At 40.5% G+C, this 1108645-nt stretch overlaps 6 protein-coding genes and 1 pseudogene across 12 annotated transcripts; 4 read left to right on the top strand and 3 right to left on the bottom strand.

Annotated features, from left to right (window-relative positions):
* Window positions 1-6708: 6708 nt before the first annotated feature.
* LOC149318073 (ovocalyxin-32-like) lies at window positions 6709-28746 on the bottom strand. The gene is made up of 6 exons (XM_089508959.1): window positions 28447-28746; window positions 13368-13430; window positions 12471-12609; window positions 10602-10729; window positions 9043-9105; window positions 6709-7619 (listed from the first exon to the last, which is right to left on the bottom strand). The coding sequence occupies exons 1-6, from the start codon at window positions 28684-28686 to the stop codon at window positions 7458-7460; spliced, it is 795 nt and encodes a 264-aa protein (XP_089365085.1). The 5' UTR covers window positions 28687-28746; the 3' UTR covers window positions 6709-7457.
* Window positions 28747-91972: 63226 nt separating this feature from the next.
* On the top strand, window positions 91973-118946 carry LOC149318072 (lysosomal dipeptide transporter MFSD1-like). Of its 3 annotated transcripts, XM_089508956.1 has the most exons (17): window positions 91973-92169; window positions 95742-95794; window positions 98591-98703; window positions 100641-100683; window positions 100994-101061; window positions 101339-101447; window positions 103087-103189; window positions 104970-105068; window positions 105865-105976; window positions 108139-108195; window positions 109465-109621; window positions 110110-110207; window positions 110594-110706; window positions 111812-111859; window positions 113671-113731; window positions 116354-116465; window positions 117568-118946. In XM_089508956.1, the coding sequence occupies exons 1-17, from the start codon at window positions 92001-92003 to the stop codon at window positions 117625-117627; spliced, it is 1575 nt and encodes a 524-aa protein (XP_089365082.1). In that variant the 5' UTR covers window positions 91973-92000; the 3' UTR covers window positions 117628-118946. The 3 variants fall into 3 exon arrangements, with proteins under 3 accessions (XP_089365082.1, XP_089365083.1, XP_089365084.1); XM_089508957.1 differs by lacking the exon at window positions 105865-105976 and having other exon boundaries at window positions 108141-108195; XM_089508958.1 differs by lacking the exons at window positions 116354-116465; window positions 117568-118946 and adding an exon at window positions 115470-116214.
* An 11391-nt stretch (window positions 118947-130337) lies between these two features.
* On the top strand, window positions 130338-131047 carry LOC149318071 (large ribosomal subunit protein uL5-like; annotated as a pseudogene).
* A 5049-nt stretch (window positions 131048-136096) lies between these two features.
* LOC149318070 (general transcription factor II-I repeat domain-containing protein 2A-like) lies at window positions 136097-197473 on the bottom strand. The gene is made up of 2 exons (XM_089507897.1): window positions 196842-197473; window positions 136097-136790 (listed from the first exon to the last, which is right to left on the bottom strand). Exons 1-2 carry the CDS (start codon window positions 197471-197473, stop codon window positions 136097-136099), a joined length of 1326 nt encoding a protein of 441 aa, XP_089364023.1.
* A 133966-nt stretch (window positions 197474-331439) lies between these two features.
* SCHIP1 (schwannomin interacting protein 1) lies at window positions 331440-941630 on the top strand. Of its 5 annotated transcripts, XM_089508950.1 has the most exons (12): window positions 331440-331551; window positions 458938-459002; window positions 460953-461033; window positions 469866-470016; window positions 797022-797756; window positions 908275-908393; window positions 926636-926753; window positions 927461-927658; window positions 929820-929943; window positions 933587-933680; window positions 935363-935413; window positions 940858-941630. In XM_089508950.1, the coding sequence occupies exons 1-12, from the start codon at window positions 331543-331545 to the stop codon at window positions 940907-940909; spliced, it is 1797 nt and encodes a 598-aa protein (XP_089365076.1). In that variant the 5' UTR covers window positions 331440-331542; the 3' UTR covers window positions 940910-941630. The 5 variants fall into 5 exon arrangements, with proteins under 5 accessions (XP_089365076.1, XP_089365078.1, XP_089365079.1 ...); XM_089508952.1 differs by lacking the exons at window positions 331440-331551; window positions 458938-459002; window positions 460953-461033; window positions 469866-470016 and adding an exon at window positions 729028-729472; XM_089508953.1 differs by lacking the exons at window positions 331440-331551; window positions 458938-459002; window positions 460953-461033; window positions 469866-470016 and adding an exon at window positions 796387-796399.
* A 47709-nt stretch (window positions 941631-989339) lies between these two features.
* On the top strand, window positions 989340-1003814 carry LOC149318068 (uncharacterized). Its single transcript, XM_089507887.1, has 6 exons — window positions 989340-989444; window positions 998006-998200; window positions 1000475-1000567; window positions 1000657-1000698; window positions 1000799-1000897; window positions 1003644-1003814. The coding sequence occupies exons 1-6, from the start codon at window positions 989340-989342 to the stop codon at window positions 1003812-1003814; spliced, it is 705 nt and encodes a 234-aa protein (XP_089364013.1).
* A 33794-nt stretch (window positions 1003815-1037608) lies between these two features.
* Window positions 1037609-1065755, bottom strand: LOC149318067 (uncharacterized). The gene is made up of 15 exons (XM_089507703.1): window positions 1065715-1065755; window positions 1063528-1063578; window positions 1061491-1061520; window positions 1059521-1059568; window positions 1059394-1059437; window positions 1059236-1059285; window positions 1057274-1057494; window positions 1056930-1057180; window positions 1054547-1054678; window positions 1054180-1054318; window positions 1050515-1050568; window positions 1048645-1048725; window positions 1047041-1047094; window positions 1043900-1044172; window positions 1037609-1038916 (listed from the first exon to the last, which is right to left on the bottom strand). The coding sequence occupies exons 8-15, from the start codon at window positions 1056957-1056959 to the stop codon at window positions 1038897-1038899; spliced, it is 783 nt and encodes a 260-aa protein (XP_089363829.1). The 5' UTR covers window positions 1056960-1057180; window positions 1057274-1057494; window positions 1059236-1059285; window positions 1059394-1059437; window positions 1059521-1059568; window positions 1061491-1061520; window positions 1063528-1063578; window positions 1065715-1065755; the 3' UTR covers window positions 1037609-1038896.
* Between the last annotated feature and the right edge of the window lie 42890 nt (window positions 1065756-1108645).

Below are 1108645 nucleotides of genomic sequence, written 5' to 3'. Positions count from 1 at the left end.
CATGACCTTGTACAGCATCTGAACACTACAAAGTTTGAGTGTGGGTCTGTTGTTGTTGTGTGCCTTCAAATCCAACTTTGGTGATTCTAGGATGAAACCTATATTGTGGTTTGTTTATTCAGAAGGGATTGCCATTGCCTTCCTCTGTGGCTGAGAAAATGTGAGTTGTTCACCATCGGCAGGTTTCTATGGCTGATCAGGAATTTGAACCCTGGCCTCCCAGAGTTTGCATCTCACTGTTTCTCAGTGTGGGTATTTACAGCTTAAATTTGTAACAGTACACTGCTGGTGTTGTTGGATTTGAAGAGTGGGAAAAGGAAACCATTTTTTTTCTTTTCTTCCTGAGGTTTCCCTTCCGTCATGCAGGAAAGGGAGTTTTTAAACCACACAGTACATAACTCCCAGCTATCCTCTCAAGGATGCATATGCTAAATACCCAAATGCCAGATGTCTAATACTAATAGATGATTTTCATCTTAGTAAGACATGTGGCCTCGTCAACAGTGGAATGTCCTGAGGGGTGAATTTCTATACCTTAGTGTACTTAAAATATATCCCATGATTAAAGTTGCCCTTTCCCAAAGAATAAGGAAAACACTTTCAATGTAGGGACTAATTGGATTTATATTCCCGTATTTTCCTAATGAATGCTTGCTCATTTGTTTCACCAAGAAGGTTTTAACATAAGAATGACTAAAGTAGTGGTGGGCAGTTGGGGATTGCAACTCCCATAATCCCTCACCATTGTCATTGCTGGCTAGGGATGATAGCAGGTCACACTTGTCCACCCCTGGACTGAAGTGTGCTAATGACTCTCATCTGTCCTGGAAGACTGGCCCACGTAGCCAGTGATCTTACAAGAGTCTATATTTAACCAACAATTTGAACATCAGCTCACACACCCATGAGTCCTGGCAAGAATGTTAGATGTGAATAGTCTTGCCCTATTCCAGCCTTGCCATCAGTTCTGCATGAAATCTTTGTTTTCACTTAGGCTTATCACAGTTTCAACATTGACATGCTTTTATGCTACCCCAGCACTGAAAACCTGGCTGCTAAATATCACTATTCTGATCTACTGAATTAAAACTGTTTTACAAGAAAACCAGTGGCTTTGCCAGAGAGCCCTGCTATTAGCTCTCCTTAAATACCCAGTTTGGGAAGAGCTCCTTTAGTCCAGCTTCCTGTGTCATTAGAAAACATAGTGGTAGGATTAAAAGACATAGCCATGTTAGTCTGGAAAAAACTATGTCTTTCATAGTCTACTAAAGCTCATGCTACCAACGGTTAGTCTCAAAAGTGCTACATACTAGAAAACATGGTCATAGTTGGCTGTTGCAAATACATTTTATAAGCACTTTGTTCTCTGTTCCTAAGGCAGAGCCAGGAAAGGGAGTTTTTAAACCACACAAAACATACTCCCAGCTGTATCTATTCTGCCAGCACTTGCTAGACCTACGTATGTCACTTTACACAATGGAGGCTAATTAATGTATGCCACCATAATATCACCAATGCCCTTCTTCATTCAACCTAAGGTAAATAGTTTCTATGCAAAAGAATAAGTGGATCCAAATCTGACATTATTGAAAAACCAGCAGGAGGACACATCACCCTCCCACTCCACCCCATCATTAATTTTAACAAGGCCATTAGACAAACAAAGAAATTGCAAAGGAAGATTCAAGCAAAAGATTCATCAAGTGGCTGCAGTCTGCTTCCAGAGTCCTGAATTAGAATAATGGTTTCTTATCAACCAAGGTGTGCTAATGGCCTTCCTTGGTACTAGCATGTTTGTGTTATCAGCGGGAACAGCTTTGTGGATTGTAGTGTGCCTTCAAGTCATTTCCGACAGGGTAACCCTAAGGTGAAACTATGACGAAGTTTTTGGGGGCTGAGAGTGTGTGGGTCACCCAGTGGATTTCCATAGCTGAGCAGGGATTCAAACTCCAGAGTTGTAGTCCAGTGCTCAAATCACTACACCACTATGACCATTGTTAAAGTAATTATCATTATCAGTACTTTCTGCATTTAATGTCCCTCTGAGCTAACTATGTATAATCTCACCTTTTCTGCTTTATGTATACTATATATACTTGGAATTTTGGATCAAACGTCATATATCTACCAAGGTGGATTCTGGTCCATGAAAGCTTATGCCATAATAAATGTGTTAAATTTTTTTGGTACCACAGGGTTCATCTGTTGTTTTTACCACATATAGGACCTTATCACACATGGGGAGGGTTGCAGCTCAGATCCACAGTAACTCCTGTTCTAGCAATCCAAAGCGTGATGTTTTTCCACACCAGATCCAGAGTCACTCCTCTCTAGCAATGCGGACTGAGGTTAAAACGTCATGTTTTTCCAAACCTGGTTGCCTTTCTGTTGTCCTTCCGAAGTGAGGGAGAAGAGAAGTCAGTTCGATTCCAAGCAAGACACGTGATGCGGACTCAAGCAAAGGGGAGTGAGAGCACCTTGTATTACCACACCAGAGCATACTTTGAGGGATCAACGATTCGAATCGGCCCCCTTGCACATGCTCAGTAGGGCTCTGGATGCTGCTCTCCTTCCCTGCCTCCTCCTTAGCTGTCATCCTTCATCCGGGTCTAGGAGAAGGCAGGGGATGATGGTATAGCTCGCTGGGGGTCCCTGGGGCCAGGATCAGAATGCAGGAGAAGGCAGGGGATGATGGGATAGGTTGCTGGGGGTCCCTGGGGCCAGGATCAGGATGCAGGAGAAGGCAGGGGATGATGGGATAGGTCTCTGGGGGTCCCTGGAGCCACGATCAGGATGCAGGAGAAGGCAGGGGATGGTGGGATAGCTCGCTGGGGGTGCCTGGAGCCACGATCAGGATGCAGGAGAAGGCAGGGGATGGTGGGATAGGTCACTGGGGGTCCCTGGAGTCAGGATCAGGATGCAGGAACAGTTAGTGGATGATGGGTTAGGTGGCACAGGGGGTGAGATGGGGATGCAGGAGCAGTGAGGGGATGATAGGTTAAGCGTCAGGGTGAAGGAGGGGAACAGATTGGGGTCTAGGAGAAGGCTAGGGATGATGGGATTGGTGTCAGGGTGAAAGTGGAGCAGATCGGGGTCTAGGAGAAGGCAGGGGGTGATTTGATTGGTGGAAGGAGGGGAGCAGATGGGGGTCTAGGAGAAGGCAAGGATGATGGGCTTGGTGGGAGGCTGACGGAGGGGAGCAGATCGGGGTCTGGGAGGATGCAGGGGATGATGGGATTGGCTGGTTGGCAGTGAGGAGGAGATGGCATGAAGGAAGAGGAGGGGAATGACGGAGCAGGACGCAGGGGCCAAGGGGGTGGCATCGGAGTGTTTTTCCACACCAGACCAAATCGCAGTGCAATTGAAGGCAGCCTGGAAGCGAATTCTCTGAAGACACTTTCCCCCCGTTTTTACCAAAATGAGGGGTGACTTCAGAAACGCTGCTGAAGCACTTCGCAAGGGGCTCCCATAGAAATCAATGGTGTCTGATAAAACAGTCCCTTTATGACATGAAACCGCATTGTTGGAAGTGCAATCACTTCAGAAGTGAACTGGAACTGAGCCCCAAAACCACCCAAAAGCTCCGTGTGATATACTCCCACAGTTTGAATATCCTTATCTGGAAATCTGAAATGCTTCTAAATCCCAAATTATCCTTGTGGTTGGCTGATATAGTGACACTTTTGCTTTCTGGTGGTTCAGTGTACGCAAAGTTTGTTTCACATTCAAAATTATTTTAAAATATTGTGTGTAAAACTACCTTCAGGCTATCTATATAAGGTGTATATGAAACATCTGTTAATTTTGTGTTTAAATTTGGGTTGTGTCTCCAAGATATCTCATTATGTGTATGGCTGAATTTGAAATCCAAAACACTTCAGGTTCCAAGCATTTCAGGTAAGGGAAGCCCAGCCTGTAATAAGAAAACTCTTCTGTTCTATACTCTTCAGTTTTACAAAAGCGCCCTCATGTGGGGAAAAAGTTACCAATTCTTTCCTTTCAAAATTAAATACTGTATTGCTAAGACATGATAGAACATGATATTCTGCTGTCTCATAAAGTTAGTTGTTTGCTAATTTTTGAAATGATGGCACTTGTTCAGTTCTAGAGCAGCAAAATGCCACCTGGCTCTTCAGATGCTGTTGAATCACTATTCCCCATCATCCCTTTCCGTTAATTAGACTGGGGTGATAGGGGATTTGGAGACTCACTCCAACAATGTTTGAAAAAACACATGAGAAGAAAAGGAAAAGGCTAAAGGAACCAGAGCAGGGAGGAATACAGTATGGACAGGAAATGCAGAAAGATGTGTGTGGAAAGATTAGCTTGGCAAGTAGAACCAGCTAATCACAGTTCATGAAATGCTGCACAGAGAGGCCTATGAGGTGAGAATATAAAACCAGAGGCTTATCTGTCAAAAGGTCAGGTAGGGCCAGTTAGGGTTAGAGAATGTCCTAAGATCTGACTTGGATTGAGAGTGCAGGAAAAGTTCAGGGACAAGTGTTATGGTTTTAAAACAAGGTGTTAACAATGCACTAACTGTGCATGGAGGTAGCATAAGGCTGTATGTGTAACTTACTGTATTTGTTTTAAAATAAATTTTTGCTAATTTTATTTTCTACATCTCTGGATCTTCTGATTAATGGAATCATTAAGGAGAACTGGTCACACATTACCATGCTGAAGCCAACAATTAACACACCCACATGTACATTTTAAGTTTCACCTTTGGACCCAAGTACCTGAAATTTCCCTGGAAGCCAAGATCATTAAGTTGAGGCTGTCATACTTTGGCCACAACATGAGAAGGCACGACACAGTGGAAAAGGCAATAACACTAGGAAAGGTGGAGAAATATAGAAAGAATGGAAGTTCACATGCTAGATGGATGGACTCTATTACAGAGGTCACAGATATGAATTTGTAGGACCTAAGCAGAGTTGTGGAGGACAAGGAGTCTTGCAGGTGTCTCATCGACAGGGTTGCCATAAATTGGGATTGACTTGAAGGTGATTAACCACAACAACCAGAGCCAAAGAGATATTTTAAGGCTAGAAGAGCAAGATGAGTGACAGAAGCCCAAAGGCTGGAACTGCAGGGTTAACCTGACAGAGGGATGCATCGCAAGAATATGCAGCCGGCACAGAAATTTAATAAAGCAGGCACTTTGAAACATCAAAGACTTTCCTACCATTTACTTAAGAGTCACTTCAGCTATGATGTTTACAGATAAGAGGACCTGCCTTACACTTCTTTAGATTCCAGTTGACAGAGACAGCACCATACACATTCATACATGACTTGGTTTATTTGATCACAACACACTTCACAACAAGCAGCTCAAGGGGTGGGAGGGAAGCATGTAAGCAGCAGCTTATGCCTCTCCTGCTGTGTTAGTCAAGGGGCAACTCTCTTTACTGAGTAGAAGAGACAAAAACACTGCTCACCCTTGGCCTAAATCAGAAACTTCTCCAATATATAAACAGGTTAATCTTGGACCTTGCAGCACCTTTGAGAGTAACTGAAAAAAATAAATTGGCAGCATGATTTTGGTAGACTTCCTCAGATGCATAGAGATTCTATCAGATCTCTCTATGTACTGATTCTACAGACTAACATGGCTATAACTTTGAATATTAATCTTGGACATAAGTGTACAAATTAAATAAGAATAACTCACATTAAATAGCGGAGAATTAAGTCACCAAAACTCCCACCACTATTCATATGGTCATCCACCCACCCTGGCCTTAGGCAACATCTTTCCACACTCCTATGTTCCTCAATGACCATAGTTAAAACTGAGCTTGTCACCTCATCGCCATACCCACAAGTTTTTCATTTCCATGGGTATTCATATAGTCTGATAATATGGACAACAATTCACTCTATGCATCTGAGGAAGTAGACCAAGTTAATGAAAGCTCATGCTACAACTTCTTTCACACAGTTAGTCTCAGAGGTGCTACAAGATCCCTTTGCATATTGATATTCTGGACTAACACAGCTATGATTATTTGGGAAATGAAGGGCTAGAAGGAGTCATGAACAGCAGCTAGAGTATGACCATGTTATTTTATTGTACATGTATTTATGGAATGTATAAATGCATGTATTCTAAACATGCATTTAGGACACATTTATATAAGGGCCCTTTCACACCACATAACTATAGCACTGCAATTCCACATTAACTACCATGACTGCATCCTGTGGAATCCTGTGATCTTTAGTTTGGTGGGGCACTAGAGCTCTCTAGCTGAGAATTTGAAGGGTTTGACCCTAGGCTGCAAATCCCAGGATTCCACAACATGTTGCCCTGGCATTTAAAGTGGAACTATAGTGCTATACAGTTGTCCCTCCCAATTCGTGGGGGATCCATTCCGTACCCCTGGCGAATCTGGAAAATCACACATATCCAAGACCCATTGATTTGAATGGCAATACACACCCTGGGTGCGCTTGCGATTTTGTCCTTCCCCACTTGCTGTTCGTGAATGGGTGAGACCACGGGCTCCAAGTCTGCAAATCGGGAGGGATGGCTGTAATTCTGTTGTGTAAAAAGGCCCCAATTCTACAACTGTGCTGGTTAAGTCTATCCATCCCCAGCACTATTAAGAAAAAAATTCACATCTACACACACACACGCCAGATTAAATACTGAAGGAATGAATCACTTTCAAAGATGTATATAACACAGAAAATATATCATGTTCTAGTTAATCATCAGTATTTATTTCTCATGATTTGTTCAAAGTCTCTTTCCTGCAACACAGAAAAATAATTTTGAAATGATCCAATCAATGTAAAACAAGACACTAAAGAAAAAAGGAAAAAGCATCACTACTTAATTTATTGGGTATAAGTTAAAAGTAACCATCAAATATCTCAACAAATATTCCTTTAAAATGGCTGTTTATAAAATTTTAAAACTTTTGATCATATATATTAACATTTTCTTCATACCAGGATACCCCACTAGTGCCAGAAACTTGGGAGACAAATCAGTAGTTCTTACATATATTAAAAACAATCTGAAAAAATGGTTTAGGAAGAGGGGGGGGGGACTTTTTCTTCATAGGAAACTACCCAGAAAAAGAGTATGTAGTATTCATAGTCGGAAAAAAGCAACTACAGTCGCCCACCATTTTCATGGGTGATCTGGAAAATGGAAACTCAAATATATTCAAGCCCCATTGGTTTGAATGGCCGCTCTCTCTCTCTCTTGTGCATGCCATTTTAGCCAATGGGGCTCACCCCTCCATGAATAATCAAGACTGAAAACTTCAAGTCCACGAAAATGGAGGGGCGACTGTAGTGCAAAACTTCCAAGTACATTTATTGCAACGATTTACGTAGAATAATAATCATAACACTGACTTTGACATATTAATAACATGTGCTCTAAGCCTTTGTAAAAATGTTTACATCTTTATAAACATAAGCATTGACTCTACTTAAAAATTACTTTCTGGCTCAATAAAAAAACCACTTGTAGATCCCAGTTCTGCTCCAGATCCTTCACCAAACCCTGAAGATTCATCTTCGGTAGAGCAGACATACTTCACTTTCATAGGTTGAACAAGGTTCCAGACAATGCGCATATGACAGGAAAGAGACTGGAGAAATATATATATAAAAATATAATCAGAATTTGTGTAGCAGTGTTGAAAGTTCCATGGAGTTCAGTGGTAGATGGGCACTGTATGGAGGGCTAAAATCCCAAATCTGCTTTCTAAAGATCAAACCATATTAAATTTAATGGAATTGGTGCTATTATTCCCAGTGTCCATTCTGGGCATAATAACAGCAATCTACCTTACTAGTGCTGTAAAGCATTTTAAAAAAAAGTGTCCCCAAATGCCCTCTGTGGGGTGTGAGGCTCAATTTTGCTATGTTTTGCTACATCTCTTCTGCTATTTTATGACTTCATTCTAACCAAGTCATGAAAAACTAAAACACTCTTCCCCTATGCCCCCTAAACACAATTTAAATACATTTCAACCAGGCCTTCAGATGATATTTTCTTCGAAATGTTTGTGCAGGGATGTATGTGGCCCTATCAGGTCTGACTACCCATGTCACAAAGTTTGCTGTAAGGATCATGAGCCAGGATCCAGTAGGAATATTTCCAAAATCAGCTGAGAATTAGATGGGTTCCTCTGCTATCATACAACCACTTGTAGAAGCAGTGGCAGCGAGATGAAAATAGCCATGAGAGCAGCTGCAGTTGGGGAAGGAAGGAGAAAATATTGTTCTGGAATGTGGGAGGAGAAGACTGCTAGCTCTAAGCCTGTTGCAAAACCAATTTTCTATGTCACCCTTCACAGAACATCTAGTCTGTAAGCGCCACTGGTAGACATGCTCCAGAGACTGCTCCTTTGGCAAGCATGTGAGAACAATGCAACCGCTAACGTAATGGACCATTTTGCTACAATCAGGATCCCAACCACTGTCAGAAGAATCAGGAGGGAAAGCAACACCTCTTTCTCACTGCATGCACTTGAAAGTAAACATATGCAGGGTCATGCTGCAGTGTTTGTATACATTCCCTGAGCCCAGTATTACACTGGCCACTATGACCGAAATCCTTTCCCTCTCCTCCCTTTTGTACCCCCACACACTGTACAAAAAAAGATAGATGCCAGAACAGTTTTTGACAATGCAGGAGATGTGGGTTGGATGAAATTGGGAGAGGGACTGCCTACCCGCCAGACGCCACAGACAGAAGCATTTTATCAGTGGAAATACTGCACTGGATCCCAGCTGATGATCCTTATAATAATCCTGTAAAGTAAATTGTTATTATCGTGCCCAGTTTGTAGGAGAGTTGCTGGTGCTGAGAGGCAGTAACTCAAATAAAGGCCACTTCAGGAAAATCATGGCAAGTGATATGGGAGGCTCTTCTTGATTTTAGCTCAGGCTCTCAGCTCCTTCACAAGCCTTCCTTTTCAAACAGAGCTACAGAAATTAGATTATTGCTGCATAACCTCTCTGACTTTAGGCAAAAGATGACATCTTAAGGATCCTCGGCGTTCTTACCTCTGAAACATCATTTGCAAGCAGAACACTGTAATCAAATTCAAGAGACTCATCAGCTCTTCTCTGCACAGAAAAGAAAAGGCTAAAATGAACATGTTCAGTCAAAATAAAAGCTGTACTGTATTTGAAAACGACATCTTGTTGGTATTCAAGAGTTGTAACTCAAGCTGTGACTAACATTAGATCAGAATTTAGATTTTTAAAAAATGATTGGATGACCACTACCACTTCCCATTGCAGAACATAAAGGTCCTTCATCTTATGTCAAACAAGCCATAATACATGCATCAGGTGAGTCTGTCTAGGGAGGGCACTCTATAGATAGCGCACCACCATTGAAAGGACCATCCCTTTTGTAGCCACACGCTTTGCCTTATGTGGAAGAAAGCCATGGCAGAAGGCCCCTGATGACGAACTTGAACAATTCAGAACTTATCTGATTGTTATTATAAGATGATTTTATAAGCTGGGAGTTACATGTTATTATAAGATGCTTTCCTGATCACAAGTCACTTTATGACATCATTAGAAAAAGTAATAAAGTTGTAGCAGCAATAAGTGAAGAAGAAAAAAGAGAAAAGTGGCTACTCCTACATCTCACCCACTTTATTTGTGCTTCTTTTACCACAGTTCTCACCTGGCTGTCATCCATGCTGGCACTGAGGAAGTGTACATTGGCAAGATCCACATCAGCTTCGTGGAATGTAAGTATACACTTTGTCCGCATACTTCTTCCTCTCCCCACCCAGGGAGGAAGCTGGGGGGGGGAATCAAATAAGAATTTTTCCCTCCCCCAATGAAATTTTCCTTCAGTTCCCTAACTTCAAGCACCGCAGAGAGTGAGACACTGAAAATCATCCACATCTGCAACTCTTACATTTGCTATGCTCACACTTTCTTGGTAACTTTGGATGCCTAAAACTCTATTTCTAAATGCTTAACTGAAGTTTTAAGCTACTGCAATGCTAGAAATTTGGAGAATGAAGGAAAATTTCACTTAGGGGACAGAATTTTAGTGGGTGACAATCTCCTCATTTTGTGACACTGCCCCCCCCCCCCCCGGTACACTTCTACTTCTCCTCAAATGCAAGTGATCCAGGGCAGAAAATTGGTTCCCAGGCCATCTGCAGTTGCCCACTCTTATTATTTGGCCGGTGACATTCTCTACAGAAAAAAAACAGCATTTTTTTTCCAGGCAACTCAATTATAGCACTATGATCCTACTTCAATTGCAATAGCTACATCCTATAGAATACTTGGCTTCGTATTTTGGTGAGGCACTAGTTGAGATTCTAAATACTTCTCCTTCAATTGCAAATCTCAGGATTCTGTAGGATGGAAGCACGGCAGCTATAGTGGAATCAAGATGCTATAATTATATAGTGTAGAAGGGTGCCTCATGTCTCCATTGAGATTCCTAATAATGGCATATCTTGCAGCAGAAAGGAATGAATGCTTACAAGGTTCAGACATATGACTGGAAAGCCAAACTGTTTGTGGTACACTAAACTTCAGCAGGCCCACAAGCTTTCATGCTTTAATTTTGTAGCTTCACTTACCCACTGCTTCACATTCTTGATTTGTGTCATGATGTAGCTCGAGTCTTTGGTTGACTTCTCCCATGCAATGTAACTACTTCCAACTGTGCCCAAAGCCCACAGATGATCGAGAGAGGGCTCATTATTATCTGACAAGGACAGAAATAGAGAATGGTTTTGAAAATGTTGAAATGTGATAACGATAGCTTTTTACTGTAAGCTGACATTGGAGCAGAGCCTTATTACCTATGATAATACAAGTGGGTGTTTTGTTTAAATGGGTATTCTAAACATTAAGTGAAGGTGGATGTAATGTAGATTGATTATGCTAGCACATACCCATTTTCCTATGGTATGCATTGATCCAAGGCAAACTGCAGAAATAATCTAGTTTGAGATCACTTCAGCTGCCCTGGTTTAGTGCTAGGAAATTCTAGGAATTGTAGTTTATTGTGGCACCTGAGCTTTCTTAAAAGAGGCTAAATGTCTTCACAAAACTACAATTTCCAAAATTCCCTAGCACTGAGCCAGGCTTGTTAAAGCAGTCTCAAACTAGATTATTTCTGCTATGGTTTCGACCTTAGATAAACCTGGTTTGGCTTGCTTCTCTTTCTTTCTTTCTTTCCTTGGTATACAGTGGGTCCTCCTTATCTGTGGACCTGACATCCTCAGATTTCAGCATCTGTCGACGGCAGGCCCTCAGTTCGCTTGAAGTCCCATTGTCTCTAATGGTGGTACGGCCATGTGCCTGCACCACCACTGGGGACAGTGAGATTTAACTATCTGCAGATTTTGATATCCACAGGGGGGATCCGAAACGGATCCCCTGCGCATACCAAGATGCCATTGTAGTGCAACTTAGATAGAGAGCAATTAGACACAGAAGGATCAATGGGCTAACATCCTTGCCATCACTAACACATCCATCCTGGAATCCTCTATCACAGTCTATGGGAGAGAGCAGATGGGCCGGAAAAAGAGGCTTTATCCTTTTTCCAAATGCGAGTGGAAACCCCACTGCCCACACAGCCTGCTCCCAAGGATGGCCAAATATGCACGGCCCAACTTCACCCACTATAACACTCTCCATTTTTTGGATTTTTGGAACTCATATTGGGAGAAGTAGTTAAAATAACAGAATTCCTTTAAAAAAAATCAAGTTAAGGACATGAAAAATTCTTAAGTCTCAATTTTGTTGCCTTTCTCCTAGCCCCATCTGCAGTCATGCCCCATCTTTTATTTGTATCCGGTTACAAGACCATTTCCCCCTTCTTGCGTGGAAATTTGTGCACATTTTCACTGTGCACCTTTCTGAATGTAGGTACTTTTGGTACATATTCTTCGTAACACACACATTTTTGTAAACATTTCACCACTGATCAGTGCATTTTTAGCTGTTTGCCTTTTTTAAAGGCACATGTGATTTGCGATATTTCTTATTTCTCTGAAATACATTGCAAGAATAAATTAAGCTCACCAAAAGCATATTAAAATGGGTGATTTTCATTGAAAGTTCCTTCTTGTTTTACAAGGAGTCTTGAGAGGTATACAATGGAGACTTTTGATGAGAATCCTACAAATTTTTTCTCCATCCCTAAACGCCAGCAACTGTTTACCTGTCTTCTTTTCTCACAGGGGAAAATATGTGGGGGAAATTGCTTTGGTTTACTAGAACTGTCTACTAGATATACTTTCTGGTATATCCCTTTCTTTATTCTGTATATCCCTTTGCATCCATAAATACACAGCACAGCCACAAATTAATTATTTAGGAAAACCTGCCAAGCATCTCTTTATCAGGTAGGACTGTAACAGTTGCAAACACTTGCTTTTTGCATTCAGTCAATTGACTGAAAAAGTACCAGGACAGATCCTTTGGAATAGATATACCTCTAATGCTTAGGTACAAGCTGTAGTCTTCTTGCAGACGTTGATCTGGCTTCTTGTTGTGGGTGCAACTTATTTCAACTGTTGGCTTGGGTTTTTTCTTCAGGTAGAACACAGAACCAAAGCACATGCCTAGTTTTTGCTTAAGAAATCAAACAAATGGTAGAATGTGACACTTAATTTCCAAACTGAACATTTCTTTATTACTCATTGCCAGTTCACTTTCTAATCCTGGGGTCCTCTCACACTGTTCAATTATAGCAATATGATTCCACTTTAACTGTCATAGCAACATCCTATGGAATCCCAGGGTTTGTAGGTTGGTGAATTACTAGATCTCTCTGGTTTAGGATCCAAAATACTCCTTCCTAAACTACAAATTCCAAGATTGCAAAAGATGTTGCCATGGGAGGTAAAGTGGAATCGTACTGCTCTAATTGTGTAGTATGAAAGGCTCCCAAGAGTACATTCCGAATAAAAATGCTTCACTGGAAGTAAAAAGTGACTGGAAGGGGGATTTCCATTAGGAAAACAGATCACCCATCCTCCCTCCTTTTTTCAACAGGAAAACAGCAAACATATAGAGCCCATCCTCCCTAATACCACAATCTCTATGCAGAATCACTTGACCCATCCAAGGGCTGACTTTTTAAAAAAGCATAACTTTCAAGAAAGGTGGTTCCACATCAAACATGTGGCCCACAGGTGCACCCTGGACAGCCAGCTGCCCATAGCTATAGGCCAGCCAGAATTTGGAATAATTAATTTTAGGGGGATGGCAACTCCCAGAGTCTTCCAGCCAGTACGCCCACTGCAATCACAGTTTTCCCAATAGAAAAGCAAACAAAATAAATTTCTCCCCAAAACTGTGGGAAGCTCCCTTTCATGGCATAAACTTACCCCAGTCTGAAGATCTTTTGTAGAAAACTGAAGGAAATATTTCTGTCCAACGCCTGGAATATTCTGCAAGAGAATTTGTTTTAAAAGTTGTATTTTAATGCATTTTAAATAAGTAAACAAACAATACATAATTGTAATAGCACCAGATCAAATAGTAATAACACATAATATGTTCATAGTGCTCTAGAGCCAGTGAGGTGTAGTGGTTTGAGCTTTGGACTTTGACTCTTGAAACTAGGGTTCAAATCCCTGCTTGGCTATGGAAACCCTCTAGGTTACCTTGGGCAAAACATATTCTCTCAGCTTAAGAGGTAGGCAAAGGCAAACCCCCTCTGAACAAATCTTGCCAAGAAAACCTTATGATTGAACTACCTTAGGGTTGCTATAAGTTGGAAATGACGTGAAGGCCAACAACAACAACAACAACAACAACAACAACAACAACAAATAGTACTCTGTGCAGTATTTCATAATGTTCTCTTTACATGAGGACTAGGAAAGCTTTGGCCCTCCAGATGTTTTAGACTTTTAGCTTCCAGAAGCTACAGTCAATGGTTTTTTTTCCCTTTCTTTTTATTGATACACTTTGTGTTGTGACTTTGGTTTTATGTTATAATTGCATCTCTGTTTTTATTTGAATGCTATTACTGTCAGGCACTTTATTGCCATTCTTGATTGGAAGAATAACAAAAGAATAAAATAAGACAGGAACTATATGTTAGCATTTAGGCAGGTGCCAGTAAGAGTCAAGAGGAATACTTGGATCTTCTCTCAATTTCCCTCTCTCCCCTTTGTAATCTAAGATATGCATACAGTCCATTTTTGTTTCAGTTATGAATATTTAGAGTCTTGTTGGACAAACAACATGAAAATAGACTTTCCAGGGAAATCATCTTTCCCTGTAATCAAGAAACAGGCTATGCCTAATATCTACTGCGAGTGTCTACTGGGTTTTGCTTTTGGAAATTTAGGACACTTACCCGTATATACTCGTGTATAAGTCAACCTCACGTATAAGTCGAGGGAAGGTTTCAGGGTCAAAATCCTGGATTTTGATATGACCCATGGATAATTCGAAGGTACAAAATAGGGGGCCATAAGGAAGGAAGGAAAGGGGGAAATACCACTTCTGTTCCTCTGTCTCCTTCTCTGGACCTCTAGGAAGCAAGTAGATTTAAATGGAGAGTTGTTTCCACAGGCTTGCAAAACGGACCAGGCAACTGCTTTTCAATGGAGAGTTTTCCCCATAGGATGCAAAGGCTTGCAAACGGACTGGAGGGGAAAGGAATTAAATGGAGACTGGGGCATCAGGCTTGCTTGCTATGGGACCTTCCTAAGCAATACTGCTGTGTTGACCCTTCTATAAGTCTACCCAAGATTTTAGGGGCAATAGTCTTCAATACGTCTTATATATGGTGTCTTATACATGGTAAGTCTTCAAATAAATTATTTTGCCTGTATTCTTATATGCGTATCCTGAATTTTATGGCTGCTCTCCTGAGCAAATATGCCTCCCATAAAACAAGATATCTGACCTATATTACCAGAGAGGTTCTGTTTTATTGCAGTGCAAATGGCTAATATGCTGAGGAAATGTAACAATTAGAAAGTCAGAAATTATTATTATTATTATTATTATTAACCTTTATTTATGAAGCGCTGTAAATTTACACAGCGCTGTACATACAATCTTTTTAGTTAGATGATAAATGGGTCTCTCTGCTTGATTATTTCTTTCAGACTAGCCTGCATAGATATTGTGGCTTTAATTTCTGGGTAAGTCAAAAGGTTTAAGTCTGTGGTAAACATTATAGACTGGAGCTCCTTGTCTATATGATCCCCTGCTCCAAATTCTACCTTGACCTTGTTACAACTTTCAGTTTTTTTCTCACCCAGGGAAGATTTATAATGGCCTGGAGCCTCCCCTGTTACAGCCATATTGGGGCTGTGACAACCACATGCTGTGGCCCCGATCTGGCCTTTGCAGGTTGCAAGTGGCTCCTTTTTGCACCCTGAAAAGGGTGCGATAGCTGCGTTGGCGTGGTTTGGTGGGGCTCCTTCAGCACTGCATCATATGTACTCAGCGTCGGAGGAGCGCCATGACACTGTCCACTGGCATCACACCGCCCACGGGCAGAGCCAGGGCATGCATCATGGAGCTGCTATGCCCTGACTCTGTCTCCAAGCTGGCCCAAACTCCTAGTCTGCACAGACCCTTTATTAATAACAATGGTGTCGGACTACAGTTATAAGTGCACAGTACACTGTTATGTCCCTTTGATTTCAATGGGAGAGATCTAGTTATGGCATAGATATTTTTCTTATAAATCAGGCTTTGCTTATGTGTTTGTTACATAATCTATTTTATGTGTTTAGAAAATTTCCAGCTACAAAGCCAAGGCTTTTTGGTAGTATGAGGCAACTGCTTCAGATGGCAGGTGTGTGTGCGTGTGAAGGTTAGCAGCAGAAGCTTCCCCAGCCATTCTGCCAGAGACTGGCCACTGAAGGAAAGTGCCCCACCACCAATGTTGAATTCAGCTTCCATTTCAGTTTGTTTCTGTGCATAGAAAGGAGGAGGTGGAAAATCATCTTGTTCCTCAGCTCAAGCTGCAAAATAGTTTGGGAAGAACATGCATATGGCTACAGATTCTGGGTGAGCAGGGAACATCACCAGACTCTGCTAACTAACCAATGATTTATTAATAAATGATTAAAAGAACCAGCTTCTTTTCAAAACACCTCCGGCCATGCTGAAAACTCTTCCTTCCTTCTGCACTTGCTACCTTGTAATAAATTAATTTCACCTCTTCCCAATCGATTGCTAATACGCAGGTTTGCCTAGTGGTCTTATGTATACTAGGGTGAGATGAAACTTATAGTTTGTGTAGACTTGTTGAGTTCCTTTTACATTTGATTTTCCATTTCATGTTCCCAGTTCTCATAATGGAAACACACAGAAATAGGTTACAATTCTGCAAACACTGGACAGATGTGAATTCGAAGGCTTTCATGGCCAGCATCCATAGTTTTTTATGGTTTTTTTGGGTTGTGTAGCCATGTTCTAGAAGGGTTTCTTCCTGACATTTCACCAGCATCTGTAGCTAGCCTCTTCAGAGAAAATATTCAAGCCCATGAATAAGCGGTGTGTTGCTAGATACTCAACTGGTCTTTATAGCTTTTGCCTACAGCAGTTGTGCAATGCACGGTTTGCTCAAGTGACAATATTTATTTCAGTGCTGTGAAAAGCTTCACCATCTGATTTCTGCAGAGCAGACTGTTATTACAATTACAAGAGTGAGTCAGGCCAATTATTGCCTAATGAGTTGGAACCCTTAGTTACTTAGCTTTATGTAGCAGTTTACATTGTGTACAGGTTTTAATCTGCATTAATTTTGCATGTTCAGTCATTTAAAGATTGTCATGTGTGAAGAGCAGTGCTCTGATTCCTGAACTGTTGCCCAACACAGCAAGTACATTTTTAGAGTCCTTTTTGCCACCCATTCCAAAGGATGCAGTTTGATGGATAAGGAAGGTGTGGGGGAAATGCCAAGTCTGCATGCAAGACTGAATTTCATGTCTGACAATGTGCTGCTTGTTTTATAACCTCTTCACCAGGAAGGAAATGCCTTGCAGGCTCATTTTACCTCTCTCAGATTAATCTTCCACCACAGAGCAATTTTTTTACAGATTTCTTGTTTCAGACATACTCCTAATTATTATACTGTAGCTGGCTAATACCAGGTTTTTAAACATTTATTTGCATTCTCACATAGACATGGCTGGGCCAAGACATAATCCTAACCTTTTTACCAGTGAAACAAGCCAAGACTGGAAACAATGGTTTCAAGTTGGCTTGTTCCATTAAACCAGCTTCCTCAGAAGTTTATGGGCTACGATGCCCATCAGCCCACCTATGGACTGGCTAGCTGCAAATTATGTAACTGTAGCCCAATGTCACAGAGATAAGCTTGGAAGGGCTGCTTAACTGTAGCTAATGTAATAAATTACAGTGGGCCTTCGGTATCTGCTGTGGCTCCAGGACCAGCTGTGGATATGAAAATCCATGGATGTTCAAGTCCCATTACATTCAGTGGTGAAGTGAAATGGTGTCCCTTTTATAAAATAGTTAAATCAAGTTTTGCTTTTTGGAATTTATATTTTTGGGGAATATTTTAATGGATGGTTGAATCTGCGGATAAAGAATCTGTGGATATGGAGGGCTAACTATAGTTTGACCTGACTCGTGCAGAGTTTAAACTTCATTAGCTGAAATGAAAGCACAAAGTATTAACATCTTTTTTTCCAAGGTTCCCTGGCATAATTATAATTCAACTAGTGTTATATCCCTTGCAGCTGCTGTCCATTAATTCTATACAAAAGCATTTTATAAAACAAATCACAAATGAATGTTTTACTAGTTTACTTAGTAGAATTTCTATTTTGAATTGTAACTCTCCAAACCCCGTGACCATATTGGCTAGGGAATGCTAGGATTTGTAGTTCAAAAATTAACTTTACACACAAGCAGAAAAGAAAAAAAGAAAGAAAAAAAGAAAAAAGAAAAGCAGACATCCACTCTATGGGCCAGGCTGACAAACATTGGCCTTCCAGCATTGGACTTACTACTAATCATCTAGCACAGGCTGTTGGAAGCTGGAGTCCAAACATTTGGAAGACCAAAAATTCTCCATCCTATTATATGCCTTAATGTCCTGGGCTGCTAAAATCACTAGCTCAGGAGTCAAGGCCAAGACATTAAGCTTGTTTTGAGGCTAGAGATGTATGCAGATCTACTCATGGGGACTTACATTCCATGATTGAGAACACAGGGCTATCTCCAATGCAAATAATGGGGTTAAGCCTTTTCAGCTTTTTTTGGGCAGCAGTAGCCATCACATAGCAACATGGGGTGTGGGAAGGGAGATGAAAGCAGAAGAATCATAAGGCAGCCAAATTCTACACCAGATTAGATTTCTATCCAATTGCTGCATGCCAAGAAAAAGCCTGACAAGTTCAAGTTTTATCGCTACATCAGATCATTTACAGAATGCAACCCTTGTCCAAGAGAGATCTGACAAATACAGAAAAAACAATACTAGTTTCACCAGTGCAAAGGTACCAGTATAACCTACTATATTAATTCATTCTCTCTTCTGACTTTAAAAGGGGTTATAGTGAGAAGAAAACTCTCCCAACATCCCCCAAAGGAAACATTTATTCATAGTTTTACAGAACAAGCATGAGGATGTAACCAATGGAGTCTATCAAGGAATGATACACACTACTCTTTCTGTGCAGCTAAATAGGAGCTGAGAGAATCTTTAGTCAACCTACTAGTATGGCCATAATCCAGTTTGAGACATCTTTAACTGACCTGGCTCAGTGCTAGGGAATTCTGGGAACTATAGTTTTGTGAGACATTCAGCCTTCTATGTCAGAGAGCTATGGTGAAACAATAAACTACAATTTTCAAGATTCCCTAGCACTAAGACAGGGCAGTTAAAGCAGTCTCAAACTGGATTATTTCTGCAGTGTGTTCTGGACCTCACAATGCAATATTTTATCTTGTCTCTTTCCTACTTGGTTATAGTAACTACCGTATAGCCAAACTGGCTTAACTGCGGCTATCATACTTTGGGCTTATGAGATGACATAACTCATTGCAAAAGAGTTTAGCTCTTGCTAAAGTGGGAAGCAGTTGGAAAAGAAGAAGAACACATTACAGATGGATTGATTCAATCAAGGAATCCACAACCCTGGGTTTGCAAGATCAGAGCAGAGCTTAGCAGGGTCTCTTGTAGCTCTCTTATTCACAAGATCATGCTAAGTCAAAGCCAGCTTGAAGCATACAACAGCAAAGTCAGCAACGGGCTTGTGGACACAAAACTAGGTTATTTCCTGCATGATAAAACAACATCCTAGAGTTACCCTACTTTGCAATGCTACTTCAGTAAAAATAAAATGGGAAGCAGGGAAGAGAGACAGAGTTTTTTAGAAGGTGAATCACAAAATGTGTAGATGGACAAAATGAGACGTGCTGGCCACTGTGATTCTCATCTTGGGAGGCACAGATTTGGAAATGACCAATTCCTGCTACACATCTAGGTAATGAAAATAACTTGCTACATTACTTGTTCCACTGCTAGTTATTCTTCCATTACTTTCTGTTACTTTTTAAGAGAAAGGAGCCTAGGGTGGTAAGAGAATGGCATAAATCTTGAAAATGTCCTGTCAAAATGCTTCTTAAAATTCCCTTGAAAGTAACTTTTGAAAACAACTAGAAGTGGTTATTTGTGAGACCACCAAAGTAACTTTGCTCTTAGATTGCTTCTGAAATGTAACATTATTACACCTTTGTTAACAAAAAGCATAACTAGTAGATTGTTCCTTTAAACTCATTATTTCCAAATATATTGCTATCCATAATGAATAGTCATGATGACTATATATCACTTTCTGTATCAAAGGCAGTATGCATTACCTAGAAGACTATGCCATATGCGGTGTAGTCATATGTCTCTGAATACTGGCTGGTAGAGACCATGAGCAGGTGGGTGTTATCACACTCATTTAGTTACTTACTTAAATATATTTATCCCACCCTCAGAAAATTGGGGCAGAATGCAAACAAAGCAATACAAACAATTTTAAAACAATTGAAGATTAAAACAATAGAATAGTTTAAATAGGATGTTGTTGTGTACCTTCAAGTCACTTCTGACTTATGGCAACCCTAAGGTTTTCTGAGGCTGAGAGTATGTGACTCACTCAAGGTCAGCCGGTGGGTTTTCATGGCTGAGCAGGGAATCAAACCCTCTTCTCCAGAGTTGTCGTTCAATGCTCAAACCACTACACCACACTGGCTCAAAACACATTACACTTAAAAGCCCGACAACAGTGTAATTAGGTCCCAAAAGCTTTAATAAAAAGCCATGTTCTCAATTGGTGCCAGAAAAAACTGAAATTGGTGCCGATCAGACCTCCAAGAGGAAGGCATTCCACAATTGGGGTGCCATAAACAAAAAGCCCCTCCTTCATCATATATTTTCACACTACATTGCCCTCAATAGTGGAATACAAAGTCAGGACCCTCCTGCAGACTTTAGGCAGGTGTATATATAGGGAAAGAAACTCCTTCAAGTATAGAGATCCCAAGCTGTTTAGGGCTTTAAACATCATCACTTGCTTGTCTCATGTATTGCTTGTGGGACTCCCATAGGCTTCTATCAGAACAAAATGATGGACTAGATAGGATTCTGGTGCAACCCACCCTAGATCTTGTTGCACTCATTACATATACACACAGCAATCCCACAGCACAACTGCAATTTAAAAAGACAGTTACACTGGACAAGCTTTTAAAAATTAGAATCTAGTGTGATGGCTTTGCAAAAGGCAAATTCCCTTTTTCCCATAAAAGAAACTCTACCTCTGAAAATGTTTTCTCAATTCAATGCCAACATTCCCAGAAGGGTTGTGGCAAAAGCAACCAAGAACCTTGTGGCATCTTGAAGTCAAGCCATGGTATTTGGATGCCAACTTTCTGAGGCAAGTTTTGATAGCCTTAAAGGTATCACAAGATTTCTTAGTTCATTTAATTATTGATTTATTAAAATATTTATAAGCCAGCCTATTTCATAGGACCTCAGGGCAGTACACAACCTAAGTCAATGTTAACCATTCAAAACAGGGTTGGGGAAAGTGCGGGGGCTGCATTCTCAGGGCCTCCCAGGGATCTAACATATTTTTTTGCATTTTTCCCAATTTGATTTGCTTCAGAATGCCGCCAGATACACTTAAGGGAAGGGCATTTTCAGCATGCCCAGAAAACCCTTGGGCCTCCAAGTGGGGGATCAAAAACAATTTTAGCAAATTGCCCTGAAATGGTCCAAAATGGCCACTAGTGAGCACTGGGGTACATTTCCATCACATTCTGCCAGTTCCCTGGGTAAATGTAGGCTTAGGAAAGATCTTTATTCAAAAGCTAAAACATGGTTAAAATGCCCCCACATTCCTTATAGGTTTTTAAGTCAAAAACATTTTATATATTTATTTATTGCTGGAGCCGGTGTGGCCCTCCAAGGAATTAATGCGGCCCCCTCCACAATTGCCCACACCTGATTTAAAACCATTTAAAATTTAAAACAGTAAAAAATAAGTTAAATAAACTAAAAGCATATTAAAATAACGTAGCAATTTGAGATAAAAACCATGTACATGCATACACATTTGAAAAAAGTTAGTATAAGCAGCATATTTTTGAAGAAGAAGAAGAGCCTTCAATAAGGCTCAAGACTTGGCAGTAAATATCCCTGGGTTAAATTTATTTATTTAAAGGCTAGCAACTGTCAAATCTTAACCGAAAGGATTTCTCTGCCTGTACCAAAGAGATGCCTGGTATGTACAGCCTGGCAAAGCTGCACTGACCATGTTTTTTCTATGCCAAGCAGATACAAAAGACACAGGAGCTCCTGTAGCTGGCAATGATTTATACCAAGCTGGCATCAAAAACAGAGCTGGGACTGAATAGGCTCTTTGAACACACGCAATTGTGCTGCTGCGTTTATGTTTTTCCTCTCCAAAGCAGTGGATTTTTGCTTAGAAGAACTGCTTTGGATAAAACCGCATCCAAAAACATACTTCTGAAGAAGTCCAAAGACTGAAAATGTTAACAAACACTCTCCTTCAATCCCAGCCAGACAGCTGGCTTGTTTTGTAAAAATATTACAGAGATTGCTTACTCGTGTATTTTTCCTCTCCTGTAAACACCTCTGTAACACAAGAGAGGAAGAAAATGTCGCCTCGGGCACTTTGCTACCTGCTTAAAAGACATTTCTTCAGATTTTCAGACTGCTGTAATGCAATACAAGACTGAACTCTCAAATAGAGATTGGAGTTCACAGAAGATCTTAGGATGATGAGTGCTGAAAGCGTCAGTTATGAACTGTTTGGAGGGTAGTTTATGAAGTTTTTAAAAGTGAGGTTGGAGGGGGAGAAAGGTGAGAGAATTGTTACAAGTGATCTAAGTCATATACATTTAAGACAGAATCAAAAACTAGAAAATGTTATTTTTCTTGGAGGACAACTCCCAGAATCTCTCAGCTAGCATGGCCAGTTGGGGGATTCTAGCACTGTACTTGAAAAATGTAACTTTTCTAAACTCATCAGCTTGGAATTAGCTGTATCAGAGACCTGAATTTCCACAAGCTATGTTTGGAGTGTGTAATGGATCTTTGGATTTGCAGTTTTATCTATTGCAGTGTCAGTTACGAGAAACACTGGGAATGTGTGAACAATTTTCAGCATGAACTTTCTGTAACTATGCAGGTAAAAGGCAGACAACTCAGCTTTCACATGTTCACAGACTGCAAGGGATACAACATCTGTAAAATGTGCAATCTTACATAAAAGTTGGTCCCATGAGTTTAAAGGAGCTTACTCCCTGTTTAAGTTGTTAACAGGATCAAAAACTTAGGGAAGGATGCATTTAGGAAGAATACCAGCAAAGTAGATACTCTCATTTAGTTCCAACTTATGGCAACTCTAAGGCCCCTATCGTGGGGTTTTCTTGGCAAGATTTGTTCAAAGGAGGTTTGCCCTCGCCTTCCCCTGAGACTAAGAGCATGTGGCTTGGGTTTCATGGCCAAGCTGGGATTCGAACCCTAGTCTCTAGAGTCATGGTTCAGCACTCAAACCACTTAACTTCCAATATGTTTTGAAACATCCTCATAGGCATGCATTGAATTAACTGTAAGATATAACCGTGACCGGATCCTGGTCTGCAATTCTGGAAGTGGTGGAAGTGACTTTTCAGTGGGATAAAAAAAAGATGATTTCCCCTTCTCACTTCAGTCCCCCATCCAACTCCCTGAATCATTAAAAACTCCTCCAGAGACTGAGCAAAACCCCTTTGGAGGAGGTTTTTAGATAGATGCTGTGGATACAAAGTCAGGCTAAAGGATGCCTAATAATGTGACATCTGGATTTCAAACATTTAGAAGGAAATATTCAGAAATGACAAGATGATTGTTTTTGGCAAATCCAAAAATCTCCCTTATAATAACAGAATAGGACATCCAAAGAAACTAATGACAGTAGATTCATCAAAGATTCAGGATAGTATCAGCCTTATATTTACTTGTATCCTGCTCTTTTCCCAGAACTGGGACTCAATACAGACTAAAATAGCTGTGTCTTTGAATTAGCTTATAATGATTAAATTTGTTTATGCTTTTATGTTTGTATTGTTGTGTTTTATTTTTTGTTAACTCAATAGTGGATGTTCTTGCTTATGATTTCACACAACTTGGTTCTTCTTTAACAGAGAGGTGCGGGGCTCAGATTCCAAATAACATGCAGTCTTCATCTCATGGATGAATACAAACATCTCAAAGATGGTTACACTTTTTTCATGGGAAAATAACTGCAGAGGGAAATAGTATTTTTATTGTTGTGTTTGCAAAATACAGCTTAATGAAAGAAAGGAGGTCAGTGTTTCTCTATGCAAAAGCTCAAGTTATTTGAATTAAGCAGATAAAGTATTTTGCCCACCCTCTGTGCACAAATATTCACCAGAGCCATAACAGCTTAGCACTGGGCAGACTGCTTCTGTTCAGATCAGCCAAAAAATTCTAAGTGTTTGAAGTCAAGCAAAAGAATCCAAATATTCCACCTATCATGGGGCTATCTTGGCAAGATTTGTTCAGAGTTGCCACTGCCTTCACTTGAGGCTGAGAGCATGTGACTTTTCAGGCTGTTAAGATGCAATATCCACCAGCTATGATTTGTTCAGTTCCCTGTCTGTCTCAGTGGTTCATAATTCCCACCCTGAAGATTTTTTTTTAGAAACAAAACTCGTCGAAGGAAATGATGAATTAATAAGGGTGTGTCTATACTGTAAAAATAATGCAGTTTGACACCACTGAAAGTGCTGTAAATCCATCCTATGGAAACTTGGGATTTGTACTTTTACGAGGTCTTTAACCTTCTCTGCCAAAGAGTGCTAGTGCCTCACAAAACTACAAACCCCGGGATTCTGTAGGATGGAGACATGGCAGTTAACATGGTGTCAAGCTATATTTGGCCCTCCACATTTGTGGCTTTGACTTTTGCGGATTGATTATCTGCAGATTTGATTAATACGTTCTCTCTAGGAATTTCTAGATCCTGCAATACAATTCTGCCAGAGGTTGACCATAGAGTTGCCCTGGAGGATCTATAAATTTTTAGACAAAACACTTCTCTAGACATTTGTAGGTCATCCAGGATGATTCTGTGATCAACCTCTGGCAGATGTTGAACACAGAGGACCTGGAGATTCCTAGAGAGGTGTTCTGTTAGGTAAAAAGAATAGTGGTTTTTTAATTGTGGTTTTTCCACATTCATGGAGGTCCTTCACCCCTAACCCCAGCAAATGTGGACGGACCAATGTACATTATTTTGACAGTGTAAATGCACGCTTATTGGTGAATCCAAACACCAGCACAGTGACTGGCCATTGTGTCTGGGGCATTCTGCCCCTTCTCTGATACAAAGAGCTGTTTGGAAGAGAGGACCCATAGCTTAGTACTGCTGAAAATCAGAGCCAAGACGCTAGTTCTCTTCTTTTTGGCTGGTCATTGTGGTCGTCAGGGAAAATCTGGGAAGTGCAGACCAAAAAGATAATTTGTCCAAGCTTTGAGAAAAGGGAAACTGAAAGAGAGGCACTCATGCACATTAACAGTGGGCTCAGTGACTCAAGTCTATGAAAGCTCCTTAGCAGTTCCTTGTGACTAGTGCCATTTGCTTTCACTAACCCTAGTGACTCCCCAACTTCTTTGGAACTCTCTCATTCCATCTGAGTCTTATGGAGTTTGCCTGTACAGTACTAACAAACCCTCACCAGAATCTTCTCACACACCAAGTGCCAACTTGCAAGGAGAAAACTTGTGTTCATCTCTAGATCCCCCAGTGCAACTCTGCCAAAAGTAAAAAGTACAGACTCTTTGGCCAAATGCCCCAAAAGGCAAATTTGTCACACTGACAATCTGCATGCAAATCGTGTGCCATGACCCACAGAACGAATTGAGTTGCCAATTCTTTTCTGGCATCACTTCTCTGTCACTGAAACAGTAGCAACGAGGTGTTGAAATTTTCTAGTCTTTCTTCCCCCAAAATTGAAAGCGAGTGAAGTTTTCTTTGCTACAAAATGTGCAATGTTTCAGCCAGGCAAAATATAAATGTTGGCAACACTAAGGCTGTGGATATAGCTAGTGTGGTGTAGTGTTTTGAGTGTGGGACAATGAAGATTTTCACACCAGCACTTATCATGGGGTAAAACGTTTAAGAAGCGCATGTGTCTGAAAGCCTGACACATTTCCTAAACATCAGGGAATTGTCCCCTCACCTCCAGCATCCCTGAATCATTTGGGGAGCAGTCATTTCCCATGAACGGAAATTTTGCGTTCATGGGAAATGACTGCTTCCCAAATGATTCAGGGACACTGAAGGCGAGGAAACGATTCCCTGATGTTTAGCAAGTGTGTCTGGCTTTCACACACACACTTCCTAAATGCTTTACCAGTGTTTTACCAGAGGTAAAGTGCTGGTATGAAAATCTCCCATGACTCTGGAGACCAGGGTTCAATTCCCTGCTTGGCCAGCAAACCCACTGGGTGACCTAGGGTATGTCACACTCTCTCAGCCTCAGGGGAAGTCAATGGCAAACCTCCTCTGCATGAATCTTGCCAAGAAAACCCCATGATAGATTCACTTTAGGGTTGCCATAAGCTGGAAATGACTCGAAGGCACACAACACACTAACAGTTTGTGGCCCTAAATGAGAGTAGCTACTTTGCTGATATTCTTTCTAAATGCCCCAGTCTCTAAGGCTGTGATCCTCACTACTTAAACAGGGAATAAGCACCTTTAAACTTAGGCCTTAGGGTGACCATAAGTTGGGAATGACTTGAAGACTGACAACAACAAAGGCCAAACAAGAACTTCTGGGAGCTAGAGAATCTAGAGAAAGGGCAAGGCAAGGAAAGATGGATAGAATCCATTCAGAAAGATGGATAGATCCATCCAGGCTTGCCTCTCTTCAGCACTAAGAAGTTTATCACATAGGGAAGAATGGAAGTTTAATCGGGGGTTCTTGCATGAAAATTGTGCATTCATGATTAAGATTGTCATACGACTGCCATTAAACTGCCATTATCCCGGGAATATCCCAGGTAAATTGTGAAATAGCGATAAAGGTTTTCACATGACGTCGCGATAAAAAGAGATTAAAGTGTCATTATCCTGGGAATAACCAGGCAATAAACAGCAGCAAAACATTCACAGGAAAATCCCATGAATGATTTGCCAGTGTTTATTGCCTGGTTATTCCTAGGATAATGACTTCATTGTGGGAAAACCTTAATCATGCCTTAATAGTAATGGTGTGATTTTCACAAGATAATCCCTGTTTAAACTTTAAATCAAGTTTAACTTTAAACAGATCAAATTTTCCTCCTACGTTAGTGGTGGGAACATTGTTGTGACTGGGATCATGTGCAGAGTGCCTTGCCTTTCTTCACACAGATCCCCAAGCCTAGTTCTCAGATCTTGAACACATTAGTTATTATATAAATTCTCTGAAGATGGCAGCCAAAGATGCTGGAGAAACGTCAGGAATAAACTCTTCTAGAAGAGAGCCACATAGCCTGAAAATGCCACCAAAAATCACATATTGTTGCTGTGTGCCTTCAGGTCTTTTCTGACTTATGGTGACCTTAAGGCAACTCTTTTCTTGGAAATGCAAAATAAAAATAAAAAATAAAAAATAAAAAAAGTGATACCTTTATTGACAACTGAAATGCACAACATAATTGTTAAATGGCCAACACAGCTACCCCTGGATCTTTTCTTGGAAGGTTTCTTTAGATTGGGTTTGTCCAAAGATCTGAGGGGGGGTTAATCTTTTTGGGGGGTGAGGGAGGAAGGGACTATTATTATTATTATTATTTTCTTTTATCCCGCCTTTCTCCCAATATAGGGACTCAAGGCGGCAAACAAGTACAAAACAATTTAAAAACAATACAAAACATTTTGAAAAATACCAAATTACATATTCACTACTATTTGGGTTTTTTAATTTAAAAATTATGTAGATTTCGCCCCCTTTTTGATGCATTTTTTCAGGATAAAAATTTATAGTAAAATATATCAGCGGCACTTGAAAAGAAAGGAAGTTTGTTTAAACATTAGTCTTTTTTCTGTTTAGATTTTAAGCATGTGTCGCATGTTTTGTTTTGTCTGATTTTTATGTGTGAGCACTGGTTCTATGTTTTATATTAAATAAAGAGTATTTAAAAAAATAAAAACAAATAAAAACAATCCAAAATATTAAAATACATTAATATACAATTAAAGAAACAATTAAACAATTTTAAAGATTAAAATGATTATAAAGTAAAATATAATATTATATATATATATATATATATATATATAAACAACTGTAAATTAAAGTATAATATAATATATTAAATATATATATATATATATAATAGAATATATTAAAACAATTATAAATTAATATATATATATATAATACTATATATATATATATATATATATATATAATAGAATAGAATATATTAAAATACAAACCATCTTCAAAGACTTTATATAACATATAAATATATGCCTGCCTATTTTAAAATTTTAATTTATTTTAAACATTTAATTAATTTAAATTGTAATTTGATGATTGTTGTTTTTCTTAGTTCAGGGGAAAGGGATGGAATTTTAGTTTGTACCAATGTTAGGTATTTGTTCGTGTATTTGATACGTTTGCTGATGCAAACTGTTTATGCATTTGACGTATTTGTATATCTGATTTGTAAACCGTCTTGATCATTTGGAAAGGCGGTATATAAATTAATAATAATAATAATACTAATATAGATCTCCCAGCTCCCACCAATCAGCCCCTTCACTGCTCATGAAGTTTGGGACCTTCTGGGCTTGGAGGCAGAAGCAGAAGCAGGAAGGGGCTTGCTGTCTCCTTCTGCTCCTCCTCTTTCCTCTGCCCTCCGCGGGGCTCTTTCCTTACCTTGACCGACGCCTTCTTGACCTGACCCAGCGCCCGCAGAGAACTAGGCGAGCCCAGCTGGTAATTGAAGTAGTGGAGGGCCGTCTGGGCCGCTCGGGAGGCCGGGGAGAAGCTGGAAGAGAGCAGCAAGGGGTCCCTCCAGAGCAGCTTCAGGGGTCTCTGGGGGTCCCCCTCTAAGGAGGAGGCAAAGGAAGAGAAGGAGAACGCCAGGAGCAGAAAGCAAGCCCTTAGCCTTGCCATCCTGGACGCCAGAGCAAGGAGTCAGACTCAGCAGCAGGCTCCCAAAAGGACCAAAAGCATCCCAAGGACCTCCTCCTCCTCCTCTTCCTCTTCCTCCTCCTCCTCCTCCTCCAGCCCCAGCCAGACGCCTCCTCCTCCCTTCCTCTCCCCTTCCTTCCCTTTCCCTGCCCAGCCCTGGAAGGAGGGGAGGGAGGCACAAAAGGGGCTCCCCAGCAAAGGAGGACACAGTTGATGGAGGACCAGGGCCATCTCTTTTGGGAGACCCTCTGCACCCTCCACCCTCCTCCTCCTTCCTCCATCACCCCAGGCAAGAGCCAGGCAAGAAAGAGCCCAAGGTGGAAAGGCTTGGAGATGTCAAGGTTTCAGGATGACTCCTAAGGCACACAACTACAACAAAGTCCATATATATGTCTTGAAGGCACACAACAAGAGCAAAAATAACAAAATCCTTATATATGATTTGAAGGCACACAGCACTAGCAAAATCCAATATATATATATATATATATATATATATATTAACAAAGTCCATATATATAATAATAAACTCAATATATATATGAACTGAAGGCAAGGCACACTACAATAGCAAAGTCCATATGAATAATAACAAAGTCCCTATATATAACTGAAAGGCACACGACAACAACAAAGTCTATATATATAATAGCAAACTCCATATATATGATTGGAGGCACACAACTATAACCAAGTGCATCTATATAATAAAGTCTCTCTCTCTCTCTCTCTCTCTCTCTCTATATATATATATATATATAATATATATATATGATTGAAGGCACACAACTATAATAAAGTCTATATATATAATCACAAAGTCCATATATATGATTTGAACGCACACAACAACAACAGTCCATATGAATAATGCAACAATAACAAAGTCCTTGGACAGATCAAGCCTAAAATCTTCCTGGAAGCCACGATAATTAAACTGAGGTTGTCATACTTTGGCCACATTATGAAGAAATGGCAATCACTTGAAAAGACAACAGCACAAGAGAAGGTAGAAGGTAGCAGAAAGAGAGGAAGACTGCATGGTAGGTGGATAGACTTAGGGCCTAAACAGACTACTGATAAATGCCAGCATGGGGGGCAGAGAGGGAGCATTGCAACTGAATGCCGCATGCCCTGATTCTGCCCACATGCCAGCATGATGCCGCATGCCCCATCACACAGTGGGAGGTGTCACACTGCATCTTTGGAGCAGCGTTTGAGCTGTGGAAGAGCCACAGTGACGGAGTCTAGTGTGTCCTTACTGAGGCGCAAAAAGGAGTCACTTTTTGTAGCTTCTTTTTGTGCTGTGGAATTGCCTGGTTCAGGGCATGGCATGTGGTTGCGCATTCCCAACCCAGTGCTTCCAGGGCAGTGCAGAGCCACCTCTTAGGGACGGTCTGTTAGTCAGGGAAATCACAGGCCTTAATTTGTAGGACCTAAGCAGAGCAGTGGAGAGTAGAGTGTCTTGAAGATGTCTCAGACACAGGGTCACCATGAGTTGGGGTCCACTCGAGGGAGTTAACAACAACAACCTCTCCTATCTATTAAAAAATATGTGCTGTACTTTTAAATTACAATATCATATGCACAGCCTAAATGTATTTACAGGTACATCGCTTCATGTAGTTAAAGTGAAAATTTGGTAAGATGTGATGGTTTTTAAAGAAAATTTTAAAATAATTTAAATTTAATTTAATTAATTTAATTAAAATTAAAATGTTAAAATATAAATTTATTTAATAACAAACAAACAAACCTGGGGGGCCTCTCCTTTCTCCTCACAGTGAACCTCACCACACTCACAGTATCTCTTCAGTGTTTTAAAGGGATGTAGAGGAACACTATAAAAGGCAGATGTTTGGGGAGCAGTGGTGTCACCCCCTCTTAGGATGTTACCCGGTGTGGTGCTCTCCCGCTCCCTTTAATGATGCCCATGTGTAGCACACTGAAGAAGACTGTAGGACATTACAAAATAAAAGCTAATAACACTAATATAAATATGTAAATTTAAATTCATTTAATATGGTTTATTTACAGCTATGTTACATATACTGTATTTTATTATCCTTTTATTATTTTTGCTTTGCTATATTTTATTATTCTGTCCTCATTGCAAATAGGAGGATAGTAGGATGGATGGCCATCTGTTGGGGTTTCTTTGATTATGAGTTCCTGCATGGCAGGGGATTGGGCTGGATGGCCCTTGTGCTATCTTCCAGTTCTATGATTCTAGGAGATGAACACGCCAATTCTCCAGTTTAGAGGGCTCAGCTCCAGGCAAGAGGAAAGGGCTGTGTGCAAATCTCCAGCTTGGCTAGAAGAGCAGTAGTTTGTTACAACTGGCAAGGGTTGAGTGATTGATTACAAAGACTCATGTGTGTGTACTTACTTACTTAACTTCCTCTGTCTTCCCCAATTGTGGGCTCACCCTCTGCTCTCCTCTCTCTTATGGCTAGAAGCAAATAGCCTAGATTAAATGGTTCTTTTCCTGTCCCCCTATATATGTGAGACGGAATAATCCCCTCATTTCACTTTCATCTGGGAACAGATGCTTTCTATAAGATTTCTTTCTTATTTTAAATAGAAAAATATGTTTTCTCTTTTCCCCTGCCCCAATTTGAATTACAAGCTGTGAGCAACTCTTACTGATACTCAGAGCATAACACTCAATGACATTACCAGGGCTGTGTTTGTCAAGTTGACTCCATGAATTTCATAGGATTGTCTTAAGCATGGAATATTCAGAGCTGGTTTCCTTTCTTTGAAACTCCTGCTATTCATTGGCAGTCTCCCATCTAAGTACTAACCAGGGCTGAGCCTGCTTGACTTCTAAGATCAGTCAGGATTTGGTGCCTTTAGGGTGTTTTAGCAAAATTTAATTCATTTTGGACTTTGTTAAAAGCATCATACTTCCAGAATGTCCTTGTTTAGTTAACAACACTTCTCCACTGACTCATTTGGCCAAAAAGTAAACAGATATGAGAAAATAATAAAACTGAATATCTTAGACAACAGCTGATTAAAAGTGTTTTGAATTCCTACAACAGTTGTCTGGATTCATGAGATAATATCACCAGTAAACATTTTACCCATAGTTACAAGAAAAAACAACAACAACATTTCCTGAAGGACACTGTGAGTATCCACAGAAAAAAAAGGTTAAGATGATATTTGAAAACAAGAATTAATTATGCTCTTTCTGTAGATGAATAGGTCAGAATTCGTGATAAGGCAGCATTCCATTTCCCTTCAAATCCAGGCAATAACTATATTTTCTGGGAACACTTCAGAGATCATAGAATCATAGAGTTGGAAGAGACCACAAGGGCCATCCAGTCCAACCCCATTCTGCCATGCAGGAAATCCCAATCGAAGCATCCCTGACAGATGGCCATCCAACCTCTGTGTAAAGACCTCCAGGTAAGGAGACTCCACTACACTCCGAGGGAGTGCATTCCACTGTCGAACCACCCCTAATGTTGAGGTGGAATTTCTTTTCCTGTAGCTTGCATTCATTGTGTTTTAATGTCGTTGTGTACCTTCAAGTCATTTCCAACATATGGCAACCTTATGATGGAGTTTTCTTGGCAAGATTTGTTCAGAGAGGAGTTGTCTCTGAGGCTGAAAGAGTATGGCTTGGCCAAGGTCACCCAGTGGATTTCCATGACCAAGTGGGGATTCGAACCCTGGATTCCAGAGTTGTACTTCAATGCTGTTTTAATAGAATCGTTTATTTTTAAAACATCGTATTAATTGTTTTTAGCTGCTGCTGTTGTGTTCTTACTGTCCCCACCACCAATTTATTTAACATCCAGACCACAGGGCAAAAAAATTGCAAAACTTGAAAGCTTGCTCACAACTTTGTGCTACTGCCTGGTTTGTGTTCTCATAAAGATCTATTATTTTTATTATTATTATAGTTTTAAGGGTTTTTTCGGTGTTTTAAGAGGATTTGATGCGTTTTAGAAAATGTGTGTGTGTTAAACTAGAGCACTCAATTTCAGCAGCCCACTTTTTTTAAAACAAAAAAAAAAACTTTTTATATGTAAAATTATTGTTCCAAATATTTATAAAGAACAGACACTTCCTCTCTTTCTCATAAACATCATGATTCATTCAATTCATGCTGGAAAGTTCTAAAATCATAAAGCATATGTTCTCTTTTTGTGCTTGGAATCACACTTACGTTATTTAGATTATGTTCTGGTTTACATTTGGTCTAGGACTTCGTAGTTGCTTTAAATGTATATGTGTGTGTGTGTGTGTGTGTGTGTGTGTATATATATATATATATTGAGGGGGTGGTTATTCAAATTTTATTATTTCCTCATTCTGTTGTTTTCCATTTTCTATATGCAACATTCTTAATAACTAACAACACTATTTCTTCATCATCCCCAAACATATTCTAAATTGTTTAATAAAGCATGTATGTAAAGGCATTGCTAATCTACATTTAGTGCTCATGAATACACATTATTGCATAGAAAGTAAGGGGCTGTAGAAATGGGCGGCTGGACTCCACCCCTTTCCCCCCCTGATCAGTGCTGCAGCAACCGCACGCAGCAGTGATCCGCTCCCTCTAGGTAGCAAAAAGAAGCTTCTCCAAGAAGCTTCCTGGAAGGGGCGTCTTGAGAACCACAGCGTGGTATCATGATGCCCCTTCTGCACAGCGCTATTTGAGCACTGCACATGTCGTGTGTCATCATGGCACATGCTGTATGAACAGGTGTGTGCCATAATGGTCACTGCATGGTGCGGTAAGGGTTTGGGAGCATGCAGACGTTTAGCCCTTACCGTGCATACAGGCCGGCACAGAGTTCCGGTCTGTACAGCCCCTAAGAAGTTAACACTGATGCCAACTCTTACTGGGGAGATGGAAATAGCAAAAAATTGGGAAACAGATGATATTCTATTATTATTATTATTATTATTATTATTATTATTATTTCTTTTCTAATATTTCTAATATTATTTCTATTCTCATAGAAATATGGTGGAAAAGTATATGGAACTACTGGTTAATGGAAAAAGTATCAGATAATATTCACATCTATAAGGTCAAAATAAGGAAATATGATTTTATGGAACACTGGTTCTCATTTATTGATTGTTGTTGTTCTTGTTGTGTCCCTTCGAGTCATTTCTGACTTATGCTGACCCTAAAGTGAACCTTTCATGGGGTTTTCTTGGCAAGTTTTTTCAGAAGGTGTTTGCCATTACCATCCTCTGAGGCTGAGAGAGTGTGACTTGCCTAAGTGAGTTTACATGGCCATCGCCAAAAAAACCCATTGCAGGAGCCCTCCTGAACACCATCTTGTTTTCTGGACTAATCTTCTTACACTGATGATCCTAGCATGACATCCTTAGAACCTTCCTCCATGGTTTTACTGCTCTGAAAAAGACAAGAAGCCAACTTATCAGCTACATGTCTTAATGAGAAATTCATATACAATGTAATCAAATATTATTATTCTTTGGGGCATGTTTCTATATGCCTTGGCATTTTAAAACTGTTATTCACTTACCTTGTATAGTATAATATAGCATATAATATAACTGTAAAAAACAAACTCAAAACTCTTACTGGGAAGACTTAGAAAAACTACTTATATGGCTAACAACTCTCTTAATCCCTCCTCTCTGCTGATGGGCTAGCCAATGGTCATGTCGGCTGGGAGATTCTGGACTGTAGCCCCCAAAAGTAACATTTCCCATGCTCCAATTTAGGGAAAAACAGTAGGTTAACAGTATAGGAAAGGGAGACAATGATGTTGTTCTCCTACTTTGCCAAGATAACTTAACAACTTAGTTTTACCTTCCCAAAGTCCAACCCTCAGCCTGCCTGTTAGCATGAGTGTGAGATTTTAGTTTTAGGCCAAAGTAGTAGTTCTGATGGTAACTGCCTGAGCACAATTAATAGTTACATTGTGATGTTGAAGGCATTCATGGCTGGCATAGTTTTTTGTGGGGTATTTTGGGCTATGAGGCCATGTTCCAGAAGAGTTTATTCCTGAAGCTTCATCAGCAGCTGTGGCTGGCATCTTCAGAGAATGCTGACATGGAAGAGAGTGGGGTATATATACTGTTGGTGGAGGGGAAGCGATTTACATGTTAAACTGTGTATTGTTCTGTTCTTGAATGTCAAGGCCTCAGGGTGTTTATTTAATTAATGATCCATTGTCTGATGGGAAATGCCTCTCACCCTGGGTAGTTTTCATTTCATTTGCTGGGTCTTGGTTTTGGTGTTTTTCAGGACTGATAGCCAAACTTTATTTACTTTGAGGGTTTCTTCTTTCCTGTTGAAATTGTACAGGTGTTTATGGATTCCAATGGCTTCCCTGTGCGTTCTGACCTGATAGTTGTTAGCATGATCCAGAATTTCAGTGTTTTCATACAGCATTTTTTCCCCAGGATGGTTTATAACGTGTTCTGCTACTGCTGATTTTTCTGGCTGACCCAGTCTGCAGTGTTTCTCATGTTCCTTGATTCATATTTGAACACTGTGTTTGGTGATCCCTATGTAGACTTGTCCGCAGCTGCATGGCATCCAGTAAACTTCTGCAACCATGAGAGGGTCTCTCCTGTCCTTCACTGAGTGCAGCATTTGTTGGATTTTCTTGGTTGGTTTGAAGATTTCTCTATTTTGTCTGTGACTCCTTTGATATATGGTAAAAATACTTTCCCTTCAGGATGCTGTTTGTCTTCACTCCTCTGAGTTTTTCTGGGTCTGGCAGCCTTTCTGATGTCTGAGCTGGAGTAACCATTAGCCTGTAGAGCCCAGTCTAGGTGCTTCAGTTCATCTTCCAGGAAGTGGGGTTCACAAATCCTTTTTGCTCAGGCGCGTTACAGACCACCCAAAACGCTGCCGGTTGCTGCGTCCGGGAACCACAGCAGCCAAACCGCGCGGTTCCCGGGCGCAGCAAGAAAGAAGTGCCAAAATGGCGCTTCTTCCTGCACCCCGGAAGAGGTGCTGCAAGGCGCGAGGTGCGCGCTCGCGGCACCACTTCTGGCACGCGACGTCTGGATGCTGTGCGTCCGTGACGTCAAAATGGCGGCGTCCATCTGTATGCGGTGCCGCCATTTTGACATACTCGTTATGCACAAGGGGCAAGGCGCGTCAGGAAGCGCCGCCCCTCGCGCGTAACGATGGCGTCTCTATGGGCCCGTCTGTAACACGCCTCAGTTAACCTTTGTTTTTATTGTGCTTCTTTTTGTACTGGTTGATGGTTGGAGTTTTTGTGTAGGTATCTATGGCGGGATACAGACCTGCACCCGCCCCTTTCCCCAACGGATTGGGGCCTCAGCGGCCACAGTGGCAACCCCAGAGGCCCCAATCCGCCGCTTTTCCAGGCCTCGGGGAAGCAGCAAAAAGCCCCTTTCCTATGGCCTGGAAAGGGGTGTCCTTGGGGCTTCATGCCCCAAGGACACCCCGACAGCGGCGGGGAAAGGGAGAAAGGGGCCACTCAGTCCCTTTCTCTTTTGTGTTACTGGTGCACCCATGTAAAGGCTGCGACAGTGACACAAACGGCGAAAGGAGCTCCAAAACAGAGCTCCTTCTGGCGCCGCTGAAAGGGCGCCACAAGTGCCCTGCAGCGGCATGTGTGCGTCACGCCTGTGCCGCTCTGTTTGGAGGCAGCGTGGCCATGACATCGTAATGGCGGCACCCATGTAGACAATGCCACAGGTACATGCTAGGGTTGCGGGGCGTCTATAAAGGGCTCCCCAAGACAACCCTAGCACGTATCCAGGCCGGCGCACATATGCGCCGGTCTGGATACCACCTATGTGGGTGTGTAGGTTTTCTGAAGAAAGAAAAGGAAGGAACATTGCCATTCTTGGTCATCTGTAAACCAAACCAACGGTTGGGCCACACAGTATATAGTCTTCCATGCCAGCATTCTCTGAAGATGCCAGCCACAGCTGCTGGTGAAACATCAGGTATAAACTCTTCTAGAATATGGCCTCATAGCCTGAAATACCCACAAAAAACTAATAATTACATTAGTGTCATGGAAATAGCACCTGGGAATTTTTGGGCAACCTTTGTGGTGTGAGGGCAGACAATGAAAATTTAACATGTTCTCTTCTAGTCATTGGCCCGGTACAGACCGCCCCAAAAGGGAGGTCCACTGGTGCCTAGTTTTCTGCCGGGGGGAAACGCAGCAGACAAACTGCATGGTTTCCCGCCGGCAGAAAAAGAACCCGCAAAAAGCGGGTTCTTTTTCTGCCATGGTAGTGGCATTAGTGTCTACATGGGTGCCACCAGTGGCACACTCGTTACATAAGTGCTGCGCGGCACCATGCGGATGCTGTGCGGCACATACATAACGATGGCGGCGCCCATCTGTACAGGGCACCGCCATTTTGATGCCCTAATCATTAGCTAGGGTTGAGGCACGTGTGGGCGGAGTGTCCTTGGCCAACCTCTAGCTTGTGACGGGGGTGCCCCATAGGCCCGTCTATACTGGGCCATTCTTTACAAAAAAATCTCCTTTCTAGCTGCATCTACACTGCAGAATTAATGTAGTTTGACACTGCTTTAATTGCCATGGTTCAATGCTATGGAATCCTGGGATTTGTAGTTTTGTGAGATATTTTGCCTTCTCTGTCAGAGAGAACTAAAAATCCCATGATTCAATAACATGGCATCATAACAGTTAAAGTGGTGTCAAACTGCATTAATTCTGCATGTGGCAGCAGCTTGTGTGGCTGCTCTTTGCAATTCAAAGGGAGCTCCCATGGGTGTCAATACTATCTAGTTTAGTCATCAATCAATGATTCCTTCCCTCACAAAAGTTACACTGCTTAATGTTTTGTTTCCAAAACAATAAAAACATCTTTAGCACCAGCCCAACTTCACTATCTTGGTCCAATTTGCCTAATGGTAATGGCCATGCTGGTTGGGGGAATTCTGGAAATAGCAGTTCTATAAAAGTAACTTTTCCAACCTCTGCTCCAAGAAAAGGCATGCTTGGGCAATGTGAGATTACTTATGCTGCTGATATGAGCAGTGAATGTGCTTCCCAAAAGATATTCTTAGGAATCAGATTGGCAATGGTCATTTCCTTTTCTGGAACAATTGCATGATTAAAAATAATGAACTATTAGCACTATAAATACACACTGTGGCTGAGATCCTCCATGGTCAAGTATAGCATTAAAAGTTTCATATGTGGGAATTCCAGCTGTTACACCCCTCTCATGGTTTTCCATTGCTGGTGAAGGGGATTAGAGAAGTGTCCCAAAGCCAGAAGCAATCTGGGGACTATTTCCATTAAGATCTTTCTGTGTCATCAGTTTGTATTTAGCTACAAGGACATAACCAGATGTTTCTTCATTATCCTCTACTCTTCACCAGCATTGGGGGGGGGGGGGGTTCATTGTGGAAGGTGGAAGAGAATACCAGCCTCTGCAACAACAACAACAACAAAAGACATCCACAGGCTCATGGTGGAATTACACCTGCATATATATATTTAAAAAATGGAAACAATGCATAGAAGACCTATATTAAAAATGTGAGAGGATGAATGACATATGGGAAGAAGAAATTTACAAAGATGAACCCCAAAGTCTGGAAAGCAAAATCCACCCTCAAGGCAAATGGGAATAATCAATCACCAGGAACAGATGACATACCAATAGAATTGCTACAATACGAGACAGAATCAAGTTTAGTTCTAACTAAAATCTGCCAGCAAATATGGAAAACAAAGCAGTGACCCAAAGACTGGGAGCGATCAATATACGTTCTTATACACACAAAAAAGGAAATACAAAAGAATGCAGTAACTACAGGACCATCACACTAATTTCCCATGCAAGCAAGGTCATGCTCAAAATTCTACAGTGAAGACTCCTTCTATATAGGGAGCGACACATTCCAGAGGTGCAAGCTGGATTCAGGAAAAGATGAGACACTAGGGATCACACTGCAAACATATGATGGATAATAGAGTGCACCAAAGAATTCCAAAAGAAAATCTATACGTGTTTTATTTTATTGACTATAACAAAGCCTTTGGCTGCACAGATCATGAAAAGCTATGGAATGCACTTAAAGAAATAGGAGTGCCACTACATTTGATTGTTCTGATGCATAACCTCTACTCAGGACAAGAGGCTGCCATCAGAACTGAATACAGAGAAATAGAATTGTTCTCAATTGGCAAAGGGGTCAAGCAAGGTTCCATACTATCACCTATCATACTATCAGTTTTTAAATTTTAATTCTAAATTTATTTTCACTTTTTCATACACTTCCAGAGTTCAGCTAATGTGATTTAAGTTTTAAAAAGAAAGAAACAGAAAAAAGAGAGTAATCAATATACTTGGGAATGGTGAATAGGAGGGGGGACAGAGGGAGAAAAGGAGACACTGTCTCTACTTGACTGCCAATATCACAGTTGCCATGGCATCAACTTTTCACATCTGTGGACTAGTGCATTTGTGAGTTCATTGACAGGTTTCCCCCATCAGTGGAAAGGTATGTCCTAGCCACACTTTGGGGACATGATAGCTATGGGTGGGAGGCATCATGCAATATCACCAAAGGTGCTTTTTTCTTCTGGCTGTGATCATGTTTATAAGCCACGTGTAATAATCTCTTGAGAGTGGTAGTTGAAAAATAACTTTTCAAAACTCTGTGTTTCACCAGTTGGCCATCCTGACTTAAGCTTTTAAAAATTCACTTGAAATGGAGAGTGAGAATTGCTATAATTTTAAAATATCACATTGGGCTATTACTTTACAGGCCTTTTAATGATGAACTTTGTTACATACCTTGTTTAGTATTCATTTAATTTATTTCAGATCATATATTTTTCCTTTTGCTTCCTTTCCTGCAATTACAATTTTTTTGGTTACAATGATTAAACTTATCCTAATTACTAATATGTGCCTTATAATGCTGTGGAATTAAATTGGCCAAAATTCAGCATGTTTGTCCTATTTTTGGCATCTCACAACTACATTTTATGGAACAAGTCGTTTGTGAAGCTTCCTCTGAACTGTGTACATAGTTTTCTTTTTCTGTTTTTTAAAAGAAAAATCATTCATAACTTTGTTTTGAGTCTCCAGATCATTATTTCTGTTTTCATTGATCACAAAGAAGGCATCTTCTGTCAACATATTAAAGGATGATATGTCTACTAGTGGGCATTAACCATGATAGCTCACTTATTGTTGCTAATTGATGGACTTTATCACATTACACTCTTAAACCGTGGCTAGGTCCATTGTGAAGCCTGTTTCAACTTATGGTGACCTTATGAATGACAGACCCCCAGGACACTCTGATGTCAAGACACCTCCTCAGGTTTTACAAACTCAAGGATGTGAGTTTCTTGATAGAGTCTAACCACTTGTCGTATGGTCTTCCTTTTTCCCTGCTGCCTTCCAATTTACTAAGCATTATTGTCTTTTCTACTGAGTCATGTCATCTCATGAAACAACCAAAATATGAAAGCCTCAGTTTGGTAATTTTGGCTTCTAGAAAGATGTCTGGCTTGATTTGCTTCAGGACCCATTGATTTGTCCTTTTGGCAGTCCATGATATCCGCAAAACTCTTATCCAGCACCACATTTCAAATGAGTGAATTCTTTTCCTGTCAGCTTTCTTCACTATATATCCAACTTTCACAACTACTTATAAAAATTAGAAATACAGTGGAAGTTAGATGAATTTGTTGTTGTGTGTCTTCAAGTCATTTCTGACTTATGGAGACCCTAAGGCTGACCTTGAGCAAGTCACACTTTCTCAACTTCAGATGGCAATGGCAAACCTCCTTTGAAGAAACCTGCCAAGAAAAACCTGTGATAGGTTTGCTTTAGGGTCGCCATAAATCAGAAATTACTTGAAGGCACACAACAACAAAGGCAAAGCTATCATGGGTTTTTCTTGGCAAGATTTGTTTGGGGGTGGAGTTGCCTTTGACTTCCTCTGAAGCTGAGAGAATGTGACTTGCCCAAGGTCACCCAGTGGATTTCCGTGGCTGAACAGAAATTCAAACTGTGGCCTCCAGAATTGTAGTCCAACACTCAAACCACTATGCCATGCTGCTGTCTAAGTAGCTGACTAGAGCCTCCATATTCAGAGAGAGCATACCTCTAAATGTAAAATTCCGGGAATAAACAAACAGGCATAGCTGTTTGCCTTCATGCCTTGCTTGTTAATTTTCCAGAGGCATTTGGCTGGAAAGAAGAAAAATAGCAAGTCAAGCTGTTCTTAAAGCTTATGCAAGAGAATTCTCATGGGCTCAATTGAGCAGACTCTTGGTCAAGCAGAGAAATATCTTTGGAACTGGTTCTTCTTTTCTTGTGCAATACTGGAGCTCAGGCTGAGCAATTTCTGGGAGTTGGGAGATTCTGGATTAGTTCCTCTCTTTCAGCCACTTCTTCTTCTGCTACTGCCATAGCAAAAGAAGTTTCACTTTCCCTATAAACAAGAAATATGCTTCTGCTACACCTTGTTGATAGGTACAGCCATGTTTTTGTGCTGGTTTCTGGGAGTGCAATCTCATTTGTAAACAGGGTGGGTCAGAAGCACACACGTTGTTTTAAAGGGAAAAGCAACCACATTGAATCATAGCAACAGCAACAGCAAGTACATTTCTATACCGCTTATCAGTGCACTTAAGCACTCCCTAAGCAGCTTACAATGTCTAAGCTAATTGCCCTCAACAAGCTGGGTACTCATTTTAGTGATCTCAGAAAGATGCCAGGCTGAGTCGACCCTGAGCCCCTGGCTGGTACTGAACCCACAACCTTGTGGTTTGTAAGTGAGTGGCTGCAATACAGGCGTTTAACCACTGTGCCATCAGGGCTTCTCATAGAGCTGGAAGGTATTCTAACAGCTAGCCCTCTTCATTGCCAATACAGGAGTCCTCCACTAAAGTACTCCTTAGTAGTGGGCTGTGAGGGTTGTTCACCTGTTCCACTATTGCCACCAAATTTGAGTTATTCCTGTGCCACCCCAATGGGAATGGAATAATTCTTGAATTTTATTGTATTTTGTATGTATTCTATTGTTGTAACCCACACGAATTACTTGTGATTGGGCAGGCTATTAAAAATCCATTATTATTATTATTATTATTATTATGGCATCAAATATGGGGAACTTCTAAGTTTCCTTATGATCTTTATCTACATCATTTTCAAACAATATGGCAAGTGGCTATTTTGGCTGGGAATAATGGGAGCTGTACAAGACAACACATCTGCTGGGCAATAGGTTTAATGTAATTAAGACATTGTGCCATTATAATTGTGTTCTCTTAGAATCATAGAGTTGGACAGGACCTGAAGGACCATCCAGTCCAACCCCCTGCCATGCAGGGACACACAATCAAAGCACCCGAACAGATGGCCATCCAGCCTCTATGTAAAAGCTGCAAAATAACGAGACTTTACTACTCTGAGGCAACACATCCTACAGTTTATCACATGGGATGGATCCCATGCAGAAACTTAATTTAAAGTGAAAATAAAACCCAGCAAAAGCAGGTTGTTTTTCACACAACATCCAGGGTTAACCGGAATAGCAATTAGGAATAATCCATAAAAGCGGGTAGTTTTTCAGATGACGTTTGCATCAATAACGCAACAGTAATCCAAATACAAAGTCTACAAAACCCATTCCTTTTTATTTTTGGGAACTTCTCGAACGTAAAAAAGGGTGTGTTTTGTTGACTTTGCGTTTGGATTAATGTATAATTATTTCTCATTGACACCAACACGTCTGAAAAACAACCCACAAAAGCGGGTTTTAAAATCCCATTTCTGTATAGGATTTAACCAGTTTGCCTCCAATTTGCTTCCGTGTGATAAAGTCCTTACTGTCAGGAATGTCTTCCTAATGTTTAGATGGAATCTTTACATCACAAAGAATCAGTTTCAGTCTCATTACAACTCTTTGACATAAATGAGTTTTTGGCTGAGGTTTGGTGAGGATTTTGGATTGAAAATTCTTGCAGCCACACTTCATACCACAGCCACTGCAGTGTACCAGCCTTGATATATACACAATTTATGCATGTGGAGTCATTTAAAAGAGAAGCTCATATGTATAAATCACAGCTTTTCCACTAAATCTTTAATGGGGAAGGGCTGCTCTTTTCAAAGTTTTTGCTTACATGAATACTTACAGAGACACTGTAATTCATGCATTCATACACCATTCATAACCAATATTATCTTTGTATGACTTGGTATCTGTACAAAATGTCTCATAAAGTGAACTCAGATACTATGGGATCATACATGGTGGAAGTACAATTGAGATATGCCTGGGTCAAGTTTCTATTTGAGTTCTTAACAGAGAATCAACTTCTCTTTCTTGAAACTATGCAATTTAAGATCTCAAACCATCAGACGAAGTTTCAAACTTCCTCTGCCCTCAGTTTACCTTATTAGGCAAAAGGGTATTTTTCTCTGTGTTCACTCAACAGCACACCCCCAAATCACCCAGTCATCATGCTGTTTTTCTGGAACAAGAAACAGACTGGATCATTCCTCATGTTTTGCTCAGAAAAAGACCATGGAAAACTTTAAATGGGAGAGCTCCTCCAGAAAGATGTTCTTGTTGTGATTAACTGTAATCAGATAATATTCTGATAATGTAATGTTGTTTGTTTTAATTTAATTTTTTTGTTTTAATTTTGTTTTAATTTTTGTAATAATTCAATTCTGTTTTAAAATATTATTTGTGTATATTTTTAACTGTATGGTGTTTTTTTAATGATGTAAGCCACCCTGAGTTCCAGCCCTGCGAGAAGGGTGGGGATATAAATAAATATAACAATAATGATAATATAAGCTCTTCAAACACAGTATTAGAGAGGAGAATTGCATAACTTTGATTCACTGGAGGTCAATTGTGGCGACAGAGGGTACTCTGCTGCGTGGGGAACAACTTCATTTCCCCAGGACTCCCATCAAGGTTTTCTACTGCCTGAGGCAAAAGAGAAGATGGTGCCACCATCTGCTGCTGCTGCGGTGTGCCTTCAAGTTGTTTCCAACTTATGGCAATCCTATGAGAAGGGTTTCCTGGCAAGATTGGTCAGAGGAGAGGTTTGCCATTGCCTTCCACTGGGGTTTAGTGAGTTTGGTCTCTGGAGTGAATAATTGCCCCTGGTCCCACCATTGATGCAGCCCTGGGTGCATAGCAATTATTATTTATTATTTATTTATTTCATTTATATGCCACTTTTCTCCTGGAGTGGAACCCAAGGTGGCACACAAAAGGTTGAAAAAACTGAAAATTTTCACATTTAACACAGTATAAAATTATTTTAAAAGCATACAAAAGCCTCCCTGGGAGTGATTACATATTAAAAGGCTGCTTAAACGAATAGATATTTGCCTAACAATTAAAGGAAAGGAGGAAAGGGGCCCACCTAGCCTCCTGCAGAAGGAAATTCCAGAAGGTGGGAGCAGCTACTGAGAAGGCTCTTTTGTATCCTCACCAAGTGAGTCTGTAATGGAGGTCATGACCAGCACTTTGAATAGTGCCCAGAAATGAACATGTAGCCAGTGAAGCTGTTTTAACATGGAAGGCATATGCTCCCTATAAATGGCCCTGGTCAGCATTCTGGCTGCATCATTTTCAACCTACTGAAATGTCTAAACAGTTTCCAAAGGCAGCCCTACATAGAGTGCTTTACAGTAGTCCAAATCAGTAGCATGATTAGGGGAGTGCAGTAGTGCGGACCACACTGGATGACACCACAGAGCGGGATGACACCTGGTGGGATAGTACACACTGGGGTCGAGCAGGTGGCTGCCTTCTGGGTCCCAAACGGCTATGGCTATGTGGGACTCAGAAGGCTGGGAGGTGGGAGGTGCCTACTTTCTGTGTCCCTCGAGGCCTGGGGGGAGGGACAAGTGCACCCCCACCTCACTGCTGTAATGCCATTCTATGTGCCAAAGCAGCAAAGTGGGGGGAGGTCCTTTTGGCATCACCTCAGAAGCCTTGACCCTGGAAGCCCCACCTCCCCAAACCAGGTGACACACAGGCAGGGATGCCACTGGTCCAAAAGGGATGGAATCAAGGCATGTGTCAGCACAGCCAGATCTGACATCAAAGGGAACAGCTGCAGCTAGTGCACTAGTTTTTGCAGTGCAAATGCACAGCTGGCCACTGCTGAAACCTGCTGGCCACTGCTGAAACATCCAGACTCAGTCCAGCAGAACACCCAAGCTGTGAGTCTGAGCTTTCAGCTCAGGGGAGTCCCTGTCCCTTAATTTGCCTTTCGACAGATCTGGAGCACCTAACCTGGAGGCGGTTATTATGAGCTGGGATCCAATACCGTGGAAGATGATGGCACTAGATGTGGTTTGCTTTGGCACTGAATTCTTAAAATGACACGATCTTTTGAGTGGTGTATTACTGGTCACATTTACTCCTCACGTCTAAACCAACAACAAGAAGTTTATTGATTAGTCAGCAGACCATATCGAGAAATGCACAATACAAATTGCAAAATACAAAATAGAAAATCCGAGTATCAAAATACATACAAAAATAAAACTTGGTCACATCTAAAAGCTCATATAAAATTAAGACAAAAGTTAAGAGTTAAAACCAATACTAGCTAAATAAAAGCAAATATTATAAAATAGGGTGCAAAATACATTAGACTAAGATAAGACAAACCACCTAAAACAGAGTAGAGAAAATCAATAAGGGTATTAAATAAACTCATCTCCATCGCATGAGACCCTGTTTTGTATGATAAATTGATCTCTTAAATAAGCAGCTTTTACAATAAATTTTGCAATACATTGCACTAGGCATAAATTCTCTCCAGAAAGCAGATGGGACAAATTGACAGTGGGATCCCAGTTAGTCATGTTAATCAAAAATGGTTGTAAGTAATGGGATCTCTCCTTATCATATAGACAACAATCGAACAGGATATGTGTAATGTCCTCTACAGCTGAAGCGCCACAAATACATATTCTTTCACGGTAAGGTATACGTCTAAACCATAAGCCTCAGAGGGAGCCATCAGGCAGACCAGCAACATCTTGGACTGCCTGAAGGAAGAGGCCCCTCCCTCCTCAACTGTCATCTCGGCCTCAGAGGGAGCCATCGGGCAGACCAGCAACATCAGGGACTGCCTGAAGGAAGAGGCCCCTCCCTCCTCAACTGTCATCTCAGCCTCAGAAGGAGCCATCAGGCAGACCCAGCAACATCAGGGACTGCCTGAAGGAAGAGGCCCCTCCCTCCTCAACTGTCATCTCGGCCTCAGAGGGAGCCATCAGGCAGACCAGCAACATCAGGGACTGCCTGAAGGAAGAGGCCCCTCCCTCCTCAACTGTCATCTCGGCCTCAGAGGGAGCCATCAGGCAGACCCAGCAACATCAGGGACTGCCTGAAGGAAGAGGCCCCTCCCTCCTCAACTGTCATCTCGGCCTCAGAGGGAGCCATCAGGCAGACCAGCAACATCTTGGACTGCCTGAAGGAAGAGGCCCCTCCCTCCTCAACTGTCATCTCGGCCTCAGAGGGAGCCATCAGGCAGACCAGCAACATCAGGGACTGCCTGAAGGAAGAGGCCCCTCCCTCCTCAACTGTCATCTCGGCCTCAGAGGGAGCCATCAGGCAGACCAGCAACATCTTGGACTGCCTGAAGGAAGAGGCCCCTCCCTCCTCAACTGTCATCTCGGCCTCAGAGGGAGCCATCAGGCAGACCCAGCAACATCAGGGACTGCCTGAAGGAAGAGGCCCCTCCCTCCTCAACTGTCATCTCGGCCTCAGAGGGAGCCATCAGGCAGACCAGCAACATCTTGGACTGCCTGAAGGAAGAGGCCCCTCCCTCCTCAACTGTCATCTCGGCCTCAGAGGGAGCCAGCAGGCAGACCAGCAACATCAGGGACTGCCTGAAGGAAGAGGCCCCTCCCTCCTCAACTGTCATCTCGGCCTCAGAGGGAGCCATCAGGCAGACCAGCAACATCTTGGACTGCCTGAAGGAAGAGGCCCCTCCCTCCTCAACTGTCATCTCGGCCTCAGAGGGAGCCAGCAGGCAGACCAGCAACATCAAGGTCTGCCTGAAGGAAGAGGCCCCTCCCTCCTCAACTGTCATCTCGGCCTCAGAGGGAGCCATCAGGCAGACCCAGCAACATCAGGGACTGCCTGAAGGAAGAGGCCCCTCCCTCCTCAACTGTCATCTCGGCCTCAGAGGGAGCCAGCAGGCAGACCAGCAACATCTTGGACTGCCTGAAGGAAGAGGCCCCTCCCTCCTCAACTGTCATCTCGGCCTCAGAGGGAGCCAGCAGGCAGACCAGCATCATCTTGGACTGCCTGAAGGAAGAGGCCCCTCCCTCCTCAACTGTCATCTCGGCCTCAGAGGGAGCCAGCAGGCAGACCAGCAACATCTTGGACTGCCTGAAGGAAGAGGCCCCTCCCTCCTCAACTGTCATCTCGGCCTCAGAGGGAGCCAGCAGGCAGACCAGCAACATCTTGGACTGCCTGAAGGATGAGACTTCTCCCTCCTTTAACTGTATTTTTATTGTATTAACGATTTTACTGTACACCGCTATGATCATCGCGGAATAGCGGTCTATAAATAAAACATATTATTATTATTATTATATTAAGGGATGAGCTGTCACAGGGGTTATCTCTAGGGAGCTTGGATGATCACACCTACATCTTAAGTCTCCCACCTTCCCTAAGATAGTACTCCATCAGTCATTTCAAAAATACAGAAAACTGATCATTCTTCTTCATTTGGGGCCTTTCTTCTTCTTTCTATTGGATGAGGTTTGGACATTTGCCTTGAAACCCTACCCAGATGTCACCATTGCAAATGGGTTGAAATGACCTTAGAAATAAATTGAAGAAGCCCCAGAATCCAAGGTCAGGGAGTATGGTCAGTTTTTAAAAGCCTGAGCCTGGAGCTTACCGTCTCTATGGCTAATACCACCTCTGGAAAGCACTGTCACCAGATTTGGGCTATGGCACAGAAGCTACTCCCCACTTGTCTAACCAAGGCTGATTCCACATCATACCTTCTTTCTCCAAAAGAGCAAGCAAGCAAGCAAACAAATTATTTTGAATTCTTCTGTTACAGTTGCTTGTTCCGGTCCTATCTTGCTTACAAATTGAGATTATGTTAAGCAATCCATTGTTATTTCAGTATCTCTCACTTCCCTTTTCCAGAGTATTTTGGATGATCTTGGGCTTATCATACCCTATAGATCTAACACATCTTGCAGGATTATTGTTACTGTGAAAAGAAATGGACTAGTTCTCATGTTTGCCAGTCTTGAACTCATTGTATAAACTCATTGTATAAAGGATAAGAATTTAACATGACAGCTGATATAGACTAGTAATAGGACCATTCTGTGATAGACATCTGCCCAGGCCCTTAGTTGCATACAAGATACAGATTAGGAAGCAGAATAATAGATTACTACTATGGGCATGGTCATTTTGGTATTAAAATAGTTTAAAAAACCATCCATGTACGACCAAAGCTCATTCAAGTACTTTGTTAAGCACAACTGCTCTGAAAAAGAGTGGGAAGGTGGCTGTTATGAAACTTTGTAAAATATCTTTCGACAGGACTTAAATGCCCCACTCTGCAGACGGCTTGGCAAAGTCTCTGATCAAAATCTTAAGAGCCCACATCAACATTCAGACAGTCATTGTTCCAATGTTTGCATTGGCTTGAGAAACAAGTACCTGCCAACTCTCAATGTCAAATTTGCATCTCTACTCTTCAGAAATATTAATTTTGGTCCTGCTGGTTTTGCCTCACTCCCATCCTTGAAGGCAAACCTCTTGTCCCTTGACATTTCAAGTTTATTTACAGACACAGCAGTCACAATTTGTCAGGACGCATTGTTGTTGGCTCTGAAAGGAATTTCCCTAATGAATGAGCTGTGTTGTGTTGGTGATAAGACAAACCAATGCTTGGAAAGGATGACTGCCAGGTAGGAGAGAAAGGCTGCTGAAGAGTGAAAGAAGACTTGGTGACACAATGTTTTCACATGGGTGGTGGGGTGCAGTGTCTCCCTGGCCAGGACCAACCTTAGCAAAAGGAAATGGAGAAGCAACTGTCAGCAAGCTTTGCAGTGACGTATCCATTGATGCAGCAACAGAGAAAAGGGAAGCAATGGCTGTGATTGTTCTCAAGGTCTGGCAAAAACAACTCCTTAGCAACAGGCTGCTAATTGCTACAAAAGGCATTTTATTTTTATTTTTTTGTTGTCTGAGTATCATGAACCTTATAATCTGAATGCCTTAAACTTAATACTCAACATTTAGAGTTGGCAGAGTAAAATGTAGAGATAGCTCCTGTCCCTTTAAATGGTTGTGCAGTTGGAATTTCAGCAAGTGTTGCTGGTTGTATGATAAGCAACACTTGCTGAAATACTCTCTTCTACACAGCCATTACAGTTACAGGAATCATCTAGTTTTCAATCTGTGAGATTAAGATATACAGTGGCCCCTTCATATTTGCTGGGGTATGGTTCCAGAACTTCTCTGTAGATACAAAAATCCATGGATGCTCAAGTCCCATTATCTATAATGGCATAGTAAAATGACATCCCTTATATAAAATGGCAAAATCAAAGTTTGCTTTTAGGATATATATATATATATATATATATATATATATATATATATATTCATGTTGTGGATGGTTGAATCCATGGGTACGGATGGACAGCTGTCTGTATTTACTTTCACCAGTCTTTCCAATCAGAAACTCAAACAGAGTGAAATCTCATGGGCCAGATTTTGAAATATATGCTTTTTTTAGACTGATGCTTCTCAAGCTATCTGATGTGGGGGGCCGGCAATTCCCCCTCCAAACATGTCAGGGACTAGTATCATGTTGGCTACAATTATTTGTTTCTTCTCTAGAAACTCACCAGAAAATGGTAGCCAAAGGCTTGAGGCCTGCAATGTCCCATTGGCCACATCATTGATGTGCAGTATTTTAGACTTTCTTTGCAAGCTTTAGGATGTAAGTGAAATGCCACCTTTTAGTGTACAGGTTAAGTAACCCTTATTCAAAATGCTTGGGACCAGAAGTGTTTTGGATTTTTTACATTATTATTTTGGAATACCTGTATTTGCATAATGAGATATCTTGGAGATGGGACCCAAGTCTAAACACAAAATTCATGTAACTTTCATATACACATTGTACACATAACCTGAAGGTAATTTTATACAATATTTTAAAATAATTTTGTTCACAAAACAAAGTTTATGTATACTGAATCATCAGAAAGCAAAGGTGTCAGTAGCTCATCTACCCATGAAAGTGTAAACATCATTGCAAAAGTTATTAATGAAGGATAACAGACAAACAAGGATAGGCTGCATCAGTTTGCTTTTGTGTGAACCTATTGGGAAGGGTGGATTCCCCTCCTCCCATCTTCCTCATTTGAGATATGGTGCTGGAGACCAGTGCTGAGGATACCATGGACAGCCAAAAAAGACAAACATATGCATCCTAGGACAGATCAAGCCTAAACCTTCCCTAGAAGCCAAGACAATTAAACCGTGGCTGTCATGTTTTGGTCACATCATGAGAATGCACAACTCATTAGAAAAAAAACAATAATGCTAGGAAAGGAAGAGGGAAGTAGAAAGAGTGGAAGACCACATGCTAGATGGATGGACTCTATTGAGAAGGTTACCACTATGAATTTACAGGACCAAAGCAGAGCAGTGGAAGACAGGGAGTCTTGGAGATGTCTTATCCACAGGGTTGCCATGAGTTGGGGCCAACTCAAAGGCAGTTAACAACAACAAATAAATTGGTATGAAACAAGCAATATAGAGACAGCCAAAACTAAAGACCCACGAGGTGATTAAAACTGGACAGGCCCTTTATGTCACAACAGAGAAGATGCTCACTCATGTAGAATCATAGAGTTGGAAGAGACCGCAAGGGCCATCCAGTCCAACCCCCTGCCATGCAGGAAATCCAAATCAAAGCATCCCTGACAGATGGCCATCCAGCCTCTGTTTAAAGACCTCCAAGGAAGGAGACTCTATCACCCTCCGAGGGAGTGCATAGAACAAACACAGTGCTTAGAACAAACAAGGATGACCCTTCTGCTTTCATTTCCTCTCACAATCCTCCTTCATTTCTACAGTGCCAAGAATTGCAAAACTGCCACTTTCATGTAGAAACTAAGCCCCAGTCCAGGTCCTTCCCTTTCAAATGGCAGAACTAGTTTCAGCCTTTTTTTTAAACTTTGTTTTCTTGAAAATGTTTCCTGAAAGCAATGACTAACAATTGTTCTATGAAATTGTGAAATAGTTCTGTTCTTATTACAATTTTGTTCTTGGAGACACTACACCTTTGAGTTTGACCACAGCTTCCGTGGAAACTGGGGCGTGTTACAGATGCGCCAAAGGGGCGTATTAGGGTTAGGAAGGGGCGTGGTAGGGTTGAGAAGGGGCATCCCTTGTGGATGCCCCTCAACCCTAGTACGGACCGAGTCCGTACAAAATGGCGGTGCCCGTCCACACGGGGGCTGCCATTTTGATGTCGCGGACACGTAGCGTCCGGACGTCACGTGGCGGAAGTGACGCTGCGAGTGCACGACTAGTGCCTCGCGGTGCTACTTCCAGGGCGCAGAAAGAAGTGCCATTTCGGTGCTTCTTTCTTGCTGCACCCGGGAACCATGCGGTTTGGCCGCTGTGGTTCTCGGACGCAGCAACCGGCAGCGGAGTGATACCGCCCATTTTGGGTGGTCTGTAACACGCCTAAGAGAGATTTGTCATCATAGAATTTACATGTTGCCAAAGTACAATGGTAAAATAGTTACTGATTTCTTTGTCTTTTTTTTGCCAAACACTTATTATTTATTTTTGTTTAATTTATTTGTTTTTATTATTTATTGAATATTGTTTATTTATTAGTGCTGAACTGTAAAACAAATGCCAGAATTCAATTTGCTGGCCTAAGACATTCTTTCAGAGTAGTGTGTGTGGCGTAGTGGTTTGAGTGTTGAACTCTAGAGACCAGGGTTCAATTCCCCAACTCAGCCATGAAATCCATTGGGGTGACCTTGGGCAAGTCACATGCCCTCAGCCTCAGAGGAAGGCAATGGCAAACTTCTTCTGAAGAAACTTGCCAAGAAAACCCCATAATAGGTTCATCTTAAAGGTAAAGGTATTCCCCATTGATAACGTTGTCAAGTCATGTGCGACCATAGTGGGCGGTGCTCATCTCTGTTGCCATAAGTCAGAAATGATTTGCACACTACTACAACAACAGCCTTCAAGTCATTTCCAACATATACTGACCCTATCAAAGGGGTTTCTTGGGAAGATTTTTTCAGAGCGGGCTTGCACTTGCCTTTCTCTCAGGCTGAGAAAATGGACTTTTGTGTGGATTTTTGTTGCTGAGCAAGGATTTGAACTCTGGTCTCATCTTTGTAACAGTGAGTTGTAGGTCAGTGCATGCAATACTACTTGCCATTATGCTGGATGTTTTGCTCCTGCATAAGAAAAAATGCTTCTGATGATATGCAATTATTTCAATTGCTTCACAGAGACACCCCATTTCTTGGATTAGGAGGTTGTAGCTTGCACTGATCCACCAGTGAGAGCAAGGATGGGGGAGATGGCCTTCTCTGATGTGGCACCCCAGTTGTGGAATGCCTTTCTCCTTTGGAGGTCTAACTGATACTGACATTGATTTATTCCAGCACCGTGTTAATACTTGGGCCCAAATCAGGAGACATTGCTCCAACAATGGAGCTCTATCATATTAAGAGAACTACTATTAAGACTGTTGTTGTTGTAGTAGTGTGCAAATCATTTCTGACTTATGGCAGCAGAGATGTACACCACACACTATGGTCGCACACGACTTGACAGCCTTGTCAATGGGGAATACCTTTACCTTTTGCTTAGAAAAATGAAAGGTAGTAGGAAAAGAAGACCACATTATAGGCAGTCTCAACTGAGGAAGCCCACAGTCTTGAGTTTGCAAGACTTTAGCAGTTCTCTTAATAAAAAGGTTTCTTGGAGGTCTCTCATTTAAAGGGTCATCATAAATTGTAGTCAACATGGTGACAAATACTAAGAACAAAGCTACAGTTACAAAGCAGCAACTCTAACACTGAACACAACCAGTGAAAACAAATGAGTGATGGAAACAAGTTGAACAACTGTTGTTCTTAGATGTTCCCAACCTTTGTTTCCCAGATTTTGTTAGATCACATCACCCATCATCCAGAAGGAGCATGGCAGTGGCCAGTGATAATAGGTGTTGTAGTGAAATAACATCAGGAGACCCAAGGCTGGGAAACTGTGATCCAGACTGGATGGGGCTTTGGCCCAACCTAATCTGATAGCAACGTTTTCTAAATCTCCTTTTAGCAAACTGTAGTTTGTGTTGCCAGATCCAAAGGACTCTTCCTATTTTTTAACTTCCTAGCTCTGGCCAAAGAGGAGAATTGTCTGGTTTTTCCTTCACCAAGAAAACTCCCTCCTCTTCACTTTAGATTGAAACAAAGGCATGCACAGCCTTGGCTTTGTCTGTTTTCCCCCCTGAGTTTTCTAGCAGTTCTTTGGCAATTAGGATAGCCACAATAAAACTATCCATCCTACTGCCCCCCAGGAAATGAGTGAGCATAACAAAGGAAGCTGAAAAATGTTTCTTTAGAAGGCCATAACTGACTTTTTCTTTTAAAAAACAAAAACAAAATTTCATCTTCTTTATGTGACTGAACTGAGCTAAAGTAGATGAGTGCCAAGGTAGTCATGAGAAAGGTTGGAGGTGTTTGTGCGCCCCCTCTGCCTGATATTCTCCAGGTGTCAGGTTTAGGACTTTCTGACATGAGTGCATTAGAGGTGAGGCTCAGCTAGGGTGTGAGGGAAACATTGCTCAGGGACAGAGCATATGCTTTGCATTCTCCTTACCCTATGTAACATATCCAAGTACATCAGAGGTGAGGGATCTTTGGCTCTCCAGATATTGTTGGATTACAGTTCCCAGCATTTTCTTCCATTGACCATGCTGATTCAGACTGTTGGGAACAGAGTTTGAAAAAGTTACTTTCTGGATTAATGGCTGTGTTGGCTGAGGAATTCGGAGAGCTCCATATCCCCCAGATGAGATGTGGTTATCTTACACTTTACACAATAGAGAAACAGATATACAGCCATCCCTTCATATGTGCAGACTTGTAGTCCGTAGTCTCGCTCCTTGTGGAAGAACATGCTGCTATTTTTAAAATGGGTGCACACCCCACGGATGTATATGCCAATATTTTCTATGGGACTTGCATATGTGAGAGTTGCCATTTTTGCGGATGTTGGTGGTCCAGAATGGAACCCCCCCCCCCCATGAATTGGAGGGGGGGAAGTGACTGTATACTAATATTTTGATCTGAACTACTATTTACAGTGAGAGCCAGCTGATTCTGGAGACCAGGGTATGTGTCTCTGCTTGGCCATGGAAACCTATTGCCACTGGGTTACCTTGGGTCAGTCACATTCTCACAGACCCAGAGGATGTCAAAAGCAAACCTCCTCTGAACAAATCTTGCCAGGAAAACCCCGTGGTAGGGTTGCCACAAGTCAGAAATGACTTGAAGGCACACAACAACAACAAAAACAGCAACAACAAAATACTATTATGTAGAAAATAACTTTCTTTCAATCTGAGTTGAAATGTTCATATAGCTCTTGCTTGCAACATATTGCCAGTGCTGAGCCAAAATCACAGGGGGAGGAATAATGCATTTGGGCATATTTTCACTATCCCTCAATAAGACATGCCCCCCTTTTGATGATTGTACTCCACTGTGAAAGGCTGTAGTGGGTTTATAAGAGGAGAAGTGTCAGGAGAGAGGCAAAACTGATCTCAGAATCATAGGGCTAGACTCAATTGTACTGGAAGTTGGTTGTCTCGTTCCCCCACATCCTTGTCATGATATTCCCTCAAGATCCCAGAAAATATTTCAGCGGGATCAGGAGACTCTATTGAATGGAGTGTGTTGTAGTATGTGTTTTTGGGTGTGTGGAATCCTCCAGCCCAGTGACTTGGAATCTCGGATGCCATCTAATATAAATACCTGCCAATGTGGAAAATCTATAGCATCTCCTAAAGGTGACCATCCAACCTCTGCTTTAAAATCTTATGAAGGATATGAATGGACCTTGGGCTCCCTTTCAATTTGTAAAATTCTTCCCTAACTACTCAGATGACTGGGTGATGATCCCTTGCTCCAAGTCAATCATACATTCTTCCGAATCTTGTATGCTGGCATTAGTACTGCTGAGAAAGTGGTGTGTTTTTTGGACTTTGTGCAAGAGTGATGCCCTATTCAGGATTGTGCAAGCAGTGTTATACTGGCCTAATCATTGCACAGGGGATTGTTCTTTTAAAAAAGATATATAAAGGCAGGCCCTTTACATATCCTTCCAAGTACCTGACAATTTTTTATGCAGTGAGTGCAATCCAATATAACTCCCATCCAGTTATGCTGGAGTAATTCTTTGCTACACAACTGACTAATAGGATTTCAGTCAATATTAGCCATTCAGGTTCAAGGCACATGGCCATTCACAATATGCTCCAACCATTCCTCCATAACTAAGGGTGACAACATGGGCAAAAGCAGTGTAGCTCCTGATTTTACTGCTGTTACTCCTGCAGTTGATCCCAGTTAAATGGGACCACTATTAGTAATAAGTCTAGGACTGGAATAGCTTCTAATCAACTTGGAGCAGCAGAAAATCAAGAGTGGATTTGTCATCCTTGCAGCATCCTTGAGCTACATCAAGGTGAAAATCTTGCAGACCAGTGCTAGTGGGCAATAAAAGCAGCCACATGGAAAGTGCAACTGGACATCTTAATTTGGCTATGGCCAGCATTAGAGAGATATGATTGTCTGCAGGGTACAATGAAATCACACTAACTACCAGATTTCAAATAGAGAAAAAGCACTATCAAGTTAAAACAAACAAAGATATGGTAGTAAAGAAGGTGCCACTGATTGGGGGACTAATGGCTATGAACAGGTGAGAAAAAATGCACAGAAGAGAGTTAGATAAGCCCTCTGGACCTGTACATCCTCCTTCCTAAAACTACAGCATTCATAGCAAAAGCAAAATCTTTAAAAAGTTTGATGTGATTCTAAAGTTGACCTCATTGTGGGCAGAACAATGAAAACCACCTGTTTCTTTCAGGAAATGCTGCAATTTTTTCCCTTCCAAGAAAGCAGAAATGAAAGTTTGGTTTCTTAGCTTAAATTTCCTTCAGCAAAGAGCTTAATTCCAGCAGTGATTCTTTCTAGTTACATACCTATGCACCTTGACAAAATGAAAGAATGAAAGAAAGAACCCACAGAAAATGAGTTGGGATATTCTACTCTTAACACTGAAAGGGGAAAGAATTTCACAGAAGAGATTCCTGCATCTTTGGGCCACTAACTACAACATGAGCTTTTACTGCCATCAGTTGTGTCTTGGCCTCTGCCATAGCCAATCTTATTGAAACCATTAATTGTATAGCTCCCTTCTTAATTTCTCATTGCCTAGACTTGTTTCTGTTTGATTAATTTTTACAATTAGGTCAGCCACATCCCATACAGCTTGCTTAGGTGGTGGACCATGAGTCAATGCTTCCACTTAACCACAACCTATTTAGCAAAGTACCATAACCTTTAGTAGCATTTTCAGGTGGATATTGTGTTCTTCCACAGCTACAGTTACATGACCTACACCTGGATCCTTCATGTGAACATACATTACTAAAATTGCCCTGATGTCCAAATGTTGATGTGATTTGGCTTAAGGACCCTGAGGGCAGTGTAAAGCTGTATGAGACTGCCATGCAGCAGGAATGAGAGGAGACCACAGCAACAAAATCTGTATGTGCTTTGACTTTCCTCTTCCCTTGAGTTTCTACAGGTGAGAAACCTTTTGCCCTGCAGACATTTTGGCTTACAACCCCTATCAGTCCCATCTAGCATGGGCAGTGGTGAGGGATATGGAAGCCAAATGTTTACATGGTACTTGTCTATCAAAGGGAATGTGCTACAGACCAGTGATACCTTTATAATAATCTGCTAATGTGAGGCATGGTACATACCGCCCAAAAGGGCGGCCTGTCGGCTTCCCTGCAGAGTAAAAAGAACCCACAAAAAGTGGGTTCTTTTTATGCCATGGCTGTAGTGTAACAAGTGTGCCACAGTGTGCCACTGGCGCAGTCATTATGTAAGTGCCGTGCGGCACTGTGTGAATGCCACGCGGCGCTTGCTAACAATGGCGGCGCCCATGTGTACAGAGTGCCGCTATTGTGATGCCCTCGTCATGTGCTAGGGTTGAGGGGCGTGTGGAAGCACCGCCCCAAGGCAACCCTAGCACATGACAAGGGCGTCACAAAAGGCCCATCTGTACTGGCCCTAAAGCAAGGGCAAGAATTATATAGCTTGTGGGCAACATGAGAGCCTTCCCAACAGCAGTTCTCAAAGCTGTCCCCAGACCCACAAAAAGCCCCAAGATCCTCTCCAAAAATTATTTTTCCACCAGGTTTGCCCCCCAGATGGAAAATTATTTTTAACTCTCACCTCAACTGCCCAAATTACCAAAATGCAACGTTCTGGAAACCACAACCAGAAGTGAATTCTAGTTGTGAGCTTTGGTGAATTTTCAGCCAAAAATGTCTGTGGCCCAGGACAAGGGTAAAAATTGCCTTCCACACACATATGGCAGTTTGAGCTACTGTGGCTATTGGTGTTATGACTGTAATTTCTGATCAACACAGATAATTTTTACAAAGTGCACCTTCAGCAGACTGGAACAATAGCAATAGCAAACACATTTCTTTACCACTTATCAGTGAACCAGAATTCCCTAAGTGGTTTACAATGTGTAAACCAACTGCCTCCAACAAGATGAGCACTAATTTTTCTGACCTATGAAAGGATAGAAGGCTGAGTGGACCTTGGAGTCCTCCTCTAGGATCGAACGTACAATGTTATGGCTGCAGTACCAGCATTTAACCACTGCATCATCAGGGCTCCAACAACAACAACAACAACAACAATGTTATAAGCATGATGGATATGCTAGATATCTTGGACTGGATGGCCCTTGTGGTCTCTTCCAACTCTATGATTCTGTGATTCTATGATTTTAAGTTCTGTAGAGTAGAATAAATGGTCAAGAAAAGCCAAGAATGAAAATGTGACCAGAGTTTGAAGGAAGATGCTGGAAAGGAATGGTATTGGCCCACATATGAATTTTTCTTCTCTTTGCCTGAGGCCAGGTATGTTGATCAGTAGCAGAGGAGAATACCGTGATAAACAACAGTGGATTAAGTGGAAGTAGGAAGGAAGAGGGTATTTACTGCACTGAAAATCCTCTTTTTTTCTAGCTTTCCTGCCTTCCACCCATGAATTCTGTACTCAGTCAAAAACAAGCACCATCCTTCCTGATGTTTGGCACCTTGGACTATATGTTCCACCATCCCACTCAGATTGGGTAATGGATTGCTATTGTGGGATGCTGATGTCTCAGCACATTTGCACCAGGTTGGATATAGGTGAGTTTGTGTCATGCCGTGCCTCATTTTTATCTGGCACATATTTTTGATAGATACAAGAGGTTGTTGTTAATTGCCCTCAAAGAGACTCTGACCTATGGTGATCCCATGTATGAGACATGTCCAAGACATCCTATCCTCCATTGCTCTGCTTAGGTTCTGCAAATTCATACCTGTGACCTCCCTAATAGAATCTATACATCTGGTGTGTGCTCTTCCTCTCATTCTACTACCTTTTACCTTTCCTTGCATTATTGTCTTTTCTAGTGATTCATGTCTCCTCATAATGTGGCCATAGTATGACAGCCTCAGTTTGATCATCTTGTTTCCAGGGAGAGTTCAGGCTTCATCTGTCCTAGGACCCATTTGTTTGCCTTTCTGGCTGTCTACAGTATCCACAGCACTTGTTCTGCAGCACCACGTTTCATATGAGCTGATTTTCTTTCTATCTGCTTTCTTCACTGTCCAACTCTCACATCTGTAGATGGTGATGGGGAATATAATGGTTTGGTCTATTCTAACTTTAGTGCTCAATTGTATAACTTTACACTTTAGGATCTTGTCTGGTTCTTTCATAGCTAGCCTTCCCATTCCTCGTCTTCTTGTCTGCTGTCTCCATTTTTATCAAAATTTGATCAGGTATGGGAAATCTTTAACTATTTTGATTTCCTTGTTATCTAGGTTAAGGCTATGTAGATCTTCCATGGTCATTATTTTTGTTTTCTTTATGCTCAGCAGTCAGCCTGGCTTTGCACTTTCTTCTTTAACTTTACTTATTAATTGCTCCAAATCTATGATGTTTTCTGATAGTATTATGGTGTCATCTGCATGTCTTAGATTGTTGATGTTTTTTCCTCCTATCTTCACTCCTCCTTCTTCTTGGTTTAATCTTATTTTTTGTATGATGTTTTCGGCATATAAGTTAAACAAGTGGGGTGATAGTATGCAGCCATGCCCTACTCCATTGCCAGTTGGGAATCATTCTGTTTTTGATGCTGTTTTGACAATAGCCTCTTGTCCTAAGTACAGATTTCTTATCAGGACTATTGTGGCACTCCAACTTCTTTAAGAGCATTCTGTAGCTTTTCATGAGCTATGCAGTTTGCTATGTCTATAAAGTACCAAGTCACAAAAATATACACTTAGGCCCGGTACAGACCGGCACCACTTACAGATGCCCTGCAACCCTAGCACATCTTCCCTATGTCAAAATGGCGGCGCCCTGTACAGATGGGTGCCACCATTTTGACACGACGGATGGCTAGTCTTCGCATGTCATGGCACCATAATGATGTCGTGAGTGCGCCATTGGTGCAATGTAGCATCATTATGGCACCGCAAGAAGAACCCACTTTTGGAGGGTTCTTTTTGCTCTGAGGGGAAGTCCTGTGGTCTGGAGGCTGCGGCTTCCCCGCGGAGCAAAATCAGGCACGGGCAGACCGCCCTTTTTGGGTGGTCTGTACCGGGCCCTAATATTTCTCACTTGGATTTAAATATTTACTTGGTTTGACAAAAATGCCTGAAGTAGCTCTGATTTCTGGCTTAGCCATGGAAGTGACCACAAGATGTGTCAACTTTTAATTTTTGCTGATGCTCTACTTTCACTACATCAGTGCCGAAACAATGTTGCTCACTAATCCAGATATTGGCCAATATTTTTGCAAACCCACACGTTATAGCTATTGCTAAGAGGAATCATTATGCAAGAGTTTGGTTAGCAGTCACATCCAGACATCTGCCACTACATGGAAATTTCCAGTTGATAACTGCTATCAATGGACATTGCTTTTACCAGTTCATGCCAAAGGTTTCTTCCATTTTCACCACTGCCAAGAAGTGATGGATGCTATGAGATCAAGGTTTACAAATCAAATTCTGTGGTAGAGGCAATATTATAATACATTTCAACTGTGGAGAGAAGTACTACAATTGTTCTTCCTATTAGGTAAGAATACAGTTGAGGAACATATTGTACCCTGTTCCCTAGAGACCTATAAAAACCTACCACACAGTGGTGTCCAGTGGGTTCCATGTCAATAAAGCAGTAACTATAATTTGGGTTTTATTGTGATCTTTAAAGTACTTCTCCTAAGATGCTGAGCTCTCCACATAACAGGCTAAGCACTTTAGATATGTCTTTTAAAACTTTTATAGGATGATTATAAAGAAAAGAAAAAGAAGAAAGAAAAAAGGGGATGGGGAGTACATAAGATCACTGGCATACCAAGGATGGGGTGGTGGAAGCTATCTGAACAGATGCCTTTTAAAGAGGTTAGACAAATTCATAGGAAATGGATAGAGATCATCCAGTGATGCGTCAAACGTGGTCTGTATGTGTGTGTGTGTGTGTGTGTGTGTGTGTGAGGAGGAAGTCTGATCCAGCCTCCACTTCCCCTTATTATCCAAATCTCTTCTGATATAAATTCAGAAAAAATATACCAAAATATTCTTCTCATATGTGATACAGAATCTGAATAAGCCCTCCATTCTTTTATTCTGAATGTCCAGATATTATCCAAAAAACTAGCACACATGTGTAGCATACTGTATTTCTCTTTGAATGGAAATAAATATGCGTACAAGTGGAAGGAATGGACCTCTCTGTCCTACCTCTGGAATGCGTTTTATGAGGCCTCTGTGTTAAATTGAAAGCAGGGCAAAGCAGGGGAGAATGGAGCACAAGGTCAATATTTGGAGCAAGAACAGAACAGATTGTGATTTTAATGATGTATGAAATTATTTGGATCTAGGATCTGCCTATTTTGGAGAGAAGTTTCTTCCACTTGATTTTTTTAGAATGACCCAAACTATGGCCTACCCCTTATGATTGGATCATATAATACTCTAGCTTAGTGTTTTTGTTTCAAAAATTCTGGCCAAATTTCTGCCCCCTATGCCATTGGAGGCCCTAGGAGAGGTCTTCTGGGCCTAAAATGACCCAGACCCTACTCCAAACATGGCAACATCCCTTCTACCTCATAGGGTACTAGACTATATATATTCTTGGGGGGGGGGGGATATAGTCCAAGTTCTCCTCGGGGGGGACGTACCCCCCCAACCTCCCATTGTTGCCCACCTCAGTTCTATTCAGATTTGATGTAATATAACTGAAGTAAACATACAAGGAGGGTCCTTGGGACCCGCCAGCTCACTCCCAAGCCTGAAGAGGCAAGCATCCCTTACATGTGGAGACTCCCTTACATGTGGAGATTAGTCCCACACAGACATTTAGTAAGTGTATTAAATCAACATGTAAATAGGGTAGTGCATAGCTGCACCTCCCATTCCAGTTTTGTCACTGTCCTTATGTGAAAGCACCAATTCTGTATGGGAGAATTTCTACTGTGCATGGAAGCACTCTCTTCCAGATACACAGTGCTCCCAACTGCAGGCAGAGCCTCCATGCTTACCTGAAGGTTTTGTCCTCAGATTGGTCACTCCTTATGTGAGGACAGCAAAACAGGGAAACAAAACAGGTGGAGTTATTACACTCCCTTCATTGCGTGCTGATTCAAGGTATGGGCTGACAGGTGTGGCTGGTGAATTTGCCACCTTGGAAGCAAGAAAAACTACTCTTGGTATTACAGCCACTCTCAGGGACTTAGCCGGGATTTTGGGAAGGGGGTTCCAGACTAAGTGCCACCATTATAATGGGGCTTGGGCATGGCAGCGTGGCGGCACGCACCATTCATTGTATCTAACGGAAGGGGGGGTCTGGACCCCACAGACCCCCTCCCTTGGCTATGTCCCTGTCACTCTTCTAACAGCTGCTCTGAGCTTAAGGGAACTTTGCCAGTGCTGAATCTCTAAAGGGATAGGGTCCAGCACCAGAAGAAACCAAACATTTTGAATAAGCTATAGGAAGAATAGTGATAAAATTACCCATGGGGGTACTGTCCTTATAGCAGAGGATCTGCCCACTGCTCTTGCTGGCAAAACTCCAGAATTACTGCTATTTTCCACACATGGAGAGCAACAACAGAGGAGCAAGGCTAGAGCCCTTCCTTCCTTGCATGTTTACTTTAATTGCATCTCATCATACTAGGATACGGGCTAGAAGGGTCAGGGTGACCAGATGTCCTAACCACAAAGGAGGACAAGGCACTATAAAATGTAGGACATTCAAGAAAAATGTAGGGCATTATAAAATAAAAGCTAAAAATACTAATATAAATATAAAGTCATTTCATATGGATTACTCATTTTATTTGGCTATGTCACACACACTCTATTTTGTTATGTACTCAACTGTATTTTTCTGGTCAACTTATCTTCATTAAAATGCCTTGTTGGCTTGCAATACACTTATAGAATAGACAAATACTTAATATTTTACTTTACCTGTAACAAACCTGTGACTGAATCTACATTTAAATTATGCCTTTCATTTGTCCATTGTGCTAAAATTAAAGGGGGAAAAACCCTTTCAGCATTGTATTGTGTCTCATAAAACTACAGTGCCCAGAATCCGATAGCACCGAGCCATGACAGTTAAAGTGGTGTCAAACTGGATTATTTCTGCAGTGAGGTGTAGCTTGGTCTACTACCTCAGTTGCATTCCTGTTTCTGAATTCTATGGAGGAAGAAGGTGAAGCTGGGAAATTCAATGCCATTTCAATCTGTCTTCAGACCTTGCTATGGGACAGAGACAGCTTTGGTTGCCTTGGTGGATGACCTATGCAGGGAACTAGACAGAGGGTAGTGTGCCCCTGTTGGTCCTGCTGGATCTCTTGGTGGTGTTTGATACCATCAACCATGGTATCCTTCTGGGCCACCTTTTTGGGATGGGACTTGGGGGCACTGTTATGCAGTAGTTCTGGTCTTTCTTGGAAGGGCAAACTCAGAAGGTGGTGTTGGGAGACTCATGTCAACAGAGAAGAATGGATAGAAATGTGGTTTTAGGTCCCTTAAACATTTGTATTTTGTCCTTCCAAGTGCAGAGAGCAGATAACAAACATAAAAACACCATATTGCAACTCAAGTGGGCACCCACATTTAAAATATGACAAGTTTCCCAAAGATAAGAGCCACCCTGAATGTTGAAAACTGAATCCCAGTTGTTGAAAACTCTTCACCCTCCTTATGGCAAATGAAACATATTCGGTGCACATTTGTTTCCAGAAGACCAATAAAACTGAGTTTTTACAGAAACCTCCTGGCTAGACATTCCATACTTCTGAGGCAGCCATGGAAAAGGCCCTGGCTCTGTGCTACTGAGATATTATATATATATATATATATATTGCAGTGATGTGATTTTCATCAGGGCCTCTCCTTTGCAGGGGCAGAGATGAATTCAGTTCAAAAATGATTTCCACCAGACAATGGAAGAGGACTTTGGGGGTGTGGTTGCCTTCTCTGCCCTTCTGTTTATTTCTGCCCACTCACTAGGCCCTTGCACAATACACAGTTATAGCAGTATGATTCCACTTTAACTGCCATAACAATACCTCTAACATCCTGTTTTCTTAATGAGGCACTACAGCTCCCTGGCTCAGAATTCTAAATACATTTCCTAAACTGCAAATCCCAGGCTCCCATGGAATGTAACCATGGTACTTATAGTGGAATCATAGGCCTGGAACAGATGAGCCAAATGCACTGTGCTGGCACCGATTTTAGGGTTAGGGACCACACACCAACCGCACAGTCGCTAACCCTAGCATGGTGCGGCAGCATAGTAATGGTGGCATCCCGTCCATATGGCACAAAAAGAACCCGGTTTCCCCTTTGGGGCGGTCTGTACCACACCATAGCAATGTAATTGTGGAGTATGAAAGGGTCCACTGAATATCTCCACACATCTTTTGGTTCTACTGGAAGACAGCGATCAAGACAGTGGGCTCTTTAGGATGAAGCAGATGTGTCAGGAGGTGGCAATATTTGTTGTCAAAATACTCTAAAGGTGCCAGATCCCATCTGATCATGGAGGCTAAGCAGGGACAGCATTGGTTAGTACTTGCATGGGAGATTGCCAATAAATACCACGTGCTATAGGCTATATTTCAGAGGAAGGGACTAGCAAAACCATTTGTGAGCATTCCTTGTCTTTGTAAACCCTATGAAACCCATGGGGTTGTCATAAGTTGACAGGTGACTTGAAGATATATAAAAATACACTGTTATTTTATTTGTAAGGTGCCATTGATGGTGCTATATAAATAAACAACAATAACAGTAATAACTGTCAAGGGGTAGAATTCAAAGATATAGCTGTCTGTAGAATCAGTACGTAGAGAGATCTTGTAGCACCTTTGAGACGAACTGAATGAAAGAAATTGGCAGCATGAGCTTTTGTAGACTTCAGTCTACTTCCTCAGATGCATTTGGTGGAGAGGGGGTACCTATGGGGAAGAAATAAGGGCATCCTCCCCTGCAAGAGTTCTGCATTTCCCCCTTCATTCTCCACATTGCAGTAACTTAAAACTCCAACCAAGTATTTAGAACATGGTGGCATAGCCCAAAAAACCCACAAAAACTATTTAGAAATACAGTTTGGTATAGAGGATGCCCTTATTTCTTTCCCATAGGTACCCCCTCTCCACCAAATGCATCTGAGGAAGTAGATGGAAGTCTACGAAAGCTCATGCTGCCAATTTCTTTCATTTGGTTCGTCTCAAAGGTGCTACAAGATCTCTCTACGTAGGCAAGGCAATCTGAACAAAGCAATTATAAGAGTTTGAAGTGTGACTAATTTTCAATGGCTCACTCTTTTCAAAGCTGGAAATTTGAAGAAATATTCCTCCAATTTCACTGGGGAGGGAGAAGTCTTAGTTGAGGAAGAAAGTTGGCCCTTATCCACCTCTCCATAGCTACAACCGTTTGTTGGTGTACGTCATCGACTGCATCTGCATTGAAGAATAATGCAGTTTGACACCGCAGAGGACTGATCAGGACTGCCCTGCAAATTGGAACAGTTGGAGGGTTTGGGAATGTAGTGCTTTTATGCTAAGGTGCTACAGCAAGGCTGTGAAGAGTGCAGTCTGCAGGCTACATGAGGCCCCTTGGCTTGACTTTTGTGGTCAGTGAAACTTCACCATGCCCTAAAGCCCCACATCTGAATTATTATTTTTTAAAATCAGCACAATTTGGGGGCAATTTTTGCCAGGAAATTGTGTAAAAAATATCTCCAAACATGTGAAAACATGTGAAAACACTCCAGTTACACCACTTCAAATATTTTCCTCTTCAATCCCCGTTAAAATGCTGACATGATGTTATCTGGGGCACCCATCCATGCCCCCGTATTCCCAATGCTATATATTCAAACATAAGTGGTTTCCCTCTGCCACTATTTTTTCATTGCTCACATCTGCTATTGGTAACCACAGTAGTCCCACTTGAGTTTTTATTTCCATTTGAATGAGCCAGTGTGGTATAGTGGTTTGAGCATTGGACTATGACTCTGGAGAGCAAGGTTTGAATTCCTGCTTAGCTGTGAAAACCCACTGGGTGATCTTGGACAAATCACAGTCTCTCAACCTCAGAAGATGGCAGTGGCATCCCCTTCAAACTTCCTTTGAAGAAACTGGCAAGAAAACTCTGTAATAGGTTTGACTTAGGGTTGTTATAAGCCAGAAAGGACTTGAAGGCAAACAACACAATAACTTACCTAACATTTTAGATGGTCAAGGACCAGAATTTGAGGAGTTTGTGGACAGCTTGACAATGTCGGCTTGTAGCCAGCGTGAAAGAAGCTGCAAAAACAGTGAGGTAGTACATGTTGCTGCATTTTGATCATGCTCGTTTTATAATAATAATGATTTATGTGGTGATAATATGAGGAATATTTTCATAGAAACTTGACCCAAAGAACAGGACCTTCCAATCCAATGTTACTTGCTTTCATGAGTCACTGTGTTTAATTCCATATGTGCAAATATCACTTTTTTAAAAAGAGCAGTTTATGTTGATTAATTTGTTGGCCTGTTTTGACTCAATTTATTAATTGTTCTTTCCTATAAAAATCTGGCCACATAAATGTGTTTCTCCTAATGTAATGACTAATATTTATGAAGTTATTTCAGCCCTCTAAACTGTGGGCAATGAACTCAGAGATATAAAATTGCAAAGCGATGTAATCTCTATGGAATGAAAATTTTAAATCAGCTGCCAAGCCAGATGCCTTTAAGGGAAATAAAATATTCTGTGATTTTTGTTGCTGTGTTAGCATATTTTTCATTTTCTTCCTGTGTAGAAAATAAATATTAAATTCTTTCCACAAGGCAGCAATGGAAGTAGTTGGTTTTAAGTTGGTTTGTGGATTGGCTGAAAATTATATACTGTGAATCCATGCTTCTTTTCATGATTGCTTGAACTATCATACCTTGCTTAACTTCATAAGTAATTTCTCCTGCCAGCTTTTTATCCCTCCTGTATAATAACTACTGGTTTTCATTGCATGAGGCAGCTAAGAAAAATAATTGCCTCCTCTTCTCCAAATGACTGCACAATTTGTCTTACAAATTTAAGTGAAGCTTTCTTGAGATCCAGGTTAATGCTTTCATATTATTTACTAGTTTGGACTTTATAATCTGTCCTTCCCCCATTCTCCAGAAGATCAGAGTAGGTAACAATATGCTAATTAAAAAAACAAGAATGTATAAATTAACATAAAGGTGCAAATAGAAATAGTGTTTGAGAAACTGCCTTTCATGCAGAAATTCCTTAGTCCCATAAAAATGTTGAAGAAACAAGACTGGCTTTTTAATATATAGTTGTTTGGGGATCAAGATCTGTGGCATATTGTAGGTTGATAACGGTATGATGGAGGAGTGCGGACCTATTGGCTCTCTGTCACATGTAGTTAGTTCACATTTTGTACTTTTATTGGCACATCTTTACATAATGGTTAAAGAATACATTTTTTTTAAGCAGGGTGGGAATGCAGCCAGCCAGAGTAGTGCAGGATACCAAGAATATGAAGACAGTGAGAGAACACTGATGATTACCGACGGGTCAGAATTTTAACAGACTCTGCACTTCTTCTTTTGGTCTTTTTTTTTTTTACAACAGTTGCTTTGATGGAACTAAACATATAAACTAGTATAGAGTTGACCTTTCACATTCGCTGGGGTTAGGGGCACATGACCCCTGTGAAAGTGGGAAAACCGCAAATGAAAAAACTCATTTTTTTATCTGAAAGTACATCTCTCCAGCAATCTCTAGGCCTTCCAGTGCAACTCTGTGGTCAACTTCTGGTAGAAGTTGATCATAGAATCATGCTGGAGGACCTACAAATGCCTAGAGAAGTGTTTTCTCTAGTAATCTCTAAGTCATGCAGCAGAGTTGGGCTTGAAGACAGAGATTTCGAGAAAGCATATTAATCAAATCCACAAATAATCAAATCCACAAAAGTCAAAGCTGCACATGTTTAGGTCCAATTGTATACATGCCAACTTTCTCTATTTGGCAGGGACACTCCCAATTATGCCTCAGTCATCCTACTTTTTCAACTGTTTCTCTCTTTTCCTTCCACTTCCACCTCACCTTGTCTGCATCTTGTTTCAGTTGCTGCAAACTAAGTTCGAAATGCAAAAGTATTTTGCATTCAATTAACTAAGAAGAAACGAGAGGAGAGAAGGCAGTGGAATCTTGCCTTTCCCAACAGGCTCAGGCACCAACTGCTGCAGCTTTTGTGTTCTTCCTCACTAATAACTTTTGCTGTCTTCACCTTGCTCTGATGTTGCTTGGCCACATGTGTCCTGGTTATTATCTGTGAAATATTGGCAGGTATGGCAAAATATCTCCCTGATAGCCAAGTCACCACTTATCCACTAATCCACAATCCACTAATCCAATCCACAGATAACAGCATATAGTCCCCTTGTTAGAGTATCAGTTGGGTGCTCTTAATGATATTGTGCAGATATTTTCGTTTGTGCAGAACTCCACATAATGGTTTGCCATATCATTTTAACTTTTCTGCACCACAATGGGACATATTAGTTTAAATCCTATTGTTAGTTCCAATTACAGTAGACCATTACATCAGTAGTACTGTAACTTGATTTACCAAAGTACCACTAATGATCTACTCTGTAAATGCCATCTGGGACAAAATAAATCTACTGATTTTTGCCTTTGGGGTACTTTTTTGTCTCATCATTGTAATATATTTGGAGGGGAGAAATCCTGTGAATGTTTTGTGTAGCAAAACAGGAGTACTGTGCTTAAGTTGTCAGTGGGGTTAGCCCCACTTGAAAGAAATCAACATTTCTTTCATCGTGGGGCAAATTGGGATTGATCAGCATTTTTTAAAATCCTCTATAATCTAAGCATTGTGTATTTTATTTGATCTGGTTCTCTTTTCTGCAACACTACTTTGTGTTTTCTGGCTCTTGGTATTTGGGTGGGACACAGTTGATTGTGCTCACACAAACACTTATTTGAACATAGGATATTTTTACACTACACAATACATTACGAATCCTCATGGAGGGTCAGAAAATGCTGCTTATGTGTTTTTGTTCTAGCACATTAAGACTGACTGATAAATAAAATAAAATAGCTCCAATCCTGTCAAGTAGCAAGGAATCTCCTTGAATCCCATGGCCAAACACTAACTTAGTCTGCTCCATCCTGAGTCCAAGTTCAGAACAACTGAGTTCTCTGCACACTTTGTTCAGAAGTTTACCACTGAGTTTGAATAAAGCAAGTCATGTGAAGTCAAAGGCTTTCATGGCTGGCACCCATAGTTTTTTGTGGGTTTTTTGAGCTATGTGGCCATGATCTAGCAGAGTTTCTTCCTGACATTTTGCCAGCATCTGTGGCTGGCATCTTCAGAGAATGTTTTCCTGGAAAGGACTTGGCTATATATATTGTGTGACCTGGAAAGGCAGGAGTGATTTGCATGTATATTGTTTGTTGCCAATGGCAGGCCTCAGTTGTGTGAGGGTCTGCACAAGAGGATTAATGTCTGCTTGATAGTCTTATTTATTATTTGAGTGCCTTGCAGGCCAGCTGGTTTAGCGATTTAAGTGTTGGCCTAGGGCTCTGGAGACCAGAGTTCAAATTCCAGTTCAGCCATGTAAACCCACTGGGTGACCTTGAATAAGTCACACTCTCTCAGCCTCAGAGGATAATAATAATAATAAAATTATTTTTATCCTGCCCCTCTGAGAACAATTGGGGTGGCTAACAAAGTTAAACATACAAAACATATAAAATCCCTGGTGCCCTCCCCCCCTTAAAAAAGTATTTGGATTTAATGCAAAATTTAAAAACAAACAAACCAACAAACAAAAAACGTACAAGTTAAAAACTGACCAGAAGGTCAACAACATCACTCAGCAAGCAATCAATGGGAGCGGCAGTATCTTATTCCCAGACATTTTTCTGAGGCCGGGTTCTCTATTCTGGGAAGGCCTGCCAGAAGAGATCCATCTTAACAGCCTTTTAAAAGCTGTCTAAGGATGTAAGTAGACGGATCTCATCTGGCAGGCCGTTCCACAGTCTGGGGGCGACGATGGAAAATGCCCTCTGGCAATGACAAATCCCCTCTGATGAAACATGTCAGGAAAACCCCATGATGGGTTTACCGTAGGGTTGCCAGAAGTGGGAAATTCCTTCAAGGCACAGAAGAACAGCAACAACCTACCATGCTCATCCATTTTAGGTCACATGTAAGATCTATCATAGATTTCCTTGCCTTCTGGTTTGGATCCTTTCATAGAACTGACTCTGCTCTCTTATTGTTCCTACACCCATAAAAGGGGTTAAATAGACATGGAATTGCAGCCTTACTGTTTAAAAATCCAAACCAAGTATGGTCACTCCAAACATGGCAAAATTACCCATATGCCTTAGGACTTTAGGGTTCAAAAAGAGCACTTGGGGCTGTTTTTGGTCAATGGACCACATTTTCCTCACCTCTGCCCTATAGTGATGTTTTCAAGGAGAGTTGACAGACAGACAGACAAACAACACCACCAGCAGGTGTTTTGTAAAGCTAATGGGTCTTGCCCACTCAAGACCAAGCTACCTCCAAATTCTTTCGATTACAACAGGGATACCTTATCATAATACACTGTTATTGGGAAAATCAACTTCAGCCAAACACACAGAAAACAGGAGAATATAAAGGGGGGGGGGGTGTTGCTAGGGCAAGTGACCTTGTAGTCACTGCTAATCCAAGCCTCCTGGGCTTTGACTTTGCATCCCCTGGTTCCCTTATGCCACTGTACCTAACATTTCATCTGGTAACTCTGCAGCCTAATTTTTAATAGAGATATATGGAATGGTATAAATATGAAGCTGCACAGTTTCTTTTTGCATTGTTCATGAAGAAAGAAATGTTTTCCTTAGATTAGAAGAGGAGTCACTCAGCTGCTTTCATTTCGGCTGAAGCCCAACAGAAGCCAAAACAACAGAAATGATAGGAAGGGAGGGAATTTCCTGTGGTTAAACTGGGAGGAATTGTCTTCTGAATTGCACCACAGGTCAGTGTTGAAATGGATTTTAACCCAAACTCATTTAGTCAGGGATGTCCTGTGACATTTCCACATCTGTAGTGGTATAATTTAGAAGACAGACAAATGTTTCTTTTAAAAACAATGTAACAAGGTCAAAATGGTCTGACCTAGAAAGCTTGAAGCCGTCCAAGTTACATTGTGCTCTGTTAGCTGAACAGCTCTATCCTTCTGCCTTGCCTTTCCCTGCAACTTTTACTCATCTCATCTGATGCAAAAAATGATTATATATCAGAAAAGCCTGTTTGTGTAGTTTTGTTGTGTTTATTTGTGTAGTTTTGTTGTGTATATTTGTGTGAATGCTTGGCATAGAATCATAGAATCCAGACCCTTCACTAATTTTGGTCACTCTCCTCTAGACACATTAGAATACATTTCAAGTAGTTCTAATATATCCAGTCTATTTATTCAAGTTTAGTTCATAGAATCATAGAATCATAGAGTTGGAAGAGACCGCAAGGGCCATCCAGTCCAACCCCCTGCCATGCAGGAAATCCAAATCAAAGCATCCCCAATAGATGGCCATCCAGCCTCTGTTTAAAGACCTCCAAGGAAGGAGACTCCACTACACTCCGAGGGAGTGTGTTCCACAGTCGAACAGCCATTACTGTCAGGAAGTTCTTCCTAATGTTGAGGTGGAATCTCTTTTCCTGTAGCTCGCATCCATTGTTCCGGGTCTTGCTCTCTGGAGCAGCAGAAAACAAGCTTGCTCCCTCCTCAATATGACATCCTTTCACATATTTAAACAGGGCTATCATATCACCTCTTAACCTTCTCTTCTCCAGGCTAAACATCCCCAGCTCTATGAGTCGCTCCTCATAGGGCAAGGTTTCCAGACCTTTCACCATTTTAGTCGCCCTCCTTTGGACACGCTCCAGTTTCTCAATGTCCTTTTTGAATTGTGGTGCCCAGAACTGGACACAATATTCCAGGTGGGGCCTGACCAGAGCAGAATACAGTGGCACTATTACTTCTCTTGATCTAGACACTATACTTTTATTGATGCAGCCTAAAATTGCATTGGCCTTTTTAGCTGCTGCATTGCACTGTTGACTCATGTTCAACTTATCGTCTACTTGGACTCCTAGATCTCTTTCACATGTACTTTCATTCAGCAATGTGTCTTCCATCCTATATCTGTGCATTTCATTTTTCCGCCCTAAGTGCAGTACCTTACATTTCTCCATGTTGAATTTCATTTTGTTAGCTTTGGCCCAGCTTTCTAGTCTATTCAGATCATTTTGAATGTTGATCCTGTCCTCTGGTGTGTTAGCTATTCCTCCTAATTTGGTGTCATCTGCAAATTTGATAAGTATGCTCCTAGTTCTGTCATCCAGGTCATTGATAAAGATGTTGAATAGCACTGGGCCCAGGACACTTCTCTCCAGGATGAAAAGGAGCCATTGTTGAGCACCCTTTGGGTTCGGCCAGTCAACCAATTACAGATCCATTTAACAGTTACTTTGTCTAGCCCACATTTTACAAGCTTGTTTGCAAGAAGGTCATGGGAAACCTTGTCAAAGGCCTTACTGAAATCAAGATATACTATATCCACAACATTCCCTTCATCTTCCAAGCTGGTAATTTTATCAAAGAAAGAGATCAGATTTGTCTGGCATGATTTGTTTCTCTGAAACCCGTGTTGACTTTTTGTGATTATGGCATTGCCTTCTAGATGTTCACAGACTCTTTGTTTAATGATCTGCTCCAGAATCTTTCCTGGTATTGATGTCAGACTAACTGGACGATAATTGTTGGGATCCTCTTTTTTCCCCTTTTTGAAGATGGGGACAACGTTTGCCCTCCTCCAGTCTGCTGGGATCTCTCCTGTTCTCCAGGAGTTTTCAAATATGATTGCCAATGGCTCCGATATTACATTTGCCAGTTCCTTTAGTACCCTTGGATGTAGTTCATCTGGTCCTGGAGACTAAAATTCATTTAGATTAACAAGGTATTCCTCTACTATCTCCTTACTTATTCTGTGCTGAAATTCCCCTATTCTGTCCTCTGCTCCATTATCCTCAGGTTGAGCACCCTTTTCCTTTTCTGAGAAGACTGAGGCAAAGAAGGTGTTGAGTAATTCTGCCTTTTCTCTGTCTTCTGTTAGCATTTTGCCATCTTCTCCACGCAGTGGCCCTACCGTTTCCTTCTTCTTCCTCTTGCTGCGGACATATCCAAAAAAGCCCTTTTTATTGTTCTTAACCTCTCTAATAATAATAATAATAATAATAATAATAATAATAATAATAAATTTTTATTTATATACCGCCCTGTGGCGAACCAATCCGGGCGGTTTACAGCATTAAAATAACATAACAGCATTAAAATAACAAGACTGAGTTCATTCTGCGCTTTAGCTTTTCTGACTTTACTCCTGCACATGCCTGCTATTTCTTTGAATTCCTTTTTTGTGATTTCCCCCTTTTTCCATTTCTTATACATGTTCCATTTCAAACTTAGCTCGGTTGAAAGTTCCTTAGTCATCCATCCTGGTTTCTTGAGACACCTCCCATTTTTCTTTCTCACTGGGACTGTTTGAAATTGTGCCTTCAGTATCTGTCTTTTGAGAAACTCCCATCCGGCCTGAACTCCCTTCCCTTTTAGTATTTCTGACCACGGGATCACCCTCAATACTTCTCTAAGTTTACTGAAATCCGCTCTCCTAAAGTCTAGAATACATGTTTGACTATGCCTGGCTTCTCCTTTCCATTGTATAACAAACTCCAGGAGAACATGGTCACTTCCACCTAAGGATCCCACCACTTGCACCCCATTAACCAAGTCATCCTTGTTGGTTAGGATCAGATCCAAAATAGCTGACCCCCTTGTTGCCTCTTCCACCTTTTGGACCATGAAATAGTCTTCCAGGCAAGTGAGGAATTTGCTAGACCTTGTGGATTTGGCTGAGTTTGACTTCCAGCAAATATCAGGGTAGTTAGATGAGTTATAAGTGACACTTGAGTTTCCCATTTTCTTAGGACTTTATCACATGGGGGGAAATTAGTGGTTTAAAAAGGTATATTCCTGGGACAGTTGCGTGATCGCAGCAAAGATTTTCCCACACATCACGCTTAGAGAGGACTTATCCCAGGAAGAACCAGGAATGCTCCAGCAACAAATCAAGGTTTGAGGAGGGGTACAACATTGATTGAAGTACAATATATAACTGATCATTATACATAAGTTAAAATTATAAATTTAAAATTAAAATTAGCATCTCACATTAAAACCATTTAGATTAAAATATACCGATTTAAAACTTATAGTTTAAAATCAGCTGCCAGAACAGAGAGGTCTTTAATATTGTTTTAAATTAGTACTGTTTTATATTTAAACATCTAGACCAGGAATGTGTTGCATGGAAATGAGTTTATATTTTCAGCCGGGGAACTGCTGCAATTGGGCTGACTTGCAAGTAAACACACATAAGACTGAGTTGTGCTTTGTATGGCTGGTGGGAAAATGTCCACACTACTAAGGAGGACACCTTGTCCCACCCATTTTACCTCAGTGTTCTCAGTCCCACCTGCTTCTCAGTCCCCAAGTAGTGCTGGCTGGTGGCTCCTGTGTTAATGGGACAATGAATCCACTCAGGGGTTTAACATGAATTTTATATGCGCTATCCAGGGTGCTGAACCTGTTTTGGGGGAAGGTCTCAACACTTGGGAGAGTTCCATAGTACAGTGGACCCTTATTATACACTGGGGTTTGGTTCCAAGATCCCCCGTGGATAACAAAATCTGTGGATGCTCAAGTCCCATTAAATATAAAGACTTAGCAAAATGGTGTCCCTTGTAAAAAATGGAAAATCAAGGTTTGATATTTGAAATTTATCCTTTTTTTTCAACATTTTCAAACTGTGGATGCTTGAATCTGTGTATAAGAAATCCGTGTATAAGAACGACCAACTGTACAGGGTAAACTCCGAAGGAAATTCACCATTGTATTGACTTGGGACCTGTCTTTACCCCTGGGGATCCATCCCAAATTGAAATTCTGTCCTTTGGCCAAGATTCTTTTCCCTGTTGCAGGCATTTGCACTAAAAGCCTGATGGTTTGGAAAAGGCCAGTTAAAAAGGTATGCTTTCTCTTGAGTTGCCAGTTACTTCTTGCCATAATCTTATGGGGTATTTGATGATGACGATGATGATGACCACGACCACGATGATGATAGTTATTTCGTATCTCCCTCACTCCATTGATTGAGGTAGGAAACACCAGAAGATTAATAAAGGCACAATATCAATTAAAACACACACATCAATTAAAAAAAAAACCAAATAAGACACATACATATTAAAACAGTTCACATTAAAAAATAATAATTTAAAATAATTTGGATAGGCCTGTCTGGAGAGTCTGGATTCCCATTTGGTTCCAGACCGGTCTTGAATACAGTCAAGGATAAAAGTGTGAAGCAAATGGAGTTCCAAGAGAAAAGTAACTGACAGATGAGAGGTTAAGTATTTCCTATTGACTCATCCCTTCTCCCATGTAAGCTGTCCTCTCCAGAAGAGTATTTGAAATTCAGTGTGTATGTGTGTGTGTGTGTGTGTGTGTGCATGTGCGCACGCACCTTCAAGTTGCCTCTGAACTTATGGCGGCCCATGAATTTTATAGAGTTTTCTCTAAAAAGGAATATTTACAGGTGGTTTTCCATTGACTTTTTCTGAAATATGGCCTACAGCACCTGGTTTTCCTTGACGGTCCCCCATCCAGTCCTGTTCCTGCTTCGCTTCCAGGATTAATGGGATCTGGTGCCTTCAGGTTATTCAGGCCTGCTGAAACTCATTATATATGGCCTTAGTATAAGCAAAGCTTGGAAAAGCTACTTTTTGGACAGTCATAAAAGTTACATGGCTTGGAAGATTCTGGGATTGATAATAATAATAAAAGAAGGAATTTATGTAACTTCTCAATGTGCTATAAATGTGCTTGGACTTAATTACACATGGCTTTACTGTAAAGTTTAGCTTGATCTTCAAACAGACATACTGTATGTAGCACAATAGAATCTTATACACTGTATATTTTCTCAGAAGCAAAACTCACTGAGATCAATATGATTTTGTCCCAGAGGTGTGCAGGTCTTATAAACCGTGACACTTCGATTTGGCAGCAAAATGGCATCAGGCAACTTTTTAAAAGTCAGTGCCTCATTGGAGTCGTGTCATATTTTGCAACACCTTTGCTAGAGGCTATAATAATTTTTTAAAAAGAGTAACTCTGAAAGCTAATAGTTGTTTTGCCTGAATATTTATTATCTGGAATGCTCAGCAAACTTTGATTGATCAAGGCGATGCAAAAATGTGCGACTGGAAGCCCACGAATTTTATGGCCCCTATAAAGTGCTGTATACAGTTTTTGCTCAATTTTATGCCGTTAAACCTAACATTTGGTATCATATGGCACTTTGAGTGCTTTGATTTATGTAAAGACAGCAATTGCTTCAGTAATAAACTTTCTAAAGTGTGGGCTTAAGAGCAGTCTACTGTATTTATTTGTGACATAAACACTTACCTGCAATGCATTTGAGAATCGTCTCAGATTTAACTCATATCGTACATTAAAAACATTAAGCTTCAGACACTACAAGGTCATCTCCAAGGTAAAAGCAACTGTGATGGAAAACCAGGCAAGGATAAAGTGGTAACTATTTTGAATTTATACTGATAGGGAAAAGTATTCAATTTCTCCAGATAGATATTCTCAGTTGAATCGAAAATTCACAGTAAGGTATTATACTTAATTTAGTTTTTAACCTAAGGAGATAATTTCCTCCCCAGAACAAATTAATTGTATCTGAAAACCACTTTTAATCATGTGGAAAGAAGCATATATATCACTTTAATTCAGGCATGCTACATCACTTCTTCTTTGTTTGGCTCAGTATTGATCCCAATAAACATTAAAGGTAAATCTACAATACAGTCTCAGAATCAGTTCATTGCCATTCATTTGTTCCTGGGAATTTTCGGAAGTAGGTGAGAAGAGAGTCCTTATGAAATTACATTACCTAAAACAAAATTACGCAATAGGGAAAGGTATGACAGTTGAATCAGTGCCAATGTGCATCATAGATAAACCAATGGTAGGCAGTATAGTACCTATTACTATTACTATTATTGTTATTATTTTATTTATTTGTATCCATCTCTTTTCCCAGAACTGGAACCATGAGCAGCTCACAATATTAAAAGAACAGTACAATTAAAAACATAGAAAAGTGGTACATTAAAATAGAATTAAATTATTATAATATTAAGCTAGATTGCTTGTTAAAAGAATAAAATACAGTTAAAAAAATAAAACTATTTAAAACACTTTAAAACAATAAAACACCCTACCTATCAGATAATTTGAACTATAAGTCCCATAATCACTGCCCATGCTGGCTGATGCTTACGGGAATTGTAGCCCACAACAACTAGAGGGCCCCAGGAATATTGCATCCTGAAGTAGTCTTTTAAATTGAATTTGAAGCATCAAAATGCCAAGAGAGACAAAATACATTATGGGGCAGAAGGGCCATTGATACTTAGTTTTTCAAGAATACAGGTGAATACAGGTCTTTTAAAGTGTAGCTGAAATAAAAAAATGTTCAGCTCCAGTGGTATCACAACATGTGTATCCAATCCATTAACCTTTAAGTATGTTCCAGAGATCTTGGAACAGAGGAACGAAACTCTGTTCCTGTCATGCAGGATTTACAGTAACTTCCTCTCCATTTGGAACCCCAGGAATTGTAATCTTGAGGAAAGGCAGGTTAGAGATGTCTAGTGGGGAATTCTTAGTATGCATACAAAACTACAGTATTTTAAAAAATGTCTACAGTGTGAGTGCATCCCTTAAAAATGTTGCAGAGATCTTGGAAGAGAGGACCATAATCATAGAATCATAGAATCATAGAATCATAGAGTTGGAAGAGACCACCAGGGCCATCCAGTCCAACCCCCTGCCATGCAGGAAATCCAATTCAAAGCATCCCTGACAGATGGCCATCCAGCCTCTGTTTAAAGACCTCCAAGGAAGGAGACTCTATCACCCTCCGAGGGAGTGCATTCCACTGTCGAACAGCCCTTACTGTCAGGAAGTTCCTCCTAATGTTCAGGTGGAATCTCTTTTCCTGTAGCTTGCATCCATTGTTCCGGGTCCTGTTCTCTGGAGCAGCAGAAAACAAGCTTGCTCCCTCTTCAATATGACATCCTTTCAAATATTTAAACAGGGCTATCATATCACCTCTTAACCTTCTTTTCTCCAGGCTAAACATCCCCAGCTCCCTAAGTCATTCCTCATAGGGCATGGTTTCCAGACCCTTCACCATTTTTGTCGCCTTCCTTTGGACACGCTCCAGTTTCTCAATGTCCTTTCTGAATTGTGGTGCCCAGAACTGGACACAATATTCTAGGTGGGGCCTGACCAGAGCAGAATACAGTGGCACTATTACTTCTCTTGATCTAGACACTATACTTCTATTGATGCAGCCTAAAATAGCATTGGCCTTTTTAGCTGCCGCATCACACTGTTGACTCATGTTCAACTTGTGGTCTACTTGGACTCCTAGGTCCCTTTCACACGTAGTTTCATTCAGCCAGGTGTCACCCATCCTATATCTGTGTATTTTATTTTTCCGCCCTAAGTGCAATACCTTACATTTCTCTGTGTTGAATTTCATTTTGTTAGCTTTGGCCCAGCTTTCTAGTCTATTCAGGTCATTTTGAATCTTGATCCTGTCCTCTGGGGTATTAGCTATTCCTCCTAATTTGGTGTCATCTGCAAATTTGATAAGTATGCTCCCAATTCTGTCATCCAGGTCATTGATAAAGATGTTGAATAGCACTGGGCCCAGGACAGAGCCCTGTGGGACCCCACTGGTCACTTCTCTCCAGGATGAAAAGGAGCCATTGTTGAGCACCCTTTGGGTTCGGCCGGTCAACCAATTACAGATCCATTTAACAGTTCCTTTGTCTAGCCCACATTTTACAAGCTTGTTTGCAAGAATGTCATTTCTTAGTCTAAATCAGGGGTAGGCAACCTTTTTGAGCCGGGGGCTGGGTTGCTGTCCCTCAGACAACTGGGGGGCCAAAGCCAAAAAATAAATAATTAAATATTTTTTTTTAAAAAAATTAATTAAATAAATAAACCGGGACAAATGTAGGACAAAAATTTCAAATGAAGGACACTTTTTTAAAAAAAATGGAGGACACGCAAAAAAATTTGCTGGTTTTTAAAAAAATGTTACTATAAATAAATGTTTTGGAGGCTTCTATAGACAATTGCCCCCCTTGCCTGCCACTTGCCCCCCCTTACCCGCCTCCTCCTGATAGGCCAAAGGCCCCACACCCTCACGCGAGAGGCCAAAGGCTCTGGCGGCAATCGGTGGCAGGACCAGGCTGGGGCCGGTCCCAAGGCCTTGCCGGGCTGCATCCAGCCCACGGGCCGCAGGTTGCCTACCCCTGGTCTAAATAGTTTGCCCAAGAAGGTCAGAATAGGCTAGAGAGGTTTCATGTTCTGATCTGTTCATGACAGGGAGTGATAAGACAAAACAAGCCTGGTGGTTGAACCACTATGGGAATATTCCATTTGAGTAACTTGCTCCTTTCCCTGCACATATGGAACGCTGTCATGACACTGAGGCCTTATGAATCCCTCCAGACAATTGCTCAAAGTACTGAGTTATTTTATTATATAATTTATTTATTTAATTTAAATGTTTATCTTCTCTCCTTTCTCCCAGGGAGATTTATACCACTGTTTATACGGAACGTGTATAATCATGGGGTGGCTTGGGTATTTTTTATACCAGGAGTGGGGGATATCATGGTTTTAGTGTGGTTTTAATATTTTTAATTTTATATTGATTGGGGATGATATTTTTAACTGTTTTATTGTAATATGTTTTTAGAATTTTTATTTCTGAGCTACCTTGGGTCTCTTTTAGGAAAAAGGTGGGATAGAAATCAAATAAATAAATAAATAAATAAATAAGAAAGATAGCTAAAAATCAATCAGAAAAAAAGACAGTTAAAAAGAATTAAACTCATATTGAAATGGTACTGAATTTAAATAAAAGTTTAAAAGCCTTGATTGTTAAGGAAAAAGCAACATGGGATATACAGTGAATGAAATAAAACATGTATGTGAGAGTCAGGGTGACTCAGCAGAAGCAATTAGAAGCCACACAGGTGTAAAAGGTAATGCAATTAGCAAGTCCTAAATGCCAAGGACAGAAATGCAAAGTAGATAATTGAACACACCTGAGAATTGTTAAGTGGTCAAGGCTGAGATGATGAAATCATTAATTCTGGGTAGAAACAAGAGAGCCAATGAGAATGGTTGTACACGCCCACTGGGTGGATACTGACAAGAGTGGGTGGTATGATCCAAGGACTATAATAATGACTATGAATCCAAATGTATTTTGTGGGTAGTAGTGGATAGTAGTGAGGAGTATTGTTGTATTGGATAGTTTTGGAGCTGTATATAGTAGAATAAAGTAGATCTTTTATATAAGACTACTGAGTTGTCTGGTGTCTTGACTGAAGATACAAGAGCCAGCTGAATCCTGAAGAAGTGGGAAGACTTCTGTGGAAGCAAGAGTGAGAAGGCTTGGAGAGTTTGTCAGGGTCTTCAGCCTATTCTCTGTAACTCTGCTGCTTTAGAGCAAAGCTTTAACCACTGGCCAAAACTGGTCAGCGCCGGTGAGTAACAAGGTGGTGAGTTCGAGCCAGAGGTGAAGAGCAACAACTGACATTGATGACTTAACAAAGAAGGTTAAAATGGTTTGCTCTTGAAAGTTGATAGAACCCAAAAAGTTCCAGGAGGTTCTAGAGGGATTTGTGATTGGAAACGATGGCAATTCTGTCAAAGCCTTGGTAAATACTTGGTACAGCGGTCTTACCAGGGCTATTGACTCTATCACTCCCAACCATCCTTTCCAGCCTGCTCCAAACAAAAAACCTTGGTATATGGAGAATCTCCGCCAAATGAAGCGGACTGTGCAACGACTAGAGTGCCGTTGGTGGAAACTTCAACATTTATCTGATAAGACACGCCATAAGAACCTATTAGATTCTTATGGAGTGGCAATCGATGCAGCAAAGGATTCTTTCTATGCTGCACATATTGCATCAGCAGAGTCCCGTCCAGCAGAGCTGTTCAGGGTGGTTAAAGAACTAACCCAACTGCCTCCCACCCTGAACCTGTTACTAGAACCATGTAGAGCCTGCTGTGACACTTTCAACGACTTCTTTGTGGATAAAATCTCTCAGATAAAGGCTGATCTGGACGCAGACATTATAACAGAATCAGTAAGAGAGGTGTCTAGTGACTCCGCGGACTTTGTTATACTGGATCATTTTGATTTTGTAAATACTGATGAAGTGGACAAACTCCTTGGAAGTGTAAAGAGGATGACGTGCTCTTTCGATCCGTGCCCATCGTGGTTGACCGTTTAGGGGAGATGTAATAAAAACTTTGTTACATTTCATAATTAACACACCCCTTAAAGAGGGAACATTTCCATCAGAACTGAAACAAGTGATATCAAACTGCTATTAAAAAAACAACTCCTTAGATCCCCTGATAAGAAACAATTACAGACTGGTCACCCTTTTACCATTCGTAGGCAAAGTGACTGAGAGGGCAATCACCCTCCAACTCCAAGCTGTATTGGATGAAACTGATTATCTGGACCCATTTCAAACCAGCTTTAGGACGGGATATGGAGTTGAGGCAGCCATGGTCGATGAGGGAAGTGTGACCTTGTTGGTGCTCTTGGACATCCAGAGGCTTTTGATACCATTGACCACGGTATCCTTCTGGAATGCCTGAGGGAGTTAGGTACTGGGAGCACTGAGCTTCAGTGGTTACATTCCTACCTCTCGGGCAGATTCCAGATGGTAAAGCTGGGGGAGACTTGCTCTTCTAAAAGAGAGCTGACATCTGGTGTCCCTCAGGGTGCCATCCTGTCCCCGTGCTACTTAACATTTACATGAAACCGCTGGGAGAGATCATCTGGAGACATGGGCCGCTGTATTATCAATACACTGATGACACCCAAATCTACTTCTCTATGTCTCTGACTGATGCAGTGACTAAGAATGGCATCTTTCCTCTGGACACTTGTCTTAAGTCGGTAATGGGCTGGATGAGGGAAAACAAACTCAAGCTGAATCCAGAGAAAACGAAGGTACTTGCGATAGATACCCCAAGTCCAGGTATGAAGATTGGTGAACCAGTCCTGGACAGGATCGCACTTCCCCTAAAGGACGAAGTTTGCAGTTTGGGGGTACTTCTGGATCCATCTCTACAGTTATCATCTCAAGTAGATGCGATGGCCAGAAGTGACTGGTATCAACTTCGGTTGATATGCCAACTGCGTCCCTACCTGGGCCGAAAGGACCTTGAAGCAGTGGTACTTGTACTGGTAATCTCTCGTCTTGATTTCTGTAATGCACTTTACATGGGGCTACCTTTGTACCAATTTCGGAAACTTCAACTGGTGCAAAGTGCGGCAGCCAGACTGGTCACCGGAACACCTAGGTCAGACCACATAACACCGGTTCATTGGTTGCCAGTTAGCTTCCGGGCACAATACAAAGTGTGGGTTATTACTTTTAAAGCCCTACATGGCTTGGGCCCGAGTTACTTGAAGGAACGCCTCTCCATACACAATCCACCCCACACTCTCAGAACAACTGGGAAGAACCTATTGGATTATCCAAAGACTAGACTAAAATCAACTTCCCACAGGGCATTTACTGCTGTGGCTCCCAAATTGCGGAATGGCTTGCCGGAGGAGATCCGTCTTACTACCACCTTAGACGCCTTCAAGAAGGATCTCTTCCGGCGAGCCTATCCCCCCTGACCTGCTATAACAATTATAAAAAGACATTTCATTTTGAGCATGTACTGGAAGTTAGATGTTGATATGGAATTTTTATAGGACTGATTTATTGTTGTGTTTTTATGGATTTTATGTTATATAAATGAATTTTAACTGAACTGTAATTTTAAATTTACTGTTGTACTCCCGCCTCGATCTGCAGGGAGAGGCGGGAAATATATAAATAAAAACTATTATTATTATTATACACAGATCTGTCTCCTGCAAACATTAGAAACAGAACAAATTCCTAATAGTGCCCTTTAAAATTCCCAAAGGCCTCATGCCATGTTAGAACAGAGATCCTCTTGTCAGGGAAAGTGCAACAAATCCATGGGCCAATTTTCCATCCTTGGTTCCATAGGTAGGATTTTGAATTTTTGGCAATTCATACTTTCCAACAGTTCTCATTTGGCAGGAGAAGTCCCAATTAATTATCTGTCATCCCCTTTTCAGCTGCTTTTTAAATGTTCCAGTTTCTCTCTCTCCTTCCCACTTTTCCACTCATCTTCAGCTTACCTCAGTAGCTGCAAATGGAGTTCAAAATTCAAAAATAGTTTGTCCACAGTTTAACTCAGCAGGAAGGAGAGGAAGGGCCAGATGTGTGCCCTTCCTGGTAAACTCAAGCAAAAGCAAACTGTTCCAACCCCTCCTAGCTTGCATATTTCCCTCATTAATAACTTTGGCTACCTTGAACACATTCTGATGTTGCTTGGCTGCATTTGTCCCAGTTTTCATCTGTGAAATGTTGACAGCTGTGAAAGGCTTGTGTTTCAATAATTTAGCTTGCAATATCATAATGATGATTATTCAATTTATTCAGGGATTTGACAACAGATCTGTTGTACTGAGATCTGTCAGAGAGATGTGTCCCAGTGGAGAAGCAAGATGATCCTTTCAATGTATTTTTTAAATTTCCTTAACTTTAGATTATTTATAACCAATGTTTTACAGTGATAGCTTGTTAACATTGGTCCTAGTGGGTTTTTAGGTATGAGAGGAAAGGCCCTACCTCAGTAAAGGTATGTTGAATTTCAGTTCAAATCAGATGAAAAAATACACAATACGGAAGAAGCAACCGAGTCAGAATAGGGAAGGTGTTCAAAGGGATCTTGTAGCACCTTGAGAGTTTCTCCAGACAAGAAAAAAAATCTTTGGATATCTCAAGTACTGCTTCTGTATAATTTTATTTTGGAGATCTATGTGACATTTTGGAAGTATTCCCAGGGAACTCCCAGCATTATCAGAGACTTTTGATTCCAACATCTTATGTCAGTTTAAATTAACACACTATTTCCGGACATGAAATGTACCTCTCCATGGCTTTCTGTTTTATCCCAGATAATTAGATATCTGTGTTATCCCAGATAACTAGATAGGTTGGCCACCACCAAGAAATATAGCAACTCTATGATTCTGTTATTCTAATTCTGCCCTCCCCAACCTCAGATTCAACAGAGATCAAGTAAGGAAAAGCGGGATGCTAGCAATGAAAGAAAATGATCCTAATGCTTAACTAGTAAAATATTGTTAAACCCCTTTAACACTTATATTGTAACTCCCGAATAATCATTAAAAAGGGCACATTGGAAGGGGGAGGTGGAAAAAGACAAGAGAGGAGGGAATGAGGGAAAGCTGGGATATTTCAAGAAAGAATTTGAATGCAAAACCATGGACATGCAGGTGAAATCTAAACAAAAAGAAATGGAAAATGTTGATACTTCCAGGGACTTTTCCCCTTTCAGAATAAACCCAACGAAAAAGAGGTCTGTAGGATAAGGTATGTAGCATCTACTTCATTAAGTACGTGGGTAGGTACTGTCATCTTGGAAGAGTCTGGTGGCTGTTTTCCACCTCATGGCCTGCACCAGTCCCTTGTAGCAAAGCCAGACATGATGAGTCAGTAATTTCCATTTTAAAAATACTTTAAAAAAACAGAACATTGTACCAGAATGATGGAACAACACCTTATTCCAGAGGACAACCATTCCTTTGGAGGCTTCTCAAAGCATGCTTTTTCCCCTTCTCCCATTTTTTTTTTTTTTTTTTTTTTTTGCAAAAATAAGAGGGGTGATGGAAGGTGAACCACCATGGTGTAGCCGTTTGAGTGTTGGGACCTTATCACACATGGGGGGGGGGGGGGTTGCAGCTCAGATCTGCAGTCACTCCTGTTCTAGCAATGCAAAGCGTGATGTTTTTCCACACCAGATCCAGAGTCACTCCTCTCTAGCAATTCGGATTGAGGTTAAAACGTGATGTTTTTCCACACCTGGTTGCCTTTCTGTTGTCCTTCCAAAGTGAGGGAGAAGAGAAGTCAGTTCGATTCCAAGCAAGTCACGTGATGCGGACTCAAGCAAAGGGGAGTGAGAGAACCTTGTATTACCACACCAGAGCATACTGTGAGGGGTCAACGATTCGAATCGGCCCCTTGCACATGCTCAATGGGGCTCTGGACGCTGTCTTCCTTCCCTGCCCCCTCCTTAGCTGTCATCCTTCATCGGGGTCTAGGAGAAGGCAGAGGATGATGGGATAGGTCTCTGGGGGTTGCTGGGGCCAGGATCAGGATGCAGGAGCAGTCAGGGGATGATGGGATAGGTCTCTGGGGTTGCTGGGGCCAGGATCAGGATGCAGGAGCAGTCAGGGGATGATGGGATAGGTCTCTGGGGTTGCTGGGGCCAGGATCAGGATGCAGGAGCAGACAGGGGATGATGGGATAGGTGGCTGGGGGTCCCTGGGGCCAGGATCAGGATGCAGGAACAGCAGGGATGATGGGTTAGGTGGCAGAGGGGGAGAGATGGGGATGCAGGAGCAGTCAGGGGATGATGGGTTAGGTGGAGAGGGGGCGAGATTGGGATGCAGGAGCAGTCAGGGGATGATGGGCCAGGTGTCAGGGTGAAGGAGAGGAGCAGATGGGGGTCTAGGAGCAGTCAGGGGATGATGGGATTGGTGGGAGGCTGAAGGAGGGGAGCAGATCAGGGTCTAGGAGAAGGCAGGGGATGATGGGATTGGTGGGAGGCTGAAGGAGGGGAGCAGATCAGGGTCTAGGAGAAGGCAGGGGATGATGGGATTGGTGGGAGGCTGAAGGAGGGGAGCAGGTCAGGGTCTAGGAGAAGGCAGGGGATGATGGGATTGGTGGCAGGCTGAAGGAGGGGAGCAGGTCAGGGTCTAGGAGGATGCAAGGGATGATGGGATTGGTGGCAGGCTGAAGGAGGGGAGCAGATCAGAGTCTAGGAGGATGCAGGGGATGATGGGATTGGCTGGTTGGCAGAGAGGAGGAGATGGCATGAAGGAGGAGGAGGAGAATGATGGAGCAGGACGCAGGGGCCAAGGGGGGTGGCATTGGAGTGCTTTTCCACACCAGACCAAATCACAGTGCAATCGAAGGCAGCCAGGAAGCGAATTCTCTGAAGTCACTTTTTTCCCGTTTTAACCAAAATGAGGGGTAACTTCAGAAACGCTGCTGAAGCAATTCGCAAGCAGCTCCCATAGAAATCAGTGGTGTCTGATAATATAGTCCGACAATGACTCTGGAGCCCTAAGTTCGATTCCCTCCTTGGTCATGACACCCCATCACATTGTCTCAGCCTCAGGAGAAGGCAATGGCAAACCTCCTCCGAACAAATCTTGCCAAGAAAACCCCATGATAGGATCTCCGTAAGTCAGAAATGACTTGAAGGCACACAACAACAAAAACTGGGAGGGCACTAGTGTCTCTGAAGGCCCAGTGAGGTGCTAAATGCATCCAAAATCTGTGCAACTTCTACTCTGATCTGGGGGATCAATTCATAAATGATAGATAAGAAACAGTTACATTGATGTATTCTTGTTCATAGACTCCCTATAACTAAGTGTTAAATTATGAAGCACTATGCTCAATTGATAAGATAAATATTTTTCCGCCAACTTCTATCACCACAGTGGATTATTGAAATCATGGTACAGAGGGTAGCAAGAGATTGAGCATGCAGCTTTTCAGTCATCAAAATGATGGCCTTTCCAAGCCCTAGGTCATGTTTGTTTGCTCAGCTCAATGTTATGTTTCCCTGACGAACCCATTGGGTGGGTCTTGGTACCTCTCAAGCTTTCCCATATTCAGCGGAGATGAAAAAGGAAATGAAAGCACACACAAACACAATATGACATCTAGAAAACCACAAGATGACTGCAGCACACACAGACAACTCAATGTGACAGCTGGAGAGATATGTGTATAATAGATTCTCATGGTAAAACACTATCTTCCTGTCAATAAAGTAGTTTATTTTTCTGGAGAATACATTTCTTTCTTCTTCTTTTTAAAAGCATAAACAGATAACACAGTTTGGACAACACAAAGCAGTTACATATACACTATACTAATACTGGGCTGTCATAGAACCCCCTTCAGGATAGATTCATTGATTTAATTAAACCACCAGCTATGTGATAATCCTTTACTCACTTAACAAAAGTTCAAAACACACTGCAGAAATAATCCAGTTTGAGACTGCTTTAACTGCTCTGGCTCAGTGCTGGGAATTCTTTTTTGTGAGACATTTAGCCTTCTCTGTCAGCAATAGTAATAGCAGCTTCATTTATATACTGCTTCATACTGCCTTATATACCACTTCATACTTAAGAGACTAAGCAGTCTCTAAGGAGTTTATCAGACAAGGAAAATTGGAAGTATAATCCAATGGCAATCCGAACGCAATCATGGGGTTTAATGTTATTGCATGATAGACTACCACATGCAATTTCAGGCAATGGCAAGTCAGTTCGAACGCAATTATGGGGTTTCACGTTATTGCGTGAGATGTGATCACACGCAGTTTCGGGCAATGGCAAGCTATTTTTGGGCAATGGGAAGTCAGTTCGAATGCAATTCGAATTCATGTAAATTCGCTGAACTAGCGAATTCACGTGAATGTGTTCTGGCTCCACTTTCTTTTCATTTGAAATTAAGAGAAATTCCTCACATGTGATAAACTTCTAAGTGGCTTACAACTGTAAGGTAATTGCCCCCAACAAGTTGGGTACTCATTTTAGCAACCTTGGAAGGATACAAGCCTGAGTCGATCCTGGCTGGTATTAAGATAGGTTTGCCTTAGGGTCAGCAGAAATGACTGGAAGGCACACAACAAATAGTATTCTAAAATCCATGTCATGTGTTAACCTTTGTTTGGATGTTAGAATCTGCATGAATGGTTAAACTAGCTCTGTTACTGATGCTTCTGATACAACATTTGAAAAGCTCTTTCTGTAGTATAAGCAGTTTCTACATCTGAAGTAGATACATTCCCTCAATCCACTGTTATGCAAACAATTATCTGAAGGCACACAGAGTTACAATTGATTAGTTGTCACTTTCGTCCATAGGTAGATAGAAAAGTATTAAGCCGTCCAAAAGAAGAGTAGGGATAAGCATAATAAATAAATAAAGCAGAATACCCACAGCTGCTCTAACAGTGGCTGTAATTCCCAACCTACTATACTAGCAGAGGCCCATTTATTCACCAAGGGGTTGCTAGCAGAGTACTGTCATGACAAGGCTACTAGCTTTTATTTCTTAGAAGATATATTTCATATTTTTAATAATATTATATTTAACTCATGTTTAAACATGGAAAAAAAAATACAGAACTCTTTGCCGGATTTTTCTTCAACTACTTCACAGGTATAATACAGCTCCAGAGTGCCACCATCTGCTAAAATACCAGTATTAGCCTCTTAGAAATAAATGATATGCAGAATAATCCTATGTATGTGTGCTTGGAAGTAAGTCTCAGTGTGCACACTCAAATATGTATACAATTGCAGCCACGCTCAAGTCAGGCTGACCAATACTGATTTCTGCTTTTCCACAGGGCAGATAATGAGATTGCTTTGAATAAGATATATTCACCTTGTTTAGTCTGAGACACTGAAGATACTGAAAAAAATGCAGACACCCCCCCTCCCCAAAACTTCAGAACCAGGTTCTGTCAGATTCAGTTGAACTTTACTAGGCTGGTACATGTAGTAAGGCAGATTTTCTACCTCTGCACATGCAAAATCTCTTATATGGTCTTTGAATATGAAAGGGGAAAAATACAATTTTTGCTGCACCCAATTAGGAGTATGACCCATTCAGTTCATTTGCACTTATTCATTACTTACATTCAAGTTTTTATTTGATTTATACCTACCAAGGGACTTAAGACTCGATCCATAGGGAGGGGCGGGATATATATATATATAAATAAATAAATTATTATTATTATTATTATTATTATTATTAGATGGCTCCATAATTATACACAGAGGTTTAGGCTGTTGCATGACAGATGTTTTCAGATTATACAATTATGGTACTTTGATACCACTTTAACTGCCATGGCTCCATCCTGCAAAAACCTTGTAGTTTTGTAGATGCATAGAATTTGCTGTCAGTTAGCTCTAGTGCCTCACCAAACTACAAATTCCAGGATTCTGTAGGATGCAGCCTGACAGTTAAAGTGGTATTAAAATGCTATCATGGGCTAGTGTGAAAGAGTCTAAGCACCCAGCTTCAGTGCATTAACCCCCCCCCCCCACACACACACACTTCTTACCATTGTACTATTTTTCCATCCCAGTATTCATTCAGCCAATACAGCTTTTCCTAGATTGGTAACCTTTAGTTTCTCCATCTTGTGCCTTTTTTCATCCCTTCGGCTCAATCCTGTTTTTTATCCAGACTATCCCCCCAACCCTTGTTTAGTCTTCTCCATCCTGTAGATACTAATTCACCCTTATGTCTTGTCTTCCCTGTCTGTATCATAGACTACAAGAAAATCAGACAATCTACCTGTCAGGGCTGTCAGTTATTGGTTTATTATACAAATTATGTGGTTGGTCATGAAAGGGTTGTCTAGTGCACATATGTAAGCCACCAGTTTCTCAGAAGATTTATAGATAGAAAACAGAAGTTCGGGTTTTCGTTGGAGATCATCACACTTCCTTTCCTCCCAGCCTCAGCACGGACTGAAACTTTTGAAAACTTTTTTTAAATGGCTGTTATAGCTCGTCTCTGTGCCAGTCGAGAGGCATCATGTACCCGATCTTAGCATCCCACCCCCAATCCGTATTTCTTTTACACTTTTTGAAAGAACGAGAATTCCCTTTCTTTCAAAAAGTCCCTGAGAAGTACAGATCGGGGATGGGATGCCTCCAGCCTGGGCATGGAGATGTGCAATAACACCCATTTTAAAAAAGTTTTCAAAACTTTCAGCCTGAGCTGAGGCTGGGAGGAAAGGAAGTGTGATAATCTCCTATTTTTGCATGAAATGCAAGAAAGCACAGCTGGTATGCCAAGGGGCTCTGTGCATTCTCATGACCCTTTCCTTTGCCAACGTTTTAGTACTGTCTCCTCAGAAAGTACCTGTTTCCTCCTGAGCTGTAGTAATATCGCCAGGAGAACAAGTACAGCTTTCGTCAGCAGAAGGAAAGCGGGAAGCCTCAATTATGTTTTAGAAGCGTGACAGACGATCCCACCTTCATGCTTCTGAAACAGTTCTGCAACGTTTCGCCCACACAGGTGCCTCCGTGTGATAATCCCCAATGATAGTTTTTCTGGATTCGGGCTGGAACATCAGTTATACTTCAAACCTGAGATAGTAATTGTAATTGACACTGAAAGGCTGTTGTTTCTCCGAGATGCAGAACCATCTTAGCAATAGCAATGTTCCTAAATTGTGGAATGGTCTTCCGGAGGAGAACCATCTTATTGCCTCCTTGGAGGCATTCAAGAAGGCAGTTAAGATGGATCTCTTCTGGCAAGCTTATCCACTTGACCTTGTGTAAGAGATATTGTTCCACCTCTTTGATTACTATATGATTGCATTGTTATTGTAATTAACGATAGTGTAAGTTTTAACATAATTACTACTGTATTGTATTTTATCAATATGTTTTGTATGCATTTTATGGGCTGTAATCCTGTCTCGCTCCACCTGGGAGAGGCGGGAAAATACAAATAATAATAATAATAATTATTATTAATAGCAAGTACATTTCTATACCGCTCATCAGTGAACTAGCACTCCCTAAGCGGTTTACAATTTGTAAGCCAATTGCCTTCGATATGCTGGGTATTCATTTTACCAACCTATGAAAGGATGGAAGGCTGAGTGGACCTTGGAGCCCCGCCTGGGACCAAACTCACAACCTTGTGGCTGCAGTACCTGGCATTTAAAAACTGTGTCACCAGGACTCTCTTTGGAGTACAGCTTGTGGTGGATGGCGTGCACTCCCCTGAAATCTCAGGTTCACAGCTTGGATGTACTCATGGACTTGGATCTAAGCCTGGAAACCCAGGTTCCAGCTGTGGTCAGGACTGCATTTGTGCAGTCTGCCCATTCCTTGAGAAATCAGATCTGCCTACAGTGACACATGCCTTGTTTACATCCCATTTGAACTACTGTCACGTGCTCTACATGGGGCTGCCTTTGGAAACTATTCAGAAAATCCATCATGTGTGTTCTGTGGCCAGGCTGTTGACTGGGGCTTGTTACAGGGATGCTGTTACTTGTCCATTGAAATAGTTTCACTAGCTACTGATACATCTGGCAGAATTCAAAGTGCTGGTTTTGATCTCTAAAGTCCTATATAGCTGTGTTCCAGACTACCTGATCTAGAATCATAGAGTTGAAAGAGACCACAAGGGCCATCCAGTCCAACCCCTGCCATGCAAGAAGTTGGACTTCAGGAAGCATATATATATATATATATATATATATATCCTCTCATAGGCTCTCTCTCTCTCTCTCTCTCTCTCTCTATATATATATATATATATATATCCCCTCTTATAGGTAATAACCATATATATATATATATATATATATATATATCCTCTCATAGGCAATAACTACATATATATATATATATATATATATATCATAGGCAATAACTTTATGAGAATCAAAATACAATGCTGTGAAAATATGCTGTGAATATATATATATATATATATATATAGTGAGTGTGTGTGTGTGTATAGGGGCTGTCAGAATTGCAGAAATAATCCACTTTGACATCCACTTTAACTGTCTTGCCTCAATGCTATGGAATTCTGGGAACTGCAAATCTTGTGTGAGGCATTTAGCCTTCTCTGCCAAAGAGCTCTGGCGCCACAAACTACAGTTCCCAGAATTCCCTAGGAATTGTGAGCCAGGGCAGTTAAAACGGTGTCAAACTGGGTTATTCCCACAGCACCCCAACAGTTCAGGCTCTCATGCGACCACCGGGGGAGAGGGGGGAAGGGCGTGGAGCATGGTCACATGACCTCGGCCCTCATCTTGTCACATGACCACGCTCTCACGCGGCGCTTGGGTAAGGGTCACGTGGGCTTGCTGTCACGTGAGAGCCGGTTTGGGTCCAAGTCCCGTTAAGATGGCGGCCATGGAGGAGGAAGAGGAAGAGCAGGCGCTGCTGGAGGGAGACTCGCCGGCGGAGGGGACCCAGCGTCCTGCGGGGAAGAAGCCAATGGCGGCGCTGTGCGACCCGCAGCGCCTGGCCCACAGGCTGCTGGTCCTGGCCCTGATGTGCTTCCTGGGCTTCGGTGAGGGAGAGGATGAGGCTGGGAAGGGGCCCCAGAGGGAGGGAGGGAAGGCAGGCAGGGAAGGAGACTCACCTCTCTGGCTGCCTCCGCACTGCAGAAACAACCCAGTTTGACACCGCTTTAACTGGCATACCTCAGTGCTGTGGAATCCTGGGAACTGTAGTTGGTGGCTGTGGCCCCAGAGCTCTCCTCTGACAGAGAGAATCTGGGAATGTTGTGCTGTTTTAAATTCCTAAGGTTTGTATTGTAATATATATATATATATATACATATATATGTATTTAAAAAACTCGTAACTGTTTTAACTTTTTAAGCCTTTTTAGCCCCCGTTGCTCCCTTACGAATGCAGTTGCAGCAGACCACTCTGTATTAAATTTTTTCAAGGATTTGTTTCTTAATTTTTGTGTCAATTTGTCCATTTCGATCATATCTAATAAATCAAGTTTACAAATTTAAATGGTATTGTTTTAAATCTGCTGTTCGCCACTTTGAGTCCCTAGATTGGCAGAAAGGCGGGATATAAGAAAATAATAATAATAATAATAATAATAACAACAACAATATTAATAATAAAATAACAAAACTGCAGTTCCCCAAATTCCATAGCATTGATCCAGGGCAGTTAAAGTGGTGCCAAACTTTGCTGATGTCATTATTTGACTTCAAGTTGTTTGCCATGGCTTTCCCCTGAGGCTGAGAGAGTGTGACTTGTCAAAAATGGGTTTCATGGCTGAGCAGGGAAATGAAATGAAATTTATTACAGTCGATGACCAGCATAAAACAATAGAAAAAAGTACAATATTATACAATGCCCAATAGGGAACCCCCCCCCCCCCCATGCAACCGGTATAGTACAAATACATTAGGAATACAGCTTGGAGGCTATAAATTCAGATAACTATACAGAGTGAAATCCCTTCAAATACAAATACAGGGAGTGGGACCCTCATCTCCAGAGTCGTAATTCAATGCTGAAACCACTACACTGTTCTGGCTCTTTCCCACAAAACTACAGATCCCAGAATTCCATAGCACCGAGTCACAGAAGTTAAAGTGTCGTCGACCTGGATTATTTCTGCAGTGTGGGCACAGCTTCTGTTGTGTAGTCAAAGGAGTGGGGAATTATTTTTATTTATTATTCATTATACTAAGGAATTGTTACTGTTACCTTTAAGGAATTTTTTATTTTATTTATAAGTATCCTGCCTTTCCTTCAATAATGGGACTCAAGGCAGTTAACAACTGCAACTATGGAGATCAGGGTTTGATTCTCCACTTGAGGGGGAAAAAAACCTTCACTGTGTGACCTTGAGCAAGTCACACTCTCTCAGCCTCAGAGGATGGCAGTGGCAAATCCTCTCTTAAGGAACTTGCCAAGAAAACCCTATGAGAGGGTCGTCATAAGTCAAAAACGACTTGGAGGCACATAACAACAATAACAGATTAAAAGCACTCCAAACGTTAAATGTAAATATAAAATACACAATTAAACCATCATATATTAAAGCAATTAAAATATTAAAATGTATTAAAACAATAAAGACTATTTACACAGACCCTTAAAGAACTTTAAAGGACCCTTACGAATAACAGGCCTGTGATGAAAAAAAAACACACCTTTTTTCAATATTCTAGCTGTTTTTAATGTATTCTTGGGTGCTGAATTAGATAACACAATAAAAATGTCATATCACACACAGTTCTTTCACAAATTCAGTATTTTTCAGTTGTTACTCAACTGTGATTAAGAGCAGATGCTGATGTTCCAGCGTGATTTAGTGATTTTGAATAGCAAATTACAGTGGTTTGAAAATCTATTAGAAAATTTTAGGCCCTTTCTTACTCTTTGCAGGATAGCTTTTTTACAGGATCATCTCATTCAGTCATATGTTACAACATAGAAAAGTTAAACCTAGGCGGGATACAAACCGCCCCTTTGGGGTGGCCTGCACCCACCCCTTTCCCTGACAGATTGGGGCCTCAGCGGCAGCCCCAGAGACCCCAATCTGTCGCTTTTCCAGGCCGCGGGGAAGTGGCAAAACACTGCTTCACTGCGGCCTGGAAAGGGGTGTCCTTGGGGCTTCATGCCCCAAGGACACCCCGACAGCGGCAGGGAAAGGGAGAAAGGAGCCGCTCAGCCCCTTTCTCTTTGTATCGCTGGCACGGCCGTTTAAAGGCCACACCAGCGATACGCACGGCCAAAATGGAGCTCCTTCTGGCGCTGCTGAAAGGGCGTCCCAAGCGCTCTACAGCAGTGCCATGATGTAATGGCCGCACTGGGCCATTTGGACGCGACGTGGCCGTTACGTCAAAATGGTGGTGCCTGTGTGAACAGGGTGCCGCCATTTCGTATGTACTCCATACGTACTAGGGTTGCGGGCATCTAAAAGAGACACCCCCCAGGCAACCCTAGTACGTACGAAATGGCCCGTCGGTACAGGGCCCTAGATGTGAAAAAACTATGCGAAGAAGCAATTCTGAGGTCATTTTTGGATTCAGGATGCCAAATTCCTATAAAACCAGCATACATTTTTTTAAAAAAAGTTTTTATGATCCTCAATTTTGTAGCCCACCTAATTGATCTAGCTTGTGCTCCAGAGAGTATTTGCCTCCCATGGTTTTGAAATGGCTTGGAGAAAGACTACAAGAGATTCTGTGCAGTCAGAAATAGTGCCAGTGTCTCTCCATTTTGATTGTGTCCTTGTTTTTCTTTTTAAAAAATCCTATTAATTACTGCACAGACATTAAAATTGGGGAAATATGCAAATCTGGGAGCTGGGGAGAAATAAAACTCTCTGAGTTTAAGGCCTTGCTGAGTTGCAATTTTAATCCTTCTTCCCTTACTGAGTAGCTGTTTTAAATCTTTTATTTTAATTCTCATAACTAAATTCTAATTTCTGTGGAATTCACTGAGGAAGTTATGCTATTTGGATCCAGAGTTATGCTGAACCATACTGCATTTAGTGCATGGTGCATTTAGTTAACTACTGCCTAGTCCTATTCTGTTTCATTTACTACTGGCTGTTTTTCGGAGCGTCAGAGAAGGCTTTTGCTCAGTTCTACCCAGAAATTTGGAGAGTGAGCCATGAATGTTCTGCAAGCAAAGCATAAGCTGTCCCTTTATCTTTGAAATGGGTGGATATAAAATAAAACAAAGCAAAATACTATGTCACTGGGCATTACCTCTTTCTGCTGAGGAACACGAGGTGTTCTGTACACAGAGTGATAAGGAGACTCCTGCCATAGTGGTGGAAAGGGGTGTGCAAATGTTAAATATTCACCCAGAAGTTGGCAAATAAACTTTTAAGGCCTCTGTTCTTGCTGGATATGAGGAATACTGAGACTTCTGTTCCAAAGATATCTTTTCTAAGCTCAAGATTCTTCTGTGCCTGTGACTCTTTGCTTAAGATCTACCAAAAACTGAGGGTGTCCTTCTTCCTCCCTCTCTCTTTTCCTCTTCATGTTATGATGCATTTGTGGGATCCAAATAGTTTATCAACATTGTTGTTAAAAGCATTTTCAGTATACCTTATTGAAAATAATTGCTTTTGTTTCTTAATTTTTCTGTTTAGGCAGCTATTTTTGCTATGACAACCCAGCAGCTCTTCAGACTCAAGTTCAAAGGGTGAGTGAAGATCCAGAATGTCACTCTTTGCTAAAGTGATAATATTTTAATTGTATGTTTTTGTAGTAACATCAACCCCTCTATACTATAAACTCAAGAAGTTTTGTATTTTTCCAGATTATTTTGTTAGTTTAACATTTGCAAATTTACGGAAAGCTTTTACCGAATTAAGATTAAATATGATGGATACAGCATACAGAGACGGAAGATATAGAGGTATTCCTGCAAAAGAACGTACTTGTGTATATGGTTGTCAAGAGGTAGAAGAACTTGTTCATTACATGTTATTTTGCCCTCTCTACCAAGAACCAAGAGAAAGGTTCATTATACCTATAATAGAAACCAGTCCCAGTCAAAACCCACAGGATATGATTTTTTATCTTCTATTGGACCTGAATAAATATGTAACCTGGAAAGTAGCTTTGTTTGCCTTAGCAGCTAAAAAAATCAGGAATAAGTATATGACGGGGATAGCCATAAACTGTAAAGGCGATGACTATATTTGACAAAATTTTAATGCATAATGACAATTGTTGCTTGTTTGTTTAGAAATTCTATACCAGATATGAGATACCCGTATTTTAGATATAATTTACATGTATTTTTATAGTGTTATATTGTTATATGTATTGTTATATTGTTGTGCTGTGCAATGACCTTTGGTGAAAAGCAATAAAGTTTTGATTTGATTTAGTAACATCAAGGATAAACTTACATTGTATTGAGCCTGTCCTTTTTTTTTAAAAAAGGGACTTGTGATTTAAAGTGCTTACTAGTTCAAACTCTTATAGCAACATGTTTAATTGTAATATAATGTAAATGATAATTTGGGAAGTTGGCTTGTCTGTAGATTACTTGAAGGGAAAAACTAGAACTGTCCAAGATGTGTGTACTTCCCATTGAGTTTATCATGGATACAGTCTAATCTTCACTTTTATACAAGTAAATTTATTTGTTTGTGAAATATCCTTCACAATCTAATCTTAGAAGTTAAACAGAGTCAGGACTGGTCAGTACTTGGATGGGAAACAGCCAGGAAATACCAGGTGCTGTAGGCTAAGTTTCAGAGGAAGGCATGGGCAAACCGTTTGTACTCCTTGCCCAAGAAAGCCCTATGAAATTGATGGGGTTGCCATAAGTCAACAAGTAACTTGAAGGCACCTACATACATAATTCTAAAGATATTTGATAGGGAGTTAGCATATAATACACAGGATTTACTTTTGATCAGTATGCATAGGTGTGCATTGCTCAGTGAGTTAGAAAATACTAATTGGGTTATAAAAACAAACAGCTTCCTTTATATACCACTTCATACTGAACTAACAGTGCCTAAGCTAATTGCCCCCAACAAGCTGGGTACTCATTTTAACGACCTCGGAAGGATGCAAGTCTGAGTCAAGCTTGAGCTCCCTTAGCTGGGATTGAACTCGCAACCTTATGGTTTTGAGTGAATGGCTGCAGTACAAGCATTTAACCACTGCGCCACCAGGGCTCCTAGCTGGATTAGATTTGCTATATATCCAGCCTCTGAGATACATTTTTCCTTTTCCCCAGAACATGATTGTACCTTAAGACAGCTTTACAGATAACTGTCGGGCCTTCCCAACAGCCTGGATATGACAGAAGAATGTGACTGAACAGAAATGTGCTCAGATTCACTGTGTTCTGACTTTAAATGCTACAAGAAAGATTTCCCTAGCTCTCCCAAAAGAGAGTGTATTCAACCATACTTGACAACTGTGGTGGTAAAGGGTGCACTCCCTAAAACTGGGGACTGGGGAAGCAGCACATTATTTGTAAAGTTGCTTCAAACAGTTGCTTTGGTAGTAAAATGCTGTTCGGAGACTTTGGAGGAAAAGTAATGTATATACTCAACTATAAGTCAAAAAATTTATGCCCCAGAATTGACCCTAAAAATCATGGGATGACTTATATACAGGTCAATACAGTAATACTGCTTAGAAAGGTCCTGAAAGAAGCACTGCTCCCATACCCCACTATCCGTGCTTCTGAAAGAGCTGATTAACCTTCTCAATCCAATATTAAAACCTTCTCTCCCAATAGTTCTTCTTCTCTTCTGGATCTCTTCTACCTACCATTTCCCTTCCCAATCTGATGTTAAATCCTTCTCTCCCCATCCTTCTCCCTCTCTGACCAGCAAACCCTACTTCCCTCCAGTTCCTTTGCAATTTGATGTTAAAATCTTCTGCTCCAGGACCAGGGAAGTTGTGTCTCCCCCCTTATTGCCTTTCTTACATGCCCATAAGTTTTACCCTCGACTTATCCACAGGTCATATCAAAATCTATGATTTTTGCCCCCAAAACCTGCCCTCGATTTATATATGAGGTTGACTTGTACACAAGTATATATGTTATGTTATTAACGCATACCATTCCCAGTTGAGGCACACAGGCCTTTTCTAGCAAGGGTCAGTTTTTGTGGGGAAAACCTGCTTCCATATTCATACCACCCTGGTTTCTTCTCTTTCTTTCATGAGTTGGCTGATGTTCCCTACAACCAGCTTCCTGTGAGATCCTGCTGGATCCATATGTGGAGCACTTAAACCTCTTCTAAGCAGTGAAGAAAAGTGATGTGCCAGAATCAGCCCCCCCCTCCCCCCGATGTTACTGTTAATCTTTTCAGGGTGACTGGGACAAGGGGCCAGCTCTTGTGGTTGGTTGCATGATGCAGCAGTGGAAGACATTTCATTGGATAGATGTTTCTGTATACATATTTTATAAGTAAAGTTAAGTTAAAACATGGTCAATTTGAGTGTTTGCTCTTCCTTTTAGGATATGAAAGTGAACACTGCTCAGTTCATGGCACTGTATGCTTGGTATTCCTGGCCTAATGTGGTTCTCTGTTTCTTTGGAGGCTTTCTGATAGACAGAGTATTTGGAATAAGGTAAGGTAACTTACCCATATATTTAGAAGATTTTAATGGCTGAACAATTGTGAGATGTGTTTTATGGGTCTTGTCAATAGGACTAATAAATATCTTAATATTTCCCCAGTTGTTTCATTACCTTTTCAAAATATTTTCTAAGGAGTGGAGCCCTGTTCTGTTCAAGTTACTGGCTATTCCATTTTTTCTTTTCCTTCTCCAGATTTCTATGTTTAACCTACCAACAGTCAGATAGCATTTTTTACCTGCTGCCTTGTCTTTTCTTTGGGCTGGATTTATTGAAGTACTATGAGATGGGTGCATTTAATCCCTGCTGCATTAAAACATTAAATTTCTCCATTAAGTTTTGTGAGAACCTTTACTTTTGTCCTTCAGGGTATTTCACAATAGCTGCTTAACTGTAGGCCAGGAAATGATCCATATAGGCAGTGAGATGTTTTTCTCTAGCCTTTATACAGTGTGCCCGCGCTATAGGTGGGCGCCCTGTGCGCTGCTTCCAGCTTATGAGGAAGCCACGCAATGGGAGAGTGAATGGCGCGTGCACCCGTGGTGCACACAATCTGCCGCACCGCGAGCACCAGCTGCATTCAATCGAATGGGACTTGAGCTTATACATTTTTTGGCTTACGCGGGGTGTGTGTGTTCAGAACGGATCCCCCACGTAAGCCAAGGGACCACTGTATAACTTTTATAAATCTCTCTTTATCTCGCTCCTTTCCAACCAATCAATTCTATTCTGTATTCTTCCAGCAATGGTTTTCTGTGTTTTTCTCTCAGCCAGCATTGCATTTCCATTGAGCATGCCCAGTCATAATTAGCTGTCAGTGGTAGCTCTCGGCCCCTTAGAGCAGGGGTAGGCAACCTTTTTGATCCGGGGGCCGGGTTGCTGTCCCTCAGACAACTGGGGGGCCGAAGCCGGGGGAGAAAGCTTCCACCCTCCGGGGGCAGGGCCGCGTACCGTGGGTGGAGCTTCCACCCTCCAGGGGCAGAGCCTCATGCTGGGGGGTGGAGCTTCCACCTTTCGTGGGCCAGGCCTCCTCTTTGCCGGCGCCTGACAGGGCCCCAGGCCCCATCAGAGGCTGGGAAAGAGCTGGCGGGGGCCGCCAGCACTGGAGGCCTCCCCCTCTGCTGGCCCCTGATGGGGCCCCAGGCCCCATCAGAGGCCGGCAAAAAAGCTAGCAGGGGCCACCAGCGCTGGAGGCCTCCTCCTCTTTGCCAGCCCCTGACAGGGCCCCAGGCCCCGTCAGAGGCCGGCAAAAAAGTCCTAGAGGCCTGCTGCCGCCGCTGGAGTCCTATTGGAGGGCCCCAGTGACGGCAACGGGCCTCCCAGAGGCCCGCTGCCGCCACTGGAGCCCTGTAGCAGGGCCTCGGTGACCACAACGGGCCTCCCAGAGGCGCACTGCCGCCACTGCAGCCCTGTAGCAGGGCCCCGGCCACCGCAGCGGGCCTCCCAGAGGCCCACCGCCATTTTGTTTTTGAAAATGGCCGTGAAGTCTCATGCGACGGGAAAGTCGCGTGAGACTTCGGTCACCATTTTCTAAAACAAAATGGTGTCTGGAGCGGCATGGAGGCGGGGCAGCAATTGGAGGCAGGACCGCGCCGGGGCTGGTAGGAAGGCCTCGGCGGGCCGCATCTGGCCCGTGGGCCGGAGGTTGCTGACCCCTGCCTTAGAATTAAAAAAAAAAAATCTTGTGCAAACTTTGGGTTCCACACCCATCGCTAAGTGTCTCACCTTATTTCTGCACCTTGGTGCTGTTGTTTGACTGTAGAAACAGTGACACTCTGGACAGAATCAGAAACAGAAAATGTGCTTTTTGCAGTCCAATATGTTGAGCTCTGAAAGTGAATTTTAGTACAGGTGAATTGCAATAAGGAAGTTCTTTCATGTTGTCACTTCTTTATTACAATGACTTAAATGATTTAAAACTTCCTTGCAGGTGGGGCACAATAATATTCAGCTGTTTTGTCTGTATTGGACAGGTAAGTGGAATAGATAATGGACAGTTGTCAAATATGGATCAATAGATGTTCAATAGATCATTCCAATGATCTCTGGACCATTAGATTACTTTGTTCTAAAATTTAAAAATACTAAATGAAAATACATACCAGCTTTAGATGTTAAATAATAAATAAATAAATAATAATAATAATAATAATAAATAAAACTTTTATTTATATCCCGCTTTTTTGTGACAAGACAATCAAAGCGGCTTACAACACGTTACAATGCACATTTACAATTTTCCACATTTACAATTTTCCACATTTACAATGTTCTTGTTCTTAGGTAATATTTGCTGTGGGAGCGATAAGTAATGCTTTTTGGCTGATGGAAGCTGGCAGATTTGTATTTGGGTAAGTTCTTTGTATCATCACTCGTTACCTTCTTTCAGTGTTTAACCCCCCCCCCCCCCAGACAATTTATAGAAAACTTTATGTTTAAAAAAATCTTATAAAGCATTTCAGTTCCTTATTCTTGAAACAGAAGCATTGAATCATTTCCCTTTTGATCTTAGATACTCTTAAGGTGAAACTTGTATACTGACATGAATGCATAACTCTAAATCACAAGACAGTTGTGTCATGCATGTTGTTTCAAACATTTATTCTTAAACTCTCTTGCCTCATTTAGGATTGGTGGGGAGTCCTTAGCAGTGGCGCAAAATACCTATGCTGTCAGTTGGTTTAAAGGAAAAGAATTAAACCTTGTGTTTGGACTACAGCTCAGCATGGCTAGAATTGTAAGTCTAAAACTCCTTTTTTGTTTTCTGTTATTATCACTAGTACTACAAATACTCCCTACCATTTATCCCTCCCTGTGTATATTAGAGTGAAATTAATACTTTCAATTAAGAACATAGATTTTAAAAAAGAAGTTTCAGATTAGATCATAGAATTCTAGGGTAAAGATTCTTAATGATAACTCCTTAAAATTCATAGTTTCAATGACCACTGGTCAGTGAGCAAATTTAAAATTGGTGATAGATGTTAAACAAGCAACCTCAAATTGCACCCAAAAGGCCTCCTTTTGCAAAGAAATGCCATGCCTGCTATATGGTTTACTTTGAATAAGAAGGATATCTTTGAGTCTGGTTTCTGGTGAGTGCTGTCCTATAATAACTTAGGAGCAGACCAGATTAAGATTGTTATCAGAATGACAGTTCAGACTGAAAATCCTTCTAGTTCAGCACTATGGCCAGTCAGATTCCATAGAAGATTCTTCATAGGGCAGCCTTCCTCACTGACGTGTTTGAGAGTACAACTCTCTCAGTGGTCAGTAATGGGAGGAGTTATTGGTTGCAAATGGCTACCTAGGGCATGTTGTTGCTAACTATTCCCTGTTAAATGTCTGTAAGATCTGATTACCTAGAGGCACTATTTTTGCCTGTTGCAACCAATAGCTACAGCAGCTCATCACCTTGCCTGTATTTTCTTCGGTGTGTCTGTATGGTTGTGCTGTATTAAAAATGGCAATATAATTAGAAATAAGCCAAACCTTGAGTAAAATGTGCCTCAGTTAAATATAGAGCTGGTACAGACAGGCACTAAAAGCTGTCTTCTGGGTGGCTTGGGGGCATGGCCTGCACATGCTACACACTCCCATGATGCTCCAAAGGCACCCAGAGTGGCTGCACATCAGCTGGCTTCCAGACGCTCTGGAGGCACAGCATTTAGATGCCACATGCTGCTGAAGTGGCTTAAAACACAGGCAGCATGGAAAAGCCGGGTTTTTTGCCGGCGCAGAAAGGAGCAGCTCTTTGCCACTTCTTTTTGGGCCAGCAAAAAGGCAAATTGGGGCTGCAGCATGCAGTTGCTGTGGCCCCATTCTGGCTTTCTCAGGGGCAGCTTCAAGGCACCCTTTCTGGGCGATCTGTCCTGCCCCATAGTCTACTAAGTCAGCTCTCCAAGTGCAACATAAAGGATACAGGGCATTTGCTGCTGATAGAGAGATCTCAGAGTCAACCCTCCCCCCCAACATATTTTATTTATGAATTTTGGATTCTTGATTGCAGACAGTTGTTCAACCTGGTAATATTTGAAGTCTTTGGTTCTCTCTCTTTCTAAACTGGGCCAGGATGGTGTAATGTTTTGAATGTTGGACTGTGACTTTTGAGTCCAGGGTTCAAATCCTGTCTTGGCCATGTAAACCATTGAGTGACTCTGACAAATCACACTCTTTCAGTGTCAGAGGATGGCAATGGCAAACCCCCTCTGAAGAAACTTAACAAGAAAACCCTGTGATCGGTTCACCTATTGGAAATGACTTGAAGGCATGCAACAGCAATAACAGCAATAAACTGAATATTCAGATGTAAATTCTTGTGTCATGTTATTTCTTATCATGTTGAATATATTATTACAATTCATCTTTTTTCCTAGGGAAGCACCGTGAATATGAATATTATGGGATGGGTGTACTCCAGAGTTCAAGACCTGCTAGGTTCTACAGGTCATACCACTCTTGGTGTAGCACTTTTTATAGGTTAGTAAATTATTCCATTATTTACTCTTAACATTTTGGGACTTGCTCCAGTATGGATGAATTGAAAGGTACTGGTTACAGTTTAATTTATAAACTATTGTAACCTCCAGGTACTTGATACAATGTGTGAAACAGAGGTGTAAAGCAAAGAAAGCAAACTTGATGGTTCATGATGATGTCAAAAATTTAAGTGGTATATGTTGAAATAGAGAATTAATTTTTCTTGCTTCCCCACAATTTCTGTTGTTCCAATGGAGAAGGAGAAAATTAGAATCACTTTCACATAGATATATATGAGACTGCATTATCATGTTCTACTCTCCATCAATGCACAACCAGAGTGTCTGATCCCATTAGAACAAAGCAGCTGTAGTCTTGAACCATAGTCCTACCATAGATAATTCTGATGCTCATTGTGACTGTTTTTAGAACTATTGGGAGTGAATTGATAAACATTAAATACATAAGCTGGAAAAAGAAGTGATGCAGCCACTTAAACTGGTGAATAATGAACTGAGAATCTGTCAGATTCTGAGCTAGGCATTTATTTAATAGATCATTGTTTCTCACAGCTTTGCATATATTATTTAGGCCATGGGTAAGGAAATTGGCTTTCCATAGTTTGAGACTATACATCCCATAATCCAGTAGCAAAGGGTGTACTAGCTAGGGGCTTTGGGACTCAACATCTAGGTTATCTCCCCACTTGTTTTTAGGTAATCTCTTCCCAGTCAAGTCCCTCTGTGTTTTGAACATACTGTATATACTCATGTATAAGTCTAGAAATTTAGGTTAAAAACTGTCCCAAAAAACCTGAGTCGACTTATCCATGGGTTGATGTAAGTACTGTATTTTAACATGTGTGTATATGGTGAAAGACAAGAGTTTAATCTGCCCTGGAAGCACTGACTCCCTTTTGCTCTCTCTCTCAGCCATCCAGCCTTTAGTATGTGCACAAATAGTTAGTCTGCTGGAATTTTGTAACTTCTTTGGCATTGTTTTCCATTACTTCGTCCTTTACATCCTTCATTACATGCATTTACGTTTTACCCTCAACTTATCCAGGGGTCATATCAAAATCCAGAATTTTGGCCCCAAAATTTGCCCTCGACTTATATATGAAGTTGACTTATAGTCGAGTATATATGGTAACTCCTACCACTCTTGAACAGCATTGCTAATGGCCACGAATAATAAGGATTGTAGGCCAAAACATCTGGAGGGATCAATTTGTAGAAAATTGCATTTGGCTCTCTCTAGTTCCATATCTAATAACACACCACTGCTGTCAGATTGGAACATTTATTAAATGACAGCAAACAAAAGCCTGGATTGCCCATTATCATGCTACCTTGAAATTGACAAAAGTCCTCTATGTTATGTATGATACTGCCCATTCTTGGTTTGGATTTCTTCTGAGCTGTCTCTGTTCTCCCATTACAACTGCTATGCAGTGCAATGCTAATTGAATTCAAAAGGTGGTGACTCCTGTCTTTAGCCCTGTTGTTTTATGGAAAGACTAATTCACACAAACTTGAATATTAGTGACAAATCCTGTAACAACTATCTGTGAGCAGACCATCTTTTCTGTAAACCATATACTCGTTTTGGAGGAAAGATAATACATAGACTTAGTAAATATGTCTTCTGGAGGTGATAATTCATTCTGTTTGACACTAGATGCTTCACGTATTCATTTATTACTTCTGTGGTTAGATAGTAGGTTGCCATTTTGGTATAAAATTTTGCTGATAAACAGTACATTTTCTCTTAATTGCAGGTGGTGTGACGTGTATCTTTTCATTAGTCTGTGCTCTCATTCTTGCCTATCTGGATAAAAGAGCTGAGAAAATTCTTTGCAAAGAGCAAGGGAAGACTGGTGAGTGAGTGTTGGTGTATAGTAATAGAATTTTTGTTTTTAAAAAGATGTTTGCTACAGAGTGAATAGACAAAAATGTTGAACCTGTTCCTTCCTTCATCATCTTCATTTGGCAAGCATAATTTGTGAAGGCATCACATACATGGCAGTGAACTCTACTTATTTTGAAATGACCTAACTTTGGGCCTGAACAGACTAGCCGGAAAAGCCATCTTCTGGGCAGCTTGGGAGCATGGCATTTTGATGGCACACTCCCCCAAGCCACCTGGAAGCCACCCAGCTGATCAGACGGAGGTGACCAATCTGCTCCAGGGGTGTGGTATTTTGGCAATACATCCCCCCCCCCCCGAGTGCCCAAAAACTGCCAAGGGTTGCTTCAGGACAGCCTATAGTGGCCCAAATAGGAGCTGATCTTTTCCGCTCCTATTTAGGCTGGTGGTGGAGTGCACCTTCGGGACTGCGGCGTGTATTTGGTGGGGGTGGTTTCAAGCCACCCCTTCATGATTGTGTGTTTCACCCCTTTGTCTCTTTCATGATGCTGTTAGCTTGGGAAATGGAAGGCTCTCCTTTACTTCTGTAAGACACAGCTAGAATGTCAGTAACAGCAGGCAGGCAGAACAAGTTAAGGCAACTCTTAAAACAGGTCAAGGCAACTCTTTAAAAAACAGCAGTAGGAATATGTCTCTTCTTAATGTAGAAACATTTTCATGAAATCCAGTGTTACAAAATGATTCTGAATCTGTCTTTTAAAAATGTAGTTTTGTTGTTCTGATGCTGATGTTTCTGTTTTCTCAAGGTGAAGTGATTAAATTAACTGATGTGAAAGACTTTTCATTGTCCTTATGGCTCATATTTATTGTCTGTGTTTGTTATTATGTGGCCGTCTTCCCATTCATTGGACTTGGAAAGTAAGTATATGTTTAATATGACATTAGGCTTCTCACTATTAAAGAAAGTATGATGGACTTGATCTTTTGAAAACTGATCTGTATTTTCCATTGGTTTAATATAGACTTTTTTGCACAAGTATTACATGTATTGATAACATTTTAATGTAGGAAATACAATATGTATCATATGTGTGTTTTGCTAAATCTATATTTAATGGGATGGCCTCATATTGGTCTAAATACCCTAAAGGAACCAGATCCCATCAGATTTTGGAAGCTAAGTAGGATCAGCTCTGGTTAGTACTTGGAAGGGAGAGCACCAACAAATACCAGGTGCTGTAGGTTATATTTCAGAGGAAGGAACTGACTAAACCACCTCTGAGTATTCTCTGTCTAAGAAAACCCTGTGAAATTTGTGGGGTTACCATAAGTTGATTGATGACTTGAAGCCTCTCTTTCTTTCTCTTTTTCTCTTCGTAAACCTTTGGGAAAATAGCATGGTGTTTTCCAATTGAAAATACCCCCCCCCCCCCCCCCATATAATGGTGTTTATGCAGTTTAGCTAGAAGTGTACTCTTTAACTAACTTCAATTTCGAACATAGATGATAGTGATTTACAATAGATATTGAAGTTTTTTAAAATTTATGTTGTGTTTAGAGGTTTTTGCATTCATGTTAAGTGATAAGCCGTATCATAATTCAAACACTAAAATGTGAGCAAGGAAAGGAAGGGAACAGAGCATGGGTCAGTAATTTATTAGCCAGTGAAGATCTACAAATGTAGAAAACTCCAAATTGCTACTTGATAGTGTGGTTTGTTTTAAAAAAATAATTAAGAGTGAAGTTCACATGCACATGTTTCTCAAGCATCCTGTCTAGTTGGCATGCATACAACAGAGAATCCGTGGGTATGGGCAGGGTGAAACATTTCCTATTTATCTATTGATTCTCCCTTGCAGATATTCTACTGTTATTACCAATTTTAGTCTTGTGATGAAAATGTTGAGTTGGGAAATCTATGCTTGCTTTATAGTTTGTAGCATAGTGTTGCATGCCAGTATCTTTTCTGAGGTCTGCAATGCTCCACTCCATTGTCCAGTGAATTTAGAAACTGCACCATATCAGATATTTGAGTAGTGTACAATGGATAAAAAATTATAAATATTATAATAAAAGCAAAATGCACTGATAGAAAAGATGATTTGTATTTATTAGTCAAGAAAACCTTGCTCAAAAAGAAGGTGACATGCAGGTACATATATAACCTCTTTCAGGAGGGTATTCCAAGGGATGGAAGCCAACACACTAAAGGCCCTAACACATGGTTGATTCCCAAGAGGATGTCAGACCCATGTGCAGCCATCAAGAGCACCACCTCAAAAGATCTAATATAATAGCTTGAATTTTGCTGGACTTTCACATGTTACCAGTACTTACTCTAAAAAGAGTAAACATTGTAAGTCAGACCAGAGACTGTGTGTATATCCTTATTAATCTCATCTCTCTTTTAATGGAAGACTTACTGTTACTAAGACTGCATAATTTACTTGCAAATATTTTTATGTACACCTAATGCTATTCTTAAAACCCAAGATTTTTTTCAGCCTCCCTCCCCATCTGATACCCATATATTGATCAAGTAGCCCAACCAAGATTACTATTTGGCTAGAATGTCTCTTTCTGGTGTAGTTTCATGAGCCAACTCATGCCTAGACTACTTTCTTGCTCCATGAAACAGAGAAAGGGAGAGAGAGAGAGAGAAAAAGAAATGTGGCAGCACCTGTAAGATTATTTTTATTATTATAGCATAAGCTTTTTAATAATATACACACATTTCTTCAGATACAGTACAGAGTGTTATTAAAGCTTCAGGTATGAAGAATATTTATACAGTTGTGGGAGTGGAATAGAATGTAATAGGATCCATTGACTTGATTTTTCAAAAGGCTGTGGGAAGTGATACAATGTCTTGTGCTGGCCCTGTTTCTTGTTACTCATTATTCATAAATAAAGGAAATTGCTAAATATTCAGTTAGCAGTCCTCTTTAAGAGAACTTCTCTTATGTGGCTTTGACCTTGTGGGCTGCTGATAAGCTACTCCTATTGTAATTGTAAGTTAGTTGTTCGTTTTTTCTCTAAGCTGGCATGGTAATAAAATGTCCATGGCATTTTTTCAACAGAGTTTTCTTCATTGAGAAGTTCAAATTTTCCTCTCAAGAAGCAAGTGCAATCAACAGGTAAATATCGTACTGCTTTCAAAAATAAGTTATTTAGTTAGTTTTTATCATGCCTTTCTCTCAGTTTGGAACTCAAGGTGGCTTACAACAGTTAAAACATAGTTAAAAAGTAATAGCGTACAAAAGTTAAAAAGCAATTACATCATTGTAACATTAAAACAAATTAAGAAAAGAACAAGTAATGGATCTTCAGTAAATTATACAAGGCCTGTTTTCCCTTACAAATCACTTCTCAAAGACCTGCCAGCATCAAAAGCCTTTTATCTGCTTGCAGAAAGAGAGTAAGGAGGGTGATGATTTAGCCTCTGGGAGTCTGAGAGCCTGGGAACAGCCACCAGGAAGGCCTTCTCCTGTGTTACCACTAAATGTACCTGTGAGGGTGATGAGACAGAGAGCAGGGCCTCCCCAAAAGATCTCAAAATCCAGGCAGGTTCATCCTTCAAATAACCTGGCCTGAACCAGATAGGGCTTTATAGGTCATCAACAGTCCCTTGAATTATGCCTGGAAATAGATGGAGATCCAGTGGAACTGTTCCAACAAGGGACTTGTTTGCTCCCCATAGTCAGTCCAAGTTAACAGTCTGGCTGATTGTATCATCGTGTGCATTGTTTCAGCCTGGTACTTCTCTGAGAACAGCGTGCCAAATGCACACACCCTTCTTCTGCTAATTCTGAAGTTTAATACAGTGGAGCCTTGCCTTATGCGGGGGATCCGTTCCGGACCCCCCACGTAAGGCAAATCCAGCTTAAGCTTGAGCCCCATTCAATATAATGGGGCTTGTGATCGTGGCGGCGTGTTGCGGGCATGTTGCGGGCGCTGCACCATTCATTTAATGGCGACGCGACTTCCACATAAACAGGAAGCCATGTATGATGTGCCTGCGTATGGAGCAGGTGCACTGTAGCAAGATCTATAAGGAAAGAAGGGGGGAGTTTAAAACTCAACAGACTAGTACCCAGACTAGAGTACAGTTGATTCACTAATTTACTGACTTGTAAAAATGCCAAAGAGAAGACAGAACAGAACACTATATAGTCTAGTCTTACCTTCCCACACAGTAAGTGGATAAAATCTACTCTTTTATTTCTGTTACAAAGATAGTCCCAGATGATATGGTTTATTGTATAATGAACCCTCATTCGGAGGAGGGGAAGTAAGTAAGTAAGGTTTTATATCACAAATTAAACTCTAAAGGAGTTAGCCTTATTTCTTTATTGTTTTTTGCATCTTGAATTCTTAATCTGGAAGTAATTTTGTTTCTTTTACAGTATTGTGTATGTCATATCAGCACCCATGTCCCCTGTCTTCGGATTCCTAGTAGACAAAGTTGGAAAGAATATTACTTGGGTTATATGTGCTGTAGTGACTACTTTGGCTTCTCACATCATGTTGGCCTTTACTTTCTGGAACCCTTGGGTTGCCATGGTAGGCATTTCTTTAGATTTTGTTTTATTCAAATGTAGGTGTGTGTGTGCCTAATTGTCATTTTGCATAGGGACCATGTTTCATACATTGTGCTCTAAAAACTTTTGTGTGAACGAATATAGGATTCCAACAGTAAATGCTTATATACAGTCTTCATTCCTTCCACATGTATAACAAAAACAAAATTCTAAAGCAGCTTTTTTAGAATAGCAATTTAGACTACTAAAGGACATGTCCATAGTATGAATGCTATTGTTTATCAATTGTGATACTATGAGAGATGCTGTTAGTAAATGTTTGCATTGGTCATACATATTTATTATTTTAACTGGTTTAAGTAACCTCAGTAACAGAATAAACAAATAGAAGCAGCCTGTTATAACTGGAGAACTATGCAGAAATACAGTGTATGATTTGTTAAACTCATATAATTAGCTCCCTTTGGTGTTCTTAAATGATAATGTCGTGTTTATAAATCTCTTCCACAGTGTTTGCTGGGAGTAGCTTATTCCCTACTTGCCTGTGCCTTATGGCCTATGGTTGCTTTTGTTGTCCCTGAACATCAGCTGGGAACAGCTTATGGCTTGTAAGTAATAGGTATTTATATTCTGACATTTGGGGAAGGGTGTGAACATTTGTTTTTAAAAGGTAAACCGTCCTGATGGTTTACGTGTGGTGTTTTATAGGCTTCAAAGTATAATTACTGCTAGGCAAAAAGTACAGTGTCTTGAAAATGCATTTGAAATGTCTGTGGAGATGTGTCCCTCATCTTACTTGCAGTTTACTGTTATTGAGCAGCAATTCTGCTGTCTGTGTGATTCATATTTCATTATTTATTAGATTATTGTAGATTTTTGTTTCCTTGTAAGTTCAAATTATGTAGAGAAGTTAAGATGATAATTTTAAGCAGCTTTAAAAAAGTAATTGAAGAAAAAACGGCCTCTGTAAACCAATTGCCTTAATTCTTTTCAGCATGCAATCAATCCAGAATTTGGGTCTAGCCATCATTGCCATTGCAGCTGGTATGATACTGGATTCTCGAGGGTATCTGTTCCTAGAAATATTCTTCAGTGCTTGTGTGTGTTGTAAGTATGATATCATCTGAAGGTGCAAAATGCCTTTCCCCAAAAATAAGTAATTGGCATAAAAGGAGATTTCAATAAGAGCTATGGTAGAGAGGTTCCAGGAGGAAATTGGGCTAGGACTAAAGTTTTTCTCCTTACTGACTGTGTACTCCAAAAAGATATAGAGTAGTTAGAGATGTTGACTTCATTTTTAGTGGTTTGTCTGTTGTATTTTAAAAGAACATTGCTAGTGTAGAAAACTACACAGATACATGCACACTCTGTTTTTCCAGTATGGAGGCTAATGTGATCTTGAAGCCCTCACAGTGTTTGGACCTCAGAGATGTTAGACAATTTAGCCTGTGTTGTGGCCTAACTATTGCATTGCAAAGTAAGAAGGCGTTCTGGCATAGAAAACTCTTGGACATAGGTAGGCCAAAGCAGTTGCCTATGATATATTTCCCATCAGACTAGTAATCTGACCAGAGCAACCAGGGAACTTTACTATTCTGATCTTTGCCAGAGACTGACTGATGTACTCCACTTTTACGTTATCTCATTCTCTTTGTCCCTTGCTAATTTCTGTTCTACCTGCTTTACTTCTGCCTTGTGCAGTGCACTCAGCCTCATTCTAAAGACCTTGTTTCTCCAATAATGGGATCTGGCTCATATATTTGTGATACTGTGCAAGAGCATTTACCATCTATATTGCTGTAGTTGCATTTGTTTGGAGTTAAAGTATTCCTGTATGGTTCTGCACATGATGGCCACCTTTGCTGTTTACATGAAGACCACTGTAGTACTAGAGGAATGCCCTATTTGAAAATCTTTGGTTTGCGAAATCATTTACAATAAAGCAGCATCTATATTGCAAAACTACTTCAGTTTGACGCCACTTTAACTGCTATGATTCGATGCTATGGAATCCAGGGATTTGTAGTTTGTTGTGGCATTAGAGCTTTCTGATAAGAGAAGATTAAATGCCTAACAAAACTACGATTCCCAGAATTCCATGGCACTGAGTAAAAATTAAAGCAGTGTCAAACTGGATTATTTCTGCAGATGCAGCCTAAGGCTATTTTCCTTAAATCTGAGCTTCATATAATTTCTTTCTTTTGGCTTTTAGTGTCACTCATTGCTGTAGTTATGCTGTACTTTGTGAATTATCTTAGAGGTAAGTGCCTTTTTTTTTACTTAATTTGTGTGCACTTATATTTTAGTCAGCTGTGTGTACAGATGATGATCTTAACTTGAATTAATGTTAACATAGTGACAAATCCTTGTAGCTGAAACAATTTTGTTACCACAGTATTTATACTTCTTAATGGTCTGACTGTAAATCTCTTTTGCTGTCACATACTACTTTCACAGATATTTCACAGTAACTATAAACATAATTATCTCCCATGTACCACTTTGTATCCAATTATAAACCTAACATATTACATTTGCAATTGTTTCTTTCTCCTGGCACTGTCACTTTGTTTTCTTTTTGTTGTAAGTACATTGCATCTAGCAGTTTTCCAGTAATCATGTTTAACACACACACACACACACACACACACACACACACTACATTTTACACTACTGAAGTGGGTCTTTGAAGTACAGTGTGTCCTCGCCTTACGCGGGGATCCGTTCCGGATCCCTCCGCGTAAGGTGAATTCCGCCTATGCTCAAGCCCCATTGTTTCCAATGGGGCTTGTGCACGGCGGCCGCGGGGGCGCAACGGGCGCACGCGCCCATTCAATTGAATGGGACGCTCCGCCCCGCACGCGCCCCGCGACTTGAGCGCGTATGCTCAAGCTGCGTATGGCGCACCCGTGTATGGCGCGGGCGCGCTGTAGTTTATAGTCTTAAAATGCTACAGCATTTCAGTAGTCAAAAACATGTGACTAATTTTTAAAAAGTGCACCTAAATTGAATGCAGACAAGGAATCAACAAAACGACATAGCTCTGTGGCTACTAAATTTCGCTGATGGTTTTCAAGACTCTAAAAAGTCAGCCATGAAATAACCAAGCATGCCTGGTTTGGCAGGGTTCTTCACAGTGCTGCCATCGAGAAAACACAGCCTGAAGCTCTTATCTGAGTTTTGCTTTGCATGGCACCTGGATCAGTGAATTTCCATGAACCTGTTGGTTTGGGAGAGGTGATAGGAAAGGGGAGAGTCCCATTGCTCCATGGCCCTCAGAAGCACTGTAGTTTGAAAGGCCAGCATTTGTACATTGATTTGGGTCTGCAAGCTAGTGGAAAATAAATGCAGCTGGAGCAAAATTGGCAAAATAGGGCCCCTGCAACCTAGCTGCACTGAAGTAGTAAACAGTTTAGGTTACTGAAGTGTGGGTATATCCAATAAGAAGATACATGCTACCTATTTTTTATAGACATATTGTCGCTGTTTTTTTTAACGAAGTAGTAATGGCTTTTAGTCAAGTACAACAATTGATGGACTGACTGACAATAAGAAAGTATGTTAGGTCCATTAACTTATATGTATGGAAGAGGACTGCATCTCTCCCCTTTCCACTGAGAAGCAGTTTTTTTCAGTAGTATTCTATTGATTTCACCCATCAGTAGCAGTAAAACTTGTTTCTAGGTATGATTGTTTAGAATTGAAATGTGTGTTCCTCAGGCTTCAGTGGGAAGGAAAAGAATTTTGATGCTACAGAGACAATCATGATGGATTGTCATCATGGTTGTCTAGTAAGAGTAAGAGATTGGTCATTATAGCAAAAATCTGGGATTGACATATCCAGAATTGTGCAAGTCACATTCTTTTTCGTTAACCATTCTTGATGTAGTGAAATTTCCTTTCTACAAATGAACTGGAGTTGTTTTTCCCAAATTTTAAAAATATACATTGAAGTAATCTTTGGCCCCCATAAGCTTGTGATGCAATACACATCTTTAGGGTAGGAAGGGACTTCTTGTAAAACAAGTGTTCAAGTTCTCTGTTAAAACGTGGGTATCTCTTCTGCCATAGGAGGTGACCTAAACTGGTCTGCAAAGAAAAGGGAAAAACTACAGAAGCAAGCTGTGGCTGAGTAAGTATGTAGGTGGGGTTCAAACCTAAATCATCTGCGAAACAGAACAGAAACAAAGCAGAGTGTAGGTGGGTAGGTGGGTAAATGGGTAATGAATATAGACGTGACTGCACACTTTCAAATGTTTTTGTTTTTTCTCTATAGTTTTATGGTTACTTGATATAATGTACAGTAAACATTTATGACCTCTTGGAGAGGAGTTGAGAAAATTTGTTGCTAGAGTGGAAGATTCTGATACTGAAATGTATTATAATGATACGTTTTGATACTATAACAAGTAATTCCATAACAGATAGTATACTGAAATGTGACCTGAGTCTTCATTTAACACAGGGTGGGCTCACTGGCCCCCAGGGAATGTTGGGTGGCCTCCTCCCTCCCTGGGTCTCCCATCCTTAAATGTTTTAAAAATGTTCATTTTATTTTATTGCTAAAAGTAGTCCCTTACACTACAGTTTCACTCTGTTTCCCCTGTCCCAACCTGAGCTTTTTTATCATTAAGCAGTAAACAAGAGGCTGGTTGAAATCAAATTAGGTGGTGTGTGGTCTTTCTTGCCTAAAGTCAATAAACAGCAGAGTTTTGGGAGGCCCTGGGGCTTCAGAAACAAGTGTGGGGTTGTATGCAGCTGGTAGGTCATATTCTCCCCACTCCATTCTAATTCAGAGTGTTGTGAATAAACCAACCTTTGTCATGACAGACTACCAATTACAAAGGCCTGTTACAGACAGGCCAAAATAAAGCTGCTTCGAGTCACTTTGGAGGAATGGTATTTCAATGATACATGCGTCCTATGAGTCTGGAAGCTGCACCAAAGCTGCACTCCAGTCCTTAGGACTGGAGTGTGGCTTTGGTGCGGCTTTTGGATTCTTAGGATGCATGCATCATTGAAATACCATACCTCCAAAGTGACTCGAAGCAGCTTTATTTTGGCCTGTCTGTAACAGGCCAAAGTTTGTTTTGCACAATGTTAAAAGTAGGCTGTAGCCATATAGATCTGGCAATTGTGCTATAAATAATTTGATATCGTCCTTAATTTTGGGATGGACAAAGTAACCCTGTAGACATTACTGAAGCACATCTGCCAGTATTTCTTGCAATTGACTGTACTGGCTAGGATTGATGGGATTTGCAGTTCAGGAACATCTGGATGACTACCTTTTGACTACTCCTGCCTTAAACAATTTGTTTTAGGGCTAAGAAAATGCAGATTTTCATTCAGAAACTTATTCAGCAGCTTTTAAAAATTCTAAAAAAATAAAGTCATACTATTTTCTCTATCAGCCTTAACAAGTTAGAGATAATTTTATGAGCCTTTACATTTGTCAAGGTACCCTAAAAATTCAGGGGACACAGCTTATTGTTTATCCTACTGAAGTTGTTTCTGTCGCCAAAGAGACTGTTGCTGTCTATAATACAGTTGTCAAGTATGCCAGTATTTGTCTGTGTGCAGACTGGTTTGTGGGGAAAAAAATTAAACGTCTGATGTGAATTGACAGTGTATTAGATAGTACACGCAAGCCATTTTTGGCTTAAGAAAATTCTCATCAGTTCCACTCAACATGGCCAATGGTCAGGTATGATGCAGGTTTTAGTCTTCTAGCTTCTAGCAGGTTCAGAGGCCGGTCTCATGAGTCAAAATAACAATTTATCTCTCTGTAGAGATAAATTACAGCTTTTTCTTCAGCTCCTTCAAGGTGTAATGGTGGTAATAACCTGTCACTACAATATTTTTTGCAGAAAAGAAATTTGAATAGGAAATCTTCCAGAAGTAGGAATGATTTGATCAGCAACGTGTCCAGTTGAAGAGTGTTGTAGTGTATTTGTCTTGAGGGCTAAACACCAAGCTCTTTGAAATAATTGAATCAGTGCATTGAATTTTTTAATCACTTGATTTGTATCGGTGCTCAAACCGACATCATTATCGAAGCACTTAAACTGGAGTCAGACAAACTTTCATGTTTATCTCCTGTAGTTGAAGACTACTATTCAACTGAAGCTTATGTGGAGCCAGTGTTTTAGTCTATTGGCAGCTCTTTGAATGACTTTATCTTTCTACTATGGAATAATGATGGTTCAGATAATAGTGGTGTATTGTTACTCAGTAATTGCATTTTTATTGCCTTACAAAATGCAGGTTAATGTTTCTTGGTTTCTTGTTGCAAATTGTGGTTTCATAATAAAACTATCATATGAATTCCTGGATCATGAGAGTTTAAATGACATATGTGTGGTAGAACGATTGGAGAAATTATGTTAAATCAAATGCCTGTCTCTGGGAGAACAAAATATTGGACCTTTTTCTAGCATCCTGCTAAGCAGTCTTGTGCTTGGGGAAGTTTCTGTCCTTGTGTTTGTACTGGAACTGTATTCTGTTTAAATGTACTTCTTTTGTTAAAGGTAAAGCTTATCCTTTGACTAACCATGTTGAAAATTGCACTTTTGCACAGGAATTTTGACCTTTATAAATAAATATTGAAGAAAAGAGTGTCTGCCTATCAAATTTGTTTGATTTAACCTACCTTCCCAGCCGTTTTATTGTTCTAGGAATAACACCCAACAGATGTTCTATCACATCTTCTGAATACACATGTGCATTAATAGCATTCCCTTTGTCTTCACAGAGCAAAAAGACGGGAAAAAATCAGACGTCAGAATGAAGATGACTTAGCCAAATTACAGCCAAAGAATGACTTTAGTTTGAGGAATAGGTATCTCTCCAGATTAGGTGCTCAGGTACTGATAACTAAAAAATGTATATATACATATATATTAAAAACTGCAATAGTTATTGCTTTGGAAAGGGTTGGTCTTATCAAACTACTTTGACTCAACATCCCAGCAGCATGATTAAACAGAACCTGGGTTTTAATATTGCAACACATGCATTGCATGTTGAAAATCCAGTGAAAAGATATTTTAGCTGCAAGGGCCCCCTTTGCCTGAGACATTGACTGTAACTAGTCAAAATAGAAAGTACTGGCCTAGATGGATTGGTATCTCACCTGCTGCAAGGAAAAATTGGTACATTCGGAATTTAGGGAAATATGCCAGTACACACTTGGCAGGCTTGCGGGGTTGTTTTTGTTTTGTTTTGTTTTGTTTTTGAGAATTTTTGAATATCATGGCAACACTGTGTATCAGTGGATGGGTTTTCTTTGAGGGTTACTTAAAAGGTTAAGCTAACACAGCACCACAGGTAGCCCTAAGGATGTTATTTACAATACCTGGCCCCCACAACCATGCTTTTCCTTGGGGGAAAAACTCCGGAAAGTTACCAGAGCAGTAATTCACCTTTAATGGAGTCAAACACCTGTCACCACCAGCTTAACATCAAAACTTTTCAAAACTGAAATTAGGCTTCCAGTTCTGTTTTTTCCTCCTTTTCTCCATTTTTGCAATCTTTTCAGGTTTGACAACAGGAAGTTAATACAAAAGTGTTCTTAGTGTAGAAGCTATGGCTTGATTCTTTACTCCAAGGATGGAGAATATGTGGCCCTCTTGATGTTGCTGGACTGTAGTTCTTATTAGTACTAGTCAGATTAACCAGTGATATGAGGGATGATGAGAGTTGGAATCCAATAGATTTTGGAGGTCAACACATGCCTCATCCTTACTCTATAGTCACGGCTAGCAACTGTGAACAGGCATCATTGAAAAGCATCACATATGAAGGGGTTTAAAAGATCTGTGGTAGTGTTTTGGCTCATTCTTGCATGCGCATTGCTGCTCTGTGTTGTAGTTTTCAGGTGGCACTTGCATCCTGTGTTTATTTAATTTAGCAGATAAGTTGAAAATGCTTGTTGATGAGACAACTTGCCTTTTCTTACTTTTGCAGCTGCCTGACAACTGTGTTTGTCACTTACCTGCACTGGCTCACAGAAGTGTGTTGAAATAACAGAGTTGTGTCAAGACATGGGAATGCAATACATGAACCTTTTATGCCACACATGACCTCAGTCTTCCATAGAGCTGCATAGATAATGAAAAATACAACAATATTCAGTAATCTTCTACAAACAAAACATTAGCTGATCTCTTGGAGTTGTTACATTGAACTCTGTGCCAAAGTATATAGGGTAGGGATGCTTTTTAGAAATCATGAGTGGTATGCTGCTACTGATAGATTTCTGTGTTTCCTCAAGTTCTTTATCTGTTCATACTATAAGCTGGTTGAGCAGTTTTTGGGTTTGGAAAATAGAACACTGTAACTTCAGCCCATTAAAAGTGGTGCTTGTTGCAGCTCCTGTAACTACAGTCTTTCTAAAACAGACATTTTTGTTCATGTTCTAGATTTCTTTCTAATGAAGGGAAACAATGGAATTTAATTCACTAGACTATTAATTTCTGTGAAATTTTAATTTTGTATCAGAAATGAATTAAACTTTTAAACATACTGTTACTTAAAAGTAGCTGTCTTGAAAATAGCATTAATGTCAATGTTTTCATTGTTTGTATTGATGAAAAGCAGAAGTTTGACATTTCCTATGGAAATAGCTCAGTATGTATCTTTATTACTGAGGCAATGCAGCAGTTTTGTAGAAGAATGGTAGAAATCACTGGTCACATTTCATTGAAATAAAAGCTGATTATTTTTGCTACCATAAGTGAAACAAGTTAAAATACAGTGAGAAAATAAGTCTTGGGGTCTGCCTTAGGTTTACATTACATTAGGAACTCACTATTATGATGTAGTCACACCTACATCGGGTTGGACTCTGACTTGCCTTTCAACCAAATTCTGTCTGTTGACGGGATAACCGACCAGTAGAGACTCCACTGGAGGGAAATCAAAGGAGATTTTTAATGATTTCCCACTGGAACATCTAAATTCTGTTCTTTAGGGTTCTTTAATTTTCTGGAACAGGTTTATAGAGAGCACAGAGCTTATTGAGCAAGAAGAATATGCACAAATTTGGAAGCCCAGATCCAGCCTATAATTGTACACTTTCAGTATTGTAATTTGTATTCTTTTAACCCTGTTTCTTCTGGTGGTTCCTGTTAGCTGGTGCTCCTTTTAGTTTTGGTTGTACTTTGAGCTAAGAATATTGTACAAATGCTCTTCTGGAGATTTCTTAAATGTTTGTTATTTGAGGATTTTAATGCCCACATTGTAGATAAGCAATGCCATATACAATGTCTTGACCTTGTGATTGTTAAAGGCACCTGAACACAGAAATGTCCTTGTCCCAAACAATAAACATTTTAAGGACTGTTTATATTTGCTGAAAAGTTGGTAATATAGAAAGTTAATCTATTCCTAAGCTAATTGAATACATTTTTGGAACTTGTAAGAATTTCATAGGAGAAATGAAATGATATTTTGGGGGGAGGGTGATGACTACAAATTACAAATGTTTTTTCATTATTTCTAAATAAAGCCAATAAGCTCAGCAGTATGCCATTTCACCTTTATTGATAACCATCATTATGTGGCTGCCATTAGGTTTAAGAAAAACACTTGGGTGAATGAAAGAAGTGTTGTAAACCAGTTTGATTATATGCCAAGATTTCATGTGAAGATTGCAAGATTGTTTGAAAAAATCAAACCCCCATATTAGTGGTTCTAGTACGAAAGAATTTGCAAAGGTCTACTTTTGCACAGACACATTTTTTAAAATATTCTGTATTTTGCCCAGGTGTATTTCTCTTTGTTTCAAAGTTTCTATAGTAACATTTCCTTTATCTGATAATTAAGATGGATAACTAAGGCGATCCGTGCTTTTATGAACATTGACCCAAGCATTACTCTTTAACTTGCATTGCAAAATGTAGAATTTCGCTTTCACATCCTCCAGTAGATTTTTCTAGGCCTGATGTTGTCTGTTAAGCTAAAGCAATACCTTTAAGCTACAGGTATGCATAACTTCCACCTCCATAGAGCCTTACTTTATACGGTGTGGTTGCTGTAACAAATGGGTTGGCTGTAAGTTTGCCCAGTACAAATGAGTTTTTATTAGATTTTCCCAAACATACCTCTGTTGACCATATGGTGTGTATGTGTATGTTTGTTTTCAATATGGGGATTAGAGCCAGAGCTTTTTTAAAGTGGGGGAAAATAGGGTGATAGCATGGTTGTTTAGAACTGGCAACAAGGATTGTAAAATGTCAAGACCAAATTGGGTTGCATAGAACAAGTGCATTAGGAATACATGTTTGAACTGCAGATTAAACATCTTCTGGTTTGATGGGCTGTGTGGACAATATTCCCCTTCTCCCCTCATATATTTATCAGTTCCTGCTATTTCAGTAGTATACAATTATAGAATCAACTGTTAAGATTACCCTGTTGAACATAGATATCCAGTGCAGTTAATGGTTTCAATGTTGGATTAAGACTCCTGGAGACCAGGGTTCAAATCCTTGCTCAGCCATGGAGAACCACTGGGTGACTTTAGACAAGTCACACTCTCTCAGCCTGAGGAAGTCAGTGGCAAATCTTTGCATAAACCTTGCCAAGAAAGTTGGTTACAGATTTGCCTTAGGATTGCCATAAATCAGAAAGGACCTGAAGGCACACAACAACAGAATGGTACCAGAAGCAAATAGGAAACATTCTGTTCAGTGTAATTTGTCCAGGAGGTCAGTTATTTTGCTGTTGTTTTCTCAGTCTGAACAAGTTACCTTTACATGTTGGCATTTAAAAACTTGGTACTTTTTTTTTGTTGCCCAACAAAACCGATCTGCAGACATCTCAAGAGCAAAGTGGCATAATGACCCACTCACAGAAACATTAGTGATCTTGTTACCTTGAACCAGTATTTGATTCACAAAACTAGTGTAAGAGATTCACATAACTAATGTACCAGATAGAAAAACCATAAATTGAACATGGAGATGTTTTTATGTCTACTCATCCATATGTCATAAAGCTGCCATTGAGGTGTAGTGATTTGAGCATTGGACTTTGACTCTGGAGACCAGGATTCAAATCTCTGCTCAACCATGGAAACCCATGATCAAGTCATGCTCAGCCTTAGAGGAAGACAAAGGTGAAACCCCCTGTGAACAAATCTTGCCAAGAAGCTCCTGTGGTAGGTTCATCGAAATTCGGCACTGACTTGCATATGTCATTTCCCCACTAACGTTCATGCATATATCATTTCAACAATGCACTCCCATAACACTCATTCTGTCTGGTTTGAAATGGGGCATTTGAATGAGCTGAAATAGATGGTATCTGCCCTTAATTGCAGGATGCTGGGAGCAACCAGCATGGTATTCTGCCACACCCTTCCAATGCTCTTGCTAAGGCCTATGGCTGGACTGGATGAGTCTTTCAACTGATTCCAGCTGTCTTTAGATAACAGTTACAGTTTCTGGACTGGCATTTGGCCCATTGTTGTAAATGAGGCAGTTTGGATAAAACCCAGTCCCTCTAAGCAATCTATTGCTGTATTACGCTTGGTTAAAGCTTGAAAACATAGCTGTTAGGTGATCTGAATATCAAGAAAGGTTACTAAATAAAATCCAGCAGGCTTGCATATCTAAGAAGTTTTTAAAATTTGGATAAATGGTGTTAGGAGGCTAGTTCTGTGTTCTAGAGTAGATATTATAGTTCATTGCAGTCAATGTCCTTGACTCAAAGATACCAAACCTACTCAAATCAAATGAACTGTATCTGTATAAAGCAGTGGCTTTATACACATCTGTATAAAGTTCTGGCATTCCTATTGCTTTAATAAATCATTTGTGTTTTGTACAAGAGTCCCCTAACACAGGCTAGTGTCATGGTGATGCTGTAGGCAAGAGAGTATTGGCTTGCTCAAGAAACTTTCTGGGTTGCTATAAGTCAGAAACAACTTGAAGACAATAGATAGCTGTGCATCTGTCTGGAAGAAAATGTGCACATTTGAAAAATGCACATAAAATGCATAAAATGCACCATTTTCACTGCATGCAAAGCACTGCATAAATGCACTTTAGCTTTTCTCTGCTTCTCTAAAATACATTCAAGTAACGTAAAACATGTATATATTTGCACAAACCAGATAGCATTGGGCACAAACCATATGTGGAAGTGGGAAAGGGAGGATGTCCATGGATGCACCTTTATGGGTGTGCCACCTCCCTAACCTTGGGAACAAGACTCCTGATTGCGCAATGGAGTTGATGCATGTGCTTATGGTTCCCCTTCAGACCTTCACTGGATGTGTGGAATGCAAGGAACTGAGCTGGATGGAAAAACCTCCTCCGGAGGGCTAACAAGTGAATCAGAATATAAAAGCATGTTTCACAGAACGTAGAGAGATCTTGTAGCATCTCAGACTAAATGGAAGATGTTGGGTGCATGAACTTTCTTAGACTTACTATTATTATTATTATTATTATTATTATTATTATTAACCTTTGTTTATAAAGCACTGTAAATTTACACAGCGCTGTACATACAATCTTTTTAACTGGACGGTTCCCTGCTCTCAGGCTTACAATCTAAAAAGACACGACACAAAAGGAGAAGGGAGTGGTGGTGGGGAAATGCATGTTCATCTTGTTCCTCAGATGCATCTGAGGAAGTAGACTTAAATCTATAAAAGCTCATACTGCCAACTTGTTTTTTTCAATTAGTCTCAAAGGTGCTACATGATCTGTACATACTCATTCCACCAACTAACACAAGAAGAAACTCAAGAGTCATCTTTGTTCAAGTGTGTGGGAATAATTCTTATTTCCATAGACCTTTTCTTGAAATTCTTGATATATGTCATTTTTTGCTTATTTTGAAAGAGAGAAATGCATTGAGACCCAAGCTGCTGTTTAGTTTAGAAACAACAAAGAGTTGATGCGGTAACTTCATGTGGCAATACTTCTAGGTCTATAAATAGGTATAAGGTGTTGGGTGCAGATGGGAATTTCATTATGGCTCAGAGGTAAGTGTTTGTTGCAGCCTATGGAGAGGAAGCTCTTGGTGAGCATTGTATGTACACAATAGGGAAAGTGCTGCACATTTCTGTTCTCTAATTTTGTTTCCACGTATCTCTCAAAATATTCACATCTAATTAGAGGAGATTATGAAACCAGTTTTTTGATATTTAACACTCTGGGCCTTTGTGTAATGCCACAGGGAGTAGGAATTCTAATCACCCAGGAAACAAAAGATGTTAATCTGCTTCCCACTTCAAAGATGCTTTTTTAAAACAAACAACAGCAACCCAGCCTATAACATAGAGAATGAATCATGTGGGAAATTAATCGTGGTAAATTTAGAGAAACAGCTGTGAACTTCAGATACACTACAACTCCTTAAAAATGGCTATTTCATCTACTTGTATGGAAGGAGAGATGAAAATGGGAAAAAAATCACCCCAGAATGAATCCAGAAGTGTTAGGATCTGTACAACAGTCTTGGCAAGATGTACATGTCATCTTTCGGCCGTTGAGGGAGAGAACAGGCTGGCCCAGCGTCATCAGGGGCTAGCCTGAAGACTGAGTGCCCTCCCTCCATAACTGTCATCTTTCGGCCGTTGAGGGAGAGAACAGGCTGGCCCAGCGTCATCAGGGGCTAGCCTGAAGACTGAGTGCCCTCCCTCCATAACTGTCACCTTTCGGCCGTTGAGGGAGAGAACAGGCTGGCCCAGCGTCATCAGGGGCTAGCCTGAAGACTGAGTGCCCTCCCTCCATAACTGTCACCTTTCGGCCGTTGAGGGAGAGAACAGGCTGGCCCAGCGTCATCAGGGGCTAGCCTGAAGACAGAGTGCCCTCCCTCCATAACTGTCACCTTTCGGCCGTTGAGGGAGAGAACAGGCTGGCCCAGCGTCATCAGGGGCTAGCCTGAAGACAGAGTGCCCTCCCTCCATAACTGTCACCTTTCGGCCGTTGAGGGAGAGAACAGGCTGGCCCAGCGTCATCAGGGGCTAGCCTGAAGACAGAGTGCCCTCCCTCCATAACTGTCACCTTTCGGCCGTTGAGGGAGAGAACAGGCTGGCCCAGCGTCATCAGGGGCTAGCCTGAAGACAGAGTGCCCTCCCTCCATAACTGTCACCTTTCGGCCGTTGAGGGAGAGAACAGGCTGGCCCAGCGTCATCAGGGGCTAGCCTGAAGACAGAGTGCCCTCCCTCCATAACTGTCACCTTTCGGCCGTTGAGGGAGAGAACAGGCTGGCCCAGCGTCATCAGGGGCTAGCCTGAAGACAGAGTGCCCTCCCTCCATAACTGTCACCTTTCGGCCGTTGAGGGAGAGAACAGGCTGGCCCAGCGTCATCAGGGGCTAGCCTGAAGACAGAGTGCCCTCCCTCCATAAATGTCATCTTTCGGCCGTTGAGGGAGAGAACAGGCTGGCCCAGCGTCATCAGGGGCTAGCCTGAAGACAGAGTGCCCTCCCTCCATAAATGTCATCTTTCGGCCGTTGAGGGAGAGAACAGGCTGGCCCAGCGTCATCAGGGGCTAGCCTGAAGACAGAGTGCCCTCCCTCCATAACTGTCACCTTTCGGCCGTTGAGGGAGAGAACAGGCTGGCCCAGCGTCATCAGGGGCTAGCCTGAAGACTGAGTGCCCTCCCTCCATAACTGTCACCTTTCGGCCATTGAGGGAGAGAACAGGCTGGCCCAGCTTCAACAGGGGCTAGCCTGAAGATACAGTGTATCTTAATTGTAGATTTTTCTTGTACTGTTTTATAATTTTCTTGTACACCGCTATGATCTATTTGGAATAGCGGTTTATAAATAAAACATATTATTATTATTATTATTATTATTATTATTATTATTATTATTTGTAAAATGGAATCACTTTCGCTTGTCTGGCTAAAGACATGTAAGGATTAGTTGAAACACATCTCACTCCTATTGTTAGCACCTATACTGAATTCCATTAATGCCAACCTAGATGTATCAGGATTACTGATTAAACTATTGGTACACACCTGAACACTGATCCTTAGTTTTCCCACCTGAAATGCTTTCAAATGTTTCCAAAGGTAGTTCATTTGCATGTGTATGTGGGTAGGGGGATACTTGAAGCTTCACCCAAGAGCCATAGGAGGAAGCTTTTGGAGGTATCTTTGCTGAAATCACTGGCTAAGATCATTTCCCTCAAAATTCTTGTTAGTTTTTCCACCTTTTTCTTTGCACTATTCCAGCAAGAGGTTCCAACATTCCATGGCTTCCCATAAAAAAGATCCAACCAAGTAGTGGTAAATTTTGTCATCTGTGAAATCTGTCTTTCAGGGAGTACTTGCTTTACACTTTGGAGCTCCCCCAAATTACCCCCCCCCCTTTGTTTGGTGTGTGTGTATTAGAAGTACTACTATATTGTTCTTAGTTTTGATCCTCTTTTCCTCCCTCACATTTCCTCTCCTCATAGCAAACTCTAGAGCTTCACATTGCATAATTCCAAACCCTTGCAGCCTTGCAAGTTTACTCATTTTTGAGTTAATATCTTCCTGTCCTAAAGCAATTCCTATTAGGCATTCATTTATAATTTGCATGTGCTGTTTGTCATTTATCAAGCTCTACCATAACGTTTGGCATTCCCCAATGCAACTATAGCATATATTTCATTCTGTGTGTGTTCAGTAAAATTCTCCTTTTAGAGCCCTCTGTGAATATGGTTTATTGAGTCCAATTTGCATGAGACATACTATTGGCCAAGCTCCCGAGATTTCTGATTATATGCATGTGCTCAAAGCATGAGAGAGTTCATTCATTCTACCATCTTAAATCTCATCATGGGAGAAAGGCAGGATATAAATCCAATAAATGGAGCCCTGTTCATGTGCTCAGAGGGCATTTTGTTGCTGTTGTGTGTCCGTAAGTTGTTTCCAATTTATGGAGGCCCTAAGATGACACTTTCATTGGGCAAGGTTTGTTCAGAGGAGGTTTGCCATTGTCTTCCTCTAGGCTGAGAGCATGTGACTTGCTCAGGATCATCCTAGTAGGTTTCATGGCTGAGCTGGGAATCAAACCCTGGTCTCCAGGGTTGTCGAGCCAAAGCAGAGTCAAGCCACTACTACAAGCTGGTAACAAAAGGAGATGAGGGATGATGCAATCTCACCTTCAGTTGCTCCAAATGGCAGCTGCAGCATTGCACTTTGTTCCTCCAGAACAGCCCAGTCCTGATTATAAGATAATAATAATAATAATAATAATAATAATAATAATAATAATTTTATTATTTTATTTATAAACCGCTATTCCGTGTTGATCATAGCGGTATACAGGTAAAAATTGCAATATCAAATACAAAATACAGGATAAAAATTGCAATACATAAATAAAACTTCAATAAAAACATTTCAAAATACAGATTAAAACCATACATCAAATGTGCTCGATAATGCTGTACATATAAGGGGGAGTCATATATCATCAAGGAGCATCGGGGAAGGCTTGCCGAAACAGGAAGGTCTTAAGTCTCTTTTTAAAGAGATCCAGGGAGGTGGGGGAGCGGAGTTCCTCAGGAAGGGTGTTCCAGATCCCAGGGTCGAGATAGAAAAGGCCCTTTGTGAGGTTGATACATATCTTGTTATCGGGATCCTCAACAGATTCTTCCCAGCTGACTTGAGTTTGCGGGGCGGACTATATGGGGAGAGGCAGTCCTCCAAGTACCCTGGGCCCAAGCCATTTAGGGCTTTATAGGTTATAACCAACACCTTGTATTGTGCACGGAAGTGAACAGGCAGCCAATGGAGATCATGCAGAATCGGTGTTATATGGTCATCCCTGGGACATCCAGTGACCAACCTAGCTGCCATATTCTGCACTAGCTGAAGCTTCCGGGTTTGGTACAAGGGTTGCCCCATGTAGAGCGCATTACAGAAATCCAACTGAGAGGTTACCAGAGCATGTACCACTGTTTCAAGGTCCTCCCGCCTAGGTAGGGTCACAGCTGGCATATCAGCCAAAGCTGGTAACAGGTGCTTCTGACCGTCGCATCCACCTGAGAAGTCAGCTGGAGCGACGAGTCCAAAAGCACCCCCAAACTGCGAACTGAGTCCTTCAGGGGGAGCATGACCCCATTCAGGACAGGTGGACAAATTTCACCACCCGGACCGGGCGAGCCTATCACTAGTACTTCCATTTTCTCTGGATTCAAACTGAGTTTGTTTTTCCTCATCCAGCCCATTACCGACTCCAAGCAGGAATTTAGAGGAGAGATGCCATCCCTAGTTACTGCATCAGTCGGGGACACAGAGAAGCATATTTGGGTGTCATCGCATACTGATAACACCGCGCCCCATATCTCTGGATGATCTCTCCCAGCGGTTTCATGTAAATGTTAAATAGCATGGGGGACAGAATAGCTCCTTGAGGGACACCAGATGTAAGCGCTCTCTTATCGGAGCAAACGTCCCCCAGCTGCACCATCTGGAATCTACCCGAGAGGTAGGAACGGAACCACTGGAGCGCAGTGCCCCCAATACCTAACTCCCTCAGGCGTTCCAGAAGGATACCATGGTCAATGGTATCGAAAGCCGCTGAGATGTCCAAAAGCACTAACGGACACGCTTCCCCTGTCCATGCCCAGACGGAGATCATCAACTAAGGCCACCATGGCAATCTCAACTCCATAGCCCGCCCGGAAGCCAGTTTGAAATGGGTCTAGAAAATCTGTTTCTTCCAAGATCCCTTGAAGCTGGAAAGCAACTGCTCTCTCAATCACCTTCCCTAAAAAAGATAGTCGAAAGGCTGGGACTTTCCCTACTCAGGAGATCAAGAAGAGATAACAAATTCATAAACTTCTGCTTCATGGCAATTTACTCATACTGAATATTTTTGTTCATGAATCTAATAAATTAGAAGGCTTTCATGGCCGGCATCCATAGTTTTTTGTGCCAGATGCCAGCCACAGATGCTGGCGAAACGTCGGGGAGAAACCCTTCTAGAACATGGCCACACAGCCCGAAAAACCCACAAAAAATAAATAAAAACAATCTCATAAATTGTTTGGGGTGATTTTTAGCCAGCTATTTTGATTCGCCAGTAAAGTGCTATTTGTCCCCCACCCCATCCCGATCCATTTGTTGGTATTTATTCTTGCTCCATTAGTTGCTAGTACTTCATAGTACTTCCACAGTCGCTGGGCTTTAAAAATAACACGGACTTCCAACAGGCTATTTGTATTTGGTAATGACCTACCTATTCAAACTGAGTGTGGTATTTGATTCTTTGCAATACAACGCAGCTACTTCGCAATCATGGGGAGATCTAGCCCACTGGTGTGTTAGTGTGTCAAATTACTGTTCTGTGATATGTTTATCAGTGTGTTATTTAGGAAGCTTTTCCTGTTCCCATTGTGCTTTTCTTTAATCCTATCCCTAGAAAAAGACAACAACTCTGGTTCCTTGCAATTTATCATGCATTGCAAATGGGGAAGAATTTCCTTCCAAAATACTCAGTTAAGGATTTTTTTAGCCTCAGGTTTTGGAGGCAGGAGTCTGTGCCAACCTTGATAAGAGCCTGTGCCTTGTTTCTGCCACAGCAGGAAGCTTACACAAGCTTTCAAATTGTCCATATAACTCACTGCTGAAGATGGTTATAGCCTGCAAAAATGTGTTTTACTGCTAACAGGTTTAGTCTCTTACTTGTTGAAATGGATGCAAATTCCGTTTCAGCTTACAATGTACCCAAGATTATTCCCAGCATCTGATGTTAGTGGTGTGTGTCTATATAATAAAAGAACAGCATGATCTAGGTAGTGCTGAGCACATTTCTTGCGTTTTAATATGAGAGAACAAATGGAAAGTACTTTACTTCTGCTGGATCAAACCCAGTATAATCTGAGTGCTCATGTTTTCAGGGAGTATTCTCTCGGTTGAAAAGAAGAGGTAGCAATTTGGGTTAAAATCACAGAAGTTGGTGCACTGTCAGTGCATCCTTTCTAAACCCAAGTCTCACATTTGAGATTACAACAAACAGCCATAGCCAGCATGGGTCAAGGCAAGGGCTGATGGGAAATGTAGCCCAAAAGATATGGAGGGAGTTGCCTGGTTTGACGAAGCTGAAGCAAGCCAAGGGCATAAGGAATTGTATTTTAAGTCATCTTAAACATAGGCAGGAGTTGCAATATTAAGATTGCCAGCTTTCCCCCTTCAGACAGGCTCCTGGCAACCTTTTCACAGTAGTCTGCCAGGAGCAAATCTAGCAGGTGCAGTATTCTCTCAGCAGCTGTGAGTTGAACAAATTTTCATCTGCCGAATTGCTCATCACTTGGCAGTTAAGAATACAGTAACAGTCCTAGGAGGAGTTGGACCCCTATAAATAGTATGGTTTTATACACTAGAGCAATAAAGACAGCTATCATATTTGCTTTGCAAGAAACAGTATTGTTACCATCTGTGGCTTAATACCCTGATAAACAGATGGCCACACAGTAAAGAAGATAATGGGAATCAATACTACATACTCCAGTTCTGATGGCCTCATGAGAGTCCTATCAAACTTGTTTCAATAATCCCTGAGACGGAAACCATATGTACCGCCTCATCTTTCATCTCCTGGATCAATCTTTTCCAGTGGCTACTCCTAAGAGCTTGATCCATCATGAAATACTTTCTGGATAATTGCAAACTCCCCTGCTAGCATCTCTGTTGACACACCACCAAATGTTTTATTAGGGCTACACAAAAGCCAGAGCATGTTATCTTCCATTTCGTAATGATTCTCTTCATCCACTAGTAGATTTTAAAAGTCCAGAAGTCTTTAAGTAGCCTCATGTTTTATATGGACTGTTGTAATCCTCTTGGTGTATAATTATCACTCTGGGAATAGTTCCCCTGTGGTATTGGCATATGTGGCTTTGGCATGTGTTTAAATATCAGTTGTATGGACACAACTAGATCCTTTTCACCAACCTGCCACCCTGCTTGATCAACTGTGACATTAGGCAGAGTGAGGCAACCACCTTGACTAGCTGTTGCTGACATGTAGGGAGCAGATAGACTGCTGTGTGCCAAGTAGCTGACTATTCTGTCACCAGTCCTGGTGCAAGATTTGACATCCAGCCTGGGGAAGCTTTCACACATGAAATGGGGAAACCTCTTACTTTCACTCTGCACATTTATTTTGCACTAGCCCTGGAGAAAAGACAGATGTAGCCAGGCAAGCAGCTACATTCCTAGTATATGAGCATCAGTGGAATCTTTCACATGACAACAGATATATTACCCTTTAACAAAAATCAATTTCAGATTAGTGAGTGAACATCATTGAAGAAAATTCATAACTCATTAAAAGAGGTAAGAAACATTCTGTCAGTCTGTTACCATACAAAACTCCGAATGCTGTGTGTGCTGAGAAGTGATTGCTTTGGCAAGCTATGTGCATGCTAGGGCATCCATTTGAATTCATTATCTAGTTATTACAAAAATGTACATACTGTCTTTTAATATTAATTTCTAAAACAGAGACATAAAAGGAAAACACCCTCCAACACATGAGAGCTAGTGTAGGGGAGTGTTGACTTTGGAGACCAGGGGTCGATTTCTCCACTCAGCCATGAAAAACCAATAGGTTACCTTAGTCATGTCACATGCCCTCAGCCTCAGGGGATATCTGTGGCAAACCACCTTTGAACAAATCTTGCCAAGAAAGTCCCATGATAGGTTCACCTTAGGATTGCCGTACCGATTTGATGTCACACAACAAACCCTCCTACTTTTCCTCGCCTCCAAGATGACACAACAAGACCAGGGTAAGAAGGAGAACCCCATGTGGGAGCTGCGCATCCGCAAGCTCTGTCTGAATATCTGCGTTGGGAAGAGTGGAGACAGGCTCACCTGGGCAGCCAAAGTGCTGGAACAGCTCACAGGACAGACTCCTGTTTTCTCAAAAGCTCAATGCACTGTCCACTCCTTTTGGATCAGGAGAAATGAAAAGATTGTCATTCACTGCACTGTATATGGGGCAAAAGCTGATGAGATCTTGGACAAAGGCTTGAAGGTGCGAGAATACAAGCTAAGGAAGAATAACTTCTCTGGCACATGCAACTTTGACTTTGGAATCCAGGAACACATTGATTTGGGCATAAAATACGATCCCATTATTGGTATCTACGGATTGGACTTCTATGTGGTTCTGGGCAGGCCCGGTTTTAGCATTGCTGACAAGAAGCGCTAAACTGGCAGCATTGGGGCCAAGCACAGAATCATAGAATCGTAGAGTTGGAAGAGGCCACAAGGGCCATCCAGTCCAACCCCCTGCCATGCAGGAAATCTCAATCAAAGCATCCCTGACAGATGGCCATCAAGCCTCTGTTTAAAGACCTCCAGGGAAGGAGACTCCACTACACTCTGAGGGACTCCACTGTTGAACAGCAAGGAGGAAGTCATGGGCTGGTTCCAGCAGAAGTATGATGGCATCATCTTTCCTGGTAAATAAATGGTTTCCACTATAAAAAAAAAGCTAATAAAACAAACCATCCAACACAATTAAAATACAAGGCTGGCATCCTGATAGGTAATTACATCATTGTAAATTGCCTTACGATCATATAGAGTTGAATTGCACCATTGTGTGATGTTCGTATTCTGAAGAAGCGTGCAGAGGTATAGCTAGAACTTTGGTATCACTGTGCAAGTAGAGCCATCCTAATGCCTTAGATTCCATTGTGCAATGGACATCATGAGTCCCATTGTGCAGTAGGCCCTGTATAGTGTATTGCAGTGTCTTGCATTGCTCCAGTTAGTCCAAAACTATCTATGGTGTAGGAGAAAAGCCAGGGTATAAATGCATGCAGTGAATAAATAAAAATAACCCTTGTTGCCATGGGTTTGGGAGACAATGACAGGACAGCATGACCTCACAAGGGAACTGCAGTTGAAGTAAGTGTAAAGTCCAGAGTGTTTATCCAGTCGCCTTTGGCAGTCCACCATAGCAGACTATACTGGTCTGAAGGTCATCCTTTTGCTATGGCTCTGGTCATTTGCAACAGGTCAGAGCCCAATCCATGTACTTCATGTGCTGTGGTTCAGTGGTGAATCATTCCTGGAATCAACGGCCAATTCCAGTCTCCTGATGCTCATGCTTGGATTGGTGTATCTGCTGTGTGCCAACATAGAAGCCGTCATCCATTTCCAGCTTGAATTTTTCGACGCCCTGGAGGAGGTAAGCATTGCAATTTCGTCTGGTGGGGACAGTGCTTTGTTGATTTTGGTTTTATTGCTGTATATACATTCATGTATAAGTCTAGAAAATTTAGTTAAATAATTGACCTAAAAATCTGACTTGACTTATTCACGGGTCAATGTAATTACTGGGCTTTAACATGATATACCAAATGACCACTCCTTAGTTCAGAAGGTTGCCTCTTAGCTCAGAAGGTTGGCATATCTGAATATCTGTTGAGTTTGCAGGGCCTCTCTTCCAGTGGATAAGCCCACCATAAGAGATCCGTTTTGAGTGCCTTCTTAAAGGCCTCGAAGGTAGTAATAAGACGGATCTGTTCTGGTGGGTCATTCCATAATCTTGGGGCCGTGGCAGTGATTGCCTTATGTGAAGTTGTCATTAGCCTGGTATTATAATATTCTAGTAAGAACTTCCCAGATGTTCTGAGAGAGCGGGGCAGATTATGTAGGGAGAAGCGCTCCCGCAAGTAACTGGGGCCTGAGCCATGTAGGGCTTTAAAGGTAATAACCAAGACCTTGTATTGCACCCAGAAGCTAATTGGCAGCCAGTGAAGAGATTTCAGTATTGGTGTTATATGGTCAAACCTAGACCAATATCACACAAGCAAAATTTGAAGTCATCCCAGGGTCAATGTGAAGGCAATGCAGGGGTTTCAATCAGGAGCCATCTTAAACTCAGTTGGTTTAACCATTCCAGGGTTAGGTAAATCCTCTTTTCCCTTGAATTTACCTAACCCTGGAATGACCCCCGATTGCGTTTAGGATGGCTCCTGATTGAAACCCCATGATTGCTCCTGCACTGCCTTCACATTGTCTTTGACTGACCCTGGGATAACTTCAAATTCTGCTTGTGTGATAAGGGCCAGAGAGAATTTAAAGATTCTGGTTTTGGTAGATCAGAAAGGAAAGGAAAGGAAAGGAAAGGAAAGGAAAGGAAAGGAAAGGAAAGGAAAGGGGGAGAGATAGAAGCACTTTGGAAATGAAAGGGAAGCAAAGACAGCAAGTGGAGGGAAAGGTAGAAGGATGGGGGGGGGGTGCTCCCTTTCTCAGTCCCATTGCCTTTGAGCAGACTGACTTGATCCAGCCGTATGGCCATGGGGCTAAGAGACAGAGCTGGGGGGGGTCTGCTTTCTCTATGAGCCCCATTGCCTTGGAATAGCTAACCCAGCCTCACTGTGAAGGGGAGAGAAGGGAGACGAACAGGTGGCCGCTGGCTGTGGCAAAGGAGTGTGGGGCACACATCCAGTGGGAAAGGAGGCTGTCATGACATCTTGCTGGCAGGGACTGAGTTCCAGACCCTGGCAGCCACTGCCTGGACCCCATCTCAGAGCCCAAGGACTGGGGAATGACCCCTATTAGCTCTCAGGGTAAAGCTGGGGGGGGGGAGGGAAAGGAGGAGGAAAAGAGAGAGGGGAGGGGGAACGGAAAGGAGCATGGAGGGATGAGAGGGAGATGGCAAGCGCACGGATAGTCAACAACACGGGTCCCAAAACCATGACTCCGAAGGGACGACGCTATATTATATTAGAAATTAAGCATGTATTAACTTTGAAATGGAATCCTGCCTCCAATTTGTGCCTATGTCTCTTTTTATGGGTTTCCATCACTGAATGCCGGCCGACCTCACTGAACAAACAAACCCTCGGCCAAAGTAGGTTCTCTTTACAAATAAGGTGCTCTTTCCAGAGTGTTTTTTATATTCTGGCGTATAGTCCTGGGATTTTGTCATGTTTGCACCATTCAGCACCAGGTGACATTGCCAGCCTTTTCCCAGCTCCCTCTCATCTTCCTGCTGCTGTGAGGCCTGTTTGCAAGAAGAGGAGGAGGCAGTTGTGGGGGGAAAGAGGTTTTTCTGTTCCTTTGTAGATGAAAGATGAAAGCAGAAATCCACGTACATGAAAATCAGGAACACATTGATTTGCAAATGATGTTTCCCAGGAGCTGAGCTCTTTGGTGAGCAAGAGTGGGAAGCGACTGAGCAAGACCCCACATGCGTGCGTCACTGGGGCCAAGTGCACCTGGAGGAGGGTCCATGAAAGACATATAGCCTAAAAACATCAATTAGCTCTTGGCTAACTGGTCCTCCCATGTAGCGTTCAAGGGGAGGCCCCACAAGGACAGCCAAACGCCCGCTGGTGCTCCCCAAAAGGCCTCTCTAACAGCATTCCCAAATTTCAGAGCCCCAAATCTTTCTTCTAGTCCTCAGGGAGAAGGGGAAGAATCTCAGGGCAGGAGTGCAGTCTTGAAAAAGTGTGCGTGTGTTTGTCTGTATTATCATTACGTACGCTGGGTGTTTTTCCTTTGCGCGCAACGCCTGTTGCAAATCACACTTGCCAAAACTCTCTCTTCTGCAGAGCCATCGAATAAAGGACAAGGCTTATTTTGCTCAGCAACCTCCATTCTCTGCCTCTTTTCTGTGGGTGCCTCTGCTCTGTCCCTAAATGCTCCATTTTTCCATGGCCACATTCCCATTTACAAATAAATCGCTTTGCGATCCAAATTGATGGATCAGTTCAGCAGCAGGGCGTGGTTCACACTACATTTGCCCCGATCGCATTTTCTTGCTGCAAAATAAAACAAAACGACCCTCTTGTGGTTCACATTGACAAACGAATTGATTCAAAATGGACCCGCTCCAGCCACCCAAAGGGCAAATTTAAACCAATTCTTGTCCACATTTGGTTCAAACGTGCGCGGAATCGATTTATCTAAAAAGATGTGGCTTAAATGGGTCTAGCGCATGGCTGCCCCTCTCCGAATTGCTTCAGTGATTCAGTTCAAGTGCAAACCAGGGTCATTAAAACCGGTTCAAACAGATTTAGAATCCGGTTTAAACGGTAGTGGGAATGAAGCCCATGACTGCAATTACTCCTCCATCAAGGAGTTCATGGCTTCCAGCCTGCAAGACCTGAGTAGCGGAGGAGAGAGAAGCTTGCGAGTGCCTCAACCATGAGTTCAAGGCAACGGACAACAGCAATGCTAGGAATTTGGCGACCAAAGGAAGATTTAATGGAGAAAGTGGCACAATTCCTGTTTGGGGGAACATTCCCCCATTGCTACAGCCCTGGTCCCTGTCCAAGGAGCCTTTGCCAACCATTTTGAACCATCCTTGCTACACCCATTATCAGCAACCATAATCCCTCATGGTGTGGCAACTAGACCACGATGGGTAGCACTGGGACTGTGCCACTTTCCCCCTTTGCACCTTGCATTCCCCATTTATTTGTACACTCCCTTCCTCCTTTCCTCCTCCTTTTTTATAAACTCATGGCTGGCTTGGCCCTAAAACAAATGTCTTCTTTGAATGATTCCTCCCTCCTCTCTGCTCTCCAGGCCTTGTTCCTCCTCCTTAAATAGAAGAGTCAGCATATTGCAAAAGACTATAATTTAAAAAAGATTGAGAGAGGTATAAACAGGGGTAGGCAACCTTTTTGAGGCAGGGGCCGGGTTGCTGTCCCTCAGACAACTGGGGGGGGGGGGGGGCGAAGCCAAAAAATAAATAATTAAGTAATTTTTAAAAAATTTAAATAAATAAATAAAAAATAAAAAAATAATTCCTACATACACTGCACACATCATATTTTGGAGTAAAAAACAAAATGGGAAAATATACAATATTTAAAATGAAGAATAAGAACAAGTAAAGTTAAATAAACAAACTTTATTTGGTATTAAATAACAGTGTATTTTAATGAAGAACAAATTAAATAAACAAACTTAATTCTGTATTAAATAACAATGTTTAATGGGAACTCTGCGCCTGCTTCTGGCTAATGAGATGGTCAATGTCTGGTTCCATATTTGTCACTGCTATTCGTAGCAAGTGATGCAAGTGTTCATCATTTAGTCTGGATCTGGCTGGCACTTTCAGATGTTTCATCCGGGAAAAAGTCTGTTCACAGACATAAGTGCTGCCAAAGATGGTTGCCATTTTGAGTGCATGGTTCCTGATATTAGGGTATTTCTGAGAGGGGAGAGATGCATAGAAATTTAGAAGGCTGCTTGACTTGAATGTGTCTTTCAGAGAGTCACAACTATGCAGGTCACACAGTTCCATTTGGTAAATTGAATCCACATTTTCAATGTCAATAGAAAATGGGTTTCAGAAAAGCTGTATGTCCTGTTCTTGGAGATGAAGCTCTTTAAATTAGCTTGGAACTCGCTTTGTAACTTTTCCAGTGACTCCACACATGTTTTTGTTGGGAATGCAACTGATGGTTTTTCTGCTGACAGATTTTGAGTAGTTGGGAAATGGCTGAAATGTCCCTCATTCACCTGTTTGATGAGGAGGCCTAATTTTAGTTCAAATTATTGCACAGATGCATACATATCACAGATGAGCTTCTCCTTTCCTTGAAGTTCCACATTGAGACCATTAAGGAATTCTGTTACATCTGTCAGAAAGGCAAGGTGCCATTTCCATTCTGTATCACTGAGCTCTGGTATTTCTTTGTTTTTGGAAACCAGAAAAGCTGCAATCTCTGGCAGTAAGTCATAGAAACATCTCAAAACTTTCCTTCGACTCAGCCAACACACTTCTGTGTGGTACAGAACATCTTCACAGTCAGCATTTCCCTCGGACAGAAATTCCTGAAATTGTCTGTGGTTCAATGCATTAGCTTTAATGAAGTTAACACAAGATACCACAGTTTTCATAACAGACTCCCACTTCATTGATTTACTACACAGCGCCTGTTGGTGGATGAAGCAGTGTATGGCTATTGCCTGAGAATGGTCATGTTTTTCCATCTCTTGGTTAATGCGAGCAACTACTCCTCTCTTAGACCCCACCATGCTAGGAGCGCCATCGGTTGTCACACTGGCTAGTTTAGCCCAGTCCAGCTCCAAACCATTAACAGTCCGGCAAACCATTTCATAGATATCTTCTTCTGTTGTGGTCCCTTTGATGCTTTGCAGTGCAGCAAGCTCTTCTGTGACTTTGAAATTGTCATTTATCCCACGAATAAAAATCAGAAGTTGTGCAGAATCACGAATATCGTTACTTTCGTTGAGTGCCAAGGAAAAATAGGAAAGTTTTTTTTGCAGAGTTTTGCAATTGCTGCTTCACATTGTCTCCCAGTTCTTCAACCCTTCATGTAATTGTACGTGCCGAAAGACTCACTGTATTAAATACATCGGCCTTTTCTGGACACATCACTTTGGCAATTCTAAGAAGGCAGTCTTTAACAAATTCTCCCTCCGTGAATGATTTGCCAGCAGATGCTATTGCCTGGGCAACTTCATAACTTGCTCTCACGGATGAAATATTTTGCTGCTTCTGCTTCACAAAAATATTTTGCTGGCTTGTCAATGAAGTTTTCAGTTTTGATATTTTATCTTTTCTCACTTGTCCAACGAAACCATCATATGTATCTTTATGATGCGTTTGATAGTGTCGATGCAAATTGTATTCCTTGAACACAGCCACTGTATCCTGGCATATCAAGCACACAGCTTTCTCCTTGTGCTCGATGAAAAAGTAATCTTCTGTCCACTGCAGGTTGAATACCCTACATTCCGCGTCGATCTTCCTCTTAGCGGCAGCCTTTTTGGACATCATTGTTAACCTAGGAGTACAAAATTGCTCTTAGTAAAATACCTACACACACACACACACACACACACACACACACACACACTGCTACAAAAACAATATACCAGCAATAAAATTGCCCACACAGAGACATACAGATTGCACTGCTCATCAATGCAGTCTGATGAGTGTTCATCAGTGCAGCCTTGCCAGTCCTCACAAACTGAGCCTGTTCCTCCACCACCTTTCCAGTTCACACTACCCTAAAAAAGCATATGGCTGAACTCGCATAGTGAACTCGCACGTGAACCGGTGCTTACACAGCAGACAACCTACATACAACATACAATGCTACCTTGAATCCCTGCTCAACCAGAGAAACCCACTGCAAGACCTTCAGCAAGTCAGCAAGATGGCAAAGGCAAATCCCTTCTGAACAGTGTCTTCTGAATAGTTTGAGAAGCCCTGGGCAAACCTATCATAGGTTGGCAGAATTGGTTCCAAGAAGGGGTTGCCTTTGTCTTCCCCTGAGGCTAAGAGAGTGTGACTTGCCCAAGGCCAACTGGTAGTTTTCCATGGCCAAGCAGGGATTCAAACTTGGGTCTCCTATGTCTGAGACCCAAACCAAACAAAGAAAAAGACACAGTGTATTTATCGAGATGTATATCCATATCTATATATATAGATATATATGGATTTTCCAGATATAATTTTTTATTCATCTCATCATCCAATTAAAAAAATGTATTAACTGAAATACAAAAGACTGGCATCTCAGTCAAACACCACAATCCCAAAATGCACCTGCAAGTAATAACAATAATAATAATAATAGTTACCAGCATGGAAACTACTAGAAGGCAAGCCCACAAACAAGGAAGAATGCATGCACTGTCTCAACCCAGAAAGGCACAAGCCCCTGTGAAGGGATTTTGCACAGAGAACACCCAGGACATTAAACAAATCATCAAGGCACACTCTCTCAGCTTCAGATAACCCGCCCTCCCCCCATGAACGAACCTCTCTCCTCGTGGCTCTTGGCTTGCTGTTGCTGGCTGGCTGGCTGGCTGGCTGGCAACCGCTTGCTCTCTCCTCTCTCGTGCGCTCCCTTCCCTGCTCTTCTATTTATAGGGCAGAGGAGGAGGGCGGAGGGCGAGGTGGAGGAGGTGGAGCATGCTGCAGGCCCTCTGTGGCCCCTGGAGGCCTGCTAGAGGGCTCCGGCAACCGCAGCGGGCCTCCTACAGGCCCGCCGCCATTTTGTCTTCAAAAATGGTGGCGAAGTCTCGCGCGACCTTTCCCATCTTGCCCCATGACATTTTTGAAGACAAAATGGCTCCCGGAGCGGCGCGGAAGCGGGGGTGGCAATCAGCAGCAGGACTGGGCTGCCAGGCCGGATCCGGCCCCGGGCCAGGGGTTGCCGTTCCCTGGTGTAAACTCTAGGATATAGAGGATATAGACTTTAGGCAGTGGCTCTAGGATTTCAGGCAAATGTTAACCTACCCCACTATAGCACTGAATGTGGATTCTTTTGCCAGCAAAGGAAGTGCCATGCCAAAACATAAGGTGCTTTGAACGTCAATGGAGCACAAAGCTCCATTTCCAGATCCACCTCCAACAGTTTCTACAATAATTGTAGATTTTCCTCATGCGTATAAACCCATTGGCACCAATTTAATAGTGAATGGGTATATACCCCCAGAATAATGAATTTATGCTTCTCCAAAAGGCAATTCAGAATTTATTATTATTTTAAGATTTAACATTGTTATGTATCTTCCAATTTATGGCAATCCTAAGGCAAACACATTACAGGGTTTTCTTGGCAACCCTGACTTAACCTAGATTACAGTGTAGCATATTCCATTCCCATTACATATTTTGCATGCCAAATATTCTGGAGTATAGCAAAATGTTTGATTTTGTTATAAAAATCTGTTGAGTTCCCTGAAAATTATTTCTTAATCAAAAGACTAAGCATGGAAAGGCCTCATGTGGAAAAGATTGATGCTATGCGATTCAGTTTATGTCACAGAGCTTTAAAGCATAATATTTCTTCACTGACTATATACTATTAGCCAACCACTAGATGCCACCAGTATCCCATTAATGTAAACTCCATTTTTTTGGTACAGAAAAGTGGCAGTTTATATAGTAATTGCAGAAATGTAATGTAGTGAGTAACATTTCTTGGATTTACTTCAGATTATCACTTTATTCACTTAGATCCAAAATTTAAGATGACTTTATGGACATTGTTTCCCAAGGGAGTAATACCAGTTGTTATTTTTTTTTTAAAAAAATGAATAAATTAACAGATTGGTCTTAAATCAGCTTTTACCTACAGTGAAGCAAAAAAATCTGATAAAATATGCCCTATTCAATTGAAGGTATTTAATAACTGAAGTCTTACAAGGGGGCAGATTAAAACCTCAAATTCATTGAGTCAGGTTGATTTCTGATTACACGAAATATTTTAATCTATCTTTAGTTTACTTTTATAGGTGAGGGACGGAATCATTGGATGGACTTGGGTTCCTGACAGCCAATCCTGATTTGGGCTGACCGTGATGGAGTAGATATAAAAGAGAGGAGTGAGTGATTGGGAAGTCAGTTTAAGTTCAGTTCAGTTGAGTTGAGTTCTGCGCAACAGAGTTCAGTGCAGAGCAGTTGAGTGAGTGTTGAGGAGGAGTTTAAGAGATGTGAATAGAGTTGAGAGGAGTTGAAGGGAAATGAGTTTAGAGAAGGATACTAAATAGGAGAGAAAGTGCATTGGAGATTGTAAAGAAGAAACTGTGAAATGCCTCCAACTGTAATATTTAACATAACCATAACACCTTGGAACTATTCTACTTAAGTTACATTCTTGCTATAATAATAATAATAATATAATAAAATTTTATTTAAATCCCACCCCTCTGCACTCAGGCAACCGGCACACCTAAATGTTGCTAAATGTTATTCAATAAAGTCAATGTTTATTTGTTGCCAACAGAAGCCTCTGCCTGTGTGAATTCTAAACCATATAGGCACATAAAAACATGCTACTGAAAATATTAAACTTCTAAGAGGAAGACACTTTGGACTATCGTCCTTACACATTTAGGGGAAGTATATACAGTGGACCCTTGTTATACGCTGGGGTTTGGTTCCAAGATCCCCCGTGTATAACAAAATCCGTGTATGCTCAAGTCCCATTGAATATAATGACATAGCAAAATGGTGTCCCTTATAAAAAATGGAAAATCAAGGTAAATTTATACTTTTTTGGAACATTTTCAAACCGTGTATGCTTGAATCCGTGTATAAAAAATCCATGTATAAGAAGGGCCGACTGTAAATGGTGAAAGCAGGGAAGTGTCAATGACCAGGGGCCTTCTAATAAATAAGAGGTTAAAAGTAACCCCAAAACCTATAAAGAAGGTCCCTCGTCGCAGTAATGTACAGTTGGCCCTTTCTATCCACAGATTCAACCACCCATGCTATGAAAATATTTAAAAATATATATGAATTCCAAAAAGCAAATCACACTTTTGCCATTTTATATAAGGGACACCATTTTATTATGCCACTGTATTTATTGGGATTTGAGTATCCATAGATTTTGGTATCCAAGGAGGATCCTGGAAACAAATGCCAGTGCATACCAAGGGCCCACTCTATTAAAAACAGCACTAGTCATATTCAAAAGGAGACAAGACCCTCAAAGTTGGTAGAGATTCCAAAAACAAAGGTGTATCTAAGGAGGTAGAAATAGTCCAGTGAGGACCAGGTATAACTAGTGGCTGCAGATGCTAACTGTTGGAGACAAAAGAATGAAACATGAAGGAATAGGATGGAATGAACTGGAGTCCTGTATCATAATTATAGAAGAAGACATGGCTGACTAATCTCAATAGTGAACAGCTACAACATTTTGATTCAAGTAAATATTTTAATATTTCTGAAAGATTTGTATGTAGAGAATAAAAAGTCTAGCTAGGTAACAGCCTCCTCTTCTCTATCTGATCACTTCTAGAAAAAACAAACAAACCGTTTCCAGTTTTTTTAACTACCTTATCTGAGTCTCTGCAAGACTCATATCTAAAGTGCAACAAGCACAAATAAAGAAAAACACATCAGCATTTGCAAATATAATACTAAACATGAATTTGTTGCTTACCTCATCGAGTATTATATTAAAACCCCTACAAAAAGTGGTTTCCAGTAACCATTGGTAATTAATACATACCTTCCTAAGATTTCATGGATGAAACTATGACACGTGGCTAAACAATATCAAGATGGCAATAAAAACAATTAAACAATAAAAATAATTTAAATAGTCTTAAGATATATTACAGAGCCAGTGTGGGGTAAAGGTTTGAGCACTGGGCTATGACCAGGGTTCGAAACCCAGCTCAGCCTCTGGGTGACCTTGGATGCATAGTATGGCAAGCCCCTCAGAAGAAACTTGCCAAGAAAAAACCATGATAGGTTCACCTTAGGGTTGCTGTATGTTGGAAAAAGCTTGAAAGCACGCAACAGCAGCAGCAGCAGCAATAACAAAAGTATATTAAACAAATTAAAACAAATTTAAAAGATTTAAACATTGCACATAAGCATTATGCATATCCACCAATGTACCACAGATAACTGAAATATGTGTAGCTAAGCAACATCAGAGTGGGTCAAGATGGCAAAAAATATTAATGAGAAAGAACACTCAACGTAGGAAACTTTGCAGCAGCCTGCTTTTGCCTGAACTTTCTGGGAAGGGCAAGATTCCTCTCTCCCCCTGTTGACTATTTCATTTAGAATGCAATCTGCAGCAACTGAAGCAAGATGGGGACAAAGAGGAAAGGGAGAAGCAGAGAGGGAAATTGGGACCTTTTAAAAGGAGCTGAAAAAGATACATAAGATTAATTGGGACTGTTCTCACCAAACTAAGGAGATTATCACACAGTTTTAAAAAGTGGCTTTCCTCTACTGAATTGAATTCTAATTTAGGCTTCATCTGGATAATGTCACATGTGTTTTTGCCTCCGACGTCACTAGGTGGGTGCATCCTGGGTAACTTCCGTCTAGAAGCTGAGTTCATCTGGCCTCTTTTCAAATCTGAGAATTTCCTGGCTTTGCAAATCAGCTGGCTGAACTCGGATTCTAGCCAGAGGTTATGCACCCTCCCAGTGGTGACAGTGGCAAAAATGTGTGCGACAGTATCCAGATGCAGCCCAAATTAGAATTCAGTTTGGAAGAGGTAAGCCACATTTTTAAGCTATGTGATAAGCTCCTAAAACAGTTAGAAGGTATGAGTACAGAACTCTCATCCTTCTCTTCTGAAAGTTCCTGTGTTTCATATAATAACCCAAGAAATTTAGTTGTTGAATTTCTATATGTATTTAAAGCAGGAACTCTACTCAAATGCGAGATGGTAACAAGGTAAACAAAAGTGATCACATAGGTATCCCCCCCCCCCCCCAGTTTTTAGGCATCAGACTATTTGCTTTAGAATGAAAAATGAAATCATGTGAGGATTATGATTTTATTAAGGTTTGATAAGCCTACAAAACAGTGCAAATTAAAACTGAGTTGATGGTTTGAAATATTGATAGTTGGGGCCCTGGAGCAATTCCAAAAATAATCTTGCTTTTCTGTATATGTGTGGCCTACAAGAGACCTATTTTATTTATGAATGAATAAAAACAAATAAAATACAAGTTTAACAGACAGCAACACAATTTTTTTGACAGAGTCCATTTTCAGCCCTACAGCATCAGTGTGGGAGAACCAGTGGAGTGTGGTGGTTGAGTGTTGGACTAGGACTGTAGAGATGGGGGTTCAAATCCTTGTTCTGCTATGAAAATACTGTAAAATGGGTGACCTTGGACAAGACACACTTTCTCAGCCTCAGAGGAAAGTAAAAGCAAACCCATTCTGGACAAATATTGCCAAGAAAACCCTGGGATTAGGTTGCCACAAGTCTCAGTTGGAATCATAACTTCCAACTATTTTGATTTGACCATCCCATTTATTCTTCTGTAGTTCCATTTCTTCACTCCTTATAAAATGTCCCAGTTTCTTGCTCCTTCTCCTCCTCTTTTCCCCTTACTTCAATTGCTGCAGAGTGAATTCAGAGTATAAAAGGAGCCTAAACTCAACTCAGTTCTAGAAAGAAGAATTGGAGGCGTAATCTTTCCCTTTCCCAGCAGTTAGGCAAAAGCATATTGCTGCAGCCTTTCCGGCTAGTGTTCTTTCTCATTAATAACTTTTGTCATCTGATGTCACTCAGTTTCATATGTGACAGGTTGGCAGGTATGTATAATGCTAATGTACAGTGCTTTAATCTTTTAAACCTGTTTGAATTTTAAAATTTAATATATTTTTTGTTATTTTTATTATTTTAAATTGTTTTAGTCTTGAATATAATAAATTGTTTATATTGACTTTGCTTGCATGCTGCCCTGAGATCTTGTGAATTAGGGTAGTATAGAAATAATTTAATAAATAATAAATAAATCACTACTTTAAAAGCATTTGCAGAATTGTTTTGGTTGGAAATTTTTCAAGTTTTATGCTATTCTCTTATCAAGCCTAAGATTATTTTAAAAAAATATAAAGGAAAAAAAGAGTAATGAAAAAAGTAATGAATACCATTTTTTAAAACCTTGTAATGGGTAACAACAACAAACTATATTATTTATATATGAATTTATTTGATTTAGATCCCACCTTCAAAGTGCAAGGTATCTTCCAATGTAGTCAGCCCTCTGTATTCATGAATTCAGCAGCCACAGAGTCAACCAGCCATGGTTTGAAAATATTCACAATAAGACTTCCAAAAGGCAAACCTTGATTTTGCCATTTCGTATAAGAGACACCATTTTACTATACAATTGTATATAATGGGACATGAGCATCTATGGATGTTGATATCCATTCGGGGTCCTGAAGCCAAACCCCAGTGGATACTGAGGGTCCCTTGAAATTAAAAAGGTTATAGGTACAGCACAATAAATTATACATACTAAAATAATTTTTTGGTTGTTGTTTCCAACTTATGGCAACCCTAAGATGAACCTATGACAGCATTTTATTGGAAAGTTCTGTTCAGAAGGCCTTAGCCTTCCCCTGAAGCTGAGAGAGCATGACTTGCCCAAGATCATGGGATTCAAAATCCTGATCTCCAGAGTCTTTGCCAAATGCTCAAATCACTGCACCATGCTCAAATTCTATGTTACTATTATCCTATTAAAGCATGAATAAAATCATTTAAAACACTGCAGTAAAGCTCTATTGTAAAACCGCTGACCATAATAAGCAGTCTATTGTTGAAAATCTATATTAATGGAAAGGTATTTCCTTGCTGGTGGAAAGACAACAGGGAGAAGGTTAGCCTAACCTTCTTTGGAAGTAAGTTCCATCATCTCTGAGTGGCTGCTGAGAAGATCCTCTCTTATATCCATTTCAGAGGTACTTCTGAAGGTGGTGGGACTGAGGGAAAGTCTCTTTTATAGAACTCAAATCCCAGGCAGCTTCATATGGGAGATCATGATCTTTCAAATGGCCTTGGACCCAAGTTGAACAGGCTTTTATAGATTATGTTTTAAACACTGCAATGAATAGTAAGAATGAATATGCCCGAGTCTGGCTTCAGTCCAAAGAACATTCTTCAAGTAGTGGCAAGGAGAAAAGATGACAACATGACATTTTTGCCATGCCATAATGAGTAGAGTATCTGGAACTGTGTACGCAGGATTTTTTTCTTCATTTTTTGTCTTCTTGAAGAGCAGACAATTGACGCCTAAATTAAATATATTTAATTTTCTGATGTGCCTGGAGTTCTGTAAACATGTAGCTGCAGTGTGCTCCAAATTACTGAAATGCTCTATTTTCCAAGAGCATAATCATTGCAATTAATTCTGCTGTTTACATGTTTACAAAGCTTGTTCATGGAGCTATTATGCAGCTGTTAATGTCAGCAGTGGGGAAGCCATTTGGTTACTCTTTTGCATTTGCCATGTTTGGGCACTTCAAATTAAAGCTTTCCTGACAAACAAGGGGTTCTTAGTATATTGACCAAATTCTGCAAAGATACTCTAAGCACGTAATATTACCTGCATGAATAATGTCAGTGAAATCAATGAGGTTGATGATTCACTCATTATTGTCATTGTCCCAGAGCTGCAGTCAATTGGATCAGGATTTAATTGTCATGGATACTGACAATGTCCTAACATGTCACATACTGACTTGTCATTTCTCAAAGGGTTCACCAAGGGTCTAAAACATGCTCCGTAGCTACAACCAACAAAGAGATAGGTTGAATCTAATATCATGAGTAATGATCATGTAGTGGTAGAAAAATTGGTAATGGGAGGTAAGCAAGGCAGAGATTTTACATTGTTTGTTATAGGAAAACCAGCAAATAATCATGGTAGGAGTGGAGAAAATGCAACCCTCTAAATGTTGTTGAACTGCAGCTACTAGTATCCTTGAAAACTGACCATAATGGCTGAGACTGATGTGGGTGGAATGCACCCTACAATTGTGAAATGCTCTTTTAGCACCACAACTCCACCTGTAACCTTAGGGAATTGCTATGCCTTTCCAGCCAGCTGGAGAATCAGAGTTGTGGTGCTAAAGGGGAAGGAAGTTAGTGAGAAATCTCAAAGGCCTGAGTGCCAATATTCTTCTTACTGATGCAGTGTGAAGATGTTCGCAATGTGTGTTGCAGTTGGACAACATTGTCAGTAAAGCAACAACAACAATAGACCAAAGGCAAGGGAATGTAGAAAAAGTGAGTTTGTAGATGTCTGTGGTCTCATTGTGCCATTTGGAGCAAGCCAGTGAACAGAGCAGCAGTGTCATAATTCATGAGCCTCCTTATTGCATGAGCCATAGGGGAAAAACTTCCACTGCACAGGCAGGCAAGCGGGCAGGCAATCTTTCAGAAGCAGCAGCAGCAGCACAAGTACCCATGTGTTAAGTGGCCATAGATGAAGTCATACAGGTTCTGAGCTCTATTGGAAATACTGGCACCCAGAAGCTTGGCAATCCTTCACTAGAAACAAGTCTTATTGAGCTTTATAACTAGGACTTTGAAGAGTGCCTGGAAACAGACAGGTAATGGTGAAGCTGTTGTAATAAGGGAATCACATGTTCCCTGTTAGGCTGAGCTGGGGTGGGCAACCACAAAGAAAGCAGGATCCATCTTTCACCCTTATATGCCCCTCTCCAGACCATATAAATGTGCCTGGCATGACTGGACACATGTAGAGTCCATTGGATTTGTTTTGGGCTTATTTTGGGGAAATTGGGGGGATGTTAAGTGTTCTGGAGATCTGCAGAGGCTGTAGAACCTTTTTTGGTGGTTTTCAGCCATGTTGACCATTTGTTCTAGTGCATTGCCCAAACTACAAAGCCCAGGTTTCCGAAGGTGGAAACCATGGCAGTTTCAATGGAACCAGAGGGGTATAATTGTATAGCAGGAAAGGACCTCTGGCCAGGCTGAAAAACAGTGACGACTGGCCCAAGATCAATTAGTAGACATCATGACCATGTGGGCCTTTGAAACTGGATCGCCTTAGTTCTAGTCTGGCACACTAGCCATTACTCTATGGTGGTTTTACTTGCTTGCACAAGTCAGAGCACATGATTATCAGTCTACTCCCCCTGCCACCTATTGCAGCCTCTCATCCCATATACCATGTCCTGTAGATTTCTTCAACCTTATCAGGATACATTATGAGGGGTAGGAAGTTTAACTGGATTTTTGTTGTTGGGTGTCTTTAAGTCATTTTTTACGTAGGGTGACCCTAAGATACCCTATAAGAGTTTTCTTGGTAGAATTCACCTTTGCCTTCCTTTGAGACTGAGAGAGTATGACTTGCACAAGCTCACATAGTGGATTTCCATGGCCAAGTGTGGATTTGAATCCTGGTTGCCCAATGTCGTAGTCAAGCACTCAAACCATTACACCCTATTAGCTCTCTAAGCTTGACTGTGTAGAGGAGATGAATGAAAACATGAGTGTGCCAGTTTGTGTGAATAACAGCACGTTCTGCTAAGATAAAGACAGAGCTGGCTAGTTGTCACACGCAAAGATATAATAAAGGTATTCATTAGAAATGTATAGTATCAGCGAACAAAGAGCCAACATCCAGTTTTCCTCTGCAAAGTTGTATTTAAAACAGTAGCTTTAGTTGCTGGCTAAAAATAGATGTTGAAATCATTATCTGTGCAACCTGTCATCAAATATACATTTAAGAGCAGCAGAAGAAAAACATGGAGACGGGACAAGGAATTGTAAGGTTTAATTTAAATATAAGACATATTCTTAAGTATTTTATATTACTGATGTATTCCTGTGCCAATAGGTTCTGACATAAATATGGCAATCCATAATGTATTGACCGCAATGTCAACATTATTTTTAAGCTGACTCATGAAGAAAACCTCATTGTTGCTACCAATATATGAACACCATGTTTTATGAGAGTGAGCAATTAAAAAAAACCCTGAAAATACAATCTGATTTTAACCCTTTTTGTTCTTGTTAAAATCTTTCTGAAGGTTTTTATATCAACACTGCATAATTCCTGCCATGACTTTCTCTTAGTGTTCATTTGCCTCAAAACTGAGGATTGTGCAGCCCTGCAGATGTTGCTGATGCAGATATTCCTCACCATTGGCTATGTTGCCAGAGGATGTTGGGAGTTGTAGTCCAGTAACATCTGGGGAGGCACAATGTTCATGCCTGATTTACATACATTAAGGAGGCTAGTTGAATTCATTCTTAGGACTAGGAAAAATCTACTTCCGTCCTTCCTCTTTCTCTCTTTGTCTTTCTCTGAATGATAAACTTAGATTCTGGACAGAATTTTGGCATAAACCAAAAACACATAACAAAAATACAACTGGGATTAAAAACAAGGAAGTAGAATTAAAATCAAGAGAGATGTAATATATTGTAATTCCTGCCTGAAAAAAATGCTGACCAAGCAAGCAAGCAAAGAATATCAAGGCAAGAACAGCCCCAGGAAGAGATGAAAATCATGCATTAAAAACAAAACAAAACTGTGGGGCTCGGGGGTACTGCAGCAGATAAAGTTTCTCACAGTTTAGTTAGCAAAAACTTGAACACAAGATCATTTTCCTGATCTCATAAAATGGTGTTCTGCAGTTGGGTGGCCCTTTCAAAACATTCAGCTTCTCTGCTGTGGAAATATAGACCGAGATCCTATTCAGCACTGATAGAGAAAAAGCTCCACTGGTGTAGCTGCATGGAATGAGGCGAAGAGAGAGAGAGAGAGAGTGAGAGTGAGAGAGAGATGAGGCACCTAGTTGGTGTAGTAAGCACCTAGCAGCATCTTGTGGGGCAGGTAGTTGTGTCCTTGCTCGCCCAACTTGGCATATCCAGCCAGCTCACTTCTACCTCTGGCCTTTTTAGTACAAGAAGGGCTTCCTTCAATACAATTGTTCCCACAACAAGGATCTTGCACACATTGTATTCCTTTTCCTAAGGCTGTCATGAATGTTACCTCCATCCACATCAACATCCAGAGGAAAACTGGATGTTGGCTCTTTCCACCCTTGAACTCCAAACCACAAGGATATAGGCTATAGACACAATTTACCCACCATGGAAGAACTGACACTGTTTTAGGTTGTTGTTGATTACTAATAATACTAATAATATTTGTGTATATGATACTTTACAAGTAAAAGAACAACAAAAAACAGCCCTACAGTCTAATATATAGACATACAAATATGAACACATAGAGAAAGGAAGGAGTAACCCAAATAAAAACTACGTAATACAATTGTAAAATAAGATGCAAAGGGATCTTGTAGCAACTTTGAGATGAAGGGGCTCTACAGATTGCCCCTAAGGGGCAGCGGGAGGCTGTCCTTTTCCTGGCTGGATTGGGGTGCAGAAACCTCATACCATGGCCCTGATGTGGCCTCTGGAGGGCACAAAAAGGAGCCGCAAAAAGTGGCTCCTTTTTGTGCCCTCCAAAGGGCACCAAAGCCATGGCAGTGTGGCTGTATGGCACCCGTTTGGCACTGCATCATCTGGATGCAGTGCTGGAGGCGCGCCATGATGCCACACACTGTCTGGAATGGTGCGCAGCATCATGATGCCCTGGATGCTGTGCCCTGACTCCACCCACAGGCCAGTATTTCTGGCCTGTCTGTATAAGGCTGAACTGTGCAAAAGAATTTGTAGCATAAGCTTTTGTAGACATGGTTTACTTCCTCAGAAGCAAATTACCCGCACAGAAATTCAAAAAACAATGTAATACATATATAAGGCAAATTGATAAATACAGCTAACCAAACTATAAAAGATTATAAAACAATATTAAACTAAAATTCCAACAGCATTCGAAAACTAGAAAATTTTAAACAAAGTTTAAAAAACACAAGAGAGGGAGCAGCATACTGCATGAAAAAGGACCAAGCCAAGCCATGACAGTGGAAACCCTTGGTTGCAAGAAAAGTGTAGAGTTCCTGGAATGCAGACTCCAAGCAGACTGGTAAAAATAAATGAGGGCTGAAAAATGCTAATGTAGGACTTTAAAAGTTAAAAGATAATTTGTACTGAATCCTAAAAAGAACAGGCAAACAATAAGAAATATCAAAAGTGGGGTTATATGATCAAAACAACAGGCCCAAAAGATAATTTTAGCAGAATGCTGAATGGAAGCCAGAGGGGTAAAATGAAATAATGAAAAACCAGTCAAAAGAAGATTGCAGTAATAATAATTTTTATTCCCGATCTGTGAAGTCTAGAGTCTGCACCCTTTTAAATTCAGGGTGTGAGGTGATACTACATAGTAGCAAGCTGGCTTGTTCAGAGAGCATTGCTGAAGAGGCATTGTCTGATGTCTTCAAACACCTCAGTTCAATGTGTCTCCAACTTCTCACAGCAGATGCATGCCGCATTGTCTCCCTGCTGATGACCCAGAATTTAAATTAGATGCACACCATGCTTACAGAGCAAAAGGGTTACATTTGAGTATTTATAAGTAAAAAGGGCCAGTCTTCAGAGAGGCCTAGTACAGTATTCCTCCATGAAGAGTCAATCCACAGCTTTAGGGATGGTTTATTTTTAAGCATGCAACTTTGAAAAGCTTTGAAGAATGGTTGCAATGTATGAAAAGAGGGCACACAAGCAACCTGAAGCCCTGCTAGATAAGATCAAATGCCTATCTAATATGAAGGTGGGAAAGTGCAGTCCCTGGGATGAATGCTGGTTATGGATTGGCCCTTTGCAGTCTGTAAGGCGTTTATCACACAGGAGGAATTTCTCTTAATTTTGAATGAAAAGAAAGTGGGGCCAGAACGCATTTACGTGAATTCGCTAGTTCAGCAAATTTACGTGAATTTGAATTGCATTCGAACTGACTTCCCATTGCCCCAAAATAGCTTGCCATTGCCTGAAATTGCGTGTGATCACCTCTCATGCAATAACGTGAAACCCCATGATTGCGTTTGGACTGACTTCCCATTGCCCGAAAATAGCTTGCCATTGCCTGAAATTGCATGTGGTAGTTTATCATGCAATAACGTGAAACCCCATGATTGTGTTCGGATTGCCATTGGATTATACTTCCAATTTCCCTTGTCTGATAAACTCCTAAGCCCCACAACCCTGCCCCCTAATTTCTTTTTTTTTAAAAATGGCATGATTTTCATGTCTCCTGGAGGCTTTCCCAAGCCTTCATATTCTTTATGGCCCTAAAGTGATGTACAACAGATTAAAACATTTAAAGTATTTAATGCTAGAGCGAGACCAAGAAGGAAAATGGGGCTAGGAGGTTATAAAAAGACTTTGTACACAGGAGTGTTTTTTCCAGAGGCTTTGTTAATTGAAGTATACCTGTATACTGATTTAGTTCTCTAAACACTTATAAGCCAAATGTGGGGGCCCATAGATAGAATGGGAGCAAGCAAAACCTTCCTGCTTAGGAGGCAATCCTGTACTATATATCAGTTTAAAAAAAAAGGGGGGGGGAATAAAAACACCCAAAAGAGAGGTTTAACTCTCCATCCTGACTCTTAGAAGTAAGGGGCATCAAATTATGGGACAAGTAACTGGGTGGGGGGGGGTGTCATGTAGATAGCTAGGTGGCCTTGGACATTTTGTCCTTTCCTTTTATACACAGCTGCACCTTGGGGCCTTGTCTCCATTAGCATTAACAAGGTTGCCATATTCCAGTTTTGCAAATCCAAGCAGCTCATATTGCACACTGGTACAGTGGAGACTATACGTCATGTGTTGTTGTATTGTCCTTTTTATTATGGCTATCATCATATTTTTATTTATCCAATTCTTAGTCGTTTTCCTGGAAGAACTGATGAATTTTATGTATCTTATTTGCCGGCAGACCAGTGCCCAGCAATAACAACAAGGGTGGCCGCCTTTTGTGCAGAGGCAATGGTCTGTCAGCATAAGATGGTTTCTTAAAATTTCATAATATTCTTTAGTCTGTTAAAATTTTATAATGATTTCATACATTTATAATGACTTTATACTTTTGAATTTTATTCTTTCTTTGCTTTTAATATAATTTTATAAGTGAAATTTTAACTATTATCTACTGTATGTTGATTGATGTTTGTTGATGTTTGATCAGTTGATCGTAATAAATCTATATATATGTTGTGGTTGAAGTACTGGACCTGGAACAGGGAAGCCCCAGTTCAAATTCCACTGATCACAAAGGATATTTGTTACCATCTCACTGGGCTGTAATGGGGATAAACGGAGAGAGTAAAACCATGTAAAGTGGTCATGCACAGTGCTGTGGGAATACATGATTAGCCTGATTTTGCATGGGATACTCCTATGCCTGAATTAGTTCCCTTAAAAGGATTTCTCTGTCACCCTGCAGCAAATTCGTGTGAAAATGTGATATAGAAATGTGCTATATATTAATACCACACTACACTGTTATAACACTAATACAGTATCCACCGATTCAAGCATCCATAGCTTGAAAATATTCAGAAAAAGCATAAATTCCAAATAGCAAATCTTGATTTTCCATTTTATATAAGAGACACCATTTTGTAATGCCACTGGATTGAATGAGATGAGCATCCACGGATTTTTTTATCCATGGGGGGGGGGGGGGGGAGGGCTGGAACCAAAGCCCAGAGGATAACAAGGGCACACTGTATTCCACTTTTACTGCTATGGCTGCCTCCTGTGGCATTCTGGGGTTTGTAGTTTAGTGAGGCCTGAGGTTTCTAGCTGAGAATTCTAAATGCCCCTCCCTAAATTGCAAATCCCAGGATCCCATAGGAGGCAGCTGTAGCAGTAAAAGTGAAATAATAGCACTATAACAGTGTAGCGGAGTATTATTGTATATCTGAAACAAGAATAACACACATCATTTTGCCTTCTTAATACCACCTTCACATATTTTGCTTCCACTTTTGTTGTCCTATTCTATTCCTGAAGAATGGACTTCTGTAAACAGTATGTGCACATTCTAATTTTGCCCTTGTTCCAGAATTAGCCTTCAGAGTAGTTACTCCTGTTTTATAGCCCTCATCTAATGGCCCTAGTGAACTGTACTATGCTAGCAAAAATAAAAAATATTCTTACATCCACATGGAAGCTTGCATTGCTCTGCTCTGAAATAATTTTTCAAGGCTTGAGCAGGAATGTGTTTCATCTCCTTTAAGTGCTGAGGATTATGCTGCTCATTGAAGCAATGTTCCTTTCTTCCTCAGCTTGCCCCTTAAAAAAACAGAGTACCAGATAATAAGCCATCTTTCCCTGCCAGTTGGAAGGGAGGCAGGTTCCCCATGCCTAACTGGCACCTTGCAAGGAAAACAGACTGAGGCTTTTGTCTTGCAAAGTGCTGGCATGGATATGTATGTGCCATGAGGAAAATGGAATGGGTGGAAAATGTTGGCTGATATACCAATTGTGCCCCTTTTAGGGGGACCTAAAAACCAGTGCACATGCTGGCAACCTCAAGGCTGTACTTCTGCAATGTACTGGGCTATCTTTGTACCAAGTCCAGAAACTCTGACTGGTTCAGAATATGGCAGCCAAATTGATTACAGTAAATACAAGAATGATCATATTACACCGATCTTAAAAACACTCCACTGGCTGCTCATTAGTTTCCAGGCAATGTAAAAAGTGTTGGTTATTAAATTTGAAGCCCTACATGGTTTGGGTCCAGGTTACCTACAGGATCACTTTCTCCCATTAAATCTGCCCTGTACAGTCAGGCCCTCTGGGAAATGTTTGCTAGACTGGCAGCTGCTTCCCCAGAAGAAATTTTTAATATGCTGCCCCTAAACTGTGAATTTTAATTCAGAGACACCTCTGAATTTTCTCTCTCCATGAATGGTTGGAGTCTCTGTTGTAGAATTTTGAGCATGATTTTGCTTTCTATAATCGCTGCAGTCTTTTGTGTCTCCTTTTTTGTGGATTGAGATATATATATTGATCATTTCTGGCCTGTTAGCCACTGTTTTGTTTTCCATATTTTTCACATATATTACTTAGCACCAGAGCTTCTGGTTGCTGCTGTTGGTGTGCACTGTAGCAGTTCAATAGGAATATCATCTGTTCCTGATTATTTATTTTCCCCAATTTCTCTTACTGCAGCTTCCACTCAGCTTTTTAGAATTTGGGGTTCATCTTTGTATATATCTTCATTCCATGTGTCCTTAATTTTTTCATCTCTTTTATATAAATTTTCCATGTATAGCAGCCAATGTATTTTTGTTTCTTCTTGATATTGTAGTATATTCTTTTTCTTGTCATAGAGCATCCTGGCCCTTGGTTTGAACTTCTCTTTGAGTTCCCGGATTTTTTGGGAAAGTCTCTTGTTCTTCCTTTTTTCACACACCTACAACTCTGTATTCACACTCCCTTGGTAACTTGGCCTGCTCCTTCTCTTTGGTTAGCTAAACTGTATTGCTAAATGCTCCACTGGGTTTAAATTATTTCATTGCTGAAATTTGGGGACCAAAGGAAAAGTTAATTAGGGGGCAGAAATCTTACTAGGAGGCATTCACCATCCACATGAATCAAAGTGATTGGCTAGCTAAGAGGGAACCTTTTCAGTAGTGGCATTCAGTTTTCAGATTACCTTCCACACAGCATCAGATATTTAAGTTATGATATTCTCAATGCCAGGTAAAGATCTTCTTTTAATTCTCTCAGACATTTTAGGAACTATTTTATGTGTTCTCAGTTCACTATGCCATTCTCCCCCCTTCCACACACACTCTGCCTTTTATTGTGTTGTTTAGTGTTTTTACCCCAGTTGCTAATTTTATTTTGTGCTATCTTATCTCATGCCACTTTATTGAGATTTTATGTCTTATTTTTAATGTACTTGTAAACTACCTAGTGGACTCAGGTTATTGGGCAATTTAAAGTATAATAAACACTCTCCAGCTTTGCCATTTTCCTTGGTCAAAACCATGACACATGCACACCCTTACCAAAACAACTGTTAGCTACTTTGGGGAATTAAGATAGGAACAATATACAACCTGTATTTCTCTCAAGAGAACCAATGTAGTGTAAGTGGATTGAGTATTGGGAGTTTATCACACAGGGGAAAATCGGGAGATTCAGAAGGCATTATCCAGGGAAAGTTGTGTGATTGCAGCTAAGATTATGACACACATTGTGATTAGAGAGGCTCATCCCGGGATTAACCAGGGAATAACCCGTAGCAAATCATTCATGGGACTATGGTTTTCGACTATGACTTTGTAGACTAAGGTTTGAATACTCATTCAGCCATGGAAACCCACTGAGTAACCTTGGGCAAATCACACTCTCTTAGCCTCAGAGGAAGGCAAACCCCCTCTGAACGAATCTTGCCAAGAAAACTCTGTGATAGCTTCACTTTAGAATTGCAATAAATCAGAAACAATTTAAAGAACACAACAACAAATTTGCCGCAAAAGGTCTAGCTCAGAAATGAATTTTAGAGGGAGTTAAAACTTTCATAATCCTTACCCTCATTGTTCCAATCAAACTTGAAACTTTCTAGAACTGCTTTTAAGTTTAAAGAGGAGGCCCAATCATATTTCAAATATCCCATGTTGGATCTGCTCTGTCATGGAAATTCACAAGTACAGAAGAGATGGCCAGGATAATAAATGTTAATTCTCATTGAGATGATTTTTTTTAATGGATAGAAATATGAATGTCACTGGGAACAAGTTAGAAATAAAAGAACAACCCTGCAGTGGTATGTGGAGGGGAAGCCTTTCATAAATGTCCCTTCTCAGGCAGAGAGGTTCCCAAAGTGGCTGAAAGGACAGTGAGGGAAGACATGAGCAAGAAGGCAGGCACACCTGGCTTTACTCCTCTAGCAGTCATTAGCCTCGCCATTAAACTTCGAGCTGAAGATACTTTTTTAAAATTTTGTTTACTTTATCTAAAGCCACTTTGGCATGCCATTTTATTTCGTGCCATAGTTCCATCTCACCAAATCCTGAGATTTGTAGTTTTGTGAAGCACGAGCACTCGTTGGCAGAGAAGGCTATTTGAAATGCTTTGGAACTGGTTGGAATTTTTGATTTTTTAAATTTTATTTTGGAATACCTATATTCTTGGATATGGGACTCAAGTCTAGACACAAAATTCATTTATGTTTCATATACTCCTTATATACATAGCCTGAAGGTAATTTTATACAATATTTTAAACAATTTTGTTTGTGAAACAAAGTTTGTTTACACCAAACCATCAGAAAGCGAAACTATCACTGTCTCAGCCACCGATGAAAAATGTTTTGTTTTTTGGTGTATTTTGGATTTTGGCATTTCAGATCAAGGAGATTCAACCTCTAGGTCTAGGTAGGAGTAGGAAAAAAAATCCTGCCTGAGACTTTGAAGAGCTGCTAATGGTCAAGTTTGACAATACTGGGTTTGATGCAGTGTAAGACACTTTCCTGTGTTCCCATAAATGTTTACTCAGAAATCTCCTCTTCATATTCTGGTGACCCATTCAATATGTGGAAGAGTAAGCTTTTCATGCTGCCATCTATTGTACTTTATATTTTTATTCTATTAACTAGTTAATTTAATTTCTGTGCTGTCATTTAATTTACTATGTAATTTAATTTCTATCTTGCCACTTCAATAATGGCTCGTCCATGTCTACAAAGGGGCTGCTGGGATTTCAGAGCTGCTCATAGCCACTATCCAGCTTCAAGTAGCCTTGGGTGCAAGCAGTGCACCATCCAGAATCATAGGTTCATAGAATCATATGAGTTGGAAGGGGCCTCATGGGCCATCCAGTCCAATTCTCTACTCAATGCAGGATCTCCAGCTAAAGCATCTCCAGCAAATAGCTGTCCAGCCTCTTTTAGAAGACATCCAGAGAAGGAGACCCCACCGCCTCTCTAGGCAATTGGTTCCATTGCTGAACTTTCTGTTATGAAGCGTTCAGTCAAAATCTAGCAAGACCAGTAGGAAAGAAGGATAGTCTGAGCCAGTAGCTGAATATGATCACCCACACTCTGGCCTCCATTTTCATAAAGCATGATTCCAGTCTCAGGCGGTTTAAAGACCGCCCCTTTCCCCACTGGATCAGGGCCTCAGCTGCCACAGAGGCAGCCTCTGAGGTCCCGATCCGCTGCTTTCCAGGCTGCAGGGAAGTGGCAAAAGGCCGCTTCCCCGCAGCCTGGAAAGGGGTGTCCTTGGGGCGGTGGGGACAAAAAGAAAGGAGCCGCTTGGCACCTTTCTGTTTTGCATCGCTGGCGAAGCCGTCTAAAGGTTGCGCCCAGTGACGCAAAGCTGGAAGGAGCTCTGTTTCAGAGCTCCTTCCGGTGCTGCGGAAAGGGCGCCCCAGGCGCCCTCGCACAGCGCCAGCACGTCACTTTCGTGCTGCTCCATTTGGAGGTGGCGTGGTCGTGACGTCCTAATGGCAGTGCCCATGTAGAATGGCGCCACCATTTTGTACGTACTAGGTACGTACTAGGGTTAGGGCATCCGGAAAGGACGCCCTTTCCTAACCGTAGTACGTACCTAGTATGTACTTTGCACGCGTCTGCAGTGTGCCTCAGAGTTGCATTTGAAACACATTGTGGAGCTTGGAATGCTGATCTAGAAATTTGGATTGTACAAGTTCTAAAGGCGCAGAATTGGAGAGAGGTCCCAGTTGGGACCCATAAAGCAGTTGTGCAACCAATTTGGTTTCAAAAAGTTTGAGTTCCACTGGTATATAGTGGCCTCCTCTTCTCATAAGAAATTTGAGGATGGCTGTTGAACTCCTCTGCACACTACCAGCAGCATAGTTCTTATGTGCTTTCCTACTACCACTTGCGTGAATTGAAGGAGGAGGAGGTCTCAGTGTAGGATTTTGCATTTGTCTCTATTGAATTTCATTTGATTAGTTTCTGCTCAATTTTCTCGTTTATCAAAGTGCTTTTGAATTTTGTTCCTGTCTTCCAGGAAAACCTCACCCATCTGCAAACTTGATAAAGATTTCCCATCATCTAAGGGTGTATCCACAGTGCAGAAATAAAGCAGTTTGACACCATTTTAACTTCCATAACTCTATCCTAAAGAATCCTGGGATTTGAACTCTGGGGAAGCATCAGAGCTCTCTGACAGACCAGGCTGAATACCTCACCAAACTACAAATCCCTGGATTCCACAAGATGGACGCATGACAATTAAAGCAATATCAAACTGCTTTATTTCTCCAGTGTGGCAGGTCTCTTAAATCACTGATAAAAACGTTGAAGAGTAATGAGTAATGACCTAGGACAGAATCCTGAGGGATCGGTACTTTTGTACTTAAAAAACAACAACAACAAACAAACCCAAATCACTTTCCATTATGGCAAACAACAACGTCTGTCAGGTTGACACTGCATCCTGCATCTAAGTAAGTTTCACTGCAGCAGGGAAGGATGTATATGTACAGGTTCCTCAAAACAGAAATCTAATGTGTTTGAAGTCCAGAATGAGCCTGAATATGCCGTAGTTGATAGATTTTTTTTACTAATCTACCCAAATATGCTGACTTTTATATAATGCACACGTGTACGTGAAGTTACATAGACCTTATGCCAATAAACCTTGTAAATGTTGCATTTCTGTGATCCCAATCTGTGGCACTCTTGGGACTGTGATTAAAATTAGCTCCTCGTTAAAAGAATGAATGGGGGAATCTAAAACCAATCTCCTGTTGGGAAGAAAGCACATTTGTCATTGGACTAGACGAGGCCATTTTTACTAATTTGGAAACCAGTTACAAACTTTATTAGGCAATAGCAAGGTGATGAATTTCCAAAGGTATAGACTGTACAAGCAGCTATAGTTTAGGAGACTATAATTAGGTTAAAATAGTGAAAGCCCTTTCCTCATTAGCACTTTGCATAAAGGAAAAAGAAAACATTGAGGACAAATTCATATATTGGCAAATGGTGTACACTGTCCTTTCACAGCCTGATGTTCTGCAAATGTCTTTGACTATAACTCCCATTAGGTATTTCAGTACAACACATTTGTTGTAGGGAGAAGTAAGTAGGTAAGAGACTCACCTATGTTATCATATGAGATAAGATGGGTATGTACATAGGCAAGATTCATTCATTTGAGCCACTTCACACTTTTTCAATAATTGGCATTGACTGTTATAGCTTAAGAACCTATATTTCAGTGCTGTATTCTGAATTCCAGCATGCAACAATTGCCAATGATTATATAATTACAGTTATTTATACTGTGCCTTCCTCAGCAGAAATCTTGCCTTTTTTAATTAAATAATATAAACATATTATATATTAATAAATGCATACTGAGTGAACAAAATTCACATATAAAGAATCAGAGGGATGCTTCTTACAAGGCTGATGATGGTAGTATACCCGCCAACATTTCACAGACGAAAACTGGGACACATGTGGCTAAGCAGCATCACAGCATGGCAAAAGTTGATGAGGAAGAACAGACAAGCTATGAAAGACTACAGCAGTTTGCTTTTTGCTGAGCCTACTGGGAAGGGCAAGGTTCTTCTCTTTCTTCTACTCTTTCCCCTGCTGAGTTAATTGAGTACAAACCCGTTCTGCACTTTGAACTCAGTTTGCAGCAACTGGATTAAGCTGAAGACAAAGTGAAAAATTGGGAGGAAGAGAAAGAATCTGAAATCATAATCAGCTGAAAAAGTGGTTTGACAGAGGATTGACCAGGATTGTTCCTGCCAAATTGGGTCAATTGGAGGGCAGGAGGGTAGTCTAGAGAGATGTGTATAGGGAGACATCTATACCTCCTTCCTTCCCTTTCTCATGAAATCTTTCCCATGTGGCAATTGATGGAAGATTGTTCTTTGTGTTCACACTGGAGGCTAAAACATCTGTAGGACAGAGCAGCTGAGGCCAGATTAAGGTGGCTATGGACCAAGAGCCATTCCAAAAATGGGACTCCTTTTTCTGCACATGGGTAACCAATTTTAGGAGAGGTGAGATATAAATGAATTAATAACTTGAATAAATAATAAAATACTATAGAGTAGACAGTAACACAGATATCTCTTTGTGTTTCTGTATAGTATTTTCTTATTTTTAATGTTATTAATTAATTTAATAACAGCTCATTCCCATGTATTTGTACTTTTTTTGAAGAAAATAAGGATATGTGTTTATAGTAAAAATAAAAAAGCAGGATGCCTGTTTGTCAGACAGTGTAATATTAAGAGTGCAGTTCTGAGCATGAAGCCACCTCAGCTACAACAAAGGAGATAAGGAGAAAATAGACTGAAAGAGAAATATTAAACAAATAATCAGATTATAATAAGTATAATGAAAAAGTGCACTGCATGGGCATGATAGTGTTAATGTGATTGATGCCCTCACCTGCAAATAGACTGATGGGTGATCCAATTAGATTCAATCATTTGATAATAGACAGCCAGAAGCAGTGGTCCTTTAAGTGGCCTCATATAAATCTCACTTCTCATTGGAAGGTAAGTTCATTGTTGAGAATTACAGGAGTTAGCTATCACAATTTCTGACTGGACAGACAGAAGCTGGAGATAGTATAAAAGTCACCTCCTAAGAAATGAGAGGCTGTTTACAACAGTCTCCAATAAGGATAAACCTTATTGTTATTGTTAAGTGCCTTCAAGTCGTTTCCAACTTATGGTGACCCTAAGGCAAACCAATAATGGGGCCAAGAGAGTGTGATTCACCCAGGTTCACTCAGTGGGTTTTCATGGCTGAGCGAGGAATCAAACCCTGGTCTCCAGAGTCATAGTCCAACATACAAACCACTACACCACTCTGACTCTCAGATAGATTATAATAAATGTATATTTCTTATCTTGATAGATACATTCTCATGGAAGAATATTATTTTCTATGGATGCCTATAATCATACAGATTTCTTTGCATCTGACATGTCTTGTAAGGAAGTGAACTTTTACATGTCTTCTCTATGTGTCAAACACAAAGAAATCTCTATCATTATAAGCATCCATGGAAAATAATATTCTTCCATGGGAATTTACCTGTCTATCAGGGAGAAACACAGACTTTTCATTGTCTGGGTACATGTCTTACATATGGTGATTTTACATTTCAGGTAAGGCATAACTCATCTCACATCATATTAGCATCTTCATCAGATGCTTTCAAATTCATGTGCCTCTCAATTTTTTTGCTAAGCTGAATATAAAAGCATCTGATGAAGATACTAATATGATATAAAATGAGTGCTAAATCTACCTGCTTGGACTATATTGTTGTTCACAAGCTGGGAGCCCAGGTAACCAGAAGATGAGAAGAGGATACAGGTTAACTGACAAATAGTGAAGAACCCACAGTCCCTTACTCTAAAGAGGTAGGGGGTGGTGGGCCATGCCTGTTTCAGTAGTTATTCCATCTTTCCCTTCTCAACTGATTTTTAATAGAAAGAAACAAGACAGAGGGCTACAACTGAAATACACTGTTGTGCAGATATCCTGTCAAATACCTTATATGAAGCAAAGTGACTGCAGAATGAAAGCCTCCTATGGAAGCACTCTGTGTTCAATTTACAGCTATGTTTTGGAATAAGGGTTGAAACTTACTAGCCTTTGTGACTATAAAACTAAAATGTTAATTCTGCCATGCTTCAAATGCAGTTGAATGAGATTCCCCATAGTGAAACACCTCTCAGTCCAGCTTTGTCAAAAGTGTATTCATAAAGAATGAATACACATGCAGTTGTGACTCTTCTGTGAAGCAAATTAATCAAATTGTTACACGAGCATTGTCTGGCAAAATCGAATGTCTGTGACCAGCCTGAGCCATTCATGTCTCCTGGCAAGATGGCAATCGTTTCCTCAAGCAGTCTACCTAGAGAGAAGCAGCCTGTCCCCCAGCTGATATTGTCTGCCAGATGTATGGTTGGGCAGTGAATCATAAACAGGCATTTTATTTTCTCTCATGCACAGCATGACAGAACTGCCATTTTCAAGTGCAGCCAATAGTTCAGTCCTTTCATTTCTTTCATTGCACAATATTGGACTTGTTTTCATGCATGTTATAAGCTGATAAAGAAAGGCACCTGACTTCTGAGGTACTGTGTAGGGGAGCATCTTGTAGCTCATGCTGAAATGTAATTATTTATTGTTTATACGGGGGTGAGTAACTCAAGGCCCTGTCAATGTTGTTGGACTGCAACTCTTAGCATTCTTCACATGGGCTGTGTACCTAGAGTTGCTGGTGCTTGCAGTCCAACAGTATTTGGAGAGCTGCATGGTTCCCACTTTGGTTTGTACAGCGTATTTTTGTGCTTCTCACTGTACCCACAAGATGACATGATTCACTCCCTCTAATAATTTACATGAAAAATATCTACACAGTACAGATAACAAAGAAACAGAAAAGAACAGGTAAACAGGACAGCAAAGGAAGGAGCCATAGCTTGGTGGTTGAGCAAACTGTTAAATGCATGGCTAGAAAATCATCATACCTGAAATGCTAGAAAGCTACTATGGTTCTTATCAACAGTGCTGGTATAGATGGATGGATGATGTATAAGGGAACTTTTTCTGTTCCTATCATTTGGGTTAAAGTAGACTTTCAAGGGGATTTCTTCTGAGATACTTCCTTCAGGAATCAGAATTACAAATAATATCATAAAATTGTATAGTTGGAAGCAATACCAAAGCTATCTATGTCAACTACATTCTTAGGCAAGTTAAGCTTACATTTACTTTCCAACACCTAAGTGCAAAATATCTAGTTGAAAAACCATATAATCTGACAAACATGCTTAACATATCATCTAGTTTAGGGATGGGCACTTTCCAGGGATCCAGGGCTATACATGCTTCGTGTAAGATCTGGGGGGCAATTGGTCACCCATCCTACTCTATTATGGGATATTGGGGTGTGTATAATTTCTTCATCTTACCCAAGGTTGAACCCTCTTTCAACTGACACCTAATATTTAGGTTTTTTTTTTAATGTGGACAGAAATTACTGTATGGAGAAGCCTTTGACAATGTGAATTTCTACCTAATTTACAGTCCAAACACATGTTTACTACCTGAGTAAAACTATCCTACTGAAGCTAGATCAATGATGGCTACTCAAACAGTTATAGGTCATAAAGTTACCATAGTATAAGGTTAAGAAGAAGATGTATCCTAAATGCAAACCATTGAATTCTCCTGCAGTTGTTATTTGTACTATAGCAGGGGTAGGCAACTTTTTTGAGCCAGGGGCCGGGTTGCTGTCCCTCAGACAACTGGGGGGCCAAAGCCAAAAAATAAATATTTAAATATTTAAATATTTAAATATTTAAATATATATATATATATATATATATATATATATATATATATCTACCAGGACAAATGTAGGACAAAATTTTCAAATGGAAGACACTTTTTTTAAAAAATGGAGGACACGTGAAAAAATTTGCAGATTTTTAAAAAAATGTTAATATAAATGCATGTTTCTGAGGCTTCTATAGACAATTGCCCCCCAAAGGTCCCGGTGGCAATTGGCGGCAGGACCGGGCTGGGGCCGGTCCCAAGGCCTCACTGGGCTGCATCCGGCCCGCGGGCCGCAGGTTGCCTACCCCTGTACTATAGGAAGCAATTACTTGAGCTTCTCTTTTTAAAATATTTTCATAATTATGAAGACACTGTGGCACTGTACACTTTGTTGGGCTGTCCTGCTTGCCATAGCTTATTAGGTTAAATAATACATTGTATTAGCTATTATCACTTGCAGAATACTCCCTTAGGCAAGGATGTTAGACCATGATTTGTCAGTGGCACATTGTAAAATGGGCTGAGCCAACCCTACCATTAGGTAGGTATCTTTGCTTGCTCTCAGAAAACAATCAGCTTGACCATTAATGATAAGGGTGGAGAAGAGGGAACAGAGTTTTGAAGATGCATATCAGGTGAAGGCCATTAGGAAGAGAAAAAGAACAAAAAGAGAGGTTAGAATGAGAGTTCCTTATCAAGAATCCAAGATGACAGACTCAACCCTAAAGACTCAGCAAGATCAAGGAGCCAAGAAAATCAGTATGTGAAATGTCTTGATCAGTTCACTGTCTTCTTAATGTGAGTTTTCTCTTTAAGAATTTTGTGGAGGTCAAATGAGATCTAAACACAGCAGCTCTTTTTTCAAGATCAGTTCAGTTAACTATAGTTGTTTCTATAGTAATATAGGAGTGTACAGTAATCCATGAATGATGTGTCTCATAGCTAGAGACTAAATAGACACAATTCTTCAGTTTATAAAATTGGAGTAATCATCTAATCTTTCAATCAGTGAAGGCACAAGTAATTTTTAGAATAAGGAGTGATGTCTATAAATGCAGAACGCCACCTTTTTCTTGGCTGGATTGGGGTCATGGCAACCTCATGCTGCAGACTTGATGTGGCCTTTGGAGGGCGCCATAGCCATGGCGGCACAGCTGTATGGTGGCCCTTCGGTGCTGGCTGAGGCATTATGGCATCCTGGGGGCAGAGTCAGGGCATGCATCGTCAGGATGCTGCACCCTGACTCTGCTCATAGGCCGGCCTTTCGGGACGGTCTGTATAGGGCCTTAGCTAGCATTTATAGATTACCTGTCAGTCTATCAGGATTCCTGTAGTAATGTACATTGAATAACAAACACTTAAAACATGAAGTACATACTAAAACAATTAAAAGCAAATCAAACAAATAATTCCAGAACCTCAGACAATTAAAAGTAGTTATAAATAATGAGAGCACTCTAATTTTAAGAACCAAAGGCAAAGTGAAATATTCTTGTCTTTTTCACTTGCTGGAACTCAGAAGGAATGGAACCAGCTTGACCTCCCTTGGAAGGGAGTTCCAGTTTGGGGAGCAGGGCTGCTACCCTATCATGTGTACTGATCCACCTAGCCTTGTTACTAGCTGAAGCCATTGGAGGGATCCTCTAAGACAGAACAGAATCCTTGATGTGTGAAAGGGAAAATGATTATTTCAGTTACTTTCCAGTAGTTGCCTAGCTTTTCAAGGAGCTTCTAAATTAATGGAAAATTGGACATCATTGCATATTACCTTAGTCCATCTGATGTATTGGTTTTGTTTTTGACAGTAGGTAGTTGCTACAACAACACATAATGAGGCTTTGCACACCTCAAATATTGAATGCTAAACTGTAGCATTTTGAGTCAATGAAAAAGACTGAATCCCAGCATAATGGGCTCTTGTGTCATTTTAATGATGAGTTATGAACTGTCATGAAACCTGTTTGGGCACACTAGCTTTCAGCTGATGAGTAAAGAAGCATAAATAAAAGTGCATGTTGTTGAGCTGCTTGGAAAGCTGGCCTTTTAGTTTACCAAAATGCTATTACTCCACATGTGTCTGTCTTATGTATTTTTAAATGTAATTATACACTTCTTTCTAGCTTCAAAAGCATTTCTATAGTGAATCGATCTGCCTGAATCATAGCACCAAATGTTACAGCGAACAATATTTATTTGAAAGTGTCACATTGGGGTGCCTAATTTGTCCCCAAGAGAGAGGTTTTCTGCTCATACTGCACAATGTGGCACTAAAATTCTTTGATTGATGCTGATTATCAGATTAAATGGTTTAGCTCAGGGGACAAAAGTTATAAATTACAGCCACCCTGAAGTCGTGATTGGCGACTAGAGATCTTTCCAAGTGCCAGCAATTTTTTTAATGAGATCATATATTTCCAGATCTCTATGAGATATCTTTTTTTTTTTGGCTTATTGAAACAGTTTTTTTTAATATAACACTGTGTCAGTTTATAGAAAAATCAGATATATTCTTGATTTACTTGGTCAAACATGCAAATACAAAACCTACAGCAAAATCACTGCTAGCTCCATAAAATCTGAGCCTGAAGAACTGTGAAGCATTCTAGGTAATTATAGTACTTCCAGCTGAAAAATCAGACTAGTAACATGTTCAAATTGGACTTTAAGGTGTAGACTCTAACTAAACATCTTGGGTCCTTTAATGCTACACAATTATAGCACAATGGTTCCATTTTAATTACTGTGCCAACACCTTATGGAACTCTTGGGTTTGCAGTTTGGTGAGGCACTAAAATTCTGGCTGAGAATTTTAAATTTGTTATTACTCTTGTGTTCCTTCAGGCCATTTCTGACTTATGGCAGCCCTAAGGTGAACCTATCACAGCATTTTCTGGGGCTGAGAGTGCATGACTCACCCAAGGTCACCCAGCGGGTTTCAATCCCGGGATTCCAAAGGATGGAACTGGACAGTTACAATGGAATCATAGCATGATAATGATGTGGTGTCAAAGACCCATGGTCAGCATCAGCTCATTTCAAGGGAAGCACATGTCTAGAACTCTGTAATAAGGAGATGTGAGGGGCAACGAGAAGGGGGAAAAGCAATTTAGTGCAGGAAAACAGAGCAGAGAAAAGGTTGTCAACTCCTTCTCTTTCATGCAGAACAGTCCCTTTCTGAAGCTGCTGTTCCTTACAAAAAGAATGGCTTTAGCAGTATTTTATTGCAAAGCACGTTCCAAACATTTTGCTGCCTGAGAAGCAGCAGCAAATTATGCTCCTCTCACACCCCATACTGAGATGCATAATATTCCTGAATATGTGCAGAAGCAGCTTGAAGGGAACATTTTAGAGGCTACCATCAGGACAGAATATGAGAAATGGAATGGTTTCCAGTTGATAAGGGGGTCAGGCAAGGCTGCATATTATTATTCTATCTGTTTACCTTAAACACTGAATACTGTACACTGAAAACACTGATTTCCTGCATGGCAGGGGGTTGGACTGGATGGCCCTAGTGGTCTCTTTCAACTCTACGATTCTATGATTCTATATATGCAAAGCAGGATTAATTGCAGAGAAAGGAGGTGTGGAAATTGGAGGAAGGAACACCAACAATTTAAGATATGCAGATGACACCATACCGCTAGCAGAAAATAGCAAAGACCTGGAAGAATTACTGAAGAAAGTCAAGGAAGAAATTGCAAAGGCAGGTTTTCAGCTGAACAGTAAAAAACAAAACAAAAAATAATGACAACAGATGGTTATGTAGTGAAGACATTGGAAGACAGTGAAGACATTGGAATATTTCAAGATTTTCCACACCTTTGTACAATCATTAATTAGAATGGAGACTCTAGTCAAGAGATCAAAAGAAATACTTGGAAGGGAAGTATGAAGGAACTAGACAAAATCCTGAAGTGTAAAGGACTCACTAGAAAAGATTATAATGTTTGATAAAATGGAAGGCAATAGGAAAAGAAGAACACATTTCAGATGGATCGACTCAATCTATCTGTGCTCTTCTTTTCCTATTGCCCTCAGTTTTACCAAGCATTATAGTCTTTTCTAATGAGTTCTTTCTTCTCATGATATGGCCAAAATATGACAACCTCATGTTTAGTCACCTTTGCTTCTGAGGAGAGTTTGGGCCTGATCTGCTCTAGGATCACATTCCAGATGGATGGACTCAATCAAGGAAGCCATGGCCACAAGTCTGCAAGATTTGAGCACAGCTGAGCACAGACAGGCACTTTAGAAGGTCTCTCATTCATGTGATTATCACAAACCAAAAACAACTTGACAGCAAATAACAGCAACAAATATCAGTGGCATGATGGCAACTTGTGAAGTGTCATATAATGATTTTTTTTTTAAAAAAAAATCTACATTAAGCCATGGTATTCTCAGACATTGGTATCTAGGGCCTTCTCAGTGGCTGTCCTCAGATTGTGTCTCTTCCTTTTCAGGGGTGCTTGCTTAGATCCCACCCTGTTAACCTTCCATCAGCAGGCAAAGATCTTTTGTATTCAGAGATACTTTTGGCAACAGACTGACTACTGAGGAAGGTGCATTAAATAGGTGAATGGTACATTTTTATTGTTGTTTTGAAAATTTGTTTCTACCTTAGTCATATTTAAAAATATTAATATTATAACTTTTGCATCTTTATTTGTATCTTTCTGTAGTGGTGTGTTCCCTGGAGTCCCAGTTTTAGAATAAATTCAGGATCTAAATCAAATAATAAAATAAAGCTCTGGGAACAGCTGATATTTAGTGGCATTGCAAAAGACAGGGAGAATTTAATCATGTCATCTCTTGCTGCTCTTCATTTTGGTGAAATTTTACATGGAAATCATGGAATATATGTGGCATGAGGATAATTAAGATGGCAGTTTGAATGTATGCCTCCAAGTGGTACCTTAGAGTTGTCCGCAATTCCAGATTCCAAATTTCTCCTTGTTTAGCACTCTTTTCTGTTGTAAGATTTATAGGCAAATCACAAAATTGGTGAGACATACTCCCTCCATATGTCTCTCCTGGGCTTATATTTATATTATGTTTGGTCATGACTTAACTTCAAATCCTTTTAACAGAAAATGTACCTTGTACAAGATTACATCAAAGGGAAAGAAATATCAGCAATTATTATAATGAACTATAATAGTTGTGCCTGGTAACATGCAGCAATGTAAAGGAAATTAATTTAAGATACTTTAAATATGAATAAGTAATAAACATTCATGCACTGGGACTCTTATTTTGCTTAAGTTTTGCATATATATTAACAGCTTTTTGCAGTGTGCAGAATGCCCACCCCCAACATTTAAAAATTAAAATACAAAATAGAAGCAAGCTCTACTATAGACAAAGTGAAAAGCATCACCCATTATAAAAGCTGTTCCTTCCTATTGTAACAGATGTTCTACTGAAATATGACATCCTAATTTTTCCACTGGGATCTAGTGTCTTATTGGAAAACATTCTTTGTTGGTTTGTCTGCATCAGTCAGGAGTAGAATATCAGAAGGGTACAAAAGAAGCAGGATGGAAACTATGCAAAGAGTGTAGAGGTTAGCAATATGTGTTTGACAATGGTTTGTTTAATTTTAGAGACAGTAGAGAATATTACACAGGCCCCTGGAGTGGGCCTTGTGTGTTACAAAAGGGTCTGGGATGGGGCTGGGATGAGTGGAGGATGCATTTTAGCGCACACAGGGAAGTCCCCATTCCATTTTGTTCCCTCCTGTTCCATCCCCCATCCGTCCCACAGGAGGGGATTTTTGAGAACTGTTCAGCAAGCGTTCTCAAAAATTGCCTCCTGTGGGATGGATGGGGGACGGAATGGAAGGGAGCGGAACGGAACGGGGACTTTTGTGTGCGGTAAAATGTGTTCCCTATTTGTTCCGCACTCGTTCCTGGCCCGTTTCATTCCATCCCCAATCTGGCCCGATGCGATAAACTTCAGTGTAATAGAATTTATTTATTAGAACTTACATGGGTCCATTTTGTTATATGTTATGTGTAATTTTAAGGATAAAAGGATATAATTTGTCATTTTTAGTTCATTGGTATATGGATATGTAAACTGGGATCTTATCAGGAATGTAAGATAATAGAATAAGAAAGAAAATAGGTAGAGTAGGGAAGTCTAGAAGTTGAATGTAGGAACAAGGTATAGGGCATGTATGGAGAAGGTATGAGGAAGTCGGTAGGGGGGAAGATAGATGACAAAATAGGTGGTTAATATTAGAAGAAAAAAGAAGAATGAAGGAGTAGAAAGTTAGAAACAGTACTGAAGAGAAGAAGAGAACAGGCATTAACTGAAAGGTAAAGTAAGTTAGTAGAAGGAAAGAGGGAGGATTTAGAAGAAGGGAGGAAAGATGGGGATGTTTAAAGGTAAGGTAAGGAAGGAATGAGGGTGAGGAAATAAGAGGAGGAGAAGATGGGATTTGAGAAAGAGGGGGAAGTTAGAAAATTAGATGCACGAATTAGTGGCGAAAAACAGTTAGGGGTAGGAATTAATATGGAGTGAAGAAAGAATATGATGGTTTATATTTTATATGGTTTGTTTTGTTTATGCCTCTGTAATGTGTTTTATATTAGTAGATATATGTTAGTATGTGTATATTATGATATACAATAAATAAATTTTCAAAAAAGAAAGAATGTATATGGGTTATTATTGATTTATTTTGTTCCTAAACTCAGAAGTCTGGGAAACATTTAATTTGTTGTGATTAATTGCTGTGAGTGACTTTGATTTAAGGTGACCCTAAGAATAAGAGACCCCCAAGTCACCCTGTTATCAACAGTCCTGCTCAAGTTCTGCAAACTCAGGTTGTGTCCTCCTTGATTGAATGTATCCACCTATAATGTGGTCTTCCTTTTTTCCTACTGTCCTCTACTTTATCAAGTCACAATATTTAATGTACAGTATGATTCAGACTGAGTTGCTCTTTGTTGGCCTAACTTACTTCACAGTGCTATTGAAAGTGTAATCCATGCTGCTGTTAACAGATTGTATTAGTATTAGAAAGAAAATCAGTATTGCTTGAGTTATTAATATGTTCTTGTTGAGTGTCTTCCAAGTTGTTTTTGACTTAAGGTGGCCTTAAGGTGACCCTATCATGGTGTGACAATTATTGCCTTGCTTCATAAAGTTAGCTGATGGCCCATGCTCAGTGTTTAGAGCTATCTAAGGTGCTGAGCTCTATTTACAAAACAAGTTCAGCTGCTTTGATAGTTCCTTTAAAGTTCAGACAAAACCCCATGATATATTTACTACTTCACTGATGTGGAAGCCACCCCCGCATTCCTAGATGCCTGGCTACTTCTAGAAGATTTCAGGCAGTTCAGCTTCCTGGATTCTGCATGTTTTATGATATGGTAGTTTCTATTTTTTTTTGGTCTATTTGTTATAAAGATATAAACTACTGTAAAGCTATATCTTCTAGACATTACATCAACCAGGTTGTTAAAAGTACTTAGGGGTTTCAGTACATTTTATATGCCTTGCTTACAGATGATTTTATTGAAGACTCCTTGCACTTATTTATTAAGTACACTTGTTGTCACCCTTTGTGCTTTTGTTTTTGACACCCTTATAATTAAGGTTGGAGGCACTGGATGCAGTCTGATCTTGGAAGCTAAGCAGGGTCAGTCTTGGTTAATACTGTAAAGGGAGACCACCAGGGGATAGCAGCTGCTGTAGAATATATACAGGGGGAAGGCAATGGCAAACCACCTCCAAATTTTCATTTCCTAAGAAAATCTTATAAAATACATGATGTCACTATAACTTGAGAGATGACTGGAAGGCACATACTGCATTCACAGGTGGTGGAACTTTCACTGTCACTGCATACAGACTGCCTGTTTCTGTCAATATAAGACTATTTTATCTTCCATGAAGTTAAAATTAAAGAACCTATTTGCCCTGGTGTAATATAAATGGAATGTAATTGTGAATAATAATACCATACCCTGTTACCTCCCAAAGATGGAGGGATGTGCCCCCCTCCAAATGTGTCAGCACCTCCTTAAATGTTATGGTAATTGCTTATCTCAGAAGAGGCCTCAGAGAGGCTGGGTAACCTAAAGGACCATTTCCAACTATTATACCTGTGCTAACTGTGGGAGGACTCCAACTGTGCTGAAGAAAGATAGTTTTATTTAGAAATGTGAAAGACAACACACAAAAAATATAGCTATAGAAAATTGGATAGCAGAGGCTTAGGGCTGTAGAGAGGGTGATATTTAGCAGTCCTTTTCTTAGCAGAAAGCAGGGTGTGGCTAAGATGTGTCTGAGGCAATATGGGAAGAGGAGGCTTTGGACAGTTTTATAACTCCAGTGGTTGCTCACTGCAATTGCAAACTGAACATGGTGGGAGTGGATATTTGTAGCCTGTTAGGTGCCCTCAAGGTGTACCTAATGTTTTCACATGAGATACAAAGAGTTTGGCTGCTTTCCCATGGGATTGACAAAAGGGGTGATTCCAGATGATGATCTTAACTCTGGATTAACAAAACAGAGATTGGATTTGGATATGGATAGGGAAGTTGGTTGGAAACATGGCAGGGGGTAAGTAGGAGTTATGGTCTTACTAGCTTTAGCACAATGGGACCACCTTTGTCTCCTGTGCAAGAGGATAAGCAGAAAGCTTGGGAGGGAGAACAAAGTGATCAGCAAACCCATTTAACCTTTATTTTGGTATTACCTGGATCCCTCACATCATTGGCTCAACTTGCCTTTCTCATGGGTCATCATTACTCCTTAAAACATGCCTGGCTGAAAATATGAAACCTCATATACAGCACAGGAGGTGTTGGGTATGCTAACAACCTTTAATTCCTTCGTCTCTTGCACTTTTATTATCTTTCTACACACTAAGAGCTAGAGAAGGGGTGTGTGTGTTGGTCCTTGAACTCTGGGGAATTTCCACACTTAATTTTCTGTCATCTTTTTAGCAACAGACTTAATACTTGCCCGGGTTAGTTATAGGTGTAGTTGTAATTTTGTAAACTAGCACTTTAGAGTACCATTAAAAGTTATTCTATGGGAATAGAATAACTATGGGCTACTTTGCATGGGGGGAAACACACACTGAATGGTATAAGATGCTAGGCTGGGGTACAAGATACACTCTCCTATTACCTCATTTTGTTTGATAAAACCAACAAAACTGCACTGCAAAAACAGGGATGTGAATCTGTGTTATTTCCAGAGGTGAGGCAGCCATGTTGGTCTGGTGCAACAAAAACAAAGCCTTTTGGCAGATTAAAGTTTAAATAGGAACAAACTGTTGAGGTCAGGAACTCATGCCATCAAAGTGATGGAATGATGCCTCACTTTGCAGATTATTATATAGTACTAATGAAACTTAATTAGATCTGTTATTGAAATAAGAAATTAATAGATAAGCAACTACTTATTTGTCGCTAGTTACTTCCAAATGCTTGTCATGTGCCATACTGGCAATTCACACATTATGCTTATCGTTGTATACAAGCAATGATCATAGCTGCAGTGTCTCCATCAGTCTATAGTACTGTACAAACAATTAGCCTCACATTGGAGAAAAGAAACAGTTCGCGCTTCTTTCTGAGTAGCAAAAATATTGCTGAGACTTAAATGAAGGCCATTTGGTGTAATGGGTTTTCTTTGTATATTCATTCATTCAATTTATAGGCCCCTTTTCAATGCTGCTTCTCCTAAAGCAGCATACAATAAAAATTAAAACAACATATGCACTGAAATAATAACAATAAAACCAACCAGAGATGGCATTAAATAAATATAGTAAAAAAACAAAAAACAAAACCCTGCAGCACAAAGGCTTAAATGGCTACCAGCATTAAAACGACATCCACACCTCCTTTATTGGGGCCTGCCTCATCACTAGAATTGAAATCTTGAAAGGGCTCATTCGAGCATAAAGAGGGTTTTTTTTAGATACTGTTTGTTTTGAGTGGTATTTCAAATTAGGCTTTCTGTGGCAGTGAGAAAAAACCTTTCAGATAATGGTTGCTGATGGCCTTTGACTTCCATTTTAAATTTTGGTTGATCTTTTCACCCGGAAGCAATTTAGTGGAGTTGAGATTCACTGATACTGTCTAGTTAGGAGAGTTTGAAAGCTACTTACCTGTTCCTTTGACCTGAGGGAGATTTCTTTAAAATCTTTGATAGGAGACATATCTCATTGCATTTTGGTATGTATGAAAAAGTCCTCTTCTTAGTCTGATTTCCAGCAAACAGAAATGAAATGGCACTGGCAAAAGACATTTGTCTAAGAACTGGGGGAAAAATGAGTTGGCCAGAGGAGGGAGAATTGAAATGAAGGGCAGAGGAATAGAAGGGAAGCAATTCCTCATTTTCTTGCGGCCTGCTCTGCTTGCAGACTTGTAGAATTATATTTATATTGATTTGGGGAAGATGTCACAAAGAACAAATAAACTGCTTTTACTGCAGTAAATAATGCATCTGATTATTCTGTGAAAGATCGTTGGAGCACAGCATCTAATGAGAGAGCTGAATCTTCCAAATTTCAATGTTGTCAGCTTGGCCAGCATTTTGGGATCAATTTAAAGCACAATGAAATAGTCTGGAATGTTATGTACAATTTGTACCAGTCCTTACTTGACACTGTCAGACACTTCAGCACTTCAGAATCTAAAAGTGTTTCAAAAACCAAAAAGACTCTGGGAAACCATAATCTCCAGTAAAGGACCAGTAGGTAAGCCTTTCTTGTAAGTTATTTCTACACACAAAATCATCACTTATATTGGAAGATCACAGTTAACTAGGGAGTTTATCACATTGGCTTTGCTCCTGCTATAGACAAGGGATGCAACTTTAAGAAATCCCATCCTTGAAAAAATGCAGGGAGAGTCTGGAGAAGTCCGGGTTGCAAATGGGCTGCGTACTCTCTGGCGATGGTGAAATGTGATAAGATGCGCTTTCTTAAAGTTACATCCTGAGTCTATCATGGGAGCAAAGCTAATGTGATGAACTCCTAGTACACCTCCTCTGCCTTCTCTCCTAGTTGAACATTTGATTCAACTCAAATTATGTTCTACTGCTAATTTCTGATATTTCCACCATTTGGCCTATCTCTTGTAGGAACAGTAAACAATATAACAGAAGTGGCATAAAATGAGAATGCAATACAAAACAATGGTAAAAGTACAGACTATAGGGCAGATTATGAAGCAAATGCATACATTTGCTATGAAGATGCCAGAGGACAACAGACTTGCCTGCTGTTTAGAAAAATAGAGGTTTTGTTGCTAAAACTTTCAAATAAAAGCTATCAAGCTATTATTTCACTTACTGTGTGTATTTGAACTTGATATATGATGAGAGAGAAATATCCATCATCTTCCTATAAAAGGAAAATGACATCCAAATAGATTCACAGTTGTAGACCAATCTAGGAGAAGAGCATATAGTGAGAGTTGGAGTTTTTATATATAGTAGTGTAATGGGCCTAAAGCCCCTAAAGGCACCACAAGATCAGCTATGGTTAGTACTTGGATAGGAGACTGCCAACAAATACCAGGTGCTGTAGACTATATTTCAGAGGAAGGAACTGGTAAAACGACCACTGAGTATTCCTTACCTAAGAAAACCCTATGAAATTCATAGGGTTTCCATAAGTCCACCAGCAACTTGAAGGAACATGAACAAACACAATGGTGCAAAGAGGGAAGCCTTGGGTGAGAAGCCATTCTTGGGATGGATCCATATGATACAGTGTGGATGGCACACATTGACAATATCTCAGAATTAAAAATGGTTCACTGAAGGAACATATGAATAATTTTAAACAATTTTTGGTACAAAACCCACATTTGTTTTTAGAACATGCTTTGAAGTATTTATCCATTTGTTCCTTGGATAGCAAGAGTACACCTGGAACAACCAAAGCATGCCTTTGGATGCATCCTTTTTCTACTTAAACTGTACAAGAAGAGCAAATAACCAGATGGATTACAGCATACTTAGCCTTCTGTCTACAGACTTTCATGCTCTCATGGCCATGTAAGCAAATGATTCACTCTAAATTGAATTCTTACTGACCATAAAAATCACCTTCCAGGTTGAATTTTAATGAGCTAGAAAAACATTAACAAATATGACCTATTGCTGTTTGTGGCATTTGTGGCAAGGCTAGTATTTCTAGGAGGAGGTACAGAAAACAGCAATATGTTGGGGTTTTTTTAGTTTGTGTTTAGCTCCTGTTTAAATATCAAGAATTAGCTTTTAAGTATTTGTATTGTAATTAAAAATTAAAGCTGGGTTGTAGCCTCTTCTCCTTTTGTTGGAAGTTGATTTTAAGGATTTTATGATGGAAAGAACATACATAGATAATAAACATGACCCCTAGGCTGGCAAGGGCTATGAAACAGGGCCCGATGGACAAGGGGAATGGGCTCAGATGATGTCATTGAAGAACTACAAAGGCCAATGGGGATGGAGCCATACCTGCAGAGTAATTCGTTTTCACCTGTCCTCTGGTTTCAAAATTAAAACATATATTTTAGATGCCTGAGGGCTTTAATGTGATTTTAAAAAACCTTTTAGCTCTGATCTTTCTTGAAAAAACTATGGCGGGTTACAAACCGCCATAAAGTATGTATTCACTATGTATTAGGGTTAGGAAGGGGCGGTGCTTCTGCACCCCCCTAACCCTAGTACGTAGTGAATACGTACAATATGGCGGTGGCTGTTCCACACGGCTGCCGCCATATTGACATAGCGGACGCTGTGCGTCCGCACGTTGCGCGACGCTTATGACGTCGCGAGTGCGCCATTGGCACCTCGCGGCATCATAACTGTGCCGCAGGAAGAAGCTCCATTTTGGAGCTTCTTTTTTGCTCTGCGCGGGAGTCGCGCGGTTTGGCTGCTGCAGCTCCCTCGCGGAGCAAACAGCAGCGCCAGCAGACCGCCGCAAAGCGGCGGTCTGTAACACACCTATCTTTTGAAATGTGTTCCTTGCACTCTGAATTGGGATTGAGGTGGAATGGGAGGCTGGATTGGTTGGAGGACAGGACAGGTTGGTGGGTGGTTACCTAGGCCAATTGGTTACTTGATCATTTCCACCAAAAAAGGTTTTCTCTACTATGCATCCATATCTCGCAAGCATGGCATCACCTTTTTAAAAAATGTTCAGTATTTGTATGTGGATATCTGTATATCTACATACCAAGCATAGCCTACGTTTGTAAATCGGCATTTAAACTTGCTGGAATTATTTCATTTTATAGTAGAATGGCAGATGTCCTTTTGAACTGAGGAAAAAGAGAGAGAGGTGTCTCATGCAGCAGGCAAGAAACTAATCTTTTGCAGTAAGGCAAGAACTGACAGGAACAACTCCAGTGTGGTCTCCGTTACAGCTGCACAATAACAATGAATATATGTAAAGATCATTACATTACATTATAACCATACCATTGCAGGATGTTCCATGTGAGAGGGCTATGGTAATTTCCCAGGTATACACGCCATACAATGGGAGTGCAGGTAGGGGGTAAGAATGATGGAAAACAAGAAAGGTTTATATGGTTATGTGGACATATGGATATCCATATGCATTGTGGGAACCCCCAGCAACACTACAATTGCATGACTTTAATTTGATACAGTAAACACATGAACATGATAGAAATGGCCTTTTGTACTACAGTACTTCAGCGTGGGGGAACTGTGTGGCTTTCAAGACCAGTTTGGGTTGGGATTAAACAGGTTAGGTTAATGGGATCAGACTGGGGCAGGGTACTGCACACTGGAGCTGGGATCCAAGTCTTGTGTAGATCCAACCTGGGGCTTTCTTATACAAGTATCCTGGAGCTGGATATGCCACCTTGGGTCACAAACCAATCTAATGATGTGGAGTCACCTTGGTGTGATTCAGAGCCTGCTCAATTCAGCTCAGGGCTCAATCTGAATCTTTATTACTGTAAACTCCCTTTACAGATTTTTAAAAAACCTGTACAAGTGATGTGTAGGTAGGTTTAAAAATAATTAAGCAATGAACATAAGAGAGCAAAAGCTGGCATCTTTTACCCATGGCTTCTGGCTAGAAGAGAATATGAGGAGATTAACTATTGCATGCTCATTGGTCCCATTTTCTGTCAGCTTGACTGCTTGAAACTGGGCAGAATGGAGGAAATACCTCTTTATGGCTCCTATATCTTTTTCAATTTCACCAGGAAACTTTCTTCAGAATATTGAAATGGAAGGAGGGGTTACAAAAGTGTAGCAGATTACGTGTCTCCGTAGCCTTACTCACCCATTCCAGAACAGAACATAAACAAATATGTGTGTGTGTGTGTGTGTGGGGGGTGATATACTATTCCTGTTCTTGCATTAGTCTTGCATTCTTTTGTCAATTTCTTCACATGAAGAATCATAGATTCATAGAGTTGGAAGAGGCCACAAGATCCATCCAGTCCAACTCCTGCCATGTGAAAATTCACAAAGCACCCCTAACAGATGGTGATCTAGCCTCTGTTCGAAGATCTTTAAAGAAGGAGACTTCTAACAATAGCAACAACAACAACAAATGATTTATTTATAGCCTGCCCAATCACTAGGAATCTGGGTGGGTTACAACAGTAAAAATGCATTAGAAATACAACAAGATACTAATTGATCCCTTCTCAACCCCCTCCCCAATATTAAAACTATAATCAAACAATCAAAGTTTAAAAACAAAAAAATGCTATACAGCATTAGGTTAAAACTAAAAAAAAAATGTCGGGCAGAGAGACATACATCACAAAATTGAGATCATATTCGTAAACATACACAAAGGGAGGAATCTAGAATTTATTAGCTAGGTTGGGAAGGCCTGCCGGAAGAGATCAGTTTCAAGAGCCTTTTTGAAGGCTGTAAGAGTGGGGATATGATGTTCCACAACTTCGACGCAGCAGTATAGAAGGCCCTTTGAGTGACAGAAGTTAGCCTAGCTCTCTTTGGCTGAAGTAGGTTCTTACTTGAGGACCTTAATGTGTGGGATGGGCAGTACGGAAGAAGGTGTTCCCTTAAGTATTCTGGACCCAAGCCATGCAGGGCTTTAAAGGTAATCATCAACACTTTGTACCTTACCTGGAAACTGATTGGCAGTCAATGAAGGGACAGGTGTTATATGATCATTCTGGGAAGTACCTGAGATTAGTCTTGCTGCCATGATTTGTACCATCTGAAGTTTCTGAACTTGGCACAGAGGTAGCCCCAAGTAAAGCACATTACAGAAGTCCAAGCGAGAGGTTACCAGTGCATGTACTACTGTTTCAAGGTCCCCTGGCTCCAGGAAGGGGCGCAGCTGGCGTATCAGCCAAAGCTGGTAGCAAGTGCTCCTGACTGTCGCATCCACCTGTGCTGACAGCTGGAGCGACGAGTCAAGGAGAACCCCCAAGCTGTGGACAGAGTCCTTCAGGGGAAGTGTGACCCCATCTAGAACTGGCTGACATAATTCCATTCCCAGGTTTGGGTTTCCAATAACAAGTACCTCCATCTTATCTGGATTCAGCTTGAGTCGGTTTTCCCTCTTCCAGTCCATTACTGCCCCAAGACAGGCATTCAGAGGAGAGATGTCATCCTTAGTCACTGCATCAGTTGGAGACATAGAAAAATATATTTGGGTGTCATTGGCATACTGATAACACCCCGTCCCATGACTCCAGATGATCTCACCCCGTGCCTTCATGTAAATATTAAACAGCATGGGAGACAGGATGGCGCCCTGGAGGATGCCAAATTTTAGCTCTCTTTTAAAGAAGCAACTGTCTCCCAGTGCCACCATCTGGAATCTTCCGGAGGGGTAGGAATAGAACCACTGTAGAACAGTGTCTCCAATACCCAACTCCCTCAGAAGGATACCATGGTCGATAGTATTGAAGTCTGCTGAGAGGTCCAAGAGCACCAACAGGGTCACACTTCCCCTGTCGATGCCCAGACGGAGATGATCGACTAAGGCAACCATGGTAGTCTCAACTCCGTATCCTGTCCTGAATCTGGTTTGAAATGGATCCAGAAAATCACTTTCCTCCAAGACAGCTTGTACTTGATTGGCGACTGTCCTCCCAATCACCTTGCTCAAGAATGGTAACAAAGAGACTGGCCTATAGTTGTTTCTATTGAGGGGGTTCAAGGAAGGTTTCTTTAACAATGGTCTAACCACTGTCTCTTTAAGGCAAGAGGGCAGGGCACCCTCCCTGAAAGATGTATTAATTATATTTGTCAACATCGGTTTGATTGTGTCCCGCCCATGAATGGCCAGCCAAATTGGGTAAGGATTGAGAGGGCAAGTCATCTTTTTCATACTACTAAGGAGCTTCTGAAGGGTGAAGTCTCTTCTGTGGAAGCGAACATGATCCAGAATGCTTGGAAATCATGACAATGGAAGGGCCATGTCTAGTACACTCGCTTTCTTGAAAGTTTATTTAATTGTATTCCAGAACACCTGAATAGGGCTAATCTTGTATTATAAGGCAGCAGATAATGTCATGCAGCTTCCACTCTTCCCCAAAACTTCCCACTTCAAAATGAGAGGCACTGTGGATAATACTCTTCCTTTTTTTGTTCTTCCTGTCAGAGAAGGAGGCTGTGGGAAAAGTTGATGTGGGAAAATTCTTCATAGGAGAGTGGATGGTTCATGACTAAACAGGTAGGTGAAGAAAATCCTTGTGAATGACACAGAATGGTGATTTTTCATTAGCAGAGAACCGTAGAATCATAGAATCGTAGAATCATAGAGTTGGAAGAGACCCCAAGGGCCATCCAGTCCAACCCCTGCTATACAGGAACTCCCAATCAAAGTATACCCGGCAGATGGCCATCCAGCCTCTGCTTAAAGACCTCCAAGGAAGGAGACTCCACTACACTTCAAGGGAGTGTGTTCACTGTCAAGCAGCCCTTACTGTCAGGAAGTTCCCCCTAATGTTGAGGTGGAATCTCTTTTCCTGCAGTTTGCATCAATTGTTCCGTGTTCTAGTCTCTGGAACAGGAGAAAACAAGTTTGCTCTCTCCTCAATATGACATCATTTTTATTTGTGTAAAGTGGGATACCCAGTTTTCATCAGTGCTCCTTGAATTCAAGTGAAATTCCCTTTGCCTGAAAACCTGCACAAGATCCCTGTGAGACTCTCCAGAATAATTTGGAATATATCACAAAATGCTGCTATAGTTAAGGGATATTTTGCAAACTAATTGTCTTGCCTTGTATGTGCAGAAGCCAGTTCCATTAGTCATTCTTCGATACAATCCAATTGATGCTGCTGTGTGGCTTCACATGGTATCTGACTTATAGCAACCCTTAGGTGAACCTATCACAGGGCTTTCTGGGGCTGATAGTGTGTGACCTACCCAAGGTCATCCATGGCTGGGAGAAGAATTGAACTCTGGTCTCCACACAACCTACTACACCACACTGGGTCTTATCTAATACTTGTACTATATTAATGATATATAAGTGTTCCATGCTTGGAGAAAGGTAAAGTCCTCTGTCCCTACAGTCTGCTTTCATACAAGACACTGTTTTCTTTCTCTGTGCTGTTTCAGGATTCAGTTATCACCTTAGTTGCCAGTGTTTTGGTTAGAGGCTTGGGATTCTTGGGAGTGAGGATGTTGACATCTCAGATACCTAAAAGATACAGGCACAACTCAGTTAACAAAGCCTTTGACAAAGAAATTCCATTTTACAAAGTCTATTTATCCTATCCCTTTCTTTCTCTTCATCCCTTTTCTTCCTCATCCTCATCTAGCTGGAGGTTTTTAGCAGCAATACCATTGGGAGGATGGGAAACATAGATGTCTAGTGCCAGGTTACTGCATCATGTCTGCAGTAAACAACTAAATAAAACTTGAGTTGGAAAAGAATGGAATTCTGATGTAGCCAATCCTACTTTAGCTGTGTGAGCCAGGCAAGGTAAACAGCAGCTGCCTCCAAAATGCTTTGCTGAACCTGTGTGAACAGCAAAACAGAGAAAAACTTGGAAAGCATGTAGTACCAAATTTTCTATTAAAGAAGTAATGCCCAAGAACACATCTACTTTGTTAACTGAGGTATACCCGTACAGGTTTTGTCTTCCATCTCTTTCCCAGCCCAAGGTCCCAGGCCAACTGTCTAGTCTTCCCAGAATGTATATCTACACTGAGACCAAGACACTCTAACAAACCTGGGGCCATTTCACGCTACAAGTACATATTTATAGCACCATGTTTCCACTTTAACTGATATGGTTCTTTCCGATGGAATCCAGGGATTTGCACTTTAGGGAAGGATGCTTAGAATGTTCAGTCAGAGAGATCCAGCACCTCACCAAACTAACCAAACCCAGGATTCTATAGGACTCAGCCATGGCAGTTCAAACGCAATCAACGTATGGCAATTATGCTTTGTGAAAGGACCTCTGGCTTGGATGAAGGAATGGATCTGCTGCAGACATTACAGCAGCCATGCTATGCAACTAGGATTGTCACAATTCTTCCTTATTTAGATACTGTTGACAGAAGAACTTACTGCAAACTGCCAGACTTGAAAGCATAGCATGCAGAAGTGCAGGAGACTCAGAGAATAAGCTAGCAAGTGAGAGAGAGAAGGAATGAAAAGGAAATATTTATCATATTTTTACTTTAAAGACAGAAGGATTATTCATCATCTCTGACTCATGTAAACAAGTCATTAGTGCACTGAGTGAATCTTATAAATTAGATTAAACAGAGGCGAAGTGCAGAAAATTAAGAAGTTAAAAAATTGGTTTTTTTCTGAACTCAGGGATGACTCCCAGGTCTGTGGAGCCTCTTGAAAACCACTGGCAAAAGAGTACGTACATTGGCTTTGTGCCCACAGTGAACCTGTCATATAGCCCCGTCACTGTTGGCAGTTGCTCAAAATATGTTTGCTGTGGTGCATAAAAAACAAAATGCTGCATTTGGTGCTGATTGTACATCTTGGTATGAATTTCAAGTGGTTGTCACTCTCCCAGACAATTATGGAAGTTGGGAGTTGGTTGGTCATTCATTTCCTTTGCTAATTTTCTTGGTATACTTTTTCTTTGGAATTTGGCTGACATTAATAACTGTGTGCTTTTGATACAATAGAAAAATCAATGCAACTCAGCTATCTCTGTTGCAGACTAGGATCTTAGGTATTACAGTAATGTAACATGGTGGCATTAAGCCTACAGGGCCAGAAATCACAACTTGGCATTTTCTTTTCCTACGTCGCAAAATAGCAGTCCTGCCATTTTCTCTAGTGTGCAGGGATCTGAGGATTTACTGTCTGTGAAACTGCCATGTGAGTACTTGAATCAAATGGCTGTGATTGAGTTGTTCTCAGTGGGATTCAGCGTGCTGAATCACTGAGTTATCTCTCTCAGGGAAAAAGCAATGAAATACAGTCTGTACAGTTTGAACCGAACATCTCGAAGAGGCCATACAAATGCCAGATATATACATGTCATCTCTGGTGGATTATGAATAAGAATTTAAGCAGCTACAGTTGCTTCTGTCTAGAGAATTTCAAATAGCATCAGTATTGTTTTATCCAGCATCAACATAATTTCTTATACCTTGTCATACATTATTTGTGCAAATATAGGATCCCATGAGTAACATACAGGGATACTAATACTATACTGGCTGCTCCATGACCCAAAGCTCTCACAAGTGATAGAGGTATTATCTTACTTAGGCAGCATCTGCACTGCACAAATAATACAGTTTGACACCACTTTAACTGCCATGGCTCAATCCTATGGAATTCTGGGATTTGTAGTTTTGTGGGACAGTTAGCCTTCTCTGTCAGAGAGCTCTGGTGTCACAACAAGGTACAAATCCTAGGATTCCATAGGATGGAGCCATGGCAGTTAAAGTGGTGTCAAAATGGATTCTGTGTTGTGGATGCAGTATTAGAATTCAGTTCCCCAAACATTTCAGTGTTGAAGGACTTTCAGTGCACTCCTCCATAATTTTTATTAAAAGTCCCATTGCATTCCATATTGCTTGCTCCAAAGTAAGCATGCATAGAATTGCATCCTTCAAAATCCATCTAAATACTTCCTTACCAGGAACTTTTTGAAACTGTGATGCCACCAATTGTGACCATCATTTTGTTCAGAGCAGTACAGTGGAGACTGGGTGATCATCATTCAAGCCCTGAGGATGTCAGCTGAATGGAGGGCCTAGAATCTAGACTTTATAACTGCCACCTTTAGCTGGGTCCAAGCTATCCCCTTCCAAAAGGAAGAATTTGCTACAGCTAGGACAAATGCAACTAATCCATCCAGATTGGGAAGTACCACAGATGGTGGGCAAATGCTGGGTCAAGAATACATGCAGCTTTATCCACTTTTACAAGGACTTTCCCAACATCTTCTGAGACAGTCTATTCCACTTTCAGAAAACTTTGGTGATGGAACTTTCTCACAAGAGAGGTCAGGCTCCATCCTTATTGAATTTTAAGTGGACAGTAAATGTGTATGTATAGATATATTTAAACATGATTAATGATATAATTTAAGTAGAAATACAATCCATCTCACCGCAGTGACAACGGTGACCTGTGTACCTACTCAGTCTCTATCCAGCTTTGACTGCTGAGGGTTGCTACTCTCCTCCTAGTTCTTTATTGCTAAATGGGACAGCTTTTTCAAACTGAAGATGCTTTCAGAGATGTTTTTCCCTCAATAAAGTAGGACAAATTAACACTCTACAAGCATTGCAGAATGGGACTCCTTAGGCTGGCACTCCCCCCCCCCTCCTCCTCCTGTGCTGGATGCTGTTGCTGTAAAAATATTTTCAAATCGTGGGTGGTTGAATCCGTGGATGAAAAATCCATGTATATGGAGGGCTGTAGATAGGACAGGGGTTCTACTATGGTGGCTCCTTGGCTGTAGAACTCCCTCCCAAGGGAATTCAGGCTGACTCCATTGCTCTAATTCTGCCAATGGGTGGTCAATACAGTGAATGGTTTATACAGACTTTGATCCTTAAAACTAAGGTGGTGTTTCTAATCATTTTAGGTGTGTGTGTGTAAAAAGAAAAATTAAAGAACTCTGTTTTGGTCTGTTTTTAAATAGCACTATTTCTTGTTTTATCTGTTTTGATTTCCTGCACATTGCCTTAGGAGCCCTGGAAGGTTGCAAGACAATCAACAAATACTTTAATAAAATAAATTTAGTATGTGATGCCATCAAAGAAGCAGGTGTCATAACTCTCCTGATCTATGAATTTGGAAAAAAAATTACTTTTTGGACCCCCTGAATTCCTTATGGCCACTGATTACACTGATTGCAAAATTATGGGCACTATAATCTCCCCCCAAAGTGCTTTCCCCCAGGCTATTGTATCCCATTTTGCAGAGCATGAGATCTGTCTTCAAGCCTACTTGGGTTTGATTTTCTGCAAGCTACTATAAAGCTTTGCTGTTCTCAAGATGGCTGGAGCATCATGGGCTCAGATATTGGCTTTGGAATCTGCTGGACAAGTTTTTACCAATTGCTGCTGCTGTTGTTGCCACCAACCAATTGCTATTGATTATATTGGTACGTTTAAACAGATATCCCTCCATATTTCTTTTGATATTTTATATGATGATAATTCTGTTGAGGGTTTCAAGAAGCCATGCTTAACGAGGTCCAAATTTTAAAATAAAGAAATAAAATGCATGGTTGCTTATATGCAATCTTTTAAATGAATGAGTAACTCACTTAATTGACTGCCAAAGCTGTGAACTGCTAGCTAGTGCACAGTTCATGAATCTGCAAAGGAAACAGCCCCATGTATTATGAATTCATAAAAGTCATCATTCTGTAGGAAGTAGCTTCCAGTAAATCATTCAAATGCTTGCATACACACAAACTTAAGTGTTTAAAATCCAGACATTCAGCAGATGTAACCTATTTGCCAGTATCAAACAGAGGCTGGATGGCCATCTGTCAGGGCCGCTTTGATTGTAAGTTCTTGCATGGCAGGGGGTTGGACTGGATGGCCCTTGTGGGCTCTTCCAACTCTATGATTTTATGATCATGTTTTGCAGTTTGAAGATTTAACATGGCATTCATATGACATATCTCATGCTTATGTGTGTGCTTTGCATGTGTTATCTTGTACCTACAAATAGCAGGAAAAGTATTTGATTGTGACCATAGAAAAATGATCACACCAGGAAAGAAGCAGCATTGGTCATAGCCATTGCATGATAATGCCTTTGACCCATAGCTGCTTTGTCCCTGACCTTTTCATTGGTGGGGGAACCTGTCAATTACCTAGCAAGCATGCAAGTGTCAAGTTGTGAAACATTGCTCCTGAAGCAGTTGCACAATTCTGAGTCATTGGTGTTGGCATACCTTCCTTCTCTCTATTCTGAATTACAATTAATTCATTTAATTTCCCCCCCTCTGTCTTGACTTTCTTTTCATTTCAATCACAGTTGCAGAGCTCTAGAATTGTGAAAAAAGTGGAGAAAATAAAATAAAAATAAGGCAGGGAGGTGGATTAAGGGAGAGTTAGGAAGAGAGCACATCAGTCTTGGTCACATGATTGAGAAGAGATGTGGTGATGGCTGTCTTGAAAATGGCATGTTCCCATTTTATTTTTGGTAGTGTGACTGCTGTGAGAATGGGGCTTGTGTGGAAGAGTTGAGAGTGAGTCTTTCTATCTTCTCATGGCACTTATGGTATGAATGGACTGCATTTCTACAGTATACTAGTAGCAAGCAAGGCTGTGATGATCAAAACCCCTGTCATAATTCCTTGTAGCACCTCACTCATTGTTAGGAGTGGGCTGGAAACATCCTCCTCCTTGCACTCCACTCAGAAATTGAACAGATTTCCTTCTCTTGGGATGCAACCACACTGCAGAAATAATCCAGGTTGACACCACTTTAACTGCCATGGCTCAGTGCTATGGAATTTTGGAGTTTGTAGTTTTGTGAGACATTTAGCCTTGCTGTTAGAGAGCTCTGGTGCCACAACAAACTACAATCCCCAGAATTCCATAGCACTGAGCCATGGCAGTTAAAGTACTATCAAACTGGATTATTTCTGCAATGTGGATGCAGGCTCAATGAAGCTGATGCTTGGTAAATCAGTTTGGGGGTAGGGATGGACCAAGAGATACTACTTAGCCACACAAATGTAACTAAGTAGCTGTTGTAGAATCCCAGCCTGAATTTTTAAAATATATTAAAAATTTATTACAGATTTAGCTGGCATTCTAAGAGCAGGGCTTTTCTTCTTCAGTCAAAGAATATTCCTTTATCACTGCAGAGGCAGAGGAGCAAACTAGTGAAAAACAAATGTATTTCATTTCTTTATTCTTATTTAAATTGCTTGTATGTCACTTTTCAGGGAAAAATGCTCTCCAGGTAGCTTTGCTAGATCATTGTTGGTGTAATCCAGGGACATAGCTAGGATTTTAGGAAGGGGGGGTCCAGACTAAGTGCCACCATTATAAAGGGGCTTGAGTGCGGCGGTGCAGCAGCACACACCATTCATTTTTCTAATGGAAGGGGGGGGGGTCCGGACCCCTTGGCTACGTCCCTGTATAATCTTGTGTATGTCTATTAAGCCCCACTGTAAAACCAACAAGCAGTTTTTAAAATTCAAATAAAACAATTTAATTATGAAAACTGTAAATATAACTAAATATTTCCATAATCTGACAGGGAGATTGATTTTCTGGCATCAATAAAACCCAGAAACTACCATGGGATCCTTAATGAGAAGATCGATACTGCAAGAAATTCTGCCTGGGAAGATAATTTGACCAGCACTAGGAAGCATTAATGCTAAAGCTAACAGTCCTTTTGGAAGGTGGAAATGAACAGGTCAAGTGGCAGTGGCACCAGCCATAGTAAAGATGGATTGCATAAAGAACTGACATCCAGGAATCAGTCACTGTCAAATCAGATCCCATAAGGAAGAACTCCAAAAGAGAAGCAGGGAACACCCCAAATGTCAGCACACTTCCTAATTCAACCTCTGTCCACTTCCACGCGCATCACCTCCTTCAGCACAACAATAAGGTTTTTAAGGTTAAGGAACTGGACAAGCGGTGGGAGAGAAAAAACCCACCCCACCCCTTCCAGGCTTGCTGCCAAATCCCCCCTCTCCTTAATGCCTTTGGGGAATAGCCGACTGGTTGTGCACATGTTCCAGCCTGCAAGGCCAAGCGATTCCTAGGAAAGCCACTCTGCCTGCCTCAAAAGACCAGCGTGAGGAGAGCCTTGCTGGTCTGACCTTCTGACTGGTTCCAGGAGCTGGAGTGACTTCCGCCCAAGCTTGCCCTTATGTGATGTGCGTGCGTACACACACACACACACACACACACATGCCTTCAAGTCTTATGTCAGTCAAGCAGAGATTTATATCCCCCTCTTCCAATCCACAAGTGGTAGTTTCTGACAGAGTGATCTGGTATTCCTTCTTTTTAAAAGCTGGGAGGGGTGGTGGGAGAAAAGCAGGCAAAAGAGATCACCAGATTTTCCGTGCTTGATGGATAGCAGCCATCCACAAAGTGGAGGCTTTCATCTCACACAGGTCTTGGTTTGTCTCTATGTCTCCACCAATATATACTGTACACATAGATGTGTGTGCTGAGGCAATTGTCATGGCTAATATGCCCCGATTGTTTTGCATGAAACGCTGGAGGGGAAAAGGATCCCAACCCACCAACTCCCTTTCCCTCTCTTGCTTGGAAAACACACACACACACACACACACACACACACACACACACACACACTGCTTGGAGCATTTACATACACTGGGAGGAAGGTGGGGTTTTTGAGGCAATTCAGAACAGTTAACGTTTGACCATGGATCACCAAAGCAGCACAATAGCGCAAATACAGAGAAATATGACAGTGATTGTTTTCAAATCGGTATGTTCCTGTTTGCTTCAACAGTGTGATTGTTGCAAGACAACAGGCTGATGTGATTAAATCCCCAAATGAGTGCAAACTAGTTTTGCAGTTTGAACTCAATTTGCAACAACTGAAAGAAGCTGAAAACAAAAGGGGAAAGTGTAAGGAGAACAGAGAAACAGGCACATTTTAAATGCAGCTGAAAAGGTGGGATGACAAGAAAATTAATCAGGGCTATTACTGTCAAACTGGAACAGAGAGAGGGTATATGGGAGTAGTGCATGGACACAGATGATTTTATTTATTTATTTATTTATTTATTTATTTCCCCACCGTTCTGCTAGTGCAGGACCCAAGGTGGTGCATAACACCTTAAAAACACAAGTTAAAAACTCTTAATATAAAAGTTAAAATACAATTAAACTAATTTAAAAACACAAGTTGAAAACACAAGTTAAAACATCAGTAAAAGGCATTTAACATATGATCTCTAGATCTGTTTTCTTTTTTCATAGTAAATAAGCAACTGTAAATCCACAGTAGTTTTCTGCAATCTCAGATTGGGTATGAATAAGGCCTATAAATCTTGCTGGCCATTCATCTGTCTATCTTGATATATCAGAAAGGGCTTCCACTTTTCCTACTTATTTGAACTTTCAGAGCTTGTCCTTCAAATGAATAATGCTCAGTTCACAGCTATAAAAATATAATCTCATTCTGGTGGTAAAGAAGAGAAATTTGTTGTGCTCTTTATCAGACCTGCTGTGTGTAAAATGCATGCATCGATGACACTGGCATCCTCCTTTGGATTCTATTATTACTTTTTAATCATAAAGACTTGAATTGAAAATGTATGCTGTATGCTGGATTATTTTGCTTTAAAGTCTGTGGAAGGTCTGGTTTTCTTGTACCATATAACTGAATTCCATTTAATATCTGACCACCCACAGGGACTTGTAGCAGCTACCATACTAGTAATAATCAGGAGACAAGTGCCAGTGAAGGAAACACAGCTGAAGTTTACTTTGCCATGGATAAACCCTTATAAAGGAAAGGTAATTTTTAAGATAGCAATTCCCCCATTTCTTCAGCTGTACAGTATAGTCCAGAAAAGCAAAGTAGATATTCCAAGCGTTCTTGTTGTGTGCCCTCAAGTAATTTCCAACCAAACGTGACCCTATCATGGGGGTTCCTTTAGAGGAAGTTTGCCATTGCTTAACTGTAATGGATGCATCATTGGGTAATAATGGGAGTTACTGTATAACAGGAGAAGAACGGGGCGCTTTCACACGGAGGAGGCAAGCATCATTAAAACGTGATTAAAACATGGTAATAGCATGATCGGGGAGAAGATTATCACACCCCAGTACACTTCTCCCATTTGTGTCCCGTGCATAAACTGTAATGGATGCATCATTGGGTAATAGCGGGAATTTCCGTTATTAACCAATGATGCATTCATTACAGTTTATGCACAGGACACAAACAGGAGAAGCATGCAGGAGTGTTATAATCCCCTCCCCCCCGATTGCACTATTACCAAATGATGCTTGCCTCCCATGTGAAAGCTTCCAGTGAGGTCTACAGGTGGAGAGAGATGTTTTTGACAGTTTCTTCACTGTGTGTGCAAAAACTTCTGTCATCTTTATTACTGTGCTCTCAGTGTGCCACTGTTGGTTGTGGCAAAAAGAGGGTGTTCTGAGGAAACTTAGGGGATGTTTGGGTTCCAGCAGAACTGATAGGTTTGCCATTGTGCAACATGCCTCCTGCCTTCCCAGGGCTCACTGCCTCTCCTTGCTTCACAGTCCCACATCCCACCCTATACACAATAGTGTTCATGCACACACACAAAATAAAGGGACCCATTCAGTTTCTTCCTACTACGTGATGGGTGAGGGCAAGAATGAATAGGTCCCTTTTTCTTTCTTGGTTTAAAATAAAGAAAAGATTATCTATTTGTTCCTCTCCTCACACTGCTGGAGATCATAAGAGGTGACATGACAGCCATATTCAAATATTTGAAGAGATATCATATTGAGGATGGAGCAAGCTTGTTTGCTGCTGCTTCTGAGAATAGGACACAGAGCAATAGATTCAAACTACAGGAAAAGAGATTACACATAAACATTATGAAAAACTTTCTGATGGTAGGGGTTGTTTGACAGTGGAACACACTCCCTCAGAGTGTAGTGGAGTTTCCTTCTTTGGAGGTTTTTAAACAGAGTCTGGATTACCATCTATTGAAAGTGCTTTGATTGTGTATTCCTGCATGGTAGAATAGGTTAGACTGGATGGCCCTTGTAGACTCTTCCAAATCTATAATTTTGCAATATTGCCCACTCCTTTCCCTCTTTTGCTTTTGATGCCTTTACACAACCGGGACTCAGCAATCCTGTTAACCCACAAAAAGAGTTTTGAAAGGAAGAAGAAAGAGTAGTGTTGTCATAATTCTCTTCCACAAAACTAGGACAAAAGTGTGCAGGACTGGACTGGTTCTGTATACTTTTGTCACCCTCAAACAACAACAACAACAACACATACACCACATTTAAACATTTCACATTATTTTATTGCATATTTCACTTGTTATAGTTGTTTGTTTATATATTGTCATCAATTTACATAGCTCAGTGCTATGGAATTCTAGGATTTGTACCCTAGCTCACAAAACTATAAATCTCAGATTTCTATAGCACTGAGCCATGGCTGTTAAAGCAGCATCAAACGGCATTACTTCTGTAATGCAAATTAAACCTATGTCTCTGAATTTCTGGCACTCTGGAAAAGAATTTAGCAAAGGTTGGTTTTGGGTTCCCCCTTTCCACTCCTATGGAAGAGGAACAGGGAGAGAAGCTTCCAAACAGCTATGGGAGTAAGAGGGACTCCCTTCTGTTCTAGAAAGGCTATCCAGGGATAGCCATATTGGCCATACAGCAAAGTAAAATAACATCCAAAATCTGCAAAATAGCGATACCCTTTTTGGCCAACCAAAATGACCAAAATAGATGATGCAAGTTTTTGAAGCTCAACTGGCTTTTTCATCAGGCAAAGGTGTTAAAAATCAAATACAAAAAAAGTTATCACTGTTTTGTGGGTTTTGGATGTTATGGTACAGTACTTTGCAGTGTGGCCAACACAGCTACTCCTGGATATGATTTCTAGGTCTGAGAATACTGCATTTGCATCACAACAGGGGAATCCTAAACCAGAATTATCCTAAACCAGGGGTAACAAAAGACTGGGACTTAACTCTTTGAGATTTTTACCTCCAACAAAGAAAAAACTTTTTTAAGGGGACTGTATTTGATGTGTTTTAAGCAGCATCTAAATGTTTTTCAGATGTGACAACAACAAGACTTCTTGAGAAATTCAACATTATCTGCCAATGGAGGGGGCAGATAACTTCACACAGGAGAAAAAGAAAGGTTTCTCATTGTGTTGCTAATGGACTTATTTGCAAAATTTATTTCCTAGAATTCACTTTTTGTCTTCCAGAACCCATATGGCCCCCTTTTCACTCTCTCTCTCTCTCTCTCTCTCTCTCTCTCTCACACACACACACACACACACACTTACTTCTATGTGGGCAGCTGGAGGAAAGGACAGCTTTTCACTCCTGCCTTCAGGAATCCGAGATGTTCCACTTGAAGCCGAGACATTTTTCAGAGGCTTCAATCCAGGATTTCCCTGGTTTTTCAGCAGCAATGGCAACTCTAAAAAGAGGGCAATCTTTGATATTCATCCATGGTTTGCTAGCATACTGGTGATGGCAGCACCAGTAGCTGCCACAATATCTTTTACATATTGCATTACAAAAGCACAAAATATATATAAACCAGTACTTATATCAACTCAGATGAACAGTATTATACTTTGAAAAAACAAACCAACCAGTGGTGGAAAAAAACAACTGTAGTCATAGAGCTTTCAGGAACCTGTGAAATAGCAAACACAGGGTTCATTTTATCATCTAACTGCTTTAATGTGTGAACAGACATATTTTGGTGCTTCAAGCTATTGAGGTCAAGTAGATACACCAGCTGCTGCTTTGCCAAGTACCTTCTTTTTTATTATTATAAAAATAATATACATGTACATATAAGCTTATTTACATAGTATACATAACAGAAACTCAATAATAGAAACTCGATAAGGGAGGAAATACAATGACTTGAGTACTACATTACTTGATTCCTATAACCCAATCCCTCCCTTTTTCCCTATTAACTTGTGTCTTACCCCCCTCTACCCCCCACTGTATCTGATTTGAGTATTTTGCTTAGCTTTTATTTCATTTTATTCCTCTATATCTAGTCTTTATACAAAACACCTTCATTTCACATTCAAGAAAAGTAATATTTTCTATCTTATATCACATCCCATGCATAGATTGAAGAATGGATGAAGTAGATCGGTAATAACCAACTATGTATCTTTTAACTTGTAAGATTAAGATAAAATGAAATGGAATTCAACTTATTGACTCCTCGCCTACTGTTCTACTTCATTTTTCCTTATCACTTTTACACATCCCCCATAGTGGAAAAGGTATCGGACATTATAATTCCATCAGGGTTGTCGTTTTCCCCATTACAACATTACGAAATTATATTCTTCAAAATAGTCAACATAAAGCAATCCTATTTTTACAAAGTAAGAGACACATTAATTAGCCTGTCTTAACTGAAGAGCAGGAGAGAGCTTATTCAAAAGTTATCTAAAACTCTTACTAGACTCTTCCTTTTTCATGCTATCTTATACCTTGTTTAACCAACGTTTTTCACAATATATTAACAAAGGTTTCCACAGCTTTTCATTTGTCCTTTCATAGTTCTCGTTATTTCTTAATGCCATTGTTAACTTATCCATTTCAATCACATCTAAGGCCTTTTCCAACCATTCATCAACATCAGTCTCCCCGGATCTTTTCCAATTTTTGGCTACAACAATTCTAGCCGATGTAATTAGATATAGAATTAGTTTTTTCTCTTTCCTTAATTCTTTATGTTCTAACATATTCAAAAGAATAGTCTCTGGTTCTAAATTTACATTAATTTTATATATCTCCATTATTATTTTATTTATTTTTATCCAAAATGTTTTAATATAAGGGCACGTCCACCACATATGGAAGAATGAGCCATAATGTTCTTTACATCTCCAACATGTTCCGGATTTGTCTTTTTTCATTTTAGATAGTCTTGAAGGGGGAAGGTACCATCTATGGAGCATTTTCATATAGTTTTCTTTTATATCCATACAGCACGTAAAATCCAAATTCTTACCCCAGGATCTTTCCCAACTCCAACTGGATATTTCTTCCTATATTTTTTGCCCATTCTACCATGCTAGTTCTAATATTTTCCTCTTCTAACTCCAAGTTTCAGACAGACTTTGTAAATTCCTGAGATTTTACCCTTCTTATTTCCCTCTATAATTTCATCCAATTCCGTCTTACCCAAATTTATTCCTTCTTGTTTTTGATCTTTCCTAAATCTTTCCATTAACTGTCTATATGGGAACCATCCTAAATCTAAACCTTCCTCTTTTAATTCCTCTCTGGTTTTCATTATTAATTTTCCATTACTACTTTTTAATAAATTTCTATATCTTATCCATTCTTTACCTTCAATTTTACTTCTTTTCATAAACGCTTCTTGGGGAGATGTCCATCTTGCTAATTTCCTATAAAATTTTTACTTGTAATTTATCCAAACTTTCAATAGTGCTTGTCAAATTATATTATCATTAAAATTGTTATTCTGTGCCAATTTACCATACCAAAGGTATGCATGCCACCCAAACCTAATACTATAGCCTTCTATATCCACTAAAGGAGTATTTTCCAACAATATCCATTCCCTTATCCAATCAAGCGCACACGCATGGAAGTAAATTTTGAAATCCTGTAACGAAAATCTCCCTCTCTCTTTAGTATCAGTCAAAATCTTCCACTTAATTCATGGTTTTCTTCCTGCCCATATAAAATTACTTACATCTTTTCTCCATTGGTTGAAAACAGACACTTTTAGAATGATAGGTATATTTTGAAAATAATACATTAGTTTTGGGAAGATATTCATCTTGATAATTGCAATCCTTCCCAAAAGGGAGGTTTTTAAGTTGGACCAATTGATAAGATTTCTTTTAATTTCTTGCCAGATACATTTGTAATTGTTGTCATAGAGTTCCGTAGTTTTGTTCGAGATATTTATTCCTAAATATTTTACTTTTTTCATAATTTGTATCTTACTCTTCTCTTGAAGTAGATCCTTTTGTTCTTGTGTCATATTAAACCCTAACATCATTGATTTATCCTTATTCATTTTTAATTCTGCCCACTTCCCGTATTCTTCAATTATTTCCAGTAACCTACCTAAATTCTTATCTGGTTCTTCAATCACAATCATTATATCATCCGCGTATGCTTTAATTTTAATTTCATTACCTCTAATTGTTGCTCCTTTTATGTTTTTGTCCTCTCTAATTTTTTTTACATAGTATCTCCATAAACATTATAAAGAGGAGTGGGGATAAGGGCACCTTGTCTGGTGCCTTTTTCTATTTTAAAGCTTTCAGTTTTCTCTCCATTTATTATAATCCTTGCATACTGTTCCTTATAAATCATCCTAATCCATGTTCCGAAATTTTGTCCCAACTCTAATTTTTTAAATGAATTTAAACATAAAACTCCAATCCAAATTGTCAAAAGCCTTTTCTGCGTCCACAAAAAGAAGGGCCGAATCTTTACTTGGGTTTTTATCATAGAACTCTATTAAATTTAGAACTGTGCGAATGTGTTGTTTTGTATGTCTTTTTGGAAGGAAGCCACATTGATCATAATGTATCCAATTTATCAACACTTTTTTTATCCTTTCTGCTAAGATGTTTACAAACAATTTATAGTCATTATTTAAGAGTGAAATTGGGCGATAATTTTGTGGTAATAAGCTATCTTTGCCTTCCTTAGGTATTATTGTGATTGTTGCCTCCTTCCAGGAATCTGGAATGCCTTCTTTCAAAATAGAATTAAACGTTTTTTGGAGGGGATCTAATAAAACATCTTGGAACGTTTTATAAAAAATCATTGTAAAGCCATCTGGTCCTGGGGCTTTTGCAAGTTTTGATCTTGTTATAGCTTGTTTTATTTCTAATTTCGATATCTCAGCATTTAATCCTTCTTTAATTTCCCTTGATATTTCGGGGCTTTCTGTTTCCTTTAAATATTTTTCAAGTCCCCCTTCTTCTAAATTTGTACTCTTTTCTACTTTATAACGTTTCCTATAAAATTTATAGAAGGTCTTCCTAATCTTATCCCCTTCTATGTATTTCTCTTGACCATCGTGAATTTCAAAGTTCATGCGTCTTTCTTTTTTCTTTTTTACTTTGTATGCTAAATATCTTCCAATTTTATTACCGTGCTCAAATTGTTTTTGCTTTATGTATTTTAATTTGTTACTTACTTCTTCCGATGTTTTCAGCTCTAATTGTTTACATAAAAAATTCAATTCCTTTTTAGTTTTGTCGTTGTCCTTACCTTTGCTAAGTAACAGTTGCTTTTCTTTTTATTGTATTTTTATTGAGATTTCTTGAGTTTCTTTCTTAATTTTGTTCTTCTTTTCAAAACCTTTTTTCATGATAAAGCCTCTAATGACTGCCTTTGAGGCATCCCAAACTATCTTCATTTTTGTACCCTTATCTCCATTCTCCTCAAAATATAACTTTAATTGTTTTTGTATTTGCTTCTTTATTACCTCATCTCTAATTAGATTTTAATTTAATCTCCATGAAAAGGTTTTGTTTAAAGTCTTTAGTTCCAATACGATTTCATTATGGTCCAAATTTTTATTTATAATTATTTTAGTATCTTTGACCGTATTTAACAGTTCTGCCGAAATTAGGAACATATCAATTCTAGAGGCTGACGTATGGGGGTTGGAGAAGAAGGTGAAATCTTGTTTAGTCTGATTTTTGTGTCTCCAAGGGTCTTTAATTGATAATGTTTCTTGCAGCACAAAGAAGCTTTGCGGTAGTTTCCCTTGCTTTTCCTGAATCTTTTTCTTTGATTGTCTTTGGGGTTTAATACCCCATTCCAATCCCCCATAAAAATGTAGTTATCTTGATTTAAAGATTGAATTGGTTTCAATAATTTCTTGTAGAATTTTCCTTTGTTTTGAATAGGTCCATAAATCGCAATCACTAAGGTTCTTTTTCCGTTCAAATTTATTTCTATTCCAATAAACCTTCCTTCTACATCGTTTAACACTTCTTCCACTTTAATATGATTTTTAATATATATTGCTACTCCATTCTTTTTTTTCTTACCAGCACTTATAAAAGTCTGACCTAATTTGGGGTTCCTCAAATATTTTTCATCTTGGTTTCTAATTCTAGTTTCTTGGATACTTATAACTTCTGCTTTCCCTTTTTCTAATTCATGGAAGATTCTTTTCCTTTTGTATGCTGAGTTCATTCCTTTGATGTTCCAAGATAGGAATTTCATTTTCCTTTTCTTTTATAGGTTTCTCTGTATTACTTTCCTTGTAGTTTTTCCTCCTCTTCCTCCTCCTCCTCGTCTTCGTCTTTAGGGTTTCTTAGAGGTATATTAAAAGCTTGTCCCCCCAAAGCTCCCAGCAGGTTGTCCACCATTTCTTCTCTGTTGATATTCTCCTTGGATGCACCACTGCTCCCCGCATCGCTTCCTGGATTCCTCTCTTCCTTCTGCTCCTCTTTCTTTCTTTCTTTCTCTCTTCTCTTTCTTTACTTTCCTCTTTTTCCAATTCTTCTCTGAACCATCTATTGTAAAAACTTCTGGCTTTCTCTATTGAATCTATTTTATATACCTTTTGCCTCCACATGAACGATATCCCTTCAAGGGGTTCCCACTTGTACCTCACATTCTTCATTTGTAGCATCTTAGTAAGTGTCACATAATCCCTTCTCTGTCGTAATGTCTCTGCTGGAATATCTTTGAAAATTTTGATCTCTGTTCCATCTATGCTTAGTTTCTTCTCGAAATTCGCTTGGATTATTTCGTCTTTTACCCTTTCTCTTGTCAGGTACACCACTATATCCCTCGGTAGACTCTTATTCTTTGCCACACTTGAATTTATACTAAAAATCTTGTCTACGTCCATGTCCAGCAACTCTCGTGGGCAATCAATCAATTCTGCTAAAGCTGGAATGATTCTTTCATAAAGGCCCTCTCCTTGTAATTCTTTTAGTCCCCTTATTTTGATACATTTTTTTCTATCTTTCACCTCCTTCATTCTATTTGCTTCTCTTTCTTGCTCATGTGCACGCGTCAAAGTCTGGGTTATCTTTTCCACCTCTGCTGTTTTAATTTCCAATCTGCCTATCTTCCCTCTCATATCCTTCACTTCCTCTGTTATTCCCTTCAAAGTACTCTTCAGATCATCTATTTCTTTCTTAAAGCCTTTACGTAGCTCATCCCTTGAATCTTTGATTTCTTGTCTGATATTTGATTCACTCTTCTGCATATTGGTTTCCATTCTCTGTAACATCTCTAGTATTTTTGAGTCTGTCTCTCCTGTTTTCAATTCCATTTAATTCTGTCTTATCACATTATGCTTCTGTTCAGCCATTTGCAACATCTTCTTTTCCCTCTCTCTTGTAGTCATGGTCATAGTTGAGTACATACTTCTTATCTCTAGAGAGCAATAGGCAAAGTCTTCTTTGTCTTTTAATTATCTTATTCTTAAAATTGCTATTTATTGATATTGCTGTTAGCTCTAACCCACTAAAACAGACTTACCTTATGTTCTCTTTACCTTATTGCTTAAGAAGAAAGGGAGAAGTGAGCAATTATTATACAATGGAGGGAGAGCGGCTATTTAAACTATTCCTTTAAAATTATCATTAATTTATATGTTATTGTAGAGAAAATACTCCTCCTTTTAAAGAGTAAGTACTCCTCCTATCCACCAGGTGGCGCTATACCCACTCAGTTACCATCTCCCTTAACAGTAGTATCTGCTTGCTCCCTATCTTTGCTTTCTCAAAATGCTATCCCTTCCTTCTTGGTAATGTCTAAACCTCCATTTGATATGACCTTGAAAACGCTGAGGAACTTTCCCAATTTAACCTAAACGCTAATCCAAGACCTGTACCTTCTCCCTTACAAGCAAGATCAAAATACAATACAATATTTTTCCTTTCGGAGCAGGTGTACAGGCACACTACATCAAATACAGAAAACACTAGACTCTTAACTTTCAGTGCCCCATACAACTGAGTAGCCGGTCTTCCCTTCCACTCTCTACCCAAAAATCCTTCCTCTCGAAATCCTCTTTCCAGCCTGGCTTATGTTCCTTCCCCCCCTTTTCTCCCCCTTTCCTCCCTTCGTCTTCTTCATGTCCTGGTCCGACGCCTCCTGTCTTCCTCCTCAACTCTTCCCTTGGCTTTCTTCTCCTTCTCCGGACCCACTGAAAACTCTCAAAACTCATTTGCTTCTTAACCTGGGCTGGAAGCACCTGGGGGGCATCCACCTCTCAAAACACTCCGGGACCATCCGGGGGACACGTCTGCTTCTTGTCCTGGATAGACTCCACCGGTAAGTGCTTTTACTTCGCGTGTCAAAACTGTTCCTCCTCTCGTTTTCTCCTACTCGCGCCGTCTGTAGCAGCCTTGCTTCTTTAGGCTCCTCCGTTTCTCTCACTCTTCTCCCGACAACTCCTTCACATCCTTCTTCTTTGTAACTTTATTTTAGTTTTATTTTAGTCCTTGGAGAAGTTCAAATTCAAAACCAGCACACACAAAACTTTCTCCTTCCAGGATCGCCTCCTTCCACAGTTCAAATCCACTGCTCGAAAACACCCTTCCCACAGTTCCTCCGCTCTTCCTCGCCGTGGGCCTGTCTTTACTTAAAATTCTTTCACCTCTTCTGCTTCTTAGCAGTATCTTCTTCAAAATTTCCAATGAGGTATTAGAGCGAGGATCTTTCTCTCTCGTTTCCCAATCTCAGATACAGTTTAACTGGCGGAGTTTGCTACAAAGTAGCTCCTGAAAGCTTGCGGCCGCGGTCTGTCTATGTCCCCGAGGAGTTATTCCTGCCGTCCTCCGGCTTGAGTCCCTAGGAATCGGCCCGGATCCTCCCTTTGGGGGGCCCCTTCAGACCCATCCAGATTCCCCCTTAATAGAGAGAGGTTCTAGCTTCTTGATTTTGCAGAAATTTCCACTTTAGAGAAGCTAATTGGCCTGCAAGCTGGATCGCTTACCACCCACTACAGTGGAGGGTGACTTGTCACACCGCCATCTTCCCGGAAGTCCCAAGTACCTTCTTTTTATCTTAACTTAAAATTATTTCCAGCACAGTTCCTTTTGGGCAGCATTCCAGGTGGCAAAATGGCAAAACATCCCAAACATAGTCATCTTTGAACATTTTGGCACCTTAGCTGGGCCTTCTGTTTGCCCTCGTTATCAGGTCTGTGAAGTTTTCTGGTGGATTTAGTGGGAGGATAGAGGCCAGGAAAAAAAATGCTTTGTTCATCAGTGTACACCCATTCCATATATTTGCAAGTGCCTTTCATGAAGCAATACTATCCATGCATTTGTTGTTGTTGTTTACCTTCAAGTTGTTTCTGACTTCCCCTTCCCCATTCTCTAACTCAGTCAGTCAGTCAGTCAGTCAGTCGGTCGGTCAGTCAACCTTTATTAGGCATACAACAACAACATACATTTACAATAAAACCTCAGGATCATTATTAAAATTTAAGCCATAATCTTTTTGCCTCCACAAGAAAATTGGCCATTAGCCTGGTAATATGTGGGTTCAAATCTTCCAATAAGTATTCCACTGATAACCCATCCAAACAGATACTCATTTCCAATAACCTTCTTAACAATTTCTCCCTTGGAATTATATACAATGGACAAAGCAATACAATATGATGGAGAACATCTGGAGCTTGATCACAGTGACATACACGATTCAAAAATGGGTTCTGCAGATATCTGCCCCGGTCACATTTGAGGGGTGTACACTGTCTTGCAAACAAAAAGGCCTTCCTTGACACCAGCAGTGAAGGGTTTGAAAATAGTCTGGTATCCTACCCTGCAAGGGCGGGATACCGAGCATCGCTGGAGAACACACTCCAGGAGGAGTTGGATATGTCAGTTGATGTTCTCTCTCTGCAAGGCAGACCCTAATAGATTCAAGACACTCCTTTTCAGTTAGTAAAAGGAGAGAATAAAAATTCAAACCCACAGAAATTACTTTACTTTCATAAAATTTAGCCCAATTGGCATAGTAAACATCAGATAGTAGGAACTGTCAGGGATGATGGGAGTTGTTGCTCTTCACCTCAGGCTGTAACTCACCACCTTTTTAATGAAGCCGAGCTGACCAGCTTTGGTCAGTGGTTATTGCTTTCTCCCAAAGCAGCAGAGTTTTCTGAGAATAGGCTGAAGACCCTGACAATCTTCTCCAAGCCTTCTCACTCTTCTTCTTCAGATGTCTCCAAACACCATCAGGATTCTGCTGGTTCTTGTATCTTCACTCAAGACACCAACACAACTCAGTAGTCTTAGATAAAAGATCTACTTTATTCTACTATATACAGTTACTATCTATATATGCCCAACAATCCACAATATCTCTACACTCTACCAATACTCCACAACTACCCACAAGTTACATTAGCAAAACCGGCAATTATTATAGCAAATGTTTGTTACCACCCACTAGACAATTACCACCCAGTGGGTGTGTACATTCACAATGATTGGTTGACTTTTGTTCATCCCATACTCAAGTCCAACCCATGAACATCATCTGATCACCTTGTACATGTAACAGGTCTCAGGTGTTACCAATGTACATTCCTTAATTTTGTCCTTGGCTCCCAAGACTTCTAAATTATATCATCCTTTACACCTGTGTGATTTCTTAATTGTTCATGCTTAGTCATTCTGACTCTCACATACATATTTTATTTCTATAACTGCATGTCCCATGTTGCATTTCCTTGACAGGAACCATAAAAGACTGGCTCTATTAGGCCTGAAATATATCTTAAACTAAAACCTATAAGTCATTAACCAGGGTTCAGTTTCAAGAGCATTCAATCCCAGTTCCATATAGAGAGTCAGATGGTGTACACATGGAGGTACAGATAATAGTCCCCTGAAAAAATGTGTCTGCAAACATTCAATCTCCTTATCAAAGGCTGGAGTCCAGGTGAATATGCTGTAAAGTAATTGCAATCTTAATTTGGCTTTATAAATTTTTAAGGCCGATAGAATAGCCTGGTTGCCTTTTTTATAATAAAAAGATTGTATAACCACCAATGATCTTTTCCCTGTTTGTATTACTTTATCTCTCTGTTTACTCTACTGCCTGTTAAAATGAAAAAGGACACCAAGGTAAACATACTTTTTGACCTGCTCAATTGTTTGATTACCAACCTTCCACATTCTTGGTACAAATCTCTTAGAAAATACCAATATTTTGGATTTCTCAAAGTTTACCAGTAGGTGAAATTTGTCACAATATTCAGAGAATCTTTTCAAGGCTCTTACCATACCCACCTGAAATAGAGAGAGTAATAAAGTATCGTCAGCATATCGGAGTAGAAAAAGCGGATGATTTCCCAGTGAAGGTGGGTGAGAATCTACTGTGGTCATAAAGGCAGGTAGATCAGCCACAAATAGATTAAACAGAGGAGGAGCCAACACACAACCACACATAAGTTTCTGACTTATGTTGACCCTAAGGCATGCCTATCATGGGGTTTTCTTGGCAAGATTTGTTCAGAGGGAGTTTGTCTTCCTCTGAGGCTGAAAGAATATAACTTGCTCAAGGCCACTCAGTGGGTTCCCATGGCTGATCAGTGATTTGAACCCACATTCCTAGAGCTGCAGTTCAATGCTCCAATCACTACACTGTGCTGGCTCTCTATGATCACACTCTTCATATAGTACATACTCTCCAATTGTCTTGATTTAGCAGGGACACTTCCAGTTAATTCTTTGTTGTCAGATTTTTTAAACTGCTTTTAAAATGTTTCAGTTTCTCTCTCCTTCTCCAGCTTCTCTCTCTCTTTTTTTGTCTTCAGCTTACTGGTTTTAAAGTGAAAAAGTTATTTGCATCTACTTAACTCTGAGTTATCCTCTCTCTCTCTCTCCCCCCCCCCCCTTTTCTACACAATGCCAAATTTGGTATTCACCTTAGGATTTCCATCAGTTGGAAATTATTCAAAGGCACACAACAACAACAACAACAACAACAACAACAACATTATGAATTTTAGGAATGTCAACTAGAAATCAAGGGTATGTATTATTTTGCCGGTGTTCTGCTCATCCCCCTCATTTCTAGTGGTCCAGATATTAATTTGTGGTGGTGGGGATGCACTTCTTTAAATGTAGATAATTTTGATGGGGAGAAGTATCAGGAGATTTAGCTAAAAAGAGTATGTACCAACATCTATGTACCTACCTCTTCCAGTGCAAGATCTTGGCCATTCTTTTATCTATAGCAAATTTTGTTTTCTGTGCAAAAAATACCATGTGCAAATTTTTGAGACTAAATCACACACTGTACATATTATTTGAAAACTGCACAGTTTTTGAAAAAATTCTCACAGTGAGAAGAAAATTGCTAAAATTACTCATTGTTTCCTTTGAGAATGAAATTAGCAAAGAACAAAGCTCTGCTTCCGTTTATAACCAAGGTACAGAAGCATGTTCAAGGGAAATTAAATTAAAAGGAAAATTGAGAGAACCCTGTGATAGAAGAAAGATAGACCTTCTCTTGTATTGAGGAACATCTCAGCTGCATCTCTGAATCCAAGTGAGCTATATTAAAGGTAAAGATTTCCCCTTGACAAGATTGCCTAGTTGTGTATGACTGTAGGGAATGGTGCTCATCTTCTTTACTAAGTTGAGGGAGCCAGTATTGCCAAAGATGACTCCATGATTACAGGGCCAGGGTAATAATCAGAGTCAGCATCTTAACCACTAAGGTACAGCGGCCCTGCAATATTACCCCTATATTACCCCTGCAATATACCTTGCATAATATTGTCCATCCCAGAAATTGCCTCGACACTGACACTGACACTACTTTATCCTTGTCATCTCTAAAATTCCTCCACTCACTTTCTAACTGCTGCTGCAGGGTCATGACATGGAACAGATGTTTTATGCTGTCAGTGAACTGATTGGCTGTGAACTCAAAAGTGGGAACACTAAGTAGTGACAGCTATTCCAGCTTTGGCCACAACAAATGAGATTTGAATGGAGAGATGATTTACTATAACATGTGAAGTGGCAGAATGTTTATATTCAGACATTACATTTTTATAAGCATTATTCTCTAGAGCTGAATTCATCACATTTAAAATAAAAAAGGGTAAAACCTGCATTTAAAGCATGAGTATTGCTTTACAGCTTCTAGGCTCCATGGATTCGAGATGTGCAAGTTGAGGACTATTTGCATATGATTAAACACAATATTTATGATACATTTTTTATTGCTGGTATAAATAAATGGAGTGGGACTGACATTCATTACCATTGTAGCCAGAGGCAATGAAGATTTTGCATATAAGGCTGGTAGTGACTTTTCAGGAGGTAAACACATAGTTACTGGAATAGCTGAGGTCCTTAACTTCAGCAGTGTGAATTCTGACAATTCAAAGAAAGAAAGCTAAGATTATTATCTGCAACCCTGCTGTTTGATTATTTGATGGACTCCATTAGTGCACATTTAGAGCTGATGTATTATAGTAACTAGGGGGCTGAACAAACCGCCTCTTTCAGTGCTGGATTGGGGCTGCAGCAACTACATGCTTTGGTCCCAATCTGGTCTTTCCATGGTGCAAAAAGGAGCCTCAAAAAGTGGGTCCTTTTTGCTCCGCAGAAAGGTTACCATAGCCGCTGGTGCTATGGCTTTTCAGTGTTCCTTTGGCTCTGTATCATCTGGACACAGCACTAGAAGAGTGCCGTGACGCCGCCCGCACATGGCATCATGCCAGCATGGGAGTGGAGTCAGGGTGTGCATAGTGTGGATGCCACACACCCACTCCGCTCCAATGCTGGCCTTTATGACCAATCTGTCGAGACTTTTGGAGACTGAGTTGTGAAGTGGGAATTGTCATAATAAATGTAAAGTCGAAGGCTTTCATGGCCGGCATCCATAGTTTTTTGTGGTTTTTTGGGCAATGGGAAGCCCTCTAAGCTCGGTGATAGCAAACTTTTACATGGAACACTTTGAAAAGCAAGCCCTGGAAACAGCACCGAAAAAGCCCACAACTTGGTTCCGATACATGGATGACATCTGGAGCTATGGAAAAGAAGACCTGGCTGTATTCCTGAACCATCTGAACAACATCCACCCCAACATCCAATTCACTATGGAAAAAGAAAAGGAAGGAACACTGCCATTTTTGGATGACCTTGTCATCCACAAACTGAACCTATGTTTGGGTCACACAGTATACCGAAAACCCACACATACAGACTGATACCTGCACAAGAATTCCAACCATCGCCCAGGACAAAAAAGAAGCACAATCAAAACACTGGTAGACTGAGTAAAATGCATCTGCAAACTCCACTTCTTGGAAGATGAACTGAAGCACTTGGATCGGGCTCTACAGGCCAATGGTTATTCCAGCTCAGACATCAGAAAGGCTGCCAGGCCCAGGAATACCCAGAGAAGTGAAGATAAGCAGCCACCCAAAGGGAAGGTATTTTTACCATACATCAAAGGAGTCACAGACAGAATAGGCAAAGTGGTGAGGAAGCACAACCTTCAAATGGTTTACAAACCGATGAAGAAAATCCAGCAAATGCTTCGCTCAGCCAAGGACCAGAGAGACCCTCTCACAGCCGCAGGAGTTTACCGCATACCATGCAGCTGTGGAAAAGTCTACATAGGGACCACCAAACACAGTGTGCAAACAAGAATCAAGGAACACGAGAGACACTGCAGACTGGGCCAGCCAGAAAAATCAGCAGTAGCAGAACATGCCACTAACCATCCTGGGCATAAAATACTGTTTGAAAACACTGAAGTTCTGGACCATGCCAACCATTACCATGTCAGGATGCACAGGGAAGCCACTGAGATCCACAAACATCTGGATAATTTCAACCGGAAAGAAGAAATCCTTAAAGTGAACAAAATTTGGCTACCAGTCCTGAAGAATAGCAAAATAAGGACTCAGCAAATGCAAATGGGAAACCATTCAGAGTCAGGGTCTTTCCCAACAGATAACTGATAACCAATTAGCAGACATTAATCCTCGTTTGCATTAGCCTCCCAGGCTGAGGCCAGCCATCAACAGAGAACAATACACATGCAAATCACTCCTGCATTCCCAGGCTCACACAATATATATATACACCCAATTTTTCCAGGCAAAGCATTCTCTGAAGGTGCCAGCCACAGATGCTGGCGAAACGTCAGAAAGAAACTCTGCTAGAGCATGGCCACATAGCCCAAAAAAACCACAAAAAAACTATGTCATAATAAAATTTAAAGATCTGCCTGTATAAAAGCAGCTTCACTTACTAGTGGAAAGAGAACTGGGCAGAGGCCAATCTGACTTTCCATAGAAGGGAGGTCCATAGCATTGAAAAAGCCACTGAGAAGTCTTTCACCCAGCTTCTCACCAAATGTATTTGGTAACGTGGTAGGACCAAAAGAAAACCTCCTCCTGAAAATCTTAAAACTCGAGCTGGATTGTGTAAGGAGATAGTTTAAATAGTCAGGATTCAAGCTATGTAGATCTTTAAAAGTCAAAACCAGCACTTTGAATTTCCTCCAGAAAACATAGCGGTAGCCAGTGAAACTATTTCAACAGAGGAGTCACACAATCCCCGTAACAGGTCCCTGCCAACAGCCTGGCCACAGCATATTAGACATGCTGGTCCTATCACCTTTCTGAACAGTTTCCAAAGGCAGCCCCACAGTAGTCCGATTGGGAGGTAATAAAGGCATGTGTCACTGTGGCCAGATCAAGGAATGGGTATAGATAGAGCACTATTTTAACTGTACAAACCCACTCCTGGCCACAGCCAAAACCTGGTCATCCCAGCTTAGATCCATGTCCCAGAATAAGAAGAAAGAAGAAGAAGAGCCCTCGGTCCATGATAACTGTCATCCTTCAGCCTGCGAGGGAGTGAACAGGCAAGCCCAGCTCCATCAGGGCTGAAGAAAGAGAGCCCTCCCTCCATGATAAGTGTCATCCTTCAGCCTGAGAGGGAGTGAACAGGCAGGCCCAGCTCCACCAGGGCTAGCCTGAAGAAGAAGAGCCCTCCATGATAACTGTCATCCTTCGGCTTGTGAGGGAGTGAATAGGCAGGCCCAGCTCCACCAGGACTAGCCTGAATTAGAAGAGCCCACCCTTCATGATAACTGTCATCCTCTGGCTTGTGAGGGAGTGAACAGGCAGGCCCAGCTCCACCAGGGCTAGCCTGAAGAAGAAGAGCCCTCCCTACAGTCCATCTGCCTTGGTCCATGCCTCAGAGGGAGAGAATAACCACTGGACCTCATCCCCTTTTCCACCACCATTCCCTTCTCCTTTTGTGTCATGTCTTTTAGATTGTAAGCCTGAGGGTAGGGAACCATTTAATTAAAAATAATAATTGTAAGCCGCTCTGATAGCCTTTAGGGCTGAAGGGCAGGGTATAAATACCAAAATAAATAAATAAATAAATAAATAAATAAATAAATAAATAAATAAATATCCAAGTTGTGAACTTGCCTTCTGGGCAGTTTCCAGGCATCATTGGAATGTGTAGCATGTAAACACTGTGCTCACAAGACACCTCGAAGACGTCTTTAATGGGCCATCTGTTCCGGCCCTTATTTACTGTTTTTTCATCAATGTTTTAAAAATATAGTTTCAAAGTACAAAGATGGGCACAAAATCTCCCCAAATACTACTCCCAATCTCTCTAAATGACTCACAAAAGTAATGTTTTAGGACCAACAAGTAAAGGTTATTTGTTACCAGGCATTAGGTTAACATTTTTAAAATAATGCTAGTTGTTATATTATCTTTTTAAAGGATATGGTATTGATATTATTCATATCTCACAAGTAATGCATTGCTGGCAGTGTCATTACCTGTCATGATTGAGAGCCTACCTGTCTGAGTGCTGCTGAGTCAGCTGGGGTCAGTGTATCGTCAGGGAGGGGAGGGCAAGGAGAGGATTGATCGGGCAGAACTGCAACAGGAGAGAAGAGAGGACCCAGGGGAGGCCCGGGAGAAGGGCTGTCGACCTGGGGGAGGGGGCTAAAAGGTGAGGGAGAGGTGAACATGGGGAAAAGGGTGAGAGGCAGAAGAGCTGGATGTGGAGAGGTGGTTGGGACAGGGATAAAGAAGGTAATTAGGAGTCCTGGAAGAGTGAGAGAGACACCCAGGGACTTTGCAAGAGAAGCCTGCTTTGTTAAGAGTTGGGCCACCCCTAGGGGTAAAGCTGCTTGACCCTAAAGAGGAAGGAGACTTTAGGTATCCCCAAAAAGGAGAGCAGCACCAAAAGGAGGAAGGAATGCTGCAAAGAGAGTGGTGGGATTCAAAGGCCAAACAGTGGGAGCAGGATCCGAGGCTCGTCGAGAGAGGCAAGGAAGAAATAGAAACCCTGGAGAAGTGGTCCAGTCAGAGGGGAGAGGTTGAAGAGGAATCTCAGTGAAGAAACTAGAGACTGCCTTTGGCTGTAAAGTTTATTTGGGTGGTGGGAACCTGTGAATTCTTTTAAGTAAAGTTTGAAGCATCTATGAAGTGTGTTTGTGGATTTGTGCCTACAAGAGAGAGTTTGTTTGGAACACACAATATGTCGCAGGGTGTGAGCGCCCCACCCACACAGTGCAACAGATGCATCTGTTGCATCTTGGTGTGAAGAACCTTAGGAATGATCTGCCTTTCAAATGCAGCTGGAAAGAAGAGTATACATTGCCATAGGAATAAAAAAAGAAAATGAGAGAGTTTCAGATGGATGTTTAACCACAATTGTCCAACTTATAATTTCTCATATCACATGCATCCAAATTATTTATTGAAACTGTTCCCACACAACTAAAACCAATTGTAAAGGTTTGTATAGTGAGATATTTCTTCTCAGTATACAGGGATATAAAGTATCCAGGAAGGACACTAGTCTAAGCTGCTTGTGATGTAGGGCTATTGATTAGCTGATTAGGTTATCCAGTCCTCTTGTTTCTTCTCATCGGTGGCCTACTATGCTCTCTTGTCTGCTTCTTTCTACTGAAGAGCTGCAACACTGTCAGACTGTTTGTTTAAGAACTTTACTCTGCAAAAACAGATCCATGACTGTTGCATTCAGTTCATATACAGTTTTAATTTGTTTATGATGTGAATTTTAAACTGTATTTGTTTTAACTTTTTAAAGCTGCATTAGGTCCTGAACTGGGAAAAAGGTAAGATGATGATGACGATGATGATGATGAAGAAGATATAGAATTGACACAGGCTTGATTCACATTCTTGAAAGGAGCCACCATATCACAGACAGCCACTGCTTCAGGGGTAGTAAATTAAGATGTGTGTTTGATTCACCCTGTAATGATAGAGGCTATCTCCTCTGCTTGGACCATAAGCAACACATAAACCTTAGTGTTGGTTAGAGACAGGGTTGTATCTATGGGAAGACAAAATGAGAGTACTGGCTCACAAAAAAGAATTCTACTCCCCAAATGAAACTTTAATTCAGCACCCAAATTTCTAGCATTATAGTCACTTAAAACTTGAGTTGAACATTTAGAAATACATTTTGGGCATTTAAGAAAAAGTGCCAACCAAGTTACCAAGGGAATATGAACATAGCAAATATAAAAGTTCTAAAGAACAATTTTCAATGACTTACCCTTTGCAAGATATTTGAGGACAGTAGAATTTTTAATGGGGAGGGAGTAATGCCCTCCTGGTGGCCCTCCTATCTACACTCCTTGCTGAAGATTGGGTTGTTGAAATCCTTTTCCACCTGATACCTTTTCAGTATCTTCTATTACAAACGAGAACCTACCTTAAGAATATTATGTGGCATAACCTCAAAACTGCCTTTTAAGTTTTTCTTGAGGGACATTCAAAGGGTAGTACTCCTTTTTACTGTGTAAGTTCAACAGACTTCTGATAACTCATTCATATGTTTGAAAATGAGAGAGATTTTGTCTGAAGTACGTAACTGAATCCAGTTTTCTGGTTTCAGTGCAAACATTCTTAAATGTTTTTGTATCTCTGTGGCACTGAATTGTTTAATCTCAGTTTCCTAAAAGAGTCTATAACTGGTTTTTTTCTGCAAAGTAATTTTGTAGAAGGAAAAGCATGATTCTTGCATGATAACATACATGCCAGCTTTCCTTCATGTACATGCAGTGCCCACATGCTGAAAAACTATGGCTGTGGCTTAATGTGTGATAATTTCTAAGATGACTGGCTATACATAAGAAAAATCAAAATATGTGGAAATTGATCGCCATAGACTAGATTATGGAAATGTAATCCCTCTTTCACAATGACAGTATTTGGTGATAGACCTAGAAACTGAAAGTGGATCTTTTAAAGAATGAGACTCTTCTATCCATTTTTGAGCACTCTTCATATGATTGATGAAACTTGAGTAAATAGCAGTGAAAAGTTCATTTTTCTCTTTTGCCACATGTCACGTAAGGCATCAGCTAAGCAGTAAAAGCACACACTTGAGAGAACAATGAATCTAGTTTCCCCACATAATAGCTTGAAGTAATATACAATGTTGTTATTTACATCCCCATAAATTTACAAAACTCACTGAACAGATGGTGGGTGAAAATAAAGTTTCTCTCTAACTCTTCTATAAACTAGCTCAGACAGAAAGTTTTAGAGGCTCTGCACATGATATAAAAATGGCAGCCAATTAGTTACGGTAAACAGAAACTAAAAGGGAACTGCTACAAATGATTACTCAGAAGTAAGGACCACATGAGGCAGGGAAGTGAAATCTGTACATCTACTGCATTACATTTTTGTTCTCCTCTGCTTTTGGTAACCTCACATGAATCAGACATTGGGAATGAACTGCAGGAGGAGAAAATTGCTGAAGGCAACAGAATGCACTGAGATAAGGGTGTGAGAAGGTGAAAGATCTTTCATTCTCCTCTTCAAATATGACTTCTCATAATAGTAGCCCACCCCCATTTTGTATGGGAAGAGACAGGACACATTTAAAATACACATGGCTGCCTATCATATCTAGTGTAACAAAATCATTTTAATCCTTGTGCATAGGTAGGCTCTGAAGGCAAGGTACTATTCTGGAAGCCAAAAAGGCTCATGGGATAAGCCTGGTAGAGAAGGATGTTTAGAAGAAGTGTTTTGAAGAAGAGTCCTGGGTTTTGTTGTATTGGGAATTGCCAAACAAAGGGTCTCTTCCTAATCTGGTTTACTTTCTTCTTGGAGAATGAAGGCCTGGTTAAATTGTTGAAATAGGCCTGAAATGGACCTCAAAAAGGATAGCAGCAGTTTCTGATCTGCCTCAGGAATAAGCACTTCTATAAAAAAACCTCAGTGTCTACAGGCAACTGTCTACAGGTAAACCAGTGAGCTAAAGGCAACTTGTCAGAAGTAAGATGGTAACCAGGGTCCAGGAGCTGTATCAAAAAATCAGAGGTAAAGTATGAAGCTAGCAGATAGAGCCAGGGAATGGAAGAGTCTACCAAACAACTGAACTAAAGAGTCTACCAAAAATACTAAGGCCACAGGAATGCCATTCAGGGAAAGCCTCAAGCAAACCAGAACCTTTTTATAGACCCTCCTTCCTTGGACAGACCCATCAGCCTTGATGGATAAGGCCAATTCAGAATGTGAGAAAATGTAGCTGTCCAAGAACACCTTCTTGGATAGCTACATTTTCTCACACTCTGAACTGACCTTATCCATCAAGGCTGATGGGTCTGTCCAAGGAAGGAGAGCCTATAAAAGTAAATAAGGACCACATGAGGCAGGGAAGTGAAATTTGTCCACCTACAACATTACTTTTTTTTGCAGCTATGTGATGCATAATATAGCAATTTATTAAGACTTCATTTGGGATCCTGAGACCTGGCAATCCTAGCACTGGATTACCATTTCAGGCTCTTAACACCCGTTCTCTCTAGGATAAAGTTGGACAATAGCTGACTCTCCAGAAGTTGTTGGTTTGTAACTGTCAGCATTCCTTACCATTGCCTGTGTTGCTGCTCTTCTAAACTAAATTTCTGAGGGCTGTATTTTGCCCATCACTTCCTTTAGGGATTGAAGTGTAGAGCATGTGCAATGTATTTTGTACCAAAGTAAAAACCAGAGGATAATTCTCCCAACCCACATGTTGGGAGCCAAACTGATTACCTGCTGAGTCTTAATTCAGTATTAGAAATAGAAAAAGATCTGTCTCTATACTGGAAAGCAACAGACTGGCTTAGAAGCACAGGGCAGCCTAACTTAGATGTGGTAGGGAACTGTGGCAGGCTAGGGGAGTGCATTAACCCCAGGAGTCCTTGGAGGTCTGTACTACCAGTGTAGCCAAGGAAGAAAATTGTAATTTTTATTCCCAGATGCCCCCTGGGGGTATGAAGAGATTTTTACCATGTTTTTGCCAATTCAGACCACTTTAGGTCCAGGAAACACCATTTTTTTAAGCAAGAGGAATTAAATGAAATTAGTTTAATTTCAGAAAAATAACAATTAATTTAGTTTCAGAAAGACTTATTCTGGAACAATAGAGATTCAGGAGTAAAAAATATGATGACAGGACTCACCCAGTCTCTATTTTACACAAATGATACAAGACAGTATGATTAGAACAACTTTTGTGGGATGGCTGAAATTGTAGATGTTTGTCGCTCTTTATAGTACTGTTCCATCTCCAGTGTCCCAAGGAAGAAACTGCTTGGAGGGTTAGGGGAAGTCCTACTAATGATAAGAATAGACCTCTGTTCCTGGAGTGCAATGTATGTTTAAGCCTGGAAGTTTAGGATGGAATTTCTGGATTGCCAGTTTGATTATCTGGTTTAGATGTTAGAATTATCCAATATTAGTTTTTTGCCATGATGTTTTAATGCATTGTTGTAAATGATTAAAACCTCTTTGGTTGACTAATGCACTGAACTGGGCAGATGAAACAATATTATGCTACAGAGCTAGCAGTAATGAACCTTTCACCGTTCTTCTATCTTGCTATTCAGCAGTTCCTCAAGTAAGACTTTACAGCCAAGTTCATTTATACAAAGTAAATCCATGGTTTTGTTCAGTAATATATTTAGGAAGTTGAAACTTCATGATCCTGCAAATAGGTATGAGCACAGAAGAGTCTTCTGCTTAAACAGGGAATAATTTATATGTTATTTTGGCATGTAATTTCACCCCTGCTGGTCTGGAAACTCATTACAAGGTAGCAGGGATTGCTAATCAAGATGTCTAGGTTCCATTGCTTTCTGATAAGCCCATACACCATTATATCATAATCTTCAGCTGATATCAGCATGTATCATGTCTTGCCATAAGTGATAAAATGTTACATAGTGTTCTATGGCCCTGTTAAGTTTAAATGAATAACAGTAAATCATCTGGAACAAATTAACTTGTTTTGGGTTATCCAGTTTATAGGGTATATTCTTTGCAGCACAACATCCACCTGATCATGAATCAATTTTAAAGTCTGCACAGAAAAGCCACCATTAAATTCTCCTGTCCACCATGCAGAGATATTGAAATCAGTCCTCTTTTGGTGATTGATTTCGGCTTCTGAGTTTGGATGTTGCTCCTTGATAAAAAAAAATTGAGGAGGAATGAATTATCTTTTTGTTTAATTTAAAAAGTTGGCTTGTATATGGATCTGATCTTTTTGTGCATATGTACACATGTATGCCCAGTACTGATGGAAGGTTCATCATATCGTGAACAGAGTCTCAAATCTGGGACCAGGATATTGGAGCAGCAAGGTGAGCACAGAAATCTTCCTCCCAGATTTAAGCAATACATGGCACTGTTTCTCACAAATTGTATAAGGGACCATGGGGCTACATCCACATTGCAGAAATAATTCAGTTTGATACCACTTTAACTGCCATAGCTCAGTGGAATTTTATCGAATTCTGGAAACTGCAGTTTGTTGTGGCACCAGAGTTCTCTGATAGAGAAGTATAAATGTCTCACACAACTACAATTCCCAGAATTCCCTAACACTGAGCCATGGCAGTTAAAGTGGTGTCAAACTGGATTATTTCTGCAGTGTGGACGTGTCCTGTGTCAGTAAAAATGCATTTTCATTCAGGTTCTCTATGGCAAGGATGTTCAAATGAACTGAAGCACTAGGCTGCCATTCCCACATGTCAGTGAGAGCAGCCCTCTTGAAAATACAACTGTTGCTACTACCTGAATACTGATGTAGTTAAGATCAAGGTCAGCCAGCCTGGTTGCTGTTTCTAATTCAGTATTGACCCACTGCAGTCTCCTTGCATTCAATTTTAAGGAACACCATCAATTAGAATACTCCAACAGGCATCATTATAAATTGATTTTCAAATTTAAATGTCAGTGCCTTTGTGTATTGCATCTAAAATGAAATAGATTTTTGTTTACTGCTGCACATGTTAAGTCATTGTATTCTTTGCCGAGGGGGGAAAAACTGTTGCATCTATCTGTTTTTGGTCTGGTGCTCCAAAACTGCATTTCCCGTCAACATATCTTTGCTCCTTTAAAACGAATTTGTTCAGGAAAGGTTCATCTATTCATCACTCATAATGGTAATTTTCTCTGAGGTGCCTTTTCCTTCCCCCTTCAAGATTGCTTGAGCAACTGAACATTAATGCTGTCTGACTAGTTAATATTGCTGAAACAGACTGATACAACTTAATAGCAATGTGGAGTTTAAATATCAAGCTGTTAAGAGGAGATGGATTCAGTGTGGCTGCACTTGAAGTGACCTGGACTAAAGGTCCCATTTCTGTATTGCTCTGAACCTCTTTCTATACATGTCTCACCAAAATTGTAGTGCAATGTTTTAACTTCCCAGTGAAACAGTTCATATATTTTATAAATATTCTAAGTCCACTCTGCCTAGCTCAACATTAAAAAAGACATTTTAAATAAAGCTTTACTTGTTCCACATTCCTGCTAAAGCCTGGAAAGTTCACTTTAAGCCTAGGGACTTAGCTGAAAGATTAGTCAAAGTTTAGCCATTATGGTAGTTTAGCTGTTATGGTATTCTCTTCCAAGTCTTTGTCCAAAACCAGTAGCCTGATAACTGCATCAGAGGGCAGGGAGGGAAAGATGGTGTTGTATGACAATAAACAATAGGCTCACCTGTAAGGTTCCCAGATCTGGTCTCTCTTCTTTGTTCTTCAGGATGTGGTCAAGGAATCTCAGGGCAATAGTCCTGCCTTAACAAGTGTGTATTTTCCTCATTTGTTAGCTATAGTTTATTTGAATGGCTTACTGTGTGCAAATGTGGTTTGGGTCCAGACTATATGAAGCTTAGGTCCAGACAATTTGAGGAACTATATCTCCCCATATGAACCTGACAGAACACTAAGATCATAGAATCATAGAGTTGGAAGAGACTGCAAGGGTCATCCAGTTCAACCCCCTGCCGTGCAGGAAATCTTTGAGAAAAGGCTTTAATCTTGGTCCCACCTCCATCACAGGCTTGCTTGGTAAGGACACAAGAGAAAACCTCAGTGGCTGCTTCCAACCTCTGGAACTCATTTCCATGGGAGGCTATGCAAGCCATTTTTATTTATCCAGGCATTTGATATACAGTAGATTCTTGTTTTACGCATGGGATCTATTCCAGGCACCCCTCCCCATGTAAGGGAAATACCATGGGACCTGAAGTCCCATTGATTTTAATTGCGGTGTGCTCCTGTGTGCACATGCCATTAAGAGGGCCGGGGCTCACCGTCCGCGTGACTTTGAGTCTAAGCTTGAGCCCATGTATGGCACGAGTGTACTGTATAATCATATCAGAATGGTTTTATGGAGTAGGTATGTTTTAATAATAATAATAATAATAATAGGATTTATTTATATACCGCCCAATCACTGGGAATCCGAGCGGTTTACAACAGAGGGGATAACAGACGGTTCCCTGCCCTCAGGCTTACAATCTAAAAGACACGACACAAAAGGAGAAGGGAATGGTGAGCAGGGAGGGATCAGGTCCATCATGCGGCACCATACATTCAGTCAAATACATCCATATTGGGCAGACATTGCCTAAAGGTATTTGCATACCTTCCAACATTTCATAGATAAAAATTGGGACATGTGTGGCCAAGCAACACCAGAGTGTGGTCAAGATGGCAAAAATTATTAATTAGGGAGAACACAAAAGCTAGGAATGGCTGCAGCATTTTGCTTTTGCTTGAATCTGCAGGGAAGGGGAAATTTCTGCCTCTTACTGTCCTCTCCCTGTTCTGAGTTGAGTGCAAACTACTTTTGCACTTTGAACTCAGTTTTCAGCAACTAAAGTAAGTTCAGGCGGAGGGAGAAACTGGAATAGGAAAGAGAAACTGGGTCATTTAAAAAGCAGCTGAAAAAATGGCATAACAGAAGATTAATTGGGACTGTGCCTGCCAAATTAGAACAGTTGGGAGATATATATTTGTTTGCATTTTTTGTGGGGAGAGATCTTTTGGAAAGGTTCACAGGTTTGCCCCTCATATATTTGTATCTACAAGTTTTTTCAGAGTGGTCTCAAAAAGTATGATTTTTTGAAGTACAGCTCCTTGGGTTTTGTTAGGTTTTGCTGGTTTCTTCTACCACCTCCACATCCACCTGTTGCTCTGGAACAAATGTGCTGGACACTCCGCCTCCGCCTCCATCTGTTTTATTCTTTTTTGGGCTGTTAGTAGTATTTGCTTGGAATTGTATGAGGATTTTTCCAAGTTTTTTTTTTTTTAAAAAGCTAGAGGCCTAGTTTGCTCATCCCATGGTTTCAAGGACAAATAATCTCTTCTTTTAAAAATATTTTCAGCTAAGAGTTATACTGTGTAGTGTAAAAATGTCACTTCACTGAAGCACTGATGCACTATGCAACTAACAATTTTTTTTTTATAAAGAAGAAGAAAATGAGGGCTTTCCCCCAATATGTTTTGGAATACATCCAATTTTAAAGGTGTATTGTGCAATGTCGCCAGAAATATTCAGAAATATAAGATGCCAAATATGGACGACTACTTCAGTATATGATAATGACTGCAAGAATCCTGTATGCTCAGACTTGGAAATGAAGGGTAGCACGAGCCACTGAAGAATGGGTTGTTAAGGTTGTGGAATTTACCCAAGTTGTCAAATTGACATGGATTTTAAAAGATAAATCAATTGAAGATTTTATGAATCTATGGAAACCGTTTATGAATTTTTTTTAGCAATAAGAATTCTACCAAGGGAACGATTTGTGGTTATGGTTATTAGTAATTCTTGAAAGTGGAACTTTGGTAGATTGGTAGAATAACATGTTCTGTTTTATCAAACACTTTCTTTTTCCTTTCAGTACAGTTTATAGCACAGTGTCCGAGTTTTTGTTGTGAAATAGTTTGCATGTGTTGCTGTTGCTTTGTGTGTATTCAAGTCATTTCTGATTTATAGCAACCCAGGGATGAACCTATCCTGGGGTTTTCTTTGCAATATTTGGTCAGAGGAGGTTTGCCATTGCCTTCACCTCAGGCTGAGAGTCTGTGACTTGCCCAAGGTCACCCAATGGGTTATATGGCCAAGCTGGGAATTGAAATAAAAATCCTAATGAAGGGAGGAATAAAATGTTACAACTGGTGCTAGGAATTTTTAGAAAATGGTTGAAAATAACAGAAATGTTCTTTGATTATACACACACACACACACACACACACACTGAGAATGACAGCAAAAAATATTGTGATCTCCTGTAACATTTGTCCTATCTGGAGGGGTCCAACAGCTCTATCTATATTTAGGTAGGTGTATATGCATATTTATTTAAATTTAAATTTTAATAAGATAGCTTTTCAACAACAAAATTTTAACAAGACTGCCCACTGTGCTGTTATTAACAAAATGCAGGACAAGAAAAGGGAAAGTGCAGATAACATGAGGAGAATTCATATGTATGAATAAAACCATTTATGTTTCTGATAGCCCTCAGAATTCTGATCAAATGTTCTCAGTATATTTCAATCAACAGGGATGTTTCCCTTATTGGAAATGTTTCTTCTGGAAACATAATGGAGCTATACAAGTATGTTTTTCTTAAGAGAAGAAAGAGAGAGAGAGAGAGAGAGAGAGAGAGAGAGAAAACCCTGCAGCTCCAAATACTATTCATTATCAAGTACCAGCAGTGGGATAGGAAAGATAATAAAGCTATCTATCAAGATAGTGTTCCAATATTACTCTACTGTGTCACCCATCCTCCTCTGCTGATTTTCACTCTTGCAGCTCTTCTTTTTTTACTTTAATAAATTCGAGTCCAAACCCTGAAAGAAGCAGCCGCAGTAGTACCATACAGTTTGTTCCGTGCTTTGCAAAATGTGACACAATTTGTTCCCCAAGTACTATGTTACAATCCATGCCAGTCTCATTACCTGTCAGTAGGGCCAACAACTGAAACATTCAGTATGGGTGAGCACTTTGTGTCATAAACCTGGGGATTGTTTCCTATTTGAATATCTTACTGCAGATAATTAGCACAATTTAAACATACAAGTAAAATGTCATGACACTGTCACATCCTTGAACTGTTTTCATTTGGCAGGGACAATTCTGATTAATCCCATTTTCCTTTTTTTTCAACTGCTTTTAAAATGTCCCAGTTTTTCTTTCTTTGTCCTCAGCTTACTCTAATTGCTGCAAACCAAAGCTGCATCTGCATTGCAAAAGTAATGTAGTTTGACACCACTTTAACTGGCATGGCTTCATCCTGTAGAATTCCGGGATTTGTAATTTTGTGATACATTTAGCCTTCTCTGTCAGGTGTCACAAGGAGCTGCAAAACCCAGAATTCTGTAGCATTGAGTCATGGCAGTTAAAGTGTTGTCAAACCTACAGTGTGGATGAAAAGTGAAAAAGTAGTTTGTACTCAATCAACACAGCAAGAGAAGAGAGGCTCTGGCAAAAACAAACTGCTGCAGCCTTTCCTAGATTTTCTATCCTTTGTCATTAATACTGTTTGCAGTCTCAATCACACTGTGCTGTTGCTTGGCCACACATGTCCCAGTTTTCATCTGTGAAATTAAAAGAGCTGATGTTCCTTTAGACAATGCAGAAAATATGAGACAAAGAGCAGGCTTAAAAAAAGGAGAAGTAAAGATAGGAGAAAGTAATTTCAACAATCTAAAATATGCAGATGACACCATTCTACTAGCAGAAAATATCATGGACTTGAAAAAATGACTAAGGAAGGTCATAGAAGAAAGTGCAAAGGCAGGCTTAATGCTGAATATAAAGAAAACAAAATAATGACCAAGGAGGACCTACATACATTCAACCTAGACAATGAGGAAATTGAAATAGTAGAATAATTCCTGTATCTTGGATCAAACATTGAGCAAGAAGCAGGCTGCAGTCAAGAAATTAATTGCAGTCAACTAATTAATTGTTAAATTGCTAAATTACTAATATTTTTGTCATCTACTAAAAAGCCTCACCTTTTGTACCCTTTTATTTATAGGTTCAACTGCCCAAATTGCAGCTATAGCTCAACATTGAAAAAGTTCTGCTGGATGCAGTGCTGTGGTGTGACAGCCAACATGACTTCCTTAATTACTGGTTCTGACACCAAACATGGTTTGTCAAGAGTAAGATAATATAATAAATTTAGAAATTTACTAGATTAGTGTGCCAGTCAGATGGCTGTAATTTTTTAGGGCTGTAGTTTAAAAGAACATAAAGAAAGGGGGAAACATTGAGACATAAGCAATTTTTAGATTAAGAAGGGAGGTGGCATGCATTTTAATCTTCGTAGTTTTCACCCTCCCTTTCCAGGAATCATACCAGTTGTAAGGTAGTTGTTTCTTTTTTAAAGTTACTGCTCATTTTCTCTTTCAAAACAGAACACAGGTTGTTCACTAACAGAACCCCATTTGTTTTATTGCAAAGCCAAGGAGATGTTTGGATGGAATTGTCACATAGAAAATAAGTTCCTGGCAGCTCTCATCCTTCATACCAAGGAGATGCATGCAATACATTCCATTCGGCAAGAGAAATGCACCAGCACTTTCAAGATGCAGTAGGTAGGGCAGGCTGATATTATTGTGGATAAATCTGCAGATTTTGGCTACGTGGATTATTATTATACTAAGCAAATAGTAAGATTATAGAAATATTGGCTGGCATTCTGTGAGATATTTACATCATTATAAACCAATTTACGAGCATATAAAGGTGAATTATAATGATACACAACGCCTGTATTCTCAGGAGGGGCACACAGACATAGCTACAACTTTGGGATTGTTGTGCGGGTGGAGCCTGGAGCATGCTTGCTGCACAGCAGGTCCCATTGCATGATAGGCATCATAGCACTATGGATCCTGCTGTGCGATGGGATACTGCATGAGATACCCCAATGTGCATTGTCACAATTCACTAGAAGGGTTGTATATCATGTCTGGGACATATCCACATCATCATAAAGTTACATGTCATAGCTTCTGATGCAGGATCTCGATCATCCTTTTTAGAATACTAGGTTTTAAATAGGGGGAAAATACATTTCCCCCCAACCTATCAATGGTTGCTAGAGTGTAATTCAGAAATTATGGCCAATATCCTTGATCAGCTACATAGTTAAAGTTACTATGGTCCATAGTTAAACTTACTATGGTCCAGAAATAATCCAGTTTGAGATCGCTTTAACTGCCCTGGCTCAATGCTAGGGAATTCTGAGAATTAGAGTTTTGTGAGACATTTAGCCTTCTGTGTCAGAAAGCTCTGGTACTACAATAAATGACAATTCCCAGAATTCCTTAGCACTGAGCCAGGGCAGTTAAAGTGGTCTCAAACTAGATTATTTCTGCAGTGTGTTTTGGACCTAAGTTAAACATACTAGGGACTTGTTTGCACAGGCCAGGATACTCTGGGAGCAGCCTGCAGTATCCTGGTCCTGCAGCTGCCCCACCAAGCCCTTCTTGTCTGATCCTGCATTCCCGTGCCATGACAGCTACCTGCACAGGCTTCATATTGGGCTGCCCATCACATTCGCAGTCACCACAGATCGCTTGCTTCTGATGTACCCAACAATGAGGACACAAGACTGAGTGCCTTGGTCTGACCTCAAAATGAGCCACCCGTGGTGGTGGTGGATGCAATGGGTGGACCAGTGGGAAGCCTTGTAGACAGCCACCATGGTACAGGAATAGATGGTTCCAGATCTTCCTGGAAGACCTACAGTTACAGCTATATTTTTACATTGTTTTAAGCTGGTATAGTCCAGTTCTGGTGCAGAATTTGTCGGACATGATCTGTACTTCCTGCACCAGAACCAGGTTCTGTAACGTGTGGTGTCTGAATAGGATGATGCCAGAAAGGTGGAGGACAGGCCTTTTGGCAAGGCGTGTTACATCTCTTGGCCTGACCTTCCCCATCCTTCTTTGTTGTGCAGCAGCTGCTGCAGGCAATGGAGGCTTGTTCTGTTGATTTTCACATTTCCAGCTCTCTCCCTCCATGAATCTCTTGCATGACAATCAGAAGGAGGATCCCTCTTGCAATTCTTTCCCACATCAGAGATAGCTGGCAGGAAGGGGTGAAAATACCAGCATGCTACACTGGAACAATGGGAGAACATACCTTTCCTTTCAGTGGCTATTGCCTGGTAAAGAAGGATAGGGGGCTTTTATGGTCATAGCAATAGTGCTGCAATTGTGAATACATAGGGCATGTGAATACAAATCGATTATGGGAGCCCAACTCTAGATTGTTGTTGTTGTTGTTGTTGTGAGCCTACAAGTAATTTCTGACTTACAACAACCCTAATGTGAACCTATCATGGGGTTTTCTTGGTAAGATTTGTTCAGAGGAGGCTTTCCATTGCCTTTCTCTGAAGCTGAGAGAATGTGAGTTACCCACAATCACGTAGTGGGTTTCATGGCTGAGCTGAGAATTGAACCCTGGTCTTCAGACTTGTAGTCCAACACTCAAACCTCTATGCCATGCTGGCTCTCTATTCTTGGTTAAAGGTAAAGATAAAGGCATTCCCCTTTGACAAGGCTGTCAAGTCATGTCCGACTATAAGGGGCAGTGCTTATCTCTGTTAAAAAGCTGAAGAGCCAGTGTTGTCAGAGACTACTCTGTGATCATGTGGCCAGCATGACTGCACAGAATGCTATTTACCTTCCCACTGAAGTAGTGCCTATTTATCTACTTGCATTTGCATGCTTTTGAACTGCTAGGTTGGCAGAAGCTGGGACTAGTGATGAGAGCTCACTCCATCATGTGGTACCCGGGCCTTGAACTGCCAACCTGCTGATCTTGCAATCAGCAGAATCAGCGTCTTAATAACTTGAGCCACTGCATCCCTTAATGACTTTCTCTTTATAAAGAATGTCTTCATGACCTTTGCTTTTTCTTCCTTTTATTTGGTTACACATCTATAATTTTGATAGCACATTTTAGCCAATATTTTTAAATTGTCAGTATTACCACATGAAGATACAGTTATTGCACTTTCTGACCTCTTGTACTATTAGACCCTTTCTCCACTCTCTTCCCAACCAGACCTTAATTACAAGGAAGATAACCTATAAGTTACATTTTGATATGCAATAAAGGTGTTAATTTCCAAAATAATTTAATGAACATTTATTCAGCTAGTATAACGAGTAACCTTTTTATTTACTTCTAAAGCTCATTGAAAAGCATTTATAGAGGCATTTTGACAGGACTTTTTTTTAAAAAAGTTTTCTTTCCCCCTTTTGAGTCTATGCTTTAAGGGTTTATAGCTAAATTTTATTTTTTAAGTACCAAAAAGCAACCAAAAAGCAGCATGTGATGCTATGTTGAAGAACACATAGGGAAACACAATTTGAAACAAGTTTTTTTCCTGATGATGTTATCAGTTGTAGCAATGCATTACTTTAACCCCCCCCCCCAAAAAAAAAAAAACCTAGAAAAAATAATGGGAATGAATTTAGGCACAATAGAAAAGATTTAGTAGGTAGGTATGACAGATAGGGCCTTTCAGGAGGTGTCCTATAATTGTGGAAAGTCCATGCATGACTCCCAGACTTGTTTCTCACAGTAATGTGTAGGGATTGCTCCCCCCACCCCTTACTATTGATGTGTGTGTTTATTAGAGGACAGCTAACTTCTGCAGGTTTACCACTTCTAATTTCTAGTTAGGACTAACCATTATCTTAGGTACCAAACTAAATGTTCAAGGAATGTTGGAATCCTTTATTTAGAGTTCCCTTGGTATTTTTCTTTAAAGAAGCTGTTGTGGGGAGAAGTCCAGACTGGAACCAGGGCAAGGGAAATTATAATGGCCATTCTTTCATGCCATTCTTCCAACTGAATACCACCTGCTGGAGCTGCAATTTGTTCATGAGACTGCTGTTTCCAGGAAAAAGAAGCAGCAGTTTTGGCAGTGGTGGTGCGGAGGGCAAATGTAGCTATGAAGGCAGAAAGAACCTTTGCAACAAGGGAAGCAACATGAGGGAACAATTTAAGCTCTTTTCCCAGACCTTATCTAGACCATGGCTTCATGCAGTTGCTCTTTATAAAGATAAGGTCATGAGAAATACTCAGCATGATATTCAGATATGACAAGTACAGTTTGATCCTTAGCCTTTAGGTTAAGATACCACCATTCTTGCATGACTTAACCTGGGCTTTGACTTTCAAACAAGTGTGATTATGCATAAACAAACACAGGAATTCAGACACACACTCTTGACACATACCCTAAGTTTGCAGTGGTTTTGACACTGCTGAAGTGACATTCTTAAAGAGGTACCACAAAGGTCAACATAACATGAATTCTTATCTTCTCAAATGTGTTCTGTTTAATGCATTGGCTGCTACATAGGTACAGAGCAGAGATATTCACTGAACAATATTTGGCTTGTGGTTATTCTTGCATCTCAAGGGAACACAGTGTGTGATTTTAGAAGCTCCCTTGGTCTATGCAGTAGCTCCCATTGTCACCTAATGTTCTTTTTTCACCCACTGATCTGCAGTAAAATAAATGGCCATGTTACACCTCTTCAGGGTTTTCAAAAAATGCATGACATTTCTGAACTGATTGAGCATTGCAAGGTTTCAAAAATGCTTGAGGAAAAATGGGATACACAGAGATGGTAGCAATTTGTTAGCAATTATATTGATGCCAGAAAGGAGGCTCAGTTACAGGCTACGCTATTCTGGACTTGAAGAACAGTCTGATTAGAGGCTATTCATCTCATCAAGAATGAAATGACATTCCCCCCAACCCCTATTTCTTCTAGTGCTTTCTGAGAGTCTTCATCATTGTTGCTTTCCTAAACTGCAGAACAAAGGAGCAATCTAACACTTACACCTTCCCCTGATAAATTAAACACAAATTGGCTCCATTGGGTGCAATATCCTACCACGCTTCAACATGCTTGGCAATCTTTAGCATCCATTTGACACAGCAGTAGATCAATTATACTTGCTTTCTTACTTGCAATGGAAAAAAACCCCACACCCTAAACCAACAACCTTGAATTTGTTTTCCAGAAGCTGCTTTCCTGAGGCCAAAATGGAATACTGGTGAGATTTGCTGATTGGCTTACCTAATTATGGAGCATTCTGATGTGTGACTGCTGGTCTGGAAGAAAATGTAACCAAGTTCACATGATGGAATCTACAGTGCTCTGTGTGACTGGAACCTGGAACACATTTTCCATTCAGGTCTTCCATGTATATATAGGAGGGTTACCAGTGGGGAAACAGGGAAAAAAGCTGCAGCACATGATTGGGACTTCAGTCCAAGTTTTGAGATCTTTGGGGGGAGATGTAAATCTGAGGGTGTACCCACAGTGCAGAAATAAAGCTGTCTGACATCACTTTTACTGCTGCAATGCAATGCTATAGAATTCTGAGATTTGTAGTTTTATGAGCTACCAAGCCTTCCCTGTCAGACAGCTCTAGTGCCACAATACATTACAAATTCCAGAAGTCCATAGCATTGAGCTGTGGCAATTAAAATGGTGCCTAATGGCTTTATTTCTGGTGTGCGGTAGCAGCCTATGCCCACAACCTTATTGCATAAGAAAAGAAAGCCAAAAGAGAGCCAGAGACCAGTGGCTTTCTCTGTGCCTCTCTGCATGCTATTGAAGCACTTCCCTTCCAGAGGGAGATATTCATAAAAGCATGCCTTCTGTTGCACTGGAAAAATCTGTTCAGCAAAAGGCACACTTTTATGACCATTTCCTCGAGAAGGAGAATGGAAGTCCTATGACGTCATGTGGAGAGGCATGGAGAAAGCTGCTTTTCTCTGGCTCCATTTTGGCTTTCTTTTTCTCATGTCTTAGATTGTACGCCATGGGCAGATTTACTCGTATCTATTTTATTGTTTGTATGTACAGCACTGTGCAAATCTACACCACTATATAAATAAAGCATAATAATAATAATAATAATAATAATAATAATAATAATAATAATAATGTGATATGGCTCTCAGTGTCTTCATTAGCATAGTTGGTGAAGGTAAAAGGGATGGCATTCTTGGTAGTGGCTTCCAGACTATGGAACTTCCTGCCACAGGAGGTTGCACTGACCCCCTCTCTGCTTGTCTTCTTTCAAGAGGCAACAGCATTTTATTGAATCAGGTCTCAGTAAATTGCCTGTGATTGTTACAGAAAGTTCTTTTAAAGATGGGTGCTGTACTTTTTTAAAAAACACTTCTCTTGTTAATGCTGGAAAATGGTTTTAACTTAGTAGCTGTTTTTAAGATTTACCTGTTATAACTGATTGGTTTTTTAAAACCGTATTCTGTTTCAACTCATGTTTTAAGCTGCCCTGGGCCCTGCCCTGGGAGAAAGGCAGGAAAATAAATAACAGGTTCTTGATGACTGGACATCTGCAACTGCATTCACCATAGTACATTTTCCCTTTAGATTTCCTGCTTTACAGGCACAATTCCTGAACATCCAAGCAAGACTACAATTGTTCTTTGAATGGTCAGAAATAAGGAGAGGAGGAAGAGAATGGACTTGATAAAGAGCCTAATAATGGAGCAGAGTTGATGGAGTGACCTCCTTCCCATCTCCCTCTGCTGCTGTTTGATGGAATGGTTGCTGTTAGGTGATAGTTGAGGGACAGAGGTATCTGATGGAGTGACCAGCTTTCCCTTCACTTTCTCTGCTGCAACTTTATGGAGTGTGTGATGCCATAAGCCTGGCAAGTCTATGAGTTAGTTAGGTGGCAGTGGTGGCAGGAGGATGTTTTGTAAAAGCTAAAATCATTTCCATCATTAAGTTAATTTTTCTCCACATACCTCTGGAAGTTGATGGCTCTGTCAAGCTCAGGATATTATCATCTAGAAGTACCTCCCATGCTCTTCTGCCTGGTAAACCACTAGGAGATGCAGAAATAATATCATTGCTACTATAGAATTAGATTCAAAATATTACCCAGGGTTAGGCTTATTGCCTTTTAAGTTGCTTCAAAGTATTCTCAACTCTTTTTACACACTGGGATCATAATCCAACATTTAGCACATCACCGATTTCCCCTTTCAATGAATAACTTCTTATTTCCCCCATTTCTGCAAATATACATTTTTAAAAAAAGCTTCTGAGAAAGTGACATATCCATGAGCCATTAAAAAAGATTATTCAAGAGGGACCCTTTATTGATTCAAATATAGGCATCCCTACAGATTTTGTAAACAACTTAATTTTATGTATGTTCCCTGGATACACAAGAAGATTCATCATCTCATTTTTTTTATCACATACTGGTTTCCTCTATCATTGCTAGCTTTTCATTATCAATATAAAATAAGCTTTTTCCATTGTGTTTTGTTTGTTTGCTTTGTACTGACTGATTTACATTCATCTCTGGAACAGCGCTGCAGTCCTTGACTAATTAGAAGTTGAAAAATCAAAGAAACAACTTTCAGCCAATCTTGACGGTTTCCTCTTTAGAGGCTGCTACAAAATCTAGAAAATTCATACCCATTGGGATAATGTAGTAATGAAGAAATAATCTCGTTTTTGTTGGTAAAATGATGCAATTTGTATACATTTTCACATCATGCAAACCACAATATGACCCTCTTTTTAAATATCAGAGGTAACTCCTGTTTTATAAAACAAATAGCAAAACCCTATCTAATCTAAGCTGTGCCTTTCTTGTTGTTGTGTGCCTTCATGTCATTTCCCACTTATGGTGACCCTAAAATGAACTTATAAAGGGATTTTCTGGGCATCTAGAAGTACCTCTTGTGCTTCCTTCCACCTGCTACTTCCTTCCAATGCTAGATTTGCAAGCTAATTTTTTTTTTGGGGGGGGTATATTTATTTAAAAAAAACACCAACTAGCCAAACGTACATTGAAACACTAGAGGAAAGTTAAGAAACACTAGATAGACAAGCAAACAGTCAGTTCACATTACAATAAAATGAATACAAAACCAACACACAAATAACACACCTTAATTTGGAGTTTTCTCCAGTTTCCTGCCTGTGGTGCTTGTCTGTTTCTTTTCATTTGTCTTTAAAAGCATATTGGTGATTTAATCCTGGATGCATAAAAATTGGGGATGAAATGGGGAAATGTTCCTTGATAAGTTATCTGGCAAACAGTACAAAAGACTGAACAGAGGATAAAAATTCTAGAGCAGACACCCAAAGAAACCAGGCAAACTATAAAAGCTGATATTTTAGAGGAAGATATCTCTGAAAAAAGAGGTAGAATTATCTAGGAAAAAAAAGACAATTGGAGTTCTGTCAGGGAATTACATTTTCACAGGTTGACATTACATTTGTAGAAATTAGAACTGAGCAGTTCGATAATGTATGCATCCAATAAAGGGCTGCTGTTATGTTATTATGTAGGGGAGCCAGCAAAGTGACCAGTACACAATGGGTCTGATGTAAAATGGAACCGATGTGCAATGAGACTGATGTGCATCAGTCCTGTTGTGCATCAGAGCACGGGCTAGGGATTGCTGATGCACGTCGGGACATTCTTTTCAAATTCACTAACAGGGTTTCTTAGTGCCTCTGCTATATGTAAACTTACATTACATAGAGGGTGATGTAGGATTGTGGCCAACATTCATAATTAAATATATATAGCATACAGTGTGTATGCATGTGAAATTTGGCTGACAGCTAAAATGAAAGAAAGGATGTTTTGGGGCTTTTTCACACTACATCATCATAGCATTATGATTCCTCCTTAAGTGCCAATACTACATCCTATGCAATCCTGGGGTTTGTAGTTTGTAGAAATGAAATGAAAAGAAAATTTATTTATATCCTACCTCTTCCATTTTGAGGATCAAGGTGGGTAACAGCATGATTAACCAGTGTACAAAATAAGCAATAAAAGCCACCAAATCCCCAAGCTAACCCTCCCTCCCAAATTTAAAATCACATATTAGAGCATAATTAAAATACATATGTACGCTAGAGCTCCCTTCCAGAGAATTCTGAGTTCTCTTGCTAAACTGAAAATCCTAGGATTCCACAGGAACAAATCATGGCAATTAAAGCGGAATCATAGCCTAATTGTGTAGTAAGAAGTGTCCCCTTGTCCACTTAATTGGACAAGGAATTATCTCCTGGTAAAGATGACATCTCAGATGGATGTTACTGAATAGAATTAAACATGAATATGTTTTGACAGCCTGATGTATCTGTGCCTGTCTTCAGGAAGTACAGATCCCATCTAGATGCTTCTTGTCTGGTGTGGAACAACAGCCATTGGTTTCCTGCACTCTGTACTTTGTAACACAGTTGTAGCTTCATCCTTTTATTGACAACCCAAACAAACTTTCCTAGAGTGGACAGTCCTGTCTCTATCCTCTGGTTTATGACCTCCTGAGTCATATATTCCTAGCTTTCATATACTGCTGGAGTGGAAATTATGTGGCCCTTCAGATGTGGTTGGACTGCAAATCTCAGCTGCCATAGCTAGTATAGCCAATGGTGAGGAATTCTGAGAGCTGCAGTACAACATCATCTGGAGGGCTACATGATTTCCACCCCAATATATAGACTAGAGGGAACATCCTCCTCTGCAGTAACTATAGAGTTTCCTTGTTGCGCTAAAATATATTGAGGACAACCAGTCCCATTTGCCATGTGGTACAGTCAGCCCTCCTCATAGGCGGGATTGCCTTCTGCAGCTTTGAGCTTACACGGAAGGCAAGCCCCATTAGAAGTAATGAGGTGCATACCCGCGCCGTGCACCCTGTGTGCTGCTGTGTGCATGCGCCTAATTATTTCCTATGGGGCTTAAGCCTACACTCTTTCCCCCATATGTGGGAGAGTCCAGAACGGATCCCCCACATATAGGGAGGGCGGACTGTACTGGAAGCTGGAAATAATGTCTTCTATTTTCTTGCTTCTGTGTAATTTATCAGTGTATTCTGAGAACATACAGCATCTGATTCATAAGAAAATATTATAATCACAAATTTCATTTTTACCAGTATCCAAATATGGGAAGATAATAGAATTTGGAGCAGAAAACATAACCCTGTCCAGTTCAGTCAGCATTAACTACAATCACCCATAGACTAGTTATAACCAGATATGTCTACTGTCATGTGCTCTACACAGAGCTGCACTTGAAAATAATTTAGAAAGCTGGTGCAAAAGACAGTTGTGCAAAGTTAATGGGGGCCAGAAGGTCCAAACTGTGTAACATGGACTAATTTCTCATGTATTTCATGACACTGATGCCAACCTTTAAAATCCCAGATGATTAGGGAAAGGGCTGCCTTCAACCATATGATCTTGCCTAGTTAAATTTCAGGGGCTTTCTTAGAATATCCATGTGTGTGGTTAGTCAGTTTGGTGGGTCACAAGAAACAGAGACTTCTTGGTGGCATTCCATGGCTTTGAAATTCTTTCTTAACCAACAACAAAATTCCCTGTTGGTCCAGACTTCCAAACTGTGCCTTGCCAACTTATTGGTTCTAGTTTAGCCTGCATTTTAAAACAACATTTTAAAAGCTGCCAGTTTCTGAATTTGAATGCTTCCTTCGATGTTTTTGCCCATTCAGATGACTCTCAAATGGATTTCAAATTGTCTTCTTTTGCTTTACCTTACCACATGAAGACTATTATCTAAAAGATAGCATGTTCATTGTTTAAACAAGGAAGCAAAAATACAAACAGCATTTGAGCTTGGGAAAGTGTAAGTACAGAATAAATTTAAGTTCCCTGTTGCCTGTCAACTATAAATAGCCTTATGGGAATATTTCAGAGAATACTTGACAATCAAGAGTTGCTATGTGGGTATTTAGATCATTGAACTGATGCTATTATAGCTTGAAGTCATTGTGTACACTAAGGTATGGAACCTTATACATCTCTGTTACCTGAGTTTGACTATAGGATTTTCTTCACACAAATCTTGCGATATACTATTTAACTTTGGTCTCAGACTGTATTTTTATATTTAGACATGGAGCAGGGCTTTTGACATGGGAAAATTCTGTTGTTTTTCAGTTTTACAGTGTTTTACATGAGATTTTTTGTAAAATGTTGGAATAGAGGCAGCCTTGAAAATGCAAGGGCTTTCTCTTCCTTCTCTTTGTTAGTTATAAAATGCAATGAAATGTTTCACTGCAAATTACTACCATAGCCTAATTAGCCATGGCCTGGCAACTAGACATTCTAACATAGGAGAATGGGAGTGTTAATTTTGCTGTGATGAAAAACATTTATGGCTAGATATAAAAATACAGCCTTAACTGATGTCTCTCTCTTTCAGCAATTTTTAAAGGAATGGTCCAATGCTAATAATTAAAATTTTACTCAACTCTATTGAAACCATTCAGCTGAGGAATTGGTTGCTTTATGGAATCTATTTTGATGTTGGAAGCTTTTGCTAATTGGATTCCTGACTGGTAACAGAACAGATTGACCAAAATTAACTGAGACAACCATGCTGTTAACATGTACTGATAATGATTTGGCCAAGTTAACCCAGTCATTACTGGACAATGCTTGGAAAAGTTTTCTTTTAGTCTATGACTGCCAGAATCTCCCAGTCAGCATGTCCAGTAATATTTCCAAGTCTACTGACTGGGCAGGGTTTCATCTTTGATGGTGTTGGAGCAGTGAAATAGTGAAAAGATAGATTCTATTCCATTTCTATCTGCGAATGTCTTTGGCTAACAGGGATCATACAGTAATATTGCATCAGACTAAATGCTTACCTTGTCCAATGTCCTGTTTTCTACAGCAGCCATCCAAATGTAAGTCTGTGGGGGCAATAGTCCTTTCCCACTGTTGTCCTCCACAACTAGTATATCATGTGCAGGTCATGGCTTCAAAAAAGTAACAGAAGTATAAAAAGGATGCTAAAGATACTCTTATTTCATGTTCTAAGATTTCTCATTTAGGATAGTCAGCTACAGGAAGACCTAAATGGGCAGGTAGCAACTCTTCTTCAGTGTCAGGTATATTACATCATTTATGATGTAATCCTAGTCCTATGGTTGTTTGCTCAAAGGTAAGGCCCGCTGTTTTCAGTAACATTTACTCCCAAGTGGGAGTGTATACACCTGCAACCTTTATGTCATTAGAACAGACGTTATATTAGGTAATATTACTGTTTGGAATTGTTGATACATTTCCATGGGTTTTTTTTTTTTTGGAGGGAGAAAACCACATTTGTACTAAATATGAATGTCTTGATGATTTAAACAAACATCGGATAATTGCTAATTAAGTAAATTAAATTATTTATTTACTATTTATCTGTTCAAAACTTTATCTTCTACCCATACATAACAAAAATAGAATCATCAAGGTAGCAAACAGCAGTCAGAGCAACTAATATTAAAGTAATAAAAAACTCAATTAAACACAAATCCTCAAATCCCAATGAAGACAGCAGCAATAATCACATCTTTTTAAAAAATGCATACACCAGCGCCAATTCCAGCTTATTAAAAAGACTGAACTAGGGATGAACCAGTCAATCTTTTTCCACCCTCTGTCACTTTTCCATGATTTGACCCAGTTTGATATTTTTTTCCCCCACATTCAAATAGGCGTTCTTCTGTCATCTTCTGGCCTGAGAAGGAGTGAAAGGACAGGCCCAACACCATCGGGCCTGAAGAAAAAGAGCCATCCCCTCCCTCCTTCCAAATGTCATCTTCTGGCCTGGGAGGGAGTGAAAGGACAGGCCCAACGCCATCGAGCCCAGCCTCGATTAAGATAAAGAGCCCTCCCTCCAGTCCATCTGCCTCGGTCCAGGCCTCAGAGGGAGAGAAGAATGCTGGACCTGATCCCCTCCTCCCCTCACCATTCCCTTCTCCTTTTGTGTCGTGTCTTTTTAGATTGTAAGCCTGAGGGCAGGGAACCGTCTATTATCCCCTCTGTTGTAAGCCGCCCGGATTCCCAGTGATTGGGCGACATATAAATAAATCCAATTATTATTATTATTATCATTATTCTGATTCATATATGTGAGGGACTATTAAGGATTGTTGTGCTACAAAGGAATACTATGCTGTCTCTGCATTTCCAATTGAGGAAAATACTGATTCAGTGTAGCTGTGAATGTTTATGGCCTGAGGAAGTGATTATCCACTTGCTACCTCATTTGTTGACCTTTCAATTACTTTGGGGTTGAGTTGGAGGATGAACCTGGGGCATGTCAATATTGAGTAGATGAGCCATTTAAATAGCAATAGCAAGTACATTTCTATACCTCCATATGTTGGTCAAAATAACATCATGCAGATGTGCTACTCTTTAACTTTATCAACCTGCCAGCCCACCAGGAAGAGATGAATTGACTATGGATTTTACAGCTCTCCTGATGTCAAGTTGTTGTCCTGCACTTAGATTGCTTTTATATAATCTTGAGCAGCTGAGGGAGCAGCAGCTGCAAAAAAAGAGTGTGCTCACTGCCTCTGCCAACAGCCTTTCACTTCTTCCCGTGCCAGTAGTATTGGTCAATAAGTAGAAGACATGAGGATCATGAAAGATTTCAGAAGTTCCCAGAAAAATCACAAGTAGGATCCTGATTTTAAAAAAGAGCTCAGTAAGACCCTCTGGTGAACAAAGGAATGAATTGGTTAGCTACTGATAACCCTGAATTCCTCAGAGTATGGAGATGCTCAGATGTAGTCAATGCATGCACAGATAAGGCCTCAGTGAAGTAACTAGTGGTCTAATAAAGTTTATTGAGTAGTTATCTTCTTTCATTCAGTGTTTTGCTTTCAAAAGGAAGGATTGAGAGTTCACTTTGTATATGAATAATGTATATTTTCCTGTCAATATATGTATTTCACCTCTGGGTCTAAAATGGATGAAGAGAGCCAGTTGGAAAGTAGCAGGTGTACAAAGAAGTTTGGGAGTAACAAAGAACACAATAGCCAATTTATCTGGAAGACTGGAATTTTTTTTTAATGTAAGTTGGTTTGCCAGACAAACTAGTTGGTGGCAAATTGTCTGGGTGGTAACTGAAAGAAGAACATAGCTGCTGATGGGCTATCCATCTTAGCATAAACATGGGCTGGGCAACTAATCAGTCAGCAAATCTGTCATAGCTGGGGAGCCCACAGCAGTTGTTGAACTCCAGTAACCATCAGCCTACACCAGCCTGGCCAATACCGAGGAGTTATGGGAGCATTAGTTCATTAACATCTGGGGGCTTATAGGTTCCTTCACCTACTCTACCCTGCTTGTGAGTAGGAATTTTCATCACTAGCTATATAACCATGTCATGCAGTCCCCTCCCAATTAACTATCCCACTACTGTCCAATGTTGCTTTCTGGTGAGGATCCAGTACACTTGACCATGGTTTTTCCACTATAGCTGAAAAACACAGCATACCAAACAGTTCTCAAAGGTGGGTTAATTTTATCCCAATGTGTTTAAAGAAATTGTGATTCATTTTAGTATCAAATTAAATTAGAATGCACAGTATAGATATGAGGTAGGTGTCGTGCTTCAAAAAAAAAAAAAAAAAAAGGGGGGGGGGGAGGAGAAAAAGAAAGAAAAAAGAAAGTGCAAAAAATTCTCCAAAGCATGAAAAACTGATGGCTTCCATGTAATATTTTCTGAAAAAATACTAACTTGCACAAGAAGGCAAGATTATCTTTAAAGCAGTAGTTGTCAGACTTTGATCCATCAGATGCTTGTGACTTCTGTTTTCAGAATTTCTGATCCATGCTAGCTGGGAATTCTGGGAGTTGATTCAGAACATGTTGAGGACTATGCTCCTGGGTTGGAGCATTGCACTCAGTTGTCGTTTATATATAAAGCTACTCAATTATAGTTTATAATTAAAGCTTTAATAAACTTTACTTGCCATGACACCATCCGGTGGCATCCTGGGATTTATAGTTTGTTGAAACAGTTAAAGTTCTCTACCAGACAGATAGAATGGTATCATTCAACTACAAATTCCAGGATTCCCTAGGTTGGAGCCATGTCTGTTAAAGTGGTGTCAATCTGCTATAACTGCACAACATGGATACACACATTATAGGAATATGTCCAGGGATTCTGCTTCTTCATCTGATTTCATTAACCTTTGCTAATACAACAGAGCAATGGGAAGTTTTCATAAAGAAATAATGTTTGGTCACCTTAGATTCTTGGGTGCATATGTCAGTTCAACCAGTGTTTAAGGAGCAAGAGTTGTGAGTGTAATATTGCTTTCAGCTCTTGTATTTTGACAGCTTTATCTAGTGACTGCAGTATTTTGTGAGTGATTGGCATTTTGAACTACAAACCAAACATCAATCTTGATCACTGCTATCTCAAAGTATACTGATAGGATCAACACAGGGAAAAGAACAACCACGGCACAAAATCAGCAATGGTAGATCTACCCCAGCCTCATGAAAAACCAGATCTCTTTTTAATAGCTCTGAATTTTTTTTCCAGTAACAACTCTTCAGTCCCCTAGCCAAAATGACACCTGGCTATGCAGGCTGGGAATACTGGAAGCTGTATTCCAAAAAGTAATGTTTCTTCTGAGGAACTTTCTGTTTTGTCAGTGCAGAAGCTGAGAAACCAAAATGCCTACAATGACTTTTAAACCAACTAAGGTAACATACACACAATGAGAATTATGTTTCTTATAACATAGCAAAATAACAAAATTATCTTCCTTATAACACAGTCAGGCATAATTTGTCCTTACGTTCATCCAAGTAATATTTTTTTTCTTCAGAAAATGTCCAGTTAACATGTAATTGTTACTTTGGAAAAATAATCAAAGGCAGGATACAGCATGGCTTGCTGTAGCTAGATATTTTGCCAAACATGCTCATGATATTATAATATGAGAAGCAGATAACTCCCTTCTGATATAGCTGATGTAATACAACAAAGTAGGATGTGCTTTCTTGTTCTTAAGTTGTCCTGAATTTTCTTTTAATTGTCACAAGATAGAACCAAGCAGGAGACATTCTATAACTGACATGTGGTTCTGTTCAAAGAGGTAGTAAAGTTAATCTGCTTGAGCATAAAAAGATGTAAAGGAATCTGGTAGTACCTTTGAGATTGATGGGAAAAATTAATTTATAGCATAAGATTTTGTAGACTAGCATTCACGTCATCAGAGGAATGAAGTGAAGCTGTTCATTCCAGACGCACAGAATGAGGTTGTCATGTTTATCTAATCCCCCGAAGCGTTTGCTTTTGGCAAATGTCAGAAAAAGAAAACTGATGGTCCAGGAGTGGGCAACTGATCTGCTGATCACACCCATTTATGAAGTTGGTTTCTTTTGCAGAGTATGAACAGGTGGATGAAGAAGTAATTTTTATTCTTCACAATTCCATGGGAAACCATTATGGCTGCAAGTTTTGTTGTCTTTCTAACTTTTTAGTAACCTGATCTACTTCTTTTCTGAAGGGACCTCTCCTATGCTTATTTGTATCCTCGCATGGGCATAAACATGGGGAGGTAGTCCCAAAGCTCCTAAGAGCTACATGTTACACTTAACCATATAGTCTTGTAATATATGACAAATGGAGAGCAGATTATTTTTCACATTCTGATAAGCCTTGTTAAACTGAAATATTTGGCATTAAACCAACTTTAATTTCCTTGCACTTAATGTACAAATTTATTCCCTTTTATTTGAACTGTTGATTCTTTTCTCATTAATTAGACCATGAATTGATCGGCTAATAGATTAGCTGTCTTGCTTTTTAGTGATAGACTGCTGGCTAGTCATCTTCAGAGTTACTGAAAAGACTTGAAAGGGCTAAGAGGAAAATGAAGAGGGTCAGACTTCCATGTCCTTCTGCTGGCACGGGTCATTTATTGTGTTTATCCTCATGGACTACCAGATGCTCTGTCAGGACCATTGAGACCCTGTGCCACTTATCTGCCAAGCATTATTAGGATAAAATCACTTGTATCTGCTCTGGTTTGAACTCCATTAGTTTTGCAACTTTCCCTTGTCTGCCCCACTTCATTGGCTGCTGCTTATATAGAGAGTAGGAAAATACCGAACAATCACACGTTTGAGTATAGCATCTAATTTGGCCTTGAGACCCTTTTGTTGGACAGCAATTCTGATCCTTGAAAAAATTCTTACTTTTCTGATCCTTTTATTTAAGGAACCAATGCATAAGCTGCTGTTACATGTTTGTGTGTAACATGTAGTTTGTTTCTTAATTTTGGCAGCCAGGATTTTTTTTTTAATTCACATGTTGACTTTGCAGGATGAATGCTACTTTAATTTGCTTGGTAAAATCAGGCAGACTTCCAAATTGCTTTTTAATTTCAGATACTATGTCTGTTAAGTTAAAATCATCTTTTCAGGGTATTGTAATAGAGGTGATATGAAGAATACTAAGAACTATGTGGAAGCTTTTCTTGTCCCAAAGACGTCCCTTGAGAAGCAGTATTATTTTGTTAACAGGGAGAATGGCAAGGAAGTGTGCTCTTTGGTAAGATGAAAAACAAACATTAATTTCCAGAGCAGTATTTGCACAAAGCAGGAATACAGAATGAACAATTTCTAGTTAAATCTGAATAATACTGGCTTAGTGATCAAGGATCATTCAAATGGATTTGAAGGGCAAAAATATACAAGTATTGTGGTTATGCACTTTAGGCTTGTGACACAACTTAATACAGCAATGTATCCTCAACTTGCTAAAACAGGGGTGGGAAACCTCAGGTCTCTTGGCCAAATCCATTACTCCTGGGATCCCAAATGGGTCTTTTGGGGTAACCCAAATGTCTACCTTTTGCTATGGCACTATCATTTGGTGATTTCCCAGCTTCTGTATGGATTTTCTCCCATTCTCATCTGGTTGAAATTGTTCTGTAAAGCATTTATGACAGCAAGAGCTTAAAACAATGGTATGCCGATATGTTTCTGGTCCTGCCCTTTTGCCATTGGCCCATCACTGGAACACAGTGCTTAAAAGCTTCTCTGAAACTGAATTCAGCCCTTGGGTGGAAAAATATTCTCTACCATTGTCCTAACAGGAAGTTATGTTGAAATAAATCAGTTAGCCTTAGAGGCACTACAAACTACTTTCCCCCTGCCAGCCATGTGTCTTCCGGGATGCAGTGCCTGTCATCTTGTTGGTGACATACTGTCCCCTGTCTGTATACTTTTTGGGTGTAGTAGAAGGAAGTAACCAATACCTTGTGCAACTACTGCATCTGGGTGGAGCCCAGTTTCCTTGTCCAATGATTGGTTTTGGAAGTAAATACCAACTTATTTGGGCTGTTTTTGAGCATCAAAGGAGGAAGGAGCAGCCCTACATTGGGGCAGAGGCTGTTCCTTCTTCTATCCATATTCAAGAACAAGTATGAGTTCCTTCCCATAGCCAAACAATGGCTGAGGAGGTGGACCAGCACCTGACTGCCCCCGGATGTTTTGCAATAGAGGAAATGGGTGGTTCAGGGTGCAACTGCCACCACCTCGAATGCATATGTCAAATTCTAGGGGAAATAAACAAGCAAATTCATTTTTTCTGCTCCTCAGCCTGGTTTTTGGTTTCCTTTTCCAAAATGCCTTCCCTCTTTACCATCATAGTTTGAAAGCTTCTGCACTGTCATAGAAAAGGCTCTAATGTAGTACAATCGGCCCTTGCCTTATGCGGGGGATCCGTTCCGGACCCCCCCGCGTAAGGCGAATTCCGCCTATGCTCAAGCCCCATTAGAAAGAACGGGGCTCATGCGTGGCGTTGCACGGGGCGCCATGGGCACACGCGCCCATTCATTTGAATAGGATGCACTGCCCACGCATTCCCCACAGCTTGAGTGTGTACGCTCAAGACCGCGTAAAGTGCACCCGCGTATAACATTTAGATTACATGCTGGAAAAAGAATTAGTCTTGGGGTGTATCTATGCTGTAGAGATAATGCAGTGTCAGACCACTTTAACTGCCATGGCTTCATCTTACAGAATCCTGGGATCTGCAGTTTTGTGAAGCACCAGCACTCTTTGTCAGGGAAGGCTAAAGACCTTGTAAAACTATAAATCCAGGACTCCATAGGATGGAGCTACAGCACATAATGCTGTCAGACTACTTTTTTCTTTTACAGTATAGATGCACGCTTGGCCTTTTTGGATGTTCTTCCATGGATGAAGAAAATTAGGCTTGTAATAACAGAAATCTAGGATACATTCTGGTTTTTGAAGCACCAAGGTTTCATTATAGAATGAAACTAAACTCAGAGATATTGCTCTTAGTTTCAATAACCAGACATAAGACATTTTATAATGGAGGAGAGGAATTTCAACAATAGAGAAGACAATATAGCTAAAATCATATAGGATTTAATGAATGAATCAGAGGCAGTTTCCATGGATATGATGTTTGGAGAAAACTATCCTGATCTGAATATTTTTAAATTAAGGATTTATTTTAAAAAACCTTCAGATTACATATCTTAGACAACTCACCACATTTCAAAAACACCCCTCCAGTTAAACCGAGGAGAAAATATATTTTATGTTGTTTTGATCCAATTGTTATTTTATTTAAATGAATAGACCTTTTTTTTTTAAAAAAAATAGAAAACTGTAGAGAAAAGATATGTCACAGATGTAAATACTCGAATAAACAATTCCTATCACAATTCATAAGTCAGTACCTTTCTAAAAGAAGTTCAATAGTGGTCACCTTTCGACTCTATTCCACTGGTACTTGACCATCAGATTTGCTAGCCTTTTAATGAGACTCTAGAAGACTTTGAATGGTATAATAGCTCTCTAGCAAAAAAAACCCCTGTGATGGCCTTAGGGTCGCCATATGTCAGAAACAACCTGAAGGCAAACAGCACCACCACTACACACCTAAAACCCTCTGTCCCAAGCCCTCTAGTGTTGCAAACAGCTAAGAGATTTTGTCTTGCTGATTCTCCTGGCAAAGCATGCCTCCCTTTATTTTTGATAGGTGAAACATAGAAGTTGAGCTAGGATGAGGTTTTTCTACCAAGAAAGAGAAATCCCAGTGAGGCAGTGCTATGCTATGTGAACTTCACAATGGCTTCCTCCATTTCTGTGATATACAATAAAGTCTGGAAGGGGGCACAACAGGTGCAAGGAGGTTTCTTTCACAAGTTGCCTCAGCAACAAATAAATGCAGTGGATTCCAAATTGTAGATTCTAATGAGTATTAGTAACAGACTAAATGCATGGATTTTGATCAACGGTGAGCAAAATGTGACCCTCGGGTTGCATGTGGCTCACCAAAGTTGGGGAATCAATGTCTCCAGAATCCCCAGACTGACTTTTTCTGGCAAAAGAGGGCAAACTGCTGGTCCAGAAAACCTTAAATTGGAAAAAAAAACCTTTTAAAATACAGCTGGCTCTCTTTATCCAGATTTTGGTATCCATGTGTGTGTGTTTGGGGGGGGGGGGGGCAGTCCACAGATATCAAGGACTCACTGTAGTTTGCAAGCCTGCCTCCCAATACTATTGAACATCAAACAATACCCATTTCTATGATGTAGAAGTGGACTAACAGCCACACTGATTTTTTGTTTTATTTCTTTGGTAATTCATGCAGCTCCTGGAAGGTCCTGGGACATAAACAAAGCCTGTTGCAGCTGCCCACTTTGATTCAGATGGTTAACCATTATAAAACAAATTACACAACCAACAAAAATTGAGAATGTAACAAGAACCTTTTGAAACACTGCAAAAAAGATTTAGCTGACAAAATGCTTGAGTATATTTCCTACAGAAATCAATTGTTTGGTCCTTTGAAAATGAAACTGATAGTGGCATTCCTCCTGTGGATTTTGCTGATCTTATTCATACAACAACAACAACAATAATAATTTTATTTTTTACTTACCTCTCCCTGAGGCTTGAGGTACAACATAGATTAAAGTGTAACATATAACTAATGGGTGAGTTTATATATACACACACAAACACATGCAAACACACACACACACATACGTGCACACATGCACACAAACATAGTAAGTTCATAGAAATAATTGATGAGGCCCTGTGGAATGACAGCATTTGTGTCCTTTTCAAAATATAGTTTTGTTGAGGGGAAAAATGGGTATGTCATTTGTACCTTCAAGATGATTTGCAACATTCATGAAGTTCCTGGGTTTTTGTAAAATCCAGGTGAGTTTAGAGGCAGAATTTTGTCTCTTTTGAAACCTCTTGCACTCTAAAAGTAATGGAGGGTTGTTGTTGTGGCATACACACACACACACAATTTATCATTCTCCAAGTGATATGGGTCAGCTGCCAAGGACAGTTGACTGGCTTCTTTTTGAAATGAGATAAAATGTCATGGCTTCTCATGCTGCTTTCCGTCTACTTGATAAAAAGATCAGTCAGCTCTAAAATGGCAAGATTTTTCAATGATCATTTGTCACGCCTCCAGTGCTGTGACAGAATTTAAAACATTCAGCTATACTTATAGGAGAATATTCATCTGTCTGCAGAGGAAAGCCTATATATGTAGATGCCTGAGCATAATGTCTTCTGCAGTGATAGGAACCCTGATCATGCAGGCTTCCACCTCCTGGGGAGGGCAATGCACATAAATTTTTATGCATGAAAACTTTCTTTTCACAGATATCTATACTTAATGTGGGGACTTTGCTGGTGGGTCTAGCAATATAATTTTAGAGTTGGTGGGTGAGAGGAGCGGCGGGGTGGAGGCCATAAAACCGCCTCCCCAACTTTTTCCTCCCGGCGGAGCGGCAGCAACGTGGGCGAGAGGAGCGGTTTGGTGGGGGCCATAAAACCACCTCCCCAACTCTCTCCTCCCGGCAGAGTGGCAGCAACTGACTTGAGGGGTCCAAGCTTTGGACTAAGTTAGCATCTTTGACACGACGACGCTGCAGTGAGTGGAAGAGCTTAGTCGCTAAGTTCGCATAAAATTTTGGAACTTTGATCGCTTTCCGCCAGTCCTTTACACTTAGCAATCTGGGTTGGTGGGGCAAAAGGTGTGTTGAGGCATAGATACCTCCACACCAATCCCAACACTGCTTCTCTCCTGATCCTTCTGGCTCAGGGAGACGAGACTCACACCCTTAGGTGGGGTCCTTTGGGGGGCTCAGGATAGGCTTTCTTTCCGGAGCAGCCCACCAGTGTTTTGGGTATTCCCTTAAGGAGCTAGTCCCGTTGCCATCTCGGTCTCAATTCCTCCCCCCCACCCTTCTTTCTTTTTTTTCCCCCTTGCTAGCCCCCCCCCAATAGCAACTGTCTCCCCTTCTTCTCTCTTTTTGGGAACAGGATTTATCAAAGTTAAGCTGTGCAAACGTGTTAAACTGGGAAATTGAGAATGCCTAGGAAAAAGAACTCAGCCAAGTCACAGAGGCAGGATAGCCCACAAAGTGACATTTCTGATTTATCTAACCCACAATCGGAAATAAACTCTATAATTCTTCAGGAACTAAGAGAGTTTAAACAATCTTTTAAAACTGAGATCAAGGAAGAACTGAAAGAGAATAGAACTGAACTACAAAAAGATTTGCATAAAGAATTAGAAATTTTGGTTGGAAAAATCGAGAAAGTCTCGAAGGAAGTGGAAACAGTAAAATTAGATGTGTCAGGGATCTCTAATAAGACAAATAAACTTCAGAAAAAGATAGAAGTACTAGAGGAAAAACTAAAACAGAATGAGCAAACTACCTCTTTTTTTGAAAACAAATATAGAGAGAAGTGTATAAAATTAAGAAATGTCGAAGAGGAAACTGAGGAAAAACTGTTAGAAAAAATTGTATCGCATCTGGCAAAATATATTGATGTGGCTGAAGACTATGTAGACACACAGATAGAAAAGATCTTTAGAATAAACTCAAAGGTAGCAAAGGAAAGAAAGATACCAAGAGATATTCTGATATGTTTCACAAATGTCAGGATTAAAGAAGAAATAATACATCAAAGCTATAAAGAAAAGTTGATCATTGGAGACAATGGCGGGGTACAGACCGCCGCTTTGCGGCGGTCTGCCGCCGCCGCCAGAAGGTCCGCGGGGGAGCCGGAGCCTTCAGACGGCCCGACTCCCGCGCGGACCGAAAAAAGAAGCTCCAAAATGGAGCTTCTTTTTGCGTCGCGTTTGCGACGTAGCGAGGCGCCAGGGGCGCGCTCGCTACGTCAGCAGCGGCGCGACGCGTCTGGACGCTGTGCGTCCGATACGTAAAGATGGCGGCGCCCATGTAGAAGGGGCGCCGCCATCTTGTACGGACGGAGTCCGTACTAGGCCATGGGGCGTCTAAAAGAGACGCCCCTTTTTTAAAATGGGACGTCCGGAGGACGTCCCAAATGGCAATGTAGAAAGCCCCAATATTATTCAGATATATAAAGACTTACCTAGCCATACCCTAAAGAAAAGACTAGAATATAAGTTCTTAACAAATCTACTCTTAGAGAAAGGTATTAATTATAAATGCGACAAGACGGAAGGCATTATTGTACAGCATAACCAAAGGAGACATTTTCTGAATACCATAGAAAAGGCAAAAGTTTTTTACAAATCACTGATCTCAGAGGGGAAAACAAGGAAAAGTTCAAAGGAAAGGGCCAATCCTAACGAAGCAACAGGGAACACATAAGAGACTTAAGACAACTTTTTTTCCCTCTTCTTTTCTTTTTTCCTCCTCTTCTTTTTTTTAAGATAAACATTTAAAAGCTTTAATAATAACATAAAGAGAGTAAGTACTATGACAATAAAGATTGGGTCATGGAATGTGAAGGGACTCAATTTAAGAGGTAAAAGGAAACAAATCTTTCAGTTTCTAATAAAGAACGATTTTGATATAATATGCTTACAAGAAACCAGACTAAAAGAAAAGGATGAATACCTGTTGAAGGATAGAAGATTAGGAAATGTCCTTTGCTCAAACTTCAAAAAAACAAAAAGGGGGGTTGCAACTTTTGTAAATAACAGACACCAAGCTAAGGTACTGTACAAAGATACAGAGGGAAGAGTCCTGGTAACAGAAATATCTATCAAGGGGGAAAAAATAATAGTAGTAAACATTTATGCTCCCTTGGGAAAAAAAAGAGGGTTTTTTTTGTAATTTGAATAAAAAACTGTGTGAAATAAACAATGGAAACATTATTGTGGCGGGGGACTTTAATGGGGTTATTAAACCCAGAAGGGACAGGAAATCATCTAAAACTATAGGCCGAAACCAGGGGAAACTCCCTAGGAGTTTTAAGGATCTAACAGAAGATCAAGACATGTCAGATGTCTGGACAAATTTATATAAAGATAAACAAGGCTTTACTTTCTATTCAGACAGTCACCAATCACATTCCAGATTAGATATGTTTTTGGCAACCAGGGATATATCCAGTAGAATACAGAAAATGGAGATCTCCCCAAGATTTCTCTCGGATCATAACCTTATAGAAATACATGTGCAAGAGACATTTAGAACGGGCTATGAATGGAAACTAAAGGATGAATTACTACTAGATGAGAAATTTATTTTGAGAATGAAGAAGGAATTAACTTTCTTTTTTGAGGAAAATAGCATAGACAATATGCCAATTAAAATTATATGGGATGCAGGCAAGGCGAAAATGCGAGGCCTCCTAATTCAGAGAGCTTGTGAAATAAAGAAGGAAAAACAAATAAAAGCTGACTTGATAATAAAGGAGTTAAAGAAATACGAGGAAAAACTTAAAATAAACCCAAAAAACAAGGAGCTACAGAATAAAATTAAGCTACTTCAGCAACAAATGCAAGTTAAAATTACAAATGAAATAGCCAATGAACTAAAGAGGTTCAAACAGAAACACTTCGAATCAGCTAACAAAATAGGGAGATGGCTGGCCTTAAAAATAAGGAAGGAAAAAAAAGCTCAGGACAATAGAGGAAATCAGGTATAAAGATCAAATAGTTAATAAACAAGAAGAAATAAATAAAGCTTTTGGGGAGTTCTTTCAAGGATTATACGACGAAGATGCACTTTCACAAGAAGATATTACCGAGATGAATAAATATTTAGACAAAAAATAATAAAACAAATAACAAAAGAACAAAGGGATAATTTAAACAGTCTAATTAGCAAAGAAGAGATTCAACTGGCAATAAAGAAATTAAAGGAAGGAAAATCACCCGGTCCAGATGGGTATTCCGCAAAATACTATAAAATATTTAAGGAGGAACTACTAGAACCTTTATACAAGCTATTGAATTCAATAACGGATCAGGGAATACCAACATCATGGCAAAACTCATCAATTGTATTACTCCCGAAAGAAGATAAAGATAAACTGTTAATTAAGAATTATAGACCTATATCGCTTCTGAATATAGATTATAAAATTTTCACAATGATTCTAACTGAAAGATTAAAAAATACCTTGAAGGACCTAATTAATAAAGAACAAAGTGGTTTCCTCCCTGAAAGACATTTAAAAAAACAACATCAGGACACTTTTAAATGTTCTAGAATACTATAAGATAACGAAACAAAAAAAGTTAGCTTTACTCTTTGTAGATGCCGAAAAGGCTTTTGATAAAGTACGATGGACATTCATGATAGAAATCCTAGAAAGAATGAAAATGGGAGATAAATTTATAAGTAATATTCAACAAATGTACAGCAAACAGTTGGCACATATAAAAATAAACGGGAATAAATCTGAGATGATACAAATTAAAAAAGGTGTTAGGCAGGGATGCCCTTTGTCACCACTTTTGTTTATTAACACACTGGAAGTTTTGATTAATGCAATAAACAACAATGAAAGGATCAAGGGGAACAAAATGAAAGGTAAAGAAAGAAAGTTAGTAGCATACGCAGATGACATGGTAGCCATAATGGAAGACCCACTAAAAGGTATAGATCATTTAATGCGGGAAATTAAAGAATTTGGAAAACATGCAATATTGCAAATAAACAAAGACAAAACCTTCTTCCTTACTAAAAATCTGGAGAAACATGAGGAAGATAAACTAAGTAAAAAAACAGGCTGTGCAATAACTAGGAAAGTCAAATATCTAGGGATCTGGTTGACCAATAACAACAAGGATTTATACGATAACAACTACAAAGATAAATGGAAAGATGTGCAAAAAGATATGATAAAAGGGAATAAACTGAATTTATCAATCTTAGGAAGAATCTCCTTAATTAAAATGACTATTCTTCCGAAACTTCTTTTTTTATTCTATAACTTACCTATCATTAATAAAGAAGATCTGTTAGTGTTATGGTCTAAGGAGATAAGGAAATTCATTTGGAAGGGAGGCAAATCAAGAATAAAATGGGAGACCCTAAAAGACACCAAGGAACGTGGTGGTTATGCAGTGCCAGACCTAAAAATATCTATGCAAGCATGTAAACTCCTTTGGATAGAAGAATGGATAAGATTGAAGGATCCGGACCTACTGAATCTAGAGGGCCATGATTTGACATTTGGATGGCACGCTTACCTATTGTATAAGAATCAGAAATTAATTAAGGAGTTCCGAAAACACTTCATAAGAAACGCACTGATGTCTTTATGGGTAAAAATAGTGCAAAAATTCTATGGCAAAATACCCTTGTGGGTTTCGACGCAAGAGGCCTTCTTTAACAATGGGTGTCAAAGGAAGAGATGGTTAACATATAAAGACCTCATAAAGATAGATAAAAAGGGGAAGATGGTCTTAAAAGAAAGGGATGCACTTTCTAGGGAAGGTTTTGATGTGAACTGGCTAGAGTATTTACAGATTAAAACTAAATTTAAGGAAGACTTAAAATATAAAGGAATAGAAACAACCATAGGCGAGCTGGATGTAATATGGCGGAGACCACAAAGGAAGGAAATGGCAAAGATTTACAAAATATTATTAAATAGAGAATTGGAAAGTGAGACAATCAGGGAAAATATGATAAAATGGGCACAAGATCTAGGCTACCCTATAGAATACGCGGAATGGCAGAAATCATGGGCAAGAACCAGCAGCTTTACGGCATCTCAATCTCTGAAGGAGAACTACATGAAAATTGCAAATAGATGGTATTTCACACCTGTAAAAATTAAGAAAATCTATAACATACCAAATCTAAAATGCTGGAGATGCGATAAAGGAGAAGGTACACTGTATCACATGTGGTGGTCTTGTAAGACGGTAAAAAAATTTGGGGGTAAAATACATGTAATAATTGAAGAAGCTTTATCTTTTAAATTTGATATGTCACCAAAATTATACCTGCTAAATATGTTACCGATTATGGGGAAAAAAATGGAAAGCACCTATTGGAGGGTACTTCTATATTTAGTTACAGCAGCAAGACTCCTGATAGCAAAAAATTGGGAAAACAATAAAGATCTAACAATTGAAGAATGGATATTGAAAGTACAAGAACTGAAAGAAATGGACAGACTTACAAGGGTAATAAACAACAAATCTGTAGAGACCTTAAACGAAGAATGGCACCCGGTAAAATTACTTTGCTGCAAGATACTTAAAGTTAAAGAGGTCTTTCTGATATAACTGGGATGAAATAGAGGAAAAAAGAAAAAGGAACAATATATATATCAGGAATAAGACTACTGGGGGGGAGAGGGGATATCTCGTATTCTGTACTATGTTTTTTTTTCTATTTATTTTGAGTTGAGTCTTGTGTTTCTTTTTTTTTTTTGGTTTTGTTTATTGATTTTGTACTACATTGTAAAACACAATTATATAATAAAGGGAAAAAAATAATTTTAGAGTTGGAAGGCACCTTAGAAGACATCTAATCTAACCTCCAACTCAGTAGAGTAATTTTTTAATTACAGTGTCTCTGACAGATGGTCATTTAGAGTGTAACCACACTGCATAATTATAATAGGTTAATACTCTAGCGGCCATGGCTACATTTTATGCGACATGGGATTTGTAGTTTGTAGAAGTATTATTTATTTGATTTATGTCCCACCTTTCTCCTTACACAGGACCTAAGACAGCCCCATAAATGCTCAGAATTCTCAGCCAGAAAATACAAGACCATGTAGGCTAGAGGTGGCTCTGGGAGATATAGACCTCCCTCAAATAACTGTTCCAAACTCTGACCAAAACACTAAATTGCTTGTCTTAGCTTAAAAGACTACCTGTTTCTGGTTCATGGGAACACTTGTTTAGTTGATTTCCATATGGTGCTTGGCTGCTTTCCTTGTGATTAATGTTTCATATAGGAGTATAGTCTCAGTGCAAGAAAAGAACAGTACAAAATGTTCATGGAACCATGGAAAAAATTGCGAGAAGTTTTATTTTATCATGGATATGTGTGTTGAGAACCCAGTGTATTCATTTCTTTTGAGAATGTTGCTGAGTCAGCTCAGAGTGCCACCTTTGGACTGTACTGTGCACTATTTCTCTCTCTGTAAAAGTGTATGGGGAAGAGCCATTGTAGTGTACTCGGGTCTTTTGTTCACATGTGCCTTCATATCTGGCATAACAACCAACATGTTTAGTTAAGGATAAACTTGTGCCCCAAAAATGTATTTTACTGCCTATGGCTCCACCTGATTTCTCCCCCTCCCATTTTACAAAATGTAATCTTCACAGTCTCTTACTTGGCACTGCAGGGCTGACCCGTTACTGTATTTATTGTGGTAATACATTCATAAATCGCAGAATCTGATGGGCCCACCAGGAAATGGTTTTGCTGAATTATTATAAATGTGATAATGAGAGTTGTATATCACTGTGAAGGGCAAAAATGTCTGGGAATATCTGTGGTCACCGTGCTTGGTGTTTTTTTTTTTTTTTTTAATGTTTGAGAGCTTCTTGCTTTTTTTTCCTTCTTGTCCATTGTTAAGTTAGAGGGGAAACCTGCTCCTGAACAATAAATCACTGAAGGACCGGCAGTGTATCACATTCAGGACCATGAAAAGCATGTTACTGGGAGTCCAAAAGGGATTCTGTTGTTGCTCTTATTTTGTGCCAGATTTTTCTTTCAAAAATTGTGATATGTGAAACCTTCAGAATGAATATTTTACACAGCTCTGATTTCCATTGATAAGGAACAAATTTCCCATTCAAATCTATCTGATATTTGAGCATTAAATTATAAGACTGGGACAGATTATATGTGGGCCATTTCAAGTGTTGTGTGTTTCACAGTATGTATATGCATATATCGGCAGCCCTTCCATTCCGTCAAGACCATCCATATATTCTTACAGTTAAGAATGAATAATTTTACAATTCTTTCCTTGCTGTAATTTCTTGAAAATTGCTCAGTTCAACATGTTTTAAATTTTGAGTATTCTGTCCTCCCAATAGATAGATATATAGATAAATATAAAATGCAGGGCTGAGGGAAGGTGAAAGGTGGAATGAAACTAGAGTAGGAAAAACATTTATTTTTCTTCATTAAACACCTCCCTTCATCTGGTAAATGGCGTAGATGCCAAGAAAATTAAAACAAAAGCAACAGCCCCTAAGCAAGCATAGATCTGAAATATGAGCAACTTATAGTCACTCAGGACAGAGTGATGGGATAGAATAACCACATGCAGTCCTGGTGATAAAATGGAAAGAAGGCAGTTCGAGGAAGAGGTGGCTCAGTTCTAGACCTCTTGGCCAGTGTCTAGAGTACAGCCTTGGCCACAGATTCCCTGGGCTGAAAATGCTGCTGCTCAATACTAGACCAATAAATGGAAAAACAGCACTGATTCATGATTTGATCCTGGATGAGCTTATTGACACGGCTTGTCTTATGAAAACCTGGCTGGATGAAGTTAGTGAGGTTAACCTCTCCCAGTTTGTAGCGGCCTGGATGGCAGGATGGTGGTCTGTCTGTACAAGAACTTACTATAGTTCCATTGCCATTGATAGACCACTACCTGGTGGTATTCAGACTCATTGGGACTTGGAGCCTCTGATCAGGATGGTCTATCCAGTGTGGCATAGCGGTTTGAGTGAAGGATTAGGACCCTGGAAAATGTGGGTTTGATTCTGCTTGGTCAAGGAAACTTGCTGAGTGACCTTGGGCAAGTCACACACTCCCACTTCCTGAAAACTCCATGATAGGTTTGCCTTAGGGTCACCATAAGTCAGAAATGACATGAAGGCACCCTGAAACGATGACCCTGGTGGTGAAGTGGTTAAATACCTCTACTGCAGCCACTCACTCAAAACCATAAGCTTGATAGTTCAATACTAGCGAAAGGCTTGCATCCTTCTGAGGTTGCTAAAATGAGTACCCAGATTCTTGGATGCAATTGGCTTACAGTTTAAACCATTTAGACACTGTTAGTTCAGTATGAGGTGGTATATAAATGAAGCTCTTTTTTGACCCAGGCCCAGAAGTAGATGAAAGACCCTCTCTCCATTCCAATTGACACTATCCTGGTCTCAGAGAGAGAGAGGAGAGGCAGTATCTGTTAGATTTAATCCCTTCCCACACTGTCATACCCTTTTCTTTTTGTGTCATGTCTTAAACAGTTTGTAAGCCTGAGTGCAGGGAACTGTTATTTTGTTTGTTTTTTTGCTTGTAAGGCACCATGTACAGTGATGGTGGTATTAAATAAATAAACAAATCCATAAATAATGCCACCAAAAAGGCTAATAGATTGAGATGATTTTCTGAAGGCTCTTTGGGAGTTTTCAGTTACCCTGGCAAGTGAAATTGTTGATATTCTGACTAACCTCTGGAATGGAAAAATGACCAAAGTGGCAGACACAGTCACTCAAGAGCATGGTTTCCCATGGAATGGAGAGACCTGAGCTCCTTGGTTTATTAGGCGGCTGTTGCTGATGAAGCAGATGGGATGGAGACTAAAGTATTAATGGTGGAATATTCAAAGTGGGTCTGATTGAAGACAAGCTAAAGCTAACTGAAAAGCCTGTGCCATGGTGGTGGCAGCAAAGAAATCATACTTTCCTGCCACCATTGCATCTGCGCAGTATCACCCAGAAGAGCTGCCTCAAGTGATTAAATGACTTTTACACTATGCCCCAAAACAGGGGACCTGGGCTGGCCCAGTTACCTTAGCAAATACTTCTAGTACTACAATCTCTTCTTTTGACATGGTGGTCCCTTTTACATCTAATCATCTGGTCTAGAGTGCTAACCTTTCCCCTGTCATTACTGGATAGGGATGACATAACTAGAAGTCTTAATACATCTAGAGGCTATCTTACACAGTAAAATCATTCAGTGGAGCTGCTTCAGAGAACCAATAATTATTGCTTCTGGAGGATAGCAGGTTGGGCAAAGCTATGGCCTAGGTATTTGACATGTCTGCACTATCAATTTCAACTTTTCCTTTCCTTTCCTTTCTTTCCTTTCTTTCCTTTCTTTCTTTCTTTAGGAGAAGATACGTTGTGGAGCTCTTGGTATTGCTAGTTTTAATATTGTATTGGATGCTTTCTGAAATGCTGTGGTGTGGTGATGTGGGAAATAGAAATAGTTTCAGATGTCAGATGTGGCAAGAGCTATGTAAGTAAAGAAAATTGATGGTGAAGGGCAAATTATCTTGGTCTAAACTTTATGGCAATAGTCCTATCTTTTTAGTTTGAAATTATACTTTTTTGAGATGCATCTTAATTGTGAAAGCCCAGTCTCACTCAAAATCTATTAGGAAGAGCCTGAAATGAAGAGAGAGACTTGTCAAGGTACAGAACATAGGAAACAAATGGCTTTAATTTATTTTCATAACACTGAAGCTGTTCAAATAAAGCAAACTAGGTAACCATATGAAGAACTAGCCACTTCAGTGTGGTGCCAAAGTAAAAGCAAGATAAATGTTATTGATGAGCTCTTCAAAGCCCTTCTCCTAAACATCCTTTATATTTAAGTTTACATTAAGTTTGTGAAGTTAGTAAAATTCAAGTACAGAATGCTTTCCATCTAGATTATGTTGAGTTCTATTTTAGTCATGGACACTTAAAAACATGTAGGATGAGATCCTATATTGGATCTTACCCTATATGTTCTTAATCTCCACATATGGAGTTATGAAAAGCCCTGGTGGCACAGTGATTAAATGCCTGTACTGCAGCCACTCACTTACAAAACACAAGGTTGTGAGTTTAATACCAGTCTGGGGCTTTGGATCGACTCAGCCTGGCATTCCTTTGTAGGCCACTAAAATGAGTACCCAGCTCATTGGGGCAATTAGCTTACACTTTGTAAACCGCTTAGTACGTCGGTAAGCGGTATAGAAATGTACTTGCCATTGCTATTGCTATTATGCACTGATTGCGTTACGCAACTCTTATGTTGAATAGCAACATCACAAAAGTGAATGCACTCTTGAATGCACAATCAAATGTACATCTTTTCTGCATACACATTGCATGTGCTTTTCATTGGCATGCAAATCTGTTATGCCTGGACACCTGCAAATACAATGATACTGCATACACACTGTCTCTTTCCACATTACCACACTACATTCTTATAGTGTTGCTCTTCCACTTTTATTGCTTTGGCTGCCTCCTGTTGCATTCTGAGATCTGTAGTTCAGTGAGGCTCAAGAGTTCTCTGGCTGAGAATTCTGAATGTCCCTCCTTAAACTGAAATTCCCAGTGTGCAACAGGAGGCAGCCAGAACAATGCTATAAGAGTGTAGTGTGGTAATCTAGGTCTAGAACTCAATGTGGACTTTGCACTTCAGGTGAAAATGTGGAACCACTTCAAGCAAGGGAACACACACACACACACCTAAGACACAAATAAGATTCCAACCTATGCATTTTGGATTAAACAGTTTAAAATGCTTAGAATCTTACCTTCAGTACCAGTTGCTTTATCTGAAAAAGCACGTAATAGAAAAAGAGAGCATGCAAAACATGGTAGTTAAGCAAACAAGGGGAATTTATGAGGAAAGCTTTTTTGAAGAAAGGCTTTAATACTTGGGACTTTTTAGCTGAAGAAAAAATGAAGTGGAAACATTGTAGAGGTTTATAAAATTGTGAGTATAGTTGAATTGGAATGAACCAGGGGTCGGGGAGAGTTGGACACTAAAACTTATTGCAAATGCATTTAAGATGAATTAGGGTTGAGCAGATGAGACAGAAAAGCAGCAAAACCTGTGTTTTCCTGGATTAAGGCTCAACCTGAATTGGTCCCCGGGCTGACATGGGGTGTTTATATGCACACCTGTCCTTGCACCATGGATCTGGTACTACTGCAGGCTCAAATGACTGTTGTTGGTGCTGCTCACAAGTAGACCTTCCGAGTCATTGCAACTGATGTGGAAATGGGGTTCCTGGCTGCAATCACATGGCTAGGTACACCGTTTCTGCATCAGATGCAGCGATAGGGAGTCTATTCCCATGCAGCACCAACAATGTAGGTAAGGGATGTGAAGGACCATTAGGACAGCCAGAGTCTCCAAGAAACTCTGTGGCAAATGGCAGGTCAAATTGACCTGCATTAAGGCCCTTTTGCCCTGGGATTGAGCCAGATCTACTGAATCTGTGTCCATTTTGGCAGGACCAGGTCTGATCCTGTCCCCCACGGTGTTGGCCTGTGTCATTGAAAGAGGATGATGTGAGGCCAGGAGGAACCTGGGCCTTTTAGCCTGTGCGGACAACCTCTGAGAGGGAAGCTAATTGCCATATTATAATGGACCCTATTATCATACTCTAAAAAGTAATTTGATTAATAAATATGTTGTTCTGATAACCTAAACCCTTTAGAGATCCATATAGATGTGGGGGACATGGAGGCTTAGCACAATGAAGACATCAGATAATGACAAAAGTCAGGGTAAATTATGGTGCAAGATACTGATGTGTAATGTGGGATTTGAAGAGGGCCCCTTTCAGTTTACTACGGATTAGTGGCATTGTACCATATAACGTGAATCAGCAAAAAGTTTAGGGGAAATGGACACTCGGCAATTTTATTTAAACAGTGTGTTGCACTAAAATGCAATGAATGTATTTTAAAAATTGTTAAAATACAAAGCTAGCGATCTATAAAAAGTAGTTCAAGCCTGTGGGCCACGGCCTACAGACATACACGTAAAATGAACAATCAGTACTGGGCCAGAAAACTGCAAATCCCATGGGAACATATACAGTACAAAAAATATCAGTTCATTTGTGCCTCACAAAATGAGATAAAAGGGTATACAACCAGTTAGAGAGTGCACAATGACTAGCAAATTAAAAAGGGATAATGCAGTATGCCCATTACAAAATACTAGATATTGACCAAACGCGTTTCGACATATGTGTCTTCCCCAGTGGTCATGTACAAACTGTAAAGATAAAATGAAAATGGGTCACATACATTGCCATATAAATAGTAACAAAGACCATATAACTAAAAAAGCATGAATGATGAATACCTACTGAAACAATCTTGGAAAGATACTTATAAGGTGTATGGGGACATCCCGTCTCTATGGGTAAGTTGTAGCTCCCAATGGACCAAATATCCTGCCTGAAAGAATATACATGCAGGCAACTTATAAAGATATAAAGTATAGTCCTTAGGGAAAAAAAATACATATATAAACTCCTGAAATAGTATCCAGACTTACCTAGGACTGGGATGTCCCACACACAGTAGCAAGCTCTAATGAAGTAAAACAAAGTGGGAACTTTATATCCCTTCACAATCATACAAACTAATTCACCTGTGGAGCCCCACCTAAAACTGTTCTGAAGCAAGCAGGATCCTGTAGGTAATAGTTGCTATTAATATATCCATACAGTCAATCAAACAAATAGTATTCATGGTAACAAACATAGACATAGGTAAAGAGGAACCGGTAAATAATTACAGAATTTCAGACCAATTGCAGTTCTCATTCAGTCCATGTGGTTTCTGTGTTTGAAGAGTGAATATCCAAAACAGTTCTCTTTGTCGGAGTTTTCTCTCCAGATATGTCCCAGTTCCAGAGATTCTTTCTATCGTCCAAAATCTGATGTCCGTGTCCGAGTGTTTACATTGAATAAAATGTTGGACCATAGGTGCCTTTATTCTTCTATTTCTAATGCAACTCCTATGTTCTGATATTCTCATTTTTATTCTTCGAGCAGTCATACCAATATACAAAAGATCACATGGACATTGAATGGCGTACACAACTCCCTTAGTATTACAAGTAAACAGGTCATTCAAAGTATACAATCTGTTATTTACAGGATTAATGAATGCAGTGGTTTTGACACAATATTTACAAGCACTACAGTTGTAGCATGGGACATTCCCTTTGGTTCTCCTCTGTAGTATGTTTTGCTGGGTCTCCTTAACTGTGCACCTACTATGGACCAAATGGTCCGCAAGGTTCTTAGCACGTTTATACACAAACAGGGTTTTTTTTGAGCAACCTGGGATATCCTGTAGCAGGCTCCAATATTTAAGGATAACATTTTGTATGTGTCTTGTATTCCCATTATACGTTATGGGTATGAACATTCTAGATTGTATTCCCTCTCTTTGTTTTTTTGTAAAAGTGTTCCTTCTTTCCATCCTCCTTACTCTGTAATAGGCCTGCTTTAAGCCCTTTCTGGGGTAACCTCGCACTGCCAATTGCTCCATAAGAATTTTTGCTTGTTTATCAAATTCTATTAATCCCGAACAATTTCTTCTTATTCTGAGGAACTGAGAATAAGGCAGGTTTTTCTTCATGTGGGGTGGGTGAAAGCTATCATACCTCAGAAATGAGTTAGTGTCAGTATCCTTCCTGTAGAGGTCAGTTTTCAATAGGGCTCCTCTCTTTACAACTAATACATCCAGGAAATTGATTTCTACATGGTCAAAATTCATTTCAAATTTTATCGTATTGTGCACACTATTGATATATTGATAAAATTCAAAAAGCTCATTCTCGGTCCCATTCCAAATAATAAAGATGTCATCCAAATATCTTTTGAATTCTACTATGTTAGCTTTAAAGATGTTGTCCTCATTCAATACATGCTGTTGCTCAAAACTATCCATAAACAAATTTGCTAACTCTGGTGCAAATTTGCACCCCATAGCAGTGCCTGATATCTGCCAGTAATATTGATCCTGGAATGAGAAGTAGTTTTGCTTGAGAGAGATCTCAGCTAGTGTGCACAGGAGGTGGGTGGGGGGATATAAGTAGTCCCTTCTCTTATTCAATGTTGATTCTATAATGTCCATAGCTTCATCATGGCTAATATTAGTATACAGAGATGCCACATCGAGTGTGACCAAAAGACAGTGTTCACTAGGCAAAACAATCTGTTCCAAAATCTGCAAAAAATGTCCAGTGTCCTTAATGTATGTAGGTATCTGCGGGATGAAGGGCTTGAGAAAAGAGTCAACATATTCTGCAAGGGGTTCCAGTATGGATCCACATCCTGATACAATAGGTCTGCCTGGGACAGGGAATTTTTTCTTATGAATTTTCGGTAATAAATAAAAAAGGGGGACTCGTTCCTCTGACTCCAACAAAAATTCATATACATTTTTACTGATATGACCATTGGTGAGAGCCTCATACACGATGTCACAAATGGATCTTTTAATTTCTTTAGTGGGGTCATGTGTACAAGGGGCATAATGTACAGAGTTGTTTAACTGTCTGTGGGCCTCAGCTACATATTCCTGCATGCCCCACACTACTATTGCTCCACCCTTATCTGCTGGTTTGAAAACTACATCCTGGAGTTGGCATAGTTCTTTTAATGCCAAATTCTCCAATCTGGATAAATTTTGCCAAACTGTAGGGGATTGGTCCTTAATAGATGTTAATTCCTTGAGTATGATGTCCTCAAAAGCCAAAACATTATGATTGGTAGTCACTGGATTAAAGGTGGATTTCGCTTTAAAAATGCTCACTTCTCTATCCTTGTCAGTCTGCTTCATTCTGAAATGGTCTGCAATTTTGATTTTTCTAAATAGTCTTTGTACCTCAATCATGGTCTGAAAATAGTTTATTTTGGGTGTGGGAACGAAAGATAAGCCTTTTTTCAATACCTGAAGTTGATAAGGGGTAAATTCCCTTGTGGACAGATTAACTATCTCCTGGTCTTTAATGTCCTTTTGCTGGGAAATTTTGTGGGTCTGGTGTCTTGTCTGGTTCTCATATTGTGTGTGTTTCTGTTTTGTCTTGCATATAAAAAAGACGATGTAGAGGATGGAGCTGTTGAAATCATAGAATCATCAGTGTTACCATTAAGTGAGGCATCACTCCTACTGTCCTCAGGGCTCATGGCATGATCAGATGATTCATAAGCAAAGGATACAGATTTTCTGGACCTATTTGATCTTTTCCATTTATAAACCCTATCTTCCTGATAATCCCTTAAGTCTCTCTGAATTTTTTTTAATTTATTTTCTCTAATTTTTATGGTTTCTTTTTCCAAATCCTTATCTATACTTAAAATTCTTTGTTGGAATGTGGTGTTGTCCATTGTTTTTTTCAATTCCTGTTCAATTTTATTAATTTCTATTTTGTGTTTTTCAATTTCACTGTTTGAAGTTTCTATCAATAAGATCATTAGGTCCATAGAGCACTTATTTAAAATTGCATGGTGGGAGAGGGTTATGTAAGATCAGAGAAAGATACCTTTGCTAATCAAGTTTCGTGTGGGTTAAGAATGTAAAAATGTCTGGAATTCAGAGGTATGAAAAAGGAACAAAATTTTGTTGCATTTGTCCTCTCATTTTACTCCTGCTGTTTCATGTTTTATTGTCCCTCATGGGTGCTGGCAGTAGAGGTGGGTCCAAAAATTATCAGATTCCTGGCTTCTCTAACCATGGAAAAACCTGAGAACAGAACTTTTATGTAAGTGACAAATGGACTGTTTTAATTGGGGACATCAGGGATTTTATGTTTGTACCTGGTTGTTGGTTCCAAGGTATTTTAAAAGTAACTTGGGCCTTGTGGCGCCCTGGGGCCAAAACTAGGGTTCGGGAGAGGGGAGCGACCACATACTCCTGAACCCTAGTATGTAATGGCGCTGCCATCATGATGCAAGCACGGCGCAGCATGCGCACATCACAGTGCCATGCTTGCATCATCAACATGTGACAATGAGCCAATGGCGCACTCATGCCATTCACCACTCACACAAAAAAGAACCCTCTTTTAGCAGGTTCTTTTTGGTGTGGAAAGAAGCCGCATGGTTTGGCTGCTGCAGCGTCTCTCAGGAGCAAAAACGGGTGCCTCCAGCCCGCCCTTTTGAGGTGATCTAACAAGCCCCTTGGTCTTGTATTATTGTAACTTCTTAAGCAACTGGCTGGAGAGAGTTGCTCCAAAGCTGTATGATACCTGAAAAATTTGATTTACCCCCCCTCCTCTTCCTCCTCCTCCTCTTGTTCTTCAAGCCATTTCTGACTTATGGACCCTAAGATAAATTCACCACAGGGTCTTACTTTAGAATAAAGCTTTCTTTCTCTCTGTTAAGCCTCTCATTTGGGCTTCTTGGCCAGCAAGGTTCATTCTTCCTCAGGAAAAGGTGGGAGGGGGAAAGGTAATTTGGTTCAGTTTGCTCCTTCTCACAGGAAAATGTGGGAAATAGGTGAATTGGTAGTGGGTAGGAATAGTGAGCATATTTACATTGTTTGCCTCCACTGAACTCCTCATCTCTTTAATTGACTTAAGCATGTTTAACCACTGTTTTGGTGCATTTGAAATGTGCCAATTTTTCTATGCACAATTTTCAAATGTGTCCCCACACATGTCTGCAGTTATCTGTTGACATCAGGATTCAAGAATGTTTCTGTGAATAGTCCAGGAAGTGGATTCTGAAATCAGATTCATCCTGACTGCTTCCCTTCAGTTGTCACTCAGTGGTAATAGCCAAGTGTTGATTTCTCTCTCTCTCTCTCTGTCTCTGCCCATACCTTCATTGCTTCTAGCCTGTAGCATGTTCATATGTTCATATGCCATTAGGCAATGCCAAATCATGGAAGATAAATATCTTCATCATGACAGAAATGTAAAATAGGAGTTTGACACATAGAAGTAAATGACTGACATGAGGAGTTCAGCCAGTTCATGAACATTTGGCACTGCAGAAATTCATGTCTATTCATTTCCTCCTTTTCTCTTTCACACTGACATCTTAAAGACACAAGTAGAAAAAAGTGTCATTACTGGCTCAAGATTAGCAGCCAATAAGCTGACACTGCATAAGAATGTTGACCTTTTTGCTAAATATCTTGTCTATAATGAACAACCCCAGAGACGATAAAGAGGAATAAGCAAAAAGGCTAAGCACCTTATTAGACTAGTTAGTACTGGCATCTTAATCATTATATCCATGTGGACGCAATGCCATCTGCCATTCATTTTCTTTTTACTGCATCATTGCTAAGGCATAGTGAGTGCCAGTCACAAACATCTCTAAATCTGTCTCAGTGTTACTCAAGGTTCTGTTGCTTGTAAACCTTAAAATGGGGAATAATTTTGTGATTAAAATCCTGACACTTGTTCCCGGACTAGATTTGTGGTGAGGTGTTCACCTTAACACTATAATGTGGGAATGCAGCAAATGGATTTTTTTTGTTGACACATGTATTAAATTGCTCCATTAATCAGGAAGCCTTGATGAGACTGTCTTATTATAGCTTTAATGGAGGATGCAAGCCATTTTGTTTGCATTATAACATAGAAAAGCTTCAGAGTAACTCAAAACAGCAACCTTTATACCACTGCCACCTTGAAGGCCCTCCGTATGATGAAAATATGAGCAGTAGCCCCATAGTACACTGCTGCTAATAGTCTCTATTTCATGTAGAATCGAAAGTTTAAAATGCTAACTGTGTGTGTGTGTGCGCGCGCGCTTTATTGCTTTGTCAGTTATTGTTCAGTTTCCACAGGAGGTGAAAACATTTTTGTTGACTTGTCACAAAGCTGGCTTGAAATTTTTTTCAGCCCTTAGGGGCACTTTATGAATGAAGAGCTCACTCCTTTTATTTGGGAGATGGGTGAAACAATTCTCTTTTCAACTGGAAGCAAACAAAACCATAGATGTGGAGAACAAAGACTTTATTTTGATGATGTGAAGTTTATGAAGCCTTAAAGGCATTACATTAAGGTTTTCATAAAATTTATCTCATGTCTAAATTTAAACTGGGGGTACAAATGCCAGGGAAGCTCCAGCTTCTGCTGAAACCTCAGTTTGTTCCATTGTTGCTAAACTTCTAGTGCTTTCCACATTTTTGTAATACCTTAAACTACGACACTTGAGTTCAGATAAGAATCAGTGGGTACCTAATACATGTTAGCAACATTTTTTCTCTTTTTTCAATAGAAAGAAATATACTGTATATACTCAACTAGAAGTCGAAAAATTTATGCTCCAAAATGAACTCCAAAATCCTGGGTAGACTTATGGAAGGGTCAATGAGTTAATGCTAATAAATTTTGTGAAAGAAGAAGTGCCCATCTTCCTCTGTAGCCTTGTAACGGCTCCCTGTTTGAAGCCCCAGCGCTGGCTCTCCTCTCCTCCTCTCTCCCCCTCTGTGTGTGTGTGTGTGTGTGTGTGTCTGTTTCCCTCTCTGCTTTCCCGCACAGCCAGACCTAACAAGTTGCTGTTAGGAAAGGAACATGCCCTGGCTTGTACCCCGTTTTGCCTGGAAGCCCTGGGGGTGCAAGGTAGAGAGAGAGAAAGGTTTGTCCTCCATTTCTGCTGGCTATGAGCTTTGGAGTCCTGGGGGTGAAAGGTAGAGAGAGAGAAAGGTTTGTCCTCCATTTCTGCTAGCTATGAGCTTAGGAGTCCTAGGGGTGAATAGCAGAGAGAGAGAAAGGTTTGTCCTCCATTTCTGCTAGCTATGAGCTTAGGAGTCCTAGGGGTGAATAGCAGAGAGAGAGAAAGGCCTGTCCTCCATTTCTGCTAGCTATGAGCCTTGGGAGTCTTGGGGGTGAAAAGCAGAGAGACAGTGGGGTCTGTCCTCCTTTTCACAAGCCATGTGCCTTGGAGATGCTTTTGGTAAGGGGAAGTGTGTGTGCGCGTGCGCACGTGCACGCTGAGGTTTGTTTCCCCTTTTCCATGCTGAGACTGATGCTTGGAAGAGGTCCAGAGAGTGAGATACAGGGACGGAAGTGGTGCTTTCCCCCCACCCCCACCCCCTTTAGATCTTTTGTAATATCCTCTAGTGTTTGCCCCTTGGCTTATCCACGGGTCATATAAAAATCCATGATTTTGGATCCAAAAACTGCCCTCGACTTATACATGAGGTCGACTTATACATGAGTATATATGGTAACTTAACAACATTCAACATGACAAAATTTACAGACTGTCAGCATTTCTTAACAAAACATGTAATAAATACATATACATACATTTATTTCTCTAGCCTTCAATGGCTTCAATGTCATTCCAAAGACTGACATGAGAACTAGGTGGACCTAAATGACCTCTGTTTCTATTAATAAAAGGGATAAATGGAAACAAATTGTAATAAATAAGTCATCATGGCATTCATTTCTTGAGTTATACACACATGCAAAACTGTGTGTCATTTTTTCCATGAGATCCAGATACCACAATCTCTCCTACTGACAGTCTGCCCCTACAGCAAAATAGCAGGAGGTAAGATTCCAAAATACAGCCTTGGCAAGCATAAACCTTGGTTGCTCAAACTGAAGAGCATGTTCTGATGTTGGAACTTTATAGGGTCTAATAGTGGATAGGTCCCTGGATAGGCTAATAACCTAGCAGAATATCCAGCCATATGGCAAAGTCAGCAGATGAGTGCCAAGTAGAGCTGCCAGATCTCAGAGGCCCTCAGTATCAGGGTCAAGCCCCTCTCTTCCAGTCCTCAGGGCAAAGGGGAGGAATCTCAGAACAAGAAGGTGTATTCAGTCATGTAATGTGTGTGCATATGTGGTTTCCTCATTTTTTTTGGCTTAGTGTTTTTTAAAATTTAAATGTCGTACTTCATACAGTTGTGGTTGATGTTTAATGTATCATGTTTAATGACATCATCAGAGCTTCCTTTTTTAACATCACCAGGGCAGTCTGTGGGTCTCAGGTTTTGGTCTTGATACAAGAGAGCCTGGCATAATCCTGATGTAGTAACTTTAATTGAAACTTAGGTGGTTGTCTTGTAGCACAGAGCCTATACTTGCTTCCGTTTTCCACAAGATGGTCTTATGGTTGACACAGGACACTACTGCTGGAAGTCTTTAGAACCCAGTTTAGAATCCAAGAAGGAGCCAAAGTTCAAGGAAAAATGACAAAGCTGAAGAAGACATGACAAAGCATTTACTTTGCATACAAACCCAAGTCCAGTCCCAGTGGGATCATACAATGAATAATGGAAAGGGTTCCTATCTTAAGTCTCAGAACCCCCTGGCCACTTAGAGAAAATCAGAGCTTTGAAAAAGTCACACCCAGAATTCTGGGAGCTGAAGTCCCAAAAAGTTATGTTTTCAAGTTTGGCTAGATAGACACATAAACTGACCTGATATATGTTCTGTTTTCAACCACAACCCCATATTTTCTGTTAACATCCAGTTTCTGCCTCTACCCCTGGAGTTAGCCATAAAAGGAACCTTCCTACTTGCTGTTTCAAGCAGATATGTCTTAATTTGAGGTAATTTTCTGGGTCATCAGTTTAGTTTCTGAGTGCTTTACTGTCTGGAGGAAACCCATCTACCAGAGGGTCATATCTTTTAATCATTGCAACCATCCCAGCTTCATAGAGTTTTAGAACAAAGCTTTCAAATCTGTGCTCATTACTGTGACCTGAAGTGCCCTCAGCTGTATCTTGCTAACGGCAGGGCGGTATTGCTATATTGAATCCATACCTCATTGGTATCACCTCTTCAATCAAGATTAAACATTAATATTAAAAGTGGCTCTAAGGCTGAACTGTCTTGATTAGGAAATATTTCTCCAGACCTGTTGTCAAATGGAGAGCTGAAGCACTTGTTTGTCATTAATGTAAGATTCTATACAATTACAAGCAGTCACACTGTTGCTGTAAGAACTTGAGTATTGATCCAAAAATCTGTTTGGGACATGATTTTTGTACAAAAATGTGGATTTCTTGAAACAGTTTTTGTTGGTGGAGAAAATTTGTTTCTACACATATACACACATGGGAAATATTTCAAGGACCCCATTAATTTTGTGTAAAATGTGGTTTGCTAGAAAGTGGAGTTTAATTTTGCATAAAACTATGCCTGCCCCATTTTTGTGGTTACTTCTCTCCCAAACACTGTTTCCAGATAGCCACAGTTATTGGGTATCTGGAAACCATGGGGTGAGGGCTGCATGAAAAAGATTGCTTTTAAAAACCTTCCATATATTTTTTCTCTATAGAATAATTTCTGAAAGATTTTTTCATATGTGAATATTGAACAAAATTCTTATCAGTCTCTTATTTTTCCTGACTGAATTTCCTGAGTGTTGGAAAACCAAGGTTTTTGGCCAGGGAATTAATCACAGCGAACATTCTTTCCATCTCTCCTGAGGCAGCCACCTCACTCTATCTGATGGTATAGCCAAAGCTAGTGATGGCTAGTAGCTTTTGTGTCACTGGAGCAGTGAATTTCTCTTTGTTTTAGTCAGAATTTTGAAGGAGCTGTGTAAAGTACTCAATTCTATGCCCCCAAATAGGTGTATCTACAAAACAGATCAAATTGCCACACCACTGATTTGGAAGCCATCAGCTATAACTGCACTTTTCATTTTATTAATTAGTTGCATTCTTCCACTTTTCCCCCAACAGGCTCAAGGCAAGGTGTGTCTCTCCTGCCCTCCCTCCCCATTTTATCTTCACAAAACCAGAGTTGGAACATTAGTAGAAAAGGCTAACCACATAATGCTAATGGGTAGTCAACTTAAATATCAAAGCTTTTTGTACAAACTTGTGATGTGTTATCCTGGAGAGAAAAGACTAGCAGGGTGCCTCAGAGTTCTGCCCTGTGCCCAGTGCTATTCAATATCTTTAATGGAATAGAGGGCATGCTTATCAAATTTGCAGATGACACCGAATTAGGAGGGGTAGCCAATACCCCAGACGACAGGATCAGAATTCAAAATGACCTGAACAGATTACAGAGCTGGGCCAAAAGTAACGAAATGAAAAATGTAAGGTACTACATACCTTACAGAAAAAATGAAATGCACAGATGTGATATCTGGCTTTACAATAGTAGATGCAAAAAGGATCTAGACGTCTTAGGCCTGAAACAGATGGGCCCAATAACATGTCTTCCAGCCACTTTGAGGGCATGGTGTTTAGATAACGCACCCCCTGAAGTGGCTGGAAGGTGTTCTGAGACTGACTAAGGAGGTCTGAAACCACCCAAAAAAGGTGCAGCAAAAAGCTTCTCCTGCCAGAAACCAATTTGGGACTGAAGCAATGGCTCAGTTCATGAATGGGCCATTTGGTCATCACAGTCCTGGAGTAACTGGGGCCGGAGCAACTCGGGCCCATCTGTTTCGCCCCTAAGTAGAGCACATGCTGAACATGAGACAACAGTGTGATGCAGCATCTAAAAAGCCAATAGGATTCTAGGTTTCATGAACAGGAGTACAGTGTCTAGACTGAGGGAAGTAATGGTACCACACTATCCTGCTTTGATCAGACCTCACCTGGAATAATGTGTCCAGTTCTGGGCACCACAATTCAAGAAGGATAATTTTCTGATGGTATGAGCTGTCTGACAGTGGAATACACTGCCTGACTGTGGTGGAATCTTTTTCTTTGGAGGTTTTTAAAAAAAAGGTTGGATGGCCATCTGTCAGGGAGCTTTGACTGTGTCTTCCTGCATGGCTGGGGGTTGGACTGTATGACTCTTGTCATCTCTTCCAACTGATTCTAATTTTGGGAATAAAAAAAGCAAGTTCTCATTATGCTACTTGTTAACATTAATGATAGGATGGGTAGAGGAAATGGCAAACAGTGCTTTGGTTCACCCACTTGCCCAGCAGGGGTGGATTTTGTTGCTGGCTCCTTCAAATGTGCTTTTTGAGGTCCCTTCCATAATTTGATGCTTCCTGGATGCATATAGATCCCACAATATGACTGCAATCTGAGGATGGTGAAGGCTGTAGTTTAAAACATCTAGACAGTAATCAGTTTGGGAAGGTTATCTTAAGCATGGTATCTAACAATATGCAATTATATTTTGTCAGAGATCTGCTGCCTCTTCTTCTTCTCTTCCCTCTTCTCTTCTCCTTTCTCTCTCTAGCTGCACCTCCTGATCCCTAGCAACAGGTATGCTTAGGCTTGCCATATCCCGCCTGGGGGCGGGACTTTCCCGGTTTGGGGCAGGGCCGCACGGTCACGGCCCGGTTTGGCCCCGTCCCCGGGATTGCCCCTGCTCCCGGGCGAGATATAGCAAGCTGAGGGAGGCTTTCGCTTGCCGCTTGGGCCCAGGCTTGCAAGGAAAGCCTCCCTGAAAGGGAGGAGTCCCTCTCCGCCTGGGCTCCGCCCCCGCCAAGGGCGGGGCCCAGGCCCAGAGGGAAAGCCTCCCTGAAGGGGATGAGTCCCTCCCCGCCTGGGCTCCGCCCCTGCCGAGGGCGGGGCCCAGGCCCAGAGGGAAAGCCTCGAAGGCTCCTATTCAAATGTAGGACACAAAAAAAATGTGTCCTACATTTGAACATTTTGTCCTACATTTGTCCCGGTTTGGAGGTCCTGATGAATGGCAACCCTAGGTATGCTTCTCTATTGAACACTGTGGATAGTTTCAGAAGGAATGGAAATTCATGTCAACATGCTCTAAAATACTCTTTTTAAAAAAAATTAAGAGAAATTAAAACACATTGGCTGAGATCCTGTATCAGGAAACATATGGCTGGATGTAGCTGTGTCTCCATAGCTACATAGCCTCCCCAAAACCATTTTTTAAGCAATTCAGCCCACAAACACAGCCATTTACAGTTGTTGAAGGACAGGGAGAGGAATCAATCCCATCTATTTTCCTGTAGCTGTATACTCAGCAACTGGCATGTGGAAATATGTTAGCTATTGGTTGCTATACCAAAGTAGGTACTTCCTTTTAGCACCCAATATAATTTCTTTCTCCCTCCATTACCTCCTCATTAGAAAAATGTAGTCAGTTACAACTAACTGCATTATTTTAATTGTACTTCCAATCTGTGCACAAAACGTGATGAAGTCTGTCAGGTGGAATGGCTGGCTTAATCCCATTTGAATTCCATTTTGGGAGGAAGGCGTGATATAAATAAACAAACAAATAAATAAAGGTCACCCAATGAATTTCATGGCTCAGTAGGGACTAGAATCTTGATGTCCCTAGTCCCAGGTTAGCATTCTAACCATTATGTCACAGTGGCTCTAAGAATTTACACCAATGAGGGGACTTGAATCCCAACCTCTGGCTTCAAAGGCAGCATTTCCTCCCCACAGGATTATGCCAACTGTCGTGGATATTTTAAAGGACAATATATGCTTGTTGTTTTGAAGAAACTGGCTCTAATTTAAGAGATTCCATCCGAATAGGACACAAATGATTTGCTACATCATTGTCAGTGCTCTGATATATACTACAAAGCATTGTCTGCCTCCTTTGCGTATAATTTAGTGAAGCTAGTTTCATAAGGGAAAAATGCAGTTAATAATAATTACATTAGACAGGAGTGATAAATGGGGAAAGTGGCCATAAACCTGCCATTAGCTAGCTACAAACGTTTTTGAGCTACTCTATTTTTCACAACACTTCCAGGTAAAATATTCAGCTCTATTCCCACCATAAGGATAACAATACCTCATATTTCACTATAATGTTTGTAAAGAGTTTTGAACAGTCTAAAGCATTATATAAACAGTTATGGTTAGGGATTCAGCCTTTGATGAGGCAAAAAAGATTTAGTCAAATAACTGCTCAAATATTTTTGAAACAATAATGTTGTGCAAAAAAGGAAGAAAACCTTCAATAGGTTTGAATCTTAGGTGAATTGTAACAAAATAAAGCAATATCACAGAAGTACCCCCCTCCCCAATACACATAAACAAGAAATTATTGTAAAGCAGTAGATTGGATCCAGACTTATTCATAATGAGAAGGCTAGCATAACTAACATTGATTTCATTCGTTTAATATAAGTGAGGCTAAAAACTAAATTCTCTTTTAGTCCTCCCTAGAAGTGGCATCACTAGGATTGATGTGATGCGGTGCGGTAACTCATGGCGTCACCCGCCCCCGTTGACCTCCTCCCATTTCACACCATTCAGAATCCTTAGTAATGCGTTTTTGCACTGATGTTACTTGTCCCATAAACCACTGAATGTAATGCTATTAAGATATGACACAAACAACTAGCAAAATGAAAATTATACCTTCAAATTACAATATCATATGTACACCCTAAATGTATTTACATATATATAGTGAAGATTTGGTTTAAATGTGATGTGTTTAAAGAAAACTTTAAAATAATATTTTTAAAAATATCTTTTCAATTTTTTAATTTTTTTTTTAAAAAGTCAAATTTTGAAATTGGAAATTTTAAATTAAAACAAATTCTGGGGAGAAGTTCTCCTGTCTCCACCCACTGAGCTTCACCCCACTTCCACCATCTCTTAAAGCAATTTAAAGAGACACAGTCGGACAACACAGCTATTTTCTGCCAAAAGGTAGTTGTCTGAGGAGCAGTAGTATCACCCCCTTAGGGTGTCACCTGGTGCACTCCACCCCCCCCCCCCCAGTGATACCATTGCTGACTATCAGTGCATACACACTGCAGAAATAATCCATTTGACACTATGGCTCAATGCTATAGAATTCTGAGAATGGTAGTTGGTTGGGGCACCTGTGGAGCACTGGTGCCCCAAACAACTATAATTCCCAGAATTTCCATGTCAGAGTTCATGATGGGGCTCTTCTCATTAGAGGAGATGGTGGACAACGTAAGGGGCATATGAGCCTGTCCAGTCTGCTGGGTGTTGCTGCAGAATTTCCTAAAAACTGCTTGGCAAATAGTGGGTGTTTTTGACCTGCACTAAGGCTCCTTTGAGCTGGGATTGGACCAGGACCACCAAATTGGCCTCCGATCTGCCTGATCCTGGCCCATTGTTATTGGCCTGTATTGTCCAAACAGGATGACATGAGGTGGGGGTGGGGGATATGAGTCTTTTGGCCCATGTATACAGCCCCTATGTCTGCATTTAACCCAATCAGAGTGGCCAGAATCCTGTATCTGATACTTAGAGACCTGCCACACTGCAGAAATAAAGCAGTTTGACATCACTTTAACTGTCATGGCTTCATCCTGTGGAATCCTGGGATCTGAAGTTTGATGAGGTATTCACCCTATTCTGTCAGTTCTAGTATCTCACCAAGCTACAAATCCCAGAACCCCAGGATTCTGTAGGATAGAGTCATGGCATCAAACTGTTCTATTTCTACATTGTGGATACACCTTTAGTTAAGTATACTTAACTAAGGAACCTCTCCTGGTCTAACACCCTCAAATCTGATGAAAACATCATTTTTCTGTGCTTTAGTTGTTGGCAGAATGGATGTGCTTCTCCTCAAGCACTTGATATCCAGTAAAGGGGGTTTGGGGTAGAGTCATGATCATGACAATAGTGTCACAATGTGACTAAATAGCAATCATGAATATGAAAGTTACCTAGACTTATTCATATGTAATTGTTTCGTATTCACAATTGTGTTTTGGCGAGACACCCAAACTCTCATAATTGTTTAGTCTGCCACAATCATAACTCCCCCTAAACATGCCTTTCTGGGAATCAGCTGTATTAGGGAGATGGCAATATATTCTACCAGCAATTGTATTGTGAGTGAATGATGTTTCCTTCAGGTTTGGGGAGATGGGCCAGCAGAGTTTGCTTTGTTAAGAACATTTAATTAAGTAGCTGATACACAGTTCCAGCTATAGATATTTACATAAGGTAGCTTTTTAATGTTGAATGCTATACATTCTCTCTAACCATATTTCTCACCAAAGATACACATCTGAATATTTCTTGCCTAAAAAAACTCTTTGAAATTCATAGGGTATCCAGAAGTTGACAGGTAACTTGAGGGCACACACATACAGAACTGAGCTGATCACCAGGGAAACTTCATTTTAATTGAAGGTAGTGTTTTAAAATATTCAAGTGTTTTTAATGAGCAAATGCTTTACCATAAACTATCCATTAAGCAGAAGTGGCATTATATTTCTGTATCTTTCAACAGCACTGATCATACTGGCCAGAGGAATATGGGAGCAGCCCCAAAAGTAACCTTTTCAAGCCTTTGTGAAATCTGTGCCTAAATACAGTTGTTAAAGATGTGCTGTCAGTAGGAAAGATGAGAAAGCAATCCTATCTATAAGTCAAGAGAAATGTCATTTCTCTCAAACACTGTGCAATTACTGAAAGCCTTACCATGGCTTGGTAGGACTCTGATATCTTTAATAGCAACAGAAAAAATTAGTATGTGCAGCTGTTTCCGTTTAGAAAAAAAAATCTTTGGAACACTATTGATCGAGATCCTGCATCAGAGGCAGGATAACTTTATGATGATGGAGCTACATCTCTAAAACAATATGCAACCATGTTAGTGAATTGCAATGATGCACAGTAGGGCAGCACATGAAATGCTCTGCACAACAGGGGCTTCCATTGTGCATCAGGACACATTGTGCATTGGGACATGTTATGTATTGAAACTGTTGCACAATGGCCACACTGCTGGCTTTACTTGTGTAATGGTCCTGATGGTATGGTTACGTCTTCACTGCTTTCCTGAGAAAACAAGCATTGTACAACTTTATTTGACAGTATGTCAGTTTACAATGATTTAAATTCCCAACAGAATGCAACTTTTCTTAAGAGAATCTTGCTGACTTCAGCCCCAGTTTCAAACTGAGGCTAGCTGGGGAAAAATGTTGATAGTTTTTGGCTGGAACCAATCTCAGAAGGCCAGGCAATGGGATTCTGAATCTGGCACATGCTGAGCTCAACTATTCCTCTCTCCTTATATATGCATAGCAGGAGGGGTGTTCTTCTGAGGCCAAGTCAGATTTGCATGCTAGTTTTCTAGAACAGGCAGAAGTGCTTGGCAGTGGGATGCCATGCTCTGATTTCATTCATGTGAAACATTTCTTCTGCTCTTTTCACAGTCCTGAAGAACTGTGAGAAGCTACTATTTTATTTTTTTTATTTAAAAAAGCAAATATTTGAAGTTAGTTGTTTTTAAGTGTGTAGCAGATTCTGGGTTAGGCAGAAGTGTTGACATGACAAAATGAAAAAAATAAACATTTATTTAATTTTTAAACTATGCAGTATGCCACATTACTCCTTTATTTATGCAGCATGCCACATCTTATATAGAGGAAAACAATTCAGCCAGGAGGGATTGCTTGCGGTATCTGTCCCCATATTTCTTTTTCAGAATTGTTGGATGATTAAGCCTATACTCTTCTTGTAGTTACAGATCTCTGACTTTTAAAGTATTTGATGGAAATAGTGACCCCTGCCTTGGTTTGGGTGGACACTCTCATGGACACTGAGTAGGTGGAACATGCCTATATATCATACTATTGATCCTGAGTAATTTCCCTTTGTCTTCAGATTCTAACAAATATTATCTGGAATCCTGTTGCATTTTTGGAGGTTGTGCAAGGGTGGTATTCAGTTTGGAGTTATGCAGCCCCTGTGATGCTGACACAAACCATCAGGCTAGGAGTCTTCATAGGGGTGGATGGGTAGTTGGATCAGCAGTGCATGACTTGTACCACCAGTTACATGGTTGTGCAAGACTTCAATCCAGTACTGCAGTATAAGCTGTATCTGTGTAATTTTACCCTTAGCAGACAATGAACAGGGTCTTGGCCATACTTTGCAGTTACTTTTTAACAAAGGTGGACAACTGATGTGCCCAAAGGTTTTCCACCTACAAATTACCTGAGACCTAGCTAGCATAACCACTGTTGTGAGAGACTTTAGTCCCTATACATCTGAAGGGATTCAGTTGTGTACTCCTATCCTATAAAAACAGCAGATTTAAGATTAAACCCTTTCATAGGTTTATCTCCTTAAAGTTTGTTGATGATAAAGAAGAAAATTATTCTAAGTGCATTGTAGGTGATACCGTATGCAACATGGAGAAAAGCTTCTAATCTGATGCTAGAAGACCTTTGGATCAAAAGCCAGAAAGCAGTTTTTGTTTTTTTTAAAAAAATAAAAATATTGGGGCATGGGCTGTCAAGGTTTGCATTACGTTATTTTGAATATCCTGGCATAAATATTTCAGAAATGGGTGCAGCCAAAGCAAATTGTGGATGTGGGCAGGGGTAAAATTGGTGGAGCTAGCAAATTGCACTGATTTCATTTTGAATATCCTGGCATAAATATTTCAGAAATGGGTGCAGCCAAAGCAAATTGTGGATGTGGGCAGGGGTAAAATTGGTGGAGCTAGCAAATTGCACTGAATGTACATAATCATATAGTCTGTAGCTGAAATCTTCTCAAAGGTCTATGATAACAAAACAGTCTTTATCACTTTCCTAAAAACCATACAGAAACTGGTGGCCTGCTAGTGATCCAGAGATTCTGTACCCTTTTTCTTCTGTATAATGGGATAATTTCATCTCCATCCATCTTTTTCACTGGTCTTTGGAAAGGCTGGAGTGGAGCCAGGAACACAGCAGTGTGTCCAGCTGTTATTTCCAGTGGAAAGACCATTTGTATCCCTTATATGTATCCAGAAGTCTCACTCCTTCTTGGTAACAGTGATTCAACATATTTAAATTAGAAGAAAGAAGATTTTAAAAATATGAGAAGATGAAATGCTAGGAAGATGGTTAGAGTGTTTGACAGTGGAACAGTCTGCCTCTGAAGGTGGTGAACTGTTCTCAATGGATTTTAAAAAAGAGATTGAACCTTTAATGGGTGGTCCTTGGGGTTCTTTTCACCTCCATGATTGATGTGATTTTCATGGTTGCAACTGCTGCCATTTTGCCATCTCTGATTAACCAGATTACATAGTCCATATTGAGTAGGTGGGTACAGTTCATACAACTGGTGTTCCTAGGTGGGGTCTAGAATCTGTCAGTAACACCAAACATTTCCAGTAAGAACCAACATTTATTCTGAAGCCTAAATGGGCTGCTAATGACATATTGCTGTTGTTGTGTGCCTTTAAGTCATTTCCAATTTATGGTGACCCTATCATGGGGTTTTCTTGCCAAGATTTGTTCAGAAGAGGTTTGCTATTGCCTCCCCCTTAGGCTGAGACCATGTGACTTTTTCAAGGTCACTCAGTGGGTATCCATGTCTGAGAAGGGAATCAAACCCTGGTCTCCAGAGTCTTATACCAACACTCAAACCATTATGGCTCACTGATGGCTTATGATGAGTGTCATTTTTGAGATATGCCCAATATCAACTTGAAGTCAAAGTAATGGAATACAGTCCGTCTTTGCCTTACGCAGGGGATCCGTTCTGGATCCCGCCGCGTAAGGCGAATTCCGCCTATGCTCGAGCCCCATTGGAAACAATGGGGCTCGTACGCGGTGGTGTGGCGGCACGGCGGCGCGGGAGCGCGCGGGGCGCAACTGGCGGCGCGCCCATTCAATTGAATGGGACGCGCCGCCCCTTCCGCCCTGCGCGCGCCCCGTGGCTTGAGCGCGTATGCTCAAGGCCGTGTATGGCGTGCCCGCGTATGGCGCGGGCACGCTGTACTATCATAGTTTCAGCCTTGGAATAATGCCTATTCATATGAAGTCTCTGAGGAGATGAAAACTACCATCTCTTGGAAGAATGTAGAGTCAGAAAGTGGTTTTGTATCTATCTGTGGTGCATGAGAGACCCAGTTTAGACTTCAGTAGCTTTTAAACTGGCTCCAGCCTCCTGCGTTGGAGCCAGGATGCAAGATGGAGGCGGGGATTATAGCACACGTAATCACTGCTGAATCACCAACAGCCATCAGTCCGGGTCTCAGCCACACCCTGCCAGCATTTGTTAGAAGTTGGAAAGCTGCTGGCTTTTAAATAGTGCTGGTGGATCATGGCTGGGACCCGGGCTGATGGCAGCCAAAGGTTTGGCAGCAATTTAGTGTGCGATAATCTCCACCTCAATTCTGTGTCCTGGCTCCAGACCAGGAGGCTGGAGCTGATTTAAAATGCTGAGCAATAAGCTCCTAACATAGAGCTCCATTTACCTAAGCACCATGGGCAAAACCATAGTTCATATCAGTGCTCATTGCACAGTAATATTCTCACGTATCTCCCGTTCAAGGGACAACTGCAATCATGGCATTGTCATGAACGAGGATGCTGCTTTACCCCAGTCCAACCACTGTCCATCTAGTTCATAGCTATCTGCACTATTGTATCTCTTTCAGTCATTTCCGACTTATGGTGACCCTAAGGCAAACCTATCATGGGGTTTTCTTGGCAAATTTATTCAGATGGGGTTTGCCATTGGCTAGCAGCAATTCCTAAGGTTTTTCAGAAAGAGATCTTTTCTCTTTGAAAATGCCAGAGATTTAACCTGGGAACTTTTGCATGTAAAGCATCTTTCTACTGTTAAGCTATGGTTCCTCCCAAAAAAGCTACCACAATGACAGAATTTATATGACCAGATAGATGGTCCTTTTGTTAGGAAATGGGAGACTTCAATCTTTGAACTTAATCCAGCCCCCAAAGGTTTCTCATGCAATCTTTGGAGGTTCCTTAGGCAAGTCCTACTTGGTAAAGTTGGAAGCATAGCTTCCAGAATAGCTAGCTCATAATATCATACAGCCTGTGGAGAAGTTGGTGGAGAATCATCTGACCTTCTTTGCAAATAAAGATCTCCAACCCTTCCTTATGTGGAGCATCAGTCCTCACAAACAGGGAGTCACCACTGTGGATGAATGGCTAAAGCATTATACATAATGGTTCCTCAAAGAATTTTACTTTTTGTTTGCATTTTAAGCATATCTTTTTTGTCCAGATCTGATCTATAAAATACAAATGGCCTTAGTTTGGAAAAATTATAGTTTTTGAAATATAACTCTCAGAATCCTCCATCCAACATGGGCAAAATAGTTTCCCCAACTCTGAAAACTGACTGAGTTGTACATATTGCTGTTCCAAGGAAATGAATCTGAACACACTGAAGCCTTTGCAATTTAGTCTGGCTATGGCACCAGAATTTTTTGTGTTCGTGTTTTAATGTTTTAATTACTTTTTTCAGGTGAGAGTACTGCAAATATTTGAAATTTGATTAAAAAATTTTGAGCTCTTAGTTCAATTTTAGGAAAGGGGACGTGATAGGAAGCCAACCATCTGTGTTGCTCAGGCTTTTCAGCGAAGAGGCAAGCAGCCAATGAACAAAGCCACCAGTGAGGCCAACACCTCCTCACAACCTGCCAACTTGAGGGTTTGGCTATTATATAAGCAATGGCAAATTGACTGAGCAGGTTGGATCAGCATTAGGGTTGCCCAGAGAAATAAATGACAGGACTCCTACCCCTTTAATGGTTGTGTAGAAAAGGACATTTCAGTAGTATTGCCTTCATGACAAGTAAAACCTGCTGAAATTTCTTCTTCTACACAACCATTAAAGGGACAGGAGCCTTGTCTCTTATTTCACTAGGCAACCTTAATCACCTGAGTAGATGTCACTGTATCATCTGATACTGATCATGTAGTATGCATATCCGTCAAGGGTAGAGTTGCCAGACTGAAAACTGAGAAAGCTAATGTGTCTTTAATGGAAGTGTAGAAAAGGGAATTTTAGGTTGCACTGCAGAATCAATGTAGTTTGATAACACTTTAACTGCCATGGCTCCATGCTGTGGAATTCTGGGATTTGTAGTTTTGTGAAATATTTAGCCTTCTCTGTCAGACAGCTCTGGTCCCACAACAAACTACAAAATCCTAGGATTCCATGCTATTGAGCTATGGCAGTTAAAGTGGTGTCTTACTGGATTATTTCTGCAAAGTGGATGCAGCCTCTGCAAGTATTCTTTGACACACAACCAGTGTCTGCTGAAATTTCCCCTTCTACACAGCCTTTCAAGTTGGGTTCAGAAATCACACTTATACTTTGATAGTTCAAAATACCCAGAATTCTTCAGCCATGCTAACTGGGGGATTCTTTAAGCTGTCATCCAAGAACAGAACTTTCTCAAGCTCTGGAGTAAAATTATTTTCTAACCAGAAATACAAGAATTGCCTGGGAGGGGAAAAAAACCATCCCCTAGTAGTGTGATTACACATGCCATCCTAGCTCTTGTGTGATTTAGCTTGTATCTGCAAAGTGTCACTTTCTTGTTATACCAGAGGTGTGGAGCAAAATGAATAGCTGGATGGTAAACTCAATGCAGAAAGGTTAAGTCAGAGAAGAAGTTGTAAATCAGTGATAGGGTGCATGCTTTGCATACAGAAGGCCACAGGTTCAATCAATGGCAGTACCAGGTAGGATGGGGGAAAACTGTTTGAAACAGAACTGAGCTATAAGTCTTAATGAGCTTGTTTAGTATAAGGAGGGTCTACTATAGTTTGGAAGTGGATTCTTTTTTAGTCTGGTCTGAGCCTAATCCTTGCCAGGCTATTTGGCATTTTTAGGAGGGCACCTTTCAGGGACTGAGTGGCCACATTGGTACATGTACACCCACTAGGAACCACACACCTCCTTTCATTCCTACACAAAACCTCTCACTTTCTAAATGCCTCCTGAAGTACCATTCATCTTAAAACAAGGTGAATGCTTCTCAAAAATATTGTTCCAGGATTAAATAACAGTGGTTTGTTGTTGCTGTTGCTGTACCACCAAGAGTCAAGACAGACAGCAAAAAATGGGAGTGTGGTTGTATGTGGCCTGTGTAATCCTTCATTTTCTAAATACTTCCAGAAGTAACATTCACCTTAAAAACAAGATCTGTACTGCTTGTATATCTTTTTTCAGTGTGTGAGTGCAATGATCTTTTCTTGCTGCTGGACCTTTGAAATTCAAAATGGCTGTAACAATGGGAGAGTTGTTGTTGTTGTTGTTGTTATTATTATTATTATTAACCTGTATAATACATACAATCTTTTAATTAGGCGGTTCCCTGCCCTTGGGAGTGCATGTGGCCCATGCATTGCCCACTACTGTTTTTGCCCACCTCTGTGAGACCATTAAAATTCTGTACTAAAGGCCACATTGCTTTACATCACACCATGGCTGGAATCCTGCTTCATGCATATGTCCTTTTTTGAAGTTGCACAAGGAACTATTCATAATTTGCCCAACTCCCATCCCCAAACCGACTGGCAGCATTCAAGAGCTGGAGTGTGTTGCTTTGGCCATTTACTGGCTGATGTGGGGGAAACTACCCATTTAACACCTGGGTCCAGCTTTAGTTCTGCAACTGGGAGAAAAAAACCTGACCTTACCTTCTCAAGTCTCCACCATGTCACTGGAGATCATGACAATGATCTGAATTTTCTTCCTTCAGCTGCATAGTGTGGCTGGGTGCTACCTGGTTAATAAACAGCTGTGGCAGTGTGTTTTGCCTACAGAAAGATACTTTCTGAGAATGTGAGGGATGTGCAACTGTGTGGGCTCTGCCTGCTCAATGCAGGATTGTGACTACAGAAAACCAATGTAATGTAGTTGGCAATTGTTGACCGAACATGAAATAATGAGACCAGATCCAGTTTTGGAGGTTAAACAAAGGCTTTCTTTATTGACCTATAAAAACCTATTTAAATGTCTGAGGCCTGGGGCTGAGCAAACAAGGAGGGGAGGGGAGAGCAACCTGGTGTGGGTTTAGCAGAGGCCCAGATGCCAATTTATGACAACTCTCCAGCCACCCTTGGGTGAAACACCAGACCCCAAGGGTAATCCAAAGCAATTGGTTGTTATCTTTGATGGTCATTTTGGAAGGCCAACCTGGAAGGCTCTTGCCCAAGCCCTGCAACTTTTTAAGAGAGGGTAAGCCCCCAGATCAACCCTAAGGGCTGACTCTTTTACAAGCCCCCCCCCCCCCATATTCTGTGTCCCATGAAGGTAGTTCCAGAGCTCAACTCTCCACCCCAAGGGGCTGCCTAAGTGTACACTGATTGGACATCTTCTCCCACAACTACCTGCTAGATGGCTGCCTATTTAATGACTCCACCCTGAGCCAATTGTCAAAGTCCCAACAGTTACAGTATATTGTAGGTGAAAAACCCCAGGCAAAAGGGGAAAAATTCCTACATAGACTCAAGACTACGAGGATTGCTCACGCTACAGTGAGGGCTTGGGTGAGTCACTGAGATCTGGCAAAAGAGGTGTGTGAGAGGGCAATGGGCTTTTAAATAGCCTCCCTCTTGCCCCCTTCATGTTATTTCACTTGGCCCCATGGGTCTCCTCACATGGAAGCCAACAAAAAGCCCCCTCCCCTACAGTGCCTTTCATTGTATATCATGGGTACCCAGAGTGTGAACTGGGAGACACTTGTCTGAACGCTCAGCTGAACACGAGCTTAATGTGCTCTCCCTTGCTGGCTGTGGGCAATCTACATTTCTGTAAGCTTCTGTCCCTATCTACAATATAGAAATAATCATGCTAGCCTACCTTACAGGCTGTTGTGAAGATTAGAAAATAATGCATGAGAAATGCTTTAAATTCTTGGAGTGTGCTAACTGAGAAAAATGATATCAAGGTATGCAATCTGCAGCAATGCCCTTGAGGGGAAAAAAAACCCTGAAGATGGATCCCTTTTTGACTCCCACATGGAGCTGCTTACTTTAATGTTTGCCTTCATTTTCCTATCATGTTCAGTTTCCCTCATTGGTTCCATCACGTGTGCTGGATTAAAATGTTCTTTCTCTCCTTTGTATTTGCACCCTAGAGCTCTGGCACAATGTTTATAACAAACCAATTAAAACCAACCGCTTGCAGATTGGCAACATGACATATTATTTCCCTTCAGAATATTGCTCCATGCCCTGTGGCAGGCAACAAAGCATATCTTGTGTGCAGTTCTTTCCCTTAATAATATGCCAAAAAACTTCACCAAGGAGTGTGTTTTATGTTAGGGACTGCTTTTGTCCATTTCCCCCTTCTCACCATAAAGCTGGCATTTCTGCATTAAAAAACAAACCAAAACAAACAAACAAACAAACAAAAACAAAACAAAACAAAAAACTTTTCTGGGCTTTTATAAACCATACATTTCATCCCCAAAAGTTTGCTTCCAACCCTAGTGTTCTCTTTATAACCATTGTCATGGCAGGGTTGTTGATAAAGGCAAGATGTCTCCAAAAAATAGAAAGCCGTTTGTTTGAGAGAGAGAAAATATTTGTTCCAAGTCAGCCACAGAGAGTTGGGAGATTGTAATAGATAATATAGTTTAATATTTCCTATGCTAACAAAATGGTCAAAGTTTCTGCTTATGTATGAAATGATCCTGTGAAACTAAATAAATTGGAAGACTGATTAGCGTTTTGACTGAAAGGTAGGGTTGCTAAGTCAGGACAATCCCAGGGCCTGAGATTTCAGGGTCAAAACCTAAGATCTAGGAATGAACCCCATGGGATGTCAGAGGGGCTGGGTTTGGTTATGCACAGGGATGATATTACAGAGGGCAGCCACTGGTGATGTTTTAAGCATGATATGTTAAGCATCAGCCACAATCAGACAGAGTATACCACTGAAATATAAAAACACCAAGGATGAAATCTTGCATTGATTGATATAGCTATGATGATGGAGATCAATTGTTGTAAGTACTTCTGCAGACACTACCCTGCCCCCAAAGCTATTTCTTAAACCAGGCAGTGGCCCAACCGAAGGGTTTCCAAGATACTACAGATCAGGGAGCTGGGGAATGAAACTGCAGTACTTTCCCAGTCACCAGGTACATTGGAGTGTATCACATGGGAGGCATTTCTCTTAATTTCGAATGAAAAGAAAGTCAGGCCAGAACGCATTCACGTGAATTCGCTAGTTCAGCGAATTTACATGAATTCGAATTGCGTTTGAACTGACTTCCCATTGCCCGAAAATACCTTGCCATTGCCCGAAATTGCGTGTGGTAGTCTATCATGCAATAATATTAAACCCCATGATTGTGTTCGGATTGCCATTGGATTATACTTCCAATTTCCCTTGCCTGATAAACTCCGTTGAGGCAGGCAACTTGGTGTCCTGTAGTGACTGCTTCTCTCAAAAGTATCCTACAACTGGCAGAGTGTCATAGTCATGATTTCCCAGTATCCTGATCTTCAGAACCTCAGAAATCTTACAATTGGGGTGCTGCCTGGCTTAAGAGGAAGATTTTTGGGGTCATGTTTGATCATTAATGACCATGAATATGAATATGAAAAATTACAAGATTGTAAATTTTGTTTATAATCTCATAAATATTGAACAGGATATCAGCTTACATCTGACAAATGAAAAATACATACACACACCACAGTGCTCTTCCTCTGAGATTCCTTCCTCCTACTTTAAATATCAGAAAATAGGGTCCAGGCCATAAGATCTGGGAAAAGTACTGAGCAGTGATTGGAAGGTGGCCCCCATAAACACTCTGATGTCTTCATTGCCATACAATCAAACTAGATATGGAGCAGAATATACCATTAGACAAAGTGAGGACTACCTTAAGGAAGCAGCTTTTGTATGTCATGAAGGGACTGGAAATGATTACTGTTAATTTGCTAGTTCAGTATTATGTTTTTATTTCCAAGGATAAGAGAGATTCTTGTGGTATACTTTCTGCTTCATTTGCCCAAATCCAAAGAACACACAAGACCATCGCATGAACAAAAGAAATATATAATGAATACCAACAACCAATAAATGTGCCCAAATGACTTGCCTTGCTTTAGGTATTAAGCACCTTGAGCTGGGTGATAAGAAATGCGATTTATTGCTTGGCCTCAAGCAATAGAAAGTCTTGGGCTGGGACTGACTATTTGCTGACATAAACCTGAATCCTTTTGGTTAGCTCCAAGTAGAGCAGTACCTTGAATCAATTGCTGAAATGATCTACATATGGGCTCTCAGGAAAATGGGCTAAACAGGATTGTACTGTCCATGTGATATCATAACCAGAACCAGGACAATTGTCTTTTTTGAATTTGTTGTTGTTGTGTGTCTTCAAGTCATATCATGGGTTTTTTTTAAAAAAAATAAGTTTCTTCAGATGAGGTTTGCCACTGTCATCCTCTGAAGCTAAGAGAGTGTGACTTGCCCAAGGTCACCCAGTAGGATTACATGGTTGAGCTAGGATTTGATCCCTAGTCTCCAGAGTCATAGTCCAATGCTCAAATCACTACACCATGCTGGCTTTTTAAAATTACAACTCTCCAAATCTCCCTTCCAGTATGGCTATGCCATACAGGCAGGGGGTATTCTAGGATTTATTATCCAAGAAGTCATTTTTTCCAAGCTTTTGATGAAGTATCCTATGGTTAAGAGTTATTCCTGCATGAGTCCAATGGCTTTTTTTTTTTTTTTTTTTGCTTCATAGCTTCTGAATGCTCATATCTCACAGGCAAAAAAGATCTTGATTTCACTATAAGGCCAGGGGAATTACTATGTTTATTCACATGTGATTTCACTTGTCATCTCTTCCTCCCTATCTGTGACATCATTCAGATGTCTGACTTCCAAAAAATACCATGCCATACTGTAGTAAATGAAGACAAAGTAGATGGGGAACAGAAGAGTATTCTTCTTTCCTTTTGGGATATTGGCTGGGCCAAAAACAGGTCATTCATCATTTAATTATCATAAAACAAGCTATCCCAGGGGAACTCTGTTATCTTTTCCAGTGCTGTTTTGTAATTCAATAAATCACAGCTTACTTGCTCTCTCCCTTTTTAAAAACTTACTCAATAGCTTGCAGTTCATGAAAGGAATATGAAGCCACCTTCTTTGTTTGTTTGTTTTATTTTTGTTTGTCTTTATGGGCAGGACTGCAGACTGTTGATGCCCCAGCATCCCACATAAATTGAAGGGACCACCAATCAATGTATGGTAGTGCAAGAATGGGCCCATGATGTCATGCTATCCCATACACTACACATGCAAGGTGTAGCAAGGTAGCAGGTTACACCATTAAACAGAATGAGGTGAATGCTTTAGAGAGGAAATGCTGGAAGTTGGAGTACGAATACAAAGTGTTGGGGAAGGGCAGAGGATGTCTGCTGTGCAATCCGCCCTACACCTATTAAGCTACCTTGGTGCCTTCAGCTGTGATGGAGGATGCAGTTTCACAATCAGTGTGGGAGTACTGGCCAGTCTTGTTTGACTCTAGATGTGGAATGGGTGGGTGTCATCCTTTCCCTCTTCTTAGGCAGTATAAAGTTGTGTCTAATTGTAATGTGCTCTCTGGCCCTGTATCCTGCTCTTGAGTGGAAGAAGAGACCTCCAAAGTCCATCTAGCTTCCACTTCCAGTATTTTAACTGCCCTGTGAGTCAGTAACCTAGTGTATGTTATTGTGGAGTTTAAGGTCCACCTTTTCCACCTCTGACTCTACAGAGACTTTTCCTCCCCCTCCTGTGGGAAGTAAGAATCCTATAAGCATATGTGAACATGTAATGAGCAAAGGCATGTGAGGAGAGTGTGGAAAAGGGGAGATCTAAGGAAAGCTTTTATTCTAAGCAAGCAACCTTACATTAACAAAATGATATCTTGCACATGAAGGCACCCTCTTTCAGGTGTTACTCAGGACTAGTTACAAAATTACAAAAAACCAGCCTAAGTCATATTCAGCTGAGGTTAGAATAAATATAAGCCCTAACATGACTAGCTGAACATTCCTATTCTACTCATGAAACACAGAGTATTCTGAATTTTGGATGTTTGTGGGAAACTGGGAGCTCCTTTGCCCAGCCTACAACCAAGCTTCCCTAAGAAATACAGAATTATAGAGTTGGAAGACACCACAAATACCATCGCGTCCAACCCATTCTGCCATGCAGGCATACACAATCAAAACACTCCCAACAGATGGATATCTAGCCTGTGTTTGAAAACCTTCAAAGAAAGAGATTCCACCACACTCGGAGGCAGTGTGTTTCACTGCCAAACAGCTCTTACTGTCAGGACAATCTTCCTAATGTTGAAATGGAATCCCTTTTCCTGTAGTTTGAATCCATTGTTCCATGTCTTAGACTCTGGAGCAGCAGAAAACAAGCTTGCTCCATTCTCAACATGACATCCTTTCAAATATTTAAACATAACTATCATGTCACCTCTTCTCTTCTCCGGGCTAAACATATCCCGCTCCCTAAGCAGTTCCTCATAAGCCATGGTTTCCAGACATGAGGAAGGCTGCACTTCACCTCTCCATCAGTCCCAAAGTCTCTGTTGGTCAGTCTCCTTGGCTCTCCCTGTGCCTCATGGCACCCTGAGTTTGTATAACCTCTCATTTGGAAGCATCTCAAAGCTTTCCTATTTCTCCGCAAACAGGTCACCTTCATTGGGCAATTGTCTCTTGTGATGTCTATTGCTCTGCCATGATGTTGACTCCCAATAAATGTAACTTAAAACCACAATATCATTAATCCTCTGTTTACCTGGAGGAGAGACTAAATCCCTCAGCTATGTTGCCCAGATAACATAACACTAACCTTATATGCAAATCCTCTGTTTGTCAGAAGACTGAAACTCTAGCAGCCTACAGAGTAGAGACCTGCTAGCTAATAGTGTCTTGTCATTTAAATGTCACTTAAGTGTGAATGAAGAATGGACATTTCTGTTATGATAGCCAGACACCTCCATAGCCTTTATCCTTATTTGCAGGCAAACAATAATCCTCTTCATTAAAATCATTGTGGATTTTCTAGTACATATTAACAATTATTCTTTGTGTTCTGAAAGAGCAAGCAAAAATGTATTATTTTTAATTTATTGGGAATAGTGTATGCACTGCCAGAAGAAATCCACAAACTAATTGGCAAAAAGCAATGGCTTCCAACTTGAAGGATGTCTGGAAAGAATGCAACAAATAGATAAAATGACAATGTTGATAAACTGTGTGTGAGTTGGGAAGGGTGTCAATTTGGTAATAGATTTATAGAACATTGGGCATTTGATTCATTTTACAATGAAAAATTTAATGAAAACATTCTGTGTATGGCATTATATGTCTTGCAAATTATTTGTTGTTGTGTCCCTTCAAGTAATAGCTAACCTATAATGACCATAGGGTGCCCTATCATGGGATTTTCTTGGCAAGAATTGTTTAGAGGATGAGAGTGTAAAATTGCCTAAGGTCACCCAGTGGGTTTCCATAGCTGAGTGAGGCTTTGAACCCTGGTCTCCTAGTCCTAGTCCAACACTGAAACCACTACATCACACTGGCTGTCATGGAAATTATTAGTAGTTCATTTTTCTGCCTCTGAAGCTTCCTTGGGGGTGAATCAAAATGAAATAGCTTGCTTATAATCTTTTAATATAAATTACAAGGTGCTTTCTCTTTTGTGTGGCAACGATTTCTTATTTTCAAACAGAAAAATAAAGTTCTTATAGGTCTCTATCTCTGCATTAGAATTACTCCTCCCTATCATGGGGCTCTTAACTCTGTTTTACATCTAATTGGTTTTTGTAAAGGAACCCTTTGTGCCATTTGTTCTTTGTGCATTTTCTTCTTCAGAAACTCCTGTTACCTTAATATTGGTGCTCATTTGTTTCAAGGAGTCATAGAGTTATTTATTGCCTTCATCTTTGCTTCCTGGCTTTTCCCCCCAAGACTTCAGACTGGCTTTTATGGAATTACATTAGTCCTTTCCTCTTCACAACACTCTTGTCAGGTAGGTCAGGCTGAGATCCAGTAACATGCCCAAGGCTATCTCCCAAGGGCCAAAACAGATGGTCATGTAGTGTTGGATCGGGGCTGTGGCAGCCACACGTCACTGCCCCACTCCTGCTTTTTTCCGTCTCAGAAAGAAACAGCAAAATGCAGCTCCTTTTTGCACCGGAGAAAGGGTGGCTTTTCTGTGCTTCTGCGGCCTGTAATGCTGCCTGCCATCTGGTTAAGTGGATGGCGTGACAACAGCGTGGGGGTGGTATCGGGGCATGCATCTAAATGCCAAGCCCCCAAGCCAGCATATTGTGCTGGTCTGTTTTGCCCCCAAGTTTCATGGCTCAGCACCAATTTGAACTGAGATTTTAGGGTCTCTTGAGTATGCAGGATTTACTGTAGACCATTTTAGTTTTTAGCATGGCAGCCTAACCCTTAATTAATTTGTTGTCTTAATGAAGGTGTTTGTTGTTAACAACCTGTTTGTCCTTCATATTCTGTAATATGTGCTGTAACTGCCTGTCTTGAATGTTCTGCAAAATTCACTTTACTTAAACTGTTAAACTGATTATTCAGTTCAATGCCGGTCACCCAGTCTGGAAGATACCATTACTGTGTGTTTAGTTTGAACTTGTTTCTAGAGGACATGAAGTGAAGGAAGGTGATTACCTATTTACTGACCTCACTAGTCACTAGAGTCTAGCAAAATGTATTGCTGTTGCCCACAGATTGCTGTATTATCTGAGTTACAGTTGGCCTTCCTTCCTCCTCTGGCTCATTCTGTATCTAATTTAGCAAAATTGCATTTAAATTAGTCCCTGATGAGAGACCCAGAGTTGACATTTTTCCTTTAATAGACATGTTAGTCTCCCTGCATGCTAAAATTCCATAAATGGCTCTTTACTCTTCACAGACGAGACAGCTACTATACATCAGTCAGTGCATTATATTCCTAGATTCACCTTGGGGAATTATTAGTAGCCGTCATGCATTTATTTTTTTCTGGGAGCAAGTCAGAATTTCTCAACTAGCTAATTTATATTTGTATTGTTCATTCCTGTTTCTCTCACCTGACCTTCTTTCTCCACAGCCATCTTGTAAAGGCTACTTTTTCACAAAGTTAATTGGGGCAGGGAGTGAATTTGATACAAACAGGATTACGTCTGTCTTTATATTACAACTCTTGCATGTGAGATTGTAAAACAAATCATGGCTAGCTCATTGCTACCACATTTCTATGTGAGTTCAGTGGAATGAGCAGAAACACCCCCCAAATGCTGCAGAATGATTACCATATTTTTCAAATAAGTGAAATACTTAACATTACCATCTAAAGAGAGACTCTCCAGTGAGAAGGTATCAGGGACTATCACACTGCTATCTGCTTGTCCTGCTGCTTCTCACAAATTGGAGAAGCTGCTAGCTGCTGGACTGACCTGTGATGAGAACCTGTGAAGAGGACCAATTACTTAGCACCATAAAAATGCTGAAGACTCAGCAGCCCAGATATAAAAGCCAGTACTTGGACAGCCAAGGTGGTTTAGTGACTTGAGTGTTGGACTAAGACTCTAGGAGCCCTTGGCAAGAAAACCCTATGGTATGATTGCTTTTGGATTACTCCAAGTTGGAAAAGACTTGAAGGCACACTCAAACAACAGCTGTAGCCCTGGGGAAAGAGGAAGCAGGAGGAAGAGACAGCCAGAGAGTGGATGGAGATGCTAGATTTGTTTCAGCCTGGGAAGACCAGTATCAAAAGAGGTAAAGGCAGAGGGATATGGGATAGCCACTGGAGTAACTTAGAAGTTTCTGGTGCTGCATATTATCTAGGGGGTAGTTCAGAAGGACTTCCTGTTTTCCTGATCTTGTATCAGAGGTGAGAGTGGGAAGTGAGTGTTCTCAGGCATTTAAATGTTGTAGAGACAATAAACAGCAGTGAAATTTTTAGCTGCCTCTCCTTTGTGGTGGGGAGCCTAAGAGTTATGATGTGGTCTTTGCCATGGAGGGAGCAGATAGAGTTACACTGGCTAAGGACCTTAGAAAAATGTACATATTCCCAGTGTGTGCAAAACACTGCATAAACACAGTTTAGTCAGTGGAGAAGGGATGTGCTGAGGCAATGTGTATGACTAAAATGCACATTTGGTTTTTTTTTTAAGAGGCTTAATTCCATCTATTAAAATAAGCCAACAATCATAGAAGCTGGCATGACCCAGATATGAAGGAAAGGGAGATGTCCATGGATAGGAGCTTTGTTGATATGTACATCTCTAAAACTTCATTGGTGCTAGCAAAAGCTTCCCATATTAATTGATACCTGTCCCCACTGAGTTATTGTAGACAAACCTCTGTGAAGTGGGAACAAATGCATTGAGCATGTTTATGGGAACAGTCATGATTCAAGTGCTAGTGCACATGTTTTCTCTTGTAGAAGGTCCCAATTTCAATCTCTGGCACCTCTCATTCAAAGAATCAGATAGCAGGTGATGGAAAAGATTCTGGACTGTTGCTGACAGTCAGAGTAGACAAAACTATGCAAACGGACACTCCCATTCTGGTCTGGGATAAGATAGCTTCTTATGCTCCACAACACCACTATAGACCGCAAATGTACTATTGATTCACTTCTCTGCCCTAGCTTAGCTCTTCAGTTATGAAAAAGAACACAGTCGACCCTCTGTTTTCATGGGGGATCCGTTCTGCCCCCCCCCCCCCGAAAATAGAGTTTTGCATATATTCAAATCTCATTGGTTTGAATATAGGTGTGCGGCTGTAGGAGTGTATATGCGAGTGCCTCGTGCACGCATCCCATTATTTCCCCCTCCCTTCGTCCCTCTTGCATAAGTAAGGGATGTGGTTTCCAAAATCATGAGAACAGAGGGATGACTGTCTAAGGAACAAGGAAAAAAGTTAAAAAGAAATTATTTAGACTATGTGAAGTTGAAGGCTTTCATGGCCGGCATCCATTTTTTTTTTTTTTTGGTGGGTTTTTCGGGCTATGTGGCCATGTTCTATAAAATTTTCTTCCTGACGTTTCGCCAGCATCTGTGGCTGGCATCTTCAGAGAAATTTAGACTACATTTCCCTCTCCAACTGTGCTGGATTGCAACTCCCCTCACCCAGTTTGTAATGATTGTGCTGGTTGGGGAAGGTGGGATTTTAGTATCTGGAGGGCACTAGGTTTCTGGGGGCTGCTTTATATGAGAAAGGCTATACATTATGCTTGTCTCTCATTTCCATTAAAGAAAATGCTTTTGAATTTTGACAGGTTCATATTACTTCAAATGACTGCTTGTATATATCAGCAGAATGATTTAGAAGTGGCAGAATTTTATTTGCTGCCTTCAGATTAAATTTCTTGAATTTAGTAAAACACATTCACACACATGCCTGCCACCACATACACACAGATGCACTTTAATGCTTTTTTAAAAAATAAAAATACAAAATACTTATTTCTCTTGCTGACCAACGAGCTCAAAAAGCCTCTGATGTAGTTTCTTGAGGTTGCAAATAGCAGCGTTGATGGCTCTGTTCTGATTTAAAATGAGCCCTCATCTTGTATAGCACTCAATCTGTAGGGGCAGGTTCTCTCTGTAATGTCACACTTTGATAATGCTCCTGGAAACAGATGCTGTTGGCTGGAATGCAGTGCAATTGTAAGAAATGAATGCCCAGGTGAAAAGTCAGAACTGATGGCAGAAGGAGCTGAGATGGAGATGAGGCTCATTCCCTTGCTCTTGTTCTCATTCTAGGCAGCAAAACTCTTGCCCACAAATTGCAAATCTCATATCATTACATTCCTGCAAATGGGAAGGATAATGGCACTATGGCAAATTAAGTTGGGGGTAGGTGAGAAACTACAAGCCAGAACAAGCAGAGACGTATTTAAATACAGAACACTGTTAAAATGATGTATGGTCTATACCAGGACTGAACATAGATAACTTTTAACAGACTGGCAAGAGTAATTTACCTTGGTAGATACTTTGAAGGTTGATCTCTCCCTTGTTATTTCTATAAAGCCATCTAGCACAATATTGCCAGCTCTGGCTGGTAGTGGCTATCCAGAGTTTGAAGTAGGATTATCCCCCCTAAATGTAGCTAGTCATCCCTGGAATTTTTGTCTTCTGCATCTGAGGGTGTATCAACACTGCAGAAATAAAGCAGTTTGATACCACTTTAACTATCATGGATCAATGCTATGGAATTCTGGGATTTGTAGTTTTGTGAGATATTTAGCCTTTCCTGTAAGAGAATTCTGGTGCCCCATCAGACAATGAGTAATTTTAACAATTTTCAAATACTATTTGCAATTTAAGACTTGCTTTGCATAAAATTTGCCAATTCCTTTTTGTACAGAAAACATTGTTTTCTGTGTGGGAGACAGCATTTTCTGTACAGAAACTAATATTTCTGCACAGAAAATGCTGTTCCTTGCAGATAAGAATTTTGTGCTAAATAAGTCCCAAACTGTGAAGATTCTTGTCAGTCCAGGATTCTGCTCATCAAGAAACACATTTTTCAACCACTATCCAAAGATTAGTTAACATTCTTTCCATCCCTTAAGTTGACACTTTGCTTTTTTAATTTGCTTCAGGTAAAAAAATATCTTGGATTGGTTATGTGTCCCTGACATTTTATCCTGTCCCAGTGCTACACAATGGCTTAGGAGCTATTGTGATGATACACGGAAAAGATAAATATCTTTGTGGCAGAATACATAATGTATAGATGCAAAATTCCAGACTTATTTATTAGCAGCTATTTTAGCAGCATGGCTGGGAAAGACCTCTAACTGGGACAAGAACAGTTGGATAGTTCCATATCAAAAGTGTGGCAGATCTGCTTTGAGTTCTATTCCATGCTATAACCAAAATGCTGAATCTATTTGGTCAGTAGATTTCAGCACCATGGATAGCCCCTTTGCTCTTTGGAAATTTAAGACAAAGGACATGATTTGCATCTTTCTGGATCCAATTACATTCTATCCCACGTCTACAGCTGTATAAATATGCTTTATACTGAAGGTTATATTATCGCACTGTACTGCATCTGAAGAAGTGGGTTTATTTCCCTGAAAGCTCATGCTAAAATAAAAAAAACCCTGCTAATCTGCTGATGTCACATTACTAAAACCACCCCTTTCCTCCTTTTTATGCTGCAAAAAACTATCACTGCTACTTCTTTGAAGAAAAGTGAGGGTTCCATAGACATGCATGGCACTGGATGACACAGGTCTAGATTTAGGCGAGTTTTTGCCAATCAGAATAGATAATAGTATGCAAAGGGAACTTGCAGGTTCTTTGAGACAAACTGAGTGAAAGAAGTTGTAGCTTGAGCTTTCGTAGACATGTTAGATTACTGCACTACACTCTTATAGTGCTGCTATTCCACTTTAATTGCTCTGGCTCCCTCCAGTTGCATTCTGAGTTCAGTAAGGCCTAAGAACTCTCTAGCTGAGAATCCTAAATGTCCCTCCTTAAACTGTAAATCCCAGAATTCAACAGAAGGCTGCCAGAGCAGTACAAGTGGAATAGCAGCACTATAAGAGTGTAGTGAATTAATGTGGTTAGTCTATTTCCTCAGATTGAAGATCATCCAAAGAACTAGATCAAGCTTACAAAAGCTTATGCTACAACTTCTTTTGCAGTTAGTCTCAAAGATGCTACAAGATTCCTTTACATACTGATATTCCAGATTAAAATGGCTATAATACTCAGTTAAATGAAACAAACTTGTGACTTGGTATAAAGCAGATAATTATGTCCTGGAAGGTGAAAATTGGTTAGGAACATCACTTTTTTCAGTTCCTCACTTTTGAATCTGAAATCTATGTTGCCCTACTTCTGCATCATATTTTGAAGTGTGAAGATACTGCATTTAGATCTGGGAAATGTCATTTAGGTAAATTAATGTTAACTAACAACCCACATGCATCTCTCCCCCATTTCTACTGCTTAAGTCCTACTTATTTCAGTTTTCATCACTGTAAGACAAGGAAAAAACAACTGCAGTTGGCTTGGGGGGGGGCAGTTTTTCTTCTCATATAAGTTTCTGGAAAATTGCTAGGCTGACAATTTACCCAGAATCCATTTTCTCTGGCCACTCCAAGATTGTGGATTGGCCTGCTAGAGGAGATTTGTTGGCTAGATATGCTGTCTGAGTTTAAAACAGCAGTAAAGACCAATCTCTTTCATCAGGCCTATCCAGATTACTTTTAAACTATTAATTTTAAAGTGATTGTTGATTTATTTTAATACATTTTGATTTTATATACTCCTTCACCAGATGCCATATATTTAGCAAATGTCATGTTGTTGTTGCCCCCTCAATCCATATGGTCAGACAGGTAAGAAATAGTGATGATGATGATGATGATGATGATGATGATGCAGCCATATGTGGCTTAGGCTGCATTAGGTAGAATATGTAGTGTCTCTTACCTCCTGATTTCATGTTGTGTCAGATCTGGTGCTGCTTGTTTGGTGTAAACAGTTTTATAATTTGGAATCAATGTGGGGTCTTACTGATAAATGACCCATGAGCAGAATAGGAAATAATATCTTTACCAATGAAGAAATCGCCTAATTCTGATGTAATGAAAATACCCTGCTGTAAACAGCCACAGAAATAATTAAGCACCTGAGTTTTCTTCCTGAAAAGGTTGTTATTAAAGAACTCCAATGATTAGAGGGTTCCAATTAAAGGTTGCTGTCAGTTTTATTCTTCGTTTAAGCTTATAGGAAAAGTCGTATCTAAAAAACCCACAAAACTCAAACCCATAGCCACATAGAGATATTTTCCTAACTTCTTAAATTCAGTGAACCAATTTAGTTTGGGAAGCTTTCATGAAGCTAAGCACCTTAAATATGGCAGCATTCTGCTAATTTATGAAGCACATAGTAAACACAAATAGCAAAGAGCTATAAACAAAATTGATGCAGGCTGGTTCATTGTCATTCCCCAGGCTTCTGTGGGTAATGACGAAAGTAAATAACGTAAGTGGTAGAAATTGAATTAAACTTTTTTTTTTTAGTATTCTGTAGCATTAGTAAAAGAGGCATGAAATCTTCCCCAACCACCAAAAAGTCGTTTTCATTTGATTGCGTCTCTGCTTTAACCCTCAAAGCTATGAATATAGTATCTGATGTATCTTGGCCAATGCAGTTAGGCATTACTTTTATACTGTACCATTAAACACTACTAGCACCATTGGTGGGAGGTTTAAACAAGTCACATGGACTTGGGGCATGTTTACATCTTCAGCAAAATCAAGTGGTAACACTTTTCCTGGACTGTGTCATTACATACTTTCAACAATTCACACATGAAGCAGGGACTTGCTTCTAATTCCCAAAGCCTGAAAAAGAGTGTTTTTTTAAAACTGCAACTATCATGGACTATGGAGTTCAAACATATAATTCTTCCAGGCAAAATGTCCCAGTATCAAAGTACCAAAGCTAAGATCTCTGAGCTCTTTCTCTCTCCCCTCCCCCCTTAACATATTACTGGTGTTCTTTCTCCATCTGCTATATGCTGAATTTATTTAGTCTATGATAGCTTCTCTTGTGCTGATTTAAAATCCAAGCAGGGTTTGTACATTTGGCTGAAGTTATATTTGAACAACATAATTGTCCTGCAAGAGGTTACCAATGGGTCAAATTATATATAAGCAGCTGCAGTATCTGAAAAGTCAGTCTGGGTGCTGCACAGATATAGGACTCTCACTCTCAAATTGAAGCGTTTGTGGGTATTCCATGTGAACATTCACAAAAACATCAAGGATTTGTGAATGTTCCTCATTCAGTGCTTACAAATTGCCTTTCCACTGTACCATTACCTCCTTTCTGCTTACCTAAGTACCTCTCAAAAACTCACTTTGGCCAGGGCAAAGGAAAGGAGAGGAGTTCTTTCAGGTACAGGGGATGCACCATCACAAGGCTAAGTGAGTCCATCACCTCAGGTGACAGATGCTGGGAGTTGGCAACAAAGTGTTGGAGGACATAACTGTTTGCTAAGCAGCCTGACTTGTACCCTCTGAGCTGGCATGCTGCCTTCAGGTTCAGATGCTGTCCCAACACCAGTGTTAAAGATGTATCCAGTTGCAGTCCAGTTGTTTTTGGCACATTGAATGGGAGAAATGCAATCCTGTTATTCCTTTAATGCAACACAATGTCCCAGGCTGGTCCTATTCAAGCACTGCCCACTACCTGCACACATTCTGGGTAGGGAAATGATGCTTTGCAAGTGGTTCCTGCTGAATAGAATAGGACATGATTTTTGTGCAGATAATTCTGGGTTCTGTAGTCCTAAACCAGTACCCCAATGAGGAGGAAAACTCTCCAGTGCTGATACCCAGATTTCCAGAGAGAACCCAGAGCTAGCCCACCCTCCTGTGTCAAGCTAAATTTCTGGGAGTTTCTTTATCAGTAATTATGGGGCTTGACAGACAGCCTGTTCAGGGGCAGCTATGTGCCGCATCTGGAAGGGCTGGGTTGGGGACACAGCAGCCACATGCCATGCCCCCAACCTGGCTCTTATTTGCACCCTAGAATGGGTGCCATAAGGGCCACAGCACAGCCTTATGATGCCCCTTGTGCACAGCGCTGTGTAAGTGCTGTGCACGAGCAACATCATAATGGTGCATGCCATCTGTATGAGTGCGCACCAAGATGGTGCCCAGGGCACATGGTAGGGTTGCTGAGCATTTAAACTCTCTGCCCTCGCACAACCCTAGTCTGCAGTCAGGCCAGCACAAAATGCCGGTCTGTACCACCCCATGTTACTTTGCAAAAGGTAGCCCAAAAGTGAAATATCTCAAAAGTAAGAATAACACTTTTCTTACTTGCTATATATTACTTTTGAACTCTGGCTGAAGCAGAAGATGATTTGGAATAGAAGGCTTAAATGGGTTGGAGAAATTGACAGAAGATGAGTGCCTCAACTAGTACAAGCAAAAGCACGTTTTACAATAGCAACACCACCATTACATACAACTGAGAATTTGCAAGTCTAAGGGCTCTCTAGTTAAAATCAATGATACAACAATGCACACTTAAAATTGGCATGCCAGGAGGCCAGGCTAGATCTTTTTCTTTACTATATTCATCTCAAATACACATGGATTTTTTTTTAAGATGAGGGAATAGCCAATCAGGGAAATCCATACAGCCCACTGCAATCCAGTCCAGTGGTATCTTGAATCTTGAGTTTCCTGAATGTGTAAAACTAGACCATGACAATGATTTGAGTCTGGCTGGATTGTGCCTAAATTGTTTGATGCCTATCTCAGTATACTTACAACCTTTCTTAAATCACATGGGATGGCTTAGAAGCTATACTTTTATGGTTGAGAGTGTGTTGTGCTTAATCCAGACAAGACAGGTGCACCTGATCATTTGGAAGATAAATCAGGAAATTGGGATTCAACCTGAGCTGGACAAGTTTGTGCTGAAATCTGGCTTGTAACTTAGTGTACTCTTGGACTCATTTCTGAACAAGAATGACTGGGTTTGTACAGTTAAAGTAAGCGTGGTTGCTGTGTCCTCCTTCCAGACATAAGACAGCACTTTCTTCCAAACTATTTCTGGTTCCCTTCTCCTCCTCCTTGGCTGACTCCTGATTATATTGCTGAAGATTTTCCACTGCTCCACGAGGAGTAAGGCTGCACAGTGACCCACAAAAGGCTCTATTGTACTATTTATCTCCTTTTTGCACTGAAACAATTTCTTGGGGAAAATAGCAGTGGTTCCTTCTTGCCACTTTATTGATGACATGGATCTGCATTGCACTGAAACATTGTTAGTGATCACTGTAGGCCATGGTAGGGACCTGTTTACTGCCTCCGTGCTCAAAACATCTTGGTGTTTGCTCTGGCTGAATAAAGGTGTAATGGAAACTTCCTTTAGGGGCCCCCTGCAGTTCTTGAAATGTGTGACAGCAATCAAGTGACACTCCAAGCGGTTATCAACATTACAGTGACCTTCTGCTAAATAATCATTTTTTCTCCAGTATATGTGTGTTTCTTCTTGAAAAGGCTTTGAGTCCTTAATGTCCAGCCTGATAAAGTAATGCCCTCTTGCAGAATTAATACACACTATCCAGTTCTTTGCATGTTTCTATGATCAATGCATCTATTTCGAAGTGTCACAGTATCAGAATACTTGACTTGCCATGCAAGTGGGGGTAGTCATTGCTGCCGCTTTGCTGCAAACCGGATGTGCCCCTTACTTGTGGAAGTCTGGTGTTTCACTAAATTTAATTACCCAAAGAAGACCCAGAAGACTCAAGGGAATTGATTCTAAGAGCATTAAAGCGTTACAAAGCAGATGGGTCCTGAAGTTAAAGTAATGACTTCTAGCTTTCAGAGAGGGGGAAGAAACCCCACAATTGAATAAAGTGGTATTTTCAAATACAACTTTCAATTTTCCATTGCTCACTTATTCATTACAAGACAATGTGGGAGATGTGAGAATAGCTGTTCCTAGCATGAACTGGACATTCTCAGGAAATTGAAGAACTGTTCAGCTTAAGGATGAAATCAGTCTTTTCTAGCCCACATCAGCATTCCATATTTCACCCATAAGATTATTGCATGGATTTCCACATCAACCTATTGTCCGGGATTGCTGCCAGCAATCTCTGACTTATGCTGATAACCAAGCCTGCAACCAACACATGTAGGCAAAACAAACCTTGTGGAGAAGCAGTCAAGGAGCAAGCCGAGAAAACAAGCCGGTGTCGGGGTTGCAGAAAGTCAAGCGTGCCGAAAGACGAGCCGAAGTCAGGAAGCCAGAAAGCAGCGTGGTCAAAACAGTCCGAGGTCACAATAGCCAAGAGATAACAAAGGTCCGGTCCGAGGTCAAGGTAGCAAGATAACAAGATGTCAGGAGCTAGAGCGACAGCAATCACACCAAGGGCACATGCAATAAACTCTAGCAACAAACTCAAGCCTCTCTCCCACTTAAATCAGGGAAGCTCTCCCTCGAGCCACCTGAGGCTGGTTTGCAGATTGTCTTTCTGCAATCCTCCTGGATCTGCGCCTGCAAGCACTCTCGGCCCTTCTCTCTTGATAAGAAGGCACTTGCAGGCACGCCTCGTCTCCTGAATCACCACTAGGCTGTGGCACCATAGAAGGCCTTTCCTCAGCACTAGGACCTGGTTGGACCTCCTGCTCTGGGGCTGGGGAAACACAGCTGGGACCTGGCAGAGCAGAACTAACACCTGGCGTAGCCTCAATCAGCCCTTGCTCTGGAGGAGGCTCATCCTCCTCCTCATCCTCCGAGAGCTCATCTTGGCTGGCCATGACACCTATGAATTTTTAAAACTCTGCATGAAATTTTATATTTAGTTAAAATGCTCACTTGAAAATGTATTTTCTCTTAAAATTTCCATTTCTAAAAATACATATCTTGTCTTAAAATATGACATTTTAAAATTATTTTGTTTGTTTGTTTATTGATCCAAGAACTTTCCACCTCAGGGAAATGTGAAATCCAGCACATAACTACATTTTGATCTACACATTGGCTTGGGATGTGTGCATCGGGTCAGTTCATATCACAAACAGATGTGTTCTGTCTTAAAACTCTTGAAGTATCCTTGCTTAAAATGAATGGCAAAGTGCATTACTGTGGCAGCAGAACTGTGAGCCAGGCAGCTATATGTTCAGAGGAGAAGTTTACTATTTCCTTCCTCTGAAGCTGAGAGAGTGTTGGCCTGCCCAAGGTCACTCAGTGGGTTTCCATGGCTGAGCAGGATTCCAACCTTAGTCTTCTGAAGTCCTAGTTCAACATCTATACCATGCTATTGCCTCCCTCCACTGCAACTCAGTTCTCCTCCCTCATTAAATAAAGGAGCTAAAGCTATGGGATTGATTTAGGTAAAAACATGGAGTTAAGGCAGTGATTCAAGTAAAAACACAACAATATACACCTATTTAAAATGAAAAGTCCAAAGGTAGGGGTGCAGTGGAGATAGGCTGAGGCATGACCTACCTGTAGGGGTCAATATATATGACATCCTTACCTTGGCTGGACTCTAGCATCCTTGATAAATGGCTGTGCAGTTTCAATATCAACCCAGTACATCCTGAGGCAATATGGTGCATTATTTAAACAGCTGTTACCATTCTAATCTTTAACTACAACACTATTTCTCTGCAATTTCTACCACCGGCTTTGTTCCTGTTCTCTAAAGTAACAGAGTCTGCTCCAACTTCTCAGGCTTTCAGTGAATAATTGAATATTTCCTTATAATATTCTTTTCTCCAGGCTAAATATATTCAACACTTTCAACTGTTCCTCACAGGAGATGGTTTACAGACCACTCATCATTCTGGTAAGATTTCTCTGGACACATTCCAGTTTTTCAGTGTTCTTCTTTTATACTATAGCATTGAGAATTGGAGACAGTACTCCTAGTGTAGCCTGAACAGTGCAAAAGAGAGAAGAACTATTACTTTCTATTATTTTAGCACTATATTTCTGATTCAGCATTGTAATTAATGTTTGTTATTGCTCTGTTGGAATACAGGTTTATTTTTCCTTATCTGGAATTCCAAAATCTGAAATCCATTCAAAATCCAAAATTTTCCTCATGGGTGGGTGGGATAGTGACACTTTTGCTTTCTAATAGTTCAGTGGACACAAACTTTATTTTATACACACATTTTTTAAAAAAGTCTATAAATTAGTTTAAGACTGTGTTTATAAGATGTATATGAAACATTAATGAATTTCATTTTTAGACTTGGGTCCTATCTCTAAGATATTTCATTATATACACATGCAAATATTCCAAAATCTGAAAAGATCTAAATATGTGTGACCTTAAGCATTTTGGATAATGAATACACAACTTGTAATGTAATCCTAATTACATAGTAGGATAAATATGGAGAACATGTGCCCCCTCCCAGATGTTGTGACTAACTCCATCAGCATTGGCTCTGCTCTCCATTAGAACATGGGAGTAGCTGCCCAATATATTTATAAAGCCCAAGGTTCTTTGTGTGATGATAATAATTAATCCATCCCTGTTCGACAGATGAGGGAATGCTTTCTTCATGATGCTGTCTGCTGGCTATGATTTTCTTTCTTTCTTTCTTTCTTTCTTTCTTTCTTTCTTTCTTTCTTTCAAATAGCTGTTCATTAATCTTATCTCTAATCAGACTATTGGTCCATATGGCTCAGGAATGCCTGTATTGATGACACCAACCCTCCAGGATTCTAGACTGGCATATCTTGCACCTCTGCTTAGTTATGTCAAGTACTTATAAGTTTTTAATCTTTTTTTTTCAATATCTTTTTTGTTCTCAAATTGCTCATGGCCATTGGAAGTATAGCCTGATCAGCTTGCTTTGATAGTCTGCAGACTCTTCTTGTGTAGCATCTCAAAATAGCATGCCAGTCAGTCATTTGTTAATGCTTAGACCAAAAGCCATTAACATACAAAGTGTTAAAATACAATACAACATGTTAGAACAGCATAATAAAAGTACAAGTTAAAATAAATTGCATAACAATCTTGCATATAAAGGATTTAAAATTCAATTCAGTTAAACACATAAAATATGGACAATAATGCTATAATTAAATGAGAGCATCCCCAGAACAATTAACACAAATATCAGCAACATATCTTGCCTGAATTTTTATTGCTGCCAGGGCAAAAAGAGAAACCTTGCAAGTTACCATAGAGTTAGTATCGGACAGGAAGTAAAAAAATATTTTCTGAAACAGTGTTAAAATCTAAATAAGGCAGAATAGATCCTATAAATTTGTCTCTAGATTTAGAATATAATGAACAAGAAAACAAATAATGAGGTAGAGCCTCAATTTCTGGGGACAAAGATACCTGCCATCAATCACAGCTGTAGGCATGGTCTGGAAACGAACAGCTATAAAAACTTTCCTACATTTTAGGAAGGTGAGCTTTGTCAAATAGACAACCTTTTGATAGTTAAGTTTATAAAATCTATACCATGCATGTAAACATCATGCAGACTATATAACTGTAGCATCACAACTTCTACAACAATCTCCAGCATTCATTTTTAATACATTTGCCTCAAAATATTTGTGTGATTTTGAAAGAGCTTGTACAGAGTTTTGCATCTATTTGGCACATCTAAGAAAGCCAAGAATAATATAATCTTAAAGTTGGAAGGAACCACAAGGGCAATAAGGCCAAACCTCTGTCATGCAGGAATATACAACTAATGTACTGCCAAAAGATACCAATAAAACCCTCAGTTTTTCTAATATCTGGAGCAGCAGAAATTAAGGCCACTCCACCTTCAACACTCCTTTTCTGTCTCTGTGGACAACACTTCTATTCAACCAGTCCAGCAAGCCCGCAGTCTTGGTTTCATCTTTGATTCTTCTCTGTCGTGTATCCCTCAGATCCAGACCACAGCCAAGGCTTGTAGATTCTTTTTATACAATATTGCCAAAATCCGACCTTATCTCTCCGCCTCTACTGCCAAGATCCTGGTCCATGCCCTAGTGATCTCACGACTTGATTACTGTAATGTCCTCCTGGCTGGGCTTCCTCTCTCTCACCTCCGTCCTTTAATCTCTGTCCAGCATTCAGCTGCACGCATTATCACATCCGCCCACCGCTCTGACCACATTTCTCCTGTGTTGGCATCCCTTCACTGGCTCCACCTCCCTTTCCCTATTCAGTACAAGCTCCTGCTGTTGACGTTTAAAGCCCTCCATGGATTGGCCCCCTCCTTACTTATCAGACCTTCTTTCTCCTCACCTTCCTACCAGGGCCCTCCATTCTGGTAGTCAAGGTCTGCTGTCCCAGCCCAGGATTTCCTCTGCCCTATCTCGGATTTGCCCCTTTTCACTCGCTGCCCCTCACTCCTGGAACCTTATTCCCCCACGAGCAAGGGCCATCACTTCTTTAACCAGCTTCAAAACAGAGTTGAAGACCATCCTGTTCAGAGAAGCATTCCCAGGCATCGCATAATTGTCGCTTGCTATTTGATGTTCTTTTGATGCCTGTTTTATCGAACCATTTCCTGTATTGCTATGTACTTTATATGTATTAGCCTACTAGCCCCCCCACCTTTCCCTTCCCCTTTTATGTCATGTCTTTTTAGATTGTAAGCCTGAGGGCAAGGAACCATCTAATTAAAAAGATTGTTATGTACAGTGCTGTGTAAATTTACAGCGCTTTATAAATAAAGGTTAATAATAATAATAATAATAATAATAATAATAATAATAATAATAATCTTCTATAGGATGTCCCTCCAGATATTTAAAGATGACTACCATGTTACCTATCAGTCTTCTCTTCTCAAAGCTAAACATACCCAGCTCCCTGTGAAATTCTTCATGAGGTTTCTCCATGGCTTTCATCACCATAGTCATCTTTCTCTAGACTCTTTCCAGCTTGTCAACATCCTTCTACAAGAAGGACTTTGGAATTTATCTTATGGTCAGTGCAGCTACTCCAGTATTTCTTGCCAGAGACCACCTGACAGAATGAAAGTGATAGAGACTGAATTATAATTGGGTGTTTTACTCTAACCTCTATAGAAGATTCTGAGTAGATTCGTCATTACACTAATGATTGTTAGCTCCTCTTCTGTGGCCTAGGGAACATAATGTTCCATTTTGAATGCATTCTTCATATGTTCACTCAAACTATTTTTACAGTAGTGAAGAACAGATCACTTGGAGTTGAGCTCATTTTACAAGGCACATTTCTTGCTGTCAGAGCACTATTAAATATTACTGTCACAAGTCTTTCTTTTTTAAAAAAAAATGTAATAAAAATAAACACTGAAGGCTTTTCATATAAAGCCAGGTGCATGACCAAAAGGGAGGTAGACAGCCATTGCAATATATCTTGAGCATGCTAGTTAATTATAAAGGACATGTAATAAAGGGATATGAATGACAGAACAGTTATATGAAAAATGAAAGTCTTGATTATTCCTTCCTCCTTTCTAGCAAATGAAGACTAAAATTATTGTTCTTACAGTAGGAGTCTGTGTTCCTTTGTTTAAAATACGATGCTCTTCATATAATTAACCAGGCAGCCCCCTCCTCTTGGATCTGGAGATTTTTCTTCCTCCTACAAATTTGTTGTGTTAGGATTGATCTATTCAAAATGTACCAATATATTAAATAAATGTGTGGAACCTAGTTATACCGATAAATACATTTCAAAATAAAGCAGATAAATTATTACTGGGAAGGGGGAACCCATTGCTACATTACTTATGATGCTGTAAGAATAATTTACACTATTTGCCTACAATTAAGTTCAATAACTTTTATGCTGTGATTAATTAAAACCTAACATTTCCTTGTTACCCCTGCATATATTAAACACTGAAATGAGTTTTCTGCATCAACTCATTAACGGTGCAGCAAGCCCAACAATATAGTGGTGTTTTCACTCTAATAAAAATACTTAGTCTTTACATTCTTTGCAGATCTTTATAAGCATAGCAATCAACCCTAACTCTACAGTTGACCCCCAGAGGAAAGGACAAGATAGCATGGAATCCACTGAGGTATAGTGATGCCTACATTTTGCAGTTAGTTGTAGCTGTTGTAGCAGTTAGTTGTATCCTATGGCTAGTTCTCACTTGGAATATCCAAATGTCAGAGATACTGGAGTACTTGAAATATGACAATCTTTCTGGAAAGAAAGAGAGATCATTTTGTTTTGTATAATTTTTATGAACTTTCTTTGCTATTGCTTGACCATTTTTAAATTTATAGCTAACATTTGAATAGTGTAGTTCAGGCAAGAGTCTTTGAATGACAGGTGACATTATGGTTGTAACATAAAATCCCACTTGTATCTTTTGAAAACTACACTGTGACAATGGATGGTATGAACATCAATACACTTGGTTGCTTAACCATGATTCAGCAGCTGAGGATAGAGTCCAACATCAAGAAGTGATAGGGTACAAAGTCACCAGCATTACCCTTTTGGAACAAAAATTCCCTGTAGTTTTAACTATGATTAAAAATGAACAAGACTGAAGCATGGCTATAGCAAAAAATCTCAGGTTCAGTCTCTGAGGAGTGAAGCAGATGAGCATGAAGGATCGGCCTCTGGCTGCTCTGCCTGTGACCAGCCCACGATCGGCCCATAATCAGCTGGGGACCATGGTGACTGCACAGCTCACTCTCAAAGTGGGCCACCACAGCTGTCCCAAATGGGCTTCTGGCAAGGAGTGGATTTTTGCCACTCCTTTTGATGGTAGCTTCAGGGTTTGTGTCATTTGAATGCCACACTCCCAAAGTGGCCAGAAGCTGCTCCTTTTGGTCCATCTGTTTTAGGCCTGACATCTCCAGGTATTTTCTGGGAAAGAGAGCTCTCTGGAATCCGGCTGTAACTGCTCTCAGTTAGTGCATATGCTTCAACTGTCTTCCCCTGCAAAAGGGAAATGATCCAGTAATCAGCTTCTACTTTATTTATTTATTTATTGTTGGTGGGAAGGAAATGGCCTCTTTAGGGCTTAAAATGGGGACCTCTCCAAAGATTTAGAAAAATTGCTCCTTATATCCCCCCAAGGGGCATTTTGTTCACTCCCTCATTTCCCCCCACATGTTTTTTATCCCATAAAATGACACTTTCCCCACTGCTGGTGTAGACAATAATGAGCATGAACTAAAATCAATTATAGATGAATATATAGCTTGAACTAAGTAGCTTAACCACAGCTAATATCTGTGCTTGTGTAGAAGGGATCTATGACGAGAAAGGTGAACTGATGATAGATAAAGGCCAAGGTAGATTAGCTGTGGTGGTGGTGGTGGGCAGTAGTTGAAGACCCAGTGGCCCATTCTTCACTGGTAATGGGCAGTAAGAAAAGAGGAAGACTGCACATCAGATGGATGGAATCAATCAAAGAAGCCATGGCCCTGAGCAGGGTGGTTAAGGACACAGTGGCTTGGAAGTCTCTTATTCATAGGCTTATCATGTGTCAACATAGAAGGCAGTTAACAACAATTAAAATAGTCTGAACTGCCATTGAAATGAGGCTGGCAACTGATATTGAGTCTGCAACATCTTTTAAAACACTTATTTTGGAGTCCAGAAGTGTGAAGACAGCTATTTAGTCCATTAAGAATGTACTGGAGAATCTTGCTAAAGTAACTCATTGACTGTTCATGTAACCATGTATTTTATATGCACATCAGATAAAAATTTACAGAACATGCCCAAATTTGGTTAGGATATTTGTGACTTAAAAGTATTCCTGCAATTCATTTGGAAAGCAAAACGCTTCTAATAAAGCAAATAGCTTCAGAATTCTTACAATTTCACAAAATCAGCTTCTTGATAGTAGTGAAACAAAGATGCTTCAGAGCTGTGTAATAGCTTTTGTTTTGATTTATTATCTAAGATTTAAAATAGCAAACAGACCCCAACGCTCAAAGATTGCTGAATTTTTCTCCCCCCTGCTAGTCTTTCTGCACTAATTAGCTCCCAAGAGGTGAGAGATTTTTGTTCTGGTTTCAGCTTTGAACAGAAGGAGCCAGCCTTTCCCTCCCCCATTTTTCCATTGGCATTCCAAATGTGTATTGTTTAAAATCAGAAGCCATAGCTGATAGCCATAAATGATTAATATGCTATTTATAGGATACAATTTGCTGCAGCACACAATAGGCACATCTTGAATCATTCTTCTTTCAAGGCTTTCAAAGCCAAATTATGTTGAAAGTTTGTTTGTTAGGCCTTCTGAATCTTAAAAGCATCTGAACAATTCACTTTCAGGATGATGGTCTGTAAAGATATATTTGCTCTGTTTAATTAATGAAAGCACTCCCCTCCCATTTATGGATGCTAAGTGGGAATCTGGACTTAGTGGAAACTAAGTTCTCTTGTGTCCTACGACTTCCTTCCTATGTTACTCTGCATTACAAAACCGACCTACAAAGCAAACCAACAAAGGCCATAGTGCACCAGATGTTCATTCTGTAGAATTATTTATTTAATATCCATCCTTTCTCCCAGGGAAGAATTCAAGGTGGCTTACAACCCTTTGAAAGCACACTACTATTAATACAAAAGTTAAACCACAATTAAAATGGACTTCTTTTTTTAAAACAAAATACAAGTTAAAAATACAAAACTGCACTTAAAACATAATAAAATAGAAACTTATCACACAACACTTACAATAGGCATTTTATAAGGGTCTGCTGAACAATATTTCCATCATTAATATCAATGTTCCTTTAGTCTATGGCAATGGCTCCCTATTTTTGGTCCTACAAATTTTTCGGATGTCAGTTCCCAGAATCCTTGATCTTTGGCCATGAGAACTGGTGTTCTTGGGAATCAAAATCCAAAAGAGTTGGAGGACCATGTGTGTGTGTGTGTGCGTGTGTATATGGACACAGTCAACCCCAAATGCAGTAGTTTGAGTTCTTCTACTCCTCAGTTGGAGAATTAATCATATATGTGTTCCACTGAAATAACTGGAATCTAACTTTTAATGTTGAATGGAACATATCAAATAGAACTAGATAGAATATTTTTGAAATTTCCCATGTAGTTTTTGTTCTGAACATAAAGGCAAAACAATGTGGTTACTGTCCCCCTCCCCAAAGAATTAAGTTTTGTGAAACTTTGCCCATTCTGGTATTTAACTAGCTTTTTCAGTCACATTCTTTACTGAGCCTTCTCGTCTCCCTTCATCTTTGTCCCATCAGTTATGCTTAGACTATAAGCCCTCCAGGAATGGAATGTGTCACTTTGGTTTACTCAGCAGGTTACAGTACACTGTTGGAATTAAATTAAGAGCTGCAGGAGAGTCCCTCCTGAAGGCACAGTTGCCTAGGGAGGCCTGTTTGTTGGGCTTTCTCTTGTGTCACTCCCCTATTTTACCATGCAATCTCTCAAGAATTGCAATTGACCCCCATTCTCTTGAGTTTCAAAAAGCTGTTAAAACCCTTTTGCCTAGCATTTTGAACACTGTGGATCTAGTGCTGCAGCATATTTCATTATTTTATTCATATTTAAAAATGTACCAAGGTTTTAGTGTAGATTTTCTGTGCACTGCCTCAGCAGCCGTTTGCCACAAAAGAAACTGGAGATGTTTCAAGAAGCTTGAAAGATAAAAAAAACTACTTGCACAATTAATTGTTTGAGAGTTTCTGGTCTAGAAATGTCTGAAATTTGGTTCTAAACAGCCTCTAAGAAGGCCTGAATAGTACTGCCCTCAAGTTGATTTTGACTCGTGGTGAGACATCTCCAAGACTCCCTGTTCTCAACCTCTCTGCTCAGGTCCTGAAGGCTCAGGCCTGTTTCTTCCCTGATCGAGTCTAGCCCATCTGGCATGTGGTCTTCATCTCTTTCTACTACTCCACACCTTATTTAACATCAAAGACTTTTCAAATGATTCATTTTTCCACACTCTTCTCCTGCACCATATCTCAAATGAGTTGATTTTCTTTCTATCAGCTTTTTTCATTCTCCAGATCTTGTATCTGTATATGGTCTGGACTATCTTCACTGTAGAGTTCAGAGTTATGTCTTTACACTTTATGCTATTGTCCATTTCTGTCATAGCTGCCTTCCCAATCATAGTCTTCTGATTTCTTGACTGCAATCTCTTTTCTGATTGATATTTGCTCCAAGATATGGGAACTCTTTAACTACTTAACTGCCTCATTGTCTAGAGTAAATTCTTGTGAATTCTTGAAAAATATATACAGGTTGAAACACACTTTTTAACTAATATAGTCAGCCCTCCATACCCACAAATCAATGGCTTGAAAATAAATAAATAAATAAATAAATAAATAAATAAATAAATAAATTCTAAAAAGGCAAGCCCTAAGCTGTAGCTTACTGAGTTTGCACATAGATTCAGAACTTTATGTTATTTTTGCCTCTTAGTGTTGTGATTGTCTTTTATTTTATTTTACTTAGAATGGAAAAGAAGGGATTAAGGGATAAAACAGCACCTTTGAGACTAAATGATTTATTCCAACATGAACTTTTGTGGCTATCAACCCACCTCTTCAGATGCACTAATGGAGCTGGAAGTATAGCCAGAAGTGTATATGCGTATAAAATTGAGGGTTGGCTCAAAGTACAATGGCATTATATGAAAATTGTGAGCCCAGGGAGTAGTGTGTGTTGATAAGATCAGACAAACAGCTGGTCTGTTGTCCTGAGTGGTGGACTACACTAATTTTATTTTGAAAAGCAACTTGGTATCATAGGACAAAGAGTGATATATACATTCATACATACATACTTAATAATTACAGAATTAGCACACCGGCAAAGCTAGTCTTCTCCCTTTGCTAAAAGGCATGGATTTGATTTTGAATATCTGTTCTTCTGCAGAGTGAAAATTCCTTCCGGTTTGTATTAACTATGGACATCTTGCTCTGTCTGGTTAATGAGACTGCGAATTACAGCTGGCCTTAAGAACAACACTTACTTCCTCCCAGCTTGATAATAACTTGTTTGGTGTTAATTTGGTAATGGTATAACTAGATCCAGTGTGTAGAAACAGCAATATCTCTTTGTCTGGTGCCAGATGGTTTAGTGGCAGCTGATGAGCTGGAGCAGTGGTTAATATGAAGTGACTGTTACTGAATGGTGAAAGAGCAGGGAATAGGCTCACATATGTATTGATGAGGACAGGCAGGCAATAAACTTGGGAGGAACTATTGGTAAACAACCAATGACATCCTTTCCCAGGGCACATTAGTGTTGGTGTGGAACAGACAAACTGAATTATCACTTGTGAAGTCAAAGGCTTTCATGGCCGGCATCCATAGATTTTTGTAGGTTTTTCGGGCTATGAATATGGCCACATAGCCTGAAAATCCCACAAAAATCTATGAGTTATCAGTTGTCCAGTATTCTCAGGAAAAGGCTTTTTCTCATAACTTTAGGGTTGCCAGAGTATGAACAACAGTAAGAGACAGTTGAAATTAGTGACATGCCAGGCTAATAATCAGGAAGTATCCATTGACAAAGGTCTGTTCTACTTAATGTCAAATAACAACACTAATTCCAGTTAGCAAAGGTGTGCATTTCCCCATAAATATTAACATATTGTTCACAATCTCCAAAACATAACTTTCATGATGCACATGCCTCTGTCTTTATGAAAAAAACATACTGAGTTGTTGTTTTTCTTAGCACATAGCCATTTTAATCCTATCAAAAGTGCTTGACAACTATGATTAAAATTGAAATTACCTGAATTTCAGATTTGGTTAAGTTTACAGGACATCTGTTCCTCTCATCACTCCATAGATTTGTTTGTTTATTTTTTTAAAGAAAAACACTTTTTCTACAAAAGCATTTGAGCTTGGAAGTCTCCATGAAAAAACAAATACTAAGTCCCAACAACAGTTACACTGAAATCCAGACTCAGACCATCCAACTTGATTTCAAGGTACTTATCCAGGTGATTACAAAACTCCAACCCTTTAGCTTTTCTTTATAAAGGAAATATTTTGAACCTCTGATAATTTTTGGTCTCATTTTCTGCAACGTTCTTGGGTCTACAATAGCCTATTTGAGTTGGAGTGAAACAATGGAACACAAAATGAGCCATAACATAGGCCCGGTACAGACGGGCCCTTTGCGGCGCACCCATGATGTGCTAGGGTTGCTCGGGGGCAGAGCGTGCACCTGCCCCACAACCCTAGCATGTCATGGGTACGCTGAGCTGCATGGCACCATTTAGATGGTGCGTGTAGCAATGACATGCGAGTAGCGCAGTATGCAAACGGCGCTGCGCCACTGGCATGTCATTGCGCTGTTGCTGGCACTTTGGCACGGTGCAAGTATGCCGCAAAAAAGGAGCCACTTCCACATGCTTCTTTCTTGCTGCACAGTAGGATCGCACAATTTGGTTTCTGTGGCGCTGCTGCGGAGCAAGGAGAGGCACCTCCCTGGTGCCTCTTTTTGGCGCTCTGTACTGCACCATAGTTGTATATATCTGCAGCAGCAGCAGGATGGGTTAGATGAGTCTTGGAATCACTTCCAACTCTACAGTTCTGGGATCTATAGATTCACATGATGATGTTACCATATCCCATCTTCCCCATAAATTTCATGTAGTTACCATGAGCAAACTGCAGCTTCTCATCTTATCCTACTACACATGACTGTCAATAGGATAAAAGTTATTAGATTGTAAGCCTGAGGGCAGAGAACTGTCTAATTAAAATAATAGTTGTAAGCCGCTCTGAGAGCCTTTAGGGCTGAAGGGTGGGGTATAAATACAATAAATAAATAAATAAATAAATAAAAGTGGGAGGTGGAAAATAATGTATAGCACCTTCCACCACAAAAGATAAATGAAATGAAATTAAAGTGCATATAGTTAGTAAAAACATGACTGACATAAAGAAAACGACACATTTCTAACAGCTTTTTAGGGTGTCTCAAATTCCATGCATATTCACAATTCCATTGAATCAAGTGGGGCATGCATATATATATATATATATATATATATATATATATATTGCATTGTTAATTTAAATGAAGTGTTGCTCTGTAGTGGCTGGGTCATTTTCACACACTGATACACACACTGCTCCTGTCTCTCTCTCACACACATACACAAACACGACACTTTAAGCTATACACCCATCCAGAAAAAGAAATTATGATCTACTTACTACTTTGTCTTCAACTATCTCCCTTGTCAACTATTTAGTCAACTTCTGCCTAGAAGAGGGGTGGACAAAATGTGGCCCTTGGACCCCTAGTTGTGGCCCTGAAGCAGCTCCCAAAGCCCCCAGATCTCCCTTTCTTAAAAAAAAAAAATCTAGGCTGATTTTGGGGTGTTCCCCCCCCCCCCCAAACCACCCAAAATGTGCTCAAGCCACAGTGTGTGCTTCCCCTAATCCTCAAAAGCTCCCTAAACACTGGAAAATCAGCTAAAACAGTGGTGGGAATTGATATTGTGCCACTTTGTACCACAGTGTTACCAGTGTGGCTCTCTGGGTAGGTGCAAATTCAAATAGCCCCTTCCCTCTATGCAGTTGCCTACTTCTGCCCTAGAACATGATGCATGTTGAGACCAACAGGAAGTAACCAGAGGATTGCTATGCACATGCCAAAGAAAGACTGGTTCGTTGCTCTATTCTGCAGGGTAAAGCATCCACTAGCTTTAAGGCAGAGGAGAGAGGGCAGGGAGATCTAATTGTCTTTTGACAGAGACGCGGGGTAAAAATAAAGCAGTTGTTGTTGTTGTTGTTATTATTATTATTATTATCTGTATCAGCAGTGAGCTCCACACAATTGTTTGTCCCTGAAACTTGGCTCCATGAGATATGGAATTTTTGGTGTCTATTCAGTCTAAATAAGGGAAAAGCTTTCCATATCTCAAAATGGGCCCCCCTATAATAAAGGACGCCTGGCAATCCTAGTCATTGTAGCCATCTACAAACAACACACTTGTACACTGCTACGAGAAACTGGATGGTCATCTATTGGGAGTGCTTTGACTGTCTATTCCTGCAGGGCAAAGGGTTGCACTAGATTGCCCTTGTGGTCTCTGTGAAGCTATAATTTTATACCTGAGCTACCATATTAAAGGCATACCAACTTGTGACCACTGTGTTTCCTGCCTTCTGCATTGTGATCGCTAGTTGCTGCTGAACCAGATGGCTCTGGACAAGGAGGCATTGCTATTCCCACCCACTAGATCTGGGATTACAATAATAAATAAAGGAAGCACACTGCTTAGAACAGAAGATTTTTTTAATTTAACTTTATTAAAAAGGATTTAGTTGCTTGCTTCATCCTGCAACTCTGCTCCAAGAACTGATACTCATAAATAATCTCATCTTTAATCAGCTTGGTTTTTAAATTACTTTTTCATCAGTTAATGTTTAGTTACTGATTAAAAACAGAGTAATAAAATTTAATGGTGCTATCCTAATAGGAGGAATCATCTATCCTCCTAACTATTCTAAGTTGGAATCATGCCACCAATGATTTGAGGGGCTACAACCTGGTCCCTGTCTATGAACTTTGAAGCATTAGGGTGTATAAACTCACCACAGCTCCAGTTTGCATACCCAATGGGGAAGGATGATGGGACTCATAGTCCAACAACATCCAAAGGACCACACATTTCCAACTCAAGCTTCAGATACTGATGAACAGATCCAGAGATGCAATAATGTGGATGCAGAAGAGGCTCAGAATAGAAAGATAGTATCAGATTTATAGAAGGGGAAGAACCAGGTGCTGGCAATCCAGGTAAATGGGACAAATGTGAGGCAGGTACCAGTAAATGGAGAGGTTGGCATGAACTGAAATAAATCCCCCTCAGCTCCAGGTCCTAGTGCCCCTACCTTTGGATGTTAGGGAAGCAGTGACTAGAGATAGGGTAGTTTTGGTGGAGAGAGCCAGTATGATGTAATAGTTTGAGTCTTGGGCTAGGATTCTGGGAGACCAGGGTTTGAATCCTCACTCAGCCATGGAAGTCCACTAGATGACCATGAGCAAGTCATATTCTCTCAGCTGAAGACAATCCCAAACTGCTTCTGATCAAATCTTACTAAGAAAACCCTGTGATTGGTTTGACATGACATGACTTGAATTCCAGCCACATTCGGGGCATAGTATTCAGATAACACATGCCCTGAACATGGCTGGAAGCCATGACAACCCCACGTCATCTGGAAAGAACTGGGCCAAGAAGGAGCAGATTAAATCTGCTCCTTCTGGCAGCCTGGTTCAGGACTGGATGCATGTGTGGTTGCCAAGGTCCTGGTGCTAATGGCGCATGTGCGGTCTTCCATTCATCTAATCGGCCTGTCTGTTTCAGGCCCACACAACAAACATAGCTATAGTGATGATACTTCAGCTCTAGAAGGCTATCATCATCATCATCATCATCATCATCATCATCATCATCATCATCATCATCATCATCATCTTACATAATAATAAATAATAAATAAAATATTTATTTATAGCCCGCCTTTCTGTAGATCAAGGTGGGTTACAACAATATCAGTTACAGGATAAAAACACGATAAACAGCAAATATACATTAAAATCACAGTACAATTCACAATATCACAATATAACAATATCCAGCTAGCATAGGATGTTCAACAACAAAAATAATAACAGTGGGGGGGGGGAGGAAGGAGGCTGCAAAGGGAAAGAATTAGGGGAAAGCTTCTTGGAACAGGAAGGTTTTTAGTTCCTTCCTGAACCGGTCAAGGGAGGTGGCTGAGCAGAGCTCACTGGGAAGCGCGTTCCAGAGCAGAGGAGCCGAGATGGAATAGGCTCTACTTGATGTTGTGGCGTATTTTGAATCTGGGACACTCAGCAAATGCTTCCCAGCCGATCTGAGTGTGCGGGGTGGATTATATGGGGAGAGGCGGTTTTCCAAGTACCCTGGGCCCAAGCCATTTAGGGCTTTATAGGTAATAACCAACACCTTGTATTGCGCTCAGAAGCGAATGGGCAGCCAATGGAGATCTTTTAATACTGGTGTTATATGGGTGGCCCTGGAGGATCCAGTGACCACTCTAGCTGCCATATTTTGAACCAGCTGTAGCTTCCGGGAATGGTACAAGGGTTGCCCCATGTAGAGCGCATTACAGAAATCCAAACGAGAGGCTACCAGAGCATGTACCACCGCTTCAAGGTCCCTCCGGCCCAGGAAGGGTCGCAGCTGGCGTATCAACCAAAGTTGAAAACAGGTGCTCCTGACCATCACATCCACCTGAGATGTAAGGTGGAGCAACGAGTCCAGGAGCACCCCCAGACTGCGAACAGAGTCCTTCAAGGGGAGCGTGACCCCGTTCAGGACAGGTGGACAAACCTCCAATCCCGGACTGGGGGAAACCTATCACGAGCACTTCCATTTTCTCTGGATTCAAGCTGAGTCTGTTTTCCCTCATCCAGCCCATTATCGAGTCTAGACAGACATCAAGAGGAGAGATGCCATCCCTGGTCACTGCATCAGTCGGAGACACAGAGAAGACTATTTGGGTGTCATCAGCGTACTGATAACACCGGGCCCGTGTCTCCAGGTAATCTCTCCCAGTGGTTTCATGTAAATGTTAAATAGCATGGGGGACAGAATGTCTCCTGAGGGACACCAGATGTAAGCACCCTCTTGTCGGAGCGCTCGTCCCCCAGCTGCACCATCTGGAATCTGCCCGAGAGGTAGGAACGGAACCACTGGAGTGCAGTGCCCCCGATACCTAACTCCCTCAGGCGTTCCAGAAGGATACCATGGTCAATGGTATCGAAAGCCGCTGAGATGTCCAAGAGCACTAACAGGGACATGCTACCCCTGTCCATGCCCAGATGGAGATCATCGACCAGGGCGACCATGGCAGTCTCAACTCCATAGCCCGCCCGGAACCTGGTTTGAAATGGGTCCAGATAATCAGTATCATCCAAGATCGATTGAAGCTGGATTGCTCTCGATCACCTTCCCCAGGAAAGACAATAGCGAGAGTGGCCGATAACTGTTATGCATCAGGGGGTCTAGGGAGGGCTTTTTGAACAGCGTTTTTACAATGGCCAATTTTAAGCTGGATGGAAATTGCCCTTCCCTAAGAGATGTAATAATTATGCGGTGTAACAAGGTTGTTACAACCGTTCCCCCCTGAGCCGTTAGCCACGAGGGACAGGGATCGAGAGAGCAAGTTGTCTTCCTAACACTTCTAAGGATCTTGTCCACATCCTCAGTACTTACAGACTCAAAGTGATCCAGTACAATAGAGTCCACGGAAGCTCTGGAGACCTCTACTCTGGTTTCTGAACTAATAATGGCTTCGAGATCAGCCTTAGCCGAGAGGTTTTATCCACGAAGAAGTTGTTAAATTCATCACAGCAGGCCTTGGATGGTTCCAAAATAGGGTTCAGGGAGGAGGGTAGCTGAGTAAGCTCCCTCACTACCCTGAACAGCTCTGCCGGACACGACTCCGCGGACGCGATACGCGCAGCATAGAACGAATTATTTGCTGCGTCTATCGCCATTCCATAGTCCTCCAAAAGGGAGTCCAGGAGTGCCTTGTCGACTAAGTCCTGATGTCTCCGCCATTTGTGCTCTAGTCGTCGCAGAACCCGCTTCCTTGTCCGGAGATCTTCAGTATACCAGGGCTGCTTTTTGGAAGAAGGCCTGAGAGGACGCTTGGGAGCGATGCTGTGTATAGCCCTGGAGAGACCGGTGTCCCAGATGGTAGTCAGGGCGTCAACAGAATCGCCGTCAGATCCAACCATGTTTCCCTCTAGGGCTTCTTGGAACCTTTTGGGTTCCATCAGCCTTCAAGGGTGGACCATTCTAGTAGGTCCGCCACTCCCGGGAGGGATCTGGGTAGAAGCCTTGATGTTAGCCTCAACCAGGAAATGGTCCATCCATGACAAGGCGGAAATGTTAGTTATTTCCGCCCACGGAGTTTCCATGTCCGTACAAAAGACCATATTGAGAGTATTACCAGCAAAATGTGTTGGCCCCGTAACCAATTGAGACAGGCCCATGGCCAGGTAAATACACTCAATATAAGAGGTTTGACGAACATGGTTCCTAGTTTAGGGAAGGGTGTTCTTATAGATCAAGGCAACTTCCCCCCCCCCCCCCCCAACCTAACCTGGTCTGGTCCTTAACTGAGAATATCTCACCTTTCTCCGAATTACATGATTTCATTTTAGGTGCTGGGGAAGTTTGGTTCATTCTACCAAGTGATGGTATGTTAATATTGATTTGTGGTTTTTTTCTTCTTCTTGCTGTATACAGTGTTGTGGTTGGTCTTCTACTGTTTTACTTCATTTTTTTGGTTACATATACCGTATTTTCCGGCATACAAGACGACTGGGCATATAAGACGACCCCCAACTTTTCCAGTTAAAATATAGAGTTTGGGATATACTCACCGTATAAGACTACCCTTCTTCCAATGCACACCAAATAAAAATTCAAAAAAACCCATCAGATTTGATTTCAATATGGTAATTTTAATTCAAATGACATGCAGGTACTTAGCAGGAAACCTTGTTGTATACAAAGCCTGCTTGGATTGGTCAGCTCTCCCTGCCTGCCCAGCCTTTCCTGTCTCCAAGACTATCAGAGTGGTACCTGCTTTCATACGATTGTCACATACGGTGGGGATGTGGCTGCAACTGTTTTTGAGCTCCCCCCACCATATGCAGCGACCGCAGATTCTCCAGTCCAGCTCAGAAGTTTCAGCACCTGCCCTATAAGATGACACCCAGCGTATAAGACAACCCCCGACTTTTGAGAAAATTTTCCTGGGTTAAAAAGTAGTCTTATACGCCAGAAAATACAGTATATTAATGATTACTCTGAATGGAGACTGCAGTCAAGAAATCAGAAGGAGGCTGGGGCTTGGAAGGGCAGCTATGAAGAAACTAGACTAGATCCTTAAGTGTCAAGATATATAATTTAATACTGAAGTTAGGATTGTCCATGCCATTTTATTGACTATTTCTATGTATGGTTGTGAAAGCTGGACAGTAAAGAAAACAGATAGGAAAAGAATCAACTCATTTGAGATGTGGCACTGTAAAAAATTCTGCGGATACTATGGATTGCTAAAAAGACACATAGATGGGTCCTAGAGAAAAACAGGCCTAACTTCACCCTAGAAACGAAGATGGCTAAACTGAGGCTGTTTTACTTTGACCATATCATGAAAAGACATGACTTACTATAAAAGACAATAATGCTTGGTAAGGTAGATGGTAGGATGAAAAGAGGAAGACTACATTCCAGATGGATGGACTCAATCAAGGAAGCCACAGTGTTGAGTCTGCAAGATATGAGTAGGGCTGTTAATGATAGGGTAACTTGGAGGTCTCTCATTCAAAGGGTTGCCATGCATCAAAGTCAACTTGAAGACAGTTAACAACAACTACATATTGAGTGATCATTTTAAACTATTGTTGGCTGCTTAAGTTAATTATTTCTATTCTGCAAAGTAGGATGCACTTGTTTTAAATAAATGAAAATAAATACAAATAAATAGCTTAAATATGTCATCTCATGAAAATATGTTTACATGTCCCATGGATAGGCAGGAATGGCCTGGCAGGATCCAGTCAGCTAGAGCAATTTGGAAGCTTGGGTCCCTTTTATGCTACACAATTATAGCACTATGATTCCACTTTAATTGCCATGGCAACATCCTATACAATCCTGGGATTTGCAATTTAGGGAAGAGTATTCAAAATATAAAATGCTGCCTTTGCAAAATACAAAATACTGCCAGAGAGCACCACTTAGTACCTCACCAAACTACAGATTTCATAGTATGGAGCCATGGCAGCTAGTGGGATATAGCACTATATAGGTGTAGTATAAACATCGGCATGCAGAGATATACTACTTGAGTGATATGCAACTCCCATGCACAATAGCAACATTGTCCAACACATGTCAATGACTAGGTTCCATTGTACAGAGCACAATAAACAATGCATAACCACAATCAAAATATAGCATGCACAACCATAACATGTAATGCACAATGCACAACTTGTAAAGACAAAGCAGATAAATATGCTCAACCTTTCTTTCACCGCTATCAAGACAATATGTCTATTGTGCAATGGTGACTATTTGACCCTGCATGTTTAGCATGACTTATGTATGTATATATTCCTAACAGAATTTCTCCTAATTGTGCAGTGTGAAAGGGCCTTTGGATTAGAAGGAGAGCTGCCCAGAAAAACTGAAATAACTGTAGAAGCCCAGAGCAGTAGTGGCTCTATTCAGCAGAGGCTGGTGGCCATGCAGAACTATTCTTAAGGAGCTGTTAAACTAGCAAGTGTGAGCTAGTCACTCATCAGCAGCTTTATATTCGGTTCTAAAGCCTTACCTCTTCCCAGAGACTCACAGGAACTACTTCTTGAGGGCATGTTATTTCCATTCTCCTGCCAAATAGGTCTGTACTACCAAGTAGAGCTGTATGCTATATTTTCAGCTCTGGAATTTGGCATAGGCTTATTGTTTACTCTATTTCTAAGGCTTTGGGGGATAACAATTAAGGGCACGTAGCAATAGCTGTGAGTCTGTAGATACAATAAGGCTGAGCTCTTTCTCAGGGAGAGTACATTGGCTCCATAGTAGGCCATAGCAGTAGGGTGCAGTAGTGTTGCAGGATCTGACTATAGCTCTTTCTCATTTGTTTGGGCCAAAATGAAGCGCACATTTGATGGATTATATTCATAATGCTTGCAACTGTACATATAGTGTTGATCAGGATCAGCCCAACAGTACTGCCTGAGGGCAGGATGGAGCCCATTCTCCAGGCAGGACAGCCAGGAAGAATATGAATGAATTGGTGGTCATCTACTATACTGGGCAATGGGCTCACATTCTCCAAAACACCTCAGCCAATAGGCTAGTTTAGGGAGCTCATGACAGGTTGTGTGACATACATAAGGCTGTCCTCTGACAGAGGGAAACTGCTGGGAGTTCAGGCAGGACTTGCTTTGGCTATTTGAGAAACTTACTACATTTTGTCTAATGGCAAAGCCGATCTTGAAATACTAAAATAAAATTCTATTTGAATGAGATTTGAAGGATTTCTTCATCATATAGGGCTATTTTTATGTCTTGTTACAGATGTTAATGTTACAAATAAGGATTTGTAACATGAACATCTACAATTTTGAAATAATTTTTAAAGAAAATTAATTTCCATTCTACTTTCAGATTATATTTTAAAATGAAGATTAAAACCGATTTCCTAGCATCCCAAGTAGGATTTCTGTACAATTTAAAAAATTAATGCACAAAGGGTATAAACTTTTTTGGGGTCCCCAATCAATTTTTAAACTAGAGCAGACCACAATGATGATATTTTATTCTAGTGAGATATTTTTAGAAGTAGAGTATCTTTTGTCTACGTCTTGCATTCTATCTGACTAGGTGAAACAAAAATAATTGTTGGCGCAGTGGTTAAATGCCTGTACTGCAGCCATTCACTCAAAACCACAAGGTTGCGAGTTCAAGACCAGCAAAAGGGCCCAAGCTCGACTCAGGCTTGCATCCTTCCGAGGTCGCTAAAATGAGTACCCAGACTGTTGGGGGCAAATTAGCTTACTTGCTAATTAGCTTACTTGCTGTTCACCGCTATGATCTTTGGAATAGCGGTATATAAATAAAACAAATTAAATTATAATTGTATGTCAGTGTAAATGGCAATATGTTTGAGCCATAAATGATGGCTGTTCTGGTGTACACTGTTGAGTTATACCAACTAAACTGATGTGTGCAGTAGCCTGTCATACAGCAAATAGGAAAACTCCAAAGTATGCTCAAATTATATTTGCCCTAAGCAAAAAATAAAAATAAAAAATATTACTCACACCATCCTTACAACTCTTCCATACTTATTAGTAACAAGATCTTTTCAATCACAGAGAGACAAAGGATAAGAAGAAAGATTTCTACTGAGTGTGTTACACTTATATAGCAGTATGTAATTTAAACATAACATATACATTTCTTCATAAAATCTATTGCTAAGTTAACATTCACATACTAGGGTTTCCTAATACATTTTATTCTACTACCGAACACTATATGGCACATAAATATAATAGATGATGGCAGTTTCAGCATATTCCAGGCAAAGTATGTATTGTGCACCGATATGTCTGACATAAATAGGCGTTCTAAATGCACATGCTCAGGGCGCTTAGAAATGGAAGGACTTTTCCAGTACACAGCTATTAGCCATTATGTGTATATCATCATCCTGATATTAGATTTACCTCTGCGCATGATGTTGGCTGATATACTGTGGTTACTGGACAAACCCATGCATGTGAACTTCCTACTGCATATCACGAAAATATGGCATTGGAACAATTATGTGCATCTAAAGGTACATTTATAAATATATAGTGATTATATTTTGCATTTTACAGTTTGGTTTATGGTTCAGTCATTCCGCTGAAGCAGGAAATCAGGGGACTGGGGGTGGGTGGGTCTAATGCTTGAGAAAAATTACAACCTTACTTCAAATACTGAGAAAGAGCTGCTCATGTCTGAGAAGTAGAAGTTTTCACTTCTATTAACTGTGAAAATCCCCCACACCTTTTTTTTTGCAAGACAGAGCTATTTCTCATTCATTAATGTAGGGAGGTCTGCTGGCTATCTTTTTCTTCCACAGAGGGTAATGAGAAGAGATGATTACAGGTTCAAAGTTGTCCACTTCCTTTTAAGTAAAATTAATTTACATAGATAATCATCCAAGCATGAAATCTGCCCACATCCACAAAATTATCAAAATGTTTTTCTGAAAGTCCCCCCTTTTACCTTCCCTTGGATCTATGTTCCATTCTTGCAACATAGTTTTGCAACACTCCAAATGTCTCTTTTACATATAGAAGTGGAAGCTGGATAGTAGTACAAGGCTCACCTGAGATCAGTACAGCCAGTTCAGACATTCATTGTCTCCTCTGCCGCCTAACCATACCAACAAACTACTATCCGCTGGACAAAGAGCTCAGAGCTTGAAGATGGGGTGACATAACTGGGAAGAATCAAAATTTCTGTTGTGCAGTTTGTGCCTTTGTATTTTTGCATTCCTTTTTGACAATTTACCTGGTTTCAGTTCAGAGCTCTTCTGGCTTCCAGTCAGTTAGGTTTAGTAGTGCAGCATTTGAAAGATTCTAATGAGTTCAATTTATTTATTTATTTGCCACAATTATATAACTAAAATTAAGCTTCTGTCTGCCTGCCACCATGTCATGTGTTAATAGCTGGATGGATTTTCATCAGAGTTGGAGAAATATTTGGGATGGCCTGGCTTAACATGTAGGCTATGTGACATACAGGAAATTCACTCTGGGAGACATTATTTTTTCATTCATATGGCACAGTGTGTTTGGCAGCATCTTGGGAAAGGTGTTCTCTCAAGGGCAAATGAGACTAGGGAACAGTCTGAAGATGCCAGCCACACTTGTAGGTGAAACATCAGGAATAAATAATAATAATAATAATAATAATAATAATAATAATTTATTTCTATCCCGCCCAATCACCCAGGAATCCAGGTGGCTAACAACAGTGGAAGTACAATAAAAATACAATAAAAAACAAACTAATCCCTTCCCAGCCCCCCAGTCATATAAAGCAGACAATAACAATAAGCAATATCAATAAATTCTTTCAGAATGTGGCTACACAGCCTGAAAAACCCACAGAAAACAATGTGAGGAATATCTGAGAACCCAAAGAGACAGGCGGCCAGCCTCCAGAAAAGTTGAAACTTGATGAACATTGACAATAAAAATAAATAAATAAATATATTTTTTATTTATATTTTCCCACCTCTCCCAGGTGGATTGAGGTGGGATTACAACCTAGTATAAATATACAGCTACAAAACTCATCAGTAAAATATATAAGCATTTAACAATTTAACAATTAAAAACACGCTATTAAAAGCAACAGTGGGACTAAAGGGAACAATGGTTAAGGATTCTCATGATCAACTCTGGGTTCTACCAACAGGGGATTTTTTTACACTGGAGAATGTACCTCCATCCCAAATTTAGGGAAAAGTGAGGTCAATTCGATATCTCACAAAACAGCACAGTTGCTTATTATACGCAAAGATTTATACAGCGGCCATTCCGAAGTCAATCCAGTGCTAATTCGAAGGAAATCACCACATCAATTCCTACCCAGCACTTTCCAGATTTCGAATTAACAATCTTCCACGTGCGCAGAGAGCACAGCGTTGTTTCCTGACCTCTCTACACTTCCAGGTGAACCCCAGACCTTCCTTCTTGACCATGCGTTCTTTTATTCCTATTGTTTCATGTTGTTAATTGTTGTGCATTTTGCATTATGTTATATCTGCACATGACTGTTACATTTTCAGTCCTCCACATTTGTATACATGTGAATGTATATATATGTGAATATATATGTATATTCTTGTCTCTGTGTGTGTGTGTGTGTGTGTGTATGCATATACACATACACATATATACATATATGGATACACACACACACACACATATAATAAGTTTAATAATAATAAGTTTTATTTATAAACCGCTATTCCGTGTTGATCATAGTGGTATACAGGTAAAAATTGCAATATCAAATACAAAATACAGGATGAAAATTGCAATACATAAATAAAACTTCAATAAAAACATTTCAGAATACAGATTAAAACCATACATCAAATCCAGGCCAGCTAAATGTGCTCGGTAATGCTGTACATATAGGGGGAGTCATATATGTACATATATACACATATGTACAAGCACACAGATACAAAAAGTAGCAAAAATAAACAACAGGCATGCAAACAGAGCAACCACAGCAATGGAAATAAATATTTGCACATGACTGTTATGTTTTCAGTCCTCCACAGTTAGAGAGGGACAGCGCGGGCAAGAGGCATGAACAGGTTCATCCTTACACTTCAGTCCTTGCTGTTTCCTACTTTGAAACAGCTCCTGTTCCTTACAGGAGCTGGAAAAGTCCCTAGGCAACCCGGAAGCTGAGTTAATGAAGAGAATCATGGGAATGGGTGGATGGGTGACACCTGGCTGAATGAAACTACGTGTGAAAGGGATCTAGGAGTCCAAGTAGACCACAAGTTGAACATGAGTGAACAGTGTGATGCGGCAGCTAAAAAGGCCAATGCTATTTTAGGCTGCATCAATAGAAGTATAGTGTCTAGATCAAGAGAAGTAATAGTGCCACTGTATTCTGCTTTGGTCAGGCCCCACCTAGAATATTGTGTCCAGTTCTGGGCGCCACAATTCAGAAAGGACATTGAGAAACTGGAGCGTGTCCAAAGGAGGGCGACAAAAATGGTGAAGGGTCTGGAAACCATGCCATATGAGGAACGACTTAGGGAGCTGGGGATGTTTAGCCTGGAGAAAAGAAGGTTAAGAGGTGATATGATAGCCCTGTTTAAATATTTGAAAGGATGTCATATTGAGGAGGGAGCAAGCTTGTTTTCTGCTGCTCCAGAGAACAGGACCCGGAACAATGGATGCAAGCTACAGGAAAAGAGATTCCACCTGAACCTTAGGAGGAACTTCCTGACAGTAAGGGCTGTTCGACAGTGGAATGCACTTCCTCGGAAGGTGATAGAGTCTCCTTCCTTGGAGGTCTTTAAACAGAGGCTGGATGGCCATCTGTCAGGGATGCTTTGATTTGGATTTCCTGCATGGCAGGGGGTTGGACTGGATGGCCCTAGTGGTCTCTTCCAACTCTACGATTCTATGATTCTATGATTCTATGATTCTATGAATTGACATTTTAAATGATGGGGGTAATCCCAGGGCAGAAATGAAAATGCATTCCATACCAACGCTAATTTGAACTGACTCCGAATTTGCATGGGAAAAGGACTTATAGCTTCGATATTTTACCGAATTTACCTAATCCTGGAATGACCCATGGATGTGTTTGTATTGGCCTCATTGCCAGCAATCTCATATAATCATCTTTTACAAAATAACATGCAACCTGATGATTGACACCAGATTGGCACTATTTTAACCTTCCAAATTAACCCAGGGTTAGATAAAGCAGTGATGATATTGGATAATTTCCTTCAGAAATATTATGGTGTATAAGTATCATGAGGATTTTATTTCTGTTTGTGTTTTATTACTTATTTATTTATTTATTTGGTTGGGGAGAGTTCTTCCAATCTTTGGTCAAGCACCAGGTGAGGTACTGATTCCAATTATTCTCTAGGTTCTTAAGCTATAGTGTTTAAAAGAACGTATGGTGTTTCAGCTTGCAACAGAGGACCATTTCCCCCATGTGCTGCATACCACCATTCAGAGTCTTCCATATGGCCAGTGGTCATCTGAATTTGGTAAAGGAAAGCCATAATCAGAGACAGTTTGTTGGTTTATACACAAATGTGGCAGAATTAATTTTTTCGGTGGATAAATAATCAATCTTCTTATTGCTATTTTCCCTTTGTTATTTCTATTTTATGTAAAAAATAATGTTTGTAAATATTTAAATGCTCTGTCATGAATTTGAGCAGTTTCCCACTTTTTTTTTAAAAAAAATGGCAGTTTATTTTACATTATAATCAATTTATTTTTAGATTCCCGTGTTCCTTTTCTCTTTACAAATAATGATCCAAGACTGTTTACGGCAGTCAAAACCAATATACAATCAGACTTTAAAACAGCACCAGCATTTGCACTTGAAACACTTAGATTATGTAATAAAAATCCTGTTTAACGAGATCTTTGAACCCATCTCTCAGGTTAATGCCTTTTCTATTCACTTTGCAAACCCTTCACTGTTGATAATTTCTGGGTAATAATCACACATTTCAGCTATTCTCCTAGTCATGCCATGCTTACTCCTCTTGCCTGGCCGGGATGCTACATAGGATGTGCTTGTTAACACCTTAAAGTTCAGTCTCTCCCTGCCCTCTTTTGGTTAAGGAGATTTCTAGGTTTATCTAAAGCCACACACAGGTTGAGATTTAGTGACCAAGCATATGTGCAACCAAGTTCTCTTCATAGCATTCTGTCTCTGGAATGTTCTTTCAGTGAACAGGAGTAGACATTGCAATAAAACTGAACATGAGAGGAGGATAAAGATGAGCAGGAATTGATTTTTGGGAGCAGATAAATTTGGGAAAATAGATTACTTGATCTTGCAAGAATGGATGGATTAAAAAGGAGTAAGGGGTACAGGATACATGAAGGTGGTACTGGGGCCACCTCCAGGAGGTAGGTGTCTTGGAAGCCTTATTATTCAGGAGAATGCAATTTGATAATGTGTCCTTTTTGTCAACGATACTGCTAGCCAGTCTGGGCCTTCTACCCCAACTGCTAGCCCCATGTTGAATTTTTCCCTCATTGTTTAGAGTAGCAACAACTCATACTGTGTCCTGACATCACTAAAAGAAATGTTTTCATAAAACGGAGACTCATGTTAAACTCCTTCCTTCCTATTAACAGCCACAATACTTCATATATTGTCTTCTTGACATCATTAGGCTGAGCCTGCTGTGGTGTCGAAGTGGTGGTTGCTATCATTTCTCTTCTGTAAGAAGCCATTGCTGATCAGTAATGTGGCTGGGTCAGGGCATGCACCAATAGTATGTACAAGACCTAAGGGTAGGAATGCTTTGCATTGTATGAACCTGAAACAAATTTCATTATTTTCTGGGTAGCCTTGAATGTAATGATATCGGCACAAAAGGTAATTTGTACTATATTTTCTAGAGATGGATGGGTAGTTTTGACACAGAGCTACCATTATCAGTTGTGTTCCTTAAAACACATACAGTCAGCCTTCCTTATCCACAGATTTTTTATCCACGGATTCAAAAATATTTATAATATGCCAATAGGCAAACTTGGTTTTGCCATCTTATATAAGGACACAATTTTACTCTGCCATTGTACATAATTGGACTTGAGCATCCATGGATTTGGGTATCCATTGGGGATCCTGGAACCATACCCCAGTAGAAACCAAGGGCCCACTGTAGTTCTGCTCTTTTTTTAATGTAAAGAACGTTGAGCAGTTTTTGTGTTAGTACTCCAATGCAATGAGGGACAATTTATTAATGGGAAGAGCATGTGAATGAGTACCTAACATTTCTAAGTTCAAATATGCCAAGCTTGATTGCATCCTCTTTAAAATAAGTACTTCCATATATCATTGATAATTCTGGAGATTTATGAGGCAGGATAAGAATACAGCTTGTTTTTCTGACATGTGAATTAGCTTTCTGGTGAGAATAGTAAAACCATGGCTTTGCTAGTAAACTAAGCAGGTACATCTTAAAAGATACCAAGGGACAGATGTAAAACACACTGTGCCCTTTTGTGTCATTTCTGACTATGTCTGATAGAGATGAGGGAGCAAATCTGATTCACAAATGTCTTTCAATTTTACAAAGGTAGGAAATTGATAAAAATACTAAAAATTTTCAGAATGATTCCATACCTGTAGAAAAAAAGATACCAATGTTCTTTTGCTTTGAGCATGTGAATAATTTTTATTGCAAATGAACAGCTGCAAAGCTTTCTAACTTATAGAAGCTCTCACGACCACTATTTTGATAACACAAAAAAAGACTACAAAATGCTGGGTTTTACACAGTGCATGTTTTAGCAAGTACATAGTTTGAGACCCCTATACTTTGATAGAACACATCTCATGTCTTGAATCTGTTTTTGCCCTGAGATTAATATTTATGGACTTTCTTTGAGGAACTCCTTTGAGAGAGTCTGTGAGGGTGAAAACAAGGAAGAATGTTATTTTGCTGATTGTTCCCCAACTGAGGAAAGAGCTTTTCTGCAAGGTCTCCCCAGTCCCACAATCATCATTCTTCTGGTGCCCAATTAATACAGCAAAGCTACATCCTCTCAGCATAGAGTAAATATCTGCATGCCAACCAATGTTAAGATGAGCCATATACCCTCCCCACAATTTACCGATAATCACCTGACACTGCCATGCTTCATGCTTCACAGGGAGCAGGCAGGCTCAAAGAGGCTATACAATCATTTTGCATAGATACAACATGATTTACAGTAGTGCTGCGTCCCCTGGAGGATCCTAGCAGATCTCATCACTGATGTCATCATTTTGCATCTGGTAATGGGGCATGCAATCAGATGCTTCTCCAAGCCTGTGGGCTCCCTGTGAAACATGGAATGGCTGTGTGTTAGAATCTTATCAGTGGGGGCTTAGGGTACTGTGCGGATAGGAATACCAAACCCCATTGCACTTCTACCACCAAAGCATTTGCACACATAAGGAAAACTTAAATGTGCAGAGGTTCCTAACAGGATTCTGGCCTATGGGACATATAACATCCCAGAGATTTGGCAAACTATGTCCCGGGACAGATAGGCCTGAAGTGGCGTGCTGCCGCCACCGATACTAGGATTCTGGAGCATGCAGCATCAGCACACTCCAGAAACCTAGGACATCATGCAGTGGCCTAACGGCGGTCTCCCATCCACATGCGCTGTCCTAAAAAGAATCCATTTTTCTGGGCTCTTTTTGGGGCGGAGGGACACCGGGCAGTTTGGCTGCTGCAGCATCTCTCTACAGGCAAACAGGCCGCTGCCAGCCCACCCTTTTGGGGTGGTTTTTTTACCGGGCCTATGGAAAGTCAGTTTTTAAAAGTATTGGTCTTGTGTTCATTGATAATGCCAATAATTTGCTGTTCCTGAGGGAGCATGAAATCTTATATTATAGATATATACCAAGATCCTGTTTTTCAAAGTGTAAGCCTGTACTCATGTAGTTACACACTACACTATTTTTGCTGAACACTAACATTGTGCATCTTATTTAGTGCCTGCCACTGTACTAGTTTATTGTCTCATTGTGCAATGGGAAATACACAGTAGTTGTTTCTGCAATCCCAGGGAATCACATGGCTCCTTGAAGCCATTGATGAATACATAATGCTAGAATGTATGGCTGGAGTCCTTTTAGTTAGTTCCAACTAGTGTAAGGCCATGCAATGAATTCTTGATTGATGAGTGAACATGAGTTGGGACTAAAATAGATTTCAGGTTCATGTGAAATGGTTATACTTGCAGAACGCTTCTTACCATGACCTGAATACATTCATTGCACAATGGCACAGAAATTATAACCAGATGTTTAAGGAAATTTATATATGATACCAGCAGGATTCTGGTCATACTCTTTATTTTTTAACTGTTGTATATTTTAATAGTTGTATGAGACCTTAAGTCTTTTTAAAAAAAGAACTAGTATCTAGTAAATTGACAATGATAAGACTAAGAATAACAAAACAAATGGATTTTATTCCTGAGTGCAACAGCACCATCCAAACCTTTTGTTTCTATTTGCAGCTATGGGAGGATTACTCCTGTGCTGGCGTACACGTGAAAACATTTCATAAAACAGTTTTCTGGCTCATCTACACTGGCTGTAGTTCACAATTTCTCATATTCCTGCTGTGTGAAATTCAGTGCCAGCTGGAGCATGAAAAATCTATCTTGTTTAAGTAGGAGTGATGTATCATGGGGCAGTTCTGTGGCAATGGTTCTCCTTCTACTATTTAGATCTCGCTTGTGGGCTGATGCCAGCACAGCTCTCTGGCAGAACCTAGTGCAGATAGAGAAGGTTGGATAATTTTAAATTGGGAGGAAGTGCATTACCCTAAACGTCCTGAGAATGCTGGGGGCTGGGAAGGATAGCTCATCAGGCTTATTATTCTGAATGATTTCCTCAGTTTCTGGTGTCAGGAACACACACAACACATACTGTTACCAGCAGATAGCTCATGAGGTGAGTTGCAGAATTGAAACCAGAAAATGGATCAAAAGAAATTTGCAACAGGTTTAGCTTAGTGTAGCTGCATAGTATTGTACTTTTCTAACTTCTGGGGAGGTGTAGAGAATTTCTGCTGTAAATCAGCCATGCCTTCCGGCTTTGTATCTGTGTTGTCATTTCTGAAGCTGAGAGCTGGAAAGTAATACAGGACATTAGATATGAGCCAAGTATTCTGCTTTTCTGCTTTAATATATGGATGCTAAGGTCTCACTTTGCCTTTTGGGCCTCATTTTGCTTTTTCAGTCAGGGTATAGGTTCACAAAACTTTGGATTTTTTTTTTTTTTAGCAATGGTAGTAAAGTTAAGCAAGTATGTATGTCCTGAACAGACAGGCCAAAATAAAGCTGCTTCAGGCCATTTTGGAAGTGTGCTATTTAAATGAAGCATGTGTCCTAAGAGGTTGGAAGCAGCGCCAAAGCCACGCTACACTCCTAAGTACTGGCGTGCAGCTTTGGCACAGCTTCAGGCCTCTTAAGATGCATGTGCCATTTAAACAGCATACCTCCAAAGTGGCCCGAAGCAGCTTTATTTTGGCCTGTCTATTCATGCCCTAAGTTTTTTTTTAAAGGACAGTTCTCTTATCTATTGTGAAGGACATGCATGCGTACCATGTGCACATGTCCCTTTAAAATGCTTCATAGTGATAAATGGGAAAAGACTGAAGTATCTGCTTCTAGATTTCTTTAAAAATGTACATGCATTGATACAATTCCAATACATTGGAATTATTGTTATTATTATTTATTTTATTTAAGGTATTTATACCCCATCCTTCAGCCCTAATGGCTATCAGAGTGGATATGGTTAACATTTGATGTTAACATGTGCAAATGTACAAATTTTGTGCTTTGTATATGGTGGCACATAATTGAGCTACATTCTCAACAAAATACTGACTAGTCAGTAGTGGCTAGTGGCTCACATGTAATTTCTATTGGTGAATCAACTCTAGGGTCTAGTCTGAACTTTAAAAGAAATATACAAGGTACTGAACCTATTTTGGCAGTGGGGTTAAGCATTTTGGATAGTGCATTTAACTTTGGAGTACAACTCAGGATGGATTCCCGGCACCACTAAAGTAGATGCCACCAGTACCTAGTTGATGAATGTGTGTGCTAAGTTAACATGTTCCATTAACTGAAAGAGCTGAATAATATTAATTTTTTGTAGGAATCTGAACTGGCTTTAACTTTCATCTTTGGATGCTGCACTGCCCATGACACTATCCAGAGGCAGCACATGAAACTATAGGATTTGTTTGTATTTCTTCTCATTTGCTTTGACGTGGATTATAGTTCTGTAGCAGAGTGATGATAGATTGCTTTGGTAAGCATATCCAAAGATAGTATGATCCAGGGCAAAAAACAAATATGTTTCTATGCCTACTGGATTCAGTAGAACATAAACAGATTGTAATTGGTTGCTTGTCCCTTTCTGTGTTTTGAAGTACACTGGGCGCTTGTACTCTGCTATGTAGCTCTTACTGAACCACAGCGAGAGCTATACAGAACACTACTCTGTTACACAGCTTAAATGAAAACAGCATGAAGGGAATGATGGTTCACCTGGTCAAATGAGATTGATGTTATTTTTGTCACTGAACAGTTGTAATCCTCACGGGAACAATTTAAGGTGGGAAAACAGCAGGGTGGCTGTTGTATCTTTCTTCCACTTGCAGTTTTGCCCTTGCTAGCCTTCTCCCCAGAACATTTTTCTCATAGGCTGTCTTACTTCTGCCTAAGGTGAAAAGTGGTACTTTGAGTGAATTGGTTCTATGGACATACCAGCCAACATTTGAGCAAGGGCAAAACTGCAAGTGGAAAAACAATACAACAGTCATTTCACAAAATGTTGGACATACCGTCATAAAAGTACACAAACGTTGGACATAGAATCATAGGATCATAGAGTTGGAAGAGACCACAAGGGTCATCCAGTCCAACTCCTGTCATGCAGGAACTCACAATCACAGAACCTATGACAAATGGCCATCCAGCCTCTGTTTAAAGACCTACAAAGAAGGAGACTTCACCACACTCCAAGTGAGTGTATTCCACTGACAAATAGCTCTTACTGTCAGGAAGTTCTTCCTAATATTGAGGTGGAATTTCTTTTCTCTAGTTTAAATCCATTGTTTCATGTCCTATTCTCTGGAGCAGCAGAAAACAAGCTTGCTTCAGCCTCAATATGACAGCCCTTCAAATATTTAAACAGGGCTATCATATCACCTCATAACCATCTCTTCTCCAGACTAAACATACCCAGCTCTCTAAATCTCTCTTCATAAGGCATGGTTTCCAGACCCTTCACCATTTTGGTTGCACTCCTCTGGACCCTCCAACATTTCAAAAAATCAGGAGACATGTGGCCAGACAACATTAGAGTGTCAAAAGCTATGAATGAGGAGGAACACACAAACTAGGTGAGAGCCAGTCTGGTACTTAAGGAGTGGACTATGACTCTAGAGACCAGGGTTCAAATCACTGCTCAGCCATGAAAGCTTACTTGGTGACCTTGGACAAGTCACATTCTCTCAGCCTCAGAGGATGGCAATGGCATGCCACCTCTGAACAAATCTAGCCAAGAAAGCCGTGTGATAGGTTTGCCTTAGGGTCACCATAAGTCAAAAATGACTTGAAGGTGTACAACAAAAACACAAGCTAGGAGACATTTGACTTTTCCCTACAAGGAATGGCAACATTATGCCTTTCCTTTCCCCCACTGCTGAATTAATAGAATGCAAATTACTTTTTCCCTTTGAACTTAGTTTGCACCAACTGAAGTAAGGACACAGGGGGAAAGTGCAGGGAGAGAGAAACTGTGACACTTTAAAAGCCACTGAAAAACAGATGACATCTGATTAATTGGGACTTTCCCTGACAAATTGGAACATTTGGAGGGTATGTGTGGATGAAAGAAGGGTTTAGCATCTTCCCTGCTCCTAACAACATGACCGATGCTTTTCTGCTTTAATCAGATCAACCATATCACTTTATTTACATTTAAGAGACAGGTTTCTAAAGGTCATTAAGTTCCATCCTATGAAGGTGGGACCTGTTTCCTAAGAAGGAAAGACTCTTCAGTGATGCATACTGCTGTGTCCCCAGCAATAGAAAAGTGAGAAGAGGAGAATTTATATGAAAATTTGCATCTTTGACACCAGGAAAAATGCATTAATGCAAGGATGAAAGACCTCCTGGCCACATTTGGCCAACAAGGCCTTCTCATCCAGCCTATTGGTTCCACCCCCCTGTGACTCTTCCCCTTTCCACAATACCACTTTCCTCTCTTGTGTCCAGTCAAGCAACAGAGGTATGAGCAGCCTTGTGGCCAGAAATGTTGACTTGGATTGGCTTGAGTGTAATGACAGTGGTTGTTATAGTTAAAGGAAAGGTAGGTAAGGTGTGATAATTGTAAATATGCTCTTCAATAAGCTACATATCTTCTACCAGGAAATAAACATGAGAATCGAGAGAGCAAGTGCAAATGGATGAGATCAATGGCCAATCGGTTCCTAGTCTGGACTATTACCCAAAGAACGGTGGGTGGGGGATGGACGGATTGGGTGTTACCCACCAACTCTCAGTGTTAACTTAAAATGTTTGGGAAATTAGCTTTGAAAGAGGCTTGGGTAAATTTTGGACCATTTGAATCAGTGTATTCCAGTACTAACTGAGGCAATCTCCAAGTTTAGGGTGAATTTAGAGAAATGCAGAGTGCAATCACTCCCAAGATAGCAATTCAGACAGACACAGCATACAGAGCTAACTGAAATGGAAATATGGAATAGGATAGCGGAGTTTATAGGAGTTTGCTGTGGGGTTACAATTATCTGTCCGATGAGAAGACTGACTGAGAAACTGATGAGACTGACACATGGGAGAAGAAAGGAGATGTGAAGCCCCATCACTCAGCTAAGCTGTGGGACTCTACTGTCACCTTTGCCCTGCTCCTTAATTCTTTTTTTCAGTAGGAGGAATGACCTATACATGACATTTTAGAAAAGTTTTACTTCAACATCTCCCCCCCCCCCCCTTTTTTTTTTTGTTTCTCTAACTTTTGATAAAGAACTCCTTGTGTCAAAACATCAGTGGTTCGGGCTTTCTGTCAAGTCCATCACTTCTGTGACTGGGATTGTGATGAGAAGTTTCCTCACTCATTTGACTGGAGAAGCTTGCCAGCTCCAACAGGTTTCTCATTAAGCCTCAAATTCAGGATGTGCTGTAAATTCCAAATGTGAGAGAGGCCTTAGAAGAACCAGCTATCCATGCACACACATACAAATGAGGCTGTTTCCTGCTGGATGCCTTGCAGAACAAGTCGGGTATTTCATGTGGAAAGCTTTTAAGCTATTTATTCCTTTCTGTTTCTTGGTCTGACGCTAGGTTGGTTATGGAACACTGCTGCTTTCAAAGGCTTGTGGCAAAACAGCAGGACAAGAGGTTTTTTTTTTTTTTTAAAAAAAAGAATAAAATATCATTGTGTGTCTGTATTAATTGGTTCAGACAAGCTTCATTTGAACTAAAAATATTGGTTTGCATCCAGATTAAGGGTGTATCTACACTGTGGAAATAATGCAGTTAGACATCAATTTAAGTGTTATAAACTCCATTCTATAGAGTCTTGGGATCTGAAGTTTTACAAGGTCTTTAGCCTTTTTTGCCAAAGGCTGGTACCTCACAATACCACAAATCCCAGGATATTGTGGGACAGAGCCATGGCAGTTAAAATGATATCAGTGTATTATTTCTGTAGAGTAGACACACCCTTAGTTATACTTCTGGAGTAAATTCATTCAGATCAATGAGACTTAAGTAAATCATGCCTAACTGTATCTAACACAGTTAGGCATGATTTACTTAAGTCCCATTGATTTGAATGAATTTACTCTAAACGTATAACTAAGGGTGTGTCTACACTGTAGAAATAATGCACTGACATCACTTTCACTGTCATGGGTCCTCAATCGACCCACTACTTTCTGAAATAAGGGGTCTCTGGCTATGAATTTGTAATGTCTCTCCCTAAACTGGAAATCTCAGGATTCCACAGGATGGAATCATGGCAATTAAAGTGGAGTCATAGTGCTATACTTCTGTAGCGTGAAAGGGCCTCATGTCAGTTGGACAATAAATTCACATTAATAAATAATAAATAAAACTTTTATTTTTATCCTGCTTTTCTGTGATGAGACAATCAAAGCGGCTCACAACACATTAAAATATCCACATTCTACATTATATCCCAAATCACCCCCTCTTAAAACAGGATGTATTACAGTGGACCCTTGTTATACGCTGGGGTTTAGTTCCAAGATCCTCCATGTATAACAGTCAGTGTATGCTCAAATCCCATTAAATATAATGACATAGCAAAATGGTATCCCTTATAAAAAATGGAAAATCAAGGTTTGATTTTTGAAATTTATACTTTTTTTGGACATTTTCAAACCATGTATGCTTGAATCCATGTATAAAAAAATCCGTGTATAAGAAGGGCCAACTGTTCTTTGAATTTTAATGGAACTGTTTAAGTTGCTGAGCTCTATCCCCAAAGTAGGATAGGCGCAGGGCACACCACCAAGAAACAGCGGTCTGACAGCACCCAATTTTGCTCCTCAGAGATGGTGCAGCCCCCAAATGGGTTCTTTATGGGACGCCACAGTGATGTCGCGAGTGCGCCATTGGCACACTCACGACGTAAGCACCATGAGGCACCGTGTGGACACCATGAGGTGCTTACATCACAATGCCAATGCCCGTGTACACAGGGTGCCACCATTATTATGCCACTGCCACAGAATAGCGTTGTGGGGCGTGCAGTTGCTCTGCCCCCAGGCAAACCTACTACGTGTCCAGGCCGATGCAAATTGCCAGTCTGGACCAGGACAGAGCTACCTTGGATAGATCCTTAATGGAATAGACTGAAACCTGGAGAAGTTTCACCTCCTCACAGACATAGGCTGCATTTGTACTGCAGAAATGATGTAGTTTGACACAAGTTTAATTGCCATGGCTCAATGCTATCAAAATCCCCACAATTCCCATAATTCTATATCATGGACCCATGGAGGTTAAAGTGGAGTCAAGCTGCATTATTTCTGCTGTGCAGATTCCACCATGGAAGTAACAGATGCCACTTAGTAATACATAAGGACTTCAGTTCAAAGATTGTCTTCCTCAGGTGGCAGGAATATATTTTTTTCTGATGAAGGATTGCTTCCATCAGTGGATGGAATCATTCCAGAATAGGCAAAAGAAACTGAACGTTTAGATCAAATCCAATATTTTTAATTCAAATATGAGTACCTCTCAGTGCAACATTATTATTTATTTCTATTTGTCTACATGTTTTAACTCCATGGAGAAAAAGAATGCTTTTCAGAAACAGATCAGCTTCTTGTGAAGAGTCTATGTATCAGTTGTTTGGCTCTTGGCACAGCAGGACTAAAAATCTCAAGTCTGCTGTTTTGTGTGGTGGCTGGGGAACTGAATGCCTGTTGGGCCATTCACAGTTTTGAGTTAGACTTGGGTTTTCAGCAGGGGGTGAGTTACTTAAAGAACAACGATTCTTGATAGGAGGAAAACAATTGTGTGAATTCAGCCTTAGGGATACACAGTAAGGAGAGCAAGCTCGAGGAAAAAAAGCACATTTTAATCATCTTGGTTGCTTTTCTGAACTCTGAAATATTTTTTTAATCAAACTGTTTTGTCTTTAGTTTATGAGTAGTTGGAAATATTTTCCCCCTGTGCCAATGCTTTTATCTGACATGCATAGTTATGTATGGTTATCTAAGCTTGACATGAATGAGTTTGTTTAATACTGTTAAAGGAAATGCTCAGTTAATATTGGGTGAGCCTGGAGTTATGTTAGTCATGCTTTTCTCACACTGATGTTAATGGGAGAACTTGGTCATAATTAAGTGGGGTCCAAACCATTGGATTATATCCAGTTACTCTTCCCAGAGATGTAAAGGTTTGTCACAGTAGAATATGGAGGGCGGCTCACATCTCCTTTCCAATTCTCAGTATTTGCTCTATGGGGTTTGTGACACTCTGGAGCAGATTTTTAGAGGGTCACTAAGGGCTTTAGAGGAGAAAAGGGAAGGTTCCATTACATGAGCAATACTGGAAATCAACTATTTTTCTGCTGCTGTGGTGTGGGCTCTTCAGCTCTCCATATGTAGAACCAAATCAGTAGAAACCATATTCATGTTAGCTGTAATTATAAACATTAGCAAATTTATTTTTGAATTCTTGTTGCCAGCCATTTCAATTTTCCTTTTCTTTGCATGCTATGACTGAAAAATCTCAAATATTTTCCCCCATTTTTATAATTCTTAACCCTTCCCACTTATTTGAGTGTGTATGTATGTGGGGGCATGGGGTGGTTGGGAGGTGAGAGGGAATGCTATAATTTAGCTGCTTGGTAGTATCAGAAATATACAACTGACATAAATAAATCTGTTTATAAGTCTAAAGTGCATTATAAAAAGCTATGAATCCACTTTGAGGCATAAAAGGAATTAGATTTGCTGCTATAGCTCTGTGCTGGGATTAATAAAATGCTCAGCAAATAGCTGATGGAATGATCCATTTGAGATCAGTACTGGTATCTTGGGAAGATGGTCAGGACTGCTGTGGTGTGTGTGGTGTGTGTCTGTGTGTGCATTTGTGGTGAAGAGAGTTGCATTTGTTCAGTATTGTTTCTGGAACAGCATTGTTAAAATTAGCTGAGATAAAGCCTGCACATATTTGCAGAGTCTGTTAAGCAGAGAGAAATCCATCTGTAAACCTAAGTTTCCCTTCATTTCCTTCAGTATATATCTCCAAATTACAGTGAATTCGTTCCTGAGCTGGAAAGGTGCCAGAAGTTTCTCATCTAGCTATTTGTGGGCTGCCTCTTCTTCTTTTTCCCTCCCTTCTTCTTCTTCTCTTCCTCCCACCCTCTCCCCTTTGAGGATTTCTGATGCCTAAAGAGTGAGCTCAACTCAAAGGTTTTTCAGCCTCACACTTGCCTGGTATTTTGTAACAGTCAGATCCAGCTCTGTGTAATACTCAGGAAGACCGTGGCAGCATCCAATTTCTAGCCCCCTTTTTTCTCCTGCAGGTGATCCAGAAACTTCAACAATGCATTTGGTAATGTATGCTTTTTTCTAAATAAACCATGCAGGCTTGTTTCATTTGATTTTTTTTCAAGCTTTCTGAGGATTTTCTGAGTGAAAGGAATGTGAGGAGGGAGCTTATTGAGACACTGACCATGTATATACAGTATATGGTATATGTGTGTATATATGGGATTGTGTGTTTAGGTGAATCTGTGTGTGTTATGTTGTTTTAGATTAAAATGCAATTTTAAGTATCTGTGCAAAAGATTCTTATTCAACTATCATTTTCTCACTCAGCAAAGCTCAGTTTGGTGCACATGCAATTTATAATGAGTTAAGTTTTTCAAAGCAAATCCAAATTTAAGACTACTGTTTTACCTTGAAGTGTCTTGATGCTGAAATGAGACACTTGATGACAGCAATAGATTTAAAGCAAGGGCTGAATAAATATCCAGACTCACTGAACTCTGGAAAAACAAAGGTCCTACTGCTATTGAACATTTCTGTAGATTCTCTCCTTCTTAAAATTATATTTCATATTTTCATTTGGCAGCTGGTGTGGGTGCAGTTTCAAGTAACCTCACAAGGTTTCCGAGAGTTAGTATTCAGGCAATGTTATACTGTAGATATTCTAATATTGGACTCTGAATGACAAATGGATCAGTGTAAAGCTCTGAAACCAGGATATGAGCTATTTCCCCATGAGCATTTGGGAAGGGGGTCTTTATACATTTATGTAAAGAGGCAAGTTGGGTGTGTTCATATGAGAGCTGTTTGACTGTGCTACCTTTGTGATGCTGAGCTTGTTCCTCTAGTAGTTTTGTAGCAATTCAACTGAAAATTGCTTTGGGGAAGTGTTCCAAAAACTAGCATGACCACCACTGGTTCATCAGCATCTAGTAAGTCCATGGTGAGCTGGCTTGAAGTGATAAGTTTGTGGAGTATTGAAAAAGTATAGTTATTACTCCTGTGTTTAAGGGTGGAAATCCACATTTTACTTGTTGAGTGGTAGGAGTGACACTTAGGCTGTGATGTTTCTGCTTACTTAGGAGTAAGCTCTCCAGATCGTGTGTGTGTGTGTGTATGTATGTGTTTGTCAAGTCAGTTGTTGACTTATGGCAGCCTTATGAATTTCATAGGGTTTTCTTAGGAAAGAATACTCAGAGGCGGTTTTGCCAGTTCCTTCCTCTGGTGTATATAGCCTACAACACCTGTTATTCGTTGGCGGTCTCCCATCTGAGTACCAACCAGAGCTGATCCTGCTTGGCTTCCAAGATCAGACAGGATCTGGTTTCTTTAGGGTATTTAGGCAGATTATAGTAGGATTGATTTCTGAGTAAACATGCATAGGATGGCACTGTTGGACTGCACACACAGCTGTGAACCTATTATAATGTTTTTAAAAAAAGAATATAACTTTGTTTTGTATTCTTTTTTACTTAAATAGCCACCTCAAGCATACAACTCCCTTCTTGCAACAGCTTCATTAAAATATTATTTTTATTGATTCTTAATTATTTTTTAAAATGTCATACTACTATCTTGCACCATGAAACAATGTTTCTGGCGTGAATTGCAGCTGGATTCACAATGTGGGGGGGAATATCAAGTTATGACATGAGTTACATGATACCACAATGTTGCACCAGCATTACATGCTGATCCAGAGTTCTTTGTAAGTGTTGGTAATTAGCTTCAGGCTGATCATAGAACACAGTGTCAGAAGCTAGAGACATTTTCAGCAGATAGTACAAGAAGAAAGTGAGTAAAGCTGATGATGTCAGGGGAAAGATGGGATAAAATGTGTAAATTCTACAGATTCCTCTGAATGTGACAATCATAAAGCATGCTGCAAGGAAGTGCAAAACCGGAATTATAGGATTATAATTGTATATGTGATTTACCTTATTTTTTAACATGGGCAGTAAACTATCACCTACCATAGCCTAGAATTCCCCACATCCACAAGTCAGTTGGTACTGTGAGAGCTCTGCATCTGCAAACTGAAAAACCCTTAGGTAGTTATCAGAATAAAGCACAGCAGTTTTGAGCTACAGGAGCACTTACTGTAAAGTTTTCTGAAGGGGCCAACTCTGTTTTCCTCATATAATACTTCCGCTGTTTCCTAGGGTACAATCCTTCAGGACATGACATTGTTTAAAATAATACATTATATGGATTCCTTGGCCACTGTTATGGTTTTTAAATGTTGTCAACAAGGCTCCTTCATCCATAGGATGATCTCAGGGCACATGTACAGTGTAGAAATAATGCAGTTTACCATCACTTTAAGTGCTCTAGCTCCATTCTATGGAATCTTGGGATTTGTAGTTTTACAAGGTCTCTAGCCTCATCATTCAAAGCATACTGGCGCTTTACAAAACTACAAATCCTAGGATTCTGTAGCATGGAGCCAAGGCAGTTGAACTGGTGTCAAAGTGCATTACGTCTACATAGATGCACCTTAAGCTTGAACCATAGTGGTTGTCCCAGCTAGAGTAAACCCAATGAATCAGTGGGATTTACATAAGATTTGACTCAGCATTAATCAATTGATTAAATGGTTCTACTCTAGTTGAATCTTACTAGAAATGAGATCCTAATTTGGCAGAAGCTCCTTCAGGGACTGAACAAATACTTGATGGTCTGAATCCTGTTGGCGAGTCCCCGAAAGAATAAACCCATTGCATTAATTTGTAAATGGTGAGTCAACAATTAAGTAAATATCATTGTTTAAATGAGTCAAGTCTAGTTAGGAATATGCAAGCTAATATTGTTGCCCCCTCCCCATTTTTCAGGATCTTGTATTTAAGGAAATTTCTTGATCTTGTCTAGCTGTGTTCCCTTATTTTATATAAATGGTATTAGACCAAAATTAATGTGGACGACTTTGTGTTATCATTCAAATTATGTTCATAATTCTTCAACAGAATGATCTTAAACTGCATTTTGCCTTGGAATAAAATATTGACTAATAGGCTATGCTGAACTATTATAAATCTAAGTCTCTGTATTCTCTAACAAATTTATTAGACAGTTACAGTCTATTTTGTTAATTCACCCAAATGAAAATGTGCATTAGTGATGATTGATTTACCCAAAGGTGGTTAGATTTTGATCCACTCCATTGTCCAGCCAAAGCTACGGTATCCATTTGCTAATGGTTGCCTATATATTAGAAATGTCAGCACACATAAAGTGCCAACCTTGGAACCTTAATTACATATTGAATGCATAATTTATTTGAAAGGTGGCTTAGTGGCATAGAACACCATAATTGTGCTCTACATCACAAATTAAGCCATTGTAAGGATCAGAATCTTCTCCTACTGCCTGTCCTGGGTTTTATGCTGCACTTTCTGAAAACTCTATTTGGCTATACATAGATTGGTCTTGATTCTCACATAGCTTTGGTAGATGATGAGTCATATTTAGCTAGAAAAATGCATATAAAATGCAATGTAAGTTGACTATGCACTTGCATGTTTGGGTTCTGTTATACATACCGGGAAGCCACTGGAAATATTGAAGACTGTTTATGCAGAAAATTAATCTTCAGATTGCCAACTGACTTGCTAGGTAGCCTTGGAAAAGTTACCTATCACCTGAGGGTAGATCAAGTTTAGATATATGTGGGTCTTGTTTTGTATAGAACACAAGGGGCTTTTCATGAGTCACCACTTGTGCTCTGTCCAAAATCTACCCTGACAGCTGTCAAACTCTGAGGTGCCAATGCTAAGATCATTAGATGTCTGTGAAGGGAGAGGGAAGCAGATGACCAAACAGCTGGGATTGCTTTTCATCCCCACTGCTGATCTCAAGAGAGAGGAAGAAGAATGATGACTTCTTTCCTTTCTCCTCCCTGACTAGAGAACTGCAGCGGGGAATAAGGCAGCTCCCAGTGCTTGCTTGGTTTCTTCCTTCTCTTCTACAGCCATTTAATGGATGTAGCAGTGTTAGCCCAGGCTTGGATTCCCAAATCACCCCTCTTCTATTTGATATCAACATAATATTAAAAGGGACCTTTGAAGGAAGGTGACCTGTGGGTAACCTGGGATTGCCCTTATTCAGGACATATGGCTTAGACCAGGTGGCTCCATCTAGGGTGGAGAGGAAGACATTCACCACAATAGATTACCCAAAGACATCAACATAATGTCTTTGATCCACAGAGGGAGATGATGGGATTCTGGCAAAGAAAAATGGCAGTGCCTCATAGACAAGAATCTCTCTTGCCAAGGTATGAGTTTGCCTTTTCCCTTAGGAAGTCAGTCTGCCCTTGCCTTACGTGGGGGATCCGTTCTGAACCCACCCACCCTGCATAAGAAAAAAAGTGCATATGCTCAAGTCCCATTAGATATTATGGGACTTATGTTTGCTGCGCACGCATGTGCGCCATTCTCCCATTCTCCCAGAGGCTTCCACGTAAGCTGGAAGCCACCTATAATGAGCCCGCATATGGCATGGGCTCACTGTAATACCTATCTTCAAAGATTTACTACTTTCAGCTTTTGGTCTGAAAACATTTGCTGCAGCCATCAATCTTTTATACAAACATTAATGGACACATCTACTGCAATTCCCATGTAATATTCTTTCCTGGAAAACAATTTGGCATATAGTTAATCCTTTCAAGTCCTTGATTTCTGCCTTCAAGGCACATTTCACAGTATAAGTATTGGTCACTAGAACCCAGTCTTTGGCTTAGTTTGAAAGCAGGCATTCATGCTCCAGTTTTCAGCTAGATTCCTCAGTAGCTAGCAGCTCTCCAGGTTTCCAGGTGGCTATTGGGTTCATTTCTGTTCCTTCAGTTGGAAGCAAGCTTCATCATTTGTAAGTACTGCCATTAGCAAAGTCTCAATCTATTTACTTCTCCCACCTTTGTTTCTTAGGTCTTGTGTGTGCATGTGAGTGTATGTGCTTTTGTATGTGAGTTGCTCATTCCCTTAATAAAATTACACCATTGATTTGGAATTGCCCATGGGATTCTGTGTGATTTGGTACCATTAAACATTGGGTTAAAGATCCCCAAGACTGTATGTTGCCCTGGTCAAACTATAACTCTCCTTTGTACTAATGTTGAAATTCCCCTTAGACATACTAATTTGTGGGTGCCTTAAAGGACCCTCAGCAATTTGGGTAACAGCAGCACAGCCCCAGAGCTTGACATCTACTGGAAGAGAAGAGAATTATGGAGGATTGCATTCCACTCCTCTGGTGGAGCATCTCAACCATCATGGTTCAGAAACTCATTGCATGGTCTTGGGCCAGATGATGATGATGATGATGATGATGATGATGATGATAATAAATTTTATTTATATACCATCTTTCCAAAGGATCATAACTTATTAAACAATATAGTTGTGATGATAACTCCAGAAACCTTTTCCTGTCATATAAAAGCTGAGTATGAGAAGTTGAAACATTGTCAATGTGGCCAGGATTAAAATATCACACAGCACTACTACAATGATAACTATAAAGAGTTTCTTGAAGGTACAAAAGCCTAGTGGCAGGGAGTCCACCAAAATTCAGTAGCTGAAGGAAAGTTACAACAGAGTAGCAAAGTAAGCCTAACTAGAGAGGAAGAGGCTTGAAGAAAAGAACAATAATGGTAGAGATTTGCGGCAAAAAGTGGATATCCCAGAATAATTTTTTTAACTATTCTGTACTCACCAGTCACTTATTGGCTGCAGATGTATAAAGCTAGAAAAAAGATCACAAAATTAAGAAACAGAGAGAAACCAAAACCAACATATTTACCCATCCTTAGTAGGTGACATCAGCATATGGATAACATCCAACTCAAAAGTTCCTGCTTATCTCTCATTTAGCTTTTAAACATCAGCATTTGTGGCATATTGCCAGCATGTGGACAATAATAATAATAAAAAAAACTTCAGTTGTTACTGAACTGGGAAATCTTTTTACAACACTTGACCAAGACCCTTCAAATGAATGCTGAAATGGATCTAAAATTGTTGTATAGGGTGATACATCGAACGAAGTCAAACCTATATTTGCTGATGAGCAGTCTCTTCAATATGTCAAACTTTCCCCTCACTAAACCTTAAGCTAAAGATGCTAGAATCTGAACTTGAAATTGTTGGCATGTAATCATAAGAAAAGCCATGTGAAACATGCCTGCCACCTTTGCTGAAGTAGTGCTATTAAGGAAGTTAAATATAGAGGCACACTGCTTTTTGTATCAGATAATATGTCTATCTAATCTAATCTAATCTGTCTATCTATCATCTCCATCATGATTATTAACCATTGATTGTACAATTCTCAGTTTATTTTTCCAGTCTCCTTTTAAAGCCATCCAAGCTGGCAACCATAGTTGCGTCTTGTGGTAGTAAATTTCAGTTTGACTATGTGCTTGGTGTAGAACCTATTCCTTTTCTCTTCTCAACTCTCCAATCATTAAGCCTTAGTGTGTGATCTTGGATTCCAGTATTACATAGTGGTAGGTGACCTTGGGAAGAAAGCTGTTCCATATCTATTTTTCTCATACCAGCCATAATTTTATCCATTTTCATTAAGTCTTACTTTCCCTTCTTAGCTAACATCTGAAGCTAAAATCTCCAAATACTGATAGCGTTCCTCACAGTACAGTGGCTACCACCTCTTGATTTTTTTTTGTTGCCCTCTTTCCATACCTTTTCCAGCAAATCCTGCTCTTCAGCTCTGAATAATGGCTCTTTGTCATCTGGGGACTGTGCCATTTGCAATGGGAAAGTAATACATGTTTGGCCACAGCTCATGTGGCTATGCCATTCACATTGTGAGCAGCCATGTGGACTTTAGTTACAAAAAATTAATACTCATGAGTGAAGGGAATGTTCCTTATTAAATATCAAGCAGAATTACAAGGCAGACACCTCAAATCCTCCCTCTGTGATCTGGTCTGTCCAGTGCCTGGTACATTCCTGTGACAGCTGAGTCCTCTCAATGCCTTCTGTCACCAAAACCCCTGTTTCCTGGCAAATACAAAATAGTAAATCCAACATCTGTACACATTTGGGCAGTTATCATTTGGAGGAGACCCTTGTCCTCACAGAGTCCAAGTAGACTCAAGCCTATCTTAAATGCTAAGTAGAGGATTATGACATTTTTCTGAAATTTGCATTAGGAAGGAATTTGGTGCCTGTGCACTTACAACCAGATGTTTTTAAATCAGCTGTCCCTATTTTATCTTGTCTGCTATTATCCAAAAATTGTTCCTTATACATTGCTGCCAAAGGGTCATTTCTATCAATCACTTTCTTTTTTCAGAATCAAAACTTTTACCTACTAAAAGCTAAGCCTTTTGAAAGTCAGCCTTGTGTTGAATTCCTGTCGAGGTCTTTTAGTTTTACTGATAAATTACCACAGATGTTCTTGTATCGTCCATCTGTAAGATTTGCAAATATCAGATTTATTTGGCAAAGCTCTATCATAATATCATATTTTCCTTTATATAACCTAATTTCCTTTTCTGGCACTTCAGGGTAAGGGGCAAAATCTACATGGTTGCAGACTTTGTGAGTGTTTGTGATGAGTCTATCTATCTCCCCACTCAGAAAATTGAAGTTTGATTTTTATTTTGAACCAGTTTGAAACTGCATGTTCCATGTAGATTAATGATATATCTAGACTACAGGTATACACTAGTTTAACAAGCCACCCTGAGACTTGCAGGATAGGTAGGAAAACATATGAGAATTTTCAGCACCAAACATGAATTAGGATTCTTTAGAGCAGTGGTTTTCAACCTGTGGGTCACAATGCCTTTCAGGGTCAAACAACCCTTTCACAGGGATTGCCTAAGACCATCAGAAAACACTGCTCCTCTATCCATCTACAGGATAATTTTATGGTTGGGGGCCACCACAACATGAGGAACTGTATTAAAGGGTCACAGCATCAGGAAGGTTGAGAACCACTGCTTTAGAAGAAAATCTGAGAATTTGAATGTTACATATACAACTCTTGGCTGCTTTTTGCTCATTTTGTTGGATTTATTTGTACTTTTGGCAGTCTTCCTGGCAAACCAAAAAGTTGTAGTAACAGCCCCGCTTCTTCCTGGGCAAGTCAGTGCTCCTGCTTAGAAACACTTTTGTGCAGCAGTATTCAGGACCACCAACTTGGAGCCATGTATGTATGTATGTCTGTGTGTATGCCTTCAGGTCTCCTGTCGACTTGGTAACCCTATGAATTTCCTGAGATTTTCTTAGGCAAGGAATACTCACAGGTAGGTTCCCCAGTTCCTTACTCTGAAATATAGCCTGCAGTACCCAGTATTCTTTGGCAGTTTCCCATTAAGCTACTGACCAGTGCTGATACTACTCAGCTTCCAAGATCAGATGGTATTTGGTGCCTTGTAACTATTCCTAAATAAAGTAGTGTCAGCATTCTCAGTCAGATTACAAATTTGGAAAAGGAACAAGCTCCACACAGTTCATCCTTGGTCCAGAAGGTGTAGCTTTTGCATATTTGTAACAGAAGAAGCACTACAGGTTGTTGTTAGAATTCTTGAAATGTTTCAGTTGTGCAAGCTCTTATTTATGGAGAAATGTCTGGAATTCTTTGTATGCATCTGGCTATGATATCACAAGCTTGAATTTATAACTGTCAAGCCTTACCCTCTTGTTTAAACTTTGGAAGATGAACATCATTCTCATCTCTGGAACTCTAATCTCATGAGATTTTAAAAATAAATAAATAAATAATCTTCATTTTCACATGAGACAATGTGTGCTGACTCCCAGTTGAATGCAATAGGCACTAGAATGGATAAATACTGTCTAACCATACCTTCAGCTCCAATATACATCATAAATTTCCAGTGTAAAAATTGGAGGAAGGAACACCAGCAATTTGAGATAGGCTGAAATGTGGTACTGGAGAAGAGTACTACGGTTACTGTGGGTGGCTGTAAAGACAAATGAATGGGCCGTAGAGCTAATAAAGCTTGAACTTTCCTTAAAAGTCACGGTGACCAAACTGAGACTGGCTCCCTAGAAAAGAAAATAATGCTTGGGAAAGCAGTAAGAAAATAGGAAGACTGCATTCCAGATGGATGGACTCAATCAAGGAAGCCACATCCTTGAGTCTGCAAGACCTGAGCAGGGCTATTGATGACAGGAAAACTTGGAGGTCTCTCATTCATAGGTCATAGTTGACTTGATGGCACCTATCAACAACAAAAAACATTATGTTACATAATTATAAAATTAATTATTAAAAATTATAGAATTTCCTTTTGAATATTAATTTAAACCAAAGGTATGAGAAAAAGGACAGGGAATTTGCATTAAAAAGTATTCTGTTGAAGTATGTAATTTGACTATACATAAATGATCTTTGTTGCTTTATACTTGCATGTTGTTTCTGATTTATAATGATTCTAATGTGAACTTATCCTAGGGCCTTCTTTGTAAAAATTGTTCATGAAGGGTTTGCCATTGCCTTCCTCTGGGGTTAAAATAATGTATCTTTTTCCAGCCTTCCCACCATTGGGTTTCCATGTCCTAGCAGTGATTAAAAGCCTGGGCTTCCAGAATCCTTGTCTAACACTCAAACTGTTACATCATGCTGGCTTTCAGTTAACCAGTCCTTAAACTTGAAAAGTTAGCAACTAGTCATTACTGTAGAAAAGCTATTTTGGGCAGTGACATAAAAATTGTTTGTTAGTTTGGTAAGAACTGCTGGTATGTTTAGGTTTTCTTCCTCAATGTATAGATCTTCCTTATACAGTAGTGTGTTTTATCATCTTCCATTTCATGATTTATTTTTTTCAGTCGTGGATTTTGGATTTTGCTGAGCTTGTTTTACACAGAAAGCTTTCTAAAAATCAGTACTGTTTTATCCAGTTCCATTCTCCAGGTTATTGCCGTACCTATTTACAGTAAATAGGAGAGAAAGTTGTGTGTTTCACAGAGCCTGTGCTATGCCCCTTAAATTGTTCTCAGGTAAAGGATATTGTGCCCTAACCAGTGCTGAAGTGAGATTTCATTGCTACTCTGTTCAGGCGCTATCTGTGGAATGACTGCAGAGGGTCACTTCTTGTCTTTTGCCTCAGGTAACAAAATGTCTTGGGCCAGCCATGTGTCATACTACTCTCCTTTCCCCCAGAAGCCCCTGACAGCTTAATGCTGAAGATCTAAAGTACTAAGAGTCCTCTCTGTCTAAAAAAAATGACCAAATTGTGATAAGGAAAGACATTGTGGTGGGTCACTGCTATGTACATATCTTTACAGTTGCCATATGGTGGCCCCTTAGTCTTTGCTTTGCAGACAAGACAAAGATTATAGATCAGGAAGCCAGATTGTTGTTGTTATTTGTTGTTGTTAATTGCCTTCAAGTCAATTTCAGCACAACTTATGAATCATGGTCATGTTTAGATTTTGCAAATTTAGGCCTGTGTTTTCCACTTGTAATATAGTCTTCATCTTTTCCTACATCCTTTTACCTTTCCAAAATTATTGTCTTTTATAATGAATTGCATCTTCTCTTGATATGTCTGAAATATAACGGTCACATCTTGGCATCTAGGGAGAGTTCAGACCTGATTTTCTGTAGAACCCACTTATTTATCTTTATAGCAGTCCATGGTATCCATAGCATTCTTTTCCAGCAACACATTTCAAATGAGTTGATTCTCTTCCTATCTGCCTTATTTCTTGTTTAGCTTTCACAACTATACATAAAAATGGAAATACAATGGCACGGACAACCCTACCTTTAGTATTCAGTGATATGATAGGATGCCTGATAGTGCATCAAATACATTTAACTTTCCCAAGAAGGAACTGCACATTTTCAAAATCTGTAGGTGGTCTTTATGGTATTCCTCAGAATCAGTGTATAAAAGTGTTGTGTTTAACTCATCACTGTGTCTCTCTTTCCTCAGAAATATCATTGTTACTCTTTCTTTAAATTGTCAGAACTGAATCATTACACAGACAGAATTTCAGGACTTAACAAGCTCAAACTGCACATTAGCTTGAATTCCATCCCCTGCACTGCATTTTTTTTAAAAAAAATCTAAATAAAAAAAATGTATTGACATGGACTGTAGATTGGAGGAGGGATTTAAATCTTTGCTTATTTTATTTACATTATTATTATTGTTGTTTATTTATATAGCGCCGTAAGTTTACAAAGTGCTTTACACCGTCATCAACCACGATACAGATAAAATCTGCCTATGCCATACAATCCAAAATCAAAAGCAGAAAAATGATAAAATAACAACTTATAATAATACAATATGTAAAAAATACATAGCAAATAACAGTAAGAATCGAATAACATGGCAAATCACACTAACAGTAAAAAGCGAAGAAATAGATAGCAATTCACAGCAACAGTAAAAAATGCATAGCAATTAACATGGCAAAACAGATACAATAGGATATTAATTCCCCATTCCCAACCCCCACCCCCCGTCCTGGTCCTGAAAAACAATATTAAACAGCTTCAGCTGATGCCTTGGTGGAAAAAGGCACAGGCAGCCTTCCAGTTTGGCTTGGAGCTGGATGGTGGTGTTGAAGGCAGGGCAGAAGAAGCCTCAGAGAGCCTTAATTCCATCCCCTGTCTAAGTCATTCGCCTCATTCACACATGAAAGACAAAATATTTTCAAAAATTTTCTAGGTGAGATTATAGGAATTTTGTATATTTTTAATTTTTTGTTTGTTTTGGAAATTGAGTGAAACATTTGCTTGTGTAAAAACAGTGTTTTTGCACAGAAATGGAGTCTTGTACAAGAAATGAGGTTTTGTATAAAAAGAGGTTTTTGCACAAAAACACTGCACAAAAACACAAATACAATGTTTTGGCACAATTTTCACAAAAAAGTCCTGAAATGTGAAAAATGGCATGGGAGTAACTATTCCATTTCAATGGGGTGTTTCAGTATGCTGAGACATGCTTGCTTGTCAAGGACAGAAAATCTTTGAGTATTGCTCACATTTCTATATTATAATACAAATGCAGGCAGAGCTTTTTAGTTCCCTTGCCATGAGGTGGGGGGAATAATCAGCTTGTTTAAAGAAGGTGATTTTGGACTGATAAACAATCAGAAGAGATAGCATTAAACTACTCCTTTCTGCTTAGAGTAGAATATTCAGAGGTGGTTTTGCCAGTTCCTTCCTCTGAAATATAGTCTACAGCACCTGGTATTCATTAGTCATCTCCCATCCAAGTACTAACCAGGGTTGACACTGCTCAGCTTCCAAGATCAGACAGGATCTGATGCTTTTAGGATAATCATAGGTGGGGGTGGGGGTGGTTCAACCCTATGGAATTTTGTGTAATATGTAATTTTACCCATGTGGATAGAACACTGAGCTCTGAAATAAATAAATACCAGAGGTAACTGTCACCTTCAATTTCCAAGGCCACAAATTAATACCCGAATAGTGTTTTTGTTAAGTGACTGACCTGTCAGTAGGAGCACTTCACTGTGATCATGCATTGTCAGTTTTGGCAGTCATACTTTACTGAATGTTTCTACAACCAAATTCTGCCTATCTAGCACAGCTCATCCTTTTTTTTTTTTAACTGTTACTGTCCTCTTTGGGTTGAGACTGTATTTGCAAAAGTCACTAGAGATGAGAACTTTTTGAGCTAACAGTAATAACTACAAGATCAGCTCAGTCTAGTAGTTAAGCTTAAATGATCAGAAAGCAGTCTGTTATGAAAATAATTTACATTTAAAAAAACCACCACTGTAGCACTGCTAAAATGAAGAAGCCATATTTCCCCTAGATATAGTTGTTAAAATAACTTAGTATAGTTGTATAGCCTTTAGTTTAAGCACTAATAGTTCTGCCTGCTAGAATTTTGTAAGTTCTTAGGCACTGTTTTCCTTTGCTTCAACCTTTGCATCCTTCATTACATGCCCTTAAGTTTTACCCTTGACTTATCCATGAGTCATATAAAAATAAATAATTTTGGCCCCAAAACCTGCCCTTGACATATACATGAAGTCAACTTATAGTGGAGTATATACGGTAATCTTTCCATGGACCCAACATACTTTTGCTTATATTGCTGTTGGAAGGACCATTTTCCATATGATCCTACTGACTGACTCAGAATTTGATGATCTTCTCAATTTTGCTCTATATTCCTGTTCTAACAGATTTATAGTGGGTAGCTATTCTAACTAAACTTTGGAAAAATTATCTGTTTAAAAAACAAAGACGTGAGTCTCTCAGAAAGCATGGTAGTTCTAGGAGCCATAATCTCAAAAAGCATTTTTTTCCCTAAGTCCTACAGGAAATTGTATTTTCAGCAGTGGCATTTTATTTGTGCAACTCATATGAATCCTTCCATCAATGGTGATCAAACAGTAGCTTAAAACTTCCTGCTTGGGGAGGGCAGGAAGAGACATTTGGAACATGTGTAATAACTTGTTTTTACCCCTTGTATAACTTTATTGTATTTTTAAATTATTATTGACCTGTGAAGATATTTAATTTTGCTTTTATATTATTGTTAAACAGATCCTCCTTTTTGGAAAAGATGGATTCAAACATCTCATGCACATTTGGAATGTCAAAGGACCTCTCCAAGCCCCTTGAGGGGATTTTTCAGGAAGCATAGGTATTATTCAGCCTTTATGTTATTCCCTGTGAGCAGATGTGCTCTGAATTTGTGTAGTTCAGGCTCTATCGGGCTTCTCAAAGAATCTGGACCATTATTGAACAAGTTCCTCCTGTTCCAATGTCTCGATGATATAGTGATCTTAGATACACAGAAACCAGCAGTTCGTTTCTTTGCCAAACATATTTCTGCTTCAGCTTGCATTAATAATCAGCAATTGAATCTTTTATAAGATAAATCTCCCCCTCTTGCATGCACATCTTAACATAGTGAGAGGGTTTGTGTATGTCAGACAGGCTGAAGGCGGAGATTTAAGAATTCCAGAAATTCTGTAGCCATGGTGGGAAAAATGGTTTTATCCTGTATTTTCAGGAATGCCTGATTTTTAAAAAAATGAAAAAAGTGATATTAGCATGTTTTACATACAGAAAGCCACTTTGTTGCTTTAGGAAAATAAATGCACTATGTATAATTTTGACTGGAATAAAATCATCATGTCGATATGTAAGAAGTAAAGTTTATTCAGATGATAATTATGATTTTAAGTTACTTTTTAATTTTGTTTTTGTTTTCTTATAAATTGAACTACAGAGTTCTGAACTGTGAGGAACCTCTTTGGTTTTTCCAGTTTATCAAGAACACGAAAAAACAATTTTAAAAGACAAAACCCAGAATAAATTTCACTAATTTGGGAGAAAATTATTTTGTTTCCTCCACTTCTCCTTAGTGGTCAAGTAAAAATAAAGCATTCATTTCCACCTAAAAGAAATGTAATGGCAAAGATAATACTATATATTATGTTACATTCACACTCTCTCAACCTCAAAGGATGACAATAACAAATCCCAACAAACCTTACACAAATGTCTTCCTGATACCTAGATTTTAAGGGGGAAATGGGGGGGGGGGGGGTAAATATATGAACATCTGGTCTTAAACATTTTGTTCATCCTTAAAAAAATATTCCATATTCCATTATTTTCAATTTTTGCATTAAAAAAAAAAAAAGCTTTGAAAAAACTGGTGAAAACAATCCCTGCTAATTTCCCCATGGCCACAGGACTTTGTATCTCTAGCTGAGAGTAATGCTGTTAGGAGACTAGACTACTTACAGGATAACCCAAAGGGATGTGAACAAAATGGAGCTACCAGACTAGGAAACTTTCACGTCCTTTCAGGGAGTAACAGCTTAATTCACAGAAAGTAATTGATCATTCCTTCAGTGGGGGTGACAGAGAACATCACTAAATAGTAGACTTCTTCCAAGTAGTAGAACGTTGTTAAATAGTAGACTTCGAAGAGGCAAGAAATCAAAGAGAAATTTACATTGAAAGTAAGAATGATGGAGGATGGATGCTGAGCAGAGGGGACATCATATTATATGATTAGGAAATAGGACAAAAAAAAGACAATTGAAACATTACATTGAAGATTTATATATAAAAAAAGAGAGATGAAAGGATGACAAATATATTTAAAGTGAAACCTTTTCATGATGAATCCACAATTTTAAAAAATGAAGTAGAAGCTGCTCTCAGAGCATTTGGAAGAAATAGATCACCAGGAACAGATGCTATTCTAGTAAAGCAGTTTCAAGCTACAGAGACAGAATTCATCTAAATTCTACCTGTCAAACAATGTGGAAAACAAAACAGTGACCCCCACAGAAGGAGGTTTTTGTAGAATAGAAAGTGGAACACAGGAGGTGGTTGCTTTGGCAACAATGCTTCCCTAGAAATTCACTGAATGTTGTGTTCCAGATGGTAGCTGCAATCTGATGGTGTTTCCAACTTCTACCCAGGATTGCGCCTGGGCAGTTCAAAGTGGAAGTTCATCTGAAGACACTGGGAATCTCTCTCTCCCCACCCTCACCCCCGCCATGTATCTGTGAATGGTGGATTAATATCTTGGAACCTAAAATGATGCTTAAATAGGAGTGGAGCTCAATCCAGATGGCTAGCGATGCATTTTCTGAGAAACATTTCTTGTGGTAAAAGGAGAATTGGCTCTGCCAGTATTGGAAGAGTGTTACTCTGCCATGGTTTCTAGGATGAACTCCTCAGAGTCTGAGGAAAATAGCAGCACAACATCCTCAGACCAGGGTAATGGTGGCAAAGTGGGTTTGATGGATGGTAGGCTACTATAGAAATGTGGAGAGGCACTCCAGATATTAATGGTTGTCTTTTGTCAGAGAGGGAAAGAACTGGGAAGATAGAGTGCACTCCTATTCCTTCCCCACACATCTCCATTGGTTGAATTGCCTCCCTGTTCTCTCCCTTTTTCATATAAGGAGACTAAAAAAGTTCTCAGGTTCTGGACAAGATTCTAGAAAGAATTTGAACTACATATAGCTGAAAACATTAAAAGAAGAACAAACATGTCAGAAGCAGAAACACAGACCAAAAGGTTAGATGAAAAAAGATGTGAAAGGATGAATGAAGGAAGTCAGTGGAACTGCAGAGTAAATGAACTGATTTTCATCTCAATAACATTTACTCAGGAAGGCCATTATTATTATTATTATTATTATTATTATTATTATTATTATTATTATTTTCTTATATCTCACCTTTCTCCCAATACAGGGACTGAAGGCGGAAAACAACAAGTATAAAACAATACAATTTAAAAACAGTACAACAATATTAAAATATATGCACATAATTTTTTTTAAAAATTAAACAATTTTAAGAATTAAAACAGTTATAAATTATAATATAACATATTAAAATACAAACCATTAAAATTTGTATAGTCCAGCATTAAAAACGCAGTCCTGCTCCGCTTAACAGCCCTGACTGCACAGAAATGTCTTTACCTGGTGTCGGAAGGATAGTAAGGGTGGCTCAATCCTGGTCTCTCTAGAGAGAGAGTTCCAAAGCTTGGGAGCAGTCACATATTCTCACTAAATGTACCTGAGAGGGTGGCGGGACAGAAAGAAAGGCCTCTCCAGATCTCAGTATTCTGGGGGTTTCACACAGGGAGATACAGTCCTTTAAATAGCCTGGACCCAATCCGTATAGGGCTTTATAGGTCAAAACCAGCACTTTGAATTGTGGCCAGAAACGGACTGACAACCAATGGAGCTGTTGCAACAAGTGAGTTGTATGCTCCCTGTAGCCAGCTCCAGTTAACAGCCTGGCTGTAGCTCTTTGGACCAGATGAAGGTTCTGAGCACTTTTCAAAGGCAGTCCCACGTACAGTGCATTACAGTAATCCAGATGGGATGTTACCAAGAAGTTTCATTATGTATATCAAGGCTGGAGAATCTTTATCCCTCCAAATGTTGGTGAACTACTCCTTCCATTATACTTTATGTTGACAAGACAAGCTAAGGGTTATAGAGGTCTGCAAGTTCCCAAGACCTGATGTAGATATGCTAAGAAGAAGTTCCAGGCATACAGGGCATAGGTTTAAGCAGACACTGGCAAGAGTGCCTGCTGAAGTGCCATTGTGGAATTCCTAGTGAGTTTTTCTGACAGTAGCAACAGTACCAATGTAAGGTTATCTAACAACAGTAGTTGGTGTGCTGAACCTGATGCACATGCACCTTTTAGTTAGCTGTTTGATGGATGAGAAATGTCAGGCTGCTATCGGCAGTGGTTACCACCTTCATTCCCATAGAGTGGCTTAGCTTCCAGATTTATCTTCAGACAGAATGGATAAGGGACTGATGAGAAAAGACAGCTATTGCAGCTTCTTGGCCTGGTGCTATCTCTGTTCAGTGCAGGCCACTTGAAATAAATAAATGCAATCATGCCAATGACAACCATTTTGAGTCCTTTGGGTTAAGGGTTATGATACCATAAGCAAAGTGCTACAAAGCTTAAAAGAAACCATAGTCAGCATAACTTCATTTTGTCAAATATTTCCTATGCGGATAACTGTGGACATTCAGAATTTTTTGGCTCACAAATCCCATTGACCTAGCTAGCATGGACAGTGCAACTGGACTTCTGGTGCAAAAACACTTGGGGGATTCTAGATTTTTGTGGGTTTTTCGGGCTATGTGGCTGTGATCTGGAAGAATTTATTCCTGGCGTTTTGCTTGCAACTGTGGCTGGCATCTTCAGAGGATGATGGAATGGAGGTGTGTGGGCTGTATATACTGTGTGACCCTTGGTTGAGAGGAAGTGGTTTACATGTTAATCTGTGTGTTGGTCTGATGGTGAATGGCAAGGCCTCAGGGTAGGAGGATATGTGAGGAGGACTGTGTCTAATTAATTACCATTGTCTGCTGAGAAACCCCTGACCCTGGAGGGTTACTGCTTTAATGTAACTTGAAACTGTACAGTATGGAAAACAGGGAGAGGAGGTTAGAAACGAAGTTGCTCAGATCAGACAGAGAAAGAGAAATGATGACCTCTAACAAAGTAGTTTATAGGTCTGATTTTACTGGAACCAACCAGTTATGCTGTTTGTATATGCTTATCTAGCACTCATTGTCATTGTCACTGATGCTGGGCTTAGCAATGGGCAGCGATGAAGAAACAATGGTGTCCTTTCAGGGACCATGAGGTGGTCAGAGTGCTCAGGATGTAAAGTGTTGTGGACTGAATATCATAGCTGGGGCTGTTTAAGTATGAGGACAAGTTCATGGAATATTTTGAAGCTGAGAGGTGTCTGCTGGTTTAGTGAGCAAAACCTCCTCTCACTCATGTTCTCTTTATTGTAGTGGTATACATAGCCACCAGCTCAGACCTACAATAACATCTGTTTTAATTTTGCTTATAAAGCTTGGGCACATACACTTTGAAAGCCTGTAACATTTAAAAATGAATAGATGACTCCCAGTGACCCAGCTTTTGGAGTAAATGGGTCTTAGAATGGCATTCCTGCTCCCAACAGCAAAAATTATCCAGCTCAGACCAGATGCAATGTGGCTCTCCAGTGAAACTCCTCTGCCAAACCTCTTTTGCTCTGTTTCCAATGGGAGAATGGGGAATGAATGCACTGGAGCACAGTTCAGCCAAACAGTCCTTTGACATATGGAATAGTAGGCAGCAAAGGATGAATAACTATTCATTGCAAATGTCTCTCATTGTTTTGCTGACTTCAAAAAAGAAAGGGTCAGGAGAAAGGAAGGGGCCATGTGTGCAGAATAATAATGAATACATTTTGGTCACTGGCTCCATGCTCAGTTGCACTGTATGCAACAGCTGCCATGGATTCCAGGCATACCACTTGTGGATGATGACCCTATTAGCTTGACTTTCTGGCAAAAAAGAGAGAAAAATTAGACTGTATTTTTCTGTAAAAAAGGAGAAATATAGAGACCATTTTACCTGAAAGCTGTGCTTTATCTAAGGAAGGCCACAAATTGACCACAACTTGAACATGAGTCAACAATGATTTTAGGTTGCATCAATAGATGTATAATGTCTAGATAAAGGGAATTAATACTGCCACTCTATTCTGCTTTGGTCAGGCCTCATCTGGAATGCTGTGTCCAGTTCTGGGTACCATAATTCAAAAAGGATGTTGACAAGCTGGAGTATGTCCAAAGGAGGGCTACCAAAATGGTGAAGGGTCTGGAAACCATGTCTTATGAGGAAAGACTTAGGGAGCGGGGTATGTTTAGCCTGAGAAGAGATGAAGTAAGGTTATTTTCTGCTGCTCCAGAGACTAGAACACAGAACAGTGGATGCAAGCTACAGGAGAAGAGATTCCACCTCAACATTAGGAGGAACTTCCTGATAGTAAGAGTTGTTTGACAGTGGAACATACTCCCTAGTACTGTAGTGGATTCTCCTTCTTTGGAGATCTTTAAACAGAGGCTGGATGGCCATCTGTCAGGGATGTTTTGATTGTGATTCCCTGCATGGCAAGAAGTTTGACTGGATGGCCTTTTCGGTCTCTTCCAACTCTATGACTCTATGATTCTAGGAAAACATGAATGACAATGCTTACCACCAGGCTTCAGTTTTAGGGTAGATTTCTACACATAACCATGCCCTTGCTAGTAAGCACAGCATACTCTATCATGACCTTCTACTGAATGATAAATACAGAGGAAAAGATTAGGCAAAGCAAGCTTCCCAAAAAATCAAACAGAATTGAAACTAGATCTCACTTGATGCTTCATTCAGTTTTTAGATTTTGGAGAAGTGGACAGTCTGGTGCTGAAAACAACCATTTTCTATGGAATAACACCCAAAGTGGAGGAGAGGGGAAGGAACTTTCTAATCCTAGTTTAAATTTTATGAAAGGCACTCTGTGATTATGTCTTTTCATGAAAGAGGCTTCCAATTTCCTCTTGTCTTACTTCAAGTTTGATAGCATAGTATATATCTGCTTAATATATACTAGAAGGTTTTGTATCCTGTGGAGTTCTAGGTTGGTAGTTACATGTGGGGCACAAACTTACCTGCTGAGAATTCTAAATATCCCTGCTCAAACTGCAGATCCCAGGATTCCATAGAATGAAACCATGGCAGTTAAGGTGGAATCAAAACATTGTAAATGTTTAGAGTGAAAAGGCCATTGAAAATTGAATAGTCCCATTTCAAAGGAATGTACACAGTTCTGTTTGTGATATATAACATAGTTTGCTTTGCATTTTTGGCCAGCTGTTCTTTTGTTCCCAAGTGCAAATCCTATTCTTAAAGAACAATATATGATCAGAGATAAATTTTGTGATGCCTGGGGGCATATTTCTCTCTAAAAGTTCTGCAACAACCTTCTAGAATATATTATGCAGGTGCTTCTGTGAATAGATAATCTGGGAAAAATTAAATGAGCCCATCTTGAACATATTCCACATCATATTAATTGAGCAACAGATTGTATTTGTACAGCTGAAAGCAGTCATGTAAGCAATCATATGTAAAAATAAAAACAACACCACTTCTCTAGAAATATAGTCTGAAACATTATTATTTTGCTTCCTTATGATCCTGCTTGGGGTCCAGTATGGGAGAAAAGCGGGATTATATATACAGTGGTCCCTTCCCTTATGTGGGGGATTAGTTCTGGACCCCCCCCCCCCCATGTAAGGGAACTTCCACATATGCTCGAGCCTCATTAAAGACAATGGGGCTTGTGCCCGCGGCGGCCCGTGGCGGTGTGTACCATTAGTTTTTCTGGTGCATGGCGCTGCTTCTTCTGGTGCGGCTTTCAGCGTATGCTGGAAGCCCCATATGATGCGGACACACTGTATTAAATAAATAATAACATAAATAATAACAATTATAATAATCTATGCCTGATTTGAAATGTCATTGTGTGGTTATTTTTTGTGAATGCCTGTACTCATTTAATCTGCTTGCTTGTTTGTTTGTTATGCTATACAAATCTACATGCTCAGTGAGCTGTCAAACTTGTTGAGCTACCTAATGGGAACAAAATGAAGAAGGTGGTAGGGTTTTGGATCTACTTTGAACAAACACTTCTGTTCATTTGTATTTTTTGCTTCAGAATGCACATTTTTTAATTGATAGTGGTGGTTATTATAGGCCTTCAAGTCATTTCTGACTTATGGCAACCCTAAGGCAAACATGTCACAGGTTTTCTGGGGCTTAGAGTGTGTGATTTGCCTAAGGTCACCCAAAGAGTTTTTTTGGCCAAGCTGGGAATTGAACCCTTATCTCCAGAATCATAGTCCAGTGCTCATATCAATACACCATTTTGGCTCTCTGAATTTATTTTAACTCAAATTTATAATTAGACCTGCAAAGGTGTCCTACATTTTTTTTTTTTTTTTTTTTGCATAAGCTTTGGAAAACATCTGGTTTTAGTACATTTTGCATGGCGCTCAGTGTGAAATAAATTTTAAGCACTGTAGATGCTACCAATTATTTTCTTCCCCTATTCATACCATAACCAAAATCATCAACATTATCCTAGACAACTGCTCAGGCACATTCACAGTCCTCCCTCCATTTTCTCGTGTCCCTCGCTTATGCGCCAGGGATGAACGGAGAGGGGAATGAATGCGGTGTGTGCCTGCGGCATGCCCCGGCTCCTATTTTCAAGCCAATGGGGTTTGAATATAAACAAAACTCCATTTTTGTGAGGGGGCCTGGAACGGATTCCCCATGAAAAGGAGGGGCGACTGTACTCAGTTACAGCACTATGATGCCACTTTAATTGCCTGGATTCAATCCTATGTAATCCTGGGACCTTCAGTTAAGGGAGGGACATTTAAAATTCTCAGCCAGAGAGTTCTAGTGCCTCACCAAACTACAACCCCCAGGATTCCATAGGATGTTGCATTGCTAAAGTTGAATCATAGTGCTATAATAGTGTAGTGTGAAAGGACCTGTGGTAAATTTTCCAGAATGTGATGTATAGGGCCCAATTCTGTCCCCTCCTCCAAACTGAAATTAAAAAGGAAAATGTTAAACCTTCCTCCCTTCCATTGTGCTATGTTCCTGATTTATATTTAGCCTTTCTAAGCTTGGTTTTAATTCAACTTTGTACTAAGTGGCATATTTAATATTATGTGTAGCAAAGCCCTATTAATCAGCCTACATTTTGAATTAGATATAAATGAAGTTACAATTCAGGATTTGGAGGCTTTCGGCTTTAGAGGAAAATAACCAGTCCTTCTGCATCAGCCTTCAAACAAGCCTCACATAAAACAGGGGCTCAGACTGGATGGTTTTCAAATATTCTACAACAGATTTCCATGATTATCAATTTCCACTGGATAAGTCACAGTTCTGAAAACAATCCCCCATTCCAGGACAATGTGCAAATACAAGATCTTCTGTTAGCTCCTTTGCCTTGCTCTGTTGTAAACTGCTCAGTGTTGCTGAGCTAAATATATAGTTTGGGCTTTGAGATGACTGGAGATGTTTGCAGGGCCTTCTTGGTGATAGGGCTCTGGAATCAGCTATTCAAGGAAATCTACCAGATTAACACCTATTTAGAATCAGATGCAAAGGGTGAATGCTCTTTTATTTTCTCAGGGGACACTAATATAGTTCATTTTTACTGATAATTTGATTCTAGTTGGTTGATGAAGAGTTTAGGAATTAAACATAGCTTTGGGAACTTTGTGATAGAAACTTAATATATTAAAATAAACAGAGGAAAGGCCCGTGGCTGGTGCTACTGGAGAAGGAAATGGAAATAGCAAGCATGTGCAAATGTCAAATTAAAGTGTTGTGAACTCTAGAGACTTTTTTTGCAGAGAGATACACAATCTAAACCTTATGCTAGTACATTATTGTTTTGGAGCAGGTTTTATTGAACCTTCACACATGGCACTAAACAAACACTTATTTCCAGTTATACCTCTGGCATGTCATTCCAAAATGTTTACCATGGGATGATCTAGTGGAAAGACTGTTTGCTTAACGACAAGCTCTTGCAGAGAAAATAAATGAAAGCCTGAAAAACTGAGCAAAAATACTGAACTGTATCAACATTCAGCATATGTTGAGATGATAGGACCTTGTCCTGGGATCATATGAACACCTGGTTATGGCCCAGTAGAAATTACACAGTGTTGGTAAGCATTTAAACTAGAATTTTCATGCTGCACCTCTGGATGTTCTGGCACTAGTCTCAGATACCTCATTCAGCAACCACAAAATCCCTTACAGTTTTCTTAAATGGGAGAAAGTTCAGCATCCATGGTGTATTGTAAAGCCAAACATCAAAAACCATACATCAGCCTGCCAGTTGCCATCTTCATTCCCCACCCCCCACCCCGCATCTGGGTCCAGCGACATTTTCAGGTGTTGTGTAGGGATGGAAGAATATTTGGGGGGGGGGGGGGAATCAAAAATAGTAAACAAGAAAAAAATTTCTTAGAAGTCATTAAAACCTGATGAAAATGCAAGTAAAGTGAGAATCTTTAAAGTTCAACATTTATTCATATAGGTTTTCCCCCTGACAGAAACCAAAATTTTCTTGCAGAACACAATTCCTGTATGGCAAATACAATTTTCAGCAAAGAAAATAACATTTCTGAGCAGAAAATATATTTTGAACAGGGGGGTTTAAATGCAGGAATGCCAAGAAGCATGTTTGCACAGTGGGAAGAAGCAAGGCTGTGTGTCTGTGTCTGTATAACACTATTTTGTGAACATATTTTTGCTTGCGGTCCTCTAGATCCTACCCAGAAACTCTGAAAATCCTTAAGATTTCTTTGAAAACTGTAAAACCAGTATTTTGAGGCTATGTTAATTCAGACAAGTATATTTTGTGCTTTTATATTATTCCACTATAAACCCTCCCATACTATTATTACTTTAAGAGGATAATTTATTTTTTCTGTCTACTTACTATGAAGAGTCTCTGGAGAAACAAGTACCTATGTATTTATAACATGAGCAATCAATCCTTATTATTCCCTTTTTCTGTCCTTTAATATCTAAAGACCAATTTACGCATGATCCTGCGCATGAACAAATCCACTGAGCAAATGGGGACTTACTTCTGTGTAAACATAGGCAGAATCAAATTGTAGATTACATGCAAGCAGGTAACAAAGCATCCAGTCTTTCTAAGCTTTCTGCCTTAGCTTGTTCATGTTAGCTATGCCTAAATCTTCAAGGCACTTTGCATATATAGAAATGAATTTATCTACCATTTACCCAATTACCTTGAAATAAACTTAGGATCCTAATTGAATTCACATGACTCTGTTAAAATCCTGTTTTGCAGAGCTCAAGTAAATAAAGCAATTTCCTCAGTTCTGCCTTTTCTTAGAAGATATTTTGAAAAGGGGGAAGGAAACCAGTGAGAGCTGAGATTTCTACCATGTAATTTGTCATGAAATAAAAATATCCTGTGGTGATAGTTATTGATCTAGAAATATCTTGCTAAATGGAAAACTTCTATTACTCCCCACAATCTTTGTCTACTGATATTGATACATTTAACTCTCAATGCAGAAGTCGCCAAAGATGGTATCTTCATAGACAATATGTAATCATGACTATCTTTTTTGAAGATCAGAAAAATTACGAGATTATATTTTATTTGTTTTGAAAACACATGTTCCCACTTCATCATCAAATAACTAAAATAATTAAAACAATAAAGACATGCAAAACAGAACAGTCTAAACTCAGCAGGAAAAAAAACACTTCAGCAAATAAAAATAGGGACACTGCCCATTGTAGTAACATAAATAAATACAAAGATAATCTAATTCCAAAGACCAGTTGTTTGGCTGATAGTTCTAGTGCCAGACTGGCCCTTCCACATGGTTGGTATGCTGAGGAAAAATTGGTTCCTAGATGCTCCACTTCAGTTCTTCTGTTGCTTAAAATTATTTATTGGTAGTTAGGGTTTTTTTTTATATCTGTGTTTGTTTCTGATTTCAGCTGCTTGAAAATGTATTCTAATGGTCCTTGTTTTTATCCTTTTCATACAGAATCCTCCATTTTGACCAGTATTTAATGAATGACAGCATCTCAGACTTCATTAATTCAGGACATATAAAGCAGACCCTCTACTTCTAATGAATGCTGTACATGGGAAAATGCCATTGCAGACTGAATAATGCTGGAATAATATCAGTATTCCTTGCCTAAGAAAACCTTGTGAACTTCATGAGGTTGCCATAAGTCAACAGGCAATTTGAAGGGGTGTGTGTGTGTGCGGGCGCGCGCGCACGCACGCACGCGCACACACACACACACACACAAACTAGGATCCAATGCTGTCTCTGCCAGTCATGTGGAGATGACATTAGCAATCAAAATGATTGGCTCTTCAATGACAACCCTAGAGTTATAGCATGATCATCTAGTGGGATGGTAAGATGGCAGGGGAAGATATTTCAACGTGATGGTCTGATCTTATTTGAATCCCAGACTTTCATATACTTGGATTAGGACAACCTAATCAGTTTGTCGCTGATGTTTGTGCACATGTCCATGAATAGTGTGAATGTGTATTTGAGTGCTTGGGGTAAATCATGACTTGTAGGTGGAAACTTGAGAAGGGGACCACAAAGTTTAAACATTGATTTAGCTTGGTGTGCAAACCCAGCACCTTACAGTGGTTTGACCATTGGACAAGGACTCTGACCAGGGTCAGCCATGGAAACCCTCTGGACACCTTTGGGTGAGTCACAGGACCTTACCACACAGGGCACAGAAGTAGGGTCAGTTTGCATTGGCCGATGCGTATTCGCGTCATTTTTAATTGTTCATTCACACTCGAGCTCTCTGAATACGCTTTGCCGATTCGTATTCACGTCATATCGCATCGTTCATTCACACCTGGGCGGCCTTCCGGATTGAGGTTTTGCGCATCGGCCAATGCGTATTCAGGCAAAGTGAGGCAAGTGCAGATTGGATAACCACACCAGCCCAATACAATGTGTATTGGCTGATGCGCATCGGCAGCTTTGCGCATGCTCTGTGGGGCTCTGAACGGGGGCAACATTTTTAACTTCCGGGGGTGAAGAATGAGGTCACTGTTTAGCGTGTAATATCATGATAATTGCTGCCTTTAGCCACTTACGAAAGGGGTATGCACCATCTGTATATGTGTGTGTGTGTGTGTGTGTATATATGCACACACATAAATACATACATACATACTTATATATATATACATATTGGTGCAGCCAAAAGTGAGATGCCTTTTTTATGTGTACACACACATTTGTCTGTATGAGTGTATATACACACACACACACATATACACATGGTGGTACAGCCAAAAGTGTGATGCCTTTTTTATGTGTACACACACATTTTTCTGTATGAGTGTTAATACACACACACACACACACACACACACACACAAACACACTTGCCACAGCCAAAAGTGTGATGCCGTATTTATATGTGTACACACACATCTGTCTGCTTGAGTGTTTATATATATATGTGTGTGTGTGTGTGTGTGTGTATACACACACACACACACACACACAGATATACACACATATACACATTGTGGTACCGCCAAAAGTGTGAAGCCATATTTATATGTGTACACACACAGCTGTGTGTGTGTGTGTGTGTGTACACACACACGCATACACACACACACACACACACACACACACACACACACACACACAAGCTGTGGAGCAGCCGAAAGTGTAATGCTGCATGTATATGCTTACACACACATCTTTGTGTGTGTGTGTGTATGTGTGTGTGTATATATATATATATATATATACACACATATACATATACACACACATATACATATACATACACACACACACACACACACACACAAACTGTGGAGCAGCCGAAAGTGTAATGCTGCATGTATATGCTTACACACACATCTTTGTGTGTGTGTGTGTATGTGTGTGTGTGTGTGTGTGTGTATGTATATATATATATATATACACACACACATATACATATACACACACATATACATATACATACACACACACACACACACACACAAACTGTGGAGCAGCCGAAAGTGTAATGCTGCATGTATATGCTTACACACACACACATATACATATACATTTCCCCCCCCCCCCCCCCACACACACAAAAGGTTTCTGCTTTATCTCGTTGAATGGAAAAATCACTCCCCAGCCCCGGCAGTTGTCTTGAAAGGGGAAAGGGCCAACGGAAGGAGAAGGGGGAAATTCCAGTGCAGCATCATGGGAAATTTGTAACCCGGTGGTCTTCAGGAGAACCAGCGGATTGGATGTACACACCAGCCAAAACAGCAGAAGTTTCTCACTGGCCATCAATACGGATCCTGCCGATCCACTAATTTTGCGCACTTGCAAAACGGAGGAGCCGGCTGCCTTCAGTTCGGAACCCAGCCGTGAATACACATTGGCCAAAGCGTATTCCTGTTATATCGCATTGGTCAATACGTATTCTGAGCTCACAGGTGTGGAACACCAATGCAATATAACGCGAATACGCATCGGCCAATGCGAACTGACCCTACTTCCGTGCTCAAAAAATCCCTGTGTGGTATGGTCCACAGTCTCTCAGCCTCAGAAGACAAAGGCAAACCTTCTCTGAACAAATCTTGCCAGGAAAACCATGCAGTGGGTCCACCTTAGGGTTACCATAAGCTGGAAATGATTTGAAAGCATACAGAACAAGCAAACCCAGCCTTCTCACCTGAATGAGCCTTCATGCATTTTTGAGAAACATAGAAAAGGGCTCATATCCTCTTACATGAATAAGTGTAATTTCAGCAGTCTAATTCATACTGAGTTTTTCTCCCCTGCAAAGCTCTATATACATAATATCAGTTGTTACCTCCTGATTATCTGGGAGTTCATGGGCAAAATAAGGTGCCCTTAAACCTGACCAAACTCTTCAGAATTTAATCCCATTTATTCTGGAAGGAAGGATGAATTTCACCATTTTGATTAAAATTATAGGCTGAGCATTTGAGAAATATAGAATGTGATGTCAATTTGTAACAAGGTCTTTCATGGAAATTTAAATCACAGGACATGTTTTTGTTGCGGTCGCTTAGTACCAGCAAATTAATGTTGTCTGAGCTGAAAATTTAAGTGCCATTCTGCAAATTAAAGCCTACTTTCCCATTCACTTTAGGATTGAAAGTAACATTCTTGAGTGAAGTTTTGTAATTAAAAGTAAAACAGGGGCCTGAGGATGATAGATGTGACCTGTGGTGCCAGCATACTGAAAAGCCTGAGCTATTTTTCTTTGGCAATGGGTAGACTGTAGATTTATCATCAGGACAGCAAACATATTCACTTGGGGTGGGGGTGGAGGAAGCAATTAAATATAGACCTTGGTGACAGCGCCTGTCACAAAGCAGCGTATGAATATCCTTACATGAATTTTAAATTAAAATCTGGGTTTTATTGTCCTTTTAAGTAACTTCATGTTCATTTCGTAAGCCAAGCTATGAGATCAGTGATAGATATGTTCCCAAAAAACTTAATATGTGGAGAGATTCTTGGTTTGAAGAGATAAAGCAATCTTAGACAATAGTTACTAGTGGCTCCTGTCATGAAATAAACTGGAATGAAATAAAATCAAAGCATTACGCAAGAAGTGAACGTCCTGCATTTTATAATAGAGTAGTGAGTCTGATGGTCCCTGATGGTATAAGTTGTATTGTGCTACTAGAGCCAGGACTGCTCAGCAAGATTAATGGGAGAAAGATGCTGGAAACATTTGCTTTCCTCCCTACAAAAGTGTGAAAGCATTAACCTAGGCACAAATGGGATAAATATTTGAAAACACTGGCTCATTAGGACAATAATGTATACAATAACAGCATTTTTTCAGTTTATTACTGCTTTCACTACCCCAGATGGCTCCAAAATTTCAATGCCTCCATCCATTGTGTCCTTCCTGTCTGCCAAGCTAACAAAAGGATGGCAACATTTCCGCTAGCCATTACACAGTATGTATGTTAATTATGTAAATGACTTTATTACACTTCTAAATTGCTCAAGAGCAAGGAGGAGAGGTATGTGTTCAGTGACTGGATGAGTCAGTTTTTTGCATTGGCTGGGTTCTCTGGAATGGATAACTCTGCATTGCAATTAGGCAGCCTGTGTTTGTTTGATTTTGTTCTGAGAAACATTCCAGTATCTTGCTTCCAGCTCCTTGTGACTGTGCACATGCCTTCAAGACACCTGTAAACCTATAGTGATCCCATGAATTTCACAGAGTTTTCTTAGGCAAGGAATATTCAGAGGTGGTTTTACCAGTTCCTTCCTCTGAAAAATAGTCTGCATCAACTGATGGTATTCATTGGCATTCTCCCATCCAAGTACTAGCCTCCAATATCAGATGAGTTCTGGTGCCTTTAAAGTTTGCATTGGCCCCATACAGACAGGCCAAAATAAAGCTGCTTTGAGTCACTTTGGAGGTATGCTGTTTCAATGATTCATGAGTCCTAAGAGTTTGGAAGCCATGCCAAAGCCACGATCCAGTCCTAAAGACTATAGCGCAGCTTTGGTGCAGCATCTGGATTCTTGGGACGCATGTATCATTGACATAGCATACCTCCAAAGTGACTCGAAGCAGCTTTATTTTGGCCTGTCTGTATGGGGCCATTGAACTTTTATAGCCTTTTTACTGCCTGTGCCCCTTTACACTAGGTCTTGGGTAAAATCAAGGTCCATCATAAAATTATAGAGTTGAAAGAGACCACAAGGGCCATCCAGTCTAATCCCCTGCCATGCAGGAACACACAATCAAAGCACCCCCAAAAGATGGCCATCCAGCCTCTGTTTAATAACCTCCAAAGGAGACTCTACCACACTCGGAGGGAGCATACTCCATTGTCGAATGGCTCTAACTGTCAGGAAGTTCTTCCTAATATTTAGGTGGAATTGCTTTTCATGTAGTTTGAATTCATTGCTCTGGGTTCTCTGGAGCTACAGAAAATAAGCTTGCTCCATCTTCATTATGACACCCCTTCAAATATTTAAACAGGACTATCATATCTCATCTTAACCTTCTCTTCTCTGGGCTAAACTTACCCAGCTCCCCAAGTCTCTCCTCATAGGGCATAGTTTCCAGACCCTTCACCATTTTGGTTGTCCTCCTTTGCACACACTCCAGCTTCTCAATATCCTTTTTTTAGGCCTGACCAAAACAGAATAGAGTAGCACTATTACTCCCCTCAGTCTAGACACTATGCTTCTATTGATGCAGTCTAGAATCACATTGGCTTTTTTAGCTGCTGCATCACACTGTTGACTCATGTTCAACTTGTGGCCTACTTAGGACTCCGAGATCCCTTTCACATGTAGTGAAACAAAACAAAACAAAACAAAACAAAATAAAACTCTTCCAATAGGGAATAGTATTGAAAATTCAAGATGTTCATCAACAGGTCGCAGCAGACCAAGATACACTTTTCATTGATGTGTAGCATAAAGTAATGTTTCAAATGTTCCTGAACCCAATTACAGGCATGTCGGTTGTGAAATCTTATAGGAACACAATCAGTAGGGAAAGAAAGCTCATTTCTTTCCTTTCTAACATCAGAATCAGAATTCAATATGTTCCTCATCTCCCAGTGCAGTGCTGTGTGTCAAGTCAATGCCTGATTAAGCTCTGAGGCAGGCTTGACAATCCTTGTGAAAAGTCAGGTTAAACGTAAGTACAGTACACAATCATAGTTCCTTCTTTTCATTCTGGGTGTCCATATACACATGCATGCATATTGCATAACTGAACATGCAGTTAGGAGTGTGCTTTGTTATACAGATATTCTTCTTCTTAACTTGTCACTTGAATTATAGTATTTTGTGGAGGTTTGATGGTCTCCTAAAGGAGGGGCAGAATTTCAGTGGAAAAACACATGAGAGCCATTGCCAGTTATAGATGGGCTAATGGTCTGACTCAATACAAGGTGACTTAGAATTGCCCAAACCACTGTATTCCTCATCACCATGTACAGATCTGAGAGCGGGACAATGAAAAAAGTGGATAGGAGAAAAATCAACTCATTTGAGATATGATACAGGAGAATAATGCTGAGGATATTGTGGATGGCCAAACAGACAAACAAATGGATCCTAGAATAGATCAAACCTGAACTTTCCTTGGAAGCCAAGATGAGAAAACTGAGACTGTCATACTTTGGCCACATTCATGAGAAGGCATGATTCATTAGAAAAGACAATAAAGCTAGGGAAAGTAGAAGACAACAGAAAAAGAGGCAGACCACATGCCAGAAGTGTAGCCTCAGTCAGATAAACCACGGGGCAGAGCAGTTGGGGACATGGGGACTTGGAGAGTCACCATAAGTCGAAGTTGACTCAAGGGCAGTTAGCAACAACAAAATGTTTTCATGTTTCTTTATCAATTTCACTGAGGTTCTGACATATTAGGAATATGTTGAGTTGCTTGCTCTAGGACTTTTTATTTCGGCGAAAAATTAGGGAAAGGATGATACTGAGCTCATCTTCTACCTCTGTGTTAAGCTGTTGTTGAAGTATTGGCTGGGAAGCAGATACATTCAGTGGCATTTTATTAGCTGTGCATAGTTGAGTGGCTGGTACCTGTGTGTAATCTGGATAAGTATCACTGTACTATCGTGCTTTCAGAGGACTTTGTGTACCTTACTTCCCATGGGTATAAGAAGAGCAAACATTACCTTAGGCAATCAGAATGGTAAAAAAAGTTCTGGTTAATTACATTGCATGAATTAATTGAACACTAATGTTGAGACAGTTATAAAAATAAACAAAGCAGGTGTCAGCCATACTAAGCCAATTCAGGTTAGCTACTTCCTTTTGGAGAGCTAGTGTGCATGGTGGCATAAGTGTTAGACTAAGAGTCTTGTTCAAATTCCTATGTGGCCATAGAAACCCATGGAGTGATGTTGGGCAAGTCATACTCTCTCACCTTTAGAGGAAGACAGTGGCAGACTCTCTTTAAATCAAGCCTTGGAATGGGTTCACCTTAGGCTTCCCATAAGTCAGAAATGACTTGAAGTACCAATGATCTTTGGTATTTAAGAATGCTAATAGTGTGAGTGCCTTGGGCTGCTCCAATGAATCTGTGGAAGTGGAAGAGCAAAGGATTTATGCTTAATTTTAACTTGCTAGAAAATGGGTTCAGACACCTCTTGAACCTTTAATGAACACAGGATGTCACAGAAGACTAACCTTTTAGCCCTGTTGACATACATGTTGAACTGGTAAAGTGGTTATACAGCTGGCCCTCTATATCCACAGATACTTTATTTACATATTCAAGTAACCATGGCTTGAAAATATTAGGAGCCCTGGTGGTGCAGTGGTTAAATGCCAGTACTGCAGCCGTTCATTCACAAACCACAAGGTTGTGAGTTCAATATCAGCCAGGGTTCCAGCTTGTTGGGGGCAATTAGCTTACACACTGTAAACCACTTAGGGAGTGCTTAAGTGCACTGATAAGTGGTATATAAATATTATTGCTATTGCTAAAATATTAATATATATATTTAAATTCCCAAAAGGAAACCTTGATTTTGCCATTTTATATAAGGGATACCATTTTACTTACACTGCATTTAATGGTACTTGAGTATTCATGGATTTTGGTATCTATGGGTGATCCTGGAACCAAACCACAGCAGATACCAAGGGCCCACTGTTTGCACATATCAAGGTGTGCATCCCCACAAACTTCTTTCACCATGACATGGGAAATCCCCCATGGGGAACTTCAGTTATTGTAGAGTAGTAGAGAAACCATGTATGCATTCCTACTATGTAAATTATTTCAGGTATGTTATAATAATAGAAACTCAATACAAGGGTGCTTAGTTCATTTATTTGAGAAGGAGTGCCCCATCACTTCCTTAAAATGCCCCTTACCTAACCAAAGTTGACATTTTCTTGTTCTTCATTTCTTCATCTAGTTCCTTACCACAATAATTTTATTATTTGTTTAATTTATTTCCCACCTTTTCCCAGTAGAGGACTTAAGATGGCTTTTGTTTCTGTTGTGTGCCTTTGTTTCCAGCTTATGGTGAACCTAAAGTGAACTTATCATGGGGTTTTCTGGGGCTGAGAGTGTGTGAGTTGCCCAAGGTAACCTATTGGATTCCCATGGCTGAGCAGGACACTGAACCCTGATCTTCAGAGTCATACACAACACAGGATCTCTAAGCCTTACCAAGATGGCTTACCACACACCGAAATGAAGTGCAGGTAAAACATACAACTTGATACAAAAGTTTAAAAAATTAAATCATTTGATTAAACAATAAATTAAAATATTAAAAAACCAAATTAAAATATGGTAAAAAAGATAAAAGCATAACACACCCCATCAAAAGATTATTTTGCCATAGCAAGTTCTTTTTGCCATAGCAAGGGCCAACCTAAATAAAATGTCTTTGCCCATTGCAGAAAGAGAGCTGAAGGGAGGGAACTGGGGAGCAACCACAGAGATGGTGCTCTCCTCTGTCTGTACCAAACACATCTGTGATGGTGGTAGAATATCAAGAAAGCCCTCCCACAAAGATCTTGTAAAAATTCAGTAGTTTTTTTTTTTTTTACAACAAAACAAACATGAAGGAGTTAAGTGTTGGAATATAGCCGTCTTCTGGAGTGGGATCTCTAGCTGCATCTACACTGCATAAATAATGAAGTTTAACACCACATGACGCAAAGTTATGGAACTCTGGGATTTGTAGTTTTGTGAGATATTTAGCCTTCTCTGTCAGAGAGCTCTGGTGCCACAACAAACTACAAATCCGAGGATTCACTAGCATTGAGCCAGGGCACAGTTAAAGTGTTGTCAAACTGCATTGTTTCTGCAGAGCAAATGCAGCCTCTGACTTTTTGTTCCCCTTTGGGTCAGAGAGTACCAGGCAGAAGTTTTATTGCTGCCTGTCATGTTTCTGGAGTTCTGCTTGGGAACTCTTTTCCCTGCAGTGTTTTTCATAGATGCCAGCATTTCATACATCACTAAATTTAGAGACTGTAATTAATGGCTTTTGTTTGCCAGTTTCAGCCAGCATAAAGCATTCTTCTGAAGTTGAATGATTTCATGTTTGCTAATTGAAGGAAGAAATAAATAAAATGCCAGTCAGAAGGAAAGAGCTTCTTGGGGAAGTGCTATGTAAAATGGGATAGATTTCCCACAGTTTTCTAGTCACTAGCAAAATGTGTCACTTCCTATTTGTGATGTATTGGAGAGTCAGACAAGGGGTTGTTCCTTCTTGCTGTTATCAATTTGTACTAGATTAGGAATTGTGTGTTTGTGAGTGCACACACATGTGGACACAAATGTGTTTGTGTGTATGAGTATGTGTATAGTTACAGACAAAAGCTAATTTTAAAGTGAGTGTTCAGAATAAAAGATCAGCTCATTTTGTTATCAAAATGATTTTGCTTGTTTTTGAAAAAGGGTTCCCTTTTTTTGGAATGACAAAGAACTGTAAAGATTCTGTTTGCAAAAAAGAATTCAACAAAGACCACAATAGTCTTATCACTCACCAGTCATTCAATTTATATGAGTGAATTGCAGCAATGTAAGAACTTGTCATTTAACAACACCTTCCAGCCAGGGAAGCTCTCCGTGTGTCCCTTCAGGGACTCAAGCTGAGTAAACAATACATACACATCCTGTCAAGCATAAACAGGTGTGCATGTAGAATTAGGTATACATCCCTTGAAAGAACAATGACAACAAAACAATGAAGTCTAAGACCTGTCAACCAGAGTTTCCATTTTTTAAAACAATGTCCAGCTAATTCTTACAACCTTTATGATATTACTTTTAAAAAGTAGTTAACTGCACTATTCATTACAAGCCCTTTCAGATCCTAGTACTTGTTGCCATTAACATTATGGGAGTTATTTGGGGGTGGGGCGAGTGCTTTACTTTGACCTCACCTTACTATGTGAAGTGCCTTTTTCCTTCTGCTTTTTATTTTTAGGTAAATAGGTACTAAACTATTCAGAGCAGCACAGGGCTCTGTTTGCATCCTGTTTCACATATGGTAGCCAGCCAGATGTCAAAAGGAAGCCCACAAGTAAATTGTGAACGCAATAGCATCTTCCAGCCCATGTTCCCTAGCAATTAGTAAAGAGAAGCATAGTGCTTTGGATCTTGGATATATCGTACAGCCATCATGACTACTAGTCATTGATTTTATTATTTATTTAGTGTTTATATCCTGATCTTCAGCCACAAAGGCTCTCAGAGAACCTTACTCTCATTCGCTGCCCTCATATCCACAATTTAAACAAGACACACAATTAATAGGGAATGGCAGTGGGAAAGGGGATATAGGTGCCGGACAGATTGGCAGAAAGGGGTGGCACGACACCCCCCCCCCCCTTTCTGCCCTGGAAGCAGGCTGCGGCAACCACATGGCTTGAAAAGGGGCTTCTTTTTGCACCACAGAACAGGTGCCATAACTGCTGTGGTGCAGCATTACGGCACCTCTCATGTGCCGTGTCATTTGGGTGCAGCGCATGATGGACATAATCATAAATGGGGGCATGGCAAGATGGCACCCACAGCGCTCGGTAAACCTTCAGAGCATGTGAATGCTCTACCCTACCGCAGCCCTAGTTCGGGCCCAGGCCAGCACAAAGTGATCACTACAGTCCAGCAGATAGTGCCTAGTTCTCTCTCCCTATGAGGTCTAGGCAGTATTATTTGGGATGGAGGGAGGTTTTATCATCTCTTGCTGGGCCAAGGCATGGTGGAGCCATGCCTGTCTCTCCCTCAGAGGCCAGGGCAATGGCAGTTGGGATGGATGGAGAGCCTTTCATTTGCTTCTGATAGTTTTATCTTATATAGCAGGGGTAGGGGAAAGTACAACCTTTGCTTGTCATCCATGAGTTCCCAGAGGCACTCTATACCTCCCCCCAAAGGTAAAAAAAATATATTTTCAGCTGTGCTCACTGGAAAATAGCCCCAAACTGGCCCCAACCATGTGCAAACATGCAAGTTTCACCTGCCAGCCCCACAAACATCTCCATGAAGGAAAAATGGCTGAAACCAGCTGAAAAAATGAAAAGAAAGAAAGAAAGAAGGTCGCTGGATACAATCTTGTATCACTTCTGATGAGACAGTGAATGGCTCATGGGAGGAAGCTATGGGGTAAAATTGTTCCCTGCCATAGATTTAATCTAGTCTCTATAGATTTAATCTAGGCTCCTTTTAAAGATAGCTAAATTGATGGAGTGCACCAAGGAAATCCAAAAGAATATCAGGATGGGTGTTATAGACTATAGCAAAACTTGACTGCATAGATCATGAAAGACTATGGAATGCCCTTAAAGACATGAGAATGCCAACACATCTGATAGTCCTGATAAGGGAATCTGTATTCAGGACAAGAGGCTATTGTCAAAACAGAATAAAGAAAACAGAATGAGCCAGGCAGGGCTGCATCTTATCACCCTTTTTGTTCAACTTATATGCAGAACATATTGTAAGAAAGGCAGGCTTGGGAATAGAGGAAGGAGGAGTGAAAATAGGAGGAAGAAATACCAACAGTTTAAGATACACAGATGATACCATAATACTAGCAGAAAATCTTACAGACCTTGAACAACCATTAAGGAAGATCAAGGAAGAAAGTGCAAATGCAGGCTTACTGTTGAACATAAAGAAAACAAAAATAATGACCATGGAAAATCTACACAAATTCAACCTAGACAATGAAGAAATAAAAATAGTAAAAGAATTCTCATATTTGGGTCAAACACTGATAAGAAAGGGGACTGCAGCCAGGAAATCAGAAGAAGAATGGGGAGAGAGGATTTGAAAGAACTAGAAAAGATCCTAATATGCAAAGATACACATCTGAGCACAAAAGGTAGAATCATACAAGCCATTGTATTCCCTATTACCATGTATAGATGGGGGAGCTGGACAGTTAAGAAATAAAATAGGACATAGTGTTTTTAGTTAAGTATGAGAGAAGTCCCAATCTGACACGAGATGGTAACAATCTGGACATGGAGCTGTGCAATAAGACACGGTCTCAGTTCGGTCGCAGCCTGTGCCCAGATTGGAAAAAGACAGCCAGTGCGATAATCTCCAAAATCAAAATAATTTATAGGCACACAAAAACAACAATGAGATATCTTGGAGATGGGACCCAGGACTAAACATGAAGTTCGTTTATTTAATTTTGTGCATGAAACAACATTTGTGTCCACTGAACCATCAGAAAGCAAATGTGTAATTTTTTTAATTTTGGAATGTTTAGGATTCTGGATTTCTGGATAAGGGACACTCAACCTATATTTCATAATGAGTGTCCTGAGTCTTCTGTCAATCAGTTTCATTTGATGAGTCCCCTCTGCAGTTCCTGGCATCTTTAGCATTTTAGCGGGGGTACAACATAGTTTTTAAAAATCCTGTACACACCAATTAATGGCTTCTAATATCATTTTAGCTAATATCATTATCTCCCTTTTCCTCCAAAAAAGCAGACTCCGTCACTCTCTTAGCCACGGTATTCCACTGTCAAACAGCTCTTACCATAAGAAAGTTCTTTCTAATGTTTGGGAGGAAATCTCTTTTGCTGTAGCTTGAATTCATTGCTTTGTATCATAACCTCTGGAGCAGCAGAAAACAATCTTACTCCATCCTAAATATGACATACTGTACCTTCAAATCTTTAAACATTGCCATCATGTCACCCCTTAATTTTCTCTTCTCCAGGCTAAATATACCCAGCTCCATCAGCCACCTCTCATAGGGCATTGTTTCCATACCTTTCACCATTTTGGTTGTCCTCCTCTGGATATGTTCCAGCTTGTCAATGTCCTTCTTGAATTGTAGTGGCCAGAACTGGACATGATATTTCAGGTCAGGCCTGACCAAAGCAGAATAGAGTGGTACTATTACTTCCCTTGATCTAGATACTCTACCCCTACTGATGTAGCCTAGAATTGCTTTGGCTATCTTAACTGCCACATCAGAATGCTGACTCATGTTCAGCCTGTGGACTACTAAGTCTCTAGATCCCTTTTGCATGTACTTTTGTCAATACAGGTGTGACCCACCCTATAGTTGTGGATTTCATTTTTACTGCTCAAGTGTCCTATCTAACTCACTCATTTTGTTATTTTTGGCTCAGCTTTCTAATCTGTTAAGGTCATTTTGAGTGTTGATCCTATCCTTCTGATTAGCTGCTCTTCCTAATTTAGTGTCATCTGTAAATTTGATAAACATGCCCTCTATTCCATCATCTAAGCTGCTGATAAAGATGTTTTTTAATTTTTTTATTAAATCATTTCACATACATAATAACATGCAACAACATACATCAACATTTTAACCCCTTATACTTTCCCTTATCCCCTCTATTTACAAACCATTTTATTGCTTTCATTCATAAGATAGTCATTACTACTTCCTTTTCCCCCAACTCCTAGAGATCACAAATAGTCAATAAAGATGTTGAATAACACTGGGCCCAGGATAAAACCTTGTGGCACCCTGCCAGTCACTTGTCTCCAGGATGAGAACCATTGGATTTGGTTGGCCAACTAATTAGAAATTCCCCCCTTTCTTTATTGCAATATTATCTTTGGCACTTTTTCTTTATTCTTTTCTTTATTCTTTATTCTTTACTGCTCTGATAACACCAGATTTCCTCTGATTTTGGAAGGTAAGCAGGGTCAAACCTGGTTAGTACTTGGGTAGGAGATCACCAGAAATCTCCAGATAGTGCTAGGGAAGAATTCTGCCTAAATCCCTGGAGAAATATGGCTACTCAGAATTCGCAGAACTCAGCCAGATGGACCAATGTTTGGATTCAATACATGGCAGCTTTTTGTGTTGCTATGTTCCCAAGAGTAAGCAGACAGGGATCTTTAAGTCCCATCCATGCAGTGATGTAGTATTTTCCCTTTGGTTGTCTAATTCAGTGAGTGCAAACTGTTCCCATTAGTCTAATCCAGGTAGGTTGTTGCTGTTATGCTATTTTATTTATTGCTTCAAGACTGAATATCATGTTGGGTAAATGTGTCTCTCAGAAACTGGGCATACTGGAAAAATGGATCAAATGATGCAAATTCACCTGAGGAATTCAGACTAGACCTTGTCACCAATCAGTTTGTTTGGCAACATTGCTAACTTTTATGTACTTTGCTCTATGTGGAGGCATTGAAACAGCATGTAGAATAATTAAGTTAGCCTTGAGCTAATTCGAGTGCTTCCTAAAAATCCGAACGAATTGCTCTATCTTACTGTTACATCTAAAATTACATATCTGGAATGGGAGCACCCTTTCCTGCCCACTTCACACTAGTATAAAACAGACTAATGTGTAATTCAAAGCTGGAGTCACCAGGAAAGAATAATTTTATTTCTTGAAAATTGGTGACAAAACATTTTCTTTAACAGTACATGGAGCTTCTTTATGAGTCAGTAAACAGAAACAAAAAGGTCAGAACTATTAAGGTTTAAGGAAATATACGTTGTCCTTGAACTGAGAATGATTAGGCACAGCGAGAACCCCCCCCCCCCCCTTTTAACAGCTTTTGTTATTTTCTTTTTTAGACATGTGTGTAAATCAACCTTTCCTTGTTTCCAAATAGTCATTAGACTAAAATGTTTCTAATAAATAGCAGCTCTGAATTTCACCTGTCCTTTGTTGCTTTTGGGGAGTGCAGTCAGAGAGGAAATGGTTTCTTGTGGAAATCTAGCCCATTGCTTCATCACATTGGCGAGCAATCTCATATGACTAATAGCTTTTGAATAAATGATCGGGGAGTTCAATTAAGGACTCTCATATTACATATTCCAAGCTGCATTTAGTCCTTGGTTTTGCACATTTCCCATCAACTTCCATGCATGCATACAAAAGAAGAACGAGAACCCATGAGTGTTTTGTATAATTTATACTAGTAAATTGATTTAAATTATTTAAATGAATGTCTGCACCAAGCTTACCATCTGGGGAAAAAAAGTTCTGCATGCCAAAACATTTTGGAGAAATAAGAAGACATGTTTGACACTGAAATGGGAATGGATATTGATTATAGAGGAGGGAAACATTTTTCTATATGAAAACACACTGAGATACTGGGGCAGAATAATAAAATATTTTCCCCTTCAGAACCATTACATAGTTGTTTACATATTTGTTTAAATATTTGTTACTTGTTAACAGAAGAATGCTTAATCTTCTTGTCCCGGGTATGGGGGAAGAAAAGCCTCAATACTAAAGTGTGGTTCAGAATGGCCATATGAGGAAAATGCCAAGATGGTATAGGGAGTGGAAGGGGAAAAGGGAACTGGCCATTGTTTATTAACAGCTCTAATTTGTAGTTTGGAACAAAATTACCAGCACATGGTGATCATGGTGGGGAATTTTCTCAGATCATTGAATTTATATGGCTAGTTATTTATATGGTCTATCACCTGGATCTACCTGTCATTCAGGGTCATTGTATTCTGTCCTTGCTACAAATCAAAAAATATTTAGTGCTTCCCCTGTTGTGAATGCATTCCGATGTGCTGGGACAGCACTTTGAAAAATTATTTTTTTGGGTCAACCCTTCTTTCTGTATTCAAGAGACTAATGTTTGAAGAGTTGCTTTGGAAACAACTGTTATTATTTATTTACAGAATGTTTTTTAAAAAGATAAAATTTCATGGAAGGGTCCAGTAATTAAATAGTTTGAGTATTTCAGTTCTATCAGCATAAGTATCTGATAAATTAGAACATAAGCCAAAAAGATGTAGTAGATGAAATAGCTCCATGACTCAATGTGTGCTTGTGAAAACTCACGCACAGGCAGTTTCCTCATACACAGAGACATTTATTTTCTTTTCAATGCCAGGATTAGCCCAGCATAAACATTCCCATTAGGTATTGTCATTGATCCCAGAGTGGCATTACTGTCAATGCAAATGCTGCACTCAGATGAGTACTGTGTATCCATTATGGATCTAATCCAATGCTCCACAGGCATTTTTATCTAGTGTCTGGTAGGATTCAAAAGGAAAAGATAATTTGCTTGTTCTGTTCCCTGCTTTTCATGTTATTTAATTACAAATTCTGACTAAAAATGAGGTGATAAAAAGATATGGACAGGTGTAACATTGATGTTTATCACACTATACTCTTAAAGTGCTACTATTCCACTTTGACTCCTCTAGCTGCCTCCTGTTGCATTCTGGGATTTGCAGTTTTAAGGAGGGGTATTTAGAATTCTCAGGCAGAGAACTTCTGTGCCTGAGAATTCTAAATACCCCTCCTTAAAACTGCCAATCCCAGAATGCAACAGGAGGCAGCTAGAGGAGTCAAAGTGGAATAGTAGCACTATAAGAGTATAGTGTGATAAACATCAGAGACACAGTTGCTAAGATTTCTGTGGCAGAATAAAAATGGTGGGGGAAAAGGAGGTCCCTCTTTTAAGATTCTGAAGATTTAGAAAGCTTAGGAAAATGAAAAAGAGATGCCCGTGGTACTGCTAATAAGATTATTGAGGTAAAAAGGCATGTGTGTGTGGCAAGAGGAATATAAGACTTTGCATAGCCCCCTTTTGAAGTATTGGCAACAGGCTCAGACAATGCAGGGTGAGCTTCGGTTAGTGCATAGAGCCAAATCGTCATCTGAGTGTACCATCCAATAGTTATTTATATTGATTACATTTATATTTCACTTCTTCTCCATTGTTCTGGATGGTGCTCATGATTGTCATTGTTCCCAATTCTTTGGATTTTATCACACAAGCCTTGGTATCACTTTGTTCTTGTTGCCATTATGTGTGTGTCTGTGGTTTTTTTTTTTAAAGAGAATGGAAACATGCCAGTTTGGGAGCTTTTATGATCACACTTCTCTTCAATAGCACGATGGGGGCTTTTTGTGCCATCAGTGGTCCCATGCACTCTTTAAACCTGCTTTTCAGTTCTATGCCTTACTCAGCACATCTTTTGCAATTATATTATTATTATTTGTAACACAATTATAGAGTCATGGGAATATGTCAAGAAGAAGAAGAGGAGGAGGAGGAGGAGGAGGAGGAGGAGGAGGAGGAGGAGGAGGAGGAGGAGGAGGAGGAGGAAAAAGCACTGTGGGCGGGGGGAGGGAGAAAACAGGCTGTCCAATATTGAGTCTGCTGTGGACTAACACTTACTGCACCTGTGAAATCATGGGGTGGCAGCACGATTGGCTACTTCTTGATAGGATTTCCCTATCCATGAAAAGATGTACTCTAGCAGTGATTCAGAGGCACAGCAGCAATGGGTTGGAGGTGACATTGTGTGATAGGTATTTCCAAGGACAATATTCTCTTGCTAGAATTGCAGTTTAAAACCCGTATGTGATCAAGTCTTTTGTCACAACAAACTAGTGAGGTATGCTGAGAAAGAGTAAGGGAGTGGGAGAGAGGAAGGGATCTTGTCCTGAGGCCATTTGGTAAGTTTCATGGTTCAGCAGTGACGCAAACATGGATCTCCCATGGCTAGGCCAACATCCTTACCATTAAATTAGTGAAGTTGAAAGCTTTCATAGCTGGCATCCATAGTTTTTTGTGGGTTTTTTTTTTTTTTTTTTTGCTATGTGGCCATGTTCTAGAAGAGTTTATTCTTGATGTGTTGCCGGCATCTGTGGCTGGCATCTCCAGAGAATGGTGAATTCTCTGAAGATGCCAGCCACAGATGCCAGTGAAATGTTAGGAATAAACTCTTCTAGAACATGGCCACATAGCCTGAAAAACCTACAAAAGAACATTAAAATAGTCTTGGGCAAAGTGTGGCTCTAGGAGTCATGGGGAAATGAAGTCTGTTCTGTGACCTCTATATAGCTCCTCTATATTCCCTGGGTTGTCCTGTTCATGGGAAAAAGTAGGCCTCCAAGAGTAGAGATTTATCTTTTAAATAGATTCCCTCTCTGCAGTATTTAGCATGTTTTTTCTCCCCAACCAAAACTGGATTTCCAACCATTTCCGTTTTTGTTTTGTTTTGCTGGGTTTGTTTGGGGTTTTTTGGCTGTCTTTGTGGCCCCTGGAAGGTCCAAGAGGCAGAAAATCATCCCTAGATTCATTGCACTTTTCTATCCTTGCAATATGCTTCATTGGATCCCTTTGCCTTTTAAAAAAAATTACACAACGAGCGTGACGATGGATTGAACATAGCTTACAAAAATGAGGACCCATTTGGGGAGTATGAACTTTAGTGGCCACATTCCTTAGAGAATCGAGCAAGATTCTCAAGTCCATCCATATCATTGCCAAAAGCACTCAATTATGTTCAGAAATTCAGTGGACAACAATATCTAAAATTCAGAGGTTTTGAATTATGTTGAATTAGAGACTGGAGAAACAGAATTTTCAAAACAGCCTATTATGATCATATGAACCAGTGTTTTTCCCATTCTTGGTATCTGGGACACAGCCCTTTATTCAGAGTAGAGTTAGAGGTATACTTTACTCAGTACTGAGAAAAACACATATATTTTATCTCCGTCATTTTCCAGTGCCATGGAAATTAAAACTGTCAGATAACATAATTAATTTTCTCCTTCTGGCTCACCCATACTCTTTTTGCCCTGGTTTCAGGAATATAACTATGTTTCTTGGCAATATTAATTCTGCATGGAGTATCCTGTTTCTGTCAGCAGTAATGCTGCATTCTTCATTGGTGACATCACTGCCTATGTATGATCAAGGAGCTGGAGCTGGGAGACTAGGTGCAGGATAGGGCCACTTCTTTGGGTTTTGGATGGATCCAACATGGTACAATTATTCTTCAAGTGGCACACTGGCTGCTTTTGTCCTTGCCCACCATTTGGGAATCACTTACATAAATATAGGTTGACTATCTATGTTTACAGTTCAAGAACAGTGGAACTGTTCTACAAAATTATTGGCTCCTTTTCTCTCCAGACTACCTGTGCTCTTGTATAAATAAGAAAGAAAAATAGCCACTTGTTCTCTTTGCTTAATGATCTAAGCCTTTGGAGAGTGTCATATACAACTCCAGAAATTTCAGTTTGAAAGTATATATGTACACACTGACATGTTAAACAGTATATTTTATATATTTACATGACCTATTTTGTGTTGCCCAAGTTAATATATTTAAAGGAATTTTATTTGTATTTTGTAGTGTATCCCCTGAAGAAGGCAATTATGAGAGAGGCTAAAATGCATTGGGCATTTTAAAATTATAAGAAAATATCAGCACATGGTCCTGTCTCCTATTTCCCTTTTGTTGGAATACATGCTTATCAGTTATGTCCCTTGCATTACACCACACTGGCAGATTCTGTGTGTGTGTGTGTGTGTGTGTGTGTGTGTGTTTGTCTGTGTGTACATGTGTGTGTACACCTTCAAGTCATCTCTTGGTGTATTGCAACCCCATAAATTTCACAGGGTTTTCTTAGGCAAGGAATGATCTGTGGTGGTTTTGCCAGTTTCCTCTTTGGAAATATAGCCTACAGCACCTAGTATTCCTTGGCAGTCTCCCATCCAAGTACTAACCAGTGCTGACCCTTCATAGTTTCCAAAATCATACAGAATCTGGTGCCTTTAGGGTATTTAGCCAGATTCACTAGTGACTTGTAAAAATATAGCAATGTATTTTCAAATAGTCCAGTGGAAAGAGATCCTAAAATATGTGCAAATTAAGAGCACATTCCATGTTTTACTGGCTGCACTATTTATTTATTTATTTATTTATTTATTTATTTATAAGAAGAACTTTTTCCATATCTCTGTGTTGTTGGTTTTTTTTACTAGTTCCAGTCATATTTCAATGGGTTATGCTCAGAAGAACGGTCTACCTGCACATGTGTCAGTCATATTAATTTGAATGCAAATTTTGTTCTTGAAGCAGAAAGCAGGGTGAGAGAAATGATTTTCAGAACTGCCACTAAACTTCAACAAGCACATGCTTGGTGAACTTTATGTAAATGTATTTAATAAATGAAAATGAAGTATCTGATAAGCACTATTTTTCTCAGACCTGATCTTAGGTATACTCATAGTAAGATGGAACTATCCTCCAGCTAGACCAGTATTGTTAATGGGGCAATTCTTTCCAGTAAAGGGCAGGGAGTGGTCCCTTTCTAGCCACTGACCAAGGTAGACTCAAATGCTGACTATTCTTCCTACTATTCTTAGTAGCTTGAAGGAGAGTGAAAAATTGTTAGATTTTGATGATTTGAAAATCCTGCCTTATCAGACAGGAGTTGGGGAGTGGGGAGGATGCTCATAACACTTCTTACTATGAGGATTACTAGTCCAACAGATTTTTCTCAGGTTTCCTGAATGCAAAACCTTCACTCCTGAAAACTGTGACAAAATGAAGCTTCCACACAGAAGCTCATGAAAATTGATGCTTCTAACCCCATCTTCCTCAAACCTCTCTGAAGAGTCAGGGAATCATCTGCAAAGGCTTTGGGCAGGAACTAAGGCTGAAACACATGGGCCAAAAGAAGTGGGTTCTGGCTGCATTGGGGGCATGGCATTTAGATGACGCCATGCCCCTAATGCAGCCTGAAACCACTCCAACACAACACTCTGGTCCTTTAGATGGAAGCAAAAAGGAACTGGAATAATCCAGCTCCTGGTGGCATGCTTTGGGACCAGCGACAGCTGCCTGCTTTTGAAGTGGGCTGTGCAGTTGCTGTGGTCCCAGGCCAATTGTGGCTGGAGTGGCCTCAGGCCACTCTTTCCTGACTGTTTGCTTCATACCAAAGATATGATTGCCGTATTCCACTCCCTCAAATCTGTGCATAAAATTTGCATATAATGAAAAACTTTCTAATTATGCTAACTAGTAAATTTACATTCTAATCATGCACATTCAACACATGGATTGTTTTGTTTTTAACACTGTTTCAGATGCCATTTTATGCAATTACATCTGATCAGAGAGAACTAGTAGAGAGCAATATTTAAAGTTCTAGACTTGGAAGAGGGAGACCCAGATCCAAACCTCTTTAGGTAACTAGCTGGTTATAGTCAAAGTTCTAAAGTGCTTTAGCCATAATATACTAGCCAAGCATCATAATCATTTTTTTTAGTGCTAACATTTTGCTTTACATTACTTGATCTCTGCTGAATTGTGCCCTGGAACCTATAGCAGTATTTACTTGGTGGTCATCTTTACTGGGTATGAGATAGTAGAAACACACAGGCAAATATTAATCACATTCATTTCAGAAAATACTGGGTTAATTCGGATTTACCTGAGGAATGTAAATAAAAAGTCTTTGTTAATGCTGGGAACTCCCAGGAAATATGTCATATGGCTCTCCAAAATAAAATTGGTTGGGACTTCCAGAGACCTTTTACCCATTTGGAGATTGACCAATAAGTAATCGTAGGAAATTTCCCAACCTGAAGATAATTATTGTTATAAATATTATGTGAATTATTCTAGAGACCGTTGGAAGGACTTTATGAGATGCCCATCCTGGACTGGGGCAGGTGGGTAAGTTCCAACCCACTCGGGAATTTTGAGAGGGAGAGAGAGAGAGAGAGAGAGAGAGAGAGAGAGTTCTAGACCAGTTGTTCTCATCATCTAGATGTTTTGAACTTTAATATCCAGAAATTCCAGGCAACCTGGTCAATGGTCAGGGATTCTTGAAATTGAAGTCCAAAACTATTGGAGGACAAAAAAGGCTTACTATAAATCTTCTTACAGAATCAAATAATACTAGGGAGGCAGTGTTACACTGTTAAGGTGTTGGTTTGAGTGACAAGGATTTTGACTCGATACATATATTTCAACACTATTAATTTTTATTTTTTATTTATTACATTAAAATAATATAGTACATTGAGGAGACCTAGGTTAAATCTACCACAAATCTGATTCTATTGAAGCTTAACATTAATGATACCTCTCCTAATATAGCCCAAGGCCTCACAAAATTCCTGGCTATAGGTCTACACTTGCTTGTTAAGACAGTTGGCATTGTGTTTTAATTAAGAAAAAATGGAATGGAGAGACTGCATCAAAGCACTGATTCTACAGTAAAACACACAAATTAAACAACTATGTCTCAGTCTTAGTCCTGTGTAACTCTCCAGAGCTAGCCGTCCTGCAAAAACTGTAATACTTTTACTTAGAATCATAGAGTTGGAAGAGACCACAAGAGCCATCCAGTCCAGTCCCCTGCCATGCAGGAATACAGTCAAAGCACTCCTGACAGATAGCCATCCAGCCTCTGTTTAAAAAACACCAAAGAAGAAGACTCCAACACCCTCCAAGGCAGTGTTGAACATCTCTTGCTGTCAGGGGGTTCTTCCTAACATTTAGATGAATCTCTACTTCATGAAAAAATGACATGTGCAAAGGATGGAACGTTGCTAAGAAAATAATTTCTGCTGCTTTGTCTCTTCTTGTGACATAACTTGGTTTGGCCTTTTGCTATCCCAGAAAAAAATTCATTCATTCATTCCCTATCTTTCCATCAAAGAAATTGTTCTAGGAGGTGACTAATCATAATAAAATACTGATAAAATCTTGATTTTAAAAACATAAAAATAAATTTAAAATACAATTTAAAATGTACTAAGAAAAGTGATAGCCAGCATACAACCAATGAGACTGTCTTGAACAACAGACAGGAGTGTCTAGAAAAGTCTTTGATTTTTAAAAAGTCTTTGCTGTTGCATTGGTGGTTCCCATGTCAGTGGTGTGGTGGTACGACTCTAGGTTTTAGTGCAAATTATAAAGGAGTTATCCAAGATGAAGGCCCAGTTGTGGGAATACAGTTCATTTATTTATTTGATTCGATGGTTCAACACCTTGGGTGGCTCTTTCAAAATTAAAAATTAAACTTGGAGCAGATCCACTGTCCCACTGACGTGGAAACCATAAACCTCAACTAGCAGGTCAAGTTATTTTTATATCCAACAAATACCTTAAGTAAAGTGAAGAGATTTTTTAATGGATTTAGGTACCACTTGTTCTCCTACAAGGGTATTGGATAGCTCTGTCAGCCAGGTTCACTTGGCAATGTCTCTCTGGACCAGACTTTGGTTCCTAGAGCTGTAAAATAGACTGAAGTGAAACCTTTGTTGGAAAGAAATACACCAGATGATTTGTACAGCTGTTATCCCGTGTTAAACCTGTCTGTTTGAGCTAATGGGAAGATGATTCTGTCTTCCAGCAAGGCATGGCCTTTTGGTTCATTTCAATTTGGGGATTTCATTTAATCAGGTGTAGTTCTATACAACATGGAACATGAGTTTAATACTTTAACTAGAGCATTCAGTTGAATACTAACACAGACTGTGAGGGATTGGGAATGATAAAGATCAAACTAGTTAAGATGCAAAAGGTTTCCTGAGCAAATCTAATCATGAATCTCCTCTGTCTTATCATGGTTGCTTGTTAGCTGACCTTGCTTGGTTGATTCAGTTCTAGCTCTCCCTAGGGGTTTTCTTGGGACCCGTGATGCAAGATATATCCAGCTGTCTATAACTGGTTTTTCCAGCAAGGATACACGCATTCTTGGGGTACCAAACCCAGTTGCTCTTTATGTTAAGGTAGCTCTTTTCTTTCTTTCTTTTTTTATGTTGTAGTCTATGATTGGGACCCAGCATGTTGTAGTGGTTTGAGCATCAAACTATGACTCTGGAGACCAGAGTTCGATTCCCTGCTTGGCCATGAAACCCAGTGGGTGACCTTGGGCAAGTCACATGCCCTCAGTCTCAGGGGTAGGCAAAGGCAAACCTCATCTGAACAAATGTTGCCAAGAAAACCCCATGATAGGTGACCTTAGGGTCACCATAAGATAGAAACAACCATAAGGAACACAACAACAACAACAAGAAGTCCATGATTATATGAGCTTTCAACTCATTATATAGTTTTTGGCAAGTTGGGTGCCACCTGGCATTTTAAAAACTAGTCTGCTCTCCTGGTTGCACCTCATGCTATCATATTGCCATCCCTGAACCTTATTTTATTGCTTGTGCAAATGTCAAGTCTTATACTTTATGTTCTGCTTGTACAAAAAAAAATGGCACAAGGAGTTGCACAAACCATTGCAGAGTTCATGACAACACTATTACATCATGCACTACTAAAAATAATTGTACTAGCTGTTCAACAAGATTTTGTATAACCGCTAGCAGAACACAGCCACACTGGATGCAGCCCTGTATTTTTATTTCTACTCACTACTTGTCTAGAATAATTTTTGAGCAAAATGAAGTGGATATTTTAAAATATGTGTATGCATATACTAGCATATAGAAAAGAGGAAGAGCTGGATGCTTTTTCCATTCCTGTTTCTTCTCTCTCTGAGACATGCAGCAATGTTATTTATAATTTCTTCACCATAAGTGTATTATTAAAATTTATCATATTGCACATTTTAAAACCAAATGTATTGGATTAGAATGAATAATTATTAAAGACTAGCCATGAATAATTAGGCTACTGTAGCAACAGAAAGTATTGATTTGCTTGGTAATAGAATATAAAGTATGGGATTTAAATAGAAAACCATTTACTTTCCAATTGTTTTACTATTTTTGTTTTAAATTTAGGGGAAATTATATTCTCATTGCTGGTAACAATTCACTTGCTTCTTCTGCTGGAACATTTTGAATGATCAATATTTTGCAAAGCACAACTGTTTCCCAACATCACTTTGTTTTGAAACAAAAAGGCTTGTGCCCTTCTAGTATAGTCTGCCAGAAGAAGATGGATTAGTGTGTGAGTAAAATGATGTGGTTTGAATGGCAACAGTCTTTGGCTAAGAGTGAAACTGAAATACCTTGATTTATCTTCTCAAGAGTATTTGTTTTTAGCACCAAGGAACCATTCAGCCCAGCCTGGATGCATGGATGTAACGCTGCCACTGCAAGTACCAGTATGGATAATATTACTGCATTTTTAGTGGCTCACCAGTTGAGTGGTGAATTCATTCTGAGCTTGAGTCTGTAATTCAAGGAACTAAAAGGTGCTTTTATCCCTATAAAAGAGATTCAGCACCTTGGGTACCTATTTAAATTTCAGAGTAAAACCTGGAATGGGTATACTTCCCCACTGACATGGAAACCATTAGCATTTTGACCACATGTCCTCAGCTGCAAACAAAACAGCAGAAGGCAATCCACACTACAGACTTATAGCACTTTGATACCTCTTTAACTGTCATGGCTGCTTTTTATCAAATCCTGTGATTTGTAGTTTGGTGGAACGCTTAGCATTCTCTGCTCAAGCACTTTAGTGCTGTAGTTCAGGGGAGGGTGCTGTAGCTCAGTGGCAGAGTATCTTATGAAACTGCAACCCTATTATTCAATAGGATGGAGTCCTGGCAGCTAAAGTAACAAAAATACAAGAACTGCAAAGTGTGGATTGGCCTCAGGTTTGCTGGGCTTTGGTTCTCCTGGGCTGATGGAGGAAAATGGGTCAGATTTTGAATGAGAGAGCCAGTTATAAACAGCTAGTCACTGTCACATTCTATAAGACCAAGGAGAGCTCCCAGCAAGAATGAAAGAGAACATTGGCCAATTATAGACTGTGCTTATCAGAAACTAATGAAATAACAGTGAAATATATATATACTGTAGTGGCCATCATTTATTATGCTTACAGGGAACACATGAGACAAGCCAAGTTTTCCAAGAGGTAATACGAAGGTGCATGGAAAAAAGATCAAGGTGATAGACTTGTGACCCACTTAATTGAATGATGCCTGTAAGAGCAATGTATGCTGGCCCAGCAGGACTTCTCGTTTCCTTTTTGTTGTTAATATGCTTCTTGCTTTTGTTGCCTGATTGGGACTGCAAAAACTGGGGAGTTGTAAAAACCCACTTTCATTTGCTGCTGTTGAAGTCAATGGGGCTTTAAAATGTTCAGTTTTGCCTGGATTAAGGTCTTGTTTCCCAGCAACCTGCTTGTTGTGTATGACCTCGGAAAACCTCAGAGTTGCTGCAAAGTTGGGAGCAATTTGCTAACAAAATAAATTTGCTCCCTATCAAATCGATCAGATAAGTTTTATGTTAAAGTTCTATTAGAGTATAGATATTCTAATGCTACACCATCGGTTGCCAAGTTCTTGTCTTTGGTAATTAAGATTAGAAAGAGGGAAACTCCTAAAATTGGCCAGAGCCTCTAAAAGGTTTTTATTGAGTATGTGAATTTTATTGTGTTCAAGGAATGCCGAATGGGCTTATCACCAAAGTTCATCACTGTTTCCAAACAAAATTTGAGTGGTTTATTAATTTAATATGTGCATTTTACATCCCATTTTAAAACTTTTTTTTCCATCTTGCTGAAATTTTCTCACTTATAAGAAATCCCATCCCCACACAAGTGACTAGAGACTTGACCTTTACCTCCTCTTGCTGGCATTCTTTAATACACATAGCATATTATGAACCCATCTATAACCTTTTTACTTTCAGTCTTTAAAATTTGACAGGTGCATCTTGTTCCCACCTCTCCAAGACTATAAAGTATGGATACAAGCCAACATCCCTTCATTGTAACATTTATAGTACATTGCACATATATAAACTTTCATAAAGAGACATATGACTTCATCTGCCTGTTTGACCTTTTCTTTGGGTTGAGTCAATAATTTTTTTCTGCACACTTACTGTTTCTTCAGTATGATGAAAGAGTAAACAAAAATCTTAGTGAGAAATATAATGTATACATACTGTCACATCTTACCAAAAAACAATATGTGTCATGGAAAATGGAATAAAAAAAGATATTTGCTCCAATTCTTTTTTGGCTTCAAGCCTTAAACTGTTTACTCCCAAGAAACTTTTGTCAATGGGGTTCTCTATGGGCCTGTGGAAATATGCTCCCCAGTAATACCCTGTTTACAAAACATAAATTGGGGGATTTGGGACTATTTTTCCAAGGGGCTAAATTTTTGCTACTGGTGATGCCAAATTGTTTCACTCCCTCCCAATAAAATCTTCGGGATTGACAATATGTATTCCATTGCATAAATCTGACTCAGAGCAATGCTGCATCATGACATCACTTTACTCTTAAAAGTCTTAGGGAAAAGTAAAACTATTCACCAATAATAGTTTCAGATAGGGTTGGTGAGATTCTTCACATAAAGAGATTTTACCATTTGAGCTCTAAAATGTGGACCTTATACAGGATGTGGTGAATCTCACTGTAACTGCAAGCCTTCTCAGAATCCTATCTTGCCATATAAACCTCTGACACTTTTGTAGATTTCTACAACATTATTAGAAGTATACATGGCTGGGGTGTGTGTGAGATGGCATCTTATTACAGAGAGATTAATTTCTTATCATTGAAAGCAAATAATAATAATAATGAAACTGCCCTGGTCTGTTGATGGAACTCTGCTATATTTATCACCAACCCATTGTCTCCTTTTCAACTTTCAATTGACCCTTCACCTCCCTTCCTTGCTCTCTCTTCTTTCAGTATTCCTGTGTGTGTTAAGAATAATCTGATATTATCCTCATTTGGCAGAATCCTTTTGCTTTATTTAGCTGCTTAAAAGTCAGTTAATGCTTTCATTCCATGGAGCAATCAATTTTTTTTAATGAAAGACATGGATTGTAACAATCTGTACAAGTTGGTCTCTCTGTATCTGTTCATTCTCCAGACCTTTAACAATAGGTTCATACAAATTTTACAGGCCATTCTGGTATACGTTGTAAAATGTGCTGCTATTTATATTAATAAAATAGGCTAAAGGTGACAGAAGGGATTGCCAAACAGATACAAGTTAGCTGACAAATAGTAAAAAACTCTCAGTCTATTGGTCTAAAGAAACAGAGGCAGGGACTCATGCCTGTTTCAAACACCAGTATGTTACATTCTTATTGACAAAAGCTGAGCCCAGCTTTGAACCTGGAGGTCAAGGTTTCTGAGCAGCCAAGAGTGCTTTTGCACATTTAAAGTTCATGCACCAACTGTGCTTGTCACTTGAGATGCCAGATCTGGCCATTGTGGTACATGCCTTAGTTACATCAATTTTGTAAGACTTGGGGGTGCTGATCTAAAGAATTTCAGTGAGACATCTGGGTCAGGTTACAAAGATCATACTATGCCCCTCTTAGGAAGTTCCATTGGCTGCCAATTTGGTTCCAGGCACAATCCAAAGTGCTAGTTATGAATTATAAAGTTCTTTATGACTCAGGCAGACTGTATCTCGCTGTATGAGCCAGCCCAGGCTCTGAGATCATCAGGCGAAACCCTTTTCTCAATCCCACCACACAGTGTAGACACAAGAGAGAGCCTTCTTGATGGATGCCCCTAAATCCTGGAACTCAGTTACCAGGGATGCCAAAATGGCCCCCTCCTTGTTGTACTTCCATTGGTAGGCTAATACAATTTTATTCTGATAGGCTTTTTAAAACAGATGTTTTTAAAGGAAGGGGCTAGGAGGTGAACATCATTTTAATTGAACTGTTTCAGTAGCTTTTAACTTTTAAATATTTTTAACTGGAGTGTGAATCATTTTAATATTGTAAAAAGTTTAATTCTATTTTGAGGTGCACTTGTAAAAAACTGTATTGGTCTTTTACATTATGAGCTGATTTGAGTCCCAATTTTGGGGTGAAAGTGGGATGATAGTAGTAGTAGTAGTTGTTGTTGTTTTCAAATAGAAAAATATGTCCTCTTTTCCCCTCCTCCTCACCAAAATGTTCCAGCCTGTTATCTCAAAGGATAATATTCACATCCTTGAAACGATTTCTGAAGAACTAAAGTTTTCATCCCACCCCGTTCAGGCCTAGGCAAATTGAAGGTGGTTCTTCATGCCAACATGAGAATTTTGGGTTTTTGCAGTTCATTTCTTTCAAACCCAGTAATGATTGCTTTCTTGATAAATTCATCATCAGCATGGAGAAGAAATTTTAGTATGTGTTGAAATTAGTTGTTCTGCTTCTGAGGTCTTTACCTGTCTGGTTGCTGACTGATGTGCTATGGTTGGTAGCTCACTTTTTGTATCCTCCATATATTGTAGTATATCAGAGAAGAGAAAAACCATTATAACATGTCTCGCAGCTGTGCAAAAAGTACAAAAAACACCCAAGAAACTGGTAAGCTTCATTTTGAGATCTCTTACTCCAAACAATGAAAAATGTCATTTGTTCTGTACACAATTATGCAGGATTAAAATTATATATACATAAATCAGACATGCCTCTTTGTCACTGACTACAAAAGCACTGCCCTAAGGAATGTTGAGGCTTCTGTACACAATGAGAAATGAAGTTTATACTTGTAATCCCTGATGTGTATTTATGTACATGTAAATAATAAATTTCTTCTTTCTACATCTCAGTGATCCCATGGTATGTGTGACATAGACAATGTTTTTTGGCGAAACGTAAAACCTCCGTAATTCACTTTTAATGGCATTCCAGACCCATTTTTTAAAAATTGCACTGAAATTTTGTTTCCTTGTCTTTCATGTGTTGGGGGAATGCCTTTTACACAAATTCCAGTTCACAAAAAATGTCAGTACATGACATCCATTAAAGCACTGTATTTTCAAGGCAATATGTAGAAGGTTTGCACTGACTTTTCTTTGTGCTGGAACTACTTTGTCTTGGAACTACTTGTGCTGGCCTTTGACAAGGTTCCCCATGACATTCTTGAAAACAATCTTATAAAATCTGGGCTAGACAAGGCAACCGTTACATGTTTTTGTAATTGGCTGTCTGGCTGAACCCAAAGGGTGCTCAACAATGGCTTATTTTCATCCTGGAGAGAAGTGACCAGTTGTTAGAATCCTGTTGTATTCTATCAGATGTATTATTGGTGGGGATAATGGGGGTTGGGATATGCTTTGGCTAGGCTGTAGTAGATAGTGCTTGGTAGTGTTCAGTAGAGCCAGGTGGTGCTTATCTAGTGTCCTTGAAGGCCTTGCTCTCAGAGGCTGGGTATGCAGCTTTCAGCTATGGGGGATAGAAGCTGAGGGGGGAGTGATGGGGGATGAGAACCAGTGAAAAAGAGGTGGGGTTTTCAGCGCGAGCTTTTGGCTTAGGGGAGGAGTAGTCTAACTAAGGGGGGATTTAGCTATTGGTTTTGTTGGGAGGGGTCAGTCTCAGCTATGAAGCTGAGTGATGCAGAATTGCTGATTCTGGATCTATCAATAAAGTGCTGTTGATTCATCAATCAAGCTGACTGGTTGATTGTCCAGGATTCTGGTCTCGCACTCTGACACCAGTGGGGTCCCACAGGGCTCTGTCCTGGGCCCAGTGCTATTCATCATCTTTATCAATGATTTGGATGACAAAATTGGGGGCATACTTATCAATTTTACAGATTACACCAAATTAGGAGTAGCAGCTAATACCCCAGAGGACAGGATCAAAATTCAAAAGTCTAAATTACCTGAATGGACTAGGAAGCTGGGCCAAAGCTAACAAAATGAACTTCAACAGGGAGAAATGTAAGGTAATGCACTGAAGGCGGAAAAATGAAATGCACAGATATAGGATGGGGGACACCTGGCTGAATGATACTATGTGTGAAAGGGATCTAGGAGTCCAAGTAGACCACAAGTTGAACATGAGTCAACAGTGTGATGTGGCAGCTAAAAAGGCCGATGCAATTTTAGACTGCATCAATAAAAGTATAGTGTCTAGATCAAGGAAAGTAATAGTACCACTGTATTCTGCTTTGGTCAGGCCCCACCTGGAATATTGTGTCCAGTTATGGGCACCACAATTCAAAAAGGACATTGAGAAACTGGAGTGTATCCAAAGGAGGGCGACTAAAATGGTGAAGGGTCTGGAAACCATGTCCTATGATAGCCCTGTTTATATATTTGAAGGCATGTCATATTGAGGAGGGAGCAAGCTTGTTTTCTGCTGCTCCAGAGAGCAGGACCCGGAACAATGGATGCAAGCTACAGGGAAAGAGATTCCACCTCAACATTAGGAGGAACTTCCTGACAGTAAGGGCTGTTCGACAGTGGAACACACTTCCATGGAATGTAGTGGAGTCTCCTTCCCTGGAGGTCTTTAAGCAGAGGCTCGATGGCCATCTGTCGGGGATGCTTTGATTGAGAGTTCCTGCATGGGGTTGGACTGGATGGCCCTTGTGGTCTCTTTCCACTCTATGATTCTATGATTCTACTCTGTGTTTATTGTATTTTTCCTCCAAGGATGGAGAAGTGCTCCTGGGTCATGTGCTAAAATACCCTGGCTGGATACTATACATCTTGACATAGAGGGCATAATTTGATAAGATGCACTTGCTTAGTAATGCATGCTCTCAGTAGGTCATATAAACTGAGATTGCAACCCTGGAAATCATCCAGTACTTTCCTGTAGCCACACATTATAGGAAAAATAAATTGTTATGGCCAAATTGTCTTTCTAGGAACTCAGTCTGTCACAATTGACCTTCTAGTACAGAACACCTGAAAACCTTCCAAGGAATCTCATTGTTAATTTTCCTATAACATAGTTTGAACAACTTCTACATTTTGTTTTAATTGTCAGGCTCAGCAATGCACTCTTGGATGATAAACCAAGAGAGGGGCTCAAATCACCCAGGAAGAGGCTGGAGCAAGCAAAACAAGTTCGAATGGGCTGGTCAGTATAGTTCGAGCAAGATCAAATTTGGTCTGAGGCAAAGCAGTGTGACAACCCAGTGAGGTGTCATGGTTAGAGGACTGGGAAACCTGTATTCAAGTCTCAGCTAATGTATGCAGCTCACTGGGTGGCCAATCACTGTCAGTTTGTTCTACGCTATATATAGTTGTGGTGAGCATAAAGTCCAGAGGATGAGAATTCTGCCCACCACCCTGAGCTCACTGTCAGAAAGGTAGGATATAAATGCATCTAATAAGTAAAATAAATAACAGGTCAATATCTTTTGGCCACAATGGACAATTCCTGACTCCTTCCTCTGCAATAAAGTAGTCACCCATGTTTACAGATATGGTAGAGTGCAGATTGTGAATAAAGTAAAGTTCTGGGTCTTGACTGCCATATGTCCTGGTCTGACACAGTAGACAATCTCCAAACTCCCTCTTGACTTACACAGGGACAGACAATTCAGTATTAACCTTTGTCCTCCATGAGGAACATAATGAAGTTTATCTATGAAAGTTCGGAATGTTTCCATTAAATTAATGCTGAAGAAATGCTTATTATAATGGTACAAATTGTAATAACCAATTTGCAGAATTATAGCATGAAACTTCTGCATTGGAGATAATTATTCTTCATTTACCAAGTGGAAATGTACAAGCTTATGTAATAGTATTTATTTAAATAAGGAAATTAGTCCTGGGGATGCTTTAAAAATTATAGGAATGAGCTTGACTAACCTGCAATCCCAAGTATAAATTTAAGGGCTAAAATTGTCTAAATTATTTGTATGCCATGTGTTTCTTTAGCATTAAGAAATATTAATATAGAATGTCAGTTAAGCTTCCTCTGGAAATTCCAATAATAAAATATTCAAATTTCTATTAAAACTTTGATTTCTTGTTTGGAGTGATGTTACTCTATTGGGAGAATCTTGACTATCAAATCTCTCTGTGTTACAAAGTTCATTTTAAAGAAAACATCAACTGCAATGTGTGATTTAATATAAGCTGCTGACAATTCTGAATGTATCTTTCATCACAAAACAATCTTGAAGGTATTATTTGTTACTGTTGTATTCTGTCTTTTCTGCAATGAAGATAAAATAGTATACACAGCTCTCCTCCTCCACACTTTATCTCTAGAACAATCCTTGCTTGTAGCTCAGATAGTATACACAGATAGTATACACAGCTCTCCTCTTCCACACTTTATCTCCTGAACAACCCTTGCAGGGAGCTCAGGAAGAAAGAGAAACTGGCTAAAGGTTACCTGGTGAGTTTGATGGCTCAGTGGGGATTAGAATCTGGATCTGAGTTTCAGCCCTTCATGGTGTCACTAGATATAAAAGGCACCTTCTTGGTTTTACTGGTACTTTAGGACAGTCATTCTGAAGCTAATGCCTTCTAAATATGATGGGAAACAATTTCTGTCATCCACCTCCAGCATAGCCATTGAAGTGTATAAGGCTGAAGAAATCTTCTCTAAATTGATCAAGAAAATGAATATTCACCGTATTCAAGCCTAATAACTGGGAAGTGGGTATAGGCTCAGGTGAAGGATCACTTGAAATTCTCTCCAGGAGGATAATTTTCTACAATTAGACTCTTGGGCAAATCATAGATACATGACATTTCTCCTGAATAATTAAATTTTCATTTCATTCTATGTAAATGAATGGGAAATTTCAAAATAGTCATGTTGGTAGGAATAGCCCTCTTTTTCTCCTTCTGTTCAGCCTAGTCAGGTTAAAATAAAATAAAAAATACTAACCACAAAGAGGAAGCCCTCACTTTAGTTTGCCTTTGCATTCTGACCTCGGAAACAGCAATGGCATCCAGAAAATAGAAGCTGAATCGATTTATTTCAGATAGTTGCTATGGAGACTTCCCACTGATACAAAATACAAGGAAGGGGTTAGGGAAGAAAAATAGGACACTAGGTTATGAAAGCAGATAGAATGAAACTATATTGGATGGAATGTCTTAGGTAGCCAGTACAAAAATAGTTCTCTGGATTATACCTATTGATTCAGTAGTACAAAAAATATACTTAAATTATGAGACAATCTTGGCATTGAAACAGATCATAGCAATTAAACTATTCTCTTGTTATTGTCTGATATCTACCACTGTCCTACTTCCCACTGAAAAATCCTATTACTAACCATAAAAAGAAAGGCACAAGTTTGTAGCAGCACTCAAGGATGCAAGGCTTCTATGATAGTGCTCCACATTTCATATACAATGCTGGCTCTCTGGCCTTGTGTACTTTCAATTCCACTAGCATATTGTCCCAGTTTGGCAGGAAGAACCTCAATTAATTCTCTGTCTCACTTTTTTGGCTGCATTTAAAAAGTCCCAGTTCTCTTCCCTGCTCCCACTTTTACAAAAGTAGTTTGCTTTAAATTAATTCAACAGGGGACGAGGAGAGAAGGAGCAGAATCTTGCCCTTTCTAGTAGGCTCAGGCAAAAGCAAACGTCTACAACCTGTCCTAGTTTGTGTCTTCTACATCATTAATGACTTTATTTGCTATCTGAACCACACTCTAATGTTGTTTAGCCACATGTCTCTTAGTTTTCACCTGAGATCAACACCATACCAGTGTACAACGGAAGGACATAATATTGGAGAGTATGATCTCAATCTCAGTGTGCTGACAGGTTTGCAGCCAAAATTAGGCCACCAAGAAACAGCAGTGAGGATTTCTAAGGCATGCATAGTTACAAAATATGCTTTGTAGAATGGGAGAAATCTCTTGATAATCTTTTTGATTATAAGCTTTGTTCTGGGATGCTGTGGGTTTGAATTTCACCTCTGCTATGTACTCATTAGGAGGCCTTTTCTCAATCTTGTGCCCTTTTCACACTGTGCAATTAATACCTCTTTGATTCCACTTTAACTGCCATGGCTCCATCCTACAAAATAGTGGGATTTGTAGTTACATGAGGTATTTAGATTTCACTACCAGAGAACTGTAGTACCTTCCACTTCTAGTTAGACTCATATTACAGGGCTGCTTTGAGGTTGAAAGTAGGTGGTGAGTATGAAATATTCTCTGAAATGAAATACTCTATGCAAATGTTTGTTATTGTTGTCGCTCCATATATAAGCAAAAAATAGACAGTTATGAGGTGGTGTGCCACACTGTGTAAAGGTGCATTCTTTAAGTCTTCTGTGGCATGTCTGCATGGATGGGAAAACCTGGCTAGCATCAGTGCTTCTGGATCTGTGGGGAGGATGAGCTGTCCATACAACCAACATCTGTATCAGGCCAATATTGGCAGCACTGTCTGCACAGTCCCCAGGAGACCCATCTCGCTCTTTTCCCATGGGTCGAGGTGGCAACAACCATCCTATTGAACACTGGTGCACTGTGCTGATGCTATTGTTGGGCAAATGTGTGCTTGTATGATCAACTTGCACATCTGCAAAAGTAATGGCACCAGAGGAACTGCACAAATTTGAAAGTTGAAGACACTTCTTCCTCCTCTTGTCTCCAAACCAGTGCTTAGTCCTGGTGGTGCAGTGGTTAAATGCCTGTACTGCAGCCACTCACTCAAAACCATAAGGTTACGAGTTCAAGACCAGCAAAAGGGCTCAAGCTTGACTCAGGCTTGCATCCTTCCGAGTTCGCTAAAATGAGTACCCAGATTATTGGGGGCAAATTAGTTTACAGCTGTAAACTGCTTAGACACTGCTTAGGTGGTATGAAGCGCTATATAAATGAAGCTTGTTTGTTTGTTTGTTTAGTCCTCATGTTCAGGGGATTCATGGCAAATGGGCTCTTTTTACTCCAGACAACCATCCTGGAGTGTAGATTTGGTGTGTGTTTTACCCATTTTGGCCATGTGCATCATCTAAACAGGTCAATGCAGGAATGGGTCAGAATGTTTCTTTTCCTCGGTGTGGACACCACGTATGACATAGGAGAAAAAAGAGCAAGAGCCACTTAAAAATACAAGCACACACACACACACTCTGTGTGTGTATGTATTTAATTAGAGGAACAGCAAAAGGAATTCTATGACTTTGTCACCCGCACAGTTAGAAACAGTGGGTGAGATCACGCACTGGGAATGTAATCTCCACCATGTAGCTACTGAACATATCCTGATGCAATCCCCACCCCACCTTTCCAGACAGCTATTCTATGTTGATGAAGAGTGGGGAGCTCAGCAAGGACACTTTTTGAGAATGGTAGCATTACTGTGATCCAGCTAAAGGAAAATGGCTGGACACATCCCTGCTGCTCCCTCCAGTATGCACCAGCATAGAAATAGCCATCTTGAGGGGCTCCCACACTGAAAATGTGGGTGATGTAGGATTTTGATCATTGCATGATCAGAACTGAACATAATTCCAGCCTCTGGACCTGCAAGAAAAGGTGGTTACTATGGCATAAATTGGATGTATGCTACCATTAGGGACCTTATCCTATGAATAAATAAGCCTACTTACTTCTTCCGGCTCCAGTTCAGAATCCATGACGCCCCCAGATGTTATCATACATAAATTTCTGCCTATCTATGCAGGATGCCGCCTGGGTGCATCCTGGGTCGAAGCCTTGCTCAGCTGGCCAATTTTTGATGTTGGGAGCTCCCTGACTTTGAAAAAGTGCTGGCTGAGTGAGACTTTGACCCAGGCTGCATCTGGGCGGTAGCATCCCATGTAGATAGGCAGTGATTTAGATATAATAACATCCAGGGGCATCCCAGATCCTGAATTGAAGCTGGAAGAGATAAGCTGGCTTATTTATTCATGGGATAAGCACCTAAATCACTAACAAGATGTCAGACACTGGATCCAAATTTCATTCATTTCTCAAGTACTGGTTCCCCCCAACTAGGGTTGCGATAATTCTCTTCTACAAAACTGGGACAAAATGTACGGGGAAATGTAGGACAATATGTAGGACATGATGTAGGACAAATGCAGGACAAATTGTAGGACATTCAAGAAAAATGGAGAACATGACCAACTAAAAACCAAAAAATTAATAAAAAAAATTAATATGAATTCATGATTCTCAGTCATGCTCAAAATGAAGGACATTTTGACATTCTTCCTGGGCAGAAGGTTGGGATGTATCTTTGTGTGGTTTGTGTATTGGACTAGGACTCTAGGGTTTGATTCCTTGCCTATTGGGTGACCTTAGGAAAGTCACACTCACTGTGCCTCAGCGGAAGGCCATGGCAAACCTCTGAACAAATCTTGCAAAGAAAATCTCAGTATAGTTTCACCCTAGGGTCTCCATAAGTCAGAAAACAACTTGAAGGTCAGAAAACAACTTGAAGGTACACAAGCCAGGGCCAAAGGAAATGAGAGGGCTGTGTCCAGGGGTTTGGGGCCCTGCTGCTTCATTGCCCCCATAATCTACCTCCCTTCCTTTACCCAGTGGCATATCAAAGTGGGGAGAAGGAACTGCAGAAGGAGGTGGAGGTGCTCCAGGGGGCCATGGCTCTCCTCCAGAGGATGAGGGAGCAGACCCTCCCTAGTCTCGAGGCCTAGTCCTGGTTGAGGCAGTGGCAGAGGAGGAGGCTGCCCCAGCTGTCCCTTGCCCCATAACTGCCACCTCTTGCTGTTGCTGTTGTTGCTGCCACCTCTATCTTCTGCTCAGCCACTACCACTACCAGCACTAGGCCCCAGCCTCTGTGGGAAGTGCCACTCTGGCTCCAAGAGCCACCGCTCCTCAGCCTCCACCTACAGCCCAAACTTAAAGCCTAGTGGCTCTGTGCCCCAGCAGCAGCAGCCGCCCTGCCACCACTATGGACTCACCCTCATCTTCTTCCCACTTCCCAGCCTTCCTCCAATCCTCCCTCCCCACCTTGGCAGGCCCAGAAATTCCTTTCCTTCCTTCCTTCCTTCCTTCCTTCCTTCCTTCCTTCCTTCCTTCCTTCGAGCAGTCTCCATCTTGCTCCTCCTCCTCCTCCTCCTCTCCCCCTCAGCCTTGCAGCCCCATCAGCCCTCTCCTCTCCTCAATGCCATCAGTGCCTGCCATGTTCTCTCGCTTAGCTCCCTCGAAGGCTGAGTCCAAGGCTGAGGAAGGAAGGGCCAGCCTGGACAAAGCAGGCCTGGACAAAGCAGGAATCCAGGACTGGAAGATCAAAAATGCCCAGCCAGGCCAGGATATTTTTTGGACCCTCCAATCCATGATTGTCCCAGTGAACACCGGGAAATGGTAAACCCTACCCCCAACAAACAAAAAATGCCTGGGACAAAACTGGTCCCAACAAATCTGTTTATTTTTGCCTTTGGGATACTTTTTGTCCTATCAATTAACATATTACAACAATAACAAGAACAAGTTATTTAACTTTTTTTAAAAAAACAAATAAACCATGATGCTATCAAGCAAAAGAAGAATCATTTGATTATTAGTAGGATGATCGCACTGGAAAGAACTGAAATTTTGTTCATGGAAGGATGTTGAAATTCAGTAGGGTCAGGAATCATCCTACAAAAGGAAAAGAAAGAAAAGAATATTTATTTTATTGTATTTTATCCCCCCCCCCCCATTTTGTATTTTCTGTCTTTGGATGTTTTGGGTGGAACCCACTTTTTTGTACAATGCCCCCCCTTTTCTCTTCTTGATGTGCATTGGAATTCTCACTGGAGTAGGAGCTCGTGCAGTGCATTACACAAACTCCTAGAGCAGGAGGGTTAAACCTAAGTAAATGACTTCTCTGACCAACTGTATCCAAGGTGGTGGACCAAATAAAGCTATATAAATAAAAATACAATCATGTAATTTTACAAGAAAAATAATAAAAAAAAACACTGAAGTATGGAGGCAGGGGGACTACACACTAATATACACTTCATTTGGTTTTATGTGGAATATTCATGATCATTCTGCTTATTGTAAATAAATGATAAATACAAACATTTTGCTCCCTCCCCAAATGGAAAGATGAATTACTTACTGCTGAAGGTTATAAATAAATATCCTTTAAAGGCACCAATTTCATACATGTTGATACACTGGGAGGTGAACCAATATGCTGCTTGAGAGGTAAATTATTATTTGTTTATACAAGGCTGTTTTCCATTTAAATCAACAGTTGTCAGTGACATTGACTTTCCTGTGATGTAGGAATTACAAGGTTTGCTGTGGAAGGAACAAACATTTCTATTGAAGTAAATGAATTCAAAATATTTACTCCATGTTAAAAAGGCAGGTTTCAAAATAGGAGGTTACATGATGCTTTCCTGGTTCTCCTTCACTGCATGTTCAGAGAAATGACGACAATGTGCCCTCTTGCTTTGAACAGAGTTCATATCTGATTTGATTTGCTTCCTAGTGGTCTATTCCCACACTCAAATGCATGTGTAAGTAATATTCATATTCTCTATTCAAGAGGAAGGGGGGCCCTGGTGCACTTGAAGTGAACGTTCTTTAATCACTCTGCCTGACTACAGTGGGGGGAAGCATGCATAAACAATTTAACTTCACACTTGGGTGCATTTTTCCCTTGGTAATTTTATTCTCTTGTATTTGTGTAGCAAGACAGAAGTCAAATATGGAAGATTAGTTTACTGCCCCAAGAAAAATAAATCTCTATTTTCTTAGGGCAAACACCTGCCTGCTCAAGTCATTTCTGGCTCTCTGTTTCTGGGAAAACAAAGGTCATTTTCCTGTGACAGCATGGCAGCACACCAGTGCTAGGAACTACAGCTATTTCAGTCTTATTGGAAGTTGCATCTAAAAAAACCCAGGAAATAGCTCTATCAAGTTCCTGGCCATTAGTGAGTGTAAACTGATCAGAAGGTTAAGTTCTGGCCCCTATTTGTTAATATGGAAAACAGTCCAAGCTGTTTTAGGCTGATCTGGAAACCAGGTTCAATGATACATGGAAAACAGTATAAGACTTTTACTCTTCCTAAAGTCACATAAAGTGCAATGATCTGGAGAGCTTAACATACAGTGACAGAGGAAGAAGGATTTAGACTTCCAGCATTTTCTAAGCAAACACTCATTGCTTCAGCTTTCTAGATCCCATAGACCAGTCATTATTCCAATAAACAGCTGGACACATTTTGTGCAGTAGCAAAATAAACATGTGCAAGATTTTTCCCCCCTTAAAACAAATAGATGAAAAAAGAGAAATAGAAAATTAAAATGACGATGGTTACTTTTTAATCCTTATAATATGTCATATTGTTGTTGTATGCCTTCAAGTTGTCACTCTGATTAATAGCAAAAGGTTCAGACACTGACTATACGCTCCTCACCATTCCTCAACTTTTTCATTCTTTCACATAAAGAGGCTGGAAATAAATCTATACATTTTTGAAGCCCAAGTATTTGTGTCTTTGTGTTTCTCTGAATGCACATGGTAACCATTTAGTGTTAATGTCAGGTGTGTTCAAATTTGGACTCAGTCATCTTTGTTCAGTTCAGACACTTCTCACTGCTGTCAGAGTCTGCTCAAATTGATTTGGCATGAAATTAATGATGATAATGGTGACAATGACGATGTTAGACCATCTGTTATCGCCATCTTTCCTAGTATGCCTTGGAGTTCTGACCCAAGGATGAAGTTGTTTCTAACATATTCATGTCTTCAAATCTTTCAGTATTTTAATGGGCATTATATGACCAGTTTAAGACTGTAGAATACTCTGTTTCACCTTATGGAGAACCTCTACAATAAAAATTAATTTGTCAGTATCAAGAGACCATACAACACAGAAACTCTCTGAATGAGTTATTGGTAAACCTGCAGTCCAAGTTGAAACCCATTTCCTCAGAGGATGGGAATCTCAAATCATTAAAATGATTTAAAATGTTCTTTGCCTCTGTGGAGTGATTAGATTAAATTGTACCAATCTATCTGTGTACTGAGAACATCATATGCTGGCTTAAGTGAGAAATATCGTTCTGTCTTGACAGCCCTGGAGAACTAATATGAGAAAAAAAATGAGTAAAATTCTTTTCCTACTTAAACTTAAAACAGAATATATTTTTTTGCACATTTCAAGGAATTACAGAGAATCAGCAAAGATAGTTGTGCATATATAGTTTATGGATTAAAACAGGAATATGAGCCTACAGCAAAAGTGCAAAGCATTAAACCTTTACAGGAAATGGGCATATAATATTTGAGAAACATACACTAAATTGTGAAAAACAAAGATTTTTAATAGAGAAACTGGAAGTCAAGGGATGAATCTCTATTACAGATTAGCAAATTGCTTCTAAAAAATAATACATTATGAAATATATTATCCCCAAAGTAATGCATTATCATTGATATTACTATTATTTAAAAATTAACTCCTTACATTACTGGTCCCATTATTCATTATGTTAACCCTTATTTGAGAGTCTTCTTCTTTTAAAAATCCTGCTAAAAGTTTTTAAATGAATTCACATTTTAAAAAAAAATTCAGAATATGCCCCCCAATTGTGTCCTCCAAATTGGCAGGTAAATATTACTCAGGGCTTGTCTACACTGGCCCATATCTAGTGCAATGAGTCCACATGATGTACAAAGTGAATCTGATTTTTTAAAAACTATTAATCCATCTTAACAGAAAACACTGGGAAACTCAGGAGTGAAGCTGGAGTGTTGCACGTTAGGACAGCTGGATGAGGCTGGATCTGGAGTAACCCAGCTATCCATGCATCTACACAGCCACTGCATTGTCCCTGCTGGCCTGTCCCATTCAGTGCCACCATCACCACTGCAGCCACATTGGCCAAGCATTTCCTCATTGGTTATCCCCACATCTGCTGAGGTCAGAATAGGGTTCCCTGCCGTGTGATCCACAAAGAAGATCTACAAGCTTAAGACATGGCATTCTTGTTCAGAATTTTTAATTTCTTCACTCTTTTTGGCATAACAGAGTTGAAATTCAAGATTATTACTTAGAATGAATCAAAGTTGGCATGTTTTATAATGGCCATAAAGGAGTAAACAAAGTTATGGGATGGGAATTCTGAATGTTACATATTTAATGATGATATATCTACATCTCATTTTTCTGCTGTCATTGTTTATCTATTCCACTTTAGTATATTATTTTTATGTCTAAAATTAAACAGAATGTGCACTTATGGTTTTTGATCATCTGCCTTCATACAATAATGGATTTTGCAGTCACCGTAAGATAATGGGTTGGCAGTCTTTCTCTGTCTTCTTGGTCAGTGTGATGTAAACATTACTGCTACCAACATTTGATGGTAGTGATAGTTTTGACCTTGAGAGGAAGGACAGCCACCAGTGTGTCTGCAATGGTTTGCTGCTATAGCTAATGGGGGCCCACTCTATTTTATTTATGTCAGGTTGAATCTATTAGCCTTTATCTGTTTTAAGAATCAAGGATAAGGTTATTTGCTATAGCTTTTGGGTGCCAGGGATATAGAATCAGTTTTGGTCCGGGGCTCAAATTCCATCTTGGAAAGGATCTAGGGGACCACATTCAAGCAGAGATGAGGCTAAAGCAATGGGGCAAGGCCAAATCAAAGTGGATAAAAGTAAATGTAATTCTTGCCAATATTGACTTTCCCATTGAGTAGATAAAGCACAGCTCAGGTTTATGCAATCCCACCCAGGGCTATAATGCATAGTTTATTCTATGTAATCTCTTTTTAAATGAACTTCACACTGGTGGGACTATAGCATCAGTAGAACATGTTGCACTTCTGGCATGTAGCTACTTCTCTTCCACATTATCCAACCAACATAGTTAGATAACACATATGCATAGCTATGCTAATTTTATTTTATTTATATCCCCCCCCCCTCCCGGTTTTATTGTGAGGAGCTCAGGGTAGTGTTCCTTCACACTAAATATGTAAAACTTCATTTCACATTCTTGCATGCACAATGAAGGCATTCAGGGGTTTCTGCATACTTTTCTATCACTTTTCTCATTTGGAGACTTTTTGGTAAAAATTGCATTTGCTCAAACAACATTATTGCAAAAATCATGTTTGGTGTAAGAAATGTTACTGTGCACAAAATACACTGTTTTTACTGTGGAAAATGGGAGGGAGGTTGTACAAAACTCAATTTTCTGTGTCATTTCCCCCCACAAAGTCCCTGTAACAAAATTGAATAATGGTCATTTTCTCAAGGTGTTAGGATGTCTCTTCTTGCTGAGGACAAGAAAATTTGCCAGTATACTTCACTGTTCTTAGACTTGAGAATCATAGCGCTTCTGTCTTATTGGGATTCAGTTTCAGTTTATTCCCATTCATCTAGACACTGGAAGAATTACCTGCACATCCTTGGCAAATTCTGCTGGCACAGAGGCTGCTGCCACACTGCAGAATTAATGCAGCTTGACACTGCTTTTACTACCATGGCCACATCCTATGGAATCCTGGGATCTGTAGTGTGTTGTGCCATCAGGCCTCTCTGACAGAGAAGGCTAAATATCTCATAAAACTACAAACCCCAGAATTCCATAGCATTGAGCCATGGAAGTTAAAGCAGTGTCAAACTACATTACTGTATATATTCATGTATAGGTCTAGAAATTTAGCTAAAAAATCCCCTGAGTTGACTTACCCACATGTCAATGTAAGTTTTGTGCTTTAACTCATAAAAAAGGAACCATCTCCTGGTGAAAGGCAAGAGTGTAATCTGTGCTGGAAGCACTAACCCCGCTTTACTCTCTCATCCATCCAGCCTTAGGGTGGGAACAAACAGTTATGCCTCCCGGGATTTTATAAGTTCTTTGGCATTATTTTCCTTTGCTTCATCCTTTAGATCCTTTGTTACATGCCGCTAAGTTTTATCCTCGACTTATCCAGGCGTCATATCAAAATCCATAATTTTAGACCTAAATCTTGCCCTCGATTTATATATTAGGTTGACTTATAGTCGACTATATATGGTAATTCTGCTGTGCAGATGCAGACAGAGAAGTAGATCTGAGCATCATCAGCAAATGCACTCCTGGACACTGCCAAAACTTGACGATCTGGGTTCAGTGCAAAATCTGAGAGTACGGTTGAACTGTGAACTCATATCTTCAGGGGGAGTGTAACCCCATAGTAGTTTAGACTTAATATAGTAGTTCTTTGAAAGGTTAGGATTGCTCTGGGTGACCGAAAAATGAAGCATTGTAGAGTAAGTCCTTCTGCTTTTAAACTTTTTCCCATTGCCTAGTAGCATTAATTTGCATCATGAAGCACTATCCAGTGCAGCCTCCCCCACAATACCCTCAATGTCTCAAATTATCCCTGTGTGTTTTTATAATAAAATGGAGGAACACTAAATAATTTACATAGAAAAAATGAAAACTAATTTGCTAATATTTAATTTTTATCCAGTTGCACAAACCATGTTGGTGAATAATTAACAACTCAGAAATGAATTTCCTATCAAGTTCTTACTCTGTAAAGTCTAGTTGTAAATGTTAGCATCTGCATATCCTTCCTGAACACTCATTTATTATAAAAACATTTTTAAAAAAAAATAAAATATAAGAAAGCCCAGCGGGAAGAGTATTCAGCAAGAATTGGGCTGTAATAAGAAGAGCGGCAGACTCCAGAGGGTTTGCTTTGTTACTACATAGACTCAGGATAATTTGTTGGAAGTTGTTTTTGAATTATTCATATATTCTGAGCTCTTGGCTTTGAGAGGCTGAATGCTACTAACTTCTATCATATGCCTTCTTATGCTCCCTTTTTATTTGCATTTAAAGCTTTCTAATAGGATGTCTCTCTTATTCAGCCACATGACAGGATACTGCAGGATTCTATCTGCCAAGCATTCAATATGAAGAAGAAGGGTTGTTAATAAGAAGAATCTTCTGTGAAACGTTATGGCATGAAGTGTTCCCATTAACTCTTCCAGTCAGATAGCTACACCTTTCTCCATGATACCTCTTTCCATAGCCTGCCCCACATGGTTTTCCACTCACCACCCAAGAAGTCAGTGTTAGCCACTCTGACTCATATGTCATGGCAGAGGTTCAGATTAGGTTCTCCATATTATAATAGGAGTATGGAACAGACTACTGAAAAATGTGGAACTCTCTGCTTTTTGCAGATTTTGAAAATTGTATTGTTATACCCTTCTCTAGGTATGTAATTAGAATGCTTCCAATGGTAGCAAGATTAGAGATAGCCAAATAATAGTACCCTGTTTTGTGATATTCTCCATAAGTATACGGACAGAGTTTGGCAAGAGGTGTTGACTGAAAAATTAACTCACACATTAAGTGTAGTAAAGGGTAGAGACAAACACAACATCTTTGCCATCATGTGGCATTCATTTGCTGCCATGACTGCCCCTAGCAATGTAAGGGTCTGGAAAGTAGAATTCATCTTTGAGAATGTCCATCCTCTGTTCCACCACTAGGAGCACAAATTTTTAGTCCTCTAGGTGTTTCAGATTTCAGCTCCCAGAAGCCTGAGCCAGCTTGGCCATCAACTAGGAATTCTGGGAGCTGAAGTCCAAAATATCTGGAGGGCCAAAGTTGGGGGACTTTTGTGGGAGATCTGCAACTGCTACTTAATCCATTGTAAGCAAAAGAGCAACAATACTCTGGAATTTGACAGGAGCCCATAGGAAGGAATTTCTCACCCAGAATGGAGAGAGAGGAACTCACTCCACTCCATCTCTCTCTCTCCGATGTGAGCTCAGTGGATAGAAAGTGGCAATTCTTCTGTTACATATACTCTATTCCCCATGCCAAGCTGTATGGTAGCTCTGTCCATTTCAGTTGATATCATCATCATCACCACCACCACCATCATCATCATCATGTATGGTGAATCATGCTCTTGTCACACATCCCCCAAATCAGAGCATTTGTTTACTGAAATATTTCTCTGTGATATTTTGGAGTAGCAAAGGATGAGTTTCATTCTCAAACCTGACATACAGTATAAGCTTATGCCAGAACTCAGGTTTTACCACCACAACTGATACCCAATATTTTAATTAGTGTTTATCTCCTAAGGGTAAAAAATCTTAGCTGCTCGCAACAGGGATTGCAGAGCAAAGTTGCTATGCAACCATATATATATATATATATATATATATATATATATATATATATATATATGGTTGCATATACCCTCTTAAATATTGGCAGTGAGAGAGCTTAGACTGACTCTTAGGGAACTGAGAGAGGAACAGTTGTCAAAGTGTGTTTTACTTTCCTTATTGGTTGTTACTTTCAATCAACAGTTACAGCAAACTTAAAAGTGAACAGTTTTACTTCTGGCTGAGATAAAGGTGACTCTACTGCCATTTCATGTCATCCCCTCTATTAAGGGACTCTCTTGCTTTCTCGCTATTTAATTCTAATAAAATATCAAAGATATCTTCTCATGAGAAAGCACCTCTTCCTGCAGGGCTTTTGCACTAATTGGCTCCTTCCTGAACAGGAACATTTGCAACAGGATGGTGGATGTGTAGAAATTGATTCCCTTGGCTGGATGACTGTCTGCAGTGATTGGTATATTGAGAAGTTTCTGATGCTGCAGTTGAAAGTGTACAGGTAGTGTCCAGTATAAGAGGTTGTATGCAATGGCGGCTTGCCATATAATCCCCAGAAATGACAAGGCAAGACATGGGAGGTAAATCTAGAGCTACAACATTTGTTGCATTAAGAAAAAGAAAAAGAAAAAGAGCTGCAAACAGTAGTAGAGATGTGTGTTGGAAGTGGAGACAAGTGCAACTACAGTTGCACAAAGGTTACCTGCAGGGGAAAAGCAGAAGCAAATAGCTAGGGTTTCCAAGAGTATTCCTTAACCAGTTGAATTATTAAGGACAGATGAGAAACAAAATTCAGGGTTAGAATCCTGAATACAACAGTACAGCATAGGGAGATAACTATTATAATAACCAGTGAAAGAAATAGAAGGCCAAAAAAAAAAAAAAAAGGATATCTCTTCCACAAGATCCAAGAAATTAAAAGAAATTTAAGCTAAGAGTAAAGAATCAGAAGGAGAACCCCTTTTATGATCAGGACAAAATAAGCAGTACGCCGAGGATCTATATAAAAGAGATGAAATTATGAATTATTTCTTTACTGACGAACCACTTGAAAATGAGCCCACCTTACCAGGTGAAGTGCAAAACTTTCAGAGACAGAAGGCATCCTAACAAAGATGTTTCAAGGTAAAGAGATGTAATTCACTCCAATTCTAACAAAAATTCTTCAGCAAATATGTAAAACAAAACAATTCACCCTTTGTATATATACATTCCAATCCCCAAGAAAGGGAACACGAGTAACCGTAGTAACTATTATACTGTTGCATTTCTCCCATGCAAGCAAAATGATGCTCAAGGTTTTACAAAGAATACTTCCCATATATGGAGTGGAAAATGTGAGACAGCCAAACTGTTTCAGAAAAAGAGAGGCTGACTATTGTAGTTGTCCGATAATGGAATGCACCAAAGAAATTCAGAAGAAAATCAACCTTTTGCAAATTACTGCAAAGCTTTTAAATGGGTTAATCATGCAAAATTACAGTTCAAAAATGGGTGTTCCACATAATCTGATTGTCCTGATATGCGACCTCTACACAGACCAAGGGGCCACCATCAGGACAAAATATGGAGAAAGAGAGTGATTTCCAATTGGCAAGGGTTCAGACAAGGCTTCATTTTATCACCCTATCTCTCTAATTTATATGCAGAATGTATCATAAGGAATCAAGGATTGGGCTCAGAAGAAGGAGAAATGAAAATTATAGGAAGAAAATCAAAAGTTTAAGACATACAGATGTATATGTGCCTTCAAGTTACCTGTTAATTTATGGTGACCCCATTAATTCCATAGGCTTTTCTTAGGCAAGGATTACTTAGAGGTGGTTTTGCCAGTTCTTTACTCTGAAATACAGCCTATAGCTGAGGTTAGGAAGTAATATATGTTTGAATGTTTTTAGAGGATGTATTATTAGGTAGTTTTAATAGCTAAATCTGTGATATGTCTTATGTAATGTCAAGTGTGTGATGGTGGTAGTGCTAATGTTGTTGTAAAGTGTAAACTGTTGTTGTTGCTGTTGTTATTCCCTTATGTCCTGCCTTTCTCCCAATATAGGAAGAACAAATGGCACTGTGAAGGTTTCATAGTGTATTTTTTTTTCTATGATGCCGAGAAACTGGGTAATGGGTTGTGTAGCAAGGACTAGGGCAGTGGTCCACATATTTTTCGGCTACTGCCCCCTTTCTTGGCCAACAACCCTAGTGTGTCCCTCCATGCATATTTCTTGATATTAGGTCTACCTATTACTGCAAATTCAAGGAGGCTCTCACCCATACCAACCTTGTTGCAAAGGCCAGTACAGGCACAGTATAGGCACTGCTCTGACAGTTGCTGATTCCAATCCAAAGTGACCTGGTGTAAAGGGAAAAGCTTCTCCTTGGCAAGGAAGGACTCACAGTCTTTCTTCCTTAGAGCAGTTAGGGGTATAGCCAGTGTGTGGATAAAGGGTTTACAGAGACCATGCTCTGGACTGGAGACTGGTGTAGATAGATAAAGAGAGATTTTAACCATAGGAGCCACTCCCAGGCAAAGTATTCTTTCCGAGAATTGAACCTGGATACTCATCCCCCTCCTTCCCCAGAGACGTGCCTTCCCCACACAGATTCAAGTCACTGTCCCCCTGGATCTTTCCACTGACCCCATGATGGGCATGCCACCAACTTTGGGAATCACTGGATTAGGGAATGGTTGTTTACTGTAGAGGAGGCAGGATATGATCAATTGACACCTCAAAGGCAAAACTTTGATCAAATTTGTTAGCTTCATGGAATTTTCCCAGTGCATGTGTTTGCAATAGTGAGTTTGCAACCTTGGTAAATTATATTAGAGTAAGAGCTCAAGGCTCAGGTCTCCCATTCTTTCTGGATTATGATCTGTCAAGATGGGAGACAGAAATGCATTTCTTTTTCTAAATGAAGTTGGGTCCTTGATTCATGCCTGCTAATCTTTCCTGGTGTGCCTGGGAGAAGTAACTTCACTCCACTAGCATGGACTAGATTTGTATATAAGGCATACATCTAATTTAAGATTGTCATATCCCAAATACATTATTTCATGCCACAGTCTGTCCAACATTAGACTATTTGGAAAGTAAAAAAAAAAAAAAAAAAACCAAGGTAGATGGCAGCCAAACAACAGTGCATTTAGATGCATTTTGCCATTGTTCCTCCTACATGATGATACTGGTGAAAATTCTACAGGTTCTTTCCTGTGAGAGCTGTTCTTTATATAACCATCTTTTTTAAAAGGACTTGCTCAGATATTTCAGAAAAGTGAAGCATCCCATTGAGACAAACAAAGGCAGGAATCAGAGCTTTTCTGCCAGAGGGAGTTTTGAGTTCTTTTGTCCTGATAGTGAAAGTAATCTGTGAGACTATTAAAATGTCCCCCCTTGTCCTGTAAGTATCAAAATGCTTGCCTGTCCAAGATGTGTTCTTTCTTTTTTGCTTCCCAGGGATTGTTCTACTCCTACTCAGTTCTTGCTGCCTCCTTGTTAGCTTGGTTTCAATCGAATTGCACTCCAGGCAATTGCCTTTGAACCAAACTCAGGTCAGTTAAACCTGAAGGAGATTGTGAGAAAGTCAAATATTTCTTCTTTTGCTCCTGGGGTTCAGGCAAACCTCATTGCCAAATTAAAAACAGGAAAAGTAAGAGAAACGTGATGCAGCATTATGTGTTTTTCAATTTTTTTGCTTCTTCCATAAGAACATGTTTCCTTTGGAAATATTATTCTTTGATAGTAGCTCCCACTCCCATCTGAAACCTGTTATCAAAGAAACTCTCATTGCTCCACCGAACCTGTGAAGTTGTGTAAATGTGTTTGTGTTGATGTGTTTGTCAATAGTAAGGGGAGTGGTGGGAACCATGAAATGGTGGGCAGTTTCTTCACCTTCTCTGCATTGAGGAATTAGAGGCAAATAATGTGTTGGAGTTATTAAATAGCAGTAGCTCCTGCTATTTATGTTCCACAGCAACTGGAATAGGTAATATATAGCATTCATAACTAGTAGCCTTATCATCTGTGAAATTATCTGATCCATCTTTTAAAGACAACCAAGTTGGTTGCATTCACTGCCTATTCTAGAAGCAAAATTCTGTGGTTAAATTATGTGCTGTAAGAAAAAAGTGTTTCCTTTTAGCAATCACGTCATAGGCTTGTGCAGTTAGAGAGGAGATGATGAATACTCAGAAGTATTTGTTGCGTGGTGGTTCCTGAGACTGCCACTTGGGGTACCTACAGTGCCAAAGGAGAGCAGCTAGATTCTAGAGCTGTGGAGAGGTGAATTTCACTTGTATAGTTATGGTTTAAATTATAGAATCATAGAATCATAGAATCATAAAATCATAGAGTTGGAAGAGACCACAAGGGCCATCCATTCCAGCTCCCTGTCATGCAGGAAATTTAAATCAAACCATTCCCGACAGATCCAGCCTCTGTTTGAAGATCTCCAAGGAAGGAGACTCCACTACACTCCGAGGGAGTGTGTCCCACTGTCGAACAGCCCTTACTGTCAGAAAGTTCCTCTTAATGTTGAGGTGGAATCTCTCTTCCTGTAGCTTGCATCCATTGTTCCGGGTCCTGTTCTCTGGGGCAGCAGAAAACAAGCTTGCTCCCTCCTCAATATGACATCCCTATTAACAACCTATTAACCTTCTATTCTCCAGGCTAAACATCCCGAGCTCCCCGAGTCTTTCCTCATAGGGCACGGATTCCAGACCCTTCACCATTTTAGTTGCCCTCCTTTGGACATGCTCCAGTTTCTCAATATCCTTTTTAAATTGTGTTGCCCAGAACTGGACACAATATTCCAGGTGGGGCCTGACCAGAGCAGAATAGAATGATACTATTACTTCCCTTGATCTAGACACTATACTTCTATTGATGCAGCCTAAAATCGCATTGGCCTTGTTAGCTGCCGCATCACACTGTTGACTAGTGTTCAATTTGTGATCTATTTGGACTCCCAGATCCCTTTCACATGTAGTCGCGTTCAGCCAGGTGTCACCCATCCTATCCTTAGGTGTTCTTGACTCTTGTGGGGGGCCTGTGGGCATAGCTGGCTGATTTGTAAATGCCATGGGGAAGCCTCCCCTGCTGAGAAAATTTCTGCTTCACGGGTCTTTGGTTGTAGGTTGGACTTCTTCTTCCAGCTGATTTAGGTAGAACAGACATTCTCCCTTCTATTCAAATGAATGGACAATTGCTTTGTTCTCTTACATAGAGACAGGTGAGCCTTCTTGGTTTAAAAGCTAGAGTGGGAAAGAAAAATCCAAAGCCATCATGGCCCTACTTATCCTTAGCTGAGGATGGATTTAATCTTTCTTCCAGCTGCCAGCATCTAGTTTCTCGAAGCTAAACAAACATGCATCCACTTCACAGAGGTTCACAAGACAACTGGTTCAAGATTATGATAGGATAAAATTTCAATTTATATTTTATTAACTATTCTAACATTGTATCTGTTCACAAAATATACACAGTCAGGTTTTATGCAAATCCATGTTTTTGCTCAGCCTGCTTTTGATAATGCATTTACAGTTTTTTGCAATATGTAGGTAGCCACATTGAGCCAGCGAGGTGTGGTGGTTTGAACTTTGGACTATAACTTTGGAGACCAGGGTTTGAATGCTGGCTTGGCCATGGAAATCCACCGGCTGGCCTTGGGCAATTCACACTCTCCTCTTTGAACAATACATGCCAAGAAAGCCCTGTCATAGGTAAGCTTAAGTTCATGGTGGCGAACCTATGGCACACATGCCCACTCTGGCACATGAAGCCATTTTGGAAGGCATACAGAGAGATGGGAGGGTGTCAGGAGACAGCTGATGGCTCAGGAAGGTGCGCCTGTTCCCTCCTCTTCCCCTGACCTACCGAGTCTTAAGCTGTCTCAGGAGAAGCCCCGTCCCTAGAAGGCGGAAGTCCTTTCCCTAGAAGGTGGCAGTCCTACCCCCCAGAAGTTCTTTCCCTGGCACTGGGTAACACCTGGTGTTGGAACATCTTTGAGTTTGGGCACTCAGTTCCTAAAAGGTTCTCCATCACTGGCCTAAATATTGGAAATGACTTTAAGGCACACAACAACAACAACAACAGCAGCAAATAGTCACCTTTAAGCTAAGTAGTATTGAAAGAAGCACATAGGAAGGGGAGGGTACTTCACAGTATCTTTACACTGTTCACACTTTTCATCATTTTTGCTTCTGATACTTAAACTATCAGTTGTACAATTTGTACAGTCAAAATTACTGGTCTCTTAAACTACAATGATAATTTAGGGCCCAAAAAGACAGGCCAAAATAAAGCTGCTTTGGGTCACTTTGGTGGTAGGCTGTTTAAATGCTGCATGCGTCCTAAAAGGCTGGAAGCCGTGCCAAATATTTTGGCACTCCCTGTCGCCCCTCATAATTATTTTCACCCCTTGATTTCCACTCAGCCCCAGGGAGGGAGGGAGGGATAGTGGGTGGGAGGCACCCTTCTCCTCCTCTTAGGATCCCATCCTCCTCCTCCTCCTCTTCACCATCTCCTCCTCCCAATCCCCTCATCCTCATCCTACTCAGGGTCCCATCTTCCTCCTCATCCTCCCAATCACCTCCTCTTCCTCCTCACGATCCCATAGCCCTCATCCTACTCAAGATCCCATCCTCTTCATCCTCACCCTGATCTCATCATCCTTGTCCTCCTCTAGATCCCCTCCTCCTCCTCCTCCTCCTCCTCCTCCTCCTCCTCCTCACAGTCCCATCTTCCTCATCCTCATCCTACTCAAGGCCCCATCCTCCTCTTCTACCTCACAATCCCATCATCCTCATGATCCCATCATCTTCTGCACGGTCCTCTCCTCTTCCTCCCCCTCATGGTCCCACCCTCCCCATCCTCAAGATCCCATCCTCCTCCTCCTCATCTTCTGCATGGTCCCCTCCTTTTCCTCCTCCTCCTCACCCCGATTCCATCATCCTAATTCTGCTCAAGGTACCATCCTCATCATATCATCATCATCGTCGTTGTCATCATATCATCTTCCTCAAGATCTCCTCCTCCTCCTCACCACAACCCCATCATCCTTGCCCTCCTCAAGATCCCATCCTCTCCATCCTCATCTTCTGCATGGTCCCCTCCTTTTCCTCCTCCTCCTCCTCCTCCCGATCCCATCACCCTCCTCCTCATCCCACTCCAAGTCCCACCCTCATCTTCCACCTCAGGATCCCATCTTCCTCATCCTCAAGATCCCCTCCTCTTCCTCCTCCTCCTCCTCCTCCTCCTCCTCCTCCTCCTCCTCCTCCTCTTCTGCATGGTCCCCTCCTCTTCCTCCCTCCTTACCTCATCCTTATCCTCCACAACATCCCATAATTATCATCACCACCAGCACCATCATCATCATCATCATCATCATCATCATCATCTCATCATCTCATTTCCCTCAAGATCTCATCCTCCTCCTCATCATCTCCTCTTCTTCTTCCCCCTCCTCCTCACAGTGACCCCATCATCCTCATGCTCCACAAGATCCCATCATCATCATCTCATCAAACCATCTTCCTCAAGATCCCCCTCCTCCTCCTCTTCCTCCTCTCCCTCCTCATCTTTTGCATCATCTCATCTTCCTCAGGATCCCATCATCTTCCATATCACAGTGCCTTCTCCTCTTCCTCCTCAGGATCCCATCCTCCTCCTCCTTACGAACTGCTCCTCCTCCTCCCCCAGATACCATCATCCCCATCTTCAAGATCCCTTCCTCCCCCTCTCCTGATGGTTCCCTCCCTCCCTTCCCACAGAGACTGAGTCTGGGGCCATCCTGGGGTCTGTTTCTCTCTCCTCCCCCTTTCCTTCCCTGGGTTTGTCTATGTGAAGAAGGAGCCCCCCTTGCCCTCCAGCCCCAAGGTTCCCCTTGGCAGGTAGAGAGAGGGGGAGACACATCAGAAGCAGTCCCAGTGCTTTATCTTGCTGCTGTACTGGGAGATGGGGGAGAGCCACTGCTCGTCCTCCATAAAATTGCCAGGGCTCTTCTTGGCACCCTCCTTGCCGGCCAGTCTCTCCCCTTCAGTCCAGGCCCCCAGTGCCAGCACCAGCACCACCAGCATCTGCCAAAAAGCCCAGGGTGCCCATCACACTCTTGTTCTTACTGCCTTCTGCTCCTGGCTTCTCAGGCTTGGGGATTGATGCCTGGCTCCTGGCTCCCTGCCTTTGCCACAAAGCTGCCTCCCTCCCTGCCTTCCTTCCTTGCTTCCCTGTGGGCTGTATCCCTGTGGAAAAGTGAGCCTCTGAAGCCACTGCACCACCCCTAAATTATGGCGCCCTAGGTGGCTGCCTAGTTCACCTATATGGATGAGCCGGCCCTGCCCCTAGTCTAGGTTGCTAAGGCTCTACATCCCAGCCTAGTTTTAATCAAAGAATTTTTATACCTTTTGTACTTTTTTAGCTTGTGTAATTTGTTTCAATTCATAGAAAAGGTAAGAATCTTCTTTTCCATAGAATTTTACCAATTGCAATATATATTTCTTTGTATGTGTATGTGTCTGGTATGTGTCGAGAGAGAGGAAGAGATTATACCATAAATTATACTAGCTCATTTAAATAGGTATGTTTTTCTTGTCAACTGTTACTTCACATGATGTTTCTTAACTCTGTTTCACTGCAGCTGAGATGTTCAAAGACATAACTGAATAGTATGGTGATTTCCCTCTGAGTCTAATCTCTGGCCATCTTTTTAAATGATACAGTAAAATTATACACAGGTTGTAAAGAGACCACAGTGGATCGAACAATCATGTTAATGACTGTTATCAAGTGATTAACTATGGAGTTTGAGTGTAGTGAAGATTACATTATTTCACCTGTGAGATTGCCATGCTCCGTCTCTTTATGGCATATCTAATTAGCATGGTTCCATATTATAGTAGTTCCCGGTAGTATTACTATAGTTAAGAGAACTTGTCAGTACAGACATCTCTCCTTTATACATTAGATTGGGCATTTTAAATGGCCTTGGAGTATAACCTGTAGGAAAGTTCTGATGCAAACTCTGTTGAAATAAATGAGATGTGGACAAATTGCACAAGAGTGCTGTGGTCTCATCCACTGTTAGCTGCAGGGTTCAAGGATTGCTGGGTAAAATTTCCCAGTCAGTGGGTCCCTTCCTGCACTGCTCAGTGGGTTTTCCCCACAACAGCAAAACAGATAGCATAGAATAGTGCCTGCATAGCCCCTAGAGTGCCTGCTCAAGTGCAAGGAGTGTGCGGGCAGGCCCAAGGAGTACCCGCAGGGGGTGGGGAGCCAACTGGGTGTCATCTCTCCCTTCTGGGGAGTCACCCCCCTCCTTGGGTGTCACACGGTGCACTCCACACCCTCCACACACCCCCAGGGATGCTACTGGACCTGAGTTCTAGGTAAATGTGCACAAGATTGCAGCTTTAATAATTCAGTAATCTAACAACAACACCCCCCAACTCCTCTTCATTCTCTAAAGTGCTGGTTTTGATTTTTAAAGTTTTACATGAGTTTCGATGAAGATATCTGAAAGACTACATCCTCCCATATGAGGCTAGCTGGAAAATGAAATCTTCAGCAAAGTCTCTATTACATATTCCACCAGCCCACAAACATGGGTTGGTGAGTACATGAGACAGGGCTTTCTCTGTCATGGTACCCCAGTTGTGGAACTCCTTGCCAAAGGAAATTGGGCTAGCCCATCTCTCTTGAACATCTGGCAGCAGCCAACACACCCAGCTGTACTGTTTCATACAGCTTTTTATACTTAAAATAAAGGTGTTTTTGTTTTTGATTTGCATGTGTGTGCCTGATTGCTTTTAAAAATCTGTTTTTGAAATGCTGTTATATTTGTTTTAAACAAAGTGTTTTATCTGATTTTACTTGCTACACATCAAGATCACTTGCAGATGGAGACTTAATAAATAAATGCTTAAATAAATAAAATAAATAATTTTTATTGTATGACAGCAATTTGAACACGTGGTAAAGGAAGAGGAACTGTCCTGATACAATAGCTACAATGGGATATGTTATGGTGCTTAAGGAACAAGTCAAATGCTTTCATTCTGTTTAGTCCAGAGTAGGGAGGTTTTGGATTACTAGATATCTTGGAAACATCCAGGGATAGTAGTGTTGGCTATATAGCAGCAAATCCAATAAAAAAATCACCAAACAGTGATATCTTTATTGGAAATCAAAATGCACAATATACATGTTGCAAGCTTTTGAAACTTCACTGGCTTCTTCATCAGGCAAGGTGTTACAACCAAACAGGAGGGGGAAAATTGAACATGTTAGTCATAGGCCTGCATTTTGCTGTTTCTCTTCTTAGTTAAGATGGTATGGAGGGGCATATCTTGCAGTCTGGCACAGCCTCCTTCTGACCATGTGGCAACTGGAAGATTCTCAAAGTCCAGGAAATTTAACACCCATTTGCATCACAACAAAGACACTTCCTTTGCAATCCAATAGGAAATTCAATAGGAAGGTCCCAGTCTACTGGCTTACTCTTTAGGATTCCCCTGTTGCAGATGTAATGCAGTATCTTAACATTCAGAAAACATCCAGGGGTAGCTGTGTTGGCCATCTAGGCAAATCCAATCAAACATCCATCAAACAGTGATACCTTTGCTGGTTAACCAAAATGTACATATACATGTGCATTTTCAAAGCTTCATTGGCTTCTTCATCAGGCAAGAGCCAGTGTGATGTAGTAGTTTGAGTGCTGAATTACAATTTTGGAGATCAGGGTTCAATTGGTGCTTGGAAATTGAAACCATTGGGTGACCTTGGGGAAGTCGCACACTCTCAGCCACAGCAAATTCCTTGATAGGTTTGATTTAGAGTTGCCATAGGTCAGAAACAACTTGAAGTCACACAGCAACAACAATAACAACAAAAACAACAAAAGGGATTATTGGAGTTGTAGTCTGAAACATGAGATGCACCAAAACTTCCCCATTCCTTAGTTAGCCAATCCATATTAGATCAGTTAACAGCATTTTGGGCACAATCTTATACACTCACCTAGGCGTTAGACGCATTGGATACATAGGATTAAACCAGTGTCTGTCATCAGTAGTGACCTGGATGAGGGCAAACAAGTTGAAACGTAATCCAGACAAGGCAGAGGTGCTCCTGGTTAGTTGGAAGGCAGATCAGGGAATAGAGATCCAGCCTGTGTTAGATGAGGCCTGAAGACACAGGTTCGCAGTTTGGGGGTACTCTTGGACTCAGCTTTTAACCTGGAGGCCCAGGTCTCTACTGTGACCAGGAGTGCTTTTAAACATTTAAAACTTGTGTGCCAGCTACACCCTTTCTTTGCGAAGCCATATCTAGCCACAGTGGTACATGCCTTGGAAGTTTATCGCACTGGGGTTAAAACGTTCCCCAGTGTGTTCTAACGTGCCCACACGTGGGCGCACATGGAACGTGATGGGGCCAAGAACCCCATTTTACTCCACACTGGAACGCCGCCTTTGCCGCCGGGCATTCCAATCGCGTTCCTGTTGCATTCCAGAGGGCGCCATTTCTGAGAACGCTTTAAAACAGATTACAGAGACCATACAATGCCCCTGCTGAAACAGCTTCATTGGCTGCCAGTTTGTTTTCGGGCACAATTCAAGGTGCTGGTTATTACCTATAAAGCCCTATATGGCTCAGATCCACACTATTTCGCAGACCGTATCTCCTAATATGAACTGGCCTGGACTCTGAGATCTTCTGGAGAGGCACTTCTTTCCATCCTAACATCATCACAAAAATGGGTTTTGTGGTAGGGATGTGAGAGAAGCCTTCTTGGTGCTTGCCCCTAGACTTTGGAACTCCCTGCCCAGGGAGATCAGAATGGCTCCCTCCTTGATGGCCTTCTGACAGCAGGTTAAGACCTACCTGTTCACACAGACTTTTAAGGAATTGTTATAAGGACAGGCTGGGATGTTGTACCATTTTAATATATATATATATATATATATATATATATATATGAGAAATGTTTTATTCTTTTAATAATTATCTGTTTAAATATTGTAATAATTTAATTTCTTTTTAATGTACTTTTTCTATGTTTTTAATTATACTGTGTTTTAATATTGTGAAACCGCTCTGAATCCCAGCGGGATATAAATAAATAAATAATAGAATTACACTGTTAATATGTTAATATCAGCTGATACATAGGCTGATGTTTCTGTTTTCATGGATGCTTGAGCTAGTGAAATTCTTACAGTGCAATGTCTGCTTAGAAGAAAGCCCCACTGTAAACAGTTGGATTTGCCTTTAGGAGCATGGTGTAGTGGATACCAGGGTTCAATTCCCAGCTCAGCCATGGAAACCATGGATTGAGTCACATACACTCAACTGTAGAAGCCCTATGATAGGATTTCCTTAGAGTTGCCATAAGTCAGAAACAACTTGAAGGTACACAACAACAAAGTGGGTGTAGGATTGTAGCCCTTTCCTTAGAAAATAACAAGTGCATGGCTCATGGTACACCTGATATATATTGGTTTAAGCAGCTTCTACTGATGATGAAATGTTTGCTTTGCAAAATGTTCCCACTTCAAATTCTCAAGTACCACAGGAAAAAAAATAATTAAACATGAGTCTCAAATACATATGTAGCCATAATGAAATGGCTTTTACTTTCAGTGTGTCACTTAATCTTATTTTTTTCCCCTTTTCCTTTCAATTTTAGTGGCAATTTTTAAGGTTTCAATTTCCCAAGCTAGATTTTTACAAGTTAGAAATTGCTGTGAGTGGATAAGAAGAAATGTAAGAAATATGAATTTAAAGAAGCAATATTACTTGGATTATTGAACTGTAGTTCCCAGCATGCCTTCCCATTGGTTATGCCTGTTCAGACTGCTATGAGTTTATGTTCAACAACATCTGGAGGACTGTACAATTCCCAACCATGGTTTAAAGTAAATGTTGAGATTATTTTTTCACTTAAACTGATTACAAATGGAAGTAGCTTAAAGATGCCAGTCAGGTTTGCTAACTCAGTCCAACTGGTATCTGCAGATTTCACAAGAGCAGATTTCCCTTAGCTGACTACTGTTTGAACCTTGATTACTCCTTCATACTGCATAAATGTTGGTAACTAACTGGCTAATTAAATAGAGTTCTGTACCATGGCTTCTGCAGCAGATGCAGCTGAAATGGTTTCTAAAGGATTGTACCATTTCAGACAACAGGCAGGGGCAACCATTTTGTAGCTGAGTTTTTTCTAGACTACAGACGAAAAACCTCCAGCTACTGTTTTATTTTGAATGCCCATCATCCCTTAGCATCAATACTCATGCCATGGAGTAGCAGTAAAATATAGTGTAGCGTGATATCCAGATGTTTAGATCAATGTGGCTGCAGTCAGGTGCACGGTCATCTGTTGGGAGTAAGCTCAACTGAACTTATAGAAAATGGCAAAATCAAGCTTTGTTCTTTGGATTTTGAGGGGGAATATTTTTAAGCCATGGAAGGCTAAATCCATTGATGCAGAATCCATGGATATGGAGGGCTGACTGTAGTACCTCCAGGATCATCCACTGGATCCATTTCCTCCAAGTTCTATATAAGGCTGGTTCCCTTCCGCCCTCATTCATCATGGTAGCTGTTTTAGCTGTTACTTTCTAACCCTGGAGGAACACTGCCTAAGTGACTAGATGGTAGCTGTGGTTGCAATGAACACATAGTAAGTTTATCAACTACTTGATCTTTTATTTTAGTTTAATTCTAAACCAGCCATCTTTTAATGCAGCATACAATCTACCCTTGCATAGCACCTTTGACACTCAGACCCTTCCATTCTTGCTCTTCATTCAGACATTACTCAGTGCATGCATACAACCACATGTAATGTTGACTTTTTCCCATCTTGGTTGATAATATCAAGCACAAGTGGATGGTGGTAAGTGCCTCATTCTCTCAGGTAAAGGTTCCTGCTGCTTTGAAAGCAGTCATAGTACACCAACTCCTGAAGAAGATTTCTGGGGCGTTTGAGAAATATCACATAATTGGGGCATAGTGTTTAAACATGAGGTGGTTCGGCAACAGACTACCCTGGAGGAGACAGATTATCTGGGCCCACATTCAGACTAGAATGTGGTTCTGAATCAACCTGGATTATACTGACCAGTGGTCTGCTCAGATGAAAGGAAGAGGGAATGCTGCCCTGTTGATCTTCCTGGATTTCTCAGTAGCTCTTGATACACTGACCATGTTAGAAAAAATTGTTTTGGGTGATGTCTCTTGCCCCGTGGTTCCAACTGGATGTAGATGCAGTCTCTTCTGGAACTCAGGATCCTGGCAAACTCCAACACAAGCTTCAGCTTGCTGGAACAATGCCTAGTGAAACAGCTGCTTTATTAATGAAACAAACTCTATAGCAAGCTTCACTCAATGAGGGCTTTTATTGTCTTAGTTGCTATATACATGAGCTAATAGCTAATAACTGTACAACACATCTTTCTCTTAAAGTCCATACTCACAGAAAAACACTTGAACATAACATCAGTCTTTGTTCTCTCAAAAGAATAACATTCCCACGGTGTCCAGCCTCATTCCCACCAGTTGCCATGCAACATAGGAACCAATCATAGTATAAACAAAAACATGTCTTGTTTACATTTTGTCTCGTCCATTGTCCTTGAACACTTTGTCTGAGGCCTAGTCTTTTTGCCTTCAGTCTGTAACCAATTTTTACTTTAGCAAACCGTTATCACATCTGAACATTTTAAATACAAATATACAATAACAGAACATAATATCAAACTGGACCAGTTCTGTGGGATGAGAGTAAGAGGCATTATGTCATGGTTCCATTCCTATCCACAGGAAAAAAATTCAGAGAGGGACACTGGGAGACTCCTGCTCACCACCATGGCTGTTAACTAGTGGCTGCCATAAGTTTCTGCCCTATCCCACATGCTGCACAATATCTATATGAAACTTCTGGATGAGGTCATCACCAGTTTAGGGTTTGGGCTGCATGTGGGACAATAAAATAAAGAGGTCTGATAAGAAGGAGGCCCTGAGGATTTGTAATTCCTGGGTCTGAGAATTGAGTAAATGACCTGCCCTACATGAGGTTTGCCCTTCCCTTGAAGGAGCAAGTGCGTAACTTGGGTGCACTCCTATCCATCTCTGTCACTGAAATCCAAGATCAATTCCGTGATTCTGAGTTCCTGGATATTAGCTTTGACTGATCCACCAGTTACCATCTTTTCTGGATAGGGATAACCTGGCCTCAATAGTTCATTTGGTTGTAGCTTTCCTGTTCTAGGCAAACAGAAGAAAAGGCCTGAGTCTGGAGTCTGGGTTCAGTGTACACCTAATTCAGTTAATGCCATTAACTCCGTGAACTAGGGCTGAACTCTATACCATTGCTTGTCATACAACACTTTTAAAACTTTCTCTCTAAGAACCACTTGATTCTTTCAATTACTTGTGCACCATAGGCACAAATATATATACACACAAATCTTTTGTTTCCAGACTCCCCCATTATTGCCAGATGTTGTTTGCGAGGTGGATTCTGAATAGCCTCACTCAGCAAAGACACCACACAGTAATACTGCTCCAAGCTTTTTTCATTCATTATGACTATCTTCCTTATTTTAGCTCCTAATTCCTACACTAGGTTCTTTTTGCATGTGTGGCTAAACAGCTGTTCAGTATTAAATTTTAGAGTGTTTTCCATAGATTTGTAGCCAAAGAATAATTCATATGAATAAGAGAAAACAGGGAAAGCAGAAAGAGTAAAAATAGAAAGCATTGATCCAGCCCAGCAGTGCTTTGGCTGACAATAATTAAATGATGCTTGGTTCTTAGGTACCGCTTAGCTAAAATAATCAAAATGACTAAAGGGCTTCATGTCACGCAAGATAGGGAGATAAGGCTTTTCATGGCATTGCTACTGTAAAAGACTGTAAAATAAAAATTACACCATAATGTAAAAATTAAGACTATAAGAAGTTTTAGTTTACCTAATAACACTGGAATTACAAATCCATATCACCCATTCTCAATTCCAAACCTAGACTTTTGTATTGTGTTTGTAAGTGCCATTGGTTTCAGTGATACTGCTGCAGACAACCATAAGCTCAAAGGTGATTGAGAGAGCAGTCACCATTCAACTCCAAGCAGTCTTGGAAGAAACTGACTTTCTAGATCAATTTCAAACCAGATTTAGTATGGGATACGGAGTTGAGACTGCCATGGTCTCCTTAGTCAATGATCTCCACCTAGCCACTGACAGGGAAAGTGTGACCCTGTTGGTGCTCTTGGACTTCCCAGCGGCCTTCGATGCCATTGACCATGGTATCCTTCTGGAATGCCTGGGAGAGTTGGAAATCTGAGGCACTGCCCTCCAGTGGTTCCGTTCCTACCTCTCAGACAGGTTCCAGATGGTGATGCTGGGAGACCGTTACTCTTCTAAGAAAGAGCTAAAATCTGGCACCCCCCAGGGCGCCATCCTGTCTCCCATGCTATTCAACATTGACATGAAGCTGCTGGGTGAGATCATTTGGAGACATGGGGTGGAGTGTTATCGGTACGCTGATGACACCCAAATATATTTCTCTATGTCTTGGACTGATGCATTAACTAAAGATGACATCTCTCTTCTGAGCCTGTCTTGAGGTGGTAATGGACTAGATGAGGGAATACAGACTCAAATTGAATCCAGGTAAGACGGAGGTACTCGCTATAGGGACCCCTAATCCAGGAATGGAGATATGCCAGCCTATTCTGGACGGGGTCACATTTCCCCTGAAGGACTCTGTTCGCAGCTTGGGGGTGCTCCTTGACTCACCTGTCAGCTCAGGTAGATGCTACAATCAGGAACACCTGTTATCAGTTTCGGCTGATATGCCAGCTGCGCTCCTTCCTGGAGCTGGGAGACCAAGAAACAGTAGTACATGCATTGGTAACCTCTCGACTTGACTTCTGTAAAGCACTCTACATGAGGCTACTCTCATGCCAAGTCCAGAAACTTCAGCTGGTACAAAATATGGCAGCCAGATTGGTCGCAAATACATCAAGAAGCGACCACATAACACCTGTATTGAAATCCCTTCACTGGCTGCCAATCAGTTTTTGGGCACGGTACAAGGTCTTGGTTATTATCTTTAAAGCCCTACATGGCTTGGGTTCAGAAGGGAACACCGTCTTCCATATAGCCCACCCTGCACCCTTTGGTCCTCTGGGAAGAACTTATTACAGCCTAAAAAATCAAGATTATTTGCTGTGACCCAGAAGGCCTATTCCACCGCTGCTCCTAGACTATGGAATGACCTGCCAGAGGAGCTCCACCATATTGCTACCTTGACGGCCTTTAAGAAGACCATAAAGACGGATCTCTTCTGGCAGCACTTTCCTAATTAGTCACACACACACACCCCTGAACAAGTTACTTCTTTGCCCTGCAAACATAGACTATCCCTCCCCTCTTTGTCCTTTATTATATTTGTTCTTATTTATTGTAGATTTTTTTAAAATATAATTTTTTAATTCGGTTGGGGGGGGTTGGGGGGACTCATTTTAATGGTAACTGATATTTTATTGTAATGTACAGTTTTTAAGATGTAACCTGCCTTGATTCCTTGAGAAAAGGTGGGCTATAAATAAATATTATTATTATTATTATTATTATTATTATTTATTATTAGCAATGTCACTGCAGCTTAGAAATATTTTTAGATACACCTAGGTTTATATAACAGCATTTTCAATGGGTTATTGGGTTATTATGCGGTGTCAGTGGATTGCTTAATGGAGAGCTGTTTAATGGAAGGCTCTTGAAGATTATTTTTGAAGGGCTCTTGATAACTGGAAATTATATTTTGCATTCATAGTAAAATCATTCACAGGTTCAAGCTGCCACATCTATATCAGGAACACTTGTTTACTGTGTTGAATTTGTTGTAATTTATATTTCAATCTAATTCCAGGTTCCTTTAAAAAAGAAATAAAAAAAATATACCCGCGCCATCTGCATTGATCCCCCACCATGAAATAAAATGGCCAGACATGTTAACTGGATGTAAATAAATGGGCCTTTATTAGACCTAAAACCTATTTAAACCTCAGCTGATAACTGTAAACTTTCGATACTTCAGCTGAGGGTGAAATCCTGGCGCGGGTTCAGCTGAAGCCAGGTGTCTTTACCTAGGCTACCTCTTCAGCCTTCCCATAGGGCAAAAACACCAGACTCTGAGGGCAACTGAATCCTCGGATTGTATCCTCAGCCAGTCGTAGGGAGGTAGATATGAGGCACACTCTTCCAAACTCCCTCGAGTTTGTAAGAGAGGGCAAAAAACCCATATCTTCCCCACAGGCTGTTTCAGGAACAGCCTCCATGGCCCTTGACGTGTGTGTGTGTGTGTGGGGGGGGGAGTAGGATTACCAAGTCAGGACTATTGTAGTCCTGTATGAAGAAGTGCATGTCTATTCATTTTTGTTATCTCTTTGGAGATATGTAAAAAATAACTTTTTAAAAAAAAAACACAACAACCCCCAAACCTTTAGGCTTTAAGGGAATAACTAAGAATCGACTGAAAGTATTTACTCTAACAGTTGCTGCTCTGTGTTTGTTTTAAATGGTTTTATGTTGCTTTAAATTTGTATTTTTATTACTTGTGAACTGTCTAGCTTTAAAAGCAGTATATAAAATACTGAAAGCAAATAAATGTGTTTCCAGATCAGAAGAATGGATTGCCCAAATCATACTCTATGCTAATAAAAGAGAATACTGTTGTATGCCTGTTATCCTTTGCCTTAGATAAAAAACTGAAACCAACTCACTATTCTGTGAGCATACTGAGGGGACCCTGCGAGTGTTCATCATGGGGTTATTTTGTTTCTAAAACAAGATAATTACTTTTAATTAATCAAAATGTATCTGTAGCCTGCAGTATCATATTGTGTCTCTAGGTGATAGTGAGACACCAGGAAACCAGACATCTCAGGAGTAAAATCAAGTAGCTTTGAGGTTTGGTTCAAATGTTTTCATGAGTTTTGGCTAATTAAAAGGACTAAACGTTAATTAAACATTTTACCTTTCTCCCTGCTATCCATTTCCACTGCCGAAGCAACAGAGGTCCCACTTCTGTGTAATCCAGATCTCTGATGAATGTTGTCTGTACCTGATTCCAAGCTGCTGTTTCCATTGAAGGAAAATTTCAGCTGCCTGATGGTGGAGCAAGGAGAGGAGAGACTGAATGAGCAGTGGCATAGAGGGAGGGAAGAAGCAGTGAGAAAGAGCAAGAGCAGAAGGTACATTTGCCACGTTGCCCAGTTGTTTGGGTTTTACCTGAGTTCTAGCCATGTCACCTAACTCTAGTTTACACCATTAGCTGGCCTGCATCCCCAGATTTCTTTTATAAAAAGAGAATAAAGATGTATCTGTCCCATATGTTAGATAATTTTGATAGCACTTTAATTGTTATGGTTCTGTCCTAGGAAATCCAGATTTGGAGTCTGGTAAAGTACTTAGAGCATACCAAGTTACCTTGACAAGAGAGGGATTAATTCCATAATTCCTGTAATTCCTGTAATTCTTATAATAAAGGCAAGGATAGGAATATTTTGGAAAGGGTAGTTAAATGGGGCACTTGGCTGCACCCAAGAGGCCAGATGCCCTGTTTCTGCCTCAGACATGGCAACTGGGTGGCTTCTCAGACAATTTATTGGCTGTTAAATAAAGGAACACCAGTGGGGGTGTAAACAGTCTGGTTTTGCTGCAGGTTTTCAAGGAAATTCTTATCCTAGGGTCTTTCTTATCCTGGGGTAAAGTTTATTTACCCCTGGATGTGGCCAGATCCTCCAGATCTGTGTTGAGGCCTGACTAGTGCAGAATATTGGTTAGGTATTTTGGTGGTAATATTAGTTTCCTTGACTTGGAAACTATACTTCTATTAATGCAACCTAGACTAGCATTTATCTTCTTGACTGCAGCATCACACTGTTGACTCATATTTTTTATGATCAACAATAATTCAAGGTGTTTTTCACATGTAGTACTTACTGAGCTATCACCCCTCATCCTATACCAGCACATTTGTTTTTTCTAGCCTAAATTTAGAATTTTACATTTGTCTCTACTGAATTTCATTTTATTAATTTTTATGCCCAATTTTCTAGTTTAACCTGCTCCTTTTGAATTGTGTTTTTAATCTTACAGTGTGTTAGTTACCCTTCCAAGTTTTTTGTCATTTGCAAACTTGATAAAGATTCCCTCTACTCCATCATTTGAGTGAGCGTGAGTGCATGGCATACTGATGACGCATGCCTCACCACCTCCCTGAAGTTGGCATTACACTGCCCCACTGATCACACAGGGGGAAGCTTTTTGGCATTCTGGTGGCACCATGTTTAGACTCCATATGTCTCAGGAGCCCTGGAAATCCATGGTGGCAGCAGAAAGGGAGGCTTTTTTCCAGCCCAAAATGAGTGGCATTTTGCTGCTTCTTTTGGGGCCAGAAAAATGCCAGATCGGGGCTACAGTGTGTGGTTGCTTTGATCACCAGATCAAAGGGGCCGCATCAAGCTGCCCCTTTAGGGCTATCTGTATCGGTCCTAAGTCACTGATGAAAATGTTGAAGAGTAGGTTCTACTTTTAGACAGAAATCTGAGACACTCCACTAGAGACTTCCTTCCAACCTGAAGCACAGCCATAGATAATGAAATTTTGAGCACAGTTTTCTATTGCACATTTAATAAATTTGCTAATCAAAATATTATGGGAACCCTATCAAATGCTTTGCTGAAATCCAGATAAATGACATCCACAGCATTCCCATCTCACAACTCTGCTTACCATATCACTACTCAATGAAGTTCATTTATTTCTTCTTTGTTGTACTGCCCACATATGGAATGATCTCCTATTGGAGATCAGAGGTTTCCAGTACTGAGTGATTTTGCTGTCAGCTGAAGACTCATTTGTTTACCAAAGTGGTTTTGTGATCATTCACCTTGCCAGTTAGCCCTGGTGATTTTCATGACATATTACATTGCCTTGTTGGTTTTATTTTATCTTTGTTGAATATTACCATTGAAAATTGATTTAGAATTCTTTGAAAAAAATAATGAAAAGTGGTTTATGTTTCCCCTCCTAAAATGGCAGCAAACCAATGCATACATTAGCAAACCCTCAAAATATTGTAAATCATTTTAAATTTTATATATGTATTAAATTTAATATATGTATTAATTACATAATACTATTACTCATTCTTTCATACTAAAAATGCTGTGATTATTATTTTTTTCATTCTATTGCCCTAATATTTCATTTAAATAAATTTCCTTATGTTATAAATTAAAGCTTTTGTTAATCAAGCAACCATTTGAAAAGGAAGATTTTAGAGACTAATTTCATGTCCAAGAGACTTCCAAATGAACATAATCAGAACTGAGATGCATGTCACTTATGCACAAACTGTTATTGGTGGTATACAATCCCATCATTTACACCACTGTAACCCCCCTCTGTTGTTAGTATACACTGTTCTGTAATCTACTGTATCCATAATGCGGTGTGTCCAGGGGATTACATTCTCTTAAATTGAGAATAGTTTAGAGCCAAGAAAATGGAAGCACTGCATATCTGGTGCCACTCAATCACTTAGGCAATTTTATTTAACAGCTTGGTGGCCTTTATAGATACTACTTAGTTATAGAAAGATGTAGATAGATAGATAGATGTTAGGACAGCTTACAAAAAGCATTAAAATAAGTTTTTAATAAGTAAGATATTTTAAATTAAATAATATAATGAGTTAAAAACAGATTTAAACATTTAAATGTTTTAAAACTATATATAACAGTCTATGGGTTGAATTATGAAGCCCGAAGGCTTTAGTGAACAGCTATGTTTTAACTACAAAATACTACTGGTGATAAATCTTCCATAATTAAAATAGAGTGAAGATAACTAAGTCAGAATGCTATTCTACAATAGTTATTTTAAGTGATAACATCTTAGTATGCTCATTTTTGCAAGAGGATAAAAAAGGGCCCTGGTGTTTCAAGTAGCAGTTAAAAATCAGAACTAGAAATTGGGGGCGGGGGGGGGGGGGGAGAACGACACTACATGATTTTATACCTCCAGAATACTGAACACCACCGTGTAAAATTCCACAGGCTCTGATCATAACTTAAGAGACTAATTTTCATTAGATCTCATGGAAAATGTACTCATGCTTTCAATCTGGCAGTTCAAAGTAAGTATCTTATCTTTCAGCTTGGTATTTTAAATTGAATGAGGGAGTTCATAATCAAAACTGAAGTAGTAAAAAGCACTTAGATGCTGGGCAGGATCTAAATATGAGTATGCAGCTATGGGAAAGGATCATGAAAACATGGAGATCTTTGCTTTCTTCTTTCAGTATGGCTGAAGAGCCATGCTGCTTTTTTATTCGAAGCTGGCTTTTCACTTTGGCAGTTTGAATTGTCCATTGCAGTGAAGAAGCTCTTAAAATATGCAAAATGAAATCTGCTAAGAATGTTGAAATAAAGAAGGAAAAAGAGCTATTTATGTATAGTACTCTAGATCAGACGAATTGTTCATTTGAGGACTGTGAGGAATGGATGCCATATTATTTCAATGTCAGGAAATGCAATCTGTATCCTATTCACTACACATATGTATGTAACATGCACTGGTAATGAATCAAGAGTGTTGGGGCTCTATGTTTAGATCAAAACTCAGATCTTGTAAGATGCAAACATGGTTCACATTTGCCCATTAAATGTTTCTAACTTTCTAACTATTTAATTCTGAGCCAGTATTTTTTATAGTCATAGAATAACAGAATCATAGAATCATAGAGTTGGAAGAGACCACAAGGGCCATCCACTCCACCCCTGCTGCCATGCAAGAACTCAGAATCAATGCACCCTCAACAGATGGTCATCCAGCCTTTGTTTAAAGACCTCCAAAAAAAAGGAGGCACCATCACTCTCCAAGGCAGCGTGTTCCACTGGTACAGAGCGCCAAAAAGAGGCGCCGGGGAGGCGCCTCTCCTTGCTCCGCAGCAGCGCCATAGCAACCAAATTGTGCAGCACTGCTGTGCGGCAAGAAAGGAGAATGCGGAACGCTACACTGCTGGCACGTTATCGCTGCGCGCACCATCTGGATGGTGGCGCACAGCTGCGGCGTGCCCATGATGGGCTAAGGTTGCAGGGCATGTGCATGCCCTGCCCCCGAGCAACCCTAGCACGTCATGGGCGCACCGCAAAGGGCCTGTCTGTACCGGGCCTACAAGATGATGTAAGGGATATATTAAGTGATAAAATATGTTTCAGATTATCCCAATTTACGTGCCATTATGGCATCAACACTACAGGCTGGACCAAACTTGTAGCCCTGGGGGACTAACTAGACTTCTGCTTGAGAATCCTAGGTGTCTCCATGTAGAGAGAATGCCATTCGTTGAGCAAATTAAATAATACAGGTGATTGTGTCATCATATAGTTGGAGGGAATCTCAAAGACTGATACAAAACATAATATCCAAGCATCCCTAATAGGTAGCTATCCAGCCTCTGGTGAAACTACTTTTTCCTGGCAATTATTACTGAAGAAACCAAACTCATTATAAAAAGCCATAGTAAAAGTAATAGTTGGTTCTGTGAAATGATCGTAACCACTGACTGTTTTAATTCACCCTCTCGATTCCTATTTATTTATTTCCAGTATGTACTATATGTTGTTTTTCATTTTAAAAAATCCTAGAACAGTTTACATCAAAAATTAGCACAATGAAACAGTGATTAAAAGGATAAAACTATAAAGCAATAAAAACATGGAAATATGTTCATTAAAACTCAGGAGTAGCTGAAAGAGTTAACAATTAGGAAAATGAACAGGAACATGCCTGGATAAACAATTAGCTCTTTGGTGGATGGCAGAAATACCCACCACTGAGGAAACCATTGATTCCTATCCGCTTGTGCCTTTTCTTACAGGAGACTTTTCCTACAGTTGTTTATACAAACTACTGGTAAATAGCTGTTCTAAGAAGCTATGGACAAGCAGAATCTCTCCTGGGAGGGTTTCAAGATGAACCTCAAATGCATTGAATCTACAATAGGTAATCTTATATTCCAGAGTCTGATTTGCACACTTCCTAACTGTATTGATCACACACACACACACGCACACACACACACACACAACGTTCATACCTCTGATTAATCATTTGTCCACAGTTTACAGTGACAAATATTCACTTTAAAAAAGAAATAAACCCAGAGAAGCAGGGAAGTTTATATATAACAATATGAATAGGTACTCCTGAAGAGATCCTACTACATAAAGGATGCAAGGAAGGAGTCTTACATTTTAGTGACTCTTTGTGTCCATTCGGTATGTTTTTCAGAACTCTGAAAACTATGGGATAACTCATTACAATGGAAGAACAATAGAACTGCATCATTTCTTTTCATGCAACTGAAGCTAATGGCATGGAAGAAAACAACTTATTAACAGCCAAAGAAATGGGACAGAGCACAGCATGTTGTAATGCAGAGTCGCATGCGGGTGGGGGATCTAAATAGGGAAATGCTCTTTGGATTTTCATTCTGTCATTTCATGCTCTGCTGTAAAAGAAATGTCAGCTGTTAACTCTACTGCCAGTTTTATGTTAGAAAGTAGACTTCTCTGAGGGAACAATTTGCTTCTCCTTCTGCCTCTTCCTTCCTTCCTTCCTTCCTTCTTGTTGCTCTTATTAAAGTATACCATACAAAAAGATGTAGATAAAGTCCCACTGAGCTGAGCATTGCGGGAACTGGGGTAAAAAGTATTTTTATTTAGAAGAAGGCCAGACAATTGGGGCAGACAACATGAGGACCACACAGGGATTCTTTGCTTTTTCTTCAGGAAGTCACCTCTCCACTATGTCTGACATATGTCTTGTTTCCAAGTAAAATGATGGTCCTTGAAGCTTTCCAGAAATATGATTTGCCTTAAAACAAGTTATATACCTTTTGTGTGTCTAGATTTAAAGAGAAATTGTGTGGGCATGGGATATCATGGTTGCTGCCATAATCAATTCAACAGCACAGTTGCAGAGTAGGGAATGGTCCATAGTGGGTTCAAGGGAGGAGTGTGGACCTCCATTCTTGATATTTGTCTACCCATGTTCAGTTGGGACACATATGTTTGAAAATTACCAATTGTCATCTTTGGTGCAATCCTGGGAAAGTGTGAATGATCTTTAAAAGGGAAGTGATAAATAGAAATCTTGCCAAATGATAAAGAACAATGAAACTAAGGCGGTTTACAGACCGCCGGATACGGCGCCCCCGTCACGTGCTAGGAGTTGGCTGAGGACGCAGTGTCCATGCCGGCCTCACCCCTAGCACGTGACGGGGGCGTAATCATGGCGGCGCCCTGTACACACGGGGGGCCACTATGATTACGTCACACGTGTGCCACCTCCAAATGGAGCAGCACGCATGTGATGCCCTTGCACCGCTGCAGGGCGCTTGTGGTGCCCTTTCTGCGGTGCCGGGAGGAGCTCCATTTTGGAGCTCCTTCCTGGGTTTGTGTCGCTGGCGCAGCCTTTACAAGGCTGCACCAGAGACACAAAGGAGACCTTTCTCCCTTTCCCCGTCGCTGTTGGGGTGTCCTTCAAGCCCCAAGGACACCCCTTTCCAGGCTGCGGGAAAGCTGCCTTTTGCCGCTTCCCAGCGGCCTGGAAAAGTGGTGAATCGGGGCCTCAGGGCTGCTGCTGTAGCAGCCGAGGCCCCAATACGTTGGGGAAAGGGACGGGTACAGGCTGCCCCAAAGGGGCGGTCTGTAAACTGCCTAAGTCTATCAGAAATGCCAGTTCTACAGGACAAGTCACCTGGAAGGTGGTCAAAGAGGATTTTCCATTATTACTAGTCAAAAATCAGTGTGGTGTAGTAGTTTGAGCATTGGACTATGGCAGGGGTAGGCAACCTGCGGCCCGTGGACTGGATGCGGCCCAGCGAGGCCTTGGGGCCGGCCCCAGCCCAGTCCTGCCGCCGATTGCCGCCGGGGCCTTTGGGGGGCAATTGTCTATAGAAGCCTCAGAAACATGCATTTATATTAACATTTTTTAAAAAATCAGCAAATTTTTTCGCGTGTCCTCCATTTTTTTAAAAAAAAGTGTCTTCCATTTGAAAATTTTGTCCTACATTTGTCCTGGTTTATTTATATATTTAATTTTTTTTTTTAAAAAAATTAATTATTTATTTATTGGCTTCGGCCCCCCAGTTGTCTGAGGGACAGCAACCTGGCCCCCGGCTCAAAAAGATTGCCTACCCCTGGACTATGGTTTGAGACCAGGTTTCAAAATGCCATTCAGTCATGGAAACCTACTGAGTGAGATTGGGCCTCTCAGCTTCAGACGAAAGCAAAGGCAAACCCCTTCTGAACAAACTTTGCTAAGCAAACCCCATGATAGGTTTGTCTTTGGGTTGCCACAAGACAGAAACAACTTGAAGACACACAAGAACAGCAGACAACAAAGCATTTCCCTATGTGGCTGTTAATCTCCCTTGGAGGGGTGAGGAAGGAGCCAGCTGAAAAACATTTACTATGGACATGATGCCCTCTGGAATATATTCAAGCCAAAATGTTGTGGCCCTTGGTGATGCAAGCAAGTATAGTAGTGAAGGTCAGTGACTTTTCTGGTTTGTTAAATTCAGTTTTGCTCTCTTTGCAACATTTCATTGTAATGAATGTATGAATGTATTTAGCTTACATTTATTGCTTTATTTCTGTTTTAATTAAAATTGTTGATGTTTGGTAATTTTTAATAAATTGGTTGATGAGAGCTGTTTTGGGTACTGTCTGCTGTGAAAAAGCAGCATATTAACTAGCTAATTAACTAACCAACTGTGAACCCAATAGCAATCAACAGTGTTACACGGCATTAAAACAGGAAGAAATTTCAAAACTGTTTGGAGATATGAAATGGGGTGGGCAGAGGCAATCAAAGTAGAAGGAAAAAAATTAAGGTTCTACTCAGCAGGTGCATAAGCATCTGTATGGATCCCACCCAATGTGTTAGCCTTTAAATAAGACTAAATTATTTTGTAATAGTATGTGTGTGTGTGTGTGTGTGTGTGTGTGTGTGTGTGTGTACGTGCACATGCATGTATAAATATGCAACTAACGGTCATAGCTCCATGAAACCTCTGAAAAATGGCATGGCTACTAAAAGGATCCTGAGGGTGTGCGTCTTGGGGTTATTTTGTTCTTTGAACATATCAATTCATTTTAATTAATTAAACTTCATTATCTTCAATACATATGATCTTTTAATATCCAGTAACACATAAACCAAGCAGTGCACACCAGGTTCCTCAGGATTAAGAGGGCTCCTGAACAATAGCATCTCCTTAGAAGCAAAGACCAATGAGATTTGGTCCAAATACCTGTGGCTCTTGCCATTTCATGACTTCAAGTGTGTGTCCATGTGTGTCCATAGAGAAAGGTAAAAGAAAAAAGGGAGATTTCCTGCTTCATAGTACATTCGGGGAGGAGAGCAGGAACGTACAGAGTGAGTCAATGTCAGAGTGACAGAGTGGTATGGATTCGGTGTGCTGTATTATTGCTTGATTTTACTAAGATTCTAGCCATGCTACATGTGTTCGATTATGCCATTAGTTGGCCTGCTTTCCCAGCTTTTATTTAAAAAAGCACTTTTCTAGCCTCTATAGAGCTGAGATACGCAACCACTATTTTGTTCAATTATTTTGTTAGACATTAGATTGTTACTACCTTTCAGTGCTTTTAGTCACTGAATAAAATCACAGCTATAATTGACAGTGCATACTGGTGCTGTAGAGACTTAAATTTGTAAAGCAACCCATCAGTCTCAGCAGCATCCATGCTAATGTGCATCTATGCTATATAGCATTGCTACTAAAGAGGCAGCCCTCCCCCTTCAGTGTTACAAAAGCTTAAACATGTGCTTCCTCAGCTGGCTCACAATCTTTTGTATTTGGTAACTGCATATATTTTTTTTTACATTGCAGGGAGAGATTAAAATGTGTAAGAATTGAGAGGAAGAAAGAATGGGTGTAAGGATTCCGTTTCAGAATAATTTTGTCTTTCAAAACACAATCAATACTATATTCCATTAAACACATGGTATTTACTCCTTTATAAATATATATAACATTGCACTTTTAATGGACTCATACTAAAAAGAAACTTTATGTTAAAGGTGGAAAGCCTTCTGCACATACAGAGAGGCAACGGGTCTTCAGATGCGTTTTGCTACCCAGAATCCTAAAGTTAGCTCTCTATATTCACAGATTTTTAAAGAATGTATAAATTTCAAAAAGCAAACCTTGATTTTTGCCATTTTGTATAAGGGACAGCCTTTTACTGTGCCATTGTATTTAATAGAACTTAAGCATCCATGGATTTTGGTATCCACAGAGGGGTTGTGCAACCAAACCCCAGCAAATACCAAAGGCCTGCTATATTCCTGTTCAGACGAAAGGTACTCTGGAGAGGCATTATTTAATTATCTCATTGCTGTTAATGTATAGTAACATTACAACTGCTAATGCTTAGCATTCAAAAGAGTTTTTTTAAGTAGGTAAAGCACTTTTATTACATTATCTCAGCAATCCCCACAGAAACTCTAGTCCTGATTTAGGTCACTATGATTGTTTTCATTTTTTAAGATGAGGTGTGTGCGTGAATCTGAGTGTAGGCAAAGTGGGATAATTTATCGCAGGCAGGATCTCAAACTCTGTAGAATCCCCATTCCTGGGAAAGCTCTTTCTCTCTCTCTGTGTGTGTGTGTGTGTGTGTGTGTGTGTCTGTCTGCATCTTTTTCATCTGTTAAAGGTGCAGAAAATAAAGAGAAGGTCTCATGAGTATACTCAGGTTGGGCTTCAGGTTATTTATGTGAGGGAGTGAACAGGCAGGCCCAGCTCTATCAAGGCTAGCCTGAAGAAGAAGAGCCCTCCCTCCAGTCCATCTGCCTTGGTCTAGGCCTCAGAGGGAGAGAATAACCACTAGACATCATCCCCTTTCTCACCACCATTTCCTTCTCCTTTTGTTTCATGTCCTTTAGATTGTAAGCCTGAGGACAGGGAACTGTCTAATTAAAAATAATAATTATAAGCCACTCTGATAGCCTTTAGGGCTGAAGGGCGGGGTATAAATACCATAAATAAATAAATAAATAAATAAATAAATAAATAAATAAATAAAATTAATAAATAAATTTACATATGAATTACATCACAAAATTCAAGTAAAACCATATGGTTTTCTGTCTATAAAGCAGTTTTGAAAGTTATGCTTATGAGCTGGAAATTAGTTGTGTGTGTGTGTGTCTGCTGGCCAACCATTTTACGATCCACCTGGAGAAGAAATCAGGAAGGCGGTAAGGTTGAATGAGCACAGGGGTAAGGGTGAGGTGGGAAGAGAGATAGTACAAACTAAGAAAAAGAGTTTGGGGCAGTGAGAGGAAAGTGATTAGTGGACAATAGATCCATCAAGGTTAATTTTTTGCTAAAAGTAGCTTTCAGGTTCAGAAAATGTACCTGGCATCCTATTAGGGAATTGCAATGATATACAAGAGAGATCTTGTAGCACCTGTCTCTGGCTTTCACTCTACCAAATGCATCTGAGGAAGTAGACTTAAATCCACAAAAGCTCATGCTGCCAACCTCTTTCTTTCCATTAGTCCCAAAGATGCTGCAAGATCTCTCTACATACTGATTCTACTGACTAACATGGCTATATCTTTGAATTCTGTAATGATATAAGTCAGGCGTATGCGTTATAACCCATTTGTTTGTTGTTGTTGTTGTTGAAATTCTGTTTTGACTATGCAACAACAAAAATCCCCCACAAACTCACCTTGTAAATAGCTCAGCCAACTCTCAATCCCCATTCAGCAATGAATATTATTTGTGGTCATGGGCCAATCACTATCGAGATTATTGCATTGAATTTAAATAGCAATAGCAATAGCAAGTACATTTCTATACTGCTTATCAGTGCACTTAAGCACTCCCTAAGCAGTTTACAAAATGTAAGCTAATTGCCCCCAACAATCTGGGTACTTATTTTAGCGACCTCAGAAGGATGCAAGCCTGAGTCAAGCTTGAGCCCCCTGGTTGGGATAGTACTTGCAACCTTAAGGTTTGTGAGTGAGTGGCTGCAGTACAGGTGCCACCAGAGCTCCTGACATAAAACGACTTATCCCCAATGGGATAAAGTCACGATTACTTTTCAAAGCAGGTGTTATTTCATGCAGCTATGGCTGGGTGAGTACAACCAATATGCAATTTGGATCCCAGCTGCACTTATGGGAGCTGTTTTGGAAAAGCCACAGGATACGCACAGCTGGGATCCGGGCTGCATAAGTGTTGCACTCGCCCAGCTGCATGCATTAACACCTGCTTTTAAAATTAAATGAAAATTTATACCATTGGGGATACGTTGCTTTAAATTATCTTGTCCTGACCTATTGGACAGGCTTTTTGTGAAGATAAATGAGGTGACTGCCTTGTGCTAATTGGAAGACAGAACAGCAGGCAGGCAAGCTATAAATAAATAAATAAATGTCATAGTTTGTTCTGCATTTCCAGAAACATTTGGCTGCCAGCTATCAACAACATGCTGAACTAGACAAAGCTATGGGTTGAGATAATTAGGGAGTTTCGTATGTACTAACATTTTTTTGTACAAAGTAACTATCTAGAACTGTTATGGCATAGTGGTTTGACTGTTGGACTACAATTCTGGAGACCAGAGTTCGATTCCCAGCTTGCCCATGAAACCCATTGGGTAAATTGGGTAAGTCATGTGCTCTCAGCCTCAGCAGAAGGCAATGGCAAATCTAAAGAAATCTTGCCATGAAAATGCCATTAAAGGATTGCTTTAGGGTTTCCATAAGCCAGAAACAACTCAAAGGCATGGGACAACAACTGTCTAAACTCAAATCAGAACTACACAAAAGACATGTGAAGAATGGGGCGGTACAGATGGGCAGCGGGATGCCACTCCTTTTTGCCCCAGATTGGGGCTGCACATCACGGCCTCATTAGGAAGCAAAAACAAGCTGCACAAAGTGGTTTCTTCTTGCTCTCTGGAAGGGGTGTCATAGCTGTGGCAGCGTGCCATGATGATGCCCCTTCCACGCTGTGTTATTTGGGCACTGTGCTGGAGGTGCGTCATCATGGCGCATGCTGTGTAGACTGGTGCTTGCCAAAATGGTGCCCTGCCAGAGGTGGTAGGGCTTGGAGCATGCGGACACTCAGCCCTCACCCTGCACACAGACCGGTGCTTTTCACCAGTCTGTACAGGGCCTGTGTGTCTTTTTCTCCACTGTGGCTGTTATAGGTACATGTGTGTGATTTAAATCAGGGAAATGGAGTATGTGGCTGTGCTCCCATGTGGAGGAATAGTTATTATTATTATTATCACCTATTGAATTCACCTCTTCTTTGCTGTTGCCATGCTGCTTTTTAAGTTTTTTAAAAAGTGCTGAGGTTTCTGATTACTGATCTCCCTCATATTGTAGTTTAGTCCTCACATTTGTTTTAACATAAATTCTATTTCAATCAATACAATTTACATGTAAGCTTACTTTGCAAAGACTGCCATAGATTTTTGTATGTTTGATGTGCTTCACTGTGTCTAGCAGGTAGAATTGTTTCAGATAACATGTACTATTGGAATACTTTGCCACCAAAAAGCCATCTTGTGCCTGCATTTGGCTGTCTCATGCACACTATTACAGACAGCAAGAGACAGGAACTGAGCATTTCACATGCACATATACACATATAATATGATTGCATTAAGTAACAAATAGGCAAGTATTAAAATGTGTTTTGATATTAGAGTACAATATCCACTAAGTCTAATGAAATCCTTACTATGTCCAGTGGAGCTTACTCCATGGTAAATGTATCAGGATCTCAGTCCAAACCTATTGCTTCTTCACACTATTTCTACTTGTGTGATGCACAGGTGTCCAGAAGGATTTGTGTAAAATAGTTACCTATACAATTTCTGACCTTGATTCCCTGTCATTTTCTATCCACATCTCTGGGAATAGCCAACTTCATTGCAGAACTTCAGTATATACCACTTTGGCTTTAATGATATACATTTTAAAAAGGAAGGCACAATCTAAAGCTACTGTGTCATAATGAAAGCTAGCCTAAAACCTCATCCTTTGTGTGCAGTGGGAACTCTCCCCACCCCATACCAGGGAACATATTTAAATGTGGGCCAAAGTGCTGCAGTCTAGCCCCAGAGAGAAAAGGCATTAAGCTACTGATCGCTTGTTTTGTCTTGTTCAGTGCCACTCAGTGCATCACTATTGTCAGTGTTTAATATGTGTTTTTGAATCAGTTGCAATACTCTTGATTACTGCCCTCTGAAGAGGCTCTAATAAAATATTGTAGGATGCACATTGAACTGCAGCATCTGCTAGATTGAGAAAAATGAAACGAAGACCAATAAACAGTCTGAGATAATTGCTTGGCAGCCATTGCTCCTGTGTCTTCCATTTATTGGGTAGGTATTTAGAAACCTTGCTTGCAGTGCCATCGCTTCACCATTTCCACAAAGCATCCACAAAGCTTAATGTTTATCTCAGTGGTGTTCTAATTAGCAGTTATATCTTTTCAGTTTGAAAGGCTCCAATTATTTCTGCCCTCTAGGTGCTGCTCTTAGCTTAATTTCTGTACCACATCACACCTTCTTCTATTCTGCCTTCCATTGGTATTTTATTGATGTATGTTTTCTAGAAAGACGCATGCATGCATGAAAGCATCCAAACTCTTCTGGTTGTATCTATATTTATTTATATTAATAATACTGATAGTAATAGAAAGCCCCCCCCCCCCCCGATTTCCATTCAGAAAGTAAACACTGTTTACATGCAGTGAAGGTTTAAAATTTACAAACTTTACAACCTGAGGAAAAAGGCAATTGTCGTTGCTCATGTCTGTTATTCTTGTTCTTCTTACATTGGTTAAAGGGGAATGGTTTCTTTTACAGATGGTTGGTGGAAAAAAAACTGAAACAGGATTAGTAGGAGGTACACATAGTTAATACTTCTGCTTGATCAGTATGGCCCTGTACAGATGGGCCCTTTACGACGTGTCCATGACATGCTAGGGTTTCCTCTTGGCAGCACGTGCACATGGCCCGCAACCCTAGCACGTAGTGCACATGCTGCCGTTACGCAGCACCTTACAGACGGCGTGTGTAATGATGACGTCGCAGCTGTGCTGCCTCCAAACGGCACTGCGCAGCAGCGACGTAACCGTGCCATCTCTGGCACTTTGTGGCACCACAAAAAGGAGCCGCTTTTTGGAGCTCCTTTTCTGCTGCGCAGCAGTGCTGCACAGTTTGTATGCTGCGGCGCTCCTGTGCAGCAAAGAGAGACGCCTCACTGGTGCCTTTTTCTGGCGGTCTGTATCCCGCCTATGTTAGGTTTAAATGCTAACCTCTTGTTCGCCCTTACTATTTAAAGCACTTTGTTAAAGTAACACCCAATGATCCAAATAATGACTATAATGAAACAAATACATCTGAAATAAAAGAAGAGGGAAAGTACATGTTAAAGTGAAAGGGGTGCTCCTATGTTGTCAAATTACTGTTTGTTCTCTTCTTTGAAACATTGATTTAAAATCTTTATTCCCTTTTCTTTTTGGAAAAGAAGATATGCCTGGGTGAGGATATCACACTATCTCTTTTTCTCATGTGAAAAAAGAGTATTAAGGGGCTGTGCAGAATGGTGGGAAAGGCCGGCATGGGGGCAGAATTGGGGCATAGCATCCTCATGATGCATGCCTGACTCCATCCCCAGGTGCCCTGACGCTGCGTGCCGCTCCATGCCGCGGCATGCCTCCGGTGCTGCATCCATATGAAACCCCACCACCAGCCATCAAAAGCCCCACTGATCCTCATTTCTGATTAAAATTTTTGGGCAATTTCCAGACACTTTTGGTCCTCAAAGCATGAAAAAAGCCTTTCCCAAGTGCATGAAAAATGTGAAAATACCCCCATCCTAGTCTAAGAAACACCCTATCCTTATACTATCTCAAATGTCTCTGCTTTCCTTGCCGGTCCCTCTCAAAATGGCTACAGGAAATGACACTGAGGAAATATGAGTTTGCTGTGCAGGATGTGGCCCATGAGGGATGGAGGAGAGCAAATTGGCCTCTAGTCCCCATGCAGTTGCCCACTTCAGCCTACATACATTATGGGCATAACTTTCTAATACTGTGGGATGGGTATGTATATGTGCATGTGTTCATTCGAGATAAGAATGTTAAGAAGGCAGTAGATGCACTCCTGCTTCCACTGCCATGCCATGTATATATGTGGAATAGATGAATATGTGATGTGTATTGTAAACAGCAAGTTTGCGAGAGGAATGCCAATAAGTCCAAAAGGAGACAGACTGTGAGGAGCAGAATCAATAAAAGCTAATACCTCTTTCAGCTCTCTAACTGTGGGCGACTTTTGTTTTTAAAGCACAAACTTTACTGGTTCCGTCTGTCTCTGGGAAATGGTAGCACACTTCACATGGTGCTTTCTGAAGTCCTTTCATCTCAAGGCTGTACTATCACCCTGGCAACTCACTCTTAAATGTGAGGAACTGTGTAAATACCACAAATCAGATGAAGGCTAGCGACAGGAAGATCATTTCCTTTTTAATTTGCTAAAATTCGTGACTCTCTTGCCTTCTGATTTTATATTTGTGCATTTCTCTTTGGTGAAAAGTGAAACTTTCTTTTATTCAGTTCCTGGATGTAGAAAAGACATATGCTACATATATGGAATGAGTCATGTCAGTGTCAAAGAGACAGAAGACTTAACAGTTACACAATTACAATGGGGCATAACTAGCCCAGAATGTTTTCCTGCCTGAATGTAAGGACAGGATGGTGCTCTTCCTCATTCCATCCACTGTAGTTGACTGGACTGGTAGTTGAATCTTTCTGAAGTGTGATGGAGAACACCCTTGTTGAAACAGCTTCATTGATGGCCAGTTTGTTTCTGAGCATAATTTAACGTGCTGGCTGTAAACTATAAAGCCCTATATGGCTTAGCTCCAGACTACCTGAATGCTTGTATCTTCTTACATGGATGTGCCAGAGTCTTATGGTAAAGGCTTTACCTTAATCCTACTACCCTTGTAGGCCCATCTAGAGAGAGCACAAGAGCGTTTTTGGTGGCTGCTCCCAGGCTATGAAATTCCCTTTCACAGGAGGCTCTTCTTCTGCCAGTAGGCAAAGACCCTTTTTATTCAGACATTTAATAATTAATTGTTTGTCTTTTGCAAGGAAGGGCAGCAGCAATGTGCTACCTTTTAAACTTTTTATGTTTTGAATGATTTTACACTTTAAAACATTTAACTTGTTTAATTGTGATCTGATTTTTTAGTATTTGGGGGGCAGGGCGGTGGTTAGCTTATCTTGTTTTGGTAAGTGCATTGTGTTCCATGCTAAGGTGGCATGTACAGTCCACCCTTGCCTTACGTGGGGGATCCGTTCCAGACCCCGCTGCGTAAGGTGAATTCCACCTGTGCTCGAGCCCCATTGGAAACAATGGGGCTCATGTGCGGCAGAGCGGCAAGGCGCGATTTGAATGGGACGCGCCGCCCCGTGTGCCCTGCATGTGCCCTGCAGCTTGAGTGCATGCGCTCAAGACTGCATAAAGTGCGCCCGCGTATAAATAAAATAAAATAAATAAAAGTGATATCTTCTTCTGCACTTGACGACAGCAGGTTGGCTTAAGGGTTGTAAGGTACTGGTTGTAAGGTCCATTGGTATTGTCAAGTCTCTCTTGCAGTCCCCTTGCTGTTGCCTCAAAGCATTTGCCACCTGAGGATTCTTCTTCACTTTGCCTAACACAGGGTTATCCCTGTAAGGCAGAGAGCTGCCATCCAGTTGACTTTCACTTATAGTGACCCTATAGAGTCTATCACACTAGTGAGATTCTGTGGGAAAATGAGAGTTAAACTAGATTTAAATCAAAGAAAAAGGAAAAGGGTGCTCAACCTGAGGATAATGGAGCAGAGGACAGATTAGGGGAATTTCAGTACAGAATAAGTAAAGAGGTAGTAGAGGAATACCTTGTTAATCTAAATGAATTTAAGTCTCCAGGACCAGATGAACTACATCGAAGGGTACTAAAAGAACTGGCAAATGTAATATCGGAGCCATTGGCAATCATATTTGAAAACTCCTGGAAAACAGGAGAAATCCCAGCAGGCTAGAGGAGGGCAAACGTTGTTCCCATCTTCAAAAAGGGAAAAAAAGAGGATCCCAACAATTATCGGCCAGTTAGTCTGACATCTGTACCAGGAAAGATTCTAGAGCAGATCATTAAACAGAGGGTCTGTGAACATCTAGAAGGCAATGCCATAATCACAAAAACTCAACATGGGTTTCAGAGAAACAAGTCATGCCAGACAAATCTAATCTCTTTCTTTGATAAAATTACCAGCTTGGTAGATGAAGGGAATGCTGTGGATATAGTATATCTTGATTTCACTAAGGCCTTTGACAAGGTTTCCCATGACATTCTTGCAAACAAGCTTGTAAAATGTGGGATAGACAAGGTAACTGTTACATGGATTTCTAATTGGTTGACTGGCCGAAGCCAAAGGGTGCTCAACAATGGCACCTTTTCATCCTAGAGAAGTGGCCAGTGTGGTCCCAAAGGGCTCTGTCATGGGCCCAGTGTTATTCAACATCTTTATCAATGACCTGGATTACAGAATTGGGAGCATACTTATCAAATTTGCAGATGACACCAAATTAGGGGGAATAGCTAATACCCCAGAGGACAGGATCAAGATTCAAAATGACCTGAATAGACTTGAAAGCTGGGCCAAAGCTAACAAAATGAAATTCAACACGGAGAAATGTAAGGTACTGCACTTAGGGCAGAAAAATAAAATGCACAGATATAGGATGGGAGACACCTGGCTGAATGAGACTACATGTGAAAGGGATCTGGGAGTCCAAGTAGACCACATATTGAACATGAGTGAACAGTGCGATGCGGCAGCTAAAAAGCCCAATGCAATTTTAGGCTGCATCAATAAAAGCATAGTGTCTAGATCAAGAGAAGTAATAGTGCCACTGTGTTCTGCTTTGGTCAGGCCCCACCTGGAATATTGTGTCCAGTTCTGGGCACCACAATTCAAAAAGGATGTTGAGAAACTGGAGCGTGTCCAAAGAAGGGTGACTAAAATGGTGAAAGTTCTGGAAACCATGCCCTATGAGGAACGACTTAGGGAGCTGGGGATGTTTAGCCTGGAGAAGAGAAGGTTAAGAGGTGATATGACAGCCCTGATTAAATATTTGAAAGGATGTCATATAGAGAAGGGAGCAAGCTTGTTTTCTGCTGCTACAGAGAACAGGACGTGGAACAATGGATGCAAGCTACAGGAAAAGAGATTCCACCTCAACATTAGGAAGAACTTCCTGACAGTAAGGGCTGTTTGACAGTGGAACACACTCCCTCGGAGTGTAGTGGAGTCTCCTTCCTTGGAGGTCTTTAAGCAGAGGCTAGATGGCCATCTATTGGGGATGCTTTGATTGGATTTCCTGCATGGCAGGGGGTTGGACTGGATGGCCCATGCGGTCTCTTCCAACTCTATGATTCTATGGTTCTATGAAATATCAGATGTCAACAAAAACAGTCATCGGCATACAGATGATAGGAAAAACCAAAAAAAACTAATAAGTTTACCTAGGGACAATGTGCATAGAGAAAACAAAAGGGGACCCAAAACAGAGCCCTGGGGCACTCCAACAGATAAGGGAACAGAGGACGAAGTCTGACCACCCATGACCACTGCAAAAGATCTGTCTGACAAATAAAATTTAAACCAATCAAGAACAGAGTCCGAGAACCCGAGATCAGAAAGTATATCAAGTAAGAGACAGTGATCAACAGTGTTGAAAGCTGCAGACAAATCTAGAAGAACAAGAACAGAGTAAAAGCTATTCACCTTGGCCTGAAGAAGATCGTTTGAGATTTTTATGAGAACCGTCTCTGTAGAATGCCGTAGGAGGAAACCAGTTTTATTCTTCATAAGGAACAGGTCTTTTGTATACTATATAGGCCTGAATTGCAAACTAAAGATCATGCCACCTCAAAATACTTTACATCACATCAGAGATAACTTTTAAAATTACATGTTGAGTCTCCCTTATCCAAAATGCTTGTGTTTTGGATTTTTTGGGTTTTGGAATATTTGCTTATTCATAATAAGATATCTTGGAGATGGGACCCAAGTTGCAATAAATTGATAAACCTGAAATTCCTTTATGTTTCATAGCCTGAAGGTAATTTTATAAACAATTTTTAAAATAATTTTTTGCATGAAATAAAGTTTGTGTACACTGAATCATCAGAAAGTAAAAGTTTCACTATCTCAGCCATCTATGTGGACAATTTGGGGTTTTGGAATATTTTGGATTTTGGAATTCCAGTCCATCTGCCTTGGTCCAGGCCTCGGAGGTAGAGAAGACCTGCTGGCCCTCATCCCCTTCTCCTCCACCACTCCCTTCTCCTTTTGTGTCGTGCCTTTTTAGATTGTAAGCCTGAGGGCAGGGAACCACCTAATTAAAAGATTGTATGTACAGCGCTGTGTAAATTTACAGCGCTTTATAAATAAAGGGTAATAATAATAATAATAATAATAATAATAATAATAATAATAATAATGGAATTCCAGATAAGAGAGATTCAGCCTGTATACTGTTGCTGAGAAAATACATCCACCCACTTCAGCAGTTGTGAGCTAATTCTTGCTGAATTTTGATCCCGTTTGTAGTGGTCGATGTATGCTGTTTTGCCAACTGCTCTGGAGTCATATTTTGATAAAGAATGTTATAAAAACATTTTAAATGAATAAAAAAAAATGGTATGTGTAGAATCTATATGACTGGTTCATCCTGTTCTGTCCTTGAAAGATTATCAGACTAATGTGGCTTCAGTCTATATGGATGTAACTCACACACTGTTCCTGAAATGCATTGATATAGCTAATTATGCTAAAGCAAAGTCATTTGAGTATATTAAGGTGTGTATAAGTAGCTGTGAAAATACCATAATGGGATTTTCTACCATTTATGCTGATAGATTTTTTTCTCCCAAGCCATACTAGAATGCAGTACCACAATATTATTCCTTATCGATATAGATCTACAAACTCTATAAACAGTGTACAAGAGACAAGAGATGAGTAATGTGTTGGTGCTTCAAAAAGCAAGCTTGCATTTTTGGCCCTGAGTTTCTTCTTAACTATTAATGTCCATTCTCAACAGTAGAATGAGGGGCGGGGGGAAGGAGCACTGCCCTGAATTTTACAGTACATTTACATTATAACAAGTTTATGGACACCTCGTAATTCACTGGGTATTTCAACAGAAGTTTGGATTGCTTCCAATTTAATTTTCTGAAGTTAGAGCTTGCAGCTGGGTCATTCCCAGCATAATCTGTGAGATGTATCTTCTAAGGCTGTGAATTGGAATAACGGCATCTCAGCTGTAGCCTGTCACCAGGAGCCATCATTTATGGTAGTTGGGGTCTGAGGGCAAAACATCAAAATCACTTTATGTGGACACAGCAACATAGCTAGCTTCATAAATTTTGTTGCAAGGAGCAATAATCAATACTTCATGTTTAATGACGCAAAACTGAAATTAGTATAGATTTTATGTCTTGAACTCTTCCAAATTATGCAAACTTTACTAGCCCCTTTTGTAGATGTCCTATTACAGCTTCCCATAAAAAACAAGCCAATAATATTTAATTGAATGATTGAATGGCCAAAAAAATGTCAGAGACATTTTTTCCTTACTTTTTGTTAAGCCTTTGCCCTTAGGTTAATATAAAATGATGTCAAACACAGGCACAGAATGATTTATGCAAGTCATACAGGTTTTGTCACCCTTGGCTATATATAAAGTCAATTGTAAATTGTTTCCACATTCTAAATTACCTCGCATTGCTTTGGGATATAGTGAAAACAAAATCGACTAGTGGAGTGCTTTGGAAAAATGAAAAAGGTTATCTTTCAGATTCAACACATTATAGGCAATTCATTTTTTTTCAGGAAAACTTGCAGAGTTTTCAGAGATTTGTGCATATGGAAAGATAAAAAGAGTAACAACTTTTATTGTTCAGTGGTGGCAATGAGTTTCATGACTGGGCTCCTCCAAATGGCTTTTAAGTGGGACAGCAATGCTAAGGCCCTGTGCAGATCAGGCATTAAGGTCCGCCTGGGGGTGGAATTGGGGCATGGCATCCACACGACACATGCCCCAACTCTGCCCCCAGGATGCCATGACACTGTGTACTGCTCCACATGGCACGTCGCGTCCACATGATGCAGCACCAAAGGAGCGCCTTAAAGCCTCAGCTATCATACCCTTTCCAGGGTGCGAAAAGGATCTGCTTTTGTGGCTCCTTTTTGCTCCCTGGAAATGCCAGATCAGGGCGGCAGCATGTGGTTGCCACGGCCCCAATCCGGCGCACCTGAAGGCGGCTGCAGGCTGCCCCTTAGGGGCTGACTGCACAGTCCCTAAGCCGTTTAAAATAATTTTCCAGGATTTCAATCATGTTGCTGAAAATGAAGATGGGGTGTTCAGAAAATGAGAAGAACTTGGAGAACTTCTTTTACACATTCTGACAAGCTGCTTTCTACCTGACTATGCAAAGGGAATTTGTCGCATCTTTGACACTAACTCTAAATCTAAGGAAAGAAGCTGGTAGCATGAGCTTTTGTAGACTTGAGCTTACTTTCTGATATGCATATTTGGAGTGGAGAATGCAGAGACAGAACTTTATAAGCTATTTATGTATTCGAATGTCCATTCCATTCAAAATCTTGTGGGTATGGAGATGATGTGACAAATTCAGTATTAACAATGGTCATTAGGGGGCGAAGGCAGGAGGAAAGCTATTGCATAAAGTCAAGGAGCATAGATAACCATATGATTGAATACTGGAATGTAGTGTGGGAAATAGAGGGGATGTGATGAACTGGTCAAGGGCACCTTCATGAGGATTGGGATTAGATGGTTTTGAAATGTGTTTAGTGTGCCAGGAAACTATTATTTCTGTTGAACCCATTGCTGATGAAATGTAGTCTGTGGATACATTCCAACTTTGCTATTTCTCTTTCCACTCTTCCCTTGCAGTTCTTTAATTCAAGGACTGCTGTTCTGAGATCTGAGATGGAATGCCCAGGGAGACTAAAGTATTCTGCAACTGGTGTTTGTATATTCCCACTCCTAATGTCTGCTTTATGTCCATTTGTCATTTGGCACAGAGACTGGCCTGTTTGCCCAATGTTGAGTGCTGAAGGGCATTGCTGACATATCATATGGTTATCCACTGTTCTTGGCTTTATGCAACAACTTTCCTCCAGCCTTTGCCACCTTATCTTCATACACACAAGGCTTTGAATTTGAAGTGACATTCTCTCACACAACCAGCTTATATAGATCTGTCTCTGGACTCTCCACTTCAAACATTCAACTAAGAAAGTAGGTTCAAATTTATGAAAGTTCATGCTACCAACTCCTTTCTTTCAGTTTGTGATATATGTTGTATGTTTCTTTAATTCTTACATCCTCTCTCTTCATTCACCTGTTCTGTGTTACTGTGTTCCTATAAATCATTATGTGATCTTGGGAGTTGTTTGGAAATAGACTGACTATGTGTGTGAGTATTCTGAAGCTCCAGCTTTCCAAAAGATACTGACTTTTGAATAAATGTATTTATCTGTTTGAGAAACTTCACAGAGCATTCTTCACAACATTGCACAGTTAGTTTCAAAGGTGCTACAAGATTTCTTTGCATACTGATTTTCCAACCTAAATGGCTATGTCTTTGCTTTCTACCAAATTTGTCATTGAGGTATGATTCAGCTTTTCAAAAGCTCATGGGAGATGAAAATAGCATATGTAAATGGCAGTGAGGCCAAGACTATCTTTAGTCTGGAGCAAAAGTGTTTCCACTGCAGGAACTTCAGATTAATTTTGGCAATCATTTTTGTGCGGAAAGCTACCACACAAGTGGTAGCTTTCCAGACATTGCAGTTTGCCATATTATCATCTCAGGAGCACTTTCACAAGTCCTCCACTTTATTTAAAAATTGGGATAACTTTTCTTTCTTTTGTAAATTAGAATGGGAGCTGCTTCAGCATGCTTACTCTTGCAAAGTATGCAGTGATCAATAATGACGTTCAGGTAACTGTTACATGACCTAGTGTTGAATAGCAGATATGTGACTATATCCAGTTTTAACCCCAATTACATTAGACCCTTTGAAATAAATGGGGCTTGTTAGTCAACACTAATCCGTAACCCATTGATTTCAATGTGCATATTCTAGTTGGGACTAAAAGTGGATTTAGTTCACAGGTTCAAATTTCTGATTAATCACAAAGTTCATATGGGAAGGAGTTTGGCTTTGTCACTGAGCACATGTATTGCCTAGAAAAGATCCCCTGTTTAATTCCTCAGCATCCCGAAGAAGGGTTTCAATAGACTGCTGTCTGAAACCCTGGAGAGAAGTTATCAGTCAGTGAATACTATACAGAATCAATGAACAGTACATGGGCCAATGTACTGGCTTGGTATAATGCAGTGTCTGACCTTAGCTTGTTTGCTATTTTTTCAAGGAGTTTGTTTGTTTGTTTGTTTCATTTTTATGCCATCTTTCTCCCAGAAAGCGACCCAAGGCAGCTCACAAGATAAAAATATTTTAAAAAACTTTACAATAAGAGTTGAAAAACAATTAAAATCATCTAAGTGAAAAAGTATAACATTAACATAAAAACATACAAAGGTTAAAAACATAACTAAAACACACCCATATAAAAGCCACCCTGTCATAACTATATATTAAAAAAACCTGCTAAATAAAAATGTTTTCGCTTGCCAGCAAAAGGAAACCAAAGAGGGCACCAACTGCATGTAGATCTCCATGAGTTCATAAGACGAAAGCTGGGTCACAAGTGTAGCTGTTACAATACATCCATTCCTATTTTAACTGCAAATATTACTAGAGCAGATAAGAACAGCTGTATCAGATATGAAAAAAATACCATTTAATATAGTATTATGTATAGTGTCCAAAATCATGGTGATGATGATGTTATTTAGTTATAACCCACTTTTTCCCAGTCTGAGACTTAGGAATTTATCACATGGGGATAATTGGAAGTGTAAACGGGGTTTATTCTGTGAAAATCGTGAATTTGCAATTAACATTTTCACATGACATCATGATTAAAGTACCATTATCCCAGGAATATCCCATGAAAATTGCACAATTGCACGCATTTGCAATAAAGGTTTTCACATGACGTCGCAATCAAAAATATTAAAACGCCATTAACCTGGGAAAATCCCATGAATGATTTGTTGCTGTTTATTCCCTGGTTACTCCCAGGTTATTTCTGGGATAATGACTGCTGTGTGAGAAAATCTTAATTGCACTTTAATAGTAATTGCATGATTTTCACAGGATAAGCTCCATTTAAACTTCCAGTTCCCCCCGTCAGATAAACTCATTACAACAATTAAAAGAAATATAGCTTTAAAATATACCAAACACAAAAATTAAAAACATCATTAAAATATCCATAAAATTACAAGCTGGAAACTAAGCTGGGTCAGCCCTGGTTAGTACTTGGATGGGAGACTGCCAATGAATACTAGGTGTTGTAGGCTATATTTCAGAGGAACAAAGTGGCAAAGCTACCTTCAAGTATTCCTTGCCTAAGAAAACCCTACAAAATTCTTGGGGTTGTCATACATCAGCAGGCACCCTGGCACATATCCAAACACAGAGACATTAAAAATACTATCTTAAAAAAATACAAATAGACACTACAGCACAGATTTGCAAGGCCCAGTCCCCTTAAGCAGTCAGTCTTGAAAGACCTGCTAATATATTTTTTTTAAAATATAAATTTGTCTGCAGAAAGATAGCAAGGTGACACTTCTGATACTTTAAAAAGATGGCTCTACAAGTCTGCTAGAAAGACCTGAGTGTAAAGCATCATCTTGCTCATCTTCCCCAGCATCTGGCACAGTGGACCCTTAGTTTGCTTCTAGAACCTCCTGCACATACCAAAAACTGTGGATGCTCAAGTCAATATTTAACATTTACAATTACATGAACAACAAGGTCCAGGCACCAGGAAAGCATTCTTCCTGCACTGTTTCGCACCTTTTTATCATGAATGCTCTGCCAGAATTTAAAGCCCTTTGCCACTGAGCCACCTCAGAGATGGAGTGGGGCAAGCCACCTCAGCAAAAGGAGTGGGGCAAGAAAGCTTATCGGCAGGAAAGGGGTTTCAGTTCAGTCAGAGGCTTTCTTGTGAGAAAGTGGGAAAATAGGAATGCAAATTGGGAAAGTGGGAAACAGAGTGAGAAAGGTGTGTAAATTCTGTCAGAGGAGTTTATCACATGGAGGCACATGGAAGCAAATCCCATGCAGAAATGGGATTTTAAAATCTGCTAAACACCTGTAAATGCATGTTGTTTTACAGATGCGTTGGCAAAAAGAGAAATAACATAAAAATAACCTGAATGGAAAGCCAACAAAAACCACTCCTTTCTACTTTCAGAATTTTCTGAAAGTAAAAAGGAGTGGGTTTTGCCATCTTTCTGTTCAGGTTATTTTTGCATTATTTCTCTTTTACCCAAATGTCATCTGCCATTTGTGGTTTTTTTCTACTTTCTGTTCAGGTTAACCCCAAATGTCATGTGAAAAAGAACCTACAAAAGCAGGTGGTTTTCACTTTAAACCTAGTTTCTGTACGGGATTCATCCCATGTGATAAACTGCATAGTCATCCTTGTGAGAAAGTGGGAAATGAAATGAGGCAGCAGCTTTGTGATGTGAAAGTGGAAAAGAGAGTGAGGAATAGGTCTAAATTCTGATTGTGGCTTTGTAGTGGGATTGACTTGAATGGGTGAGGCAGGCATAAGCTTGCCTGGGTCTTGCTTCAGCAGCCTCCACTATTGCCCTGGGACCACATCTCAGCCTGACCATTGCAGAGTTTTAAAAAGCCCTAAACGTTTCTTAATTTTGATCCACAGTTCCTCAAATCCATGGATATCAAAACAGCAGATATCAAGAGCTCACTGTATTGAGAGTCCTGCTACTTCTGATATGGATATTTGTGACTGGCCACCATTTCATCCTCCATGTGTCTGTCTAATACTAAGGCTCCCATGTTGGTGGCTGTTAATTAGAGTGGCAAATGCCATAGATTATTGGAGACTCGCTGATATTCAAGCCCCATAGGGTTATTTGTTTATTTATATAAATACTATTTTGCTCTTTAGTTTAATTTATTATTATTATTATTATTATTATTATTATTATTATTATTATTATTATTTATATAGCACTGTAGATTTACACAGCACTGTACATACAAACAATAAAATTGATGAAAATGAAACCTGCCAATGGCGTACATACTACAAAATACATATAAAACAATAGATAATAATACAAGATAGAATTAGATAAAATAAGCAGACAACAAATTAAACACATCAAATATCAAATCAAATATCAGATAACAATCAGATAAACAATCACACAATACCTGGGAATGCTTCCCTGAACAATATAGTCTTCAACTCAGTTTTGAAACTGGTTAAAGAAGTGATGACCCATGAGGCACGTGGGGGAAAGAGGTTCCAGGAGTGAGGGGCAGCAAGTGAGAAGGGATGAATCTGGGATAATAATAATAATAATAATAATAATAATAATAATAATAATAATAGCTTTATTTCTAGCCTTTATTTCCAGAGATCAAGGCGGGTTACAGTGGTGAATTTTACAATCCAACAACACACAATTACAATAAAAACATTGATCACTAAATCACAAATACACAGTATAAAAATGACTATAACAATAACAATTCCAAGCTAGCCGGATGGGGCAGTGGAAATCCTAGGCTGGGACAGGATTTCTGCTTTTTCAGTGAAATAACCATAACTGAGGGTTTATTGTCTTTGACATTATTTTTTATTTGCTGCTGTTTGTTGCCATGTTTTGTTTGTAAATAAAATTATTTAAATAAATAAATAAATATGCATTTTTGTGCATTATGCCTTCTGAAATGAAAAATCAGTTTAAGAATATTTGTTGTTCAGAAGCGGATATTTCCCCCCAGAATTTTGTATTTCTTTGTATATATTTATATTTAGTTATACTATAAATACAACTGCAAACACAACTTGTGGGCAGCAAATATTCACTTCTGTAACTGTACTGTCAGATAAACCATGGCTCAGTCCTTAATTGGTCCTTAATTTCAGAAGGCAGATGCACAAATACCTGAACTATGGCCTCCTTGCAGAGAAACTTCAAACTTTGATCTCAGGTCAGTGCTGGAAGAATGTACAATGCAAATGTCCTCATTCCATCTTATAATTATCTTAACTTGGGTAACCTTGAAAGTTTCTTTCTTTCTTTTTTTTTTACTTTGCAAAAAAGGCAAACTGTTTTGTTTTGACCTTGCTTAGTTCTCATTGTTTTTTTAGTTTTGCATTATATTCTGAAGTTAATGAGCTAAAGGAAGACATAAAGCACTGCTTAGGCATCTTAAATTGCCTTCAAGTCCACCTCATGTTAAATTAGCATATATAACTGATCCACACTGAGGAACAGTTAGATATATTAAAGCGTAGGTGACGTGTTTGTTTTCTAGTCCATTCAAGTTCCTTAATATTTTTTTTGCTTGAATAACTTTCTATTACGTTAAATCTGAAGCTATAACATTTGTAATGAAAAGCATGCCAGCAAAAGTCCCTTGACACTGATAGATATATTCTCTGTGGGTAGGCAATTATTCTTAATATTAAGGGCAGATACTCTTTCCCTGATCTAGTGCTCTGCTTCATGTGATAGACAAGGGGACAGTGCCCTGCTGTTTCTAGATCTAGGCCTTGCTTACACTGCTTAAAACCTAGTTAACCCCCGCCAAACTCTGGGAAGATAAAGTCACATGATGCATTCTTTGATCTGTGCCAGATGCAGGGTTTTATTGCAAAGGTTTTAAACTCTGGAGTTTTCTCTGGAGCATGCATCACCACTGCCCTTGCCACTGCTGGCAGCACTGCCCCCACTGCCCTGCCCCACCACCCCCACTGTCACCTTAAAATATTTTTCTCCCCTCTTTGGCAGTGCCACTGCTGTTGGTTCTCAGCTGTGAAAAACTGCCCAGATACATGCTGGGTGCCTCATTTGCCTTAGAGTGATGGGTATGCCAGCAGAGGGAGGAGGACCCAAAGTTTGAAGGAGGCTGTGCTGGCAGCAGCACCAGTGTGATGGGAAGCAGTGGTGGACCCAGGAAAGTTCCTCTGGGACAGTCGAGTAGTGTAGACAATTTATCTGATGTCTTTGAGAAGAAAGAATGCACTGAGTGGCTCTGGAGCAGGTGCAGGAGAATCAGGACTCTATTCGGCCTTTTGTCTCTAGTGTAGACTAGCCCCTATGGCTAACCAGTTTCTGGCTAACCTAGTGGTCTCTCTCAATTGCTCTCCAGCAATGGCTATCCACTGACCAAAATTAAGGTTCCAGATATGTGTCATAATAATCTGAGTAACCTCTGTGATTAATTCTCCTTCAAATTATCTGTTGTCTTGTCTACCAAACTTTAAACGAAAGTTGAACCAGGACTTGAACCAGCAATTTTCCCTGTCTGGCCTTTTCCGTTTGCTCTTTACCATAGACTGGTAGTTCCTCTGTGATGGACTTCATATTGCCAACATTTCTCTCTCTTCTGTCTCTTACATTTCTAATTCAGAGAGTTAAGCTGTTGCTAACAATTCAGCAAATGTAACCAGGCTTAAGGGCTTATCATTTGACTGCTATCTTTCAGAGCCAATTTTGTCCCTTGTTACAAGGATCAGTTTAATCTTTTTAAAGGCGAGTTTAAGCTAAAACAACAACCCAGAGTCCTGTCATTTAGCATTTAGGCTTTCTTTCTCCTTGGTCTATGGAAACAGAAAATTCACATCCACTGGTTTGCTCTTAGATAATTTCAATCTTTTCCAGATTATGACCATTTTAAGACTGTGAATGCTATATAATTAACTGGTCTTCTGTCCTAATGTCTTTAATGCATACTTGAAAAGTCATTTTAAACAATAAAATATTTTTTACCATTGTAGTTCTAAGCCCCCCCTCCAAGTAGTTAGTTAGTTGCTGTTATAGCTGCATTTATAAAAATATATTTTATTAATTTTAATTGTTATTTTTTTTAAAAAAAAATCAGGATTCTATAAGCTACTGTGATAAAAAAACATTTAAGCAGCAAGGATACACATCACTGCAACTCAAAAAGTAACTAAAAGAAGTTATTGTTGTAACACAAAATGGGTCTGTAACCTAATGACATACATTTAAGAGGCCATGTATCACTGATCTGTACGCCTTCTTAGTTGCTTCTGGGCTCAATTCAAAGTTTTAACCCAGGCTTGTTTTAACCTTGCCCCAAGGGTTAGCTTTAAGGCTTGTTTTAAGCTAGCTCCAATTGGCTTAGGAACAAGCTATCTGGGATGAAAACGCCTCTTTGCCTATGAGTCTGACTCCAACCTAAGATCTTCAGTGAAGATCCTGTCAATGGCACTGGGTTTGTGTGTGTGGTGTGTGTGTGCAGACTGTACAGGGTGACATCCAGAGATCTGTTTTGTATCTCCCTTCCAAGGGAAGTAGGTTGGCTAGATTCCTGTTCTGGCAAACACTTTGCCAGAACAGGAATCTGTCTGGTCACGCCCCCTTGCCTCCAGGAACTGCTGTGTGAGCTGTTTGTTGCTGCCGGGCGGTCTCCTGGGTTGTTAGAGGTGCTCAACTGCGCACCCGCCCAGGAGCTGCCCTCGGACTGCTTATTGGACTCCATCTCAGCGTTTTTGCCAGAGGACCGGGGGAGATAGCCGGAACACCTGGGGAAGGTGGAGAAAGGGGCGCGTCAGGGCAGCGGCATGTATAAAGCCAGCCTGCCTGGTCCCCTCCTCCGTCATGCCCCCTTGCCTCCAGGAACTGCTGTGTGAGCTGTTTGTTGCTGCCGGGCGGTCTCTTGGGTTGTTAGAGGTGCGCAACTGTGCACCGGCCCAGGAGCCGCCCTCAGACTGCTTATTGGACTCCATCTCAGCATTTTGCCAGCGGACCGGGGGAGATAGCCAGAACACCTGGGGAAGGCGGAGGAAGGGGCGCGTTGGGGCAGCGGCGTGTATAAAGCCAGTATGCCTGGTCCCCTACTCCGTCACGCCCCCTTGCCTCCAGAAACTGCTGTGTGAACTGTTTGTTGCTGCCGGGTGGTCTCCTGGGTTGTTAGAGGTGCGCAACTGCGCACCGGCCCAGGAGCCGCCCTCGGACTGCTTATTGGACTCCATCTCAGCGTTTTGCCAGCGGACCGGGGGAGATAGCCGGAACACCTGGGGAAGGCGGAGGAAGGGGCGCGTCGGGGCAGCGGCGTGTATAAAGCCAGTCTGCCTGGTCCCCTCCTCCGTCATGCCCCCTTGCCTCCAGGAACTGCTGTGTGAACTGTTTGTTGCTGCTGGGCGGTCTCCTGGGTTGTTAGAGGTGCGCAACTGCGCACCGGCCCAGGAGCCGCCCTCGGACTGCTTATTGGACTCCATCTCAGCGCACTTTCACAGCTGTGCAGTTGAGCACATCTGGGACTGCGCGGAAGGCAGGGGTGATGAACCCGCGCCAGCTACTTGGCAGAGAATGATTGTTGTATCTTCTCTCTGCCTTCATTGCTGTATTGTGGGGGGAAGGGGAGGGTTTGGATGTGGGAGTGCTTTGGTTGGGGAGGCAGAGGGTAATCCCCTCAGCATGAGAGAGGCTCCTATTGGAGTAGTGTGGGGCAGGGGGAGGTATGACGGTAGGAGAGTGGATCAGCGTTACAGGGGAAGGCGAGATCGATGCTCAATATGTATCTCCCCTTCCTATCCCTCTTCTAACCAAAGAGATCTGAGGGTCATCCCAACCATTCCACAAACCCTGTCTCTGCTCCTGTGCAATGCCAGGTCTATTAAGAACAAGACCCACATTATCTATGATTTGCTCGAAGATAACAACTGTGACCTGGCTTGCATCACTGAGACCTGGCTTGGGCCTGAAGGGGAAGCTGTGTGGGCTCAGGCCCTACCTGCCGGATACTCAGTGAAGGACCAGACCAGGTTAGGTGAGCGGGGGGGGGGGGGTGTTGCTTTGATCCATAAGAACACCTTGTCCCTATCCAGGAACCATGTCCGTCCAACTTCCTATATTGAGTGTATTTACCTGACCCTGAATGCCAGTGACAGTCTAGGGATTCTGTTGGTCTATCGGTAACCCCGTGCGCTAACAGACTCCTTTAACGAGCTGACACAGTTGGTATCAGAGCTAGTGCTGGAATCCCCCAGGCTTTTGGTCCTGGGGGATCTCAACATCCCCTTCGCGGCCAACCAGATTCCATCAGGTGCGGCTCGGGAATTCATGGATACCATGACAGCCATGGACCTGTCACAACTGGTCTCGGGGCCTACGCATTCAGCGGGTAATACACTTGATATGGTTTTTTGTACGGACATGGAAAATCCGTGGGCGGAAATAACTAATATTTCCGCCCTGTCATGGACGGATCATTTCCTGGTGGAGGCAAAAATCAAGGCTTCTACCCAGATCCCTCCCGGGGGTGGCGGACCCATTAAAATGGTCCACCCTCGAAGGCTGATGGAACCCAAAAGGTTCCAGGAAGCCCTAAAGGGGTATATGGTTGGGAATGACGGCGATTCTGTTGATGCCCTGACTAACATCTGGGATATTGATCTCTCCAGGGCTATACACAGTATCGCTCCCAAGCGCCCTCTTAGGCCTGCTTCCAAAAAGATGCCCTGGTACATGGTAGATCTCCGGGCAAGGAAGCGGGTGCTGCGATGGCTAGAGCGTGACTGGCGGGCACACCAGTGCTTACCCGACAAGGCTCTCCTAGACCGTCTTTTGAAGGACTACGGAGAGGCGATAGATGCAGCAAAGAACTCGTTCTTTGGTGCACTTATCGCGTCCGCGGAGTTGCGTTCAGCAGAGCTGTTCAGGGTAGTGAGGGAGCTTACTCAGCTCCCCCCTGCCCTGAACCCTATTTTAGAACCATCAAAGGCCTGCTGTGACCAATTTAATAACTTCTTCGTGGATAAAACCTCTCGGATAAGGGAAGGTCTTGACACCAGTATTAGAGCAGAAACCAGAGTAGAGGTATCCAGAGCCTCCGTGGACTCACTTATACTGGATCACTTTGAGTCTGTTGATACTGATGATGTGGACAAGATCCTTAGAAGTGTTAGGAAGACAACTTGCTCTCTCGATCCCTGTCCCTCATGGCTAGTGGCTCAGGGCGGGGAACGGTAGTAACATCCATGTTACACCGTATAATTAACACATCATTGAGGGATGGGCAATTTCCATCTAGCTTAAAATTGGCCATTGTAAAACCGTTGCTAAAAAAGCCCTCCCTTGACCCCCTGATGCATAATAATTATCGGCCAGTATCGCTATTGCCATTTTTGGGGAAGGTGATTGAGAGGGCGGTTGCAATCCAGCTTCAATCGATCTTGGATGAGACAGATTATCTAGACCCATTTCAAACCGGCTTTTGGGAGGGCTACGGGGTTGAGACTGCCATGGTCTCCTTGGTCGATGATCTCCCTCTGGGCATGGACAGGGGTAGCGTGTCCCTGTTAGTGTTCTTGGACATCTCAGCGGCTTTCGATACCATTGACCATGGTATCCTTCTGGAGCGCCTAGTGGAGCTGGGAATCGGAGGCACTGCGCTCCAGTGGTTCCGATCCTATCTCTCTGGGAGGTTCCAGATAGTGCAGCTGGGGGATGTGTGCTCCGACAAGAGGGCCCTTATATCTGGGGTCCCTCAAGGAGCCATTCTGTCCCCCATGCTCTTTAACATTTACATGAAACCGCTGGGAGAGATCATCCGGAGGCATGGGGCGCGGGGTTATCAGTACGCTGATGACACCCAAATAGTCTTCTCTATGTCTCTGACTGATTCAGTGACCAAGGATGGCATCTCTCCTCTCGATGCCTGTCTGGAGTCAGTAATGGGCTGGATGAGGGAAAACAGACTCAGCTTGAATCCAGAGAAAACAGAAGTACTCGTGATAGGCTCTCCTGGCCCAGAGATGGCGGTGATTCCACCTGTTCTAAACGGGATCACGCTTCCCATGAAGGACTCAGTACGCAGTCTGGGGGTGCTCCTTGACTCGTCGCTCCACCTTACATCTCAGGTGGATGCGACAGTCAGGAGCACCTGTTATCAGCTCAGGCTGATACGCCAGCTGCGTCCCTACCTGGGCCGGGGGGACCTTGAAACGGTAGTACACGCTCTAGTAACCTCTCGTTTGGATTTCTGCAATGCGCTCTACATGGGGCAACCCTTGTACCATACCCGGAAGCTGCAATTGGTGCAAAACATGGCGGCAAGACTGGTCACTAATACATCTAGGACCAGTCACATAACACCGGTCCTTAAAGACCTTCACTGGCTGCCTATTTGCTTCTGGGCGCAATACAAGGTGTTGGTTATCACCTATAAAGCCCTAAATGGCTTGGGCCCAAGGTACTTGGAGGACCGCCTCTCTCTGTACAATCCGTGCCGCACACTCAGATCAACCGGGAAGCAATTGTTAAGAGTTCCGGAGGCTAGATTAGTTACTACCACCAGGAGGGCCTTTTCTATTTCGGCCCCCAACCTCTGGAACTCGCTTCCCGACGAGCTCCGCTCGGCCACCTCACTGAACCAATTTAAGAAGGGGTTAAAAACACACCTTTTCGAACAGGCATACCCCTGACTCCTGACTCTCGATGTCTCCCTCCCCCTCGTCAGCATGGTTAAGCTGGCATGAGATGTGGTTTTTATTGTTGTAATTTGTATTTATATGTTTTGTATTTTGATGGTTTTTATATTGTATATGTAAATGTTGTTAACCGCTTTGACTTCTAGAAAAGCGGTATATAAATAATTTTTTTATTATTATTTATTTATTATTTATGTGATACTTTGCAATTAACATTGCTGGGATCTGCTTTGATGTAGATACTGTAGTTGATGCAACTTCTGCTTGTCCTACATTATTGGATATGTTTCAGTTTGGGCAGCCTGCTGATGTGGTCAGGATCCTTAGAGTGGTGAGAGCCACAACATGAGATCATGTCCTTCCTGGTTGTTAAATGCAGGCAAAAGGAGAGTGGCTAAGTGAATAAGTGAAGTAGTGAATGCCTCACTGCAGAAAAACAGATTTCCATCCTGTTCAAAATAAGCTATGAGGCCACTATAGGAAGGAACACCATCCTACAGAAAAATTATCATCCAGTCTCCAATATCACTTTCAGGGGCAAGGTTCTAGAGCATGTGGTGGTCTCCAGCTCCAGAGGTTGCGTAATACGTCTGATTATCTAGACCCATTTCAGTCTGGCATTAGGCCTGGCTATGGGGTCACCTTGGTAGATGAGCTAAATCAGGATCTAGACAAGAGGAATGTGTCCCTGCTGGTTCAGCTAGGTCACTTAGCCGTCTTTAATACCATCAGCCATGGTATCCTTCTGGACCATCTCTCTAGCATGGGAATTGGAGATAGTGTTCTACTGTAGTTTTAGTGCTTCTTGCAGGGATAGACAAGACAGTGATGCTCTTGATCAGTTGGAAGGTAGATTAGGGAATAGGGATTCAGCCTGTGCTGGATGGGGTTACATTCCCTCTAAAATCTCAGTTTCACAGGTCAAGTGTACCACTGTACTCATATCTGAGCCTGGATGCCCAGATTTTGCTGGGGGCCAAGATTACATTTACATGGCTAAAACTAGTGTGCTAGCTGCATCTGTTCCTGGAGTTGTCTGATATAGCTATGGTGATACATGCCTTGATTATATCCCATTAGTATTACTGTACCACACTGTACGTGTTGCTGCCTTTGGAAACTGTTCAGAGACTTCAGCAGATCCATACTGTTAATGGCCATGCTGCTGACTAGGGTTGCCTGAAGTGATCATATAACTTCCTGTTGAAACTGCTTCACTGGCTATTATTTCTGGGCAGAATTCAAATGCCTCACTGGTTATGCTCCTTAAAGCCTACATGGCTTGGGCCTAGACTATCTGTGGGCTTTATAGCATGAGCCCTGTTCTTGCAGCAATCACATTAGTTGTTTTTTATTTTAAAAGGAAACATACCAAAGCAGCCATCATCACAAATCATCTCAATCACATAATGGGAGCTCCTGCCCCCATCTTTCCCTAACTCTCCCTTAACCCCGCATACCTGCCTTATGTGCTACCCAGCATAGCTTTCAATTATTATTTTTTTTATTTTCCCCACTTTTTCATGAAACTCCTGAACCCTGCTATTGTAAGTTATTGCGAGTTAAGGTTGTTTGTTTGTTTGTTTGTTTGTTTAAAGGAAAGAAACAAAAACAACAACCAGGGAATCAGGCTGCTTGGGAATAGCAAGGGGAAGGTGGGACAGGGGGAGGAAGAGACACTGAAACCACATGACTGCCACTCACACAACTGCTCCAGCAGTTATGTTTTAACTCAGGGATTTGCATGATTGTGAGGACACTTAGGCCCCATTCCCACTGGCTTGTAACACAGATCAGGACGTGAATCATGGGTGCATTGTTCCCATTTGAGTGCGCATTCGATCCACATCGCTCCGATATCGTTCCCATTGGAATTCGAATCTGACTCCCATGTGATCGAATTATCCTGAAAAAACCCAAATCAGTGGTTGATAACATGATTTAATTTAACAGCACATTTTTAGCGAGTTTTCTTGTGCCTCCCGAGTTTGATTCGCAGCATAGAATCATAGAATCGTAGAGTTGGAAGAGACCACTAGGGCCATCCAGTCCAACCCCCTGCCATGCAGGAAATCCAAATCAAAGCATCCCTGACAGATGGCCATCCAGCCTCTGTTTAAAGACCTCCAAGGAAGGAGACTCTATCACCCTCCGAGGGAGTGCATTCCACTGTCGAACAGCCCTTACTGTCAGGAAGTTCCTCCTAATGTTGAGGTAGAATCTCTTTTCCTGTAGCTTGCATCCATTGTTCCGGGTTCTGTTCTCTGGAGCAGAAGAAAACAAGCTTGTTCCCTCCTCAATATGACATCCCTTCAAATATTTAAACAGGGCTATCATATCACCTCTTAACCTTCTTTTGTCCAGGCTAAACATCCCCAGCTCCCTAAGTCGTTTCTCATAGGGCATGGTTTCCAGACCCTTCACCATTTTTGTCGCCCTCCTTTGGACATGCTCCAGTTTCTCAATGTCCTTTCTGAATTGTGGCACCCAGAACTGGACACAATATTCTAGGTGGGGCCTGACCAAAGCATACGAATGGGAATGAAAGGGTTTCTGATTCGGGAACTTGGGGATGGGAGGAGCAGGGGCTGGCCTGGGGGTGTCACCTGCTTGTTCTCTTTCCTGCATTGCCGGCGCCATTGTCTTCCGTTCGCATAGCCTTTCCCCGAGAGGATTGGGAAGCAGGGTAAGGCGATCGCACTACATTGAGCTCCAAATGCAGTAAACACATTATGCCCCCTGCAACCTCCCCTCTGCTCCACATTCATAGACCGATGTGTGAGGAGACCCATTGAACACCATTTTAAACGATTCTTTTTTCTTTTTTTGCCTCTGCCTGAGCGCCTGAGCAGCAGATGGGCTTTGCAGTACATGCCTGCATGATTGCCCCCCAGACAGCCCAGAGAGCAATGGGGGAGGCAAAGGGATTTGGGGTGAATAGAAGCTCCTTCTCTCTTTCCCAGAGGAACTATGGGAAGAAACAGAAGAGCCTCAGATGCAAAGCGATTTGGGGCAAATAGAGGCTCCTCTTCTCTCTTTCCCAGAGGAACTATGGGAAGACACAGAAGAGCCTCGGATGCAATGGGGTTTAGGGTGAATAGAGGCTCCTTCTCTCTTCCAGAGAATAGATTTGAGGGGAATAGAGACTCCCTTTTCCCTTTCCTGGGGGGAAAAGCGCCTAAGTGACTGATTGGCTGTGATGTCAAGCGCTTAGATGCTTGATTGACAGCTGCTTTTAAAAAAAAGAGGTCCTGGAAGAGCAATGGGAACAGGGATAAAAAAAAACCCAGGTCTCTTTGCACCATTTTTAATGGGAACATTGGGTCAGATTTGAGTCAGAATCTGAGTCAGAATCGCAGCGAAAGAAGCCACTTTTTTGCCCAGTGGGAATGGGGCCTGATAGGTTTTCCCCATCAAAGGGAAAGGGATAGGATGCTTTTTGCCTGATGTAATTGTGGTTTAAAAGCCACATGTAATAATATTCTAAATATCTGTATCTCTTTATGTAAGCCTGTTTAAGTTTTATTATCATAGGGGGAAGGCTTTCTCACTACCATCATAGGCACATTTGGTGAAGACGTAGGAGAGATCCTTCTCAATGGCTGCTCCTCGGCTGAGGAATTCCCTTCCCCAGGAAGTCTGGTTGCATTGTTTCTACTGTCATTGTTTCTATCTGCATTGTTCCGACTGGCAGGCAAAAGTTGTTTTCTTGAGGCAGACCTTTGATTCTGATAGAAGGTTGTCTGAAGTTGGTGTGCTGTGGTTTTATCCATTCAATTATGTTGTAAATGTTTTCCACTGTTTAAAACTATTTCCTTTTAAAAATGGAATTGTCTGAAAGTTTTTTTTAACCTTTGTCCAATAGGATATTACCTGAGATTTATTTTAAATTGTTTTTAGCTGTTTTGGGTTCTATGGGAGAAAAGAGGGCAGGACAAATAAATGATAAAAATAATAAACTGCATTCAAATACAGATCTTGCTCAGTATATAAATTCAGTTTAGCAGCCACCACTCCACCTGGTGGACTATCCCATCTTTATGAGTGAAGCCTGAAGCTGAATATTTAATTATAAAAAGTTAATAGTTTGGTGTCTGCTGTTTTTTGTCTCTCTGCAGGAAGAACTCAAAAGACTGCAGCATACCTTGGAACAAATTAGTGATGGAAAATATTTACTTGAAAAGTAAGTACTAGAGGTTTATTTTAAATAATAATAATAATAATAATAATAATAATAATAATAAATAAAACTTTTATTTCTATATCACTTTTTGTCAAGACAATCAAAGCGGCGTACAAATATTAAAATACCTCTCTCTCTCTCTCTCTCTCTCTCTCTCTCTCTCTCTCTCTATATATATATATATATATATATATATATATAAATATTGCTTGCATTGGTTCAAATAGGAGCTTCAAGCTTTCTTTGATTTAGCCAGTGGGTTACTCAGCTAAAGTGTTGGTTGAATAATCAGTGCAAGATGGATGCATTTTAAGTGGTGGGCTGAGATAGGAGTTAAATAGCTCAGCCAGAATTGAAGTCAAAAAGTAAAAATGCTAAACACACACACACAATGTATGAAGAACCATTAGACATATCATAGACACATGAAATGTGAACAGAATGAGTCAGGGGAAGCTAAACACAGTAAAACAAAAAAATAGAACTTATACACATAGCAATATTTGGAGTGAGCAAACTAAAATGAACAAGAATGGAACATTTCAAGTCAGTCACACAGGATTCTACTCAGGAAATGAAAAGACAAGAAGGAATGGAGTGGCTTTAATGGTGAGAAGAAACATAGTAAAATCAGTCAAGGGCAAAATCAGGTTGAATTATGTTGATAACACTTCAGGGAAACCCATGAACATTGCCACAATCCAAGTATATGCACCAACCATGGTGGCAGAGGAGGAAGAGATTGAGAGATTCTATGATGGAGTCCAAGTTTTATCACACTAGCGAGATCTTGCAGGCAAATGGGAGTTAAATGTGACTTAAATTAAATTAGAATTTAAACAAAACAATGTGCAGCCATTGAAATCCATGCAAAGCAGATGGCTGGCCACACATGCAAAAATATGCATTACTATGGATTTCCACAGATATGCCAGTAAAAACTGCAAAGCCTTTTTTAAAAAAAGACTGAACTCCTGAGGATTGAGTATGACTGGATTGTATTTTATTCAACTGAAATGAGGTGTATTTTAATTGTGTAGACTAGCCCCTATTCTAGTAGGACACAGGAACAGGAGGCAGGAAAAAGTCAGTTTGGAACCAGGTATCGGAGATATGAAATATACATATGATATGATAGGAAGTGTACATATGAAGTATTATATGTTGTATTATACTAAGATTTTCATGGTGTACAGGCTTCAGGATTACACTTCTGTGTGGGTAGTTTTGAGGACCAAATAGCAATTAATTCTGCTTACAACCACGTTTTTACCAGTCACAGAAGGAGCAGTTCCAGCTAACCTCACCTTGAAGAAATACTATGTTGGTATTCTAGCAAAGCAACAGCAGCATTGTAAAGGTCAAGAAAAGAAGTTAAAGGGGATGAGGGCTCAACTTTTGCAAGAGTGGCAAATTAGGTTTCTTTTGACAGTGTTTTAGAATAGCCTGGCTTTTAGGAATGCCAGTGAGATTTTTCCTCACTCCTTGTCAGAGGAGTTTAGCACACAAGGGAAATCCCGTGCAAAAACGGGATTTAAAAGCTCGGGGGGAAAAACACAAAAGCAGATTGATTTTCACACATGTCATTGTTAAACTGGTGTTAACCCAAATGGAAAGAAGACAAAATCTACTCTTTACTTTTGGCATTTTCTGAAAGTAAAAAGGAGTGGCTTTTGTCTAATTTCATCTACTTTCTGTTCAGGTTAACACCACTTTTACAACAACATTCTGTGAAAATCAACCCTCTTGGTTTTTTTTCCTGATTTAAACCCTCGTTTCTGCATGTTATTCCCCCCATGTGATAAACTCCTAGAGAGGCCCATTTTAGAGCAAGCACTTGGAGTACATTGTGTTTTAAGTGGATAGATGCTTATGGTCATTGTAAAATGTTTTGCTGAAATAGACTTTAATGAATATTCTTCCCACTTTCTCTTTTCTCCCCCTCCCCAGTCACCAGCTTGATATGGATGTGGAAAATAATATTCAGAAATATCACATTAATTTACAGCCCTTGGAATCAAAAGTGAAAATGTAAGTGATATAAAGTCTGCTCTTTTATGTTTTCTTTAGAAATATAGCAGTATCGTTGTGCTCAATGAGATGCTTTATTTGGTAGCTTGGCTTTAATTTGTAAATGTCTTCCTTCTTGTTTCTTAGGTATAAGGTTAGGATTAATCCCAAGGAAAGCTTCTTTAACCTCATTTAAATTCCATAAACTAAAAATTGCCATGGGTGGCAGACAGTTTAGTGAGATTTCATATGCCATTTGTGGTACTTCCTGCAGAATTCTGGAAGAAGACAGCAAATAATCAATATAACATAATCAATATGACATGTGGCACAGACATTGATAGGTGATCCAGGTTGCATTATGGTTACTTTACAGCAAGCAAAGCCTTCTTTAGCCAGCAAAATGGTTGGGCAATCTTATTAACCTCAGTGCCAAAGAAGGAATAACAGATTGGACCCAAAGGATAGTTCAAAGAAATGTCAGTCAGTTTTCTAGCTTTGTGTTGCTTCTTTATTCTTTCCTTTGGAGGAGAATGGGAGGGAGCATGAATCTCAGCTCTGTTCTTGTTGTGGGTGCCTGCATGCCCCTCCTCTTATCTCTACTGGCAAGGCAAGAGCCATGTGCAGAGCAGACAGCTACAGGTAAAAACTGGAGTTTAGAAGGCAAGAGAGGACAGGTATCTTTGTCCAGCTTGACAAAGTTTTTTTGATAGCCTGTCTTGTTCCATGAACCATGCAGAATTAAAGTTACATGAGCTCTATCTCATATCCAACCTAGCAACCCTATGTGTAGTACAAGGATTGGATTGCATAACACTGAGACTACAGCTCCTGGATATCCTTTACAGCATGGTCAGTGGTTATGCTTATGGGGGACGTCTGGGAGTTATTGCTGCTCAAAGTAACTTTTCCAAGTTACTTTGGAAAATGTATGAGACAAATGTATGATTTCACTTTTCATTAGATTTTTGTTTGCAAGGATGGGAATGTTGTAATATTCTGCAGTTGTAGACAGCCAGTGTTGGAGAAATGAGCACAGGAGTTCATGTGACAGTCACAAAAGAGATGTAGAGTGTATGTTCATTCGCTGGTTTCTCTCACCAGTGAAAAGGAATAGGGCAGCTATGGGTTGGAGACATGATCATGTGATGAGTATTGCCAAAGCTGCTTCTTTCCCAGAGCAATCACAGTTTAAAAGCCACATGTAGTAATGCCCTAAGATTCAAATTAAGAAACAGAATGTGCCCGACATAACTGTGGTTGAGAAAAAGAAAACTTGGGGCCTGAACAGTCAAGGCAAAATAAAGCTGCTTCAGGTCACTTTGGAGGTATGCTGTTTAAATGACACACACATCTTAAGAGGCCAGAAGCTGCACCAAAGCTGTACTCTAGTCCTTAGGACTGGAGCATGGTTTGGCGTGACTTCCAGCCCCTTAAGATGCATGCAGCATTTAAATAGCATACCTACAAAGTGACCCAAAGCAGCTTTATTTTGGCCTGTCTGTTCAGGCCCTTGGTTATAGATGTGACAGTCCCCAGGGTCAGCAGAACTGAAGACAAACAGAGGGGAAATGTTACGAAATATTGAGACCCACAAACTGAGCTTTAGCACCTCTGGGAAAAGAAGACAATTGTAATTGCAGTAGTGATAGCTGCTCTGGAAGCAATTGCAAATGGAGTGACAAAACATCTAAATGAAATCTCCATAGACAGGATCACAATACCACAGTTACACAAAGCAATACTGCTTGGAATGTGCCACATTATCCAGTAGTACCTTTATGATTTCTAGATTCTTGGGGAGAACCCAAATCATTGATGTTTCAAACTCAAGTTCATAAAATGTGGTAGACTGCGAACACAATGATAATAATACTATTTTTGAATTTATCATCTATCTTTTTCCTATCCTCAGGGCAGATTACTAAGTTAGAATAAATACAGATAAAAGTCCTTATTATTAATGTATAAAAATTTAAAATATAAGTAAAACTTATAAATGCAATTAAACTCAATTTAAAAACATACCCATTTAAAAGTGTATGTTTAGTGAGGGAAGAATCCTACTCATGATTTTCTCAGCCTTTATAGGTAATAGCAGCAAGGGGCAGCATGAAGAGTAAGAAACAGCTGCAGAGAGCAGATTTTCTTGGATAAATTATACGAGGAAAAGGTTCAGTCTCCATGCCATGGTATTAATCTGAACTATTTTATCAAACGTGCTGTTGGAATCATGATATACAAAGATCCTCCTAGAGTTGCGTGCTTGCTGTTGAGTGCCTTCATGTCATTTGTATGCAGTCATGACTTATGATGACCTTAAGGAGATTCTATCATTGAGGCCTGTTACAGACTGCCAGAATAAAGCTGCTTCGAGTCTCTTTGGAGGTATGCTATTTAAATGATGCATTGGTCCTAAGAGTCCAGAGGTCGCGCCAAAGCCACACTCCATTCCTAAGCACTGGAGTGCAGCTTTGGTGCGGCTTCCGGATTCTTTGGACCCATGCATCATTTAAATAGCATACCTCCAAAGAGACTTGAAGCAGCTTTATTCTGGCAGTCTGTAACAGGCCTGAGTTTTCTTGGCAAGATTTGATCAAAGAGGGTTTGCCTTTGCCTTCCTCTCCGTTGAGAAGTATGACTTGCCCAAGGTTTTAATGATTGAGCAGGGATTCAAACCTTGATCTCCAGAGCCACTGTCCAATACCCAAACCTCTACACTATGTTGGTTCTCTAGAACTGCATCTAGTCTTACCTTTAGAATATTACAGAGCAAGGAAAGTAACTAGAGGAAAGGTGCTTAGGCTACAGGTGGCAAGGGAAAACATTCTGGCTCTAAAGACAGCCCTGAAGAGTGCTGGCCTGGAATTTCCTCTCTAATGGATGAAGGCAAACACAGTGAAAACTACTGTCAAGATCCATCTGTTTAGATATGCCATGTGCGTGGTGGTAGATACCAGATCTCACAAACAATTAGTTTCAAATAATTTAACATAATTCCAAGTTAATGGAATCCTTTCACTTTTATGATAATGAAGGAATAACTACATTACAGTTGTTGTTTAATGAGAGGCACATACACTTTCCTGAAATTAATGTGTTTAAAGATGTTATTACTTTTGAATTATTTTAATGGCTTTTATTTGTCCATTGCCTTGGGAGCCTGTGTAGACTAGAAGGCAATATAAAATATCTTAAATAAAAATAAATAAATAAATATTTCTACCTTTCATTCCTGAGCCTTAGGTGCTCTGGAGTACTGATTAGCAGTATACCACAGGGGAAAAAAAAGCTCCCCATGAGGGATGTAATAGCAATAACAATAGCAAGTAGGTAAGTTGAAGGAGACTGTTTAGTGCCTCTCCTGCTGCTGCTTCTTTGAGCTACAGACTTGATTCCCAGATCTTCCTATAAACAGCTAGAAGGAAAGGAAAGGTATGAGTTTAAACAAATAGTTCTATTGCTATTAGGAGTGATTTGAATCTCAGTGTAGTTCTCCAAAGGCTTGGTGCAAGATCTTTTGCTAGGAGTCTTTCCTTACTATTTTTTATATATAATTATAATTACAGTCCTTCCTCCATTCTCGCAGTCTTCAGACTCACATCCCTCGCTTATGCATGAGGGAACAATGGAGGGGGAATGAATGGGGTGTGCCCCCGTGCTCCCATGCCCCTGCGCCTATATTCAAGCCAATGGGACTTGAATATAAACACAACTCCATTTTTGTGAGGGGATCTGGAACAGATCTCCTGTGAAAATGAGGTGCCTTTTCTGCAACCGCTCCCAGTCTATGGAATCGCCTGCCGGACGAGATCCATCAAATTACCAACTTAGACAGCTTCATGAAAGCTGCCAAGACGGATCTCTTCCGGCAGGCTTTTCCAGAATAAACTACTCAGCCATGTGGTGATTCCCCCACATATATGTGATGACTCTGCCACTGTTACTGGTTTTTAATAGTTATGTAATTTTAAATCTTATATTGTTTAATCTTTTTTAAGGGGGGGATACTTTGTATATATGGATGTATTATTTTAACTGTTGTAAACTGCTTTAACTTTTTTCACAAAAAGCAGAGTATAAATAAAAGTTTTATGATTTATTTATTATAGGGGTGACTGTATTTAATGGATTTCTTAGAAGCCTTCCAAGACTACAGACTTCCTATCAAATGCAACTTTTGGCCAACAAGGCTCATGCACAAACATTTTAGAGAATATTAAAATATTAATAGATATTTATGGGAGTTGAAATCTCAAATCACAACCAATGGCATGTCTTCTAGCATGGCTGATGAAATAATACAGGATAATTTTATGTGGCGTAAGGCTGTATCCACACTGCAGAAATAATCCATCTTGACACCACTTTAACTGCCATGGCTCAATGCTATAGGATTTTAGGAACTGTAGTTTTGTGAGACATTTAGCTGCCTCTGTCAGAGAGCTTTGAAACCACAATAAACTGCAGCTCCCAAAATTCCATAGCATTGAGCCATGGTAGTTAAAGTGGTATTAAAGTGGATTATTTCTGCAGGGTGGATGTAACCTAATTGAAATCCAGCATGTGTAGTAGTTTGAATTTTGGACTATGACTCTGGAGACCAGGATTTGAATCCCCACTTGGGTCTTGGGTAAGACCCACTCTCTCAGCCTCAGAGGAGGGCATAGTCAACCATCATCTGAACAAATCTTGCCAAGTAAACCCTGTGATAGGTTCACCTTAAGGTTGCCATAAGTCAGAAAAACATGAAAGCACACAACAAGAAGCTAGGAAATGGTTTGTCAACCTTGTATGTTGTCTCATCATATTGATACATATTTGTTTTTGTGGGGGTTTTGTGGTTATATGTTAATATACCTTTGTAAAATATAAGAACTGGTGAAATATGAGGGAAAAAATAGATCTTTTTATGATGGATAATGACTGAATGCCATTGCACAGTTATATTTCTATGGATTGTAGATTTCCTAATAATAATAATAATAATAATAATAATAATAATAATAATAATAAGTTTATTTATATTTGCTGCCTCTCCCAAGGATCAAGGCGGGATTACATCAATAAAATAATACAATAATACAAATACAATTGATAAAACCCTCTACCAGCCTGTCCACCAGCTATGTTGGCTGGGGATTCTGGAAGTTGTAGTCCAAAAAGCATTCGCCGAGTGCTTATTTTATGTCAACAGAGTAATCAGGGTTATTTGCAGCATTTAGTCTCCCTAGGAAGACCCTGACAAATATTAAGAAGCACATAATCATTTATAAGGCTTGCAATAGTGTAGAATAAAAGGACATTTCAACAAGACTTCTTATCTGTATAAGTGATTTATATTGATGAATCTTTTACCAGTCCAGACGCAAGCACATCCCTGGTTTTGTTAATGGATCTTTGCCTTGTCATTCACCCTCTCAGGTTACTTGCTTAGCTTTGGGTTGGAGAAGATTGCCTCACCCATCCATCTAAAAAGCAATTTTTTAAATATTAACTACACTGCTTTTTACACATTTGTTCAAAATCTAAATCTTATTTGATACTCTACTGCCACCTGGTGTTAAGTATGGCAGAATAGCCACACAACAGATTTAAAAAAATATTTATCTATGATTTGAAAACCTCTTTCCATATTGTGAATATGAAAAATTTTAAAAAAGGATAACAAGCCAGATGAAATATTTGCTATAGTACATTTGCATGATGTGCACAGCATGGTGCAGTGAATTAAACTATAATCATTTTTTTCTTGACTTAAAAACAAAACAATTGACATAATTGTAAAAAAGCAGAATTTTTGCTGTGTGAATCAAAAATGTGAGCTAAACCATTTTGAGAGGGTCTCCTCTTTGCACCTCTTTGAAGACATTCCCATTTTTTATTGTTTTAATTTCCTTTTCTCTCTCATCATTCCCAAATGGCTCGTGGTCGATAGGACGACTAGCTATGATTGCTATATATTACCTCCAGCAACAAATGAAATCTCTCTTTCATTATTACCTATTGCTGGGGAACAGCCCTCACGTCCTGCTTGTGTTCTGTTGTCCTCATGTCCATCTTGCAGGCTTCTCATAGGTTTAATTTGCACTGTAGAATTAATACAGTTTGACATCTCTTTAACTGGAGGGCTTTAAACTGAGTGATGTTGGGGAAGGAGACAGTATTCTGGAAGGCAAAAGGGCTGGAGAAAATAGCCAAACTGACATAGAGATACCAAGGGAAACAGTGAAAGGACCCGACAGTGGGAGGCAAAAAAAACTTGCACAGGCAGCAAGTAAAGGGGACGCATGGTCTTCATTGTCTCCACACTAATGCACAGAGCATGGGAAATAAGCAAGATGAACTTGAACTCCTAGTACAACAAAGCAAATATGATATAATAGACATCACTGAAACCTAGTGGGATGAATCTCATAATTGGAATGTAAGAATACAGGGATATAACCTTTTCAAGAGAAATAATAATAATAATAATAATAATAATAATAATAATAATAACAACACATTTTATTTATAGACCGCTATTCCGCAATGATCATAGCGGTGTACAGTAAAAAATTGCAATACAATACAAAATACAATGTGACAGTTAAAGGAGGGAGAAGTCTCATCCTTCAGGCAGTCCCTGATGTTGCTGGATCTGCCTGATCGCTCCCTCTGAGGCCGAGGTGACAGTTAAGGCGGGAGGGGCCTCTTCCTTCAGGCAGTCCCTGATGTTGCTGGGTCTGCCTGATCGCTCCCTCTGGCCAAACAGGAAAGGAGGAGGAATAGCATTATATGTCATGGATATTTACACCAGTGAAGAGATCCAGGACATCAATCCTGGAAGCCAGGTGGAGAGCATCTGGATAAAAATTAAAGGGGAGGGAAACAACAGGGATGTTATTGTGTGAGTGTACTACAGACTTCCTAGTCAGATGCAGGAATTGGATGATGTCTTTCTAGAACAGATGATCACACATTCAGAAAAGAGAGATGCAGTTGTGATGGGTGACTTCAACTATTCTGATATTTGCTGGAAGCCAAACTCAACCAAATCCTCAAGGTCTAGCAAATTCCTCACTTGCCTGGAAGACAATTTCATTCTTCAAAAGGTGGAAGAGGCAACAAGGGGATCAGCTATTTTATATCTGATCCTAACCAACAAGGATGACTTGGTTAATGGGGTGCAAGTGGTGGGATCATTAAGTGGAAGTGACCATGTTCTCCTGAAATTTGTTATACAGTAGAAAGGAGAAGCCAGACATAGTCAGACACACATTCTAGACTTTAGGAGAGTGGATTTCAGTAAACTTAGAGAAATACTGGGGGTAATCCCATGGTCAGAAATACTAAAAAATAAGGGAGTTCAGGACGGATGGGAGTTTCTCAAAAGGGAGATACTGAAGGCACAATTTCAAACAGTTCCAGTGAGAAAGAAAAATGGGAGGTGTCTCAAGAAACCAGGATGGATGACTAAGGAACTTCCAACTGAGCTAAGTTTTAAATGGAACATGTATAAGAAATGGAAAAATTGGGAAATCACCAAAAAGGAATTCAAAGAAATAGCAGGCATTTGTAGGGGTAAAGTCAGAAAAGCTAAAGCGCAGAATGAACTCAGGCTTGCTAGAAAGGTTAAGAACAATAAAAAGGGCTTTTTTGCATATGTACGCAGCAAAAGGAAGAAGGAGGAAACGGTAGGGCCACTGCGTGGAGAAGATGGCAAAATGCTAACAGGGGACAGAGAAAAGGCAGAATTACTCAACACCTTCTTTGCCTCAGTTTTCTCAGAAAGGCAAAGGGTTCTCAACCTGAGGATAATGGAGCAGAGGACAGAATAGGGGAAACTCAGCACAGAATAAGCAAAGAGATAGCACAGAAACACCTTGTTAATCTAAATGAATATAAGTCTCCAGGACCTGATGAACTACATCCAAGAGTATTAAAAGAATTGGCAAATGTAAAAGCGGAGCCATTGGCAATAATCTTTGAGAACTCCTGGAGAACAGGAGGAGTCCCAGCAGACTGGAGGAAGGCAAATGTCCCCATCTTCAAAAAAAAAAAAAAGGGGGGGGGGAAGAGGATCCCAACAATTATCATCCAGTTAGTCTAACATCAATACCAGGAAAGATTCTCCCATTTTAGTCAGCAAGGAAATGCAGATGTAAACATCATAGTTCGAATTCTGCTGGTAGTCCCACACCTAGAACAAAACCATGGAATAGTGTTGAAATGGTGATCTATTAATACAGAGGGCCTGCTTTCGTTGAGCCTAACAACAGGGTTCAGACTAGGGATGGAAAGAATACCAGAAAATAATTTTTAAAACCTTGAAAAACATGTTTCTTGAGTGTCAGGAAGTCATGAGAATGATATTCCTGGACTAATGAGAATCTTTGCAGTTCAGAAATTATTCTACACAAAATTCAAAGGTGGGTTTTAATACTGTTTTCAGTAAAAAAAACAAAACACACAAAAAACCGAACAAACAAACACACAGAATAGGTCCTGAGCTGGGAAAACCTGTACAGTTCTTGAAGAACTTCCCACAGCTGGAATAAAATTGCCTAAATTTCAATTTGCTTCCTTTGAAAATGAAACTAGAAAAAAGTAAAGCCAAATTCAGGTCTAAATATTTAATTTTGCCATGAGGGAGGGTTAACCAATGATTTGGTCATGTGCCCGAGTGTCTCATAAAGTTGGTGTCATTTCAAAAGAGAGATTTCAACATTAAGATTCAAATATTGTGCACAATCTCTTCCAAATGCTACAAAATTGCCTTCCATCAGGCCTCCTTGGAGAGAAATAGTTTGATTTTGTGTGACTGTATAAGGTCCAGCTATAACAACCCATATTTCAAATTTAATATAGCATTCAGAGAGCATGGCGTGAATATCTACAGCGTCAAGATATACAGAACCAAGATCAGTTGGAGAAGCGCAGTCCATCACCACCCTCCTTGTCATCTGACAAAATGAGCAGTTCTATCAGCATGAACACCTTTTCAGACGGCAGCACTCCTGTAAGTAAAGGTTCCCTTTCAAAAGTTATTTTGTTCTGGTTGCAAGTAGCACTGACAGACAATACTACAGGGAAAGTCTTTTGCTTTTTGGATCATTTCTTACAGAGCAATAGCTGCTCTCAGATGATTGCACCACTCTGCTATTTCTGGAGATTTTGCAAAGTAAGCTTTTATGTTTCAACTTGAAATTAGCCACACTAGTAGGAGAACAGTTTATACTTACACTATTCTTGCTGCCTGGTTATGGTACTGCCTGCTGTTTCTTTCTGGAAGAGTTAACTAGCATTTTTGCATCTATTTATACTGTGACGATCAAACCTCTGGAGAGATAGATCCTGAAGCTTAAAGAAGCCATGCTGCACTGCATGCAGAAAGATAGCTGTGTGTTTTTCCTTGACTTACTACTGCATCCATCTCAAAATCCCCATCCTCTGTTGATAAAATAACTGGTGGATATTTTAGGGAACAGAAGATCAAGTGTTAAACCTCAGTCAGAAGCAAGTGTTTATGCATATAGGAAAATGGCAATAACATCAACTATATCTTATTATGTGAAAATATTTACCTAGGTAGCAATGTAAGAACCAGCTTTAAACAATTTTTAGTTATGTGAAACATCTTAGACTGTGTATGTATCTACACAGGGACAATTGTCTCACTATGGCTGAGCTTATGTGAAACAGTAATCACAGCTCACTTAATGCAGGTACTTCATTAGAAGTGTGATCTAGCCCATCTTCTACTCTTGCTATTGAATCAGCTCTCCCCAATAAGCCCTACAGGTGTACATCCCTATGGCTTGCATTATGATCAAAACTATCCCAGCACTTTCATGCTTGATGTACTTGCCAGTACAGTACTTTTCAACAGAGTGGAAACAGTTGACACATTTAGATGCAAGCCATATGGTGATGATGAGACTCTAGGTTGAGTGCATGCCTAAATTAGCGCTTAACTGAATTTTTGAAGGGAAAGCAGAAGCTACTGTTATGATAGATGTGTGTCTTTATATTGTGATGATTTTCTTTTCCTTCAAAGGACATTGCTCTTGTGTAACAATTTGGTGTTGCTGAATGTAATAAATACCATAACTATGTAACTGTACATGATTCTAGGACCTAAACCAATGGTGTAATTCTAGTTAGCAATTATCCTTGGAGGAAATTCACATGTGCTATTACAGTTTTTCAGTGAATTAGGTATGGAAATTTTGCACACCTTTTAATCTACAGGAATAGAGACAAAGAAAATCTAGCTATGCAATGTGTGCATTATATCATAATACCATGACCCAGATGAATAATGAAGGAAATAATCTTGCTATGTCACCACAATGAAATATTGTCCTTACTTAAAAAAATCAGCAGTGTGTCTTGTCAAGCATCTATAGGAGAACTGTTCCTCTGTCAACCTGTTTTTGCCACTAAGGGGTTCATCTGTGTTTATCCAATCATAGGGAATGGCTAGAGGAAAAGTCAAGCACCCTAAAGAAAGTGTAAGTGCATTTAGATGTTGCAGAAGTGTTCTACTGGAGATTCAGTGATGTGCAGGGGTAGAATCTGATAGACTCGTGGTTTATTAGATTCTTACTTTTCTAGAGGTATCTTGCCAATTTTTGTGGCAGTAGTGATTTAAAGAGTCAAATTTCATGATATTTCATTGTATGAAAGAGCCAAGTGAGACAAGAGAGTATGCAGAGATATTGACATGCTTACTCTTGTTATTTATGAATGTTATTATATTCTGTGCATTATGAAGAAGCCATCTAGTCCTTTTTCCTTCCTTAGTTGATAGTCCCAACTATAACAGAATAGCCCCATTGGCTGATTATGAAATTTAGACCACAGAGAAACAATGAAGTCTTTGTGAAGTCGAAGACTTAAAAAAGGGGGGTCCTGACACTTAGAAAACCTGGATGGGAAGAATAACACATAGACAAGACTTATGCAGTTTTCTCACATCCCAAAATGTTCTGAGAAATTATTCTGCTTCAAATCTTATTTTTTGCATGTGCAATATTTTTTCCCATTAAAAACCTTTTAATTCAAAGAACCACTGTTTTAAATAAACACAGCAAAGTTGTTGGTTTCCGCCCCCCCCCCCCCCCCCAAGGAGCCGGAGACTTTCTGTTATGCTTTTATGCAAAAAGGAGTGCTTTTGTGCAACAATCCTGAATGTTTCCAGAAAAATAACACACTATGTGTAGGTATTTGTGCAAAACTGGTGAAATTTGTGCACATATTTGCATCCAAAAGATCATGTATGTTTCTGAAAACTTTTTTACACACACAAATATATTTTTGAACAAAAAATACAGTTTCCCTGCAAAACTATGTTTTTTGCACAAAAGCCACCTTTTTTTTTGCCCAGAAAAAAACAAACTATCTTCAGAAGCACTTTCTTTTTGGCAAAACATCTTGCAAAACCTCACATGTATTTCTGCACAGAAGAATTTCCCCAGAGACTTTGAGATTGTGAATACTGTGTGAATAGTATACAGAAATATTTATTTTTCTCTCACAAGGAGAAAATTGCAGAAGTTGCTCAGGCTTTCATCTGATGAAGCAATAATCAAAGGTTCACATCCTTAGCATGTGTGAAGGGATCTTGACTGACAAGCAATGACAGCTTTCCTGGACATGTCAACAAGAGAGCTTATAATAATTACTCCTACACTGGTCAGCCACTAAGATGTGCTGTGTTTTCTTGTGTTACCATTTTCCTCTTTATTTATTTCTCCATGCTATTTCTCTCAAGTGAAATTAATTTTGGCCTTCTTGTATGTGAGAGTAAATGGGTATTTTAATGTCTTCATATACATGTGTGCATGTATGTGTGTCTGCTAGTGCTATTCAAAAGGAATTCCTCAAGAGGGCTCTCTTCTACCATACTGGAAGAGCTTGGGCTGGGATGTAAAAAGAATTAGATTATATTGGTGATGACAATTTTTTCATCTCAGAGCCATTAACATGAAATAGGATTTTGCCAGTGCCTTCAATGAGATGTGGATTCTTTTCTGTTTTTAGAATTGTACTTTATGTTTCTCATTTTCTTTTGTGCAGAATTCCTGCATGTCCAATTCTGGAATCCTTTCTTCACACACACACACACACACACACACACACACACACACACACACGCACTTCATTTTTGTTTGTTATGTCAGGGACTTAAGTATCTCTCTAGCCATCTGTACTCTTAGATGCAAAATTAATTTTGGAGGCACCTGTGATTTCAGTACTGATGTTGTTTAATAACAAAGAAATACCAGGTTTACTCTTTCTGCTGAATTAGACCATTGCATTATTCACCAGACTGGTCTCAGCTACTACTTCTCCTGCCTTTTTGTGGGTCATTTATTTTTCAGGACACTGTGGGGATGTTGTTCTAATTCTGCTGCACATTAAGTTGTCCATGGAAAGAAAGGTTTGGCTCACCCAATTTATACAAGGTGCCCCTATCATCTTCAGCTGTAATTTTTTAACCTGTTAAATTGAGGCTTCCACCATGGCTTGGTACCTTCTGACCCATTTGCATTTACTGTTTCATGTTACCCAGAATGCTCCAGAATGGTTAAGATGGAGAAAGCTATTCCAGTCCTGTGAGTGGACGGACTAGTCAGCACTGTGCAAGTGAATGACTGCTGACTAGATATCAACACATTTATGTATTGAGAATATTTATACCCTGCTCTTCAGCCACAAAGGCTCTCAGAGCATCTTACAGATTACAGTTGCCCCACCATTTTCATGGACTTCAGATCTGCAATCCTCGCTTACTTATGAGGAGCAAACGGAGAAGGTTAAAATGGGGTGTGCATCCAAGGCGCACACAAGCAGCTGCCCGTGGGCACGTGCCCACATTCAAGCCTATGGGGTTTGAATATCTGTGAGTTTCCATTTTCATGCAGGGCTGGTGGTGTCCAGAACAGATCCTCTGAGAAAACGTAGGGCTGCCTGTATTCATTTGACAATCTAAAATGTCATGACAAAAAAGGAGAAGGGAGAGAACGAGAAATATAATCTAAGTAAATAAAAATAATTGTTTGTTTATTACCCAGTTGTGTAGAAACAGCAGGGTGGATTTTCACCAGCTTTGGGAGACATATTTAAGATGATCTGAGTTAAATGTAAGTACATAGAATTCATATTGAGAGGAGGGTAGTGGAAACTATTTTTTTTAAATAAGACATTATGTAGAACATGACTTCAAAGATTGTGATGAACTGATGCAAAAGGATCTCATAGCACCTTTAACTTCGAACTGAGATATTTGTCACATAAACTTTCATAGACTGGGAGTGGATCTCTTGTTGTCATTGTTGTTGTGTGATGTCAAGTCATTCCTGGCAACTCTAAGCCAAACTAATCATGGGGTTTTCATGACAAGTTTATTTAGATGAGATTTGCTCTTGCCTTCTTCTGAGGCTGAGAGAAGGTAACATCTGCAAGGTCACCCAGTGGGTTTTCATGGTGAAGCCGGGATTCGAACCCTGGTCTCCCAGTGGAAAATATATGCATGGAGCACAATGTTTACAGCACTTTCATGTTTCTAATGGGGCTTTCTCTTTAATGAGCATGGAAACAGGGAAACTATAAAAATATAAAGCTGCACCTGGGTAAATAGTGATAACAAATCATGTATACTCTTGATCAATATATCTTATCAGACCTAAAACCATGAGAACGTAACACATTGCTATTCCATTATGGAAGCATAGAAGGGTTTCTTTTTCTTTCCCTTTTTTAAAAATACATTTTTATTTTAAAAAAAGATTTCAGTTTGCAATTATGAAATGATGACAAGGACCTAATTCAAACAAGAAAACAACTGGAGCAGGAGTGACAACAATAACTCAGAGTAGAATCTTTGAAATTAGAAATTGTTTCATAATGATGATTGTAATTGTTGCCTTTCGAAGCCAAAATTCAGAAAGGATTCCTCCAAAATCTTGTCTGTGAGTTTTCTGGCCAATGAATAGATGAGTCTTTATACTTGAATACAATAAAATATCATCAAGATTCCCCCCCCCCCCCCCAATTAATCTATTTTTATTTTTTAGTTTAAAATCAGTTTCTGTAACAAGTCAGTGTTCCACATAGGTACATCAACTCTCAAGTCTTTTAGGTCTTTCCATTTTGTAGATATGTCCAGTACCATTACATCTTTTTGCTCAAGCTTCTCCTTAGCACCCTCGTATATAGAGAGTAACAACAAAGCCTCAGAATAGTCAACCATTTAGTCCATTATTTGGACCTAAGATATCAAGTTTGGTTGTAGTTGTGTGCCTCCAAGTTGTTTCTGACTATGGCACTAATAAGTCAACCCATTACTAGTTTTCATGGCAAGATTTGTCTGGGGGGAGGTACCTTTGCCTCACTCAGAGGGTGGGAAAATTTGACTTGCTCAGGGTCACCTAGTGGGTTTCTATGATCCTGGTTGCCAGAGCCCTAGTCCAACACGCAAATCACTACACCACATTGGCTCCCTCTCTCTAGAAACTGGCAACTCTGGGGCAATGGAACATGTGGAATGTGGTGCCTATCTTCTTCAGCATCTTGGAGAGGCCTCCTTATTATTCCTGTTATATTTAATTGGCCAGAAACACCATCTATATATTTCTTTCTCAGTAGTGTGCTGATGTTGATTTGTGGCATGGAGAGGTCCCTATTACTCCTCATTGTGTATTGTATATCAGTGAGAGGTCTTGATAGTTCTAAATCCCAGACTACCTTAGAACTGGTAATTCTGCTGTACAAGATGTCTGCCAGCTTTTTGTATAACTGATAGCTTTGGGTGACATTTTGGGGCTCTATAAAAATTGTGTCAAATGGTGAGTGACCTTGGTGGTCTATGTTTTCTGTGTAAAGGTGGTAATTTGAGGTAACATAGAAGGGCTGTCCCATTTCATTCTCATTTGTTTAATTAAGCAGTTTGTTCTGAAAACTCAAGGTCCCTCGATAAGCTTCATGGCTGGATGGAGATATGAACCAGGTCCCTCTGGACAAATATGTAGGCACTGTACTTGTTACACCTATGCAGTGACTGCACATGAATGTGTCATAAAGTATGTGCTACAAACTTTTACACATGAGTAACACAAGGGTCATATATTGCAAGACGAGTTGCTAGTTGTTCTGTTTTAGCTCACAGCTCCTCAAAGGGTTTATTTCCTTCTGTATGACTACTGCCACTTAGAAAAATATACTCAGGAAACATGTTCACCCTATCTTTGCTCCTTTGAATGTAATGCCTTCACTCGTAATTCATTGGGCTGACTTTTGTATCAGTCAGCCATATCACTGCTTTCATTTGGGTAGTTTTATAAGGGTTTAAAAAAGCTATTAGGGTTTCATGAGCTGGGGAGTGCTACTAAAATTGAATTTCCCCCTAGCCAATATGATGTGGCCGACATGTAATCAGTCACTTGATCACTGGTGCGTTATCTAGAGTGATAGGGATGTTCTTTCTGGTGGTGAGCTGCTTGTATATCTCCCCACCCCCAAAACAACAACAAGGAAAAACAATGATTTGTTCTCTACTTGGAGGCAAGGAGTATTATAGAAAACCTGATGTAGCCCATTCCTGTTCATAGACTAAAAACAATCTTGTGATCTTCCCTCTCCCCTGCCAAAGCTCTTCTGCCTGATAAATCATTGATAGCATCCCACTGTGCAGAATTTAAAACATGCTTTAGATGCACTACCTGTATTCAGACAAAACTGATATAATCTTGGCTATGCAAGGTGGTGACCATGATGCTTCAAACTTCATGTCATTTTTGAATATATAGTAATATGCCCTTCTTTTTTTTACTGCTTTGGTCACCCACCTCTGTCAAGGAAAAGGGAAAGACAAAGACAAAGAGGTTCACTTGTTTAACTGAGATGTAAATCTTGCAGCAGGCCCCATCACTACTTAGGTCTGCTTCACGTGGTACAGAAATGAGTAAGCATACAGGTGCTGGTTTATAGAGCATGTCTAGAACATACATGAATCCTTTCCCTTTTTTCTTAATGGCATATGTACATCAATTTGGAAGTATCTGTAGTTTCCCCTAAATGATGATTTTTAAGACACTAGAAATGTGTTGGGAGGAGGTTGTTGATGGGATGCAACTTCTAATGTACCCCCCAAATTGGCTATATTATCTGGTTGCAGCCAGACAGAAATTGGAGAACCTCATGTTTCCTGTTCTGAAGAAGTCAGATATAACCACCCACCCACCAACATTTCTAGATGGGACATCTGTGGCCAAGTAACATAAGAGTGTGCTTAAGATGATAAAAGTTATTGATGAGAAAGAACACACACTAGGAGGGGCTGCAAGTATTTGCATTTGCCTGAGTTTGAGGGAAGAGCAAGTTTCTATGCCCTCCTTTCCCCACTTGTGTGCTGAGTTCAAACTACATTGGCACTTTGGTAATAGGTGGCTACCACCTTGGACACTTTGCTGCACTGCACATGTACCCCTTCCCTTGGGGGGGGGGGGACAAGGAGAGAGAGGGAAAAATTACATCAACCAGTTTAAGTCCTGCATAGGGCCTATAGTGGCTGGATCTGCATGGGTCCTAACCATAATAAGGGCTCTTACCCAGATGCTCTGAGTTGGAATATGTGTTATTCTAAGGTAGTAGTGCACCAGTGTTGACATAAGCATGCAAAATGTCCAGTCAAATCACACTGATTACCTCCTTTAAATAGGGTTGTGTTCACTTCTGCAAATGAGTATGCATAGATGGGAAACTTGGAAAAGTAACTTTAAAAAAAAAAAAACTTTCACAGCATTTGCTGGCTGGCTAGGGAATTCTGGATGTCATAGGGCCTGAACAGACAGGCCAAAATAAAGTTGCTTCGGGTCACTTTGGAGGTATGCTGTTTAAATGACACACACATCATTGGGTTTGGAGTGTGCCTTTGGCACAGCTTCCAGCCTCTTAGGATGCATGCATCATTTAAACAGCATACTTCCAAAGTGACCCAAAGCAGCTTTATTTTGGCCTGTCTGTTCGGGCCCATAGTCCCCCAAAGTAATTTTCTACATTCTTCTTATATGTGGCCATATTTTGAGAACCAAACTTTTCACAAAGGTTGAAACATAGCTGCAGATCTGTTACCACCCCCAAATAGATCATAGCCCTGATGAAACTGGTCTTTGTGTTGTTTGTCTACACCCACGCACATACCTTGGAATTCATTCACATACTCTATTCTCACCTGTATGTTTCACAGTGGATCCTTTTGACTCCATTCCTGTTAGCTCTTGTCCAGCTGAGATGCCTTACAATAAAAATATCGGAAGGATTTAGCAGAAAACAAAACAAGTACCATGTAGGATGAAAGCTAGTGTGGTTTGGTGGTTTGAGTGTATGACTAAGTTTCAAATCTCTGCTTCATCATGGAAACATCTGGATGACCTTGGGCAAGTCCCACTCTCTTGACCTTGGACAAATCACACTTATTCACACAGAGGTAGGCATTGGAATATCTCCTCTGAATAAATCTTGCCAAGAAAATCTCATGATAGGTGTAGCTTAGGATCACTGTGGGTTGGAAATGACCTGAAGGCACACAACAACAACCAAAAATATTTGCCTCTCAGTCTTCCTATATGACTGTGAAGTCTCCATTTTGAGGTTGGTTCCATGTCTTGATAACAGCTGTTTGGATAACTGTAATGCACTCTATATGGTGCTGCCTTAAGCAATTGCTTGGAAACCTGAGTGATTTCATAATGCTGTGGTTACGGTAGTTATAGGTAACATATGCTAACAGCTTCACAGGCTACTGCTCCATTTCTTGGCACATTTAAAACTCCTGGCAATGATCTATAAATGATGGGTCCAGGCTTTCAGAAAGACCATATCTCCCTACACAAACTTGCCTGAACTCTTCGGTCTTCAAGGGAAGCCTTTGGAGTTTATCAGACAAGGGAAATTGGAAGCATAATCCAATGGCAATCTGAACACAATCATGGGGTTTCACGTTATTGCGTGATAAACTACCACACGCAAGTTCGGGCAATGGCAAGCTATTTTCAGGCATTGGGAAGTCAGTTCGAATGCAATTCGAATTCACGTAAATTCGCTGAGCTAGCCAATTCACGTGAATGTGTTCTGGCCCCACTTTCTTTTCATTTGAAATTAAGAGAAATTCCCCACGTGTGATAAACTCTTTTGTCTCCCCACCACCATCAGTTGTATAGTTAGTGAGAACACAGGAGAGAGCATTCCTGGTGATTCCTTCCACACTGTACAATTCTCTCCCGTGGAAGGCTAGCTTGCCTCCCACTGTAAATTATTTTTTGTCCTCAGATCTTTTTATTTAAACATGCCTTCTGTCTTTAACTAGGTGTGTCAGGATGGTCTTTTAATGGGACATACTATACTTTGATCATAGGTTTTACATGTATTCCAGACTATTTTAAGCATACTGTGCGTATGTGCCTTCAAGTCAACTTGGAGTAACCTCATGAATTTCATAGGATTTACTTAAGGCAAGGAATAGTAAGAAGTGGTTTTCCTTCCTCTTAAATATAACTTACAGGACGTGGTGTTCATTGGCAGTGTTCCATCCAATTACTAACCAGAGCTACCCCTGCTTTGCTTCCCAGACAGGATATGGTGCCTTTAGGGTAAGCTGTTTAATTTTTGTTTTAATTTTTTTTTTACTGTAAACCATTTTGGGTCCCTTATTGGGAGAAAGGCAGTAAATAAATAAATAAATAAATAAATAAATAAATAAATAAATAGTGCTCCTGCACTCTCTGGTTCGTGTGCAACCAAAGGTATAGGTAAGAATTACATGAACGACAAAGTACAAAAACATTAATAAGAGTATCTGCATTGTTATGTTAGAGAAAGAAGGAGCTATGAAGGCACAGCATTCTTCCTTTTAATTCTGTTCAGTGTATTTGTTTCTGTGGCTTTTGGCCCAAATTGCAAAAATTTCTTGCCTCCGCGGCATTTCAGCTCCTTTGCCTGAAGGTGTGCATTGCCCCTCCATTGGCTGGCTGATGGGTAGCAGATGGTAGAAAAGGTATCCATTTATTTTCTGGAGTTCTGACATCTTTGTCCTCATTCTTCCTGGCAACAGGTTTGGGTAGAATGAAATCGATGAGTTAGCTCTGGATTTTTTAGAAAACTGTAGTCAGAGGTCATACTGGATTAAGAGGAAAGTACTGGAGGAAGAGCAACACAGCAGCACGCTACATTCCCCTGGTTAAAATTTTATTAATATTGTGCTGTTTAATTAAGTTGAACTAGTTTGTGAATATATGTCTTCTCTCTGTATAGCTTAGACACTATTAGGCATGACAAACCTGCCCTTTTCCAGGCTACAAATTACTTTGATATACGTTTTACTCATAATTCAATTCCATTTTCTTTTTAATCTAAAGAATTTTTAAAAAAATACTTGCATAAATATTCATGGATTCAAATTGTCTTTTCTTTCAAAATGCATATTTATATGCTTATTTTATTATATTTAACCCTCATGTATTACAACAGGTCATTTTAGTCCTTAAATTTGTTACAGAATCCATACAAAAATATATCCACAATGTAAACATTGTATAGCATTTGATTCTGTACACACATTACTGTGGATATAAGTTCTTTTTTGATGTTCCACAATGCACAGAATTTCTTTCTTAAGTCTCATGCATGATGGCAAGAACTATGTCACAACATTCATTCCACATATAAGTGTAAAAACTGTGGATCACATCATTTCATGTAGAATTAACAAAGATCAAATTCTTCAAACTACTCAAGTGTACATGCCTCAAAGGATTATTAGGCTGTTATCCTATGCATGTTTACCTGGGAGTAACTCCCATTGAAATGAATGAGTTAGCAAGGGTGGTTAGAGTTGCACTGTTCTATCTCAGAAAAATCTGTGATAGAAATATAACTTGGTATAGATATGAATATTTGGGATCATTCCAAATTAATTTCTTTTTATTTAATTTGAATAAAGTGCCTGGCAAAATATTTTTAAATGAGATTTTACTTTATTGGTTTATAGCCTCCATATAGAGAAAGGCTTAATTGGGAATTATGTTCAATTGGAAATCCAATTAAATGCGCATTCTGAATTTTATAAGCCAATCAGTTAAGGACTGACTTAAATGTTACTGCCCCCATGTGAACATCAATACAAAGTGATTACCCATCATAGGGCTTCACATAGTAAGCATAACATTTCACTCTGGTATGCCTGTAGCTAGGAATAGATCTGTGGTATCTATCAGTTTCACAAGTCTGTTTATGCCAATTTATGTGTGAATAGATGTTGTTCTAGTTTTAAAAAGCAAATGCAAAATTTTGCTATTTTTAGTATATACAGTACATTCTTGTAGATGACCCTTTCAAATATATATATATATGATCCTGGAGGCAGCTTTGCAAAGTGTGCATTCTGAACCATGGCTGTGTTCCAGTCTTCAAATGAGTCTATGGCCTGTTACAGACAGGCCAAAATAAAGCTGCTTCGAGTCACTTTGGAGGTATGGTATTTCAATGATGCATGAGTCCTAAGAGTCCAAAAGCCACACCAAAGCTGCACTCCAGTCCTTAGGACTGAAGCGTGGTTTTGGTGTGGCTTTTGGACTCTTAGGCCTCATGCATCATTGAAATACCATACCTTCAAAGTGACTCGAAGCAGCTTTATTTTGGCCTGTCTGTAACAGGCCTATGAAATGTGAATGGTGCTTCTTCAAATGAAACATGCAGACCAAATTAACTGTCTCTCATCTTTACCTGTAGTGTTTACCACCACACAAGATTAATGCACAAGATCAATGCAGCAAACGTTGGGGACTGTGATATTTTTGGTATACAAAAATTAGGAACCACACCACCACTGCCAAAGGAGGAGGACAAAGTGAAGCATGCTCAGGGGGCATCACATGAGATTGATTATTGTCAGGGAGAGAAAATGGGGTGGGATGAGGGAAAGAATAAAGCCTCCTGGAAAGGGACATAGTTGGCTGGCATCTGCTACAAGGGGATTCCACACTGCAACATTTTGGTCCCACGTATTAATCTGATATTCTGAAGAAAGATGGGGGGGAAAACCACAATTTCTCTCAACCTTTTAAAAATAAATGCACGTACAACACCTTGAGAAATGTTGTCAAAGACATTTGCTGAAATAGAAATATATTTCAAATTTAAGAGTCTGTTCATACATATCAATGGCATGGAGTAAGAGAAGGCATCTGACATGTTCTAAGGATGAGGCAAGAGAACACAGATTTGATTTAAATCTAATGGTGCTGAATAGACATGAATAGTTCTATGGAATGATAATTCTATGTAATTGGAATGTCTTCAGGTGATACATTCACATGTGCCATGCTGAGGAAATGCAACAAAGTAAAGCTTTTCTCTGTTGGAGTTCAACAAGGAGTAGATTATAGTACACAAACACTTCAACTAGACTGAAAATTGACAGGTTTATTGAACCTGCACAGAATTCACTCAACTGCAGTTGCCATTGGTTTTGGACAAAATGTTATCTGTGGAGAGAAATATCTTTGATAAATAAGTCAGACTGTATGGCATAAAAGAACAATATTGTAAATACTGGAGTCATAAATTAGTCACTGCTGCTCTGCCTTTGTAAAACAGCAAGTACTAAATATGGAGGTGCAGGAGATTATTTTTTTTACATTTCTTTTTCTTTTCTGGGTTCCAAAGCCAGACTTTTAACAGTCCAAGCACTTTGCCTGGAGAAGTGAATCACTCAATCCACATTCAGTTTTTAAAAACATAACCACCTTCTTTCTCACATTGTTGTTAGCTAGTTCTTTCTGTCAATCTCTTTTTTTATGAAGAAATACATTGATTTGGGAGGGATGTTTTTATTGAAAAGCAAACCAAATGTAATTCTCTGCCATCTCTACATATATGTACCACTTTCTTCCTTTCAGGAGAAGCCCTCAAACACCTGAATTGTGTCATTTACATGCCAAGAGAGGCTGTATGTGTCATACGGCTTGGAATTTGGTTTTGAAGTAAGATAAGAAGGAGGTTGTTGAGGGGGGGGGGGGAGGAGTTGTAGTGACAGACTGTAGCTCATCTGAAAATAAGGGTTGTGGCATGCACCAGTGTTAAAGCTGGAAGCAGAAAAAGTGGTATGCTAACCCTTATTCAAACTTTCAATGCATGATGAATAACACTGTTAACGTTTTACACTTTACTTAAAAATTCTAAACACAAACGCACGAAAATCCACAATGTTGTGGCAGGTGAACTTCTGCTGGGTGGATAAAACTGTTTCTAGATCATTAGCTGAGCCACTTCATTCATATTTTAAAATGAACAGTCCATTGCTTTCCCACCAGGGTGGAAGTAGTAACAGAGTTTGTATTTACATATGGCTACAATTGTGATTTTCTTTAAAAGGCCATCTGTTAAGTGTCCTGCAGCTTTTTCAATCATTCAGACACAATCTCCAAACACCACAGAGAACCTTCTCCCTACCATGGAAATTTGTAGTAGATGAGCAAAAAAAAAAAAAAAAAAAAATGGCAGGAGACATGTCCACTTATGGAGATTTTATACCATTCTTTTAAAATTAATTCAAATTCTGATCAGAGGAAAATTCAGTCACCTTTTCAGAGAGAAAAAATATTTCTTCATGATTTTCTTTTTTTATTCATTTGCTTCCTGTGAACTTTGTGTACTTTCATTTATGTGATCCCTGTCTGTGAAAATATAGACATACATAAATCTCTTTTGAACTAAGATTTCAATTCTTTAATGTGCATTTCTGGCTAACTCTGGTGATAATAATCATTTCTTGCATGTGGATGTCCACAGTTCTGCAAATAAATTTACTTTACTAATTGAAGGCATCATAGATGTTTAAAAACCAGGATGAACTAACAATTATTACAACATGGACAGAGTAGTAGGTTTTCGGTACCATGGACAGCTCAGGAGAGCACCTCATTCTGTGAGTGTAAGACTTGTGCAAAAGTTTCAATGATTTAATGTGCGTGTGCACACATGTGTGTTACCTTTAATATTCTTATCTAAAATGTGCTAAAGTTAAAAAGAGATGCTGTCTAGAGTGCATATAGTCTACATTACATGATAAATTCAGTGAAGAGGGAGCAGACAGGTTCAGGGATAGGTTGTCAAATGTATAATGTGGATGAGACAAAGGGGAATTGGGTTGCAATGAAAGTATGAACAAGATGGGGCTACTCAAGAAAAACACAAATATGAGGATTTTGAGGGAGTGATGGAAATGCCTTGGTGAACACGGTGGCTGAGGCTTTCAGTGATATGGTAGTGTGGCAGGAAGTACAGAGAAGGGGCATCTTATATTTATTTTATATATTTATTTGAAAATTGTAACAACTGAACCTTTATCCAGAAGAAATGAAAGAAAAACAAAAGATCATACATATAAAATACATAAAATTGAAATCTGCACTGCAATTAAAAGCAACATGAAAATTAACACACTTGCATATAATTATTGAAGAACCCTGGGCACGTGAGGTTTGCACATCATACCAAATACTACTACTACTACAAACAAAACAAACAAGCTTCATTTATATACTGCTTCATACCAACTAAGCAGTGTCTAAGCTGTTTACAACTGTAAGCTAATTTGCCCCCAACAATCTGGGTACTCATTTTAACGACCTCGGAAGGATGCAAGCCTGAGTCGAGCTTGAGCCCTTTTGCTGCTTTTGAACTCGCAACCTTATGGTTTTGAGTAAGTGGCTGCAGTACAGGCATTTAACCACTGCATCACCAGGGCTCCTCATACTACTAATAATAATCCAGTATCATCACCAAGCATACCTTCTTTGGAAGGGTAGTCTATGTTGGAGTGCAACAACACAGATGGACTTCTCTTTCGTATATGTTTTTGCTAAGTATGCTGAGAAAGAGAACTTCAACAAGATCTCTTTCTAATTAATGCCCAGATAGGTTGTTGTAGGGCAAAATGCTATTTTAGATGTTTGGGGCTCAAGCTTTTCTAGGTTACAGAGGTAAGCACCAACACTGTGAACTGGTCTGTGTAGCAAATGGTCAGCTGAAGTAATTCCTTCAGAGCTGATGCCACATGGCTCTGGCTATATAGCTCAGCCATAATTTTAGCAGTTGAAATGCAGTGCGCCTGCTCCATATGCGGGTACACCATACGCAGCTCTCACTGATCTGTTCTGGACCCCCTCACGAAAATGGAGTTTCGCATTTATTCAAGCCCCATTGGCTTGAATATAGACATGGGTGCGTGGGAGCGTGCAGGCGTGCGCCGTGGATGTGCGTCCCATTCATTCTTCCTCCGTTTGTCCCTCGCACATAAGCGAGGGCTGTGAGTACAAAAACCACGAGAATGGAGGGAGGACTATACTCTGTGTTTGCAAAAGCTACTTTTTGGAATGACAATTTTTAAAATCCTCCAACAAGCATGGCTACTGGGAGTGAGCTTTGGGAGTCTTGGAGTTATTTTTGTCCCCCAAAATTATTTCCCCATCAGTTTTGTAGTACCCACAGTGCTTCTATTTTGATCAGGAATAAGGGTCACTTTATTGACTCTGACCAGACCATTGGATAATAATAATAATAATCCTCATCCTCCTCATCTTCTTACCTGCCTCTCTCCATGGACTGAGGCAGGGGGACAACAACAATTAACAAACAGGAATATGTAAAACACATCAGTTTAAAAAACACATTAATTTAAAAAGGCAAACATGAGATACACATATTAAAACAATCCATATTTAAAATCCATCATTTAAAAGTCACAATTTTAAAATCATCTGGATTAACCTGTCAGAAGATATTGGTATTTAATGATCTTTTAAACTCAAACAGGATATTCATCTGTCGAATCTTCCAGCAGGTCATTCCATAGTCTAGGGGTGAACTGGATCAGTTTGAGTTGGTGAGTACCGAGGATGTGGACAAGATCCTCGGAAGTGTTCGGAAAACAACCTGCTCTCTTGATCCCTGTCCCTCGTGGTTAGCGGCCCAGGGGGGACCGGTGGTAACATCATTGTTATGCCGGATAATTAATTCATCTTTGAGGGATGGGCTATTTCCATCGGATCTTAAATTGGCCATTGTAAAACCGATCCTAAAAAAGCCCTCCCTCGACCCCCTGGTACATAATAATTATCGGCCTGTTTCGCTGCTACCATTTTTGGGAAAGGTGATCGAGAGGGCGGTTGCTGTCCAGCTTCAGGCGGTCTTGGATGAAACGGATTATCTGGACCCATTTCAAACTGGCTTCCGGGCGGGTTACGGGGTTGAGACGGCCATGGTCGCCTTGGTCGATGATCTCCGTCTGGGCATCGACAGGGGAAGCGTGTCCCTGCTGGTGCTCTTGGACATCTCAGCGGCTTTCGATACCATAGACCACTATGGTACTCCAGTGGTTCCGCTCCTACCTCTCCGGGAGGTCCCAGATGGTGCAGCTGGGAGACGTGTGTTCCAACGAGAGGCCCCTTAAAACGGGGGTCCCTCAAGGAGCCATTCTGTCTCCCATGCTATTTAACATTTACATGAAACCGCTGGGAGAGATCATCCGGAGACATGGGGCGCGGGGTTATCAGTACGCTGATGACACCCAAATCATTTTCTCTATGTCTCCGACTGATGCAGTGACTGGGGATGGCGTCTCTCCTCTCGTGGCCTGTCTAGAGTCAGTAATGGGCTGGATGAGGGAAAACCGACTCAAGCTGAATCCAGAGAAAACGGAGGTACTAGTGATAGGTTCTCCTGGCCCAGGAATGGCGGTGGTTCCACCTGTCCTGAACGGGGTCACGCTCCCTGTGAAGGACTCCGTGCGCAGTCTGGGGGTGCTTCTGGACTCGTCGCTTCACCTGACTGCTCAGGTGAGTGCGACGGTCAAGAGCACCTGTTATCAGCTTCGGCTGATTCGCCAGCTGCGCCCATACCTGGCCCAGAGGGACCTAGAAATGGTTGTACATGCTCTGGTAACTTCGAGATTGGATTTCTGCAATGTACTCTACATGGGGCAACCCTTATACCAAACTCGGAAGCTGCAAATGGTGCAGAACATGGCAGCCCGGCTGGTCAATGGTGCTCCCAGGACCAGCCATATAACACCGGTTCTAAAAGATCTCCATTGGCTGCCCATTCGCTTCCGAGCCCAATATAAGGTGTTGGTAATTACCTATAAAGCCCTAAATGGCTTGGGCCCAGGATACCTAAAGGACCGCCTCTCCCCGTACATTCCGCCTCGCACCCTCAGAACGTCTGGGCAGCAGCTGCTGAAGGTGCCTGGGGCTAGGTTGGCCTCCACTACTCGGAGGACGTTCTCCATAGCTGCCCCAGCCCTTTGGAATGCGCTGCCCACAGAGCTCCGCTCGTCTACTACCCTGGCCCAATTTAGGAAGGATCTTAAAACCTTCCTATTCCAACAGGCATTCCCCGAATAAATATCCTGTGGGCCTCCCTCCTCTTCCGTGGCCAAGAGGTTGGGCTATGGGGTTTTTGTTTGTTGTTTGTTTTTAACCATGTAACTATGTATTTTTGTACATTTTATTTTGTTGTAAGCCGCCCTGATCGTAGGAAGGGCGGCATATAAATAAAAATTTTATTATTTATTAATGAAGAAAAAGGCCTCTAGCTGACAGTTGCCAGCGTACCATAATCTTGGCTGACTTGAGCAAATTGTTGAGTCCAAGTAATAATTCAGCACCTCTTACTTCCCTTAACAATAAAGTGAAACAGAAATGGTCATCATGGGTACATTTGGTAATACGTCAGTCCAAATCCATAGATGATCTCATTCAAAGACTATATGTATTTGTTAGAAACAAGTAGGATAAAGATAGAACCAAGCTCATATACAATAGATTCAAGCAAAAATCATGAAACAAGTTAACTCTGAACCATCCTCACTCAAACCAGTTCAACAAAATATCCTGGTTGATGAGATCAAAAGCTGCTGAGAAATCAGAAGAATCAATAGGATATGGTGGCCGGGGCGGGGGAGAACCTATCCAGATGGTCTCAAATATCAGGATGCAATATTTGATTCACAGTGGCAGTACAGACCACCCCGAAAGGGTGGTCTGCATTCACCTGTTTTAACTCCGGAGGGACAGCGCAGCCCCCAAACCGCGTGCCATCCCTCTGGAGTTAAAAGAACCCGGTGTTTTGGGGTTCTTTTTGCGGCACCAGAGTGACATCGCGAGTGTTCCACTGGTTCACTCGCAACGTAAGCAATGCACAGTGACATGCAAACACTGTGCATCGCTTACATCAAAATGGTGGTGTCTGAATGGATGGGACGCCGCCATTACTCTGCCGCCATACTGTGCTAGGGTTAGGGACCGTGTGGTTGGTGCATGGTCCCTAACCCTAGCACAGCCAGCATGGCGCAATCAGCCTGTCTGTTCCAGGCCTATATTAGTGAGCTGTTTCTCTTTGCATTCTCTAGATATATAATCCAGAGTGTTTATCCACCCTAAAAACTGTGGCTTCTTTTTAAAAAAATGTATTTTGTGTCCAAGGTTTTCCATACCATCGTGAATTTCAGAAAAGCAGAAGTGTGAGAAAATAATCATAAGGCACTTGGAAATTCAGTGAAAACTTTATTGGGATGCACCCTGTCTGCTTCTCACATTCAGTATTCAGATAATACTTTGGGTCAACTATAATAGCTTCTTGAAGATAATTATTAAGTTAATATGTGGGAAATACGTACAAGAAAACTAGTAGGATATATAAATTGGCTAATGAGCTGATTAATATGGTGAATTCTTGTTTTGTGGAAGAGAAACTGTCTCTGTCTCTGTGGACAATATTTATTATCTTCTATACTTAGACTTTTGTAAGCAGTTTTTTCAACCCATTTACACTGAAAATGGAAATAATTTGAAGTACAGAGTTGCATATTTAAAATATAGCATAAACCAAGCCCACTTCCAGATTATACAGTCGGCCCTTCTTATACACAGATTTTTTATACACGGATTCAAGCATACACGGTTTGAAAATGTTCCAAAAAAGTATAAATTTACCTTGATGTTCCATTTTTTATTAGGGACACCATTTTGCTATGTCATTATATTTAACGGGACTTGAGCATACACGGATTTTGTTATACACGGGGGATCTTGGAACCAAACCCCAACGTATAACAAGGATCCACTGTATTGTGTGTCTTGAGGTTTCTGCTGGTATGTGTCTGGGATCTAGTAAATCCCCTCACAAAAAATTGATTTAGGTAATGGTTAAACACTGAACAGGAAAAGTTTCATATGCAGACTTCACTTTCCATTTAACAGTACTAGGCTGCCTCACTATACTCAGTTCATTCTGCTACTATTATATCTATTCTTATCCTTTCCCTACATTTTGCCCAGTTTGCCCTTCTTCTTCATTCCAGTTGGCCAAAACTCAACTTAATTTTCTCACTGTATGATCATTCTCTTTCTCAGCTGATGTACACCTTCACTCACACTAACTTCCCACGATTTTGCTGCCTTGAATCCCTATATTGGGAGAAAGGTGGGATATAAGTAAATAACAATAACAACAACATCCTTAATTGATCAAAACATCCTCACAGCTGGGCACAGCCTTAACTGTCATTCAACTACTACACTGTTTTCTACTTCTTCCCCTTCCCTCCAATGCCCTTCTCTCATTCCTAAGTCTGTGATAGGCTAAAGACAGTAGAGGGTGGACACCAGCTCCCCTGTCTGTTACAACAGACAAGTAACACAATTAACATATAATCTGTTATCTGTTGAAATAGTCTCAGTTGTTTAACTCAGCACTGTAAACTTTACCTAGAAGTGACATTCTGGAATTGTGGGCAGAAACAATCTGAGATGTTTGGGTAATGTCTGCATGGAGGAAAAGAAACCTGCACTGACTTGTAATGGGGCCAAAACGAAGGTAAAACTCTTTCATTGGACCACAATCTGAGACTTCAATTTGGCACGTTTTAACTATATAGCACCTGAAAGTTTTTTCAGATATAACTGTACAGAGACTCTTTGAGGAATTCAATGTTCTCTGCATAAGAACGGAATAGTTAGCTTCACATAGGACAGGGACAGCTGGATCTCAAGAAAAGTTTTTTTTTCTATTTATAGAATCATAGAGTTGGAAGAGACCGCAAGGGCCATCCAGTCCAACCCCCTGCCATGCAGGAAATCACAATCAAAGCATTGCCAATAGAGTTAAAAGTTTACTACATGTCTTTTGTCTATAATCCTTACATGGACAATAAGGGGAGTGTTCTCCCTCTGCATTGAAATCCATCAATACCATTTTAACTGACAACATCTCAAAAAGAGTGTTGTCAGCACCATTTTTCCCCTGTATGATTTTTATCATCTTTGCCTAATGAAGAAGCATCAAAAGCATACATAATATATTTTATGCTTCAGATTGGGCCAATGAAGTTATTGCTGCTTGTTGATTCTGGATTTTGTTGTATTTTGCTACTCAACATGCTACTCCTGAATATCTTCCAGACTGTTCTCTATGCAGCATACTGTTGATTTTCTGAATTTAATTTAACCCACTAACAGTTTTGTGCCTAGGACCTATTCATGGAAAAAGAATAGAGTCTACCAGTGCCAACATGTAACCATATTGATTTAATATATTGGGCATCCAACACTGATATAATCTCGACTTCTTTCTGCAAAATATTTGGTCTTATATTAAATGTTTGTCTTAGCATGCTTATGCTTGAAATAGTGCAGAGTTTTGTTTTGTTTTTCCTGCTGTTTCCATTCCATCAGCTTTTGTAAGTTGGAAATATTCACTGTAAAATGCCTGTCCTTAAATCCTAAAGTTAATATATTTTTCACCACTGAATAATATAAAAATTATTACCTGTGTTTTATGTATAGGGATGTATGAAAAATTCATTTGTTTCCTGTTTCAGTGTAAGATTACCTAACTTGCAGTCATCACAAGCTTCCCCTTGAAAACCATAGATTTCTGAAGTTTGCAGTACACATCTCATCATAAAAATGTGCACAAACTTCTTTATTTGATGAAAAAGATTGCATCCAAAATGAATGACATATTTTAATAAAAAATGTACATAAAATATGTATGAACTTTCATCCATGTTTTAAATAAAGCAGTTTCACAGAATTGACATAGCCCTTGAGAAACGAGGACTTGAATAAAACTGAGTTTGGCATAGAACAGCAAGAAGCACATTCAAAGGTATGGAACAGGTCAAGAACAACTATTTAGTTTAGACTTTACATACTTGACCTTAACTGCTTTTGACCTGCCCTTTTAAGGTCTAAATCCAGTTTTTTTAAATTAATTTTTTATTAAGACACACCAAATATAAAACATGTACAGACTTTACATATAATGAAAAGTTATCTATAAGACCCCCACCCCCTACTTTTATTAGTTGCATCTCCCTGGGTTTCCATCTGTCTTACCTTTTTATTAATATGTGATTTTAAATTTGAGAGAGAGGATTGGCTTGGGGATTTTGTGGGTTTTATTGCCTATTTTTGTATACTGTTTAATCATGCTGTTACCCGCCTCAATCCTTAAAACGGGAGAGGTGGGATATAAATAAATAAATTATTATTATTATTATTATTATTATTATTATTATTATTATTATATCAGTCTCTTTTTTTCCCTTTTCTTTATTCTCCATCTACTTGTCTAAATCCAGTTATGAGTCTCAATTAGAGTAGATTTGTTGAAACAATGGGAGACTGGTAAGTCAGCACTTAAGTAAACGGCATTTATTCTATGGTATTGTTCAAGTTGGAATTAACAAATAGATTTAGGCCTAATAAAGATTTGGAAATAATATGTTCCTCCAGATTTTGTTGGGTTACAATTCCCATTAGCCCTAACATGCATAGCCAATGGTGAGTAATTCTGGGAGTTTCAATCTACTGACGTCTCGTGAAGTGGCATGACTCCTACCTCTGGCCTAAACATTTGATTCATTGTAAATAGAACAGGAGCAGAGCATGGAATAACTGTTTTCTTGGACTCAGCTCCCAGAATATCCCAAACAGTTTCTGGGAAGTTACAGCTAACTCCTGGAATAAATACTATGTTTATTCCTTGGTATCTCTAGCTTCGTGAAGTCGAAGGCTCTGAAGATGCCAGCCACAGATGCTGGTGAAACGTCAGGAAGAAACTCTTGTAGGACATGGCCAGATTTCCCAAAAAACCCACAAAAACTATCTCTAGGTTTGTTTGTATTTTTTTTTTTAAAGAAAGATCTCTGTTTGAGGGTTCTGTTTCCCATCACAGCAGACAAAACTAGGCTAGATTAGAAAACAGTAAGACCTGACTTTTCACACTGCACAATTATTGCAGTATAACTTCACTTTATCTGCCTTGGCTGCATCCCAGAGAGTCCTGGAATCTGTAGTTTGGAGATGCACTAGAGCTGTCTGGCTGAAAATTCTAAATACCCCCTACTAAACTGTAAATCCCAGAATTCCATAGGATGTTGCCATACCAGTTAAAGTGGATTCGTAGTGATATAACAGTGTGGTGTGGAAGAGACCTTGAATAAAGCAAGTTCTTATGTTTTTCCTCAGTTGTTTATAAATAATATTAAATATTTGTCTACACTGATCAAAACATACATGCAGTGTAGACTGCAGGAGTGGATAGATTAACCTAAATGCAATCTATGTCAGTTTCTCATGTACTCAGTTATAAGACTGTCTAGTCCACCCATCAGACCACTATTTTTAAAAAATGCACCAACATTGCATTTATTTTTTGTGCAGCTTTCCACAATATATTCATTTTTGGTATCCTCAATCCATAATCTATGCACTTGCCAAAGAGAAGGGTGGCACAGGATTAAAAGAAGGTCTCAGACAGTATGAGCAAGACTTTTGGGAATTAATCTCTTTTGGGAAAAGACTAATTATAGATTTTAATGTGATACATTGGATTTCTTTTTTGTTTTACAGCTGAGGAGGGTTACAGTTGGGTAAAACACTTGAGTACCTACAATCACATTACCATGTCTTATGAAGTGATAATGTGGTCATTGGAATTCCTGTCATGTCTGGCTCACTCTGGGAGGCATAAGGGGCTTGAAGTATATATTTGGGGGGATGCTAGGAAGGAAATTGTGTGCGGTGTGTGGGTCATCTGAATCCTCCCTAATTGTACTAGACCAGCCCACACTCTTTTGATTTCATGGTGTGTGTCCCAATGAAGGTGGAGAAACTGAATTCAATTTCACACATAATAAAACTGACCAATATTGGCAGAACAATCTGGCTCCTGAGGCAGAATTTTAAGGTTGTGTTAAAGTTTAAAGTAGCAAATATAGGGAGAATGATTAGTTGGTGATATGGGGCTTTAGTAGATCTTGCAAAGGTTACTTTTAGGACCATATTTTTCAGAAATACCCACTCAATATGGCTGGGGATTCGGAAACTGAAACAAACACCAGCCACTGAATTACCAGGATGACTGGTTTGCAGGGCTACAAGGTAAAGCTGGCTGGTACAGAGCTAGCATCTTCTGTCACTATACTAGTGTCCTTCCCAGAGACCCACACAACTTTCACAGACATTGAGAAGGATCACCAGGTCAGCTGGCTGTCTGGTGCAGGGAAGGGGGAAGCAGAGGACCTTTCCTTGGGTGGGAGGGAGGCCTGAGTGACAACTGTCTGCCTTCCTACTCATTTACTCACTTTTATTACTGATTTAGTGTTTTATGCTCTATCATGTGTATGGAATGTGTTATGCTTTTATATCACAGCTTTGGCAATGTGACATGTGGGTGGATCAAGTTTTGGGTTACAAAGCCCCCTTTTCCACCATTTTATGGAGATCCCCTTCAGAAACGTTGAAGTGTGGGCAAGTAGGCCCAGACTGAGATACCTGTTATTTCACTGCAGTATTTTTGTTACAGCTCTAACCTCTGCTCCACCTCTGCACCCAATGTTCAAAGCATAAATCTTGTACCTGTACATATACTAGAAGGAAAGATTACTTTTTCACATTTTATTTTTACTCAAATTCCCAAATGTCATTTTGATTGTTTAAAACCAATCTGTGGTTCCAGCAGAATCATTAGTAGTTTGCATTGTCATTAACCATTTTCCAGTACATTATCAGGGTTTCTTTTCCACATTGAATTGAAAGTTTAGGTCTTGCACCCAGAAACCTTTCTCCTATATTGGTGGTACATTGATTCTATCTTCACCATATAGACTCTCAAGACCAGAATTTAAACAACTTCCACCCTACCATCAATCTCGGCCTGGAACTATCAACAGAAACAGTTCATTTTCTTGACACCACTGTGAAGCTACATAGCATGCATCTAAGCACTACCCTGTATCACAAACTGAATGACTACTACACCTACTTATATACCTCCTGTTTTCATCCTGAACACACTACCAAATCCATAGTTTACAGTCAAGCCCTCCAATGCAATTGCTTCTACTCATATCCACAAGACAGGGATGCAAAACTCATGGAATTAAAACAAACATTCCTCAAGCTACAGTACCCACCACATGAGGTAAAAAAACAAACACAAATCCACTATACAAGACTTGTATCCAGGATTAATCTATTACAGAGCAGACTAAAGACAGAGAATGGAAGAACTCCACTAGTGGCGATATACAGCTCCCAACTGAGACTACTCAGACTTTGAACAGACAGGTGGTGATAGAATGGAATTTGACTGTTTTATCTTGGTTTGGGTTACAACCTGGATCAGTCCCCAGGCTGGCTTAGGGACGAGCCAGTGTTTACACATCTACCATTCCTGTTCCATGGACCCACTACCACTGCCACTCAGTAATGTTGCTCTGTCTAGACTTTTGGTGGCAGATCTGTACTTGCCTATAGGCAGCCTCACAACCTCAAAAAGTTACTTACCTACAGGAAGACACACAGCAGGGATCAGGAGATGGGAACAAAACCTTGCCACAAACTCAGATGTCAGCTCTACCCACACATCTACTTGAGAAATGTCATCTGAGGACCAAATCACATCCATAAAATTAGAAGTACTTTCACTTGTTCACCTCTAATGTGATATATGACATCCTCTCTCAACAATGCCCTTCAACACACTATGCTGGACAAACAGTCTACACCAAAGGATAAATAGAAATAAATCAAATATTAGAAATGGGAATTCACAAAAATTCACATTCTATCTTGGACCTCAGAACATCAGCCCTTGAACAAAAAAACTACAAAGGATGATAGGAAAGAGCAACTACTGAATTGGAATATATCCACAAACACCAGTCCATTGACAGGGGGTTGAATAAAGAAATGGTTTTTTGACACACCACACATGTTACAACACAAGTTAATACTTCCAGATTCATGAGGGCTTTCTTGTCCTGTTTATCATATCTCCTTTCTGGTTCCCAGCCAGAATCATACTACATTCCAATTTACTTCAGAATAAAGCCACATGGGACAGGGAGGGAGAAGGCCTGGTGCCCCCCAGTTCCTGTCCTGCATGGCTTTACTCTGATGTAAAGCTGCTCAGGGCAGGGCGTTGAGATTGGGCCCTTTTGGCTCTGCCACAAAGCCGTCTCCCTCACACCAGCTGACACCCTGGTGTGGGGCGCTGCTATCTGTAAGCACTTAGAAAGGAATGCTGTGATTAGTAAAAGTCAACATGGGTCCGGTACAGATGGGCGCTTTAGACGCCCTCATCACGTGCTAGGGGTTGGCTGAGGGCGGAGCGCCCACACGCCCTGCAACTCTTGCCATGTGACGAGGGCGTAACAATGGCAGCACCCTGTATACATGGGCGCCACCATTGTTATGTAAGTGCTGTGTGGCGTCTGCATGGCACTTACGTAATGAGTGCACCAGTGGCGCACTTGTTATGCCACAGTGGCTTCAAAAGAACCCGCTTTTTGTGGGTTCTTTTTCCACTGGCAGAAAGCCTTGCGGTTTGGCGATAAGACTTCCCTCCGATGGAAAAACAGGTGCCGGCAGGCCACCTTTTTTTGGGCAGTCTGTACCACACCATGGATTTCTCAAAAACATGTCATGCCAGACTAATCTTCTTTTTTTAATATAAAATTACCAGTTTGGTAGAGGAAGAGAATGGATGTACAGTCTGCCCTACGTATCCACAGACTTGCCATGTGTGGATTTGAGGATCATTGCATGGCAAGCCCGTGGGGGAAGGTGGTGGTGGCAGCGGAGGAGGAGGAGGAGGTTGGAAGAAGAGGGGAACGAGGAAGGACGAGGAAAAGGAAGAAGAGCCATGGCAGCGGCAATAGGAGGGGGAAAGAGGTGGACGAGAAAAGAGGAGGAGGGAGAAGGAGGAGGAAGGACAATGAGCAGTGGTGATGGAGGAGGATAAGAGGAGGAGGAGGAGAAAGGAGGAGGAGGAGGCAGGAAAGAGGAGGAGGAAGAAGGAAAAGGAGGAGGAAAAGGAGGAAGAGTCACGGTAGCAGTAACAGGAGGGGGAAATAAGAGAAGAGGAGGAGGAGGCAGGGAAGAAGAGGAAGAAAAGGAAGAAAAGGTAACTTCCTGCCACCTGCCATGGTGAGAGCAGCGAGGCTGTCCTGGGGGGGGGGGGGGTAAAGTGCCATTATCCCCAGTGGTGGTGTGGCTGTAAAACCATTGAGTATTATGGGACTTGAGAATCCTCTGATTTTGGTATCCACAAGGGGATCTGGAACAGGTCACACTGCCAATACCACTGGGCCCACTGCAATTTGTCTTGATTTCAGTAAGGCCTTTGACAAGGTCCCCCATGATATCCTTGGGGGAAAGCCAGTAAAATGTGGGCTAGATTATGCAGTCATTTGGTGGATTTGTCATTGGTTAACTGACTGAACCCAAAGGATACTCAACAATGGCTCTACCTCATCCTGGGGAGAAGTGACTAGCGGGTGCCACAGGGTTCTGCCCTTGGCCCAGTATTATTCGACATCTTTATCAATGTGTTGGTTGATGGAATAGAGAGCATGCATATTAAATTTGTATATGACACCAAATTAGGAGAGGTTGCTAATAGACCATAGGACAAGATCAGAATTCAAAATTACCTTAACACACTTGAAAGATGGGCCAAAAGTAACAAAATGAGGAGTGGCTTAGATATGATAGCCATATTTAAATATTTGAAGGGATGTCATACTGAAAATGGAGCAAGTTTGTTTTCTGCTGCTCCAGAGACTAGGACACAGAGCAATGGAAGGCAGAAGGTCATATTAGCTATAGATACTCCATCCTTTGTTTTAACACTTAGGTAAAGCCTACTTGATTTACAACTGTTAATTACATTTCTTAATTAGGTCCTTGTCTAAAGTAACAGACTCTCTGATATAAACAACCCAAAGTTCCTGTAGATTGAATTTCACATACATTGAGCATGTTATCTGCTATGGCAAATGGATTAAAACAGAGCTGGAAGTGTTGAGAGGATGTGCTTTGAAATAGTTATTTTTTTTCTGAATGCCTATGTGAGGAAAACAAGTAGTAAAACAGTTTGTAAGGTGGGCTCTGAAATAATTTCTCTGTCTTACTTTGTGAATTCCAAAGTGAGACAGAGATTTCACAAAGTGTGTACCTATTTCTAGACACTTGATTTTTCCCCTCCTTGCTTGCACTGCTTTTGTTGTTGGTAATGGTTTTTGAGATCTCAGGTCTGAATCCAGTTTGGGAATGGGGAATTTCTAAACTAGGAATGAGGGCAATTGTTGTTTTCGCTGCTGCTGCTGCTATTAATTTAATCACAAGAAGGAGGCATAAGCTTGAGTTTAAAAATTTAAGGAAATAATGTGCAGGGACTCTCTATCTCCACACTGCTCCTTTCTCTCTTTTCACTTTATAAAAGTATTGATGGCTCATTGCTTCCAACAATTGATTCGTACACCTGTGATCACCCCTTAGAGCACTGGCATTACCCTCTTAAGAATCTTCCAAGATGTCACCTTGAAGGTGCTGCCCTTGTGTTTCTTAGTGTGCTATTTTCATTAACTTTTCAATAGCAGACAACCAGCTGCTGAGAAACAGCTCCAGGCTCTTCCTGCCATGAAATTAAAACACAGCCTTTTTCATCTCCTTATCCAACAGATGTGTGACAGCATTTGTGCCAGGATCTTCTCTCACTGCTGCAGTGAAAAAATATGGATTTTTCCTCTCGAAAACCATTACCAACAAGAAGCTTTCCTCCAATCTGCAACACCCTCTTCCCTACTTACCTTTTGTTAAAAAAAATCAGTGCTGGACACTGAGGCTTCCTTTTCTCAGCAGTCACCACATAAATATAGTGAGCTGCTAATGGAGGAACACAGCAATTTCCTGCTGTGTTAGTACTGAACCATGCTTGGCTTCCATGCTGGGCAATGAGAAAGATGCTTCTTCATCTCAGCACTCTGCATGGAAACACAGAGGGGATCTGGGACAAGAATAGAGTATTATGCTCCTTGGGCTGCAGCTTGCTTGATGGGGTTTGGCTGTTGATGAGGCTGGGCTGAAGACAAGCTGGAAGGATCCCACATTGATGCAGCCTACAGGCTCAAGTTTCCCTGTCCTTCTATGGGGGCTAATTGAAATAATAGCTTGTTGACTTGCATTTTTGTGTGAGTTACCACACATAAGTTTTTTCTTATAATCTCAGATGCAATATTTTTCAGTGGAGCGGGTTCACATTTTCTGCTGTTAATCATCACATATACAGAAGTCATATGCAGAGAAATCAAAGGCTCTACAGGGATACACAAACTGGAACTTACTATATGGCCAGTAAGAATTAGGATAAGGAAACTGGCAGGTTGGATAGAAAATGCCTGAGCATTGAATCTGACCCATGGGTTGGACATTCCCTAATGTAGCAGATTGAGGAAACAGTGTCAGAGAACAAACATTCCATCACCCCCAGGAAATATTGATAATGGTGCTGGTGGTGGAAGGCATCTGAAAATAATACTTTTTAAAAAATATATATATATAAAGGATTGACTCTTTTCCTTAATGTCATATTTAAAAAATTAAAATATAAAATAAAGAATCATTATGAAAATGTAAAAAAAAATTCATCTAAAAGTGTGGATATGCTTGTTTGTTGGGTTATGTGTTTGTGTGTGGGCTGGGAATAAGTGGGCAGAGAGAGATAGAGGCCTCTCCTTCTACAGATTTGGAGTCTCTGATGTTCTTTCTAATGTCAGAGCCTCAAAGATGGGCTCTTTTATTTGATAAAGAATTGTTTAATTGGTAACAAGTAGGAAAGATGCACCCTGTTTTCTCACACCTAGAAACAAACTGCACTGTATTATTTAGTATGTTGTATGAATAAAGTGTTGACAAGTGAAGGAAGAGCTGGATTGAGTTTTGATATAAGGAGAGAGAGATTGAGAATGAGGTTACAATCTTTGTTGGGCCACGACCCCCCATTGCAGATGAAAGTGGGACTGGTGTAGGATCCTGCAGGGAGACAGGGATGGGGCTACAAGCCCCAGCGGCCTTTGCAGCCAGAAGTCCTGTCCCTTCCCGGCCTCCCAACCAATTAGGGAGGCCACCGGTGGAAGAAGGGGTGGGACTTCCGGCTACCAAGGCTACTGGGGCTTGTAGCCCCATCCCTGTCTCCCTGCAGGATCCTACACCAGCGCCGGCACCCACAGGAAGAAGGGGAGGAGAAGGCAGCCCCATCCCTATCTCCTTCTCCCCACAGAAGCCTGCGCCAGCGCCGGTACCCACAGCAAGAAGGGGAAGAGGAGGCAGCCCCGTCCCCGTTCCCTTCTCCCCACGGGTCTGCACCAGCACCAGCACCTGCAGGGAAAAGGGGAAGAGGAGGCAGCCCCATCCTCTTCCTTTTCTTCCTGCGGGAGCCAGCACCAACACCCGCGGGGAGAAGGGAAGGAGGGGGAGGCAGGGGGAAATCTGAACCTGGCGACCCCCAAGAAAGGGTTGATCGACCCCCAAAGGGGTCACGACCCCTAGGTTGGGAACCCCTGTATTAGACCCGCAAAAGTGAGCTTCTGTTTATTCTACCATTCAGTCATGTTCCTGAGCTGTGTTTTCTCATTACTGTGGGGAATCCACATTAAACACATTTTTAAATTTAATATTGCCTTGAGACACCCTCATCAACTCTAAAAATACTTCTAGGCCTTTTTCTGTATACCTTTTATCAACATTTTTGATTCACTGGAAATGAAATTAAAGCTACTGAATTTTGGTGATAAGACATTTTCTTTGTAGCAGCTTTTGTTGCTGTCTGTTGTTGTTTTTAAACCCCTGAGCACAGAGAAAGCCAGTAGCACAACAGATTCTCCACAAGTCCAGGTGAGACCTGCAGGCTTTAACTTGTCCCTGTTAATTAATCCCACACAATGATATGAATGATCATTCAGTATTTGTAGGAGAAGAAAATGAGGCTACTGAAACAAAAACGAAATATTAAAATGATCACCAAATACTTTTTAATTGAGGAAATAATATTCAGTCACCAGAGTTTTAGTACTTGAGAGCTTATTAATACAGTTTTCTCTTTAAAAAATATGCTATGTTCTAATTATATCAGTTGCCATACCAACATTGAAAGGTGGTTGCATCATTTTAGATATGTGACTTATACAAAGCACAGTGCATCTTCTAAAAACATTCTGTTCACATTTGGTCCCTAAGGAGATTCGTATTTATTGTGGTCCTTATAAGCATCTTAAGAAAGCAGTTAAAACAGTGAAGAATGAAAGCAGCTGAGTAATCCTTTGTGATTTTTTTAAAATAAATACTAGTCGTGCTGTTATGAATTTCAGATGTCAATTTTTATTAGCTGTTCTGATATCTAGACAATTCTAACTATATCAAACAATATCAAAATAAATAGCTTTTTGTTTAAATGCTTACCTGTATATGGAATATAACATTGTAATCACAAAATTAAATTTGTGTTACCAAACTGTGGTTCCCCCCCCCCTTATGAAACACACTCAGCATTTCTGAAAAGCTTAACTTATTTTTCTTGCACAATTGAATGATTTTAAGACATATTCATAGGACCTTGAAAATAACTTTATAAATACTAACAAGAACCCAAGCATTATAAGACTTCACCAGGAATACTACCATGGATGCTTTGTATGTACATCTGCTCAAAGTAAACTTTGTAGAGTGAGACTTACTCCAGGGTGACTGAATATAGGATTGTAGAACAAAACAACTTAGCTATACTTACAGTAGGCCCAAATCAATGGTCCTGATGCTTGTCATTTATAACTTCCAATGATTTAAGACAGTGAGCTGTAATTATAACTAAATCCTTGATCCAACCTAATATTCCTCAATAAGTTAAGAGAGATATTACTGCATAACAATCTGTGACCTCAGGAAAACCTTATATCTATCAATTAGATCTGAATATGGTTCACAAATCACACAAGTCCATGACCTCTAGGCTATGACATTTGAAATAATAAGGGATCCATTAGTTCATAATGAAGTCATTATCTGGGCCATCATTCTGCTCAATAGATGGCATAAAAGAACCTACAAAGCATCCATTATATCACACTGTTCGTAGTCTTTCACAGCAGCCTAGGTAACAATCTTGTTTACCAGTTGAATTTTCATTGTCCTTTGCCCACATTAACATACCCACTTTTCTTTGGATCACAGAACAGAAAAGACATTTTAGATAAAAGATGCAATGCACATTCATTATCCCTTTCCTCTATATATCTCTGATTTTGCTCTTTGATTTATACTCCTCTGTGGCCAAAACTACAGCAGTGCATTTTCAAAACCCTTAAATATTAATATCTTATGCATTATTCCATTGGCATATAATAGGTATCCATAAGCAATTGTATTCATTCTATTACAGAATTACAACTTTGGTGTTTGTCATATTAAGAATATACAGAGAAGTTTGGATGCCTAAATAAAAAAGCAGGGATAGAAAAAACAGTATGCTAATATATGTTGAATCTGCCACACACAATTTGCTTAGTAATAAATAGTGGGATGTTATTATTATCCTAATGTCTGTTCCATTCAGTACAAAGTTTCCGCAAATGTGTTAAATTTATGTCTCCCTGGTCTCTATAAGAAAATTCATTTTTATATATAAGACTTTTCTAGGAAGGCCTTATATGCCTTCTCTTTTCTTTTCTTTCTTTCTTTTTTGAGACCCTTAACCTGAAGAGAAGCAGAAAATAGCTAGAATATTTGGAAGGCCAGCATGATGCCACCTTTTCTTCCATCTTTGGAGAAAGGTGAGATATAAATTCAATAAATAAATAAACTAACAAACAAATACGGTCTCCATGATACATGTGATATATCACTCACTCTTTTTCAATTATATCTTAAGTAAAGTGAGGTCTTCCATGATCCGAAGTGAACATTTTACTATTCAAGAGGTATTTTACCCAATGAAGTTTATCACACAGAGGGAAATTGGCAGTTAAAACAGTGATTAACCAGTCAAAATTGCACAGTTGAGATTAAAACATGATTAAAATGCGATTAACACAAGAGCCATTATGCCGTGAATAACCAGGGAATAACTGGGCAAAAAACAGCAAAAAATAATTCATAGGAAAATCCCGTGAATGATTTGCTGCTGTTTATTGCCTGGTTATTAACGGGATAATGGCACTTTAGTCATGTTTAATCTCGACATCATGTGAAAACCATTAGTTCAATTGTGTGATTATCACAGGATATTCCCAGGGATAACAGCACTTTGAACACAATGTCATGTGAATACCATTAGCACAATGGCACAATTATGGCAGGTTAATTACCATTTATATTTACAATTTCCTCCTGTGTGATAAACTCCAATGTGTGGTAAAGGTTGGGAGGGTGCCTTTTCAATTCAGGCCTGAGAGCGCTATGCATCTTCAAATGACCATGCTGATTGCAGACAGAGGCAGGGAATAGGCAAATACAAAGGCTTTGCCAAACTGGGGCAACATTTTATTAAATACAAAGAGAATAATCAGTGGAGAGGAGTTGATGTGCAGTGACAATATACCCCAAGCAAAAGGCCTAAAACCTGTCAGATAAGAGCAAAAATCCATGTCAAGTAAAAGGTGTGAAGCAACACTTCCACTCCTTTTCACAGCCAACCCTGTGGATAATGAGCTTGCAAGAAGAACCCCTTCCCAGAGCCTCAGAGCTCTCGATGAGCACTGATGGTTGACCATAAAGATCTAGTCACATTCTGCACATAGGTCCCATTGAACATGAGTGCAGGTCTGGCCAGTCTCTGAAAAGGAACCTCCAGGAGCACACCAACATGTCCCTGATCTCCACACCATCAACATCCCTCCCAATTGTGACCAATTAAACTAAATTGCTGATTAACCTGTGCAGAGTAGACAACCCCCACCCCACCCAGTGCATAGCACGAATGAGCAAAAAATTCCTACTTGGCTTCCTAGGTCAAGCAAATTTTGCACGCAATCGGGGTGGGGTGGGAGGGGAACTCTGGCAGAGAAAAAGGCATGAACAAGAAGAGGCCCAGGCTTAAATAGCCTTGATTTCTCTTCATATATAGTGAACGCCAGCATGAAGAAACATTGCATATAGCCCTTTTTTCCTGCCCTCTCTGGAAATGGTGTCCCAAATTGGAGTGCAGCACTAGTCAGGCATTAGAACTGTGGATGTTAGAAACTGGAATTGCAAATGTGAAAATCTCTATTTTTGTGATTTTCTCACAATCCCACAGCATTCTTGGCCCATCCCAGTTCTCTGTTGGGTTGTAAGATATTTTTTTTTTCCTAACATGGAAATTTATGACTATTTTGGTAAGCATTTTTCCTAGTGCATGCATTGTTACATATTTTCCCCATTAAGCGTGTTTGTACATTTTGTCATATACATGCATTATCGTCCATGCACATAATAGACATGTATTATCTCCCATGGACATTATACAAAGTCCAGAATAGGACAGTAAACTTGAATTAGTCTTTAAATGCATGGCTTCAAATGTAAAAACATCGCTCATGCCTAATTTGACAACTGCAAGAAATTCTACTGTTCCATGTTTCATTTCGTAACCCAGTTCCAGATACTTCCTTATCTTTTGGGTGAGCATGTGAATCTCATTCCAGACAGCTTTTCTGAATTAGAGAGGAAATTGCTCTTTTGCAATGATGAGTGAATGCTTTTATGATCACAGAAAATATTGACAGATTAATGCCATAATAGAATACATCAATATTTTTGATTGGTTCATCTTGGTAAAGTCAACATTACTGTACACTGCCTCTGTCAAAAAGAAAGGGCTGTTTGTGTGCACACAATAAAGAACAAGCAATCAACGCTCTATTATTCGCAGTGCAATGGAATAAAATGCAGAATAATTGATATAAATGGCAGTTGAAAGCAATGTAGCTTTCTTGTTGTGCTCAGAAATGACATGATTTTTGCCACCTGCTTATCTATGAGAGCTGTTACATAAGACATGCCTGAACTTGCCTGCCTATGCCTCGTTAGTAGTAGCAGTTAATTAGGCTGATACAGCCTTAATGCCTGACCTGGCTAGTTGGCAATGAGGGTAAAACTGATAGAAGATGAACAGTTAACAGCAGGAGATACAAAGGGACAAGGGAATAAAAGAGCAACTGTGGGAGTAAAAGATATCTCCACCATGTATTACATCTGACATTTACTGTCTTGTCTTTTAAAAACTGTATTCTCCACCTCATGAACATCAATGCTCGATTATTGTTCCCTCTTTTTAAAAAAATATTTCAGAGATTTCATTCTTTTCATTAAAAAGAAACCCTAACCTTCCTCCTCAGATCTTCATTAAAGTTTAATTGTATTAGTTTTTTGTGTATTTTGCTCTGGCTACTCTGCTAGGGAAAAAGAGAGAGAAGGTTTTGGACAAGTGAAAATGAAGGTGTCATAGATTTTCTGAGGTATTTAAAATTCTGTTGTAGTTTCTGTAAGCCACAGACAGTGGGTTATTTTTTTCAGAGCCAGGCAGTACATTCTTCTCCGGGGGTTTCTATAGACAAGCTGCATAAAATGATAACACAGTGAATGGGCATCTGCCAGACTCAATCAGCTACTTAAATTTGCTGTTTCAGAGAAAACTCCAATACCACAATGGAGCTTTTCGTAACCTAGCCAATGGCTGTGCAGGTTGAGGATAGTGGGATCTATAGTCAAACACATCTCTGGAGGTTACCAGGTTGCAGAAAGCTACTATAAATAAATCAAGTAGAGTTAGAAGTTTGAGATCTGAAAAGACTCTTTAAGGATTTCATATTCATTAAGAATATGAAAATCTTTCTGTCACTCTTTCAATCCATTTCACAGAATCTTACTAGATTCTCATCCCATTCCAAGTCCATCTAGGTTGACAATATGTTCTTTTTTCTCACATTGAAATCCGGGCATATTTTTCTGCAAACTCTCTCCAATATACAATATTTAGGCATTTTTAAGATATGCATATTTCCTATTGACTACAATGTGCATGGGTATACACATAGCCATGCATGTTTTCCAAATTTATGTCTGGGTTTATGCATCTATTTTCTTTACTGGAAAACACTGAAAGCCATGGAGATGTACATTTTTCTGAGAGAAGACACACTTAGTCCTTTGCTAGTCCTGGCTGACGAGGCTTGATTGTTGCCCCCTGGCTAAATGGGTCAACATAGCACAACACATGTGCACATATATTCTAATGGTAGAGAACAGACCACAACCTTAATGGTAATGAGCATTGGCACAGCATAAGGACCAGATTCTGACATTGGATATTCCACCTGCTGACTGCCATTTCTCATCCTGCTTGCTTGGATAACTGTGGAATGACAAGACATTTGGGTGATCACATGGGTTGAGTGTAGAACATGGTTGCAGCCCTCTCACCATCCGAGAGTGAAACCTGCACATAGTCCCCCAGACTGAGCTCATTCCTGCCAAACCTCATCCCAAGACCCCTTAAGAACTTCTAACAAGATCCACCTAACTGCCTATCTGTTAAGCAAACTTGTGACAAAACAACAAAGAAAAACATAAACTACTAGTGGTGATTCAATACTTTTATTTGAAGCCAGAACAGCAGTAGCAGTAACAACAACAACTAGAAGATCTAGAACATCTAGAACAGGGGTCGGCAACCTACGGCCCACGGGCCTGATCTGGCCCGCGGGCACCGTAGGAGCGGCCCCAGGCCAGCCCTGCTGCTGATTGCTGCCGGCAGCGTGCTCCTTCCCTGGCCCTCTGGGACGGCCTCTGCCCTCCCAGAGGGGTGGGGGAAAGAGCTGGGGCCGGTGACGCTCCCCTTCCCCCGCCCTCTGGGACAGCCTCTGCCCTCCCAGAGGGGCTGGGGGAGGGCTGGGGCCGGTGGTGCTCCCCTTCCCCCCGCCCTGTGGGGAAGCCTTGGCCCTCCCACAGGGTGAGGAGAGGCAGTGGGGCCGCGGGCCTGGGGAGCGGGAGGCAGGGGTCCCCCTCATCCTTCTCCCCAAGCCCGCGGTTGCTAAACAGACGCGGACCTGGGGAGAATGAGGCGGGGGTCCCCCTCGTCCTTCTCCCCAAGCCTGCGGTTGCTAAACAGCCGCGGGCCTGGGGAGAAGGAGGCGGGGGTCCACGGGGAAGAGGAGGAGGAGGAGGGAGGAAGGAAGGAGCAGGAGGAGGAGGGAGGGAGGGAGGAGGGAGGAGGAAGAAGAGGAGGAAGAAGAGGAGGAAGAAGGAGGAAGGAAGGAGCAGGAAGAGGAGTAGGAAGAAGACATGCACTCTTTCTGCAGGTGAGACAGTGTGACTTTCCAAAGTGCATTTCTATGTATTTTCAGTGCTTTCAATGCTAAAAGGTCTGCTTTGACAATGTGAGTGGTGGTGGTGGTGGTGGTGGTGGTGGTGGTGGTGGTGGTGGTGATGATATAGGCCTGTTACAGACAGCCAAAATAAAGCTGCTTCGAGTCACAGTGGAGGTATGGTGTTTCAATGATGCATGCGTCCTAAGAGTCCAGAAGTCGCACCAAAGCCACGCTCCAGATTGGAGCGTGGCTTTGGTGTGGCTTCTGGACTCTTACGACGCATGCATCATTGAAACACCATACCTCCATTGTGACTCGAAGCAGCTTTATTTTGGCTGTCTGTAACAGGTCATAGTTTATTTGTAATCCGCTTTTCCAAAATTTTGATCAAAGCAGCGAACAATTATTTATAGAAACATTCCAATAAAATCAATTAAAAACAGCATTAAAAGCAACATAGTAATACTAATGACAAAAGGGCCAGATGGAAGGGGAAATCGATGTATACAGTCCGGGGTCATCAATGAAAAGGGGTAAGAGAAGATTTTTCACGGTGGGAAGGCTTGAGAAAAGAAATATGTCTTCAGATTATTTTTGAAAAGAGCAAGGATGTGGTGGAGAGAAGCTCATCTGGGAGACTATTCCAAGATCTTGAGGCCATGATAGAGAATGCCCTCTGTGAGGTCCTCACATTGCGTGTCGCTGGGACCTCCAAGAATTTCATCCCTGTTGATCTGAGTGTGTGGGGCGGATTATATGGGGAGAGGCGGTCCTCCAAGTACTCTGGGCCCAAGCCATTTAGGGCTTTATAGGTCATTACCAACACCTTGTATTGAGCCCGGAAGCGAATAGGCAGCCAATGAAGATTTTTCAAGATGGGTGTTATATGGTCAGACCTGGAACAACCAGCGACCAGTCTCGCTGCCATATTCTGCACTAACTGTAGCTTCCGGGTTTGGTACAAGGGTTGCCCCATGTAGAGCGCATTACAGAAATCCAATCGAGAGGTTACCAGAGCATGTACTACCGTTTCAAAGTCTCTCCGGTCCAGGTAGGGATGCAGCTGGCGTTTCAGCCGAAGCTGATAACAAGTGCTCCTGACCATCGCATCCACCTGAGATGTCAGCTGGAGCGACGAGTCCAGGAGCACTCCCAAACTGCAGTCCTTCAAGGGGAGCGTGACCCCGTTCAGGACCGGATGGCAAATCTCACCACCCAGACCCGGGGAACCTATCGCCAATACTTCCGTTTTCTCTGGATTCAGACTGAGTTTGTTTTCCCTCATCCAGCCCATTACTGACTCCAAGCAGGCATTTAGAGGAGAGATGCCATCCCTAGTTACTGCATCAGTCGGGGACACAGAGAAACATATTTGGGTGTCATCAGCGTACTGATAAAACCACGCCCGTGTCTCCGGATGATCTCTCCCAGCGGTTTCATGTAAATGTTAAATAGCATGGGGGACAGAATCGCTCCTTGAGGGACGCCAGATGTAAGCGCCCTCTTATCGGAGCAAACGTCCCCCAGCTGCACCATCTGGAATCTACCCGAGAGGTAGGAACGGAACCACTGGAGCGCAGTGCCCCCGATACCTAACTCCCTCAGGAGTTCCAGAAGGATACCATGGTCAATGGTATCGAAAGCCGCTGAGATGTCCAAAAGCACTAACAGGGAAACGCTTCCCCTGTCCATGCCCAGATGGATGATGATGATGATATGTCAGTTTGTGGGACATGCACTCTTTCTGCAGGTGAGACAGTGTGACTTTCCAAAGTGCATTTCTGTGTATTTTCAGTGCTTTCAATGCTAAAAGGTCTGCTTTGACAATGAGAGTGGTGATGATGATGATGATGATGATGATGATGATGATGATGATGATATCAGTCACTTTCTGAGACATGCACTCTTTCTGCAGGTGAGACAGTGTGACTTTCCAAAGTGCATTTCTGTGTATTTTCAGTCCTTTTAATGCTAAAAGGTCTGCTTTAACAATGAGAGTGGTTTCGGCCTTCCCCTTCGGCCGAAAGGGCCCCTTGGAGCCCGTTTGGCCGAAGGAAGGGACCAAGGAGGAGAGGGCAGGCACACGCCTCCTCCTCCCCGTGGGGCTTTGGCAGCCCTGAGGTGTCCTTCAGAGGACACCTCAGGCCTGGCAAAGCCCCGAGGACAGGAGCAGGGGCTGCACGCCTGTTGCTCCTGCCCCTCACGGGCCCTTACTGGTTCTCAGCTGAGAGGCAGCTGGGGGCCAAGGAAGGGCAGGAGGAGCAGGCGCGCACCTGTCACCCCCTCTCCCAACCCCCCCCCCCCACTTCTAGCTATCTCTGAGACAGCTGGAGGTCGGGAAAGGGAGCAGAGAAAGCCCCGCCCCCGGAGGGTGGAAGCTCAACCCTGGTATGTGTCCCCGCCCCCAGAGGGTGGAAGCTCCATCCCCAGCATGCGACCCCGCCCCCGGAGGGTGGAAGCTCCACCCCTGGCATGCGACCCCGCCCCCAGAGGGTGGAAGCTCCACCCCCGGCATGTGGCCCCACCCCCGGAGGGTAGAAGCTCCCCCCCCGATTCGGCCCCCCAGTTGTCTGAGGGACAGCAACCCGTCCCCCGGCTCAAAAAGGTTGCCTACCCCTGTTCTAGAACAACATCTAGAAGAAGACATATAAGAACATTATTTTTTACATTTATATCCATGTATTTCTGAAATATATTTTAAAAGGTACCTCATCAACCTTCCCTTGGGTGAAACACTTTACCCTGAGGGCAGTTCAATACTATGGTTTTCTCCTGGGCCAGGTGTTATCTGGAAGGCAAACCTAGGGCACTCCCCCCTCCCAAAGTCTTGAGACTATGCCAGTGTGGTTTGTGGTTTGAGTGTTGGACTATGAATCTGGAGACAAGGGTTTGATTCCCAGCTTGACTATGAAGATGGGAAAGAACAAGAGGGGCAGCAACCTGATGCAGATCCAGTTAAAGGCAGGTGTCACCCCATGACTATCTCTTCAGCCTTCCCTAGGTGAATCACCTGACCTTGAGCGCTATCCAGTGCTCCTTCACCTGGTATTACCTGGAAGGCAAACCTAGGGCACTCCCTGCAATGTCTTGAAACTTTATTAGAGAGAACAAACCTCTAGGACAGCCCCAAGGGCAGACCACCGAAGTACCTGGACCTATTGGGTCATTCCAGACAGTGTTGTCACTAGAGTTGATGTCACCTGGTGCGGTAACTCACCCTGCCCTTGACTTCCTCCCATACCACACCCATACAGAATCCCTAGTGGTTTGGTTTTTTTGTCCTAATTTACTGATAAATCATAATTCCCACATATTACTGAAAGCAACGGTAATAGTTGTAACATAAACAATTAGCAAAATTAAAATTATACTTTTAAATTACAATATCATATGCACAGGATAAATATGTTTGCATAAACATAGTTTCATGTGTTTAAAGTGAAAATTTGGTAAAATGTAATGTTTTAATATTTTTAAACTACATTTTGAATTTTGATTTTTTTAAAAAACCAAAAAACTGTGGCCTCTCCTTTCTACTTCCACTGAGCCTCATCCCATTCACATTATTATTATGTTCGACAGTGGAATGCACTCCCTCGGAGGGTGATAGAGTCTCCTTCCTTGGAGGTCTTTAAACAGAGGCTGGATGGCCATCTGTCAGGGATGCTTTGAATTGGATTTCCTGCATGGCAGGGGGTTGGACTGGATGGCCCTAGTGGTCTCTTCCAACTCTACGATTCTATGATTCTATGATTCTATGATTCTATCTCTTCAGCATTTTTAAATAGACATAGGTGAATACCACAGCTTGTTTCTGCCAACATGCAGTGGTGTCCTTTCCACCCCACTTAGGGTATCACGTGGTGCAGTCTTAACCCCCCCATACCCGCTAGTGACACTACTGATTCCAGAAATATTTCCTTCACCCAAAAGATGCCAGAGTGTACACTTCTGTCAGAGTGTATTCTTCCCCCACTATCTGCCAATGACAACCTCTTTAGCACCCTATGTTCATTGATCCAGTCCAATATGGGGTAGGCAAAAAGTAACAACAAAACAAAACAAAATAAAACAAAACAAAAACAGGGGATTAAAAAGGGGAGAAAAAAAGGGAAGAAAAATCCTTCCTGACCCTGAAACAATCAACAAAGGTGCTGAAGGTCTCAGAATGAAGATCCAAGAAGATCCAAGAGGGCTTGTGAAGAGGCGACTTAGAGCCAGTACAGACCGGCACAATACGCTGTCTTCCTGGCAGTGTGGGGGCATGGCATATGTATGACGCATAGCCCAACACTGTCCCGAAGCCAACACTGTCACGTCTCCCACCAAACCAGATGGCAGGCTGCAGTTCGATGCTCCAGCAGTGTGGCATTCATACGCCGCATGCCGCAGAGCACCAAAAAGGCACTGTCATGGCAGGAAATTCACTCTTTTTCCAGTGCTAAAAGGAGTGGCATTTTGCCTCCTCTTTTTGTGCTGGAAAAAGCCAGAGTGGGGCTGCAGTGTGCAGTTGCTATGGCACCCATCCAGCTCTTTCAGGGACGGCATCACACTGCCCCTTTGGGCCAGTCTGTTTCAGCCTTCAGTCTTAAATAACTTCCAGCTCCACCCCATCATTTAAGTCATGCTTTTGATCATGGAAGCCATCAAAGCATTGCTGTGCAGATCCAGATACGTATACCTGATACTGAAATAGATGCACACTCCATTATGCATATCTGATTTCTTTTCTTTTTTAAAATAATTAACATTATTACATCACATACTTTTCAACAACTATCTCCCCTCCCTCCCCCCTCTCCAATGGTTATAACCAAGTAATTTAGTATCCAGGGAAGGCAATGGCAAATTTCCTCTGAAAAAATCTTGCTAAGAAAGCCCCATGAAAGGTTCGCCTTGTGCTCCCAATAAGGCAGAAATTACCTGAAGGCACACATACACACACACACACACACCCCTATAGTTTCCCTAACTTCATTGTACCCCTTTTCAATTTGACTTTCTTGATCCAAAAACCCCACTTGTCCCATCAAATCGTTACTTTTATTTGTGCAGGTCTGATTTCTTAACCGAGTAAGAAAGTATTTTAGATCTCCATTTGGATAGAAGCAAGATAAACTCTCTTTGGAATAATTAATACAGTAGAGTCTTGATTATCTGTCCTTCAGTCATCTGACATTCCAGATTATCTGATTTCGTGGCTGCTTGCGGGCATGGGTGTAGGCATTTCTGCGCCCCCCAAGACATGCCCCCATACATTGCGGCCGTGACAGGCAATGAGAGAAGGGCGAGTGACGCTTTGCCCCAAAACACAGCCCCAAGTGATGTAGCGGCGGCGGCGAGCAGGGTGAGTTTGCAATTCATAGTGATTTCAAGGCTTTTCTTGGACCCTCCAGATTATCCAACATTTTTGGCTATCTGACTATCAGCCCGTCCATTTATGTCAGCTAACTGAGACTCTACTCTACTGTATTACACTGAAATCATCCTGAGCCACTACCAAAAATTGCAATATAATACCATTTAAAGCAAGTCTGTTCTTTGGAAGGGGTGAAAACACACACACCTATCTACATATAGAATTTCCTGTTGCCATTCCAAAACACATTTATTAAAATTTTAAAATTTAATTCTATGTATACATTTCCAAATTGCACAAATTGATCCCTGATTTTCCAAATATGTTACTTTTTTCATGCCACCTTTTAATTATTCTTTACTCTCTCTCCAGCTGCTCTCCTCTGATCCTGTCACCTCTTTCAGTGTCTTGCTTTTCCTTTACTCCATCCATATTTTCAACAACATCTTGTTGCTCCCTTCAATCTCACACGTCCTGATTCTTCCATTCTTCTCCTCTTAATTTTGTTTATGGGCTCTTCTGTTTGTCATAGACACTTCCTGTCCTCCAAAATCACCAGTATGCATTTCTTCTTTCTTTTTCTGCAGGTCTCTCTTTCTTTCCATTTCTCCTTCTCTTCCCTCTCTCATTTCCTGTCTCCTCTCTCATTGTCTTTCCATTCACTCCCTTGCTCCTCTCTTTGAAGTGTCTTTCCTACATGCACATACCATTCTATTAGAGAGCCTTCTGTGGGCTTCCTCTTCCTATCCCACCTTTTGTTACTGCTTCATGCAGTGACAGTAAAGCTCCAATCAGGATGCAGGAGCAGTTGTGAAGGGAGTTTAAAAAGAAAATAAACACAATGTAACAAACAGTGTAGCAAATAAAAATGGTATCTTCCCCAGTAAATATACTCACAATTATACTAAAAACCATTTACAAAAAAATACTTTTTTCTAGTTTAAGCTTTTGTAAAATGCAAACACATAACTAATGTAATTAATAGTAACATATTGGTAACATCTCATCTCTGAATATTGTTAACTTTTAAACATCATTCATCCTTTTGTTTTGTGTCTATTCTACAAGTTATTTTTCAACAGTCACAACTGAGATGCCTTTGCATCTCTTAAATTCTCTGACTGTAATTAGGAGATGATTGAAAATCTCTAGATCACAGTAATTTTACTTCAACTTCAGTAACTCTTCAACAGTTAAGGGTTTTCATTAAGGTTGATGGCATTAATTAACTGCTTTGGGTTCATTCAGTTAAGCAATGAAGATATCAAACTGCAATACAGAATTTCAGTGTGGGTGTATACACACACACACACACACACCTGAGCCAATGTGGTGTTGTCACTAAAATGTTGGCCTGCACTTGGGAGCTATAGATTTAGGTTCCCCTATTGAGCCATGGAACTCACTGAATAACCTTGAATTGGTCAATCTCAGTTGTCAGGATAAAGCAAGGAGGAGGTATGCCGGTTTGTAGTCTGCAGTTAAGAAATCAGAAGACTAGGACTGGCAAGGGTGGCTATAAAGGAACTAGACAAGATTCAGGTGTCAAGATATATCATTGAATACTAAAGTTAGGGTAGTCCGTGGCATCGTATTTTCCATTTCCATGTATGTTGTAAAAGCTAGACAATGAAGAAAATGGATAGGATGAACATCTGCTCATTTAAAATGTAGTCCTGGAGAAGAGTTCTATGGATACCACAGACTGCTGAAAAGACAGATAAATCGGTCCTAGAGCAAATCAAGCCTGAAGTCTTCCTAGAAGACAAGATGACTAAACTGAGGCCATTGTTCTTTGGTCATATCATGAGAAGATATGACTCACTAGAAAAGACATTAATGTTTTGGTAAATTAGAAGGCAGCAGAAAGGAGGAAGACTGCACTACAGATGGATGGACTCAATCAAGGAAGCCATGGCCCTGAGTCTGCAAGAGCTGAACAGGACTGTAGGTGACAGGATGACTTGGAGGTCTCTCATTCATAGGGTCACCATAAGTGGAAGTGAACTTGATGGCAGTTAACAACAACAACAACAACTTGAGATCATTGGGAAAAGAATAGTATAGAAATGAAATGAAATAAATGTGAAAAAGATGATCTGTTCTTCCTTGGAACTGGCTAATACAGGAAGATTTGGGAAGAAGGACACTGATATTGTACCTATAGAACTTCTTGGGACTGTTTTTCATACTCTAAAGAACAGCCCTCAGAGAAAATTTAGTTGAAGGATGGCATCAAAATCTATCAAATGGGTAAATTTTATTTAAAAAAAAAAAACTCCCAACATCATTTCCTAGCCAGTTCTCATCACAGGGTGGGGGTGTTGGACAGATAGTTTAAAATGACAGCCTCCCAGCTTTATAGGAGTAAGCCGATCAGGAGTAATCTTCTAAAGAGGATTGCAGCGATTGTGCTGGGCTTACCCGCAACACAGTGTAAGGCTTTGCATTTTTAATATTGTCCTCCTATTGCTGGTTTTGGCACTTACAATCTGTGAGCTTTGCTGAAAAGGTTTGTGGCATAGGGCATAGAAGAAAACTGTGAGTGCCCTCTTGGCAAAGCCTTTTCCATAAAAATGGTAACCCACCCCACCAGGTACTGCAACAAGGATTTGTCAAATACATGTCAAACTGCATTACATTATACAGGCGCACACATATAAACATAGAAATTATAATAATAATGATATATAATAATGATGTGTGTGTGTGTGTGTGTGTGTCTTAGAGATGGATATTCAATATATAAAGACTTGGGAGACATCAAAAAGGAGCTTCTCCAGGTGAATCTTGGCCAAAGTCTGGACACTCTGGGTAACCATTTTTCATATTTCCTTCTCCTCAAGTCTTTGAATAAATTGGAAAGATTATTTAAGACCCCCTTAAATTGTTTTCTTGTCCCTACCATCCCTCAGACACTACATGACCATATCAGGAGACAGGGATGTAAGCTGATTTTAGTCATAAATATCTAGAGTAAATATGAGTATCTGTATCAGCAATAAGCAATTTAATATGTTTGTTTTCTGATTATTACTTTTTTTAAAAAAAATCTTAATGTCCACTTTTCTTAAATTCAGATTCACTCTAGGTATTTATGGACTAAATCTCTCCCCCCCCCCCCCCAAATTTCAAACAATCTAAATATTCACTACTGAAGATCTCTTTCACAGTTTTTACATGTAGTCCATTTCATTTTATGGCTGTCACGTCAATACCGTTAAATGAATTCTTCCTGGAAGTAAAGATGTTTTTAATCTTTCTCAAGGCACACTGCTATACTTTATGGATCTATTGATATGCCATGATTTTACATTTCATAATCTCACATTGCATGCTAATATTTTAGACATTATTAACAAGTAATCATTCAGGCATCACATCCACTTAATAAAGGACAAATGGAAAGTCATCAGATCAACTTCCCTTCGTATACATTTCTGTGTTTTATCCAGTTCTTGTCAATCTTCTCCTCTGACAATAAGATTATCTGAAGAACAGAAGGGATTTTGGATTTCAAGCACTGTAAGCAATTGAGAAAACTTAATATTACATTTAGTATGTAAATGTTTGTCTGGTAGGAGGAGAAAGTAGCTTGGAACTGAGAAAGAAAAGACATTGAAGGAGCAGCTGAGTAACAAGATGGTTGGATCCCATCCAAGAAACATTTATGTATCAGACAAGTTCTCCCAAGTTTTGGAATACTGACTTTCTGGGATGCAACTCTGCAGAGGGACTGTGCTAACAGTACTGTAACCATTAATAAAATCATATTTTTGAAGTCAGATAATGACCACAATATTTTGAATGCTGCTGCATCAAATACAGGTATAGCTATGTTAAGGAAGTACATGCAATTACTTCTTTAACAGAAAATTTGCTACCAGAAACAGAAAACAAAAACAAAAACATAAACATGGAAATAAGGATAGATTGCTATAGTCCCAAAAAGAAGATCAGTTCAGCATGTTTCAGTAAACTTGCAAAAGAAATCTTTCTTTAGTATATTCATCCCATCAGGATGCCTTAGACCAGGAGTGGCCAACTGTGGAAGGCTAGGGGGCTGCATTAGCTCTCTAGGAGACCTTGGACAGTGGCTGAAGGTGGTGTCAGCCATTGTTTCTTCTCTTTCTTTTTAGCCACTGAAATTGTGTGTTTGCATTCTTCCTTTATTATGTTCCTGGGTTCTGACCATAGTTCTTCTGGTTCCTGGTCAATTACACTTAATAATGTAAATCTGTTTCTTATATTATAACAAACAATAGTTTATAGTTTATATAATAATAGTTTATATAGCAAATAATAATAAATTCTGCATCATGAAAATTGATTTATTTTGCCTATGCATGTTATAAATAGATTATAATTGGTGGTTGAAAAATTTAGAATGCATCCACACTGCAGGAACAATCCCATTTGACACCATTTTAACTCTCATGATTCAGTGCTATGAAATTCTGGGAACTGTAGTTTTATGAAAGATTTAACCTTCTATATCAGAGAGCTCTGGTGCCACAACAAACTACAAATCCCAGGATTCCATAGCATACACCTATGGCAGTTAAAGGGGTGTCAAACTGGATTATTTCTGCGGTACAGATGCAACCTTATTTTCAGCTGACAGAAATAAAGTTGTGTAATAACTATCTCTTAGTTATTGTTAATCGTTAATTATAGTACTGAAAGATACAAAATTTGTAACAGAGGCACAGATTTTGACTCTTTCAGGCTGAAGCTTACTAAGGAGTGTGAATTTACTTGGGGCTAGGAAAAATATAGAAACTCATTTCTAGGTAAACCATTAAAAGTGTGTGCTGATACAGGTTCAATTATGCTCAATATGTTTTAGTATTAGCACATATATGATACCATTTTATTTCTTCTAACTCCTGAATAAGTTGGTAGTATTGCCCAAGATGAATTTATAAATCTTCTTTTCTTCAATTTCAAAAACAGGAGGGGGGATCGTTAGTAAAATATGATTCCTAGTGCTTTGTGACATGCCTGTTTTTAATTGAAACATATTTTAATTAAAACAGGAGAACAATTTCTGAGAAACTCTTTCTGCCAGATGGTGATTCCTAATTTACCTCTAGTGTGTTGGATGCCACATGATTCTTTTCTGATTAGATGAGATTGATTGGAAGCACTCTTTGGCTGTACAGGCTATATTGTTTTTTGTCAGGAAAAAAAAATAATTTGACAAGTTGACCTTTCTTAATGCAAAGAACATTGGCAACCAGGGCAAAGGAGGTGGACCTCTTCTTCCATAGATTAGAAGGTTTAGTTATGTATGTAATGTGCTTTAAAGTGAATTCCATCTGAAATGGGTTGGGGGCATGGGGTGCGGTTGCTGCGGCCTTAACCCGGTGAGCAAAGGGGTGGCAGCAAGCCACTTTTTACCCATCATCTGTTTTGCCCCTTAGGAACAAAAACAAAAACACTTGTACTCCATCCTCTAAAAAGATGAGATACTCCACCAAAGCATTTTAAGAGTTGTATTCATTTGCCCCTAAGGAAGGAATAAACTGAAATGCTTTGGCATTTTATGCTTTTGATCACAGCCTCTAATACTCCTGATTAAGGCTTCCTCTACATTTCAGCACTGCTTTAACACATCATTTTCCTTTTTGTTCATCTCTGCTTTCAATGCTGTCCCATTTTTTGATAAGGCTGATTTGTCCATAAAGGCAGCAAAGTGGAACAAAGTGATAGAATGTATAGTAACATTTTGATCTGCAAGTGTTCTGAATCACATTCTTAAACCATCCCCTAAATTTAAAACAAACCACTAATTTTTTTTAAAAAAATACTATATTCTTATTTACACAATACATTTGCATATTACATATTAGTCAAATAAAAGTTCATACATCGTTTTAAAAAACCAAGCTTCATCAACCTCTTTATTCCAAAAAAAGAAAAGAAAAATCGCTCTTTTCCCCCCACCCCAATAAACTGTTCTCCTGGGTAATTTTTCTTTTTTATACTCAACTCTATTTAAAATATTCCTCTATTCTTGTATTTTGCATATGTCCTCATCTCACACTAATAACTAATTTTCGGTATTTTTACATAACAGTCTATGTGTATGTTTTTTAAAAATATTTTCTCTTCCCATACTTTCCTTGCTTTACATTATAGAAATTGTATTTGTACAATACCTCCTATCCATTTCTTTATGTCTTATCTTTTTCATTTTGTAATTTCCCTTCTTATGCTCTTTCTCATTCTTATTTATTCTTTCTTGTATTTCTTATGTTAGAGCTTTCTTAACAATATTCTTAAATATCTTACAAAGTTATGGAGACATCGACCACCTATTCCTACAATAATTCAACAGCGGTTTTCACATTTCTTCATTTGACTTATCATACCACCACATTTTAAAGTTGCCTCACTGCAAACATAAAGCCATTCTGAAGTGGTATAGTCCTGTTCTTACTTTCTTTTCATACCTTAGCCTAGCTTTTTCTTTGGCATTTAAGTTTATGAATGCAGAGAAAACCTTTGTTTTGACATAAAGAAAAAATTCAGTAATTTGATTTCTACTTATCATGATATAGTCCAGCAGATTATATATGAAGTAAGTGCTGAGAATCAGATCTCTGAACGTCTGGTTTGGAAATCAGTTTGATAATTTTAAGCATTAGAAATTTTGAGATTAATTTGTTTCCACTAATACTAATAATTGAAGTGGTTCATTTGGCTGAATTTTCATTCATTAATTCCCTTTTTAAAGCATTCTTTTTCAGAAGACACGATGGGAATCACAGAGAATGGCATGGAGGTTGCCACTATTGACCCCTTAGAATCACAATTTGTTACTGGCATCTTCCAAAGATTTTTTAATTTTGGTCATTTAAGCTTCTCTTCCTTTAACTTGAAATTTTCTTTCTAGATGGACCACAAAGTTCATAACATGACTCTTGTCTGAGAACACAATGAACAATAAAATTAGAAGACAAATGAAAAGACGTGCAACCCCATCTTCAGGAACCTAAAAATACTCCACCAACTTGTATATAGACCAAGAGATGGGCAGTGAGGGAAACATCAGCCTTCATGCCTAAAGAATCTGACAATAAAAATGCCTTGAGGGACATCTACTGAGCAAAAATGTTACCTTTCCCACCTCACCTTGTTTCATTTCTTTGTTACAGGTTAGGTCTCACTTTGTTCTTATCTCCATTCTTATCTTCAAATGTTTCCCAAAGCCAATTCTTCAATTGCTTTCCTACTACTCTTCTGCTCCTGGACTACAAAGTTCATAGAATCATACAGTTGGAAGAGACCACACAGGCCATCTAGTCCAACCTTCTGCCATGCAGTTCTCTCTCTCGCTCTCTCTTTCTTCCATAAAAGAAGTAATTCTTCCAGTCCTAATCATTTTCTCGTGAGGCCTTCCTGAATCAAAATCTAGTGACTCAGAAAGAGGGTGAATCAAATTATACTAATAACCATAATGACCTAAAACAAACAAACAAACAAACAAACAAACTATAAGAATAACCAGAGAGCATAGGAAATATAGTGCATTAAATGATGTTAGGAATATCTAACAAATCAACAATTTTGAGGACCAATTAACTTGTTAATTCTCAGCTCTGATAAGGGATTTTGTCTCTTACAACACTTTTGGTAGAATTAGGCAATACACAGAGATTTAGAGTGTGAATAAATATGAATGCTGTAAATTCTTGGACTGGAATACCTGCACCTTGCTCAGAGGCAGACTGAGACTTTTATATGATTTTCCTCCCACATGTGGCATTCAGAATGTTCCCTCACTTCCTTTATCTCTGTGTACTTTTCTAAGAATGATCATCACATTTAATTGACACTCCAACTTTATATGGCTGTCAAAAGCACTCAGCGGAAACCCAAATTAAGCTATTTTAAAATAAGCTCACGTCATGTCCCATGCTACAATTTTCAAAGCAATTTGTACAATTTTTGCTCCTGGTCATGGATTTGTCACTTCAGCTGCACAATTGCAAGATTTTAGAATGATGTTATTTAATTGGAAAATATTTGCTTGACACAAGACAGCAGTTCACAAGGCACAGCATGTCTTCCACTTATTTATTTTCCATGTTCTTTTTGTTTTTCTGTGCTGAAACTACCAAGGTTCCAAGCTGAAGCAGATAGTGGAAATAATGTAAGAGAGTATGATCTCATGATCTCATAGCCTGCTTCCCAGTTTTCCCAAAGTTTTACCTCTTTACTCCTCAGAGCCATGGCCCTTAAATAGATGTATGCAGTCAATTATATCAAAACATAGGAAAGCGTTCCATGTTTTCTCAAGCTAATTGTCCACTTACCCAAGTCAATACTCAAATAAGTCCCTCTGCTAATCATAGCCTTCTTGATCCAGCAGAGGATCCCTTTGAACACTCTGCAGTCTATTTTTCCTATTCAAATGGTTGGATAGGGATGGATGGTTGGAGGACCCTTTGGGCCACCATAGAAGGTGGACAGCAGCAAGAAGTGCAAGAGTAAAGGGAAGCTTGTAATAGTGGCTATTCCCTTCCATTCATAGAAACCTCTGCTGAAGCAAAGAGCTTTCTCTAATTGGAAGGAAATACAATTGCATCTGCCCATTTTCTAATCTGACTGGCAGTTGCTCTCCAGATATGTCTTTCACATTAACTGCTACCTGATCCTTTGGATGCCAGGAACTGTACCATGTGGTCCTTCAGTGAGACATAGTTCCTTCCTAGCTTGATCCATTGTAAATACTCCATATGGGTCAGGAGGAAAGGTGATCCTTTCATTCAAAAGCAGTGGCTTTTAATGTTCTGATATTGAGTTTCCAGTATCACCAAGGCATAAATTATACTTTCAGAAGTGTGATTTAAGTTTTAAAAAATCCAATATCTCAAAATGTGGTGGTATTATCTACGCCTAGACAAATGCATAGATAATAAATTAGCAGATACCATCTAACATAGCTAAGTGGAACCTCTAGGCTTGGCAGTGTTAAGGTCACAGTCCTATATGCAATTACATACATGTACGTCATACTGCATGTCTGTGTAACTTTGAATTGTATTATGCTCACTAGAAACTGATATTTTCAATGTCTGAGGGGTAGTAAATCTGTAGTGTAATAGTCTTGCCTGGCTTTTATTCTGTTCATCTTCCCTTCTTCCCATTTTGCATGTGAGCACATGTAAAAAATATATGTTTTCCCATTTGATGGCCTTGTGTGTGTTTCTTTTAAGTACTTTAGCAAAGCCAGAATTTTTCCCACCAAAAACTGAAACAAAAAGGTTCTGTTGATAAATTTTGTGTATAGGTTTTGACTACATGCACATTCATATTTATTCTTGAACTGGAAGGAAAGGAGAGAATTATCACAAAACTTGACACTAAGCAGGTAAAATATGTAGTAAGTATGTGACCCTCCTTTCACAAAGAAAATCCACTGTTAGTTCGTTTATTTATTCATTTATTTTGTATCTTGCCTTTCTCCCAACATGGAATCCAAGGTGGCATACAACATTTTAAAAGTGCAATACAATTCTAAAAATTCCTAATACAAAAGTTAAAACACAGTTATCTAAATTTCTATTTTTTAAATATACACAAATTAAAAACATTAAAAATAAGTTTAAAACAAATTGAAAGATACTGAAAAAACAAAACAAAATAAAAACTATTCTCCCATTAAAAGCTTTATCTGTCACATACACTAAAAGCCAAAAGTCTACCTAAATGAAAAGGTCTTTACTGCTGGCAAAAAGACAATACATAAAGGGTCAGACAAACCTTCTAGAGATGGGAGTTTTACCTGTATTATCTAGAAACAAATTAATGTTGATACAGTTTTTATTGCTAGGCCATATCTTGTATTCAGATAGCATTTTAAGACATGAGGCATAACAGATGTTACTACCCAAATTAGTGCTGCTCTTGTAACTAACAGTAGTAATAACCTTTGTACATACTAGTTTATCTTCTACTGATAAGGATTTTTCCAGCTATTCAAATTTTCCTTTCAAAGTAGCAATAAAATATGTATTCTTGTGTAAATCATTAGCATAAAATGGTTCAGTATTATATGTTGTGTCAACAGTGTCAGGAAGAAATCATCAATGATTGCCTTTCCATCTGGCATCCTCTTCCCAGCCTGAATATTTACATAAATATTTCAGCAATAAAGAAAAATGATGAAACATAAAGTCTTTACATTGTATTCCAAATTGATAACTTATTCAGAATGTAATAACTGAAGGAATTGTGCAACTGCAAAGAAACTGTGTCTCTGCTTTCTAAGTATCTTGGGAAATAATCCCTAAACTGTCATTCTTGTTAATGTCTGACTTTTATTTTTTTTAAGTGGGGGGGGGGGGATCCATTAAAACACATTATAGAGTGATTGGGCAATGTGGCCCTGCCTTTTAATCATAGAGGATTTGAATATTTGTTGGCTATTTAACATTCTATCACATTTTAGAATGACCAAGAAATAGAATTTATGACAGCTATATGAAGATGAAAGGGTGCTGCTACCTTGTACACAGATTGGAATAAGATTTTTCAAAATTTGTATCATCAAAAACCAGAAGCAGGGATGTTGGATTTTGAAAAGGGGGTGGGGGGTCCAGACTAAGTGCCACCATTATAATGGGGCTTGGGTGCGTCAGTATGGTGGCATGCGCCATGGAGGGGGGGGTTGGACCCCTCATCCCCCCCTTGGCTACGTCTCTGCCAGAAGTGGGTCTCCAGCTCGGCCCGTCTTCTCCATGAATATAATAGTAAAGTGCTGTAGACTCCCTAAAGTTCACCAAAGTAAACGAATGCTTCCTGTTCAGTTTTATAAGAAAATATGTAGAATTACACATGAGAACACCAGTGAGGTAGAAGCAAAATCTGCCTTGAAACTGGGTGAATCACCATTAACTGACACATTCCACCAGAAAGAGCATCAGGACTGAGACTTTGATTCTTTGAAGGCAGGAAGGAGGCCTATATGGTTGTCCATATGCTGGTGGATGGCAGTCCCCACTATCCCTCAACATTGGCTGTGCTAGCAAAGATGATGGCAGCTGCAGTCTGACTGTACCTGGAAACCTATACATTTGCTCTGTGTAATATGCATGCCTGCACACAGAGTCCTGCCGGCATAGTGCCATCACCTATCTTAATGGATGACAAGTTGTTATTCACATAAATACATCATGAATCATGATATGGACATGCTAAACTGTGGCCACTAGAGTAGGATGGGAAACAGAGCAGCACCTACATCTTCCCATGCTGTCTAGTGTTCAGTATCTTTCAGCAGTAGCTGAATGAATTGCCCATAGATACTCATTGATGAAGGATGAGAACACAATGGATTTTGATGCAATGACAATTGTCTCACAGGGTATGATAATGAGAGTGACAACAAATTGACCAAATAATAACTATAATATCCTGATAGTTTCCACTAGTGCATGCTGTATTTTATTTTTATTAAATGTGTGTGTTATACTATGGAAATATGATAAAAAGCCTGGAAACTAATATCTAAAGTCTTTAGAAATTCCTCTCGTTGGTTTCATATGGTTTGTTCAGATCAGTCTGTGTCTTGACTGAGCATGTGGGCACTCCTGTCTCTTCATTCATCATTGTTAGGGACACAATAAAATATAACTGGTTGTAGCATGTTTGTCTGCATTTAGTATGTCTTGTTGCTGTGAGTAAGCCTCCACCCCCCACCCTCATGTGTTCTAAGAATATGTCAGAGAAATTCTGTGCAGGCTTTCTTTACATTTGCTGAATGAACATGCTAGGCCACATCTGTCCTGGACTACAGCCCGCACAAGTCGAAACAAACACTGATAAGGGTTTTGTAGCAAGAAAGGAGCTAAAAGGCAGTCTACAGACATTTCGGATAGTCCACAAGAAGCACACCAATAACAAAGCCAAGGTCAGAATTTCAGAGTCCACAGAAGTCAGTTTGGTCCACAAGAGTCCAGTCCATTCCAAAGTCAAGGGGCCAAGGCAAACAAGGGTTCCAGGAAACAAGAAGCCAGTGCTGACAGTAATCACCCAGACAGATACTGCAATAAACTCTGGCACTGAGTCGGCATCTCCCAGGTGGTTAAGTAGGAGACTCTCTTCTCGGTGCCAGCTGAGGCTTGTTTGCCAATTGTCTCTCAGCAATTCTCCTGGACCGACGCACGCAAGCACTCTCAGCCCTGCGTTGCTTAAAGGAAGGCACCTCCAGGCTTGGCTCTTCCCCAGAGTCACCACTAGGCTGCTGAGCATCAGGAGGAATCCCTCCAGTGCTAGGACCTGGCTGAGCTTCCTCCTCTGGGGCTGGGAGGACAGGGCTTGGATCTGGCAGAGTAGGATTAGGACCTGGTGGAGCCTCCAATTCCTCCTGCACTTGAGTAATCACATCCTCCTCCTCCGAGACTTGCTCTTGGCTGGCCATGACAACATCCTCTTTGGGGAGTTGTAGAAATAATGCAGTTTGATGTCAGTTTAAGTGCTGTAGCGCCATCCTATGGACTCTTGGAATTTGTAGTTTTACACTGTCTTTAGCCTTCACTATCAGAGTGCTGGTGCTTCGCACAATTACAAATCCCAGAATTCCCAAGATGGAGCCATGGCAGTTAAAGTGGTGTCAGACTGCATTATTACTGCAATATAGATCCATCCAAAGAGGGTGGGGCTAACATGCACCATCTTGTCACTATTTCTGTCACTGTCCACTACATGAAGGGCAACAGTCTGTAGCTGGATTTTCCATGATGGAGAATCTCCACAAATAACAGAGATTCCCCTGTTCAGAAAGCAGCACTCAACTGACTACCTATGGCATTACCTTTTAAGCCAGCAGCAACCTAAGAGGCTGCAGCTGGGACACAGCATGGAGGTGGAGATTTTTGCATTGTAAATCACCATCAGATCGCCAGGTGCCAGCATCCTGTGTTCCAGCTGTGCTCAGCCGGCCCCTTTTAAAACTCAGGGAGCTTTCATTTTCAAAAAGGGGCCAGCAGAACACAGCTGGGACACAGGTTTATGGTGCCTGGCAATTTGGTGGTGATTTACAATGGGATAATCCCTGCCTCCATGCCATGTCCCAGCTGCAGCCTGTTAGGCTGCTGCTGGCTTAAAAGATAATGCAATAAGGTCCTGAGAGAAATTTGATGGAAATTATAACAAGGGAGTGAATCTACTGTGCTTCCTTTGTTCATTTAATATATTTAAAGATTACCTGCAAAGGGTTATAGAGTTATAGTCAAATGTATACAAGCAGGTCCAAATGCCACTTTCTGTCTTGGGTGAAGAGTGTTGAAGAGAGGTGATGGCAAGAACCTAATACTTATACATAATTGCAAGAGTTTCCTTGTTGCATATTTTGAAAGTAATAATTTAAAACAGCTACAGTTATGTTCTATATTTCAGTTTGGTTGCAATCTAGATCAAGGATGGGAGCTGTGGAATGTGCAGATCCCATGTGACATTTTGGAGGTTCCAGTGTTGGCTTTGGGAGCCTTGACTTCTTCCATTTTTTTTTTTAACCAAAATCCTTGCTACCCCATCCCAAAAAACTACCCGTATTTAATAGTTAAAATACCTTTGTAGAGCTGTTGCATGCAGGGCTACCACATGCTTCTCACTCCAGAACTGCCAAAATGCCCAGAAACAAAAAGGACCAGAAATGATGCATATACATTCTGGTCACCAAAATGGCAGCTGTGATAGAACAGCTGTAGTAAAAATCTGATAATTAGGCTTCTAGGCCTCCATATACACTCCAACATTTCACAGACAGAAACTGTGATGTGTTTGGCCAGGTGACATCAGTGTGTGGTTGAGATGGCAAAATATATTAATGTGGAAGAACAGACAATGTAGGAGAGGCTCCACCAGGGGATTGGGGGGAGTTGCCTATAGAGAAGGGTTAATATTCTGTTCTCTCCTCTCCTGTGTCCCCTTCCTGCTGAGTTGATTGACTGCAAACTACTTTTGCTGTATGAACTCAATTTACAGCAAGTGAGGTAAGCTGAGGACAAAGGTGGGAAGTGGAAAGAGGAGGAACAAAAACTAGGGCATTTTAAAAGCTGCTGAAAAGCGGGGGAAGAGAGAGGATTTATTGGGACAGTCCCTGCGAAATAGGGACAGTTGGAGAGTATGGGCTCCAGAGTGTGCTCACTCCTGGTCTATTCAGAGTGTAAGAGAATGCATACATTCCTCCTATTAGGAAAATAGGGAAGTTTTCAAACTTTAAGTATAAGGAACATATTTAAAAGATAGCCTGTATTCTGCTTTATAAAAGTTTGAGATATGGAGCAAGGATCAATGATATCATAAATCAAATGGAAAGATATATCTATTGCAGAGCAGCCCAACCTGATTACTCTGGCACTAAAACCCAGGGAACGGCTGGATCAGAATAGTTTGTAGAATTCCCCATCTGTCTTGTCATTAACACTCAGGCAGGTTATATTTACACATGATCAGATAATACTTTTCTCTTCTCAGAAAGCTGGGACTCAATTTTCACTGATGTAGGCTGTGGAATGTTCATGAAGTTTTGTAGATAAGCACATAATGGCACCTGATCCACACTGAAGATACAACTTCTGCATTCATACAATTGTTGCAATGTCTTTAATCCCACACTAGCACGGTGATCCCAATGCATGAGGGTCATTTTACTTTATACAACAGTTCCTCTTTTCTTAAAGACAAAGGGAAGCTGACACAGTCATGCAGCAGGTTCACTGCATTCTGCAGTTTACATAAATTAGTTCTACCAGAGATGAATTTGGATATACTAGTGGATCCCTGGTTGAATTACCATGGTCAAGTCTATACTGGCCAAAGTACGCCAGGCTGTTCTCTGAGTGTTTTGTTCTCGAAGCTGCCCTGAATTCCCCCTGTTATCTGGGCACTCTGGAATGATGCTGGTTAGCTATATGTGCTTATCTTGCTGTGTTGCCTTAATAATAATAATACTGTTTATTTATAGCCCGCTTTTCCAAAGGAGATCAAAGCGGGTTACAACAAGGGTATAAAACATTATACAATTTGAACAAACAGTATATACACATCATAAAAACACTCTAGAGTTAAAAACACCATAAAATTACAGCGAATGAAAACCAAAACAGAACTAGCTGGAAGACAACTTATATGATGGGGAGAGAGCAGATATCACGACACATGGGGGAAAGCCTGTTGGAAGAGATAGGTCTTGAGCTTCTTCCTAAACAGGTCAAGGGAGGCGACAGAGCGGAGCTCGCCGGGAAGGGAGTTCCAGAGCTGCGGGGCCGAGTTGGAAAACACCCTCTGTGCAGTCAAGTTGTACTTCGACTTAGGAACCTTCAACAATTGCTTCCCGGCTGATCTGAGAGTGCGGGGCGGATTATATGGGGAGAGGCGGTCCTCCAAGTACCCTGGGCCCAAGCCATTTAGGGCTTTATAGGTAATAACCAACACCTTGTATTGCGCCCGGAAGTGAATAGGCAGCCAATGAAGATCTTGCAAAATAGGTGTTATGTGGCTAGTCCTGGGACATCCAGTGACTAACCTTGCTGCCATATTCTTTACTAATTGAAGCTTCCGGGTTTGGTACAAGGGTTGCCCGATGTAGAGCGCGTTACAGAAATCCAACCGAGAAGTTACCAGAGCATGCACCACCGTTTCAAGGTCCCCCCGGCCCAGGTAGGGTCGCAGCTGGCGTATCAGCCGAAGCTAATAATAGATGCTCCTGACTGTCACATCCACCTGAGATGTGAGGAGGAGCGACGAGTCCAGAAGCACCCCCAGACTGCGAACTGAGTCCTTCAGGGGGAGCGTGACCCCATTCAGGACAGGTGGAGAAACCTCCTTTCCCTATCACAAGTACTTCCGTTTTCTCTGGATTCAAGCTGAGTCTGTTTTCCCTCATCCAGCCCATTACCGACTCCAGACAGGCATTTAGAGGAGAGATGCCATCCCTAGTCACTGCATCAGTCGGAGACACAGAGAAACATATTTGAGTGTCATCAGCGTACTGATAACACCGTGCCCCGTGTCTCAGGATGATCTCTCCCAGCAGTTTCATGTAAATGTTAAAATAGCATGGGGGACAGAATGGCTCCTTGAGGGACACCAGATGTAAGCACCCTCTTGTTGGAGCACACGTCCCCCAGCTGCACCATCTGGAATCTGCCCGAGAGGTAGGAACGGAACCACTGGAGCGCAGTGCCCCCGATACCTAACTCCCTCAGGTGTTCCAGAAGGATACCATGGTCAGTGGTATTGAAAGCCGCTGAGATGTCCAAAAGCACTAACAGGGACACGCTTCCCCTGTCCATGCCTAGACGGAGATCATCGACCAAGGCGACCATGGCAGTCTCAACTCCATAGCCCGTCCAGAAGCCAGTTTGAAATGGGTCTAGAAAATCCGTTTCATCCAAGATCGCTTGAAGCTGGAAGGCAACCGCCCTCTCGATCACCTTCCCTAAAAAAGGCAGCAGCGAAACAGGCCGATAATTATTTTGAATCAGGGGGTCTAGGGAGGGCTTTTTTAACAAAGGTTTTACAGTGGCCAATTTTAGACTAGATGGAAACCGCCCTTCCCTGAAAGATGAATTAATTATACAGCGTAGCATACTAGTTACAGCCGTTCCCCCCTGAGCTGCCAGCCATGAAGGACAGGGATCGAGAAAGCATGTCGTCTTCCTTGTTTTGCCGCTGACAGAAGTCACTCCCTCTGAGGTTGAAAATGAGTTGCCCAGCATCAAGCACATGGCTGGGCATTTCATTGTGATTTCAGAGGTAATATACAGTGGCAGTGGCAGTGGCACTAGGCAGCACAGCAGGATGTTGTGTAAACATCGTCCCAGTGATCTGGAGTGCTCCAGATTTTATCCAGAGCAAACGGTGAGGTTTTTAAATGCAGTGTAAAGCAAGCATGGCCCAGATTAGATGCAGAACTGGTCTTTGTAAAGATAGTCCACAGCTGAATTGGGGCTTTAACCCTGCATCGTGTAGACAGAGCAACATGAGAATTAAATGGCCTGTGTAGACATGCCCCATAAATAGGCAAGGATGTATGACCCCTACTTGTTTTAAAAGCCAGCAAAAAGGATGTTCTGCTAGCACCCATGATTACATTGTTGAAATGAAAAAAAACTTTAGTTAACCAGGAGTGGATTTTTCCATGAAAGGACAGTCATATCCCTTGTGTTTTTCACAGTAGGAGCCAGCTAGTGGATCTCAGGGTTTGGGGGTGCAAAGTATTGCAAAACTGAATTTATTACTATGCCTAGTTTCTGATCTCTCTCTCTCGTTCTCTCTCTCTCTCTCTTGTTTCTCTAATTTTCAAAATTGTCATACCTTCTCAAGTAACACAGAAGATTAAACAAAACAGTATAAAACAACTTTTAAAATGCATTCATATTCTACATATGAATACATATTTCTTCTAAAATTAACCCAATTTTGTACTGGTGTTGTTTAAATCTTCTATATATCCCTACCTATTATCAATTTTAGCTAATACTTAATCAAGACTGGCTCAGTCAGCTGCCTTCCTCAGAAATGTATAAGCAAATACATGTTTCACATATATTCAAATACAGTTACATTGAAATATCTATGAGTATTAATTGTCAAATGTGTTAGATTCAATACAGAACACAAAAGTTAAGTCTAAGTTAGAAACCTTTAGTCTAGGGGTTTGCCAAATCTACAGGATCAGTTTGGTTACCAAAGGGTTTCCTTTGACTTGCATTCCAAGAGGAAAATCATTTAGGCTTTGACTTATTCTATTTGTGTGGCTTGCTTACTTTACTTACTCAGACTGGTTTATTTTTGTACTTTCATCATTGCCTCTTAATAACTGGCTGTCACATAGTACCACGAGCTATCTCCATTTGTTAGTCTTTGGAGCTTAATGTATGGTGAACGGGATGCAGCTGAGTAGTGGGATGCAGGCAGGATTTATCGCACGTAATTTGCTGCCGATTCTGTTGGGCGAGTGCAGCCTGGCTCCATCTGGGGTCCCAGGCACACTTCGGAGGCCACTTTTCAAAGCTGGGAGCCTTCTGACTTTGAAAAGCAGCCTCTGAAGCACTCCTGGGACCCGGGATGCAGCTGGGCTACACTCACCTGAGGGAATTGGCAGTGAATTATATTCTATATTTCCCGCCTGCATCCCACAACCTGGCTGCATCCCATTGGGGTGCAGTCAGGTTTTTTCTCCATGCGATAAGCTCCCTGCGATAAGCTCATTTATTCACTGAATAAATGAGACTTGTTAAATCAACATTTATATATGCTTCACTGGTTCAATGGGCTTATCACCTGTAGGTGGTAATAAGGTCTGGATTAAGTCTCTGAAGTTTGATATTTTTAAGTCTGCATCACAAACCCTTCCTGGATGGATGCTTCCAATGGGCCCATTTTCAAGTGTAGTTCCACCTGACAAATTCTATGTTAGGCAGAAAACTGTGGCAGCTATTGCATTAGAAAGCCAATGGAGTAGAAAGCCATTAGAGTAGACTAGAATTATGTATGCGTATATTGCGCATGCCTGGTCTTCTTGAAACCCAAAGCAGTTCTTACCTTCTAACCAAAAGGAAATCTACTTGGTTTTAATGACCTCACAACACTATGTGCCTCCACGCTATTGTCCATTGGGGCCATTTGTGGCTTTGGCAGTGATCAGGGCTGTGGTCACAAAGAACACAAAATCTGGGGGGGGGGGGGGAAATCCTTCATAAATAAAATAGGGGAAAATGCATTAAATTTTTTCTGTTCTCATTCAATATAGTACCACATGCTTAGAAAAAGGCACAAAGCCAAGCTTGGTGTCAATGTTTTTAATAGACTAGGAAGCTTATAGCAGAGTAATGGAAAGAGGAAGGAAAAATACCGATGCCCCTATCTAAATTCTCTATGCAAGCATAACAAAGGCATGGAAAAGTGTTTTGGAAGTGATATCAAAATTTTAATAACCTGTCAAATTTACTGTTTGAACACCACTTAGAATGAAAAATAGAACAAGGATTTTTAACTGAACAGTGTGCAGTCCACTGTAATTCATCAAAATTCAAACTGAAAGTTAATTTGCCTCAAGTCATAATCAGGATGAAAACCAATCAGAACCATCTTTTCATAGTTTAATGAAAGAAAATGGGTAGCCACCTTGGCCTTTTTGCCTACCATATGCATGAGTGATGGAATAGCATATTTTGAATACACTGAATTATCTGACAGATAAGGACTAGAGCGTGGCTTTGGTATGGCTTCTGGACTCTTAGGACGCATGCATCATTTATACAGCATAACTCCAATGTGACCCAAAGCAGCTTTATTTTGGCCTGTCTATATGGGCCCATATATTCCTATGGGATCAGTCCAGTTCTAAAAAGTACCTCTGTAGTAAAGAATAAATAGTATAAAAATAACAAACCTATAATAGAGCTTTCTGATAGTAGAGCTAATGGGTTAAATACACAGGATGGATTGCAGTTTAAAACCACTGCAACTATTTGAGTCCCTTGGGGTTTGATACAAATGATCTCATGCATGAAGCAGCAGGATTTTTTTTAAAAAAAATTAAATCTAAAACCTGTTTAAAAAAATATTGTTTGTGACAGAAACAGAAGCATATGTAACACAAAAGTAAAACTAGACAAAATCAGAAAAGATGTGTGTTATGGGATTTGGACATTATTCTAGATGTCTCAGTTATGAGGACATTTGGTCTGCTATTACAAAAGGGGCAGTTTCGGGGTCTTAATAAAGTAATACATAGCAATATTTTGTATTTCCCAAAAAAGGGAACAAACCCCTACAACCCTATGTCCCAGAATTTAGATACTTTACTACAAAACCACTATAGAAATTGAAATCAGTCTTTGATCTTACAAATGCACCAGCAAAGATTGAAAAGTAAAACATCTATGAGTGACAACTCCATCATAGTTGAATGCCATTTATGTAGCTTTTCATGATATTTCTCAAGGAAACTTACACAATACAGTGTGTCCATCTCCCCATGTAAAGAGATATCCAAGTTGGTCTCCCATACCCCTTCCAATATCATCTGAAATGAACTACACTAATATATGGGACACATATCCATTCATCGTTATTGTTGTTGTGGGCCTTTAGATTGTTTCTGACGTATAGCAACCCTAAGATGAACCTATCACAGGGATTTCTTGGCAAGTTTCTTTAGCGAGGGTTTGCCATTTCCACCCTCTGAGGTTGAGAAAGTATGACTTTTTCAAGATCACTCAGTGGGTTTACATGGCCCAACAGAGATTCCAACCCTGGTCTCCAGAGAATATGGTACATATTCAACATATGAATATGTTAGATATTCATATTCTCTAAAGAATATGTTAAGTATTCATCATATCTAACATAATTTCTAATGGAGTAAGCTCCTGTAAAATCTGACTTTTACTGTGAGCTTGCTGATAAAATTACCTCCCTGATACCACAATTTATACATTTTATATACAGCTGAAAAGGATATGGTAGGCCCGCTAGTCCAATGGCTTGCTGAATGCAGGAAATCAATGCTCTCCAGCAGTAGCATTTCCCCACCAGGTGTCACCCAGTGTGGGGCAGGGCTTTTGGTGACAGAGCTAAAGGGCATGCTCCTTCCCTCCCTTCTGTGCACCATTTTATTCATGAGTAGACCAACACACAGCAAGGAGGGAGGGTGCCAAGAGCACCCTCCCTCCCTGCCGCAAACTGGTTTACTCTGGAGTAAACTGGCATAGAGGAGGGAGGGAGGGAAGGCGCTTGGCTGGGTGTCACCCTTCCTCTGGGGTGTCACCTGGTGTGGTTTGTATCCCCATACACACGAGTGATGCCACTGCTCTCCAGCATTTGCTTAAAGACTCCAATGGGCTGGGTTTCAGACTATCCTTAATGTAAAAAGGTTTGACATTCACGTCCTACAGAAATCTTTAACTGACCATAAATCCATTAGCTCTAGTCCTCCCCATTTGGGCATTTGACATCTAGCAGGTACTCTTTATGAATGACTATTAGCTGGTCATTTACTATGACATACATATTTACATATGAAGAATATCCCTGTCTCTTCATTCATCTGAAAATACACACTATGGTGCTATGTATGTTCACTCAAGGGCATAGAAATAAACAAACAAAAATATTCTATTTCATTTTGAGCACTCACTCAGTAAAACCAGTAATGTTCTGGACAGATTCATTTTTCTATTGAATTTCTACATTGTCCTTGCACATTTGAGGGGGGAAATGAATTAACATTTAAGTAAATTTTCAGGCCACATTTTCAATGGTAGTCAATATGCAGTTGGCCTCTATATATTCACAGATTCTGCCTTCACATGTTCAACTATCCGTGGTTTGAGAATATTTTTGTTTTTTCTCCAAAAAGTAAAAGTTGATTTTGCCATTTTATATAAGGGATACTGTTTTACTATGTCATTGTATATAATGGGACTTGAGCATCAGGGATTTTGGTATCCACGGAAGGTGTGGGAAGCCATGAAGATACCGTTGCTCAAACTTTTAAGAAATGTTGGACATGAAGGCTGAAAACTTACCTTCTCCCTGTAATTAAACATTTCCATCTCTACACTCTCTGACACAGAACAAATTAAGTAGGCTCCTAGAACAGGAAGGCGTCATTACTCTTAAAACAAGAGGTTATATTTCTCAAGTGTACAAACTGTTAATTAGAATTAGACAGCTAATTTAACCAAAGATGTGAGAAGCTTAAATTAAGTAAATTGAATTGCAAACAAAATGAGAAGATTTTAAATGCTAGAAATAGCACTACAGCAGTGATAATGTTTAGATGGTGCTTCCAGAATCTGATTATTGAGATGTACTGAAATACATGGTTTTTAATTATTTGACATGTGGCCAGAAGAAGTGGAATCCACTCATCTCCTTGTTATCCTTTTTTTCATTTGGAAAACAGAGAGGCAAAACCTCCTATTAGAGTTCACAAATGAGTAAATTAAGGGGTTTATGCTGGCAGTGTACATAGGATGACTAATAGCATCTGAGTGTGTACAGCACCATTTTCTGATCAAGATGTAGGGTAAGTAACTAATTTAGATACAGCACACAGTATAGTAGACATATTTTAAAGGAGACCGACTCAAATGCCCAAGACAATTCATCACCTCCAGGGCAATAATTGATTCACTAAGAAGAGATTTATCAATCTTTTTTTCCAAAAATTTGTTGAGACTCTTGGACTTTTGGTTTTTTAAAACAGAAATGCAAGCTTTTTGTAGATCAGTTTTATAACCTGACTTGTAGGACCTGCAATAAAATATTGTGGTCTATAGTTCTCTTATTCAGAGTTGCAACCAGCTGGCCTTGGCTTCTTCAGCAGTGTTACTAAGTACACATGTGAGACGAGTGGTGAGATCTGGGAACACCATATAATGTTCCAAAACGCTTACAGCCTTCTCCTCCTCCTCTTAAATTTTTGATCATTTGGAAATATGTAGCCATTGCATACTCCACCCCCATTGCAATCACCTCTGTGAAAGAAGTATTGTCAGTGAGGGAGGCAAAAATCTGGTATCTAATGCTTCACAGTGCTTTTTGTTTTCGCCAGGACGCCAGCTGGAGTGGTAATCATTTTATATCTTAGTCACTTGCCTAGTTGGTCATGGTATCAATTAATATGAGTGTCTAATATTTACAGGATTCTTATTGCCACATTGCGTGTTACTGCAAGAGCTGCTGTTCATTTCCTACATAAATTATTTGATAACAGTCTTAGTTTTGCTAACCGGTAAAAAGAATCTTAATTACACAATACATTGAGCACAAAGCGTCTTCTCGGTTGGTGCCAGACAATGGAGATTGGTGATAAAAAGCATTAAGCCTTCATTGGTATTGTTTATACATTTATAATAGTGGTTGTGGTCTTCAGTGATAGCAGAGGCAATAAATAAAAGCTATTAGGCCTGTTCTTTTCATTATCATGTGATTTTTATAGCCCTTGGTTTCTCAACTAGCCATGCATAAAATTAACCGATATATCATTCACAATTATGGGAAATAACTACTTTTAGTTCGTCCAGCTGATATTTAAAAGCCATATACTGATTTGCAAGATGCCAGTGGGCTTTCATACAGTATTTCAGGATATGTTTGTTAGCTTAATAATACAATGAGCTGAAGGGTTTGTGTGGGAGTTAGACAAAGAAAACAACGTGACTTTGGCATACGTCCAATGCCAAAGTCTGAAAATCACACTCTGCTGTTTGTATCAGAAAGTATGGCAACAATGCTTAATGCCCTCTGCTGTTTGAGATATGGCAGAATGTTAGTTAATTTGAATTTTTTAACCCAGGCACCAAAATATCTAGGGCCAATTCAACCCATATGAGGTTGCAAGCCAGATTCCTCTATCCCTTAACAGACTGGATACTACTGGACAAGGAACAAAGAATCTTCTATTAGAATAGAATAAAGACATGTCCCATAAAACGAAGCAGCAGTGAGAGCAGGGGCCCATTAATACTACACAATTATAGTGCTACTATTCTATTTTGGCATGGTTCCATCCTACAAAATCCTGGAACTGACCAATTAAGAAGGGCCATGCAGAATTCTTAACAAGAGAGCACTAGTGCCTCACCAGACTACAAATCCTAGGATCTCATAGTATGGAATCATGGCAGTTAAAGTGGAATCATAGTGCTATACTTGTGTAGTGGGAAAGGACCCCTCGTGAAAAGTCTCTACTTCAGATACATCTAAAGTCTTTTTCTGGATTCTCTTTCCTAGTACCTTAAAGAGATAAGAAGTTATATTTTGTATCCAAAGCAACAACCTATAGGGAACTACAAGAAACTAGGTGTCAAAAATTCAGTCTGCTAATTCGTATATGTCTTTGGTTTCTAGGAAATGTGCATGCATAGTAGAACTTCGCATCTGATTTTGAGGGGGAGGAATCTTCCCATACACTAAAGCAAGGCTTTGCATCTTTCTTTTAGAGGGTGATTAGATAGTCCTGACAACTATTCTAATGCCGGCTGGGGATGAGGAGACATCTGAAGGCTGGAAAAAAAGGCCGGGGTAGCATGTACCAGCCACAGATATATGTTGCCCAGTTTGATTTGTATGATTTATATTCCAGATAAAGATATCTCAAGTGGTTTACACTATACTGAGGTATAAAATAATTTCATTGTTGTTGTTGTTGTTGTTGTGTGCCTTCAAGTTGCTTCCAACTTATGATGACCCTATCATGGGGTTTTCTTGGCAAGATTAGTTTGGAGGGGGTTAGCCATTGCCTTCCTCTGAAGCTGAGAGTGTGTGTCTTGACCAAGGTCACTCAGTTGTTTCCATGGCCAATTGGGGATTCGAAGCCTGGTCTCCAGAGCTGAAGGGTTTGAGTCTAGTGCTCATAAAACAAACATTAAGATTAATTTTAAACACATACAGGGCTGTGTAGCAAGGAACTTTGTAATATTATTGGTTCTCATTTTTGTGGACAACATCCTTTCAGCCATGCCATCCAAACTGTTGAATTACTAAACAAATTACTTCTATTTTAAGTCACAAGCATAATCCAGCAACATTTAACCTCTAGTGTCTGTGAAGACTTGTTGGAACCATGATCTAGACACAGGTAACTTTAGTCAAGACTAATTTTTGCTAGATCATTCAAGTCCTTGTAAAGGACTTCATGAAAAGCTATTATTTCTCAGGCCTCATGACCCTACAGTTTCCCTTCTTCTGTGGTTCACTGAGGTTGGTTAGCTTCTATTAAAGATAATAAAATGAGGGGTTAAAACTATAAAATGCCTGGTAGCTTTGGCCTCTTTCTGTTCTGTTGAATTCTGAAGCAAAAGTAAAAAGGATGAGAGTGAACGAACAACCCTGGAAAGTCAAATACAAGGCATAATGATGATGGATGAGTATTTAAGACTGGCCACACTGAAGTCAGAAAATACTGTGATGGATCTCTAGCTAAGATATAGTGTGATGAAGCCTGTAATATTAATAACATTGCTAACAGTTCAATAATTCTCTTGGTGAGAGCTATTTTCAAGAACTGTTTGAGGTCTCCTAAATAAAAGTACATCGTTCTCAGTGTAATGTTTTGATCACTGGGACTGGTAAGAAGATGGACTGTTAAACCAATACATGTCTAGGCACTGATTTCATGAACTACAAGCACTGCTTCAGAGAGCCCACTAGTACTATATACTACAAATCTCACCATCTCTTCTCTGTCCAAATTACATGCTGATGCCAGCACACTTTGGGTGGCTCTGCAGGAATCTGAGGCTGTCTTACTTTTTCCACATCATGAGCAAAAATAAATCATTAGAAAAGGCACTGATTTAAAGAAAAAGAAAACAAAAGGCACTGGTGCTAGGAAAGGTGGAAGGCAGTATAGAGAGGGGAAGACCACACACAAGATGGCTAGACTCTATCAGGGATGCTTGCAGGGGTCTGAGCATAGAGGTTGAGAACAAGGGATCTTGAAGATGTCTTATCCACCGAGTCACCATGAATTGAAGTTGACTCAAGGGCAGTTAACAACAACAACAATTCTTAAGGTCCTAGTCAAACACTCAAACTATTATGCAGTACTGGCTCTCCTTTACAGTGTAAGTACTTACAAATATATATATTCCAAATTTGTAAATATAACACATACAGTTCATATTGAGATAGGCAGTTCACACTGAAAAAATTGTACTTGGCTACCTTCTTCTAATTGCTCAGCCATTTTCTTCAAAATGTTGACTATGGCCTGGTACAAACAGGAGCTTTGTGGCATGCTGGTGGCGATTTTAGGGCTCGGAAGCGCGCAGCAACCGCATGCTCCCAAACTCTAACCGTTCGGATTCCCAGTGATTGGGTGGTATATAAATACATATTATTATTATTATTATTATTATTATTAGGGCTGTGCCATCTTGATGCAGCGCCGTCCATAGGGCGCACACGTCCGTGATGTGTCTTGTGCAATGCGTCCAAATGTTGTGGCGCACAAGATACGTCACTGCAATGCCCCAGGTCACAAATGGTGCCTTGGTGTCGTCACGGGAAGGAACTCCATTTTGTATCTCCTTTTTGGGGCATGATCGTTGTCGCAGCCATGTGGGTGCCACGGCAACAATCCAAAGGAGAAAGGGGCGTCTTCTGCCCGCCCTTTCTTCTAATCTGTACCAGTCCTATGTTAGTCTAAAAATGTTTTCTATTATGCAAAATTATAGAAGTGTTCTTCAGGATGTACAGCTTTGATCATTCTGGAGGAGCAAGTTTCTCCCCCAGGATCTTCTGAAGGATACATAGGCCCTGGACAAACGGGCCCTGTAGCACGTCCTGGCAACGTGCTAGGGTTGCCTCAGGGCACCATTTCTAGACGCCCCACAACCCTAGGACATCACCAAGATGTCACAGCTGTGCGGCGCCGTATACACGGCACACACAGCAGTGACGTCACTGCCACTCCCAGACGGGTGTGCACGGCAGCGATGTTCTCAGTTTGTGGAGGCACGAGAAGGAGCCGCTTTTTAGTGGTCCTTTTGCTTCCACGTAGCCGCACCGTGCAATTTGGATGCTGCGGCGTGGTTTCGCGGAAAATAGAGGCGACCACTGGCCGCCTCTTTCTGGCGGTCTGTACCCTACCATAGAGTGACAAAAATGACAAAACCTCAGGATTGTGTGTGTGAGAGAGAGAGGAAGTCAAGTTTAGATTTTGACAAATGGGTATTATTTACTGTTAAACCATGCAGTTTAAATGCCTGTAGCCCATTTTAAAAATGAATTACTGCTCCTTGAGGCTTCCATCTGAAGTAATTCCACCTCCTTTTCCCCCTAGAAAAACGATGGCTCAGGTGGAGGTTTAGCCTGCCAAAACACTCTTGCCACATCTGGGCCACCATTTACCTATGCTTGAAATAAGCCAAAAGATATGAACCGATGCAGCAATAGCAAGGTGAAATCCAAACAGTTGTGAGAACCAATCCTCTCCAGTATGGAAGAATTTGTGAATGAGGTGGGAGTAATGCAAATCTTGAGTAGAAATCACCACATCCTCCTGGGATTAACTGCACAAAAGAAAGGGATAGCCAAATGTAGTCAGATATGCATGCTGGCTTTAAAAAGGACAATTTTGATAAGCTTAAGGAAATACTAGGCGAGTCCCTGTGGTCAGAAATTCTTAGAGACCATCTCAGTCTGATGCGATTCCAACATACTGAGAGTGGTGCTCACCAGTACGAATGATAATAGCAGAGCTACTTGGACCAATTTCTCATTAGGATGGATGTACATTTTCTCTACTGGCTTTCAGTTGATTGCTCTGGAAGGCTTGCATCTTATGTGCAAAACAGAAAGACAACAAATTAATGGTCAAAATTAGTTTATAGGATACTTTTGTGGATATTTTAGGCATTGTTATGAAGAGCGGGAAAGGTCCAAAATTATATATAGTGTTCAGAGGTATTTTCTGATTAGTACTCATGACCGCAATGTATTTATAACTTTTGACAAAGACACACACTATGAAAATTATCGCACCGGGGTTCCCCGGTGCTTTCTAACGTGCATGCGCGGGGCACACACAGAGCATGATGGGAACCCAATGGGGCCCAGAACGCTAGTTTACTGTACACAGGAATGCTGCCGCTGCCGCCTCCAAGCATTCCCATCGCGTTCCCATCGAGTTCCAGGGGATGCCATTTCTGGGAACTGTTTCAAAGCGTCACCAGAAATGGCGTCCCCTGGAACGCGATGGGAACGCTTGGCAGCAGTGGCGGTATTCCTGTGTGCAGTAAACTAGCGTTCTGGGCCCCATCGGGTTCCCATCACGCTCCATGCGCGCCCCCGTGTGTGCACGTTAGAAAGCACTGGGGAACGTTTTAACCCCGGTGCAATAATCTTCATAGTCATGTATTGACTAACTTCAGTTCAGAAATACAAGCTTTAGAAGGTTCAGAAAACTTTATCAGAAAACTAAAGTTGTTCACAGTATAACAAGGTTGTCAGGACTCAGGCACTTTTGTCTGTATTAAAAGCACATAGCAATGCAAACGCTTTTGCACTCTTGCTCGCCATTTCTCTTCAAACCAAAACAACCCCTCCTTTCCACTCCATACCAAGCATTTCCACTGAATTGGCCTGGACAGGTCAAAGGGCATTCTTCCTTCTCTCACATCTGCTCCTTAGCCAGGTTCAAGACCACCAACCATCACTATTTGTGTAGCACAACCTATCACCCAGTATTTCAAAGCATATACAAAATATATAGCCAGCAAGCATGACAGGACCTATAATTATGACACTACAATAGTATTAGAAAGGGGATACAAGTGATATGAAGGAATTGTAGTCATATACTGCTTTTGATTTAACAGAGAAATATATTCAATATATACTGTTAAGATGGTATTTACTATAGCGAATAATTGGGGGGAGGGAGTAGGGGGAATTTATAACAAAGAGGTAGATAAGCAACTTTTTTTGTTATTCATTTGTATATATTTTAAACTTCAATAACGATCATATATATATATATATATCTTCCCTATCCTATGAATAGCCAGGAGTTTGACCCAGTCTGCTTCAACAGAGGGCTAGCTGGTACAACTGCTGTTATACAAAACAGAGCTGATATTGAAGGCATATGGTACAGCACTTACCAAATCTGAGGATTCCTGATGACACAAATAAATTGCTTTCCAATTCACAGCCCTTTCTCTTTATAAATAGTCTTCACTTCTCACCTCATAATGAACTGTTCAGGCTTAAAACATAATGATTAGGCTGAATGAGTTGCTTTCCTTTGATCAATCTATCCCAACAGGTCCTGGTCTGAGAGAGCATTATTTTAAGTAACTGTTTGCTAGCACATTGGCTGTATGTGTCTACGTATGTATGTGTGTAAAAACAGACTTTCTGACAGGTTTCTACTGGAAGGAGTTAATCACACACACACACACATTTATTAGAGTGATTAACACAGAGAACATAATAAATAAATTATCAAAGCTTTTCAGCTTCTATCTTCCTCAGTTTCTGAAAACAAAACTAAGCTACAGCCAAGGTGGTAGTGTGAGTGAATGACAGTGCTATGCTTTCTCCTCTAGGTTGAGACCGTGTATTGTTAAGCTCTTCAGTTTGTGAAACCAGAAAGTCTCCCTTACATTCAAAATGCCTAAAAGAGATGGCCTTGCAGCTCCAAACATAGACAAACTAGAGAGGCTGTGGCATTCCTAGTTAAACTGTCTAGTCACTAGCTGCTCAAGATTCCTGGTTAGGATTGCAGATTTGTGATTTCTGAGGCAAATTCACAATAATAATAATAAATAAAACTTTAATTTATATCCCACTTTTTGTTTCCACAATCAAAGCGGTGTACAACCTTTAAAAAAAATACAATATATACAATCCCCCCTTAAAAAAAAGGATTAAACAATTCCTCCATTAAAATTACAGATGATAAAAATCTAAAAACAATACTACAATAATAAAATAACTGTGGGCAGAGTCTTTGCTTGTATATGACTGTGGGGGGAGCGTTACATAGCCAGGATCTATTCCAGGAAGGCCTGCCAGAAGAGATCCGTCTTGACAGCTTTCTTGAAGCTCTCAAGGTTGGCAATTTGATGGATCTCGTCTGGCAGGCCATTCCATAAAGTGGGAGAAATTCCGGAAAAAGTCCTCTGGGAGGTCGCCGTCAATCTGGTCTTTGTGGACTGCAACAAATTCCTCCCAGAGGATCGGAGGGTACGGGGCAGATTGTACAGAAGGAGGCAATCCCTTAAGTAAATTGGGCCCAAGCCATGGAGGGCTTTAAAGGTAATGACCGACACCTTGTACTGTGCTCGGAAACGAATAGGCAGCCAGTGGAGTGATTTCAATATAGGTGTAATATGGTCACTACTAGTTGTTCCTGTAATCCATCTGGCTGCCATATTCTGCACCACTTGAAGTTTCTGGACTAGGCACAAGGGTAGCCCCATGTAGAGCGCATTGCAAAAATCAAGTCTTGAGGTTACCAGCGCATGTACTACAGTTTCAAGGTCACCTCGTTCCAGGAAAAGGCGCAGCTGACGTATCAGCCGGAGCTGATGACAGGCACTCTTGACTGTTGCATTCACCTGATTTCTCATCTGAAACGATGAGTCAAGAAGCACCCCTAAGCTGTGAACACAGTCCTTTGAGGGGAGCATGAACCCCTCTAGGACTGGAGGTTGCAGCCCAATACCTGGTTTGGGGGGCCCTACCGTAAGTACTTCCATTTTATCTGGATTCAGCTTGAGCTTGTTTTCCCTCATCCAGTCCATTACTGCTGCAAGACATTGACTGAGGGGAGAAATGCCATCTGTCGTCATTGCTGATGACCGAGACATGGAGAAGTATATTTGGGTGTCATCAGCATACTGATAACACCCAGCTCCATGACTCCGAATGATCTCACCCAGTGGCTTCATATAGATGTTGAATAACATCAGGGACAGGATGGCGCCCTGAGGGATGCTGCAATTAAGCTCTGTTTTTGAAGAGCAACTGTCCCTGAGCATCACCCTCTGGAATCTACCTGAGAGGAAGGAACGGAACCACTGCAAAGCCATGCCTCCAATTCCTAGCTCTCTCAGGCATTCCAAGAGGATGTTGTGGTCTGTGTATCATATGGATATGTAGTTCTAAATATACTAAAGTATATTTAGTATTTTCACATCTCTCCCTCCCATGTATTCCTATTCTCCACTAGAAGTCTAATTAGGTATCAGTAAATTTTAGATGGATAGATAGCTAGATGATGATGATAATGATTCCCCCAAATCCTCCAAATAGGAAAAACAGAATCCTTCAGCAGAGTTTGAGTGTGCATTTCAAGGCTATCTCGTAATTGATGGACTCAAATTATTGTCTCCTCTACACCTGGGGAAAAAAGTACACCTGTTAAAAGGTAAAGGTTGTCAAGTCATATCCGTCTGTAGGGGCTGGTGCTCATTTCCATTTCTACAACAAGGGAGCCAGCATTGTCAAAGACGACTCTGTGATAATGTGGCCTGCATTATTTCACAGAACACTGCTACCTTCCCACTGAAATGGTACCTATTTATCTACCTAAACTTTTACTTGCTTTCGAACTGCTAGGCTGATACTGAAGTAATAATAAATAATATTTCATTATCTTAAAAATGAAATGAAAACTTTCATGAGCTGGTGCTATTTCATCAGCTTACCCACCATGTCAATTCAAACTTGTCTTTCCCTCTCATTTAAACAGTCATGACTACAGGGACAAGTTTTCTTTTTAAAACAGTGACAGAGGTGTCAACAATGACAGAAACTGTGGAATATGTAGAACAAAATAAAATGATATTCTATGCCACTGTTAGGATGATTTCCTTGTGTTGTTGTTGTGTGTCTTCAAGTCATTTCTGACTTATGGTAACCCTAGGGTGACCCTAACATGGGATTTTCTGAGGATGAGTGTGTGCATATCCAAGGTCATCCAGTAGGTTTTCTATGGCAGAGTGGGGAGTCATAGTCCAATGCTCAATCCACTGTGCCACACCGGCTCCTAGTCCCATTTTATAATGCTGATATTATACACCATCTCTTAGGATTCAGAATTTTTTGCTCTTCTTCAGTGAATAAGTGATGTCCTGCTAGTCAACATGATGAATGCTGGAACATGGAGAGAATAGTTAAACAATTTGTTTTAACTGCTATGCATTTAAATGGTTCTATTAGGGGGGATGTTTTTCCCTTTGCTACCAATAAAAACAGGTTTTCAAGCTTGAAGAAATAATTTTGTTAGCTTGCACCACCTTGGCTTAAGTAAGCTATTAATAGCATCATAAGTCCAACATTTTCTCACATCTTTTCTCATGCGTGTTTGTATATTCACCAAGTTCAGTTATTTTAGTATTACAAGACATATCTTGAAGGTCTTCTTAAAGACATCAGAATCTAATTTTAATGGCTCTTACTAAATGATGCTAAATAAATGTTGCCATGGTAATATTGGCAGTAATAGATGATGAAACAATATTCCATCCTCAGTGAATAACTTGGTAATAACTATGAGAAGCTAATATAGGATTGTATTAATAATTCTAACAGTAATTAGAAGAATATATGATCACCCTAAGTCTAGTGTAAACTGCTGCCCAAGAGCAATGTGAGGTGGGGGAGCTATGGATTTCTAACAGTGTTTAGCTCGCTTACTCTAATATTTTATTCATGATACTTTACAGGAAGTTTCAGGAGGCTTTAAAAGATAAAACAAGGAATGACAGATACATGTTGACTTTGGGATGTAGTAACAGAAAAGTAAGACAATTGTGCACTGCACGATTAAATACACAATAGGTCTCTCAAAAGTCTTGGATAGCAATGGCCAGGTAAGGCAAAAACAGAGGCAGGTTGGGGCTTCATTGTTTCATAAGAGTGAATCCATACTAGATTGCCCCAAAATATGCTTAGCAGCTTGGAGGGCTCTCACAAAATGCTCATGTAAAACCCAGAAGGAATGGAGACTCTGACCACCTTTGCGCAAAACACTTGTGTTGCCAAGTCTACAAAACTTGTACATTTTCAGGATAATTAAGGCAAAAATCAAAAAGCACTGTCTACAACAGGCATTGTTATGTTTTTTAGCAAAGTTTCTGTAATATGGAAATCTAAGAAGCAGAGTTTTGTGTCAGTTTCTTCAGCAGAAGCTGAGTATGCCGCTTTATCTGATTTATGTTGTGAATTATTATGGTTTATACAACTCCCGAGGGATCTACAAATTGAAGTAGAGAAGCCTGTCACTGTTTACGAAGATTCTCAAGCATGCATCGAGATGGCAACAACAGAAAGGGTAAAAAGTCGCACTAAGCATGTTGATGTAAAATATCATAATGTAAGAGATGTTGTACAAGCCAATGTAATACAGCTAATATATTATGCGTTGCAAAAAAATGTAGCTGATGTGTTCACCAAGCCATTGGTTGCCGTAAAACATAAAGAGACGATGTCCAGGCTTGGCTTAATTCAAAATGTTATATAAGTCTACCAGTTGGTTATGCACTTCATCCAGTGCACAAGGAGGGGTGTCCAGGTAATAAGTTGTGACTGGATGAGAATCTAGTGAGCAGGCAGGTGTAGACCATGGTAATAAGCCAAGTAAACCAGCTGATTGTATTAACTAATTAGAAAGGTATAATTGCCTTGTGGATCTACTGGGTCTTGGAGAGCATTCATTGAATCCTGCTCTCCATGCTTCCCTCATGGTAATGTATGCATGCTGCTGTATCTGGATTTTGTACTGTGCTATTCATATTGTTCTGTTTGCTTCAAGGTGTTTTTTTTTTTTTTTGAGACTTCTGTTAAGTAAAGTTTTGTTAAATTTCCTCAAACCTCTGCTGTAATTTTTTCTTTAATACTCACACCCCAACATGTTCCTAGTCTTAATCAGCCATGCTAGGATCCAAGGCCTGTTACAGACAGCCAAAATAAAGCTGCTTCGAGTCACAGTGGAGGTATGGTGTTTCAATGATGCATGCGTCCTAAGAGTCCAGAAATCGCACCAAAGCCACGCTCCAGCCCTAAGGACTGGAGCGTGGCTTTGGTGTGGCTTCTGGACTCTTGCATCATTGAAACACCATACCTCCACTGTGACTCGAAGCAGCTTTATTTTGGCTGTCTGTAACAGGCCCAAATATTTTCTCCTTTGTTTTCTTAGTGCAAGCTTTCACTAAATAAGTGCACATTTATTAGATAGAGGGCCAGTGCACAAAGGCATTTAATAATTGATTAGTTGCATATATAAATGGGTTCATAGTTTTATAGAATCACAAACTGTATTTTAAAAAACCTGTCTCACTTCACCTGAGACAGAATATTTGTTTGGGGCGGTATCACAGGCTAAAAGGCCCAATTTCTCTCCAGCCTGGCATTGTCCAGTTCAGAGAACGTAGGGCAACAGCCCCATGGCAGGAATGGGTAGACCAGATGCCATTTCAGTAGATTTCACCTGCAATTGATCCAACTGGCCTTTGGCCCAGTTTTGAATAACCGGCTGTTTGTGGCAGAGTTTCCCAGAAACTCCCAGAAATCACTACCAGCTGGTAGTGCAGATGGCCAATGCTCTCCTACCTGCCGCCACTGCCATTCTCGGTGTGATGTCAGAAGGGAGTGTCTGGCCAAATGGGTGAACCCAGAAACCTTGTTTCTGCCCGTAAGGGACATTGCAAGAGCATGCATGGAAAAAAGACGTGACAGCTCCACAGCTTGGTGGTGGGCAGGCATTCTGTTGCCATGCCAGAATAGGGAAATGCTGGAAGTGGGAATGGGCCAGATCTGCAGGCAGAATAAAATGAGGCTGAACTGTTGTATTCTTTTCATACATTCTTGCACAGAGTCGTTCCACTTAGTCCAGACTACAAAAGGTTAACACACTAGAAAACTCTGTCATTATTTTGAAAAGGAAAAAAAAAACATTTTTCTTAGGATCCCATCCAGACTATTGCACTCTTGATTACACACTTCCTTCATTTCCCATTGCAGTTTGTCCTTGATGGTACTACTTACTGATAAAAGCACCATGGATTTTTTTTTTTTAAAAAAAATACAATTTTGTTGCACAAGAAGCTAGAGCTAGAGGCACTCTGAATATGAGATCAACACACAAATTTTTCCTTCACTAAACTCATCCATTTTAATTATGTGTATTTGTGTGTGAGTGTCTCTGTGTCTGTCTGTGTGTATGTTGTATAGGCTTACTTTTGCCCTCAGTAGCAAATAACTGAGTATAGAAAAATCTGACTCTGTGAACTAATCCATGGAACAATTACAAATTTACAGAATTCCGTTTCAAGGTTAGGTGCTCAAAACTATAAAAAAAATTATGTTACACATGAATAAGCATTACATTAACTGGAGCATCTGTCTAGGCAAGTTATGATAGAGAGCGATACACACACACATATTATATCTCCAGAAATATGATAGAGAAACTTTTATCAAGATGCAATCTGAATCTGGGAGATTATTTAATACCAATATACATCTGAAGGAGGACTGCATGAATCAAATCATTAGCAATTCTGTAACAGTCAAAACATGCATCTCAATTGTAAACCAGGAATGCAAAAGGTCATTTTGGAATGGCGTGGGGGAGTAGAATAATTGCATCAAGAAAAAAATATGTAGAGTGCAATCTGTTTTTCTTCTTGGTAAACTGGGCTTGCAGGAGGGGATCCCTATAGGGCTTTAAGAAAACCCCATATGGCTCAGGTCCAGGCTATTTGGTAGACAGTATCTCCCTGTATGCACAAGCCTGGGCTCTTGGATGCTCAGGAGAGGACCTTATTTCAGTCCCACCCTCATCACAAGCACAGTTGGTGGGGACACAAGAGAGGGCCTTTTCCGTGGCTGCCCCTGGACTGTGGAACTGCCTTCCCAAGGAGACCAGACTGGCCCCCTCCTTGTTGGCCTTCCACCGACACACTGAGACCTACCAGTTCAGACAGGCATTTAAAACAGAAAGTTTTTAAAGTATGGACTGGGGTGTTGTATTGTTTAAATGTATATTTAACATTTTTATCTTTTTAACTGAATTTTATTCTTTTAACATGTACATTTGTTTTAATATTGTAATAATTTAATTCTATTTTAATGTACCATTTTTGTGTGGTTATCATTGCACTGTTTTTTAATGTTGGGAACTGCCCTGAGTCCCAGTTTTGGGGAAAGGGCTTAATAATAATAATAATAATAATAAGAAGAAGAAGACCTCCTTCTCCATGTTGAATATCGGTTAAGTGTACACATATACTCTGAGAGCCTGGCACAGTGGTTTGAGTGTTGGACTGTGACTCTGGAGACGAGGGTTTGATTCCCAGCTAGCCATGGAAAACCACTGGGTGATCTTGGGCAAGTTACACTCTCTCAGCCTCAGGGGAAGGCAATGGCAAACATTGTCTGAACAAATCTTGCCAAGAAAACTACATGAGAGAACCTATCATGGGGATTTCTTGGCAAGATTTGTTCAAACGAGGTTTGCCATTGCCTTCCCCTGAGGCTGAGAGAGTTGCCATAGGGTCTCCATAGGTTGGAAAAAACGTGAAGGTACATAACAAAACAATGAAAGTACATACTTATATGCACACAGCACATCAGACATTACTTGATATAGCAAGTCTGTACCTTCCCCTTATTAGTAGATCCACCTATCCCTTTCACTCCACACCATTCCTGTGCTTAAGTGTATTCCAAACACTAGTAACCTGCATTCACATTCCTAGGGACAGGTACTTTGATTGTATCTTCTTGCACAACAGGGGGTTGGATTGGATGGACCTTGTGCTCTCTTCCAACTTTATGATACTGTGATTTAGACTTCTTGTTGCAGATATTTCTTGTTGTAGCCTAATTGGGACCCCTTTAGACTATGTTATTATAAGACTATGATTCCACTTTAACTGCCATAGCTGCATCCTGAGGAACCCTGGACTTTGTAGTCTGGGGAGGCACTAGAACTCTCAGGCTGATGAATCTAAATACCCATCCCTAAATTACAAATGCCAGGATTCTGTAGGACGAAACTATGGTCATTAAAATAAGTCATAATGCTGTTATTATATAGTGTGAAAGGGCCCACTTTATTTGAGCCTGGCTGTACAAACATCTGTGCATAGAAAACTGACTTGCTTATCAAATACTGTATAAATATGCTGTAACAGAATAGGGACTTGCTTGGTCTGAGGATCCAGGAGCTGATAATGGAGAGCTGATTTTTTTGTGAGGTTAAATACATCTTTGCAGTTAGCATGCAGGACTTTTGAAAAATGCAAGTAGCATCTACCAAGATGCACTGTAGAGAGAAGTCATTATTGTGATGGTAACAGAAGAGGAACTTCATCCATTTCATCAGTGTGTTGAGAAGAAACCCCCACTAGCCCCCAAGGACAATTTCTCCCCCTTACAAATAGCACCTTCAGGATTTCAGGATCACAGCAGGAAAGAGGGGAATGATCCCCTTCTCTGCTGTCACCCTGATGATGATCTTCTCTCCTCCCTCCTGCTTTTTATCCTTGATGCTATTTACAATTTTAAAAAATGTACACTTGAAATACAAGGGCACACTGAAGAGCCTAGTCTTGCTTGGTCATGTTCATTTATTGTGTTAGCAATGCAGTTAAAAGCTCTAACAAAGAAAGCCTTACAGTAATGATTTTGGTATATACAACAGTACAATTAAAGTCATAAACCAAAGAAGAAGCCACATGCATTAGAAGCAAAGATCAAAGCTGGAAAAAGATCAGACAGTAATGGCCCTTGTAAATAATAAGTATATCATGTAAGCAGAGGGATTTTATATAAAAAAAAATCTGCCCATCTGCTCTACAGTATTGATGTCTACAGACACGGAGGTAGAGAAACAACTGCTCAGCTACTCTGCTTGATTTCTTGTTGTTGAAAATGCTCTGAGAGGAACATGGGGTGGATTTGAAGTGACTATCTCACTAACAGACAGAAACCACAGGAATTCATTATGTAATAACAATTAGTAATTATGTATTCATCCTACCTTCCCTATGTTTTAAATTGATGCATTGTTTAATTTGTATGTTGTCTTTCCACTGTGTATAATACCTTCAGAATAATCCCCTTGAAAATTGAGGTTGCTGTACTATGCACGTTCTTCAGAATAAGCCCAGTAAACTGAATGGTGCTTTCTTCTGAGTGGTAATATTTACAGGCTACAAGCATTAATTGTAAGGTCTCCTAACATGATACTCATCCCACACACATATTATTATCCCATCAAGCATATAGTGTCATGTGAGTCAGAAAAGAAATGTGTTTCTTTTAATTTTGAAATTACACTTTCTACATTTCTGAAATTATACCATGGTCCACATGGCACCTTCTCCATCATGCCCCCAAATATTCTGCCCTTTTTGCTATTTTTATTTAACATAACTTCTTATCTAGAAACCTGGTTGTCTTTTTGTTTGCTCCTAATAAAGCTAGTCTTCCCTTTTTCCCTTTTTCTCAATTCTAATCAACCAGTATGACTGCAAACAAAATGTTTGCAATTGTTGTTGTAGCCTTTCATTGGAAAATTACAAATTACCTCTTCAAAGTCAATTTTCTTACCAGACCATAAGCAATAGACAAAGCAGCTTGGGGGCTTAACTATTCTTGCTTCATATAGTACAGCAGTATGACATTATTAACAAATAGTTTCTTGTTGAAATGTATTTCACTCTCAGCCAGTCACTACCAATGTGTAGAAAATCCATGGTACTATTCACCCTTAACTGTAAATTAGTTGTAGTTGTTTTTGTCAGTTTCATTTAATTGAAAGAGTGGAAGTAGTTCTTATTTTTTCCTGGTTTGTTTTTGTGTAGCCAGACATAACAACATAAAAATAGGATTACAGTGAACTAGATATTTCCCCACATATATTCTGAACCTGTTACTCTCACCAGCAAAACTGACTCTCAGTCTCCCATATTACTATAGATTACTCCCAGTCTCCCATATTACCATCTATTGGTTTTCCATAGTAGAAGAGTGTGTTATGATAGTGAATTTACAATGGCACAGCACTGAAAAGGTACTAAGTGGATTGTCTATACTCAGTGAATACAGATAACAGAGTGGGCATTTCTTTAAAATGTGAAGTTGAAGGCTTTCATGGTTTTTATGGTTTTTTGGGGGCTATGAGGCCATGTTCTAGGGGAGTTTATTCCTGACATTTTGCCAGCAGCTGTGGATGGCATCTTCAGTGAAATCTTCTCTAAAGACGCCAGCCACAGCTGCTGACAAAACATCAGGAATAAACTCTCCTAGAACACAGCCTCATAGCCTGAAAAACTCACAAAAAATATTTCTTTAAAACTTAATAATAATAATAATAATAATAATAATAATAATATTATTTATATTTTCCTGCTTCTCCCAGGTGGATCAAAGCGGGATTACAACCTGAAAAAAATGTACAAATCTCATCAATACAATACAATACAGTACAATTAAAACAATAAGCTTCATCAAAGCTAATTAGAGTAATTAAACTAATTCTGTCTAGGCAGCAGTGGGATAGAGTTGTTCCAATCTTGGTAGGATGAGATGGTATTTCTTAGATGAGGTCAGGTGGGTAGGCTTTCCAATTTCTGCAAATATCTTGTCTAATCAGGGCCTCATTCCCACTACATAATACAGTGCGCCCTTGTTTTACGTGGGGGGTCCGTTCTGGACCCCACCCCCGTGTAAAATAAAAAGTGCATATGCTCGAATAATGGGGTTTGTGCTCGTGGTGGTGTGCAGCAGCAGCAGCACATGCACACCAGAGGCACGCGTGCCATTGTTTCTTCCAGCGCGTATAATGAAAGCAGTGTATAATGCACCCGCATATGACGCGGGTGCAATGTAAATTGCTTTTCAAATCGATCTGAACCAGTTTAGATGGCTGTCATGGCCAGCCAAGAGGAGGACGAGGAGGATGAGGAGGAGGTCTTGGCTCCTCAGGTGCAAGAGGTACCTGAGGCTGTGCCAGGCCCCAGTTTTGCCCTGCCAGATCCCAGCTCTGCTCTCCCAGCCCCAGTGGTTGTAGCTCAGCCAGACCTTAGCTCTGTGGGGTGTACTCCAGAGGAGCCTGAGGCTTAACAGCCCAGTCTTGCCCCAGTGGAAGTGCCAGACTTGGGAGACTTAGAACAGCAAAGCATGGAGATTCTTCCCTTTAGCCAAAGGAGAGCTGAAAGGGCATGCCTGCGGCGTTCTAGGAGGCTTGCAGAGAAGCATTCTGCAGATAAGAAACAGCTGTGATAAGGGAGTGGTTCTGTGATTTAAGGCAGCTGGAGAACGCTGACCCTTTGTCAGAGTTTATCACATGTTCAATGTATCGAATGCTGTTGGTGCTGGCTCCCTGAATTCTTGGCTTCCTAGACCTTTGTTTACTCCTGAATCTACGACCTTGGAATGGACTCGACAACCAAACCTTCTGACTTCCTCAACCTTGGACTGAACTGGCTTTTGTGACTTCTGGAATCCTGACTCTGGCTTGGTCTGCGGCTCACTCTATTTGGACAGAAGAAAGGTCTGTAACTGTCTGTTGGCTGCCTAGCTTGTTTTCTTTGCTGTGCCATTGTTATCAGTGTGTGTGCTGGCAGCATTCCCGGACACTTGTTTGCACTTGCACTAAATTCCTGGAGCAGTTTATTGAGGTGCTAAATACATTTAAAGCACTTCTTCCAGATCGGCACAATTCTCCACATCTTTTGCAATGAATCAGTTCAGTGATGTGACTCCATGTTGAATCGATCCATTGATGAATGTGAACACGAAGTGGATTAAATTGAAATGGGTAAGGTTCAATTGCTGCTCAAATAGTGTGAACATCTACTCAGGACTAGATCGCTTCACCAATTCGACTCAAAAAACAGTTTATTCTGTAGAGAGAATGAATCCCAGGAATGAAATTCACTTCAGATTTCTCTTTAGGAAAAATCCAGAACCACCTCACACCAGCTCCAGATCACAAACTTGAGATGTATGACTTTCATTCATCTTCTTGTCTCCAGTATCAGTGGTTGTCATTTTAAAGCGGTTAGTTAGCTCTATTTAAAACCTGGAGTGTGTGTACTCTGTTGTCAAGAATGTAAAATGCATCTAACTTTAATTTCTAACATCTAATGTTAATTTTTGTTTTGTTAGTTTCTGCTTTCTTACATGACAGGAATTATTACATAAGACACAAATGGAAAATTTCTAACACTCCAGGTGTTGCTGAACTGGAAATCCCAGCAGTCTTCACTTCTGCTTATGCTGTGTAGAGATGTTGGGAGCTGCAGTTCAACAACACCCAGAGAGCAATACCATTTCCATACTGCCATAAGCTTTCTCCTGCTATGAAAATGATTTTTTTCTATATGACATGTGATTCTTGGTTAAGGTATGAAATTAAAGGTTGGAATGACTTGTGAGAACTTGACAGCTGAAAAGAGCTAGTTGTTTAAGGTTGGGGAGTTACTTCTAAGATATCTCTTATGAATACAAAGACCTTCAAATTCTTGAACACATTTTTGTCCCATCTGAGGTCAGCCTAAAGTATTTTTCTGTCTGAAGCCATGTCCACACTGACGGTAAAACCCAGCTTTCCATCAGGGCTTACAGATTCTCCTGGAGCATGCTGTCCACACAACTGTCCACACAATGAAATGATACTGGCAGCACTGTCTACACACTTCCCAGGAGACCCCTGTTCACCTTTTCCCACTGCTCATGGAGCAATCCTATTGAGTGTCAGTGCGTTATTCTGAAGGTATTGTTGGCTAATGTGCACTTGTGCATACAAAGTTGAAAGTGAAAGTGCTGTGGCTGAAGTTAGAATTTCTGAGCTGGAAGAGGTCAATGGCTCACCCTCCCATCAATGCCATCCTTATATGTGCACAGTCTGCACACTCAAAGGATTGTCCTGAGTTTCTGCCTTGATTCAGAGCAAACAAAGATTCTTTTTACTCCAGAGAATTGCCCTGGAGTTCACATTGGATCCATATTTCACCTGTTTTAACCATGTGTGTCATCCAGGCAAGTCATTATAGGAACAGAGTGGAAAAGCTTATTTTCTTCTGTGTGGAAGCCACTCTTCCATTTCAAAGTAGCCTATGAATCTTATTTTGGTACTGCTGCTTCTTCTATACTTCTATTGCACCTGAAGGCAACATACTAGTTGCAGGGAGTTCTCTCCTCCAAATTCTACTGCTGCTCTGAATCATCAGCAGTTGAGGCAGCTATTTCATTCTGTCAAAAGATAAAAGCAGCCCTGGCCCCATCTTTGCAACTCACCAGTCTTCTCCTTATGTGCTCCTGTGTCCTCTGAATCTCTCACTATGTTCTTTCACTGTGTGTTCTTTCTGAAAAACACAGTTTTAAAATCAGACCCTTGAATTTTTCATCTCATTCAGCAGCCTGTATGATAATTTGGGATAGAAGGCATAAAATATGACCAGATGCAGATACAGTTAATGAGGTAAGACAATGTTCCATTACTCATCACTACAGACTACAATATTTATGGAACTATAGACAAGCATAAGCTCTCTGAACGTCCATCAGAGAAGGCACACCTTCAAAAAGACATCATGTCTTTCAAATCAAAGCAGTACTGAATTGATTTCTGTGTTATGGCTGTAAGTTAATTTTAAAATGTGCATTAAAAAGAACTGAAATGTAGTACTGCTGTTTTGTCAAGTCCCACTGAATTTTAATTTTTTCATCATATTATTCAGAGGCATGAAAGAGAGTGAAAATATGTCAAGAAGGAAAATGGGTTGTAAATAAAGCAGACTTCAATCAAAATGCATTAACAAAAGTAATTCAGTATTTATATTACTTTACTCATTTGTATTTTATAATTTAGCAAGCTGAAAGGCTAACCTGTAGGAAGGTTTGGAACATTAACATGTAAGCTCTAATTTTCCAGAGAATTCTGAATTCGTATTTATTGTTAGCAAGAATATAGATCTGATTGGCAAAATATCTGTCATCCTAATTCATGACAAATGTCTCAGGGAGACTGAAATGTAAGATGTATTTCTGCTTAATTCAAGAGTCTGCAAATTCCTTTCACAGAAACTTCATTCAGAGATTGAGATGATCCAGTCTACTTTTGTCTTCATATTCCAACCTGGCAAATATCCTGTACCATTCATATATATTCATTCAAATGTATAGCACTGCAGGTAAATGAGGAAGCATTATTTGATGCTCTTGTCTGAATTTGACTATCTGAACTTCCCTTTAGGGTCAATGTGAGAACTACCTGTCCTGCTCTTGTCACCATTTTAATAACTCTTTTCTTATTATATAAGCCATCACAGGCTGCATCCACACTGTAGAAATAATTTAGTTTGATGTCATTTTAACTGTTGTGGCTCAATGCTACGGAATTCTGGGAACTGCTATTTATTGTGGCACCAGAGCTCTCTGACAGAGAAGGTTAAATACCTCACAAAACTACAAATACCATAGTAGTATTGAGCCATGGCAGTTAAAGTGGTTTCAAACTGCAGTATTTCTGCTGTCCAGCTACAGAGTCCACTGTGCCTGACCTTATCAATAGCAATAGCAGCTTCATTTATATACTGCTTCATACCACCTAAGCAGTCTCTAAGCAGTTTACAACTGTAAGCTAGTTGCCCCCAACAAGCTGGGTACTCATTTTAGCAACCTTGGAAGGATACAAGCCTGAATCAAGCCTGAGCCCTGGCTGGTATTGAACTCGCAACCTTATGGTTTGTGAGTGAGTGGCTGCAGTACAGTCATTTGACCACTGCACCACCAGGACTCAATAACTGAGTCTCAGTGCAGTGACCCCAAAAGGCATGTGCACATAAACTATTCACAATTACTTGTTTTTCAAACTGATGTAGCAGTGTTTAAGCTTCACACCGCACAGATTCCACTGTCTAGCCTAATCAACCAACTCCTGAGTGTTCTGATCACTGTCCCCACTCTAAGGACTTTATCACATGGAACTGTTAAACTATAATTAAAGCAGAAACATAGCTCTTTTGGCATTACCTTTCACAAAATGTCACCTCTGTCCAATTGCTACTGTGTTCCCAAGTGCGGTTACTACATCTCTGGCCATTAATGGGGAACTTGCATGAATGCCCTCCCTCATTTGTGCTTGCATTCTAAGAAAAGAAAAGTGTGATAATGTCTCCAGCTGCAGTGTCAGGGGTGGGAAGTCCTCTCCTCACTGCCTCTTCTCCCTTCCACTTGTTATTTTCAGACAGCTTCTTTTCTTCTTCTTTTTCACCTTTCTTTTCTTACCTCCCCCCTCATCATATTGCCATAATTGCTGGATTCAGTTTTAAAACATTAAAATGAATAAGAAAAGGGGAAAAAACCCAAAGCCATGCTGGGTAAAGCAATGGTAAGGCAACAGAGAGGGAAGTAAGATTAAGGAGTATGCTGGGAAAGTGTGTCCATGCCAAGAAACAGCTCCAGTCCCATTAATGCAAGATGTAAAATATGGAAAGCTCCCAAGCCAGAATGTATCTGGTTCTTCTGTTTAATATGGTTGCAGTGAGATTGCAGTTTGACTGGGTCTCCAGTGATAAAGTCCTAACTTTTCTTGACTCATCTCTAACTACTGACCCTAACTAAACCATTTGTTTAACTGACTAATGGTCAAACATACCAACCTTTTTAAACATCCCATTCAGATGCACAACCAGTCACCATCTCCAAATTTCCATGCTCTCACCTCCTCTCAATAAACCAATTAACTTATTTCACATGACATAATACATAACCATACATAGCAATGCATTATCTTATTTCTGATAATATGCACATGACAACATATATAAAGAAGTCTGGAACATCAGAGTAACTTTGGGAAACCCTTGACTCTCCAATTGCCCTCCCACATTTGGCTGTCTGTATTTCCTGTGAGAGCCACCTAGGGAAATGCAGTCTAGTTTTTTGAAGGCAGGGAGGTGGTTGCTTGTTTGAATGCTTTGTGCTTGAGAACTAGTCTTCCTGGATGGTTCCTAGGTTCCAGGATGGAAAGAGGAAAGAAATATTTGGAACCTGAGTTCAATTTTGACATTCCATGGTGGCTGCTCTCCTAGGTTTCCCTTGCTATTCTGGTATTATTTCAAAACAAGAAAGCCTACAGGCACGATGCTAATATAGTTAGTCCCCCTGAAGAAAAGCAATCTAACAAGAGAAGTAACCATGCAGTGCTCCCCAATCTGCTAGTGTTCTTATGAGTTCAGTTATTTTGGAGCAATATCAGATGGAACCTTGTAGAGCAGCAACTGTACTCTTCCTGTTGAGACAAAACTACATGGGATGCCTGAATGTTACATGCTTCACTCCCAAAGAGACAAAAATTTGCCAGAAGTCAGTTTCAGCATTCACAAAAGGGACGACGAGGAGGAAGCTGCCAGAAGGTATTCTTAGGAATCTTTTTTCCTAGGACAAACAGCTGCAGCGTCTTCCATGAAAACATGATGGTATTGACACACTTAGTCCTATCCCCGACTCCATGAAGCCCCAAGAAATACCTCGCATCTGTTTCTGCTGTTTCTCTATCAAATATAAGTTCTGTGTCTTTGAAGCAAGAGGAAAGTGAAGCAGCTTGCAAGATCATGGCAACCAAATCCATCTGCCCTGCTTAATTGTAGCTGGTCAGATGCTATCTTAATAAGAACTATCCGACCAATACTTCTGAATACTCTCTGTTGTCTCCCCTTAATTTATAAGCTTCATAGGTAACTAACAAATAATGACTCTTCCAGAAGAGCCATCTCCAGGTATGGTTTTAGAGACTGGAATGCTGATAGTCCCAGGGATTGGAAGAGTCAGTCACTAACTCAGCTTCATCCCCCTAACTCACAAGTGTTCTTGTACTCATCCATGGGAGCAGAGGGGTTAAGTGGCAGTGGCAACAAACAGAAACACAGAATATGGGCCCTAGTAGTAGAAGATCACTTACCTGATCCTCCTGGATGTGTTCACCTATGGAGGACTGCAATACTTACAATGAGAAGAAAGCAAGACACTGGTCAATTATAATCCACAGTAGAAAGTGCTTTGGACAGCATAAAATGGTGGCCACTCATGATAGCTTGGCTACCTCCTATCAAACGTGGTGTCATTGCCTTGATGCTGGGAAAAGGGTGAGTGACTTTTAGCAAAACCAGGAAAGGGTCATCATAGCAACTGAGTGCCAGTGTGCAGAACTAGTATGATAGTGGGATGTATGTGTGCGGTGTTGATGGCACCATATTAAGGGCCCACCATAGTCTGGCATCAGCCCAGGACAATTATCCCTGGATTGGGATCTGGCTTTAAACTGGATTTTCTGATTTTCGTCATAGTCTGAAATTCATGAATATGGATCACTTGTTAGTTAATAAACAATCATCCACCATAGTGTTATTGGGTGTTGAGAACCCAGGGAGAATTTCATTTAAGAAAGGTGAAGAAGAAATGCCATAGTCAAAGAATAATTCTACACTCACACACTGTGGGTATTATCTCTAAAATACCATCTGCAGCCTGATTTTCCATTCTCAGCCAGTACCTCGCAAACTTTCATAAGGTTGCCAGAGCTTTTTCCCACCTTTCTTAAGACAGGCTTGCTCTTTAAAGAAAACACGGTTGAACCTACCTGCCATTGTTTTACAAGGCTCCAGTATTTCCCTAAGGTTTTCATTTCAGGAGTTTGAAGCTTTGTCTAAAAAGAATTCATGTTTACAGAAGCTGAAAGCAGAGCAAACACTGAGAAGAAAAGAAAGGGAGATGTACAGCAAGTTCACTCAACCGTTGTGTCAGTAGAATAAAAATAATACTGAGTTTTTGTCCACAGTAAGAGAAGTATTTCTCAGCCTTTTGGGGTTAGATCAACATTACAGCATTTGCAGATCAATTTATTCAAGAACCTTGGGGTTCAATAACTTTTTTTATTTTTCAAACAAGCAAGAAACCCACAACAGTTTCCACCTTAGTTCACAGCGTTGCCTTGGAAAAGTTGTCTTAAGTTGGTTCATCATCCTTTATTTGTTCTTTTCTCCCCCCCCCCCCCCCTTTACTGTCTTATGGCAAAATATTGTCAACAACAGGAATTAGGACTGAAGTTGTAATTAAATGTAAAGTTAATAATAAAAGATTTTTTATTATTTACTTATATTTCTAAAATACTAAACAGGTCCATTAAATACTCCTGACTTTTTCTCTTTTGTAGCTTTCAGGGGCAGCCAGCAGATCCATTGTCATGCAAGTGGAAAATCCCATTCCTGATTTTATTGTTGTTACTCCTGCAGCTGTTCCCTGTTGTATGGGAACTTTGCCAGTGCCAAACCTCTGAAAGGAAAATGTCCAGCATCACAAGATCTCATTTATGTCAGAGTAAATGTAGGAGGAGGTGCAGTAAAATCAGACATGGATTTGCCAACTATATTATGGTGCATTCATCAGTTATTCCAATGGCAAGTGTGCTTGGAACTTGCTCCACAGCAGCTGTTTGATATTTATTTATTTTCTTTATTTATATGCCGCGTTCCCTCCCAGGATTGAACCTATGATATTACCAATTACTCTGTGGAGTTTATCACATGGAGGGAAATGGGAGTTTAAACAGTGATTAACCTCTGAAAATCATGCAATTGACATTAAAATGTGCTAAAATGACATTAACACCAGTGCTATTATTCCGTGAAGAACCAGGAAATAATCAGGCAAGAAACAACAGTAACTCATTCATGGAATTTTCCAATGAATAAATTACTGTTGTTTCTTGCCTGGTTATTTACAGGATAATGGCACTTTAATCACATTTCATCTCAGTTGTGTGAAAACCATTTGTGCAATTGTGGGTTAATCACAGGTTATTCACAGGATAATAGCACTTTCACGTGATGTTGCATGAAAACCATTTGTGTAGTTGTGGGTTAATCATGGGTTAATCACTGTTTATACTTCCAATTTTCTCCTAATTTTCCACTCATGACACAAACAACTGTTTGCATAATATGATGCAGCCTTTCCCCAATTTGGGGCCCTTGATATGTGTGGAACTGTGATGCCCATCATCCTCAGCTGGATGAATAAAAGAGTATTCATTTTTTGGTACTTTTTGTAACATTCCAAGCACATTGTGGGTGTTATGTGCTGTTGTCACTGTATACTTTCAGGTTATTTACAACTTATGGCACCCCTATTACAGTGTTTTCTTGGCAATATTTGTTCAGGATGGGCTTTCCTTTGCTCCCCTCTGAGTCTGAGAGAGTGTGACCCAGCCAAGGTCACCTAGTCGTTTTTCATGGCTGAATGGGGATTTGATCTCACATAGTGGGGTGCTCCCATCACTGCTGTGCAAATGTGGAAAGACTTTCCCATAAATAAAAAGTGGCAGTAGAATTCTTCTTTTTTCAAGGGATAATGATGTGATTATTGTGACATTATGCAACGTTTCTGAAAATCTTCATGCAATTGCGTGATAGTGATGTCCTGTCACTTTTCCCCATATGAAAATTTCCATAGTTCAGCACTCAAAAACCACAACCCCACACTGGCTTTAAGGTGCTATACATGTGTGTTGTGTGCCTTTAAGTGGTTTCTGACTTATGGTGACTCTAAGAGCATGTGACTAGCCCAAGATTGCCCAATGGGTTTCATAGCTGAGCTGGGAATCAAACCCTGGTCTCCAGAGTCACCGTCCAACATTCAAATCATTATGCCACACTGGATCATATACAATAATGCTACAAGTGCCAATTTCCTGATTTGCACATTTTGGTTAAAATAACAATTCTAACAGGTTAAAAATAGATTCCAGTTTCATCATGACTCCCCACTGTGTGTGTTCTTTCTCTGATAACTGTGAAATTTAATGCATTGTAACATTGAGATCAACAGGATTTATGCCCAGGAAACTGGGACAAGCATTACAATCTTAGCTGTGATTTCTCATGAGCAACCTTTATTGACCACATGATCTGGAACCTGATCACAGACCCACTCACACTATATTTATCAGGGCTAGTGTCAAGAGAAAGCATGCTGCTTCTGAGGATACCTGCTGAGGTTTCACACCACAGGATGGGCCCAGGGGGCAAGAGCCTTTCTCATAAGCATACAGTTGGCCATTATGAGAACAGAATGCTGGACTAATAACTTTTGGCCTAATCTAGTGGGGTTCTTCTTACATTCTTCGGGATGCAACTGACACTGTTGTTGTTTTTATTTAATGCCACAATTGCAAGGATTAGCAGCTTGCTTATAGAAAAAACAGAACAGGTTTTGCTATGTATCATGCCTGCTTCAATTCAGCATTTTGTACAGTTCACACAAGGCTTGTAACTGCAAAGCATATACACTAGAATTTCATAGCACTTTAGGAGGAAATGGTACAATTGATGTTTCCTAAACAGAGACCTTCCTTAAATGATCATTTAATTGCAGTCCCTAAAAGGCATCATTTATCTGCTCACAAATATTAACTTTTAAAAGAAACCTGATACAATTTTCTCTTCGGGAGATGAAAGGTTTACCAGTTGGAGAAAATAGCAGCAAATGGGAGCCCGGCGTGCACTTTGCAGCTTTTAAAGTACCTAATTTGAATTTTTGGAGATCTTGGATAGGGAGAAAATAATTTTCTGTAATGTGACTCCATTTTCATAAGAGCTCAGTTTACTGGAGCATATTATTCTGGAGAGATAGGCACAATAAGCTGAACTACACAGAGGTAAGACTGATCAGCCCTGTTTGCATGATAAGGACCATATAAGTGGGTTCTTTAGGTGATGGGATCTGACAGTTTCAGCGGAGGAATAATGCAAAGGAGCTGAGAAGTGTTTGAAATGGTATGTGTTCATTGTACACTTACCATCTGATGCTTAAACAAGGGGAATTACTGTATTCTTAAGACTGTTTTTCACATGTGACAGGACCAATTGGTGCAGCTTTTCTTGGACTCTACCGCATCAGCCTGGAGATGGAGGTGCATGCTTGCATTCCCACTTAAGAAAAAAGACATGTGCATGGGTGTTGTATCCTCCAAGTGTCTTAGTTGGTTTGGCAGACTCAGTTAATTCTCTGTCAATCCGTTTTTTCAGCAGCTTTTAAAATTTCCTAATTTCTCCCTCCTCCTCCTACTTTCCACCTTTGCCCTCTGATTACTTCAGTTGCTCCAAAATGAGTTCAAACTGCAAAAGTGGTTTGCACTCATTTTACTCAACAGGCAGACAGGAGGAGAGGAAGAGGAAGAGGAAGAATGGTGATCTTTCCAATAGACTCTGACAAAAGCTTGTGTGTCTTCATTAATAATCTTTGCCACTTTGACAGCACTCTGATGTTGCCTAGATAGGTCCTTTCCCTCAGGTTGAGAACATGTGACTTGCCCAAGGTTACCCAGTGGGTTTCATGGTCAAGCTGGGACCACCATTCATGGGACTGTCATAACTGATGGGACCACCATAAGTTGACAAGTGACCTGAAGGCACATAAAGGAACCAGATACAATTGGAAGCTAAGCAGGATCAGCTATGGTTAGCACTCGGATGGGAGACTGCCAGTTGCTGTCGGCTATATTTGAGAGGAGGAACTGGCAAACCCACCTCTGAGTGTTCCTTTCCTAAGAAAATCCTATTAAATTCATGGGTCTGCCATACGTTGACATGTGACCTGAAGACTCATAAACATACACACACACATGGCATTGCCATCAAGTTGACTTTGACATATGGTGACCCAATGAGTGAGAGATCTCTAAGTCATACTGTCATTGACAGCCCTGCAAACTGCTCATGGCTTACTTGATTGAGTCCATCCATCTGGATGTGGTCTTCCTCTTTTCCCACTACCTTTTACCTTACAAGCATTATTGTCTTTTCTAGTAAGTCATGTATCCTCATGATATGGCCAAAGTACAACAGTCTCAGTTTAGTCATTTTTGACTTTTTAGTGAGAGGTTAGGGCCCGTTTATTTGTCTTTTTGGCAGTTCACAGTATTTGTAGAACTCTTCTCTAACATCATATTTCAACTGAGTTGATTTTCTTCCTTTCACCTTTCTTCAATGTCCAGTTTTCACAACCATATATAGAAACTGGAAATACAATGGCATGAACTATCCTAACTTTAGTATTCAGTGTTGCATCTTGACACTTAAAAACTTGTCTAGTTCCTTCATTGCTGTCTTTCCAAATCTTAATTTTCTTCTGATTTCTTGACTGCAGTCTCCATTCTGATTAATGAATGATTCAAGTGTCTTCATTGTTTTCAGTGTCTTCATTGTTTGGTTTAAAGTTATGTAGCTCACATGTAGTCATTATTTTTGTTTTCTTAACTTGTTTGGTCAACTGTAAACCTGCTTTTGCACTTTGTTCCTTGACTTTCTTCAATAACCATCCAAGTCTTTGCTATTTTCTGCTAGTGATATGGTGTCATCTGCATTTGGTGTCATCTGCATTGTTGATGTCCCTTCCTCCAGTTTCTTGGAGTCTAATCCTACCTTGGGTGTGATACATTGAATGTATATGTTAAACAGAGTGGGTGATAAAATGCATTCTTACCTGAACCTTGCCAATATGAAACCATTCCATTTCTGAGGGTAGCCTCTTGTCCTGAATTCAGGTTATTCATCAGAACAATCAAATGTTGTGGGACATCCATTTCTTGAAGAGTGATCCAAGTTTTTTCATGATTTACACCAGCTAAGACTTAGTTATAATCTATAAAGGATATGCAGGTTTTCACCCTGAAATTCTTTGGTGTGCTCCATTATCCAACATTTGTTTGCAGTATAATCATAGAATCATAGAATCATAGGACCTTATCACATGAGCCACTTACTGCACTGGAATCGTGGCCCAAACGCTTCAGAAGCGCAGAGATGGGATCGCTGGTCAGGCTTCTCAAACATTATTGAGGCATTTCTCTCTTCTCTCGTAGATGAATTGTTCACGGAGAAGCCATTTTGTAATAACGGAAGATCCCGTTATTACAAAAATTGCTTCTCCGCAACAATTTGTGGATAGGAGAAGAGCGGGACACGCTTCAGTGATGCTTCAGAAGCGTGAACAGCAATGCCACCTCAGCGCTTCTGAAGTATTTGGGCCATGATTCCAGCACAGTAAGTGGCTCATGTCATAAGGTTCATAGAGTTGGAAGAGACCAGAAGGGCCATCTAGTCCAACTCCCTGTCATGCAGGAATACACAATCAAAGCACTCCCAACAGATGGCCATCCAGCCTCTGTTTAAAAACCTCCAAAGAAGGAGACTCCACCACTTTCCAGTAAAGCACACTCCAACAGCTCTTACTGTCTGGAAGTTCCTCCTAATGTTTAGGTGGAATCTCTTTTACTGTAGCTTGCATCCATTCTCCCTAGTGACTCTTCCTTTTCTGACCCCAGCTTGGACATCTGGCAATTTATGTTCCATATATGATAAAGGACTTTGTTGTAGAATTTAGAACATGACTTTGCTTGCATGGAAAATTAATCCATGCTAGTAATCCATGGTTACTAGAATCCTGGTGTCCTCTTTCTTGGGGAGTGTAATATATAATGAGCTTTTCCATCCTGTGGTTTTTTTTTCCATATTTGTTGACAGATTTTTGTTAGAACTAAAGCAGATTCTGTATCTGTGGCTTCAAGCAGATGTATTGCTTTGTCATCTGTTCATGATGATTTATTTCTTCGAAGTGCTCCAAGTGCAGCTTCCACTTCACTTTCTAAAATTGTAGGTTCATCGTCAGATGGTTCTTCCTTGAGTGAACCACCCTTTCTTCTTGTTCATATAGTTCTTCAGTGTATTGTTTCCATTGTCTTTTTATTTCTACCTGTACAAGCCCTCCCTTCAGCCACCATCTTGAGGGGGAGAGAGGCAGGCTACCTCCACCAGGCCTGCCTGGAAGAAGACAAGCCCTCCCTTCATCCTCCATCTTGAGAGAGAGCAAGGCAGGCTAACTCCAAGAACCCAAGCCCTTCCTCCATTTCATCTGTCTTGGTCCAGGCCTCGGAGGTAGAGAAGAACTGCTGGACCTCATCTCCTTTCCCTCCACCACTCCCTTCTCCTTTTGTGTCGAGTCTTTTTAGATTGTAAGCCTGAGGGCAGGGAACCGTCTAATTAAAAACATTGTATGTACAGCGCTGTGTAAATTTACAGCGCTTTCTAAATAAATGATAATAATAATAATAATAATAATAATAATAATAATAATAATACATGTAATGTGTTCCTCTGCTGGGTGTGGAGTATCTCCATTCTTGGTTTAAACTTCCCTTTGATTTCTTGCATCTTGTGGAAGAGGTCTCTTATTCCTCCTTTTTGTTGTCATCTTCTATTTCTCTACATTGACTATTACAATAGTTCTCCTTGTCCCCGAACAGTTGCATTCAGGGTTCTGACTCTATTTCTGTCATCTTTTACATTTGCTTTTCATCTGGTTTAACTGCTTCATGTTCCACCTTTCTCTTAATTCAGTTAAAATGGAATATTTTGAAATAACTATCACTTTTAACAATGAAAAACACTTTTTAAAATGCACTAAAACAAGTTATAGTTATACTGAACACTGAATTAAAATAATTTAAAAGCATTTAAAACAACACAAGTGGTGAGTTCACAACTCACCATTTCTTTTTTTCCACCAAATCCCAATGATATTTTTTCTCTTCTAAATCAGTGTCTTAATATCTGGCATAAGCAATGGATTGGATGGGATTAGCATGTGGAATGTTACAAAGATGGCCTACAAAGTCAGTCACCTGGATTTTAAAATTTTATTTTACCACTGCTCTCCAGGTGGACAAGATTCCCAACAAAAGTCCAGATGCCTAAAGTTCATTGTTTCAGAACTTTCAGAAGCAACAGGGCACATTTGCAATTTGAGTTTGTTGGTAAGAGTGATCAACTGAAAGGCTGTTAATATAGGTCTCCTGCTTTGAAACAGTCTTTCCCCAGGCAGGCAGATAATTTCAAATCTCATTGGAAGTGAAGGCTTTAGTGCAGATGTGCTTTAATGACTGTGACATTGCTTTACCTGCTAGTTACAGGCTCTGCAGAGGGACACAACCTAATATATTAAAATTCTGTATTGGATTTCACCACCTTTTTTGTCTACAAGATGGAATGCATCTCTGCAGCATGCTGAGCAATATTCATGCTCATCTGGTTTTTTTTGCAGGGTGGGGGTATTAACATTTTAATTAAAGATTTTGTTGTTGTACACATAAACAAACATTGTATGCATAAATGCATGTAAACAATACCCATTTTCCCTCTCCCTCTGTCTGACATCCAATTACTTCCCCTGCAGGCTTGATACCTAATAAAAATAAAGTGACAATAAAAATGAAAACAATAAAAACCATATCCACCCACCCCCCCCCCCAAAAAAAAAACACCACATGTCTATGTATAGCATGAAAATTTTACAACATACAAACCATTCCTGGGTACACAACAACAACCCAGCCATAAGAAACTCATACAGAAAGGAGGTCTGAAATCAGTGGACTCAGAAGTAACAGATTGTACCAGAGACATAAGTTCCTTAACACTGCCAGATGAATGTTTCTCAGTCCCACATCACCTTCAGCACTGATAATCTTACACTTCACATTTCTCTATCTAGTTTAGCTGCAACTCTATATTAATGTTCCTCAGTTTAGTCTCTCTAGATATTTTGGAGGTATAGAGGGCCCAGTAGAATGGCTGGTGATCCAGGATGATGACAGTGTTAGCCCAAAAGATGTAGATTGTGGCCCAGGACATCAGCAGCTTGAGGAAAGCTGCTATATATATATCAATACCAAACCTAAAGTAAATATGTGAAAGTGTACAGAAGGTATTTTGCCATAAGAATCAACAAACTGTGAAACTCTTCAATGTTCTCTGTGAAGAACTGACCTTCCCCCCTCCCCAGTTCAGTGAACCAGCATTCTGTATTTTAAACAGAAAGAACTTTATTCCAGTAACTGTAAATGTTAGTAGGAAGATGTTTGCAGACAGAATTGCTATCATTGCCAAACAGCAATCCCATATCTACTTTCCCCATGTAAAAAACTGTGGGCTTCACTATGATTTGCCCATGAATCAAGATATGTCCACGTACCATCCTTCTTGGCTTAATCACCCAGCTCCCCTTAAATAATAATAATAATAATAATAATAATAATAATAATAATAATAAAATTTATTTATATTTCCCGCCTCTCCCCGCGAATCGAGCCGGGATTACAGCAAAAATTTCAACAATACAAAATGCAAATACAATGTTATCTAAAAATACAAAAAATAAAACGGTCAACAATACTGCTACCAATCATTAAAATATCCAATCGTCGTCTGTTCCCATACTATTGAGTTGGAAGTGGGGGTGTTCTTTAGGATCAATTATAGCAGATCAAATGGATAGGTCCCGCCAGAAGAGATCTGTCTTAAGTGCCTTCTTAAAGGTTACCAGTGTAGTAATAAGGCAGATCTCTTCCAGCAAGTTGTTCCATAGTTCAGGGGCTGCGGCTGTGAAAGCTTTATGGGAAGTTGTAACTAATCTGATTTTCATGTATTCCAATAGTTTCTTCCCCGATAGTCTAAGAGAATGGGGAAGATTGTGTAGGGAGAGGTGTTCCCTTAAGTAACTTGGGCCCAAGCCATGTAGGGCTTTAAAGGTAATGACTAACGCTTTGTATTGCACCCGGAAGCTGATCAGCAGCCAATGTAAAGATTTTAATATTGGAGCGATATGGTCTGATCTCAATGTTCCTGTGACCATTTTGGATCAACTGAAGCTTCTAAACTTGGTACAAAAGTAGCCCCATGTAGAGCGCATTACAGAAGTCTAAGCAAGAGGTTACCAGAGCATATACTACTGCTTCAAGGTCCCTCTGGGCCAGGTAGGGGAGCAGTTGGCATATCAACCAAAGTTGGTACCAACCACTCCTGGCCACCGCCTCCACATGAGATGACAACTGTAGAGACAAGTCCAGGAGCACTCCCAAACTGTGAACTTTGTCCTTTAGGGGAAGTGTGACCCTATCCAGGACTGGTTGACAAATCTCCATCCCTGGACCAGGGATACCTATTGCAAGCACCTCCGTTTTCTCTGGATTCAACATGAATTTGTTTTCCCTCATCCAGCCCATTACTGACTCAAGGCAGGCACTTAGAGGAGAGATGCCATCCTTGGTCATTGCAGCAGTTGGAGACATAGAAAAGTAGATTTGGGTGTCATCAGCGTACTGATAACACACACACACACACACCCCGGTGGCTTCATGTAAATATTAAAGCCAGATGTCAACTCTCTTTTATGAGAGCAGCTGTCTCCCAGCATCACCATCTGGAATCTGCCCAAGAGGTAGAACCTGAACCACTGCAATGCAGTGCCCCTGATACCTAACTCCCTCAGGCATTCCAGAAGGATACCATGGTCTATGGTATCAAAAGCCACTGAGATGTCCAAGAACACCAACAAGGTCACACTTCCCCTGTCGATGCCCAGACGGAGATCATCGACCAAGGCGACCATGGCAGTCTCAACTCCATATCCCACCCTGAAGCTGGTTTGAAATGGGTCTATATAATCAGATTCATCCAAGACAGCCTGGAGTTGATCTTGATCACCTTGCCCAAGAATGGTAGTAAGGAGACCGGTCTATAATTATTTCTTATCAGGGAATCTAGGGAGGGTTTTTTCAAGAGTGGTTTAACCACTGCTTGTTTAAGCTTGGATGGAAATTTCCCCTTCCTAAGGGATGTGTTAATTATAGACTGAAGTAAAGTTGTTACTGCATCCCCTCCCTGAGCGGGCAGCCAAGATGGGCAAGGATCGAGGGGGCACATTGTCCTGCTTACACTTCCAAGAAGCTTGTCCACTTCATTGGTATTTACAAGCTCAAATTGATCCAGTCTAACATAGTCCATGGAGTCACTGGATACCTCTCTTATAGTTTCTGTTATAATACCAGCATCAAAATCAGCCCTTATCTGAGAGATTTTATCAGCAAAGAAGTCATTAAATAGGTCACAGCAGGCTTTAGTTGGTTCTAAAAGAAGGTTCAGGTTGGGAGATCGCTGGGTTAACTCTTCAACCACCCTGAACAACTCTGCTGGACGATATTCTGCTGATGCAATACAAGCAGCATTGAACAAGTTTTGGTTTTCCCTGCTACATCTCCTCCCCTGTGAGAAACCACATACCACACACTTCTTCCCTATAAACTACCATCAACAGTTCTAAAATAGTACCTCCTATATTACTGTTGTTGTTGTTGTTTTATTCACTTATATCCCACCTTTGTCCTATAACAGGGATTCAAGGCAGCAAAAAGCAGATTTAAAACAGTACAATTTAAAAACAATACAAGAGCATTAAAATGTATAAATGTAAAATTTTTAAAAAGCAAACAATTTTAAAAGTTAAAACAGCCATGCTTTAAAATGTAAAATATATTATAAATTTTATACAAACCGTAAAATCTAAACAACCTTTAAAGACCAACTCTTGTCAATTGAAAAAGCCAGATGACACAAAAATAACGTTTTTACCTGCTGCTGAAATGAGAACAGGGATGGGGCCATCCTGGCCTCTCTAGGGAGGGAGTTTCAGAGCTTGGGAGCAACCACCAAGAAAGTCCTTTCTCCTGCTTCCACCAAATGAGCCTGAGAGGGTGATGGGACAGAGAGGAGGGCCTCACTGGAAGATCTCAGCACTCTAGTGGGCTCATAAAGGGAGATATAGCCCTTCAAATAAGCTGGACCCAAACCATATACAGCTACATTGATAACTAATTAGACACTTCTAATGGTAGATATGATCAGATTCTGACTCTTTCTTTCTCTCTGTCTAAGGTACTTAGTGCACAAAAGCTATATTAACCATAGATTGGCAACATTACTTTTGGGATACAACTTGTAGACATGGCATCCCCAATCAGCATAGCCAATGCACCTGCATAAAGAAAGGAATCTTCAGGGCATGCACATACTCTGTGTGTTAGAGGTAGTCAAGCATGCAAAAGTATGAATCTCAAAATGATCTTGGATTAAAATGCTGTTAGAGCTGGACTTAATTTTTCAAGGAAATATATCTGCATGTATTCAACCCAAAGATGTGCAAATATTCATGTTGCAGCTCACAGAATTGTTACCCAGAATGACAACTTACTAGTGTCACTAACATCCTTCAGGTAAGTGGTCAATCAGTATTTGGAAATACTGATGGCTAAACTAAAGCTTAAGGAAATCTAGTTCAGGGTTTGTCACTGTCCCTAGTTTTCTCTTCCACAAAGAGCATAAGAAGAGGCTGAAAGATTGATCAGTCTAGTGTGGCAGCTTATGCCTGTTTGCACCTCAGAGCAACAGACCACTGGTTGGAAATAGTCAGCTCCAATGAATCATTTTGATGCTCCAGTCAATGAGATCTTCATGGCATCAGACAAGCAGTAAGCTTATTTGCAGCTTATACCTTTCTATCTCCTGTTGGTCAATGCCTGAACAGACAAATATACTGTTTAAATGCACAGCTCTTGATTTGTTGCATTGATCCCTAATAGACTGCTTTACAGTCTGCATCACTTCTCAGTTGGTGGGCTAGAAATCTTGGCAGATTTTGGCTTTCATGTTATCCACAAAGAACAGCAATTGCTTTACTGCAGATGTGTGGCAATATTATATAGGCCTCTTCTCACATGCCTCCACTGCTGACTAGGGCTTATAAATTGGGAGGGTGGAGTTTCAGCTTGTAGATTCGTCTGGGTCTTGGACAGCCAAGGAGGGGCCCATGAATTTCTGAAAAGTTTAGAACTGCTAAATGGATTAACTGACTATAAACTTTGTGAGATATATGTTTGTGTTAGTTTGAGAATAAAGTAGGCCCTCCATATCCACAGACTTGCCCTCTGTGAATGCCAGCATGGAGGAGGCAGCAGAGAAGGAGGAGGTGGTGCTGGTGGTGGTGGCGGTGGTGGCGGCGGCATAGGGAAGAGGAAGAGGAGGAAGGAGGAGGAAAAGGAGGCAGAGGGAAGAGGAGACAGTGGAGGGAAGAGAAACATGAGGCAGCAGGAAAAGGAGGAAGGGGAAACAGGTGGTGGAGGGAAGAGGAGGAAGAGGAGGAGGCAGAGGGTAAATGGTGGAGGGAAAAGGAGAAGGGAGGAGGATGAGGGAAAAGTAGCAGAGGAGGGAGGAGGAAAGAGGAGGAGGTGGTGGAAGAAAAGGTGGCAGAGGGAAGAAGAAGAGGAGGAGGTGGAGGGAATAGCAGCTCAGGGAAAGGGGAGAAGGAGGGAGAGGAAGCCGGCCTTTGCCACCCGCAGTGGTGAGAGTGGTGAGATGGGCTTGGACGGATGGGGTGTCAAAGTCCCATTGTCCCCAGTGGTGGCACGGCTGAATGGTCGTGCCACCATTGAAGACAACAGTACTTGCAGATCTGTTTGGACCTTAAACCTTCTATTTGAGAGGTGCCCCCCCCCCCCCTTGTAGGGTCTGAAAGCAGTGTTACAAAATTTCTCTCAGAAGCCCTTCTGCTGGCCATTTCTAGCCCTCTGGATTACTGGAAAAATAATGAAAGTGTCAACATTATGTTTTTAATTTCGGGGATTTCTTGATTCATTGTTACAACTGGAAGGTAAATTAGGCCCTGGACAGATGGGTAGCGAAATACTGTCCCTCTTTGGTCAGCATTATTGCCGCAGCAACCAACAGGGTGGCAACACTGTGCAGCAACCAACATGGTGGCAACACTTTGCGCCATCAATGGCTCTTCCACCCACAGGCATGTGGGCGCTTGGGCTCCAGCACATCAAGGACACATGCCCCATGTGAGTGGGGCCGCACAGTCATGGTGATGCCCACACGCCATACGGCTTGGGAGTATGTGATTGGTGCATGCTCCCGAGCTCTACTATCACCGCAAGGACACCGCTTCCTGGCGGTGTATACCAGCCCATTGTTTTTAGTAATTAATTGCCAAACTGAGCCAACCAAGAATCTAGATTTGGACCAGCTTTTCAGAAACCCCAGCCCTAGTCATCACAGCTATACTGGTTGGGCCAGTAAATACCAGCCAGTCACCAATCCTACTATAACAAGCCAGGCCTATTTCTGAAAGTCTGGAAACCTAATTTCATCTTTTTCTCCAACATCTTTTTATGTCCTCTGGTGACAGTAATTATACAATTTAGCCTAATTGCATTTTCTATCGCTGAAAGTCCTTCTTAAATAAGTCAGAAGAGGGATTTTTTTTAATGTCGCTCTGAAGAAAACTTCATTGCCTTGCACATTAAATTGCCATGGCCTATGACCATGTTTTCAATCAACTCATGTAATGGTTTAGTATTAAAATGACAATAAACTTTTTTCAAACTGTGAATTCCCAATTAAGTCAACTCATGATAATGTGAGAGCAACAAACTCTGCACTGAGTACATCAGTACTTTGCTAATTGATTTAGGATGGTATCATCTGCTGAAACAATACCTGAAACTGCTTGAGGTAGACCATGTTCAACTAACTGGTCTTCAGGAATTAAGGTGGAAATTAAAAAATCTTGAGTAGGTGCTTAGGGCAAATTTTAAATGGCCCATGCACCTCATCTAGACTATTAGTGTTTATTTAAAACATTAAAGAGGAATCATTTACATGTTTCATTTAAATAAGAACAAAACTCTTGGTAATGTTTGCTTGCTCTGATGAGTTCTGGCATAAGTACTTCTTCTTTGTCTTCCTGGCAAAGCCAATGATGAGACATTAATCAGACAGGTCAATACTAGCAGAGAATGCTGCTTTTTGCCCCTAAAGTTTGAAACAGCCATCCATCCTGCTAGAGAATGTGCCTCATGCAATACATTTCCATCAAAAGTTAGATATGAGAAATCTTTAATGCCCTCTCAGTGATGTGAATTGCCAATTGGAAAGATGATAAAGTGTCAGAACAGACTGCAACAAAGATTTGTACAGCATTCATAGTTACATGAAAGGCCAGTTTTCTCCAGTGGACTGTATGTAGACCAGAGATTTCTCAATCTATTTAGCTTTTTCAAATCATGAAAATAACTGTTTGATCCTTCCAAGGATAGACAGCTTGGGATCAACCACAAACTCCCTTCACATGCTACATGCATTCATGGTGTAACATCTTCAAAGGAACAGCAAGGTCATACTTTAACCATATATCTAAAAACCTACTGCTTTTATCACCCCATTACTAATGTGTCTTCAGGGAACCTGTGAGAGGGAAGCTTTCAGATGTAGACCTCTCAGGTAAGGATGATAAACCTTTTACCACCATCGGCAGGGAATGGCTCCCCATCCCTGAACCCCATTCCTTTCCATCTCAATAGGAAGCTGTTGTTTTAATATGGTGAGAGAATTTGGAAATGAGACTTCATTCCTTTCCCCTCAAAATGAGAGTTGCCAGTTCAGTTGTATGTGTGTAAAAAATATGTGTGTGTGTGTGAGGGGGGTATCTCTCTGTGTTGGGGAAAGCAATGTGCCAGCAGTGTCCCCATCCATTTCCTTATCCAGTGTCATTTTGGACTTTGTGGAACTTCCCTCACCACTACATTTAGATGCTTGCATGTGGCAACTGTGGTGAGTGCTATGAGGACTTCTTGCCACATGGTTATTTCCTAGTCAATGGGGTGCAAGAGGTGGGATCCTTAAGTGGGAATGATCATGTTCTCCTGGAGTTTGTTATACAATGGAAAGGAGAAGCCAGACATAGTCAGACACACATTCTTGACTTTAGGAAGGCTGATTTCAGTAAACTTAGGGAAATACTAGGGGTGATCCTGTGGTCAGAGATACTAAAAGAGAAGGGAGTTTGGGATGGATGGGAGTTTCTCAAAAGGGAGATACTGAAGGCACAATTTCAGAGTGTTCCAATGAGAAAGAAAAATGGGAGGTGTCTCAAGAAACCAGGATGGATGACTAAAGAACTTTCAATGGAGCTAAGTTTTAAACAGAACATGTATAAGAAATGGGGAAATCACCAAAGAGGAATTCAAACAAATAGCTAGCCTGTGTAGGGGTAAAGTCAGAAAATCTAAAGCGCAGAATGAACTCAGGCTTGATAGAGAGGTTAAGAACAACAAAAAGGGCTTTTTTGGATATGTCTGCAGCAAAAGGAAGAAGAAGAGAATGGTAGGACCACTATGTAGAGAAGATGGCAAAATGCTAACAGGGGACAGAGAAAAGGCAGAAAAACTCAACACCTTCTTTGCCTCAGTCTTCTCAGAAAAGTGCTTAACCTGAGGAAAATGGAGCAGAGGACAGAACAGGGGAAATTCAGCACAGAATAAATACCTGGTTAGGCTAAATGAATTTAAGTCTCCAGGACCAGATGAACTACACCCAAGGGTACTGAAATAGCTGGCAAATGTAATATCAGAGCCATTGGCAATAATCTTTGAGAACTCCTGGAGAACAGGAGAAGTCCCAGCAGACTGGAGGAGGGCAAACGTCCCTATCTTCAAAAAGGGGAAGAAAGAGGATCCCAACAATTATTGTCCAGTTAGTCTGACATCAATACCAGGAAAGATTCTAGAGCAGATCATTAAACAGGGAGTCTGTGAACATCTAGAAAGCAATGCCATAATCACAAAAAGTCAACACGGGTTTCAGAGAAAGAAGTCATGCCAGACTAATCTGATTTCTTTTTTTGATAAAATTACCAGTTTGGTGGATGAGGGGAATGCTGTAGATATAGTATATCTTGATTTCAGTAAGGCATTTGACAAGGTTCTCCATGACATTCTTGCAAATAAGCTTGTAAAATGTGGGATAGACAAAGCAACTGTTAAATGGATTTGTAATTGCTTGACCGGCCAAACACAAAGGGTGCTCAGCAATGGCTCCTCTTCATCCTGGAGAGAAGTGACCAGTGGGGTGCCACAGGGTTCTGTCCTGGACCCAGTGCTATTCAACATCTTTATCAATGACTTAGATGAAAGAATAGAGGGGATGCTTATCAAATTTGCAGATGACACCAAATTAGGAGGAATAGCTAATACCCTAGAGGACAGGATCAAAATTCAAAATGACCTGAATAGATTAGAAAGCTGGGCCAATGCTAACAAAATGAATTTCAACATGAAGAAATGTAAGATACTACACTTAGGGCATTAAATAAAATGCATAGATACAGGATGGGGGACATCTGGCTGAATGAGACTATGTGTGAAAGAGATCTAGAAGTCCTAGTAGATTGGATTTCGCTGGAAGACGACAAGATGGATTTTATTGAAGGTTATGGTTTAAAGTTAGGTTGGCATGCATATATTTGTTACGGAACAAACAAGGATAAAATGCAATTTAAACAACATTATATCAGGAACTCTCTGCTATTTATTTGGAATAAGTATAAAAAATTATTTTATAGAGGATTACCAAAATGGACTTCCCCACAGGAGGCATACCACAAGAAAGTAATACAACAACTAATTGGTTGAGATACGAGAATTTACTAACGAGAATGGGAAGTTTAGAGGTTCTGAAATCTGAAGAGGATATATTAAAATTAGACTCCCATCTTACGTGGTTAAAATACTTGCAAATTAGAGAAGAATGGAAGAGAGATAAAGAGGCATTAGATAAAGAAGATACACAGCCTGATTTTGATAAGATTATTAGAGGTACTAGAATTAAATTAATTAAAAAAGTTTATATATTTCTTTTAAGTATTGAAATGTGGGATGCAACAGTGAAAACCAACATGGTAAGATGGGCACAGAATATTCAAAGAGACATACCTATGACCAGTTGGGAAAACGTATGGAAAAGAAATTTACGTTTTACTACTTGTAATAATTTGAAAGAAAACTATTACAAGTTATTTTATAGGTGGTATTTGTCTCCAACCAGACTAGCTAGAATTGCCAAACACGGAAACTCCAATTGTTGGAAATGCGGTGAAAAAGGAGGTTCCTTTTATCATTTATGGTGGACGTATAAGGATGCTCAAAAATTCTGGAAGCAGATCCATAGACAAATAGTTGGTACTTTAAAGAAGAACATACCTTTGAGCCCAGAATTATTTTTGTTAAATATAACAGATGGTATTCAGGATAACTTGATACAAGATGAGCAGAGCGTTTTATTATACATGATTACTTCCGCGCGGTTGAAATGGGCTCAGTATTGGAAATCCAATAAGACTCCAACAGTAGGAGAATGGGTGCTAAAGTTAAATGAGTTGGCCACTTTAGATATGATTTCTATGTCTAAAAGTAACAGAACCCAGCAACATCATGAAGAGAAATGGCATAAGGTTTCAGTATTATGGGAAAATCATAGTAAGAAAACTGGATAAAATAATATTAACTTCTCTCTTTTTTATACTTATACTTTTTATTATTTATATATATATATTTGTCCTTTCTGCGCTTCTATTGTTTTGAAATACTGTATATCGGTATCTGTATGGGATATATGTGTAGAAAACTTTCCTGGAATACTCAAATAAATAAATAAATAAATCTTAGAAGTCCTAGTAGACCACAAGTTGAACATGAGTCAACAGTGTGATGCAGCAGCTAAAAAGGCCTATGCGATTCTTGACTGTATCAACAGAAGTATAGTGTCTAGATCAAAGGAAGTAATAGGACCACTCTATTCTGCCTTGGTCAGGCCTCACCTCGAATACTGTGTCCAGTTCTGGGCACCACAATTCAAAAAGGATCTTGAGAAACTGAAGAGTGTCCAAAGAAGGGCAATGAAAATAGTGAAAGGTCTAGAAACCATGTCTTATGAGGAGAGATTTAGAGAGGTGGGTATGTTTAGCCAGGAGAAGAGACGGTTAAGAGGTGATATGGTAACCCTGTATAAATCTTTGAAGGGATGTCATATTGAGGATGGAGCGAGCTTGTTTTCTGCTGCTCCAGAGACTAGGACTAGAACAATGGATGCAAGATACAGGAAAAGAGATTCCACCTCACCATTAGGAAAAACTTCCTGAAAGTAAGAGCTGTTCAACAGTGGAACACAATCCCTTGGAGTATTGTGGAGTCTCCTTCCTTGGAGGTCTTTAAACAAAGGCTGGATGGCTATCTGTCGGGGATGCTTTGATTGTGATTGGCAGGGGATTGGACAGGATGACCCTTGTAGTGTCCTCCAACTCTATGATTCTATGGCGCATTATAGACGGGCCTTTAATATGCCCCCGTCACGTGCTAGGGGTTGGCCGAGGAACTAGCGTCCATACCGGCCTCACCCCTAGCACGTGACGGGGGCGTAAAGATGGCGGCACCCTATACACACGGGCGCCGCCATCTTTACATGCTGGACGCGTTGCGTCTGCACGTGTCGCCCCAGAAATGATGCCGCAAATGCGCCACTTGTGCTTTGCGGCGCCTCTTCCGGGGCCTGAGAAGGAGCGCGATTTCCGCGCTCCTTCTCGGCAGCATCCGGGAGCCGCGCCGTTTAAAAGCTGCGGCTCCCAGATGGTGCAAGCGGCGGCAGCGGCAGACCGCCGCAATCCGGCGGTCTGTAACGCACCTATGTTTCCATCCTGTTTATTTGACAGTTCAAATTATAAAGGCTTCTCCAAGACAGTTACTGGATTCAAATGCTTACAGCTTGGTAAAGCACCAGAAATTTAAAAGTGAAAACTCTGACAAGACCCATACTGGGGCCTCTTATCTGGTTGTTTGTTGGCTGTGGTTTATAATCACTAGTGATTTGAGAAACCCATGTTTTTCTTCTCGTTCATTGAGAACTTGAGGAGAATTTTTTAAAAAAATATTCGTTCTACAAGTCCCCTTTCAAAGGGTGATTTCTTCTCTCCCTTTCAGCAGCTAGCGAAATATTTTTCACAGATTTCTCGAATGACAATAAAAGACAAGTTGAATAATTACCCTAATTACTTTGCATTTCAAACTCAATTACCATGTCAAAAGGAAGTTTGGCAGATGTTTAAAGAACATCCCTATGCTTAAAAAAAAACTGACGGCACACACACAAAAGGGAGAAAAAGCCTAGTCTCAACAAATAAACTGTGACTGAAGCCCCAACAAGAAATGCTAGAGGTGAGGGAACCCTCAAGGACCATCCAGTCCAACCCCCTTCTGCTATGAAGTAATACATAGGAATACATGGGATCCTAGAGGACATGTAGTCTGACCCCTGTTCAACATCAGGATGGCACTGGAAGATGGGACAAACCAAGGGTTTTCTTGGCATAAAGAGGAGTTTTGCCATGGGCTGCCCCTGACGCTGAGACAGTGTGACCCTCACAGATGAGAAGGGGAGGGTGGTGTGTCAAATGGCAATGCTCTTCTGCCAAGCAGGAATCCGCAAAAAGGAGCGCAGTGGGGTGCAATGGCAGGAATTCTGCCATGGATAAAACCTAGCATTCAAAGGGATTGCCAGGGGTCATCCAACCTCCCCCCCTTCTACCATGAAGGAATACCTAGGAGTTGGAGTTGAAGCTGAGCGCCTGTGACTTGCCCAAGGTCAGCCAGTGAATTTCTATGGTGAACTGGGAGGCTAGAGTGTAATCCCAGCTCAGCCATCTAACTCCACAGGATGACATTGGGTAAGTCACACTCTCTCTTTCATGGATATTTTGCACTTTCCTTGCCAATTATTATTATTATTATTATTATTATTATTATTGCATGACCTTAGCATCACCATGGGAGAGGTGCAGAGAGAGAGAGTTGGTCATTCCCTGTCTCTGAGGCTGAGAGAGTGTGACCCTCACAAAAGAGAAGAAGGGGCAGGGTGGGGTGCAATGGCAGGAATTCTGCCATGATGGATAAAATCTAGTATTCGAAGGGATTCCAAGAGGTCATCCAACCACCACCCCTCTTCTACCATGAAGGAATACCTAGGAGTTGGAGTTGAAGCTGAGAGCCTGTGACTTGACCAAGGTCAGCCAGTGAATTTCTATGGTGTCCTGATCCCAGCTCAGCCATGTAAATGCTTATGGTTCTGCCCTTTGGTTTTGTTTCATTTCAAGAAAGCCTCTTTAAATAATAAAGTTAAAATTTATTTATTTATTTATTTATTTATTCTATGATTGGTTTAATGGACATAATTCAGATGGACAAACTTACAGCATATGTGAAGCAAAAAGATACTGACATAGTAGAAAGAGAAATGGTTATAAAGAAGGGGTTCATTTGTAAAGTTGAATGTATTCGTGATATAAACTTTTTAGGGGGGGGCTAAATCAAGATTAGCACATTTAATGACGTTAGAATTTCAGAAGAACTTAAAAGGTAGATAATAGATTTATTGATATAAACAGACATTAAGAGAACAATCAGCTTAAGGGCGGGTTATGGGCTGAAGGAAGTTACTGGAAATATATTACCGAAGGGGATTATGTATGATGTGAAGTATGTAATTCTGATACCAAATGTATAATCGAGATTTTATGTTTTTAAAAATGAAAATAAAAACAAAACAAAAAAAAGACTCCAGCTGCTGAGATTCTTTGCAGTCCAAAATCCGCCTTGCAATCTGGTTGTTCCTGTGTTCCTTTCTATCTGATTTACGACTCCAGTTATCTGACCTCTGGACTTGCCTTGTGACTAGGCTCCTGCCTCTGCCCTTTACTGTGACTGACTGTTATCGTGTGATCTTTGGACCAGACTCTGGACTACTCCTTTGTATACTCCCCTGCTGTGCTGTCCTCAATAGAGGTAAAAAGGACACCTAGCTTAGTGATGCTACTGCCTGCACCTTTGGGCTCTCATTGGGGATATTACTACAGGGGTTCTCATGATGAGGGCCTGCAATTTAAAATTTACCACTAAATCCAGTGGCATATTCATTATGCCCGTTTGCATACAGCCCATGGGCTATGTGTTGGCTACAACTAGGGCCCTTTCACATTATACAAATATAGCACTATGATTCTACTCTTAGTCTTGGTATCATTGTATGAAATCCTGGGCTTTTTAGTTCCATTGTATGGAATCCTGGGCTCTCTGGCTGAGAATTCTAAATGTCCCTCCATAAACTGCATACCTCAAGATTCCACAGGATGAAACCATGGCTGTTGATGTGGAATTACACTGCTATAACTATGTAATGTGAAAGGGACCCCTGTTTAAGGAAAAGATTGGCAGGAGGAAGAAGCCTGGCTTGCTCTCTCCTGCCCTACATGTTTCAAATCTGTAATCATAACAAAGATCAATAAAGGTCAATGTCAGCAGTAAAGAACAGTGTCACCTTCTCAGGCTGGGACTAGATGCCCCATCAGAGGCATTACCACTGCTGAAAATAACAGTGCAGCATATCTACCTCTTTCCACCTCTATTGCCCAACAAGTCTAGCAATCCAAAATATTCTGCTGCTGCTTGCAGGAACAAAAGAATTTCAGACATGGTAAGATTATCCTGTGGAATTACTGGAAAGAGTGAGATGTTCACCTCTGCTATAAATCTTTGCAATGCAATTTTAGGGCAAGAGTGTTTGTGGTTTTAGTGATTTTGACACCAAGATTAAAACAGTCCAAATGTACCATTTTAGCTGAATGGGGTTACATTTAGTTGATGTGGACAAGATACTTTTAGTGATACAGCCATGTGCATGTCATCATGAACTTGTCCATCTTGGTTTATTAGAGTCATTTGGAAGGATTGGCTTGGTGGGTAGATGGAGTGATTTATGCATCATGAGGTGATGGCTGCTTTTGAAAAGGTACTGTGCAACAACTCCTGACAAAGCTTCTTTCTGGATCTCAAAGTTTATAACAACTATCTCCATCTACAAATGTCTCTTGGATTGCAACACCGCTGCAGAAGCACTTGAAAGACATGGATTATACAGAGACATTTCAATCTAGGGTCAGGCCTGGTAGTGGGACAATATTGTCTTTTATCTCCCTTACATATGATATTCATTGTGAGAGGTATAGGGGAAATGTTTCTCTCTTGCCCTTTCTTGATCTTTCAGCTACTTTTTATATCATTGGCTATAATATCCTCCTGCAGCAGCTCTATGAGGTTGGTGTTACAATGGTTCTGCTTCTACCTGCATGATTGGTTCCAGAGATTGGTACTGAGTGATTGTTTCTGTGACCTTTGGCAGCTGTGCTCTGGGGCACAATTGTCTCATTTTTAAACATGTATATGAAACTGTTGGGGTGATCAGCAAAGAATTTCTCATTTCTATGCACACACACACACACACACACACACACACACACACACCAGTGTGATTGCCCTTTCCCAGGTTTGTGTTCTCATCAACTATTTGTCAATATTTAATTTGTTGGCTAAGGTTAACATATGTAGTCAGGGCAATTAGAAAATGTAATTCTGCATGTTAATTGAACATTGCCTTTTCTCGTTCTGATTATAACAACCTGGAGAAGATGAAATCAATACCAGTTTCTTCTTGGATCATTTGTATATTGACTTTTGTTGCTCTTTAAACATAATACTTCAGTGATGCTTAAATTAGCCAAAAGGTTGATGATCCAGAGGGTTTCTACAGATAGTAATTTTAGCAATGCAATGAGATGTTTGTTCATCTTAATATAAATCTACAGGAACTCAACCTGCCTTGCAAAAACAGAATGATACCAGTGCAGTGGTATTTGCAACAAGTGACTGATACCAATATACCAATGAAATGACAAAACATGGAAAAGTTTTTAAATTATTATTACAAATCCTAGAAAGCCAGTGTGACTGTGAGCTCCTGGAGGCTGTCATTCCACCATAACTAATGCGTGGTACAGACCACTGCTTTGCAGCAACCTGGGGCCAAAATTAGGGCTGGTAAGCATGGAGCGTCCACATGTTCCGCATTCTCCCAGTGCCATTTTGGCATGCATGCATTTAGACGGTGTGCACACCAATGACGTGCCTCATGCACTGCCTGTAAATGGTGTGGCGCATAGCGCTGCTTCAGGGCGCTAATGGCACCTTTGCAGTGGCAGCTCCTTTTTAGAGCGGATCATTACTGCACCCATGCGGTTGCTGTGGCAATGATCCAGACTGAAGAATTCTGAAAGCATGACCATCTGCTCAGTTGGCCTTTCAGCCCCTGTGTAAATATCTCCAGTGGAGGAGAGCCCACCACTTTCTGGTGGAATCTGTTTGACTAAAAAGCTGATTACAACTTTTCTTTCTACTGTATGGCTCAGATCCAGGTTATTTGAAGGACCATATTCTCTCTTATGAACCTGCCTGTGTTTTGAGATTCTTTAGAGAGGCTCTTCTTTCTGTCCCAGGTACATCGGGTGGGAACAAGAGAGAGCCTTCTCAGCGGCTGCTCCCAGGCTCTGGAACTTGTTTTCTAGAGAAATTAGACTGATACCCCTCCTCCTACTATCCTTCTAAAGGCACTGAAGACTTTTTTGTTTGTTTCAGCAGGCCTTTCAGAATTGATTGCTCAGGGAAAAGGTTCTTTTACAATGTGCACTATTCCTCATATTTGCTGTTTTTCTTCTCATTGGTTATGCTTTTCAAGGGCTTTTAGTTCTATTGATAGTTTAATTAGATTTCATTGAATGTGAACTTTTAGTTGTATCTGTTTCATTTTCTTGTAAGGTTCCTTGAGTACTGAATTGGGAAAAAGGTTAAATATAAAAAAGTATGATAGTGATTGATGATACTATTGTTTGGCTGAAATTTACTTTCCTTTAGTTTTTGTTCATGAGTTGTATTTGCCCCCTCTGGACAAATCTGAACCATCTTCTTCATGACAGTACTTTACATATGTTTAATCTTATTATCCCGGTAATGTATTCATTTTTTTCATAGAACTTGGTTGTATTTGGGGCAGTTATTGTAGTGTGAGTAAAGAGGGACACAGAAAAAAGGTTTTAGATTTTAGCAAGTTCCCCTCTCAAGAAACTGCAAAAATCCTAAGTCTATTTTCTAGGGGCAGAAATGCAGGAAAAGACTGTTATGTGTATTTCAAGCAACAAGGGGGGAACAAAAGCATTTCCACCTCTCGGAACTTGTTTTGTATATACAGTATCAAGAGCACAGCCATTGTTGCTAGTCAGTGTGAGATAGCTTTTCCCAGGGGACAGTTGCTAAGGGCAGTTGCTATCGAAGGAAGATATGAATTCTTTCCTTGTCCAACCTAACCTAACTATATCCAGTAGTTTCACTATCACAGCTTTAAAAATTCATCCTTTAAAAAATCTGGCAAATCATCAGGGAAATTGGATAGTGCTTCTGTTATTAGCTTTTATTACATTTAAATTGTGTTTTGGTGTCATTCTAATTTCCTTATTGTTTTGCTTTGCATTTTGCCAGAGAGGTTTCTTGTTGCTATAGTCTCTTCCCTTGATAATTTTTAAAACACATAATTCTGCTATGGAGTGCTGATGTTCCCCCATTTTCCCTTGCTCATCCCAATCTTATATATACTGGATCAAAATGGGTAGCAGATTTGGATGTTTCATTACAGGGAAGGAAATTATCAGTCATTTCAAATGTTTATTTCATGGTCTAAAACTATTTGCATGTTCTGTCCTAAAAGCTAAAATGCCCCCCCTCTCCACCTCCAGCTTACCATGTCCTTGAGCTAGTTGTGGAATGTAGAAAGGTCTACTGTTGAACATAAAGAAAACAAAAATAATGACAACAGAGAATCTAGACAAACTCAACTTGGACATTTAAGAAATAGAAGTAGTAAAAGAGTTTTCATACCTGAGATCAAACATTGATAAAAATTGGGCCTGAAGTCAGGAAATCAAAAGAAGATTAAGATTGGGGACAGTAGCTATGAAAAAACTAGAAAACAATCTAAAATGTAAAGATTTACAACTGAACACAAAATCGGAATTGTTGTTTCTCCTATTACCTTGTATGGATGTGAAAGCTGGACATCTAAAAAAGAAGATAGAAGGAAAATCATTTTATTTGAGATGTGGTGCTGGAGAAGAGTGCTGAGGATTCCATGGACAGCCAAAAGGGCAAACAAATGGGTCATAGATCAGATCAAGCCAGAAATCTCCCTGGAAGCCAAGATGACAAAACTGAGGCTATCGTACTTCGGACACATCATGAGATAGCATGACTCAGTGGAAAAAACAAAAATGCTAGGAAGGGTGAAGGGAAACAGAAAGAGAGGAAGGCCACATGCTAGATGGATGGACTATATTAGGGAGGTCACTGATATGGGTTTGCAGGAACTAAGCAGAGCAGTGGCGGGCAGGGGGTCTTGGAGATGTCTCATCCACAGGATTGTCATGGGTTGAGATCGACTCGAGGGCAGTTAGCAACAACAAACAACTGCCAGACAGGGGAAGAATACTCAAATACTTGACAGATGATTACAAAAAATATTTCTGAAATGGTAAGAAACCATGATGAGGAGAATCCTGGACTGAAAAGCACCTTTGCACTTTGGGAGTTATTCTATACAAAATTCACATGTGGCTGCAAGCAAAATAACATTTTCTAAATTTGAAGCAACATTTTCTGTGCAGATGCACGTGCACGCGCGCGCGCGCGCGCACACACACACACACACAGAGAAATATTATTTTGAGGGCAGAAAATAATATATTTTTTCATAGGAAATGCTGTAATTCAGAACTTTTTCTATGCATGACTGTGCATGACAGAAACAGCATTTTCTGAACAGAAAATAATATTTCTCACTTCTTTTTGTGCAGAAAATGCCCAAATTTTGTGCAAACCAAGTCCCAAATTGTGAATAATTGTTGCTTCCTTTGAGAAGAAAATTGGAGAAGTCTTCTCTTCAGCATTTCTTGACACTCAAAACATGCTTTTCAAACATTGGTTAAATATTTTTGAAATATTTTCCTAGCCTTAGGCTGCACAGCCCATTGCCAGAAAGTATCAGTGGTGGCAACTCAATCCCATATTTTGGGTTCTGTGTGTCCTGAGGGACACAGACATGTCCTTAAGGGATGCATGTGGCCCACGAGCATCATTTTGGCCACTCCTGCTGTATTTGAATGTAACACAGAGATGTGTTCACATCATCAATGAACTACAACCTATTCTGGACAATAATGCCACTCTTTCAAGGGCATGGAAGACTTTACTCACTTACAGACAGCCTACAAACCTCAAGCAGGTACTTACCTATAGGACAACACACGACACAGATGGTGACACAGGTACTAAGCCTTGCCACAAACCAAGATGCCAACTCTGCCCACACATTTATCCAGGAAATGTCATCACAAGACCTAATGGTATCACCCATAATATTAGGGGGGCCTTCATGTCATCCTCCAATGTGATCTATGCTATACTGTGTCCGCAATGCCCCTCAGCACTTTACATTGTGCAAACAGGCCATTCCCTGTGCCAGAGGATAAATGGACATAAATCAGGTATTAGGAAGGGGAATACACAAAAACCGGTGGCAGAACATTTCAATCTCCCTGGGCATTCCATCTCAGATCTCAGTCATTGACCAAAAAATTACAAAGGTAGATTGGAAAAAGAAACAGCAGAACTGAAATTCATCCACAAACTACAAACCCTCAGCAATGGATCTGCCAGTTCAGCACCATGCACAAAGACTAGTTTCCTATGCCTTTGTGCACTAATGACAATAATTAAAACTGGAACTGCAACTTCATTTCCATACACAAAGGATTTGTAATTTGAATTGGCATCCTCACATACCAATAGCATATATATGTCTGAATCTGGCTTCCACTTCATCAAATGCATGTGAGGATGTAAACTAAAGTCTATGAAAGCTCATGCTGCCAATTTCTTTCTTTCAGTTAGTCTCAAAGGTGCTACAAATCTCTCTACATACTGATTCCACAGACTAACATGGCTATATCTTTGAATTCTACAGATATGCATTATGTGGCAGAGATTTATTTTTGTTGCTCCTGCAGTGCATTTAAAAAAACAAAACAGGAAAATTTGCATGAGATACATCATTACTCTGGAGCAAATCTAGCGAACTGCTGCACTCTGTGTTTTAAGCAAAGCTGCTTTGAAGTGATGGTGTTCTGTCTCTCACACTTTCAGATTAATCTTTGGTTACTTGAATTATGTGGTCTGTACTCTCAAGGTAAAAAAATTATCACTCCCTCCTCATACTTGTCAGCTAAATATTGCAGCGCTGTATTTGCACAGGACTTCAAGTTTCCCTCCAAACTGAATCAAATGTGGGAAAGCTCACTTTAATATAAATTATCTAAACAACCATCCCATGAATGGGAATTAATGCTTTTGATATTTGACCTGATCGATTGTCATGATTTGAGCTAAGCTGGCTTGCAAGATAATATAATTAATTTTATACTAAAACTTTCTAAGCTATATTTACAAGTACTGTACTCTTTCTATCCTAAAGCTGTTCTTGGTACTTTTTAAAAAAAACATCTAGGTTTATAGATTTTCTCAATTGTTCCAATATACTTTCATTTACCCATTGGGCGAAAGGTATAGTACTTTTAGAAATGCATTACATTTCTTATTGTTCTTTCACTAAACGTGGAATATAGGTGAAAACAAATTACAGATACAAAGACATTTTTCCTTTTTCACCATAAGTTCTGTACTTCATTAGCAGGATTGTAAAGATAATTAGGAAATAATCCTATAAAAACATTTTGTTTTCTAGAAAAAGAGATGCCTAGGTTTCAAGGCAAGATTGTACAATGGGTAGACCCAGAAAATGATATCTATTTGGTTTTACCTCTTTGTTCTGACCTGTATCTCATTAGAATTAGTGGACAAGAGTACCACTGGAGAAGAAATGGTTCTGCTACTACTGACTACATAGGACACATTGGCAGGGTACAGACCACCAGAAAGAGGCACCTTCCTGGCACCTCTCTTTGCTCTGCAGGAGCACTGCAGCAGCCAAACTGTGCGGCGCTGCTGTGGAGCAAAAAAGGAGCCTGGAAGCGGCTCCTGTTTGCGGCACCGTTGTGATGCCGCAAAGCACCAGAGCCGGCATGGTGACATCACAGCTGCACCGCCCCGTCTGGAAGCATCGCAGCTGCAATGTTACTGTTGCGCGCCCCATCTGGTGGGTGCACAGGCAACCCTTGCACATGACGAGGATGCCGCAAAGGCCTGTCTGTTCTGGGCCACAGAAAGGAAGAAGTATGTAGGAAAAAGTGAAGATGAACCTGAGAGTTTTCTAATTTGTTCATGAAGAAATAGAAGAGCAGACAATATGAAGAGAGAACACATTAAGCAACCCTAACTACCCATCTTTTATTGTATTGTCCTGTAGTGACACATAGCCACTAGTGCAAACACAGCCGATAGTATTTCTGTACTATAATAATCTATATATGACCCAATCCATTGTATGCAAGATTGTTGACTTATTGTGAGACAAAGCAGCAGATTTTCACTGATTTATCCTTCCTAGTACAGCTCTTCATGGCATATTCCATTTGGTTCTAAAAGAGAATCCTTCAACATTCATGAGACACTTTTCAGGTGCACAAGGGTCTAGAGTTGGTAAGGGGAATTGGGGAAAAAATCAGGTGCCCTTGCATCTAAAAAAGTGCTTTTCACAAGTTCAAAGTCACCACTGGAGACAACCCAAAGTATTTTATGGTTTTTTTAATATATGACATGTTTTCTGTTTGAAATGTGTCATTGCCTGCCTTAAGCTTTCACCACAAGATAAAACCCAATAATCAATCCATAATTTAAATAAATATGGTTATGGAAAATAAAACTGCTGATTTTAGACAATGGGCTGCTGATTATTATAACAGAAACATCTGCCCATTCTCAAATGCCTGCAGTCCTTCCAGCAGATGGGGAAATGCTATTGAATTATCACAGTTGGGTACTTTATTGATTTTACTGTTAATTTTCATATTTGTTTCTAATTTCCACTTTTAAATTAAATGAAACAGCTGCAGAAATTACCTTGCACAGATGTCAGAAGATTCAGAAATCATGGCTAAACTATTTTCTCTTTATTTTCATTGTGCATGCAACATGTGATTTTATAGTCTTCTATAAGTTCCAATTAAATAGCTGTCTACAGAAGGGAACTATAGTTTAAAAAGCACACAGAAAGAGAAAGAATTAGATCCAAAAGGGAGGGGTGGATTTCAATTTTCACTTTAGATATGCTGAAAGACTTCTTCCAAAGAGCAGAAGGAAGAAAGACTTCTTCCAAAGAGCAGAAGGAAGACAGGATTTGACCCATAAGATATGGGAGGAAGCAGTGCATTTTGAGAAGCCATGTTGTGGTTTATTTCATGTTCCATATAATAAGTGTAGCAAATGTTATCTGCTGAAAAATAAAAATAGAACTCTTTACCCAGTAATTTGGGGATTTTGGTAAATTCACATCAAATGTGAACCAAAAGGAAATTTTCGCCAATCCATATTGGGCACTGGTAAGGTAGCATGTAGATGCTTCTGATGTATATTATATTTATACATTTATTCTGTACAAATCTGTACTAAAATCTGTCAACAAATACAGAAAACAAAACAATGGCCCACAGATTAAAACGCTGCATATATATTGCAGTTCCCAAGAAAGGGGACACCATGAAGAGCAGTAACCACAGGACAATTGTATTAATTTCCCATACAAGCAAAGTGATAATCAAAATTTTACAACAAAGACTTTTACCATCTATAGAGTGAGAAATGCCAGATGTCTAACCTGGGTTCAGGAAAGGAAGAGGCACTAGAGATTATATATTGCAAATATACACATGATAATGGGCACATTAAAGAATTTGAAAAGGATATCAGCATGTGCTTTATAGATCATAACAAAGCCTTCGATTATATAGGAAAAAGATATGGACTGCTTGTAAAGAAACGGGTTTACTACAACATTTGATTGTCTTGATGTGAAACCTCACACAGGACAAGAGGTTACTGTTGTGACAGAATATGGAGAAATGGATTGGTTTCCAATTGGCAAGGGAGTCAAGCAAGGCTGTTATTGTCACCCTATTTCTTTAACTTTTATGCCAGAAATATAATGCACAAAGCATAATTAGATTTGGGGGAGTAAGGTATGAAAAATGGAGTAAGTAACATCAACAATTTAAGATAAGCAGATGACAATGTATTACTAACAAAAATAGCAAAGACTTGGAATTATTACTGAAGAACATCAAGGCAGAAAGTGCAAAGGCAAGTTTACAGTTGAACATGAAGAAATTAAAAAAAAATAGTGACCACAGGTGATTAACAAAACCTTAAAGGAGATGATGAAGACATTGAAATAGGTCAAGATTTCTCATATCATTAGACAGGAAAATGCAGTGAATGAATCAGAAGAATACTGAGACTTTGAAGGGCAGCAGTGAAGGAACTAGACAAGATCCTCAAGTATAAAGATAAGTCACTGAATACTAAAGTTGGGACAGTCTGTGCAATTGTATTTCCCATTACTGTAGTTGTGAAAGCTGGGCAGTGAAGAAGGCAGATAGAAAGAGAATTAACTAATTTGAAATGTGGTGCTGGAGAAGAGTTCTATGGATACTTTGGACAAATCACTGGGTCATAGAGCAAATCAAGCCTGAATTCTCCCTAGAAACCATGATGACTAGACTGAGTGTGGCATACTTTGGCTGTAGCTAAAGTGAGTCATGGGAAGACATGACTCGCTAGAAAAGACAGTAATGCTTGGTAAGGTGGAAGAAAGTTAGAAAACAGAAAGATTGCATTCCAGATTGGATAGACTCAAATCAGGGGAGGCACAACCTTGAGTGTGCAAGACCTGAGCAGGGCTGTTGATAGGGTAATTTGGTGATTTCATAGGGTCACCATAAGTTGAAGTCAACTTGAAGGCAGGTAACAACAACAAACTGATTCTGAAACACGGAACTGGAAAAGTTGTCCTGACTATTGAAAGCTTTAACAAGTTAGGGGTTTGGGGACTACAGTTCCAAAATCTCCTAGCAGCATAGACAATGGCTATGCAGGCTGGGGACATCTGAGATCTGTAGAACCAAAAAACCTAACTTGTTCAAGCTTTGGCCTAGGATCCAAAACAGATCTTCTACTCATGCCAGCTATATACTTTTAAGCATAGTTACTATAGGGGAATTTTCTGATAGAAGGCAGTTTTGTATGTAGATGATGTTTTGTTTATTTCTAGATTGGAAACGTTTATACTAGAATGGACAATATTAATTAACTGTTTTAAGACCCTTTCTTGTTATACTGTTAATTCAGTTTAAAACTGAAGTCATGCCTTTTGGGATCTCACTTAGGATGCCTGTTGTCATTGGTGAGTAGAAGCTATTAGATATTTAGGTATATTAGTTTCTTGAGATATTGCTTAAACGGTAAACTGAATTAGTCTCTGTTGCTAGGTAAATTACATCTTGATCCAGATAGATGGATGTCATTTAAATTGGGGTAAGATTAACATATGTTAATCTTATTGGGGTAAAATTAACATATGTAAGGTAATTGTTTTATAATGTTCTTTCTAAATCCCCATACTGATTTCCAGGAAATTAATATGATATTAGAAAACGACTTCCCATAGAGCTTTTACTGCCACTGCTCCTAAACTGTGGAATGGCCTACCAGAAGAAATCTGTCTTATTACCACCTTAGATGCTTTTAAGAAGGCACTTAAGATGGATCTCTTCCGGCAGGCTTACCCACCCAACCTTGTATAGGAGCCTTATTAAATAAAATGTTCCACTCCTTTGATTATGACTGCAATGTTTGCTATGATTGTAATGCAATTTTGGCCACTCCTGTTTCTAAGTATTGCTATGTACTAATTGCACCCTCAGAGAAATTGAATCCAGCAAATGCAGCTTGTTGCAAAGAAACAGTGTTGACATCAATCACATTAAAAATCAGAGGTGGAAAAGAGTTGTCCTATAAATCAGCCAAGAGATGCTTGCTCTGGATTCAATATCTAAAACTTCTTGAGATTTAAACCTACACTTGGTTCAGCAAAAACTGATGTTTAAGACATATTGGATACTTCTATATCTTTTAAAGAGGAAAACGAGCATCTTCATGTAAATGCTTGTGATGTAATAGTTCTGTGGTTTTGGAGAGCATTGGACTGCAACTCTGGAGATCAAGATTCGATTTCCTACTCAGCCATGAAACTGGGTGTTCTTGGCCAAGTCACATGCTCTCAGCTTCAGGGGAAGGCAATGACAAACCTCCTCTGAACAAAACTTGCCAAGAAACCCCCATGATATGTTCACATTAGATTTGCCATAAGTCAGATGCAACTTAAAGGCACACAATAATAATATCATATGGCAGTTTCTTCTTTCAGGAATATTTTTTTAAAAATCTAAAATATCAAACACTTTTCTAAAACAAAGTGTGGTTTTAAATTATCCTGTTACTTTGAATTCAACAGGCAACCAGAGTGACTGGATTCAGTGTGCTCTCACTGAAGATAATACATTCATGCTCCAACAGTGTAAAGCTAAATATTACCCATCCATAATTCATTGGTCAGAAAGTCTTGACGTTTTTAGCCACATACAAACATACATTTTGCACATACCAGTGCTAAGTAAAAAAAAAAATTAAATGATCATTTTATATAAATGGAATCACCTACCCCACAATCATATCATATGCACTTCTCTTCTCCCTCCCTCCCTTTCTTTTCCCTTCTCCCTCCTTTGTATTTATAATTTTAAAATCCAATAAAAAATTATGACCTAAATCCAGTTGCTAGTCTCAACTAAAGTAGATCAATTTAATTGATTACTGAGTGGTGAGTCAACACTGAGTGATATATAAATGCCATTGCTTCAACTGGTTTACTTTAGTTCAGACTAGAAATTGGATTTAATCACAGACCCATACAAATGTATATGGAACAGCCATGCTGGGTCATATGAAAAGCCCATTTATTCTGCCACTCTTTCCCACAATGTCCAACAAGACTGAAGCCTTCAAGTTGGAAAGGAACACTACTAATCTATATACATGCATATAACTGCTGTGTTCTGAGCAACAGAATTGAAATCCATACAGCTACTGATAGCCTTATCCTCTCTGATGAACTGTGAAGTGTGCCCCCAAGGGACTGAACTTTCCAATCTGCTACACCAACACTGTAAGATCCTTAATAATGCCACATTAATTTGGTTGACTGAACTGAACTTGAATTGTGTACAGAGGAGAGTGGAGAAAGCAGATATTTAACTAACTGTGACAGAGAGGTCTGCTCCAGTGCTTCCTAGTCAGCATTGATGTAGCAATTATGTGGCCATACTTCTGCAGAATGTGGTTGTGTCTGTATAACTGTGTGCAGGATGAAAGGAGGGAACCAGTAAGTCCCTTTAATTGCCTTTCTTCAGCTACAGCTTTGAATACTATCATGCTAAATTATAGTAAGAATTATAGTAGGAAAAGTGTTTAGAGTTGCTCAGAAGTTGAATCGCATCATCATGCCTCCATTCAACATTAGTATACTTATCCATAAGATTTTAAAAATAGTTTAAGGCTCAACAATAGTGGAAGTGAGAGAAACTGGATAACATGGAGTGTCAGATAAAGGATCTTACAGATATTACCAACATTGAATAGAATATTGGTATACCATATTAAACTTTTCAGAAAATATGCAACAAAGGCTTAGACTAAACAATGCAGTTAGCATGTCTTTAGAGGCAGACCTCATTTAAAACATGTCTCTTTATCATACCATTGTTTATCCTGTTTATCCTATTCCATTTATTGCAAATTAACTTGCTTTCCTTGTGATTGGTCATAAGAATTAAGGATGGGCATCTTTTGCAAGCCTAATTACTGAGGTACAGAACTTGGGGAAAATGTTATTATGACAGGAAATATGCATTTCTTGTAATATACGACCTGATTCCTATTCAGTCACTGTTGCAATTGAGTAATTACGCTTTTCCTTCAGTTAAGCCAGTCTGCCTTGACTGTATAGAAATAAAATGGTTAAGAAATTATTTGAATTCAGGATTTTCATAGCCAAAAAGAAGGAGAAGAAACAATGGATGACAGAGCCAACCCTTCAAACAGTTAAAGAAGGATGAGAATTAAAAGTAAAGGGAGACAGGAACAAAATCAAAAATATGAATGCTAAGGTCCAACGATTAGCGTGTAGGGACAAAGAGAACTACTACAACAATCAATGCAGAGAAATAGAAGCTAAGAAGAAAAAAGGAAGAACAAACCTCTTCCACAAGATATGGGAATTCAAAGATAAATTTAAACCAATGGTGAGGATGCTCTACCGTAAGAAATGGAGCATAATACACAAACACAAGGAAATTTTTAAAAATGATAGAAACAATATACAGAAAAACTATATAAAATGTGAAAGTACAAATGATACATAGGAAGAAGAAATTTATGAAAATGAACCTCAAATTTTGGAAAGCAAATTGAAAGCCGCTCTCAGGGCAACTGGGAAGAATAAATCACCAGGAACAGATGGCATACCAATAGAACTACTACAAGCTACAGAGACACAATCATGCTCAGTTCTAACTAAACTGCCAACAAATATGAAAAACAAAACAGTGGCCCACAGATTAAAAATGATCAATATATATTCCTATACACAAAAAAGGAAACACAAAAGATTGCACTAACTGCAGAACTGTTGCTCTAGTTTCCCATGCAAGTAAAGTTATGCTCAAAATTTGGCAGGAAAGTCTTCTACCATATACAGTAGACCCTTGGTATCCACAGGGGAGCCGTTCTGGAACATACCCACCCCACCCCCCGCGGATACCAAAATCCACAGATGCTCATGTCCCATTGTCCTTAATGGTGATGTGGCCATGCAGCTATGCGACCATTAGGGAGAATGGGACTGGAGCCCCTCCCTCCCTCCTCCTCCCTCCCTCCCTCCTCCTTACCTTGGGGAAAGTACAGGCTTGTCATCCATGGATGCTCAAATCCATGGATGGCAAATCCATATATAAGAAGGGTCCACTGTACGTAGTAAGAAATCCCAGAGATGCAAGCTGGATTCAGGAAATGAAGAGACACTAGGTATCACATTGGAAATATATGGTGGATAATGAAACATACCAGAGAATTTTAAAACAGCAGCTACATTTGTTGACTACAGCAAAGCATTTGATTGTATATATCACAAAAAGTTATGGAATGCTTTCAAAGAAATGCAAGTGCCACTACATTTGATTGATGCATAACCTGTACTCAGGACAAGAGAACTGAATATGGAGAGACAGAATAGTTCCCAGTCAAAAAAGGGGTTAAGCAAAGCTGCATCCTATCACCCTATTTATTCAATCTGTATGGAGAAAATACTGTATGCAGAAAGTACTGTACACTGTGCAGAATTAGACTCAGAAGCAGAAGGAGTGAAGACAGGAGGAAGGAACATCAACAACATAAGATGCAGATGATATAATAATACTAGGAGAAACCAACAAAGACCTGGAGTAACTACTGAAGAAGGTCAAGGAGGGGGCTGTCAAGGTAGGCTTAATGTTGAACATTAAGAAAACATAAGTAATGACCATGGAAAACCTACAAGAATTCATCCTAGATAATGAGAAAATTGAAATAGTCAAAGTTCCATACCTTGGGTCTAATATTGACCAAAACAGTGACTGCCATCAAGAAATTAGAAGACTAGAAGTGGGAAGGACAGCTGTGAAAAAAACTGGTCAAGATCCTAAAATGTAAAGATATAACTCTGGACACTAAAGTAAGGATCATTCAGGCTGTTGTATTCCCCATCACCATATACAAATGTGAGAGTTGGACAGTGAAGAAAAACCATAGAGGGACAATCAACTCATTTGAGATGTGGTGGTGAAGAAGAATGATGAGAATAGTGTGGATGGCCAGGAAGACAAACAAATGTGTGCTAGAGGAAATGAAGCCCCAGCACTCCCTGAAAGCTACGATGATAAATTGAGGCTGTCGTACTTTGGTCACATCATGAGAATGCATGAATCACTGGAAAAAAACAATGATGCTAGGAAAGGCAGAGGGCAATAGAAAGAGAGGAAGACCACATGGCAGATGGATGGACTCAAATCAGAGAGACCACAGGCCTGTCCCTGCAGGACCTGAGCAGAGAGGTTGAGGTCTTGGAGAAGTCTCATCCACAGGGCTGCCATGAGTTAAGGTTGATTTGAGGGCAGTTAAAAACAACTACTTCTGAACATCCAGCAGTGGACTCAGTAAAAATCAAAATGCAAGCAGTCTGGTTTCTCTGTCTGGGGAAAAAACCTACCACCAACAGGAACGGTATAATGCTACTTTTATTAGATCTTAAAGACCTTTATTAGAATTAAATTGGAAGAGAAGTGAAAGAAACTAGTTTTTGCATTGAACAGTACAGTGTCCCACATTCATTGAGGTTAGGGATATAGAACATACATGAAAGTGGAAAAATCACAAATAAAAAACCATTATTTTTCTCTCTGAGAGAACACTTCTCTGGGAATCTTTGGGTCCTCCAGTGCAACTCTGTGGTCAACATTCACTGGATGCTGACCATAGAATTGTGCTAGAGAACCTACAAATGCCTAGAGAAGTGTTCTGTCTAGGAATTTCTAGGTCCTCCAGTGCAATGTTGGCCACGGAGATGCACTGAAGGACTTAGAGATTCCTAGAGAAAACATATTAATCAAATCCACAAATAATCAAACCTGTGAAAGTCAAAGGTGCAAATGGGAAGGGTCAACTCTAATGTTCTTCAATTCATTGTGAAAGGATGGAAAACACAAAAAGAGAGGGAGAAAAAAAGTTGTTGCTGATAGAAAGCCCTGTTAGAAACCATGTCTGCAATCTGTTCTTGTCTGGAGACAATGATTTAGGAAGCTCTTTGTAGACAGGTATATGTGCTTCTTTGAAGCCTATGAAGCCAATTAGCATCAAAATAACAATTGGTAATTAAAGAAAGGCTCCTCACCCTGAACTTCACTGTAATTAAAAAAAAAACCCATACTGTACAGTTTTGTTTTTATTTATTTTTTAATTTACCAACTAGTTTCTTTGATAGTCATAATGCAGCCAATTAAGACAGTTTTCCTTTTCGTTGCTCACAGTAGAATGAGAACATTTGAACAGTTCATGCAAACAAGCCTCTCGATCATGTTTATTGTTTCATGACATGCTTTACAACATCTTAAAAATTTCAGCTGCATAGGAATGTAGCTGTCCTAGGTATTTAGTCCCCAGTGAGCATCAGTGATATTATGAAGTCTGTTTTAGAGCATGGTGATTTAATTACCACCATCTGAAGCTATGGTTTAGGAGCTCTAATAAAAATAAACAGTTAATGAAATGCATGCTTGTTTTTTTTATCATTTGGTGCTCTAACTATTAGCCAATAGGTATTGTAGTGTTTAATTACTATATGTATATGAAAAAATGGTTTTCCTCTGTATTTTGCTTTATATTTTTAAGGAAACTCTTTAATCGGTTGGGAATATTTAGCCTATATTATGATGGTGCACATGTGGACTTTATCAGAAGGAAGAGATGATAAGAGGTTTTATTTGGATGTAATAATAATAATAATAATAATAATAATAATAATAATAATAATAATTTTATTTCTTAACTCACCTCTCCTCAAGCAGGGTACAACATAAATTAAAACACATAAAACCATTTTAACACATTAAGTTAAAATACATAATTATAGGACAAATTAAAACCATCCAACACAAAATTAAAAATAATAACTCCATGAGCATAAAGTCACATATTATATCCTCGATGTAGTATCTCAGTACCCATTCTGTGATCATTTGTGAATCTAGAGATCATACACTGATGATACAAAATGTGACTTTATGCTTATGAAGTTGTGCTGTGGTGGTGCAACACTGCCTCATTAATGAATGCATTGCATGACTTAATGTGCAATCTAGTGCACCTACACAGTGAACATCCAAGCATGCATAATGCATATGAACATCCATGCCCATGTGCAATAACACTATGTACAAATCCACTTCCATAACCTTGAATTGAAAATGGTCATTCCACATTGGACAAAAATGTGTAACCACTTCTATAGGGTAACTAATTCATGCACACCAACAGGATCCCAGCCATTGTACTTTCCATAGACCTCTCAAAGACATATTCGTGCAATTTGGATGTTATTCTAAAACACTATTTAGAGTAGGGAACTATTTCTCTGCCAAGGGCTGCATTGCCTTGTGGTATTCTGGAGGTGCATTTCCTGACAGTAGGTGAGAAATTTCCTTTTCTCTCCTTTTTTCAGAATACTCTATTCTATTTTTCTGATATTCCCATTTTTCTCTTTCTGACTAGAGCTGATATTCTGCATCGACTACTTAACTGCACATGTGTAGCTAAGTAATGTTGCCTGGTCTGACCACCCCCACCCCCACACACATAGTCCACCATACACCCCGATTACTTTAACAGGCAGCAGCTGCAATGAGTGAAGGAGGTCTCTTTAGTTGGCATTTGGGGAGCAAGGAGGATTAAACTCCCAACACTTTCTACCAGCAAGCAAGGCTGCAACAAGGACTTGCAACAGAATCTTGCTTCTGGTTGCCACAGTCTTGCTTACTGTGGGAGCCCCCCTCTCCTCTTATGAGCTGTGTAGACCTCCTTTGCCTAATGTGGCTGCTGGCTCTGAAGGGGGACTGGGTGGATTTACAAAGCCTTACAATGAGACTACATGGTCTTACTGAATTTGAAACACAGATCCAAAACTCTTGGTTATTAATCCATAATTGTAATAGAATATACTCACCCAGATCTTTTGAACATTCCTTTTTAAGTCAGAAATTATTTGGAGGCACACAACAGCAAACAATCTTTTTAAATACAGACAGTATTGGTAAGAAACTTATGCTTGTTTCCTTGCATCTGGTAATGATTTGATTAGAATGCATATATAGCAACAGAAAAAAGTGGCATGCTGAATCTCTATAGGAAATCAAATTGTCAAAAGGTTTGAAAATGTGAATTCTTGCTCGCTATTTGTTTTGTTTCTCTTACAGAAAAACATGCCACCCTTATTTGTACCTATTTCCCAGGTTCATCAACAAACCATTGTTATAATTTAGGTATACTTACAGAAGACCCATGTTTGCTTCCCGTCCCTACTCCTCTGATGATGTTTTAATTTTTATATGTAATATTTTAACTTGTATTTTATTGTCTTCTTATCTGTAAGCCGCCTTGATCACATTGTGGAAAGGCGGGGTAGAAATAAAGATTATTATTATTATTATTATTATTATTATTATTATTATTATTAAATCAATGGGACGTAGTCATTAAAGTCTTTTTTCCCCCTACCATAATTGGAGATAGCCAGTATTGCATGCTTCTGCATACAAAGCACATGCTCTATCACTGAGCTGCTGCCAGTCCCATAAGGGAAAAATAGGAAAATGGAAAGCAACTGCACTTCAAGATGGAGACCAGATGTCTTTAGATCAAAGTGAACTGCACATGTGACAGCCACTGTTTTTGTTGTTAACTTCCTTCAAGTTGATTTTAACTTACATTGACTATGAATGAGAGCCCCGAAGTCACCCTATCATCAACAGCCCTGCTCAGGTCTTGCAGACTCAGGGCCATGACTTCCTTGATTGTGTCTGTCCATCTGGGATGCGGTCTTCATATTTCCCTACTGCCTTCCACCTTACTAAGCATTATTATTTTTTCTAGTAAGTCTTATCATGATATGTCCAGAGTATGACAGTCTTGATTTAGTCATCTTGGCTTCCAGAAAGAATTCATATTTGATTTGCTCTAGCACCCGTTTATTTTTCATTTTAGCAGTCCAGGATAGCAACAGAACTCTCTTCCAGCACCACATTTCAAATGATCCAATTCTCTTGCTGGATATGTTGTCACCATCAAGCTCTCACTTTTTGAAAAAAAACTTAAGGGGTTAAAAATAAAACAAAAGAAGCAAGCACAAAATGCTCAAAAAAAATTCTCTCTAAATGGTTGGTGACTTCAGGTGACCAAAATTATATAAAATTATAGCTTCCATACTAAACAGTTATAGCAATATGATTCCACTTGTTGTGGCAACATCCTATGGCATCCTGGTGTTTGTAGTTTGAGGAGGCAGGAGAACTTTCAGGCTGAGAATTTTAACTACCACTCCCTAAACTACAAATCCCAGGAATCTATAGGATGTTGCCATGGAAGCCAAAGTGGAATCTATACTATAATGATTAAGATCCTAAACAGACCGGCACCTGGGGTCGAAAGTAGGGCTAGATGGGGCTGGGCGTCCACATGTGCCCAGCCCTACCTTCGCCACTCATGCATCATGTTGGCGTATGCCCATCCACACGGGGCACACCATGATGATGCACGGGAATTGGAGCACCCAAACGGTGCTCTGCCAAGGGGGCATCATCATGGCGACCGAGCGCCATTATTGTAACCCTTCCAGGAAGTTGCTTTCAGCAGCTTCTTTTTGCTCCTGAGAGGAAGCAGACTGTTGCTGTGGCACACGGTTGCCTTGGCAATGATCCAGGGCAGAAAGGGACAGTGTCTCACCACCCCTTCCTGCCCATCTGTCGAGCCCCTTAGTGTAAAAGAGTCCATGGTCTGAGCATTTTCTAAAGAGGTCAGTTATGTAAATATTATTTTAAACTAATTTCATCTCAATATGTAAGCTAACTGTCAAGTATGTTGTAGGCTAAAAGTAAATGTATCATTTCTACTGCATCTGCTGGCAACCTTTCAGCATGGCTTTCAGAAAAATAGCTTGGGTGTAAAATCTCACACATTTGGATTTGAAAGTGGTAATTGCAGGTCTAATTGGACTAGCAATTACAAATGCTTTGCCTCTGAACAGTTGGCTGAACTTAAAAGCTAGCTTTTGAGTAGGAAACTGAACGTAACATTAAGCATGCTTACTGGAATTAGACACATGCTTTGAAAGATATATGCTAAACCATATCCTAAAACAGGGGTGGCCAATTTTCACCCAATGCTCCCTCTGGGAGGATGCAGCTGAAGGTTTTAAGATGAAAATTAGTCCTGGAAATTTTCATTTCCATGGGTTTTTTGAGCTGAAATGTTAGGGGAGGCTGTGGGATAAGACTGAAATCACTGTCCTAAGTGGCATTTTCTTGTCATTTGGGGACATATTGCTGCTAGAAAAATAAATACATTTTGAAGGTCTCGGAGCTTTGTGAGGTTTGAGCAGAACTTGGAGAGGCTAAAAAAAGATAGGTCAGGGCCATATGGTGGCTCATAAGTCCACCTCATCTTTAAAAATCTAATCTGCACTAAAAGTATGATTCACAGAACTTTCTTGAACTGGACAGGCTTTGTCAGGCTGAGAGAAGTGTGTGCTTATGTGCATTTGTCATAGCCTCCAACTATCACAATTTCTCAGGAACAGTCCTGATTAAACCTCAGCTACTCCAGTTTTCCAGCTGCTTTTAAAATGTTCCAATTTCATTCTTCTCCTTCCACTTTTCCACCTGATCCTCAGCCTACTTCAGTTGCTCCAAACTAAATTCAAAGTGAACTCAATTAATTCAATAGAGAAGGAGAGAAGAGGAGGGGGTGAATTCCTGCCCCTTACCCATGCTCTGATGTTGCTTGCCACACATGTTCTCATTTTGTCTGTGAAGTGTTGGAGGGTATGCATCCTGTTACTGACTTACACACACAAGCGTTTAATTTAATGTTGTGTGCTTTCCAGTCATTTCTGGCCTATAGAGACATACCACAAAGTTTTAATGGCAAGATCTGTAGTTGATAGTGTATTTGCTATTGCCTTCCACAAAAGCTGAAAGAGTATGACTTGCCTAAGATCATGCAGTCAGTTTCCATGACTGGGCAGTGATTCAAAATGTAGCTTATGAATTTCTTAAGTCCCTATTATGGTGGGGCACAAAGGGCTGTTCTTTTGGCCTTTTGCTCACTCAGAAACCTCCCATGCCCTGCACTGGTCAAGCCCTGGGAGCAGCCTTGGTTAATGTCATTTACTGGTGGGGAAGGGAGGGATAGTGAGGCAATTCAGACCATGAAGATGCAACTTCTCTGTGCTCCTGTGGGAAGGAAAAGGTGAGTGCACCCCATTTGAGAGTGCATTCTCATTATTTTCCTGCCAAACCAAGCTGCGACTAGTTGTTTCTCCTTGGGAAGAATTTCCTCCCCTCTTCATGATAGGAGACAACAGAAGGTCTATCCCAGTACTTTATGGCTGCTGGATGGTGGAAGAATGCAGAGTTGCCTATCTGGAGCTGTGCACAGATGAGCTCAGAGCAGCCTATTTTTCCCATGTCTTCCTGCCTTCACAACTGCTTTTCCTTGGCCTTTTTCCCTCTTGCTCCTCTTCAGTTACACCACTATACTCCAACTACGACTAAAGACTAGGAATGGGAAGGGCAGTGATAAAAGAACTAGAAAAGATCCTGAAGAGCTAAGACATACAACTGAGCACTAAAGTTAGAATTGCCCAAGCCATTGTATTCCCCATCACCATGCAAGAGCTGCACAATCAAAAAAGCAGATAGGAAAAAAATCAAGTCATTTAAGAGGAAAGGTTGAGGGCAGTAGAAAGAGAGGAAGATCACACACCAGATGGCTAGACCCAATTAGTGAAGTCATTAACGTGAATCTACAAGATGCAAACAGAGCAGTGGAGGATGGGGGGGCTTGAAGATGTCTCATCCATAGGGTCGCCATGAGTCAAGGTCAATTCGAGGGCAGTTAACAACAACAACAAAGTACTCCAGCAGAACCTCATCTATGGCCACACTACTATACTAGCAGATTGCACAACTTTTATATGCTTCTAATATTTGGACTGGGGGTGTGAAATCTGAAATTGATAGGCAACAGACAAAGTTCTTCAACTTCCCAATTGTGTCCCTAACACTGTGTTATTCTTGGAGACAGGGCAAAGCCCTCTTTTGATAAGGGCTTGGTGGTATGTTTTAAAGCTTTGGTTGGAAGTCGGTGTTTTGGGGGTAGGTTCAGGTTTGCTTGCATACCTGCCCCAGGACAGGTTATGTAAGCAGCTGGTACAAACTTCTTGCCAAAAAAGCAGCTTTGGTTAGTCTCTTTTCCTCACTTCTCATCAATTTGGGGCTGAATATTGCCCTAAAATCTCTTAAACAGATACTGTGGGATATAGCTTTCTGTGATTTGTGCTATCATTCCTATGTAAGTTGCTCTCCTAGCACACTGAATATCCATTACACTAGGCCTTTTCAATTAGCTGGTTATAACTTAACAGTGCCTAGGTATTGCAGATTTTACTCTCAGGCTAGATGTAACATTTTCTCTGTTGAACTATTTAGAGGAGATACAGTGGTGTCCCTTATCTTGAGAGATAATGCCCTTGTAATAATATGGAAGTTAAGTCGATGATGCATATTCTTTTGTCCTGAAGTTATTATAACGAGTTGTGTCAGAATTGAATCACTACTGAGAAAATCTGTTGAAAATTCAGACCAAATATCAGGTTTCTGTTGGAGGATAAGTCCACAAAAGTAATGTTAGCTGTTGCTAAATTTCTTATAGAGGTGGAGAGGGTTAGAGCTCTCTGTGCTTTAGATAAAAGTTGATAATAACTGCTTTACTGTATAGTTTTACCCCTATTTGATGTCTGCCCCTTTTTATTTTATGCTTGATTTTTATTGGATCTGTGGCTCATAATATACAGTACATTTGATTAATTGATACTATCAGATAGATATTTTAATGCTGGAGACAAGATAATACCCTTCACTGCCCCTGAGGGAACGGGTTAGCTTAGGAGGCAGAAAGCAGATCTTGTGGCCTGTATAGTTCTATCCATTTGAGATCCCTCAGCATCTGCCTCCTGAAGTGGACAACTCGCTCTGCCTATGGCACAGCCTTTACTTTCATAGCCCTGTTACACAGAATATTTTGTTTAACTAGAGAGGCCAAAGTATGAATCTAGGTTAGTCTGAATGTAAAGTAGATGTATAACTTTTAGTAGAATAACTGAGATTGCTTCTTATATACCGATGGTACTTTTCAACAATTAAAAAAAAAAAAGAAAACAACGAGCATTTAGAAGGCCTTAGCTTTAGGGTTTTTTTAAAAAAATGTATATACTGCAACAGTAAAAGTGAAGTACACTACAAGAATCATGGGAAAAACACAGGCCCCTTTATTGTTTTCTGGTGCTTTAAATATAGGACATGCTGATGATTTATGGAGAAGCCTATGACTCATACAATATGTTACACTGCGGGAAACAGAGAATGAAAACAGAGTAAAAATAATCCTACAATCACTATAAGGCATGGGTGTTGATCATAGTGATTTTCAGTGACAGGAAAATGTATCCTTTGGGAGGTCTTATTAATACTTCAAAGCAGATTATACTATACTTGGCTGTATGTTTACTTTATTGTTAACTATTGCCTTTTGACAGGTGCACCATTCAAGTTCCCTGCTGAATATTGTGAATTTAATGCTAAACCTTGAGAATGATAAGTATAGATTACATGGCAAGCAACCATCCATTATTCAGAAACTGTGTTTCAGCACTCATGGATCATCTTCTAGAGAAGAATTTATCTCCAGATTCCCTGTTACATAGTTTCCATATTTCAATACTAATATCATCAATTAACTCAGAATAAAGAAATCTTCTAGTAGGTTATGAGCTCTTTTTGTGGGAGACAAAAATTGTACACAACAAGAACAACAACAACTTTTTTGATATTACTTTTACCCATACGATTTTCTATACATGTTTGTTGAATTTCTCAGTAATTTCAAAAAAGGCCTACTGAATACAGAGAAAAATGACAGATATTTTTCCTTTCCTTTCTCTCCCCCCCCCTTTTTTTTTGGGGGGGGGAGAGAGATGAGGTAGTAATAGCATGTGACAACTCACACTTTTATAATTGAAAACTATTTATGAAGACTATGACATGGTAGCATGCTAGCATGTAGGATTTTCTTTCTCACAGTCCTGTTGGGATACAATTCACTCCATTGTCAATGGAGAGATACTGCTATTGTGATTTTTTTCTTTTGGTTTTTCAAATCCAGAATGAACAAAATTACTTATTCCTTACAAAACCATTCAGGGAAAGAGATGCCATATAAAGGATATACACTGTTATACAGCTAGACTCCAGCACCCATTTTTAATTTTAATTTTAAATAAGGCAGACCTTGTTGTAGTAATTAGCCTGAGCATGATAGCATTGCTGCGTTCATACAAGTCTCATGGTAATAAAGCTCATCTTGAATAAAAGGCAATTCTGGACCCAGCTATGTATCTCAAGGGCCCTTTTTCCTACATGCTTATTGCCCAAATTCATAACTGTTGAAGTAATGCAATGTTTTAATTGCACTTGCCTTGCTGCTCTGTATGCGAAGCAAGCCATACCACTGATGAGTTTTACACTTTGATTAAGCTATCTGAAAATGTATGCATTTTATCTATAATCACTTGGCCCTAAAAACATTAACATTCTAAATAAAATGTTAGCAGATACCAATAAGACATTTATTTTCATGTATGTACATCAAGAAAAATACATGAATATACAGTATTATTGACAGTGCACAATAAAATCAGAGGACTTTCCAAAGATAGACTGATAAGCTTTTTTTTAAAAGAAAGAAACAAAGCAAATCTATAGGTTTAAAAGCATCTGCATTCAGTCCTGTTTGTTCAGTAGCTACTTACAACCTCAAGATTCAGAATAGTGTTACAAGTAATATGCTTCTCTATGGTCCAAAATAATCCAGTTTGAGACCACTTTAACTGCCCTGGCTCAATGCTCGAGAATTCTGAGAACTGTAGTTTTGTGAGACATTTAAGCGGTTTACAGACGGGCAAAAAGGGGTGTGTTCATGACGTCATGAAGGTATAGCCTTCAGACGGCCCTTACCTGAATGCCGCCATGAACACGCCGCCCGCACGCCCCAAGCGGGAAGAAGCGGCATTAAAAAGGTGCTGCTTTTCCCCGCTTCTTTTCTATATACTGCGCAGCTGCGCATCTCCGTCTGTAAGCTGCTGCACCGGTACGCCAGAATTGTTAGGCTGCTAATTTAAGTTGCCCATTTAAAAGCTCCGTGTCTGCTGCGTCGCATAATGAGTCGGGGTCCTGGAACATGCGCAGTTTGCACCGAGGCTCTAATTAGAGCGTCAGATGCCATGCAGATGTGGAAGCTGCAGCACAGCTGCACTCTATTTTAATGCTTGTAACCCTAACCCTAACCCTAGCCCTAGAGCAACATGTACGCATGCGCTGCTAGAATTGGGGAAAGTTTGGAATTTAAAGTGAACCCCTACACACATTCCTGTGCCATTTTCACCTAACAATAAAAACCCCTAAAACTTTAAATATTTACATATGTACAAGGGAGGTGATGGGGGATGGCAGGGGGACAGCGGTGGCAGCGGCGACAGCTGTGGCTGTGCATTGCAGATTCAGCAAGAGCGTGGGGACCAAAGGAGAGGAGGCATCCATGATGCTGGTGACACTACCAACGTGCAAGCGGACAAGGATGCCAACACCAGCTGATCACCAGCTGGCAGGAGACCACCATTGTTCTTGGGCAGGGTGAGGGAAAAAGTTTAAAGGGGTCTGGGCGCTTTAAATGTGCACATAGGCTTTCTGCCGCCGGTGCTGAGTGCCGCAGCTGCAGCTGCGCATCCGCCAGCCGGCAAAAGAAAAAAAAAGCCCCGTTTTTGGCCACCCGTGCAGAAGCTGCCTCTCTCTTTGCAGCGTCCTCTGAGGCGGCGGTATGGAAACTGCGGGTCAGAAACGGCCCCAGGTGAGGCATCTTCACTGCCCCCCATGTGGAAGCCCCATACACCTGAGCCACGCCCCCGGGGCGGGCGGTCTGGAGGCTCCGTATTCAGCAGAATACACCTCCAAGATGTCTTCCCCTGCCCGTCTGTACCCCGCCTTAGACTTCTCTGCCAGAGAGCTCTGGTGTCACAATAAACTAAAATTTCCAGGATTCTCTAGAACTGAGCCAGGGCAGTTAAACTGGTCTCAAACTGGATTATTTCTGCTGTATGTTTTGGATTTATAATGTGTTGTGTGGTGGGTGAATAGGCATAAGGGCATAATAATGATTTTGAAAAATCATATAATGGGTCTCAGCAGACGGGCAGCTCTGTCAGGTGCCACCTCTCTTTGCCCGCATCATTGCCGCAGCAACTAAACAGCGCGGCAACAATGTGCTCCCTTCCAGGAGCAAAAAGAAGCTGCCAAAAGCAGCTTCCTGGAAGGGGCGTGATTGGTGCATGCACGTGTCCCGATTGCATCACTTCCTGCCAGTGCAGTTTGGGCGCTGTGCAACACTTGCACCATCATGGTGCCACCTGTGTGGACGGTGACAAGCCATGATGGAAGCATCCTCACGAACTAGGGCTGCTGGGCATGTAACTGCCCAGCCTCATCTAGCCCTAGTTCACTGGGAGGATGCCGCTAATCGCCCGTCTGTACTGGGCCAATGATACAATAGAAGAATCATAGAGCTGGAAGAGACTTAAAGGGTCATCCAAGCCAATCCCCACCCATGTAAGAATACACTCAAAGCATTCCCAACAAATTGGCATCCAGCCTCTGTTAGAAAGCGCCAGAGGAGACTCCACCACACTCTGAAGGAAAGTGTTCCACTGTCAACCAGTTCTTGTATGTACAGCGCTGTGTAAATTTACAGCGCTTTATAAATAAAGGTTAATAATAATAATAATAATAATAATAATAATAATAATAATAGGTTCTTCCTAATGTTAAACTGGAATCTCTTTTCCTGTAGTTTGAATTCATTGCTCTGAATTTTGTTCTCTGAAGCTGCAGAAAATAAGCTTGCTCCACCATCAGTATGACATCCCCTCAAATATTTAAACATGGCTATCATGTCACCCCTTAACCTTTTCTTCTCTAAGTTAAACATACCCAGCTCCCTAACCCACTTCTCATAGGGCATGATGTCCAGATCTTTCACAATTTTGGTTGCCCTCCTCTGGACACCCAAATAACACTGTTCTCCCCTTTCCCCATGTATACATACCATTAAATGGTACTTTTTCTTTTTACTTCTTGCATGGCACAAATGCTCTACCCCAAATCCTAAGATAAGATAGTTTCTTTTTTTTCCCCTTTCTTTTCATTTTTCTTTTCATTTACTTTCTAAAAGGAACTCAAAAGCATTGAGCAAGATCACGAATAAACTATTCAAGAAATTCCCTCTGAAATCATGATAGGTTACTGAGGCTGTGGGTTATAATGAGTTGCATAGTAAATGCCTTTTAAAAAATAACTTTCCAAGTTCTGTCTTGGCAGCATTATGTGTCTAAATACTAGTTATTGGGGAACAACAAATGGTGACGTGCATGGTCATTGTGCCATATTTATGGACTTCCTGGAGGCATCTGTATGGTCATGGAGCAAAAGCTATACTGGATTAGATACACCTTTGGTCTAATCTAACAGGACTATGCATATGAGCAAACTGACAAAATGCTGACTGGTAGATTATTCATTTATACCCAGCCTTTTGTCCAAAATGGATGTGAGGTGTGAATGACTAAGGGTCTATACAGATGGGTGGTATGCGGTTGCTGCGGGCCCAATCCAGCCTCCAGAGAGTGCAAAAAGGAGCTGCAAAAAGCAGCTCCTTTTTGCACTCTCCAGGGGATACCACAGCTGTGGCGGTGCAGATTTATGATGCCCCTTCAGCTCTGCATCGTGTAGATGTAGTGCCGGAGTCATGTCAGCATGGAACCCTTGGGGGTGAGGCTAGGGCATCCAGTGTGTGGATGCCATGCTCTGGCTCCTCCCACAGGCAGGCACAAAGTGCCAGTCTGTATAGGCCCTACAATACTCCATCCTTGTCTTTGGGTGGGTTCATACTGGCCAGAATAGGCTACTCCTGAAGTATTCTGGCCCCAAAGGTACCCTGAATTCCCTCTGTTGCCTGGATATTCTGGAGCAATGGCAGGCATCTGTTCATACAGTATCCCTCTCTGCCACATGTTGTAGCTGCTGCTGGCACAAGTCACTCCCTCTGGGGCTGAAAATGAGGCACCTAGCATTGATCACTTGCCTGGCCACCTCATTCTGACCTCAGAGGGAGTGACTCACACCAGAATTGGTGGCCACTGGGTGGCACAACAGAATGTTGTGTGAACAGCTACCCAGTGTCTCTCCATAATGCTCCAGATTTTCCTGTAAGTTCTGGAGCAAAAAAAAAGTAGATGTTTTTTATATTTGCTTTAATACAGAGATGGCCTGGATGTGGTGCGGAACCGCCCTTCCCATGTGAAGACAGTCCATACTTGAATCAGGTCTTTGTCACTGCATTGTCTGGACAAGGGTAGAGGGAAACTGATGTAAATGGCCTATGTAGACATGCCCTTCATTCTAGTTTGGCTCAGTAACCAGAAGCTACTCCTCCTGTCACCCTTCTGACTATCATTCTGTACCCAGATGAAGATCTTTTTTTACTTATTTATTTCAGAACCCTTTGACTGGATTTTTAATTTTTTAAGCGAAACCAGCCTTGCATAATGTGCTGGATTTTTATTTTATAGTGGTTTTCCTTTTAATATGATTTTGATAATTTAATTATGCTCTAACTTTTGTATGCTGTGAATTTTTAACTAAGACCACCATGAGTCCTGAACTAGGGAAAAGTGGAAAACAAAACAACAACAACAATAACAACAACATAAATCCCCAGTGTAGTGCCCACCAGAGATGTTAGCTTAGAACTTTCAATATTTCCATGAAGGAAGTGGGAAAAGGGTGTTGCCCAACATATCCAAGGTGGGGGAGCAGGTTGGAGAAGGCCACATTAGACAAAATGAAATTGCTCTTACACATTTGTAATTGCTAAGTATGCTAATTAAAACAGATGCTTTATTGCACTACAACCACTGGCAGAATAACCATGATTTTCCTTCCATACCTGATTCTTTGGGTCCAGTTTAGCAGCTTGCACTTTGCAGTTTGGGAGTAATCCTGGACTCGTCTCTTCAGCTGTCATCTCATGTGGAGGCAACGGCCAGGAGCGCTTGTTATCAGCTTCGTTTGATACGCCAACTGTGTCCTTACCTGGACCGAAGGGACCTTGAAGCAGTGGTACATGCACTGGTAATCTCTCGTCTTGATTTCTATAATGTGCTTTACACGGGGCTACCCTTGTGCCAAGTTCGGAAGCTTCACTTGGTTCAAAATATGGCAACCAGGTTAATCACCAGTTCATCTAGGTCTGACCACATAACAACTATTCTAAAATCTCTTCACTGGCTGCCAATCAGCTTCTGGGTGCTGTACAAGGTGATGGTTATTACCTTTAAAGCCCTTCATGGCTTGGGCCTGAATTACATGCAGGAACGCCTCTCCCTACACAATTCGCCCTGCACTCTCAGAACATCCAAGAAGAATGTATTAGAATGCCAAATGACTAGATTAACAACTACTCCCACAGAGCTTTTAGTTTCTATGGAATAGCCTACTGGAAGAGATCCTCCTAATCACCACCCTCGATACTTTCAAGAAGGCAGTTAAGATGGCTCTCTTCCGGCGGGCTTATCAATCTGACCCTGTATAGGAAATTTGTTATATTAATGCTCCACTCCTTGGATTATAATTCCTGTACAACCTTATTGCGGTTGCTATTATGGTATGATGATATAGTTAATCTTTGGCATGGTACACAGCATCAGGGAAAGGCGGCCGGGAGCAGCCTCTCGTTGCTGTGCAGCAACCAAATTGTGCAGTACCGCTGCACGGCAAAAGAGGAGCAAGGAGAAGCAGCTCCTTTTTGCAGCACAACTAGGCCACCGCAAAGCGCCAGAGATAGCACAATGACATCACAGCTGCGCTGCACCATTTAGATGCGGCGCAGCTGCGACATCATAGCTACACACGCCATCTGTACGACACTGCACAGCGGTGACTCCCTGGCCACGTGCTAGGGTTGCAGGGTGTGCAGTCGCTCCACCCCCAGGCAACCCTAGCACATGACAAGGGCATCATGGAGGGCCAATCTGTACGGGCCTTTATTTGAAACTATTATTGCTATTAGTATTTTATTGATTGTATTCTTGTATTTTTATATTCTTGCATACATTATACTGGATGTAATCCTGCCTCGATCCACAGGGAGAGGCGGGAAATATAAATAAATTATTTATTATTATTATTACATGTGGAAGGTTAGCTTTCAATCCAGTCCTTTTTGCTTTCACCAACACTTTTAAATTCTGGTTAGAAACTCAAGTGCATCCAGCACTGGCAAATGAATAATTCCTTGGACATAAAAGCTCATTCAGAGATTTGCTGCAGAAAATCAAAGCCCTCAAAAACTAGCAACTGAAACTAATGCTAGAATCTGATCTGCAGGGTTTTTTTTAGAATTCTCTGTGTCGTTGTGCCTTGGCAGGAAGCATAACCATATTCAGGCAAATTTAAATTTTTTCCATTGAGAGTCTTAATCTAGGGTAGTTTCTGACTCTAATAAACATTTGAGTGCATTGTGGTATATAAAAATGCCCGCTGTTCATGGGAGTGTTTATGGGAATGAAGGATATTATACAATATCAAAACACCCAGCACCAGAAAATGCATGCTAACATGAGTTCGAATGCTTTTTTCCTTTCTTGCTTTTTTAAAAAAATAGTTGTCAATTTTTTCCTTAAGAATACAAGTTGAGGGTACATAAAATCCTGTATACTGAAGATAGATGAAACTCAGCAACATTGTTTATAGCTCTTCAGTTGACAGTTTCAAAAAAATGCCTGCTTTAGAATCCTAGAATCATAGAGTTGGAAGAGACACAAGGGCCATCCAGTCCAACCCCCTGCCATGCAGGAAATCTCAGTCAAAGCATCCCCGACGATGGCCATCCAGCCTCTGGTTAAAGACCTCTAAGGAAGGAGACTCCACTACACTCCAAGGGAGTGTGTTCCACAGTCAAACAGCCCTTAGTGTCAGGAAGGTCCTCCTGATGTTGAGGTGGAATCTCTTTTCCTGTAGCTTGCATCCATTGTACCGGATCCTATTCTCTGGAGCAGCATAAAACAAGCTTGCTCCCTCCTCAATATGACATCCCTTCAAATATTTAAACAGGGCTATCATATCACCTCTTTTCTTGCTATGTGTGAATTGTGCTACAAAACAACAGGTAATAAAGTGTCCTAAACTTTAAATGCATGGATATATTAGAAGAATCAGAACATGCATAGAATCTCTTTCTAGGGTTGCCAGATTGGATTTGGGATAGAGCTCCTGTTCCTTTAATCCTTAACAGATCTTGGAGCAGGGTGAAGATTTGTAAAGCTCTGTCAGGTGGCATGAAGGTAGCCATCCTCCCTCATCTTCCAAATGTTCAGCTGCATCTGCCTTATTGATAAAGAGAAGAGAGCATGTTCTTGGGCTCTGTTCTTGGTGGTGGAACAAAGTTAAGGTTCAGGAAAACAAGTACTTTTGTCCTGCTTGATGATACCTCATCCTGTCCCAATATCAGTTAAGAATTAATGTTAAAGAAGACTAATCTGCATCCAACCTCTTTGGAACTTGTCACTTTCAGGATAAGGATTGTTTCCTAAGAATAACTTCTTTTGTTAAAAAAAAAAAAAAACATGCTTACACACAGTGGGGATTAGCAATCAAATGTAATACTGACCGTTAAAATTATATATAGTGTACTGATAAATAATCCTCAAAGGAAATGAGCAGAGATAGATAGCATTCAATTAATGCTCTAAATTAGATGTACAGAAACAGATTGAGCAATTAACATTGCCTACAGCCTTCTCTATAGTACTATTTTCTTGCTTGCATCTTAAAATTGTGTTTAATTTTGTCTAATTACACTAGAACCACAGGGAAAGTAAAGCAATTTCTGGCTTTTGGTGGGTATGTGTGTTAACCAAAGGGCAGTGACACTATCTTTGAATCTGAAAGGAAGAAAAGTTCTGTAAAATTCTCTTCAGTATGATGTTCCACTGTCTTGTGAAAGGCTACAGAAAATTCCTTTTGAAACAGTTCAGCACCTCTCATCCACTGAAGTGCATTGTGTCCAGCGCAGAATACAGCCCTGGTCCATCCATACCTGCAGAGCCACTCTGGCAACCATTTTCTTAAATCAGAAAACTCCCAGATTCAAAAAGAGCCGGGAGGAGTGGCTCTGCAAGCAAGGATGGCCCCGGGATGTATTCAAGTGGCAATTTCAGCAGGAAAAAGTGTGTGACAAGATCAGGGTGCTGCCCAAATTAACCCTTAAAGCAGATAGAGGTAAGCTGGTTTAATAATACATTCAATAAGCTTCTTGGTCAAGATATTAGGAGGAGTAATTAGTACCCCAGAGGACAGGATCAAAATTCAAAATGACCTTAACAGATTAGAAAGTGGACCAAAGCTAACAAAATGATTTTCAACATGGAGAAATGTAAGGTACTGCACTTAGGGTGGAAAAATGAAATGCACAGATATAGGATGGGTGACACCTGGCTGAATGAAACTATGGGTGAAAGGGATCTGGGAGTCCAAGTAGACCACAAACTGAACATGAGTCAACAGTGTAGTGTGGCAGCTAAAAAGACCAATGCAATTTTAGGCTGCATCAATAAAAGTATAGTGTCTAGATCAAGGGAAGTAATAGTGCCACTCTATTCTGCTCTGGTCAGGCCCTACCTGGAATACTGTGTCCAGTTCTGGCCACCACAATTTAAAAAGGATGTAGAGAAACTGGAGCATGTCCAAAGGAAGGTGACCAAAATGGTTAAGGGTCTGGAAACCATACCCTATGAGGAACGACTTACGGAGCTGGGGATGTTTAGCCTGGAGAAAAGAAGGTTAAGAGGTGATATGATCATCCTGTTTAAGTATTTGAAGGGATGTCATATTGAGGAGGGAGCAAGTTTATTTTCTGCTGCTCCAGAGACTAGAACGCGGAACAATGGATGCAAGCTACAGGAAAAGAGATTCCACCTCAACATTAGGAGGAACCTCCTGACAGTAAGAGCTGTTCAACAGTGGAACACTCTTCCTCAGAGTGTAGTGGAATCTCCTTCGTTGGAGGTCTTTAAGCAGAAGCTGGATGGCCATCTGTCGGTTATGCTTTGATTGAGATTTCCTGCCTGGCAGGGGGTTGGACTGGACAGCCCTTGTGGTCTTTCCAACTCTATTATTCTATGATTCTATATTTATTTTACTGTTAAACCAAAAAAAAAAGTTATAAATAATTACAATTAATTATCTTTGGACCTGAGACAAGGTAGACTCTTTACTGTGTTAACCAGTATAATATGCTGGATCTTAATTTTTTGCCTCCTGAATAAAACTTCACATATTTCCCAAGGCCTTCTCCCTTTAGCAGAATTGAATATACCCCTTTGCCCAATTTAGTCACATTGTAAACTGTAATTACCCATCAAGGTTTGTTAATTTCCACCCAAAACCTTTTGTTTGTGTGTCTTTTGCATGTTTTATGGTTGTATATTTTGCTGTTATGATTTTTTTCAATAAAATATAATTAGAAAAAAATGTTCATATAATATGATTATAGCCTGCTGTAAATTTGCTGAAGCTATCTTTTAAAAAAATATATAGCTTGGGTTCTGCCCCAAAGCAATTGGGGAATAGATTCCATTTGGATACAGATTGCTCAAGAAACTGAACCCATTCAGCTGTTCACCACAAATGCTTCAGTACAGCACTTCAACATGTTTCAGGAGGTTGTAAAACTAGTTAACATTTTTAAATGTGGAAGCTGAAAACTTTTAATGTATAATATTTTCTGGATGCTTTGTTCAGTGAAAGGTGAATTATATCTTCAAAAAGACATGAAGGGATTTAGTCACATGATGCCAAACATCAATGAAGCCACACAGTTGGGTGCCTCTTGGAAATCAACCTCTTTCTTTTTCAAATGGTTTTTCAATCCAGCCTTAAAGTCCATAAAGAGCGTTTCTCCTGCAGAGTTGCATGTTTACTGTGGTTGCCAGACCTTGCTCAGTAGGGAAACACACAAATTCTTCATATAAATAGCCCTTTGCAGGGCTCAAATTGGTTTTTGATGTACTCATTACAGATGCAAGCTTTATATAACCCAAGTCTGAGATTGTTACTTTGAAAGTCATAATCAGGTCCTACCTCTAGCTCTATTAATTTAGTGTGTGCAGAATAATTCTAAATGCTAGCAAGTGCCATTCAAATGTGACAACATTAGAAAGTGCCAGTCAAATGTCACAGCAATACAGTTAACAATGTTTGTAGCGACAGGTTCAAGAATCAGCCAAACTACAGCAGTCTGCACTAGTATGCTGCTAGCTCATACATGACAAATAATAATATCATAAAGAGAACTGTATTTGGAAGCCATTGTCTTGGTTTCCCATCCTTGAGAGGATCATTCATAAGAGCGGGTGACAGCTTTATATTTAATGAGATTTATTGATATGTAAGGCACCATATCCCATTTGATCCTGGAAGCTAAGCAAGGTCAGCTCTGGTTAGTATTTGGATGGGAGACCACTAATGAATATCAGGTGCTGTAAGTCATATTTCAGAGGAGGGAAATGAAAAACTACCTCTGATTATTCCTTGCCTAATAAAGCCTATGAAATTCATGGGGTCACCATAGGTCAACAAGTAAATTGAAGACACGCACACATGCATGCACGCACGCACGCACATGCACACACACACACAGATGTTTTAAAGTTTGTATGGTATGTGATATATGCACAATCTCTTCTTGGTTGTGATGTACATATGTGCATTCATGAAATCATGGATCACCAAGGCCAAACCCTGTGAGAGAAATTAACATGAGAGAAAGAGTAAGAAACCCAAGGTCACCCACTGAGCTTTGTGGCTGAATCTGGATCTCACAGGCTCAGCCCAGTATTTTAATCACAACATCCCTCTATCTGTCTAATCTGTTACTAAAGCTCTTATTTTGTATTGCTATCAATGATTTTAATCTGGCCTTTTAATCAGTTTTAATAACACAATACTGGAAATACCTTGTAGACCATATTAAGCAAGCTAGAGATCAGCACCTTATTTGCCTCCTAAGATTATCTTTATAAATTGCAGATGACAGTCAGACAGAAACACTATTTGCATGCCATTTGTAAAAGCATCATAAATTACTTGTACCACAGTTTCATGCATCATAAAACACTTGGCTCTCATACAAGCAAACATGGGAACAAAATTTGGGTGGTTTTACTGGTTGCATACAAAAGACTTTAGAGAGTCTGAGAACCTGTTATTACAGGTTTACAGAGCATTTTTGATTCCCCAAAATCCTCACCTGCTCAACCAAGATTATTAAATATTTGCATTATCCACCTGTGACATTTCACAAGATGTCTGAGCCTTAGATAAAGCTTAAATGAAGTTTGGGCATGGTGGAGAAGAAGAATTCTTGACCAGACTCTCCTTGGCTGAGGTGCAGTACAGACCGCCCCTTTGGGGTGGCCTGTACCTGTCCCTTTTAGCTTCAGGTAGGGAAGATTTAGAAGTTATATTACCCTAAATGTGTCAGAATTTTTTTATAGCATATGCCCTGTTCATCTTTATAATTGCCAGTATCTTATGGCCGGATGATAAGTCACATTAAACACACAGCATGTAAATGTTTCTCCCTTTACTCAAAAGTAAATGTCCATGACCTGGATCCTGATGTGTACAGGTAGGGGTGATTTAAATCTCCCCTTCCCAATTTGCTTTGATCCAGAAAATTCTCCCACCATCAACACAGAAGTTAGGGACAGTGAAATTTTCGAGTCATTTTTGAATCCATGAGTGGATGCAGGATGGTTTTTAAAAAATATAAATAGCTAATAGCCTGTTGCAACAATTTCAGTGGCTACCAGACACTGTTCTGATTCAGCTGCTAATTAAGACCTATTAAGCCCTATCTGTCTTGGATTATCTGAAACACTGGCCCGTTACAGACGGGCCTAAAAGTGTGCGCTCCGTGCGTGCTAGGGATGGAAAGGAGCGTCCTTTCCGGACGCTCCCAACCCTAGCACGCATGGAGCGCACACAAAATGGTGGCGGCCATTCCACATGGCCGCCGCCATTACGACGTCACAACTGTGCCGCCTCCAAACAAGGCGGTGTGGACATTATGCCCTTGTGCCGCGTGAGGGCATTTAGAGCGCCCTTTATGCGGCGTAAGAAGGAGCTCCGAAACGGAGCTCCTTCTGGAGTTTGCGTCACTGGCGTAGCCTTCAGACAGCTGCACCAGCGGCGCAGAGGAGAAAGGGGCCAAGTGGCCCCTTTCTCCTCCTCCCCACTGCCGCGGGGTGTCATTGAGGCTTAAAGCCCCAAGGACACCCCTTTCCAGGCCGCGGGGAAGCAGCCTTTTGTCGCTTCCCCACGGCCTGGAAAGTGGCAGATCGGGGCCTCGGAGGCTGCCAGTCTGGCAGCTGAGGCCCTGATACAGCGGGGAAAGGAGCAGGTACAGGCTGCCCCAAACGGGCGGTCTGTAACCCGCTCTAGTACCTCTCCTTATGTGGCTTCCTGAGTCACCATAAACCGACAGACAAGTTAAAGGCACATGTGTATGCACACACACAACCAATGGCTGCTGAAGGGTCTTTTAATGTATGTATGAGTGCTGCTCTTTTACTGATTCTCATTGTTAGGTTTTAATTGCTTTGAAGACGTTTTAAATTAGGCCAGGTTTCAGTAGAATACTAGTTTTATTTTGTTTTAATTTATGTTATGAACTGCCTTGGGTCTCATACTGGGAGAAAGATGGAATTATAAAATTACACTCTCTCAGCCTCAGAGGAAGGAAAGGCAAATGACATCTGAACAAATCATACCAAGAAAACCCCATAATAGGGTCCCCATGCTGGAAACAACTTGATGACCCATGACAACATTGTGGAATAAAAAGAACCTAGCTAGGTATTATTGTAAGTAAGAATAAAATATTTCTGTTTGTTCTGTATAACAGGTATATTATGTTGTTGTTTTAACAAAACCCAAAACTAAAGCAACAGATAAAGCAACCAACAGGAACATTTTCTTCATATGTTTTCCCCATCAGTCTTGAACTTCCAACAGTAATACTGTATCATACTGGCATGTCTTTCGGGGTCACTGAAAGGATTACTAAGGCACGGTACAGAACACCAAAAAAAGGTGCCGGGGAGGTGCCTCTCCTTGCTCCGCTGCAGCACCGCAGTGACCAAATTGTGTAATGCTGTTGTGCAGCAAGAAAGGAGCACGTGGAAGCAGCTCGTTTTTGCGGCGTATTTGCACCGCATCAAAGTGACAGTGACAGTGCAATGATGTGCCAGCAGCACAGCCCTGTTTGGGCACTGTGCTGCTCGCACATCATCGCTGCATGCACCATCTGGATGGTGCCGCACAGCTGCGGTGCACCCGTGACATGCTAGGGTTGCGGGATGTTATTCTAGCCATGGGACACACAAAAGCCAAAGAGAACATCCGCCAGTGCATATGGGACATTGAACTACAAAATCATGTAAGTGCAGTCTCTTTACACTCAACTTTTAAAGACAGTGAGAGAGGCTTTGTCCTTGCTGCATATTTGAAAAATCTAACAAATCCAAAGTATAGGAAAGACTTTACCCTGGCCAAATTTAATGTACTTCCAACGGCCTTACTTGCAGGAAGATATAATAACAAACCATTCTGTGAACGTTTATGTCCTTGTGGGTCTGGGGAGGTAGAAACAGTGGGGCATGTTTTATTGTATTGCACCTTTTACCAGGATCTGCAGCATTGTTTTATAGTACCAATTTTACAAAAAATACCAGGTAAATCTGATGTATTTTACATTGATTACCTTCTGGCTGATCAGCAGCCAGGGATTACAACCAAGGTGGCAAGTTTTTGCGTTGCTGCAATAGCTTGTAGACGAAAAATGGTGTCTTAATTTTTAATTTTTACTCTATTGATTTCATCTAGTATTTGTATTTGAAGGGATTTCACTCCATATAGTTATTTGAATTTATAGCCTCCAAGCTGTATTCCTATTGTATTTGTACTATACCGTTCGCATTTTTTTTCCTATTGGGCATTGTATAATATTGTACTTTTTATTTGTTTTATGCTGGTAATCGACCATAATAAATTTCATTTCATTTCAACCCTAGCACGTCATGGGCACACTGCAAAGGGCCCGTCTGTATCGGACCTAAGATAATGTACGTGAAACACTTTGAGCACTAAGAAAGAAACACCACATCAATCCTTTGATTAGTCTTAGCATTGTGGCCTTTATTGCCATAGTCCAGTTTCTCAAGGTTTTGGAGATTTGGATCCCTTCTTCTTTCAGCGTCTAGTCCTCAGTAGGAAGGTCAGCAGCCGGAACTAATTACCTCCTTCCAGGACAGATAAATGCAACTGGGCCTATCTGACAGAGCGGTAGAAAAATGGTATTTATCTGTGCAAGCTGAGGTTTCCTTTGCCTCTGGGGAACAATCAGCTTTCCTGGCTTGAATTCTAATTTAGGTTTCTATGGCAGTCAGGCAAACAGCAAGGTAATCAATGGCAGACTAGGTTCAGTGAGCTTCTTTTGCCCTTTTCATACATTAGGGCTTCTTCCAGGATCCTCACTGTATGCACAAATGATGGGCTGTGGCAGGTTCTGCTTCCTCATCCCACATTCATATAATCAGAAGTGCAATCAATATATGTTTGCTTGAGCAAAATATATGGTTTGGAAAGTTACTTAAAAAAAAATAGTTGTGGTTACACTTCCAAGGCTGCCTAATAGTTAGTCACCATTTCATTCACAATATTAACTTCCCCTTTCCCAACAGTAAATTTTTGTTACTTTTTAAAAAGCTGAGCACTATGAGCCACTTGCCCTGTGGTACAGAAGACATTCTTCTTTTATGCACATCATTGCTTCATTTTGGATTGTCTCATCATAGGATTTTCATGGTGAAAAGACATACAGAAGTGTTTTGCTGCCACTTTCTTTTGTTGGCTACTACCCAGAATTAGCTAAAGTGATACTGTTGTTGTCTCCTCCAACAGGGATCCTCCCATACTGTCACCTTCTACTACTGCTGCTGGCCAGTAGCTTTTTGGTATATTTAGTGTGGCACCTTAGCAAAATCCTGTCTGACATGGGAGACACTATCAGTAGCTCTGTTACCATCAGCCTAGCCGCTTGCATCACAGGAGCATGCAGTCCCACCACTATGAGAAGGTAGTGCCATGGTGGGTTTTGTGATAGCAGTAACTCCCACATGGAACCGAATCTATATTCTATTATATTCATATCCCTTTTTTCTGGGGAATCTGTTCCATTCGTTATATTGCCCTACTTGTAGATGGTACAGCATTTCCCCAAGGGTTGAAGTATCGCCTCAGACATGCACGCCTTTGCTTCTAAGGCAATGTGACATCAGAAATCTTGAAACTTACTGGGAATGTAGGAATAAAAATATATAGGATGTGATGGGAAAACAAGGCAAGAAATGGAGACAAATGATTTTAGATGCTCTTAAGCTCATGGTGTTGCAATTTTCAGAAACAGTGTCTAAGGGAAACTAAGGGTATATCTGTGCTCTTTGGGGAAAGGGTCAAAGATGCAGAGATGCTCAGGAATTATTTCCCCATCTAGTACTAGAGATATTTTCTCCAAGCTCAAACTGAAAGGGAGGAACAGCATGTTTAGTTAGGTGGCTAAAGTCTGGGAATTTCTAGAGTAAAGAGGTTTATCCCAGTAGTCCAGTTCTGCTAAAACAAAAGATCTTGGCAAATTTCTGTCATTGTGGTTTATTAACATTACTCATAAAACTGATAAATATTACACAGACATTAGAAGTAGCAAAGTTGTGCCCAAGAGCTTAAAATCAGTTGAAAGCAGCTAGCTGTGATTTCTTTGCTATTTGGTGTCCTTCACCTTTGTTTGGAAACTTCCGCTTTTACCCTCTGAGCATAAAAACAAACAAAAAAATTAAAATACTCCTTATTTATTTACCCTTCTTTAAGGCCTTATTTCTTATGGCTCCAAAGTAATATTTTCATGGCAATGACTACTCTGTATGATTCTTTTTATGGCACCATTGAAGTGATAAACCTTAGGCCAGCCTGAGATCATTTTAAACCTCAAGTGTTAGCTCTCTTTTTACTCTAAATGGCTTTGTTCTTCTCACAAACTTCACATTCATCTATCCATTAGAACACTGAGAGGGAGAGATTTGAGGTTTAATTATCTATTATTTCCCAACAAGATGTATTGCTTTGCCTGAGTAATTTTTTTCAATTTAATTTAAAACTCACAAATTCCTTTAAATAGACTGCAGCTTGCAAAATAAGCAGGCACATTACATGAGATTTTAATTCCATTAATAGCTTCTAGCCTCACCATAAAGCAAGAGGCTGGAGGTTAAATGGGTAGTTATCAAAACCTGAAGATGGAATTTCCTAAGGGTGCTTATTTAGTTACATATTGAAATTTTGTGAAATACTCATTCCTAGATCAACGTGCACAAGCATGTTATAACACTGTCAGCACTGTCATTTAAAGGGAGTTGGTTTGGTTCTCCAGAATCTTTGGACTTCAGCTCCCAGTATTCCTGACTGTTGGCCAAGCTGGGTGGGGCTTCTGGGAGTTGACATTCAAAACACCTGGAGTTTGGGAACCACTGGCTTAAAGGAAGATACAGGATATACAGATAAACAATGGGTGCGTCCACATATCACAATAAACTGGTATCCCTCAAGGACCTTGACTTATTGAGGATGAGTCAGTATGTTGGTTCCAGTGCTTTATTGCTTCTGCTTGCCACAGGACCATCTTGTGAATACATGAAGTTTGCCCAGAGTTCAAGAAAATTTAAAAATAATTTTTTAAAAAACGTTTTATGTATGTATTTCTTTCTTTTGCTCCCAAATGCCTCCAAACATGCTCTGGAGGGTCATGATGGGCCACATTTTGCCCCTCAGAGCCATTTTACATCCAAGAGAAGCCTTTCTGAAAAACAAGAAATTAACCAGAAATTACTTCTATTGTTAAAAAGTAGAAAAGGTCTCTCCTGTATCTTTAATCGTGAAGGGAGCAAAAACATAAAGAAAATGCCCCACACACTCCTAGAGGGTGTACAGGAGCATGTAGGGCCAAAAGCATTTTCATCATGGAGGGCTGTAGTCTGTGGAGGAGTCCTCCAAAGCTTTGTGTGGCCCTCTAACCCCCAATACATGTCCATTCATAGTTAAATAAACCAATTGAGTGTGTTTAGTGTGACGTGAGGACCCAGCAGCAGACTGCATTCTGGCTTCTTCCTCCTCAACAGGCCAGAGAAAGAATGAAAAATTGTTCTAGGGCTTGTTTTTTCTAGCAAAATAACAAGCCAAAGTGTCACATACTGCTGGATTTACATATGCATGCAAAGCATGGGCTGAAGATCCATGACTGGTTTAGCAGGAGCAATCTAGTTGCATGCATCAGCACCCTGTGTGTACAAAATAAGCCAAGATTGCTATGAACCCCTGGCTTACCCAGACATGTAAACTTGGTCAAAGAGTTAGCTAGTGTAGCAAAGTAGAGAGCAACTTAAATCATAATTTCATGTGGGACAAGAAACCACAAGTTTGAAAGATGTGTAAAACTCCTCACACAACTGTCCATATTTTCTATATACATCTGCTTTGATTCACACATGGCAACTTTTAATTGACTTTCCAGTTATTCAGCTCACTTTGTCCTTTAGATAAATTTCTAAAGAAGCAGCCCTGAAAACTCTGTGGTAGATTTGCTTTAGGATCATCATAAGTTGGAAATGACTTGAAGGCACACAACAACAATGAAAACAAGAGGAAGAGGAAGTAGTAGTAGTAGTAGTATATGGCATACAATTATGTTAAGTCCTGTGCAAAGGCAATGGGAACAGTTACTGTGCCACAGTGAGTGGTTTGTCTTAATACAACTTACCTGTCCTTTTAAACTAAGAAAATGTATAGGAGTACTAGCTGGCTGCTGCCCTGACTTTATCATTGCAGTGCACTACAGTTAACCTTTCTGAGAGAAAATGAGATGAGCTAAAGAAGGTCAAATCCGTAGAGAAAGCTTTAGCTCTTCTTCAGCTAGAAATTGTAGGGAAACTACCAAGGTTTTCATTTGTGCTTTTCATCCCAAGGAAATAGCCTTGTGCTAAATAATAGCTGAAAGTAATAAATAATATGAAGCCCAATATATTTTGCCTTTTAAAACATTATTTTGTGCAAAGCTCTCCCTTTCTCTTTTTAAAACAAGTTTGTGGTTTTCTCAAACAAAGTTAGTGTAGCATAGTCATGTTCTTGATGTGGCATCATTTCAAAGAGAATTTTCCTATGGGGTGCCACTTCCAAGAAATGGTTACCATTCCGACCTGATATGGTCCTTCTGTGCAATGCAGCTTCCATGCATGTTCCTTCCAAATCCTTCTAGCCATATCAACCATAAAGGGGCTTAAAACCATGTGTTGTCCCTTGAAGAGATGTAAATATAATCAAAGGTGGGAACAGAGTATGAACTAAATCGCATACTTTAAGCACTCAATCACTGTAACCTCTTGTTTGGATAACAGTTCCTTCCAAGAGGAACTACTCCAACCAACCAACTCCTGAAGAACTCTGTCCAGGGTTCTGGATTATTGTTCTTGCTGTGTTACACTCTTGCCTTTCTTAAAGGCTCTCCAGACTGCCTCATAGGGACGGGATGGAGACGCCCAGTTTCCCTTTGGAGGGAACCGCAGCAACCAAACTGCGCGGCATCCCTCCAAACCAAAAAAAAACCCCAAAAACGGGTTCTTTTTGGTGCGCTGGGATGATGTCATCAGTGTGCCATTGGTGCACTGTGACACATCCAAGATGCAAGCATGGCACCCAGAGGTGTGGACGCGGTGCTGCGTTTGCGTCATGCACATACACCACATATGGATGGCACCACGTAAAGATGGTGTCATCCATACGTGTTAGAGTTCTGGAGCTTGCAGATGCTGGAACCCTAAAATTGGCCCGAGGATGACACTTCCCACCCGTCTGTCTCAGGCCTAAGATAAACTAAAGATTTTAGCAGATGAGGCTGCTAAATCAGAATTACAGCAGTATGGTAATGTCTCTGCCTGTACCTTATCACATGACACCGTATCTGTCATGTAGCTGCTTTGTCTCACAGCCATTCCTCAAGTGCTTTTTTTTATTGACAGCAAAACCCATCATTACTTCTCAATCACATTGTTTTTCCACTATTGGTTCACATGCCATGAGTGTTGGACTGTGACTCTGGAGATCAGGATTTGATTCCCACTCTGGTATGAAACCACTGGGTGACGTTGGGCAAGTCACACTCTCTCAGCTCTGAAGAGGGCAATATCACATGGTATGAGTGGACGTGATTATGCTCCTCTCCCTCTCTCCCTCTCCCTCTCCCCTTCATTATTCCCAAGCAGACTGTTTTTCTTCTCTTTCAGTTAATTTTCTTTTCTTTTCTTTTCTACTTAATGAGTTTCTGTATCTGTGCAACTGAATTTTTGTGCTGGGGCAGGCACAGGGAAGGAAGGTGAGTTTATGAAGGCTGGCATGCAGAAGACAAAAACCAATATTATAGTATCTCCATGGGACTTTTGAAGAGCTGTGGAAAAATGATTGCCCCCAATCATTTTTGTTTTGTTATGCCCCAGTCATAGTTTGTTTGCATTTCCTACACTAACACAATTGTGGTAATTCAGCATCCTGGTGTGATAGTCATTGGTTTATCCAATAAGACTTTTTTGTACTTGCTGTGACTCCTTTTATTCATTGTAACCTAATACCTTGCTGAAGTGAGACTTCAGCTTACCCCCGTAAGTAATGTTACTGTCAAGTAATGTAATATGCAGCTTTTCTCAAAACTGCAATAATGAGGAATGGGTGTGGGAGCAGACTAGAAGGTAACAATAAAAGAACACTGTGGGGAGGTAAGGATTCCAATTTTGGGGGAAACATTGCAAGCAACAGACTGTGCCTGGTATACTTCTCTCTCTGAAACCATTTTCCATCTGCACAAAATATGCACATACATAACCAAAGAGGGATCTTAATCAGGAGTTTTGTTGTAGTTTTGCATTATGTTGTGGTTTGTACAAGTATGTTAGACTTCCACAGGAGCCTTTGCAGACATCATTTGTTCATAGTGAAGATGGGAAAGGAGCCCGTTTTATATATCTAGCAGAAGGTGCTCAGCAGGAAATCTTGTGATTGACTTGAAGAGAAATGCAGATTAAGAGAGGATGCCAAACTAAGAAGAGGTGTTCTTGGGATATATAGAGAGGTAGATTCAGTCACAGAGAAAAATGGTTTGGTGGGCCATTAGTTGCATTCTAGAGTTTCTTTCAGAAAGCTAGATTCAGGCTGAGAAGTGCTTCCACCACCACCAAAGTTCCATTCCTGAGTCTACACCTTAAATAGCTAAAAAAAGAGGCATTTTTAAACATAAATTGAAGATGCAAAGAGGCATATGAAAAAGCATATGTAGAATCTCATTCTTTCCCAGCTTCAGCTTTGTTCACGTCATTTACACTTCTGCAACTTAATATCCAGAGTCTGCTTCCATACCTCTTTCACTTTCCTTGCTATGCAAATGATGTTAAATAGTTTTCAGCTAGCAGAGGGTAAGGAGAAAGGGGGGCTGAACAGGATTAAAAGGCTTCTCTAAAAGGAAACTACATCACCAGAGGTTTTGTTAACTAAGGAAACCTTAATAGAATCATAGAATCAAATTTCCATTTACAGCAGGCCCTTTGCCTGGAGCTTGGTTCCAGGACCCTCATGGACAACAAAATCTGTGTGTGCTCAAGCCCTATCATGTACAATTGCCTGTAGAAAATGGTGTCCCTTAATAAAATGGTCAAATTAAGGTTAGCTTTTTGGATTATTTATGTATTTACTACAGGAAAAGAGATTCTACCTAAACATTAGAATAAATGTCCTGATAATAAGAGTTGTTTGAGAGTGGAATACACTCACCAGGAGTGTAGTGGAGTCTCCTTCTTTGGAGGTTTTTAAACAGAGGTTGGATGGCTATCTGTCGGGTGTGCTTTGATTCTGCACGGCAAGAGGTTGGACTGGATGGCCCTTGAGGCCTCTTCCAGCTCTATGAGTCAATGATTCTATTTTCAAGCCATGCACAGTTAAATCCATAGATGCAGGGTCAACTGTACAATTTTACTGCTCAGTAAATATTTATTTATTTAATAATAAATTAAATAAATAGCCAAACTTATTATTGTAAATCAGGGGTGGGAATTATGCTGCCCTCAAGATACTGCCAGGTTGCAACTCCCAGAATTTTTCACAGCTGGCTGTGGTACTTCAGGCTGCTAGGAATTACAGTCCAGGATTTCCATCTCTGCATTAAATAAATAATTAAATTGCCCATGTTCAATACTGCAGTTTTTGTCTGAAGTAGACAAAACCATACCAATTCTAATGCTAATGCCTTTTACCGTTTCCACTACTATAAACTGTTATATGGTTTCCCCACTGCACACACACCTCAGTCTTCATAGGCATCCTGCCTTGTTCACTGTAACTAGCTGTTAATGCTTGATTAAAGTTTCAGCTTTCATCGTTGCCGGGTTTTTGTTTGTTTGTTTGTTTTTTACAGTCCTAACAGAGTCATTAATGGCATTAAAAACAGCAGAAAAGATCGATTTTAAATTCAACCCTTGTTGAAGATGATCTGAACTTTCTGCCTGACATTTACTCTGGCTTTTGCTGTCAGAGAAAAGAAGAATGCAATTGTTTGTGGTTGCAGCAAATGCCCCAAGGGGTACTCTTCTGGCAGATGGGTTGAAAACTGAGCTGTCTTTCAATTAGCAGCAATATCAAATGTATGCACAGATTACATATATCCCAACATTTTGCATGTTTCCATGCAAGTCCACATGTATTTCACTGGCTTGCTTCATGCAACTGTATATCATTCAACATAAAATGGAAGGTTGAAAGTTCCTGACTCTTATCTGCCTCCACCCTTCATCCTAAATGAGAACTCTACTTATGTAGCTTAGAACTCCTTTATCATTGGCCATTCTCACATTGGCTTTATGCAGTTGAAACATCTAGAGGACGAATGATTCCCCAGTCTAGATTTCAGTCTAACTCTAACTAAAAATTCTGCCTAGGCCCCCGTATTTCAGAAGTTCTTTTAAGACTATAACTCCCAGAATCCCCCATCCAACATGACTCCTTAAAAAAAATTACCTAAACTTTGTTTAGTCTTCACCCAACAGATAAATGTTTATGAAAGCAAAGCTCCAGAATGTTCATGTTACAGTCAACTAGTAAATCCCTAAGTTGTCATGAAATGTTTTCTTTATGTCAGAATGCAGACATTGCTAAAATTTATCCACTTTAAAATTTTGAGCATGAATAATTGTGTATCCATTTAAATTGCAAAGGCACATTTGGATTTTTCTTGTTTGAAAGGTAGCAATTTCAAACTAGTGATAATTATGTATGAAAGCATAACATGTCCACTAGCTATAATTCAGCACCTGCATCATTCATTTACATAAAATGTGTACCATATATGCAGCTAAGCACTGCAGGAACAGTTACAACCCTCCAGATTATAAGTGAGGTCTGATATACAATGTAGTATTAAACAAATAAACCAGCTATTCATCAAAACATTTACAGTGACTCTGCTTTTTTATTAATTGATTGTACAATATTTATAGGCCACCAAATAAAGTTATCTGGTAAAATCAAGGAAAACAGTTAATATGGAAAATTTGGGAATAATTGATGGGGGCATTAAACTGAAAACAAAAATATAAAGTAACTGAAAATATGGAATCCAATTATTCAGTATATTAACTGGAAATTAAATTACTATAAGATATTGCAAAATGTATTCATAATACATTTACTTGTATTTTCATGTACAATACATAAACTTCCCTCCTATTCACAAACAATTTCTGCATTTTGCATTGACAATTACAATTTACAAGCTTTAAATATAACATTGTTTGCTAAATACTTTTCAACTCACTGCTTCTTTGTACAGGTGTGATGAGAGCTCCTTTGAGTTTAGGCATTTTCTGTTAGACTTCATTCTAATGTAATCTCAGGAGGGTAATAGGTATTCAGGGCTTGATTTATTTTATCCATTACTGAGCTGGGGCCAAGAAAAATGTTTGCTAGTTCATGTAAACTTAGCAAATGGAAAAAAGATGAATCTTCTGTGGCTTCTTAAGATTTTATCTTCTGGCTATATTCAGCACTGAAAATTCATTTTTATTTAACTATGTTAAAGGTGTTTTAACCATATAAAAGAAAGGAGGAGAAAAAAAAAACCAGAGCAGCAAAGTTCAAATAGATGCAATTTGCACTTAATGGTGGAAAGAGAGTTGGGCTCATTAAAATGAAGACTATTTTATTTCTTTAGCCTGCATTAATCTTTTTGTCACCTTTTGCAAAGCATGTACAATTTAAGCACCATCCTCAAATTCAAGGGTGGATAATTACTGCATACTCAGTCTCTATAAATTGTGCTTACATTTTCATCTTTTCACAATATTCTTTATCTTGGCCTTAAATGAGTGTGGCTAAGACCGGGTGTTCCTGATTTGTATTCTGATCACCACTGTAGACAGCAACTCAAGAATGCAAGAAAGCTAAACAATTGTATTTATTATTCTTTCAGATTAGTACATAGCTTTGTTTAACAAAGAAGCATGTTGCTTCTACTGGCCTGGCTCAGCTTAATACTTCTGCTTCCAGGTTCCTTTCGCCCTTCACAATTTCAGTGCTATTATGCCACTTTAACTACCATGGTTCTATACTATGGAATCCTGCGATCTGCCCTTAAGGGGAACTATATAGAATTATATATATACTGACCAAATTTCAAACCCCAGGTTGCCCTAGGTTACAGCCATGGCAGTTCAAGTGGAATCATAGTGCTATAATGGTATAGGGTGAAAGGGCCCCTTGTCCTTTGCCTGAAGAACAAGATGTTGATGATTTTTACACATCTCTTTAGGTATTTGCTTTGGTGGGAAGTTGCCAAGGAAGATCAAAACACAAGATTGGAGGAAAAAGACCACAACTTTATTAAACCAAACAATAACTGGGGTAGGGTTGGCCTAAAGCATGAGGTCCAGATCTGGATCATCAATCAACTCCTGGTTGCTTGACGAACTAAATTGCTTGGTCGCGGCCAAGCTTTGGGATGACATAGGGGCCACAGTAAGTGCCCTATCAAAGACATGCGACTGGACGATCGCATGTTCACTGTTAAGCCCTTAGTCCCTGGGAGATACTGAATCGATGTTGCCCCCACAATGGCCACACCGCATGCCCTCAGTGCTCCCAGGTCCTGAAGGACTCCCGATCCAGTGCTGCGCAGCCCTGGAAACCATGCCCACCAGATTCAGGACCTATGCTACCACCCCCAAAAGTTGTGACAGCACAGCATCCAATCCAAGGGAGGAAGGGCGGGAGAGCTGAGCAAGAATGGTGCCCAGGCAGGATGCCACATGACTTTAAAAAGGCCAAGCCCCAGAGGAAGCTGGGAAGGATGGAAGCACTGCCTCTCTAGTCTCCCACCCTATAGGCTGTGCCCAGATGACTGGGGCAGCCAATTAAGAGCACTTCCACTCCCAGGGCACGCTGGGAGATGTAGTTTCCCAGCACCGTGGAGCAGAAGGCCTGCCTCTTCTTGCTCCCAAGGCCAATGGCAAGGCCACCCGTCCCCAGCAAGGCATGCTGGAAGCACGAGCAGGCCCAAAAGGACCCTATAAGCATGGCTCCCCCTGCCGCAGCAACCAGGTTGGCCCAGTAAGTCGGGCAGACTTCTTTTCCAAGTCTCTGTCTCTTTTTGGTACTGATCATTCTCACTTTGTCTTTCACTTTGTGAGTGAAGAGCCAGTGAGTCATGTGTCCTACTCTAGAGAAGAAAGCCATAAATCAGGGCTGGTAGAAAGCAGTCCTTCATTTGTTAAACCCACTCTCCAGATGCTAATTTATGATGGATTTCAAGGTTCCCACTGCCTTTTCTTATTCTTAATCTTTAAACCAAATGTTCTCTGTTTTAAGGCCAGCAACAGCAAACTGATATCACCTGGTCTTGGTCTTCCACACTGTAATGAAATGTATTGCATTTCTTTTAAAAACAGTAATAGTTTGTGAATTTAAAGATATAGCCATGTTAGTCTGGAAAGGGCTGTTGTAGCACCTTTGAGACTATCTGAAAGAAAGAAGTTAGTAGAACAAGCATTCATAGATCTGAGTCTTCATCCTCAGATGTATGGGGTGGAGTAGAGGGAAGCAGACTCAATTCTACAAAAGCTCATGTTACCAGCATCTTTCTTTCATTTAGTCTCAACGGTGGTACAAGATCCAATATGTCTGATTTTGCATCTAATTTTAACTGGTCTGTGCAATTTTATGTAACCTTGTATCCTTGTCTTTAGCAATGGGTTTCCTCTTTTCTGGCAAGGTGTACCACTCCAGGGAGGGCTATAGTTCAGTGCCAGGGGACATGATTTTACCAAAAGTTCCAGCAATGACCTTCTGTATATCTAGGTAAGGCTATGAAAAATTCCTTCCTAAATCCCTGGAGAGTTACATGCCAGTCAACACAAACCAGACTTGAGCAACTCTAATTCCTCCAGTGTTTTTGTGCTAAGTCCCCAGCGGTCCTGATTAACATAGGCCATGGAAGTCCCAAATCTTCTGGAAGGCCACAGATTCCCACCCAGATATAAACAATAGTAAGCTAGCTGATCTGATTGTCTAAGTCCAGGTAAAGCAGCGTCCTGCATTCCTCTGTTTCCTAAGTCTTCTTTTCTAGATCCACTTAAGCCCTGTTCTGAAAATCTTCCTGGGAATCAGACCTTTCCAGCACTCGGCCTTTCTGTGCTTTTCATTGTCCACACCACAGTACTGTGACAACACTCGTTTTCTTTTTTCATTCTGCTGTACAATGTTGCTGCAATTTTCCTATAGATGCCAAAGCCTTTTACCTCATGGCACAGTGATATATCTGGGAGTGCATGTGTGGACTTTTGGGATCACTGGCATTAAAGGACTATAAAGTCTTGTTATTGAATGTCACTGTGCAAAATGCTTCTTTGTCATTTCTCTGTAGCCAGGATGGATTTTTTCCTAGTAAATATAAATCTGAACAACATATTGATTGCATCAAAGTAATACAGCATAATCTACTGCGGCAATAAATAATAGATACAATACATTATCATTATTTGAATGCTGGTACAGTAAGCATTATGAGAAGCTCTGTTTGCTTGAGGCAGCAATCCTAAACAGAACGTACAAGAAAGAAAGCCCTGCTGAAAGCTACGAGTAAACATTTTTATTTAGGGCTGCCAGAGATAACAATCAGGCAGACAAAAAATATAAAGGCAAAGTAAAAGCGTGTGCATTTGGTTGTGTGCACACACAACACACTGTGGTTGCTGGATGGTCCCCTGTGTGCCACCAGGAAGTGGCACCCTAGTGACCCACTCACGCTTCCCTGGAGGAAAAGCAAGCTGAAGAAGAACGATGGATGCTGTAGGAATCTATAGTACAGTTGGTCTTTCATATCCACAGATTTTTTTTATCCACGGATTTGACCATCCACAGCTTGAAAATATTTTAAAAGTATATAAATTCCAAGAAATAAACCCTAATTTTGCCATTTGATATAAGGGATACCACTTTACTACCTCATTGTATATAATGGAACATGAATAGCCATGAATTTTGGTATCCATGGGGGGTCCTGAAACCAAACTCCAGCAGATACCAAGGGCCCACTGTAGTATTATTTGACATCCTGGGAATGAAGTTAGGCATTCATGGTGAACCTAGTCCATAGAAAGTACCTATTGCTCCCTGTCACATCATGCCTCACTTCCCAGAGAGCGCCTGACATGTCATTGCTCACCTCATCACTCTCCAGTTTCACAAAACGTCCTCGGTTGAAGGGGTTGCATAATTTCAAAGGTAGTTTTTTGTGGGGTGGGAGACATAGGCCCTTTACAGACCAACATTTTGGGCCAGCTGGGGGGAGGAGGCAGGGCATAGCATCTCCATGACTCACACCCTGGCTCTTCCCCCAGAGTGCCATGATTCTGCGCGCCACTCCACATGGCAGACAGCATCATGTCACTCCTCTGATGCTGCATCCATACAATACAGCACCAGAAGAAGCGCCGTATAACCATGACACTGCAGCTATCACACCTTTTCGGGATGCAAAAAGGAGCTGTTTTGTGGAGCTCCTTTTTGCACCCTGAAAAGGCCAGATCAGGATCACGGCATGCAGTTGCCACGGCCCAGATCCAGCTGAAGAAGGGGCAGCTGGAGGCCTCCCCTTCTAGGCTGTTTGTACAGCCCCTTAGCTATGTTGTCATAGATGGGTTTCCGTAGCTACAATGAAGGATCTCTGCTGGGTTTTCTGCACAGGAAACAGTATGTTTGGTTCATAAAACCCATTTTCTGCACAGTTACAGGGGTTTTGTGCAAAATCATCATTAGCAGCAGCAGCAGCAGCAGCATACATGCACTTTTCTCCACAGAACAAATGCTCCAAAGCACTCCAGGAGTTCAAACACCAGGAGAAAACTGCAGAATTTTTGCTGGTCTGTTTTTTCTCCTAAAAGAAGACTGTCAGGAATCTGTTTTTCAAAAATCCCTTCCCAAAACAGGGGGCAGGCGGCAGGGGTAGTACAGGAATGATCTGGAAATTCACCTCTGACTTTGAAAACCTGGAAGATTTATGTTAAATAGATTCAGGGCGCCTGCAACCTATCTGAAAGGTGAATTATCATCCTTAGATGCTTCTAATGCAGTTCCTCCTCCTTTGAGATAAGAAAATGGGTGCTCTGAAAGAGTCTGAGCAAGTGGAGAGCCACAAGAACACCCCCCCCCCAAAAAAAAAAACTGGCTTTTGCTCACTGCTGCACTAGATCATTCCAATTAAATAGCCATTTCTTCTTGAGAGACCATGATTCAATTTTTTTTAACAATGACAGTTATCTCTGTCACATTGCCCCATTAGTGGCATTTAATAGGGAAAGGACATGCTAAATGTTACTTCTGCCAAAATCCTGAGTTTTAGCTCTACAATATGAAATTTCCTATTGGTGCTTGAGAACCATTTGCAAGGGATTATGAAGGAATTAGCAACTATCAGTTTCAAGTATCAAAGCTTAAGTGAGTTCACAATGATGGAAGCAAATCTGCATACTACACTAAGGCTATTCACTGTGCATTAAATTAAAACGAGGCAGAGGAGAAAAGCCAACAGGCACAAACTCATTTACCTCTTGACACAAATTATTAAATATTATCATTTTTGTGACCTAATCCACATGCTTTCATGGCTCAAGAGAGATTATCCATGTTGCTCTGAAAATGAATTAAGCATTCTTGTTAAGAAGAACATTTATGAAAGCATGGCACATAATTTACATGTAATTACCAGTATTACAAGCGAAAGCTCTTTTCAATTTAAAATGGTGTGTGTGTATGGCAGGGAGAGAAGCATGCCATTTCAGAAGTGGGAGCTTTGAACAAGGACTAGCTGATGTAGTGCCCCTGCTTAATTTTCTTCTACATGGATTTTTGTACTTGGTGACTTTTGCAGTATTTTCTGACTCCATGAGAATTCCAGTGTATTTCAGGGGATAAAAATACCCCATGTCCACATGTGTATAGAGGTGTATAATGAAGGGCATTCCACAATGCACAAATATCCAGATCCAGAAAACATATGTTCACTGGAGGAAGCACATCTATTCTGAGTATCTGACAGACTGTCATTTCTGAAGGAAAAAAAATGTAACCCACATAATTTCTGTGCTCTAAAAATAATATCTGCAAGAGCTAGCGTGGTGTAGTGGCTTGAGTGTTGGACTAGAGTCTAATCCACACTGCAAAAATAATGCAGTTTGACACTGTTTTAACTGTCATGGTTCCATGTAATGCATTCCTGGGATTTGTAGTTTGTTGTGGCACGATAGCTCTCTGACAGAGAAGGCAAAATATCTCACAAAACTACAAATCCCAGAATTCTATTCTTGGGTGCGTCAAAGAAATAAGAAATCTTGAGTGTGTCATGGCAGTTTAAGTGGTACCAAATAGTATTATTTCTGCAGTGCAGATTAGGACTAAGGGAGTCCAGGGTTTGAATCCCTACTCAAATGCCCACTGAACAAATCCTACCAAGAAAACCATGATAGGTTCAGCTTGGGCTCACCATACATCAGAAACGACTTCAAGAAATACAACAACAAAAATAATATCACAGTTATTTCAAAATGGGGAAAAATTCTTATTTTAATCCCAGTATTAGGAAATAAACATAATTTTGTGGGCAAAGAAATGCAGTATGTCTCTTAGTGAAGAACCTCAGTCAAGGTGCCCTGCAGCTTTGTTGGTGGTGGAGGCAGGGGATTCAGGAAACTTTTTGGATCTGGGACCCATTCACAGTAAAGAATGACAGTGTTGTTATTTCACTTTAACTGCCATGGCAACATCCTATGGAATCCTGGGATTGGCAATTTATGGATGGGGCAGAGAACCAGAGAACTCCAGTGCATCAAATTATAAACCCCAGGATTCCAGAGGATGGAACCAAGGCAATTAAAGTGGAATAATAGCACTATAATTGTATAGTATGAATGGGCCTCAGGCCAGAGCTTGGAACTGTTGCCATTTATAAACCAACATGTTACTTATTAGCTACTCATTTTAAAATTTGTAATGTTACAGACTATTAATGTTTCAATGTCAACATTTTTTTTTAAAAAAAAAGGCACTACCCACATTTGAGTTGTGCAACAAAAGTTGTGCTTCTGCACCAACAACATTTATTGATTATATGAGCAGCAACAGGAGCATCCTTCTGATCCTCTAACATTTGTCTTGTTTTGGGTTAAATATTTACAAGTAATGATGTTGGCTCTGATTACTCAAAAATAAAGTACAGTTGTCCCTCCATATTTGCTAGGGTTAGGGGAACAAGATCCCCGTGAATATGGAAAAACCGCAAATAACAAAAATGCTGTTTTTCCCTGAGATTCCTCTAGGAATCTCTAGGTCCTTCAGTGCAACTCTGTGGTCAATGTCCAACATACACTGATCATAGAATGGCACTGGAGTAGCTACAAATGGTCTTTCAGTGCAACTTTTAGTTAAAGTTGACCACAGAGATGCACTGGAGGTCCTAGACCAGGGGTCAGCAACCCCTGGCCCGCGGGCCGGATGCAGCCCACGGAGGCGGCAGGACCGGCCCCAGCCCGGTCCTGCCACCGTCGCCGCCGCCGCCTCCTGCTCCTCCTCCTCCACCGCATGGAGGAGGAAGAGGAGGGCTGCACGGCCTGGGGCAGAGGAGATAAAGGGGGAAGCCCCGCGCCGCCCTCCCAGCCTCCCCGCATGGGCCCGCGCCGCCCTCCCTGCCTCCCTGTGCGGGCCCGCGCCGCCCTCCCCGCCTCCCCACGTGGGCCTGCTCTGCCCTCCCTGCCTCCCCACGTGGGCCCGCACCGCCCACCTCCTTCTCCTCTGCCTCCTCCGCCCCGACCCCAGGCCGCACGGCGCATGGAGGAGGGGGGAGGAGGAGGGGGAGAAGGAGAAGAAAGAGGAGGAGGAAGATGAGGGGGGAGCAGAAGGAGGAAGAGGAGGAGGGGGAGCAGGAGGAGGAGGAGGAGGAGGAAGAGGAGGAGGAGGGGAGCAGAAGGAGGAGGAGGAAGAGGAGGAAGGAAGAGGTGGTGAGTGGCCAGAGGCCTCAAAGTTTTTTAAATTTTTTATTTTGGGTGCTTTTAATGCTAACAAGTCTCCCTTGGTTTGACAATGATAGTGTGATGATGATGATGATGATGATGATGATGATGATGATGATGATGATATGAGTCAGCTTGAGAGGCATGCAGGCACTGTTTCTTAAGCCAAGAGAGTGTCACCTTCCAAAGTGTGTTTTGGGTGCTTTTAATGCTAACAAGTCTCCCTTGTTTTGACAGTGATAGTGTGGTGGTGGTGGTGATAATGATGATGATGATGATGATGATGATGATGATGATGATGATGATGATGATGGTGATGATATGAGTCAACTTGAGAGGCATGCACACACTGTTTCTGAAGCCAAGAGAGTGTGACTTTCCAAAGTGCCTTTTCTGTGTGTTTTTGGTTCTTTAATGGTGATATTGATATGAGCCAGCTTCAGAGGCACAGCCAATGTAAATTGCTGTGATTTTTACAAACTCATGCGCAGTGAAGAAAAACCAAAGTCCCTTGACCAAGTACACACTTCTGAGAAGTACACTTGGTGCAAGAACTGTGAAACCACCTTGACATATTCAATATGCATAGCCATGTGAACCCATGTTCAGTGTGAAACCCAAAGAGTTTGGTTATGCAATAAGCCTCTGAAATATGCAAGAGGCCATCTTAAGTAAAGCCATGTTCAATCCCAAATGTGCTGTTTGGAATGGGGGGAGGGAGGGTTGGCCAGAAAGGGAAGTACATTTCTGCCATCTGTCTAGGAATAATGCCCAAATGTCCTCCATTTTGATCATGCCTAAGAAACATGCATTTATATTAACTTTTTTAAAAAATCATCAAATTTTTTCGCATGTCCTCCATTTTAAAAAATGTGTCCTACATTTGAAAATGTTGTCCTATATTTTTTAATTATTTAATTATTTATTCCCCCCCCCCCCCCGGTGTCTGGGGGACACCAACCCAGCCCCCGGCTCAAAAAGATTGCCTACCCCTGACACAGTCCTAGAGAGAACATATTAATGAAATCTGTGAATAATCAAATCCGCAAATATCAAAGCCACAAATATGGAGGGATGACTGTACTGTAATGTTGCTTCTAAGCTCTGAGCCTATTGTGAGGATTTCCCTCCCTTTGGAGCTAATAGGAGAGGAAAATTCTAGAATCTTCTCTCTTTCACTCTGACCACAGTGAGATGGCAAGGCTTAGGAAATGGCTTTAGCCATAGAGTTCCCTCTCCTCCAAGAACTGTCCTTTTACTGAGAAAACCTCTGTAAATTGCTTTGAATAGAGCAAAAATAAAAAAATTAAAATGGTATATATACATGCTAGCCAAGTTCCTGCATTGGGAGATGTAGCTACAGAGATGTCCATATGTTCATAATGACATCTGCCAATGAAGTCTCCCAAGCCTATGTTTTAAGCAGTGCTGTTTTGCATTACATCCATTTCTAGGTTGTTGGAGAACAGGGGAGGAGTGGGGATACCTCCAGCTACAGGAAAAGAGCTAGACATGTCCCCACACATCTCCCTACTTTCCAACAACATAGAAATGGCTGTTGGGAGGGCTGTTCAATAGGTAATTTTTGTGGGACCTGTGGTGATTGTGTGATGAATTGCATGAATCTTGATGGCTTGTGTCAGACTTATGACATTGTAATTCATGAACAAGACACCAACCGCCATGTATTTATTACTTAGATGTAGTTGTCGTGTGCCTTCAAGTTGTTTCTGACTTACGGCAATCATAAGGTTATGGGGTTTCTTAGCAAGAGTTTTTCAGAGGGGTCTTGCCTTTGCTGTCCTCTGAGGCTGAGAGAGTGGAACTTGCCCAAGGACACCTAGTGGGTTTCCATGGTCGAGCATGGATTTGAACCCTGGTCCTCAGAGTCATACTCCAACACAAAGGTCACTATACCATGCTGGCTCTGTTATCATACAGTAATTTAAATAAAACCCACTGCAGTCTACAGTATGTGGTTTTAATGTTTTTCTTCTTGATGTTTAGATAGGCTTTCCCTTTCAGGCTTGGCTATCCTTTATGTAAAAGCAAAATATTAACCTCCCACACAGGGAAATATTGGGATTATATCATAAAGCAGAGATTCCTTGTGTCATATAGTACAATAGCTACTAATTAACAAAAGCATACAATTTTTACCACATCATCTCATGGAACTAACTAGATTAGGCCAGACCCCAGAATAGATCAAATTGGTCATGTCTTTAAGAGCAAAGGGGTATCTCTCTCCACATGGCTAAATTAAATCATTTTGTGCCAAAGCATACTTAATCGTATGGTATTCACTATCATGGGAGGAATTACATCTCACCTAGCAAAAATCTACAGTGCTAGAGAAGTTCTTAAACTAATGGCATCTGCTCTTCTGTATGTGTGGTATGTTAATCATGTAATCCCATTAAGAAAACCTGTGCCTGTATTGTCATTCTGTCAGCCCCAGGGCTTCAATAATTTATACCTTGCTTTTATAAAGTAAAGCAAGTACAGGAGAGGCACAGCCATCATTTACTGCTTATGGTTCTGCTGGTTTAAAATTATTTTATGCTGGTTGTTATATCCATGACCCTGATAATGTTGTAGTGATTCTGTACGATTTAATTTAGATCTTTTAGTGTATTTTAATTCTGTGATGGGAACTGCCTTAAGTGGGGACATTTGCCCTAAAAATCAGATTATGAATGTTGCAGCTCTTCCACACTGCAGAAATAAAGCAGTTTGATACCTCTTTAACTGTAATGACGCCATCCTGTAGAATCCTGGGATTTGTAGTTTGGTGAGGTATTCAGCCTGGTCCATCAGAGAGCTCTGGTGCCTCACCAAACTACATATCGCTGGATTCCACTGGATAGATATGGCGATTACAGTGGTGTCAAACGGCTTTATTTCTACAGTGTGGATATACCCTTGGAACTATCCAATAAGGAGCCCTGGTGGTGCAGTAGTTAAATGCCTGTATTGCATCCACTCACTCACAAACTGCAAGGTTGCTAGTTCAATACCAGCCAAGGGCTCAAGCTCAAATCAGGCTTGCATCCTTCCAAGCTCAAGCTCAAGTCAGGCTTGCATCCTTCCTGGGTTTTGTAGTTTCCAGGCTCCTGCAGGAAAGGCTAAAGACTCAGATAAAATGAGTTCCTAGCTTGTTGGGGGCAGTCATCTTACACATTGTAAACCACTTAGGGAATGCTTAAGTGCACTGATAAGCAGTGCAGAAATGTACTTGCTGCTACTACTGTTATAAGCAAATAATGGTTTTTTCCCTTACATGTTTACTCTTGGAATCTGAGAGAAATGTGACTTCTGGAACAACAAAGTCTTCTCTCAAACTATAATTGCATCTTTGATTATGTGCATTTAGGTTTTCTCACATAACTTAAGATCTGGATTCTTCCCCCTTCCATCTTGGAAATCAAATCTGATTTACACATGTGCAGAGCATCCATTTAATATATCATATGATATACATAAAGGAAGAGAGAGCCATATGCTCACAACTCCATCATATAAGAAGGACCTCAGGCCTCCAAAGTGAGTCACCTCAATCTAAGCCAAAGTATTTGGGCCTGACATTTTTGTTGGGCGGGGGTGGGGTGAGAAATGTCCTCATAGATTATAATAATCTTGCAGAATTTGACCCACTTTCGCCTTTCATAGAATCTTAGGTCTGTGAGTTTTAGCTGGATGACAATTTTTTAGTTGGATGGGCAAAGTGTAGCCCCTGATACACATATAGCCTCCATCCTTTTTTCTTTTCTTTTCTTTTCTTTTCTTTTCTTTTCTTTTTTTTTTTTTTTTGGTAATTATAATTATATTTATCCCATTACTGAATGTCTATGCTTGCTCAATGGCCTCAACAGCATACCGACCTCTCTGTTCCACTTCTGAAAATAGGGATGCTTTGCAGTGGTGCAATACAACAATGTGATAAGAAGTCAGTGCATGATTATGCAACTTCTCTACAGAATATCATTGTTATTGTTGTTGTTGTTGTTGTTATCATATCATTATCATCATCTTTACCATTTCTCCCTTTCCCCTAAAACTGGGACTCAGGGCAGCTTATAAATTCACATACACTAATGTTTAAAAATACAACTTAGAAAATTACAGTCAACATTAAAATTATTAAAAGCCCTTCCTGATCTCTCAAACGCCACCAGACCTCCCCATAAGAGAGCAAATGCTTTTTGGGTTGAAAAATCATTCTCCAAATGTGCATATTGGTCTTGCAGACCTACATGAGTGACAACTGCTTTATTTCACCCCAAAACTCTTGAAAATGCCTGCCACACACCCTAAAACCTAAGAGGGATTGAGCTGATTTTCAGTTGATTTCAGACAAGCAGAGGCTTTTAGAAGTAGTTGGGAGTGAAAGTTTGCCGCACTGTACTGCACTGTAGTAGCTCCACCCTGATTTAATGTAATATGTACTTTATTTATTTATTAAAATATTCATATGAGATCTCAGAGCACAATGCAAGGTCAAGCAGTATAAATGAGTTAATTCAAAGCAATAAAAATAACTTCAATAGGCTAAAAGCAGATTAAACATATTAAGTTAAAACAGCATTAAGAGGTGAAAACAGTTTAAAATCATGTTTCATAACCATTTCCAAGTAAACCTGGGTGCATCTACACTTTAAAAATAATGCAATTTGATACCACCATAACTGCAATGGCTCTATCCTACAGAATTCTGGGCTTTGTAGTTTTGTGAGGCTCCTGCAGGAAAGGCTAAAGACTTTGTAAAATTACTAATTCCAGGATTCCATAGGATGGAGCTATATCATTTAAAGTGGTATCAAGTGGCATTATTTCTACAGTGCAGATGCACCTTCAGTCAGGCCAAAAGGTTTTCAGTGAATGGTCATGATTTTACTGGGCCTCTAAATGAAGTAAGCATTGGCACCTCTTGGGCCTTTGCAGGGAGGGCATGCCACTAGTGGGGTTCCACAGATGACAAGACCCTCCCCCATGTCCTTATCCTGTATATTGACCTCAGTGGTGGGGCAATAGGAGACCTCAGACCTTGGACAGTGATATACAGGTAGAGACACTCCCTCAGGTATCAATGTCCAAAGCTATTTAGGTCTTTAAATGTCTTTTGTGGAAGATTTTTCTTCCCACTTCTTAAACAATATAAAAATGTTTTGTCGCTGCATTTGAAATGCAATCAAAGCACTCAGCGTTTCTCCATTTGTTGCAGAATCTCCCGTTGGGAATGGCATTGTACTTACTTTTATTCATAGGGCATTGTGTAAGCAAGAGGGATGCCTGCACTGAGTAGCCAGCATAAAAGTCACCAAAACGCCTCCTTTTTCAGTGCACACATGGCACTATTAAAGTGACAGGAAGGATATTCAGCTCTCCTTTATTATCCACCAGTCTTCTGTGTTTTATCTATCAATCTTACTGAATCATTGAGTTGGATTCTATCATTCTTTTATCCATCGCTCAGTTCCAGGGCAGATTTGGACATTTTCTATTATTTTCTTCCTTTTTTTCATGATTTTGGACCACATTTCCATTTGTCCTGGCACATTCAGGTGTGCCCAAAGTCTGTGATTTGCTCATGAGCGATTATAATTGGGACTTATTAAGCCTCATCATGTAAACCTGGCATTTTATTTACACTTGGGTTGCAGGTGCGACAATAATATGACTTGCATAAACATTTACATTTTAATTTCTCTTAATTTCTCGAGACCCATTATGTGTTTACCAAAGCATGTAACAGCTTTATGTTAACAATGCAACAATGCATCATTAAGGGTATGCCAGCTGTTCATATTTTAATTTTACATCGCTGATAGCCCTCTGCACACCCTGCCAAGAGGGGAAAATGTATGTTCCTCTTTAATAACTCACACTACCACATCAAAACAAGAGGCATTAACAAAGAGCTTTTGACACCTTACTTTGATAAAACACTGCCTTGGAACTCATTAATGTTAACAGGCTGTATAGTGGAGTACCCAGACCTAGGCATCAGACCTGGGATGCTTGGCAATGAGGTTGTGCAACAGAAGATGCATTCTGTAAATGGATCTGCTGGTGCTGTTTTAAATGACAGCTCTATATAAATTATGGATCCCAAATCACAAATAAACACTCTGCATTTTGATGAAAACTTTCAAGAAAAATATTTAACCAACCTGTTTGACATTGCACTACAGAATACTGAGCACATAAACAAAGATTTTCCAACAAACTATCATAATTTTAAAAAGTAAACAACTTGTTGTTGTGTGCCTTCAAGTCATTTCCAACTTATGGCAACCTGAAAGCAAACCTATCATGAGGTTTTATCGGCAAGATTTGTTTCAAACAAGTTTGCCATTGCCTTCCTCTGAGGCTGAGAGACTGTGAATTGCCCAAGGTGACCAAGCCAGGTAGAGATTTGAACTCTAGTGTCCCTGAGTCCTTGTCCAACACACAAATCACTATACCACATAACTTACTAAACACTTATGGTGCAAGCAAAGGACATACATACTATTACAAATTAAGTGACAGGGCTCTTATTCATCCTTATTTGTTTGTTGTGATCCCTGGATCAAACCCAACCTTAGTTCTAACTATAATAGAACCATTGAATCCAATGGAACTTACATTAGCCAAGAAGTATAATTCATTTCAGTGAGTCTGCTGTCTATTCAGATTAGAATGCTCCCCTCCCCATGAAATTTTCCTTCAGCATTGCAGAGTGAGACAATGAATATTGTTGACATCTAGAATTCTATTTGCTGTGTTCATATTCCCTTGGTAACTTTGTTGGCTCCTTTTCTTTGAATATCTGAACTGTATTTTTAAATTCTCAACTTAGGTTTTAAGTTACTACAAAGCTAAAAAATTGGAAGCTGAAGAAAATTTTCATTGAGGGCAGAATTCTTATTTGGGAGAGGCCCTACCTTCCATTATCCTCCTGTGCTTGTCCACCCTAAGAGGTCACTGTTAGTGGAAATCCATCTGTCATTGCCTGGAGTAGGACATTTTGTGGTTTCCATGACACTACAGCCATGATATTGTCATGATACATAGTCTCTCTTGTATGGAGGAAAGAAATGGGCACAGGGTCCCAAGATACACATGTTAGACTAAACTCTGCTACTAAAGGCTGTGGAAGCTGGGAAAGGTCATAACTAGTCTGTTCAAATAGACTTGCAGACCAGAAGTCATTTTTTTGTATCATATAACCTGATGGGTTCTGTTCAAACTGAATTTGCCCCTATGAGCACAACTCTGATGTGACCAAAAGATAGAACCCATGAGGTGCCTTTTAGAGAGGTACAATATATATGTTTCTGTACGTTCTTAGTCCTGTATGTTCTTAGTCTTAGACGAAAACCATTGGGAATTGTATCCCCAAGAATCTGCTATCTTCCTTTTGGTCTGTTTATCACAACTGTAGCTATCTCTGGACATAAAATGAGAGGAAACTGCATCCAGCAGTATCCAGGATACCAGGTCATAAAGGCAAGCTGGCTAACTTGACCTGTCTCCTTTAGATTTCTGCAACCATTCTGAAGATCATGCATTGCATATTTAAGAGGCCTTTGTTATTGCTAATTACCCAACCCTTGTAGTAGCATGATGGACATGAAAATAAATGAGTAACCCTGAAGGGAATGCTTCACTGGAGGCTGATCACACCCAAGAACATGGATTAAAGTTTTGTGTCTCAGTTTAGGAAAATATTGGATGGTGTAAATTTTGCTATGTAGATGCCAAAAGGACAGATAATCTGTCTTGACCATTCAGTAAGGCCCTAAATAGACAGGCCAAAAACACCGTGGCACCACTGAAATTAGGGTTCCAGAGTGTGTGGCAACCGCACACTCTGGAACCCTAATACATATGGACGGCACCATCTTTACGGGATACCATCTATATGTGGTGTGTGTGCACGACACAAGCACAGCATCGCGTCCATGCCTCTGGCTGGCCACATTTACATCATGGACACATCACAGTGCACCGATGATGCACTGATGACATCCTCCCCACGTGCCCAAAAGAGCCCACTTTTAGCGGGTTCTTTTCGGAGCGGAGGGAGCTCACACAGTTTGGTTGCTGCCTCCCTCCAGAGGGAAAATGAGCAGCTCCAGACCGCCCTTTTGGGGCAGTCTGTCAAGCCTCTCAGTTTTAAGAATATGCATACAAGCTAGGGATGGAATGAATATTCAAAAACATTCAAAAATTGTCATTTAAAAAAATTCATTTATTTAAGATATTTTTGTATCCCAGCCCCTGAGAGTGAATAAATGAAAACAATTAGAACAGTTAAAATATATTTGTTGAGTATTGGGAAACCCTAACAAGAAGAAATTTCACAGTTTGAGGTTTATTTTTGCATAAAATTTGCAGTTTTTCTGCAGGGAAAAAAATTCTATTCAGGAAAGAGTGTGGAAATATTAGGTTCCAAACAGCCTTTCAAAACTGCATATTTGATGGAGACTTTCTTGCAGATTTTAGGCTAGTCTGGAACAGCCCTGTATCACATAGACTATCATCCAGTTCAGAAAATAATAATTATGCAGTAGTCACTTCCTCAGCAATGAAAAGAAGGCAGATTATAATCTTCAATGTCACTGTGATCTATATTGGAGCAAGATATGACAACTCTTTCAAATCTATAATCTAGCCCTCCTACTGCCATCTGTTGCTTGGAATGTTTATTGCAACACATCTCAGTTGCCGCTGGATCTACTTCAGTTCTCTCAAACTGCAATGCTTTTTGGACCTAAGCATGGGACACTCTGCATTGAATGTATCCCTGAACTGACAGTGAATAAAAAGAAATGACAAAGGCTTCCCTTGGTGCAATTAGATTGAGGAATTGGATGGAAATCATCAGGCTGCAGGCTGCATCCACTCTGCAGAAATAACCCAGGTTGACACCACTTTCAGTACCATGACTGAATGCTGTGGAATTCTGGGGATGGTAGTCTGTTGTGGCCCTGAGCTGTCTGACAGAGAAGGCTAAATGTCTCACAAAACTATGGCGTGGTACAGAGCGTGCCAGGAAAAGGCGGCCGGGAGGCACCTCTCATTGCTGCGCAGTGGTACCGGAGCAACCAAATTGTGAGGTACTGGTATGCAACAAAAAAGGAGCACACAGAAGCAGCTCCTTTTTTGGCGTACCTGCACCGGCACAAAACACCAGAGATGGCGCAATGACGTCCCAGCTGCGCTGCACCGTTTGGATGCGGCGCAGCTGCGACATCATCGCTACGTGTAACATCTTGTTCAGTGCTGTGCAGCGGTGATGCCCTGGCCACATGTTAGGGTTGCGGGGCATGCGGTTGCTCTGCCCACAGGCAACCCTAGCACGTAATGAGGGTGTCACGGAGGGCCCATCTGTACCGGGCCTACAATTCCCAGAATTCCATAGCATTCAGCCATGGCAGTTAAAGTGGCATCAACCTGGATTATTTCTGTAGTAAGGATGCAGCCTTTGAGATTTTTTTAAAAAAAATAGTTTCTCTGTGTTTGTGATCTTTTGTTGTCTTGTAGTAGAATATCTATCTATCTATCTATCTATCTATCTATCTATCTATCTATCTATCTATTTTTCTTTAGACTATTTATATTTCACCCTTCAGCCAAAAAACCTCTCAGGGCATCATATAAATCATTAATTTGACAGTTCCTTGCCTTTAGGCTTACAATCTAAATTAGATATGGCACATAAGGAAAAAAAAGAAAAAGTGGCAGTGGATAATAGTATTTAGTCAAGGAGATGATAGTTGCTCTTCCTCAGAGACCAGAGAAATGGTGGTTGGGATGGTACAAGGCATGATGGAGCTGTGCCAGGCTTCCCTTTTCCCTGTCTTAGGCCAGAGCAATGGCAATTGAAATGAAGGAATGGCATGAGGCTCTGGGGCCAAATCATGATGGAGCTGTGTTGACTGTTCTTTTCTCCCATGAGGTCAAAAAAATGGCAGTTTAAGTGAAGGGAGGGTATCTCACCAGCCTCTGGGGCCAAGGCATGATGGAGCTATACTTGGCTCCCATGGGTTGGACCTGTTTCTACTTACCTTCTGATGGCAGGCAAAGTCCATTTTATTTTGGCAGGGCTTTTGTTCTTAATTCATGAATCAGAATTCTATTACATTTTAAATGTGTTTTAAACTGTTTTAACTTTGTGGTTTTAATAGAATTTATTTAATTTAAAAAACCTTTTGTGCATTCCTCTTTGTTGTATTCCTTAATTTCTGATTCATGCTCACTCTAAGGTGACCCTATCACAGGGTTTTGGGGGGCTGAGATTGTGTGACTTGCCCAAGGTCACCCAGTGGGTTTCCATAGCCAAGTTGGGAATCAATCCTGATCTCCAGAGTTGTAGTCCAATGCTCAACCAAACTGGTTCAGTGTATATTGTTATAATTAGTTTTAATTTCTTCTAAGCTGCATTGGGTCCTGTGCTGGAGAAAAGATGGGATATAACTCAAACAGAAAAATAGCTTGAACGAGTGCAACTGCTAAACAGTGTATATTGTTGTACGTAGGTGTGGGACAGACCACCCAAAAAGGATGGCCTGCCGGCACCTATTTTTCCGCCGGAGGGAAGCCGCAGCCGCCAAACTGCGTGGCTTCCTGCCAGCGGAAAAAGAACCTGTGAAAAGTGGGTTCTTCTCAAGCCGTGGCGCACTCGTTACGTAAGTGCCATGTGGCGCCATGCGGATACCGCACGGCGCCTACGTAACAATGACGGTGCCCATGTATACAGGGCACTGCCATTGTTATGCCCTTGTCATGTGCTAGGGTTGTGGGGCATGTGGGAGCTCCATCCCCTGGCAACCCTAGCATGTGACGCGGGCATCAGTAAGGGCCCGTATGTACCAAGCCATAGTTTTAATTTCTTGTAAGCTGCATTGGGTCCTGTGCAGATCTAGACAGGCAAGTGCATTTGGAACTATGATAATCACATATAAAGGGAACCAGAGACCATTTTTCTGTTTTGATGCAATAATAATGATAATGTATTAGTAATAACTAATTCAATGAGCCAGCATGGCATAGTGGTTTGAGTGTTGGACTACAACTGTGGAGACCAAAATATGATTCCCAGGTTGACGATGAAACCCACTAGGTAACCTTGGGCAAGTCACGTGCTCTCTGCCTCGGGGAAGTACAATGGCAAGCCTCCTCTGAATGAGTATTGCCAAAAAAAAAAAAACCAATGATAGGTTCACCTTGAGGTCACTATAAGTCAGAAATGACCCGACGGCATACAACAACAACAAAATCCAGTGAGACTAACTGAAAGAAAGAAATTGGCAAGATGAGCTTTTGTAGACTTGAGTTTACTATCTCACATGATACTTCCTCCAAATGCATCTGAGGAAGTAGACTTAAGTCTATGAAACCTCAGGCTGCCACCTTCTTTCTTTCAATTAGTCTCAAAGGTGCTACAAGATCTATCTCTTCACATACTGATTTTACAGACTATACACAGCTATATCTTTGGAAATCCAGTGAATTATTTTCTGGCCTGCACTAACAGCAACAATTAGTGATCAGAGTAGTGAGTAGCATAACTAGTTACTTTTGAGAAATAATAATAATAATAATAATAATAATAATAATAATAATAAATAAAACTGTTATTTTTATCCCGCTTTTCTGTGATGAGACAATCAAAGCGGCTCACAACACATTAAAATATCGACATTCACAACATTATATCCCAAATTCCCCCCTTAAAACAGGATTAAAATGTTACAATTAAAATATCTATTAAAAACACAATAAAAAATATAACGAGGACAGAGTGGTGGGCTAATACATGATGTGGGGGGCAGTCATTCTGTGGCCGGGCACTTTTATTCAGGAAAGGCCTGCCGGAAGAGATCCATCTTGACAGCTTTTTTAAAGCTGTCTAAGCTGGCAATTTGATGGATCTTGTCTGGCAGACCGTTCCATAGTTTGGGAGCAATTGCAGAGAAGGCCCTCTGGGAGGTAGCAGTTAGTCTGGTTTTTAAAGGCTGCAATAGATTCCTTCCGGAGGACCTGAGTGTGTGGGGCGGATTATATGAGAGCAGGCGATCCCTCAGATTGGTTGGGCCCAAGCCATGTAGGGCTTTAAAGGTTATAAACAACACCTTGTATTGTGCCCGGAAACTAATAGGCAGCCAGTGAAGAGATTTTAGGACAGGTGTTATTCGGTCACTCCTAGTTTTTCCGGCGACCAGCCTGGCTGCCATATTTTGCACTAGTTGAAGTTTCCGGACTAGGCACAATATTCCAAACTCTGATTATCCTAATACTGATCAGAATACCCTTTGATGCAACAGGAAACTTTTAGCACTCCAAAAATACAGCTTTTTGACAAGTAATATTCTATTCCATTGACTTTCTCTTTGCTGCTGAGTGTGAATATGAGCATGAAAGATTTTTGAGATCTTTCAACATTTTCAGGATCTGGCAATATTATTTACTCAAGAGTATTTTCAAAAACACAGGAAACTGAAATGTCAACACTCCCTTTGTACTATTATTTTTTTCAGTCATGCATATAATTGAGGCAGGTTAGCCAACCAGCATTCATATGCAGTGGGAGTGACAGCAACATTACGGCTCTGATTCCAATCATCAGCTGCTGGAAGGGAGGATCAAATCCATTTATCTGGTCTGGCACCAAAGTCTTGGGAAACTCAACTTAACTGAAAAGAAAAATTACCCTGATGTCACAGATTCTCTAGGGACTTATTAGTTTGTGTACTCATGGCATGATGGATGATAACTGCTCCTTTTTGTAGTTTTAATCTAGTATGTCCCCTAAATCCTAACTTGCTTTGTGGTTCAGCACATGAATGAGAGATGTTATTAATAGTTTGATATAATTCTGGACAAAGAGAAGAGAGGCTGTAAGCTAAAGCATGCAATTCTATTCTATTCTAGAATCATACAGTTGGAAGAGACCTCAAGGGCCATCCAGTCCATCCCCCTGCCATGCAGTAATACATGATCAAAGAACTCCCAACAGATGGCCAAATGTGTGGTAGTTCTCTGGTGCATCTGCACTGCCAAACAAATGCTTTTCATTTATACAGATCATACACGTACACACCTCAACAGGTGATTGACATTCTTCTGTTCATAATGTCAGAAGAACAGACAGACTGTTGACTGGCAACATTAGAGAAAGCATTGTGCCACTTGGACTTATTTTCTGCAAAGCTGAACAACACAAAGCTAAAAATAATGCCAGTGGCAGCTGGCATTCAATCTGCATTAAGCATTTTATAGTGCAACTGTGGATCTGGAAGAACCTGTATCAGCAGCAGTAGTGGGAAAGTTTTCAAACAGGTCCCCAATGTAGCTCAAGCAACAGAAAACTTGCCAGTGACCATAACAATTGGCTGGAAGCTGCCACTGAGTCTATGGGCTTCAATTATTCTTGGCATAAAAAGCACCATTCCAATAGACTAAATCCATGATTGTTGAAGAGAGATATTTTGCCATCTCTCTGCCATGAATTTGTGTACAATTTTGTAGGGCATAATCAAAGAGTTTCTGGAAAAAAATGCAAGGGCAAAAATATGACAATAAGTAGTTTGTGTTTTGTCATGACACAAAATACTTTTGAAAGACCTAAAGGAGGAGATGTTATAAAATCTGCACTCCATCTGATAATAAATACATCTCTTCGGGAAGGTACTGTTCCATCATCCTTGAAACAGGCAATCGTAAAGCCTCTTTTGAAGAAACCTTCTCTTGATTCCCTATTAATGAGTAATTATAGGCCGGTCTCCTTATTACCATTCTTGGGCAAGGTGATTGAGAGGGTAGTCGCCTTTCAGCTCCAAGCGGTCTTGGATGAAACCGATTATCTTGACCCATTTCAAACTGGCTTCAGGACAGGTTACGGAGTTGAGACTGCCATGGTCGCTTTAGTTGATGACCTCTGTCTGGCCACCGACAGGGGTAATATAACTCTGTTGGTGCTCTTGGACATCTCAGCGGCCTTCGATACCATTGACCATGGTATCCTTCTGGAACGCCTGAGAGGATTGGGTATCGGGGGCACTGCACTCCAGTGGTTCCGGTCCTATCTCTCGGGAAGGTTCCAGATGGTGAGGCTGGGGGACAGCTGCTCTCGTAAAAGAGAGCTTACATCAGGTGTCCCTCAGGGCGCCATTCTGTCCCCCATGCTATTTAACATTTACATGAAGCCATTGGGAGAGATCATCCGGAGCCATGGAGCGCAGTGTTATCAGTACGCTGATGACACCCAGATCTATCTCTCCATGTCTCCGACTGATACAGTGACTAAGGATGGCATCTCTCCTCTGGACGCCTGCCTGGGGGCAGTAATGGGCTGGATGAGGAAAAACAGACTCAGACTGAATCCAGAAAAAACAGAGGTATTCATGATAGGTGCTCAGAGTCCAGACAGGGAAATTTGTCATCCTGTCCTGGACGGGGTTAAACTTCCCCTAAAGGACACAGTTCATAGTTTGGGAGTACTCCTGGATCCATCTCTGCAGTTATCATCTCAAGTAGATGCGATGGCCAGGAGTGCTTGGTACCAGCTTTGGCTGATACGCCAACTACGCCCCTGTCTGGATTGAAAGGACCTAGAAAATGTAGTACATGCACTGGTAACCTCTCGTTTGGATTTCTGTAATGTGCTCTACATGGGGCTACCTTTGTATCAGGTTCAGAAGCTTCAGTTTATTCAAAACGCTGCAGCCAGATTGATCACGGGGACAGCTAGATCAGATCATATAACACCCGTATTAAAATCTCTTCACTGGCTGCCAATACGTTTCCGGTCCCAGTACAAAGTGTTGGTTATTACCATTAAAGCCCTAAATGGCTTGGGCCCGGGTTACTTGAGGGAATGCCTCTCCCTGCATAATCCACCCCGCACTCTCAGAACAACAGGTAAATTATTACGTGAACACCCTAAGGTGAGACTGGCGACTACCTATCAAAGAGCTTATACAGCAGTAGCGCCTACTCTCTGGAATGCTCTTCCAGAAGAGATCTGCCTCAGTGGAGCAGTGGAAGCCTTTAAAAAGGCATTAAAAACCTACCTCTTCCTACAAGCTTATCCTCCCAACTCCCTGTAGTGAAAATATTCCCCAATTGACTATGTTGTATATATATCCTTCGATTTTAATATTGTTGAGTTGCATGTTTTTAGATAATTATGCTGGATTGCAAATTGTATTATTGTTCTTAATTTGCTTTTATTGTATTATGACATTGGTCATATTTTATCTGCTGTTCGCTTTGATCTACAAGGAAAAGCAGTATATAAATAAACAATTTATTATTATATTTTTATTAAAAGAAGCCAATGAAAGAATGTGTCCAGAAAGCCATGAATAAAAATGGTGATAAGGAGAAACCAAGAAACATGTGGTCTTCAGTCCATGGCAGATTGACAGCAGAAGTGCCTTTAAAAAGTATGCCAAGCTGAGTTGTAGTGTTAGAAATAGAGTGCAGGTGGAGGAGATGATGATGATGATTGATGATAGTGGTGGTGATGATTTTGGCAAGAAATAATGGAAGGAGAGCCAATGTGTGGCATTATGGTTTGATTATTGGATCAAGACTCCAGAAGATCAGGGTCCAAATCCTTCAGCTATGGAAGCTCATTGGGTGACCATGGGCAAGTCACACACTTAGATGAAGGCACTGGCAAATCTCTGAATAAATCATGCCAAGAATTCCCAGGAAACCCATATTTCTAAGCATGTGTTGAAATCATATGACAACAAAGAAAGGATAGACATATGAAATAACTTTTGTACAGCTAAAGTCTAGGAATCATGCTGCCTTACATATGTTTTTAGACTTCAACTCCCAGCAGCCCTCACCAACATAGTCAAAGATGAGAAATTGTGGGTATTACATCATCAGCATCTAGAAAACCACATGCTTTTTCACACATGGTTTAACATTTTGAAGGCTAGATTTTGTTGCTTGTTACATCTGTGCAAGCTTTGCTGCTCAGAAGGAATTGGCATTATTGGCTGGTTAAATGGAAGGTGGGGACATTAAACTGTATTCTCCCTTGCAGGTGAAAAAGCATAGGTTCCAGCTAGGAATGGAGAAGGAATTTATTGGGTTCAATTGTTATGCAGAAATGCCTGTTTTGCATCCCCGCATACTGCCAGTGGAATGGAATACATCTTGCTTCAGAAATCTATACATTTGCAGGTGACAAATGTGTTTCTGTGGGAGTGGGGGTGGAAATACACACAAAACCATGCATACATTTCAAAAATGTTCATGGCTAAGAAATGTAAAAAGATGAAGGTTTCCCTTTGACAAAATTGTCAAGTCGTGTCCGACTGTAGAAGGCGATACTCATCTCCATTACTACATTACTAAGTTGAGAGAGCCAGCATTGTCAAAAATGACTCCATGGTCATGTGGCCAGCATGACTGCATCAAATGCTGCTACCTTCCCACTGAAGTGGTACCTACTTATGTACTTGCACTTTTACATGCTTTCGAACTGCTAGGTTGGCAGAAGCAGGGACCAATGACAGGACCTCACTCTGTCACAAAATGCTTTGGTCTCAAACTGCCAACCTGCTGACCTTGTAATTGTCAGAGTCAGCATCTTAACCACTGAGTACACATTTAGAAAATGTGCACAGAAATACACTTTAGTCTGTGAAATATATACACACATACCAATCTGCATAGATAAGGAAAATGCATACACACTTGTATCCCTTCTTTTTAAAAACCAATATTGTCATGCCAACATAGCTCCCCCTCCCAAAAACACCCCCAATAAAACCAATTTGGGATTAGGAATACAATGAAAATGGGAAATTGAGAATGAAAGTGAAAGAGCATTTTCGAATACTGCAGGACATGTTGCCACAAGCAAATGAGCAGATGGACTAGAACAGCCTTTTCCAACCAGGCTTCCCATGTGTTTTGGGCTACCATTCCCTTCAGCCCTACTAGTATGGACAGTGGCTGGGATGATGGGAAGTATAGTGTTACCCTTTGGAGGATATCAGATTGGGACAGACTGAGACAGGAACTTCCATCTTGGAACACTCCTAGATATAGGAAAATAGGTGTCACAATCACATTCCTGTTTTTATTTGTGAAATGATGGAAGGAAACAAGGGAGAGAGTGCAGTTCTGAGCATGACAGAGATCGGCAATGGAAAGAGATAATTCTGCCACCCACCCAGGCTCTGTTCTTTCACTCTTTCTATCAGCCTGCCGCTTTTCACTTTTTAGAAAATCACTCAGGAGAAAGAATATGCAATATAATGTATAGTTTTGTTCTCACAGTAAAATTTGTTGTTGATTGCACTTAAGCCGGGAGTCCAGCAGTGAGAAAAACTTAAATTTTCAGCCTTAAGAATATAACCAGCATATCTTTACTTGTATGGGTATAAGCCTGGAGATAAATAAGCAAAATTATTTCTATAGCTATTATACTATGTCTATTTTTCCTTGTCAGAGCTTTACTTCTATTACTGCCTGACATGAGCACTCATACTTCATATTTATTTTTATTTCACAGTGCTTTATCTTTCATTGCTATTAAGGAGTAATAGATGCCTTAAATATGGTATAATAATCTTTTTCTCTAACAACAGGGATTTATAGCTTTATGTCTACATATATCTCTAGTTGTTTTCAAACAGGCATTTGATATCCTTGTGTCAGAATTAAATTTTAGAGTAAGGCCTTTTACAGACCAGTCTGAAAGGCTGACCTGGGGGCAGAGTTGGGGCGTAGTGTCCTCATGACACATGCCCTAGTCCACCCCCTCTGGGTGCCCTGATGCCACACACCGCTCCACATGCCATACGACATCATGGTGTGCATCTGGCTATGGCGCCCTTTAAAAACACAAAAAGAAGCCACTTTTTGCAGCTCCTTTTTCTGCCTTCAAAAGGCCGGATTGGAGCTGTGGCATGAGATTGCCATTGCCCCGATCCAGCTAGGAAAGGGGAAGCATCCTGCAGCCCCTTAGGAGCTGTCTGTCGAGTCCCTTAGTAACAATGATGGTTATTTTCCCCCACAAACAAGTTATTTTGGAGGTAGAACAAAACCTGATTTATCAAGTTTGCATAATGCTGATTAAGAGAAACCAGCTCCTTAAAACATTTATTAAATAACTAACAATAATAAAATACCACTTGACTTTAATGTTGACTTCTTTTCCATCAAAGTGGAAACCTGGTGTAAGTTCAGTTGCATATCTTTTCTCTATGAAAACTTGTAATGAGTTATGCTCCATGCTAAACTGTGATCTTAGAAGTAGGAAAGGAATAGGCTGCTCATATTATGGGTACTTCCAGTCAAGGCATTCACTGCATTGCCTGTTTGACTACTTCAAGGAATTTTATCTGAATGGAAGTGGTGATATCATTTTATAACTGTAACTCTCCTAGATTTTTCCACTGCTTCTTCCATCTCTTTCTTAAAAGCACTAAAATCCATTATCAAAGGGACAAGAAGTCACCTGGAAGCAACAGTCCCCACCACAACTTCTTCCTCTTCTTCCCCCCTCTTTGTATACAGTGCCAATCACCATCACTTTGTTACATCTTTCATAGATTTTACTTAGCTACCGAGCTTGGAAATGCTTCTAAAAAGAAAATAAAGGAAATAGAAGTAATTTGGAAGCATAGCAGTCATCTTAACAACTTTCTTTTTCAAATAAAACCTCCTAACCTACGGATTATTTTAATAGTGGATACCAGATTAAATGTTGATATCACCTTAGGGCCTGCTCACTGAAGGAAGTTAATGAAGGTAAAATGAGATTGTTTCCAAACCTGAATTACACACACTTCAACTGCCCATTTCAGTTTTTTTGGGGTTATTTTTACAGGGTTTTATATGAGGCAGTGGCAATTCTAATTTGTTTGTTCTCAGTCTCAAAACAACTGTAGTGCTCAACAGTTTGATGCATTAGTGCACATGCTTGTCTTATCTTGAAATTAGATTTTTTTTAAGGGGGAAGGTAGGGTGAAATGGAATTTGGGACTAAAATCTTACACTATAGTAGCTAAGATAGAAGAATAGCATGTTCTGCTATTTGTTCAAACTAAGAATATTATATGTATGTCTAACTGATTTGTATAATGGTATAACTGGACAATGTTAAGATTTGTTCAGTGGATCCACCCTCAAATCCATGTATAGAAACAGAGCCTGACACCAGATTTAAAGATGAGTAATCTTTACTCAACAGGTTGTAATGGCAGAGCAACATGTACTAGGTTCATACCAGCCAACAACACATATATATTCATCTCTTACGTGTATTGAAAGAGAACATTAGTTCTTTAAATTTAGTCCATTAACTCCACTGACTCATAGTCGCAGTTCAGAAAACCATAGTCCTCAAAGGGTCAGACATGCAGCATTCTATTCTTTAGAGCAACAAATAGAAACTCCAGCATTCATTCACACCCCACACTGCCACCACCTTAGTGTTAGGCACACCCTTTTTATAGCAGCTACAGAGTGATTCAACATTTCTTGTAACTTGACTGTAATCACCAGTCTTGCTTATCACACGTTTCCTACATTTACCCCTTTACTCTATTGTAAAATACATGCAATTACTAACAGACAATTGTATATAGTCATCAATTAAAGTATTCTAAGATGTCACCCACAGCAAGTTTTGTGAAAGCAGAAGAGAAATGGCACTAGTTGAACCAGGACAAAAAAAATTCTGACCTCCCTTAGTTTACTATCACTAATGTTGTCCAATACTAGTTAATTGTCTACACACTGAATTTTCTATGCATAAAACTCTTTTTCTGAACAGTGGTGATTTTATCCTTGCAACTGTAGAGAATTATAGAGGTGACAATTTTAACAATGATCATTTGTACTCATCAGACCCTAGAAACATTTCACTCAAAATCAAGTAAATATAACATTGCTAAATGGCTAATTATCAGAGATGAATGAATACAAAGATGATATTTGCCCTTCATAACTTATCTCTTCTTGAACATTCTATTTTAATATTTGGAAAGAATAGAGAGAAAATGCAAAATGCACTCTGTTCTGTTTAGAATATTGGAGATTATCACACAGGCTTTCCGCCCAGCCCCAGAGCACATTGAAACTTTAGGAAAACTTTTTCAGATCAAGTGTTATTGCATGCCTCCATGCTCAGATCAGAACATCCTTTACGAAGGATGTGTTTAGGATGAATCACAGGCGAGATGGCTAAGATCAGGTCACAATAGCTCTGGTTTGAGCACAGAGGCATGCGATAACACCAGATTTGGAAAAAAATGTCTCAAGGTTTCAGTTCACTCTGGGGCCGGGAGGAAAGCCCATGCAATAATCTTCACAGCGAGAATGCTCTGTTCGCTTCCCCTGTACATTTCTGTGTCAGCATTAAATCTCTCAAAGCTACACAAAGAAGAAACTTAATGCACAAATGTTATTTCTGAAGTAGGATAGGTCTAGTAATAATTTAAATAAAAAAACTCTTGTTGTGAGTGTTGCTGGGCTGGTGAGAAGTCAATGTGGGAAAATCTGGCAAATGTATTTCCAGTGCAAAACAAAACTTTGGTACCTACAGTGGCTCTCAAATTTTGCACCTCCACATGTTTTGGACTCCAGCTTCCAGAAACAATGTGTAGAGATTCTTGGCACTGAAGCCCAATCTGGAGAGCCAAAGGGTTAATAACCGCTGGTTTATCTTCTCATTTATTGTTAAGATGTGCTTATTCTATTAGCACTTAGCTTTGCTTGTGCTGATACTTGGATGAAGCCCCTTCAGTTCCTATCCCACATTCAAACTGTTTTAATCTCAGATTGTTTCCCCACCAGGTATGAAGAAAACTGCGAATTTTGGGAAAGTCTCATACATAAAATGAAAACCTCACCCAAACCTGGACACATTTTACTAAAATATATACTATAATTTAAAATACATATCAGTTATACTATACAAATATGCATGCTTATTCAAAATCGCCAGACTCATTCTAGTACAGTCGTCCCTTCTCTTACGTGGGGGATCCGTTACGGACACACGCACACACGCGTAAGGGAAAAAATGTGGATGCTCAAGACCCCATTCAAAGGAATGGGGCTTGTGCCCACGGTGGCGCAGCAGCGGCACACGGGGCACATGCCATGGGAGTGCACACCATTGTTTTCCTCCAGCGCTTGCCTCCCTTCCTTCCAGCACGGATTCCAGTGTATGCTGGAAGCCATGTAAAACGTGCCCACGTATAACGCGGGCACACTGTAATACTGAAACATAGTAAGTTGTGGGCCTGATCCATCAACTACTATGGATAGCACTTGAATAAACACTTGGTAGTGGAAGTGGATAGTGGGGGTACCAGGAGCTATTTTTACACAGTTTAGGATTGTATGCCAACTATGTTTATTGATATGACTAGATATGGACATTGTAACAGCTGCCTCATGCTTGCCCTAATAAGAACAAAACAAAGTACAATGGGCCCTTGGTATCTGCTAGGGTTTGGTTCCAGGACCCCTGTGGATACCAAAATCTGTGGATGCTCAATTAAATACAACGGCACAGTAAAATGGTGTCCCATATGTAGAATGGCAAAATCAAGTATTGCTGTTTGGAAGATAAATAAAGATGGATAGATATTGACTTTCAAGCCGTGAATGTTTGAATCTGTGGATAAAGAATCTGTGGGCCAACAGTAGTCAGGTACTTTGTCTACCTCCTCCCCCAAATTTTTATTTCCTTTCCTTCCAGAATGCACATTTATGAACCAATTTTAGCCAGACATGATATTTTGACTCAGACCCGGTACATATGGGTGGTAAGCAGCATCCTGGTGGTGATTCTAGGGCTTGGGAGTGCGCAGCGACCGCACACTCCCGAATCCTAGTCCATCATGGCAGCCTCCCAGCCACACGGGAATTGCCATGATGACACAAGTGTGGCACAGCGTCCACACATCGCAGCACCATGTTTGCATCATCGATGCAGGCCAGGACACCAATGGCACCTTGGCAGCATTGCCAAAAGGAGCTGCATTTCACAGCTCCTTTTTGGGGCGGATCATTGTTGCAGCTGTGCACTTGCCGCGGCAATGATCCAGAGGAGAAAGCAGCAACCTCTGGTCGCCCCTTTCTTCCAATCTGTACAGCTCCTCAAACTGAATCCTCAATACTTTCATGCAAGTTCAGAACCAATCAATTAATTTTAGCTCCTTCCACCCACGCTCTAATGGCTAGGCTTAATCTATTTTGCATACAACTTTCGGTGAAATGCATATTTCAGATTATGGAAGCTGCCATCAAACTTTTATTTCAAGTCATAAGCAAAGTGGTATACATCAACCCAAGTGAAACTAGGTAAATTTCCTAGTACTGGTATATGCATATGATCTCTCTGGGTGGTGAGACTTTCTAGGAATAGAGAATTTAACCAGGTTTTATTTCCTTCAAAATAATATCACTGTGTTTATTCATATTTTTAAATGCTTGTTTATCTACAAACATTACAAAAATATATGTATGGTTATGTGCAAGATGAATACAAGTGAACTCACATCTTAACCAATCCCAACATATTGTCCAGAGTTCCAACCCATATGTCCAGTGAAACACACACCTTGGGTGCTACTTTACATGGTATCAAAAGTCAACTATCTCAGTGCTGCAGGCTTTGTCCTTTTCATACAGAGATCTAAATCCTGTTGCTTATCCTGATCAAAGTAGACCCAGTCAGCTCACAAGATTTACCAATGTGTTGCCTCACCATTCAACAGTTGATTCAATAGGCTTATTCTAGTTTAAACTGTGCAAGAAGATTTTGGCCAGCAGTACCTGGATTATTTTATCCTGTGTTTAGAAGGAAAAAAGATTTGTCTCTTTTCTTTATCACCTTTTCCTATTCAGAATATTACCTTCAAATTATCATGTATCAAGAAGCAGCTGACTAATTTAGCTTTCTCCTCTGTGTTTGTTGCTGTCCAGATGTTTGGACTTCAGCTTTCAACACCTTTTGCTAACATGGCCACAGATCAGGAATACTGGGTGCTGTAGTCTGAAGCATCTGGAGGGCAACAGATGAGGAAGGGTGATATAGCATGTGCACAGCCAAATGTTACTCCTCTTTTGTACACTTTCCCCCGGACTTATATCGATACTTTCATTTGAAACACAGCTATGGAACTAGCTGTGCAGGGTGCCATTTTTATGAGGCTTAGCCAAGCTATTCTGTCTATGTATATCTATAAAAGACTGAGGGTGCCAGTCAGTTTCTATCAAAGTGCTATGGATTTAGTGGTTTATAGGTTTATCTTCATTTGCGATTCAGCCAACTCCCAAAATATCTGTATTGAAACAGATTGTATGATACTTCTGACTTGGAAACATATGGCAATATCTCACAAGACTTTTCAAATTTGTCATTGCAATCTGGAAATCTTTTTTAAAAAGGTTTAGGAGTCTGTCAGAGCAGGCAACATTTTGCTATGTATCTGTTATCTGCTCCCCTTTTTTTCCCTTTGGTTACACAGTTGTTTGGGCTGTATGACAGAGAACTCCATCCTCGGGCAAATCTATGCATGTGGCTATTAGGCTTGATTTTTAACACATGTGGACCAGGACAGAGTCGGTTATGGCTTTAGAAACCCTTTACCCTTTGAATATTTAGCCTGATCACCAATTTGAAATTATAAATTTGCCATCTCCGGCAAATGTCATCATATAATATTTTTCATTGCTTCATTAAATCTGCCTTTATATGGATAATCTTTATCATTGTGTGAGGAAAAGGGGAGAGAGTCTTTCTTCTCACTTCACAAGAATGACTACCAATCACCTCCTGTATCAGAGAGAACTTTAAAAAAAAAACTTGTTTACTATATTGCCTTTAAGGCAGCCAGCAGGAGCCCAGAAAAGCATTGCTCTCCTGAGCTGATGTCAAAATTTTGTAAGTCAGACAACATGAAGTGCTGGCTTCCTGCAGTGTAATTCTTGACTGTATAAAACTGGAGTAAATTTCTGAAGTCAATGGATGCACACATAAATGCCAAAGTCTTTGGGAATCAAAGAAAAGTAAAACCTTAGAATGCTGAGAGATCCATAGCTCAATAGTAAAGAACATGTTTTGCAGGAATAAAGTGCTAGATTCAGTTCCCAATGTCACCAGTTTTATTTTACTTATTATTCATTTATTTGATTTATTATCAACTTTTCTCCAATGAATGAGATTCAGACCAGCTTGCAACTGAATGGGGAAAAACACAATTAAAATGTAAAATTAATAAAGGCAAACCCCCCAGAACTTATAAACATATCATTAAAGGTAAACACACTAGCATCCCTGTTAAAAACCCATAACACAGCAAAAGAAGTCTCTAGCCAAAGACTTGTCTGAATAAAAGGTATTTGCCTGCCAGGAAAAAAAAGCAGCAGGAAGATTAGTTTCCTTTGCTCAGGGCTAGAGATGTCATTTTTGTTGTTGTTATTGTTAACTTCATTCGCACCAGAGACTACAAATAATTTATTCAGTTTTCTCCCCATTGAGGGAATGTCTTTGAAAACTAGAGTTTTCAAAAGTATTGTCACAGTTCAAAATTGATAACTGAAAGAGAGGGGACACTTCAACATTGCACTTGGGGGGAAAAACACACATACACCCTTCAGCTGTCTGCTGCCCACACCAATCCTCATTGCTTCCTTTCCCATGATATTCTATTGTAAAGTAGATTTTCCAGTGTAAAGTGTTTTGTTACATCCAGGAGAAAGACATACCTCATCCATACATCAGCTAACTGCCTTCCCCCAAACCCTTGGAAAGAGACAGGCATACAAAGAAAGAAGATGGTGGGCCCCTATTACTCTGTCATGCTCCAACAGCATGTAAACCAGCTTTCCAATAAGTCTGACAAATCAGGCCTAGGTTTTTCACGTTTTTCTTTGTCAAGGTTTCATATAAAGAGCCTCTTTCTTGGCTCATGTTTTCATTTTTATTGAATACTATTTCTATTTTAAGTAAGGAATTCTAGAGCCTGGGAACTAAAGGACTCCATGTTGCAGAGCATTGAAAGAGAACACACTTGTTGGATGTGCAACAATTCTCTGCACGAAAGAATCCAGTGGGCATTAGCCATATGGGTAGAAAATCTGAGTGACCCATAGTGACCTTGCTTCTCTACCTATCCTGCTACCTCTGTGATGTAAACTGATACTTTTAGGGTGCATCTGCACTGCAGAAATAATCCAGTTTGATACTGCTTTAACTACCATGGCTCAATGCTATGGATTTCTGGGATCTGTTATTTGTTGTGGCACCAGATCTCTCTGACAGAGAAGGCTAAATGTTTCACATAATCACTGTTCCCAGAATTCCTTAGCATCAAGCCATGACAGTTAAACTGATGTCAAATGATTATTTCTGCAATGTCAATGCAGCCTTACAGATGTTTCCACCTCTTCTCTTTCCCAGAATTCTCTCAGCTCTTTCCCATAATGCCACTAGATTGGAAAAGCACCCTGAGTAATTTTCCTGTCTTTAGAATGGAGTTCCTATAACAAAACCTTTACTTTGTTTACTCTAAGCCATGGGTTCCCAACCGTTTCTATTCACAGAGTCCTTATTTCTATGGCACAGCCCCTAAGAGTCTACCCAATGTCTTACAAGTTAATGGTGTTTAGGAGTATATAAACAAATATATTCTTATTCTTCAATAAGAATAAGAATTCATTCAATTTTTATTGCTTTCATTTTCCTGGAGCGGGCATGGAACACCTGGGAAGCACAAACTGGGAAGCCCTGCTCTAAGCCATTGGTATCTTTGATCCTTAGTCAGGATCCATAACCTTTGCACATCTTAACTATCAGGTTATGGGCCCAGGTGGTGATTGTTGTGTGTTTCTGATCTGCTCCATCCAGAGAAAGGGGCCGATATGTATCACCATAAAAACAATAGGTCAGTAACTTGAGGGTTTCAGTCAAATAATATTAGTAAATTAAAGACAGCTGAGCCTGAACCAGTGCTAGGCAAAATAGAAAACCCCTCCTGGCTGTTATGGTTACCCTTGATCCCTGCAGACCTCCCTGCATCATTTTTCCAGCCAAAAAGTGGGGGAAATGAACTGCCTGGAAACCTCCTGGAGTAGCATTTCACATTTTAAATGTTGGCATGTGCCTTTGAATCATTTCTGACTTAAGGTAACCCTAAAGTGGACCTAATCATGGGATTTTTTTTTAAGGCAATAGTTGTTCAGAGGGGATTTGCCTTTGCCCTCCTCTGAGGCTGAGAGAGTTTGACTTGCCCAAGGTCAACCAATAGCTTTCAATGGCTAAGTGGTTTCCAGAGTCATAGTGCAAACTCAAACCACTACACATGCTGACTCTTACATTTTAAAAGGTTGTAATAATGTTTAATATTTTTTAAAACCCTTTTTAAAAATCTCACTTCTGGGCTTTTCTTTAGGCATTTTTGGCTGTCTTTGTGGCCCCCAAAGGACCTCGGGGTAGAAATTGGCCCTTGGTCCTGCTGAAATTACCCTCCTCTGCTGTAAACTAAAAGAAATTTGGGGTGCTGGCTCTGTGCCTAGAGATAAGATATGGGAACTGTTGAGTTTGCCGGGTTGACATGTTTACATTGTGAGACTGCAATCATGTATTGCTTACTGTAATGCAATAGTTCCACATGTAGACCTGTGTTAGATTAAGCCACATATATCACCTCTATGAACTTTTACCATACACCCTCTAAAGGTCACTCACTCATCTAACCTGTGCCTCATGGGAAGTGGGGAGGATTAGAGAAGCAGGCAGCTCTGAGCTCTACAAAGTTTGTCCAGATATCATAGCACTGCTGTAATCATTTTGCTTCTGGCTACAGGGGCATAGTTAGATGCTTCTTTCATCAACTTTCTATGAGGCACAGAATGGCTATGGAAGGAAGGACTTCGGAGGTTGTATAGTAATTACAGGGAGACTTTGGGCATTCGGAGGGAGGAAGGGAATACCAACTTCCACAGTGTCTCTGAAAAGGACATATGGAGTCACACAGAAGATATTTAAACATGTATATGCCACTAAGAGGATAACAGCATGTTTCTCCTCCACTTAATTTTGACCTGAATATTTATTAATAAATGTAAATATCACAAAATGCCATGCCAATATACATCCAGTGGCTTTCTTCTGAAAAGACTAAGCACTATGCACTTTACCTTCTTATGGGTTCACATAACAATATTTACTTAGATGGATCCATGATCCAGCTTGATCTAAAGTGACCTTCTATTTTCTAGGCAGAGATTGATCTCTGGATTTATGCTTACTATTGAATCCATTCATTCATGCATGATAGCATTTGTTTATGAGTTTGTTTTAGGCATTGACAGACTTTCCTATAGCCAGATACCATAAAATAGCTTACAAAAATTGTAGAGGAAAATTTGAAATACATAGGCTACAATCCTGTTGATGCTTTAGGCACACATAATTTTTGCTATACAGGTGCTTGTACTTGTTTTGGTCAATGTACAATGCACATGTTCAGATCACAGTTGTGCCAGTAGATTTCCACAAGTATAACTGTTTCACATATGGTTATACAGTGGTGTTTAACTATGTGTCAGTGCTTTGAATGTACCACTTGATTCTCTGTACAATGGTACAATAAAATAAAATATAAATAAAATATCCAACGCAGTCCAAAAGATGGAAGGCTGGTGTAGTGTATCCACCACTTCACTACATGAATGTACATTTATGTTATGCAAGCACAATGTAGTATCTTGGTCATAGACCATTAAAAAAAGTTTAACAATAAATTTTAAAATACTGTAGAAACACATTACAAAAATTAAAACTGCTTTTTTAGAAAGGGTCTTTACCTGCCTTAGAAATGACATCACAGTAGATGCCACTGGGGAAGTCTCTCAAAGGTGGAGTGAAGACCTTTCTCCTATTAGCTGGTTGCAAAGGGTCTTTTCACACTATACAAGTGCAGTGGTATGATTTCATTTTAATTGTCATGGTTCCATCCTATGGAAGCTTGTGATTTGCAGTTTAGGGAGGGATACTTAGAATTCCCAGCCAGAGAGCTCTAGTACCTTACCAAACCACAAACCCAAGATTCCATAGGATGGAACCATGGCAGTTAAAGTGAAACTGTAGTGGTTGGTTGGTGGTTTGAAAGGGCTCTAAATGCCACCCAATTGGCTGGGAATTCTAAGTATCCCTCTCTAAACTGCAAATCACAAGCTTCCATAGGATGGAACCATGACAGTTAAAATGAAATCATACCACTGCACTTGTACAGTGTGAAAAGACCCTTTGCAACCAGCTAATAGGAGAAAGTAGAAATTCAGAAGATTTCAAAGTCCTAGTAGATGTATATGGGGAAAGGCAATCCTTCAACCACCAGATCCCAAACACAGCAGAACATTAAAAAAAACAAAAACAGTCTTTGAATTGGGTCTGGAAACAGTTGGCTAAATATACCTGGCTACCCTGTCAGAACTACCTAAACCTAGCTTGCATTTGCATTGCAGAAATAATCCAGTTTAACACCACTTTAACTGCTATGGTTCAAAATTACAGAATTTTAGGATATGCAGTTTTGTGAGATATTTAGCCACCTCTGTCAGAGAACTCTGGTGCTACAACAAACTACAAATTTCAAAATTCCGTAGCATTGAGCCATGGCAGTTAAAGTAGTGTCAAATTGCTTGATTTCTGTAGTGCAGTTGCAGCCCTAGTCTATGAAAGTTCTCTTGGCCTATAGAGGTCTGCTTTGCGTAGCGCTGCTGATCCTCCAGGACTGCCATATTTAATCTGTACAGGACCATGCAAAAACAGTATGTATGCATCCCACTGTTTTGCAGCCAGTAACTGCTAGGATTTATGATTTTGTGAATTTGCGATTTTTAATCTAAGATTTCCTTCTAAGTATTTAAATCCTTGGTGATAAAATTTAAAAACCATGTAATTCCAAGCATTTCATAGCACCTACTTAATTAAAAAAGGGAGAGAGAGCTGCACTTCTATTTGCTCTGTTAAAACATCCCTTATTCATGAATCCAAATTGAAGCAATCTACATATAAGATAATATGTAATTGCTGCTTAATAGTTTTATATCCTAATACAGCTAGAAAGGAATAAAAATTATTAAGATCATTGGCAATGTTCTCTTTTGATGAAAGCAACATTAGCAAAGTAGTCTTTGACATTAATTCTTGAAGTGAATTCAGCTAAACTAAGCATTTACAGTAAGCTCCACTTCAACCCGAGAAGGCGATCTCTCCAAGCCCAAAGCAGTACAAAGAAGGGAAAATTAAGAAAGGCATACATTTTGAAAACAGCTTGCGAATAGCTTAAAGAAAATAAAACATGGCTTTATAATTCAAATTTCCCAAGGGCTGAAATGTTTAACCTCCCAAAATTTGCATCCCAAGTCTATGTATGCTACTAGCATTCCACCCCCTTCAGATAAGTACACACTGCTTCTCTGTTAAAGGATTATATCAATTTCAGTGTTTCCTCTTTATCTTTACTGCTACAGAAATGTTTGTGTGTGTAAAAAATGTATTTTGCAACTTATATTTGCATGCAAACTATGCCACAATAAATACAAAAATAACAGTGTGCAAAGTTTAATTCCTCAAAAAAGAGGCCCAGGCCTCCTGGGAAGGCAGTCACAAAATTGCTAGCAAAAAAGAGGCTTCCCTGTGGTGAATCCTCTGCATTGTAATACTTTATTTCCATTGTTTATATGCAGATATGCTGATAAATAAAATAAAAAAATCATTTCAGAGATAATATATCCAAAGCCACATCTTTAATCAATCAAATATGCATTCCAATAACTAAGAAGATAATTCCATTTGTTTTCATAAATCTGTCAGAATGCTAATGGCCATTCCACAATGTCTTACAGTAAGATATTTTGTTTATATCATTTACATCTATATCTCTTGTTTCTGTTGCTCCACTGATGATCTGTGTGGACCTTGCCAGCATAATACAGACTGCAGTTAACATATTTGTTATTGCTGTGCCTCCATGTCATTTCTGACTCATGGTGATCGTAATGCAAACCTGTTGGGGGGTTGGGGGGGGCAAGATTTATTCAGAGGAGTTTTGCCATTGCTTTCCTCTTAAGTTGAGAGAGCATGACTTGCTCAAATTCACCAAATGGTTTGAGATGGCTGAGTGGGGATCTGAACCATAGTCTCCTAGAGTCTAGTCCAACAATCAGACCATGCCACCACACTGGCTCTTTTGCAGTTAACTTATTAAATGTTGACTAGATAAAATGACATGCCTTATGAAATATGAAAAACCAGGAAAATTTGTACAAAGTTGGGATCAGGTTATGGAATATCTAAGTAAACACTGGAGTATAACAACAACCTGGAGATTTAAGGATTAATTAATAAATAACTGAAATACAGATTTTTGTTGTTGTTAGATTTGTGGCATTAATCTGAGGATATGAAATGAGATTTGTTCAGGATATCCATGTAATTGGGTGACAGTTTGAGAAACTTGTTTAAGCACTAAGTATTATTAGCATGGGAAGTCATGCTAGGAAATAATTGTAAATAGGAATGACAAAAATTGTAAATAGGAATGAATTAGATATATATAATATTAGATACTTAGATGAGGATTGTCAAAGAATATGTTGATTGCTTGTGTTTTTAAATAATAATTAAAAATATTAACTGTTGTTATCTTTAGGAATCTGCTTTTCAGGGGGAGGCAGAGAGGTTCCAAAAAAGGAGCCAAAAAACTCTTTTTTTAGACTACAAATTCCAGAAACCTATAGCCCTCTGTAATCCTCTAAGCAAAAATAGCAGACTCGTTATGCCATGAATCATTCACATTTAGTGAGCTCTGTCCATAATAAGTAGAAAAGTTATTATCGAAAGAATTTGTCCATAGTTTTGTTGGTGTGAATTATTTCTCAAAGGAGGAGAAATCCTCATGCATAATCGTAATTTTTGCAGTGGTAATGAATAACAGTGAATAATGAATAATTAATTACAGTGATAATGAATAACAGTGAATTACAAATCACAGATGATATTTTCACTTCTTTGATAAGATGAATTAATCAGCCTGGTTTGACCTACCTCTGCAATGACCTTATCTTGCTGAAGAAATGTTGCCAAACGCATGTTTTCCATGTATTCAGGACCAATGAATACAAGACTAATATTAGACAGACTCAGCCAATCACCTGAGGCAGCAGAAGCTGGAGTGGGAGCTGGGCATGACAAGCTGTCACAAGATATAAGTGGATCACATTGCATGTACCACATGCCTGTTTTGTTGTCCCCAAACTTGCTACCCTCAAATGTGCTGTCCCAAGGGTTTATCGCATGTACTTTTTGGTCCGTTCTGGACATGAGCTGGGGACATGCATTAATAAGGGAAAACAGATTTTATTACACACTAAACTGTTGGCAAGCCATTGCCATGTCATTGCCTGATCATCACTCATCCTCAAGCTGGGTTCAGCCGCCCGATTTTCTTCCACCGGAAGCTTTCTGACAGAGAAAAATCAGGTGGCTGAACCTGTCTCGGGGGCGGGTGATAGGCAGGCAATGGCATGGCACTGGCTTGCTGACAGTTTAGCATGTAATAAAATCCATTTTCCTTCACTCACACATGTCCCTGCCCCATACCCAGAACAGACCAAAAATTGCATGTGATAAACCTCCCAGTCTCTTTGTTAGAAGTATGATTCATGAAGTTGCCCATGTTTTGATATAATCTTAGGAGATCCTAATTTTGGGCCAGCTAGGCCCAAGAAAGAGAGTCTTCTTTGTGGTAGGGCTCTAGTAGAGATTTGAAATATTATGAGTGAGAACCTGCATTGTGTTTCCATAGCATAAATCTACATTCACAGGTAGGAAGTGACTGTGCTACATCATGCTGCTGCTGAATACAGACATTGTGCAATTGACTATGCATCTGCCAATGTACCTTCTTATTGTTCCATTGTGCTGTGAGGAATGAGCAGTGACTGTCTTTCACTCTCAGTGAAATTCATCTCTTTCCTCCTTTTCTCTTTTCCTTGTTCTTCTTCCTCTCTCTCTCTCTCTGTCTGCTCCCCTCCCTCTGGAGTTTTCCTTTGGTCTACTCCACCCCACCTCACCCTACTTCCGTTTCTCACTTTGGTTTTCCCACCATTCCTTTCCTGTTTCTTATTCCTTCTCTTCCTTCGCCTACCTAAACTTATCCTAGTTTTTATCGGTCAATTGTTGGAGTCTATGCTGTACACACAGAGAAAGAATACTGAACCTATTGCTTTTTTCAGCCTTTCCTAAACCCAATACATAAAGTCCAAGTCATCTCTGCCTAATATATTCTTCCCCATTACTTTCACTCTCTTTTTGCCTGGCTACACCCTTTTAAACTATATTTGGTGTTCTTCAGCTTCATGTGTACCAGTTTTTATATCTGAAATGTTAGAAGGTATGCCAAAATGATCAATGGTTCAGCACTGAAACCAGCCACATATTCTTCCACTGTCTTGATTTGGTATGGACAATCCCAATTAATCCTCTGTCATTCCATTTTTCAGCTGCTTTTAATGTCCTAGTTTTTCTCTCTCGTTCTCCCACTTTGCCCCATTATCCTCAGCTTACTTCACTTAATGCAAACTGAGTTCAAAGTGCAAATTATTTCACTGTCACTTAACTCAGCATGGAGGAGAGGAGGGGAGGGAGTGGACTCTTACCCTTCTCAGTAGGTTCAGGGAAAAGCAAACTGCTGCAGCCTTTCCTAGTGTATGTGTGTTCTTCCTCATTAACGTTTACTATCTAGTCCATACTCCAATGTTGCTTGACCACATGTGTCCTGGTTTTCATCTGAAATGTTGTAGAGTATGTAGATATTTATGTGTGTCCTGTTTCTTGATACAATTTCATGCCCACTTGAAGAAAGTAGAGGAATGTGAGCAATACTAAAAGCATTTTTACACTGTTCTTTACTATTCCCTTCAATCCTACATATTGTTGTAAGGGTAAGTGAAAAAAAATCCTTTTAGAGATTTTTAACTCTTTTTCTCACATACCACTCTGAATCTACTACTGCATACTAAGTATAACATTTAGTCTACATCTGCCATGGGGCCTTCTAAGGAGCATAATAATAGGAATGTGTAATATCATATTACTATGTAATAATTCTTTTGAGATGTGGTGCTGGAGAAGAGTGCTGAGGATATGGTGGACAGTCAAAAAGACAAACAAATGGGTCCTAGAACAGATCAAGCCTGAAATTTCCCTGAAATCCAAGATGATTAAGTTGAGGCTGCCATACTTTGGACACATCATAAGAAGGCACAACTTACTGGAAAAGACAATAATGCTAGAAAAGATGGAGGGATGTAGAAAGAGAGGAAGACCACGTGCTAGATAGATAGATTAAGGAGGTCACAGGTATGAATTTGCAGGAGATAATCAAAGCAGTGGAGGATAAGGAGAAATGTCTCATCGGCAAAGTCACCATGAGTCAAGATTGACACAAAGGTGGTTAACAATAACAAGAAATATCCAAGACTATTCCATACAACACCAGTATTGTTCATCTAAATTGTTGAGGAGATGTGGGTGTACACATAAATCCTACCCAGAGCTCAGGCAATATAGCCAGTATCATGTACAGCAGTCTAGCGCTTTTCATGTTTAATGAAATGACAAAGGCCCGAAAAGAACATGCAAAGATGATGACACATCTTCACCTTCGTAGCAAGCAAACACCCAAAGACCCAAAGACATAGCAATGTTAGTCTGAAAAATCATTGTACAAAGGGATCTTGTAACACTAAGAGACTAACTGAAAGAATGAAGCTGGGAGCATGAGCTTTTATATTCAGATGAGGAAATAGTCTATAAAACTCATGCTATCAGCTTTTTTCTTTCTGTTAATCTCAAAGGTGCTACAAGATCCCTTTAAAATGTAAAACTTTTGTGAGCACTGGAACCCTAAGTTTTAGAAAGTCATACTCAGCTCTTCTAATCCCAATGTAATAAGGGTGGAAAGTGTGGAAACACACTGACTGGCCCCACATTCTCTGTCATGTCCCTGTGAATGATGCCACCATGGTTTTCAGTGATGGAGAAAGTGTACATCAAGGGAGCCTGATGTGCATGTGGAAGCTCCCTGCTACTTACCTTCTCTATGAAATGTTGAAGGTTGTGAGGATAGGTGACACAGGAGCATGCTGTCCCTGCCACATGAAGATTTCAGTGCTTGCATAAAGATTTAGTTCTCCACTGAGAGAGAGAAAGAGAGAGAGAGAGAGAGAGAGAGAGAGATCTTTCCTTGCATTCAGGGTTAGGCAGACTTCTTCATTTATTAATTGTGCACAATGTCCATTTTACAGTTTTGTATTTGACTTTTTTTTATCTTTGAAGTTTGCTTTTGACTTCAGCATACCTGGCATTTCATTATGGTTGTGCACTGTCGAATAGCACAGGAATACAAAGACAGTACTCATAATACAGGGCTGTAAAAATTTCAAGAATACATCAAAGTGATTTGCATTAGCCATTATTGACTATATAAAGTTACATGGGCTTTGCTTTCCATTGTGTCTTTGCTTCCTCTATAAGACAAATACTTGTTTTGTGCTAACAATTAATGTTTGGGGTTTTTTTTCCTGGAGAGGGGGGGGAAAAGCTGATTCTATATTATACAGAAGTCTTGGGAATATTTCTTCTCCCTTCCTTTCTTTAACACATCCTCTTTGATGAGTATAGTTTATAGTTCTTTACGTTTTTAATCTCTCCCTCTAGAGACATGAACAGATCTGCCTGCTTTCTTTAGAGTAATAAGTCTACCCAATTACCTATTCCATAGAAAGGCTTTTAGTGCTCCTTAGCATTATCCTTCAAAGGCCACTGTATCTGAAGAAGTAACAGAGACCACAAATTATCTTCTGATAAGGCACATAAAGTACTGGAAGCTAGGCTGACAGAGCTGAAAACCTTAAATCCAGAGGTTTGCACAAAAATGGAAGAATCTTTTCAACCATTTTACTGCGTATTCTCATGTACATTTCACAACACATCTGTACCAAATATATGGTAAAATGCTCCTTAACACTTGATAGAATGATATAGATGGTTTCCCTTCAGAAATTTATGTTGGTTTCCCATGTGTGCGGACAGTAAGATTGAGAGTGTTGTTCCAGTTTATCACCTGCACTGCTTTCTTTTAGCAAAGCTTCAGATGCTGGTTGTTTCTGACACAGAATTTCCTTTTATTAGCCATTCAATGCTTTATCCTGGAGTGGGGGAAAAATACTCAAGTAGCTAGGAATAAACTATGTTTTCCCTACTGATATTAACGTCATAGACATGACCCTCTTTAGCATTATGGTGATCCATGCTGAGACACTGGTACAATAATAGAATCATAGAGTTGGAAGAGGGTCTACTGACCACTGGTTCCAGCCACCTGTTCAGTTCAGGATCTTCAGCTGGAGCATCTCCAGGAGTAACTGTCCAGCCTCTATTTGAAGACATCCATAGAAGGAAACCCCAACACTTTTCCAGACAATTGGTCCCATTGCTGAACCACACTGTCAAGAAGTTCCGTATAATGTACAATTGAAATCGATCCTCCTGTAGCTTAAAACCAATAGACCTAATCAGTGGTGTCACTAGAGGGTGCGAAGGTATTGTCCACACCAGGTGACACCCCAGAAGAGGGGTGATACCAGGCAAAGCACCCCACCTCCCTGCTGCACATCATGGCATATGGCAGGGAGGAAGAGGGCCCAGCACACCCCCACCTTGCTGTCTCACACTGCTTTACTCATGAGTAAACTGGCATATGACAAGATGATGAAGCTGCATCTTTTTGGCCCTGCTCCCCAAATCCCCCTGCACTGGGTGACACCACTGGACCTAGTTCTACCCTCTGAGGCAGCAGAGAATAAGCCTCCACCCTCCTGTTTGTGGCAGCCCTTCAGGAATTTAAACGATTTGATCCATCTTCTCTTCCCTTCACCAAGCTGAACATGCCCAGCTGCTTCAACCTCTCTTTATATGCTTTGTTTTCCATACCTTTTATCATCCTTGTTGCTCTTCATTAAATTCACTCCAGTTTGTCTATATCATTATTAGGGCAAGGCACCCAGAATTGAACATGGTACTCCAGAAGAAGCCTTACAAGTACAGAATACAGAGGGACTATTACCTCCCTAAATTTGGAAACTTTGCTTCAATGAACACGGGCTAAGACAGCATTTGCCTTTCTTTGTTGCAGCATCATACCACTGTCTTTTGTTCAATTTATGATCAACAATAATCCCAAGGTCTTTTTCACATGTAATATTGCTGAGCCACCTATTCTTGTATCTTATATCTGTGCCTAAATGATGACCTAAATGTAGAATGTAGTGTTTGTATGTAGACATGGGTGAATATTCCCTTTGTTCTCCATTATAAAGATGTAGGGGGTGTGGATCAACAAAAGGTGCTGCACTGTATTTGCCTCTATTGATTTTTATTTCGTTAATTTCAGCAACATTTATGCCAAGCTTTAAAAAGTTGCCTTTTTTTATTACAGCTCCCCAAATCCACAAGCCTGGTTGTTGTTGTTATTATTATTATTATTATTATTATTATTATTATTATTATTACCTGAGGTTGTGTATTTGTTGGTCTGCTGTGGTTCCCCACCTTGATCCCGTGGGGAGAGGTGGGTAAAAAAGTTGTTGTTTTTGCCCTACTTTTCTCAAGTCTGGGACTCAAAGCAGTTTATATCAAGTTAAAAAACAAGATTAAACAGTCAAAAACTTTAAAACAAGGTTAAAACATGTATCATTAGATACAAGGACACATACGGATCCAGTGCATTTTTTTTAGTTGAGACAGGCTGTATATTATCATTAAATACTGGTTGAAACATTAAAAATGAGCAAAATGAAAGTAGGGAAGGTGCCAGCCTAAGTCTGAGAAGAGAGTTCCAGAGTCTGGGGGCAACCACTGAGCAGGCCTCTCCTGAATTCCCATCAGAAGTACCTATGAGAATGGTGGAACACAGAAAGGACTCTCCAGCTATACTAGCTGAGAGGTTCTAGGAGATATACAGTGGAACCTTATTATACGCGGGGATCCGTTCCGGATCCCTCCGCGTATAAAAAAATCCGCCTATGCTCGAGACCCATTGTTTCCAATGGGGCTTGTGCACGGCGGCGCGCCGGCGCGCGAGGCGCAACGGGTGCGCGCACCCATTCAATTGAATGGGACGCGCCGCCCCTTCCGCCCCACGCGCGCCGGCGGCTTTGAGCGCCTATGCTCAAAGCCGCCTATAAAAAGACCGCGTATGCGGAGGCGCCACTGTAGTTTTAAAAAGTACAAAACAAAACAATTCCCAACCTTTTCCGAGTTCTTCTTATGGATAATTTTTGCACATTCAAAGACCTGGCCTGTACAATTCAAACTGAATATATATTCAGTGTTCAGGCTTTCAGACTTGTGACATCTAAAGCTAGATGCAATTCATCGTTCATGCATGATGATCTACCTGGTAGTTAATTGCCCATTTTGGAAGTACCAATCAAACTCCAGATACAGGAATCTTATCAATTTGTCATAAAATACATGGCTGGTGGGTCACACATGTGATGCGTGTTTACCTATGAGTGACATTTCCACATATAACACACCATCCAAAACCATGCTTTCCTTCTCAACTATATTTTTCTGTTCCTTTGAAAGGCTCTTCAGATGGCCATCTCACTTCCCAGTGTACAGCTCACAGGAACACTTGGGTTTAATGCATATTGAAATTGAACTAGTGAGATCTATGTTCAAGTGTTTAAATAGGCATGAAGTTCACTGAATGACCTTGGGCTAAATTCTTTTTAACTAATTTGCCTCACATAGGTAGCTGTAAAAATACAATGAGATAGTGCTTCTCTAGGCAGTGACATTTCTTAAGGTAAGTGTAAGAAAGGTGCTCCTCCCTGGAACTGGTGAAACACTGAATTATAATTTTGTGTGGAAGCATTATTATAGATTTTTGTTTGTATGTAGAAATGTGTGAATGTTTTCTTTGTTCTCCAGCATATGGCTGGAGAATATGTGGACCTTCAAAGGGTGCTGAACTGCAACTCTCATCATGTTTCACTGGGTATGGTGGCTAGGGCAGGTGAAAACTATAGTCCAGCCACATGTGTCTCACCATATCCTGCTCCAGTGGTTTGATACTGAAATATGGGTTCAAATCTCAGTTTGTATTTCAGCCTCAGATTCATTGGCAAGTCATTATTCCTTCTTGCTCTTTCCAAAATTTTTGAAATTACAACAATGGGCCATTATATAACCCCAGATTGATTAAGGGAATGCTTTATAGAAATCAGAGAACAAAAGGGGCCCATTTCTCAAAACACTACTCCAGAGCAAAATGTAGATTTGTTCGAGTTATTAAATTCTGATAATTTATTTTACATTCTGGAAGCACAAATGCATTATCTTTGCCAAGACTTCACAGTCCCCATTGCAAGCTTGACTCTAACATGGCCAATGGGATTCCCAAAGACCAATATCACATTCTATATGTGACTTGAATTACAGTATATTATGGTAAACTTACAGTGACAGGGAGTCTTGGAGATGTCTTATCCACAGGGTCGACATGAGTCAAGATAGACTCAAGGGTGATTAACAAGAACAAAACTTATTAAATAGATCTTATATAATTCTGCCTTGAGTTGAACTATTTATGAAAGAAACTATTGCATACTGAATCGTTCTTGTTTTGAATCCAAAATTTGAAATAATCCAGAATCTAAATTGTCTGGATGAGTGGCGAAGATAGTGGAAACTTTGCTTTCTGATGGTCCAGTGTACACAAAGTTAGTTTCATGCACAAGATTATTAAAAAATATTGTATAAAAATTACCTTCAGGCTATGTGTATATGGTGCATTTATTGCTGTTGTTCTGTGCCTTCAAATCTTTGGCAATTTAGAGTGTGCGATTTGCCGAAGATCATCCAGTGGGTTTTCATGGCCAAGTGGAGAGTCAGATCCTGGTCTCAAGAGTTGTAGTCCAACACTCAAACCACTAGGCCACTAAAATGTATATGAAAAATAAATGAATTTCATGTGTAGACTCAGGTCCCAGCTTCAAGGCATCACATTATGTTATATGCAAAAATCCGAAAAAATTTGAAATCCAAACCACTTCTGGATTTTGGATAAGGGAGACTCAACCTGTATAAGCATTTTCACATACAGTACTGTTATGAAGATTCAGTTGCCTACCTAGTATAAAATTAACATACCTGTTTTATAATACACATCTTGCATCACATTCAAAGAAAGAAGAATACCAATTGTTTTTTAAAGGTCAAATGTCTTCAGAAATTGGAAAAATTAATTTTGGGGACTACAACTCCTAGAATCCCCCAACCAGCATGGCCAGTAGGCTTTAAAGTACTAAAATGTCTAGGACAGAGGATAGATGGCCTTTAAATTAGAGTAGCTTAAGCATAATTTCTACTCATGAAGTTACATAAACTTTGATATTACCTGCTGTGATGGGTAAGGTCTTCTTGCTTGTGGCTCCAGGATTAAAACAGTCTGTCAAAGGAATACCTCTAACTTCCTTGCTATCTCTTTACCAGTCATTTGTAGGCGCTCTCTCTCTCTCTCTCTATATATATATATATATATACTGCTGTTGTACTTAAATATTATAAAGTTTATTGGATATTTGGCCATAGTTTGACTGATTATTATTACTGCATGTGTTTAATATTTTTATTTGTTTGTTTCATTGAATATATTTTTATACAAGTGCAATGGAATATTTTATATACGACTATATTAGAGGAATAAATAAATGCTCAATTTTACCTTTATTTATCAGGCAATCTTGGACTATTGGTGTGTGCCAGATTTTCTGGTTTCTTGCTTGTAGGAAGTTGCCAGGTTTTTATAGTTCTGTGAGTCATTTGGTCCCCACGCATCTCTGTATGTAGAATGATATGATTAAAACGCTAATAAGCCCATAATATTCATGGCTGGCGGGCTGGAAGGAGACCCAGTGTGTTGCTTATTCCAACCTGCTGTTCTAAGTGGGGCACGCTACACTTAAAGCATTTCTGACAGATGTCATCCTAGCCATAGCTTGAAAATCCATAAGATCTTTCCAGCTTTATGATCAGAATTTCCTGAGCTCTGAACCCCTTGATAGCTGAAATGTCAAGTTCAAAACACACAGCTAAGCTCATTACACGATGTTTGTAAACTATCATCCATCCCCCTCCCCAGACCCTTCAAGCGTTTTTTCCTTCTTAAGCAAATAACCGTGTGTTTCCCATGATTTAATGTCTCTCAGATAAGACCTTTAAAAAACCAAGTTTTTGATTAATCTGATCCCTGACTTGTCAGGTTTTTCCACTTAATCCTTAATATATTATGCCTTTGAGTTAGCAGATGGATCCCATCTTCGCCCTTTGGGGATAGAAAGCTTTACAGGAAAGTGAAGGAATAATCCTCATATTTCAGAGATAACAACTGCCCATCAAACTGCTGACCCCCTATTAGAATAAATGACTTCAACTATTATTGCATGAAAATTAATGCTGACCTTGTATGCTGGTGGAAAAAAGACCTTGCAATCACTCTTCTCTTCCCGCACATACTTCTGTCATAAACAGGACATGGAGCTATGTGTCTATGTATTCTCTTGTGGATTAAAGAGATTAAAAGATCATTTTCCTAACATCTTCTTCAACCCAGAATCTGGGCAGCAAAAGAGCTATGTTTTGTTGGAATGTGCATGTCTTTTCTTTGGAAACAAAGTCTGACATTTCCTCTCCAGTTTACCACTTGCACAGCAGAAGAGACCAGCACAATAGGAGCAAATCAACTGTAACACTATGACTTCATTGAATGTCATTACATTTTTGACATTTCATTGCATGGGCTAAGCAACAACGAGCTTTGCAGCCCAGATTTGCTCTCAGCAAGCCTGGACAATTTATTCTGGTATTCATTTTTAGTAAACCAAACAACTGTTCTCTTCTGTGTTGTGATCAAAACACATGGATTCTGCACTCCTCTGAATTTTGCAATGCAGTTCTCAATTTAAAATATTGAGTTCAAGCACGTATAGGTCATGAAACGTTGCATTTGAAAATATGCATATTGGGGAAAGATGTGTGCAAAAAGCTTATGCTAATTGCACAGAAAAATACACATAAATATTTGTGATATTTATTTTTTTTCCCAAAAAATTATCATAGTGATGTTTTTAGTCATTCTGTCTTCCAAATCAGCTATTTTTCTTCATTCAAAGTTTCCAATGTTCTTATGAAAGTACTAATTTTTAATTTCTCACACAACCTCTTTTTTAGCTTAGGGCAAAGATCACAGATGGGGGATCAGTCATTTGACTCTCAATTCTAATTTGGGAGCAAAACATTCATCACAGGAGAAAACCAAGCCATTCATTCTCATTTGTCAAGTCTATACCATGGCTGATCTCATTAAGTAAGAAGTGAACAAATAAGAGGTATTACAAAAATGTTTTAAAGGTGAGGAGCATCATCTGATGAACAACTACGGTATCACAATAAATGAATCTTCTGTGTTTCATTTCCCACAGTCTTGCAAACATGACCCCACTTGCTCTGCAACTCTAGGCCTGATGTGTCATGCAATTCTTACCCAATACAATCCATGCCATCTGTTGAATCCTTAATTACATTTTTTTTAATGTATGTGCACGTTAAATGTCTGTGTGCATGTAAAAATTACAAAAATTACTAGGTTCCCCTTGACTTAGCACAAAGGTCTTCCCAGACACGCAGAGAGACGAGTCAATAAGAATCTAACCTGGGCAAATCTGTAGGGGGGATGAACTAACAATACTTGTCAAACTGCTGGATGTTAGTTGTCAAACTTTGAACTTCCACAAATAAGCAATTTCATACCCTTTCTACATCAAAATAAAGACAAACCATTTTTATCACTGCCTTTCCGGCACTGCCAGGTATCATACCAGTCCACTCAGCTGTGAATTTTTTAAAAGTATAACCTGTAGCTCTTACTTCCCCCTGCTCATGTTTTGTGACAATGATAGGATGCAGTTGACATGCCTTACCCATAACATAGGGCAGTAACTGTAGTCCTATGGGACTGAGAATATATTTAGTTCAGAAAAAATAAAATTAAGAGGAGATATTATAGCAATCTTAAAGTACTTGAAGAATCTTCAAGTACTTGAAGCACCACCTCCTAAGAGGCAGAACAACTTGTTTTCTATTATAAAAGGAAGGGGACAAGAACTAGAACCAATGGATCAAAATGGCAGGGAAGCAAATTTCAAGCTAGCATTAGGAGACATGTTCTAACAAGAGGAATTTGATAGTGGGAAAATTGTCTCAGAAGTTAGTGGGTTTTCCTTCACTTGAATCATTTAAGCACAAGCCCACCAAGGATGATATGTCAAGAAAGATGTAGTCACATCTGTATTTCAGATTTTGCACTGGACATGGGAAAGGACCAGAAGACTGCCAAGGCTATTCCTCCATTCTATGATTCTATATTAATATTTCTTGTTCTTAACAAATATGGGATATTTTATTGAAATGCTTAGTCTGAACATGTTTTAGATACAGTATATACATAAGATTATCAAGCAACAACAGCCCTACAAAATTTGTTATGTACCAACAATAATATTACCTATCAGCCATTTATAACAGGCTCATACAGTTGGAAGGGATTCTAAGGGGCCATCTAATCCAACCTTCTGCCAATGCAGGAATAAATAGCAATAGTACTCCTGAGAAGTGGCCATCTAACCTCTCAGTCATCCATGGACAACTGAAGGAGAGCTGAGCCTCTGACAGTAGAAACAGAGGCACATAAAGAACATTTTCATCATTGTTCAGTATGAGACTCAACATGGTACTCAAGATATTAGTCCATGTCTTTACAACATCTATAAGTCTTTCAACAATATCTTCCTTTTCCCTGCCATTGCTCCCACTGTTGAGGTTTTGTTGGCAGTAGAGGAAACATTTCTTTACGATTTTGTTTTCCCCTTTTGAATAGGAATAGGATCAAGTTTTGCAGTATTGAATGCTCTTCCAGATTTTCTTCCCAAATGTTCCAGCACTGTATATCCCTAGCAACATAAAGTAATCAGGGCTATTTCAGCAGTTTTAAAGGTGACTTGATGAAATATATATGCAGATTACTTCAGGTAAAGCAGTCTGGGTTATCAATTTATGACAGGTCACTTCTGGAAAGACCTTCAATTAAAAAACTGCCATATAGCTGGCATTCGATTCCATGATACTTACCATGGAATGCATTTTTGATTTTGACTTTTGTGTGTTTTATCTAAGTGGAATGCATGGAATGCACTATGTTAAGATCTCACACCCTAAAAGAAAATCCTTTCTCTGAGGTTTAAAAGCAGCAGATATTGTTCCTGGCTGGTATTCCATATTTTTTTTAAAAAAAAACTGCAGTAGTACATGCTTGACAGTCTTAACCTTTTTGCTGCAGATTGGAACTCTGCCATTTTTTACTGCTGCTTATGAAAATGGAGGGATTGACAGCCCTGAAGAGACTGAAATGCTTGGCTTAGCTGACAGTCTGTGCAACTCCTTTTCTCACACTTGTCCAAATGTCCTTCACACTAACCTCCAGAAACCCATCTTTTCTGGAGATAAAGTATAATTCTGTCTTCACATGTGTATAATCTTTTACCTCTGGTGAACAAAGATCAAAGATACTCTGTGAGTTTTAGTATTTATTGTAAATTTATGGAGATTATCCCATTAACAAATAAACCGGTTTACCTCTTCTAGCTTGAATTCAGGATCCAGGATGCCCCCAGATGTTATCATACCTAAATTGCCGCCTATCTATCCAGCATACTGCCATCCAAATGCATCCCAGGTTGAAGCCTTGCTCAGCCAGCCAATTTTTGAAGTTGGAAGCTCCCCGATTTCAAAAAAGTGCTGGCTGAGCAAGGCTTCGGCCTGGGATGCATCTGGATGGTGGCATCCCGGCTAGATAAGCAGCAATTTAGGTATGGTAACATCTGGGGGTGTCCCGGATCCTGAATTCAAGCCAGACAAGGTAAACCAGCTTATTTGTTAATGGGATAAGATCCATAGTGGAAACTTCTGTCTTGATGCCTTTTACTTTCTACACTAGATTGTATCCTAAATTACTATATGTGAGGTTATAGAAGTAATATGAAAGAATAAGCAATGGTGGAGTGTTTGCACCCAGAATTTAACTATTTATTTGATGGATACCATTCCTGTCTCTGATCAGTGGGACCCAGTGGGACTCACCACAATATTAGAGAAAGATTTTTTTAAAAAAAATAGATAAGAAACTGGTAGAAGTAAAAGTATGCAAATAGCTTTCATGTTAAAATTAAGCCGTGATATCAAACAACTATTGAATTTAAAAGCTATTCAATAACAGGTTAACTCTTCTTTTTTAAAAAAAAATTGTATCAATGCATTAAAAGCCCTTTTCTCAGCAGCAGGCCAATAAAAAGATTTTTGTCTGCCAAAGGAACAGACAGCATTGCAATCTTGTCTCCCTTCAAGGTAGGTTCCACAGACCAAGAGCATCAAACAAGAATCCCCTCTCTTGCACACCAAACCAATATGCCTCTGATGACCATGGAACCATGGGAAGGGCTAAACTACATTTGGCCAAACTTAGTAGAAAGTAGGAGTAGAAAGAGATGAAGACCACATACCAGAAGGCTAGACTCAATTAGGGAGGTCATGGGCATGAATCTACAAGACTTAAGCAGAGCTGTAGAGGATGGGGGGGGGGGGAGGTTGGAGAGATCCTATCCATGGGGTTGCCATGAGTCAAGACCAACTCAAGGGAAGTTAACAATAACAACAACAAAATGTTCAGCCTAAAAAACATAGATTCTCCAAGTCTGAACTAATCTCCTGAAAGCATAAGAGAGGATAGGCCCCAAACATTGGTGACAGGTATCCCAAGTAGTAATAGTAGTTCTATTTATTTGTAACCCACTTTTTCCTCAAAATTGGGATTCAAAGTGGCTTACAGTCTAAAAAACACAATATAATTAAAAACTTACAAAAGTGAAAATTAAAATGGAATTAAACTATTACAGTATTAAAATGGATCATTTGTTTAAAAATAGAGTACAATTAAAAAAATACAAAAACACTTAAAAACCATACACTTTAAAGTAATACAGTATCCCCAGGATGTTCTTTAAAAACTTTCTGTTTAAAATGCTTGTCTGAACAGGAAGGTCTTAGCCTGCCGGTGGAAGGACAACAAAGAGTAGGCCATTCCGGTCTTCCTGGGAAGGGAATTCCAGAGTCTGGGGACAGCCGCTGAGAAGACCCTCTCTCGTGACCCTGCTTGTGGTGGTAGTGGGACTGAGAGAAGAGCCTCTCCTGAAGATCTCAGAGCCCAGTCCAGCTCATACAGCGAGATACGGTCTGCCAAATAACCTGGACCTGAGCCATTATAGGTCATAACCAGCACTTTGAACTGTGCCCAGAAACAAACTGGCAGCCAGTGGAGCTGTTTCAATAGGGGCACTGTGTGGTCTCTGTAACCTGCCCCAGTTAACAGCTCTTTAAAGGCAGCCCAAGTAGAGCATGTTACAGTAGTCCAAATGGGATGTAACTAAGACATGTATCACCTGGGCTAGATCTGGCATCTAAAGGAACAGGCACAGTTGGTGTACAAGCTTTAAGTGTGTAAAAGCACTCCTGGTCACTGCAGAGACTTGGGTCACCAGGTTAAAAGCTGACTCCAGGAGTATCCCCAAACTGCAAACCTGAGTCTTCAGGGGGAGTGTAACCTGATCAAACACTGGGTGTGTCCCTATTCCTTGATCTGCTTTCTGACCAGGACCACCTCTGTCTTCTCTGAATTAAGTTTCAGTTTGTTTGCCATCATCCAGTCCATTACTGATGACAAACATGGTTTAGGACCAAGACAGCCTCCTGGGTTTGAAGTGCAAAGGAGTAGTAGAGTTGAGTGCTATCTGCATATTGATGGCACTGGACCCCAAAACTCCAGATGATCTCTCCCAGGGGTTTCATGTATATGTTGAATAGCATAGGGGACAAAACAGAACCCTTGAGGGGCCCACAGGTCAATGGCCAGGGGGCTGAGCAGGAGTCCCCAGGAAGGAATGGAACCACTGTAAAACAGTTCCTCCACGTCCCATCCCAGAGGGATGGCCAAGAAGGATACCATGGTCGATGGCATCGAAAGCCACTGAGAGATTCAGCAGAAATAACAAAGACACACTCCCCCTGTCCAGTTCCCTGCCTAGGTCATCCACCAGTGTGACCAAGGCTGTCTCTATTCAACATCCAGGCCTGAAACCAGATTGATATGAATCTAGATAAATCCATTTCATCCAGAAACTCATAGAGTTGGTAATTAAGTATGAGAAATGCAAAGGAGTAGTAGGAGGAGGAGGAATGTGACATGCTAAATAAGCCTTCTCCAACCTGGCCCTATACTCCAGAATCCACCCTTGTATCGAATGGCAGTGTTGAGCAACTAAACCAAGACATCAAATGTCCAACCAAATGCACAACCACAAGTGCCATGCATATCCATACACAATGCACATCCATGCAAAATGCATCTCTACATGCACAGTGGCACCACATGTGAAACTCTACTTCCACAACCTGGACCTTAATGCTGACATGCCACATTGGACAAAAATGTCCAACCACTTCATGGGGGAACTTATACATATGTAAATAAACAGCAGGTTTCAATCCAGAGGTAACTTTTTGACCAAAAATCTATATACTGCAGTATGTTGTAGACCTAAAATACAGTGCTGGTATATAGCAAAGTTATTTCACAACATGATAGTCTGACTCAGACAGCATTATTTTAATCAACATGGAAACTAAATACCACATGAAAGGTTTAAAATAAAACTAACCAAAAATAATGAGAGCCCTTTGTGGACATTCAAATTGACAAAGCCTCTCTGAGCTCTGCATGTTACAGAAGTATATCTAAAATGATCAGGTAACCCACTATTATCTGAAAATGTGAATGAAACAAATGCAGAAAGGAGATTAAAGAAAAAGAAGGAGGGAGGTGTAGGAGGGGGATCTCTTAATCCTTTGAGTGTTGCCTACTGTGCCTGCTCAGAGGCCATGAAATTTCCCACAATATCCATTACACAGCAATTGTAACTTCAGAGAAGCAAGAGTGTATCATCTTGGGGCTAGTTGGGTTCTCCACTCAGAGAACAAAGGTCACTGTGGAATACTCAGAAATGATTACAATTCATACATACCCATTGTGCTGGCCTCTTGCAGTAATGTAGAATAGAGTTCACCTCTGAGGCTGTGTGAGTGTTGTTACTGTAGAAGAGGCACTGTAAATCCATAGAGGTTAATCTCTGAAAGGTGAGAGGAACAGCAACTTCTCATTGTTAATACGGTCTTTTACAGAAGACCAGCACGCTTTGTTGTTGCATGGCAGGTTTTATGGTTGATGCCTCACTGACAAGGAACATGGATTTAGTGCAAGTAGCTAGCTCTCCTCCTAACTCATATCTGATTAAAACACAGGAGAGATCTTAGCAGGCAAAAATCTATTCTGAGGAGTGCTAGGCATACCAGATAGATACCACTAATCTTCAGAATATATTTGGATGAAAGGAGGGGGAAAGGAAGGAGGGGGGGATCCTGGACGACAACATTCTCTTAATCTCTTTTGAAAAGGTAAAAGCCCAGGGACACTGGCCAAATGGAAAAGAGCCTAGCAATTATGAGCCAGCTCTCTCATGCTGCAGAATTAGCCTACCATCTCAGATCCCAGGCTGTGGATCAGGCAGGATAGTGAATGAGGAAAGATGTTATGAGAAAGACCAGCACGGGCATCAAGGAAATCATGTTCTCTGGAGTGGGCCCCTGCCCAGTGCTTTGCTCAAATGGCAAAACAGGGAAATAAACAGATGGTCCAACTGTCTAGAGTAGCCAGTCTAATACATCACTCTGAGGGTTCCCCAGAGCAAGGTACTAGAAAGGCTTGCATTCCAACAAGTCCATCTAATCCAAGTAGTTGACACTGTCCTAATCCTTTCTCAGAACAAGGCATTATGGCTGAGATGGCCTTGGAGAATTCTTGTCTCGCCTCACCCATAATGCCTTGCAGAAAGGAAGATGGGGGGGGGAGGAGGAGAAGAGAGTGGGTCTCTTCCTAGTTCAGGCAATGAAGCGCCTTGCACTATAGGCAAACAAAGCTGAGGAGTGAGTGCCAGTTACTTACTTGCTCTTTGGGTTTTTCTCCACATCAGGAGTGGCCCTCTAGAACTTATTGGACTATGACTCCCCTCAGCCTTACCCAGCAGTTAAGGATTATAAGTATTGAAGTACAATGACATCTAGAGGGGCTGAAATTGCACACTCTTGCTCCATATGCAGGGATGTGAGGAATAAAATTGATTGTTAACTTTTGTATTTTGTGGCTTTTTAGCAATGCTTTTTAAATTGCTGTAAGCCTTTTTTGAGTCCCAACCTGGGGAAAAGGTGGGCTATAAATAGAGTATCATGGAATCATAGATCACAAGGGCTATCCAGTACAACCCCTGCCATGCAGGAATACACAATCAAAGCACTCCCAGCAAATTGTTCTTGTCGTCATCTTTCTCAGCCAACAGCCACCGATTTCCCTCCCTTATTTCTCCTCACTGATTTGCTCTCCCTTAGTAATGAAGAGAAGGAGGGCTAAGCAAAGAGGATCAAGCCCCTCTTCTTTCTTTTATGGAAGTTTCAAGGTATTATAGGAAAAACACAGGGCCTTTACATGAGGTCTGATGTGTGCACACTTCTTATATGACCACATTTCACTGTGGTGAAGTCAAATAAATAATGTTCACAGTACATTCATGCCTCTGCATTTGCTGGAGTTAGGGGCACAGGACCCCTGTGAATGTGGAAAAACTGCAAATAACAAAAACATTGTTTTTACCTGAGAGAACACCTCTCTAGGAATCTCTAGGTCTTCCAGTGCAACTCTGTGGTCCAAATCTGCCAGACACTGACCATAGAATTTTGCAGGAGGAGCTACAAATGCTTAGTGGGGTGTTCTGTCTAGGAATCTCTAGACCCTTCAGTGCAATTTTTGGTTAAAGTTGACCATAGAGTTGCTCTGGAGGACCTAGGTATTCCTAGAGAGAAAATATTAATCAAATCTGTGAATAATAAAATCTGCAAAAGTCAAAGCTGCAAATGTGGAGGGATGATTGTACAGTTTTAGTTATGTTTCCAAGTAGAAAATGATGAATCACTATATTTCTGGTACATTGCACTTGCATGTTCACTCACCTGTCTGATCTGTCCTATTTTTAGAGCATAAGAACAGCCATGCTGGATGAGACCAAATGCCTATCTTCTCCAAAATATTGTTCACACAATGGGCACCAAATTACTTATGAGAAGCTTGTCAGCATTACATGTCATGTGTGTAACTGCATTAAATCTGTGAAGTTTTAAAATCTACATACAGTGGGCCCTTGGTATCCACTGGGGTTGGGTTCCAGGACACCCATGCATAACAAAATTCATGGATGCTCAAGTCCCATTAAATCCAATGACATAGTAAAATGGTGTCCCTTATATAGAATAGCAAAATCAAAATTTGCATTTTGGAATTTCTATCTTTCTGGAATATTTTCAAGCTGTGGATGGTTGAATCCATGGATAAAGAATCTGTGGATATGAAGGGCTGACTGTACAATGTGTCATTTAAATACCTTTTTCACTACACTTTTAAGAAGTATTTTATTTCAAAATGAATAGTCATGTATTTTCTTTTCAAATCCCCATTTTGAAATATATGTTGATATATATATATATATATATATAGAGAGAGAGAGAGAGAGAGAGAGAGAGAGAGAGAGTGAGAGTGTGCTAGAAACTATTTTGGCAAAAATCAATGGGTAGGTTCTAAATTATACATTAATCTGAATGGTATGGAACAGAACATTCTCCTTTTTAGGAAGGAGTATTTAGACTTCGCTTCCAGAGAGGTGTGATGCCTCACCGTTTCAAATCTCAGGATTCCATAGGCTATTGCCATGGCAGTAAAAGTGGGATACAGTGGTATAACTGTATGAAAAGGATCCTGTTCATAACAGAATCTCCAAATCTTCCTGATGCATCCTTGTTTCTGGACTGATTTTATCTCCTGCACCCAAATACAGCATCAGTATGCTCTCAGAGCACAAGTCTCTGCCCACATGCTTACTGAATCTGAATAAAAAGAGAGTCTGGAATGGAGAGCCCTTAGTGGGGCATCATTCACACAAGCAAGTTCTCTGTGTGAAGTTAAGTAAGACCCAGGCAGAATCCATTCCCATTTTATTTCTCCCTAGCGAGCTCCTGTATACTCTTCACCATCCTTTTGAAACACTGCTTAATAAAACATAATGCCAGTCCTTCTTTCCTTCCCTCCCCCTGCCTCCCCCTTTCTTTCTTTCTTTCTTTCTTTCTTTCTTTCTTTCTTTCTTTCTTTTTTTCCTTCCTTCCTTCCTTCCTTCCTTCCTTCCTTCCTTCCTAGTTTCACCTTGCTTCTGAATTCCTCCAGAACTAAGACAGTCTCTGCCTAACACACTATGCCAATCATGCAGCTACTAAAGCAGTCCTGATAATCCTGCATCTGAGAGCTTTTAAATAATAAAAGATGTGCACAAGACAAGAAAATGGAGTCATTTGGGGTCTCCCTGCCCCCAGCTTCCTAAAGATAAACATTATAAATTTTTGATTGGGCTTGTTTGGGTGCAGCTGTTAACTTTTACTATGAAAGATGGTTCCATCCATTTTTTCATCTTGAGTAGGCCACTTTCACACATCTGACCCATTTGAGTATATTTCAATATGTAGTACCATCAACGAACAGGGGTTTGTTCAAAAGAGCCTTCTCCATAATATTGTGCCAAGCAATGGAACAGAAAGATATAGGTTTGAGGTTTAGGATGGAGGAGAAATGGGTTCAGTTTTCATTTTAAGGCTGACCTGCCTGTTTTGCATATCCTGAACCACAACACAATTCATCCTCATTTTTTCACTTCTTCACACTTTTCCAGTACAGTTCTGTGATCAAGCAATGCATGTAAAGTGAGAATGTGAAGGGAAAGTACACACAATTATTGAATTATAGAGAAAGTAATATACAAAAGGCATCATCTATGGGCAAATGTCTTCTAAAATGTTTATATTTGACAAATTTCATGCAAAAATGTAAACATTAGTGAAAAAATCTATATAAAATGCATACAAATGTTAATGCGTTTTTAAAAAGCTGTTGGAGAAATGGGACAGAAACTGAATGAACTTAACACTGGGGAAAAATGAAAATGAAAAAAGTGAAAACTAACATATTGATGTATTTCTGTTTACAGTAAGGCTTCTGCTTTACTATAATTCTTTGATTTTGGAGTTCTGTCTAGTTCCTTTTCGAGTTCAGTTTCAGTTTCTGTAGTCTCTTGTCTTTGGGTTCTTCAGGCACTATATTTCATAGTGTGAGACCTATATCATCCTCCTTCCTCCAGTGTGAAACCTGTCTAAAGATGAACCAGAAGGCCTTCTCCAATTGACCTTAGGCCCATCAGTGAAAAACAGAATGATCAGCACCACAAGATGTAGGGATCTGTACCACCACGTCATGCAACAAGACAAGATCATATTATAAGAGAGTGAACTGCAGTGTCTGAAAATACAGCAAAGAGTAGTGGCTTGTCCAAGGGGCCCTGGAAGCTCAGGAGAGTTTCCTTGTAAGGAAAAACTGCCCAGGAGTAAAGGTTTCCTCTTGAATGCTTTCCTTATGAGAACAAATACATACACCCCAACTGTCCCAGTTTCACAGGGATGGTCCCATTCAGTTTTCTGCTGTCCCACTTTCTCAGTCCCTTTCATCAGTGAAATATTGGAGGGTGTACAACTGGATCTCAGGCTATAAGCCTCAGTTCTGGGCAAAGAAGGTTATTGGAAACAATGGGCTGGAACAGACCAGCAAGATATGCTGGCTTCTCGGTGGCTTGGGGACATTGTGTACACATGACACATGCCCCCAAACTGGCAGGAAGCCACCCTGAAAGTGCCCAGCCATTTACATGTTGGCAGCTTTTCAATGCTCTGACAGTGTAGCGTTAAGACACCGCACACTGCAGGACTGCCAAAAGGCTGCAGCAGTGGCAGAAAGGATGCCCTTTTTACTCTCCCAAAAAAGAGAGGCACTTTGCCACTTCTTTCTGTGCTGAAAAAAAGCCGGATCAGGGCCACAGTGTGCAGTTACTGTGGCCCTCATTCAGCACTCAGTTTGTTTCGGCCCAGTGCCTTTATTGTCAACATCTTCCTTCTTCGTTAGACTCTCTTTTATGGCACATTTGTTGTTGTTGTTAGCTGCCCTCAAGTCAACTTCAACTTATGGCAACCTATAGATGAGACATCTCTACCTACCTCTCCATCCTCCACTGTTCTGCTTAGGTCTTGTAGTTTCAGGCCCATGGTTTTCTCAATTGAGTCTAGCCATCTGACAAGTGGCCTTCCTCTCTTTCTAATACCATCTATCTTTCCTAGCATTATTGTCTTTTCTAATGGGTCATACCTTCTCATGAAGTGGCCAGAGTGCAACAGCCTCAATTTAATCATCTTGGCTTCCAGGGAAAGTTCAGGCTCATTAATTTGTTTGTTATATGGCTGTCCACAGTGGTACAAAGTAATCTCCTTTTAAACTTGAAGGTTGCCCGAATTTGAACTAAAATCCTCTTGGTTAGGGACATAATGCCTGAGGCATTGAGCTGACTGGATATTTCTCTTGGGACCACCAGGCCTGGGATCTGTCTGAAACACAAACAATAGGTTTCAATTTTTGCTGCTGAGAAAGAAAGAGAGAAAAAAGAGTTTTCATGATCTGCTGTGGGTCTTTACTACACTGATTGGGAATGCATTTCTGTTAATCTCTTCATTGGAAGGTGAGGTTTTCTCTGCTTTGGGTAACAGCACAGTAGCAGCACTTGGAAAAATAACTTTTTGACGATCTGCTCAATTTACTGGAAAAAAGGCTTGCTGCATAGTCTCAGAGTAACTTTCTGCCAGTCTTGGTATGCCCAGAGTCTGAGCCCTAGTCCTCAAAGAAAGGGTAACTACTTGTAGATTACTAGAACAAAGGAAAACATTATCAAAGAGAGTCCACCATTTTGCATAAAGTATACATATGCAAATAGGTGTAAATGTAGAAATAACTGCTGTAATATAAATGAAAACAGAGCACATCTTACCATATTGGGGAAGACTTGCTTAGTCTACCTTTGCAAATACTCAGCACTGATGGGAAACTTCAAGGACACTGCTCTCCCTTTTGATGGTACTTAAACGAGGCTTTGACTAGTTGTTGTTGTTGATGTGCGCTCCCAGGTTGTTTCATACATACGACAAACTGATCACGAACCTTCTGAGGACTGAGAGTGTGTGACTTTTTCAAGGTCATCCAGTGGGTTTTCATGGCCAAGCTGGAATTCAAACCCTGATCTCCAGAGTCACAGTTCAGTACTCAAACCATTATGCCACACTTTGACATCACTTCAACAGCTGGGTTGTCTTCTGTAAAGTAGTAGACTTTCTGGCTCAAAAGAATCCTTGCTAGGTCCTGTCAAATTAGGTTCAGTGAAACAGAAAACAAAGGAGGTCCATTATGTGAGAGAAGCAAATTGTACCATTTTCTGATTGCTCAACTCAACAAACAAGCTTATCTAAGAACTTTTGATTGGGTCAGGGTGTGTCATTTGGTCTGATGCATCTTGTTGGTGTTTAGAGTTTTCCTTAAACTTACTGTACTTGCCAAAGCTCTCTTCTTTGGCAAGAAGAGAGGTATCCTCCTGCTCTTAAGTTCAAGATGCACTGTGGTGCTAGGTTCAGACACACAGGTGCTACTTATCTACAGAGGCAGATCTTTTAAGTACTGCTCATCTCCTGACACTGGGAGCAGCACCTGCATGTTAGACAGTGTGTTGTTCTGTCATTGCAGAGTGGAGTATAAGACTGACCTTCTAAACATCTGGTCACTAGTTGTCTCATGCTGTCTTTTAGAGCCTGCCAGATCAGAAACTATCTGTGCATATCACTTTTGGAAAAGAGGTGTTTGTGTAGGTGTTCCACCTTCTGTGAACCTCTCACCTTTAGAGTACCTCTCAGCAGGTGAGCTGTGCTTCAGGACCATGTGCCATGGAATAACACTGCTGTTCCTGGATGACATGAGAATGAATCAACCCTGAAGCACAACTGCTTCCTGTCAGATGTATACAGAAAGACCAGCTGGAACTTTTGATCTTCTGTAATGTATTTTGATTCAATTATGGTATAAGCCTGTCAAAAAACTGAGTTGCTTTTTGAAGTCTGCCTGCTCAGTGCCATCCGCAGCTGTCCACAACCTGTTGCCTCCTAGAGGTTCTAGTCCACTGCTTCTTAAACTATTTGAAGTCATGGCCCAGCACAGTTTTTCCACAATGTGCCAGAAACCTGCAGCATATTTATGCCCACTGGCTACAACTGTTTCTTTCTTTCTGAAAACTTCACATGGACCAGCATGAGTCAAAATACCACCAATAGACTACAGTTTCTACTATCACTGACCACTAGCCATGCTAGCTGGGTTGATGGAATTTATAATCCAAAACTCCTGGTTGGCACCATGTTGGGATAGGATTCTGAATGTATATGCTTTATCTTATCAATCCTTGTTTGGTATGTCTGTAGCTCAGTAGCACAGGTAGTTGTCTCCTCACCATCTTTCTTTGATATTTCATGCTTAATCAACATGGACATTGATTGTAAACAATTTATATATTTTTGTTTCTCCTTCTGCTTTTGAGAGATGCCTTTATAACTGATGCCGTAATTTTATCTATAGTGTACAATCCAAGGTACCAGATCTCATCTGATCTTGGAAGGTAAGGAGGGTCAGGTCTGGTTAGTACCTGGAAGGGGAACAACCAAGAAATACCAGATGCTGCAAGCTATATTTCAGAGGAGAACTAACTCTGACTATTCCTTGCATAAGAAGAAGGTCTGAAATTCCTGGTGCCTCTGTAAACCAACAGGCAGGGTGCGTATGCAGATGCATAAACACACACACAAACACACAATATAATCCAAGGAACATTTCAGTGGATTAGGATGCAAGGAGAATATTGCTTCATTGATAAATATCATAGATGCTTACCAAAATGGTAGTCCCATAACATACAGAAAGCTGAATTCAAAGCCCTCCATATCTGCCAAATAGGTCTGGAAACAAGAATACAATAGTACTAAAGTGTGGTGATAAAAATGTGTGACACATAGGCATATGTAGCTAACAATTTTTTAAACCCAAAGCAGTATTGGAAGAATACAAATATGTGTGTAGGAAAGATGTGAGGATGTGCACTAGACATTTTCCCCTTGGCTACTTTTCAGCCTAAAATCCTTTCCCTCAAAACTGCTTTTTTTCTTTTGTACCTATTTGGCAGACAAGGAGGCTTTGAGTAAATTTGTATGGAATTTTAGCTTTCTGTCTGTTATGGGGCTACAATTATATAACATTTATGATGAAGACTGGAACAGTCTCCTTTCCTCCAACCTAAATTCACAATTTCCTGAAGATACTTTTGGGTTGTCGTCCTTTTTTAAAAAAATATATATATTGGGGAGGGAACTAGTGTAATTGCATATCAGATCTACTTAACTGAAAACAGAAACCCAGGAAAGAATAAGATAAACAAGCCATCCCCTCATTGAAACAGACAATTGGGGGAATCTTTCCTTCCCTAGACTGGAGAAAGGATTTACAGATGCAGTCAAGAGCTGCAATGTGAAAACATAACAAAAACCCACTTGTGACAGAAATGAGGTGTGTGAGGATTTCCAATGGCAACTAGAAATATTATCTACACATGCCAAATGCAAATTACCTTTACTTGTGCTTCGTAAAATTTGAGATTGTTTATGTCATCAGTGAATGTTTTAAAGAATGTTTTTTTTTAAAAAAACTTGCATCTTATCATTTAGTTGTTATATAGAATATATTGCTCTTTGACATATCCATATCTGTATTGGAAGGGAGTTGCAATCTTTTTACACAGCTGGACTTTTCATATGAATAATATTTTCAACACAACCTCTGTAGAAATAAATCCCTGGCAACAACTCCTCTTGCTTTGACACTTGCCACTTGAGAAATTTACTTCCTTCAGCTTCTCCATACATATTTATTACTAGACTGGCTCCCATTCAAGGTCTAACATCCTACTACAGCACTCTATTACTATAACAGTTTGTTACACTAGCCTTGTGACTTTCATTGTGCTCACAGAGGGGATTGGCAGTGGGAGGAGAAGGCTATCACCACTTTACCACCTGTTTCCTAGCTTCTGACAGGTCCACCAAATCAAGGCACTATGAGTGGGCTGGTTTGGATGATCACTTGACCCATGGCACAGACTACTAATTCTCCCATTCTGCCTTGGTTCTATGGACCTACCATAAGCCTGGCACTTAGGAAACAGCCAGCACAGAATCAGCAGCTTTCTCCTCTCACTGCTGATGGCCATTTTTCCTCTCCTTTACTGCCACTGCTACCTTCACCTTGATTGGCATAGTTGTGCCACTGGCAGAATCAATCCAGTCCAAGTCAAGGAGCCTGTTCTGGTGTCACTATGGCCCTCTAAGAACTGTCACAATTCTTCTTGCTACCATTGTCTGTAATGTTCAGATATCAGAGAAACTGTGGCTAAAGGAAATTGGGGAGCACACCCCTCTCTCTACCGCATGCTGTTTTACTCATGAGTAGAGTGGTACATGGCAGTAAAGGAGAGGGCTCAGAGCACACCGTCTCTGCCACCACTTTACTCATGAGCAGACCAGCATGTAGCGGCGAGATGAGAGGCATGCCCTTTTGGCCCCACCCCCAGAAGCCCCATCCCTGGGTGACACCCCAATAAGTAATGCCACTGCTTTCATGCGTTTGTTTTTTTAAGTTATGCAAACCTGAATGCTCTCTAGGAGGGAGAAGGTATATTTCCACCATTAATGTAAAGCAAGAAGATATTGCCTTATTCATGAAGATCTGTAATAAAATACCTTAGGGATTATTGGTCCCATCATTTACTCCTTGTCTGGAGCTTCTAGCAAACTGTTTTCCTTCACCATATATTTCCTCTTAACTCCTCACGATAATGGTATAGCAGAGGTAATTTCCCAGAACACTGGGGTTATGTCAAGAGTAAATTGTCTTGCATTTTGTCTGATCTAAAAGATGGCAGAGACATGTTACTCAATAAACCTTTTTAAATGGAGTTGTATGATCATTCCTGTTGCATTTTCTGGCTTGGGTCAGGAAAGATCAGGGACCTCTATCCATCAGATGTCAAATCTCTCTGCACAGAGCTGCCAGAGATGTGGCAGCTGCCATGATCTTTGCCAGAGACGTGCAAAAGCCAGTTTGCTAATGTTTTCTTTTGACCCAATTTATTGTGTCTTTGTTTGCTTGTGACTTGGTTTCTGTCCTCTGTATGTGTGCCTTTTCTTGCACTTACATTCAATTTTGCAGGTGTTTGCATTTGTTTAAAAAATATAAGAATCACAGCGGTAGTTTGCATGCTGAGTGGACTGTTTAACTGTGGAATATTATTCCCTGAACTATTTCCCTCTGTATATCCAGATACTTTTCATGAAGGAAACTGGGATAATTTGGGTTTATGATTCAGCCACTATCCTGTTGAAACCAATAGGATAGAGTTTGGTTCTATTCTTCATGAAATTCAGTGATAGTTATTCCAACTCTGTGCATGTGGTATCAAGCCCTTAAAATCTTTAACTTTGAATCACAGATTTGGAAGGGGTCTTGGATATCAGCCAACCATCTTTTCTCATGCAGGATACAGCTATAGCTGAGTTGTCCAACCATCTCAAGGAGTGATGCTATGTGCTGGTGAAACATAGCCCATTTTCTTTTTTTCTTTTCTTTTTTTCATTTTATTTAATTAAAACACGAATAACAAATAAAGATACATAATAACAAACTAACAAGCATTTTACAAATAGACATTATGTACATATACCTATACATATTATACATATTATCAGTAATTCTCTAAAGCTAAACACTTCCATCACTTCCGGGAAGCCAATTGGTATCCCTCTTATTTAGTTTATAGCAAATACTACCAAGAAAAAAGAAAAAACTGTATTAGTACATATATCCTTTACAATATCCGTATGGGGAAAAAGAAATAAGAGTAAAGGGAAAAATTCATATAAAATTATAAAAATATATTTTCCCTTCAGTTATATCCATTCAATCGTTTAAGCCAGAGAAAAGGAAAAAGATCCTATATTTTAATCTCTTCATTGAATATTAATTATTATATATATGCTATATTTTGTCTAACTCCCTAATTACACTGCTTTCATTCCATCATATATATTTAGACAATTCCATTCTTAATTAACCATATCAACATTTTTATTTCTCAGGCTGGCGGTAAGTATATCTAGACTTTTAGCCTCCCTGATTTTGACCAACCATGCCTCAGCTGTTGGGGTTTGCGGGTGTCTCCAAAATTGAGCATACAAAATTCTTGCCGTGGTGATCATATACAAAATTAAATGTGAGGCTTCCTTTGCCTTTTTGTTTTCCAAAATTCCAGTCATATTTAACAAAAACAGTCGAGGGTCAAGTAGGATATCTAACTTAATTAATCATCAATAATCGTATAGATCTCTAATATTCCCTGGCTTTGATGCAGGACCACCATAAATGGAGATAATCACCTTCATGCTTATCACATTTCCAACATGTTTTCTTCACAGTTTTATATATCCTATTCAATTTAACAGGAGTCATATGCCATTGATACATCATCTTAATATAGTTCTCCTTAAAGTTTTGACATAAAGTAAATTTTCTAGTCACTCTCCATGATCTTTCCCATAATTCCAAGTCTATATTTTTTCCTAAATCTTGCGACCATTTCACCATGCAATTCTTTACTATTTCATCCTTAAGATCTCTACCTTTCAGAATTCTATAATATCTTGAAAGATGTCCTTTCTTTTTATTTTCTATAATCTTATCCAATTCATTAGATTCCATGGTAATTCCAAAATTAACACAATCTGATTTAAATCTTTCCGCTATTTGAAAGTAACTAAACCAATCTATTATAATATTCTCAAATTCCAATTGTTCCCTTGTTTTAAGGAGATCATTCTATCATTTCCCCGGAAAACAATATCAGAATATCTAAGCCAGGTCCTATTACAGATTTTGGACCTTTGTTGAAATGCTTCCTGAGGAGTCACCCATTTAGGCATTTGTCTATAAAACAGAGGTTTTACATTGTTCCATATCAACAATAAGGATCTTCTTATGAAGTGATGTTCAAAATCTCTGTTTTCTCTTACGTTGTTATACCAGAGGAAAGCGTGTAGACCAAATCTCAAATCATTACCTTCTAAAGATAGTAATCTTTCATCTTCTAACTTGAACCATTTTTCTAACCAACACAACCCAGATGCAAAATAGTACCATTTAAGATTAGGGAGGGCGCAGCCTCCTCTATCACAATTGTCCTTTAGAATCCTCCATCTTACCCTTGCTCGTTTTCCTTCCCATAGAAACTTAGACAATTCTTTTTGCCATATTGAGAATACTTTCAAATTAGATATTATTGGTATATTCTGAAATAGATATAAGAATTGTGGTAATATACTCATTTTTATAGTTGCAATCCTACCGGAAAAGGAAAGGTACAATTTAGCCCATGTGGCTAAATCCCTTTTTATCTCATCCCATAACTTATTATAGTTATTTTCGAATAAATCAATATTCCTGTTTGTTATTGTAATTCCTAAATACTTAGCCTTATTTTTTATATTAAATCCAGAAATTTTGCTCAATTCCAAAGTCTCTTCTTTATTTAGATTCTTTGTTATAAATGATGTTTTAGATTGGTTTATTTTCAGACCTGAAACTTCAGCAAATTCTTGTAAAGTCGATGTCAGAACATTTATACTGTCTAGTGGGTTATCCAAAAAACAAATCAGGTCATCAGCGAAGGCTCTTACTTTAAATTCATGTTCTCTTATTTTGACCCCTTTAATGTCAGGTTTAGATCTGATGTAATTTAACAAAACTTTGAATGCAACCACAAACAAAAGTGGGGATAGGGGGCAGCCTTGCCTTGTGCCTCACTCTATTTTGAAATAAGTAGTTCTTTCATTGTTCACTATCAATTGAGCCTTTTGCTCTGTATATACAGCTAATATCCAATTGTAAATCTTGGTTCCCAGATTCATCCATTTCAATAATTCCTCCAAATAGCTCCAGTTGATCCAGTCAAATGCTTTTTCCTCATCCACCAGCAACATAGTCAACTTTTTATCATTCTGACGCTCATATTTTTCAATAATATTTAATACTATCCTGATATTCTCTTTACTTAGTCTGAATGGGAGGAATCCACATTGATCTTCATGTATATGTATATTCAGAACTTTCCTTAATCTTTTGGCTAATATACTGGTATAAATTTTATAATCAGTATTGGTCAGGGATATAGGTCTGTAATTAGTAACGTCGCTTTGAATGTTAGCACCTTTGGGAATCAATACAACCAGGGCCTCCTTCCAGGTATCTGGAATCCCATTAACTTGAATATTGTTCATAGTGTCTCTTAATGGTTCCCTGATAATATCTTCTACTTTTTTATAAAAAAAATTGAAGGGAGCCCATCAGGACCTGGAGATTTACCTAATTTCAAGTTCCTAATTGCTTTTGAAATCTCCTCACTAGTAATGTCATGGTTTATTAAATCTCTTTCATCTTCTTTTAATACTAAGGAGTCTTGCTTTAACATAAATCTTCTTAATTTCTCTCTCCCTTCCATAGTAGTATCCATTTTGCTATATAGTTTCTCAAAATAGTTTCTGAAGAGCTCCTTAATCTTTTTTTGGTCTGTTACTTTCGTCCCCTCATGTTCGATGTGAGTTATGATTTTTCCCCCCTGGTACCTTCTTAGTCTTGACGCTAATACTTTTCCAGTTTTATTACCGCTTTCAATTTGCTTTTGTTTTAACAATACCAATTTATTTTTAATCTCCAAGATATCTAAATTCTTCAGCTCTTGTTTAAGAATTTCCACCTGAGTTTTTAGTTTAATGTCCCCTCTTTCTTTCCATTCTTTATCCTTCTTTTCCAGCTCTTCTTTCAATTTTTCTCTTTTTTGTAAAGCCTTTTTCTTTTTTTCAACATTCAATTTGATCAGAATTCCTCTGATTACTGCCTTGGCAGCGTCCCATAAAGTTTTAAGCTTAATATCCTCTGTTGTGTTTTCTTTAAAATATAACTGGTTTTCCTTACTACTTCTTCATCATCCAGTAAGTTCCAGAGAGGTCTCCATAAGGTATCTTTTTTTGGTTCAAAAAAGTGTAACAAAATTAAGTTATGGTCAGATAGACCCGATGCTTGTGTGTTCATAGATCTTATATAACGTAAAATTCCTTTAGATCCCAGCTAAGAATTTTATATTCTGAAATGACACTTCAACCGCTATATAGGATCCATTTTCGTCTTTAAAGATTTCTTTAGAGGGGAATTTGTTATTAATATATATGGCTATTCCCCTTTTTTTCCCTCCTTCCAGAGATGAACTATAACAGCGCCCCAATTTGGGATTCCTTAATTTATTTTAATTTTGGTCTCTTGTATACAAATTAAGTCCCCTTTTAGTTTTTCCAACTGATGAAAAATTAGATTCTGTTTATATTTCGAATTTAGTCCTTTCACATTCCAGGATATCACTTTCACCATTTCAACAAATAAAATTTCTGTTATTATGAAAAAACAAAATCTAATTCTTGTTTTAGTTGTTGTGCCACCCCTTCCGCCCCTTTTTATTATTATTTTTCCTTTTATTTGTTTATATATTTTCAAAAAATAAATTTTATTGTTAAAAAAAGAAGGCAAAACTAAGAGACACTAAAGTCTCTAACTAAAGATCCGGTCAAAAAAAAGGTGAAAGGAAATGCACAGGTAAAAATCTCCAAGTAAGTCGTTGTTTTCTACCAATGGTAAGTCCTGGCTTTCAAGCTCCCCAAATTTTTTATCATCCACTGGGTCTACAACTCCATCTTCATCTTTATCTTCTTCTTCTTCACTCTCTCTCTCTTCATCCTCTCTCTTATTTTTATCATCTTCTCCTTTTGACTTATTTTTCTTCTTATCACTTGAGTTCTGATTATATTTTGGTCCATTCTTAGTGTTTTTCTCTTTACTGTTCATATGCTCTTTCCTTAGTTTCTGCTCCATATCTCTTGCTTTTTCAGTGGTATCAATTCTATATCTTTTTTGTCGATACATAAATGATAAACCCTCAATTCTCTCCCACCTGCATTCCAAATTTAAGTTTCTTAAAAGAGCAGTAAGGTTCCTGTATTTTTGTCTAGCTAACATAATTGAAGGCGCAATGTCCTTAAAATTTTTAGCTTCCTGATTTTCCACTAAGAAGGAGTTATTATAACTCTTTTGTATAATCATATCTCTTAGTCTGGACCTAGTGCAACAAATCACAATATCTCGAGCCAGATTTTTATCCTTCACTTGAATAGAATTAATCCTGAAGATTTGGTCCATCTCTTTTTCGATCCTTTCCAGGGAATATCCTATAAATTCAGCTAGTGGGAGCAGAATTCTCTCATATAGATCTTCTCCTGGTTTTTCTGTCACTCATCTAATTTTCACACATCTATCCCTATATTTAAATTCATTATTCATTTCCTTCCATGACTGCTGATCTTGTTTCTTGATTAATTCTATGGATGATTTCTCCAGAATTCCAGTCCTTTCTTTGACTTTCTCTATCTCTTTCTGGTTCTTTGAAATGTCTGAATTCATTCTTTCCATTCTTTTAGCAAAAGAATCCATCTCTTTCTTCAAGTCTTTCCTCATTTCTGCTCTTAGCTCTTTAAGTTCTTCCCTGTGAGTATGACTTGATTCTCTGAGATCCTCTTTCATCTCCAATCGTAGCTCCTTCATTTCTGCTCTAATTTTTCTTATTTCATCTAGGACTAACATGTTTGGGTCAGTCACTTTAATTCCTTCCTCTGTTGACCCTCTTCTCTGGAAGGAGGTCTGTATATCTGTCTGTGTAAATCCTTTTTTGGAAAAAGTCATTGTTTCACTATTTTCTATCTGATCAATTAAGGGAAAGAGAGAATGTTAGAAGAAAAGGAAACTCCACTAAAAATTCCCCCCAAATTAAGTTCCTTAAACATCCATTCTTGCATTTATATATAAGAACTTGACCCTACTAGTTCTGATTACAGTAAGATAACAAAGATCTAAGTATTTTGTAGCTAATACTCAAAACAAGCTATTCAAACTTATATCATTTCCTCAGACTGTTCCATTAACATTGGGTTAACATTAATATATCCACTTATTTCAATTTACACAACTGCATATAATTATATATTATAAACAAGAAGGAATGCAGAGCATTTAAATATAATTATATCTACCAGACCACAGTTCAATATTTAAATCTTACTTTTTCTCTTCTTCGTGTAGAATATCTTGTTTCCATAAATCTTGTTTATTTTCCCTTTTTATCACAAAGGCCCTTAGTCCAGGCTTTATATTCCTTTCAGTTCTAAATGCTCTTGCTTCAACCTTGCAGAAAAATCGTCCTCCTCCTCCTTCTTTTTATTGCAAAGTTACACAGTGCAAGAGTGATGCAGTTCAAACATAGCCCATTTTCTAAAGCAGTCCTTGCAAATATTACACAAGTCATACAGTAGGTAGTTTCTTCTAATATTTATTAGCAATCTGTTTCCTGCAATTTCTACTTATACCTCTACCCCTGCCAGCTAATAACAAATCTACTTCATCTTGGGCTGCATTGTGCCTAAGCGAAGTATGCTTTCAGATTTGTTCCTCAATACAATCAGGATATATAATATACACTCTGTTTAGGGGCAGGTCTACACTTGCCGTAATGCTCCAGGATCCCCCCATAGTATTCTGGCCTTGGTCCTCCTTACCAGATCTCTTTTGCAGTGGCTTTTCAGCTCTCACACTAGATGCTTCCACATGTGTTCTCCTCCCCCACCCCCGGTCTGTTGCCCAGCTCTGCTGCTGAGGTCAGAACAAGGCACCTAGCCATGCTATCAGGAGCGCCTGTTATCAGCTTCGGCCAATATGCCAGCTGCACCCTTTTCTGGAAGTAAAGGACCTAGAAACTGTTGTATATTCACTGGTAACTTCACAACTTGATTTCTATAATGCGCTCTACATGGGGTTACCCTTGTGCCTAGTCCGGAAACTTCAACTAGAGCAAAATATGGCAGCCAGGCTGGTCGCTGGAAAAACTAGGAGTGACGGAATAACACCCATCTTAAAATCTCTTCACTGGCTGCCTATTAGTTTCCGGGCACAGTACAAGGTGTTGGTTATAACCTTTAAAGCCCTACATGGCTTGGGCCCAACCTATTTGAGGGATCGCCTGCTCCCATATAATCTGTCCCACACACTCAGGAATCTATTGCAGCCTTTAAAAACCAGACTAACTGCTACCTCCCCAGAGGGCCTTCTCTGCAATTGCTCCCAAACTATGGGATGGCCTGCCGGACAAGATCCGTCAAATTGCCAGCTTAGACAGCTTTAAAAAAAGCTGTCAAGACGGATCTCTTCCAACAGGCCTTTCCTGAATAAAAGTGCCCAGCCACAGAATGACTGCCCCTCACATCATGTATTAGCCCACCACTCTGTCCTCATATATATATATATATATATATATATATATATATATATATCTGTTTTAATAGATATTTTAATTGTAACATGTTTAATCCTGTTTTAAGGGGGGATTTGGGACACAATGTTGTAAATGTGGATTTTAATGTGTTATGAGCCACTTTGATTGTCTCGTCACAGAAAAGCGGGATACAAATACAAGTTTTGTTTATTTTTATTATTTATTCTATCAATGCTGGGGTCCTCATTCTGACCTCAGAGCCACTTGCACCAACAGCAGCAGGTGGCTCATAGAGATAGCAAGTGAAAAAGCAGCCATCACCATCGCTACAAAGAGAGCTAAAATCCCACACCAAGAGGTGAGTTATTTAAGTGTAAGTTGGGGGATGATGCCCTAAATCAGGTGTGGGCAGCATGAAGACAGTCCGGACCCTATTTAGGGTTTTTGCCCTGCATCGTGCAAATAGGGCACAGTGGGTTTAGGAGGAATTCAGGGTAAATCAGCCTTGTAGCAAGCTGTAAGTGCTTTCAGAGTTCTAATCCTCCAAATTAGAGATAAATTATCCTAAGTGCATATTTACATAATTCTACAATAAGAAGGGTAGGTGCTATATTTCAAATATGTGTGTGTATCATTTCTGTTCAGTGCATTTGTCCCCTGATGGTGCTGTATAATCCTATGCATATTTACACAGACAAAAATCACAGAACATGAAGTGATTAAAAATAAGACAACAGAAAAATAAAATAAGGCTATGTAATGTTCTTCACAGACATACCAAAATTACAGTTCATCAATACCTTATTGAGGAGTGGGGCACTGTTTCTCTCAAACCAGTACAGAATCACAGCTGGATGGGAAGCAATGAACTGCAAGTAACACAACTATCTGTAACTAATTATTTGGGAGTAATGAGGATACAACAAGTTTAGATTTGAAAAGTGACACATGGAAGAATGAGGTTACTTCATTGTTATAACAGGTGCCTCTTTATAGTTATGTTCAGGTGTCACTTTTAAAGGGCATTTTAAGATCAGGAATTGTTGACAGAAATTGTTCAATTTATATGCCCTTCCTATATGAATCCACATTATTTCTTTGCTCTCTAAAAAGTAGAAGTTATAGAAATGTAATGAGCAACACAAACGCTTACAGCGTATAATTTGTCAGGAGGAGCCTGATTCGTGTTTGGGAGGTTATTTCATATGCATCTCAGGCTGCAATTACCCAGCAGAAATAATGAAATTTGACACACTAACTTCCATGGCTCAGCACTATGGAATTCCAGGATTTGTAGGCTTTTTTTTTTTTTTTTAACATTTGGCCTTCTCTGTCAGAGAGTTCTGATGCCACAACAAAGTACAAATCTCAGGATTCCATAGGATAGAGCCATGACAGTTAAAACGGTGTCAAACTACATTATTTATGCAGTGCAGATGTAACGTAAAATTCTCTGATTCTCATCCCCAATTCAAAAAGTTGGTGCTTCATGGGCCAATGAATAAAGAATCCTTTATAGAGTCTATGCCTGTTACAAATTCCTTTGCAAATATTCTACAAAGATAATTTGTTCCTTGGTTGAGCCTGAACTGAAACAGTCTCAGTCATTTTAATACACATTTGTGGAACCTTTTCTCTGCCTTATTTATTTATTTATTTATTTATTTATTTATTTATTTAATGCTGTGTTATTGTGATCTTTATTTCTCATATATTTTAATATTTGGGTGCTTTAGCTGTATCTTGCATCTGCTATAATTCTACACCAATGTTGGTATGGATCCTCTTGTGAATTTAACAATAAGTGACAAACATAAACAAGAAAGCTCTTTCAGTCAAGTGACATTTCAGAAAAGGCGATGGACATAAAAGAAATGCATTGAAAGCTGTTGCTGCACAAATAAACTCTATTCTCTTTCTTAGCACACACACAAAAAGAGAGTCCTTCTGGTATGTAAAACCAACCCTTGTTCTTGAACAGCTAACATTTCTGGAAGGTTATGGAAACCCACAGTAATAAACTGATTTGTAAGCAGACTTTTCAACATAGTAAAGGGTGTTGGCCTTTCAGACTGTTGCATATTGCTGTTGCAGATTATCAAATGAACAGCAAATTAAAATTATTGCTCTAGTCTCTTAAGAAAAAGGTAGATCAAGAAAGATTTATAATGGCCTAATATCTGGTTGCTGCTGTCACTGTACATCTTCATAAACCACAGGCTGGTTTATCCTGCGTAACCACATGGAGGTGAATTACTATAGCTAATCTACTCGATGACAGCGCCCATGACTTTCCTTGATGGGTTTTTCATTAGTAGAACCATGAACATAATTTGTGTTTCAACACAACCCAGTAAGAAATTACTGTACATTATAGGACTATGTTAAGAAGCTTTAGCATTCAGAGGAACACTATTTCACACAATCCCTCTGCCAAGGGAATTCTTACTGCCAATCTCTGAGCAAGTGACTAACAATGTTTACCATATACACAAAAATGCACTCTCTCTCTCTCTCTCTCTCTCTCTCTCAACACACACACACACACACACACACAGTGTATTTGCTAATTATTGTTGTTCTCCACCTCAATCCATGAGGAGAGGCTGGTAAGAAATATTATTATTATTATTATTATTATTATTATTATTATTATTATTCAGCTGGGAGGGAATGAGGAAATACTACTTTTCTGACATTTTTTTATTCGCCTTGCAGAGCTCTATGCTTCTTTTCCTTACTTATCCTTCTGAAGTAATCCCACATAGACAAATCTGGGTACGTACTTTTGTGATGTGATCACTTTCACTGATGATACCTGAAAGGGAAGGAACAGCATATTGCAAACAAAGAAATTAGGAAGAAAAAAACAGTCAAGGAGGATATTTGGGCAAGAAAACAACTACAAAGGAAAACAAGATGGGGGAGGGTATTTTGGCCTGAATCCACAGTGCAGAAATAATCCAAGTTGACGCCACTGCCATGGCTCAATGCTATGGAATTCTGGTAACATAGAAGACTAAATGTCTCTCAAACCTACAATTCCCAGATTCCCAGAATTCCATATCTTTGAGCTATGGCAGTTAAAGTGGTGTCAAACTGGATTATTTCTACAATGCAGATGCAGCCCAAGGCTACTCCAGCATTTGCAGCCAATGCAGAATGTTTCTGCTAAGTTTCTGAATGGGACAATAATGACAGCATCTTCCCTGAAGGAACGGATTTGGCAATTTTGTTTCAACTCATATTTTGGTCCCATATTGGGAGAAAGGTATTTTAAAAAATCAAATAAACAAACTAATGGACTGCTTGATTGCTAACATTCCTGGTTTAAAAGATTTGTTGTTAACTTATAAAGCCCTGGAAAATCATACTCTCCAACATTTCATAGATAAAAAAAACAGGACACGTGTACTCAAGCAACATCAGTGCAGGATCAAGATGGCAAAAGTTACCGATGAAAGACACACAAGCTAAGAAAGGTTATAGCAACTTGCTTTTGCTTCAGTTTCCTTATCTTTACTCCCTCTGCTGAGTTAATTCAGTTTGCAACTACTGAAATAAGACAAGGACAATGGAGAAAGAGAGAAACTGGGACATTTTAAAAGCAGCTAAAAAAAGTGAGAAGCTGGAGGATTAACCAGAACTCTCCCTGACAAATCAGGATAGTTTGACAATATGAGAAATACAGATCTGGTGCTTAAGAGACCACTTTCCACCATGGAAACCCATGTAGTGACTGGGGTCATGTGGAGAGTTTCTTCTAATGGTGCCAGATGCTTCTGAGGGTTGTTCTCATTTGCAGTTTCTTTAGAACAGAGTATTTAATATTGTGGCTGCCACTAAGGGGCTAAACAGACCACCCCCAAGGGCCGGCCTATGGCCACCTCTTTCTTTGCCACATCGGGGCCATGGCAACCTCACACTGCAGCCCCAATCTGGCCTTTCCATGATGCAAAAAGGTGCCGCAAAAAGCAGCTCTGTTTTGCACCATGGAAAGGGTGCAATAGCCACTGGCGCCATGGCTTTTTCATGCTCCTTTGGCACTCTGGATGCAGTGCCAGAGGAGTGCTGTGACACCGCTCATCGTGTGGTGGGGCACTAGGCATCTTGCCGGCATGGGGCAGGGTCGGGGTGTGCATCATGTGGATGCCACACCCCCACTCCACCCCCATGCCGGCCTTTGATGCCGGTCTGTACATCCTGTAAGTGGAATATGGTTCCCTGTTATATTCAACATATCATGTCTGTTGATGTAGGCATCTCCTCTACTCAGGAAAAGTTAGAACCGCTCACATTAAAAAACAAAACATATTGTATGAATCATTCTTTTTTAAAAAAAATCTCTTCCAGGCAGTAAGAAAGAAGTGGCACTTTCCGAGGGGTGGGGGTTACAAATGTCAACATAATCATTAGGCATTCCTTTTGAATTTCAGCAGGGTGAATCATGTTTAAAACATTCTGGTTGAGAGAACTTGTCTGATTGTTTGTGTTTATGTGTAATGTTTCATGCTCAGCAAACCTTTGTAATTTATGGCCTATAGGAGAGGTAATGCACAGTACTGCTAAAAGAAAGTGCAGTACCTCACACTTTTGCAGCATTTTCCTCTTGGCTTGGAAATGCTGTGCTTTAGAAATATTCAATCAATGAATCCTCATATTATCCATTTAAAAACTGTATGGTTGGTTTACACACTTTAAAAAAAATGGGAAAAAATGAGACACAAACATAACTGGAAGGGTGGCCTTGTTTTCAGCAAATTCATACAATTGCCAATAGCTATCATAGGCTGCACCCACACTGCAGAAATAATCCAGTCTGATACCATTTGAACTAACATGACTCAGTGCTGTGGAATTCTGGGATATGTAGTTTTGTGAGATATGTACTCTTCCTTTGTCAGAGAGCTCTGGTGCTTCAACAAACTACAGATCCCAGGATTCTTCAGTATTGAGAAATGGCAGTTAAAGTGGTGTCAGACTGGATTATTTCTGCAAAGCAGATGCAGCCATGGAGAGAATGCAATACTTATGTTCCTTCCCATATGAATCTGTCTGAAATTTGATAGAAGAGGCCCTGGTGGCATCCCACTGTCCCAAGAGGCTCAGACAGCTTAGACTTTCTTTTTTCACCTGGCCTTTGGTCTTAAAAATTAAGAGTGGCTGCCCTATGGTTTTAAATTAATATTGGGGTGTGGATATGACCAGTTTTAAAAGTTTTCATTCCTGTATTTGATATTTTAAATGTTTTTATTCAATGTCTATTGCTGCTGGGGCCCTGGTGAGTTAAGAAGCTATAGAGAAATAATAAAATAAATCTGAAAAGGCTTATGGGGGGAAGAGAGACCTCAATTATGTTAAATGAATGCTTTAGGAACCAACAACTCAACATTTCTCTCTGGCTTTGCTTCGCGAACGAAGATTCAGGAAGGACTCATTCCACGCTTTGTACAAGCGCGTTGGTGACTAAAAAGGCCAATTCGGGATAAACAGGTCCGGTTGCAGAAAGCACAGCAGCAAGTCTCCTTGGGTGATGTTTCCAGGTTGCGGTTCTTTCTGCGTTGTCGTTTCTCTTCGAGGCTCGTTCGGCGTGAGCTTTCGAAGAAGGCTGCAGCATCATGGATAGTGCATCTCCATGCTTCCTGATGCGAGGCCAAGGAGGACCATTGTTAGTGATCTATCTGGCCAAGCCTGAGATGTTGTTTCAGGAAGTCCTTGTATCTCTTCTTTGGGGCGCCCCTCTTATGCTGACCCGTGGCGAGTTCACCATAGAATACTATTTTTGGGAAGCGATGGTCCTTCATCCTAGAAACATGTCCTGCCCAGCGCAGCTGCATCCTCAATAGCATGGCCTCAATGCTGGTGATCCCTGCTTGCTCGAGGACAGCAACATTTGTCACATAATCAGTCCAGTGTATATTTAGAATTGTGCGTAAACATCGCTGATGAAAGCGTTCAAGGAGTCGTAGGTGTTGGCAATAGGTGACCCATGTTTCAGACCCATAGAGGAGAATAGACAGTACAATGGCTCTATACACACTGATTTTTGTGCTTCGCCTCAAGTGTTTGTTACTCCAGACTCTTTGTGAAGCCTTCCGAATGCGCTATATGCCTTCGCCAGTCTGTGATCGATCTCTTTATCAATCTTGGCGTCTGAGGAGATGATGCTTCCCAGGTAGGTGAACTGCTGGACGGACTTAAGCACAGATGTGCCTACAGTGATGTGGGGATGGCAGTGTTCTTCCTGAGGTGCCGGCTGGTAGAGAATTTCCATTTTCTTCAGACTGACTTCCAGCCCAAAGAGCTCTGCAGCTGTTGCAAAACAAGATGTTAGGCGCTGCAGAGCTGCTTCTGTATGGGCAACAAGGGCAGCATCGTCAGCAAAAAGCAGCTCACGGACTAGATAGTTTAGAGTCTTAGTGCGAGCCCTCAGGCGGCTTAAGTTAAACAGGCTACCATCAGTACGGTAGCATATATAAATGCCGTCTTCTTCTTTGAGCTCTGCCGTAGCCCTTTGGAGCATCATGCTGAAGAAGATTGTAAATAAAGTCGGAGCAAGAACACAACCTTGTTTTACACCATTAGTTATTAGAAAGGGCTCCGAGAGAGCATCGCCATATCTGACTTGACCTTGCTGGCCTTCATGTAGCAGGATGATCATTTGGATGAATTTGGGGGGGGGGGGGGGGGGCATCCTAGTCGTTCCAGGATCTGCCACAGACCTTTTCTACTCACAGTGTCGAAGGCTTTGGTGAGGTCGACAAATGTTACATAGAGTCCTTTGTTCTGCTCTCTACATTTCTCTTGCAGTTGTCTGAGGGCAAATACCATGTCTGTAGTGCTCCTATTAGCTCTGAAGCCACATTGGCTTTCGGGAAGAAGTTCTTCTGCAATGGCAGGAACTAATCTGTTCAGCAGTATACCTGCAAGGATTTTTCCAGCAATGGAGAGCAGTGTTATACCTCGGTAGTTCGAGCAATCCGATTTTGCTCCTTTTTTCTTGTACAGGGTGATGATGACTGCATCTCGGAGATCTGATGGCAGTTCGCCTTTTTCCCAGCAACTCACAAGGAGTTCGTGGAGTTTAGCATGGAGTGCATGACCTCCACGTTTCCAAGCTTCAGGTGGAATTCCATCAATCCCGGCAGCCTTGCCGTTTTTCATCTGCTTGTATGGCCTTAACGGTTTCTTCCAAAGTGGGAGCTATGTCCAATTCTTTCTTCATCGGTTGTTGTGTCATCTGTTGAATAGCTGAATCTTGGACTACTCGGTTGGCACTAAAGAGGCTTTGAAAGTGTTCAGCCCATCGGTCCAGAATGGAAGCTTTATCTGTGATTAGTGTTTGACCATCTGAACTGTATAGGGAGCTTTGGGTCTGATATGTAGGTCCAAACACTGCTTTAAGAGCTTCGTAAAATCCTCTGGAATCACCCAGATCTGCACAACATTGTGTCTTTTCTGCTAAATTGATCCACCACTTGTTCTGAATGTCTCTGAGTTTGTGTTGGAGTTGACTACATGCGAGGCGAAAGGCTGCTTTTCTTACATGGCAGGATGGCTGGGCGAGGTGTGCCTGGTGAGCAGTTCTCTTCTTTGCCAACAGCTCCTGGGTCTCTTGGTTGTTTTCATCAAACCAGTCTTGGTTTTTCTTGAGGGAGAACCCTAAGGATTCTTCCTCAGACTGCAGGATGCTGTTTTTGATATGTTGCCAAAGCACTGTAGGAGAAGAGTCTATAGGGTGGTCTTCAAGTTTTGTTTGCAAATTTGCCTGGAAGTTGTCTCTCATGGCAGCTTGTTGAACATTGCTGACTTGGAGTCTCTTCTTTAGGATGCCACCCCTCTTAGGTTTAAACTTAAAATGAAGATTGTGTTTACATCTTACGAGGCGATGATCTGTTTGACATTCTGCACTGGGCATCACTCGGGTATGACGGACATCGCAAATATTTCACTGACGCACTAGGATGTAGTCAATGAGGTGCCAGTGTTTGGATCTGGGGTGCATCCAGGTTGTCTTCAGGCTGTCTTTCTGCTGAAAGATGGTGTTTGTAATAGTCAGCTGCTGTTCTGCACAAAATTCTAGCAGGAGACGTCCGTTATCATTACAGTTTCCAACACCATGCTTGCCTAAAACACCTTTCCAGGCTTCAAAGTTCTTTCCTACTCTGGCATTGAAGTCAACTAGGATAATGATTTTGTCTTCTGCAGGGACTTTTTGTATAAGGTAGCGTAGGTCTGAGTAGAATTTGTCTTTCTCCGCAGGGTCAGTTTGCATAGTTGGGGCATATATACTGAAGAGAACAACGTGTGGGAGGCGTAAGGAGATAATGCGATCAGAGTGTCCTGTTGGCAAGGTTTCGAGTTTGGAGGCGATGGAGTTTTTGATCATGAAGCCTACACCTGAAAGATGTTTTTCAGTTTTGGGTTTGCCAGACCAATAGAGTGTGTAGCCGGCACCGTGTTCTTTAAGGCTGCCTTCCTCGTGGAGACGAACTTCACTAAGAGCAGCGATGTCGATGTTAAGTCGTGACAATTCATGGGCTATTAGAGCAGAACGGCGCTCAGGACGTCCACTGTCTGCAGAATCTTGCATGGTTCTGATGTTCCAGCATGCAAGCGTTAGTCTGTTTGCACCTTTGGAGGCTGGTTTGTGCCTTTGTCTCTTTGTCTTTGTTTGACCGCATCAGAAGATTCCCGTTGGCTGCGGCTAGCCAACCGGGTTGTTGGGGATGAGCTTTCTTTAGGCCACCTTTTCTAGGCCCCTCTCCATATGGAGCAAGCAGTGCTCTCCTTTAAAAAGGCTGCTTGGTCATTCAGGATGCTGCTGAACAAGACTATCATCCCCGGTCAATCTCGAGCGACCAAAGTCCTGAACCGCCTGCATGCAGGGTTGGGTCTGCGGCTTCCAGTGCATCTTTACACCTGCCGTTTCGTCCCTCGCCCATCGCTACAGGGCTGTTTCGGAGATTGGATGTGTCCTTCGAGCCTGTGCAATGGATTTTTCTGGTGGAGCGCAGCGTGCACAGAACTGGCTTCACCCTTTAAACCAGAGGTTCGTCTGCTGAGGCCTTGACAAGCATGGACAGTGGCAGCGAGGTCCTCGGGTCGTAAGTTTGATTAGAGTTTCCTTCTCTGAGATGGTTGACCTTGCAGGGTTAGACGAGCACCATCTGCCCAGGTTTGGGATTAGAGTTTTCCTTCTCCTAGGATGGTTGCCATAAGGCTAGAGAGCCCATCCTGCCCTTTGGCGCTTTTGTTCAGACCCTTTGGTTGTGACCTGTCTGGCATGGGGGGCCCTGCCGGTGGCTATTATACCACCGCCAGCATAGCTCACAGCTTCATTCAACATTTAATGGGGTAGCAATTTAGTTTTTAAAAAACCACCAATATGCAAAACCAATATGCATTATAATGTAAAATCCATGTATCTCAATAGACCATGTGGCATCATAAATGTACAAACAGAACAGACAGTATGATATAATGAGTACTACAGTAATTGTAATATAATAAAAGAGCTATGCAATGGAAGTGGAATGGAAACATGTACAACCGGCATCCAGTTAGTAACTTTTTTCCTGTGAAGTCTTAATAAATCTTTTGATGCCACTGTTGCATGCTTTCAAGTAGTTTCTGACTTACGGTGACCCTATGGCAAAACTATCATGAGGTTTTCTTGGCAAGATTTGTTCATAGGGGGTTTGCCATTGCCTTCGCCTGAGGATGAGAGAGTGTGACTTGCCCAAGGTCACCCATGGGTTCCATGGCCAAACCAGGGATAGAACCCTGGTTTCCAGAGGCATAGTCCAACAGTCAAATCACTATAGTTTCTTGTAGTGTGTATCGTATTTCAGCAATTGCCCTTTTTGTTTCATAATGCTGTCCTATGTTTGTATATGTATGTTGCCGTGTGCTATAATGTGTGTTGCTTAGAATTTTGTGGATGTGGCTAGCACTACTTATCCATCTGTTGTTTGGTGAAATCCCACCAAATGATGAGTGACCTTGAGTCACTCACTGTCTTTCAGCCTGACCTACCTCATAGGGCTGTTGTGAAGAGCAAATGAGGAGGAAAAGAGCAAAGTATGCTATCTTGAGCTCACTGGAGAAAGTCTGGCTATACAAATGAAACTAATAAAGTGTTCTTGATAAATAATTAAGGTTGGAGCTGAGTCAGTTCATGAAAGTGACCTCGTAAGATAAAACTTTAATTGCAGTCCAATATTATCCATGTTTTCTTGGAAGTGAGTCATACTGTGTCCAGAGGGGCTGGTTACCAGGTAAGTACGCAGAAGACTGTAGCTTTGTTAATTTTTAATTGCAGTCTTGTTAATTTTACCATCTGTATTTTTCTGCTGCAAATGAGTTTTCAGAGGTTCATTGTGGTCCAAAACATACTAAGGAAATAATCCAGTTTGAGACCACTTTTACTGCCCTGGCTTAGTGCTAGAGAAACCTGGGAGCTTTTGTTTATTGTGGCAGCAGAGCTCTCTGACAGAGAAAGGCTAAATGTCTCCAAAAACTACAGTTCCTAGAATTCCCTAGTTTTGGCGCTAGAGCAGTTAAAGCAGTCTCAAACTGGATTGTTTCTGCAGTAGGCTGCATCAATAGAAGTATAATGTCTAGATCAAGGGAAGTAATAGTGCCACTCTATTCTGCCTTGGTCAGGCCCCACCTGGAATACTGTGTCCAGTTCTGGGCACCACAATTCAAAAAAGACATTGAGAAACTGGAGCGTGTCCAAAGGAGGGCGTCTAAAATGGTGAAAGGTCCGGAAACCTTGCCCTATGAGGAACGACTCAGGGAGCTGGGGATGTTTAGCCTGGAGAAGAGAAGGTTAAGAGGTGATATGATAGCCCTGTTTAAATACTTGAAGGGATGTCATATTGATGAGGGAGCAAGCTTGTTTTCTGCTGCTCCAGAGACTAGTACCCGGAGCAATTAATGCAAGCTTCAGGAAAAGAGATTCCACCTCAACATTAGGAGGAACTTCCTGACAGTAAGAGCTGTTCAACAGTGGAACGCACTCCCTCGGAGTGTAGTGGAGTCTCCTTCCTTAGAGGTCTTTAAGCAGAGGCTAGATGGCCATCTGTTGGGGATGCTTTGATTTAGATTTCCTGCATGGCAGGGGGTTGGACTGGATGGCCCTTGCGGTCTCTTCCAACTCTATGATTCTCTGATTCTCTGATTCTATGATTCTAGTGTACCCCTATGCTTTGTTCCACAGGTTGACAACAATAGCATCACTGACATGTTGACATGCTGCCTATATAAAACTCTTCTTGTAATGGAGAGCCCACTAATTTTCAAGGCAGTTCTGGTGTTGAATAATGCTTAAGATGTTAAGATGTTTTTCCTAATGTTTTGGCCAAAATCATTAACCTTGTGGCAAAATAACAATGGACTTAACCCACTTCTTCTCATTCATTGATTGATGCTTCACCATCTTTCCCAAGCATTAAACCAGTCATTTCCTAGTTCTTCTATGTGTTCAGAATATAGCCAAAGAAGCCTTTTTAGTTCCCTCATATTACCACCTTGGACGCCTTTAAAAGGACAGTCGAGACAGATCTCTTCCAGCAGGCCTTCCCAGACCGACCTCCCACCAAATGACAGCTCATCTGCCCCTCGCTCTCCTACTCCGTTTACCCATTTTAACTGTTTTATAATAATTATTATTATTTTAACTATGTAATTTGTATTTGATTGTTATTATTTTATTGGTGGTGGAGGGATGAGGATTGTCTAATTGTTTATTCTATTGGGTTATGTATTAATTATTATATTATGCTATGTATTTTTATTTCTTTTACTGTAACCTGCCTCGATCCATAGGTAGAGGCAGGCTTATTATTATTATCATTATTATTATTATTATTATTATTATTATTATTATTATTTTAGCATCTCTGGCAAGCCTCATGTCATTATGGACTTTTACTTTCTTCTCACTTTCCTTAAAGGTTTGTGTTACTCTATTTCACCCATTCTAGGTTATATATCTCTCCTTCCATCTCTTATATATGTCCATTCGAAGTCTCAGCTTCTCATAATGTCCTTATGAATCACAGTGCTTTCTTTAGATGTGTCTTATTTATTGGTCTTATCCAAATTGCTTGGGTTTCTGTTTTCATTATTTCACTTTTCTAATTTTCTACCCCTCTTAAACTTCCCTTCTCCAGAAGATCTACTCATGTCTAGTTTTTCTTTTATGTTTCTGAAAGCAGTTTTCTTGAAATGTTCAGGTTATACACATACTGTACAATTTGAACAATTTGGTACCAATTTAACTGCCATAGCTCCATCCTACAGAATCCTAGGATTTGTAGTTTGGGAAGATACTAAGACTGCTAGATTGCTCTCCTGGAGTGCCCTGCATTTCAGCATTAAAACATTTTAGTAGAGAACGTTAAGTACCTCATCATACCATGACAGTGAATTCTCTGCTAGATTGCTCTGGTGGAGTCCCCTGAATTTCAACATTAAAATGTTTTTAATAGAGAGTACCTCACCATACCACAGGTTCCAAGATCCTATAGGATGAAGCCATGGTAGTTATGAACTTGTAGTATGGTATGAAACTGCTACAATGGTGCTTTGTGGACATATATCAGGATACATCCCTATCTATACTCACTTTTTGCTCCCCTTGCAGAAATTCCAAAATGGTATCTTCACTATTCCTACAATGACATCATCACTTTTCTCCAGATTTCTGACACTTCCAATTCATCAATCAGTTCTCCTTGGCTGGTTGGTTTTATGTCTAGCATAGCAGTTGTGATGCATTCTGTCCTCCACTCCCAATGCACACTTCTTTTCACTGTCACTGTCATGTAGCTACACACTTGGATGAATGAGTACAGGTTCTGTTATGACCATATTATAGGCAGACATTGTTAGCAGAATTAGGAGATTTGCTTTCAGTCACAAAATATTTGCAGTGCATACATGGGGTGTACCAGAAATAACCTGACCATTAATAAGAGCTGGGGATGGGAAAGTTGTTGGAAGTGTATTTCTTGATGAAAGCATCCATTTTGCATTTCCAAGCTCCCCCTCCCCCCCCCCACACACACACAAAAGCAAAGCTTACCTGATCTCCAAAACCTACACATTTGCAAATTTGCAGTGTGTGTTGGAGAAATAAAATAGGCACAAAACCATGCATATATTTTTAAATGTGAATAGATAAAAATAGATAATGTAGAAAAATAGTGCAGGAACACACTTTTGTCAATGGGGAAATGTATAAAAATATGCACAGTATAATGCCTACAAAAATAGGTGAAATTCTTTAAAATGCCAAAAGTACAGAGGTATCCCCTTGCAAGAAGGAAAATAAAATCTCATAACCTGATAGGAAGCAAAGATGGGACAAGAATACTGTTGGAATGTGGTGAAATGTAATGAAATCAAGAGTCAGAGAACTTTATATCCCTACCAGCAACTACTCAGACTAGTGCTTCTTTATTATGAGATAGTGTTGTTGTTGTTGTTGTTGTTGTTGTTAACCTTTATTTATAAAGCGCTGTAAATTTACACAGCGCTGTACATACAATCTTTTTAATTGGATGGTTCCCTGCCCTCAGGCTAACAATCTAAAAAGACATGACACAAAAGGAGAAGTGAGTGGTGGAGGGGAGTGTTGTTCCTGTATGTCCTCAAGTCATTTCTGACTTATGGCAACCCTAAGGTAAGCCTATCATAGGATTTTCTGGAGCTGAGAATGTGTGATTCGTCTAAGATCACCCAACAGGTTTCCATGGCTGAGTGGGGAATTGAACCCTGGTCTGCAGAGCAGTAGCTCAAACCACTGCACATCCTTATATACCTGCAAATGCCTTTGCTGTCTCTGAAGTCCTGCTCTCTGTTGGGAGAGATGAGCAAAAAGGCAATTAAACTTTTTCCACATTCCGGATCATTCAAACACCCCATTTAACTATGGAGCTTGCTAGTTAACCATGTGCCAGTCATTTTTTCCAAGCCTATTTTACCTCCAAGGGCTGCTGAGATGAAATGAAAAGTATAAACATCATTATAGAAATGAGAAGTAATCATTATTCTTCAATTTGTGTAAAGAGAGATTTTATTTATTTATTTTTCTTTTATGAAGATTTTATCATGGACAAGTTGCATTGCCCTGGCAAATATTTCCAGATACTCTCATTCACTCCAAATCAGAGAAACAAATCAATAGATATTGATAGCTATCACAAACAAGCAGTGCTCCTCAAATCTTTAAGTATTGGCAATCATGCAGTAGAGTAATGAAACCCAGGAAGCTTTGCATTAAATCATTCCTCCAAATGAATGAATGAATGTGTGCGTGGGAGGAAATTGCAATTTGCTCCCAGATATTCCACTCCCAATGGAAGAAAAGGCTAAACATGTGCAATAAATTATTAATTCCAATTTATTCACTGCACTTTAGTTGAGATAACCAAACAAGTGCCTCTCTTCTTGCAACAGATCAATAAACAAGCAAATACAGCTATTTAGTGCCAAACTAGACATGGCATGAGATAGTTGTAATCACATCTCAGAATATCTTTTACTTTGCTTAAAAACAACCATGAAAGTGAAAAGTTGGAGTGGTACAGTGGTACTAAAAAATTTACCTCTTGTTTATCCTTGCTGTTTTCCTGATCTAAAGGGTAGCCCTTAACCTCTGTTGTTGTTGTGTTCTTTCTAGGCTACTGCCACATTTCAGAATTAATGCAATTTGACACCACTTTAACTGTCATGGTTCCATCCTGTGGAACCCTGGGGTTTTCAGTTTGTTGTGGCACCAGAGCTCTCTGACAAAGAAGGCTAAATATCTCACAAAACTACAAATCCTATAATTCCATAACATTGAGGCAAGGCTGTTAGAGTAGTGTCAAACTGCATTCATTTTGCAATGTAGATATATCCTTAGTCATTTCCAACTTATGGCAACCCTAAAGCATTACAGGTGGATTGACTCAATCAATAAAAGCAGCCATGACCCCCATTTTTCAAGACCTGGTTAATAACAGGAACAGATATTTGCCTAATATTAGGGTATGTAGGGAGATCTTGTAGCACCTTTGAGACAAAATGAAAGAAAGAAGTTGGCAGCATGAGCTTTTGTAGACTTCAGTCTACTTCATCAGATCCATTTAGTGGAGTGGAAAGCAGGGACAGACATATACTGTATATGCCATTGGTATGTGAGAATGTCAATTCAAATTTAAAATCCTCTGTGTATGGAAATGAAGTTGCAAGTTCATTTTTAACAATGGTTGTTAGTGAACAAAGACATTGGGAACTAGCCAGTATGTATTGGGAACTAGCCAATGAAGTGACAAGATCAGTTTGGCTTTGGAAACTAGCTTGTAGGTGGGGAAGATACATTAGTGTAGGACCCACCCATGAGGTTGGGTCAGATAGTGTGTTGAAATGTGTGTAGTGAGCCAGGAAGCTATTATCACTATTACCATATTAGGATAATTCTGCTTAATGGCCTAGTCAAAGTTTCAGTTGCCTATCTTTAACATACAAGTAGCTCATCCATGGTTTCCACTGTGATAACACAGCAGACTAACCAATTGCTCCTAAATTACATCCATGACATATATTGACTACTAGCATGTCTTTGATTGATATTCTTTGAACCTTGCTTTAGAGTCATAAGACATAATGTATTCATTAGCCTTGCTAATGGTGAATTATGATAAACCAACACATTGGTTTCTCATGTGAAATTAGGGAATGGTTATGAATTGTTTTTTAAAAAGCCAAAAATTGGATTTTTATGGTTACATGGGGAGTGTATTATGTGCTGGCCAGCATTAACACTCTTACACTAAATAATAATGTTAATTGTGTGCCACCAAAGTCATCAAAATTTTGCCTAGGAAGCTATTATGCTTAATGTTATAACATTTCCAAGTGCTTTTGCCCAGCAGGCTAGCCCACACCAGCATCCAGAACTTCTCAATTCCTTGCAGGCTGGATAACAGTTCAGTTGAATACTCTTGCCAGCTGGCAAGGGAGGGGAGCACATTTTCCCTAATCTAAGGGATTTGAACAAGTTAAACAAAGGGCAAGAGGGCTATGGAGAAGTATACTTTTTCTATTTATAGAATACTCAGGAACATCAAAGTTGAGGCTCCAACAATATTTCCAGCTGAAAGTCAATTATGGTACCCCTGTAGAATCCACAAACAAAGGAGATTTGACATTAAAACCAGTGGGTTATGTCTGAGACAGAAGGAAAGGGTCTTCAAAAATGGAAAATAAAGCAGAAAAAAGAATATTATTTTCCAGTTTCTTTCAAACCAGGATGAACAGGAAGCCAGATTGAGGTCTATCAGTAGATCTCTGACTCAGATGATTTGCAGTAAATCAGAAAAGATTTCTGAGTCCCAATTATTTGATCATAGGAACTACAACATTACATTTCCTTTCCTTAAATGACACTTCTGACAAAAAGAAAGCTTGGGGGTCACCAAGTTTTTTTGTGGGACAGGACTATCCCTGGATTGCGTGCTGGCCAATTGGCCATAATAAAGTTATTATTATTCCCTGGATTGCAAAAATTTGTTCTCAGTAGCTGAATTTAATGGAGATATTCAATTCAACTACTCAGAGCAAACTTTTGCAATCCAGAATTATTCAAATCCAAGTGTATGTCTTTTGCACCAGGTTCTGGGCAATGGATCTGATGCTCCAAGTAAAGCAAAAAACAACAATGAAAGTCCTGAAAATCCCAGGTAGCTTCCATAATCTTAGGTTTTCTCCCTCATTCATCTAAATCATGGTGAGAATCATTACTCATGTCCCCCACCTCCCTGACCCCTTCCAAGCCCTGATGTATTTTTTAAATTTTGGTGGGGGGGGGACTATTTTCAGCCAAAACATGCTTCATTATTGCTGTTCTGTGACTCCAACTTATTTTGATCCAATTCTAGCCTTTTCTTGGCAAGATGTATTCTGGAGAGGCTTGCTGAGAGAATTTGACTTGTCAGCAATGGAAACCTATTGGGTGACCTTGGGCAATTCACACTCTTTCATCCTTTAAACAAATCTTATCATGAAAACTCCATGAAAGGTTCACCTTAGGGTTGCCATAAGTCAGAGGTGACTTGAAGGCATGTAGCAGATATCCTGGAACAGAGTGAGAATGAGATCCAAGTTGGGGTAAGGAAAGTACTGACTTTAATTTCAGCTGGCTGTGTCTCGAGGGGATCTTTCCTTAAAGCCCGAGCCCCGATTGCCCTGGGGCAAGATCTTTTATACCTCATCAATACACAGGGGTTGCCTTCAACATTTGGCCTATACATTCCATTCTGTAATTGGTTACTGAGGCCCAAGACAGACAGGCTGAAAGGGGCATGGTGGCGGCGATACTAGGGTTAGGGACCGTGCACCAACCACATGGTTCCAAACCCGAGTACGTGCGGGCGGCTTCCTGATGATCACCTCCTGTCCACATGGGAGCTGCCACCTTTAAGTAAGCGACATGCAGCATCCGCACATCAGTGCACATCGCGGACGTCACAAGTGTGCCAATTGCACACTCATGATGTCTGCCCAGCACAGTAAAAAGAACCCGTTTTTTCTGGGTTCTATTTACTCTGGAGGGAAGCCATGCGGTTTGGCAGCTGTGGCTTCACTCCGGAGGGAAATAGGCTGCAGGCAGGCTGCCCTTTTGGGGAGGTCTGTCCCAGGCCTGAATGTACACAAAATTTTCGTTTGTTCACTGAGCCCCATCCCTTTACATACTTTACACAATTTCTTTACACAGCATTTTAGTGTGTCAGTACATTCTGACCTTTTACAATTTCCTTTGGCCTATCTAACAAAGTTCTTGTAAACATACTGTTTTCATATTGCTATCTAATTATGCAAGGACTATATTTGTGTAAGAAGGCAAGGACAAGCTAGTAGCACAATCAACATCTTCTGTTTGTTCTTTTCAGCTGGGACTTTTTACCCACAACCTTCATCCTGCTATGGTCTTCTCACTACACAGGCAGTTTTTTTTTTTCCTTCTATCTACTTCTGGCACACAACACCAATGGCAGCTCATCCCAACTTCCAAGCATGAACCACAGTGCAAAGTACTTAGCCATCATGTTTCAGATGCTAGCTAAATATTTAAGATAGGTTTTAGCTAACTCTTAGAAACAGTCTTCTCTTAGTAAGTGCTTCTTAGCAGTGCAACAAATGCCATGGGAGAGAACAATTATCCTACACATGTTAAACTGAGGTTGATGGTCATCTATCAAGGGTGTGCTGCACATCATGCATTGATCAGGCAGTGTTCCTTCCAGTTCTATGGTCTCCTTTGGATTAGGAAGGACATTTCCCTTTCTCTTTTAAAACTAGTAACGTGATGGGACAGCCATTATGCATTTAACTCTATAATAACCTCTATGGGACATTGTTTGCCAGCCTAGATTATTGGCAAATAGTTAAAACTAGCAACTCTAGAAAATTGGCAGTAACAAAATTATGCAGTTGTATTGGTTTGTTATATTTTCTAGTTCTGAGCATTTTTAAACAGTAGTGCTAGCATGTGCTGTTGGAAAGTAGGGAGTTAATGTGGCACAAGAGAAATACTGATTTCTAAAGTGGGAGGTAGACAGAGACAAAGTAGCTCAGAGAAGAAATAGATCTACAAAAAAGCTGATATCATGGATTCCAGGAGACAATAAAAATCTGATTTGTGTGCTTGTGGCAGGGCCTGAGGGAGACTTAAAGAAGCTAGTGGGGCAAAGCTCAGTACAAGCATTAGAGGCAACACCCTGCCCTGGTAGTTTCTTTTAATCATCAGGGAGCTTCAATAATATTTTTGACTTTGCAGTATGACTGTGCTTTTTTCCCCCTAAATACCAGGTCTAGGTACTCAAGTTATTGGCAGAGCCTATTAGCCAAGAATAGAAATTACACGAGTACTCCAAAAGGCTGTTTTATTATATTACACTAATTATATAGGCCATAATTCATTGTGACAGTTGCAAATGTATAAGCTAAAGTTACATTTTTGTGACCATTTAATATCAGTGATTCCTAGTTTAGGAGATGCCCTAGATTAGGAGATGTGTAGGGACCATGAAAGTTGCCACTTACTGGGGAGCAGCCACTGTGCTTGGGAAACAGAAGACTGACATTTCCACCTCTCTTCAGATAAGTGATCTCTGTTGCAAAGGGGCGTTGCGACAGGGACCTTACTCCTGTCTGTCACAATAGAAAAAGCTCACAGAAGGAGCCAGAAATATCAGTCAGCTGCTTCCTAAGCAACAGGGGAACAAACACCCTTCGATCGCAGTGGCTGCTGCCCAGTAATTGGGGACTGGGGAAATTGGGCTGGTAAGTCATTACATAACTACATAACTACACTGGTTACATATTCATTATTGCCCAACTGAATTCCAGCGAATATATTAGTAAAATGATAATAGGATGTTGTATCTGTAATAAAAGAGAATGCATGTATGCCTGTGGTAGACATAATAAACTGGAACACTTCGTTAGATGTCTTCAAATTTGACAGAGCATTTTTTGATGTTGTCAACTTGTAGTGCCAAGGTTAAAGTTCCAAATGCCTCTCCCTTTGGATCATTAAAACCAAAAAAGGTAGCAGCCATAGCTCAACATGACAATAGGACAGATATTGCAAAAACTGATATAGTGGTTTTGGCCGTCATTCCACTTGTGATGCCAAGTTTCAAGATGAAAAGTCAAAATTTCAAATAAGAACATTCACTAGAAGGAAGGAGGGATTCGTCAGAAAACCACAGAAGATGCCTCAAAATTTGACAAAGTATGTTGGGTTTTATCCAAGTTACAGTGCCAGTTTCACACTGAGATTCCAAAGGGGAGTTTTCTATAAACAAAAAGAAGAGCTTCTATAATTTATTCGGGATTTTAAGAGCTAGAAGACAGGCGAGGGTTCTCTGGGGTACTGCTGCTAAGATTCTTCAGTGAGGGAGAAGGGTGGGAAAACAGGAGCGAACTGTCTGAAGTATTCCTGAATGGGGCTGACGAAAGCAAGTTCAGCTGATGCCTTTGGGAATGTTAGATATAGACCTAAACAACACCAGAGATTTCACTAGCAATGAAAATACCAAAAGGCCCATCATTTGACATTGTGGTTTGAATAATCTCTGTGATTGGTTCTCATTTCTTTAATTGTTTAGAAAGCAGAGGGTGTGAGAATTCTACTTGAAAGGAGAAGGAAGTCATTTCCCTGCAAGGTACTACCTCTTTGCAGGGTTGGGATGAGGTATCAGCTGAAACAACATAGGATAGATGACCAGGCGAGGAAAGTAGAGGGGAGAGTGGAAGGAACAGAGAACCCAGAAATGTGCAGTAGGGTCAAAGCATTGCATCAAGAAGAAGAAACTGAATCAGTAAACTTCACATGGAGATGATTTGTTATACTGATAAACATTTGTTGAAAAGGATGAGGAAGTTATACGGGCAATCTCTCTGGGCAACAATTTATACAGTTATTTGGGCTGAAAAATACCTCTGGGAGAACACATAACCTATTACGATCCATGCTTTGTGAATATAAGGTCTCCAGTTAAAAGCTGGGAAATCCTAGACCAGTATTAGAAATACTGGCTAAGACAAACCAATTGAAAGCTTAATGTTTAAAGCTTTCTTCATACTCAAGATTGAAAAAACTTAAAGTCTGAAAACATGAATACAGGAGAAAGTAAAGCTTTCAAAATTCCTTAATAACCATGCGTGAACAGAAGAACAAAGGAGAGAAAAAAGGAAAGCAACTTGCCTCTCCACCTACCTCCTGCATGTTAAAAAAAAAAAAAGATAGATCTGGAAGTCTCACCACCAAAATGGAAACCATAAGAAAAGTGGAGGCTTGTTAAAGAAAGAAAGAAAGAAATCATGCCTGGATGCATTTTGGAAGTTCTTGAGAAGAGATTTTGTTTGTTTGTTTGTTTGTTTGTTTAGTTATGGTTAACTGAAATGATGGTATCATTTCACATGTGTGTGTTATTAGTTTTGAAGAAAAGGTTTTCTGAAACACGCTGAATTGTTTTTCATTTGGGGGCTGTATGCCAAAATACCCTAAAGGTACCAGATCCCATCAGGTCTTGTAAGCCAAGCAGGGCCAATCCCAGTTCATGCTTCAATAGAAAACTGTCAGAGAATATCAGGCGCTGCAGGCTATATGTCAGAGGGAGGAAATGGCAAAACTATCTCAGAGTATTCCTTGCCTAAGAAAACCCAATGAAATTCATGGGGTCCCATAAGTTGATAGACAACTTGAAGGGAGAGACACACATAGTGGAACCTATCTCTATTTCATCCATAGTTACTTGTACCTCTGGTACCAAATTTTCTGTTAGAGAAATCATGAACATGATGTTAATATCTTGATAAAATTTTAAAAACTTCTTGTCTGTCAGATGTAGCTTATTGTATTTCTTTGCATTTCAGAAAGGTTTGTTTTAAAGCTCAATTTTTTAATTTCAATTTATATTTAAGGATTCTTAAGTGCACGCTTTCTTTCACCTCATTATTAGATATCGGAAAGTTATCTATGCTCATCTTGTTAATCATCTTCAGCCAGTACAGACAAATATCTAAGTCTTTGAAACTGATGTGAAACACAAGTGTTTAAATCAGACTTTTGGGTCACATTTTGCCAGCACAAAAACCTCCCCAAGCATAATTTCCATTTGCCGTCTGTGCTTCATTTATTTTATGTCCTAAATGAATGTGTTTGGTACTTTAAATGTTTCTTAAATGTGGCATGATAGACAAATATATCTTGTAAACGTCTACAAATGAAGTCAGAGTAGACTAGAACTGAATCAGATTTTTTGCTGATGTAACAGTCCAAAACTTTGCAATAAATCCACATCAAGTATAGAAATGTAATATAATTGACAATAAAGAAAGCACTGAGTGTGTGCTGTGATTTTATTCAAAGGCATTCCCTGCTGGTGAAATGTCATTTAGCAATTCAGAAAACATGGCCAAGATTTCAAACTGTCTAGTCATAAGCTCAACAGCAGGGACTGGATGAGGCGTTAGCCTCCTGTAGTTGAGCTAATTGTTAGATCTTATTTTAAATTAATAAGTGCCATCCCTATATGAGAAGAAACTTACAGGCCTTCAAAGATAAATTAAGCCTTGCTATTAGGATATAGTTGCTATGGTGATTGTTTCTTTTCTCTAGGAGATACAGGTTAAGAAGATACTAGTGTGAGTGGTTTCAGGATATACCTCTGGTGAGTTAATTCTGCTTAAGCTCAGGATTGTGCCAGTCACTGCAAATAATAAGTATGGATATAGCACCATGCTGTTTATCAGAAGGTCTATGCCGTTTGATCCCCATGAGTCATTTCTGTAAGGAGAAAAAACATCCTCTCTATTACTTACTAGACAAGTGACTTCTAAGGTAGTCTAGGTTCAAATTACCCTTGACACAGATTCATGTGTGCAGATCAGTTTGGAAAGTTACTTTTCAGGTGTAATCTGTTCACATTACTTTTTACAGCATTTGAGAATTAGTTACCATTAGGTGTCATACTGCAGAAAAGGTACTTTTTGCATTGTTTGGTTTTTTTTCAAAAAAAAGCTTTTATTGAATATGTAATGAAACATCAGTAACTTTTTTAAAAAAGAACAAAAAGTGCCTTTTCAACATTGTAAGAAGGCATGATAGCTAATTACTGAAGATAGGAATGAAATGAAAAGGGGAGAAAAGAGTAAGAGAAATGCATATGATTTCAGGATCATGTCCTAAAATACACATTGTACTTTGCTAGGCAAATACAGGTTGTGTCTCCCTTGTCAGAAATGCTTGGGACCAGAAGTGCTTTGGATTTTGGATTTTTGCAGGTTTGGGAATACACATAGATACACATAATTAGATATCTCGGAGATGGTACCCAAGTCTAAACATTAAGTTCATTTATATTTTGTACACACCTCATACACATAGCCCAAAGGTAATTTTATGCAGTGGACTCTTGTTATACACTAGGGTTTGGTTCCAAGATCCTTGTGTATAACAAAGTCCATGTATGCTCAAGTCCCATTAAATATAATGACAAAGCAAAATGGTGTCCCTTACAAAAAATGGAAAATCAATTATGTGATGTTTTCAGCTAGTAGGATGGTGTCGTCTGCATAGATTGTTGATATTCCTTCCTCCTGTTTTAACTCCTCCTCCTTCTGTGTCCAATCCTGCTTTTTGTATAATATGTTCTGCATGCAAGTTGAACAGATAGGGTGAGAGGATGCAGCCTTGACTGACCCCTTTGCCAAATGGGAACCTTTCTGTTTCTCTATGTTCTCCCCTGACAGCGGCCTCTTGTCCTGAGTAAAGATTCCTCATTAGGACTATCAGATGTGTTGGCACTCCCATGTCTTTAAGGACATTCCATAATCTTTCATAAAAGGCCTTGCTATAGTCTATAAAGTACATGCTGGTTTTCTTTTGGAATTCCTTGGCCACCATATGTTTGCAATGTGGTCCCTAGTGTCTCTTCCTTTCTTGAATCCTGCTTGCACCTCTGGGAGTTCTCTCTCAATGTATGGTTGAAATCTATGTTGCAGAATTTTAAACATGATTTTGCTTGCATGAGAGATTAGAGCTATGTATCTCTTTTTTTAATGGGGATGTATATCAATTGTTTCCAATCTGTTGGCCATCACTTTGTTTTCCATGTCAGTTAACATATGTTGGTTATCACTGGTGTTGATTCTGTTAGTGTGGATTAAAGTAATTCGATTGGAATATCATCTGTTCCTGTGATTTATTTTTCCCATTTCTCTAATTGCAGCTTCCACCTCTGTTTTCAGAATTTGGGGTTCATCCTTATATGACTCTTCAATCCATATGTGCTTAATTTTGGTATCCCTTTTATATAGCCCTTCTGTGTACTGCATACAGCCTCATTTTATTCCTTCCTGATCTTGAATTATGTTGTTTTTATTGTCATAGAGTATCCCAGTCCTTCATTTGAATTTCCCTTTCATTTCCTGGATCTTTTGGAATAGGTCTCTTGTTCTTCCCTTTTTGTTGTTGTCCTCCATCTCTCTGCATTGACAGTTGTAGTAATGGTCTTTATCTATTCACACCATTCGTTGAGTCTATTATTCTATGATTCTCTTCTTTCTTTTACTGCTTGTAGCATTTTATCTGACATCCATGATTTCTTCTCTTTCTTTTTGACTACTGTGTCTGTCTACATTATTCTTTTATTATGTCCCTGGCTTCTGACCATAGTTCCTCTGGTTTTCGGTCTACTGTGCTTAGCAGTTCAAATCAGTTCCTTATATTGACAATAAATTCTGTTGAAATATTGTTTAGATCAAATTTTGCTATGATGACTGGGTTTGTTCTTTTCTTAAGTTTTACTCTTATTTTGAAATAAGTAATTTGGAATAAGAAATACTCAATCTGTACTTGAATGTAAGCTGACCATGAAATTTATCGAACTGGGGTTAAAATGTTCCCCAGTGCGTTCTAATGTGCCCGCGCACGGGCGCGCACGGAATGTGACGGGAACATGATGGGGCCAAGAACCCCATTTTGCTACACACTGGAACGCTGCCTTTGCCGCTGGGTGTTCCAATCACATCCCTGTTGCGTTCCAGGGGATGCCATTTCTGAGAAGTTCTCCAACCTCTCTTTCACCTTCATTACAAAAAAAAATTAACTTGTTGCAAATAGCTACAATTCAGGTAATTCATTAAATCCAAACTCTAGTATAGCCTACCAATTGCTAAGGTGTTAAATACTGTACTTTATTGGGGGTGGGGACAGATTTAGTAATCTTGACAAGTAATATATCTGATGGAATTTGAAATGGACAGATTCTTGGGAAGTTTACAGAGCAATTATGGCACAGTAGCCTGACTGACAACAGATTTAGTTAGATTTCAAATCATTATAGTAAAATGACTTGCAAGATGCAAATTCAGTTCCTAATCACTATTGTTTAATTTACTCAACAATTTTGCATGTCGAAAATATTGTATTTTAAATTGATTTTCTTTTTTGGAAGTATCACAACATTTGTAGTTATGTGCTTTCAAGTAATTTCCAACTAATGACAAACCTAAAATGAACCTATCGTGGGTTTTTTGGGGCTGAGAGTGTGTGACTTACCCAAGGTCACCCAGTGCAAACAGATGAAACTGATGAAGGTATTATTTAAAAACAAATTCTATTTTTAAATTATTATTATTTAGAAAATAATTTTAAACTACCCATAGTAAAAAATAAGCAGATCAAATGCCCCTGGTTTGAAAGATCATGAAATAATGCAGCCATGGCCACCCACTGGAATCTCAAGAGATTGATATGGCCATATTGGCCCCTTTCAACATGTGAAATCACTTCATGTGGGCTTGGCTAGAGTCTGCATATAATCCTGATTCCCCACATTGCTAAAAGCATCCAAAGAGTACAAGAGGAATCACTTCTTTAAAACAAGAGGGAGGTGCCATAATATTTCAGTGTTCACCCACCAGTGGCTTTATGCTAGCTGAGCAGGAGATGATGATATAGCAATGGAAACTAGTCTAGACAGGATAATATGTATTGTTGCTGGGCAATCACAACGGTCCCCTGTTGTTTCCTTTTGTTCAAAAAGTAATAGATATCACTTGCAGAGATGGATGCAATCAATGAAGAACGTAAGAATTGTGGAAAAGAGAAGCACATTTCAGCATGCCACCCAGGACATTATCACACAGGGCGGTGGGGGGCGGGGCTTAGTGTGAATAAATCACCATGCAAACATCATAAATTGTTAAAAAAGCACAATCAGGGTTCACACGCCTATGCACTTCTCCCATCAGTGAATCATGGATGCATCCCTGTTCGCTTCTTCCATGAAAAAAGCAACCTTAGAACCATTCTTTGGTAATAACAGGATCTTCCATTATGCACTCCATAATATTCATGGAAGAAGCGAGTGGGGACATGTCCATAACACTTCATTGATGGGAGAAGCATGTGGATGTGTGAACCCCAATTGTGCTTTTTTAATTATTTATGATGTTTGCATGGCGATTTATTTACGGTAAGCCCCCCATGTGATAAAATGACTGAATTCTGAATTCTGGTTATGTTTTGTTTCTGCATGAAACATGAAGGCCATGACTAGGCTTGAGGCTCCTTTTGCCTTGTGCATTGCAGGAAATTTCTGATTTTAAAGCACATTCACATATGAATATTCCATGACATGTGACACTAAGGTCCAAAACACATTGCAGAAATAATTCAATTTGAAACTGCTTTAACTGCCATGGCTCAGTGCTAGGGAATCTTGGGAATTGTAGTTTATTGTGGCACCTCTGACAGAGAAGGCTAAATGTCTCACAAAACTACAGAATTCCCTAGCACTGAGCCAGGGCAGTTAAAGCAGTCTCAACCTGGATTATTTCTGCAGTGTGTTTTGGACCTAAGAGTCACATCACATATGTTGCAACAGCTTCATACCTTAGATTTTCTATGAAAAGCATGAAACCTAAGGAATCATATTGCATCTCCAAAGATACAGCAGATGGGTGCATGCTAAGCAATTGTTGCTAATCATAATTTCCCAGTGCATGTCACCAAGTATTTCACAACATAAATTTCCCCTTTAGATTTCAGTGCACTGGACTCTGATAGGAACTGGTATGATTAATCCAGGTTAAAGAAGGGTAATTGGTATTTGTTCAATAATTGGTGTTATTGCCCTTGCTATGCACATACTTTCCTATCTTTGCCACCTGCTGTCATCTGCTTTCAGTTGAAGTTGCTGTATAAAGAATGAAGTGGAATGCAGATTTATACAGAGCTGTTCTGTCTTCCTGGCACAGTCTGGTGATGGTAAAAGTAGTCTGTGCATGGATCCAGATAAGGCTTTGATTCCACCATTGCCCTTTTTAAATTTTATATGGACACTGAAGGATATTGCTCTACATTCATCATAAGAGCTTGGGAAAGTTACTTGTTGCATTACAATCCCTAGAATTTCCCAGTAAAGCTGGGAATTTCCATTAAAAACAACAACGTTTCCAAGCTTTGATTGTATCCCTCTATCTTTTCTCCACACAATTAAAAATTCATTAAGAGTAAAAAAGCCAGAATAACTGTCTTGTATTATTACTAGCACAAGGAGTCCAGCATCTGGAAACTCTCCAAATTTGGTCAGATATATCTGCTAGCAGTTTTCCAGTTCAAAATGCCTTGTAGTTCCAGTCCTTCCTCTTGGGTAGATTCCAGAGGATGATGCTCGGGGAGAGTCGCTCCTCAAAAACGGAGCTTAAATGTGGCGTCCCTCAAGGTGTCATACTGTCCCCAATGCTATTCAACATTTATATGAAGCCACTGGGAGAAATCATTCACAGACATGGGGCAGGGTGTTCTCAGTACGCTGATGACGCCCAAATATATTTCTCCATGTCCCGATCAGCAGCTAGGACAACAGATGGCATTTCTCCCCTCAATCAATGTCTTGAAGCGGTAATGGGCTGGATGAGTAAAAACAAACTCAAGCTGAATCCAGACAAAATGTAGGTACTTACAGTAGGGGCCCCCAAACCAGATAAAGGGTTGCAACCTCCAGTCCTAGATGGGGTCACGCTCTCCACAAAGGACTGTGTTTGCAGTCTGGGGGTGCTCCTAGACCAGTCGCTTCACATGAGAAATCAGGTGAATGTGACGATCAGGAGCGCCTGTTATCAGCTTTGGCTGATACGCCAGCTGCGCCCTTTCCTGAAAGTAAAGGACCTAGAAACTGTTGTACATTCACTGGTAACTTCACAACTTGATTTCTGTAATGCGCTCTACATGGGGCTACCCTTGTGCCTAGTCTGGAAACTTCAACTAGTGCAAAATATGGCAGCCAGGCTGGTTGCCGGATAAACTAGGAGTGACCGAATAACAGCCATCTTAAAATCTCTTCACTGGCTGCCTATTAGTTTCCGGGCACAGTACAAGGTGTTGGTTATAACCTTTAAAGCCCTACATGACTTGGGTCCAACCTATTTGAGGGATCGCTTGCTCCCATATAATCCGCCCTGCACCCTCAGGTCCTCTGGGAGGAATCTATTGCAGCCTTTAAAAACCAGACTAACTGCTACCTCCCAGAGGGCCTTCTCTGCAATTGCTCCCAAACTATGGAACTGTCTGCCAGACGAGATCCGTCAAATTGCCAGCTTAGACAGCTTTTAAAAAGCTGTCAAGATGGATCTCTTCTGGCAGGCCTTTCCTGAATAAAAGTGCCCGGCCACAGAATGACTGCCCCCCGCATCATGTATTAGCCCACCGCTCTGTCCTTGTATTTTTTTTGTTGTTTTTAATAGATATTTTAATTGTACATGTTTAATCCTGTTTTAAGGGGAGGAATTTGGAACATCATTTTGTAAATGTGGATTTTAATATGTTGTGAGCCACTTTGATTGTCTTGTAACAGAAAAGCAGGATATAAATAAAAGTTTTTTTATTATTATTTTATTAGTTTCAAACATTTCTGATCCTAGGGGTGTTCACGAAACTCCTCAATGAATACAACTAGTTTCTGCTGTACATCTGTTGGATCTGCTCCAATATCTCCATATCCTTCTGGCATCCCTCACTCCTGTAACGATTCTCCACCACCTTACAATTCTTTCCTTCTTTTGTGACCCAACACCCCTGTGGGTTTTTAAAGATCAGTAACGTGGATGGATTTTATATCACAGGCCAAGTGGATAGTTAAACAAGAATAAAAGTTTATTTTTAAAACAGAATAGGTAAAGGTAACTTTGACATAAAGTTGATACTATGTCTTCTTTTGTTACATATATACAGGTTTGGTTTTAACTCTCTATTAATGTCTCTGCCACACAGGCTATATTATCAATCAAGAAATTATGTAACCCAAACCCCTCTTTTAGAGTCTGGCTACACTGAGTCTCTCTTCTCTAGACTCTCCAGAACTACTACTGTCCCTCTCTGGACCTAATAGTTTCCTCACTAACTATTCCCTCAGGAATTATCGGAACCCAGTCCTCTCTTGGACTCTACAGTTCCCTCACTCTCTAATCTTAACTAGCTCCCACACTGAACTCCAGCCTTATCCCTCAGGATTTCAAACCCTAACTGACTCCACCCAACTGCCAGCGGAATCTTCAAACTCCTCAGCCAGCACCTGATTGGCTTAGGATCTCTAGCTTCTGATTGGCTGGTTTATAAGTCAGTTCATCACAACTCCTTCCCATTCCCCATGCTGACTAGCAGGATGTAGGCTATTTCCTTCATAAACTTGTACTTACATAAGTTCTGCTCCACAGTGTTCTGCTTCATGCTTGGTCACTGGAAGTGAGGCCAGAAGGCATTATTCCACACATGCAGTGTATGTGTGAAAGACCAGTGTGCGAATAGCCCTTTTGATATCCAAATGTGACTTCATTTTAGAAGCATATTAGAAGCACATAAATATCCAGCTAAGTGGAACACAATTGAGAATATGGAGTTTATTCTTTTAGTATCTCATGAACCTATTCCATATTTAAAAGAAAAATTAAAAAGCATCTGAGCCTTAAGGGAATTTCAAAGAAAGAAAGAAAGAAAGAAAGAAAGAAAGAAAGAGTTCCCTTTTCCAAGCACATCCCATGACTTTGTTTTCACATTATTTTTAACCACTTCTCTCTTTTCTTTTCTTTTTCCTAATGACTGCCAGTGTTACAATAGAATTTAATATCCTGGCAGTCTCCTATTCATGTTCACCCATCTACTTCATATATGGGCATTGGATCCCTGCCTGACGTGTACTTTACAGCAGCTTATATTTATTAACATCGCTTTAAAACACACACAGAGAGAGAATTACAAAATGATGTTACTACTGATGCTTGGTAGTAGCTGCTACTGCTACTACTAGCTTGAAAATATATAATAGATTTTTTATTTTTAAAAAAAAAAGTGAAGAAAATGGCATGAAAAAGTCATGCTGCATTAAATGATTTGAAGTGTATACTGGGAGTGGTGAAAAGGGAGGAGGCATGAATAATTCAAAGGAGAGGCAGGATTTGCCTTGCAAGGTCGATGAATGAAAAAGGCAAGGCTTTAGGACAGATCGCCTCATATTCTTTCAGTGTTGTCAAGAGATCACCATCCATCTGGAGGGTTAAGGCAAGTTCATGCGACGCAAGGTACCAGCTCATCACTCCAAGAAAAGATTATATTGAAATCCATTGGCACCAGGTTGAGTTCAGTGGGAGCCTGACAGCTGCTGGGAAAGGTTGGAGCCTGCATGTTTGATGCCAAGTGAATTGGAGTCTATTTTGAACTCAACTTCCACATCCTCCTAAAGGAATGGTTATCAAAGAAAAAGGGAGACGATGAACAATACCCCAGGCAGCCAAGTGCGAAGAACACAACCAAGTGCGGAGAACACAACCTCACTTTATTTATGCCATTGAAATAACTGGAATGCCTTACAAAATGGCTTGAAAGAGAAAAGTCTGTTTGTACAAGATGAATGTGAGTATTGCTAAAGCAAGGGGGTGGGGTAAGGTAGAGCTTTCAGAGCATTGCTGGCTTCAGTAATGGTCATTTAATTTCTCTTGCAATGGATGACAATAGCTATTGCAGGAGGCAAACTGTTTCAACAGTGTGCAGGCTATTCCAGGGCTTTTTAGAATGGAACTTTTTGTTTGGCTTTGTTTTAAGTACATCTACAGATATTCCAGCTCATGGTTAGAATGGAATGGAAAACATGGGAACAAATAAGTTCCCTAGCCTGATGAATGCATTTCAGATTTCAGCACTCTTTAATTGCTTCTCAGTGGAATGTAATCTGCCAGAGAGCACTTTTATTTTTAGAAATGTTCAAATGGATAAAGCAGCCCTGCACAAAAATATATACATTTGCTTTTTCAGTTGCTTTGAAAGGTAAGAAATAAATAGCAAAATTACGATTTAGTGCTGCTCATAATCAATTATGCAGGCTTTGCAACTTTGACAGGGAGGAAAGCAGAAGCCTGCAGCTACGGGTATTTAGAAGGGCAATTGCTAATTACATACGGAAAAAATGTGTTTGAATGGGGAAAATTTAAAAATTAGGCACAGAGTGGACAAAAAGAATTTATGCAAGATGCAATTGGAGTAGATCAGAACTGCCTTTCAATGTTTTTATCAGCTGAATTGATCTGAACTGCTAATCATGCTGTTTCTAAGTACTGAGTATTGAGGAAGACTCCTAAGCTTTGCTTTTCAGACTGTTAAGTGGCTGTTTCATGATTCTAATATTTTGACAGTGGAAATCATTCTGAGTAGTTCATTTTAAAATGGATCTAATTTGTTTTAAAGACAGCAGCTTTAAGCAGCTCACCAGTCTCTACCATCAAAATCACCGATCCACCATAGTGAATTAGTGAAAGACTGCCCCTTTGTGTCACCATCTGGGTGGTTTCAGAGTGCGGCGTTTTGACACCACACACTCGGAAGCCACTCGGAAGCCGACTTCACACTGCTCGGCTGTCCACTGCCAGAGAACTTGAAATCCAGTTTCCATCAGTTGTGGGGCAGAAAAGCCAGTTTTTTGCCTGCGCAAAAAGGAGTAGCTGTTTGCCGCTTCTTTTTGGGCCAGCAAAAAGGTGGATTGGGGCCACAACGTGCAATTACCTGGGCCCCAATCTGGCTTTCTCAGGGGTGGCTTCAAGCTGCCCCTTCAGGGCAGTCTGTTTCACCCCTTAGTTATATGCAGAAATGAAATTGTCGTGCATCATGTGAACCATTATCTCCATAGTTTAACAAGGGAAACTCACTAATACATTGGCTTGAGTGTATTGACTTGAAATAATGTTCTTTGGATATGTGGGGTTTTTTTAATTCAATAAAACAGTTATACCTCCTATGTTCCTGTTAGCTCAGTTTCCACTGGTTGCAGGTGAAAATATGGATCAACCTCACTTTTAAAAAGGAAGAAAAACCTTTCTGTTCTGCAGCTTGTAATCATGAACAAAACATTAACATGAAGGTGTCAGTGATTACATGAGTCAAAACAAAGTTAAAGTCCTCAAAAGTTAACAATGATCAGTATTATTATCTCCCCACTGAATATGATTGGTTTCAGCCAAGAGAAGAGAGGATTTCCTAAGGCTGTCTAGTTTAGGGAAAAGAGAAGATCTGAACTGAAGACTTCTCATCTTATGATCCATGCACTAAATCAGTGCATGGATAGTTTTATGTTATAAGTTTTGCAGGCAATATTTGTTTTTAGCAGATCAGAGCCTATGTACTGGATCCTCTAGTGTGAGGATCTCTTATATATAATGGTTCTGATAGAGCTCTTTTTTCTCTTAGTAGGAAAATGCATTTTCTCTATCTATTTACATGTGTGTTTCATATCTTCCTTCTCATGCATTTATTTCATCATCTCAATATAAATAAGACCCTTCTTCACAAAGAGGCTAGACCATACCTCCTGGTCTAACCCCAGATCACATCCTTGATATCATTTGGTGTGCAAACATCTTAAAAAGAGAGTCTACCACCCTCATATTGCTGTGTACATGTAGATTTCCACAGAGTTGGAACCCCCTTTTTGCAGAAGTCTATGCACACAGGAATCCAATACACCCAGTACTTTTCTTTTCTGGCATCCACATTCAATGTATGATGTTGGTTGTGGATCATGTACAGTCCGGGATGGAGCATAAAGGGGTGTAGTCACACTCCACTTCTATACAATGGCTGTATTTGTTGAGAGGAATTTGCAAAGAGGGATTTCCATAAATTATTTCCCATAATACCAGGGAACCTGAACTCTCTCTGGAAGCCAAGATGACTAAATTGAGTTGTTATACTTCAGCTACATCATGAGAATAGATACCTCACTAAAAAGACAATAATACTGGGAAAGGTAGAGAGCAATAGAAAGAAAGGAAGATCTCATGCCAGATGGATAGATTTCATTAAGGAGCCCATGACCATGAGCCTGCAGAACCTGAGCAGCATAGTTGAGGACAGGTGGACTTGGAGGCATTTCATTAACAGAGTCACCATGGAGCCCTGGTGGCGCAGTGGTTAAATGCCTGTACTGCAGCCATTCACTCGAAACCACAAGGTTGCGAGTTCAAGACCAGCAAAAGGGCGCAAGCTTGACTCAGGCTTGCATCTTTCCAAGGTCGCTAAAATGAGGACCCAGACTGTTGGGGGCAAATTAGCTTACTTGCTAATTAGCTTACTTGCTGTTCACCGCTATGATCTTTGGAATAGCGGTATATAAATAAAACAAATTAAATTAATTAATTATGTGTTGAGGCCAACTCAAGGGCAGTTAACAACAACACCACAAAGTTCCTCTAATGTCTATACTGCAAATACCATTAAGCAAGGTGTCATTTTATGCCGTAATTCATTATGCTTGAGAGTTTACTTCAAATACAGTTTCATCTGCACACATTTACTCTAAAACTTTTCACCTTCTCTAAGGCTAGCATCTTTGTCCTGGGATACCACTGATTCACATGATAACAAAGGAGGAAGGGAAGCAGAGATGTAGTAGAGAAGTACCATCTTTTAGAAGGAGAACAGTTAGTGAGCATTGTGTACTAAAACTTTCCAATGCTATGGAGTGAAATTAATATAAAAATCACTTGAGGTAAGCTTGGTTCATTCAAACAAACTACTGTCAGCCTTCCACATTTGCAACTTTGACTTTTGTGGATTTGATTATTCATGAATTTTATCAATATGTTCTCTCTAGGAATCTCCATGTCCTCCAGTGTGACTCTGCCAGAGGCTGACCATAGAGACATGCTGCAGGACCTAAAGATTCCTAGAGAAACCAATTCTCTACACATTTGTAGGTCCTCCAGTGTGATTCTATAGTCAACTCTGTCATATATTGAAAATAGTGTTGCAGTGGAGGACCTAGAAATTCTTAGAGAAGTATTCTCTCAGGTAAAAAATAGTTGGGTTTTTTATTTGCTGTTTTTCACTTTCATGGAGGTCCTACTTTCATGGGAGGGCCTACTGTAAGGAGCTTATTATACATAGCATTTAAACAAGATTAGAGCTGAAAGAAAATAGATTTTGGCAATTCTTATCACCCAACGTCTCAGGCTTCTTGCTGCTTTGTGAGGCACAGTGAGGGCATCTCTTTTCATTGATGAGAGAAACCCATCAATGATCTCTCAATTTTGGTAGTCCCTGGGCGCAAAACATTGTTCTGGGGTAGTTGCATGATTGGCAGTCATGCAGTGCCAGTGTCTGATTCCTCCTAATTTTTTTTCTATTTGCTTTTCTTTCTTTTTTTAAAACTGAAATGACAGTAGCAGTAGTAGCATTTTAACTTTTCCTAATTGCTTGGAAAAGTTAAAATGAAAATAATAAAATTTTTAAAAAAGACAAAAGACAAAAAACATGCTGGATAGGGCATAGTGCAGGAAGGTGGGACAAAGGGAAAGTCAGGAAGAGAGCATGATGGTGGCAGCAGCCCCAATTGCATGATTGAAAAATGTGAATAATGGCTGCTCTGAAACCGGTATGTTTCCATTAAAAAAAACAACTGACACAATTACTGTAAGAATGGGACTCGTGTGGTAATGCTGTAAACGCAAAACACCAAGGGCATAGCCCAAGCAAATTTAAGCATTAATTGATTTCGGTAGAAAAGTGTTAAAACGACTTGAATCCATGCAATCGAGACATACTTAGCATCTGGTCTTCAATGCCACTCCATTTTTGTAATAAAACACAACAATAGACTTGTATTATAGTTTCATGCATGTATAAAATATCTGCTCATCAGTGTGACTTGAACCCTAAATCTGTAACTTAAAGCCTCACTGGTTGCAGCAGCAACTGGACATATCATTTTAAAATTGATTTGACACAATTACTGGGTGAATTATACTGTTAACTGTTGAAATAATGTACCTATAAATATTTTCCCATATGTAGCATGCCTTTGTGTATATTACAACCTCAGCACCCCCATTTATCACAATAAGTGGTGTAGAAACTCTTTTTAATTGGGATAATTAAAAAGATAAGGAGCCCTGGTGGCGCAGTGGTTAAATGCCTGTACTGCAGCCATTCACTCAAAACCACAAGGTTGCGAGTTCAAGATCAGCAAAAGGGCCCAAGCTCGACTCAGGCTTGCATCCTTCCAAGGTCGCTAAAATGAGTACCCAGACTGTTGTGGGCAAATTAGCTTACTTGCTGTTCACCGCTATGATCTTTGGAATAGCGGTATATAAATAAAACAAATTATTATTATTATTATTATTATTATTATTATTATTATTATTAGAAAATAATATAAATGGCAAAGGACAACAGGAGGGAATATGCAAACACTCATTCACTCTTTTACCAGCTGAGGGCCAATGCAAACTGCCAAAGTGCAGGCATTTACCTTGTAAGACAATGAACTTTATCGCACTGCGTTCCTTCCACGCGTTCTGAGAACAGAACGGAAGGAGTAGGGATGAGTGCGGAACGCTTGGGGGACGGATTTTACCGCACGCATCCGTCCCTCATTCGTTCCGTTCCCCCTCTCTTCCGTTCTTAATCCGTTCCAGAGGGGGAAATTTTTGAGAACTGTTCTGAACAGTTCTCAAAAAGCGTCCCCTCTGGAACGGAAGGGGCAGGGAAGAGAGGGGGAACGGAACGAGTGAGGGATGGGTGTGTGCGGTAAAATCCGTCCCCCACTCATTTCCGTTTCCTGCTGGGCCGGGCCGAGAACCCGGTGCAATAAACTTCAATGAGTAGACACTAACTTACTATTAAAATAGTAAGTAGATGAATCTTGGTAGATGAAGGGAATGCTGTGGATATAGTATATCTTGATTTCAGTAAGGCCTTTGACAAGGTTTCCCATGACATTCTTGCAAACATTCTTGCAAACAAGCTTGTAAAATGTGGGCTAGACAAAGAAACTGTTAAATGGATCTGTAATTGGTTGACCGGCCGAACCCAAAGGGTGCTCAACAATGGCTCCTTTTCATCCTGGAGAGAAGTGACCAGTGGGGTCCCACAGGGCTCTGTCCTGGGCCCAGTGCTATTCAACATCTTTATCAATGACCTGGATGACAGAATTGGGAGCATACTTATCAAATTTGCAGATGACACCAAATTAGGGGGAATAGCTAATACCCCAGAGGACAGGATCAAGATTCAAAATGACCTGAATAGACTAGAAAGCTGGGCCAAAGCTAACAAAATGAAATTCAACACAGAGAAATGTAAGGTATTGCACTTAGGGCGGAAAAATAAAATGCACAGATATAGGATGAGTGACACCTGGCTGAATGAAACTACGTGTGAAAGGGATCTAGGAGTCCAAGTAGACCACAAGTTGAACATGAGTGAACAGTGTGATGCGGCAGCTAAAAAGGCCAATGCTATTTTAGGCTGCATCAATAGAAGTATAGTGTCTAGATCAAGAGAAGTAATAGTGCCACTGTATTCTGCTCTGGTCAGGCCCCACCTAGAATATTGTGTGCAGTTCTGGGCACCACAATTCAGAAAGGACATTGAGAAACTGGAGCGTGTCCAAAGGAGGGCGACAAAAATGGTGAAGGGTCTGGAAACCATGCCCTATGAGGAACGACTTAGGGAGCTGGGGATGTTTAGCCTGGAGAAAAGAAGGTTAAGAGGTGATATGATAGCCCTGTTTAAATATTTGAAAGGATGTCATATTGAAGAGGGAGCAAGCTTGTTTTCTGCTGCTCTAGAGAACAGGACCCGGAGCAATGGATGCAAGCTACAGGAAAAGAGATTCCACCTCAACATTAGGAGGAACTTCCTGACAGTAAGGGCTGTTCGACAGTGGAATGCACTCCCTCGGAGGGTGATAGAATCTCCTTCCTTGGAGGTCTTTAAACAGAGGCTGGATGGCCATCTGTCAGGGATGCTTTGAATTGGATTTCCTGCATGGCAGGGGGTTGGACTGGATGGCCCTAGTGATCTCTTCCAACTCTATGATTCTATGATTCTAATACAGTCTGACTTCTGCATATAGGCTTGTATCTGAAGAAGTACGTTTATATCCACAAACCCTCAGGCAAAAATAAAAACCAGTCTTAAAGGTGCTGCCATATTTCCCCCTCCCCTTCCCCTTACTTCCTGTTTTTTTATGGATAGAAACAATAATCCAAAACACTATAAATGTTTTTAAGTGAAGAAGCTTGCTTTCGAAGCAGCAGTGGGGCATGTGTGTGTGGCATAAGTGATGACAGTGATGTCTTAATCCTTTCCCTTTCTGTCAATACAACTTCCGGCTTGGGTTGGAGCAGGCAAACACAGATGATTGCAGAGCTTTGGCTCCCCAAATTATTCCTGAGCAGTTTTTAAAAATATGATCGTCACTCATCAGTTGAGTCCTCAGGAACTAGGGAACCCCGAGGAGTGCCCTTGTTTGAAAAGCCCAGCAAAAAAACAACACATCTTCTCTCTGGCAGAGCTCAGGCCATCATGGGACATGGAGAGCCAGCAGAGGATTTTGCTGTGCAGCAATGTGGCTTGGCAACCACTTGTGACTAAGAAGAGAAGGGTAGAAGAAACACATCCTACCCATCTTGCTAATAATTATCAATTACCATATTAATTTGATGATCAAAATTCAAAGGCAACTGTTTCCTAGGTATTAGATAATGGAGCAAACAACACAGAAGAGTATTGCTTTAATGCTTTTCTTTTCAAAAGAAAGATCTGGCTAGGGAATGTTCAAAACAGGATACATGACCTCTACTCAACAATTCAAAGACATAGCCATATACAAAAAGATCTTGCAGCACCTTTCAGACTAACAAAGGCCTGAAACAGATGGGCAGGAAAGTGCAGCTTCTTCTCACTCTGGGGGCATGGCATTTACACGACACACACCCCCAAGCAGCCAGAAGCCACACAGAGAGCGCCTCTGGCCAGGAAAAGCCTGCCAGAAAAGGAGTGGAGAAAGTCCACTCTTTTCTGGCATCCCATTCAGGACTGGAGCAGCAGTCCAGTTTGGGACCACGCCTGTGCAGTTGCTATGGTCCCACACTGAGTGGGGCAGGAGCAGCCTGTGGCCACTCCTTTAGCCTCGTCTGCATGACTCCTGAGAGAAAGATGTTAATAACCTAAGGCCCTGTTCAGACTGTCTGGAAAGGCCGGCCTGGGGGCAGAGTCAGGGTGTCATGTCTAGATGATGCATGCTCTGACTCCACCTCCTAAGGTGTCATGGCGGTGTGCAGTGTCATGGCGGTCCTCTGGCACTACATCCACCTGACGCAGCACCAAAGGAGTGCCATACAGCCGCACTGCTGTGGCTATGGTGCCCTTTTGAGGGCACAAAAAGGATCAGCTTTTTGCGGCTCCTTTTTGTGCCCTCAAAAAGCCAGATCAGGGCCACAGTGTGCAGTTGCCATGGCCCTGATCCAGCTTGGAAAGATGCAGCATTCTGCTGCTCCTTAGGGGCTGTATGTACAGCACCATAAGTTTTCATAGACTTGAAGTCCTGTTCAGACTGGCCTGAAAGGCTTTAACAGGTCCATATACATGCTCCTCTGAGTCCTGAAGGGGACTTCTATTGATGTTTGTTTAAATACATGTAGACACCTCCATGGCTGCATCTTCACTTGAAAAATAATGCAGTTTGGGATCATCTTAACTTTCATGGCTCAGTGCTATGGAATCCTGGGATTTTGTAGTTTGTTGTGACACCATAGCGCTCTGATAGAGAAGGCTAGATATCTCACAAAACAAAAAATCCAGAATTCTATAGCATTGAACCATGGCAGTTAAAGTGGTGTCAAACTGCATTATTTTTGCAGTGAGTATCGCCTATGTGATCAGGAGCCATGCTTTATCAGGATTCCCAAATGGGCAGATATGTTAAAATTTATGCAAGCATATGGAAATAGAAGTCCCTTTAAGAACATCCCTATTAAAGTGGGGGCTGATTGGTTGGATCAGGGACGTAGCCAAGGGAGGGGGGGTTCTTGGGGTCCGGACCCCCCTTCCATTAGAAAAATGAATGGTGTGTGCTGCTGCACCGCTGCACCCAAGCCCCATTATAATGGTGGCACTTAGTCTGGACCCCCCCCCCTTCCTAAAATCCTGGCTACGTCCCTGGTTGGAGACAGGGATGTTGAAACTGGTTTTGTATGCATGGTTTTTTCCCCCCAACCGTTAGCACCTACATAAGCTAGCTGAAGGCCTGAACAGTTCCAGACCATCATTTAAACTTTTTCTCTAGCTTTTTCCTTCATATCCAAGAAGCAAACCGCATTTGTTTCTGTCTCATCACAGCACATTATGAGAAAGCCAGAGTTTGGAGATACTACTTTTTTAAATGGTAACTTCTAGAATCCCTTCCACCAATATGGGCACCATTGTAGTCCAGGAAAGAAACTTTTTCCAAGCTCTGTGAAAAACAAGCACTGTCAGTAATTTGCCTTGTTCTCCTTTAAAAAAATGCATTGATGATTTTACTTTTACTTTCTTTTTATTGTCGTGTGCAGGCACAATGATACAGTCTGATGTCTGGAGACATTATCAAATGAGCCAGGAATGAAAAGGAAACAGACTTTTAAAGTGGCCTTTTCTAATTGGATCTGCAGGCAGCTATCATTGTCAGTCTGTGTCTCTGTTCTTCATAATATGATCTAGGGAAATCAAAGAAACAATGTCTTGTATGGAATATTTGATGCATTTGAATGCCTATCTGTGTGTGAAGTGTTGGAGGGGAAAAACACCCTTGCCATCGGAGATTTCTCTGCAACCCTCACTGACTGACTCTAAAAAGAACTTCTCATTCTGTAATCTTGCTTGAAGGATAATCTTTATTTCATTGTATGCAAAGATAACATTTGCATGAGTGCTTTTGTGTAGCAAGATGTGCTAATTATTGAACAAACACACCAAGCAAGCTACACATTCCATTTGGCCCATCTGGTAGTATGGGGACATTATGTGACAATTCAAATGAAGCTTGCAAAAATTACCTTTTAGACTATAACATTCAGAATACCCCAGCAGCATAGCTGCATATGTTGGGGATCACAACTGGATCATAGAATCATAGAGTTGGACAGTTACCTTGTTTATCCCACATTTTACAAGCTTGTTTGCAAGAATGTCATGGGAAACCTTGTCAAAGGCCTTAGTGAAATCAAGATATACTATATCCACAGCATTCCCTTCATCTACCAAGCTGGTAATTTTATCAAAGAAAGAGATCAGATTTGTCTGGCATGACTTGTTTCTCTGAAACCCATGTTGACTTTTTGTGATTATGGCATTGCCTTCTAGATGTTCACAGGCTCTCTGTTTAATGATCTGCTCTAGAATCTTTCCTGGTATTGATGTCAGACTAACTGGGCGATAATTGTTGGGATCCTCTTTTTTCCCCTTTTTGAAGATGGGGACAATGTTTGCCCTCCTCCAGTCTGCTGGGATTTCTCCTGTTTTCCAGGAGTTTTCAAAGATTTTTACCAATAGCTCCGATATTACATTTGCCAGTTCTTTTAATACCCTTGGATGTAGTTCGTCTGGTCCTGGAGATTTATATTCGTTTAGATTAATCAGATATTCCTGTGCTATCTCTTTACTTATTCTGTGCTGAAATTCCCCTATTCTGTCCTCTGCTCCATTATCCTCAGGTTGAGCACCCTTTTCCTTTTCTGAGAAGACTGAGGGAAAGAAGGTGTTGAGTAATTCTTCCATTTCTCTGTCCCCTGTTTGACTATTTCATTTTTGTCATTAACTAGGATGAATTCTTGTATATCTTCAGAAGCAGAAAACACGCTCTTATGGTCTCTGGTTGTTAGGGTAATAATTCACTGTAAATCCATGCTAGGTTTTAGCTTGAACTTTAAAGGAGGCTATTCAAAGTGCTGACTCTATTTTGGGTATAGTGTTAAGCATATTGGATGAAAAGCTGGGCCTATTTGCTATCCTATTGACATTGGAGCTACCAATGTGCACTGCTCCTTGACCTTCCTCCTACCAGGCATATATGGTGTGAGGTTTGAATAAAGCCTTCCTTTGATCTTTTCCAACTATGGTTACTTGGTTCATATAGAATTCTTGTTGCTGCTGCTGCTGCTGCTATCTTTGCTGAAAAATATGTTGCAACTATGAAGCATTACTATTAAAACCTTTAGGTTTAGTAAGCCCCCTTCTGTACAACCTGACACCTTCAAGATGTATTGAGTACAGCAAGTATCATCCCCATCTGGCATGTTGTTGCTGTTGTTATGTGCCTTAAAATAATTTTTGATTTATGTTGGTGTGGGCAGGGCTGGCATTGTAGGCTCCATCTTACAAGGAAACAGACTCCTCCCCTAATGGTCTTTCCCACATGCACAACAAACTTACTCAGGCATGTATGGTACAACAGTACCTTTAATAAGAAAATAGCTTTGTGTCCAGAAGATAATAACTCAAAACATAAAGTCCTAGCTTCAAGTCAGCCTTCCCAAGGTCCCACTGAGGCAGGGCTCATCTCACAAAGCTTCCCTTCTGGACTCCACCAATCATCCTCCAAGACTTGAAGATCTCTGGTTGTCCACTCCCCAGAGTCAGCAAAAGTCCAGGCTCCCTCCTCTCGAGGGTTCCGCCGCCTCCCCTCGTCTCGGGGCCTCTGCCCTTGCCAATGGGCCCTTGGAAGAGGCACCTGTACTCCGTCCCTCTCTAGACTCCTTAAACCCTGTTCTTTCACTTGCCTGGCCGCTGCTGCCCGACCAGCTCTTCCACATCCATCCTTCCTGCCCGCACGCCTCAGCCCTTCTCCTTTTATAGCCCTTCCAGCTCCTCCTCTTTCCTCCACTGGCTCCACCTCTGGGCTAACTTCCTCCTTCCCCTCAACCTCCACCACCTGGCTGCCCTTAGCCCCCTCAGCTCTCTCCACCTGGGTGAGTACCTCACTACAGTTGGCCCTATGGCAAACCTATCATGAGGTTTTCTTGGCAAGATTTATTCAGATGAAATTTGCCATTGCCTTCCTCTGAGCCTGAATGATTGTGACTTGCCAAAGTTACTCAGTGGGTTTCCATGGCTGGTATTTGAACCCTGGTCTCCCAAATTCCTAGTACAATGCTCATACCACTACACACTACATTTGTTATTGTGTGCCTTCAAGTCACTTCCAACTTACAGTGACCCTAAGGCAACTCAATCATGGGGTTTTCTGAAGCTGAGAGTTTGTGACTCACCTAAGGTCACCCAGTGGCTGAGCATGGAATTGAACCATGGTCTTCAGGGTCTTAGTACAATAATCACACCATTTCACCATGCTGGCTCTCATCTGACATAGCTAATGCTTACACAGGCTCACCACAATGGGAACCTCACTGCATTTGAAAGACATCAGAACAGGCAAAGATAAGATGTTAACAGCATGTATGTTATTCTCGATTATTAGAATTATGGATCCATTATTAATCTTAACAAAATACAGTACTTTAACGAGGCTGTGGTTTTAAGAATAGAAGCAGTGTAAGAAGGGAAGCTTAACACTTCCCCTGTCCTTTTTCCAATTCCATGCTTCCCCCTCCAATCACCCAGTCATGATACAGTATTTTCACCCTCTACAATCGTGCATCTGAAACTGCACAGCAGGGAGGGACAGCTGGAACAAATATGAATGAGAAAAGAATGAATGGAAGAGGGTTGACACATCATCTCCCTTCCTGCTCCCGATTTCATCCTGGTTCAGTTGTTATTTTTTCTTAAAGCTGGGTTTAATTCACCCCTCAGAAAGAACAGTAAGTACATCCCTTTGCTGAATCATATCAGCTAGAGAGTAGATGTCATTTGCATGCACACTAACAAACTGTTGAGAGCATTTAAGGAAGGCTGATCAGCAGGACGGGCATTTATGTGGTTTGGGGTTAGTAATTATCTCAGTGAATGATAAAGTAGTTTTCTGATGTATTCCTGATATAGTTTCACAAAAGCCCAAGGGATATAAACTCATCTGGGTGTGCTCAAGTTAACACCCATAAATCTCTGTGCTTTCAGATAAGATTATATCCCTGGAGGGACTTGCTTTTTTATTCTATTCCTACTAATGCTATTAAATAAAATCTTGCTGATGAAGCATCTATTAAATGTTGATATATTATCCCGGCATAGCTATAACTTAAAACTTTTTGCCCCTACCTTGTCTAAAGATGTGTTTTATAGGGTTTGTTTTTTTTTTTTTTAAAGTCTGGAAAATATTTTTGTTGTTCTTATTCTTTCTTTCTTTGCTTTCTGGGCATGTAATGTCTTTCGTCCCGAAAGATATAAGGCACTGGGCATGCCCGATTTATATTTATGTATTTATGCAATGTTTTATGGTTAAAAAAGAGAGCTGATGGAGCTAAAATAAGAACCATAACCTTTAGACTGATTTGCACATTACATTAAGGTCCTGTCTGCATGGGCCAAATAAAGCACACACACCCCATGAGGCCACCTGAAGCACGCAAGAACCAAACTCTGGTTTTGGTGTGAACAGACCAGATGAAAGCCAGCACCAGAACCAAGTTATATATGGTTATATTATTTTCATGTTTATTGTTATTGCTTTGTATTATCCCCACTGTTGTAAGCCGCCTGGATTCCCAGCGATTGGGTAGGATATAAATAAATCCTATTATTATTACTGTTATTATTAACAGTAATTAAAATTACTCACCAGTTGCTCCAGATCTTCCGGGAAGATCAAGAGCCCTCCATTCTGATAGATGCTGCCTGTTTAAAATGTGTCTCGCTCAGCTTCCCAGTGCATCCACTACTGTTGCCAGTTGCTCACTCTGAGGCCAGAACAGGAGCCACACAATCAAGGCTGGGTGCCTCATTCTGACTTCAGAATAAAGTGACCCATGGCAGCGGTGGATGTGCCAGATGGCTGAGTGGGACACATGTGTGATCAGACACCTGGCATCGGAATGGTGGGCCTTTGCAACGGGAGATTTGGGGCAACTCCAGAGCCGAAATACTCTGGGCTGCCCCAAACCAGTGCAGATAGGACCTGAGATGTTCTGACTTCTAGGAGAGATTACATTTGCTCAATGATGAATGAGACGCACTCCGCAAATGCTGGACAATTCTCTGATAAAATCACACCTTTAAACATGGAGTCTCAACATGAAACACAACCACTTCAAATGCACATTTTAATAGGACTGCTGATTTAACTGCATTTTAGCTTTTTCACTATAAATTATTTTAAAGGTATTCTGTTTTGACCTTTCCTGAAAGCCACCTATTGGGTCCCACATTGAGAGAAAGGCCTGATATAAATTAAACAAACAAACATGAAATACAGCTATTTGTGAAGGCTGGCTGGAAATGAATTCATTTTTTTATTTTTTATGGGGGGGGGTGTCAGGAGAAAGGGCAGTCTGATCAAGTCTGTGGTGTATAAAAGTGAAAGAAGAGCCTCAGTCCCTGGTCTTGCCCACCTCCTGGCTCAAGGGAATGAGAAATATAAACCAGCAAAGGCTGGATGCATCTCTCTTTTTCCTTGATGATATTCCGATTCCATGATAGCAGTTTAAATGGTACAGTTGGCCCTACATATCCACAGATTTTTTATTCATGGATTCAAGTATCCATGGCTTGAAAATATTTTTTAAAAATATAAATTTCAAAAAGCCATTTTATATAAGGGACGCCATTTTACTATGTATATAATAGGACCTGGGCATCCATGGATTCTGGCACCAAATCCAAATAAAACCCCAGCAGATACCAGTAACCCACTCTAATTAGATATTTGAATGAATGGATGAATGGATGGCTTTATTTCAGTTAACAAACCATAGGCAGTATAAAAGCAAAAATTAGATATGTAAATCTTCAATTACTTTGTTCTTACATGAAGAACAGGGCTTCTGTGCCAAAAGCAATGTTTTGCATGGTAGACAGTGACCAAGATCCAACATCAAGTTCCCCACAGCAGTGCAGTTCTGTGTCCTACAGTCTCCCACTCCAGGAGCCATCAAGCACTAGGAGAGACCACTGATGTTGATTGCAATGGAAAGAAAAAGAAGAGGAGTCACATGAGGGGAAAGAAATGAGAATGTGCTCACAAATGGAGTGCACTCTCCTTTTTATTTTCCCTAGGAGCCCAGAAAATCCACATCTTCATCGTCTGAATTGCCTTCCCTCTTATGGGGCTTGACAGTTGTCAGGGGAAGGGTTTGGATCAGGAGCAAAGGGCTACAATATAGTTCCCTGTGACCCATTCAAAAAGAGATATACACACATGTAAGCCTCACTTGCACATAAAAGATGTCACCCAATGTATTCTGCATTTTTGTGTGCACATTTTCCTGAACCAAATTCTAAAGTCTTAAAGCTTATCCTTGGGGGAGTGTCTCAAGTAACGAAAGACATGTTTTCTTTTTATTCACAAAAAGAATATTAACTATTGTTCTTCACATCCCCAACAGTGTTGTTCGCTGCAAGATTATTTGCATTCTAATTAACAGCTAAAGGTGCATTTCTGCTAGCTGAAGTTCTTTTGGCCATGTTCCCACTATGATTTAAAGTGAATTGCTGATTGGGTTATATCACCATCATTCCCATTTGAAACCGGTTCCAATCCTACTGTTTCAATCTCAATGAAGCAAGGCAAATGCAAAAAAAAACCCCGCTCTTTCCTGACACTAGTTCTTTGGCGGTTCTTTTGAAAAGAATCGATTTCAAAGTGTGTTCAACAAGTGGAAACGACGGATCTGAATCACATCATTCTGGAGAGGAGGGACTAATGACAGAGGCATGTTTACCATCCCTCCACAGTTTTTGGTAGATCCACCATTCCCCCTCCCCCTTTCAGCACTGCCTTTGTGCTTGTGGTGTGATCTATGGGTACATGGTGGTTTTTTTTTTAAAAAATCGATAGAAGATTCGATTCATTGATTTTGAAACTACTTGCAATCAGTGAGGCATGTACAGTGCACCTGCATCGTATGCGGGTGAACTATATGTGGCTTCAAGCTTACGCTAAACCCGTGCAACAATAAAACATATGGCACATGCATCCCATTGTTTACAATGAGGTGTGGCCATACACGGAATTCCCCTTATGCGGGGGGATCCAGATTGGATCTCCCGCGTAAGGGAAGGGCCCACCATTTTTTAAAAATTGATAGAAGATTAGATTCATTGGTTTTGCAACTACTGCAATGGTAGCTCATAGTGAGGCAAATAGTTGCAAAACCGGTGAATTGAATTTTCTATCAATTTATATATATATATATATATAGAGAGAGAGAGAGAGAGAGAGAGAGAGAGAGAGAGAGTTTCTGTCACTTACATCACTGATGACGCACACATGATTGACATGCCTTTTGAAGTGGTGCAAACTACTGGGATGACAATCGTGCCAAAAAAGAAGTAATTACAAGAGGATAATGAAAAGATCCGCTTTCATAGTGGGAACGACGGACATTTTGGAATCGATTTACCAAAACAGAGCAAAGGCGAATCGCAAACTGGTTTAAATGTAAGTGGGAATGAATCCTTTGTTAAAACTCAGATGTATTTTAAAGATTAAACCTAAACAGGCAATAGTAAGTACCACTGGGTTCAATAGGACTTATTCATTGCTAGCTGGGCATAGGATTGCAATCACTCCCTATAAACTTAATTGTCAGATTTTTTGAGTGGTTTTAATGATCTGGATCCCTCTGTTTTATGATGGAGTTTTAAACCAGGTGTTTATCTTTTTTTAATATAAATAATAGAAAAGCAGGCTCTTGATCTTTCTCTTTCTGTCTTAGTCTCCTCTGAGTATATATGACTATGGGTTCTTCTTGACAGCATGACTGTGCAGGCTGTGATAATGAGCTCCTGACAACACCAGTGAGTGTTTGACAGATGTCAAAAAATCCATGCTGACAGGAAGCATTCCCCACAAGTATCTTTCAAAGTAGTACAGTATAGTAGGTTCACACAAATTGTACATAGATAGCTGCCAGTAGATAATCCAGACCTTCTGAAAAATTGTATCTTCCTTTTTTGAGATTTTTCAGGCAATGGCTCTCTCCCAGTACTGTCACCCTCACAGGCATGTTTGGGCCCCAATCTGAAAGAAAGGTGGCATACAAATGAATGTTGTTGTTGTTGCTGTTATTATTTTTTTAAAATAGCAAGCACCTTCCCATTACCATGGTCACTGCAAATGCTGTACTTTTATTGTCAATGTTATGTTTTAAATTCTTTTAAATCGTTTCATGCTTGTTCTGTTTTTAATACAATAGTTTATTGACTGGTGGTGTTTTTTTTTGGTTCATTTGTTTTTGCTGTTATAATAGGTTTTTAGCCATATTTTGTTTTAATCTACATTGTTATTCAGCTTGAGCCCATTACTGGAGGAAATCAGGATAACAATAAAATAAGATAAATTTTCTAGTATGTACAGTGGGCCCTTCTTATACATGGATTTTTTATACACGGATTCAAGCATCCATGGTTTGAAAATGTTCAAAAAAGTATAAATTTCAAAGATCAACCTTGATTTTCCATTTTCTATAAGGGACACCCTTTTGCTATGTCATTGTATTTAATGGGACTTGAGCATCCACACATTTTGTTATCAACAGGGGATCTTGGAACATCATATAACAAGGGTCCACTGTACATTGTACAAATAATTTCCTTATTTAGCAGGAAATAGCCATGATAGTAGCATTACTGTATTCTGTAGTGCCACTCATTGCTGTCTCTTTACATCAGCTTCTCTCACCTGTTGCAAATCCACTAAATCCAAGTCGATCTGATATCCCATGTCAAGACATGCCAGTAGATCTCCAGGTCCAGCTGTCGGTGTTATTTTAAGATACCCTGCAAAGCTAAAGCCTTATCCTACTTTCAGAAGAGATAAATATTTCCAGCCTGACTGAGCAAAGTGGTTCTATTTGTTGCTCAGTGAAACAGGAATACCCATGCCATGGAACCAAAAGAGGGGACACTGTCCAGTTTTGGTGCTGTAGCTGTTCATAAACTATGGGTGGATGTTCTCTTGTGAGTAAAGGTATGAGCATTGTTTTGATTAATTGCTGGTGGTTCTGATTATTTCAAATAGCTGCCTTTTCACTCTAATCCTCTAGACATTATATTAGTCAAGGTGGCTGAGCTCCTGTATTGCTATGCTATGGCTTTCTGTAATAAAGCAAACTACAATTAATCACCAATTCCAGGGAGCTTGTAGAGCAAGTAAAATTGCTATACTAAAACTAATTATTGGCTCATTGAGTCCAATCTCTTATAATCAAATGGCAAAGAGCATAATGTAAACACCTGGTAATAAACTAGTTGCCAATAAGCAGCCCAAAGGATACATTTGTATGTATGTTCCAGTTAACGTTTTTCATCAGAATGTAACTATCAAATCCTTTTTGCTACAGAATCAGACTTTCATGTTGTCTAAACCATGCCAATCTAGAATATTTGAGACCATAGGTACATATTAATTGATAATTACGATCTGTGTTTTAAAAAGTTCTTTTCATCCTTTAGGTGTACTCAAGATCATTTAATGACACCAAATGGCATTAAGATGGAAAAGTCTAGGACAACTGCAAATAAGTATTATGCACCCCACTCCTCTGAGCTGCCACCACCCATTTGTGAATCTTTGTGATTTCTTGAATTAAAGGTGGTTTTCATATACTGCCTATTTCAGAGTTAAGTCCACTAAAATATGTAGGACTTCATTCAGGGAGAACATTTTTAAGATGAAAGCATAAACATAAAATAGACTATTCGCTCTCTCTCCTTCCTTAGAGGTCTTTAAACAGAGGTTGGATGGCCATCTGTCGGGGATGCTTTGATTTAGATTTCCTGCATGGCAGAATGGGGTTGGACTGGATGGCCCTTGCAGTCTCTTCCAATGATTCTATGATTTTTAAAAAAAATAATTAATATGTGAGACCAAACTTCACTTTTATCAAAGTTCATGTTGTCCTTCTATTCCCCTCCAATATTAATTTTTCTGGATGCATCAATAATACTTAATATTAATATTCATAATAATAGTAATACTAACCTTCTGCTAATCCTATACTTTTTCCCCTCTGCTACAATCCTATACCATTACGCCAGCCTTCTGCCCACTGACACCATTACATGTGTTGGATCATATGTCTTATCATTCTCTGCCAACATGACCACACAATACCTCTGGGGTAGGGTAGGGTGGAGTACTAAAATATTTTATTGAGAGTATTAAAAAGTGTTGTGAAAATTAACATATCATTTTAAGTGGAAGAGCTGTAATCTCTAGGACCAGTTCCAGAGTCTAGCATGCAGGTATCTTGTTTCAAACACTGTTGTCTTCTGTTCTTTGTCCTTGCTTTGTTCAATTATTATTATTATTATTATTATTATTATTATTATTATTAACCTTTATTTATGAAGCGCTGTAGATTTACACAGTGCTGTACATACAATCTTTTTAATTAGATGGTTCCAAGCCCTCGGGCTTACAATCTAAAAAGACATGACACTAAAGGAGAAGGGAGTGGTGGAGGGAAAGGGGATGAGGTCCAGCAGTTCCTCTCTACCTCCGAGGCCTGGAACAAGGCAGATGGGCTGGAGGGAGGGCTTGGCTTCATAATGGATGGTTAATCTTCTTCCAGGGAAAATACATACTCTCAATTAGGATAATACATATACAGTACATAGCAATACAGGAAATGGTTCGATAAACAGGCACCAAAAGAACATCAAATAGTAAGCAACAATTATGCAATGCCTGGGAAGGCTTCTCTGAACAGGATGGTTTTCAACTCCGTTTTGAAGCTGGTTAAAGAAGCAATGGCTCTTGCTTGTGGGGGAAGAAGGTTCCAGGAGTGAGGGGCAGCGAGTGAAAAGGGGCGAATCCAAGATGGGGCAGAGGAAATCCTGGGCTGAGACAGCAGACCTTGACTACCAGAACGGAGGGCCCGAGTGGGAAGGTGAGGAGAAAGAAGGTCTGATAAGTAAGGAGGGGCCAGTCCATGGAAGGCTTTAAATGTCCACAGCAGGAGCTTATACTGAATACGGAAAGGGAGGGGGAGCCAGTGAAGGGATGCCAACACAGGAGAGATATGGTCAGAGCGCTGGGCAGTAGTGATAATGCGTGCATTTGAGTACAATTTACAGAAGTTCAGTAAAACGTAAGACAGAAGGAGCCCATAGATATAATTCTTTTAAAATGATGCTTACTTGAAACATAAGGACTATTCAGAATTTTTCTTGTCCTGAAAGGTCAATAATAAAGACCCCTATAAAATAAAAATTAGCAAGCTCCCTGAAAGTTTTCATCTCTGCACAAGAATACAAAGATCTATGCATTTTCTTTTCCTTCCTTCCTCCATCTTCTTATTCTTCATAAGCACAAAAGTCATGAATTTTTCAACAGAAGTCCCAAACTGAAAAAAAAAACATACCCACAATCAAAAATTCACAAAAACTCCTATAAACTCACCAAAAGGGGAGAAAGCTTTTGAAACTTTTCATCCAAACATGTAAGAATGAAATAAGCAACGATTTACTTCCCAAATGCCATGCTGAAGCTCCAATATATCATGAATGATGACTTAACCCACCTATTAATATAAACTTTGAATCACTATACTTCAATTCTAAGTATTTATTAAAACATGTCCTTCTGCTCATCTAGATGAAACAATTTTCCTACAAAGGAATGCAAATGTTGAAATCACACATACTGGCTGCATTTTCCAAAATATGCAATCCGCCTACATGGCAGTTCAGGAGCTGTTGAAAGATGAAGCTTCAGCCTCGCAACAGCTGTGTAAAGTAAATAGATAAAGCTATCAAGAGCTGGATTAAATTTGTACTGATCCTTATATAATTGAACTACCACACACGGAATGCTGATTATGAAGGCATTTCAATAGCTAGAGCCGCCTTAGTGAAGATACTAGCCATGAATGTCAGAAAGAAAGTAAATACTTTCTACTTGGTATTTCACTGCTTTTTGAAAGTGGATGTAAGTCCATCAATGATTTATAATAGCTGTGATAAAGGGTCAGGAGCTTATATGTGGCTCATGTGCTATGTATGGGCCACTTCTGGTTTAGTGATTTATTTAGGCCATATTTGAATGGACCCTGTTCAAAGTGATGATATAAAATTATTAGTTTAAGGATGTCTACACTTCTCGTACGGAATATTTTGTCTCCCCTAATGCTTCAGCTCTACAGATCAGGCCCTGTTGAAGGTTCCATCTATCCTCGGGGATAGGCCTTCACAAGAAGGCACCAGATTTCTTTGGACACCCCCCCCCCCCGCACACACACACACACACACACTCCCAAATGTATCCTATAGCTCTGTTATATCTATTCAATTAGTCGTTTGGAGCTTGTTACAATTGTTGTTGAACTTTCAGTGGTTGATTTGTTAGTAAATTTTTCAGCTAGGCATGGGCACCAGAATGGGGGGGAGGGCTCAAGCCCATACAAAGATGGGGCTTGGGAAGCTGAGTCTCCCTTTTCCTGAAATGATTTGGCAGAATTGTGCCACCAAAATTCCTATGTAGTTGAGCCTCCTCGGGCATTATCAGTCAGAAGGGTACTATCATAAGGGCACTAAGAAATATTAAGACAGCTGTCATCATTAAACCTTCCCAGGAATAAATCTACCTTATGCACACTTAATAGGTACTAAGCTACACTGAATTCATGGAGGTTACTTCTAAATATACATTATGCTTGTAAGAGTCTTCATAGTTGAGGATGTTTCAAAAATAATAGAGTGGCAAACTAATTTGCCTCCCCTGCAGGTACCTAAAGGTAGGCAAAATTAATAGTACCCATTCTGCCAATGTTGAGCTCCATCCCCACCCCGCCTCAACCACCTTAAAAATAGTGTGGAGGTCCTGCTGATAGGGATGAGTGAGAATTTCATTTCAGTTTTTATTTTTATAAGAATTTGCCAAAATAAGATGAAAGAAGTTGGAATTTTAAAAATTCTGATTGTGGACAGCAGTGATGTAGACTTGAGTCAATTGAACTGGACTGATGTTGGACTTAAGTCGCTTCAATGATTTGGCGTGGACATGGCTTGGCAAAAATGACAGCTTGTCTTGAGAGTTATATATTTTTAGTGACTGATTTGCTGATGCTATTCACTTTGAGCAGCAGGCATTTCTCAGAAGAGAAAAGCAAATGTGTTATGCAATGGGCTTCAGGTGAAAGGTTCCTTCTAAAACTTGTGAAAAGCTTTAGAAGATTCCTCTGATGTACAATGGGGATAGGCTGCCAAGCAGACTTCAACTCCCCCAACTCAAGCCCATTGCTTAATGCATTTGTTGTTCCCCTCTGAAAAATGTGCTTCTTTTTTTCTGTTAAAAATTGGCTCCCAAATGTGAGTCTCGACTTGAATTTGACTTGAAAGTATCTTGCAAAGGACCTGAGATTCGACTTGAGACTGGAAGGCAGAGACTCGAGACTTGACTTGAGATTGAAACTAAAAGACTTGAATACATCAATGGTGGACAATACTGAAAGTGACAAATTCATCCCTCTAAATTTAGGGTTTAAAATGCTTAATTTTAAAAGTCTGGTTTTGCCTCCCTGTATTTTCAGCCATGTTATTGCTGAATTAGGATTTCTGCCTCTTTTTTTCTTTTTCTAGAAATGCCTCAATTTCAACCATTTTATTGTAGGCAGATACAACATAGTCCAAGTAACTGCTGGTTTGTTTGTTTGTTTGTTTGTTTGTGATGAAAAGTTTTGCTTCAATTCACCTTTGAAAAACAACGGGGGGAAACATAGATTGAAATCTTGAACACATTTCTTATAATGTAATCTCACTGTAAACAGTTGGATTTATGTCTCAATAAATATGCACAGGATTCTAATGACAGTTGCTTCTAACCCAAAATGGAGCAATTCTCTTCTATATGAAACATGCATGTCTACCCTGACGGAAAGCTGTAGCTTCCAGGTTTTTCAGATAGGCAGTGCTGTTGGGAGAATTGAACCTTTTCCAGACTGTTAGTACAGGAACATGGTGTGTTTTTTTTAAGGGACATGAGGTTCTGTGTTCAGATTCCAGACAGTTCCTGGTCCTGTGGGAGAAGGCTGACCGTCAACTCTAGATTATAATTCCATTGTAGAGTATAGGCTTTGTGTGTGTGCAGAAAGTCCCAGGTTCATTTATCCTTTAATGAAAAGGGATCAGGAAGTACCATATATACTTGACTATACATCAATCTCATGTATAAGTCGGGGACAGGTTTGAAGGTCACAATGATAGATTTTGATATACCCCATGGGGTAAGTCAAGGGTAAAACTGTAATAATAGATCTAAAGGATGAGCAAAGGAAAACCATGCCTAAGAACTTAAAAAAGTTCTGCAGGCATAACTCTTTGTAATCACACTAAAAGCTGGATCGATGAGAGAGCAGAGAGAGTCAGTGATTCCAGGATACATTACACTCTTGACCAGGGGTCGGCAACCTATGGCGGAAGTGCACGGGGCCTTTGGCGGCGGGCAAGGGGGGGCAAAGGCCCCACGCGCTTGCGTGAGAGGCCATTGGCCTCTCGCGTAGGCGCCTGGGGAGGAAGAGGAGGAGGAGGAGGGAGGAAGGAAGGAAGGAAGAGGAGGAGGAGGGAGGAAGGAAGGAAGGAAGGAGCAAGAGGAGGAGGGAGGAAGGAGGAGGAAGAGGAGGAGGAGGAAGAAGAAGAAGAGGAGCAGGAGGAGGAGGAGGATGGTGATGGTGATATTGATATGAGCCAGCTTCAGAGGCACGGCCAATGTAAGTTGCTGTGAGTTTTACAAACTCATGCGCAGTGAAGAAAAACCAAAGTCCCTTGACCAAGTACACACTTCTGAGAAGTACATTTGAACCCAAGGGCAAATCACTTCTTGTGAGACCACCTTGACATGTTAAATATGCATAGCCATGTGAACCCATATTCAGTGTGAAACCCAAAGAGTTTGGTTATGCAATAAGCCTCTGAAATATGCAAGAGATTGCCATATTAAGTTCAATGCTGAAATGTGCTGTTTGGAATGGGGGGAGGGGGGGTTGGCCAGAAAGGGAAGTACATTTCTTCCATCTGTCTAGGAATAATGCCCAAATGTCCTCCATTTTGATCATGCCTAAGAAACATGCATTTATATTAACATTTTTTAAAAATCATCAAATTTTTTCGCATGTCCTCCATTTTAAAAAATGTGTCCTACTTTTGAAAATGTCATCCTATATTATTTAATTATTTAATTATTATTTTTTGGCTCCCCCCCCCCCCCGTTGTCTGGGGGACACCAACCCAGCCCCCGGCTCAAAAAGGTTGCCTACCCCTACTCTTGACTTTCACCATGGAATGGTTCCTTTTATAAGAGTTAAAGTACAGTACTTACATTACCCATGGGTAAGTCAACTCAGGTTTTTTGGATCATTTCCATCCTGCAGAAGGATTCTTGGACTATAAACATTGCCTTGTTAAAGAAAATATATTTCTATGCCACTATCGTTCACTTGTAAAATACTGTGTGTATTGTATGGACCCACTGCACAGAAACACATCATGTCAGTTGAGTTCAGGCTGTGTACTGCACTGGAATTAGTGAATGTGCAAATCACCTTTAATTCATCCCTTGTTTATTTTGCCTGGAAATTGACTGTTGTTTGTTCTGATTCAACATGCATCTAACATGCACCATGCAACTCCACTCAATAGGTATCCCTGAATAGATCATGAGCACAAATCACACTGCCATAATTTGGCATATAGTTAAGCATCTACCCACTCAATGGCTATAATTGTGCATGGCTCAGTTTGGTGTGGTGTGTGTGTATCCATGTACATGAATAAATCCCATTGAGGTAAATGGAACTTACTGTCTGGAAAGTAAAGAAGTACAGGAAGTAAAAAGAAGGGTGATGCCACAGAATGCTAGGATTTCACCTTTATTATATTTTGGTGTTAGAGATGCTTTTACCTTTCTGCTCTGGCACTGTAGCTTATAAAAAAGACAGTACTGCCACAGTGTTCTGTTCTGGATCGATTTATAGCCAGGAAAGAGGTCTCAGTGGGAAGAAGGGAGGATAAGAGGAGAGGGGAAGGATAAGTTAATGTAATAGCAATGCACTGAAATGGATGAGAGACTTTTTGATCTCACCTGGCTGACTCAATAATCTCTCTTCTCTGTGAGATAGTAAGAGAAATTTCAAAAGCGCTGTAACATTTTGCAGAAGTATTTGCATAACTTTCTCTGAATGTTTCATGGGCCAGGAGATCATAGATTGGCTGAGGATTCTAGAGACCTCTACCATCTAAACCTACATGACCTCTACATGGTGGGAATATTAGAAATCAGATGCCACAGATATTCTCATGGAATCACCCCTAATTGGAATATAGGAAACTGCCTTATAGCTGTGTCAGAAGTAGTGATGTAAAGAATATTCTTCAAAATTCAAAAACTGGTAGAAATATCTATTATTCGAAAATTTCGAAAGCATTTTAAAGAGAAGAAATTCTGAGCACTTCTCCATCAATGAGTAAGAATTTTAATTTTTAATCATTTCCAAATGAAGTGAAGAGATGGGACCTTTCAGCTGACAATTCGATGGCCAGGATTTGCAAATTTTGCATAAGAAAAGCTACCATTCATACCGGGTTTTTCCAGAGGCTATTTCCTTTGTTAGGGTGATGTCCCCCCATCTTTGCCCACAGCATTGCTTTGAAAAACAAAAGAGAACAAAAGGGGAGAGCATTTTGTGTGTAGGTGGTGGTGGCTAAGACCTTCTCCCCTTTATGTCATGCTCTGCCATTCAAATTCTCACAGAAGAGAAGAAGGGTGTGGGGGTGAAATCCTAGCACTGGAAGGGATTCCCAAGGGTCATCTCACCCAACCCCCTTTTTGGATACATCACACTCTCTCATTCATGGATATTCTGAACTCTCCTTGCCAAACAAATATTTAAAAAATGCAAAATAAAAGTAGGTTTGCCTTAGCATCAGTTTGAGAGAGCAGGAGAGAGAGGTTTGTCATGCCCTGCCTCTGAGGCTCAGAGAGTGTGACCCTCACAGAAGAGACGAAGGGGCGGGGTGGGGTGCAATGGCAGGAATTCTGCCATGGATAAAACCTAGCATTCGAAGGGATTCCCAAGGGTCATCCAACCCCCCCTTCTACCATGAAGGAATACCTAGGGGCTGCAGTTGAAGCTGAGAGCATGTGACTTGCCCAAGGTCACCCAGTGAATTTCTATGGTGAACTGGGAGAATGAAGATCTGCTGAACTTTTCCCCTTCCCCACTGCCATTCCCTTCTCCTTTTGTCTCTTGTCTCTTTAGATTGTAAGCCTTAGGACAGGGAAATGTCTAATTAACAATTTGTAAGCTGCTCTGATAGCCTTTTGGGTGCAGAGCTGGGTAATAATAATAATAATAATAATAATAATAATAATAATAATTAGAGTGCTAAAGTAATATTTTGCATGCCTGTCTATGGAGAAATAAAGGGATCCCCAAGGGTCATGCAGTCCAGTCCCCTTATATTTCAAAGCTGTGTGCAAGTGCATAACAGGATTCTTCAGCCTTGGGAAAAGCAATTAAAAATAAAACACCATTCCTGAGGTTGGTGGGGAGGGGGGAGGGAAGCGGTAAAAATAAATAAATAGTGTAAATATTATGTATACATATGAGGGATTAGTTAATAGGTAGCTTAGAAGACTTTTGAGACAGGATGGCTGAGCTGGGATTAGCACTCTAGCCTCCCACCACCATAGAAATTCACTGGGTGACTTTACGCAAGTCACATGCTCTCAGCTTCAACTGCAACTCCTAGGTATTCCTTCATGGTAGAAGGGGGGGTTGGATGACCCTTGGGAATCCCTTCAAATGCTAGGTTTTATCCGTGGCAGAATTCCTGCCATTGCACCCCACCCTGCCCCTTCTTCTCTTCTGTGAGGGTCACATTCTCTGAGCCTCAGAGGCAGGGCATGGCCAACTCTCTCTCTCTGCACCTCTCCCATGGTGATGCTAAGGTCATGCAATAATAATAATAATAATAATAATAATAATAATAATAATTGGCAAGGAGAGTGCAGAATATCCATGAATGAGAAAGTGTGACTTACCCAATGTCGTGCTGTGGGTTTACATGGCTGAGCTGGGATTAGCATGCTAGCCTCTCACTTCACCATAGAAATTCACTGGGTGACCTTGGGCAAGTCACATGCTCTCAACTTCAACTGCAACTCCTAGGTATTCCTTCATGGTAGAAGGGGGGTTTGGATGACCACTGGGAATCCCTTTGAATGCTAGGTTTTATCCATGGCAGAATTCCTGCCATTGCACCCCACCCCGCCCCTTCTTGAGAATTCCTGCTTGGCAGAAGAGCATTGCCATTTGGCACCCCACCCCTCCCCTTCTCATCTGTAAGGGTCACACTGTCTGAGCTTTAGGGGCAGCCCATGGCAAAACTCTTCTTTATGCCAAGAAAACCCTTGGTTTGTCCCATCTTCCAATGCCATCCAGATATTGAACAGGGGTCAGACTACATGTCCTCTAGAGTCCCTATGTATTACTTCATAGCAGAAGGGGGTTGGACTGGATGGTCCTTGAGGTTCCCTCCAACTCTACCATTTCTTGTTGGGGCTTCAATCAAAGTTTATTTGTTGAGATTGTTTTCTTTTTCTTTTGTGTGTGTGTGTGTGTGTGCGTGCACGCGCCTTCAGGTTTTTTTAAACAGATCATCAGAATCAGTATTTTAACTGCTGAACCCCCATGTCCCATCTAACCAACATAGCTTTTGGCAAAACATACTGGGAGTTTCCGTCTAACAGCATCTAAAAAGTCATATGTAAACCACTGCTAATGCAGGCGAAACTGGGTTCTCTAATTGGCTTGGGTTAGGGGAACAGGACCCTCATGAAAGGGGAGGAATACAAATAAAAAAACATGCTCTCTTTTTTTTTACCTGAGAGAACACCTCTCTAGGAATCCATAGCTCCTCCTGTGTAACTCTGAAGATTATCACACCAGGGTTAAAACGTTCCCCGGTGCATTCTAATGTGCATGATTGGGGGTGTGCACGGAGCATGATGGGAGCCCGATGGGCCCCAGAACGCTATTTTACCGCACAGTGTAATGTCGCCGTCGCCGCCAGGCATTCCCATGGCGTTCCCATCGAGTTCCAGGGGATGCCATTTCTGGGGATGCTTTGAAACAGTTCCCAGAAATGGCGCCCCCTGGAACTCAATGGTGTGCTGTGTGGTAAAATAGCGTTCTGGGCGCCATCGGGTTCCCATCATGCTCCATGCGCACCCCCGCGCATGCACATTAGAACACTCCGGGGAATGTTTTAACCCTGGTGCGATAATCTTCTCTGTGATCAGCATCTGCTGGATGTGGACCATAGAATTACACTGGAGGAGCCGGAGATGCCTAGAAAAGTGTTCTCTCTAGGATGTTCTAGGTCCTTCAGTGCTGATGGATGTTGACCACAGAGTCACACTGGAGGACCTAGAGATTCCTAGAGAGAACATAAATCTGTGAATAATCATAGCCACAAAAGTCAAAGCCACAAATGTGGAGGGCTGACTGTACTGTCCTAGAGAGGCCAACAGTCTCAGAGCTTCTTACTAGGAACATCAAAGTCCTGATGTACTACAACATTAAGATAACAATGGAATTAGGAATGCTAATTGAACAAAGATAAGAAAATGCTAGAATGTGAGTTGACAAATTACTTAGAAGCAAAACTGGGACAGATGAAAAATTAGCTGTTCATTCAAAGCATAATTACATTTATGGGATTCAGTGTGATGGCCACAGCCTTATAGCCAAAATATGTAAGCTATTTTATTCAAAAGTTAATGTGTGGGCCTTGATCTGGATCAGAACCAGAGTACATAAGGAAGAGAGAGCTAAATCATTCACTTGCTCCTCATCTGCAGTCATTACAAAGGCTTCCTCCACCCCTGTCCAATGATTAGGAAGACGTCATAAAAAAAACCACTTCGTTTATAGAAATGGAAGTAGGGGCATTTATTTATTTATTTATTTATTTATTTTATTCTTTACTCTCTCTAACTACCATATTTGATGGAAATGAAATAATTGGGGGAATGGGGAAGGAAGAACCTATGCTCTGTTCTCCAGAAACTGTGGTACTGATCCAAATTGGGAAGGACTGTATTTATCTATAGTAAACAAAAATGTCCCATACAGAGCTGCATATTGTGTATTAAAAGTAATTTGTGACATTTAGATGCCTTTCAAAGGAATACACAGAAAAGGTAATGGGGACTGACATCCATCTACCTTCTATGTAGGTAGATCTTTGATGTTCAGAAGCAGTATACCTCTGAATAGAAGTTGCTGGAACAAACAATGGCAATAGGCTACTGGCTTTCAGTCCTTGCTATGGACTTCTTGGGTGCACTATAGAAATCAAAAAAGGAAAGTTAACTGTGTGGTCCATCTATGAAATCAAATGCTGGTTGAGTAATATTTTCACAGAGATATCCAGATATCATTAGATGACAGATAAATGGACGGACGGATGGACAGACAGACAGATAGACACAGACTTTTGTGAACTTCAGTCTAGTGGAGAGTTCCAAAGGACTCAAAATCATGACTTTTTAATTATATTTTCTGGCCCAACAAAGTTATTACTCAGCTCCGACTTTTGTAGGAAAGACCTGCACAATCTGCTAGTAGGTAGGGGCCAAAATTAAAATAAGCTAAACTTCTTCGGGGATTGGATTAATTAAATATTAATAATATTAATTAGAATTAATTAATATCAATTAATAATGTTGATTAGATTTAATTAATATTAATTCCATTCTCCTCCTCCTCTGCCCAGCCCCCTTCTCAGGAGAAAGCTGAGTGGTGAAACAGCTGTGCCTGTCCTCCTCCTCCACCCAGATTTCTTGGGCAAAGGCCAAGCAATGGAGGAGCCTTGGGGTGGGGTGGAGGCAAGCATTTCCTCCTCTTTCTTGTCCACTGCCTGGCCTTCTCAGGAGAAAGCTGGGCAAAGGAGGAGTGTTTGGTGTCCTCCTCCTCCTCCGCCACCACCTGGCCTTCTCAAGAGAAAGGAGGGCAGCAGTGGAGACTTGCATGACAAGTGTTTGCCTGTCTTGCTCCTCAGCCACCTGACCTTCTCCTTGGGAGAAAGCCGAACAACAAAGGACCCTTGAGGAGCAAGCATTTGCCTGTCCTCCTCCACCCCCATCCCCACCTGGTCTAGAGAAAGCTGAGCAGTGGAGGAACCTAGCAGGGCAAGTGTTTGCCTATCCTCCTCCTCCCACACAAATAGCATTCTCCTCAAGAGGAGGCTGAGCAGCGGAGGAGCCTTGTAATAATTCCACATCCTCATGGGCTACCCAAAATCCTTTGGCGGGCCACATGCAGCCCCCAAGCTGTATGTTGTGCAGGCCTGTGGTACAGTCTTAGGGTCCTTGTTTATTTTCTGTCAGTGTAACTCATATACTAGAAAGGGATGTTTCTCATGCATTCTTTTCTGAAGTTGCCAAGAATCGTGTCTTCATTCTCCCTCCCTGTACCTGCTTTAACCTCAAATATTGTTGGTTTATCTTACAGAGGGAAAGGTCCAAACAATAATTGCTTTGTTCTGTTGAAGGGCAGAAACCACCTCTTTCTATGCTCTTTCTGAAAGCCAGTATGATGTGGTTTGAGGGTTGGGCAAGAACTCAAGGAGACCAGGACTCAACCATGTAAACTCCCTGGGCAAGTCACACTCTCTCAGCCTTAAAGGAAGCCATTGGCAAACTCCTTCTGAATAGATAACAATAATAAGGTTGCCATAAATCAAAGGCAACTTGAAGGCACATTGCAACAATGAAATGCTTCTTATACAAAATTTTAATTTACTTTAGAATTTCACTGTGACAGAAATCTCTCTTTCTTCCTCTTCCTCTTTCCCTTTCTCTTTCTCAGAAGACAATTGCTTGCAGCCTCTTGGAAGCACATGTGCTGCGTGTGGTGTTCATTATACTGATGGCACACTGCCAAAATAAAAAGATGTAGAAAAAATTCCTGTGGAGAAACAATCTATAGCATATAAAACCAAGAAATAAATATTATACAGCCATAAAATGCTTCTCAGTTTCCTTTCACACTGTAAAGGCTCAATGTCTTCTTTGATGTGTGCACTTCTTTTTCTTCTGGTGTGTAGCATGGGGATGTGTATGCATGTCTCTTTCAGAACTGCTTTGCAGCTGATTGTTTAGGGCTATTGGGTTTTGCACTTGTGTAACTACACAGTTCTCGTGCATCAGCACCTGCAAAATACTGACAAGCATGGAAAACTTTTCTTTTCTTTTTTTAATTTAATGCAGTTTTTTATTAAAGCTTTACATTCTCATTACAAGCATCCACCAAACTGTTTTTTTCAATAGGGTTGATTTAAGGTGGTGATAGTGGGGTGAGAGTCAGGGGTTGAGCATGTACAGAGAATCCAATGGCCCCATTTTGTGTCTGCACAAGAGAGTATTGCTGTTTTTTAATTGATGTGAACCACCTCTGGTCCTCTGCTGCTGGGAGAAAGATGGGATATAAATCAATCAATCAGTGTGTGCGCGCACACACACACACACACACTTTTCATTCCCATAGCTGGCTGCTGTGTGCAATATTTACCACACAGTTCCAGTATTTACCCCATACTTTTCTAGCTTGCCCAAGTTTAAATGAATGCAGACATGATGTACTTATTTTGACAGTAAGTAGAAGTGACACGAGAGCCAGTGTGATGTAGCAGTTTGAGTGTTGGACTATCACTCTGGAGATCAGGATTCAAATCCCCATGCAGCCATGGACGGACACTGGGTGGCCTTGGGCAAGTTGCACTCTCTCAGTCTCAGAGGAAGGCAAAAGCAAACCCCCTCAACAAAACTTGACAAGAAAAACCCATCATATTGCTATATGTCAGAAATGACTTGAAGGCATGGAACAACCAAGAAGTAAAACTGCTCTGGAGGAAATCTCTTCTTGCAGGGCCAACAAAATGGGATGGTCCATCCACTATTCAATCAGTGTGTCCAGCATAAAAAAAGTGTCATACGTATGCACTTATCTCTACTTCTGATTTTGTAGCATGACCTTTATGATCTGCCAGCCATGCTTACTCTGGCTGTATGCTTCCCCTCTCATAAATGTGTAGGAGGTTAATCACATGCAACTATATTGCTGGTTTGATCATAAATGGTGCTCAAGATGTTTTGAGTTAAACAGTATGAGGAAATTGGCATTAATGTTTTAACGTTGCCACCCTGCACAACAAGAAATGGTGGGGGGGAGGGATATTGCTGTGGTGTGTGATACTGCATACTTTCCTTAATTATAATAACACTGTGATTACTTACTTGCTTAGTCACTCCAATTACCAATACATGCACATTAACTAAAATCTTTATAGAAGAAAAAAATCCCCCCAAATTGTACTGTGAGAGCTAGTTCAAAAAACCATTAATGCATCTGATATTTTTCATAAAAGCAATTTAAAATAATTTAGCTTGACATCAGAAACACTAAATGGGATTATGAAAAGCTAAAGCAACTCTCATAGTATAATAATTACATTGAATACCTATTGCCATTCTCCTTTTTTCATATGAAAATTGAAAAATATTTCCATATCTATCACCCAAACAAGAAGTGCTTACATTCTTACCATAATTATATCTTGCTTTTCACTGAATATCTAGAGATTTGGAGTATTATGTTGACAGGTAGCTAGTGTGCCATTGCTTGATATGAAATGAGGAGACGCACATTCAAGTCTCTAGTTAGCGATATTGCTCACTGGGCATCTTGGACCAGCCACTATCTCTCAGCCTGAGTGTGGGTTTTGTTAGGATGAGATGGAAAAAAGAAAAGATCTGAAATATTTGGAGAGAAGGTGGGTCAGAAATGCATTCTACATTTGTTCAGGTCTTGATTGGCCACTGAATGTGTAAACTATCCGCATATGAAGAACTACTGGGGATGATCTGTGGTGACTCATGAATGCAAGTGAACATATTTTGACAATGAATAAAAGTGAGGTGCTTCTGGAAGAGGAACTCTCCAGGCAGGGCTGGTGAAATGTTAGATTCCACTGTCTATTCAGTATGTCATGTAAAGGGTGGCAGGTGTGTGTGTGAATTATCATAAGGCCAAAGTTCACCATGCTGGCTTAAATCCACTTCTTTTATAATAAATAAATAAATAAATAAATAAATAAATAAATTTTTTATTTATATCCCGCCCCTTTGAGGTCAATCGGGGTGGCTAACAATAATAAAATACAATACAATATATACAAAAACTTCCCTCTCCCCCCCTTAAAAAGTTATTAAATCACTTATAATTAAAACCAACAAATTAAACAACATAACACATACACACCATTACAAAACAGACAAAAACAAAACAGCAAACTGTGGCAGCAATCCACTCAAATTTCCAGAGAGGACCTTAGGGACTCTCATGAGAAGAGGGTTCTTGAGGGTGGGATTATCTATCCAGGAAAGGCCTGCCGGAAGAGATCCGTCTTGACAGCCTTTTTAAAGCTGTCTAAAGCTGTCAGTTGACGGATCTCGTCCGGCAGGTCTTCTTCGTGTCTTATTTTGGTGTTGCACAGGCTAGTATTCTCTCCCACCCTCTGTGGACTTCAATTGCATTGGTAGTGGATAACAGAGGGGACTGGAGAAGCATTTGGCAATGTTTCCATTGCCAGACACAAAAATGATAGGCATCATCTGCTGAGACCTCTGGAGGTCTCCATTTTGATTAATGACTACGCCAAGGTATACAAAATTTTGAACTATTTTGGCATCTCATTATTTGCTTTAAAATTATATAAAGCTTCTATGGACATTGTTTTTGTTTTCTTAGTGTTTTGCTTTACCCTTGCTTTTGCACTTTCTTCATTAACTTTCTTAAATTACCATGCCAAGTCTTTCCTATTTTCTGCAATATGGTATCCTTTGTATATCTTAAATTGCTGGTGTTCCTTCCTCTGGTTTTCATGCCTTCTTTCTCTGTTGAATCCTGCTTTCCATACTATCTGTTCTGTATCTATATTATTTGTATTATCTTTTATCTGTACAAAGAAACAGGATGATAAAATGCAGTCTTGCCTAATCTCTTTGCCAATTAAAAACCATTCTGTTTCTCCATATTGTGTTCCAAAAGTGGTCTGTTGCCCAGAGTAGAAGTTATGTGTCAAGACAGTCAGATGTTGTGGCACGCTAGAGCAAGCCATAGCTGCTTATGTCAACACAATCAAACACTTTATTGTAATCTACAAGGCACAGGTTGATTTTCTTCTTACATTTTTTTTGTTTCATTATCTAACTAAATGTTTACCAGCAAGTTTACCATCTTCCCCCTCCCCGCCCAAAATGGCAATATTATTGGTGCTCCATAATAACTAATACAGTCCCTTTACTATATATACTACATGTTGGCATGATGGTTAAAAGCCACCAATAAACTTCTCCTCTATGTCCAAATGCCAGTTACACCATTCTACTGGTTTTGGAACACACATCATTTTGAAGATACTGGGGTTCAAGCATTATTTAGCCTTCAGTTCAGAGATCTTGCAGAGATCTGTGTATGAAAATAAGTACCATACTTCTAAATTCACTGTTTAATTGTGCACAAAGAAGAAAAATGAAAAACAGAAATAGAATGATGCCTACAGTAGCTCTCAAGCAAATATGGTAATTTATGCATGGGAATGAAATTTAAAAAAAAAAAAAGCTTTGCTGCATCTGTACTAAGCAAAAATACATTTTTTCATCAGGAATGAGATTTTATCCATTCAGATATAAGTGTATGCATTGTAATTATGTATTTCATTCTCCTCAGCATTGTAATTATTTTTAAATGTTATCACTATTTTCTGTTTTGTTTTGCATTTTTCTTCAGTAAACTAGAATTATCTCTGCCCTCACCCACATTAAACCTCTAGCCTTTGCTATTACAGTGGAGCATTTCATATCTTTAATCTGTTTTCTATTTAGCATTCAGTGACACAAACATGTGATTGGTAGAGGTCCTAAACTAGAGATTTATCCTCAGGCACAACTTAGTATTGCCACACTTCTGCTTCTCTGGACATATATACTGCACAGATAAAGAGAGAAACTGGGAAACCTGGATTCAAGGCCACAACAACTCAACGTCAGTTTCCCATCGGTAAAATTCAACAACAACAGATGTCTTAAACGCAAGAGGGAAGGTATTTTGGCCTGTTTGTTGGATATGCAAGCCTTCATAACAAACATCTGTTTCAAAGTACATCTTTTTAGATTGAGGAAACCCCAGGTGTCGCAGTGGTTAAATGCTGGTACTGCTGCCACAAGGTTGTGAGTTCAATTCCACAGCTCTAAAGTTGACCTTTCATTGGTTGGTAAAATGAGTACACACCTTGTTGGGGGAAATTGGCTTACGATTGTAAACTGCTTAGAGAGTGCTAAGTTTACTATTAACAGGGCTAGAAATGTAAATGCTATTGCTGTTGCTATACAGTCAGCCCTTTGTATGCACGGAACCCTCCCCCACGGATAAGAAAAAGCACAGCCCCTTAAGTCCCGTTTGTCCCCGCTGATGGCCATGTGCAAATGCTGCCATTGGGAACAGCAGGATTTGCCGTGTACAGATACTCAAATCCACAGATGGCAAGCCCATAGATGGCAAGAGCCCACTGGATTTGGAATACACCTAGATTCTGCATATTGTAGACATTTGCTCCACCAAGGTGGAAAATAGCTGGGTTTGAGGTGGATTTTTGTCACCTATATCAAAAACTCCAATAGGATTGAATCCATCCCCTGAATAGTCCCCTGTACTTTTCAGGCAGAAAGAAGTAGGAAAGGATTACAAGCCAAGTGGTGTGCATACCTTATACAGAAGAACAGAAATTTACAGGATATGGTATGCAGATTATTGAAAATAATTCCATTCCTCTTTTTTTTTAAAAAAAGCAACTTTCTTGTTCCTATAGAGGTAAAGGTATGCTGGTAAGTGTGTAGGCAACAGTTTATAAATCTCAAAGGCCAAAATAATGGTTAAAAAAATTCCCAAAGAGATCCAATGTGGTGCTCATTCTTTCTCTTTCCCTATCTCTCTCTCATGCCTTCTACATGGTGTAACCTCACATATTGTTGAGCTTTTTAACGGGGGGGGGGGGGGGGGGGAATCTCAACAACAGCTTCTCTGGACTGTCAAGGGGGGAAATATAGCTCGTTATTCAGTTTATTAAAGGCAACAAGGGGCCTGAACAGACAGGCCAAAGTGACCCAAGGCAGCTTTATTTTGGCCTGTCTGTTCGGGCCCAAGTGCTGGATTAGGATTCTGGGAGACTAGAGTTCAAATCCCTGCTCAGCCATGGATACCCACTGCATCATCTTGGGCAAGTCACATTCTCTCAGCCTCAGTGGAATGTAATGGCAAACCTCTCCTGAAGAAATCTGCTGAGAACACCCTATAGTAGAAGGATTGCCATAAATTGAACTGATTTGAAGACACATTACATCAAGATTTCCAAAACAAACAGATTCCAGTTTGTTTCTAGTTACCATGTGTCACAAGACTGTGGGGAATCCTGTCCTTTGCCTCAGGAAGCAAATTGTCTTTGACCTGCATCCCTTTGTTACTGGCATAGCCTTGCCTTCAAAGCCTTAGGCATATTCGACCTTAGCATTTATTTGCCATGGGACACTTTGGAGGTTTTGCCCACATATCCAGCGTCAACACTTCATAATACTCTAATTTCTCTTTGCAGGCACAGTTTGCCCCCACTTGCCCTGTTCTGCAGAAATGCAGAACGGCTATCCTAGCATTGTGTATGAAGATCTACATACTATATGAATATAGTACAACCATCCAAGTGGCATGACCTGGAGACACTGCATTAAATATAAAAACATACCACTTCGGCAAATAGAGCCTGGAGAACTGAGTTCATTTTTCTATAATTCTTTTTATAAAAACCCAACATCAAATATATATATATATATATATATATATTCATAGTCCATTTGAAAACACCCAAATGACAGAGCTGTATCTCACACAGAAAGCAGCATAAAGCATTCCTAGAGTCTCTGGAGAAAGGTAAAGCATGAATAGCATTAATGCAAAATTTGAATAGGGCATACTTGTCCAGGCATAATAGCTCCTAAACATGCAAAGGAAGAGGTGTATAAATAACTCATTGTATAGATGCCCTTCAACCAAAATAGGAATCAACAAGGACTGGCATTGAAGGGAGGCAGTCAATGGAAAAGCATTGCAGTCTTGTTCTTGTACATGTTGAGGTACAGGCAGGCCATTGATTTAGTGGGAAAGTGGTATACAGACTGTGCTGTTTCAGTGCTTATAATGTCCAGCTACAAAATCTAGGGTTTTAGGATAATACAAACATTTCCATCCAGACCCTGACATACTATAAATGGAGCTGTTGTTACCTGAATACTGTATACCTTACAATATTTAATGGATGAAAACCAGGACATGTGTGGCCAACCATGCTTAAGATGGCTGAAGTTCTTAATGAGGAACAACACACAAGCCAGGAGAGGCTGCAGCAGTTTGCTTTTGCCTGAACCTACTGAGGAGGGCAAAAATTGTCCCTCCACCTCTCTCCCCACTTCTGAGGTGAGTGCAAACTATTTTTGCACTTTGAACTCAGTTTGCAGCAGTTAAAGTAAGCAGAAAACAAAGAAGGGAACTGGGAGGAGGAGAAAGAAACTGTGACATTTTGAAAGCGGTTCCATTCATATTTACTTGAAAGTTAAGTCCCACTATGTTCTGTGAGGTTTCGTCTCCAATAACTTGAAGGCACACACACAAGTATGCTTAAGACTGGTGCAGTACATACCGCCAGCAAGCAGCATACCGGCACTGATTTTAGAGTTAGGGACCGCATGGCAACCACACAGTCCCTAAGCCTAAAATGCCATGGCAGCATTACAATGGCGGCACCCCATGTACACGGGCACTGCCATTGTGATGTAAGCGACGCATGGCATCCGCATATCGCCACGTGTCACTTATGTAATGAGTGTGCCACTTTTCCTGGGTTATTTTTCCTCTGGAGGAAAGCTGTGTGGTTTGGCGGCTGCAGCTTCCCTCCAGAGGAAAGTAGGTCGCTGGCAGGCCGCCCTTTTTGGGTGGTCTGTCCCAGGCCACTGTACCCTTAAATAGGTTATAACTGTCAGCATTATAACTACATGGATTTCCAATACTGAAGAAAATAAATTCTTAATAATAAAATAATAAAAACTTAAACCTATTTGTTTTTTAAAAAGAATGTTTCCAGGATATTTCTCTTTCTCAAAGTTCTGCTGTTTGGAAGCTGTTCTTTAGTAATATAAATGGCATGTTAAGCTGCTGTATTGTTTGGAACTATTGATGATTAAAGAATCAGATTCATGACCAGAACTCATCTAAGGAAATACAAAGGGAATGTGCACAGACAGGATATTCCGCAGTTTACAAAGTAGTTAGTGATAAGGAGACATTTGTATGTGAAGCGGCATTGTGCAAGAATATGTATAACTTTTTTTACAAACCATTTAACTAGACATCTACATATGCAGCAAGCTGTAATAAACAAAGCTTTACTTGTTGGACTACAATGCTCAGAGTTTACAACTGAGCTGGGTATTCTGAGAGTTGTAGTTCCAAAAGTAATTTGCTCAAGCTGTTTTCCAACAAACTGTGTATACATATCCACAAAATAGACACACAATAGCTATATTTATTGGAGTTACAGTAATATTGCAGTATTAGTACTGAACTGGTACTCATGCATAACGATGACTCAAAAATGTGGAAGAGGACACAATTTTAAAAATCTAAATCAGGTGTGGAAGGAACTACCACATTTGCTTTTGCAAACCAATAAACTTGGGAACAATATATAGATCCAACTGATGTCAAGGACAGTGGGCCCTTGGTATCTGCTGTAGTTTGGTTCCAAGATCCCTCATAGATATTGAAACCATTGATGTTCATTCACATTGTATACAATAATATAGCAAAATGGGCTCCCTTATCTAAAATGGCAAAATAGAGGTTTGCTTTTTGGAATATATTTTTTAAAAATATATTTTCAAACCATGGATGGTTTAATCAATGTATGCAGAATCTGTGGATATGGAGGGCCAACTGTAAAACATTAATGTATATGGCAGCTTTATGTATCTGGGGATGGCACTTCCACATGGAGATCTTCCCTGAGCTGGAGGACTGAGACTCATTTCATGCTGAGAATGTTAGAGTTCAATGTTAAGGCATAATTTATAGACATAGGACATAATCTAAAATAAGAAAGAGTGTTCTGTCTAAATCTATTCATCTCTATTCAGAAACTATTCCCATTTTGCTCCATAGGAGTTACCTGTCCTAGTCTTGACTAACATCCCATTGATATCAGTGGATTTACTGTAAGTATGACTTGGATCTGGATCCAGGAAGTGGATCTAATGTTTAGTGTTGCAGTCTTGGCAATGATGGATGAACCGTGTTCCCAGTGTCAAGGCTTATGGTAGGAGCAGCTTCAGAGAGAGCAATAATCCTCTTTTCCACCTGATGCCACAATTCAAGAGGGATATTGACAAGCTGGAGCATGTCCAGAGGAGGGTAACCAAAATGGTGAAAGAGCTGGAAGCCATGTCCTGTGAGTAGTGGCTTAGGGAGCTGGGTATATTTAGCCTGAAGAAGATAAGGTTAAGAGGTGACATGATAGCCATGTTTAAATATTTGAAGGGATAAACTGTCAGGGATGATGGGAGTTGTAGCTCTTCACCTCTGGCTCGAACTCACCACCTTGTTGCACACCGACGCTGACCAGTTTTGGCCAGTGGATAAAGCTTTGCTCTAAAGCAGCAGAGTTACAGAGAATAGGCTGAAGACCCTGACAAACTCTCCAAGCCTTCTCACTCTTGCTTCCACAGAAGTCTTCCCACTTCTTCAGGATCCAGCTGGCTCTTGTATCTTCACCCAAGACACCAGACAACTCAGTAGTCTTATGTAAAAGATCTACTTTATTCTACTATATACAGCTCCAAACTATCCAACACAACAATACTCCTCACTACTCCAATACTACCCAACTACTACCCACAAAATACATTGGGATTCATAGGCGGGGTACAGACCGCCGATTTGCGGCGGTCTGCCGCCGCCGCCAGTAGGTCCGCGGGGGAGCCGGAGCCTTCAGACGGCCCGACTCCCGCGCGGACCGAAAAAAGAAGCTCCAAAATGGAGCTTCTTTTCAAGTCGCGTTTGCGACGTAGCGAGGCGCCAGGGGCGCGCTCGCTACGTCAGAAGCGGCGCGACACGTCTGGACGCTGTGCGTCCAGTACGTAAAGATGGCGGCGCCCATGTGGAAGGGGCGCCGCCATCTTGTACGTATTCTATACGTACTAGGGTTAGGGGGGTGCGGAAGCACCGCCCCTTCCTAACCCTAGTACGTATAGAAGACGTACTAAATGGCGGTGTGTATCCCGCCATAGTCATTATTATAGTCCTTGGATCATACCACCCACTCTTGTCAGTATCCACCCAGTGGGCGTGTACATCCACTCTCATTGGCTCTCTTGTTTCTACCCAGAATTGATGATTTCATCATCTCAGCCTTGACCACTTAACAATTCTCAGGTGTGTTCAATTATCCACTTTACATTTCTGTCCTTGGCACTCAGGACTTGCTAATTGTATTACCTTTTTCACCTGTGTGGTTTCTGATTTGCTTCTGCTGAGTCATCCTGACTCTCACATACATGTTTTATTTCAATCACTGTATGTCCCATGTTGCTTTTTCCTTAACATAAACATATTGAGGATGAAACAAGTTTGTTTTCTGCTACTTCAGAGGCTAGGACACAGAGCAATGGATTAAAGCTACAGGAAAAGAGATTCCACCAAAACATTAAGAAGAGCCTCCTGATGATGAAAGCTGTTTGATAGTCACAAGTACTGCCTCAGAGAGTGATGACGTCTCCTTCTTTGGAAGTTTTTAAGCAGAGGCTGGATGGCCATCTGTCAGGAACACTTTGGTGGTGTATTATTGTACGGCAAGGGATGGACTGGATAACCCCTGTGGTCTTTTCCAACTCTATGATTCTAGGCACAAGTGTTGGAATGTCTTTTTCTTGATTATGCCAGAGCTGGTGGGATAAAGGCACCAGATCCAATCTTGGAAGGTAGGCAGATTCAGCCCTTGTTAGTACTTGGATAGGAGACCACCAACAAATACCAGAGGCAGTAGGCTATATTTCAGAGAAAACAATTGGCAAAACCACCTTGGAGTATTCCCTGCCTAAGAAAACCACATGAAATTCACGAGGTCACCATAAGTAAACAGGTGACTTGAGGGCACATACAGAGAGATGCCAGAGCTATCATTGCTTGTACTCACCCTGCTTTCTTTTTTCCAGTCTTGCACACTATTGTAGTACAAAGCTATTTTTCAAGAGACAACAGAACAAGAAAAATGACACCACAGGAAACAATACCTCTAGCTTACCATTTTCCGCTCTCATAAAAACTGTCTCCGGTACACATGTGGCATATTGGGATGCACCTCATTTGTATGCAATGCAGGTTTTTAATTGTCCAAATATTCCTTGTTTGCTTGCCAAAATAATAATTATTATTCTAATGTTCAGAAATGAATCTCATGGCTTTGCTACTCCATATATTTTGAAAGGCTGAATATACTGCTGTTTCAAGACAGGATGTGTGACAGTGAAAAGTACTAGTGGTAGTAGTAAATACTTATAAAATGTGGACACGAGCCTTCTGAATTGCTAAAAGAAGGGGCAACCTTACCACTATGAACAATGCTGAATTATCAAAAGTGCAGCTGGAACAAATGCTCTGGGGCTCTCAATGACATTGTTACTGGCACTGCACAGATGTACACACAGAGACACTTGTGCTGTGGTGCCACGAAGACAGAAGTGCTTCTGGGAAGAAGAGGGCTGTAGATAACAAAAACAGCTTCATTTATATACTGCTTCATACTGAACTAGCAGTGTCTAAGCAGTTTACAACTGGAAGCTAATTGCCCCCAACAAGCTGGGTACTCATTTTAGCGACCTCGGAAGGTTCCAGCTGCACCTTTGATAATTCAGCATTGTGCATAGTGGCAAGGTTGCCCCTTCTTTTAGCAATTCAGAAGGTTCATGTCCACATTTTATAAGTATTTACTTCTACCACTAGTACTTTTCACTGTCACACACCCTGTCTTGAAACAGGAAGGATGCAAGCCTGAGTCATGCTTGAGCTTGAGTGAGTGGCTGCAGTACAGGCATTTAACCACTGCACCACCAGGGCTCCAGATCATTCTTTCTACATTCTCCCCAGGGCTCCTTGTAGTTATCGCTCACCCAATCTCCATTTATATGCTGCACAGCAAGTGTAAAGAGTGTTGGCACATTTGAGTCACTACTAAAACTTTAGCTTCACTAATGCCAGCTGGGACGGTGCCTAAAGTCACCTTCTGTCTTGGGTCTGAAAGTGGATGGCTCTTCTTGGCCATATATGTTAAAACTTGCATCCTGGCACTAATTGTTAGTTTGCTGTTCAGCTTCTACTTTGCCAATTTAATTATTTGGATAAAGAAATCCTACTTGTATTAACCCAACACTCAAGGACTGCTAGGCCTGGTACATCATGGTACTTGGCCAGCCTCACAAATGTGCTCAGAGGGAAGCCTGCTTTTGGAACTGCTCCAGGTCAATAGTTATCTTATTCCAGCCTTGGAGCTGCACCTGCCCTCTATCCCCTAAGAGATAATGGTGGATGACAGGTTCACTTGCCACTGAATCATCTATATGTGGCATGGGGTAGCATTTGCTCTAATCGGGCCTCCTATTTTTAGTCTCAAGCAGTAAAGTGGTTTGGTTTGACCCATGGCAGAACATATGGAGGTTAGTTACAGCAATAATTTTGTTGTTTGTTTTTTGTTTGTTTTTTGGCAAGGCATACCACAATCCATTCCCCATGCAAACGACTGGTCCACTCTGTTTTCCTGGCTATCGTTATGAAAATCTTCAGCATTTAATGTTAAGCAACCTCTATCTAATACTGGAGATAGACAACAGACAGGACCAATTTCCTCCTGTCAATCTGAAAGATCCATTCATTAGGAGTAAAATGCTCTGACATTCAGAATATCCAAAAGTCTATTCTTTTTAAAGCAGCTACCAGATAAGCTTCCTGAATCCAAACAAAGCATCAGAATAGCACTGAAAAAACAACAACAAACCACCCTATTCAAGATGCTGACATATTAGCAGCAGATGTCTTCAAGGTGCAATTTCATTTACCGGTAGACCTATTTCCATCACTCTTTAGCTGATATCAATTTATTTCGAAGCTTAAGGCAATACTGCTGTTGTTAAAATTACAATTAATTATAAATAATTATTTATTTATTTTTATTAATCTTGAAATAACTCATCATTCTATATGATCAATTTGGTCATACAAAAGGAAGGTGAAAGAATATGATAAATTCATTAGCTGTGATCTCCCAGGACTGGCCAGTATGCTGAAACCACCAGAAGGAGTTCCTTCCAACCCGCATAGATTGTCCAGAGTATGTGAGAAATGTCCCAGACTCCAACTTACAGCTGGCCAAGTTTTGAAAAGAGTGATTTCTTGTCAGAAATAGCAATATATAAACTAACTCAGTGATGGCGAACCTATGGCACGCGTACCAGAGGTGGCACTCAGAGCCCTCTCTGTGGGCACCTGTGCCATTGCCCCAGCACAGAGTTTGTTACTAGAAAGCCAGATGGACATGGCACTTTGCAATTAATAAGTGGGTTTTAGATTGCAGTTTGGGCACTCGGCCTCTAAAAGGTTCACCATCACTGAACTAACAAATCTTTAAAAATATTAATGGGAAGTGTAGGCAATGATGAATATCTGTCATATAGTGCATTCATTAGGTGAGGCTATCTGTCATTGAAGGATTTTTGGTTATTTCTATGGTGCTTTTAACCTCTTTTGCAAATATAGTGGTGTCATTTTCTCCTTGTTAAATCACATTGCTGAAGAAAGTATGTGACTTCAAGCATAGCTACACAAGACAGTAATAGGAGACCAATACTACTTTAAACGTTATGGCTCCATTTAATGAAATCCTAGGATTTGTAGTTTAGCCTGCTAGAAATCTCCAGTTTACTCCCCCAGAATATAGCACTACAGTGTCTAACAAAGAATTCTAAATATCTCACCAAACTAAAAGTTCTAGTATTTCAAAGGACAGACACATAGTAGATAAAATGGTATCAAAGTGCTATAACTGTATAATGTAGATATTCTCCAAGTTTGTTTGTTTGTTTGTTTCATTTGTATGCCACCTTTCTCCCAAAGTGGGTATCCTTGGTAGCTCCCAGAAAAAGTCACCTAAAAAACCAAAACAATAAAATAAAATAAAACTTAACAATTAAAATCATCACATGAAAAAATATATTTTTTAAAGATATACAGAGTTTAGAAAGGTAAATAAAACATTCCAATAAAAAGCTTCCCTGCTTACACATTAAAAGCCTGCCAAAACAGAATGGTCTCTGCTTGTCAGCAAATGGAAAGCAGGGAAGGAACTCCCAAGGAAGGGAGTTCCAGCTGCAGGAGACTTTACCGAAGCACATCGCTAGATGTGACTAGAAAAAGTCTAGAAAAGGTCTAGAGTAAAGGATGCATGGGGGGCTCACATCTTTAGTCTATTTGATAACTGGATTCATGCCAGGGAATAGTCAATTATTAAAAAAAACACCACATCCTGCCATATGCCTCCTTCGTTCATTCATCTTTTTCCATCCTTGTAAACTCAGACTGCACTGTAAGGATATTTATTTATTTATTTATTTATTTATTTATTTATTTATTGTCATTCAACAATCGATGTGCATAAACTTGTTCATCCTGGCAACCAGAGTAGTCCATTAATGCTCCTTGGAAAAATAAAAGATGATTCCTTTAGCTCTTGTGATTGCTGACATAACACTGGGGTATGAATCGATGTAGATACTTATGAAAGCTTGAAACAAATGTTCTAGCCTAAAACAAGTGTTATTTCTGCCTAGAATAGCCTCATTAAAATGAATACAGATTGCTACATCTATTGTGTCCTATTAACAACAGTGGATCTGCTCGAAGTAAGAGAGGGAGTGATCAGGCAGACCCAGCAAAATCGGGGACTGCCTGAAGGAAGAGGCCCCTCCCTCCTTAACTGTCATCTTGGCCTCAGAGGGAGCGATCAGGCAGACCCAGCAACATCGGGGACTGCCTGAAGGAAGAGGCCCCTCCCTCCTTAACTGTCATCTTGGCCTCAGAGGGAGCGATCAGGCAGACCCAGCAACATCGGGGACTGCCTGAAGGAAGAGGCCCCTCCCTCCTTAACTGTCATCTTGGCCTCAGAGGGAGCGATCAGGCAGACCCAGCAACATCGGGGACTGCCTGAAGGAAGAGGCCCCTCCCTCCTTAACTGTCATCTTGGCCTCAGAGGGAGCGATCAGGCAGACCCAGCAACATCGGGGACTGCCTGAAGGAAGAGGCCCCTCCCTCCTTAACTGTCATCTTGGCCTCAGAGGGAGCGATCAGGCAGACCCAGCAACATCGGGGACTGCCTGAAGGAAGAGGCCCCTCCCTCCTTAACTGTCATCTTGGCCTCAGAGGGAGCGATCAGGCAGATCCAGCAACATCGGGGACTGCCTGAAGGAAGAGGCCCCTCCCTCCTTAACTGTCATCTTGGCCTCAGAGGGAGCGATCAGGCAGACCCAGCAACATCGGGGACTGCCTGAAGGAAGAGGCCCCTCCCTCCTTAACTGTCATCTTGGCCTCAGAGGGAGCGATCAGGCAGACCCAGCAACATCGGGGACTGCCTGAAGGAAGAGGCCCCTCCCTCCTTAACTGTCATCTTGGCCTCAGAGGGAGCGATCAGGCAGACCCAGCAACATCAGGGACAGCCTGAAGGATGAGACTTCTCCCTCCTTTAACTGTCACCTTTTGTATTGTATTACAATTTTTACTGTACACCACTATGATCATTGCGGAATAGCGGTCTATAAATAAAACGTATTATTATTATTATTATTGTTAGATTTGATGTGGTTCTGTAGAAGATTCCGTGGACCACTAAAAAGGGTCCTGGAACAAATTTGATGTTTTTAATTTGTTGCCTGCCTTATTTTACTGAACCCCTTCCTGTATTTCTATGTATTATTTTTATAATAATATAAAATAATAAAATTTTATTTCTATACTGCTGTTCCAAAGATCACAGCAGTGTACAACAAGGATAAAAACAGATAAAAATATCACAACCCCACACCCCAACAGTATTACAAGAATAGCAATAAAAACAATTACAAACAACAACATCCATACAAGTGGCTGTGTAGAATGGAATACAGCAAAACATTGTGAAGGGGAAGAGCATAACAACAAGGCTCACGGGGAGAAAGCCTGGCAGAACAAATAAGTCTTCAGGTTCTTCTTATTATTATTGTATTATTGTATTGTATTATGCTGTTATTTTTTTTAGAATGTACATCATGGGCAGGTTTACTTTTATGTATTTTATTGTTTGTATGTACAGCGCTGTGTAAATCTACAGCACTATATAAATAAAGCGTAATAATAATAATTACAACAACAAATCAAGCCAGTACTCTTCCTAAAAGCCAAGATGAATAAACTGAGGCTGTTGTCCATTGGCCATGTATTGAGAAGAGGAAGTCCAAGCTCTAGATGGATAGACAGAAGCTAAACCTGCACTGCAAAAATAGTTTTACACTGCTTTAACTCCCATGGCTCAATGCTATGTAGTTTTGTGAGCTTTTTAGCCTTTTCTGTCAGTGACACAAAAAACTGCTAATCCCAGGATTCTATAGTCTTGTACCATGGGAATTAAAGTGGTGTCAAACTGCATTACAGTCAGCCCTCGGTATCCATGGACTTGTCATCTGCAGATCCAAGCATCCGCAGATGGCAAGTCCACATTGTCCCCAATGGCAGTGCATGCACTCAGCCATGCCACTGTTAGGGACAGCTTCTATTGTCCTGTGGTGATGTGTGCATGCAGCCACACTGCCATTAAGTTCTTTTGAAGCCAATAGCAGCACAGCCGCATGCATGCACTGCTACAGGACAACAGGGGCTGTTCCTAATGGCAGTGCAGCTGTATGCATGCACCGCCACTGGGGACGACACAGACTTGAGCATCCACAAATTTTGGTACCCACGGGGGAGTCCAGAATGGATCCTTTGCAGATAGCAAGGTTAAACTGTATTTCTGCAGTGCAGATGGAGCTTTAATCAGGGAAGGTCATGGCCATAAGTCTACAGAACCTGAGCATTGCTGCTGTGGGGAGAGTAACTTGGAGGTCTCTCATTCATGAGGTCACCATGGACTGAAGCTAACTCAAAGCAAGCTAACAAAACAAATCCATATACCACTGTGCCTGGTACAAGTATGTTTACAAATAGGCTGGTATCCCAAAAAGCACATACTTGTAAATGTTTACATTTTGCCCCTAGATCATAGTTATTATTATTATTATTATTATTATTATTATTATTATTTGCACTCTGAGATAGTTTAGGTGTCATAAATCACTCAAAGTTGAGCCATTTTTCTGGAGCTAGTGTTCTAGGGGAGTGAAAGTCAAACTATATTAAAATTCCTTCCATACTTACATACTCTGTTTCTTTTGAAAATGTTTATCTTTCTAAAGATACCAAGGGATATTTATTTGAAATCACAAGTACTGAAAACCTATCTGTGAAAGACAAGAATGTGATATTTTCAAACATATTAATCACAAGAGGCTCTTCTCATCCCCCACATTTTTTCCTCCAAATTCAGCTTCTGAAGACATATTTATTATTTTGTCTTTCTTTTATTTCCTTTTCTGAGAGATAGAACAGGATTATTACTGACAGGAAAGAAAGCTCCTGGCCATGGAAGCTACCTTGGACATAAACTGGAGCTCTATAAAGTCAGTAATACCTAAGTCCTTTTATTTTTTTAGTTTAAGAGTAAATAAAGCCCTAGAGGATCATCCTATGACAAATTGATCTGAAAATAAAGTCTACCATTCCAAAACAAGACACAAAATGTTCCCATATAAAGTCTCAAAAGTAAGGTTTCCCCTCCATGTTATCAGTATTATACAAAAACAGGCACCTTACCAGCACATTTGTTGGACAGAAAAGCAAATTTGAGTATGGACTGAAGATACTGGAAGTTCTTACATGTGCATGTATGTGTTTAAAGTATGTCTCTCAGTCTTAAAAATAATTACCATACCTTCCATTTTCAAGATACCGTATTACTTGAAAATACTTCCACTGCTCCTTTTGTTGATTCTTCTCATCACATACGTTTTAAAGACTTATCATCACAACAAGTATTCCTATCAAAGCTCCGGCTGTTCTCTGAAACAGGGAGATGGCCAGGACAGCGGACACAAATTGATCCTAAGCATCATCTCCCATGGAGTAGAGCTAAGCAAGCACCACAGTTTACTAGGGAGCTAGTGGTGGTGAAATAAGTGGGATTAAAGTGTCAATGGTAGAAAATGGGCAGCAAATCCAATCTGCAGGTATTCCTTGATGAAACAGATTATCTAGATCCATTTTAATTAGGCTTCAGGCCTGGCTAGGGGGCAGAGAGCTTTGGTCACTTTGTTAGACAGGAACTGGACAGATGGTTGTGTCCCTATCAATTCTGCTGGCTTTTGATACCATTCACTCTGGTATCCTTCTGATCTGAGCTGCCTATCTGAGATGGGACTTGAGGTTAAGAAAAAGATTAAGAAAAAGAGCCCTCCCTCCAGTCCATCTGCCTTGGTCCAGGCCTCCGAGGGAGAGAAGAATGCTGGACCTGATCCCCTCCCCCCCACCATTCCCTTCTCCTTTTGTGGCGTGTCTTTTTAGATTGTAAGCCTCTAACCGTCTATTATCCCCTCTGTTGTAAGCCGCCCGGATTCCCAGTGATTGGGCGGCATATAAATAAATCCTATTATTATTATTATTATTATTACTGTTCTACAGTAGTTCAAGTCCTTTTTGGAGAGAGAACTTTAAAGACAGTGTTCAGGGATTTCCATTCTATCCCTGGCCATTGGCTTGAGGAGTCCTTCAGGGCTCGTGTAGTTTAAAATCAACACGAAAGATCATCCAGAATTTGGGAGTTTGGTGTCACCAGTATGCAGATGACATTCAATTCTTTCTCTTCTTTCCATCTCAAACAAAGGCATTTGTCTTGGGTTGTATCTACACTGCAGAATTAAAGCAGCTTGACACCACTTTAACTGGCATGGATCACTGCTATGGAATTCTAGGATTTGTAGTTTTGTGAGATATTTAGCTTTCTCTGTCAGAGAGCTCTGGGACCACAACAAACTACAAATCCAAGGATTCCATAGCATAAAGCAGTGTCAAGCTGAATTAATTCTGCAGTGTGGCAGGAGCTTGGTCCTAAAACAATGTCTGTTGTCAGTTATAGACTGGACGTGGGCATACAAATTGAAACTTAAGCCATTATAAGACAGAGGTGCTCCTGGTCCATTAGAAGGCATATCAGGGAACAGGGATTGACCCTGTATTGAATGAGGTGTTAAACTCCTCATGAAACCTCAGGTTCACGGGTAGGTTGTTCTCTTGGACTCAGATTTGAGCCTGGATGTTCAGGGTACAACAGTGTCAGGGAGTGTGTTTGCACAGTTAAAACTAGTGTGCTTGCTATGCCCATTCCTTGAAATACCTGATCTAGCCATGATTTGTAATATATAGGAGATTTCCACAGGAGATTTTGATTGGCTTCCTTCTGCTGGCAGGCAACTACATTTTTAGTCAAGCAGGCCTTTGGCTTATAATTCATGTGGCAGATAGGGACAAAGTACATGGCCAGTAAAGCATGGCTGGAGGCTGTCTGGCTGTGATTGAGCTGGGACCATGGCGACTACATGGCCTGTTTCCAAAGCAAGCTGCCATTGCGGTTCCAAACCAGGGCCAGAAGAAACTGTATTATATCCACTGCTCTTTGATCTGATCCAAAGGACGGGGTCACTTGGGGGGCATTTGTTGTTTGAATGCCATGACTCCAAAGTGGCTGGAAACTGCCTTATTTGGCCTGTGTATTTCAGGCCATAGATAGGACTTTTAATGGTTTGTGCTATGTTTTAATTGTATTTCATATGGTTTTAACTTTGTTATTTTAATTTTTTTAACTGAGTCCTCTTTTTAATTGCTTGTATGCTGCCTTGGAGCCTGTACAAGGAAGGAGCCAGAATATAAATTAAATAAAAATTATTTTAAACTTCAGGGGCCTGAATCTTGTTGGTAGTCTTTAGAGTAGATCCACTGATTCAGTGAGATTTGCCAGCATGTTGAATCACCAGTCAGTAACTGCATCAAAGGATTTGTTCTAGCTGGACTTGCCAATAGGATTCAGGCTGTACAATTAAAGTTGTAGAACAAGATTCAGCCTAAGAAAATGGCCAAAATCTGTAATACAAAATCAAGTAACTATTGGAAATGTAATTGTGCTATTGGAATATGGTTCCATGTTTGGTGGTGCTGTCCAGAATTGGCGAAATACTGGGAAAAGGTACATATAACAATTGAAAAGATGTTAAATATAAAGTTCAAAATGTAACCGGAAGTTTATTTACTAAACATGTTAAATAATTTGCCTTCTCAGATAGAAAGGAAATATGGAAGTGTTATGTTGTATTTGATTACAATTTGATTTTAGCACAAAACTGGTGAAATCAGGAAGTACCAAAGATAGATGAATAGATATTAAAAGTTAACAATGTAGTAGAAATTGATAAATCAGCTGGTTACTTGAACAATAAAGATATTGAAGAAAGAGAGGAGGAATGGTCTCCAGTAGTGGAATACTGTAAAAAAAAGTGGGAATAAATAAGCAGGAGTATGTAAATATGAATGGTGGGCAAATTTGGGAGGACTGTTTAGAATTTTGTTTGAAGTAAAATTGATGAAAAGGAGTCTAGAAGAATAAGGGAGTTTGGGGGAGTACACATAAATTGAACTTTTGGGAAGTAATATCATATGGTCATATCTAAACAGGTTATTTGTACTTGTACAAATGATCACAACTATTGTATAGTCTTGTTCTGTAAATCATTGTTTTAATTATTAATAAAAAAATTATATAAAAAATACAGTTGTAGAACAAGGTTCAGACGAATGTACCAAAATAACCAATTAAAAGAAGAAGGATGGGGGAGATTTGTTTAATTGGTTATTGAGCAAGCAAGGATAAAGAAAGAATAAGAATGAGAATAAAAATAATAGAAAAGGTTATGCGTTGGAGGACATCATACTGTCAAGTGACTCACATACATGGCAGAGTTAACATACTCATGCAATGACTGTAAACTAGAGAAAAGGAAGTCATCTTACCAGTGTAAGATTGCCATCTTGCTTAGAGCTTAGAAAAGTTACTTATGAGGAAAAAACCTCACAGGTTTTGTAGTCCCAAAAGTAACTTACTCCACATCTCATCTGGCAAATGTTTCATCTTCCTGCTCTGGTTCTGGTGCCCTGAAATGAACCGAGTGTCAGTTCTTAAAATTCTAGACTATCTGATCCCAGGTCAATACGGACTGCAGTCCTGGTATCTGTGGAAATGTTGGAGATGGGTCAAGCCACTGCTGAATAGCACTTCTGGTAATGTCATTATCCACAGAGATATTTTTTTTTATAAAAAAACCTTACCATTGCTCATGGCATCTCTTATTCTTGAAATAATGGCAAGGATTGGGCATAATCTTTATTATCTTCTCAATAGCAGTAACCTTATCCAAAGTTGTAGAGAGCATTGTTTATAGAACAGTTCACTTCTAAAGGAGCAACTGACTCTAAACATTTTTTAAAATGCAATCTATGGTTGAATATTAACAATTACCCTGGTGCTTTGGTTTTATTATGCTGGTGTGCAAACACTCTACAAATGCAAAAATGCAATTATTTTAAAACATCAAGCCCTATCTTTGTTCAGGCAGGACATTTTTATCCTGAAATTGATTCACTACTTCACAACATCCCCCCTCAACTTTTCCCATCAGACTCATCTTTGAATAAAAACATTACTTAGGATACAAAATTAGTTTTCATTGATTTAAAAAAGAAAGGAAAGACAAGTCTGTCTGCTTTCACCCCATCACTTCAGCTCTGGGTTGTTGTGATGGGTTTGTTATTCAAGAAAGGAAGCTTATCAGCTAATTCTAAAATAGCTGTGATGTAATTTATTGTTTGTTTTCACTAAACGGGAGCTCAGAATTGGGCCCATTGATGACATTCTGTGGGCAAAAGATTTAATCCAATTGTTTTCTCCCTGCCATAACTGCTGCGTGGTTCAGGTTTGTGTTTTACCAATAACACGACAGGAAGCCTTCCTGTAGGTCAGGGCTAAGGTTTAAAAAAAATAACAGCAGAGACAGTACAGCTGTCCAGCTAAGGAGTCAGATTGCTGAGCAAGTTCAGATGCATTAGCAATGGTAGAACACCAACTGAGAAGCTTTCTAGTGACAATGTTGCCCCACCCATCCCCTGAGCATGTGCTAGATTTTGGTTTTTTCTCTCCATCTACTGTAAGGATCAGAAGCTGTGTGTCATCAGACAGGCATTGTTTCTGTTTTGTTTTTCCAGTTCAGAGCTTCTGTTTGGACTTGCCAAGAATGATATTTAAGGGTGGGTGGATTAATTGAAACCAGTTATGATATATCGGGTCTCCAAACACTTGGAGTCATTCCAAGTGAGGCATGCAAGTGATGCATCCAAGTGATAACATCCCAGGAGGTGACCTTGGAAGAAGGGTTTTTAGTGACCACTTAAGCCAGATGTGGCTTGTGGATCATGTCACTTTTGGATCTGGCCCGCAGCCTCTCCTCCCTTCTCCTGCCTACTACCCCCACACCGCAACTAAAGGTATGGAAAGCACCCATTTAGCACCACAGGACCTCTGTCTTCCCCAGCCTAATTGTTTCCTGAGAGTAATTTTTGTGGGGATGGCAGCTGGTAAAGAAGATGTTAAGTCTTCCTTCCCTGTCTCTAACCCTCATGAAAACCAACAATGCTCCAATATATGTACTTCCATGCTAAGCAGCACCTTTGTTTCTAATTGTTTCATGGAAAGGGTGAATGGAAAAAGAAAGACCAGTGATGCTCAGAATACAGGCATATTTAAACTGGTTAAAATTAATTAATGCATTTAAACAAAGCTAATAAACCTGGGACACACATCACTATGGTCTTCTTTGTATGCATGCCAAGTTTCAGATGTCTTGATTTTGTGGTCTTTGAGATATTGTGACAGAAGGTAAAGAGAAAGACATATAGATGCATTCTCAAAATCAGGAGCGTCTTCAAAAGCATCTGGTTGACCATATTGCTAAAATAGGCAGGCCTTCTGTCTGATCCATTAGGATTCTTTCTATAGTTTTATTGCAGATATGGTCTTAATGCAAGATATGCTTGCCTATATTTTAGGGACAGGTTTAGTGGATACAAAGAATTAGGTTTGTGGTGTTATGGCAGTGACCATACACCTTTGTGACAATCTGGGCTCCACAGAAAAAATGAGTTATTGGAAGGGCTGTATTAAAATAAAATAGCTAAATCCAGAATAGGAAGGTGATCCCTATGTGGTTCAATGTGTTGGTCAGTGGTTCACTGTGGTAAGCATGACCAGACCTTAACAAGCAGAAGTTTATTAATGCACAATTAAATCAGACATTAACCCCTGAACTTTTTAATCATTCACAGCTCCCCAAAACCCTGTTCACTTCTTCCCCCTGGCAGACTGTCTTAACTCTATTACAGCTTTTCCCTTTCTCTATGTCACTTTCCCCCAACTGCTTTATGTCAGTATGATTTTTCAAACATCTTTTCCCTGATGAAGAAGCCAGTTGAGCTTCAAAAGCGTTATGTATTTTGTACATTTTGGTTGTCCAATAAAAGTATTGATCTTTTGTGGATTTTGGTGTCAGAAACAGTATCCTTTCTTCCCCATAGTCCCCCATCCCACCCCTCCCCCAGCATTCCCTGGGCTGTGAGAGTCTGGCACCAACCAGGCTTGCTTAGTTTTTCTCTTCACACCCATCTATACCACAAGGCAAAGATTTCAGCCAAGAGGATGTGAGGTTGTGCTGATGGCCATTAATTCCTTTATAGTTTATAAATAGATACAATGGATCATGTAATTAGTCTAATGCTCCCAAAATGATTTTAAGCTGCATGGTCATGAAACTATTAGATTTTATAGGATCATAAAAGAACAACCATTACGAATTCAAAAAGCCCTTGCTCCCAGCTAATTACTGTTGTTGAATGCTAACACTGAGGCAACTACAAACACACACACACACAAACTCTGTTTCAGTTCTCTGTCTCAGAACCTTTCCATTTTCAGATACAAGGTGATGAAGAGATAAAATTGCCCTGAACTGATATGTCTGAAAGTTGTTAATTGTCTCCTTTTGCTCCAGAAAGTTCCCCCCAATTTGGTGCACTTCAGATATTTTGAAGTGTATCTCCCATCTTCTGTATCTAGCTTGCTCAATGGCTGTGTTGGTTGGGATGATGGGTTGAGGAAGACAGGCCTAGAATTATGAAACTGTCAATTGTTTGGGTACATAATATCACTGAAGGAACCAAAATATCATGAAGTGTTTAGATTACAGATGGGTGATAGTGGCCTTCTGGATGACAACTCCCAGCATGCTGGCTAGGCCTAATCAAACGCCATCACTGCCCACAAGTAATACTTAATTTTTTATTTTTTATTTTTTTGTGATATTCTCCTTTAGTTAATCAAGGATAATGGATTTAAAGACACAGCCATGTTAGTCTGGAATATTAGACACCTTTGAGAAAGACAGAAGTTGGTAGTATGAACTTTCATAGACTTGAGCCTACTTTCTGAACAAGTGTTGTAAGATCCCTTTGCATAAGGATAATTGATGGTGAAGGTCCTATAAGATCCTAACCACTTTGGCTCCTATATGGGGAGAAAACCAGGATAAAAATTGAATAAATAAATTAAATCCATTGTGTCTGCATAGTGGTTGTGTAAATCTACACTCGTAATTACTTGGTGGTTGCACCAAACCATCTTTCTGTTGAATACTAATACTGTACAAGTGACTGTGTTATCTGCCAGTGTGGGGAATGCATAATAGCTGTTTCTACAATCCCTGGGAATAATTGAAGACATTGACAAGTAGTTGTATACTATCCAAGTATGCACAGCTGTATGGCTGGAATCTTGTTTGGTTAATCTAAGCTAGAGTTGGCCCATTCAATAAACTGATGAATGACAAGACAACATGTAAGCAAATCCAACTGATTCAAGGACTCTGCTCTAGACAGAACTAGCAATATTTTGGCCAATATGAAATGGTTACTTTTGGAATTCTGCTTCTGGAACTATGCATTTTATATGTTCATTTCAGTCAAACTAGAATAAAACATGTGTAAGAGAATGTACACATGTGTATGATGCTAAAAGCATTTCAGCCAGTTAAGTTATCAGATCTGATCAGTTTGTTTATTAAAATTAAAGATACCACTGTCAGGGATTTGAAGGGTTAAAACACAGCACACAGAGAAATGCTTGATGTGTGTGTGTTTGACCATGAGCATTCAGCAGAAGGACAAGGTTGATCAACACAGCTGATGCTCATTGGCTCAAGGACACTTCAGTGTCTAGGTGCACGTAGCCATGGATGATGAAACCATGTGTCTGGATTGCACAGGGGACACATGACATGGTTACACACAGGAACTCACTGGGTTTGGGAGACCACATGGTCTGGAGTCTATATAAACCCAGGGGTTGCAAGGGATAGCTTGTGGGTTTGTAGTAGGAGTTGGTTTGGTATGGTTTGGAGTTTTGGAGATCTGTATTTGTATGATAGCACTGTGAATAAAGAGCACTTCGGGAGATTTGGCTTCTCTGGTGTTTTGTCAGTAGAAGTCTTGCATCGCTTTGCTGAGTGTCCCTGGAGGTTCCTGCATTGCTTCAGTTCCTGGAAGACATCCAGTTGCTGTTATCGCAATTGCTTTTGGAGCCACGCTTCTGCTTCTAAAATTGCTAGCTCTGCTACAAAGGTCTGATTTAACCCCAGGACTCGTTTGAGTTGCTGACAGTGGTTGTTGGACCCCAGCAGTTGCACTGGAGCATGTCCACAGGAGGGAAACCAAAAAGGTGAAAAGGTCTGGAAACTATGGGCCTAAACAGATGGCTCTTTTAAGCCACTCTCCAAGCAGCTTCAGAGCACTGCGTTTTGACATGATGTGTCATGAAGCCACCCAAAAGTCAGGTGGCTGCCCAGATGTGGGCAGCTTCATGATGCTCTGGCGGCATGGCATTTACATGGGACCATGATGGGGCCAGCAAAGCCAGCTTTTCCTCAGTCAAAAAAGGAGTGGATCTTATCCACTCCTTTTCCAGATGGATCACAGGTATATTGTAATAATAATAATAATAATAATAATAATAATAATAATAATAAATGTATTTGTATCCTGCCCCTCTGAGAACAATCGGGGTGGCTAACAAAGTTAAAAATACAAAACATATAAAATCCCTGGTACCCTCCCCTCCTTAAAAAAGCGTTGAATTCAATGCAATATTTTAAAAAAACAGAACAAAAAACAACAACAAACAAACAAACATACAAGTTAAAAACTGACCAGAAGGTCAACAACATCGTACCAACAAGCAACCAGTGGGAGCAGCAGTATCTTTCCCAGACGTTTTTCTAAGGCCAGGTTCTCTATTCCGGGAAGGCTCGCCGGAAGAGATCCATCTTAACAGCCTTTTTAAAGCTGTCTAAGGATGTAAGTAGACGGATCTCATCCAGCAGGCCATTCCACAGTCTGGGGGCAACGATGGAAAATGCCCTCTGGGAGGTAGTCAAAAGCCTAGATTTTTGTGGCTGAAGTAGGCCTCTCCCAGAGGAGCGGAGTGCACGGGGAGGATTGTAGGGGAGAAGGCGGTCCCGGAGATAGCTTGGACCCAAGCCATTTAGGCTTTAAAGGTGATAACCAACACCTTGTACTGGGTCCGGAACCTAATGGGCAGCCAGTGGAGGGACTTTAGAACCGGGGTAATATGGTCCCTCCTGAATGTTCCAGAAATTACTCTGGCTGCCATATTCTGTACTAGTTGCAGTTTCCAGACCAAGCACGAGAGTAGCCCCATGTAGAGCGCATTACAGAAGTCTAGATGTGAGGTTACCAGCGCGTGCACAACAGTCTCAAGATCCCTTACTTCCAGAAAAGGGCGCAGCTGGCGTATCAGCCGAAGCTGATAACAGGCACTCCTGACTGTTGCATTTACCTGGTTCGACATCAGGAGCGACGAGTCAAGGAGCACCCCCAGACTGCAAACGCAGTCCTTGACAGAGAGTGTGACCCCATCCAGGACCGGAGGTTGCAACCCAATTCTTGGTTTAGGGGCCGCTACTGTGAGCACTTCCATTTTGTCTGGATTCAGCCTCAATCTGTTTTTCCTCATCCAGCCCATTACTGCCTGAAGACATTCATTGAGAGAGGAGACGCCATCAGAATTCAAGGCCGACGAACGAGACATGGAGAAATAGATTTGGGTGTCATCGGCATACTGATAACACCCAGCTCCATAACTCCGAATGATCTCACCCAGCGGCTTAATATAGATGTTAAATAACATCGGGGACAGAATAGCACCCTGTGGGACATCACAGGTGAGTTCCCTTTTACTAGATCAACTGTCCCTGAGCAGCACCCTCTGGGATCTACCCGAGAGAAAGGAATGGAACCACTGCAATCCAGTGCCTCCAATTCCCAGCCCCCTCAGGCGATCCAAGAGGATGCCATGATCTATCGTATCAAAAGCCGCTGAGAGGTCTAAAAGCACCAACAGGGTCACACTGCCCCTGTCGATACTCAGACACAGATCGTCGGTCAAGGTAACCATGGCAGTCTCAACCCCAAAGCCTGTCCTGAAGCCAGTTTGAAATGGGTCTAGATAATCCGTTTCATCCAAGACAGCTTGGAGTTGAAGAACAACCGCCCTCTCGATTACCTTGCTCAAGAATGGTAGCAAACATACTGGCCTATAGTTGTTCATATCCAGGGGGTCCAGGGAAGGTTTTTTCAGAAGCGGCCTAACAGCCGCTTCCTTCAGACAAGATGGAATATGTCCTTCCCTGAAGGATGCATTGACAATATCCGTAAGGAACTTCCTCAATGCATCCCCCCCCCCCGCCCGGATGGCCAGCCATGATGGGCAAGGGTCGAGAGGGCAAGTTGTTTTCCTCACTCTACCAAGGAGCTTGTCCATGTCATCGGTACTCACAGATTGAAGCTGATCCAGTACAATCTCATTAATGGAATCGCTGGACACCTTGTCCATTGTTGCTGTTACAATACTGGTGTCTAAGTCAGCTCTTATCTGAGAGATTTTATCTGCAAAGAAGTTGTTAAATGCATCACAGCAGGCCGTTGTTGGGTTAAGTAAAGGGTTCTGCGCAGGGGGTACCTGCATCAGTTCCCTTACTACCCTAAACAGCTCTGCTGGACGGGACTCTGCAGATGCAATACGTGCAGAGCAGAAACGTCTCTTTGCTGCACGTATTGCCTCCCGATAGGACCAAAGAAAGTTCCTATGGCGAGTCTTGTCAGATAAGAGTCGAGTTTTTCGCCAGACGCGCTCTAGTCGTTGTCCAATTCGCTTCATTTCCCGAAGCTCTGGTGTATACCATGGCTTACAGGTTGGCAAGGACGCTTGGGAGCGATCGTGTCGATAGCCCTGGTAATGTCGGTGTTCCAAGTGTTAACGAGAGCTTCGACAGGGTCACCGGCATTTCCAACCATTAAACCCGCCAAGGCTTTTTGAAATCCAGTTGGTTCCATTAGCCTTCGAGGGCGGACCATTCTAGTGGGTCCACCATCCCCAGAGGCGCAGATAGAGGCTCTTAGTTCCGTCTTGACCAGGAAATGATCCGTCCATGACAAGGATCATATTGGGGTTGTGGCATGTGTTTTCTGCAGCCCCAATCCATCTTTGGAAGGGGCAGTTTCAAGCCACCCCTTCTTGCCAATCTGTTTTTCACCCATGGGGTCGACCAATCTCCCATTAAAGCTGGCCTGGAGGTGGAGTTGGGGCATGGCGCCCACATGACGCATGCCCTGACTCTGCCCTCAGGCCAGCATGATGCTGCGCACCAGTCCACACAGCGCATGGCATCACAACGCTCCTCTTGCACTGTGTCTGCATGGCGCAGCACTAAAGAAGTGCAGAAAAGCTACACACCAGCGGCTATGGCGCCCTTTCTGGAATGCAAAAAGGAGCCACTTTTGTGGCTCCTTTTTGCACTGTGGAGAGATCAGGGCTGCAGCATGTAGTTGCTGTGGCCCCAATCAAGCACTAAAAGGGGCAGCTGCAGGCCTCCCCTTAGGGGTAGCCTGTCGAGCCCCTGTGTCCTATGAGGAGCAGTTTAGGAAGCTAGGTATGTTTATCCTGGGGAAGAGACGGTTTAGAGGTGATAAGATAGCTGTGTTTAAATATCTGAAGGGATGTTATAATGAGGATAGAGCAAGCTTGTTTTCTGCTGCTGCAGAGACTAGGACACAGAGCAATGGATGCAAGCTACAGGAAAAGAGATTCCACCTCAACATTAGGAAGAACTTACTGAGAGTAAGAGCTGTTTAGCAGTGAAACACTTTGCTTCAAAGAGTGGAGTCTCCTTTTTTGGATGTTTTTAAACAGATTAGAAGGCCATCTGTTCGGAGTGCACTGACTGTGTATTCCTGCATGGCAGGGGGCTGGATGGCGTGGCCCTTGTCATCTCTTCCAACTGTAAGATTCTATAGCTAGAAATTTAATTCACAAATATCCTTTTTCTGTCCAAGAAAATACATGCAAGAGTTCCTCCTTCTATGGGACCATAATAAAATTTGGCATTTCCAAACTAAATACAGACATCAGTATTATAAGACTGCCAAGATGAGACTGTTAACACACATCTTTTTATTTTTGCAAATGAAATTTTGAAAGTGTTGCTGCATCTGAAATGGAAAGATGATTAAATATACATTATGGAAAGCTTTCTTTGTAACACAGTTCTTTGAAGGCCAAACATTTGTATTATAGAGCAGGCTTCAGTGAACCAGGATATAATAAAACAGATTAGCTTTAAGTGAGATATTTATAGGCTACTAGTAATTAGTTGCAATTTTAAAAATTGGATAAATCACCAAGTTAGTGCAAACTTATAATTATGTGGATGTACCTATATTTATACCCTCTAGTGCAGCTGGTGTTCAGTACTTCTGGATTTATAATTCCTTCAGAGGCTAATCCTAAAAATGGCAGGCAATCTAAGAATACTATCCATCATAAGCTTTGTTGGATGCCTGCATAAAATAACACTAAAAGAATGCTGATCCATTTATTCATCCACATATAATAAATATAGCATGGAAAGTTGAGGGAGGGATTAACAAAAGTGTGTTCTTTGTATTTTCCAGTGGTTTTCCAGGATGTATTTTCCAGAAATAAATAAGTAAGAGAGCAATCTAGGATCCTTGGGAAGGTGACTCCCAGACACATTCCATTCCCTCCAGCTCCTTGCAAAAACCTCTTTGGGATCTTGCACTCTGAGGTTGGACCTCCAACCTCTAAGAAGGAAGAAAAGAGGCATTTGGGGAACAGTGGTCAGGAAGGGAGCACTATGGATCTGCAGGCTCCACATCCTTCTTGGTCTGTTAGCCCTGATAACATATATCTAGAAAATGTTTCAGCCCTAAACATGGCATAACTTATACCCCTCCTGTTAATAATGGAAGAATAATTTGATTCTGGATGCCTAAAATAGTACTAAGAGGACTCTCAAAATGGGTCCTTCCTCATTTTCCCCTGCTAGCAAAAATACAGCAGAGAATAGGCTGGCTTGGCAGCTCCAAAACTGAGGTAATATAACATAGAGCATAGGACTGTGCTCCTGTATACTAACTTGGCATGTGTACCTTCCTCTCCTCCTCCAGCATGACTTAGAGGACTGGAGGTTTATGAATGTTTTCATTTAATTGTGGTTTGTTGTTTATGTCCAATCCCAGGTTAATTTTAACTACAGTTTAGACCCTAATGTTTACAGCAATTACCCAACTCCCAGCCTGAGGCCTGCCATCAGCACAGAACAATCCACATTCAAATCACTCCTGCATTCCCAGGCTCACACAGTATATATAGACCCACTTTTCCCAGGCAAACATTCTCTGAAGATGCCAGCCACAGATGCTGGCAAAACGTCAGGAAGAAAATCTTCTAGAACATGGCCACATAGCCCGAAAAACCCACAAAAAACCCCAACCTAGTGTCCTCAGAAATGTTTGATTAGAAGTCCTATCAACTCTAGCTATCATGGTCACACTGGATGGATGGGAACTGCGATCTCATCGGTCGATTATTTTGGAGAAAAGACATATCAATAGTGGCTTTACAAGACTTTGATAGCAATCCTGGCTGGGGATAATGGAAGTTACCTGGTGAACACCAGCTTAAGAAAGGATGGCTTGTGGAAATAAGCCAGGATTTAAAAAAGAAAGGGGGGGGGGGGACCACACACACACACAGTTTGAAGTTGCCTTGTTTCCCTACAGTGGCTATGGACAGTTTGTGTCCCTTGCCCAATGTACAGTATACTGCAGAAGTCCAGCATTAAGGTTACCAGTATGTGCAGTATATTCTTTACTTCCTCCAATTTTAGGAAGGGGTACAGCTGGCATATCAGTCAAAGGTGATAGTAAGAAGCACCTTGCTGCCAAAAGGAAGATTTTATACTGGTGTGTAATTGTTACATTTCAAAGGGTCAAGGAAGGGCTTTTTTTAAGAGACCATAGCACCATTTATTTAAAAAAAATATGGAAAACTTCACTCCCTGAGAGATGCATTAATTCATTGAGATCTAACTTCATCTTCTCCCTGGACAACCAGCCAAGTAAGACAAGTATCAAGGGGACAGGTTGCCCTCCTTACTTGTCCTAACAGTTTGTCCATATATGCAGTACTCACCAGCTGAAACTGATCCACTGCAATTCTAATCACAGAGCTACTGTAGTGGGTTAGATAGTTGGACTAGGACTCTGGGAGGCCAGGGTTCAAATTACTGCTTGGTCATGAAAACACACTGGAAAAATCATAGTCCCTCAACCTAAGAAGAAGGTAATGGCAAATCCCCTCTGAACATATCTTGTCAAGAAAACCCTGAGATAGGTTTGTTTTAAAGTTGCTATAAGTTGGAAATTATTTGAAAGCACTCAACAAACTCTGAGGTTAATTCCCAAGATTGGTCCAATCATGGATCTATCCATTTAGTATGTACAATATTCCTTCAGGTAAGGAGTGGGCAACTGTGGCTCTCCTGATGTTGGACTGCGACTTTCATCATCCCTCATTATTGGCTGTGCTGGCAAGGGCTAATTGTAGTTCCACTCCAACAAACCCAGTTGCCCACCCCTGCTTTTGGGATGCTCATTGAGACAATAGCTCATTACATTGCAGCTATTAACTGCAATGGACAACAGGGCAACAATGGAAACCTTTGGAAACTTGAAAATATATAGTTAAAATTGAGAAGGTGATAGTACAAATCAATCCTAATGCAGTACAGAACAGAAGCTGTCTCTCTTGGGCTGTCTGAAAGTATCACACCATAACATGCTTTGTCCAGCTATAAATATTTATAGCTAATATTTTTGTAGTATGTATAATCAAGATACAAGTCTGACTACCATTTAAGATTTTCTGCTGGAAAATACTTATTCATATCTTACAACTGTTTTTTGTTTATACCAGCCAGGTCTGAAAGGCCATGATACTGGGGCAAAACAGATGGGCAGGAAGGGGCAGCTTGAAGCAGCCCCTTCTGAAGACATATTGGGGCAGTGGCAACTGTGGCCGCAACCTGCCTTGAAGCCAGCCCAAAAAGGAGCGGGAAAGAGCCACTCATTTTTGAACTGGGAAAGAGGTGTCTTTCCCAGCCTCGCCACAGCCTGAAGCTGGTTTCAAAATGTTCCAGTGGTGTGTGGCGTGTAAACACTATGCTGCAGCATCTTCAAGCCACCCACATCTGGGTGGCCACCCAACTTCTGGTTGGCTTCAGGGCTGCTTGGGAGCATGAAGCATATAAACACCTTGCACCTAAGCAGCCTCGGTGGCGGCTTTAAAGGGCCGTCTATTTTGGATCACTGAAGCTAAATAAGTGATGATATGATAGTGCATACATATGGGAGCCATCTGGAAACCTTTTCAGTATATAGTCTTGAACTGTCTAATGAGAAAAGGGTGTGGCGTAGGTGCAGTAACCTAAGTGTACATCTGCTATAAGCATATCCCAAAAAGGCTACAGTCTTTTGAATGTTTATTCAGAGGTCAGTCCCACCATGTTCAGTCTGGGATTAGTCCATGAACAGTCCATGTTCAGCATATGGTTTGCATGAAAACTCCCAGGTTCACTGTCCAAGCAATGCTGCAAATATCCTTTTTGAAACCATGCAGAGCTCTTACCAATCAGTTCAGACAGTAATGGATAACATGGAAACATCCTAAAAGGAAAGAAGATTTATTTTGTTAAATTAAAGATAATATAAATCAAGAAGGTATAATCTCCAAACCAGTAGAAAGAAAGTAAAGAATGTATGGATAATTGATGTAACTGTACTAACTGTTATTGTTTGTCAATGAATGTATGGAGGAATGTATGATATTTTTTATTTGTGTATTTTTAAAATTGAATAAAAATTTTTAAAAAATTTTAAAAAGAAATCAATATAAAGACTTAGGACCGAAACAGACGGGCCTGATAAAGTGAGCTGCAGTCACTCCAGTACAATTTGCACTGGAGTTGTGGCAGCCGCACCCACCTGGATTTGTGGCCTCAGTGTGAATATTTGTGCGAAGAATTCTGTCTTTGGCTTGATATCAAATTTAAGAGCTATGCTTGAACATACTGGAGTTTGAAATAATAGGAAACACAGTATTGGGGATAAGCATTTGTATTGAGAAAAAGCTGATTTGTGACTTTTTTAAAAAAATGTATTTTTTCTTAAAGAACATGATTGCAAAGTTAAGATTTCACAGGACACCAGTCACCATAGGCTATAGAAACTGAAGTGCAGGGGTGGGAGTAATGCAGTCCTCCAGGTGCTGCTGAACTAAAACTCCCAACAGCCCTATCCAACACTGTCAACAGTAAGGAATTCTGGGAGTTGCAGTCCAATACCATCTGGAAGTCATACAGTTCCCACCCTTGCTGTAGTGTTTACATTATCCCAGGGTGATCCTATAGCTGCCTATTTAGAAGTAAGTTCAATTTATTTCAGTGGGACGTCTTCCCAGGTAAATGGGTATAGCATTTCAGCTTTAATAATATATTATCATGACTGCTTTTTCTTGAGCTAGTGCAGTATTAGACATTTTCTCTTGGCTACCAGCTGGTTTTTGATGCCGATCAAAGTGTTAGGTTTTAGCTGTGCAATCTTGAATGTTACAAGTTTGTCTGCCTGTTGGGAGTACTATGTGAGTTATACAGCTGTTTTGCTATCAACAAAGATGTATTTGGTGCAACTTCTCTTGATTTATAAGAAGTCTGAATCTGTTGACCTTCTGGGCTTGTTGCAAACCTCATCCATTTCCTCAGGCTGTTTGGGGGGAGGGGAGGAGGGAGAAGCTGAATTTCCTTGTGAGACGTATGAATGTGATTTTTTTTGCCTTTACTAGGATTTTTGTTTATCATTCTTATTCCTATTATTTTGGATGAAGCTGAAATATTTTCCCAGTATTGACTTGTTTGAAAAAGTGCTTTATTATTATGAGTGCCAAGTTATCTGTTGCCATTTCTTATATGCTATGGATTGACTTTAAGGAAAAAAAATCTGGCAGGCTGCCTAGAGCTCTGGGTAGGTGTGTTAAAAATTGATTTGTATAAATCAAAATAACCTTCACAAGCTACTTTTTCCCATTTATCTTTGCAATGAGGAGTGAACACCTGTAAAGCGCAAAGGACTTTCTATAGTCTGCTAAAATTATACCCAAGGAATTCTTAAGATATCTGATAACAGAAATCATTTTACTGGTGGGTTATGGGAGTTACAGTCTAAAGTGGAACTATTCCATGCTGTACTGAAAAAACACAAACCAATTAAAGCTAAAATCCTACACCCACTTTCTCCAAAGTAATCTTCACTGAATTCATTAACACTAATTTCTGAGTAGACATGTGTAGAATTGCACTGTAAAGCTAAAGTCTATTCTGCTTTGGTCAGGCCCCACCTGGAATACTGTGTCCAGTTCTGGACACCACAATTCAAAAAGGACATTGAAAAACTGGAGCATGTCCAAAGGAGGGCGACTAAAATGGTGAAGGGTCTGGAAACCATGTCCTATGAGGAACAACTTAGGGAGCTGTGGATGTTTAGCCTGGAGAAGAGAAGGTTAAGAGGTGATATGATAGCTCTGTTTAAATATTTTAAGAGAATCCTGGGAACTGTCAATTATCATTGCGCCAGAGCTCTCTGACACAGACAAGGCTAAATGTATCAAAGAACTACAGTTCCCAGAATCACCTAGGATTGAGCTGGAGCAGTTAAAGCACTCTCAAACTTAATTATATCTGCAGTGTGTTTTGGACCCCAACTGTGGATACAATCCAGTCTGACACTGCTTTAACTGCCATGGCTTGATGCTAGGGAATTCTGGGAACTGTTTGCTGTGGAGCTGGATCTCTCAGACAGAAGAAGGCTAAGAAGGTTATCGCATGGGGGCAAAAACGTCCCCCGATGTGTTCTAACGAGCACGAGTGCGGGCGCGCACGGAGCGTGATGGGAACCCGATGGGGCCCAGAACCCTAGTTTACCGCACGGTGGAACGCCGCCGCTGCCGCCGGGCGTTCCCATCGGGTTCCTGATGTGTTCCAGGAGGCGCCATTTCTGGGAACGCTTTTGAAACTGTTCCCAGAAATGGCGCCTCCTGGAACACATTGGGAACCCGATGGGAACGCCCGGCGGCAGCAGCGGCGTTCCACCGTGTGGTAAACTAGGGTTCTGGGCCCCATCGGGTTCCCATCACGCTCCATGCGCGCCTGCGCTCGTGCTCGTTAGAACACATCGGGGGACGTTTTTGCCCCCATGCGATAACCTTCTTAATCTTTCATAAAGCTAGTTCCTGGAACTCCCTACCACTGAGCCAGGGCAGTGAAAGCAGGATTATTTCTGCGGTGTGTTTTTGGACCTCTATTATAATCGAAGAGCCCTGGTGGCGCAGAGGTTAAATGCCTGTACTGCAGCCAGTCAGGGGCTGTACAGACCGCCCCTTTTAGCGCCAGATTGGGGCTGCGGCAACTGCAAAAAGCAGCTCCCTTCTGCTCCACGAAAAGGGTGCCATAGCCACCGTCACTGCAGCTTTTCTGCATCCCTTTGGCGCTTTGTCATCTGGACACAGCGCCAGAGGAGCACCATAATGTGGTGTGGCATGCAGTGTCATGCTGGGATGGGGCAGAGTTGGGCCCTGCATTGCCTTAATGACCAGTCTATACAGCCCCTCACTCACAAACCGCAAGGTTGTGAGTTCAGTCCCAGCCAGGCACTCAGGGCTGACTCAGCCTTGCATCCTTCAGTAGGACACTAAAATGAGTAGCCAGCTTGTTGGGGGGCAATTGGCTTATATACACATTGCAAACTGCCTTAGGGACTGCTCCAGTGCCCTGAGAAGCAGTATAGAAATGTACTTGCTATTACTATTCATTGATGGGTTTCAGTGACACTGGAATGGGCGGGAAGTACCCAGCCCACTCGCCCACAGGCAACAAAGAATAAGGAAAGCGGTGTCAAAATGGACTACCCTATATATTCAGCTATAAGTCGGCCTCATATATAAGCCGAGGGCAAGGTTTGGGGCCAAAATTATGGATTCTGATATGACCTGTGGCTAAGTTGAGGGTAAAAAGCCAAGAAGAAGAAGAAGAAGAACCCCTTTGGCTTCCCTTTGGCTTCTTTTTAAGCCTTATCCCGCCTTGGCCCAGGAGGCCTCCAGCTGGGGGCGTTGTGGGCGCGTTTCCCCACGGATTTTGCCTGGTGTGTGTTTGTGTGAGAAGGGAAGAAGGGTGGGTTTTGTTGCCTCAGCTGCTCTTCCTCGCCCTCCTCAGCATCAGTCTCTGCGACGGAGGGAGCACACTGCAGCTATGACCCGGTTTGGCACCGTTTTAACTTGTCTGGTTCAAGGCTATGGAATTCTGGGAGTTGGGAGTTTGTTGTGGGGCCCAGAGCGGAGCAGAGCCAAACTCCAACTCCCAGAATTCCGTAGCCATGAGCCAGACAAAGAGTTAAAAGCGGGGCCAAACCGGGTCATTGCTCCAGTGTGGAAGCAGCCTTTCCTTGGCTGGTGAGTGGAGGAAGGGCTGCATTGCTTTGCGCCAGGGAAAGACCCCTTCCCTTCCTCCTCCTCCTCCTCCTTTTGGACAGAGTTCGGAAGGCTCTCCTTCGAGAGGAGAGGGGCTAGTTCTGAGGGAAACTTTGGGGAAGGGGCGGTGAGGCGAGGCTGCTTCCTTTCCTTCCCTCCCGCCCCTTTTTAGGGTCTCCTCCTTGAAGAAGAGCCTGGCATTTGGAGCCAGCAGAACAATCTGGGGGGGGGGGGCATAGAGGTTTCCGTCCCTGGCTGGGAAAGAAGTCCCCCCATCCCTTGTCCTTCTCTGTATCTTTTGGGGCTCTCCTTCTTCTTCTTCTTCTTCTTCTTGTCCCCATCACCTCCAGCCTGGCCCCTCCTTGCCTTTCCCTCTCCCTTTCGGAGTCCCCTTTAAGAGTCTGGCAGCATTTGGAGCCAGCAGAGCAATCGGGTGGCTGGTGTTTTCTGAGTGCCTGGCTGGGCTGTGAGTGAAGCAAGTAAAGAAGTCTCTATGTTTTCCCTCCCTCCCTCCCTCCCTCTTCCTTCCTTCCTTCCTTGCTCCCTCCTTTTCTCTGATGCCTTGCTGGGTTTCTCTTCTTCTCCTTGTCTCCTTCCCCTCCAGGATGGCATGGATCTAGGCAGCGACCCCTGCAGCAGCCGCTCCAGTTCGGAATCCAGTTCCAGCAAAGTCACCCCTTGCTCGGAATGCAAATCCTCCCCTTCGCCCACCAGCCTGGACTTGGCTGTTTTGGGGGATTCCGAGGAGGAAGAGGGAGAGGAAGGAGACGAAGACGAGGAGGAGGAGGAAGGCGAGAACTTCCAGGTCTACAGCCAGAGGAAAGAGCCTGATGTGTGGGAGGAAGAGGAGGCTGGGAGCGATGCCCGCTGCTATGGCAAAACCGCCCCTGCCAGGAGGAGTTTAGCCCAGGAGCTGGAGGAGGTGAGGAGTGCCAGCCTGGCCATCCCTGCCATGCCACCCCCGGCCCCCAAGGGCAACCCAAATCCTCTCCAGCACCATCACAGCCACCCTCTGCATCCTCATCCATTGGACCTCCGGCACAATGCCAACGTGGTGGTGCCCCTGAGCCGCAGGACTGGGCACAAAAGGGTCGGGGGCTATGGCAGAGTCCCTCGCCTCCAGAAAGCCCAGCCTCCCCCGGGGGGCAAGCTCAGCAATGGGGCTCCCCCCCTGGTTTCTTTGCCCCCTTTGGAGGATTCCTCGGGAGGGAGGACGGGCTTGAAAGAGCAGGAGCCCCAGCTGCCCACTATGGACTGGGAAGCGCTGGAGAAACATCTGGCCGGGCTGCAGTTCCAAGAGCAGGAGAGCCAAAAGAACCAGAAGAGCAACTACACCTCAGTAAGTAGCTTCTTTCCCCCCCTCCTCCCATTATTCATTCACACACACACAGCCCCCCCCCCCAATCTGTGCAGATCTTCAAAGAGATGCCTGTGTGTGAAGGGGAGAGCTGAGGAGGGAAGTGTTAATGTCAGTGGAATTGTTAGTTAGCGAGAGGAGATGGTGAGTCACTTCCCTTGCTGCAGGGAGAGCTTTTTCCCTTTCCCATAGAAGGCAATGTGCAAATGGGCAGCTCTGGTGACTTGGGCTGGGATGGTCTGGGTTCGGCTCCCTCTGGATATGTCGCCAACAGTGATGCAGGCAGAGAAGCTGCATAATGTGTGTGTGTTGTGGATGACACACACACACAGAGAATGGGTTTCTTTGACTCAGCTTTGAAAAGAGAATTTCTGTCCCTTGTCCCTTTGTTCAGCAAGGGAAGGAGTTGCTTGACCAGAGCCTGGCCTAATAGACTAAGGAATAAGAAGGAATGGAGCTAGTGACCCTTTGTTTGCAAAACATGAGGGAGGGGACTCCAAACTACTTCCTGTGACTTATCTGAGGGACACCTGGCTGCATTCAAAAAGGCCAGACAGTGTGGGTGGCAACAAAGGAGGAGAAGGAGGGGGAACCCAGAAAACAAAGCAGGAATTATAGCCAGTCTGGTACATGTCCTGGGGTGTTTTTGCCCCAGCAAAAGGGTTCTGCACTATTTAGATGCCTCTTTTCCAGTGGAGCATCTGGTTTTTGGAGGTGCAGTGATAGTTGCAGTTGTCTTGGTAATGTACACCTTGGCCTGTTTGGGATGCCTCCTTTAGTCAGGCAAACAACTATGCTAACATCACAATATGCTTGTCATGTTGGTACTTAGCCTTTGGGTGCGATTTGAGAAAATCCAGAGCCTCCAGTTTCTGGAGATTGGGTGCAGAGCACTTTGACTTTAGGGCATGAGGATAAGTAACTTCATTTTGCAGCATAATTGGCATAGCTGCTTCCAGCAAGAGAAAGGCAAAGGAAAGGGGACTTGTTTCATTTCTTTTCTTAATAGGATAAAACTGGTTGTGAAGATCCAGCTCTTCCTCGCATTCTCCTCCAATGTCACTATGTTTGCTTTTATGAGCTGCTACCAGGCTGGTCTTCCCATCCATCCTTCCACACCTGTCCCAGCATTCACTTTGAGTAGAAATGTGGAGAAGGGGGCATCTCTGCTACATTCAAGGGAATAACATGTCTCTTTGGGTTCTGTGTCTGTATTTTAAAATCCTGGGGGAGCTCAAGTACAAAGTCAGATAATACCAGCTGTACAACCAGCATTTGTCACTTTAACAATAAACCTTGTGAGGTTTAAATTCAACTATGTGGGATGCTGATGACACTGCATTTTAAATATGTTGTAGTTCTGGAGATTTTATGTATTTGTGAAAAGACTATTTTGTCTGTAGATAAGAATTTAGAGAGATAACTGAAGAATTGCAATGCCTGGCTTTGTATGCTGCTGTGACAAGCTTTCCATTCTGCAAACAGATTACTTCCAAACTGCTTAAAAATATTATTTATATTCTAGATTTACAAATATCTTGGATGGTGTTGTGTATCCACACCTCTGGTTGTAGGTTGAATTAAAAAAAAACTTTTGCCACTCTTTAAGACAAGGAGGAATTTCATAATGATCAGAATGTCCCATACAGTTGTCCTGGTATCCTAAGGAAGACTTTGAAGTCAGGCCTACTATAGAAAGGTCCTACATTAGCTCTACAAATAAATGAACATGTCAACAAACAACATGTGTTTTGTTCCTCCAAAATATTCCTCAGATTATACATGTCTCCTGAAAAATGATTCAAAGGTTTAGAAACTGATATGGCACACTCTTGTGATATGACTGTACCATTACATATTTCATGCTGGATATTTCTTCTTCAGAAACAACATTTCCTATTGAAAATTGGAGACCTTATCAGAAATGAGTTACTTTGACTAGAAGTCTTACCCTGAATGGTCTGTTGCACTTAACCATAAATTACTTAACTATGAACTTTGGTCGTTCCTTGAGAATCGGACCCCCACAATTGAAGCAGTGTTGAAACTAGAATATCCTAAGGATGGTTCTCACATTCACAGCCAAGGATATCACTCAGTGAGAACACAAGAAGTCACCCTGCAGAAAAGCATTATGTTTGAAGTGTAGTTAATTGGCAGTGGTTGTTCAAATATGGAAGAACATCTCATTGTAGTGTACTTGTGTGAATTCACATGTATAGCATTTCTGGAACATGCTGTGTCTTGGATAAAGTTGCTGGGAAATGGATTCAGTAGTGTTATATAAGGAGATGCTTTCCCCCACACTGACCTTTCCAAACAGGCTCAGCTGTAGAGGCTCATCCTAACTTTACATGAGATCAGATGGAAGAGGACCATTGGTGGTGCCAAAATGATGGAATGCCCTCCCAGTGAAGATCTCTTTGTTTCTTAGACTTATTTTTATTATAGCTAACGTTTGACTCTAATGGTCTGTTATTTTTATTTTATGAATTGTTGCTCGCAACACATAGTGCTATATGTGTCTACTCAGAACTGAGGCCAAATGAATTCATAGAATTGTGGAATCATTGAGTCGAAAGGGGCCTCATAGGCCTGCAGGGTCTTCAGCTAAAGTATCCCCAGCAGGTAGCTGTTATTGCCAAATGGTTCTTACTGTCAACAAGTCCTTCTCATGTTCAATCATGTTCAACCCATTAGACCTGACTCTACCCTTTGGGGCAGCAGAGATCAAGCCTGCCACCTCCTCTCTATCACAGCCCTTGAGGTATTTAGAGTGCAATCATGTCACCCCTTCACTCTTCTTTTCACCAAACTCAACATACCCAGGTCTTCCTCATATGTTTTGTTCTCCATGCCTCCTGACATCCTCATTGCCCTTCTCTGAACCTGCTCCAGCTTTTTAAAATAAGGCACCAGAACTAAAAACAGTACTCCAGATGAGGCCGGACTAATGCAGAATTTAGTGGAACTATTATTTCCCTCAGCTTGGAAACTATACTTCTGTTAATGCAGGCTAAAGTAGCATTTGCCTTCTTTGTTACATCATCCCACTGCTGGGTCATCTTCAATTTATGACCAACAATAATCCCAAGATCCTTTTCACATATATTTGCATTTGGTTTTTGTGATCTACATGTAAGATTTGGGGTTTGTTTTATTGACTTTAATTATTGTCGCCCAGTTTTCTAGTTTACCTAGCCCTTTTAAATTAGGTTCCTGTCTTCCAATTTGTTAACCACCCCTGCCAGTTATGTGTCATATGCAAACTTGATAAGGATTCCCTCCACTCTGTCATCTAAGTAATTGATAAAAATAGTTTTTTGTGGGTTTTTGGGGCTATGTGGCCATAATGGCCACATAGCCCAAAAAACCCACAAAAAACTATGGATGCCAGCCATGAAAGCCTTCGACTTCAAAGTCCCTAGTCAGCCATGGAATCCCACTGCGTGACCTCAGGTAAATTACATTCTCTCAGCCTCAGAGGAAATCAAAGGCAACCTCCTTTGAACAAATTTTGGCAAGAAAACCTTGTGATGGAATATACTTGCCTTAGGGTTTTCATAAATCAGAAATGACTTGAAGGCACATAACAATGGCCCTGGGACAGAACCCTGGGGCCCTTTACTCAAGGTCTCCTTCATGGGATTATTTTGAATTCTGTTGTTGATTTTTCTAACTCCCTCTTCAAGAACTCCCACCCTTGCTGAATGTCTTTTTGCTTTCGCATGTCTAGCCATGGTGTTCCACCCAATATTTTCCTGAACTTGTTGAAATCACTTTTCCTGAATTCCAAAGTCCATGTTTGACTATACTCTTCTTTACCCTGTCCCACAATTGTGAATTCTAGCATTACATGGTCGCTTTACCATAAAGGGCTGATTACTTTGACTCCAGTGACCAATTCCACCCTGTTAGTTAGGATCAAATCCAACACTGCTGATCTCCCTTCCTCTACCTGTTGAAATAGGACATTATCTGAAAGGCACATCAGGAATGTATTGGACAGCCTATGCTTAGCAAAGTTAGTTTCCCAGCAGATATCAAAGTAATCATAGGTGAGATACAGACTGCTCAAAAAGGGCAGCCTCCCGCCACCCTGGTTTGCTCCGCAGGGAAGCCGCACCCTCCAGACCGCGGGGCTTCCCTGCGGGGCAAAAAGAACCTGCAAAAAGCGGGTTCTTCTTGCGGCATGTTTGTGACACCGCAATCTGCCAATGGCGCACTTGTGGCATCAAAAATGCACCAGGACATGCGGACGCTAAGCATCCGTCGCATCAAAATGGCAGTGCCCGTGTAGACAGGGTGCCGCCATTTTGCGCTGCCAGTACGTACTAGGTTAACCCTAGTACATACTAGGGTTAGGGAGCGTCTAAATGGTGCATGCTCCCTAACCCTACTGCCGCCGCCACCACGCTACATTTTGCCGGTATGTATCGCTCCATAGTCCCCATAACCACTAATTCTTGCATCTTTGAGATTTCTGAGACTTTCAGGATTCATTTCCTAACAAATGTGCTTGTAGCCTCACAAAGGATTCAAGACAAACTGGATCTCAAAGGCAGTAGCTTTTCATCTTGCTAATGGAGTTTAAAGTTTATTTCCTGGACTGAATATTGCAGTACCCACATGACCAGAAGGAGGAGGGACGCACCTGCATGAATACCTTTCCATACCATCTGATTTGATGACACCAACAATTCTTGACCAAATGCAGGGCTATGACTAACATCATGTATCATTTTTACACCTTTGCCTGATGAAGAAGCCAGTGGAACTTCAAAAGCTTGCAGCATATATAATGTGCATTTTTGTTGCACAGTAAAGGTATCACTGTTTTGTGGATTTTGGATGATACTATCCTACCACAATATTTAATTTATTTATCTCTCCATTTATTTTTACCCAAATTTTCTGAATTGGTCCAGTCTGATCACTCTCATGGTTTTCTGTATAAGTGTATAAGTCTTCGGCATATAATGCTACAGTTCATCATTTTTTTTGTCACAATTGTTCTTTTTGAATAGGTTATACCCTTCAGTTGTAATATTCCTGGAGTTAATACCACCAGTCTCCATTATTCCTATAAAGTCATATTTACTCTTCTGCACTGGAACTTGAAGCTCACCTAACTTATTTCCCAAACCCGGTGTATTGGGATTTGAAGCTTTGTTATTAATTTACTGTCAGTCTCTCCATGGATCACATTCTTTTCCTCAGCTTCTTCTGTAGAATTCACATCCATGTGTTTAGTGCATGCCTGTGTTTGAGCTATCATCTTCAACCCTCTTAAGTATGTAGCTGAAAGCTATCTTAATCAGACTTGCCATGCTACTACTGAAGAATTTCTTCTCAGTCTTTGTGAGGTGCAGCCTTTCTGTAGCCAGTAATCCTGTGTCTCAGAAGTTTAAAAAAAATAACCCCAGAAGCCAAACTTCACCCATTTACACAATTTCCGTAGGCAGTCATTCACTTTTAGTATCTTCCTGCCCCTCTATAATTCAGTCCTCTATAATTCAGTGGGACTAGCTCTCGGGCAAAAATGTATAGGTTTGCAGTTTGAAAGAAGTACATTTTACTGCAACCATTCAGGTGTTACTTATGTTCTCTATGGGTAAATATTTCGATTTCTCCTTTATAAGCCATTTGGGATCATTTTCAGAGGAAAAGAAGGGCAAAAATCAGGAAAGGGAATGTGTGGCCTTCCAGAATTATTATATTACAGAAATCATGTGGATGGATCAGTGAGCTATAGATAGATAGCAAATGTGTTAATAAAATATGGTTTCGCCATGGATCCCAAAGGAAGATGCAAGTATATGGAGAATTTTCTGGTTTAAAACAATAATGGCACAGCCACGTAGCTAGTCCAATATATAATGACAGGATTTGCTTTATTAATTACTTATTTTGATGTATTTTTCATTAATATGCCATAACATAATCTTATGAATTTTCCTTAGAACTTAGATTGCTCTGCTGGCTTTTGTGTGCCCCTGGGATTGAATGGACCTTCCTAAGTCTTTGCATATGGTGGGGGTATTGCATAAAAATGGACAAAACACACTACAGTACTAATTACGAAACACAAGGGAAAACCTGCAAGTCACAAACAAGTCATTTTTTGTGAAGCTGAAGGCTTTCATGGCCGGCATCCATAGTTTTTTGTGGGTTTTTAGGGCTATGTGGCCATGTTCTAGAAGAGTGTCTTCCTGACGTTTCGCCAACATCTGTGGCTGGCATCTTCAGAGAAATGCCAGCCACAGATGCTGGCAAAACGTTAAGAAGAAACTCTTCTAGAAGATGGCCACATAGCCCAAAAACCCCACAAAAAACTAAGTCATTTTTTTTTACTTTTGTGCTGATTTTGGGATGGTATGGTCCACTAACCCAAAATTGGAGGCCACACCCATAACAGTTGCTGGTGTGTGAGGTTCAGTAGCTGCCATTTTGAAGAATGTACTGGAGAGAGAAACTGTTGTTTGGAGAATAAGTCTAACTGAACAGCAGTTGGTCACTGCCAGAGAAAACCCCAAAGCAAAAATAAATTTGAAACCTAAATATATTCCAGGTTTAGGCAGATAAAGGTTTTTTGGAATGCACTGATATTTTTATGTTCTTGATATCATAGGTCTTTTTAAAATGCTTACTGAGATAATTGCCAAAGACAAAAAATTTACTACACATGTGGCCCTCCAGTTCTTGTTGAACTACAACTCCCATTAACCCTAGCCAGCATCACCAATGATGAAAAGAGATGCAGCCTCCCAACATCTATAAAGTTGTTTCACCTGCCCTCCATCATTCGCAAGTCTCCCCAATGTTCAGGAGTAGATTTTGAGGGCGTACAGTAGGCAACACAGCGGAGGGGGAATCAGGAAGGCTACACTTCATAGTTATGGGCCCATACAGACAGGCCAAAATTAAGCTGCTTCGAGTCACTTTGGAGGAATGCTGTTTAATTGATGCATGCATCCTAAGAGGCCAGAAGCTGTGCCAAAGCTATGGTCCAGTCCTTAGGACTGGAGCGTGGCTTCTGGCCTCTTAGGATGCATGCATCGTTTAAATAGCATACCTCCAAAGTGACCTGAAGCAGCTTTATTTTGGCCAGTCTGTACAGGCTGTATGTATTATCAATGGAAGTGAAAAGGCATTGAAACCAGTGTGCACAGCTAGTTTAAAATTGGATCTGCAGTTTTGCTAAATTTATTTATGATTGTATATTTGAAGTACTGGTACCCTAAAGACAGGGTCAGTCTTGTTTGGTACTTGGAGAGGAGACTGCCAATGAATACCAGGTGCTGCAGACTACTGTATATTTCTGGGGGAGGAACTAGCAAGACTATCTCTAAGTCAGTGGTTCCCAACCTGTGGGTCGGGACCCCTTTGGGGGTCGAATGACCCTTTCATGGGGGTCGCCTAAGACCATTGGAAAACACCTATTTAATTATAGTTATGAAGTAGCAATGAAAATAATTTCATGGGTTTGGGTCACCACAACATGAGGAACTGTATTAAAGGGTCACGGCATTAGGAAGGTTGGCAACCACTGCTCTAAGTATTCCTTGCCTAAGAAAACCCTGTGAAATTTAAGGGGTTACCGTATTTCAACCGGTGACTTGAAGGCACACACACACACACACACACACACACATATATGAAGAATACAAATATCCACAGTCCTGGGTTATGTATCTTATACCTATTTAAGTTTCATTTTTGTCTTTCCTTCCAATATTTTAAAAATTTTCCTTTTTCAAGTGTAGTTCCTTGATTTATTTCTATTCACTCTCATGGACATCTGTGCATTTTAAAGGCATACTCACAGATTATGCAGTTCTCATAAAAATGTTATTATTATTCCCTATAGTTTATTGTTAGTTGACATTTGTGGGTACAAACCCTTCTGTGAATGTATGTTAGAAATTTCATCCAGTACCATCTCAGCAGCATATGATGTCTGTCTAAAACACACAAATGGCAAATAATATAATAAACAAATCTCTCATTGACCACTAAGCCTGATGGGTTTAAGTCTTTATGCATGAACAATTTTGGATAACAAAGTATCAGTAACTTGTAAGGTTTGTAATAAACAAATCCTGATTATGAAAACATTTTGTTCTAATTCTACATCCCATTCTCCTACCCCACAGCCTGTATGAATTCCAAGTGTTATAAAAAGCCTGTTTTCTTAGCCTTTTTCTTCATTTTGTTACAAGTGGCACCACCCAGTATATGCTTTGCTATCTCAATGTGTAGCAGGAATTCTCTTCTTTAAACAAACTTTGTTTCAACTTGTTAAAAAAAAAAGAATTTCATAACACCCATTGCTGCCAGAGTAGAAAAATGTTATCATAAATTATTTTCCAGGACTGGCTTGGCTTAAATGTGGCATCTGTGTCAACAGTTCCCATTCAGCAAATGGCCAATTACATCAGCTCTCCAGTTAAATTCACCCCCCACACACACACACACATTTTTTAGATTGTCATGTATCACTCTCTGGCTAGAAGCATAGTGTTACTTGTGATTATCAGAGGACATATATCTTAGAGTTATTATTTTCCATAAATATCAGTGTCCTGCTCATTCTCTGCTTAACAATGAGCCTGATAAGATAATGTCTTATGTCTTCCCGGGGATCTGGACCCCAAGTGTTGTTGTTTTTTAAAATCTGCATGAGCTATTAGCTACACTGACTGAGGGAGAAGAGAGTTGTAGTTTTACACATTTGGAAGGCTAATCTATATAGAGAGATAATTTTATGAAACTTGTGAGTAGTTGTGAAGGTTACTGGTCATGTGGTTGGGGATTTCTAGGAGTTGAATTTTTAAAAGTTTTTTTTTTTAACACACTGTGAAACCAAAATGTATTTTCCCATCCATTTTTGTAGCAATTGCTTTATTATTTTTCTCTTACATTGTTCACGTTGGCCTCAGATTGCATTGGTATTCCCTTTGATTGTCCACTACCGTAAGAATACGGTTCTTTTCCTTTTAACGGTTCTGTCACAACTTTGTTTCCTAAGCTTTTTCTGTTTATCATGTCTCATATCAAACTCTAGGTGAAATGATCTAAAGGACATAATCACAGCTGAAGAAGAATTAATGCTATATTTTTCTTCTTTCCACTGAGCATGAGGAGAAAAACAGTTTTTTCCCTGAAACTACCTGTCCTCTTTTCCCAGTAATCATTTTGAGTTTAAATATTTGAAGGAGAAAATTAAGAGAATCAGAAGCAGAGGGATTGGAAGAAAAAAAAAACACAACCCCAAAATACCCCATCAGGATGTATCTTAAAAGAGAAATGAACATATGATACACATGCAAAAGATGGTAGTATTTCACTTAGATATTTTGCTGACTGTGTAGCTGTATCACCCATCTATGTGGGAGAACAAGAAAGTGTGCTTACATGCTTCATTATGCCAGTTAGCATCTAACAGTTCTTGAGTATTAGTACCCAAAATAAGAGGTGATACTTACTATGCAGTGGCAGAATTCTGTTATTTTGAGAGATAGTGTACTACAGAGGAAGACTTAAATTATTGCAAGGATCTCTTTGCACAAAGATACTGTTGCACCCTTTGTGGGGCCCTTGTCACTGCGCAGAGTGGTCCCACCATGTTTCAGAAGAGCTGGGTGACATTTTGCATCCTATAACAGTGCAGCAGGTTGGTACAATGGATTGTTAGGATAGCAGAGTGAAGAACGGTGGGACCTGCAGTAGAATGATGGGGAATTGTAGACAGGTAATCCATTACATGCCTCTCAGTGTCCACTGCCCTCACTACTTAGCATTCATTGGGCACTGAGCATGCTCAATTTTTATTGGTTTGGGGGGGCAGTCCCCTTGGGTCCTTTTCTAAAAATATTTTGCACTTCTGCAAACCTTGGGGTTTCCAAAGATGGCTGAAATCTCCCTCTTGTACATAGGTGGTGCCATTTTGGCTACATAAAGATCTATTCTCAGACAATTCATGATGAGAGTATAGGATACATTACAAGTAAACCCTCAATAAAATAATGCCATGTATTCTCATCTGTAGCAGAACTGTTTTAGTTCAAGGCTACAGATAGCTTCCTGTAGAAGTCAAGCCTTTGAGGAGGTAAGTTTCAGGAATAGGGAAGAAATAAAAGGGAGCTTTTTTCCCTTTCATCCTAAAAAGTTCTCCCTGCTGTGCTATATACCTCTAAAAGACTGCTAGTCTCAAATCACTATGTTGGGGGGGGGGGGGGGGGCAGAAAGAAACATATCTATCCAAGTTCAGTTTTGCTGTAGAAGACTGACTATGAGGTATTTAGCACGTCAGTACTTCCCTCTCTTCTCCAGGTTTATATTTTCTAGAGAGGAGCGTGTTGTCAAAGCTAGGCATAGTTAAAGTGACTCATATCATGACTCAACCAGCTCCCGCCCATAGACTTAATAGACTTAGCTTATACAGTTTGTTAGACTTGTTGCTTCTTTCAAACGGCACCTTCATGGGATGGGCAACTTCAGAAGGTCCGGGGTAGGTCCGCTGCTCACATATCCTTCTATGGCTTGCATGTGGCACACAACCAGTTTGGTGGTAAGCTGGGAACTGGAAGTGGGGAACACAAAGTGTTCCAGGAAGTTGACTAAAGTAGTATGCATCTTTAGTGATACTAAATGGACCTTTGTAGCACATCCTGTGATATCATTTTCTTGGCCACCATTGAAGAACAGTCCTCAACCTTGATCTTATCTAGCACTGTCTCTTCTTTCTGCCTCTCCCTTCTTTTAAGATTGGTTGATGACCCTGGAGTTTAATTAATCTAAGCTTCCTTTAGCAAGTAGTTTATGGTACATTTATCATAGTGACCTGAATCCAGATGAGTATAGTCTGCAGTGCCCTTGGTCCTGAGCTATGTGTTGCATTGTGGTCAAACAAAATGCAGTCATGGCTGTGAATGTTGGATGATACACTAGAAAGGATGTGGGGGGGAGGGGAGCACAAGTGTCTCTAGGGGTTGCACATTCTGGGATGAGGGAGATGAATTACTCCTGCATCTTATTACTCGGGAAGTGTAAGCAGAGGTACTTGAGATTCCTTTTCTCTTTGCTCTTCTATCTGTATTCTAAGACACAGTTGCTGTCTTATCAGAACAGTGTGTGAGCCACTGGTTATATTTCTTCATTTAAAATATTTATGCCCCTCTTTTCTTAGACAGCACCACATTTCCTAGATGGCTAACAACAGACTAAAAACATAGGATTTAGCAGCAGAGAAGGGGCCGAGCATCCTGATCTTGGGTGGCTCCGCCCACTTGGCTCCTGGTAGGCAGGTAGGGAACAAAAGAGACAAAAGGTATGACCGGGCCCCTGGCCCCCCGCCCTTGCAGGCGGAGCTACCCAGGAACCCCAGTCTTCTTCCTGCCTCGCACCTGGTAGGACGTTTGTTTTTTGTTTTCCCATCCATCTCCAGAAGCTCATCGCTAGCTCCCTGGACTCGCCTGGCTCCCTTTTCTCCTCTCTCTCCTCTTCTTCCTTCCCTCTCTCCTCACCAAAAAAAAAAAAAAAAAAGCCTTTCTCCTACTGCTACCTTTGCCCTTGCCGCCTCCCCTTCCCCCCCCCCCCCTTTGACGGACATGGCGGCCGACAGGGAGACCAGAGCCACAGGAGAGCTCGCTTCCACTTTGCCCGGGCCAGCCCCGGCTTTGCCGGCTGCTCGCCGAGCGGCATCACCAGCGGCGCCCCTGGACGTGGAAGCGCGCCCGCAGCGGCCGGAGGAAGCCCTCCCTTCCGCTGCAGGCTCAAGGGACTCCCAGACGACCCATGGCTGGTCTGAAGAGGGAGAGCCCTCTCTTAACAACACCGGCGAGGAGGACGTGAGTAACTCCCCCCCGCCGCCACAGTTGGTGAGGTGGTTCAGGGCCTTCCTCGACCAGGAAGCTTCCTCCTCCACCGGGGCAGCCCAGGGAGGGAGCGAAGGCGCCGGCCTGCACAGCCGCGAGCCCAGCGCGGCGCCTTGGGGGGCTACTTTCCCGGGGCGCGGGCCGCTATTGATGTGGCCGGGATCCATGCTCCCTCAGCCCTTCTTCCCCAGCGGCTCCTTTCCGGGGGGGTGGGGGATGACCCCGGGCTTACCCCAGGCCATCGACGACCAGGGAGCCCATGGCGGGCGCCATCTTGGCCGGGCGGCGCTCCGCCCACTTCCGGACGACCCGGAAGTGCCCCAGCGGCGCCATGCGGCCGCCCATGGGCGCCGCCATCTTGGCCATGCGGCAAACCATGGGCGCCGCCATCTTGGCCACGCGGACGCCCATGGGCGCCGCCATCTTGGGCGGCCAGAAGCCAATGCCCACAGTCACCCCAACCGCGCGGCGCTGGGATCAGGCGCCACCGCGCCGGCAAGGGCCCGCTCCGGGGGGATAGGGGAGGTCCCCGCCACAATAAGCCAGTCCCAGGCCCCAGGCCAGGCCAGGGAGGGACAGGGACACAAGGCTACCATAAAACGGGGGCCCCCGGCCAGAGGCACACCCTCCCCCAACCAGACTCCTTTAAGCCACTCAGGGGCCGCTGACTCAGAAGGGGAGGATGAAGGGTCTTCAGGCTCCTCCTCGGGTTCGGAGCGCTCTTTCCTCCCTCCAGCCAAGCGCATCCGACATGACAGGGCCTCTACTCGTAAGCGGCCTCGCGCTGCACTGTCCTCCGAGGACGAAATCTCGGAGGACACTCACAACCTCTCAGCCTCTGAGGCAGAGGAGGGCGAGCTGTCACATGATGAAGGGGACACCAAGTTAGACCCCCAATTGTCCTCTCGCCTGTTTAAACAGGAGGACTATGCGCCACTGATAAAAAAGACTACCAAAACCTTAGGCCTTACCACTCCTACAGACCAGGCCACCCCTTCCCCAGACTCAGACCTCCCTAAAATGAGCGAGGATTTGTTCCCAGTGCCGATCTCCCCAGTCCAACAAATCCCATGCCCACTCAACATCATGCAGATTATTAGAGACGAATGGGCAAAACCAGCCTCGGCCAGATCCAACCACGGCATTACCCGCAAGTACTATGTACTTCAGCCAGCCGTCATGGACAGGCTCAGGGTCCCATCCGTGGATGCCCCTGTGTCGGCGCTCGTCTCATCAGCAGTGTTCAGCAGGGATGGTGAGGACACCCTCAGAAATCCAGAGGACCGTAGGGCCGAAGGAGCACTCAAAAAGGCCCATGAGGCCCTGTCCATTGCCATTAGGGCTGCGACCACCGTCTCAATGGTGATGCGAGCCAGCCTCCAGTGGTCCCGTCAACTCCTGGACATTCTACCCAACCCAGATACCAGGGTCAAACAAACCGTTAACAAAATTGCCAGGGCGGCAGCCTTCGCGGCCGACGGCACCCTCGACACCATCCAACAGTGCGCTAGAGCCCAGGCAGCGGCCGTGGCAGTCCGCAGGCAGTTCTGGCTTAAGAGCTGGAATGTGGATTCAAAATCCAAGCAGAACTTAGCTTTCACCCCTTTCCTCGGTTCCAAGTTGTTCGGGGAATCCTTAGAGCCAGTGCTAGTAGAAGGCAAGGACAAGAAAAAAGCCCTTCCCACCTCCAGAAAAAGAGACGATAAGAGGCAATACAAAAGCCGCTCTTCCTTTCGCTCCCAACCCTCCTACCCCTCTTCCTCCAACTCCTTTCGAGCCAGGGAGTCCAGACCCAACAGATCAAATTGGGGAGACTCAAGGTCTAACAAACAGACAAAACCCTCTTTCGCCTCCAAGGAGGGAGCGGGATCCAAGCAGCCCCGCAAGAATAACCCCCAATGACGGCGCCCCCCCAGTAGGGGGCAGGCTGCAGGGGTTCAGCCACATCTGGGAGACATCCACCTCGGACAAATGGGTCCTGGATACCATTCGACAGGGCTACAGGATAACGTTCCACCGTACGCCCCCAGACAAGTTCATACCATCTCCCAGATCAGCCGATCCCAGCAAGCACCTCCTCCTGCTGGAGGCCATCAAGCGCCTGCTAGACATCAAGGCCATCGAACCCGTTCCAAGACGAGAGAGGGGACTAGGTTGCTATTCCACCTTCTTCCTGGTTCCCAAGAAAAACGGATCCTGGAGAGCCATCTTGAATCTCAGGGGGGTCAACCGATTCGTCCTGAATAAAAAGTTCAGAATGGAGACTCTCAAGTCCATCCTAGACGGTCTACAACCAGGAGACTTTCTCTCGTCACTGGACCTTCAAGATGCTTACCTACACATTTTGGTGCACCCTTCCTCAAGAAGATTCCTCAGGTTCAGATATGGCAAACGCCATTATCAGTACAGAGCTCTCCCCTTTGGGCTAGCCTCTTCCCCCAGGGTGTTCACCAAAATCATGGTGGCGCTGGTTGCCAGGTGGAGGAACCAGCGATTACACGTCTATCCCTACCTCGACGACCTTCTGATTCGGTCGTCCTCCAGGCGACAGGGGACTCAAGACGTCACCTGCATTCTCAGGTCTCTGCAGGATCATGGTTTTCTCCTCAACCTAGACAAGAGCTCGCTGCTCCCGAACCAGCAGATCCACCATCTGGGAGCCATAATAGACACCCAGGCAGGGACGGTGCGCCTACCTCCAGATCGGATCCAGTCCATTCAGGAGGCCATCTCAAAGGCCCTGACCTCCAGGCGCCCCAGCCTTCAGCTCTTGGCTCGCCTCCAGGGTCTCATGATAGCAGCTATCCAGTGCCTTCCCTGGGCGAGATTCCACTCGAGACCTCTGCAATGGCTCCTTCTGCCACACCAACGGGCCATTGCCCTCAAAAGACACAAGACGATACAGCTCTCCAGCGAAGCAAGGGAGTCGTTTCGCTGGTGGATGTCCGATGCGGTTCACCAAGGCCGCCTAATTTGGGGGGCCCCGAGTGTCCAAATCACCACGGATGCCAGCCTTCGGGGCTGGGGAGCGGTCTGCGGAACACAGCTGGCCCAGGGCAAGTGGACTCCGGAAGAACTCACGCACAGCATCAACTGGCTGGAGCTCCGAGCAATTCACTGCGCTCTCCTCGCCTTCAAGCAGACGATCCGTCAGAGGTCAGTGCTGATCAGAACCGACAACACCACGGCCAAGGCTCATGTCAACCGACAAGGGGGAACCAGATCCAGGGCCCTGATGAGCGAGGCTCAATCCCTTCTAACATGGGCAGAGTCCAATCTCATAGCCTTGGAGGCAGAATACCTTCAAGGATCCCTAAACTCAAAAGCCGACTGGCTGAGCAGAACAGACATAGATCAAGGAGAGTGGAGCCTCCATCCTCAGACCTTCCAGATCATCGTCAACAGGCTCGGCCAGCCCATCCTAGACCTGTTCGCCTCCCCCGCCAATGCCAAGACACCCAGGTTCCTCTCCAGATTCCTAACGGAAGGGGCCGAAGGAATGGACGCCCTCAACTACCCCTGGCCACCGGGCCTCCTCTATGCATTTCCCCCGACTCCACTTCTCACAAAACTCCTGGCCAGGATACGCAGGTCCAAATCGCAAGTTATCCTGGTAGCTCCAGCGTGGCCGCGGCGACCCTGGTTCTCAGAGATCCTCGCCATGGCGTCGCAAGGCTTCGCCCTTCCACTAAGGAGGGACCTCCTCGCTCAAGGACAGATCCATCACCCGGACCCAGCCTGGCTACGGCTTCACGCCTGGAAATTGAACGCCACATGCTAGGCGGCTACGGATACTCCCCAGAAGTGGTTGACTCCATCCTCGCATCAAGACGCCAATCTACGAATAGGATCTACGAATACACCTTCAGGTCGTTCAGAAGGTGGTGCAAGCGCAAGAACAAAGACTTCATCAAGGTTTCTGTTCCGACGGTGCTCCAGTTCTTACAAGAAGGCTTTCTCCAGGGCCTGCGGCCCAACACTATCAAGAGACAACTGCCAGCCATCACCTCCATCCTGCCCCATAAGGCGGCGGCCAGGATATCCCAACACCCCCATGTCCGTAGATTGCTAAAGGGGGTCGCCAACAAGGCGCCCCCAACCAAACATAGGTTTCCTTCATGGGACCTCCACCAAGTCCTAAAGGCCTTGACCATCTCGCCTTTCGAGCCGCTGAGGGAAGTAGCCCTCAAGTTCCTGACCTTCAAGACGCTGATGCTGACAGCACTGGCATCGGCTAGGCGTGTGTCTGAGATCGGCGCTCTCTCCGTCCGCAAGGAACTGCTAATCATCAGGCCAGACTCCGTTCTCCTGAGACCGGATCCAACTTTTATCCCTAAAGTCAACTCCGTCTTCCACGCCACTCAGGACATCGTCCTCCCCTCCTTCTGTCCTCGGCCTACAACTGACTTGGAGAGGTGTTGGCATACTCTAGATGTTCGCAGGGCCATAAAAGTTTACCTCAAGAGAACGGCCACTTTTCGGAAGTCTGAGGCGCTATTTGTCTCCTTTCGACCTAGCTCTCAGGGCAAAAAAGTGTCGGTGTCTACCTTGGCAAGGTGGATCAAGCAGTGCATAGTCCAGTGCTACAGGTCACTCAACCTACAGCCGCCGGGGAACATCACCGCTCACTCGACAAGGAGCGCAGCTACTTCAGCGGCCCTATCCACCAACGCTCCGCTGGCTGAGATTTGCAGGGCAGCCACTTGGAAGTCCCCGTCTACCTTTACCAGACATTATAAGCTCGATCTCTTCCAATCGGCAGAGGCGGCCTTTGGCCGGAGGGTGTTACAACAAATAGTGTCAGATCCGCCCTCCGCGCCAGCCAGCCCTCCCTAGTATCTGGTCAGCTTTTTTATATCCCAAGATCAGGATGCTCGGCCCCTTCTCTGCTGCTAAATGGAACGTTGGACTTACCTGAGAGACGTCCCTTTACAGCAGAGAAGGTCCGAGCATCCTCCCCACCCTATCTGCCTACTGGCGCGGGTGGGCGGGAGACGAGTTTCTCTAGACCTCAATTATCCTAGGGGGCGTTCGGCTTAAAATCGACTGGGGTTCCTGGGTAGCTCCGCCTGCAAGGGCGGGGGGCCAGGGCCCCGGTCATACCTTTTGTCTCTTTTGTTCCCTACCTGCCTACCAGGAGCCAAGTGGGCGGAGCCACCCAAGATCAGGATGCTCGGACCTTCTCTGCTGTAAAGGGACGTCTCTCAGGTAAGTCCAACGTTCCATTCTTGTTGACTGGCAATAATAACATGGGGTGATCAAATACAGTTTTAAAAATCTAGGAAACAGCAAATATTTGAAAAGGAGGAATGCAGTCTATAAATGTGGATATTGACTAATATTAACCACTAAAACAAAGATCTTTATGCTGTAGTGAAAACCCTCAGGGAAAGTGCAAGGCACTCATCTCTAAACAGAAAGTTATACAACCAAAAGTGCCCTTTCCCTCATCCTAATCAGACTTTCATTTGAGACACCCAAGAGGATCTGTTGCAGATCTTCAAAATTTGAGGCCCATTCACATTACACAAAATAGCTATATTATTCCATTTCAACTGCCATAGTTTCATTCTGTGGAATCCTGGGATTTTCATTTTAGGGCATATAGAATTCTAGGCTAGAGAGATCCACTGTTTCACCAAACTACAAACCCCAGCATTCCATAGGATGGAATCATGGCAGTTAAATAATAGTGTTATAATTACATAGTGTGAATGGGCTCCAGGTCTAAGGCCACTCTGGTTTCTGTGAGAAGGACAATATGGGTCATATGAATGACACAGTTTCTTTCTACATCCAAAGCAGAGGAGGTGCAAGAGTTTCTTGAGAAGATACCATAAGGGTGGGTGACACCACTACACCCCAAGCACCTGCCTTTTGGCAGAAACAGGCTGTGATTTTCACCTGCGTTCCTTTAAAATGCTGAAGAGATGGTGTGAGTGGGGCAATGCTCAGTGAGAGGAGAAAGGAGAAGCCCCAGTTTTTTAAAAAAATAAAATTAAAATTTTAAAATTTTAAATTTTTGCATTCTTTTAACATCAAACCATCATTTCTTACCAAATTTTAACTTTAACTGCATGAAACTCTCTACATGTAAGTATATTTATCCTGTGTGTATGATAATTGTAATTTAAAGGTATAATTTTAATTTTGCTAGTTGTTTATGTCACAACTATTGCCATTACATAAAGTGATGAATGGGAATTATGATTAATGAGTAACATTCGTTGAAAAAACATTATTAAGGATTCTGTATGGTGTGGTATGGGAGGAGGTCAGTAGGGGGAGGTGACATCAAGAGTTACCAGATAGGGTGATGCCAACCTTATTGATACCTAGAACTGACACAATTAAGACATTCAGCATCCACAGATTTTGCTATCCACAGGGGATCCTGGAACAAAACCACAGTGGATACCAAGGACCTGTATGCTGGTGGAAATTTAGGTTGAACTAGAGCAATATAGGACATCTGTCCTAATCTGCTTTTATAACAGGGATATTTTGTACTGAATAATCTCTTGTTAGCTCAGTCACTTGATTTAGAAATTCCATGGTGTGTGTGTGTATGTGTGTGTGTGTGTACAGTGAATAGACATTTCCATGTGTTCATCATAACTATTTGGGAGGTGTGGGCTCATACGCTGCTGGTTCAGAACTTACGGAAGTCCCTCATCTCAATTTCTAATAAGGATATTACAGCATTGGTTTGCTTCACAGGACTGATGTAATGTTAAGTGAGATAATGGATGTGATGTAGATTTAATACTGGAAATATGCCTGATAAAAGCAAAGGGCTCTTTTGTTAGAAGATGCTGAAATTTAATAAAAATAACATTTCCTTCTAGTTGTATGCCACTTGTGTAGCATGTTGTCTGTAAAGCTGTCATAATGATAGTTCTCAAACTGGAGAGGCAAATGCTGTTTGAGGGATTCCAAAAGAGCAAATCAAGCATTCCTTGGTTATGCCTGTTATTTCCTTTTATAATGTACAACTGAATCTGGATACTCTTCTGTTCCCTGTTCTACTGCCTGTACTAGGAGGAGATTGCGGTTCTTCATGTCCCTTTGGCAAGATTCCTTTTACCACTTAATCTGTTTCTCCTCCAACAATTGTAGCATCCTGACTCCAGTCTGGAGGACAAGCAATTCCGTTTTTCCCCCAGCCGCAATATATAAATCACCTGGAGGAGGAATTTATGAGTGATAAATTTGTTGGTGTAGAACAGACTTGTATTTTTCTTCTGTTTATTCCTGTTTCAGTGTTTGGTGGAGCATGGTAGAGTTTCTTTAATCTGCTAATCATGTTAGAAGATAGTTGAATAGTTCTAAATATTCCTAGGAACTTCTTTTAACAAATGTTAATGATCAAGTATGTTAAACTAGCTCATTTAAATTCTTAATTAATAATAATAATAATTTGTTTTATTTATATACCGCTATTCCAAAGATCATAGCGGTGAACAGCAAGTAAGCTAATTTGCCCCCAACAGTCTGGGTACTCATTTTAGCGACCTCGGAAGGATGCAAGCCTGAGTCGAGCTTGGGCCCTTTTGCTGGTCTTGAACTCGCAACCTTGTGGTTTTGAGTGAATGGCTGCAGTACAGGCATTAAACCACTGTGCCACCAGGGCTCCTTAAGCCAATATACAGACATTTTGAAGTGATTAATCTTAATTCACATTTTAGAAACAGTCACCAGTTTATAACCAAGGAATAACTGAACACACATTAACTCTCTGGGGGATGGGATAGTCGTATAGAAATCCTTTCAGAATGGACTTTTAGAAATAACTAGTGGTCTCCTTCTAGTGCATTGCATCTCTAATTAACATGATTAGAGACATACTACACCAGACTAGCAAGGTTCCTCTAAGCATATTTTTAAATATGCATTTTGGTTTATGTTGAATTGTAATACAACTCAGTCCTTAACTATTTTTTTTCATTTGCATATGTGAACTTTGTATTACAGTCTGTCATTTAAGACCCCTTGGAGGATCAGAAGAAAGAACTAAAATGGTGAATGGCATAAATATCTAAATAATAATTAGTATGGTCCTGCTATGTTAAGTACTTCTACAGCTCACTGATTTCAGCATTTTTAAAATTAGTTTGGCTAAGCCATGAAATTTATATCTTTACTAATATAGTAGTACTTATCCAATGTGTTCATTTTCTCCCTCAACGCAAGTAAAAAAGTGCAATAAACATTCAGTGTATATGTCACATTGGTACATCTAACTGATGTTTCAGATATTATGAAGCAGACATGTTACATTATTATAAATGCTAGTAAGAACACAGGAAAAATATACAGGAAATGTGTGCTGTATAAAGGTACTGGGTCATAGATTGAAGGTGTGTCAGGTGTGCTTGGCCATGACTTTCTGCCTTGTATATGCTTTAATTAAGTATTCTGCATGGCAGGGGGTTGGATTGCATGACCCTTATGATCTCTTCCAGCTCTATGATTCTATGCTTTGTTGATACATCTGTCTCTTACATTTTGTGGTAAGGGCTGCAGTAAGATCATGACTGCATAATGTAGAAGCGACTATGAGGACCTGACACATTTTATCTTTATTTATTTGTATTATATATTTCACCCCACTGAGATAACTCTTAAGAGGACAAGTTATACAAATAATAGTATAATACATGACATGGGAGGTAGCGGGGGCGGGGGGGACCAGTAATATTGTTTTATTTAAAACTCCTTTCAATGTAAAATAATTTCCAAGTCTCTGGAGGGAGCCCCAAAATGATGTATGAGCAAATTCCAGGGAATTACCAATAGCATCAGGTTTTCATTCTTCTTTTGCTTTGCATATATTTCATTATCATTGCATCTTTTCTTCAAAATGATAAATATTCAGTGGGAGGATCTTTATTTGAGAGCTGAAAATCCCATGTTACACAAAATCCCCCAAATCCCATATTTTGATTGGAAGAGTGAGCACCAGACATTTTCCGAGTCCAGCTTCCTCTATTCCATGCTGACTCTGGGCAGTACACTCGCAGCTGTAGATTCCTGATCTCAAAATGGTTATTGGCCCACCACTATAAGGTATCCTTGGGTTTTGAGGTTCCCGAAGTATATGAGATCTTGTGGGAACCTTATAATGGCCTGTCTCATGGATTTCCCAGCCAGTCTTGAGCTGCCAACTGAGTGTGGGAAAGCTGAAACTATATCTCACTCCATCATGTTTTTCTATTTTCTAAACAAATTTCTGTTTAGAAAACCTGACAACCCTATGTACACAGTCTTCCCAACACTCTCATTTTACCCTTGCTTAGGGTTGCCATAAGTCAGGACCTCCAAACCGGGACAAATGTAGGACAAATGCAGGACAACATTTTCAAATGTAGGACACGTTTTTTTAAATGGACGACACGTGAAAAAATTGATGCTTTTTTAGAAATATTAATATAAATGCATGTTTCTTAGGCATGATCAAAATGGAGGACATTTTGACATTATTCCTAGACAGATCGCAGAAATGTACTTCCCTTTCTGGCCACCCCCCTCTCCCCACTCCAAACAGCACATTTGGGCATTGAACATGGCTTGATTTTAACATTGCCTCTTGCATATTTCAGAGGCTTATTCCACAACCAAACCCTTTGGGTTTAACACTGAACATGGGTTAACATGGCTATGCATATAGAACATGGTTAAACAAAAAGTGGATTTGCCCTCGGTTTCAGGTGTCTCACCAAGTATACTTCTCAGAAGTGTGTACTTGGTCAAGGGACTTTGGTTTTTCTTCATTTTGACTTGTTTTGTCTGTTTTCCTCCCCTCTAAATAAAGGAGACATGAAATGGAGTTAATGGGTACAAGTTGTTAAACAAAAAAGTCTTGTGAGACTCTGTAGGCAAGAGGTGCACCATGTTAAGAACTGCATTAAGCACACTTAGGCTGCTGCCACACTGCTTTCACTCTCATCACTCCATCCTATGGAATCCTGGGATTTGTAGTATGTTGTGGTGCCAGGGCTGGGCTTTGAAATCTCAGGCATAAGAGAGGCAAAAGGCTTGGGCTGCATCTACACTGGAGAAATAATCTGGTTTGAGACCACTTTAACTGCCTCGGCTGAATGCTATGGAATTCTGGGAATGGTGGTCTGTTCCAGCACCACAGCAGAATGGCAGTTAAACCCCTGGAAAGCTCTGTGACCAAGGTGACCATTGCCCTCACCCCAAAATGTAGGGCACCCAAGCAAAAAAATGTAGGACATGACCAAAAATAAAAGCTAAAAACACCCATGTAATTATAAATCCATGCTTCTTAGTCATGATCCAAATGGAGGACATTTTGAAATTTGACAGAAGAGGGCATATCCTGGAAAAGGAGGAGGATGCCTGGTCACCTTGTCTCTGGTCCAAAATACACTGTAGAAATAAAACAATGCTGGACTGAAATGCCCAGAGTTCCTCACCAAAGCTGCATCCACACTGAGGAAATAATCCAGTTCGAGAGTGAGTTAACTGTCCTGGGTTAGTGCTGGGGAATGCTGGGAATTGTAGTACACTGTGGCCCCAGAGCTATCTCTGACAGGGAGTCCCATAACCCTCCAAACGTAGTTGAACTGCAGTGCCCAGAATTCCTCCCCAGGTGCATCCACACTGAGGAAATGGTCCAGTTTGAGACTGCTCAGTGCTGGGGAATCCTGGGAATTGTAGTCTATTGTGGCCTCAGAGCCATCACTGACAGAGAAGTCTCAATGTCTCCCAAACACTAGCATTCCCAGGATTCCCTAGCATTGAGTTAAAGCAGTCTCAAAGTGGGTTATTATTCCTGCAGTGTGTGAGAGAAAAATAAAAGCTAGGGACTGGATTCATTTGGAGGATCTCTGTGTCCAAAACACACTGATTGGACTGCCAGGGCTCAGTGCTATGGAATCCTGGGAATGGTAGTTTATTATGGCACCAGAGCTCTCTGACAGAGAAGGCCAAATGCCTCACAGACACCAGAATTCCAGAGCATTGAGCTTTGGCAGTTAAAGTGGTCTCAAAGTGCGGGGGGGGGGGGGGGAGAGAAAAGCCAGGGAGTGTGAATGAGCTCTGAGAGGAGGAGGGAGGGAGGGAGGGAGGGAGCCAAGGGAAGTGGCCAGGACCATCCGGAGGAGCCCCTGCTTTTCCTCATCATCGCAGCCTCCTCTCTTCCACCGCAGACTGCTGGCAAGAGGCTCTGCCCCCAGGCAACGCCTCCTCTGTGGACCATTTAGCCTCTTTTTGTCAAAAGAGCTCTGGTGCCACAAGAAACTACAATTCTCAGAATCTCATAGCACTGAGCCATGGATGTTTAAGGGGGGGGTCAGACTATTTCTGCAGCCTTTTGCTACCCCAAAGCCCTTCCTATTTACAAGCAAGGCAAAAACTCTTCATTGAAAACCAACCCAAGTGGAGGGCTGATTGCTTCTTTCCCATTGGTCAGCTTCGGGAGAAATTTGCATATTACAAGTAAAGGTGTTTAGGGCCTCAAAAACAATCCTGTGATAAAGAATTACAAGAATACTGACGCGGTATACATTTAAAAGATGAGGCGATTAGACTCCCAGTGAAACATGAACGATTTATGGCCTTTTTTTTCTTTTCTCACTGTAACCTGGAAAGTAAGGCCTCTTGCAGGACACATATACCAATGTGGGTGGGCAAAAGCTCTGAGTGGCAGATATCCTGAAGATCTGCTCTCTAGGCTACGCCAGTGCGCCAGGTGGGGAGAGTGGCGCACAGCCGTGCAGGACGGCGGGGAAGAGGCAGGGAAGGCCGAACCGGGGGCTAGGGGCCAAACCGGACCGGGACCGGGAGGGGGCCCCCAAAAGTGGGTTTGTCACAGGGGCCACCGGGTTATGGCATCCCTACCCTTGCTAGAACCCTATCAGGTAGCTATAGTAGGATGGTAACTGGTCTAGATCATCCATTGAGTACTATTGCTAAACCACACTCAAACCAGTGCATTACACTCCTAAACCACACTCAAACCAGTGCATTACACTGGACCTACATATACCATAGTGTACACTGGGCGTTGAGGAGTGGAAAAAAGATTCCAGACATAGCAAGCGATGCTGGATTTGTGAGAAGGACAAGCACCAAATGTAATAAAAGGGAACGGCGGAGGAATTTGCCTTGTACAGTGCGCCCGCACCATACGCGGGCGCGCCGTACGCGGCCTTGAGCATACGCGCTCAAGCCGCGGGGCACGCATGGGGCGGAAGGGGCGGCACGTCCCATTCAATTGAATGGGCACGCGCGCCCGTTGCGCCCCGCGTGCGCTCGCACCGCTGCGCACGAGCCCCATTGTTTCCAATGGGGCTCGAGCATAGGCGGAATTCGCCTTACGCGGAGGAATCCGGAACGGATCCCCCGCGTAAGGCGAGGACGGACTGTAATATGTAGATCCACCCTGCCCTATATCATTGTGGAAGATCACATGCACATAATGAATGTACATTTTTAAAGGAAAAAAATGTTGTAGAGTAAACCCTACAACACATTATTAGAAGCATTTTCAGGCTTTTCTTGTCCAGTCAAAAATACCCAATTGGTTCACTTTACAGTAGTTCTGTAAAATTTAGTTTTAAACCTGTGAGATTTGTATGTCTGCTGCTTGATGTCTTAAAGATCCCAATATATTCCCTTCCATTTAAAAAAAAATCTGATCATATAATTTGTGTAAAATAATGTCACAAAAGAACACATAATGCTTGCACTTCATAGAGCAGGGATGAATTTAAATTGACATCATAGAGACTGAAATGCCCTGTGTCTTTGAAATTCCCTGTACTGTAGGGAATGCAATAATAGGTCTTTTTTAAAAAAAATGAAACATTTCTGGAACATCTTGAAAGTTCAGGAGTTGAGAGAGAATGGAGATTTGCAGAGGCTCAAACAGGGCATTTTAAATTGCTGAAGTGTTTCAAAGCATATGTATACACTTAAGTAGGGATGAGGTGAGAAGGAATTCTGGAAATTCTCCAGCGATGGCTGCAAAAGGCTTTCAGACAAGAAGATGTGCGAGGAAAACACAAGATTAGAAAGCCAAAAACTACTCCAGCCCTCTTGGTATGCTGAGATAAATAAAAGGTGCATTTTGGGGGATTTTGACAAACTGTAAAGAAGGGACTGGAGGAAACAGTTGCTCATACTGTTGAAGAAGGTTGCTTTACTAATGCAGAGACCATGTATGCTTATTTATTTTTCAGTCAAAATGGGATTTCATGTTACCTTTTTTTGCAAAAAAAAAGGGGGGGGGATTAAAGCTAAGTTATTGGTGCTAGCTGAGACTAGGTACTATTGTACCCAAAACTTGACCTGGAGAACTCATTTATATATATCCCACCTTTCCTAGATGATGTTTAAAGTAGCTTACAGCATCTTACTATAGTGGGGAACACTGTAAACAAGTGACCTGTGTGCTGTTCAGCTGCCCCCAAATTATGGACAGTGTCAATGCCCCTGCTCTCCTTTTTATTGGGTCTTTCTGTTATAAATAGGACATTAGTTGGAGAATCCTTCAAACAGAAGATGGTAAATTAAGACTCATGGCCACCCTATGAAGAAGGGTCCCATTTGAAGTCATTGTACTGTGAGCTTTTGAAAACCTGAAGCCAGCACTGGAGCCAAACTATTTTTATTTATTTCCCATCTTTCTCCTACAGTTGTGACATAAAAGGACTTACGCAAATTAAAATACTGTAATTAGTAATTACCAAACACCATACATGTCATGGCCAGCCAAGAGCAGGACTTGGAGGAGGAGGAGGCCATGGCTTCTCAAGTGCAAAAGGAGATGGAGGCTATACCAGGTCCCAGTTCTGCCCTGCCAGACCCCAGCCCTGATCTCCCAGCCCCAGGGATTGAAGCTCAGCCAGATTCTAGCTCTGTGGGTAGGGTTGCCATAAGTGAGGACCTCCAAACTGGGACAAATGTAGGGCAACATTTTCAAATGTAGGACACGTTTTTATAAAAATGGAGGACGCGCAAAAAATTGAGTTTTTTTTTTAAAAAATGTTAATATAAATGCATGTTTTTAGGCATGATCAAAATGGAGGACATTTTGGCATTATTCCTAGACAGACGGCAGAAATGTACTTGCCCTCGGGTTCAACTGTACTTCTCAGAAGTGTGTATTTGGTCAAGGGACTGTGGTTTTTCTTCACTGCGCATGAGTTTGTAAAAATCACAGCAAGTTACATTGGCCGTGCCTCAGAGGCTTGTTGATATCAATATCATCATCATCATCACCACCACCACCACCACCACCACCACCACCACCACCACCACCACTATAATTGTCCAGGAAAGGCAGACTTGTTAGCATTCAAAGCACCATAAATACACAAAAAATGCACTTGCATATATTTAATAATAAAAAATAATGAAAAAATAAATAAAAAACAAGGCAGGGCTGTATATATTTGATAATAAAAATTAATGTAATAAAATAAAAAAACAAGCAATAATAAAAATTAATGTAATAAAACAAAAACAAGCAATAACAAAAATTAATAAAATAAAACAAAAACAAGCAATAATAAAAATTAATAAAATAAAAAATAAAAAGCAATAATAAAAATTAAAAAAATTAAATAAAATAAGTATTTCATATTTTTAAATATAATTTAAAAACCCCAAAATACCAAGGCAGACCTAATGGACACTGACTCAGCTTTCCTCCTCCTCCTCTGGCCCAATTATGCCCTGGCCTTCAGGCACCCTTCCTCCGGCTCCTTCCTCCTCCTCCTCCTCTCCCCCCTCCTCCTCCTCATCCTCATGATGGCTGGCGCGGGAGGAAGGGAAGTAGGGCAGGCGCGCGTGCGCGGAGGAAATCGGGGCAGGCGCGCGCATGCGGAGGAAAGGAGGGCAGGCACGCGCACGGAGGGAATCGGGGCAGGCACGCGTGCGTGCGTGGAGGGAAGTGCCTGCCCCGCTTCTCTCCGCGCGTGTGCGCCTGCCATGCTTCCCTTCTTCCTGCGCCCTCCCAGTGGGGCACCGTGGCGGCGGCGCTTCTGCCACTGAGGAAGAGGAGGAAGGCGGAGCCGGAGGAGGAAGTGGATTGGCGCCGCAGCAGCTGCATTAGCGGCAGCGGCAATGGCCGGAGCGGGCCCCCAAACTGGGAACAAGGCACGGGTGGGGGCCCAAACCGGACCGGGACCGGGAGGGGCCCCCCGAAACCGTGAATGGCACGGGGGCCGCCGGGTTATGGCAACCCTATCTGTGGGGTTCCCTCCTGAGGCTCAGCAGCCTAGTGTTGACTGTGGAAGAACCAAGCATGGAGGTTTCTTCCTTTAGGCAGAGGAGAGCTGAGAGTTCTTGCATGCGTTGATCCAGGAGGCTTGTAGAGAGGCAATCTACTGATAAGCCACAGCTGGCACAAGGGAGGGCGTCTCTCATTTAAGCAGCTGGAGAATACCAACCCTTTGCCAGCAATTATTGCAGAATCCTTATTTGTGATTGCTGTCTGCACTGGCTCCTTGTTTCCTGAACCCTTGTCTGTCTTGAAACTACGACTTTGGAACGAAGTGGACTATTGCTACCTTCTGTCTACCGTGACCTTGGACCCAACTGACTTCCGTGACCTCTGGTATCCTGACCTTGCCTTTGTTTGTGGCTTGCTTCTCTTGGACTCTAGAAAGGTCTGTTTCCCAGCTCCTAGTTAGCTCTCTTGCTGAGCCATCACTATCAGCGTTTGTTTGTGTGTGTGCTGGCCATAGTCCAGGACAATACATTACAAATACAGTATTGTTCATAGATTGAAAATACTCATTTAAAACATGTTTTAATGTCACTTTAATAAATACTTGCAATAGAACATTAAAAGAACTTTTAGACCCAGTTAATTATTAAAAGCCTGCTTGAATGGAAAAGTTTTTGCCTGGCATTGAAAGGACAACAGAGAGGAAGATAGTCTGATCTTAGCTTGAAAGGACTTGCCATAATCCTGGCCTCTGAGAAACCCTTCTACTGGGTCTCCACTGAAGGTAGTGGAAACTGACAAAAGTTCTCTCCTGCAGATCTTGAAACATGGACAAGGAATATATTGAGATATAAACTCTTTCAGATAACATGGACCTGCTCCTTATAAGGCTTTATAGTACATAAACTGGAAAGGTAACAGTGCTAGGAATAGAGGGAAACTGCACTACATGTAGATTGATTCAGTCAAGGCAGCCATAGTCCTGAGTTTGCAAGACCTGCAGGACAGTTAATGACTGGGAATCTGGGAAGTCCCGCATTCATAGGGTCACTATAAGTTGAAATTACCTGATATCAAATAATAATAAAGAACATAACCAGAATTTTGAATTGTTTCTACAAATTGACAGGTTTCCAGTGGAGCTACTATCTCAGGGGCATTATATGCTCCAAGTAATAATTTCTAAGTCATTGTGGATTGTAGTCCCCAAAATATTTTAAGGAAAGATGTATATTCCAGAGTCAGCCATCTTGGCAACTAAGCTGACATGTTTAATACTTTGTGAAATACTTCCATTAATCTCACTCTCCAACTATCAGATGTTTCATGGAATAAGGCTTAGTAGCTTTGCTGACTAAAAATTTTGCATCTGTAGCAGGTCAAGTGTTACTTCTGGTGGATTTAGTATTGGGACTACTGCTGCCTTCTACTAAATCTTTTAAATAATAAGTTACTTGCAGCTTGAAGTCTGCTGGCTCATCAGAATGACTACAGTAACCAAATCTGAGGGAACCAAATTTCTGTGATGCCATGTTATTGAACATTGAACACAACGTCAAGTTAATTTAACTTGCATTTCCATGAGGCAAGGACAGGGCTTTGCATAACCTTCGGACTGTTCTGCTAAAAACTTCCCAGGATAATAGAACAAGGTTTTGATTTGAATGAGTTCAGTTAAATACACAATGGATTTAAATACAAAATAAAATTTCAATGCTGCCCAAAACATGCTTATTTGGCAGACAGCCTGCACTTAATCCCAGGGAAATACACATAAAATTGAAACCTAAGGCCCAAATATACTGTGTTGGCAACTGCATGGATCAAGCATGTGTTTGCTCTGTTTACATATGAACATTTATATGTTGGGTTGCCATAAGTCTGGACCTCCTAACCGGGACAAATGTAGGACAGAATTTTCAAATCTAGGGCACATTTTTAAAAAATGGAGGACATGCGAAAAAAATTGACTTTTTTTTAAAAATGTTACTATAAATGCATGTTTCTTAGGCATGATCAAAATGGAGGGCATTTGGGCATTATTCCTAGAGAGAGGCCAGAAATGTACTTCCCTTTCTGGCCACCCCCCTCCCCCCATTCCAAACAACACATTTGGGCATTGAACATGGCTTTACTTAACATGACCTCTTGCATATTTCAGAGGCTTATTCGATAACCAAACTCTTTGGGTTTCACACTGAATATGCTATGCATACTGAATATGTCAAGGTGGTTTAACAAGAAGTGGATTTGCCCTCGGATTCAACTGTACTTCTCAGAAGTGTGTACTTGGTCAAGGGACTTTGGTTTTTCTTCACTGCGCATGAGTTTGTAAAAATCAGAGCAACTTACATTGGTCGTGCCTTAGAAGCTGGCTCATATCATCATCATCATCATCATCATCATCATCATCATCATCACTATCCGCTTCCTCCTCCTCCTCTTCTTCCTCCTTGTCCTTTCTCCCTCCTTCCTCCCCCTTCCTCCCTCCTTCCTTCCTTCCTTCCTCCCTCCTCCTCCTCCCTTCCTTCCTTCCTCCCCCCTCCTCCCTTCCTTCCTTCCTCCCTCCCTCCTTCCTTCCTCATTCCTCCCTCCTCCTCTGCCTCCCAGGCCCAAGCGGAAGAGGAGGTGGGTGGCTGCCTTGGCGTGCTCCCCCCTGCCCGCGCGCCAAGGCAGCAGGCAGGCAGCCACCCACCTCCGCCTCGCGCACCTCCACGCAACAGCACTAGGCGCTTGCCTTGGCGCTGGCAGGCAGAGGAGGAGGCAGAGGTGCCTGCCTGGCTTGGCGCTCCCTGCCCACGCGCGCACCAAGGCAGCAGACAGGCAGCCACCCACCTCCGCCTCAGCCTCCTCCTCTGCCTCTGCCTCCCAGGCCCAAGCCAAGCGCCTAGCACGGAGGCGCGCGAGGCGGAGGAGGCGATGGGTGGCTGCCTGCCTGTTGCCTTGGCGCGCGCACAGGTGGGGAGCGCCAAGCCAGGCAGGCACCTCTGCCTCCTCCTCCGCTTGGTGTGGCCTGCAACGGAGGAGGAGGAGAAGGAGGTATGCCTCCTGCGTGCACCCGCGCCCTCCTCCCTGCCTCCCTGCCACCCTCCCCCGCCTCCATTTCAGGCCAGGAAGCGCACCGCCTCCTCCTTCGCTTCCTCCACCCGGCCTGGAACGGAAGAGGAGGAGGTGGGTGGCGCGGCCACGCAGGGAGGCGAGGGAAGGTGGATTGGCGCCGTGTGGGCCCCAGGCTGGGGGCCAAACCGGACCGGGACTGGGAGGGGGCCCCCAAAAGCGGGTTTGTCCCGGGGGCCGCTGGGTTATGGCATCCCTATTTATATGTGAACAGTCAGATCTGTTCACATGTAGAGACAAATAGAAAGCTTACCTGTGCTTTATAGATTATAGTAAAGCTGATTGTGTAGATCATGAAAAACTGTGGATTGGTCTTTAAAAATGAGTACCGTATTTTCCGGCGTACAAGACGACTTTTTGACCCTCTAAAATGGGGTCTAAAATTGGGGGCTGTCTTGTACGCCGGTAACAAGAGAGCCCCAGGAACCCAGCGCACTTACCTGGTTGTCCTGCCAGCTTCCAAAGCCCTCCAGAGCCCTTTGGAAGTCAGCGTTTGTGGGCATCAGGCCCCCTAAACTTGGCCTATGCAAGGCAGGCTTTGAAGGCCTCAGCAAAGGCCTGAGGTAAATAAAAATAAAAATAAAAAATGAGAGAGAGAGAGGGGGGGGGAGATAGACACAGAGAGAGAGGGGGGGGAGAGAGAGAGAAAGAGAAATAGATAGAGATAGATAGATAAGAGAGAGGGATATAGATAGATAGATGATAGATAGATAGATAGATAGATAGATAGATAGATAGATAGATAGATAGAGATAGATAGAGATAAGTAGATAGATAGATAGATTATATATATATATATATATATATATAGAGAGAGAGAGAGAGAGAGAGAGATAAGCAAGCAAGCAAGCCAAGATTAGAGAACGAGTTGGGGTAAATGCAGTGATGTTTTTTTTAATTTTTATTTGGTGTGCATTGGAAGAGGGGTGGTCTTATACGGCAAGTATATCCCAAACTCTATATTTTAACTGGAAAAGTTGGGGGTCGTCTTATATGCCCAGTCGTCTTATACACCGGAAAATACGGTATGCCACAACATTTGCTTATCCTGATGCAGATATACCCTGGATAGGAAATCACTATCAGGGAGATCCAGTTACCTCACTCCCTGCTGTCTTTCCACCAACAAATACCTGATGACAGCATATGGAGTTTTTCATGGGAAGGAGGTGTAGTATTTTTATCGGGGAGGGAATGGAGTGCTTTTATTATGTTTGAAATGTCTTTTTAATGTGTTTTAACTTGTTTTTTTTTAAATGTTAACTTTTGTACTTTAACTTTTGTATTAAGAGTTGGTTTTAATTATATTGTGTTTTTAAGGTGTTGTATGCTTGCCTTGGGTCCCATATTGGGAGAAAAGTGGGATAAAAATGAAAGAATGAAACAGAATAGTTTTCAACTGGTAAGATTTGTTTTATCACATTGTCTGTTTAACTTAGGCTGCTGCCACAATGCAAAAAGAAAGCAATTTAACACCACTTTAACTTCCAGTACTCAATACTATGAAAGCCTGGGATCTGCAGTTTGATAAGGCACCAGAACTCTCTGACAGAGAAGGCTAACTGTCTCACAAAATTATAGATCCCAGAATTCCATAGCATCAAGTCATGGCAGTTAAAGTTGCTTTATTTCTACAGTGTTGCAGCAGCCCAGTATGCAGAATGCATGGAAAGGGAGCGTAGTCTTGGAGGAGGGAAGTTGTGAACATGAGGGAGAATGTCAAGAATTTAAGGCATGCAGATGATACCATGTTGTTTCCAGAAAATAGCAACGTGCCTTTTGAATAAATGCCTTTTGAATAAAATTAAGGAAGAAAGTGCAAAAGTAGAGTTACAGTTCAGTATTAAGGAAAAATAATAATGATCTCAGATGATTTGCATTTCTTAAACATAGTTATTAGACATCCAAATAGAATTTTCTACATCTTGTATCAATCATAAATCAAAATAGTTAAGAGATCAGAAGAAGACTAGGACTTGGAAGGGAAAATATGGAAAAACTAGATAAGCCCCCCAAAGTGTGAAAACATATTGTCAAATACCTAAGTCAGAATCATCTATATACCATAGTACAATATTTCCATTATCTATGTATAGTTGTAGAAGCTGGGCAGTGAAAAAAGCATACAGGAAGAAAATGATTTCATTTCAGATGTTGTGCTCAAGGAAAATTCTTTGGACAGAGGTTGAATCTCCTTTATTCAAAATGTTTGGGTCCAGAAGTGTTTTGGATTTCAGATTTTTAAAAATTTTGGAGTACCTACATTTGCCTGTACAGCCATAATGAGTTATCTTGGAGATGGGATCAGAGTTGAAACACAAATTTTATTTATGTTTCATATACATCTTATAAACATAGTCTGAAGATAATTTCATACAATATTTTAAATAATTTTGCACATGAAACAAAGTTTGTGTACACTGAACCATCAGAAAAGAAAGATGTCACTGTCTTAGCCACCCATAAAAAAAGTTGTGTTGTTTTTTTTTTAATACAGTTGGCCCTGCATTTGCAGCTTGGCTTTTAAGGATTTGATTAATAAGTTATCGTGAGTAACCGCTAGATCTTCTGGCATGACTATGGTCAATGTCCAACAGAAGTCATGCTGGAGGACCTAAAGATTCCTAAAGAGAACATTTCTCTAGGCATCTGTAGGTCTGCCAATCCTGTTCTATGGTCAACTTCAAGCAGATGTTGACTGCAGAGTTGCGCTGGAAGACCTAGAGATTCCTACTTTATCTGCATCTCTTTCTATAAATTAGCACATGCAATTTTATATAATTCACTGTCCTCTTGTTTTTGGTGATGTGAAATGGCCACCCTATTAACATGTGATCAACATGCATATTTTAATAAAAACTTACATAGTTTGGCCTTTAGTGAACCCAAGTCAAATCTAACTAACCATACTAAATAGAATTTTCTATGTACATAACCGGGGGGGGGGGGGGGTCAGAGACAGAGATTGTAGATAAACTGCCTCCACTCCCCAACATCAATCGCATCTTTAATATAAAGAACAGAATGTTTTCCATTACTGTTTTGCCTAAAATAACCAGAAAAGAAAATGTCAGACATAATGTACCTAAACCAAAAATAAAAGCTTAGTCAAGATACACAAGGCCACATGTAAGCCTACATTGCTCTCAAGGTGCTAAAATTCCCAGCTGCTTTTCTTTCCTACTGGGAAGTTGAACTGCTTCAAACAGGAACTTGTCGCTTTTCTAGGGCAGAAGGCACAGACACTAAGTGTGACATTGGTCATATTTAGTATTTAACTTGAAGAAAGCTGTCCACCCACTAATCAGCTAGATATTTGTCTCAAAGATTTGTCCTCACCTTTCTTGATACAAGTTGACTGTGGGCTGATTGATATGTCACATCACCCCACTCCTTGCCCTGCAATTGTGCTAATCATTGGATGTGATGCCTGTGTAGGTAGAGTAATGCTAGTGAGATGGTTCCTTCCCCCATAAATATTCCCCTTTTTTCTACTAAGAGGATTTTGTGAGCAACTTCCATATAAAGCAAGGATGGGGAAAGTGTGGGCCACAGCCTACATGTAACCTCCTAAAGGCATCTTTATATTTTTATTTTTATTTTTTTTTACAAAAAGAGCCATCTGAACGTGAAAGAGTAGTATTTTTGCCACATTTTGGATACTGATTGGTCTGCTGTAGGGGGCAGCTTTCTTAACACAGGAGTGGGGAGGTTTTGGCCTTCCAGTTGTTCTCATCATTTCCTGTCCAGTTATTTTTGTGGAGTAGGACTTCCAGGTGAACAAACAAGAGAGCCACCAAATTGTGACACAATTTCCCACCAGGTCTATTGAAAATAGAAGGTCGAAGAGGTAAATTCTTCCCAGATTTGGACAGGTGGCAAAGTGCAGATCTGGGAAAGTTCTCCATCACTGATAGACAAATTAGATCTTTTTGCCCATGCTTTAGATATGAATGGAATAGACCAAAGAATACAGCATACAGTACGTGGCTGCTTTCCACATATATTTTAATCTATGAGTGGGTCAGGGCCGGCTCTAGGTATTTGACCACCCTAGGCAAGAAATGTTTTGGCACACACACACACACACACCGGTAGCCCCTCAAAGTGTAGGAAAAATTTAGGGCATGATGTAGGACAAAATGTAAGACAGATTGTAGGATGTTCAAGAAAAATGGAGGACACGACCAACTAAAAGCCAAGACCCAAATTCACAACTACTAATTCATTGGGGACAGAAAAAGAGAGAGAAAAACAACAGGACATGCAAGGAAACCTTGGAGCATTCTCTGAGACCAGGGTTCGAATCCTGGCTGAGCCATGCAAACCCACTGGGTGACCTTGGTCAAGTCACACACTCTCAGCCTCAGAGGATGACAAGGGCAAACCCTTCTGCAGAAATCTTGCCAAGAAAACCCCAGGATGCGGTCGCCATAAGTTGGAAATGACTTGGAGGCACACAAGAGCAACAACCACAATCTGAGAAGGCAGCCAAGGTCCAAAGTGCACAGCAGAAAGAATCCCATTTGAGACTGCTATAACTGCCCTGGCTCAGTGCTGGGGAATTCTGGGAACTGTAGTTCTGTGAGACATTGAGCCTTCTCTGTCAGAGTTCTGGTGCCACAATAAACTGCAAATCCCAGAACTCCCTAGCACTGAGGGCAGTTAAAGCAGTGTCAGACTGGATTGTTTCTGCAGTGTGTTTTGAATCTTGGCTTTAGGAGTCTGAAATCCTTGCTGGTAGGTCTAACTATAGATCTAACTATCTATGTATTATTCTTGGGATTCTTAGATCCAAAACACACTGCAGAAATAATACAGCTGGAGACCCCTTTAGCTGGTTCATATAAAGATATCATCATCAACAACGACAACAAATAACATTATTAACAACAAACTACCATTCCCAGAATTGTAGTTCCTGGTGTCAGTAATAAATTCCTGCTAGATATGTTTTGGTTTTTAAAATGATGATGCCTGGGAACTGTAGTTTCTTGTGGTTAGGGTTGCCATTAGTCAGGACCTCCAAACCGGGACAAATGTAGGACAAAATTTTCAAATGTAGGACCTTTTTTTTGGGTCCTACATTTGAAAAAGAGCCTCACTGAGGGGAGGATTCCTTCTCCGCTTGGGCTCCGTTCACGGAGCCCAAGCAGAGAAGGAATCCGCCCCCAGGGAGGCATTCTTTTCCCCTTGGGCTCCGTTTTTGCCAACGGAGCCCAAGGGGAAAAGAATCCCTCCGCTCAGCGAGGATTCCTTCTCTGCTTGGGCTCCGTTCACGGAGCCCAAGCGGAGAAGGAATCCGCTCCCTTTCCCAGCCTCTGTGGAGGCTTGGCCTTCACAGAGGCCTGGAAAGAAGGAGGAGAGCGCCCGCGATCGCGGGCGGCCCCCTCCCTTTCCCGGCCTCTGTGGAGGCTTGGCCTTCACAGAGGCCGGGAAAGAGCCAGGAGAGCACCCGCGTTCGCGGCGATCGTGGGCGGCCCCCCTCCCTTTCCCGGCCTCTGTGGAGGCTTGGCCTTCACAGAGGCCGGGAAAGAGCCAGGAGAGCGCCCGCGTTCGCGGCGATCGCGGGCGCCCCCTCCCTTTCCCGGCCTCTGTGGAGGCTTGGCCTTCACAGAGGCCGGGAAAGAGTCAGGAGAGCGCCCGCGTTCGTGGCGATCGCAGGCGGCCCCCTCCCTTTCCTGGCCTCTGTGGAGGCTTGGCCTTCACAGAGGCCAGGAAAGAGGGAGCAGAGCCAGGCCGCCTCCCTCGGCGGAGGAGGCCAAGCAGGGAACGGGCCTCGCTCATGCGAGGCTCCTTTCCCAGCCTGGCGTCCGTCGCAGGTGTGTGTGTCCCGGGGGCGGGGCCAAACCGGGGCGGGACTGTGTGGACCCGCCCCTTAACCAGGAAAGTCCCGCCCCCAGACGGGATATGGCATCCCTACTTGTGGTCCAAGAGCTCCCTCTGACAGGGAAGACGTTTCCCAAAACTACAGTTCCCCAGGATTCCCCAGCATTGAGTCAGGGCAGTTTAAGAGAGTCTCAAGGTAGATTTCTTTCTGCGGTTTGGGAATTGCTCCTGGAGGGAAGGGTGGGATGGAGAAGGAGGAGGTGTCCTGGGAAAGGAGCACCACCTGGCCTGCCATGCCGCCGCCCCCCTAAATTTTGGCGCCCTTGGCCGCTGCCTAGGTCGCTTATATGCACAAGCTGGCCCTGGAGTGGGTAACCTCTGTGTGTCAGAGAGCTGCATTTTTGCCCAATTCACCAGAGCCAGAGTCCACTGAGCTCTTGCTGCAGTGTATGTGGCACACCAGTTTTAAAAACCTTAAAAGCATTCACTTCTTTAAAACTAGGGGCATGGCTTACCTATCTGTGACATCTATGGAGCTTGGAACCAAAGGTAAATGGTAGTTATTTGAAGCTGCATGGCTCCATTTTTTATTGAAACAGGAAACTTTGCAACTATTTATGCTTCTAAGGTACTTAAATGTGATAGATATATAAATTTATTGAGGTCTACCTATTGAGTTTTTATTCCACTTCTTTCAACTCCAGCCTTTCAGAAGAAACGTTATTTCTTACATTTCATGGAAGCAAATGTGAAGTAATACCATTAAGTTGGGGGGAAACTGCCACCATTATTTCTTTTTACAGCCTGCTCCAAAATTTTAGCTTACATCAGAAGGAATAGCAAGTGTGTCTTTGTATGATTTATTATAGCATATAGTGGGTATAATAAGATCACCTTGTGTGAATAGGATGTACTCCCCTTATATTTCATCATCAATAATACTTCTTACAAAACCAACACTAGCCTCAATAGGATTAGTTTCATTCTTTTCATCACTTCTCCATGAATATAATTACAATCAGTAGACTTGATCTTTACTGGAAAATGCTAACTGTGTGTGAAAACTGTACAGGGACTTCTGAAAAGAAGAATCTGACAAAGTTATATAATCTTTTACTTAATAAATGTTTATGCACAAGAATCTAGAGCAGGGGTAGGCAACCTGCGGCCCGCGGCCCGGATGCAGCCCGGTGAGGCCTTGGGACCAGCCCCAGCCCGGTCCTGCCGCCGATTGCCGCTGGGGCCTTTGGGGGACAATTGTCTATAGAAGCCTCAGAAACATGCATTTATATTAACATTTTTTAAAAAAATCAGCAAATTTTTTCGCGTGACCTCCATTTTTTTTAAAAAAGTGTCTTCCATTTGAAAATTTTGTCCTACATTTGTCCTGGTTTATTTATATATTTATTTTTTCTTTTAAAAAATTATTTAATTATTTATTTTTTGGCTTCGGCCACCCAGTTGTCTGAGGGACAGCAACCCGGCCCCCGGCTCAAAAAGATTGCCTACCCCTGATCTAGAGAGTTGAGCTGGCTGTCACCAACTGTGACCAACAAACTAGTCAAGACTGAAAACAAATGGACTAGATGCACTCACTCCCTTTATCTATTTTTGTGGCCCCTGGACAGCCCAAACTGAAAAAATACCCAAAGAAGGAGAATTGTCACTTCTTAAACTCCCCCATTCCAAGGCAATTTCCATTTAAAATAAGATGCAGGAATTCCTTTGCCTGATTTTGACTGTCTCCCATTTCCTTGTTTTGTTTTTAATGGAACCAGAGGGGTACTTCCAGCCACTTCCACCTTTTTTTTCTTTTTGCTTAGGGGAGGGGGATACTACTTGCTAAGGGCCATAGGGATGGACCCATGCAGTTTGCACTCAGATCCACATTAATTGAAACATTAATGAACTAAGAACATAAGAAGAGCCTTGCTACATCAGAGCAAAGGTCTGTCTAGTCCAGTATTCTCCCCCCCCCCCCATACATAATGGCTAATGATAGTCCTTCAGAAAATCCAGAAGTCGCAACATGAAGACATTGTTGTTCTACATTCAACCCTCCCGTATCCACATTCTTAATCCATAGACTGAGCCACCCACGGCTTGAAAATATTTTTAAATTAATTTTTATTGGTTTTAAAACAAGTATAAAATACATTTTAAAAAATATAAATTCCAAAAGTCAAATCTTGGGACAACATTTTACTGTGCCATTGTATTTAATTGGACTGGCGCATCCATGGATTTTGGTATCCATGGGTGTTGCTGTCTGCTTTTAAGTACTTTTCAGTTTATGGCAACCCTAAGACTAAGGATATCAAGGTTTTCTTGGCAAGATTTGTTCACTGGAAGTTTGTCATTGCCTCCCCCTGAGGCTGAGAACATATTACTTGCTCAAAGTCACCCAGTGGGTTTCATGGTCGAGCTGGGAATTGAACCCTGGTCTCCAGAGTCATATAGAAATCATCACACCATGCTGGTTCCTGGAACCAAATCCCAGCCCATACTAAGGGTCCACTGTACTACTATTGTTTCCCCAAAAATTGGTACTAATATACTGCTTCTAAATATTGAGGTTAGTTTATAGCCATTGAGAGACCACCATTACAATTATTTTAAAATTCTATGTGTTGATTAGGCATTGTGGGAAGAAGTCTTTTTTCTTTGGTCTGTTCTGTATCTAATAATATTTCATTTTCTTGGGTTACACAGCTTCTTGGGGTTGAGGGAGAAATTCTTACTGCTGTTTGCTAGTATTTCCCTCTTTTTAAAGTCATGGCTTGCTCTTGTTTTGTATTCAGAACAAAGATAATTGGGAGTATTTCCAGAGAAACATTGGCATTTGTTTCATAATGTTGAATTCCTGTCTGTATCACCTTGAGATTGAGTGTGTGTGTGTGTGTGTCTAATTGTGAGAACTAATGTGAAAGATAGTAGAACACTCCCCTCCATTTTGGAAGTGAGATATGTTAAAATTAAAAAATAAATGGAAACAGATGTTGGGCCAAGTTGACTTAGAGCAAGGATGGACAGCATGAGGTCATGTGCCTTCCCCTCACCATTTATGAAAACACTTGCATGCATGCACCTCCCCTACAGCACCATCAGAATCCTGACCATTCTTCTAGAAAATAAGGTGGATGTACAGTAGCTTTGTTTCTCAATAGAATAATCAGTATTTTGGTTATGGAGGAAATGTCAGTGGTGGCAGATTTTTGGAGACAGCAGGAAGCTGTGACCCCAATAACTGGGAAGTTGTCCACACCTCACTGACAACTGCCAAAACTGGTCTTCCTTCTCCATTAGAACTCTATAAAGTTATCTTTCTTTTTAATTCAAAGAAATCTGTCTTTTTTTATTTGATTTAAATGTTTACAAACTGACATGAGCACTGAAACAGATTTCTTTCCCATTGTCAGCTACAACGAATGCCCTGTGTGTCAATACAAAGGAACATTACCACTAGTGTTGGAGCACACGACTGAGTTCAAGCTTGTATCGGCATGAGTTGGTGTACTTTGGCCCCCTTTCACCCAGGCCAAAGGTTGAGTGAGGCTGACAGAAAACACTCTGTCTCCGTTAAAGTGCATGTTGCTCAGTAAAGAAACAGTTTTGGGGGAAAATGCCCATAGATTATACACCATTTAGGCATACATATAGCAACAAAATTGGTGATTTTGGTTCTTCTAACTGTGTGGTCATTCTGTTGTATACAAAGTTATACAATTCCATGCTGGCTTATTATAAATGGATAGAAATACACTGCAAATTGTCTGTTGACAATGCAATATGGCTTCAAATCAGTTGACTGCACTTCATCATCGTTGGGTAAGTGACAATTTCATCTAGCACATAGTGAAAGACTGTATATTGAGGGAGGGCTTGGGAAAACTATTTGAGTTGCATCTACAATAAATGTCATCTAAATTTAGTTTGTGATAGCAGAAATTGTTACATTTATTGCTGAAATAGCTGAAGGGAAAGTAGCTATGCATCACATTAAAAATAGAATATATTTCTCAAGCAAAATATGATTAATCTTCAGTCTGTTTTCTGAAAGGAGACAATAGGCATTCTTTAACTCCTACATAAGTCAGTATAACAGTTTCCACTTACATTAATGATTTCATATTGTACCCTCTCCAATTTCTAGCAGGCAAAATCCTGTAAAATTTGAGCTAATTTTAGTAATATTTTAAAGTGTCTATGTTTCTTCAAGTTTTAGTTTAAATGTGATATGATAATTCGTACTAAAATAACAAAGAGGAAGCAAAAAAGTCAAATGACATTAGACTTTTATTTATGCAGCATCATTAGTATACACATAGTGGTTTATCATGGTTGCTGCTTAAGAATATTCTATTTCTCTTAATTTCATAGGATTGGGGGGGAATTCAAGATGTAATGTGTGCCACCTTGTTTGTTAACATTTTCATCAGTTAAATAGACAGAGCTTAGAAAGGTTATTGTTTTGGACTACAAATTTTGGACTACAAGTATATTTACTTGTCAGGTTGGCTGGGGATTAAGTCCAAAATAAAATTTCTGAGTTAGATCTCTGCATAAGGGTCTGCTTTCTGAGTTGGTCTTCTGATATTAAGAAATTGCCAAATTTCTCCATGTACTTGGATAATTTGAAAAATTAAGGACTGACTTTAAATTTGCCATTTTAAACAGTATGTCTGAGCAAATAATGGTGAAACAATCCCAGAAATTCTTGGCTAAGATGGATCTTCTGGAACCATACTATCTAAGATATAGGCTGGGTCCAATACAGGAACAATGTTCTTTGCCACTGTGTATGATGGACCACGGGAATTCTGCTAAGTTGTGTGTACCAGTGATGTACACTTGAGTTGATTAACTCAGGCTCAAGTAGCTTCAGTGACTGGACTTGACTTGGCAATAAATGATGCATTGACTTGACTCAGCTTGAGATTTGTATATTTTTAGCAACCAGCTTGCTGGCCTAAAAAGGAGGTGGGCTAGAGTTTCAGTAACTAGAAAATCAAGAAGATGTGCACAGAGTTTGGTAAAAGAAAATCTTAGGGGGGGGGGCAGCAAATGCTTAAGGCAGAGGTTGAGGTGTACTCAGCAGCCTGCCCCTGCTGCACATCAGACAAGTCTTCTAAATCTTTTGAAAAGTTTTAGAAGGTTCCTTAACACCTCAAGCCTAATGCATTTGCTGTTTTCTCCAGTAATTTTTAAACTAATGATGTGCGTGTCTTCTTGATTTTCTATTTACAAATTCCACACACACCACCACCACCTTCTCTTTCTAGTTAAAGTTGACAAGACTTGACTTGGGAGGTGAAACTATCTGCAAGGACTTGAGACTCAACTTGAGTCTTCAGGGTAGAAACTTGAGACTGGACTTGAGACTTGGAGTAAAAGACTTGTATACATCACTGGTACCTTCCAGTGATTTAGGGTAAAAATGTCCTTCTGGGCTGCCTCAGTGGATGGTGTGGATTCACTCCTAAGTGATAATGTAGTGCTAGTGAATAGTTTTACAAGGCAGCTCCTTTTCCCTCCTTGTTTTTTCCCTTTGGGTATTACAAGGATTTGTCAACTGAAAGAGTGTGCTTTCAGGATCTTTTTAAGATTGTATTTGAGTGAAGCACAGGATGGATAGATATTAGGAAACAGTTTTTACTTCTTTGTTGTTGCACTTTAATTTGACTTTGTATGTATTAACTTGCTTCAAGAGATTGCTCTGTGGCTCAGGCATTTACAATCTAAAGTTTGATGTGGTTAGAGAAGAGAATGCAGAAATCATGTGTCAGAAAAAATTATGAGCAAATACAGTTGTATATACTTAGATGCCATTGTGGTGGCACTGAGGAGTGGGGACACACATCACATTTTCCAGGAAAATGTGATAGATTGAAAAGAGAGAGAGAGAGATAGGTAACACTATATAGTGTCTCTGAGAGATCTGTATACAAGCTACATCTTGTATTTCATTACTAACTTCCACAAGTGAAGCAATTAGAATTTGTAATGCCAGTAGGTAGCACATATAGTACAATACTGTTGTGTTTACTGTGAAATGTGGAAACATTTGATACGAGAGAGTGGTAGTAACTTTTAGTCTTGCAACAACATAATAGCAGGCACAACACCTGCCACAATATAAATCCACACAGTAAAGCCTTTTAAATCGTTAATCGTTTGTAAACCGGGATGAACTGTAATGAAAATGTAGGTTCAGTGAAGCATGACACATCTTCCATATGTAACAATCAGCATTGAAAATACCAGGCAAGTCTTGCATTGGGAATAATTGCATGTCCAGAGCAAACAGGTTAACTGCTGCTGACAAAGCTTGTAAATAATAAATATGATTCACCATGCCTAAAGTCCTCAGGGTACCTAACACAACGTGATAAAATAAATATTACAAGCAGAAAAGCAGCATGGCCCACATACAGCTGAAGAAGATTGTTTCAAAACGGCTAAGCCACAAATAAAGGATGAAGACAGATGTGACATTTTAAGTGGTCTGAGGCTGCCATTATGGCCCTCGAATATTTTCTTTGCCCTGGGATGAGCTCTGGGAGGAGGGAGTCATTTTGCAGGTCTTGGGAGGAAGGGGGGGACAGAGGAAGGAAGGAGCTTTCAGTAACCCCTGCAGGATCGCTCAAGGACTGGGGCAGTGGAGATATGGAGATGCTGTCATACATTGTGGCCAACAGTTGCTGAATCAAGGAAAAGTTGATTCTTTGAAAGAGAAACAAATGGTTGTTATAATGCAGAGGTTTGTTGGGCAGCTGTTGACTACAGCATGACATCATCAACATAAGCTGAACAGCAGTTTTGCAACTGTTAAAATGTTTTTTCTGCCTGTTTGTTGAAGGATGGATTTGTATGTTATTTAGTTTTAAGTTTATATCCTCCTTCTCTGAACATGTGACCCAAGGAGGCTTACTGTCTATTAAAACAAAATACAGTACAAAAAAAAAATGGAAGGTACAAAGATAAAAATGTCTAATTAACAATTTGTAAACTGCTCTGATAGCCTTTGGCTGAAGAGTGGGGCATAAATAATAATAGTTATTATTATTAAAAGCAAAAACAAATAGGTCATCATATTAAGAACACTAATTTGAGAGAGTTTTTAAAACCATTTAAAACATACTAGTGAAAATAAAAGTACAATATGCCTTATTTTAAAAAACCCATCTGCAGTTGCCAATTAACAGTTAAAAGCCTGTCTGAACAAAGTGTTCTTTGTTTGCTAGAGGAAAAGCAGCAGAGAGGAGGCTGTGGGAGGGAGTTAGATAGTGTAGGAGCAGCCATCAAGAAGACCCTCTCCTATGTCTCTATTAAATATGCATAGGACAATGGTGGTACCTACCAAAAGCCATCTCCTAAAGATTTTGAAAATGGGGCAAGCACTTTCAGATGGTTTAGAATGAATTATGGCCATAAATAATACAGCACAGGACCACCTGTGTTGTACTACTGCCAGAGAATACTGGCACAAAAATAATTTTAAATTTCAAAAATCCTTCCACTTTTTGCCCCTGATATTCCTGCTTTTTGTGTGCAAAGCAATTGAGGGGGGTACACAAAGGAGCTTCCGTTTTCCTTCTCCAACTTACCCCTAAAGTGGTATAACTAAGATATAGATGATAACTAGGCAACAGCTTGGCTGGTGGTTTCCATGTCAGTGAGGCAGTGAAGGTTTTCCATAACCACAAATAAGTTCGGCTCCTTGGACAACTCCTTTAGAGTTTGTACAAAAACCTGGAATGGATTCCCCACCCGACTGATATGGAAGCAACCAGCTTCTGCTGTTAAGTAATGTTCTTGAAGCAATTATGTATAGTTTTCTGTAATATGTTGAAATAGGTTTACAGGGATAATGATCAAAATATAGAGCACACCATTGGTATGCCGCCAGTCATATGAATGTATTTCTCACTTGTTCTGTTCCTTCTGATAGTGTTTCTATCAGAAAATTGAACTACTTCAAGTGCTACTTGAACTTTTGTGAACTTAAAAATTGAATGTTCTTTCTGTTTCTTTGCTTCCAAGAACATTTGCTTTAACAGCACTTTCCCCCTCAACCTGCATATATGAAATAAATACAATCAGATATGTAAAGATAGTCAGGAAATCTTGTAGATAGAAGAACAGCCACATTTTGGGAAGTTTTGAAGTTTTAGTACTGATTATATAATGGTGGAAATCATAATCTTCTGTCTGTCTGATTCAGATCCAACAGTATCCACTATACTATAATGGATACTGATTTAATCTAATTTAATTGTGTGAGTGGTGAGTGTTATTAGCAATCTAGGTATGCTGAAAAAGAAATCAATTTTCTTTATTAATTGTACTTTATTGATCAGACTGGAGACAAATATTACTTTGCACATATATTGTTCTTGCACATCAATATGTGTTAAGTGGTTTCCTTAGTTTAATGAAATATTGCTCTATCCTTGTGGCAATTTTCATACTGATAATAATGCATAATAATGCTGAAGCATTATTAGCCTCAGCAAACCTACAATATTAGAAAACTATTTATTTCACTCAAAGAATTTAATGAATTTCACTTTACTTTTATTTATTTACAAAATTACTGTGCAATTCCATAACGAAAGTTGACTGGGTTGTGTACATAAAAGTGGTTAAAATGTCAAGGTAAACCACAAAACTAGAATTGTATTGAAATCATTGGGTCTTAACTTAGTTGTGACTAACAATTCACATGAATTTCAGTGAGTCTCCTGGGTAGGACTAATCACTGGATTTAGCCCAGGATGCTGCTGCCTCCATATTTTAATGGTTGATCATTTTGATGATTTTAAATTACTTTACATGGTTTGAGTCTTATGTTATTATTATTATTATTAACCTTTATTTATGAAGCGCTGTAACTTTACACAGCGCTGTACATACAATCTTTTAGTTAGACGATTCCCTGCCCTCGGGCTTACAATCTAAAAAGACATGACACAGAAGGAGAAGGGAGTGGTGGAGGGAAAGGGTAAGAGGTCCAGCAGTTCCTCTCTACCTCCAAGGCCTGGACCAAGGCAGATGGACTGGAGGGAGGGCGAGGCTTCATAATGGATGGTTAATCATTTTCCAGGGAAAATACATACTCTCAAGTAGGCTAATACATATACAGTACATAGCAATACAGGAAATGGTTCAATAAACAGGCACCACAAGAACATCAAATAGTAAGCGACAATTATGCAATGCCTGGGAACGCTTCCCTGAACAGGATGGTTTTCAACTCCGTTTTGAAGCTGGTAAAAGAAGTGATGGCTCTTGCTTGTGGGGGAAGAAGGTTCCAGGAGTGAGGGGCAGCGAGTGAAAAGGGGCGAATCCGGGATGGGGCAGAGGAAATCCTGGGCTGAGACAGCAGACCTTGACTACTAGAACGGAGGGCCCGAGTGGAAAGGTGAGGAGAAAGAAGGTCTGATAGGTAGGGAGGGGCCAGTCCATGGAGGGCTTTAAACATGGACAGCAGGAGCTTATACTGAATGCGGAAAGGGAGGGGGAGCCAGTGAAGGGATGCCAACACAGGAGAGATGTGGTCAGAGCGGTGGGTGGAAGTGATAATGCGTGCAGCTGAATGCTGAACAGAGATTAAAGGACGGAGGTGAGAAAGAGGAAGCCCAGCCAGGAGGACATTACAGTAATCAAGTCGTGAAATCACTAGGGCATGGACCAGGATCTTGGCAGTAGAGGCAGAGAGATAAGGTTGGATTTTAGCAATATTGTACAAAAAGTATCTACAAGCCTTGGCTGTGGTCTGGATCTGAGGGATACACGACAGAGAAGAGTCAAAGATAAAACCAAGACTGCGGGCTTGCTGGACTGGTTGAATAGAAATGTTGTCCACAGAGACAGAAAAGGAGTGTTGAAGGATGGGCTTAGGAGGAAAGACAAGAAGCTCCGTCTTGGACATGTTGAGCTTCAAACGCCGATGGCACATCCACTGCGAGACAGCTGTGAGGCAAGACGAAACTTGCTGTTCAAGCCTTGGAGAAAGGTCAGGGGCGGAAAGATACAGCTGGGTGTCATCGGCATACAGATAGTAGGAAAAGCCAAAAGAGCTGATGAGTTTTCCTAAGGACAGTGTGTAGAGAGAAAACAGAAGGGGACCCAGAACAGAGCCCTGGGGAACTCCTACAGATAAGGGAACAGGAGATGAAGTCTGACCACCTGCAACTACTACAAAAGATCTGCCAGACAAGTAAGATCTAAACCAGTCGAGAACAGAGTCTGAGAACCCAAGATCAGAGAGGATATCAACTAGAAGACAGTGATCAACGGTGTCAAAGGCTGCAGACAAATCAAGAAGGATGAGAACAGAGTAAAGGCCATTAGCCTTGGCCTGTAAAAGGTCATTCGAGATCTTGGTGAGAGCTGTCTCTGTAGAATGCCTTGGGCGGAAGCCAGACTGAAAAGGATCGAGGATGGAATTGGCTTCAAGAAACTCAAGACAGCGCGAATAGACAACCTGTTCCAAAACCTTAGAAAGAAAGGGAAGAAGAGAAATCGGACGATAGCTAGACAAGGAGGAGGGGTCAAGAGAAGGTTTTTTCAGAATTGGGGAAATGAAAGCATGTTTGAAGTCCGACGGGAAGGAGCCTGTAGAGAGAGAGAGATTGAAGATAGGGAGAAGCGAGGGCAGAAAGGAGGGAGCTATAGAGATTAGAAGACGAGTAGGAATTGGATCAAGAGAACAGGTTGCAGGTTTGGCAGAGTTCAGAAGTGTAGAGAGTTCATCCAAAGAAGCAGGAGGAAACACAGAAAATTTGTTAGGCGAAGGCGATAGAAGATTAAGAGCAGAAAAAGAATCAAGAGGGATTATCTCAGAGCGAATAGTGGTAATCTTAGAGATGAAATAGTTAGCAAAGTCATTAGGAGAGAATGATGAAGAGACAGGAGGAGAGGGAGGTTTAAGCAAAGTGTTGAAGGTGGAGAACAAACGCTGCGGGCGCCTCTCATTGGCGGAGATCAATGATTTGTAATAATTCTGTTTTGCCATAGAGAAGGCCCATGAGAAGGAAGAAAGAACAAATTTGAAATGGATAAAATCAAAATGGTTTTGTTTAGAATATATATACAAGTCAGAATATTTTAATTGTAGAACTATGGAATGTTGACATGTCACTAGCAATGCTATTGAGGAAGGCTTGGATTGAAATATAGTTAACATGCTTTAAAGCTGAACTGTAGGCTAAATAAAATAGAATAAAATAATTGTGCACAGGATATCATATTTGGCCAGGGTAGAACCATGTGACCCTGCAGATACTGTTGGACTTGAGCAATCCTCCTCTCTACGTAGCATAACCAGATTTGCTTATGTTTAGGCTAAATCCAATGTTAGTTCTAACTAGAGTAGACCTGTTGAAATTGTTTGGATTTAAGGTAGCTGCAACAGGTTCCATTCTTTTCAATGGATTTAGTCAGGGTAGAACTGAGGTAGTATTTAATCTTCTGTGTTATTGTGCAAGCAAAAAAATAATAATAAAAAATCTGTGATGGCAACATTGTAATATTATGTGCTGATTCCAGTGTATTCAGTGCTACCCATTTTGGTTTGAAGAAAGCTGCTGGTAGTTGTGAATAATAAGATAAATATCTTCACAAGGAAGAAGGTTGTTAATATTTTTGTAAGACTGGTAATGGCAAAATATATGTTGAAAAATATCCCTCTGCTAATAAGCATAAGTATAACTGCTGATTTTAAAAATTAGGGCAATTTATATTGCATTTAAATTACCTGAATGAGTGATGCTGTAAACGTATTCAATATAAAGGTATTAATACTAATATAGCAGCTCCTTCCCTCTTCTGGAGACTGTAGGAATTATGTTATGACATCTTTTAAAATTATTAGTAGTATTGTGAAAATATAACATTGGGTGCATAGCAGTCTTTTAATGTTGGCTCTATAAAGGTGTATTAATGGATGAGATTTATCTTGTATGGCCATTATGTTTCAATTTCCGGTTTACCATATGAGATTAAAAACAAACATTTCCCAGGCAATAATGGAGAAAAGGGTAAGTGACCTTTCTTAGATAATGTTACTTTTTTTCTCAGACCAATTAATTAAATTGACCCTATTACAAAAAGGTCAATTTGCACATTTGTGTTTCATGACATCTGTTGCTGCAGACACTGGGTTTACTATGAATATGCTATACTATTACAAACTGAGCTCTCTGTTAAAATCAAATAGTGGTCAGCAGCATCATAAAATATCGTTAAGCTGTCTGCAGTACTGTATTTCAATAACTGGGTTTAGAATTTGATCTGCATGTAATTTGTTCTGTGTATCTTATTACGACAAACATTTCTTAATACAGACTGGCATCCTGTTAGGAAGTTATGTTACCGTAAACCCACTTCCAATCACATACATTTGAATTGCAATTTGTTGTGCAATGTCTGTAGTCTTGGGGGTGGGGGAGATGAAGCGATGCCTTCAGGACCATTGTGGCTTTGCACAATGTATCCAAATGCATGACATGTCCCACTGTTCAGTAAGAACTTGCCTTTCTACAATAGGACTTCTTGTACTGTGTGCTGTTGTACATCATCACAATTCACTATGCTATGAGCAGTGATGTATTCAAGTCTAGTTCCAAATTTAAAGACGAGTCTCAAGTTCCTGCAAGTTGAATCTCAAGTTTGGGAGTCAGTGTTTAACAGGGAAAAAAGGGAGGTGGTGTGCATTTTACAGAGGGAACAGCAAGTGTGTTAGGCAATGGGCTTCAGGCAGGGGTTGAGGTTTGTTTGCCAACCTGTTCCCCTCTAGACATTAGGGGAGCCTTCTAAAGCTTTTCAAAAGCTTTAAAAGTATCCTTCCACCTCAAGTCCATTGCCTAACGCATTTGCTGTTCATTTCCAATAAATGTGCCCCACACTTTGGAGATGGATTTGAGTGCTGCTCAAAGTGAATGGCACCAGCAAATCAGTGACTAAAAATATGCAAGTCTCAAGTCAAGTTAGTGTGTCATTTTTGTCAAGTCATTGAAGGTACTTGAGTTCGACTTAAGTCTGACTCATTTGACTCAAGTGTACATCACTGAAGTTGAGTTTCCCTTATTCAGAATTCCAAAATTATCCACATGGGCTCAGATAGTGACATCTTTGCTTTCTTTCAGTGTAAAAAACTTCATTTCATGCATAAAATTATTTTAAAATGTTACGTATAAAATTACCTTCAAGCTATACAGTGGACCCTTGTTATACGCTGGGGTTTGGTTCCAAGATCCCCCGTGTAGAACAAAATCCGTGTATGCTCAAGTCCCGTTAAATATAATGACATAGCAAAATGGTGTCCCTTATAAGAAATGAAAAATCAAGGTAAATTTATACTTTTTTGGGACATTTTCAAATCGTGTATGCTTGAATCCGTGTATAAAAAATCCGTGTATAAGAAGGGCCGACCGTATTTATAAGATGCATATGAAACATAAGGGAATTTCATGTGTACACTTAGATGCCATCTCCAAGGTTATCTCATTATGTATATGCAAATATTTAAAAATACGGGGGGGAAATCCAAAACACTTTTGGTCCCAAGCATTTCAGATATGGCCAACTCAGCCTGTATCATTTCAGCAATATAACTCCATTATTGTAATGCATCATCACCACTGATCCACAATCTCAACCATAATTCCTGTTTTATTATGGATATCCACTTCATCAGTTCTTTCCAAATCCATAGCTAGTTTTAGGACTTATGAACACCAAGCTTAACAAACTCCAAAAGCTGTGTGAAAGCATTCCTGTGGTTGAATGTCCTTGCTTTTTCTTGATTACTTAGGAGTGCAAAACAAGGGCAGTGATTCAAGACAATAATTAGATAACATACAAGAATGACAAAACAGAGGAAACTAATTTCACTGATGGGATTTTTATATCATCAGAATGGCGGGGAGGGATATCCTGGAACCAGGAGATGGCAGAGAAGCAGGTTTTCAGTAAAAGAAAGTCCCATCGCAGTAGTAGAAGGCAGTAGCATCAATAATGAGATGTGGACCCACTCCTTGGGCCCGTGCGAGTGCCACTCCGGGCCTTGATGAGGGTCTGCAACTTGTGTGGGCAGCTGTTTCCTTGGCCATGCAGCCATTTTTCCTGGCTGCACAGCTGCTTTTTGGCCTGTGCGGCCATTTCCGTGAGCCTTGGGGGTTCTCTGGGCCTTGGGCGAGGGGCCTCCAGCCCAGGCAGGCATCAGGTAGATGCCTGCCACCATTTCTGTGAGCTTTGGGGAGGTCTCTGGGCCTCGGGGGATGGGTCTTGGGGCCTGCTGGGTGGTGACCCCTCCAACCCTTCTCGCTGCTGCCTGTCTTTCATCTGAAGAAAGCCAAGCTGCAGAGAGCAGGATCGGGTTGTGAGCGCCCTTCGGCCAGCTCCTTCCTGCTGCCTGGCTTTTTGAAAGAGGTGGCCAGAATGCACATGTGCACACCCCATTCCCCTTACCTGCAGCTTGACTTTCCTTAGAGGAAAGCCAGGTAGCAGGAAGGAGGTGGCTGGAGCATGCACATGTGCTCCTGCCACAGCCAAACCCAGCATGTCCTGAAAGCCCCACCCCTTCCACTTTGGGACTCCACCCTCTCCTCACCGGGTGACACCAAACATTAGTTAGGTCACTGGTAAAAGGGTGCAAACCTGGCATTGAATTCAGATAAAAGGTTAACAGACCCCTTGCAGTCTAAAGTACATGACTGTTGAGCTGCATTTGGGATACAGCTCTATCAATCTGACATACAAACCTTGGCAGCAGAGACTGTTTATGCTAAAGTTTGGTGGGGTTTGTGAAGTCAAAGGCTTTCACGGTCGGCATCCATAGTTTTTTGTGGGTTTTGGGGGCTATGAGGCCCAAAAAACTATTGGTGGGGCTTTCTTACCTAAATTTTAACTTTCTCTCCAAACATGATGAATCCTGCTAAAATTGATTATGCTACCATGATACAGATGCCTTGGGACTGACAGAATTCAGGTTTGGTAACAGAATGTGGTTAATACAACAAAGAATAAGCACTATCTCTTGGCTTACACAGATAACTGCTAGTCAGCAATCAGGTCTGAGTTCTTTTGCTTTTATATGAATTGCTTGCAAGAAAAACAACATGCTCCCTTCCTAGATTACCTCCTGTCCAAGATTCCTTGCAGTGGTGCATGTCTAATTTAAATTTGTAGACTGACACTGTTCGTCATCTTTTCGTTCAGCAGTAGGAAAGACGGGTGAAGAACTCCCATTGTAAATTTATCATGAGTTGGAATGTTAAAGTCAATTCTTCATTGGATGGTTTTCTCAGCCTTACTTTTTTTTACCAACTCAGCTATGTGATTAATCCTAGTCCTTGAGAAACTACCTTGAATACCAATCTCCAAAAAATGGAAGCTAGGACTCAATTGGCTTGCAATAACTTCATAAGCTCTGTCCTGGGCCCAGTGTTATTCAACATCTTTATCAATGACCTGGATGACAGAATTGGGAGCATACTTATCAAATTTGCAGATGACACCAAATTAGGAGGAATAGCTAATACTCCAGAGGACAGGATCAACATTCAAAATGATCTGAATAGACTAGAAAGCTGGGCCAAAGCTAACAAAATGAAATTCAACACAGAGAAATGTAAGGTACTGCACTTAGGGCAGAAAAATGAAATGCACAGATATAGGATGGGGGACACCTGGCTGAATGAAACTACATGTGAAAGGGATCTGGGAGTCCAAGTAGACCACAAGTTGAACATGAGTCAACAGTGCGATGGGGCGGCTAAAAAGGCCAATGCAATTTTAGGCTGCATCAATAAAAGTATAGTGTCTAGATCAAGAGAAGTAATAGTGCCACTGTATTCTGCTCTGGTCAGGCCCCACCTGGAATATTGTGTCCAGTTCTGGGCACCACAATTCAAAAAGGACATTGAGAAACTGGAGCGTGTCCAGAGGAGGGCGACTAAAATGGTGAAAGGTCTGGAAACCTTGCCCTATGAGGAACGACTCAGGGAGCTAGGGATGTTTAGCCTGGAGAAGAAAAGGTTAAGAGGTGATATGATAGCCCTGTTTAAATATTTGAAAGGATGTCATATTGAGGAGGGAGCAAGCTTGTTTTCTGCTGCTCCAAAGAACAGGACCCGGAACAATGGAAAAGAAATTAGGAGGAACTTCCTGACAGTAAGGGCTGTTTGACAGTGGAGCGCACTCCCTCGGAGTATAGTGGAGTCTCCTTCCTTGAAGATCTTTAAGCAGAGGCTAGATGCCCATCTGCTGGGGATGTTTTGATTTGGATTTCCTGCATGGCAGGGGGTTGGACTGGATGGCCCGTGCGGTCTCTTCCAACTCTATGATTCTTTGATTCTATGATTCTATGATTTCTACATGGCCATTTAAGAAGAATCCTGCTGGCATATGCTTCATACCTGTTACAGGTATACATGTTGTCTTGTATGGTAGTATGGATACCATAACTTTAAATTAATGTCTCATTTCTCCTGAGGTATAAGCAATTTTAACAACTTAAAGCAGGGGTAGGCAACCTTTTTGAGCCGGGGGCTGGGTTGCTATCCCTCAGACAACTGGGGGGCTGAAGCCAAAAAAATCAATATTTTTTTTTAAAAAAATGTAAATAAAAAAATAAAAAGGGACAAATGTAGGACAAAATTTTCAAATGGAGGACACTTTTTAAAGAAAATAGAAGACACACGGGAAAAAATGCTGATTTTTTAAAAAATGTTAATATAAATGCATGTTTCTGAGGCTTCTATAGACAACTGCCCCCCTTGCCCACCTCCTCCTGATAGGCCAAATGCCCCACACCCTCACACGAGAGGCCAAAGGCTCCGGCGGTAATCGGCAGCACGACCGGGCTGGGGCCGGTCCCATGGCATTGCCGGGCCGCATCCGGCTCGCGGGCCGCAGGTTGCCTACCCCTGACTTAAAGTAAGGATGTTGTCACTGAATTTAACAGTTTTCTTAAAACTGTATCAAAATTTTAGACAGTGGGTTCATTATGAAACTAAGTAAGTGACAGAAAGTAAGGAATCTGAAAATGAGGTCTGAACTTGACTTACAGTTCTCCATTTTTTTATTTCTTATCGACTGAAAATATGCTCAGGGACCTATAAATGAAAATATAAATGCAATTAATACTTACAAAAAAGTATTTATTTTATTAATTTAAAATATCCATTCCATGTATTTCATCCAGATGTCCAGGGTGACTAGACAGAAAACAGCTATGTCAATTTCTGCCTTAAATAGGTAATAATCATTTCTAAATGACTTCACATTAACTTAAGTAATCTTTATTTAACTGGGAGAAATGGTCTAGCAATTTGGCACTCGATGTTATCAATATGCTGATAATGTGCAACCCTTTCCATCTCTGTCTAGGATACCTGTGAATACTTCAGTACCTAAGCTCAGCAATAGGCTGAGTATAGCTAACAGAGAGATGGGATGGGCAAGCATATTAATATTCACCTGAAAAAGAAAAAAAATTGATGGGACACATCAAATAGGCCTCTTGAACATCAAATCTCCTGGATGGGCTTGTTTTATGGGCTATTTAAAGAGGTCCCTTTTTTCCTGGCTGACTAGCATATATGTGGGCAGTGAGCACCAATACACTCTTCTAGAACATGGCCACATAGCCCGAAAAACCCACAAAAAACTCTGGATGCCGGCCATAAAAGCCTTCAACTTCACAAAACTAGGCAAATTATTATTATTATTATTATTATTATTATTATTATTATTTTAAAAAGACATATAATGCCTCTACCTCATAGTGGTGCCAGGGTTGAGTACTATGAAAAGCCTGAAATAGTTTTGTTATTAGATTGCGTGGCTAAAGCAGACTGTGACTAATACCTTCACTGTGTACATGTTTCAACTGTGCTTCTAATCTTCTGAGAATAAAAGTGCTTTTAGTGCATTATTAAAAATTTAGTTTAAATATGTTTTTATTTAATGTAAGTTCTACATTGAATTTATGAAATAAGGACTTTGGGAATATCAGAATGGCATTCATGTGTTTGATGCATAGCCATCCTTGCTTTCTTTGTTTTTGGCTATTCTGTTATTTTAAAGCTAAGTCATCCTTAGCTGTTATATTTGCTATTAGCAGTTTGCAGCTGATTGATTTGCAACGTTTAACATATATAAAGCCTGCCCTTTCTTCCCCTGAACACGACCTTTACATAATACCATAGTTTTTACAACCCTAAAATTATTAGATGGGAGATATTTGTATTTGTGGAAATTGACTAGAAAATAGAAATGTATCACATGGCAAAGTGGTTGTTCTATGTGTGTATATATGTTTTACTGCTTTTTCTTGGTGGAGCATGTAATGGATTGTCAACCACTAAGAGCCTTTGTGCTACTCTGCACCAAGTGTTACTTTTCTATAGACTCAATTTCTCCCCTTTAGCTAAGGATTATAAAGAGATTCTCTTTTAGTAGATTTTGTCTTATAGAACAAGAAGAGAAGTCTTTCTTATATGTTTCTGATATCTTTCTGTAGATTTGAAAAAAGATGATATGTGGGTGAATCCCCGAAGAAAGATAGATGGATATTTGTTTCGCAGTTTTTAGGCACTAATGGCTGTCTTTTATACTGAACTAAGAATTGCACTGCTATTGGACAGCCTCAAAAATGAAACTTATACCCTTCTGTTCATGGGTACGCTTGTATTTATGGATACATTTTCACTCATATATACCTTTTTCAAATAGGTCCATTCTTTCTTTTGTTCTCCTATTTTCTTTTTCATGCATACATACATTTTACTCACACACACAATGTTAAGGTTTGCAAAGACAATGTCGTACCATATGTTCTGAGTCTTGTTAAGGGGATATGTATTATACAAACGGCTTATTTTTCTTTGATACTGAATGGTTATTATTGACTTAATTGAGTCTAGTTGTTTCAAGCCTAGCAATGCTAGGGACTATTGATTGTTCTGGGCTTTTTATATTTTCTTTTCTTTTTTCCTATGGCTCCTACTATTTCTCCTAATTTGATTTCCATTAGGTGTCTTCCCCATTCTCAGTTCCCTTTCAGTTGCTCTCTTTGGAACTGCCAATCAGTTGGCTTGAAAGCAACAACAGTCCATGACCTTTTTCTTGCTAAATATCTTCATCTTCTTACTCTCACTGAAACCTGGCTTCCAGCTCATGTCTTTGTAACCTCTGCTGCTCTCTCGTTTGGTAGACTTTTCTTTTCTCATACTAGTTGCCCGGAGGACAGAGGAGGAGAGGCCGGTGTCCTGCTATCTAACTCCTGTCGGCTTCAACTCTTCTCCTCGATAGCACTGTTTTGTTTTTTTTTATTTCAAACTTCATGCTATTAAACTTTTCCTACAGCTTCAGGTTGCAGTTATCTATCATCCACCAGGATCACCTACTAAGTCAGGGATAGGCAATCTTTTTGTGCTGGGGGCCGGGTTGCTGTCCCTCAGACAACTGGGGGGCCGAAGCCAAAAAATAAATAATTAAATAATTAAAAATAAATAAATATATATATAAATAAACCAGGACAAATGTAGGACAAAATTTTCAAATGGAAGACACTTTTTAAAAAAAAAATGGAGGTCACGTGAAAAAATTTGCTGATTTTTTAAAAAATGTTAATATAAATGCATGTTTCTGAGGCTTCTATAGACAATTGCCCCCCAAAGGCCCCGGCAGCAATCGGCGGCAGGACCGGGCTGGGGCTGGTCCCAAGGCCTCACCGGGCCGCATCCGGCCCACGGGCCGCAGGTTGCCTACCCCTGTACTAAGTTTTTGTCGGATTTCAAGACCTGGTTGACTGTCTTTTTAGTGGATTATGATTATGGAGGATTTCAATATCCATATGAATGGCATTAATAATCCTATGACTCTACGTCTCTGTTTTGTGTTGTCTGTTCTGTTCTAATGCCACCTACTCATTCTTCTGGTCTGCCTTAATATTGTTCTTACAAAAAAAATGTGTAACCTTGGACTTGATGGTTAGGGATTTCCCATTGTCTGGTCATCATTTCATCTCTTTTGCTCTCGCCCATAATCCACTTCCTCGTAAAATTGGCCAACGCTGCTTTCATGACCTTCATTCTATTGATCTTGTGACTTTTGGCCAGGCTTTGGATTCTTCTTTATCTTCCTTAAACCTTGGAGACTCCGTGGATCCAGCAATCCCCTTACTCAATTCTACCTTATCTGCAACCCTGCACACCATCTTTTCTCCACATTCGATTCTCTACTAAAACCTTTTTCCCTATTGGTTCCACACTCATGTTCATCCACTGATTTCTCTGATTATTTTGCTACTAAGATTGACAATCTGTTCTAAACTTGATTACCTGCATTCTTCTTTTACTCCAGCAACTCAATCATCTATTACTGGAACATTCTCTGCTTTTTCTTTTGTTTCATTGGGTGAATTATCTAAGCTATTGAATTCTTCTAAACTAACAACCTGACCTCTCGATCTACTTCCTTCTCATCTTTTGATTTCTGTTGTCTCCTCTATTTTACCTTATCTTCTTTATACTCTCAACTTTTCTATCTCTAATGGCTCCTTTCTTTCTGCCTTTAAGCATGCTTTAATTTCGCCAATCTTGAAAAGGCTTTCTCTTGATCTATCTTCTCTCTCGAGCTATCGCCCTATCTCACATCTTCCTTTTCTATCTAAAGTTTTAGAATGAGTTGTTTATTATCGTTGCCTGGAGTTTCTTACTGCTAATTCTACTCTTGATTCTTTTCAATCCAGCTTTTCCCCACTGCATTCAACTGAGACTGCTCATACTAAGAGCACTGATGATCTTTTACTGGCTGAATCTGAAGGTCTTTATTCTACTCTAGTCCTCCTGGTTCTCTCTGCTCCATTTGACACCGTTGATCATGGTCTCTTAGTGGATTTACTCCTAAGACCTAGGTTTTGTAGGATCAGTTTTAAATTGGTTTAATTCCTACCTGTCAAACAGATCTTTTGCGGTGGTTACAGGAAGTCAGGTTTCTGCCCTTGTCTCATTAGCTGTTGGAGTCCCTCAGGATTCTGTCTTGGGTCCTTTACTGTTCTCCCTTTATACCCTGTTCCTGGGAAATCTTATTAGCTCCTATGGCTTTCAGTATCACTTGTACGCCAACGACACTCTGAGATTTCTTCGGGTGTTGAGCAGTGATTATCATCATGTGTTGTTGGTGTCTCTTGAGCAGATGATTCACCGGTGCCTGAAGCTCTACATGGCCAAAATTGTTTTCCCACCCAAGCCATCTTTGCAATGTTCTTTGTCAATTACTGTGAGTGACGTTTCTATTCAATCTGTCAATGAGGACCATTGTCTTGGCTTCCTATTTGATTCTTCGTTATCGTTCACTCCACAGATCCAGGTTACAGCCAAGTCATGCAGATTCTTTCTTTATAACCTTGTCAGAATTCGATCGTTTCTTTTTGTTTTGACGGCGAAGACTTTGGTGCATGCATTGGTGATATCATGCCTGGATTATTGCAATTCATTGCTGGTGGGTCTTCCAATTTCCCACCTTAGCCCCCTAATCTCTGTGCAACGCTCATTGGCCAGGATCATCTTCTCTGCCCGTTGCTTTGATCATGTTACCCCCTTGTTATCCCTCCATTGGCTCCCCATTCCTTTCACAATCCAATTTAAAATTCTTCTCTTGACCTTTAAAGCTCTTCATGGCTTGTTTCCCTCTTATTTGTCAGTGCTCATCTCTCCTTACCGCCCTCCATGCACATTGAGATCTTATGACACCGGTCTCCTGACCCAGCCAAGGGTCTCCTCCTCCCCTGCTCGAAACCGCCCCTTTTCCTGTGCTGCTCTTGGAATCTCCTCCCCACACAGATAAGAACTATTGCTTCCTTGGCTAATTTTAAGACCAAATTGAAGACACTGTTGTTTAGGGAGGCATTCCAAATTACTGGTTGTTAATCTGTGGTTTACTTTTTTTTAATTGTATACTTGCTAGTATTATTTTAGAGATACTTTAATCATGTAATGATGTTGTTTTAGATTGCACGTCGCTTGGCAGATTTTTATTCTTTTTTCCCCTTGCTTTATTTGACCCTTGCTATGTAAAGCACTGTGCAAACTTTACAGCACTCTATAAATAAATGTTAACAACAACAACAACATAGATGCAGCCAAAATAACATAAAATTCTGTGAGCTACCCTAATTCCAAGTTGAGATTGTAAGAAAATATACAAGATTTGAGAATCTGATTATGAAACAGTTACCATACTGAATTCTAAATATGGCTAACCATTTATTTAGGTTGTTGACTGCATTCTGAAATCTGGTGAACTACTTCAAGTGAAGTCTTTGGCTCTTCTGTGGCATTACATAGAAAGAGCCAAAGGTTTCAATTAAATATACATGCAAGACATTTAGCCAGGTAAAACTAGCATCTTATCAGACTGGGATACATCACCATTAAGCTTAATCAGGTTTTCCTTGGGAAACCAGCAGCTTAAAATCTATTTGTTTCTTTCCAGCTGCTTAAGCTCTATATTTTATCACTGTGTCATACAGACCTCTAGTGATTAAAATTGCATTACATCCTTTGATCTTGCAGGTGATATTTATGTGTCTGGTTTCATTCTGACAATCTACCATTGAGAGCCTGTTTTATGCAGCAGCATGAACATCAGATAATAAATTATTTCACTATATTGGCTTAATTATGCTGTTTTATGAAGATGTTACTTTGTATTCCCTTTTTCCTATGCTTGCTCCTTCCGGAGTACTGATGCTAGCCAACTTATTCATCTACCACATTCACTTTAATTCATTTCATTGTAAAGAATGAAAGCTACTCTGATCTGATATAAATATTGCTTTTGTGGAGGCAATGCTTCCAAAGAGGTGAAAATGTTCTGCCTCACAGTTTTATTTCCAAGTGAAGATTTACATTGGTTGATTAGTCAGCATGAGAAAAGCCAGTATGCTGATGCCTTTGCTTAGTCTGGCCTTGACTATTTCCTTTGATTACCTTCTTGTTTTAAAAAAATGTAGGAATGTTAGTTCTTTAAAGCATAAAAAGAAGGAAGGGGTGAGGAGGAAGGAATGTTGCAGCACCTTTAAGACTGGTTTTTATTTTTATGTGAACTTTAAGGGTATAAACCTACCTCTTCAGGTGTGAAACAAAAATAAAATATGCAGAGTTTGAAAGAGTTACCAAAGGACTAAGAATATGAAGTAGTTCCTTTCCCCACAACTAGTCTTGGGAAAGGAGGTTAGTGTAGTGGTATTGAGAAAAGCTGCTCCTCCACCAGAGACAAATGCATTCAACAAAGAACACAATATGTTTTAGACCAAAGATGGTCCTTTGTCAGGGGAATTGTGTATTTTTAGAAGCATGCAATCTTGATATCAGGGGAATCAAACAAACAAGAAAACATGCTGTGCTTCTCCACACTGGAATACCATTTATTGTAGGTTCATGCCTGGACAAATCTTTGAAGCAATGTACATCTTTTTCTTCTGCAGACAAGATAGTGAATTTGCAAGGCATTCCAGACAGCTTTATATGGATTAGGCTGAACCCTGGATAAGAATTTAAGACCTTAGTAGCTCCAGCAGTTCTAGTTAGCAAAACAATACTCTGGGCAGATTCTCTGTAAGAAAGCATTTTTAAACATATGTTGCTTTCCCAAGTCTGTGAACAATACATCACATCCAACTTAAAGAGCTTCGTTTCATTACATTTTAAGAAAACATGTTTTTCTGAAATTAAATATGATGCAAATACATTTGAAAATTTTTAATGCCACAAATGACTAAAGGACTTAATTTATTTTTATTTTTAAACCACACCCATCCTTCACAGCCAGTGTATGAATTTCATGTCCTAGCTTTCCCCTCTCCCATTTAATCCTCATAATATTCCTGTGAAGTTGAAAGTGGAGGTACATGGGTCTTTGGTATCCTCTGGAGTTTGGTTCCAGATACCAAAATCTGTGGATGCTCAAGTCCCATTAAATGCAATGACACAGTAATACAATGCCCCTTGTATAAAACAGCAAAATCAAGGTAAGCTTTGTGGAATTTATATTTTTTGAAAAGAAGCTCCTTTTTTGCAAGGTCTTTTTATACCTCTCAGACCCTTTTTCTTCTTTGTCCTCTGTCCAGCGGCATCATTCTTACTTGGGGGGGGGGGGGGAGAGATACACAGACGTTCTGTGACAGGTTGCAGAAGTGTATATACAACAAACAATGCAATAATGCTTTATCTGGGAAAGGGTGGGATTCTACTCCAGCCAGTGCTACTGTAGCTGTGCATGCCTGCCTCCAAGAAACAAGATAAACAGCAACTGCCTCCAGAATTCCTTATTGAGCATGTATTGTATGAACAGCAAAACAGAGAGAAGGCAGGAGAGCGTATAACCCCACCCTGCCCTCCCCCCCAACCACACTTCGAGCATGTTGACAGAGCAAAAATCTTTCAGTTTGGCTACCAAAATGGAAATCAGAAGAAAAGTAGAGCTGATGAAAGGAAAATTCCGTCATGGATGCATATTAGAAGAAGTTTTCAAATAGTCTTAAAAGCTTCAGATTGTTATTGTTTACTTGTGCAAAGCTTACCTGTCCTGGTGGTCTCATTTTACATGTCCACGTAGCATAATCCTGCACTTTTATTCCATTTATTGATACCTTTTCAGGGTTGACCCTTCAGTATGTTTAGAAATACTGTACTTATGCTAATGTTAATTCTTCTAGGAAAGGTGTTTGTGTCTTCAAGCCCCCTGTTTACTTGTGGTGGGTGTATGAACTGCATAAGGTTTTCTTAGTCAGGGAATACTCAGAGATGGTTTTGCCAATTCCTTCTCTGAAATATAGTGTGCAGCACCTGGTAAGCATTGGCATTCTCCCAGCCAAATATTAAGTAGGGTTGGCCCTCCTTATTTTCAAAGCTGAGAGAGAATCTGATGCCTTTGGGATATGTAAGCCCATTCCTTGAATGGCCTAAATGCCCTAAAGGCACTGGACCTCATCTGATCTTGGAAGCTAAGTAGAGTCAGCTCTTGGACAACTTCAACAGGAAAGAAGAAACCCTTAAATAAAGTTTGGCTACCAGTCCTGAAGAACACCAAAACCAGGACTCAGCAAATGCAAATGAGAAACTCAGGGTCAGAGGCTTTCCCAGCAGACAATGATAACCAATTAGCAGACACTAATCCTCTTTTGCATATCGTCCTACCCTGAGGAGGCCATCAACAACAGAACAATATACAGATTAACATGGAGATCACTGCTCCTCACCCACTCTCTTCCAGGTTAGCATTCTCTGAAGATGCCAACCACAGAAACTGGTGAAACATCAGGAATAAACTCTCCTAGAACATGGCCACATAGCCCGAAAAACCCACAAAAATCTATGGATGCCAGCCATGAAAGCCTTTGACTTCTCATTCTCTTTTCCCTATTTGGTGTAAAGTGCACCCACGTCATACGCAGACGCACCATATGCGGCTTTCAGCACCACCGCACCATGCATGAGCCCCATTATTTTCAATGGGGCTCGAGCATAGCGGTTTTTTATGCAGGGGGGGTCCGAAACGTAAAAAAAGGGTGCACTGTATATATTTTAAGTTGGCATCACAGTTGTAGGTGGATTTTTTCAGGACAGGATTTATATTAACAGGATTTACTTTCAAGTAGGTAAATCCTTATATACACAACAAAAGTATGATTCAATTCATTTCTGCTGAACTTAGTGGTACTTACTCCCACAAAGGTATGTACATGCTTGTAGCCCATATCAGTTTCAACACTATCCCAATAAATAATCTTATTGTAGAGGAAAGTGTAGAGCACTTCCAAAGTAACTAAGGGACTCTTATTACCAAGAAGATTGTGTTTATATTGAAAACTTTAAAAATACTTCAGGATTATTTTTAAAATGGAAAAAATAACTGGGGATTGTGTAGATGTATGTAAAAATAGCATATCAGGAAATAGTTCCACTTTCAGCCAAATATGTTGTTGATGGATTTTTGCAACTATATCATGAGCAAAAGAATGATCGCTTTTAGCACTTCAGAGTTCTTTGAAAGTTAACACTGACTTGTTTAAGTAAATGCTTTTCCTCTGGCATTTGTAGAAACTCTAGCCTCTGGCAATGAAAAAGTATGACTAAGTTTGGGCAGGTACGCATTGCAAGATGTATTATGTCACTTGTTTGAGTAAGGGTTGTGTAATTGTAACTAGCTCATAAATGAGCAGCCTCTGACTAATTCATGACAGCTTCTTTTATCTGTTATTACAGTAAACATGAGAGAGTCATAAATCTCTGCCCTATCCATTCGGTAAAATATGGGACTGACTTGAATACCTAGATAAGATCCTTATATATAATGCTAAAAGTATCTGCTTTGTGACTACCTAGAGAATATTACCAGCCCCAAACCACAATGAGCCCAAACATTTTAAGGTTTATAATGAAGGATATGTGTAAGATCTGAAGCTCATTCTTGGATTAAAGGTTGTATGAAGCCTCTGATCAATATCCTTGTAGCTGGGAACAGGGGTCATATTTATTTATGTATTTGTTTGTCACATGTATGTACAGTACTGTCTTTCTACCTAAGAATTAAAGAGCAAAGGGGCAAAGGGATAAGATTTGAATAGTGAAGGAGAAGAAAAATACATTCTGAGCTAGGTTGTTTCATAGGTTTGTACTTAAAAAACCTATGTCATGTAAATGGAACAGAAATTCATCAGCTTCATGATTGATATTGAATTTTGGACTTCCTGACTCCTCAAGAAATTTGCATAGAAAAAAAACAGCACTCCCCACTTCTAAACATGCTTGTCTCAAGAGCTAAACTAGGGCGGGTTACATACTGCCGAGAAACAGCGCTCTCCCGCCACCGCCACTTGCAGCGTCCGGGAGCTGCAGCTGCCACACCACGCGTCTCCCAGACACTCCCGAGGAAGGAGCGCGGAAATCACGCTCCTTCCGGGGCCGAAGAAAAGGCGCACTATGCGCCGTGGCATGGCCCCAATACGTCACAACTGCGCCGCCTCGTGTGGAGGCGGCGTGGTTGTGACGTAATCATGGCGGCAGCCATGTGGAACGGCCACCACTATTTTGTGCACACGGAGCGCATACTAGGGTTAGGGGGTGCGGAAGCACCGCCCCTTCCTAACCCTAGTACACGCTCGTCGGATACTTTCTGGCGGTCTGTAACCTGCCTAGGTTTGCAAAGGCTCTTCTATGTATGGTGTGCCAACAAGTTGCCTCTCAACTTATGGCATCCGTATGAATTTCATAGGATTTTCTTAGTCAAGGAATACTCAGAGGTGGTTTGCCATGTCTTTCCTCTGAAACATAGCATACAGCCCCTGGTATTCCTTGGCAGTCTCCCATCCCAGTACTCACCAAGGCTGATCCTGCTTAACTTCCAAGATCAGGTGGGATCTGGTGTCTTCAGAGTATTTAGGACTGAGTTGTTGTTGTTGTTCTTCTTCTTCTTCTTCTTGGCTTTACTTCATGAATGAAGATTCAGGAAGGACTCATCCGTGCTTTCTACAAGCGCCTTGATGACGTTGGATGTATCCTTCGAGCCTGTGCAGTGGATTTTTCTGGTGGAGTGCAGTGTGCACAGAATTGGCCTCACCCTTTAAACCAGAGGTTTGACTGCTGAGGCCTTAACAAGCATGGCCGGTGGCAGCGAGGTCCTCCGGTCGTAGGTTTGATTAGAGTTTCCTTCTCTTAGATGGTTGACCTTACAGGGTTAGATGAGCACCATCTGCCCGGGTTTGGGATTAGAGTTTTCCTTCTCTATAAGGCTAGATAGCTGATCCTGCCCTTTGGCACTCTTGGTCAGACCCTTCGGTTGTGACCTGTCTGGCATGGGAGGCCCTACCGGTGGCTATTATACCACCAGCAGCATAGTTCACAACTTCATTAGGGTACGCAGGCCTCTCCCCCACACAGTCAGAGCATAGCTGGAGGGGAATAGGAGGCCGGAAAATGACAGTTAAGTAGGGAGGAGCCTCTTTCTTCAGGCTATCCCTGGTGGAGCTGGGTCTGCCTAGTCACTCCCTCTCAGGCCGGAAGATGACAGTTAAGGAGAACTTTATCGCACCGGGTTCTCGGCCCGGCCCGGCAGGAAACGGAACGAGTGGGGGATGGATTTTACCGCACACACCCGTCCCTCACTCGTTCCATTCCCCCTCTCTTCCCTTCTCATTCCGTTCCAGAGGGAACGCTTTTTGAGAACTGTTCAGAACAGTTCTCAAAAATTTCCCCCTCTGGAACGGAATAAGAACGGAAGAGAGGGGGAACGGAACGAGTGAGGGACGGGTGTGTGCGGTAAAATCCATCCCCCACTCATTCCGCACTCGTCCCTGCTCCTTCCGTTCCGTCCTCAGAACGGAACGGAAGGACGCAGAGCGATAATCTTCAGTCGGAGGAGTCTCTTCCTTCAGGCTATCCCTGGTGGATCTGAGTCTGCCTGATCACTCCCTCTCAGGCCAGAAGATGACAGTTAAGGAGGGAGGAGTCTCTTCAGGCTATCCCTGGTGGAGCTGGGTCTGCCTGATCACTCCCTCTCAGGCCGGAAGATGACAGTTAAGGAGGGTGGAGCCTCTTTCTTTGAGCTCTTACAATCAAGTAAAAAAATGTTTAAAAGCTCTCAGTATTTCCCAGTGATGCTAGTATCCATTCTTTAATTATTGTACAAACCCATAAAAAATAAAATTAAAATTGAAATGACTTTCTATTATTATTTCTAACTCAGAACTCATTTTTGACACCAGCACAAGAGAGCAGGTTGAATTGGAATTTAGTATTCATAATCAGAATAAAGTTACACTGTGAAATAAATGCTTATGGGCAGGTCACAGGGCTCTACCTTCAAAGAAAGTTTCTTCTGGTTATATTCCGTAGTACTGGAGGACAAATTGCAGTATGTTGGATATGTTATGCCACTATTCCCCAGATAATCTTTCAAAAGGAACTAATTTCTCTTGAGGCCTTCTTTGTATGAAGGTATTCCAATAGGCGTTTAATAATTGCTACATGTTAGCTGCATTCAGGGCTAAAGAGAGATCCCTTCTTTTCCCTTTCAACTGTTTAAAGGATTAAGAGTCATAGAAATACCTGAAATACCATGTTAGGGTGTAACAGTGAGCCTCCAGGGCTATAAAACATTCCACCAGGCTTGGTGAATTCAAAGCATGTTAGAACTTAAATGTATTGAGAGTGTTTATTCGTACTCTTAACCCATCACAGCTCAGGGAGAAAGAGATAAGAAAATCTTGGCTGACATATCTAAGCAGGACTGACTTCTTAAGTGTTTTGTACTTTTTTTTTTCCTGGCAGTCATTCCTATGTATCAGGCAGTGCAGTTCAGCATAGATTAAGTCATATAATTACCATACTTTTACTATGCTGTATTATTGTTTGGGCATATTCTCAAAATACTTTTAGTTCCTCTTTTACCACCTAATAAATCTGGCAAGAACTGATACATTTTTGTTAATAACTTTGTTAGTAATTTGGGGATTATAATTAGTGAATACAGTATATTTTCAAATTTTGTAAAAGGTATTCATTTACAAAAGCTTAAATATATAAATTTGAATAACCCATAAAAAAAAGTACAGCCATTAGTAAAAGCAAAAAATCAGAGCTCGGTAATGCCTTTGTTCAACTATTTAAATATCATTTTTAATATATTAAAATTTCCTATAAACGAATTCCCAAGCATTGATTTATTTTTATAAAAAGCTACATCTGCAATCAAACAATTCCACAAATAGGTGCTTGAAGGTGGATCTATGACTGGAGGTAACAGATTTACCACCACTAAAGGGGAACAAAGAGAGCCAATATGGTGTAATGGTTTGAGTGTTGGACTTGGAATCTGGAACGGCAGGGTTCAAATCCCCACTTTGCGATGGAAATCAACTGGATGACCTTGAACAAGTCACACAGGAGATCATTGCACCTCCAAATTCTGCCGGGATAGACGTGGGATTAAGCCAAAACCTGGTGTTACTGCATGCTGCTGGAACTTGCAGTTTTTGAAAAGCTACTGGATAAGCATGGCTGGGATTTGGGCTGCAGACGAGTTAACCCACCTGGCCTCAGCTGTGTGCGATAACACCCGGCTGTGATTTTTTAATCCTGCTTGTATCCCAGTGGGATTGCAGGTGAGATAATATCCACAGTCTCAGCATCAGAGGATGGCAGTGACAAGGCAAGTTGGTTGGTTGATGGTTGGTGTATTTTGTATATTTGATGCCTTTGTTTTGTAATCCGCCTTGATTCCTCAAGGAAAAGGCGGAATATAAATTATTATTATTATTATTATTATTATTATTAAGACTGCTTTGATAGGGTGCTAGGATAGTGTAACCATAAGTCAGGTTTCACTTGAAAACACACAACAACAAAGGCAGATAACAACAAAGAGGGGAGAGCTACACTGAACACTTCATCTTGTCTCCTACTGTTGTGTGCCAATTTATGGTGACCCTAAAGTGAACCTATCATGGGCTTTTCTTGGCAGGTTTTGTTCAGAGGATGTTTGCCATTGTCTTCCCCTGAGGCTGAGTGAATGAGGCTGGCCCAGGGTCACCCAGTGAGTTTCATGGCTGAGCTGGGAATCAAACCATGGTCTCTAGGGTCATAGTGCAACACTCAAACCACTACACATGAAGAGCCATGCCTGAAACATTTGATTCCTTTAGCCCAGTGGTTCTTAAACTTTGGTCTTCAAATTGTTTTGGACTTCAATTCCCAGAAGCCGTGGCCAACTTGGGCAACAGTCAGGAATTTTGGGAGCTGAAGTCCAAAATATCTGGAGAGTCATAGTTTGGGAACCACTGCTTTAGTCAAATTAATTTATCTTCATGATCTGTTAAATCCTTCCCCTTTCAAACAATCCCAGGACATTAATTTCGTCATCCAAAGTGGCAGCCATTAATTTTAGCTTTTGTTCTATCTAAAAAAAAAAGAAAAAGATGTATTTTCATTACCCTGGACAAGTGAACATATCAATATGTAATGCAAGCAAGGCAGTTCTCTCTCTCTTTCCTCTACTGTATAATTAAAGCAGCATAAGGTGAACGGAGGCCAATCCCCAAGAGCAAAGGATCCTGAAATCAAGGTGCTTCAGTTTTAAAAGAACTTCTGGACAAGCAGCACAGAGATACCTAGCAAGCAGTAATTCATCCTATTTGTTGGGCCTCTGTGCCAGTTTACTAGCGTTGGCATAAAGCCATCATTTTGAAGTAAAGAAAAATACAGCTTCTATCTGATTTATTTTGCCTTCTGGCCACTAGGTGGCAGTTCATAGCATTCAGCATATAAAGCAAGGATTTTCCACTCGCTAGTGTTGGTTTTAATCTTGCCTTGCCATTAATCTGCTTATTTGTTTTTCAAGCCCCAGCCACACATCTGCAATGTTCTGACAGTTATAAAAATAATGTTAGTGAAGTACTCAAAATGTGCATGATGGTGTTTCTTTTCTCTCAACCAGCCAACCTTTTTTTCTTAGCACTAGTTCCTGTTTTTTTAAAAAACAACAGTACCTTGTTGTGCTTGTACCATTTTTGTTTTTAAAAATTTAATGCCAAATACTCAAGGCATTTGTTGAACTCAGAGGAATTTAAAATGCATTGTTCAGAGTTCCTTGTAAACTTCTAAACTGTTTCTAAAAAGTCACTTAGAAGATACCTCTTCTGCACACTCTTCTGAATCAAGACCAAGGCAAATCTGTGCCATTCAGAACTGTAGAGCTGGAAGTGAAGTCACTGTATGACAAGGAGGACTTCTAGAATTCCAGTTATTTAATGCTCATAGACCATGAAGCTTTTCACGCTACTCCTTTAATTGCCATGGCAACATCCTGTGGAGTCCTGGGATTTAAATTTAACCTCCATTAAATGAAATTTATAATACTGAGCTAGAAAGCTGCACTGCCTCACCAATCTACAGACCTCAGGTTTTCATAAGATGTTGCCAGCATAGTTAGTGGAATATAGTGCTGCAATTGCGTAGTGTGAAAATACCCCATGTTCTCAGTTTAAGTAGGACATCTTAGCAAGATTTTTCAGCCCTGAGAAGTCAGGTCCCATTCCTGAAACATTCATCCCAGATGGCCTTCCATTCTTTCTTTGAATAGTTAGTTTCCTTAAGCAAAATCCTTCCGTTGCTGGGTTCCTTTGTTGATTAGCCAGGAAACCTAATGCTGGAACCAAGTCATCAAAGACAGGAAGTGAGTTGTGTTGTAGCTTAAAAAAAAAAAAAAGACAAGGATATGTATAAGAAAAAAGGAGGGAGGACATATTAAAATATATTTGCACTGTGAATTTTTTTTAGTTTGTAATGGAGTTACTTATTTGATTGACAATTTAACTTTCATTGTGTCAGACTACAATTTTATTTAATTTATTTTTTTACTGTTTCCAATATTGTCTTATTGTGGACAAGCAGTGATTTCATTTCCTGTATTGTGTAGTGGCGTTTCAATAGTTGCTTAACATGTTGCCAGTTTAAACTTTTTTTTTCTTTTGAAAGCTTCATTTCTTTGGAATATTCTTCACTTAGACTACTTTGAGTTCCAGTTTTGGGGAAAAGGTGGGATATAATTAAAAATAATAATCATCATCATTCTTTGGAGATCTTTAAACAAAGGTTGGATTGACATCCTTTATAGGTGCTATAGCTTTGTATTCCTGCGTAACGGATGGTTGGAATAGATGGCCCTTGCATCCCCTTCCAATTCTATGAGTCGGTCAGCAGCCTCAGGTATCTTTCATGGAGAGTATATTCTCTCAGAAACTGCATTGCATTTTCTGGTAAGGGAGACCAGAGCCAAACATTCACAGAGTTCACAAGGATGGAGGTGTGGTACGATATAGATTACAACAGAAAATCATTTGAACATATTAAAACACTTGAACATAGGACACATTAAAATCATCCAGCATTAAATTTAAAATATGTCATTTAAAATGCATAGTTTAAAATTGACTGGGTAGGCCTGCCAGAAAATATAGGTCTTTAATACTGTTTTAAATTCAGACAGCTTGTTTAACTGTCAAATCTTTCCCAGCAGGTCATTCCACAGTCTAGGGGTGGCCAATGAAAAAGTCCTGGTGACTGGAAATTAAAGAAATCCTTTGCAACTGAATATCTGTAAAAGGAAATAGCTGTTATAGGCTGTTGTTTTGCAGTTTTACACCTAAAACCAGCACTGCATCTGGAAAGAAAGAGGCCAGTCTTGTCAAAAATCTGTGGGATATGAAACAGCTCTGAGTCACTTTTTTTATTAATAGACTGGTGATGTGTAAAGTAAGAAATAATTTGTTTCAGATTCTTGTGATATACCTATACTAGTAATGAAGAGGTTATATAATATGAAAGGTTTTTTTAAAATGTACATAATTTTAAATGTACAGCTTTCCTCCCGTACCACACTTGAGACTGTAGAGTACTACTGAATGCAGTAAAAACCACATTACAATTCGCTTCAAAGCCATGTTTTAAAAAAGGAAAATGAGTAAAGCTTCATGAGATTGAAGGATTTTTTTAAAATCTGTTTAGTACATGCACCCATAGGCTGTGTGGGAGGTCCCTATATCAACTCATCCTCTCAGGATCTACATAGCTGCTTCCCAAATGGATCCTGGAGTAGATTTGTGTGGAGTTCTGCCAAGGAGAGAATTCTTAATAGCAACTACACATACTGAACACTGAGAATTAAATCTAGCTGTTAATCCCAAGTATAGTACACCACTGAATCAATGCAATTTACTTCACTGTTGACTAAATGAGTCCAAGGGGTCTGATGTAGTTGAAACTGAAAATGGGATTTCTGGACCAAAACAGGAAGCCATGATGGCAAGGGAATTTGGGAGATATGGTCTGACAATGTCTTGTTTCCAACTTCTGAATGAACATTTAAATCAGGCCACAGACAGGCCAGCCAAACTGTCTGAGGCAGTTTCTGAATAAAAGAGAAGAAATCTGGGTGTTGGTGTGATTATGGAAAAAGATTATGTATATTGTAAGAAGAAATGTTTAGAAGTCAGCAGAAGTCTGGCTGATCTGCTTTTTTTAAAAAAACAAAACAAAATGCTACAATCCTAAGAGCTACCAACTGGAAACTCCTGCAAAATAATAGCTCAGGGTGGCTAATAATAATTGATGGTGTACCAGGCTGCATCATGAGTTGTTCTTTAAAGCAAAAGTTCCAAACCTTTTTGACTCATGGAGCCCTTATTTCTATGGCACAGCCCCCAAGAGGCCTACCCTGTATTTTACAAGTTAATGGTGTTTAGGAGTATAGGAATATATTCTTATTCTTTAATTTCATTCAACTTTTATTTCTTTCATTTTCCTGGAGTGGCTGTGGAGCACCTGGGAAGTGCATGTGGAGCCCTAAGGGCTTCTCAGAGTACAAGTTGGGGACCCCTGCTTTAAAGTATGTAGAGAAAGGATGATGAGAAACACTGTGATGTAGTGGTTTGAGCATAGTGCTATGACTTTAGACACCAGGGTTCAAATCCCTGTTCCACTATGGGTGACACAAGGCAAGTTATGATATAGGGCAAGTCTTAGCCTCAGAGAGCAAAGGCAACCCCCCCCCCCCCCAGCAAATCTTGCCAAGAAATCCCCATGATATGTTCACCTTAGGGTCGCTATAAGTTAGAAACAACTTGAAGGCAGACAACAACAAGAGCAGGATGGGGAAGATATAACTTGTGGACTACATGTCACCCTACCCCAACCCTATTTTTTCAATCATCCATACCCCAAAACCAAATGTAAGCAGAAAAATGCCTGAAAATGCACAAAAATATGCAACAATAACCAAAAATAAAGCTGAAATCCAATTTGAAGTGACTTCTAATCATTTCCAGGCCATCCAGGATACATTAGTGAATCCTGTCCAGTGGAGGAGGGGAGAAGCAATGGGGAAAATCGATCTTCAAAACCAATGCAGTTGCCCACACTTTGTACTAAGGGAGTCAGACCCATACCTCCGCTCTCAGCCTACCTGTGTGCCACAGGGGTACATGAACACAATGAAACTCTGGAGGGAAGTTAAGATAAGTCTGTGTAGATGTTGTTTATTCTTAGTCATCTGGGTGTCTGAAACCCTTGTCCACTTTTGTACCATCCACCAACTGCTGGTTCATGTTAATGACAAAAGGAGAGAATTGATGTACAGTCACTCTTCCTAACTCACAGATCTGTGACCTTGAATATCCGCGGAGGGGTGGCCTCTGCTATTTTCAATGGTGCATGCCCCATTCAAGCCTATGGGGCTTGAATTTGTGCAAGACTCTATTTTCGCAGGCAGGTCTGGAATGGATCCCCCGCAAAAACTGAGAGCTAGCTATGTATCATATGACAAAGGGATATGGAATAGGTGTGTGTCTGTGGGGGGAATGGCTTTGTATTTGTATATTTGCTAATGTAATTATTTATGTCATTGTTTATGCATCTTTGTAAACTGCTTTGATCTGTTGGAAAAGTGGTATATAAATAAAATTTATTATTATTATTATTACCTAACATTTTGCAGTTAACTACTTTATTTACTTATGCTGAGGAAGTAACTAAAACTCTTCAGTCCAATAAGGTGGCTGCCATGCTGGCATACTGTCTGCCCTGGAGTTCAGATGCTTAATCCTAAAAGATTGTCCTTCCTCTGTGGACACTCCAAATATGCTGTGCGATATATTGCTTGTTTAACAAAAAAATATGGCTTTAAAAATTGTTATTACTTCTCATACTCCAAGAACAAATCCAAGTACAGGGGAAAAAATATCCGTGGGACACAGTCTTTGTGAATGGAGGTGTGCTGTTAATCCCAGCTAATTACACTGTACCCTGTACTAATTATACAGCTGCATGTTTACAACTGCTACACATTAGTTCCTGCTGCATGCATATAAAGAATAAAAGTTCTCGTATTCGTCCCTAAAATGAAAGTGCTGTTTATGTTCAAGGTATCATTGCTCCCTCCCTCCCTCCCTCCCGTGTGTGTGTGAGAAAGAGAGAGAGAGAGAGGGGGGGGGGTATTTTGTTGGAGCGAGGGATTAATCTACTTTATTTAAATGATGCAAGTACTGTATGTCCTAGAGCCACAGCTAGGAGCAAATTCATGGTCCATGCACTGTTTCTCAGTCTCCCTTTTCCATGTTTGCTTTAATCATGGGATAATATTGTGTTTACACCAGTCCTAGCCATATATCCTTTTAATAAGGCTCTTATTGTACACATGAATTGTTAAAAAGGCAGAATAAAAAGGCACAAATGCTAGGAGTGCTAGGAGTTGCCATTATTGGGGGTGCTAGTGAAATCTGCCATGGAATTTGTCTGTACTAGATTTCCACTGTTTCAAAGGGTGTAGTATCCTTTCAGTCACTTTCAGTTCTTCTGCATCATCTCTGTGGATGGACTGAAAGGAATACCTTCTCTTTAAAGTTGTGGGAATAATTATATACATGACTCTGGGTAATATTGTATTATTTTTGAAATTGATAGATGATGAAGAAAGATGTGCAAAGAAAAGAGAAGGGGGGGAAGCAAAATTTTGCATGTACATAAGTATATAAGTAGCTTTGTGTTAGCATTCATTGTTTTATTCCCCACCAAAAATCAACTAGCATGGAAAAATTTGGAAAAAACTGAATAATGGAGAGGACAAAAACACCTCACCAGCTGAAATACATGGAAGGCAAATTATATTTGATTGTTACATTTGTAACTATCAATCTTCCTGCTTCACAGCCTCTCACTAGCATAAAAACAAGGTCTAGTGAAATGTTATAGCCATATGATGTTATATGTTTCCATAGTCCATATTCATTATTTCCATATTCAACTAATTTTTGTAATGCTGGGGAGAGCAATGCAGTCCCAGTGCATTTGAATTGTGCATGCTCTCAACCACAGATTGCAGCCCAACAAATTACCCACTCTTGTTTTAATATGGGTTAGACACATTCAGAATGTCCAGGAGCTGATTGGAAACCCCTGGGACCCTCCACAGACACATATTAAGTGTGAAAAATAATTTTTAACAGTGAAAGTAGCATGACATACAAGAAACATAGGGCCGGTACATACAGGCACAATACGCCAGCTTCCCGGCAGTGTGGGGATGTGGAGTATGGATGGTGCACACTCTGATGCTGGCTCAAAGCCAGTGTCACACCACCCTGCTGCCCATATGGGGGCAGCTTTTTGGCACTCTGGCAGAGTGGCATTTAGATGCTGCAGGAGTGCCGAAAAGCTGAAGCGGTGGCAAAAAGAGTGGCTTTTTTCTGGTGCAAAAAGGAGTAGCATTTTGCCGCTTCTTTTTGGGCTGGAAAAATGCTGGATCGGGGCCATGGCGTGTGGTTGCCATGGCCCTGATCCAGTGATCAAAGGGGCAGTATCAAGCCACCCTTTTAAAGCTGTCTGTTTCGGCTCTTAGTGTGACATAGTGGTTTGAGTGTTGGACTAGGGCTCTTAGAGACCAGGGTTTAAATTGCTACTCAGCCATGGAAACCCACTGGGTGACCTTGGCCAAGTCATACTATCTACCTCACATTGCCTTGGGCAAAGACAGTGACAAAGCTCAGAATAAATCTTTCCAAGAAGACACTAGGATACAGAATTGACTTGAAAGCATACGAGAACACAGCTTGGCATATACTTCTAGTCTGGACTTTGTTTTGGATTTTTGGTTTGGTTTGGTTTGGCTTGGCTTGGTTTGTTGTTTGAACTTTTGAAGACTGAGGGATTGAGCACCTGTCAGGCTGCAAAAATATTGCTACTAGAGACCTCCAGAATCTCTATCCCCCAAAAAAATGTTTCAGAGACCCTCCCTTTTTTTTCACATTGGAAGCAAAAACAGTTTAGGGGCCTAGATGCCACTCTTCACCTATCCCTCTTGTGATGTTGCTCCCATTCAGTGATTTATTTATTGCTTTTGTTTCCATTGATCAAACATTTCTGACTTAAAACTAAATCAGTCCCTTTAAAGTATAAACTAGAGCTTTCCCTTTAAATAAACATATTGACCTATTTACAAAACAGAATGAAAGGTTTTATTTGTCAACACTAAATACAGAAACCTTTCCTGCTATTTGTGCTTTTAGAGTGTTGAAACCAAAAAAGATAATTTTTCTGCTATTTTGCATTTGGCAATTTTCTTTCCTGAAAAATACTTATTCCCCATCCCAGAAACATGTTTGCAACAAAAAACATATATATTACTTACCTCATTTAGGAGAATGATGCTTCTATTCCATTGGCATGATCTTTTTTCTTCCAGCTGCACTACAGAAATGATATTTGATGGACAGATTAGTACATTTGTAAAACCTTCCAGGCAGTTAGATCCCCAGCATGCTTTTTGTAATCACTCCTACTATTTTCAGTTAAGCCTCATTCCAGTAGAATTAAGGGTGCTGTACTACTCATAGTTAAACACGCTTAAGTCCAGTGATGGAGAGGGTGGATATTGTTAAAACAGTATCACACTTAATTTTCTTCAAATTCTAAGTCCTTTTTCATTATTGAAGAATAGTCCCTCTCCCTTTTTGTTTCGTTCAAATTGTTCACTGGGTGTTTTAAGGGAGAGGGTCTTCTCAGTGGCTCCATCCACACTGCCCAAATAATCCAGTTTGACACCACTTTAACTGCCATGGCTCAATACTGTGGAATTCTGGGAATTGTAGCTTGTTGTGGCACCAGAGTGGATTGTCAAGTTTAAAGATATATACTTGAATACCAAAGTCAAATTCACCCATGGCATAGTATTTCCAGTTTCTATATGTAAGAAGAAAATCAATTCATTTGAAATGGAGAAAACCTCTACAAATGTCACAGCCTACTAAAAAATCAAATAAATGAATCCTATGGGGAATTAATCCTGATTTATTTTTAGAAGCCAAATGCCCAAAAAGGGCAGTCTGCCGGCACCTAGTTTTCCGCTGGAGGGGAAATGCAGCAGACACACTGCACAGTTTCCCGCCGATGGAAAAAGAACCCACAAAAAGCGAGTTCTTTTTCTGTTGTGGTGGCGGCGTAATGAGTGCACCACTGGTGCACTCATTACATAAGTGACGCCATGCGCACACCATGTAGCACTTATGTAACAATGGTGTCGCCCATGTAAACAGGGCGTCGCCATTGTTACACACTCATCAAGTGTGAGGGTTGCAAGGCGTGTGGTCACTCTGCCCACCAGGCAACCCTCACACGTGATGAGGGCGCTTTAAAGGCCCATCTGTACCTGGCCAAAATGACTCAACTGAGGCTATTGTACTTTGGGCATATTACAAGATGATGTAACACATCAGAATCATAGAATCATAGGAGTTTATTACACTACTTACCTCCCGTTCTGCTCCCATCGCCCCAGCATCATTGATCTGTGAAGGGAGCCTCCTAGTGGGATCGCAGATGGCGCTATTGAAAGGGAACGCTTCCGTTTTCATCAAGGAAGCATTCTCGTAATTGTTAGAAAAAGGGCCCTTTTTTAATAACTATTTAATCTGTTATTTAAAAAACGGCCCTTTTTCTAACAATTACTAGAACGCTTCTATGATGAATACGGAAGTGTTCCCCTTTAATAGCACCATCCACGATCCCACCAGGAGGCTCCCATCGCAGATCGGTGACACTGGGGCGACGGAAGCTGAGTGCAAGGTAAGTAATGTGATAAACTCCATAGAACTGGAAGAGACCACAAGGGCCATCCAGTCCAACCCCATACCATGCAGGAAATCTCAATCAAAGCATCCCTGACAGATGACCATCCAGCCTCTGTTTAAAGACCTCTAAGGAAGGAGACTCCACTACAGTCTGAGGGAGTTTGTTCCACTGTCAGACAGCCCTTACTGTCAGGAAGTTCCTGCTAATGTTGAGGTGGAATCTCTTTTCCTGCAGCTTGCATCCATTGCTCCGGGCCCTAGTCTCTGGAGCAACAGAAAACAAGCTAGCTCCTTCCTCAATATGACATCCCTTCAAGTCTTTAAACAGGGCTATCATATCACCCCTTAACCTTCTCTTCTCCAGGCTAAACATCCCCAGCTCCCTAAGTCCTTCCTCATTGGGCATGAATAATAAATAATAATAATAGGATTTAATTATATGCCGCCCAATCACTAGGAATCCGGGCAGCTTACAACAGAGGGGATAATAGACGGTTCCCTGCCCTTAGGCTTACAATCTAAAAGACACGACACAAAAGGAGAAGGGAATGGTGAGGGTAGGGTTGCCATAAGTCAGGAGCTCCAAACCGGGACAAATGTAGGACAAATGTAGGGCAACATTTTCAAATGTAGGACACATTTTATAAAAATGGAGGATGTGCCAAAAATTGAGGATTTTTTTAAAATGTTAATATAAATGCATGTTTTTTAGGCATGATCAAAATGGAGGACATTTTGGCATTATTCTTAGACAGATGGCAGAAATGTATTTGCCCTCGGGTTCAACTGTACTTCTCAGAAGTGTGTACTTGGTCAAGGGACTGTGGTTTTTCTTCACTGCGCATGAGTTTGTAAAAATCACAGCAAGTTACATTGGCCGTGCCTCAGAGGCTTCTTGATATCAATATCACCATCATCATCATCATCACTATAATTGTCCAAGAAAGGCAGACTTGTTAGCATTCAAATACCATAAATACACAGAAAATGCACTTGCATATATTTAATAATAAAAAATAATGGGGAAAAAATAAAAAACAAGGCAGGGGTGTATATATTTCATAATAAAAATGAATGTAATAAAATAAAAAACAAGCAATAATAAAAATTAATAAAATAAAACAAAAACAAACAATAATAATAATTAATGAAATAAAATAAAAACACGCAATAATAAAAATTAATAAAGTAAAATAAAAACAAGCAATAATAAAAATTAATAAAATAAAATAAAAACAAGCAATAATAAAAATTAATGAAATAAAATAAAAACACGCAATAATAAAAATTAATAAAGTAAAATAAAAACAAGCAATAATAAAAATTAATAAAATAAAATAAAAACAAGCAATAATAAAAATTAATGAAATAAAATAAAACAAGCAATAATAAAAATTAATAAAATAAAATAAAAACAAGCAATAATAAAAATTAATAAAATAAAATAAAAACAAGCAATAATAAAAATTATTAAAATAAAAAAATAAAAAGCAATAATAAAAATTAATAAAATGAAATAAGTATTTTATATTTTTAAAAATAATTTAAAAACCCCAAAAAACCAAGGCAGACCTAATGGCCACTGACTCAGCTTTCCTCCTCCTCCTCCTCCTCTGACCCAATTCTGCCCTGGCCTTCAGGCACCCTTCCTCCGGCTCCTTCCTCCTCCTCCTCGTCAGCCTGGCTGGCGCGCGCGCGCGCGCAGTGGGAAGCGAGGCAGGCGCGCACGCTGCTGCTGCTGCTGCTGGCCCCTGCTGAGGCTTGGGCGGCGCGTGCCGAGAAGCCCGTCCTCTTTGGCCAGCTGGCCAATGGCTGGCTGGCCAAAGCAAGCGACGAGCTCCTGTTTTGGAGCCCCGCGCGCGCGCACGGGTGGGCAAGCCCTGACGCGGTGGCGGCGGCGCTTCTGCCGCTGAGGAGGAGGAGGAAGGTGGAGCCGGAGGAGGAGGTGGGTTGGCGCTGCCCACCACGAAGAGGAGGAGGAGGTGGGTTGGCGCCGCAGCCAGCCGCATTAGCGGCAGTGGCTATAGCCGCAGGAGGTGCGGACCCCGAACCGGGAACAAGGCATGGGGGGCCCCGGACCAGGACCGGGAGGGGCCCCCCAAAAGCGTGATTGTCATGGGGGCTGCCGGGTTATGGCATCCCTAGGTGAGGGGAGAGGGGAGCAGGTCCAGCATTCTTCTCTCCCTCTGAGGCCTGGACCAAGGCAGATGGACCAGAGAGACAGCTCTTCTTCTTCCAAGCAGGCCTGTTGGAGCTAGCCTGCCTCCCTCTCCCTCAAGATGGTGGATGAAGGGAGGGCTTTTCTTCTTCCAGGCAGGCCTGGTGGAGCTAGCCTGCCTCTCTGTCCCTCAAGATGGCGGATGAAGAGAGGGCTCTTTTTCGTATCGCTCTGTATTGTTAAAAGACAGGAGGCTGCTCCATTTCCAGACCCTTCACCATTTTGGTCGCCCTCCTTTGGACACGCTCCAATTTCTCAACATCCTTTTTAAACTGTGGTGCCCAGAACTGGACACAGTATTCCAGGTGGGGCCTGACCAGAGCAGAATAGAGTGGCACTATTACTTCCCTGGATCTAGACACATTAAAAAAGAGAATAATGCTCAGTAAAGTTGAAGGCAGTAGAAAACAAGGTCACATAACAGATGGAGTGTTCAATGAAGGAAGGCACAGTCCGGAGTTTGCAACACTGAGCAGGGCTCATGAAGGTCTCCTTTTCATAAGATTGTTATATGCAGCTTGACAATAACAGTCCAACTTGGACAGGATTGAAAAGGGTTTAGATAAAATCATGTCAAGGCCATCAATATGCCTCTGTATATCAGCTTCTGAGAAAGACCAAAGGTCTACTTGCAATTATGCTTAGCTTAGTAGACTTTCCATAGGCAACTGAAGCAATAGAGAGTGGGCTAGATGGATCTTCAGTCTGATTCTTCACGGTCCTTGTTTGGTTGGATTAAATTTAGGAAGGTGAACTCTGTTGCTTAGGGTCAATTCTGATTCCAGAAAACATGTGGAATAATTTCTCTTCTCTCCAACAGGCTTGTCAGGTCTCTGGACACCAGTTAAAATCTCAGGAAGTTACTATGTTCCTCTGGATCTTCAGGCAGAGAAACAAATTTCAGAGCATTTTCTTTTCACTGGAGGAGAAGAAAGTTTTACTTTTTTGAATGAGGGGTGTAAAAAAAACTATACTGAACATCTACATCAGTTCTCAGCTGGTGACAAAGTTCTGCATGAAAGGGTATTAACCAAATAGTGAGGGGGTTGAACAAGAAGAGGGAACTAGGATAAAAACTGGTGGGTGAATCCACTTGGGGTCCTTGTGTCAGTTGCAAAGTAGGGAGTTGAATGCCAACATCATGACTCATGAACCTTCTTGTTTTAGAAGCCCATTAGATGTGGTATGAGACATCAGGGGAAAAGCTATGCATGGGCTAGTAGAAAGTCTTCTCTAAGTCCCTACAGAAGCATAAAGCACTGAAAAATTCTCCACATGTCATGTGTGCTGTAAGTAGGCCCACTTGGGATGTGAGTCCAGAGTGGGCATGGCATTAACTTGTGCAGTTGCTGGCTGCATTTTGCTGCCTGTCTGGTTGGCAAAAATGGGGATTGCCACTGGCTGTAGGTTACCATGTTATCTCTCTAACTGGGTTTCACCCAGATTTAGAGTGAATTTAGATGGATTCCTGTTGTGTCCTTTTTCACAGTAAAGTGACCAAGAAAATTTCCATCTCCTCCAACATTTTCCTTTCCTACCTTGATGACATTATAGTGTTGCACTGTATACCTACTTAAAATCATGAAATATAGTTGGCCAAAGATAATGCCAAGATTTTTAGAAATTAGTAACCTGAACCCAAAGCACAAATTTTGAATGAATACTGAATTATTTAACATATTAGCTGTTCATTAGTAAAATGCTGAACACAGACACCAAATGTATGTAATGTTTCTGAATATGGAAACATTTTTAATTAAAAGAATTCTTTGAACATATCACATCTGTCCATATTTTTTAAAAAATTCTACTGCCTTATTAAAATGCTGCTGGCTCCTTTAAAGTTCTTAGAACTATGGTGCCATAGGCTTGCATATGATCTTGTGTGCACTGTTAGTAAAATCACTGCAGGGAGAATAACACCAGCAGTTCAAGGCAATGTATTGATCTGTCTTTTTTTGCATTCCCTTTCCTCTTTAATGAGGACTAGAATGTTTCCACATCAGTTAACCGCCTTCATAAAGCACCAGAAGGTCACACCAGCCCCACACTGATCTTTTTCTTTGTGTGTATAATATAATTGGCTGATTGTGTTAGTGATGAGTGAGGCTCCCCTCCCCATTCTCCCAGAGCGGTCTTGGCTACATGTTATTAAACCTCATTGCTAGTTCCCTGAGGAGAACAGCTCTGCTACGCTTCTCTCTAGCAAAGGCAGTGCCACTGCGCAGGTTGAAACAGCAGAAACAGCATCCATTTTAATCTGCGGGAAGCCTCTTGCCTTAGCAAGGGCGTTCTCTTCTCCTTCAGATGCTGTAAAATTTTAACTGTGCAGCTTCTGCATACATTCTTGGCTCTTGGTATCTGCTTTCTATATGATGCACTGAGATGGTACACCAGGAAAACTGTTCATATCAGGTAAGAATTAAAGCTCTTTTGCAGTAGTCAGCATCATTCCTCTTTGAAGAAAAGAGGAGAAGAGGCCTGTTTGTTTTCAGTGCAGCAGGTTGCTTCTTTTCAGCTTTGCAAAATTGGGTCGCCTTTCTAAATAACAGGATTTCTGGGCTGTATTCTGTTGTTGTTCTCTTTTCAATGCAGCTATTATGGGTGCAGTGTGCAGGGGAGGAAAATAATCCTTACTTTGGTTTAAGATTGCTGATCTTTTTAAGCACCTATTGCTATGTGTGTGTCTGTTTTATAGGAAAGGAAACAAGCCCCATATACTAAATTATAAATAATAAGCTCTATTTCAAAACAGCTTTCTATCCTTATTTTAGTCATTTTAAAAACTAGAGTTTTGTGTTTGCCCTATGCGTGATGTTTATGAAGAGGAGGAGAAGAGTATATGGTTAACTGATGGAGTATAGTTATTAAAAATGTATAATGATTGAAATATTAAATTCCATCCATTTCCAATTGACAGCACATCAGTCATGGTAAGCTGTCCTGTGATGAGATGTAGGAATTTACATGCATGATGATGCATGGATCACCACATCTCCCCCCCCCCCCCCCAAGTCTGTTCAATATTCAGATGCTGTATTTTTCTAGGGATAACCTATTTCAGCACATTGCTAGTGCTTTTGGAAAGACAGCATGTTTGCGTGGTAAAAAAAGGTTTCTATTTAAACAGACCACTTTCAAATGCTGCATATTTAAACTCAGTGAATAAATACTTCCATGTATAGACTGTATAGTTTGCAATCTTTTTTGAGAAATTGTATCTGTCTTCGTTGTTTGTATACTGTCTTAGAATAATGGTTTTCTATCTCAAAGGATATTTTCCATTTAGATTCTACCCGAACTGATCTAATAGGGGTAGGATTTCTAAGGGATGGTGATACACAGGATTTACAATTTAAGATCTACAGTTAAAAGATGATGCCACCCAAAACTTAGAATTCTTCATTACTATCTGTACTTCTCTAGGCTATGTTTAGAATGGACTACTTTAATAGGGATCAATTCCACACCTATATGTGTGTGGTGTGTGGATATGTGCATATTCCTTTACATTTTATGTGAAGAGGCCAAATAGGTTGAGTTTATTCAGAGAAATTTCAAATGTACATGGGGAAAAGGACAGCCCAAGATGCAGAAAAATAAAGTTCATGTAGGGACAGAGCTATTTAGAGAAGTTATGTTTTCCTATATATCATTTAGGTGGAAAAAGCAACAATATGCTGAGATTTGGGAATAATATAAGGTCTGAGCAGCAGTTGATTTTTCTTTCCTTTTATGATACTTACACATTTTCCATTCATGCAACAGTTTGTCTCTTATTTTCTCTTCACACTTTCATTTCTTTGATTTTAGGATTTCTGAATATTGTAGCTTATGAGTCACTTAGTAAATAATATCATTCTGGTTTGATATTTCTTGGCATTTTAATAAATAGCCTAGATGCTAAGTCACAAAGAATGCTTTGACAGCCACATTTTGTAATCTGGTAGGGTTAAAGGTCACCTATTGTTTCTTTTGAAATGCAAGTCAGTTCTCTGTGAAGTGTGATTAAGAGAAGGTACACTGAACACCATCAAGAGCACTTGGTAATATTGGAATGGACAGCTTTGTGACACATCTGTGCTTTTTTATCTTTGTGTGTCCATAACAAAGGGTCACCTTAATATCAAGTCATTACACTTGCATATTAACATGTGAAATCTTTTTAAACAAACAAAAGTTATATTTTTAAAAAGAGAAAGGGAAGATTATAATATCTTGCCAGAGTGACATGGCTCACAAAACAACAAAAACAGAGACAACAACTCAGGTCATGATTTTAATCCCTTTGTGATGGAAAATCTAGGATTTTAGAGTCAAACTAGAAGCTATAAATGATTAGATTTCAGCAGGCCAGAAAGGAAGGCTGGTTTCTCCCTGTGGGGGAAGGGGAAATGCCAAGCGCTGCTGCTACCATTGGAGCCATCTGTGACTAAGTAATAAATGCCTTGTTTGTATCATACTTTAAGCTAGAGTATGATTAAGCTAGATGGGGCCCTTTTAATTGCACAGAGGAGTATCTGTCTATCTAAAAGATAATGTTCGCTACCTTTTATGGATATTTGAATGTTATACTCTTTTTCAATTTTCATTGAGAAATAAAGCTGGGTAATGGCCACACATGGGCCACTTCTGCACACCACTTTAAGCTGTGATGGTTTAATAAACCAGAATGTGAACAAGATGTGAGTACACACATCCCCTTTGGTACCTTCCTTTATGCAAGTGTTTAAACAATCCAGGTATTGACAGTTTGATATTACAGCTGAACCCAGGATTGTTGCTCTTAGTTGCTGTCAAGTCAATTTTGATTTATGGTGAATGAGATACTTCCAAGACATCCTGTTATCAACAGCCCTGCTCAGGTCCTGCAAAATCAAGAACTATAGCTTCCTTGATTGAGTTTATCCACCTGTAACATAGTCATTTAAGATGTGGTGCTGGAGAAGTGTGCTGAGGATACCATGACCAGCCAAAAAGACAAGCAAATGGGCCGTTGATCAGATAAAACCAGAAATATCCCTGGAAGCCAAGATGATCAAATTGAGGCCATCATGCTTTGGCCACTTCATGAGAAGGCATGACTCATTAGAAAAGACAATGATGCTAGGAAAGATAGAAGGCAGTAGAAAGAGAGGAAGACCGCACGCCAGGTGGATGGACTCAAATCAGAGGTCATGGTCCTGAACCTGAAGAACCTAGGCAAGAACCTGAGCATGAAGCACCTCTACAGATCAGATACAATTCTACAGTTTTGTTTGATGTAAAAGTATCATGTTTGGAATATTAAAAGTATGTTTCTTCAGATGATAATTACAATTTGAATTTCCTTTTTTAAAATTTTGCACTTTTTTGTTACATATGGAGCTACGGGATCCTGTTTCAGTTTTATAAATATATAAAACAACATTAACACTCCAAAGCGTAACAATGCTCAGAAAAAATCATCAGCCACCATTTATTAATAATCCTTCATTTAGTCCTAAACAAATAACATACAGAGAATCAGTAAAATACTTCTATAAGTTCATTACAAGTTGTTAGTAAAATTTTAAATTACTGTCAGCTAATTGTTAATTGTTATTAGTCCTCTCCTAGCATAAATTAATATAAAATTATGTCAGTTTATTTTTACCTATATCTGCTTGAATTAAACTAAGCACGTTATCTTACACAGTCTCTCCTTTAATAACTATCTGTCATAAGCATAATTATATCTCTCATTTTATAAGAGTGAAAGATATTACCCTGTAATTTACTAAATTTTATACTGAGCTATAGGATGCTGAACTGAAAGGAACCTCTTTGGTTTTGCCAGTTAACTATAAAAAACCAATAAAAATGAAAGAAAGTATTGGTGTGAGCATGATTACTTACTATGAGCAACAGAGATAAATTGTTTTTCTCAATTAATTGTCCATAGTGTCAATCAGGCATTCATAAAAAGAAGTGAAAAAAGGAAACCGACCAGGAATTACAATGATCAGTTTACAATTTGCCGTGGTCAGATTAATTCACATTGTCTTTCATAAATCTTCCTGTTACATAGATTTTAGAAATAAGGGATTTGTCTTAAACATTTTAATCATTATTCTAAAAGACATTTTTATTTTTTCCAGTTTTTCAAGGAAATAATTTTTAAAGGAAAAAAACATGGGGGAAATGTGTGGGTGGGTGTTCAAATCTTTCTATTTGCCCCCCCCCCCCCAATGCCCATATCTCTTACTGTGCCCAAGCAAAGCAGGGTTGAAATCAGGGTCTGTTATTTACTTATAAATTGTGATTTCTGAAGGGCAGTTCAAACTGGAAAAGAGAAACAAAAAAGAAGCAAAGACAGTGGGCCCAGAGGATTTACTTATTCTTATTTTTAGGGAAAGCCTTCAAAAACTGGATCACATTTCGTATGTGCAAGAGCAATATATTGTCTGTGTGAGAGAGCAATAAAATGAACAATATAATTTGTGCATGAGAGAGACAGGCAAGCCAACCAGCATTAGTGTGTAAGTACAGCTTAAAATGAGGATTCCTTATGTGCCATCACAAATTAATTAACTGATCTGTTGAATAGAACGGGCAACATTCCTTTCTCTGTTTGGCAGTATTTGTTCTTGCAGACCTAAGATTTGATTGCATGTGTGTGTTATCAGAATATTCAAATGCAAAGCTCTTAGCTGCTTAATAAAGTGTCCCCAAATGGGGGGATATGCACTACTATACTGAACAAATAAAAGTAGGGACAAAAACTGTCCATGGCACAGTTTAAAGAAGCCTTTGGCTGCATCTGCACTGCAGAAATAATGCAGTTTGACACTCCCTTAACTGTCATGGCTCCATCTTGGGATTTTTAGTTTGTTGTGTCACCAGAGCTCTCTGACAGAGAAAGGTAAATATTTCACGAAACTAGTAATTCCAAAATTTCATAGCATGGAGCCATGGCAGTTAAAATGGTATCAAACTATCTTATTTCTGCAGTGCAGATGCAACTTTTATCAACCTGAGATGCCTTCCAAATATATTGGACTACAATTTCCATCATACCCAATCAGTGTGTGATGGTAGTTGAGACACGATATGTCTGGAGAGCACCTGATTTTAAAGGGGTAGTCTAGTACCATATACAAATTGTCTTCTTCAAGAAATAAGATCTAGATTGGGAATTTGAATACAGAAGCTCACTCACTTTTCACTGATGTCATTTACATTGTGCAAGCAAGTAAGATTTACACTTGCTAAGTAATTCTGGGATTTGCAATCTACTGAGATTTTAGCCTTCTCTGTCAAACAACGCCGGTGCCACAACAACTACAAATCCCAGAATTCCATAGGACTGAGCCATGGCAGCTAAAGCAGTGTCAAAGTGCATTATTGCTGCAGTTCAGATACAGCCAGAGTATGCAATAAGTGTTCATGGCATTCAACTGGTGAATGCTATTGTACATTTATGTCTTGCTTCTTTTTCTTGATGAAACTTAATGCAATGATGCTAGGATTCCCAGGTGGTTTTCCATCCAAACAGCACCTGCTCAGCTATAGCAAAATTATGGTATCATGCATCTTTAGACTGTCCCTTGGGACCATTGATTTATAGGGGGAAACTAAATATTGAGCTGAACTATGGGTTTGTCTAGACATGCATCCCGTTTCCATACATGTACCTCTGGGAAGTCCACAAGCAGGGTATGGTGACAACACCTTTCCTCAAGTGTGTTTGACCTGCCCTAATGAGTGTTATTCAGAGATACATTGCTTCTGAAGCTAGAGATTCCATTTTAATTGGAAGCTGTACTGACCATGGGTGTGCCTAATCCCCTTTTAAAGCCATCTAAACCAGATGCTATCACTGTATCATATGGTGGTGAATTCTATAATGGTGAAAGTTGATTAGGCCATATGTGAAGAAGTACTTCACATATGGCCTAATCAACTTTTACCACTATAGAAGCTTGGACAATCCTCACCTTAGTGTTCAGAGTTATGTCTTTATACTTTATAATCTTGCCCAGTTCTTTCAGAACTGCCCTTCTGAATCCTAGTTCTACAGTATCTTTTTTCTGTTTCCTAGGCTGTATAGAATATCCCAAATGCAGCACCACTGAGACCTGTGTAAAGGTGTTGTTATGATGTCCCCTTTCTACTTGTCCCCATATGAAATTTGCCCTTTTCACCCACAATGTATGTGTAAATATCATTTCTAGTGAGTGTTCCAGTGTCTTTTTGAACACTCAGAAGCAATTCAGAAGCCATGGTGTTGAGTGAACATTTCCCCAACATATATTGCTTGCACAAGAGATTTTGCCTTTCTGTTATTTTGTTGCTTGTTTTAGAGAGAGCCTTTGGAAATTCACCTGTCTGCCACTTGACACCCTCCTTCACCCCTGATAATTTGGTGTAATCTGCAAATTTGACTGTGATACTGACCGCCCAGGGTGGTGATGCGGTTACATCATTATTGTGTCGCATAATTAATACATCATTCAGGGAGGGGAAAATTTCCATCTAGTTTAAAATTAGCAACAGTTAAACCGTTGCTTAAAAAACCCTCCCTGGACCCCCTGATAAGAAACAACTATAGGCCGGTCTCACTACTGCCATTTTTAGGTAAGGTGATCGAGAGAGCAGTTGACTTCCAACTCCAAGCTGTCTTGGATGAAATTGATTATCTGGACCCATTTCAAACTGGCTTCATAGCGGGTTATGGAGTTGAGACTGCCATGGTCGCTTTAGTCGATGATCTCCGTCTGGGCATCGACAGGGGAAGTGTGACCTTGTTGGTGCTCTTGGACATCTCAGTGGCTTTCGATACCATCGACCACGTTATCCTTCTGGAACACCTGAGGGAGTTGGGTATTGGGGGCACTGCACTCCAGTGGTTCCGGTCCTACCTCTCGGGCAGATTCCAAATGGTGCAGTTGGGGGACACTTGCTCCTCTAAGAGGGAACTGACATCTGGTGTCCCTCAGGGAGCTATCTTGTCCTCCACTTTGTTTAACATTTACATGAAACCGCTGGGAGAGATCATCCGGAGACACGGGGCGCGGTGTTATCAGTATGCTGATGACACCCAAATATGCTTCTCTGTGCCTCCAACTGATGCAGTGACTAAGGATGGAGTCTCTCCTCTGAATGCCTGCCTGGAGTCAGTAATGGGCTGGATGAGGGAAAACAAACTCAATTTGAATCCAGAGAAAACGGAAGTACTCGTGATAGGTTCCCCAGGCCTAAGGAACGAAATTTATCCACCTGTCCTGAATGGGGTCACACTTCCCCAGAAGGATGAAGTTCGCAGTCTAGGAGTACTTCTGGACTCGTCTCTGCAGTTGACATCTCAAATAGATGCAACGGTCAGAAGTGCTTGCTATCAACTTCGGTTGATACGCCAACTGCAACCCTACCTGGGCCAAAGGGACCTTGAAACTGTGGTACATGCTCTGGTAACCTCTTGCTTAGATTTCTGTAATGTGCTCTACATGGGGCAACCCTTGTACCAAACTCGGAAGCTTCAGTTAGTACAAAATATGACAGACAGATTGGTCACTGGTGCTTCCAGGTTTGACCATATAACACCTATTCTGAAAGATCTGCACTGGCTGCCTATTCACTTCCGAGCACAATACAAGGTGTTGCTTGTTACCTATAAAGCCCTGCACTTTAACCAGTCAGTGATCAAGCAAAAGATGTTTGTCTAAGGCCCTATACAGACAGGCCAAAATAAAGCTGCTTCAGGTCACTTTGGAGGTATGGTGTTTCAATGATACATGCGTCCTAAGAGTCTGGAAGCTGCACCAAAGCTGCACTCCAGTCCTTAAGACTTGAGCGTGACTTTGGTGCAGCTTCTGGACTCTTAGGACGCATGTATCATTGAAACACCATACCTCCAAAGTGACTCGAAGCAGCTTTATTTTGGCCTGTCTGTATCAGGCCTTTGTTACCAAAGTTTTGTTGTGTGAATTCAAGTCATTTCTGACTTATGGCAACCCTATCACTGGGTTTTCTTGGCAGAGGAGGTTTGACACTGCCTTCCTCTGAGGCTGAAAGAGTGTGAGTTACTCTGATTTACTCAGAAGCATCTGGTGCAGAACTTTTAAGCTTTTTGGAAACACTTGTCTTTGAGATGGGGCTGCAAAGACTGTGAGCCAGGTACTAAGTGGCCCAGTTGTCCAGTGAGATAATCCACTTGGGTATTGAGCCAGTGAGCATTGTGCTCACAGACAGATATTTTACTCCTCCTATCATGCAATCTACACATTTTTCCTTTACAGACAAATCCTCCCATCATAATGATAGTAATTTACTAGTTTAAGTTCTTGGGTGTGGACTGCACCATGTCAAATTATACAGGAGTACTGGGCCATGAATGTAGACAAACCATGGCATCTGCACTCATGACCATGAGCTTTAGCACAGTCTTCTTTAGCAAAGCCCTCTAGGGCAAGGCAGGCAGTCTTCTACATTTTCATGGGCAGCCACTATAATACTAATGGTTTTCCTTAGGCTTTTTTTTCTCTCTAAAGGGATAACTTTTTCTTAATGCCAAACTCTTTTTTTTTTAAACCTATTGATTTCAAGAAGACAAATGATGCAATCTATTTAAAAGTCACTGGGACAAAAAAGAAAGACCAAACTGCATCTTTAGAGAACTAAAAGTATTCCTGATTTTAGAGCCATTATGTTTCAGAATACCCACCCCCTTTTTTAACACATCAGTTTTATCCTTGGGTAGATCAGTGATGATAAATGACACACACACACAGAGAGAGAGAGAGAGAGAGATCTTATTAAAATTATCATCACCTCCACACTTTAATTAATACAGTGTAACTACCTCTTCTAATTTTCTGCTTAAAATCACAGATTGCAATCCCCACATATTAATAATTATAAATGAGCTTCTATATGAGATCACCTATTTTCTGAATTAAATGTCCAAGCTGGTAAGAAGTGGTGGTTCAACCATTTGAATTTTGGTTTTGTTGGCTTGACACTCTGAATGGCTCAAAAATGTTTGCTTTAGATTTGCCCTTCAATCATGGCATTTTTGTGGAAGATACGCCTGTCAGTTCAGGAGGAAGCTGATCTGTCAGATGTAAGCTTTGTATGCTTGCTGAGAGAGTTTATTTTTTTAATTGTTTCCCCAAATGTCTCTAGTTTCTAAAGCCTAGAAATTACATATATGTGTTTTTTTTCTTGACCTGACAAATCATCTCAAAATAGAGAAGACATTCATTGATTGTGATGTATTCCACTGGAAGAAAAAATAGTTTCCTTTAAAAAAAAAATACAGTTGTGAAGATTTATGGACCTACCAATGTTTTTTAATATTTGGAAAGTTTCTAAATCTCTGTTTCTTTGGGAAAATATTTGTTTTCTTCTTAGCTGCCACCATAATGTTTTAGACACCCTGTGGTCAGGTGGTTTAACATGGATATCTGTTAAAAGTTGTTGAACAGATTCAACAGCTCATTAAAAAAAGCTGTTTGATATCAACTACATATTGATTGGAGTAGATCTGTACTAAACCCCTCATACTGCCCTTATCCTGACATATAAAGAAAGGGTATGGAGGAGAAGGCAAACACCACATCAACAATTTCCTACTGAAAAGACAGATCTTTCTTTTAAATATGTATACACATGTGCATACACACCACACATATGCACACATTCATTCCCAAGTCATATTAAGACAAACTATTTATTGTGTAGTTATGTTTGTCTTCACATAATATGGCCCGATATCAGATAGTAAGCTCTCATCCAGTGGCTATTTCAGTCAAAAGAAAACAAAAGTCAGAAGAAGAAAACAAAAGGGAAGAAAACTATGTTGCAGAGATACAAACTCTCAAAAATTCAATTTCAAAATTCAAAAGTTGAAGAATAAAACTTAAAGACAGTGAAAAATACAGAGAACATACCACAAGGGACTTACAAGTGTCAGTGTTTGAACAACAACAAAAGGAAGATTGAAAAGAAAAACAGCTGTATTGAGTTAAATTCACAAATACCAATCCATTAGCAGAGATCTGTAAAAAGATAACAGTTGCATGGCACACTACATATAACAGAGCATAAGTAATCAAAACTGCAAATATAACAAAAGGCATCTTCCCAGAAAAGGTTTTGGCACCAAAGAAACTGGCTTTTGGTAAACACATTTATAGCTTTCACTCATCAGTACTAACTGACCACTTTTAAAAAATACTACAAGCTGCTTCAAAGACCTGAATAACCTCACACAGCTCTCTGAAGATTTATGGCCAGAGTCAAGATTTGCATCTTTCTGTATCCAGTTATATTCTGTACCTAGGATTGCCATAAGTCAGGACCTCCAAACCGGGACAAATGTAGGACAAATGTAGGACAAAATTTTCAAATGGAGGGCACATTTTTAAAAATGGAGGACACGCGAAAAAAATTGCTGATTTAAAAAAATTTTTTAATATAAATGCATGTTTCTTAGGCATGATCAAAATGGAGGACATTTTGGCATTATTTCTAGACAGATGGCAGAAATGTACTTCCCTTTCTGGCCAAACACCCCCAACCTCCATTCCAAAACACACACGACAGCACATTTGGGCATTGAACATGGCTTTATTTAACATGGCCTCTTGCATATTTCAGAAGCTTATTGCATAACCAAACTCTTTGGGTTTAACTCTTAACATGGTTTAACATGGCTATGCATATTTAACATATCAAGGTGATTTAACAAGTAGTGGAAGTGGACTGGCTCTCAGTTTCAGATTTAGCAAAAAAGGAGGAAAGGCCTCTGGCTATCCCTCTGTCTCTACCATCTACACTAAGAACAACTAACAATATCTTCACATAATATAGGCCTATGATTCCAACAACATCATTTCTTTGTTTCTCCTGTTGGATTTTTAACACTTTTGCCTGATGAAGAAGTCAGTGGTACTTTGAAAGCTTGCATCATATGTTTTGTGCATTTTGGTTGGTGCTATAAAGGTATCATCATTTAAAGCAACAGTCCCTGCCCCATCCAGACCAGATTCCCCACATCCCTGCAGCCATGAGCATTTAAAGCAACAGTCCCTGCCCCATCCAGACCAGATTTTCCACGTTGCCACAGCTTGATTTAGTCTGAGCAGAGGCTTAGAAAGCCTGAAATGGTGGCGTTCCTCAGTGGGAATGGGCCCCTCCCCTACCCTCAACAGAGGCTGCCGAGTGGCAGCAAGACCCAGGGCCAGCCACCCCTCAGCCCAGCCCACCTTCTTCTGCCTCCTCTGCTCTGGGCTCTCCTTATTCTCTAATCCTTCTTTCTTCTGTGTCTCCTCCTCTCTCTGCTCCTTCTTCCTTCCGTCTCCTCTCTGCTCTCCATCTTCTCTGCTCTTTCTTTCTTCTGCCTCCTCTGCTCTTGCCTCCACTCCATCCTCCTGTTTCCTCTGCTGCTGCTCTGCTCCTCTCTCCTTCTTTCTTCTGTGTCTCTCACTCCCCGCTCCTTCTCTCTCCTAGGTTTAAATTGCGCGCGTGAGTGCTGCAGGAGCCTGAATAGACTGCTGCAAGCTGCAGCTCCTCCCCCTTATTGTGAATCTGGCCAATGGGGACTGAGGAGCTGAGCAGTCCACCACCTCCCAGCACACAGGAGAGGAAGGCAGGGCCTGAGGGGAGCCCAAACCGGGACCTTGAATGGGGGTGGAGCTAGGCGGGCGGGAACCGTGCAGAAGGTTCCAAGGCCTCCCTGGGGCCTGGGGAGAGCTTCTCCCAAGCCCCAGAGGCCTTGGAGGAGTGCTCCGTGATCACGGAGCCACTTCCAAGGCCTCCAAAGGGGCCTGGGGACAGCTTCTCCCAAGCCCCAGCCTCCAGGCCCTCACTGGGAGGGGGGTGTCCCGGGGGCGGGGCCAAACCGGGGCGGGACCGTGTGGACCCACCCCAAACCGGGAAAGTCCCGCCCCCAGGCGGGATATGGCAAGCCTATCTGTACCCCTCCTACAATTGCGTAATTATGCCTAAAACCGGCGGCTTTAATGTCCCTCTGTCAGAGCATCTGAGAAAGTGAATTGTTATCAAGGAAAGTTCATGCTAAAACATAAATCACTCTTAAAGCTGCTGCTCGTTTCCTCCCCTCTTCCTTTTTCTTTATGATACAACAGACTTGGGGCCCGAACAGACAGGCCAAATGAAGCAGCTTAGGGCCACTTTGGAGGAGCATTGTTTAAATGACACACATGTTCTAAGAGGCCAGAAGCCATGCTGCAAAGTGGCTCGAAGCTGGTTCATTTGGCCTGTCTGTTCAGGCCTTAACATGGCTATATCTTTGAAAGTTTGAGTGAGTAAGATCGAGAAACAGAGGTATAAATAATTTTAAATACATTATTAAAAGCGCCAGAGACTGAGATTCAGAAACAAAGTTACAAATAATTTAATTATATAAAAGTAAAGGAGACGTTTTGTATCGTGTGCTTCTTTTTGTGTGGAAATAATTCCCACATCCAACCATCTAAGGCTGATTTATGCTACCACTTTTCTTCATTTGACCTTATATGACTACACAATGGTTAAGGAAAGGGAAACCATAAAAGGACCAGCTTGTGTCATCTGACCTTGGAAGCTAAGCAGGGTCAGCACTAGATGGCATAACAGATACCAGGTGCTGTAGATGATATTTCAGAGAAAAGAACTGACAAAACCATATATGAGCATTCCTTACCTAAGAAAACCCTACAGAATTCATGGGGTTACCGTAAAGTAAGCTAATTAGCTTACTTGCTAATTAGCTTACTTGCTGTTCACCGCTATGATCTTTGGAATAGTGGTATATAAATAAAACAAATTATTATTATTATTATTATTATTAAATTGCCAGACTATTTGAAGGCACCTGCAGACACACAGTGTGAAGAATCTGTACACTCAGTGATCTAGCAGCCATATTGCTTTTTTAAAAAATAAGAATGCAAGTACAATTGTAGCCACAATTAGGGAAACAACTGCTTTCTCACAGTATGATCCCCTATGTAGCCTATTTCACACTGTTATTTCACTGTGCCATGCTGTACTCATATGTACAATTACCTGGAGAACTTTGGCAGCATGAACCAACCCAATAAAGATGAGATCCCAGCTACAGGGAATCCAAACTGTTGACTAATCAAGTGATGAAAGACTAACTTTGTGTGTGTGTTTATGTATGTCTGCACATTTGCACATATATGAACCAGCTCACAGTGCAAATATGTTCTTTTCATTGTTTCCACTATAAACACCATACTATGATGGGTACATGTATGCTTTTTTAAAACCTGTTTATAATCTGTGCTGTTTTATATTTTCTTTGTAAGACCCTTATTGCATCTCCTGTACTCAGTATTCTTTTGGGGTTGCATAAGATAGCCATCATGTCCTTATTGAATTGTCAACTTTACATGCATGAAAAATGAATCCTTTTGTAATGCAGGCATATTTAATTGTGACTCATTTTTCACTCCCACATGACATGGAAAAGGTTTGATTCCCAGTCACGTTGCCTTTATGTGAAGGAAAATGAGCTTTTTAATCTTTTTTTTTTTAAAGTATGAATGATGTGGTGTGAACATTTTGTCACAATTTTTAATTCCTGGCTTAATAAAAGTTGCAACATATTTTATAAAGCTGCTGCACAGTAAATGAAAGGATTTTTTCCCCTTTTGTTCCACTGATAATTGGCTTTTAGGTAGAAGTCAGTGTTATCATGGAAAGAGCAGGGGGAGAGGAAGAAAAAATTAATTTTAGTAACACTAAGAAATGACACGCTGAGTCATCTGTGAGAATGAAAGCCATAAAAAAGTAAAGCATATTAACATAATTTCTATGTGCAGAAAAGTAATTAGATAGAAGCCTACTAGGACAATAATTAAATTTAGATAGCCCTATATATTAATGCATATCTTCATCTAAATATTTGTATAGTATGAGTTAGAGAGACTTTAAAATCTGCTTGTTTAGAGTTGCTGATAAGTTTACTGTAGGAACAGATCTTTTATGTGCATTTTACAAGAGATATAAAAGGAGGGATTTATTTATTTATTTATTTATTTATTTATTATTTATATCCTGCCCTTCAGCCCTAATGGCTCTCAGGGCGGCTTACAATTATTTTTAATCAGACAGTTCCCTGCCCTCAGGCTTACAATCTAAAAGACACGAAACAAAAGGAGAAGGGAATGGTGGAGGGAAAGGGGATGAGGTCCAGTGGTTCTTCTCTCCCTCTGAGGCCTGGACCAAGGCAGATGGATTGGAGGGAGGGCTCTTCCTTCTTCCAGGCTAGCCCTGATGGAGCTGGAATTTAAAAGCAGCTATACTGACAATCTGGTCTGTAATATAGATTTCAAATCTGTTATTGTTTCATAGGTTAGTGACACAAAATTACCTTCCTTAACTATTCTTTCCCTTGAAATTTTAGACACCTACTTCTGAAGCTCTTGCTCACAGATATAAGTAGTGTCATAATTTTTAGTGCTTTTCTGTGAGAGAGGTGAAATTTAGTAGCAAATATTTGGATGCAGCCTTGGGAAGTATTATTGATGTCATTTTGGAGTCAAAGATGAGACCCAAAGGGAACATAGATGCCACGCCTTGTTACTAACCTAGATATACCCTTGACAAAGCCATTTAGCACCTGCAGTTCCAGACTTGGGCGACAGACAAATGAGGCAGTGGGAGAAGATGGAAAGGGGGTGTGCTCGCCTCTCCATCTTTGGTTTCTCAACTCTCTCAGTGGAGAGACTCAGGGCAGAAGAGAAGCTGGAAGGGGTGTGCACTTGCTCCTCCTTCTCTTGTGCCTTGGCAGAGAGAGTCAGGGCAGGGAAGAAGCCTGAAGAGGCGTCTGCCTGTAGGTCCTTCTCCAATGCATTGACTCCCTCAGCTGAGAGAGCCACAGCAGCAGAGAAGAAGGGACAGGAGCTGGCAGAACACCACACACCACCATCCCCACAGTGGGAGGAGGGCCAGACCGGGTGTCACCCCTCCTTGAGGTGTCACCCAAGGCAGTCCCCTATCAGAACTTTTTGACAAACAAGGCTAACTATCTCACAACACTAAAAATCCGAACATTCCATAGAATTGAGGCACAGCAGTTAAAGTGGTGTCAAACTGCACTGATTCAACAGTTATAGGCGTAGTGTTACTCTCTCTTCTGAAAAGGTTTATGATGTCATCCTCCATTTCCATTACTGTTTGGAAATCTCAATAGGGATTTCAAATTTCTGGTATATGAAACACTCCATATAGCCATGGCAGTAAAATTGGTGTGTAGACATAACTTATCTAAAGATAAAGGTCAAATATCTTAATTTTAGAAAATATAATATCATTTCATTTCATACACAAATGGGGATATTTATTAAAGTCTTCCTACAGATGATTGAAAAAGGTTAAACCTGTTCTTATTACCAAAAAACACATAGAAATCTCCAAACTGCTAAAAGATTACACTCATATTTTTACCTGAAAAATAAAGGAGAGAAGTAGCTTTTTAAATGAATATTCTGTCTTCCCACTGTCTTTTGATTTTCTGTGCCATTTACAATAACTTAATTTTTAAAAATCTGACATCATCTATAGGGAGATAAGAGTTATCCACTACTACAAGATTAATGAATGACCGAGTGCCAAAAGCAACACATGAGTTTTACATTTTAAGACACACAAACTCCAGATATGCAAAATAAAAGGCAGCCGAGATAAGTGTGGATTCAGTATTGAAGGTTTTGCCCATGCAGATTCACTGAGAGTTGATGTTTTCCTGAAATTTGTTAATATCAGTGGGGATCTCTTCATTCTGGAAGACAGTGTGCTCTAAACAATTGCATCATTCATATATAGCCATCCTTCATAATCTTGTTGCTGTTGAAAAGTTTTGTTTAGCAACAATATTTTCTTTTTTTCCTTTCTTTTTTTAATTAATTTTATTCCACATAATACAAGGCTACACAAAAAAATAAAGACAACATCAACAAACAAAACAATCATAAAATCTAAACAAGTACATATATACAGTCACTCATATTTACAGAAAGATATCTGATAAAATTAAACCTTCTATCCTTACTTCCATTACAAGTGGATCTATCTTCAACATTACAACTTACTTAAACTCTCAACCCAATCGTTGTCCTCAAAGAACTATACTCTCATATATTAATAGTGGTATTCAAAAGTAAAGAGTAAAATAAAATCACAAATTATATTCTGTCTCTCACTAGCTTACATTAAATTCATTTTCTTTTCATATAAATTAAGACAAACCCACTCTTCTTCATAACTTTCCTTAGTTTTTCCTTTAAATAATGCGGATAAAATGTCCATGTTTAGCAACAATATTTTCATGTCATAGCCAGAGCTTCAAAAATGTCACTCTTTTTGCTGCTGTGTAGGAGAAATTCAGTTATTCTGAGCAAGTATGTGAAGCAGAAAATGTTTGCACAAAGATATGTACTGTATGTAAGCAACATGCCCGAGAGGGTATGTCTGTGAGAGTAATGCTTAGGCAAAGAAAAGTCTGCATATTAGAGTGCTGTTGGGCAAATGTTATACCTTGTTATTTGCTTTGTTATTGTTATTTAGCCAAAGCAGTATTGTCAAAAAGACTGGTCCATCAAATTTTTAAAAAGAGAGAGAAAAAAAACAGATGGGGATTCTAAAAATTCGACAGTAATCTTGGCAATCACAATCTAAAGGGATCTTTTAGAAGGCGACAACTTAAGAATGTTCCCTGTGCTTCTGCTACTGTGTGCTTTCAAGTTGTTTTTGACTTACGACAACCTTCTGATGAACCTAGCATAGAGTTGTTTGGTAAGATTTGTCAAGAGGAGGTATACCTTTGCCTTCCTGTAAGACTGAGAGAATGTGACTTGCTCAAGGTCACCCAGTGGGTTTCCATGGCTGAACAGGGATTTGAACTCAGAATCATAGTCCAACGCTCAAACTACTTTTTCTCTGTTTAACCAGGCATTCCCAGTTATGACAGGCAGCAGCTATTAAACCACAGGCAGAACTCTTTTACTTCCCCTGCTACCTGAGGTCTTTTAAACTAGAATTTCCTAGAACTGAACATGAGATACTACAGCATGCAAAGGAGGTGCACTAGCACTGAACTAAAATTATTTCTACTACATATACTTCTGAGTGCAAACTGGGAAGACAGGCCGATCCTTTTCTCCCTCCTACCTTTCTTTATGGGGCTTGGGGTAAGGGCAGTTCCATATACTGCTTGGAGTTTCATGGAATTGCCTGACATTTGGGCAGTTTGGAGGCAGCTATGAGAAGATATGGCTGTGATGTATGTTCATAGCTCCTTTCATTTCACTGTTTATTTATGGCTATTGCCTATAAGCCCTAACTTTGTAATACATTTCTAATTTGAAATAGCAAGGCTGTGTATGTGTGTCTGTGTGTGTGTGCGCGCGCGCGCGCATTTTCCCTCTCCCCCTGCTCTGTGTAGTCTGTTAGGAGGGCATCCATCTATTTTTATCCTGCACTACCAGTGGCCGGAGGAAGATTGCTACTCTCCTTGTGTAGCTGGCAAAGAAGTTTAATCAGCTGGCTGCAGCTCAGATACAGCCTTTACTTTATTAGGCAAAAAAAGAAGTATACTTTGGAGTGGATTGTAACAGCCTACTTCAGAGGTAGATGATAGCAGCTGGCAAGAAGATCAAGCTCCTGACAAGTCCAAGTGTCAGGGAAGAGGAATCTTATAACTGCACAGAATGGAAGCTGTCCTCTCATCCCAAGTGAAAGAAACACACCCTGTGCTGTTTATCTGAATGAGAAAGAAAACTGAAGTTGCCCACCTGATTTTGTCACCACCTGCTACAGCACTTTCCAGAATATGCCATGACAAAAGAAACTTGGAGCATGGGATAATAAGTGATAGACTGAGGAGAAGCAAGTGACGACTTGGTTTCTTTGGGTCTTTAAGAGTTAAAGAATGCATTTGGACAGTGATGGAATGGATGACTTCATCACTGAAGTATCCACATTGGATATGGAGGGGAATTATAAAAAGGTAAGAGACAGAAAGGGCTCTTTTGTTTTGAAACAATCACTCTGGTTTTGCAGAAAGGAAAGAAATCAAACTCATACAGTTAACTCACACACACACATAGACATACAGAGAGAGAGAGAGAAGGCATTCACAAAGCATCCTTGAAGGCTACAAACACAGCCTTGTATTCTTGTTCACAATAGTGTTTCTTTATTTTGCTGCATAATGACATTTGTTGTAATATTCAACATTTAAACCAACTTTCTGTTAAACTCTTTATCAGAGTATTGCATTCAAAATGCCTTTTGTTATGCTATGTAAAACATTATATATTTATTAAAATATATTTCTCTGGATTGTAGTCAGCTAAGCAAATTCTGTGACACAGTAAGATGCTTAATTCTGATAAATGTTTGAGACTTGTGTGGCAGACTTTACTTTTTTCTCCCCTTATTTCTCCACAAGCCCAATTTAGTAGAAATCTTTGAAATAGAACAGCACAGTGAGTTTGCCAGGGTGTGGAGTGTTGATATAAACTGCTGCATTGACATGGCTTAAAAAAGCATGCCAACTGTGATATGGAACTTTAAATATAGTAATTGTCTATGTCTGGTAATAACAGACGTACTTAAAAATAACTTCAGTTGCATGGTTGAGGTCTTGACGTCAGGTTGCAAGTACATTCACGTCCTTATCCTCAGCGTGCCAAAATGCTATGCTGTTTATTTGTTTCTTCTGAGCACTACTTGTTGGCTGAAAACCTGTGCAAAGGTTGTTACGCATGGTCACTGATGCAAGTTTCCTCATGTTTGATACATTTTACTGCCACCTTGACTAAATGGAAAGTTAACAATTTTCAGATGGATAGCTTGCTTTACTCAGATCCAGAAATTCTTGTGGCACCTAAAAGACTAAGGAGTTCTTTCACTCTATATAGTTAGAGCACTATAATTTAATTTTAACTGCTATGGCTCCAATCTTTGGAATCCTGAGGTTTGTAGTTTGGTATGGCACTACAGTTCTCTGGATAAGAATTGTAAATGCCCCTCACTAAGCTGCACATCCCAGATTCTATATGATGTTGCCACTATGGTCAAAGTGGAATTGTAGTACTATAATTGCATATTGTGGGCCCTAACATATTTACTACTGAGATTTAAGGATACTTTATGAATCTTCTGCTTAATAAATGAGAACAATGTGTGGCCTTCCAGATGTTGTTAGACTGCAACTCTCATAATCAGACACTAATGGTTATGCTGGCTAAGGCGGATGTGAGGTGCAAACCAATAATATCAGGAGAATTCAAGATTGGTTAGTTCTGTCTTAATGTAACATTCCCCAAACTCATGCTCTTCAGATGTTTTGGACTATGACTCCAGGATCCTAACTTCTTATGATAATGGTGGAGTTAAATCTGGCTTATCTAAGTGATATTGATAATGTTCACCAAGGGCTGTGGAATCTATCATGTAATGTAGCTAACACTACAACTTCTGTGCAGAAGGTTCAAAGATCAGTCTCTGACATCTCCATTTGTAGGGTCTCCTTTAGCAGAAAGGAAACCCAAGAAAAAGACTTGTTTATCAGAATGATGCTTGTCCAGATGGGCCAAATCTGAATCAGCAATAATTAAGCTCTGTATGTTCATAGGTAGAAGTCTTAAACCTGCTAATTTTACAAATTTCCATATTGAAGTCAAAATAAATAATCTTCCACACAACACTGGAAGATCCCAAGTCTCAGAATACCAAATGCTAGTGGGCTAGTCTCAGAAGATTAGCGAGCTAGTGTTAGAACTGGGACCTTTAAAAATGTTTCTGGCTACTCATGATTTGATTCTGGCACCTAGACATTTGAAATGGTAGTCCTAGTCTTTGAATTGACTCCTTATTATCACAGAGCTAAATAGACATTGTGATTAGGGTTAGTCCACTTGTTTTTAAGTATAAATTTACAGGCAAAGGCTATTGAATTGCAATTTACATACAGTGAATGAGATGTAACACTAGGGACATTACCACTTGGGCCCCATTCTCACTGCAATTGTGTTACTTAATGAAAATTGAAACCTACCAGTTTCAGAGCAACCATTATCATATGTCTTGTTAAGCACATGACTGGGGCTATGTCTTCCATCATGCTCTCTTCTACACTCTCCTTAATCCCACTTTCCTTCCCTGTGACCTACCCAGCATACCTTTCAGGGATTAAGTTTTTTAAAAAAGTTATAGAAATAGAAAAAAATGAAATCAGCCTGCTTGGGAATAAGGAATGAAGCAGGGACAGGAGGAGAGGAGGAAACACTGACACCACATGACTACCAATATCACAACTGCCCTGGCAGTGATGTTTCACACCAGAGTGTGAAGCAGGATTGTGAACTTATTGACAGGTTTCCCCTGTCAATGAAAAGGGATGTCCTAACCATGCTTCAGAGACACAACAGCAATGGGGCGGAGGTGGCAATGTGCAATATGTATAGCCAAAGGCACTTTTTTCCAATTGTAATTGCAACTTGAAAGCCACATATAGTAATATAGTATGATTTGCTCTAAATTCTGGGACTTCTATATCTGTCGACCTATTTGTGGTCATATTTCTAATACTCTAAATACCAAGCAAATGACTTTTTGAGAGTATTTGCCCATGAAAACATCCAATAATGCTTCTGGCCCAAATTCCTTGTGAAGATTAAAAAGAGGAGGCAGTGACACCCAATAAGAGGCCAGCTGGGCTCATGTAAATACTGTTTTCAGTTTGCATATATGCATTGTAAAGCTTACACCGTTAACATATAAAACTCATTTATTGGTAATATATGAAATAAAGTGTACTTTAAAAGAATCAATAAAATTATCTTTTAATGTGTTATTGCTGCTGGATGAACAATCAGCTAATGATCCTGGTAGCTTTTGTGGGATTCAAACACTCCATAACAATTCAGACAAAATGACTGGGAATAGGTTGGCTGCATATCTGAAACACCATAAAAGCAGCAATAAAACAGAGAGAGGCTGCAAAGCTTGTCCAATAAAGTTTGTTTGAAGCTCACTAAGAGAGAACAGATCAAGATACATTCTTGGAAATAAAATGCCATTTCTAGAGACTTCATCACTGGGTGTTTCCCCCACCCCTGGCTCAAGCTAAGCAGCAAATCTTGTCTGGTAATTTGCTCTTTCAGTCTTATAGTTTGACTTTCATACTATACTGAAAAGAACAATTTTGTTCACCAGCCCTCTTGAGGGTAAGAAAAGTCAGAATGGATTTATAGGAAACTACATTTAGGTTGATCATTAGGAGTTTGTAGTGTTTGCTGGCTGGAATATTAGATATGGGAAGTATGGGCTTACATCCCTCTTCAATTTTCTCACTGGGTGGCTTTAAGTAGCTCTCTTCATCTCTCATATTACAGGTTGTTTTCATGCTAAAATTCTACTCAGAGTTCTTTGGGAAAAAGGTGAGTGCATAAACTTAATTAAATATCAATTCAGCAAACTGTCTAGGGGCCCTGGGATTTTACAAGAACCGCAAAAGTGTGTCTATCAGAGAGGATGACAGGAGTGTTCTCATTGTCTCTGATTTGTGACTAGCTAGTGCTAACAGAGAGAGCCAGCGTAGTGTAGTGGTTTGGTTGTTGGGCAGGGTTTAAATCCCCACTTGGCCATGGAAACCCATTGGGTGACCTTGGGCAAGTCATACTCACTCACCTTCAGTGGAGAGCCATGGCAAACCCTCTCTGAACAAAACTTGCCAAGAAAACCCCATGATAGGGCCACCTTAGGGTCGCCATAAGTCTGAAATGACATGAAGGCAAACAACAAGTACTAACAGAGTTCTAGATGGGCTGGACATATAAATTCTTTTGATACTAATATGTAATACATTACGACCAACAAAACATCCTCCTGTATCCTGTTAAATAAATAACATGAAGCCTTGTTAAAGATGATGACAAAATCTGAATGTAGACTGGTATCATCTGATCTTAAAGCATACCCTACTGGATTAAATAAAATATTGTCTCCAGCTTGTAAATCTGAGGTTTGTTTTATTTGCACAATTTTCTGATTAGTAGTGTTGTCAAACATCTTGAAAAATATGTACAACATTGGTGACTTCAACTGTGCTGTTCCAATAATACAGGTTATAATTATTTTTCCTATCTTATAAAATATATGTTTTATAGGAAAAGTCAGGTTATCTTTCTCTTACACAGAACAAAATTGAGTCCATACTATAAACATAGCTAGGATATCACATACCTAAAGATTTTTTTTTTAAATCTAGATTTCAAAGAACACTCACCAGATATTTCTATGCTGAGATTTTGTCTGTCTGTCCAGGCAGTTATTGCAGATTTCAAACTGTAAGTGGCAAAACTTCCATTCACTTTAGTAAACCAGATTGTACTCTACAAAAATGACTTTGCAGCGGGTCCATGGCAGCATTGCTAGGACTAATAATTTTATTGCTCAGCTTGGTGATTTAGGCGGGGTACACACCACCAGAAAGAGGCACATCCCTGGCACCTCTCTTTGCTCTGCAGGAGCGCTGCAGTAACTAAATGTGTGGCGCTCCTGCAGAGCAAAAAAGGAGTGCCAGGAAGTGGCTCCTTTTTGCAGCACACTTCTGGCACCTCAAAGTGCCAGCGACGGCGTGGGGACATCTTAGCTGCGCCGCCCCGTTTGGAAATGGCGCAGCTGCGATGTCATCAGTACGCGCCACGTCTGGTGGGTGTGCTGCAGCTGCAGCACCCTCGTCACGTGCAAGGACTCCTGGGCATGTGGACGCTCCGCCCACCAGGCAGCCCTCGCACGTGACGAGGGTGCCATAAAGGCCCGTCTGCTCCGGGCCTTAGCCTCATGAGTTTGCTTGCACATAGAATTCAGTTTATATATTGGTGGCAGACAAAATCTCAGCATGCATATATCTGGTGAGGGTTCTTTGAAATCTAGATTTTTTTTAAAAAAATGCATGGACTCAAATTTTAACTCTTTCACAAAGACTGTCACAGTTCTGGGCAAGTTTCTGGACTAATTTGTATAGAATACTATGTACAGTAGTGGTCTCTGCACGTAAGAAGACATATTGCTGAAGGTGCAAAAATAGGTAAGCCAAAATGATCAAGAGTCTGGAACACTCCCCATCAAGTGGAAAGGTTACAATACCCCAGAGGACAGGTTTTCAAAATATCCTGAATGGACTAGAAAGCTGGGCCAAAGCTAACAAATTGAAATTCAACCCAGAGAAATGTAAGGTACTGCACTTAGGACCTCACCTGGAATACTGTGTCCAGTTCTGGGCACCACAATTCAAAATGGATGTTGAGAAACTGGAGCATGTCCAAAAAAGGGCGACTAAAATGGTGAAGGGTCTGGAAACCATGCCCTATGAGAAACAACTTGGGGAGCTGGGGATGTTTAGACTGGAGAAGAGAAGGTTAAGAGGTGATATGATAGCCCTGTTTAAATATTTGAAGGGATATCATATTGAGGAGGGAGCAAGCTTGTTTTCTGCTGCTCCAGAGAACAGGACCCGGAGCAATGGATGCAAGCTGCAGGAAAAGAGATTCCACCTCAACATTAGGAGGAACTTCCTGACAGTAAGGGCTGTTCGACAGTGGAACAAACTCCCAAGTAGTGTAGTGGAGTCTCCTTCCTTAGAGGTCGTTAAGCAGAGGCTGGATGGTCATCTGTTGGGGATACTTTGCATGGCAGGGGGTTGGACTGGATGGCTCTTGTGGTCTCTTCCAACTCTACGATTCTATGATTCTATGATTAAGGTCACCATCAGCCAAAAAGGCATATAACAAGAACATTAGATATGCCTATGTATCTTTATGCCTATGCATCTACATATGTATGCAATATGCCTCTGTATCTGTATGATAATTGCTGAGAAATATGAACAAGAGGGTGCTATTGCATTCATGTCCTGCTTGTGGGCTTCCTATAAGCAGCTGTGTGATCATGGTGTTCTCCATTAGATAGGCCTTTTGACTGATCCCACACAGCACATCTTATAGTTTCTAGCCTTCTCCTCCTTGTTTTTCACAGGAAGCTATAGTTTCCCATTAAATCTGAACCAGTAACTTATAGTTTCTATGTGATTTGCAGTTCATATTAATGGAAAATTAAAACTGTGGTTTGCTGGTTTGGAAAGCTGGAACATAATGGTAAATGGCTTGCCATTTGGAAGGGAAAAATAATTCATGAGGGAGCAAGATGGAATATATAAGATTGAGGCTCCTTCACAAAATACCAAATCATGCTATTAAGCTAAAAGAGAATTCTTGGTGTGGTTAGGTTATGTTATTTTCTGTTTGCATTGTGCCAGCAATCAAAGATGTTTCTTTGTAAACACACTTTTGATTCTATTGTGGCTTAACTATACTTGTTTATTATTAAATTGGACTCTTTATGATTTTTGCCCTTGATGCTACTTTTAGTTTAGTTTTGTTTCTTTTGTTTCTTTCTTTTTTTACAAAAATGTGGCTTGTTGTTTTATGCTTATTTTTTATATTTTGTTAGCTTTTGAATGAAAAATCAAGATGTAATTTTTAACAGGATATCAATTTTACATGTATAAATTAGTATGTAATAGAGGTTATGAAAGTGCAAAATCAGGGTTACAGCTGAATATTAAGGAGACACAAATGATGATTACAGATACAAATGACTTACATAACTATAAAATGGGTAATGAAAACATTAAAATTTGCCTATGCCTTGGTTCAATCCTTAACCAAAATGGTGTCATCAAAAAATGAGAATAAGACTAAGATTTTGAAAGGGAACCATGAGGAAATAGATAAGATCCTCAAGTGTAAAGATATATCATAGTCAGCAAAATCCAGGCCATAGTATTTTAGGCGTGGTACAGACCGCGAAAAAGTGGTGTACCAGCACCGGTATTAGGGTTAGGGAGCACGCACCATCTACACGCTCACTAACCCTAATACATACCGCCGGTGGCATAATGGCAGTGCCTTGTGTGGCTGCCTAACAGCAACACTGGAAGGAGCTCCGAAGCGGAGCTCCTTCTGGAGGGCGCCTCATTCCTGCAGCCACCAAACGGCTGCGGGAACAGTGCCAGGGAGAAAGGGGCCAAGTGGCCCCTTTCTCTCCTGGCTGCAGCTCCTGGGGTGTCCTGGGGCATGAAGCCCCAAGGACACCCCTTTTCGGGACCAGGGAGAAGTGGCATTTTGCTGCTTCTCCCTGGTCCCGAAAAGCGCCAGATTGAGGCCTTTGGGCTTCCGCTGTGGCTGCCCTGGCCCCAATCCGTGCCTGAATGGAGCGGCTGCAGGCCGGCCCAAAGGGGCAGTCTGTATCCCGCCTTGGATTTCTCCATATAGTGTATATATATATGACTTAAAGGCACACAACAACAACAACATGTCAGCAACAACATCCTGAACATGACTATAAACATCCAGTATTCCTTTACATATGTCCAGTCAGGTAGGTATGAAACTATTAATGCCCTTATTAGTGTTTAAATTGATCATATTGTTTGTGAATCTAAATGCTAACCTGGCATTGCTTATTAAATCTTTCAGGGGTATTTTATTGTGAAGGCCACTATGTGTTTTAATGGCTAAAAACTATTTTTAAATATCTAGATTTTGGAGAGTGATTATTATTTTTAAAAAGTAGATAAATGGGCTGCAAAACAACCTTATAGTGCATTGGGTATAGATACTTGGCCAGAAGACCTGTAAACCTAATAGAATAGCTCACACTTCAATTCTTTTTTAAAAGTTGGCTAGGTTCCTTAATTATAGTTTCGCTGCCAGTGTTATTAGCATAAACGCCAAGCCTCCAATATGTCACTGTAACATAGTTTTTTTTAATGTACTGGAAAGACCCAGTGACCTCCACTACCACATCCCAAAAAAATAAAAGTTTATGTACACATTTTTTTAATCACACCAAATGATCTTCTAATAACTCTTTGGTCTCCTGCTGTGAATTTTTGCTGCAGCCAAAGAAATGTGTTTCTGCCTAGCTCTTTAAAATTACGCTGTTGATGCCAGTTTCTATGGTCCCATTACTTACAGCGAACTGTTATTGCAATGCTGTCTGCACTTACATCATCATCATCATGTAATTGGTCCTTGTCTGCACATATGTGCTATTTATATTGTAGGTAAAAATATGATTACCTTGAGTAGATATATATAGGACTGGGACCTAAAATTGGACACATTATTTTAATTTGTGGCCATAAACAGAGTGAGTTTATGATAACCTTCAAAGCTATGCACAGGGCATCCAATCTTTGCCAATATTTTTGATGTTCCTGCAGGGGTTGTGGAAACTTTGGTCCTCTAGTTGTTCTGAACTGCAATCTACATAGTCACTTATAATTGGCCATACTGGGTAGAACGGATGAGAGTTATAGCCAAAAAAACTTCTGAGTAGTTTCGCCATAACTCATGTGCAGTAAAGATTGTGGGAAACAGAATGATTTGATAATTAAAATTGTGTGTAATGGGGAGTTGGGATATTCATCAGCTTTATATTGAGTAGAAAGCTCTCAGTGAAATAGTTGTCAACATCATAATTGATGAAAACATTTTTTTAATATCATCAGTACTTGTTTGAATTAGAGGTTTTTACAAAAGAAGGAGACTGGGCCCGTATTGTGCCTGTGTTAAAAATTAGCTCCCACAATGGACATGGAAGGTAGTATTTTTAGAAAACATCTTTAGTCATAGAACATTATTGATATTTTGCTACATGGTTATGGGCTATAAAAATGTATTCACAAAAACTAGAACTAAGTTTCAAGAGGGAGTACGTGATCAAAGTATAATCAGTGAACAAGATTTCAATGACTGAAGGACTTAGGGCGCCAAAATGTGAGCTTCCACCATTCTAGCTACAAATTCACTTGATCACTCAAAGTCTGATTAGAGTATGTTGATTATAGCAGGAAATTCAACCCTCTTTGCATGACCAGTTATGAATGAGATTGCATGAGTGAGTTTGTATGTGTAAATGGCACTCGCAGCTTTTGCTCAGGACAAAACATAAATGCTACATTGGTGCACAGAAAAAGAACTGCCATCCATGAGGTCTAGGTGTAATAGATGGTTTGTCTAACCAACTCCTTTCCATGCAATACTCTTTTGAGAGTTTTCTGAAGAGCTGACTACATGAAGGAAAGTTCTGTAAGGACCTGGAAATAAAGTCAGTGCTAATGCTCATATATAACATATGAAGTCCTAGGTTCCTCAGCATCGCAAATAAAAAGATTGCAGATATTACTGCTGCTAAAGGTTTCACATAAGACCTGAGTCTAAAATGCATTTCTTATCAAGGTATGAGTTTTCTTGATTAGTCAAATGATTGCCCTAAGTCAGAGGTGGGGATCATGTGCTCTTGGGACCTTCAGGGCCTGGCAGCCCACAAAAATGCTGAAAATAATTTTTCAACCAAAATGGCCTTTTAAGCACCAAGAAGCCCCTTTCTGGAATCACTGGCTATTTTGGAAGGGGGGAAGGTGCCTATTGCAAAACAAATTTCAAGATGCAACAATGCTTGTTGCCCAAAATGGGATCTGTGTCAACACTCTACAGCCTTCTAGATGAGCAGAAAATCTGGCAGTGCAGCACTTTGGACTCCCGAACTTGCCCATCCCAGTCTAAATTCTACTAAGGATCAACATGCTTTATTTTCTCCCTTGTTCATTACCATTGGAAACTGATGCCAAACTGTCTGATCCAAAGTTGTTGTTGCAGTCTTCCCATTTAAGTGAAATGTACTTGCCTAGTGATTTTGAGCAGTAACACCATTAGCAGTACTCATTAGTGATTGCAAGTAGATGATACAGCTAACTGAAGGCTTTCTCCTACACCTTCAGGAAAGATCTTCAGCAATGTATCATACATCTGGTATATTGCTTTTCTGTCTCAGAAAGTGCAGAGGCAAACAAACTGCATCACTAGGGGGGAAATCAATACAGTACTTTTAAAAGCACATTTGCTGAACTTAATAAGCTGGTACATTCGTTTTCACTTTACCACAAGTACAGCTATAACATAAAGGAAATCTCAGAGGACTCCCTCATTAGATCCCACCACCACCACTGTCCAATCTTACATCCTGCTGAAAATGCTTCCATTTCTGCCACTGTTTTGTGAGCTTTGAAAAATGTCAGTTTGCAGAGCAAATAAAGATGTGAAGGAAATTTCATATAGGGGTAACTATGACTGTGCCATCACCACAAATTTTAACAATCTTTAGATGTAAAGACATTGAACCGGCTACAAGCTAATCTACTACTGACAGTTAGTGTTTTAAAAAGTAAAATTACACAGGAAAGGGAACATTTTATATACTATATTAAACACACATGGGGTGGGGGTACATGGTAGCAGACATGTCCCATTTCCATTTTATCAAACAGTCATCCTGTGAGGTAGGTTAGATTCTCACACAAGGCCACCAAATGAACTACAAGACTAAGCATGAACTTTACCCAAGATCACCCAAATCAAATATTATGTCTGTACCACAGTATTATCCACACTATTCATATTTGCCACACTATCCATGTAAATGATGCATTAAATGGAGATGAAACCATAAATATATTTAAATACATAAAATAGACCCATCTCAACAAGGAGAGAAATTGTATTGTTATAACATTGTTATTAGTAGTAGTAGTAGTAGTTGCCTTTCTCATATTATAGGGGCTCCAAGTGGCTAACAACAAATTTAAAACCATACACATTAAAAACAATGCAAAAAGCATTAAAATATATACATTTAAAAAACAATCAATTTTAAAAAGTTAAAAACAGTATACATTAAAAATTAAAATGTATTAAAAACTCTGCACAAATCTTAAAATGTGAAAATTAAATAGCATCTAAAAGCCCAACCCTCATTGAAAAAAAGCCTGATAATACAAAAAATGTTTTCAACTAGCTGCCAAAAGGAGATCAGGGATGGGGCCGTCCCTCCCTCCACTAAGAAGGTGCTCTCCCTTGTTCCCACCAAACAAGCCAGAGAAGGTGGTGGGACAGAGAGAAAGGCCTCTCCTTAGAGGTTTAATGGGGTTTGTAAAGGGAGATACAGTCCTTCAAATAACCAAGATCCAAGCTATATAGGGCTTTATAGGTCAACAAAAGTTTCTGAGCACTTTTCAAAGGCATTTACAGTTATCCAAATGGAAAGTAACCAAGGCATGTCCCACTGTGGCCAGATCTGACTTCTCCAGGAATGGTTGCAGTTGGTGTGCTGGTTTTAATTGTGCACAAGCACTCCTGGTCACTGCTGAAACCTGGGCCTCCAGTCTTAGAGCTGAATCCAAGAGTTCCCACAAACTATGAACTTGTGTTTTCCGGGGGAGTGTAACCCCCTCCAATACAGGCTGAATCCCCATTCCTAGATCTGTCTTTCGACTAACCAGGAGCACCTCTGTCTTATCTGGATTAAGCTTCAATTTGTTTGCCCTCATCCAGTCCATTACAACTGTCAGACACTGGTTTAGGACAGGAACAGGTGGAATTAAATGGAAAGAAGTGAAAGAGCTGGATGTATGAGCTGGGTATCATCAGCATACTGGTGACCCCTTAATCCAAAACTCCAGACAACTTCTCCCAGTGTAGCTGTTTAAAATCATAGGCTTGAACCCTGAGGGACCCCACAGGCCAACAGGCAAGGAGTCAAACAGGAATTCCACAGCACCACTCTCTCAAAGTGTTCCTCTGAGAATGAAGGGAGCCACTGTAAAACAGTACCTCCAAACCCCATCTCAGAGAGGCATCCCAAAAGGATACCATGGTCAGTAGTAACGAAAGCTGCTGTGAAGTTCAGCAGAACCAATGGGCACATTGCTCCTGTCCAGTTCCCTGCATAGGTCATCCACCAAGGTGAGCTAACATTGCAAATAACTCTTCTCCTTCCCTCTCCCCATGATTTTTTTCCCTGAATGAAATCCAAGACCCAGTCCAAAAGGTTGTCAGAATTTATAGTGAGCCAGGCAAGCCCACCACTTGTATTCTCCTTCAAATTGTAACCAAGATTTTCAGGTTACAGTGGCATCTTCTGCTGAAGACCAAAAACTAGCTCAAGGGCACATTTTAAAAATTTGCCTTAAAATGTATGAGGCAAGGTATATAAATAGAGGAGCAGGGGAGGTATTGGTGTTTTGTTTTTTACAATATTATTTGCTGGATTGATAAAGCAAGAAGTGTGTGTGTGTGTGTGTGTGTGTGTGTTCCTTGTTTTAACCATTATTTACAATCATGATCAATTTCAAAGACTGAAAAGTCAAGAGTTACACATTCAGTACATGTAAGGAACTGTGGAATAAATATCTCTTTAAGTGAGATTCAATGTAATGGCATTTTAATCATTTCTTACTATGTGTTGACATGTTGCGTTAACCTTAAAGTACTATTTTGTGAATGCTGACCTGCTGGATTAATTTGAATGTACTGCTTAGACTGGAATGTGAACTGTTAGTAGATTGATGGGCATTGTTTACTTCTGCATTCTTTAAAATATATATGAATATGTTTTAAATATATATATGTATATTGTTTATGTATATATTTTAGGCTCAGAAAAATGAGAGAGAGTCTATCAGGCAAAAACTGGCACTTGGAAGTTTCTTTGATGATGGCCCAGGAATTTACACCAGCTGTAGTAAAAGTGGCAAGCCAAGTCTTTCTTCTCGGTGAGTGAAATTGCATTATGCACATTTCTCATTTTAATGGCTTCCATGTGGCATTATATCAAACAGTTTCTACCAAATGTCTAAAGCTCAAATCCAGGGCTTTGTGAATGCATGATGTTTTCTTCAATGTTCTCTCAGAAAGGAATCCCTCAGCTGTCTGAGCACCATTTCGTAAAGCTTCTGCTTTTCTTTTATTTCTTCTGTTTTTGTTTTTGTTGTTGTTGTTGTTGTTGTTGTTGTTGTTATGTTTATTTATATCCCGCCTTCCTCCCAATACAGAGACTCAAGACGCCTTACAAATCTAAATCAGTCCAAGTTAAAACACTATAAAACATGCAAAATACAAATTTAAGAAAACAATTAAACAGTGGGGTTTGTTTGTCATAGTTATTCTGCATTTCCAAAGTTCTGTGCAAAATGTCTACTTCCATATCAACAAATGTAGATAATTTTTCCAGAACTTCATTCTGTGCTTGTCTAAGATATATTGATAAATGTATGCTTTTATATTCTGTTCCTGAAGGTATCTGAAACTTGGGTGTAAAGGGGTATAAATATTTCAAGAAATGTCAGCGACATATATTTTTTTTGGAATAATTTCTTCAGTATTTAATTTTAAAAAAGAATTCAGGGCATTAAGACTGGATACTAATTTACTTGACAGTGTTACTTTTTGAAGCCTGTATTGTACCCCTTTGCTGCTAATCAAGTATGGTCATCAAAAGGGGGGGGGGACAGAATAGAATTCCATTACTTTCTTTTTGGTAATGCTTGAAGCTTCCATCATAACAGTGATTGTGCAAAGAACCCACAGGGAATGTCCCCAGTGGTTGCCCTCACTCTACCAAAATTGATGAGCTAGAACAATGGAGGGCAAAGCATAGATCATGATTTACTGCTAGATCTCAAAGTTATTTGTAAATCAACAAAGATTTCTAGCTCCCAGTGGTATGGGGAAAACAATCTTAGTTTTGCCAATAAAAGGATGTGTATACAAGTGGGGTTCTGGTACCATATTCTTCAGTCCTGCACTACCATCCTGACCCATTAATTTGTCACTGTTGTGTCCAGGAAAAAACAAAGGACAAATTGATTGAGCTCTCTGACAGGGAAGGCTAAATATCTCACAAAACTATAATTCCCAGAATTCCACTGCATCAAGCCATGGCAGTTAAAGTGGTGTCAATCTGGATTATTTCTGCAGTGCCTTAAATAACTCCTGTAAAGTTTGGACAGAACTTGGAATAGATTCACCACCCTATTGATAGGGAGCCAGCAGATGACATTTGCTATAATGCTTAATTGGCTTAAAACAGCATAATTTGCATGAATTTTTGCAGACAGAATTCTTGCCTCTGATTCCAGCCAGTTGACTATTGCTTTGAAACCCTTGTGATCAGTCTAGTCTATAAGAGGTCTTTCATTACTCACGTAACACTATGTGATATGAATGCATAGAAAAACAGCTCCTATATCTGAAAGCTGGTGCAATCCTGGAAAATGTGTAGCCTGGGAACACCTCTTTTCCTAATATGAAGAAAGTGTCAACGTCATTTTTCAGATTTAAAAATATAGATGATGCAAGAGACTGAGGAACTCCTGGGATCTCGCTGTTCCAATAAAATGGGTGTATTTGTGGAACTAGCATCTGATTCTGCCAGAAAATAAACATAAGTAATAGATCGTGTGTTTGCTCATTTGAGGAATTTTCTGTTAGTCAAGATTGTATGTTTAGTAGTTACTATCAGCAAGAAGAGCGAATACATGGGGAATTTTATTCAGTTCGAGGTATAAAATTGCTTTATTTCTTTATGGTTTCATGGTATTATCTAATTATGATATTTTTTTTCCCTGCTGCTGTTTTGCTTTCTGGATTGTTTGTGTTACACAGCTATTTTTTATTTTATTTTATTTTAATGCTATCTGTATAGTGAGCCAGCATGATCTATATAGTTATCCAGGAAGATGTAGTGGTTTGAGTGTTGGACTGGGACTCCAGGGGGCCAGGGTTCAAATGTTCTCTCAGGCATGCAAACCTGCGGGGTGAGCAAGTGACATTCTACCTCAGCCTCAGAGAAGGGCAATTGCAAACTCCCTCTGAAAAAAAATCCTGGCAACAAAACCCTGTGAAAGGGTCATGTTAAGGTCACCATAAGTCAAAAATGACTTGAAGGCACTCAACAACAAATATAAGATAGCTCCTTAATCTAACCGAAACGTTCTTGTTTTCTGATTGAAGTTTTGAGCATTTTAATTATAGCATGAAGGGAGCTCACTTAGGGGCTGTACCCTTCTTCAGCCAGATTCAGGCCATGGCAACCACACGCCGGGCCCCAATCCAGCCTTTCCAGGGCGTGAAAAAGAGCCACAAAAAGCGGCTCTTTTTTGTGCACTGGAAAGGATGTGATAGCCACGGCACTGCAGCTATATCATACAGATGCAGTGCCGGAGGAGTGCCATGATGCCATGCGCCGTGTGAGTGTGTGGCATCACAGTGCCCTAACTCCACCCCTAGGCCGGCCTTAATGGCCAGTCTGAAGAGCCCCATAGACTCATCCAAAGAAGCAAGGAGTTAACTTATTTCCTTTGCAAACAATACTATAATAAACAAAAGAACAATATATGAAATCACACCCTTCCCTGGGTAGCTATAATTTATACTTTAGATTTAAAATCTATGGAGAACCTGGTGCAGCAGAAAAAGACATGGCATAAAAATGTAAGTATGCAATTATTCATTATATATTGCATATTAATAATGCATCCAAAAAGCCATTAAAGTAAATGGAAAATAACATTTTACTGTCTATTTCCACTGAAGAGTAATATAAGATTAACTCTCTTGAGGTAAAAAACCAGCAAGAAATAGAATGAATCAAAAGTTATGTTTATTAGTTACTCATGTCTTGTCTGCCTGGTATGTTTTGCTTATCATCATATTTCATGTTCCTAATGAAATAGCAAATTACAATATCCTATTGCATGGATATTCCATATCTGTCTGGAAAAAACATAAGCTTCTGTGTTGTCTATAAAATCTCAGTGGCTATAAATCACATTTAGCATTTTTATGGCATGACATTAAATAGTTTAGGAAATCTGTCAAGGGAGTTGGCTGAATATAAGTCCAGATGGCCAAAAGTGTAACACCAGCATAATCATAATAAACACCTTTATGGAAGAATTGTTCCATTCTAGCAGAATATATCACCAAAATAACTATTTCAAAACAATCTCTGCTTTCCTCCTTACATGCAAGTTAATAGTACTTTAGCAGATGCATGTTGCTGGCTGAAACTAATTATAGTTTATAGTTTGGAAAGTTACTTTTTTGGACTATAGCTCCCAGAATTTGTCAACATCTCCCTGTCACTGACCACAAAAAATGTCCAAGTTCTATGTTCTATCTAGAGTAGCTCCACTGAAATCAATAGGATTTAAGAAGTCCAGTTCCTTTTATTGTATATGTTAAATAGATCAAGTGTTAAATTTAACCCTGTATGTGTATAAGCCATGTGCTCATTAAATTTAAAGTTTATTTTAAAATGTGCCTAGGTTCCATTATGGCACATTTCTTATTTCTGATACTGAAAAGTGCAGAAACTACTATAAGCCATCTTGTAGCTGAGATGAGTGTGGATTTAGATGCAGGAACTTTCTATAGTTCCATTACTGCAAACAGATCACTACCTGATGAAGTTTAAACTTAGTGGGGCTTCAAGCTACACTCCCACACACGTAATAATAATAATAATAATAATAATAATAATAATAATAAATTTTATTTATATACCGCTTTTCCACACCTGGTACACCCCATAGGTTGATGGATCTGGACATTATTCTGATGGCTCTTGAGGATTTTCCTGTCATTTGGGCAGGTAATTCTGCTGAAGCCCTAATTGATCTCTGGAACAGAGAATGACCTGGATGATGGGCATGATCATTCCTGACCATCCCTTTTCATGGAGTTAAACCAGCCCTTGGGTTCTTTGGGGATCTGGAAGCAATACAGTGTGTGCAACAGTAATTATAATGATGCTAGCAAAAAAATTCTAAACAAATACTTGGAATATATAGGCAGAAAAGAATTATATATCTTTTTTCCTCTGTCACCATTGCATCTGCAAAGAGCTGTTTAGCAACCTATTTCAAGTGGTTAGCAGTCTTTTTACAACCTGGCCCGCAAGAGAACTCAAACAACTTGATGGTCTGCTGTGAAGAATTTGGCCAGCACTTTGCCAATAAAATTGCTTGGTTTCATTATGATTTGGGTGTTATAATTGGTTCAGGTCCAGTGGATGTAACACTGGCCCCTGTTTGTCAAATACAAATAGATATTTTTCGCTTTGTACAGCCTGAGGAAGTGGTCAGGATGCCTGGAGAGGAGAGAAGCACTACTTGTGTTCTAGATCCTTGCCCATTGTGGCTTGTTGAACAAGCCAGAGTGGGACCAGCTCAGTGAGTAAAGGAGTAGTCCATGCCATTTTACAACAAGGCAAGGTTTAAGCATGCCTAAGAAAAGTTTTTGTATCATCTATTGGGGGGGAGGGAACCTAACCTAAATATATTCATTTAGGTTAGGTTCCCTCCCCCCCCCCAATAGATGATACAAGTCTCCAGGACCAGATGAACTACATCCAGTGTATTAAAAGAACTGGCAAATATAATATCGGAACCATTGGCAATAATCTTTGAGAACTCCTGGAGAACAGGAGAAGTCCCAGCAGACTGGAGGAGGGCAAACGTTGTCCCCATCCTCAAAAAGGGGAAAAAAGAGGATCCCAACAATTATCGTCCAGTTAGTCTGACATCAATACCAGGAAAGATTCTAGAGCAGATCATTAAAAAGAGAGTCTGTGAACATTTAGAAGCCAATTCCATAATCACAAAAAGTCAACATGGGTTTTAGAGAAAGAAGTCATGCCAGTCAAATCTGATCTCTTTCTTTGATAAAATTACCAGCTTGGTAGATGAAGGGAATTCTGTGGATATAGTATATCTTGATTCCAGTAAGGCCTTTGACAAAGTTCCCCATGACATTCTTGAAAACAAGCTTGGAAAATGTGGGCTAGACAAGGCAACTGTTACATGGATTTGTAATTGGTTGACTGACTGAAGCCAAAGGGTGCTCAACAATGGCTCTTTTTCATCCTGGAGAGAAGTGACCAGTGGGTCCCACAGGGCTCTGTCCTGGGCCCAGTGCTATTCAACATCTTTATCAATGATTTGGATGAAAGAATTTGAGGCACACTTACCAAATTTTCAGATGACACCAAATTAGGAGGAGTAGCTAATACCCCAGAGGACAGGATCAAGATTCAAAGTGACCTGAACAGACTAGAAAACTGGGCCAAAGCTAACAAAATGAAATTCAACATGGATAAATGCAAGGTACTGTACTTAGGGTGGAAAAATAAAATGCACAGATATAGGATGGGAGAAACCTGGCTGAATGAAACTACATGTGAAAGGGATCTGGGAGTCCAAGTAGACCACAAACTGAACATGAGTCAACAGTGCAATGCAGCAGCTAACAAGGCCAATGCAATTTTAGGCTGCATCCATAGAAGTATAGATCTAGAGATCAAGAGAAGTAATAGTGCCACTCTATTCTGCTTTGGTCAGGCCTCACCTGGAATACTGTGTCCAGTTCTGGGCACCACAATTCAAAAAGGATTTGGAGAAACTGGAGCGTGTCCAAAGGACGGCAACTAAAATGGTGAAGGGTCTGGAAACCATGCCCTATGAAGAACGCCTTAGGGAGCTGGGAATGTTTAGCCTGGAGAAGAGAAGGTTAAGAGGTGATATGATCGTCCTGTTTAAGTATTTGAAGGGATGTCATATTGAGGAGGGAGCAAGTTTATTTTCTGCTGCTCCAGAGACTAGAACGCAGAACAATGGATGCAAACTGCAGGAAAAGAGATTCCACCTCAACATTAGGCGGAACTTCCTGACAGTAAGGGCTGTTCGACAGTGGAACAAACTCCCTCAGAATGTGGTGGTGTCTCCTTCCTTGGAGGTCTTCTAACAGAGGCTGGATGGCCATCTGTTGGAGATGCTTTGATTTAGATTTCCTGCATGGCAGGGGGTTGGACTGGATGGCCCTTGTGGTCTCTTCCAACTCTATGATTATTTGATTCTGGACATGAGAGTGAAGAAAGTGGTGCTGCAGCTTTCCTGTTTTAATCTGTGTTCCTTAGCCTGTGCTGTTTATTATACATTAAACTACTGGGAGAGGTTTCTGCAGTTTGGGAGTCAGGAGTCACTATATTCTGATGATAATGCCATTTCTCTTCTCTACCTAACTCCATTGGAAGATGTTCCTTGCTAAACTGGTGTTTGTCATTAAAAATGGACTGCATGAAGGTGAACAAATTCAAGCTTGATCCAGACAAGACAGAAGTGCTCCTGGTCAGTCAGAAGGCAAATAAGGGAATAAGGATTGTGTGTCTTCTGAATGGAGTTACACTCCAGCTGCAGTTTTAGTGTTACTTCTGAAGTCAGCCCAGAGCCTGGAGGTCCAGTTTCCAGTAGTGGCCAGGAGAATATTTGCACAGTTAAGTTAGTATATCAGGTGTGTCTGTTCCTGGAATTACACATGCCTTAGGAAAGACACAGGATGACACATGCCTTAGTAACATCCCTGTATGGGGCTGTTTTTGAAAAATACTCAAAAACACCAGTTGGCACAAACAGCTGCTACCATATTGTTAACTGGGCCTGGCTACAGGAAACTCCTTTGTTCCAATAAATGAGCTGGATGGTTGTGGAGTGTACATGTATAGAAAAATGGTATTCCCTCATTCCCTAAGATTCCATTTGAAAAGGAAATGTCCAGTGGGTGGGATGGAGGCAACTGGGAAGGCTGTCACGAAAACAATAAGATAAGGCAAAGCCATATGGTAAGGAGTATCTGCACTTAATTATTGTGATTAAGGTTGACAAGAGGGGGTGTGAACAGATTTATTACATGGGCTCTAACTAAAGCCTCTTGATTGACACAGTTTGGGAGATCCACAAGGGATTTGGAGGAGAAAGTACTTAGTTAATATCTTCATATCCGATGAACAGAGGTTGTGTCATAGAACATGTCTCTGAATTTACCAACTAACTCCTTTGCTGTTTCCTTTCTTAAAAGAAACATTAACGCTGGGTGATGGTATATTTACATATGTTGTCCAGGAATATTGCTCACTATCCAGATATTCTGCTTTAACTGTTGAGAAATTTTTGAAAAGGTTCCACTTGCTTTCTGTCATTTTTTTTAAACAACAAAAGCCATATCTGGCCCAGTAATGTATTAGAAGTGATTTAGGTATGATTTTTATTAAAAGCATTGGCCAACCCTAACACTGGAGTTTAAGCTACAAAAATGGTAGACAACTCCCAAATGTAAAGAAACTACATTTGAAATTGGTGGCAGTCATTCTTAATTGCAAAAGAGCTCTTAAAGCTAATAAGAGCAAGATACAAACCGCCCCTTTGGGGCGGCCTGCACCCGCCCCTTTCCCTGACGGATCGGGGCCTCAGCTGCCACAGCGGCAGCCCCAGAGGCCCCTATCTGCCGCTTTTCCTGGCCTCAGGAAAGTGGCAAAATGCCGCTTCCCCGCAGCCTGGAAAGGGGTGTCCTTCATGCCCCCAAGGACACCCCAACAGCGGCGGGGAAGGGGAGAAAGGGGCCGCTTGGCCCCTTTCTCTTTGTATCGCTGGCACTGCTTTTTAAAGGCCACGCCAGCGATATGCGCAGCCGAAGGAGCTCCGAAACGGAGCTCCTTCTGGCACCACTGAAAGGGTGCCACAAGCGCCCTTCAGCGGCACCAGGACGTCACATCTGCGTCACACCATTTGGCTGCAGCACGGCCGTGACGTCGTAATGGCGGCGTGCATGTAGAAAGGGCACCACCATTACAATGTACTAGGGTTGCGGGGCATCTGGAAAGGACACCCCGAGGCAACCCTAGTATGTATCCAGGCCGGCGCTTTGCGCCAGTCTGGATACCGCCAAAGTGAGCGGAAAATGACTGTCTCAGACACATTGACAACAACAGCTAGTCACATCTTTCCAAAATGGTGTTAAGATAAACAGGTCTGTTCTTGGTTGCTATTTATTATGGATGACTATGAATCAAAATGTAACAGCAAATTTGATATTCAAGTTTTTGAAAAGATTGTTTTCTCAATCATGTAAACTGCTTTCATTGTAGGAACATCCATGATTTGCGTGCATAGTTTTTCCATTCATTTTCTCTCTCCGAATGATTGCAGTATTTTAAAATTCCAAATTTAGAACAGCTACAGCTTGGAAATGTCTTTGTTAAAGTAATCCAGTAAATTATCTATCTGTCTAGTTGAGAAGCTCTCAACGTGTCACAATAATAAACCTGCATATGTAACATGCACATCCCATGTCAATCCAACTGTAAATGAAATGAAGCTCAAGTAGATTGCTTTGTGTAGCTCATTGGTATTCTGAGTTAAGAGGCCAGCAGAGAAATTAAAATTGTATCATAGAAGTTATGCCTTATACTGGGTCAGACAATTGGTTTGGCTAGCCAGGATTGTCAACGCTGACTGCCAGTGGTTCTTCAGGTTTCCCTCTATTTTTGGGACAGGGTTCAGATGACTAGCTACTGTCCAGATACTTATTCTTGAAGGACAGGTTCAAGACCCTTCTGCTTTCCCTGATTCTGTATCATTCAACTCTAATCAGACTGATCAGCTGTTCAAATAAAGGAGGACACCTTCAAAGGCCTGGCCTTAATAAAGGAAATCACGTGGCTGCCCTAAACTCCACTAAGAACAGTATGCCTGTATCCTGTCACCTGAAGATGAAGGGTGTTAATATTCTAAATAAAAATAGAATAAAAATAAAACAGAGAAGTTCTTCCGCTCTCCCATCCTTGTTTGTTTGTATATTTGTTTACGTATTTATATCCCCGTTTAGTTGAAGATTTCAAGGCGACTTATAATAAAACAATAAATAACTACAAATTTTTAAAATATTAAAATACATTTAAAAAATTCAATTTAACAATAGTTTAAAACTGGTTAAAACAATCTTGAATAATGTAACCATAAAACATGCACAGCCCATATAAAAGCAGTTTGATCTGAAAATTTTAATAAAAAGCCAGGAGCTTCTTTAACTTAGTGTTGAAATTATTCTAACAGTGGTGCCAATTGAGCTCCAGAGGGACAGAATTTCACGACCGGAATGGCACTGCAGAAAAGGCCCTCTCCTGTGTCTTCCCACAGTGTATTCCCCCTACTGATTGGGACACAGAGGAATACCCCTCCAATAGATCTCACATCTCAGACATACGTACATATATAAAGAGAGGCATTCCTTCAAGTATCAGGGACCCGAAATAGATGGTCCAAAAGGGCTGCGCCAGAACTGCCAAGACCACACAGGCCCGATTCCAGTCCAAGCCACCAGAAGGAGCGGATTCTATCTGCTCCTTCTTGGCCCAGTTCTTCTTCTTTGGTGTGGCATCGGCCACGGCTTCAAGCTGCATTTGAAGCATGTGTCATGTAAACAGCGTGTCCCCAATGCAGCCTGAAGCTGCATCATTTTGCCCAAGGTCCCAAGTCATTTAGGCCTTTAAATGTTATTACCAGCACTTTGAATTCAGCATGGAAATATATTAGCAGCCAGTGCAATGACTTCAGAACAGGCATTACATTATATCTAAATGGAGTCACAGTAAGTGATTTAGCTATTGTATTTTGCATTAGCTGCAGTTTTTGAGTTGTCATGAAGAGTAGCCTCATGTATAGTGAATTGTGGTAGCTTATCAGGAACTATGAATGAACTACTGGAAGAATAATAAATAATAAATAAAACTTTTATTTATATCCCGCTTTTCTGTTACAAGACAATCAAAGCGGCTCACAACATATTAAAATCCACATTTACAAAATTATGTCCCAGACTCCCCCACTTAAAACAGGATTAAACATGTACAATTAAAATATCTATTAAAAACACACACACACAAAAAAAAAATACGAGGACAGAGCAGTGGGCTAATACATGATGTGGGGGGCAGTCATTCTGTGGCCAGGCACTTTTATTCAGGAAAGGCCTGCTGGAAGAGATCCGTCTTGACAGCTTTTTTAAAGCTATCTAAGCTGGCAATCTGACGGATCTCGTTCGGGAGACCGTTCCATAGTTTGGGAGCAATTGCAGAGAAGGCCCTCTGGGAGGTAGCAGTTAGTCTGGTTTTTAAAGGCTGCAATAGATTCCTGCCAGAGGACTTGAGGATGCAGGGCGGATTATATGGGAGCAGGCGATCCCTCAAATAGGTTGGGCCAAAGCCATGTAGGCCTTTAAAGGTGATAACCAACACCTTGTACTGTGCCCGGAAACTAATAGGCAGCCAGTGAAGAGAATTTAAGATGGGTGTTATTCGGTCACTCCTAGTTTTTCCAGTGACCAGCCTGGCTGCCATATTTTGCATTAGTTGAAGTTTCCGGACTAGGCACAAGGGTAGCCCCATGTAGAGTGCGTTACAGAAATCAAGTTGTGAGGTTACCAGAGAATGTACAACAGTTTCTAGGTCCTTTACTTCCAGGAAAGGGCGCAGCTGGCGTATCAGCCGGAGCTGATAGCAGGCGCTCCTGATTGTCCCATTCACTTGGTTCGTCATGTGAAGCGATGGATCTAGGAGCACCCCCAGACTGTGAACGCAGTCCTTTGTGGAGAGCGTGACCCCATCTAGGACTGGAGGTTGCAACCCTATATCTAGTTTGGGGGACCCTACTGTAAGTACCTCCGTTTTGTCTGGATTCAGCTTGAGTTTGTTTTCCCTCATCCAGCCCATTACCGCTTCAAGACACTGATTGAGGGGAGAAATGCCATCTGTTGTCATAGCTGCTGATCGGGACATGGAGAAATATATTTGGGTGTCATCAGCATACTGATAACACCCTGCCCCATGTCTGCGAATGATTTCTCCCAGCGGCTTCATATAAATGTTGAATAGCATCGGGGACAGTATGGCGCCTTGAGGGACACCACATTTAAGCTCCGTTTTTGAGGAGTGACTCTCCTCAAGCATCATCCTCTGGAATCTACCCGAGAGGAAGGACCAGAACCACTGGAGTGCAGTGCCACTGATTCCTAACTCTCTCAGGCATTCCAAGAGGATATCGTGATCTATTGTATTGAAGGCCGCTGAGAGGTCTAGAAGCACCAACAGGGTCACGCTTCCTCTCTCAGTGCCTAGACGAAGATCGTCAGCCAGAGCAACCATGGCAGTCTCCACCCCGTATCCTGTCCTGAAGCCGGTTTGAAATGGGTCTAGATAATTGGTTTCATCCAAGATGGCTTGGAATTGAAGGGTGACAGCCCTCTCGATCACCTTGCTCAAAAATGGCAGATGGGATACAGGCCTGTAGTTCTTCATATCCAGGGGATCCAGTGAAGGTTTTTTCAGGAGCGGCATGACAACCGCCTCCTTTAGGCAAGTTGGAACACAACCTTCCCTAAGGGATGCATTGATGACATCCCTAAGAAATGCCCTCAAGGCATCACCCCCCCCCCCCGGACGGCCAGCCATGATGGGCAGGGATCGAGGGGGCATGTTGTCTTCTTCACATTTCCAAGGATCTATTGTAAGTTATCCCTGTCTAGCAAGATTGTAGATGGCACACCAGTGGACCCAAGAATTCTGCATCACTGAATCTGTCTAGCCTTCTAGTGACAAAAATGAATCTTGGAGTACTCCCAGATTGTCCATCTAGTCCGTAAAGGGGAGTGCAAGCCCATGCAGGGCAGGTAACCTACCCAGTTCCCAAGACTCGATAACAACCAATCCATAGAGCCTCTGTTTTATCATGATTCAACTTCAGTGTATTTACCCCCCCCCCCTCCAGCCCATTACAGCATCCAGGCACTATTCCAACACCTCCACAGCCCCAACCAACTCCAATGACAGGCAGAAAAATGCTGAGTGTCATCTGCATACAGTCAGCACCCAATTCCCAAATTCCTCGTGTCAACTCCCAGTGGCCTTATAGTGTGCATCAGTAAAGATGGCAAACATAACTTATTATGCCTCCTCTATTCTGTTTCAGCACACTGTCCAGCAGTGTCCAGCACATTATGAAGCCACAGACAGTTAAACAGCATGGGAGACTAGATTTAACCCTGTGGCACCCCACAGCACAATTGCCACGGGGCTGAGCAAGCATCGCCCAGTGCCAGTCTCTGGTACCAACTTTGCAGATCTGACCCAGTATGATACCATGATCAATTGTATCAAAAGCCACTGATAGATTCAGGAGGATCAACAGTGTAGCACACCCCCTTTGCAATAATAATAAATCTTTCCATTAGAGTAGGCTGCTAGTCAGAACAACCAAGACTTTGGTGCCTTTGGTACCCTGTCCTGAAATCAGACTGATATGAGTCTAGATAATCTGTTTCCTCCAAGAACCTCTGAAGCTGTCCAGCCACCACATATTCAAGCCCCTTGCCCAAACAGGGGATAGGATATTAGTGATAGGGCAATAGTTATCACATACCTCTGAATCCAGACAGATCCTCTTCAGGAGAGAGTGCACTACAGCCTCCTTCAAGATAACAGGCATTTACCACCCTTGGACTCCCCCACAACCTGAATAAATCCACATCTGCTATATTTTAAGAGCCAAGATGGTCATGAGTCAAGTCTACATGTGATGAGACAAACCAATTCAAGCATCTTGTACACATCATCAGGCTATAGAAACTATCCACCCCAAAATGACTAGATGGTGCACTGGGCACCTTCCTAGATTCTGCAGTAACTGTGACATCACAGTTTACATGAACAAATATGAACAACTTTCTGCTTATACCTGGCAAATTTAGCACAGCAGGCAACTGAAAGTTCTAATCCTGGCCTCTCTAAGCCTGACTGTGATAGACTCCTCACCACTAGGAGAAGGTCTGCTGGACAGTGTGTTGAAGACAGAATAGAGGAGACATAATAAATTATTTTTGCCACCTTCACTGCCACACAGCAAAAGGTCTTTGCCAATTTTCTGTTGTATTTGGTCTGTGACCTGTGCCATTTCCATAGAGGTTCACAGCATTTCTTGCCCCTGTTGTGATATCACCTTTTCCCACTTCTACCAGCAGCAGTTGGTGATGATGTGGATTTTTTTTTTTAAAAAAAATGCAGTATTTTCATGGCATGGCATGGAGTAAGTGGTACTGTGCACAATAGCAACCAGGGAGAGCACACAACATGGGTATACCACTTCATCAGTAGCAGCTTCCTTTTATCTATAATACATTGTTTTGATCCAGTTTAACTTTCTAGAAACACAAGCCCTGAGAGTGTGTTGTCCTTAAAAATTCTTTATCAGCCCTATGTTGGAGGTTACACAGCTGCATATGTTGCAGTTAAGGAAGACACAGCAGCTCACTTTGAGTAAGAATTGATGGAATAGCTCAGTCATTGGATCACCTCAGAGTCAGCTGGGTGGAAGTCAATATGGTAGTCTCATCTTCACCCAGTTGCACAGAAGAACTGGTTATCTGGATGGTGAATATATGATCCTGTCAATATTTACCCCCAGGTAAATTGCTATTAACCAGATCCATGTCTGACTAGCAGTCCACTGTTTCCCTACACACCTGAGATATCAGAAATTAGCATACAAAAGGAATATATTGTGTTAATATATATTCAGAGCAGAAGGAATTTGTTTGTGTCATCACTGATATTTGAAACAATACCACAAAGCAAGACTGATACCAGAAGGCAAACTGATAGTAAACCCAATAGGTACAATGAACAAAAAGAAAGATGTGCATGAAATCCAATTATACTAGAAGCATATGATGATAATAAATCTTTTTACATGTATAACCATAACGATATAGCAATATTACATTACATGAAAATATACATTTACAGCTGTAATATCCAACAGATTTCCACTGAATTTCTATTTCAATTCTTTTTTTAAGAACAAAAATACAAATACAAATATACTAAATTGTGGGCTGGTAAAGTCAACTAGAGTTTTGATTGTACCAACCCACAATTCAGTACCTGTATATCGCACCATGTGTATTTTGAATAACCCAGTTGTTTACACTGATAGAATCATGTATATTTGCATTTAATCCATGTTTTTGTTGTAATTGTACTATATGCAACTTCTTGTTTGTTTTTTCAGTTCTGTTTGATGTGTTTACTGTTGATATGCTGTCATAAAGCAATGTTTACTGTTGATATGCTTTCAAGAATCATTCCTGTCAATGACAAACCATCAACCATCAACTGTGCATTACTCCCTTCATTCAGATATAAAATATATATTGGCAAAATACGTAGCAAGAAACACATTTCCCCATATGTGGAGGAAAAAGACATTTAAAGATATATTTCTAGCAACTGACCTCAGAGTCCAGCAGACTCACTTTGAAACCTAAACCTATTTAAAGGTTTACAAAGCTCTTATACTAAGAGCCTTTTCTGAGCTCTTAACTGGAGTCTTGTATTCTTCCTGAATGTAGCATTCTTGGTTATTGCCTCAACAAGAGATGGTAAAAGAATTACAGATTTTAAGGCATAAAAAGGCCTGCCTACATTCCCACAGGGATAGCGTGGTGCAATGGTGATTTTCCATATTTTTAAGCCTACCTACCTCCTTTTATTCTCACCAGGACGGTTGTCGTTTTTATGTCCTGACTCTGCCTTCAAAGCCTTCTGAAAGCATAATGGTCAAATCTAACACTGGGAATAGTATCTGATGGCCAAATAACCACATTAAGAGTTAAGAAATGGCACATAACTCTCCAAACCATATATATACATGAATGAAATGGTAAAGCTTATCTTGGACTGAAGGAAGAAAGCACTGTACCTTTATTTTGTTCTGTTAGAATGTTTAAAGAGACAGTCTTGTGTAGCAGTTAGAGCATTGAACGGGGACTTGGGAGATCCAAGTTCCTTCTAAGCCATGAAATCCCCTGCATCACCTTGGGTAAGGCAGTTTCTCACCCTGTTCTGCCTTACAGAGCTGTTGTGAATATAAATATGGGAGCAAACCATGAATACTTTTGCTCAATAGAGAAGATGCAGTGTATTCAGCTTTTCTTTTTTACTCTGGAGGAACACTTGAAACAATTTTCAGATTTTAGGGAACCCCTGCAGAAAAATTATTGTATCTGTAGTGCAAAACCAAATGTTCAATTTTTTCCCCAATCATAATATCTTAGGGTACCTCTAGCAACCTCTTGCAGAAACCAAGGATTCCAGGGATCCCTTCTTGGGAAATTCTAGTATATATGTAACAGATAGATAAATAATAAAATCTCTTCCCTGAAAGCCTTGGGTGGCATGACCAGTCAGTACTGACAGTATTTCATAGATTCATAGAATCATAGAGTTGGAAGAGACCACACGGGCCATCCAGTCCAACCCCCTGCCATGCAGGAAATCCAAATCAAAGCATCCCCTGCAGATGGCCATCTAGCCTCTGCTTAAAAACCTCCAAGGAAGGAGACTCCACTACACTCCGAGGGAGTGCATTCCACTGTCCAACAGCCCTTACTGTCAGGAAGTTCCTCCTAATGTTGAGGTGGAATCTCTTCCTGTAGCTTGCATCCATTGTTCCAGGTCCTGTTCTCTGGAGCAGCAGAAAACAAGCTTGCTCCCTCCCCAATATGACATCCTTTCAAATATTTAAACAGGGCTATCATATCACCTCTTAACGTTCTCTTCTCCAGGCTAAACATCCCCAGCTCCCTGAGTCGTTCCTCATAGGGCAAGGTTTCCAGACTTTTCACCATTTTAGTCACCCTCCTCTGGACACGCTCCGGTTTCTCAATGTCCTTTTTGAATTGTGGTGCCCAGAACTGGACACAATATTCCAGGTGGGGCCTGACCAGAGCAGAATACAATGGCACTATTACTTCTCTTGATCTAAACACTATACTTTTATTGATACAGCCTAAAATTGCATTGGCCTTTTTAGCTGCCGCATCGCACTGTTGACTCATGTTCAACTTGTGGTCTACTTGGACTCCCAGATCCCTTTCACATGTAGTTTCATTCAGCCAGGTGTCCCCGATCCTATATCTGTGCATTTCATTTTTCTGCCCTAAGTGCAGTACCTTACATTTCTCTGTGTTGAATTTCATTTTGTTAGCTTTGGCCCAGCTTTCTAGTCTATTCAGATCATTAGAAATGGCCCAGTGTTCTGCCTTATATTTATTTGTTTGTATTATTAGTATTAAAAATTAAAATTAAAATGTATTTAAAATTCTATACAAACCTTAAAATCTGAATTACACAGCATTTAAAAGCCAAAACCTCATTGGTTTGAAAAAGCCTGACAGCACACAGATGTTTTTACCTGCCACCAAAAGGAAAGCAGGGATGGAGCCATCCTGACCTCTCTAGGGAGGAAGTTCCAGAGCTTGGGAGCAGCCACTGAGAAGACCTTCTCCTTATTCCCACCAAATGAACCTGAAAAGGGTGATGGGACAGAGCAAATGGCCTCTCCTGCTAATCTTAGTGCTCTAATGGGTTCATAAAGGGAGATACAGTGCTTCAAATACCATGGACCCAAGCCATGTCGGGCTTTATAGGTCAAAACCAGCACTTTGAATTGTGCTTGGAAATGGACTGGCAGCTGTTGCAACACTGGAGTTGTGTACTCCCTGTAGGCAGCTCCAGTTAACAACACGGCTGCATCTCTTTGGGGCAACTGAAGTTTTTGACCCCTGTGGGTCTTGGTGGAAAAAAAATGGTACTTGCACCCCTTGTTTCAAGCATCCCAGTCCCTCTTTATTAAGTGAAAGTTGCAAAAACCACAGCCTTTTCAATGTTAGTTTCTTTTGTAGAATTTTCTTCATGGGGAAGCTGGCCAACTCACTGTCATGATGACACAGTTGGCAAAAGCATGCATTACTTAGATAGATGTTTGTGGCATTCATTGAGTGTGCTGTGACTATCTCTATGGACTGGTCTAGTTTCTTCCGTATAGTTACTCTTGTCTGTTTTATTCTACACCATTATAGCACTTTGATCCCATTTTAACTGCTATGACTATTATAAGGAATCCTGGGATCTGTAGTTTCATGTGTAATTTAGTATTCTCCACCAAACAGTTCTAATGCTTCCCCAAACTATAAATCCTAAGATTTTGTAGGATGAAGCAATGATAGTTAAAGTGGAACCAACATGTTATAATTGCATAGTGTGAAAGACTCTGCATTTATTCTGGTCTTTATTGCATTTTAACTTTGAGAATCCATTTCTGAACTATAAAGACAGTAATGTTTAAACACTAATACTGTCCTCCTTCATAACATTGTCAGAGATACAACATCTGGCAAGTAGCTTTCTATGTTGTTATTGTTGATATATAGCATTAACTTCAAAATAGCATCTTGTTTCATTAACAGAAGTATGGCAGCTCCTATCTCAAGGATTCACAGTCTTCCCTGGGCAATCCAACAACAGATGGTGGCATGCTATTGTTGGTAGATGAATAATGGGAACCGAGTGGGAAAGGTTACATGGAAGTGGGTGGGAAATGGGCTGCTCAGAAAAGGTTTTTGCTGAAAGGCTGTGTCTGGAGGTGGAGTGTGCAGGAGAGTGATCAGAGTTGTAGCTTCACATATTGAACAGGAGAAGTTGTTTGAAGCACAGAAAACATTAAAGAGTGATAGAGATCTCTGGCATGGCAATTTTAAAGATAACTTATTTTCCTTTATTTATCTAAAGTGCTGCAGCATGTATAACAGTGTGGATTATACTGATGAAGATTACTAGATTGATTTCTTCCTTTTAAATGGAAAGAAAATTGCTATTCTGCTTAGTATTCCTGTGTAATTTCTCTAAATACACTGGGGCCCTTCCAGATTCTGCTTTCATTATCCCTGACTGTTGGCCATGATGACTGAGCCTAACGGGACCTAGAGTCCAAAAACATCTGGAAGGTCAGAGATTCCCCATTGCTGCTAAAGTCAAGCTGATAAGAGATTTAATGGCATAATCCTATATAGATGGTACTTGCTCCCAAGTAAACATGCATAGGATTGCAGACTAAATTACTTGAGTGCCTTGGACCAGTGTTTTATGTTGGTGTATGAAAGCTTAAAATAATCCTATCTGAAGGTGGGCGCCTTCAAGAAAGGGTTAGTTCTACAAAGATTTTTAACAGTCAGCACATACTGTTTCTTTGCAGAAAGTGATAATCCACTCTCTTCTCTTCCCATCTCCAAGGTTACAAAGTGGGATGAATCTGCAAATATGTTTTGTAAATGACAGTGGCAGTGACAAAGACAGTGATGCAGATGACAGCAAGACTGAAACAAGCCTGGATACACCTTTATCCCCCATGGTGAGTCTTAGAGAAGCTGAAGAGCCACCCAGACTTTACACTGTGGGCAATTCAAATAGAATGCCACAGCTACAAGTTTACTTTTAAGAAATTAAGACTGCTAAAGTCATTGTGTTATAACCTGTAATGAGCACTGTAACCTTCAGTTTTCGTTACAGGTTACATGCCTGGCAGGGGAGGATGCTTGCTCAGGCTTCCTTGCCAGACTGTGTGGCCTGGGTTGCATGTAGGCCAAATAACACAGGGCAAGTGTTTCTGTACAGCTTTGGCCAATTAATCTGGCAGGTGGGTATAGTTCTAAGAGTAACTGTACTAAGAAACTATCATAAAATGTGTCATAGAGTAATCCTTCTAGACTTCTACCAAATGAAACAACTCTCTAATGTCTTAAACAAATTTCTTTCCCACCGATATTCAAGATTCTTTTCATTAGAAATGCCAAACATTAAAATTTAGGAACAGAGAAACAAACCATTCACTCTTCTGGTCATCCAAGGCTGGTGGTTCAGTTTGTTTCCATTTCATGGCAGTGACTCACAAATGGATTCAGGTCGTCTGAACCAATCAGTTCAGTTCCAGTTTACATGAGCAAATTCAGAAGTCATTGATATTATGATAATGCTAATTGACTAGTTGCTGAATCAGACATGCCTGTTTGCATATATCCAGTCTTAGAACTGCCATATTTGTGTTTTGTACTTTTCCAGAGCAAGCAAAGTTCTTCCTATTCTGACAGAGACACTACTGAAGAGGAATCAGAGTCCCTGGATGACATGGATTTTCTCACTAGGCAAAAGAAACTTCAAGCTGAAGCCAAAATGGCATTGGCAATGGCAAAACCAATGGCAAAAATGCAAGTAGAGGTGGAAAAGCAAAACAGGAAAAAATCTCCAGTAGCTGATCTTGTATGTATATAAAACTAAAACAAAAAACTTTAATGTATTCTAGTTGTTTTAATTTTTAAGCATCACTTGACTTGCAATAAATCTCTTTGTTTTTGAATTTGTGGGATTTAGAAAAGCTTGTAGCACTAGTATTTACTCAAACAAGGAAAATCCATGCCATTAAATGGTTTACATTTTTGCTCTACAAAACCAGAGGATGGAGCTCTGTTGGTGCACTGTACTAATGTAAGTGCCGTTGTGCACTTTTTTCAGGGTTGCATTGCAGAGGGAAGGCAAAGAAAGCCTATAGATAAAGCTTCATGTTCCCAGGCTGCCTATTTCCTCAGTGCTTGGCTTCCAGATTAGTCCTTAAAGCTAAAATTACTCTGGAAATGTTGCCTTGAAACAAATACCCTGTCCTGCAGATCTTCCTGGCAAATAGACGCAAAATAGGGGTATACGATAGAAAAGAAGGTGTTTGACTGCAGAACTTTAAAACAACAGTGATAGATTTTCTGTGGCTCATGTCTCCTTTTGAAAGAAAACCAGGCCTTTTGCTTTTTTATCTGACCTGATAGTTATTCACTATGTAGGGAATTTGTATCCTTACTGTCAAATGGTAATTTAAGATTAAACCATCTGCATTCAGAGACAGTAACACACCATATAATTTCTGTGCATACTCTCAAATGTTCCAAATTGGCAGGGACACTCTGGCTTAATTCTCTGACATCCCATGTGTTCAGCCATTTTAAAATGTCCCAGATTTTCTTTCCTCCTCCCATTTCTGCCATTTATCCTTGTCTTACTTCTCTTGCTGCAAAGTAAGTACAAAATGCAAAAGTAATTTGTGCTCAGTTAACTGAGTGTGGAAGAGAGAAAAGGAGAGTGGAGTTTTGCTCTTCCCAATAGGCTCAGGCAAAGTAAATTCTTGCAACCTCTCCTAGCTTGTGTGTTGCTTCCTCATTAATAACTACTACCATCCAGATCACACCCTGATGTTGCTTTGCTATGCTTGTCCTGATTTTCATCTATGAAATGTTGGAGGGTGAATAGATTCAGCCAGCACACTGTTCAAGATCCAGCATGGCATAGTAGTTTCAGGGTTGGACTAGGGTTCTGGGAAACCAGGGTTCAGATCATTACTCAGTCATGAAAACTCACTGGTCATGTCACACACTCTCACCTTTAGGGAAATCTCTTCTGAATAATTCTTGCCAAGAAAATCCTATGATAGTGTCACTGTAAGTCTGAATCAACTTCAAGACACATAACAACAACAATGTAGATTCAGCCAGTATACCCATTCTGGTAGAGTTGGGGAGTCTTCTTATCCTTGATGTATTATTCATCAAATACCAGACTGTAATACATATATAAAACATCTTAGTGTGTTATGCACCATACAGGGGAATTATATATGTATTATGCCCAGCACTCAGGAAAAATGAAATATTATAAGTCTTGTTATTACTACAACATAAGAAAATATAAATTTATTTTTGTGAAAATGTGTATGCAAAGGAATTTTAATAATAATAATAATAATATTTTTTATTTGTATACCACTTTTCCTCCAGATCAAAGCGGTTCACAACATACAAGCTACATGTCACAAAGCAATACAATACATCAACAGTGACATCAGCGATCTCATACAATTAAAAAAAAAAATCCTCTCTCCCCCTCAAGATGGTGTTCGGAAGGAGGGCTCTTTTCTTCTTCCAGGCGAGGCCTGTTGTTGCTGGCCTGCCTCTCTCCCCCTCAAGATGGTGGTCGGAAGGAGCACCTTTTGCAGCACCTTTGAGACTAACTGAAAGATAGAAGTGGATAGCATGAACTAACATAGACTTGAGCCTGCTTCCACAGATGCATTTACTTTGCTTTAAGTTTTCATAAACTAACAGAACACACTGGTCCCGGGAAGCCAAGTAACTTAGACTGCAGTTGTATGCATTCTTACTTGGGAGCAAATGCATCTGAGGAAGCAGACTCAAGTCCACAAAAGCTCATGCTACCAACTTCTGTCCTTCAGTTAGTCTCAAAGATGCTACAAGATCCCTTTGCATACAGTACTAATTTTCCAGTTTAACATGGCTATGTCTTTGAATTAGATCACTTTGTGAACATGTGTTCTGCTGGTAATGATACTGGCCTAAAGTGTTTTCTCTGTGTTCTTTAGCTGCCACATATGCCTCATATAAGTGAATGCTTGATGAAAAGAAGTTTAAAACCCACAGACCTGAGAGATATGACAATTGGGCAGCTACAAGTGATAGTCAATGATCTACATTCACAAATAGAAAGTAAGTGGAAAATAATAATTGTGCACTGGGATTACATTTTTGCATCTATCATTGTTCACAGCATTTCAACAGATGTAAAAAGATATATCTTATGTAATTATGTATGTGAGGGTTCATACAGGACTTAAGGAGGATACATGCCACAGTCCCCATGGGATTATACCATCTCTGATAAAGGAGAAAAAGATGTTCACTTGGGAACAGTTTTTCTGGGGATGCAGGTGGATTATAGGGGAGAAAAAGACAGGAAAATTTCTTCCTGTGAACTTCTTCATGTTAAATTACCCTAAAATATGTACAATAATATTTTTAATTTGTCTACCAGTTCGTTTTTCAAAGGGAAACACAAATTATATAATTTTTAAACAGAAAGATTAATAACACAACTCAACACACTAGTAAGTATGACTGAATCTAATGCATCTAAAATAGCACCTCTGTGGGGAACATTTCATTCTGTTGTCCTGTGCAATAAAGGTCATTTTTCTGACTAGGAAGTGAGCAATTAATATAGATGTGGACTGGCATTCTGTATTGCAGTTTTGGATTTGTCTGCTAGAGTTACAGATCTGTGTAACTGTTCAATGTAGAGTAAGACTACATAGTCAGCGTAGCATAGTGGTTTGAGTGTTGGACTATGACTCTGGAGAAAAGGATTCAGTTCCCAGCTCAGCCATCAAACCCACTGGATGATCTTGGGTAAGTCACATGTTCTCAGCCCCAGAGGAAGGCAATGGCAAACCTATGAAAAAAATCTTGCCAAGAAAACCCCATGATAGGTTCTCCGTAGGATTGCCATAAATCAGAAATGACTTGAAGGCATAAAACAACAAAAACATAATCTTATTATAATATTGCATGCATGACTTCCAAGCCCACCTTAACAGCCAGCAGCCCGATGGGCCAAAAGAGATCTGTTCAGCTGCCAATCAGGGGACTAGTGGAGGATTTTTTCAGCCCTCTCCCCACCAGCAAGTGAGGCTGTTGACAATCAGCAGAATCTTTCACAATTCCTTGCCATAGCCTTGCTGGGAGAGAGCTGGAAGCAGCCTCCTCCTTGAACCAATATCAGTAGCTGAACAGACATCTTTAAATAGCCAATATAAAATATTTTCAGTTTTCTTCTGGCATCATTGGACTAAATGCAGTGGTGGTTCTTCACACCATTAGCAAAACTTGTGGTAAAATATGCTTTTGTGCCACTGTGGATAGAGAGTGACATTTTAATCCAAAATCAGGCAATATATAATCCAGAAGGATATATACATAGTCCCTATCATTATAAGTTACCCTTCTTCATTACAGAAGCCACCGCTGATCCTGAATATCAGTGCTTGTGGGAATTTCAAAACAACCACCAAATTTAAATAGCACTGGCGCTTGTGTGGATTCAGGTATAGCGATATTAAGGCCCAGAAAATGTCTTGGAAAAAACAGTTATTTTTCCATTTTTTAAACTTGGACAGATTTTCTAATTTTTTTTTCATTGCCAGAGAGAAAAATTTGAGAGTTTGGGGAACATAGGGAAACAATTGTTTGGAATTAGTGATATGCTTTTTACAATGAAGTTTTACTCAAGCTGCCAGGAACTGCATTATATGAAGATTTGTATGTAAGAGAATCTGTATAATTAGAGAAATAACCGTTCTTCTCCATACATTAGACATCAGTACCACTCAGAACGAAGATGAATTTGTGTATTATACTGGGGACCCTTCATTGTTATCGTAATACACTACTGAAGGGTTAAATATATTCAGCATTGACCTTAAGTCTTATTTCCATACATGTGACTAACCTAGCCTTTTGATTTTTATTATTTCTGTCTAAATAATACACTTTATTTGTTTTACCGAAAAACATATGGTTATTGTTTTCATTTTTTCCTACTTCACAGATGACAAAAGTTATGATACATATACCTAGGTAGCACAGTGTGCAGCTGTTTATAGTTGTCTCATTAGTATGGGTACATTCACAGTTGTGTTTGTACAGAATTAAGATCTTTATATTTTTACATTTCATCCGTATACTGAATACTAAAATGTTATGTGATAATTAAGTTATCAGTTTACACCGTTTGTGTTACAAACAACAGAACAAGTTTGGATTTGATATAAAAATAGGTTTTATATACATTTCAATTTTTCTGTTTTCCCTCCATGAAAATCAGGCTTCTTTTAATGGCGTTAAAATTTCTGAAAATTTTACATATTCAGCTTTGTAGTGCGATGGGGGAATTACATAGTATAGCTCACTACTGCAAAAAAGCCCCCATGTGAGATAATGGAGTTTGTCTCTTTGACATTGTACTGGTACACCATGGCCTCAATCCTACATCCCTAAGCATAGGGAAGTCACTCTCCAGCTCCTAAAGTCACCCTGCATAGCCATTCTGTGTTTAGCAACAAGCAGGCATATTTGGATAAGTGCCTGGCCACATCCCTATAGCCAGATGCAAAATGATCACAACAGCACTGATACTTGTGGAGAACCTCAGTCCTGATGTCATCATTTTGCATCTGGCTAAGGGGATGTTGCCAGACACATTTCCAAGAGTGCCAGCTTGCTGTTAAGCATAGAATGACTGCTCATGGCAGCTTCAGGCTTTCACTACTTGGAGGGGGGAATACCCAGCCTCTGCAGCACCCTATTATTATTATTATTATTATTATTATTATTATTATTATTTCTTACCTGCTTCTCCCCATGGATCAAAGTGGGGAATAACAACAATGAAAAATAAACAACATCAGTTAGAATACACATCAATTTAAAATGACAAATAACATATACACATATTGAAAAGATCCACATTTTAAAAAATTATTGTTTAAAATCAACTGGATAAGTCTGCCAGAAGAGACTGGACTTCAATGCTATTTTAAATTTGGGCAGCCTATTCAGTTGTCGAATGTCTTCTGACAGATCATTCTACAGTCTAGGGGTCACTGATTGATAGTCTTGGCAGACTGGGATAAACGTCCACGAGAGGACCTGAGTGTACAGGGCAGATTGTATGGGAGGAGGTGATCCTGTAGGTAATCTGGACACAAACCATGTAGGGCTTTAAAAGTAATAACCAACACTTTGAATCTTGCCAGGAAACTTGTTCCTAACAGAATTCTTGCCTATAAGGCTCATGCAAATACAGCTTTAGTGGATTATGCAGATTTGAGGATGTCCCCTCCCCTCTCTAATGAGTTTCACCACAACTGGTAAAATAGCAGGTGTTCCATGACCTGCTGATAAGCTTAACTATTTAAGAGTGCATTCCACCATCTGTCAGGGATGCTGTGACTTTGAGTTCCTGCATGGCAAGGGGTTGGACTGGATGGCCCTTGTGGTCTCTTCCAACACTATGGTTCTATGATTCACCTTTTAAATGTTACCCTTGGTTATATCATGCCAAGTATTTCATCATTTTGATATTTTGCTAAATATATATATTTTTAAAAAACAATACTAGTTATTGTTCTGAGTTCATTACTTCATAGCCTTCCTTATGTATATTCAAGCCAAAAAACTACTGAGAGACCTTTGATTTCTTGAATTTCTGTACTACAGCGACTAACAGATTTTAAAGCATTAGTCACAGGGGAACAAAGTGAAATTAAACCCTTTTTCTCCTTTCTGCTGTCAGGCTTGAATGAAGAATTGGTGCAGCTGCTGCTTATTCGAGATGAATTGCACACAGAACAGGATGCTATGCTGGTAGACATTGAAGATTTGACCAGGTTGGCAACATGTTATATCTTTTGCTGGAATGATTTGTCTTAGGGCTAATGATGGCATGCCATTGAGTCAGCCAATAAACCCATCTGAATTTTGGATACAGAAGTGTCCTCAACCAACATTTAGGTCACACATTTTCTGAACAGTTCCAGCTTAGATCATATCCAGCCATCCACAATATAATAAAGTCATCATTGATCTCAGCCAAGAAGTAGCAAAATCACATACAGTCATTTTAATTTTCCAGCACTCTTCATGTGGCTGGATGTTGAGCAGAATTTAAGTTGGCATTCATGTGAGATTGTTGCCTCATAGCTTTCATTTTATAAGAGTGTTAAGGTGAAATGGAGGAAGAGTTATCCTTTTACTGGATTAACTGCAGGATGCATCAAATGTATCAGAATTACTGGAACAAAGAAGCAATAGCATCTCTTCCCCATTCTGTGGAAGTACAAGGTCTAATAGTTACTTGATTTTGGCCACAGCTTTAATACAAGCTTATACGATTAGAAGGGCACATGTTTGAGTATGGCTGTTGTGGCTTTTACTGTATGAATGGCTCTGGTTTTTACTGCTGTTTTTTTTAACCATATGAGCACAACTTGCTCAAGCTTTTTGGCAGTTGGGTGGGTGGTTTTCCTTGAAAAATGCTGATTTTGGACAGTAAAAAATTTCAATGTTATTCACCTTCCCCTGTCACATGCTTAATGAAGCTTCTTGATTTACTGAACCAATAAATAATCAAGCATCCAAGGCTTGATGTTTCATCTAGATGCTTGTACAAGATGATTCAGATATTTTTTCTCTGGAGGAAATAATTATCTCTAAGAAACATATAGCTGAATTTTGTCTGGGAAGACAAAAGAAATTGTTTCTAATCGTGGATACAAAAAACTTCCTTCATTCTGGAATCTCCCTTTGTGAAACCTCACACTCTTCGCTTACTGTTTCAGCTTTTCTCTGATTTCAGCTCCAGTCCTTCAGTCATGTATCTGTCATCTTATTTTCCTAACTTTTGCTTCCTTTCCTCAAATTACTTTTTCTGAAGATCTTGCAATACCTTTTCTTTTACTGGATACATGGCATGTTCTGTTATTAGCATGCCTTAATACAAAAATCTGCCAGACAGTATTGAGGGTGGTCTAATGTCTGGCAGCAGAAAATCTTCTGGAGCCAAAATCTATTACAATAATTTCAAACATGACTTCAGAAGCTGGGAAGACTCCTGAAGGATAGTCTCCACTTTGACTATAGAACTTTTCAATTGTAAAGGGGACTAAGTAAAAGACGGATAACTGTGCCAAAACCTAAATGCTATTCATGTTTCTTGTCCAGAAATGATTCTATATCTCTGTTCATGGGGTGGAGCCTAATGAAAAAAAATTAGGATGGGAAGCAGTTTACTGTTTACATCTTTCATAATGAAAGGGACAGAGTCTGTGAGTGGATGGAGTTGCTCTTTTCTATATTAAAAGTAGCACCTTACCAAATAGTCTAACCACACAACTTGAAATAATTACTTACGTTATCCTTCTTGGTGATTCTTTCTCCTGAATGCTTCTCATCCTGTGCTAATTTTAAACTGTCAGGGGGATGAAATATGTTCATCATCTGCAGACAGAGATGAAACATAACTGAAACAAAACAACCCAACTATTTTTTTTCTGTAATATTTCTTTTACAGTGCGGTCCCCTATCAGTACCATGGTAATTTAGCACCATTGCTGCAGACAAGGTAAAATACAGTGAAACCTCAATTTACCCAGATCTCTTTAATCCAGACCCTTCCTCATGCCATACGCACCTTGTGTCTTCTCCTCATATCAGTCCTCTGTTGCCCTCTATTCCAGATTACTTTCTCTGACAACTCAACAGCAAGTAATGCTAAATCACCTCTCATATATGGTGTAATGTCTGTCCACTTATCCACTGCACTGACACCTTTTTAACTACAGAAAACAATTTTTAGAGCCTGATTTTTTCCACACCCTACAGAATACTTCTAGTGCTGTTTATGAAGGCTTGGAAAACTCGAACTGATTAATTCAATGCCTTACCACACAGAATGGAGTCTAAAGCCATCAATTTGTGTGAGGACCTTCAGAGGCTGCTGAGTATCTGATATACATATCCACTTTCCCTTTTCTTCTCCCACAACTTTTTTGGGGGTTCACAAAATCCATGGCAGCTTGGCAACTGTAGAAAGTTTTCTTTGAACCCCTCATCGAACCAAAGATATTACCAAGAGATTTGAAATGATGGTAACTTCATGCTGCTGGAAAGAAATTGCTTAAATTTACCCTTGCACATATCATATGTCTAGTTCTGATGAAGATGATTTATACAGAACTTGAAAACTACCTTTTTTGACCACCAGTTCCAGAATTCTCCATGTCCAGTACCATTTCTCTGGGGAATGGTTGTAAAAAAATATTATTGGGATGTTACAGACTACGTGTTTGAGCCTGCTTCGGGCTGGCTTGGGGATGTGGCGTTTAGATGCATCACACTCCCAAACAGGATTGTAGCCAGACTGGCGATTACATACCATCCAGCTTCTGTCCCACTTGGGGGTGTGGTATATAGACGCCACTTTCCCCAGAGCTGGCTTTTTCAAAGGGAACAGCCAACTCTATGGTGGAAGGGATTGCTTTTTTCAGCCCCAAAAAGGAGTGGATCTTATTTGCTCCTTTTTAAGATGGATTCTGGCTGGATTGGGCCCAGGCAATTTGTTTGCCCTGTTTGCCCTGGCCCTGATCCAGCCTAAAAGGGGTGACTCTAAGCCCCCCTTTTGGGCTGCCTGTATCCCCCCATTATTATTTTTAATTCTGGATATAGAATATTATTTCTACTGTCTCTTAAACTGATACCTAATATTTTCTTATTATATATTCTGTGATATCTGAAGCAAGCAGATGAGAATAAGTTTCAAGGAACCAGTGCTGATGTTAGCTCACACTGTGTTTGCATAAAGTAAATACAATGAAATAGCTAAGCCTATACTTGCTTCATGTACTTCAGAGTTTGCTATGAAAACAAACCGTGAACAATAATTGCATTCACTAACCGATTACAGAAGCAGCTTTCATTGGTTCGGCTGCTAGTCACAGTTCATTGTAAACACATCTGGAAATCTAGCTGCCCAGTTTTAAAAAAAATTGAATTACAGATAACTGAACAAGATTGGGAAGAAATCAAACAATAGATCACACAGAGAAATTGTATAGCTCTTCAGATATTATTGAAGTGGAACTCTCAAAGCCGTAGCTAGAACATCACATGGTAAAGAATGCTGGGAGATGCAGTTCTACAACATGTGGAGGGCTGCATAATTCCCACCCCTCCTCTACATTACAGCTTTTCTTGGAGTTAAGGAATAAAATAAAAAAGGAAAATCTGCAGAGGCAGAAAATGTGTACAATCACTGGAAGACACGCTTCTGCCATCTATAGGCAACAGTAAGAAATACCTTTCTAATTTGACTGGAGAAACATGACTAACCACTTACATATAAAACCAGCTCTGCTGCATATGTAACACATTGTTTTTAATTAATAGGAAATGCATTGATGGGTATCTATCAGGAATGCAGCATGCAGCATCTGGATTGTAAAAGTTAATAGACTGAGGGCTTTTTAGTTTAGAATGACTTGTAGTTTAGCTTCTAATGTCCATGACTGGTGCCTGTGTTGACGGGTTTGTTGTGGATATATAGCCATGATGATTGCTACACTACTAGTAGTAACTAAATCCTGCATGATGCACATGACAGGAAAGCACTGTGAGCAGTGAATATGGCACAATTTCCATGGCTACCATTAGGGTGCTTTCACTAGTGAAAATATCAAATCTCCAGGAAGGTGTATAACTAGTGGTAGAACACATGATTAGCATGTTAAATGTCCCATTGCTTAGGAAGTGGGTGGCAGGAAAGTTTTCTGGTTGTGGTCCTGAAGAGCCATTGCCAAGAAAATGAGTAACTACTAGGTTAGGTGGGTTAGTCTTACTTGGTATACAGTGATTTCTGCTATCCTAGAGCAGGGGTGGGCAAAGTGTGGATATCAATTGCATGTGACCTCTCAGGGCTGTTATTAGTTTCCCCTCATATTTTTGAAGAATTTTTTTGGCAGGATTATGGCAGGGAGGTGCACTCTTTCAGGCCAAGAAAAAGCCCTTTTCTCAAAATCAAAATTGACATTGGTTTTACAAACAGGGTGAAAAAGGTCTCTCAACTGGGTAAAACAATCTGTAAAAACAAAAAGTAAAAAAGTTGGAATGGGAGCCACAGCAGTGAGGTGTGACTAGTCAGGTCTGCTGAGCAGCCTATACAACTCCCAGATCTTGGGCAGTTGTCTATCTTTTTTCCCAATGAGGATTACCTGCAACGAGGTATGATGGCTTCTCATTCCTGTAGCAATATATCTTAAATTTTGCCAGATAATTATTAATACATTAAATTGTGTTCACAAATTAAGATCCTACATGGTTTTTGCTGAAAGATAATAAGCTCATCCACCAGTCCAGTAGTCAAGCTGATGCCTTTTCTATGCTTTGTATCTTAGGAAAGTTTTCTGTAAAGCCAGTGCAAAATATTGTGTGCTCTGACATTTGTCTTTCTGTTTGACATTATTCCCAACCCTAATAAACTAGTGACCAAGTCCTCACTGATTGTCTGTCAGATGACTTCTTTATACAGGAAAAAGTCAGTCTAGTCACGGGGAGGCGTTACAAACCGCCGCTTTGCGGCGGTCTCCCAGCGCTGCTGTTTGCTCCACAAGGGAGCCGCCACAGCCAAACCGCGCGGCTCCCTAACAGAGCAAAAAAGAAGCTCCAAAATGGAGCTTCTTCTGGTGTCGCACTCATGAAGCTGCGAGGCGCCAATGGTGCACTCATGACGTCATTAGCGCCGTGCGACGTGCGGACGCACAGCGTCCGTTACGTCAAGATGGCGGCGGCCATGTGGAATGACCACCGCCATTTGTTACGGACAGAGTCTGTACCAGGAAGAGGGGCGTCTGGAAGAGACACTGTTTTTTTAAACTGGGATGTCCTGAGGACGTCCCAAGTGGCTGTTTGTAACCCGCCTTAGTGTGCATTTGCATGCTCTTGTACAAATATTTTGCTGCTGAAGATAAACAGTAGGCTGGTTGATCCCCTTATAATGCAAGAGTATTATGTTGCTAGTTGTTTGCCTCTACAACTGCAAACAAGCAACAGATACTTCAGAGCCCCTGTGTCATGGCCACACTCATTGAAAAAAGGAAAGCAGTCATAACATTGCTTTGGACTTCTGCAGTAGTGAATTATTCTTACTGTGGAGGAAAAGAGAAACTAGGAGATGAATCCTACTATCACTTCCAGTTAAGGGAGAACCACTGAATTAATGGGGTTGGCCTAAGTGTTGGCTCACCATGCAACAGTTGATTTATTGGGTCCACTAATAGGATTCAGGCCTGTAGTAGCAGCACATATGGACACAAAATGGAGAGGGGGGGATAGGTCATTAAGAGAACCAAGTTTTGAATGCAGGAAATCCTAAGTTCAGTTTTTGGCAGTTTCTAATAGAGATGAGTGTCTATATAGCAGAGTGGTCACAATATTGGACTGGAACTTGGATCCAGGTTCTAGTTCCCACAACTCAGTAGTGGAACTCACTGAGTGACCTGAGTCTATTCACAGCCTCTCAGTTTGACTTGCCTCATAAGGTTTCTATGGAGTTAAAGTGTGAAGGAAGACAGTCATGTACACACCACCTCGGGGTTACTGGGAGAAAGACAAGAAATAAATGTAGCTCATAAATACAAACAAGACTCTTTGTCTGAGATCTTGGAAAACTTCTGTCAGTAATTGTTAATAACACTGGACTAGATGGACCAATGTCTGGCTCCGAATAAAGTGGTCTCCTATGTTTCTATGATCTAGTGATCATTCTTAAAGCAATTTTTCCACGGATGAAGGGAGATCCCTTCTTTCCTCTGGAGATCAGTGGCAGAAAAAATAGCCCCTGTGTTCAATAGAGAGTACATCCAATATATTGTTGAAATTTGGACTAGTCAAGCATCACTGCCATTGAAAGGAAGCTCTCAATGTCCATTCTCTTCAACATGTTGGAAACACAGGCTCAAAAGTGATTTGAAGCAGTTTATTTTCTTAGGTGGCGTTTAATTTTGAACCACAAATTGTACATGAGTTTACAAAAATGCTAAGCAGGAGTTGGAAGCAATGTGCATGGTTTGTGTCTTGTCACTCCATCAGCACCACCATTCCGTTTTATCCTCTGTGGAGTAGGTCATGCTGAAAGATGGTGGTCCTTCCAGTGTCATCCAGTGGCTCCTTGAATGCATGACAATTTGACATTGGGTCTTTCTGTCCTTAGTCATCCGCACTGCAGAAATAAGCCAATTTGACATCACTTTAACTTTCCTGGCCCAATGCTATAGAATTCTGGGGGTTGTAGTTTGTTGTAGGACCAGAGCTCTCTGACAGAGAAGGTAAAATGTCTCACAAAAGTACAATTCCCAGAATTGCATAGTGTTGAGCCAGGGCAGTTAAAGTAGTATCAAACGGGATTATGTCTGCAGAGCAGATGCAGCCCAGAAAGCATAAATGGCAATAGTTTGGGTCCTTAGTTAATGAAATGTTAAATAGATGATTATTCAGGCAGATACCTTCTCTGAGACATTCCACTGAAACGGATTGTTGATGTTTCATGTGTGTCAGTGGCGGGGAGACAATTTTGTTTACTCTTTTGTATCTTGAAATGTTGGTGCAAAATTGAAGAAACCTAATTCCAGGCTGGGGTCACATTGCAACTTCCTTGGGTCATGTCAAGAGAAACAAGTTTAATTTCTATAGGAAACAGATGAAACTCTCCTCCCTTTCCTTTTACTGCTGAAAACAAACTTCCTTTCAGTATTACTGCATCATTTTTTAAAACTGTTTTCAGGCTGTGACGATTTTTCGGGGGGGGGGGGTTGTAGACCAGAGCAGTGACAAGTAAGAATGTTTAAGCTGGCTTAGTTGCAGCAAAAGGAAGAAAACATAATGCTAATTTCTGTTTCCTTTCTATATATTATTCGCCTATGTGGTCTATAAGTTTTGTATTTTTAAAATAAAAAAACAGCATTTCATTTGAAGTTCCTTTATAATAATGTCAGTTTTTTTCCATTCCCCTTTCAGACACGCTGAAAGTCAGCAGAAGCACATGGCTGAGAAAATGCCAACAAAATAAAAAGAGAAAGCATCAGACTGGAGAACAAGCTAGAACTTTTTTTTTTTTTTTTTTTTTTGCTTCTGTGGTTGTTCAAACGCTGATGCCCCACATGTGGCGCACAAGAACCCAGTGTTAGTCATTGATTCCGGGTGCAGTCTGCCAAGCACAAGGAACCCCGCACGAAACCCTCTTTGAACCGAATGGTGGATGCACCACACCAATGCTTGGTGAATTGCTCCCGATGTCTGAAGCTTTATGTCCAGTGATTGGCCTATGCTTTTTAATTTATTTGCTGTCGGGGGGGGGGGGGGTTGGGGGGAGTTTGTTTTTGTTTTTTACTTGTGCCACTAAATATTGGACAGTTCAATAATCTTATGGTAGAACAAAATGTACAGTACTTATAAAAATTGCAAACATGAAAGAAGAAGAGAGAGGATAGTTTAACTTTTATTTTTGTTTATTTAGAGACTTTTAAGTTAAACTGTATTTTACCATTGACTACTTTTTATTGTTCCACCATAGTTTTTAAAAAAACAAGACTGTAATTTGACGGTGCTATTACAAGTAAAAAGAAGAACATAAATGCCTGCCTTGTAGTGAAGTTGTAGCTTTCAGTAATATGTATATTTTAATCAGTTTTCAACATTTTGTGAATGTTGACTACCTGACATTCATTTTTAGATGTGCTATTAACATGCAGTTGGGTTGAAAGAGCTACCTTGAAAGTTTTATGTATAAATATGTAAAATAAAAATTAAAAATTTCTTTCATATCATATGTCTTTTTGTTGACTAGTGGTACAGTCTCACCTTGAATATCTTTATTGAACCCTATGTGAAATTCTTAGTTTCCCAATTTCCAAAAGCCTATTTATAGCTGAATATATATACTTACATACATATATGTATATCACTTTTTACTATTTTTTTATTTTGTATTAATAGAGAATACAAATAAGTTAGTGTTAGAATCTCTCAGTGCACATAAATAGATTTAAAATTCATAAAAGTGACTGTGAGCTGAGTAATTAAAATATTACAACTTTTCAGCTGTATACAAAATGAAACCAGTGTAGCAAAAAATTAAGCACACATTTCCAACAATGTTGTACTGAATCTGGAGTATACAGGATAACAATCTCTCCATGTTAAGCTTGTGCTAACATTATCACAATGTTAGTCTTAGTCCTGCCCATTCTCTCATTGAATTGACTAAAAGGAAACTGGAATTCACACAGTGTTTCTCAGGTTAATCATTTCTTCCAAAACAGGAAGATCTAACTATCATCAGTAGCTACTGTATTTCCTCTCTCACTGTTATTAAAGGTCATGATTTCATCTTTAGTCTCAAAAGGGAATTCTGTGTCTCTCATATAAAGCTAGTTTTTGGATGGAAAGCCTGAATTAGAAAGGGTCAGAAAAATAACACCCAAATACACTGGGAACAATCATAGTCAATGAGGAGTTGAAAAAGATAAAACTAGCAAATGTGAGATATTTGAGAGACAATTGTAATGTGTGTTTCCTGCAATGCTTAGCATTTTGACATAAAATTAAAAAGTGAGAAATAGCTGACTTTCATACATGTTTATTAATGTATTTGTACCAATTTATACCCCACTTTTCCATCCAGAAAGTGAAGCTTAGATCTTAAGAGAGTTACTTCTGTGATTTTGTAAATAAGGTGGAAATATCAAATTTACTGAAATAATTTTTATGCCAAAATAGGTGAACTATTTACGATAAACAAATGGAGAAATTATCATCTAGACATACTAGAATTTGGAGTCATGGAATGAAAACAATTAAGGCAAGAGAAAGGAATACAGTATTTCTTCATGCAGTGCTTTATTACATGAATTGTCATAAGACATTGTGATTCTTGTTAAGCACAAATGTTGGGTTGTGTGTGTTTTAAAGATTAAACAAAACTCATAGAGATCTCTGAAGGATTATTAATTGCTGCTAGTTATGACTGAAGCTTTCTTGCTTGGGACTTCTCTCTTCTGGCCTGTTGGAGACGTAACATAGGTAGGAATGCAACTAACAAGCAGGGTCTCTGAAATATAAATATCAACCAGGGGGAAATCTGAGTAGCAGTGTGACCACAGGAGTGGGAACACAGTTTAACCCTTACATTCTGCTGTGGTTGTGACAGAATTTCTACCCTACTCGCATCAGGAAGTAAGCCTCCATCAGATCATCCTTCTGATGCAAATGGGGTGATGAATCATCAGAACATCAAGGTAGTGAAGTTTTAAGTCTGCTTCTCATTCTTTGTGATGGACCCCTAGGCCTTCTTCAAGTCTCCCCCTTTGCCAAATAACATTTTGAACCTTAAATGGAGACCCAAGATTGTATAATTCCCATGTTAAAGTTCTTTGAGAGGAGGGCTGGTTTTTTAAGGTGAGCAAAATTGAGTTTTTAATCTTCAAAGCAGGAAGTAACTAGTTGGTCATTGCCAATTTCTGAAAAATGAGCAAATGCAGCCCACAGGTCAGAGTTGTAAGAGCCCCAAACACCAACCAATATGCAGTGGTGAACTTCCTCACTTGTACTAGTTATCTGGTAGTAATTAGAGATTGGCCTTTGGTATGATTAAGGCAGCTCAATGTTCTTATCATAAAAGAATATCCATGGTTGTTTGTCCTTGAGTATCCGTCAGGGCAGTTTGAATAAGGAAATAAATGTGTGTCAAATATCTGAATGAATTAAGAAGGTGATTTTCAGCCCATGACTTAAACACAGAACAGACTTCTGTGTTTGCTCTAAAGCCAGCATGGCGTAGTGGTTTGAGTTTTGAACTACGACTCTGGAGACCAGAGTTTGTTTCCCTGCTAGGCCATGAAACCCACTGGGTAACCTTGGGCATATCATACTCTCAGTCTCAGGGAAAGGTAGTGGCAAACTTCCTCTAAACAAATCTTGCCAAGAAAATCCCATGATAGTTTTGCCTTAGGGTCAACCTAAGTCAGAAATGACTTGAAGGCACACAACAACAACAACAACAACAACAATGGATAACTATCAGCTTGTAAAAGTTTTAAGAGCTGCCATTCCACACATATATGTTAAGAATATAATTTTAATTACAGTTTTCCTCCTTTTATATTATTACTAATAATGAAAAGATGTAAGAAACTAATGATGATAACTAATGTATAGGGATGAAATTACATCAGTTTACATGTGTTTTCTATACTTCTTCTTCCAATGTAACCCCCATGTAGGCAACTCATGAATTTAAAGCAGAGTAAACAAGGGCATATATGCAAATTCCACCATCAGCAAATCCCCACCTGCCCAGCTTCTCTGTGTATCTTCATGCCTTGCACACAAAGTTCTTCAAGGGGGTTATGAAAATGTTACGCTGAACAGGTTTTCAATCTTCCTGCAAGTAAGGAACTGTGCACCATTCACACTTCCTGATTACAGGAAAGCTGAACATGCTTACAATCCTCTAAAGAGTTTAACGCAAACATTCAAAGATCTTTAGAAGTGCCTGTGTGACTGGGGATGTGAGGCTTACTGTGAACCATTTCCAACAGGCACACCATTCTTTTAGCTTTTGTTCTTGTAAGCCAGGCAGGATGCCTGCATAACACAGTAGTCACAGAAAGATAACTCCCAGAATCAGAAGTAGTTTGAAAGATGGAGGATGCAGTTGTACCCATTGTCCTACACAGGCAACTGATTGGCAACTCTGTGGAGAGAATGTTAGACTGGATGTTGTCTAATCCAGTATGGCTCTTCTGAGCTCTTCATATTGAACTTTAAAAATTGCTCTGTCATATTAAATGTAGTGTTGGAAAACAAATATAGCACAAATTATTACAATAATCTAAATCTAGAAATTCAAGTGGGAATTGTGCAGCTCTCCAACATGCTGAACAGCACTTCACATCATTCCTCACAAATGACTATGCTAGGCTAGGGTTGCTGAGAGTTACAGTCCATAAACATGGTGGGACCACAAAATTCCCACCCTGATCTGGAGGTTTGTTGAGGTAGTAGTCCTCAAAGACCAGGTGGAATGGCATCTTACTTTATCCTTCTGTTTGCCTATCACTGTTTGTCCCACGCAGAGATCTAGAGCATCAAACACAAGGTACAAAAAGCCTACACCTTACCCAAAGATGATTTCAAATCCTTCTTCCAAGGTATCAAGAGATCCACAAGAAGGGATCCCACTCTAAATTCTAATGTGTAGAAGCTTTTCATAAATGCTACCTTCCTCTGTATTGAAGAAGGTACAGCTGATGCAACATTTCTACTGTGCACTATAATTTACAGTCCCATATCTTACATCTCCAAGGCTTGAAGCTGCCTCTAACAAAAAGCCTCCAGTGAAACAATACCAGTATCGATAAAACACTCTTTAAAATAGGGAACAGTAAATGAGTAGTGATTATACGTCTTTGAGGTATAGTGGTGAATGAACCACACCCAGCATCTGTCTCACTGCGTGGGCTCCAGTGCTCTGCTGAGAAGCTATGCTAAATAAGACATTGCAGACCTATTCATTGTGCAACATTAATTATTTGCAAGGACATCCATTTAATGGCATCTATGTTTCCCATGTGCACTCGGCTGAACTGTAACTGGAATCTTAAGCCTAAGTGGATGGATGTGTTTTAATGAACACGTGGCAAACAGTTGTGCAATGACTAAACTAAATGCTTAAAAATACATTTATAAGAGGTAAGCACATCCAGGACGGGCAAAAAAAAAAATGGTAGTGGACATAATAAGACAAGCAGCCAACAAGGGAAGAAAGGACAATGTTTATCATCATGTATCTCTTTTGCTGTTTGACTAAGGTGAGCATGCGCTTAAACACATGGGCTGCATCAGATACCTTCCAACTGTCCTGATTTGGCAGGGACATTCCCAGTTAATCTTCTGTGTTCTGCCTTTGTCAGCTGCATTTAAAATGTCCCAGTTTCTCTTTTCTCCTTCTGTTTTCTCTCTTTGTCCTCAGCTTACTTCCATTGAACTGAGTTCAAAGTGCAAAAGTAATTTGTAGTTAACTCAGATGGTGGGAGACGACAGGTTTGCCTGTTTACTCTCATTAATAACTTTTGCCATCTTGATCACACTCTGATGTGACTTGGTAACACATACCCCAATTTTCCATCTGTGAAATGTTGGAGGTTATGCCAACCTGATGCTGAACTATGCAACTGGTTGTACTTTTTCCAGGGTCACACCACAATGGCAAAACAAGACAGACAAACATCTGGCAGACTATTTCTATTCACAGATAGTGAAAAATTATCTTTCCATGCATGACCCTGAATGTCACGGAATTTTCCAAAACCAATTTTACTTGTGGAATGATAGTGGGCCTTTGGTATCTGCTGGGGTTTGGTTCCGGAATCCTATATCACATTTTACTTAACATAACTTCATGTATATTGAGCTAAGTAGCACAGATGCTAAGAAAGGCTGTTAGTGAATTGCAAAGATCTATATCAGGACCTCAACAAGAGTGCCCAATGTGCTTTGATACACAATGCACAACACGACTGATGCACATTACTGATTTGGTTCAAAAAGGTCTTACCATAGAGTGTGCTGTACTTTTCTCATTTTTGTTATGTTTTAAATGCTTTTAAGCCATTCTAAATTAGTGTTGTTTTTAACAGTCCAGTTTATTTCATTGTTCTTAACTTTTTATTATTATTTTTAAAGCTGTTCTTGTTTTAATCTATGTTGTGAGCCACCTTCAGTCCCATATTGTGATACAGGTGTGATATCAAAATGGACACACGCACACACATTTTTTGTATAAAATTATTTTTGAATTCTTGATAGATGTTTTCCTTCAACATACAGGTTATTTACCAGCTGTGTTTATGCCCCAACTATCCCTACATGTGGCTGAGAGCCAGCATGCATTCCTTGCTCCTCAGTTTAGTTCCATGTGAACTCTCAGTTGTGAACTACTTCTTTTTAAAAAATAGGTCAAAGAGATGTAGGAAAGGGAAGGCCCACAGTTCATCTAACATGATGAATGAAGGCTCTAGTTTGTCAGGAAACCTTACCAAGTGTATCAGGTTCCAGGATTGAGGCCAAACATAATGAGTCTTTCCCATTTTAACCCTGAATCTGAAAGGATACAAACCCTCCAACCATGCTCTAGAGCACTGATTTCAAAGCTAGAGAAGCTTATTTAACCTTGTGGCCTTGACTCTGAGGCCTCCATGCCTCAGAGTGTAGCACAGCCAAGCCGCCAGTCATTTGCTCCACTTTATTTGCCTTGGTTCACTGCCACTGAAATAATTGGAAGAGAGGTGAGAGATAGGCACATCAGCCCAAATGAGAAGTAATGAGTTGTTTAAGGCCAGCCAGGAGTTCGCCGCCTTAGGCAGTGTGATCTATCTGCAGTAGTTTAAGAACAGCTGTGGCCTAGACATTTGAAGCCTCTGCTCTCTTCTCACTTTCCCTAACATAAATCTGAGGGCACTTCAATAAAAATGATAGTCCTAACATTGCAATCTTTTTCACACTACACAATCACAGCACTTTGGTATTACTTTTACTGCTACAGCTCTATCCTATGGAATCCTGGAGTTTATAAATTGAAGGACTAAAGCTCTCCAGCAGAAAATTCCAAATACTACATGAACCTACAAATTCTAGGGTTCCATAGAATGGACACATCATTTCAGATAAGGTCTGTCTGAAGCAGAGTAGAGTGACGCTACTACTTCCCTTAAAGTGGATACTGTGCTCCTTTGTAGTCCAGATACCTTAAATGTAATCATCCATGTTAAAGTAATCAATCTGTAGTTGAAAGTAAGCTTTGATGTTGTGTGCCTTCAAATTACAGTGGGCCCTTGGTATCCACCAGGGTTTGGTTCCAGGCCTCATTATATAAAATGTCATAGTAAAATGGTGACCCTTCTGTAAAACAGCAAAATCAGGGCTTCCTTTATGGAATTTATATAGTTTTGGAATAATTTCAAGCTGTGGATAATCCATGGATAAAGAATCCATGGATATGGAGGACCGACTGTATTTTTGACCTATGGAGATCCTAAGGCATAGGGTTTTTTGTTTTGTTTTTGGCAAGATTGGTTCAGAATCATAGTTTCATAGAATTGAAAGAGACCACATGGGCCATTCAGTCCAACAACCTGCCATGCAGGAACATACAATCAAAGCACTCCTGACAGATAGCCAACGGGTTTGCTTTTGCCTTTCTCTGAAACTGAGAGAGCATGACATGGCTAAGGTCTCCCAGTAAGTTTCCATGGCTGAGCAGGAATTCAAACCCTGATCTCTGGAGTCAAAGGGCCCGTACAGGCAGGACAAAATAAAGCTGCTTCAGATCATTTTGGAGGTATGCTGTTTAAATTATGCATGCGTCCTAAGAGTCCAGAAGCCGCACCAAAGCCACACTCCATTTAAACAGCATACCTCCAAAGTGACCTGAAGCACCTTTATTTTGGCCTATCTGTATGGGGCCATAGCTAACAATTCTCACTGCAGCAAGCAATCTGTCATTGTTAACATTACTTGGCCTAATTTTCCCCTTACAGCAATCCTGTATGATAGACAGTGGATGTCTGAAGACAACATGCAGCCCTCAGCCTAGTTTTAAAAATGTTCTGTAAACCTTCAGTTCAGACTTCTAACAAGATCGGTCTGTCTTTCCCCACAACAAGAAGACAAAGGGAAGAAGAGAAGAAGTGGTGGAAGAGGGGATGATCCTTTAGTTCCACTATGTAGCCCTGAGGGATATTCCCAACAGGAATATAGGTCTTGACAGACAAAAAAAAAATAAAAAAAAATACCCCTCTTCTGCCATTCTCTTTCACAACGATTAACAGGGCATTTTCTATATACAGTGCCCTAACCATACCACTCTCTTTAACAGTGCCTTTTATGTGGCTATGTTGGGATAAATCCCAACATAGCCACAGAAAAGATGTTGTTAATCATCATGAAAGGGAGTAGTATAGTTAGTAGAGAGATGAGTCCAGGGAAAGAGACAAATTGACGCACAGCCCTAAAGCCATCTTAAGATGTGATTTTCTTCAGACATCCACTGTCTATCATATAGGCATTGCTGGATTCCAAATGTTTTACATTGATACAGGCACACCTCAGTTAGCAAAGCCTCTGACAAAGAAGCTCCTCTTTATAAAGTCTTTTTCTGGCAACCATGACCCTCCTCTTTTCTTCTTGTCTTCTGTCTAGCTGGATGATTATGATGATGATTCCAGCACTGGAATCGGAAGTGCGGTGTAGAATTAGAGAAATAACTTTCAGTTGCCAGGCTGCAGCAGCATATCTGCAGTAAACAGTGTGATCAAGCTTTAGTTGGGAAAGAATGGGATACCTGTCAACTGATCCTACTCTAGGATTAGAGTACTAGTATCTAGGAATCACATTCTCAGCATAATTATGTTAATGAAAGGAAGTATATACAAATCAGTTTGGGAGGACTCTCTATAGCATACCGATCCATTAGTGCAACTGGGCTGTTTCTGGCCTACGTCCCTGCCCTATGCTCTAGTTACTGTGCATGGACCCTACCTCCCTGCCCTATGCTCTAGTTACTGTGTCTTTCATTTGTGTGTGTTTGCTTTTTTTAACACAATTTTGGAGCTATGCTAATGTGGTTAAAAAACAACAACAAAAAGAAAGTTAAAGAAAACACAGCTGTTCTGGAATAGAAAGAAGAGGTGGGAATGGGAAGAGGGGGAGACATTGACACCACATAATTGGCACAGGTGTGACTTACCACACCTGAAGACTAGCACTGCACCAGCATCATTGGGAGCTTATTGACAGGGTTTTTTTTTCTCTCAGTGGCAAGGTAGGGGCTAATTATGATTGGAAGACAAGGCAGCAACAAGAGGGAACAGCGTCTTGCGATAGATATCACCAAAAGCACTATCCAGTGTTTATGATGGTTTAAAAGGCGTGTGTTTTAAACCTCTAGTTGTGTGTGCCTGTCTACAACAAACAACAGCTGCTTCTAGAATCCCTTACGAAGCATGCATGAAAAACAAAACAGAGCGGGGTGGGGGGGTAGCCTACCTCACCAGCCACCCCCAACATCTTAAAAAATCATAGAGCTCTAAGTTTGGCCACCAAAATAGAAATCATAACAAAAGCAAAAGCAGAGACTGGTGAAAATTTAAAATAATCTCTGCATTCATTTTGGAAAAAGGTTTTAGGTGGTCTGTAGAAGGCGCAAAAGGATTTTGTCTGCTTATGTAGACAAATAATAAGTTAATAATAATAAGTTTTATTTATAAACCACTATTCCGTGTTGATCATAGCGGTATACAGGTAAAATTGCAATATCAAATACAAAATACAGGATAAAAATGGCAATACATAAATAAAACTTCAATAAAAACATTTCAAAATACAGATTAAAACCATACATCAAATCCAGGCCAGCTAAATGTGCTCAATAATGCTGTATATATAGGGGGGAGTCATATATCATCAAGGAGCAGCGGGGAAGGCTTGCCGAAACAGGAAGGTCTTAAGTCTCTTTTTAAAGAGACCCAGGGAGGTGGTGGAGCGGAGTTCCTCAGGAAGGGTGTTCCAGATCCCAGGGGCCGAGATAGAAAAGGCCCTTTGTGAGGTTGATACATATCTCGTTATCAGGATCCTCAACAGATTCTTCCCAGCTGACCTGAGTTTGCGGGGCGGACTATATGGGGAGAGGCGGTCCTCCAAGTACCCTGGGCCCAAGCCATTTAGGGCTTTATAAGTTATAACCAACACCTTGTATTGTGCCCAGAAGCGAACAGGCAGCCAATGGCGATCATGCAGAGTCGGTGTTATATGGTCGGCCCTGGGGCATCCAGTGACCAACCTAGCTGCCATATTCTGCACTAGCTGAAGCTTCTGGGTTTGGTACAAGGGTTGCCCCATGTAGAGCGCATTACAGAAATCCAACCAAGAGGTTACCAGAGCATGTACCACTGTTTCAAGGTTCTCCCGGCCTAGGTAGGGTCACAGCTGGCGTATCAGCCGAAGCTGGTAACAGGTGCTTCTGACCGTCGCATTCACCTGAGAAGTCAGCTGGAGCAACGAGTCCAAAAGCACCCCCAAACTGTGAACTGAGTCCTTCAGGGGGAGCGTGACCCCATCCAGGACAGGTGGACAAATTTCACCACCCGGACCAGGCGAGCCTATCACTAGTACTTCTGTTTTCTCTGGATTCAAGCTAAGTTTGTTTTTCCTCATCCAGCCCATTACCGACTCCAAGCAGGCATTTAGAGGAGAGATGCCATCCCTAGTTACTGCATCAGTCGGGGACACAGAGAAGCATATTTGGGTGTCATCAGCGTACTGATAACACCGCGCCCCGTGTCTCCGGATGATCTCTCCCAGCGGTTTCATGTAAATGTTAAATAGCATGGGGGACAGAATAGCTCCTCGAGGGACACCAGATGTAAGCGCCCTCTTATCGGAGCAAACGTCCCCCAGCTGCACCATCTGGAATCTAGGTAAGATTCCTACCTAGAGAGGTAGGAACGGAACCACTGGAGCACAGTGCCCCCGATACCTAACTCCCTCAAGCATTCCAGAAGGATACCATGGTCAATGGTATCGAAAGCCACTGAAATATCCAAAAGCACTAACAGGGACACGCTTCCTCTGTCCATAATAGGTTTTTCTTTCCATTTCACATGTGCATATTATTATTGTGAATAAAATGTTAGCTGAAACATGTTGAATTAACTTTTTCTGATGGTATGGGAATGTATCCCTATTGTTTCCATGTTATTTCTACCTCTGGTACCAAGTAAAGATATAATGTTCAGGAACACATCTACTTCATTAGTTGAGGTAATCAGTAATAATTGTGTTGCCCATGCAGCAAAATACAACAAAAATCCAAAATCCACAAAAGAGTGATACCTTTATTGACCTATCCAAATGGAGAAAACACATCATGTAGTTTTTCAAAGCTTCATCAGGCAAAGATGTTAAAAATCATACAGCAGAAGAATAGTGACAATGTTATAGTCACAGGCCTGCATTTTGTCTCAGGTGTTACTTCTGTTATCAGTTAAGATGTCCTAGAGCAATATCAATGCAAGTGGAGGTCACTTCCCTTCTTGGTTATGCGGTGACAACCAGCAATATAAGACAGGTAATAAAATTCCAACTCCATCAGCAATAGAAAATCAACTTTCCTTGAGATCAAGGTTGTACTTGTCCTGTGTGAAGCTAACCACCCCTTTCTTGGTTACAGAACATTTAATTTCTGAAGAAGTCCATGCACTGTTACATCTGGAAGAACTTGTAAGTGCTGTATAAATAAAAACTCACCCATTGTAGTCCAAGCAAAAGAGTGTTATGCTCGTTTACCTGTAGTCCAGTTGTCAGTCTACAGACAACAAGGACAGTACACATACAAGCTGAGTCTCCATTATCCGAAATGCTTGGGACCAGAGGTGTTTTAGATTTCAGATTTCTTTTGGATTTTGGTATACCTGTATTTGCCTATATGCACTTAATGAGATATCTTAAAGATGGGACCTAGATGTAAACACAAAATACATTTATGTTTCATATACACCTCATACTCATAGACTGAAGATAATGTTATACAATATTTTAAATACATTTGTACATGAAACAAAGTTTGTTTACACTGAACCATCAGAAAACAAAGGTGCCACTATCTCAGCCATGTTTTCGTCTTTAGATTTGAACAGAATAGGATTAAGAATAGTAATAGGCAATGAGAGTAGGAAATGAAGCAGATTTGAAAACAAGAGTCAATATGGTGAAATAGACAATTCTTTACATATAATTCTATGTAACAGAGGCCTTCAGATTAGTCCAGTTAATATTAATACAAGGTGATCAAGCATTATTGCTAAGGGCTTCAATCACACAGAGAGAGAGAAATAACAACTTTTTATCTCTAAAAGCTCTCCTGATGTTGCCCTGAACACTTCAGATGACGAGTGGAATAATATGTAAAAATAAAAAGTTTTATCCCTTCTTATTATTATCATATCTCTAATTTTATTTACTATATTACTAAAATGAGCAATGAATCCTTGTAATAATAATGATGATAATCACAAGCCATTTCAGAAGCCAAACCAGACTAAACCCAAGATTACTCATAAAGATGGAAAGCCATTTTAAACCACTTTAAATGACTGCCTACACAAACATTTGAAGTAAAAATGGCCTGAGCCACATGGCAAAAAAGGCCTTCCATCAACATAAAGGCAACCACCACAGAGACTAGTTTTCGGTGTAATTAGGGATGCCATATCCCGGTGGCCGCCGGGAAAATCCCGCTTTCGGGGGCCCCTCCCGGTCACGGCCCGGTTTGGCCCCCACCCATGTATTTGTCCTGGTCTGGGGCCCACTCCTGCGGCCATTGCCGCTGCCGCTAATGTGGCTGGCCATGGCGCCAACCCACTTCCTCCTTCTCTTCCTGGACTGGTGAGCTGTGCCAGCCCACCTCCTCCTCTGGCTCTGCCTTCCTCCTCCTTCTCAGCGGCAGCAGCGCCGCCACCGGCGCGCCTCCCGCGCCAGGGCCAGGGCTTTCCCGTGTGCGCGGGGGGCTCTAAAGCAGGAGCTCGTCCCCTGCTTTGTTGCCAGCCAGCCATTGGCCTGCTGGCCAAAGGGGACGGGCTCCTCTGCGCGCGCCACCCAGGCCTCAGCAGGGGCCAGCAGCAGCATGCGCACCTGTCCCGCTTCCCTGCGTGTGCGCGCGTGAGCCTAAAGAGGAGGAGGAGGAGGAGGAGGAGGAAAGGTGAGTCAGTGGCCATTAGCTCTGCCTTGGGTTTTTTGGTTTTTTTAATTAATTTTTAAAAATATAAAATACTTATTTTCTTATTTTATTAATTTTTATTATTGCTTGTTTTATATTTTATTTCATTAATTTTAATTATTTCTTGTTTTTATTTTATTAATTTATATTATTTCTTTTTTTATTTTATTAATTTTTATTATTGCTTTTTTATTTTTTTCCATTATTTTTATTATTAAATATATACACCCCTGTCTTGATTTTTATTTTTTTCATTATTTTTATTATTAAATATATAAATATGGCAAGAAAGGGAAGTCCATTTCTGCCATCTGTCTAGGAATAATGCCAAAATGTCCTCCATTTTGATCATGTCTTAGAAACATGCATTTAGATTAACATTTTTTAAAAATCATCAATTTTTTTGCATGTCCTCCATTTTAATAAAAATGTGTCCTACATTTGAAAATGTTGTCCTACGTTTGTCCTACATTTGTCCCGGTTTGGAGGTCCTGGCTTATGGCAACCCTAGGTGTAATAGGCCTTAGTCACTGACAGCCACCCCTCTCTAACGGAGCTCTATCTTTACAAAATTTGACTCAAGAGCACAATATACCTCAAGCAACAGAAAATAAGTTCTATGATGTGACATTTTACACATTCGTTCATTTTTAGAATGCTGAAGCCAGGAAAATGATTGCCTTTCAACAAGATCACGAGGAATGCCTTTTAACTTTGTTTTTAAGATGTGGTGGTTTAAGTTTTTATATTAACTCCTATTCTCCACAACAATTATTTTCTCTTTTTTGTTCATTTAAACTTTTTAAAAGATTGTTTGATAACTGCAGCTTTCCTGAATTACTTGGTCACTTGGTGTCTACAACAGCAATGAGTGTGTACAACAGCAATCTAGCAAAATGGATGGATTCAAATGCATTTTTAAAAACATGTCAGTCTGTGTAAATGATATAATTTGCTTCCATGGCCATTTTCCATCACTGTTTTTAGCAGCTAGTTTGTTCTTGCATGCTTTTGCCCCCTGGCGGCCTACAAGGATATTTTGAATTTTCTGTGGCCAAATTCCCTTTTTGATTGTGCTAATTTGAATATTAAGCATTTAATGTTTACGTATAATTAAAAATATTTAAATAAGTGTTTCTCCCCATACTTTATTATACTGTCAATTTTCTGACATCATGTTATAGAAGAATCCAGTAGTCCTTATTTCTAGCATCAAGAAGCTTGAATACTTGAACAACAGTGTAAACTAAGAAAATCCTGGATGAACCTGTGTGCATTCCGTTACATATGAATAACTACCAGCACATATATCTGCATTCTGTGCAGTGCGTGGAACAAACTAATTCATTTACATAATTCATTAACATTAAGCCCAGTCATCCCTCAACTTCACTACAATCAGTATATACCACAATTAAAATAATAATTAAAAAGAACTTCAAGCAGACTTTAAGGAATGGCTGGAAAGAAGAATAAATTGCTCTGTTTATTCTTGTCTGCCGGAAGAAGAACTCCATAGATGATATGAGTTTGCTGGTGGGCTACTCCAGGCCTAGGCCCAGAACTAGGCTTTGCAGAAAATTGATTGATTTAGCAGATTAGAAAATTGTTTGAAGAAGAAGAAGAAGAAGAAGAAGAAGAAGAAGAAGAAGAAGAAGAAGAAGAATCGCCATCATCATCACAGAGTTGGAAGAGACCACAAGGTCCAGTCCAACCCCATTCTGCCATGCAGGAACACACAATCAAAGCTCCCCCAGCAGATGGCCATCCAGCCCCTGTTTAAAAACCTCCAGAAAAGGAGGCTCCACCACTCTCCGAGAGAGTGCGTTCCACGGTTGAAAAACTCTTACTGTCAGGACAGTCTTCCTAATGTTGAGGTAGAATCTCTTTTCCTGTAGCTTGAATCCAATCCTCCAGGTCCTTGTCTCTAAAGCAGCAGAAAACAAGCTTGCTCCAGCTGCAATATGGTATTCCTTCAAATATTTAAATGGCTATCATATCACCTCTCAACCTTCTCTTCTCCAGGCTAAACATGCTCAGATCCTTAAGTCGCTCCTCATAAGGCATGGTTTCCAGACCCTTCACCAGTTTGCTCACCCTCTTCTAGACACACTCCAGCTTGTAAACATCCTTTTTGAATCGAAGAGGAGGAGGATACAACTGAACAGTGGGACCCTAGAGTTTATCAAACAGGAGGAATTTCTCTTAAATTCAAATGAAAAGAAAGTGGGGCCAGAACGCATTCACGTAAAGTCACTAGTTTAGCGCAATTACGTGAATGCGCATTGCATTCAAACTGGCTTCCCATTGCCCCAAAATAGCATGCCATTGCCCAAATTTGCGTGTGGCAGTCTATCACGCAATAACGTGAAACCACATGATTGAGTTCGGACTGACTTCCCATTGCCTGAATTTGCATGTAGTGGGTTTTCATGCAATAACGTTAAACCCCATGATCGTGTTCAGATAGCCACTGGATTATACTTCCAATTTCCCTTGTCTGATAAATTCCCCTGTAACTAAAATCTTCATAAATAAGGCCAGCAATCTAACTACTTAGTTAATACAGTAAGATCCAGTGGCATCACTAGGGTTGGTGTCACCCAATGTAGTAACTCATGGTTAAACACACACACACACACACACACCATTGACCTCCTTCCATGTCACATCATACAGAATCCTTAATAATGATTTTTGTCCTAATGTTACTCATAAATCACAATTCCTATATATCACTGACTATAATGTCAATAGTTGTGACATAAACAACTAGTAAAATTAAAAGTATACCTTGATATTACAATTATCTTATGCACAGCCTAAATGTATTTACATGTACATGGTTTCATGTGATTAAAGTGAGATTTGGTAAGATGTGTGTTTGCAAAAAAAAAGTAAAAGAATAAAAAAAATTAAAAATTGTTTTTAAAATTGGTTAAAAATTTACTACACTTGATTTAAATTTAAAATACCCTGCCCCACCCAAATAATCTCTTCAGTGTTTTAAAGGGATGCAGACAAATGCCACAGCCAGTTTCTGCCCAAAGGCAGATGTTTGGGGAGCACTGGTGTCATCCCTCCTTAGGATGTCACCTGGTGTGGCCTATACCCACTGCACACCCCATATTATGCCCCTGGTAACCTCTCCTAGCCTGACTCCTCCAATGAAACATCATTCCCCCCATGCTGCCATTGCTGACAGAATAGACCTTCTCCCCATGCAGCAGATGCCCAATAAAGTAGGTCAGGGTGGGCAGAATTACAATCATAGCAATAAAGTCACAATCATGACTATGGTCCAAAACACACTGCAGTTTGAGACTGCTTTAACTGCCTTGGCTCAGTGCTAGGGAATTCTGGGAACTGTGGTTTATTTTGGCATCAGAGTTCTCTGATAGAGAAGGCTGAATGTCTCACAAAACTACAGTTCCCAGAATTCCCTACCAGTGAGCCTAGGCAGTTAAAGTGGTCTCAAACTGGATTATTTCTCCAGTGTGTTTTGAACCTTAGTAGCTATCATTAATATGGAAGTTACCCATCTTGATTATGACTATATACTTAACTAAGCATATTCGGTACACGTAAATAAATAGCTGATGTGGAATACTGCCCATAATCTTTTTGTACTAATGTTCCCAACTCGGATCCTCAGTACAGTGTACACATGTTGAACATTATGTGTCAAAAGCTTTACCTGTGTACAGATCAATATGTATCCAAGAATACTCTGTGAGTGAGTGAGTGAGTGAGTGAGTGAGTGAGTGAGTGAGTGAGTGAGTGAGATGTGCCTTCAAGTCATCTGTTGACTTAACCTGTGTTGAATTTATTGTGTTAATAACCCTTGGCCTTAAAGCAGATCTTTTCTAACCTCAAGTCCTCAACTGTTTTCAGATTACAAGTGTTATCATCCCCAGCTATCATGGGTAATGGTCAGACAGAATAATAAAATATCCTGGGTGAACCTAGGTTGAAAAAGTAGGGTTTAAAGGAATCTCCAGAAAGCACAGTCCTTAGTGTCACCTTCTCCCATATCCATAGGCAAAGCAATAGAGCGGACCCTACTATATGCAAAATCTTCACTTCTTTTTTTATAACCAGCTGCTTTTCCTTCTTCACTACTGGCAATTTAATTAATTGTTTTCTTTCTTGAGGCCATGTTACTAAACTAATCCTTTAATTATTCAGTTCTTGTTTCCTCCCAGTGTGCCTTTTAATTATTTAACACTTTTGGTCAAAGCAATGGCTCATTCATTGCTGAAACTGAGCAAAATTGGACTTTCTTAGTACAGGGATGAGAAATTTCCTTGGAATTATATGCATGTTGTTGATTTCCATGGAAGAAAGATAAGATATTAGAGATATAAATGCATAATGACTAATTTCATGGAATGACTGAGAGTGAAATCAAACTGATATTACCAGCTAGGGTAAATCCAGAGAATGAATTGTTCACTTTATCATCATTGCTGCGTGCCTTCAAATCATTTCTGATTTTTGGCAATGCTACAGCGAACCTATCACAGGGTTTTTATGGCAAGATTTGTTCAGAGAGAGTTCCCTTTGCTTTCCTCTGAGGCTGAGAGAGTGTGACTTGCCCAAGGTTACCAAATGGGTTTCCATGGCTAAGCAGATGGCTATATTTTGAAAGTTCCACTAATTCAGTGGATCAACTCAATCTGGGACTAGCAACTGGATTTAGCTGTTGGAAATTGATTTTCTGCCATGTTAAAATGTTATATCACCATAAGCTTTAGACATTAAAGTATATGAATACTCCAGCTTCATGAGTAACATTTTATCTTGAGAAGTGGAAGGTTTTGTGATCTCAGAAATTAATCAAATTGTAGCTGTTCTTCTACTTCAGCATCAACATATAAAAGATTATGGAACAAAATTAAAATTTCAAAAGCATTAGAAAACCAATATGTTGAGATAGTGAAACAAACTTGGGTAAGAGTTTAGTATGCAGTAAATTTGAAAAATGAAGAGGTTTAGATCATGGAATTCTAATGATGATTCTTGATAATTAATGTTTATAATGTATCAGCAACATCAGGCTGTAATCCATCCTTTCCTGCACATATCTCTTATCAGACACAAACCAGTGTACAGGATTGCATCATTTACATTCTTTCGTAATGGATTTTTTTTTCCTGCTGAAAGTATCCCTCCTTCTGCTTACAGACCTTGAGTTTCACATTTTCTCAAGTATCTATCCTGGTTCCCCAGTAAAGGTAACAAGTAATTTAAAAAAGTTATGTAAGCACAATGTTCCAAGTAATAAAAGAGAAAGTGAGATTTTTCTCACTATATACATTCCAAACAAAGCTTAGAAATAACAATTTATGAGTAATGTAGCTACTTGTAACAAAAGTGGAGATAATGATGAGAGTGGAGCAAAGTTAAATTCCAAAGTTAATGTAAATGAATGGAAAATTAGTTGTGGGGTAATGAGTAACATTTTCTTTTCTTTTTTTAAGAATAGATTTTATTTGTTAAAAAAGACAAAACAGCAACAACAGATACTAAACAGTAGACAAAACAAAATAAAACAAAATACAAAAAAAAATCATTCTAACAATAACCCATCTCTATTCCTTTACGTTCTAAACTAATAACATTCTAGTTGTTTCCTAAAGGTATTTTTATAGAGTCATTTTCAATGAAATTTGTCAAATGTTAAGCCATTCTCAAAGGGTCCCTCCCTATCAAGGTCTTGAAAAAAATAAATGAATCAGTTACAGACTAATTATTATGTTAATGGTAACAAATTATTTCAGGTGGGCTTTTTAACAAGTACATAATTAATTACTTATGAAAAGTAACATTCCCATCTCTGCTTTCGTGTATATACCTAAAATATAGACATGGTATCATTCAGTCAATCAGTGTCTTTATTACAGTCAACAGACCATGAGGCAGAGAACAAGTTAAAAACATCAAAAATATCATTCATAAATGCCTGACCTCTGTTAGGCATAAAACTTGACTTTGCCAGAAAATGCTTCCCTAGTAGCTACGTGTGCATTTTGTAGGAAAAACTGTTATTTTGATACACTTTAATATAAGCCATTGAAACTTTTACATGACACCCTGATGAAACAACTTTTATACTGTATTTCATTTAGGAAGGCAGGTAAGAACAACAACAACATACAATAAGAACAAAGCAACGGAAGGCAATATTCACAAAAACAGCCATATAAGAGAACACATAGCTTTAATTAATTTATTTCAAACCATTGCCATGTTTAGAAGTTGTGTCTTGCGATGTGAAGTACTCTTGCATATTGGAATCCCATCAGTACATTTTAAAACTGAGAATTTACATGACTGGTTACCTCTATCAGGATATTATTTACCATAACACTCATCAAACCAGCAGGCAATGGGAATGGCAGCTGGAAGAACGGGTGGTAGTGAGAGTACTGTACAACCTGGTAACAGCTAGTTAGCTATATGGGTTCACCGTAGTGGGAATAAGGTTATTCTGGACTAGTCAATTACTCAGTTGATATAAATTCATTGTCTGGTGATTGTTAAATTGTATCAATATGTTGTTAATCATTATATTTAAATATTTAATCTGTATTTATTGTAATTGTGGGTATTCTTTACTTGATCATAATGCGTGAAGGAAATGAGCTGGCAATATGAGTTTCCTGGGTCAGAGGGAGATATGCTGATGGCAGGGCAAAGTGTTGTTACAGAAGGAGAGAGAGAAAGATACTTAATACTTGCCTTGGCTTTCAGTTGTCTTGCCATCCTAGGGAACTTGGAGAATTAAGCAAGCCACCCACAAAACCTCATTTTACTCCTATCTAATGCCAAATCAGTTAAGCAAATATAATCTGTCATCCTTGTAGCCCAACACTCAGGTTCTTCCTGCAGAGTAATGTGTTAGCAAGCAGGTGAGGGAAAGTGGGTGGGAGAGCAGCGGTGTGGACCATCTTAACTCAATCAAATTACCTATTATCAGACACAATCACACTCAGTGTGTATACATAAATCTGAAGATGAGGGATAGATTAGGGATTCTATTAGTGTACTGGCCATCCTACTGTCTATCAGAATCCCTGGCTGAGCTCATAGAACTGGTCTCAGAGTTAGTGCTGAAGTCACTCAGTCTTTTGGTGCTGAAGTCACTCAGTCTTTCAGCATCTCACCAGTCTGTCAGTTGAAGCTCAGGAATTCATGGCAGCCATAGCAAACATGGGGTTATCCCAACTGGTCTTGGGCCCTTGATGTTGCCTTCAATTCTGAGCATATGGACCTGTGGGTGAAAGTGATTAATATCCCTCCATTGTGTTAGACAGATTGTTCTCTGGTGAGAGTTAGTAACATGGCTGCTATCTGTCCCTGCAGTGATGGTGGACCTGTATGAAACCACCAGGAGAAATCCTGGATGCATGGGACAGGTGTTATCAGTATGTTGATCATACAAAAATATACTTTTCTATGCCTTCAATAATACATTGCACCCGTGTCATATGCAGGCACACTATATGTGGCTTTCAGCTTATGCTGAAAGCTGCACAACGGAACTGGCAATGGTGCACACATTGCACCGCACCGCATGCACAAGCCCCATTGTTTTCAATGTATTTGTCTTATGCGGGGGGGGGAGGGGGTCAGAACAGATCCCCCATGTAAGGCAAGGGCACACTGTAGCATCAGCTAAGGATAGCTGTCTCATCTGAATGAATTCCTGGAGGAAAAGGCTAGATAAGGAAAAACAAACTGAAGCCAAATCCAAACAAGAAAGAGGTGCCTATTGTCAAGGGTCCTAACCTATGTTTGGAGGTGTGACAACCAGTCCTATATGATATTACACTCCCCCTGAAAGATGGTGTTTACAACTTGGGGGTGCTCTTGGATCTGTTACTCCAAATGACAACCCAGATAAATTCAACTGCTAGAAGTGCTTTATTATCAGCTTTGGCTGTTACACCAGCTGCTCCCCCTCTCAGAGCTGGAAGGTCTAAAAATGGCAGCTCATGAGCTGGTAAATTCAAGGCTGGGCTTTTGCAATGTGCTGTACCAAGTTTGGAAATGTGTTCAAACCATGGCAGTCAGATTGTTATTGGTACACCTTGGAGTGATCATGTTACAACAAAATTACAATCACTCCCATGGCTGCCAAATAATTTCTGGGCAAGGTGTCGCATGTTGGTTGTTACCATTAAAGAGCTACATTTTTTGGATCCAGGTTACCTATGAGACCACCTTCTCCCATACAATCTACCCCATACTCTCAAGGTCCACTGGGGGATACCTCTGTCAGTCATCCAAAACTAGGCTTATAACTGTTACCCAAAGGATATTTGGAATGACCTGGCAGAAGAGATTTGACAGCTGCATAGTCTCTTCTGACAGGCCTATCCATATTACTTTCAAATTATCAATGTTAAATTATTGATTGCTTGATTTTAATATGGATTGGTTTATAGACTCTTTTATCTGATATTATGGGTTCATTCTGTTGTTCTTCCCCACTCCAATCCATAGGAAGGAGCAGATGATGATGAATGAATGAATGAATGAATGAATGAGGCTTTATTTATATACCGCCGTTCCTTCGATCACGGCGGTTTACAACATAGTAAAATACAGATTATAACAACAACAATCCCCCCATATTAAAACAGTACAATACATTAAAATCCATCATTCAATTATAATAATTAAAACCAGTAAAAAACAGTAAACAATCCAGTCAAAACATTCACAATACACAGGAGAAGATAACAATTAGGGCATGTGGGGGAAAGCTTGGCGGAAGAGATAAGTCTTAAGGGTTTTTTTGAAAAACTCGAGGGAGGGGGCCGAGCGGAGCTCGTCAGGAAGAGAGTTCCAAGTCCGGGGGGCCGAAACAGAAAAGGCTCTATGCGCGGACACTGTATATTTAACCTTAGGAACTCTCAGAAGTTGTCTCCCTCCTGACCTGAGAGTGCGGGGCAGATTATATGGGGAGAGGCGGTCCTCCAAGTACTCTGGGCCCAAGCCATTTAGGGCTTTATAGGTAACAACCAACACCTTGTATTGCGCCCAGAAGCGGATAGGCAGCCAATGCAGATCTTTCAATATAGGTGTTATATGGCTGGCCCTGGAGCTACCAGTGACCAGCCTTGCTGCCATATTCTGAACCAATTGTAGCTTCCGAGTATGGTACAAGGGTTGCCCCATGTAGAGCGCATTACAGAAATCAAGTCGAGAGGTTACCAGTGCATGTACCACTGTTTCAAGGTCCCCCCGGCCCAGGTAGGGTCGCAGCTGGCGTATCAGCCAAAGCTGATAACAGGCACCTCTAACTGTCGCATCCACCTGAGGAGTCAGGTGAAGCGACGAGTCCAGAAGCACCCCCAGACTGCAAATTGTGTCCTTCATGGGGAGCGTGACCCCGTTCAGGACAGGTGGACAAACTTCCTTCCCGGTACCGGGGGAGCATATCGCAAGTACTTCTGTTTTCTCTGGATTCAGGCTGAGTCTGTTTTCCCTCATCCAGCCCATTACCGACTCCAGACAGGCATTGAGCGGAGAGATGCCGTCCTTAGACACTGCATCAGTCGGAGACACAGAGAAGACTATTTGGGTGTCATCAGCATACTGATAACACCGCGCCCCGTGTCTCCGGATGATCTCTCCCAGCGGCTTCATGTAAATGTTGAATAGCATGGGGGACAAGATCGCTCCCTGAGGGACCCTAGATGTAAGGGCCCTCTTATCGGAGCGACAATCCCCTAGCTCCACCATCTGGAATCTGCCCGAGAGGTAGGAACGGAACCACTGCAAAGCAGTGCCCCCGATACCCAATTCCCCCAGGTGATCCAGAAGGATACCATGGTCGATGGTATCGAAGGCCGCAGAGATGTCTAAGAGCACTAACAGGGACACGCTATCCCTGTCCATGCCCAGACGGAGATCATCGACTAAGGCAACCATGGCAGTCTCAACCCCATAGCCCGCCCGGAAGCCGGTTTGAAATGGGTCTAGATAATCCGTATCTTTCAAGACCCTCGGTAGCTGGGAGGCAACCGCTCTCTCGATCACCTTCCCTAAAAATGGCAGCAGTGAAACGGGCCGATAATTATTTCGAATTTGGGGGTCAAGGGAGGGCTTTTTTAATAAAGGTTTCACAATGGCCGTTTTCAAACTAGATGGCAATCGGCCCTCCCTGAAAGAAGAATTGACGATGCGGTGCAACATCTCAGTTGTTGCCGTCCCCCCTTGAACTGCCAGCCATGAAGGACAGGGATCGAGAGAGCAGGTCGTCTTCCTAACACTACTGAGGATCTTGTCCACATCCTCGGTACTTACAGACTCAAAATGATCCAGTATAACTGAGTCCACGGAAGCTCTGGATGCCTCTACTCTCAATTCTGAACCAATAACAGCGTCGAGATCAGACCTTAGCCGAGAGATTTTATCCGCGAAGAAGTTGTTAAACTCGTCACAGCAGGCTTTAGATGGCTCCAATAGTGGGTTCAGGGGGGGAGCCAGTTGAGTAAGCTCTCTCACAACCCTGAACAGCTCTGCCGGACGCGACTCCACAGACGCAATACGTGCAGCATAGAACGAATTCTTAGCTGCACCTATTGCCACTCCGTAGGCCTCCAAATGAGAGTCTAGGAGTGTCTTGTCAGCTAAGTCCTGATGTGTCCACCATTTCCACTCTAGTCGTTGCCCGCTTCCTTGCCCTGAGATCTTCCGTATACCAGGGCTTTTTATTGGAAGCAGGCCAGAAAGGACACTTGGGAGCGATGCTGTGTATAGCCCTGGAGAGATCGGTATCCCAGATGTTAGTCAGGGCATCAACAGAATCGCCGTCAGTTCCAACCAGATAACCCTCTAGGGCTTCCTGGAACCTTTTGGGTTCCATCAACCTTTGAGGATGGACCATCTTAATAGGTCCGCCACCCCCGGGGGGGATCTGGGTAGTAGCCTTGATACTAGCCTCGACCAGGAAATGATCCGTCCATGACAGGGCAAAGATATTGGTTACCTCTGCCCACGGAAACTCCATGTCCTTACAGAAGACAACATCAAGTGTATTACCAGCAGAATGTATGGGCCCTGAGACCAGTTGGGCCAAGCCCATGGCAGTCATGGTAGCCATGAACTCCCGAGCTGCACCAGTTGGAGCATGACTGGGAGACTCCAGCAGCAGCTCCGAGACCAGCTGTGTCAGCTCGGTCAGGGAGTCTGTTAGCGCACGGGGTGGCCTGTAGACCAACAGAATCCCTAACTTGTCCCTGGCCTTCAGGGTCAGGTATATACACTCAATATAGTCTGTCTGTCGGACATGGTTCCTGGTCAGGGAAAAGGTGTTCTTATGAATCAAGGCAACTCCCCCCCCCCCGCCCACTTACCCTGATCTGGTCCTTCACTGAGTACCCGGCAGGGAGGGCCTGTGCCCACACCGCTTCGCTCTCAGGCCTAAGCCAGGTCTCAGTAAAGCAAGCCAGGTCACAGTTCTTATCCTCCAAGAGATCGTGTATTATGTGGGTCTTGTTCTTAACAGACCTGGCATTACACAGGAGCAGAGACAGGGTTTGTGGTACAGTTGGACTGACCCTCAGACCTCTTTGGCTAGAAGAGTGGATGGGAGGTGGGATAGATATTACGCATCGATCCTGCCTTCCCTTACGGTATGACTCCACTCTCCTACCGCTATATCTCCCCCTGCCCCACACTACTCCAATGGGAGCCCCGCTTAACGCAGCCGCACCACCCTTTCCCTCACCGAACCAAGTATACACCATGTCCACAATCTCCTGACAACACTAACAACGCGCCCTCTCTACGATTACCCTCCCTCCTAAGAGTCTGCAACGGCAGGGGTAGGCAACAATCCTTGCCACTCCTCCCTGATGGTGTGGGGACATGAGCGGCGTCCTCTTCGGGGGAGCGGGCAAGCCAGCTTTAAGAAGGCTGCTCCCACCGGCCCCTCCCCTCCAAAAACGCCGCTCCGGCGGCACAGCAGAGTCTCTTGGGGGCCGCTCCTGCCCGGTGGAATGGGGGCGTGGGCGGCGTTCCCTTCAGGGAGCTGGCGAGCTGGCTTTAAGGAGGCCACTCCCACCGGCCCCTCCCCTCCAAAAAAGCCGCTCCGGCGGCAAAGCAGAGTCTCTTGGGGGCCGCTCCTGCCCGGTGGAATGGGGGCGTGGGCGGCGTTCCCTTCAGGGAGCTGGCGAGCTGGCTTTAAGGAGGCCACTCCCACCGGCCCCTCCCCTCCAAAAAAGCCGCTCCGGCGGCAAAGCAGAGTCTCTTGGGGGCCGCTCCTGCCCGGTGAAACGGGGGCGTGGGCAGCGTTCCCTTCAGGGAGCTGGTGAGCCGGCTTTAAGGAGGCCGCTCCCACCGGCCCCTCCCCTCCAAAAACGCCGCTCCGGCAGCAAAGCAGAGTCTCTTGGGGGCCGCTCCTGCCCAGTGAAACGGGGGCATGGGCGGCGTTCCCATCAGGGAGCTGGTGAGCCGGCTTTAAGGAGGCTGCTCCTACCGGCCCCTCCCCTCCAAAAACGCCGCTCCGGCGACAAAGCAGAGTCTCTTGGGGGCCGCTCCTGCCCGGTGGAATGGGGGCGTGGGCGGCGGTCCCTTCAGGGAGCCGGCGAGCCGGCTTTAAGGAGGCCGCTCCCACTGGCCCCTCCCCTCCAAAAACGCCGCTCCGGCGGCAAAGCAGAGTCTCCTGGGGGCAGCTCCTGCCCGGTGATGATGATGATGATGATGGGCTGTTACTCACTGTAATATTAAAAAGTAACTAGAATCACAGAAACATAAACTTTAAAGAGACCTCAATGACTGTTTAGGCCAACCTCTGCCATGTAGAAATGTACAATCTAGCTTACTTCAAGAGGGAACTGGATGCAAACTCATGAATATTCAGGTACAGTAAAAACAAAAAGAACTGGTAGCTCTCAGTACTGGTTGAGCCCAGTGACTCACACAGAAAATAAGACTGTCTCCCTTAGCTGAAGTTGGGAAACATACATTGGCCTGATTTCTGGCAGTGTGGGCTTTCTGTACATCATTTTACACTGCTGGGCATTTTACCTTGCACTTCTGATGTTATTGCTGGAAGAAGAAAAAATGAAACTACTAATCTAAGCTTTTCATTGGTGAACAAGAGGGAAAAAGAGGCACACATTAAACATTTGAAGACAATACAAAGAAAATATGAGTCAAAAACACTGTGAATGATTTCTTGTGGCACAGCAGAAAACTTTCAGTTCCTCCAAAGCACTGGGGCAAGTGAAAGGAAAGACATTTCTCAACTGTCTTAGTCTCTACACCTACAGAAATTAAATTAGGGAAAGGCACAGCAATACAATAAGAAGGAGCAGATACAGAAATGTCAGGGAATTCAAACATTACATTATTGGGACATCATTCTTCTGGGACTGACAATTAGTCAATGGATACCATGTCCAAAAAGCTATGGTAATTTTTTTTTTAGTCTGTTGTGTACCTTCAAGTCTTTTCCAACTTATGATGACCCTAAGGCAAACCTATTGTGGGGTTTTATTGACAAGATTTGTTCATAGAGGGTTCCTTTGATGCTGAGAAAGTGTGATGTGCCCAAGGTTATTTGGTGTGTTTCCATAGCCAAACATAGATTCAAACCCTAGCCTTCAATGTTGTAGCTCAGTGCTGAGACCCCTATACCATTTTCTAAATATGCTTGCTTAGGTGGATTAATGCTTTATATCTTTAGTATATCTGATTATTTGTACTGACTTTTTTATTCTGTAGTGTGTGTGTATCTTATTTATTTAATATCATATTTTGGAGTTTTATATTATTGGAATAATTATGTTTTATTCTGTAACTGTAAAGCACCATGTGCGTGGGTGGCACTATATAAATAACCAACAACAATATAATAATGAATGCAGAAGGCCCCCTTTTTACCTAGTGTCAATACATTCAGTAGAATCAAGTTGAAAAGCTTTTTTCGGGTCTGGATCATATTTTCCCACCCAAATTGAAACAAAATCTTTCTGAAAATTCAGATTTCTCCTTCATAAAAAGATAGCTTAGTAAGGATAGCTCATTGATAAACTATTGTTCTGTATGCGGTGAGTTTGCCCTGCCCTCACAATTTGCCCCTTTCAGTCTCATTTGGGAGAAAAGTAGGATATAAATAAATTTAAATCAATAAATATAGAAATGCATTGGCTGTGATCAATTGAATGCTCACCTTTCTGTGAAGGCTAAAAAGATATGTCCCATTCCAAGAAGGCCTCCTGTTTGTTTCAGAATACCTGTCATTAATCCTTAAGTGTTCACATATTTCTGATGGACTCAATGAGTCTACATATTTTCTGTCCTTTGTTTTACTAAGTTTACTGAAACAAGCAGTCATGGGGTGGTAATTTGAGTGTTGGACTAGGACTCTGGAGACCAGTGTTTGTTTCCCATCTTGGCCATTAAACTAACTGGGTGACCTTGGGTAAATCACATGCTCTCACTCTCAGAGGAAGGCAATGGCAAACCTCCTGTGAACAAATCTTGCCAAGGAAACCCCATAATAGGGTTGACCTAGGGTCACCATTAGTCCAAAACAACTGGAAGGCACACCACAACAATACATATTAACTGCAGCCAAGATGCCACTATCCATTTGCGTCCCTCAGTTTAAAAGAGAATATTTCCTTTAGACTTTATTCAAGCGATGGGGAGGAGAAATCTCGATGTAGATGTAAAGGAGGTCACAAGGGTAAAAGGTTTGAGAACTACTGCTGTAGACTGCTACTTAGTGGTTCCCGAAATCCTCAGGATCCCAGGAGATTTTCTTTAGAAATAGCTTCTGGATTAGCTCCTTCAACAGAATGTAAAATGCTGCCTCTGAAATCTGTGGAGCTACCAAATCGTACAATGCTTTGCTCTTACATATAAAAAGAGAGGTTCTCTGATGAACTAGTGCCTAGTTTATGAGCAGAAAGAGAATAAAAGTTCTCACAATAAGGAATTATGATAAATAAGTTCTCACAGTGTCAAACTGGAAACAGTGAGATCCCTTAAGGCAGTGCTTCTGAATGTGGACTATTAGGTTTTTTCCACCAATGTGCCAGGGACCATGGCATAGTGGTTTCACTATGACTGTTGAGACCAGGTTTGATTCCCAGCTCAGCCATGAAACCCACTAGGTGACCTTGGGCACCTCACATGCTCTCACCCTCAGGGAAAGGCAATGTCAAGTTTCCTCTGAACAAATCTTGCCAAGAAAACTTCAGGATACAATTGCCTTAGGGTTGCCATGTCAGAAATTACTTGAAGGCACACTGCAACAAAAGTAATTTCTGGCACCATATTTTTGCCCATTGTCTACATTACTTTCTTTCCTGGAAACTGGTTGCATACTAGCAGTTGGTACCTCCCCCCAACCAGGTACCAAGCCATGGAGTCCCAATTTGAGTGGTACTAGTCTAAGGTTTTGCAATGTCACTGATACTTTTTAACATGTTCATGAATGAGCTCAACTTATATCTCCCTGCTCCTAACTGAAAGAGTTGAAACGATGGAATTGGTTCCGACATGATGCAGTGATAGCCAGTGACAAAAAGGTTTTAACAGAAGGTTAGACAAACTCATAGCAGATAAGATCATGATTGGCTGCTAGTCATGATATCTATATAGTACATTCAGCATCAAAGACCTCATGCCACTCAAAACGATTTGCAAGGACACGGCAGCTGCAGAAGTCAGTGTCCTCTTGTCTTGTTGTGGATTTCTCATAGGGCAGCCTTCTATGGATTGCAAACTTTATAATCTCTGTCCACTTGATGGGTGGCTGAAATTCTGGAAGTAGCTAGGAAGAATCTAACACTAGTAATACATTCTATTACAACAATAGCCCAAAGGAATTGAAACAAGATGTCCCTGTAGCAGAATATACACTGAGATCAAAATCCTGCAACAAGTCTTGTTTGGATTCCTTTGGGATATTGTTATAACAGAGTGTATTACCAGTGTTAGTTTCTCCCTAACAATTTCCTCATTGTTTTCTGTGAAGCCTCCCACCATGCTTTCTCAAATTCTGGAAGACCACAGGTTTCCTACACATGCCATCAAGATTGGTTTTAGCCACTTGGAAACAGAGTGCTGAACTAGGTAGACCTTAGTTCTCATCTAACAGGGCTCAGCTATAGTTGTACTCTTAATATTCTCAATCTGAATGTGTCAGGAGCCTTTTTGTATAAAATTAGTTTCTCTTGTAGGAAAAGACTAGAGTTTGGATACATTGCTTTTTTTTAAATGACCATTCCAGAATGCTCCAACAAACATGGTCATTGTTTGCCATCTTTCAAGCTCTGTTCAGTGCATGTATTCAGTCACTCTGTGTGAGAGAGAGAGAGAGTGTGTGTGTGTATTACTGGTTTTGAAAGGATTCCCTATACCTGTTCCTTAATAAATACAAAAGTTGCTTTCTGAATGAAGTCATGAGTTGTGACTGCAGTGTCTTCCTCGGTCCTTTCCACTGTGACCGACATCATCTTCCTGATCTTCACTTGTTTCCAACATTAGTTAACCACAGAGGAAACCACCAACTTGTGAAATGCTCATTCTGTAAAATGACCTTTTCAAGAAAGAATTGAATTAGACAGACTTAGACAATTACAATAGAAATCTTTTCTGATATACAGAGATTGATTGATAGAGGAACAGAAAAGATCAAAATTTGATTACGCCTATTCAGAAAGTAGCAATACATATCTCCTGATTAACCAAATAATTTATGCTCATGTAAATCATGAGTGGGCTATATTAAGTTTGAACTGGAAAGATTATGAGAAACAGTTGTCTAATTCCACAGTTTCTCCCAATAAATGCTGTTTTTGATCCCTCTCCCAAATACTAGCCATGTGAAAACATTGAAAAACTTACATAAACTTGTCTTTAAACTCCATGCAAATAGATTAATCCCAATTTTGGTTTTCTGGTTTATTGAAGGGATAAGTAATCCCACATGAACTCTCATCATTTATATGACACATAAATCCACCATTCTCATAAGCAGCACTTTTACACAGAGGCACAAGACCAAATCCATTCATGTAATGTTATCTCTGATATTGCAGGGGTGGTAGAAAACTGTGGCTCTCCAGATGTCATTGAACTCCTGCTGTTATCAATTCCAACCTTCATGGCCCATAGTTAGGGATGATGGGGTTTATAGTCCATCTGGGATTCACTCCCCTCAGCTACACTGTGTAAATTTCTGTCTGCTCATTCCTGCATGTTAATTAATTTCACAGCCCCATCCCTGGAAGATCCTACTTGGCCATGAAATTTATGGCATACTCTCTGGCAAATCAGTATTCATTCCAGAGAATACTCCCATGTTCCTTACCCTGAAATCCTAGAGAAAAATGAAAAGGACACATGTGAGAATTAAAGGACTAAATCCAGTGCCAATCCTAGTTAGAGCAGACCCATTAAAATAAATAGGACTTAACTGTGACTAACAAGTTCCATACATTTCAGAGGGTCTCTTCTAGGTATGATTAACATTGGAGGGGGGGATTTATTGATTCATTGGAACATGGCAGAAGAGTCAGATGGTAAAGGTAGACCCTCTCCTCCCCCAAACCAAGAGCAGATTGTTTTATGCTACAAATCTGCTTGCACATGCATGCTTGAAAAACATAATGGAATGCAATAAACCCACAGGCTATGCAAACTGATTCAGCAAGCACATCAGGAGGAAGTTAAAAATCCAAAATTCTCTATTTAGACTCTAAATCACCTATGATACATTGCCAATTTCCCCCAGATATTTGCCCCCCAGTCAGCACCATATCTCAACCACACATATAATTTTAGTCCCAATATTTAAACTGCAGTTGCTTTAACCTCTGAGGAATAACCAAAGTCCCATTTGCAGGCACTCAATAATCCTAATTTCCTTTGTTGTGTGCCTACAAGCGCTTTCTGATTTATGGTGAACCTAACGTGAACCTATCATGGTATTTTCTTGGCACAATTTGGTCAGAGTAGGTTTTACCAAGGCCTTACTCTGAGACTGAGAGAGTGTGGAGATTATCACACCAGGGCCAATTCAACAGTAATTGCTGTATCGAAAGTAATGAACAGTAGCACTATAGAGCTTGATATTTTCACACAGTCATGCAATCACGTGATAACTGTGACATAAATACCAAATTATATCATGATGGCATTCCACACATATCCATGAATGAATAATTAGTACATTGGAATTGATTGTTTTGCCCATGCACTATTTCGGCACTACGGCACATGTCTGAAAATCATGTTTCTGTCTTGCACAGAATAAAATATAATAAAATAAAATGTATTACTTCACCGCATTATTTTAATCATGGTGTAATAATAATAATAATAATAATAATAATAATAATAATAATTTTTATTTGTATCTTCCCGCCTCTCCCGATTGGATCGAGGTGGGATCACAGCAGAGTTTAAAAATACAATTACAGCATTACAATATTATTACCACATAAGTTAAAAACCAGGATTAAAAGCATAAAATCAACAATCGTGGGGTCAGATGCTCTCGTACCATACAGAACAGTCTCTAATTCCTAGAAGGTCAGGTGGGTATGCACATCGAAAGAGCTCTGTCTTAGCCGCCTTCCTGAAAGTTTCCAGGGATGTAGCAAGGCAGATCTCCTCTGGAAATCTATTCCACAGTCTAGGGGCAGCTATACTAAATGCTTTTTGGGATGTGGAAACATATTTAGATGCTGGTACCTCTAACAATTTCTTCCCATTTGTTCTAAGAGTGCGGGGCGGATTGTATAGGGAGATGCATTCCTGTAAGTAACTTGGGCCCAAGCCATGTAGGGCTTTAAAGGTAATAACCAACACCTTGTATTGTGCCTGGAAGCTAATTAGAAGCCAGCGTAAATCTTTCAGAATAGATGTAATGTGTCAGATCTCAAGGATCCAGTGCCCAACCTGGCATTTTGCACTAATTGGAGCTTCTGAACTTGATACAAGGGTAGCCCCATGTAGAGCGCATTGCAGAAATCAAGACAAGAGATTACCAGAGCATGTACTACAGCTTCAAGGTCCTTTCGGTCGAGGTAGGGTTGCAGTTGGCGTATCAGCCGAAGTTGATAGCAAGCACTTCTGGCTGTCGCATCTACTTGAGATGACAAACGTAGAGACGGATCCAGATACGGATCCCAAACTGCGAACTTCGTCCTTCAGGGGAAGGGTGACCCTGTCTAGGAGTGGTTGACAAATTTCCTTCCCCGGGCCTAAGGATCCTATGACAAGTATCTCCGTTTTCTCTGGATTTAGCCTGAGTTTGTTTTTACTCATCCAGCCCATTACCGACTCAAGGCAGGGATTTACAGGGGAGATGTCATCCTTAGCCACTGCAACAGTCGGTGACATAGAGAAGCATATTTGGGTGTCATCAGTGTACTGATAACATTGCGCCCCATGTCTCTGGATGATCTCTCCCAGTGGTTTCATGTAAATGTTAAACAGCACAGGGGACAGAATGGCACCTTAGAGGATGCCAGATGTTAGCTCCTTTTTAGAAGAGCAACTATTCCCCAGCCTCACGATCTGGAATCTGCCCGAGAAGTAGGATCGGACTGGAGTGCAGTGCCCCCTATGCCCAGCTCCCTCAGGCGTTCCAGAAGGATACCATGGTCAATGGTATCGAAAGCTGCTGAGATGTCCAAGAGCACTAACAGGGTCACACTTCCCCTGTCTGTGCCCAGATGGAGGTCATCGACTAAGTCAACCATGGCTGTCTCCACTCCGTATCCCTCCCTAAATCCGGTTTGAAATAGGTCCAGATAATCGGTTATCACCTTTAAAGCCCTACATGATTTGGGCCCAACCGATCTAAGGGATCACCTGCTTCCATATAATCTGCCCTGTACACTCAGGTCCTCTGGGAGGAATTTATTACAGTCCTTAAAGACCAGGTTGATGGCGACCTCCCAGAGGACATATTCTGCAGCCCCTCCCAATTTATGGAATGGCCTGCCGGACGAGATCTGTCAAATTACCAATCTAGAGAGCTTTTAAAAAGCCATTAAGAGAGATCTCTTCCAGCAGGCCTTCCCGGAATAAAATACTCGGCCACGAATAAGACTTCCCATCTAGTGAACTCTGCCCATGATGATTATTATTTGGATTAGTCTGCTTTTAATATGTAGTTTTTAATCTTATACTGTTTAATCTTGTTTTAAGGGGAGGCACTATGTATATATGGATGTATTTTAACTTGTTGTACACCACTTTGATTGCCTGGCAAAAAGCGGGACACAAATTAAAAAATTATTGTTATTTATTATTATTCTGTTTCATCCAATAATAATAATAATAATAATAATAATAATAATATGTTTTATTTATAGACCGCTATTCCGCAATGATCATAGCGGTGTACAGTAAAAATTGCAATACAATACAATACAAAATACAAGGTGACACTTAAAGGAGGGAGGAGCCTCTTCCTTCAGGCTGTCCCTGATGGAGCTGGGTCTGCCTGATCGCTCCCTCTGAGGCCAAGATGACTGTTAAAGGAGGGAGGAGCCTCTTCCTTCAGGCTGTCCCTGATGGAGCTGGGTCTGCCTGATCGCTCCCTCTGAGGCCAAGACAGCTTGGAGTTGGAAGGCCACTGCTCACTCGATCACCTTGCCCAAGAATGGTAATAGGGAGACCGGTCTGTAGTTATTTCTCTCCAGGGGATCTAGGGAGGGTTTGTTTAGAAGTGGTTTAACCACTGCCGATTTTAGCTGAGATGGAAATTTGCCCTCCCTAAAGGATGCGTTAATTATGGATTGCAATAGTGCAGTCATAGCATTCCCTCCCTGGGCGGTCAGCCAAGATGGGCAAGGATCAAGAGCGCACGTCGTCTTCCTTACATTTCCAAGGAGCTTGTCCACTTCATTGGTACTTACAAAATCAAGGTGATCCAGTCTAACATGATCCACGGTGTCCCTGGACACCTCTGTTATTGTTTCTGTTATAATGCTGGCATCAAGATCAGCCCTTATCCAAGAGATTTTGTCTGCAAAAAAGTCACTGAAAACGTCAAAGCAGGCTTTAGTTGGTTGAAGTAAAGGGTTCAGGGTGGAAGGCAGTTGGGTTAGCTCTCTAACCACCCTGAACAGCTCTGCTGGACAGGACTCTGCAGAGGCAATACGTGCAGCATAGAAATAATTCTTTGCTGCACCTATTGCCACTCCATAAGACTTCAATAAGTTCTCAAGGAGTGTCTTGTTGGATAAGCGTTGATGTAAACAAAATCGTGCCCCATATCTCAAAAAAAAAAAAAAAAGACTGAAATCCACTGCAAAACTGATCCTGGCAATGAAAACGGATTGCCTCCACCAGAATGCAGTCTGGGTAAATGTCCCTGGTTTCTTCCCCAATAGGGTGAATGAAGCGTGATTAACTTTCGCCATTGTGCTTCATTTGCGTTATTGAGAAGCCATTCCCTGTTAATGGTTGGTTGCAGGAGCATTCCAGGTTCTTCACAGGAGAAGTGCTGGATGAGTGCAACATTGTCTGAAAATCTTCAGCATGGTTGTGCAATTATGCCGGAATTGTGCCTTTTACTCTTGGTTTTTTCCCCCATCTAAAAATCTCCTGTGACTTGCTGAAGGTGACCTAGTGGGTTTCCACGGCTGAGCATGGATTTGAATCCTGGTCTCCAGAGTCCTAATCCTACACCCAAATCACTACACTACCATGACTTTTAATTGGTTCCGAGAGTCACTGCAATTGCTCTCTGTTGCTCTACCATAAAGATGACCAAGTCTTGGGTTTTGAGCCATATATCATTCCCTGCAAAACTTATTCTGGTTCTTGGTGTTCTCATAAAATTTTAAGCAAGATGCAATAAAATCCTAGTTTTGTTTATAATGCAGTGGGACCTTGAATCTGTACATTTATACATACACACCCACACCCACACTCACACACACACTTGTTCTACTTTGTAATCAGTGTGCTGTTTCTCAGCCTTCTTGAACCATTATCATCTGCAAATCCTTTGCCCCTGGATAACAACAAGTTCATTACAGAACCTGATCAGGTCAAAGGACAATGGATTTTTTTAGATGCAGGTTAATCTGTGAGACTAGACTGGACCCATGAATTCAGAGGCTGGCTATCCTTGCTCATGGGAAGTCCATATAAGCACAATGGAATTTCTCACTTGTCTTCCTTAGTAACTGGAGAGGCACAATGCCACCAATACTAGAGTAATATATAGCTACTAGTAACCTTTGGTAGCCTCATTCTCCATGAATCTGTGTCAACCCTTTCTAAAATTGGCAGCCATTCCATGGGGTGAGCTGAAAGCTGGCTACTGTGGCATTTTTCTTCTCTTATTTACCAAACCCAAAGCATGTTCACCTATTCCTGTGGGCAAGGTTTTTTTTTAGAAACTTCATCTGACTTCATCTGCACAAAGTTGATTCTAATCTGATCTGATGGACATTAATTTAAAGTTACTTTGCTATGCTCAGTTAAAGTCACCTAAGGACAAAGAAGGACCTGTGGGAAAATATAGCCATGCACAGCGCAACTTTGGTTTTACGCTGGTACAGTACCAAAATGATGTTATTGAGTACATTATTTTTGCTTGATGGAAGTTAATATTTTTGATTCATGGACATAATTTCAATATTGTAAATGTAGCTCCATATTACAAGCCAGTTTTTCTCTATGTGCTTGCTTTCTCTCTTCTCCTCTCTCTTAAACCACTTTTCTAATGCACATTCTGGATGCATGACTTATTATGAGTACATCATACATTAGTTATACAGAAAGAGTCTCTGCGCATTTTACACAACTGGGCTCTTTAATGCACTAGTTCCCTGTAATAACTATATATAGGTCAAATATTCATGCTGTATTTTATACCATGTATAAAAATATGCACATGTACATACCTGCCTTAAAGCTGTAAAAGCTACGGGCCATTACTTAAATTCCCCTGAATAAATGCTCCCCAAATGCTGTTCTTTGTGTGCCCTCACCTGGTAAAATTGCATAAATGGCAAGCAGAGAAAGGGTTCTCTCACTCGACATTTTTTGAAATGTCTTTCAATTACCAGTAAGGAACATGCCATCTTTTCCACTATTCAGAAGACAAGTCAAAGCCCTCTCTTTTCACTGAGACGTTTAATTATTGGTGTGTGTGTGTGGGTGTGGGTGTGTGTGTGTGTGTGTGTGCATCTTTACTCTTTCTGATTTGCATGCTGGTGGTATGGCTTAAACCAGAGATGGGCAAAATGTCACCCATCCTATATCTGTTCATTTCATTTTTCCGCCCTAAATGCAGTCCCTGTGACCCCATCCAGTCTCCCCAATCTATCCTTATTTTGGCTGCAGCACTCTCCCTATATTTTTGTGAGATAATACTGGACCATGTGGCAAAAAGCTATTGGAGAAGACTGATAATAAAATGGCATTGAAATGGCCAGTTGGACTCTATGAGGTATCGAACGGCATTGCAAAAGATAGGTGTCATGAAAAGGCAGCAAGCCACTGCTTGTTTAATTTGTTACTACTGAATTTTGGAGTGGGAAGATGCCTGCAGGACTTTCTGCTTCAGGTATTTAAACAACTTGGTTGGATTTGGGTACTATGCCTCTTGAATTGGGTGGGTAGGTGGAGACACAGAAGATATATGCTACTAAGGGTGGTTAGCCAGTTCCATGGAACTTACATGCACAAAGTGCATATAAAACAGAACCAATTAAGAGCTTTCATTAAAGTGGCAGTTCAGTTCCATGGAGCTCCCCTACCACTCTTACTAGCATACATCTTCTTTTATTAGGTCACCGTCACCATATTCTCACATAAAAGATAGTGAGAACACTTTTCTGGACTCTAGATGTCACCCTGCATTAAAGCTGGACTAAAAAAGGTATACATCCAGACTGGCAGGGATTAAATAATTGACATAAACTATATGGAAACTTGTTGGCATGCATGTTTCTGTATGAGGTTGGTTACACATCCACCCATTTCACATTTTCCAAACCCTAACCACTGTAGCACACAAACAATGGGGAAAAAATACAGTCCAAATGCATTTACATTCAAGCATGCTTTTAATATGTAAGTGTTTGCAGGGAGGCGTCTTATAAGGAGTGCTTAATTTTTAACTTATGTATGTTTTTAAGGGGTTTTATACTGTTTTTAAATAAAATAAATCTATCATTTTTAATGGGATGATTTTAACTGTGTTTTAAAATGTTATTGTTTATAGCTGATTCTTTTTGTGAGCCACCTTGGACCACAATTCAGGAGAAAGACAGCATATAAATGATGGTGGTGATGATAGTAGTAGTAGTAGTAGTAGTAGCAGCAGCAGTAGTAATATAACCTGATACAGTCCCTGTTTTCTGATCTTCATCTCTAGTAGGTCACTGTCCCTATTTTCTGTCTTTGAAGCTGATTTGTTAAAAATTAATTTGCATAAGACAGTAGGCAATTTACCATTCTTTAGGTCTCAGTTCCCTGCTCAGATCCACGGGAAATTAAATCTGCATGCTGGTAGAGGGAATGTACCTTGTCTTTAATGCACACCAACCATTTCCAACCTGGTGCCCTTCCAGATGTACTAGAATACAATTCTCATAATCCCTCACCAGGAATGAGTTGTCCTTAAGCAATTTGTAATGGAAGGATGAGAGTTATACCTTCACTATCAGTTTCCGTTCCAATTGGGTAATAATAATAATAATAAAATAATAAAATTTTATTTCTATACTGCTATTCCAGCGATCACAGCGGTGTACGTCAAAGAGTAAGACAATTGAAACATTAGCATGAAATAATACAAAGTTAATAATTAAGAACAGTAAAAAAAAAACTAACAACACTCTATACAAGTGGCTGTGTAGAATGGAAAATGGGTAGGAGTAAAAGGATAAAATAACACAATTTGTTGTTGTTGTTTTTTAAAAAAACCACACACAGAGAGTTTACTTCTCCACCTCTTAGACTGGTAATCTGCTGCCAACATATTCTTCCGTTCTTGCTCTAGTAAAGACGATGATTTGTTATTTTTAACTGCTGTCAAGTCAACCCTAAGGCAAAATCTTATCACAGGGTTAGGTGGGGCTATGAGTGTGTGACTCATCAAAGTTCACCCAGTGTGTGTTTCTATGGATAAGCAGGGAATCAAACCCTGATCTGCAGAGTTGTAGTCCAGTGCTCAAACCACTACACAACACTGGTGTATTCTTTTATTAAACAATATGTTAAACAGACACATTGACTAAAAGCATGCTCATGTAGTCTTGTGGGTTTTTCTTTCTCTTGTCAGTTAGCATCCATATCACTCCAACTTTCTACTATGCTCACTCACTCATTCCTTCCTGCCTCAGATATTACCTTATTCACTCTGTAATAACAACTTAGAACACATCTTACCATAAGTACTGTATGTATAAGGCTGCATATGAGCTTGGGAGCTGGGTAGTGATCAACAACAACAACAACAACAATAATAATATTTATTTATATGCCACCCAATCACTGGAGATCCGGGCAGCTTACAACAGAAGGGATAATAGACGGTTCCCTGCCCTCAGGCTTACAATCTAAAAAGACACGACACAAAAGGAGACAGCAATGGTGAGGGTGGGAAGGATCAGGTCCAGCATTCTTCTCTCCCTCTGAGGCCTGGCCCAAGGCAGATGGACTGGAGGGAGGGCTCTTTTTCTAAATCGAGGCCAGGCCCAATAGTGTTGGGCCTGTCCTTTCACTCCCACCAAGGCCAGAAGATGACAGTTTGAAGGAGGGAGGGGAGGGCACTTCCTCTCCAGGCCTGATGGTGTTGGTCCTGTCCTTTCACTCCTTCCCAGGCCAGAAGATGACAGTTGGAAGGAGGGAGGGGAGGGCTCTTCCTTTCCAGGCCCAGTGGTGTTGGGCCTGTCCTTTCACTCCTTCCCAGGCCAGAAGATGACAGTTGGAAGGAGGGAGGGGAGGGCTCTTCCTCTTCAGGCCCGATGGCGTTGGGCCTGTCCTTTCACTCCTTCCCAGGCCAGAAGATGACAGTTGGAAGGAGGGAGGGGAGGGCTCTTCCTTTCCAGGCCCAGTGGTGTTGGGCCTGTCCTTTCACTCCTTCCCAGGCCAGATGCCAGTTGGAAGGAGGGAGGGGAGGGCTCTTCCTCTTCAGGCCCGATGGCGTTGGGCCTGTCCTTTCACTCCCTCCCAGGCCAGAAGATGACACTTGGAAGGAGGGAGGGGAGGGCTCTTCCTCTTCAGGCCGGATGGCGTTGGGCCTGTCCTTTCACTCCCTCCCAGGCCAGAAGATGACAGTTGGAAGGAGGGAGGGGAGGGCTCTTCCTCTTCAGGCCCGATGGCGTTGGGCCTGTCCTTTCACTCCTTCCCAGGCCAGAAGATGACAGTTGGAAGGAGGGAGGGGAGGGCTCTTCCTTTCCAGGCCCAGTGGTGTTGGGCCTGTCCTTTCACTCCTTCCCAGGCCAGATGCCAGTTGGAAGGAGGGAGGGGAGGGCTCTTCCTCTTCAGGCCCGATGGCGTTGGGCCTGTCCTTTCACTCCCTCCCAGGCCAGAAGATGACACTTGGAAGGAGGGAGGGGAGGGCTCTTCCTCTTCAGGCCGGATGGCGTTGGGCCTGTCCTTTCACTCCCTCCCAGGCCAGAAGATGACAGTTGGAAGGAGGGAGGGGAGGGCTCTTCCTCTTCAGGCCCGATGGCGTTGGGCCTGTCCTTTCACTCCTTCCCAGGCCAGAAGATGACAGTTGGAAGGAGGGAGGGGAGGGCTCTTCCTCTTCAGGCCCGATGGCGTTGGGCCTGTCCTTTCACTCCTTCCCAGGCCAGAAGATGACAGTTGGAAGGAGGGAGGGGAGGGCTCTTCCTCTCCAGGCACGATGGCGTTGGTCCTGTCCTTTCACTCTCTCCAAGGCTAAAAGATGACAGTGGAAGGAGGGAGGGGAGGGCTCTTCCTCTTCAGGCCCAATGGCATTGGGTCTGTCCTTTCACTCCTTCCCAGGCCAGAAGATGACAGTTGGAAGGAGGGAGGGGAGGGCTCTTCTTCTCCAGGCCCGATGGCGTTGGGCCTGTCCTTTCACTCCCTCTAAGGCCAGAAGATGACAGTTGGAAGGAGGGAGGGGAGGGCTCTTCCTTTCCAGGCCCGATGACGTTGGGCCTGTCCTTTCACTCCTTCCTAGGCCAGAAGATGACAGTTGGAAGGAAGGAGGGGAGGGCTCTTCCTTTCCAGGCCCGATGACGTTGGGTCTGTCCTTTCACTCCTTCCCAGGCCAGAAGATGACAGTTGGAAGGAGGGAGGGGAGGGCTCTTCCTCTTCAGGCCCGATGGCACTGGGCCTATCCTTTCGCTCCCTCTAAGGCCAGAAGATGACAGTTGGAAGGAGGGAGGGAAGGGCTCTTCCTCTTCAGGCCCAATGGTGTTGGGCCTGTCCTTTCGCTGCCTCTAAGGCCAGAAGATGACAGTTGGAAGGAGGGAGGGGAGGGCTCTTTGATGGCGCTGGGCCTGTCCTTTAACTCCCTCCCAGGCCAGAAGATGACAGTTGGAAGGACGGAGGGGAGGGGAGGGCTCTTCCTTTTAGAATGGAAACAGGGACTTGCATATGCTTATTCATTTAGTTGTGAAATACACAAAGGAAGTCTGAATTCACTGCTGTGGTTTTACAAAGCAGGGCTTCTTCACTTGCTGCTCAGAAGCAGCAAAAAGAGGAACCCTCCAAGATAAATGTATGAATTGCAGTTCAATAATTCTCACCAATTAGAAACATTCCCAGTGAAGTACAGCTGCTTTATCAGAAGAACAAATTCTTCATGACTGAAGGATTATGGAGAATTTACTCAGAACCAATGTTTCATAGGAAGGAACTAAATGTGATGTAGATGATGTCTGTTTCACTCTGGTTTTGGTTATTCAAAGGACACAACCAAAGCTGAAAGTTCCAAATGATGCCTCTTTTTTAAAATGGCTTGTCCATGCTCTGTGCGGTATAACTGATCTGCTTCTGGCTTAATTGAACTCTGTGTTAATAATGCAAACTAAGTGGAAACTGGAGTCTATATTTTTCCAGTTCTAGTACAACCAGATATTTAATTATATCATACCAATTCTGATCAAAGCAAGAAACCTTATAAAGCAATGAACTGTTTTGTAAAACAATACAGACACATTCCAGTCATTTCCAGTATCATTGGACCTGTGCAGACCAGCCATTAAGGCCATCCTGGGGGCAGAATTGGGATGTTGCATCCACATGATGCATGATCCGACTCCACCCCATGGTGCCATGATGCCACGTACCACTCTACGTGTGCCGCGGCACTATGGCTATCATGCCCTTTCCAGTGTGCAAAAAGGAACCACTCTTCACGGGCCCTTTTTGCACCCTGGAAAATCAGAATCAGGGTTGTGGCATGTGGTTGCCACAGCCCTGATCTGACACACCTGAAGGTGGCTGCAGGCCACCCCTTAGGGGCCGTCTGCACAGCCCCATTTTGGGGCATTTTTTGTAGTTCATGTGGCCTCTAGAATGTACCAGGGACAGAACTGCCCAACCTGCAGCAGTTGTCCATCCCTGTTGTAAACACATCACTATTTTCTTCTGGCAACTTCCTGTGTTCTCTTACACCCATTTCCCACCCCCACCCCCACCCCGGCACCCCTACTGGCACCACCATCTGTAGCACTGGGCTACAGAAGTTTCACTGGACTTTCTGGAAGCCAGTGGGAATAACTCACTTGGCAGAATCACCACCACCTCAGACAAAACTCGGCACTACTAACAAATTTAGCACTACCACTGAAATTTAGTGGCAGCTGCAACAGCGCAGGGTGGTGCTACTATATTCTCTTCCATCACAGAGCTCTTCAAGATGGCAGAGCAGAGTGTCTACTTCCTCGAAGGAAAGAAAGCAAGCCACTGTTATTTCAGTGGTGCAGATGTTGGTACTAGTAGGAGTATAATGGGGGTAGGAAATTGATATGAGAGAGAATGGCAAGATGTAAGGCATTCATGCATTACTTTGATTGTGAGTTCCTGCATGGCAGGGGGTTGGACTCGATGGCCCTTGTGGTCTCTTCCAACTCTGTGAATCTATGATCACTATTTAAAGACCTATCTCATTATTTTCTGTTTCCCTACAAATGACATCAGAAACAGCCTACAAATTTCCATTCATACAAAACATGAAAATTATTACAATTCTGAGAAATCTGAAATGTCATTCAAGAAAAAAAGATTCAAATATGTTTATAAACACTTACACTTCTATTGAGAAAATTGTCTCCTAAGCTTCTTGCACCAAAGCAAGAATCTCAATGACTTTAGCCATAGATTGGGAAATACACAGCAAAACTGGAAAATTGTAGAATATTAGCGGATCAAACAAGCAGTTCTCTTTACACATACTACAGGGACTCCCTAAGAAACCAGAGTCAACATCTGTAACACAATTGAGGAAATGAAAATGACAACCTGTAGCTAATAACAAAATTGCCACAAAGTCAATCAACTGTGATTAGTTTCAATTTGTAATTACTCAGAATCAAAAGACAGCTAGTTATCATTGTAAAACACATTGAAAATACTGACATATGCAGTTTTATAAAACTCTTAAAATTACAAAGGTACATTTATCATCTACCTTTTCATTTCATGTTTATGACTGAAATGTCTCTTCAGCTGCAAGAGCTATGTATCTTCTAGGACAACATTGCTCCACTTGTATGCAAAATCATTTTGGCCACCATTGCTTAATCTTTGAGAACAGATCATACAAGCAAGTGAAGAACTATGTATACTCAGTTTATTTACTGTATCATTTATTTATTGTATTTATACCCTGCTTTTCTCCTAAGATGAAATCCAAGGCAGTTTCCAAAAGTTCAAAATAAGAATAAATTAAAATCTCATTTTACAATAAAAAAAAGAATTAAATTACAATATATTGAAAAAAACAATTAAACTTCTAATATTAGCCAAACATTCATTTGCAAATATATGTTTCTGATCAGGAAGCATACAAAAGACTAACACAGGCAACTTTTGTGATATAGCAGTTAAAAAGCCAATGTGATTCTAGGCTGCATCAATAGAAGCACAGTGTCTAGTTCAAGGGGAATAGTAGTAGCACTCTATTCTGCTTTGGTCAGACCTTATCTGGAATACTGTGTCCAATTCTGAGGAACACAATTCAAAAAGGATGTGGACAAGCTGGAATGTGTCCAGAGGAGGGCAACCAAAATGGTGAAAGGTCTGGTAACCATACCTTGTGAAGAGAGACTATGGAGTTTATCACACGGGAGGCAAGGTACCCAAATTCCATACATAAATGGGTTTTAAATCCTGGGAAAATCTTGCAAGAGTGGGATTGTTTTCAGACATGTCATGCGAATTAAGCATTAACACAACATTAACCCATACAAAAAGCGGCAAAATCATGCTGCTTTTTAACTTCAGGATTTTTGAGCAACATTGTCTGAAAACAATCCCACTCTTGCAGGGTTTTCCCAGGTTTAAACCCCATTTATGCATGGGATTTGGGTGCTTCCCTCCCATGCGATAAACACCTTAGGGAGCTGGGTATGTTTAATCTAGAGAAGAGAATGTTAAGAGGCAACATGATAGTCATATTTAAAGATTTGAAGGGATGTCATATTGAAGGTGGAGCAAACTTATTTTCTGTGGCTCCAGAGACTAGAAGACAGAACAATGGATTTCAGCTACAGGGAAAGAGATTCCACCTCAACATTAGGAAGAACTTCCTGATGGTAAGAGTTGTTTGACAGTCGAATGTGCTACCTCAGAGTATACTGAACTTTCCTTCTTTGGAAATTTTTTTAGACAGAAGCTGTATGGCCATCTGTTTTGAATGCTTTGAATGTGTATTCCTGCATGTCAGGGGTTGGACTGGATGACCCTTGTAGTCTCTTCCAACTCTATGATTCTAATATAACTTCTAGGTAAGAGTTAATGTGTGCATTCAAACTTTGCAACACCAGCAAAGATAGCTCCAAGTGTGTTCTTCCCTAATAATTTAGCATGGAAAATTTGTCTGAAAGGATAATAAATATGGGCTATTTTGTCTAAACAACCAAATGCCATTGCTGCAAGAGACCACTGAGGTTCCTAGCCAGCTTTTCCCATATTAGGAATTTGGTACCTAGAATAAAGTTCTAATGTGAACATACCTAGAATTTTCTATTTTTATAGAAGATGGCACAGATTAAGAAAAAACTTGCACAAGTATGGACTAAATACATCTTTTCATAGCAGGTAAAAACAACTTTATTTATTAATATTCAAAGTTATAGCTGTGTTTGGAAAATCAGCATACAAAGGGATCTTGCAGCACCTTTGAGACTAACTGAAAGACAAAAGTTTGTAGCATGAGCATTCATGGACTTCAGCCAATGCATCTGAGGAAGTAGGCTCAAGTCTACGAAAGGTCATGCTACCAACTTCAGTCTTTCAGACAATCTCAAAGGTCTTTCAAGATCTCTTTGCTTACATGTTCATAGAACACATATCAAAAGATAGATATGCTTTCTGAGAAGTATACAAATGAGAAGTCAATATTTAGTATGTAAACTGTAAAATCATAATAAACCACTTACAATGGCATGTATTATTTTAATACTGCATTTTACTAGCATTTATATTTATTTATTATCAAATCGCATTTGCTCCCATAAAGTCCTCCACCAATCCTAATCTCTGCATTTGATTACATTTATACTATCTCATCTGGAACCATCTTTTCCCAAAAGGAAAACATCTAGGACAAACTACCTAATGGAAAAACACCATCAAAAGCAAGGGTGAGACTCATGTGGTCCTACAAATGTTGTCATACTTCAGCTCCCATCATTCCTCACCACTGACTCGGCTGGGTAGTCTAAATAAGTACTGCAGTTCAACAACATCTGGAGAATTTTTAAAACTAGGTTGACATTCAACACAACTACTTTTTCAAAGGAGAAAAGCTACACATGTAACATTTCTGCAAAAGGAAGTATGGCACCTAGTCCCACTCATGTTGGGCAGATAACAATGAAACAATGCTCAATTAAACATTCAAAGAGTAAAGTAGTTGTTTGTTATGATATTTAGCAGCAGTTTCAGTCCCAGTGTATTCTCACTTTCCCTCAAACACAAGAACTGAAAGTGTGACATCATACTACAAACTGGCTACACAACTTTCACAGTAATTGTGGATTACTCATTGAAGAGATGTGCCATTCAGAAACATTCACACTGTCAAACTCTCAAAGTTCTGTTATGAAATTCACATGAATTCCCATGTATCAGGAATAGCCACATGGGAGCTTCCTATGCTCCTGTTTCACATTTTAGCATGAAATCAGGTCACCAGAAAGCAAGAAAGGAAAGAAGACAAAGCAGGAGTAAGAGAAAATAAATATTCTTAAGTGAACTGTAATTTATTCAAGCCAATGCTTTTTGACCACACTTTGTGGTCAGGAACGCCTGGAGAACAGATAGCAAATACACATTATTCCTTTGTCTTACTTTAGAGCAGTAGTACTCAAACTTTTTACCCATGGGACTTCTCCCACCTTTACATCTACATGCAGACATCACACACATATACACACACACCACATAGTATAGGAATAAAATATTTTGTATATTTGGCATAGTATTTTCATTCACTCATGCAGATACATATTTTAATATTTTATAAAGAAATAACATCATTCAATTTAGAACATTTTTGAAAAAGTAAATTCAATATTTATTTCAAAGCATGTGTAACTTTTACACATAAAACATTTGGGAAGAGGAGGAGGGAGAAGGATTAGGGCCGCCAAGTCTTGCACGCACACACACACACTTTAGCAATTCTCATGCCCCCCCCCCCCCAATAGGTCCCACTGACCTAGCTGTTTGAGAAATACTGCTTTAGGTGTTATCTTTTATTTCATCAGAAAGCCACAACAAAACAAAACCCTTTTTTAAAAAAAGTAAAATGTGGGGGCTTTCTGCATATTTGCCCATTGGAAAACATTTATGTAAATGCTTTCCAGACATTAATATGCTTGGATAGGAATGTTTTCCATTGTTAATTCTGGAATATACAGGTCACGTCTCCCTTATCCAAAATGCCTGAGACCAGAAGTGTTTTGGATTTTGGATTTATCTATTTATTAATTCATTTATTGGATTTTGGAACACCTGTATTTGCATATACACACATAATGTGATATCCTGGAGATGGAACCCAAGTCTAAACACAAAATCCATTTATGTTTCATATTCACCTTTTACATAGCTTGAAGGTGAATCTTAACATATTATACAAGAGTTGTAGCCAAGGGGATGGAAAAGAGAGAGGACAAACAAGAGAGAGAGAAGTGAAGATATTTAGCTAGCAGTTGGGAGAGGGGAAAGAGAGAGGTGAAACCCAGAGTTAAGAGAAAGGGTTCAAATTACTAAGCAGAGATAGAGAAGAAAGACCTTAATACAAGGGGGTTTGCTAACAATAGTACAAACTCACATGCACATCCTACCTAGTAAGAAATTAATTGTGGCTTTAACCCATCTCATGTTAAAAGTGGAGTCAGGTCAGATTAGTACCTGGGTATGAGATCACCAGTGAATACCATGTGCTGTAGGCTATGTTCCAGAACTGGTAAAACCACCTCTGAGTATTCCTTATCTAAGCATCCAGTTGAGTAATGGGGAAAAAATCAGGAAGTATAGAGACCTTCACGTTCTTTTGTTTTGATTGTACCTGCATATTTATGACTGCATTTAACCTCTTTCTTGAAATACTCTGGCTTTCCTGCCCTCGTGTCCATCTCTTTCTCCCTCACATATCATGTGTCACATCCAGCCTCATGCAACATTTCAGAAATTATCACCAATTTCCATTGAGTCTTTTAAAATTATTATTCAGTGGTTATACTCAGTACTAAAGTATATGTGTGCAGGTGCCTTCAAGTCAGCCTATGGCAACCTATCAATCTATGGCAACCTTTTAAATATCAATACTAAGTCCTTTCCAGGCAAGCATTCTCTGAAGATGCCAGCCACAGATGCTGGCGAAACATCAGGAAGAAACACTTCTAGAACATGTCCACATAGCCTGGAAAACCCACATAAAACTATGGATGCCGGCCATGAAAGCCTTCGACTTCACACTTTTAAATATCATACGATTTTCTTACCAGATTATTGATTCAACAAGGTTAGTTGTTTTATAGTGCCTGTTCCTATATGAGGCTGGAAGAACTCTCTTCAGTGGAAGGCTTTCTCTCAGTCCTGCCTCCATCACAGGCTCACTTGGTAAGGATACAAGAGAGAGCCTTCTCAGTGGCTGTTCTTACTCTCTGGGATGCCCTTCCATGAGAGGCTACGCTGGCCCCCTCCTGGCTTTCCTTTTGCAAGGATGTTTTTGTTTAAGCAGACTTTTAATATGTAACTGTGGCCCATTACAGACGGGCATAAAAGTACGGACTGGGTCCGTACTAGGGTTAGAAAGGGGCGTCACTTCTTGATGCCCCTAACCCTAGTACGGACCCAGTCCATACAAAATGATGGCGCCTGTTCCACACGGGGGCCGCATTACGACGTCACCACTGCGGCGCCTCCAAACAGGGCGGCGCGGTGGTGACGTAGTGGGGCCGCGCAAGGGCGCCTAGGGCGCCCTTTCTGCAGCCCCTGAAGGAGCTCCGTTTCGGAGCTCCTTCCAGCTTTGCGTCGCTGGGTGCAGCCTTTACATGGCTGCGCCAGCGACGCAGAGGAGAAAGGGGCCAAGTGGCCCCTTTCTCCTCCTCCCTGCCACCGCCGCTTGAAGCCCCGAGGACATCCCTTTCCAGGCCGCAGGGAAGCGGCCTTTTGCAGCTTCCCCCGGCCTGCAAAGTGGCGGATCGGGGCCTCGGAGGCTGCCGTTGTGGCAGTTGAGGCCCCGATCTGGCAGGGAAAGGGCCGTTTACAGGCTGCCCCAAACAGGCGGTCTGTAACGCACCATAGACAGGGAGGCTTTTTTCACTGAATGATATTATTTCTCTTTTAACTTTTCTGTATTTTTAATTGATTTAATATTGTTTTAATTGTGAAAATTTTAATCATTTTTAAACTTCCATTGGTAGATTCTGATTGATTTTCTTCTTTGAACCACCTTGGGTCCCACTCTGAGAGAAAGGCAGCATAGAAAGAAAGAAAGAAAGAAAGAAAGAAAGAAAGAAAGAACAAAAACAAGTATATCTGTACTGCAGTAGTAGAGATACTTGTTTGGCCCGAGGCTGCATGGCCTCCAGAAAAACTGTCGTGTGCTAGCAAGTTAACAACTTCTGTCTCATTCAAACACAAGGCAGCAGCAAGAAGAACTGAAAATTAATTCTATTTCCTCTCTATGAACTATTTCCTCTCCACGAACTAAGACAGCTTTTTTTCTTAATGCCTGAAGAGGAATGTAAGCAGCTATCTTGACAAACCAGGAGGTGAGTGTACTTAGAGAGAAATTACCAGAGCATCCCATTCAGTTGAGAACTGGCATAGGGAACTCCTTCTCTAGGAACCACTGCTTTTAGGCACTTCCCTACAAGAGAGGAAAATGGATGAGAGAAGCCTTAAAAGTGTTACTTCAGGCAGGGGCATCACTGGTGGGGGTGCAGGGGGGGTTGACCACACTGGGTGGCACCTCAGAGTGGGAAGTGTACACCCGATGGGGCAGTTGCTCTTGTCCGCCTCAAGATCCCAACGCAGAGTGAACAGATGTCATAACCTCAAAGAAGAAGGCACCACAGAATGTAGGGCCTTCAAGAAAAATGTAGGTCATGACAAAATAAAAGCTAAAAACACTAATACAAATATAAATTCATTTCACATGGTTTATTTTCAGCTATATTATATATACTGTATTTTACTATATACTCAACTGTATTTTTCTGATGAACTTATCTTTGTTAAAATGCTTTGTTACCTTGCAATATACATACAGAACTGTGAGCAAGACAAAGGGTTAAAATTGGACTTTACTAGCAACAAGTCCTTGACTTAGGGAAAATAGCTTGAAACCACCCCTGAGAAAGCTGGATTGGGGCTGCGGCAACCATATGCTGTGGCCCCAATCCGCCTTTTTGCTGCCTCAAAAAGAAGTTACAAAGTGCCATTTCTTTTTGGGCCAGCAAAAAGTCAGCTTTTCCCACCCTGCTGCAGCTTTATGGTGCTACTGTGGCATGTGGCTTGTGAACATCACGCCACAGGAGAACCCTGAAGCCAGCTGCCATGTTGGCAGCCAGGCGGCATGAAGCTGGCTTCTGGGCATCTGGAGGGTGTGTGTTGTGCATACAGCATGCCCCCAAGCTGGCTGGAAGATGGCATTTCATGCCAGTCTGTACCAGCCCTTAGTCTACATTTAAATTATTCCTTTCATTTGTCAATTGTGCTGAAATTAAGGGGAAACCCCTTTCAATATTTTTGCACTGTGTCCTCAAGCAATCAGTTGCCTAACACACTTGTGGTCCTTTCCCCCTCCAAGAAACAAATGCTCCCTGAGCTCTGGGGGCAAGTCTTGTCTGCTGCTTCTCCTAGGAAAAAAGAACTTAGAATGATCCAGCCTATCCCTCTATTTACAGTGAGGACAGGCTGCCAAGTAGGAAACCTTTTCAAAGATGAACAGCAAACATGGTGTTACTGAATGTACTTCTTAGTCATGCTTAAAATGGAGGACATTTTGGAATTCCTCCTAGACAGAAGGATGAAATGTAGGACATATCCTGGAAAAGAAGGATGTCTGGTCATTCTGCCACAACAGTTACAGAACCACAAAACCATAGATTTGGAATAGTAAAGCAGATTTCTGCCTCCCTCTACTAGAGCTATTGCCACACTGCAGAATTAATGCTGTTTGACACCACTTGAACTGTCATGGCTCCATCCTATGGAATCCTGGGATTTGTTGTGGCACCAGAGCTCTCAGACAGAGAGAGCTAAATATCACATAAGTATCTCATAAAGCTACAAATCCCAGAATTTCACAGCATTGAGTCATGGCAGTTAAGGCGGTGTCAAACTGCATTAATCATGCAGTGTAGATGCTGCCTGGGTCACAGCTCTCTCTCTGACTTCAGAGGATGAATCCTATGGCCTTCATGCTATCCCATGGATCAAAGGACTGGAGCCTTACTGTAATACAGTGGAAAATGAGAATGAAAAGCTGTCCCTGATGATTCAAGCCACACATTTGGATATCCTCCTTTTTCCAGAACATAGCCTACATTTCCGCAATGGAGTCACACCAGGTGACACCCTAAGGAAGATGACATCACTTCTCTTCAAACGTCTGCCTTTTGGCAGAAATGGGTGGTGGCATTTGCCTGTGTCCCTTTAAAATGCTGAAGAGATGGTGTGAGTGGGGTGAGGCTTAGTGGGAGGAGAAAGGAAAGGCCTAAGTTTTAAAAGTTAAAAAAAAATTTATTTATTTTTAAAAAATAAATTTTAAAAAATCTTTAAAAACATCACCTTTTACCAAATTTTCACTTCAACCACATGAGACTATGTATGTATGTATGTAAATATATTTAGTCATTCCTGTCATCAACTCCATCTCTATTGGAATGCATGCACATGTGAGCAAGTGAACTTGCAGAGATGCGCATCAATGTGGATCCATAGTGTGAATAACAACACAGAATGTGTGAGATGATTCACATTGTTGCGCTAAAAAACCATTGATGTCTGAATGAACCTGCATTACATTGCCCCTGTGTTTTCTGTCTTTGTCTGCATTTGCACTGCAGAAATCATGCAGTCTGACCTCACTTTAACTGCCATGTTTTAGTGTTATGGAATCCTGTAGATCTGTGAGATATTTAGCCTTTGAAGACTGCATCAGCACTGCAGAAACAATGCAGTTTGACACCCTTTAACTTCCATGGCTCAATGCTATGGAATCCTGGGATCCGTAATTTGCTGTGGCACCAGAGTGCTCACAAAACTACAAATCCCAGAATTCAATAGCATTCAGCCATGACAGTTAAAGCAGTGTCAGGCTGCATCAATTCTACAGTGCAGATGCAGCCAAAGTCAGAGAGCTCTGGTGCCACAACAAAGTACAACCGTGTAACTACCATGGCTCAGTGTTATGCTGTATGACAAAGTATAACTGCCATGGCTCAATGCTATGGAATCCTGGGATTTGCACCTGCACTGCAGAAATAATGCAGACTGACATCATTTTAGCTGTCATGTTTCAATGCTCTGGAAAATTTGTAGTATTGTCAGATTTGAAGACTGCATCTGCACTGAAGAACTAATGCAGTTTGACATCCTTTAACTGCCATGGCTCAGTGTTATGGGATCCTGAGGTTTGTAGTTTGCTGTGGCACAAGACTACAAATCCCAGGATTCCATAGCATTGAGCCTTGCCAGGTAAAGTGGTGTCAAACTGCATTATTTCTGTAGTGCAGCTGCAGCCTGTCCTTGCACTGGGTGTCACCAAGGCTGGTGATGCTGCTGGTAGCAAGAACTACAAAGAGGCCCCTTCCCATTCACTTATTCCTGGGATAGCATAATGGAAACTAGAGGAAAAGAGATTCCACCTCAACATTAGGAAGAACTTCTTGACATAAGAGCTGCTCAACATTGAAACACACTCCTTCAGAGAGTGGTGGAGTCTCCTTCTTTGGATGTCTTTAAGCAGAGGCTGGGTGGCCATTTGTCAGGGGTGCTCTGACTGTGAGTTCCTGCATGGCAGGAGGTTGGACTGGATGACTCTTGAGGTCCCTTCCCAACACTATGATTCTATGCCTCCTGAAATGGAGCAGCAAATGGTGCCCCCCTCCCACAAGTCCAGGTGCATACATAATACACTAAGGCTGCATCCAAGTGTCAGAAATAATTCAGTTTGATACTGTTTTAAGTGCCCTGGTGCAATGCTATGGGATTCTCAGAACTGAAGTTTGTTGCGGCCCCAGAGCAGAGCAAAGCGGTACAACAAAGTCCAGTTCCCAGAATTCCACAGCATTGCATCAGAGCAGCTAAAGCGGTGTCAAACTGGATTATTTCTGATGTGTGGATGCAGCCAAAGTTAGTTAAATGATTTGGGCACCTGAAAAGAAAAGAACTGGCAGCACGAGCTTTCCTAGACTTCAGTCTACTTCCTCAGATTCATTTGGAAATAATAATAATAATAATAATAATAATAATAATAATAGAGATCTTGTAGCACTTTTGAGACTAACTGAAAGAAAGAAGTTGGCAACATGAGCTTTCCTAGACTTCAGTATGCTTCCTCAGATGCATCTGAGGAACAAGATGAACAGGCATCTGAGGAAGCAGACTGAAGTCGAAGAAAACTCCATGCTCCCAGTTTCTTTCTTTCAGTGAGTCTCAAAGGTGTTACAAGAGCTCTCTACATTATTATTATTATTATTATTATTATTATTATTATTATTATTATTATTATTATATCCAAATGCATCTGAGGAAGTAGACCGAAGTCTAGCAAAGCTCATGCTGCCAATTCTTTTCTTTGCAGATGTCTAGACACAGGTAGGCTGGACCTGACATATTCCTAGGTAGCTAGGCTAGACATTGAGCCTCCTCTGCCTGAGCCTTCAAGGAACCCATGATCTGAGTCATCTGAGCCACTTGGACTGGAAGAGGACTGGTTCTTCTTCCCCTTGGGCCAGGGCAGGGGAGCACCTCCTTTGGCAGGGATTGTTGTAGCTCTCGGGTGGGGAGGGGGGACCTGAGCCAGGCTCCTCCGGAGAGCAGTGTTAAAATTCCCGCAAAAAAGCCAAGGCAGGCATCTTTTATGAGTCATTGGCCGGGAGAGAGAAAAAGTCACACTTCTTGCTCTGCGCTCGCGAAGAGCAGAACCTGGGGTTTTGGAGCCAGATCGAGAAAGAAAGAGCAGAGAGAGACAGAAAGAAAGAAAGGGAATCCCTGCTGCTGGGGGGAGGCTCTTGCCTATAAAACAGCCAGCTCCAAGGTCAGCCAGAGACACAGCATCGCCCCGCTTGGAGCAAAGACAGCGCTGACCCCCTCTGCCACCAAAGATGCCCAGGCTCAGCAGCAGCAGCAGGTGGCAGTCCAGCCCCGGAAGCCTCTCTCTAGGTAGGCGATGGAGCTTCCTGGCTCCTCTTCTTCCCTCCCTGACCCCCCTGATGAATGAAGCTCAGACTCTGCAAGCTTAAAGTCTAGGTCCTTTTCTTAGTGCTTTTTCACATGTGTGTGAGTTTACTGGCATGCAGTGAAATGCTACCTCTGGTGTTGTTTTCCTGATAACAAACTCAGGCCTTTTCATCTGCCGCTCCCTAAATTATGGAATGGCCTGCCAGAGGAGATCCAGTCTATTGCGGCTTCAAAAAGGCTGTCAAGATGGGTCTTCTTCGACAGACCTTCCCTGAATCATGTTGACTTCTCATTCGCCCCAATGATACGGACCATCCTAGTGACTACCCCGTGAAGTCCTGTTTCCTCTTTGCAATTGTTTTAATGGTTTTAATTATATTTAGTATAATTATTGTTATGTAGTAACTGTGATGTTGATTTACTTTAAGGGGAAGGGGGTAGTTTATTATTAATTATTATTATTATTACCTCAAAACCACATGCATCCGCACTGCAGGAATAATCCAGATTGGCACCGATATCACTCCATGTTAGGGCATTCTGGAATTTCTAGCTGATGTGGTGTGTCTGTTCATTGTTGTTGTTCTCTGCCTCGATCCATAGAGAGCACCATGATCATGATGCTTATTATTATTATTATTATTATTATTTATTTATTTATTTTAGGTATACCTATCAGGGGCTAAACATAGGAATGCTAGATAAAGGTAAAGGTATCATTGTTGTTCCCCACCTCAATCCATAGGGAAAGGGGAGTAAGAAATCATAATCATGATCATGATCATAATGCTTAGTACTATTAGTATTATTAGTATTATTTTGGGTATACCTATCAGGGGCTAAACATAGGCATATTAGGAAAAGGTAAAGGTATCATTGTTGTTGTTCCCTTCCTCGATCCATAGGAAGAGTTGGGGAAGAAATCCTAATTATAACCATGATCATGATCATAATGCTTTGTATTATTATTCTTTTAGGTATACCTATCAGGGGCTAAACATAGGTATACTAGGTAAAGGTATCATTGTTGTTGTTCCCTGCCTTGGTCCATGGAGAGAGGCGGATAATGAATAAATATCAATATTATTATTATTATTATTATTATTATTACTATTATATACCTATGTAGGGCTAGATATAGGTATACTATACTAGTGTATTAATTGTTGTTGTTTCCCGCCTCAATCCATAGGTAAGAAAGAAATATTAATATTATATTTCATTATTGTTACTGTTATTTTAGGTATACCTATCTAGGGCAAGACATAGATATATTAGACTAGTATGTTAATTGTTATTCTCCACCTCAATTTATGGGGAGAGGTGAGTAGATGATGATGATGATGATGATGATGATGATGATGATGATGTCTATGTAGGGCTAGACATAGGTATGCTAGACTAGTGTGTTAATTGTTGTTCCCCACCTCAATCCATGGGGAGAGGTAGCTAAGAAATAAATATGATTATGATTATGATCATTGTTATTTTAGATATACCTATCTAGGGCTAGACATAGGTATACTATATTAGACATACGCCTAGATAGGTGAACATTTAACCTTCTCTACCTGAGAGCTCTGGTGCCCCAACAAACTACAGTTCCTACAATCCTGTAGCACTGAGCCATGGCAGTTATAGTGGTGTCAAACCGGATTATTCCTGCAGTGTGGATGCAGCCTCAACTTCAGGTCTTCCTGCCCTCCCTAAGAATTCTGACTTCCCAAATGAATTTTCCTCCAGTCTTCACATTTCTAACATTGCTGAGAGTGAGATGCTGAACATCCTTGTCACCTAGAGAAACTTTCTAGAGAGCCAGCAGTGATTTCCAAACTCTGGTCCTCCTGGTGTTTTGGACTTCAGCTCCCTGAAGCCTCAGCCATATTGGCCAATTAACTGAGATTTGAGGAGTCAAAGTCCAAAAGAGTTGGTAGGGCAGAATTTGGGAATCACCGAGTGGCTCTCGAGGTTCAGGCTACACCTCTGGAGACCAGGGTTCCCTGTTCGAGCATAAAAACCCCACTGGGTGATCTTGGCCAAGCAAACCTTGTGGGACATGCAGGAGAATAGTAGGTGGCAACTGGTCACACCAGTACTCAGAGGAAGAAAAAGAGAATACATTTGGTAAAAAATTTTTTACAAGACTGAGCACCCGCATCTCTGAAACAGTTTCTGGATTCACCCAACACACACACACACTGAGAGAGAATCATTTCCAAATTATCTTTTTTATTTCACTCTTCCATTTTGTGTTCCATGGGTGACACAACGCTTTAGGTAAAAAAAATCTAAAAATGGCAATATTTTGATTATTCATTAGAATATCCCAGTTTTTGACGGTTACCAAATAACCTTGCTTACTATATGTAGTCACTATAATGTAATAAGAGCCAGCATGGCATAATGGTTTGTTGGATGATGACTCTGGAGTCCAGGGTTCAATTCCCCGCTCGGTCATGAAACCCACTGGGTGACCTTGGTCAAGTCACATACTCTAAACCTCAGGGGATGGCAATGGCAAACCTCCTCTGAACTAATCTTGCCAAGAAAGCTCCATGATAGGTTCACCTTAGGGTCACCATGGCGGGATACAGATGGGCAAAAAGGGGTGTATTCATGACGTCATGAAGGTAGAGCCTTCAGACGGGCCTTACCTGAATGCCGCCATGAACACGCCCCCCGCACGCCCCAAGCGGGAAGAGGCGGCATTAAAAAGGTGCTGCTTTTCTCCGCTTCTTTTCCGTTTGATGCGCAGCTGCGCAGCTCCGTCTGTAAGCTGCTGCACCGGTACGCCAGAATTGCTACGCCGCTAATTTAAGTTGCCCATTTAAAAGCTCTGTGTCTGCTGCGTCGCATAATGAGTCGGGGTCCTGGAACATGCGCAGTTTGCAGTCAGGCTTTAATTGCAGCGTCAGCTGCCATGCAGGTGTGGAAGCTGCAGCACAGCTCCAGCGCATTTTAAGACTCGTAACCCTAACCCTAACCCTAACCCTAACCCTAACCCTAACCCTAGAGCAACATGTACGCATGCGCTGCTTGGAAAGTTTGGACTTTAAAGTGAGCCCCTACACACATTCCTGTGCCATTTTCACCTAACAATAAAAACCCCTAAAACTGTAAATATTTACATATGTACAAGGGAGGTGATGGGGGATGGCAGGGGGACAGCGGTGGCAGTGGCGACAGCTGTGGCTGTGCATTGCAGATTCAGCAGGAGCGCGGGGACCAAAGGAGAGGAGGCATCCATGATGCTGGTGACACTGGCAAAGTGCAAGCGGGCAAGGATGCCAACACCAACTGATCACCAGCTGGCAGGAGACCACCATTGTTCTTGGGCAGAGCGGGGAAAAAAGTTTTAAAGGGGCTTGGGCACTTTAAATGTGCCCTTAGGCTTTCTGCCGCCGCTGCTTAGCGCTGCAGCTGTGCAGCTGCGCATCCGCCAGCCGGCAAAGGAAAAAAAAAAGCCCCGTTTTTGGCCGCCCGTGAGGAAGCTGCCTCTCTCTTTGCAGCGTCTTCCGAGGTGGCGGTTTGGAAACTGCGGGTCAGAAACGGCCCCAGGTGAGGCGTCTTCACTGCCCCCCATGTGGAAGCCCCATCTCCTGAGCCATGCCCCCGGGGTGGGCGGTCTGGAGGCTCCGTATTCAGCAGAATACACCTCCAAGACGTCTTCCCCTGCCCGTTTGTATCCCGCCCATAAGTCAGAAACGACTTGAAGGTACACAACAACAACATAATGTTACAGTCAGCCCTTCTTATACACTGATTTTTTATACATGGATTCAAGCATCCACAGTTTGCAAATGTCAAAAAAAGTATAAATTTCAAATATCAAACTTTGATTTTCCATTTTTTACAAGGGACACTATTTTGCTATGTCATTATATTTAATGGGACTTGAGCATCCATGGATTTTGTTATCCAAGGGAGATCTTGGGCCCAAACCGCAGTGTATAACAAGGGCCCACTGTATAACCTACTTTTTATTTCACTGTGCTACTATTACATGTCCCAGTAGATTAGTATGTTCATGATACATTCAGTTGACATATGGTGTCAGTTTTCTGCTTTTGCCATGAAATGGACTATGGGCATTCTATTCTACAGCAGTATCTACCCAGGATGCTTGCATTGGGTGAGGGGTTAATATGGCTTTTGTGATACAGACAGTAGCATGCTGAAAGCAAACTTAGACAATATGAGTATCTGACATGGACAAACAGGCACCAGGTGTCAGATCTCTTTGTGCCACAGTTTCCTTATGTGGTCCTTGGTTTTATTCCAGGTTCCTGGCTGTTGGTGAATTTCCTTTGCCTAAGCCTACCCAGTTCATTAATGGCTTACCCTACCCATGCTCAAACCAGTGGACTAACCACCAGTTTAAGCAATTGCCTGATTGCTTCCACACACCTGATGGAGGCAGCAGATGTGGCACTCCATCAATTCCAGGTAAGGCATGTTTCCTTGGCAGTGTTGTTGTTGTCGTCGTCATTGTTGTCATTGTTGTTGTACCATTAGCATACACTGAGTTTAGTTGGCAAAAAAAACTACACAGATCCCTGAGACATGAGACAACAAAATCCAAAATTTACAAGTGATATCTGTTTGGGACCAACTAAAATGCAAATGAAACTGAAAGCTTGCATGATATGTTTTGTACATTTTAAGTTGTTCCTATAAAAGTATCAATCTTTTTGTAGATTTGGGATTTTGTTGTATTTTGCTGCAAGGCCAACACAGCTACCCCTGAATATGGTTTGGGGAAAACATGAGTGATGGACAGGTCCAATCTGCTGTCACTAACATTGATTAGACCAGTGATTCCCAGACTTTGGTCTTCCAGGTGTTTGGGACTTCAACTCCCAACAGTCAGGAATTCTGGGAGCTGAAGTCCAAAACATCCCAAAACAATGTTTGGGAACCACTGGGTTAGATCTATCCTTCCGCTTGCCACCATTTCCTTCTAGACTTCCCAGGGCCCCAACTTGAGCATCTTACTACCTGCATGCCATTATAGCCCCTCAGCATCACAGGTAGCAACTGCCATACAGACCTTATGCCATTAAGTCCCACTCCTTTAATCCTTTTTCCATCCCTTGCTTCTATGGTAGGCCATACAGGTTTCCAAGTAAATGCATATGAATGATTCCTCAATCTCTTGAAAAGCTATGTGTGCTGGTAGGGATCACACTGCCTACTAAAAGGGAATTATTCAGCTTCATAGATTAAATCTGTACATGTGTGAAGTTCTTCCTTACATCTCTGGGCTGGAATTAATAGTATTCGAGTGGGGGAACTCTTTTTTTAATGCTGTGCTGCTACTGATCTTGTAAGCCTTTTAGGGGATTATCACACGGGAGGCTTACTGTGGGTTAAACATCAGCAAAATATTTGTGAAACACGAAGGTGTGATAGCCGGTTACATTTCTAAATCGTCATTGAGGCGTCTCCACTACTTTCCCGTCCTCAAAGCATTTGTGGAGCAGCCATTTCTTCAATAATGGGACTTCCATGAATGCTTTGAGGATGAGAGAGGAAGGGAGACATCTCAATGACGATTTGAGCTTTGACCTTTGTGCTTCAGGAACGTTTTACCAACAGTAAGCCTCCCGTGTGATAACTGCTTTAGTTTTCATTAGTTTTTGTAACTTAGAAAAAATTGGCTTATTTAGAAATTTATTTATTTAGAAACAGAAGATAAAATGCATATTCTCAGTCACTGTAGATTCCTCTTTACCTAACAGCACAATCTCTCTCTTCTGGAATCGCACAAGCTACAAGTAATCTAGAAGGAATTTCTACAAGTAATGGAGAAGGATTTTCATCAGGATAAGTGGGACCTATAACAAAATTGTGCAGTGTTCAGTATTGCTGTTTAGAATTCCATTCAATCCCCCTTCCCTACTATTATTAGTAAGCATTTGTGCTCATCAAGCATGCTCACTCTGAAGCTCCCTACTCCCACCTCAGAGATTTTTCTAGGTAGGTAGGCAGGTTTGTGATTTCTCCAAGCCCATCCCTCCTTTCCTCTCTTATGTGGATAGTGTCCCTGAAGCTATATAATGGGAGTTGGTCTGCACAACAGCACTTTGATCCTGAGTTCTAGAAACTGGGGAAATTGCTTCATGTCAGTGACAGTAATGTAAAAAAGTGATGTGAGCATGTGAGTTATTCTCCAGAGATCAAATATCACAAATAGTACTTTTATATTACCTCATATACAAAGTTTTTCAGTGATTCATTCACACGTTTAGCTGCCCACTGCCAGGTGCACAGTAAAAGTTCAGATAAGGTACAGAAGTGACATCACCATAATGTTTGTGTTAGTGCTAGTGGAACTAGTGTGTATATAATGTGTTTATGCAACAGGTTGTGGTATGACATGCACAAAAAGAATCAAAGCACTAGAATTGATACATGTGTAAGGGTGAAAACTGAGTTGTCAAGAGTGTTAGAAGCTTTGTGCTAGGAGAATGACACCATGAGATACAACCATAAGAGGAATAAGGTAATGATTATTGGGATGCTTATTTGCATAGCATTAACTGGAATGCATTAGACCCTTCACAGAAGCAAAAGAGTAGGTCTCTGCCTTAAGGAAGATATTTCTGTCTTCCATGGACAGCTTTGAGAAAACAATCATAAGTGAAAGAGTATAGATCATTAGTATAATTCTGGTTGCACTTTATGTTGATATTCTCTTCACTGATATTTTTTCTACAGAAAGAATTTAATTGTTCTATTAAATATAATCCCACTAAAGACCCTAAGAATGAAGAAAGGATCATGGAAGCCTGTATGGATGGAAAATCAATGGTATTACAATAAATACTTTCTAAAAACCTAATGGTATACTCTAGATTCATGGCTTCAGTTGAGTTAATCTTTCTTATCTTTGATTTCAGTCTGGATCCTGTCCCTCAGGAGGAAACAATGCTGTTAATCAGGTAATTCATTGCCATTAGCAGCATGCATATTTCTCATTTGTATTGTGTAAAGGAATCTTCCAGCATCTTCATGTGTTTTAATTGCTATTCCCTCTTGTAGACTTCATGCATGAATGCCATCTTTCAAATTCTGGAGGGCTATTTGATGGAAATCAAGGGTTTTGGATGTCTACTGCATGCTGTCAGACAGATGATGAAGGTACGGTGGGAGGGGTGTAATAAAGAATGGTCAAGAATATTACTTTGTAGGGTTAATAGTTCAGAATGATCCCAGCCCCTGAATTTTCTGAACCAAAATCTGAAATCTAGGAAGGGTGAATCCTGGCAGTATGGATTAGAAGGGAAGGAAGTTAATTAAGTCAGTTAATTAATGGAGAATCTTTGCAAGTTATATGAACAAGTCAGTTAAGTCTTGAAAACAGTAGCTGAGCTGGAGATTTATACACAGACTTTTCATCTTGCCTGGAGCTGAGCCCCCAAAAGCTGGAGAACTTGCACCCTCATCTCCTGCCAAGAAATGACTCACGGGAACTGAAGACTCAGGGCCAGGTCCTGTGATCTGATAACCCTGTTTCTTTGCCTTTGTCAAGCTGTGCAGTGTTGCATAATGGCATAACTATCTCAGTTTTCAAGGGAGGAAAACACATGAAATGTCAAAGGCCTGAATAACGGGCATGCATGTATGCACATGTCTATGCATTCATATTTAAAATGTTGGGATGTAATATTAATAAAAGCTAATGGTTTGTAGCAATTACAAATATTGGGATAAACATATCTTATATTTTAAGAAATAAATCACCTGCATTATTTTTTAAACTACAAACCCAAAGCATCCTTTCAAAAGATCCACTGAGAGTCATCTTCAACAATAAGAAATGCTGTTATTGAATTTTCATATTAATCCATAGTTGATTTAGTTTCCTCCCAGCAATATAAAAAGGTTCTTCCCAGTTTAAGTGCAAAAGGGGGGGAAAGAGTATCTGAAAAAAACTGTGGAAATGATTAAATGGTTAAAAAAAAAGAGCTGCAGGCTTAGTATAAATTCTTTCAGTATTGTGTTATTTATTGCTAGCTGTTATTTATTGTTTTTCAATTGTCCACTATTATCAGGGACAAAATGTGGAACAAATTCGAGACCAAACTGTAGGACAACTGCAGGACAAAACTCAGCCCAACATGTAGGACATTTAAGAAAAAGGGAGGACCTTAAATGTCCTACAATTTGGGCTGAGTTTTGTCCTGCAGTTGTCCTACAGTTTGATCTCGAATTTGTCCTACATTTTGTCCCTGGTAATAGTGGACAATTATGGCAACCCTAGTATACCTTTTAGCTGTGCTCTGTTGTAATTTGTTTTAAGCCACCGTGGGTCGTGTACCATGAGAGAGATGGAATATAAGTAAAATAAATACTGTACATCATCATCATCGGCTGCATCCACACTGCAGAAATAATCCAGTTTGACACCACTTTAACTGCCATGGTTCCATGCTATGGAATTCTGGGAACTGTATTTTTGTGAGACATTTCTCTGTCAGAAAGCTCTGGGGCCACAACAAACTACAATACCCAGAATTCCATAGCATTGGGCTATGGCAGTTAAAGTGGATTATTTCTACTGTGCAGATGCAGCCATAATTGTTATAATCATTTATACAGAAATTGATATTGAACACAGAAGATCTTTATTTTGAATTAACATAAGGGCTGAGTTTGCATTGAACAAAAGCTGGATAGTCCTCAGTTCTATAAAGCAAATCTTATTTTAAAAATGGCTGTTGGTTAGTCCCAAGTAGAATAGACCCATGTGAGCCTATTAACATGTAGCTAAACCCAAATAATTCAATGACTCTATACTAGCTGGGACTAGCTAAGGACTGGAGCGTGGCTTTGGTGTGGCTTCTGGACTCTTAGGATGCATGCATCATTGAAACACCATACCTCCACTGTGACTCGAAGCAGCTTTATTTTGGCTGTCTGTAACAGGCCTTAGTTTGGATGTCATCATTACATATATCTATGTACAAATAATACCCATTAAAACACATTAATTACAATTGACAATTAATTACATTTGTATAAAAGGGATTTGGCTCTCCTGTGATGTGATCTTAGAGAATCCGCACTCACTTTCATTCATAATCCACTTTCTGGAATACAGGGATGATAATAATAATGATGATGGCTTATTTAACAGAGTAAAGTGGAAACCACTGATCCTTTTTCCTCCTTTGGCAGCCTGATGGACCAGTAAAGGAGAGTGATTGAAAGAGATAAAATGGTGTTTCTGCCCACATTTGACCCTGGCTTCAGTAGGGCCCCATGGTGTTTTAGCCCCATCTTGCAGGGGCCAAGCTGGCTTGGGGATTCTGGGAGTTTTAGTTCAAACAAAGAACATTTCAAAACTCTGGGATTAATCCAAAGTAATGTCACCCTCAGACATTTTTCTATTATTAATATTATTTCTTACCCATCTCTCCCCACAGCTCGAGGCATAGTATAACACAGATTCAAATACAATATATAACTAACCATTACACACATAAGTTAAAACAAATAGACACAGGATTATGACAATCACTACACATTAAAATCATCCAGACATAAAACTAAAAATATGCCGATTTAAAATTTATAATTTAAAATCAACTGCCAGAAGAAATAGGTCTTTAACATTGTTTTACATTCAGACAGCATATTTAGCTGTTGAAACTCTCCCAGCACATCATTCCACAGTCTAAAAGCAGCTGACAAAAACTACTCCTCACCTCTGCTGCAGGGCTTTGAAATAGTTTGCTGTGGCAATTATAACTATATGTTCAACATAATAGCTGCAAGGCACTTTTCGATTGTTTTAAACACTTAGCTACTGTACCAGTTATGTTTAAGGGTGTGTGTAAATCTGTATTCATGGTGTTCCTTTATTATGCATCTTTTTTTCCAGGCTTTAAATATCAACTACACGATCACAGAACAACCACTGTCTTCACTACAGTGCACACCACATGAAAAGTTTGAAATGCAGATGAATCAGTGTAAAAGTTTTCTAACTTTGCAACAGCTTGCTCAGACAATTAATAGAATCTTGCACTACCAGAAGTCAGTAAACATGTAAACATCATGTTGAAAGAAATAATGATACTCAGATATTTTAGTTATGTAAAGTTAAAAAAAAAAGAGAACCAAAGACAGTATCATCTCCAGTATACCTCATCTATCCCAATCCTGTGCCTTCAAAAAGGAATAGCACAGGGACGTAGCCAGGATTTTAGGGAGGGGGGGGGGTCCAGACTAAGTGCCACCATTATACAGTGGTACCCCGGGATACGAATGCGCCGCCTTACGAAATTTCCGGGTTACGAAAAAAATCAATTGAAAAAAACATTTCCGGGTTACGAAGGTTATTTCGGGTTACGAAAAAAATTTTGGTGCTTTTCGGCGCTTTTTCGCACGAAATCGCGGCTTTCGCTATTAGCGCCTATGGCTTTTTCGGCTAGCGAAAGTTTCCGGGTTACGAACGCGGCGGCGGAACGAATTAAATTCGTAACCCGGGGTACCACTGTAATGGGGCTTGGGCGCGGCGGCGCAGCAGCATGCACCATTCATTTTTCTAATGGAAGGAGGGGGTCCGGACCCCAAGAAACCCCCCCCCCCTTGGCTACATCCCTGAATAGCAGCAGCCATAACAGATTTTCACACATAATCTGAATCAAGGTGGAACTCATCTGTGATCTTTTAGATGCTTCTAAACTGCAGCTTGCAGTATTCCTTACCATGGCTAAGCTGACTAGGCCATCTGGGGGTTGCAATCCAACAACCCCTGGAAGACCACATGAGTACCACACCTGATCTAGATTATGGTGTGTCACAAAAAGAGTGTAAAATGTGTTTGCACCAAATCCACATGCTGCAACTAATGAACCACATATGCTAGAGGAGGTGGAAAAGGGAAAATTTATTAGCATCTCAGACAATTTCATTTAAAGGAAAATTCAATTCCAGATCATCTGACTATCTTGTGCAAGTTGCCAGCTGGATGGTTTTTACCAACAGCTAGGACAACCAGGATTTGCCTCCCAAATGGGTCCATGACTAGGATCTTGTAGTTATCTCGCAATCTCATTCTTCCAGATATATGACCAGTGTTGCAAAACCTGTCATGTTCAGTATTATGTGATTAGTCCCAGTTCAGCAACAGAGTTAAGTTATAGGTCTTGAATAATATGTACACTATTCCTTTTGCTAAATTTGGTAGTGTCATTATGTGCCTCCCTGCACAACACTTCCTCCTCACTGCTCTGGCCATTTCTGATTTTAAAAGTAAGGTCTTTGGGATAGGGCTCTATCAGTTTGAATTTTTGATATTCCTATAAATGGTTATTTATACTAATTTATAAGTAATAATTTATAAGTAATTTATATAATATATATTATAAATGAACTTATTTGTATTTATGGTTGAATAAATTATTATTTTACATTCTAGTGCGTGTTGTATTCATTGTTGAAGTAAAATTATAATAGTGGTTTAAAAACTGCTTGGGATGTGTTCCTGTTTCCTGCCATTTTGCCAATGGCAGCTGACCCTTCATAACGTCATCTGATAAGGGAAAAGTTAGTCACCCTTTGCCTTTACATTTAAAATTGGATGGGTGGCAAAGAATATGTAGCCTAAACTACAGCCCAAAGTAGAACTGTATATTTATCCATCAAACCTTCTATCGATCACCCCTCAATTCTTGTGGTACATGATTCAGGAGCTTGATGTAAAAATAATATGTTTGTGGACGTTGGTTGCATTTGTTATTTCAGGGACAAATTGTGTGCACATGGGCATTTGTAAATCACAGAGAAAGCACACTTCCATATAGATTATTGTTTCTTCTTCAACCTCCTATAATCGGTTTTTAACACAGAAAATGTCTGGGCACAATTTATAATTGAAATTTGCTTCAACTTTATAGAAGAGACAAATTATGAAAAGTATTTATAAATTGTTCCTCCCCATCCCTAGACACTGGGATCCACAAAACACTGTACAATTTAAAGCAGCGGTGTGTGTGCGTGCCTTCAGGTCACCTTTCAACATATGGTGACCTGATTAATTTCATACGATTATCTTAGGCAATGAATACTCAAGAGATAGTTTTGCTGGTTCCTTCCCCTGAAATACAGCCTACAGCACCTGGTATTCATTGGAGTCTCCCATCCAAGTACTAACTTGACCCTCCTTAGCTTCCAAGATCAGACAGGATCTGGTGCCTTTGCAGTATTGCAACATTGTTGTTGTTGTGTGCCTTCAAGTCATTTCCAGCTTATTGCAAACCTATCATGGGGTTTTCTTGGCAAGTTTCTTCAGAGGATGTTTGCCATTGCCATCATCTGAGGCTGAGAAAGAGTTGCCCAAGTTCACCCAGTGAGTTTATATAGCCAAGCGGAGATTCCAACCAGGAATCATAATCCAACACTCAAAACCACTACGCCACGCTGCAATAATATGATCCATAAAATCATAGTAAAATAAAAAGAGAAGCTTTCTTTAAAATAGACCTAAGATCTATCAAATTCTAGCCAAAAAAGTATAATTTTTACTGAGTCTTATAATGTATCTGCACTGCACAAATAACCTTTTTGTGGTCAGAAGGATTCCTGGCTGGAGATCTGGCTGAAGCACCTCTAGCCACTAAGGAAAAGGTTTGCTTTCCCCAGCCAAGGAGAGTCTAAGTATAATCAAAGCCACCAAAGTACAGGTGAACTTGAAAACCAACTAGAAATGGCTGTTCCCAGCTGTTGAAAGCCCACACAGAGCAAAGCAAACAGAAGCACCTGCTGGAAGAGTGTTGCTCCAGTTAAGACTTTGTTAATAGCAGGTGTCTACTCCTCCTTTACTATCCTTACTTCAGGACTCAGCTGCACCTGAAAGCACTGGCTGAGAGAATGCAGGCATCATCATTCTTTTCCTTCCCTTTCCTGAGGTTGGAAAAAAGCAATAGCCTCAGGATCAGGACCAGAGGTTCCCCTTTCCACTGGAGCGTTTCCTTTGAAATTCAGGGTGTGTTTATCTTGCGACTTTGTTAGTCATGTTCACAATATCTTACACTCATTCCTGGACTGGCTCCCAGGATTCAAAGCTGACAATTCATATAGATCTTGTACATGTGTGGCCTCACTTGTCTAACTGCATTCCAATACATGATCCAAGCTGGGGACTCAGTTGGGTATCAAGGTGAAAAAAAGCTTTATTTGTAGAGTACAAAAAGCGGTTCTCTCTGGGCATACACAGCAAGAAGAAAAGCATAAGGAAGCTTGTGGGGTGTGAAACTGGCAGTGGAACAGAGAACTGAGATAGTGAAGAATTATGAGGAATGATATTTAAGCCAAATGGACTACATAAACAGGCACATGTCTATGAAGAAATAACAAACAATTACTCTTCAAAATGCAAGGCACGTATGAGAGGACCACACCCTAAAAATGGCGCTGGCTCTGGTTTAGTTTGGGTGAATAGGGGCAGTCAAGATGCTAGCAGAATCAGATGAGTTGGTATTTAGGAAGATGTTACCATATAAGGTAATAAGGTTCTTTGGCTTCTGCGATTGGCTTGCATTACATGAGGTGATGTTACCATATAAGGTAATAATGTTCTTTGGCTTCTGCGATTGGTTTACATTACATGGGGTGATGTAGGGAGAAGGTATAAAAGATAGATAAGCCCGATAGGGGGCGCTGCAGTCTTGGTAACACTCTCTGAGTGTGCTGCAGCCCTGCAGTAATAAATGGTGTTTTGTTTCTCTTGACTTTCGGTTTCCTGACTCCTTCTTCCAGCGGCGGGCCACCAGCCTTAGGGCTTGTGGGTTTCGGCGACCCCTCAGTTTGCTACACGTACAGTATAAGACTCAAGACAAAGGGGAGAAGAAACTCAATGGCTTTGAGGCTGGACTTTGGGTGGTTAAAAACGGGCTGGGAAAGTGTGTTCTGTGGGCTATGTGTAGTCTCAACCTCTTTTTGTGAGTGTGTGCCCAAGGGCCCCAACCAATACCAATAGCATTAGCAAGTGCATTTCTATACTGCTTATGGAAGTACTAAGCAGTTTATAAAATGTAAGCTAATTGCCCCCAACAAGCTGGGTACTCATTTTAGCAACCTACAGAAGGATGCCAAGCTGAGTTGGCCCAGAGCCCCTGGCTGCTACTGAACTGACAACCCTGTGGTTTGTGAGTGAATGGCTGCAGTACAGATATTTTACCACTGCACCACCAGGGGTCACTAGGGGACTATGGGGGGTGCAGACCATACCAAGTGAAAAACCCCTCTGGGATGTCACCAGTGTGGTTCGCACCCCCCTAGTGACACCATTGCACCCAAGCCTGGCTTTCAGATGAGCCATTGTGGGGGGATTACTACCTTTACTCAGAAGGCCTGTGTGGGAGATGGCTGCCTCCAACTCCAAGTCCCCCCCCCCAGGGAGGGGGCTTCAGTGGTCTGGCTGGGCAGGGGGATGGCAAGGCAGTTCATGCCCCCACACACACATACAGGGGGAAAGCAACCCTAGTGACACCACTGAGCTCAACCTCCCTAACATCCTCCCACACCGATATCAATGGAGGGGGGGGGGCAAAAATCACCAGAAAAACAGTCCCATACTGACAATTTTCTTTCCTGAATGCCACCAGGAGAAGAGGTTTTGCTTGTGTCCCAGGCTCAAAGACCCACAAAATTTCCACACATCACCATTTTATTCAACCAGCTTCTGTTTACCTTCAATGGCACTTTTCAGATGTAAGTCCTGGGTTAAAACAAAGAGCAGAATATTTTTATTCTGTCACCTTGTTTTTGGTTAATTTTATGTCTAGTTGGACAAGTAAGAGAAATGCAGTGTCCTGTTCAGAAATGAAGGTATATACCCAGGTAGTACTTATCCTCACTCACCTGAGTAGAGATGCTTCAAGGACTGGACCATTTCTCCTTCTGGAGATTTTGCTCAGCCAGTTCAAAGATACCACTGTGGATTAGTCAACAGGGTGGCATAGCAGTCAAGCAGGTATTTGCACATTTTCATGGATAATAGTTTCCTTAAACCTATCAATCAGGTCACTGGTAATCTCTGTCTCCTACATCTATGCAGCAATTAAATAGCCTTCACATTATTCCTGGTAGGCTGTGTCTTCTGAAATCAAAAAGGATTCTTGAAGTCTGAAGGGGTAATGCCAACTATAATTATAGCAGAAGTAAATCTATATATATCTATAAACATTTCAAACAGACAACACTCTGGGAGCTCTTCAGCAACAAGCACTGAATAGTTTTGTCCTCTGGGCAATATTCTGCTTAGAAACATCAGGTCAGAAGATGTGTCCGTGTTGCCCATCTGCAGTACAGCAAACAAAGCACTGATCTAATGAGCTAGTAAGCAGTGGAGAAGGTATGGGAGAGACGGTATTTGAGGAGTTTTCACTTGTTGGTAGCTATAGGTGCTATTCACCTATTCCTTATCTGTTCAAATGAAAATGCTGGGGGTTACATCTTGCACATGCAAAACATGAACTGTACTAAAGAGTGATAGGCCTTGAATGGCCTTTTTGCTTGTTGTTGTTGTTGCATGTCTTCAACTCATTTCTGGCTTATGGCGACCTAAAGGAAAGACTATCATGGGGTTTTCTTCTCACGACTGGTTTAGTCACTTAACACATTTAATAATTCTCAAGGTTTTAGTTCTGGTTATCCAGAATATGTTTTAGGTACTGACCAAAAATGTTGCACTTAAGGTCAGTAGGATATAGTGTGTTAACCCTTTCACTTTTTTTCCTAGCCCACTTTCAGACATTGGCTGCATCTGCACTGCAGAAATAAACCAGTTTGATACCACTTTAACTGCCATGGCTCAATGCTATGGAATCTTTGAATTTGTAGTTTGGTGAGGCACCAGAGCTCCCTGACAGAGAAGGCTAAATATCTCAGAAAACTACACACCCCAGAATTCTATAACATCGAGTCATGGTAGTTAAAACAGTATCAAACTGCATTATTTCTGCAAAGCAGATGCAGCCTTAGTGGGATATTTCTATAAGAAATCAAAACGTTCAGACAACCAGTTAACAATATTAAAATGTGCAGTTAATCTTGCAATAATATTAGGCCAGTCTACAAGTGTATTGCTACAGATTTTCTCTCATTCATAGAATCATAGAGTTGGAAGAGACCTCAAGGGCCATCCAGACCAGGCCCCTACCATGCAGGAACTTAATCAAAGCACCCCCAACAGATGGCGTCCAGCCTCTGTTTTAAAACCTCTAAAGAAGGAGACTCCACCACTTTATGAGGCTGTATATTGCCATCAGGAAGTTCTTCCTAAGTGGAACCTCATTTCTTGTAATTTGTATCCATTTTCCCAGATCCTATTCTCTAGAGCTGCAGAAAACAAGCTAGAACCATCCTTAATGTGACATCCCTTCAAACATTTAAACAAGGCTATCATATCACCTCCTAAACTTCTCTTCTCCAGGCTAAACATACCCAGCTTCCTACGCTGCTCCTTATAGGGCATGTTTTCCCAATCTTTCACACTGATGTTTGTCTTCACATTTCTGTACATAATTGTATCTACTATTTGCATCTCTTCTCCTTCCATCAACCGAAAATGTGCAGCAATCCGAGTCCATGTAAAGCAAATAGATAGCCACACATTTGATAATGTGCCTCCTTGCAGATACTCTGGTAAACCCCACAAAGACTTTTCACCAGAGTTAAAGCCATATTTTGCTCTCTCCTACTCCCCCAGCAAAAGACCCAAACCCATGCAAATCACATGTTACTGGATTGTATTCTAATTGAGTGAGGAGTATTTTAATTATGTAGACTAGCCCATTATCAATCAAAACATAAAACACAGTAGGTGTCTTTGGGCAAATCTGTGTCAGTCATTTCTGCCAGGTTGGCGTCAAGTACTGTGTTGACATAATACTCTTCTTCTCTTTAGACTCGTGCCTCCACACCTGTAGGAGAAATTGATCTCCATCTCAAAATGTGACACCATCTCTTTGTCTTCATTCCAGATTCTTTTGTAGTTATTTTGTAACTTCATCAAAAGAATTTTCAGTATTAGATCCCTCCACTTTGCATGCAGGAAATCCCTATCTATCTAAGGAGGGGAAAAGAGAATACAAAAATCTTCCAACATGCTGCCAGTCTGTTTCTGGTCACAATTCAACATGCTGATTATGACCTATATAAAGTCCTATAGGTCTAGGCTATCTCACAGATCTTATCTCCCCATATGTGCCTGGCTGGGCCCTGAGATCTTCAAGAGAGACCCTTCTCTCAGTCATTTACTTTCCCAAACCCAAGCTGGGTAAATTGATTTCAGGGGTACAGGCAATAACAGCAGGGAAAAAATTAGAATTATTTCATTTCCATTTAGCACCTGCATTACATCACCTGGTTCAATACTGCAGCAATTTTTCTGTTATCAGAAGCACTACAGTTTACTGCTTCATCACATAACACAATGGTTCTCGTTTTTTAAAACAATTTTTTTAAAAAAAAAAACGATATTTCTGTTAAGACCATGTCCTATTTTAGTTCCCTTGAAATATGGGGCTTTCCCCTTATTTAAGAAATAAAATCTCTGTATTTGGAAAATTAGTGCCTCGAGGGCAGAAATTTTTAACTTACCCTTTCCACAGCTTTTTAGCTTTTCAAATGAAGAGAATTAAGCATTCAAACAAGAAATCTCCCGCTCTAAGGCTGATCCCATTTGATTATTCCCCGTGTGTGGAACTGCTTTTAAAATATACAGTGACTTTTCCTAAATGTTTGAAGTGCTTAATCCCTTGTAACCTATGTCAGTTCTCTTACCTTTACATGTAGATGGGAAAGGGGAGGATTAAGTACAATTGCTATGAGGAAAAATCTAAGTAAGTTGAGGTTGAAACTACTAGCTCACACTACTGTATAACACTTGGCATTTCTCAGGCTCTTTTGTACATCTCAGAATAACATACAGGCAAGTTTTCCAATATCCCAAATGTCCCTGTCTTCCTCATACAGGTGGCTGCTGTGCATTGTAGTACAGTATCACTGAGTTCCTCTGCTGTGCTGGATTCAAATCTAGCAGCCACTGATAGTGCCTTTTGCTGCATTAAGGAACTTGTCAAGTTACATAATTTAATCTACTGTTCAAAACTTACTCTCACTTTACTGAAATTAGGGCCATGTCCTAAGTCATGCATTCAGGTATTTTGACCTAAGGCAGTCATGGGCAACATGTGGACCAAAGCCATTTTTGTGTCTCCCCATGAATCCCTGCAGAAACTGGGGGCAAAAATGTCTCCCTTCCCCACAACCAAAAAAGCCTTGAGGATGCTATTTGCTGTTTTGCCACATTTTCAGGCATTTTGACCCCTTCAGCTTTTAAAGGACTTGTCGCCTGGCCCATAGCCACTCCAGTTGGGGTTTGAGGGTTTGGAAGATCTATAGCAGAAAGATAGCCGGACACCGAAGTGATGCTTAACTTCCTTTTTTCTCCCTCATCTAGGATCTACACGTCCAGCAAATAAACCTTCAGTGGGGTAGTCCCGCTCACTCCCACGCAAAGGTACCGATGGGCCATCTCCACCAGCCACACATCTCTCACATGGGCGGAGATCTCCTCCTCGCAATTTGTCTCCCGACCGCCTTCCTCTATCTTCACGCCTGAGGCTCCCCACCGCCCATGCTCTCTCCACTTCCCCTTTTCTACCTTGTGGGCCCAACCTCTTTCCGGATCTAAATGTACTTTAGGAGACCTGGTGGAGCAGTGTTAAATGTTGGTACTGCAGCTACAAAACTGTGAGTTCAGCGTGCCAGGGTTCAGTCTTCCATCGTTTTGTAGTTTGGTAAAATGAGTCCCCAGCTTGTTGAGGGCAATTGGCTTATAGATTGTAAACTGCTTAGAGGGTAGTGAGTTCACTACTGAGCAGCATAGAAATGTAAATTCTAATTGCTTCTATTGCTAGATCTTAATTTGGGGTAGAATCTAAGATGCCCCATCAGAGTTTGGATATGTGAGCAACAAGACATACCTAGTACTATGCAACTTTAGCATGCTGGAATTTCTGTATCTCCTTTGATTCTTTTCCAATAACTGCTTCTCCCTGCATCTGAACTCACAGCAATCTAGCCCTCTTGTTACCTTATCAACATAGTCAAATCTGAGACTGTCTTTCTAGAAAGAGACAAGAGACATCTAAACTTCAGCAACAGAGCAGAATGTCTAATAAGACAATTGAATCTCTTTGCTTTGAAGTTTTCGTGGATCAATTGAACCAGCATCAGCAAGGAATGCTTCAGCAGTTCAAAGAAATATTATTAACATGTGAATGTATGACAGAAGTGGGTGTCTTTCCACACATGTATTTTGTCTGCTTTTCCACTATATTTGTGACAATGTAAAATGAATATTACTGAGGTAGCATAGCTTTTTTTTAAAAAGCGAATCACTGTTTAATTCAGTAGTCTTCCTTCTTTTTACACATTGGACACATGTTTCATGCCACTCTGCAACATGAAACCCACTTTTTAATTGTTTTTAATCACACTTATTTACATGTTGCTTTCTTTTTCTCTACATTTTTCTACCTCCTCTTTCTATCTCATTCATTTTCTTTCAACTTGATTTAAACCTAGGTGGTCTGTGACATTTTCCTTCGCTCTCCATAACACCCAGGATAAATTCATTTGTCAACTTGCAAACTAATATAGTCGTGCATTGCATAAAATGAGGCAAGAGGAAAGAGAGACATACAAATGTTTAAAACTGCTCTATTTACAAAAATACAGTGAAAGTACATAAAGACACACAGGGTCATAACAAATATTTAATCTATGTCCTCTCTGGCTACTCAACTCATAACCGTAGAAAGAACTGAAAAGCTAGGCGCATATGAACAGGAATAAACATATAAGCTGTAAACATCAGCATAGTAACCACAGAGGCTATCAAAATATGTGTAATTATTTGTTCCCAGGGCTCCATGTCAATGCAACAGGTAATCAGCATGTATTGAAAATAAAGCCAGTAGACGGAATCCTTCAGCCGCTTCATAGTTGCCATTGCCTTCCGTTGTTGTTTCTGGAAGTTCTTCCTATGAGATCAACAAAGTGTGGATGACATTTAAACACTGACCTGGGGAAATGGTGCAGTAGAACATTCTGTTGGGCTACAGTTTTTTTAGTTATATATTTACACCATTGAATTCTGAATAATAACAATTCTCCAAGAAATGCACAAGTTCAGCTGATACAGAATGAGACCCTCCTACTAAAGACCCTCCAAATAACTTAACCCACCTAGAGCAAATGTTTGTGGGAGGTGGGAGTGAGAAAATTAAAGCTTGAATCCTATTGGAAATCCCAACTAAAGTAGGCCCATTTCACTGTTTTGCTCAAGCAGTGCATGCTGGGAGATACTTTCTGTATCTTCATGTATGGAATTGTCATGAAAATAATGTAGTAAATAGTGCAATCAGTGACACATAGCATGGTCAGTCCTTATCATCTCCAAAGTTTTCACATAGCAGAATTGAAAAAAAATCCCAGCTTGAGACTTTGATAAGCTTCTATCAGTCAGAAGAGACATCTTGAATTTAGCAGTGGCAATTTGTACTTTGGTCTCCAAATTGTCTGAGTGGCAATTTCTACTCAAACCACTGTACCACGCTGTCTAACATACCACACTGGTTACAATTTATTAAATAAGCATTTTATAGCAATGTACACTGTAGGTTACAGAGAAAAGGCATTGCCTTTTTAAAAGGGGCCAGGAGTCTATCGAAGCCATTCAGGAATACCATGGCAAATTAGAGATTTATTAGCATTAAAATCCATGAGCAAAAAAGGCAGGCAGCATTAAAACTACCTTGGTTCCACTGCATTTGGACTGGCACATTTAGATTTATCAGCAGGCAAGGAGATCTTATAGCACCTTTGAGACTAGCTATGTAGAAGACATTGTAGCATAAGCCTTCATAGACTTATATGCATTTGAGGAAGTAGACCAAATCTATGATAGCTTATGCTACAACATTTTCTATATAGTTAGTTTCAAAAGTGCTGCAAGATCCCCTTACATACTGATATTCCAGACTAACACAACTTTGGCCTGACACAGGCCCGTTCCGCACGGGCGTAAAGTGCGTCCTGGGGACATACTAGGGTTAGGGAAAGTGCGTGCCTTACGCATGCACCTAACCCTAGTACGTCCCCAGGACGTACAAAATGGCGGCGCCCTATACACATAGACGCCGCCATTACGACGTCATGAACATGCCGCCTCCAAACAGCATAGAGCACCCTTTCCTTGGCACTAGAAGGAGCTCCGAAACGGAGCTCCTTCCGCGATTGGCCTCGCTGGCGCAGCCTTTAGACAGCTGCACCAGCGACGCAAGGGAGAAAAGGGCCAAGCGGCCCCTTTCTCCTCCTCCCTGCCGGCACCGGGTGTCCTTGGGGCTTGAAGCCCCAAAGACACCCCTTTCCAGGCCGCGGGGAAGCGGCCTTTTGCCACTTCCCCACAGCCTGGAAAGTGGTGGATCGGGGCCTCGGAGGCTGCCGCTCTGGCAGCTGAGGCCCCAATCCGGTGGGGAAAGGAGCGCCTACAAGCCACCCCACAGGGGCGGTCTGTAATGCTCCACAGACAGGCCAAAATAAAGCTGCTTTGAGTCACTTTGAAGGTATGGTGTTTCAATGATACATGTGTCCTAAGAGTCCGGAAGCTGCACCAAAGCCACACTCCAGTCCTAAGGACTAGAGTGCGGCTTTGGTGCAGCTTCCAGACTCTTAGGACGCATGCATCATTGAAACACCATACCTCCAACGTGACCTGAAGCAGCTTTATTTTGGCCTGTCTGTATAGGGCCTTTGTCTCTGAACTATACCCCATTTGGATTTATGTTGAACAAGGACATTTGAGGCACTATCCGTGCCAAGAATATAATGTTTGAACAACTGAGATATTGGAACAGAGTTCTTCTAGTCATGTCCTAGTTCTTTTCACCCAAATAGTTTGATGCCACATATTCCAGGACTATATTTCACTCTAGTCTTGTGTGGTTTTGGCTCTACTAGAGTAATTGACTATGGCGGGTTATAGACTGCCCATTTGGGGCGGTCTGGACCCGCCCCTTTCCCCGGAGTATAGGGGCTTCAGCGGCTACACCGGCAGCCGCTGAGGCCCCGATCCGCCGCTTTTCGGGCTGCGGGGAAGCAGCAAAATGCCGCTTCCCCGCAGCCTGAAAAGGGGTGTCCTTGGGGCTTCAAGCCTCAAGGACACCCCACAGCGGCGGGGAGGGGGAGAAAGGGGCTGCTTGGCCCCTTTCTCCCTTGCTTCGCTGGGCACAGCCATCTGAAGGCTGCACCCAGCGAAGCAAAGCGGCACCGCGGACCAGGAAGGAGCTCTGAAGGAGCTCTGGTCCGCGGAAAGGGCGCCCTAGGCGCCCTGCCGCGGATTGAGGACGTCACGTCCGCGCCGCCCCATCTAGAGGCGGCGCGGCCGTGACGTCCTCACGGCGGCGGCCATATGGAAGGGCCGCCGCCGTTTAGTGCGTGACGGGCATGCACTAGGGTTAGGGCGGTGCGGAAGCACCGCCCTTTTGTAACCCTAGTGCGTGCTCGTCATGCACTAAAGTGCCGGTGTGTAACCGGCCAATAAGACCATCCTTGCCAATGCTATTTTCCCAATCTCTAATAATAATGTAACAAACTTTAGCAGCAGCACAGCAAAGTTTTACTGCAAATTCAGCATTACGAATCTCCCTTCAGGGTGGAATTTGAATATTATATGCAAGATTGGTGATAAAAGTATTTGAGTTTTTCTTAATACAGAAGGACTTGATTTTATCCTTCTGAAATGAGTGGATAATCTGTAGCTCTCTGGATGCTGTCGCATTCCACATCTCATCTGGTCTAGCTGGATGATAACTATGAACAAGAATGATGGAACTTGTTATCTAACAATGTGTTGTGCATTGCAGTTTCATTCATTTACTTTATTTATACCCCAGTCTCCCTACAACTGGGACTCAAGATGACTTTGGCAGTATACGTAGCAGTATATATTGTATACAAATGTGTAGTAAGAAGGAGATCTCTAAGAACCTTACTTGATGCTGCCTTCAGACAAGAAGGCTTCTGTTCATGTTCCTTCCTTCATACATCTGAAAAAAGTAGGAGGCAAAAAGCTCATCTGACTACTTCAGTGAAAAAAGAGAAAAACATCAAGACGTACATTTTCAAATCAAAAACTAACAGACAAAGTCTGTGTTAATACATGTTCTATATTCTTTGTATATGAATAATCCTAATTAATATATTCATTATTACCTAGAAACAGTGACAATTTCCTGAAGATCAGTCATTCTCACCATTCCTAGGAAACAATGGAGAAGTCTAGCTATCAATATACAAAGACTTAAAATGTTGCGGTAAAATAACTAACTAGGTTTATACATATGTACTAAAGAATTTAGTATTAAACAATTTAATACAAACATGAAAGTGCTGCTTAATTCTCTTATCAGCAAAGGCAGAAATAATGAAAAATCTATAGGGTTTCAAACTGATTTACAGATTGTTTTGCTCCTTTCACTATCAATATCACATAATCAGTTTTCCTTAGCATGATTTTACTAAGACACTCATGTGAAGGAATCCTCTGTTTAGAAGGCTGTCCAGTCCAAATCCAGTTCAAAGATATGAGGGAGATCAGGGGCCTTGAAGTCCTCCATCTACAGTTAGCGCCAAGACAACATACCAGCCCAAACAGAGCTTGTGTGTTTACTATGTTGAAATGTATTGTATCACTACTGGAAATGGAGTAGTCTTTTCTAATATAGAAGCTTTACCTGCAAATTTACACCTTTGTGTATAGCATTGACATATTTCATGTAAATCTGTGTCCTCATCTATCTTCTTTTTTAGAGTACTAAAATGAGCAAGATCTTGCACAACTGTGGCACATTTTTCCAAGGATGGAAAAGACTGACAAATCCATCAACAAAATTCAGGGTGGAGAACCTAATCATCAACCTGAAACTGAACCCACAAGTCCCTTTTCTACTCCATGTGGCAGTGGGATCCCCCTTGATTGCCTCAATGCCCTGTATTTTTCAGTAGCTATAGATGGATCAGGAGAAAGCTCAAGAGGACTTTTCCATCTTGTTGGGCCAGGTACACTCTCTCTGTCTTGTTCCTTTTGGAACTGCTTCCACGTACATATCCTGTGTCAGGATCTCATGCATTTAATCCTCTCTCTTTGAGGGCGTTTTCCACACCTCACTGCAGGGAGCCATATGACATCTTTGTGCACTTTCTTCTTCTTTGGGGTGAAGGAATTTGAGTATAGCATAGGCTAAGTCAAATGGTCCTGTAGCAGAGTACAACTTCTTGACAGAGCCTTTGCAGCAGAAAAAAATCCAGGCAAAGGCTGGGAGATGGAAGTGAAGGGGAAAAAACACCCGAGAGGTTGATCCATGAGAGTATAAAAGGCAAACAGACATGAATAAAAAGAGCAGAAGACTAATGTAATCTCTTTTGTAGTACAAACTGGGGACTATCACACCTGGCTGATAAGACGCCACGATTGCGTTAGTGCAGGAAATGCAAACATACTGGTTTGGGGAACAGTCATTTTTGCAGAGCTCTTCAAAAATCTCATGGTGTTGCTATAGTCTCAGGCTCTGTCTTCTGCACAGCAGCCTTCATAATCCTGCTATACTGCACTGTGCCTTTCCCAGCATGCCTTTCAGTCTGCCTTTTTTTAAAAAAAAAAACCAATTTTCCATTGCGTAGTCACAGCAATTGATTAAGTTTTTTAAAAAGGAGGCAACTGCAACTTGTGCATTGCTGAGGCAGCTGCTGCTGGCCAGCTGGCTCCTATGTAAAGCAGGGGATGGTGAGCAAGGGGGCAGCCCATCCTTCTCATCCCATGATAGGCAAGGATAAAAAGCAGCACATGAGGAGAAAAAAAAGGAAGAGCAGTGTGAAGTCAAAGGCTTTCATGGCCGGCATCCATAGTTTTTTGTGGTTTTTTGGGCTATGTGGCCATGTTCTAGTAGAGTTTCTTCCTGACGTTTCGCCAGCATTTGTGGCTGGCATCTTCAGAGAATGCTTGCCTGGAACAGGCCTGGAACATCAGCAACAGAACAATACACATGCAAATCACTCCTACATTCCCAGGTTCACACAGTATATATACACCCAACTTTTTCCAGGCAAGCATTCTCTGAAGATACTGGTGAAACATCAGGAAGAAACTCTTCTAAAACATGGCCACATAGCCCGAAAAACTAGGAAGAGCAGTGTGGTAGCACTACTTCCCTCCCTTCCTCACACAAGCAAAAGACAAGGAAGGACCCTGTTGTTGGTGGCAGACATGAGCTGCAGGCACTGATCCTGTGGATACAGCAGCCGTACTGTACTTAAAAGTGCCTTCCTTGTGTAGCTTACTCCCAAGTAAGTGTGTATAGGATATGTTGCAATTTTTACTATTCCTGAGAGGTCCCAACATCATCAACAACAACTGACTTTTTTATATTTCTTAGTTCTTAATGATCTAGTACACCTCTGCCTCATAATTTAAGAAAGCCTCGGCCCCCTATGAATCTTGGTCCAATTTGGCCTGATCATTTCAGGATGGTCTCAAACCCTCCCTTGCCAAGCTTCGGGGTGAGCCCCCACTCTATTCACCTATTCAGGTATTCAGGGGTCTCTGGAAAAGAGAAACATGCAGTTACGAGCAAATTAAAGGAAACGAATGCCCAAATACTAAAGATGCCAGGCATGAAAGGCTTTCTACCCATGGTATGAAATTTTGCGAGCTATTTCCTGACTTAAGGGGGTGCTGTGACTGAATTTTGCACAATTTCCCTAAGAAATAAAGAATGAAGAGGCCTCTATTGATATCCCTGTTGTAATCAATGGGAGGCTTTAGAAACAAGATGAGGCTTTGCCTCAGAGACAAACAAGCCAACAAAATGTGCTCCCTATGTGTGTTTTTTTTTCATTTGTTTTTATTTGGACGGAGGGTTTTTAAAACTTTTATTTATTTCAGTTCCATAAAGAACATTCACATAACAACAATAAGAAAAGGCAGATAACACAAAGACAGCGCAACACAGAGTGCACTGTAATTGCAAGCATATGATTTCACACAGATGTTCCTGACATTACTCTGGACTACATTGTCACTGTTATACCAGTGGGAAGAGGAAAGAAAATCTCTAATCCTGTAAATGTGACTGAAAATATATCTCATGGGAGTGCCTTTAAATAAGATGTTGTGATTCTGAAGCAAAGAAATTAAGGCAGATTTCCGATCTGCGGTGTAGATATTGTGGAGAAACAACCATATGGCTCCAGATAAACATGCCCTTTATATTCTATTTACTGTTTGTTTATTCTGTTTATTGTTTATTTTATTCTTTATTGATTGATTTGTATGTCACCTTTCTCCAAAAATGGAACCCAAAGCAGCTTTACAATGTAAGTTATAACACAATAGCTAAAACAACATATGGTACAAAAGTTTAAAATGCATTACATAATCAATCCAAATAAAACTTTAATTTTAAACAATGCAATTAAAACATGGCTTCTTAAAAATCATAGAATTGGAAGGGACCACAAGGGCCATCCAGTCCAACCCCCTGATATTTACTATTAAAGAAACCCAGCACACTCATTGCACATTTTTGTACCCCAAGTAGTTAAAGCATCCAGGCTTATTTAAATTTAGGAAATTCTTTGTTTGTCAGTGAAAGGGGGCAGAGAGGCGACTAAATAAGCCTCCCTTTAAAGCAGGTTCCATATTTACTCTTAGTGGCATTATATTGCATAGTCACATTTTTATATGTTTCTCTTTTTATTGTAAATAATTTTTTAAATGTCAAAATATTTCCCCATAGTACCATATAATCCATGTCTTCCCTTGATCTTCCTCTATTCAGAGAACAACAAATAAAACTGTCCTGATATAGACAACTTATTGAATTCTCTGTCATTAGTGGGATATACCAACTTCTAATAATGGCCAAGTAAATCTTAGTCTGCATTTCTGTTTCCATTTTGGGATATCTCACTTGTTCTGATAACTATGCTCAAATTATGGAAGGTAAAGTTGTTGCTGTGTGCGTTCAAGTCAACTCTGACCTATGATGACTTTAGCCAAAGATTTTCTTAGCAAGATTTCATCACAGGAGGTTTGCCATTACCTTTATTTTAGGCCGAGAGAATATAACTTGCCCAGGATCATCTGGCGTTTTTCTGTGACTTGAGTCCAACACTCGAACCACTACACACATCAACTTTACATGGTAAACTAGTGGATCCTTAATGTAAAAAACATGAGCTCTTTCTCTGACATCTCTCAATTTTAGCCAAATCATGAACCATACATAAAATGGGAGATCAGAAAAGGCGAGGGAAAGATTCCCTCCCCCAATAATTCAAGTGCCACCACCTAAAGGAAGGCTGGTTGTTGAATTATACTTAGCTGGAAAACACAATCTGAGAAGTAATTGTAACTGAACAGGAAGGAAGGAAGGGCACAGAAGCTGAAGGAAATCTGTTTTCTTACTAGATAACAATGACAGACCTACACCGTTTCTTATAAACAGATAGTAACAGTCCTTACCTATCACCTCTTCAGTAAAATAACATGGAAAAGAAGTACTGAATAGGCAACCTCTCTGAACAAATCTTGCCTTAAGGTGAACATAAGCTGAAAATGATTTAAAGGCCCACATCACACAAATAAATTATATTCTTGCTAAACAGTGGTTCTACACAAAATAAGACATATGACTTTTCTTTTAAAAAAAAACCTTTTAAAACTTTTTCCTTTTTTTAAACTTAAGGTTAAAGACGATATTCTCCTTTGCCTCTCCCCCCCTCAAAAAACAGGAAAATATTTCCTAAGGAGAGAAGGAATCTCACCTTTGTATGAATTTGAAGAGATTCCTCCTGATGCACTTTTCTGCAAGACACTCCACTTTATAACTGAGCCAGGAAATTCATTCAGATTCTTTAAAAACCTTGGTGATGCAACTGTTCTACATGCCTGCCAGTCCACCCACTGAAAGCTTAGATAAATCTAAATTGCAGCTTTCCATTTGGAGCATCAGCAGAGCATACTCTGATCTGACCCATCTGTAGACACAGGTGTAGTTTCACAAGCCATAATTTCACAAGCTACTTAAGAAGATAGTCGCATGGAGTAAAATAATACACACTGGAAGGAGGTGTGAATAGGAATCAGAATAAACAAGGACAGAATCAGGCAGGGTAAGGCTGTCTGATTGTAAACAAGCCTTCTTTAAAAGAGGTTCCACTGAAATTAATGGTAGTGAAATAAATGATTTAGGCTGTGGGTATGGTTATTTTCAGTGTAAAAGACATAGAGAAATAGACTAACAGCTTATTAAGGCAATTTCTAATAAAATGTATATTAGAAGTTGGGATTTTCTTAAAACATCCTTGACTAAGGTTGGCATCTTTTCTTCCCAGTTCTCCTCTGGTGACTTTAACAAAAGGTTTGACACAGAAATTAAACCATTTCCTGGCCTGCAAATAGGATGGTGACCAACACTTCTTTTGCAGAGGGATAGGGCCATTTTATTTTTAAAAGGCAACTGTACTTTTATTATTCTGTACAATCCCTTAAAACTGACTTTTTGGGTGCATACATTAGATCGATGTTGTTTTATATTAGAGACTGAGAGCCAGTGTGGAGCAGTGGTTTGAGCACTGGACTACAAATCTGGAGAGCAGAGTTCAAATCCCCACTCAGCCATGGAAACTTACTGGGTGACCTTGGGCAAGTCACTCAGACCATAGAAAGGCAAAGGCAAACCCACTCTGAATGAATATTGCCAAGAAAACCCTTCCATAGGTTCACCTAGGGTCTCCATCAATTACACATGACTTGAAGGCCAACAACAACAACAACAAAGTTTATACTTAAATCCCTGAGCAGGATAGAGCCACTAAAAGCCTTATCACATTACAAAAGAAAGACAAGACACAGTGTGATAGAAGCAGCTTTCTGTTTATATTTCTGCATGCCCTTGAAGCACATAGGTTCTGTTTCGGATGGAGACAATCGTAAACACATGTCTTCTGTCCAGCTGGAAAAATCTGTTTGGCAAAATCCAGGCTTTTGTGACCCTCTCCCTCTGGAGAGAGAACAGAAGTACTAGGAAGGTAAGCAGAAAGCTGCTTCAGTGGAGTTTATCACATTACCAAAAAAAATAAAAAAAGACTTACCCCTGCTGTGTTTAAGTCTATTACAGGATGCAGTTTGTATTATCGCAGATGCCACCGTCCAACTGTATGTCACCTAAAACCCACCTACAAGTCGCTCTCAAATGGCCGATTTGCAAAGCTGGGAAGCTCTTGACCTTGCAAATTAGGTGGCGGCATCAGTGGCATTTTGCATGCAATAATACCCAACTGCATCCTGTAATAGACTTGAACATGGCAGGTGTAAGTCGGGGGTTTTTGTGATGTGATAAACTCCTATGTCGCTGCCTCTTGTCTTTCTTTTGTAATGAGATAAGGCTTTAATTCTCCTCCAGGAGTCTTTAGCTGATGGATCACAACCCTAATATGAGTTGGACCAGGGCCACTATTATAATCTTTTAGAGCTGGGATTGGGAGCCATTTTTTGTTGAAATTTTCATTCTCTTCGGGTAAACAGAGACACGTGCCAGCAGTAGGCAGACCAGAACCATCAGTAGGCAGGCTCACAACATCTCTTCCTCTCCTTCCTGACATAGCCTCCTCCCTCCCTCCTTGCTCGCTGTTCTCACTCCACATATTGGAAGAGGAAGGTTGCAAGGCTTCTCCCAAAAATCAGAATGCATTAATTACATGGAGTGAGGGCAAATCCTGAGACTTTAGGGTGCCCATCCCCATTTTAGAAAGACAATGGCTGCATCTACACTGTAGAAATAATTCAATCTGGCACCACTTTAACTTTCACGGCTCAGTGCTATGGACTCCTGAGAACTGTAGTTTTGTGAGACATTTATTCTTCTCTGTCAGAGAGCTCTGGTGCCACAATTCCCAGAATTCCATAGCATTCAGTGGTGGTCTCAACCCGGATTAATTCTGCAGTGTGGGTGCAGCCAATGTGAAAAATATCAACAGTAGAGTAGATAGCAGGAAAAACTCTCCAGGGAAACCCAGGGCTAATGCTGAAGAAAACGCGGTCCTAACTCTGGAGAGACTGGTATCAACAGTATAACACTACACAGACAATTCCATTATAAGGCTGTGGAAGAGACTGTGATAAGACTGGGTGAAATTGACTCTACCATTATAACTAGAAATTGGGGTGACATTAGGCTTTTATTTTGAAAATAGCTCCACAAAATTATCAGGGGTGACAGGGGTGGGGTTGAATAGGGTCCGTGCTGATCTCTTTTAAGGATAGAAAGGTAAGAAGTGGCTTATTGTGAAATTTGATTAGGAAGAAAAACAAAATTAATCAGCCTCTCATCTTGATAGCAGAATTGCAGCAACAAGAACAAAGCAAACTCTTGCAACAACCCTATTCCTACAACATTGTTAACATTTCAATAAATGCAAGTCATTCAGTACTTAGCAAATAAATCATAACAGGCTGGCAAGTGTTCATTTAGAGCACCCTGAGGCATGGAATAAATCAATTCCTATGCTATTTGGGCCAGCCGTTGTGTATGGCATTGCACAAAGTGATGGACAAGAAACCTGTCTTCACTATTGAGACTGCACTGTAGATTAAGCCTTTAAACAGGCTCTGATCTGTATATAAGACCACCTTGACCAATTCATGTAAGGAGTCTATTAGTCAGTGAGATAGGTGAACATCAAGACTCCCTCACCTGCCCCAGCCTATCTCCTATCTCCCGTAACCCTCAGTACTCATGGTATGGAAAAAACACCTGGAGAAAGAAATGAAGTAGCAAAAAACCAACTGAATTAAACTAGAAAAATAAAATATTAGGTGTAAATCATTAAGACTACAATGGCAGGCACGTAGGAGATTATCTCACAGCTTTTTTCCCCGATATGGGCATAGGCTGAGACCATGTATAAACTGATGTTATCGCACAGCTCCATGCCGAGATTGGAGGCATCCCATACCTGATTGGGACTTCTCCCATACTTAGCAATGAATAGGAAAGTACCATTTTTAGCTGTGTACGGGCGAAGTCACAATCGGGTATGGGATGCCTCCAATCTGGACAGAGAGCTGTGCGATAGCATCTGTTTATACACACTCTCAGCCTGTGAGCAGATCAGGAGAAAACAGACGGTATGATAATCTCCTTTCAAAGTATTCCCAGGAGGTTTCTTCAGACCAGTAGCAGCTGGAGGCTTCCTTGCCTGGAGTGACATCTTTTATTCAAGATGTTAAAGGAACTAAGATTATGACCCCTGTTTCCAAAATTGGTTCAGAGCCTTGGATAGCTCCTTTAAAGTCTGGAATTATTATCATTATCATTATTATTATTATTACTTCATACTCACCTCTCCCCTGCATGGAGTCAAGGAAAAGCAACAGATTAATATACATAATAAAATAGAGAGAAGATTCACCACACTAAGGCCATGGTTTCCTTGACTGAGCCTGTAGTGCTGTCTTCAGCCTTTCCTGTTACCTCCCACTTTACCAAGCATTATCATCTTTAACAAGCCATGACATCTCATGATATGGCCAAAGTATAACAGCCTCAGTTGGGCATTTTGGCTCCCAGAGAAAGTTCATGCTTGCCTCGCTCTATGACTCATTTATTTCTTATTATGGTAGTCCATGGTATCCATAGATGTTTCATCCAGTACCACATTCTTTTTTAAAGACTGTGTTAGTCTGTACAATCAATATGTAGAAAGATGTTGTAGCACTTTTGAGACTAACTGAAAGCAGTGGTGTCATTAGGTGGTGCAGGGAGTGGGGACTGCACCAGGAGACAGCCCACAGGGGGGTGACACAATGGCATTCCTAGGGTTGGGGTCACCCAGTGCAGTCACTCATGGTGTTACACACACACCCCATTGACCTCCTCCCATTTCACACCATACTGAATCATTAGGAATGCGTTTTTCCACTAATGTTACTCATGAAACATAATTCCCATACATACCACTGAATGTAATGCTAATAGTTGAGAAATAAACAACTAGCAAAATTAAAATTATACCTTCAAATTGCAACATCATATGCATAACCTAAATGTATTTGTGTATACATAGTGAAGATTTGGTTAAAGAAAAGTTTAAAATAGTATATATATTTTTTAAAAATAAAATTTTGAAATTTGACATTTTAATTTTTTCAAAAATCTCAGGCCCCTCCTCTCTTCTCCCACTGAGGTTCACCCCACTCCCACCATTTCTTACAGCATTTTAAAGAGATATAGGTAGGTAAATGCCACAATATTTAGGATGGCAAGGGGGGGGCTTTTAAAGAGAGGGCATCCCACACTCCTCACACATCATGGGCTCTTGCTGCAGCTCGAGGGAAGGGACAGAGCTGCTATATTATTATTTGTATTCCGCTCTTTCCCCGGAACTAGAACCCAGAGCGGCTTCACAACATTAAAAAACAGTACAATTAAAAACATAGAAAAAAGTACATTAAAAAGGAATTAAATTATTACAATAGTAAAACAGATAGTTATTAAAAGAATAAAACACATTTTAAAAAGATAAATCTATCTATAAAAAAAAAATCTATCAATTTTTTTTTTAAATGGTACAACATTCCCAGCAAGGGAATTTCCTTAAAAGCCTGTGTGAACACAAAAAACTATGGATGCCGGCCATGAAAGCCTTCGACTTTGCAATGGAAACGTACTTGTCTGTAAGAGCTAGACTCTAAGGCCCCTTTGGTTGTGAGGTGAAATAGCCACCGATTGAAAATGAAAATGGAATAAAAGCTGTCCTGGATAATAATAATTTTGTGGATTCCATCAAATATATCAAAACATCAAACCTTGTGTCTGCCAAGTGCAGTGTGAATAATATTTGTCTGTCTGTATGTAATTGCTATGTATTTTTACACCACACTTTTGGGCTCAAGGTGGTTTATGCAGCCCTTTTCTTCACTAATTTTATCCTCACAACAAACATGTGATGTGGGTCAGGCTGAGAGAGAATGACTGATCTAAGTGAGTTTAATGGTTTATGAAGACATTGGCCTGGATCTGAGACAATGCTAATCACTCCACCATGCCAGCTGTGAGGCATAGTGCCATTGGCAAGGAAAAACATGGAGTGGAGGCATGGAATCACATTGTTGTATCGAACTCTGCCCAATTCATGAACTGCAGAGTAGAGACCACTATCTTCTGTTAGTGGGTGCGTGGGCAGGTGGGTACCTTCAAGATACCTGTCAACGTATCACTAATTTTTCACAGGGTTTTCTTAGGCAAGGAATACTCAGAGCTGGTTTTGCCAGTTCCTACCTCTAAAACAGAGCTTACAGCCTCTGGTATTCATTGACAGTCTCCTATTCAAGTACTAACCAAGGACTGACCCTGCTTAGCTTCCAAGATCAGACAGGATCTGAGAAGTAATACCTTGAGTATTTAGGCAAGGCTAAAGATCACAGACATTCCCACATGGGACAGAAACCTAAGGTTTCTACATGTTTTATTTTATTCCTCCCCCCCCCCCCCCAAATGTATGAGAGAATGGTGGAATACTTCACAATGTGATGCTGTCTGTCCCATAATTTCTTTTTTTGATGAATAGCTGTATGCTCCTCCTCTGTGTGTGTGGGTGGGTGGGTGTTCTAGAGCAAGACACTGACGCAGAGTAGGGATATTTACCCTAAAGGTTGTAGTAGCTTGTGTGAGTGAGCAGACATTTAGTGAGAAATGCACCAGGTGCTCGGCTTAAGGAATAATTTCTAAGATAATATCTATGGAAATAAGTTCTTTCACATATAGTCTATGTTTTCCTACTAATGTTTTAAAAATGAATCTGACCTGAATTGGAACCATAGCATGGGAATTTTCTATTTCTCACTAAAACTCTTCTCTTCAAGACGCACCCCAAATCCCATGTGTAACAGGGTTACAGTTTCATTTTTTAAAAAAAGTGACATGATAAATTTAACATATAGCAAAGGTTTACTTTATGGGACAATGAGAACATGAAAGAAATGAGTACTTCATCAACCCAAGAATAAAAGGAAGATTTCAGTTCGGGTCTAAGAAGACAAGAAGACAACGTTTGATAAGAAACAAATGTAGACTTTAGTTGTATATATAGTTACAGTAGAAATTGTATCCTCTTTTGGTATTGTAACTTATTTTATGGAAAATTTAATAAAGATATTTTTTAAAAAAATAATAATAAAAATCTTGGTAGCCAAGCTCCACCCTAGTCGGGTGATCTATTTTGTATATTAACCTATTTAATAATTTCATTGTGTGTGTTTTAGTGCCATTAATAATTTACTTCCATTTTAATACTGATCTTTTGTATTTTTAAACTATGTTGTATTTGTTTTAATTTGTAAGCTGCCTTGAGTCCTGGTTTTGGAGACAAAGGTATAAATAAAGATGACAATGATGTTATTAGATGATGATGATAAAATAGCTGTTCTAGGTTTATAAAATGTCTGCATCTCTCTTTGGTAGTCTGAGTAAAGCAAACTTTGGATGATTGTCTAATATGTGTTCAGATGGTCTAGCTGGTTAAATTTCAGTTATAATTTATGTTGTTTTTATTTTTTAGTCTTTATTAATAAACAAATATTATTTATACTATACACCATGGCCATCCTGAATTCCTTTGTTTGATTGCTTGAGGATATTACATAAAAGTCTCATTTTATACTTTTGTACTTTAACATATCATAAATAAATGCCACCTCAATATTTAAATTAGAAACCTTATTTAATCCATGTAAAAGAAAACAGTCTACACAACACCCTCTCCTTTTGCAAGAATTAATTGGTAACTTAATCTTTGTTATGTGATCCAGTGCAGAGATTACTAAGTGGCAGCCTGAAGGCCACTTCTAGTCAGCTACTCCACCCAGCACCTTTCTGCTCACAGGTGGCACCATAGCAGTTGAACAAGGAAGTAGTGCTTCTCAAAAATTCACTCAGGAAACGACATTATATCCATGTACAAGATATACCATCTTAGGTCATTGGCATTGACCTATTCCTCATTTATGAACACTGCGGCATTCCTTTCTTTGGAACTGGGAAAGCTTGGTCACTTGCTGTTTGGCTCAGAAGCAGCATTCAACTCTCAAGCATGATCCATGTCCCATTCCTCTCAATCTTGCTAGGGAAGAGCAAGAGCAGCTTCTGGTCAGAGTGCTATTGTTATTACTGTTGTGTGCCTTCAAGTAATTTTCAATTTATGAAAACCCTTAGGCAAACCTACCAAGGGGTTTTCTTGCCAAAATTTGTTCAGAGGGAGTTTGTGTTTGCCCTCCTCCATAGCTGAGTGTGTGACTTGCCCAAGATCACCCAAGTGATTTCCATGGCTGAGTGGGGGGGATTCAAACCTTAGCCTCCAAAGCTGTAGGCCAGTGCCCAAACCACTACACCACACTTGTTACAATAGATGACCTCAAATTAGATGACTTCAAATTCATCCTGCTCACCTTGCCTTTACTTCCACCAGGTAATTGGGGTCTTTAAGTACTGACTGCCAATGAAGGTGTGAAAATAAGAGAATAGAATGCTGCCAAAATTGTAACATTCTTGGCTTACCTTTGCCAACTACCTGACTCTGACTGCAGAGAGCAACAGATAGTTGATGTGATTCATATAAATAGTTAGATCTGGTCCAGTCCCTGAGAGGGTTCCTGAACCTTTAAGACAAGGTTAGGGAATGTGTCACCTTCCAGAAGTTGTTGGATTGCTATCTGAACTCCCATCATCCTACACTGTTGTAGGGTGATGTGATGCAGTCCAACATCTAGTGGGCCCACTTTCCCCAGAGCTTGGGGAAATTATATTGGGACTAAAATTTCCAGAATCCCCTAGTCAGCAGCCCATAAAAAGAGTAATTTTTCCAGGTTCTGAAAGTTTATCATTTCTGTAACTATAAAAGACATACAGCTTCCATCAAGGGAGAAAAAATTGTTTCTGCTAAGTGCCTTCTCAATGAATTAGATAGCTGGGTCTCCCTACATATTACCACACCCCTTTGAGCAACAGGTTGATTTGCTTCCTACCAATTTCTTGTTCTTACAGTCTGTCAGTTCTCCTTGCCAGTCCTGTTCCCCTCTTGCCTGAACAAGCCTTCAGAGACAAATAATATCATGACAAGCTCCTTTTTGTAATGTAAATCCTACTCACCCTATTAGCAAGGACTGCATCTTGATATCAGTATTCAGATTTTTTAAAAAAAAAAGTTATTGTAATTTTTAAAAAGTATAAATTTAACAAAATGAGAGAAAGAAGGGGAGAAAGAAAACTGACAGCAGAAACAAAACAACAGAAGGCTGGGAGTGCATAGCATGTTATGAACCACCTTTGATGCCGTACTGGGAAAATGGTGGGCTATAAATTGAATGAATAAATAAATGAGGCATATACCTAGTCTGAGAGCCAGTGTAGTGTAGTGGTTTGACACTGGACTACGACTCTAGAGACCAGCTTCAAATCCTCACACAGGCATGGAAACCCACTGGGTGATATTCTCTTAGCCTCAGAGGAAAGCAAAGGCAACCCCCATCTAAATCAATCTTGCCAAGAAAACCAAAGGGCTGCCATGAATTGGAAAATACTTGAAGGCATACAGCAACAAACATAGGATATGTAATGGGCTAAACATAAATATAAGCTGACCATGGTCAATATCCTGCACCAGCATGCAAAGCATAACATTGCATGCATAGTTCTGAATCTCTCCACCCCAGAGGCATCTATCAAGCTCTGATCCTGCACCCAGGCATGCAGAGCCAAATGCCCCAGATGCACAGGTGCCCCATAGCTTTTAAGTCGTGAGGGTGCTGCAGTTGTTTATTGGCTGATGGGGAAGCAACCAGCAGTATCTAACTGGAAATCAAGGAGAGTAACTTTATTCCTTTTCCCATCAGCTGCAGGTCACCTTCCCTATCTACCTACCCATCCCAGTCAGTAAACTGACACAGCAACAGCTCCCAGCACTTGATAGCCACCTAAGGGAAGTATATTTTAGATATCATATAAGATGTTAGTGAATAATTCATCACACAACATCCAAAAAGAGACACATGTGCCTGTTACTCCAAGTTAGGTCATCAACAGGAATGCAAAGGAAGAAAAATGAGTCCTGGTATAGAACAGAAATAATGGGGTGGGAGACTACGATTCTATGGGGTGGGAGACTAGAAACAGAGATTTGTACTTTTGATAGTTGTGTAGAAGAAAAAATTGCAGCCAGTGTTGCTTCCATAATCAAACCCTGTCCCTTTAGGCCTGAAAGGCTATGTTCCCCCAACCACAACCAAGTGGCCTGTGCATTTCAAGAGAGTGTATTCATGCCAAAGCACCTCTGAAAGATGCTCATCCAACCTCTGTTTAAAGACTGCCAAAGGACAATCCACTATTCTCCAAGGCTCCAAGGATCTCACCCAGTATTTCTCTCAACTTAGTGAAATCAGCTTTCAGATCATGTTGCTTTTCTTTTCCTACAACAAATTCCAAGAGGATATGTCACTCTCATTCAAGGATCCCATTACTTCCACCCCATTGACCCATAAGTGTTGCTTTGGATTAAATCCAAAATAGCTACTATACAATAGAATTCTCTGCAAGGCTTTTGAGGAATGTGTTAGATTCCTAAGAGTGTGGCAGAGTGTGACTTCCAACAAATATCAGAGTGATTGATGGGGTTGACTCAGCCTGACAACCTTCCAAGGTTGCTGAAATTTGTACCCAGCTTGTTGGGGGCAATTAGCTTATACATTGTAAACCGCTTAGGAAGTGCTTAAGTGCACTGATCAGCAGTATAGAAATATACTTGCTATTGTTATTGCAATAATCCAAAATTATGCTCCAACTACAAAGACAGAAGAAGAAATTGAAACTGTGCTGGAGTTCAGGAGGAAACTGACCACATACTAAAAGATTAGCACTTGTTAATCATGATCAATTGGAAAGCAAATATAGGAAGCAAAGCAGTATCAAAGATTGTAGGAAAAACTGGCCTAGGTTCAAGAAATGAAACAGAAGAGACTGACTGGATTTTGTAAGGCCAATAGTTTGTTAATTGCAAATACATTCTTCAAGCAACCCAAAAGGCAACTGTATATACATGGACATCATCTGAATGCAAATACAGAAATCAAATAGACTATTTAATTGGAAGCAGGAAATGCTCAATTCTTTCTGTGAAAAAAAAAGACCAGGAGCAGACTGTGGGATAGACCATGAATGCCTAATATCAAAAATGAGAGTAAAGCTAAAGAACACTAAAGCAACCATCAGGCCAAAATATGACCTAAAGAACACCTTTGTAGAATTTAAAGATAATGTTTAAAAAATTGATTTGCACTGCTAAGCCTAACTGTGCAGAAGAACTATGGACTAAAGAGTCAGAAGAACTGTGGACTAAAGCCAGGGACATTGTCAGCAAGGAATGCAAAAAGCCACTGCATTGAAAAATAAAAGAGAAGCCTCAATGGATAATTGATGAAGCTCTTTAAGGATCAGGAACATTGCTAGGAACACCCAATAAGGCGGATACTCATTATCTGTCTCAAGACAACCTCCCGCTCCCGGCCATCTCCCTTTGGGTAGCAACCCCTTCAGAGTCTGGCAGTCCAGCAGTGGTGGCCATTGATTCCTCCCCTCCCTGCCACTATCACCTCCCTTTCCCACCCAGCCAGCAGCCCTGACAGACCGAAAAGGTCTGTTGGGAGGTGGCAGCACCCCACGCCCACCAGCAACCACAGTGGGCAGACAACAGAGGTGACCTGGCTGGTGAAGGAGAAGTCTGGAGCGTGTGCCAGGCAACTTGGCCAGGATGGGGAAGGTAGTGAGGCAGTCAGGTGGGTGAGTGCCACTTCCTGCCTGTTACCACATCTCCTTCTGCCACTCACTCCCCATGTTTTCTCCCATGTGATGGCTGCCTGCCTGTGGGTGACAACATCAGTAACCACACTTGGGTGACCCTAACCCTAGTGACACGACTGTCAAGCAGTTAAGAACAAGGCAGAAGCAAAATTTTAAATGGGGCAGCGATGGAGTCAAAATCCTGAATTCACTTGTCACTAGTGTGCAGAGACACAGAGAACTACTGTAATAATCAGTTTTGAGAAACAGATGATGACAACTAAAAAGGAAGAAGAAGAGTCCTCTTCGACAAGATCTGAGAAATCAAAGGGAAATTTAAACCAAGAGTGGGGATGCCCTAAGACCCAGCAGGGGAACACATTACACAAACAAGCAGAAATAAAAAGATAATGGCAACCACTGAAGAACTATATAAAATTATATATAGAAGGAGCCCTGGTGGCACAGTGGTTAAATGCTGGTATAACAGCCACAGTGCTATGAGTTTGATCCCAGGGCTCCAAGGTTGACTCAGTCTTCCATCCTTTCACAGGCTGGTAAAATGACTACCCAGCTTGTTGGGGCTTACATGTTGTAAACCACTTAGGGAGTGCTGATTCACTGATAAGTACTATAGAAATGTAAATGCTATTGCTATTGCTATATAAAAGAGATGAAAAGATGATAGATTTATTCAAGGAAGAAAATGAACCTACAATTTTAGAAAGTGAAGTAGAAGCTGTACTCAGAGCACCTGGGAGAAATGAATCACCAGGCATTGATGGTGTATCAATAGAGCTGCTTCAGCCAGAGACAGAATCTACTCTAGTTCTAAACAAAATCTGTCAAAAAAATATGGAAAACAAAAGAATGGCCAACAAACAGGAAACACTCAATATATATGTCAATCTCCAAGCAAGGGGGACACTAGGGATTGTGGTAACAAAGGACCGTTGCATTAATTTTCCATACAAGCAAAATGATACTCAAAATTCTATAACAAAGGTTTTTACCATATATTGAACAAGAAATGCCAGATGTCCAATCTGGGTTCAGAAGAGGAAGAGAAACTAGGGTTCATATTGCAAGCATATGCTGAATAATGGAACAAATCAAAGAATTTCAAAAGAAAATCAGCCTTGGGGTTTATAGGTTTATAGATGGACTATACCAAAGATTTTGATTGTGTATATCATGAAAAACTATGGCTTGCTCTTTTAAAAATGGGTGTGCCAGACATTTGATTGCCCTAATGTGTAACCTGTATCAGGAGAAACAGAATGGTTTCCAATTGGCAAGGAGGTTAGGCAAGTCTGCACTTTATCTATTTAACTCCTACATTGAATGTATCATATGTAAAACAAGATTCGAACTGGAGGAAGGAGGTGTGAAAACTGGAGGAAGAAACATAAACATTTTAAGATATGCAAATGACTCCATATTAGTAGCAGAGAACAGCTCAGACTTGGAACAATTACAGAAGAATGTTCCTGGGCCTCTTTTAAGAGTAGTTTACTCACTATTTCTATGGACACAAATGTTTCCCACAAAGGCGCAAGGCTTGGAGGGCCTCCACTAACAACAGCAATCTGTTGGGGAATGTTATTTTGGCTTGCGAGAGGGTGGTAACTTCTAGGACTGTAAGCACCTTTTTATACTAATACTAACTGATGGAGACTCCAGGCATGGGGGACTAAGAGAGCTTTTATTTGGAAGAAATACGAAAGAATCCACACATTAGAATAATTCACTCTAACATCCAGCATTCAGAGCTAACCAAAATAGAAACGTGAAAGGGGATAACAGGGATTGAGGGTTGGACTGAGGGCAATATCTACCAGTCTCAAGGAGTGGTCCATAGAAGTCAGGGATGGAAGGTCTGAGGGCAACAGACTCACAGGGCACAACTGAGCAGGGAGGTCAACTATAGCAAAGAGGCTGGGTCTTTCTAGTGATATTTATACCTGAAAACTAGCTTCAAGCTAAGGTAATTTCCTGAGAAATAAAGACTTACTAGCCCTTCAGAAGGACCAAAAAAGGATTTCTGAAGTGGTGAATTGTTTTGATGTCCACCCCAAAATGTGTGGATAGGAAGGGTACTTGAGAACACAGTAGGGAATAAAGGGGGCCACAGTCTTGTTTCATCTGTTGGTGAGAACCCATCCTTTGCTTTCTGTTTCAGTAGGAAACTGTGGGGTGGGGGAGGATTGCCTCTTTTAGGCACCCCTTTATCTTTTGTGTTTAGACCATCCACATGTCTGAGGTCTATGTGCCTCATTCAGATACTATCTTTCTGGTGTTTAAGAGGCTAACACAACCTCCAAAGCTGGCATTAGAGGTGCACCATAAATCAACATAAATAAAAAATGCATTGTGGGGGCATCAGGGTGGTTGCACAGTTATTTTATTTTATTATTTATTTCATTTTTATGCTGCCTTTCTCCCTGAAAGGAACCCAAGGGACCCAAGTACTTGCATTACTATGGACGCAAATCTTGACTGGGGTTTCTAATTTATGAAATACAATCTGCAATGTTTTTTCTGCTGTGCTCTCCTATAAAGCAGTTTTATACAGTTATGACAATTGGTCCATCCAGCTCAGCACTGTCTTACCTGATCTCTAGTATCTCTCCTCTGATCTCTATAGGCTGGGTTGCTACACCAAAAGCCACCATAAATGCTGGAACATGTCATTACTTGATTGGTTATCATAAGATGTAAAGATTATGTGATTAACCTTGTTTACATGTGGGAACCAGAAGTAGCAGTTAGTGGCATAAGCAATATACTTTAGTTGTTGAATTATCCTGCCTGTTTACTTTTCAGATACAACAGAATACTTGAGTTCTGAGCATGTGTTGCTAATTTGTATTTATAATTTTTATTTCAGATACAACACAGATCTAGAACATGGAACTAGGTATCTCATGCCTGCTCTTTCTCTCAGCCAGTGTTCCTAGTGGCCTGGCCAGCTTACATTTCATTCTGAAGGTGCTATTATCAAAGGGCAGGCTGGGCCAAATACTCTTATATTATTTAATGGTATATATTGAGCTTGAGAGTGATTAGGGCTGGTGCTAAACAACTGTTGGCCAAAATCCCCTATCACAGTGTATGTCACATAAGTTTATGTATACTTAACTATGTACCAGAGGCACTAAGAAATCCTAAATCACAAAGGTGCATACCAAGACACCAGCATGCCCTAGCTGATGTCTTGATACACAGTGGAACCAAAGCAAAACAGAATCTATGTGAACCAGTCACTTTGCTGGGTCCCCTACATAGTAGCATAACAGAAGCTCTTTACTGGATATAAACATTATGGAACTGCCTAATTCTAATTCCTGCAAGCATAAGTGTACTTACAAGGACTTAAGTACCCAATAGGAGATTCTGTCCATTATGTACAAAATATAGATGGCCAGAAGGATAATGCTAACATTACTAATGCTGACACATGCCTGGTTTCCATTTTGTGCTATGGGCCTCCATGAAGCTACTCACATCATCTGGGAACTGGAAAACAGTGATGCATTATAGCAGTCACATCACTTTCCAGATAGATTCCTACTGATTATGCTAGAGAACTTTACGTTGGAGGACCATATGTGTATAGTTGCTGACCAGCCACAAAAGCACCTCCATAAAAACATGTATAGATACCCCACTTGTTTTTGTTGTTGTGTTTCTCCAAGTCATTTATGACTTATGGTGACTGTAAGGTGAACCTATCATAAGATTTTTACTACCAATCATGATTAATTTGCCCTCACACTGGCAAATTTTGACAGTCTCAATTTTGATTTAAAAAAACAACAACAAAGTGTACAAAGAGCATACATCTTGTTTTAAGCAACCCATATGCCTTATTGTCAAATGCAATTGCAGCTGTTTTGCTGCCAGCCTGCCAAAATTTGATGGCACAGTAACAATGCAACTCCCTGTGATGGGTAGGCTCCAGTGTAATCCACCAATAAGTTGTCAGCCATTGAGGTGCTTCCTATAAAACCACATACAACAAGAGGGTGCTTTTATCACATTTTTATAGCCCCCTATTTCTTCTTATTTCCCTTTCAGTCTTAACCTTTACAAAAGACAGACAACTTATTAATTTGCCAACTGGAAAATTATGCTGCACTAAATCATAAGGTTGTTGCTTCAATAATATCTCCAGAAATACTATCAAGTACTGTGAGAAGGACCAGATGGCACTAGGGAGTGCAAGCTGCAGATTCCCATCTTAACCATTTAACAGTGATAATGATATACAGTACTTATTACAAGCACAAGCGAACTGTTCTATTGCTTAAATATTATTGTTTACTTGTTTGAGTAACTAATAGTTGTCAGTTCTGCATTTATAATAGCACTAGGAATAGGCAAAGGATAAGGTGACAGACCTGCACACTTACATGCAGCCCATCTACAGAAACTGACCACACTGGCAGCCAATTCCAACTTCTACAACTGCAGTAGGACAGGGTCCTCTACTGTACTTCTTGGCAAAAGAACTAATCTAGGAAATGAAAAACAGACTATGTAGTATGAGCAGTTCTACTCTCCAGCACTTTGCCAGATACCAGCATCTACCACCTGATGGAACTCCAGCATCTGCCTCCAGCATCTGATGGCACTGTCTCACACTCCCAAGAGTATAATTATCTCTAGCAAAGTGGTCTGTCTCAACACTGTATGGACCACAGGGTGAATTCCTCAAACAGTTTTCCTGTTTGTTCATACCACTTTAACAAATGCTTATTTGATTCAAATTAAACATAGAAAAAGTTTTTTTATTTGTACATATAAACACAATTTAATGTCAATGCAAAAAAAAAATAACATAAAACATAGCCAATCTATTAAAACATAGCTAATTTGTTTAAAAACAAAACATAGACAATCTATTTAAAGACTTTACAATCTATCTGTACAACAAATGCATCTCACAGGAAATTAGTACATAGAGAGATCTTGTAGCACCTTTGAGACTAACTGAAAGAAATTAGCAGCATGAGCTTTCATAGACTTCAGTGCATCTGCCAAATTCTTTCTTTCAGTTATTCTCAAAGGTTCTATAAGATTTCTCTACGTACTGATTCTCCAGACTAACATGGCTATATTTCTGAATTCTACCTCACAGGAAATCAGTGATATTTAAGGACCAACATGTAAACTCCCTTCACACAGAAGTGGTTCATAGGCTATCTGGGCCTTTTAAAAGGTGTGCATTCATACAATCTACCTCTGCTTATCCGCTTTAATATGTTTCTCTATGATTGTAGAACTGGTCTTACATTACTCCACAAGAATCCAAAGCTTTGTTCCAAGTAGTATTTTGCATCTTTTTTTGCCATTAAATTTATCCAATATTATTAGAAACCTCTTGGAAATGGATAGTGATCAGGGCTGTGTGTACATCACAATTCCAGAACTAAATGGACATTCCTGAAAATCTCTTGTGCATTATTACTGTTGTTGTTGCCCGTAGTAAAAAAGGAAGTTTCTGGCTCTTGTGTGACATCTTGTAAACATCTCAGAAATCAAATCTAAATAGTTCCACTGATTCAGCTGCATTGCTCTGCATCATTGCCTTCTCCACATCTAACAAAACCAGATTATACAAATTAAAAAAGTCACAAGTAGTAGTTCTGCAGACTTCTGAAATTGCAAATATTTAGTTTTTCTTGATTTAGAAGCTGGACTACCTGACAAGCTGAACACAGTGCACTGGACAGTATTTTCCATTAAAAAACAAAAATAAAACAACAGCTAGAGCCAGCCCTAGTGCCGTATCTGTTCTGTCTGCTCAGGACAGAAAGTATACTCAAGAATGTGTCCATCATCCTCTGCAACTGCATATTGCAGAAGATAAGTAATGTTAATCAGGAAGTTTTCTGTTTTACTGTTCTTCTCATGAGCTTCTTATGAGAGATACCTGAGGTCTGTTTTATACAGTTTGAAAACAATCTGACAATTTTAATATTGTCCAAATATGGCTCAAAATATTACTATCAAAAGATTGTATGTATAATCTTCTCTTCAGAGAAAAAAGTTAGAATTCTCAGTGCTGGCAGCTTACAACAAAATCCTATTTCATTTACTTGGAAAATTGTCAAAGAGTATTCCTGAAGTTTCTATTTTCCCCCGGCGTCAAGCTGTTTCCAAGCTCACGTCTGCTCTAAAAAACCTGAAAAAAATAATGAATTGTCAAGTTAGGGGTTTCGTGGAACACTGATGTAGTGGAGTAGATACACAGCAGCCCAATTAAGGCATTCAAAATAGGGTTAACATGAACGCATGAGCAGAAGAAGCAGGGTAGCACCTCTCATTGCCCTCTTCATATGGAGAGCAATATTCAGAAAAGGAGTGGTTGTTTGGTTGTTGGTAAGAACACACTGATCTGTGGAACTAGCCACCTGCTCTGATCCTGAACCAGCTGCCTTACAGACATGTAGCCAGCAGGCTATATCACCACCAGACGTCCAAGGCAGCAGCCAAGGGTTACTGCCCATTTGGTGCCCCTTTGGTGTATTATCGCAGCCAGACATTGTAAACTGAGGGAAAGCTAGAAGTAATGGGCATGAAATTACAGAGGAGAGACTGAACTATTGAGATAACAATTGGAAATGTAAGTGCTGGCTGTGGTTGGCTTGAGACAAGAGGAGGGTTTTAATTGTATCTTTAATATTCCTGAATCCCATCAATACGTTACCAGAGAATTACACTGCACATATATAGGGTACCTATATATAGATATTATCTGCTATAATACTGGTAAACCACCTGGCAGTGAGAGTGGCAGCTTTAAGACTGGACTGTAGTGAGAGCAAATCCTGGTACCATCTAGTTGGCTATAAGGTGTCACCTCAGTGTGAGTAAGGTTATGCCAGAAAAGAGATTCCACCTAAACATTAGGAGGAACTTCCTAACAATAAGAGCTCTTCGACAGTGGAACACACTCCCTCAGAGATTGGTGTAGTCTCCTTCTTTGGAAGTCTTTAAACAGAGGCTGGATGGCCATCTGTCAGTGGTACTTTGATTGTGAGTTCCTGCATGGCAGAGTCTGGACTGGATGGCCCTTTTGGTCTCTTCCAACTCTATGATTCTATGATAATCAGCTACTCAGCTCTATAAACTTGGTATGTACAAACTGGGAATCAGTTTTGTGATTCTAGAGCATGTCAGTGTGTTGTTAATTGCCATAGTCAACTATGTAACCTGTATTTATTGCTGACATTAGCATAATACACAAAGGAAATGGAGCAGCAAATCGAGTTGTCCAAGTCAAGATTTGGCAATGGTAGGGTGATGTGCCATTACAGAGGAAGGAAAGAAAGATATTTAATACCTATCTTACTTTCCAGTCATCCTGCAACCCTTGGGAACTTGGGAGAGTGAAGTAAGCCACCCAAAAAACCTTACCTTGCTCCTTTGTAATGCCAGGTCAGTAAAAATAAAGTGCATATATGATCTCGTTACTCATGGAGAGGCTGCTTTGGTATGCTTTACAGAAACTTGGCTGGGAGATGATAGTGGCCCAACACGGGTGCAGGCTCTCCCATCAGGGTACTGTGTTAGTGAGCAGGTGAGGGAAAGTGGGGTGGGGGGAGTAGCTGTGGTCTATAAAGACCATCTTTACCTGACCAGAGTACCTGTTAGGCAGCTGAACCGTACTGAGTGTGTATGCCTAAGCCTGAAGACCAGAGATAAACTGAGGATTCTTTTAGTGTACAGTCCACCCTGTTGTCTAACAGACTCCCTGGCCAACTCACAGAACTGGTCTTGGAATTGGTGTTGGAGTGACTCAGAATTTTGATCTTCGGTGATTTCAACATCCCATTTGAGACCAGTCTATTTGGTGCTGCTCAGGAGTTCGTGGCATCCATAACAAACATGAGCCTATCCCAATTGGTTTCAGGGCCCACATATACAGCAGGTCACACCCTTGATGCTATTTTCAGTTTGGAGCATACAGATCTGTGGGTGAAGGTGATTAATACCTCCAAGTTGTCAGAGACATATCATTTTCTGGTCAGAGTTAGCATCACTACAACTATCTGCCCCTGCAGGGGTTGTGGACCTATTAAGATGTTCTATCCTTGAAGTCTAATGGATCCTTTAGGATTCTGGAAAGCCTTAGACGGTTTTATGGCTGGTACCACCGATGATCCTGTTGAATTCCTGGTCAACAGACAGAATCAAGACCTGACTAGAGCTATTGACTGATCACTGCCTAATGTCCTTTCCAAGCCGTTACTAATTGGGCCCTTGAAATACAGGGAACATCAGGGAGCTTACATGAGAAGAACAGTGACTAGAACACAGATGGTGGAAAACTTACACCTGACAAGACACACTATAGAGAACATCTTTGTTATATAAGGTGTCAATACATGCAGTGAAAAAACTTTCTACTCTGCCCATATTGCACTTGTGAATTTGTGTCCAGCCAAACTGTGCAGAGTGGTGAGAGGTTTAACTCAAGCACTGTCCTCCCTGAATCCAGTACTAGAACCTTCAGCACTACACTATGGTGCTCTTAATGATCACTTCACAGATAAAGTGTCGTGATTAAGAGCCGATTTAGATGCCATCATTATAGCAGAAGTTGACAATAATATGTTTCCTATGCAGGCTTCATCAGGTGACAGTCGGCTTGTATCTTTCAGTGCCAAACAATGAACATCACACAAACGCAAACCACAAAACTTTATTCAACTGGAGAACCAAGTTCCTATATACAAGCCCAAACCAGAAAACATTATTCAGCTGGGAAACCAAGTTCAGACCGGAGAGATAGGACTCACCTGACTGTTTCTTATCCAAGGCCATTATTACCTGCATATAAATATTTTCAAATCCTGCTAGCTGTAAGTCCTCATTCTTACTCCTACACTCTGTTTATCCTCCCTGTGAAATTCCTTAAACTGTATAATCAGATTCCAGCTTTGATAAGCAGATTGAATCAGCTTGTATATGGGACTGCATGTTATTTAAGGGAGACTGTGTCAAGAGAATATAAGTATGTCAGCTGGGGGGGAAAGCAACCACCAGCTAGAGACTTGTGTCAGCAGGAAAAGATTTTGCTCCCTCTATGGCCTGGTACAGACGGGACTATTGGGTGCCCTCGTCACATGCTAGGGGTTGGCCAAGGGCACTCCGCCCACACGTGCCTCAACCCTAGCACGTGACGAGGACGTAACAATGGCGACGCCCTGTACAGGTGGGCACCGCCATTGTTACGTGCAGGACGCCTAGATTTTGCACGTCGCTGCACCATTATGACGTCGTGAATGTGCTATTGGTGCACTGCAGCGTCATATTTGCACCGAAAGAAGTCCCATGGTCTGGGGGTTGCAGATTCCCCACGGAGCAAAACTAGGTGCCGGCAGACCGCCATTTCTGGGCGGTCTGTACTGGGCCTGTGTTAGCAATCAGGTGTGCTTATTTGGTGCCAAGTAGGAGACTCAATGGCCCGTTACAAACGGGGCAGGAAAGTATGTGTTCAGCACGTACTAGGGTTAGAAAGGGGCATCTCTTTCAGACGCCCCTAACCCTAGTACGGACTGAGTCCGTACAAAATGGCGGCGGCCGTTCCATACGGCCACCGCTATCTTAACATAGCGGACGCGCTGCGTCCGCACGTCGCACCCCACAAATGCCGTGAGTGCGCGCTTCAGCACTTGCGGCGTCTCTTCCGGGACGCAGGAAGGAGCGCGATTCTCGCGCTCTTTCTTTGCAGCGTCCGGGAACCGCACCATTTGGCTGCCACGGTTCCCGGATGCTGCAACCGGCGGAGGCAGCAGACCGCCGCTTTTCGGTGGTCTGTAACCCGCCATAATATGCAGTATATAGTTTGAAACTAAGCCAGAATCTTATTCTACGTATAGTATGTAGGATTATGACTGAAAACTTACAACTACCAGGCTTTGAAAAGTTTTCTATGTCTTGGCTAAAAAACAAGTGAGGTAGTTTCTTTCTTTCTGGTCTGTAGGAACTTGGCTCCCAAGTTGTGCAATGTTTTGTAGTTTGGAGCTTATATAGCAACAGCAATACCAGCTTCATTTATATATCACTTCATACCACCTAAGCCGTATCTAAGCAGTTTACAACTGTAAGCTAATTGTGGTTTACAACTGTAAGCAAAGAGCAGTGGTTAAATGCCTGTACTGCAGCCACTCATTCACAAACCATAAGGCTGCGAGTTCAGTACCAACAAAGGGCTTGCATCCTTCTAAGGTTGCTAAAATGAGTACCCAGATTTTGGGGGCAATTAGCTTACACTTTGTAAACCGCTTAAGGAGTGCTGAAGTACAATGATAAGCGGTATAGAAATATATTTGGTATTGCTATTGCTATTGCCCTCAACAAGCTGGGTACTCATTTTAGCAACCTCAGAAGGATGCAAGCCTGATTCAAGCCTGAGCCCCTGGCTGGTGTTGAACTCTCAACATTATGGTTTGTCAATGAGTGGTACAGGCATTTAACCACTGCGCCAACAGGGCATATAGGTTTCTGTTTAGGTGTGTACACCATTTTGGACAGAGTGGCACCAAAAGATTCATGCAGATTAACACCTGGTGAAGACTTCATGGGAAACACGTTACTATCTGGATGTCTAGTGTGCTTCTATTGTATAAGGGAAAAGAACGATCCATAATAGACGCCTTCCAGATGCTATTGGACTACAACTGCCATCAGCCCTAGGCAGCACAACCATAGGTCTCCAAGTAATACTCCTCCATACCATCTGAACTGAGAACACAGACAACAAAATGCAGGCCTATGACTAACAGCTTCAACTTTTTTCTCCTGTATGGTTTTTAACACCTCACCTGATGAAGAAGCCAGTGGAGATTTGAAAGCTTGCAACATGTATACTGTGCATTTTAGTTGTACCAATAAAGGTATCACTGTTTGGTGGATTTTTGATGTCATTGGATCGGCATAACCATACATTTCATACATTTGAAAATTAGGGATCAAAGACTTGATTGTGATAGATATTGTCATAGGGATGAGCTACAACCTGAGTTCCTCCTGCATGGTCCCAGGCATATCCAGATAACTAGATTACACTGTGATTCATATGCACTGAAGAAACATAATAACCAAGTCAAAGGCCCATTTGAGATACCCAATAAAGAAAATATTTATATTTAATATTTACCTTTCAGAATTTCTAGCACTTCATAAGATGCATCATCTTTTAGACACTCATAGAGACTTTGGGCAGTTCCATTATTTTGCTCAGAGTCCCTCCATTTCCGCAACATCATACATTTATATATATTGACATCTTCATCCTTTGCCTCAATCTGCTCGATATCTTCAACAGACAACTTAAGACATTGAATACCAATTACTTTCCAGTCTTTACCCATCTTCTTTGCAAGAATCATCAGCTGCTGATCAGTTAACACTATTTTAGTTTTAACACCATCTAAAATACAAAAAAGTTACATAGTTATTGCTTTTGCTTTTCCAATGAGGAGGCTGTTTATTTAGCAGAAGTTACTTAACAGGGCTTTCTTTTCCCTGTAACTTTAGGAGAAATTGGAAGACTAGGCTTGGTGAATCAAGAATCCAACTTTATTTGGGGAAGAAAATGTATTTCTGTCTCCCAATCTGACAGAGCAGAATCTGGACAGAATGGTAGCCATTGAGCCATGAGCTCACATATTCCAATATAGGACTTTATTGCACTGCAACTGGTGCGCAATGTACCTCTTCCAAATTGTGCTCAAATTCAGAAATTACGCTGATTTTATCACACTAACATATTCCACAATGGCTTCCTGTTCCCTCCAGTGTTGAATAAGGTGCTTTGGCAGCAATTTTTTCCAATTCTGAAGCTTCCGATTTGGAAAAAATGACTGCCGAAGCAACTTATGGAGCCCGAATTCAACACTGGAGGGAATGGGAAGCTGTTTTGAGGAAAATATCCATGTGATAAAATCATCGTAATGTCTGAATATAAGCCCAATTTGGAAAAGGTAAGTCAGGCACCAGAAGTGATGCAATAAAGTCCGTAGTTTGCCAAGGATGCAAAATCTGGGAAAATTTCATGAAGCCAACAAATGTGACAGAAGTCTAAATTTCTAGATGTCATTCAGTAATTTATGGCTTCCTGCAGGTAAACAACTGTTCCCAGTCTTTGCTACATAACCCACTCCCCAGTCTCTTGACCTCTTAAGAAACAAAATATGCTGTGTAACCTTCACAGTGTCAGCTTATTCTTTTGAAAGAATTTCCCTAGCACCCAAGATACACAAATAAAAGATGCAAGCCTTTTTAAAGTTAGCACATGCGAAGCTACTTTAAGTTCCCTTTCATTACTTTTCTCATACAAGAAGGGCATTCAATTATCATTTGTGATACATCTTTTCATCTAGGCAGCACGCAGGGACAGCGGCAATTGACTCCTCCTAGGGAGATATTCTCTTCCTCCACCTCCCAATTTCTTATACTACATAATGGGCGGGGAGTGGGGACAGAAATCTTGAAGTAATGAGAACAACAGAACAGCAACATACCAACAAACAAAAACATACAACATACAAAGACTGGACAAAGAGGAAGAAGGGCAGAGGAGATCTCCTGATGATGCCCTGAGTTTGTACAAGAACCATTTCTGTGGGTTATGGAACAGATTAGCGGTCTTTGACAGAAATGAAAGATCTAAATGCAGAACATTTTCTGCATGAAACACACACAAGCCAGGATTGCAGAACAATGGCTTCAAATATGAAACCCTCTAACTGAATGTAGTGGACACCAGGGGGGGGAAAGGGTTGAAGGTATATGTTATTTAAGGCACCCATTATCTAGATTTTAAAAGGCAGGAACATGAAAACCATCCACTAATCAATCTGTTACCAATTAGTTTTATTCCCAGCTGAGAGTCTGTAACATTCATGTGGGTTGTGCAATGCTACACCTTTCACAAAGTTCGACACAACTAGATGGAGAGTAATGATAGCAGTAACAGTCCTCTGTACAATTGTATCAGAGTTGAGACTGTAGTCTCAAGTGTTATTGATGACTACTACTTGCTTTTTTTAAGTTTCTGATGTTAAGCCTCTCACATATAACTTCACTGTTGATGTTCTAATACATTTTAATATATCTTTGATTAAACATTAGATTTTATTGCAGAACACAGCAGGTTATGGCAAATATCTATGATTGTTCACTAACTGAGCAGACATATCAAAGACTGGTTCTTCCCTAGCAAGATGTACACTATTCTCAGTAGGTCCATATGAATTTCACTCTTCTGATCACTGTCCATATTACAACTCACATTAAGATTTAATCCTCCTTTAGCGCTACAGACCACAGGAAATATAAACAGAAATAATTTCTCACCTGCAGCAGTACCAATGTAGTGTAGTGCAATAAATGCCATTGAGCAAAACTACATCATGATCAAACTATGACAGGGAAAGGCACTAGTAGTATACAGAATTCAAAAGAAGGTACTCCTCTTGTGGACGATTTTTTTAATAACCATACTAACCACGACCTTTAATTTAGGCCAATCACCCCATAATATTAATATGTTACTTAAAACTTGCACCAAGAGGCAAACTCATGTTCTCCAGATGTTTTAGGCTACATTATTATTATTATTAACTATAATACCTATTTATTATTATTAATTATTTTCAAAGGAGATATCACAAATGCTCTGCATAAAGATCTTATTGCTACACAGTTAGAAATAGAACGTGGAAAACTTTGGAACATCTTTCACTTCAAAGTATGCCAGACTTCATGTGGAGAACCACGTTTTCAGAAGAAAAAAACACCTGTAGAATTAGAATGGCTAGAGGTGAAATTTAAAAATATACTTTTGCCAGTCTGGGCTCCTTTCATTGCATTAACAACTTAGGAAGATTCATGGGGTGGTTCACCATCACATCAGTAATCAGTTTAGGCTTCATTGTTTTAAGTTGGTTATACTTTATGTAAGGTTTATGCATACAGCTGATTTTAGAATTAATGTTAGTATTACTTGGCTGACTGTGTTGTGATTTGTCATCTTGTTTTTTCTCGTTTTGTTTTAGTTTAGCCCTGAATTTATTCTCTGCTCCAAGTGACTCAGGAAATGACTTATCCCAGGCAGCCCTTCTTATGAGATTTTTTAGCTGAAGTTGCAAGTGGATCTAATGTGGGACCCCATGCATGCGACCCATCTGCTCTACCACTGCAGTATTAAATACAAACTTAAGCTGATTATTTGCTAAGTATGGTGAGTCCTGCTCAGGATTCTAGCCATCTATGCCTTTTTCCACTTATAACACACCTTTGCATCTCTCTCCTCCATACAACAGACACTCAGCTTTGTGTGACCACTGAGCTGTGGGAAGAGGATTAATAATAATGTATACTTAAAACTTGTGTATAATTACAGCGCTTTAGAAATAAAGTTTAATAATAATAATAATAATAATAATAATAATAAATTTTATTTATATACCGCCTTTCCAACAGATCAAAGCGGTTTATAAAAATGCATAAACAATTACATGAACAATTACATAATACATAAATAATTATAAATTCATCCCCTTACCTTAACTAAATACAGTTAAATTAATCAAAATACAGTTAACATCAAAGTACAGTTTAATTAATTGCATTCAAATATATAAAAATATACTCTCCCCTACCAGCCAAATGGACTGGCCCTCGCCCTTGCTCCCCCCGAAGCGGCTCCCCCAGAGGGGCAACTATTATTAATCTCTTAGGAATTTCCCTCTTAAATATTTATTGTACTTTTTGCAAACTCTGTGATTTTGCAAAGTATACTAATAACTCCCTCTTATTTCAATGTTACCTCATTTCTGTTCTGATCTATTCAGTGTGAGTTAACTAACTGAGTAATAATAATTAATGGGAGAGACTGAGAAAGTCATATGCCAAGACTGCTGCCACACCGCAGAATTAATGCAATTTAACATGGGTTTAGCTGTCATGGCTCCATCCTATGGAATCCTCAGATTTGTAGTTTGTTGGAGCACTAGAGCTCTCTGACAGAGAAAACTAAATATCTCACAAAACTACAAATCCTAGAATTCCATAGCATTAAGCCATGGCAGTTAAAGCAGTGTCAAACTGCATTATTTCTGCAGAGCAGATGCAGCCTACGTCTAGTTAGAACTGCCCTATACTGTCAAAAGTTGTCTTTCTGTATTGGTTTAGAAGTATGGAAATGATCAAGCATCTCCCTCTAGTGGTCACTTGTGAAGCACAGTAAAGCTACATACAAAGGCGAAGATCTCTTGCACATTTACACAGTTACAGCCCTTCCTATCCACAGATTTCTTGTGCAAGGATTCAGACATCCACAGCTTGAAAAGATTTTTAAAAATATCTAAATTCTGAAAAGCAAATCCTGATTTTGCCATTTTACCATTTTACTATACATTGTATATAATGGGACTCAATCATCCTGGATTTTGGTATCCATGAAGGGTCCTGGAACCAAACCCCAGTGGATACCAAGGGCCCAGTGTATAGCATTTTGGTACCACTAAATTGCCATGGCTGCATCCTACAGCATTGTGGGATTTGGTGAGGCACTAGAGCTCTCTGGCAGAAAATTCTAAATATCTCACAAAATCACAAATCCCAGCATTCCATAAGGTGAAATCACAAAATTATGATATAATTGTGTAGCGTTAAAGAGACCTAAATTTATGCATATGAAGACTATTCAGATAACTTTTTCCACATTCAGATCGTATGTCTTTTAAAGCCCTATACAAATACAAATGAATGATTTTTACAATTGAAGTTGTCATTATATGTTTACTAATTAAAAATGAAACATTAATATGTCACAGAATGGGCTTGTTGAAGAGTCACTACATAATATTTTTATCTTAACTACATAAAAATCTTTACCTGGAACAGCATCACCCTTTAGCCGTTTATTGCAAAGCTCATCTCCTGAAAGACTGGTACTGGATTTTCGTCTCTTGACGCCTAAGGAAAACAAAGTAAAGGACATAGCATCCAAGTTTTCCATTTTGAGAAGCCTTCTAAACATAGCCAAGTGGGCTTGTATCTATAGTTCAGGATACTACTGCACCAGGCCCCTTTGCTTGTCCAGGGAGAGGGGCAGCTGATTGTCTTCCTACCATATGGTCACCTCTACATGTTGGTCCACAAGGACAGAACTACAGGGGAGCAAAGTGAGGTTATTGTCACCTTAATAAAATTTTTGCTCCTCCAAATGAAATTGTTCTTCAGTTCCCAAATACATAACATAGCAGTAATTCAGAACATCAATCAGAAATTAGAAATCACAGAAGGTAAAATAATATTTCTAACAATAATAGCAGCGAGAATGACTCTGGCAAGATACTGGAAAGTAGAAGGAACACCATCGATTGAAGAATGGAAATGAAAATATTTGATTTTTTTGAAATGGATAAATTGGCTTATTAAACAAGACACCAATCTTTACAAATTTTTTTATAAAGAATGGCAACCATGGATTAAATATCTGGAAAATAAATGAGTAGCTCCGACAGACTGAGTCGATGTTGAATTGGTAGGGACAGAAGAGATGAAAAATATTTAATTAATTGTATCTATGTCTTGTTGTGGATATAAATATTTAGATATATAAATAGGAATAGGATTAGAAACCATTGGGGGAAGTATATTTATTCTGGGAGAGAGATGTTGTTTTCCAGATCTAATGAAATTACAATTCTAGTTGAAATGAAAGATTTAATACATTAGTCACCTATGGATTATACATAAGAGAATGATTAAAAGTGAGTAGATAATTATCTTTTTTTTCTTAATTATTGGTTCTAATGTGACAACTTTGGAAGTGCAAGTTTGAACAGTTCTGAATATGTATTGAATGGATTAGTTAATTACATAAACAAGTTTATTTTTTAAATAATATATATATATATATATATATATATATATATATATATAGGATTTTAATGTATGTGAATAAAAATTAAAAATAATTAACAATAATAAATATTAAAAAATTTAAAAAGAACATCAATTAAGCATTTAGAATTACAGTTTTGATATTCCAGGAAAAAGTAAAGGCAAAGTGACCAAAGGCATGTGAACACAGCAAACATGAATGAATGATGTGAATGATTTGCAATGTCTCATTCTCTGCCATGCTAGAAATTTAAAAGCTGAAGGAAGATTTTATTTGGAGAGATAATATACTCATTTTGTACACCCCTGCTAGTTCCAGAAGACAAAAAAACCTCCTTTTGGAAAGTATGGTGACTGCAAATGGAGGAAAGGGGAAATTTTAACTAAATTATACTTAAAATTTAACTAAAATTTTAACTGATTTTATATAGGGTGCGTGTTTTAATTATGTTTTAACTTTTGTATGTTTTATATTAAGTTTATAGTGTTTTAACTAGATGACTTTAATTGTTTTAACATTTTTACTGTAAAGTTATTTTTTTAAAAAAAATTATAGTGTGAGCTGCCTTGAGTCCCTTTCTTTGAGAGAAAGGCAGCATAAAAATGAAATTAAATAAATAAATAAATTAGGCCTGTACAAACAAAAGTGCTATCTGGTCATGCTGCAAAATCCTTAAAGATCAAAATTAAGACCTGACTTTGGGAGAAACATACAATACAAATTCAAATGCGGAAACAAGCTAAATAAACCACCATGCTGAGAGTTGCAATAACAGTTCCTATTAAATGAGTAAGATGAATGCAAATACAGAGTGCAGCTGACATTGTGCCTCGTATATGGTTTTACATAACTTACCATTACAGATTCTTTTTGGCTTGTTGTTATTCTGACTAGGTACAGTCCAGTCACCTGATAAACAGATATTTTTAAAAGAATTAAAGCCTACTGTACAGTCATCTGCACTGTTAACAAATATTTCACCTGGAAATATTACTGTATATCCCATTCTCAGGAAAGCATGAACAAAACAGTTCCAATGAGTTCTTACAATTTTCCCACTTGGACACTTTTAGTCACCAAAAAAGCTTCATCTTGCTGATTGCACAGCAAGCAAATGATGGTCATTCAGGCTTTTAAAGTCCATTTTCCATTATAACATTTTTTAAAAAAACTGAAATTCATGTTCTAGAACTTAAAACAGCAGAGATTTTTTTAAACAACTATAAAGCACATAAATATATAGATTCATTACTAAATATTAGAATCTATAACCACATCCTGCAGTGTTTTTGAAAGATGTTTACAGTTAAATGGATTTACAGTGCTCCAGAAAGTATCCAAGGAAGCTTCCCCCAAACTCTCATGTGGAGTGGTATCAGTTTTTTTGTTTTGGTGCAGAGCACTGAAGAATAAGAAAAAGCATCACACATTTATCTCACACTGTTTCTAACTGTTCCACCAATAAACCTCCTTGCACAATAATCAGCCTAATTCTAATAACAAATAGTAGCTGGTTAAGTCATAGCTACTTGTGAGGCCTTGCTTTCAGACCTTTCATCTCTGTCAAATGGCCATGTTCGCCATATTCTGCATGCTATTGAAAATACCTAAAAAAGAATGAATGCATTTTTTCTCCTTTCACATCCGTAAGTTCTATAAGTCCACTTGGGCAAACATTTTCCTATACCTACAGATGATCTTAGTGCATACTTGCAACATTTCACAGATAAATAAGGAGATAAGTGGTCAAGCAATATTAACATATGGTCAAGATGGTAAAGGTTATGAATGAGAAAGAACACACTGCAGCACTCTGCTTTTGCCAGAGCCTATGGGAAAGGGCAAGTTTCCACCCTTTTCTCTTCTCTGCTACGAAAGGTTAAGTGGTAGTTTAAGAAGTTATAATTCTAATTCAAAGATATAGCCATGTTAGTCTGTAGAATCAGTATGTAGAGAGATCTTGTTGTACCTTTGAGACAAGAAAGAAGCTTTCATAGACTTAAGTCTACTTCCTCACATGCATTTGGTGGAGTTGAAAGCCTGGGACAGACCTATATATGGCATTGGTGTATGAGAATATCAATTCAAATTCAAAATCATTTGTGTATGGAAATGAAGTGGCAAGTCCAGTTTTAACTATGGTTGTTTGTGAGCGAAGGCATTGGAAAATAGCCTTTGTTCATGGAGATGAAGTGGCAAGCCCAATGAATTATATTTTTCCAGTTAATTATATAATTGTCAGTTAATTATATAATTACAATTATGTGTGAAATAAGGTGAGGCAGAAGCCACCAGGCATATTTACCTTGTCTTCATTATAATAAACATAGATCTATTATTAGACCAAAATCAGTATGTCTGAACTGGGCCAATGCTTCTACATCATGTTCAAAGACCTCTTTACTGCTTGAATATTAGGCAATAGCATTCCTTACTTTTTTACTTTATTTTATTTATATCATGCCTTTATCCCAACATGGGAACCAAGGTGGCAGCATGGGATCCATATCAACCTTCTTCAGTCTGATATGCTCTAGGTCCTATTATCCCCAGATAATATGGCCATTGTAGATCTAGAGGACACTGGGTTGCAATAGCTACTGTAGTAAGCATGGTCCTACAGAGAAACTGTAAATAGGGAAATTAGCCTGGACATCTGCACTGTGCATAGAACATTACAGCACAGACTAAAATTGATATGAAGAAGCAACTTATGAGGGACACTTGTTTCAGTCATCCAGGACCAGGCTGGCAATTGTTAATCAGAAGACTTTTTTGTCTAGAACAGTGGTTCCCAACCTGTGGGTCGGGACCCCTTTGGGGGTTGAATGACCCTTTCATGGGGGTCGCCTAAGACCACTGGAAAACACCTATTTAATTACAGTTATGAAGTAGCAACAAAAATAATTTCATGGGTTTGGGTCAGCACAACATGAGGAACTGTATTAAAGGGTCACGGCATTAGGAAGGTTGGGAACCACTGGTCTAGAATGATACACCGTCAGAGTTTAAAACAGCATTAAATCTGGCTGGCCTATCCAGATGGTTTTAAAATTATTAGTTGTTAAATTATGAATTGATTGTTTTAAATATGTATGCTCTTTTAACTGATTATGTACAGTATTTTAATTAATGTTCATGTTTTAACTGTGTTATGTGATTATTGATTGCTGTATTTTAATCTGTTGTTCCCCACTTGGAACCATAGAGTGCCAGATAAGAAATAATAGTAATGATAATAGTTGTTGTTAACTGAGAATTGACAAAACATTGAGGTATACTTCACAGCATGGCATACCTATATATAAAAAACCATAGGCTTTCTGTGAGAACTGAATGGGTTTCAAATTTTCTACCTCTTGATCGACAGTGGAGAGAGGAGAAGCTTGCTGTAGTTATTCCACTTCTCCTTTTTCAGAACTGTTGCAGTTTCCATTTCTAACTTTGTGGGGCAATCTTTATAAAAAGTCTCAAAATCCATGCCACTATAATCCTCCTGGATACTCTCACTCTGGGGGCCTGCCACAGTAGTGAAGGAGGTGGGCTGGGTTTTTTGTTTTGTTTTGTTTTGTTTTGTTTGTTTTGTTTTGCACACCAATAAAGCTTCATTTATGCCAATGGCACTGTCTCATCTTGACCACCCTTGAATCTATTTTAGCATGATAGCCCCCATCAAGCCCCCAAATCAATATAGCTATTTTTAGGTGAAAACAGTATTAATTTATTTAAATTCCTCATCTAAAGGTCATCATTGAATCATTACAAAGCACAATGTTTTGGTGGATTGGGTAGTAGATCTGGATAATTGCAATTATATAGAAGTAGAACTCAGAAGCTACCTTTGAAAGAAAATGAATTCTACTTTAGGACTGAAATGATTTACTAGTCAACAATTGCTACTGAACTGCAGTGTAGCTATAATAGTACATCTACTCTAAATTATGCAGAAATGAACAGAGAGTGCTTTTGACCTTTGTCCTAACTTGCCAAACCTTTCATTTGTGTGATGGTAAAGGAAAGCGATAGCAATAATGCAAGAAGCATTAGAGAGTATCAAAATAGCAGATAATTGCACCATTTTGTTTATACTGTTGTACTTAGTATTAATACAATTTAGAAAGGGCAGCCAGCTTACAAGATGAGAAAACAACCTCTAATTTCACAGTTATTTCTTTTATTTAAAATACTGTCTATCTAAAGCATTTAAAAATAATATCCCTTCCACTAAAATTTTATTTATTTAATTTGTTATGATTAAAAATAAATATTAAATTCAAACATAATGACACAAAGATTACAAATTATATTCTATGGAGGTATTTACATTTTTGAAGGACTGTTCCCCACAAAACCACCCCTCAGTTCCCCACCACCACCATTGTTTAAACTCACCCTGAGTTCAAAAAGCAGTTTGATGTTGACTATAGTTTTTTACTGAATAATGCTAATTGCATCCCAAGTAAATCAGTAGGGTTTAAGTGCACTTTTGGTACACTAAGTTCTGCCTAAGGGAATCTTACTTTCTCTTAGCTTTGCTTTCCATACAGTTTCTTCAGATTCCAAGTCCACTAAAGATAATGTAAGTTCCACTGGCTGTTCCACATATACCTCAAAAAATGGTTTCTCTGCTAGGGAAGAGTGATCACCAAACTCAATTTCCTAGAAAGTTGAAATCAAAGAATTAAAAATCTATTTCAAGTGTCAAAGCAGAGCTTGATTTCATGGCACACCTTTCTCTATGTAAGAGCACTGACTTTTATTAAAATGCCAGGAATCAGTAACAGTAACATCTGTCTTAAAAGCAGCTATGAAAATTGTAAAAAATATTGTCTTTCACAAAATGACACACTTGTTGACAAGACAACTGTAGTAGAGTGAAGAACATACCTCAGGGGTTATATCAACTTCTGGATCACTAAGTAATCTGTATTTCTTTCCACCTTGGAGTAATTTATGACAAGGGGGTTTCTCAATTTTAATGAATGTATTAGGAGAACGTTTCACAGATTTTGACACATCCTAAAATTAAAAACAACACTATTTTAATTCTGATTGACCAACCAAAGAAGTACTATACCTTGATGTGAGTTTATCTGTATAGCAAGTTTTAAAGTCTATTGGGAAAGTGGGATTCATCTTTCTCTTCATCCAGTCTCTCAAATTCAATCATTGCAAATCTATTGGGATCTAACCCTTTGTGTTTCACAAAGTGCAGGCTCAGATGAACAGCAGACTAATATATGAAGTGTATTGTTTCTGTGGCTAGTGGATCACTCCACTAAATTCTGATTCCAAGAACATTTAGTAAGACGTGTGCCTTAATAAAATCAGGAGCACCAAGTACATGTATTAAAAGTAGTGTACAGACTGGTTATTTGAATATCATAGATCCTGGAGCTCTTAATATTGTTCAGGCTAGATGCAATATAACTGTCAATCTACTCGAAAACTGTATGTCTTGCTCAGGCCTTGCAGATCTGGGCTATCATTTCGTGGGCAAGAGCATGAAAAACCAGTTTTTCCCCCTTGTTAGGCTTTTTTTCTCAGTAATTTGGTTAACATTTCTTATTTGATGATTTTGGCCATGTGTTGAGGGCAAAGGGATGCTTAGAACTACATACAAGTATGCACAGTAATGAGAGGCAGCATGGTATAGTGGTCTGAGTAGGAGACAAGTTTCGAATCCCTTCTCAGCCTGAGTGGCCTTGGGCAAGTCACATGTTTTCAGCCTTGAAGGAAGGCAATAGCACATATCTCTCTGAACAAACTTCGCCAAGAAAACCCTGTGATAAGTTCTCCTCAGCATCATCGTAAGTTGAAAATGACTTGAAGGCACACTACTACCAACTGTTGTGCTCTTTCTTTGTAAACCAAACCTTCTCATTCTTATTATTATTAATCATACTGTGGTAAGCTGTTCCAGCTTACAGAGAGCAAGAAGAGACCACAAAAGTTCAAATTTACTTTGCCAACACTGCCACTAAACCAAGGCTTGCCTAACTGTTCTTCAGTTGCTCATCTAAGAGAAATGGACACAAAAGCAGCATGTCTGTGCTTCAAGTGCAACATAACAGTAGGTCAGACCACATTTGTTCTAACCATGCATGGGAAGAGACATAGGAGATTATCAGACAGGGGGCTGTAATGACAGAAGGACAGGAGCGAAGTACCATGCTCCCATCCTTATTGTGTAATTACACAAAGATTATGAGACACATGGTGCTTATCCCGTGATTATCCCGCCAATAAAGAAGAATTATCCCATCACTTCAGTATTAACAGGTTATCCCATTATTAAGAAATGGAGGTAAATGACAGGACAATTCCTTTTCACTGATGGGATAATCACAGTATAATCACGACATCTATCTGATAATCTTCATGTGAGGACCATTACCCCAACTGATAATCTCCATAGAGCAAGAGAGAAGGAAAGTGAGTCTTCCTGCCCAGGATCCATGTGAAATTGGGGGTGGGGGGTGGTGGTGGGGGGGTGGACTGCATAATCCATGTGTGGTTTAGCTCTTAACACATATTTGAGCTGTTATTTCTGACTTGGATGTCAACATATAGGCTAACTCATTTAGTTTGCATTAACCTCCAGAGAGCTAACAACATGCATAAATGATAGCAGGATACATGTATTCAAGTTGTAAATCTTAATATGAGGGCCACACAATATCTGCACATCTCATCTAACTCCAAATCCTACAGTGCCACACCACTGAAGTTCAGCTACACAATAGCAAAAAAATGTGGAAAGTCGGTGCTCTCCTTTTCAACACAATACACTGGAAGCATGCACCTTGTTTTAAAATGGACCCACCCTACTGTGTGTCTTCTTTGAGCACAATTTTAATTTAAAGCAAGGTGCATGCTCCCTAATTTCAAAAGAAAAACATTTAACTCTCCATTTTTGCCATAGAACTAATAAAATTTGGTGATGCAGCATCAAATTTGACAGTGGTAGGTAGTGAAACTGCACAACTGGGTGGAGGTCACTGCGGGCCATGTACTAAACACCCTACTGTAAATGAACAGGTTTTTTGTGGGCTCTGCCCATAGGCATCTGCAGATCCTACCATCTAAACTGCTACTGTGCCTCAATTACATGCTAAATTTACTTGTTTGTTTGCCTTAACAGCTGGTGACTCTAGCAGACACTACAACAGAAGGAAGCACCACAGTAGAAGGTATTTATTTTATATATAAAATAAGGTATTTTATATTTATATTGTCAAGGAAGATGTCAGCAAAATCTTGACCTTACCTTTATAACTGAGCTGTTATTACTAGCCATATACACACGGAATTCCAAGGAAGGTAGGTTACTGACAACTTTGTATAAAATGACAACACCATGGTAATACACTGGATCATATTTCTCAATTACTGGTCCAACAGGAGACAATGAGCTCACATTCCACTTGATGTGTGTGGCTGAGTGATCAACAGAACATTCAAATTCTGGACCATTATTTTTGAAGTGGAACACATTGAAGGTTACATCAGTTAAATGGTCTGCAGAAAAATATCAGAACATTAGTGCTTTCAGAAAATGTGCCCTAGTACATAGATATATAAATATATATCAATTCATTGAAAAATCCTTACCATTAAGGCAAAGAGTATGTGGAAACTGAATGGAAGTAAGAACAGACGGTGTTGTACATTTGATATCAAATATTGGACCCACAATAATCCAGGGTTCCTTAATATATCCAGCATATTTGGTCCAAGACAAAAGGGAATATTTAATTATAGCAGCTTTGGTTACTTCAAAGATCAACCCTGTGATGGTGCACTGATAAACTCCTTCACCATCCAACTTCAACCTACATAGGAGACACATTAAATATTATCCTTCAGCACATGCTATATTATTTTTCTTCTTGCCTCTACACTTCTTTACCATTCAAAGTACATATGAGTAAATGGCACACTGACATTGCTATCGCTGTTTTTCCTGTCCATAGAAAACTGGTTCCTTTTTTAAACTTTCCCTGTCTGAATTTAAGAAAACCACTTCTAAAAACAAAGAAGTTAGCCTGACTTCACCTCTCTCATACTAATCCACTTGTAAGCACACTTCCTAAAAGATGAGGCAGAGGAAAAGCCTGGAAATTAACAGAAAAAAATATTTTTACCTCTAAGTTGTTACAAAAATTACCAATATTTTTTAAAAAATTATAATTTCATTAATGGGTTGTGTACCATTTCATTTCCTTTCATTTTAATTTACTGCATAAGGTGGACATTGTTTGCTTTTTTTAAAGACATTCTAACTTTTGAGGATAATTACAAAATGTTACTAGTGCATTATTAAATATTATTATAATAAATTCTGTTATTGTAATAATTACTGTAATCAATTATGTTAATTGTTAATGTTAATGTTAATGTTAATGAATTAGCTTTAAAATTCCTCTTTAATGCTGTCCTAACAAGAAAAAGTTAGAAAATAATCATCAGGCCTAAATGAAATATAGATATCTTGAGAAAAACAATTTCTTTAGATACAAAAAATGCTCCTAGTGATTTTACATTAAGTTAAACATGTACAAAACATTCTGAGCCATGTTCCAAAATATCTTGATATATTCTACTGAGAAGGTAACAGCTAGAACACTAAAATAAGATACAAAGAACAAGTGTAATGCACATAGTTTGAAAGCTGTGGAACAGAGCAGATGAGCACAAAAGAGCAGCCTGAGTCCATCTAGAAGTGGGTCGGAACCCTGCTGTCTGCATGGCCCACTCCCAAGTCTTTCACCCCTATGTTTCCTCCTTATTGGTGACTTTCTATGTATGTATGTCCTAGCCTTTCATTATTCATTTGTTTCAAGTGCATGGTTTTGTAACAATTCTATGTAAAATTGATTTAATTGCTAGTTCGGTGTAGAACCCTGTGCTTCCAAGCCGGAGTCCACTGGGTGCTGCGTCAAATAAACAGCTGAGTTCAATTAGCTATCAGGGTTTTTAAAAAGAAAGAAATCCTCTTCATGTAAAGTCGAAACCTTTCATGGCCGGCATCCATAGTTTTTTGTGGGTTTTTTTGGGCTATGTGGCCATGTTCCAGAAAAGTTTCTTTCTGACGTTTCGACAGCATCTGTGGCTGGCATCTTCAGAGAATGTTTGTCTGGAAAGGACTTGGGTATATAAAATGTGTGACCTGGAAAGGCAGGAGTGAATTTGCATGTATATTGTTTTTGTTGCTAATGCAAATTCACTCCTGCCTTTCCAGGTCACACATTTTATATACCCAAGTCCTTTCCAGACAAGCATTCTCTGAAGATGCCAGCCACAGATGCTGGCGAAACGTCAGGAAGAAACTTTTCTGGAACATGGCCCATAGCCCAAAAAACCCACAAAAAACTATAAATCCCCTTCAGTTCCTACCCAGATGATTTGGAACTATGTAGGTGAAAACACAGAACTCAAAGAGAATGCCCCATTCTGTATTTCTGCTTCTCCTATTGTACCAAAACATGCATATGTACATGAGCAGTTATGTGTGCATACATTCCACAAATATTTCTCAGTCATCATTTACCAATCATATTGAACAAAACCTACCAGAGTTGTCCTCTAGACAGTCTTCTTGGGGTTACTTGTTCTTGTTGCCCCTTTAATATTTTTGTTTAAAGAAATGAAAAACAAATTAGTAAGCTGTTGGTGTTGTATTTATGAAACAGCAATCAACACAAAGCCCTGACTCAATTTTTAAAACCTACTTGTCGGATCTTGCATTGTTCACAGTGTTGCTGGATGTTCACCTCTAAATTGAACCACAGAAAGAGGTAAGTTTTTTTTCAAATGAATATTATTGAATTAATGAAACAAACAAGAAAAACATTGTACCTGATTCAACACAAACTAACTGTGGTTCTTTCTTTTCAAGATCCTCATCTGTAAAAAAAAATTAATTTGCTCGTATGTGTCATTATTCATCATGATCCAAATCAACAGTTTCCACAGATATCTACAGATGGCATGTTGAGGTGAGAGACTTTTTGTTTTTGTTTTCACATTTATTCTTTCATTTTGTGCTTTGTATTTATTGTACAGTGTGTGCTACATCTACCATCATTCCAGGCAAATTTCTGTTCTTCATAACAGTTTTACATAAACTATTATAGCAGCTTTTGCAATAAAAATGAAGCTAATACTTCCCTAATATCAGTGTTCAGCTTTCATAATATATTATAAGATTAAAAGCTACTCCTTACAACATATAATTAACTTCCTGAATTCACTACCAGGTAATGGCAATGGAATAATGGTATTTTTCATGGTCTAATGTTAATGCTAATGTGCATAATGTTTATTCATTACGTCACAAGCATTATTTTCATTTTAGAGTCACTTGGAAGGATTGGATCATTTCTCTATTTTAAAAAAACAAATAAAAATTAAAGAAAACATATCATTAACATGTTAACCTCAAAATCTAAACTAATATTAATGTTAATATCTTTTAAATGTTAACGTAATGACTCATGCTAATATGGTTGCCCTTTTAGACCACAGTTTCATGATCTGGAAAGTACTTTTAAGGTGTGCACTATAAAGTTGTGCAACTGATCTCACTGAGTCTGGTTTAAGAATGATTACAGCTAGGTCCAACCCTCTATTAGTTGCACTTACTTCCTTTTAAAATCTATGGGACTTCAGTCAGGATGTTCATCCACATTCAGACCTAATTTAGGTCTAATCTGCACTGCATCCCACTAAGCAAATTTCATATAAACTCATATTTGTAGGAAAGGATGTTTGATAAATTTTTACACTTAAGAAATAAAAGCCCTTTTCGGCACAACCAAATGCCCAATTACATCAGCAATCTCTTTCTAAACCTGGCAGATACTCTTTGGGAAGCTTATAAGGAAAGCATGGAAGCAACCCCTGGCCCTGTTGTCATCCCCAGGACCTGGTAATCCTGAAGACTTTGACCTAATTATTTAACTATTATGATAACACAATGGGCTCTTACTATGTGGTTTGGTTCCAGAACATCCCCATGGACATACATGGACACTCAAGTTCCATGAATACTCAAATTCCATTATATACAGCAGAATAGTAAAATGATGGCCCTTATATAAAATGGCAAAATCAAGTTTTGTTTTTATGAATTATTTGACCGGGAAATATTTTCAAGACTTGGATGGTTAAATCCATGGATACAGAATCTGTGGATATGGTGGCCCAACTGTAGTAATAATCATTAATATTATCCCTCATTTATTTTTCATTGTCTTTATAAGTTCTTATATATTATAATACTGTATTGCTTACAGGCTTCTATTGCTGTGCATTTCCTCTGCTCTTTATAGTATTACCTTCTGCCCTATTAATACTTTGTTGATAATCATGTCTAGATTGTTGTTTTTCACTTAAGGATTTGGTTTTGGTTTTGTTGTTGTTTTGTCCTTGCTTGGAGTGTTTTGCTTCTTTGGAGACCATTCTTAATTTCCTGTGCTTTGTGGTTTAAATTATAGAGACACAACATTTGGTTTAAGGATAGATTTAAGCACTGGAGTATGACTCTGGAGACCAGGGTTCAAATCCCCAATCAGCCATGGAAACCCATGGAAACCTTGGGCAGGTCATACTTTCATGGCCTCAGAAGAAAGCAGTAGCAAACCCCTCTGAACAAATCTTTGAAACTTAATGCATTGTCAGTAATGGTCATACAACTGTTTTTAAACTTGTTCTGTCTCATTCTGTTTAGCTACACAAATGTACCTTTCCAACTGTCTTTGCAAACTTTTTCTTACAGCTCCCCTGAAAGAAAATCAATTAGGGATAATAAAATTCAGAGCACTAACTTGGTTCCTCTGCATCTGCCTCATTGGTATCTGTAAAGGGAAAGATTTTATTGTTGGAACTAATGTTGATTTGTTTAAAAAAAAAAACAAGTTGGTATAGGATAGTAACAAATATACACCAAAATATATTTGCTGCTCAGTGACAACAACCATTTCCTCTCATTAATTTCCTGCCCATCCTGTTTTGCCACTTTTGCTGCCAATTTCCAAGCATGTTTATGGCCTGTTGTTGCCATGACTAGCAACCTCACACAGTCTCATTTTAACAAGCATTATTTTTAAGATACAAGATTTTTTTTATGTTCTTAACCCATAAAGAACCACAGAAGCCACATACACAGAGGAAAAGGAGCAAAGGAATCTCCTTATGTAGAGGAAACAGCTGGCTTTATTGTTGTTTTGATATTTGAAGTTGCATAAATACCTTCAAAAGAGAAGAGGCAGTAAATGAATGGGGTCTGCAAGATAAAATGCTAATATATGGCCATGGTGGCAAACTTCTGGCATGCATGCCACAGGTGCCTTATTTCACACGGCACGGGCCAGGGAGGAGGAACGGGAATACATGTGCCTCTTTCTCCTCCGTGCTATTTCCCATGCTGTCTCTCAACCTCCAGCTGTCTGTCTGAGACAGCTGGAAGCTGAAAAATGACGCAAGGGAGAAGGAGCCATAGGCGTGCACCTTTGGTTCCTCCTCCTGGACTTCTACCAGACTTCAGCTGCCTCTCCGAGTCAACTGGAGGCCGTGAAAAGGGAGGGGGAGGAGAGTGACCAGTGTGTGCCAGTTGCTCCCCCAAAGAGACCTTTCCCAGTCTCCAGCTGTCTCCAGATTGACAGTTGAGAGTCAGGAAAGGACCAGGAGGAGGAGGACCGGGCGCGTGCCCACTCCTCCTCCTCCCCACAGGCCCTTCTTGACCCCCAGATCCCTCCAAAGGACCACCTGGGGGTGAGGAAAGGTCCAGGAAGAGGAGGACCAGGCACATGCCCAATCCTCCTCCTCTTCACGGACCATTCCTGACCCCCAGCTGTCTCTCAGAGACAGCTGGTGGCCGGGGGAAGGGCAGGAGGAGGAGCATCCGTTGCCCCCCCTCCCGAACCCTCCCCAGCTTCTAGCTTTCTCTCAGAGACAGCTGGAGGCTAGGGAAAGGGTGAGGGGAGAAGTCCTGTCCTGGAAGCCCCACCCCCAGCACGTAGGCCTGCCTCAGGAGGGCAAAAGCCCTGCCCCCAGCACATGACCCCCAAAAGGTTTGCCATCACTGCTATATGGGATGCTCTTTTCCAGCATCTAGCCAGTCAGCCAGCCATCCTACGTTCCAGAACATCCCTATTTGCAGAAATTCAGAATTCCATATAGCTTGGAAATGTTATGTTTTAGGATGATAATTCCCCAAATTCTTCAACCAGCCTAGGAATGTCAGTGGTGGCTTACATGTCAATTGAGCAGTGAATCCACTCTGTATTTTTATGCCAGCTTTAAAGGAAGTATCCAAGCTGCAGAACCAGTTTAGGGAATAGGGCCCACACATTAGATAGCTCTTTTTAAATTTAGACTAGGAATGCATCCACGCTGCAGAAACAATCCAATTTGACACCACTTTCACTGCAATTACTTAATGCTATGGAATTCTAGGAATTATAGTTTGTTGTGGCACCAGAACTCTCTGACAGAGAAAGCTAAATGTCTCACAAAACTACATTTCCCAGAATTCCATAGCATTGAGCCATGGCAATTAAAGTGGTGTCAAACTGCATGATTTCTGCAGTGCGTTTACAGCCTATAACCTAGAATGGATTCACCACCACCCTGACATAGAAACCAGTAGCCATCTCTCTGTTCTAGTCCCTAAAAGTAACTTACCCAAGCTCTGGCATTCTGTGATCCACTTCTGTGGATGCTTCTGGAGGGTACTTCTGTGAATCTTAGAGATGCCCCAATCCTATTGTGCGTAGCTGATGCCATTTTGGTTACAAAGGGTCAACACTCAGAAAATGAGTTCACTGTCAATATATAGGACATGATGTAATATAAATACTGACCAGAATCACTTTCAGAGCTGCTTTCCGAATCACTTTCAGAACTGTTGTTACCTTTGCAAAACAAAAATGTGTTAGTCCTGGAAATATTTAAATAATAGTTGAAAAACAGTGCATCTAATTTTTTAAAAAGTATAGGTGATGCCACAGAATAGAGTATAAAGTGCTCTAGTGACTAGCAGGATGTTTTGGCCACTTATGGAATGGTTGTTTCCAGCTTAGTGGAACAGCAGTACAGTACATGGGATACGTGATCCCATCTGCAAAGTTCCTCCATCTGCACAAACTTGCATAAGACTTTCTACAGCCTCATTGTCTAAGCTTTCTGGACCCTCTAAAATTCATAGCCTGCCAACCTGCTGGTTAGTCCCAACTACAGTATACCTATTCAATCAACTTTTGAATGCTGAGTCAACACACAGATAGATCCTATTTGTTGAATGAAAAAAATTTCCAAGGTCTCATTCAATCCTTCATTCAAACAGAAGCCAGATATATTTCAACTAGCAGTGGCCAATGAAAATCATATGTTGTCCAATACTTCCCCCAGGCAGAAGACAACATTAGAGTATAGATTTATATAAAATAAAACTGCCTCTTCTCCTTCACTCCCAACAGCCTCTGTGAAGAAGCATTTTTATTTAGTATAAATCTATACTCTAGTGTTACTTTCTGGCTGGAGAAAATACTGGCCAACATACAGTTTTCATCGGACAGTGATGAAGCCTGCTAGCCGAAGCAGATCTAACTTCTGTTTAACCGAAGAATCAGATGAGACCTTGGGCCATGTTTTTGTCTTCAATAAATAATTTATGACTTATGGACCTTCTCCCATACTGTTGTTTATAGTTTGGACTGTGTAGTTAAGTTGATTATTTTAATGATTTATTATGTGTGTTATATACCTTTACATACACACGCACATTTTATATTCATATCCTAACTTTCTGTTTACCTTTTGTTAGTTCAGTGAATTAGGTCTCATTCTTTTCTTTTGTCTGTTTTATCTGGGATTAGCAAAACAGTCAGTCACATATATGAGATAAGTTCCATCAACATAACTTACCATTACAAAGAATGCTTCACATTGACATATATTCATATTCATACACTTGAGAACCACCAATCAAGCAACTGGTATGAATCATAGCTTCAAAAAGTTACTTGCTTGGATAAATCCAAGATCCTGCTAATCTGATTGGTTGTTGATCATACTGGTTGCAAGCATATGGGAGTTGTATTCCAAATAAATAAATGTTCTGAGCCATTGGGAAGAACGTATTAGCCATAATCACAACAATAATTGCACTGCTCTCTGCATAAGTGGGAGGTTCCTTTACAGCTAATGATATACAGGTGGGCAGTTTTAAAAAGGATTGTAGCTGGAGAGGAAAGTGTGAAGGCTCCTTTCTGTATATTATGCAATCTGGAACACCAGGGAGCAGAACACTTATTAATTTTATTTTTAACTTGATATGACTTCTCCATCAGCCATTAGTTCACATACAATGAGAAGATAATAAAAGGATATATCATACATGACCTTTTCAAAGATAGATAACCTTTATTCATTACATCAACAATGCATCACACTATCTTCAAAATTTTCAACATCTCACCCAAAACTCTGCTTAAGCACTATCATATATAGTCAAGTTGTTAAACAATACAAAATCTGAGTGCATGGACCAATTGTATTTTGATTCTGCTGGATTTTAAAAAATCAAAAGTAGGGGGAAATAACTTGATGTGGCTCCTACTGATACATTAAGCATCATTTTAGTTTGGTACGTATGCTTTAAAACCCCTGGTGGTACACTGTAAAAAGAAATCTTCCCAGTAGCTCTTGATCAAGAATTTACAGAACAGCACCTTCTGTTCCTGGTACTTTGATTCTATCCTGTTAGAAACATGGTTCCATCTAACAAAATTCCTGAAAAAACCCTGAAGGCCTTAACTTGCCCAATCAGGTGCCTCCAGGGTGTGTTTGATTACAATTCACATCATCCTCACTCAGCTCAATTTGGGAAGGATGATATAAACAACTCCTAAATCAGAAAATAAAACAAAACAAAATTTGATAGTCCAAAATTGAATCACAACCAAGAGGTGACATTCCAAATCAAAAACCACATTCTTTTATTTCTATTTTTTACTGTAATTTTTTTTTAAAAATAAGATAATATTTACCCAATGAATTGTCTTCATCCTTATCTTTAGACCTGCATCTATCTATGGAGGCAGGGGGAGGAAGAATACCAGTTAGGAATTAAATATTCAGTTTTTCATTAAAATATTATATCTCACTGAGGTGTAATGGACTACAAATGAAGCTAAGAACACAGGTAGGCTTGTAGGCAAACTATGTAAGACTACGAATAGCTGCAATCCATATGCAGAGTGATCTTGTAGCACCTTTGAGACTAAATGAAAGAAGTTGGCAGTATGAGCTTTCATAGACTTTAGTCTACATCCTCAGGTGCATTTGCTACAAGATCTCTCTACATACTAATTCTACAGACTAACACAGCTATATCTTTGTAATCCATACCATGTGATTCCATTACTTGATCAAAATCCCAACACTGTATGGCACTGGTCACTGGCATAATCCAAGTTTGGGCATGTCCTTTCTTGGACCATAATGCCCCAGCCAGTATGGCCACTAAGATTGTTGGAGCTGTAGTTCAAAAAATCTGTGGTGCTAAGATATCTAGTAATATATAATAACATTAAGCATGGGTAGCACAAAGGAGATAAATCAGCAAACTACCATGCGATTCAAGCAAGTCTTTAGCTATCACAGTGCAATCAGTCTTCATGCCACAGCAGTCCTTCAGACCAATATGCCAGAGCCATCTCAAATCAGCTTGTTAACAATAATCATATGAGAAAGTACTGCATGCACAAATAAATAAGGAATATAAAAAAGTATTTCCAACTTCTAGAAACCTAAAGTAAATCTATCATGGGGTTTTCTTGGCAAGATTTGTTTAGAGGAGGTTTGCTATTCCCTTTCCCTGAGAACATGTGACTTGCTCAAGGTGACCTACTATAACCTTAATTATTAATAGGGAATAGGTATTCAGTCTGTGCTCGATAGGGTTACGCTCAGCCTAAAGACACAAGTTCACAAATTGGGTGTGCTCTTGGACTCAACTCTCAGCTTAGACATTCAGATTTCAGCAGTGGCCAGCAGTGCATTTCCACAGTTAAAGTTTGTACATCAGCTCCATTCCTTCAAACATCAGATCTGGCCATAGTGACACACACTTTAGTTACATTCCAGTTGAATTACTGTAATGCACTCTACATAGGTCTGCCTTTGAAGAGTGTTTGGAAATTTAAACTGTTCTAAAAAGATGCAGCCAGACTGCTAACTGAGGATGGTTACAGAAAACACACAATTCCTTTGTTTCAATAGCTGCATTAGCTGACAGTCTATTTCCAAGTGCAAATCAAAATGTTGGTTGTGACCTATAAAGCCCTATATGGCTCAGGTTCAGGTTATTTGAAGAACTATATTCTCCCTTATAAACCAGACAGTGCTCTGAGATCGACTGGAGAAGTGCATCTGGTGGGAACACAGGAAAGGACCTCCTAAATCACTACCCCCAGGCTCTGGAACTCCCTTCCCAAAGAAATTAGACTGACACCTGCCCTGCTTTCTTTTCAGACAAGTAAAGACTTTTCTGTTTAGACAGGCATTTGATGAGTGATTTTATAAAGCCTTTCTCACCTAAAAATCATCCTGGATCTTGCTAAGTGTTGTGCTGGGAGATTGGGGATTTATGGCGTATGGTTTTAATTTTTTTTTTTCAACTTTTGTAATTTTTAAGCCACTATATTAGTAGTAGTAGTAGCAGCAGTAGTAATAGCAGGCCATTACACTATATAGAAAGCTTGAAAATCTATTAGAAATTTCTATTTCAGTAACTAAGAAAGGTACACTTGTGAGGAAGTGGGGTGAATAAATAGCACAGTCAGTGACCATAATATGCTACTTTAAAACTTCATACTACTTTAGGATTTGCAGTAGTTCCCACTGTGATCAGGTAGCAGATGATGGAAAACATCATTGGCTGAGATCCTGGAGATCAGCATTGAGCCACAGTCGATGATACTGTACTAGATGGGCAAACAGACTGACCTGGTATAAGACCTGTCTCTGCATTCAAATACAGAAGACCACGGAAAGAGAGAAAAATAAGTCAATCAGAGGGAGTAACAGAAGGAAGCAATTTAAATCAGTAGGCTTTTTAACAAGATGGTGCTGGTGTTTTGGGTGCTTCCATGTGAGTGGGGGTAGAAAATCCACTCCCTGTTTTAATTCATACTTTAAATGAGATACCTAGGGGACCAAAAACATTTTCAAAACTGGTTCTTCACCATGAGTAGCTATTTAAATATTCAGATTTAGGGACAAAACAGACCACCTGGAAGTGGAGGCATGAAGCCATCCCTGAGAAGGCCAGATTGGGGCCACAGCAAATATAAATTGTTATTCCTTCTTGCACCGGTAAAAAACCAGCTTTTCCTGCCCTGCCGCAGCTTTACTGTGCTCCTGCGGTGTGCGGAGTCTAAACACCACACCATCAGAGTGCCCAGAAGCCGACCCAAGTGTAGGCAACCAGGCAGCATAAAGCCAACTTCCAGGCAGCTTCAGAGTGTGCAGTGTCAAAACTCCATGCTCTGAAGCCGCCCAGACCACAGCACAAAGGGGCAGTCTGTTTTGCCCCTAGATCCTAGAAAGGATTCACTGACATGGTGGATACAAGCTGCCATTGTTGCCATTGTTGTGTGCCTTCACATAGTTTCCAGCTTATGGCAACCATAAGGCAAACCTATAATGGAGTTTTCTTGGCAAGTTTCTTCAGAGAGGGCTTTGACTTTGTCTTCCTCTGACACTGAGACTTGCTCTAGGTCACCCAGTGGGTTCCCATGGCCAAGAGAAGATTCAAACTCTGCTCTCCAAAGTCATAGTCCAACGCTTAAACCAAAAAAAAAGTATTATTATTATTATTATTATTATTTAAACTGGTCTTTAAACAGGGGCTGTGGAGCCATTCCTCAGAGTGCTTTAGGTGCCTATTCCTGCATGGCAGAAAGTTGGATGAGATGGCCTTTGCAGTGCCTTAGTTCCATGAGTCCACGGTTCCATGAAAGTGGAAGAAAAGGAGACGATTTTGTTTCTACCATTCATCTCCCCTTTCAGGTGCCTGAAAATCTGCTCTGAATGGTTTAGGAACTGACTGGAACAGCATGAGAGGTACAGATGGGGATTGCAGGGGACATAAATTTGCTAAAATTATCCTCCCTTCCCCTTTTGTCCTACCAAAAGTATCTGGAGATAAGTTATTCTCAGGAAGTGTCTGAATGAAAAGAAAAAAATCTGAATCAAAACCAAGATTTCCTTCCCTCTGCAAGGCAGCAGGGATGGAGCTCTGGGAATAAAATATACGGATGGGGGAGAATCCAGTCTCTGGGCTTACAATGTTGCTGCTTGCAATAATGAGACACGTAATTCCTAAAAACAACCATTTGGACATAAGAAATATTTTTTCTTGGACAAGGATGGGCAGTACATAGCCCAGGGCTATATGTGGGTTCTGCCCATTCTGTGGTTTCTAAGCCAAATTATCCCCCCTTCTAAAAAAAACTTGCTTTAAATAAGGAAAACTGCACTTGCAATAACTTTCCAGAAGCCCAAGTACTCATTGTTTTAAAGAAAATGTAGCTGAAAAAAATCTAAAGCCATGGAGTTCTGGTCAGTCCAGTTTTGGTGGGAGGTAGTGGTGTAACCCAGAGCAGGTTCAGGGAAAAATTAGCCTCCAGATCTAACTTATGGCCCATTACAGACCACCCAAAAGGGGCGGTCTCAGGCCGCTGCCGGTTGCAGCGTGGAGGAGCCGCAGCAGTCAAACCGCGCGACTCCTCCGCGCTGCAAAAAAGGAGCGCGAAAATCACGCTCCTTCCGGCAACCCGGAAGAGACATCGCATGTGCCAAAGCGTGCACTCACGACATCTCTTCTGGGTTGGGACGTGCGGACGCAGAGCGTCCGCTACGTCAAGATGGTGGCGCCCATCTGTATAGGGCGCTGCTATCTTGACGTATCAGTTACGTGCAAGGGGCAAGGCGCATCCGGAAGCGCCGCCCCTCGCGGGTAATCATGGTGCAAGGACGGCGCCTCTTAGGCCCGTCTATAATGCGCCAAAGTTGCCTATCCCTGTTCTAAAGTAATATCTTTCAGTAGTACTGCTTATGTTCAAATATATTGAAAGGCAGAGGTCACATACATATAGATTTATATATTTTCAGGGTAAAAGCACTCGTAAGGTAAACTACAAAAGAATTTTAACAATGCAAAATATAATCAGACCTCCTGCCCACCAGATTACCCTTTGGAAGGAAACTCTAACTCTGAACCTACCAACCAGCAAAGCTTGAGTGACAATTTTAGCATCTTGGTACTGATACCACCTCTACCCAGATTGTTATTCTGCACAGCTTTTATATGGCTCTTCAAGGCCTTTTGTTATTTTTGTATTGTTTGTTTATGTTATTGTAATATAACAAATAAAATATTCAATTTTAAAAATGCAAAATATATAGCCACACCCTAAAATAATATGCAGTACTTAAAATTTAAAATAAGATATCAAATACAATACCAGGAGATAAAACCTGAATTAAAAGCACAGCACTAAAATTAATCATATGCAGACTGGAATAAGTAAATGTCTAAAACCCTCTTCAGAGTCAGCAAAGTGGGAACTACATGCACTTTATGTGCAAGGCATTCCAAAAACTTGAAGCCCTGTCCCTGGTACTTGCAATCTCACAGCTCCCACTTGTGGACTATAGAGCAGATGCTGGCTTTTATGTTCAGTCTTGTATGCTTAAAGATACCCATACAGACAAACTAGTCCCAAATTGTCTAAGTTTTTATATTAGGCCAGTAAAAATGTAGCTGGAAAAAAACAGAGGTGACACGACAGATAAAGCAAAGTTTCTACAACAAGAGTGGGTAAAGTGGAGACCCAGGGACACACATCTCCCTACCTTCCCTCAGCAATTATTTTTTCATCCTGAAAATACCATTATGGCCTCTCTGGCCTGAAACAGATGGGCCAAATAAAACAGGTTCCAGCAGCTTCAGGGGCATGACATTTACATGATGCATGTAAATTTTTATTTTGAAAAAAGCACCCCTCCAGGGGCTTAAAATACATATTGGTTGTGGGGGGAAACATAGTGAAAAAAGCCCTCAGGTGCTGAAACTGAAACTGTGAGAATGGGTGGAAGTTACTTTGTAGGATGATTGTAGGAAAGGGATGGGCAACTTCCAGAGGTCTGAGAACCTCACATGTCATCTGTGGAACTTGAGAGAACATGTGAGGCCCCAAGATCTCTGGAAGCTGTTCACTCTGTCCTACAATCGTCCTACAAGTTAACACAATTTTGCAAAAGGAACAGCATTGATAAAAAGTTAGATAAACAAAATGAACATTTCAAAATCATGAACTTCGTTACAGCATTAATTCTGCTCTCCTAGTACTAGATCTACTACTATTTCAATAAATTTATTGATACTTTAAAAACAAATCTATTTTAAAATTGTAAGCTTTAAACATTAAATACCTTTGTCTTCCAAAGATGCATCAGATTCACTAAAAAACAAAACAATGAATTGTGAATGTTTTTGTTAATACATAACTTAAAGCATTAATTCTATTGATATAATAAATCTGATAAAGCAGATGAATGCATTCATTTATAAAACTGAACCATTTTTGTGTTGTCTGTCTCATAAAACTATGGTGTCATAGATTAACTGCAAAGGCTATGAATGTGACATTTGTTTAGGATATTAGATGTGTAGATTCTTACTTTCTCTCTCTTTAACAAAAAACTCTTTGCTACCAGGGACTCAGAACTTAGCAAGATCAATATGAGGCTTTGTGTTGCTCTTGCTAAGTGGAAAATCAATGTGCAACTCCAGTTCGGTTAGAAAAAAAATGGAGGAATGAGTTTGTTGTTATGTTGTTCTGTTGTGTGCTGTGTGTTTGCTTTAGGGTGTCCATAAATCAGAAATGACTTGAAGGCAAAAAACAGCAAACGTGAACCTATAACAGGGTTTACTAAGCAAGATTTGTTCAGAGGGGGTTTGCCTTTTGCCTTTGCCTTCCTATAAGACGGATAGAGTGTGACTTGCCTAAGATCACCCAGTAAATTTCCATGGCCAAGCAGGGGTTTGAACTCTGGTCTCCAGGGTTGTAGTTCAACACTCAAACCACTACACCACTCTATAGGAAAGAGTTACATAGCACCAAATAGTCCAGAATGTACATGAACATGTAATCACTCAACCTAAGACTGAGAGTGTTTGACAGATTATATTCAGACTGTATTTGAATGTTTGGTTTCACTCCTACAGTAGAGAAGTCACACATTAGTTATACAATGCTGATCCAGAGTGTATTAATAATTGTTTTAAATACAACATTCACCCATATCCTTTTGAAGGCTCATACAAAAATAGTGGAGTCACATGGGTTCCCAGTTGTAAAAAGTTTCAGAGGAACAACATCAAGAAACACAATGCTTTAGAAACATGATTCAATCACCATGTTGAATGCAAGGAATGAAAACTTAGTGGGTATACTATTAGCACAGTAAGTGAGTGAGATCAGTGAAAGCTGGTGTCATCCATGTTAGTGTGATGATGAAACTGTTGCAGGTTTCAAATTATAACTTTAAGATGAACCAGCCTGGGGGACCAATTTCATCACCTTGGCTAGGTCATTTAAAGTTTGAACTATAACCCAGCATGAATTCATTGCTCCAACAACATGAAAATCATCTGAGAAAGTAGACCGAGTCTATGAATGCTTATGGTACAGCTTTTTTGCACAGTTAATCTCAAAGGTGCTACAAAATCCCTTTGTATATGGAAGTCACCAGACACCACCAAGTGGAACATATATTTTGCTATTTAAATCATGAGGCAAATGATTTGGGAGAGGCAGTGGAAAGCCTTATCTACTCGTTTTTCCTTTGTAAGTATTTCCAAAAGTAATGAAGTAAAATATTCTAGACTTTGGGGCATATATACAGTGCAAATAGACTGTAGGGCTGGAAGTTAGTTTCTCCATTTTCTGCATTTAATTTCTGGCTTCATAGTCTATGAAACTACCTGCAATTGGGTGCATATGTACACAATGTGTCTAAAATTCTGGAAAACACTTCATGCATCTGATGAAATAGGTTATAGGCCATGAATGCTTAATTTATAATATATTTGTTATTCTTTAACGTGGCACAAGCCTTTGATGTTTTTGTTTGTTTGTTTTTCTTTGCTTCCAATCAACTTGTCTGTACTGTTTTAAGGTAACTGCTCCTATGAGATAACAACTGAACAAGTCATAAAGAATGTAAACACCATCTTTCTTACACTTCATTTTCATACCATTTCTTTTTTGTTGTTGTTGTTTATATTTTAACAAAAGAGCAAAAAACACGACAACATTGCAACACATGCATCTACTTGTAACAATAGCATTTTTCAAGGCATAAATCTGTCCATAACCCCCCTCTCTCTCTATGTGTGTGTGTGTGTGTATGTGTTTTATATAAAATTATAAATGTTACTAAACAACAAAAACCACATTAAACCAAAAATAAATCTTCCAATTTAGCTTTCCCCATGTAGAATTTGATTTTGGATGTCCTTTTCTAATTACAATTCATTATCACTTCTCTCCCAATGTTTTTTCTAGTTCCTTTTCTCTTATTTATCACTTTCTGCTATTTATATATGACATTTAAGCTCTCTTTTTTCTCAGTTCATATATATCTTAATATCAATATATCTGTATTATTCCACATTTTTACCAATTAATTCTGATAAAAAATTTTGTTCCAAATAAGAAAAAATTGTTTTTCCTTGTCATTAATATAAATGTCAGTTCATTATTTATGTACATGTATTCTATCTTATCTATCCATAACCTCTGAAGAAGAAAAAAGGATGCTATTGACTTAGAAATATTATACTCTTGATAACTGTATAACAGTAGGTTGTAATCTCTTTCACATCTAACATGAAAGCTTATGTGAAACATTTGGGCAACAGGTCTATATGCTCCTATCTGAAAGTATGTTTCACTGAACTCACTGGAGCTTACTTTTGAGTAGACATTAAGTGATATTAAGTCACTTCTAACTTTTATCAGTTCATGAAATATAATATTCATTATATGTTTTACAAAACTGTTTTCCTGCATTCCAATTTTATGCATACTGTATAAATTCTACCAAGTTCAAGTACTCTTTATGAGTTTGGTAAGGCAAACCCTGGTCAATGAAACCTAATACTCCTATAAATTTGTTTCCCATTAAGATTTCACAGATTCTTTGGCAGTTTTCTTAAGGCTGACTAAAGTTGCTACCTGTATTTCAGAGTAAATGAGGCAATGCTGTAATATATGGTTTCAGACAAAAGCTGTCAGTCTTTAAGGATTATGAGACACATTGTGAGCAACATTTTGACTCATGCAATTTTTTAAAGTCTCTATCTAATGATTTTATGAGGATTATTAACATGAAAGAAAGAGTACCGTAAGTTTCAAATCCTTTTCAGTGTAGGGAAGAGTTAGAAGCCTTGTCATAAGTATGTTGTGGGGGGATACAGCTCAAATTATGGAAGCATTTCAGAGTTAAACCTATTTGCACTGTTTTAACTGTCAAGGATTAACTTCTTCCTCCATAATTAAAATGCCCATAAACCTGTCCCTTTGCCAACTTGGTATACTCCAGATGGGTTAAACTACAATCGCCAACCAGCATGGCAAAATGTCATTATTTACTTTGTTAGCATCTTATTATTTGCTTTATGTGGAAACTATGTCCAGAAGAGATGTAATAAAAATCCATCCCAATATGCTGTTAATTAAAAAAAAATTGCTGAGACATATGTTATTTTATCTCACAAAATAATTAATTTGGACCTTTTTCCAGAAATAATTCTCTCTGAATAGATACTTCGCTAATCAACCTTTCAAAAATATAATGTATTCATCTTTTTATCACTGAATAATTTATTCCCACAACTTACTATACTTTTACTTCTGAAATGACATCCAAACTGTTTCTCCTATGACTACATGCACACATACACACCATAATTTCTAAACACCCTAAACTATCAGCAAACGATAGTGTGATATTGCCACCAAGTAATGCTAACTATGGTTTTGGATCATGGTTGAATGATAAATGACATTTGCACAAACCAGTTTTCTGGATCCTGATGCAATAGCAAAGAACCCAAAATGAAGTTTAGATAGCATGTCTAGGAAGAAGGGAGAAAAACAAACAACCTAAAGCCCTCCGGAATTTTGGAACTCCGTCTACAGTCAGCCATCATGGTCAGGCCAAAACATCTGGAGAACACTGGGGCGGGTTACAGACCAGCAAAATGTAGCATGGTGGCAGCAGCAGTAGGGTTAGGGAGTGTGCACCATTCAGACGCTCCCTAAGTAGGGTTAGCCTAGTACATACTGGCAGCAGTAAAACGGCACACCCTGTCTACACAGGCATTGCCATTCTGACGTGACGGACGCTTAGCGTCCGCATGTCCTGGCATCATAAAGATGTCACAAGTGTGCCATTGGCACACTGTGACGTCTTTATGGCGCCGCAAGAAGGAGCCACTTTTTGCAGGTCCTTTTTGCTGCGTGAGGGAGCTGCGTAGTTTGTCCGCTGCGGCTCCCTCGCACAGCAAAGCAAGACACCAGCAGACCGCCCTTTTTGGGCCGTGTTACCTATCCTACTAATTCTTAAGAGTGAATATCCTAGGTAATTAAGGCCTGAATTCTATTGTTAGTCCCAACCAGAGTAGAACCATTGAATCAACTGATTTTACATACATACTGACTCACTATTTAACAATCATTTCCATGGGTCTACTATAGTAATGGTGTTACCAATGGCGTTCAGGCTTAGGTTTGAGGTTCTCTGACAGCAAAGTGTGTCCTCTTGACATTGAGTGCTGTCCCATTTGCCTTGATGGCTTATGTTCTTATCAAAATACATTGACATTTTAACCATGCTGGGCTGCACATACGCTGCAAAATTCATCCCGTTAATCTTCCACTGCCACCCCTTTGTGCCCCTCTTCTAAATGTAGATGCAATCCACACTATAGCTTAGAACCATTTTCCTACAATAGTATATTGTAATTAGCCATCCTTGCAATAATCCAAAATATTTTGCCTTGGTCTTGAGTGGGCAAGAACCATTACCTTACGAATGTCCTGTTTGGGATGGATATGAAGGCTACTTGGTTTTTAAAAATATATAGATTAATACCACCACCTACATTTTGGGTCTCTATGCAGAGTGTTGTTACAGGGGTTGTCGTGATGCATTTCAAATTTTACTACAATACACTAATTAAGAAATCTCTCTCTGAAAGCATTCTTTGGCGGGTTACAGACCGCCTATTTGGGGCGGGCTGTACCCGCCCCTTTCCCTGGTGTATCGGGGCCTCAGTGGCAAAACGGCAGCTGCTGAGGCCCCGATCCGCTGCTTTTCAGGCTGCGGGGAAGCGGCAAAATGCTGCTTCCCCGCAGCCTGAAAAGGGGTGTCCTTGGGGCTTCAAGCCCCAAGGACACCCCGTGGCGGCAGGGAGTGGGAGAAAGGGGCTGCTTGGCCCCTTTCTCCCTTGCTTCGCTGGGCGCAGCCGTCTGAAGGCTGCGCCCAGCGAAGCAAAGCGGCGCCTCAAACCAGGAAGGAGCTCCGAAACGTAGCTCCTTCCTGGTTCGCGCAAAGGGCGCCCTAGGCGCCCTGGCGCGGAGCGAGGACATCACGTCCACGCTGCCCCATGTAGAGGCGGCGCGGCCGTGACGTCCTCATGACAGCGGCTGTCTAGAATGGCCGCCGTCATTTTTTACGCACGGAGCGCGTATTAGGGTTAGGGAGGTGCGGAAGCACCGCACCTCCCTAACCCTAGTACGCGCTCTGCGCATACTTTAATGGCGGTCTATAACCCGCCTTTGTTTCAGTTGCTTAAACTCAGAGCCACACAATTATAGCATTATGATTCCACTTTCACTGCCATGGCAACATCCTATGGAATCCTGGGATTTCTAATTAGTCAGGCACTACAACTATCTAGCTGAGAATTGTAAATCTCCCTCTTAAAATTGCAGATCTAAATATTTCATGGGATTGAACCATAGCAATTAAAGTGGAATCTCTGTAACTGTATTGTGTGAATGGGAAAAGGCAGTTTGGTAGTTTGTTCATCTCACATTTGAACATCTCTTGCAAAACACAGTTCACTAGGTGTTATTCAAAGCTACTGAAATGTCACACCAAGATTTGCTCTGCTCATTGCTATTTTCTCACTGAGACTTACAACATTTGCTATGAATGGATGAGGGAGTTAATTTCAAGTAGTTAATCCAACAGCTGCCAAAAGCAAGATGGTTGCTTCTAATGGTCCATTTCCTGACTTCTACAAAGTGAAGCTGTGTCCAAATATTTTCTCTGCAGGTAGTTCTAGCAATATGCAAATAGCCCACTATTAGTGGAGGGAAGATGCCAAAAGTTCACTTATCTTTACTGATAGTGTTTACTCCCAAGTAAAGGGATACAGAACTGCAGCTTTCATCTTAAGCCAAAATATATTAACTTTCGTAAAAAATAGGGAGGGGGTGGCCTAGAGTGACCTCAGTATATGTAACATCCAATTTTTTTTAAAAAAGTGGTATCTTTATTGGCCAACCATAAAACACAAAATATATGCAAGCTTTCAAAGTTCCACTGGCTTCTTTATCTGGCAAAAATGTTCAAAATCATACAGGGGGAAGGAATGGAGTTTTGAAAGTTTGCAGCACATATTTTGTGCATTTTAGTTGGCCAATAAAGGTATCCATGTTATGTGGATTTTGGATGTTACTGTACTTTGCTACATGGTCAGCACAACTACCCCTGGATACATGTGGTGTGTGTGGGTAGGCTAGGAACACTGTTTACATTTACAACAGCACCTTCATGCCAGAGACAAGTAAATACAAATTCGATTAGTATGCAAAGGGATCTTGTAGCACATTTGAGAGTAGCTGAAAGAAAGAAGCTGGTGGCATGAGCTTTAGCAGACTTGAGCATACTTCCTCAGATGCATGTTCACATCTGAGGAAGTAGGCTCAGCTCATGCTACCAGCTTCTTTCTTTCAGTTAGTCTCAAAGGTGCTAGAAGATCCCTTTGCATACTGATTTTCTATGGCTAGGGGGTCTTTGAATAAATTCACCTAGGTACTTGGGAAAGGACTCCCTTCTGCCTGTCACCAAGGCTGCTGTTGTTGTTGTTTAAGGGCAGAGGAGCCTCACCAGAAAGAGACAGGAACAACAGCCATCCTGTATGGGGCTGATTTCGCCATTAAAGAGAGATTAAAGTGCATTTAAAGCATCCTGCAAATGAAGTGGAAATGTTGAGTAATTGTGCGAATGATGATCACATGCAATTGCCCAAATAAAGTGATATTGGAAATGCATTACTGCTGAAATTGTGAGAGTAAAACGATGAGCATTAGTGCTTCTTTGTGACCACTTTAATGGTGGGTTTTGATCCTGTGAAATCGTTATGCACAATTACGCAATTTTTCTGGGATATTCAGGGAATAAACTCCCAATTTCCTTCGTGTGATAAACTCCTAAAGAGCTCTTGTAGCACCATTGAGACTAACTGGGGGGAAAGCAGCTGTCAGCATGATCTTTCCTAGACTTAGAATGCATCTGAGGAAGTAGCCTTAAAAGTCTCCAAAAGCTCAGGCTGCCAACGTCTTTCTTAGAGTCAAGTCTCAAAGGTGCCACAATAAGATCTCTCATATGTACTGATTCCACAGCCACTAACAGGGCTGTGCCTTGTGAATAGCCACCCTGGTTCCAGGGAAAGAGAGTAAGGGCCAAGAGGGTGAGGAGGGAGCCGAAAGGAAGGATAGAAAAGAGAGAGAAAAGGAAAGCGCAAAGCAAGCCACAGAGAGAGAGAGAGAGAGAGAGAGAGAGAGAAAGCAGGGCAATGGCAGCCTTGTCTCTCGGGGCCCTGCAAGTAAAAGGAAACGTGTTCCCCCCACCCCCACAAAAAAAGCCCCAGAGAGGCTTCCTCCTCCTCGTCGCCTCTCAACAGCCCTGCTGCTACCCTCCTCCTCCTCCTCCTCCTCCTCCTCCTCTGGGCGCCATGGAGGCAGGGACAGGGAGGGAGCCCTTTGTTGTTCCACCTCCAGAGCCAGGCGCCCGCGCTTTTGGCACAACAACACACACACACAGAGAGACACACAGCCCTTTCCCTCGGAGGATGCGCTTTGTCGTTGGTTCATTTCTCTCACATGAGGGCAACAGAGAAATGATTCTCATCTGAGAAAAGGGAAAGAGGTCCCTGGAGGGGGAGGGAGCATAGGCAACCCCCCCGGCTGGCTCTCTAGTCTCGGGAGATACACAGAGGGGAAGGGGGTGCTGTTTTATTTACACACACAGAGACACAATCACAGATATACACACATATACACAGACAGACAGACAGTCCCTCTCACACACACACACCCCACCAGCGAGGTGTCCTGGTTTTTGAGCGTTGGGCTACAACTCTGGAGACCAGCTCTGCCATGAAAGCCACTGGGGACCTTGGGCAACAAGTCACACTCTCTCAGCCTCAGGGGAAGGCCAGGGCAAAACTTCCTCTGAACCAAGCTTGCCAAGAAAACCCCAGCACAGGGTCGCCATGAGCCGGGAAAGACTTGAAGGCACACAACCACAACAACACAGCCCAGCTTGGTAGGCACCCGCCTTTTGGACTCTGGGCTCTTTTCTTTGTTCCTCATACGTGAAATAAGTACACAACAATAACTATACACACAGAGAGACGCGCGCACACACATCCCAGCTGGGCTCTTTTCTTTGCTCCTCATACATATATAGATGTATATAGTAATGAAATAAGTGCACAACAACAACATATATCTATCTGTGTCTATATATACACGCGCACACACACACATATACCTCCCGGCTCAGTGGGCACCTGCCTCTTGGGCTCTCTGGGCTCTTTTCTTTGTTCCTCATATTCATAATATGAATATGGAATAATTGCACAACAACAACAACTCACTCTCTATGTGTGTGTGTGTGTGTGAGTGTAGTGCCACTTGAGTTGGCACCTGCCTTTGGGGCTCTCTGGGCGCCTGCTTTGCCCCTCTGGGCCTTTCCCCGCAGGGTCCCCACAACCCCCCCCCAGAAGACCCCCCAAGACCCTCCTCGGGGCCGGCCTCACCTGCGCTGCCCGCTGCTGCTGCTGCTGCTGGTGGTGGTGGTCATGCCTCTCAGCCAAGAGATGGAGGCCAAGGCAAGAAGAGGCACTTGCCAGCAGGCGCTTGTGGCGAGGAAGGGATGCAAAAAGCCAGGGCAGAGGAGAGGAGAGGAGAGGAGAGGAGGCAGGGCAGAGGGAGGGATGCTCCCAGCAGCAGCAGCAGCAGCAGCGGCAGTTTCAGGGGCAGCTCAGGGGCAGAGCATGGCAAGCAGAGCGCAGGAGGCAGCCAGGCTCCAAATGGCGCCAAAGCCAGGTGCTGAAAGAAAGCCGCGCTCCGGAAGGAAGGAAGGAAGGAGGGAAGGTCCTGCAGGGCCACTCAGCCTGCTCCAGCCTCAGGGGGACCAGGTGTCCCCCTTTTCCGGGGCCTTCCCTCCATTTCAACCTTCTCTCCAGGAGGGATTCCCCAAAGGGCCTCCATTTTGAGCATGGCTCAGAAGCAGGGATTTACACTTCCAGAATGATAGCATTTTAAAAAGTTTGTAGAGAGATCTTGTAGCACCTTTGAGACTCACTGAAAGAAAGAAGTTGGCAGCATGAGCTTTCCTAGACCTCAGTCTCCTTCCTCAGATGCTTTTTGGAAGAGATCCCCAAGGGCCATCCAGTCCAACCCCATTCTGCCATGCAGGAAATCACAATCAAAGCACCCCTTAGAAATGGCCATCCAGCCTAGAATCACAGAAGCATAGGATCATAGAAGCATAGAGTTGGAAGAGACCACAAGGGCCATCCAGTCCAACCCCATTCTGCCATGCAGGAAATCCAAATCAAAGCATCCCCGACAGAAGGCCATCCAGCCTCTGCTTAAAGACCTCCAAGGAGGGAGACTTCACCACTCTCCGAGGGACTTTGTTCCACTATCGAACAGACCTTACTGTTTTGCCCTGGCCTTCCCCTGAGGCTGAGAGAATGTGACTTGTTGCCCAAGGTCCCCAGTGGCTTTCATGGCTAAGCTGCCCACCCAGGGCTGCCGGGGGACAGGCAGGTGTCTGGACAAGTAAGGCAGCAGAAAGGGACAGAAGGGATTGTTCTGTTTCTCCTGGTCTGGTGCCTTGGCTTTCTCATCCAAATGAGCCACGGCACCAGAAAAGGCGGGAGGTGTGCATATACATTCACCCCTCTTTTTCCAGCGCCTTGGCTCCCTTGTCCAGGAGAGCCATAGCACTGGAGAAGGTGAGATGGGAAGGAGGAGGGACTGAACGGGTGTCACCCTCCTCTGAGGTGTCATCCGGTGTGGACCACACACACCCCATGCACCCCTAGTGATGCCACTAGCTCATACGAAGATGAACACAATCTTTTCCTTCCCCTCAGACCCCAGACAAACTGCATTTTTGTCACCTGAGTTTCCTTCTCCCACAGTCACTTCCCCATTAGTAAGCAGCAGCAGTGGTCTCTCTAGGGGCTTGACAGTGCTGGGGGGAATTTACATGTACATAAGCCACACTTATGCACATGTATGTTACTAACAGGATCCCACCCAATGTCATTTAACCACACTTCCCAATCAAGTTTGCCATCTTACCACTTTCTAGAATTACCTGCGTGGTCTACTTTCACAATGCTGGGAGGAGCATCTGTGACCAGGGTTGCCACCTTAAAGATTTAATCAGCCTCCTTTCTAATAAAAGAAGCTGAGCATGCAGGCTTGGCTCTTTGCTGGCAGTCAATTAAATTAAACTAAATAATCAGAACATTTTGAAATTAATTGCATTATTGTAGTTATCATCTCACTTAGGACCCACCTGCACTGACATTTTTCAAAATATGGAGGTGTTCACTCGGAACAGTGGTGGGAACTATGCACCCCTGAAGATGTTGTAAAACTGCAAATTCCCAGCATCTCTCACTGTTGGCTGTGCTAGCTAGGGCTCTTGGGTCTCTTGATTCTCACCCCGATACACAACGAGAAAAATTTCACACCACAATATTTTCCTTCCACACCAACCATTATGTACAAACATATAAATGGTAAACAAGAGAAGGTGTGTAGTGGCTGCAGTGAACTGTGAAGCAAAACACTTTAAACTACCTCTATGGTGTTGCCACAATAATTCCTGTCTTAATAGCAACTGCACCTCAAAACGTTGCATACAGCTTTGCTGTTGTGCACTCAGTTTTGAAGCTCTGAAAACACCAAATTTGTTGAGGGACTTTAAAATATATACATTTATAAAAGACACCTCTAAGATTTACACTGTGGAACAAATACATATGCTTCACTGATTCAGAACGTCACATAGTGAAACTGAATCCTTGAATAGACATGCAGAAGGACATACAGAAGACATGCTAAACAATTAATAGCTTTTAGCTGAGTTAACACCTTTTAAAAACTTCTTCAGACACTCGATCATTAAAATAAATGAATGAATATAATATCCCTGTTGGTAACTGGAGTTGCTACTGTGACCTTATATATGTTCAACTGAACATCTCATAATCCCTCACTGTCAGCTATGATGGCTAGGCCCATAGTTGTCTATCTTTCATTTAGCTGTTATATAATAGTATGCTATAAACAGTGTAGTTTTTGAAACTAAATATATATTATTTATTATTTAAATACATTATTTATGTACTTCTCTCTGCTTCTATCCTCCATCTTTTGACTATCCATGCTGTAAGCTTTCAATATCTGTCTTTAGAAAAGTATAATCTGTTCAACCAAACAATAACAACCTTTCATTTCTTTTTTCATTTTTACTCATTTTCAGTTATTTTGAAACAAAACTTTCACTTTATATCGAGAGGGAGTAAAATAATTCATTGCGGCCTAAGTCCAAATATTAGTTCCCAACTTGTTTACGATTAAGTTTCTAGGAACACCCCCCACTAGCTGCAACATTTTATTCCCACTCTTGACTGGGTTTTTAATTCTGATACATATCAGAACAAAAATGTATTCTTCCGTTTCTATCTCTTACTGTTTCTTAGTGCTGTCATGCCTCAGTGCATCATTGAAATGGCAGTTCTGCACTATAAAGCTATAAGAAATTATTTTAAAACAATTCAAACCATAAGATCACCTCAACAAACCACCTTTAAAAACCTTAGCAGACAGCCCTAGAGCAGATCCAAGAAACCACTACAAACAGACCCTACAAGTGCACACAGCAGTTGGCAAAACTGGTAAAACCAAAAGACCTGTATGTACCATAAGAACGTACAGTTCTTTAAACCAATTTGGAGGAGCCATCAGTGACTTCAGGTCACTAAAGCTGAAACACCCAGTTTTCACCAGCCCGCCTAACTACTGCCCTCTACAACACTTTGTTTGCAAGGACCCATCAATGCAGATAAATAATTTGAGTTGATAAGAATATACTAAAGTGGTAGGAGAGATCATCAAAGTGGAAGTACATTGTTATATTTATATTAAGTTCATCATGTCAAAGCAAAGCCACTGTGAGATAAAATCCATTTCTGGGATTTTTATAAGACAAAAATAAAGACTGCTGCACAGCTATTCCATTCTACAAACCTCACTTTGGTGGATCCATCTACATTATGGAATAACCAGAATTAATAGCTCTGTTTATTCTTATTACAAGGGCATTTTCCCCTACCTTTTCCTGGTGAGATATTTGTACTTGGTTGTACATATGAGACACAGCAAGTTAATATTTGAATAATGAACATAAATAATAGCAGTGAGAGATAAGATCCGGTTTTTCTTTGCCTATTTTTAACCCAAAGATGTCTATTATTATAAAAGCTCACATATGAAACAGGTGCTAGATACAATAAATAAACCTAATGAGACTTGCTTGGTTTCCTTATTACTTTATTGTTTTATGCTTATGACTTATGCTTATTTTTATGGCTTTTACCAAAAAGAAAAATGCTTTCACTGCAAATGAAAGGACTTTGGTGAACATTGACAGGCTGGCACTTCTGTCAGTCCCAAAGAACCTTCCAGAAATGTTTCAGATGATAAATGCACTAGAAATGCTTTAAAAGCACATACTAAGTGAAATATGGAATACAGAAGAAGAGGAAGAGTCAAGTTTTGATTTGAAGACTATATTATATCTGTCCTTTGCATGAACATAAATTGCTAAATCAGGGGCTGGTTTAAAACCATATATAAAACCATGCAGCTGTGCACAAGTCATGGGGATATCCTGTATCAAGCAAATGATTGGTCTGAATGACCCTCTATCATTTTAAATGCAGTTTATTAGCTCATAGGTATGCAAAGACAGGAACATGTTTAGTGTGTTTCAAGGGAACATTTTCACAGAACTGTAACATTCAAGTGTGTGAATTGTGTGTACTTTTCCAGTTTTATGAGATGAGTTGTCTAAATTACTGAAATTTTAAATGCTTCTATGTGTTCTTTTCATCTTCCTGATTTTCATCACTGTTGTTCCTGCTTTTTCTTTCTTTTCCACATTAATTTGTCCCTCTGTACTGGTACTTCTGCATTTAAGCAAGCCATTGTTTTTCTAATAAAATGTTTTTCTTGGTTCATCCTTCCTTTTTAATTATTGTTTTGTTTCTTTGCTCCCTTTTTCAAAAACTCTTAGAACATGGTGTTTATTCATACACAGGCTTCCTTTCTACATCTACAGTGGATTGTTTTCAATCTGGTTTTCAACCTTTGCATTCTACTGAAATCGCCCTTCTTCAAAACACAGGTGAGCCTCATTCCTATTGTTAGTTTCAACTGAAGTAGACCCTTTGAATCAATCAGATTTATGTACTTGTTGACTTACCAGTCAGCAATAACTGAATGCTATTGTAGTTGGGACTAAACAACAGAATTCCAGCCATTATTTTCTTGTTGCCAAATCAAAAGGTTTGTACACTCTTATTTTTTCCTGATGCCCCTGCAATTTTTTAATATGGTTGAATCATTCCCTTCTGCAGGATTCCCTATGTGACATTGGGTTCACCAAGTCTGATGGTTCCTATCTTGTCTCTCTGGCTGTTCTTTTAATGTGCAGGCTTCTTTTCTGCTTTTAACAAGTGTTCGGTCTTGGGCACTTTTATATTTTTTGTTTATACATAAACATGTGATAAATTTTATTGAATCCTGTGGCCTTCAGTATCCATTTTATTTGTATGCCACCCTGAAACCTTGTTAGAAAAGGTGGGATGCAAATGTTTTAATTAATAAATAATAGACTGCAGCTCCCATGATCCCTCACACTTAACAATGCTGTCTAACACTGACAATAGTTCCAACCCAGCAATATCCAGAGAGCCACATTTCTCACCATTGCTTTAGCCTAGCGTGTGCTCTGTTTTTCCCTGAAATATGCTTGTTTTGGCTACTATATGTAAGATATGTTCTTCAGCAAACAAATCAATATGAGAAGTGTTCCCTGAAGGCAGAAAGTTTAAAAAGCTATTTCCCAGAGTCTAAAGAAATTATATGGCTCTGAAATAATTGTCCTTATCCATGTCATCTCTCTGTTTGTATAAAAATATTGAAATTACAGCCAAAGTCTCAAATGCCATTGCAACAATTCTGTAAGGTATCCTGTTGTGAAGCTATGTTACATAAGAGGAATTGGCCCTTTCCCAAGAAATTATCCAATAAATTAAGCTACAGAGCAGAGCACAGTCAAACATGCAGGAGCTTGATAATCTTCCAGTAACTAAGTTCGACAAAGACTAAATTCTACAAAGATGTATGGGCAAGATCAAAACAACACTGCAGTGAGCTCCATGTGTCCACAGGAGCTTTTGAGGCATAGTTATAAACATACTACACTAAAGGTTATAAACATATTATACTGAACACACTAAATTAAAGATTAGCTCCCTCTCTGCTCTCTTTCTGCTGCAAGGTTAAGACCCTATTATTTAGGCAGGCATTTGAATGACTTTTAAATTATATGGTGGAATATTGTTGACAGTAACGTGATGCATTTTATCCTGTTTGTCTTTAATTATGTTTTAAATGTATTTTAAACTGTTTTTAGCTACCCGGTTTTAATAGTATTGTTATTTAATTGTATTTTTTTAAACTTTTGTTATATACATTTTAGCCATAAAATGGCTAAACGTCTACTTTAAATTTTGTAAACTGCCTTGGATGTTTTGTTGAGAGAAAAGAAGGGCACAATGGGGCCTTGATATAAAATATAAATAAATAAAACTTTATTTATATCCCGCCTCTCAGTCCATGACAATCAAGGTGGCTTACAGTTAAAAGAATACATACAAAACCTCATATACCAATAGTTCCCACCCTCCCCTAAAACATCAGTTAAACAATTAACTATTAAAAACATACATTAAAATGAACAAAAGCAAACAAATGGGGGTACAGTGTATTCAGAGGGATGGTATCCACTGGGGTTTGGTTTCCAGGACCTCCCATGGATACCAAAATCCATGGATGCTCATGTCCCATTAAATACAAAGTTCCAAAACAAAACTGTGGTCCAAACCACACTACAGAAATAACCCAGTTTGAGTTTCAGCCCTGGCTGAATGCTAGGGAATTCTGGAAACTGTAGGGTTTGGGGATTTTTTTCATATTTTATTGATTAATTTTAGAATTCATAAAAAACATCAACCTCACGTTCATCTTCCCGACAATAATTTACAATGACAGTATAAACATAAAACATATAGCATATAAAAAAGAAAAAATACATAAACTTACTAAACTTAAACAAAGAATATTGACTGACAATCAATCATTACTTCCTCATCCGCAGCCTTCTTGATGATAAACTCTGATTCTTCAAAATTTCCATACTATCTTTTCTTGTAGCTAGTCTGTATATTTATGCCACTTTCTAAATCTAGTTTCCTAGTTTAATGTCTTTGTTATACGTATTGTCATTTTAATACTGATTGCAGCTGGGCATTCTAAACCAATATTCATTGAGATATTCTTCCACCTTATTTAACACAGAGGGTCTAACATCAATATATTTCCCCATTATTGTCTTAGGTGTTTCACTACTAAATCCCAATCTTCTGTGAATGTCTCACTTTTCTGATTTTGTATGAATCTTGTCAGTTTATCCATTTCCATAAGATCAATTAGCTCTAATGAAAGTATTGTCTCAGTTTTCCATACTCTTGCATAGACTATTCTGGCAGCCACTATCATGTAAAATAAAGTTCTGCTATGTTTTTCCCCCCATGTTTGTTCTAAGATGTTCAGCAAGAACATTTCTGTTTTAATTTCCATATTCCCTTGCAGAATTACATTTATTGCATGGTGTATTTTAACCCAGTATTTTCTGGCTTTGTTACATTGTGACACCAATGCAAATTCAACAGTAAGGAGGAAACAGACGACAATATTTTCATTTCCTATGTATGGGTGTGAAAGCTAAATGGTTAAGAAGGCTGACAGGAAAAGAAGCAACTCTTTTGAAATGTGGTGTTGGATAAGAGTTCTACAGATCCCATGGACCTCTTTAAAAAAACCAAATCAATAAGCTTTAGAGCAAATCAAGCCTGAATTGTCACTAGAAGCCAATATGCCTAAACTGAGGTTGTTGTATTTTGGGCATATCATAAGATGATGTGACTCACTGGAAAAGGTGATAATGCAACTATTCCCAAACTGTATATGCTACACTCATTCTTTGTATCTTATTCCAGTGTTCTAGCTGTTATCAGCAGGACAGGTCAAGATGTTTTTAAAGATGTCTCCGAATGTTTTGTACATATTTAACTTAACTTGAAATCACTAGGAGCTTACAATTTTTTCTATGTCTAAACAGCACAATCTGGTCATGTTTTTTTAAAAATAGTATTTGAGATCCTTTTCCACATCCTTTACCGTTGTTCTCTTTGAATTTATTTTTCTGGTTGTCCTGTTTCATTTTTCTGCCTCCTTACTGTATCTCAGTGTTTTATATTTATTTTGTAAATATATATGCTATACTCATCCAATAAACAAAACCCAAAAGAGGAATGTAAAACTGAAATGTACAATATAAATGCATCTTGCATCCTTAAAACGTATGCTTTTCCTTAGAAGCAATATTGCAGACAATTTTTTTAACCATTGTTTGATTAAAATTTAGTACAGCTCCCTAAAGGTAGCTAATACCAGCCCTACGATTGGGCCAACTGGCTAACCCTAAAGTTGGCTGCAGATATTAACTATGTTCCTATTTTTCAGTATCTGCTACTTCTCTTTTGGTTTTTAATATTGGCTATCCCAGGGTTGCTATCAATAAATTACTTTCAGTTGCAGGAAGCTGTAATAAAAGCAGCAACTACTTCTGTCTCTAAAAATGGGGATTTCATGTTATTCTTTCTGCCTTTTGTATAAACTAAATAGTGTTTCACTGGCACTTGCTGAAGAGGGGTTTCCCCTGAGCATAGGGATGCCATATCCCGGCGGCCCCCGGGACAAACCCACTTTTGGGGGGCCCCTGCCTGCCCCGGCCCGGTTCCCCCCCAATTCCAGCCTTTGTCCCGGGTCCAGCCTCCGGAACGGGCGCACTCATGCGGCCATTACCGCGGCCGCTAACGCAGCTGGCTGGCCAGCCACCCACCACCTCCTCCTCCTCCTCCTCCTCCATGGCCGCGCCACACCACCCTCCGCCTCCACCGCTCCTCCTCCACCTCCCCCCCAGCGCAGCTGCTGCGCAGCCCGCAGTGCTTGCCTGGGCCAGGGCCGGCAGCAGCGTGTGCTCACCCCTTTTGCGCGCTTGCGCGCGGGGCTTAAGGGGCAGCACTCGCCTCCTAAGCCTTCTGGCCAATGGCAGACGAGCAGGGGCTGGCCTAGTTTCCAGCCCCAGTCTGCCATTGGCCAGTGTCAGAAGCCTTGAAGGAGGAGGAGGAGGCAAAGGAGGAGGAAGAGGAGGCAAAGGAGTAAGAGGAGGAGGAGGAGGAGGAGGAGGCAAAGGAGGAGGATAGGCCTCTGGGCCAGGGGGAGGGAAAGGTTTTTTTTTTGTGTTTTTTTTTTAAATATATACAACCCAGCCTTGGTTTTTTATTTTATTTTATTTTTGTTATTAAATAACAACGTGTCCTCCATTTTGACCATGTCTAAGAAACATGCATTTATATTAACATTTTTTAAAAAATCATTATTTTTGGCGTGTCCTCCATTTTAAAAAAGTGTCCTACATTTGTAAATCTTGTCCTACATTTGTCCTGGTTTGGAGCTCCTGACTTATGGCAACCCTACCTGAGCAGCATAAGAGGTGCACTGAGAAATTAAACATATAATAAATGATTAATGTCTTTTGTTCACTTCTTTACTCTCTGAACTTGTTTTCCTCTTTTAGTGTTGCCAATACATTTCCCATTTTCATTTATGTAGGACACTAATTTCAAAGCTTAGGAATGTTACTGTTTGGACCAGAAACCCCACTGGCCATACTGGCTGGAGAATTCTGTGAGTTGTAGACTAAAACATTAATTTTCCTAAAGTCTAACTAGCTTTTTTATTGTTTTTTCATAGAAGATATTCATAATTAAAAAAATAAACCTGCCAATCTCATAATTCCGTTATACTTAAAGTTTATGGTGCAGCCATGCTAGGAATACTGTGTATAGACCTTGTCACTTTGCCTCAAAAGATATAGACCAGAATCTTCTTGATGTGTTACACATGTGTAAGTTGCCCTACAGAAGCAGCTAGACATTTTTATCTGATGTGCAACAGATGTGTTCAGTTAAGGTTGCAGAAACAGAAATACACATGCACTCCAATTGTACAATTGTACATTGCATATTTGGTTGTACAGTATTGTAATGTTCTAACAAAGCAGCATCACACAACTGCTGCATAATTCCATGAATGCAAAGTTATGCCCCATCTCCTCAAAGTCGGACCTTGGCTATCACAGACAGTATCCACATTGCAGAAATAATCAGGTTGATGTCACAAACTGCCATGACTCCATTCTATGGAATTCTGGGATGTGTAGCTTATTGTGGTACTGGAGATCTACAGTTCTCAGAATTCCATAGCATTGAGCCATGGCAGTTAAACTGGTATCAACCTGGATTATTTCTGCAGCGTGGATGCAGCCACAAACCCAGAAAAGGGTGGTACAAATAATCAAATGGATGAAGCAGTTCACTGAGAAGCAAAATGATAAGAACTGAGGAGATTTTAGCTGGGGGGGGGGGTCAGTAAGGAGAGCTAAACCAGAGTTCTATAAAATTATGCATGGTATGGGCAAAGTGAAATTAAGAAAGGTTTCTCCCTCTTACTACAATACTAGAATTCAGAATCATCCACTGAAGCTCAAAGATATAGCATGTTAGTCTGTAGAATCAGTATGTAGAGATATCTCATAGCACCTTTGAGACTAACTGAAAGAAAGAAGTTAGCAGCATGAGCTTTCGTAGACTTCTGAGGAAGAGATGCATCTGAGGAACAAGATGAACCTGCATCTGAGGAAGTATACTTAAGTCTAAGAAACCTCATGCTGCCAACTTCTTTCTTTCAGTTAGTCTCAAAGGCACTGAAACTCGGTAATGTATGTACCTCTTCGCACAGGATGTATTTCAACCAGAATTCACAGTGGCTGCATGTGGACTGAGAAATGCAGTTTGGCACCACTTTAACTGCCCTGCTTCAATGCTATGGAATTCTGGGATTTGTAGTTTTGTGAGATATTTAGTCTTCTCTGTCAGAGAGCTCTGGTGCCACAAGAAACTACAAATCCCAAGATTTCATAGCACTGCGCCATGAGAGTTAAAGCACTATCAAACTGCATTATTTCACCAGTGCAGGTACAGCCTATGACAAGATGTAGTGAGAAGTACCAACTGAGATGGCTTTTAAAAAGGATTAGACCTGTTTCTGGCGAATAAGCCAACCAATGCCTACTGATCACAATGACTATCCAATATCAGAAGTAGTATACCATTGAATACCAATTGCTACATGGAAGAGTGCTCTTTACTTTCTTGCAGGCTTCCCAGAGGTATCAGATTGCCATTGTGATACCAGAATGCTAGTCCTGAACTACTATAGCATTTTCAGGGTTCTCAGTACCTTTAACCTTTATTTTTTGCTTATACCTGGTAGGAATACATCTCCTGCTTTCTCTGGACATTTTAACTAGAATGCAAGCCCAGTTTACTCAAACTTCCTTTTTTTCTCTTTTGCTGTGAACTGATAATGTCTGATATAGCTTTTAATAATAGCCAACATGAACTCAAGAACTAAGGCAGGCAGTAGATGAAGTGGGTGGAGAGTGGCAAAATACTGAAAGAAAGAACTGTGTGTGTCCCACAGTGTGTCCTACATCCCTTTAATTAGCCCGCTTCTCTTAGATGTATACTGCATGACATTGTTGTTGTGTGCCTTCAAGTTGTTTCTGACTTATGGCGAATGTATCACAGGATTTTCTTTTCTGAAGTTTCTTCAGAGGGGTTTTGCCATTGCCATCCTCTGAGGCTGAGAAAATGTGGCTTGCCCAGGGTTGCCCACTAGGTTTTTACATGGCCAAGCTGGGATTTGATCCCTGGCTCCAGACCTGTAGTTCAGTGTTCAAACCACTATATCTAACCTATTCTGTTTCTTTGCTTTTATTTATATTTGGCAAAATCATTGCTTGGATTGAATTATACAAAAAGATGTAAGGGTATTCTGACTGCAACATCTGGCACCCCAGGGATCACCAGGATTGATGTGGCTGGCTAAGCGGCTGTCCCCTTCCTTCCTCACTGCTCCATGTGCTTCCCTCCCAAAGCCGCATGCTCAGTAGAAGAGGATAACCATCCCATAAAGAAAAAGTGTACCATTCTTCAGTCAAGTGTATACATTGCTGCGCTCCCTTGCTAGAATCTCCAAACAACCTCAAGGTTGGTTGGTTGGGATTTATACAAAGCAACACAAGACAGCTAGCTAATGTCTATAAAACATAGAGGCAAAGGAACTTTTTATTAAACCTCACCTCACTTTTAACATTCAGATTAGCAAAGGTGCGTTCCAGATGCTCCAATAGTACGTACTAGGTACGTACTAGGGTTAGGAAAGGGCGTCCTTTCCAGACGCCCTAATCCTAGTATGTACCTAGTACGTACAAAATGGCGGCACCCTGTACACATGGGCGCTGCCATTTTGACGTTGCAGACGCTTAGCGTCCGCACGTTGTGGTGCAGAAATGACACCGCAAGTGCACCATTGGCGCCTTGCGCCGTCATTTCTGCACCGCAAAAAGAACCCGCTTTTTGCGGGTTCTTTTTGCTGCGCCGGGGAACCACGCGGTTTGTCCGCTGTGGTTCTCTGGCACAGCAAACACAGGTGCCGGCAGAGTGCCCTTTTGGGACACTCTGTAAAGCGCCAATGTAACATTGTTCCTATAGTACAATACACACATTTAAGAACAAATATTAAAAATACTTCTTTATACTCCTTTTCTTTCAAAGGCTTCAGATCAGCATGTCTTCTCATTACACCGAAGTAGGTACAGACAGTCCTTTGTCATAGATTTTTATGGGTTTTTCGGGCTATGTGGCCATGGTCTAGAAGAGTTTTTTTCATGGTGTTTCACCAGCATCTGTGGCTGGCATTTTCAGATGCTAGTGAAACGTCAGGAAGAGACTCGTCTAGAACATGGCCACATAGCCTGAAAAACCCACAAAAATCTATGGATGCCGGCCATGAAAACCTTCAAGTCCTTTGTCACTTTCACCCTGCTATAAAGAAGCTTTTCAAAATGGTTCATGTTGACATTTGTGAAAGGTAGGCCATTACACTGGATACTGAGTTAAAGAAGGGTAAATTAGAAGTTTTAAAGAAAACTGACTTATTTATAGAGGTGTGATTCCTTCTACGTTTCAATACCTGCTGTAAAATTAATCAGTACTGTACTGATTAATTTTACATCAGTAATTCTTTAACCAGGATCACTCTCGCAATTGTGTCATCGTACAGTTGACTTGACAGCAGTTAACAACAAGAAACAGTTGTTGGCAAGCATCCAACAACTGTATGAAAGACAATGGCTTGGATTCTAAGATAAGTGAACAGAAGGAAATAAACATAAGGAAAGTTTCCTGCCCTCTTCTCCCACCGCTTCAACCTCACCAGATGTACAGGGCACCTTCCAAAATAATATTATGGGCTGAAGGGGAAGAATGGAATTGCCCTCAATTGCTTGACTGACTAGACAGTTGTGTTGAAAAATGGATCCCATCCTTCATAAATAAGACAGTGGGGCAAACTGGCACAATCATGTTCTTGCTTCTTGCCAAGAGTATGGAAAAGTTACTTTTTGGACTATAAAAAAGCAAGATGAGGACAATCAGGCTAGCAACCTTAAATGAAAGAGTATAAGTTCTCTGACTAAAAAGCAGTCAGATCAGATCTCTGGTACAGGAATATTTGGTTATACCAACAGGCAAGTGCAATATGAACTTACAGTAAAATAGCAGTAATTACATTGGAAGCTTGTAGTAATTTTTTAAAAAAACACCTTGATGTTTATTATCTCAAGAAATCCATCCAAGGATAGGAAAGGATGTAAACTAAACAGTTAATCTATACATAGAATTAGAGAGTTGCAAGAAACCACAAGGGCCATCCAGTTCAGCCCCCTGCCGTGCAGGAACTTACAATCAAAGCTCCTCTGACAGATGGCCATCCAGCCTCTTTTTTAAAACCTCCAAACTCCACAACCCTCCAAGGGAGTGTGTTCCACTGTTGAACAGCCCTTACTGTCAGGACGTTCCTCCTAATGTTGAGCTGGAATCTCTTTTCCTGGAGCTTGCATCCATTGTTCTGGGTCCTGTTCTCTGGAGCAGCAGAAAACAAGCTTGCTCCCTCCTTAATATGACATCCCTTCAAATATTTAAACAGGGCTATCATGTCACCTCTTAATCTTCTCTTTTTCCTCTCCTCTGGGGTATTACCTACTTGCTGTGGAGCTGGGAAGGGGTGGGGGTGGAAGAGATAATAACCACAATGACAGCCAATTGGCAGAAAATGGCCACAACTTTATTGAATAACAAACTGAACAGGAGGGTTCGCCTGAAAAGCATAAGGTCTGGATCTGTCATCCACCAATCCGTGTTGGTTGATGAACCGATTTTGCCTGGTCATGGCCAGGCTTCGGGATGACAGAAGGGTAACTGACAAGGTGCGCGCTGTTGCACCCATCCGGCTATACACATGTGCGCATTTTCCACCCTTGTCACTGGGGAACACTGAATCAATGCCGCCCCGCACTGGTGACACCACTCTCCCTCAGCACCCTCAGGTCCCGATGGACTCCCAATCCAATGCACAGGAAACCACACCCACCAGATCCGAGACCTATGCTACTGCCCTTAGTAAAGTTGCGACAGCATAACACCCCTCACCCAATGCAAGGGTGGGTGGGTGGGGAGTCAAGAGTAAAATGGCACTGACCGCTGGCACCGTCTGGGCCTGAATAGGCCCTGCAGCCAATCAGTGGCCGGGAGCCATGGAAGGGACCACCCTCTTGGACCTCCCGGTCAATCAGAGGGCACACAGACCCCAGCACCCACCCATGGGGGCTGCTTCTGCTCCTGATGCCTGCTGGGAGTTGAAGTCTGGAAGTGTCCAAAGCTTCTCCACTCCCAAAGGCCTGGGAGTTGGAGTCCGCCACCGTGTGGGCCTGGCTGCCATGGCACGGGCCAGCTAGACTGTTGGTGGCGCGCAGGGCCCTAGCTGGTAATCCTGCGCCGCCAAGGGCCGCCAAAGCCACCCTCTCCTTGCCACAGCCCGGTAAGTCAGGAAGCCCCATTTCTCCTAATTTGGTGTCATCTGCAAATTTAATAAGCACATCCCCTATTTTTTCATCCATATTGTTGATAAAGATGTTGAATAGCACTGGGCCCAGGACAGAACCTCGTAGCACTCCACTGGTCACTTCTTTCCAGGAAGAAAAGGAGCACTTTTGGGGTTCAACAGGTCAACCAATTACAAATTCATTTAACAGTTGCCTTGTCTAACCCACATTTTACAAGCTTATTTGCAAAAATGTCATAGGGAACCTTGTCAAAGGCCTTACTGAAATCAAGATATACTGTATCCACAGTTTTCCTTCATTTATCAAACTGGCAATTTAAGAGAGAGAGAGAGAGATAAGATATAGTCTGGCATGATTTGTTTCTCTGAAATCCATGTTGACTTTTTGTGATGTGTTTGCAGAATCCCTATGTAAGCTGGTAGCCGAAAGCGAAGATCAAGCCCAAAATGTCTGCCCCTTTCTCAGACAAAGGGAACAAAGAGGCTGATTGTCTTCTTTGAAGAAGGAGGAAATGACCTTAAAAGGTAGGTAAAAAGCAAAAATGCCTAAGTACATATATCAGAGATGAATACAGAGCAAAACAAAAAATCAGGGACTAGCTATCTTTTATGTACATGATTTACCCTGTACAATAATATCCAAAATCATATTGTGCCAACCAAAATGCACAAAATACATGTTGCAAGCTATCAAAGCTTTATTGGCTTCATCAAACAAAGGTGTTAGAAATCATACAGGAGGGGGAAATGATGTTAGTCACAGGCCTATATTTTTGTTTAAGAAAAGGTTTATTAAATTTAAAACATACATATTAAATTTATACATGTATACAAAAGAAAACAAAACAAAACAAAAAACTAAGTAACATACATACTACAAATACAGAGAAACCAAATATATACTAAATCAAACATACAATAACCAAACATGCCTAAGGGAAGATCCATTCCCTTGTTAATATCTTTCATATTCCATTTCTATCCTTCCCTCTCCAAACCTTTCTTCATCTTACCTTCAGTTTCTTCGGAATCTTTCCATCCTTCCTCTTACTTTATTCTCCTTTCTCGTTTCCCTCTCCTTCTATCTTCTAGAAATCCTTACACCTCTCATTACTAACATCCTCCAGTTTTGTGCCAACCAAAATGCACAAAATACATGTTGCAAGCTGTCAAAGCTTTATTGGCTTCATCAAGCAAAAGTGTGAGAAATCATGTAGGAGAAAAAAAATTGATGTTACTCACAAGGCTGCATTTTGTTAATATGTTGGTTATGGTGTTCTAGGTATAGAGGGATGTCTATTCAGGCAAGCAACTCAGCATCTGGACATGTACTGGGAAACAAATTATTTTCACATCCATGGGATTTAAATTCAATTCAATTAGCAAAGCAAAGAGGCATTTCCTATGTGGATGTCTCAGTCCTTTGTGAGGCTACAAACCCTTTTATTAGGCACAGATAATTTAACCTCTGCATCTTGCCCTGATACTTGGTGTCCAAGTTCTCCTGCATGACATTGATAATACACCCCAATCTGAGTTAGGGTTACCAGAGTGAAAAACAGAAGAGTGTCTTGTGCCTTTAATGGTTGTATCGAAAGGGAAATTTCAGCAGGAGTTCCTTGTTACCTGATTGCATAACAAGCACCACCTGCTGAAAGTCCCCATTCTACATAGCCATTAAAGTTACAGGAGCCCACTCTAGTTTTCAACCTAGGACCCCTAACCAGGATCCAGAATACCACTGACATCTACTCTGACTGAATCACTGAGCCTCTCTGGTACCATTTCCTTGAAGCACAAAAAATCAGTGCTGAGAAAGGACTGTGCCAATTTTATTATCAGGTACATACTTGTCATGGGGGGATGTTAAGCTTGAGGCCATAAATCACAGAGGCGTGGCTAACAAGTCACTTTTCAAACCATGAAGCCACAAAGACTGCAAGTTTATGCTGTGCCCAAATGGTACATTTCACATTAAAAGATAAAATTTTAGGCCCCACCTGGAATACTATTTTCAATTCTGGGCACCACAATTCAAAAAGGATGTTCAGAAACTTGAGTGTGTCCAAAGGAGGGCAGCTAATATGGTGAAGTGTCTGGAAACCATGTCCTATGAGGAACAACTTAGGGAGTTGGGGATGTTTAGCCTGGAGAAGAGAAGGTTAAGAGGTGATATGATAGCCCTGTTTAAATATTTGAAGGGATGTCATATTGAGGAGGGAGCAAGCTTGTTTTATGCTGCTCCAGAGAATAGGATTCAGATTATTTATTTTTATTTATTATTTAACTAAAGAAAAAGAGATTCCACCTCAACATTAGGAGAAACTTCCTGACAGTAAAGGCTGTCCGACAGCGAAACACACTTCTTCCTCGGAGATTGTGGTGGAATCTCCTTCTTTGGAACACAGAACAGTATATACAGAAAATGGTTTTGTATTGATTCCAGCGAAGGGTAGGACCCAAGCATGTGGTCTCAAATAAATTTATACTAAAGGCTTTGTTTTCAATACTTTCAGTGCTGGAGTCAATTATGTCTAGAGCCATAAAATTTTGATATTGCATCAGCTGATCCAGGTGTTATTAATTCCATGGTTTAAGATGGACATCCCATTTGTAAAATACAAATCAAGCTATTTGATTACTTTAGGAGATTATCACATGGGTTAAAAGACTAAGAGTGGAATAATCCCATCATTAAATCAAAATTGTGAAAAGATTATCACACGACATTGCGCTTATCCCATATTTCTCTTGGGCAGAACCCACAATTATCTCAGAACTTCTTATTAATTATAAAACCCCATGAACGAATAGTCAATATTGTTATAGTAGCGCAATTGAGGAGATGCAGAAGTAAATAATGATTCACTCACATTATCGCAGAGCTGACAGCGTCACTGTTTTTCCCCTTCTCCTTCTAAATCCCAGATTGGTAAATGAACTTCCTGTGGATAACTAGCTGTTTGCAAAATCATTCCCTTTCTGTAGATTTCTGTTTTATTTAATGCAATCATGCACATTTTGTTTTGTTAAATGTTTTTGTTATGTTAAATCCTCCTTGTTTTATGTAACACTCTCTCTAAGTAACTCTTGCAATAACCAATGCAATGCTTCTCTTCTAAATATGCATGCATACAACTTTGCATTTTCAATACAGCAAAGAAAATACACAGATCACAGAACACGAAATCACTCTTGTTTCATTTTTGCCTGAGAGGGAAGCCGCCGTGGAACAAATACCATAGACAGCAATTGGAAGTAAAAGGCCACAACTTTATTAACATAACAAAAACAGAACAGCAACCAGAACGTAGGTTTGGCTCCAATGCATGAGGTCTGGCTCTCTCATCCATCAGCCCAGTACTGAATGGATGAACCAAAGTGCTTGGTCTCGGCCAAACTTCGGGATGGCAAGGAATTACCAGTTAGCGCCCATGCGCCGACGATCGATCATGCAATTGACCGCATCTCTGCATCATCACATCTCTATCCCTTGTCAACGGGGGACGCTGTATCGATGTTACCCCCACAATGGCAACACCGCATCGCTCGCAGCACCCCCGTGTCCTAAATGGACTCCCGATCCAGCGCTACGCAGCCCTGGAAACCATGCCCACCAGATCCAAGACCTATGCAACCGCCGCTCAAAGTTGTGACAGCAACCCTAAACCCGCAGAGGGAGGGTGGGTGGGTGAGATGAGCTCCAAATGGCGCTGACCCGGGCACCTCGTGGCCTTTTAAAGGCCACACAACCAATGGGAGGCCGGAAAAGGGGCAAGGACCCGACTCCTGGCCTCTCGGCCAATCCCGGATGGCACCTACGAATGACGCGGCCCAATCAGGGGTACTTCCGCCCACGGGGCCTGCTGGGACCTCAAGCCAGAAGAGGCCAGTGGCATGCCGCGGGGCTCCCCCACACGGCAACTGGGCCGTCCCACCGAGGCAGGCAGGCCCATTTCTCCCGGTATTGAATTGCTATTGCGAAACAGCACGGAAAAATAAATCTTTATAGCACAATGCTTCTAGTCAGTGCCACTAGCGTAATAATTGTGGAAATGAACCTAGTATGATAATATCCTTGGTTTGTTGCAAAATATTACTACTTAGCCCTCATATGAGCATCCTGTTTCCAGCATCAGACCACAATCTGATTTTTTAAATAAAGTATATGAAGATCATGTAAGAAAGCTAAAGAATTTTTAAAAACAATCCAGTGGTTTTATAAGCATTAATTGCATACATCAACACTGTGAACTTTTACTGCAGTGGTAGTACAGAAAAATAGTCTCAATTCTTAATTCTGTAATTAAAGATTTAAGACATACATCTAAAAGAAGTGGTGCCAGGAGACAATCCTGCCTTCCTCCTTTTATCATATGCCTTTGCTGTGTAAGTGATCCTGTAAGTTTAACTTTTAAGTCTTGAATAATTGATCAAGAATAAGAAGCTTTTATTAGTAAATGTCCTAGCTAATTTGACCTATAGTTTTTCATGTCTCACAAAATCAAAAAGCATCTTTCAAATCTTAAAAATCAATAGCAGTATACAGACTGCTTTTTAACATGGACCTATTTGTGAGCCAGATGTAAAAAGCAGAAATACCAATGCACTGTAAAATTCTTCAGCAACAACTTCGGCGCTTTACAGATCACCAAAAAAGGACGGTCTGCCGGTGCTGTCATTTGCTGCGCGGAGGAGCCCCAGTGGCCAAACCGCGTGACTCCTCCGCGCAACAAAAAAGAAGCTGCAAAATGCAGCTGCTTCTTGCGGTGCCCTTATGACACCACAAGGCACCAATGGCGCACTTGCGGCATCCACTACATCAAAATGGCGGCACCCATGTAGAATGGGCGCCACAATTTTGTACGCGCTCGGTGCGTACTAGCATTTCTAACCCTAGTACGTGCTGTGCACGTACTTTCCGCCCATGCGGAACGGGCCTTTATTAGAAATTGCCTATTGTATACATTGCTCACTGTATAATATTCAGAAGAAATAACCACAGTATATCTTCTAAAACCAAAAATTCATTTTTTCTTTTTTTCTTTTTTTTTATTGTATATTTAAAATTCTCCATAAAACATATATAATAACATATAACATACATACATTAACCGTAGAGCCAAACCCAGCTTAGTTGGCATTGATCAACAAATTGATAAATAAAAAGAAAAAGGAAAAAAAATACAATTAGGTACAATTGTACCTAATTGTACCTAAAACCAAAAATTCAAAACAGCAAAATAGTTAGATAAGAGTTTGTTGGGCTGTTTTGCCAGAGCTAACCACATGCTTATCATATCAGAGCAGGTTGCTATGATGAGAGGCATTTCCTCTTTGAACAGCATTGAAGTGTTTAAGCATGGAGATGCTATATATTTGCCTCAAGAATCATATGGATATACAGTATGTGCAGTATGCAGAAACTGAATTGGTGCTTGACCTTAGGTTCTTATGGTCCCCTTGCTCTTCATTTCCAACTCTGCTGCACTCTTCTCAACTTTATTGTTGATTTTCAAGTCAACTCTAACTTACGGTGACCCTGGATCCTTTCATACTACACAACGGTAGTTATAATTCCAATTTATCTGACATGATTCCAACCTATGGTACTGTATGATTTAACTGTGTACTGTGAAAGTATCCCATCACATTTTTCTTGGCCAGGATTTTCAGAGGAGGTTTGCCATTGCCTGCAAACTTGCCAGGGTCATCCAGCTGGTTTCCATGGCTGAGTGGGGATTTGGACCCTGCTCTATTAGAGTCCAACACTCAAAGCCTACACTGTGCAGACTTTCAGCTTTACCACTAGGTTATAAAGGAAAAGCAAATGACAATGTTCATTCTTCCATTTCTTTTCCCTTTGGTGGCTGGGACAAAAGGGACATCAAAAGGAATCTGATCATTTGTGTCAAGAATGTATTATATATCAAATGTGGAAATCATATTCCAAATGTAGAAGCCCAGGATACCTATGGTTAATTGGGGAAGCCAGGAGCATCTCATCAGTTCAATGAAAGCCAATGAAAACGTGGGTATATGCCCAATAATAGTTGAGAAGAAAATATGATTGGGTGAGATGCTGTTGTTATTGAACTGCAACTCACATTATGCCTCGCCACTGGCTATTCTGGCTGGGGATACTAGGACTTGTAGTCCAGCAAAATCTAAATGGTGACAACATCTGAAGTACTCCCCACTTCTGGAGTATGGAGATAAGTGGTGCACCCAATCAAGTGGTGGCTTCTTCTCTCTAATGCTTACTGGGATGTGCCTATACTTGAAGGCAGGAATGCTGACCAAGTTCCTGCTGCCTCACTTGACCAGCTATATAGGATCATAGTCACTGCCCATGACTGCAGGGGGAATTTCTAGGAAAAGGCTATTTAAAATGGAGTTGCCAGTAAAGTGAGCTCTGGGTTCTGATGTGACCATTTGTTGTCTGCCTCATCAAGCAAATCTTCAAGCTTGACTGAAATATGTTTCTGCAGCTTAGACACTAGAGAGCGTACTCTACTTGTTCAGCTTCTGGCCTCTTCCAGATTGGTCTAATGAGGCACAAATTCTCACAATAAAGTCTCTCTGATTTTACTAGGGCTAGCTGGTTGTTGTCACCATGTCCACTTCTTTCATGGAGTGGGGAATTATTCATAGTGATTTCCTGAATCAGCACTAGAGTTTTTATAAAGGATTTTTTTTAATGAGTTTGCTGAGGTGGCCCTATGGTTTGAGGGGCAAATTTTCTCACCTCTGAATTTATTTATTTAGTTTTAGTTTTTCTTGGAATGTTAGTGTTATACTGAGAGAGGGTCATTTCACTGGTGCACTGGTGAACTGAAGCACTCCAACTCTAAATAATAATAATAATAATAATAATAATAAGACATAAAGAAGGAGAACAGAAGGGAACATATTGTTTTGATATGTCTCTGAATTAAAAGAATCCCACTAAGGGTGAGAATAAAATGTTGCAGCTGGTGCTGGGAATGGACAGAAAATAATTTAGGACAACAGAAACATTGGATATTTATTTTTTTTACTTTGCAGTGATAGCTGAAATACTAGTAGTACCACCTCCAGCACCCTCCAAACACATTTGCCCTGTCTGAAGGAGCATTTTAAGACTTAATCTAGTGCCAGGGATCACTAGGGCTGCCACCACACTGCAGAATTAATACATTTTTATGCTGCTTTAAATGTCATGGCTCCATCCTATGGCTTTCTGAGATTTCTAGTTTGTTGTGGCATTGTTTTGTGTTATTTTGAAATGGCCTAAGGGCTAATCAATCAACATTTCTTCTTAGTTTGTTGTGGCACCAGAGCTCTCTGACAGATAAAGCTAAATATCTCACAAAACTACAGATCCAAAAATTCCATAGCATTGAGCCATGACAATTAAGGCAGTGTCATATGGCATTCATTCTGCAGTGCAAATGCAGCTTATGCCAAGACTGAACAGTCATGGCCACAAATCAAGCACTAAAGGGGGTCCCAATACAAACATTGTTTGGCAATGTTTTTATCTCGAATGTCATGGATTCCAACTAGCTTACACAAAAGAGTAAGTTCATCAGTATTGCCTTTTGCAGTCTAGGAGCACAACTTTTTTTGGTTTCAAGGGTTGCAACATGGGTGGCTGTGGAATGGAGGAGACAAAGGTACTTTATGTGCAGGAACATGCATTCTTACACACACACATACATATTTCAGTATGTCGCTCTGTATGCTGAATATTTGAATGGGTTATCTGTGTGTGTATGTTTTATATTTTTTAAAATAAAGCTTTATGTAGTTCCCCATTGCTGGAGTCTCTATCAGTAATTGCTGATATAGTTGGTGCTTCATTCCTGTATATGTTACCCTCTCCTCGCAAAGCCAAGCTGAGTGTTCCCTAACGTAATTAAGATGGGTTTCAACTGCTAGTGGAGGCTCTGCAAGCCCCATACAAATAGGGTAACAGATCCTATTTAGTTTCCAAGATCAGAAAAGATCTGGTGTCTTTAAGGTATTTAGACACACCTCACTCTTTTTATTGATGGTCTGAAGGAGAAACATTTCATTCCTTTCCAAAACAAATAAGGCAAATACCTTCCTCCCCCACCGAAAAGAGCTTCCTAGATTTATTTTATTTAATTAAGTAATACTACTACATCTGGCTTCTCAAATTTGGAAATAAAATAAAATACAACATTGAATACCTCTTTTCTCATTCTCTGTCATGTGATTCGGACCTTCAAAACATTGCTTCCTAAAGCTTCAAAGTACAAATGACCTTTAAAACTCTCCACTATTCTCTGACATATTACTTCTTGGCTTTCATGCTTTCAATCCTTCTCTCTCTTCAAAGTTCCTTGATTTTCTTTCTTTCTTTCTTTTTTGTCATACAATGCAAATTCTTGGGAAAGCTCTAATCTTCTCTCCCTTTGAGAATATCGCACAACAGCAAAAACTGCTGAGTATGTTATATAGCAAAATGCTGTAGAGAATGGGAAGGTCAAAAGAGAGATGAGGTAAAATGACTACTAAATTTGTTTATATATATAACTGGCCATGAGCTCCAGCATTGCTGTAGTAAAAAGGTTGTATCTCTGCACAGGGACATCTTAGGGTGAAAATTATGCAACATGCTCATCAAACTGATCCTATTCATGTTGGAAGTAAGAAAAACCAGGGGGTTAATAGATAAAAGAAGAACCTGTGCTTAAACAGAAAAGTTAATTGGATTCCATTTTTTGCCCCAGTTTCTTCCTGCTTTTCCATTTTACTGTGTAAACACCAGATCAAGAGCAGAAACTTCATGAAGACAAGGCACAGGGTAGAATGAGATGTTTGCTAGGAAATGTAGAATTTGAATCTGCAGGTGAGATAAGGGTTGCCAGGTTTCAGGGCAAACCCTAAACGGGTGTGAAAACCAAATGTGCATTCTACCCTCTTTCTCACCTTAGTAATGAGCCTCTAAAACATTATTGTGTTCTGCATGTGAAAATCATTTGCGCATTTGCGTGCTTTTGTGGGATGTGAACATTTTAGTCAATATCGGGATGGAGGTACATATGGTCCCCATGTGATAACTCTCTAGTTATCCAAGCTTTCAAAACAAAATGAGAGCAATGATAGTAAAGACATCCCTCAGTGCGGAAAAAAACCCCACAAAAAAACAAAAAGCCATCTCACTAGTATAATTAATCCACTAGACACTAGCTGATTGTCTGTTATATAAAAATCATGTATACATTTTATTACAATTATCTTGTCTTTTATATATTTACAGAGAATGCAGTTGAGCTATTCCATATATAGCAGCTCTTTTAGAGCGTTAGGCCTCTGCAAAATTAATTCACTACTGAAATAGAAAACATTTTAAATTCAAAACCCCAAATAAATAGATACATTGTTTAGAAGAAGGAACACAATGGCAAATAAATGGAAGAAAAATTACAGAAGGCAAATCCAGGCATCTTGTGATATCCCATTTCACTGAACTTTATCAAGGGCTTTCCTGATTAAAATGTATGCAAAATATTTCTGTAGCTGAGTGTAAAAAGGTACCTTTTTTAACCAGCAGATGGTGATAAATCATAACAACTTAGATGTAGGTTGATAGTTCTTGTAGTTAAAATTAGTCATTATTGGGTCTCTTAAACGAAATGGTTAAACTAGAGGAAAGGATGTTGGGATTTATGCTAATCCATTATTTCTGGACTCTGTCCAAACAACCCACTTACACAGTTCTTTACCCAACACCTGCTCATAGACAGCACAAGCAGTCTGAAACAGACACAGACATGGAGCTATGTGCTGATATATATACAGATTATACACACACACACACACACACACACACACACACACTCCATTTCTCTTGAGCAATTAAATGTTTGTTTTCTTTGGAAAGAGGTCACTGACAGCTTATTGGCACTTTCCATCATTTGAATTTTATTCACAAATAAACAGGATGAATGTATGATCTGTGGAATCATGACTTTAAAATGAAAAATTTTCCATGGAAAACTTTAGTAAAAGATGAAGCATTTATATGATTGAAGAAAAAACAGAGTACATTGTTATTGGGACTTTTATTTTGTTTTTGTTTTTCCTCTTGTTTTTCTATTTTTCTGGCTGCATTGATTTGTTGTCATTATAATCACAACTTTAAAAAAATGAATCTTTTTCACTGCCGTTTCTGTTTCCTTGGGCTCCTAAAGGGCATCCTTTTTCTACGTATGGTGCTCCAGAATCCATTTCTTTATACCACCCCATTTTAGATTGTACTGAAGCCCACAGATAGGAATTATGTTGTTCATGGAGAGGCCTTAATACTACTCAATACTGCATCTAAAGAAGTGGGGTTTTAGCCCACTTAGAATCATAGAACTGGAAGAGACCCCAAGGGTCTTCCAGTCCACCACCCCCTGCCATGCAGGAACTCACTCAAAATATCTCTGACAGATGGCCATCCAACCTCTGTTTAAAGACCTCCAAAGAAGGAGACTCCACCACACTGTGAGGGAATTTGTTCCACTGTCGAAAAGCTCTTACTGTCAGGATGTTCCTCCTAATGTTAAGGTGGAATCTCTTTTTCTGTAGTTTGCATCCATTGTTCCATGTTCTAGTCTCTGGAAACAAACTTGCTCCATCATCAATGTGAAAACCCCTTCAAATACTTAAACTTGTTTCAGATGTTTTCCATTCTGGCTTATCAGATATATTTTGGCTCTGCCCCACCCTGAGAGAAGCAAAATAGAGAGCTTTCAGAAAGTATGTGTTAGTTACTTCCACACATCACTTCTAGTTCCCAGCAGGCATACCAGCAAAGCCATACCCTCACTAACAACAGTCCAGCTGGGGTGGATGTCTGCAAGATCACAAAGCATGGGAAAGAGTTTTTGTTTGTTTGTTTGTTTGTTTGTTGTTTGGCATTTCATCACCTAGTGCCCATGTTGGCTGTGGGACAGTGCGATGTGTGGCCAGAAAAGTAAATTTTCTGAGCTCTAATCGAGTCTCTCTCAAAGGAGACAGGCATTTTTACCAAATGTTTCATCTATAGAGGAAAATGCAGTTGTCACTTGCTGCAATCCAACCTCCCTTCAATGTAGCATAAATATGAAGAGATCACAAGGGCCATCCAGAACAACCCCCTGCCATGCAGGAAATTACAATCAAAACATCTCCAACAGATGACCATCCAACCTCTGTTTGAAGACTTCTAAGGAAGGAGACCCCACCACACTCTGAGGGAGTGTGTTCCACTGTCGAAGAGCCCTTACTGTCAGGAAATTCCTCCTAATGTTGAGGTGGAATCTCTTTTCCTGCAGCTTGCATCCATTGCTCCGGGTCCTGTTCTCTGGAGCAGCAGGAAACAAGCTTGCTCCCTCCTTAATATGACATCCCTTCAAATATTTAAACAGAGCTATCATATCACCTCTTAACCTCCTCTTCTCCAGGCTAAACATCCCCAGCTCCCTAAGTCATTCCTCATAGGGCATAGTTTCCAGACCCTTCACCATTTTAGTTGCCCTCCTTTGGACATGCTCCAGTTTTTCAACATCCTTTTTAAATTGTGGTGCCCAGAACTGGACACAGTATTCCAGGTGAGGCCTAACCAGAGCAGAATAGAATGGCACTATTACTTCCCTTGATCTAGACACTATACTTTTACTGATGCAGCCTAAAATTGTATTGGCCTTTTTAGCTGCTGTATCACATTCTCTGGATCTTCTACTTGGATGTATACCTTCATCTGCTCCAATATCCACTGAATGTTCTCATCTGCTTCTTTTGTCCAATTACAGATTTTATGTGGATTTTCTTGGATCCTTGTATATATTTCTATATGTATAATAATGAAGGCAGAACAAGTAAACTCCTCTTTCTTTCCCACTATGACTTAGTTCCTAGGTTACACACACCCCAGTGACTCTCATCCTTGTCATCAAGCATGACACTCTGGGGCCATTTGCACTGCACAGTAAAAGTATGATTCTGCTTTGCCATGACTACATCTTAAGGAATTCTAGGACTTGTATTTTGGTGGGGCATTGGAGAATTCTGGCTAAGAACTGTAAATACTCCTCCCTAAATGATTAATCCCAGGATTTCATAGGATGGAACTATGGCAGTTAAAGTGGAATCATAGTGCTATAACTGTAGTGCAAAAGTATCTTAAGAAGCACACCATCTTAGATCATCAGATGTTATCTTTTGTAACATGGAAAAATCAATTATATTTTACATTGTTAAATTTATTGCTGCATGGTTAAAAAAAACCTTTTTTTTGAAGAACTGAGACTGAATAAACTGGGACATCATTTGGATTGCCAATGAGAAAGTAGGATGTCCCACACACAAAAAATATTCTGAAGCACAATTTTCCCATCTGGTTTCCCCCTTCATTTCTTAGGGACTTTCCATGGAAAACAACAGAAACTCAGGCTTCCTGCTATCTATTGTTCTCTCCAGAGAAAGCCAGTGCATCCTTTGGACATTTAATTTTTGCCAATTATTTTCTTGGAATGAGGAGACAAAATTCATGCACTCTGTGAAATACAGAATTGACTTGCTGAGTAAAGATATGTCCAGTGTAAGCAGCACTTGATATTGAAGGAAAATGTACAGTTCTGGATGACTCCAAAGAAGTAGCAATGTTTAGTGTCTTGCAGCATAAACAGGAGGAAGGAAGGAGAGTATTTTTAAAAAAGAAAGAAACATGGCACCACCTTTAAGAGTAGCTGTTTTTTATTTCTTCATGAGCTTTTGTGGATATAAATCCACTTCCTTGGATGCAGTGCTGAATATACCTGAACCCTTAATACCAGTCAGTACTGCATCCAAAGAAATAAATTTATAAGAAAGCTGATGCAAAAATAAAAATCAGTCAGTCTTAAAGGTGCCACCACATTTGTTTTTGTTTTGTTTGTTTTTTTTTATTTATATACCGCTATTCCAAAGATCATAGCGGTGAACAGCAAGTAAGCTAATTAGCAAGTAAGCTAATTTGCCCCCAACAGTCTGGGTACTCATTTTAGCGACCTCGGAAGGATGCAAGCCTGAGTCGAGCTTGGGCCCTTTTGCTGGTCTTGAACTCGCAACCTTGTGGTTTTGAGTGAATGGCTGCAGTACAGGCATTTAACCACTGCGCCACCAGGGCTTCTTTATTTTCTTCCCTTCTCTTCCTTTTTTTTTTTAGGCTTCACATTTATGGAATGTATGATAAGATTATCTGTTCTGGTAACAATCCTTGGTAGATTAATTGTATCTAGAAAGGCTGTTTTTAAAGTTTAAATATTAGGTGGCCATGAGTTCAAACAGGGAGTCTGCATGAACACTAAGAAACTAGTTGTAATTGCACATGGGACATTTATGTATGACTGGAAGAATCAGCAGCTGGCATCCTGGTCTCTTACACCGGCATGAGTTACTTTATGCAAGCAACTAGACATTTTGGCTAATGAGTAACATATGTACTGAACTGAAGATTATAAAAACAGAGTTATGCATGTGATGCCATTGTATATCATTGTATATTGTACACCATTGCCCATTCTACAGTATTCTGGATTCTGCATTGTAATGGACTGCTGCACTCTGAGCATGGCTCATTAATGAGTATTGTGTTTTTGATAGTTCTGTACAACTATCAAGCTGACTGACTGACTCACCTAGTCCTCTCTTTCTGGTTTTGAAAATGAAGACAGTATTTGCCCATCCCCAGGGATGTAGCTAGGATTTTAGGAAGGGGGGGGGGGGGTCCAGACTAAGTGCCACCATTATAATGGGGCTTGAGTGCGGCAGCGTGGCAGCACACACCATTCATTTTTCTAATGGAAGGGGGGTTCCGGACCCCAAGAACCCTCCCCCAGAGTGGAGCATGGCTTTGGTGTGGCTTCTGGACTCTTAGGATGCATGCATCATTGAAACACCATACCTCCATTGTGACTCGAAGCAGCTTTATTTTGGCTGTCTGTAACAGGCCTAAGTATTCTTGCCTGTTTACACATGTTGGTAGAATATGTTTCCTTTTATTTTCTTACTTAAGGCCCACATGGCTACAGTGGTTTTAATATTTTGAGCTATAAGCAGT

Source organism: Sceloporus occidentalis, unplaced genomic scaffold (assembly GCF_023333645.1).
Source record: "Sceloporus occidentalis isolate IW3139 unplaced genomic scaffold, rSceOcc1.0.p SCAF_2, whole genome shotgun sequence".
Taxonomy (NCBI): Eukaryota; Metazoa; Chordata; class Lepidosauria; order Squamata; family Phrynosomatidae; genus Sceloporus; species Sceloporus occidentalis.
The sequence above is the reverse complement of the archived record's forward strand: the minus strand, read 5'-3'. Positions and strand labels throughout refer to the sequence as shown.

What these genes read in the sequence shown, in the direction of transcription:
- SCHIP1 (XM_089508950.1), top strand. An exon ending in TTTCAGACGGCAGCACTCCT is followed by an intron (nt 470,017 to 797,021) that starts GTAAGTAAAGGT and finishes CTTCCCCTCCAG; the next exon opens with GATGGCATGGATCTAGGCAG. An exon ending in ATACACCTTTATCCCCCATG is followed by an intron (nt 926,754 to 927,460) that starts GTGAGTCTTAGA and finishes GTACTTTTCCAG; the next exon opens with AGCAAGCAAAGTTCTTCCTA.
- LOC149318068 (XM_089507887.1), top strand. Translation starts at nt 989,340, where the DNA reads ATGGGGCAGTTGCTCTTGTCCGCCTCAAGATCCCAACGCAGAGTGAAC. An exon ending in GTATGGATGGAAAATCAATG is followed by an intron (nt 1,000,568 to 1,000,656) that starts GTATTACAATAA and finishes CTTTGATTTCAG; the next exon opens with TCTGGATCCTGTCCCTCAGG. An exon ending in GAAACAATGCTGTTAATCAG is followed by an intron (nt 1,000,699 to 1,000,798) that starts GTAATTCATTGC and finishes TCCCTCTTGTAG; the next exon opens with ACTTCATGCATGAATGCCAT.
- LOC149318070 (XM_089507897.1), bottom strand. Translation starts at nt 197,473, where the DNA reads ATGTTACAGAGAATGGAAACCAATATGCAGAAGAGTGAATCAAATATC. An exon ending in CTACAAATGAAGAATGTGAG is followed by an intron (nt 136,791 to 196,841) that starts GTACAAGTGGGA and finishes ACTCAACGAAAG; the next exon opens with TAACGATATTCGTGATTCTG.
- LOC149318072 (XM_089508956.1), top strand. Translation starts at nt 92,001, where the DNA reads ATGGCGGCCATGGAGGAGGAAGAGGAAGAGCAGGCGCTGCTGGAGGGA. An exon ending in GCTGGCAGATTTGTATTTGG is followed by an intron (nt 101,062 to 101,338) that starts GTAAGTTCTTTG and finishes TGCCTCATTTAG; the next exon opens with GATTGGTGGGGAGTCCTTAG. An exon ending in CAAAGAGCAAGGGAAGACTG is followed by an intron (nt 105,069 to 105,864) that starts GTGAGTGAGTGT and finishes TGTTTTCTCAAG; the next exon opens with GTGAAGTGATTAAATTAACT.
- LOC149318073 (XM_089508959.1), bottom strand. Translation starts at nt 28,686, where the DNA reads ATGGCAAGGCTAAGGGCTTGCTTTCTGCTCCTGGCGTTCTCCTTCTCT. An exon ending in TCAAGAATGTGAAGCAGTGG is followed by an intron (nt 9,106 to 10,601) that starts GTAAGTGAAGCT and finishes TTTTCTGTGCAG; the next exon opens with AGAAGAGCTGATGAGTCTCT. An exon ending in TTGCAAATGATGTTTCAGAG is followed by an intron (nt 7,620 to 9,042) that starts GTAAGAACGCCG and finishes ATATTTCTCCAG; the next exon opens with TCTCTTTCCTGTCATATGCG.
- LOC149318067 (XM_089507703.1), bottom strand. Translation starts at nt 1,056,959, where the DNA reads ATGGCTAGTAATAACAGCTCAGTTATAAAG. An exon ending in ATAACAGCTCAGTTATAAAG is followed by an intron (nt 1,054,679 to 1,056,929) that starts GTAAGGTCAAGA and finishes TTTTAATTTTAG; the next exon opens with GATGTGTCAAAATCTGTGAA. An exon ending in GAAAGCAAAGCTAAGAGAAA is followed by an intron (nt 1,050,569 to 1,054,179) that starts GTAAGATTCCCT and finishes TCTGTTTATCAG; the next exon opens with GTGACTGGACTGTACCTAGT.